Source organism: Urocitellus parryii, chromosome 15, assembly GCF_045843805.1.
Source record: "Urocitellus parryii isolate mUroPar1 chromosome 15, mUroPar1.hap1, whole genome shotgun sequence".
Classification (NCBI taxonomy): Eukaryota; Metazoa; Chordata; class Mammalia; order Rodentia; family Sciuridae; genus Urocitellus; species Urocitellus parryii.
The window spans coordinates 24140929-25294361 of record NC_135545.1 but is presented as its reverse complement, the minus strand read 5'-3'; the positions used below and the strand labels follow the sequence as shown (position 1 = coordinate 25294361).

Here is a 1153433-nt window from a genome sequence, read left to right as displayed (position 1 = left end):
TGTTGACTATTTTGGTCATAGAGATGTCAAGTTGACTAACACAACTTGCCTCCCGTAGAATGGAGTTGGCCCAGTGTCAGCGTTTCAGGGGTTCCAAACCACAGATGTTTTTCAAGGATTCCTGAACTATCTTCATTGCTACCCTGCTAGGATTTGAGCTTGAATGTTCCCCCAAAGGTCCATGTGTTCAAGGTTTGGATCTCAGCACGGTATTCTTGGGGGAGATGGTGGAATGTTTGAGAGATGGGACCTGGTAGAGGTCCTTAGGTCATTGGGGTGTGCTCTCAAAGGGGATTTGGGGGCCCTTCCCTATCCTCTCTTTTATTTGCTTCCTAGACATGAAATGATTGTACTTATTCCTTCCTAAAGCAGCACCCCCAATGACCCCATCACCTCTCCCACTAGTCTCTACTTCTTTTTTTTTTCTCAATCATGTACTCCCACTATGATATGCTGCCCTACCCTAGGCTCAAAACAACAGGGTCAACTGATCATAGACTGGACCTTCCAAAACCATGAGCCAAAATAAACACTTTTGCTTTATGAGCTGATTATCTCAGGTATTTTGTTATAGTAACAGGGAGCTGACTAACATATCCACACAATTCAGAAATCATCCCTTTAATCCCTGAAGAAGGGGAACCAGGCTTCTGGGTGAAATTCCCCCAGGACAGCACAGGAATGGCTGTCCAGTCTAGTGGTCAAAGGGTGGGATTGGGCAGAGCCCGTTTTAAATACTAGTTGTACCATTTGCTGGCTGAGCAAGCTTGGTAAAGTGCCTTAACTTCTCTGAGCTTCTGTTTCTTCCTCTGTAAAAAATAATGACGGCAATACCTACTCCCAAACGGTTTTTGTGAGGATGAAATGAAACGGAGCTGGGCCTCCACAGTCTTTCATCTGTCTTTGTTCGCTGCCAGCAGTGTAACTGCAGCCGTCACCTGCCATTAGCCACCGTGACTGTGACATTCTCATATAGGCCTTGAAAAGAGCTGCTATTTCAGGGCTGTGACAAGCTGAGCTGGCGGCTGGAGAGGGACTCCGTGGGAAAACAGGCCCGACCATCAGCTCCATGAGTTCTGACAGTAATGTGTCTAGCAATGAAAACAGTCATCATTTCCCACAGCACGGGGAAAAAAAAGGAAGGGTAAAAAAAAAAAAAAAAAGCATCTCCCAAACCTTTGTAAATGAGAAATAATTCATGCATGAAGAAAGTCATTCCAGGGAGATATTATTAAAATGCTGCCCTTTCTTGCTATTAGAACAAAATAGGCAGAAAGGGAGGAATAGGGGGTGCTGAACCTTCCAAATAAATAAGAAATCATTTCTCTTTAAAAATCTGACCCCATGTTCCTTCTCATTCAAGATCACTAGAGAAAGGAAGAGATAGAAGATTCTAATCTATGCGTGGAGACGCGTTTTTGCTCTTATTTCTAAAGCCACAGGAGTGGTGGAGAGTGGGGTAGGGAGCCTTCTTTTCTGTTGAAGTACAAAGCTGACCCTCGTGGATTTGGCTTGAGGCAAGGAGAAAGGGGGAAATCTTCAAAATGAAGACACCCTGGGGGGAGCCAGATGGGATGCTAGAAGGAAGCTCCTTGAAAGAACTCAGGATTGGAGCCTCACGTTTTAATCAGGGCTACAGACTTGAATGACAAGGAAGTTAGGCTGATGTCTAAGCCCATTTTTTTTAATTGCTGTAACAAAATACCTGGTGCTGGACAATGTATAAAGAAAAGAGGTTTATTTAAATGGCAGTTTGGGAGGTCAAGACTCTGTAGTTTCATTTGTTTGGCCTCTGGAAGTAATCACATGATGAGACAGAGAGCCAAAGAGTGGGGGTGAAGCCAGCCTTGCCATTTAATCATGATCTTCTCTTGAGAACTTACCAGGGTCCCACAACTAATTCCTTCCTAAAGCAGCACCCCCAATGACCCTATCACCCCTCCCACTAGTCTCTACTTCTGAAAGGTTCCACCACCTCCAGGCATTTCCACACTTTCCACCAAGCATCCAACGCGTGAACTTTTGGCAGACACACTCAAACCACATCTAAAACACAGCAGCCCATGAGTTAAACGAGTAAAGAACATAGCTGTACAGTCCATGCTCCTAAAAGGGGGTAGCTGCTACTCAACTCAGCCAGCCCCATGCCCAAGTTGGAAAATAGACCCAGAATCGCCAGATCTTTCCATTTTCCCAGAGAAGGCAAAACTATAGCTTTTTATTCACAATTTCTTTTTAGTTCACAATTCAAATACCTTTTAAACACTAACCCAGCTAAAATCAAACACAAACACACACACACACACACACACACACACACACACACACACACACACTGACCATTAAGTCTAGAAGAAAGCACTTTGTGACCTCTGCTTTGCCCTTTCTTGCCTGGTCCACTGTCTCTGTTCTGGATTAATTCCAGACTGTTCCGATAATGCAGTCACACTGTGTCTTTTGAGAGCCCTGTCTTGTGACCCACGGCACAGCCCTGAATGACTCCTGTCCCTGTATCAATGGAGGGAAGATTGACAGCCACACCTGCCCACCCATGCGCTAGAATCATTTTTCCTCAAAAACACTCATTCTTTTTTTCAGGAGAAACATTTTTCAATCTCAGATGTGTTCTCAGCCAGAATGTTCTCTTCCACGCCGGCATACTCTACTGTGACATCGCCTGCTTGCTTGACAAACGAGGAGACAGGGAGTTGACAATTTGGCCAGATTCCCAGCCTAGCCCACTGCTACCTGGAGGATCCCCCTGGGGACCCCGGGGAGCTTGGGCCACCTCTCCCACCCTTCACTGAAGGCTTGATACACAGCTCTCTCCCAGATGAAACGGTTTGGCCTTTTACTATAAATCTAAGAGCTATATTTTTTTCCGTTTTAGTCATTTAAACACGCAGTCTTGAGATGGTTGCAGCCTCCCAGGAGGACGATGTGTTTTGACACCCATATTTAGGGCTGACATTAGAAGTCTCCTGGAGAAATAAGCCATGGCATGAGATCCCTTGTGACTGGATGACACGCATATGTAACTGCTCACGGGCTCCGCTTCTTCTTTCTTTAACTGACAAACATATTTGTGGCATATATATGCATACATACTTTGTAGACTGGCTAAATCAAGCTCACTGACATGCACGTTACCTCATATTCTTTTTACGTGTGTGGTGAGAACAGTTAGTCTACTCCTGAACAATATTCAAGTATTCAGTCTATGGTTATCAACTCTGGTCATTGTGTTGTAGAGTACATCTCCTGAACTTATTCCTCCTATCTGAAATGTTGGCACAGCTTTTTACGAGGACTATTACACTAACACTTATTTAATACTTTAAATAAGACTTAGGCATCTTATGAAATATAAACTATTTGAGAACCCAAAGTGCCTCAGTAACCTTGACAGTAAAATAGAGCTAATAATGCTTATTCTTAGAGTCCTTACTGGGATGAGCTGAGAAAATGCATATCTAATATGTAGTTTTACAAGAGAAGAACAAATGTTGGTTCTCTTCTGTTTTATCACTTAGAAAATTTTAGCCCTGAATCGGTAGACCAAAGAGGAAGCAAGGATTATATTTATTATATTTTAAACTTTTAACAGTTTTAACTATAAAATTCTTAATTTAAACCGTTTAAACTTTGTTACCAGATTTTGCAAAAATATCTTTTCCTATGATCAGGGTTATCTTGGATTTATCATTTTTCTTCACTGGGATCCCAAAGTTCTCATGCTATTTCATTTATCCTCCTAGGGTAACAACTAAGAGGATGCCCTTGAAAATGTGGTTTTTCCTTCTCTTTGTTTGAGTTGCTTATCTGTGAACAGGGAGACGTCAATGCTGTAATGCCCAGAATTGGTGTGGGAAGGAAAGTGTAATAAACTATGTAAACGCACTTTAATAAATATGAAAATGATGTTCGAGAGATAGAAGAAGTTTGATTTCCCAGATCATTTGATATTTCCCAGAAGTCCCTTGTCCTTTCCTGACTCATCTGGTGTGACTTTCAGGGAAAGCTTCTCAGCGGCAGCAGAGGGAACCAGACTCTAAGACACTGAATTCTTCTCAGTAATAAAGCAGACCAGCAGGTGGGCCCTGGAACAGGGAGCAGGTAGCCTGTCCTTGGTCAACCCTTCCTTGGTTCTTCTCTTTCTCTTGCATCCCACCCAGTGTCTCTCAAACCTTGTTGGCTTCCCCTTCAAAATGAATCCCAACTTGACCATTACCTACCACCTCAGTAGTGCAAGCCACTGTCTTCCATAACAGTCTCTTTACTGGTCTCTTCTTCCCCCTCTCTCCATATAATCTATTCTCAATGAAACAACCAGAGACATTTTTTTCACAATGTAAAACAGACCAGCCCCTCGTCCCCACTGCCTGCTCAGTTCTCAGCCCTCGGTTCCTCCACCTTCCTAAGACCAAAAGCCAGGTCCTGCGTGGACCTCACAGACCTGCCTGCACTGACCCCTGGCTCTCTGTCCGCCTCACTCCTGCAGCCACACAGCCCACAGAGCACTTTGTGTTCAACCCTACAGCAGCCCCACGAGCAGCAGATGCAGATATTTTACATTTATAGTTAATTTTACAGACAGAAAACACGGTTTAGAGAAGTAAAGAGACCTCTCTTACATCACACAATTACACGTGGTAGAGTCGGGATTGGAATGCAAGCATCCCTTTGCATTGACCTTACTTCTTTATATATATGCCTATGGGATCTGCATCAGCAGATTACACCGACTTCAGGGGAAAATTATGTAAAAAAATTCTTTTCTATATTGAACATGTACAGACATTTTTCCCCCTTGTCATTATTCCCTAGAAAATAATGTGTAAAAATTATGTTATGATTTGGGTATGAGGTGTCCCCCAAAGCTCCTATGTTAATGTAGAAATGTTTGGAAGGGAAATGATTGGGTCAGAGTACTGCAAACTAATCAATTCCTCCTGGTGCGAATGCACTGACTGGGTAGTAACTGAAGGCAGGTGGGGTGTGGTTGGAGGAGGTACATCACTAAGGGCCAGCCCTGTTTCTGACCCCAGCAGTTTTCCTTTGCTGGGCCCTTCTGCCATGAGGTCCTGCCTCAGTTTGGGCCCAGGGCAATGGACTGAGAACTTTGAAACCATGAGCCCCAGATAAATTTTTTCCTTCTCTAAAATTATTTTATTCAGGCCTTTTGGTCACAGAGATACAAAGCGGACTAACACAAACTATTAACATAGTATTTCCGTTGTGTTAGGTATTAAAAGTCATCTAGAGCTAATTTAAAGTACATAAACACAGACAAATGCTATACTGTTTTACACAAAGGACTTGAGCGTATGCAGATTTGAGTATTTGCAGAGGGTACCGGAGTCAATTACCAAGGAACATAAAGGGATAACTATATTTTATAAATCACTTCAAATCTACTTTGGATTTGATAGGGAAGGTAGAGGAAAAGCCACACTTTGGGGCCCAGGACCAATCATGTCTCTAGACCAAGATTCTCTGAAGGCCAGAAAAAATATTCAATTTGCTCACAATCAAGCTGGTAAAATCAGTCTAACTTATGTAACCAGGGTTTACACAATGTTTCAGGAATTTGCAGAGACAAAAGGAGAGAAGGCATATTTATATTTCCACCAGTAGAGAAATTCTGGCTAACCAGGCCAGCATTCAAGTTAACGGCACAGAAAATGTAGTTGAGCCATCAGAAAATGGTTTTAATGTCCAGTGTTTCTGCTATTGTGCTGCCATTAACATGATGTTAATGAAATGTAATAAAATGTGGCTTGAAAAGGAAACCCATCTGCTCTGAAACTTCAATTAATATGATTAAGATATAGCTTTTACACAATAAACTTGCATCTGATGCACATTCTATGCTTTATAGATTATTACAGCAGAGCTAATGCAGTCAGATAAAGTCAAGTTGTGCCCAATTAACATTTGCAGCCAGCTCCATAGCCCAGAGCCTTGCTGAGAAGAGGGAGCAAAAGTGCCCTGGGCTCAATTCCCTCCCTGAGTGGCAGGTCATCTCTGCTCTCCATTACCCTGGGAAGAACAGCACCCCGCCTTCTCCATCTTCTGTTTTCCTCCAGTTCACAGCATCCAGCAACACAGGACAGGCAGGGAAGGTGGCCATGACAATGCACTTGTCCAAGAAATTGCAAGGCTCTGGGATAGAAAGCGGAGCTTCCACCTTGCTTCCACAAGGAGGGAGTGAAAGCTGGTTGGCTGCCTTCCTTTGCTCTCCTCTTTCAATATTCTACCATCACATTCAACAATTCCTGCTGAAAATCAGCTATGTGCAAGACAACAGAGGCGAGGCTTTAGGAGAAACACTGAACCACTATGCAAAGACCTGATATGGGTCTTAAATTCCTTCTCCCTTTCATCAAATTCCAGCAGAGTTCAGCTGGGCCAGGGAAAGATGGCTGATAGAGGAAGCAGAGAAGGAAGGTCAGTCTTTTGTTTCCTTCAGTAGGATAAATACATCACCCAAAATGCAGAAAACTGAAATGGACATCTGCCCCAACCTCAGACCTTACAATTGAGAGGGGTTGACCCCACCCTGTCTGCACCCTTGTTTTGCACAGACGTGGCCAATAAAGGGCAGTCCATACCTCTGACCACAGTGATTCACTCAGGGATGTGCCCATGATCAGGACCTGCTCTGGGAACTATTATACTCTCCTGTGCCACTGTGACTGCTAAGGCAGAGAACATAGTCCTAGAGCTGGTGGGCCCTGTTTGCCATCATGGGGGGAGCTTGCTGAGAAAGAAGCCAATCTTGGCTTTCCCCAAAGCCAAGCCATGGGGAAAGACAGAGAGTCCCAAAGACACAGTTTAAGCATCGAGATCCAGCTATGCCTGAAGGCAGTTACTCCTTTTCTACCCACTTGTCATATTTATGAATTCATCTTTTTAAATCTAATTTTAAGTTGGTCCTTAACAGATGAAGAAGTTCTAGCTGGTATCAAAATGGATACTACACAGGTACCAGAATTTTCAGAGCCCTGGTGCTGCAGAAGGGGCTTCCACAAATCTCAGGAATGTTGCAAAACTGAGCCGGGGCCTCTCAGTGGCCAGCTGATTATTTTGTCAGTGGGGTTCAATCAGAGGCTACAGCTTCACATAGCCTTTGTCCCCATTCTTATTCCCCTACCCCCTCCTCCCTTTTTCTTAAATCTGCCCCGTGGAAATATCCCAGTGACCTTCAAAACCCTTGCAGGGACCTGGCTCCAGTAGATTCACATTTTGTGTTCCCATTTGGGCCTCTACTCTCTCACTCCGTGACATTTTCAGGAGGTTGGAAGCCTGTAAGCCCCAAACCAACCTGGGCTGCCTTCCTTCACTGAGTTTTGCCCCACTCATGGCCTAGTGTTCAGGTGCGATGGCAAAACCAGACCTGGTTGTGAAATGAAATTACAAAAGTGTTATGGTAAGAAACCAATGCCTGGGGAAGCCTCATTAACTCTGAGTCCCTGCCTTTTGGATTGTAAATAACTGCCCTAAGAGTCTGACTACTACTCCCTCTTGAAAGATAAAGGATGCTTGTTAAAAGAGCCCTTTCTTCCCGGTTTCTTTGAGCATTCGTGATGTTAGAGACCCTGTACAAGGCCTTTAGCCACATAGATTAGGATTTTTTTTTTTTTTTAAAGAGGAAAAAGCCTCAATGATAGGATGGGTCTAAGATGATGTCAAATAACCTATAAATATTGTAAGGAACTTTGGATCAGGGCTCAGAATTTGGAGTTTTTCTTTCCTCTGGGCTTGCTGGTATAAAATCAAGTGTAGAGTTCTCCACCTCTCTGAGTGCTGCTTGCTGCTTCTCACCCAGTCTGTTTTTCAAAACACAGGCACTCTATCAGAGTAGGATAAAAAGGTAGACACAGTTCCCTTCAGCTTACCAGCCTTGCTGTTAACAGAGTTAGTGGAGGTGGCTGGGGACCATGGGATCTTACCTGAGGTCTGTGTTCTGGATCTATGGTTTCTATGACTGCCTTTGATTTTCTTTCAAACTCACATTGATATCTCTCAAAACTGAGTTAAGTTGGAAAATGTAGAAATAATGAAGGGATGATAAAAATTTTAATATCAAATAGACCTGAAAGCAAAACCTAGTTTTGTCTTACAAGCAGTGTGGCCTTCACATGTTTAGTTATGTCTTCCTCACACCTAAGTTTCCACCTTGGCAAAATGGTGACATCTTTCCAAGGTCATTGTTAGGATTCCAGGAAATTTATCTTAGGGCCTGTCACATTCTCAGCTTTCTGTAAACTCAGTTTTCATACTCCAGACACCAAGCTTGGACCTCTTTTATTTCACTATCACAAAATCTCTGTAGATGGCGTTATTATTCTTGACTCATAGGCAGGGCTATGTCAGTCAGACTCTTGGTTGCAAAATACAGGAACAGATTTGCCCTCTTAGACAAAAAGGAAATATAATTAAAGACTAACAGGGATCAAAGAATCATTGAGAGGTCAGAGGACCAAGCTTTGGGTGGGTTATGAGGCAGGACCTGTCTGGATGGCCTATGCTCCCTACCACCAGGGGCAGGGATCTGACTCCTAACTGGCCCTTCCAGCTATTACCAGTCATCAAGGTCACAGAATAGAGCCACTGATTGACTGAATTTATATCAAATTACTGTCCCGTGGCTAAGATGAAGGTGGAGGGAAGATGGAGGAAAGATTTGAACCTCTGAGCCTTCAAGGTAAGAGGTAGGTACAGGAGCTGTCCTTCAAATTGTACCATGCAGTACCTCCCAAAAGGAGAGCAGGGAGGTAATAGAATAAAGCGTGTTTGATTAAGACAATCTCGAAATCCAGAGGATCCCTCACCTCAAAGGAAATAGAGACGTTTCATGTCTTACTTATTAAACACATGTACACAACACACACACACACACACACACACACACACACACACACTCGTAGCAGACAATGATTATTTAAATCCATATTTTGACCTTCTCATCCTTTTATCTTTTCTTCTAGGCCAAAGTGAGGGGAGGCATGGTGGGCAGAGGCACCAAAAGGGATGTGGATATGGAATAGGTCAGATAATCCTCACGATTATGCCAAGGAAGACCTGTGGCTGGTCAAACCAGCCCAGCTAAGAAGAGGTGGGAGGCTTTGTGGGCTGGGCTAGGAGTGGGAGAGTGTCTTCTTAAAACAGTAGGGGAAAAAAAAGAAACAGAGAAGAAATGCTGGTAGTGACATGGGCACAGAGTAGGAAGCAGAGCATTCCTGGGGTCCCAGGTCTGGACATTGACGACAAAGGTATTCAGTGCCCAGCGGGAGCAGGCTGCCCTCGAGGTGCTGAGTCAGTACAGCCTAGGGCAGGTGCTCCTTCAAACACAGGAGCTCGTAAATCACATCTGACAGGGTGGGGGCTCTCTGCTGTGCACTACCTTTGTTTCAGGGACAGATGGCCACTGGAATATGCATGTGGAATTTGTGTGATTAGAGAACTACATATGCATGGTAGAGTGGTTATTAAGCCAGAGAGCTGAAATAAACACAAAAAGAGGTCATTTCTGCACCAACTCCCCTTGGGCCCCAGCCGTGCTTCCCAAACACAAGCTTTAGCATACCAATTGTATTGTTATTTAATGAAGCTTTCCTTTTATTCAGACTCACTTTTTTAATCCAAATAGATATATTTTGAAAGGGGATTTTAGATTTTCTGTTATCTGTCTGGCATATATGGAGCTTAGAAGTCATCAGTCTGTCCAACAACAAATAAAAAGCTAAAAAAAAAAAAAAAAAAGGTCTTGAAAAATCAAGACCTTTTCTTAGACCCATAATAGAAGTAAGGCTTGTGTCAAACCTCTGCTAACCAAGTTGAAAACAGGTGAATTCAGAGAATTAAAACCCACTACAGAAGAAACCCATGAGCTAAAACTTCCATGGGAGAGGTGTTTGGTAGGAAAACCTGAATCGTAACTTGATAAACTGCTAGAAGCTCAGTGTGGACGAGTCTGAGAATTCATCCAGTGGAACCTAGTCATAGGGGCCCCCACATTTTGTGAGTTTTACCTTTAACTGTTCTACAGTGAATGTTGAGGGAAAAAAAATCCCCTTGTCCTTCCACCAGGAACAGGGGACAGTTAATCATTTTGAAGTGTTTTAGAGGATTGGATTCTTCGTAAAAAGTTCTACCTTCAAAGAAACTATTTTATAAAACTATTTTTGAATTTTTTTTCAGAGCCTAATTGAGCTAGGGGAAAGGAAACAGCCAACTCCAAACCTCTTTGACTTTTCACATGAGTGGCAAGTGTTCCTGTACTCTATCCATCCTCGCCCACCTCAGACTAGGAGGAAGGACTGAGAAGCACTTGCACAATCTACAGTTGGAACTCGAGGTGGGGAGAGGTCCTAATAGCAACCAGCTTAGTTAACACAGGGATCTCTGTTCCCAAATACCCTTCTCCACTAACCGATGCTTTGGAGAAACGGCCAACACTAGAGATGGCCAATACTAAAGAGCCAGGAGAATCTTATGCCAGAAAGAAAATGCTTAGAGAATGATGGGGATATGTCAAAAGAAGACAGAATAGAGAGGCTTTCACAGGTCAAATCTGGGACAATTTGAGCATTGAAATAAATAACAAGAGTAAGAAATTATAATTAACTGAACAAAATAGCAATCTGGGAGTCCATTCAGATATAAATAAATAAAGAGGAAAATGAGAAAGCATTTTCTCTCCGCAGAATGAATGATAGAATGCTAGAATTAGACATTCATTTGGCAACCACGAGAGTAATGATTAATTCATCTAAGAAACATCAATAGATGTTAAAACTAGTCCTTAAATTTGATGAGAGACAGAATATTTACATAGTATCAAAGTCCCTCACTATGAAATGCTTATTAATTACCAAGGATGAAAGGGTAGTTTTTCTTCATATGGAGAAACCTGGCAGACTTCACCTTCGTCGAGTAATCAGAGTTAACATTAGCAGCAATGGTTCAAATCAGTGTGGTGCCATTCAATAGGATGCAAGAAGAGGAGCATTGCTTCTGTGACCTTTCACCAAAGATTCAAAATCTGAATCTAATCATGAAGAAAGGTCAGACAAATGAAAATTGAAGGCCTAAGTCATGAAAGTCAAGTAAAGACTGAGAAATTGTTCCAGACTAAAGATAACCCAAGAGCTAGAACAACTTAATACAATGAATAATCCCAGGCTGCATTATTGTGCTAGCATTAATTTGTGTAATTGGTGCAACACAAATAGGGTTGGTGTCTTGAGTAGCAACTTCCTAATTTTGATGGTTGCATTGTGCTTGTGAAGAGAATGTCCCCTGTTGATAAGAACTACACATTTAAGCATTCAGGGGTGATAGGCATCATATCAGCAACTTACTCTCTTATTCTGTAAATTTCTTAAAATTTTCTGAAAATTTGAAGTGGATTCAAAAAATTCTTAAATTATCTTTAGCATTTAAAAAGAAAGTAACTACAGAATAAATATAATACGAGCAAAATAATGTTATTTATCTAGCTAGATTTCATTGCCTGCCTAGGAAATGTAGAGCTGTTCTCTGTTTGAAATGGAGCTTAGCAAGTGTTTAGAAAGCAAGTATTTGCTTATAACACCCTGAGAATTTCTGCGTCATAAGAGAGGGAAAGAAATTATAAAAGGGAATAATCTCATATGTTTACATGTTGTTTAATGCTCTATTTGTATATACCCCAAATAATTCCATGTATCACTTGTTGTGTTTGGTCTACACTGGGGAACACTGGAAAACAATTTCTAAAGGACTTGCTTAATAAATGTTTATGCCTCAATAGATGCACAAGGATGGCCTGCTTTTGCAATATTCTACTAATTATTTCAAAGAGAAGAATATAGGCAGAAAGAACACTGTTATTGAATACCCCAGCTTATCTCCAGAATTGACCCCACTTATCTCAAGTCTTTCACAGCTGATCAATGTAATGCTTAGTCTTCTCTTGATGCGCAGTCTTAGAAGCCCAGAGTGTCCTCTGGATGTGTTCTGAGATCCAGACTCCAGTATTCAGCTCCCTATTGGCATCTGGTTGTGTAGGTCCCACTGGCTTCTAAGTGAAACATTTTCTCTTCCCAATCCCAGCTCTCAAATCTGCTCTTCTCCTCCTCATCCTGCCATGGCCTCTTCCATCAGTTTCTCAAATCAGAATCTTGGAGAGCATTCTTGAGTCCATTAACTTCCTTTTTCCTTCCCTGTGGTTCCTCTCTATAGTCAAGTCCTGTGATTCTACCTCAAAATGCATTTTTGATACATCCACATTTCCCCATATCCACTGTCTTCAATCCAGCTCAAGCTCCTCATTGGCTACTGTACTTCCACCATTATCCCTCCAAATCATTATCCAAACTATAGCTGCAGTGATATCTTTAAAAAGAATAAATCTGATAGAGCACTAATCTTTAGGATACATAAAGCACTCAAAAACCTTAACACCAAAAAACAAATAACCTAATCAATAAATGGGCCAAGGAACTGAGCAGACACTTCTCAGAAGAGGATATACAATCAATCAACAAACATGAAAAAATGTTCAACATCTCTAGCAATTAGAGAAATGAAAATCAAAACTACCCTAAGATTTCATCTCACTCCAGTCAGAATAGCAGCTATCAAGAATACAAACAACAATAAGTGTTGGCGAGGATGTAGGGGGAAAGGCACACTCAAACATTGCTGGTGGGACTGCAAATTGGTGCAACCAATCTGGAAAGCAGTATGGAGATTCCTTGGAAAACTGGGAATGGAATCACCATTTGACCCAGCTATCCCTCTCCTCGGTTTATACCCAGAAGACTTAAAAACAGCATACTACAGGGACACAGCCATATCAATGTTTATAGCAGCACAATTCACAACAGCTAAACTGGGGAACCAATACAGATGCCCTTCAGGAGATGAATGGATAGGGAAACTTTGGTATATATACACAATGGAACTACTCAGCACTAAAAGAGAATAAAATCATGGCATTTGCAGATAAATGGATGGAGTTGGAGAATATAATGCTAAGTGAAGGCCAAAAACCAAAGGCAGAATGTTTTCTTTGATAGGAGGATACTGACTCATAATGGTGATGGAGGGGGAACATGGGAGGAATGGAGGAACTTTAGACAAGGCAAAGCGGGTGGAGAGGAAGGGAGGGTGGAAGGGGGTAGTAATGATGGTGGAATGAGTTAGACATCATTACCCTAAGTACATGCATGAAGACATGAATGATGTGACTCTACTTTGTGTATAACCAGAGATGAAAAATTGTGCTCTATATGTGTAATATGAAATGAATTGCATTCTGCCATCTTGTATAATTAATTAGAATAAATAGTATAAAAAGGATAAATGTGATCTTGAAATGTAAGCGTTCTAACTATGGAAATGTACAAGACAGTGAGTTCTCTCTGGTTGCACAGAGCGATAACAGACAATGGGAGAGCAGTGTCTGAGACTGGGGTCTCTGATGACTTAATGGCTGTGACATGTTCGGTGCCTGGGAGAGTTTCTGTGCAAAGGTGCAGGATGCCTAGCTGCCACGGCAATGTCCCTCTATGAGGAGGCTCTATGATAGAGTCCTATCAGCCTCTACCTTGATCTCAGGCGCTCAGCTCCTAGTAATAAAGGAACTCTCTTGCTAGACAACCACAATGTTTCACCAAGCTGCACTGCTCCTGAACCTGTCCACATAACAGTAACTTTAAACAATGGACTTGCTTGAGAACTACACAAAGCTCCTAACACTGCACATGGTAACTGTAGTGTGTAACTGAGGAATAAGCTGCATAATGTTACTAACTCTGTAACCTGCCTAATGATAAAACAGTGAACAATAATATACTAATGGTGCCAATGACCTAATGTAACCTAATGGTATAAATAAAGCTGCAGCTTAGATGAGCAGCCATTTTTTTGCCTCTGCATCTTGCCTCTGTCTCCTTTTGATTTCTTTACATTGGAGCTCTCTTCCATTAAACTCTTCAAAACTATGCCATTGCAATAGCCTATTAGCACTTGTGACTATTTCAATTAGTTAAAATTAGATAAAAGTGAACATTCAGCTCTTCCATTGCACTAGCCACATTTCAAATACTCAATAGTTATGTGGCTAGTGGCTGTCATATTGGACAACAAAGATTATGGAATATAGAAATTATCAGTTGGTGTTGCTTCAAAGTTTCTCATTGCTAATAGATAAAATCTGAATTTCTTGAGGAGCTCCACAGGGCATGGATCAGCACCCTTTCCTGCATCTCCCTCCACCAATCACCCATTCCAGTAACTGGACTTTTCATTTCCTCAAATAGATTGAGACCTTTGCTACCTTAAAACTTTAATTAGAGTGTTCCGCCTGCCTGGAACATCTCTCCCATTCTCTGAATCCCTAATTTCCCTCATCCTTAGGGTTTCATCTTAAATATCTGTCCATCAAAGAGGCCTTTCTTAATTCCCCAAAGTAAATAATTAACCTGTTATACACTTTTGGCTCCATGTTTTTCTTCTTCTGTGTTATCTACCATATCACAATTGTGATTTGTTTATCTGTTAGTTTAATATCTGTCCCCCTATCTTTGAAAGAGTCCCTAATTTGTTTTTGTTTTGTTTTGTTTTTGTACCAGTGATTGAACCAAGGGGCACTTAACCCCTGAGTCACAACCCTAGCCCATTTGATATTTATTTAGAGTCAGGGTCTAACTGAGTTGCTTAGGGTCTCACTAAGTTGCTGAGGCTGGCTTTGAACTCATGGTTGTCCTGCCTCAGCCTCCCGAGCTGCTGGGGTTACAAGCATGCTCCACCACACCCAGCAGGAGTCCCTAACTTTGAGTCATCGCTTTCTCTCTGTTGACTCACACAGTGCCTGGTACATAAAATTCACTCAGAGATTGTTTGCTGAAGTCAAGAGTGATTTTGTAGCAAGAGAACACTGTAATCTACAGGTCTATTTGGGTGTCAGTCTGGGTATGGTGCAGTTTTGTGTCCATCTTTCTCTTCTTAACCATAGGCCTTTGTCTTCAAGATAAATCTTTTCCACTGAGCCTCCAGGACACTTTCTCTCTTCACTTGACTTCAAAATCCAGTAACAGTTCCTCATCTGTGAAATGGGGATAAATCTTCGCTGCCTGGTGTCTGGGGCTTCACAAGTAGATCCTTTGAGAGCCCTTCCTGCCCCAGATTATAATTGCATCAACTCTGTCTAGGAGGCTGGTTTCTCCCACTGGCAAATTTGGAACTAAGTAGCCAACTGCAGAGGTTAATTGCACAGAAAATGTAATTCGCAGACCATCAACTTGTTACCCCTCATGTTTCTGCTATTAGGCTGCCATTAATGCTTAGTTTTAAAATGTCCTAAAAGTATCAGGAAGGAAAGGAAAACAATGAGAAACCTAATACCTGAATCACCCACCCATAAACTGGATCTGCTGTCGTGAAAAAGGGAGCGATATTGATGCCACCAGAGATAAAGGACTAAACGCAGTGCTTGCCACACAGCTCCACGAAACAAATATTCTCTCCAATCACAATGGCTACCCCATAGGAGAAATGGGACCCTGGTAGGTCTCTTGCCTGGATTCATAAAACAGCAGAGTTGGAGGGAACATTGTGATCCTCAGGTCCAAGCGTGGTTGCTCACAGTTGCAGAAGCAAGTCCCACCTGGGGTCCCCACACTTGCTGTCCAGAGCCTTGCACAGCGCCAGGTACCAAGGGGCTAGAACCGGTTTCCCACACTGTTTTCTTATTGCCTTCTCTTTCCAGGGTGGCCCCATTAGGAGTGAATGGCTAGGTACATGTGATCTCAATGCATCATCAGGTGTCAGGGGAAATCTTCAATCCAAACCCACCCTGAAGGCCTGACATTGGAATCAAATCAGAGTCCGAAGTGCTCCGTTTTTAAGCTACACACCCACATCAAACCTCTCTCTCTCTCATCTTCCAGGAATGATTTGTTTCTGGCCCAAAGGAGTGAAAGCCTCAGGTCCCCACTTGGTCACAAATCTCCTCCATCATGACATACTTAGTGCAGGGACCAACTCTTTCCATCTACGCCCTCAGGACTGAGCTTGAGGCAGGGGCCAGGGCAGGAAAGGGGCCCTCTCAGACCACCACATCCATCCAACAGCCTCCCTGGTCTCCCACTCAGAAACAGAGGCTAGACAAAGAACAGACAGTTGGTTCTTTCCCTTCCTCTTCTGAGTGATGGGGTTAGACCTGGGGGCTGAGTAAGAATGCCCAGAACAGGGGAAAACATATTGGAATAACTTCCCTGCTGAGATCTTATTCATACAGGAAGGAAAATCAGTAAAGTTCTAGAGTGTAAAAAATGCAGTTTGGAAGTCAGAGTCAAATTAGTTCCTGAGAGGACCCTGGTCAGAGACTCCACAGGTGAGAAGTCTCTAGTGAACCATTCTGCCCTGACTCCCTCCATTCCTCTCTCCTCTGTATCTCTCTGTCTCCTCTCTGTATCTTCTACACACACACACACACACACACACACACACACACACCACTCTCATGGTACACTAAAACCTAGGAAATGACTGCTCCATTGAAGAAATCTAACCATTCTCTCAAAATAAATATAGTAGGATGCTTGGGCTATTTAGAAGGAACAAAGAGATTCAATTAGCCACAGTGTGGTCAACCTGAACTCCGTTCTACCTACCACAGTCACAGGCTATAGGCAGACAGCTAGAATCCTTCATTCTGCTACATAAATGGCGGCTTCTCAATGGATTTCCTGCTGCTGGCTTCTGAAAGTCATTGCCTGGGCCACCAGCAGGGCTGCTAATTGAAGAGCTGGGCAGGTTCTTTTCCTAAAAGTCAGGATGACATGTTGAAACCAGGCGTGTTGCCGTTGCTCCCCACACATTCCTTTTGGAAAGCTCGCTCTTCACATAATCGAAACTTGCAAGGCGCAGCAGACAGAAGGCTGAAGGTCAAACGATAAATTCTAAGAGCTAAGACACGCTTTACTAACTCAACCCTGTGCCTCTGCTTATATAAGGCAAAGCTCCAGGAGTAAAGAACAGGACTCACAGACTCCGAAGGAGCTGGAGAATTTGGGTCAGGATTGAGGGAAAAATGTTCTCTGGCTGGAAAGTAGTTACTATTTATTGAATATTTACCATGTGCCAGACAGATGGATGGATGGATGGATGGATGGATGGATGGATAGATAGACAAATGATAGTTTCATACCATAATACATATACATATATATGTGTGTGTATATATGTATATTATAAATATATGCATGCATATCTAGGTAGATATGTATATTTCCCCCTTACTGATGAGAGAAAACCAAAGTTTAAAAGTGAAAAATGTTTGATAATTATATCAGTTTGACCTAGAATAGAACTGAAGGTGAAAACTTCAGTGCAGGTAGCCAGGGTATAGGAAAAGTGATACAAGGAAGGAGGAAGAATTAACACAAAGCGTGCCCTGTCATTGATCTGATTATTGCTATGGGCAACTGTGCTCCATCCCACTGACCCTCTCAGGAAGAGTGTAAGATACACCTCAGAAATCCCCCCTCGGAGGATCAGAATAGTTGAGTATTAATCTCTTCCACTTCAGAGCTGTACCTGTGTGACACAGTAACTTATAACAAGAAATCTATTACCTACCTACCTACGTATTGTATATGTATATATGCATATGTGTGTTTATATATGCTTATGTGTGTTTATATATGTATATGTGTGTGTGTGTGTATATATATATACACACACACATATTTCCCTGATTCCCAGCACAGAGTTCCTAAAACCCATACAATTTCCTCCAAAGTTCTCTCTTAAAACTTAAGAACTCTAGCATGGGAAAAATGTGGCATTGTCTCCATAAAGACTTGACATCTTCCCCAAGAGCCAGACCTGTGGGAATGAGCTATAGGACTAATACCTAGGAATGATCGAGTACAAAGAGCCATGGGCTTTGGGGTTGGGAAGGCCACTGTCACAGGTTTTGGTGGCTTGGCATCATTCCGCCTCAGCCTATCTGTGGTTTTAGGTACAGGAATGGTGTTCACACATGGAGACAATATTCCCTCAGGACAAGCTATACCTTAATCTATCAACTTTTTTGCCTCTGGTGTCCTCCCAAAGTGGGTACCCTCTATGAGCTCACAGGCAGGTTGTATGAGTGCATAGCTGGGGAAAAAACCATTTCCTCCTACTATATTCTCAACACAGACTCTGTGGCCAGTTGAGTGAGATTTTTTTCCCTCACTGATCATTTATTCAATACCAGTTGGGTGTCTTGTAATTCGATTCAATCCTGATGTGACCTCCCTGAAGGAACAGTCAGATTCCACAGGCTAAGGCCTCAGACTGCCCCCAGTCCACTTCAGAGGCCAATCTCAGGACTGGGCCTGGACTTGGGTTACAGATTGGGGAGTCCCATGGTTCCCTCTTTGGGTTTAACAGTCATTTGCTAGAACAGCTCAGAGAACACATAGAAACATTATTGTTTACCAGTGTATTATCGAGGATATTGCAAAGAATACAGATGAATAGCCTGATTAAGGGGTACACGGGGCAAGGTTTGTGGAAAGAGGCATGATGTTGCCAAGCTCCTGCTTGTTCAGTAACGTGGAAATTCACTGAGCTCCATAGTTCAGAGATTTTTATTAAGGCTTCATCCCATAGGAATGATCAGTTAACTCAATTTCCAGCCCTTTGCCCCTTTCCAGAGAATGGGATAGGAATTAAAAGTTCAATACTATCATGGCTTGGTCATGATCAATGATCAGTTCCCATGAAAAAAATCAAGATCACATCATTAGAACAAAACACACTCCTATCACCCAAGAAATTCCAAAAGTGCGCTGTGTCAGGAACCAGGGTGAACAAATGATATACCTAGCACTAGCACTTTTGCTTAGGATAACAAGAGTTTTAGGAGCTCAGTTACAAATCACAACATGATCTCTTTTAAGACATATTTTGTACATAAGAAATGAGTTATTTATCAATAGAATGTTCCATAAGCCAAGGGTAAATGGCAGAAAGTCATCATGGAAATGTCTGCACCAGATGGTAAACTACACAATTACACTTTGATGCTAAAGGAAATTCTAAAGTCCTCAACAAAATGGATGATGTCCACCCACATCAGTGAGGGCAGTGTTCATCATTATCTTCTTCTTCTCTTTCTCTCTCTCTCTTTTTTGGTACAGGAGGTTGAACCCAGGGATGTGTTACCACTGAGATACACCCCCAGTCTTTTTTTTGAGACAAGATATCACTAGGTTGCCTAGGCTGGCCTGAACTTACCATCTCTTGCTTCAGTCTCCAGAACTTCTGGGATTACTTAATTCAAATGTTAATCTTTCTTCCAAAAACACCCTCATAGACACACTCAGAAATGTTTTACCAGATATCTGGGCATACCTCAAGAAAAGGATGAGGTCTCATGAAATTAGAAGGGAGACCAGTGGAATGGAGAAAAAGGAGTTGGGGTAGGGAATTAGGAGGAGAGGGAAAGGGAAGGTACAAGGGAATGAAATTGACCAAGATATGTTATGTGCATGTACAAATATATCATAATAAATCCTATTATTATGTATAATTATAATGCATCAATAACAAATTAATTAATAAAAAAGTCTCAAAATTAACTATCACAGTGACTGAAAACAACCACTTACTCAGCTCTGCACTCTGACTCTTTAAGATGGGTGTGGCTGGATGGTTCTCCTATCTTGGGGAAAGTCACTTAAGCAGGTTGTGCAGGGTTAGCTCATCTCTATTCCACATGATCACTCACCCTCCAGCAGACTAGCCTGGGATTAGTCTCATGAAAGCTAGCAGGATTCTAAAATTCAGAAGGGAAATATGCAAGTTCTCTCAAAGCTTAGGCTTAGAACTCGCACAATTGCCACTTCCATTAAAGCAAGTCCCAAGGCCACACCAGACGTTTTCTCCTTGACCTTTTTAGGGGAGAAGCTACAAATACTTAATTTTAGAATTAAGACACGTATGATTATCTTCTAGAATTCCCCCTTTTGTATAAAGGAGATAATAAGATTCAGAGTGGAGGGATAACTTAATCAGGGTCACAAAGCTTGTTAGAGGAGATGCCCCTATTCCCTACAATAGACTGATCCAACTAGACAATGTGGCAAAGGAATAAAACCGGTGAGAGCTGGGCACAGTGGTGCACACCTGTAATCCCAGCATTTGAGGGAGACTGAGGCAAGAGAATTGCAAGTTTGAGGCCAGCCTCAGAAATTTACTGAAACCTTGTCTCAAAATAAAAAATAGAAAGGGCTTGGGATGTGGCTCAGTGGTAAAGCACTCCTATGTTCAATCCCCAGTACCAAAAAACAAAAAAACAATGAGACTATCCATCAAGAGGGCAGGCTGAGTCACTGCGTTCAGAAAATTAAAACCTATTTCATCTGCTTGCCAAAAGTAACTCAAGAAAAACTGCCCAGTTCATTCTCCAAGCCACAAAACTGCAATACTCCCTCAGTAAGTCCTTTCTTCATTGAGAATTAAATGACTTACAGCACAAAGCCTGTCATTACAGGCATCTTTTAAAGATCTCTTTAAGATAAATAGCACAGGTATTGAAACACTCTGCTGTGAGCCAATTTGGGTTTTTCAAAACAGGAAGGAGACACCAGAGGAAAAAAAAATTTCAGTAATGTTGTCATTTTTAGTTAGTATACTGAGAAGAATGTGGCAATTCATTGCATGCAACTTATCTTTGTTCTTTTGTGTACATTTTGATGGGCTTTCTTAAACTCCCTTGGTAAATAGCAGATATTATGGGCTCTTTATTAAAACTGGGGAGCAACTAAGCATAAAATGAAATACGACCAGTTTCCAACAAGCCTCATATTGCCATTAGTAGGACTGTCTCAACAACACAGGTTGTACTTGCAGATTTTGCTGACTTACACTTTTATATTTCACAGTTCTGATTTGGGATAAGAAAAAATAAGCCACCCATTAGGCAGAGTACATAATTCATAGCAAGAAACAACAAGGATCCTTAATATATGCTGCTCTGCAGCGTCTACAACCCTTAGCCACTGTCTGGATCTAACCTCAGGGTTAAAAAGGAGTGTGTGAGCAGTTTACAATATGTGTTTGCCCTTTTTTAAGCTTAAAAATTAATGCCACAGAGCAGTAAGAATGAATATTATAAGTAACCTTCTTCCATACATTTTCACCCCATTCATCTCCAATGCCATTCACCTCCCTTGAATTAAATCACTGTTCATTCTTTATACTGTTGTGTTTCAATTCACTTTTTTACATTTAATCATATATCTTAGAGATTTTTCCACGCTGTCACATATAGATCAAATTTTTTTTCCACAGCTGCACAATATTTCTTAAAATGGCAGTATCATAATTTTTTATCCTTCCCTGTTAAGGGGGATTATTTCTGATTTTTTTCAAATTATTGTTCCTAGTGATGCTACAGTGAATATTGTGTGTGTGTGTGTGTGTGTGTGTGTGTGTGAGAGAGAGAGAGAGAGAGAGAGAGAGAGAGAGAGAGAGAGAGAGAGAGAATGAGAGAGAGAGAGAGATTGGGCTACTGCTAGAGTATTTCTGTAGTATAAATTTTTGAAATGAAATTTCTGGGAAAAGAGAAAAAACATGTCAAATTTCAGTAAGTTCTGTACAGTTGTCTTCCAGAAAGGCTCTGCAAATTATGTGTTGTTTTCAGTGCCGACCAGATGGGTTTTGGAAAGCCCCGGAGTCAGACAGGCAGGATTGACATCAAGCCTCCATCTCTTCCTTTGTGGTGACTTGGGAAGTCACTGGATCTCTATGTCTTGGTTTCCTCGCTACAGATATAGGACTCATGCATTTCTCTAAAGATGTGTGAAAGGTTGAAATCATAATGACTTAAAATGGTGAATGCCTAGGCCATGATGGGTACTCAGCTTTCCCAAACAGTAACAATCCAGTTTTTTTTTTAATTCCAATTTGTCATATATGACAGCAGAATGAATTACATTTCATATTACACATATAGAACACAATTTTTCATATCTCTGGTGGTATAAGACCACTCATATCTTCATATATGTACTTAGAGTAATGATGTCTATCTCATTTCACTGTCTTTTCTACCCCCATGCTCCTCCCTTCCCCTTCCACCCCTTTGCCCTATCTAGAGTTTGTCTAATCCTCCCATGCTCCCCCACACACATCCCCATTATGAATCAGCCTCCTTATATCAGAGAAAACATTAGGCATTTGGTTTGGGGGGATTGGCTAACTTCACTTAGCATTATCTTCTCTAACTCTATCCATTTACCTGCAAATGCCATGATTTTATTCTCTTTTAGTGCTGAGTAGTTCCATTGTGTATTATACCAAAGTTTCCCTATCCATTCATCTACTGAAGGGCATCTGTATTGGTTTCCCAATTTAGCTATTGTGAATTGTGCTGCTATAAACATCGATGTAGCTGTGTCCCTGTAGTATGCTGTTTTTAAGTCCTTTGGGTATAAACCGAGGAGAGGGATAGCTGGGTCAAATGGTGGTTCCATTCTCAGTTTTCCAAGGAATCTCCATACTGCTTTCTAGATTGGCTGCACCAATTTGCAGTTCTATAAGCTATTTATGAGTGTACATTTCCCCCCACATCCTCACCAACACTTATTGTTGTTTGTATTCTTAATAGCTGCCATTCTGACTGAAGTGAGATAAAATCTTAGAGTAGTTTTGATTTTCATTTTTCTAATTGCTAAAGATGTTGACCATTTTTTCATATATTTGTTGATTGATTGTATATCCTCTTCTGAGAAGTGACTGTTCAGTTCCTTGGCCCATTTATTCCCACAGATAGAGCACTAATCTCTAGGATATACAAAGAACTCAAAAATCTTAACACCAAAAAAAAAATCTAGTTTTTTAACTTCAATATAAATAAAAATATTCTGTCTGCAATACAGATTCTAGGTCACTACCCAAAAGATGTGTGTGGAGTGATCTGAAATATGGACCTGAATATTGCACTTTTTAGCAAGCCTGAAAAGAGGTTCTGCTCGCTCTCTCTCTCTCTCTCTCTCTCTCTCTCTCTCTCTCTCTCTCTCTCTCTTTCTCTGAAAGAGCAATGGACACAATACCTTTTTTAAATTTAGTTTTATGTGGTGCTGAGAATCAAACCCAGCGCCTCACATGCACTAGGCAAGTGCTCTGCCACTGAGCTACTAGCCTAGCCCTGGTATAGTCTTTAAGAATTGTGTCTTTACTAGACAAGTCTCAATTCACTGATGACTGCTTCCTGCTAAATGGAATTCCATGTGTAAATAGATGGAATCTAACTTTATTCCTAGCTGTCTGCCTCTGTCCTTTCCAATATAAGAATTAGAATGAGTCAATGGTAAGGATGGACATACCCATGGCACAATTCCTAAACCAGTCCTTGGAACTCCACGGACTTCAAAAAGCTTTTTTATTTTCTTAAATTTGGAAACAGAAAATCGTACATAATGTTTATTTTGAAACAGAGAAAATTGTACACAATAAGTTTACAACAATAATAATTTCTCTCAGAAAGTAATGATCCTGTAGTCAGCTGAAAGAAATGCCCTATTTAATCAAATCTAAGATACTAAGGAAGGTAATTGCTGTCACTTATAAGACATCTTCTTTTGTAAGTAGCATTCTAATTTCAAAGATCTCAAAATATGAGAAAATCTCTGTCTTAGAATAGTTGAAATACTAAGATTTGTAGAAGATATTTGACATGCAAGGGGGGAAACCCAAAATCATGTCCAACTACAAAACATGTTCACCAGGCCATCTTGAAAATTCTTTTGCAAAGATGATTCTCCCTAGATAAGTGTGGGTATTTAAGTTGGGGTTTCTGAGCACCTAGATGAGTGTGGGTATTTAAGTTGGGGTGGAGGGGAGAGGGTAGGCAGACTCACTGGGCTTTATGGAGGATGAAACATTGTGGATTTCTGGGAGGAATCTCAGGAGCAAGAGGAGAGACACGGATTCTGGGTGAAGCAAGATCCATTAAACGCATACACTCATGCACACTCATACATATTTACATAAGTTTGTCCCTCAAACATTTATGCTGAAGTTAAAAAAACTAGATTTTTTTTTCTTGTTAGGATGTTCCTTGGATGTGAGAAGTTCAATAAAACGCTTTCTTCTTCTCCTTAGCAGATCCTAGGTCAAGTTGGCTCCTTTACACCCTCTATGTGAGTGGATTCTTTGAGGTGAGCTTGGGTTTTGTGTCCATTCCAGTGTTAAACAAAGACAGAATAATCTCAAGCTGAAGGAACAGAAGGATAAAAAATAGCCACCAACTGGTTCCCAATACCAGCAGGGAAATGGCATCAGAAGTTTGAAGTAGCTCACCTGACATGATTCAAGGTGTCTGAAGCCCTGCTGGAGGGCAGGTGCTCTTGAGTCCCTTCTGCTTCCAGATCTTGGGTTCCTTCCAAAATGAGTTAATCCTTCTCTAAGCAACAATGAATGTTTTACTCATTAAAATTTTAGCTATGGGGTAGAAGTTTCTGGACTCCAAGGGACCAAGGACACTCAGTGAATTACTCTACCATCCATGTTCCTATGAAAACACTATTAAACAATTTTAGTCACTGGCACAATGATTTCAGTCTTCTGTGAGAGCTCTCCCCTTCCCCTTGAATGTCCAAACAGCTGTGCTACCCCTGACCCCGGCAAAAAAAAAAAAAGACGTGTCATCATGGAAACACGTTTGCTCACAATTGAGTCTCTGCTACAAAGGTGAGGCATGTTGAGCTCTCTTCCGACCCCTCTTAGAGGCAAGTTGACCTGACATCTCTGTGAGTGGACATATCACTGTAATTTAGATGCGCTGCAATTCCTGGCACTCTGGGTGCCTCCAATTTAAGACTCAAATCATCTTAATAGACAGAACCAGATCCACAGGTACTAATATTGAGCATGATTCTCAGCAATCATCCCAAAGGAGCCAAGCCATCAAGAAAACCTGTGCTGCCTTTGCAAATTAAATGCAATGCTTAATAGTTCACAGGAGGAAAATACAAAACCTGTAAACAGCTCCTTCAGGTTTAACAAGCTTCGGACTTAGCTGAATGTTTTCTGCAACTTGACAATCAGAAGTGACAACCACACAATGGGGTGTCAGTCTTCTTAGCAGATCCATTCTCTTCTCCGCTAATAAATGTGGGTGTCACATAGAATCCATTTCTTGTTTAATTTGCTGCAGCATAATACAGAACTAAATCACCAGCACCCCAGCAAGTTTCCAACATGCTCCCACAGATGAATAGACTCTGCAAAAAGACATGGGCCTGTGCCGAGTCCATTTTCTTGCCAGGAAGACAGTAAAAGAAAGAGAGAATTTGCTTCTAAACAGTTACCTCTGGTGGATCCATGTCTGTTTGCCTGGGGTTGCTTAGTCGTTGTTCAACTCTATGCACACTCAAAAGATTGCGTATATTTTAAGTACTTGGGCCCATGACTGAGCATGTAACCAAAGCAATCAAAATACAGAACATCAATCACCCCATAAGGTTCCCTTCTGCCTTTTTTACAGTCAGCTCCTCCCAAATCCACAGCCATAGAATATCACTGGTGTGTTTCTGTCACTGCAAATCACATTTCCCTTTTTTACAGTTTAAAAAAAAATCAAACCATGTCATATTCAATCTTTCACGTCTGTCTTTTTCGCTCAGCATAATGTCTGTAAAGTGCAGCCTTGTCATTGTGTTTGTTCCTTTTTTGCTGAGTGGGTTCCATAGCATGGGTGTATCATCATTTGTTTATCCATTCGTTGAGTGAGGGACATTTGGACTGTCTCCACTTTGGGCTATTATAAACAAATCCTCCATGACTATTATGCATAACTCTTTGTGGGGATGTATGTCTTCATTTCTCTTGGGGTAATTAAAGGAAAGTAGAATTGCTGGGTCATATTGTAAATGTATGTTTAACTTTACAAAAGATTGTTTGTTTTCCAGGGTGGTTGTACCTCTTTAATGTTTCACAACCTCAAAAACTCTTGGGTTTGTTATTATTTTCAGCACATTCAGTGGATTTGAAGAGAGATCTCAATGTTGTTTTAATTTATATTTCCCCGAAGACTAATGATATTAAGCCATCTTTTCCTGTGCTTTTTGGTTATTACCATGTAGTGTTTGTTCAAATACTTTGTCCACTTTTTACACCTTTTATTATGTTGAGTGTGTTTGTGTACGTGTGCAGGTGTGTGCACACATGCATTCCTTATATTCTGAATGCAATTCCTTTTCCAGATTGGTTTCATACATTATATATATAATTATAATATACAATTATATTATTAGTACAAAATTATATTGTAATCTTATATAATTTACAATATAATATTATATATAATTGTATATGATTATATATAATATACACATATATTATATATATGTAATATATGTCAAATATACATATATATGTATATGTATTTTCTCCCAGTTTGTGACTTATCTTTTAAAATTCTTAATGATGTCTATAGTTCTTGTTGTTTTATGAATGGGCAGGCATTTTTCATTATGATAAAAATCCAAGTGTCAAGTTTTTAAACAACTACATTATGTGTAAAAGCAAAACTTGTTTAAAAAACTTTTGCCTACCCCCCCAAGATCATGAAGCCCTTTTTCTATGTTTTCTCATAGAAGTCCTATAGTTTCAGCTCTTGTGTTTAAATCTATAATCCTTTTAGAATTAATATTTTATTATAATGTAAAATGAGGATAGAAATTTTTCTCGGCTGGGGTGTAGCTCAGTGGTAGAGCACTTACCTAGCACATCAAGGCACTGGGTTTGATCCTCAGCCCCACATGAAAATAAATTAAAAAATAAAGGTTAAAAAAAAAGAAAACTTTTTAAAATTATACAGGATTTCCAGCACAAGTTTTGAAAGGACTATATATTTCTCAATGAATTTCCTTATCTTCTTTGTTAAAAAGCAGTTGGCCATGTGTGTGGGTTTTTTTCCTAGACTGTTCTGTTTCACTGATGTATGTGTCTATCTTTATGCCAGTGCCACATTGTCCTAATCACTGTGGCTTTATAATAGACTCTGAGTCCCCTAGTGTGTCTTGCAACTTTATTCATTTGAAAAACAAATTGAAGTTAATAAATTGATGGCAACATCAAACACACAAAATGCTTAGGAATAAATTTGACAAAATATGTGTGAGACAGGTACAATAATAACAGAAACACATTTCTGAAAGAACTATAAGACCTAAAGTGGAGAGATCCGTGTTGCTGTGGGTTGAGAGTCTCGATGGTTATAAGATATCCATTCTCTCCAAGATTGATGAGAGGTTTTAATCATATAGATGCTGCATTTTATCAAATGCTTTTTTCTCCATCTATTAAAAAATTCAACATTTTTCCTCTTCATTTTTGTTAACATAGTAAATTACAAGTGGATTGTAGAATTAATTGATAATGATATTATAAAACCAGCTTAGCATTCCTGGGATAAACCCAACTTTGCCATGGTGCATTTTCTTTAATATATATAAATATATTTATTATTGGAATGAGGCTCCATGTCTGAAGTGCCGTTGAGGAAGCTGTGTGCCCTTGGCTGCGTGGCGGTCTGGTGGTTGAGGCTAGAGTTGGGACTTGATGAAACAGCGCCTCTACAGCACTGGGTTCACCAAGTGGCAACTGCAGGAGCCAGAGGAGTTTTTCATCTCATCTAATACCCTGACCTGTTTGCATGGGAGGATCTTGCACGACGCCAGAGTGCAGATTTGGTCTCAGAAAAGAAGGGTTAAGTGGAAATGGCATCAGAGGGCACAAATGTTCAGAAATATGGGTCTTTTGTACTGGGCACCCCTAAGGGTGTAATCATCAATGGGCCCTATAGTGCTGTCCTTGTTCTGGAACCTGCTTGAAGATGTGTCCCTGTGATGCCACAGCCCTATGGACCCCCTGTGTTGCCTCTGGGACCCTGGCCACCCATGCCTCCCAGGTCACCCATGCCACCCAGGCTGCCTATGCCACCCAGGCCACCCATGATGCCTATGCCTCCCAGGCCACCTATAGCTCCCATTGGTCTAGCCCCAATAAGTGTGGCATGGACCCCTGACATCAATGGTTATTTCATAGGTCTCATTTTGTAAAGCATGGTCTTCATGACAATTTTTCCAAAGTATTTTGATTTTGATATAAATTGTGCATAGCACAGCACCAAGTGTAATTCAGATTAGTTCATCAGATAACTGTTAAAGTGAATTTCACAAATGAGCAAAGTTTAGTGCCACGTGTGTGTGTGTGTGTGTGTGTGCGTGCGTGTGTGGTTAAGGGTGAAGAGAGCTGATCCTGGATTATCTGAGAGAGCCCAATATAATTATAGGAACCTTCAAAAGCAGAGAACCATCCCCAGCCATGACCAGTGACCAAAGAGGGCGTCACAGACATGCAGTACTGCCGACTCTGAGGCTGCAGGAAGAGGCTCTGCACTTAAGAAGAGGTCACCCTTCAAAACTAAAAAAGACCAGGCAGCAGACTCTCCCTAAGAGCCTCCTGAAATAGATATAGATATAGATATAAAATATTGAATTGTTGGATTAAATAGATACTTCATAAAAGACAATACAGAAGAGCCATAAACCAAGTAGAAAGATCCTCAACATCATTAGTCTTCAGGGAAATGCAAATTTAAGCTGCAGCACGATACCATTTCCTACCCAGTAGAATGACGAACAATAAAAAGAAGAAAAATATCAAGGGTTGGCAAGGACATAGAGCAACTGGAACTCTGACGTGATGCTGAGGCTGTGTGTACGATGCTGCAGACTTTGGAAGCTCCTTATAACGTCAAACATACACTTTCTGTATGACCCAGACATTCCACTCCTAGATATTTATTCAATAAAAGTAAAAATATATGCAACTGAAAGACTTGACACAAATATATGTATCTGGCACTATTATTCATAATAGCCAATAGCTGTAAATAACCTAAATGTTCATCAAGTGAAGTGGTAAAAAAATTATGGTATATCCTCATGTACACAGTTAACGATATAAAAAAATTACACACAATAACATTGAAAAATCACACGGTTATTAGGTTGGGAGAGAAATCACATACAAAAGATGGTATTATTCTATTTATATGAATAGGTAGTATATAAGTATTATTCTATTTATATTCCTATTTATATTCTTCCCATTTGCTGAATCTTGGGCATCGTAGGAAATAATATATTCTATTTATATGAAATTTGAGAGCAGGGGAAATTAATCAGCAGTGATGAATAGGAGGTAGTATTGAGGTGGCTAGAAGCTAACTGGGGAGATACATGAAGAAACTTTATGAAAGGGAAGTTCTGTGTCTTAATTGGGATGGTGGTTAGATATGTCAAAAGTACACTACACAGGTCAGTAGCTTTATACTGAAACCTGTGAATTTTATTGTGTATAATCATATCTCAATAACATCGACTTAAATTTGACACATTACATTTTGTAATTATGTATTTGGTTGAATATGTCTTAATATATCTTACTCCCCATCAAGCTCCACGAAGCCAAGGACCATGTCTACATTGCTCATCTCCAATCCCCAGGGCCCAGAAGGCCCAGGATTCAGCAAATGGGTGGGGGGTACCCAAGGAATATCTGTTAAAAAAAAAAAAAAATGAACTGACCGAGTGCAAGGTTGAATTCACCAAGCAAAGGGGCAAGCAGAGTTCAGGAGAAGAGAAATAACTCTGTGTCCTAAAGCTGTTGACTAAGGCACTGTGAAATAAGTGAGTTTGAAAACATCCTATAATTTGGAGAGCTGGAGGATGGGAGAGATGGAATTCCTGGTGGAGCAAACTTCATGAATACAGACATCTTATTCCCAGCAGATGCAAAGGAAAGGAGACCCACTCCTACGCTCATTCCTCTAGCTATATCTAACTCCAAATCTAACCCCCAAATCCAGACCACTCTCTGTCTCTGCTGACCTGGGCCATGCAAAGCGGCGGGCAGATGCTGTGATAGAACAGCCCACCCACGCTGACAGCGGGGTGACTTTGAATGTTCTCACGGATGCTTCAGGAGGTCCTGATGCTTAATGGAGGTCCCAGGCCTGGGGCCTGCCACAAATGGGCTTCCAAGGGAGCTTCTCAGGTCTTCTCAGCACCGCATGCACCAGAGATGGCAAATTACAAGCTGAAAATTCATTACATTTGTGGAAAACCTGAATTTATTTAGACAAAGGCAGATGGAGGGGATGGATAATCTCGTTACATTTCAGCACACTCTGCTTTATTCAGAAGAAATGAAACATAACGCGTTATGCCTTCCTTTCTTTCCATCTGCTTTCCCTTGCCCGAGTTCAGGTTTATTATTAATATAATGAATTCATCTTGCCTCCCTCTCGATTCCATTAGCCTGTACTCCTAATTAAGTTTTGTTAGCGTTGTCCTTTTTAACAGCTCAGAAACTCTTCCTTCGATGTCGCTCTTTTCCCCAGACCTCAAACCACTTACACAGATGAACTGCTGCCACCAGGCATATAAAATGTCTTCATCAAATGATAATGTTTTCTCAAATGTTAAAAAATTATCTGGGCCCTTCTGTTCCCTCAAACAGCTCTGACTTGAAGGACAGATCCCACAGAGAATTGGGATCAACTCTTAACTGGAATTTTGGGAAGAGAAGGCGGGAGTCACCATTCTCTGATTTCAAGACCTTGACCTTGGTCAGCTCACTAGGAGCCAGATCATTAGTTTTCCCTGCGTCCTCACCCACTAGCATTTTGCTTTTTCTCATTTCCCCATAGGGATGGGATGAATACAGAAAGTATCGAAAGATAAGCTCAGGGCTGGGGATGTGACTCAGTGGTAGAGTTCTTGCCTGGGTTCCATTTCTACCACTGCAAAAAGAAAAGTCCAGACCTAAAAGTCGGTAAAGACAGAAGAAAATATTGTAAAAATGTGCTTAGAGGAACACACTGACTCTCCCGCCATCACTATACTCAATTCCATCTTCAAAGAGTTTAGAATTTCTAACATTCTAACATTTCTGTTCTCAGCCCAGGCAGCTGTGGGAAATCAGATCAAGTGGGTGGAATGGCCCGCAACCGCTCTGGCCTCAGGAGTCTGTGTGTGGTTGTTGCAATCACTTTTCAGACTTCTTGCAAAACTTGGACCAACATTTCTTTAAGTCATGTGTGTCTGCTTGAGAGAGGAAATCCTTTGTGGTTACAAGAACATGCTGTGGAATTGGACTCCTGCAGTCTAATCTTAGTTCTGCCCTTACCTACTAGAGCCAACTTAGTCAAGCTAATTCATGCCTCGGTTTCCTCATCTATAAAACACGGCTAAGGGTTCAAACCTACTTTGTGAAGTTATTGTGCAGATTTGATGTGAGAAAGTATGAACATCAGTCAGCGTGGTGCCTAGCACAAGTACTCAAAACAATGACTGTCACGACTAATGACAATTACGATCACTCTGGTACCCTTCAGGGGAATCCTCAGGTCTCCAGAGTTTGACCCAAAGAACTAGGGAAAGCAGCCTCAAATTCATGCCAAATATTAAAACAGCCAACAATTCTCTCTTAGGTCAGTCTCATGGGGTCTTCAACTGAGGGTCTATTCTGATGGGGTTACTGAAGGTTCAGAAGTTTCAGTCCATGGTCAGCTGACTCCATTGCCCTAGACCTGAGGAGACACAGAACATCATAGCAGAGGGGGAAATGGCATCTGGGAAGGAGAGAGAGAGAGAGAGAGAAGAGATCAGAGACAAAATATAACCCCAAGAGGGATACCCCCCGCCCCTGGACCTTCTTCCTTCAGTCACACTCTGGCTGCCTATAGGTACCACCCAGTTAGTTCATTCAGATTTTTAATCCATTGAATGAATTAATCCACTTTCAAAATCTAATCATTTCACCTCTGATTATTCTGTATTGTCTCACCCATGAGCTTTCAGGGGACATCTCCTGTCCAAATCATAACAAGGGAGATTTGAGCATTATCGTGATGGCCCACCGAGAAAGAAAGGCCCCAAAGAGGTTGATCTCCACTACCTGATTTCAACCCTCCTGGATCATGGTTATGTTTTTATCTAGAATTTCCTTCTTGGGGCATTGTAATCCTTAGGCCAGTATCAGTGGGCAAGGCTGGGATCAGCTTTCTGCGTGGGTCAAGGGAGTCTGCTAATGATTGGTATTTTGAAAATCAGCAGGTAAGATCCATCCACCTCCCTTACACTCCTAAGACCTGGATCACAGAGAAGACAACCCAGCCTCTGGCCTTTCATTATAACTGACGCTGGGTCTCCCCACTGCTGACCTCTGAAGACAACAAGCTGTGGCAGCTCAGTCATTGAAGCCCTGATTAATGAGCTTTTCTGGAGCTCTGTAGTTGCCACCTGTCTTGTACCTTGAGCAAGACACCTCTCTGACCAGGCATTGTTCTTCCTCAAAACAGGGCCAGAGCAAGCTGCCCCGCTGACCCCTGAGGCCAGCATCTTCAGCGAGCAGCAGAATCACTCCCACCTTTATTACTCACTTTGAAACCTTCCGGAATGAACTCACATAAACCACGACTTGCAGAACTGGCCAGCGAAATTTTTTTTTTTTTTTTTTTTTTATGACTCTGCTTCTGGGCTCTAAGGAGAACGCACATTTTCTCAAACTTAAATCTTCTAAATTGGAGTTGCCACCTTTAAAGGGTAATTTGACCTAATGTCCTTGCCGGTCAAAGAAACTTCTTCTAAATGCAGAAGAAAAATTAACACCTTCCTTTTCAGACACTGGATGAAAGAGGCCACAAATAGGTCAGAATATTAGCTCAAATCTAATTGTTGGAGTCTTTTCAGTTTATGTTTAGGGGTGGAAAAACTGCACAATATCAATACCTTCTACCTCCTCCGGCTGCCTGTTTTCTCACTTGTCAATCAAGTGGATGTGCCTGGGAACCTCGAAATCCTCCAGGCTGAGCCTGCCTGCCCACCTACACAGACGTGGCTGGTCCTGCTGGTCCAGAGAAGCCTTACTCTTGCAGAAACATCAACTCCAGAGCAGTTGCAGAGCCACCATAAAGGCAGGACAAAGTGTCACTACTATGTCCACCTGCACGTGAGCCTTTCTTCCCTAGGCTGTGCACTCAGCCAGGTCAGCCTGTGGGAGACAGAATGGAAATAAAAGAACACCTCTGACCTGGGAGAGTGTGCTATATGTTGGGGACCCAGGGGACAGTCCTAGGGAAATGACTTTCAGACAGTAATGGCAAAAGAACAGGAGATCTAGGAGCCCAGAGCCAGACTTCCTGGGTTCAAACCCTGTGTCTTCATGTTAATGGTGACACCTTGGGGAGTGGCATGCCTTCTCTGTCCCTAAAACCTCCTGGGGTAGTTACAAGGACTAGAAAGCAGAATGTGTAAAATATTTGGAACACTCTTGATTTAAATATTCTTATTCAAATCTAACCATGCTGCATCACTGTCCCGCCACACCTTCCCATGCAGGGGAACGAGGTCCAATCTCCCCTCACATAGCCTGAACACCCACCTTACCTCTGTCCACAGCCTCAGTTTCCCCCACTCTCCTCCTTGCTCACTCAGCCTGTCACACCAGCCTTCTTGCTGCTCAGATGCAGGGAACTTCCTCCTGCCTTGCTCCTCTGCTTTTCTGTCTTCCACCCAGAACACTGTCCCCAGCCCCCGCCCTCTCTCCATTCTCTTGACATAAGCCTTAACCTTATTAACCAACGCCGACCTGACCACTTTATCTGAAATAAGAATGAACCATCCTTGCCGTCTCTCCTCCTGCCTTGCTTTATCTTTTTTATAGAATACCTCTTTCTGGAATTACATCATCTATTTGTTTTGTACTGTTCGCTATAGTATCCCCAGAGCTCAGAAGAATAGAAGTGAAGGTTTGCTGATGAACAAAGGATGTACGGGAACTCAACAAGCATTACCTGCCTCCATGAGTATGGCAGGTGTCTGGGGTGTCCTGCCTCCCCTGGCCCAGCCCATTTCTGCTTTCACCCACAGCTGGGTGGAGGGTCCCACAACAGCCTCCACTCACCTGTAGCTGGCTTCCTCTCATCTCGAGCACTCACAGGATTTTCTCCAAAGCTCTAGGATTACACCGGACCTGAACCCACGCATTGTCCCTGAGTGTGAGGTTGATGTCCCCAGGGGAAAACCACAACCCACAGAGGAAGGAGCTGCTGTGGCTCAGTCTGTCCAGACTTCAGGAAGACAACCATAGACATTTTGTGGGCTTCGTGGGAAGTCCTGATAGAATCCAGGCCTTAGTGCAAATGGCAGGGATCCCAAAACCACATCTTCATAGTGTCTTTTCCTCATTCTCTTTCTCGCTCACCCCAGCCTCTCTCATCGGCTCCCTGTGATCACCTCCTAAATAAAGGACCACTCCCAAGTCCTTGGAAAACACTGAGTGCTGAATCTAAAAGCCACCTGGAGCTGGAGGAGGTGTCCAGAGCATGACCAGGCTGTGCTAGGTGAGCAGAGAGGCCTCCTGGAGGAAGCAAACTCTTAATTTCTTTTCTGAAGAGAGGGATCTGGAAAGACAGATCAGAAGAGCCCTCTGGGGGTAGGGGTTTTTGTGTCATGCACAGCCTAGTTATGCCAGGACAGTGGGGTCGGTTGCAGAAAGGCCAAAGAAAGTATCCAAAGACAGCGTGGCAGACATATGGTTTATCAGGGAAAGCTTACCAGAGATCCGTGATTGCTCCAAGAGCAGTTTAGTGATGACAGGCTGACTGATAGCACTTTGATCCCTCACAGTGTTTTGTCTAGTGATGGCCAGCTGGACAGAGGACACTTTGTATTTTCATAGTGCCCTCAGTCCTACACCTGTCCTCATGCAGGAGTTTTATATGTTAGGTTGCAGAAGCCGTGACATCATCAGCTAGCTTGCTTACTTTTGCTTGTATGGCCAGCGTCCCAAGGAGCAGCTGTCCTGGTGTACATGCAAGAAAGTAGCTTTCCACAGATAATACTAACTTGTCTCAGTTCCCAGTGTGCATGACACCAAGCCAGTGTCCTTCAAGACAATACACATCTACACTCTCCAGTCCAGACTTGCTCTCATTGTTCCTTACCCTGGTGAGGTTTGAGGCAACAGAAGGACACATCCAGGGACATGATGTCTTGCGGTCCCCTTTGCTTTGGGAATGATACAAGTTTTCAGCTCCCAAAACAGCCCAGAAGCTGAGTCCACACCGACAAGGTTTTGCCCTGGTAAGATGGTGACTGTGGCTGCTGGTCTTCCTGCTTTCCATCCTCAGCCCTTCCTCAGAGAGACAGGATTTATAAGAATGTTTTTGCCTTCCTAATGAAAATTTAGCCTTTCAAGTCTTATTAACTCTAATGGGGAAAAAATACCTCCATTTCTTCTTTTTCTGGAGGTAAAGCAATAATATTAAATGATCCAATTTACCCATTTCTAATACCACTCTGGTCACTAATGAAGATGCATCTGCAGCATAATGCGTGGTTCACACACAGGGCACCACTACTCGGATGAACAGCATGCAGATGGCTTCGTGCAGCAAGAAAACGTCTCCCGCAAATTAAATTTTTGTGAATCAGATATTGCTCTCCTCTGGACTCACATGATTGTTTAAGAATCATAGTTTCTATCTGGAGGGCCTTGGCAGAAGTTTCCCCCATGTTCCACCTCTCCTCACAGCCAGGTGGCTGATGGGCCATAATGAGAGACAAGGGAGATCTCCTTTGTGAGGGAGAATGTATGGGCTCTGGGCAAATAAGAATTCTTAGTACTGTGTAAATAATTGTGAACTGTAATAGTAATTAGAAATATGCTACTTGCTTTGCTGGTGGTATCTCATCTCCACCGTTCTTTGAGGTAAGCAATGCTATTATTGTCATTTTTTTCTAACTGGAAAGCCTAAGGCTAAGAACATTGCCTAGGGTCATGCAGCCAGACAATCTGAATGTGTCACAGGAACTGCATGCACCTGTGCATATCCCATTTACAATTGGGAACTAAAGGAGTTTGTTGTTTATTTTATACTTTATGCTCATTAATTCATTCACCTAATAACATTTGAACAACTATGAAGTGCCAGGTGCCACACAGGCCTGGTCAATAATTCTTACCTTTGACTCACAGTCTTTGGGTGCCACTTTATGTATTTCTACCTTATTTCACAGTAACCTTATCCCCCCACTCTGCGGATGAAGAAACTGAGGTGGAGAAATGTTTAGTTCACAAGTCAAGTCACATAGTTGACAGCTGAGTAGCAGGCTTGGAACTCAGACAGGTAGACCTCAGAGTTCCCTTCCCCACCTGGATGCTGTACCACCTCCCAAAGAGGAATGGGGACACAATTAAACCTGAATAAAGAAAATGCAGCATATATACCCAATGGAATATTATTCAGCCATAAAGAAGTATGAAATTATTGCATTTCCTGGTAAATACATGAAACTGGAGACTATCGTGCTAAGTGAAATAAGCCAATCCCAAAAAACCATGCTAACACACTGTTCATATATGAATACATGACCAGTGAAACTCCACATCATGTACAATCACATGAATGGGATCCTAAATAATTATACTTCATGTATGTATGTCAAACTATACTCTACTGTTATGTATATCTAAAAAGAACAAATAATTTTTTTTTAAATTTCAAACCTGAGTCCTCTGATTACAAAACCCATTTTTACTACTATGTCACACAAGATTCACATTTACATTTGCTTATACAGATGGATACACTAGTGGCTGCATTAGTAGGTGTTCAGGGCATATTAAAATGGTAACCCCAGTTTATTTTTTTGGATGTTGTTGTTGAAGTCTTCTATCTGGTTTAGTGCCTATCACAAATGAGAATTATGATCCATATTCTCCTGTGGGGCCAGGGCTTATTATAATTATCAGCATCTATTTATTATTTAAACTAGTGGGTTTCATTGTAAGATTTCCCACATATGGATACAACAGGCTTTGATCATACCCACTCTCCCTATGGCCCTGTCTTAGCCCCTCTTCTCCTCTCCCTGGTCCCCTTCTCCTTCCCCGATGGCCCCCTATACTTTCATGTCATATTTACACCACCCCACACACAGATTCCACATGAAAGAAAGCATTCAAGATTTGTCTTTCTGAGTCTGGCTTATTTCATTTAACAGGATGTCCATCCCATACATTTTCCTGCAAATGACATGACTTTATTCTTCATTATGGCTGAATAATACTTCTGTGTGCATATTTACTACAACTTCATTATCCCTTCATCCATTGATAATGATGGCATCTAGGCTGATTTCAACACTTGGATGCTGTGAATAGTGCCATAGTAAACAAGGGTATACAGGTATCTCTTTTGTATGCTGACTTTAATTCCTTCTGCTTTATTCCCAAGAGTGGGATAGCTGGATTGTAGGGTTGTTCTGTTTTTGGTGTTTGATTTCCATAGTGGCTGTACTAATTTACAAGCCCACCAACAGTGTATACAGTTTACTTTTTTTCTCTCTACATCCTCACCAGCATTTTTATTTTTATTTTGTTTTCTTGGTAATAGTCATTTTGACTGGGGTGAGATAAAGTATCAACGTAGTTTTGACTTGCATTTTCCTGATGGCTAACGATGTGGAGCAATTTTTTCCTATATTTATTGACCATTTGTCCTTCTTTTGAGGAGTATCTGTTCAGCTTGTTTGCTCATTTATTGATTGGATTACTTGTTCCTTTGGTGTTGACTTCTTTGGGTTCTTTATGTATTCTAGATATTAATCCTCTGTCTAATGAGTAGCTGACAATGATTTTCTCCTTTTCTGTAGATTGTCTTCACTCTGCCAATTGCTTCCTTTGCTTTTTAATTTGATGCCATTCCATTTGCCAATTCTTGCTATTATTTCTTGAGCTATTGGAGTCCTATTCAGGAAATAGTTACCTGTACCAGTATCTTGAACTGCCTCCCTGTCCACAGAGACGGCTATGAAGAATGAGCTGCAGTTTCAAAGTTTCAGCTCTTTGATTCATTTTGAGTTAATTTTTGCACAGGGTGAGAGAGAGGGATCTAGTTTCAATCTTCTATAGGTGGAAAGACATTGTCTGCTCTCCAACATATGTTTCTGACTGAAGGTGCTTGGATTCATCCCTAGGTTCTGTGCTCTATTCCATAGATGACCCCATGTTCTTTATGAACCTTTTGTTCCATTCTCCCTGGAGGCATGCTGTATTATAGTGAAAATAATGGTTTCAACAGATGTCTGGGGAGAAAAAAAACTAATCCACATCAGAGAGAGATGCAAACCCAAACTTTGACCTGTTGAGGAGTGAATCTATATCCCAAGAACAAGGCATGAGAAATGAGGTGGTTCATTGAACTCAAGCCCTGTGCACTTGACCTTGCTTTGGATAAATCTTGTCCTACGAGCTATCAACTGCCTTGGTCGTCCGAGTTTGGTTGGCAGGTCTGCACATATTCCTCTCTGATTCAGCATCTATTGTAAACTCCAAGTGAGCTCCATTTCAAATGCTAAGACGTGAGGTGAACAAACCAAAGATGAAAAATTCATCTCCAAATATATTTATTTGTCATGATCCATAAGTCTGGTGTTGAAGGGAAACAGTTCTCTAAAAAGAAAGCTACCCATCACCATGTGAGTTGTCAGGAGGCTAACTCAGCAGCAGAAGAGACACAGAATTTTCTGCATATTAAATGTGCAATCAAAGAGCCATCTGCCCCAGATGATAATGATGGAAATTGACAGACAATTCCATTAAGTATAATCTTCAAATTGAGACTTTCAGGAACAGCATGCAAGAAGAGGGTATGTTAAAGATTTATTATGCTTATGAACTATTTTAGTACAATTATTCAAAACAGACTGAGAGTAAATTATTTTCTAAAATGTACTTGAAATGAGTATGTACATTTAGGCTTTTAAAGTGTATGCATTTATTAAAGAACTCCCAACATCCTGGCATTTTATCTGGCAGGCAATTTGTGTTTTAAAATGTCAGCACAGTATTTCTTTGTTTAGGGATATTTTTTAAGCATTTCTTAAAGAAATGGAAAACAAAACATGACTGGTAATTTTGTAAAATTACATCTGGAAGGACGTTGAACTTGGAGATATGTTCTACTCAATTTATAAGCAGAGCTATATGAAGCAGTGGAGGCCCTTGGTGTATTTGAAATCTTGATGGGAAATAAGACAGATGGGTACTCATATCTTCATAAACGATTGATAATGCCCTAATCTCAGGCTTTAGCCACACTTTTGTGCCATAATTCAGGCTAAAATTCACTCTTTTTCAACATGTCCTCCCAGAAGTCCTTTGTTTCTGCAGAGAGATCCGCACATCTCCCATTACCACCTTTGCTCCCTGACTTTGATCTTGTAGGACTTCAGAGTAATGCAGCCTATTTTTCCCTACTTCTGAAGAGCCAGCCCTAAAGCCTTTGGATTTAATATGTACAATTGTGCTATTGAATCTGGTCCATGTGCATGCCCTCCCTTCTGAAAGCCTGTCCCTTTTCTTAGGGGAGACTGGGACCAGGGTGGGGGAGAAAGGGCTGTGTGCTGTTTCTGCTCTTTCAGCCAAAAACACTCAGGAGACTCTTGTGCCATCCCATCCACAGCTCCTGCACTGTCAAGGAAAGGAGAACCGCTCTCAGGAAGAGGCCTTTCTGCAAAACTTTGGGGAGGGGGGGCTTCTCACTGGCTCTAAAAGAAACTGTCCTATCATCAAATATCAGCTTCACCAGGAGAATGAAGAGGAAAAGTAAATTAGAGGCAGTTGTATCACAGAGACGGATATGAAGAATGAGCTGGATTATTAATTGTTTTGTTTAATATTTAACAAACCAAGGCTCTCCCCTTGCCAAAACTGCTCCCCAGGTGTGAGTCTGGCCCAGATGGAATGGGAGGTTTCTTTTCCCCACTGCGCCATCTGATTTTTATTGTTTTCTTTGCAATCCTTGAAATGGCCATACACTCCAAATTGACTCTCTTCTCTGTCAATCCCAGTGTACCAAAACTCGGCCTGTCCTTCACTCTGCCCTTGAGTTAAGTGCATTCCCAGCCGTTGAAATAGTTCAGAGCACTTCCCACGGAGTTAGCAAGTCTCCTGATGACTTCAGATGCAGGGAAGTGACACAGGCTTGTGACCAAATCAGAGAAAGCTAATGGACACAATGCAGAATTCAATTGTGGAAACTGAGGCCCAGAAAAAAAAGCAACTGAACCAAGGTCAAAAGGTCACCATGCAGTAGTTCTGAGGTCAGTCAGCGGGAGGTGAGAACGTGAGCTCTGGGGTCAGGCTACCAAGGTTTCAAGACTGGCTCTATTACTTGCTAGCTGGGTGTCCTCTTGGAGTCTCAGTTTTCCCACCTACAAAGTGGGAATAGTAATTGATATCTGCTGTGAGAATTCTGTGGGATAATATGAAATATGGAAATAAAAAAAAAACATTTGTAGGGTTTAAGAAAAGAAAACCTTTTTTCTCTATCCTCTCAGATTGTATCAACTGGGGTCATGCATAGCAAACCTACAAAAGACAGAATAACAGGAGACTAGGCTTACAAATTATATTCCTATTATTATTTTAATGTTTATATGTACTTAGGGTCTCACAGAAAGAAAGAAATGAAAATAAAGAAGGGAAAACCCAAAGAATTCATTAGGCCTGAGAGCTTCCATCCCATTCTAACAAAAAGTAATAAATTTGTGGAGAACTGACAAGACATAAGGAAAGTGTTTAGGCTTTTAGCAGAGGTAAGTTGCAGAGAGTTAAATAATACAGGAGAAATTAATGGAAGATAAAGGTTATTTCAGTAAGGTTCAAATAGGTACCACCTCTAATGCTACAGTCATCTCATCCCCAGGCGGGAGAGAGGAACAGCAGCTCCCTTCTACAAAGGGAAATTGATGACCTTGGCAGGCGGAAGGAGGGCAGTAGAGGGCTTTTCTTTCTCCTGCTGTTTCTCAATTCTCTTCTGCTCAAAATAATCCTCATGCCATATTTGGGGGCATATTTTGGGCAGCACGCTCCAATCCCCTTCAGGGTTAATGATCACGGTAACTGATTAATCACAGAGCGGCTATCCACTGTCTAAAGAATTCTCTTTACCCAAACGTTGCTACTACAGAACTCAATTTTCCCTTTCGCCCCCATGGGATTTAGAGATATTCTATCTCTAAAATTTTTATTCCCCCCATTTAAATTTGAGAACAAATACAAGTGCCGCTGCCTTCCCTTCTTCCCTGAGTCCTCTTGGAGACATCAAACAGGGGATTTTTCTTTTGCCCTTGGTGAGTTGACACATAAATAAGGAAAGGGAGGGGAGGGGTCAAAGAAAGGGAGGGGAGGGGTCAAATAAGAAATGAAAAAGGAAAAGAACTTGAAAGGAAAGACATCAGGAGCAAGGGGAGGGGGGATCCATATGATCAAGCATCCCCATCCAGACAGAACTTTAAAATACCATTGAATGCAACCCTGCTTGTTACATCTGGGGAGACAGGCACAGGAGGGACAGGCACGGGGACAGAGACAGGTTATGAGCCCAGGATCCTGTTTTCCAAACTGCCTTTCTCTCTTTCCAGACGTTCTTCATTCTGATCCACCCTCCCACACACCCTCTTGCTAGTTAATGTCCGGTGATTTGGAAATCTGGACTCACACATTTCTTCCTCGGTGTTCCCTGACCTATATGCTTCCAGGTTCCCCTGAGCGCTCTCTCGGAGCACCTGCCAGAGTCTGGCTTCCCACCTCCTCATCCTCCACCGAGGCCCAGGCCACACCATCTGCACCCCAGAACACAAGAGTCAGCCCAGCAGGGCAAACAGAGCATGTGTTCCCAGACGTGGGAAGCTTTTCATTCTAGCAAAGAAGCGTCTTCATACGACTCATTCATAAAGCAACGGACAGAAATAGTTTCCATTCATGCATCTTTCAATAGCAAGATTCATTAAAGGGAATTCTGTTAATTGTGATGTTCGCTCCTGCAGAGTCAATGTGGCTTCTTCTCTCTAGTGGGCTCCCTCTTTCAAGGCACGTGCCAGAGAGGACAGAACTAATAAGCAAATTCCATCAATGGTTCTTGCTCTTTATTTTTTTTTAACACTTGCTCTTATCACCCCAGACATACTTTATGTGGAACAAATTGATTAAAACATAAAATGAGGATTCACTTTCTGTTAGGCTCCGTGGTGCGCAGTTATTGGGATGTAAAAAGATCCAAGTGGCTTAACTAAATCCCCCCAAAAAAATCCATCTCACACTGTCTTATCTTCAGCTCTAAAGTTTAAGCTCCTTGCTGAGAAGGGTGAAGAAAGAGAACTGACATTTATTGAGTTCCTACCATATGCCAAGTACTAGGAGAAGCAACTTTCATCACCAAATAGTCGGCAGATATTTGAATACCAAGGAATGGGGGGAGACTGAAAAGAAAATAATAATAACAAACAACTATCTGTTGTTGTGGATTTTGCATTCCAAGAGGAGACAGACAGGAGGCAAATACTTATATCACATAATGTCAGATAGGAATTATGGCTGGTAAGAGAAACAAAATAGGCTAAAGAGGGGCTGGGGATGTGGCTCAAGCGGTAACGTGCTCGCCTGGCATGCATGGGGCACAGGGTTCGATCCTTGGCATCACATAAAAAATAAAGATGTTGTGTCCACCGAAAACTAATAAATAAATAAATAAATAAATAAGTAAATAAAAATAGGCTAAAGAAATAGGGGCAATGGGAAAGCCAGACATGGTGGCCCATACCTGTAATCCCAGTGACTTGAGAGGCTGAGACAGGAGGATCACAAATTTGAGGCCAGCCTCAGCAAGTTACTAAGACCCTGTCTCAAAATAAAATATTAAAAGGGGGATGGGGATGTAGCTCAGTGGTTAAGTACCCAGTGGTTCAATCCCTAGTACCAAAAACAAAAAGAAAGAACAAAGGAAGGAAGGAAGGAAGGAAGGAGAGAAATAAAGAGAAAGAGAAGGAGGAGGAAGGAAGGAAGAAAGAAGGGAGATATTTTAGGCTAGAGAGCAGGAAAGGAGGAAAGGGTTCTCTAGGGGTGGCCCCGGAACAGTGCCTGAATGATGTGCAAAAAGGCTTGTCACTGGGAGGAAATGTCCTCATCAGAGGAAGTAGCTAGTACATAGGCCCTGGTGGGGGAAAGTTTGGGGGTGGAAGAAGAAGCCAGCATATTGGGAGTACAAGACAGAGGTGACAGAGATAGGCAAGCGCCAGCCCATGGAGCCATGCTATGAATGATTCCACATTTTGTAACAGCTGTCTGGAAGGTTTGAGTAAATCTGATTTACTTTGTAATTGGTTGCATCTCACTTCATCTTCAAAAGTTCCTTACAGATGAGCAGCACTAATCCTACTTTCCAGATGTAGGGATCAGGCATTGGAGATATTAAGCGTCTTGCCCACATTGTGGAGTTTGTACTTGGCAGCTTTGTGACTCCAACTCAAGAGGTGCTAAATCCAGATGCCCCAATTTTTACACCAATCCATGCCATCCGAGGACAGGAACTGGGCCATGCATGATCCTGAAATACCATCACAGTAGCCAGCCCGTGGCTGCTGCCTGGTGGCTATTTTGTATATGAATGCATACACAGAAGCTCAACTCTGACAAATTCCTGGGGTGTGTTGCGCATTTGGGTCATAGAGGAGGCAGAAATGGAGAGCAAAAAGATATTTTAAATATTTAAATATTCTTATTAGTTTTTTATATTTATTTATTTATTTATTTATGGTGCTGAGAATCGAACCCAGTGCCTCACACATGCTAGGCAAGCACTCTACCACTGAGCCACAACCCCAGCCCAGCAAAAGGCTTTTTTCACAATCAAAAAGCAAATGGAAAAGAGAATTCAGATATGTTGAACTGTGTTCTGTTTGGAGTATCCTTGCTGGAAGAGACATGATTATTTTCTGGCATTTCAATTTTTACCCCATTTTATATTTTAAATTAGACCTTCTACAGAGACATCTGCGTGCCTGAACATACATCGACTCTGAAACAACCAGTGTGCTCTTCAGTCAAAGGGTCTATTTGGAAATCACATCCATTAAAATTGAGCTGAGTTTTGAGTTTCCTAATGGCTATTCACGCACATGCATCATGTCCAGATAAGTAAACTACAAAAGGATCTTGTGGTCTTTCTCCTTCCCATGCCAAAAACCCCACCAGGGAGCAGCACCCTGCTTCCTCTTTTTCCCAGGGGTAAACCGAGAGAGAGAAAAGACCATTTTCAGGTCAGTGCATACTATGCCCCACTGCCAACTCTGCCCCAGCCCCACCCAGCACCCCAGGCCAGTCCCATGCAGTCTTTCATAGAATAATGGTGAATAAGCACAGATGCTCCCATGTGCCAGACTCTTCCCTTGGCCGGAGGTGCCATGGCCCCAGGAGCAAGACTTGCCAGGGAGCAAGACTGAACACATCCTCATACAACCTGAAATCATGGAAGGGCACCAAAGGAAACAAACTGGAAGTTCTCAGGAGCTTCTAGCTGTATCCTGCCCTAGTCTGGGGTGCAGGCATGGAGCCTTCTCCAATGAATAACATGGAAGGACCAAATGGCATTAAGAGGAGGTGACAGAGGAGCGTGCCAGGCTAGGAGCTTTAGAGGGGTGCTGGGAGACCTGAAGGAGGCTAGTGTGACCCGGGCGCAGTAGTGAGAGGACAGTGGGTAGGAGGCAGGGACTTTCAGGGGATGTCCTGGGAATCTCCCATGACACCCCCAGACACCCACCAACACTCCCTGGCAACAGGAGTGTTGGCTGAGCCGACATCACAACAAACAAGTGAAAACAGACTCAGGAAAGCCTAAAAGCTCCCCGGGTGTCTAGACACACAGTTCTGGATTCCTGCTAGGTGACATTCTAATCCTGCCAAGAAAGCCATTAGCATCACCTCCCCCAGGGAGAGGAACTCCAGGTGAGGCTGGAGGTGAACCTGGCCGGGAGAAGAGCCGCTTACATCCTGGGGCTCTGGGAACCTCTGAAATGAGAAGCAGTCATTAGCACAGCCAGCGGCCCTCATCCCTCCTTCCCCCTAATAACACAGTCAACCAGAGGACGGAAAATCACCCTGATGTCTCTGTATCTCCAAATCGCACTTTAGAGACAGGCTGCGGGAGGCAGACAGCCCCCGAGTGAAAAGCTCCCCACTAGTCGTGCCAGCCAAGGACTCATAAATAACCCTGAAATGCACAGTCTGACGGCAGCTTTGCTCTGTGGCTGGTAGCTTCTGCCCTCAGAAGGACCATGAATCGCAGGGCCTGACAAATGGCATCAGGAAAGTGGTGTCTGCCCAGTGGGTCAAGGACCTGCAAATTAACCCCAGGATGGTGCCGGCTCAGGCCAAGTCTAACCTCCAAGAAAGGAGCAGGTCTGGAGGAGAGGCCTCCCCAGCATCCAAGAATCAACCTCAGCCCACCAAGGCCAGAGAAGAGCCATCCAGCCTCCGAGGGAGCTCTGTGATTCACAGGATCCAAGAAGGCAAATGAGATTTTTCTTTTTTCAAGTGGTGATTGAAAATGCTCATTAGGAGCGAGAATGTGCAGTGTTAAGTGAGCCCAATTGAAAGGTGCGAAATGTTCATAGTCTGCATTTTTCTTTCTCAGTCAAAAAACACTCTGAGATTTGCCAAAGCACTTTTGCAATCATTTGTAAATTGGTCTGCCAGGGCGTCTATGAGAATGTTAAATGACGAGAAGAAGAAATCAATATCTCATCCCTGACGCAGGGGTGGGCATCCATGTGAAAAACAAGATCCAAAGCACTGATGGAAGGATGCAAAGATGTCGATCTCCTGGGATGAAAAAATAGTTAAGCAAAAGGTGACAGATTCCCTGCTAGAAAGACTAATCTAAATAACTAATGCAAGTAAATCAGCATAAGGCAGCTATAGATGTGGGGGCTTGTTGTAAAATTCAGATCTTGTCAGGGACTACTGATAAGAATTACATCAAATGAGATTATCAAGATTAAATTAGTTCACTCTTCAACAATAGTTGCAAAAAGTTTTTTTAAAAATATTTTTATTTGTTCTCATTACATAATACATTATGATACATGACAGCAGAATGTATTTTGACACGTCATCCATAAAGGGAGTATAACTTCTCTTTCGTCTGGTTGTACATGATGTAAAGCTATATAGTCATGTAATCATGTATGTACATAAGGTAATAATGTCCAATTCATTCTACTATCATTCCTACCCCTTTGACCCCTCCCCTCCCTTCACTTCCTTCTGTCTAGTCCAAAATACCTCCATTCTCCACCTCCTGTTGTGAATTAGCATATCAGAGAAAACATTTGGCCTTTGGTTCTTTGGAATTGATTTATTTTGCTTAGCATAATATTCTCCAGTTCCATCCATTTACTAGCAAATGCTATAATTTTATTCTTCTTTAAGCCTGAGTAATATTCCATTGTGTATATATACCACAGTTTCTTTATCCATTCACCTGTTGAAGGGCACCTAGGTTGATTCCATAGTTTAGCTATTGTGACTTGAGGCACTGTAAACATTGATGTGTAGTATGCTGATTTATACCTTTGGGTATAAATCTAGGAGTGGGATGACTGAGTCAAGCAAAAAAATTTTGATGTGAGCAATAAAGAACATATTTGTGACATGAATAATGCAGAAAACACATAAAAATTTTTGGAAATGGGACATTTGTAGAGTTTAGTACAAAACCTGTTATTCTAGGAGAGGCACCACATATGAGGGTAGGCACCTGCTATATGGAGCCAATAATTGTGAGCAATTATCAGGTATGGACTGTGTGTGTGCCAGTTATGTTGTGAATAGTTTTGTTTTATTATTGTTGTTTGTGCATTCACTCAAAGATCCCTCTAAGTATGAAGACTGTAATTTTGTAGATGTGGTAACTGTGGCCCAGAGAGGTTAACTATCTTCTCCAAAGTCACACAGAAAATCAGAGATGGGATTCCAGTTTCCGTTTCAGAGTTCTTGTTATTTGATTCTACTTTTATAACTGTCAATCAGTTTGGCCTGGAAGAAAGGGAATTTGGGGGTGGGATGACTTAGCTGATGTTTCCACTAGAACAAGAAAGAAATAGCTGGAGAGCTTTACCTCAGCAAACTCTTTTTCTGGGGAGAGAGAAAACGGTCATCGTTTGGGGAACGCCACCACCAGGGCCATCTTTTTCCATTTCAGAGGCTTCAAGATTTTGACTGGAACTTCCAAGAGAATCCTGGATTTTCTCTAAATACAGTTATATTTAGCTAAATAAACAAATTGGATAGCAAGGGAAACAACAATCCGTTTCACATGTTTTTCTCAAGAAAAGGAAATTCAGCTAAGGAGTCATTCGAAATATTTTAAAATAATTACACAGCAACAAGCCCCAAAGCCAAAACATTCTTTTCAGGATGTTCTGATGTGTTTTGCGTTTCTACCTCTTAGAATCACAAATCAACCATCCCCTTCTCTGTTAGAGACGCGCAAACACTCCTCATTCTTATGGCCCATCCCTCTTAGCAAGTGAAGTATTCCCTGAAATATTTTTCTCAAACATTGCAAAAACCAGCGATCGGGTCCTGAAGAATAAAACAGGACTCCCCCCCGCACCCCACCCCCCTGCTTTTTGGCTTGGAGTCTTAGACCAGCAACGTATTTCTTTTCCCTTCTGTATAAATACATGAGTAGAAATCTCCTTCCAGATAACAAATAGATCATTTTTTCTTATTTCACTGGAGAAGAAAGTTCTGGAGTAATTGTTGCTACAACTCAAGCCAAATGATTCCACCAGTAGATGCCAGCGGTCCTATTCCCTGTGTCCTTAATGGACATGTGGCGCTCTCTCTCTCTCTCTCTCTCTCTCTCTCTCTCTCTCTCTCTCTCTCTCTCTCTCTCTCTCTCTCTCTCGGCTCCTTTGTTATCCAAACCTGCTGGCAGAGGATGAGGGTATTAAGTCTGTTAATTGTGTTTGGATGCCACCGTCCTCCTATGTTGTGAGCCAATGGAGGAGGGTAACTTGGCTGGAGGAAAGGGTCTCCGGCAGGGGAAGGAGGATTAGATAGTTTTATAGAAAGGCAGTGAAAGAGAGCTCGATGCTCCAGGGGGCAGGTGTGAGCGGATGGGTGGCACTGAGAGGGCAGGCCTGCCAGCCCAGGTGACCTGGCTCAGGGGGCTCCAGCCCTGGGCCTCGTGAAATCCCGGCACACTCCCCGCTCCTTGGAGTCTCTCTCTTCCACTTCTCTTCAGTTTCCTTAGTCATTCAGAAAACCTTTCCCCCCTCCCTCTGCCCCTTCCCGTCTCCGTCTCCTCTGTCTCTGTCTCTTTCTCTCCCCTCTCCCTTTTGTCACGAATGTCTCCTAGGATGCACTCCATTTGGCTGGCATTTCCCCCCCAGGGAATTGATGTGCAATCTTTTGTTCTTTGAAGCTGTTTTTGTTTCCAAGAGACAAAATACCTACTTTGTGTCATGTTCTCTTGTGTGTGACTAATGATTACAGAACAGTTATGAGCTGTACATTTGTATTCTTAGAAAGCTTAAATTAGTACCATTTTTAATATAACAATTGCATTAGCATGCAATGTTTGCACTTAAATCATAACTTGTGAAAGCAAATTAAAGGGCTTAAATTATAGATGTCCATTGACCACTAAACCATTAGAAAACAGAGACGAGTAATTCTCATTGCAAAACACTGCACTATTTTTGTTGCCTGTGAGATTCTAAGATGGCTTCCTCTGCCTTCTTTTTTTAAAAAGATCTTTATTTTATTTATTTATTTTTATGTGATGCTGAGGATCAAACCCAGTGCCTTGCACGTGCTAAACGAGTGCTCTACCACTGAGCCACAACCCCAGCCACCCCCCCACCCTGCTCCCACTTCATCTACCTTCTAAGAACAAGAAATATCTGGATGGACAGAAACAGCAAATATCAAGGCCAATCATCTCACTCGATCCCATTTCTGATACATAATCTAATTAGGAAAAATAACACACATTTGGTAAAACATAGCATTACTTTCTATATTGATTCTCTTGACATTTTGATAAACCAATTAATATCAGTGTGTTAGCTTTCTGTCACTGTGACATAATACCCAGGATAATCAACATAAAAAGAGGAAAGGTTTACTATGGCTTACACTTTCAGAGGTTTTAGTCCATAGTTGCTTTTGGACTTACGGTGAGGCAGTATCTCATGACAAGAGCACAGAGAAGAGGAAACTGCTTACCTCTTGATGTCTGGGAAACAAAGAGAGAGAGGGGAAGGGGCTGGGGCTTCCGTGTTCCCTTCAAGGAGACCTCCCCAGTGATCTAACTTCCTGCTACTAGGCCTCACCTCTTCACAGTTCTCCCACGTCCCCATAGCACCATCGGCTGATGACCAAATCTTTTAACGCTTGGGCCTTTGCCACACTTATCCAAACATGGTACACTTATCTAAACCATAGTAATTGATCATAAAATAAATGGATTTTAAAACTATATACTTTTCTGAGCATGTTAGCATGCATCTACAGGTACAGCTGCTGGGGATGTTGAGACAAAAGGATCACTTGAATCCAAGAGTTCAAGGCCAGCGTGGGCAGCATAGCAAGACTCCATTTCAAAAAGAAAGAGAGGGGAGAGAGAGAGAGAGAGAGAGAGAGAGAGAGAGAGAGAGAGAGAGAGAGAGAGAGAGAAAGAGAGAAGAAGGAAAGAATGGGTGGATATTGGATTGGTCCATCAATAAGTGGTAAGTGGAGGGCTAGATGATGGATAGAGGAAGGGATGATGGATAGATGGGTTGATGGAAGGTGGATATGAGCAGACTCTTGCAGTCAGATCATCTGAGCAACATCATCAATAGGTTTGCTCATTTCCCATTCAACTAGGGCCTGCTCTGTGCAAGGGCATAAAGATGGTGGATGTTTTGCAACAGAGACGTAGAAGATGTGGCCCATGCCCTCAAAAAAGTCTCAGTCTCATTAGGAAATTAGACAATATATAAATAACAGCACCCATGGGGTGAAACATAAAATTATATGGCAGAGACTGTTCCGAGAAAAGGAATTCCAAGGAAGGAATGGAACACTCAGAGGAGAGCTTGTCGGGGAGACCTGACTCAAGAAGAGTTTAAAGAACAGATTAGGTTGGATGAGTGGGGAGAAGAAGCTGTTTCCCAAAAGTAAAAACTGACATGGTGGCACCAGGCTCTTTCTCTCCTACCAGTGGCTCTCCATTGTTCTACAGCTTTCAGCAGGAGGCGCTGTGGCTTCGTGTTTCCTTTAACTGTACACCAGCCCCTAGCACAGAGTCTTGCATAAATGAGCAGCTCAATTAATACAAAGCGGATGAAAAAGTGGAATAATGAATGAAGAGTTAGACCCAAAGTCCCCGTGTGTGGTCTCTCCTTGGGATTCTTGGCATAAAATGAAGTTCAACTAGATCTTTACATAGATCACACCAGACTAGATTTTTTTTTTCTTAGATAAAAGAGCCCTGAGAGTGAGTTTATCGTATGGATTAGTAATAGGATGATGAAATAGAACCTATGCTTTGGCAATAATGAAGACAAAATCAGTTTCTTTGCACTTTCCAACCGGAATCCTTTCATATTTGAAATGAAAAGAAAAGGGCCAAGGGGGAGAAATGGAACCATGCTTTGACACAATCTAAATTAAATAGCTTCACTCCCAGCTTTTTGGAAAAAAAAATCAAACCTAATAATATTTTGCCCACGGATTGTTCTTCAAGAGGATAATAACAAATCACTCCACTGGCTTTAGCCTTGCAACCAGCAACGTGCAGTAATTTAATTAGTTGATGTGCCATGTCAGCGATTTAGAGACTGCAATTGACTAGTCTGTGAAGTTAGAGGAAGCTCGACTGCGAAGAAGTGTGACAGCCTGGAAGGTGACTTGTCTCGGGCAATGGTGACAGGATAATGGGGGCAAAGGAAAAATGTTGTATGTAGTCTCTGAGAAGATCTTGGCTGCCTTGGGGACTTTGAATTTGGTGCTCCCTCTATTTTGAAGGCCCTGCCCTTAGTTGGCCAGCCTCCCCTTATCTCCTCACTTCCCCCAGGAGACCTGCCCAAATGTCATCCCAGGAGAATTTTCCAGATCATTCTAGCCACTTTACTATCCCCTCTCCCATCATGATCTCTTTTACTCTATATCCCTTTCTCTATTTTTATTTTCTCCAGTAGCACTTATTATCACATTAAATAAATTGTTATTTGTCACTTCCTGGAAAACTAGAGGGGGTAAGCATCTTATCACTTGTCCATCACATTTGCTATCACTCAGGGCTAGAACAGTGCCTGGCACAGAAGGCCCTCAATATTTCTTTAATGAATGAGGGAATTAATTTATTGGGGTTTTGTTTTGCATATTTAAACCTCCTTAAAGAGCTAAGCTGAAAGCAAGAGCTACAGTAAGACTTGAAGTTAACCTTTATTGAATACCTCCTGTGTGAGGCGATCTATTAATTACCTTACATTCGTCCATTCATGAAATTCTCACAAGAATATGAAGTAAATAGTATTATTGTCCCTTTTGTACGTGGGCAAACTAGTGAAGTCAGCATACTCCCTGTTGCAGAAGGATTCCATATAAGGGGGAACTATATTTAGGATCATCCTCTTAGAAGCCTTTGATGAAAGTAAAGAATCCACTTGAGTGAGATGATGATGATGATGATGATGGTGGTGGTGGTGGTGGTGATGGTGGTGTGATGGTGGGTGAGGGTGATGATGAGATGATGATAGTGATGAGGATGATGATGGTGATGGTGGTGATGGTGATGGTGATGGTGGTGATGATGATGGTGCTGGTGGTGATGATGGTGATGAGCTGACATACAAAGTATTTAGCATGGGTTGGGGTCTGTTCTAAGTGCATTACCTGTGTTAATTCATTCAGTCCTCATCGCAGATTTATAAGGTAGATACTGATAATATCTTCATTTTACAGAAAAAGGAAAATGAGCCAGAGAGAAGTTAAATAAGTTATTCAATATCTTGTAGCTATTCAGTATCAAAGTTTACCTCTAGGGTCATATATAAATCCCACTAAAGAGAAAAGGGTGGGGGAGAAGGAAGGAAGGAAGGAAGGAAGGAAGGAAGGAAGGAAGGAAGGAAGGAAGGAAGGGAGGGAGGAAGGGAGGGAGGGAGGAATTGAAAGCCTGAACAACAGATGGGTATTGGGGCTGGGGTTGTGGCTCAGTGGTAAAGCATTTGCCTCACAGGTGTGAGGCACCGGGCTCAATTCTCAGCATCGAATATAAATAAATGAATAAAATAAAATTCCATCAACAACTTAAAAATTATTTTTTTAAAAAAGAGAGAGATGGGGATTGGAATCCACACCAGCCTCACAGGTCACAAGCAAGACCTGTCATCAGGCTGGGCTACAAAGGATGCAAAGATAAGAGATTTACTTTTTCCTGAACAAGCTGACATAATATTTACAGAAAACTGCTCTTACCAGAGGGGATTTTTATACCTAATAATCACTAGATAAGTGAAAAAAATTCATGCTCCACAGAATTAAAAACACTCTCCTGGGGGTGGGGGATGGAACAAGCAGTCTCTAAAATTAAAAAAAAAAAGGACATGCTGGATAATCATTATGCTAAATAATGTACATGGAAAAACAAACAAACAAAAATGTCATCTAGTCCCTTGCATTTAGCTAAAGAAATTTTTTTGTTGAATGAGTTTCTTTTCCTTGCATCTAAGCTATTTCTTTTTCCACTTGAACTGCCTCAAAAAGAGTGAGTCAAAAAGAAAAGTTGCTGGGAATGGAATTCAATAATATTTAGGGAGAAGTGAAATTAAATATTATTTGATGCCTCAGTTCCTGGTTGGCAACACAGAAGTTGCAGGCAGGGGACTCACTTGCCTAAGCTTCGGGAAGCATGCTTAATGGGTTGTGAATACTCTATGTACTCACATCCATGTGCACAATGTGAGTGAAAAGCTGGGATAGAAGGGAAATAACCAAAAAAAATAATTCTTCCAAGTCCTCTTTTATTGTTTTGCAGCAGAATAACCAACATAAAACATAAAAAACAAATATTCAACTGTGCAAGAAGAGCTAGTACTTAAGAACAAATGGGAGGCATGGCTCTTCTGTTTTAAATATATACTTAAATACTACTCGGGTCCTGCCCACTTGTGGACTCTAGGTCTGGGTAGTGGAGCTCCTTCACCGGTGGACCTGTAATAATGTTATTTTTAACGTCTCTCTCCAGGAATTAATACATGGAATTGAGGTGCCCACTATTAAACATGATCACAGTAAGCCTCTTTTCTAGAGCCTTCCCCAGCCCTCTATAGATATGATCTGACCTAGAGAAAGATGATTGGGATTTCTGGAACGTCAATGGTTCAGAGCAGTTAAGTATTCTACAGGGGTCTCTTGGTCCCCGTGGCCATGGAGGGCAACAAATGTGGTGAGATGACTTTCTTCAGCTTGTAGAACAGGTCCACCAGGAAGGCTCCCCCAAGCCTCTGAGGACGCTGGACCTCTCATCCTTGATGAAAGCTTCACCCCTCTCTTTTTTGAAAATCTTCCCCCCATGTTTGTCACTGCTGGTGTGCTTGATGTCACCTCCTTTTCAATATTATCCACAGTCACACAGTGAGAGAGGGGTAGGAGAAGACACCAGTGACCACGTACCATTTGGCTATACCTTACAGGCCAAAGTCGGCTTCCCTGTAGATGATGATTCCCTGCACAGAGACCCGGATTCCCAGATAAAGAGCTTGGACGCTGTTGGACTCAGGGATCGTCCCCAGACAGTCTCCCAGTCTACCCCACTGGAAGTCTATTTCCCAGCATCAGTGGTCAGTAGACTTCTGGCTAACCCACAGGGTAGACCAAGGAGAGGGAGGTGGATCTAGCTGCACCTTGGAGGTCAGGATGCTGTCAAAATCCCTCCAGAACATGACCCAGCTAGAACACTCCTCAGTATTTCTCCTAAAGAATAACAGTCATCAAACCAGAATGATACATGCATACCCATGTTTATAGCAACACAATTCACAATAGCCAAACTATGGAAGCAGCCTAAATGTCCATCAGTGGATGAATGGATAAAGAAAGTGTGGTATATATGTACACAATAGAGCTTTATTCAGCCATAAAGAATAATGAAATGGTGTGGGGGGGGCTGGGGTTGTGGCTCAGTGGTAGAGTGCTCGCCTAGCACAATGGAAGGCCCTGGGTTCAATCCTCAGCACCACATAAAAATAAATATTAAATAAAATAAAGATATTGTGTCGACTACAACTAAAAAATATATATTAAAAAAAAGAATAATGAAATGAGTTCATTTGCAGTAAAATGAATGGGACTTGAGAACTAGAATCTTAATAATTTAAATACTTACTATTTGTTGAGCACTTTCAATGAGCCCAGAACTATACAAAGTGCTTTCTGATTATTCTAGCATTTAGATTCTCACAAAACCATGAAAGAACTGAAGGAATTAGGATTCCAAAGGTGACAGGGATTTGCTCCAGCCTCGTAATTAATAAAGGGTGTGTCTGGGATGTGAACTGTGGCAGATCTCACTCCAGAACCGGTGTCCTTGGTCACCCTGACTGTAGGGGTTAAGAATCCTTTTGGAGTAGCTTTGGCTCTAGAAAGATCTGGATTCAAGTGCGGCCCCTACATCTTACAGAATGAGGCCAGTTAAGAAGTGATTCCTCCAAATGAAGAGGTGGAAGAGAAGAGGGAATGGTGGGAGAAAGAACAGGCCCATCCCAACAGCCGTCCTTCACTCATGACAGGGATTTGTTAACACTGTCACTTGTCTCCTCACAGTCTGCTCTGAGATGAGGGGAGATTCACGGGTAGTCAGTGGACACCAGATGTGACGGCGTCCTGAGAGTCCTGCAAATTAGGAAGAATTGTTTCCTAGATTGAAGACCCGAGAGACAAGCCACATGCTGTTCAATGATATCCAAGGCCACTCTGCACTGGGAAGAGTGATTTGTCTCCTGCCTTCTTGAGCGTCATCAGAGACGAAACGTTGGCAAAGACTGGAATGGGAAATGCCAGGCAGGTCAAATCAACCACAAGGTCTTTCTCTCAATCCCCTGTTTGGATGGAGTCCAGCATACTGTCTTAAGTTGGAAACCCCCAGAAACAAATCCTGAGACAATGATTACAGTATAAGTTGCTTATTTAGAAGATGATGCCAGGAAAACTAGAGAGAAAAGAGCCCATACAGAGAGTATTCCTGAACAGCTTTCACTGTGGGTGAAAGAACGAACAAAGCTTGTGGAGCAAATGCCCGTTTATTGAGGAAGAGCTCTGTATATTTCTAGAGCCAGGGGTGGTTTGACAGTTGGCATGGGGTGCTTTTTGATTGGAGAGTAAGGATCAGGTGAGCCAGCAGGGCTACTCTGATTGGTGGGTAGGATCAGGTGAGCCAGCAGGGCTCTGATTGGTGGGTAAGGATCATGTGAGCCAGCAGGGCTCACCATTAGACAGCTCTTCTTGGAGGATGGGGAATTTAGTCTTTGGAGCAGGGACCCAAAGAAGTTAGTCTTTGGGTGACTCCCAACAGTGGGCAACTTCAGTTTTGCTGAGGACCTTTGTCTTAGCCTTCGCCTAGAGTCAAGACATTCATCCCACCAACCCCCATTCATCTCTCTTTGAGAGTCGTTTCCAGGGGCAACTCCCAACATTTCTGCCCATTTACGGTGGGCTGAGAATGCTCACGGGGCCAGAGAAAGCACAAGGGAAAGAAGTACAGGTGAGTTGGCTGGGGTTGTGGCTCAGTGGCAGAGCGCTTGCCTAGCATGCATGAGGCACTGGGTTCGATCCCCAGAACCACATAAAAATAAACAAATAAAATGAAAGTATTGTGTCCATCTACAACTAAAAAAGAAGAAGAAGAAGTATAGGTGAGTGCAGGCTGAAGCCATCAGGCTGATGTTACAGGAAGTGACTGTGCCCAGAGGAGGTGGATCAGGCACCAACAATGTCTCCTTATCCATTAGAAACTGCAGCAGCTGCTTAGCTCTAACCAATTTGTTGGCTCTGCAAGAATGTGGATCCAGTGCTCAAGAAAAACTACAAAACCAAATCTGTTTGGAAATCTCTACATTTTCAAATACGTTGGTGACAAATTAAAAAGTTTGAAAACTGTGCGGGCTAAACAAAGCTCATGTGCTGGCCCTGGTTTGTAGCTTCTGGCATCACAGTACCAATGTCACTGGGTGGTTTGGTAAAGCCCTTGTTCCTTTCTTCAAGGGATTCTTCCACCTGTCAATTCACAAGCCTTTTTTCACATCTTGGGGAAAGCTCATTTTCTGAGAGGTGCTACTGCAATAGATGGCATTTCAGGATTATCCTGAGAGGCAGAATTCAAAATGAAAGGCTTTGTTGAAGGTCTCATGGCAGATACAGAGTTCTGCCACTTTCTTCATCTTTTGCACCAAGACAATGAGTAGTTTTGTGACATTAGTTACCACCTCCTACAGGGGGGAGTCCTCAGCAGAGGTAGCTGACTTCTCAGGAGGTTTTGGAGGGACTGGTTTCCCTTGTCTCTTTTCCTCCCCCACCATACAAAGGTGGAAATTTCTCATGGGTAGATGGCAGCTGTTAGTTGATAGTTCTCTAATAACTCACACCAGAGAATTCTGTTCTCACGGCCTTTCAAAAGCATTCTAAAAAGAAGGGTTGAACAGTAGCCACTTGAACAATAAAAATCACTGTGGTGATAAAAGTTATCTCCACTTTCAACTTCCAGAGAGGCCAGGGTCAGGGAATGAGAACCAGACTTGTTCGTTCATTCATTCATTCAACAGATAATTACTATTGTCAGCTGTATGCTGAAGAAGCCTTCAAGTGGAAACTCATTTATCACTTATCTACCTCTTCAGCCTCTCCCAGGTGGGGAGGGACAATTGATCACAGGAGGAAGTGGTTAGGTGACATCTCCATTGTTTACCCAGAAGTTCAACCTGACTAAGACCACAACTTTCTCAGTGGTTAGAGAGAAAGGTCTCCCAGCCAGGGAGAGTCACTGTTTCACAGCAAAGTAAGGCATTTTACCTTAAACATTAGTGTTGTGGGGCTGGGGTTGTAGCTCAGTGGTAGTGTTTGCCTAGCATATATCACTGGGTTTGATCCTCAGCACTACATAAAAATAAATAAATAAAATAAAGGTATTGTGTCCAAATATAACTAAAAAAATTTTTTTAAATCAGTAATTATTGTGTTAATAAAAATAGTTTTGAAGTGTAAAAAATTAGTATTATGAGATCAATCAAAGCCTATGTTTGGATGTTTCTTACAAAGGTACACTCAACAAATATCCATGCTGTTCAAAGATGTGAGGCCCAGAAAGGGTTATCTCAGCCACCCTTCATTTTACCAGTGGGAAAATTGAAGTCCAAAAAGAGGAAGTGGCTTGTTAGAGGTTACCCAGCTAAGAAGCAAAAGGGAAATCTAGGCCTTAGTCCAAAGCACTCTCCACAACAAATCACAAAATGACCTTTCATAGGAGTGCTCTAGTTCATTGAATACATTCCAGCTGAGCACCTTTAGATGCATGATCCTTGGGTAAGTGCTTGGAACAAGTGCTTTCTTCAGATAAGCTTCCCACGTGCTTGGGAGTGATCTGGCTCAGGAGTTCTGAACGGGGCCTGGGGAACCTACGTCATATGGCAAGTGCCCGTGGATTATTCAGGGACCCAGGTGAGCTTGTGAAATACAAGGCTGAATGGGAAGTAGTTCTTAAACAAAGCTGAGCATAACAATCCCTGAACACACACGTGCCCAGACTTTGCCTCCAGTGATATTTTATAATCATTTTACTATGTTTACTAAAGATTTCCTGGGTGAGCCTGATGCAGGCCATGTGCTTGGGAACTCCTGACATCATTGTTAAGATCACTGTTACAGATGCCAGGACACAGCTGGGTTTAAATCCCAACGCCCCAATTTCTAGTTGTGTGGCCTGGGGAAAAGTCACTCATCTCCTTCAAAGCACAGAGGATAATGTCAGTACAAGCTACCCAGGAAGGCTGTTGTGGGGAATCTGCAACAGGAAACGGTCCATGTGGAGCCTTGAGCTCAGTGCCTGGTACACAGGTGCACAACAAATGTTAGCTATTGTTTCTATTTTATGTAGTCTGGAAACCTAAACTCATCTGATAGCCTAAAACTCTATGTGAAGCTAAGGCCTAATGAAGGCAAATAACATTGGAGCATGTAAGCAAACATTTTGTACTAGGCAGAAAATAAATGTTAAGAGCCCTATCAACAAGATCTTCAATACTGAAACTTAACTGAAAACCTTTACCGTCTTGTGAAAACTTCCCTTCCCTTCTCCACATTGGAACTCTTTCTATACATCCCCTGCAACTGAGGGGCATTTCCTGGTAACTAGCATTCCAGCAAAGGAACAACTTGGAGGTTCCTTTGTATTCAAACCGAAGCACACACTGCTGATTTCTCGGAAAATCCCCAAATCTTCCAAGGTTATCCAAGAACACTGTGGAACTGGCAGAGATGTTCTGAATCAGCCTGCTTTTTTAGCAACTGCCCTGATTAGGGGTTACCGTGAGCCATTCATTTTGGTGTTCTGCAAAGAGATTATCCCATTCCAGGGGATAAGACTATTTCAAAGGAGCTAAAAAAAATAAACATACTTTCCCTGCATTAAAGCCTCTGCCTTCTTTGAACTTCTCATTTTTAGAATCTTCACTGATAAGGACAAATGCAATTTTCACCATCAGTGGATCTGAACAGACAATTACATTAAGGCAAATAAGACAGGGTGAGGTCAATGATGTAAATCACATTGTGTGCATCTAATGTGCAAACAAAATCCACAAATAAAAATGAACATCTTCAAAAAAACAGTCGACTTTTTTTTTTGCATCTAATCAGGACTCAATTTGCATAAACATTTCTTTTCCCATCACCTACATAAAATTACTTGCTGGCATTTGGAGATCTGGGGAGGGGAGAATTTGGCTAATTTTCGAAACATTTTCCCTAAGGAAATTGCTCAACCCTTTTAGAAAGGGCTTACAGGTGCCTAGCAAAGATATTGTCCTTATCCTCAGTACTATAGCTTATCAAGTTTACAAGGTGATCTCATGGTTGTTTTTCATTTGGTCCTCACCAAACAAGCTTGAAAATTAGCATCGTTTCTTAAGCTTATAATGGAGAGAAATCTGAAGTTGCAAGTGATCCCACTGGAAGTGTCAGGGCTGGAGTGGGGCTCTTACTTTCCCCCGGAGCAGGCTGCATTTGGTTCCAAAGTCTACCCAGGTGATGAGTATTAGCCAAACCAGTTGATTCTCAATGGCTTGATATTGTTGTAACCTCTGAGCATGGAGCTGGACAATGATTTTGAGTTCTGCAACGAAACAAGAAACTTGGAAAAGGGCAGCAGAGACTGCATTCAACCCAGCTGAGATTTACATATTTGCAAGTGCTGTTTGAGCCAGCCGAGGAGCGGGGGAAGCAAAAGGCTAGGGACGCAGAATGAATTCCATGTTGAGCTTTTGTTTTCAGGAAAAAGGCAAAGAAAGGATATTCAGGAAAGGAGTGTCAGAGAAACCATGGGGAGGGTCAGAGGGTGTGAGGCATGAAGGTACATGCAGAGAAAGACAACAGCCTGCTCTTTAAAACCTCCCCAGTACTTGGCGTCAAAGGGAATAGAAACAGGGCCGATGGTGGCTCAAAGGGCATTATTTGCAGGCTTCATCACACACAGCATTCAACACTGGATGATATTATCCAACACTGCTTTGGATATTATCCAACATCTGGGTACACACGTGTCACAAAGCTAAGCAGCTCTCAGCAGACCACCCTCCCTCCGCTGCTTGATCTTTGACATGTTTCTGCCTCCCAAGGTTACTGACACAGCAGGTGAAGGGCACTTACACCGATTCTCTGTGGAAGAGGACAAGCCTGGTACCAGATAGGAGGGACTCAGATAAAGGTTCCCAGCTCAGGTTTCAGGGAGGCTTTGGTTTTTTCAAAGAAATTAAGGGGGGATCAAGAAAAGGTACAGCCAGAGCAATAATGCTATTTCTACTTTGTGTGTCATTTCCAGCTAACAAAAGATAATAATAAGGGAGAAAATAACAAAAGGGCATCATTGTTGCAGGGCAGGCATTGCAAACCTTTGTCCAGATACATACAAGGGCCCCTTCCTGCTCTGAGGTTCTAGGATTCCCCTGTTTCTGGCAAAAATGAGTCTGTTTCACTTCTCTAGCCAGGTGTTTTCCTAGAGTGGGATAAATGTATTAGTAGGGTTTTTATATGGCACTTGGAAAACTCCACTTTGATGGTCATGCACTTATGACAAAATATCATTTTAAGAGCAACTTACACTGGTTTTGTATTTTTAATAGTGAAGTTAAATGCCTTTTTAAAATCAGTACATAGTCATACCTTTAGAAACGGAGTTGCTTTCATTATTGAGCCATTGTTAAGTCATAGTCCTGTTGGACATAGCAATGGCAAAAACCATGACCTAAGACTGACAACAGCTTGGGACTTGTCATGAGGACCCAGTTGGTAATTGGCCAAGCATCTGCATGGAAGTTAGTGGAAGCTGAGGACGTCCCCCAGACCCATCAATGCTTAGGACAAATCACTGGGAAAGAGTGGCCACCACATGAAAATTTACAACTGCATACCTCCCTGTCCCAGGGCTGAGGACAAGCTAAAGAAATAAGTTACAAGAGGAGATGGCACAGCCAGAAGTACTCACCACAAAGGGTAGAGTGGGGGAGGAATCCTGGAGGGAAGGAAGGGATAAGTACCCCTTATGAGCTTCTGTCCCAGACAACCAATGCCCTTTGCCAGGCTAATCTGTCCTTGTCCTGTAGACCTGATGTTGACTTTTGCCCCCACATTTTTTATGTTTTGCATGCCTAAAATGACCTCGGCACCCCCCCACAATATTCCCAGAGCTCAACCCCCTCCTTCTCCCCCACGCCTTCCCCTCTCACTCCCTCTGCACTTCCCAATGCACTACCCCAAACTACTTCACCCTGTTTTCCCCAGAGCAGGAAATGTACCCCGCTGCTGATGTGGGAGGTGATTTAAGGGCAAGCTGACTCAGCCTTAAATTGAATCACAGAGTGAGAAAGCTACTTTTTTCTTGCTTCTACATCAGTTCATCTGGTTTAATCAAGAAAAAGTCTCAGCTTGAAACTAATATGTATTCAACAAGTACGGTACTTGCAGATCTCACCCTTTAACAAAGCAGAGTCCTGGATCGGAATCTTCATCATGCTAAATATCTAACTAGAGTAACATTATTTTTCTTTTATTATATGTATTTTCTTTAAATTGAATTTATTTTAATTGATATATAAAAAGCATAAAACTATACATATTAACAGGGTAAAATGTGATTTTTGACACATGTGTATATTGGGTAATGTTTAAATCGGGTTAAACATAACTATCTTCACATTTTTTCCTTCTTTATGACGAAAACTTTCAAAAACTAAAGTACATTACTGTTATCTATAGTCACCCTACTGTGAGATAATAGCATATAGGAGCTTACTGCTCCTCCTAACTGTGTCTTAGTGCCTCCTGATCACCCTTTCCCCATAGCTCCCCTCAGTCTCTGGTCACCCCCATTCCATTCTTAACTTCTATGAGATGGACTTTTTTAGATTCCACATATGAATGAGACCATGAGGAACTTGTCTTATTTCATTTAACATAATGATCTCCAGTTCCAGCCATGATGGATATATACCAAACTCCTTGAAAATGACAGGATTTAATTCTTCCCATGACTGAACAGGATTCCCAAGACTGAACAGGATTGTGTATGTGGACCACATTTTCTTTATCCATTCATCAGTTGATGGATACTAAGATTATTTCCATTTCTTGACTACTGTGAATACCCTTGCAGTGCTGAGGTCTCCTCAAACATCCTGATTTCATTTCTTTTGGGATACATACCAAATAGCAGAATTGCTTGCTGGATCATGTGATGGTTCTATTGTTAATTTTTTGAGGATACTTCAAACTGTTTCCCACCATGGCTGTGCAAATTTACAATCCCGCCATTCCTGCAGTGTGCAAGCATTCCTTTTGCTCCTCATCCTCACCAGCACTTGTTATCTTTAGTCCTTTTGATAGTAATCATTCTTACTAGGAGGAGATGCTCTCTCACTGTGGTTATTAGACTTAGTGAGCTATTCTGGTTTTGCATTTGAAATAGTCATTAAATCAATGTCTTTAAACCAAAATGCAGAAAAGTTAAAGAAAATATGCACATAATAATAGAGTATAAAGTATGGTTTGTGGAAATGGCAAATATTAGGAAACTGTATGAATAAATGAAGTTTGGAAGAAAATGGCAGGCATGAAAACAACGTTGATCATGTTGTACATCTCCATCAGTGCTCTCAGGTGACCAGGGGCATCGATGAACAGTAATATTTTGAAAGGAATCTTTTTTCTTGAGCAGTACGTCTCAACAGTTGGGCTTAAAATATTCAGGAAACAGTGCTGTAAATAGATGTGCTTTCATCCAGGCTTTGTTTTTGCACTTACAGAGCAGAGACAGAGTATGTTTAGTGTAATTTTTCAGGGCCCTAGGATTCCTGAAATGGTAAATGAGCATTGACTTTAACTAAAATCACTAGCTGTGTTAACTCCTAACAAGAGTCGGGCAGTCCTTTGAAGCCAGGCATTGACTCCTCCTCTCTGCCTGTGAAAGTCCTAGATGGCATCTTCTTTCAATACAAGGGTGCTCCCTCTGCATTTAAAATCTGCTGTCTGGTGTAGCTGCCTTCATCAGTTACCTCAGCTAGATCTTCTGGATAACTTGCTGTAGCTTCAACACCCGCCCTTGCTGCTTACCTTGTACTTCTGTTTTGAGGTGGCTTCCTTCCTTACACCTCATGAGCCAACAGCTATTAGGTTCATACTTTTCTTCTGCAACTTCATCAACTCTCTCAGCCTTAATAGACTTGAGGAGAGCTAGGGCCTTGATCTGGATTCGGCTTTGTTAAGGCTGGTTTGTCTTCTGTGCAATGTTTTCTTCATATCAGCGATAAGGCTGTTTTGCTTTCGATCATTCATAAGCTCATTAGAGAACTCTTTCCTTGGTATTCCCAACTTGGCTACCTGTTTGGTACAGGGGTCTCACTTTCACCTTGTCTTGGCTTTTGACATACTTTCCTCAGTAAGTTCGATTATTTGAAGTTAGAGATGTGTGACTCTCTCCCTTTCACTTGAACACTTAGAGGCCATTGTCAGGTCATTTATTGGCTTAATTTCCATGTTATTTTTTTCCCTGGGAAGAATGAAGCCCCAAGAGGGAAAGAAGGATGGGGAATGGACAGTCAGTGGGGCAGTCAGAACACACAACATTTTACCCACTAAGTTCACCATCTTCCATGGGCATGGTTTGTGGTGCCCCCAAACAATTATAATTGTAACATCAAAGATCATTGATCACAGTGCTCATAACAGTCACCATAACAGGTAGAATAATAATGAGAATGTTTGGAATATTGTAAGAATTACCAAAAATGTGACCATGAAAAAAATGTGACATGAACATGTAAACACATGCTGTTAGAAAAATGGCACTGGTGGACTGTCCAACACAGGGTTGTCACCAATCTTTAATTTGTAAAAGGATGCAATATCTGCAAACCATAAAAAAGCATAGTGCAATGAAATAAAGGATGCCTATATTATGGAATATTATGTGAATAATTTTTTTGTAACATTATGATAAGCTCATACAATAGCCCTACATCATTTTCTATAACCCTGAAGGTGTTATATATATATATATATATATATATATATATATATATATATATATACATGTTTATAAATATCCACATATGTGTATAACATGGAAGTTTTCCATTACTTATTAAATTCACTGGACTAAATTACTTTTGGGATTACATCTTTGATTGCCTTTTTCATTTCTTTCATGGCTATTGGTCTTCTTGGGTACCTTTCTAAACTCTAGTCCATTTCATTTTTGATTAATTTGTTTTCTATTTCATTAACAAATGTTTTTATTAACTTTATGTAGACTTTTACTTTCTTTGGTTTATCTTTCTACCCTTTCCAGTTTCTTACATTAGAGATGGGTTTCTTAGTTCATTTTCTGTTGCTATCATGCAATACTACAGTCTGGGTAATGTATAAAAATAAAAGGTTTATTTAGCTCACAGATCTGGAGGCTCAGTCCAAGAGCATGATGCCAGCATCTGCTAAGGGCCTCATGCTGTTTCATAACATGGCAGAGAACGTCACATGGTGAAAGAGAACAAGAGAAAGCACGAAAGAGCAAGAGAGAGAAACGTGAGCAAGACAAAACCAAGGAAGCTGAATTCACTTGTATAAAAATCCACTCTTGAAATAACAACTCCACTCTCACGAGAAGTAGCTCACTCCCTTGACAACGGCATTAATCCTTTCATGAGGGTTCAGCCCTTAGATCTAATCACCTCCTTAAAGACACCACCTCCCAGCACTACCACATTGGAGATTGAACTTGAATGTGAGTTTTGGCAAGAACATTCAACCCCCAACATTAATATTCAATACTTTTCTGTTTCCCGTGAATGCATATAAAACTATATATTTTACTCCAAATACAACTTGGGCCATCTTTCATTGGTTTTGATTTGAGTTTTTATTGTCATTCATTTGTAACATCAATTTGGCCACCTTAGATGTTTATTTTTAAACATTTTTCTCTTCCACATATAAAATAAACAAAACACCTTAAGTTTCCTATTGGGATTTTAATTGAGATTTTATAATCCGAAGTTTATAGTTTCATTGGGGAGGATTCATATTAAATTCCCTAAAACATAATATGTATCTCCATTTATTAGGATCTCCTTTTATGTCCATCTGTAAATTTTAGTGGTGCTTTTACAAAGGTCTTTTGCATCTTATTAAGTTAGCAGGTTACTTTTGCTATTGTTAATGGGATCCTTTCCCTTTTGTTTTCTAATTGGTTATTAATGACACATACAATCCCTAACAATTTTATTTGTCACTTTCATATTTGACACATTCTGAAATGATAGCTACTTGGTTTATTCATTTAGATTTTCTAGGTAATCAAACCATCTGCATACTATAGTACAAAGTAGGCGCTCAATAAACTTGCTGAATAAATGTCAATGTCTTAGCTTCCAAGAAGTATAGACAATCTTGTCCAATTTACACATCCCTCAAGAACCTTGTCCTTCATAAATCTCTCAACTTTTCCAAATACATTCTAACTTTTGTCTATTAATTCTTTGTACCACTATGATTTATTTGCCCACATTATTCAGTTATGCTCTGGTCTTAAATAATTTAGAAGAACCCGAATGCAAGGAATTCAAGCGTAGCGTTATCACAAATATTAGGGACTCAATAACAGATACTCCCATGCTTCCCTAATGACTTCTACATTGAATCTAAGCATCTGGAGTGGAAGTCAGTCATCTTTCCACTTTGCAAAAGGGTGCTGTGGGAAATGTCCTGCCTTGCTCTCTAAAAGCACACACTGACCTTTTGGCTCTACAAGCCCTTTCACACCCAGACTCTTCCCTCAGAGATGAGCAGAGAAAAACAAATGCTGAGATTTGCCCTGGTGGCAACACCCACCCAGGAGGACATGAAAGATTTGAGAAATGTGAGCTGTCCTTCCAGAAACAGATTTGCTTTTTCTATATTTGATTTAAGCAATCCAAACTTAAAAAAAATAAAATAAAATCAATGAGTACTAGGGAGGAGATAGGAGGCAGGAAAATGAGCCCTTTGAAAATTCCTCTGGAGAGCCAACTGCAGCCTATTAATATTAACACATGGTGCCTCAACCCTTGGATGCTTTTGGAGATTCACAGGCTGGCTCTCGGGAACCCTACTGTGATGGTTCTTTTTGAATGTTAGAAATAAGATCCACAGCCTCTAAGTTAGGCAAAAAAAAAAAGAGAAAATGTCCATTTTCTTTTGTGCACACACTTTCACAGGAAGCTGCCTCCGGCATAGAAGGAGGAAAACTGAAAATTCTTAACAGGCTGTACCTTGGCAAGGAAAATCCTTATTTAAGAATCTTTACAAAGTAAAGGATGAACAGGAAACAATGAAATGAAGCTCAAATTCATCTTTAAATAATATTTCTTTCGAGATAGACTCAGTTATTGGTATTGCTTGGGTGGTGACTTGCAACCATTTATACTCGACGTAGTATAGTAAAAGCAGTACACAACCTTAGGTCTAAACAACGACTGGAAGGAAGGAAGACCTCAAAAATTAGAAGAAAGGAAAATAAGTGCCTCAGCTACTCCCTTAAACGCATTAGACTTCTTTTTGGAAATTCAGACTTGACCTTGAATACTAAGAGATTCTCACCTTTGAATGGGGTAGAACTTTAGGAGCAATAACTTGCTCAGGCACACTGCAGCATGTTGAGTCTTCTGAGAAGCCTGCTTGTTCTCACATCCCTGTCTGCTGTGGCTTCCCATTTCCTCTTAACCTGTTAACCGTTCCCAGTCCTTTAAGTTAGTTGACATGTCACTTCTTCCAATTTTCCCTTAGTCTTCCAGACACTGCAACTATCTCTGTCGTAGTACATATCACACCCAGTTATAAATGTCCACTTTGCTTCCATTCAGTTTTCTACCCTTTCCCACTAAACTTCATGTCAGCTAACATTGAAGGCTACACACCTGATACAGTTCCGGGTACCTGATAAGAACTCTGTAAAGATTTCTTGAATGAAGGAACAGAGTATAGACCTTCCATGGGCAAGAAGCAACCTTCCTGCCCTACGGCTGCATTTCTGCTCAAAATGAAAGCATTTTCAAGGTTAAATATATTCTTGGAGCCACATCTAATTGGCCAGCTTCCCAAACACTAAATTATTTAGTTCCAGGAGAAAGATTTTTCTTTTCCCTTGGCAAATCTTTTCTCTTTTAAAGAAAACTGGATGAGGTGACTGTTGGAAGAAAATGAAACATTACCATGTAGCTGCAGAGATGTCCAAACACTGCCAAAGCTGTCCCACAGGTTTGCCCACTCGGGGAATATCTATAAATATTTTCTTCAGTTAGGCTATTAAGGTACAATTATCTTGAAAACACTTTCTAAATGTGAAGTTCACAAATGTTTGCTAATAATTCAATACCCTTCCTTTCTGTCCTTTCCAACACAATTGGATATGAAGGGTGTCCTTCATTTAAGACTGCATTAGAAAATTTTGTCTTTCTCTAGTTCAACTTTAGAGTTTGGTCAAAAGGATCACTAACTCTTAAATCAGGTGTATTAGTTTTCCAGGGCTATCATAGCAAAAGTCCACAGACTGTGTGGCTTAACCAATAAAAATTCATTTCTTCACTGTTCTGGAAGCCAGAAGTCTGAGATCAAGGTGTGGACAGAGTGCGTTTCTTATGAGAACTTTCTCCTTGGCTTGTAGATGGCTGTCTTCTCCTTGGGTCTCCACATTTTCTTTTCTTGTATATGTCTGTGTCCAAATTTCCTTTTCTTATACAGACTCCAGTTATCTTGGATTAGAATCCACTCTAATGACCTCATTCTAACTTGTCTCTTTAGTTAGTTGGGGGGGGGGGCTGGGGGTGAAGCTCAGTGGAAGAGCACTTGTTAAGCATACAGGAGGTACTGTGTTCAATCCCCAGCACCACTACTCAAGACCCCTGTTTCCAAATGCAGTAACATTCTGAGATACTAGGGAGAAGACTTCAGCATATAAATTTGGGAGCAAACAGTCCATAACATGAGGATACAATGTATTTCCTCAAATATTGGTGGGAGGAAATGAAAGACACAGCATCATAAACTCAATGGCTACTTTTTAGAATTTTTTTAAATTTGTTCTTTATAGTTATTCATGACAGTAGAATGTATTTTGACATATCATACATACATGGAGTATATATTCCCATTCTTGTGGTTGTACATGACGTGGAGTCACACTGTCATGTATTCATACATGAACATAGGAAAACCTATGTCTGATTCATCTGTCTTTCCTATTCCCCTCCCCCCTCCCTTCTCTTCACTCGCCTTTGTCTAATCCAGTGAACTTCTACTTCTTTCAAGAGTGAAAATCTGGACTGTGGATGTGGCTCAAGCGGTAGCGCACTCGCCTGGCATGCGTGCGGCCCGGGTTCGATCCTCAGCACCACATACCAACAAAGATGTTGTGTCCGCCGAGAATTAGAAAATAAATATTAAAAATTCTCTCTCTCTCCTCTCTCACTCTCTCTTAAAAAAAAAAAAAAAAAGAGTGAAAATCTGGGGCTGAGAAGAGTAGCTCAGTGGTAGAGCACTTGCCCGGCATGCATTAGGCCCTGGGTTCCATTCCCAGCACTCAAAAGAAAGAAAAGGAGTGAAATCTATAATCTTTCAAAAAACCTATGAGAAATGGAATCTGCCCATTCAACACTGGACAATTTTTAGTGGAAAATCCTATGATAAGAAAAGTAGTAAATATTATTCTGTGATTTAAATCCCCTCTTCCCATCTGAGCAGAAACAAAATAACTGTAGTTTTCTTGTATTTTTATTTTGGTTTACCCATTCCTTTATATTTCCAAAGTACCTGGAGTCTGAGGGCAAGGGGTGAAGCTGTCAGGGTCAGGTAAGGGGTGAACCAGCCTCTTCCCCACCTTGGTTACCCCTACTAGTAGCACATCGCTTCCCTCCAGGACTCAGGGGGTGGTTCTCTCCAAGGCAGAGAAAACAGGATGAAAAGTGATTTGGGGATGTTACAAATCACATCTGCCCTGACTTTGGTCAAACATGCCGCTGATTGCTTTTAGGAGACAAACAGTGTCTGATAGGATAGCCCAAACCTGCCATCACTCTTCACCCAGACATGAGGGCTTTTTGTTTTGTTTTGTTCTTTATTTTTAATTCTCTGAGCAGATGGGAAAGCAGGCTGCTGGGACCACCATTTTCTCTCACTTGACCACAGCAGGAAGATGAGCAAAGAAACATCAGAGGTGAACGGGGTGTGGCCCGGCAGAGGAAGCCCCTGGACCTTGCTGTGCCCTGTCTCATCTCCACTTAGAACATTCTCAGAACATGCTCAGAACATTGCTCCTGTTCTTGCTACTGAGTTCCTGACTTTTCCTAAATCACTGGATTGTTTGGCGGGGGTGTGGATTATTCCCCCAGAATGATGTTGGATACTGTGAACATTTTCAATCTCTTGCCCAGTTTCTTTCTCAAACTCAACTCCTATGTTCTGCTCCCTATTGGACATCTTTATTTCAATATCTATAGATACCCCAAATTCCGAATCTGACCCCTGATCCCCACAACTTGCTCTCGTCACAGGTGTCCCCATCTCAGCAGATGGCAGTTGCATTCTTCCAGTTACTTGGGTCAAAAATCTTGAAGTCACCTCTGACTCTTGTCTTTTTCTCACATTCCACATGCAACCTGTCTAGAAATGCTACAGGCTGTCCTCTCAAACTATATTCAGACTCTGACCTCTTACCACCTCTTGGCTGCAAACATCTTTTGCAGGATTTACTTCAACTGCCTCAAAACTGGCCTTCTGGCATCTCTCATCTCTTCTCTCATCCACTCTCCAGCAGCCAGAGTGCATCCTCCAAAATGAAAATCAGAGCCCGTCACTTCTCTGTTCAGATGCCCTAGGTCTCCCATTTAATTCACAGTAAAATCCAAAGTCCCAGTGACAGCCCAGAAGAGCCCCCATGATTTGGGGCCCCCTTTTACTTCTCTGGTCTGCTCTGTTGCCACTCTCCCTATCACCCTATCTGCTCCTGCACACTGCCTTCCCTGTGACTCCTGGCACATGCCAACATGTGTCTGCCATCAAGAACTCTGGAGGAAGGTTCTTCCCTCAGATATCAAATCAACATGGCTAACCACTCATCGGCCTTGCCTTCCCTTCTCAGTGTGGCCTGTCCTGACCACTTTGGCATCCCCGATATCTTTGTCTTGCTCACTTCTATTTTCTTCTGTATCTTCACATAGCTCACACATCCCATACCTTATTTTTTTTCCTGTGTTATTTGTTGTTTATTTGCCCACCAAGGCTTTTCCTTACCCTTCCTCAACAAGAGTACAAGGATCTTTGTTTTGTACTCTTGAGATATCCAGCACCTGGAATAGTGCCTGGCACATATTAGATACTCAATAAATAGTTGCTCAATGAATAGTAACAATGAAGCATGTATTGTATCTTTCCAATGAGCCTTGGAATGAGCCTACTCTTGCTCACAAACAAAGCACACCAACTGAGAGAGGGTCCTTCTCAGTACACCATGACTTCAAAGGAGAACCTGATATACTTTTCTGCCTTGGGGAAAAAAAATGATCATAAACAGAGAGAAAAAGATATAGAATTTCTGCTCAGCCACATATCAAATTCAATGAACAGTGTGGGTCATTTCTGCCTTCCATGTTACTAGAAATCAGTGAGAAAAGTCACTGGACTTGGAGCCAGGAAACTCAGCTGAGCTTATGTGATATGGCCTTGGAAACACACTAAACTTTCTTGGGCCTCAGTTTCCTCATCTGTAAAGCAGAATGAATAATCCCTGTACCCCAGAGTTGTGAAGATTAAATGGGATCATGAGTGTGAGTTGCCCAGCACAGCCTGGGACTATGAGACAGACCCACACACTCCTTACAGTCAGAGTAGCCCACTCTTGGGGGAAAAAATCGGTGCTCCAGCTCAAGTAACCCAGTTCAACACCCCACCACTGCTTACTTCTGTGCAAATTTGAGCACATCACCTGGCCCCTCTGAGCCTCCTTTGTCTCATCCTTAATATGGAGATAGAGTTGCCTCTCCCAGAAGACAAGCAAAGGGATACCTGGGTATGTGCCTGGTACATACAAAGTGCTCAATAAATATTTGCTGCTGCCGCTACTGGTACTTAATAAATATCATTTTTCTTCCCTTGATGAAAGCTCCAGAACATGAGCCAGACCATTCATTTTTTTTTTCTCCTTTGATGTCAATAATGACAACCTGCCCCCAAAACCTGGTTCACTGGGAACATTCTGATGGGATAACAAAAATGTGTTTCTTGGGTTTTCTGCAGCTCTAGTCCTATGACTCCTGGCCTGGAACTGTCAAAATAATCCTGAAACTCAGGCTTCATGCCAAACTCTCCTGGAGAGGGAGAGATTTAGCATGCACTCCTTCCTTTCTCCCTGCAAGGTCCCCACTCCATCCAATCCAGTTCTGAGGCTGAGGCACACTGCGTCAGCTGTGCATGAGTGATTTGGTAAAACAGGGTTTATTTTTACGTTAGCTTCCTTTGGCAGAGCCCAGGGTGGTGCATGAAGAAGGCTGGAGGGTAGAGATGTGTAAAATTGCTTCAGAAATGTCTATAAGATGCCGTCCTATGAGATGTCTCCAGGGTGCTCAGGGCAAGGGTTATGGCTGTGATGCCCTGGTCACTAACTTTATGAAACCCTGCATGTTGATCAGGAATCAGAGCAGCTGAGGACAGACAAGGACAGCAGTCTACCTTGAATGAGGTCTTTCAGGGTGATACGAGATGCTAGGGACAGCAGTGGGCTGCCAAACCTTGTTGTAGAATCATCACAGCTCCTTTGTCACTTCTGATCTTGATATGAATCTTGTAAAACAGAGACCCTCCTGCTTCTTAAGGCCTTTGAGTCAGAAATCTGTGAAAACAACTTGGCCCCATGCTCATGCAAGCACACCCTTTCCCTGGCCTCTGCTTCCCTGTTCTGACTGCAAAAGCTGGACCCTCCACAGAGCTGAATTAGACTCCTTTGCAAATCAGTGTGTTCCATCCATAAATAATAATCAGATGGATGAATGTAGATCTCTGATTGACACAAAATCATCTGTCCAAATTCCCAACAAGGACAGACATTAAAAATAGTTCATTGTCCTCCTCAAGTCCCCTTCCTGGATTTTGAGAGGTTTATATTGGGGGTCTTGGGTACAAGTGAAAGAAAATCAAAAGGAGCCAGGCATGGTGGTGCCTGCCTGTAATCCCAGGAGGCTGAAACATGAGGATCATGAATTCAAAGCCTCAGCAAGTCAGCAAGACCCTAAGCAACTCAGTGAGACCCTGTCTCTAAATAAAATACAAAATAGGGCTGGGGATGTGGCTCAGTGGTTAAGTGCCCCTGGGCTCAATCCCTAGTACCAGAGAGAGAGAGAGAGAGAGAGAGAGAGAGAAAAGAAAAAAGTTTTAAAAAGAAAGGAGATGAACGGGTCCTCATGACTGAGAAGTTTATGGCTAGTTCAGCTTCAGGCACAGCTAGGTACAAATGTCAAAAGCTGTTGCCAATCATCAGTGTCCCTATTTAGGCTCTGCTTTCTTCCATGTCCACCTCTCTCCCAGATGGGCTAGTCTTCTCTGCTGCAACATTAGACTCCCAGTGCCGCAGTCTGGCTGGGCACAAATCATGAGCTACTGAAGCAGGAACAAACTTTATTTCCGAACTCCACCAGCACACTCCACACACGCTCCCAGGGAACTCTCCCAAACGCCACACACGCGGCTCCTTCAGGAACCACCAACCGGAAATCCCTCCTCCGGCACTTCTCCAACCAATGCGAACTCTTCAGGAATCCCCGCGAGAGCTCAACCAGAACACAACAGGGAACTCCGCCAGAACTCAAAAGTCATCATCTTAATGGCTCGCTGGCGTCACCTCTCAACCACTACTTCTGGCAAAAATGCCATGCGTCATCCCGACTGGGCTGTGGCCCTCAACATCCCAGTAACTCCAGTTCCATGTCTACATCTTCCAGGGGAAAGAGGATTTTTTCGGGAGCCAATATTGCCAGCAAAAGTTATGTTAAAGGGCATCCATGGACCTAACTGGCCCTGATTTGGTCTCATGCTTACCCATGAACAACCACAGTGGCTAGAGGCATATAATGTCCTCACACAATCCCCATTCTAATAGTAGTTATTAATTGTTGTCTCTGTGCAAGACTTTACCTATTTTATTGCTATTGTCACACAATAATTACATATATCTATTTATTCTCCCTATTCTTCAGGTGGTAAGACAGGATCAACAAGGTTCAATAACTTGCCCCGAGTTTATATCCTGAAATGGTAAATCTAAAATTTAAAAATCTTCACCCAGTTCTCTACCAGAGGGTTGAAATGGTTCATCTCCCTGCTGCTCTACAAGAAATAAACTTGCTCAGAGAATGTGCATCCATCCCACAAACATTTATTAGGCACCTGTGGTATGCCAGGCACTGGGTTGAGAAATGGGTAATGACTGGAGGCTTCGTTGAGGGCATTTGGGCTCTAAAGGAACACTTTCCACTGGCCCCACCAGCCCCTTCCAGAACCTGACTTTGTTACAGGAGGACCCTGTCATCTTGAGAGTCATTGGGTATTCCTGGGTAATAGGACCTTTCCTAAGAGGAAGAAGTCACCGTTTGCAAATGCTACCATACCTGTTTCTCCCACCTCAAGGAGCCCACCATCTAGAAGAGATAACAATGAAAAGAAGGTCACAAACATGTTTGGCCCCAGGCATAGTTTATTTGGTCCATGGGTATTGTTTTCTTTTGACAATATTGAAAAGACAGAACATTTCTCATTCAGAGCCACATTTCTGTCTTCCCCTAAGCCTATCAGGTATAGCAGTACTGAGCCCATATGCCCCCATGGCACAGTGGGTAAGAACTGAAAAGGGGACTGGCGGCTGCTTCTGGGTAGGGAGTGTGCTCTCCAGTTTGCCTATTCCTTACATTCCCTATTGCCTTACACCCAGACCACTTTACCCATGAAAAGTGCTGAAAAGTACAAACAAGAGGCTAGGGACATACCAAAAAAGAAGAAATTCATTCCCTGGGTGGAAAAGGAGAAATCAAAAAAGAGATTCCAAGAAGAGATCAAATTTGAGCCAGGCCTAAATGATGAGCAGAATTTTAAACACAAAAGTCCCGTCGATACATAAGATGAATTTTCCCACTAGTGTTGGGAAGGGGTTTACCGAGGTGAGTGAAGGAGATGGAGAAAGACACAGGCAGAATGTTCACTGATGCTCTGAGACCTCAGCCTGCACAGGAGCTCACACCACGATGCACAAGAAAGATGAAGGACCAGGTGGACTGAATTCTGCAGCACACCTAACACACCCAACCAGCCTCACTACAATGGTTAATTTGAATTGTCAACTTGATTGGATTAAGAGATGCCAAAAATTAAGGGGCTTTTGGGTGTGTCAGTGAGGGTGTGTCTAGGAATGACTGGCATGTGGAATAGCCAACTGAAGTAGAGACCCTCCCTAAGTATGGGCAGCACCATCCAATAGGATAGTGGCTTGGATGGAATAAAAGTTGGAAGAACAAGGAAACAGCAGCAGATGGAAGCTTGATTCTTCTTGAACCTATTCTTGATTGCTGCTCTGATCGCCTGAGGATTTCAGAATCTTGCTTGTTCATTCTTCCAAAGGGTAGCACCATTGGTCCCTTTTGTTCTGGGCTTCAGCCTCTTGGAATGTGCTGCTACTGGTTCTTCCAGCTCTCTAGCCTGCAGAAGGCCATTGTGGACTATCCAGCTGCTGATCATGTAAGCCAACCTACTAAGTCCCCTTTTTATAATCATACTTCCTGTTAATTCTGTCCCTGACTAATATACTCACTGAGGCCTCAGGACAGGCATGGGAGCTCGTGGGTCCAGCACTGCAGTGGAGCAGCAGGCCAACCTACCCTGTGGACCTCAGGCTAGGCGCCAGGCTGGAAGCTGTGCTCCAAACTCAGCGGCACCTCATAATTGTGACCACAACCTTGCCAGGCCTCAGGGGTGACACACTCTCTGCTAAGGTCAGGGCCTCTTGCTGCTTCTTCCAACTTTTTTCCCTGGCTATCTCTTGAACCTTCAATGCTCAGTCACCTGATCCTGGCCACCGGCCTCTTCTCAGAACAGGGAGAAGTCCCCTAGTTGATTCTGAGTTCCCAGGGCTCTGTATTATCCTCCTTAGGCTGGGGCCATTGAGGTGGACAGAAGGAAGACAGGAAGTGAATAACAATATGTCCAGCTACCCTTTAAAGGTGCTATAATCATCCCAACTTTCCAAAGAAGAAAACTGAAGCTCAGAGAAATTGATGACTTCCATTTCATCCCCCATCTATTGAGAATCACTTATGATTCTTCCAGGATTTTATGGAATTTAGAAATCATATATGAAGGGCTGGCCTGGTGCCTTGTTTGCATTCATTTGTTTAAATAATTAGTGGACATCTGCTACACCCCAGGCAAGGTGCTTGGCCCACGGTGACATCACTCAACAAAGTAGGCATGTTTCCTGCCCTAGCGATTGTGTGTGCACACACGCTTATGTGAGTGTCAGGGTTGGAAAAGTGGGGAGAATAAGTAACCACGTACAACCAGTGAGCAATTGGGCATCAGGGGCTTTCGGGGTGGAAGCTCACCAGAGAGATGAAGATCTTCAAGTTCTGGAAGGATGTGCCATCTCAACATGAGACTTACAAAACAAAGATATTCCGTGGGAAATTTATTCTGGACCCAAAAAATGTGCCTGGGTGAAAGGTAAGAAAGGAGAATGAAGAGGGGCAAGGAGTCTGGGTGAGGCAGACCTTTCTCCATTGTGCTAAAGGGGTTGTATTTCATCCTAAGGGCTCTCTGAAGTTAAGTGAGGTGGGGAGAAGAGAGGTGGAGAAGTTAAGTGAGGTGGAGAGAGATGGGGAGTTCTGTGCAATAACCTTGCAAGTGGTCCTTTGCCCCACCCCCACAGCTTATCTCAATTTAGCAGGTAAAGCAATCCTGTTAAAAATGTCCGTCAGATCATGTTAGCCCTCTGCTCAGTACTGTGCAATTGCTCTGCCTTTACCTCTGCATGAAAGCCAAACTCCTCACCAGGCCCTGTGACCTTGGTGACCTGGCTTGTCACCTCCCTGCTCTTTTGGATAACAACCCCACCCCAAAACCCTACTGGTAGGAAGAATCCAGCCACACTGACCTCGCTGTTCCCAGAATGCCGTGCCTCCCTGGAGGCTCCCCTCCATCTGATACCTCTGCCTGGGATTCTCTTTCTTCTCCCCTCATCACCTTCACATCATTTTTTAAACCTTCCCAGTAAAATTTAAGATTGAAAATTGGCCCCACAATACCTCTAATACCTGCCCCCTTTTATTTATGCTTTGCTTTGCTTTTTCTGTTACACATATCTTCTTACATATTGTCAAGCCTTCTGGCCAAACACCACCAGGAACACCAGGTGTTATAAAACACGTTCACTTTATTACTGTCGGAACAAAGGAGATCATATACCAGAGAGACCCCTGGGGCATCTCCTTCCTTACAATGCACTACTACACCTGTGTTCCTGGTGGTCTTTGGCCAGAGGCTGTTAACAAATACTATTTTTTGTGCTATTTTTTTCTGCCTCCTTCCTAGCTTCAAGGAGGTAGAGATGTTTTGATTAGTCTGTTAACTGACATATTCAAAGTCCCTTAGAGCCATGTCTAATGTACACTAGAAGCCCAATTTCTATTTATTGAAGGAATTGCTTATTAATCCACTTGTGAACAGGGCTTGATAAGGGAAGGGATGACTTACAGATGCCCTGAGAGGACTGATTTTGGTAACAAGATGGGCAGATGTGTCCCTGACATGAAGTAAACAGGAGTGGGCAGGTTTGCAGGATGGGTGGACTTAGAGAGGCATTGGTTGAGCAGCTTTATTTATTTACAGTCACAGAATCATTAGCCCATCAACCTGGATCAGCCTCACCCACAGCGAAAGCGATCACAATCCTCTTGGCCCCCCAGGCAGGCCTAAGCCCCCAACCAGCCTCCTCTGTACAGAACCAATAATACCATTATACCATATACAAAACACTGTGTTAAACATGGGACACAGATGGCCTTACCTAGTTAACGTTCCTATGATTTTGAAGATGAGGGAACTGAGGCGCAGAGAGGAGGGATAAGGTTTCGATGGCTGAGCTGGAATCTGAGTACAGATTGATCAACTCCAGAATCTAGACCATTCACAACATGCAGCAGCCATGAAGCAGAAGCCCAGATGGGGGGACTGAGGAGGTACCCAGCAAAGGTGACCTTGTGATGAAGCAAATGAAAGCTGTTTTTGTTTCTGTCTGTGAGGGGGGAGCTATTTGCAGCAAACCCTGCTCTGCATCTCATGGGGAACCCCAAAGGCTGCCCAAAGCCCTCACAGCCCGCCAAATCCCATGAAGGCCTGTCATGCCCTATGGAGTTGGCCCTGCTGAGTTACATAACAGGGAGGGAGTGGTGCCTCGGACAGGAGGCATCAACTGGAAAGGCCACAAAGATTAAGAAGGGAACCAAGCCCATCCTCACCCCCCACCACCTCCAAAGGAGAGCAGCAGAGGTCTGAAAACAGTGTTATTAACTACACCAGGCAGGGGAGTTGCTATGGATACCACTAACCCAGCATGATGTCTCCTCTGCCCTTAGTCCTGAAAGGCTTTGCTCTTGGCCCTGATTCAGGCTGGCAAAAGAGAGGTTTTTCTCTCCCACTTCTCCAAAACAGGTCCTAAAAGTACAAAAGGCATTTGAAGACTCAGAGCTGGGAGGGGGGAGCTCCTTCCATTCCATGTCATGTTTTTGATAATTGTTTTCTTTCAAACTCTATTGTGCATCGAGTTAGCTGCATTCACATTCACATGATTTTTTTTTTTTTTTGTATGAGGACAACTGTGTTCTCATAAAGCAGGGTCCATACTACGAGAAAAAATTAAGTGACTTGGAGGCGAGAAGAGAGCAAACTAATAGGCAAAGAAAGGAGTTCAGGTGTCTGTGTATCTGCCTATTGTAAAGGATGGTCATTGGTGATCCCTAGAGGCATGTTAAAATTATAGAAGACTATCCTGTAAAATGAGGCCTAAACTTTGTCCCTCAAGTGAAGCACCCAAGTTTCTCCAATGCAAGAACAGTGAATAATCTCTGTGTCCTCAGGTGCTCAAAAAACAAAACAAAACAAAACAAAACAAAAAAAACTGTGCCTGTCACATTCCCAATAAACATTTATCAGATAAACATATTTGAGTGCTGCTTTTAACTTTTAAAATACTCCTTAGATCATTTAAGCCTCACAATTACACGAAATCAACAGTACCACTCTCCAATCCATCCAAAATGAGTAATATAAATGATAATCAATTAAAATTTGTGCAGTAAAAACTCACTTAAATCTGCAACCAAAGGCGGATTGATGGGTGGAGAAAGGGATATAGATGGGAAGATATGTGAACCAGCAAATAGAGCAGAACATCAATAGCAAAATTCCTGGGTTGGACAAATCTCAAAAGTGCTTTCATTCCCCCAAATTCTATGTTTTGTATTGATTTGTGAGCATTTCTCAGACATTTGTTATAAAATGAAGATAAGTTAACATTAGTCATCTAAAATCAATCCAAGATTAACCTTTGCAGCCACTGAGAATTGAGCCAGAGTTTATCACTCAGGAACCAGCATATGACGGGGTAGCAAGCACCGCCAGAACCTGGGGGCTTGACAGTACAAAGGTTTACCTCTTGCTCATGCTGTTTGTCCACAACAGGTTAGCTAGGGGCTTCGTGCCAGCAACACCTTTGACGTTGTCATCTTTGTTGTTTTTTCTCAGAGCCCAGTTGACAGCAAGCCACTGGGCATCACCTGAGGCAAGGAAGAGACTGTCAAAGCATGAAACGTGTTTAGGTTTCTTCACATTTCATTGGGTTAAAGGACGTGACAAGAGCCAAAGGAAGGAAGCAGATGCTGCTGAGCAGGTACATGGTCCTGCAGGTGACTCTCAGGCTGACGTGCATGTGTGTGCTCTTCTGTCCTTTCTCTCGTTTTTATTGTAAACAACTCAAGTTCAATCTCTGTGGGTTTTCTTCCCTATTTATGCAAAAACTACAATGCCCAGAAATTTGCCGCCTCTCTTTCTGACATAATCAGTCCACATCTGCCATTGGTAATGACTGAACTTCTCATACCTGTACCCTCTGAGAAGAGAAGCTCTTTTCTACATGTGATACCCTTATTTTGCCAGCTCAATGATGAAATCCAAGCGTTCGAGATGGGTCTTCAAACCCGAGAAACAAATGACGTGTGTGTGTGTGTGTGTGTGTGTGTGTGTGCGTGCACGCGTGTGCGTGCCCAGTGGAGACTGAAGCTTAGCAGCATGGCCACCTCCTCTGGAAGCTCTCTCAACCTGACACTTTGCTACTGTCCCATCACAGCAGGGAGAAAGGGAAAGGAGAATCATTTAAGGACCCTGGGGTTCCTGGGGAATTTCTGCAAGACAGAGGCGATAATAAAAACTCAATGGAGTGGGACAACTGGGAGGGAAAACTATTAGCAGGCTGACTAGAAGGGAAAAAGGGCTTAAAAGAAAGCCTAAGGTTTGTTTTCGAAGCAAAGATCTCATCTTCTCATTGGAGCAGCCCCACCCACCACCATGTTCCTCCCCTCCACCTTGGCTGTCTTTGAGTCTACCTCTTGCAGTGATGTCTGAGGCCAAGTCCTCTCCCCAGAGGCTACAGAGCTAGATGATTCATGCTGTACAACCTAGTACATTCTAACACAGGCTTCTCTGAAAGGCAGCTTGGCTCTGAAGCTGTAAAGTACAAAGCCCTTCACAGCAACAGCCAAACAGGTACATAAATGAATCAATATTCCAGCACTCAGCACATTCGCGCATATTTACTACAGAAACATGCTGGCCCAGGCCCAATACCTGGGCTCCTAACTGTGCTAGTCAATATCACTCGTCAATTAAAAACTAAGAGGAGTTTTATCACTCCCCCTGACACCCCAGACTCCTGGCTCATAAAATGGATTTCAAGTCAGTGTAAATAGCCTGCTTTGCCCAGCAGCTGTGTTCCTGAAAAGTTTCTTATAAATCAAATCCTCTTTTAAAATGCATGAAACTCGATGTTTAAAAGGAATGCTGTGATTAATCCTTTTGTAAGGCAAAGAATCTTCCTATAATATAAAAACCACTACTACCTCCTGTCCCCATCTAGAGGCTCTCCCCCGACCACCTCGTTCCTTCTCATTGTCACCTCTGCCTGCTCACTTCATTCTGTAAGGTCAGCTTTAGGCATAAATAACGTTATTAAGAGACCTCACATCTTTGAGGCTTGAAAGCAAATCAAAGATCCATCTTTTTAACATGTATCTTACAAACATCCTAGTGCAGAGAGGGCTGCAGAATACATTTTACTTGTCTGCAGATACCACAATACACAATCACCAGAAATGCTGACAAGCTTCACTATGAAAGAACCAGCTGATGGGCTCTGCGAGAGAGGCTCATCATCCCCCTCTTGAAACAAAATCGAAGACAGCATCTTGGAAGACAGGTGGAGATGTGGTTAAGGATGCTTTTATTTCCTCTCTCCAGCTCACCCTCCCCTTCCTGCTAGCAAAGACCGAAAAGTAGAAGGAATTGTGGAAAATTCCATCTTTGAAATGTCATGAACACTTTTGCTCAAGGATGAGGCCAAAGATTAGCCCAGTGTCTCTCCATCTTCAGTCTTGTGCATTTTGGTCACATCTGTGTAATAGCTGTCGTTATTATTTATTTCTTTTAGTTAAGTTGGCTCATTGATTTTTACTTAGCTTCATGAAAAGCAACTCATAACATTGAAGCTTTGAGATGCAGTTGTAATTTTTCTAGACCATGTTAAAATGCATTTGTAACTATTTTAAAATGTAGGTTAATCCAAGTGCCAACTAAAGTCATCCGGTGAGCCACTATTGATAAGCATACCTCACTTGGCCAACACTAGATGAGGTGGCCTCAGCAAATCCAAGTGAGCCATGACAGTCTCAGTTCCCACTTGGATGGATGAATGAAGTCTCCTGTAGGAGCAGAAGCATCCAACACAACACTTTGGATGGGCTCAGTAGGATGGATGAGATTGGCTCTGACAGAGGGAGTGAAGGAAAGCATTTAGGGAGGGTATACAGCCAGGTGCAAAGATTCAGGGGCCTGTGGCAGGAAGCATGTGGTCAGAAGGGGAACATGCTGTGTGGCAGGAGAGGTAGAAATTTCTAAGCTCAAAGAGGAGGGTTTTTTGTAGACTTAGTGAGAACAATTTTAAAAATCATCTATTTTGCAGCATGTAACAGGATTTCCTTTCCTTTTATGGATGCATATGATTCTATTATATGTTGTTATGGATTGAATTGTGTCTCCTCAAAAAATAATTTATAGAAATCCTAACTCCTAATGCTTTTGGAGACAGAGCCCTTGAAGAGGTAATTAAGGTTAAATGAGATCATAAGGGAGGGGTCCTAATCCAATACCTAGGACTCTTATTAGAAGAAGAGGCTATACCAGGGAAATACCAAGAGAGAAGACAGGGTGAGAGCACAGCAAGAAGGCAGCATTCTGAGAGCCAAAGAGGGAAGGAGAAGCCAGTCCTGCCAGCACCCTGATCTTGGATCTCCAGCCTCCAGAACAGTAAAGAAATAGTGAACATGAGCACACAAAAATCTCTTCAAAACTCTACTTTCAATCCTTTTGGCTGTGTATGCAGAAATGGAATTACTGGATTCTATGTTAATTTTATTTCAATTATTTTGAGAAAACTCAAAAAGAAGATGCACCAAACTTTTATATTTCTTATAGTTTTAATTGGAGCTTCAATGCATGGGCATACATAATTAAGTCACTGGCCATGTGATTGAACTCAATCTCCAGCCCTCTTCTTCTCCCAGGAATTTGATCTGAGCCAAAATCCCAACTCTTGAATCACCAGCTTGGTGATTCAGCCCTCATCCAGAAGCAATTAGGGTACACCACTGAGTCACCTTATTAGCATAACAAAGGTACTCCAATCTAATGTCCTTATCAAATTTTCCATAGTTGCTGCACCATTTTTAATTCCACCAACAGTGCATAAGATCTCCTATTTCTCCACATTCTCACCCACACTTATTATTTTCAGTGTTTTTTAAGTAACTATGTTAACAGATGAGAAGTCGTATCTCACTGTAGCTTTTATTTTTCTTAATGGTCAGTGTAATTAAGCATCTTTTCCTATGCTTACTGACTGCATGTAAATCTTTGGACATTCCATCTATTCAAGTCCTTTGCCTATTTTTGAATTATTGTTTGGTTTTGGTTGCTGAGTTTTAGGGGTTCTCTCTATATTCTGAATATTAATCTACATTCAGATATATGATTTGGAAATGTATCAGTCAGGGTTCTCTAGATGGACAGAATCAATAGAAGTATGATTATAAAAGGAATTTATTAGATTGGTTTATACAATCAGAAGCTGGATAGTCCATAGTGGCAGTCTGCAAGCTGGAGGGCTGGAGGAACAAGTAGCTGCACAATCCAAGAGGCTGAAGCCCCAGAATAAGAGGGATCAAGAATGCAACCCGGGTCTGAGACCAAAGGCTTCTGGGAACTCCCTGGAGAATCACTGGCAGAGTCCACTTTGGAAGAGTGAAGGAGCAAGAGTCTGATATCTTCAGGCAATCCAAGCAGCAGTCAAGAACCTACTCAAGAAGAATGAGCTTCAGTCTGTTGTTGCTTCCTTGTTCTTCCATCTTTATTCCAACCAAGCCACCATCCTATTGGATGGTACTGCCCATGCTTAGGGAGGGTATCCACTTCAGTTGGCTATGATACATGTCAATCATTCCTAGACACGCCCTCATTGACACACCCAGAAACCCCTTAATCTTTGGCATTTCTTAATCCGGTCAAGTTGACAATTCAAAATAACCCTTACAGGAAATATTTCTCCCATTCTCTTGATGATTTTTTAAAAATTCTGTTTGTTATATTTTGATGCACAGATTTTTTTCAGTTTTTATGAAGTTCAACTTGTGTATTGCTTCCTTTGTCACCTGTGTTTTTGGTATCTCATCCAAGAAATCATTGCCAAGTTTAATGTGAAATTTTATGCCCTCTTTTTTTTTTCTAAAAGCTTATTTTTTTGGTCTTACACTTAGGTTTTTTTTATCCATTCTGAATTAATGTTTGTATATGGTGTTAGGTAAATGACCAATTTCATTCTTTTTTATGTGGATATCCACTTTTCTCAACAAAGTTTACTGAAAAGACTGTTCTTTTCCCCATTGGGTGTTCTTGGCAACCTTTCAAAAATCACTTGACCACATATGCAGGGATTTATTTCTGAGCTTTCTATTTATTCCATTGGTTCACATAACTGCCTTTATACCAGTGCTACACTGTTTTGATTACTATAGTGTTATAGTAAGATCTAAAATCAGGAAGTGTAAGTCTTCAGCTGTGTTCATTTTCAAGATTGGCTAGTCATAGTCCCTTGATATTCCATGTGAATATTAGGATAGGTTTTATACTTCTGCAAAAAAAAAAAAAGTCTTGAGGTTTAGAAAAAGATCACATTAAATCTATAGGTCACTTTGGGTATTATCAACATCTTAATATTAAATCTTCCAGTCCATGAATATGGGATGTATTTCTGTTTTATTCTATTGTCAGTAGAATTAGTCTTATGATTTCCTTTTCATATTATTCATTGTTAATGTATTGTTCATTGTTAATGTTGACTTTGTGTCCTTTTACTTTCCTGAATTTATTTATTAATTTAACAGAGTTATTTGTGGAAACTTTGGAGTTTCCTACATGTAAGATTATACCATCTGCAGTCAGAGATATTAGTAATTCTTCCTTTCCAAATTATCTAATTTGGAATTATCCAATTTGTTTTTGATTACCTTTTCTTGCTTATTGCTCTGACTAGAACTTGTAGGACTTTGTTGAATAGAAATGGTAAAAGTGGATATTTTTGTCTTGTTTCTGAGCTCAGAGGAAGAACTTTCAGTCTTTTGTAATGGAGTTTGAAATTACCTGTGAATTTTTTTGAAGTAGTTTCCTTTTTCATCTAGTTTGATGAGTATGATTTATAACTATTTTTATGCTTTTGTAGTTAAAAATATAAACAAGAATTAAAAGTTGATTTGTGCACCAAAATTACATTGATACAGGTTTGTCAATTTGTTTACCAGAAAACTTTATATTTTCATATGGCTTCATGCTAAGTAGTTAGCATCCTTTGGTTTCAACTTGGAGAATTCCCATTAGCGCTTCTTGTAGGACAAGTCTAGAGGTAATGAACTCTTTCAGCTCTTGTTTATCAGGGAAAGTCTTCATTTCTCCTTCATTTTTGAAGGACATCCTTGCCATATGGATTATCCTCGGTTGACAGTTTTTCTTCTTTCAGCAGTTTTGAAGATATCATCCCACTACCTTCTCGCCTGTAGTTTCTGCTGAGAAATCTGCTGATAATATTACAGAAGGCTCCTTGTATGTTCTGAGGTTTTCTCTAATGCTCCTGTCAAGATTCTCCATGTGGGTCTTTTTTTTTTTCAAATATTTTTGGTTGTTGATGGACACAATACCTTTATTTAATTTATTTATTTTTATGTGGTGCTGAGGATCAAACCCAGTGCCTCACATGTGCCAGGCAAGCCCTCTGCCACAGAGCAAAGCCCCCAGCCCTCCATGTAGGTCTTTTAGATTTAGCCTAGTTGAACCTCTTAAATCTCTATAGCCCTTTATTTCTTCAACTCCGGGGAAATTTTAGCTATTATTTTTTCAAATAAATTTCTCCTCTTTCTCTTTCTCTTCTCCTTCTAGAACTCCCATGATTCCTAATTGGACCGCTTGATAGTCTCCTGTGAGTTCTCTTCATTTTTCTTCATTCTTTATTCTTTTGATCTTCTGATTGATAAGTTCAAATGACTTATCCTCAAACTTAGTAATCCTTTGTTCAGCTCTGTAGTATAACTTGAAGTCAGGTATTGTGATGCCTTGAGCATTGCTTTTTTGAATTATAATTGCTCTAGCTATCCTGGGACTTTTACTCTTCCAAATAAATTTAGGTCTGTTTTTTTGGTTTTTTTTTTTTTTTCAGTTCTCTGAAGACTCTGACTGAGCATTTTAAAAACAATCAACAGTTATTTTAAACTATCAGTAATCTGGAGATTTGCATGTCTTTAGGGTCAGTTTCTGTTGACATATTGTTTCTTTGAGTGAGCCATATTTCCTTGTTTCTTTGTATGCCTTGTGGTCTTTTATTAAATAAATAGCCCTCTCCCACAGACTTTATGGACTGGCTTCATGCAGGAAAAGATCTTTACTGATCAGATGGTTAGAAGTTATTGGACCTCTCAAACATTTCTTAAGCATGCATCTTCTCTGGGCTTGTGAATATGTTTTTCACCCCAATGTATTTGACTGATTTTAGTGATTTTTAATTTTTGTAAAGGCTTGTCTCTACTTCTTATTGGGAATTTTCAGATTCTATTTCTATTGTATTTCTTTTACCCATAATCTCTTGCTTCTCTGATGGCTGTCTATGGAATTGCAAACCCCTGCTATTAAAATGCCACAGTTCTTGCCTCTATTTTCAGTATGACCTCCAATCTGTTATTATCTATAAACCATAAAAGAAACATTTGATAAAACTGGACTCCATAAAAATTTAGAACTTCTGCTGTTCAAAAAAATTCTGTTAAATGGAAGAATCTTTCAACATGGTGAATTTTATGTTTTATATGTTTTAACACAATAAAAACTTAGAAGACAAGAAAAAGACAAGTCAAGTCATAGACTAAGAGAATATGTGCAAGACAAATATCAGCTGAAGAACTTTTTTCAGAACATAAATAAAACCTCTCAAAACTCAATAATAAGGAAACATAGAACTCAAAGAAATATAAAATAGGGCTGGGGATGTGGCTCAAGCGGTAGCGCGCTCGCCTGGCATGCGTGCGGCCCAGGTTCGATCCTCAGCACCACATACCAACAAAGATGTTGTGTCCTCGGAGAACTAAAAAATAAATATTAAAAAATTCTCTCTCTCTCTCTCTCTCTCTCTCTCTCTCTCTCTCTCTCTCTCTCCCCTCTCTCACTCTCTCTTTAAAAAAAAAAGAAATATAAAATATTTGAACAAACAATTCACTAAGAAGATAAATTGAAAGCAAATAAACATATGAAAAGATAACCAATATCCTCAAGGAAATACAAACAAAAACCACAATGAGATACCACTTCATATTTATTAAAATGGTAGAATTTTTTAAAAGAATGAGGAATAAAGGGAATGCAAAGTAATTTAATCAATTTGGAAAATAGCAACACAGATTCTTTAATCTCACCTATTATATGGCCCAGTATATCCATTCTTAGCAAAATTGAAATGCATGGTTTAAGTAAAAATGTGCACATAAATGTTATACTGACTGTATTCATAAACATCAAAAACTTGAAATAACCCAAAAGTTTTTCAATAGGTAAATGGAGAACCAAAATGATTGATCCATATAATAACTCATTGATAAAATGAAATGATGACTGATTCCTACAATATGTGTCAATCTCATGTGCATTATGCTAAGTGAACAAAAGCCAGACTCAGAGGAAATAGAATTCTCTTTCCATGATTCCATTTATATGACACAAACAGGCCAATATTTTCTGTACTTAAGTTTAGGGAGGGTAGACTATAAAGTGGCATTTTGGTGGTTATATGACTATATGCATTTGTCAAAGCTCATAGAATTATACACTAAAAATAGTGAATTTTACTTTATGTAAATTATACCTCAGTAAACCTCACATACACACACACACACACACACACACACACACACCATACATATAGACATTTACATATGTTAGAATTTTTTTACACCCTTGCCAGGACTTAGTAATATTGTTTTTAAAATTCTAGTTATTCTAATAAGTTTTCATTTTCCTAAGTACTAGTGATATGGATCATGTTTTTATATGCTTATACAGCTACTTCTCAACTTACTATAGGTTGTATGCCAACAAGCTAAAAATATAGTAAGTCGAAGATGCATTTAACACCCTTAACCAACCAAACATCATAGCTTAGTAACATGCAATACACTGTGGACTTTTGATTGTTTGCCCTCATGATTATATGACTGAATGGGAGCTGAAGCTCACTCATACTGCCCAGCATCATGAGAAAGTTCCATACTATATATTGCTAGCCTTGGGAAAAAAAATATATCCAAAATAAATATCACTTTTGCATCATTATACAGTTGAAAAATCATAGGTTGAATCATGATAGTCAAGGACTCATTGACCTATATGCTTATGTGCCTCATAGAACTGTCATATGTAGTCCCTAGTGCATGTAAAACTCAACAAATTGTATTGGGGTCTCAATCTGGGCAACTGGTCATGGCAGCCTACATTGTAAGGGTTATGGAGACACAGTAGGCCTGACCTGAAACTTCCTGGCTACCAGGGTGCTGCTCCCTGTGCCAGCCTCTGTTGCTTACTGTTCTCAACCCCTGACTTCATTCCTCCAAGAGGAAGAACTGCCGCAGTCTGGCTGGGCACAAAATCACGAGCCACTCAAGCAGAAACAAACTTTATTTTTGAAATTGCCGCCAATGCTCCGACACTCCCGGGAAGATTGCTGATCAACACACTCGGCGTTTTCCCCAATCCCAAGAGGAAGTTCCTGCTCCGGAAATCCCTCCTACCGCACTTCCCCAACCAATGGGAACTCTCCAGGAGACCCGTAGCAGGCCGAGGAGGACAGCAGGAGTCCAATATCCATATGAATGTAAATCTTAACATAATCATATCATCTCAATGGCTAGCTGGCGTCACCTTTCAACCAAAAATGCCATGCATCATCTTACTTGGCTGTGGCTCTTAGCAAAGAACAAGCCCTACAAAATTTCATACAGAAAGAAAAGAAAAAGGAGAAAAAATGCTCCCATTCCAGAGTTGTATGCTGAAAGTTTCTTCGTGATAGTACAGTTGACCATGTTCCAGTGCAAAAAAACCAACCAGTTTCTGGAGATTTGCTTCCAGAGATCAGGAGAAGGACTTGGAGCTACTTTTATCCTTATAAATATTATTGAAAGGCAAGGTGTTGTAATTTGCTTTGAACTTTATGAGGCTTGAATCTACTAGATCCAAGTGGTCACATTAGAGAAATGACTGAATGGTAGCTTGCTATACTTACAAGATGCCCTGCCTGGGTTTAAATATGAAGCCAGTAGCCAAGAACTTCCTGTTAATAAGCTGAAAATAAAAATGAAAGCTAAGCCCTGGTCCAAAAGCTGGAAATGTCCAGATTTTAATTTTAAAGGAATCAGATTTGATCTTTATTTAACCGAAGAACAAATAAAAGAAGCTCAGAAGTGGAGTCAGCCATGGCCTGGATTTGCTATGATGAAGGAATATGATACTTTGGAGCTGCAATAAGGGAAGAAATTGAGGCATCAAAAAGTCCTGATTCTGAGAATGAAGTTGGTTACATGCAGAGGATGTATTGAATCTCAGAGGATTTATTTTAACACCAATTTAATTTCATTTATAAAACATAATCATTAAATGAACTAAGCATTTCTTACAAAATTGTATATGAATTTGGAGTGCATAGCAGTCAAGAAATTTTTCATAGAAAAGGCAACATTTGAGCTGGGACTATAAAGAAGACAGATGTTAGAGGTGTAAGAAATTGGGATGGTGTCATTAGAGTAGACAGGCTATGGGACTCCAGATCCAGAATCAAAATAGTATAAGGCACACAGGAGAATACTGAGGTACATTTGAAAAATGTCAGGTGGTCAGTTACAGGAGAACTATGGACAGTAAATAGTGATAAACATAATAAATTTGGCTTATACGAGGGAAGTCTTAAAGATTGAATTAAACATAGTGACTCTCTCCCAGAAGGTTTTCAAATAGTCTTTCATCTGAGAGTTTGTGAACAGTAGCAATACACGTTCAGAGCTTTGTTTTACACATGGAAAGAGATGAAGGGACACCACTTGAGACCATTCCCTTGGGGAAATGTGTAATATTCTAAGAGGGATGATGGAGAATCTCTCAGAGGGAAAGGCCAGTACAAGGTATCAGAGCTCAATTGGGATAAAAAGGGCACCCTCACAAAAGACATCTTGGCACAATGTGTTGGAGCCCAGGAGGGATGCAGTGAGCTCCCCTGTGGTTTGGGGGTGGGGCTAGTTAGCATGAAGTGATAGAAGTTAGGCTGTATAAGGTGCATATCCACATGGGCAACAGCCCAGCATACAGGGTCAGCCCCAAGTGAGTGAAGCGTCTGTCAGTAGGACACAGCAGGGCAGCAGCCTCGTGTGCCCAGATACTGCAGGGGAGAAATATCCATGATGGTGGCAAGGACAGTAGTAATGGGAGATTGGCTACATAAACAGTTGATCAATATGTACATATGATTATGATGATAGAAGACAAGTTTATTTTCAGAGGAAGGAGTGGAGTGACAAATGCAGAAAAGGAGAAAAGTATAAAGATCTAGTGATACTGGTCTGAACCTGTGGTTCTCCTTGCATACAGATATAAAAAATAAGTACAAATAATGTATCCCTTAGGTCATCTGCTGAAAATACCTGGGAGCACTGATAATCTAGTAGTAATAAGCACACCTAGAATCCAGTTCTTGGTACCTAAATACCATTCTTTGATGAACGGCACCAAGGGACCTTATGGAAGTGATTTCTTTCAGGGACACGGCAGGACAAGTGTAAGATAAGCTTAGGTCTTGTGACAGAAAGTGAGGCCATGCTCAAGTGGTAATGGGTTATTGGTTCACGTCATAGGTACAGAACCAGCTTGAAGGGGCTCTGTTGATCAAAATCTATGGTGTGGTATAGTAACAGATTATAACTAGTTGGCTAAAACAGGAATCCACAATTAAACTCTGATATAAATAATAACTTGAAAGTTAAGGAGAAATAGAGTACTTACACAGTCCCTAATGATTAACCACCAAAAAGAAAACATCAATTATACAGGAAAGAAGCAAGACATCACCTTATTAAATAAAGTTAACGTTAGTAATGGGACAAGTTACAATCAATGAGAAACATGCCTTATCACTTCTGTGACTTTCCTGAAAAATATGCATAATTTGTCAAACTATAAGAAAACAATAAACCAGACCAAACTGAGGAGCATTTTACAAAGTAAGAGGTATATGTAATATTCAACTTTGTCGAGGTTATAAAAGTCAAGAAAAAACAGGCACTGTTAAAAGACTGAAAATTACTAACTAGACATGGCAATAAACTGTATCCTTCCACTGAAAAAGATATTGGAACAAGTGGGAAAATTTGCATGGACTCAGGAATAGATTGCAATCATGTATCAACTTTAACTTTCTGGATCTGATGGTTGTATTGTGATTATGGGGCATCATCTTGGCAACTTATTCTTAAATGAGTCAGAGGAGGAAAGGTTTTGTAATGTTTTTACAACCTTCTGTAAATTTGAAGTTGTTCCAAAAATGAAGGCTACCCCAGTGTTGTAACAGGTTCTTGGATGAGCCTCCATGAAAACACAAACATGGAGTTATTGGAGCCCGGATCTAGGCAAAATGATGCTGATGAGATCGGCAAAACTGGAGACTGAATGAGGGGCAGCCATGGCAGGTGGAGCCTATATGATGTTCAGTCTTCAGCCCTGGATGATTGAGAAGATAGTCACGTAGAAAACAAAGGGAAATAGAAATACATAAGTCACTAAGATGATTGAGCGAGGGCGAAAATTGGTTTGATTTTGGATATGTTGAAAACGTTGAACAAGCACTTCACAGTCTATTCAGATTCCAGGTGTCCACAGGGATTAGGATGAGACGCTAAACTGTGTGTGTGTGTGTGTGTGTGTGTTTAAGGAGACCCAAGCAATGGTAGGCTTGGCTTCCTCTGGTTTCACTCCACTAACTGAATGTGCTGTATTTTCACCATGAATTAGCTTTTTTAAAAAAACTAGCACTCTGATTGTCCACACCTGCGGGGAATGAGCCTAAATATATAATTCATTATTCTTGGAAGGTCGCCAAAAGCAAAAGCAAAAGCCAGAAACTTCCCAAGCTGTCTCCAGAGTTTAATGTGTTTTCAGCTCACACAAATTCCCCATTGCCAAATGGTCTGTCAACAGCCCGGATAGTCGAAGAGACTAAGTGTGTTTTAGCTACACAGATGTGTCCTTTGATTGCCTTATTATTTAATCACCCTCTATAAAAGGATCATATGGCCCCAATTCCTTACCTTGGCATTTGAGGCTCTCTCCAAACATAAATTTGTGCCCCCATTTCTTCTCATCTCCCACCTGAGTCCTCACTCCAGCCAGCCCTGTACCTTTGTAATGGACTGAGCTCACCATCCTCTTTCCTACCTGGGAGACCTCCCTCATCTCCTCTCGTTCTGCCACCTGGGATCCAACTCAGTGTGCACAGGGAAAGCACATTCCAGGTGCTCTGGAGGCAATGAGTTGACGAAGACACAATTTCTATGCTCAAGGAAAATTGCAGTCCCAGCAGAAATGGATAAACCTATAGGAGGGAGGAGGGTCTGCTTTATGACTGCAAATGTGGGTCAGGGGAGGGCATGTGCATCCTGAGATTGGACAGATGCCACTTTTACGTTTAAGACTTTCAGAAATCAAGTCAATCGGTCCCCAGATCTCCATTTACAACTCCTATTGCCTGACGAGGACACACTGTGTTTTGCCACCCTCATAGTCCCCCATTCTTTAGGCCTCAACTAAAAATAGTATTACCCTCAGAGTGGCCTTTGCTGACTCACTTGTACCACCATCTACAATACAATGAGAAAGTCTGAACTCCCAGTTCCTTTCTTTCTCATCCGGGAAAACAGCCAGCTATACTCCAAAGCTGACTAACACGGACATCGTTTCCTTCAATAATTCAACCAAAGATTCAGAAGTTAGTCATATTGGCTCTGATTCACTTGCCTTGGTACATGGTACATATCTGAACCTATCATTGTAACCACTTGGATGGGTTAAGAATGGCTTTGGCCAAACAGGGCCTCACCCTAGAGCTGGTGCTAGAATCAGTTTACCAAAATCTCACAGCTCGTAAATGTTGGATTCTATTGTGAAGGTAAGAAGAAAATCGATGGTGGGAATACAATCCACAGAAGTTCACCATGGAAAGTTACCGGCAAAGTCAGAGCTAAAAGCCAGGTCTCCTGTCTCTAGCTCGATGTTAAATCACATTTTGGAAAAGCCAGCTAAGGTTTTGTTGGACCAAGATGTAGTCAATCAAGCTTTGCATTCTAACAATTCTGTCCTCGTTCCGGAGAGTCAATGCTAAATTTATCATCCCGCAGGCAGGGAGAGAGGAAGAATTCCAGATTCTGTATCTAGTCAGAGATGGGGTACAAGAAGAGAGATTACTGGAACAAGCTGTAGATCCAAATCAGGCATGAGAAGCAAAGAACCTGTGTAATAATTGTCCCACTTGTGTGGCCAATGGAATAGAATTAGCATAATTGATTTAATCTGCACAACGAGACAGGGCTTCTGAAAAACTGCCCATGAACATATTATAGCAAGACCCATAATTGGTATATTAAATAAAAATAAAGTAAGGATTAAAGATGGAGTTCTTCCAACCTACGTATCCAGAGCAGTCTAAACAAGAGACTGTCTGGTTGCAGCACAGCAGGAAGAAGGATAACTGGTGTTAGTTATTCCAAGGGAGCCATGGTAAGAGCTGGCTTCTTGAGGAATCTGTGTATTATACCTGTGTGTATATTTAAAATATTCCCATAGAATACACTTTATTCCATTCCCATAGAATACATTTATTCCATTCCCATAGAATACACTTTATTCCATTCCCATAGAATACACTTTATTCCAAACAACATACCATTGAAGATATGCCCATTTCTTGGTTTAACCATCCCCCAATTTTTCATCTGATAATCTTCTCCGCATTTTCCCCAGTTCCATAAGTATAGCTCTTCTTAGCACATAATACTGTCACCCAATAAGCAGGAATGACTCATGAGTATTTTGACAATCCCACCTCCATTCTTTTAAAATGTTCTCCTAGAGAAAATAGAGAGTTACAGGATGGTTCTAGTTTGTGAGGATCCCTTCTTGACAACGTGGTCCAGAAGAAGGAAAATTCAAATGCTTGGTGAGGTTCTCCATAACCTGTTTCTAGCCGATATTATAATTTCAGCATCTCATTTCTTCTGTTCAGTCCCCACTGCAAAAAACCTGGAACAAAGTGGTTTTCCATATGATTTCCATGCTTGTCTGGTGTACTGCCTTACAAGTATTCCCCTTTGCCTTCCCACACATCCATGGGCTGGATTCGGATGTGACTTCTAGATTAGCCCTAGCCCGTCTTGGTGAAACCTTTGATTCCTGACAACAGGAAATGACCCCCAGTCCCTTTAGACCCTGCCTCATTTTGCTTCTCTCCCTTAGCCCACTCCCTCCACATCTTATCATGATTTGTGCATCTGTCTTACCTTTCAAATAAATCTCTGAATTTCCAAAGCAGAAATCATAGGGGATTTATGTCTCAGATTCCCATGATGCTTTGCCTAAATTGATTTGTTGATGAAAATGCATAGGGCAGGAGCTGAGTATATTTTATTAATATTGGCATCTTGAACAAGTGCAGTTAAATATCTCATAAAGGCTTTGAGGGTAAGAAAACACTTGGTATCCAAGGTTCATGAGACTCCCTAAAACCTTCCTTTCATTGCGCCAGCTCTGAGTCTTTCACTGTGGAGACCATTTGTCATCCTCAGCCCAGAGGATACTTCACTTATTGAATTACTGTGACCCTGGGCAGTTACTAATCTGTGAGGCAATTTCAGGCCAACATTCTTGGTGGCACTAATCATGTATAAAAGCATTTGTGAGGTGACCTCCAGCTAGTTACATGCCCTGGATTGGGACGATCCCAGGAAAGTAATCTAGATTAGAAAAATAGACTTTGAGGCCACAAGTCATAGAATTAGGTTCTAATACTAATTATCACTTTTGGGGGGGGGGCTATTTTGCTTCTATTCCCTGTCACCCAGGATTCTAACTCCCCAAACTACCCCTTTCCAACAGCATTGTAGATCTTCCAGAAGTCACGGGCACACAGGAAGATCTGAAGATAAAACTTATTAATAACTCATATGTGTCATTAAGGAACAAAGTTGAATGTGGTATCGTGTTAACTGCCAAGAATATGGATTCGAGAATTAGGATCCAAGATTTGAAACTGACCTCCTTGGTTAAGATATTTTGAACAAGTTTTCTGACCTCTCTGAGCCTCTCTCAATGAACTCATTTGTAAAGCAAATTAAAGCTGCCATGTCTATCACATAGAGTTGTCTTGAAAATGAAGTGAAATCATGCAAGAAAAGCTCCTAGCATGGTACCTAGCACATGGTAGCACTAAAAAATGTTAGCTGTTATTTTTATCAATTTTATCATCATTATTAGCAAAGTTTTGGGTGATAAAATTCCAAGATTAACAGCTGAAAGGAGCCATCGTACAGACTGGACCTCCATCATTGGAACTCAAACACTCATAAGATATCAAGGCTCCTTTTCTGCCTGCAGGAATCTCTGTTCTCACACATCTTTTGGAAGAATGTTTGTCATCTAGATCTTTCTTTCATAAGTCCCAAGAATCACTGCTATAAAAACCAGCTGGAAAATATGGGGAGACTGGATTCAGATCAATGCAACAGAACTTTCTACAGGACCTATCTCTACATGAAATAGGTTGTCTCTGGAGGTAGTGAACTTCCCATCACAGGAGATATTCAGGGAAAAGCTGGATGAACACTTTTGGGGAATTTTGTGAAATAATTTCCAGGTATCATATTCAGGATTGAACCAGAAGAACTTTGAGGACTTGACTGACCCTAGGACTCCATGCTACCATTATCTCTTCTTTCTTTATTTTTAGCCCTTTCTTACAGAAAAAAATAATGTAACATTGAAAAGTATCCAAAACAATCCCTGTGGCTGGAGACCCACTTCGCACAGCACAGAACTGGCAAAGCAGACATCCCTAAACTGCCATCTTTGGTTAATGGTAAAAGAATTTCTAACAAATATGCTATCAAAACATACATAACTCATACTTGAGAAGTCAAAGCAAATTATAGTTGGTAAACTATTATTTTAAAAATACTTATGTGTACCTTGAGTTGAATTCAGTTCAGGAACAAAATGTATCAGAAAATGCCTGCTTTCCAGTTTTGGATACATCATATCATCTGGCTTTAGAATGTGTCATTTTCCTTCTAGGAAGGATAGACTCTCATTCTAGTCAAAGAGCACTTAATAGATGCTGTCTAATAAGAGAACTTGTCTGGTCTTTGTCCTGGGCTTCCAACAAGAAGATTCTAACATCCTTGGAATTCTTTGATTGACTGGAATACCTTTGTTATGCTAATAAGGTGACTCATGGTAGACCTTTAAATTTCTTCAGGATGAGAGCTGGTCACTAGAAACACCAACCAAGTGATTCAAGAATTGGGACTTTGGCTCAGACCAGCTTCTTGGGAGATGAACAGGGCTGAAGAGTGAGTTCAATCACATGGCCAATGACTTATTCAATGTAGGTCTATGCAATGAAGCTCCAATAAAAACTCTGGGTTCAGTGCATCTTCTTGGTTGGTGAACCTATTGATGTGCCAGGAAATGACACATCTTTCTCTAGAAGAGGACAGGTAAGCTCTTTATTTAAGGTTCTCTGTAGACTTCTGCTGTGTTATGTCCTTTATAATAAAATTATAATCATAAATATAATGTTTTCCTGAGTTCTAGAGAATTACTAAACCTATTAGAGTCATGAAAAACCCTGAATTTATAACCAGTTCTCTAGAAGTTCTGCTGGTATCTGAAATAAGTACAGTCTTGTAAAGGGCTGAGCCCTTAAACCTATGGAAGCTAATTCTAATTCCAGAATAGAATCACAATATCCCAAGATGGGATTGAGATAGCAGACACCATAATGTAAGTTATTTCACTGAATAGGGTATATCTTGGCTCTTGTTTCTTAGTTTGGGCTACCAAATATTGACAAGGATATGGGAATACCTAGATTACAGGCCAGGAATGTAACTCTTGGAAGGTAATGGGTGCAATCATATGGGAAGAAAGTGTGCTATTGGAGGATTGTAGGGAGCCTGTAGGTTCTTGAGAGGACCCTTCACCAGAGGCAAGAGGACACAGGCAGCAAGATTAAGGTCTGTTCATGGAAATTCAGGAAGGAGTGGGAATATGGGCCAAGAGGGATATTTTTGGTCCTCTTTGACTTATCTTATAAATTTATAAGATAGTCATTGTTACTCTGCTTTTACAGATGAGAAAAAAAAAATGAGACCCAAAGAGGTTGAGTAATAAGATAACTCTTTTAAGGAACAGAGCTAGGATTTTTAAAACTCACATCTTTTTTACTTTAATCCACTTGCCCTGTGCAATATACGCCATACTGCTCTTCACTGTAGGGGTCACTGATCACTCTGTAATGGGAAGCCTGAGCAGGAGACTGGAACAAGGCCCCTCAGCCAAGACTAGGGAACAGGTCTTCAGTGGTGAGAGAGTAGGGCCTGAGGAGGATTTTCTGAAGAAACTGAAGCATGTGGCATGGTTATAACAAATGGAATTCACACATGAAGGTACGATGCTAGAGCTGGAAAGGAGGGAAGTCACAGAACACAAGCCCCAAAAAAAGCAGAGTCAAACCAACAGTTTCTCAGGAGTCTAGATATGGAACATTCTGAATTCCTCCTGTTAGAAATCAGCTCCATAGTCCTAGCCAGGGGGCTGCAAGTCTATGGAGATGGGGAGGGGCCAGAAAACGAGGTCATTGGTCTAAAAGAAGCAGATAACATAAGTCAAGGAGTAGTAAGTCCTCTCATTGTGATAAAGCCTAAATGCAGCTTGATGGATAAGAAATCTTTTTTAAAATAAAGGGAACCCCACACACAACCCCCTTCCAAAAAAAAAGTTTTCATAGTTTACCAATGTGTCATCCCAAGATGAATGAGAAGTATATTCATTCAGGAAAAAGTAAAACTGAGCTGATTTTTTACTTCAGAGATGTTCCATTGTTTTCTAAATTCTAACAAGAAGCAAATGTACTGTCATTAAGATAGGAAGACAGACAGGAATGGAAGACCAACGGAAGTTATGAGAAGAAGACAAGAGACTGGTCTAACTTTCCCTTGTTATTAACCTTTTAGTTTTATCAGATTCTAACATCACTTGATCCAGTTTTGCAATAACTCTCATCATCATCAAAGAACTGTAAAGGGATTTTTATTTATGTGAATTTTAAACTAAAGATTAAGTTGCTCTTATCCTTGGGGTTTCATAAAAATTTGAATCTGGACACTTATCTGATAGATAGTAAAACTATGGACTCGTTGGATTCCCTTCCAGTTCTATGATTCTCAACCTTTTTTAAAACATTTAACCTTGTTTTTTTTTAAGAGAGAGAGAGAGAGAGGAGAGAGAGAATTTTAATATTTATTTTTTAGTATTTTGCGGTCACAACATCTTTGTATGTATGTGGTGCTGAGGATCAAACCCGGGCCGCACACATGCCAGGCATGCGCGCTACCGCTTGAGCCACATCCCCAGCCCCCTTAACCTTGTTTTTTAATTGTGGCATTTATTGCATATACACAAAAGCACACTACCAGATTTTCTAATTCTTCTTGTGTCAGTTTTAGTAAATGACCTTTGTTCAGGAACTTGTCTATTTTATCTATAAACATTTTTTGTCTGTAGGATTTGAAGTGATGCCTCCTTCCCTCATTCCTGATTATTTGGGCAATCCTGGTTTTACTGATCAGCCTCAGTACGGTATCAAATGTTTTTTAATATTTTAATATCATTTCGTTAATTTCTCTCATGTTTCTTATTTCTCTTCTTTTACTTCCTTTTTAACTTAACTCTTAGTTTAACTTAATACTCTCATTCCAGTTCATGAGATGGATATTTAACTCATTGGTTATCAGTCTTTCTTCTTTTTTTAATATTTGAAATTATCATTTTATCTCTAGACACAACTTCAGCAATATCTCACAGGCAAACTTTATCCACATTCCATAGACCAGTTTTAATTTTCAGTCAGTTCAAAGAATTTCTAATTTCAAATGAGACATCTTCATTCATCCAAGATCAGCATTACCATAGGTATCATAGAAGTGTATTTCTTAATTTCTTAATATATAAAGATACATGTTGAATCATTGTAATTGATTTACAACTGAGGTGTCTTGAGTCTCAGAACACATCCTCTATTATTTCAATGCTTTCAAATTTATCAACACTTGTTTGAAGGCCCATTAATGCAAGCGAATTACTGAAAATGGCAAATTATTGCAAATGGTTCATGTGTAGTTGAAAAGAAAAAAATATTCTGCTGTTATTGAGTGTGTGTTTTGCTCTTCATAAAACAAGGGTTACTAAAATATTTTCTATTCTCATTGATTTTTTGCCTGCCTTTTCAAGCAGTCCCAGAAGGAAAGATATTTTTTTAAATTCCCCATTATAATTGTAAATTTTCATTTCTTGTTGTAGCTCTGTTATTTTTGAGTTATACATTTTGAAGCAACATACTTAGGCGCATACAAATTTGGAACTGTGATATCTTTCTGGTGATTTGAAAATATTATCATGTTGAGGTACATCTCTAGTGCTTTTACTATGTCTTATTGTATGGTTTTTCGAAGTGACTGTTCAGGGATTACAGTAAATATACATTCTGTTTTCATTATTCATGGATCTTGTATTTGTGAATTCATCTACTCATTAAAATTATTTTATAACCATAAAATCAATACCTGTGGCACGTTTGTGGTCATTTGTAGATATACACGGGAAAGTGAAAAGTTCGATTCACCCAATGTGCATGTTCCCAGCCGGGGTTGAACTTTCTTATTTCAGCTTCCACAATAGAACCACATGTTCTTTTCACAGTCTATATAGTGGCACATATTTCACATTTTTGTGCCTTTGGGGGCAAATTCAAAATGTTAAATGGCCCCTAAATATAATCCTAAAGTGATATCTAGTGTTCCTAACCACACACACACAAAAACACAAACACACACACAAACACACACACACAAAAGCTGTCAGTGTCTTAGACAGAAAATGTGTTAAATAAGCTTAATTCACGAACAAGTTAAAATACTGTTGGCTGTGAGTTCAATGTCAGTGAATCAACAGTGTATATGAAATAAAAAGTCTTTAAATAGAAACACACATAAAACAAGTATATTGGCCACTTGATAAAAATGTGGCCAGAGGCTCACAGGAACCTAACCCTGTATTTCCTCTAAGAGCATGGCTCGATATTTGCTATTTCAGTATTTGATGAGATTTTATAGAACAGAACCACTGTAAATAACAAGAATCACCATACTTTCCACTGTTACTTAGAAGTAATAGTTATCACTTCATTTGGAATATAGAAACTTTACCACCATGTAAGTCCCTTTGTTCTCTTTATCTTGTGATTGTAGTGTGTGTGTGTGTGTGTGTGTGTGTGTGTGTGTGTGTGAAATTTTACTAGAGGATGTTATAAGTTTTACTTTAAATCCTTATGTATATCTTATCTTAAAAATTTAAAGAGGAAAAAACAGCCTAGTATATTTGTTAACAAGACAAATTAAGCTTCCTTAACCTTGAACCTTGTTAAGCTTCCTTCAACCTTGAATTTCCAGTGTCCCTTTATCATTTCTCTTCCATTCAAGAAAACTTGTTTAAGCACATCCTTTATGGTAGGCATGCTGGCAGTAGATTATCTTCATTTTCCCTCACCCAACAATGCCCTTTTTTCATCTTGTTTTCTAAAAGTATTTTCACTAGATATGGAATTCTGGGTCTTAGAGCACTTTTAAAACCTTGTTCCACTACCTTATGGCCTTCATAGATTCTGAAGAGAAATCTACGTTCCACTTGCTTTCCTTTAAGTAATGTCTGTTTTTCTCTGTTTTCACAGCTTTTTCTTTGTCTTTGGTTTTCAGCAGTCTGACTGCGATGTGTTTGCATGTAGACTTCTTTGAGTTTACCTTGTTTGAAATTTGCTAAGTATCTTAAATCTGTAAGTTTACATCTTTTTCCAAATTTGGAAAGTTGTCAGCTATTATTTCTTCAAATATATTTCACACACATTTCTTCTCTTCTTCAGAAACCTCAGTGACATAAACATTAGGCTTTTTGATATTGCCTCATGGGTAATTTTATTTTTCAGTATTTCTTGCTCTGCTTTTTAGACTTGCTAGTCTCGTCAAGTTCACTGATCTGTCATCTCCATTCTGCTTAGGATATTTTATTTGAATTATTGTTTTATTTGAATTATGGTTTTTCTAAATATTTATACACTTTTTCTAAATAGTTATAAAACTTCCATTTGGTTTTTTTTTCTTTTATTTTTAACTGATACATAATTGATGTACATATTTATAAGATATAGTATAATATCATGGTACAAGTATACATTGTATAATAATCCAATCAGGTACATCCATTATGGAAAACAATATGAAGGTTTCTCAAATAATTAAAACTGGGACTACTGTATGATCCAGCAATCCTACTTTTTGGTCTATTCCAAAGAAAAAGAAATAACTATGTTGAAAATCTATCTACCTTCCATTTTTATTGCAACATTATTCACAATAGCCAAGATACAGAATCAACCTAAGTGTTTAAGTGTTTATTAGTAGATGAATGGGTTAAGAAAATGTGAGATACACACACACACACACACACACACACACACATACACACACACAATGGATTACTATCCAGCCATTAAAAAGAATGTGATCACTTCAGGTAACAGATACACCTGAAGACATTGTGAGTGGAATAAGCCAGGCACAGAAAAACAAATGCTGCATCATCTCACTCTCATGTGGAATCTAAAGAAGTCTTTTATTTTCTTTAATAGCTGAAACTTTCCATTTATTTCCAGAGCCTTCCTCCTTACTTTGTGGAGCATGGTTTTAATAGCAGCTTTGAAGACTGTCTAATTCTAACATCAGCATCATCTTAGAGATGGTATCTTTGATTATCTTTCTCCTTGAATGTTGTTTTCATATTTCTGGTATTTTGAATACAAAATTACAGATAATCTTAGGTTGTATACTGGGCATTTTGAATATTATGTTAAGAGATCCCCCTGTCCTGTTTAAATCCTAGGAGGAATGTTTATATGTTGTTTGTTCATGTTTAGGAAACAGTAGACCCAGTTAGGACTAAGCCACAAGTTTGACTCACTTTCCATAGGCTGCGGTTTCAGCACTAGTTTTGTTCTCAAATTCGTTCCAAGAGTCTTCAGATACATTCTGTTTGTGGGCCAGAATATATAGAGGCCAGAGACCAGATGGGGACCTATGGGGTGTTCTACCCCACAGTTCAGAGGGAAGAACTTGTGTTCCTCAGAGTTTTACAATTTCTATTGTCAGACTTCACATTTAAGGCTGGAAAGAGAATTAAAAAGTACAATTCCCCCCATTCTGGCTGGTATGGTGTCTCACTACTCTTCTGACCAAATTGGGTGGGTTTCTCTTGGAGTTCATTTATCCACACCCATGGATAGAGAGCTTTTCCAGGAATCTGGAGCCTTTGAGCTAACAACAGAATATACGGGGGGTGGGGGGGGGGATGCAGGAAATGGACGGCCATGTCAACCATGCTTCAAGTCCACATTTTCTTTCCCCATCTGCCTGATACCATTTACCTTTCAGAGTCTTCAGGTAATTGCCTTATATATTCTGTTTAAGGCTTTAAGTTGCATTCAATGGGAACAACAAAATGAAGAGTGCTTGCCCCATCATAATTGGAACTGGAAGTGATTTGTACATTTCTTAATTTTTTGTAAGTATAGCATTCACTTAACTTAATATTTCCTACAGTTTTATATTATCTTATAGATCTAATAAACTCTTACATACTAACTGCTATATCTATTCCCTTGATGATAAATATTGTGTGATTCCAAATTTTTACTATTACAATTTTTAGTGTTTAACTGTTACAAGTGATTTTGTAATGCACATCCTTGGATATGTTTCCCTGTTCCATGTGGGAGAGTTTCTGAGGATATATACTTAAAAGTGTCCTTGTTGGGGAAATAGACAGATATATCCTATGCATTACACAATCACTCTCTCAAGTAGTTGTGTCAATTAACACTTCTGCTGGAAATAGTTTAACAGTCTATTCCTTTCTCAAATTCTTGTAATCAGATAGTATTGTTGTATTTTAGAAAATATTTTCTACTCTGATGGATGTGAAATGGTGTCTTGTAATTCTTTTTTTTTACTTTTCACTTCTCTTTTATTTTCTGTGTATAAACACATATATATGTGTTTATTATTTAATATACTTAGTTTATACTAATGTAGAAATTAACGATATTAGGAAGAAATAAAGAAGAAGGAACAGGATTGTTGCAAAAATTCAATGCACCAAAACTAATACCAGTTATTACCTCAAAGGAGGAAAGGTGGTTAGGAATTGGCATGATGGTCAAAAAGGACTTAGCCCTAATTTTTTACATGAAAAATGTATTCATACATTTATTGTAACTAAATACCTAACTTTAAAATAAATGGTTTCTCTCATTATATTCATTTCCACTTTAATGCATTATTATATGTTTATGTTTGTATGTGATAACACAGGTAAGAGTAGACTATATTTGCAATATGAATCTTGATTGTTTACTAATTATCACATAAGGATTTCTTTATTTTAAAAACTTTGTAAAGATCTTTAATGGTTGCATAAAACCTTCTGTATAAATATACTATAATTTGGTAAACTGTTCACTCCTGGGGTTAGGTTCAGTTTTTACTATTTTTATTTACTCCATAGATGGAAAAAATAACAGCTCATGAGACATCTTTGTCAACATTCTAGTTTACTTCCTCAGGATAAATTCCCAGAAGATGAACTAATAGATTGAAGGGTAGAAGCATTACTAAGGCTCTTGATATGTTCCACTTTATTGTTCTTCGGAAATATTGGGTCATTTCAACCAGCAACACACAAGAGCACCTCATGAGTAGTTTAAAAGTTTTTTAGCAACCCTCTATTTCTATTTCTTGTTTCTCACAGAGAAATTCCATTTATTAAAATTCCTTTAATTTGTCCAAAATTTAGGTTTATTGTAGATAGAATCAGGGTGTGGGTGTGTGTATGAAGGGGGCAGGAAAGAGATCACTCTACTCCCAGCTAAAATATGGCATTAAGCAATCACAGAATGAGTCAGACTCTAGGAAAAAATAAATAGAATCAAATTTTCTTCTGGTAGCAAACGTTTGGTTTTCAACTACCTGTTGCTGCAGTAGTCATATCACTTTTCCTAATCTTAGGAACACCTTCTGAGCCCCAGGCACGTGCAGGTGAGATAGCATAAGCCATTGGTGCCTCCACTTGCACTTGGCCTGCTCGCTCCATCTAGCAGGAGAGGAAGGAAACCAGGAACTCCAGTCTTGCCCAGTAGAATTAACCCCTGCCCCTAATATACAGAAGGCTCCTTCATTTCACAACAAGGTATTTTCGATCCCTTAGGAAAGGCTATCATTTGTTAAATGATTGAATTCAAAACATCACTTTATATTCATTGTATGTATATATAAACAGCTTTTGACCTATAAAACATACTTATGGTATTACTTTGAAATCTTTAAATCATGCAAAAATCAAACCCATACAGATTATAGTCACATAAAACAATGCATAATGCTAGAAGCCAGTGTTAAACATTGAACATAGGACCACTTTGCAAAGATAAAAATATTCATGAATTTACTAAGACTCTTATTTGCAGTATTATGCCCAGTTTTTATTCATATTTTTAAGTTCTTGAGATACTAGCATATAAACTTTTAAATGTTGATTTTTTTTTACTTAACTCTCTAATGCAAGCATTTTCCCTGCCATTCATTACCCTCCATAACATTGTCTTTAATACCTGTCCAATATACTATAATTTACTAATTGCCCTTAGTTACACCAGCTCTGTGCTAAGTGCTTTACATTCATAACCATATTTAACCCATATGGCAGTCCTTGGAGACAGGTACTATCATCAGCCCTATTGTATAAATAAGACTTTTACAAGAAGTCTGATATATTCTCTCAGGAATGAAAAAACTTATAATCTAAATAGTGGTCTTGATTGCTAGCTGATTTTTCACAGAAACTGAAAGACAGTCCAAATAATCACTATTTTAAAACTTCAGTACCTGAGTTTTGCTGTGCTGGTGTACATTTCCATGGCAACAGAAGTAATAGCAGCAGAGGAGGGAGAATTGGCTTTGGTGAGCATCAGAAACAATTGCTGCCTGAAAGCAGAACTGTCACTTCCTAAATCGCACCTGCCCAGCCCAAGGCATAAAATACACAGCTGGAGTTTGTAGACTATTGACTTTGGAAAGTAAAAAGAAGAGTTCTGCCAGATTTGACACCCAACTCCCCAACTAAGCTAAGCCAGTACGTTTAAATAATTTAGGCAAAATTAGATTTCTTTAAAGCTCAAAGTTTACAGAAAGACTGTCTAATTATCTCCAATGTTTTAAAAATAATGCTAAGTATTCTCATTCATTCATAAGAAAAAGGCTTACTTGTACCAAAAGTAATTGCTGTTGTTGAATGAATATTGATTCCATACAAAGAATTCAGAGTACTAATTTTATAATTATGGTCTTACTTCTTTATTACATGTTATACAGAAATTACCACATAAAACTTCACACACAAATATTTTAATCTTTTACTGTGGAAAATTTGGAGCATCTACTAAACTAGACAGAATAAAGCTGAGTTGGAAAATTCTGTCCCATGGGCCAAATCTGGACTGCCACCTGCTTTTGAAAAGAAGTTTTAGCGAAACTCAACCACTGTTTATCATTTACATATTTTCTATGGATGCTTTCACACTACCATGGTAGACTTGGACAATTGTGACAAAGAACACATATCCTGCAAAGCCTAAAATACTTACAGTCTGGCCTTTTAAAAAATAGTATACTGATCCCTGATCTAATGAACCCCCATATACTCATCACTCGGCTTCAGTAATTATTAATTCAGGAGATGCCTACATTAGAAGGTAGGCTTTTGTAAGTCTCCCTTGGTGCCCCTTATAAACCATTCAATGATTTACAGGACGTAAATATAAACAGTTAAAAATTGTTTTAACTACAGGTGCAATAACTAAATCAAAATAAAATTTAGATAACACCATTGGATTGCTATCATTTCTTTCTTCCTCTCTTGACTTGGGCCACTCTGGACATTGTACGGAGGAAGAAATAGGAGTGGCAGAGACAGAAACCAGGCTGAGAAAATGAAAAGAAGTGCTTCAGAAGTTGTGCAATAACTTCTAAGTGAAGGAACAACTGAAAACTGAAAAGGAAATCTCCAGGATCTTCTCTCTGTCCCCTACAGCCCCTGGGGCTTGCCCAGCACAAATCACAACACTGATTTCAAGATTGTATAGAGACTTAGTGTGATACTGAACCCAGGTATGACAGAGCCTGGCTCTGCTGCTGTACTGTTGCAGAGCTGAGCACCTCATTCACCAGTTCTGGGCAAATGAGTTCATGGTAGACCAAATTAACCCAGAAATAAAAGGATATCGTCCCTGACTTACTTAGTTCACAGAATCCTGAAGCTCAAGTGGAGAGACACCCATCGACCACCGTAGTTCACCTATGTCGGGGGAGCACGAGGATCACTTGGTGAGATCATACAAATGCCACTCAAGAATCTAGAGTGAAACCAACCACCACCAACAAAAAGACAAAAGAGGAAAAATCCTTGCTTTATTTTTTTCTGTATCTTTTAACTTTTCTCCATGGGATTTCAGATTTATCCATTTATTCCATCCTCAGAACTTGCCTTTAAGGTATGCGGGCAATTTATCTAAATCCACATTTTATAGATGAGAAATGCGAGGGACTGAGAGGTAAACACCATTTCTCAAAGCTGCAAGGAGGCATGCTAATGCTCAAAGCCAGACGGCAGGATCTAACCAATGAGGCTTAGATGTATGCCATCTCTTTCTCCCTGGGCAAATTTCTTAACCCCTTTCCCCCTCTTTTATCTCCATATAAAATGTGAATAATATTTAACAGATGCTTAACAAATATTTTTTCCTATAACATTTATTCTAGGAGGGGGAAAAACTTAACATGATTTTATTTGTTTATGGCTTTTATAGGAGAAGTATGTGAGAGTAAGAGGAAAGTAGTGTTCTGCCCTGACTCTGGGTGAACATTAAATGGAGATGATCATTAAGAGTGGCAGGGGAGAAGGCCTACTCTTTGAGAGGAAGCAGTGCATCTACTATCTACTGCCTCGGATCTTGGGCATGCTTTTCCAAACAGCAGCTCTAAATGATAAAACTGCTTAGCTAAAGCTTTCAGCCTTGACTTTCAAAATATTAATCCTCACCAAAAACTTGAGGGAAATGACTTTTGGATTTGGTGAATAAAGGAACACCTCCATCCAAAAGTTACTAAGGCCGTGGGGACTCGAGGATACTTATGCTCACAGGTGATTGACAACTGAACCTTCCCACCTGTGGTGGCCATTTCTTTTGGAAGCAGAGATTCTGTAGGTTCTGTCAGGAAGACACCCAATGCTAGCAAGGGCTAAGAGAGACATGCAACTGCTGTGATACAAAACTACCAGGGCTGCAGGCTGGCATATAAGTGCTAAACACATAAACATCAAAACCTTTCCCATCACCATCCTCGGAATCACGCCTCTGCATTCTGTTTGCTATGGTGAGATTTTTCTCCTCTTCAGCCTATTATACTAGCATTCATCTGTCCTGTCAACACATCATAAATTGTTTATAATGCATCGCTCCAGAACAGCACTGAAGTAATGAGGATAAATAGATCCCGATAGACATATTGCTACCCACTGAGATTGAACCATTAAATAGCTCATGAATATTTAGGAGGTGTGACTCGCTTCTCACCCCATAAGGTGTCTGGGAAATTTTGCCATAAATGTTCACAAATGGGGGTCTGATGTTTGAGGAGCCAGGAAGAAGCAATGAATAGAAAGAGTTGGGAGCAAGGCATGTTCTAAGCTCTTTCCCTAACTTTTATGACTGTCTGTGAGTTTTTTAGCAAGTCCCTACACTCTCTGGGTTCTAATTTGCTTATCTGAAAAGTCTCTCAAAGATGTCTCTTAAGATGGAAATTCAGATTCTTTCTGAAAGAAGTAGAAACCTCCCCTATGATACTTCAGTTCTCTCAGCCTTATCTGGGTCTTGGGCCACTTGTTTCAGCCCTAGCTTGCATTGTGATCACCAGCTCAGCTTGAATCAGGCTTAGTTTCACGTGGATACAACCTGACAGTGTTTTGCTGAAGGCCTGCACCATCCTTCTCTGGCCTTTCCTCTGGGGACATACTCATTTGACACTGAGACATGAATACCCACACTGCAAAATCCAAAGTTCAAGAGCATTTATTTTCAGTAGGTCAAAGGTTTGGCCATTGGGTGATGGGACCTGGCAGAAAATCATTATAAGGAGCATCTTTTTATGAGGGTTTGTAGAAGGTGGTCCCATGACATAGAGTAATAGGTCACACTTACCAAGTGGTAGCCAACTGATCAAGGCTTTCCCTCTTCCTCTGTTTCACTCCCCTTGTCCCTGGGATTTACTCTCTAATTAAAAAGGTAGCATGTGAGCTTTGGCTCAGGTTTTGATTTCTAGAGAATCCAAACTAAGATACTGGTAATATTCATAAATCAAATTGGACCAGGTAAAATTCAATGGATATTCTGTGATAAAGACCCAAGTTTGATTGTTTTTAGAAAATAGAATGTCACTGGGCACTTATTGTGGCTGACTGTCCATCTGTCTGTCTAGATAAAAAGATACAATTCCTTTCAAAAATAATCTTCAAGTAAGCCAAGAGATGAGATATGGACACCCCTCTCTCATCACTGAGACATTTATCTACCTGTGGGGGAAAATAACCAGCATTCCGGTTTTCGTGGCTGCCTTGCTTGGTTTGAACCCAGCAAGTTATAACAAGTTGATAACCCAGCACTGGTTTTCTGAGACTTTGATTGTCCCCACCATCACCGTTCATCTCCACCATTTTGATACTTACTTCCTTCTCTAAATAATTTTGCAGGAAATTTTTCTGCATTTCTACATGGCCTGACTAGAAAATAAAGAGTTCCAATCATGACAGAAAACACAGCTCCAAGAGTGGAAAAGTGAATTCTAAAGTTCTGTATAAAACAGTCTCACTTCAAAACGCTGGGGTTTTCTCTTGAGCCTTAAAGATACTCAAGTTTGCACAAAGTCATATTTGGACGGTTGGGAATTATTGTTGTCATCTGCCCAGCGTGCTTCCCCCTGCTCCTGCCCCCACCATCACAAACATTGCTCCCTATGTGGGGTTGAGTATTTGATCCAAGATGGACCGATCTCAATACCTGTACTTACCCGTCAAGCCTGCAATGTGATGGTGGGGGTTGGGGGATCTTGATCCCACTGAGGTCACCCACAGGTTTTCACTGTCGTTTCTGTTTCCTTAAAAGACCAAGAAAGGGATCCTTTTTCCTTTGATAGAAGCTACAGAGATGGGACCCAGGTTTCCAGCTGTGAGGATCACTGCCACATGGAGAAGGCATACCGACTTTACAAGAGAAGGAAGCCAAGATTGAGAGAAAAACACTGTCCAGAGATGGATAGAGATACAGAATCTTGGTGTAATCAAGTTGCCTAGTCCAATCTCTGAACTTCACACATTCTTGCAGCTCATTTTTATTCTCTAAGGTAGCTCAATATCTTACCAATAAATCCCCTCCTCTACTTAAGCTGGCTGGAATTGGGTTTCTGTCACTTGCAATCAAAAGAATCCTGGTTAATATAGATGTGTAGAAAAAGCAAAGCCTTTGCTCCATTTTGATACGCCTTGCTATTCTTTTCTTTTTCTTCTCTGTCCAAAAATAAATAAATAAATAATGAATTTGGATGCAAAGATAAAAGAGGACTTTTCAGCTACCCTTGCACCAGTTAGTTATACTGGATTTATGGATCATCTTTAAACCCTAATCCATCCATCACTCCGTTTTTCATGCCATGGAGAGTTTTTATTTGGATAGCTGAACAAAGCAGAATAGGATGCCATTGCTTAAAATGACAGACTCAACCAAGCCAGTTAGGTTTGCTTGCTAATGTTAAATTTCATTCATGGGTACAGCACTAGTAGAAAATAAATGTCTAAATTTTTGCTTTTGTCAGATTCAGGCAGATTGTCAGGTAAGCAGAAACCTTGGGCTTATTCTTTGGCTGGAAGCTTTGCACCACGGACTTTCATGATCATTTATTTTCATATCTTCCAGAGACACAGAGAGCTGAGTAATTATGCAGCATGGAATACCTAATTGCATTCAATAATTACATGGGAAGCTGCAGCGTGGAAAATAAAGAGTTACCAAAATAACACATTGTTTCCCACAAAATGAGACAAAAGTATAGTTCTGGTTCCAGCGGGAACAGCTGCTTGCCATGAGGGCTAGTGCCCAGCCTGCTCATCTGGGCAGCTCTGCCACCATGCCCACCGAGGTGAAACAGCCTGAGACACTCCAAGGAACTGACTCTTATGGCTGGGACATGTCTTTCTCCGAAGAGAATTATATGGGCTCCTTTCTTATTTGAAAAATAATGTGTTTCAAAAATCAATTCTCAGCACTTGTCATTCTAGCTTCTGAAATGTTTTCTTCAAAGATGTAAGCATGTCAGTGTGGGGCCTCGCAGCTACATATCCTGATGTCTTAGTTACCCAGCTTCGGCAGGCCATGCACTCTGGATCCTTGCAGGAGCCCATCTACTCCAATAAAGAGCAGGAAGTAAAAATCCTTTGCATTTCCACATATCTTCTCAAAGTCCTTCCATTTTAAACTTGATTTCAACATTATTAAGTTTATAAGATGAGGATTATTATCACCATTTGAAGGATAAAAAAAAATCCCTGTGATCATGGAAAGGTCTACAATGAGAATTGGCCCTGATTCCTATATATAGTATGACCTTCTTGTTGTTCTACATATGTAAACGCAGAACAGACAGACAGACACACACACACACACACACATACACCAGTGGGAACTATCAATCCCTAGTGATCATCTGCTGCATAATTATTTCCCCCTGGAGATGTGAGACCATTCTCACATCTCCAGGGGGAAACAAAATCATGAAAATATTGCAAAGCCCTAATATGACCTTCCTTGCCTTAGCAACGGTTAATCTACCACTAGATAAGAGTTAACTATATTAATAAAACTATGAAACTATCTGTGATCTCCTTCCTTTCTGCAATTATCAGCCAATTTGCAGTTGACTGGATCAATTCTCACATTTTTTCAAGAAAAAATAATCCCAATGCTGTAGTACACTATTCTAACTCAAACCTCAGGATTCCAAGCATTGGTTGACTAACTCCACAAATATTAAAGTACAGGAAAAAAAAGAAAAACTTCAGAAAATTCTTCAAAAGATTACACAAAGAAAGACAAGAGAAATAAAGTAAGGGCACTAGATTGTCACTGAAATAAGCCATTCATTTCAATAGTTATTAAAAGAACAAAATATTGCAAAAAAGATTCTGTAAAAAACAAAATCATGAAAATATTGCAAAGCCCCAATATGACCTTTCAAGTCATTTCAGGTAAATTCTATCAGGGAGAAAAATTAAGCAATGATGTCAGGGGAAGGCAAGCATCTAAGGTGATGGAGGAAAGTTCCCTAGAGATGTCTTGCTGTATCTTAGTGAACCTGTGCAATGTGAAATATCAGCACACACCAAGAGGCCTGGAGAAGTGAGGATTCGATGCATCCACACTGCTATGCAGAAGCAAGGATCCAATTTGGGCCCAAGATGATCTACCACATCAAGTCAGGGGGCCAAGGGATCTGTGGCAAACTGCATCCTGAACTCATCAGACTGAGCTGAGCTGGTTCTGCTCACTGTTCTATGACTTTCTGATAAACTGATTATTGTTCTTCTGGGAGCCAAGAGAACCTTTCTGAGAGGTGCTTAGTAATTCACTAACATCAGAGTAAAGTGACTCTAGGTAATTTTATAAAGAAAATAGAAAAACAGACTTTGAGCATAAAAGATAAAAATGGGAAAGAAAAAGAGAGGACTGCCTCTATTTTCTTTCTGGTTTTGGAGTTATACTGTGTATATGCAGATTGTCATAGTTGGTGTTTCAATTCCACCCATACTGAGAAAAACCAGTCCTATGCATAGATGAAGTAGGTGGAAACCCACACAGCATGATTTAAGGGGTGGGCAGACTCCAGACCCTAAAATAGTTCTTTCCCTGGTTTGACAGGGCACATTAAGTAGTAATTGCCTGAGGTTCCTCTATTTAAATGCAAATAACTCTGTAAAAGATAATACATGATGAGAGTCATTAAACATCAGTATGAGTGAGTTATCAGATCACTTTTCCAGGTAGACTCCTGAGAGATCCCAGTGCCAAGTTTACCTTGTGATCTTTTTTTTTTTTTAAATATTTATTATTTAGTTTTTGGCAGACACAACATCTTTGTTTGTATGTGGTGCTGAGGATCGAATCCGGGCCGCACGCATGCCAGGCGAGCGCGCTACCGCTTGAGCCATATCCCCAGCCCCTACCTTGTGATCTTGAGGAAGTCCCCTAACCCCAATATGTCTCTCTCCCTCTGTAAACATCATACTTTGCCCAATCTGCCTCTTAGGACATTATAAGCAGTGAATGAGATGATGCATAATTAAAGTAGCAACATGCTATTTCTACCAATAAAAATTTTAAAATGTATTTTAAATAATAGTACTCAGAGTATAGAGGTGTTGAGGAAAGTGGGTACTGGTGGGAATACAAATGAGTCTATGTAGCCACACGGGTCAAAATATCTATTTAAGGTATTTGTGTGAATCAGAAATTTCAATTCCAAGAATTAACTTCAAGAAATAAATGAGAATACGCATTAATATTTAGATACAAGTGTTATTTCTTACAGTTTTGCCTATACTCATAAAGATAATAAAATTATCTAAAAGATCAACCAAAAATTATCATAAATCATGGTATGAACCCACAATTACCTATTATTTCAATTTTGAAGTGTTATAGAAGTGTATTTATTAACATAGAAAAAGTACCTAATGATTTCATAAGCAAAAATTGTTGTAAACAATATACAGTTTTATTTCATGTATCTTCTATCTATATCAAGTGATATTTATTAAAATTCAATAGTTCTACATGTACATGAGACAAAAAAGCATTTTGGTTTTATTCTTCAGTCACCTATATTTCTAAAAGTTTCCACAATAACTTTGTTTACCCATGTAAAGACAATATTTATTTTAAGAGATTCTGATAAGATTTTAGATTTTAACCAAGAATTTTTAATCCATGAAGTGTGGAGAGAGAGAACTACTTCCTTGCCTTGGCTGAAAAACTCTGAGGGAAAAAAAGGCGTAAGATATGTGTGAAGAGAGTTTTGAAACCAATAAATCTCCTTGTAGCATCAAAGAAATGGAAGACCGCAGAAATGTTATTTCCGCTCAATCGCTTGCTGAAAGAAAAATTGTTTCAGCACCACGGAGAGCGAAGCCACCAAGTTGAGTTGAAAAACTCCCACCCGATGCAAAAAAGAGGAAAGAAGTTTAAATCAGCTTCAAAAAAGTGTGTTACTTAACAAAAGAACTTGCTGTTTTATTAAAGTAGCTGAAGTGATCATTCAATATATTAATTATTAAAATATTGCCCATAAATAATCTGCTCTTCTGTGATGAGATTAGGTGACAGTTGGTACAAATATGCTATTGTATATTGCACTTGTACATGAATCACAGGGAGCCTCAAAATCAGAAAGAACGGGTTGCAAGGAACTTATCCTCCCAACAGTAGCAAGCAAGTTTGTTCAAATATTAACTCCTCACCAAAATTTAGTGGCTTCACATCTACCTAAAATAATGAAGAGTTCCAGAACACAACACAACCACTGGAGTTGCAAAGCTCCACCCACTGAGCTCTTTCCTCCCGGTGCCTTGCAAAAAACAGCCACACACATGTATCAGCTCTCAGACTCCAAGCATAGCTTAAGATCAACAAAGGGTCCAGAACTAGAGGCAATAGAAAGCCAGCCCATCTAGAAATGGGATGTTAGTCAGCTCAGCTTTCCATTGCTATGAAAAAAATACTTGAAAAAAAATAAGTTTAACGGAGAAAGATCTATTTGGTCCACAGTCAGCTGGTTCCATTGCTGTGGGCCTGTGGCAAGGTAGAACATCATGCCAGGAGCACATGGTAGAGCAAAGCTGCTCATCTTGGGAAGCCAGGAAACAGAGACATAGAGGAAAAGATATACATTTAAGAACATGCCCACAGTGACCTACTTTCTCCAAGGAGGCCTTACTTCCTAAAGTTTCCAACACCTCCCAATAGTGTCATAGGTTGGCAACCAAACCTTTAAGTATGTGGTTTAGGGGATATTATAGATTCATATGGAGAGGAGATGGGTTGCCTTCACAAAGGTTCTCTGACATCCAAAGTCTCTCCCCTCCCGTAGCTACAAATACCCAGATTTTCCCTTTGAAGACATTTATTCATTTTACAGATACTTAGTGAACAGAATAGTGCCAGTCCCAGAATAGAATACATAGGGCATAATAGCCAGTGAATAAGGCAGATAAATAAGGTCCCTGCAATCACGGAGTGTGCATCCTGGGGAAAAGACAGACAATATACCCAAAATATAAAATAATGCTAAGTTAATGAGTTTAGAATTAAAGGGAGAGTGGAGTGAGATGGAGCCATGAATGATGGCAAAGAGCAATCCAGTAGGACTTGGTAGGACTTAGTAGAACTTGAGTTGTACTCAGTGTGCAATGAGAGGCTAATTGGAGATTTTAAGACAAGGAATGACATTACCTTAACTATATTTCTCAAAGATCCCTCAGGCTACTCAGTGACCTATTTCAGGAATTTAAATGCTATTGTTTTCAGGTTCTTCATTTAAAATGCAAACACCTCTGGTGGAGATAGCATCTTAATTGGAATCTATTGATAATATCCATTCACCGCCCCCACCCCACTTTTGCTTTCCCATTCAAACAGGTATGGTGAAAGCACTGGGTTTCTGACTAGAGACTTTGAATACAGGCAAGAATGTACTGACATCCAAGGCCAAAGGAGGTTACCAAGGGCAGATCTTGAACAGATCTTCCAGTACAGTGAGGAGATATTGTCAACTCTGAAATCAAACAGCACTAAATTAAAAATCTGATTCCCTACTCCCTGGCCTACTAACAGTGTGACCTTGGGCAATTTCCATTCTTAGAAAGTTGGTTACAAAAGCACATGGAACAAGAATTGCAGTACTTGGAAATGTATTAGAATTTATCTCAGTCATCCCTATGAATTCATGAATTGGCTACCATGCTACAGAAGCACATTAGAATTTAATTCAATATCATAACAACTGAGTTATTTACAATATGCCCAGAACTATGCTAGGTGCTGGGGTTTCAAAGATGAATCAGATAGTAATAATATCCACATGTCTCTATGCACATTATTTTTTTCTCAGAAAGCAATGAAATTTTGGGAGCAGAACTTGGCAAAGAAATCTTCTTAGTCTAAAAATAACAGGCAGAATGGATATCCCACCCTGCTCCAGTTTCCAAGCATTTTTAAACGGCTGTGTGACTTTCTCCCGGAATGAAAAAGTATACTGCTTTTTGTAAAATCTTCCTGTTCTGAATTAATTAGCAAGGTGAGTTGGAATCCACATCTAATTCTGAGGGAATTTGGCAAGGTAGTGTGGTTCTGCGGTGTAAATTGTTTACAACTGATGCTAATACCTGCTCATTTGATTTAATGGTTGGCATGCCATTCACTTGCTCAGAGGGAGGATGAGAGGAGGGAGGATTTCTCCTAATAGTCCTATCCCTGATTGCAACATCTGTCTGCCAAATGAATTCACAAATATCTTTTTAAATGTATAAAATAATGAATACGGTGAAAACGGAGAAATTGACACAACGTAAATGGGAAATGGGTGCAAACACAGAAGTTGAAGGGATTACTAGAAAGAAGGGATCCTGTTCGGACTCAGGGCCAAAAATGAGGATCAAGTTCCACAAAAGACCAGAGACAAAGGAATGGAAGTGAACTCTGAGAAGGAAAAGAAGGGAAGTTCTTCTCTTCGGATAACATCTTCCAAGATTCCTCCCACAGATTCTATCTGCCTTCTGATGCAACACTGCAGCCATCTACAACCCCAAAGCCAGGGATGGAGACTTTGGGGAGGGACCATTCAGAAGCAAACACGAGGATGTTTGGAATCTCAGCTTTCTCTGTTTAAAATACATAATTGGCACCCCACCCCTGAAGTAAAAATCTCAATCAAATTGAAGCCACTTCTCCCAAATCATAGCCTTTCCTCTTTCTAACTCAACTAGCTAGGAATCAAAACACCTCTGGATCAAAGTCATTTTTTTTCCCTTTAAAAGTGAGAGTATTCCTTAGGAATTTCAAAAGTTGAAGTGTTCTTTAAAAAGTCAGCTGTAGAGGTACCAAAATGTCAGATGTTGCCACCTCCTCCTAACTCACTGCCAAATCTGTTTTATTTTAGGAGCTCTATATGATGAAATGTAATATAGCTCAAATAGCACCTTAGCAATCATTATAAAACAAAAGCAAACAAACCAATCACTTAGGTCATAGATGGCAGTGAGGCATACCATTGATCTGTGACCTAGGGCTGCTAACAAAATTTCAAAATGACAAAAGGATCTTCAATATCTTCAAGCTGGGCCCAGTAGTGTTCATCTATAATCCCAGGCTGAGACAGGAGGGAGTTTGAGGCCTATCTCAACAAACAAACAAGCAAACAAATAAAAATCTGTGGAGTTAATCTTGATGGCTTTGTGCAAGGAAGTATTTTCCAGTCTAGTGAAAACACTGGGATAGAAACATAAACATTTGAAGCATCATTTTTTTTTTAGGTCAGTTCTCTGAGAATAGATTCTGAGAGATGATGTGCTAGAAGTCAATTAAAGAATAGCTTAGGAATTAGCACCTATCGGGGAGAGAAGGAAGTGGGAACAGGTAAGGGTGAAAGCTAAACTTCGTTGCAGACACACACACACACACACACACACACACACACACGCCTCAACAGATCCCAGGTAGAGCTCTGTTGCTGGGATTGCTCTTTAGTTATCCCAGCTAATAGCAATATACAAGCTAATAGCAACTGGACTTTTATAAACTCTTCCATGACCAATCATGGGTTGGAGAATGTCCTCAGGAATGGAATGGATGAGGTGGCTTTCTTTGGCTGAGGGCATTTCCCAGAAAGTGACTCAGCTAAGAGACATTGCAGCTACAGGAATGGATACCTCAATCTTAAAGCAGATTTGGGCTGCAGAACACAGCACTCATATCACTGAAGGCCAGTGGTACCCCTGGTTGGTCAGACTGGAAGTGGGCCCACAGAGAACACCCTTGAATGTCTGAAATTTCCACCCTGCCTTCTGCCTTTGAATTAGATTCTCTCTTCTAATAGTAGTCTCTATCACTGACTCTACCTGCTATCCAAACTTGAGTTTCCTGTGTGCACTTCTGTCCACACTATCTGAAGTTGTCATTGAGTAGGAAGAGTCTTCCTATTCCAGTGCATATTGGCTGTCTGCTTCTCCCATTTCCTCCATGCAAATAGCACCCATGGGGGCCCGGGTGCTCTTGGCATTGTACTCAGCCTGGGACTTGCAAAGATGAACAGGACACTAGCCTTTTTTGAGGAACTCAAAATCTATTCAAAGAAATAATGAAAACAAATCTCAAAACAATATATGGTAAGATAAATAATGAACAATTTTTTTTTTTGAGAAACTAAACATTTTGAGGAGAATATCAAAGGAAGTTTTCTTCTGGAAGAGGTGTTTGGTTTTGGCTTTGAAAGGGTGGTTAAGAGCTGCCAGATGGAGAGACAGAGGACAGACATGGTAGCGGGGGAAGTTTGAGCTAAGCTCCAAAGTTGTTTGAGGTTAGCATGGCTTGGACATAGGATGTGCTTGATCTGTTGTATCAGGTTAGTAATGAAAGGGTAGAGTTTCTAAGCTGCAAAGCCTGAGTTAAAATGTAAAGGACTAGGTATTGTAAAGTTTCTGAACTGCACACAGAACCTGAAATTCCTGAGGCAGTTAAGATAATGCCCGGTACTGACCATTTAGTTGTTAAATAACCTGGACCCTGTGCAGTTTGGCACGTAGGCATTCAGGGCCCAAACCAATCAGTTCTCAGGACTGACCTATCACCCCCGCCTGACTTGTTCCCGCCAATGAATGTACTAATCATGTTTGAGAATTGTTGTTTGATTTTCCCGCGGTGTATGGTGATTTGTTAAAGGGGACTGTGATATATGTAAAGTCCCTGCCCTCCCTAAAAAAGTGTACTTAAGCACTGCTCAACCCCTGCTCGGGGCTCTTGGCTGCTCTCCCTTCTTGAGTGAACCTGGAGCCCCAGCGCGCTGGATTGGATCCTCAATAAACCTCCTTTTGCTGTTGCATGAGTCGGTCTCTTGGTGGTCTCTTCTTCCGACGTTCGCTGGACCCTTACAGTAAGTTAGGAGTTTAATCTGTAAGAGATGGGAAACCAACCTAGCAGAGGTTTTTAAGTAGAGAGTGACAGAATCCAGTTGATGATTAAAATATTTAGTAGAATTGTGGACAAAGAATAGGAATGAAAAAGTTCTTCCAGAAAGATGCCCAGACAAAAAACCTGAAACATTTTCATTATTAAATATTTCAAATACAGAGAATAATAGAATGGAATGAACACCTGGTGCATACCACACAAATTCAATAAATCTTAACCTTTTGGATATTTGCTTCAGATCTTCTTTTAAAATAAGAAATAAAATAAGAAGTCCCTCTTGCAACCCCTCTCTTCATACTCTCCCTCTGTCTCATGCCACACTCCTCAAGTGAACAGCCTGAGAGAGGAAGCTCTGGAAAGGATTGGGAGGTGAGAAAATAAGGGATGGGTAAAATCAATGGCGATTAGAAGGAAGATGAGAGATTGGATTCCAGAGGCTTCCTCAGGTAAAACAGACAAAATTTAAGGATGATAGATTAAATGAAGGAAAAAAAGGAAGAAAAAATAAATTTGGGATAATTCCCAAGTTTTTAGCTTGTATTACAATTTGACCAGTGATACCATTAATGGAAGCAAAAAAAAAAAAATGTGAAAATGGATGTGGCAAAGCAGATTTGGGAAAAACAATGGAGAGTTGGACTTGAGGCGTTCTGGAGCCTCGCCAGAAGTCGTGGTGGAGAGACCTTGCTGGTGTTCAAAGAGTGTGACATACCGAACTTAGGTCACCCGTAGCCTCTGCCTTCTTGTTGCTGATTTTTTTCTTTGTTGTAAACAAAGTATAGATGTAGCGTCTGAGGGAATTGATTGCCAGAACTGGAATCACAGAGTTATGGAGAAAGAAGCATTTGGCATTCGGGATTTGAACATTCCCAAGGATGTCTTATAGCTCCCTCTTGCCAGAATCAGCTATTATCATTTTGACAAACATTTGCTAATCTGGTAGGCAAAGAATGGTTCCCTTACTGTTGTTTAAATTTGCATGTCTTTGATTATACTGGAAGCTAAACATTTTTTCCATATGTTTGTTTACTGCTTTGCTTTTCTTATTTTGTGAATCATCTGTTCATGTCCTAGGCCCATTTATCTAGTTTGGCTTAAATGTTTTCATAATCAGTTTTAGGAGTTCTTCTTACAAGAAACCTATTAACCCAATGTCATGTGGCTGCGATAATTTTTCTCAGTGTGCTCATCTTTTCATTAGAATTGTGGGTTTCATTTTTGTTTTATATTCATATGTTTTTTTTTTGGTTTTTTTATTGGTTGTTCAAAACATTACAAAGCTCTTGACATATCATATTCCATACTATTCATATGTTTTTTATACTTAATTGTTTTGCTTAAAATCTTTCTGCACTCCACTCCTAGACATGATATGCAAGGCCCTTTGAGGTCCAGTTCTTTAACCTGTCCTCTGTCAATTCAACCCACAAAAATGCATGTTTTACACATCCTCAACGACCTCTCTCTGCATGAATACAAGGAAAACTTTTCTCACATTTCTAATACTTAACACATCTTCCCCAAACACCCTCGTCAACGAGCATAACTTCTAGTCCATCAGGATCCATCTCAAGCTTCTTGTTTAAGTCAGTGTGATGGAGAGGTTCAGTGCATGGACCCTGGTGACGGGAGCTCTTGCTTGGGTCTCAGCTCTGCTGTTTGCTAGCTACTTTTGTCAGTTGACCTAAATCATCTGAGCTTCCCTTTTCTTGTCTGTTGAATTAGAATAAAAGTTTTTATTTCTGTTCCTTAAAATGTAAAACAGAGTTACCACAGGACTCAGAAACTCCCACTTAGGCAAAGAGAATGAAAATACCCTGTTGTAGTCTTAAAGTTTACATGTTGAAAACTAGCCCCAGGGTGATGGGATTCTGAGGTGGGGATCTGGGGAGATGATTAGATGATCGTTAAGATAAGTGGCCTGTTAAAAGAACTTCAGAGAGGTAGCGCCTCTGTGCTTGTGAAGATGCAGTAAAAAGGTGTCCTCTTTGAACCAGGAAATGAGCCCTCACCAGACACTAAATCTAGCAGCACTTTAATTTTTGCTTTCCAGACTATAGACATAAATTTCAATCACCCAGTTGGTGGCATTTTGTTATGGTAATAAAGCAGACTAATGCAATCATCAAGAGACTGTTGGATACCTGCTCAGAATTGCCCCCTGCTCAAGAAAGAGAAGGTGAATGCAAAGGGAGCGAGCCTTCTCCAGGCCTCCCCCATCTATTCTTTTCCTCTCATTTCCTGTCTTTGCCCACACCTCTGGCCTCCCTAGCTGCAGGAATGTTTCTCCAGCATGGTTTAAACGAAAAGTAGAATTGGCTCTATGAAGAGTTCAAATAAATAAGATGAAATATGACTGAAGGCGAAACCAACGTACTGGCTTATAATTCAGAGAAGCATCCTCCCTCCCCTGTCCCTGGGTGACCTTTTCCTATAAATTAACCCCATAAATGGTTTCAGATAGAGGCGCTGAATTAAATGGATCATTTTTCTATTGCAAATTCTCCTTACTGTCTTAGTTACTTTATATGCCTGAAATTATTTTATTTTTAGTTAACACATTTCTTAAAACAGAATCAAATGCAAATCCTTGCAGAGCTTGTCCGACTCCTGTAATGCTTAACTACATAAAATTTTCAATGTATTATTTATATCCAGATATGCTGCAGCTGACTTTCACATGTAAATGTTCAGAATTCCAAGTTCCTTACTGAAAAAAAAAAAGTTTTTTTCAATCTGTCTTCATTTCCACTTACTTTCTCCCATCTTTTATTAAAGAGTCTGTTAACACTTTAAAATGGGGCCCTCTTACACAACAGAGGCCCCAATCCAAGGTAACATCTTGCTGTAATTCACAAAAGAATGAATATCTAACACATGTGAAAAATGTTCAACCTCTATGTAAACATCCTAAGTGGAGAAAAATCCATAAGAAATGTCCTGGGTCCTGAGTAAGTATTCCACTTGCATTGGGGGGGGGGGAGACAAGAACAGCTTGGTTTCTTCTAATAGCATCTATAATCTGCAAATGGGTACCCCTAAAATCAATTATTAAACTCCTGCATCTGTGCTGAAGCTCAGAAAGAAATCAGATCTGAGCCTCAAAATCTTCAGGCCAATTAAAAGTGTAGAAGCAGTGAAGCCAATGGGAAGCTGACCCAGTTCATAAAGCAGCAGCAGAATGCAGGGAAAGGAACATGCTGAGCTTCAAGCAGAGGCAGAGCCAGGTTCCTGCAACCAGCAAGCAAGACCGGGGTCAAGGAGGAAGAATTCAGGAAACCTCTTCCCCTGGAAACTGCCTTCTACAGGGTTTTCTTTGTTGGCCTGTTAATATTCCAATTGCATATCAGACAGAGTAAGGCTTGCTTTCATAGTGCTAGAGAGAGGGAGGGAGCAGGTGGAAAGAAAAAAATCAAAGAACACCATATTTAAAGAATGGGCTTGCTCTGGGAGATTAAGGAGTCCTCTGGCACTGCTTCCTACCAGGAGGAAGGAAATTCAAGTCCTGTTCCCATTTCACTTCGCATAATTTCAAAAACAATAGGAGTATTTCAGTGAAAGTCAATGATTATCTGAGATTCCTTGGGATTCTGAGTTCTCAGATCCTAAGAAATAACATTGGGGTTGTAGAACACTCTAGTAGGAAGAGGCCTAGGAGCCCCCACCCTCTCCAACCTAGTGACAGCATCCCCACAGGGCCCAGGAGTTCCAACTTCTGGGGGCAGCATCCTCCCCAGCACAAGTAGAGGAGAAGAGTGAGTTAGGCTTGTAAGTAGGTTTATCTTGGGGACGCTTGTCATTGTGCTGTCAATGACTCAGAGAGCATTTCCTGGAGGAGGTGGATGGCAAGAGCAGGCAGCTGGAGAACTTTTGATAAGTGAATGGATAAAGTTGCAGAGCCTTGAGTTGTCAGGAGCCTAAGTGGCCAGTGATTTGTCTACAGGAAGTAGAAAGGCTAAGGAGGCAGACCCGAGATAGCAAGGGAGCCCCCTGAAGTCATTATACACACGCCAAGTGTAGGGTGCCCCAGACGGTGGGTTCACACAGCTATACGTGTATGGCCAGGCTGGTGCAGAGCGGGGAGATTATACCCAAAGGGACGTTGAAGGCCTGGGCATCTCTCCCAAGGACTCAGAGTGCATGGGAGTAGTCTGGAGAAACGGTTTCCTGAGTTGTCAGGAATCATGACAGGGAGAGTGGAGAGACTCCATAACTACCAACATTACAGAGTAACATAACAGCTAGTGTTTGATAAGCCCTTATACTTGAAGCAACACACTAAGCCCTTCATGTTGATCTTATTTAATCTGCACAACATTCCTAAGACATAGATATTATTATTATTGCATATTTTAGATGAGAACCAGGAAGCACAGAAGGATTAAGTAACTTGTCCAGGACAACACAGCTAAGAAACTGCCCAACAGAAGACTGTTTCTTCCAGAATCAGAGAGCTTGAGGGTTCACCTTTCCTGAAATCCCTGAAGCTGATCATTGTTGTTGCCTCTGCCTGAGCTCCTTCTCATAGAGTGTGTGGGTGTCCACCTTAAGAAACCAGAAGGCGGGAGCTAGGGAGGCACTGCCTTCAGGCAGCCTGATTTAGAGAGAGAACACTTGGGGCACATGAGGTGGTGAGGAAAGTCCTGGGGAGAGGCGCAGGGACGCTGGCCAGGAGGGTAGAGAGGCTACATGCACAGCACCTGTGCCTCAGGAGGAGTCTTCAGATAATGGCAGGAAATGCCTCTTGGGAATTTAAGGGTTAGAATAGTCTGGGGTTTTGTCTGAAAGGAACAAAAACCTGTGGAGTAAGTCAGGAGACTGGAATCTGTGGGAAAGAGCTAGAAACCAGCAGGCTTCCCCATGCCAAGAGATGGGCCTTCTCATACCTGACAGCCAGGAGGCTCCAGCACCACTCGAGGAAGGGCTTCCAGGCACGTGTCTGTGAGTCCTCTTCTCAGTCTAGCCTCCCACCCCATCCAATCATGGTCCATCTGTCCTCCGCAAACTGGTGAGGGAATCAGGAGGAAGCCTCCGTCCTCCGCGATTTCTACACCAGAGGCAGGACAGTAACAGACAAAAACTGGGGTGAGAGGAAGCGGAGATGGCAAATGCTGGGAGAGAGGAAGCTTCCCTGGAGGCACGTGGGTGTGCGTGCTGTTGGGCAGGAGGAGTGCGGGTTCCAGACAGTCAAAAGTGGGACATGCACTCCCGGGTGTCAATGTGGGCAAGCCTGGGACAGGGAAGAGGAAGGGAAGGACAGCCCCCTCCTTCTTTGTCCTCACCAACCACAAAAGCCCCCACAGAGCTTCCTGCCGGTGTCCAGAACCTCTGGGACCCCAGAACATTCCCACCACCCAGAGCACAGCAGGTTGGGGGAAATCAGGGAAGCTGCAGGCAGGTCCAATGGACCCAATGAAGGCTTGCCAAGATGTAGCGAGTAAAGCTAACCCAGGGGAACAGAGTGGCAAAAATAGATTCCCAAATTACCCATTAGAGAGGGGACCTGTTAGCTCTCCTGGCAGGGTGTCAGGCACAAGGAGGCATCCATGCAGAGAGCTTCAGGAAGCCAGGCTCCACCTTCCTCTATCTGCATACCTTTCTGTACCCCCTGGGGAAGCTGCCCACGTTTTTCCAAAGCTCATTATAGTTCTGTTTTCACTCCCATTTGACCTCCCTCTGCCTTAATTTTTTCTTTCTCTCTACAAGGATGTTGGATTTAAAAGGCAAAGGAGAAGGGTTGCAGGCAGTCAGAACCCAAGGGTAACTGGAGGTGGATAAGGACAGTGAGGGTGATGGATAAGCTGCAAGAGTCTGGAAGCTTGGCCTCTATTTCCAGTAATAATAGTGACTCCCCACCCTGGGCACTGGACTGTCCCTCTCCTCAAAGCCCCTAGGTATAAAACAGATGAAGGAGATCTTTCTCCAAGAGGTGAAACCCATGAACAGCTTGATAAATCTAGCACAGGCTCTGTGTCAGTTCTACTTGCCCATTTGCTGGATTTCTCATACAGTGACCAGCCTGCACTCTGTTCAGTCAAATCACATAACCTCTGTGCCTATTTCCCCATCTGCAAAAAAAAAAAAGCGGGGGGGAGGGGGGGTGGGAATAATACCAACTGCTCTGCTTGAGTTGTGCTCTTTTACCTTTTTATTGTGAAATGTAATGTACACAAAAAAGTGATAAAATAAATGTACAAAGTTCCAAGGCCATTTCAAGGGAAAATGAAATGATATCAGAGAAGAGACTTTGGGGAGTAAAAGAATGAAGTCAACCTAACTGGTTATTGAGTCAGAGTCAATGACATTCACATCTTCAGCAGGAGAGTCTAGATTGAGAGTTCGCTTCTTGTTCTGAACTGAGTCCCTTCTGGGCTCTCTTAGGGGATTCCTGAAGTTCCTGGGTCACAGCAAAGGCTCAGAGCTGAGCTCTTGCAGTGATGCAAGCAAACAGCAGCTGGGGAGGGAGGTCAGGAAAGACGGTGGGGAGGGGAGATGGGGAGCAGTGAAGGAACTGACTTCCTCCCCCTCCCAGCCTCTGTTGCTGCTCTGTCGGGTAAAGAGCTGGCCTTCCTCCAACTACCTTCACAGCCAAGTAGGACCCACCCCGAGGAGGGGAAGCCTGAGTCACTCCCACATCCAGCAGCCTTAGTGCATCCGATAAGAACTAATTTGAGAGTCAAATTGCCTTCAAGCTGTGTGACCTGGGGCATGCTGATTACCTCTCAGAGCCCCAGTGTTCAATCTGAAAAACAGAGATAATAGGATCTATCTCTTAGGACGGTGTTGGTTTCTTCAGAGGTACAAGGGACTCTAGCAATCAATGTGATCATACAGGAATGAATTCGTGTATCTTGGGGACCAGCATTATTGCTTTCCCCGACTCTACACTGTACATCGTCTACTCTGAGGACTGGTTCTCATGCGGGGCTAGCTTGCCACCTTGCCTTTGGGAGAAAACCATAAAAGATGTTCTTCCTCCAGGTCCCAGTGATAATTTTGGAATCATCAACAGCTTGTGAAATTAGTTAGGTAGCCATGTGCAAAGTCTCTCTTGATCTTGGCCTCTTGGAAGAACCTCCTTTCCTTCCTGACACTGACCTTGGGAAATATCTTTCCTTTTTATGAGGACAGGAAACAACAGTTCAGTAGAAATACCTGTGTTCAATATATATCCAGGATCTGGCAGAAGTCATTCTCTTGGGAAAAAAAAATTACTGAAGACTTTAGGGCTGCTGGCCCAGTCAACTCAAATCCCCTCATGCCTGTTATGTCAACTCCTTCTTGTAAGGATGTGGGCACAAAACCTTGTGCATGACAACTGCCAGGTGTAATTACCCATGGACAGCTGTGGCTGAATGTGCTCCACCACACAAAAAGAGGATTGCAAAGAATCCCCCAACCCCAGCCAGCTATGGGGACTTACAGACTATTTAGATGAAGGTGTTCATGCAAGTCTGGGAGGGGGCTCATCCATGGATGGGTCTAGAGTGTTTCTAGGTACACTGAAATTTTTCACAGAATTGTATGTGTATGTGGTAAGTGTATTGTTCTACGAAGAGTATAGAGAGCTTGCATTGATTCTCAAGAGGATCCATACTTCTCAAAACACTAAGGACAAATGAGTAACAATCAGTAGTCAAGAGTACATATCCATATGCACCACAGAGATACTTACAAATGCATGAAGCAGGCAGATTGAGTATGAAAGATTTATTAGTCAGTCCTATTGTATCATTACTACAATGAGACAATCATAAAAAGTTTGACAATCTCTGGTTCTGGAGACTCCTGTGTAAGGCCAGGCAGTACCATAATGCTGGGCCTCTGGAGAGGGCGTGGTAGAGTCAACTGCTTACATCATAGGCAAGGAAGCAAAGAGGAGCTGAGACAGGGGGCCCCACAATCCTTCAAGGGCATGCCCACAGTGACATAGGAACTTCTACTGGGCTCCATATCTCAAAGTTTCTACCACCTACCAATAGCACCACCCTGAGAACAAGCCTGTTACACCTGGGCCTTTGGGGGACACTTATCCAAGCCATCGCAAGAGGAGCTACAATGATCTAGAAAGCACATTTGCACTTAAAAACAGGGATAGTAAAAACATTCTTTAGGATAAAATGAACACACCACCTACATACCTGGCCAGATCTGCTTCATTGATCACCAATGTAGAAGCCCAGCCAACAAAGAAGAGAAAGTCCCAGAGTCAGTCAGCTGATGGCCACACCACACCTGGACCCCTGACGCCCAGGCTGGGAAGAGGTGGACTTTTGCACAACACCACCTGCTGCTCCTATCTACACAGAAGATGAGATGCAGGAGTAACCGAAGAGAGAAGAGTAACTGAAGACTGGGCCTGGATATGCACACCGACCAGAAAAGAAGTAGGAATCAGGGCAGCCCACAGAAGCCTCTTGTCAGAGGTGAGGCATGAGCTGGATTTGGATGGAAAAACTATGTGACTAAGAGGAATGTGACTAAGACAGAGACTTACGAGGAATTGGCTGGTAGAGCTAAGAGCAAAGGTGGAATTTCATCAAAAATTTTCACTGAAATGCAAATCAAGTCTGCACTAAGATTTCCTCTCCAGTCAGAACGGCAGTGATCAAGAATACCAGCAACAAAACATGCTGGCAAGGTTGTGGGGAGAAAGGGACACTTGTACATTGTTGATGGGAGTGCAGACTAGTGCAACCACTCTGGAAAGCCATTTGGAGATTCCCCAAAAAACTAGGCATGGAACCACCATATGACCCAGTTATCCCACTCCTGGGTATTTTCCCCAAAGATCTCAAATCAGCATACTACAGTGACACAGTCACACCAATATATATAGCAGCACAATTCACAATAACTAAATTATGGAACCAACCTCGATGCCTGTCAGTAGATAAATGGGTAAGAAACTGCTGTATGTATGTACAATGGAGTTCTACTCAGCCATTAAAAAGAATGAAATTATGGCATTTGCTGGTAAATATTTGAAAATGGAGAATATCATGCTAAGTGAAATTAGCCAAACTCAGAAACTCAATGGTTGCATGTTTTCTGTCATATGTGGAAACTGGAGTAAAATAAAGAAATGGGGGAGGGAAGGATAACATTACATAAAGAACCAATCAAGGGCTGGGTGTGTGGCTCTGTGGCAGAGTGCTTGCATTGCACATATGAGTCTCAATCATCAGCACCATATAAAAATAGTTCATCTACAACTAAAAAAAATTTTAAAAAGAACCAATCAAATATAAAATAGATGAGCGAAAGAAAGATCTAGTAGTGTAGAGGAAGGAGAAGGTGAGAGAAGGACTGGAGGGAGAAGAGGGATCATGAACAGAAACTGATTTCCATGCATGTAGGAGTTTGTCAGGATGAACCCAACTACCATGTATAACCATAAAACTCTAATAAAAAAATGTTTAAACTTTCACTGAATTCTGTTCCTGATTAATCAATAATGTACAGACAAGGAGAGGTTTCTTAAGGAAACAGACTTTTTGAACCAATAGTTCATCTGTGGGCATCAGTTGGGAGATTTAAGGCATATCTGGGTTTGGAAAATGTCCACCCAAGGACACTAGTAATTGACCCCTGCCTGTGCCAGATGGGCGGGCCACAGCCCAGGCTGAGTATTGGTTCCTATGTAGTCTAAGTTGAGAATATAAAGGTGGATTTTATCTACCTCACCAGCTGCTTATAGCAGAGGAGAATGAGAGGTCAACAAAATTCTGTCACAATGGAAATAGCCTTCCATGCCCCTCCAGGTGACTGAACTGGCTTGGGACAGAGGGAGGGGTGGCCTCAAGAGCAAGTGGCTGAAGCTGAAGAACACCATTGGGAAGGTAATATCCCATTTAGCCCAGCCTCCGTGAGGACAGGGAGAGAGGACTTTGCTTATGACTGCAAGGAATTTGTCATGGGTATGAGAGAGTTCCTACTTCTCTTCCTGTTGGTGGGCAGGGGTGATGGGGAGATGCTGATGTGTCTGCTCCTCATGCTTCCTGGGGACCAAGCAGGAAGACATGAATGTGGGAACAACCCAAACCACGATTACTCTTCAAAGTCATCCACAAATAACCATTCTCCTCTCTCTCTCCAGCCTCTCTAGGTTGTAGATCTCTCCTCTCCAGGTCTCCTCTCCCTGTGTGATCTGGGCTAAGAGGCTGATGTGAATGAGCCACATCAACAGGCTTCCCTGTCAACTCAGCCAGCAGGAGACCAGAGAGAGGGAGGGATTGAGGTCAGGGTATTCACTCTACTATAGGAAATTACTCAGGAGGATTAAAAAATGGATGACAGTTAACTTTGAGGAGGTTGGTGAGCTTGGATAAGGTAGAAGGTAAAGATAAACTTTCTTTTTCTCTTAAATATTTGAATTTTTATTATCACGTATCTGTGAATTCTTTTTGTAAGTTTAAGCAACTGTGTTAGACATTTGTGTGCTTTGGAATAACAAGGATCAGTTTTTCAACTTTCCAACTTCCTACCAATTGCCTTTGGGGTGGGGCACTGTGGCTTGCTGAGACTCTTCTAATCACATTCTGGCACATCTTCCTATACTGCAGAGATTGGAGAGATCGAATACATTCCTTGCAGTTTAGGGTTCTAGGTGTGGCTTGTGTTCTGTCAAATAAATGCATTCACTTGAGATCAATTCAGATCAGGGATTGTGTGGACATGGGTGGAGTTTAAAGGATCAAGGCACCTCTTCATCCACCCAGGAGGCCACAGCTATGGTGGTGGCTTCCTGCTTGCAGCAGAGCTAGCCTCTCCCTTGGTTGCCTGATGCTTCATCTTCAGAGTTATTAGAAGATCTGCCTAGATCCTCACCTTGGTTAGGGGTTTTCCAGAAAAGCAAAGTCAATAGGAGAGAAGGACAGAGGGGGGAAGAGAAGGAGAGAGGCCTTTTATAAGGAATTGGCTCATGTGATTACGGTGGCCAAGAGCTGCAGAGTGAGACAGCAAGCTGAAGATCAAGGAAGAGCTGGTGGTTCAGTTCAAGTCCACAGGCAAGCAAATGCTGGTGACCCAGTCAGAGGGCAAGCAGGCAGGGAGAATTCTTACCAAGAAAAGGGCCAACCTTTTTGTTTTCTTCAGGTCTTTAATCAACAGGATGAGGCCCACCCATGCTGTGGGGCTAATCTGCTTTACTCAGCCTACTGATTTGAACATTAATCTGGTAAAAGAATCACACAGAAAAAGCCCAGAATAATATCTGACCAATTATCTGGGCTTCCAGTGGCTCAGTCAAGTTGACACATAAAATTAACCATTATAGGTTTGTTCATTCAGCTTTCTGATTCATCCTGTGATCTATTTACAGCTATTAATAAGTTATTAAATTAATTTAATGTGACTAAGAATTTTTACTCAGTAAAGTAGACCACAATTGTTGTTGCTTCAAGACCCAAACTGGCTAACTCACATGGTTGGGTCTGAAGACAGCGAAGATCCAATGACAATCAGAAGGCTGTACCTAGTCTTTGGCTCTCATGGTAAGTTATGTTGTACCTTGAAATCAAAGGTCTATTGGATCAGGCTTAGGAAGACAGAATGGTTGATGGGATACGTATTTGTGAGCTCATGAAGAATGAGGAATGTGAGGTATTTCTCACTGTATTAGTGAATTTAAAATTAAAAAAATATATATTATAGGCTCTGACTTAGACACCTTTAGCTCAAAGCACAAGAGAAAAACTATGGAGTTGTGTTTTAATAACTTACAAAAGGATATGGTTCTGTATATCCACAGGGTGGACATAAGTAAAATCAGAATCAAAAATCTGACCCCGTGGTTGCTGAATTCAAATTCTTTTCCAATGTTTTATTTCAAAATTGAGACATTGAATCAGGGGAAATGGTACCTTGAGGACTGAAATGGCGATATTTGAGAGAACTTAATTGCCTCTGAGTGTTCTAAACCCCTGAGTGCTGCTGAAAACCTGTCTGCAGCAGAGACAGCCATTCCTCCTATATCTGAAGACGGCCAGGCTGCCTCTGTTGAAGAGCCCATAATGACCTTACCTGGGGTGGTGACATTCCCCCAAGGGACATTAATTCTCCTCATATCCCATACCCAATACCTTCCAGGGCTTTTAGGATGAACTCCAGATCACAGAGTCAGCTCAAACTCAAAGTCAAGCCCACAAGGAAAAAAGCCAAAACACTAAAAATAATTGCAAGATTTGCAGATTTCTTAGTAACAACCTGGGGAAACGTACGAAATGGATTCTGAAAGTGCCAAGCACAGAAGGCAGAAGCAGTTTTAGTTCAAGCTGCATCTTTCCATGTGAACTCGCTTCCAGAGACTGGATTCAGTGGGCTAGATAGAGCTCATTGCAGTTCTAAGAGTTTATTTATTTGGTTGAGCAAAACTGGACTCAATAAATGACTTGCAGTGAACCCAAATGCCAGAAATTCCTTTATACAAAACAGAAAGAGAAATTCACAGGGAGAAGGAGAGGAGGGTTGGGATGGATTTGTCATGTGTGACCTACTCACCCAACCTTTATATTTCTCATGAGGACCTAAAGGACACGAGGGCATTGAGAAATACATTGCCAAATCCTGGAATGAGGCTCAACACCTCTTTTTGCTCTTATCCCACATTGACTCCATCAGCAAATCATGTTGACGTTGCTTTCAAAATACACCCACAATCCAAACAAGTCCCATCACAATCACTGCCATGTCTCTCCTGGGTTACTACACTAGGCTACTGACCTGTCTCCCTGTTTCTTCTGTTGTGGGTCCTCTTCCTTCTTCCTTCCATCAAATAGCCAGAGTGACCCTTGTGAAACCAACTGGGTTTCCTACAATTCAGTTCATTTCTGACGTTATCCACCCAGAGTTAGCCCAGACCCCAAGTTAAGGGTTCAGCCCCACAAGACTGTCTCCACTTCAGAACTCAGCCACAACCGGGGTCCCCAGGCTACCTGCCCTTTTCTACCTAGCCAATTACAAATTTGAGGGGTCCCATGACCCCACTCTTTGCTCCTCAATTTTGATAATTTGCTACAGTGATTCACAGAACTTAGGTGAGTGCCATATATGCTATTATGATTTTATTATGAAGGATACATCTCAGGAAAAAAAACAAATGGAAGAGATGCATAGGACAAAGTATGGGGTTCAAGCCTCCCCTACCCTCTCCAGGGACTCTACCTCCCTGGCATGTCCGTGTGCTCACCAACCTGGAAGCTCCCCAGCCTAGTTGTTTTAGAGTTCCAGTAGAGGTTTCATGACAGGCACAACTGGTGATTGACCTCAATCTCTGGCTGGACTCCCCTCCCAGTGGCAGGAGTGAGGCTGGCAACTATGACCCTCTAATCCTGGGTTGGTTTTTCTGGTGACCTGCCTCTGCCCTAGATCATTCCAGGGCTTCCTTAGCCCTCAGTCATCTCATTAGCATACAAAAGACACTCCTGTCACTGAACAAATGTCAATGGCTTTAGGATTCTGGGCCAATAACTGGGGACAAAGCTCAAATATATATTTTTATTGCACTACATTCTGCTAAACTCCAAGTCACATGGTGTCACAACTCTGCTCAAAACCCTCACTTCCTTTAGAGTAAAACAAAGTTACTACAATGATCCACAAAACTAGACATTGGGACCCTACTGCTCTTCCCCTAACTCCCCTCCAGCCACAAAGGCCTCAGATAACCCAGCAGGTACCCACTACGGGCTTCCGCACAGTTGCTGCTTCCCCTGACCAGATGCTCAGCCCCTGGAACCAAGATGGCTCCTTCCCTCCCTCCTTTTCTCAGAAGTTGCTTATGTAAAATTTTCTGACCTCCCCTATTTTTTTTTTTTGTCCCAGTGATTGAACCCACTGAGCCATTCCCCCAGCCCATTTTTATATTTTATTTAGAGGCAGGGTCTTGCTGAGTTGCTTAGGGCCTTGCTAAGTTGCTGAGGCTGGCTTTGAACTCACGATCTTCCTGCCTCAGCCCCTCAAACTGCTGGGATGACAAACGTGTGCCACCAAAACCAGCTGACCTCCCAATTTAAACTATGACTCTCTAACACATCACATTCCCCTAGCCTGTTTCTTTCCTTTCAAAATTTATGGCACCTATTTGCCCATTCTGTTTCCCATTTTGTTTATTATCTGACTCCCGCTACATGGATCCACTAAAATGGTTCTGTTTCTCCTTACATTTCTATCAGTTTTTGCCTCAGGTATTGTGGACTGTGTTGCTAGGAACATAGACATTAAAGATTGCTCTATCATCATGGAGAATTGTCCCCTCTATCATTCCATAATCCATCTTATGATAATAATAGTTATTATTATTATATTTTTAATAATAACAATAATAATAGTAATAATAATGATTTTCCTTTTTCTGAGGTGGGCTTTGTCTGAAATTAATACATCTATTCCCTCTTTCTATTGATGAGTGTTAGCAAGATACATCTTTCTACATTCCTTCACTTTTGTTTCCTTCTTTTTGATTATGGCAAAAACACAACTTGAAATTCAACATAGTAATCATTTAAAACTGCACAGTTCAGAGTGTTAAGTATGTGCACATTGTTGTACTGAAATTCTATGCCAATCAAGCAGGGGATTCCCATTTCTCCCTCCACTTAGCCCTTGACACCTACCACTCTACTTTCTCTTTCCGTGAATTTTTCCATTTGTCTATTTTTTTCCCTTATTTCCCTTGTTGCTTTTGGTGTCATATTCAAGAAATCCAATGTCATGAGACTTTTTCCTGTTTCCTTCCAGGGTTGTTACAATTTTAGGTCTTAAGCTTAGGTCCTTAGTCCAAGTGGAATTTATTTCTCTATATGGTATAAAATAATAGTCCTACTTCATTCTTTTGCATATAAATGTCTAGTTTTCCTGACACCATTGTTGAAGACCATTGGGTGGTTGTTGAAATCCTTATCCAAGATAATTTGACCAACTGGTCATGGTGGCACATGCCTATAATCCCACTAATTCAGTAGGCTGAGTTAGAAGGATCCCAAGCTCCAGGTTAGTCTGGGCAACTTAGTGAAACATTGTTTCAAAATTTAAAAGCTTTTAAAAAGACTGAGAAGTAACTCAGTAGTAAAGCATCCCTGAGTTCAATAACCAATACTGAAAAAAACAATTTTCACCAAACCTATGAGGTTTTCTTTCTGGGCTGTCCATTTTATTCCATTGTTTTATATGTCTTTCTCTATGCTGTACTACATTACTTTGACTACTATAGCTTTGTAATATGTTTTGAAAGAGGAAGTGTGTGAGTCCTTCAACTTTGTTCTTTTTAAAAATATATTTTGGGGGGCTGGGGATGTGGCTCAAGCGGTAGTGCGCTCGCCTGGCGTGCGTGCGGCCCGGGTTCGATCCTCAGCACCACATACCAACAAAGATGTTGTGTCTGCCGAGAACTAAAAAATAAATATTAAAAAAAAAAATATATATATATATATATATATATATTGGCTATTTGAGGTTCCTTGAGATTCTATGTGACTTTTTTCTATTTCTGCAAAAAGAAAAAGATGTATATGTGTGTGTGTGTGTGTGTACATATACATATATATGCCTACATATATGTGCATGCATACATATATATGTGTACATATATAGCATTTCAGTGCTATAAATTCCTCTATATAGAGAGGGAGAGATTAAGAATTTTAATAGGGATTTTCTGAATCTACAGATTGCTTTAGGTAGTACTTAACAATACCAAATCTTTCAATCCATGAACACAGGATGACTTTTTATTTATTTGTATCTTTCATCTATTTCCACAAGCTGTTGTCATTTTCATTGTAAGAGTCTTTTGGTCCCTTGGATAGGTCCCCAATGACATTATTCTCCTTGACACAATTGTAAATGGAATTATTTTGTTAATTTCGTTTTCTAATTGCTCACTGTTTGTATATAGCTATCAACTAATTTTTGTGTGTTGATTGCATCCTGCAACTTTGTTGGATTTGCTTATTAGTTCTAAGAGGATTTATTGTGAAATTTTTAGGATTTCCTACATATATATGGCCATGGCATCTGTGGACAAAGAGAATTTTACTTCTTTCCAATTTGGATATATTTTTTTCTTTTTTTCTCTACTATGTTGTGATGAAATGATGAAGGCAGCATCCTCAACTGGCTCCCAGTTTCACCACTGACGATATTAACTGTGGTTCTTCATATGTGGTCTATCCATTAACTTTTAATCTATCTGTGCCTTTAAATTTAAAGTGTGTTTCTTAACGTTGGGTCTTGTTTTTTAATGTACTCTGATAGTCTTCGTCTTTTAATTGTTACATTTGTACTTTCATAAATGTCTAAATATAGCAATTAAACATACTTAAATTATTATTAATATAGTTTGACTGATACCTATGGTATTTATAACTATTTTCTGTTGATGATTCTGTCTTCCGTACTTTTATGCCTCTTATGGATTTAATTGAGCATTTTAGGGTTCCATTTTATCTCCTCTGTTAGCATATCAATTATGCTTCTTTTTACATATTTTTAGTGGTGGCTCTAGAGTTTGCAGTAAAAATTTATGACAAATCCAGGTCCAGTTTCAAATAATACTGTATCAGTTTGCAAGTAGTGGAAGTATCATATAATAAAGTATTCTTAATATTTTCTTGCCATCACTTGTATCATTGCTGTCATTCATTTAATTTACCTGTAAATTATAATCACTGAATACCTAATTTTGTTTTCTTTCCATTGAATGCATCATTTTGAGCAAACTGTTATCACTTCAATTAAGAATTTTTTTTAAATGAAAATTTATTTTACCTCCATTTATTCCTTTTCTAATGCTCTTCCTCTTAGATCTGAGTGTCAACCTTTCTCATTTTTCTTCTCTCTGAAGAACTTTCTTTAACATTTTTTGCATGGTAGGTCTCCTGGCAAAATTTTCCTCAGTTTTCATTGTCTAAGAGGGTCTCTAGATCTCCTTCATTTTCAAAGCAAAATTTTTCTTGGTACAGAATTCTAAAATGGGGGTCTTTTCCCTTTGATCATTTTAAATATTTTAGTTCACTTTCTTCTTGCTCATATAACTTCTGAAAAGAGATGTTCAGTGGAATTCTTATCCTTGATCCTTTAGTGATACGATATTTTTTCCTCTGGCTTCTTTTAGGATTTTTTCCCCTCGAATTGGGTTTTCTGCCGTTTGGATATAATATGCCTAGGTGTAGAGTTATGTGTTTTATATCCTGCCTGAAATTCCTTTATCTATGATCTGGTATCTGTCATTTGGCTTGAAAAATTCTCAACCAATATTTCTTGAAATATCTCTCCTGTTGTTCTTTTTCTGGTATTCACACTACATGCATCTTGTACCTTTTGTAATTGTCCAGCAGTTCTTTGATTTTCTACTCCATATTTTCATTTTTTTTTCTGTTTTGTGTTTTATTTTGAGGAATTCCTGTTGACATATCTCTATTTGTTCCTTTGTTCTGCTTGATTATTTTGTTCTTTTTGTGTGTTTGTTTTTCTAGGTTCTGCAAGGGGAATTTTGGATTATTGGTTTTAGAATTTTTCTTTTTTTCTCTCTATCAGCAATTTCTGAACTTAGTTACATAAATTTTGATACTTTGTATTTTCTTTTCTTTTTCTTTTTTTTTTGTTCAATTCAAATATTATTTTATTTGCCTATGGACTTTCTCTTCTTAGATGTATGGTTGTTTAGAAGTGTGCTACTTAGTTTCCAAGTGCCTGGGAGTTTTTCCTGTTCTCTTTTTCATATCGATTTCTGTTGTGGTTAGAAAACAAAGTCTGTGTGATTTCAATTTTTAAAATTTTGTTGGCGTTTGTTTTATGTCTTAGAATGTAGCTTATCTTGGTATATGTTCTGCAGGCTTTTGAGAAGAATGTGCATTTTGCTGCTGTGGATAGAGCCTTTTACAAATGTCTGTTAGATCCTGTTAGTCGATGGTGCTGTCCACTTGGAGATGCTCTGCTTTTCTGTCTAGTTTTTCTATCACTTGTTGAGAGGTGGCCTTTGAAGTAATTGTAATTGTAACTGTAATTGTGAAGTTGTGTATTTCTTCTTTCAGTTCTATACATTTTTGCTTCACATTTTTTTGCAACTCTGCTATTGGGTGCATAAAGAGTTACAATTGCTATGTTTTGTTGACAGGTACATCCTTTTATGATTATGTGATGTCCCTTCCTCTTTCTAGAGATTTTCTTTGCTCTGATATCTATTTTATCTGTTATTAATATAGCCATTACAGCTTCAGCTTTCATTTGGCTAAGGTTTGCATGACCTATCTTTCTCCAACCTTTTTTACTTTGAATTTGCTTTGTCGTTCCACTTGAAGTGAGTTTCTGACAGATATCGTATAGTTGGGTCAAGTTTTTATGTATTCTTTGAATTTGTCTTTCATAAGAGTATTTAAACAATTTGCATTTTATGTGATCCTTGATATGTTATAGCCTAAGTCTCTTTAGTTTTTGTTCATTCTGTCCACTTTGTTGTCCCTGCCTTTCTGGAGATTATCTGAACATTATGTAGAATTCCACTTTGTTTTGCCTATAGAGCTATTCAGTGTATTGGGGTTGGGGCTCAGTGGTAGAGCACTCGCCTTGCATGTGTGAGGCCCTGGATTCGATCCTCAGTACCACATAAAAATAAAATAAAAGGTATTGTGTCCAACTACAACTAAAAAAATAAATATTTAGAAAAAGAGAGAGAGAGATTCAGTGTATCTCTTATTAGAATTTCTTTAATGGTTTCCCTAGGTGTTACATCACACACACACACACACACACACACACACACACACACACATATCATCATCATCATCATCATCATCATCATCTTATCAAGTTCATGGCTGCTGTTCTTTTACCAGTATGAGTAAAGTTTAGAAATCTTACCTCTTTTTGCTTTCTGTTACCGTCCCCCATATATAATATAATTATCTTAAGTATTTCCACATTTAGGACTCATACTTAGAACCACATCATGCAGTGTTATAATTTCTACTGCAAAAGTTAAAAATAATTTTTAAAACTTGAGAGAAAGAAAGTCTATTGTTGTGGGAGGCCATGCTCCCCCGTGATTTGAGTTACCTCCCTGGCTGGGTGAGGGGTGCTTAGAAACAGGTGTGTTAGAACTTTCCCCAACCTTCTCCAGGTCTGAGGGCTTGTCCATGCAGAGGAGTGCCTGGCCACTGCCCTGAAGACCCAATCATCGCCCCTGACCTTGGGATGCTGCCCCCCTTAACCTTCATTGTATAGGATTTCCTGGGAATTTTTTGTTCCTCAATAAAAGGAACCTGGCAGGTTCTCTCTTTCTTGCTAGCCTCTTCAGTAAACCTCACTACTGCATTAGGTGGCTGGAGGCTGGAGCTAGAAGCCGTCCTGGAGCTGGTTTTAAAGGTATTTAGAGTCTTGTCTCTTTAATTTAAAACTCCCTAGCATTTTCTCACAATTCAAACCTTCTTTAATGAAGCCAGTGCTGGACGCTTGGCAGATATTGTCCTAACTATATTTTTGCTTACCGTGGTTCTTGCTTTCTTCCCGACATTACTAGATTCCTAATTCTTTTTCTGTCTAAAGAATTTCCTTGGGACTGGGGATACAGCTCATTGGTATACAGCACTTGCCTAACACATGAGTTCTTGGGTTCAATCCCAGTGAGAGAGAGAGAGAGAGAGAGAGAGAGAGAGAGAGAGAGAGAGAGAGAGCCTCTAATAATACAAACATTTTGTAACAGATCTTTGTAATAGTTTCGTATGTCTCTGAGGTTCTATTCAATCTTCTCACTCCATTTTCTCTCTCTGGTTTAGACTAAGCAATTCCTATCATCCCATCGTCATTTATTGTTCTCTCTGTCCCTCCATTCTGCTGTTGATCCCACCCATGGAGATTAGTTTTGAGTCATTGTTATTTTTCAACTCTAAAATTCGTGTTTGGCAGCCACATCAATGTTTATAGCAGCACAATTCACAATAGCTAAACTGTGAAACCAACCTAGATGCCCTTCAATAGATGACATAACATGAAACTAAAAAATATCATTTTACACTTTTTTTGAGCTGTAGGTTTCCGACACTGCTCTGGCAAGGGAGGTGGGGGACACTGCCTTGTTACTACCAGATGAAAGTAGAAATGCAAGTTCCCCTTTCAGCCTCCATGGACACCTGTATGGTGAGGGCTCCTCATTACTTCCAAGCAGAGGTGGGATTTCCAGCTCCCTGTGTGGCCCCATCACCACTAGGCTGTAGTGAAAGTCCCGACTCTTCACCAGTTCTGCTTGTTCACCCGCGGCATGGGAGAGAAAGGGCACAGCAGTGGGAATAATGCATGGTCTCCACCGACTCCACGAGGCATGAAGTCCTGGCTCTCCCTGCTTGGCTTTCTCCAAAGTGCTTTATGATATCAGATTATTTTTTTGCTTGCAGCATTCACATATGAAAGAAACATTTGACTCCTTGGACTTGGTCTGGGTGCCTTCTTACAGCCTCACAAGGATGGAAATCCAGGTTCCCCACGTGTTTTAATGGCATGTTTGGAGCCAAGGATTGGTTTGGGTTTGGTTTGGGTTTTTTGGTTTGGGGGGGGGTTTGTTTGTTTTAGAGCATTATAGTTATAGAAGTTGGGTTCATTTTTACAAAATCATCCGTGGGTGCAATCTGATTTACTTCATCTCAGTTCCAATTGTCCCCTTTCCCTCCCCTCTCCCTCCCCCATTCCCCTTTCTCTACTCCACTGATCTTCCTTTTGTTTATTTATTTATTTACTTTTGATTGGTGCTTTTTACATAACATGATTTGTTGAATTCACTCCACATTCTCTCCCTTTTACCTTTCTTTCTCCTTCCCTCTTGATCTTGTTCTTCTACTCCAAAATGTTTTCTATATCTTTATGATATCAGATACCCCCATCTTCTTTCCCTTATTTTTTTCTCTAGCTTCCACATATGAAAGAAGACATTCAACCTTTGATTTTCTCAGTTTGGCTTATTTCACTTAGCACGATGTCCTCCATTTCCATCCCTTTATTAGCAAATGTCATAATTTCATTCTTTTTTATGGTTGAGTAAAACTCCAAAGTGTATGTGTGTGTGTGTGTGTGTGTGTGTGTGTGTGTGTATTTCATGATTGATCATACAAAGCAAGATCTCAAAAAAACTCAAAATACACACATACACACACAAAAAAAACAAATAACCCCATCAATAAATGGATAAAAAAGCTAAACAGACTTTTCTCAACAGAAGAAACAAATGGTCAACAAATATATGAAGAAATTCAACATCTCTAGCAATCTGGGAAATGCAAATCAAAACCACATTAAGATTTCATCTCATTCCAGTCAGAATGGCAATTATGAAGAATACAAATAAAAACAAATTATATATATATATATATATATATATACACACACACACACACACACACACACTCACACACTCACAGCACTTTTTTAATCCAACAACATTTTCTTAATTCATTCATCTATTGATGGACATCTGGCCAGTTCCATAAGACAGCAGTGAATTGTTCTGCTGTAAACACTAAAGTGGCTGTATTGCTATAGTATGGTGATTTTAGCTCTTTTGGGTAAATACAAAGGAGTGGGATAGCTGGGTCATATGGTTGTTCCATCCCCAGTTTTTTGGGAATTCTTTGTACTGCTTTCCAGAATGGTTGTACTAATTTGCAGTCCCACCAACAATGTATATTTAGTGGAACAGGATAGAGTCCAGAAAGCATACTCACATATATAATGCCATTTAGTTTTTGACAAACAGTGCTGGAAGAATTAAATATCTTCATGGGTGGGGGCTGTTGACCCTTACCTCATACCATAAACAAACACAAAGTAAGGGATTATAACTCAAAATGAATTATAGACATCTAACAAAATGTTAAAGAAACTTTTAGTTATCTTTGGTTTGGGAAGATGTCTTAAATATGACATGAAAATTGCTCTTTTTAGTTGAACTTTACAATTAAAATCAATAATGTTGTGTGTACATTTCCCCCCACATCTTCGCCAGCATTGGTTTTTATTTGTATTCTTCATAATTGCCATTCTGACTGGAATGAGATGAAATCTTAATGTGGTTTTGATTTGCATTTCCCAGATTGCTAGAGATGTTGAATTTCTTCATATATTTGTTGACCATTTGTTTCTTCTGTTGAGAAAAGTCTGTTTAGCTTTTTTATCCATTTATTGATGGGGCTATTTGTTTTTTTTCTTGTGTGTGTGTGTGTGTGTGTGTGTGAGTTTTTTTTTTTTTTTTTTTTTTGAGATCTTGCTTTGTATGATCAAGCATGAAATGGGTCTGGCAAACAGAACTTATTTGAGTCACTAGGGAAAAAAAAAAGTCTCATTCCATTATTCAAAGTGTAATTCAATTCCTAGATGCAAAAATCCCTGGAACAAGGGGGAGGCCAGGTAAGCAATGAGTTTGTATGTTGAGATAACACAAATGCATACTTTAAATATTCTTTCTTACCGTGGTCAAGTTAACTTAAGAGACCAAGTTATCAAGATCATTGTATTGTCTCAAGCAACTAAAAAAAAAGAAAAAGAGAGACCAAGATAACTGACCATCAGAAAATGCTAGGACAATAGGAAAATAAAGAAATTACTGGATTCTGGCTGTGAGTCAATACCAATTCTTGGAAGAATTCCAGAATATTCTATGATCTACTGGTCAGAGGATGGACTTAGAAAATTTTCTTTCCATTTCTGTAACTTCTGACTTTGTTAATTTGAAGACTTTTGATTTTTTTTTTAAATTTCCACCAGGAAACTGGGACAATAAGCTGGACCCTGAGTTGGAAGTTGAAAATTCCCCATGATTATTTTGGGATCTTCATACCACTGCATAAACAACCTATTACTCTTTGTGCAGCAATTGATCCTAATTTTCAAGAAGCAATAGGAGTGTTGCTTCATAATAAGAACAAGAAGGAATATTTCTGGATCCAGAGGATCCTTGAAAGTAACTCCTGACCAATATTGCACTGTGAGCAGTCTCAGTGAGAATGTAAATCCTGGTACACAAAGAAGTGCCAAAATCTTCCTTCCTGCCTCACAATAGCTACTAAGGGGTTTATGCATGGTCTGCTCATCAGAAAATCAATCATTCTCCTTCCCTTCCCACCTTTCATCTTTTAGTGAAAGATACCAAGATGAAAGGAATGGTTGGAGGCCAGTCCTTCTGGCAGTGCTACCCTGCAGAGAAAACCTCTAGCTGTTCACTAATATTTATTCTCCTGTCTTCCATAGTAAGCAAAGTTTCACCAACATTAGACCACACACTCTGGATTATTAGATGAAAAAAAGAAATCAGTGAATTTGTTCTTACAGTCACCAATTCAGAAAGTCTCTGTTTCAATTCTAATTCACACTCTAACAGCTCATTCCTGACTGATCTCAGGTCTGGTGTTCCACCTTTCTGACAATTCAGTGATGTCTACAACCAATCGATTCAGTACAGTTTTAAATACTCTTGAGGAAATAAATGCTATAATCAAACTTCAGCCTTTGCAGGAACTGAGAGGAAAATAGTTGATAGTTCATCTTACAGAGCATTGCTTTGTGAGAGGTGATGCAAGATTTGCCAGGTTATTGCCCGCTCTGTCCTCCCCCTCTCCCACAATAATAGATCATCCACCTCTAGTTTAATACATGACCAACCAGATTTCTTTGAAACCAGGTATATGACTAAGTTCTAGCCAATGGGGTATAAACAGAAGTGATTTGTGCAGCTTTCAGACTGGACTTTTCAAAGATGAGAGAATGCCCTCCACTCCCTCTATCTAAAATACAAATGTGGTGTGAGAGGCCTGCTAGTGGATCAGAGTATCACAGTAGATATAGCCAAAAAAAAAAAAAAAACCACATAGACCCTAGGTTTGTGACACCAGAAACAGCAGTGAAAGAAGGAAAATCTTCTATCTTATTTGAAATACTTTTTATTTACTTACTTACTTACTTATTTGTTTATTTTTGCAGAGGGCACAAGAGGAAAAGTCTCATTAGAATAATGTCTTAGTTCATTTTCTGTTGCTCTAACAGAATACCTAAGTCTGAGTACTTTATAAAGAAAAGAAGCCTATTTTGCTAACAGTTTTCGGAGGTTGAAAGCCCAAAATCAGAGACTCTATTTGTTCAGCTTCTGGTATAGACCTAATGGCAGATGACATCACAATGGTGGGACGTGACAGATCACATAGTTAGAAAACAAGTCAGAGAGATTCAGAGAGAGGTCAGACTTGCTCTTTGTGTAACAGTGCACTTTCGTGGGAACTAACCAGAGTCCTGAAAGAATGACACCAATCTCTTAGAGTGATGCTTCAATGATCTAATTACCTCCCACTGGGTTCTTCCTCTTAAAAGTTCCACCAGCTCCCAACACCCCCAATATCACCACACTGAAGACCATTCCAAGCACACAAACCTTTGGAGGATGCACTCAGAAGTATCCAGACCATAGCAAACAGCCCAACCAATGTTCTAACTAGTGCACACAATTATGCTCCAAAAGTAAAACTGAGACACAGAAAAGGAAACTCAAATATGTGGATTGGGAGTCAGGGAAAGTCTCTGTCTTCATCGGGGCCACTAACTTGCTAGGTGACTGGCACAAGATCATTCACTTCTAACAGGTCTCAGCTTCTCCATCTGTAATTGCAGCCTGAACGGCCAACATTAAGATGAGATCATGCTATGCCAGAAACAATGAAAAAGAAAAAGAATTAAGTAAATCTAGTCTTGTCGGAAGTGAATGTAATCCTAGGAAACCATTTTTTTTTTAAATGCATTTGACAGGGGGAATTCATGCCCTTTTCTTTCTTTCTCCCCCCCCACCCCCACCTCGCCTTGGTGTTATTCTCCAAGACATTTGTGTTTTTGAATAAATCTTACACTTTGAGTGCCAAAATTCCATCTGCATCCTCCCGCTGAGAAGTCATAATGCCATGTTTATGACACCAGCCTCTGTTTCCATGGGGATGATTGTGTCAATGTAATTCCAGCATTATGACTTCTGGGTATGTTTGAGAAAATGGGTGAAAGCAATGAAAAAATCTTCAAATATACACATTTGTTGTTATTCTGATAACTGACAGCTACAGAAATGATGCTGCTGAAAATAGAGAGAAGGAACCAGACAGATGCCCACCAGAGGCCCTACACCCTTCCTCCTTGAAGTTCTTTGTCTGTATCTTTTTTAATTTTTGTTTAAATTTTTAATAGAGCCTAATTTGCATGAGGCAACTGTAGGGCTTTTATCTGCTCCATTTCATTGCCTAAATCTTTCATCTGGGTGGGGACTGCATAAAGCTTATCCTGAATAATGGCTTCTATTATTTAAATCCATTACTCAAATTCAATTTTGCTAAGAAGCTATCACTCCTACTCCATCTGCAAATATGGAAACTTAAATGTAGAGATTTCTCCTGAAATTTTCCACAGGGAGGAAAAAAACAAAAAAGTCATCCATTTAAATGTATGCTTTGACCACTGCAAATTCAGCAGGAACACAATTTGAAACAACCTGTTTCTGTTTAAATAAAACTGGGATTTAAATTTTTTTGATTATAAAAATAATTCATGTTTACTGTAAAAAAGCAAATCAAACACTGAAGAAGCTAAAGTAGAAAGTAACGTTATATCCAAAATCACTGTGTCCTTACAGAAACATTATTTCATCTCTATACTTTTTCTAAATTTTTAAATCTACAGAAGCATGACTATTTACATAAATCAAAGCACATGATGCGGCAGCAGACTGAATTTTCCAAAGATGGCCACCCAAGACAATATCCCTAAACTTGCATGCTCTTCCACAAGTTTCCTTTGCCACTCTTCTACAGGAAATGTTATTTCTCCACCCCCAGGAATCTGCGTAGACTTTTGGGTTGCTTCACTCAAGAGAATAGAGGTAACCTCATGTTGTACCAGCTCTGTGTGTAGCTCATAACAGGCCTGGTGACTTCTACCAAAGACGTGCCATCCAGCAGAGGCCTTCTGGATTCCCCATCTATCAAAGCAGAAGTAGAATAAAATAGCTGCTTTAAACCCCTAAGTCTGGCATTGATTGTAACATCAACAGTAGATAACCAAAACATATGCTGTGAACTTTTCTTTTAATGTTAAAATAAATCCACCTCTTTTAGTGGGTCTCATGGTGTTCTATTCTACATGTTTAATATATGCCAATTAACTCACTCCTAAGAGTTGTGCTTTTAGACTATCTTCCCTTTTGTTATGCTGCAGTGGACATTTATTTACCTGCATCCATCTGACTGTTTTTAGGGATGAATTATTCTAAGTCATGTTACTGGGCTAAAAGAGAATTCAAGTTATGTTTTGATGTATTCAGTCTGACTATACTTCAGAAATGTAAAAATTTAATCCCACACTGTCAGAGCATATGAGAGTTTCCCTTTCCCACATTTTCATCATCACTAGATTTTATCAACCTTTATAATCTTAGTCAATCTGCTGTGATATACATAATTTCATTTTTACTACTTAGGTCTTACATTCATTCAGTAAGTTGATTATTTGTAAAAAAATAAACCACTTCAAAGTCACTTTAAAGTTATATAAATAAATAATTTAATGCATATTAATATTTTTATTATTATGTTATATATTATATAATATACTTAATATACATTATTATTGCACAACCAGTATTTTCATGCCTCCACCTCTTTAAGAGAAGAATAGGAAGAATGGACTTCCATATTCTTTGAACTATATATGGCCATATGCTTTGCTTGAAAAATAAAAATTAAAAAGGAGCAAAAAATTGACAAGCGTGAATTTCTGGAGAAAATGTTTAATTCCAGGCGCACGACTCCTATGTTATCTCTTCCCCTTCCACAGCAATCACAAAAACACATGTTGGTAGGAAGATTTCACAACACTTACGTGGAAGTCTAGGACAATTCATTGAGAAATTTTGCCCCAAAAGATCTACACCCTCAGAGTTTGTGTAAGAAATGAGTGTTTTGTTTTTTAATACTAATATCAAGTCACTGGGTTCTTTTGTGTGTGTATTTATTGATTTTATTATTTTTTATTTATATATGACACAGAATGCATTATAATTATTATTACATATATAGAGTACAATTTTTCATATCTCTGGTTGTATACATAGTATATTCACACTAATTCATGTCTTCCTACCTGTACTTTGGATAGTAATGATCATCACCTTCCACCATCATTAATTGCCCCATACCCCCTCCCTTCCCTGCCAACCCCTCTGCCCTATCTAGAGTTCTTCTATTCCTCCCATGCTCCCGCTCCCACTATGAACCAAGTTGCTGGGTTCTTTACAGGTGAAGAATAACCTAACCTACCCTGACTGATACACCAGACATGTGATCAGAGACGTGCTTTTCAAATGCTTATGCGCCTGTTTGATTGGTTTGTTTACCCATTGCTCAACTCCACCCTTGCCTACACATACATCAACACACATACCATGAGTCATCTCGGGTGAGAGTTTGAAAATCTGGCATGTATCTTCCCATATTTTTTCCTTCATGCTCATAACACTATACAAATATACATAGAATTATATGTACACAAAGTTTGACAGAATTCCATAGTACATTTAAATCATGATTTATCCATTCCCTTATTTTTGTCAGTTATAAATTATTCTGCTACAAATATTTTTTGTACACGTGTTTGTGGATGCATTTTTATTTCTCGTGGGTAAATATCTAAATATCTGGAACTTCAGAGTCATATGATAAGAGATGTCAGTTAGAGACAGTGTCTTACTGTTTTCTAGGATCCCAAATTACAAGTGACTGAACCTTTTTACTTTTTCACCAGCAATGAATAAGAGTTACAATTGTTCTATATCAATTGTCCTATAACCTTCTGACTATTTTCATTGGGTTGCTTTGCTACATTTTCTTGAGTTGTAAGGGTTCTTTGTGTATTCTAGGTACAAATCTTTTATCTGATATACATTTTCCAAAACTTTTTCTCCCATCTGCGTTCTTAAAATCCAAAAGCTTTTAGTCTGAATGAAGCCTACTTTATCAATTTTTATTTTCATCTTATGCTTATTGGGTCCTATCCGTAAATATTTTCTCCTATCTTTTCTTTCAGAGGTTTTTCATTTGAATTCATACATTTAGGTCTATGATTTACTGGAAGTTAATTTTTGCATAGTGTTAGGTAAGGGCATTAGTTCATTTTGTTTTGCTTTGTTTGCAAAGGGATATACATTTTTGTTTCCAAAGGAGCAGGGGCTGAGGTCTGCACCGTTTGTTGAAAAAATAATAATCTTTCTCCATGGCCACGGTGTTCAATTGACAACATATGTAACTGTGGTTCTATTTCTAAACTCTATTCTGCTCCACTGGTCCATATGACTGTTCTTATTTCCTCTTGATTGCCACAGACTTTTAGTTAAGTCTTTAAATCAGATAGTATAAGTTTTCCAAATTGATTCTTCTTTTCAAGATTATGTTAGCTACTGTAAGCACTTTGCCCTTCTATATGAAGTTTTAAATCAGCTTGTCAATTTACTAAAAAATCCTTTTGATTTTCATCTTTTCAGAGCATCCTGCATGCAGAGCCCTGACCACGTGAGTGGCTACTAAGAAAGCTCAGAATAGATGGAGTAAGAGAGTAGATGGGGAGTAACAGGGAACAGATTTGCCTTCTTACCTGAAATAACTTTTAAAAAATGGGCAAAGTATATAAAAGAAAACTTCTCAAGACATCAGAATTTAGGACAGTGGTCCTTGAGAGAATATATATATGAGGTGACCACTGCAATTGCCTTACCTATGGCCTGGACAGATTTTTCCAGACACAGAATAGGGCAAGGCAACCAGATAGAGCACAGCAGAATCTCCCTACCCTGAAGAGAAAGGGTGGCATTGGGGAAGGAGTAGGGGCTGAGGTGACTAGAATTCACAATGGTTAGAGCGTTGCAAAGAACGAGAACTACAGACATCTCCAGTCTTGGTAGTCTTCAGCACAGGCAGGTGAGAAAACCATCGATAGGATTAGAGGGAAAAATTCTTAAAATGGGCCAGAACAGTGCCTGTTCCCACAATCTGGAGTGGAAAAATCCTCATAATTATAAGCATGGGTAGAATCTTCAAAATAGTTTTGCTTCATAGTGGAGAAAATTTTGTCTTACGCTGAATGTTGCTCTGCTGCCTCCTAACAAACTTTAAATCAGACCCAACAGGATCAGACTCTTTTCAGGTAACTTAAATGCATTCCAAAAACTGAATCTCAAGTATATTTATGAGAAGACAATAGTTTTCCAACAGGGAAAATTTGACAGAATTTGGCGCACATTCAAAAATTATGAAGCATGCAAAGTAGGGCAAATACAAGCCATAATAAGGAGAAAAGTCAATCAATCAAGCTGACCCAGAAATGATACCGATAATAGAGTTAGACAAAAACATTAAATCATTATAACTGCTTTGCATGTGTTCAAGAAGCTTGAGGACGATGAAACAGGATAAGAAGGGACATGGAAGATATTTTTAAAACAAAACACCCAACGCTGGCTTTTCTTTTCCTAATCCTTTCTCCTCATCGTTTTGTATAGTATTTATCACCCTGTCTTCAAATTCACTTAACTTTATTCTGCCATATCCATTTGGATTTGAGGTCCATCTGTGAATTTTTAATTTCAGAAATTATAATTTTCAGTTCTAGCATTTCCATTTCTATTTTTCTGCTGCGATTTCCTTATTTATGTCAAGATTTTCATTCACTGAAAATATGTTTTATTTCAATAAGGAAAGTTAGAATTGTCACAGCCTATTGAGAATATGTTCTATTTTTTTAGGTGTGTGTGTGTGTGTGTGTGTGTGCGCGCGCGCACACGCGTTATGTTATTTTGGGTTATATTCTGGACATTATGGCTATTAGGTTGTAAAAATTCTGGATTCTATTGTCTCTTGTGAATGTTTTCTGATTTAGCTGATAATTTTCTTGCCTGCACTTATCCTTCAAACTCTGTTTCCTGAGCAGTGGCTCTAGTCTCAGTTCCAAACTTCTGTCTTTAATTGAGCTTCTCTGCATATGTCTGGTATGAGGGTCAGATATGTGTGTACACAGACTTTCCCTTCACACACATTTTTTTTTTAATGCTTACAGTATTCCAACTTCAATTTTCTGTTTGCCCATAAAGAAATCAGGTTTTTCCATATGCACCTATAGCTGCTATGAATTCTGTGTGGAGCCCTTAGAGATAGATGTAGAGCATCTCATCTCCCTTTCTCCAAGTAATTGGGCACTTTCTACTAAAATCTGTCTGCTTCTCTTCACTTTTCTATATTTTCAGGCATAATACTTTTGTGTTATGTCTGGATTTTATATTTGTTTTCTGAGGTAGGAAAGAAGAGAGTGTGGGCAAGTGTCTTAATCCATTTTTTTGTAACTATCACAAAGCACCTGAGGCTGAGAACTTTATAAAGAAAAAAATTAGCTCACAATTCTTTAGGGCAAAAGTCAGAGATCAGGCAACCTTATTGATTTCACCTGTGATGAAGTTTCCCCTAACCATGTCACAATATGGCAAGGAACATCATGGAAGTGTATGCAAAGGGAAAGATTAGATGGCATGACAGGAAGCCAGAATGATTCAGGGTCAAGCCCACTGTAGTTATAATAACTCACTTTCATAAGAACCAACTAGAGAACTACATTAATCCATTTCAAGGGCAATGACTTACGTATCTCGCTCAAAGTCCCATCTCTTAAAAGTTCTATCACCTCTCCTTATATCACCACATGGGGGATCAGCTTCCAGCATATGACTCTTCTGGGGACACACTCAAATCATACTTACACCACAGTCTTGGTTAACTAGTGTGGCCCTAACCTACCAGGAAACTTGGGGGAATCTGTGCAGAACAAAATTTTTTTAAAAGAATATAAGAATAAAGTCAGGAAGTCTAAGTGGCAAATAGTTCAAGTGGCAAACAATTACACAAACCATCTTTGCCACACATAATTAACCATTTTGTCATGTATCAAATTCTCAAGTATTGATATTTTTGGGTCTTTTTTCTATTGTCCTGATCATTCCATTCCCATACAACAAAGACATTGATTTACAAAGAGTAACTTCATGGTATAATCTTTAAAGAAAAATTCTCCATCAGAGTTATTCTTCATAGTTTTCTAGGTTCTTCCTAGATATTTATTCTTTAATGTATATTCTAGGATTATTCATACATATTTTTAAAAGCATTTATGTTACGAGTTGGAAAGGCATGAAGTTCATGTATTCATTTAGGGAGAACTGACTCTTAAAATAAGTCTTCCCATTCAGGAACCAAGTTTCTTGGGAATAGCTTTCTATTATCAGTAAGATTTTATAATTATCTTCAAACACGTCCTGTGCCTTTGAAATAAATTTGCATTTTACTGTGAACATTATATAATTTGTCTTTAATAAACAATGTTTAATATTTTATGTACTGATTTCTAGCAAAATATAATTTATTTTATGTTATTTATAATCTGCAACCTTTTCAAATTTGATGGTTTCTTTAAAAGAAATTATTTAAAAACCCATATGACCTAACCTTTTAATTTTCTAAGTCTGCAGGTAACCATTAGCAAAAAAAAAAAAAAAAAAAAAAAACATAGTTGTTACTATTTCTTTTTCCCAACATTTAGACCAGTTTTATTTCATACTTTATATCATTGCTATTTTTAGAGGATCAATAGTAAACAGTAGTTAGACCTTTTATCCTGTATCTCTTGTCAGATTAATTAAAATCAGTTTACTTGATGTTTAAGTTCACTTTGTTATTGGTATTTTTGAACCATGATTTATAATCACAATTCAAGTAGCTTCCTCTTATATTTATTTTACTCACAATTTTAATAGCTATGTATTTTATCAAATATATTTTCTGCATCTGCCTTAGTCAGCCTTCCTTTGTTGTGACAAAATACCTGGGGGAAACAACTTTTAAAAGGAAAGGTTTATTTTTGCTCATCGTTTCATAGGTTTCTGTCCATAGTCACTTGGCTTTTCAGTCTCTAGGCCTGTTGTGAGATAGAGCATCATGGTGTAGAAGGCATGGTGGAGTAGAGCTTCATGGCATCTGGGAAGAGGAGAGAGAAAGAAGGAGCTACACCTCCAGTGACCTCCTTCTAACTAGGCCCCACAACACAAGGCTTCCTTCCTATCCCAGTGGGGCCACTAAGTGAGGACCAAGTTTTCAACGCATGAACCTGCACCTAAAAGGCTTGTTCTTGTCTCACAATGCAAAATGCATTCATGTGTGAGCCCCCGTGGTCTTAACAGTTTCTCTGAGATTCAAGGCAGACTCTTACCATGAGTCCTTGTAGAAATTTTTTTAAAAGTTACATATCTCCAAGATGTCATGGAACAGTGTGAACATTCCCATTCCAAAAGGGAGGATGGGAGAATAACAAGGAATCATTGTATTTAAGCAATATGGAAACCCAGCAGGGTAAACATTAAATCTTGTAGCTCTATGTCCAGCATCTGGAGCACACAGTGGTGGGATGTGTGCTCTAAAGGACTTGAGAAACCCCTCTTCTGAAGCCTTTCCGTCTTCTCCCCACATGGTCACTCTCTTGGGCTGGCTCTGCTTGCTTCCTACTGCTTTCCTAAGCAGATGTTCCACATTCCTGGCATCTCCAACTTCCTGGAGTCTCCATTGCTTGTTTAGTTTCACTCTTACAGGTTCAAGCATCACTCCATCTGGGGGTTGCTGGTAGGACTGCCAAATCTTCCATGCACTGCCCAGTTTCCAGGATTTCCTTTGAAATCTCAGTGGAAACCTTCATGACCCCTTAACTCTTGCATTCTGCATGCCTGCAAAACCAGCATCACATGGATGACCCCAACATCTGCTACTGGCTTGAGCAGAACGCAGGCCTATTCAGACCATGACCATAGTAGCCACTGAGTACCTTAATGAGTGAACAAGAAGAATCAAGTCACAGGAAACCAGTTCCCTAGGTGGTCTTGTGCAAGCAGGCTGCCCTGCACTATCTTCTCAAAGCAGTCTTTCAAACCTGTTTATGCTTTTATACCTTTGAGCCCATGATTCATGAGATGCCCTCAAGGCATTTTTTTCTCTTATTCCAGTGCAAAGTACTTGGATTCTTTTTAATGGTGCTAATCCTTCTAGCAACTACACACAACTTTACACATACTACTTTTCTGACCAACTTGCAAGGTTTTTAAATCTTTCTGCTCTTTGATAATAATATTACTGTAAATTTGTCTAAAAGCAGCCAAAACAAATCTTTCCTTCTTTTCAATTGTTTATCTCGGGTATACTTGTCATGGCAATGGAAAGCTGACTAACACAGATGATGGGTATGGGTAGTGGGACCACTGCTGTGACTATAACTCACAATGTGGTCCAAAGATTTGGAATTGATTTGTGAGAGAAATTTGGAAAGGTTTGAAGACAGATTCAAGAGAATTCTAGATCAGTATAAGTGGAATTTAATAGATAGTTCTGGTGGAAACTCAGAAGACCAGATTGATAATAGAAATGTGGGCACTAAATTCTATGCTGATGAGGTTTCAGATGGAAATGAGAATTCTGCTGGAACTGGACTGAAGGACACTCATTAAATTCTGGCAAAGAACCTGTCTACCTTTTGTCTTTTCCCTGAGACTTTGTGTGAGCTGAGTTTAAAGGTGACAGACTAATGGAGGAAATTTCAAGGCAGCACAGTATTCAAGCAGTGGCATGGGTTTTGCTGGCTTCTTTGGGCAATATGTCAGTGAGAATCATGAGCAATAATCAAGGTGAAATAATTTTAAAACCTTGCAGTTTGGTGAGAAAGGAAGTATTTATAACGTTAGCGCTAAGAAGGATGTGGTTCCTGAAGTAATAGTGTCATTAAATAGAAGCCAAGTAATTTATACCAGGACAAGAAGAAATATACCTTGATGGCTCCTAGGAATCAGCAGGACATCACCCATACCAGGTTCAAAAGTTGTAAAAGCATAAATTTCTTTCAAAGAATTTCATCTGAGAATACAGCCCCAGGGCAACCTGATGGTTTGAGACCACTAGGAAATTGTTTCCACAGGATTCCTTTCCCCATGTTCACTCATCAACACACTCAGAATCTGCTGAATACAAGGTCCAAGAAGGCCAAGGTATAGCTCATGCTCAACAGATTTTGTCATTCATCATCTAGGTGACAATGATTTTGCAGGCAGGCAGAATGTAAGAGTTATGAGGTCAAGGCTTCCACTGAGGTTTCGGGAAATACTGGAAGAACAGGCAGTGAATAAGCAGATTTGGAAGCCCTGCCAGCAACCCCTGACAGGGTAATGTGTGAAGCTGTGATAGGGAAACTAAATAGGCAGTGAAGACCCCAGGAAGTTGGAGGTGCCAGGAACATGGACTGCCTATCGACAAAAGCTGTAGGCAGTATGCAGAGCCAGTCCAAGACACGGCCATGTGAGCTGAAGCCAGAAAAGCCACAGGGGTGGGCTTCCCCAAGCCCTTTGGAACGCCACGTGGCCCTCTGTGTCTAGATGCCAGAGGTAGACCTATAAGATATAATTTGACCCTGCTGGGTTCAGGTCTTATTTTGGTCTGATTCCTTATTATTTTTCGATTGCTACCTTTTAGAATGGAAATGCTTATTTTGTTCCCTTCCACTTAGAAGTATGACATTTCTTTTTGATTGTTACAGGATCTCACAGCTAAATTTCCCCTGATTATCAGAGGAGATGTTGGACATGAAATTACTAAAAATGCTAAAACAATTAAGAGTTTGAAGATTTTTGTAGATGAACCAAAGACATTTTGCACTATGAGATGGGTAGGAGCCTTTGGGGTCTAGGGTAGAATGCTATAGTTTGGATCTAAAGTTTTCCCCAAAGTCTCACCTGTTACATATCCTGATTGCCAGTTTGTGGTACCATTAGGAGGTAGTGAAACTTTTAAGAGGTGGGGCCAGGTGAAAGGAAGTTAGAACACTGGGGGAGACTTCATGGATCATGAAGGAGATAGTCACAGCCCAGCCTCTTTCCTTGTTGTGAGATTCCCATAGAAAGAGAGAGGGAACCAGGGCATTCAACAGGAAGCAGCATTTATTTGCGTCAGCACTGACCCAGCAGATTTCTATCCAAAGGCTGGGCACCAAATACAGGAAGTGTTGCCTTATATGCCTTTTGTTAATTCCTCTTTTACTTGCCAGCTCTTGGTCTCCCGTAGTAGGTAATACACATTATGATTGGACATTCTATTCCTATAGTATAGAGTGCAACAGTGTTACAACAGAGGTGTGGAATATACAAATCGATACTGAAGGTGACATTATTTTTCCTTTGTTCTGAAACATTTCCTACCACATTCCCCCCATCTCCCCATCTCTCTCTTCCTTTTCATCCACCATAAGTTAAGCAGCAGCGTGATGTACTGTGCTGTCACAGCCCCAGAGCAACAGCCAAGTGACCATGGACCGATGTGTGAGCTAAAATAAACCTTTCCTCCTTTTTATTTATTTTGATCTCAGGTACTTTTTACAGCAACGGAAAGCTGACTAACAAAGAGTTATACCCCAAAGGATAAAATAAATAACAATAATCCCATATTTTATACAGATGGAATTTTAAAATCAGAAGATAGATAAATCACCTGTTCAGAATTCCAAATAATTGACATAGCAACTCTACCATCAAGGCCATGGAGCCGAACTGCCCACTTCTTACGTGTGGGTTATTTCTTGTGACTTCCTTCCACAGAGTGCAGTATGGAAGGAGGACAGTGGGAACATAACCTGACAGTGGAGAAACAGGACAGACACTACTTAACTCAGACACCAAGGTCAGCAACTGCATGGTAATTCAGACCAATAGTATGGCCTCTTGATAGTATGTAGTGGGAAAGACTCTTGTGGTGTTCCTCCCCAAAAGCACAACTCCGGTCAAACCATGAGGAAAATATCAGACAAATCTCACTGGAGGGCTCTTCAAAATATCTGACAGTACTCCAAACTCTCAAAGTTGACACAGCAACAAAAACATCAGATTAAAGACCACCCAAAATTCTTCACCCATCAAAGCAATGAAAAAGTTGGAAGAAAAAAAAAAATGGTCAAAATCAACTGTACAAAACTCTGGAGGTTAATGAAGGGCTATAAGCAGCTTTGGAAAGATGTAGCCCAAACAAACAAAGAGAAAGCCTGAAACTCTCTTAAATCAAGAAGCTTTGCAGCATTAACTTACTATGTTCTGTCCCCCATCCCGCAGCACTGTGTAAGCCTTAAAATGTAACAACTGCATTACTGATATAAAAAGCAGCAAAAGAAGGCTCAAGGGGCTGGGGATGTGGCTCAAGCGGTAGCGCGCTCGCCTGGCATGCGTGCGGCCCGGGTTCGATCCTCAGCACCACATACCAACAAAGATGTTGTGTCCGCCGAGAACTAAAAAATAAATATTAAAAATTCTCTCTCTCTCTCTCCTCTCTCACTCTCTCTTAAAAAAAAAAAAAAAAAAAAGAAGGCTCAAACCCACTCTCAAAAACTCATTACCAACAAGAAGGTATTATTTGAGCATTCCAGTGTTTTGTCTTTATTTGACCTCATCAGAATTATCCTAGTACTAAAAGCTTCTCTCTGAAATGCATTTGTCAGGTATTTTAAAATCGCGGCTGTTTTAGGTAATGAATAACAGTTGATCAAACAATAGACTAACCAAAAGCTTAAAAGAAAAAGCCGAGGAATGAGGTGCCCATAGTTGTTTAAAGGCCATAGTATAGGCAGGGTAAGCCTGTGCACGTACTCAAGAAAGACTCTCTCAAAATTTAAAAAAAAAAAAAAAAAAATTTAAAGGGCTGGGGATGTAGCTCAGAGGTAAAGTACTCTTCACTTAAATTCCCAGTACCTACCTCCATCCCCCCCCAAGATATAATGTATACGTAAATAGGCAGAAGAAGGGATGAATGAATATTAAGATAGATCTGTTGAGATTATTCATTCTGAGGAATAGAAAGGAAAAAGAATGTAGAGAAATGAGTAGAGCCTCAAATACCTGTGGGACCTCATCGAGAATGACAACACAAGGAAAGTGGGAGTCTCCGAAGGAAGAGAGAGAGGGGAAGGGAGGGAGGGGCAGAAAGGATATTTGAAGAAACACTGGATAAAAATTTTCCATATTTAATAAGATACGGAATGTACACATCCAAGATGCCAATGACCTCCAAGTAAAACTCAGAGATCTACATCTACAGCATCATAATCAAATAGTCAAAAACCAAAGGCAAAGAATATTGAAAGTACCAGGGCTGGGGATGTGGCTCAAGTGGTGGCGCGCTTGCCTGGCATGCATGCGGCCCGGGTTCGATCCTCAGCACCACATACCAACAAAGATGTTGTGTCCACCAAAAACTGAAAAATAAATATTAAAAAAAAATTCTCTCTCTCTCTCTCTCTCTCTCTCTCTCTTTCTCTCTTAAAAAAAAAGAATATTGAAAGTACCAGGAGAGAAATGACTCTTCAAAAACAATAAATCCCTTCTTCAGCATTTTTAAATTGGTGCATTGTAATTGTACACAATGGTGAGATTTTGTTGTTACAAATGCATACATGCACACAATAGAACAATACAATTTGGCTAATATTCCTCCCTAGTACTTCCCACTCCCTCCTCTCCTCACTCTTCCCGGCCTCTTTCTTTCATTCTACTGTTCTCTGTTTGCTTTTCATGCAATCACCCCCCCCTCCTTTCTCTTCCTTTTTCCTCTCTAGTTTTCACATATGAGAGAAAACACGTGAGTTTGGCTTATTTTGCTTAACATAATATTCTCACATCCATTCATCTTCCAACGTATGACATATTTTATTTTTCTTTATGGCTGAATAAAACTCCATTGTGTGTGTGTGTGTGTGTGTGTGTGTGTGTGTGTTTGATATGTGATATATATATCACATTTCTTTATCCATTCATCTACTGACAGACACCAAGGCTGGTTCCATAATTTGGCTATTGTGAATCGTGCTGTTACACACATGGGTATGCATGCATCACTATAGTATGATGACTTTAATTCGTTAGGAGAAATACCAAGGACTGATATAGCTAGGTCATATGGTAGTTCCAGGCCTAGTCTTTTAAGGAATTTCCATATTCTTCTTTAATGGTTGTACTAATTTACAATCCCACCAACAGTGTAAAAGAGTTCCTTTTACTCTATGTCCTTTCCACCATTTATTATTGCTTGTATTCTTGTTAACTGCCATTCTGATTGCAGTGAGATGAAATCTCAGTGTAGTTTTGATTTTTATTTCCCTAATTGCTAATGATGCTGAACATGTTTTCATATATTTGCTGGCCATTTGTATTTCTTCTTCTGAAAAGTATCTATTTAATTCATTTTACCACTTATTAATTGGGTTACTTGTTGGTTTTGTTTCCTTTGTTTTGGCGGGATTTTTTTTTTTAGTTCTTTATATATTCTAGATATTAATCTGTCAAAAGAGTAGCTATTAAAGATTTTCTCCCATTCTGTAGTTTCTCCCTTCACATTCTTAATTATTTCCTATGCTGCAGAGCTCTTGAATTTGATGCCATCCCATTTATTAACTCTTAGCATTCTTTCCTGAGCTTTAGGGGTACTATGGAGAAAGTCATTTCAGTGTGTATATGCTGGATTGTTGATGCTATATTTCCTTCTATGACTTTTGTAGTTTCTCATCTAATTCCTAGGTTTATGATCCATTTCAAATTGATTTTTTTTAACATGGTGAGAGAAAAAGGTACAGTCTTATTATTCTATGTACAGTAACCAGTTTTCCTAGCTGGTTTAAAAGGTTATCTTCGGGGCTGGGGATGTGGCTCAAGCGGTAGCGGGCTCGCCTGGCATGCGTGCAGCCCGGGTTCGATCCTCAGCACCGCATACAAACAAAGATGCTGTGTCCGCTGAAAACTAAAAAAATAAATATTAAAATTCTCTCTCTATCTCTCTCTCTTTAAAAAAAAAAAAAAGGTTATCTTCTCTCCAGGGCATGTTTTAGTATCCTTGTCAAGAATCAGATGAATATAGATGTAAGAGTGTGTCTCCATGTCTTCTATTCTGTATCATTGGCCTATATGTCTATTTTTTATGACAGGACTGTGCAGTTTTTGTTACTGTAGCTCTGTAGTATGGTTTGAAGTCAGGTATTGTGACAACTCCAGTATTGCTTTTTTTTTTTTGGTTTAGAATTCTTTGGCTATTCTGGGTCTTTTTCTTCTAAATAAATTTTAGGACTGTTTTTTTCCTACTTCTGTGAAGAACGTCATTGGTATTTTGGTAGGGATTACATTGAATCTGTATATTTCTTTTGGTAGTATAGCCATTTTAACAATATTAATTCTGCTTCTCCATGAACATGGGAAGTCTTTCCATTTTCTGAGGTCTTCTTCAATTTCTTTTTTCAATGTTCTATAGTTTTCATTTACAGAGGTCTTTCACCCCCTTGGTTAAATTTATTCCTAGGGGTTTTGTTGTTGTTGTTTTATTTATATCTTATTTTATTTTATTTTTTCTGATTTCTTTCTCAGCAAATTCATTGTTGGTATACAAGGAAGCTACTGATTTTGTAACCTGCTATTTTACTGAATTTGTTTACTAATTCTAGTAGTAGTCTTTTGGTGGAGATTTTTGGATCTTCCGAGTATACAGTCATATCATCTGCAAACAGTAATGATTTGAATTCTTCCTTTCTTATTTGTATCCTTTTTATTTCTTTCTCTTGCCAAATTGCTCTGGCTAGAATTTCTAGCACTATATTAAATAGCAGTGGTGAGAGTGAGGATCTTTGTCTTGTTTCAGGTTTTTAAAGGAAATTCTATGAGGTTGGCCTTGCTTGGCCTCTCGTATTTAACCTTTCTGATGTTGACTTAGAATTATTTTATTCCTAGTATCTTCAGTGTTTTTAATCATGAATGAGTGATGAATTTTGTCAAAGGCTTTCTTTGCATATATTGAGATGACAAATGATTTTTGTCCTTAATTCTGTTTATGTGATGAATTGCATTTATTGATTTTTGTATTGAAACATCCTTGCATCAGTGGGATAAAACCAACTTGGTCATGATGTTCAACATTTTAAATATGTTTTTAAATACAATTTGCTAATATTTTATTAAGGATATATTACCAATATTGAGTGTTAGTCTGCAGAGCAAGAAATTCTTAATAAGATTAAGAGTGGGTTTCTTACCAGATATGCTGGATATTAGTAGGCAATACAATGACATATTGAAAGTACTGAAAGAAAAACCTATTAACCAGTTCTGTATCCAGTAAAGCTATCTTTCAAAAAATGGAAAATTTTAGATATTTTCAGGTAAACAAAAGCTGAAAGTTCATCACTAGTAGACCTACTATATAAAAAATAATGAAAGGTGGTTATTCATGCTGTAATGAAAGGACACTCAGCAGTAACTCAAATCTACATGAAGAAATAAAGAACACCAGTAAAGTCAGCTACTTAGATAAATATAAATGACATTCCAAATGTATTTTTTTTCTTATAACTACTTTTTTCTCTCTGATTTTTTTTTAAAACTGCAAAAAAATTATAAGCCTAGGTTTATGGGTACAAAATGAGTAAAGACATAATTTTGGTCAAAAACATAAAAGGGATGAAAATAGAGATATATAGGAGCAAAGTTTATGTACACTATTGAAATTAAGATAGAATTTCTCTGGACTAGATTGTTATAAATTAGTATGGCAATGATAATTTTCAGAGCCACCATTAGGAATGGTAATTTTCAGGGCAACTCAAAATATATAGTAAAATATAAATAAAAATAACATACAAAATATGAATAGTAAAATGGTACATTCTATATCATCAGTAATTACATTAAAAGTAAGTGGTTCAAATCTCCTGTTAAAGATAAGAGACTGACAGAATGAATTTAAAAATATGGTCTAATGATGAGAGATTGATTTTGTATTCAAGAACATAATTGGATTTAAAGTGAAAGATTAAGAAAGATACACAGGCTGACCTTCCCTAATTCAAAAACAAAAAATCCAAAATGCTCCAAAATGAAAAAATTTGTGAGTACTGATTTTGATGCCACGAGTGGAAAATTCTACATGTGATCTCATGTGATGCATCACTGTCAAAACACTGGTGCATTAAAAATATTATATAAAATTATCTTCATGCTGTGTGTGTAAGTAGTACACAAATATTGAAATGGCAAACATAAATCTACCATGTTTAGACTTTTTTGGGTCCTATCTCCAAAATGTCTCAGTGTATACATACAGATATTACAAACCCAAACAAGTCTAAAATCTGAAACATTTGTAGTAGATTTAGTTTGCTGGTACTTTGTAAAGAGACTTTGTTTCATAGACTTTCCAGTGAAGTTACTTCTCAAACCTGAATCACTTTGGTTGTGCAGATAGTATACAGTAATTTTACCTACAAGTTAAAGGTTATATGAAATAATCAGAGATATGGTCCTAACAGACTGGCAAGTCTATGAAACATATAAAAATTGAATTCACACCAATCTTTCATAAACTCTTCCAAAAAACTAGGTAAGAAGGGAAGATTCAGTACCCTAATTTGAAAATCAGACAAAGACATAATCATAATAATAATAATAATAATAATAAACTACTTGGAAATGGATACAAAACTCCTTAACAAAGTAAAAGCAAACTAAATCTAGTAGCATATGAAAAGGTTGAACAGGTCACCATGACCATGTAGAATTTATCCCAGGAATTCAAGGTTGTTTCAGTATCTGAAAAACAAATATATCGGACCATATCAAAAGAATAAATTTTAGGGGCTGGGGATGTGGCTCAAGCAGTAGCGCGCTCGCCTGCCATGCGTGTGGCCCGGGTTCAATCCTCAGCACCATGTACAAACAAAGATGTTGTGTCCACCGAAAACTAAAAAATAAATAAATAAATATTAAAAAAAAAGAATAAATTTTAAAACCCATATAATCATCCCAATAGATGCAGAAAAATATTTGACAAAATCCAACACCCTTTCATAATAATCTATAATAGAAGGGATCATGCTCAAACTAATGAAGTGAGACCAAAAAAATAAACAAATGAACAATAACATCATCAAAAATCATAACTAACATAAAACTTAAAAGTGACAAGACTGAATTCTTTCCCTGCAGACCAGGAACAACACACAGATGTCCACTCTCACCACTTCTATTCAATATTGTACTAGAAGTTCTAGTTAGGGAATAGATCAAAAACAACAACAACAAAAAAAACAAGGGACCAGAACCCCCCACCTCACTGGGAGCCAGGAACCACTGGGCCCCCATGCTGTGGTTTCCTATCCACCAATGTGTGACTGCACCCAAACCACCTCTATCTTGGGACACTGTAGCCACCATTGTAGCCCTTCCCACATGGTTATCTCCACTGTGGGACAACAGACAGGGCCAGGAGGCAGCTGTCCATGAAGCACAGCATGCCACAGTGTGCCATCACCAAAAAGGCTGCCCAACACCAATGCACAGTCCATCCTTCCAGCCCCACCTCTGATAGCAGTTGCCTCCATCTTGGGACACCTCTATCACCATCTTGGGTTACCTCTGCTGCAACCTCCATCACCTTTAGTTGGAGCAGATTCCATCTTGGGACATTGACTGAGGCCTGGAAGCCCACAGCAAGATAACAACAGGCTTGACGCTACTGATGCCACCAACTAGGGACATGGCCGCTTCCATCTAAGGGCAACAACCGGGACCTAGAAGACCATCACCAAGGTCCCTGTGGGACCAATTGCACCAGAGGCATCCTGACTAGGTGTGCTTACAGTCACCATCCTGTTGCAGAGGCACCAGGGAGCCTTGCATGGGGTCACCTGTCTCCTCTTTTTTCTCTCCTGCTAACAACTAACTTTTGTTGCTTCTCCTTTCACTCATCCTATAATATAATACCTCTAAACATTCTCACATCCTACCTCCTAAACATCATATTGTACCCCTGCTCCTCTTTCTGTTCACCAGTAGAAATGGTGAACCCTTATGCAAACCTACTGGCTATATGGTAGATGATAACCATACTCATCATTTCTGTTTATAGAAGCAAAACTGTAAGTGTTTAAATAGAAGCTAATTGATTTATGGCTGTATATTATTAGTTGCATTGGGTGCTATACACATTGATGTCCCCCTTAAGAGTGAGGTATTCCTAACCTACAGGGACACTACAAGATTATAGGTAGAAACAGTAATATCTCAAATCTGCACTGCAAGAGAGGATGACACGTAGACAACATGGAAAAACAGTGAAGGAAAATGCACCAAACAAACCAAGATACAATAATAGAACCCATTGACAGTGCAGTAGATGAAATGACAGAGAAGGAGTTCAGAATATACATGATTTAAAAAAAATGATCTGTGAGGGCTGGGGTTGTGTCTCAGTGGTAGAGTGCTTGCCTAGCATGCATGAGGCACTGGGTTCGATCCTCAGCACCACATTGAAATAAAATAAAGATATTGTGTCCACCTTAAACTAAAATGAATAAATAAATATTTTTTTAAAAAATGATCTGCAAATTGAAGACTTAAGTGAGTAAATGCAGGCAGAACTTGACTCCAACAAAGAAATAAGAGGGCAAATACAGGCAGCAAAAGATTACTTCAAGAAAGAGATTGAGATTTTGCAAAAAAAAAAAAAAAACCAGAAATCCTTGAAATGAAGGAAACAATAAACCAGTATAAAACTGAATAGAAAGCATTACCAACAGACTAGATCACTTGGAAGACAGAACCTCAGACAATGAAGACAAAATATACAATCTGGAAAATAAAGTTGACAACACAGTGAAGATGCTAAGAAACCATGAACAGAACATCCAAGAATTCAAAAGACCAAATCTCCAGAAGACCAAAATCTAAAATTTATCTAAGAGGACACCCCCTCTCCACTCCTCCCTCCTCTTTGCCCCATCAATGTTCCTCCTTTTTCCCCATATCCTCCCATTATGGATCAGCATCCATTTATCAGAGAGAACATTTGGCCTTTGGTTTTGGGGGATTGTCTTACTTCACTTAGCATGATATTTTCCAGCTCCATCCATTTACCTGCAAATATTATAATTTTATTCTCTTTTAATGCTGAGTAATATTCCATTGTGTATATATGCCAAATTTTCTTTATCCATTCATCTATTGAAGGGCATCTAGGTTGGTTCCACTGTTTAGTTATTGTGAATTGAGCTGCCATAAACTGTGATGTGGCTGTGTCCCTGCAGTATACTGTTTTTAAGTCCTTTGGGTATAGACTGAGGAGTGGGATAGCTGGGTTAAATGGTGGTTTCATTCCAAGTTTTCTAAGGAATCTCCATACTGCTTTCCATATTGGTTGCACCAATTTGCAGTCCCACCAGCAATGAATGAGTGTGCCTTTTCTCCCATATCCTTGCCAACATTTATTGTTGTCTGTATTCTTGATAACTGCCATTCAGATGGGTGTGAAATGAAATCTCTAATTTCTAAAGATGTTGAACATTTTTTCATATATATGTTGATCAAATGTATATCATCTTCTTAGAAATGTCTGTTCAGCTCCTTGGCCCATTTTTGATTGGGTTATTTCATTCTTTGGTGTTTTTTGAGTTCTCTATATAGCCTGGAGATTAGTGCTCTATCTGCGTGTGGCAAAAATTTGCTCCCATAATGTAGGCTCTCTCTTCACTTCATTGATTGTTTTTTGTTGTTGTTGTTGTTTTTTCGCTGAGAAAAAGCTTTTTAGTTTGAGAGCATCCCATGTATTAATTCTTGATTATATTTCTTATGAAACTTAAGATTATATTTCTTATTTGTCTTGTTAAAAAAGTCAGGACCTAATCCAAAGGGATGAAGATTTGGGCCTATTTTTCCCTCTATTAGGCACAGGGTCTCAGGTCTAATTCCTAAGTCCTTGATCCACTTTGAGTTGTGATTTGTGCATTGTGAGAGATAGGGGGTTATTTTCATTTTGCTGCACATAAATTTCCAGTTCTCCCAGCACCATTTGTTGAAGAGGCTATCTTTTTTCCAATTTATGTTTTTGGCACCTTTGTCTAATATGAGATAACTGTAATTATGTGGGTTTGTCTCTGTGTCTTCTATTCTGTACCATTGGTCTACAAGTCTATTTTGGTGCCCACACCATGTTGTTTTGTTACTATTGCTTTGTAGTATAGTTTAAGGTTTAGCAATACTCCTCAAATATTCCATGAAATAGAAAAGGAAGGAACCCTTCCAAACTCATTTTATGAAGCTAGTATCATACTGATACCAAAACAAGGCAGAGACACATCAAGGAAAGAAAATTTCAGACCCTGATGAACAATGATGCAAAAATTCTCAATAAAATCCTAACAGATCACATACAGAAACATATTTTAAAAATAGTGCACCATGATCCAATGGGGTTCATTCCAGGGATGCAAGGTTGGGTCAACATATGGAAATCAATAAATATAATTCATTACATCAATAAACTTAAAAATAAGAATCAGTTGATGCAGAGAAAGCACTTGACAAAATATAGCATCCTTTCATTTTCAAAGCATTAGAAAAACTAGGGATAGTAGGAACATACCTCAACATTGTAAAAGCCAACTATGCTAAATCCAAGACCAACATTATTCTAAATGGAGAGAAATTGGAAGCATTCCCTTTAAAAACTGGAACAAGACAGGGATGCCCTCTTTTGCCACTTCTATTCAACACAGTCCTGGAAACTCTAGCCAGAACAATTAGGTAGATAAAAGAAATTAAAGGGATATGAATAGGAAAAGAAGAACTCAAACTATCAAAATTTGCTGATGACATGATTCTATACTTAGAGGATCCAAAAAACTCCATCAAAATTCCACTAGAATTAATTAATGAATTCAGAAAAGTAGCAGGATATAAAATCAATACCCATAAATCAATATACATCAGTGATGAATCATCTGAAAGAGAAATTAGAAAAAATATCCATCACAATAGCCTCAAAAAAAAAAAAACAAAATAAAATACTTGGGAATCAACTTAACAAAAGAGGTGAAAGCTCTCTACAATGAAAACTACAGAACACTAAAGAAGGAAATTGAAGAAGACTTTAGACTTTATCCCATGCTCTTGGATAGGCAAAAATTAATATTGTCAAAATGGCCATACTACCCAAAGTGCTACACAGATTCAATGCAATTCCAATTAAAATCCCATTGTCATTTCTTATAGAAATAGAAAAGGCAATCATGAAATTCATTTGGAAAAATAATAGACCCAGAATAGACAAAGCAATCCTTAGCCAGAAGAGTGAAGCAGGAGGCTTCATAATACCAGAGATTAAAAAAAAATTGTAGTTGTAGATGGACACAATATTTATTTATTTTTATGTGGTGCTGAGGATCAAACCCGGTGCCTCACACATGTGAGGCAAGCACTCTACCACTGAGCTATAGCCCCAGCCCTGTGTCCCACAGATTTTTATGTGTTGTGTTGCTATCCTCATTTACTTATAAGTATTTTTTTTTTACTTCATCCCTGATTTCTTCTACTACCCATTGGTCATTCAATAGTGTGTTATTTAGTCTCCAGGTGTTAAAGTAGCTTGTATTTTTATTTTATCTTTTATTTCTAATTTCATTCCATTATGATCTGATAGAATGCAAGGTATTATCTCTATTTTTCTGTATTTGCTAAGAGTTGAAAAGCATCCATTTTGAAAAAGAACAAAACCATTTGCATTCACAAAGGGCATGGTACTATGCCTAGAAAACTCTAAAGAACCCCCACACAAAACTATCAGAGTTAATGAATGAGTCCAACAGAACTGCAAGATAGAAGGCCAATATGCAAAAAAATGTCCTATTTTTATACATTTTCACTGAACAATTTGAAAATGAAATTGATAAAAGCAATTCCATGTCCAATAGCATAAAAATGAAGGAAATACTTAGGAACAAAGCCAACAAAATAAACACAAGAAGACTGTAAAATATTGTTGAAAGAAATTAGCATTATTCATCGTAGTCAAAAAGTAGAAACCAGCCAAATATCTATCAAATGATGTATAGATGTACAAAATGTGGGAAATACCCCTATACATATGTATATATGTTATAGAACATTAAGTGTGATGCATGCTACAACAGGAGCAAATATTTATGCAAAATGAAGTCACAAAGGTCACAGATCATATGGTTCTACCTATAAAAAAATTTTTAAATTGATTGAAATGTTTTTAAATTTATTGTGGTGATGGTTTCAATACTCTGAAGGTACACTAAAAAAACAGTGAACCATACACTACAAATGGGGGGGATTCATGATATGTGACTTATATTTCAGTAATGTTGTTACCAAAAAATAAATAAGCAATGGTCAAGGTCTATCAAAACAAAGAAAGTCTCAGAAACTGATGCAGCTAAGCAGAGACATGATAACCAAATGTGATGTGGTGTCCTGCATGGGATCTTGGAATAGGAAAAAAAAAAAACTAAGGAAAGATGAAGTATCTATTTAGTTAAAATACAACAATAATGGTCCATTAATTGTGATGAATGTGCTATAGTATTTTAAGATATTAATGGTAGGAAAGATTGTGTAGGGGGCACATGGGAACTCTTATTATTTTTGCAATTTTTCTTTGAACTAAAATTATTCTAAAACTATAGTTTTTTAAAAAATTTACAATTCTGGGAGAGGTGATTGAAATGCTTCTTTAAAAAAATTTTTTAAAATCAATTCTCCTTTGTTTTATGTATTTGGAGCTGTTAATTTTGGTGTACACAGATTTTACTTACATTACTTACAAAGTGTAGTTCTTGTCATTATCTTCTAACTCTATTTAGTGCTTTCACCTTTAAATCACACATTAATTTTGTTAAAGAAAAATCTGTGATGAATTAAATTCAGTAAAATTTATCTGAGGAAGAAGAAGGTTTTAGAAACTGGGAGACGTTCCTGAAAGAAGTTGGTTCATAATGCCCGACTCTACCATATGTGCAGGTTATATTTATAGCCAGTGGAAAGGAAGTGACATGCAGAAACAACCTGATTGCCTGCAGTTGGCTTTTACCTTATATGGTCATAATTTGGCTGAGGGTTGGATTGCTGATTGGCTGAGGTTCAGCTGCTAGGGTGTGCACATAAGTTAGGTTACAACTTGCCAGCACATCCAGCTTCCCTTGCAGTTCACTACATAGAAAGGGAATGTTAGGCCAAGTTTTATCATCCAAGTACAAAAACAGACTTAGGCCAAACTTTAACAATTGAACAATTTTAACCTGGCCATTTTAGTGCATCGATGGTACATGTGATTTCTACATAAAAATGGGATCTTTCAAATATTTTTATCATCTTCCTCCCTTTGCACAGACCACTTCAAAGTCACGACTTCTGGAACTTTGCACTTCCCCTCATCGACCTTCTGTTCCAAGAACATTGGACTTTGTGCTCTTACTCAATGAGGTCAATCTATCCATAGTTCACCCACACATCTTCTGTTATCTTTATGATTTTTCTGGCTTTCCCCAACTTGGGTTCTCTATTCTTTATGTTGGTGGGGCGTGGGGGAGGGGCATCAGTCTTTTCCTTAGTATTTTCTTCAATGGAGCATGTGAATGATATTCTCACTTTTGCATAAAAATAAATTTTTAGATCCATTTTTAAAGCATTCACTGTTTTATAAACCAAAGGGATTCTGAAGTTTGTGAACGATGTAGGAAGTTGTTAATGGAGAGAGACAAACTTTTCCTCTATCCCTTGATTTCTGCAGAAGGTTAGGAAGACTTAGTTCCTGTCTGGGGAAAGTGGCAGTTTTTCTCTTCCACGAGACAATCTCAGAAATCTCTAGGTGTGTGTAGAGCAATTGGAGGTTGCTAGAGTTCACCTGCCTGGAGCCACCAGAAAATGTATAATGCAAATGTTAGCACATTCAGCCTAACTGAGAGAGCAGCTTGGCCTGTAGGAAAGGGAGTGTTTAAGACAAATAGAGCAGAGAGTCTCAAGCTTCAGCTCTGGGAAGGAGCCAGCCAAGCCAGCCCTGCTGATAAGAGGTGGCTGCAGTTGTCTTTTTGTCTCACTGGAGAGTTCTTACCAAGCAAGATTTGGTTTTCCAAATAGCCTTCCTCGTGGATAAAAGCCATGCCTCAATAAACGTGGATTCTCTTTCCGTTACCACTCAGACTTATTTTAATGCATTGTTCCAGGGCCTGATTCCACAGGAAAGCACTGGAAGGAAGAGGCCTGAGAAAGGAGCCAAGGGGTTTGTCTCTCTCTCCACATGATTCCACTAAAGCCTGCAGGAATCACCTGAGATGATTTAGAAGAATGTACCACCCTTCATTTTTTCGGAGAGAAAAGCTAGTGTCTATAAAGAAAACAGATCCAGGGAAAGATGAACAGATAAACTTTAGGAACTCTGAGAAGTTTAACTGAAGATTTTGCCCCAGGACAAGTGGGGTGAGTTACCTTGATATTTCCTCTCTACTTCTTATATGCATTCTCTAAGCCTTTGAAGGCCACATTCTAGTGTCTGGGTCCCAAGGACTTAATGTAATTTCAATACAATCACATTTTCTCAGATCTCAAGAAAAAGCCCTAAGGTACCGTTTTTTAATTATAAGGTAGAGTCAGCAGTTAGCCCCAGGTATAATGAAACATCTTGGCCAAAGTCAGACCTTGGAGTCCTAGGACAGGTGGGAGCCTTTGTAAAGTCTTGTATAAAGCACTTTAGTTCCCCCTATCCTCAAAACTGCTCTCACCTCAGCATCTGAATATACAACATCTGTGCCATTGTTCTCAATTTCACTCTCTGATGGGAAGCTGTATAACTTGATCTCTTGCACATTATATGTGTTTCATTAGGATTATCATTTAAAATGCAAAAAAAGGGCACACTCCAGGGTGCCACATATTAAACATTTTATTTCTTCTCTTTAAAACAATCAGAGCTAAATGTTTTTACAGGTAATCCCAGATCTCATTATAGGGGAGTAAATGCACACTCTTATGAACCACTCTTTCTCAATAACCTGGCTTATTAACATTTTCCTGTTCTCTTTTCACATTTAGCCTAGTTTCTTCACCTTTTGAAATTCAGCTGGAGCACCTCTGTCTTGTGTTGCTTTGGGTGTGTTCCCCTAACCTCAAAGGCAGAGATGCATTCCATGGGTTATTTACTTAATACCACCCACCAGTCATGCTCACAGAGCACAAGTTTGCCTGTAGTGAGTGTCAGGACTTGATGTCTTCGTGTAATTTCCATGCTTTGCATTGTATTTTGGAGAGGAAAGAAATCAATGCAGATAGTCCTTCTGCCCTGGTGTCACCTAGAGGTTTTATTATTTTATTGAGAAACAGGTAAGTCCAGTGAGTCCTTTCAAGGCAAAGATATTTCATGAGGCAAAAGAGTCTAGGGACTTGTTTATCCCCTTCCTCTGGGATGGGCTGGGGTTATTCTAGATTTCCAGAGCATTTTTTCTGTCTGCATGAGGGTTCAACATCCATGCTCAGCTGCCCTAAGATTCCTTACTTTGGAAAAGCTATTCAGGTCATCCTCCTGCCTTGTCAGTGACATGGTAACACTGGTGTCCTCAACAGTATAAGCCCCTCTACTAGACTGAGTCATCATGATCTCTTCCCCAGCAATATGGACTAAGACTGCACAGAAAGATCTCCAGCATGCAAACCTAGGTACTGCTGGTGACCATGGCTCCTACAGCGTAGACTTGAGAACACATAATGACAAAGATGTGCAGAGAAGAGTTGAGATGAAGACAAAGAAATGGTCCTCCTTGTCAGCACTCACGTCCCTGGTCCCACCTTTTCTCAAACATTAGCTGCGTCATGGTCCTATGAGGCACCCTCATATACTTATAATAACTCCCTCTCACTTATTTTTTTCTTTTCTTTTTTTTTTAAAGAGAGAGTGAGAGAGGGGAGAGAGAGAGAGAGAGAAAGAGAGAATTTTTAATATTTATTTATTTTTTTTAGTTCTCGGCGGACACAACATCTTTGTTGGTATGTGGTGCTGAGGATCGAACCCGGGCCGCACGCATGCCAGGCAAGCGCGCTGCCGCTGAGCCACATCCCCAGCCCCTCACTTATTTTTTTCATTAAAGTATCGCAAGTAGTGTTCTGATGCAACCAAGAAGGTCTTTACTAGTAAACATTTCTAAGTTTTAAAATTACACCATTCTGTCTCTTCTCTGACCTTTTCCCACTGGTTCACTTAAGGTGACTTTGTGACTTTGGCAGGAGAGGCGCACGTGCACTTTATGTTGTATGTAGATATGCTCATCTATAATGGAAAAAATAAAAGGTGTGCTTATCCTATTCATCAACAAGTGAAGAGAAGGGCGTTACAGAGCCTCCTTGGGTGGGTCATCTGCTCCTCCACCTATGGGGCAGCCACTCTTCAGCACTAGTGGTGGCATTGCAGAGCTGTGATGATAGAATCTTTCAATTTTTTTTTTAAAAGAGAAGCCAGAGATGTGATTTTTATGAGAAATGTCTTAATTTTGAATTGTTGACTCAAATTGTGTTTAAAATCGCTGTAGACCAATCCCTCCCTCCTACCTACTCCAGAAAGAAATAAGAGGTTTGGAGGGCTTCTTGAGATACATATATATATTTTTTTAATTCTTTTTGTGCAGTGCTGGGGATGGAACCCAGGACTTCATGCACATTAGGCAAACTATAACCCCAACGTGAGATCTCCACTTTTGATTCTTGCTGTTCCTAGTATGGTCCAGCAGGATCAGAATCGAAGGCCCACTCTAGACCTGTAGGACCAGAATCTGTATTTCAACAAGGTCTCCGGGCCATCTGGCTGTCTATTAAAGACAAAGAAGCATTGGCTTCATTCCTTTGTTATACATTTGGCTTGTATACTGACATTACCTGAGGAACTTGAAAAGATACTGAGATCTGGGTCCCATGCCCAGAGATTCTATTTTAATATTTCTGAAACACAGCCAGACGATGACTAGAGATTTCTTTAAAGCTCCCCTGGTGACTGTAACATGAGTGAATGTCAAGACTGCTACTCTCCCATAGGGCCCACCCCTTCCTGTTGACTCCCAGATGATTTACCCAACAATTCACCTAGGCCTTATTTGTCTTGGCCTCTGGGTGGACAATACCTCCTCTGGAGTTTCAAAGACTTTCACAGAAGTTACAAGTCGTTGGTCTACAAATTGGGAGTAGAGGTGGAGGAGGTGGGGGAGTGTTGCAAAAAATTCTTCAAATTTTGACCTAGATCGGGAGTCAGGACTTTTGAAAATAAACAAAGAAATATTGAACATTGACATCTTAGGAAAATAAGCTATTAGAACCAAAAGGTACTCAATTACACGGTACAAAGATTCCAAACACACAGGGCTAACACAGACCTGCATCTTGCATGATCTCAGACATCTGAAAATTCCAGTCTTTTGCATATGCGGCCAAATGAGAAGGGCAAGAGTAAAAATAGAAAACTAACCAAGGTTGAACCCTGAGAGCAAGGACATCTAAAATTAGAGTGTAGGAAAATTTATTTTTAAAAAATTCTGACACTTAATCTTGTCTCTCTGATCATTTTCCCTACGTTCCTGCAGCTAAAACAAGCTTTTTATTTGCATCTGTATGAATGTATGAAATTTTCCTAGTGTGATAAATTGCAAACTAAAACCAAGCCCACAATTCTTTATCCTCCCTATATCCATACCCTGTGCAATGCAAACTGGTGGCTTCTGCTCTCACCAGAGTCTGTTACTCCACCCTTATACCTGGGCTGACTTAGTTACTTCCTTTAGCCAATCGAATGGGCATAAGTGGCATTGTGTTAGTTCTGAGCCTAAGTTGCAAAAGACCATGCATCCTGCTGCTCTCTGTCCTGTACCATTGCTACAGCAGTATAAACAAGCTGGATTGGCTGGACTTGGAAAAGACTGAAGGCCTTCCCAGAGCAATTGATAGCCAGCACTCTCAACATTTGAGAATGGTCAACAGCAGCATCAGAGTCACTTACCCAATCCACATTTAACCAAAGAAACATGAGCAAGCTCCATGAGACCAGAGGAATCCCCCAACTATCCCACAGCATCATGAGTTACATAAATACTTGATTTGTTTTGGAGTAGTTTGTTACAATATATAACTGGCCTACCCAGCCTAGGGATTTTCAACTTAGTCATTAAAATTCTAAATAACTAAAGTTCAAAGAAATAAATAACTTGTGGGGGAATGGGGGTAAGAGAGGGGGTATGGACATGGAAAAGACAGTAAAATGAATCCAACATAACTTTCCTATGGGTATATATGAATACATGACCAGTATAATTCCATATCATATACAACCACAAGAATGGAAGTTATACCCCATATGGGTATGATATGTCAAAATACATTCTACTTTTAGTTATACACTAAAAAGAACAAATAAAAAAAAATTAAAAAAGAAATAAGCAACTAGAGAACAGTCAAGCTGAACCTGAGACTAAGGAAAGAATGACAAGGCCCTCTTGCCAATTTTGTTTTTTCATTGGACCACTTTGCGACTCTTGTATTATCTTGCAAGGTCAAGTAGCAGTACACAAGGGCAAATTAGTTGAAAGTGAGACATACTCTGAGGATAACCCTAGTAAGTGATCCCTATCTACCTCCTGATACTGCCAACACTACAATTCCCTTTATATTTCTATCCCAGAGATATTGGTCTTCTTAATTTGAAGACCAAATTTAGATGTGAGTAATGTACACTTTCTGGAAAACACCAAATGCTATTATTTGAATCTGGAATGTCCTCCAGAGGAGGTTTGGTTCCTAGCCACTGGTGCGATTGTAAGGTGGTGAATCTGTCGGAGGTGGGCCTAATGGGAGGAAGTTAGGTTACTAGAAGCATGGCCTTGAAGGAGATATTGAGACACCAATTCCTTCCTGTCTCTTTTTGCTTCCTGGACACCATGAGGTAAGCAACTTTGCTCTATCATGTGCTACCCACCATGATGTACCTACTGCCTTAAGAACAACAGAGCCAACCAACCATGGACTGAAACCATGAACCAAATAAACCTTTCATCTGCATAAGTTGTTCATTTCAGGTATTTTCTCACAGTGATAGAAAACTGACTAATACCAAGTATAGAGATTCTTTACATAATTATGACTTAATATGATTTTGCAAAAGATATATTATATGTCCTAAGGTTCTCTGCAAACTTACTAAGAAAATCAAACAGTTCCAGAAGAAACTGTTTTCAGTATTCTTAGTAGTTCTAAAATTAATTTAAAATTTAGCTGACATGGCAAAAGAAAAAAAAAGGAAAAACAAAATAAGCATTTAAAAGATACCGCATGCATCAGAGATTCAGTCCTGTCTCTCCCCTAACAAATCAGCTTTGTAGGAGAGAGAATTATTCTGCTTCTCATAAGATGAAGACTGGATTTCTGCAAACCTCTTCTTGCCTTCATATATGACTTGAGTTTGCTAAGAAGGGAACAAAAACAGCCACATAATCCCATTTTAAGGTCATTCATGGCTTTTGAGGGAAGTGGGTGGCTATGTGTGACAAAGGGGCAGTGCCAAAAAAAAAAAAAATTGTTTTGGGAAGCCAGATCTACTCCCAGGTAAATAGAAGTCTCATTTCCAGATAAGTGGAAGACTAATTAAGGAAATTGCTTTTTCCTCTTAATAGTGAAGCCCAGAGGCTGAGTGAACAGCATGTCAATGAGTCTTTGTCTAGTCATTCTGAGGAGTGAGGAAGCCATCTCCCATGGGTCGGGTTCTCAAGGAACTAACAGTCTGGTTGAGGAGACAACATGGGCATACCTGAGAACAGTTATGTGTAAATCAGCAGTTTCGAGAGATGAATTCCGATGGTCAGTGTTTCAGTTACTGGAGTGAGAGGACATCAGAGCTTGCTGATATCCCCCGAGTGAACTGGGTAATTCAGGAAAAGCCATGGAAAAATCCAGAGACCAATAGAGAGACTGAAAGTGCTATTTATAAAATATTCCTAGAAGTGCCTCCTGGCTGGCTCTTTGTTCTCCCTCTCCCTCTTTCTCTCCCCCCTCCACACACCCCACAGTGATAGTGAACTATATTTGTTTCATCAAACCATCCCTGTCTCCTAAGAGTCTCAGGAGAGACAGCTATGTAGTAGGGCATTATTATCATTTCTTCACATTATCTTGAGCTAGAAGTCACCTGGGACAGGTACATTCCCAGAGAAAGAAATGGTCCCATGTGTTACCACTGAGACAAGAGCACACTAGACATGTGAATCAGAAACCCACAACAAAAGCCTCTTTCGGTAAGTCCCTGTGAATAGAAATTCTTAGAAAGCTTTCTGTGGATTGCCATCTGGATGCGTAACTACCACTATGATAAAATAGCACTTGCTTGCACTCTCACGTGCTGATCTTATAATTATCTATACTCCCAAGTTTTCTAAGCTTTCAATTTTTTTTTTAAATTAAGGGAAAAAAAACTTTATCTTTGCACAGTTGGTTTTCAATACAATTGTAGCCTATTTTCCAAAATGCCAAGTAATCTAAAAGTAATTTACATCCAAGCTAGGGTATTTTTCTTCTTACTTCCTGAATTGTTCTCTGACTAATTTCGTAGTAAAGTTAGTTAAGTATTCGACTATGCACAAACTGCATGATTAGAGAGGATAGCTCTGAGGCTGGAAGGAAACCAGACTGATTTAAAATTTATCAAGAGATCATTTAATTCTATGCAGAGAGTATTTCCTGCACTGCCAGAGAACTGATCGACATTATTCATTAAGATACAAGGAACATGGAGCTAGATTAAGGAGCCATCATTCAGGAGGCTCGCTAGTTTTAAGTACAAATGCGATCCCACAGTCCTGACAACTCAGACCAACCTACGGATGGCAATTTCACCTTGCAGGTTATTAAAATGAGCCTCTGATCTTTGCTCAGCCGACGACTTCCTGGCCTCTCGCAATCAACCCGAAATGTGCTACACGTTGCGTCTCACTGCCTTAATTTAAGTACAACAATCATTCAATTACACCACGTGATTTCTCAGGCCCCTCTTGAAGTGAGCCCTTGGAAAACCAGGAGGAAAAATGAAATTGAAGAAGGAAGCCCCAGGACTTCAATAGGCTTTAACCACAAAGGCTTTGATTTTGCTCCTAGGTGTAAAAAGAGCAGAAATGAAACAAGGTTCATAATCTCCTGTGCAGTCTTCAACACAGGGGAGGCAACAGCTGAAGAAGGAAACCTTGAAGCAGCTTAGGTGGCATTGTTGGTCTCTCCCAATTTTTCTTCCCCTCTAGCCTGACCCAGCTGTGAGGACTTACCTTAGCTTCTAAACCATAAATCTTTGAGGCTAAACAGTTCACTTCTCTGAGTATATCAGTCACCACCAAGGCCATTCTCTGTATTTGAAAAAGTGACCTGTAAGAGGGATCTTTTGCAAAAGGTGTGCATCCAAATGTCTCTTTATGAGTAAGAACCAAGTATCTATGTATAGACTTCTCTTAAGAAATGCAACCAAGACTTTCTGGCACAACGCAAATCACTTGGTGCACATGAATTCACTTAATCTTAACCACCTTACTTGGGTAAATGTGCTCACAGGTGGGAGGTAAGAATCACAATAAGAAAATGCTGTTAGGCTGGGCAGAGTGGCGCATGTCTATAATTCCAGTGGCTCGGGAGGCTGAGACAGGAGGATCGCGGGTTCAAAGCCAGACTCAACAATAGGGAGGCGCTAAGCAACTTTTCAGTGAGACCTTCTCTCTAAATAAAATACAAAATAGGGCTGGGGATGTGGCTCAGTGGTGGAGTGTCCCTGAGTTCAATTCCTAGTCCCACCAACCCCCCAAAAGAAAATGCTGTTAGACAATTTGAGAAAACAAGTCCAGGTTCCATCTACTTCTTTTCAGTAGACAGTGAGCCATGGTTGAGAATATAAATTCTGGGAGCAGACTGACTTAGGTTTGAATCCTAGCTTTACTGCTTTCTAGCTCTATGACCTTGACAAAGCCATTTGAACCCTGCTAAGCCTTAATATTCTTATCTTTAAGATGGAGATGCGCCCCTCTGCTTTGCAGAGGATTAGATGAAGTCATAATGCATGCATGGTATCTGTCACAGGGTAAGTATTCAGTCAGTGCTGGCTGTTATTATTTCTTATACTATTTTCCTTGGCTTAATCTCTTTTCAATCCATGGTGAAGCAGCTTGAGATTTTTAGGTAAGCAAGCTCCAACAGATGGACTTACAAAGTTAACTGTTGATAATTTGCCATGACGGTGATAAGCACTAATTAAATTGGAATTACCACCCAAACTGGACCAGGCAGGAGGGATCTGGTAGGAAGTCTGGTCTACTGGTTTCATAGCAGAGGAAGAGCTGTGATTTTGGTAATGCTGGAGCTGGAGGCAGAGGAATGTGGAGCTGAGAGGAAGTGGGGAGCCTCATCACCTATGGTTTTCACTTTGATTAAGACTGTTCTGTTTTCCGCACCCTTGAATGAGATGAACCTTGAACACAGGGCGTGCTGCAAGAGACCCCATTTCAATCCCCTGGCTCCTAGGGCCAGCCATCTGCCATATTCAACTGGGGATCAGAGATGAAATTAAATTGCTGCAACGTAATTCTCCCACTCCCTAAGAAACCAGTGAAGGATGGCAAGCTGGCCGGCTGTGGCTGTTTACAGAGCAGACCATCCTGCATTAATGGAGCAGAAACAAGCAGAACAGCAGAACCGGGAGAGATGCATTTTTTTGTTTTCTCTTGGAAGGACCTCAGGGAAAGACCACATCCCATAGCAAAAGGAATAAAAGAAACCAGGATCCTATGAGTGTGGTGACATCTCTATCAAGGTTTCCCCAACTAGAAGGAGTGTGAACAACCTTTTAAAAGGTTAGAAGAGCAACTAGGAATAAGGAAAAAAAAAAAAAAGTCTTATATCTGAGTCTACTGCCAAAGCAAACAAGGAGCACGAGTCCCCCAGTGGGGAGATGAGAGGGGTCAGCTGGGATCTGAAGACCTCATGGGAACATGGACATGGTTGGACTAGGAGTAAAGGAAACTTCTATTCCCATCTAGAAGCACAATGGAGTCTGGTGCAGAGGGAAGAGATTGAGCATGCACTACCAAGGTGGTGCTTTTCTGGTTGATCCACTAATGGGCCTGTGAAAGCAAGACCACAACAGGTTGGGAGAAAAACAGTCTGAAGGTGGCATGTGCTTGTTACAGCTCTTTCCCCCAAACAGTGGGTGCCAGGTTAGTGCCTGCTTAAGCCTCCAGCCCCACCTCTGCTCTCAGCCAGCCATGAAACTCAGAGATTCATTTGCATCTACCAGCTGCAGTACTGCTGCCATTTTGCCTCTGGGAAATGTTATGGCATAGATTCATCTAGGGCTTCTACAGAAAGGATGTTGTCAGTGTGCTGTTCATTTCCACTGAGGCATGAACAAGAGGACAAATAAACGGAGGCTTGGGGACATGAAGTGGGGAATCATCTCCTCCTCTTCCCCCATCATAAGTGAGACAGGCATGGCCTGGAAAGAGTAACTCATTCCTTCCTGTAGGTTTGCACAACCAAGGTCACAGAGATGAAATTCGAACGGGAACCTACACTGATAAGAGGAACAAAACTCTTTCAATAGGAAGTTAAATGCCGGAATGTGCTTGGATGAATGGGAATTTCCTTTATTGAAGTTATGAAAAGAAAGTACTGCTTTTCTTACAATTGCAACAGCTCAAGAGAATCTTTCAAAGTCCTCCGCAGACTTAGGAGTCTACAAGCCTTAAAAAATAACAATTAAAATAGTCAGGTAGACTCTGGACAACAGATACAATGTGATGATAAGTAGGTGAGTCCTCTTAGAATTCAGCTGGGTTGAAATTTTACTGCAGCTCTTGGAGGGACCTCAAGCAGCTTTAAGCAGAGAAATGAGTATCCAATGTGCAAGGAGCCCTTCTGAGCACCCAGAGTTGTAAGAAAAACCCACCAGAGGGGCATAGGGAGGAAACGATGCAGCAGAGTGGGGACCAGCTCTGGCGAGTGTCACTTTCATAGAGCAAGCCACTGAGCTAAGCATTGTTTTCTCTCTAAACAGAGAGGAACATCGGAGAAAGAGGCAATGTGATGTGTTTGTGCTTTCTTTTCCTAAGCCTCTCCAGAATTTAGCTGGAAATGGGTAAATTAATAGAGAAACTAGAACATGATCATAAAAACAGGTGCGTTGGCAGATCTAAAAGCTATAACATGGAAAAAGGAAATAAACATTCTTTGGTGTCTGCAGCATCACCGTGTCCATATGCCCAGGCATGTGATACTTCCAAAGCACCTTTGCTCTGCTTCTGGACCAGAGAGGCTGCATGGCTGAGCATTAGCACAGAGCTAATGTGCTGCAGAGTACAAACTTGAGACTTTCCCAAGACACAGTTTTAGGAAGTGTGGACTTTATTCTATAAACAGTGAAGAGTCAAAAAAAAAAATGTTTCTGAGTAGAAGAGGAGCTTGATTGGATACGACAGGTCTAGACTAAAAAGGCAAAACTCAGATTTGAAAAGCTTTCAAGGTTAAGAGGTAAGGAAGAGAGGTGATAAAAGTGGAAAGAGGAAAAGGAGAAAACTACCCATGGAAAGGAGGAAAAACTACCTACTTTAGATGGCTGGTATGACTGATCTGGGTAAGTGTATTTCTATGGCATGGGACCACTGGGCATGCGTTTCTCAAGAGTCTTCTGGAGAGGATGGCTTGGGGTCAAAGGGCTTGAGGTAAGGAAGGTATGCCTGCCTGTAGGGAACTGCATGAAGAAGTCTTTCTGGAAGGAGAGGCACTGGAAGCTCTCAACCCCTGGCAAAACACCTCTTGCTTCGTTTCTAGTTGGGAGAGAAGCCCATAACCAGAGAGATTTTTTTTTTTTTAACCACAAAAGCCAAAGACTCCTGGGAAATGAAGAGAAAGGGGTATATTTTTTGCTGCTCTATCTCCTTAGTCCTTGTCCTTTCCCTTTCCTTTGTTCCATCTCCTCATCTGGAGATCCTGTTTAGCCTCCAAAGCCACTTTGCTGATTATCTGAAAAACAGGAAGTGTCCTGTCTTGCTCCTGTGGAACTATCATGAAAGCACTTTGATTGATTAACCGTTTTTTAAAGTGCAGAATGGACTTTAGAATCATCAGTCCTATTACCCAGCTCTACCTACCCCTGGACTTCACTCAATGCTAACACCATGCCCTACTTTCTCCATCTATCACAAGCGTAAAAGCTGTTTAAAGATCCATTTCCTCCTCCCATCCCCACCCATTATTATAACTTTGGTTCTAGCTGTCAAGAAATGTTACTAAAGAAAAGAGTGCTATAATTCAGTATTAGCTTACCAAAAAACACTAGTGGGAGTTGAAATCACAAGTAGGCAAGAATAAAAGAGAGCCAAAATTCATCATGAAGTCATTTTCACCTCCCACACTCTGAGATGACCCAGACAATAACCCTCATTTGTGAAGAACATAAAGATTTGCTCCTGTACATCCTAGCAAAAACACTGTGATGGTTGGTTGCTGCTATTTTTTAAGTGTCAGAATTTTCACTCCTCCTCTCGAAAAGAGCAATACACTTTAGAAATGCCCCCATCTCTTATCTTCAATCAGCAGAAAAATTTATAATTTAGCTCAGTTTGAGCAAATGATGTTTGGACTGGATTCCAAAAGTAGATGACGTGGATAATTGGCAATTCTCTGCCTTTAAGGACCGTGACAAGTGTTGCAGGAGAGCCGTGGCCAGCACTTGGAGAAGAGGTCTCTTGGAAGCCCTTAGAGGCCAGCCCGTGCCCTGACGGAAGACACAGAGGAAAGCAGCAATCGGAGGAGGCTGGCTGACTTCAGGCACCCAGCTGACGGTGGCAGTAGTACTAAAGGTAGAAAGTGAAGTCTGCAAATGTGGTGGCCAACTCATCTTAATTAAGGCCAGAGCCTCTTTAATAAAACAAAATGGCACTTGAGTTCAGAAATCTAATCTAAGTTGTTACCCTCAATTGGAAAAAATGGAGGTCAATGGCTATATCTGCAGCTAACACCACAAAGGATTTTTAGTTGCCTTTTCTTAAAGCTTGTCTCGAATGAAAAAGCCAAATAGCTAACTGGAGCCAAGAGAGGCAGTTTACTGAGTAACAGTGACTTGGGAACCTGGCCTAGAAACTGCACAGAACTCCATCAGGTTTGGCCTGAGCTGCAACTGTCCTTCTTTGTTTCTGACTCTGTGATGAGTCCCTGAGTTCTTCTTCCCCATACCAAGATGCTTATGTAGACCATCCCCCCATACACACCCCTTAAAATCCTCCCATGTCTTCCCAATTACTGATGGCCAAACCTGTGGCACAGGCCTGCAGGGTTCCCACCTGCTGCCTCTCCTTTTCTGCCCTTAGAACTCACGTCTACCCAGTTGGCTTGGTTCACACCAGCTCGGTAGCTCTGGGCTTCTTTCTTCTCCAGACCTTTGCAGTTGGGTAGTTCTCTTTCTGGATCATTCTTCTCTCAAAGCATGGCCGGTTCCTTCCTCTCACTGAGGAAGCTTCTGCTCACGGAAGCTTTCTGGACCCACTTCATGTAGAATATCCTTTGCTTCCTCCACTACTATCTAATTGCTACTTTTTTTTTTTTTTTTTTTTTTTGCTTGCTTGCTCTCTGTGTGTGTTCAGCCTCTGACATTGCCTGATTTCTTCAGTTTCTTATTGCCTTGTCTCTCCAGGCTAGAATATAAGCTTTGTGGTAATAGAGACCTTGCCCATCTTTTTCCCTCTGGCTCCTCAGCATCTGTAACAGGGCTCAGTCAGTATTTCTGAGTGAGTGAATGAATGAATTTGTTAATAGATTCACTGCCACAAATAATTTAAATTCTAGAAATAAGTCTTTCAAAGTCTTACAACCATCAGGTGAGTATACGTGGGAATGTGACAATCTGGGTGGGTTTTAGAGAGAATTCTGCACGCATTTGGATCATAGCCACTGCTGAACCTGCAGCCACCCTGTGCCCCCAGCTGTTACTTGACAGTAGTAATTTGTAGAAAGTCGTATAGAAAAACCAGGGGTCTTAGTTTTTACTCTCCAGAGCTATCTATATGCACTCATGGGTATTTTTACCTACAGATGCATCCTGTAGCCAGCTCCATTATTATTTTACATAAACAAGCAACAAGGGCCATCAGTTGAAAGTCTTTAAAGTCTCATGCAGTCTGTGCACCGGCAGTAATTTCAAAGCCAGAGTGATGCCTCTGCTTGGGAAAGAGGAGTCTTCCTTAAAAGAGAATGGATTCACTCACCTGCCCTCTTACATATCTATTTAGATATTGCCTTCGGCTTTCACACACCCAGGGAACATGAAGATAAGGCAGCTTTCCCAGTTAGGATGCTTGCTGGAACATGTTTTACTTCATCTTGATTCATTGATCTGAAAAGGAAAATAGAAGGAGATGGAACCAAAGGGGCCAAACACGTTGACTATGTTTGGTTCTCCTTAGAGCAATTCTAAAACAAAGGTCAGCCAGGCACAGTGGCCTACGCCTGCAATCCCAGAGACTCTGGAGGCTGAGGCAGGAGGATCACCAAATTTGAAGCCAGCCTCAGCAATTTAGTGAGACCTTCAGCAGCTTAGTAAGACCCTACCTCAAAATAAAAAATGAAAATGGCTGAGCACCCCTGGGTTCAATCCCCAGTACCTAAATAAACAAATAAATATCAGTGCTTTGTAGAAACAAGGGGACCCCATCGGGCTGAATTCTCTCCTGTGGCTCCCACCATGACTGACTGATTTCTGTTGGTTACAGAATTTCATCAGTGGTGACACAGCTGTGGAGCCAAGCCAAACAACAAAGGAACAGTTCAGGGATGTAAAATAATCATAATGGCCATCATAATTCAGCTATCCACTTGCCACTGCTCATTTTCTTTCCTGGGAATTGCAGGTAATGACTCTGTGGAATGAAGCTGTGCGTAGACCTCTGATTATTGCCTCCGCATGAAGACTGACACTTGGTATCATTTGGCTGTTATCTGCAGGTGGAGAACTGGCCTGCTGATGCAGGAGGAAAGCTTTCAAAGGGAGGAAATTCCAGGGCTCAGTGCAGCTTGAAACCTCTAGACTGCACTGCCTCCCTCTGCAGCATGACAGAGGTCCAAGGGCATTTACATAAAAAGCATTAAAATAATAGGGTGGAATACATCAAAGCCAACCTTTCCCCCCAAATCTAAGAAAACACAAAGCATTTACAAGGCCAGACCTGCTCAGAAGGGCAGCCTTGTCCTTGTCCTCTTCATCAACATTCAGCCAATATTTAAGTAAAGATCATGTACAGGGCACAAAGTTGGGTACTAGGTATCCAGTGATAAAGGTAGACAGGTTCCCGCCTCTACTGGTCTTTTCCTCTAGAGGAAGGCTGTCTCCCCTTTGTTTTTAAGATTGCTTTGTTGAGATATAATTCTCATATAATTCACTCATTTCAAGTTTATAATTCATTGACTTTTAATATATTCGTGGATTTGTTCAACTGTGACCACAATCAATTTTTAGAATATTTTTTGTTATCCTAAAAGGTAAGGTTTTAAGGAGCTCATCCTTTAAGTCAATTATTGAGTTACAATTGTGATCACCACTTCTACTTCTCACAAATGAGGCATGCAGCATGAGGAGCTCTGTCTTGGGGGCTCTGAGAAGGATCCCTGTGAAGAGATCTTTGTGCTGAGAGCTGACAGAGGAGTAGAACAGAGTCAGGTAAAGAGAGAAGGAGGTGGAGAAACATCCAGTCAGAGGCTCTGTGGGAAAACTGAGGAACCACGAAAAGGATTTTGAATGGTATCTTCAAACAATTGATGTTCTATTGTTATAAGGGCTAGGTATGGTGGTGCTTCCCTATAATCCCAGCAACTGGGGAGGCTGAGGCAGGAGGATCTCAAGTTCAAGGCCAGCCTAAGCACAATTTGGTGAGATCCTGTCTCAAAATTTTTAAAAAGGGAAGTGGGGTGGGGATGTAGCTCAGTGATAGAGGGAAGAAGAAGAAGAAGGAGGAGGAGGAGGAGGAGGAGGAGGAGGAGAAATAAAAAGCATCTTGTCTACCTGTCCTTACTCCCCATAATAGTTAGATTTACATTTCATAAGGCTACCTCCAGTTAATGGTTGAAGAATGGATTGGAAGAAGGCAAGGGTGGTGACAGGAGCTCATCACAGAAGCCCAGGTAGGAAATAGTAGTGGCAGAAATCAGGGTGGTAGAGTGGAAATGAGACCAGGCAGTTGATTCAAGATGTTTTAGGGGGCTGGGGTTATAGCTCAGCGGTAGAGCACTTGCCTCACACATGTGAGGCACTGGGTTCGATCCTTAGCACCACATACAAATAAATAAAATAAAGATAAGCTAAATATGTATGTGTGTGTGTGTGTGAGTGTATCTTTTTATCCTCAGCACCACATAAAAATAGATAAAATAAAGATTATATATATATATATATAATTTTTATATATATATAATCTTTTTATATATAAAAAGATGTGTTAGGGACAGAATCAAAAGACCTGTGGTAGTGATATCCCCCAAATTCAATGCCTCCACAGCTCAATATGTGAGTGATGGGATGAAAACTGAAATAAAAGCAGAATTTTTAGAATTAGGAAAGAGATTATCATGAGCTCAATTTTGGACATATTGACAATGAAGTGCTATTGAACGAGCTGTCAAATAGGTAGCTGAATCTGGGTCTGATGTCGGAGGCAAGATCTGGGCTGAAGAGATAAATGTAGGAATCAATGTCATATAATAGGCAATTGGCTACTGATGTCGTGAGAGAAGGTGAGAACACCCAGCAGGATTCTGCAGAGCAGAGAAGGGGACTTGGACCAAGCCAAGGAGAAATCCAGCTTTATGACCGTAGGATGCACTGGTAAAAGAAGCTGAGGAAGACCTGCCAGAGAGGAAGAGAGAAACCAGGAAGATACAGTGACCTGGAAGCCAAGGTAAAATGGTGTTTTAGGGAGAGAGAGGCCATTTGTTTAAATACTGCTGAGAAACGAGGCCTAAAAGAATGTCCTTTGCACTTGGTGACATGAAAACCATTAATGACCTTAGGAAGAGTCGTTTCAGTGAGAGAGCAGGCGGTGGAAAAAAAATAACAGAACATGTGCAGCCAGTCTTGTGAGAAATTTGGCAGGAAGTGGCAGGAGGAAAATGATGTGGATGAAGGGCCATGTGAGGTGAAGGAAGAAGGCTTGTTTGAAGATAGGAGAGGAATATGCAAATTTTAATGCTGGTAAGAAGGAGCTAGTGAAGAGTAGAGAAGAGGAGATGATGGATGGACAAGGTGCCTAAGAAACTGGTGAGATGGCAGCCCAGCTGCAGGGGTGGCCTTGGTTGGAAGGGAAATCTGCTTCCACCTTGTGGAGCCCAAGGCAATCTTTGGAGTCAGCTATTGCCAGGGATGAACCCGTGCCACACTGGAAGCAGGGGACATCCTCAAAACGCCTCACTGAGCATGGTTGCTTTTCCTAACACCGCTAGGGGTGGGTAGGAGGTTTTCTCCTTGTTCCCACCAAACACAGCTGCCTCTCTGTTTCTGTCTCTTATTAAACACATGTTTAGCAAACAGGAAATGAGAGGCATCCAGGAACCTCCAAGAGGGAGAATGTACTTGTACTTCCTGCTTAAGGAGTTTTCCTTGCACATCTGACACCTCACTTTATACTTCACACATCAGAATGCCCTTTCTTCATACCCCCTGATCCTCTGAGTTCAGATTTTCTGTCTTTCACTGTCTCAGGATGGTAATAAGTAGCCAGGACCCATGGCCACGTCTCAGGCCAATTGAGTAACAATAAACAGCAAAATGCAGGTCAGAAGGATCATATCCGTTTGGAGAGGTGGTGCTGGGGTCGCTCCAAGACATCATTTTCCCAAAGGCAACAAGATAGCCTCTAAAATGAACAGTGGTAACAGAGGGAGCAGCTGCTGCCTGGCTCCCTGCCCCTTCTGTTCTGTAGAACTCGACAAGACTCAAGCCTGAAATGCAAGGGAGGCAGCTGCCCATCCCTCCCATCCCTACCCACCACTGGGCCCACTTTGTGCAGCACTAGCCACAGTTCAAGTGAAACGACTGTTAGTGCAGCTCCAGGGTGGTCAGGCAGGGTAAGGGTTGAGCTGAGCATTGTGTGGTGACTCTAGGTCTTAGAACTTAAGTCCCAGAGCAGAAACTCAGGGTTGTAAGGATCAAAAGGGATAATGCCTCTGAATGGTCATTTAGCAGGTCACTAACATTATGGTGATTTATTAATGTTGGAGGGATTTGGCCAAGAATCATATGGACCTCCTTTTTTTCTTCACACAGTTTTAAAAATTTAAATTATTTTAAACCCCACAAAATAGACTATAAGTGTGTGTGTGTGTATGTGTGTGTATATATTATAAATACATATTTATATATATTTATATTTCCACTTATATAAATATAAAGAAATGATAAATATTTGAAGAGATAGATATGTTTAACCTGATGTAAACATACATATTTCTACATATATATGTATACGTTCCCCTACCACCATGAACACTGGGCTTGTGCTCTGGGGAACCTGCCTCAGTCTGGCATCAGGGGAGTAGGTTAATGCACTGGAATTGGTGGAATGTGGGAGGAGAGTCACTTGATTAAATCAGGAGTCCCCCAGGTCCCCATAGTACAAGTGTCTTCCCTTGAGATCCTGATCTGTACTAGGAAGACACTTGTCACTCAGAAGCAGAGATGCTATTGAAGATAGAGAGTTGTCATGGGCCTGGGATGGCCCCCAAACCCAGCCTCAAAGATCAATGAGTCAGGTCCGCCAGGCCGCTGAGGCTGCTGGCATATCCATCAGGGTCAGATCCCAGGAAGTGTGCAGAAGGGTTCTGAGCCAGGTCACCCTCGGGCCCCCCAGATGCTGCCAGGAGTTGCCTTTGGTAAGAGGGCAACAGGCTGGGGTGGGGGCCTTTCAAGCCACACGGGCCCCAGAGGCAGGGAAGAAGGTTGAAGGGGAAAGTGCCAGGTCCCAGGTGGTGGTGGGGAGCTGGAAGGCCAGAAGGAACATGAGGACAGGGAAGGGCCTGCCAGGCCTGGGGGTGGAGGGAGGTTTGGTGGCCTGAGGGCAAGCCAGAGAAGCTGATGCTCTGGTGCAGTATGTGGGGGTGGTCAGGGACCACCAGGTCCTCAGTAGGGTCCTGAATGAAGTGGCTTTGTGCCACTGTAGGGGCAGCAGCCCTGGAGGTAGAACTTGTGGCTGAGTTCCATCTTGTACTTGGGGTGGCAGTTGGACTGGCATCGGTTACCCAGGTCACGGGCAAACTGGCATCTAGCCCCATAGTGGCAGCGTCCACTCTCTGAGAGGGTCTCAGCTCCGTCTCGTTGCCCTACATAGTAGTGTAGGTTACAGGAGGCAAGGTGGGCAAGGGTGACTGCTCAGAGCCCATGTGGGGAGCCAGGGGTGCAAAGCCAGGGGTGAAGGCACTCAGTAACAGCTACAGCCCTCCACCAAGCCAGTGGAGTGGCCAGGTGGGCAGGAGGTGACCCCAGACAGGGTGGAGTCAAATAAGTTCAAGCTCCAGAGTCAGTTCTTCTGTGGTCAAGTGACAGTCAAGGGCTCAGCATAAATAAATAAATAAATAAAAAATGAATGAATGAATGAATGAATGAATGAATAAGCAAGCAAGCAGTGAGATCCATGGGAGCACAGGTGGCCCTAAAGGTGGACCAAAAGTCAGAGCACTCAAGTCAGGCTTTCATGTGGACTTCTGATGGGTGTAATGAGGTGGGCCAAAAGCTTGTACAGTCACTCTTCTTAATAGCATCATGGACATATTAAAGACAGGCTCCCATATGTACCACAACACAATGCCTGTGTGTGGTTAAAACTTCACTTTATACATGTGTAATGGGACAACGTCTATGCAGATCTGTCCTCTTATGCCAAGAAAACTTCAATAATTACATACCATGTATTAAAGTGGTATTATGATTTTCAGTGCTCTCTCATTTATTGCCCCATTTTTCTTCACAATGGCCCTCTGAGGTGTGCTGGGGTAGCTACTGGTTTTCCTCATACATCTGATGATGAAGAGGAGCTAAGAGAGACCCAGGAAGGAGCATCGATTTCCTCCAGCTCATGATAAAGCAAAGGTGAATGAAGGCTGAATTTTGTTGCAACTAATACTGCACACTGCTGCCCTGGGTTTCTTCTCAAAGAATCTAAGACACATTTCACTGATGTGATGTATTTTAACCAAACAGCTGCCAACTGAACTCCTATCAGGGATATGGGGCGCTGGGCCAAAAGAAGAAGGGATTCTGTGGGTATCATCCTCCTCCTCCACAACAGAGAAAATTAATGACACCATCTTTGATGCATTTGAGAGAACCACTTAACTAACCGCTGACTCTGCTAGTTCTAGTTATTTACTTCCCTGTTCAATAGAAGTTGAAAAATCACCTGTATCATTAATTTGCGTAAAATCTTCCAGCTTCAGAATGTGACTCCAAAGCTATTTTTACAAAGTTGAAATTCTCAGCTTTTGCTTTCAAATGACTAAAGTCATTCATCAGCTGTTCTCATAAACGTCAAGTTTATAATTTTTTTCCCTTCCATTTTCTAGATGAGATAAACTTGTACAGGCTTACTGAATTTCTCCAACTGCACAGTCATATGTAAAACTACCCAAACAGCCCTTAGTCCCTTTCCTATTTTTGGATATAATTTTCAATTATATCTTCCCTTGAGCAAATCCCCATTTATATTATTTATTGTTCATTCCCCTAGCCTTTTAAAAAATCAATCAGCAAGCATTTATTTAGCTTCTGCTTACATGTTCGTTTGTAGTGGGTACTGGATGGAGACACCCAATTTACTGAGCCTTTATTGAGTCCTGGGCCTCAGAAGTCTTATGAAGTCACCTAAAGAAAAATTTGACCTTATGAAATAATGAAAGCACCGGAAATCTATTGCATGGGATAATCGTGGCATTCTTGGGCATATCAAGATAGAGATTGGGAGAACTTCAAGAGTCCTGGATGATTAGAGGACACAGGATGGAGAGACTGAGTAAGAGACAAGGACAGAAAGTGAACTTCAGACCACATCTGTGTCTTTGTTTTGAGGATCATGAATAGCCTGGGCTGAATCACAGAGGCAGACAACAGGGAGCCATTGAAGGTTCATTTACAAAATGAACAGTGTTTGTCGACCTTCTATTCTGTGGTGGTGAACATAAGAGCACTGATACCAAGATTTGAGTCCTAAAAATGGATGGGCAGAGGGTATAGCATCTAGCAATGGGATATATCTGTTGGCAACAGAAAGTGAGCTTCTCATGTTTTGCCAGTGGAGAAGCCCAGGAAAAACAAAGAAACCCAAAAGACTACTTAGGGTATGAGAGAGAATGGGGAGAAGCATATTAATTCGCAGCAATCTCAGTGTGGAAGCAGTTCTGCAGTTCAATTATGATTTCCTTTAAGTATTCTAGATTCACCAGGATGGCATCATTTCTCTCCTAAGGCAAAGAAAATATCTTTACAAACCAGTCTAGATCACTTTTCTTTTTAATGGGATCTGGGGAGAGGAGGGACAGAGAGGTGGTGTAGTATATCTTGGACTCTAATGTGAAAAGGTGCATTTGGGTACTTGACCTCCAGGTTCAAAAGAACCATTTTGAATGCATACAACCCTCTGTCCTTCCAGGGCCTGGCTGTAGTCCCTGCTACCTCCCTCCCTTGACTCTCAGGGATTTCAGCTCCCTGTAGCTCCTCTCTGGGATCCAAGACGAGGTCCTGATTATGGCATACAAACTGCGTGGTCCAAACCAATCCAGGGTTTGTTTTGAAACGATGGCTCTTTCAGGGTAGGAAGAGATATTTACAAGCCTTATTGTTCCTGTCAATCAAATGTTCCATGCTCATGGGAATCATGGCCCTGGGAAGAACTTACCCAAGAGACAACACCCCAAGAGAAAACCAAACCTCCTGGGTTTTAGGGAGAGATATCCTTAATTGAGCTGGCAGAACTCTGTTAAGAGGGAGGGAGAATGCAATGGAGCAGAAGCTGAGCTGCAGGAATGGAAGACAGCTTCCATTCTGCCAGGTTTACACAAGGGGGATTCTCCCTCCACTGACGACACTATCTCAGAATTGCTTTCGGTTGGCAATTAAGAAAAGAAGTATAATGTAGGTGGTTTAAAATAACCATTGGTTTAAGACCATTATTTTTTACCATTATTAGATGATTAAGAAAGATAAGGCAAGTTAATTAAGAAAGATAAGGCAAGTTCAGAGCCCAGATCTGACATGATACAGAACTTGGTTTTAAGCACTGGCCTTGTGCTGGCTGTTTAACCTCTCAGCTACAGAGTTTCCTCTTTTTAAAAATGGGAGTAATAACAGTGCTTTCCTCACCAAACTGGTGTTGTGTCTAAATGAGATAAATTATGCCAAGAGCTTAGCAGTGGGAGAGCCCAAACTCCTGATGGATCACGGTGTAGACTCCCAGGCAAGTCTGTAGCCAGGCTCTGGGCCCCAACCCTGGCAACATTCTCTGAGTCCCTGGTTCTGTGGGTTTTCAGTCTCCTCTAGGGGCAGCAGACATCCTTTTCTCCTGGGCTGAGAGCTGAGTCTCACACCATGTTTTCTTTGTCCCATTTTGGGATTTTTGTGATTACAGTCAGACAGGTAAGCAAATCCCACTCCCAGTGTGGGGAACTTTCTTCCAGTTCAAGCCATATATCAAATGAGCAGTTACAGAGGAATAAGGCACTTTGGGTCCTGGCAGTGGGAATAGAAAGGAGATGGCAGATTCCAAAGACAGAAGTAATAAGACAATGGACCTTGACAGTTGATGAAGAGGGCCATTAAATATGACCGCAGGTTTGGGGATAATAGGATGCCAAAGAGAAGAGACCTTGAAGTCTGAGTGCAGAACTGTCTATACTATACCAGGAGGGAAAAAGCATGTTCTACATAATTTGCACAAGAAAGATGCTTGATAAATGATAGTGGGACAAATAAGCAGAAATTTCCATTGGGCAAACAGAGATAAAGGCTACATATGTATACATGCATATAAATCTCTCTCTGTGTGTGTGTGTGTGTGTGTGTGTGTGTGTGTATGAGAGAGAAAGAGGGAGAGGGAGATGGAGACCGTTTTTTGTGTGTATTTAGGAGTTATCAGAATAGAAGTGGTATTTAAGACAAGAGAATGGAGGACTTCTTTGAGTGACAGATACATGGGAGTGGAATGTTTAAAGAAAAGGGACGTCCCACAGCTACATAAGGGGAAGATGAATTGATAGAATGATAGAGTTGGAAGGTACCTTGGCAAAAATGTAACCGATCTCATTAACTTGAAAGATAAAGAAACAAAGGCTCAGAGAGCGTCAGTGATTTGTCAAGTAGCCCACAACATTCAGAAAATGGGAGATTTGGGGTCTGAACTCAAGTTCTCAGACTCTCAGTTTTGTCCTTTCCAACAGTTATAAGCTGGAGATCAGGAAATGGCTATGTGTAAGGTGAATGTTAATTAACATTGGCCAACAGGATGAGATTGGCAATTGTGAACCTTTAAATTGGGATAAAATAAACTTATGAGCCAAGGAATCATGAATACTTAAAGAGTGTATAGGTTTTGTCCTTTAACATAGGTCAATACACACACACACACACAAAATGAAACCAGAAAAATATCAAATTACATGGAATCTCTTTAGTTAAGGTTAAATTAATGATTTCAAAGGCTGGACAATCATTCTTCTATTTTTTTTTTTTCAGGATAAGGAAGTGGCAGAACAAAATCAGATTCAAAACATTTTTTTTCTGCTTGGGTTCATCCTGCTTTCTTTTCAACTTAGAATCTTGCATGAAGTTGACCAGAAGAAAAACGATTTGTGCTGCCAAATTTCTGGGCCGTAAGCTCTGCTTTCATAATTTGTGATGTCTCTATCTAAAAACAATTGATTCTGAAGAGTCAGAAACGTGTGTTGCATGAAAGATTTGTGATTACAGCAGCCACTCTCAAGCTCAAAAAAACAAACACTTCTCTAAATGATCCAAACCCCTTCTGAACTCATCATCTTTACTGGTGGCTCAGTTGGTATTTGTACCCAAATTGCCACTTAAACTTGCCCCTTTGGTTCACTGTACTGATCACACAAGATTGGAGTTAATTATCCACCTCACATTGTATTTCTTTCCCAAATACTAGAACATGGTAGGGTGGATGCTTGATGGAGAGTGACTGATGTTATTGAGTTTTTTCATTCTCATTTTATTGTAGGCTCAAAAAGAAAGTAAAATACACTCATGCTGTGAACTTTTGAGCTTCTCGGGTATCCTTCAATGCTTCCCGCAAGATGGAACAGGGACCTGTCTTTTCTGTCAGCTATATTTCAGGTAATCGTTTTGAGAGGAAAGAGGAGGATTAAAAACCTGGCTTTAGAGCAAATGTGCTTCTCTCAAGGCTTCAAGTTTCTCAGCTTCCTCATTTAGGGAAACTGCTCTCCTTGTCCTGGTTCTGCTGTCTCTAGCACCCTCCACATCACAGAGGCCCAGTGCTGTTGGAATGTAGCCAAGCACTAGCTCTCAACAGGGGATTTTCCCACACTACCCCAGATTTTCCAATCTGGAAAAATAGATGTGTTTATTTCTTGTCAAAAGTTTGAGGGTTTTCTAATATCTATATATGTGTCATTAACATTTAAAGTTTTCTCTGTAGCTCTGGTGACTTTCTGAGCTCTAATTTTGTGATCTGGAATCTGACTGTTCATGCATTTACGACTTGGGAGACCTTAGGAAAGATGTATAAACTCTGTGCTTCAGTTTTCTTACATGTAAGATAGGACAATCGTTCCTAACTCATAAAATAGAACTAATATACATAAAGCGTTAAGTGCTCAATAATTATAAGCTATTATTAGTCTCCATTCTTATTCAATTGAAATGCTAACTGGCTGCATAGCTATCTAACATTTTCTTCAAAAAGCCAGTTCTTGGTGACTATAGTTAAAAATAATGTATTGTATATATACTTGAAAATTGGTAAGGGGGTAGATCTTATATGTTTTCACCACACAAAAAATGAGGTGATGGCTATGTTAATTGGTTTGATTTAATCACTTAATCATGCAGACACGTATCAAAACATTATATTTTATACCATAAACATATACTTTTTATTTGTCAGTTATATCTTAATAAAACTGGGGATGTCTCATCTTGGATTTATTCTATTTTTCTATTATTAAGTTCATTAATTTCTATTTCACTTTATCACTTTCATCCTTTTTTATGTTTTTTATTTTTGGTACTGGGATTAAATACAGGGACATTTAACCACTGAGCTATACCCTCAGCCTGTTTTGTTTTTTATTTTGAGACAGGTCCTCATTAAGTTGCTGAGGCTGGTTTTGAACTTGCAATCCTTCCGTCTTAGCCTCCTGAGCCTCTGGTATTACAGGTGTGCACTACCGTGTCTGAAATTTTAGTTTTGGTTTCAATTTGGAAAGGAATTTCAAAATTTACAAAAGGCTTATTTTTTTTCTTTTCTATTTTGGTTATTAAATGGAAGTTTATTTTCTTTTGTTTGACATAAGAAAATACAATCTGCACTATTCCTTATTTTAAAGAGCATGGAAGATTTTTTTTGGCACCTAAAATACGTTTGGTTTGAAGAAATGTTTCAGAGGAAATAGAAGATCCAATCTGTTTGGATAGGCAATTAAATATTTATATATTAGTAATATTTTTACCATTCTCTGTGCCATTATTTATGCTTGTAGATATCACTTATTATATTTGTCTCTGATTATATTTCTTTTCCCTTTTCATTTACTTGCTATACATATTTCCCCTATCATATTCCTATAATTTAAAATAACTTTTGTATTTTACATTGTAAACTTTAAAAGCTTTTTCATTTACCTGCCTTAAAAAATTGAAGTGTATATTGCCTTTTTGCTGTGAAAGAGAAATTATCTCACTTTCACTTCTTTCTCAGTCTCCTACTGAGTTGTCAATAAGCTCTAGGGTTTTGTCCCAGTCCATTTAGTTGTACCATTTAAAAATCTGAAGTTTGTCTTCCAAGTCATTTTATATTATTTTATGTAATTAAATCTCACTTTTAATTTTATATTTCAATATGTTCATGATTCATAAATAGTTCTTATATATTAAAACCTTCTCCATTCCATACTCTTCACAATGATTCTCTTGGTTGACTGGATTTAGTCAAATATTTTCAAGGAAGGTTCACAGTTGTTATAATGCCTGAGTCCTTGCATATTTAAGAATTCTTCATTGGCCTTCAGAAAGGTTGGAATAAAACAAATCTTAGGTCATGTTTATTGTGCAACATTGAACTATGTGGAGAATTTGCATACCAGAAGATGACTTGTTTTTTGTTTGTTTTTTTTTGGCTTGAACTTCTCCAAGGTATGTTCCAGTGTTACTTATTCTCATCAGTTCTTTTTCTGGGACATGATGTCTTCTCTTTACATGAAGATTTATTTCTTTATTTTTAGAGACTTTTTATCTTTTAATTTTTATCTGTGCTGATTGCAGCCTTCTCTACCTATCAGTTTTATGTTGGATCAACCTTGTCTACCCTCCCTTCCTTCCTTTCATTTGCACTCACAGTGATTATATCACAGATAAAATATCAGAGGCTCCCTGCAACCATAGGCAACCTAATAACCTGTGCATGGAGTCACAAAGTAAGAAATTCAAAATAGGACCTGTATTTGGAGTTTAAATAATCTCTGCAAGGTAGAGGGATGTGGGGGCTGCAGGCAATATTACAGGAAGAATAAGTGATTTTTATGGGAGATGAATGGCATGAAGGATAGACCGAAATCTGCTGCTTCTGGGCTCTGGGTATGATGTCAACTCTCCTTTTTCTTTTTGTGGGTCAATCTTCTGGAGGATCTGACCTTTAGGGAAATTTCAGAGAAAGCCCCTTCCTGCACTTCAGGAGGAATACAAGGGTGACACTTGAGTGGGGGAGGTCAAAGAGACCTAGGTTTTCCTTCAAAGCATTTAGCATGCCAAAGCATTATAGCACTTATTGCTACTGGCTACTCCATGTCCCCAAACCAACTAGAACAGAAGCTCCCCGAGGAGAGGAAATCTCTTTTCCCCCACCACTGTGCCAACACAATGTTTGGCATATATAGTCGATGTCAATGAGTACTTGATTGAACTCTCCCCGTGTGTCTGAAATTCAGCTGTAACTGTATATATATTGCTTTTTGCTGTTTCTAATTTACGAAGCTTGTTTCCTTAGCTCTAGTTTCCTATCTTATTGTGCTGCCTTAGTTCTCTTTTTTTTCATTGATTCCTTGTCTTTAATTTATTTTAGGGTATAGGTTATTGGTTGTGGAGGATATTCTACTTCCTAAAGTTTCTTTCAGAATGGGTTCTGTGTCTTTTTAGTTTTCTGTATTTTTTTTTTTTTTTTTTTTTTTTTTACCCAGTTCACAGGCAGTTTCTTTGTTTCTCATGACGGCACAGCAGCTTTGTGTGTGCCAGCAAGTGTGATCTTCTGAACCTCTTCACACCCGTTCTGAACTCCTTGGTCCTCTCCTAGCTTCTTCCAGCTAAGTCCTTCCTTCTCAGGCAGTAAGACACAAGTGAGGAATAAGCAGCCCCCAGAATGACAGAAAAGATCAAAAAGTACTAGTATAAGAACCAGGCTGGGGATATAGCTCAGTGGAAGTGTGCTCTGAAGCCCTGGGTTTGATGCCCAGCCCTGCAAAACAACAAAAGGAAACAAAAAAACCCAACTGAGCAGATGGGATATGGGCTGATGGAAAGTCCTACATTCACTTGCCCTCTCCCACTGAGGAGTAAGGGCCCAAAGTCATTTATTTCACAGCTTCCTGTATAGCTAGGAGAAGAGCAGGGGCAACTTCTGGGGAGAGTGAAAAACAGTAGGGATGGGGGTGGGATTTAACCCTAAGGCTATTCATTTCTGTCACAAGTGAAAAACCAAAGTTGACTCTGGTGGAACAACCCATACTGTAAGGCACTGTCCTTGGAAATAGGATATATGCCGTTGACTAGGGCAGAGTGAATTCAGGTCTAGTAATTTTAAACACATTATAGGAAAAAAGGGGGGGAGAAGGGTAGTCATCAAATCCAGTCGTCACTGCCTGTAAAGCCCACCCTTGCATGTTACAAGACACAGACAGGTCTGGAGAACAAGCTCTGAGATCATCTACTGTTCAGCATAACTGGTTCTGGGGGATGCTGGTCACTCTTGCCCCTCTTTTGCCTTCCTTCCAGCTGAAAAGGCAAAATGCCCACTTCCAAAAGCCTTTCCTCTTCTTGAGCAGGAGCAGGAGCTTGGCAGTTGTGGTTTGTATACTACATAAGGGTGCCGGGAGAGAGTGCAGCTGAGGGTTGGAATCCAGCTTACTCCTCATATGTCCTGGTATGAGGTTCCATCTGCTCAAAGAGGACACTTTCCTTTGTGCTCACTGAAGCCTGTGTCTACAGGGCTGAGATGCCCAGAGAGGGTACCTTTCTCTTTTGGGCTGGCAGTAGTAGTCCTGCTAGAGAATAAAGTGGGATGGTGGTAAGTGGTGTGGGAAGAGCTTCCACTCTGGAGGGCCAGTTCCCACCTTCCCTCCCTGGATACTGACTCCACACACATCTGATTCTCTCCTGATGCATTAGGTGTTTCAGACTTTGCCTACTAACCCTGTTCTCACTCTTGGACAGCTTCTGGGAGGACAGAATACAGAAGTCATATGTTACCTCCAGGGGATCTTCTGTTTTCTTGCTGCTTTTCAGAGTTTACTGTATAAAGCTGTGCACTTCCTGTGTTTGAATGCTGCTGGTGTTTTTGCGGATCCTTTCTCCCCCATTTTTTATTTGTGTTTTTAGTTTGAGATAGAGGATTTTTATGATCTGTTTGCTACTACTGTTACTTCCAACCTTTCCTTGATTTAAGTGGGGTTCTCCGTGCTGCTATAATTGTTTTCAAAATGTGTTGATTCCTGTACTTTCATATGCCATCTTTTAATATGCATGCTCACAGGGAGTGAACTGCATGTGTGAATCTATTCTTTAATAGTTCTGGTGAAAAGTTACATGTATTCAGGTGCTCAACAAATGTTTATTGGTGTCCATAAGGCACTAACAAGCTTATCACATATCAAAGATGACACCAAGATGATCCCACGTTCTGATTTTTAAAAATTGAAATATGACTTTTTAGACTTAAATAAAATGGCATGAAATCTGGAAAACATCATGTTTCTTAAAATGATGCTCTGGAAATATACTTGAATTTGTTATTCAGTCAGGAGTTTCCAACAGACGTTGCTTGTACAATAAACTTACACAGTGAATCTGCCATTTCGATAGAGGAAGCTTTAAATCAGATTTAAATCTTGTCATGCCTGGGTAAATGTGCTAATATTTTCAGTCAGTCTCTAGTGCAGCTGTTAAAACATTTGGGCTCTACAGACCAAATGGGACTTCTAAATTTCATATGAGTTCTGTGTTCTAATTCTTATTATTTTCTGCTTTTCGAATTAGAAAACAGATATTGGCTTCTCATTAGATGAACATCAAGATTTACTGATCCAAACATATCTTTCAGAACAATAAAATTTGAATTTCATGAAAGCACAAAGTTGATACATATGTTACATATTCTGTATGCTTTCAGTAGCAGAGGAAAACGTCAAAATTTTGCATATCTAACAGTTAAACAGGAAGCTAACGTTTGTTCAGGAAACATACATTTGCAAATGATGTTTGATTTCAATGAAGACAGCAGTCTTCTGGAAACTTTGCTCAGCTAATAAAAAAATTAATTCTTAATATACAACAGAGTTTATTTTCTTTCAAATGTCAACAAATATTAAATAATTCAAGGTCCCCTCGTCATTTCTTTCATTTCCAGTTTCTTCAGTTATGAAGTGTCAGACCTCAAATCTCTATGGGCTTCACGCTTTTGTGTTTTTTTTTTTTTTTAAATGCTTAAGTTTTGTAAACTAGCTTCATAATCCAGGACCATCTTTTCAAAAATTCTCTTAACATATTGGTCAATAATTTAATTCTCTTTGGCAAAGATGACAAAGATGTCATCCCCTTAAGATGTTCTACAGGTCAGATTTTATATCATTCTTTTCCATTTTGCCAACTAATGTACATGCAATTTCTTATGGCAGACCTAGGCACTGCCTTAGGTATTGTACCTCAAAGTTATGAGAAATGTAACCAACTCTTCAGATTTTCCCATGTGCTCACATACCCGCTTATTTGATATCTACTGACTTGTTACAAAAACTACCTGTCTTTTCTTAATCTTTTCAATATTCTACAAATGGGTTGCATTTTTGATGTGACAAATATGATTTCTCAGGAGAAAACATCTAAGACTGATCAGAAAAATCTCTTTGGGACCAGAGTTCAAATTGGCTGCTGTGTAACATTATGGAAGGAAATAAATTCATAAAATTTCAACACTTCTTTTTTTATTAATGTTTGATTAAGTAAATTTGGTAGCAAAACATATGTAATAGGTACCAAAGATCCTTTTTCATTCCTTATTGAAAGTGTTTAAATGAAGATATTCAGAAGTATTAAATTCAATATTGTGAACCTGAACAAAAAATGTGCCCAGGTACACTCATTAATTCAGAAATAAAATTTAATGACTTTTACAAGGCTGATAATTTTAAATTTAACACACCTTTGAACAATCCTACACATGTTCTATTTTTAACAGAAGCTCATAGAAATGTTTGATAAAGTACAGATTTATTACATAATGTTTTAGTTCAAATATATTTGTGTTTCAGCACAAATATAAAACTAGTCATGTTTACAGAGTAAAAATTGTACAATAGCTCTGTATACTGAAATATTAATATGCAGTTGCTGAAAATCATGTATCAGCTGGATATTTTTGCTTTATTGATGTGTATTAACATCTTTTTCTAACATGACAAGGCCACATAGGAAATGTTCACCATTCTTCCAGTACATTTTGATTCCCAGTAAGCAATACTAGTTGGCAGATTCATTTTAATGGCAGGAAGGTGAGAATTCAGTTGAAAGAGCAAATTTTCATTTTGATGACCTATTTGATTATAAAACGTGCAGTGTTACAATTCATAACTATATCTATCGTCGAGTGAAGATATCATTATAGTTGGCATAATTATGAAAACTTTTCTTTCACTTGATTAAAATCATTTCATATCATTAGATTGGCAATGACATGCAAAGGTCAAGGGTATGGCAATCACCTCACCAGCACCATCAGGTCAGACATTAATCACTACCTTTATTGAGCTGCAACACAAAGCTTAACACACTTCCAAAAAGTTTTCTCAGTAGAGCCTTTTACACTTTCCTCACTAGCTAACTAAACACGAGTCGTCATTGCTTGGCTTGACTTCTCCTTCCAGCAGCAAATTCATTACAACCTTTGTCAAATAGCTGCATGTTCCTCTTTTTCCCAGGGGGGCAGTGTTGTAAAAGGAAGTCATGTCATCCTACAAAGGAAAACAGTAAGCAAGTTGTTTGATTTTTTTTTTTTTTATGTGTAAAGAGTTGACAGGTAAAATCAGTATCAGCCTACAGGGAAAAATAAATTCACTGAAAGATTTCCTCATCCTCATGGAAAATATGAGTTTCCCAAGCTTTTCTTTCATTTTCCTGAGGCATCTTCTCAGCATATAAAATAGATATTTTTAGTATTCTCTACTTTGCTGACAATTTTTATTTACTTAGGGAACTGTTTCACAGATGAGCATAAAATAGTAAACAGAGAACCTAGAAGGGACTAAATTAGGCACCAATGTACCCTGTTCTGCATTCCCATCTTCTTCAGAAATTTCATTTTATAGTCTTCTGGAATCAATGGCTCCTCCCTGGTAAAACACATTTAATTGTCAACTATATAAAGAAAATTTATCTCACCTTAGATTTATTTTTTGTCAAAACTTCATAGCTGAATTGACTAATAGTTAAAAAGTAACACTAATTCCTCAAATAAGTCAGATTGCCTCTCAAATATTTACATTCTGTGAATCTGTTTTGTAAATTAAATGATAAAAGATTAGGGATATTTTAAAGAATTGAGACAATTAAAATAGTCTTCAAAAAGCTACTTTTTCTTTACTTACTTGTTTTTCAATTTCTTTTAGCCGACTCTCATCTTTTTGAAATTCATGAAATGCTTCTTTCACCAGTCTGTCTAGATCTACTTTGTCTTGAAATTCCAGCTCAGGGTTTCTTTCCAGTACAATGGATACAACCATTAGTAACTAGAAGAGGCAGACATTGAAAGCCAATTACATGAACTATAATAATGACCAAGTCTGGACATGTTTTCACTCTTTAATCAGACTGTTGGATGATTCTAGTATTCCATAGTGTATTCTGGATGATAAATCAGAGGCATAAAGATCACCTATAGAGAGAATCTTCTTAATTTTGAAAATTAGTGTAGTTCTATTTGGAAACTGGACATTTTTTTCATCATATGTATCGTTGTAGATATATATGTATAGACACTTAAATAAATCTAATAACTTCTAAAAAAAATGATGTTCCTAACCTAGTACATAATATGAGGGGCTCTATTTACCAAAAGTCTCTGAACTCTTTTGGGCCTTTGGGCATAAATCCTTGTTGGCAAGACATCAAAACAATGTCCAATGGAGCAGGGCTACCAGGGAAGAGGTGGCAGGGAACAAAGCCAGAGAAGGCAGATGGGTTCAATGAAGACTCTGGAACTAGGTTTGGGATCAGATGACTTAGAACCCCCTACCTGAAAATGAGATTAAGTCTGGGATGCTAGGGAAGTTTTTCAGGGGATGGCCATATGTATGTTTGAAATACAATATTTTTAAAAAATTCACCTAACTGATTTTTTTATGACATAATTTCTGTATCTCAGTTTAATGCATCACCCTATTGTTTGGTCATCCCAGAAATTTATCTCAAGAAGTTATGTTCATTTTAAATGTCAAACTCTTAAAATTTGCAAAATTTTAATGCAAAAATCAGTATGCGGTGACTGTTAAAGACTTCCTGATGGCTTTTATAGTACATACTTGGTACAATGAACAGGAAACAGACCCCTTAATTCTCAACTTGGGATTACCGAGTGTATTTTATCTAAATATTTCCTAAGCAGAACCTGAAAGGACCAAAGGAAACACTTTCAGTTAAAATCCAGGGTCACATGTAGAAGACTAATGAGGCAGGGCTTCAGCCAGAAGAATATAAAGTTTTGCTACAGTTCTAAAGGAAAATTTCTTCTGCAAAGGGAATGATGTGACTTTGATCAATAAGAAGGACCTCTTTGTCCACTGTGTGTCCCAGATGCTGGTATTATACATGGAAGGTTAAAGTCACAGCACAGGGGAGGCATTCATCCTTCTAATACTCCATCTTTTCCTGACCCTAGTCTCTACCTCATTCTTGCATGATATGGAACTGATTGCTAATACTGCTCCATATTCTAGGACATTGGAGAAGAAGCCAAATCTCATTTAGCTTTGACTAGCTCCAGAAATGCTGTATTGTAGGAGATTTCACATCCCATGCATTTAACACTATTATCAGTAAGACATATTACCTACCTTCAAGAAACATAAGTCCCAGAAAAAGAGACAAAATGAGGATGAACTACATATTAAATCCATCACTTGGGAGATTCACTATGTATTTGATATAATATTTTAAGATGACAAAAGAGCACATGTATGCACATGTGTGCACATGCCTATGTATTTTAGCATTTTACTTTATATGAAACAATGATGCTACTGCATACAGTTACATATCTTCATTTCACAGAGACGTGTGGGAAGTTGTTCTTCAAAAGATTAACAGCATCAATCTCTTGCTCACGGGCATGGGGGGATGTTTTTGTTTTCTTTTCTATAATTTTCTGAACTATTGAAATCTTCTATCATAGTAATGTATTATTTTCGTAAATAGAAAAAAACTGAAAACAAAATGTATAGGAAAAGATGACTTCCTCTACTTCTTTTATGACATTGCTGATATGCTTGCTGTTGGCGGGGAGGTGCAGTTGAAAGGCTGGGCTACCAGTCTTTCCACCCTGAAAGAGCCAGAGGTGTTTTGTGTGCCTCAGCTTGAATCAAGGATGACCATCTTCTTGACTCCATGGAGAAGTGTGGAGTTAGGTGAGGAATGAAATCCTTGGTCTTTGGGCAGTTTTCCTACACTGGTTTTAAGGCAGTAGAAGAAAGCACATTTTCAGCAACCTACATTTTTAAATACAAACCTCCACGATGATCTGTCTGTACTTTGGCTGGTCAATATTTCCCAACATGTCTTCAACAAGGAGAGAAAAATTCATCTCATACATGGTCATATCTGACAAGGTTGGTTGCTGAAAAAAACGACTCCACATTAATATGCTGAATGTTATACTCTGGTTCTCATTTAATAAAATAATTTCATTTTCTAATCAATAATCTTTTTCAGTTTTCTATACAACCTTAGAGAGCATTTTCAGCTCTATGACTGAATTTTATATATGTCAGACTACTGAAGCCAACCAGCTGACTATTGTGATAAATTAAGCCTTCCATTTTTAGTAGCTGTCTTCACTATGTTAATGTTTTCAGGGGGAAAGGACTATATTAGAAAGCTACTTGAATATACAGAGGGAACAGCCAAAAATGAGGCAACAAATAGAGTACATATTGCTTTCAGAATTAACACAAGAAGTTATGTTTGCTGTCAGACTTCAGCATGTAAGTCACTTGCTATTGAATTTACATCATTTCTTTGCAGGTCCTTTCTGAGGTGGTGGCATAAAAATGCATATAAATAAGCAAAAACAATATGATGTTCAGAAATGGCAAGGAAATAGAAATAAAGCAAAACTAAATAATTTTCTCTACACTAACCTTTATCTTTTATTTAAAATAAGAATCCCATACAATATTCTATTCATGTTTCACAAAACAAATGAAAGCAGAAAATGAAAATAAACTCAAATCCAAATCCAAATCTGGGCATGGTGGGTAAACTTCAAAGGATGGGATGGAAGGATCTAAATGTTAGCTATGTGTGGTACAAAACAGATGGAGTCACTAGAATTATTACCAGAGATGCAGAGAAGATGAGACATACCTATTCACTTTTACCTTAATAATGATTTATAATCAACTTAAACATAGCTTCAGAACTATGTGTTTCTACTTGATATTTAACATGGGGCTGAGGGACCCTGATTCTTCTCTTGCAATCAAGTGACAGCAAAATGATTTAGCTGTATATTCAATACATTCATTATACTCTAGAGTCAAAATAATCCAACATATTGTTAATATTTACAAGTAGTATTCAATATTGGAAAAATGAAGCCTGATTACCAAATATAGGTATTATAATTGTTTAGAGGTCTAACAATGGGATTAATACGAGTACAGAAGGAAAGGAAGATCTTTTCATGGTTTCACATTAATTTCCCCTTAATGTATCTCATTTAAAAGCCAACTTGGCTACTATGCAACTACAATGAAGCATAGAAAAGAGATAATGGAGGTTTTCTTATTTTCTACTCTACTGAAAGGACTCAGGGAAAGTCAGGTAGCAGAGGAGTTAACAGAAAGGCTCAGAAGTCTGCCTGCCAGTGGTCACACCTCAAGTCAGCTACTTACTAGAGATGTGTGACCTTGGGAAAATCATTTAGCTGTGCTTCAGTTTCCTCATCTGTCAAACTGGAATAATATAATACATTTCTCACAAAATTGTCAGGATAAATGAGCATTTGCAAAGTGTCTGCAACATAAAATATTTAACTTGCACTTATTGTTATTATTGTTAGCAAACAAAGGATATACTAAACACAAATGATCCAGGCTACCATGAAATTTGTTAAAGTAGTCTAGTAGGGATTGAGACAGGTTGCTGACAACAGGTTGCCATAGTGTACTGCCCAGGTGTGTAGAGAGGAGGCTTAGCAGAAGCAGCAGGATGCCAATAACAAAGACTTTGTCTCTGCTCCCAGGAAACAGTGCTGCCCAGAGCAGCAATCACAGGGCACCTCAGGAAGGGCTGAGACCCTTATATTGGCAATCAAATAAACAACTCACAGTCCTAAAATAGCATAACAATATTTTTTAAAAAAGCTTTTACTCATTTTTTGGAATAAGAAATGTGTGTTCATATAGTTAAAATTTTGAAAGATTAAAAGGGTTTCAGGGGCTGGGGATGTGGCTCAAGCGGTAGCACGCTCGCCTGGCATGCGTGCGGCCCCGGTTCGATCCTGAGCACCACATACAAACAAAGATGTTGTGTCCGCCAAGAACTAAAAAATAAATATAAAAAGAAAAAAATAAAAATAAAAGGGTTTCAGTGCAAAGTATCTCCCTAAACACACAGTTCTACTTCCCAAAGAAAAGAATGCTACCAATTTCTTGTCTTTCCAGAGATACCCTAAAATGAGTGTGGGTGTATATTTGAGAAGACTTTTTTTTTTTTTAAAGAACTACATTATAACTAATTCAATTAAAATTTCAACAGTAAAAATAAATACAATATTTCTGCTTCTCTGTGTAAGAAAAATGATTTACGTGATAGGATAAAGTAAATAAAATAATCATATCAAAGAAGCAGACCAGTAATATTAACTTGGGAAACCATATTCAGGAGAGGACATGCATTCATCTGGACCATAGGTAAGTTACAACTCAAGTAAAATAAGTGGTTATCTGTTCAATGACCTAAAAAGTTACTGCATTTTTCACATTCCATGTAATGCCTAAGTAGTGTTTCCTTCTTAGGCCTGTTCTCTTTCAGCCTTTTCAATGTATGCTTTAATGTTTATGAGGTTCCCAGCACAGGCCAACCACCAGCTGGTGGTAATGGGATACTCCTACATAAAATAAAGTCAATTCAAGAAATGCTAAGTTCATTATAAGTAATTAAAGGAAGGACAGCTTGCTCAGCAATAGGTTTGGTAATGTGCTATCTCTAAAGTCAGCCTCTTTGAAACAGGAAATATGACAATACAAAAAAATCTTAATTAAATACAACTTCTCAGCAATATATCTATTCGGTAAAGAAAACTTTTTTATGATTAGAGGAATACTAAAATTGAAAAACAAAAGTAAATCAGACTGGGGAAAATATTTCCATTCTAGCTGATTAGACTTCTTATTTTCTAATTTTCATCCCTCCAGTTATCTGGACATTCCTTCTTTGAATACTAGAACACAGAAAAGTAGAAGTTATTTGCCATGCAGAAAGGGAAAGAATCCTTATTTCTTTATATATCCTTTTTCCTGACAACACAGTGGGGCTTTACCTGTGGCAAATGCTTCCCAGCTACAATGATGCCATTGGGTGTGCGCTCCAAGATCTGCCACACTCTATCATAGAACCCGGGGGGAGTTCTATTCAAAGACCCATCAATCTGACGTCTGTTCAGCCAGCACCTGTAGACCAAAGGAAATTGCTTCAAAGTTGAAAAACAAGCTTGTTGTGGTAGAAAGCAGAGCTTTCCATATGGATTAACTGCTTCAATAGGGTGAGCAATAAAAGCCAAAACCCATCAATGATGCATATTTGCCATGTGTTACAGAGGTTAGTAAATATTTCATAGTGATAACAGAGCTTGCAGGAGAGGAGGAAATCTCCAAGATTTTAAAAAATTTAATAGGCAAAATGATATTCTCTAGTAAGCTATGAGATGCTCACTATATTATCAAATGATTTTCTAATACATAAAGCAGTTCCATTTAAAAACACAGCAAAGCAAAGCAAAACAAAATAGTAACAAACACAGGAGCAAGCACTTTCACAGTAACTTTATATGATTCTCACATAATGCAAAATGTAAACTCCATGAAGGCTGGGAAACATATAACTTGATCATTCCTACACATCTCTCGCAGAACTGTGCTTAATAAACACTTGATAAGCAAATGAATAAAGGATCAAAAATAGTATTATATGCATAATTAATATGCATAATTTAAAATCTTATGAAGGTTTGTTATTTAAATATTTCAGTGCTGAAAAACCAGATATAAAATCTACGTGTCATAATAATCAGAATTCAGTGATAAGCTAAAACTCTAGATCTTTTATTTTCATGGATAAGTCTCAAGTCTTAAAGATACAGAATTCATAAGCTGCTAGATGTAGAATTTGTATAATTTCTAAAGAAGTAGTGTATATTCTTTCAAAAGCTGAAGGCAGAAACTGGCGTGTGTGTGTGTGTGTGTGTATGTGTACATATATATATTACACATACACATATATATATATGTTTTTACATTTGGTATTTAAAAGTCATCAGAGTAAAATGTGTCATCAATTACATGGAAGGTGTGATTGACATTATTTCTAGGAATAAAAGTAGTAATGCAGGATATAGTAAATAGAAGTGGCTCTTGAAAAAGAGGTCCAGTAAAATTTGATAACTACATAAGTAAGAGAGGCACTGGAGTTTGTTTGAATGTATGAAGTTTCTTTTATTAGACCAGACTTCTTGTATTGCTAGGTTTTCAGTGTTTTGCTAAAGTGAAGAAGCCCAAAGGTCTTAGGAGTCTCTTGGTGATGTTTTACTTCAAATAACCACCCTACACTGCATTTCCCCCCTTATTTCTTCTGTTAACAACAACAACAAAAAGACATTTTCAGAGTTCTATGAAGTCATGATGAATATTTTAAAAAGGAGAGTTTGCTAGAATATAAAAAGAAAAATGAAAATACAATGGAGGTGGAGAATTATTTTAGAAGACTTCTGCTGTATTTTTATTTTGGAAAAATTTTTGACTTAACAGAAGTCATAAAATATTTCATAAAGTTCCTCTATACTCTTCACTTAGCTTACCCTGCTCTAATTACCTTATATAACTACAGTACAATTATTGAAACCAGAAAATGAACAGCAACACAATATTAACTAATCTATGGTACTTACTCAAATTTTTATCATGAATGTTCTTGCTTTGGTCCAGGATCCGATCTGGGACCTCTACATGGCATTTAGTTTCCATGTTCCTCAGGTACTTCTAATTTGTGGCCATATCCCAGCCTACCTGTATCTTTAATGACTTAAGAGGATATACCTCAATTTGGGTTTTTCTGATGTTTTCTTATGAACAGACTGACATTACTCAATTTTGGCAGGAATATTCAGAAGTGATGTTCTGTCCTTTTCAATATATCACAGCAGGAGGTATGTGATATTGGTGTGTCTATTACTGGTGATACATTAATCATTTGGGTGGAGTCCACTGGGTTTCTCTACTGTAAAGCCACTGTTTCATTTTCCTTTTAATTAAATATGTAAATTTGCTATTCCCATACTGCTTCTATTCAATGATGGTTTTTGCCTAATGATGACTTTGTTTCCATCATTGTAATTAGAATTCTGCTAGAAGGAGGAGTCCCTTCTTTCCCATTTATTTATCATCATGAACTAATGGTTATCTATTCTATGGGTTAAGTCCAACACTATCATTATTTATTATCTTGCTCCAACTGTCCTAGCTGTGGTGATGGGGGCTCCTTTTGTTGCTTCCAGTGTCCACCTGACGTATTTCTCTTGTATTTTGAGATTTCCTTACTTTCTGGCACAGGATACTCTAGGCTAATCTTGTATTTTTCCTTCCTGCCCCGGATTCAACCATTTCTCCAAGGAATGCTGTTTCTTTTTATTAAAGAATGGTACTTAGAAAGCAATATCTGGGATCTGGTTTTGCTCACTACTGTTAGGGTTTTATTTTTTCTAGGTTACCTCAATAGACAGATCTAGGAAGTATATAGATACACATATGCATGTACATATACATATACATATCCACATTTCTTTATCAGTCTGTGTAAAAACCATGATGACTTTGTCACAGATACACATATATTTTTATATTACCTTCTTTCTTACACTTCTGACACTATTAATTCCCATTCAACACCTACCCTTCCTTGTTTTCTCTATTTGTAACTATTGTTTCTAACTAAGAAATCTGGTTCTTATTATTCATAATGCATTTACTTATTTATTCAATCCTAATATATACATAAAGTAATTTCAGAATTGCCAATTCACACATATGTGAGAAAAAATTATTAACTATATTACAATATTTGGGTGCAGGTTTTTTTTTTCTTTAGCCTTATAGTATCAAAGCAATATTTTCCAAAAGTACTTAATTATTTTCTTCCTCATTATCTCAGTATAGTAATAATAATCATTTGTAATATAGTTAGGTACATTTGTTATTGTCTGTATTATATTTTGGGATTCATTTCACATCTGGACTAATTTTAATTATTTGTGCTTTGGGTATGTGAAATATTACCATTGTTTAAGTCAGAGCTAAACACAAGGTACACTAAGGGAAGAACTACTCTTTCTCTCATCCTCTACCTACTTTTCCATTTTTATCCTGCTCCTACCCATTCCCTAAAGGTAACCAATCACATTAGTTTCTGATTTATCTTCTCTACCTTTCTTCTGTACAATGAGCAGATACACATTTATTTTTATATTCCCTTCTTTCTTACATGAAGAGTAGACTATAAATATTCTTTTGTACTTTACTATTCCTATTCAACAATAAATTCTAGAAATCACTCCATCAAGTTCACAGAAACCATATTCATTTTTTTTTCATAGGTATGGAGTACTCTTAAATGGACACGCCATAGTTTATTCAAATAATTTCCTATGTGGGTGGGCAGTTATATTATTGGAATTCTAAAATTTTCAATTATAAACAATACTGGATTAACCCATTACTTCCTAAGTTTCCAATTCTGCAAATATTTTAACAAAATTGACAGAGGTACATTAAGATAGGTTCGAAATCACAATCTGGAGTTTATATATCCCTTAGATATATTTTTATTGCTCTTTCTCTCTACATATATATGTGCAAATAGTCTAATTATTCAAATATTTTCTCAAAAGAACAGAACTCTAAAATCATACTATTTATTTCAAATTGACCATAAGTGTCATATTTGTTGCTCAATTTAAGTTCTTTTTAAGTGTCCTGTACATAGGATGGACATAAGGGGTTAATGAATAATCTTATGCACATTTTTTCATATTGTTTGAGGCATGGTTTCATGGTTTCAGAGAGATTCCTAAAATGTTTGCTGTGTCAAAGGACAAGTGCAAATATAGATTTTTTTTTAGATGTTGTTAAATTCTCACCCATAAGGGCTGTACCCATCAGTTACATATAAGAGTGCCTGTTTCCCACAGCCTCACCAAATATTTATTACAGTTTTTAACTTCTGCCAGTGTGAAAGATGAAAAATGGTTCAATGTTTTAATTTAAATTGATGTAATTATAAGTTAGTTTTAATATATTCCCAAATACATAAAGGCCATTTTTCATGTTTTAAATGAATTGATAAGTCTTTTCATTCCCCCATTTTTCTCCTTGGAGTTTTGGTTATCTCTCAATTTTTAAGGATTCATGACTATTCATTTTTTATAGCATATATATTTTTCCATTTTTCAGCAGTCTTTTGACATTATTTCTTGCCATGGAAAATGTTCTTAATGTTTATATAGTTTTACAATTTTCTTTTTGATGCCCTTGGGTTGAGTCATAGTTAGAAAGTCTTTTCCACACCAAAGTTAAAAAGAAATTTACTGAGGTACTCCTTTAATATTTATATAATTTCCATTTTTACATTTAGATCTCTAATATGTTTGGAGTTGATTACTGTATATGGTATAAAGTACTTGATTTTACTTTTTGCAAATGACTATCTAGTTGTCTTAATGTTATTTATTTAAAAAGTCCATCCTTGATCCAGTGATTTGAGATGTCACATTTATCATGAATTAAAAGTCTAAACTGTACTTGGGGGGTCTATTTGTGGACTTTCTATTCTCTTCAACAGATCTTTATTTATTTACGTGGTGCTGAGGATCGAACTCAGTGCCCCATGCTTGTGAGCGCTTTACCACAGAGCCACAACACCAGCCCTCTCTTCAACCGATCTATTTGTGCATAAATATATATTTGTTTATAAGCAAATATAAATATATGCTTATATTTCTAAGCATTTAACAATATAACCTTGGAAAATGCTAGGCATTGATATGCTCAATAAATACTTGCTTAAATAATCACTAAAGTTCTTTCTGGAATAAAAAAATGTCTTAAGTCCAATGCAATCCACAAATATTTGTTTTGTTCTTATTCAAAGGCTAGTACAAGTTAAGAACATGAAAGGATTTAGCCCTGAAACTTACAGTCTTTTTAGGAAGACAGAGTTACAGGCAACATTTTTAAGTAATGTTACCAAACCCAATCCCTTCTGCCAAACTGTTGGGAAGAGACACTGAGTGCTATAAAGGTTCAGAAAGGGAATTGACTAAGGTGGTGTGAAGTGCTACATTTTGCACAGAATAAAAAAAAAAATGAGGAAATACTTATACACTATATCCAAAAGAAGTATAAAGTTCAAATCAACACAAATCACTGACTGACATTAGTCTGTTTATCTAATCCATCTAGTAAGGTGGCCTCTGATACTCCGCTGCACTTTCTTTTTTTTTTTTTTTTAAACAGTTTTTTATTTTTCGGTTGACACAACATCTTTATTTTATTTTTATGTGGTGCTGAGGATCGAACCCAGCGCCCCGTGCATGCCAGGCAAGCTCGTTACTGCTTGAGCCACATCCAGCTTTCATTATTTTCACATATATCTATCAAATTAAAAACTAGACTATTGCTGTAAATCCAGAGTGTTCTGTATGTAATAAAGGGCCCTTGTTACCTTTCATTCTGTTGAGGCTGGAGAATATCTAACAGAAGTTGTTTAACTTCACTAGGTGACAGCTGATATAAGTCCATGGCTGGCTTGTTCCCACTTCGGATCTGAAGTTCATACTCCATAGCATGGATGATCCACCTAAAACAAAGCAGGGGAAGCAGGAATCAATAACTCTTGAAATAAAATCACCTTGTGCTCCTCTTAGTAATGCCCTTAATAGCAATGACCCATTCAAAGGTGAATGAAGAAAAGCTATTTGAATTTCCTGAACCGTTGATATAATTACTTCCATCAAGATTGTGTGACATGATCAGACTGTTAAAAATGAGGCCTGCTCTTACACATGTAGTTACATTATAAAGCATAAAAATGGGTTTAAAGTACCTAGGTTCTTACAAAGTAAGATTTTTATCAGTGTAATATGATAGTATACTATACACAAATAGCTACCACATTGTTTTCTTAACACTAGATATATGCAAAACATAAATGGGACATAAATAATGCATTTTAAGAAACAGGCTGAGATATGCTATTATATAAATATTCTTTCCCGAGGAATTTTAAAAATATAATTTCTTTTACTTTGCAGTTATTCTTTTGGGATAGAAAGGGACAGAGGAGAAATACCTGTCTTTGAAATAAAAGGATGCAATCAGTTATAACTTATACTACCATATTTGGGAATGTACTTTTACCAATAGATTTCAGAAAAGCTAAAATATTTAATTATTTTATGTGTAATTTTATTTTTTAATTTGGAATTTTTTAAAAAAACATTTCTGCAGTTTCATTTCATTTCTTTTATGTACTGTATTCTTATGAAAGAGAACTCAAATAAACTAGTTATGAAAACCAAAGAAACTCTAGAAATAATACTGTGCCTTAGGGAACCAGAATTCTATATACTATTAGGAAAAGCCGGGGAATTACTTTTACACAGCAGATTCCTATGCTTTACCCTTAAATCCTTTGGTGAACAATGAATAACAGGGAATTACTCTGCTTTCCTTCTCCTATTTTGCTTGTCTCACAAAGGTGGGGCCACAAGCCAGCCCACCAGGGTAAATGATTATGTATAGCATGAAGATTTAGAGGGGTCAAATTACTGCACACAGATGTAGCATTATCTTTCTCTTGACATATTCCTTGAAAGATAAGCCCATAAGACAGGTATAGTAATGAAAAAGTTAGGTCCTTCTTTCTGCTAAGGCTGGTTTGAAAAATAATGGTGATGCATACTTATGAGATAACTTTAATGCCTGGGTGCAGCAGATGGAAGAAAAAAATGTTAAAATGTTCCCAGGTGAGCCAGAGAGGACCTCAACTAGACATATTGCCCTGCCTGCTAGACCAGTTCACAGTGTTTCAGTTCTGTGACTGTTTCAATCTCCACTGCCATAGGTGAAGACAACCCTCTATTCTTCCTATTTTCTTCCCTATTCTTTGTTGTAAAACAGCATTAGACTTGAACTACTAGAATAGTTATCAGACACTCAGAGGAAGTAAATAATCAAGTGAGCAACACGGTTAAGAAAATCAAAGGCATTTTATCCATTTTTAGGGCTACTAATAAAAAAAGGCATGAAAAAAAAAATCCAACTTCTTACCCTCATTTCCATGAACAAGATTTGACAATTCTAGCATAAAAGTACTTAAATGCAAATATGGGGAAGGGAAGGAAAGAGAAAAGGGAAGAGAAAAGATGTGAAGGGAAGGGGAGGTGGATAGGAAGGAGAAAAGTCAAAAGAATGAAGGTTATTCTTTGACCAAAGTCCTATAAATCAGTCTGTCTAAAGAATCAGAGATAGGCTGTACTTGCCAATAAGCAAATGAGAAAGTGGCAGATACACCTTACTGACCAATTCAACCTTCATACATATCAAGGTTTGACTCGAGGACAATGAATTCCTTAGGACTGCTAGCAAGGTGTAAAAAAGTGGACTAGTCCCAGGAATAAACTTGCCCTTCTAAAAACTCTTGTGAGGTTAGTAAGGATACTGTTTTATGTATTGGAATTTGTCTTTCTGACATGCCTAAATCAAGGAGTGAAATATAAAATAAAGTACATGGAAATTTGACTACTGGTAAACCAGACAGCTGTATTTTCTGAAAAAAATGGCATAAAGAATAGCATTGAGGGTCTGGTTGTGGCCCAGCAGTAGAGTGCTTGCCTAGCATGTGCCTGGCCCTGGGCTCTATCCTCAGCACCACATAAAAATAAATAAATAAAATAAACGGTATTGTGTCCATCTACAACTAAAAATTAAATATTAAAAAAAAAAAAAGAATAGCATTCTCCTTGGTAAGAAACAATTCTGGGGCTGGAGTTGTAGCTCAGAGTAGAGTGCCTGCCTAGCATATGTGAGGCACTGGGTTCAATTCTCAGCACCTCATATAAATAAATAAATTAAATAAAGGTCTATTAACAACTAAACAATATATTTAAAAAAGAAAGAATTCTTTAACAATCATTCTGATATTATCTCCATAATAGGAAAGATTTATGGTTTGCTGTTACACAAGTAAACATTTTTACTTCATTCCAACATTTTATTAAGCCATATATTATGAACTAAACTGAGCTCCCCTTGCACTTCAATTCCTATGTTGAATCTGAACCTCAACAGGAGACAAGGTCATGAGGGTGGGGCCCTTATGACAGGATCAGTAACCAGAGCTCTTTCTCTCTTTACCATGGAAGGAAATAGCAAGAAAGTCTACAAGTCAGGAATACAGTTCTTACCAGAAACCAAATCATTTGGTAGCTTACCCTTGGACTTCCAAGCCTTCAGACTGTGGAAAAAGGAATTTTCTATTGTTGTTGTTTATAGCACTGGGGTTGAACCCAGGGGGGGTGCCCTACCACTGACCCATATTCCCAACCCTCTTTATTTTTTATTTGAGACAGGGTCTCACTAAGTTACCCTGGATGGCCTGGAACTTGCAATCCTCCTGTCTCAGCCTTCTGAGTAGCAGGATTACAGGCATGTACAGCTATGCCTGGCTAAATTTCTTTTGTTTAAGCCATTTTATCTATGGTATGTTTTGTTACAGCAGCCCAAGATAACTAATATAAAACAAGAGACAGAAAAGTTACAAAGGACTTTTTTGCTTGATTCATAGTAATTTGGGTAATAATAATAATTAGATGAGGCAAACTGGGCTTCTAGTTTGGAAACTGGAGAACAATGACTCTACCCTCCATCTAAGCATAACAGCATAGAATTAGGAGAGCTCTTACAATCCCATTTCCTTACCTCGTATTAAACTTTAAGTATCAGAACCACAGTAATGAACTACTTCTTTTTTCCTTTATTTGTATAAGCAGTGTTAAGAGTTGGTACCTTTGACACCAATGGCCTCTAAACACGGAATATGTGATTCATAGATACTATTTGGGCATCAGAGGACAAGATATGTCTGGATCATAATTGCTTACAGAATGTCTTGGCAGTACGAAAAGTAGAGATGAAAAAGGCCTGATAAAATATATCCTCAGGGGTTATCTCCCACTGCAGCTTGACTGACAGACCTGTAGCAGAAAGCAGTTGATTGGAGGTCTTTACAGTAATGGGCCTGTCAGGAACTTGATCTATTTCAACATGAAAGCTGGTGCACAAATCAATAATGAGACAGCAAATCAAATCATTATCAGGCTAGAATACCATTCCTGTGAGCAGGTTAATTTTGTTCACAAGAGTGCCTGAGAGCATAAAGTTGAAGAAATTGCACTGGCAGGATTAACCTTGGAAATAGAGAAGAAACAGTGCTATTGGAGTACAAAGCAGCTGAGGCAGTGGATGATGAAATGCTTTGGGATCATTCCACTGAACACTAAAGGAGAATCAATCATGGTTGAAAGGAGCACATCTTCCATGGTGAACATATCCTATGGGAGCACAGGTGGTTTTCAGATGTAGGATCAGAAGATAATGGGGGGAAGGTAGGTAGAGAGAAAGATAGAGATGTGTGTAGGTAGGAGTTGTTTCCTCCTATGGACTGAGATTTATGGTACATAAAAAGAAATCTCCAGAGGAACTTTTCTCCAAAATCCCTAGAGAGGACCTCAATTTTCAAGTGCCACAGTGATAATGTTCACACTTTAACCTTTGTAAAACATCTTCACATTCCTTACCCAGAATGGTCACAATTCAATGAGGAAGCCAAAGCAGGGGAAAGCCTCCCTGTTTTATAGATCAGAGAGATGGAGGGCAGGTTAGGCAATTAATAACTCTGCAGTCATTCACACTAGTTTTAAAGTCCGATTCTTGATCCTATGACTTGGGCAAGTTACTTAAATTTGCTGAATTTCAAATAGCCTGTCCTAAACTTATCTCTTTTTTAAAAATTGGTTCTTTTTAGTTATACATGCCAGTAGAATTCATTTTGACAGAATTATAAAAGCATGGAATATATCTTGTTCTAATTCAACCCCCAGTACCTCTCCTTTCCTGTCCCTTCTCAACCCTCTGCTCCCTTCCCTCTATTGATCTTTCTGGCATTTACCTACAGTTATTTTTAAAAATTAATTTCTTGTGGATATACATTTACGTACACAGGAAAGTTATGTAAGATTCATTTCCCTGTCTTTCCTTTTCCATAGCATCCCTATTTCCTTCACTTCATCCCCCTTTGCCTACTTTACTGACAATTTCAATATATTCCAAAGAGCCAGAAAGTGGGCCCTCAGTAAACATTAAATCTCTTTCTGTGAGAATACACAAGGATAACTTATTTGCCCCTGATAGTCACAGAAGTTAGTAGCAGAAATGGTAATCAAAGTCAAGTTGTTCTCCTAAATGGCTCCAAGGGCCCAGTGGATGTTGACTAATTTACAACATTTTAGACTGGAACTTGGAACACAGGCATCAATCCTCTAATTACAAAGACTTAGTTCACAGGAAAGTATTACTTCCACTACAAATACTAACTGAAAAAAATGACAAAAATAAATACTTTTGATCCAGCAACAAGCAGGAAGACTGATATTTTACAAAAAGGGGTGTGTGTGTGTGTGTGCGCGTGCGCGTGCACATGTTTAACATGATGAAACTCTCCACTTACTAGTGGTAGCAATATTATAAGGAAGTAATGTTGATTTCTTACTAGTGGTAACAACATTACAAGGGAGAAAAAAGCTTGTTCTGTAACCTCTCTTTTAACTTTTCATAGCATCTTATCTCTCTTGGGGCATATAAGAGAACCTTAGAATCAGTGTCAAGTCATCCCCCAATTTCTTGTTCTCATGTTAAACAAAGATGCAAAATCTTTTTTCTTAGGTTTTTAACCTTATAACCTCAAATAGTCCCTGACTTAACAATGGGCTTGACTGACTGGTTTTTCTTTTTTACTTTATGATGATATGAGAGTGATATGTATTTAGTAGAACACACTTCAAATTCTGAAGTGCGATCTTTTCCCAGGTTAGTGATATGTGGCACAATATTCTCTCATGATTCTGGGTAGCAGCAGCGAGCCACAGCTACCAGACAGATAGATGTATTAAATCTATTTTTTCATGTAATTTTTCAATTTACAATAGGTTTATTTGAATATAACCCATAAGTGGAGAAAAACCTGTATTCAAGTACCATGGTATGACTTACACCATAAAATGCTAAATAGTATTGATCCTAGATTGGAGGACTGACAGATAAAAGACAAAAAACATCAGGGGTCTATGGAACATCACAGTAATTCCATAAATACTTGAACACAACATAGATCATAAGTTAAAATCATGTAGGAGAGACTATAAAGGTCATAAGGTTTTAGAAATAAACAATAAAGCCTTTTTGCATGAGATGGCAATGATACAGATACTTAAGTAAAAACACTCAGAGTACTTGAGACTGAACAACAGGAACTATGGAGTCAGGGTATAAATCCCAGTTCTTCCATTTACTGGTTAGACTAAGAGAGATCTTTTAAGCTCCTGAGTCTCAGATTCTTTACTATAAAGTGGGGGTCCTAAGTATCTACCAAAGTTGTTACAGGATTAAATCAGATAATATATGTGAAAAAAATGTTAGCACCCTACCTAGCATAATAAAAACTCAACAAATAATAATTGTGGTTATGGTGATGATTCAAGAAGGGGAGGATGGTTTACTATAGTTATGTTTAGAGTGCAATGATCATGTACTATTCACACTTGTATACCCTTAGATCTTATGAAGAACATTGTTTAGAGATGTAAGACAACCTGTATTATACAGATGTGATTTACTGCACCATTCTGTTAATAAGTGAATGGAGAAGAGTGCTACATCCTGATATCTTCTATAGGCATGACTGGACTTTCATATAAACTTGGTAATTTCCTAAATGACATGGTTAATTTTTTTTAGTTGTATATGGACACAATACCTTTATTTTATTTACTCATTTTTTTAATTGGTTGTTCACAACATTACAAAGCTCTTGACATATCATATTTCATACATTATTATGTGGTGCTGAGGATCAAACCCAGTGCCTCATATGTACAAGGCAAGCACTCTAGCACTGAACCACCACCCCAGCCCTAAATATTCATTTATACTTAATTTCAACATCATGTGGCACAAACCAACTATATTTATCAAAATTAAAAGTCCTATTTTCTCTCTCTCCAATGAGCACAGAGGCATGGTCTCTTTTGTTTCAATTCCCTATCACTACCTCAAGGCAAACCATCTCACTCTGCTTATATCCTATATACTAAGCAATCAAATATTTATTGAGCATCTCCAAAAAGTTAGATTGCAAGATAGGAAATAATATAAGATCTAGTCTCTAGCTTTAGAAGAAGTAAAATTCTTAAATAAATCCTTAAAACATAAATATCATAGTGACTAAGAGTTGAATCCATGAGACCTGTGTAAGAGAGAAATGTACATAATGAGCTGGGCAGGGACACTGTTAATACACTGGGAATATAATATCATGATGCCAGGATGCGTTTCAAGACAGTGAATAATTAATGTTTCATGGAAGTTTGTTCATGAAGTGTTTTGCTATTGTTTTATTTATTTATTTATTTTGATACCAGCGATTGAATCCAGGTACACTTAACCACGAGCTACATCCCCAGCCCTTTTTTATATTTTATTTTTGAGATAGGGTCTTGGTGAGTTGCTTAGGGCTTTGCTGAGTTGCTGAGACTGTCTTCAAACTCACACTCCTCCTGCCTCACTGCCTCCTGAGCTGCTGGGATTACAGGTATCTGCCACTGCACCTGGCTCTCTTATTTTTAAATACTACCACATGCTGTATCTTGACAACACATAGTTTAAGGTGTATGTTATTTCTCATGGAAGGCACTGAACACATAGAAGAGCAGATACAAAGACAGGAGGAAAATTATATTCAGAATAAACTAAATGCACTAAAAACAACAAATTAAAAATTTAAAAAAGAATAAACTAAATGCATATTCCTAGGAAGAGAGAGAAATTAACTTCAGGTCAGATTTGAATTCAAGAAAGGAAATTACATGGGAGTTGTGAAAGAATGAAAGTTGGTCTAGAATAAATACTAAAGGAAAAACTATAAGAGACTGAAAAGACAGTGTTGTAAAATCCTGGGAAACTTAACAATTATTGTACGGCTTTGTTTAAATTTCTGCAAGGATGGCTGTCATTTGAAGAGACTCATGACTAGAACATTTATTATGCTTTGGAAAAGTTACAACCTATACTTCTCTATCTATCTTGGAGAAATGCCTGAGTCTATGATAACAGAGTACTTTCATACCCTGCACAGAGATAAAGAATCATATTTCTTCTCATTTAGAGTCAACTCAAATGAGAGACACATATCTGTATCCTCATATGTTGTCAGACGTTGGAGTTGAAAATATTAGGGCAGACAGACTGAACAAATCAGGTTATGATTAGAGAGAGAGAGAGAGAGAGAGAGAGAGAGAGAGAGAGAGAGAGAGAGAGAGAATATTTTAATATTTATTTTTTAGTTTTCAGTGGATACAACATCTTTATTTTATTTGTATGTGGTGCTGAGGATCGAACCCAGCACCTTGCGCATGCCAGTCGAGTGCACTACGGCTTGAGCCACATCCCCAGCCCCTGATTCCAAATTCTTACAGTTGAAATACCTCTAAATGTTTGAAAGAAACAATTTTAGGGGATAAAAATGAATGTTAGGGTCTATGCAGATATAGCAATTTATTTTTAATCAAAGAGGAGATAAAAAATGAGAAATTCATGTAAAAATGCTATAGTTGAAGTCAGGCAAATAGTTTAAAAATAATAAGCTAACAAAAAATAATTTAAATAATACCAAAAAATATAACAGTAGGAATCTCCTAAAGAAAATAACTGACATTTATTTGATATACATTTTTTAGATATTTTTCCACATATACACTTTACACATATATGTATAATAGAATTATTGTTGTTCTTTTTAAAGAATTTAAATAATACATTTGCAACTTATCTTTTCATTTAATCTGTCTTGGTCATTTATAAATGCAGCATGTAGAACTTTATCTTATTCCTTGAAATTGCTGCATCTCATTTTACTATATGGCTATAAAATAATTTATTTAAATTCTTTCCTACTGATGAAGTCCTAGGTTGTTCCTAATGTTTCATTATTTCAAAAAGTGCTGAAATTAAGACTGCTATAAAATATGTCTTTATTATTCGTGTATTACTGTAAATTCCTAGGATAAAAATTAATGAATCAAGAGATATATAGATATTGCTAAATAAGCAAGGAGATTTTACATGTAATTCTGAAGGAAAAAATGGGCAATCATCTTTCAGAAAATGCTTCATATTCACATGTAAAACTAAAATTAAGAAATGAAAGGTAAATCAATCTAACAACAATAAACAGAAAAGGAAGAAAGTAACAAGAAATCATGGTAAATAGAAAACAAAATAAAATGCAAGAACAAGTAAATATATTTAAAAAATGACATAAATGTCAAAATATATTTCTATTAAAAGATAAATATGCATTACCACTACTGAACAGTATACTTAAGAATGGTAAATTTTATGTTTTTCATTATAAAAAAGACACTCAGACTATCTCAAAAATAAATATGGAAGAAAGAACAACAGAGTAGAGGAAGGGGTTCTGGGGAAGAAAGAGGAAGTACTATATATAGATTGAAATGGAGAAAACTATCTTATATGCATTTATGAATGTCAAGATGAAATCCATTATTAAGTGCACTAATACAAAAAACAGCATAAATGTTGAGCATAAATAAATATATACATACACATATAGCTACATACACACAAAATTATAAAAGAACAATGAATGTAGAGAGATGGAAGATAGTATACCAAGCTAATAAGGACAGTTAAAAAAAGCAGGCAGTGATATTCGACAAAATGTCAAATTATAATGCAGCTGTTATTTTTTATGCATCATGGTTTTATTTAGAAAAAGTATATATCTTTTACAAACTAAAGGATTTATATATTAGATGATAAGACGAATTTGCCTTAAAGAATTTAAAAGGGGGTTTGGGTGGGGTAGATAGAAGCTGGTAATATTATGGACATACATGGCTATATATTTTTGTAGATGTTTGAAATTTTAAACTGTTGAAAAGCAACAAATGATACAAAGGAGGATATGTTGTTAAAAGCAACAAAGTAACATGTGCAAAAATAAAATTTTAAAATATATAAAGCAAAGCTGATAAATATTCTAGGTAGAAACTCGGAATATATTCTCAAGAGTAGGGCTGGGGATGTGGCTCAAGCGGTAGCGCGCTCGCCTGGCATGCGTGCAGCCCGGGTTTGATCCTCAGCACCACATACCAACAAAGATGTTGTGTCCGCCGAGAACTAAAAAATAAATATTAAAAAAATTCTCTCTCTCTCTCTCCTCTCTCATTAAAAAAAAAAAAGAGTAATGAGAAATTATGAAGACTTTTTATCAGCAATCATGGATCAAGTAGAACAGAAATAAGATACTGACAATGCAATTATATAGTTAACAAGCTATGTACACATATTCACATTCATACATATATTTGGACACAATAAACAGAAAATGTATATTCTTTTCAAACATTTTTTTGGAAAACTCCTCTCCTCCAATTGGCCATATGTTAGGTTATTTATATGCTCATATGTCATCTGACTCTATTACAATTAGGACACATTAACATAATACTTTATGTCACAAAACATATGACAACCTCATAAAGGCTTTATGAAACATATTATCTCATTTCAGTCTCACATAAAACAGTGAAGCTGGTATGAAAGTGAGACTAGAGAGGTTTGGCCATTTATCCAAGGATACAGAGTTGATAAATGGTAGTTAGGACTTGAATTTAGATCGGCTGAAAACAGAGCTTGGTTGATTTTACATCAGCCTTCCTCACAAAACTCATTTTTTGGAAAAATTTTTATTTGTTTTTTTAATTATGGATGACAGTAGAATGTATTTTGACATATTACACATACATGGAGTATAACTTTCTTTTCTTGTGGTTGCACATGATGTGGAGCTACACTAGTCATGTATTCTACTCTCTTTCCTATTCCCGTCTCCCCGCTCCCTTTCTTTCATTCTTCTTTGTCTAAGCCAATGAACTTCTATTCTTCCCCCTACCTTCTTATTGTGGGTTAGCATCCACATATTAGAGAGAAGATTTGGCCTTTGGATTTTGGGGATTGGCTTATTTCATTTAACATGATGGTCTACAGTTCCATATTTACTGGCAAATGCCATAATTTCATTCTTCTTTATGGTTGAACAATATTCCATTGTGTGTATATATATATATACCACATTTCTTTATCCATACATCTGTTGAAGAGCACCTAGGTTGGTTCCATAGCTTAGTTATTGCCTCACAATATTCACGATTAAGAAGATTCTAGGTTGTCAGACTCTTACTATCAATTTATTTTCCAAGCTTATGATATTAAAAATTAAGCATTAGATTTTAGTAGAAAGTGGATATAGAATATTCTTAAAAGGATCACATTTTTATCTGAGTGTGTCCTCCTGACACCCATTTTTACCAAAAATAATTTTTCCTTTAAGGCTTACCAACTCCATTATAGGTATTTTTACAATTATTGTGCTTAGTTTTTACATGATGCAGCTATTGAAATCCTTGGAATTTGATTTTACCAGAGAACAAAATTACTTCACTATATCTAATATGGGAAATAGATAAAATTTTACTATTTATATATTATAAATAAACATGATGATTCTTTTAGGCCCCTGGCATTATTTCTTCATACCACCAGACGCTGCCTCCACAGCTTAGGGCAAAAGTGCACTTCCCTAAATACCTACCAGATACCTAGAACATGACTTCATATGGGAAGGACAAGTCTTTTAGAGGACCCCTTGAATAATTCTCTTTATACAAATGCAAAGTGCTTTACTCACCCAATTCGAATTTTTAGCATCCCACGGAATAACTCAGGGTTATTGGATATGATCCAGCCAATATGGATGACCAGTTCTTGCTGAATGACGGCTTCCCTCTCATCGTGGGTATTACACTTATAATAGATGATGTTCTTAATCACTCTTGGTGACAAAGGATTAGAGATAACCTCTTCTTCATGGCCAAAGGCACCCAGAGTTACCTACAAGTGGCAGAATTTTATTGTAAAAATTTCCTAGATACTAAAAGATAACAGAAAAAAAGTTCAAGGCTCAGATGACTGGCAGACTGAAATTGCTCTATACAAGCTAGGGAATTAGGTAGAATAACTGTTCCTGCTATTTATTAAAATGGCTTTCCAAGCATGACTCTCACTAGCGTTCATAATGGTTCACAGTCTGGTCTAAAATATAAGGGCAGGTGAGGGTCTCAGGGGAATGAAGGTGAGTGGATATAAATAACTCTTAAGATAAAATTATTTGAAACAACTTTTGTATTAGAAATTCCCCAGAGAAACTGGAATATGTTGAATAGTTTTATTTTACTGCACAGTCTACACAATTTAGTATTTGAGAAATATACTTTTCCATTCTTTTACAGTTTCTCAGGCAGAACCTTTTGCTCTTTAACAACACTGAGACCTTTTCAAAGGCAGGTGCGAGGTCATACAGTTCTTGTGTAGCCCTCCCTCTATCTGGCATAATGCTAGGTGCCTAATGAGGGTGAAGATCCACGGTGAAAGATCTCTCACCTGTGGAAGTGAATGACACTGCCCACAAGTCTGGGAAAGGAAAAAGCACAAAGGGAAATGGCAAAGAAAACTCAAAGCAGAAAGTGCTGCTGAAGCGGGAAAAAGAATATTCCAGTTTCCTTCACTCCTCTGCATTCTGCTTCCCAAAGGAGTCTGCAGCCTTTCTTCCTCCTCACCAGTGCTTTCTTTCTTCTGTATACAGTGCACAATTATAAGAGGCAGGAAAAAGAAGAGCATATCAAAGCCCTTGTGTTTTCAGAGATCAGGGGAGAAAGTAAACATGGGGTTTTTGCCCCAATATTGTAATGGAGTGAAATCCAAGAAGTACTTTATCATACCATAGTGATATTAACCAGTTAGTCTGAGTATGATTTATTAAAATGTCACTGTGCAAAGAAAAAAACAGAAGGTGCATCATTGCCTCTGGAAGCAATAATGACTAAATCACTATTTCATTCCACAGAGCTTAAGGTGATCTACAAGTGCTTTGTAGAAACAAACTTCAGTTTTTAGGGTAGAATTTCATAAATGAGCTAATACAAACTTTGCTCCATTTTCATTTTTTTTGTAAAGGTTTATGAGGCAATCAATAAATGGACTTCAGGCACCTGGTCATGAAGCTGAGCTGCTGTCCTTCCATGCTTACTCAGTTCTAAAAATGACTATATCCCTGGGAGACTTTATGGTCCGTGGGGCAAAGGTCCACTCATAGCCTCGGGGCAGGCTCTGAAACTTCTTGGGTTTGGGAACAGGATTTCAGGACACAGGCTGCAACCCCACTATGGATATTATATACAACAGACATGACCAACCCAAACCCACCTCTCCTCCTAGTGTCAGGTACCAGTGATCTCAAAAATCTTCCAAAACTTTATGAATGCTCATATGTAGTGGAAGTAACTCTATTTTCAGATATACTATAGGGACCCCAAATCAAGGAAAAATAGTTTCCCAAAGACTGCTTAATTTTCTTTCACAGGTGAAATGGTCCAGGGTAAAAATATAATGCTTTGGCTGGAGGTGAGGCTTCTGGCAAGGTAAGGCACTGGACAAGCTACTTCCCGTATCTTGGTCTACTGACAAATGGGTTTAAAAGTCTCTTGAATAAATTTGGCAAGCACAGAGAAACAACATATGTGAAAAGAAACTCAACTTTTTCTCAGAAGTTTTAAAATTAATACTATTTTTAATTGTTATTAAAATTGTTACTTAAAATCACAGGAAGAAGTAAAATAGCTTATTATTCTAATATTCTAAAAGCTGGATATCAGTATAAAATAATTTTAATCTTAATTAAGAATCTTGCAATATGGTCAATGGGTTGTTTCTACTAAAGAGGGTTATAGCATTTCATATTCCTAAAGCATATTATATCCCTAGGTTAGCTATCAGGAAAACACAATAAAGCACATATATTTCTAAAGAGAAAACAAGCAAATAGATTTTCATTCTAATCAAAGAATGATTCAGCAAGGTAATTAGAGATTACTGAAAACGAAACAAAAAATGAGCAGTCACAAGCCATTCCATATCTTCATGCACAAACTCCCACATTTATCAAGTATCTATTCTATGCCAGATCCATGCTAGGCACACTGGGACATATACTAGACAAGATCTAGGCCTTGATTTCTGGGGGGCTCAAAGCCTACAATGAGGTAAGAGACACACATTCAAATGAATTGGGATTGTGGACAGGTTGTGGGAAGTGTCATAGGCCTGTTACGATAATACACAGGAGAGAAGGGATCACTGCTAGCAGGAGATGGCTCTGTGACAAGAAGGTAACAAAGTTAGCCTTGAGGGTGAAGGATCTAGGGAGCAGCACTGTCATGAAAACTGTGGTTCTGCTTGAATACCATCACCGATCTAAGGGGCAGGAGGAGCTAACGTGAAGTAGAAGGAGAAATGTGTCCTTTGCTATCCACTGCCTTTGCTCTGCTTATCCTAAACCTGTCTGGAGCACTTCAGTAAGTACTATTCCATTTTCTATGTCAGTGTCTGCATTGATCTCAACATAGAAGTTGAAAGTTACAGCTCTAAGGTGCGCAGGAAAAATGAATGTTCATAAAACAACTGAGTTTTTGAGATTGTGCATGTTTTTGCTCAGAGAAGGAGCTTTTTGAAAGAATGCCTGAGCACTGTTGATCTGTTTGTGAGAGGCCTTTGACACTGAGGTGTGCCAGAAACCTTTGTAACTGTGACTGAGTGAATGTCTGAAAAGCAGATACTTACCTGTTTGCCCTGAACTAAAACATTAGTAATGGATGGGGCCAGGCTGTCCACTACTTTACTTAATAGACTTGCTGCACGACGTACAACCGACCTGGGGGCAAAGAAGAGAGCAGGCCAGATGTTCACAAGTCTAAAAGATGATGAATGAATGGGGTCCCGATTAGAGATTTGTAAAAATACATATGGTTGAGTCCTCACATAAGTATTTGGAGGAAACACTGTGAGCCCAAGACATTAGAATTAACAGCTGAAACATTCCAGACTATTGGATCATCCAGAATAAGAGAGGGATGATCCTTCATCCTTACCTCTGCCACCAGGCTGTACCAAAGGCATTATCGGTAACATTATCAATTTTAAAAGAACAAGGAGCCTAAGTATTCCTTTAATTGGGGTGGAGGAAGGGAGTATGGGAAAGAATTAAGAGGGTATTCTTATTTTGCATTAACAAATTCACTATTAAGTCTGTCACTGATACATATGACCTATTCCTATAACCACTTTGTTTCTTTTAGTACCTCATAACCCAATCCCTGGATCAGAGGACTTAGTACTGAATTTTAGAAAGTGCTACAATGAAATACCAGCACTTTTTTTTCTTGATAAAGCCAGAATGTTGGGGGAAGGAATTCACACTGCTATTTTTACATTCTTGAAAAAGTCTTAGAACACAGGGAGAACAGATTTCTTTTTTTTTTTTTAAGTACAGCACATGCAATACATAAGACATTTTCCTACTCAAAGTAAAAATTCATGTGGAATGTTCAGATGGAGAAAATGAAATAAAAATGTAGGTTGAACTTAACTGCAATTTTTTTAAAAAAAAATTCAGGATATCCACAGAAACTGGCCTATAAAAAGCACTTATATTTCTTAATTTCAACATAAATGGTAGTAGTAGAAAATTAAGTCAAAAACTGATAGTTAGTGAAACAAACATTTCCTACTTTTACAGAAGCTTTCATCCACACACCATAAGACCAAAAGACATGTTTAAACCGTAGACTGCAAATAAGCCCACACATTTCAAGCAGCTTGAGTTTCCAAATTCTGTGCATGTTACCTGTTTCCCATGTACCAGAAAAGTAGTAATGTGTGGGGCTATAGAGGAAGAAAATTTCTGGGTAAATGCAGCCCCGTAGCGCACCGCCAACCTGGGTGTGTCAGTGGAAAGCCATAAAAGGGAAAATAGAATAAATAAAACTTCCAGGAGTTTGTTCTTTTAAACATAACATTCAGCATTCTAAATGTTTGCTAGTTAATGATTTAACCTAAGATACAAGCATAATACGTAAAGCAAGAATAGGTTTGCTTAGCCAAAAATAAGAATATAGATCATATTTGAAACTTACTGGGTAAAAAGCAATATTTATTGGCTTGTATGACTTACTGTACTGAGAATTTGAGATTTAATCACAGGATTACTCCATTATTTCTTCTGGGTAGAAATGATATATACTATAAAAATAAGAGTTGAAGTTCTATACATAGGTTATTTGGTATAGCCCCCTTATATTAGAGATTAGAAACCTGAGGCCTAACACTTATAAAAAATTAAATGAGTTATTTGACAAAAATGTACACACACACACTCAATGTTTGTTAAGTTCTGCTAATAAGATGATTAGAACTGCATCAAAATGCAAAGGGTCATAATGTAAGCATATCTTTCCCATTGTGAATTTAAACAACTTTATCTAAATTTACCTAATTCTTTTTTAATCCCCAAGAAGTGACTACCTCTGTAGAACAAATTGGTTATTTTTCATGAAGCAACTATAATCACTGGGATTTATTCGATTTAAATAATAAAGAGAACTATCTTTTAAGTACCTTATTTATAATTAATTGTAATTAAATGAGCCAGTGGTCTCTCTTTGTGGCTTTCTATAAGTTTTTGAAAAACAAAAACTAAAGTACTTTGCTGAGACAGAGGAGGTACAGAGTAGGAAAGAGTCATTAGGATATCATCCCAGGAAATACTCTCCAGGTTGAATCCCTATAGAGGTTTTTATTCTCAGACATTTTCTTTTTTAGAAAAATATTGGGATAGTCACGCTGCAATGAAATGTAGGCACATCCTTAGAAAGTAGATAGTCATGGTGTCATAACCTCAGAGTTTAAAGATAAAAATTAGGGTGAATAACCATCTTTAAGATTGATCCATTATCTTAAAGCTACTGAATATGACAACACACACAAACAAAACAAAACAAAACAAAACAAAAAAAAACCCCAAAACCCACAATGACAGGGACACTAATACAAACCAAAGCTTTTTGCTGCCAGCTCTTCTATAGAGTCTCTCAATGTGATCAGAAACGGTACCTAGACATTGGATAATAGAGTCTTTGATGAAGAAAGCTTTTAATTAAAGACATAACATTTATTCCCCTTTAACAAATGACTCAAATTTTTCATTTTGTTTCTCTAGAGTTGATACATCCACCCATTAATGGTCTGAACTATTTGACAAGTAGAGTGTAAATGTCCCTAGCACTTGTTACTATTTAGACTGAATAAACAATTTTGGTATTTTATTTCTTGAATTCTTACTGTTTTCTTAATTAATATGTAATCTAAGCTTTAAACAGATGCAAATACTATTTTAATTTACTGCAGAAAATAAAAAGCTATAATGAAGTAGCAAATTGAACAAATACCATAGACTTTTTTTGTTTTGTTTTTAGTTGAAGATGAACATATCTTTATTTTATTTGTTTATTTTTACGTGATACTGAGGATCAAACCCAGTGCCTCACGCATGAGCTACAATTCCAGCCCTACTATAGACTCTTAATGTAATGACTCTTTATTTATTTGTTTAATGAAAGTTAACTGAGGCCTTGTTAAGTGTATGCGGCTATCATCTTTCCAATATACAGTAGAGCTCAAAACACACCACTGGGCTTCATTATTTGGCCATAATTATATGTGGTCTGACTTTATGACAGGTTTCATTAGCAAAGAAACAATGTGACGACACCAAAAAGGAAACTGGGTAAAGAACAAGATTTTTAATATTTTAATAGCTTTGTAACAAATTAGATAAAATTATATTCAGATTCTGTAGATATTTGTGATTTTCAATTTACCTTAAGGGTTTACAGATTTAAAACATTTAGAGTCTTTCAAGTTTCTAAGTAAAAGATGAATACTGTTTCCAACTTTACAATAAATGGTTTAAAAAGAATTCCCTCAGCATTTTCATTATCAATTATTTTATATAAATTTTATTTAAAAGCACTACAATAATGATCACTCTGAATTCTAGGTTTCTAAAAAAAAGTTTGATTTTTAAAAATCCTACCTTTTCGTTTTTTAGCTAAAGTTCAGATGTCATTGATTGTCCTCAATCCAATTAAGATTTTGCTTATAGTTTTAGGACTAATTAGAAACATGAAGAATTTTGCTTGAAATTTGCTTAATAATACTCAAGAAGTTTATCTTTTAGCTACCATAATGCAAAACCTAAATAGACTTCATTTGAATAAAAAATTATGCTTAGTTCATTACTAAAACTATAAATATTATTAATTACATTGCTCTTTAGGACACTAACCCAATTTTCCATTCTAACTCAAATCAACATGTGCTTCTGAATAAAGAGTATTTCTAGATGAATCAAAATTTTTTGAGTAGCTAGACATTATGTACTTGAAATATATTCTGTATCATTCTACACTATAAAATGAGCAAAGCAGACTAGAATATAGAACTCAAGGATTCCTTACAGTAATGACCCAAGATAGGAATGTGGATTATAGGATAACTGGATTTTTTCCTTAATGCAGAGAGCATATAGATGTCATTAGAAATGATTTATTCTTTTTTTAAATATTTTGTTTTAGTTGTTGATGGGCCTTTATTTTATTTATTTGTATGTGGTGCTGAGAATAGAACCCAGGGCCTCACGCATGCCAGGCAAGTACATTACCACTGAGCCACAACCGCAGCCCTAGAAACGATTTATTCTTTTTACACATCTTCTGAGTACAATCCTATTATATGCTATGTTCATTCCAAATGGCTGCTGCAGACCATGAAGGAGCTAATTGTTATAGACATAAACTATTCAATAATATTCTTAAAAAATTATAGGAAATAAAACTGGAAACAAAAACTATCAATAAATAACTATGGCATCATCAGAGGTTAACAGTCACAGGCAGAACCCAGGCTCCAATACTGTTCAATCAAAGAAACAATCAAGCATCATTGTATGAAAGCCATTTAGGAATTCATACATTGAACCGTATATTCCACTCTGGGGGTATGAATGCACATTCCTTTTAAAGGGGGAAAAAAAGCTTAATGGAGGACCAAATAACTTTTAGTGGTTATTTTTATCCATATCTGATAGGTGTTCAAGAATAAAGAAGTCCTGTTATTTAAAATGTATCCAATACATGGACTCTTACCTTCCTTTGTGATGAAGTTGGGGCCTTCTCTTTTGAGCAGTATACCCAGCAGGATGGTTTGGCTAGCCAGACAACTACAATCCTAAAGATATAAATCAGTGTGAGGAACTAGAATGAAATAAATACAAGTGCTACCACAGTGGGCAACTAATCACAGAATTACATGATGCAGAGAGGATGTACTCTGTTATGGAATTCAGGAAAGATTGTCACTGATATACCAAGCATAAGATGACATAATACAACTATTTATATTAGATACTTTGGAGATAGAGGGTAGACAACCCAGTTTCCTGGGATAGCAGAATTTAATAATAAAAAATTTCAAGAAATAAACAATATAGAGAAAATATTTGTGTATGAGATTTATTCTGATTCTGCCATACTCTGAGATTTGGCCAAGGCATTTAACCATTCTCTTCTTGACTTCACTTATTCATAAATGGGAGAATAGGTTGCTATCAACCTATTGTTAAGAGATGCTTAGTAGGATAAGATTTGAAGAGTGCTGATCATATATTAGGGCAGTGTGCTATGAGTTTTATCACTATTGTATTCATGCTTAAGTGGATCTATATAACATAGATCAATAACAAGAACTGATGATGTCTGGAAAGATTTACATGTTGTCTACATGCTCACACTAGTATGCTCCAAATAAGATATCAATGTTTACAGTTCTACCAGAATTTCGATTCTTTCAATAAGTCCTACACCCTATCCCTACCTATCCTAATAAAAATGTGGAAAGATAAAATATTAAGTTGCTAAAATATTGAAATGCATGCAATCAGAGAACTATTTTCCTTAGTGACAGGATAGATTTAAAGCAAGCAGTAGACCTAAACACTGGGGCAGGATTGTTAAGATGGGGATGGGAAAGGAAGAGGAAGGGCACTGACAAAAACGTCTGGAGAACCCAGAAGCAACTATCTCTGACTTAAATTCTTTAATGACTCACAATACTTTCATATCCAAGATGGTCCTATTCATTTGCACTCTCATTTAAAATAATTTATGCTAATTTTGTATCAAAAGAACAACCTTTCATGTTTGCCCTGGGTGCAGACCAGCTATCCACTTCCAGACTAATTGCTACCTTCTGAGAGGACAAAAAGACACAGAGCCTGACTCTGGAATTCCTGCTGTAGCAACCTCACTTAGGGCCATGAGGGAATTGCATCTTTCTCACATTCAATTTTTGAAGAATATCATGGGTGGATTTGTTTTTCCATTCAGTAATGGTAACATCTGGTTGTTGCTTCAGTTCAGGGGTATCGGGGGTGCTGCTTTGTCGTTTGACTTTTGAATGTTTGGGAAATTGTAATTCCTCAAAACTCTTAAATTCTGGAAGCCTGGAAATTAAAAGAAAGTGTCTTTAAATTCCTGCTTTCTAATGTAATCACAAGAAACAAAAATTAAATAACAAAAAGGGACTTACTTCTCTGTGTCACTGATTCGTAGGAAGTCAAGTTGTTCTACTACAGCTCCAGATATTAGTGTCTAGAATATGATGGGAAACTCTTATATTCTTCAATCCATACTATTATGTTCAATGCACACACTTTTCTATAAGCAAGAACTACTTTAAATGAAGTTTACTTAAATATATACAGTGTTATCAGTTATAGAAGGCAAGTACCACACTGTTTCAATGAATTTTCAATTTCAGCAATTTAAATTTTTCATTTAGAATTTCTTTTTTTATAGTTTTTTGCATCTCTAGTAAAATTCTCCAACTTGTTATCTAATTTCTTAAACATATTAATCATAGTTATTTTAAAGTCTATTTCTAATAACGCCAATATCTGAACCAAATGTAATTCCATCTCCATAGTCTTTCCTCTTTATTGTTTGAGCTTCTCTCCTAATTTACCTGGTAAATTAAATGCAAGACAGACATTGCATATAAGTCACTGCAGAAATATTTTGAGGGTCTGAATGATGTTGTTTTCTACTTGCCCATCATTTATTCAAATCTTATATTTTTCATCAAAATTGTCTAATTTTTAAAGCATGATTCCATGTATTTATTTTTTTAAATTTGTTTTAATTAGCTACACATGACAATACAATGATCTTGAGATATCATGCATTTGAATCAGATGGGGTATAATTTCTCATTTATTGAGTGTACAGGTTGCAGAATCACATTGGTCATGCAGTCACGTATATACATATGGCAATAATAAAGTCTGTTTTATTCTGCTGTCCTTCCTTTCCCCCCTTCCCCTCCCCTCCCCTCCCATCACTTCTCCCAATCTAATGAGACACACTTTTTTTTTCTTTTTCCTCACTTCGTCATACATGTATTCTGTATAACGATGAGGGTCTCCTTCCATCTTCTGTGCAATTCCCCTTCTCCCTCCCTTTCCCTCCCATGTCTCTTCCCTATCTAGAGGTAATCTTCTTCTCATGCTCTTCCTCCTTACCCCATTTTGAGTCACCCCCCCCTTATATCAGAGAAGACATTCGGGATTTGTTTTTTAGGCATTGGCTAACTTCACTTAGCATAATCTGCTCTAATGCCATCCATTTCCCTGCAGATGCCATGATCTTGTTATTTTTTAAGTGCTGAGTAATATTCCATTGTGTATATATGCCACATTTTTAATCCATTCATCCATTGAAGGGCATCTAGGTTGGTTCCACAGTCTAGCTATTGTGAATTGTGCTGCTATAAACATTGATGTGGCTGTGTCCTTGTGGTATGCTGTTTTTAGGTCTTTTGGGTATAGTCCATGTGTTTCTTATAAAAATTAAAAAATATCTATGTAGATGCTGGAATGCAAGAGACATTTACATATAAAAGCAAGAGTAGATTTATGTTTAATATGACCATCAGATATCTTTAACTCATATCTTTCTTTAAATCTCACTAAAATAATAGTAGAAAAATGTTTAAGGTGTAAACCCACTCAAGTATAAATTCATTAGGACAAAAAGTACAGAGAAGAGCCTCAGGACCTGGAGGCCCAGGATACTGTTGGAAGTAGGGGAGAGGGAGCTAAAAACAGTAGGATTTGGACATTATTATAAAGTGGCTGTAATTCAAAATTTCCACCTCCTTCCCTAAACAGCTAAGAATTTTGTATCACCCTAATTTTGGGGAAACAAGAAGATTTTTCTCTAATTTATTTATTTATTTATTTCAGTGCTGGTAATTAAACTCAGGACCTCGTATATGCTAGGCAAGTACTTTACCATTGAGCTACAATCCTAGCCCTTTTTCTCTGGTTAATAGCTGTGTATCAAGAAAATATAGTAGAAGGCAGAAAAAACAAGAATTAAAAATAGATGAGCTGACAGTTTACATACCTCCCAGTGGGACCTCTGTGTCCCTTCTCCTACCCTGTTCTCAGGACATGGAAGGAAAGTGTGTATCATTTAGTCATGACAGTTTGTTTTTTGGAGAAACTGAAGAGCCTTGGAGAAAAGACTTCCAGATATTGGCTCCTGAGACTTCCCTCATAGAGGCTTTTGCCACCAGACCAATTTATAAGGACATTCATCAAGCCTTGAATCCTTTCTCCCCAAACATAGCTTCCTATAAAATTTTTACTCCTTTATTCTTACAAATGAATGGTAGCTAAAGATTACCAGATATATGAAAAATATCTTCAACATGAAAGACTGAGAAAAAGAAACCTGAAAGCGCTAATGCAGGGGGCTGGGGATTTGACTCAGTGGTACAGTGACTATGTAGCATGCAGATAGCCCTGGGTTCATTCGATCCTGAGCACCGCAGAAAAAGAAATAATAAAAAAAAGTATCAATGGGATAATATAGAGGAGAGGGAAATTTCAAAAACTTTTAGTTCATATCCTTAAAAAACAACACAAAATGTGACATCTATAAAACAAGAACAGGCTACTATGAAAAGGAAAAATTAAAAACATAATAGGCAAAATGTAAAACTCAATAGAAGAGCTGCAAAATTAAAATCTAAGAAATTGCTCAGAAGCATTACAAAAAGACAAAGCAACAAAAGATAAGGCGAAAAATTATAATTTAGGAAAAAATCATTAAGTATGCAAAATGCAACTACCAGGGCTGGGGTTGTGACTCAGTGGTAGAGCGCTTACCTAGCCTGTGTGAGGCACTAGATTCAATTCTCAGCACACATATAAATAAATGAATAAAATAAAGGTCCATCAACACCTAAAAAAATGTTTTAAAAAATGCAACTACCAGTGAATGGGTATATAAACACATCATTTATAACACCACCTGCATAGGTCCTCCTTGTAAATTTTCCTTTCTTAAAATTGAGCACCTACTATGTGAAAGACCCTGTGGGATCATCACAATTATTTCGTAGAAAATAAGACATGTAAGTTCATGATGGACTACAATTCAAATAGTTAAGTTAAAGGTCATAAAAGTATGGTAAAGCAGAGAAGTGTCATTTCTAGTCTGTGTCTTTTTGCAGAATTGGCCTTTAAAATTTCTAAGACTTCAAAATCCAGAGATCTTAAAAGGAAGAATATTCCCAGCACAAGAAACAGCATGAGCAGAGGGGCAGAACTCCACAAAACTCAGTGCACAGTAATTAATTTGTATTGGCTGAAGCACAAAAAGTGTTTAGTAGAAGATAATGGTGGACAGAGAAGCTGCTGACTATCAGGGAACAAAAGAGGGTTCATGAAATTTATGAGATGTGAAAATAATGCTGTGATGTTCAAATGGAATGAGGATTTCTACTACAAAATCCTGGTTGATGTTGTAGTAGAAAAAGGAAAAGAGCACTGAATCAGCAGTCAACTAACTTGTGCCTACAAGCCCAAGATTACGTAGCAGGTCACTTCTGTACTTCTGGACCCCAGCTTCCTCAAATGCAAAAACGAGGTTAAAGATGAGCTTCTCTGACCTTAACATTCTGCTTAGGAAACAACTGCAAATGTTCAAGCAACTGACTGGTATAATCAATCAGATAAACTGGGATAGTGACAACAGGAATAGGAAGATAAATACATAATGAAACTTTAGGACAAAAACCTTAAATAGAACATATATTAAGAAATATCTGTACTTCAGATTAATTGTCCTAAAAACAGAAACACACTGAAATTCAAGAGACTACCTGTAGACGATCAACATGAACTTTGACTCCTCCAATCATCCCTTTTTTAAAAGCTGCCAGCATATCTAATATGGGGTTGAACCGGCTACCTCTAGAAATAAAAGATGCAAACAAATGAGCATATTAACAACATAATGGAAAATCAATAATCAAATACTAAGTGTATTTCATATATGCAAAACATTCTGCTACATGATTATAGAGGGATACAAAAAAATACAAGGAGGCCCTGCTTCCAAAGGGTTTACTGTGTTAATGACTGTAAGATACATGCATTTTATTTCTTTCAGCAACCTACCTTATATTGTCTTCCCGGATAAGAACAAGGAAAAGTGGACGTCCATGCATTTTCCAATATTGCTTAATGAACTGTAGTGCATTCTATCAAAATATGAGTAAGGTATGGTGTAATGGCACAGTATCTGAGCAAATTAAGATCCTTAATCATGTGAGGCAAAGAGCCAACAACACTCTTAAATATCAAAACAGTTCACAATTAAACCTTGAATAACTCAGACTACTTACAAGTAGAGAAATCATTTTGATTTCAAAATTTGTTCTTACAAGTAATCATATATATCACCCACGTTTTAAGGCTTCCTTGCTCATACACATGTTTATTCTCTCTTTGCCTAAAAAAAATACAGTCTAGGAATGGTACCAGAAAGAAAACAAAGCCACCTGTTAACATTCAGAACCTTAATTCTCACTCCATGTTACTTCAGATTTATATTACAACAGGTAGGAGAGACTGAATTGAATCAGTTAAAACCATCAGCAAAGTGGAAGGAGTTCTTTAACTATATTTATCCTACTTATCATCATCATTATAATATTAAAGATTTATATAACACTTCATCCCATGCCAGGCACTATTCTAGATGCTTTACACATACTAACTCAATCTTCAGAACAACCCTATTATTATTCAGTTTTACAGATAAGGAAGCAGAGGTACAGAAGAGCTAAATAACTTGCCTAAGAACACACAGCTGATAAGTGATAGTCAACATTTTGACAAATGCAATTTGATTCCAGATTTCAGGCTCTGGACCATGATTCCAAGCTTCTCTACTTTACAAGTAGGAAAGGGAGTATAGAAGGTTTTAATTTACAGAGATATGAGTTAGTTGAGGTCTTTCTGGACATTCTTCATAATTATTCTGCCAATTTAATTTTTGTTCAAAAAGAGATAAAACTATTACTATCATAGAGTTTAAAATAGTTCTCTATCTGATTTTACAAAACTTTATCTTTTATTCCATTTGTAGGAAAGTATAACAAGCAATGTCATACTATTTGATATAAGACATACTCTATCTAATTATTCTAATGCTGCAAGTAATCTAAACTCTTTCTCCAATGGTATTGCTTTACTTTCGTATTTTACACTGTGTTAATAGACACCCAGGAACACTCAATTTAACAACATGTGATAAAATCAGTGAAAACAATGTCATCCCATTTCAATCAAAAGGCAGTCTAAAGTTACCTTTATGTCATCTATCAGCAATAAAACATCTTGAGACATGTAGAAATCACTTAGGTCAAAGATGATAGGGTAACAAACCACAGTCTTTCCCAGAATACGGTAAATCTATAAGGAAAAAAAAAAAAAAACAACACAAATATACTAAAGGCAAAGGTGCAATATCTTAAGTCTTATAGATATTAAATTGATGCTTAATTCTGAAAGCAAATGAATCATATAAAAACCATATAATACTATTTTTTCAATGTCCTGATTGAATTAGTATGCTAATAAAGTAAACCACCTTTATTAAGAAAAGTCTGTGTTTGAGTTAGTATTGTTATAAATTAAAGTATTTTACAAAGCTTAGAAATAATATAGCAGTGAGATTCCCAGAAAGCTCCTGTGACATGATGAAAAATAAATAAGATTTACTTGCAGAAAACAATAATCCAGATAATTAGCCCAAGTACATAGTGCAACATGACAATGGATGGATAACAGGTCACAAATCATTTCAGAGGCGGCATTACAATTGAAATACATCTATAAGAAAAAATTTGTGAGTACCTTTGATGTACCGAGGCAGCCAATGGGCCTATCTGGCCTTCCGGAAAGTCCTAACTTTTCATTGATGCCCAGGTGGAAATAAGCCTGTAACACACAGTTTGTGAAGTAGAATCAGGCAGGAATCAACACTTTTGTTTTTCCTATTTTCTTCCCCTTGACTATTATCCTGCTAATTTATGGTCTTTCTTGAGAAAAAGAGATCAGGGGAACCTCTTCCAAGGACTACAAGCCAGCAAAAGCTGTCAACCTACATTTTGGGTTACTGAGTTCTTAAGAACAAAATGTTTGCAGATCCACTAATGAACATTCTAAAATATGACATTGCTATTGTCATAAATGTTAAACTTGAATGGCTCTATTTGATTTATAAAAGAACTCAAAGAGACAAATTACTCCTGTGTCATTAGAACAATTTGACTATTTTTAGTAAAAAAAAAATAGAAAAAATAAAACAGGATCATATATCTCCTGGGTGTCCACCTCCAAGTATTTCCCACCAAAATGGAATCTTTATTGATTTTTCTGATAATATAAATATTATTTTTTAAAAAATGTATTTTTTAGTTGTAGACGGACACAATACCTTTATTTATTTATTTTTATGTGGTGCTGAGGATCAAACCCAGTGCCTCACACTTACTAGGCAAGCTCTCTACCACTGAGACACAACCCCAACTCCAATATAAATACTCTTTTAACCCCTTACACATTCATGTAATATACAATCTGTCTAGTATTCTAATTTTTAAACTTAATATTGTTTTGCTCCAATTTCAACATGGTAAAATTAGTCTATGCATTTTCTTTACATTTCAATGTTGAAATGACTAAAGACATATAACAAATAAGAAGAAAAAGTCTGTAGAAATATAAGAAAAGAGGGTGCCACAGTGGAGTAGAAAGTTCTAGAATTTATATAAGGTAAAAATGAATAGTTAGAATGAATTAGGAGTTAATCAATGCCAGAGATGAGCATTTAATCCAACTAAGATACCCTTAATCCATTTAACATCCACCCCATCAATTTTTTGTTATTTTAAAAATAATTCAGGGCTGGGGATGTGGCTCAAGCGGTAGCATGCTCGCCTGGCATGCGTGCGGCCCGGGTTCGATCCTCAGCACCACATACCAACAAAGATGTTGTGTCCGCCAACTAAAAAATAATAAATATTAAAAAAAATTCTCTCTCTCTCTCTCTCTCCTCTCTCTCTCTTTAAAAAATAAAAAATAAAAAATAATAATAATTCAATTAACATCTCTGGACAGTAGGAAATTTTGTATACAGGATAATTTCCCAAACTACTTTGATCAAAGAGAATGTACCATCTCTCTGAAACACAATGCCTGATTGGTTACCCTCTAAAATAATGTGCCAATTTACATTGGCATTTATAGCACATAGGCTTTTTTTGTCATTTTCTTCGATCAAAGTGATATTTCAAATTACTTTGAACTAATATATTGAAATATTTTGTGGTTGAACATTTTCTGATATATTAAGTTACTTTTGAAAGTTCTATAATTTTTCTCACTTGTTCTCTTTTCATCTGGATATCTGTCATTCTTTTTGATTTATAAGAGATGTTGAGGATATTACCCTTTGAGTATTCTACCAGTTTGCTCTTCTTCAGTGTTGTTATGAAATGTGAGACTGACTACATAGTAGGTCAAACATCATTTCAGCATGTGGTATTTAAATATAAACATTTTTCTACTAGAATGTTTCACAAGCCCCTTTGATGTACTAGGTTGTTTATGCTATATTTAGTTAAATTTTTCAGTTGTTTTCTGAGTGGCTTCCTGGCACTGGTACCATTCTAAGAATGGACTTCTCCTCCCAATAATCATATAAATATTCTATTTTTTTTTATTCTGGTGATTTTATATTTAGATTACCTGAAAAATATTCAAAATTGTAATTTGTCTATAATTTATTTTTGTATTTGATGAGGTAAAAAACAAAATCTAACCTAAATTTTTTTTTAATGAAAAATCAAAGCAAGTGTATCTGCACAATCTGCTGATTGTGGTTTGAACTGATGCAAATAACAACTTCATCATATACAAAATTAATGTTGTTTCCAGGTTCTTTATATAGTCTGTCATGTCACAGTTGGCTGTTTCTCTGTCTCCTTTGGCATTGTACATTCTTCAAGGATAGCATCCCCTGAGTTGGCTCTGTGCCTGGCATATAGCTGATACTCAGGAATACTTGATGGATGAATGAGGGAGCAACTGAATGTCCTCCTGAGCCACTGTGCTCTGAATATTGATTCTAGAATAGCACTGGTTTTAGACAAAGTCAACAGGCCAGGAAAAAAAAAATACTCTATAAGCATTATATTACATGGCTGCATTGAAACTATAGCAAGAACACAAGATGGAGTCTCCTTTTCTTTCAAATATTTTCAAAAATAAAAGTATGTCTAAACTATTTTAGATTTCATTTAGATAAGTGGTTAATCATGCACAAGTTAGGGTTCTCAACCCTACAAGATTGAGAACTCTCAAATAGTATTCTTTAATACAGTAAAAGGATTCTCCTTAGCTTTCTAAACTATATTACAGTAGGTCTGTGACCATGTAGACAGTGCATTCTAGGGCACAGATAATGCTGTCCACCTTATATTCATTCACACCATTTAATACTGAAATATATAGTTGTCCAAACCACATAAAAATACAGAAGTACTTCATACTAAGTCTGCACCATACAGCAGAACTCTGTGTTCAGACCACCATGAAGCAAATCACACCACAGTGGCCGCACTGTGAACATTAACCTCACACTATAGAAGTCCTGCCCTCAGCTCTTTGCCCTCACTTCCTCTTCAGTGGGTTGAAAGAGAGTGTAGCTTCTTAGAAGAAAAGGATCAGTTACTGGAGTAGAGATGTGTGCATCAACTAAGATTGAGGAAATACCTTTACTTTCAAAAAGCAGACTTATATGGAGCAGTATGCTAAGCAATACATTTTAGTTGATAGAATCTCAAAGAGGAGTTAGTTTGGAACATAAAGGCTGCAGCCACAAAGAACAATCTTCCTTCTTAACACATGCATAGGGAAGCTGGGTTCTTGGTTACAAATCTGTCTTTTTAGCCATACCACACAACCAAATTGTAAATAATTTGTTAACACCCTCTTTAAAACAATGAAATATAAGCCTCTGTGATACCACAGCACATTGTGCAAACACTTATTACAGCAATTATCAAACAGACTATCATTAACTATTTTTTTCCTTCCATACCAGTAGACTCAAAGGTCATTTAAGTGTCCTACAGAGCTGTGTATATAGCAAGTATTTGCTTATAAATGAATAAAATGTCAAATTCAGATAATTTGCTAGCCATGTTGGCCTTTTACATCTTGACTGTATGTTATCTGGTAGACTCAGGTACCATAAAACAATTTTGCTAATATTAATTAGACTTGAGAAAATGAATTTGGGCTAATTTACTTTAAGGGTATATTCATGAAAGACTAACCATTTGTCACCATTCTCTAGACCTTTCAGTGAAAGACCATAAAAGTTTGTCATAAGGAACTATCTGTATAACCTTATTCAGACAAGGACACTGTGTGAGAGCTTTGGATTCGGGAATGCTTTTCTCCTGTTGCTTCCTATCCTTGCTTTGTAGTTCTTCATTTCCCTCTTGATCTCATGTATCATCTTCTACTTTAAAATATAGCTCCTCATCATTTACATCTTGGTATAACTTTAAAATGTTAATTATTCATAGGAGTCTTATGTACTAGGAAGACGGTAAGACTCTAAGTTTGTTAGGAGGTATAAGGACCCTTTAAGAAGTGGTGTTCCTGGTGACCTGACAGCCAGATTCTGGGTTGTGTTGCCTACAGATAAGAAAGATCCAGCCTGATGACCAGAAATTATGGGTTCCTGCATTTTCCCATGTAATGTGCACCTCACTTCTCTATGCCTTCATTCCCTTGTAACATAAAGGCTTTGACCACAACCACTACATTATAATCAACTTAACCTTGATTACTTGACAGAAACTGTTACAAACACTTCTGCTAAACTCTGGGGAGTTTGTTACTGTATTGTTTTTAAAAATTACCAAATAAAAATGGTAGTTTATGAGTAAATATGAGTCAACAATTTCCTGTCTCTAATGAGTAAGAATAGTCATAAACACAGGCACTTTTTGGATCCAGCTGCAGAGCAAAAGCTACCTTTTAAGCTCATCCTAAATAGGCATATAACTACATCAAAAATAAATTCAAACATTATTTTATAATTTCTTTTGGAGACCCACCAAACCAAAGGAGTAGGAATTACTTCAGAGTCTAAGTTGTAAGACAAGAGAAAAAGGGAAGTAGTGATTTAAAAAAAAATTTAGATGAGTTTAATGGTGAATAAAAATGGAAAAAAATCAAAATATAAAGGATAGTTTTACATATGACAACTAAAATTAAGACTTAATTTAAGTGCTTAGTGTAAGTCGGTAATAGATTTTTGCTAGGAGTAAAATATCAGTAAGACCTATATAAAATGTTCACAATACAATGCATTAAATTAACAATACCCAATATAATGGACTTCTAACTTACTTTAAAACCTTGGTATTAATGATCATATCCCAGAATTAGATTTTAACAATGCATCTTGCTTATAAACTAAGTCCAATCACTATGCTCTATTTCCTTCACAAAGGAGCAAGAAAGCACAGAAGCAGAATCACTTACTTTCACAAGCTCTTGCTGAGGCCATATCTGAATGGGTTCCACCTGCTGAGGAGTTTGAGTTTGAATACCATATGTGTTAAGAAAAACTTGAAGGCTAAAGAACATAGGGGGAGGGAGAGAGAGAGAGAGAGATTTTTAAACAATGCATTTATAGTTTAGGAAATGGTGAATGAGGAAGATAAAAGGGGATGGAGGGGATGGACTATGAACTACATTAACTTGGAACATATTATTCAGTTTGTTAAATCAGCAATATGCAATTTATACTGGAATCCAGAAGCCCTCCTAGATTTTTTCCAAAGCATCATATGTGCTTTGGAGGCTGGCAGGAAGGATGAGTACTGATTTTGGGAATCCTCATAATGTGTTTCACAAATTTCTTATAACTATGCCCCAGACATCAATGGCACTGGTCACAGATTTTAACATTCACATGAACTAAGATAAAACTATTTTTCAACATGAAAAGAATGTTGTTCTGGCACTTAAAATGATGTTAACAACATTCTTAAAACCCTGTGAAGAGGTCTATAAAATTAATCTCTACTATTATATCAATACAGTAAGCATAAAGCCATTATTCCCTTTCCCCTCCCCACAAAAGAAACACCACCCATCTGAATTTCATACCGTTGGCTTTCTGCTACAAGTGCTACGTGAACCACCAAATCATTTTCCAGTGGGCCCTGTAATACAGAATAAGGGAGGAGAAAACATTTTAAAAGATTTGGTCATCATCAGCTACAATGAGAATCAAGGACAATATTAACTATCTCTAAGCAGTTCATTAAAATGATGGACACCAGCTGGCTCTAAGCAGCAGCCTCTCTTTCCTTGCTTGCCATTGCCTACTAATCAATTTGATAGTGTAGACAGAGTAATGGAACACCAAGGAATGGAAAGCCATAAATCTCATCACCACCAGAGGGGCTAGTCTGTCAGGGCTATTTTGAATGATGCATAAGAGTAGTTTGGGGACTGAGAGTCATTTTCTATCATTTAACTCTGAAGGGAAGAGGAGGAACTAAAAATAAAAGTCCAATTTATGTATTCCTGTTTTAGAAAATGATTGTGGGTTAAAACTATCCATTTGACATCTTAACCACATATAAGGTTATTCTCTTTCTTTTTAGTCAATTTCCTTTGGTACTTCATACACTGAAATAGCTTTATTCTAGTATATAGTTCCTATGGTTGAGAATGAACTACCCAGTTGACTATATAATTAGCATTATGTTCATTAAATTCAAGCTGTTGGACTTAATAGTTCTAATCAAAGACAGCACTGGATATTTGCTGCTCTTTTTTTGTGTGTTGAAAAGATTCACTATAACATATATTATACATTGTTAAAATGAACCCAATTTTGAGCCTGTATATAATCAACAGAGAACATTAACAAGCACCAATAAATTACAGTACTAGGGAGCTCTGAAAATACTGATCAGATATAATTCCTTTATAGTAATGAATCCAACATTCCCAATAGTATGCTGTAAAGCATTTGATTTACAATCAGTCAGTTCCTCTCTATGGTATTCAATATGCCACTAGAATTTATGTATGGTGGCAGGCAAGAAACACCAGAATACATATATCAGTAGTAAATATCATACAATCAAAGGGATGGTTCCCAGAATCATTATGAAAGTACCATGATGATGAAAGTACCAGAATTCCATGTGATTTAAATGAATGTATAAGAGAAAATATGTTACAACCCAACAAAACAAATACACATTAAAAATGTTATAAATTATATTTTTATTTGATAAAGAGCTCATAATTAAATGTTCCTCAAAAGTACGAGAAAAAATTATTTAGAATCTGAGATTTCTAACAACAAATAAAAAAAAAAAAAACTAAGCCAATGAGACCTAGTATTTACTTCATCAAAAACAGGATTAACCTTAGAGTGGGCCATTATCTATAATCTTCAGGGTAATTATGGAATTCTTAAATGAAAAGCAAGTGAAAACATATACTAGAATACAGATGTTATTTCAGCAACAATAAATAAGGCAGTTTATAGATTCTAATTGGCAAATTAGTATCTTCTTTTTGAATCATAGGCCTGTTTAGAATAATGTTGTTTCCATTTGTATGACAGAGTACTCAGATCTAAAATGGCCCCTATACATGCTGAATCACAGTAAGCATTTGATTTGGGTTTATTAGATGGCTAAAGAACTCCTTAACTATAAAAGCCCAGCATTTCAGAAAGTTCTGATTCATGAACCATTTACCATAAAGGGGTTGGGCCTTCAATTTCCATCCAAGTAGGACAACTCACCCCATTCTCCACCCACAAAAACAATTCAGAACAGAAAATATCACCTCGATAACTTCCTCCCTTTCACCACAAAAGTTGGATCTTTTCTCTATTTTTATCATTTTCTTCCAACTACCAACATTGTTGTCTAAAACCCATGATGTAACTTCCTAATATTAATTAGTATCACTTTTTTCCTGAATGGTATTTTCTCTAATAATATTGCAATATTTTCGGCTTTTATATTCAGATGTACACACACAAATGCACATATAATACATGCACACATATACTTAAGCTCTGTATAGTGCCATCATTCTCCACTTTATATGCATTCATTCACTCATTCATTTGACCAAAAGCATAACAATATACAGGACTCCATGTTAGACCTTAACATTTATAGATGAATACAGTCTACTGTTCTTCTTTGAGGAGTTCAAAGTCTACTGGAAGAGATGAATAACAGATAAGTTTTCACGTGTATATTATCACATAAAAGTTATTTCACTGGTATTTTTGGCAGATCTACCTCATTAGAAAAATGGCTTCAGGGCATTTTAATTATATGTATACACCATGTTTTATTTAATAAATGTTTATTTTATTGGACATTTAGGTGTTTTCTAATTTTCCATTTCTCCAAAGAATATAATTAATTGTCTTTAAGAGAATTATTGATGATTTAGAATGAGAACTAAGTACATTACTAAGAAACTAAGATATGAGACAAATGAACATAATATCTGACACATACAACAACTTTTAGGGTACTAATTCTTGCTGCAGTTATACTTATTGTTATTTTCAAACCTACCAAAGGACAGTTGCTCGGTTCTTCTTTGTTGAGATGTTCTGTTAAAACCCATGTCACCCTAGATTGCATTGCCTTGTACCATTTTAAGACATGTGAACCATCCATTATCCTATTTTATATATAGGTTAGTTATTCCCCAAAGAATTCTTGACATCTTTTAAAAGATGGTGGTTTTCCATCTTCCTTAATTCTGTGGTCTGAATATTTGGCTCCCCTACCCTCCAAATTCATGTTGAAATTTTAACCCTGAGGTGATGGTATTAAAGGGTGAGTGCTTTAGGATATGATTAGGTCATGGGTGTGACACCCTCACGAATGGGACTGATGCCCTTATAAGAGTGGCTGGGGAGTAACTCTTTCTACCATGTGAAGACATGAGAAGACACCATTGTGAATTAGAAAACAGATCCACACCCAGACACTGAATCTGCCAGCTCCTTAAGCTTTTAGAACTTCTAGAAAACTTCTCTTGTTTATAAGCCACCCAATTTATGCATTTTGTTATAGCAGCCTGAACAAACTAAAACATTTACTACCCAATTCTTTCTACTTTCATTTCTAAAATATAAGACTGTAAATATTTCCTTATCTTCCTTGCCTCTGCAACTCTGCCCTCTAACCTGCTTTACCTTTAGAAATAGATAATACCTCACGTTTAAGTCCTTGGTCATATATTCATACCACTTCTTTTTTTTGGTCCTCACACATATCTCATTCACTCTGGTAGCTTTAAATTATTATCTCTAAGGAGATAATAAAATGTTTGTTTATACTTTTAGTTTTAAATTTTACTTTGGTTCTGATTTTAAACTGCTTTTTAAATATTTTCTCTTGGCTTTTTCCAAAGTTAATTATAAAACTCAACTCTTTATCAACCCTATCTCCACACCAAATAGGCTCTTATTCTTTACTTTGCCTAATGGGCCACTATATTATCAGAACCTCAGGATCACCTTTGATGACTCTCTTTTACACTCAAATTCAATTAGTCACTAAAATCCTATTAATCCCTCCTTCATAAAGTACCTTGAATCTTGTTTTCTATTTTTCATATCTATAGCGACCTTTAGTATGGAAAAATAACAACAGCAAACACTTAAAAAAAGCATTGTACTTTAAGAAGGTTGCAGTGATGCACACCTGTAACCCCAGCAACTCAGGAGGCTCGAGGAAGGAGGATCACAAGTTCAAGGCCAGCCTTGGTAACTTAGTAAGAACTTTGCCAACTTAGACTCTATCTCAAAATAAAAAATAAAAGGGACTGGGGATGTGGCTAAATGGTAAAGCATCCCTGGGTTAAATCCTCAGTTCTAAAACAACAACAACAAAACCAACTATATATTCTATGTGCCAGGAATTGTTTTAAGTACTTAAAAAAAAAAAAAAAACTATTATTCTCACTTAACAGAAAACAAAAACTGGGCTCAGAAAGCTTCCAAGGACTTTGAACTGGCAAATGGCAGGGCTGGAATTCAGACCCAGTCAGCTTGACTGCAGAGTCTGGACTTATAATCACTCATTTATCCTGCTTTTCAAAGTGTGGAAAGAGGGCAGGTTTTAGACTTGCAGGAGCCACATACAAATCCATTTTATCAATTCCTTTCAGCAGTGATCCTGGTCATCTAATAGGTAGCTTAAAGTGAACTCATTCTCACTCTCCTCACCTTCAAAACATTCCTTATCCAGGTGAAGCACTGCACTATGAACCACTTCCTCTGGGGGGAAAAAATGTGTAATACTCTTTGGTTCCTCTTTTTTTCCCATAAACTTATTTCCCATAACTTATTTACTCATGAAATCAATTCATTTAGGTAGGTTACTATAATTATTCTCATTTACTGATGAGAAAACTGAGGCATAGAGTGGTTTAAAAGCTTATCCAGGGTTGGGGGTGTAGCTCAGTGGTACAGCACTTGCCCAGTATGTGTGAGGCCCCTGCTTCAATTCCTAGTTCTGAAAACAAACAAACAAACAAAAATATCTTATTCAGGGGCTGCAGGTGTAGCTCAGTGGTAAAGTGCTTTCATAGAAAGCATGAGGTTCTGGATTTGATCCTTAGCACACAAAAAGAAAAACTAATAAGTGATAAGGTAGGGGTTGAACTCTAAATATAGTGTTACGGGCCAAACTACATGTGCCTTCACCAGACAAACTCCATTTTACCTGGACACTTCATTTCATATAAAAAATGTCTCTCCTGTGTGAAAACCCTGCCTATGTAACCCACCTCCTGCTAAGCACACCCTGTTTGACAATACATAACAACTAAAAAATATTTCTGTTATTCGTATACAATGTAAGATGTTATCTTTTTAATTCCCATTTTTCTTGGGCAGAGTACTGTACCCAAACCTGGGTCATTCTGACCCACTTCCTACATTGTTATGGTTTTGACTTACTGGTAGCGTGCGGTTTTTAGCTGTAAAAATGTACCCTACATTCTGCAAAGGGTCAAGGGTTGCTGTGGCAATTTGCTTGCTGCCCATCCAAACTGCCATGGCAAATAAAGCTCCATGTCTTGCTTCAAGTCTGACCCGGTGGTTTATTTCAAACATGTCTTAACAATAGCTCTATTTTTATAGTATACTCTATAACTCTCTAATGTGTTACTGGTACATCAGTAAGTTCCATTTCCTCTACCCCTTCAAAATATATCTCAAACATACCATTTCTCTTTACCTCCACTACTGCTACCACCCTACTCAAAGTCATCCTGATCTTTCATTTGGTCAACTGACTGGTCTATCTACCTTAGCCTTAAACCTCAACCATTCATAGCAGTCCATTCTGCAAGTAGTAATGAGGATACTTAAAGTATAAATCATATATCATCTTATCAGCACCCCACCCACCCCACCTATCACCCATGGAATAAGAACCAAACTGCTTACCATCACCTATAAGGCCATTCATCATCTAGCTCCAGCTACACCCTTCTCTTCTTCACCATGTTTTAGTCACATTGAACTGAAACAACTGTGTTCCCATTATGGGGTTTTTGGACTGGCTGCACTTGTTTAAAATGTGTTTTTCCTCCAGATTGGTAAATGAATATCTTCTCACGATGAAGGTCTCAGTCATCATCCCTTCTTCTTAGAGACCTTCTCCCTTCATTGTGGCCAAAGCTGCTCTCAGGCATCCCCAGGCCCTTCTACTATGTTAACCTTATTTGTCTAACTCACAGTACCTGTCAGCTCCAGAAATTATATTTATTTATTATTATTCATCCTCTAGACAATCACTCCTTAGACCTCGATATACCACCTTGTCTTCTGCTCTGTCCCCAAAGCCTGGCACACAGTAGGTATCAATGCACACAGTAGGTATCATTACTATTTGATGAATGACTGCCCAGACAAGTTTCTCAATTCTGTGTTTATCTGTAAAATGGGAATAATAATATTTAGAATTCCTTCCACACATGGGGAGGATCAAACAAAAGAGGGCATGTGAAATGTTTAAACTCTGATCTGCTACACGAACGATATTTGTAGTATTATTTGTTGTGTGAATCTCTGTTACTTAACCTCAACAAGCCTTAGTTTGCTCACTTGTAAATGAGGAATAATAAAAATATCTACTCTGTGGAATTATGAAGATAATATAAGAAGTGTTCAAAAATATTAGCTTTTTCATCAACTACAGTAACAAACACAACATTGGTTTATACAATAGGTTTCCTTGGTTTTCTGCCTTTGTCCATCTTCTGTATTTCAATCAGGTTAATTTTCTTGTATCTGTGATTTTTATGAAGGAGGTGATAAAAAATATTTATTAAATGAATGAAGGAAGAATGATGGGTGAGTAAACAGATATACCTGTCTAATATTTAGGACATTAGTTCTGTACTCCAAAACCAGTGTTTCCTAAATAAAGCCCAAATTTCCAAAGCACCTTTATAACTTAGCTGCAACCTACTGTTCCCTGCCTGTCTCCCATCTGTTTAAGAAGACACTAGAGAAGAAAATAGCTCACTTATGTCCTCTCAAGATTTTGCTTACTGTCCTTCATGTCTGACTGGCCCATTTTTTCAATCTCCACTCTAAACTCCCCCAAACATCAGGGTGTTCTATAATCTTCTGTACCTACTAGCAAGAGCAGGTAATACACCAGTTACAGAACACTAGCGATGGACTACCATAAGCCACCTATATGGAAGTGTTATTTAGCCTTTGGAATGCTTGTAAGTAGTTTATATAACTACACAGTAAGCCCCTTGAGGGGCTCCCATGCTTGCTTTTATCATTGGGAATGTACACAGTATTTTGTACTAAAAGAAATGCAATTGATAATCATTTGATGAGCTGGAAAAGGAACTTTGGCAATACACAAATCTTCCCTTGAGCACGCATGCCAAATATTTTCGAATATAAAACAAAGGAAGATAATCATAAATAAATGTATAACACATTTAAATAGCTATGAAAGAATGTAACAAATCATGCTAATTACAATTGAAGATGAACAATCTATAGTTGGAAATATTCTGGTTCAAATTTTTCATTTCTCTAATAAAGTCAGGTTATATTTTTGAATATTTTTCATTGTCATAGCAAAAACACATAAATAATAAATTCATCATATTAATTATTTTAAGTGTACAACAGAGGAGGAACTTTCAAAGCATAACGTGTCCATAAGATCACACTACCTGGGCTGGGGATGTGGCTCAAGCGGTAGCGCGCTCGCCTGGCATGCGTGTGGCCCGGGTTCGATCCTCAGCACCACATACAAAGATGTTGTGTCCGCTGATAACTAAAAAATAAATACTAAAAAACTCTCTCTCTCTCTTTAAAAAAAAAAAAAGATCACACTACCTGTATTAAAACTGCAACTAATCCTGCTCAATATTTAAAACTATGGTAATTAAGACATTGCATGTACATCTGTCTAGATTCTAGTTTTTAAATTACTCAAATGAGGTCAAAGTAATAAGGCTAGGAGATTTGCACCTGGGAGCTATAAATAAAACAGTGTAAAAGACTTTCAAAGGGTATACAGAGAAACTTTAATGTGAATTTGCCCTCAGATTTTTTCTCCTTGTTCTATGTTTAATCTATTTTTTTCAATAGATAATTCATTCATAAGGTTCAAAAATTATGAAGAAATTTTCAGTGAATCTATTCCACCTGGGCTCCCACCTCATCCATCCATTCCCCACCATCTAACAACCAGGTAATTGCTATAATTATTCATCCTCTTTCTCATATCTATAAAAAACAAATGAGAATATATATTCTTACTTCTCACATTTCTACACAAAAGGTAGAATATTCTTAGTATTTTTCCCACTTATAATCATATATCAAGGTGTTCTTCTTATGTATTAGTTCTTAGACCATGCCTCATATTTACTGTTTAATATTCCATTTTATAGATGTATCATAAGAATTAATGTCATATTTTTACATTTTTAATAATTTAAGGCTAGTCAACCTTTTGCACTGAAATGTTTGGAAATGGTTATGGTTAACAGAGTGGCACCATTAAACACCAGGTTTTAATTTTGCTTTTAAGAATGGAACAAGCACTCAACCTAAATCATTCAGAGGCACTACCACGGGTGCTTTTCAGTGATAGAGTGAAACTTGACTGTAGTTATGTCCGAGTCTGAAATGAATATGGCACATGCCATAATATATATTTCACAGGTTATCTACTGCTGCTACTGTGGTTTGTATTTATTAGACAAGGCTCTTCAGAGAGACAGGACCAATTATATATTTAAACTTTTTATGTTTTTAAACTTAGATATCTATTGTTCTTTTCAGACCTTCAACTGATTGGATGAGGCCCATCTACATAATTTATTCAGATATATTCAGTATATTAATTCAGATATTAATCTCATCCAGAAACACCTTTATAAAAATATCCAGAGTAATGTTTGGCCAAATACCTGGTAACCCATGGTCCAGACAATTTGACACAGAAATGTATTACAATGTAGGGAGGGCAGAAAGGCACAAAGTCCCACCAATATAGTCCAGTGCACATTTTGTCCACTTGAGATCAGATTTTAAGACAACTCAACTCTAAGTGTTGTCTACAATTGCCCATTTTCTTATCTACTTTTTGATAGAATATAATGCTTTAGTTCTTGATGATTAAATTTAAAAATTGCCAACTCTTCTATTAAATCACCTATACAGTATGTATAGCACCTAATTCTTACTTTTGCAACACTGTACTAAGACCTGATCTAATTAGTTTCATTTTTAATATGCCCTATGCTGCATAAAATAATCTATTGTGGCTGGTTTATATAAGCCTCTTACTAAAAGAAAGGCAATGGAGGAAAAAGAGAAGGGAATGGAAAAAAGAAGCCAACAAATAAACAAGTCACACCTCATCCAAGGCTGGTCTTGCCCCAAGGGCAGTGCTTTTAAAACATTCTATGCCTCTGCTTTGGGGCCTTATAGAACATTCATTTATGCTCATTAGCCTTCATCAGTAGGTCCTGCCAACATTCAGCATTTTTTCATTACAGTCATTTTTCAGCAAAACCTCATTAGCTGAAGAAACCAGGCAGATGCTTTATATATCTCAATTCCAACTACAGACACTGCACCCGCAGCATTTCTCCTGTAGGAGCCAAGTAAGAGGTTATGCAGTTTGAACACAGTCACATCCTGACTGAGATGCACTGGCATCTTGTTCTGACATTTCCAACCAAGCCAAAGCAGCAACGTGGCAAAAATTAATAGGGAAGCAGAGGAAAGTTAAGTAGAAATATGAGAGGAATAACAACATCAAGCATGGTTTCTTTTCTGGTTTGAGAATAGAGTTGGCCAGGGAGAAAATGGCCTTTAAGGTTCTGTATATTTATATACTGGATTGGTGATTATACAGGCTTTCTATTTAAGAGTAAAACAAATGAAATGTAAAAAGTATTCCTAGAACTTAGACACACAGTTTCAAATGCCCAAATGAATACGTCAGGCAATGCTTTCCGACAGCAGTTCTTTCAATGACTGCAATTATCTTGGAAGAGAATCCCGAATTCTTTGACACAATAGACTGATTTGTAAAACTGTTTTTATACCTTTCTAAGCACTTGCTGTAACTAGGTACTTCTATATATTCATCTTAAAGAAATGACAATGCTAAAGGCCTTGCTTTCTTCCTGGAACAATAAAAATGACTACATGAGCCCAAGTAGAAGAACTCTGACCCATGGTATTCACATATCTATGATCACAACCAAGGAGAACAAATTATGAGAAACTTACAGAAACAGAGTGGGAAAGATGAGTAAAACAAAGGAGAAAGTAGAGGAAGATGGCAAAGTGTAGTTTCCAAAAATCTAGTCATTGTACCATTAGGGTTTTCTGTGTCATAAAAAGAGCCAAAGAAAACATTTTAATAGCCAGAAAAAAAGGAAACTAGGTTTTAGAATCATAGAGAAAAAAAGCAGCAACTACAACAAGCCAATTTGATTACTGGTTTTTCTCTTTGGGGGCTTCTACTGACTGGATCAGTCCTCTTATACCTGAGTTGAAAATGCCAGATGGAAGGGGGCATTTTTATCATTTGGTAGTAGATGTGGATGATGGCAAGTATTGGAAGAGGTGGAACAGGCCTGTGAAACAGATGAGATGGCAGAACTCCACTTCAGCCAGAACACCACAACTTTTAACTACTTTAAATGATGAAACACCATCAAAGATTTTGTCTGAAAAATGGGTTTCCTTGATTAAATCAGTAATCCACTTGATGGATGAGGAGACTGAAACCTAAAGAAGGGAGATGGCCCAGGACTCATAATGAGCTGATGGTAGACACAGAAGCAAAATGCAGATTTCTGAACTGTCTTGGTCTAGAACTCTAAGTCAGACTGTTGCATCTTACTGGTTACACAGAAACCATTCCAATTTACTAGAGAACTGCACCACTCCTCTTAGGAGTGGGATGAATGTAAAGGACACATGCAGTTATTACAGCGTGAAAGGCTAAGAAGAGTGGCCCTGATGGGGAAAGAGTTCTACTTTCTTTTTTGGCACTAGATAATCATCCCATGGACCAACCCCACACCCCCCAACCAAAAAAAAAAAACTGGGCTAGAAAGAGTACAAGGGCCAACTTATATACAACTTGTTGACAAGATTTATAGCAACTGGATTAGACCAAACAACTAGAGAGGCACAGGCAGGCTCCTGAATCCAACAGGCCTTTTTAGCTGTAGAGCCACTGTCACTAGTTCAGGCCCAACTGGTTCTAGTGTGGATCTTCATAGGGGCCTGACTCTGGAGATACTAGACCATTAATCTTAGCAAGTGAACTTCAGGATTTTCTATATCAGAAAAGTCACAACTCAACAATTCTGTACACTGGAAAGGTTCTGGCCTTTGAGGGCTTGTTCATTTGTTCACACATCCAGATACCACATATAAGTACTATCGATGGCAGAAAGACAAATGAGACTTTATCCCTATTTGTCAAGAACCAACCATATAATAAAGAAGATAATTGTATATGGAATCCAATAGGATATTAAATATGATGCCCCTAATGAGTACTTTGAAGGTCAGAGAGGGAGCACATAAATAACTAAGGAGGACTCCAGGGAAGAGATATCTGAGGTGTTTTTGAAAGATTAAAAACTTGCCATTAATGAATTTGTTCAGTTACTATTTATTATTTATTGAGACAAATAAAACATAAGCCTTCTCTAATGAAACTTACATTTTAGTGGGAGAGACACAGGATCTTATTTATATATATGGGTATATGTATATACATGAAAAATATCAAATGATTAAAACCAGACAATAATAAGTCCCATGACAGGAAGTAAAGGGCAATATAACAGAATAACTGAAGACAAAGGCTACAGATTGATGGTCAGAATATAACTTTTAGGGATTATCATTAAATTACAGACCTCAATGACAAAAAGCAGTATGCTAGGCAATGATCTAGTAAGTAACACTCTAAGCAGAAGAAATAGCATGTGAAAAAGCCCCTAGACAGAAAGGGCTTGAAGTGTTAATGAACTGAGAGGAGATCAATGCACTGGAGCACTAGAGGCAGGCATAATAATGACAAAAGATGAAGGGCGCCAGGTTTGGTGGTACTTTGGAGGCAGCAGGTTTGCAGAGGCCTACATGGGTGACATAGCAAAACCCTGTCTCAAAATCAAATTAGCAACAACAACAAAAAGTGCTGGGGATGTAGATCAGAGGTGGAATGCTCCTGCATTGAATCTCCAGTGAAGGGCGGGGTTGGGGGGGTGGCTGAGGTGGAGATAGGAAACAAAGGAGATAGTCAGAGCCCAAAAGATCCTGAGAGGCAACAAGGCATTTGTTTTTCATCTCAGCAAAATAGATACTAAAAGAGTTTTCAAACAAGGAAAAGACTCAATGTAATTTATATATTTTTTTAGAAAAACAGAATACATATACAGTACTTACCATGGGCCAGGCTCTGTCTGAGCACTTTATATATATTAACTCATAATAGCCCTAACTGCAACATAGATGCTTGTAGAGGGCAGAAGGAAACATATGAAGATTAGCTGGAGCTTGAAGTTGAGAGATGATGGTGAGCTGGACTACAGTGATGGGAGTGAAGAATGGAGCAAGTGAAAAGATTTGGGGAATATTTAGGAAAAAGAATCGATAGGTCTGGATTTGGAAAAGGAGAAGTCACTAAGGCAGGCAGTGAGAAATCAGATTACTTTTATGCTTCTAAGAGTTTAAAGGAAGATGTAATATTCAATAGTGTTCAATGTCTTTGAGATTAAACAGACTAAAATTGGACAGAGGTTGTTGGATTTATCAATTAGGAGGTCACTAATAAGCTTTTACATGTGGTTTTAGTAGAGTAGTGGTATAAGCAGTCAGAGTGTGCACTGGGAGGAGTGACTGAAAGCTGAACAAATGAAGAAGGTCCAAGTATATTTTCCATGACATCTAAAAGTGAAGGAAAAAAAGGCTCTTGAGAGAGGACATGTGTTTAGAAAAACTTCTTTTAAAAAAATTTTACGGGACCCAAGATGGTGGGCTAGAGGGAGGTTACATTCTGTGTTGCTCAGGGACCTGGGATTCAAGTAATGGGAATACTATTTCTCTGTGAGTGACTAGAGGACCCTCTGACAGCTGCTTCCACACAGGAATCATGGCTGCTGTGCAGCATAGGACTCCTGGCCACTTGTCCACAGAGGACCTTCTAGTGCCTGAGTATGACCACTGGCATTAGCACCCACCAGGACTCCTGGCCACCTACCTGCACAGGAGCTCTGTGGGCTCTCCAAGTCACCTCCATCATGGGGCACTGCAACTACTGCCGTAGTCCCCTACACGTGGTAGCCTGCACCTGGGGACACCGCACTGGGTCCAGAGACAGCCACCAGCCACAATACTGCACATCACTGCATCTCTGAACATGCTGCTCAATGCCACCACTGGGCCCCACTGGATCCAAAACCCCATCGCTAAAAGTAGAGGCCTCCATCTGGGGACACATTCATCACCATCTCTAGTTGGGGCAACTCCCAGCTTGGAACACCAACCAGCTGGGGCTTAGAAGCAATATCAAGTTGCAGGAAGTCCCTAATTCCCCCCCTCTCCCTGGCAGGTGCTAACCCAGCACAGTGCTTGTGGCTACTCAGCCTGTCCACAGACTGCAAAACCGGGTCTAGAATTGCCCAATTTAAAACAGCTCTCTGCAACAGGTGCACAGCCCCCCGAGCACAGCCCACAAGACCTCCAGAGAGAAAAGTTCCTGATTGGGAAGTAGAAAGGGAGGGGGTGAGTGAGGTACAGTTTAGAGACTAAATTAGAGACCAGGAATTACAAGGTTTACAGGTGATATAAGGAGATAAGACAAAGTGCCTAAAATCACACCAGTGGACCTCAAAGGAGATGCTTGGGGTGCAGTCTCCCACGGGGATGGCAAATGTTATACCCCGCCTCCAGGAGCAACGCCCCTAAGACCAACCCTCCCACTCTAATAACGTTCACCATCCTGAGGTGGGAATACCAGCAAACAATAGACAATCCCACCTATTGGATGAAAAGGGAAGCTGGAAAGATACTGATCTCCAGCAAAAACAATCCTTGTATCTTCCTTCCAGGTTTTCTTTCTTTCTCTCTTTCTCTCTTTTTTCCTGCCCTCACATCCCGGACATTTGTGAAACAAATGAAAACAAATGAAAACCCCACAATATGTAGATTGGAGCCAACTTTTTTTTCTATCAGGCGCAGAGTCTCTGATTTGATATCAAGCTCTTTGATCCATTTTGAGTTAACTTTTGTGCATGGCAAGAGAAAGGGATTCAGTTTCATTTTGTTGCATATGGATTTCCAGTTTTCCCAGCACCATTTGTTGAAGATGCTGTCCTTCCTCCATTGCATGCTTTTAGCCCCTTTATCAAATATAAGAAAGTTGTAATTTTGTGGATTGGTCTCTGTGTCCTCTATTCTGTACCATTGGTCCACCCACCTGTTTTGGTACCAGTACCATGCTGTTTTTGTTACTATTGCTCTGTAGTATAGTTCGAAATCTGGTATCGCTATACCGCCTGACTCACACTTCCTGCTTAGAATTGCTTTTGCTATTCTGGGTCTTTTGTTTTTCCATATGAATTTCATAATTGCTTTATCTATTTCTACTAGAAATGCCATTGGGATTTTGATTGGCATTGCATTAAACCTATAGAGAACTTTTGGTAATATCACCATTTTGATGATGTTAGTTCTTCCTATCCATGAACAGGGTATATTTTCCATCTTCTAAGGTCTTATTCTATTTCTCTCTTTAGGGTTCTCTAGTTTTCATTGTATAAATCTTTCACCTCTTTTGTTAGGTTGATTCCCAAGTATTTTATATTTTTTGAGGATATTGTGAATGGGGTGTTTTTCCTCATTTCCATTTCAGAAGTTTTGTCGCTGATGTACAGGAATGCCTTTGATTTATGCATGTTGATTTTATACCCTGCCACTTTGCTGAATTCATTTATTAGTTCTAGTAGTTTCTTTGTAGACCCTTTTGGGTCTTCTAGGTATAGAATCATGTCTTCCGCAAATAGTGATAATTTAAGTTCTTCTTTTCCTATTTTTATGCCTTTAATTTCTTTCGTCTGTCTAATTGCTCTGGCCAGTGTTTCGAGGACTATGTTGAACAGAAGTGGTCAGAGAGGGCATCCCTGTCTTGTTCCAGATTTTAGAGGGAATGCCTTCAATTTTTCTCCATTCAGAATGATGCTAGAGAAAAAGTTGGCTCCGATCTACATATTGTGGGGTTGGGCTCCAAATTCCTTAATAGGACACCCATAGCACAAGAGTTAATAACAAGAATCAACAAATGGGACTTACTTAAACTAAAAAGTTTTTTCTCAGCAAGAGAAAAAATAAGAGAGGTAAATAGGGAGCCTACATCCTGGGAACAAATTTTTACTCCTCAAACTTCAGATAGAGCCCTAATATCCAGAGTATACAAAGAACTCAAAAAATTAAACAATAAGATAACAAATAACCCAATCAACAAATGGGCCAAGGACCTGAACAGACACTTCTCAGAGGAGGACATACAATCAATCAACAAGTACATGAAAAAATGCTCACCATCTCTAGCAGACAGAGAAATGCAAATCAAAACCACCCTAAGATACCATCTCACTCCAGTAAGATTGGCAGCCATTATGAAGTCAAACAACAACAAGTGCTGGCGAGGATGTGGGGAAAAGGGTACACTTGTACATTGCTGGTGGGACTGCAAATTGGTGCAGCCAATTTGGGAAGCAGTATGGAGATTCCTGGGAAAGCTGGGAATGGAACCATCATTTGATCCAGCTATTGCCCTTCTCAGACTATTCCCTGAAGACCTTAAAAGAGCGTACTATAGGGATACTGCTACATCGATGTTTATAGCAGCACAATTTACAATAGCTAGACTGTGGAACCAACCCAGATGCCCTTCAATAGATGAATGGATAAAAAAAATGTGGCATTTATACACAATGGAGTATTACTCTGCACTAAAAAATGACAAAATCATGGAATTTGGAGGGAAATGGATGGCACTAGAGCAGATTATGCTAAGTGAAGCTAGCCAATCCCTAAAAAACAAATGCCAAATGTCATCTTTGATAAAGGGAGAGCAACTAAGAACAGAATAGGGAGGAAGAGCATGAGAAGAAGATCACCATTAAACAGGTGAGAGGGGGCAGGGGGGGCAGGGAAAGAGAGAGAGAAGGTAAATTGCATGGTAAAGGAAGGAGACCCTCATTGTTATACAAAATTACAGATAAGAGGGAGTGAGGGGAAAGGGGAAAAAAAACGAGGGAGAGAAATGAATTACAGTAGATGGGGTAGAGAGAGAAGATGGGAGGGGAGGGGAGAGGAGGGGAGGGGGGACAGTAGAGGATAGGAAGGGCAGCCGAATACAACAGACACTAGTATGGCAGTATGTAAAAAAGTGGATGTGGACCGATGTGAATCTGCAATATGTATACGGGGTAAAAATGGGAGTTCATAATCTGCTTGAATCAAATGTATGAAATACGATATGTCAAGAGCTTTGTAATGTTTTGAACAACTAATAAAATAAATAAATAAATGATTAAATAAATAAAATGATTTGGGAGTTAAAGAATGACCTAAGTGAGGAGATACAGGCAGAAATCAATCACTCCAACAAAGAGATAAGAGAGCAAATACAAGTTGCAACAGATTACTTCAAAAAAGAGATAGAGATACTGGAAAAAAAAAACAAATAGAAATTCTCAAAATGAAAGAAACAATATGCCAATTAAAAAACTCAATAGATAGCATCACCAACAGATTAGATCACTTGGAAGTCAGGACCTCAAGACAATGAAGACAAAATATACAATCTTGAAAATAAAGTTGACCTCACATCGGAGATAGTAAGAAATCATGAACAGAATATCAAAAGACCAAATATAAGGTTTATTGGGATAGAGGAAGGTTCAGAGATTCAAACTAAAGGAATGAACAATCTCTTCAATGAAATAATAGCAGAAAATTTCCCAAGCATGAAGAATGAACTGAAAAAAATAAATACAAGAGGTCTGTAGGACATCAAATGAACAAAATTACAACAGATCTACATCAAGACACATTATGATGAAAATGCCTAGTATACAGAAAAAGGACAGAATTTTAAAGGCCACAAGTGAGAAAAATCAGATTATCCTTAAGGGAAGACCAATTCAGATCTCAGCAGATTTGTTCAACCCAGACTCTCAAAGCCAGGCGATCCTGGAACAACATATACCAAGCTCTAAAAGATAATGAATGCCAACTAAGAATCTTACATCCAGCAAAATTAAGCTTCAAATGTGAAGATAAAATAAAAATCTTCCATGATAAACAAAAGCTAAAAGAATTTACAGCAAGAAAACATGCAATTCAGAATATTCTTGGCAAAATATTCCACAAGGAGGAAATAAAAAACAACAATGAAAATCTCCAAAGAGAAGAACTAAAATAAAGGAAAACCAACCAAAGGGGATAGCAAGTCAAGCTAAATATAAAAAATAAACAAAAATGACCTGTAATAGAATTCATGTCTCCTTCAACTCTTTTTGATAAATTTTTACACTTAAAAAATTTAACTACAATATCATCTAATTTTTCAGGTTTTTATTTATTTTGTATTTTTTTGTTTTCCATTTTTCTTCTCAAAGTTATAAATATGTTCTTTAAAAGTCTTAGCATTTTATGTTATATTTTAATATATAATTAATCTGGAATGTGTACATACATTGCCTGTGATATGAGATGAGGTATATTTTACTCTCTTATAATTTAGAATCCATTATTCAAGATTCAGGATGAAAAAGATCAATCAGAGTAAAGATTGTTTAATAAGGTATTTATAAAGGTAAGGGCAAGGTTGAGGGTTACTAACAAGTTTGTGAATCACCTTTTCTTCTATAAACTTGGAAAGGTAGGAGGTGAAATAAGAGAGAGCTATTACGAAAAACTTGTAGGAGAAGGGACCTAACTGAAGTTATTCCCACCAAAAGCATGTAGAAACTCTATTAGACTGACAGTCTAATAGAGTCTTATAGGGAGAAATAAAACAGCTCGCTCTACTCTTGTATATTCTAAGTTCATCTGTTTGGTGATCCTTTCTGATAGAACTCAACAAGAAACCACATAACAAGGGGACTTATCATGCAACCTACAGCCTATGTCTCACCAAAAGATAAAAGAGAAAGGAGCCATTATGGCAGCCATTGGTTACATGAGGCCACAAGTATTTGAAATGTGTCTAGTCTGAATTGAGGTATATTTGTGTTATAAAAATTCATATAACTATAAAACTAAATGGGGTAAATTGTACCATTGTACCATATATAAATTATATCTCAAAAACATGACTTTAAAAATAAATCTAGTTCATGAAGTGATTTAACAGTACTGGGCACATACTAACCACCTGATAAATAATGGATATTATTATGATTCATTAAAACAACTAGCATCAAGCCGTTTCATAGTAGGGTAGGGAGGGGGAGCATGGGAGGACTAGACAAACTCTAGATAGAGCAAAGGGGTGGGAGAGAAAGGGAGGGGGCAAGGGGTTAGAAATGATGGTAGAATGTGATGGATGCGATTATCCAAAGTACATGCATGAAGACACGAATGGTGTGAATATACTTTGTATAATGCAACCAGAAATATGAAAAATTGTGCTCTATATATGTAGTATGAATTGTAATGCATTCTGTGTCATATATAACAAATCAGAATAAAAAAATAAAGTAAAATAAATTAAAAAAAAGAAATTTCTGGGACATATGAAGGCAGTGCCAAGAGGAAAGTTCATTGCATGGAGTTCATTCCTTAAAAGAAGAAAAAGTCAACAAATAAACAAACTGACATTATAGTTCCAAGCCCTAGAAAAAGAGGAACAAACCAACACCAAAAGTACTAGAAGACAGGAAATAATTAAAATTAGGGCAGAAATCAGTAAAATTGAAACAAAAAAATAATTCAAAAAATTGAGAAAACAAAAACTGGTTCTTCGAAAGAGTAAACAAAATTGACAAATCCTTAGCCATCCTAACAAAAAGGAGAGAGAGAAAAAAAGGAAACATTATGACAGATACTATTAAAATACAGAAGACAATTAGAGACTCTTTTGAAAATTCACACTACAATAAAATAGAAAATATTGAAGGCATTGACAAATTTCTAGAGTCATATGATTTGCACAAATTGAACCAGGATAATATACACAAGTTAAATAGATCAATTTCAAGCAACAAAATAGAAGATGCCATCAGAAGTCTACCAACCAAGAAAAGTCCAGGACCAGATGGATACACAGTTGAGTTCTACAAGACCTTCAAAGTAGAACTAATACCAATACTCCTCAAATAATTTCATGAAATAGAACAAGAGGAAACACTTCCTCATTCTATGAGGCCAATATCACCCTGATTCCAAAACCAGACAAAGACACATTAAAGAAAGAAAACTTCAGACCAATATCTCTAATGAACACAGATGCAAAAATTCTCAATAAAATTCTGGCAAATCGAATTCAAAAACATATCAAAATGATAGTGCACCACGATCACGTGGGGTTCATCCCAGGGATGCAAGGTTGGTTCAACATATGGAAATCAAAAAATGTAATTCATCACATCAATAGACTTAAAGATAAAAATCATATCATCATTTCAGTAGATGCAGAAAAAACATTTGACAAAATACAGTACCCCTTCTTGTTTAAAACACTAGAAAAACTAGGGATAACAAGAATATATCTCAACATTGTAAAACCATCTATGATAAGGCTCAGGCCAACATTATTCTAAATGGAGAAATATTGAAAGCATTCCCTCTAAAAACTGGAACAAGACAGGGATGCCCTCTCTCACTACTTCTATTTAACAAAGTACTTGAAACTCTAGCCAGACAATTAGACAGATGAAAGAAATTAAAGGGAACAGATAGGAAAAGAAGAACTCAAATTAGCACTATTTGCTGATGATATGATTCTATGCCTAGAAGACACCAAAAAATTTATCAGAATACTTCTAGAACTAACAAAGGAATCCAGCAAAGTAGCAGGATACAAAATCAACACCAATAAATCAAAGGCATTTCTGTACCTCAGTGAAAAATCCTCTGAAAGAGAAACTAGGAAAACTACCCCATTTTCAATAGCCTTATAAAAAATAAAATACTTGAGAATCAGCTTAATGAAAGAGGTAAAAAACATATTTGAGGAAAACTGCAGAATGCTAAAGAAAGTAATTAAAGAAGACCTTAGAAGATGGAAATATCTCCCTTGTTCTTGGATAGGCAGAATTAATATTGTCAAAATGACCATACTACCAAAAATACTATACAGACTTAATGCAATTCCAATCAAAATTCCAATCACATTGCTCATAGGAATAAAGAAAGCAGTCATAAAATTCATCTAGAAAAATAAGAGACCCAGAATAGCTAAAGCAATCCTTAGCAAGAAGAGTAAAGCAGGTGGCATCACTATACCAGACCTTAAACTATACTACAGAACAACAGTAACAAAAACAGCACGGTATTGGAACCAAAATAGACTTGTATACCAATGGTACAGAATAGAGGACACAAAGACAAACCCACATAAATACAGTTATCTCATACTAGACAAAGGTGCCAAAAACATATATTAGAGAAAGGATAGCCTCTTCAACAAATGTTCCTGAGAAAACTGGAAATCCATATGCAGAAAAATGAAATTAAACCCCTATCTCTCACCATGCACAAAAAATCAACTCAAAGTGGATCAAGGACCTAGGAATTAAACCAGTTTACCCGCACATAACAGAAGAAAAAGCAGTCCCAAATCTTCATCATGTCAGATTAGGCCCCAACTTCCTAAATAAGACTGGTATAGCATAAGAAATAAAAATAAGCATCAATAAATGGGATGAATTCAAACTAAAAAGATTTTTTCTCAGCAAAAGAAAGAATCAGTAAGGTGAACAGAGAGCCTGCAAAATGGAAGCAAATTTTTAGCACACACACATCAGATAGAGCATTAATCTTTAGGATATATAAATAACTCAAAAATCTTAATGCCAAAAAACCAAATAACCCAATCAATAAATGGGCCAAGGACCTGAACAGACACTTATCAAAAGATGACATTCAATCAATCAACAAATATATGAAAATATGTTCAATATCTCTAGCAATTAGAGAAATGCAAATCAAAACTTCATCTCATTCCAGTCAGAATGGCAGCTATTAAGAATACAAACAACAATAAATGTTGGAGAGGATATGGTGGGACTGCAAATTGGTGCAACCAATATAGAAAGCAATATGGAGATTTCTTGGAAAACTTAGAATAGAACCACCATTTGACCCAGCTATCCTACTCCTTGGTTTATACCCAAAGGACTTAAAAAACAGCATACTACAGGGACAAGCCATATCAATGTTTAGAGGAGCACAATTCACAATAGCTAAACTGTGGAACCAACCTAGATTCAATAGATGAATGGATAAAAAATGTGGCATATATACATAATTGAATATTACTCATTATCAAAAGAGAATAAAATCATGGCATTTGCAGGTAAATGGATGGAGTTAGAAAATATTATGCTAAGTGAAGTAAGCTAATCCTAAAAAAACAAATGCTCAATGGTTTCTCTGATATGAGGATGCTGATCCATAATGGGGATGCAGGGGAGCATGGGAGGAATGTAGGAACGTTAGACAGGGCATGGGGAGGGAGTGGAAAGGAGGGAGTAGGGGGTCGGAAAGACAGTGGAATGAAATGAACATCATTACCCCAGATACATGTATGAAGACACGAATGGTGTGACTCTACTTTGTATACAACCAGAGACATGAAAAATTGTGCTCTATATGTGTACTATGAATTGAAATGCATTCTGCTGTCATATAGAACAATAAAGAAAAAAGTTAACTGTTCATGGTGAAATGGAATCCAAACAAATAAAAAGAGAGGTTTTTCTTAACCTTTGGAGATTCAAAAGAAAAAAATCCAGTCACAATTAGAGGAAAGGATCTTAGCATTAGTACAGTTTTAATTTTATTTTTTATAAATTCTCTTAAGAACTCAAATCTGTATCTCCTACTTTCAACACTTTTGACTTTAATAAGTACAAGAAGGACTCATGCTGTGCTACATTGGATTAGTCTTATTTCATTCTCACATTTAACTCGTATTCTTGGGCTAACGTTATATTTCTTCAACCTCTGATTAATCAAATGATTAGAAATGTCATAATTAGTGCCCAGATATCTGACCATGCCACAGTATTTTCAATTCATATCATGAGGAATCTAGATCTATAAACTGTAGGTTCCCATGATGTAAGCAGTTTTAAATAAGCCTCGGGAAACAATATAATGCTCACACAAAAATAGTAAGTTAATAAAATAAACTATGAATGTATGCTCATATATCATCAAACAAGTGACATTATGAAAATTATTATCACATGAATTATACGAATATATGGCTTTCTAGTTTCTGCAAATGATTTTCAAAAGGTAATATTTCTTAAGATATTATTATGTTCTGATGTTTCTAGTTCAATGTTTTTTTTTTTTCTTTTTTTCCTGGTATTGGGGACTGAACCCAGGGGTACTCAACCACTGAGCCACATCTCCACCCCTTTTTATATTTTATTTAGAGACAGGGTCTCGATGACTTGCTTGGGACCTTGCTAAATTGCTGAGGCTGGCTTTGAACTTCAGATCCTCCTGCCTCAGCTTCCCAAGCACTGGGATTAGAGGTATGCACCACCACACCCATCCTCTTCTAGTTCCTCAAGGAAGAAAGTTAAGTTACTGGTTGGAGATCTGTGCCATTCTTCAGAATACAAGAGAATAATATCTGAGAATAGGCAAGAGACAATTAAGTTTTATCTAAACTAAATACTAACAATCAATATACAGAGTTAGTATGTTAGTGGAACTAAATTTAAAAAAAAAATCTGCCCAAATTAAAACAATGGCTTGGATGTGTTAGGAATAGTCTTAATTAGAAACACATAAGAAAGAAAAGAAATTTAACAGGTGAAGTATTGAACATTTCATTTTTTTCTGTTGATTATAAGCTAAAATTTCATAATGGAATGGCTCTCTATTTAATAAGGCTATTACTTCTTGGATATCCTACAAAATTCTTCACAAACTCAAAACTTAACTTGTTATTTTTAAAACAGACCAACTATAATGTTTAATCCATGGAAATTATAAAAGGGTATACAAGAAATAACATGTAGATTATTAATAAGGTTAAACTCCTTGAGTACTCAGAAAACAAAAATAACTGGGAAATTTTCCAGCATATGAAAAAGACACAGGAGTGACAGAAAATGCACAGTGGTTTCATATTCTTATTGGTAGGTACTGATTGATAAATAAATATTTGACAGCTAGCTACAGAAGCACTGTGTTGGTATGGGAGATGCAATCATGTAAAACATGCTTTGTATGACTCATCTAGCTTGGTGATGACTAAGGGATGACAGGAATACAAAAAATGGCATTAATAATGTAAGCCTCATCAGTAATGCACACTTTTCACCACACTGTGTATCACCATGATTCACTAGTCCCCACATAAGGATACCCAGGCTCCAGACTTGGATCTGCACCTGTGTGACCTTGGACATATTACTTCTTTTTGAATTTCAGTTTCCTGATCTATAAAATGAAGCTAAAAAGATGTTTTTAATAATCATAATATTATTTCATATATTTGAGATGCAGGCAATAATCCTAAGAGAATGGCAAATGATTTCTGAAGTTTCTTAGTGAAACAAAAACACACAAAATAAGACATTTAATCAAAAAAGGCAACATTCCCTAATCTGGGATAAGGTCTATTGATCAAGTTGGTCTCGAGGAAAGAAAGTTTTTAGAAAGTAATTTTATTTTCATAATTTTTATATAAGTATAAATTTAAGTTTAATTATAATCTCTTGCCTTGTTTTCATTATTAGCTAAGCAACAATATGGAGTAGAAGATGGTTCACTTAGGAATATAAAAGAATTGAGTAAATAAAGGCCTTTAAATAAAAAACAATTAAGCAACATCAATTGTTTTTAAAATGTCAATACCCAAAGAAACATCAAACATTGATTGGTTATTATATGATAAATTTGTAGAACAGAATATATTATGGTAAATGATGTATGATAAAGGAAACCTTGATACAGTCAAATGAAGAAGACCTATATGAACATTTAAAATAATATTTTAGGGGCTGGGGTTGAAGCTCAATGTAAGCACTTGCCTAGCATGTGTGAGGCACTAGATTCTATTCTCAGCACCACATATAAATAAATAAAATAAAGACTCATCAATAAAAATACTATTTTATAGGAATAACATGAGAAATAACTAAGTATAAGTATTAATAAATATAAAACTGAATATCTGATAAGACTATAATCATCTAATAAGAAAGCCTACATATAATAATAGACCAAATGTTGGAAAGATAACATTTTCCTAAAGGCTTTCAGGATTTTTCCTCAACTTTTAAATAAAAATGTAATATTATTGATTTGAGAAATTATTTGAAATAAAATAAAAACAAATATTTATTTAGCTCTTACAATTCATTGAAACATCATGTATTAGGAATTATTACCCCAATTTATTTTATTTATTTATTTTTTTAAATATTTATTTATTTATTTTTAGTTTCCGGTGGACACAACATCTTTGTTTGTATGTGGTGCTGAGGATGGAACCCGGGCCGCACGAATGCCAGCCGAGGGCACTACGGCTTGAGCCACATCCCCAGCTCCACTCCAATTTAATAAATGAAGAAAAGGAGGCTTAAAGACATTAATTGTTCAAGGTCACACAGTTATCGGTGGAAAAAACACAGGGTCTCTTTATAGTTAGGCTTGTGTAATGCAAAGACACTACACAATATCACCTCCTTCAAAACACAAAACTATTACATATATATGGCATTATTTAGCCTTCAGGCTAATAATTTATGCAAAAATTTATGCATCTGTATTTTAAGAAAACAAAGCATTAAACTGCCTCTTCCCCATTTATTTGAAAAATGAGAGAACAAGTGTATATGTTTTTAGCTCAGATCCATAAAATATGCACATGATTTAGTAAATATATACTGACTTTTAGCTTAAATTTGGAACTTTACAGCCTTGGAAAACAAGCCCTTATGACTAAAAAACATTCCTTTCATATTGGCCTTTGCTCCAAAGGCTGTCAAAACAGATCAATCCATTTTAATTGGCACATTAAATGCGCTAGCCTATGTCTTAGATTCAAAGCTTGAGTGTCAATGAATGTGAAACTGAATTCTCTCAAGGGTACATCAACACACATGATCTGCTCTATCATGATAATTATGCAATTAATGTAAAATATTGCCTCAAGGAACTGATCAGAAATATTCATAGTCTATTCACCAGAACGATGACAAAAACATTTGGAACTCTCTTCAAGGCCACACAAGAGAAAATCATTCAGAGAAATGGTGGCTCCCAAAAGCCCAATCCTTTGCTTTCAAAGACAGAAACTCCATAAAATATGGATTATTAAATAAGCAGCATTAGAATAGGGCCAACTGATAGGTTTTTCTTCAAAGATTAATTTAATAACTTTAACTAGGTAAGTTCTAGTTTAAGAAGTTTATTCATACTTATGAATAAGTATTTTTTTTCTCAGAGTAAAATACCAAGAATATAAGCTAGGTGCTGTGGTCATACCTGTGATCCTAGTAGCTTGGGAGGCTGACGCAGGAGAATCCTGAGTTCAAAGCCGGGCTCAGCAATTTAGCAAGGCCCTAAGCAACTCAGTGAGACCCTGTCTCAAAATAAAATATAAAAAAAGTTGGGAATGTGGCTAAAGGGTTGAACGCCCCTGGGTTCGGTTCCCAGTACCAAACAAAACAAAACCATACAAATGAATAAGTATGTATGTAAAAAAACAGGAATATAGATTCATCAAAACAATACTAGATTAATATTCCTGTACATCTTTATTATGATTCTTACTTGAATCTATTTTTTCCCCTTTGACACTTTAGCAATGACTAAGTCTTCATTGTGTAGATCAAATATTTCATTATATTTCATGCCTATTACTGGAACTTTTAATTTGAATACGTTCAGTGGGTTAATTAGAATGATCTTAATAAATGTGTTTAAACTCTTCTCTTTTAACTCTCAATTCAACTTTACTCAGTTCTGGATTTTGTGATCAAGGCATTTAATTTTAATTGGCTTTGGTATAAATACCAATTGATAAGAGAATCTCATTTCCTTCAAAGACTTCAGGCAGTATTACCTGAGAATATTCTCTGTGTAGCTGTGGCATGTTCAGGCTGGGCTTTCAGAAGAATTTTTGATGGCTGGACTATTTTATTCTGTTTTATTAGGAAAATCATAAGAATTTCTGTTTAGTACTCAATTTCATTCCCATACTTATAAATAAAATTGGCTTTTTGGTCCCACACAAACACTTTCTTTCTTTGTCAGGCTAGTGAAGTTTTTTTTTTTTTTTAATTCTTTAATAAGTAGAAATTATGTCTCAAACAGCTTAAACCATTTGAAAGCATTAGGATGAACTGAACCAAATAAAACTTAACCACATGCAAAATTTCCCTAAATCACCTAAGATTAATACACCTTTAAAAACTGAATAGACTTGAAATAAAAACTTTAAAACAAGGGAAACAGTTATATGTCTATATTGTAGGAATGCTATATAATGCATCTACTAAATTTGCAGGGGGTGGGGCATACAACCTCTTTTGGATGGAAATAAACTCAACAACTTCTGAAGAGATGGTCTTCCATCATCTGATTGCTCTTTAACTCCCTAAAATCTGCCTTCTGGGCATCCCACTCCACAAACACTACTCAAAGGTTACCAATAACCTAGATCATGAGAGTCAGCAACAGAGATACTAAGAGGGAATTTATGAATCAATCCTCGCCAAATAATTTTATAGATTAAAGAACTACACTCCAGAGGTGTCAGGACACCTTCCCCAGATTACATTGAAGATGAACCATGCAGGATCTAAAGACCAGCATCTGGATTTCAGCCAGTGCTTTGCTGCTCCTCCCAGTTAGGTAGTCAGCCATCCTGAACCAGTCTCTAACTTTCGTATCTATGACACTGTTTTCATCTTCTTGCTATATTCCTCTGTCCTGCTGTCACAGAACACACTTTACTCCACCATCAGCACTACCCTGGCAAAGAACTAAGCCTGCAAGATGGCCTTCCATGAAGTGTCTGCTCTGTGATTCAGCTTTCTCATGAGTTGTGCTCAACAGCAATGTGATCTTGCACATCTTGTTTTCATGGCTCCTGGTACATCATTTAAGTACTATGTCTGCATTGGAACTATCAAAATACAAATAATAATAAGTAACATTTATTGATGTTAAAGTATAAGCCAGGAGCTTTTCTAAGCTCTTTATTAACTCGCTTAATTCTGACAACAATTTTATGAGATACTGAGTTAGAAAAACAGGAAAAAAAAATCTCTGTTAAAATATAGAACAAACAACTCATAAACAATTCCAGAGCTGGACACAAAAGAGCCTAAGGGACAGAAAAGAACCAAATGTAAGGATGCACTAAACAGCCCATAAATTATTTTATAACTTTCCAGCTCCTTATACATATTTTTGGAATGCAGTAAAACAGAAAAAAAGGCCTTGATAGAAAAGAGACCATTAACCTTGTGATCTAGGGGCTAATGTTTGATTGGACCACAAACCTCTAACTACCCAGTGACCACCAAAGATGTTGATGTATGCTCAAACACACATACCAGACCATGTGGCCTAACGGAGGAACACAATCCTGCTGAATATTTCCCAGCTGTGAGAGAAGCTCAGTCCCCATGCTTTGGTTCATACATATTCCATGTAAGTATGCACCCTAATTAATACTCATGCATTGGCAGCATATCTCACTTTTGAGATTGCCTGTTCTAAAAGAGTGTCTTTGCCTTTTGCTTTTTAATAAAACTCTTTCTCTGTATACTAAAATATGACTCATTCTTAAATTGTTTTCTGCAATGAAGGGAAGGAACTGGAAGGTCCAAGTAGAGGCGTCCTTCAGACCTCAGATACCCTCATGTGACAGTATTATTTTAGTTTTATATGTGAGGAAATTAAGGCACACAGAGGTTGATATATTTGTCCAAGCTTGGATTCAAAAGTGTGCTGTGTGCCTCTAGAGACTGAGTTCATAACATTTTGATAGGCAGAATATCCAAAAATATGAAAGTTATCCTATTGATAGTCTTGAATATTAAAATAACTTTTTTAGAGGGGTATCAGTGATCAAATCCAGGGGTGCTTAACCACCGAGCCATATCCCCAGCCCTTTTAAAAATTTTGTTTATTTTGACAAAGCTAAGTCGATAAGTCACTATGGCTAACTTTGAACTTGCAATCTTCCTGCCCAGCAGAACAACATTTTTATATCAGTATTTTTTCTATGACTATTCTTTTGATATTAAAATGTCTTATTCATGGAAAAATTCTATGGAATTTACTACTTATTTCAAGAAACAAATCAATTTCCCCCAAACTTACTTATGAACAGAAAAAAAAATGCTTAGCTGGTTCTTGCCTATTAAAATATTGTAGTCTCAAGTCAGAATTCCACAAATATTTAAAAAGGTTATAATACGTATTTTTCTTTCTAATAAGGAATATCCTGTATTCTAATGAGGATAATACACACTTCAAAACAAAGATATTTGCTGAATTCCAGAAACCCACCCTCCTGTTACTATAAATGGATGTTCTCTATAGGTCACCTCATCCCCAGTGGCAATGAAAAAATACAATGAATCAGTGAAATACACATCACATCATCAGCTGCTTACAATTTCTGCTGTAATCAGAGTTCTTCCAAGAATGAGAGTAGCAAAGGCTAGAAACAATTTTCAAGTGACCATTATCTCATATTAACATGGCAGAGGTGGTGTACTATGAACAATGATTCTCTTTCACAGATAATCAGTGAACACCCAGCATCAGAATTACCTAGGCAACAGAAAGTGATGGGGCCCCTATAAGGAACAAGTTGGGGTGAATGCAGAGGGAGTAAACACTTAAAGAAGCTTCTAGCCTCGTGAAAGGGGCTTCCTTTGATGAAGAAAGAAATCCCTAATAAAATTACTGACTGTTAGATCTGTGTACTTGGCCTCATCCTTGCACTCACAGCAGGAAAGAAGGCAGATGGAAATAATTAGACCGTTTTAACATGATAAATGTCACATATAATGATCCCAGCATACATTTTGTACTAATGTACAACATCTTGGCATTTAATTTTTCAGATCACTTCTACAGGTCTCTCAGTGTCCTAAGGCACCACAGGTGAAAAGGAAAACTGTTTTCCTCTGATGTGATACTGAGTCAATCTTTTGAGGAAATAAGCTACTTCTTTTGTTAACTCCTTCACACCTTTAAGAAAATCACTGCCTTCAGATGCTTTTGTCTTTGCTTTTCCTCTTCAGTGAACAATTTCATATTGGTTCTGCCACCTGATAACTGTGTGATTTTGGAGAAATTAATAAACCTCACTGAGACTCACAGTATCTATAATGGGTACAATAATATTTAGAAAAAGTGTTAAAATCAGACACAATGCATATAAAATGGCATGCATAATGTCTATAAATAGTAGGAGCACAAATATGGTTATTTTTGTATCTCTCACTTCCATTCTCATGCCCTGTCACATACCCTGTCTCATACTTGTCTCATGCTCTTCACATAAGAGAAGATAAAGAATAAGACATATTCTGTACTCCGAGGACCTCCGTCAGGGAGTCAGGAATACAACCAACTGCAACAGCATGACAAGTATTGTAACATGGTATGCAAAGGGTTTTAAGAAAGCAGGTTTAATAGTATAACTTCCAAACCCAAATGACTTGTTTCCAGAGAGTAATTTATAGGATGGAATAATAGGGTTTTTTGTATTTTTCCCAAATCAAAGGTGATATAGGAAAGTAGGGTAGAGGAGCAGACATTGTTACCTTACTTAGAAGATAAAGGACAGACAAATCAAGAGTGTAAATTATTTTCTTTAAAATGTTACTTTACCAGACAACATAAATAATTGAAGTTTACTTACTTAACTTGGTTTGCATCCATGCAGGAGTGGGATGGCATCACAACTGTTTAATAATACCATCTCTGCTCAATTAAGTGTTAGGTTTATTTAGGACAGTAGTAGCTCTTCAACTGAATTGATCAATCTGCCTATTAAAACAGCTTCAAAGTTCTACTGTGTCTACCCAAGTTCTGCTTCACAATCAGAGCAGGAAGCCTCAACAAGTTGTCATGACCCTACAGTCCTCTAAAACTTAGGCACCTGAGGGTAGTGCAATTCACCTGAGTGGCTTTGAAACAGTGATAAGTCTAGATAACCCTTGCTCCACACTGGAGACACCAGAAAATGGGCAGATTCACCCACATTACATGAGCCTGGTGTCTCTTGGCCCACTACCCAGTGGTATAAAGAGACTCAGGCCAAAGAGAAATGGTGCATCACCTATAGTGGAACACAAACTTGAATTGACAGGGAATTTATTGTCTGAAATTATGAAGACCACAGAAAGTAGCATAATATTTCTTATTGCTGAAAGCTAACAACTGTCAACCAGAAATCCTATATCTAAAAAAACTACCCTTTAGGAATGAAGATACTCTCAGACAAAGGAAAACTAAGAAGTTTCTTGCTGGCAGACTCACCCATAAATAACATATAAAAGGTCTCCAAACAGAAAATAACAAAAGAAGGCTGGGACATTCAGAAAGCAAAGAATAATGGAATGGTAAAAATTGAGGTAAGCACAATAGACTATCTTTTACCTCAATGAATTTCTTTGATCAAATTTTATGGTTGAATGTACTAATGAAAACCACACAGATTTTTCACTCCTCACCAAAATTTTATGGTTGAAACAAAAATTTTCACATAATTTAACATGCTGCTCAATGAACATAGAGGAAATAGTTAAATGTTCATATACTTCACAGGACATACCTGTCCTTCAGAAGGTAGCTTTTTTGGATATACAATTCCTAGTTGACAGTTGTTTTCTTTCAACACTAAGAAATATTGTGCAATTCACTTCCTATGGCCTCCATAATTTCAGATAAGAAATTCTATCAATACAAACTATAGAACAGCCATATCCTGCTATATGGCTATATTAACTCAGAAATAAAAAGGAATAAACTACAGATACAAACAACAACTTGTATGAATCTTACAGAAATTATATTGAGGAAAAAAAACTCAATCCCCCCAAATTAGGTATAGTTCCACTCAGATAAGACTCTTGAAATGACAAAATTATATGTAGTTTTCAGGGGCTAAAAGGACTGAAGTGAAAGGAGGTTATAAAAAGGTAACAGAAAGATGTGGTGTGGTGTGGTGTGGTATGGTGGTAAAAGTGTAACAGAAGGATGTTTTATGGTAATAGAGTAATAGTACAATTAAATAACTTGATTGTGGTGTTAGTCACACAAAGCTATATGTGATAAAAATACATAGATACATAAACACAAATGTGTGCTATATAATGAGTAAAATCTAAATAAAATCTGTGGATTATACCAATGTTAATTTTCTTTTTTTTCGTATTGTACTATAATTACATAAAATGTTAACATATGGGAGACTGAGGGAAGGGTTCATAGGCGCTCCCTACACTTTCCTTTGCAATTTCTTGTGGATATGTATTTCTTTCAAAATAAAAAGTTAGAATAATTTTTATTCAACTGACATCTCTAAAGTTTTTTTTTTTTTTACCCCTTGCCTTTTAAATTATTATGACAATTAGTATTAAAAAAAAAATCCCAGGAAACTATGACAAGAAAAATCAGAGAATGAAAGTGAAGTAATAGAAATTAAAATATCACAAAAATTCAACAAAGGAGCTGGAACAAAAAGTCAACATAGATTCTCTGAATGTTAGTATTTGTAACACTAATATATATTACAGTAAATTACAATGATTAAAATTATGATTTTAATTTAAATATAATTATAAAAATATTAAATAGAAAACATTTGAGAAAATGTAAGAGACTTGCAGGATAAGAGTGTTTTTGCATACTTGAGGCTTTGGACCACAATACAAGTTTGCCAAGATAGGTTGTGCTAAAAAATGGGATTATGACAAACACTCAGTTTTTCTCTGGAGAGCAGGTGTATAAATAACTGAGGTCACTCATGTAGGTGATGCATGCCTGCCTGACCCTTAATAAAAACCATGGACAACCAAGCTTGAGCAAGCATCTTTGTTTGATAACCCTTTCTAAGTACTGTCACACATTACTGTTGGGGTAATTAAATATATCTCATCTGTTTCTACTGGAAAGAGAGTCTTGGAAGTTTGTGCCTAGTTTTCACAGGACTTGTTCAATATGCCTTTTCCTTTTGCTGATTTTAATCTGTATCCTTTCACTGGAATAAGCCTTTAGTGTAAGAACATCATCTTCCAATTTCTGTGGGCCCTCCAATGAATCCTCAAGGTCAAGGGGCCTTCTGAAATACTTTCCCTTGAAGGCAGGGATTTCTCTCATTTTCAGGAATTGTCTGGATTTTACTACTCTCTACTTACTTTCCCAACGTTTGTCAGAGTTTAAAGCATCAGGACAACTCCATAGATCTGTTAATCCCCAAATCTGACTTGGCCAATGATGACACCGTGACCACTGAAACAAACATTTCAAGCAGAGAGCTGCACATCTGGGGAGATGTGTGGCCCCTGTATTCCATCAGTCTACTTCATCCAGACTCCGTAATAGATGCCCAACTTATCTACAGTTTAAAATGGTTGAGAAAGTGGTAAGGGAATCTTATCATTTATATATCACCACAATTAAGCTGCCAACCAAGTAGGGGAACAGTAGCTTGCAACAGTTTTCTATTGCACATCTTTCCATCACCTTCCTTTCAGAAACTTTATATAGTGCTACACAGATATTATCTACCACATGCATGCAGGGGACAAGCCTCAATTCATACCCTTAGAGCACTTCTCTTAGTGAGGATGTGGTTCCACCTGAAAGGCATGTTATAGATATTTTAGTAGGAACATTAGAAATCAGTTTAATATAAAAAATGTAGAATGAATTCTCTATAAAATTCACTTCCACTCGGTTGTACTTTGAGAAGCATTCTTGAGTGGGAAAGAAAAAGATACCAGTAAACTATGTGCTGAAAATTACACGTAACCAACAACCTGCCTTATGTGTGTCAAGCATGAAACAAGTTTAAATTCATGATTTTTGTCGACCATGTATCCACAAAATGTTTTAATGTCCTCTATTTCCTGCTCCTATATCTCAAATCTATGACCTATTATTTAATTTTCTAAGAAAAGGCTTTGAGGTTTCATCACCCTAGAGAAATGGGTCAAGCATGTAAAATGCTACGTAAATAATACATGATAGTCTTAAAATAGCTCAGAGTCACAGCACTGGGTAATACGAAGTTAAATATATTCCCTGTTTTATCATTTCTTAAAATAAAACTGAATATCTCAAATTAGTAGAGATTGTACATTTGTACCACATGGTATACTAGCCGAAAAGAAATGCCAAATTCCCATTGTATAGGAGCTAACAGGCCAGTGAAAAATTTGTCACATATCAACAGTCATATATCAACACAGAGATTTTATATTTTGGGGAAAATTTTAATATTTTATTTACAAGTCTCTCAAATAGCTTCACATCTATAAATCACTCAAAGTAATCACGTTTTGTTGAAGACCAGCAAGAGTCAAAGACATAGTACAATAGAACCTAATGGAGCTGTTTGCTCTGCCTTTCCCTCATTAAAACAAATATTTATCATGTATGTGTATTTGTGTGTGTGTGCACACACACACACACACACACACACATATATATATATATATATATATATATAAATAAAATAAGGGAACATTTCAATCTGTAAGCTTAGTGTCTGTGAGTGCTGATGCCATTCTTATTAAATGCATGTTAACTGCTTGGAATCCCAGGCACACATTCAGGTTCATTTCCTTTCTCCTCAGGCAGTTTCCACAATCCACAACATTTTCATTTTAACAGTCCTCATTACTGGTATCATTTAATACTTGAGGGTTTGCTCAAGTCAACATCAATCTTGCTGATTCTGCAAACACTTATTTTGTTGACACAACACAGTCTAAATCCATAGCTACTAAATGTAAAAATGTAAAAACTATTCCTTCCCCTGACAAGTCACCAAGTGCTAAGAACAACTCTATCAGTCACTCACTCCTGTCACAGAGCATAGAAGAGACCTTAAACACAGGGCCTTTTATGGGAACCCACTCTCTTCAACAATATGTCATCTGTCCCAATGCCACCCATATGCACTGCACCTTCTCAAAACACTTCCCATCTTAAGTTCAATCATTCTGAAGATGCAAATGTTTCCCTGAAAGATGACTTGCTGGACACATCTGACTCCTACATCTTCATTAACAGCCCTTTACCACTAACAAATCTTAACTAACCAGAACAAAGAGAAGCCGATCCCTCAGAAGAAACAAGAAAAACTCATTCAGAATAAAATTTCCTCTTTAATTAAGCTTTAAATATCTATGCATGTGTCTAAATTAAGAAAAAAATATATCTTTACCTGATTGGAGTATCTCATGCTCACATTACGTTGATTTTGTTGTGGGATATAACGCTGAATAGGATCAATGTCTTTAGGACTGATTAATTCATCAGCTAAGGAAAAAAAATAACATAATCAAATAAACATTTACACAACATTATAAACCAACAAAACTTAAGAGAGATCAATAGACATTTTGCTCAAGAGCAAAATATCCATTTTTTCAAGGCACATGGAACATCCTTTAGGACATAACATATGGTAGGTCATGAAATAAGCCTCAATAACTATAAAAACTTGAGTATAACCTGTCACTATAATGAAATGATAAATCAATAACAAATTTCTGAAACTCAAAATGTGTGGAGGGCTGGGGATATGGCTCAGTTGGTAGATGCTTGCCTAACATGCACAAGTCCCTGGGTTCAATCCCTAGCACCAAAACAAACAAACAAAAAAATCAGCTTTGGGCTGGGGTTGTGGCTCAGCAGTAGAGCACTTGCCTAGCAGGTGCGAGGCCCTGGGTTGGATCCTCAGCACTACATAAAAATAAATCAATAAAATATTATGTCCAACTACAACTAAAAAATAAATATTTTAAAAAATTTGTGGAGTATAATATTCCTAAACAACCAATGAGGCAAATAAGAAATTACAAAGGAAATCAGAAAATACTTTGGAAGAATAGCTCAGTGGTATAGTATCTACCTTACGATGTGCTCAACCCTGGGTTTGATTCCCAGCATCACAGAAAAAAGGAAAACAAAAAGCAACAACAAAAAGAAAGAAATATACTTTCTAGTGTAATTTTGATGAGATGAATGAAAATGAACATATAATATATGAAAATGTGGAGCTGTAGATAAGCAATGCCCATTAGGGGAATTTATAGCTACAAATTCCCACATTAAATAAAAGGAAAATTTCAAATCAATAATCTATTGTTCTACCTTAAGACGTGAACAAAAAAAAAAAACACACAACTAAATCAAAAGCAGAAAGAAAAATAGAGTGAAAATTTATGATTATAGTATACACAAATAATGGAGAATATCAATGAAATAAAAAATACATTCTTGAAAAGCCCAACAATGGTCAAGACTTTTAGCTAGACTGACCAACACAAACAAGAGGGGAAAAGATGAAAGATGGGGGAGAGAAAAGAAGAGAAAATACTCAAATTATTAAATCAGGAATGAAAGAAGAAAAAAAAAATCACTGTTGATCCTAAGGATTATAATAGAATAATATCAAAAAACACATGCCAACAAATTAGATAACCTAGAAGAAATGGACATATTCCTGAAAAGACCAAACTACCAAAACTGAATCAAAAAAAATAAAAAGTTTGAACAGATTTTTAAAAAGCAAAGTGACTGAAACTTTCACATACAAACCCCAACCTCAGTGATCACTGAGCTATACCCCAGACCTGCTAATGAATACAGACACAAAAATTCTCAACATGATATCAGTAAATTAAATCTGGTAACATATAAAAACATATCAATAGAATAAAGGACAAAAAAGCTCTAGGATCTCTTTAATAGACACAGAAAAAGATTTAGTTAAAAACGAACATTTTTTTTCATGATACAAAGCAAATAAACTAGGAATATGATATACTTTGGATAAGAGGTATTACTCAAATATTAGATAATGCAATAATGTCCAGGGGTGAAATGATCAGATTATAGGAGCTTAACCTTATCAGGGGATTCTATTTGATGCACCAATTTGAATGAACTATAAGTACTGGGTAGTAACTATAGGGAGGTAGGGTGTGGCTAAGAAAGTAGGTCGCTGTGGGTGTGTCCTTGGGGATTATATATTTTGTGAATTATATTTTGTCCTTGACTCCTCAATCAGTCTCTCTCTGCTTCCTAGGTGCCATGAGCTGGTCAGCTTTTCCCTATGGTGCCCTTCCACCATGTTGCCTCAGGCCGAGAACAAGAAAGTTGGCAAACAGTGGACTAAAACCTCTGAAACTGTGAGCCCCAAATAAATTTCTCCTCCTCTAAGTTTTTCTTGTCAGGCATTTTGGTCACAGTGACAAAAGGCTGATTAAGACAAGATAGAAGGGAACTTCCTCAACCTGATAAAAGGCATATCTATGAAAAATCTACAGCTAACATGATGTTCAGTGGTGAAAGAATGACTACTGTTCCACAGAAATCATAAACAGAAAAGAATGTTCACTTCTAGTCTCCATTGAAGAAAGGGTTCTAGTTGGGAAAGAAAAAGTAACAAATGCACTCAGACTGGAAAGTAATTAAAACATGGTACTGGAATAAGAATAGACAGATAGATCAATGAACTAGAACTGTGAGTCCAAAAATAAACTATTACATTTATGGTTAACTGGTTTTTATAGGAGGCCAAAATAATTCAGTAAATAGAAGAATATACTCTTTTTTTTTTCTCAACACATAGTGCCAGGAGGACTAAATATCTAAAAGCAAAATAATGAAAGTGGACCTCTTTCTACATTTGGAGAGTAATAATAATGATAATAATAATGATAATAATAATAATAATAAAAGATAAAAGCAAGTGTTAGCAAGAATGTAGAGAATCTGGAACCCTCATATATGTTGTTGGTGGGAAAGCAAAATGATGCAGCTGCTTTGAAAAATTGCTTGGAAATTGTTTAAAATGTTAAACCTAAGAGTTAGCATATGAGGTAGCAAATCCTTAACAGACATTTATCCAAGAAAAATAAAAAAATGTCAAATAATAATTTATACTGAAAGCTCACAGAAACATTATTCTGAAGAGTCAAAAACCAGCAACAACCCTAGGCGGGTGCAGCACATGCCTATAATCCCAGCAGTTTGGGAAGGCTGAAATAGGAGGATTGTGAGTTCAAAGTCAGCCTCAGCAACGGTGAGGCGCTAAGCAACTCAGTGAGACCCTGTCTCTAAATAAAATACAAAATAAGGCTGGGGATGTGGCTCAGTGGTTGAGTGCCCCTGAGTTCAATCTCCCATACCGCCGCGCCCCCCCCCTGCCCCCCGCAAAAAGCAACAACCCAAATGTCCATTCAGATGAATGGATTTAAAAAATCAGGTATATGCATACAATGTAATGCTATCATATAAAAAAAAAAAGAAAGAAGGGCTAATACGGGCTATAACATAAAGAAAATATGAAGCCAAGTGAAAGAAGCTAAGACACAAAATGCCACACATTATATGATTTAGGGTGTATGAAAGGTTCAAAATAGGTAACAGAAAGTAGATTAGATTGCCTAGTGTTGATGGGCACTATGGAAGTGACTAGAGGGAAATGAGAAATGACTGCTAAAGGGTAGGAAGTTCTTTTGAAGTAGTTCTTTTGAAGTATGATAAAAACTTTGTGAAATTGTGGTCATGGCTGCACAACTCAGCAAATAAATTAAAAAGAATTAAATTGTAAACTTTAGTGAGTTACACTGTTATGCTCAAATTCGGGACCCCCAAAGACCACCAGAGACCCAAGATCAATGTAAGCAGCAAAGAGTTGTTTATTGTGAGCTAGCTCAGTCCTCTGCACGCACACACACAACAACTGGTGACGCTGAGAGGCCCCAAGCCCAGGGTTTGCAGCAGTTTTATACATTCTTTGGAGAAAGCAGGGACCCCCACATACATCATAGCATCTCTTAGCAAATCATCACACACCACGGGAAAATCAAACAACAACTCTAAAACATGATTAGCACATTCACTGGCAGGAACAAGTTGGGTAGGGGTGATTGGTCAGTACAAAAGGGGTATTCATTTGAACTGATTGGTTTAAGCCAAGAGGGGTGTACGTGCTGAACTACATGGTTTCCCAACTTGTCATCAACCATCATAAACTACTGGGAGGGTCATCTGGCATCCCAGGTATTTCCCTGTCTCATGCTGATTGGTGGCTGCTATGGATCCCCACCTAGCCTGACTGAGTCAGGGACACCTGGTGGAGCAGATCTCTCCTGTTATTTGTAGATAAACAACTTAGCAGGGTGGGAATGTGCCTAGAAGTGCTCTGTGGGTTTTTCCAAGGACAAAGGCATGTCCCTTCCTTGGACAGGCTTTGCTCTGAGATAGAGGCTGGTTTTTCAATACCTCAATAAAGCTGCTTTTAAAATATTGCACTTGTATTGTCAAAGAAGGAAACTAGTTTGTTAGGACAGACATGGTTCTTGATAATAAATCATAAAAGAGATTTCTGAGATGGAGAATTTCTTAGGGTAATGTCCTCAATGGCTGTCATACTGTAAACAAGGAAGCTCTTTTCATCTGGTAGTTCCCTACAGCAATTTTGGATAAAAAAATCCAAAGATATAACAAAAAAGGCAATTTAGACTGGGAAGGAAGGAGGTAGATGAAGGCCCTTTTATCTCTAATGTCTTCTCTCACACACACGCAAGTGATGCCCATCATCCACACATGAGGCTCGCTGTAGCTGAGTTCCTGCACGGACCTTGAAGGGAATACAGGAGGGAAGAGATGGTTGTGGAAAAGGCCCCTAAAATGTAATTCTGCATAAACTCCTTTGAGTCCAAGTTGGCAGTATCTATGCAAATATATAGTGAGAATACTCTTTAAACCAGTAATTCCACATCTTATAAAATTATCTCAGTTATGCTCACACATGTGCAAATTAATGCAAAATAACAAAAAATGAATCCAATTTCTACTAAAATAAGATGGCTCCCTTCTATATTTTTACTACACCTAAGTTATAAAAATATATTAATTTCATTCTTGATTTTCAGTTCTAAACTGTTTATATGAAAACCACACCATCTCAGTTCTTCATAAATGTATGTGTGTATAATCTTTATTTAAAAAATTACAACTCATTTTCTATAGATTTTTAGGTACTGCTTTTAAGTAATTAACTCCGAAAAATAGACCAGGGAGTCAATGATTGAAAATTTCTTTCCAGGTTTGGGAACATTTCTACATTATATTTCTATTCTGGGGTAGCTCCCAGGCACATCTGTAATATTATTCAACAAACAAAATCACCAAATCGTGCTTTAGTAATTCTTGGAGGATCTCCTCAATAATAATAAAAATAATACTAAAAGTAAAATAACAAGAAAAAGGAGGAGGAAGGGCAGCAGGCATCACAGCATTTGGATTTTGCTTACCAAGCTCCTGGCATTGTTTAAAAATTCATGTACATTAATCCTCACAACTTGATCATTTTATAGAAAACAGAAGCCAGATTTAAAGATAGGTAGTTAGTGTAGTTAGATAAATCTGGTCTAATATTGAGTAAAATCGAAAATGAAGGCCATGTTGAGAATGGAGCCCAGGAAAGCAGAGCAGCTCTTGGGAAATTGAAATGTTAATGTTCCAAGGCCCAGAGCCCATCCCAAGGAAATGTTAATGAAGCAGCTCCCAGTAAACAGGTAGATGCTAATCCAAAAGTCCTTCCTGCCCAGATTACTCCTTTGGCCCACCTGTACCCCACCCTTTGGGCCTTCCCACCTACATTCTAACACTGAAAGATAACAGAACAAAGGACAGGAATTCTACAGGAATGAGGGAAAGTTGAAAGAAGACCTTAGCTATAAAAAGGGGAAGACATCCATCCTTCCATGGATTCCACCTCTTGGCTCCCCTTCTTCCTCCAGGAGAAGTCTTTTTTGCTGTCCTTTAATAAAGCTTCTACTTTCCACTCTAAACTTGCCTCGGCGTGTGCTTCTCTGGTGTTATACTTCAGCATTGGGGAAGCAAGGACTCGTCACCAGTAAACAATGGTAACACTAGTATGAGACAATTTTTTTTTTCTGTGAGGGGAAAAAACCCCACTTTTGCCAAATTTAAACCAAATCAATATAGGTTCAATTGTAGTAGATATTGATATGTAACTTTGATTTATTAATTTAGGTTTAGCTCATGATGCAAGTTTGATTAGTACTCTGATATTCTAAATAAGCAGCAAATTATTTCCCTAGCTCATTTGTATGATCACTGAGGTATGAAAAATTTCCACAACCAACAAGCATGTTACATAATTAATATTTCACTATTATTCTACAGAAGTAAAATTCTCTTTATCTTGATATTTATAACTGATGACACAAATTAAGAAATTTTATATCCTTAGAAAGCAAAATGCTAATCTATTAAAACTGTTAAGAATCAAATGGCTAGCCAAGTGCTTTGAAAGCTTGCTTCTTTGCATTTCCTTCCCATTTCTCCTAGTACCACACTTCCACATCTAGCATGATTTTTCAGCTTACACCACGTACTCATCAATAACCCTGTAGGCTGTATGCTTCTTATTCATGGCTGTGCCCCAGCACCTAGCATGGCAACTGACAGAGTGAAATCTTAATAGACTGACCTAATAAATACAACAAAAAATTGGTGGCTTTAACAAAATATAGAAAAACTAATTGCCATAATCATTAATTTCCATACTGATTAAAAAAAAGTAACAAAAGGTCAAGTTAATAGATATGTTTTTCCTTTTAGCACTAATTTTTATCATTCAGGAGGCAAAAAAAGAGGTCCTCATTGAGCCAATGCAATGACATTAATTTTCTGATGAAGGGTGACAGACCTGAAAGAACTTATACCTGACCACTTATAGAGTATGTAAAACAAAAATAAAAGAACAAGAATAAAAAAGCAATGGCTCTTTATCCCCCCCCCAAATGTGTACAATTTTATATGTCAATTTAAAAATAAAAAGATTAAAAAGGGAAATATTAGGAAGCATTTGTTTCTTCCATGAAACAAGTTAAAGGATATTTAACAAAACAAGTAATTTTTTTCATCATGATATTAAAATCACAAAATCAAATAGAACACACTAAAATAGGCTAAGCAGATTATTTACAGGGTAAATCATGTACTTCAAAGCAGATTATGTACTTCAAAGCTGTGGTGACACATATTAGTAACACATTTTACTGAGATAGGAATAAGAAAAAGAAAGACACTGATTCTCCAAAGAGAAGGTCCATTAAGTCCATGGAATGCAGAAAACACCCATGAGCCTTTGAAATGCAAAACAAGCAACTGAGAGCAACCCTGCCCAAGTTCTTAGCCCAAGAACTTGGCCCATGTCCTGGTCTGCAAAAATTAACATCATGCAGGCAATACCTAAGTACAAAGAAAAACTGATGCAAAACTTCACCCTGACTTCACCTCTTGACCAGCCCCCAGCAACTGTCTCCCTAAAAATAGCTCACAACAAGTTGCTGCTCTCTCCCTTTGGAGGTGGTCCACATCTACTGTTGAGACATTTCTAATTCTCAAGATGGTCTGCATTCTCCTTTGAATGTTTATTCCTTGCTTTACTAAGTAGATCTCTATGCCTCACTGACATGTGCTGAAGTTATTTCCATTTAGCTTCCCACTTGTCCTGAGTCAAGTTCCTCCCTTCTTTGAGAATTCCTTGGGACCCTAGAGCAGAGATATTTCTTCTCTGTTTGTTGCCTCCTTGTCCCTGATGCCAATCCAATAACAAGGTCATGGTTTGGAGAAAAAGGGAAAAGAAGTCTATTGCTTTGCTAGCAAAGGAGAAATACAGGGGACTACTCTCCCAGAGGCTGTGACTCTGCCCATCAGTAGAAATAGGAGGCTTTTATAGAGGTGATTCAAAGGATACACTCCACATGTTAAGAGTTGTAATTCACTTGTTAATTTGGTAGATGGTCATTTCTGAGATCTTCTGGTACAATCTCCAAAGTCTGGATTACTTCATTGCTACAGTGGGTGTGCACTCAAGGATAGAAAAATCTGTCTAGAAAGTGGAAGAAAGGTAATCCTGTTTCCCCTGAATTAGGAAGGGGAAAGATTAGCAAGGAGCAGGGAGAGAGGAAGAGAAATAAACCTATAAACCTGTCTATTTAAAAAATAAGTTTCAGTGGCAGAGCAGCAAGAGGTATATTCAGAGCATTGTTACATGGTGACATTATGAAATGAGCCATTTTGAAAACAATAAACATAGATCTTCAACACCATATATTATACCAAAAAATTCCTCTGTCACAGAGAGATAGAGAGTGTGTGGTGTGTGTACAAACTCAATTGATTAACAGGTGTACTTTCTAGGATTAAATGTTGAATCTCATTGTAGCAGTATGTAAGGGGGGTCCGGCGGAGCGTCGGAGGGAGAGACCACACAAGAGACTGGCTCCATGCAATTGGCAAAAGGGGATTTATTGGGGATCCATTCCAGCGCGCTGGGACTCTGTGCTCACTCAAGAAGGGAGAGCAGCCCAGAGCCCTGAGCAGGGGTTAAGCAGTGCTTAAGTACACTTTTTGGGGAGGGCGGGAGGCTTTGCATACATCAGAACAAATCATCATGAGGCGCGGGAAAATTGAACAACAACTCTGAGACGTGATTGGCACATTCATTGGTGGGAACAGATCGGGCAGGTGTGATTGGTCATTCCTAAGCGGGGTACACATTCAAACTGATTGGTTCGGGCCCTGTGACAAACTGCACAGGGCCCTAGGCTAGATGGCCAGTAGGGCGTTGTTTTAACTATCTCAGGAATCTGGGTGTAACAGAAGAACTCAATAATACCTAATCTTTTACATTTAAGCTTTCCAGCTTAGAAACTTTACCCTTTCAAGTGGTCTACTTTATGCTTTGAATATAGCCCTTGATGCTCTGCCACTGCAACTGATTTTTAGAATGGACAAGGGTCTTTCTCTTCCTCTCTCTCTCTGCTCTTCCCTAAACTCTTCCCCTCCCTAATCTCAGGGGAAACAGGATTACCTTTCTTCTCCATCCTGTGCAGATTTATCTGTTCATAGGAACACAGTAATCTAGATTTTGGGGATGGTACCAGAAGATCTCAGAAATTACCATCTCCCAAATTAACAAGTGGATTACAACTCCAACAGAAAACACATGAAATGCAGCCTTTGAATCACCTCTATAAAATTCCCCTGTTCCTGCTGATGGGCAGGATCACAGACTCTGGGACAGGAGTCCCCTGTCCTTTCTCCTTTGCTAGCAAAACAATAAATCTTCTTTTTCCTTTTTCTCAAAACCATGTCCTCGATATTGGACTGGCACTGGGGACAAGGTTCGAGCTTTCGGTCACATGATAGCAAAAAACTAAATAGGGAAACAATGAGATCTAGGTATATAAACATTTTTAATTTCTCTCATCAAAAGAAAACTAGCATACACAAATTTCTGAAGCAAACAAACCAGAAAAAATTGGAAAGGTTTAATATATAAAATATTCATGTAGACTGATAAGAAAAACAACAAAACCAAGGTTAAATGGGCAAAGCAAACTACTAGACAATTTACAGAAGAACTAAGAAATGTATTTTATGAGCATGTAAATGAAAACAAGATACAATTTAATATCTTACTACGTTAGTAAAGTTTTTGTTCCTAATAATAATATTTATTGTTATGGAGGTTATAGGTGATACAAGCACCTTGCAGACTACTGAATAAATCAATAAACTCTATCAGTCGGGAACTGTGTGATCTTAGGTGAGCTGCTACAGTCTTCTGGGTCTCAGTTTCCTTGTCTATACCACATAGTACTCATAATACTCTTATAGAGAAGTTGGGAGGATCACTTAGGATAATATTCGTAAAAGGCAGAACATAGAATCTGATAAATTTTAAGGTAGGTATTATTAGCATTTCTGATAAACAGTGTGACAGTATATTTGAAATACCTACTCAGACTCTAGGCATCACTGTTTTCATATTCAACTTTACTAATATTTGTGAGAGTAGGACTGTAATTTTATTTTTCTAACCCTAGAAGCTAGTCAACTAAAATATTTTAAGAAAGTTGGATATACTGGATACAGTGACACATGCCTGTAATTCCAACTACTTGGAAGGCTGAGACATAAGGATTGCAAGTTCCTGGCCAAAACAGAGTAAAAAGTGCTGAGATATAGCTTAGGGGTAGAGTGCATATATAGCATGCATGAAACCTTGGGTTTGATTTCTTGGTATCATTTAAAAAAAAGAAAAAGAAAAAGAAAAGAAGTTATTTATATAATAATCTACAGAAAGAAAATCTTCCTAGACTAACAATTTAAAGTAATACTACATGGGCTCTCAAAATGTTATATGTTCCACACAAATCCCACTTCAGGTCACTAGTAATCACGTGGATATCATGAAAAAGATAATGAAAGTGCTCGGTAATCGATGTCTTTCTGCTTGAAGTTTCCTGAAGTATAATAGCTGGGAAATTCTCTTAGCAACCAATATAGAAATATATCTATATACTCTTATCAACTCATTTTATCTTTGATCAGTAAAAAAAAACTGTGCTATATGGAGTTCAGAGTCAACTGTGTTTGAAGTCAACAGAACAATAAAAATCAGGACCTCAGTTTCATAATGTCCTCTACACACTAAGGCATTTGATTAATGACTTTTACATTCAAAAGCATTTCTAGGCTTAATCAGGAGTTTTTATATTTGGGGTCAATTTGGCAAGAAAAAATGAATGAAAACAAATGCAAATACACTTATCTTAGTTACTAATACTATATTAGTAACTGATAAGTACTATTTCACAATAATTAGGCTGTTCTCAGAGAGAAAGAGAAGTATGTCCTATTGTTCCTGCTATGTAGCTTATACATAGCACAGTGATTATCAAAGGGGCCTCTACAAATAGAAGTAGAATCAGCAAATAGAAGGATGGTTAAGTAGCAACTGGAGAAGCACTTTCTTCTTGTGATGAATTTTGAGGTTATGGGGATATCTGAAAGGAGGGCTCATGAGCATACTGAGTTGACTGTCTGAAAAAAGGTCTTCAAATATATATATATATATATATTTTAAAGAGAGAGTGAGAGAGGAGGGAGGGAGGGAGGGAGAGAGAGAGAGAGAGAGAGAGAGAATTTTTAATATTTATTTTTAAGTTCTCGGCGGACACAACATCTTTGTTGGTATGTGGTGCTGAGGATCGAACCCGGGCCGCACGCATGCCAGGTGAGCGCGCTACCGCTTGAGCCACATCCCCAGCCCGGTCTTCAAATATATATAAGTCCTAAATTGTAACTAGGAAAGGAAGGAGGGGGAGATGAAAGGACAGGAAATAGAAGAACAATTCAAGGATGTATTTGCCCTAATGTAAATTTCTTATGATTCCTTATGATAGTTCCTCATCAGTTAATCCTTAGCACATTAAAATATGGAAACTGATCATCATAAGTTAAAGATATTCTTCAAGTCCCAGAGGTAGTAAGTGATAGAACTTGTATTTGAACTTGAAACTGATTCCTAAATTCATGATCCCCAAACCACTGACCTTTTCATTAGAGTACAAGAAAAACATGTAGAAGAAAAGGAAAAAAGGAAGTAGTAGTAGTCTTCTGAAATCTTACTCATCTTACTAGTGATGTGTTAACAGATGACACATGGCTAGGCCAGAGTGCTAATGGATATGCAGCATTTTTTTTTTTTTTTTTTTTTGCATCAGGACATCAGGATACAGTTTCATATTACACAACATACCTTTTACATGTTCTTCACTGTTTTTTTTTTTTTTTTTTTTTTTTTTGGAAGCCCAACAGGGAAAAGAGAAATTGACTCTTTCTTTTAAGGCAGGCCTGCAGTAGTTTTTCTTCATTTTGGTCATGAAACAGAAATAGAGGCATGACCTATACTCTTCACATTCACTCTGGTCTTATCATGAGAAAATACTGCCTACATTCAAGATGTGTCTACATTTGTCACATTTATTTTGAAATAAGGATAATCCAGTACTTTTCTATTGATTGATACTATTCTCAGACTTTTGATTTTTTAAAGCTCAATTTGCTTAAGAAGGGTGTGGTCAATTCTGCATTTCCATCTCATCAGCTTTGTCAATTTTATACTTTGCCCCCAAAATAATTTTTCTTATTGTAACAACCCCAGGCTGGAGATTTACCAAGAGAAAGAAAGAAAAAGGTTTAGACTTTAAATTTTCTGTCACAGGGTTCAGTTTTCAGTCTCAGAATTATAGAACAGTTTCATCACGTGCATTTATAATTTCTAAGTATATAGAAAATTGTGATTCTAGTTAAAATTACTGTCTTTACCCAGGTTAACTACTACTCTACTAAAATGTTTTATTTAACCCTATCAAAAAGCTTTTTTGTATTTATGCTAATGAGATGGAAATAACATTCTAACCAGAGATATCCTTTCTGACTTGGCTTGATTCTACAAAAATTACTTCATGTGTATTCCATTCCTCCTTTGGAAAATCAAAAAAGCAAAGCCTTTATAAATAATATTAACTCCTTGTCAAAAAGCTCTCCCTTTAAAGAAAGAAAAAATTTCTACATGTTCTTAAATTAGCATTCAGTATATAAAGAGACACAGAAAATAGAGTTAGGAAAGGAGCAAATTGAAAACAGCACTAACTTAATTTTCTCCTCTTTGGTTAGTTTCTGTCTGCTCTTACACATCATTTGAGTAAGGCTAAAATTGGAAATCTGACTTTTGAAATATTCTTCCCTAATGGACTGTTAAAAAAAAAAAAAGGAACCAAAGATGATTACTCTTACAGGACGAACTAATTTAGCATTTATACAGAAATGCTAGAAAAAACAAATAAGAGTATTTCATATAGTAAGCAGGCTTTTTAAAGTACAAGTACAGATTTTATAATTAGCTTATTTAATAATTCATCATAAAGAAATTCTGACATTGAAATGATAGCCCTTTGGTGGACATGCTGGCAATATTTGAAATTTTAGCAAGGAGTGGTGCAAGAAGATGCATAATAGTTTTTTTTTTTGTGTGTGTGTGTGTATATGTGCTTATCAAATTTGCCTTTGTTTCAGTGTGCCCAAAGACTACTCTGATTCAGCTTTTTTGCAGGAGAAGCCAAAAAGTAATTAAGAATTATGAATAAATAGTCCCAGTAAGCCTATAACTAGCCCTGAAAATTACCAACATGTATTTATTGGTAAAAAGAGAATTTTCAAAGATGACCAATTCCTTATGGCATATATTTTACTAAAGCACTGTTCAAACACGACTGCTACATTTAATCGTAAACTTTATTATATCACATAAAAGTAACACAAAGTTCTCAAAGCATTCTGCTAGAAACCTATTTACTAAGCTGAATTCAGCCCCCTAAATGATCATAATGGTACCCATAACTATTTGACTTTCTTCCTGGAAATTGTCCCTCATCATTCAGTAAAGTAAATACATTAATATTCCTTTACACACTAAGAAACTCCCCAAAGACCTCTAAAAAGTATAAAATATCACCCAAATCCAAGAAAATCATCACCAAATACATACTTATTTCTTACAGTTTGATAACAAGTAAAGAAAAAATGTTGACCATCTTTTCCTATACTTACCCAGCAGTTTTGCGATGATATATAGGGCTTGTCCCCAAAGAAACAGTTTTCCATCACGGCCACAGTTGCTAGGAAATCGCTTTTGACTACCAGGATTTCTTTTTTCACATTCTACAAAGTCAGCTGGCACATAATAGTACTTTGGAACTACAGGACATCCTACAGTTTAAAAATAAGGGTATTAAAATGTAACAAAGTAATGCCCTTCCCCAAATGTCCTTTAAGAGTCTGTAATGACTAGAAAGCAAGGAAAGAGAAAGACTATCCAGGAGATAGATCTGATAAGCTGCAGAAATGGGATATTCTCATTCCTTTCAGATTTTACCAGTTAAAAACACGCAAAAAAGCTTGTTGACTCTAAGTCAACAGCATACTATTATGCTTTAACCAAAGTTGTGTACACACTTCCTTTAACAACATTTAAATTTTAACACCTTTAAATGAATCAAATAAACAGTATGCAAATGTTTAGAGCCATAGAGGAAGCTATTTTTAATAGGATTAGTCTGTGGAAGCTTCACAAATGAGATACTGTGTAATCTTAAAATGAAGAATTATAACCCTGAGCCACTGCTTAGAGCAAAGAAATCCCTATTTAAATATTAAGCCCATTATCTACCATTCAGTATCACTGAAGAGGAAAAAAAATCCATCTTTTCTTGTGACCAACCCATTTAAAAATATTCCTTGCAGAAACTAAAATTATTATTTAAAGAGTAGGGTCTTTGTAGAGTGCTACAGAAAACTTTTTGCAACATGAACCTGGAGTAAATTTTTCTAATAAAATTACACATATTTCCCTAAAATAGCGTTTCCTTCTTCAATCACTATTGATCAATCACTATTGATATATGTGTCTAAAACCAGGAAAAAAAATTCTATGATATATAGAGAGTAAACATCACCCTGGGCATGATGAAGCCTAAAGTGGACTATATTCAACAATCTCCTCAATGCATTAATGATCTGCTACTGAAGATCTGATTCAATAGATTTCAAATATTACATTCATTACATCATTCCTCATGTTCATCCAATAATCCTCACAAAGACAAAAATAACTTTTTTGTAAAAATTAGTATTTATCATTCAACGTTTAGCAATAAACCTTCTATAATTTTAAAAATCACAAGCATTTTAAAGGGTGTGGATAGAAAATGAAGCATTTATTCTGAGATATTTGAGGAAAAACTCCAAAGAGTAATCATAGACTCTTTGTGGGATAGGAATGAGGACCAGTACTGTAAATGACATTTTATTCATCTTTATGAATAACCTAAATTAATCTCTATCAGGTCCATAAGACCACATACTTTTTTTTACCAGTACACCATAATTTTTAACTTATGTATAAATGTTTTCAAAACTGTTCTCAGATGAGAATATATTCTTATTCTATTTATACTTCCAAATCCCAAAGATATCTAGACCTTTATGTTTGAAATTCCTTGGAGAATTAAGTCTTCCAATAATATAGAAAAGTCAATTATGTTCTTTAATGGTCCCTGGTGGTGTTTGATTGAAATCAATATATTCCCACTCATAAGACTGGGCATTTTGACCATTTCTAACATGTTAAATACATCAGTGAAAAATGACATTTAAACATATAAAATACATTCAAAGCACAATGCTAAAGGCCCTAGAAGCAACTACAAAGAGGACAGAATGTTCCTGGTAACCCTAGTGCCTTTAGAGAAGAGCAGAGCATCTCCAGGGAGCCTTCTGGGTCTGGAGTGGGAGCAGCACTCACCAATCATACAATTTTTGGTGACATGGATACAAATAAGTCACTTAATACTACACAGAGTAAAGGAATTACATAATTTAGTAACAAATGAAAAAGATCTGTCCACATTCACACTTCCTTGGCATTAGTATTGCCACGACTATCTAAATTCTTCTGCATTCCTGTATTGACCAATGAATTCCTTATGTAAAAATACATGTATTATAATAAATTAATAGACTATTCTCTATGATTTCATATAAAGCTCAATTCATTTTTTCAATTTAATATACATTATTGTATTTTATAAAAGAATCACTTATACATTTCAAAGGAACACTAAGGAAATGATAATAGGAAGAATTCTTGAAAAAACAACTATACCTTCTGTGGTCTGATGAAGCACTGGAGTTAAAAGATCCTGATATTCCTTGACTTGTTTGGGATTGCCTCTAAAAACTCCTAAAATGTAAAATATAAAATATAATAGCAGGTTTACTGAATAAGTATCATAAAAATTTTACCTTAGAAAACTTACTGGTCCTTTTTAAATTATTGTGATAATTTTTTATGTAAATGATAAAAATATAATTTAAAAAGTAATGCAAATTGCATGATTTTTTTCAAAGAAATTTAGAAAGTCATATTAGCACTTAGAAGTGAAAACTGAATTTTAATTAAAATTTCTCTCTGATTAAGCATAAATGTTATATATCATGATTATAGTATTCATGTTTTATATTAATCAAAAACCTTTCTTTGTAAATACAAATAATTGATTAGTATCATTTTAAAATCAAAGTAGTTTTTAAAAATTTTCATACAACTTTATTTATTTATTAGTTTTAGTTGGACACAATATTTTTATTTATTTGTATGTAGTTTTAAAAATTATGTATATGATTTAACATTCACTCAGAAAGCAGAAGAGTAGTACATAAAAATTCAGAGCAGTTAACATCACCCAAGTACAGTCTATTTGCTAGATGAAAGGAGTCATATTTCATTTCTGCTCTTCTTTAAAACACTTATATCCTATAGCTTACATTTCAGGAAAAAGCTCACTTACCATCAATCATCATATAAAGGAAAAATATGGGAAATTCACATTCAATGTCATCAAATAGCTAAAACAGAAAATAAAAGATTAAAAATTTCAACAACAAACTGTAACAACTGTATTTAGGCTAAAAAGGTAAAATATTAATTTATAGTAATAACTTAAAGTTGGATTGATTTTTATAATAGTCAATTATTTTTAAAAAATTTATCAGGACTCTTATTATTGAAAACCTCATTTATTCAATCCATCAAACAGCAATCATCCAATAAATATTTACCAAGTATTTACTAAAAAGCTAATACCTGGCTCCAACTAGACCAAGAAATATGAAGACACAAAAGAGATACAACTTCCCCAAGAAGTTTACAACCTACTGGGAAGGCTAGCACACAAATAAACAGCTATAGTACAGTACAAAATGTCTCTACATGATACATTAGGAAAGCAGTGAATGAATCATGTTAGTCTCCCTGAGGGTCAGGGAAGGGTTTATAGGACAAGAGATGATGGGCTTCATTGGAGAGATGAGCTAAAGGAAGTCCACACAGAGGAAGCAAAAATATAAACTATAGATACATAGAAACACAAAGTATGGATAGAAAAAGCTGGTAATTCTTTGATCCTAAGATAAGCAAGGAAAAAGTAATAGTAAAAACAGAACCACAATGTGTTGCCTAGGCCAGTCAAACGAAGAAGAGCCTCACAGCTCATGCTCAGAGACTGTGACTTTGACCTGGAACAGGGAACCAATGATGACTTATCAATACATTTACTTGCTAAATTGGGCAACTGGCAGTACTAAATAGAGATATAGGGTAAGAAAAAAGGAAAGCAGGTAGGAGGCTGCTAGGGCAATACAAAGAGAAAAGATTAGCCTAAACCAGGGCACTTCAACTTCAGGGCTACTGACATTTGGGTCAAATAGCTCTCCATTGTAGGAGTTTGTCCTGTGCAAAGCAGGAATTTTAAAATAACAAAGGTCTCCTGAGGGACACAATTTCCCCAGGTTATAAATCAGTAGCTTATATCAAGAAGTAATAGAGAAATGAACACAATATTAAGATTTTTAATAAAGCCAAATCAGCCAGCTTTTGTGACCGACAAAGGTAGTTGAGTGGGAAGAAGCTAGAATGATTTTGTTTGGGGCTTGAGCAGAGGAGTTAGAACTGAGTACAAGGAGACTATAGGGCATCTAAGTAGAGATGTTCAAAAGACAGTTGCTTTAAGTTGGACATGGTAGTGCATCCCTATAATCCCAGTGACTCAGGAGGCTAAGGCAGGAGGATTGCAAGTTCAAGGCCAGTCTTGGCAATTTAGCAAGACCCTAAATAACTTAGTGAGATCCTGCCCTGTTTCAAAATGGAAGATTAAAAAGGGCTGGGATGTGGCCCAGCACCAAAACAAACAAACAAACAAAATGATAGTTGCATAAATGAGTAAAGAAATTGGGATGAAGAAGTATGAGATAAAGAGCATTATTGATAAGGTGTGACAGCATGGGTAGAATGAAAAGCAAATAGGACTGAGGATGGACCAAAAAGAGCAATGTTTAAGAGGACAGAAAAAGAGAAACCTGCAAAGGAGATTAAAGAGAACAGTGAGAGAAGGAAGTAGAAAACTAGAAAAACAGAGTTATGACAAATAGAGAAGCAGCTTCCAAGAAGAAAGACTCATTTAAAGTATGCAAATTCTAAGGAGAGGTTTAATGAAATAAGGTCAGAAAAGAAATCCCTTATGATGTAGTGACCAAAAGTGACTGACATCAATATAGCTACTGAGGAGTGTTAGGAGAAAAGACAGATTATACAGGCCCAAAGAAAGTGGGAGGCAAACAAGGTCTATACACCACTTTTACACCATGATTTTCAGAAGTGTTGCTCCAAAGAGAAAGAGGATGAAAGGCAGATATGAATATAGGTTGAGGGAGGCTTTTTGCTTTTTTTTTTTAATGATAAAAATCAATGGGTTTATGTTGAGGAAAAGAAATTGATTGAATTTGGGGAAACAGAACAGAGGGAAGGTGTAGAAGTGGGAAAGATGAGTGTAAGAAAGGAGAAATGTTCATCAGTCATTAAGAAAACTTTCAGTTAGAGAACTAAGAAAATAAATGAGAACAAGATGAAATGTATATATGTGTAGTGAGCTAAGAAGAGAGAGCACCTTTTATGAGACAGGAGAGAGAGAGACAAGTATGATGAAGAGATTCACTGGAGAAGGCCACACCAAAATGAAAGACTCTCAGTAGAAAATAAGAAATCAAAGGCTGGAAACTTGAGTACAAATGGAAAAAGGCCAGAAAAGCTTCCAAGAAGAGGTCCTGGCAGGGTCACACAGTACAACTGACAAGAAGAGGTGAAAACAGTGATAAGGACTGACCAACAAGGATATCCTGAATTAGAGGAGGTATTTATCCACATAGTGCTCATAGCTTTCCTTGGTGGTGCTCAGCAGTAAGTACATAAGTAGAGAAGGCCTGCTAGACTGATCCAAAGTTCAAAGTATGCAAGATGGTAGTTGCAGATGGTTCAATTCAAATGTAAGTGAGGTAAATCAGCTCAGGAAATGAATTAAATAGAAATAAAACATTTGAAGGCATTTAAATGATAAACTGATTAATTTAACAAATTTTGACACTACAAAATTTCAACAGCTATAAAAATTCAATACCATACACAATAAATGGTTCCTCAAGCTCTCAAATGATACATTGACTATGAAATTTAACACATTCATGAATAATTTGTCAATTTGTCCTGCAAAACTAAGTTTATATTGAAGTTTAAGAGTAGTATGTTAATTGCCAAACAATTACAAAGTCTAATATTGTTGAGACATACCCCATATTACAAATCCATTTTATGGGTCTTCAGTGGGTGAATCAAAGTGATAAGCATGCTTTAAAAAGTAATTTTCAGGGCTGGGTTTGTAGCTCAGTGGAAGAGCACTTATAAAGTATGTGTGAGGAACTAGGTTCCATTCTCAGCACCACATATAAATAAATAAAATAAACGTCCATTGACAACTAAAAAATATTAAAAGAAAAAAAAGAGGGGCTGGGGTTGTGGCTCAGCAGCAGAGTGCTCACCTAGGTGTCACCTGTGAGACCTTGGGTTCAATCCTCAGCACCACATAAAAGTAAATTAATAAAAAATAGGCATTGTGTCCAACTACAACAAAAAAAAATAAAATATTAGGAAAAAAGAGTAATTTTCAATGTACCCAGTAAAGCAAAGTCTTCAGCAATGTGAGGGGATGCTTACTTTTTTGGAGTATTAGGAATATTCTATATGGCTTAAAAGCAGCTAGTACAAAACTATACATAGTGGTTTGAAATAAATAATATTTTAAAACTAATATTCAGAGAAGTATATTGTAATGAGAAGTGTCTAAATGAAACAAAAGTGACAGAGGGAGTAGTATCAGTTTGAATAACAGCATTTGCTTAATAGACTACAAGCTAGATCACAAATAGAAACTTTATATTATATAAGACAAACAGGCAAAGGACTGAAAATGCAAGAGAAAATTGTTTGACCAGTGCATCAACATGGCCTACTATGAGCAAACAGACCTCTCAGAATAAGAGCTAATATTTATTGAGCACTTGCCATGTGTCAAGCACTGTTTTAAACATTTTAAACAATTTAATTCTTAAAAAAAAAAAAAAACAAAACAAAACCTCATGAGGGGCTGGGATTGTGGCTCCGAGGTAGAGCGCTCACCTCTATCACCTCTACCGGCAGGATCTGGGTTCGATCCTCAGCACCACATAAAAAAAAAAAAAAAAAAAAAAAAAAAAAAGCACTGTGTTGTGTCCATCTACACCAAAAATAAATATTAAAAAAATCTCATGATATAGCTAGTATTATTATTTTACCAATGAATAATATTAAACAAAGAGTTCAATTAACTTATCCAAGACCACATAGCTATTAAAGAGCTGGAACTTTAACCCAAGGAGTCAGCCTCTGGAATTTGTGATTTTTGACCATTTTCATGTACTAATGCACAATATTTTTTGATACCTTAATTTCAGCTGGTTTGTAGTAGCGTCTGTTTGGATCCTCCAGTGAGGTTCTATATCCATCTCTCAAGAAACGTTTAAAACCATATTTTCCTTTTAATTTTCTAACTACTTTATCAAGTGTCTGGTTAAACAGAACTTCATCATCCAGGGCAAATGCAGGATAACTGATGCAGGGAAGCAGGGCAGCATCTGTGTTCTGGGGTCAATAAGAAAAACAAATTGTATCTACAGTGATATGAACAACAAAGCCTAAGGAGAATCATGAATATGAAAAGTCAAATAGATTATCCAACCAACAGTGAGCTTGCTCAGAAGAGCAGGCAAGTATTTCTATGGCATGCTGCAGTGGACCTTACAGAAGAGTTAAAACTTTGTTCATTAATAAAGAGAATTGTCAAAGTGCAACATGAGCTCAAACATTAAAATATTAATTAGAGCAATATGTAAAAATTTAATACCAATAGCCATCACAATTTAGTTTGCCATAGCAATTTGCTTATAATATTGAAAAAGATGAAACAAGTTAAAGGTCCATCAATTAGCAGCAATTAAAATTTATATTCTAAGAGAAATTAAAATTTATATTATAGAAATGTATTTCTACATTTAGGATAACAATGACTGTGACCAATACTGTTCTATTTTGTAAAGTAAAAATATTATACATGTGCATAAAAATATATGGAAACATGTATATGATACTACCTAAAAGTATATTCGAGTGGTAGAATAAATGGATATTATATTATTAAATAGCAAATAATGCTTATTTGTGAGTTTTGATTTCTTTTACTATAATCTTACATTACATATATGTAAGTTATTTTTAAATAATTATATTATTATGTTTGGATTTTTTAAAGAATAGAATCACAAACAATATCTAGAAAAATGTACAATTTGGTATAATAAGCATACAAAAGTTCATCAAAGAAATAGAGTAAATAAAATGGGAGAAAAGAAACAAGAACATTTATTCAAAAGAAGTATCACTGGGTGCAGCGGCCTATGCCTGTAATCCCAGCCATTCAGGAGGCTAAGGCAGGAGAATCTCAAGTTCAAAGTCTGCCACAGCAATGGCAAGGCACTGATAAGCAACTCAGTGAGACCCTGTCTCAAAATACAAAAAGAAGTGGGGTGGCTCAGTGGTGGAGTGGCCCTGAGTTCAATCCATAGTAGGCCCCTCCTAAAAAAAATATATTGAAATATATTTTTCAATATTCCATGACAAAAAATAATTCATTTTGGCCTAATGTTGCTAACTCCACCAAAAGAAAAATAATGTCTTTTTTTTTTTTTTTTAAATATTGCCTCACAAAAGATCCAAAGGACACAGAAACTTTGTCCACAACTATTTTCTTCCTAAGTCAGCTTTCCAAAGGTCAGAGGAGTGAGGGGCAATATTAATTATGTTTTCTTATGGACAACCTCTAACATTTTAAGAGTACTTTCTTGGAAAAGAAGTTAAAATGACATAAAAATCATAAATGACAGTTTTTAATTTATGCTAAAAATATCTCACATGAGATCTTGATTCTCTGGGTAACAGTGAGCACAAAGTTTGCCTGTTGCGGTTGTGAGCATCAAGATCCACGAAAATAACTGACCAAGAACAGCCCTAGAAAGAGAAAAAGAAAAAAATTTCAAGAACTTATCAAACATTTGGCATTGTTACTGTGGGAAATTTCACAAAAAAATATTAACACTGACTGTCCAAGTATGGGATTACTAAAGATCTTACGAATTTTTTTAATACTTTCCGTATTTCTCAAATTTCTTGCAGTAAATATATTAAACAATCATAAAATATATTTATAGTTGAAATTTTTTGCCTTTTTTATAAATCAGAATGTACTGATTACAAGATAGTCAATTAATAACATTTACTTTAATGAAAATACAAGTAGTTAAGCTAATATGACAAGGAATAAAACTAGAAATAATTTTAATTCATAAAATCTGAGCTTTGTACATTCCTTATAAGGAATGTTAATTATATGATCAAACTAAATAAATTTATATAAAATCAAGAATTGTGGACATAAAAACATCTGATTAAAATATGAAGATAGCAGAATTTCCAATAATAATACTGAAAATAACAGTAGCTATTATTTAAATACGTTAGCATAATGCTTTATGTTTCACATGGCTTATGTCACTAAATAGCCACATACAGATATTATTATCCCCATTTTACTGAAAAGGACACTAAGCAAGGGTATATAATCAAGTCTGACATAGAAGCCCATGCCTTAATCACTTAGTTTTACAATTTCCCACATTAAAAAAAAAAAAAAAAGCAAAAACCAAAACAACTATCTTTCAAGTAAGAACAACAACAACAAAACTTGAATTAAATGATAGGTATACTATAAAATGTCAACTGGTCTTCTAAAATATTAAAATTTTTGTTTACCATTTAGCCATTAGTTCATTCTATATTAAACAGCACAATTTTAAGTCAACATGACATTCTTTTACTGTGGAGCTAAATATTTGAAATCTAATGAAATGGGAATTCAAAGACTGCTTTTATTATAAGAGAACACTGAAAAAATATATGTGGGGAAAACAGAACTATCACGCATTTCATGTTGCTTCAATATTACTTTCTAAATCTCATTTCAATTCTCACAAACTTCAAAGATACACTCAATGGAAACGAAAACACCTTGACTCAATCATATAGCACTAGTTCCTAGATCCAAATATTAGACTTACTAGATATGTAATTCTCCTCTTAACCCATGTTAATAAAAGAATATCAGCTTGTAAAGTAGAATAGTTTTTCATTCAAAACATAATTTTTTAAAAATATTTCACTTTGGCAAGTGAATTAATGAATGAACAGGGAATGAGTTAGGCTGTCTCTCAACAACCAGGCTAATATTAAACTGTTCTGTTATTTGAAGAGTCCCAATCTCCCATCTCTACTCATCTATTCATTCAACAAAATGTCATGTAATAGGTACTGTTGGCAGAGTACTATGCACTCTGCTTTGAGGAAAACAAACAAGGTTGAATTTGACCTGTGCTCTCAAGGAACTGACCTAGTGATTGACAGTCCTGCACAAGACAATTACGAAAGGAACCAAAAGACCACACATGGCAATACATGGCAAAGTATCATGCACAGGGCTTAATGAAAGAATTATACTTATAGTAAGTCACCACAGCAAAGTACCATGAACATGGTTTATATGGAAGAATAATAATTATATAGTTGCCTAAGGAAGTAGGAGAAGATAAGGACCAAAGCTAGGATCTGAATTCTGGAGGAAAAAGAAGCAACTAGATTAGTAAGAATAAAACAGCAAGAAATAAAGGGTATAATATGTTAGGAACCTGTGAATACACAAAATAATAGGAGCTATAATTTGTCCTTAGGCCAATAATTAATAAAGTTAATTGCATGCCAAACTGCCTGGAATTAAATTTTTAAAAGATACAATCAAAATAGGATAATTTATTTTGAAATGAAAAATTTGGTAATTCTCTCCATTATTTAATAATGAAAACAGTCAACTTCTATTTTGTGGCCACAAAAGATAGCTTATTTATCTAAGTTCATCAAATATTTGTTTGGGTTTCAATTTTCCTCTACCAGTCTCTAAGAAATATGCCCAAAGGGAAATAAAATCTCACAATTTTATCATATTTTAACACTGAGAGCATAGGCTAACAATACTGTTTTTGTTCTCTTACAAAATATACAATAGTTTATGCATTAAGGTCCATATTTCCAGGAGGGTAAAATCACCCAAGGTCATGGGCAATTATTCCCCAAAGCAAGACTTTTAAAAAGTCATCAAGGAGAGTCCTCAAGTGGAATTAATTATCACCTACTTTAAATCATCAGACGCTTAATTTTAGTCCTGCAAATTTCAAAGCAAGCTACATGTCTGCATTGCTTTGAACACTTTGCATAACATGAGCAATCTTTCTAGTTGTCCCTTTTAGATTCTGGCCTCAGCTCATTTGTCAGTATCTTGACTTCCCCAATTAAAAGCAAGAATATGAAAAATGTTTTATGTGTATATGTCAGTTCAGAGTATCTTATTAACTTTGGATATTTGATTTTCATCTTCCATTTCCTGAAATCATCAGAACTCTGTCGTAATATCCTGATTCCACATAGAGAGCATATTTTTTTTTTTTTACAACAGAGAGTTCAAACTTCTTTAAAAAATATTTTTTTAAGTTGTAGATGGACACAGTATCTTTATTTTTATTTATTTATTTTTATGTGGTACTATGGATCGAACCCAGGGCCCCACACAGGAAAGACAAGCACTCCCCCAATGAGCTACAACCCCAGAGAGCTCAAACTTTATTCTGAGTTTCTGCAATTATTTTAATTCTAGTAAATGCACTAAATGATTCTACCTGACAATGTCATGGGGGGCATAGTTTCAATGATGGGAAAGGGCTGTACTGACCCATCAACCTGTCCCCTCAATTCTCATGACAAGAATAAACACTTTTGAGATAGTTCCTAAGGCCCATGGTACCATATGTATCACATCATACTGTTAATATCAATGATCTCGGTTAAAAGAGAAATGATTTGGAGAATTGTCTGGCCCTCTCTCTCCTCCATTTTAATCACTTCTCTAAGTCTGAGCTACTAGAATTGCTACTCTTATCTAGAATCAAAAAATAAAATAAGGTGAAATTATTTAGTGGGGATCTACTACACATGATCTCTTCTATTCTTCTTTTGGAAGCAAAATCAAACAACAAAGCTACAATCAGGTGTTTTTTCTTCTCTAATTCAGTATCAGGCTTCCCTTAGGAGAGCCCAGAGAGGAGTACTCTTCCAGAAAGTAATGTTGACAGACTGGAATTCCCCCTCTACACCATTGTAATGGCAATAGGTGTATAAACGGTCAATTTTTGCTTCCTGCTCCAAGAGTTTTTTCCAGTAGCCCCTTTCAAAATACAGCCTTCTCTTCTTTACAGAAGATGCTGCTCACATTCTAGTAAAGGAATTTTCAAAGTAAAGAGGAGGATAAATCTGATCATTAATTCTCAGAACAGCAAAGCTGAGACTCAAAATCAGTAATCACAAAACTGTTGCTTACTATGTCCATGACATTTGATAATATATTCTGACTTGTTTATTAAATATGATTATTTGAACACTGCCAAATATGACTTAAAATATTTAAATATATTTGTCACTGTTTTTATTAAGAACATATTTGTTCTTATGAAGTTCTGATGAAGTATCCCTAATGGAGGATTACATTAGTATGTATCTAAATGTAGCTGACCCCAAATCAGCTTTTATTACAAATTCATCATTATAGAAATTAGGTTTGAAGGATATGGACAGTAGGCCCCAGGGAACTTCCCTTATCTAAAACTGTTCCCCTAACCCCCTTTCCTGCCAGGTTTGTAGGGGGATGTCTGTGGTAAATTGGAGCTTTTGTCATTGCAGAGGGATAAAATAAAAGCCTAGGCCTTAGTCATAGGAAAGGTAGGAAGGGAAAATGGGGAGAACACAGAAGGGACTTGCACCTATACCTGAACTGGCTGTCCCTGGTACAACAGGCCTCAAGGAACTTCCCTTATCTATGACTGTTCCCCTACCAGCCCTAAATGAGCCTACAACCGAAATTCCTCCCGTGACCTGGCCCTGCTAAACCCTATAAAACTCAGTCAACTTGCTGTAGCCATTGCCATTTTCTCTCTTGAAAATGTGCCCCTTGGTTACTTAATAAATCTCTGCTGATCGTTGAGGTCTGTCTCCATTTCTTTTTCTTTTTGTATTCTTCATTTCCTTTCTTTAAAAAAAAAAAATTATTTATTTATTTTAGTTTTTTAGGTGGACACAATATCTTTATTTTATTTTTATGTGGTGCTAAGAATCGAACCCAGTGCCTCACGCATGCTACACGAGCATGCTACCACTTAAACCACATCCCCAGCCCCTTCATTTGCTTTTAAGGTCCTCTTATCACATTTGATTCCTAGATAGTGACTCAAAGAAAAATTACTTTTGAAAATGTAACAGTGGTCCAATTAACCTTTTGAATATAGTCCTTGCTCTGAGGCTTATTTTTAAAAGGATAAGCATTTTCTCTCTTCTCCCCTCTCCCTACTCTCTAACAAGATTAGGGAGATAGTGCTATCTTTCTGCCACTAGTTAATTATCCTTGAACAACACCCACCACAGGTAGGAACTATCTGCCAGAGAACCTAAGAAGTGAATATCCAACATACCATCAGGGCACCCAGAGCACACCTGGAAGGCAACCCTTGAAGAGTTTGTTGGGCAGAATCACAGCCTCTAGGACAGGAGTCCCTTGTGTTTTTTCTTTGCTAGCAAAGCTATAAACCTTCTTTTTCCTTTTTTTGAAAACCATGCCCTCATTATTAAATTGGTATAAATTGGCATTGGGGACGAGGACCAAGATTTGGTAACAAGCATAGTTTGACAATGTAGATTTAAATAGTGTTGTTTTTTTTCCTTGAATGATAAGGAAAGTGATTATTGGGGGAAAAAAACAAACAACAACTAAAAGTTTTTTAAAAATAAGAGTTCTCAAAGAAAACACAGGGGAGGATTTCAAGATGGAGGAACAGAGGAGGTTGCTTACCTGGCTGCTCTGTGGAGTGAAACCAAGAAAGCAGACAGGCAGCTTCTCAGCAAGGTGGGTGAACATTAAACAAACAAACAAAAAAGCAGGAGGACTTTACTGGAATTTAAAACTGGACATTAAAGCAGATCAGGGACTCAGTAGGTTGGATATAATAAAATAAGGAAGAAATCCCCAGGGGCACAGCCAATGTCACAATCAGGCCAGAAGCCCCCCCCAGAGCAGTCCCTCTATGAGCATGGTGGAGGGATAAGGGAATTAAAGGAACCCGTATTTTAGGGAGGCCTGAGGTGTGTCTAGGTACGGAGCATTTAGAGATCAAGGACATTGCCTCATAAACATGAAAGATGTGCTGCATAATATCCATGTGCAGGGATAGAAGCCACCATCTCTCCAGGTGGCAGGCAGGAGACAAAGGCAGGAACCATTTTGCAGCCACTGTGCAGAGGCCAGCAGCTGAGAGGGCTAATTCCTGGTAAACTTAAGATGGCCCTAAATACAGGCCCAGTAAACACACAAAGCATGACACAGAGTGTGCTTAAGTGACCAGGAAAAAAATCAAACATGGAGAAAGGTTTACACAGGGAACAACTGGTTGTGGAAACCCATCCGTTCTATCCCACTCCTCAAATTCGAATGCTTGCAGGTTTCACTTGTAGAGACACTTCTGGCCTGGAATTTGGAAGGATGGGGGGTAGGAGAGATTGGAGACTAAACCCAAAAGGGATCTGAAAGAGACATAGGGGACTAAAAATTGGGCCTCCCAACACATGAGTGGAACCCAGGGCAGACCTGTGGGGTACAGTCTTCTATTGTGGATCAAAAAGTACTAGCCCCTGGAGGTAAGCTGTTTAAAATCTCCAGAACAACTGGCATTCAGCAAAGAGGCTGGAGCCCTTCTATCCAGAGGGTGAAGCATCATGATCCAGTCAACCCTACCTAAAACTTCTGAGAAGAAAAACTGAGACTCTTTTGAACTCCAACGGAAATTCTATCAGAACTTTAACTTTTATCAAGATTTAAAAAAAAATTATTTTCTCTGTTTAATTCTTACCTTAATATGGTAAATGAACATTTATACATATTTATATTTTTTCCTCATTTCTAGCATTTTTTAAGCCAGTTATTTTTCATGGATTAATTTTTTGTGAACCAGAATGTTAGAATAATATATTTTAGTTTTGTTTTCTATTATTTTATTTTTATTTGTAATTTCTTTAAATTTTTACTTTACATATTTTTTTTCCTGTTTCCATTGACTCTCTCATTTTTTTCTGTTAACAGCCAATCTCAATTGTTCTCTCTCTCACACTTCCTTTTTTATTTCTTCTTCTCTCCTTCTCCCTCATAATCATCACATCTTCTATCTCTTCTTTTTTCTCCCTGTCTGCCATTTGAAATTATAATCATAACTTCCTGTTTTTATAGTAGGCAACAACTGATCATATCACTTCTGTTTATTGTGAAAATTAATATTGTAGACATCATAGTAGAAACTATTTGGTTTAATACTGTATATTGTTTGCATTGGTTGTTATTATTATTTGTCTCCCCCTAAATAATGAGGTACTAGAAACCTTCAGGGACACTATAAGTCCACAGGGTAGAAACTCTACTGCCTCATAACCATACTGTTAGATGAGTAGAGACAAAAACACGAAAAAACAAAAGAACAAATTGCCCCAAACAAATCAATGTACATAGAATGTACATAGTTAAACTGATCTGTGAAGTAAAGGTGGGGCTGGGGTTGTGGCTCAGAGGTCGAGCACTCGCCTAACATGTGTGAGGCACTGGGTTCGATCCTCAGCACCACCAGAATAGCAAAAGCAATACTAAGCAGGAAGTATGAATCAGGATCCTGGAATAACATACACCAAGCTCTGAAAGAAAATGGATGCTAAGCAGGAATCCTATATCCAGCAAAATTAAGCTCCAGATTTGAAGATTAAATAAAAACATTCCTTGAGTAAGGAAAGTTAAAAGAATCTGTAGCTAGAAAGTCTATACTACAGAACATTCTCAACAAAATATTCCATGAAGACAAAAAAAAAAAAAAAAAAGTGAAAACCAGCAACTGAAGAAACTATACTAAAGGAATAGTCAATCAAAGTAAACTAATTAAAATTAAAAGCTAGAAATAAGCCCAAGTGACCAGGAATACAAATCATATCTCAATGATAACCTTGAGCAGTAATGGCCTAAACTCATGGATGAAAAGACACAGATTGGCAGATTGGATTAGAAAACAGTACTCAACAATATGCTATCTCCAAGAAACTCATCTCTTTCTGTTACAAGTACTTTAAGACATCCACAGACTAAAGGTGAAAGGATGGGATAAAATATATTACTCACATGGATTGCATAAACAAGCAGGAGTTTCTATCCTATTATCAGATAAAGTGGACTTTAAACCAAAGATAATCAGAAGGGACAAAGAAGGCTACCATTTCATTCAACTTAACAGAATTATATTATACATCAACAAGACATAACAATTATAAACAATTATGCCCCAAACAATGGAGTATCTACATACATCAAACAAACCCTTCAAGAATCAAATAGACCACAACACAATAACACTTGGTAACTTTTTTTTTGTGGTCATGCTGGGGATTGAATCCAGGGCTTTGTGCATGCTAGGCAAGCACTCTATACCAACTGAGCCTATATCCCCAGACCAATACTTGATAACTTTAACATGCCTCTGTCACCACTGGATTTTGTTTTCCTCCAAACAAAAACTAAATAAGGTATAGTAGTAAAAAATACAACTGATAATTCAGATATAACAGACATATATAGAATATTTCATCCATCAATGACTGAATACACCATCTTCTCAGCAGTACACAGATATTTCTCTAATATAGACCATGTTCTATAAGCTATCACATATGTTGGCATACAATTATAATATTACCTTAATATTTTTAGCATTTGTAGGATTGATCATTCCCTTTCCATTGATATTAATTTTTGTGTTTTTGCTTTTTCTTGATTAAACTTGTTTACATTTTATCAAATTTTAGCTGTATTATTTCTTCTCTGTTTAACACATTTCTGCTCCTACTCTTATTTTTATTTCCTACTACATAATTTGAAAATAATTTGATTATTATTCCAGCTTCTTTCTGTTACAAGAAATTTAAGTTATAAATGTTCATCTGAGTCGTGTTTCATCCCAGGGATCCTGATATTTTTATTATCACTTAGTTCAAAGCGCTTTTTTTTTTTTAAACTTTTTTTGTGCTTCTTCCTTGACCTCTAAGATATTTATAAGTGTGCCATTTAATTTTGAGAGAGTTGACATGTGAGGGTGGGGTTCTTTATATCTCAAGGTGATTGATTTCTAATATAATAAACCATGAAAGAAACAGTCTGCACGATTTCATTTTTTTAAAATAGTAATAATAATGCTTGTATATTAATTTTATTAGATACATACATGTCAAAACTGATAAAAAAGCATACTTCAAATATGTGCATTTTATGGTACTTCAATTTTACCTCAATAAAGCTATTGGGGGGAAAAAGAAAACAGTTTGCAACTTATGGCAGAACACATCAAAGATCTGAGATTTCCCACACCAATAATTCACCTTCCAGATTCATTGTGAGTGGCTTTGGGTTAGTTCTTCGTTCTACCCTACTTTTGTGTGAACTAAGAAAAGCTAAGTCAACTCTCTGACCATTCTTTTTAAGAAGGGATTTTCCATTTCCAAAGAACTTTGACTCCCTGAAGTTGACACCAAGAAAAGATATACTTTTTGAAAGCTTTCAATTAACTTAGCTAAAGACACAAGATCAGATCTTTCAAAACACTACATCAAAAATCTTTAGAAATAAATATCCATACAATCTGAAATCCTCCAAGATGTGAGGAGGTTACATTGGGTTTTCACTTAAAAATATTTATTGGCAGTTCTTATCCCAGTAACTAATTTTTAATTAGAGCACAGCTCTTTTACATACATTAAACAACATTAATAAAATAAATGATTAAACACTCAAAAAAATCCCATGCAGTATTAAATGTGCTACTGTTTAGCAGGCACATTATTATTTTAACAATTGTAAAAGTGGAAATACTAAGATTTTCAAAATCAGGTTCCTGCTATGATCCCTATCAGAAAAAAGGATGAAATGGAATTCATAAAACTAGGACACTGATACTATCCTATAAAAATGAAAGATGAAGAAGCTCTACTTTGCAACATGCAGTCACTAAATGAATAAGACATTGTCTATATTTCCATTCAAAATTATCAAAGGGTCATTCATTTACCAAACACTTGGTGCACAGACACATTGGAAAATGACATGACCTAAAGAAGATAAAAAATTAACATTGATTAGAGCACTTGTTCTCATCCTTGGATGCACTTTAGAATTCCTGAGCAGATTTGAAAATCCCTAGTGTCACTGCCTCCTCCTACACCTAAATCAGTATGTCTGGGTATAGGAAATAGTATTGCTTTTTAAATTTCTCAGGATTCCAATGTGAAGTCAACTCTGAGAAACTGGTTGTGAAACAATAATGATATTAAATTTTTAACTCATAATCACAATGACTAATAAAGCCTTCAGTTCTTTTAGAATTATAAGTAAATAACATATGAAAACTTCCTGGGAAAAGTAAAGTTTTTAAAGCTAAGTAGAATATGCACCAACATCACATCATGCAATTTCATCAAAGAAAAAAAATACTAAACATAAAGGAGAGACAGGCCTCAATACAAGACTAGTGGGTGGATTCAATACTCTACTCTGACCAATAAATCTCATTCAGGGGGGGAAAAAGTGAACAAAGAAATATCAGAGTTAAATACACTATAGATGAAATGGTTTTAACAGACATCTACAGAATATTCCATACAATGTTTGAGGATCGATCAACAGCTCATGGAACTTTTTCCAAAATAGACCACATATTTCATCAGTAAGCAAATTTTAAAAAATTCAAAAAACTGAAATAATTTCATTCAATTTTGATAAGATAAGATACAAGAAAGTAGAAATTAACAGCAAGGGATATTACAGAAATCATACAAATACATGAATACTGAATAACACACTTGAAAGATAGTGGGTTACTGAAAAAAATAGGGTGGGGATAAAAAATTCCAAGAATCAACCAAAAATAGAAACAAAACATACCTATGGGATAAAGTGAAAGCAGTACTAAGAGGGAAATTTATAACAATGAGTGCTGACATTAAAACAAAATAAAAAAAGAATCAGGTATAGGGGCACATGCCTGTAATCCCAGCTGCTCAGGAGTCTGAGGCAGGAGGATCTCAAGTTGAAAGCCAGCCCTCAGCAACTTAGCAAAGCCCTAAGCAACTCAGTGAGAACCTGTCTCTAAAATACACACACACACACACACACACACACACACACTCAAAAGAAGCTGGGCATATATATACCTCAGTGATTGAGCACACCACACCTGTGTTCAATCCCTAGTACAAAAAAAGAAAAAAAAAAGATAGAGATCCCAAATAAATAAACTAATAATACATTTCAAGATCTTACAAAAATAAGAACAAACCAAACATCAAATAAGTAGAAGGAAAGAAATAATAAAGATCAGAGATAAAATAAAGATGAAAAGAATACAAAGAATCCACAGAATAAAGAGATGGTTCTTTGAAAAAAATAAATAAAATTGACAAAGCTTTAGTTAAATTAACCAAAGGAAAGATAGAGAATACTCAAATAAGTAAAATTAGAGGTGAAAAAGAAGTTAATACAATATAGATACCAATGAAATTCAAAAGCTTATTAAGGGACATTTTGAAAAATTGCATGTCAATAAACTGGACTATCCAGAAAAAAAATAGAAAGACTTCTGGACATATATTAAGAAAACTGAACCAAGAGAATATAAAAATCCTAAATAAAGCAAAAGAAGTAATGAGATAGAAGTGGTAATAAAAAGTCTCTCAATAAAGAAAGCCTAGAACCAGAAAGATTCACTACTGAATTTTACCAGAATTTTAAACACCAATGCACCTCAACTATTTCATAAGACAGAAAGGGAATGAATCTTCTCAAACTCATTCTATAAAGACAGTATTAACCTGCTACAAAATCTGATAACGACACAACAAAAAAGGAAAACTATACACCAATATCTTTGATAAATTAAGATCCAAATCTCCTCAATAAAATTATTGCAAGATGAATTCAATAGCACATTAAAAAGATAATGCAGCATGATCAAGCTGTATTCCAGGGATGCAAGGATGCTTTGTCATGAAAAAACCAATAAACATAATTCCTCACCTAAACAGAATCAAAGATAGAAGCATTACATAATCATCTCCAATAAATACAGGAAATAGCATTTAATAAAATTCAACATCCCTTTATGATAAAAGCCCTTGAATAAATTAGGCCTAGAAAGGCCATATCTCAACATAAAGTTTATTCATGATAAACCCATAGCAAATATCATACAGAATGGGGAAACACTGAGTTCCTCTAAGATCAAGAGACAAGGGTGTCCACTGTAACTACTCTGATTCAATATACTTCTGGAAACTTTAGCCAGAACAATCAGGAAAGAGAAAGAAATCAATGGCATATAAATTGACTGCTGGTTGATGATATGATTCTGTACTTAGAAAACCCTACAGATTCCACCAAGACTCTTAGAACTCATGAACAAGTTCAGCCAAGTAGCAGGATACAAAATCTTGGGCTGGGATTGTGGCTCTGTGGTAGAGGGCTTGCCTCACATGTGTGAGGCACTGGGTTTGATTCTCAGCATCACATATAAATAAATGATTAAAATAAAGGTCCATCTACAACTAAAAATAATTTGTTTGAAAGTGTCTTTTCTATATACCAGTAATGAACTTGCTGAATAAAAAAATCAAGAAAATAAATCCCATTTACAATAGCCTCAAAACAAAAACAAAAAAACAAACCTCCAAGGAATAAGCCTGATCAAGGAAGTAAAATATCATTACAATGAAAATTATAAAATATTAAAGAAAGAAAATGTAGAAAACACTTGAAGGTGGAAAGAACTGCCATGTTCATGTATTCTGATAATTAATATTTTTTAAAAAGTCCGACTATTTAAAGTGATCTACACATTCAATGCAATCTCTATTCAAATACCAATGACATTCTTCACAGAACCAGACCACACAATCCTAAAATTTATGTGAGAACATGAAAGAGCCCAAAGGCCAAAGCACTCTTGAGCAAAAAGAGTAAAGCTGAAGGCATCACAATGTGAGATTTCAACATGTACTATAGAACCATAGTAACAAAAACAACATGGTATCAGCATAAAAAGAGACATGTAGACCAACAGAAAGAACAGTGGATCCAGAAAAAAATCCCTGTATCTTCAGTCAATTGATTCTCCATACAGGTTTTAAGAACATGTTGGACAAAAGATAGTCTCTCAACAAATGGTGCTGGGAAAACTGGATACCCACATGCAGACATTGCAACTAAACCCCAATCTCTGATTCCATACAAAAATCAACTCAAAGTGAATAAAAAATCTAAATATTAAGATGTGAAACTCTAAAACTACCAAAAGATAAATGGGAAAAACACTTCAAGATAATGGCACCAGCATCGATTTCCTGTCTGGACTTCTATAAGCACAAAAAACAAAAACAAAAATTGATAAATGTGATACATCAGATTAAAAAATTTCTACACAGCAAAAGAAACAGTGAAGAGACAAAGAGTGAAGAGACACATACTGGTACAAAATCTTTGCCTGGTAGGTCCTTATCTGAGAGTCAATTAACAAGCAGAATACATAAAATACTGAAAAGAAAACAAGAAAACAAGTAATTCAATAAAAAGTGGGAAAAAAATCTGAATTGGTACTTCTCAAAAGAAAAAGTACAAATGACCATAAATATATGAAAAAGTGCTCAATATTTTTAGCCATCAGGAAAATGCAAATCAAAACTTGATGGAGATTCAATCTCACTCCCCTCAGAATGGCTAATATTAAAATAATAAAAAATGAATACTGGTAAGGATGTGGGGCTAAAAGAACCCTTATATACTGGTGGTCAGAATATAAATTAGTACAGCTACTATGGAAAACCATATGAAGGTTTCTCAACAAACTAAAACAACTATAATATGATCCAGCTATCCCACCTCTGGGTATATACAGGAAGGAAATGACTCAGAATGCAAAGAAATACTTGTACTATTACAATAGCTAAGATATGGAATCAGCTTAGGTGCCTAAATGGATAAAGAAAATATGGCACATATACATAGTGGAATATTATGCAGCTATAAATAAGAAAGAAATTCTTTAATCTGCAAGAAAATGGATGGAATTGGAGGACATCATGTTAAGCAAAATAAGCCAGACAGAGAAAGATAAGTATTGTATGTTTTCAATCATATGTGAAAACAATATTTAAAAGATAGACTATTAAGGAACAGGACAGGGACCTGGAGAAAGGTGGAAGACGGAAGGACATAATTAATGCACAATTTATACATGTATGGAAATGTCACAGTAAAACTTTGTTAATTTGTATAAATAATATGTCTTATTTAAAAAGCCAGATAGAGTTAGTAAAGCTACCTTATATGTATGTATATAGATGTGTATAAACAACCTGAAGATTCAGGTACTTCAAAGAAAGGAAATAATTAAAAAAAAATAGTTGGCCATTCCTGGTTCACAGCAGTTTACTATTTGCTATGCCATGGAAAGCAGTCAAACAAGACCTATATATATATATATTTTTTCAGAATGCTGCTAGTCCACCTCTGATTTGATCCATGACTTTTCTCAGTACACTTGAAATACTCTATAGGACTTTCAATCAGATCTCTTCATTTCCTTTGTTTAGTATTATTAATGAACTAGTTCATTAATAATAGCAATAAGAGATAACTGTTATTGAGGGTTTATCAGAGCTAAAGTTGATAGCTAATAGCTAAGTTAACTATTATTTGCATGTAAACCTTCTGAAATAGATCCTATTATCATATCTCTTATCTTTTTAGTTACAAAGAATACAGTAATGCTGTCTCGTAATTCTAATATAATGCTAATCTTTAATGTCATTATCTAGCCATCTGTCTATCCATCCATGTGAGAAGGAAACCCTGGGTCTCCTCTTGGGCACAGACTATGTACCATTCTCCCAAATCTGTCTTTAGTAATTCCTCATACACTAGATATAACTACATCTCATTTTCCAGAGAAAGTTGGGGTGAAAGAAAGCTTATATATATCAAGGGAAGAGAAGACAGGCAGTTGTGTTACCATACTATGACTTGAAACTTTCTTAAATTCAAGACTGGAGATTCAGAGTATAATAATTGCCGTAACAAAACCCAAGGTGACTCTTTGGCACATCTGCATTAACTTCCTAAAATATATTTTCGCTAACATAGCATTTCAATAACTTAGACTTAATTATATCAGTTGGAAACTTCAGATTGCCTCGTCATTTTCCAAATCTTTATAAAAACTGCTAAAGAAAATTAGCCATTTCTTGATCTGGAATAGTAACATTTCTATATTTTATTCCCTTCCATTGACAACTGAATCTGTGGTCAGTTGATTAGCTTTATGGTGCATAACTGGCTAAAGATCTTATGATCTAAGGTGACATTCAAGGATTCCCTTTAATCCCTAGACAAAATGAGATATTAGACATATGATTATAGGCAGATGAAGGTGAAACTAGTATCAAAACTGCCTATTCTATGGCTGCATATATTACACATATTCCCCTCTGCATGAGAAATACATTTATATGCATTAAATTGAAACCTAAAATGAGAACTGACATGAAAAATAAATAATACATAATGCCAGAAATATTTTTAAAATGTGAAATCCCTAAGCAATGTCTAAGAGACTTGAGGGAAGCTATTGACACTAAACCAAGAAAATGAGAGAATTAATTTATCAAGACGTTTTTTAAAAATAAGGAATGGATTTTAGTGAGAAAACTAAAACTTAACTGGCAAATAATTTTCAAAGTAAAAATTTTTCAAGCATGGGCTGGTACATAAATTTCATATATTCATTGATTATAAGGAAATGACTTAAGGAATAGCCAAATTAATTAAACATACAATTCAAATAATCAAAGACTTCTTATTATTTTTTTTACCTGGTTGCCAAAAAGGTTGAATCCATTAATTGCTTCTAGAGCTGCTTTTGCTAAACCAACAGAGCTAAAAGAGAAAAGGAAATACTTCATTACTCTGAAAAGTCTGGCTACAAAATAAGAACCATTACCTGATGAATATTCACAAGCAAGTTTCTTTATTAACAATTATAACAACTTCCATAAGAGAACAATGTCTAAGAGACACCTTTCTGACATTTCACTATTTTAATTTTTCTTTTTTATAGTTAGTGATCATCTGGGAAAAATATTTCTGGGTTCACCTTGACACAGATTATAGGCCATACTATTTATGGAAGTAGTTTAATTCTGGTTTCATTTCTATTCAAGAATTTGAAAAAAAGTGGTGAACTTTAGAGGAAGGTGTATTATGATGATATGTGCTGTAATTACCAGGTTGGGCATCATTAGTTCAGATCAATGTTATAGAGCTTTTCTAATGTCAATTCTAAACCTTAAAAAAGATTTTGCATGTCATACACTTATTACAGATTATGGTTTAATGTATTCCTTCAAATACTCATTTTCTAGGACCTAATAAGTCAGGCATTATTTTATGCTTATACAATAAATGATCTCTCTACCTCTCATTTTTTGCTATTTTTCTCCTTGTAATAAAATAAGTATTATTTCCCTCAGTATCTTACTCCTTTGGCCTCTCAAATGCCACATACAATAGTGATAAAAAAAATAGGAAGACCCATTTCATTTAAAATATAATACTGTCATCTTATAAATATCTATCTTTAAAATTTTTAGATCAGCTGAGCACAATGGTATTCACCTGTAATCCCAGACGCTCGGGAGGCAGAGGCAAGAGGATCATGAGTTCAAAGCCAGCCTCAGCAAAAGTGAGGGAGGTGCTAAGCAACTCTGAGATCCTGTTCCTAACTACAATACAAAATAGGGCTCAGGTTGTGGCTCAGTGGTCGAGTGCCACTGAGTTAAATCCACTGGTACTCCCCACCCCCCCTAAAAAAACCCTTTAGACCTCATGTCCAATTTATTTTACTTATTGCAAAATTTTACTGGTTTCAAAGTGACTGCATATGTCATTAATATCATTGAAAGTTAATGATGTCATTAATTCAGCATTTCTCTAAAGTAGTGATGATCAAACTGTGGCCTCCAGAGCAGCAAGAGCAGCATTACGACAGAGCTGCCCCACGCGCCTGCAGGGTAGGAAGACCTGCGACACACCAGCAGAACAGGTCCAGCGGCCTGCTGAGGGGCAGAGCCGCCCCCTCCCCCCCGTGCCTGCAAGGTAGGCGGAACTGTGACCACTGGCAGATCAGGCCCAGTGGCCTGCTGAGGGGCGGAGCCGCCCCCTCCCCCCGCACCTGCAATGTAGGTGGACCTGCGAACCACCGGCAGGTCAGGCCCAGCAACCTGCCAGAGCTGCCCCACACACCTGCAGGGTAGGCGGACCTGCGACCCACCAGCAGAACATGTCCAGCGGCCTGCTGTGGGGCAGAGCTGCCCCCTCCCCCCGCACCTGCAAGGTAGGCGGACCTGCGACCCACCAGCGGAACAGGCCCAGAGGCCTGCCAGCGTGGTAGACATGTCACACCAATTGGAGTAGGGGCCGAGCAGAGCCGCCGCCCGCATCCAGATCAGGCCCAACAATCCGAGGGTGTGGTAGTCATGTCACCACAATTGGAGTGGGGGCAGAGCAGAGTTGCCACCCGCGCCCGCAGGGTGGGCAGACCTGGGACCGACCGGCAGAGCAGACCTACGGCCCGCCAGCATGGTAGACAGATCACCCAATTGGAGGAGGAGCACAACCACTACCTGCCCTTCAAGGGAGATTTTTCAACTATACAAGAGCAATACAAATAAATAGAGGGAAAATTTCAAAAACACAACAGTTTCAGCAAGCAGAAAGAAACTTGAGCAGTATGAAAGGACAAGGAAAGAAAGGACCACAAGCAATGCAGGTCAACTCATCTCTAGAAGAGGTAATAGCTGCAACAGATGGAATGTCAGATAAAGAATTCAGGATATACATGCTTCAGATGATCTGGAGTCTCAAGGAAGACATGAGACAGCAAAATCAGACAATGAAAGATCACTTTGACAATGAATTACATAAACAAATCCAAGAAGCAAAAGATCAATTATACAGGGAGATAGAGGTAATAAAAAACAAATAGAAATCCTAGAAATGCAGGAAGCAATAAACCAACTTAAAAACTCAATTGAGAATACTACCAGCAGAGTAGAACACTTAGAAGATAGAACATCAGACTATGAAGACAAAGTATTTCAACTTGAAAAGAACATAGACAGCTTAGCAAGACTGTTAAGAAACCATGAGCAGAACATCCAAGAAATATGGGATAACATAAAGAGACCAAACTTAAGAGTCATTGGGATACAGGAAGGCATAGAGGTCCAAACCAAAGGAATAAAAAATCTATTCAATGAAATAATACGAGAAAACTTCCCAGACTTGAAGAATGAGACAGAATCCCAAATCCTAGAAGCCTACAGGACGCCGAATGTGCAAAATCATAAGAGATCCACACCTAGACACATTATAATGAAGACGCCCAACATACAGAATAAGGAGAGAATTTTAAAAGCTACAAGAGAAAGGAAGCAGATCACATTTAGGGGTAAACAAATCAGGATAAGAGCTGATCTTTCAACACAGACTCTGAAAGCTAAAAGATCCTGGAATAACACATTTCAAACACTGAAAGAAAATGGGTTCCAACCAAGAATCATGTATCCGGTGAAATTAAGCTTCAGGATGGAAGATGAAATTAAAACCTTCCATGATAAACAAAAGTTAAAAGAATTTGCAGCTAGAAAACAATCTCTTCAAAAAATCCTTGGCAAAACATTACAGGAAGAGGAAATAGAAAATAACAATGAAAACCAACAGTGGGAGGTAGGACAGTAAAGGGGGGAAAATAATCAAAAAGGAAAACAAATCAGGTTTAGTAACATTAATAAACAAACATGGCTGGAAGAACAAACCATAATAATAACCCTAAATGTGAATGGCTTGAACTCACCAATTAAGAGACACAGGCTAGTTGAATGGATCACAAAAGAAGACCCAACAATATGCTGCCTACAGGAGACGCATTTGATAGGAAAAGATATACATAGACTGAAGGTGAAAGGTTGGGAAAAATCATATCACTCATATGGACTGCGGGAACAAGCAGGAGTGTCCATACTCATATTAAATAAAATAGATGTCAAGCCAAAGTTAATCAAAAGGGATAAAGAGAGACACTACATACTGCTCAAGGGAACCATACACCAACAAGACATAACAATCATAAATATATATGCCCCAAACAATGGTGCAGCTATGTTCACCAAGCAAACTCTTCTCAAGTTCAAGAGTCTAATAGACCACCATACAATAATCATGGGAGACTTCAACACACTTCTCTCACCAATGGACACATCTTCCAAACAAAAGTTGAATAAGGAAACTATAGAACTCAATAACACAATTAACAACCTAGACTTAATTGACATATATAGAATATACCACCCAACATCAAGCAGTGACACTTTTTTTCTCAGCAGCACATGGATCCTTCTCAAAAATAGATCATATATTATGTCACAGGGCAACTCTTAGACAATATAAAGGAGTAGAGATAATACCATGCATCTTAACTGATCATAATGGAATGAAACTGAAAATCAATCATAAAAGAAGGAAGGAAAAATCATGCATCACTTGGAGACTGAACAATAGGTTACTGAATGATCAATGGGTTTTAAAAGACATCAAGGAGGAAATTAAAAAATTCTTAGAGTTAAATGAAAACACAGATACAACATATCAGAATCTATGGGACACATTGAAAGCAGTTCTAAGAGGAAAATTCATTGCTTGGAGTTCATTCCTTAAAAAAAGAAAAAACCAACAAATAAATGATCTCATACTTCATCTCAAAATCCTAGAAAAAGAAGAGCAAAACAACAGCAAAAGAAGTAGAAGGCAAGAAATAATTAAAATCAGAGCTGAAATTAATGAAATCGAAACAAAAGAAACAATTGAAAAAATTGACAAAACTAAAAGTTGGTTCTTTGAAAAAATAAATAAAATCGACAGACCCTTAGCCATGCTAACGAAGAGAAGAAGAGAGAGAACTCAAATTAGTAGCATACGGGATGAAAAAGGCAATATCACAACAGACTCTTCAGAAATACAGAAGATAATCAGAAATTATTTTGAATCCTTATACTCCAATAAAATAGAAGATAGTGAAGGCATAGATAAATTTCTTAAGTCATATAATCTGCCCAGATTGAGTCAGGAGGATATAGACAACCTAAATAGACCAATATCAATTGAGGAAATAGAAGAAACCATCAAAAGATTACCATCTAAGAAAAGCCCAGGACCAGATGGGTATACAGCAGAGTTTTACAAAACCTTTAAAGAGGAACTAATACCAATACTTTTCAAGCTATTTCAGGAAATAGAAAAAGAGGGAGAACTTCCAAATTCATTCTACGAGGCCAACATCACCCTGATGCCTAAACCAGACAAAGACACTTCAAAGAAAGAAAACTACAGACCAATATCTCTAATGAACCTAGATGCAAAAATCCTCAATAAAATTCTGGCGAATCGGATACAAAAACATATCAAAAAAATTGTGCACTATGATCAAGTAGGATTCATCCCTGGGATGCAAGGCTGGTTCAATATACGGAAATCAAGAAATGTTATTCTCCACATCAATAGACTTAAAAACAAGAACCATATGATCATCTCGATAGATGCGGAAAAAGCATTTGACAAAGTACAGCATCCCTTTATGTTCAAAACTCTCGAAAAACTAGGGATAACAGGAACATACCTCAACATTGTAAAAGCAATCTATGCTAAGCCTCAGGCTAGCATCATTCTGAATGGAGAAAAATTGAAGGCATTCCCTCTAAAATCTGGAACAAGACAGGGATGCCCTCTCTCACCACTTCTGTTCAACATAGTCCTCGAAACACTGGCCAGAGCAATTAGACAGACGAAGGAAATTAAAGGCATAAAAATAGGAAAAGAAGAACTTAAATTATCACTATTTGCAGATGACATGATTCTATACCTAGCAGACCCAAAAGGGTCTACAAAGAAACCATTAGAGCTAATAAATGAATTCAGCAAAGTGGCAGGATATAAAATCAACACGCATAAATCAAAGGCATTCCTGTATATCAGCGACAAATCCTCTGAAATGGAAATGAAGACAACCACTCCATTCACAATATCCTCAAAAATAATAAAATACTTGGGAATCAACCTAACAAAAGAGGTGAAAGATTTATACAATGAAAACTACAGAACCCTAAAGAGAGAAATAGAAGAAGACCTTAGAAGATGGAAAATATACCCTGTTCATGGATAGGAAGAACTAACATCATCAAAATGGCAATATTACCAAAATTTCTCTATAGGTTTAATGCAATGCCAATCAAAATCCCAACGGCACTTCTTGTAGAAATAGAGAAAGCAATCATGAAATTCATAAGGAACAATAAAAGATCCAGAATATCAAAAACAATGCTAAGCAGGAAGTGTGAATCAGGTGGTATAGTGATACCAGACTTCAAACTATACAACAGAGCAATAGTAACAAAAACAGCATGGTACTGGTACCAAAACAGGCGGGTGGATCAATGGTACAGAATAGAGGACACAGAAACCAACTGAAAAAACTACAACTTTCTTATATTTGATAAAGGGGCTAAAAGCATGCAACGGAGGAAGGATAGCATCTTCAACAAATGGTGCTGGGAAAACTGGAAATCCATATGCAACAAAATGAAACTGAATCCCTTTCTCTCGCCATGCACAAAAGTTAACTCAAAATGGATCAAGGAGCTTGATATCAAATCAGAGACAAGGCATCTGATAGAAGAAAAAGTTGGCTACGACCTACATACTGTGGGGTCGGGCTCCAAATTCCTCAATAGGACACCCATAGCACAAGAGTTAATATCTAGAATCAAAAAATGGGACTTACTCAAACTAAAAAGTTTTTTTCTCAGCAAGAGAAACAATAAGAGAGGTAAATAGGGAGCCTACATCCTGGGAACAAATCTTTACTCCTCACACTTCACATAGAGCCCTAATATCCAGAGTATATAAAGAACTCAAAAAATTAGACAATAAGATAACAAATAACCCAATCAACAAATGGGCCAAGGAACTGAGCAGACACTTCTCAGAGGAGGACATACAATCAATCAACAAGTACATGAAAAAAAATGCTCACCATCTCTAGCAGTCAGAGAAATGCAAATCAAAACCACCCTAAGATACCATCTCACTCCAGTAAGATTGGCAGCCATTATGAAGTCAAACAACAAGTGCTAGTGAGGATGTGGGGAAAAGGGTACACTTGTACATTGTTGGTGGGACTGCAAATTGGTGCGGCCAATTTGGAAAGCAGTGTGGAGATTTCTTGGAAAGCTGGGAATGGAACCACCATTTGACCCAGCTATTCCCCTTCTGGGTCTATTCCCTAAAGACCTAAAAAGAGCGTGCTACAGAGACACTGCTACATCGATGTTCATAGCAGCACAATTCACAATAGCAAGACTGTGGAAGCAACCTAGATGCCCTTCAATGGACGAATGGATAAAAAAAATGTGGCATTTATACACAATGGAGTATTACTCTGCATTAAAAAATGACAAAATCATAGAATTTGGAGGGAAATGGATGGCATTAGAGCAGATTATGCTAAGTGAAGCTAGCCAAGCCCTAAAAAACAAATGCCAAATGTGTTCTTTGATATAAGGAGAGTAACTAAGAACAGAGTAGGGAAGAAGAGCATGAGAAGAAGACTAACATTAAACAGGGATGAGAGGTGGGAGGGAAAGGGAGAGAGAAGGGAAATTGCATGGAAATGGAAGGAGACCCTCAGGGTTATACAAAATTACATACAAGAGGAAGTGAGGGGAAAGGGAAAAATAATACAAGGGGGAGAAATGAATTACAGTAGAGGGGGTAGAGAGAGAATAGGGGAGGGGAGGGGAGGGGAGGGGGGATAGTAGAGAATAGGAAAGGCAGCAGAATACAACAGACATGAGTATGGCAATATGTAAATCAATGGAAGTGTAACTGATGTGATTCTGCAATCTGTATAAGGGGTAAAAATGGGAGTTCATAACCCACTTGAATCAAAGTGTGAAATATGATATATCACGAACTATGTAATGTTTTGAACAACCAATAAAAAAAAAAGAGCAGCATTACGTGGAACTTGTTAAAATGCCAACTCTTGTTCCTTCCTGGGAGTAGGGCTCAATGAAATTTAAGACATAAAAACAACAGAAAAAAGTAACAAAGAAAGAATTTATTGTATTTTTAATTCTTGTAGTAGTGGGGACTGAACCCTGGGCCTCACACATGTTGGACAAATGCTCTATCATTGAGATACACCCCCAGCTTCAAAGAACTAATATTTAAAAAAAGAAATCATTAAAACTTGGCAAATCTCTAGCAAGATTGGAAAAAAATAAAACAAATGACACAAATGACTAAAATTAGAAATGAATCAGAAGATATCACTATAGGTGCTGTAGACATGCAAAAGATAAACAAACAAACAAACAAACAAAAAACACTACAGAGAATTCTAAACACATAAATTTGACAATTTAGAAATGAATCAAGTTCTGGAAAAGCAGAAAAACACAAACTACCACTACTTATTCACTATGAAGTCAATAAATTGGATTTATTAAATATAACTACTGAGAAAACTGCAATTTAAAGAAGGTCAAAAGAAAATCTTCACACCTAGATGATTTCATTAGAGACTTCTTCCAAACATTTTAAAAATAACTAAACCATTATATGCAGTACCTTTTATAGAAGAAACATTTAGAATTCAGTTTATAAAGTACTACCTGATACACTCTGGTTTAATAACCAAAAATAGTCAATATAATTTTCCATATCAACAGGGTAAGAAGAAAAATCATAAGAATATATCTATGAATGCAGAAAAAACAAATTCAACATTCATCTCAGAGAAATAGAAATAAAAGGAAATTATACAATTTGATCCCCAAAACCACTACAGATAACCTTACACTTTATGGTGAAAGAAAATTTGAACACTTTCTCCTTAAAATTTTGAAAAAGCCAGATGTCTTCTCTCATTTCCACCATTTAACACAGTACTAGAAGTTCTAGGAAGCTTTATATGGCAAGAAAAGGAAATAAAAAGAATATAGTTTGGGAAGGCAGAAAGAAAACTGTCCATATTTGCATATGACATAATTATATATGAATAAAATCCTAGGAAGTCTATTAAAAAACACAACTTCTTAAACTAGTGAGTACAGCAAGATGACAAGATTTATGATAAGCACTGAAAAACAAAGTACATTTCTACATATTAGCAATGAACGCATGGAAGCCAAATTTAAAAATACAATTCCATTTCAATCTACCAAGAAAGAAAAGAAAAATAGTTATGTGTGAATTTACCAAAACATGTACCTGAGAATTATGCTGAAAATTATACAATGCTGATAAAAGAAATCAAAGGTGATCTAAATAAATAGAGAGAAATACTGTGTTCGTGAACTCTAAGACTCAATAAAGATATCAAATCCTATCAAAATCCGAGCAAGACTTTTTTAAGTACAACACTATTTTAAAATGTATATGGAAAAATCAAAAGAAAATTACAATAGTTAAAACAATTTTGAAAAACAAAGGATGAAGTTGGAGCAATTAGTTTATCCAACTTCAAGACTTACATTACTATACTAATCAAGTCTGTGTGGTTTTGGTAGAGGGCTAGACATATAGAACCCAGAAACAGATGACACGTAAATGCTTGCTACTGTATTTTTAAGAGGGTCAAAAAGTATTTCAGTGGAAGAAATAGTCTTTTAATAAATGGTGCTGGAGAACTGCATACCCACAGACAAAAGGGAAAATAAAAGCTTCAACTTCAACCAAAGTCTCATACCTTATACAAAATTAACTGAAAATTGATCATAACAAAACAAAATAGAAGACAATCTTTAGGATCAAAGACTAGGTAAAGAGTTACCAAATTTGACACCAAAAGTATATTTATAAAGGGAAAAAATTGATAAATTTGACTTCATTAGAATTAAAAACTTTTACTCTGTGAAGATGAAAACACAAGGTATAGATGAGAGAAATTAGTTGCAAAACACATATCAGACAAAGATATAAAGAACTCTCAAAAATTAACAATATGCAGAGAGTTGTGCCCAACTACAACTAAAACAAAATGACAATGAGATATCACTACAACCCAGTCAGAGTGACTAAAATAAAAAAATAGAAGGAGATAAAATACATCATTTATGCACTGATGATGGCATATGTACTCTGGAGAATAGTTTTACAGTTTCTTAGGAATTAAGGATACAACTATGATATGACCCACCTACTGCATGTACTATTGGCCATTTATCCTAGAGGAAAAAAAATAAGTTCTGTTCATATAAAAGTGTTAAACTATCTTTGTAAAAAAATTTTCCTAAAAAAATGCCTGTTCTTCTCTTGGTGGGATTATAAATTAGTACCACCATTAGGGAAATCAATATGGAGGTTCAAGGACAGGCATGGAACCACCATATGACCCAGCTATGCCACATCTCAGTATTTATACTGAAAAATTAAAGTCACCTTACTACACTGACACATGCTATCTATGTTTATAGCAGTGTAACTATGGAACCAGCCAAACTATGGAACTAGCCTAGGTGTCCATCAACAGATGAATGGATAAAGAAAATGTGGTCTATATACATGATGGAATTTTATTTAGCCATAAATAAAAATGAAATTGTAATTTGCAGGAAAATGGGTGAAACTAGAGATCATCATGGAAAGTGAAATAAGTCAAACTCAGAAGGTTAAAGGTCATAGTTTTTTGCTTTCAGGCAGAAACTGGAGAGGAACAAAAGAAAAAGAAAGGTGGGGGTGGATCTCCTAAAAATCAAAGGGAGATCAGGAGAGGAAAGGAGTCAAAGAGTGAGAGGTGGGGAGGGAGAGGGGAAGTGCTGGGGAGTAATATAGCCAAATTATATTTTATATTGTGTGCATGTACAAATAATGTAACAACAAATCCAATCATTATGCACTACTATAATGCACAAATAAAAATGTGGGACAAAAAGCTTATTCTTCAGATGTTGCACCTTTGAAATCATTGTCTAATCTAAGGTCATGATGATTTATAACTATGTTTTCTCCTCAGAGTTCTATGATTTTATTTTACATGTAGATATTTAATCTATTTCAGGCTGATTTTTTGTATATAGTTCAAATTCATTTGTTTCCATGTGAACGTTCAGAATCATCTATGAAAAACTACTTTTTCCTCAATGAACTGTTTGTACTTCTATCAAAATTAATTGAGGGCTGGGGTTGTAGCTAAGTGTTAGAGCACCTGCCTAGGCTGTGTGAGGCACTGGGTTCGATCCTGCACACATAAAAGTAAATAAATAAAATAAAGGTCTTAAAAAAATCAGTTGACCATGGATATATGGGTTTATTTCTGGACTGTTAATTCTATACCATTCATGTTTATCCATATGTCAGAACCACATTATGTTAATTACTGTAGCTAATTTTTTTTTATTGTTGGTCGTTCAAAACATTACATAGTTCTTAATACATCATATTTCGTAGTTTGATTCAAGTGGGTTATGAACTCCCAATTTTACCCCATATACAGATTGCTGATACAGCAATCTGTATATGGGGTAAAATTGGGAGTTCATAACCTACTGTAGCTAATTTTAAAATTGAAAATTTTGTTATTTGTCAAGGTTGTTTTGGTTAGCCTGGGTTCCTTGCTTTTCCTTGTAAATTTTAGGATCAGCTCCTGAAGCTCTATAAAAAAGACAGTTGGATTTTAAAGCATTGATTGAACAGGATGTCCCTCCATTTAGTTAGATTAGTTAGTTAGTTAATCACTTTCAACATTCTAAAAAATAGTTTTCAATGCACAAGTCTATACTTCTCTTATTATTGCCCTCTACACTTAAGATAGGGTCACTATAGCCAAGAAATGTTAAAGTGTAATTATCAAATCTATCCTTTGTTTCCTGGTGAAAACCTTTTCCTTACTAGAATCTATGCTGACCAAATTCACCCTAATTTTCCAGAACAACTGAACTAATAATATGGATTTAAGATACTGCTCTACTGGTTTGAAATCTGTAGTCCAGCATTTCACTGCCAAGGAAGACTTCCTGGTAGTGAGGGAAGTAGTTGATGTTTCCACAGATGAAATAACTTCTATGACAATTCATAAGGTACTGCTTACTCAAAAAAAGGTAAGTGATCTCTTTATAGATCCAAAGTTGTTTTTAGAGAGAAATGACAAGGAATAGAACCCGAAGGAATAAAATTCATGAAAAGAACATGTAGTGGTTTCAAGAATATCTGCAAATTCTTCAACATTCCTCCTCTTTAGAAGTAGAGTCTAAGATCTATTACTAGAATATTGAGTTCTTAATGACTCGAACAAGTAAAAGGCAGTAGAATTTGTATCATGTACCTTGTGAGGCAGTCATAAAAGGCAAAACTGTCTTGGGATGCTGAGCCTAGAAACCTACATACTTCACTATTATGAAATCTATATTAAAAAAACTCCATCTATGCCTTCCAACAGATATCTCCTACCAAGGCCTAGTCAACACTGCAAGACCTGAATGAGGGAGTCTTCAAGGTAACACTAGCCCCAGCCATAATTGACAAAAAGCATATAAGAGACGCTGATTTATGAACTACCAGGCTTAATAGAATCAACCATTAGAAAACTGAGACAATAATAAAGGGCTGTTCTTTTATTTAATTGTACTTTTTATTAAATTTGGAATGTTTATTGCAATGATGGTAACAAAACAAACACACACACAAACAAACAAACAACAAAAAAAAACAGAGCCTAATTGTGTACCCAGAACAACTGGACTAACCATACTAACCTTTCATATTTCAAATTGTAAACAAATGACTGCCTGAACAAAAATTCAAGACTCTTAGAACCTAAGGAGGTCATATGCTGTCACCACATAACAACATTCATTGTCAACTGGTTTTCTTAAGAATGCGATCCTGATGATATCCTGAACTTCTAATGCACAAACATTTACATTCAGTTAACTCAGTAATACCAGAAAACTAAAAGTAATAAGAAAATAAGTTATTCAAAATGCAAATATGTAAGAAATTATATAATTGAGGACATATATAATATGTCTAGTCCAAGTTTAGAAAATGGTGCCAAAAGACAGCCATCCAAAGTGCATCCAAAAGTGGCATTCTTCTGTAATCCTAAATACTCAGAAGGCTGACGTAGGAGGATCATTTGAGCCCAGGAGTTTGAGACCTGCCTGGACTACATAGCAAGACATCATCTTAAAAAACAAACAATCAAACAAACCACAACAAAAAGTAAATAAATAAAATAATCAGGGAAGAGGATGAGGAGAAGGAAGAAAAGGAAAAATAACAAGAAAAAAATTTAAAAAGGGAAAGCTATGGAATGAATTTGAATTTGGACACTGTTTTTGAAATACAGCATTAAAATAGAAACATTGTACCTGAACTGAAGAAAATGTTGTTGAATTCTTTATTTTTTATTTTATTTTATAAAAAAATAGTTAAACAGATATTATAAATTCACAAATACATTGATTTATTGTCCACTAGTTATTAAATCTTTGGCAACAATAGTTTATTTAGAAACTCAAATACATTCTTGATATGATCTTACATTTTGCTAGAAAATACAGTATATATTACTGCAAAAGTTAAGAAATGTTTAAATAGTACAAGACATTCTTAGAATGTTAAATTATTCTATTATTATTGAGTACATTACTATTAGGTGACTATGTTCAATAGAACATATACTAATCTAATTTTTGCAAGGTGATACCTCAAGGTCTTTTGTTCTAACATTAATTTAAGAAGGCTAGAATATAGCAACACTTGCCTGCAATAGAGTTTATAATAAGGTGATTTATTACATAATCAAGGCTTTTCTAGAAAAGATGATGGGGTTTGGACTGGGTTATTTATAACCCATCATGGAATCCACAAAAGTAACTCACAGGCATGAGAACTAAATTCACATTGTCCTATTCATAACACTACATTTTAACTCCCTAAGCTACCCAATCATTTCCTGAAAGAACAAGGACTTTACAGCTCTATGGTTTTAATGGATGTTCACGAATTATTCAGTATGGCAAAAATACATAAAGTGAATCAGATGGATGGACAAAAGCCTTTATCACAGTTCAATGACTGGAACATCAAAAATGACTTAAGAAGACTAAGCAATTACTTTAAATAATAAGCATTGTATGGAATAAAATGATCACTAAACACATGTTACTTAGATCTAATATTATAGTGATGGTTTTCCTTATTAGAGAAAATGAGGGAATAGAACATTAAACTGTTTTTAAAAACCTTAAAAATCAGATTCAAATTATTTTTGCATCAAACATCATCTTTATATCATAAACACAAAACTTAAAGAGGAAATTGTTGAATGTAAAGTTCTACAAAGGAGTAAAAAAATTTCAAAAACTTTTCTTCCCATTTGGAAATATATACACCTTGAACTATTAAGTACAGTTTTCCTTTTTGTTTTTCAATAGCCAAAAAATTCAAAGTTAGGGCTTGGGATCCTATTCACATTTCATAAGAAAAATTTGTTTCTTCACCAAAACAAAGAAGTATGGGTTCAAAGGAAGCCCCAAGGAGCAGGAATATGCAAATTTACATTATGAGGAGGAAGAAATTTAAAGATTAAAGTATGTGAATTAAATTTGAAGAAGCTGACAAAGTCAACTATCACATGTTTTCACTCACCTATGGAAACTGAAAAAAAAAATGAAGATGACCCAAATACAGAAGATGAACTATTATGGAAGGTGAGAGGAAAAGGGGGGAGGGGAGGAAGAGAAGAAAGAAAACGAGGGTAACAGGAAAGGTGGATGTGAATGAAGCACAATATATGCATGAAAAGAAGTATCAAAATGACACCTATTAATCTGAACAATTAATATGAATTAATAATAATAAAAAATAGACCTGGAGAGCCTGATAAGTTCACCTGGATATGTAATTCTACCTGGATATGTAATTCTGAGTATTAAGAATTAGTGCTACAATAAATAGGTACTGAAATGAAATATAGAGGGAAATATAATTCAATCTAATAATACAGGATTAAAAGATGCATGGGCATTTAATAAAATACTTAGAAGAGAAAGGAAAAACATTATCTGATAGAGTTTCAGATATCCTAGGAGAAACTGAAAGGGGCCAGTTGCTTTAGGAAAGTAAAATCAACAGAAAAATCAAGACTGCAGTGAATGGTTGCTTAGGAAACATTTCAAAAGAATCAGTGAGCTTAGACCAATAGGCCCTTTTACAAAAGCCCTGGGAAAGGGTAAAGTTGCTGCTAGAATGGGGTTCTGATAAATGAAAGAAATGTCTGTTTAGAAAAAAAAATTGGGGGATTCAATAAAAAAATACTAAATAATTCAAGAATTTGGACTAAAGACACCAGCAAACCTGGGGTAAAAATGGCAGATCAAGAAGAATCTGACCAACACATTAAGATGAATCAAGGTATACGATTGTCAAAGATAACCTTGAAATTTATCCCAGTTTTATCAAGAATTTATGCCCAATTATTTATTATAATTTCAGAAAAAAACTTTTCAACACATTAAAATAGGCATGCAGAGGAGGAGAGCGACCATGCTGTGCTCCCCCATCTACCAATGTGTGATTCTCCTGGCCCACTTCAATCTTGGGACACTGCAGCCACCTTCACAGCCCCTCCCCCCCACGTTAGCCTACACCTTAGGACAAAAGACAGGGCCTGGAGGCAGTAGCCCAAAGTAGCACTGCACCCACAGCACTGCATCTCTGAACAGGCTGCCCAGCCACCGCCTGGCCTGCCCTCTCAGCCCCATCTCTGAAAGCAGTCACCTCCATCTTTGGACACCTCTATCGTCATCTTGGATTACCTCCACTGCCACTACCACCATCTATTGTTGGTGCATCTTCCATCTTAGGACATCAGCAAGGGCCTGGAAGCCTAACATCAAGGCTACCTACAGGTTTGATGCTGCTGCCGCTACCAACAAGAGACATACCCACTTTCATCTTGAGACAATAGCTAGGACCTAGAAGACCATCACCAAGGTCCTTGCAGGCTTGGTTACACCATAGGTATCCCTGCTAGCATTCTTCTCTTGATTCCTTTCACTTTTCCTGTGATCAAATATATTCTCACCTCGTACCTCAAAACATTAAAATAAATGACACCCTCCAACTTCAGAAGAGTACAAGTACACATTTTGGGGGGCTCCAGAACATAAATCTTTAATATAAAGGTACAACTCAAAAGGGTTGTATCTAGCATAGCAAGGGAAGGAAGAGCCAGTCACTTTTGTACCAAGGCAAGAGTCAGACTGTACTGTGCTCTTGCTCTACCTTCTTCTAAGGAGAAACCTTAGAGCACAAAAATAGCTGGAGAGAGAAAAAGAGTCAAAAGGCAATGAAAAGTATAAGTACTTACAGCAAAAATTACAACAGTTTGCATGATTTTTGACAATACAGTGGTACAAAACTGATCATCACTGTATTTCAAATTACGATTTTCCCTCTAAGATAGTAGTATGTGGTATGATAATCTCCAGTGATGCAGGCAGCAGTACTGAGCACTAGCTCCCAGTCAGCTCAGCATTCACAAGGGTAAACAAACTGATACTCCAGTGTACTGTGTTGCTAAGTTATAGATTAAGTGTATTAAGTGCATTTTTTACTTATGTTATCTACAAACTACAATGGGTTTATTGGGAGGTAAACCCATCCAATTTGAAAGCCTCTGTATTTATTAATCCATTAACTCCCAAGTTTACAATTCTGCAAAAATTTCAATGAAACTGACACAGGTACATGAAAATAGGTTGGAATCATAATCTAGAGCTCATATATCCTTTGTATATATTCTTATATGTGCATATATTTTTCAAATGATTTAATTATTCACCTATTACTTTTCTCAAAAGAAAAGAACTATAAGAACATAGTACACAAGGGGTATATTTGTTGCTCAATTTAAGTTTTTACATGTTTCACATTTGGGATTATGGGACATAATGGGGTTAATTCAAGCAGTCTTAAATTATGAGAACAGCTTAAGGATATAGCAAGATTACTGCACTAATTAGTAACAAACAGATTCAAGGAGGCCCAGACAATCTGAAGAGGTATCCTACAGTAGCAAAAAAAAGAAAAAAGAGTTGTGACTTGATCCCTGACTGTTAGCAGCTCCACATATAATTACAGAAGCCAAAGTACAGAAATACTGGCCTCCCAGGACCAATGCCATCACTGTGTTTATAAGCAGCATCAAAATACACCCTTTTGGCAGCAGAAGTGATACATCCGAAAGAGACTTGTTGAAATGTGCACTCGAAAACATTTTTTAAAAAGATGTTTAAAGTTCTTTTTGGGAATTACAAATTGTTAGATTATAAACAATTACAAGATCAATGTTAAATGTATAAAATCCACTGTCTAAATTTAAATGATAAACTTAATTTCCCATCCATTTGAATAAAATTAGCCTGCTACAATTAAGATTAATTTTGCATGCAAAAGGTGGCAAAGAACATCACACGGGCTGGGGTTCTGGCTCAGTGGTATAGCACTAGCCTAGCACATGTGAGGCACTGGGTTCAATCCTCAGCACCACATAAAATAAATAAAATAAAGGTTTAAGTGTCCATCTACAACTAAAAAAATATTTATTTTTTTTAAAAAAAGAATATCACATAATGATTTTCCAAATCTTGAAATAAAATCTTTAATGATTTAATGACTGGTACCTCAGTTATAGAACAAGTTGGATTCTCTGATTTTTCACTAAGGGACCTTGCAACATCCTCATTTGCTGGGGTTAATGGTAACTTTTACCCAATGGTCTTTGAGTTTACTGTAGACTTTATAAACAGAAAAAATTTCTAGTCCAAATATTGTATAATGAAAATAATAGCAGTGGAATCAGATTGGTGTATTATTGATTATTAAAGGGCTAGGGCTGTAGCTCAATGACAGAGCACTTGCCTACCATGTGTGAGACAATGGTTTGATCCTCAGCACCATATTAAAAATAAATTAATAAACAAGGATATTGTGTGGTCTTCTACAATTAAAATAATATTTAAAAAATAGAAAAATCAAGGAAAAGACCTGATGAACCTAAGAACTGAAACAGGAAAATTTTTAACATCATCTTTTCTAATCATATCCACTTCCTTTCTTGTAATTTAATTGATAATCTCAAATGATGATAACTTAATTTGGAAGATGGTTGGAATATAACATTATCTTATCATTTGTCTGAATGTTTAATTTCTGAACTGACACAAAATTTTCTATACTTCACTGAATTCTTCACTGAGTGCTACTATTCTGCTTTATATGTAAAAATGCCTAACATGAACTGTAAAACTATAGAAAAAGGTATGTATGTTAGTTCCCAGGATTAATTTGACAGTCATTTATATTTCAATTTTTGTTATTAAAATGTTTGCAAATGTGTCAGTACACTAGTATTTAGCATTCCCTTCCTACCTCTCTGCCCTATCTAGATTTTGTGTATTCCTCCAATGCTTCCCCTCCTCACCCTATGAATCAGCCTCCTTATATCAGAGAAAACATTTGGCATTTGTTTTTCTGGTTTTTTTTTTTTTTTTTTTTTTGGGAATTGGCTTACTTCACTTACAATGATATTCTCCAACTCCTGCAAATGCCATGATTTTATTCTTTTAATGCTGAGTAACATTCCATTGTGTACATATATATCAGTTTCTTTATCCATTCATCTATTGAAGGTCATCTAGGTTACTTCCACGGGTTATTGTGAATTGTGCTGGTATAAACATTAATGTGGCTACGTCAATGTATTAAGCTGAAGTCCTTTGGTATAGACCAAGAAGTGGGATAGTTGGGTCAAATAGTGGTTCTATTCCAAATTTTTCAAGGAATCTCCATACTGCTTTCCATATTGGTTGCACCAATTTGCAGTCCCACCAGCAATGTATGAGTGTGCCTTTTCCCCACATCCTCGCCAACATTTATTGTTGTTTCTATTCTTAATAGCTGCCATTCTGACTGAAGTGAGATGAAGTCTTAGAGTAGTTTTGATTTGCATTTCTCTAATTGCTAGTGATGATGAACAATTTTTCATATATTATCATCTCCTGAGAAGTGACTGTTCAGGCCTTTGGCCCATTTATTGATTGGGTTATTTGGGTTTTTTTGGTGTTTAGCTTTTTGCATTCTTTATATATACTAGATATTAGTGCTCCATCTGATGTATAAGGGGGAAAAATTTGCTCCCAAGATATAGGCTCTCTATTCACCTCACTGATTGTTTCATTTTCTGAGAAGAAAGTTTTTAGTTTGAATTCATCACATTTATTGATTCTTAATTTTAATTCTGTGCTATAGTAGTCTTATTAAGGAAGCTGGGGCCTAATCCTACATGATGGAGATTAGGAACTACTTTTTCTTTTATTAGATGCAGGGTTTCGGGCTGAATTCCTAGCTTCTTGATCCATTTTGAGTTGATTTTTGTGCATGGTGAAAGATAAGAGGGAGGGAGGGAGGGAGGGAGGGAGGGAGGGAGGGAGGGAGGGAGGGAGGGAGAGAGAGAGAGAGAGAGAGAGAGAGAGAGAGAGAGAGAGAGAGAATTTTTTAATATTTATTTTTTAGTTTTCGGTGGACACAACATTTTTGTTTGTATGTGGTGCTGAGGGTCGAACCTGGGCCGCACACATGCCAGGCAAGCACGCTACCGCTTGAGCCACATCTCCAGCCCGATAGTGCATTTTGTTGCATGTGGATTTCCAGTTTTCCTAGCAACATTTGTTGAAGAGGCTATCTTTTCTCCAATGTATATTTTTGGCAACTTTGTCTAATATAAGATAACTGTAATTTGGTCTCTGTGTCCTCTATTCTGTACCATTGGTCTACCAGTCTATTTTGGTGCCAATACCATGCTGTTTTTGTTACTATTGCTCTGTAGTGTAGTCTAAGGTCTGGTATAGTGATGCTACTGGCTTACTCTTCTTGATAAGAAATGCTTTAGCTATTCTGGGTCTCATATTTTTACAGATGAATTTCATGATTGTTCTTTCCATTTCTATGAGGAATGCCTTTGGGATTTTGACTGGAATTGCATTAGATCTCTATACTGCTTTTGGTAATATGGTCATTTTGATAATATTAATTCTGCCATTCTAAGAGCAAGGTAGATCTTTCCATCTTCTAAGGTCTTCTTTGATTTCTTTCTTTAGCATTCTGTAGTTTTCATCATAGAGGTCTTTCACCTCTTTCACTGATTCCCAAGCATTTTATTATTTATTTTTTTGGAGGCTATTGTAAATGGGCTAGTTTTCCTCATTTCCATTTCAGAGGATTTGTCACTGATGTACAGAAATGCCTTTGATTTGTGGGTGTTGACTTTATATACTGCTACTTTGGTGAATTCATTTGCTAGTTCTAGAAGTATTTGAGTGGAACTTTTGGGTCTTCTAGGTATAGAATCATATCATCAGCAAATAGTGCCAATTTGAGTTCTTCTTTTCCTATGCGTATCCCTTTACTTTCTTTTGTCCCTCTAATTGCTATGGCCAGTATTTCAAGAACTATGTTAAATAGAAGTGGTGAAAGTGGGCATTCCTGTCTTATTTCAGTTTTTAGAGGGAATGTCTTCAATTCTTCTCCATTTAGAATGATGTTGGCCTGGGGCTTAGCATAGAGAGCCTTTAGGATATTGAGATATGTTCCTGTTGCCCCTAATTTGTATAGTGTTTTGAACATAAAAGGTGCTATATTTTGTTGAATGCTTTTTCTGCATTTATTGAGATGATCATATGATTCTTATCTTTAAGCCTATTAATGTGATGAATTACATTTATTAATTTTCAAATGTTGAACCCACCTTGCATCCCTGGGATGAATCCCACTTGATTGAGGTGCACTATCTTTTTAATATGCTTTTGTATTCAATTCACCAGAATTTTATTGAGAATTTTTGCATCTATGTTCATTAGAGATATTTGTCTAAAGTTTTGTTTCTTTGATGTGTCTTTGCCTGGTTTGGGGATCAGGGTGATATTGGCCTAATTGGAAGTGCTCCCTATTTTTCTATTTCATGAAATAAATTGGAGAGTATTGGTATTAGTTCTTCTTTAAAAGTCTTGTAAGAACTTGGCTGTGTATAAATCTAGTTCTGAGCTTTTCTTGGTTGGTAGACTTCTGATGGCATCTTGTATTTCATCGCTTGATATTGGTCTTTTTAAATTGTGTATATCATCCTGATTCAATTTGGGCAAATCATACGACTTAAGAAACTTGTTGCACCTTCAATATTTCCTATTTTATTGGAGTACAAGTTTTCAAATACTTTAGTAATATGAGTTGTCTCTCTCCTTTCTCTTCATTAGAGTAGCTAAGGGTCTGTCAATTTTATTTTTTCAAAGAACCAATTTTTTGTTTTGTCAATTTTTCAATTGTTTCTTTTGTTTCAATTTCATTGATTTCAACTCTAATTTTAATTAGTTCCTGTCTTCTACTGCTTTTGATGTTGATTTGTTCTTCTTTTTCTAGGGCTTAGAGATGTAATGTTAGGTCATTTATTTGTTGGCTTTTTTTTTTTTTAAGGAATGAATTTCATGCAATGAACTTTCCTCTTAATATTGCTTTCATAGTGTCCCAGAGATTTAAATATGTTGTGTCAGTATTCTCATTTACCTCTAAAAAACTTGTGATTTCCTTGATGTCCTTTGCAACCCCCTGTTCATTCATTAGCGTATTATTTAGTCTCCAGGTGTTGAAGTAATCTTTTTTATTTATTTTGTCATTGATTTCTATTTTCAGTCCATTATGATCTGATAGAATGCAGGGTATTATCTCTACTCTTTTGTATTTGCTAAGAGTTGGTTTATGGTATATTATATGGTCTATTTTAGAGAAGAATCTATGTGCTGCTAAGAGAGTGTACTCGCTTGTTGAAGGATGAAATATTCTATATATGTCAGTTAAGTCTAAGTTATTGATAGTATTTTAGGTTATATAGTTTTTTTGTTCAGCTTTTGTTTGGAAGATTGATCCAATATTGAAAGAAGTGTGTTAAAAGTCACCCGAGATTATTGTGTTGACTCTTGAACTTGAGAAGAATTTTGGTTGATGAACATAGATGCTGCATTGTTTGGGACATATATATTTATAATTGTTATGTCTTGTTAGTATATGGTTCTCTTGAGCAATATGAAATGTTCTTATTTATTGCCTCAAGATAATTAACTTTAGGTTGAAGTCTACTCTATATGATACAAGAATGGAAACCCCTGCTTGGTTCCACAGTCCATGTGAGTGGTACCATTTTTCCCAACCTTTCACCTTCAGTCTGTGTATGTCTTTTCTTATCAAATGAGTCTCCTGGAGGCAGCATATCATTGGGTCTTTTTTTAAATCCAATCTGCTAGTCTACGTCTTTTGATTGGTGAGTTTAGGCTATTCAGGGTTATTATTGAGATATGATTTGTATTCCCAGTCATTTTTGTTTATTTTGTTATTTAACTTGACTTGGTTTCTTCTTTGGTTAGTTTTTACTTTAGTGTAATACCTCCCTCTGCTGATTTTCATTGTTGTTTTCCATTTCCTCTTCATGGAATATTGTGCCAAGTATGTTTTATAGTGCCAGTTTTCCAGCTATAAATTTTTTTAACTGTTGTTTATCATGGAAGGTTTTTATTTTAGCATCAAATCTAAAGCTTAGTTTTGCTGGATACAAGATTCTTGGTTGGCATCCATTTTCCTTCAGAGTTTGATATATGTTGTTCCAGGATCTTTCAGCTTTCAGGGTCTGGGTTGAAAAGTCTGCAGTTTTCCTTACTGCAGACTTTTCAACCTGATTCCTTTCTTTTGTGGCTTTTAAGTTTCTCTCTTTATTCTGTATGTTGGGCATTTTCATTATAATGTGCCTTGGTATGGATCTGTTGTGATTTTGTACATTTGGCATCCTTCTTGAATTTGGTTTTCCAATTCATTTTTCATGTTTGGAAAGTTTTCTGATATTATTTCATTGAATAAATTGTTCATTCCTTTGGTTTGCAACTCTGTGCCCTCCTTTATCCCAATAACTCTTAAAATTGGTCTTTTTATGATATCCCATATTTCTTGAATGTTCTGTACCATGTTACTTGTGTAGTCTACATTCTACTAACCTTCTTCATTAGAAGAATAAATCTATAGGGTAAAGATGATAACGCCTAGGACACACAGCACTAGAAGGGAAGACACAAGAACAACATGAAAAGACAAGGGACGAAAGTGCCCCAAACAAATCAAGATACCACATTAGATTCCATGGCCAGCATGGCAGAAGAAATTACAGAGAAGGAGTTTAAGATGTACATGATTAAAATGTTTTGTGAATTAAAGGATGATATAAGAGAGCAAATACAGGCAGTAAAAGATCATTTCCACAAAGAGCTACATAAACAAATGCAGGCAGCAAAAGATTACTTCAATAGGGAGACGGAGGTTCTAAAAAACAAACAGGAATCCTTGAAATGAAAGAAACAATAAACCAAATTAAAAGTTCAATTGAAAGCATCACCAACAGAGTAGACCACTTGGAAGACAGGACCTCAGACAATGAAGACAAAATATATTCTTATTGTGGTCCTGTAGGGTTCCAATACCTCTCCTTTGTGAGGAAGAACAATGTTAAAAGATCCCAATGTAAACAATATACCACCTATAAACAATTTGTTGCTATTGGGACATTTATAGTTTGGTCACAATGTACAGAAATGTTGAATTTTATTATTATCTATAATATAATCAGTAAGTTTGTAAAAGGGTTTACAGTTTCTGATGATGGACAATGAACTGGGAGTGAGGCGTAGAATGATGTGCTAGGAGGCAGGATGTGAGGATATAGATCTAGTATATCTAGATCTATATCCTCACATCCTGAAATAAAGAAGAGTGAAATAAATCTAATGAAGAAGGTTAGTAGCAGGGGAATAGACAAGAGTAATTTTGGGTAGACAAGTATGTGGAAAGACAGTGGAGTACATAAAAGAAACACACATATGTATTAAGAAAAATAAAGGATGTTAAAATAGTAAAAATTGGAGGAAAAAAGAAAGTAAAAGAAAAAAAGGCATGTACAGCAAAACTATAAAATGCTATTCAGACGTCCCAGTCCTCAAAATCCTAATTCATGCAAAGTACTTGGTTTCATATATGTTGGGGATGTGAGGGCATGAGAACAGAGGGGGTAAAGAAAGAGAGAAAAAAAAAATCTCAAAGGAAGAAACCAAGATTGTTAATTGTTTTGGTTGGAGATCAGTATGTTTCTACTTCCCTTCTCATCCAATAGCTGGAATTGTCTGTTGTTAGCTGGTATCTCTGCCCTCAAGATGGTGAAGGTAACCAGGGTGGGAAGGCTGGTCCTGGTGCAGGGTACCTGAAATGACGTATAGCACCCACCAGTCCCTGAAGGAGACTGCACCTCAAGGGTCTCTTTTTGAGTCCACTTGTATGACTTGAAGGCCTTGTCCTATCTCCCTATCTTGCCTAAAGATTTACCAATTCCTGGTCTCTCTGTTAGTCTCCAAACTGTTGCACCCTCTCCCTTACTAATTCCCAATTAAGGGACCTCTCTCACTGGAGCTCCCATGGGTGATGCCCTGATCCCACTGCATACCCATCCCACTGAGAGCTGTTTTGTGTTGGATAGTTACTGTTCTGGGTTACCATCTGCTGGGGAGAGTGGGGAGTTGGAAACCAGGTACCTGGCCAGCTAGAGTTCAAATCTGGGCATTGTTCCCACCAAAGATGGTAAGGAAGGTGACCCAAGTTGGAAGCAGGGTGCTTCCAGCTGGGGTATCAGGTTGGGTAGGGGGAGCCAGGTGATGGCTGTTGTGCAATATGTTCAGAAATGAGCTCTGTGGTGTGTAGTGTTGTGGCTTTTGGCTGTCTTCAGAGCTTGTGTGATGTCCTCAGGTGTAGGCAGATTACTGTGCATAGGAGACTATGGCAGTAGTTGCAGAGTCACAAGATGGAGGTGACGGGGGAGCCCCCCTCAGTTGGTAAACGGGGGTCAACAGGGGAGTGGCAGCCAGAGTTCTGTGGGTGGGTAGCAACTGAGTGTCCTGTATGGGAGAAGAGCAGTGTCTGGGAGTTCTGCTCAGGTGCTGATATGGTGATCCTGCTAAGGCACTCAGGAGTCCTGCATCGGCTAGTAGTCAGGAATTGGGTATCGGGAATCGGAAGTCCTGCTTTAATGCGGATGCCCAGAACCCTGCGCTTGGGCACAGCACTGGTGATTTCTGTGCAACAGCAGCTGTGTAGGGGTCTTTTATCACTTTCAGAGAAGCAGTATTCCCACTAGTTGAGACCTGGGTTGCGGAGCAACACAGAATGCTGCCTCCCCCTGGCCCACTATCTTGGATCCTCTAGAGCTATTTTTTAACACTATTAAGTAAATAAACTACTATTATTATTAATAGTAAATAAACTACCTAACATGAGTTGTCAGCAACTGTTGCTTACTCAAACATACTAAACTATAGTTCAAGGTGTTGATCAGAACTCTTATAGAAGACAATGAATAAGATTTATTGAAGGGTATAAGAATCTGTGGTTAGAATGAAATTCAGGTTTTTAACACAAAAGGGAATTTCAAATGCAACGTGCATGTATCTGGTGTTTGAAAACTTTAATGTATTTGACATTTCAAGTAACATAATTTCAAAGACAATAAGATGACTTGGTTGAACAAAAAGGCAAGCTGTGGATTAACAGTAAAAGCTGAAATGCATGGACTGACATATTGGAAGATTGGAAAAGATGCCCTGCTCCTTTCTTGAAATTCATTAATGGGACTCTAATTTACACAGAATCTATAGCTTAAATCCATTGCTTTGATTTTTACTCATATTCAATTTCCATATATCTAAACAACAAAAACAAGCAAACAACAACAATAAAAAACACCCTCAGAATTGGGAAATTACCTTGAATGTAGCTCTGTGCTGCCATTATTATATTTGCTTCCTCTTTCCCAAATACCAAAGTCAGGAACACGGTAAACTCTTTCTACACAAAATACAAGGTTTTGAATAAAAGAGACCTAAAAGAAAACAAATGAAATATAAGGACGCATGCAATAACAGGATCTTTAGATACTGACAAGAATAATTAAGATACCATTTGAAATTTAAATACATACCTGCTCCCAACATATTTTTTAACATGCTGAAATTCTTGAGAGTATTACATTACTATGTATCCTCTACTATACTTGGTTTTTCTAACATAAAGCTTACATTCAGTGAGAACCTAATATTATACAACACAGAAATAAAATATAAGTACTTTCAATGCTCCAACTGTAATTCTTTAATGATGTATCTATTATTGCTTATGAGGACTGTGTATCTTAAGAACTAGGTAAAACATAAAGCATTGTTTTTATACTAGAGAATATTTGCAGTCTAATATGTCCATATTAAATGTTGAATACATTGAAAACTTTGTTGTATTCCATTGTTGTACAAAATGCTAGTACCTCCTTGGATCAACTTGGAGTCTTGAGTCTATTGATTCTCCTAGAGTCTAATCTTCCTCCTTTTTCTATAGCTGCAAGTACTTTTGGTTATAAACTAAAAGCTCCCATATAGATTTCAGATATCAGCTTAAGTTTATACTCTCAAAACTAACTATGAAATGAAGATTATGGTCAGTTCTTATTTAATAAAGGTTTATTCATTTTAATAAAGCCAATTTCTTAAGTGGGCTATGGGTTCTAACCACAGGGTTTTAAATTTGGTTTCCATGTATATGGTTCAATATGACAAACTGAATAAATGCACCTGTCTTTCATCACAAGATCCTTTTGAGGTGGCAATATACACCTCCAACCTCCACATACATGATTAATATAATGTATATACTTTAAGAATGAAACAATAATAAATCTCAAAACCAAGACAAGGATCCACCGGCAGTCGAGAAGCTTTGAGAAATCACAGGAAGAAGGAAAACAGATGGGAAGGAATCAGTAGAGAAATTAGAGCAGAGGAAAGCACAGCCACTCAAAAATAATTCTTCCTTGTTCTCTAGGTCCTCCAAAAAATCTCTAAGCTCAGAGTCAAAAAAACACATTAATCAAGAGTTGATAAGGCTGGGCACAGCAGCGCACACCTATGATCCCAGCAATTTGGGATTTTGAGGCAGGAGGGTCCTAAGTTCAAAGCCAGCCGCAGCAACTTAGTGAGAACTTGTCTCAAATAAAAAATTAAAAAATGGGCTGCAGATGTGACTCAGGGTTAAGCATCCCTGGGTTCAATATCTGGTACAAAAAAAAAAGTTGATAAGGAAGTAGTCCCCATTTCCTCAGCTACTGACATCACATTCTCCAGTTGTTTCTCATCTTCCTGACTCCAACTCTTCTTGCTTTCATCCATACCAGTGGGCATTCTTCAAAGCTGTCTTGTCCCTCTCCTTTCCATATACAAATGTACCTCTCCCTGAAGTAAACTCAGTCATTATCAAGGTTTCAACTAATGATAGTGGTACAAGAATCAAAATTTACAGCATAAACACAGAGGCAAGAACATTGATGTGGAAGACCTAGTTCACTCTCAGTTATACAATGGCCTCTCTGGGTGACATATGGTAAACTAACCTCACTCAGTTCTGGTTTCTATAAAATTAAATAAATTATTGTATGTATTTAATGCATATTTACAATTTATCAATTTTCCCATTCTAGTCCTGAATATTTATAATACATACATTTGCTTCTATCTCCAATTATGAAGTTTTTCTCCCTAGATGTCTTACTAAAACAACATGTCCTGAACTCTTCCATTTGGAAGTACTTCTCAATTTTGCTTTTCTCCATAAGACTGCTTGCTTTCCAGGCTCTCAGTCTAGAAATCTTGATCTGTTAAAAAAAAATTTATAAGAGATCACTCATTTGGACTGAGCTCCTACAGTAGGCCCAAAATACCAGCCCAAACAAGAATGAAGTCACTTTTACCACCTGCTACCTTATCAAAGTAAACTCTTAGACCAGTTTCAAAGCACCAAAACCAACCAACCAATCAACAACAACAAAAGCCAGAAAACATGAGATTCAAACCAACCAACAGAAGAGACCCTGTTTACGGGAGTTGGCCTGATAAGGAAATCTCCTGTTTTAATCTTACAACTAACTTTGAAACACAATCTGATACTTTTGCTTTCTTCAATGCTTTTATGCCTATAAAGCCAACCTGCTCTGTTGAAGCACCTTTTCTAAATCTTTGGAAGAGATACTCTCCAATTTGTGAATCATTAATGAAAGCCAATTAGATCTTTAACTGAATTTGTATTTTTTTTTAACAAACTATGTATCCTTTCATCCCTGTATTCACCCAGCAACAAAGGTCTAATATATTTTCTATCACCACTTCTGTCAAAAAGCTTCATGAATCTTTTTTTTAAAGAATTTTTTAATATTTATTTTTTAGTTTTCGGCGGACACAACATCTTTGTTTGTATGTGGTGCTGAGGATCGAACCCAGGCCGCACGCATGCCAGGCGAGCGCGCTACCGCTTGAGCCACATCCCCAGCCCAGCTTCATGAATCTTGACAGTGTAATGACATTCACATGACATTAATAATGCTCCATAATCTGTCCACTCTGTCCTCCTATGCCTCTATTTATTTCATTATCCTCTGACAGATAGTCTGGATTCCATTTGGGTTGGTTGGCATTAATTTTGCTCATTTCTAACCTTGAATTATTTTTCTATGAATTTTCCTTCAATCCTAGTTCAAGAGGAGGGAGTTATATTAACACTCATTCTTCTTAGAGCAATACTATAGCTCTTAATTTTTATTTCATTTTTCCCCCTCACCTCTCAGGTCAAAATATTAATGTGCAGATTATGGGGTTCTGACAAAACCCTGCTTGGATTATTACATAATATATTTAAACAGTATTACCTTTCTTTTCTTTTTTCTCTAACAGTATTACCTTTCTTTTCTCTCTTTCTCTCTCTCTCTCTCTCTCTCTCTCTCTCTCTGTCTCTCTCTCTTTTGGTACTATGGGTCAATCCACAGGGCATTTTACTACTGAGCTACACCTCAAATCCTTCATTTTTATTTTTTATTTTGAGACAGGGTATCATTAGGCTGCCCAAGCTGGCCTTGAACCCGCAATCCTTCTACTTTTCAGACTACCGACTAGCTGGAATTATGGATGGGTGTGTGCCATGGTACACAAGCACATATATCACATTTTTCAATTTAAAAAAGTGAAATCTAAAAAAAATCTAAAATGAAATCTAAAAAGTAGCAAAGGTTTTTACAAATAGGAAACTGTAGACCCATAATTTCCAAATTTAGAAATGAAAATTTCTTGTATATTCAACAAAAAGAATACCATGTTTTATTATGGACCTGCAGAAATTTAAGATTACTGTTTGTACTTATGTCTTGTTGTAGAAAGCCTTCCCTATCTGGAAGTCAGAAAGATATTATATAGTCTACTCTATAATAATCATTTTCAAGGTATGATACATAAACCATGGGGCCCATAACCTCAAAATTATTAATTATCATTCTCTCACAAGTGGAAAGTGAGCTTTCTAGAGGCTACACGGTATGTGATATTGCAAAAGACTGAAGGCAAAAGTAGATTATGAGATCCACATCTTCTAGTGAGTCAGAAATGAGAGATTTCCAAAAATGTAGAGCAATGACTCTCTTTTCACTCAATTACTTTTACTTTGGAAAACAGCTATTTTCATAAAAACATAGTATTTTACAGTAGCATGAAATGGATTATTTTAAAATTTACAAAAATAATGAATCCTTAATTTCTAATACAGTAACTATTAATAAATATAAATATACACAAAACAAAAATAAGCATATAGGAACAAACTAAAGCTTGATGGGGTTCTTGAAATATTAAGAATATTAGGGGATCCTGAGATCACAAAGTTTCAGTATATTCTAAAAGTATAAACTTTTACCTCTCAAAATCCAAACTTTCTATGTAAAAAGAAGTGTTTGATGTCATTCTAAAAAAAAAGAAAAACGGAGCACCATTTATTGCAGTCTATCTTACTGCTCTTAAAAGCTTACACTATCATAAATCAAGCTTCATATATGTATGTAGTGGAATGTGTGTGCATATATTAACTGTTTCTGGACCCTAAATTCTATTCCACTCTATGTTTATCACTGTACAAATATTACATTGTTTCATTTCATTTACTGTTGACATGTGGTAGGTTTTATATCTGGTAAAGTGAGTTTCCTTTCATTTCCTTCATATTTTTCCTTCTCCAAAATGGTCTTGTGTATTTCACAGTTCACTCTTTTTTTTTTTTTTTTTTTTTTTTTTTAGAGAGAGAGAGAACTTTAATATTTATTTTTCAGTATTTGGCGGACACAGCATCTTTGTCTGCATGTGGTGCTGAGGATCGAACCCGGGCCGCACGCATGCGAGGCGAGCGCGCTACCGCTTGAGCCACATCCCCAGCCCCAGTTCACTCTTCTATACAAAGTTAAAGATCATTTTGTGAAGTTCCATTAAAACTTAGAATTTCTATGGACATTTTATTGAAGTTTGATAAAAATATGAAGAGAACTGACATTTTCAAAACATTATATCATCCTGAATATTAACATGTTTTACACTAATATATATGTTTTAGTTTTCTTTTTTATAATTTTGTCCATTTGCTAGTAAGGTTCATATATACTGGGTAGAATATTTAAAATTATAATTTTTAATTGGTAATTGCCACTGAACTCCACATATTGATCATGTATCATTGCAGTTGAACTTGTTAAAATTAGTTTATCTAAGAATCAACTTGGATTTAGTGTGTAAGCAATATCATCACTAGAAATTATAACATTCATTTCTGCTGTTCCTGTCTAGGTTATCTGTACTATATTAAACAGAAATTTATATAATTTGTCCCTTTCCTGATCCGGGAATTTAAAAAGTCTGCTTCTTATAACTGTTGTAGACTTTTTCATAGGTACACATTATGAGATTAAGGAAATTTCACCTTATTCTCAAATATTCAAGAATACTTTTCATGAAGTGAGGATGGATTTTCATTAAACAGTCGGGTGTGGTGGTGCATGCCTGTAATCCCAGTGACTCAAGAGCTTTGGGATTGCAAGGTCAAAGCCAGCCTAAGCAATTTAGTGAGGCCCTAAGCAACTTAGTGAGACCCTGTCCCAAAACAAAATAAAATAAATAATAAAAGGGCTGGGTATATGGCTCAGTGGCTAGTTGCCCGTAGGTTCAGTCCATGGTACCAAAAAAAAAAAAAAAAGAAAGTTTTCATCACACACCTTTTTTGTAACTAATAAGGTGATCATATCGTTTTTCTCCCTTAATTTGTTACAGTGATAAATTATAGTAATGGGTTTTCTCACTTTAAATAAACCTTACATTTCTAGACTAAAATACTTGGTTTTGGCACATGATACTAGTGATTGATCACCAATATCTCACTATGTTTCTTACTAATAGAAGCCTGATTTTAACTTTACAAGACTCCACAGCAGCAGGAATGGTTATGTGACTAAGTTCTGAAACTGATGAGAAGTCAGTAAGAAGTCAATGGATCAAGTTTCTAGGAATGTTTTATGAGCCTCTTCTTCTTTCTTAATTCTTACTTATCAGTGTAGACATGATACCTAGAGGAACAGTAGCTATTTTAAAATTATTTGAATAAATATCTCATGTTAAAGACAGTGGAGCAAGAGAAGAGGATTCTCTATTCTTGGTGGCACTGATTACTTGCTATTTAAGCCCAGGACTTCCCACTTCCAGAATTTTGGGTGAATGAAATAAAATCTTTACTTGCTGAAGTTACAATTGTTAGGGTTTCTTTTATTTGTAGCCATATGCAATGTTAAGTGATACTTCAACCATGATTCATTCAGATTTTCAATGTCATCCTCTTCTTCTGTTAGATTCAGTTTGCAAAAAAATTAAGGATTTTAACATTTTCCATCCAATCAATCAAAAGCAATTTGTCATTCTCTATAACATCATGTATTTGAATTTACTGCACTGAATCTATTCATTTTTCTATTTAGAAGTCAGGGTTTTTGTCAACTTCCCCTACTACAATAAAATTTCTAGAAGGCAGGGATCTTTGTCTTCATCAGTCTTTTTCTCTAGTATCTAGAACAGTAATTTCCACATGGTAGAGGCTCAGTAAGTTTGTTAAATGAGCAAAGGAATACATAAAAATGATAAAAAAGAATATAAGTGAGATTGGTATAAAACTTGACTTTTTCATACTAAATATGTCAAGTTTTATAAAACTATATTAAGCTCATAAAATTTATTGTTGCACTTTCTCTGTTTAATGAAGTAGGAGCTACCTGTTCCTTTAAGCATTGATAAAATTTGCCTAGAAAAAAAGCTGGAATTGTTCTTTTTTTCTTTATTTCTTTGAAGAAAATTATGATGAAGGGGAGGCCTAAGATTTTTTGACTAATGTGTTACTTTTTGACTAAAGATTCTTAATGGGATAAAAACTGGTTCTTGGGGTGGTAAAGGAAGGAACAACAAAAACAAACAACAAAAAAAAAGTGAGACATTACAATTACATACAGCTTTCCAAAGTTCTGACAAAATCTTTGATCTGATAAAATCTTATTCCTTATACTTTGCCGCAGTCTGGCTGGGGCCCCTTCCGCTGTGGCTGTCAACAGTACTTAATTTGACAAATTAAAATGTGAATTTAAATAGTTTTCTCTTCCTTGGTACCTATAATAACAAAAAGGTTAAAAAAAACTATTATAGCTCTATTTTATTTTCTTCAAATATTTATTTTCTAGTTGTAGGTGGACACAATACCTTCATTTTTATGTGGTGCTGAGGATTGAACCCAGTGCCCTACATGTGCTAGGCAAGTGTTCCACCATTGAGCCACAACTTCAGCCCTATGTCATTTAAAAAATTTCTTCCTATATCAGTTTTGGTAACTCCATTAGTTTGCTTGAGATGCCATATGATATACCATGGAGTGGGTGGCTTAAATGACAGAATTAATTGTCTCACAGTTCTGAAGGTCAGATGTCCAAGACATAGTGTCAATAGGTTTAATTTTTTTCTAAAGCCTCTCTCCTTAGCTTAAGGATGGTTATCCTCTTCCTACTTTGTCCTCACAAGATTACCCTTCTATGACCAAATGCCTCTATATCTTCTTCCCATGTCCAAGGACACCAGTCAGATTATATTAGCTCTCATCCAAGGACCTTATTTTAGTCTACTTATCTCTTTAAAGGCCCTACTTTACAAACTACATCTGTATCTAAATACAGTCATCTTTTGCAGTCTTCAACATAAAAACATTGGGGGTAAATAATTCAGTCTGTAATGGAATTTATGTTTTTTTTTCCTAGAACATATTCCATTTGAATAGTTTTAAAACTTACTGTGGCATAACTTATGTTTATTAAATTCTACCTCTTTGAATTAATTTTTAGTTATGTTATTCTTTTTCTTGATATTTATCTATTTAATTATTACTTTTCTGCTTGTCAACTCTTTAAAGAAGTTGGTATGTATTATTAACTTTTAAATTTTATATTTTATGACATTATTCCTAGTTTTTATTTTTATTACTTCCTTTTACTTGCTTTATGTTTACTAAAGTTATAATATACTCATTGAAAAAAAAGCTGCCCTAAACCAAATTTGAGGCCTGGTTTAAGAGGCTCCTCTTCTTCAACAATGAATCAATACCCCAATTCCCTTATCATCTCCCACACTATGGACTTCTACCTTAATTACCTCAGGGCCAAATACCTTATAACTTGGGACAGTCCAATGCACTGAATCTCAAAATAAGCATTTAAATTAGCTAATCCACAGGAAGAACAAAAAACCTTGCTCGCCCCACCCTCCTCTCACACACAAACCATTCCCCATAGCTGCAGCTCCTTACTCACTATTTAACCTGTCCTCTGATAAATTCCCTGGGTAGCCATATAAGATGGCTTTGTCTCATTCAGAACTGTAAATAACAAAGAATTGTGCATTTAATCTAATGATGATAACTGTACAGTTTATCACTGTTTTGTTATCACTGTTTTGTTTCCAGCTATCAAAAAAATCCCTTAAATATTATAAAGCACAGATACATCAAATTAATTCCATGAGGTTATTAGGGACCTATGCTCCTTTCATCTAGCTTTATATGGATTTTTTTTGTGGTATCATTTTTTATTTATTCTGCAAGAAACTTATTTTCTTCAATTTGGATTGTCAGTCATCATCTCTCCAAATAGAGCCTTTTCCAAATTCCATGTATTTTGAAATTGGTGTGCATATATTTATACATCTGACAGAATGCTTTGACATTATTGAATGCTTTGATGTTATTGAAGAAAATGCCACCACTATCCTGAAACAATGAAAATTTGCAGGCATAAACCCTAGGGATGTTAAAATCAAGCAATGCATCTTTTCTCAGCTAAAATGTACCTTGTCTTCTTCTAAAAACAGTAAAATAGTTTGTCCATAAGGAGGAGTTATTCTTCTACCTCTGTTATACTGCTGCACATAACAAATTTTTGTATTCAATACTAAAGAACTTTCATCCAGGGATTAAGATTTCAGGAAAAATATGGAGAATTTATGTCTTCCTACTAAATAATTACAAACTTTGCCATATCCAAGATACTTCAACTAATTGATAATACTAGCTTCTTTTTTACTGTGGTGGTGGCTCAATGGCAGACCACTTGCCTAGCATGTGTGAGGCACTTGGTTCAATTCTCAGCACTGTATACAAATAAATAAAATAAAGACCCATTGACAACTAAAAAAAAAAAGTATTAAAATAAATAACATTGGACACCAAAAAAAAAAAAAAAACCCTAAAGTAACATGTGGATATTCAATAATAAAAAAAGTTTAGAAAAGAAAATATTCTCAATGATTATTGGTAACCAATCAAATGTTTGAATACCAACTTTGGCACTTAATCTTTTCAGTGACTTCATTCCCACAGCAGTTGAGAATTTGCAGTTAACATAGTAATAGAGTCAAAAATACATGGATGATACAGAGAAATGACTAAGGAACAATTAAAGAGATAACTTCGGTCACTAGAAATACTTTTCTGTCATTCTGGAATATTAATGGTTCTCTTCTGTTTCATTCTTAACAAAAAATACAGAAGACATATAAGAACCACTTAATTAGGAAAGGCAATTGTTCAAAATTTTAGTTACTTGCAGAAGTTCCTGCTTTCCTCATACATTAATTTGGAATAATTATGAAAGTCAAATTTTATCCTATAATTAAGAGAATGATAGCTCAAAATTTGCTTTGAAGCTAAAGGTAACAACATATATTGGTTTGACCAAGACAAATAAATTCTGCTTCACAAGTCACTTTACTGTCTAACTATGTCTAAGTGCAAATATAATGGTAACATAAATGCATTATTATTCATTCCTTATCACATGTTACACACACAGGTGAACTCATACAGAGCAATGAGCATTTTATGTATTTTAAATAACTATTTCAGCTATAAGAGAAGTGGCCATTCCAAGCTTACTATGTATCTCATGAAATTATAAATTTTCCTATCTGTTTTATTCAGTAATAATTAATTTTTTAGAAGATGGCTGACACCATTTTTTAAAAACATCTATAACCAACATACTGCAGGCTCAATTTTTCTTAACTCTTTCAGTTATAATATTAACCTGAAACCAGACACCAATGTGACAACAATTAAAAACTAGAGTAAATATTTATGTGTAGAAAACGTTTTTATTTGGTTAACAAAAATAGAATAAGTTGTAATTTTTAAAAATTCATAAAATGGATTGGAAAACTGCTCAAAAGATTATCTGTACCAATCGTATCTTTATGTGTGTGAGCATTTTTAGGTACATTCTTATTCATTTAAACTGATTATCTTCAAAGCCCAGTGTTTTTAATACAAAAATATCTAAATCCTCTCTGATGTCTATAAATCACAAATTATTGCAGCTCAAACTAGATGCAATATTACAAAAAATGTTGACTACTAGTGAGTAATGGTTTATATATAAATTTTTCAATAACATCTTCACCATAATACCACTTCAACAACAATGTAATATACTCTTATATGCAATTTAAAGAAAGTAAAAATTTTAAGAGATATGAAAAGGGACACAGAATGGTAGCAATGGTTAGACAATAAATTTGGTGACACGATTGACTGCCTAGAGAACAACAGTCTTGAAACAGATTAACATTTTACCTGTTTGTCTAAAAAATGCGTATTGGTATGTACATAAATAAATGGCTTAGGAGACACTAAATCTCTTAAGAGGCACTACCACCAACACAACAAAATGAAGCAGGCTTTCTCTTAAGAGAAAGGAGGAATAAATGGGGTAATATTTCAGGGAAAAATTTCCTAATTCCTGGACATTTGCAATATGAAACTTTAGTATACTATATATGAAGGATAAAGAAAGCAAACAACTGTGAATGGTAAATCAAGTAGCCATTAGCTATAGGTGGCTTCTGAGCACTTGCCATGTTGCTGCTCAGAATTGAGTTGGGTTTTCACTACAAAATACATACCAGATTTTGAAGAGTTAGCACAAAATTAGGAAAAGCAAATTATCTCTTGAATAATCTTTTATATTAATTAATGTTGAAGCATCATTATAAATACATTGCAATATATTAAATATATTATTAAAAATAATTGCATCTTTTAAAAACGTAGCTACTAGAAAAATTTAAATTACATTCATGGCTCACATTTTATAAGAAACACACACTTTCTCAGCCTCCCTGCTCAACTTCAGGTGGCCTCATAATAGCTCTGGTCAGTAAGGCAGGAGATGGAGTCTGCTGGGGACTTTTGATATTTCTGATAAAAAGGGTTTCTTTTAATCAAAAGTAGCTAACAACGCTCTTACCCTTTAATCAATCTTTCCTTTCTGATTACTTTTTTTTTGGGAGTGGGAGGTTACTAAGGATTGAAAGCAGGGGTGCTTTACCACTGAGCTACATTCCAAATCCTTTTTTTTTTTGGTTATTGGTCCTTCTTAGTTATACATGACAGAATCCATTTTGATAAAATTATATAAGCACAGGCTATATATCTTATTCTACTTAGGACCCCATTTTTGTGGGGTTCACTTAGGTAATTGCATATGTATACATAGGAAAATTATGTTAGATTTATTCTACCGTCTTCCCTATTCCTATACCCCCCACACTCCCTTCCTTTTGTTCCCCTTTGTGTAATCTATTGAACTTCCCTTCTTCCTCTTCCTCCCCCCTCTATTGTAGTTTCCCTTCTACATATCAGCAATTTTGCTCTCTGAGATAAGTTCTCACTAAATTGCTGAGGGTCTCACTTAGCTGCCAAGGTGGCTTTGGACATGTAGTCCTCTTGCCTAAGCCTCCAAAGTTGCTAGGATTATAGGCATATAGCACTACAATCAGCTTTTTTCTTTTTATAACCAGCGATTTTGAGGTAATAAAGAAAAGGGAAACTGACAAAGCAGATTGTTACACATCTCTATGCATCTCGTTAAATGAGAAAAATAAGCACCTGTTCATTTAAGACACTGTAGTCATCCCAAACAGAGGATGAATTAATATATTATAATGAAGCATAATTATGGAAGAGCTAGATTGGAATATAAATTCCAGATAATCACAGAACAATTTTTTTTACAAATATGATAAACTTAAGTTTATTCAATAACAGCTATATATACATCCAACAAAACTTCCAAAATTATTTTCTATATAAATACTTGAGTTTGATCTTAGTTAAAAAAATCAGAGATATTAATTTGAACCTAAGTATAAAAGTTCACTGCCTGATTATTAAATCAATAAAGTGACAGGAATCTCAAGTTAATAGATGAACTCTAAGAACTTCTTAAATACGTTGCTCAAAAATGGGTAGGGTATGAATATTCAGGATATTAAAACAGCATTTGTATTAGAATAGTATAGCAAGGCTAAATGTCCCAAGCAAAGGCCTGGCATAAAACAGATACTCACTCAATTCCTGAAGATGAACAGTAGAGATTTAGTTGCCTTGTTCTTACATGGTACTGAGTCTCAGGCAGCTATAAAGCTATAAAGCTGTGCACTGAATATGAGAGCTGTCAAGTAGTATCCCCCAAATAGAAATAGAAAACATGAATATATATATGATAAGAAATTGCAAAAAATAATCAAAATTCTTCCCATTAAGCACAGATGTAGCTAACTTTACTGATAAATGTTACTAATCATTCAAAGTAGAATGAATACCAACACTTCACAAATTCTTCCAGAAAATAGAAGAGGAGGAAACACTTCCTAATTCATTCTATGAGGTCATTAGCATTATACCATAGCCAGATAGACAAGTCTGTCTCTCACACATACACACTATATACCAATATCTGAGAATTAGTGAAAACTCCTCAAAACAAATATGAAAAAAATCTAGTAACATATAAAAAGAATTATACATCAAGTAGAATTTATTCCACATATTTTAAGTTAGTTCAAAATAAGTCAACTAAAGAAATAATTCAGATGAACAGATTAAAAAAAATCTTTTCAACAGATACAGAAAAAGTATCTGAAAGAATCCAACAACTTTTCAAGATGAAAATACTCAAGAAACTAGGAATATAAGAAAACTTTCTCAATCTGGTGAAAGGTATCTACAAACTCACATGTAACATCATAGTAAATAGTAAATGATGAGATTTCCCTCTAAGATCAGAAACTAGACTAGAATCTTCACTTTTACCACTTGTATTCAACTACTGGAGGGTTATATTGATCAGCTTTTTATCTTTGGAACAAATCATTATGGAGGAAAGATTTATTTTAGCTCAAAATTTCAGAAATTTCAGTCCATGTTCAGATGGCTCCATTCTTTCTATACCTGTGGTGAGGCAGATATCATGGTGCAAGGATGTGACAAAATAAAGCTGCTAACCTCCCTGTAGCCTGGAGGCAGAGAGAGGGGAAGGAGCTAGGCTCAAGACATAATCCCTGATGGCCCACGTCAGGGATGCACTCTCTTCAACTAGATCTAACCTCTTAAAATTTCTAATTTTCTAAAAACAATTTTTCCAATTATGCATTCAGCTATGAATCCTTCAATGATTCAATTCACTGATGAGATCACAGCTCTCATGATCCAATTACCTCCCCAAATCCCCACCTCTGAACATTGCTGAACTGGGGACCAAGTCTTCAATTTTGAGCCTTTAGGAAATATTCCAGATCTAAACCATAACAAGGCTCTTGCTAAGAAAACCAAGAAGTAGAAGATTTGAAGACCAACCCTACTAGAAATGAACAAGTAAACTTTCACTATTTGCAAATGACATGATATTCTTCATAGAATAAGGAATTTTTAAAAACTGTTAAACAAATATAAAGTTGCAGGATACAAGATCAAGATGCAAAACTCTACTGCATTTCTATATACTAGCAAAGAATATTCTGAAAATGAAATTTTAAAACTCCATTTACAATAGCATACAAAGTAAAATATTCAGAAATAAAATTTAAAATGGATAAAGGACATATATTGAAAACTATAAAACCTCACTGGAAGATATTTAAAGTACCTATGACACAAAGCATAAGTAACAAAAGAAAATTTTGATAAATTGGATTCCATTAAAGTAAAGTGACTTTTTTTCCCTTAAAATACAATTTCAAGAAAATCCACAGAATAGGAGAAAATGTTTACAAATCACATATCAGAAAAGAGTTAGTTCCCAGGTTATAGAAGAACTCACAATTCAATAATTAAAGGACAAATAATGGAATTTAAAAGGGGCAAATGAAAGGTGGGGATGTAGCTCAGTTGGTAAAGTATTTATTCAATTCATACTCAAAAAAAAAAAAAAAGCCAGGATCATGAACAGATGTTTCTTCAACAACAATAAACCAACGACCAATAAAAGACTACCTAAAAGATGCTGAACGTCATTATTAACTCAAGAAATGCAAATCAAAACCACAATGAAATACTGCTTCAGACCAATAAGAATGGTGACACAAGAAAACAAGAAGTAATTGGCAGGGTGTTATGAAACCACATCCTCTTTTACTGATGAGAATGTTAAATGATGTGTTAACTTTGAAAAACCATTTAGTAGTTCCTCAAAAAGTTGAACATTAAGTTATCATGTGGCCTAGTGATTCTACTTCTAGGTATATGCCCAGGAAAATGAATGTATGCCTACACATGAACACTTGTATACATCAAGGAAAATTTAAGACAAATCTACAAAAAACTTTTACATGAATTTTATAAACAGAATTATTTGTAATAGTAAAAAAGTAGAAATCACCAAAATACTTAGCAAATAATGAATGGATAAAAAATATATGCTGGCCATAGTGGAACATGCCTCAAATCCCAGTGACTTGGGAGACTGAGGCAAGAAGACTGAAAGTTTGAGCAACTTTGCAAGGCATTAAGTAACTTATTGAGACTCAAAATGAAAAATAAAGTTGGGCGTTGTTGTTCATGCCTATAATCCCAGCGACTCAGGAGGCTGAGGTAGCAGGACTGTGAGTTCAAAGCCAGCCTCAGCAAAAAGGAAGATGCTAAGCAACTCGGTGAGACCCTGTCTCTAAATAAAATATAAAACAAGGCTGGGGATGTGGCTCAGTGGTTGACTGCCCCTGAGTTCATTCCCCAGTAGCCCCAAGAGATAAAAAAAGAAAAGAAAAAGGACTGGGGATATAGCTCAGTGACAAAGCACGCCTGTGTTAATTCTCTAGTAGATATATAAAGTGATACACACACACACACACACACAAACATATTCAGTCATTAAAGTGAATGACATACTGAATCATGTTACAATACAAATTGAATATAAATGTCTGAAAATACAGTAAATGAAAAAGGCTATACAAAAAAGCCACATACTGTTTGACTCCATTTATACATTAGCAAATAAACAAATCCAAAGAGAAAGAAAGCAGACTAGTGATTCTCAAGGGAAGTGGGGAAGGAGAAATGGAGAATGATTGTTATTGGGTTCCAGGATTCTTCATGGGGTGATGACAATGTTAAAAATGTGATTATGGGGAGAGTTTCACAACTCTGAATATAGCAAAAGCACAGAATTTAAAAATAAAAGTTACCAGGTACAAGAGGCATGAAAGAAGACAACATCAAATCAAAAAATGATACAAAAAACAGATCACATTAACAAATCCCCAGATAATCCATACATTGAAGTAATTAAGTACAGAACATAAAATTCTAATAATAGTAAAGTTCAAAAAAATATATTTAAAAATGGGAATTTCTTAGAAGATATCAATCTAAAACACTCAAATGAAAATTATTTGTATATTTGTTTATGATTCAAGCATAAATTTCAAAATTGAAAAGCAGAATGCCTAAAGTTTAAAATTCATTTGATGGGCTTAATAGACAGTTACATATACTGGAACATATAAGCTGGAGAATTAGAAGATAAACCAGCAAAAAAATTCCAAATCAAAGTAAAATGGATAGTGAAAAGCATACGAAAAAGTAGTTAAAAGACAATGGAACAAGATGCAAGGAACTTACAGATAAGTGAATGTAACAGGAAAATAAAAAATGGAGCATATACAATATTTGAGTAGATAATATCTGAAAATTTTGAAACTTATGAAAGACATAAAGCTCCAGATTAAAAAACTTCTATAAACCCAAGGACAAATACAATCCCCCACATCTTAGTAAAACTAATAAAAATCAATGATAAAGAAAAATATTTAAAAGCAGCCAAACATAATGTTTTCATATAGGCAATAATAGAACTGAAGCAGATTTCTTCTTAAAAGCAACTGAGGCCAGAAGACAATGTAATGACATATTTAAAGTTTTGAAAAAAAAATAAACATGAACCTAAAGTATCTTTCAAAATTTAAAATGAAACCAAGATATATTTAGAAAAACAATAACTAAGGAATGGACAATAATCCCAGGTAGACTATCCTAGGAAAGAAAAATAAACATCAGAAATGTACATGTGAAGACATTTGTGTATATAAACCAATACATCTATATTGTTGTATACAGAAATGATATTAATGCTTTACAGAGTTTGAAATATATGCACAATTAAAATAAATATTAAATGGCACAATGGCAAGTAGATGCTCAAAGGTTAAGGTGTACATTGTGACTTCTAAAGTAATTTGTATAAGAGTAATAAAAGAAAGTCTAATTAATAAGCTAAAGGAGGGGAGATGTAATGATATGAATATTTGATTAGTCCAAAGGACCTATAAAATAGGACAAAAAAGGGGTATAAAAACACAAAACTGATAATAATAACAAATAATAAAATCATGAATGATTTAACCTAAATTACCAATATTTATATTAAATATAAATAAATTCACAATTTCAAAAATTGCCAAGCTGGTTTTAAAAACAAAGTGATGTTTACAAAATATAAAGCATACAAATAAGAATTTAGAAAATTTAAAAGTAATTTAAAAAGACATACCATAAAATATTAATCAACAGAAATGGTTTAGACAAAGTATAAGAAAGAAATTTTAAGGGACTTGAACTGGCACACTTCCATGTCTATAAAAAAGTATAACAATCCCAAATCATATGCATTAATTGCATATGCTTTCAAACACACATATTCATATATATATATAAATATATATATAAATATATATATACACACACATACATACATAATACATAAATCATAAAGTTCTAAAATGGAGAAATAAAAAATTACATAGAGAATGACTAATGCAGAAGAAAATTCAATAGCATATAAAAGACATGAATAGTATGCCACAGTTTACCTTATTAATATTACAAGGAACAATGAACACAACAGAACGCTTGTCAAGTTTATCTAAAATATTTAATAATAATAACCATATGCTAAGCAAATCTCAACAAGTCTGAAAGGAGTAAAACATATGGAGTATGTTTCTCCTAGCAGTGTAGATAAAAACAAGAAATCAATATTTTAAAAATATAATACACTCAAATGTTTAGAAATCAAGAAATACATTTAGAAACAAACAGGTGGCCAAAAATAATAATAATGATGGCTAAAAGATATTTTTAACTGAATGGTAATAAAAATATGAAAAACTTAGAATGTAACTAAAAAGTAGAGAAAATATAAAGCCTTAAGTGTATATATGTATCAAAAGAAAAAACAAAAAATCAATGATAAAAAAGTTTCTAAATTAAAAAGTTGTGGGCTGGGGTTGTGGCTCAGTGAAAGAGTGCTTGCCTAGAACAGGTGAGGCACTGGGTTATGTGAGCACCACATAAAATAAATAAATAGATAGATAAATAAGTAAATAAATAAATAAGTTGTTATGTCAATCTACAACTAAAACAAAGTATTTTAAAAAACTTTAAAGGGATAAATTAAATATAAAGGTATGGATAGAAATGAATGAACAAAAACTATAAAAAATTCAACAAAGCTGAAAACTGGTTCTTTTTTAAGCTTAATTAATTTGTAATAATTTTTTATACACGACAGTAGAATGCTTTTAAGTTTATACTACACAAATGGAGCACAATTTTTCATTTCTCTGGTTGTACATGAAGTAGAGACAAATCATTTGTGTCTTCATACATGTACCTAGGGAAATGATGTCCATCTCATCCTACAATCTTTCCTATCTCCATGCTTCCTCCCTCCCCCTCCCTCCCCACTGCCCTATCCAAAGTTTCTCCATTCCTCCCATACCCCCCACCCAACCCATTATGGATTAGCATCCACATATCAGAGAAAACATTTGGCCTTTGGTTTGGGGGGATTGGCTTATTTCACTTAGCATGTTATTCTCCAATTCCATTCATTTACCTGCAAATGACATGATTTTATTCTCTTTTAATGCTGTGTAATATTCCATCATGTAAATATACCATAGTTTCTTTATCCGTTGAAGGGCATCTAGGTTGGTTCCACAGATTAGCTATTGTGTATTGTGCTGCTATAATCATTGATGTGGCTACTTCACTGTAGTATGCTGTTCTCTGGGTATAGACCGAGGAGTGGGATAGCTGGGTCAAAAGGTGATTTCATTCCCACTTTTCCAAGGAATCTCCATATTGCTTTCCATACTGGCGGCACCAATTTGCAGTCCCACCCACAATATATGAGTGTGCTTTTCAACTCACATCCTCGCCAACACTTATTATTGTTTTTTTTTCTTAAAATTGCCATTCTGACTGGAGTGATATGAAATCTTAAGAGTAGTTTCGATTTGCATTTTTCTAATTGCTAGAGATGTTGAATATTTTTTCATATATTTATTGATCAATTGTTTATCTTCTCCTGAGAAGTGTCTGTTCAGCTCCTTAGCCTGTTTATTGATTGGGTTGTTTGTTTTTTAGTGTTTAGTTTTTTTAGTTCTTTATATATCCTCTAGATCAGTATTCTATATGATGTGGGTGTGGTAAAAATTTGCTCCCATTTTGTAGACTTTCTCTTCACCTCACTGATTGTTTCTTTTGCTGAGAAGAAACGTTTCAGTTTGAATCCATCCCATTTATTGATTCTTGATTTTATTTTTTGAGCTATAGGAGTCTTGTTAAGGAAGGAGGGGCCTAATCAGACATGATAAAGATTTGGGTCTACTTTTTCCTTCTATTAGGTACAGGGTCTCTGGTCTAATTCCTAGGTCCTTGAGCCATTTGAGTTCAGTTTTGTGCATGGTGATAGACAGGGACTTTATTTCATTTTGCTGCATATGGATTTCCAGTTTTCCCAGCACCATTTGTTGAACAGGCTATCCTTTCTCCAATGCATGTTTTTGGCATTTTTGTCTAGTATGAGATTACTGTATTTATGTGGATTTGTCTCTGTCCTCTATTTTGTACCAGTGGTCTACAAGTCTATATTGGCACTGCTGTGCCAAATACCATGCCGTTTTTGTTATTATAGCTTTGTAAGTATAGTTTAAGGTCTGGTATTGTGATGCCACCTGCTTCACTCTTCTTGCTAAGAATTACTTTGGCTATTCTGGATGTCTTGTTTTTCCAAATGAATTTCATGATTGTTTTTCTATTTCTATGAGGAATGTCATGGGGATTTTGACTGGAATTGCATTAAATCTATATAGTGCTTTTGGTAGTATGGTCACTTTGACAATATTAATTCTGCCTATCTAAGAACAAGGGAGATATTTCCATCTTCTAAGGTCTTTATAATTTCTTTCTTTAGTGTTCTGTACTTTCATTGTAGAGGTCTTTCATCTCTTTTGTTAAGTTGATTCCCAAGTTTTTTGTTTTGTTTTTTGTTTTGAGGCTATTGTGAATGGGGAAGTTTAAAACTGGTTCTTTAAGCAGTCTAATTAAACTGTAAAGCCATTATGAAAGACTAGTCATGAAAAACAAGTTGCCACAAAATATCAACTTAGGAAAGGGGAAGTCATTATAGAACCTAAAGATATAAAAGAATATTCAAAAGAACTTTATATCAAATATTAGAGGCTTTAGAGTGAAAAATACAATCCAAAAATCTAACAAAAAAAATACATAGTGGGTTATTAATAAGTGGGATCTGAGATTCATAAAATAAGTACTTAATCATACTTGGAAGTTTCAGTTCTTTGAATATTCATATAAATCATAAACTGAGTTAATACATAGTTTTCTTTAAAATATGTAATAAAGGTTAGAGAAACAAAGATGAAAAATTAATACAGATTTATCAAGCATTATTTATTTTAAAATTCAGTTAAATGAAACAAATCACTAAAGTTTTGCTAACAACACCTTGAAGATCTAAAAGCCAAGATGCCTGGGAATGGTGAATACCTAAAAAATAATAAAAGTCTCTGAAACAATAAATGGCTTCATAGTAAACTTGATACAGTTACATTGTCTCATTTGATGTTCAGCATTGAAGAATACTGGTATTCTCACAAATATTTAACATTGCTCATATACAAGGGGTTACTGGGTTAATCTTCATATATAATTTTAGCACTGGGGTTTTAATAAACAAATGGTAACACATACTCTGATTTGTGTTAGGAACTGTTTTACTTTCTGATTAGCCTTAATAGAATAGCCAAAATGCTCAAAAGAGGATAACATCTAAAATAGTTTTTACCATTTATGTACATAGCTATGAAATTCTGTAATTAAGATAATGTATAATAAAATATCCTTTCATAAACAGGACTAAGGAATAATTAATAAGCTACAATTGTGGTTTAATGTACCTGAACTGTTAGTGCAAACAATACTTTGGCATAAACAGGTGTTATGACGAAGAACTGCTTTCCTTCTAGGAGTCTGAAATGTGGTACATCCTAAGTGACCAGCCCCCAATGAAATCTTCAGCAACATGTCTCTAAGGAGCTTACACAGTAGACAACATTTTACATGTGTTATCACAATTCATGCTGAGGAATTAATCATGTTCTATATGAATATATGAAGAAAAGACTGTTGGAAGTTTGCACTAGAATTCCTCTGGGCCTTGTTCCATGCATCTTTTTCCATGGTTGATTTTCCTTTGTATCCTCCTCAGGGCAATAAATGACTATAATCACGTGCCAGATACAAAATATATACCCCCCCCAAAGCTAGACCCAAATTCTTTGTGAGTTCTCTTAGAGAATCATTGAACCTAGGGTTGGTCTTTTAGACTCATCATATAGAATTATTCGTTTATTCTTCCAAAACACAGAAGTCAAATTTCAAATAATTATGTACATAGGGAGTTAAGAATATGCAACAAATGATATATAATGAACCCAGCTCAAAGTTGTCACACATTGATGCCTTCTATGCAACATTTCAGATGAATACCCTAAGAGAGCTCTAGATATTAAATCATTCCCAAATCATTAGTTTGGGTTAAACAGTTCTTGCCACAAAATTTCAAGAATTAGTAACTCAAGTCAAGTCTTCAACCATATAGCATGATATGACAGAAATTAGTTATCAAAAATGGTTCTTAGGGGCTGGAGATGTGGTTCGAGCGGTAGCGCGCTCGCTTGGCATGCGTGCGGCCTGGGTTCGATCCTCAGCACCACATACAAAAAACAAAGATGCTGTGTCCATCGAAAAATAAATAAATAAAAATATTTTTTAAAAAAATGGCTCTTAGCTCATGTGAATATTCACCCTTCTTCAACCTCTTGCACACTTGGTTTCCTGAGGCCCCTTTTCATGTTTACCTGATATCCTTGCTTCCTATTTCAGCAAGCTAATAGAAACAATCAGAATAAGATCAACCTTTATATATACTATCATGCAAATGCACATTTAGGTTATATTCACATTCCTTCCTTGTTACATTGTCTGAATCATTAGGGATCCTAGCTAAAAACAACCCTTCCACTAATGCAAAATATCCAATCATACCTTGCCTATTCAAAAACTTTGCTCTTTCACTTGTCCTTTCTTTTTTTCTGTCCAAACCAACAAATTTTACATGTATACTGGATCTTTCCCATCAGCCTAACATCTACTCCAAACACAATCCTCCCCTGACTCTGCACACTCCTCTAGCTAGTATCCCAATTCTGTGACCCCGTTCCAAGAAAATTGCTAAAAAAGTTATTTCTTTGTTTCTCCTCTATTTTCTCCCAAAGTTGCTATTCCCACAAGAAGCCTTTTGCACAAGTTCACCAATGACTCAAGTGATACTGTTTGCACAATTCTGATTTACATCTAGTATCCTGAAATCATTACTAATAGTGCCCCTTTTCACTTTCAAAAGTATTCTGGTTTGCAGATGAATGATATGGTCACCCTACACTAACAACAGTGCTTACAGACAACACTCAATTTTCAGTCCTTACCTTTTTCCATTATTAATTATTCCCTCTTTCTTAAGGTACTTCCATTGGCTTCTAGTTTACTCCATTCTCTTTTGTCGGACCTTTCCTCTTCAATTCCCTTGGGTGGATATTTCCTCTTTTTTTGTCATGCTGATGTGCCCAGTTTTCAGTCCCTCCCTTTTCCAGCTATATTCACATTCCAAGTACTGTCACCTAGTTCAAGGAATTTAAATATAATCTTGTGCGAGTAACTCCAAAATTCATATCTCCAGCCCAGTCCTCACTTCTAAACTGACAAGGTACCCAACTATCTATAAGACTGCTTTCCTTCAATGTCGAATAAACATTACAAAGTTAACATTTTCAAAAATAAACTCTCATTGCTATCCATTTTACCTCTATACAGTCTAAGTTACAATCATTCTTCTTCTTGAGTATTAAAACAACTGAACTGATCCCTTTATCTCAATCTTGTCCTCCTAGGTTTATTCTCCACAAAGCAAAGTTATCTCTTTAAAAAATAACTCAAGTTTTAACACACTTCTATCTCAAAATCCGAGATGGCTTTCCATCAAACTTGGAATAAAATCCCAGATTCTAAATATTCATCAACTTTTTTTTATTCCACTATAATAATGTGGATTTCATAACTTTAAAGACAATCTCTTTTCTCAATTCTCTATTCTGTTTGGTCCATAGAAACTCAAAAAATATTTACCAAACGATTGCAAGATTCACACAAAGATGCATGAATGGATGCAAGCATCCAACATGAATAAATACGTAAACCTCAGATCTACCTGGCTTGAACATAGTGTTGTAACATGATGTTTTAGTCAGCTTTTTCACTGCTGTGACTAAAAGACCCAACCAGAAGAAATTTAGGGCAGGAAAAGTTTATCGGGGGGCTCAGGTTTCAGAGGTCTCAATCCACAGAGGCTCCATTCCTCAAGGCTTGAGGTGAGGCAGAACATCATGGCAGAAGAGTGTAGTGGAAGGAAGCAGCTCACATGATGATCCGGAAGCAGAGAGAGTGGTCTCCATTTGCCAGATACAAAATATATACCCCAAAGCTAGACTCAAATTCTCACCTCCTCCAGCCACACCCTACCACTCAGTTAATCCCTATCAGAGGATGAATTCACTGTGTAAACTGGGCATGGTGGTGCATGCCTGTAATCCCAGCAGCTGGGGAGGCTGAGGCAGGAAGATCAAGAGTTCAAAGCCAGCCTCAGCAGAAGCGAGGTGCTAAGCAACTCAGTGAGATCCTGTCCCAAAATAAAATACAAAACAGGGATAAGGATGTATGTAGTTCAGTGGTTAAGTGTCCCTGAGTTTTAACCCTGTTTACCAGCCTCATACCCCAAAATCAAGTGTGCATTAAAAAAAAAAAAATTCAACCAGAACCTACTGCTAAATATAGTAGTCTGAATCCCAACCACACCTAGAGTTTCTATTATTTAAGTTCTTGTAAGTTTCTTTCTATACCAAATAGGACTGAAATATGTAATTAAGTAAGAAATTATAAAGTGATGGAGAGTGACTTCAGAGGCTAGGTCATGAAACACAGTACTTGCATCTTGCTCTCTTGGATTACTTGTTCTACAGAATGCCACATGCCACAATGTGAGGACACTGAAGTAGCTCTATAGAGACAAACCCTGCTAACAGTCAGGGGGAAACTAAGGTCTCCTAGCAACAGCTACATGAGTGAGCCATTTTATTTACTTTTTAAAATTAATTAACTTATTTATTTTACAGTAGAGTGCATTTTGACATATACTATACAAATGGAATACAAGTTCTTATTTATCTGCTGTACATAGTTCAGAGTCACTCCAGTAATGTAATCATACATATATATAGAATAATGTCTGTCTCTTTCTACTGTCCATCCCATCCCCACAACCCCACCCCTCTCTTCACTCCCTCTACACAAACCACAGTTCCTTCATTCTTCCCTATCCCCCACCCCACTACGAATCAGCATTTGCTTATCAAAGAAAACATTCGGCTTTCAGTTTTTTGGAATTGGCTTATTTCATTTAGTATGATATTCTCTAGTTACATCCATTTACATGCAAATGCCATAATTTCACTATTCTTTAGGGTGAGTAATATTCCATAGTGCGTGTATACATTTTCTTTATCCATTCACCTGTTGAAGGGCATCTAGGTTGGTTCCATAGTTTAGCTATTGTGAATTGACCTACTATAAATGTTAATGTGGCTGCATCACTATAGTATGCTATTTTTAAGTCCTTTGGGTATAGACCAAGGAATGGGAAAGCTGGGTCAAATAGTGGATACATTCCAAGTTTCTGAGGAATCTCCATACTGCTTTCTATAGTGGTTGCACCAATTTGCAGTGCCACCAACAATGTATGAGTGTACCTTTTCCCCCACATCCTTGTCAACACTTATAATTGCTTATATTCTTGATAATTGCCATTCTGACTGGAGTAAGATGAAATCTTAGGGTAGTTTTGATTTGCATTTCTCTAATTGCTAGAGATGATGAACATTTTGTGTGAGCCATTTCAGAAGCAGGTCTTCCAGCCTGAGTAAAGCCTTCAGATGACTGTAGGCCCAGCTGATACCTATTTCCAATTTCTGACTCACATACTTTGAGATAACATTTATTTACTACTTTTTGGGACAGCACAGGTACTGAGGACTCAGTGCAGTACCAAATTACTTGAGCTCAGTGGCTTAAAAAAAATAAACAATTAGCCCTACATGATGGCACACAGCTAATCTCAAAGACGTGGGAAGATGAAGCAGAAAAACCACCAAGTACAAGACCAGCCCCGGCATCTTAACAAGACCCTGTCAAAAATATAAAAAGCTGGGGATGTAGAATAGGGGTAAAGTGCCTCTGGGTTAAATCCCAATACCAAGTAAACAAACAAACAAACCTTCTTTTAAAGAACTAAAAAGAAAAATGAAAATACCAGGACATTCCTCAATAAACAAACTTTTATCCATGGAAGCAACACTTGGGTTTATTTATCTAAGGGAACAAGAATATGTAGGTCAATTTGACAAACTTCTGTTAATACAATGGCTCAATAGACCACCCTCCAATTATTAGCCTCACTCAATGCTTTTTCCACTTAAAATTCAAGTTCATAAAAAAATAATAAAGAGTGATGTTTTTTCTAAAATGACATGACACTGTGAGACCAATCATTAAAAGGCATCAAAATTGGAGTCATATAACAGCAAAATCATGAGGAAGACCCATTAAACGACTTTAAGGTTGTATCTATGCCCCCATTTGTAAAGGTTTAGCTGATAGAACTTAATGAAGAGACACACAAATAGAGGTTTTAAAACCTTCATTAAAAATAAAAAGAAGCCAGCCATGGTGGCGCACACCTATAATCCCAGTGGCTTAGGAGGCTGGAGCAGGAGTCTTCAGAGTTCAAAGCCAGCTTTAGCAAGGTGCTAAGCAACTCATTATGACCCTGTCTCTAAATAAAATACAAAATAGGGTTGAGGAAGTAGCTCAGTGGTTGGATGCCCCTGAGTTCAATCCCTGGTATGCCTCCCCCAGAATAAAAATAAATAAACAAACAAACAAACAAACAAATCCAAAATGTAGGAAGAGAAGACAAATTTTAACCTTACAAATATTTACTTTCAGAGTATTTTTGAACTCTATAGTTGTAGACTCAAAGGCTAGAAAGTTCCTTCTATGAAAGAATTATGTCTTTTCATATAATAATGCTTTCTATAAAAGTCAAGAAAAATTATTCTAAAGGAAAAACAAACAGTATTTACATAAATTCAGGGTAGTTCTTTGAACCATTTCTAAATGATGAAATGGGACAAAGAGTGCCAAGTTCACTACTTTGCCCTCTCCAACAGATATAAATGAGTTATCTCCATTAGTGGAGATAAAGACTGCATTATAGGGGCTGGGGATGTGGCTCAAGCCTGGCATGCGTGCGGCCTGGGTTCGATCCTCAGCACCACATACAAAAACAAAAGATATTGTGTATGCTGAAATAAAAAATAAATAAATATTAAAAAATAAATAAAAAATAAATATTTAAAAAAATTTCTCTCTCTCTATCTTTAAAAAAAAAGGCTGCATCACGGGAACTTTATGTTAAAGTTAGGTGTAAGTTTAACACATATTATGTGTTTCTCTTTCAATTTAGAAAGCAAATCAGTGTAAAGGCAAAAAATAGAAGTGTCAGTTTCACAGCTTTTATTTTTAATAAAAATACACTTCTCAGAGGAGGACATACAATCAATCAACAAGTACATGAAAAAATGCTCACCATCTCTAGCAGTCAGAGAAATGCAAATCAAAACCACCCTAAGACACCATCTCATTCCAGTAAGATTGGCAGCCATTATGAAGTCAAACAACAACAAGTGCTGGCGAGGATGTGGGGAAACATTGCTGGTGGGACTGCAAATTGGTGAGGCCAATTTGGAAAGCAGTATGGAGATTTCTTGGAAAGCTGGGAATGAAACCACCATTTGACCCAGCTATTCCCCTTCTCGGTCTATTCCCTAAAGACCGAAAAAGAGCATACTATAGGGACACTGCTACATCGATGTTCATAGCAGCACAATTCACAATAGCAAGACTGTGGAACCAACCTAGATGCCCTTCAATAGACGAATGGATAAAAAAAATGTGGCATTTATACACAATGGAGTATTACTCTGCATTAAAAAATGACAAAATCATGGAATTTGCAGGGAAATCGATGGCACTAGAGCAGATTATGCTAAGTGAAGCTAGGCAATCCCTAAAAAACAAATGCCAAATGTTTTCTTTGATATAAGGAGAGTAACTAAGAACAGAGTAGGGAGGAAGAGCATGAGAAGAAGATTAACATTAAACAGGGATGAGAGGTGGGAGGGAAAGGGAGAGAGAAGGGAAATTGCACGGAAATGGAAGGAGACCCCCATCGTTATACAAAACTACATACAAGAGGAAGCGAGGGGTAAGGGAAAAAAAAAAAACAAGGGGGAGAAATGAATTATAGTAGATGGGGTAGAGAGAGAAGATGGGAGGGGAGGGGGGATAGTAGAGGATAGGAAAGGCAGCAGAATACAACAGTCACTAGTATGGCAATATGTAAATCAGTGGATGTGTAACTGATGTGATTCTGCAATCTGTATACGGGGTAAAAATGGGAGTTCATAACCCACTTGAATCAAAGTGTGGAATATGATATGTCAAGAACTATGTAATGTTTTGAACAACCAACAATAAAAATTAAAAAAAAAAAACCAACAATCTGTAAATGTCTACTGCAAGACTGACAGATACCAATGAAGACTAAGATCCCAGGATACATGACACATCTGTGTGGGCTATGAAAGATATTAGAAAATTAGCACACACCACTGACTTAAAAATAATGTGACTTAAAAATAATCTCTAATACAACTTATCATCACAAACATTGGAAATCAGTGTGTTCACAGAACCTCAGTAAGAGTACACAAGATGCTTAAGAAAATGAACCTCTCCTTAAAGAATTACCCTGTGGATGCAAAGTTTGTAACAACAAAAGAATCAGTAAGGATATGATAATGACTTACAAAAAGAAGGAAAATAGTGTATTAGAAATACAAAAGTGAGCTGGGAGCAGTGGCATTCACCTATAATCCCAGCAACTCTAGAGATTGAGGAAGGAGGATCTCAAACTTGAGGCCAGTATAGGAAACTTAAGGAGATCCTGTCTAAAAATAAAAACAAATGGCTGGAATTATAATCAGTGGTAGTTGTTCGATCCCTAGTACTGAAAAAAATACAGACATTGTAATATATATGCTGCATATACATTATATTGTGCATGTATGTATACATGAATGTATATCCCCAAATTTTTCAATACTAAGACAAAGAAGAATTTTAGCAAACTTAAAATTTGATAGTAAACATAAAAAGAGTAGCTGGGGGTTGTGGCTCAGCGGTGGAGCGCTCACCTAGCATGTGCAAGGCCCTGGCTTTGATCCTTAGCACCACATAAAAATAAATAAATAAAACAAAGGTATTGTTTCCAACTTCAACTAAAAAATAAATATTTAAAAAAAAACATGAAAGGAAATATGTGGCAGCCTCACTGTCTTCAAGGTCCATGGATTGCCCTAAGATCTGAATGTACCTAGGAATTGAAGAAGAGATGGAACACTTTCCAATCCAGGGCATAAGGTACAATCAGAAAAGATAATAGTCATCTTTACCACCTTTCAAAGGATTAAATTCTCTAAAATAGAAAAAAAGGAGCTTCATTCACCAAAAAATTCTGTGCAGGTCAATTTATTGCCTATAACCCCTATGATCCCTGAATATCAAGGAAATCTCAAGGAAAAAGATGGTGAGCAGCAATGATACATTTTATTATTCTAGGATCTGATTCTTTATTGTGTATACAATAAAGACTATTGATATTACTATATAGTAATTTTATATGCTCCAGATAAAAATGATAAGGCCAAGAAAAAAATTTAAAAATTTTAAGAAAAAAATATTAAAAATTGCTTAAGTATACATAAGCTATATAAAAGACAATGAAAAAGTTAGAACTATCATATTTATGAAAAATGGCAGTTGACACATTAAGATTTAAATAATTAAAGTAGATATTGACAAAGCAACACATAATTTAAAAGTAAACTGAAATATCAAACAAAACAAAGCCAGTGCTAACTAACGCAATTTCACCACTAACATTTTGCCACAAGTAATATCAGTGTGAAATCACTTTCCACAACGATGTTAGTTGCTGGTTATTGCAAATGATTATCATTCTGTGTTCTACTGGAACCTGGAATATGTCTCCCAGGGCTTTGAAACTTCTATGGGTGAAAAAAATGAAAAGCTAAACAAGCTGGTTGTAGAAACCCTTTTCTCTTTAGTCAGAGTCACACCTCTTTTATTTATTTTATATTTTAGGATGCTCATTAAGATTGAAATGAGTCTTCAGCTCCAGCTCCACTCAAAATGTTTGAATAGCATTATATGCAGTATTATAAAAACTAATAAGTATTTGAATAAGACAAAACCAGAGTTGTGTGATGAATCAAATAAAAGAACCAAAATATAAGAAAGCACAATAGGCTATTATTATTTCTTTGTCATTATTTACCTTCACATTTTAATAGTCTTTACTTACTTTACAAAAATATAAACTACTAAAGAACAGAATTACTTCTACCTATTTCAAAACACCCTCAGCATAGTCCAATGATATTTTGGTGTTTAGTATACAAAATAATTGTTCTTCCCTGGCCAGATGACAGGAGGAATAACAAGTATATATAGAATACCTACTCTTTGATAGAGTTCTCATTGTATGTACCGTCTAGAATAACAAAAAGCTTTTTTGCTGCCACTCTGGCACATTTCGTAGTGTGTCAGCATGTATGCCTGCGTGTTCAGGCATCAGTGCCTGTGAAAGAAAAGTTTCTCAACTTTGGGATATAAATCCTTTTCAATTTTCCTAGTAAGAAAAAGAACATGGTATTTGTCTTTTGAAAAACATGAAGAACCCTACTGAGGTCCTACAAATACAAATAATATGATAAAAGCATATTTCCACTTTTAAATGGATGTTATAAAAAGCCTTGGTGTGAAAAGACATAATAACTGAGAAAATCTGGATCTGTTATTTCACTTTCATTGTTACTAAAATTTTTTGAAAGTTGTATATTTTATTTCAGAATACCTGAAATAGAACCTTCATGGGAGTTAAGTTTACCATCTTAAATATTGTGCTCATTTAAAAAATGTATTGTGCATTGAAAATACAGACCTTTTGATACACTATCCAAATTCATTATCTGATTTAAGAATAACCGATTTTTATGTAAAACAAAAAATACTTTCAGAGATAAAATTTATTTATTTATTTCTTTTTTAAAGAGAGAGTGAAAGAGAGAGGGGGACAGAGAGAGAGAGAGAATTTTAACATTTATTTTTTCTTAGTTCTCGGCGGACACAACATCTTCGTTTTTGTATGTGGTACTGAAGATCGAACCCGGGCCGCACGCACGCTAGGCGAGCGCGCTACCGCTTGAGCCACATCCCGAGCCCCCAGAGATAAAATTTAATAGTAAAGAATTTGGGGAAATCATACCTCATCAGTGTTATAGATAATCTGGAGTCCTGAGGAAATCATCTCCACAAGGTAAAGAAGATAGAGTGATACTGCATTTATCTGAAAATAATCAGCAACAGTAAAAGGTTAAAGGAAACAACAAAACATTAACTTATGAAAATAAACAGAAAGCAATGATTAAAAGTCATTTGCTCTGATAGTGTCATATAAAATCATTTCCTTTTGTATTGTGAAATAAAGGTGATGTGGATTTAGTTCATAATGAAATCTCAGGTTTGTAGGTAAAATTCTAAAATCCTCAAATTCAACGTGATAGGTTAGATTTATTTTCAGACTCTGAGACTTCTACTTTGGAATAGTTTTGCCCCAGAGGATGCCATGTAATATCAATTTATCTGAAATACATGTAAATGACAAATTTATTGGCAGGCAAAACATTATAACTATGCTAGGACACTACACTCTTATTTTCAGACAATACAAAAATTTATATAAATGACTGCAGAAATATGTTCATTTTAACCAATGGTATAACATCATTTAAAACATTTATGAACAAATTAGTTCTATAAAGAAATGAGATATTCTTTTAGATTATTAATCTATTAAAGTAGTCAATATATGGTCTAAAAAAAAGACAATAATACACACTCTAACAAAAAAATAATTGTCATAGAATCCTGAATAGTATTTGTAATCTGCCTCACATAAAAGTAGAAAAGATACATGTTACAATATGGACAAATTTTATATGATGGTTAATTTGGGGTGTCAACTTCACTAGATAAAAGATACCTATAAAACTAATAAAACGTTATTTCTGGGTATTTCTGCAAAAGCATTTCTGGTGGACACTGGCATGTGTATCAGTGGACTGAGTGGGGAAGATCTGCCCTCAATGCAGGTGGGCACTCTCTAATCTGCTAAAGGTCCAGATGAAACCAAAAGGTGGAGTTAGGGCAAATTCTTATTTTCTATTCCTCTTTTGCCCTTGAATGTGAGAACTCAAGGTTCCTTGGCTTTTGGGTTCCAGAACTAACATCAATGCCCCTTCCCCTCAGCACTTAGTTCTTCAGTCTCCATCAGAGAGTTATACCTTCAGCTTCTCTGGTTCTGAGGCTTTCAAACTAGGACTGGGCCATGGTACCAGCATCATCACAATAGATGATCTATTGTAGGAGTTAATCACAATAATTCATGTGAGCCAATTCTCCTAAAGAAGCCCTTCTCAAATATCTATTGATCTATCTATCTCCTAATAGTTCTGTCAATATAGAAAACTCAGGGCACTCTACCACTGAGCCTCATCCCCATCCTTTTTCTTATATTTTATTTTGAGAAAGGATCCTGCTAAGTTGCCAAGTTTGGCCTCAAACTTGTGATGCTCCTGCCTTTTCCTCCCAAGCCATTGGGATTATAGATATACACCACTATGTCCAGCTTGAGTAATACATCTTGAATGAAAGAAGCCAGTCACAAAGATCATACATTGTATGATTGCATTTATATGAAAAGTCAATAGGGAAATCCACACAGCCAGAAAGGAAATTGGTATTTGCTTAGGGATGGAGAGCTTTGGGGGGAAAATAGGGAGTGGCTGCTCATGGGTACAAGGTTTCTTTTTGAGGCAAAGAAAATATTTTTAAAATGACTGTGATAATTGTAACATGAGTCTGAAAATACTAAACATCTCTGAATTGTACACTTTACCAGGTGAACAATATGCTATGTGTATTATATCTCAATAAAGTTATTAAATAACTTTTAAGTGAAAATTTTTAGTTGAAGTAAAGAAACTATAAACTTCTGTCAAAAACAAAGAAAAAGCAAGGTATAAGTTTGTTCACATACAATTCTAATGGGAAAGATTATTAACCTCTAATGGGCTTAGTGGCTTATGTTTCCTTTAACTTTTCACTAACCTTATCAAGAGAAAGACAGAAAGTGGGGGCAGAAAATTATTGGTGCTCTCAAAGCCTTGGACAAAACTGTCCTTCTGCAACCAGGACCCAGCACCACTAGTGGCACTCTTAGGAACCAGACCTATCCTGGATGTCTCCTGACTTCCTAGCACTCAGGCCATTGGGTATCAGGGTCATGTCACCATCCAAGTGTTCCATAGGAACAAGGAGTCTTCAGGTTTTACAGCAACAAAAATATTTGAGTGACCTTCCTTAGAAGATGGCAGAGAAGAATTTCACCTCACTGGGAGGCTCATTCAAATATATTCTAGCATTGACACTGGCCTACTGAAAATGATTTTAAAGAAATTTAATTCCTGTGGACAAATCGGTTACAGAAATTTAGAAGAAAGACAGAAAAGCTCTCTGCTGTAACATTTATTTAATGCTTATATTGCCAGGCACTGACCTTAAATTCTGTGATACAAAAAAAAAAAAAAAAAATGAGCTGGAACCAGGCACAGTGGTATGTACCTATAGTTCCAGCTACTTAGAAGAGTGAGCCCATGGAGTTTGGGACCAATCTGGACAACAAAACAAGACCCCATCTATTAAATTAAAAAGAAAAACAAAGGAAAAAATGCATAAGCTGTACGGAATGTGTATAAAAATAGGTACAGAGTTGGAGATGTAGTTCAGTGGTAGAGAGCTTGACTAGCATACAAGAGGCCATGGATTCAATCCCCAGCACAAAAATAAAACAAAAAATCGGCACAAAGACCAATGGAACAAGATTAAAAACCCAGAATTTTTTTTAAAATTTTTTTATTTTACATCCAACTTATTTTCAACAAAGGCAGTAAGAAAATAAAGTTTCTTCAATAAATGGTGCTGAAAAAATGGATATTTACATGAAAAAGAAAGAAATAAGATCTCTTTCATACAAAAATCAGCTCAAAAGATATCAAAGACTTCACTTGGAGATCTGAAACTAAAATTACTAAATGAAAATGTAGGGGAAATGCTTCAGGATATTAGTCTAGGCAAAGATTTTTTGTGTATCACCACAAAAGTAAAAGCAACAAAAGCAAAAATGGACAAGCGAGTATATCAAACTAAAGTTTCTACAGAACAAAATAAACAATCAACAGAATGAAGAGATAATCTACAGAACAGAAAAAAAAGCTGAAAGCTATTCATCCTAGAAGAAATTAATTTTCAGAATATATATACAAGGAACTCAATAGCAACAAAATAATCTTGATTTAAAAATGGGCAAATGACCCAAAGAAAGAGAATGTACAAATAGCCAACAAGTATAAGAAAAAATGTTCAAGATCACTAAACATGAGGGAAATGCAAATAAAAACAATAATGAGATATCATTTTAGCCATGTTATAATAGCTATTATCAGTAAGACAAAAAATAAAAAATGCTGGAAAGGATGTAGAGAGAGAGGAATCTCATATACTATTATTAGAAATGTAAACTAGTATAGCCATTATGAAAAATAGTATGGAGGGGCTGGGGCTCAATGGTAGAGTGCTCGCCTAGCATGCATGAGGCACTGGATTCGATCCTCAGCACCACATAAAAATAAAAAATAAATATATTGTGTCCACCTAAAACTAAAAAATAAATATTAAAAAAAGAAAACAGTATGGAGGGTCTTCAAAAAACTAGAAATAGAACTAACAAATGATGCATCAATCCTACTAAAGGATATATATCCAAAAGAACTAAAATAAATCAGTTAGACATCTGTACTCATGTCTAACTGTTTATTGCAGCACTATTCACAATAACAAAAGCACAGAATGAACATAAAGTGTCTATTAGTGGATAAATGGATTAAGAAAATGTGGTGTAAAAAGAGTGCAATATTTTTTAGCCATGAAAAAGAAATACTGTGTTTTGCAGCAACATGGATGGAGCTGAAGGACAGTATGTTACGTGAAATAAATCAGGCACAGAAAGACATACTGCATGCTTTTCCTTACATGCACAAACAAAAAAGTTGGTTTCAAAGAAGTAGAGAGTAAAATAGTTGTTACCAAAGCCTGGGAAGGAACAGGAGCACGGATACAGACAGGATGGTTAACAGAAATAGGGAACACTTGGATAGGAGGAATGACTTAAAATGTGCTACACCACAGTAGGATAACTACCATTGACAACAATTAATGGAATATTTCCAAATAGCTAGAAGGAGGATTTTTAATGTTCTCAACACAAAGAAACTATAAACATCTGAAGTGAAAATTATACCAATTATCCTGATCTGATCATTACACAAGTATATATATATATATATATATATATATATATATGAATGTAAGTATTGTATATAGACACTTATATGTGCATACATACATATGTCTGTCACAATGTAACCCATGAATATGTACACATATTGTGTCAAACATAAAAATATAAAAAAAGTTCGTGCACCAAGATCAAGTGGGATTCATCCCAGGAATGCAAGGTAGGTTCAATATACAGAAATCAATAAAATTTAATTCATCACATAAATAGACTTAAAGACAAGAATCATATGATCATCTCAATAGATGCAGAAAAAGCATTTGACAAACTACAGCACCCCTTTATGTTTAAAACACTAGAAAAATTAGAAATAACAGGAACATATCTCAACATCATAAAGGCTATCTATGCTAAGCCCCAGGCCAACATCATTCTAAATGGAGAAAACGTGAAGGCATTCCCTTTAAAAACTAAAACAAGACAGGGATGCCCTCTTTCACCACTTCTATTTAACATAGTTCTTGAAACACTGGCCAGAGCAATCAGAGAGACAAAAAAATTAAAGGGATACACATAGGAAAAGAAGAACTCAAATTGGCACTATTTGCTGATGATATAATTCTATACCTAGAAGACCCTAAAAGTTCCACGAGAAATTGTCTAGAACTAGTAAATTAATTCAGCAAAGTAGCAGGATATAAATCAACACCCATAAATCAAAGGCATTTCTGTATATCAGTGACAAATCCTCTGAAAGGGAAATGAGGAAAACTACCCCATTCACAAACCTCAAAAAAAGTGAAATACTTGGGAATCAACTTAACAAAAGAGGTGAAAGATCTACATAATGAAAATACAGAACCCTATAAGAAGACCTTAGAAGATGGAAAGATCTACCTTGCTCTTGGATAGGCAGAATATTATCAAAATGACCATACTTCCAAAAGCACTATATAGATTCAATGCAATTCTGATCAAAATCCCAATGACATTCCTCATAGAAAGAAAAAGCAATCATGAAATTCATCTGAAAAAATAAGAGACCCAGAATAGCTAAAGCAATCCTTAGCAGGAAGAATGAAGCAGGTGGCATCACTATACCAACCTTAAACTATACTACAGAGCATTAGTAACAAAAACAGTATGGTATTGGCAGCAAAACAGACTGGTAGACCAATGGTACAGAATAGAGGACACAGAGACTAACCCACAAAATTACAATTATCTTATATTAGACAAAGGTGCCAAAAACATACATTGGAGAAAAGATAGCATCTTCAACAAATGGTGCTGGGAAAACTGGAAATCCATATGCAACAAAAGGAAATTAAACTCCTATCTCTCACCATGCACAACACTCAACTCAAAATGGATCAAGAACTTAGGAATACAACCAGAGACCCTGCATCTAATAGAAGAAAAAGTAAGTCCTAATTTCCGTAATGTGGGATTAGGCACCAACTTCCATAATAAGACTTCTTTGTTGCAAGAATTAAAATAAAAAATTAATAAATGGGATGGAATCAAACTAAAAAGTTTCTTCTCCACAAAAGAAACAATCTGTGAGATGAATAGAGAGCCTACATCTTGGGAGCAAATCTTTATCCCTCACACATCAGATATAGCACTCAAAAAGTTAAACATCAAAACAACAAATAACCCAATCAATAAATGGGCCAAGGACCTGAACAGACACTTCTCAGATGATGATATACAATCAGTCAACAAATATGTGAAAAAATGTTCATCATCACTAGTGATTAGAGAAATGCAAATCAAAACCACTCTAAGATTTCATCTCACTCCAGTCAGAATGGCAGCTATTATGAATACAAGCAACAATAAGTGGATGTGGAGAAAATGGTACACTCATACACTGCTGGTGGGACTATAAATTGGTGCAACCAATCTGGAAAGCTGTATGGAGATTCCTTGGAAAATTGAGAATGGAACCACCATTTGATCCAGCTACCCTCTCCTCAGACTTAAAAGGACTTAAAAACATCATACTACAGGGACACAGCCACATCAATGTTTACAGCAACACAATTCACAATAGCTAAAATGTGGAACCAACCTAGATGCACTTCAATAGATGAATGAATAAAAAAAGGGGCATATATTCACAATGGAATATTATTCAGAATAAAAAAGAATAAAATCATGGCATTTGCATGCAGGTAAATGGATGGAGTTAAAAAAGATAATGCTAAGTAAAGTTAGCCAATGCAATAAAATTGGCACTATTTCCTGATGATGCCAAATGTTTTCTCTGATATAAAGAGGCTGATACGTGGTGGGATAGGGATAGGGAGCATGGGAGAAGTAGACAAACTCTGGATAGGGCAGAGGGGTTGGAGGGGAAGGGAGAGGGTATGGGGTTAGAAATGATGGTGGAAAAGTACGTGAATGAAGACACGAATTGGTGTGAATAAACTTTGTATACAACCAGAGATATAAAATATTGTGCTGTAGATGGATGTATAATAAGAATTGTATTGCATTTCACTGTCATATATAAATTTAAAACTATAGTAAAATTTTCAGTTATATAGTATACACTCATAAAAGAATTAGAAAAAAATGGTGAACAAAAAGTAACACGTAATCCCACTCTCCAGAAAAGACTATGTTAATCTTTTGATAAAAGCCCTTTTATTGTTTTTAGTGCCTATTTATAAATATCATCATGTAAATGTTTATTGTAAAAATATTGTCAAGCCTGGTGTGGTAGAACATGCCAGTAATCCCAGCCATTTAGGAGGTTGAGGCAGAAAAATCACAAGTTTGATGCCAGTCTCAGCAATTAGTGAGACCCTGTATCAAAATAAAAAATAGAAAAGACTAGGAAGTAGCTCAGTGGTAGAGTGTCCCTGGGTTCATGCTCAATTATCAAAAATAAATAAATAAATAATATTTAAAAGTCAGATAATGTTTTATAATTTGCATTTCAAATTTAATAATCCAGTGTAAACATTTAGTTTTAAAAAATGCAGTGATATTTATTGAGCAAAAATGCACTGTTATATTCTGAAAATGCTATTTCAATAGTAAACATATTTGTCAAAGCAAAAGACATGTAAAATCTAATTATACTACAGTTACCAGGTTAAGTTTGAGAAACCATATATTTGAATAACACTAATTCTCCAAGGAACTGTTTACAAACAATTACAAAAATTTCTCCTGTAAGAAAGGGGGACATTATGCTTTCTGTGTTTGGAGAAAACATCAAAGTAAGATATTTCAGATCTCTATAGAGAGGGGCACTATAAAAAAGAGAATCTCCCTTTTTAGAAAGGAGCGTGTAAATAATAAGTATTCCATACTAAAGACAGCAGAAAGAAATGATGAGCAGGAAGACAAACCCATTAAAGATAAACAGTATATATAATATTTGTATCCTAGAAACAAGGATGCAGGATGTCTAGTTAAAAACAATATAGGAATGTGAAAGAAAAAATTAAAAACAAAACATAAATCCTACAATATATTCTTAGCATAGGAATAAAATTTTGGCATTTCAATTATATATTTTTTAAAGGTTGAAATATTAAAAAAATCTGCTGCATAACAAAAACTCCTGATTAGCTATTACACAACTGTCAACTGTCTTTTATTTCTAAATATTTTAGTTTCTAAATATTGAAGTTCTACCAAATCTGAAAACAAGTAAAAGCTTTTGTCACCAAAAGAATGGTATGCTTCCTCTTCAAGACAGAAAGATTATATGCCATCCAGTTTCTCCAGATTTAATGTGAATTACAGTAATTACTTTAGCCCTGGTGGTTAGCAGTTTATCTTCTCCTCCATTTTATTCATTTTATACCTTTATCTTAAGAAATTAATGAATATACTTTTAAAAACTTCAAACAGCCTCAAATATTCTATAATGTATCCTATAAACAGAGAAGACAAATTTCATGAACTTTTTTTTTTACCTGAAGATGACCATATTCCTCATAGGAGAGTAATTCATCCCCTGTATGCACATTGAAAATAGAGTGAAGACATGTTGTTGGACGAGGATCCTGCTTAAACTGCTGGACCTAGAATCAAATATAAAAACTAAATAATGCTAGTAATTCACATACCCATCTAAGACTAAAGATTATGAGTAGTTTTGAACTTTTTGATGACGAAAGCTAAGTAAGGCTCCTGTGTTCAAGGGATCCTCCCATTTCAGCCTCTTACCACTGCCACTCCCCCTCACATGCCACTGTGCCCAGCTTAACCAGTTTAGAAATACAAGTATAAATGCTAAATGATCTGACAGACAAATTCCAAGGCAAACATTACCTTTTCTAAAGAAGTGATAGACATAAATATCATAACAACTAACCTACTAAAGCTTAAATGATTGTGAATTGATATTTCACAAGCAAAGTAATAAAAGAGTAGTAGGGTGTATGTTAAGATAATAGCAATAGCTTTTGCAATGTTTTTCATTCGTATTTCAGAATAAAATACTAGTTTACTTTGCAAGACAAGATTTTAGCAATTGTATTCCTCTGTATTTGGAAATACTTCTGTGACATTCATAATGAAAAAGCATTTGGGGTCACATACTAATGCAATAAATGTTCAAACTTCAAATTGAGGTAGTGTGAAGTTCAAAGTCCGGCCCTCTAATCACTTGTTTGGTTCTTCCAGCAACCAGTCTCCCATGCTGAAGCTATCTCAGGGTATATTCAAGAGGCATAAACTCAGGCAATATAGAACTTTTCTATCATCATAGAACAAACACAGTCCTTCCTGTTATTGAATAACCTGATCACCAAACCAAAATCAGGACTTACTGACAAGTAATCAAGGCTGAGGGAATCAGGGTACAGTTAGGGATGTATGTTCTCTACTTAGAAACTGACCTAGGCATCCAGTTTTAACTCAGATGAGTTATCCTCTCAATATCTGAAACTATGAGCAATAGCTTGAAACTACACAAATAGAAATCACGGAGGCCACTCCTTTCACATTACTCAAAGTTTTCAACATTATTCTAGGCTTCTATACAAAAATATGGCTAAACTGAAACAAAATATAATTTCCCCACTTGATGGGAATCTAAAAGAATACAGTTTTATAAGTTTAACAAAATCACTGCTGTAGTTGACAAGATGGCGCTTGTCATTTGTCTTCTAGACATGCAAGAACCCAGCAGGAGAATTTAAATTCAATCACTATGTCAGGGGAAAAGCAACTACTAAATGATTAAAGATGTTCAAATGGGGAATTATATAACTATGCCTTGAGTTTTAAAGCTGCTGCAAGACAAATAATTTTAAATATCACTAAAAACAAGATCCAAACTCTATAAGCCTTTAAGATTAATGGGGCATGGTGTATGTCAACTATAAACAAAAAGAACTCTTGAAAACAGTAGTAAAATAAAAGGACATTAATTAGTATTTTATATGCTATCTAGCATCTGGCAAGTAAAAATAAAGATAAAAGCAAAATTTTCTTAACTAAAATAAATCTAGAATAATGTTTTTTCCTACCTGTATTTTACTTATATTTTTCAAAAAAAAAACTTTTAGCATTGTAAATAAACAATGTATCATGAGAAGAGATAATTGAGTGTTTTGTCATCCATTCTTAATTTACAGTTTTAAAATATGCATTTAGAGGAAAATAATCATCTCATAAGGGATTTCTAGAAGAATAAATTTTATAAAATCCCAGTGATTTCTCATTAACTAGAAACTACTTAGCAACGTCTTAAACACATTTTTAAGTAGATAATTAGGCACAGTAATATTCATAGCCTATTGTAAAGCAAATCTCTGCCCTCCAAACTACTAACTGCAGATTGAATCAATTTTGAAAAACGTTGAATGCTTCTCCTTAATGAGTATTAGGAGAATAAACAGGAGAATACATATGTGAATATTAGGAAGTAAAACATACCTGACATTAGTAAGTAGGCATTAAGACTAATGTCAGGACAATAAAACACAGAAATCAGACTGCTTTACATTTTATGAATCAAGGACAATTCCAGTTACTCAATTTCTTAATAAATTTTAAATATCTCTTTTAGCTAGATATTATTAAAAACACAAGGAGCATATTTTACAATGAAAAAATTCAATAAAAGTGGGGGAGTCTTAAACTTTTTAGGTCATGATTTTACTGCAGAAAACAAAGATGAGGCTTGAGGTCAAACAACAAATATACTTCACTTTAATTTAAGGAAAGGCCAAAACACGAACATTTCACATTTTAAGCATTATGTTCATATTCTCTATTGCTATAGAATCATGAAGAGAATGGCAAGGCTGGAGCACCAGTGAGAACCAGTAAGAGGCACTGAGCTGAATGCATGGTTCAGTCTCTCTCTTAGCTCCTCACACTCACATGTGTATTATAGTAATATTCCCTTTTCCTAAAAGGTTATGAGCATGAAGGAAGGAGGAGAAGGAGGAAAAGAAGAAGAAAGGGGTGGGGGAGAGAAAGAGGAGGAGGAGGAGGAGGAGGAGGAGGAGGAGGAGGAGGAAGACTTTAAAATTTGTAAAGTATTATCTTCTCTAACTCCATCTAAGTTAGCCAATCCCCAAAAACCAAATGCCGATGTTTTCTGATATAAGGAAGCTGATTCATAGTGGGATAGGGAGAGGGAGCACGGGAGGAATAGACAAACTCTAGATAGTACAGAGAGGTGGGAGGGTACAGAAGGGGGCATGGGGTAATTAATGATGGTTGAATGTGATGACCAATATTACTCAAAGTACATGTATGAAGACATGAATTGGTGTGAGTATAGTATGTATACAACCAGATATGAAAAATTGAGCTCTATATATGTAATAAAAATTATAATGTATTCTGGTGTTATATATAAATAAAAAATAGTAAAAACAACAAAAAATAAAATTTATAAAGCATCTTTTACTCCTATGAATATTAAAATCCAGTATTTGTGGTACATATAAATACTCAATATGACCTAGATGCTCTGAAAACTCAACATTATTTTAATGCTCTATACTTATAGATACATGATGAAAGAAATGCTAATTCTTTGTAACTTAAGGGATTTCAAGCAGCTTAAGTCACACTCAAGCTCTATTTAACAGGGAACATTATTTTATAATTGGTTAGTATAACTGAATAATACTTAGAAAGGGCCATTATCAATTGGCTAATCATGCCACCAGGAAAAAAAGACATCACATCATTGTCTTCCTTCTGATAAACAATTCTAATTTAAGTCTCTCAGCTTGTTTAGCAAACACCTGAAATTCATGGTTCTTAAGATGTTACCTACAAAGAAAAGTTGAATTCAAAAGACCATTTGGCTTTCATGAAATGATACATAGGAAATAAACAGAAAAAAGTAACTTTATAATCATAATAATATCACTACAACTCACGGCATATTAATTCCAGTATGTCATACTACTTGGTGTACTACTTTATTTCAAGCATCTAAAAACCTTTCCAATAATGACCCACAAAGTCAAATCTTAGGAAACAAATTACAGGTTTATCCAATAACATATGTAATACAGATGTATTATCAGCTGACAAATGAATTACTTTTTCCGACAACTAACACTTTCTTGTTGCCATATTCTGGTGGTAGAATATAACTTTTTTTTTTTTTTTAAATTTTGCTGTTTCAAGATCTGCTCTCTCAGCCAGGCGTGGTGGCGCATGCCTATAATCTCAGCAGCTCGGGAGGCTGAGACAGGAGGATTGAGAATTCAAAGTCAGCCTCAGCAAAAGCAAGGAGCTTAGCAACTCAATAAGACCCTGTCTCTAAATAAAACACAAAATAAGGCTGGTGATGTGGGCTCAGTGGCCGAGTGCTCCTGAGTTCAATCCCTGGTACCTATCCCCCCAAGAAAAAGATCTACTATCACATTTAAAAAATTATTTTCCAGGATAAATTAAAACAACACAGTCTTATGGCTAAAAACGTACAAAATAGTAAGTGTTGAAAAGTGTCTACATAGTTACTGATATGCATCTTTGCACAAATGTAGAAGTTAGAAACACATCTGAAACACATGGGCTAGAAGGCATGGGAAAAAATACTGATAAAAACTACATAAATGTGTATGTTCACCTGGTACCATTCATTCTAGGTGCTTTCTATATATTATTTTATTATCCTTACAAGAACTCTATGAGGGAGATACTACTAGTACCTATATTTTAGTTTTTTAAAAAATGAGGCACTCCAAAGTTAAATAATTTGTCTATCATTACTTAGCTAGTAAGTAATTGGTTTGTACATCTAATAATTTATTTACTCACTGCCTTAGTTTGCATTGATGGTCCAGAATAGAGTTAACATAGCAGGCCTGAGACTGCTAATCTTGGAAAAGACTGTTTAGAAAGAGAAGACACTGGGGAATGATACTGCTAAATTATATTGCAATGTTGTGTGCATGTAGGAATATGTAACAATGAATCCCAGTGCTAAGAATAATTATAATGAACCAATAAAAAATAAGGAAAAAAAAGACTACTTATAAAAATAACCTTTGGCTGATATGTGAGAAGTTGAATTTGGAGAGGATTCTTAGCTCTCATAAGAGCAGATCACTGTTTATACTACGTAGTTTATGCTAAAAACCTGGTTTCCTTCTGGGAGTCTGGAATATTGGTTAGTGCTAGACAGACAGTATCTATATAAAAACACCACCAATAAAAATCTTGAGAAATAAAAACTTTGAAACTATAGTAAGCTTCTTTGGTAGACAACATTTTACATGTATTGTCACAATAAGTTCATGGGGACATTAAGTGCTGGGTCACACCAAAGAGCTCTTACAAGCTGGCATCTTGTTGCCTCAAAACTGTATCCCAGCTACCTTTTCATTTTGCTCATTATGCTTTGTCTCCTTTTGCTGTAATAAACCATAGACATGACTATGACTATTTTCTGAGTCAAGTGAGTCTTTCTAGTGAATCATAAAATGGGCAGTGGTCTTGTAAACTCACAATGCATTGATGCTCATATATGAACACTTACTATGTAAGGACTTGAGGACATACAGAAGAAAGTAAGTAGAGGAAAGAACAACTTATATTTGTATAAAACTTTACAGCTTAATAAAAAAAAAGAAAACAGATGCTATATGGATGTGGTACAGTGGGTCCCAACATTGGGTGTATCCATGGGACACTAATTTAAAAAAACATAAACCGTAAATGGATTGAAGAGGGATTGATAGAGTAGAGGGGTGGGGGCAGGAGTGCTGGGAACTGAATTAGAGCAGGTTATGTTCCATGCTTTTATGATTATATCAGGGTATATCCTGGTATTATATATAACTAAAAAGTATTTTTTAAAATCTGCTATATTATTTTAAATTACAAAAACATAACCCTATAAAATTCAATTTTCTAAGCCTGTAATTCCTAGCCTCTTTTCATGTAAATAAATGAAGTAGTACATTTTTAAAGAAAAATCCACTTAAGCCTAAGCAATTCACATATTCAGAAATAATTCTGACAAAGATTTTCTTTCAGTAATGTAATACTGGTTAGAATTGTGAATATTTGTAAAGTTCCTGAGAAACTTGGTCTTTGATCAAACAGACACCAGATGCAAAACAAAAAAAGTCAAGGCTAAATAACAATTCTCAATCACCTCCCACTGAAGTTATTTCTTCAATTTCAGCATTTCAAAACCCTGGACTGGGAAAGCAAAGGCTATTTTAAACTATCTACTCTGCCCTAGGATATGGTTTTACCTTTTTAAAGTAACATTCTTCTTCAGAAAACCTAGTGCAATCCTGGTTAAATTAATCTTTCAGAATATGTGAGAATTCCAGTCCTCATCACAGTGTTTTACCTTATCGGCCTGACGCATATAGCAGTAGAGAATTCCTCTCATACATTTTATAGCCGAGTGCTCCAGCTCATGGGTCCTTCCCTTGTCATCATCAATGCGCCTGGGTGAGAGAGATAACTCATGAAACAAATTGGAAATGCATTTGAAAAGGAAGCAGAGCTTTTGATAATTAAGTATTTAACTATCTGGCTAATCCTGTGTTCTGGTGATGTCTGCTAATTCTGTCACAGTGAAACTCCATTTTCCCAGCAGATGTAAAAATGCTGCAATTAAAAAAATAAAAATCCTGTGATGAAACTTATGCAGATTTTTCCTTTTTTTAAGGAAGTAAGCCAATTCCTTTTTAAAATGGCACACAATATTTTCTATCATGATGTGGCTAAAACTTTAAAGGATATTTCTGTAGTGGAAAAGCTCCAACAGATTTTTAAAATTCACTGTTCAAGAATAAAAGCAATTTTTAATACTCATTCCTTTAGATTACATAATGGTCACCAGGATATAAAGAAGCACAAGTTACAAAAGGCACAAGTCTTCTTTGCTCTACCATGTTCTAAATAATGCCAGGGTAGACACTTTAGTTACAGTAAAGAATTGTCCTCAACTAAGTACACGATCACTGGGACATGATATTTTTCTGGCATAAAGTTTTATATTCTCAGGTCTTAATTTAAAATCAATTCACCATACCTTATATCTTTAGGTTTTAAAAAATAAAGAGCAATTAAAGTCTAATTATTCAAGTAGGATAAACTTTTCTTTGTATATGGTGCTGTTTTATTATAGATAACGACTTTTGGGGCTGGGGTTATAGATCAGTGGTAGAACACTTGTCTAACACAGAGAGGCACTGAGTTCGATCCTCAGTATTACATAAAAACAAAGAAAAATAAATCATGACTTTTATAGATTAGTACTTTAAAAGAGGATGAGAATTACCCACTACTGAAACAATAAAAACAACTTACTGTTTCATTTTATTTTAATTAAAATATCTGATAATATCTGATATCTGAACTGAATGCCGATAAAAAGTATTGCATGCCCCTTACATTATAATTAACTTCTACTCTGGTAGATTTCATATACCACTACTGGAAAGAATGACTATCATTTTAACATAGTATGGTAAATGTCAGAAAAAAAATTCATCACTGGCATATCATTTCTCTTATTTTATTGAAGGCACTGCAGTAAAACTAGCATAAATTTGCACTGTATCCTATTTTTCCCCTACTATCAGATATAAGTGTTTTAATAAAAGCAAATTTTACATATATAAGGTGCCCAACAAACTAAGGGCTTTCAATTTTCTATAAATGATTAAAGCCTTTCAGGAAAAAATCACAACCAACTTTAGTCCATATGTACTCCATTTTTAAACCAATTTTTATCACAATGTTTTAGAAAAATTTCAAATTTGCAAAACATTAAAAGGATGCTACAATGAATAAATCTTTTATTCTTCTCCTGGACTCACCAGTTGTTAACACCAGCTTGTATCTAACTATCATTTTTTTCTTCACTATTTGAACGTAAGCCACAAATATTATGACCCTTTCCCTTTCAAAAGTCTCTCTGAAAAAGCAAGGACATTTTCCTATATATATATAATACCATTATTACTCCAAGAATTTAAAAACTGATACAACATTATCTAATATATAATCTGCACTCAAAATTATTATTTCTACAATGTTTTTTTAAATACCTGACAGTCAAGAATAATTTATTGCATTTGGTGGTCTTATTTCTTTAGTCTCAATATAGCCATGCTCATACTAATCTAGAGCACTTATTTCCTTCTTCTATGATATCTATTCAGATGTTTAGTCTCAATTGTCAAGTTGACTGCATTGACAGATGCCCAGAAAACTGGTAAAACACATTTTGGTATGTTTGTGAGGGTGTTTCCAGAATTTATTGGTGTGTGGAAAAGGGAACTGAGCAACTACTGATTCCTCCAGCTGTTTAGACTACACATGGCCATTATGGGACTATCTGGTCTTTTATCATGTATGCCAATCTAACAAAATCCCTTTTATAATTATATTACATTCTATTGGTTATGTTCCTATAACCAATACATCTAAAGGAAACATTAACCAATACATCTAAATTTTTTAAGCATCCAAGAAAGTTGTCTTATAACAATCAACTATCCAGCTTTGGTTGATTATTTATGCATGTCTAGACTCATGTTAGACATTTTAGTAAGAAGTTAGCATGGGTGACATTCATCTGTCTCATTACTGGCTTACACTCCATAATGTTACAGTGATACTTCCTATACCTCTAAGAGCAGTAGTAGCTTTACATTTAATAATCCTAAACTGTATTTATACAGAATATGTTAGGAAATATTTTTAGTGTTACTACCATAGCACATGCAAGTGTGCTAATAAAAACTACTTCATATTATCTTGGTATTTGATCTTCTTTTAAAAATTCAACATATCAATGATTTATGACAGAGGAACCATGTTCATGTAGATGCTACGATTTTCAGAAATATGTAGGTCACTTTCAGAAAATTTACATTCAGAAACTTAATAACTTTAATAATAGTTAAAATGTACTACTGACTATGTCATCCACACTTGGTGCTTACAATAAAATAAAGTAAGAAAAAAATTCTGTATTGTGAAATGATATATTTTTACTTTATAAAATCATCATTCAACTTACAATTGACTTACAACCAGATTTAACAATCTAAATGAAGTGTGGTGGGAAAAACACTAAACTGGAAAAAGAAGAAGAAAAAAAGAGTACTGGTTCTGGTGTTATCATTAACTAATTGTGTAACTCAAACAAATCTATCAACTACTATGGGGTTCCATCACCATCAATTCCTTCTGTCACTGAAACAAATCAACACAATGAGAATGGGTAGGTAGTTCATTCTGCCAAAGACTAATGAAGACTGAGAAACCTAAAATTAAAAAATGTTTGATCTTAAGAATATTTTAACTGGTCTTGTATAAGCCTGCATAAATTAAAAGGGTTTATAGGAAGGGACTTGAGCAACAAGAAGTCACAGAGTGAATCGGCAACAGAGCAGAAAGAGAGCAGCCACTCAATTGTTTTGGTCCCACAAAACTCTATCAGCTTGTCTTTTTAGAAGACCGCACGCCAGCTCACCTGTATGCTAGAGCCAAAGCCCAGGCACCAGCAGCACAGTAGAGACTGTCCTGGATCTTGGCCTTCTGATCACCACCACAGGTTTTAGTTGGAAAGAGACCTGTGGTTGGACTCTGATATAACAGCAATGTTGACTTGACTAGAATGGAAGATAAGGCAAAGGATGAATTATACAGTCAGCCATTTTCCTTGGGCTAAATGTCTTAATCCTTTTTGGTTTCCTTACACCATTTCTGAAGGTTTTGTTGCTACTAAATTTAGTTAGAGTATCAAAATTTTGAAGATACTGAAATTACTTCATGGCATTCTAGCCATGTGGTAATTCACACTATATGAAGGGGTCCTTATAGTTTTGAGAAAAGGACTCAGCCGAGTCAACTTAAAAAGCCTTTAACATATCTTAGTTAATGTTAATACATACTACATGTCATATTAAGACAGGCATAGAAAAAAAATCAATGACAAAAAACTAAACGATATTTTTTTTTAAATCAATTTAAATGTACATCAAAGAATATCATGCATGGCTAAATCTCAAAGCCAATTTGACTACTTTCAGTAAATTATCAGTAATTTAAGAAGTATGAGAAAAGACCACAGAACATTAGTCTTCATGAAACACAGAATTTTATATTTTAATTACTAATTAATGACTAATTACTAATATAACAAAATATATAATATATATATTATTATATAATAAATTATATCTCATATATTACTAATAACGTAAAATATATTACTAATTAGTCATTATATATTATATATTTTATTATATATTTTATATTATGTTAGTAATTAGTCATTACACACTAGTCATCAATGAAACCTCATTGATGACTAATATAATGAAATAAGACATATATTTTATGTTATTAAACCCATCAAATTCAGTCATTTTTCACTCAGATTTCATTGATGAATAATGTGTAATGACTAATTACTAATATAATAAGTAAAGTTACTTTTTATATGCTACAAATTAGAGACACGTTTGACTTTCAAAACTGAATCCAATATTTAAATAGCATGAAGATAGCAGCAAGTAAATAACTCTTTGTGAACATTTTACTTAAATAAAACAAGCCTGAAATTAAATCTTTTATAAGAGTTCTAAAATAGGAAAGCAAAGACACTAAAATTATATTTCTTAAGAACAACTTTATTCCTAACTATAAAAATATGAATAATGCTTTTTCATAAACACATTAATATAATCTAAATTGACACATGTTGACTACCTTTTTAAGATAGTTTTTTTTCAGTGAAGAATGGTGGAGCATGCCTATAATCCCAGCAGTTCAGGAGGATCACGAGTTCAAAGCCAGCCTCAGTAATAGCAACCTGCTAAGCAACTCATTGAGATCCTCTCTCTAAATAAAATACAAAATAGGGCTGGGGATGTGGCTTAGTGGTTGAGTGCCCCTGAGTTCAATCCTTGGTACTCAAAAAAAAAAGATAGTTTTTTTCAAACATCTGAAATACTCTAGTCTTTCACAGGGACTTAAGAATTGAAATTTCTTTTTCTAAAACTAAACTGATCTTATTATGAAAATTTCTTTAAGAGTACTAATTTATTTATTATTTTTCACAAAATAAATTATTGGTTCTCAAATGCTAAATAATTTGTTTCTTTTTAAAATATTATTAGTTCTCTTTAGCCAGGTAATGCTACAAAGATAACAAAAAAAGTCAAAATAAGAATGCATCCCATCTTTACCAAAAATAAGTGGAAATAAAGTCTACATAAGGTTGAATGGAAAAATAAAATTTCATATCTCTGGAGTAACCAAATTTTATATTATCTGCCATTATAGTAACTGAGATTACCTCTTGTATCTCAGTGAATTAGAAATGGATACAAAGAATTTAGGATTATCTGAGTACCTTGTATAGGTAAGTAAGTAAGTTAATGCTTACATGAAATATTAATGTATTCTCAAAAAACACTCAAATTTTCAAATCTGGTTATGCTTAGGAAGATTAAAAAACACAGAAGATACTGCTAACAGTTGTAAACTTATTCAAGGGCCAGGTACAATCTGAACGATTCCTTTTATAATTCCTGTATAGATGTGCAACTAGACTGCATTGTCTAAGAACTTGAAATGATCCAATATCCAAATTATAGAACACCATCATTCACATAATATACACAATCTAACTAGGGTACAGTGAATACTAATCACAGCTACCATATTTCCCTCAGGTTTGCTCACCAATTCTGTAATAATGATCCAATTTATCCCACAGAGTTTCATTATCAGGTCTTGGAAGATTAATGCTTTTCAGAGGTTCATAAACTGAGCCTAGAACAAAAATGAAAACCTATCAAATTAGGTCATTTTCACTCATATAAACAAAAGTTATAAACAAATAAAAAAGCACTACTTAACAACCTAATTTTCATTTTTATTCATGAACTACCATCTCATACTATTGGTAAAACTTTTGGTAAGAGAAGAAGAGAAAAACAAGCATTCTAAATATCACAGGACACTCTCACCCTCATTGACCCAACTATCTGATGTGTATACTGGTGCTAACAGCTCAAATATCACAAATACTCATGCAATAGCCACTAGCTCAATAATTTCTCATTATTGAGAAATACATCTAATTATATACCTTTAAATCCAAACCTGATTCCTTATGCCAATGTTTCACCAGGAAATTTTCTGTCAAATGATCATACACCAAGAACCTCAAGAAAAATGTTCTAAAGTCTCATGCACTCCATAAAATAGAATCAACAAATGGGACTTACTCAAACTAAAAAGTTTTTTCTCAGCAAAAGAAACAATAAGAGAGATAAACAGGGAACCTACATCCTGGGAACAAATCTTTACTCCACACACTTCAGATAGAGCCCTAATAACCAGAATATACAAAGAACTCAAAAAATTAGACAATAAGATAACAAATAACCCAATCAATAAATGGGCCAAGGACCTGAACAGACACTTCTCAGAGGAGGACATACAATCAATCAACAAGTACATGAAAAAATGCTCACCATCGCTAGCAGTCAGAGAAATGCAAATCAAAACTACCCTAAGATACCATCTCACTCCAGTAAGACTGGCAGCCATTAGGAAGTCAAACAACAATAAGTGCTGGAGAGGATGCGGGGAAAAGGGCACTCTTGTTCATTGCTGGTGGGACTGCAAATTAGTGCAGCCAATTTGGAAAGCAGTATGGAGATTTCTCGGAAAGCTGGGAATGGAACCACCATTCGACCCAGCTATTCCCCTTCTCGGTCTATTCCCTAAAGCCCTAACAAGAGCATGCTACAGGGACACTGCAACATCGATGTTCATAGCAGCTCAATTCACGATAGCAAGACTGTGGAACCAGCCTAGATGCCCTTCAATAGATGAATGGATAAAAAAAATGTGGCATTTATATACTATGGAGTATTATTCTGCATTAAAAAATGACAAAATCATAGAATTTGGAGGGAAATGGATGGCATTAGAGCAGATTATGCTAAGTGAAGCTAGTCAATCTTTAAAAAACAAATACCAAATGACTCCTTTGATATAAGGGGAGTAAACAAGGACAGGGTAGGGACGAAGAGCTTGAGAAGAAGATTTACATTAAACAGGGATGAGAGGTGGGAGGGAAAGGGAGTGAGAAGGGAAATCGCATGGTAATGGAAGGCGATCCTCAGGGTTATACAAAAATGACATATAAGAGGAAAGGAGGGGTAAGACAAGATAATACAAATGGAAGAAATGATCTACAGTAGAAGGGGTAGAGAGAGAAAAGGGGAAGGGAGGGGAGGGGAGGGGAGGGGAGGGGAGGGGAGGGGGGATAGTAGAGAATAGGACAGACAGCAGAATACATCAGACAAGAGAAAGGCAATATGTCAATCAATGGAAGGGTAACTGATGTGATACAGCAATCTGTATACGGGGTAAAATTGGGAGTTCATAACCCACTTGAATCAAACTGTGAAATATGATGTATTAAGAACTATGTAATGTTTTGAATGACCAACAATAAAAAAAAAAAAAAATTTCATAATGAAATTCTTAAGCCTCCACTTTCTCCCACATACATAATAGTCTCACCTTATTATCTGGACTTTAAGCAGAGATCTACTTTCTACTTCTTAGCCATGAAAACTACTTTAAGGCATTAGCAGAACATACTACTCAAAAGCTACAGAATACACAATAATCATGAATAATTTGCCACAAAATGGGTACAGAAAATTGTTCACTTGACTAGTGTACTTTCTCAACTGCTGTCTGAAAGAAAGATATCTGAACCTTCAACCATCAGATAAGCACTACCTCCATTCTGGATAAAAGCACTCAGAAATCATCACCATCTCAAGGTCACAATTAAACCACCTCTGGGTTCAGATAATGCATACCATATAGTATGATAACACAGCAGAAAAATTATTCTATAATTTACCTGGGAGACAGGGAAACAAATGATGTCAACATGTGTTAAAATTCTGATGTTAAAGAAAATTAAAACATTTATGTTCATAAAATTGTTGTTTAACGACAGATTATTAGGAATCCCTTAACTTTAGGCAAACAGTCCACATAATGAAGGAAGTAAAGAAAGAACATATACATTCAAGCAACAATCCCATTATCTTCTGTTGAAAAAAGATGATTTATAGATAAAAACAGATGATTTTATAGATAAAAATAAGGAAGAGGAAATGACCTTCTCTGAGTGAAGACATTTTCTAATGGCACTAACCAGAATGTCTCTATAGTAAAGAATGGAGAGATATAACAACATAGGAGATTATCAGGACCCCTTGCCTCCTCTTACACAGGAACCAAGGGCCCAGGTATGTTGCCTTCTTGTATCCAGTCAGCTCAAGGTAGGTATGAGTGTATGAGCAGCCTGGAGTTTGAAAGAAATAACAGAGCAACTACTAGCTAGTAAAGTACTAAACTCTGGAAGACTATACACTCCAGTAAAGCTAATCCACTGAGGAAAAAAGTAATATCAGGTACAAAATAATCACAAATTATAAATTATGTGTGTATAAAAAAGTAAAAGGGGACTGAGGATGTGGCTCAAGCAGTAGCGCGCTCGCCTGGTATGCGCGGGGCACTGGGTTCGATCCTCAGCACCACATACAAATAAAATAAAGATGTTGTGTCCTCCGAAAACTAAAAAATAAATATTAAAAAATTCTCTCTCTCTCTCTCTCTCTCTCTCTCTCTCTCTGTCTCTCTCAAAAAAAAATTAAAGGGGACACTTTTGCAGGAGAGAAGGATTGTGAGTGAATAACACTTTTGTTTTTATTTTAAATCTCTATTAGCAGACATAGTATTTTGCCTTACATATGAAAAATAAAGTCATTAAATTGAATATATACTTTCATTATAGTTAGGTAAATAATATGGATTATGGGTAATACATGTTCATATGAAATCAAATAATCAAAATTAAAATCAATCTGCATTATTACCACCATAGGTGAATTGATTTTGAATGATAGTTTTAATTTTATATCATGGTTTTAGATTGAAAAAATATTTGTTACTAGTGCTATTACATCTAAGACAAATGGACTAAAATATTTTTTTAATATTTATTTATTTTTTTTTAGGTGTAGATGGACACAACACAACGCCCTTGCTAGGCAAGCGCTCTACCACTGAGCCACTATCCCAGCCCAAGACTAAAATATTTTAAAGCTGATAAAATTTGATTTCTAGATTCTTGGCTCTCAGCTCCCATGGGTTCTTGAGCATATCTCGTTAAGTCACAGTTTCAGAAATACTTCCAAAAATAAACTAGAGAAATTTTATCCCATTTGATATTCACAAAGAAGGTGATGGTTAATGTAAGTTTCTTAAATATGAAGAGAGAGAGTGAAGAGGTAACTATGATGGGAAGAGTGAATAACAGTTGTACATGACAGCAATCATCTCTTGACAGCATGTATTATGGCAAGAGCTTCTCCTCATGCTACCACTATAGGCCTGACCTCTTCTAACAAGGTAAGCATTCCAGTATGGCTGGACAGTACTGTATTATTATTGGGAAGTCACTTGGAAGGAAGATGAAATAAGAAATTAGCTTTGAAGGAGTTTGAATGTATATTAAACCAGTCTGTCAAGTACTTTTCAATCTCTTCCCCCACCATCCATACATACCCTTTATTGAATAAAGTCTCATTTAGATGACAAAGATCTAAGTTGAGGAGATGTTCAAGAGCTTTCTAGCGTTCCAAGAAACACTATCTGAAACCATGCTCTAAGTATGGGAAATCACCAGATCTCTTTTTAAGAAAGATGGTCAGCAGCTCTCCAGAGAAAGAATGAAGAGCCAATGGAAGCTATGATGATGAGAATAAGGAAGAGGGGCAGATGAATGGTCAGGGTAGGGACAGTGTGATGTCATGACTTTTTTTTTTTTTTAACTGACTTCTTATCTGTAGGGTGAGGGAAGTCAGAAAACCAACTTTGTCTCCTGCTTTCTAATCAGTTTAGATTAAGAAGTTCTAGACAACATTAGGAAAGAGAACTGCTGCTCCCTTGCTCAGAGCCAGGACCATCATGCTAAATTTGTAGAGGGAAAGTACATGACAAATATACTTTGTCCAAGGAAGTGTGATGATTGAACATCTTGAATAAAATACAATCCTATTTTCCCATTAACCAAAAATAAGTTCCCAAATAAGGACTCAAGATGAAGGATTCTAACATCCTAATGTTGGAAAGAGCAGCAAGGACATGTTCAGTAGAACTACAATGATTCTGTCATCTAATTTTCATAAAAAAAAACAAAAAAATTACCAATGGATTTTTTAAATAGATAACAATAACAAACAAATAGAAAATCATACTTCTCAAGAAAATACCTATTCAGTAAGAGGTAAGAGGGCTAGAGATATAATTCGGTGATAAGGTAACTGCCTAGCATGTACTAGGCCTTGGTTTAATCCCCACCACTCAGGAAAAAAAAGGAGGTGGGTGGGAGGGGGATGTACAAAGTAGAGCAGAAAGTATAAAATTAAAATCATCTGATTCACTGAAAATTACGATTATCTTTACATCTACCTAATATTCAAAGAACGACTATGCTGAGTTAAGAATAGCTTGGTTAGGGCTGGGGATGTGGCTCAAACGGTAGCACGCTCGCCTGGCATGCATGCGGCCCGGGTTCGATCCTCAGCACCACATACAAAGATGTTGTGTCTGCCAAAAACTAAAAAATACATATTAAAATTCTCTCTCTCTCTCTCTCTCCTTTTAAAAAAAGAATAGCTTGGTTAAATAGATGTTAACATTTTAGTGATCACCACTGTACTACTTCTTCAGTAACTACATGAAATTAAGCAAAGATGTTCTATGCCACTTACAGTGAACATCACCAAAAATCTGATATCAAATAATAAGTAATTAATGGTATCAATTGTATATAAGAATTCAACATCTAGGAAGTTTCAATACAAATAAAAACATGAAGAAGAAAGCACTGCACTGCCAACAAAAATTTAAAAAAGATAAAATAAAAACCCACAGGAAATTCTAATAAATGATCTAGGTTTAAAATGAAATAAATATTTTATGTGTACATTTTTCATTGCAATTCTTTTTCTACTTTAATTATGTCTATATTCAAACAGAACAAAGTAAAAAAACCTTATTAATTAACAAGTTTTAAAAATGAATTTAAACATTTCAATATGATTTCTTACCTATTAACTGCCTTTGTATTAGACTAATATAACCTGTATAATATTCATTTAACAACACACTATTATCAAGGAGATATAAGAGAGAAATCGGAAAAAAACAATAGGCAGAAGTTGAAGAGAAGTATTACAGCTTTATTTTGAAGTAGGGACGAGCTATTTACTAACAAGCAGATTAAAGAAGTTCTTTCCTAAGACATTTCCATGACCCCTTAAGAACATTAAGGAAGAGTATAAACTAAAAAAAGCATAAACTTTGTGAATCTGTACTATGAAACACAAAGAAGGTTGCTAAGAATTATGAAGTAGTTCTTCAGAAGTCACAAATTGCACTGGTAATTCAAACAATAAATATTAAAAGATAAAAAAGATTTTTTAAGAAGAAATCTTCTAAAAGAAAACTGTTGAGCAAACTACTATGAAAGCAATAGTCTATTATTTTGGCATCATACTTTCTATTATATGATTCAAAGCTGTTTAACACATTCAAAAATGTTTATTCATCAAGAGTTTTATGATCCTTGGAGTAGCTTTATTGTTTCTCCATATATAGTAAAAAGACAAATATCATTTTACTTATTCATTCAATTAATTTATACATATTCATAAGATTCTGGATCATATATGTGTCAGGATACTAAGGTTTATAGGGGAAAGGCAGGCTAAGGTTTTGAGTAAAAATAGTAGAAGGTAGAGAGTTAGAATATTTTAAAATATAAATGACAAGAAATTTCAGTTCCCCTGTAGGGCTAAAAGAACAGGGGACATCTGCCTTGCAACCTTGAAAATGTTAGCATTTCAAATAATGAATTATAATTTGAAATCTGGACGGGCATAAAACTATAAACATGTACATAGATGCAATCATATTTAGTACTCATAGTTGTAAAACAAGAAAATGTACACATCTTAAATTTTGGAAGCGAAGTTCATGAAAAGGTCTAGGTAAAGAAAGGATATATCACTAACAACTTTATTTACAAACTGAACCAAGTGTGTCCTTTCACAAAATAGAAAATTTTATTATAAATCTAAATCCTTTTGACAATAATATTCTCATTTTTCTTCCTCAATTAAAATAATTTCAGATTTTTTAAAAAGGACCACATTCAATCACTCTAAAACAGTTATCATTAACATTCTGGTACATTCCTCTAAGACATTTTTAGAAATATAAAATTTACCACACATACAATCATAACATATATGCTGTTTTTATCAGACAATAATCCTTTTGTCCTTTACATCACCACTATCCATGTTCTCATTCCAATGTAACCACGTTTTTGTTGATGTCTATATAATTATAATCAAACACATGTGCATAAATGAGGGGACTGTGTTGTTGCCAGTTTTCTAAAAATGGGATCATGATATAGGGCCGATCCTTGTATTTTGTAACTCTTGTTTAACAACAAGTGAGAATCACTTTAAGGCAATGGTTCTTCCTAACAGCCACTTTACATTCCATGGTGCAGAGATAGAACAATAAATAGTACCCATCAGTAGGAATATAATTTGTTTCCTGTTCTTGCTACTATAAACAATATTGCTTATATATAATGATATTCTGGAGTCAACTAGTACCAACTGGAGAGAGCACAATTATTAAGTTTCCAAGAATTTGGGGATCTGGCTGTCAATACAACCATTATTGAACATTAAATTTTATAAACTTCCAATTTAAAAATCATCAAAAACAAAAGTAATGAAGACTCACTACTTCCTAGTTATTTCACTATGTTTTACTTTTACCTATACTTAAATTTATTTTCACCTAGATGTCTATACATTGAAAAGACCATATGTAAGCACATTACAACACATCTTTTCCCAATTTTGTATATTCAATGATGTAATATAAAATTGAGCATCTGTGACGAAAAAACACATATTCAAAAAACCCTAAAATATTTATTATCTGTATAGGGAAATTTGTCTACCTCTAGTCTAAATATCCAAAAGCAGTATTAAATTAAGTAAGTGTAATTTTTACAAAATAATAGCAAATGAATATTTCAAATGGCAAAAAAGTGCATATTCTGTTCCTTTAAAAACTTATCTAGGGGTTGGGGGAAGTCCATGTAACTCAGTGGTAAATAAAACATGAACTTAGCATGAACACGGGCCTGAGTTCAATATCCAGCACCAAAAGAACAGGTTCTACTTAACTTCTTTTTTCATACTATCAGTGAGTCTGAGAATCCTTACAAATTGGACATCACAATTTGCTCTTCTGTGAATTGTGTACATCCTTTTGTCATTTGCTATTGTTGATTGTTGTCTTTTTGATATCAATTTCTAAGAATTCTTTGTATAGTGTTTGTTTAGTGTTTATTTAGTATTCGATTTGAAACATTTTCCTTGAGGTTTCCAAGGAAACCAATATTAACAGTCAAAAATCAAGTATTTTCTCATTTAGTTCTAATTTTCCTTTTTCAAATGTTTTTTGAAAATCCTGGGGTATATATACAGTCATCTCAGTTTTCTGTGGTTTCTTGTTTTTAATGTAAAAGATAAAATTTTACACTTACGTATTTAGTTTATTGGAAATTTGTTTTCTAAACTGATTTTAAAACAAGTAATGTATTCCATAATTTTTAAGAAATTTGTAATGGTCCATTTTTTAGGTTATAAAACTTTTCCAGGTTATAAAATATTGAATATTTTATGCTAAGTCATAAGGAAAGAACATCCCAAGTTACAGGATTCAAAAAAGACCATTTCCTCTTGAAATAATAAAACTTAATTCCCAAAAGCCACATAAAAAACTCAGGTAACTAATAATGTAGCATTTAGCCAACTTATGTTTTCTCACAGATAGAACAAATTTAGGCAGATGATATTTACGAATAGCTTTAACAATAACAGTCAGAGCTTTTACATAATTGCATTAATGTCTGCAAAAATTCTCATGTATTGATTTTAAAAAGCACTTTATATATTACTCAATATTGGACACTGTCATTTGAAATCAAAATACCAACAATATGTTTTCACATTTGTTTGGGTCTTGGGTTCTAGCAGAAAAATATACAAACTTTTTGAATGTAGAAGGATATGAAGTCAAAGAAAAAAAAAAACCAGAATCTCCTATATGTGTTTTATTAATGATTATCTAGCTTTGAGAACAGAGTAAGTTGAAATTCACCAATTCTAATGATTTCAACTTTAGACTCTTCTCCATTACCTAATGGGAGTATGCCTACTGCACAGGATTAAATAGTCCCATAATTTCATGGAATTATATATTCCGTGTACTCACATATGAATAAAGAACGGTAAAGAGGAAAGGAAGGGTATAGACAAAGTAGGTATGGGTATAGACAAGAGTAGGCATGAAAAGCAAAAGAAACAAAGCTTGACATATAAACATAAAAATATAGTATATATACAAACCATATCTTAGCGTATCAATAAATTATTAAAATGCTAATTTTTGAGCCTCGAAGATAGCAAGGGTTCGCAAAGAACAATAATTGTTTATCCGATATATCTAAATATTATGTATTTTCAAGCAACTTTGAAATTTAAATTATTTCACTAACTTCAGAGGAGCAGTTCATTTTAAAATTCTCCTTTGTTCTTCCACTGATATAAACTAGAAGAACATTGCAAGAGAAGGAACAAATTACTACATCCTCAAATTTGTATCCCTAATGCTGGCACATATTAAGTTCAGAAGGAATATTTATTAAATTGAGAGAGTTACATGATTATGGGGAGGTCTTCTTGAAATCCCACAATCATCTGTATTCTAAAAACTTTTAGTAAATACCTTAATGACAGCTCTTCTCACAATTCATTTGATTTTCACTATTATCTTAGTGTGTTATCTGCATGCTGCATTGGAAGCTGATCAATAACATGTGTATTCAGTAACACAGTAGGGGACCTTAAACCTTTGGTAGGAAAGAGGGAAAAGGAGAGACGCTAACAAAAATACACTTCAAGAACTTGATATCCTGTTTATAAATTTATTCTCAGAAGTTACGTCCTGTCCTACTTCTCCACTGACATCTCTGATTTAATGATGAAGTATATCTCCTCAGCAAGATTTCTACAATTAGACAAATTAGAAAACTCATCTTATTCACTTTACAATGAAAGCATGTTAACTTTTAGAGTTAAATAATTTCAATATACTACAGATGACTTGAGAAAAAAAGCTTAAACTCATTTTCTTTTCTATTTAATTCCACCATGCACAGAAATTTAAAACAATAAAGAGCACATCTTCAATAGGGGAATAATAAATTATTATACTTCTCTCTTCAATGAAGTACCATAAAATGGCTAAAGGAATGCAATAGATGTATATGTAATATCATGAAAGATCAAAAAACTGTGAAAATGTATAATATTATAGAGTAAGATATGTACAGCTTGGCCCCATGTGTTGCAAAACTAAGCAATAATAACTCTGTATAATGTTTGCAAATGTACAGATAACTAAGTACATTCAACAGCCCAGAAGGATACACGAAAAATTGTTAAAAATGATTATCACTAAAATCTATTTAAGGATATTAAATCCACTAGAGTTAATTTGAGCCTTCAAGATTTCAATTGCATGTTGTCTATAGAAGAGAATAAGCTGGGTAAGAAACATTTTAAACATAAAGTATGAACTGGCAAATATAAATAACACAATTTTATAAAAAGGAAGTAAAATTTGCCAATTCAGCTTATCCAAATAAGATGTGAAAAGGCCATTCCACCATTCCCATGATGTTTCACATATTGACCTTATGAATACCAATCACTCAATTAGCTATTTCATTTTTTTCTCTTATTTATAGTCCAGTAGAGTACCTCCCCATAATGTATTATGATTTTGCGCAATTTCTGTAGAAAAAGTTATTTAAGAAGAGTGGGATTTTTACTCCATATATTTATATTTAAATAGTATATAATAAGATATTTATCAATACTTGAGTAATTTTTTAAAATGGGAAATCTCATGCCTATCCACTATATATTATACAAGATATTTTATATACATGATCCCATTTCAAAATTCTTACCAAGCTCTGAGATTGTTATTAGCTTGAGGCACACAGAAGTTAATAAATGGCAGTCTAAATTTGAACACAGGGCTGTCTAAAGAGAACTGTTGGAGTGTTCCTTTCCTTATACTATAAAGCATCACAAAAAAAATGCTTTACTGAGAAGAGTTAAGAGTCCTTAATTCATGCTTTCATTTTCTGCCTTAAACAGTAGACTGCTTCAAAATATGTATATGTGTATATACTCACATACCTTCTTCTACTTACTTAATGACTCTATTATTAGAGTTAATTTGAGCCTTCAAGATTTTAATTGCATGTTCTCTATGGAAGACAATAAGCTGGGTAAGAAACATTTTAAACATAAAGTATGAACTGACAAATATGAATAACAGAATTTTATAAAAAGGAAGTAAAATTTGCCAATTCAACTTATCCAAATAAGATGTGAAAAGGCCATTCCACCATTCCCATTTTATTTTTAATAAAAAGGTATTAAGTTCTTACAGTGACCTTTAGAGAAGGAGCATGGCCCATAAAATCTATTTAAGGATATTAAATCCAGTTGATGTTTCACGTGTTGACCTTATGAATACCAATCACTCAATTAGCTATTTCATTTTCTTCTCTTATTTATAGTCCAGTCGAGTACCTCCCCATAATGTATTATGATTTTGCATGATTTCTGTGAGGTCAAAGTCACGTTCCAACAACTTTAATCTTCCAAAAGTTTTTAGAACTCCTTTTGAGGAAAAAAATGCATTCAGAAGTATAAAAAGTTATTTAATGTTCTCAATCATGATTGTTTTATTCATTGTATTAACCCTGGTGCCAAAAGGGGCTGGCACACAGTGAGTGCTTAACAAATATTTATTGAACAAATAAAATTACCATCTTCTAATGTCTGAACATTGCCAAAAGTTTCTAAGAATCAGCTGCAATGAATAAGCTGATTAGTCAAGGCAGATGAAGTAAGACTCTCATTAATAAGTAAACTGTGACAATAAATTCAACTTATTCTCTTCTATTCATCTATCCTATTCTGTTTTTCTATTGCTTATAAAAAGGGATATGAGTGAAATCACAAAAGGAGATGATTAAAAAATGATTTGAACAATGGCACCATCACTAGAATATACACATGTAGCCTTATAAGTGGATTGCTTTATAAAGAATAATGAAATCTGCACATATAAGATTTTGCAAGAGAAACTAAAGGTCATTATTTCATACTTATAGGTGAATAATTTAAATTCCAAACTTCTAAGACTTAAATGATAGTCTTAGTTCACTATTAACTGAATTACATGGAAAGGAAAAGAACTTTACTATAAAGCATCCTCAATCTTTATAAGAACTATTTAATTTTATTATGTCTTCTGTTATCGTAGTGATAAAACTGTGATGAAGGCATTTTGCTGTGTCCTATTTTATTCCACAGAAATAACACTTTCAAGTCATTTGGCACTTCAAAAAAATGGACTTGAACCATTTCCATTTATCATTTATACTTTGATGATGCCTATTCTATATTCTTGTCTTGGCAAAATTCAACAGTGCATTAAATATGAATGGTATTACTACTAATTAAAAATTGTCCTGATATATTGTAGAGTAGATATGATAAGAGGAAGCCTTGAATACTAATATTTAGAAAAAACACTATAAGCTATGAATTAGCAAAATAGTTTAGGTTCACTTGTACTGTATAATAAACTGGCCATAAATTAAAATGTTCATAAACAAAATAAAAGTAGAAATACTTCTGAAAGACAGTATAAAGTTTGTAGGTTTATCAATCAAGTTTCTGTTGCTGTATTAAAAGCCTGACATAATCAATCAGTTTAAAAGAAGGAAAGGTTTATTTTGGCTTTCAATCAAGGTACAATTGACCCTGTTGCTTTGGGCCTGTGCTGGCACAGGACATAATGGAGGGGGCATATAACTAAGGAGGCCTGTTCACCTCCTGATGGGCAGGAAGCAAAGACTGAGGAAGATATCAGTGTCCTAACATCCTCTTCAAGGGCAGTTTCCTAATGACCCAAATTCCTTCCACTAGGTTCAACCTACCAAAGGTTATATCTCCCAACAGCATCACAGGCTGGTGACCAAGCCTTTAATACATGGGCCTTTGAGGGAAATTCCAGATCCAAACTATAGGTAACTAATAGCTAGTTAATTTTCCTCACCTCGAAATACAGTGAAGTAGAACACAGACCAAACAAAGCAGGGAAGAGATGGCATTCATCTTTCCTAGACTCTACTTCACTTTAACCTTTAGTCTTTAACAATTTGTTCCAATGCTGTGCTGAAGGTCTATTATAAGGAACTGCCTTTTTCAAAAACCCACTTACCACACAATCATTAGCTATTTCAAGATTTCTTCTACAGAACCCAAGTCACGTATTTTACAAGCCAATTTTCACTTTTAGGTGAATAAGATTATTCTAAGTTTCAATCAAGTAAATTTCAATCACAAATTCCTTGAGGAAGATTGTCTTAATACCTAACAGGCTATGGAAAGAACATTTTGAGTTTTGAAAAGAAAAAAAAAAAAAAACTGGGCTACAATCACAGCCAAATCATTTAGTAACTTTCAGGACCTTGGCTCTACCTGAGCGAGGACTTCTCAACTGAAAAGTGGGGAGAAATTATATAACCTCATGGGGTAGGTGTGAAAGTTAAAATATTTTAAGTAAAACATTTATTTAAAACAGCATGCATATCAAATACTAACTGTCCTTCCTTCCCCACCTTATACTCTGTCATCTCTTACACTCAGGACAAGACGGGGCACAAAATTGGAAATCAAGAACTCTTTGATTAATTAGCTTTGTCAAGTTAACATCAGATTCTTTCTGTTCAGTGCAAGGATGGATGGCCCACATAATGATTCTTAAATCAGCAAATCAAATAACTGGTAATTTTTAAGAAAGAGAAAAAGATAATTAAGTGGAATAAATGTGATATTAAAGCAGCCTGGGTTAGTATAGGAGCTATAAGCACTTTGTCTAACAAAACTCACAGAAGCATGAAAGAGGGAGGAAAGTTCCACTAAAATATGACCCTGTACTACACAGGGATGATACTAACAGATCTTCAAGCAAAATTTATAACCAAAATGATTTCTGAAGAATGATTATTCAGAGCTAACCTTAATTTCACTAACAAGTTACTAACATCCTCTAAATCTAGCTACAGCCAACAGTCAACAGAAAAGGAAGACACAAAGCAAAGTCAAGATTTTGGCAAGTGAAAACAAGTCTCTCATTAAGAAGTGCAGAATGACTGAAACATCACATGGTACTGAGAATATGCAAAATTTTTATGTTTTAATGTCTCAATTAAAAATTTTAAATTATTAAATAAATAAGTTTAAAGAGATAGAAATGTAACTAGTCTGCTGTGACCATTACACATTGTATAATGTAGATATTAAAATGTAAATTAATTCACTTTTTATACATACATTTAAAATTAGAGAACTAGAATACTAAAATAGACATTCTTTAAGTTCTAATTCATCACACAATACACTATTCAGAGGATCTAGTTTGGCTTAAATGTTTCATGTCTCTTCTGTGTGTAGCTTAACTCTGCCATATTTTTATAGACTATTAGTTTTTTATGCAATATAAAACTGCAAGAATGTGATTCCGGGTGAACACTGAATCTATTAAAATTCTGCTTTAATTTGCATTGTAATTTAGTTATAGGGATTCTATCATAGCAAAAAATTAAAAAGAAAAATAGAGTCATGAATGAATATTTAAGGTATTCAGCTTATACTATTGCAAATGACACTAAACTATTTCTATAACATGAAACTATAATGAAAATCACTCTTGAACTTGTTAAGTGTTTTGTAGCTGATCTGAAGGCTACTTGCTGCTGCTTTTACTTTTCAAAGAAAATTACCATCTACCCTAATTTTTATGTTCATTTTATAAGACTGGTGAATCTCTTACAGAAAAACGTCTTCCCAAACCAGTATTGACTGGCATCATTTTGTTTTAAATAAGTTACATGAGACATAAAAGAAGTTAAAAGGAATCCTACCCACCTCTACTACCAAGAGGCCCCCAAAAGACTTTTTAAGCAATCAGCACTTCAGTTTCTCAAAGGAATACTTGTGGAAAAAGAAACTGGACTGTGGAAGTTGAGGATCACCTTAACTTCTACTGCTGAAAATGCCTCTCATTTTCACTCAATTGGCTAGGCAACTCCCTGAATTTGGAGGTAAGACATTACACTTCACAGACTTCCCATCTGAAAAGGGAACTGCATGGGGCTCTGAACATAGAAGGGATCACTAAATTTAATTACTGTAATCATGGGCTTGTGTGATGAAGACACAGGAAAGAGATGTGATGTACAGTCACATCACATTCAACTTATGTTATTCATGTACAGCCATGGTTTAAAACATAGACACCCTAAACTGGGTTCAGTTGGGTAAAAGGATGTGAGCCATGTAAATCTAAATCAGGCACTGGAGTAGACCAGCGAACCATCAGAAGCAGAGAATCATATTGGTGGACACTGACTGCAAGAAACATTCAAGTTGTATTTAGTAACTGTGGGGTTGTACCCAATAAGAAAAGGGATGCAGAGGCTGGGGATGTGACTCAAGCAGTAACACACTCGCCTGGCATGCTGTGTCCCGGGTTGGATCTTCAGCACCACATACAAACAAAGATGTTGTGTCCGCCGAAAACTGAAAAATAAATATTAAAAAAAAAAAAAGAAAAGGGATGCAAATAATGACATATTTATCCAAGATTAAGTTCAAGATTGGGGACATGAAACACTTTAGAGCCTAAGGTCTATAGTTAAATTACAAGACAGAGAAGAATAAATACAGTGCTATACATAGACTTTTACTCCACAAAGGGTAAGACAACCATCAGTAATAAAGTGTTTGCCTGGGAGCTTATTAGGATTTGCAGATTCTCAGGTCCTCTCCTAGAATCTGAATTTTAAGGTGATCCAGGACTCTACAAAGGTAATATTTCTTCTGATAAAAAATGAGAGACATGAGGAGAGGAAAGAAAAAAAGAATAAAAGGTGTTAAAGAAGTTGAAGATCAAAATCAAATTAACTGCTTAGTTTTATAAGGACAATGCAACTATACAATCCCAAGTAAGTCAGACCACAACCAACCAGAACAGCTTGCTTCAAAGATATTGCATTGTTGTACAGACAAATCCAAAGACAAATCACCTCATCAACTCAACTCTGCACAATCCCAACCAGTTCCCCATCTTGCAAAATCTCCCATATATCCACCTACCCTAGGCTATAAAACCCTAACCATACACTCTCCCCTGACTCTCCTGACAGTCAATAATTATTGTCCTAATATTTTAAAGCAGAAATGAATGTAACAAGCATCTGGTCTAAGACCCTTGTTTTATCAAAGAAATCCACAATTTGCTGAAGAATTCAGAGCTAGGTAAAAGCAGAACCAATACCAGAAACAAAATCTCCTGTCTTCCCGTTCACAGGTTTGATATATTTTTAAAATTTACATTCATTATTTTGGTCTATTTGTCCTGGACAAAGATATTACTTTTTTCTAGTATAACTCACCTAAGAAATCCACACTTATAGGCAATTATCAATACACAAGACTGAATACAAACACATAAACAGAATTTTAACTTTTTCAAATGGATGAATAATCTAATCTATGTGACTTCTTCGATTCTCCCTGCAGGGAAAGAAAAACCCAGTGCATGGTGACTATTTTTAAGCACAGGGAAAAAGTCAACAGAGGCATGCATTTTGGCCATGGAGATATGGTCCACAGTTTAAGAGAGAGGTCAAGAGTGCTTTCACCAAGTCCTAAAGTTATTATACACTTTAGTCATTATTTTGCTTAATATCTTATATTTGTTTCTTGAACCTTAATTCTGAAGCTTCTTCTCCAAATGGGAGAAATATTTTTTCACTATAAATATGTTCTCATTCAAAAAATTCAGGAAAATAAACTCACCAAATAAAAAATTAAAATAATTAGACAATAGAGCAGAAAATTTCATTCTGTACAAACTGCATCAATTCATATAGCATGATTCCTTAATTCATTGAACTTTTACCCTTATCTATCTTTGAGTCCCTTACACTAAGCCTTATAACAAGCACCATTAACACAAAACTGCAACAGATCTAGACCCTGACCTGAAGGATTTCATGGCCTACTAAAGGAGACAAATATACAGTTAGCCAATAGCAATGCAGTGATATCAGAGGTAAAAGAAGCATGTATGAAGTGCCATGGGAACTGGTAGAGCAATTAATTGAAACCTAAGATGCAGAGAAGGAAGTTGTCAAAAAATATGTGAAGACAAGAGATCACTGGAATAGAATAACTGAATTTACAGAGAAAGGCTACTTAATACAGACAGAATCTCATGATAAAGACACAGAACTCAGAAAGAATGATCTGGGAGCTACAGATAGATTAATGATGCTGCAGCAGAGAATCTAAGTAGGAAAGGAAGATGGAAAGAGATCCAGAAGTCTAACAATGGGAGATGTGGAATAGCAGATTTTGACTCAGTCTGGCTGGGCACAAATAACCAAGCAGCCACAAAGTCTTATAGGTTCAAACAGCAACTCTTTATTCCCAAACTCTCACCGGCACTCTACACACACTTCCCGGGAACACACTCCCTCCACCTGGCTCCACAGGCCAATTCTCTGGGAACCCGCAAGAACTCAACCAGAAATCCAAAGTAGCTGGCGGCCAAGGCAGCAGGATCCACCCTAATCCCAGAGCCACCCTATTCCCAGCAGAATCTGCCCTAATCCTGGAGCCGCCCTATTCCCAGAGCAGTGTCACCTTTAAACCATTCCCTCTGGCAAAATGCCAGTCATTCCGATTTAACTGTGGCTCTCAACAAGATTTTAGGGGTGCATTTTATCCTTTAGATAATGGAGAGCCAATGGGATGTCATATAATACAAACTTTAGAAAGATTAAGTCTGCACTAGTAAAGGATTCTCAGAAAGGTTTTAAGTCCTAGGCACAAGATTCCAATTTTGGTCAATATAATCATTTTTGGCACTGATTTAAGACAATAATTGCAGGGATGCCAAAGGAATAAATAGTCAAGAAACATTTTAAATATAGCATAAAAACGAAAGGCTTAAATTTAGTCTAGATTTAGGTACAAATGTCAATATCATACAGTAAAATAGTAGGAAAAGTCCACTGATAAATTCTAATCCTCAGTTTTTTATTCCTTCAAATTAAAATAATTAAGTTTACATCTGGATAGCACTTTTTTTAATCCTTTCGGTCACTGAGCAGATGATTATCATCAAAGCTACAAGTCTAGTGAGTACTGGAATTAAGTGGGTATAACAAATTAATTGGGCTTCATTGTGCATTTCCATGAAAACAAGATAACATAACCAAACAAGAGGATCTCTGAACTGATATAAACAACAGATAAAAACTCATATAAAAAGATTTTACAAAGCAAAGATAATTACCCTACAAATATATAATTTTTTTAAAAAAGATCTTTTTAAAAATGACTATATTGAAAATATTTAGCATGGAAACTCCCTTGTTATCAGCAGACCACTCAAAAACTGTTTAACACAAGTGAAAGTTAAATTAACATACATATATAAGCAGTATTTTTAAAGGTTTTTAATTTAATTTCAATTTTCTTTCATTTGAATGGAAAAAATTCCCATCAAAGCAGGAAAAACATAATAGAAAATGATTAATGGTCTCTAACAGTACTTGCAACAATATCAAATACAATTATGTTTGGACAAGATTTTTAAATAACATTTTAAAAAAATGATACATTTTTAAATGTTATTTGAAAACATGAAAGTTTGCTGAGTTCAGAAAAAGGCCAGCCAGTGGAGCAAGGCTCTATTTCCTACATGTGGCAAAGGTTTCTCACTACATATTTCCACATGAGGCCACTTAATCAAATCCTTAGCACCAAACTAGTCCGAGTCTAACAGTGGTAGGTTTGGGAATCATTTGGCCATAGAATGCTCTGCTGTTCAACATTTTTGCTCAAGAAAGAAGGAAATAATAAGGTCACCTACATTAAGATAGCAAGATCTATTAGACAGCAAAGATCTGATTAACTATTGGGAGAAAATGAAAATGTAATAAGAATACACGAGAAAGGCAAACACACAGAGACTAGTAGAGACAGAATATTACTTGAAATATGTCAAAATTTTCATCTTCAAAATACATCAGTAAATACTTAACAGTGCAACACTTACACTGGGTATGGTGATACATGCCTATAACTCCATTTACTCAGGAACCTGGGGCATTGAGTTACAAACTCAAGAGCAACCTTGGGCAACTTTCAAGACCCTATTTCAAAATATAAACAAACAGGACTGAGGTAGAGCACTTGCCAGGCCCAGGGCTCAATCCCATTACCTCAAAACAAATAAACAAAACAAAAAAAAAATTTAAATCAAAGGTCACAGTAAACTTAGAGGCTTAGTTTCTTGCCCTTCATTTTCGAAGAGTCAGAACTACACAAATGTCATTTATTTGCACAGATGAAAATTCATAAAGGGAACATATAGAAGACAGAGAAAAAATTTTAAAAGATGAAATAAGGTCATCCTAATCAGATGACATTAAAATTTTGGATGTAAATTTTATATATACATATAAATAAAAAAGTTGCCCTGTAAGCTCAAAACTCTGTAGAAAAAACAAGTCTCCCAAATGAGGCCATGAGAAGCCAACTTTCTTGACATATTAATGATTAAATAATGTGTACCAATCATCAGTTATTTACAACAAACTTAAAGGTTCATGTTAACCAGGCGCTGGAGTTGTGGCTCAGCAGTGAATATATAAATAAAGCACGTGATAGGAATATGTTTTCAAAACATACCAGGAAGCTAAAATATACATGATAAAGGACTTTCAAAATCTCAACTGTTCAATCCCAGAATCTTTGCCTGTCTTTCCCAGTTCCCATTCACATCTTTACCAATAAGAATTGATCTATAATCCAAATAATAGTATGAATGTTCATCTCCATGATTAGGGCCTAAATACTTGGAAACTTCAGTTATGAGTCATTAAAACTTGGATCTCTTTTCTTTCTTTTCCCCCTCACTTCCTCCCTCTTCTTTCTTTCCTTCCTTCTTTTTTATTTTTACTTTTGTGTTTGTGAGGGGGAAATTGGAGGGGTGTGCTGCGAATTGACTCCACAGCCTCATGCTTCTTTGGTAACTTCTTTGTCACATCTCCAGGCCAAACAACTCACTTTAAAAATGGCCAGAAAGGAGAGCCATATAAATGGCATAAGGTTCCTGACAACAAAGTGAAACACTTTTAAAACTTTTTAAATTTTATATATAAAAATCCTAAAGAAAATACTTGCAAATTGAATTAAATGGCACATTATAAAGATAATACAACATGATCAAGTTGACTTCATTCCAGGAATGTGAAGATGGTTGGTTCCACATACACAAATAATAAATGCAATATAGCACATAATAGAACCATGGATAAAAGTCATGTGATCATCTCAATAAACAAATACAAACCCTTTGATAAAATTCAACATCTCTTCATAATAAAAGCTCTGAATAAATTAGGCCTTGAAGGATCATGCCTCAACATAATAAAAGTATATATTACAAACCCATAGCCCATACCATATTGAATGAGGAAAAACCAAAAACATTTCCTCTAAGATCAGGAATAAAACAAAACAAGGGTATACATTCTCACTATTCTCATAATGTAGTAATAGAAATTTTAGCCAGAACAATTAGGCAAGAGAAAGAAGTACAGGCATATAAATGGAAAAGGAGAAAGTTGGTCTGGGGATGTGGCTCAATGGTACAGTGCTTGCCTGGCATGCATGAGGTCAAATCACCTGCACGGCAAAAACAACAACAACAACAGGAGGAGGAGGAAGTAAAATTATCTGTTTGCATATATTATTCTACACATGGAGAAACCTAAAAAATTTAATCAGAAGACTCTTTGACTCTGTAAAGTGGCAGGATACAAAATCAGCATATGAAAATCAGTAGCTTTTCTATATACTAATAATGACACCCTGCAAAGAAATAAACACTCTAATTTACAATAGCCACTTAAAAAATAAAATATCTAGAAATAAAACTAAGAGTATAAAAAAATCTCTAAAATGAAAATTATAAAATGTTGGAGAAATTGAAAAAGATACTAAAAAGATGGAAAGATTGCCCATGTTCATGGATTGACAGAATTAATATCACTAAAATAGCCATGCTACCCAAAAAAATCCTCAGATTCAATGCATTCTCCATCAAAATAACAATGACCTCCCTCACAGAACTAGAAAAAAAATTCCTAAAATTCACATGGAAACAAAAGACCCCCAAAAGCCAAAACAATAATGAGTAAAAAGAGTAAAGCTGAAGATGTCACAATATGAGATTTCAAGATATACTACAAAGCAACTGTGACCAAAACAACATGATGTTGACATAAAAGAGATACACAGACCAAAAGAATACAATAGAGGTACTAGAAATAAATCCCTGTATTTTATCTTCAGGCAACTGCTTCTCCATGAAGAATGGGATGGCACTAAGTTAAAAAGCTTCTGTATAAAAAAGGAAACAATTAAGTGTATGAAAAGAGAGCCAATAGAAGGGGATAAAATTTTTGCCAGCTACTGTTCCAAGAGAGGATCAATAATCAGAATATATAAAACATTCAAAAAACACCAAAAAAAGTCCAAAGAACTCAATTCATAAATGGGCAAATAAAAAAGAAAGAAATAGGCAATTCTTCAGAGAAGATATATAAATAGCCAACAAAAAAATACATGACAAAATGTCCAACATCTTTAGTAATCTGGGAAATGCAAACTGAAACTACATTAAGATTTCATCTCACTCCATGTTGAATCATCAGTACAAATAATAATAAATGCTGGTAAGTATGCAAGAAAAAAGAAATTCTTATATACTCTTGGTGGGACTGTAAGTTACTTCAACCACTATGTAAATCAGTATGGACGTTTATCAACTAGGTTTGAAACCACTATATGACCCACCTCTATCACTCCTCAGTACTTATCTAGAGGAACTAACATTAGCATTTTATAGAAATACATGCATACCCATGTAGCAGCAGAATTCACAGAAGCCAAATATGAAATCAATTTCATTCACCATTACTTATCTTTACCCTCACCTAACCTCTCTCTCTAATCTTCTTCCTCAACTTGAATGGCATCCCTTCTATTTTTTAAGTGACTGTCAAACATTATTCTTTTTTTTCAAAAATGTTTTTTAGTTGTCGCTGGACCATCTATAGATGAAATCAGCCAGTCTCAGAAAGTCAAGGGTTGTATGTTTTCTTTCATATGTCAAAGCTAGAGGGGAAAAAAAGTGAGAGAAAAAGGTCTCTCATAAAAATAGAAGAAACAGGGCTAGGCTTGTAGCTCAGTAGTAGAGTGCTTGCCTAGCATGTGTGAGAGACTGGGTTAGTTTCTCAGCACCACATATAAATAAATAAAGGTCCTGCGACAACTAAAAAACATTTTGAAAAAAAAACAAGAATAATGCTTGACAGTCACTTAAAAAAAAATAGAAGGGATGCCATTCAAGTAGAGGAAGGAGACTAGAAAGGGGAGGTGAGGGTAAAGGAAGTAATGTGGGCAAAGACCAAATTATGTTGTGTACAGGTACAAATATATCACAAGGAATCCTATTTTTTTGTATAATTAAAGTACACCAATAAATTTTTTTTAAAAAAAGTATGGACAAGGATTACTACAATTATAGAAAATAGTTAACTAAGATTTTACAGAAAACCTTCCTATGTTAAATGGGCTGCATTCTAAAAGTTATGTTATAAATGGGAAATAGGGTCATGTGCATAACCAATGTCACATTTTCTGAATCACTATCAATATCTGCATCTTCATTATGTCCTTCATTATCAAGAATGGACAGAGTATCGCCATATGCCAGCACTGTGCACTGCGTTACATGTTCAACATAAACATATTTAAGAAATGGTTTCTGTCATAAGTCTGTTCCCTGTCTTCTCACCACCTTCCAGTCCATTTTTTACATAGTAGCCAGATAATTTTCATAAATATTAATCAGATCATTCAACTCCACTTATAATAAAACCTAAATATCTTCAAGATTCCCAAGGCCCTGCTCTTTACAATCCCTGCTCTCTTACCCATTCTTTGCCCACAACAGTTGTTTAGCTTCAACATCCTATCCTAGAACACTCATCTCCTCTTCTCCCTTCATTCATTTCCTCCTTCAGCTGAAATGTCATTTGCAGAGAGACCTTCCTTAAAGATCCCAACCCAATCCTGCAAGAAACAGGAAGTTGATAAGTGGTGTTAATCAAGGAAATAACAGGGTCAGTTCTTCATTTTAGAAAGAAACAGGCAGCAACTTGTAGGTTGTGTTAACTATAGAGGTGGTCCAGTGGGAGGTAATGACTATAGGCAGGAAACAACTGAAGGAATCCAGGGCAAAAAGAAACTGCATGTAAACAAAAATACCAGTCTTTGATGGAGCAAGATGGTTGACTAGAGGTACTAGAGTACACTTCTCTCCACAACAAATGAACAAATGAACAACAAATGACCAAAACAAATGAACAACTACTATTCCCCTAGAGGATTTAAGGTGGAGTGCCAGAGTTCCATAGGGATATCCTGGAGACTTCAAGGAGCAGGGAGACTCGAACTGGCCTTACAAACAAAACTAAATACATTTCATCTCTCCAGGTGAGAGGGAACCAAAAGGGAATTTCACTGTGGGGAAAGATAAGCAGGAGGCCCCCAGCAATCCTTACTAATGTCAGGGAAATCCTGAAGTATTTGCTGTTGGAGAAGCCTACTGCCATCACAGTAGGCAGTCTGGGAAACTGCCAGGGAACACACACCACTACACTGCCCCAGGGGGAAAAAAAAAAAAAACAGACCATGTTGTCCCCTCCCCCACTTAGGTTCCTTCTGCACAACTTAATCTTTAAAGCAGGCCCATCCCAAGATCTGGTAAAGCAGCAGGGCAGCTATTCCAAACCACTCAGCTGTCAAAGCCCTCCTGGTCTTGCAAACCAACACAGTGGAGGCATCAACCCACTAGTAACCACAATGAGGATGCCAGGTAGTCCTGTCCACCCTAATATGAACACTAAAGGTTGCCTGGTGGCCTCTTCCACACTATGCAACTAGCCCTGGCCCCACAAAACAGCCTTGTGTCTACACTTGGTCACCTATGCTTGGTCCCAGAAAGCAGCCTGGCAATCTACCCTGAGTAACATCACCTGCCATTGCCTCAGAAGACAGTTAGCCACCCTCCTGCAGCCACAAAATAGAATGAAGTCCTGTCAACTGTAGTAACATGGATGGATCTGGAGGACATTATGTTAAGTAAAATAAGTGAGGCACAGAGAGATAGTGCATGTTCTTATGTAGAAGCTTAAAAAAGAGGAGTTCATAGAAACAGAAAAAAATAGTGGTCACTAGATGCTACAAAGAGTAGATGGTAGAAGACTAGATGGAGATAGGATAATAAGTTCCAAAATACAGTTAGATAGGAGAAATAAGTTCTAATGTTCTATAGCATAGTAGGGCAACTATAGTTCATAACAATTTACAAAGAAAGAGATAAGATGTACAACATTTTCAATTTACAATGAGTTTATGAGGATATAACACCATTGTAAATTGAGGAGAACCTATAGTGCAAAATTTCTATGAGATCTGAGAGGTCTAATAATCCTAGCTAATCTGAAATGAATGAGAAAACAGTGAACATTACCAAGAGCAAGTAGTAATCACTGCCATTTTTTATGAAGTTCTGGGCATGATCAAAGATGAAGAGAGAAAAGGCAGGAGTGGTTAGAAGCAGAGTCTCTTTCAGAGTTTGAATCCTAGCTCTACTACTCATGTTAAAGGAGCTACATTACTCCTCCATGTGTTGATTTTTTTTTCAAAAGCAGACAGCAGTATTACCTACAGCACAGAATTGTTGTGAGATTTAAGTGTAAAACACTTAAAATACTGTTTGTCATATATTAATAATATTTATTATTAGCTGCTTAAGTGGTTGTCACAGCTATTATCAACACAATAATCATTATTGCTATTATTAGTACCAGTAGCCCTACCAGCAAATACTTCATAGACATTATTTCATCTTCACAAAAGAACTATGTGTTTATTTACAGTGTATAATGAGGAAAATTAGGTGCAAAAGCACCTTTACACTTTTTTGTATATATCAGTACTGATACTTGAGCCCAGTGATCTAAAGTCTACCTACTAATCACCTTGTGACATTGTCTTTCAAAAAGGGCAGTAGGAACTCAGGCATGATAATAAGAATTTCTGATTTAATGAACATTAATTATGTTTCAAGTACTCTTCTGTCCTTTAGGGATACAGCAGTGAACAAAAATGATGACATCTCTGCTCTCTTACAGTTTATATTCTAGTGGACAGAAAATTTAAGAAAGAAAAAAATATGAAAACAGCAAGAAGTATACTGCAGAGGAACGTCTGGACATAGATTGGAAAGGAAAGATCCTTCTGAGAACCTAAAAGACAAAAAGAAGGAATAAGTTAGCCAAATAGCAGAAGAGAAAACTCACCAGAGAAAATAGCTACTACAATGAGCTAAAAGGAAAATGAGACTGTAAATTAAGGATGAGAATCAGCTGAAGTGGAAAGAATTAGGGAAAGAGTTAGCTCACTTGGGGCTCTGCCATCTAAGGGAAGGGATTATGGATTTTATGCTAAGAAGATAAGATTTTAAAAAGAAAATGACATGATGTGACTTAAATTTTTTTTAAGAGCCTTCTTACTTCTGGGTTTAAGCATTTAATGAGGCAAGAATATGGATATAGGAAAACAAGATATTTTTATAGTATAGACCAGACATGAGAGAGGCCTGGACTATGAAGGTTGGAGAAAATGGAAAGATTTGGTACACATTTTAGAGATGAAGTTGAAAACATTTCCTGGTGAACTGAACAAATTAGGTGGAGAAAAGAGAGAACTAATTCTTACATATTTATCTTGAGCAGCTGGAAAAATAATGGTTTAGTTTAACAAGACAGAAAACATTTAATAAGAAATGTGGTTGGGAAAATAGTCCTGTTTTGGCCAGGTTATATTTGAGATACTCAACATATGCCCACTTGGAAATGCTCAGTGGGCACATGGATCTGAATCAGGAATTCTGGAGATTTCTTCTCTTTCTCTGATTTCACAGAAGACTGAAGGAAAAAAAAAAACAGCAAGAGGAAAATAGCTTTTAGAATACACAATGTGAGTAGGTAACAATCTAAAACAGTGAGACAGGTTGTTGTGCTCTTCATGTAACCGTTTCACTTATGAAATCTGAAGTATCATCTTTGCTGAGCATAATGACACAGAAAGAGTAAGCTTTAAGGTCAATGAGATTCATGCCAAGGGAGTTAAGCGATATCATACGGTTTCCATTTCCTAAATCTTATAAGATTACAGGGCAAGACCTAGTAAGAAGAAATCAGAGCTCCCAGTAGAATAAAATTTATAAGTACTTCTGAAAATTCCACCCTACATGAAGGGAGCTCATTACATACTCCACATAAGACAAAAATCTTCTGACTATATATAAAATAACAACTGCTCTACTTGCTATCTAACAGGAATTTCTATAGAAATTGTCAGAAACAATGTTTTTAGAGTCATAGTGGATTGACAAAAATGACGTGGACTCAGAATTTCTAAGATGGAATGATCCATTAAATAACACAGCTCTATCAATTCTGGGTAACCTGATTCAAGCTAATTATAATTTAGCAAGACAGGTTTTCTTAATCAAATGGCTAATTTAAGAATAAATCTCAAAATGAGAAAGAGATAAGTAACCATGTGTATGTGTAAGACCTTACTCTTAAAATTTAAAAAAAGCAATATTGTAAAAGACATAGTTTTAGGAAAGAAAAAAACTAGAATGTATGAGCAGCTACTAAATATCAAAATGCTTTGCATTTAATATCTTCTTTAATCCTCACAATAATCTCTCCAGTTGGGTTTTATTATCCCGTTTTTTTGTTTGTTTGTTTTTTAGAAAGTAATAAAGTGAACTGAGTCTCCAAAGATTAAAGTAACTTGCTCAAGATCAAACAGGTAGTAAACAGCAGAGCCAGAAACCATATACTCTTTCATTAGGACTTCATTAGAGGGCTCTAATCCACCAGATTCCAGAAGTCTCAAACCTGTTTTCAAGTCACATTGAAACCCGCTTATTGGATGCCGATACACTCAGCAAGATACAGAAAAGTGATGATTCATTTCACAAAGGAATAATTTATTAGGTTATTTTCTCATAAATTACTAAAGAAAAAATAACAAGCTGTTTCATTTCTCTTCACTATGGTATCATCACTATTATAATCACCTGTAGCAAAGCCAAAGTGATTGCTATAGCTAACCAACTCAGTTAAAGTAATATACTGAATTCTGTAGTAGCCACTGAAGAAATGGAAGCAATCTGGGGTATTGGATACCATATTCCTTCCCTAATAATTAATTTCTTTTGGCTTTTGCATTTCTTTATGAATTCATTGTCTTGTACATTTTTTTTCAAATGTTCTTTATTTTTTCCCCAAGCTTCTTTAGAGAAAACCCTGGATATCAAGATCTCTCTTTCGTTTTAAGCAGTCAAAACAAATTACATTCAACCACTATACATACTAATGCATTAGCAGTCAGAGCATAACTCTTATATGCACACATAGAAATAAAAATGCAGAATTCACACTAAATTCCATAAAAAGTAGAAACAGGCAGGCACCGTGGCACACGCCTGTAATCCCAGTGGCTCGAGAGGCTGAGACAGGAGGATTGCGAGTTCAAAGCCAGCCTAAGCAAAAGTGAGGTGCTAAGCAACTCAGTGAGACCCTGTCTCTAATAAAATACAAAACAGGGCTGGGGATGTGGCTCAATCCCCAGTACCTCCAAAAGAAAAAAGAGTAGAAACATATCCAGAAAGAATAAGGAAGGTTAAAATACATGAAATAATCAGCTACATTATTGTGTCCATCTACAACTAAAAAAAAAAAAAATTATAAAAAAAAGCTTATTAGATGAAAACATGCAATAAAACAATCTCCTATAATTATAATGTCCAAGGTACAATAAGGGAAAGCAAATCATTTCCAATATAAATGCAGTATTTCTAAATAAGTAAATAAATGATATATCTGAACACTTTATATAATTATTAACAGATAAAATTTTTAAGTATTTATAGTCTTACTATATTAATGATTCTTTAACATGGATTATAACACTGAAGTTTGCTATTTTCTATTTTGTTTCTTAGTGCATTCAATTTAAATTTCATAAGATGGTACTGGAAAAGCTTCTTCTATACTGCCTTCAAACACTCTATGTAATGTCAAAGAATAATTCTTGATTATAAGAACTATTGCTGTACAAAAGCATATCTTTAGCATTCTGTTTCCCCCTGACTTTGCTAATGCCGAAAACCTAACTATTAGAGGGAAAGCCAAGATGGAAAACAACCTGGTACTTAAAAAAAAAAGTAAAGTAAGACTGCCAGCATCCAAAGGACTAGGTTCCTAATCAGAATCCATATGTATTCACTCCTGGGGCCATAAGTTACCTTAAAATTGTTTTCAAAATCATATGCACTCATCTGGGAAGCTGATTCTGAAGCTTTCAATCAGCTCTCAGCACAACACTCTAAGAAGCCACTGTACCAACAACTCCTCTAGCCCTTACACCAAGAAACCATGGGATGGAGTACAAAGCATAATTCTGAAACAATAGTCTCAGGACAAATCAATTCCTATCTGTGATAAGATCTATGAAATAAAAATACCTACTTCATAGGGAGTTGATAATGAGTAGACACATGTGGGGTGTTGATCCAAAATTTCTGATTTATGAAAGTTGCTTTCATTACGTAAGAAGACAAAAAGTCATTTAAGAAGCTATACTATGTACCCATTTGACTATTGAGGTTCCCAGGCACTAAGGAACTGCCCTTAGACAAAGAGCTTGCCAAGTGTCAGGGCAGGACTTCTACTCTGCCCTTCTCAAGCCCTACACCACAAAACCACAACAGGCCTCATTTAAAACACAATGCTAATATGAGCCTAAGCCTAGCTGAAATGGTGCTTAGGTTTGGGCCCACCAAAGAGGAAATAAAACCAAAATGATATATGGTGACAACAACCTTTAAAAATAAAGGTATTTGAAATTACCAAGTGACCCTTTCAGGGTCTACACACTTACCAGACCTTAAGAAAGCTGGTGAAGAGACGACTGCACCAGGTGAGTTGGCCATTTCAAATTGTTGACTCTAATAATAAGTGTCGCAGGCTACATTACAGCAATTTTAAAACTGTTTAGTGAAGGTTAGAAGCAATCAGCATTAGATTAATTGAAAGCAGTGTGAGCAGTTATTAACATGATGCAGTGCACAACAAAAGGCAATAATTGAGGATCATTATATAATTTTATTTTCTCTTTTATGACTTGAAAATTTTATTTCCTTTGTTTGATAAATTACATTTGCTTATAAAGACGAGGCAGGAAAAATAATATTCATTTATTACACATTACATAAGAGTAGCATGGTTAATTGTGCAGTAAAATAATTATGCTACTATGTAACAATGCTTAGAATTCTGCAGAGCAGTCTATACCAGAAGCAGGTTAGTTCAACTTTCAAATAAAACTATTTATACATTCTTCTAAAAGTCACAATCAAGTTGTTTCTAACAACCCAAGAAGTAAGTGATTCACTGAGAAGTTTTATCATCTATACTTCATACAGTTAAAAGAATATAAAACTTAAAACAGCTAATTTGGAGGACTAGCTTCAACTGTTTTGTCTTTTAACTCAACCAAGTAAACGTGTAGGAACATCCAAAATTAATACTATATACTTAACTACTTTCTACATGAAACTGGATTTAAGCATTTAACTGCATTCAACAAGTTACATAAAACAAATGTTTTTCTCATTTAAAAGAAAAATAAGGTTTTCAAAAGCTTATTGTTATAACATGTATTTAAGAAAAAACAAAGTAAAGACTAAAGAAAATAAAATCCATGTGCTTATTAAAAGAAAAGAAAAATACTGCAAAAATAAATGCTGGGGGCAATGCTCGATTCCCTGTGAGAAAACTCTGATTATTCTTTGTCCAGACATAACCAATTTGTTAACACTTCTTATAGCCCAGATAACCACATAGTTAATAGCCAACTCAGTATTTCCACATGACATTAAAAAAAAAAAAAACCACTTAAAGAAACATGAAACAAAAATACTTTAGACTACTTCAAATTATTGTATTGACTCTAAAATGTACTGGCGACTCCTTTTCTAAAAATTCTCTCATACCTTTTGAGTTTTTTTATAACGTTAAGTAAATAAATGTACAAATTAACATTTAAAAACAATTTAATGGGCAACAAAGATGGTTGATGAAATAAAACACTTTCTATGTGTTTTAAAGGAAAAAAAAAGTCAGGGTACACAACAGATAACTAAGAACTTCATTAAATGAGCAAAGTTCAAAACATAATATGGAGGAAAAAACAAAACAAACAAACAAACAAAAAAAAACACAAGAAAACCCTGCTTGATATTAATGCAAATGCAGATTTAATTTTCCTGGACAATATCTTTTCCATCCCTCAATAATGATACATAGTTTCCTTAGTGGAAGACTCGCCATCCACCAACTCTCCAGCTTTAAGGGTGCACTTTTTGATCAAGACTATATCTAGGGCTGGGGATATAGCTCATTTGGTAGACTGCTTGCCTCATGTGCAAAAAGGCTCGGAGTTCAATCCCCAGCAACGTTAAAAAAAAAAAAAAAAGAATATGACATTTAAAAAAATATTACATTTAGTCAGTGAGAAACTTGGTAAGTTTCATTCTCAGATCTTGGAGAAGCTATCAGCCACAAGTGCTAATTTAAAGTCCTGACTTTGCAATTTGAACAAGTCAGTTCAGGACACATGCACTGTTGGCATCCTCTGACCTCTACAGCCTTGGGTTCCCAAAACCATGAAAGGAAAGTACAGGTCCTAAAGGCCACTTGTCCAGGGAAGGGGCTCACTTCATTCTGGGCCCTAAGTATGCTCAATATGACTTACTTTGTGGCCCCAGCCACCGACTCCATCAATATCTGTCACACAGATATCTGGCTACAGCTTAAAACTAATGGGAATATAAAAGGGAAGTATGAAATAAGGCAACGAGCAGTCGCCACCTTTTTAGGGTCAAAGTCTAAAACTGAAGCTCTTTGACTTTTGTGGATAGAATATACATAGGGAAGCCACAGTCCCTTTCCCAGTTATGTGTCGCCGCCTGATTTCTAGGGGCAAGACTCCATGAGAAGTCGTGTAGCCGCTACTTTCTGAGAGGAAATAAGGAATAGATCGGGAGAGAAACAAAACTAGACGGGAGGGCCGCCACCTGTTTTTTTCTTTTTTCTTTTTTTTTTTTTTTTGCTGGGGGCGGGGTGCACATCAGGAGCAAAGGCAGGGCCGCCGCCGACTTTCTAGGGAGAAAAACACATCCAACAGGTTCGATCCCAGGACCCCCACCTCCCTCCCGCCCAAGGTGCTTAAGGGGAGGCACCACCCACTGTGCGGGGGATAGGGAGCGGCGCCCCAGCCCGCCAAACCTGAGCGCTTGGCCCGGGCTCTTCGCTCCAAGACCTTCCAGCTCACATCAGCCATGAGCCCCGCCGCCCCGGCCATCGCGCAGTGGCCACTGAATTGGCAAAAACCCTGGGGGACGCCTGTGTGCACCACCCGCCCGGCCCCGCCCCCCCGCGCGACACTGTCGAGAGGCGCGCCGGCCGGAAGTGAGCGCGAAGGCGCGCTTCACCCCAGCTCCACGCTTCCCTATCGTCAGAGGGGCAGCCCTTGTCGCGAGAAGGCGTGGAGAGTCGACTGCGGCTCGAAAGCGCCTCAAGGCTGCGTGCTTTCTGTCTTGGTCGGCCGCGCGGTGCTTTGCGGCTGCCGTCAAGCGCGGCGCTGGGCCGGCGGGCGGGGGCCAAGGGGCTGCCATGGCGGCGGCGGGCCGGCTGCCGAGCTCCTGGGCGCTGCTGGCGCCGCTCCTTGCGGGGCTCGCACTGCTGGGAGTCGGGCCGGTCCCGGCACGAGCGCTGCACAACGTCACGGCCGAACTCTTTGGGGCTGAGGCCTGGGGCACCCTGGCGGCCTTCGGGGACCTCAACTCCGACAAGCAGACGGACCTCTTCGTGCTGCGGGAAAGTCAGTGCTTGCCGGGCCCTCCCTCTGTCCGCTGTCCGTGTGCCCTCCCGGTGTTCTCCACATCCCCTGTTCCCGTAGCGGGTCCTCTTGCATTACCCAGTCCTTCTCTCCTAGCCCTGTGGCCCTCCCTTTATCTCCAGCATCCTTGACAGCTTGTCCTTTTTCTCCATTTTTCCAACCCCGGGTTCTGTCCCGGTCACTTCACGTTTTGACCTGCCCCTCAAAGCCCTGGCAACACCCCATATTTTTCCTGAGAAGCCCGCGGCCTTCACCCACGCACCCCACTCGTCCCGTGGAATCACCTGCCTCTCAGAGTCCTTCCTGATTCCCAAGAGTCTTTGTAGCTGGCCTCTCCGTCTGTTCCTAGGGCCTCTTTATTTGCTTTGGCTTTACTTCAGGTTTCCCCTTTGATGAACAGAAGATGCAACTTGACAGTTTCTTCTCATAGAGGACTTATCTTTGCCTCCCCATTTAACTAATCCCTCCCCCTAAGTCAGGGTTTCAGTTTTCTCTGAAGCTACTGTAACCTCTTCAGGCCCCAAACACTCCATCCCTTTCACAAACGTTGTGCAAGGACCACTAATAAACCCAGAGCTTTATTGAGAAAGTCTTCACAAACTACAAACTACCTCATGAACTGCCTAGTCGTGCACAACTGACTCTTTCTCATTACCTTCACCACCCTAATTTTCCAAATCTGCGCTTTTTTTTTTTTTTTTTTTTGGCTAACTTTGTGGTTCTTGGAAGTTATTTGCTTTAACCATCACAAAGACCTTTTTTTTTTTTCCCCCAAAAAATCTTGATGCTGACAGTGGGCATTAGAAGGGATCTTAACATTCTTGAGTACCAACAAAAGCAGGTATTGCATAAAGGTCAAGGCCATAAAGAAAGTGAGGAGCTAGTGCAGAGCCTGACTGACAGGATCCTGACCTCTTGTGGGCTCTGGATATTTTTCCTGTCTTTAATTACTCCCCGTTTTGCAAGAAGTGTTTATGCTGTCAAACATGTAACTACTTAATCCAATCTTGGTAGATGGTAGTTGGCCTGTCCTTTCTTAAATGGTTTAAAAAGTCTATCTCATTGAATGATAATTGAATTCCAAGAATGCATCAACCTCGGAGATGATTTTATAGGAGCCAGAGCAGAAGGGTCTTGGAGTATTCAGTTTTTGCTACTTAAATGTTTTATTATGTCCATGTTGTCAAATATCTACAACAAGAGTTAAAGTTCTGTGATGAGCTAAATGACCTTTTAAAAGAACAACATAATGGACGATGGGAACACCGGGATTGATATATAGTATGGTATAATATAGGGTTTTTTGTGGTTTTGTTTTTGCTGTGAATTAAATTCAGAGTCCCACTGTTACACAATAGTACAGTTTTAAGGGATGTTCTTTGTATTTTTTTTTTTTTTTTTTTTAATGTCAGCCCATCTGACTCTTGGCAGAATCCACTGACTTTTGTCTTGATCCAACTATGTATGATATACTGTTAAGTTCCCATCCCATTAGATTAATAGGGCTATCTTTGAAAGTGTACATGAACTGGAATAGAGTAAGTTTTCTTGTTGACAACAGTGCCCAGAAAGTTTATAACCATTGGATGAATATTTTACCAGGAAACATTTTTCTAACATTATTTATTTTCTTCTTTTAGAAAATGATTTAATCGTCTTTTTGGCAGACCAGAATGCACCCTATTTTAAACCCAAAGTAAAGATATCCTTCAAGTAAGTACAAAATTATACATTTTTTTAAACATTAGTCATTAGCAAAATTATTGATATGGATTACCTGGTTGGGTTGTTTATGAACTCACTCTTACCTGTGATGTGACACAAAACTACTAGTTAAAAGGTATGAGTAGTAAGTAATTTGTCAAGAAAGATAATGAAAGTACTAAAGTTTAAAATAATTTCCTCTTTAAACAATAAATAAAATAAAAAGAAATAAAGTTGAGTAGACTGAGATCTGTACCTATGTGAACATTTTTCATTCCTAACAGGCTTTCTTGGATGGATTAGATATTGTTCCTCATCCAGAGCATGCCTGTGGGAGTAGATTAATTATATGAGGCTCTTCAGGTTAACATTGTTTTGCATGAGACACAGGGAGTGTAATTTGCAGATCAGTGACTTCTGTCTTAACTTTTTAATTGACTAATAGTTGATTAGTTATTAAGGTAGATTCTGAAGGAATTCAATTCAGTCTTCTGAAATGAATTATCTGAATTTTGAAAAAGTATCTAATCTTATTTTTCTTTTTCATGGTTGGCATTGTATGAAACAGTGTCCCCCACCACAAATGATAGTGAGCCAACACAATTTTGAAATTATAGGAAATGAGGAATTGTGTATTTAAGGGGAAAGAGATGGCTCATTGCAGGCCAAAGTAGCACCTCCAGAGAGTCACTGAATTCTAGCTTGACTATAATATGAGTAAATTTAGGTGAGGATGTTCAAGTTTAGGGACACTGCCTTTAAAAGAATTATATTGTTATATTGTGTACATATATGAATATGTAGAAATAAATATCATCAACATGTATAGCTATAATGCTCTCCCTAATGCTTTCTTCCAATAAAAAACATTGTGGGCTGGGGTTGTGGTTCAGTGATAGAGTGCTTGCTTGCCTATCATGTGTGTGGCACTGGATTTGATTCTCAGCACCACATAAAGAAATAAAATGTGTGTCTACAACATAAAACAATAAAAATTTAAAAAAATAGTAAGAATCTTTTAAGAAAGAAAAAGAGATGGTAGCAAAGACAACATGTTATGAAGAAGAGTTTAAAAAAAAAAATTTGCCTGACAGAACAGGATGGTACACTTTGGAGAGTCATAGTCTAGGAAGCTGGAATCAGAGCAAAGTAGGAGCTATCATAAATAGCATAGAGTTTAAACTCAGTTCCATGAGGAGAATCTTAGCTTCATGGGTTCTTTTAAAATCTAGTCCTATTGTTTATCCTAATCTTTCAAATGTCACTTGTATATTTTGGAAGCTATAGAGTCTCTTCTTTATCCCTTTTGCTCTAATTTCTTGGTGATGTTTTTAGATACAGATTGTTTTTCGTTTGCTCTGTTGGGCATAGGTGGGCCCTTGTTGTTCATTAAGAAATTCTTACAGTTGGTTATTGATTTGCTCAATTCATCCCCGTTCCTTTATCTTTTTGTTTGTTTTTACTTTGGTCATCTTGGTTTTTATTTGTTTTGTTTTCTGAGAGGGGTTCTGTACTTTATCATGTAAGACTTCCATATGTTAGTTGTCTTATTTTTTTATTTCCGAAGTTTTCTTTCTTCTCTTTCTGTTTTTATCCCTTACCACCTTAGCATGATGGGTTTTTATTTGTTTGTTTTTATGACCATACTTTTCTTTTCTGGCTTCAACTGTAATTTTGAAGTTTTCTTTGGTTCCCTTCATTAGCTCTGTTTTCTTCAAGTTCTTTCACATTGCTATTTATTTTTGCTTTCTTTAATATTCATAGTCTATTATTCATCTTTGATTAAGTCATTAAAGAGCTAATTGAAAATTCTTTGCATGATCGGACTTCTGTACTCTGTCTTGTCCTTTATATATTTTCCTCTTTGGCTGGCATGCCAGGGGTGGAGGCAGGGGCAATGATCAGACTGGTTTTGTTTTGTTTTGTTTTGTTTGTGAACTTTCTATTAACTCCCTATTTTTAACTTAAGGCCAAAACCTTACCTTCTGCTATTACTTAAATCCTTAATGTCTGAAACTTTCTAGAAATACACCTATTGATTCTTACCTTGGTGATTGAGAGGGAGAAGGGCAATAATTATACATCATCTAATTGGAAGTTTGTTGTGTTGCTATTTGCTCTAAGTAGAATTAAATATAAATTTAATTTAAGCCCTATTTTTTGGTTTATCATTCGGACAACATTATGAGAAGACTCCAGGATGTTAAGTGTTCAAGGTTAATATAAATAGTTTTAGAATTATTTTATTAAAAATATGAAATTAGATATATATGTTTGGATAGCGAATTATCAGATTTCATAAAAATTTGTTTTCCCTTGTGAATTCAGACTAGCTTTCAAAAGGGGCCAGGGTTGCGGCTCAGTGTAGAGTGCTTGACTAGCATGCATGAAGTGCTGGGTTTGATCGCACCACATAGAAATAGAAACAAAATAAAGGTATTGGGTCCATCAACAACTAAAAAAAATATAAAAATGAAAAATAAAATCCTTAATTTTATTATAAGTTTTGAATGTACATTAAAATCCAAGTTAAATGTCTTACAAATATCTTAATTGGTAGGTCACACTGATATTCTTTGTTGCTTTAGCTGTTATGCTCCTCCACTTATTAGAAACACTATCCAAATATCTTAGTATTTTTGACAAAAGGGCTAACTAAAATGATTGTATTAGCCAATGTTTAATATTGGCAGGTACAGAGATAGATAGGTTTTCTCTTGGTATGTTTCAGATCTATTGTTTTGTAGGACTGCTCTGCGTTCATTCTCAATTCTTATAGAACAAAGTAGTCTACATACAGAAGGAGTGATAATAAAGAAAAGAATAAGATTAATTAGTTCTGTGATATTTTCAGTTTGGCATTGAAAATATTTTATGGTAGAAATATACAGATGTCCTTTACTGTTGTAACTTCTCTAATATTTTAAAATGTTTATTTCTTTTAGGAATCACAGTGCATTGATAACAAGTGTAGTTCCTGGGGATTATGATGGTGATTCACAAATGGATGTCCTTCTAACATATTTTCCCCAAAATCATGCCAACAATGAATTAGGAGCTGTTATCTTCTGGGGACAAAATCAAACATTAGGTGAATGTGTTTTAAGAATTTTTAATATTTATGATTGGAAAGATGTGGGAAAATATGCCTGATAGTCTTAGGAAAATATAGCAAACATATTGTTCTGAAATTAGTTCAAAATGCTGTTCTTGAGTGTTAATAATTGTAAAAAATTTTTAGAAGTTCTAATTATCCTTTTTCAACTCAGAAGCAACCTGGGGTCAATTTCAAAGAACAAAGTCCATTCTTATTAGTTTAAGGAAGCAAGATTTATCAAAAGGTTTTAATGTCTTGTGAGATTTTTGAGATAGCTAAAGAACAAACTCTGGGTTAAATACTCAGGAACAGTTCTCAATGCCATTAAGAAAGCTATAATCAGAAATGGCCAGTTGCAAAATAGCTGTCACAGTGATGCAGTGCTTTCCATGATTCTTGTCAGCAAAGTGGATGCTACACATGACCTCTTAAAACTTTCAAATTAGTGAGCAGATACAGAGATAGAACTCACAGTGTAAATGATTGACAAGGCTTAACTTAATTCAATATCTTAGATGCAAGGATATCTAGGAAGTACTATTTTGGGTTGTTACTCCCCAGTACAGGAAAGCACAAAAAAGTTGAAGTACAGATTGAGAGTTGTCTAACCATATCCACCCATGAACCTTCAAATCTTATCTGAAAAGGAAATAATGATAGAAACTTTGTTCATGGAGCCAGATTTCAAGGAAGGCAAATGCGGTTGTGTTTTGTCACATTTGGAACTATAGACAATAACCTCAATCAATGCTTTATAAACATCCATTCGTTACTATGAAGTATTTAAAGGAGTACTGTGTGCAAAGCATTGCTTGTCAGCATAGATAAAGCAGAGTTAGATAGTGTTGCATATATTGGCTTCTGTGCACCAATACCTTGTTCATTGTCAACTACTTTAATGCTAAATTGTATACAAAGGAGAATTGGCAGATAGTTAGAAGGAATCTTAAACAAAACTCATCATGCTGGTTTTCACTATAGGATGAACTCTGTCAATATTTTATCCTGAAATTAGATTTACAATGTCTCATTAATGATAATAGTTGGAATGAATTAGAAACAAATCTTGCAAAGAATAAAACAATATTTTCCCTAACTGTAAATATCAAAAATAATATATAAATGCCCACTAATTTATGTGTATTCTCTCTTTATAGATCCTAACAATATGACCATACTCAATAGGACTTTTCAAGATCAGCCACTAATTATGGAGTAAGTATGTACTCTGCTTCCCTGGGAATGGTTTTAAATTTACAAATATAATCTTTTATGACAGAAGCTACTTTGCTAAGTAGTATTGACATTAAATTAGTTTCTTAAAGCTAATAGAGGGCTATATTATTGATTGTATGCTAGTGGTTTGCAATTATGGAGGAGAGAAAAATGAAGTTTATTATTTTGAAAAAAGGAAGATCTGTGCTTTTATAGCTTCATATGTATCCATAATGGACCCATGTTAGTAGTTATGTCATTATTCAAAGAACTAAGAGAGTAGTTTTTGATTAAAATTGTTTATGCCCGATTGACAGATATGAAGAATATAGGGTTTCCTCTAGAAATATAGAAAGATTCTTACATTAAAGAGAATTTTTGCAGCTCTTCCTTTGTGTTATATTTGTCCTCAAAATAGTCTCACGTACTAGGATAATTTATTCCAAATTTCTGACAGGGTGTTTTGATAATACAGTAGCAATCATTCTTGGAGCTACAGCTACAAATGGCCATCTTCTTCCATTAAGAACTTTCTTATAGTTGTTAGAACCCTGTCAGTAGGTCAGTGACCATGTGAAGCATGACTGATAAATCCATGGGTTAATCTTCTTAAGGGTGTTCACCTTGATTTCTTTCATGCTTGTGTTTTTTCCATTGCTGTTACAAGAGTCAACAACTAGTATGGAATTTTATATCATGTGAGCATTGTTATCATGTGAGCATGTGAGGACTTATAGCCTCTAAATAAATCCATCTAAATAAACAAGTTGGGTCATGGCTCAGAAATAACTTTCTAGGAATCGAAACCATCTCCTTATCCCTCGGGAATAAGTTAGATTATGTAGAAGTTACAGTAATCCCAAAATCTCACAACAAACTTTATTTTTTTTTTTTTTGTTCACTCTACAATGTGTCCACTGTAGGTCAGCAGTAGGCTCTGCTGTGACATTGCTCAGAAAGGTAGGCTATCAGAGACCCCACTGCCTTTGTAGCTAAACCATCCAAAATGCATGTTCTTACATTATTGTAACATGCTTAGTAAGGGTTGTAGCAAGCAACAGTGACTAAACACTGGCTTGGAAGTGATATGTGTTACTTCTGCCAACATTTTATTGACTATAAGTAGACACTGGTGAACATTGTGATGTCTACCAGACCTCCCAGAGTTTTGTTTTTTCTTCTTTTTTAATAAAATAGCTATTTAATTTTTTTTATGATTTTTTTTACAGCTTCAATGGTGATCTAATTCCTGATATATTTGGTATCACAAATGAATCCAGCCAACCACAGATACTATTAGGAGGGTGAGTAAATATGATTAAAGCCATATAATTAATTGTATGTGTTGTTGCTGCTGCAGAAATTACATATCTCTATGAACTAATTGCTTTAACAATTAGGAAAAAACAGCTGATTGGAAATCCTTGTTTTCAAAAAAATTTAAAGACCATTTGGTCAACATATTGGCTTTTTCAAAGAATTTAGACTTATGTAACTGCTTTCTGTATAGAACTTGCTTAGTTCTTCTATCCCCTTGAGAATTAGAGATGCAAACTTTATAGATCCTCATTTAAGTATTGGTTCATTAGATGTTTTTAGAAATAGGACACTTTGATTTAAATAGGATGGACAGCTATAGTCTTAATTGGAGTTTACCTTGGTCATGAAATGTGATTCACAGGCACGTAGATGTGAAAATTATCAAAGTTTAAGGTATTCTGAGGGGAAAATGTCAAATTTCTTTTCACTTTTTCTGAAGGTTTAAAAAAAGAATATAGTGTTTCAAGGCTGATCGTAGTAAATTTTGAAAGAATTATTATGGATCTTGAATGAGAAACTTTCTCCCACATACTTGGCAAAATATTTGACAAACTAAGTCCTGCTTTAAAGATGAATTGGAAACAGATCTTAATTTGCCTGTGTGGCCATGTCTAGGAGGTACTGAGTACAGGTGAAAAGAGGTAAAGACACAGGCCCCTCCATTCTGATCATAGCAGGTTGGGACAGTAAAGGAAGCTGCTTGTCTTTGCTTTCTTCAAATGGACACATGTGATTGAAAATGTGATGGTTTTCTGGCCAGGTTCATTTCATGGTAATCACCATTTTAATCAGACATCATTGGAATATCCTTAATGTGTTATAGTTTGAACCTTAGAAATTAAAACTTGTGAAACAACTGTTTTAATAACTCAAAAAGTAAAATTCTACTATCATTATGATTTAGAATATCATGTGATAGTGTCGTAGCTTATTTGTTCTGAATTTTATATTTTATCTAATACTTATTCAAAATGCATAGCTTTTAAAAGTTATTCTGTTTAAAAACAAGTTCACTTGCACTTTTTATACATTTTATTCCAGTTCTATATTCTGGAATAATATTCTATTATAATAGCTCTCATTTAAACTTCAGGTACATATTAAATAATAGTTACTAAACTTACTCTGAGAGACAAATTTCAATGTAAGTTTTGTCTTGATACTAATTTAAAGAATGAATTATATGAGCTCAAAGAAAAGACTGTGTCTCAGGGCTATGTGTTTAGTTAAGTGATGGAACAAGTGCTTAACATGCACAGACCAGGATATACTGGTTGAATCCCCTGCACCAAAAAAATAAATAAATAAATTCTGTCTGTAGCATTGTTAGGTTGACAACATACTAGCAAAAGCGGAATATGTCCTTGTAAAGGCAATTTCTAAAATAAGAAAATGACATTTAGGTCATTTTTTAGCTTTCTATTACAATGACAAAACATAAAAGGGAAAAATTTGGGGGCTGGGGTTGTGGCTCAGTAGGAGAGTGCTTGCTTAGCACTTGAGGCCCTAGGTTCAATCCTCAGCACCACATAAAAATAAATAAAGGTATTGTGTCCAACTACAACTAAAAAATAAATATTTAAAAAAGGTGGGGAACGGTATTGTGGCTCACAGCTTCAGAGGTTTCATTCAGTTGTCAGTTGGCATCATGGTTTCTGGGTCTGTGTTAAGGTGAGGAATATGTGGCAGAGAAGATCTGTTCACCTCATAGCCACCTAGTTGCAGAGTGAGAGACAGACAGACACACCAAGGCTCAAATATCTCCTTTAAGAACACTCTGCGCCAACTTTCCTCTAGAAGGCCCAACCTCCTAAAGGCTACAACCACTCCCCTAATAGCACCTCAGGCTCTTCAACAAATCTTCAGAGAACATTTAATGTCCAAACCATAACAGTATCAGTTTTACAAACAATAGACATATATGTATAGTTATATAAGTAAAAAAGCCATCAGCATTGACACTCTAAAAACTCAGAAGACCTTGGTTGTTAACCCAATGTTATTGATCAAGAAGTGTAAACTTGCCTGATTTATTAAGTAACCTAATTTACCTTTTTCAACTTAAATACTATACTTTATGCAACTTAAATACTATGTCAAACCGAAGTTAAATTTGTTAAATTTAATTAGTTAAATTTGGCCAGCAATTTAGCTTTATGGGAACTCTATAAAGCTCTTTAAGCAGAGTACCCCCATAAGATTAGGCTGGAACACATGCACATGCCTATAACCTGACCCAGTACATGCTTGGAAATAGGAGACTACCCACAAATAAAACTTTGGAAACACTTTAGCTGGAATAAACATCAATACAGTCAGACTAAGAAGGCAGTGGTAATAAGTAGAAGGATCTAAAGGTAATGGGTACAGTGGGGTTCTCTGGCAGGAATAGGAAGGGTGGTAAAGCTACCTTAGTATGGTATGTTAGATAATCAAAGGCAAAGCTTTTCTTTGCACCTCAAATTCACTTGAAATCATGTAGTAATGTGCCACATTACTTAGGTATAACACCTTCCTATTAAATGTTAGAGCAGCTTCTGCAGTGATGAGAGGTTATCATTAATTAGAATTTTAAGTAAAAGGGTATTTAAAACTGATGTTGCAGAAGCATTCAGAATATTGTTTTTAATATTAAAATGCAAACACTTGTACCTATGATTTTTATTAAAGGAAAATATAATGTTCTGTCACATATTATTCATCTTCAAACAATAATGTGATATTGAACCATTAACATCTATTATTTAGAAAAAAACTGAAAATTAATTTGGGAATTATGGCACAAAATAAAACCAAATGATAATCCTTAAGAAATCTTTTAATTTTATAGTCCACATTAGTACTCAGAATCATAACCAAAAAGGTAGCTTGGGGATGATTCATGTTTTTTTATGATTCCCCTGGCAACCTCTACACTTCTCAACCTACATACCACTTATATTTTTTAACATTGCTGGTAAAAGCAACTTATTAGAATTTCAGAAATCAGATATTTGTCAGTATTTCCGTGAAAATATGACATCCATTTGCTAACTTTTCTCTTTTCCTAAACTTTGCTATTTGTGATAAATTCATTTATTTCCCCACTGTCACCTAAATATTTTTATTTCAAAATCAAACAACAAGGCTGGGGTTATAGGTCAGTGGTAGAACACTTGCCCTCGAGAGGGGCACTGGTTTTAATCTGCAGCCTCACATGAAAATATATAAATTAAATGTATTGCGCCCATCTATAATTTAAAAAAAATTATTAAGAAATAATGAAAAACTTTAGCAGATGACTTTTAATTTTATATGCTGTGATTACTTTAAAGGTATGTCATAGTTTTTTTTAATTTATTTATTCTAATTTGTTATACATGACAGCAGAATGCATTTCAATTTGTAGTACCCATGTAGAGCACAATTTTTCATGTCTCTGCTTGTACACAAAGTAGAATCACACCATTTCTATCTTCATACCTCTACCTAGGGTAAAGATGTTTGTCTCTAAAGATTTCTTTCTTACCTCCATACCTCTCTCTTCCCCTCCCTCCCCTTTGCCCTACCTAAAGTTCCTCCATTCCTCCCATGCTCTACCCAGTCCCCATTGTGGATGAGCATCTATGTATCAGAGAACACATTTGGCATTTGGTTTTTTGGGACTAGCTTACTTCACTTAGAATGATATTCTCCAACTCCTGCAAATGCCATAATTTTATTCTCTTTTAAGGCTGAGTAACATTCCATTTTGTATATATACCACAGTTTTCTTATCCATTCATCTATTGAAGGTCATCTAGGTTACTTCTACAGTTGGTGTTATTATGAATTGTGTTGCTATGAACACTGATGTGGCTGCATCACTGAAGTAAGCTGTTTTTAAGTCCTTTTGGTATAGACCCAGGAGTGGGATAGCTGGGTCAAGTGATGGTTCCATTCCCAGCTTTCCAAGGAATCTCCATACTGCTTTCCAGATTGGTTGCACCAATTTGCAGTCCTACCAGCAATGTATGAGTGTGCCTTTTCCCCCAGTCCTTGCCAACACTTATTGTTGTTTGTATTCTTTCATAGCTGCCGTTCTGCCTGGAGTGAGATGAGATTTTAGAGTAGTTTTGATTTGCATTTCTTTAATTGTTAGAGACACTGAACATTTTTTCATACATTTGTTGATTGATTGTATGTCATCTTCTGAGAAATGTCTGTTCAGTTTGTTAGCCCATTTGTGAATTGGGTTATTTATTTTTGGGGTGTTAATTTTTCTGAGTTCTTTATATATCCTAGAGATTAGTGCTATATCTGATGTGCTTGTGGTAAAAACTTGGTCCCATTCTGTAGACTCTCTCTTCACCTCACTAATTGTTTCTTTTGCTGAGAAGAAGCTTTTCAGTTTCAATCTATCCCATTTATTGATTCTTGATTTTATTTCTTGCACTATAGGAGTCTTACTAAGGAAGTCGGGGCCTAATCTAACATGAAGAAGATTTGGGATTATTTTTTCCTCCATTAGGCAGGGGTTCAAAATGCATTATATCTATGTAGTGCTTTTGGTAGTATGGTCATTTTGACAATATTAATTCTGCCTATCCAAGAACAAAGGAGATCTTTCCATCTTCTTTAATTTCTTTCCTTAGTGTTCTGTAGTTTTCATTGTAGAGGTCTTTCACCTCTTTCGTTAAGTTGATTCCCAAGTATTTAATTTTTTTTTTTTGAAGCTGTTGTAAATGGGGTAGTTTTCCTAGTTTCAGAGGATTTGTCACTGATTTAAAGAAATGCCTTAGATTAATGAGTGTTGATTTTATGTGCGGCTGCTTTGCTAAATTTATTTATTAGTAGTAGACGTTTTCTGTTGGAATTTTTTGGATCCTCTAAGTATAGAATCATGTCTTCTGCAAATAGTGGTAGTTCAAGTTCTTCTTTTCCTATTCATATCCCTTTAATTTCATTCATCTGTCTAATTACTCTGGCTAGAGTTTCAAGAACTATGTTAAATAGAAATGGTGAAAGAGGGCATTCCTGTCTGGTTCTAGTAGTTATAGGGAATGCTTTCAATTTTTCTCCATTTAGAAAAATGTTGGCCTTGGGCTTAGCATGGATAGCTTTTACAACATTGAGTTATGTTCCTATTATCCCGACTTTTTCTAGTGTTTTGTACATGAAGGAGTGCTATATTTTGCTGAATGCTTTTTCTGCGCCTATTGAAATGATAATATGATTCTTATCTTTAAGTCTATTGATGTGATGAATTACATTTATTGATTTTTGTATGTTCATTCCTTGGATGAACCTCACTTGACTGTGGTGCACTCTTTTTAATATGTTTTTGTATTCAATTTTCCAGAATTTTATTCAAATTTTTACATCTGTGTTCATTATGGATATTGGTCTTAAGTTTTCTTTCTTTGATGTGCCTTCGTCTTCTTTTGGAATCAGGGTGATATTGGCCTTGTAGAATGAATTTGGAAGTGTTCCCTCTTTTTCTATTTCATGGAATAATTTGAGGACTGTTGGTATTAGTTCTTCCTTATATGTCTTGTAGAATTCAGTGGTAAATCCATCTGGTCCTGGGCTTTTCTTGGTTGATAGATTTTATTCAAGTTCATTGCTTGAAATTGATCTGTTTAACTTGTGTATGTTATTCTAATTGAGCAAATCATAGGACTCTAGAAATTTGTCCATGCCTTCAATATTTTGTATTTTATTTGAATACAATTTTTCAAAGTAATTTCTAATTATCTTCTGTATTTCTGTAGTGTCCATTGTGATATTTCCGTTTTCATCATGGATGTTAGTATTTCGATTTTTCTCTCTCCCTCTCCTTTTTTAACACAGCTAAGGGTTTATCAATTTTATTTGTTTTTCAAGGAACCAGCATTTTTTTTGTCAGTTTTTTTCAATTGTTTTTGTTTGTTTGTTTCAATTTTGTTGATTTCAGCTCTGCTTTTAATTGTTGCCTGTTTTATACTGCTTTTGGTGTTGATTTGTTCTTTTTTTTCTAGGGCTTTGAGATGCAGTGTTATTTCATTTATTGACTTTTTCTTCTTTTAATTAATGAACTCCATGCAACGAACTTTTCTCTTAGTATTGCTTTCATAGTGTCCCAGAGATTTCAATATGTTGTTATCAGTGTTCTCATTTACTTCTAAGAATTTTTAATCTCTTTGATGTCTTCTGCAATCCATTGTTCTTTCAGTAACATATTATTTAGTCTCCTGGTGTTGGAGTAGCTTCTGTTTTTTATTTTAATCATTGATTTCTAATTTCATTCCATTATTATCTGATAAAAGGCAGGTAGTGTCTCTACGTTTTTGTATTTGCAAAGAATTGCAATTGTCATAATATGTGGTCTGTTTTAGAGAAGGATCCATGTGCTAGTGAGAAGAAAGTGTATTCATTCATTGATGGATGAAATATTCTATATACATTCATCCAGTCTGTTATTGATAGTATTATTGAGTTCTCTAGTTTCTTTGTTTAGTTTTTGTTTGGAAAATATATTCAATGGTGCAAAAGTGTGTTAAAAGTCACCCAGAATTGTTGTGTTGGGATCTGTTTGACTCTTGAATTTGAGAAGAGTTTGTCTCATGAACAGAGATGCTTCATTGTTTGGGGCATACATATTTATAATTATTATGTCTTGTTGCTGTATGGTTCCCTTAAACGGTATGTAATATCCTTCTTTATCCCTTTTGATTAACTTTGGCTTGAAGTGTACTTTATTTGATATGGGGGTGGAAACCCCTGCTCGTTTCTACAGTGCATGTGAGTGGTATATTTTTGCCCAACTTTTCACCTTCAGTCGGTGCATGTCTTTTCCTATTGGATGAGTCTCTTGAAGGCAGCATATTGTTGGGTCTTTTTTTAAAATCCATTCTGCCAGCCTATGTCTTTTGATTGGTGAGTTTAGGCCATTAACATTCAGGGTTATTATCGAGCCATGATTTGTATTCCTGGTCATAATTCTTTATTTTTGGTATTTAACTTGACTTGGTTTCCTTTAGTGTAATACCTGACTTTGCTGATAACTTTGTTTATTATGGATAATGTTTTTATTTTGTCATCAAATATAAAGCTTAATTTCGGTGATTATAAGATTTGGGGTTAGCATTCATTTTCTTCCAGAGCTTGGTGTATAGCCTTCAGGGTCTGGGTTGAAAAATTACAGATATCCTAATTGGTTTTCCCCTATATGTAATCTGGTTTCTTTCTCTTTGGCTTTTAAAATTCTCTCCCTGTCCATTATGCTAGGCATTTTCACTATAATGTTCGTTGGTGTGGATCTATTGTGATTTTGTACATTTGGTGTCCGGCAAGCCTCTTATATTTGATTTTCCAATTCATTCTTCTTGTTTGGAAAATTTTCTGGTATTATATCATTGAATAGATTGTCACCATCTTTAATTGGGGCAACTCCCAGCTTGGGACACTGGCTGGGACCTAGAAGCAATATCAAGGTACCTATATTCCCCAATTTCTCTCTCTCCCCTGCAGCCACTAACTCAAGACAGTGCTTGCAATCATGTGGCCTGCCCATAACTCGCAAAGTCTGGTCCTGTAGTACTCAATACAAAACACCTCTCTTTGACAAGTGTGCAGGCCCCAGAGTACAGCCCACAAGACCTCTGGGGATACAGGTTCCTGATTGGGAAGTAGAAAGGGATGGGTAAGTGAGGTACTGTTTTCAGACTAAATTAGAGACCATGAATTGTGAGGTCTACAGGCAACATAAGGAGAAAAGACCAGGCGCCCACTTCACATGAGCAAGCCCAAAAGGAGATCCTTGGGGGTGCAGTCTCCCTTCCAGGACTGACAAGTGCTATACCACACCTCCAGGAGCATCACCCACAAGACCAACCCTCCCACCCTAATAACCTTCACATCCTGAGGGTGGAGATACCAGCAAACAACAGACAACCCCACCTATTGAATGAGATGGGAAAGAGGAAAGATACTGAACTCCAACAAAAACAATCCTTAAATTTTCCTTAGATTTTTTTTTCTTTTTTGTTTTTCTTCTCTCTCTCCCTCCCTCCCTCCCTCCAACCCTCCCTCTCTACTCCCACCCTCACATCACATTTGTGAAACCAAGTACTTTTTATGATTTAGGCTACTGAGGACTGGGACATCTGAATAATATATTACAGTTGTGTTGTATATACTTTTATCTCCTATTTTTACATTTTCATTGTTTTTAATTTGTATGTTTGTTTTTTATACTCTATTTTGTTCCCACTTACTTTTCTCCCCAGAATCACTTTCCTCTTTTCTCCTGCTACTAGTCAACTTCTTTAGATTCCTCTTTTATGCATCCTAAGATCTAATAATTCTATATCCTCCTCTCCTACCTCCTTAACGTCTCATCCTACACACTATACCTGCTTCTCTCTTTGTCCACCATCAGAAAGTGCAGATCCTTTTGCAAACCTACTGTTTATATCGTAGATAATAATTAAACTCAACATTTCTATATATCGTGACAAAACCATAAACATCTTAATACCAGCTATTTGATTTAAAGCTGTATATTGTTTGTATTGGGATCTGTTAATATTGTTTTCCCCCTTAAAAGAGAGGTATTAGAACCCTGCAGGGACACTGTCAGCCTACAGGGTAAAATCAATAATACCTTGGATCTGCAGTACTAGAAAGGAAGACACACAAACAACATGAAAAAACAAGGGAAGAAAGTGCTCCATACAAAGCAAGATACTATATTATTAGAATCCATGGCCAGCACAGCAGAAGAAATGACAGAGAAGGGGTTCAGAATATACATAATTAAAATGTTCTTTGAATTAACAGATGATAAAAGAGATCAAATAGAGACACCAAAAGATTATTTCAATAAAGAGCTACATAAGCAAATATAGGAAGCAAAATATGACTTCAATAAGGAGATGGAGGTTCTGCAAAACAAACAAACAAACAAACAACAACAACAAACAAAACCCCAGAAATCTTTGAAATGAAGGGAACAATAAACCAAATTAAAAACTCAATAGAAAGCACCACCAGGAGATTAGATCACTTAGAAGACAGAATCTCAGACAATGAAGACAAAATATGTACTCTTGAAAATAAAGTTGACCACACAATGAAGATGGTAAGAAACCATGAGCAGAACAGTCAAGAATTAAAGGATAACATAAAAAGACCAAATTTAAGAATTATTGGGTTTGAGAAAGGCATAGAGTTACAAACCAAAGGAATGAACAATCTATTCAATGAAATAATGTTATAGTTATTTAAGGATACAGAATTATATTTTCTGGAGATTTGCTAGACAATTTACATGGGCCAATTAAATTCCCTGATGATTTATCACACGGCTTTGTTTGATTTTGGTGGATATTTAAGGGAATTTTTTTTATTCTAAATGAATGCCTTAAGATATTATTTTCACAATCTATTCACCATTTATTTATTCATTTATTTTAGAGTAGAGAGGTTATTATTTATTTTAAAACATACTTTCAATGCGTACTTTTTTTTATTAGTTCTCGTTACATACACATGACAGTAGAGTGTATTTTCACATATTATGCATACATGGATATAACTTATTCTTATTAGAAGCCCATTTTTCTGCTTGTACCTGATGTGGAATTTAAGTGGTGGTATATGCATATATAAACATAGAAAAGTTATGTCTGATTCAATCTGCTGCTGTCGTTCCTATTCTTGTCATCCCCTCCCATCCCTCCATTCTCCTTTGTCTAATCCACTGAACTTCTGTTCTTGAACCCCTCCCCCACTTTATTGTTGTTAGCATCTATGTCTCAGAACATTCGGCCTTTGGAGTTTTGAATTGGCTAATTAATAGCATGTTAGTCTTCAGATCTATCCATTTACTGGCATAAGTCACAAGGTCATTGTTTTTTATACATGAATAGTATTTCATTATGTGTATATACCATAATTTCTTTATTCATTCATCTGATGGAGGGCACCTAGTTTGGTTTCATATCTTGTCTATTGTGGCTGTGTCATTGTAATATGTTAATTTTAAGTCCTTGGGGTACATACCGAGGAGTAGGATAATAGGATCAATTGGTAGATCCATTCCAAGTTTTCTGAGGGATCTCCACACTGCTTTCTATAGTGGTTGCACCAATTTGCAGTCCTACCAGAAGTACCTTTTTCCTCACATCTGCATCGACATTTATTGTATTTGTATTTTTGATTGCTTCCATTCTAACTGGAGTGAGATGGAATCTCAGTGTAGCTTTAATTTGTATTTCTCTAATTGCTAAAGACAGTGACCATTTTTTCATATATTTGTTGACCATTTGTATTTCTTCTTCTATGAAGTGCCTGTTCAATTTCTTTCCCCTTTCATTGATTGGATTATGTAGGGTTTTTTGTTTTGTTTTGCCTCTTTGGTGTTTTCTGAGTTCTTTACATATCATGGAGATTAATGCTATATCAGAGGTCCAGGTGGCAAAGATTTTCTAATGTTCTATAGTCTCCCTCTTTATATTCTTTATTGTTTTCCTTGCTGTGAAGATTATTTTAGTTGTGTATCATCCCATTTGTTCATCTTAAATTGCCTTCTTGCACTTTAGCAGTCTTATTGAGGAAGTTGGTTCCTAAACCAATCTGATGGAAAATTGAGCCTAGATGTTCTTCTAGTAAGCACAGGGTCTCTGGTCTAATGCCTAGGTCCTTGATCTACTTTGACTTATGTTTTGTGCAGGGTGACAGATAGGGTTTCAATTTCATTCTGCTACATGTGGATTTCCAGTTTTCCCCAGCACCATTTGTTGAAGATGCTTTAATTTCATTTTTATGACACCTTTGTCTAGTATGAGGTAGCTGTACTTATGTGGGTTTGTCTCTGCCTTCTAGTCTTTCCGTTGGACTTCATGTCTGTTTCGATACCAATAATATCCTGTTTTTCATGTTATAGCTCTGTACTGTAATTGAAAACCTCTGTAGCATAATTGAAAACGTGGTATTGAGATGCCTTCTGCTTCACTTTTCTCGCAAAGGATTGACTTAGTTATCCTGGGCCTTTGAATTTCAGGACTGCCTTTTCTATTTCTATGAAGAACATCATTGGAATTTTAATAAGAGTTGCATTAAATGTGTATAGTGCTTTTGGTAGTATTGACAATATTAATTCTGCCTATCCAAGAACATGGGAGCTCTTTCCATCTTCTAAGGTCTTCTTCAATTCTTTCTTTAGTGTTCTGTAGTTTTTATTGGAGACGGTTTCACCTCTTTTGTTAGATTGGTTCCCAAGTTTTTTGTCTTGGTTTGATTTGATTTGATTTCTTTTGTTGAAGCTACTAGGAATGGAATAGTTTTCTTAATTTCTCTTTCAGTTGCTTCATCATTGCTGTATAGGAACACAATTGCTTTATGGGTGTTAGTTTTATATCCTGCTACTTTGCTGAATTCATTTATGAGTTCTAGAAGTATTCTGATGGAGTTTTTCTGGGGGGGTCTTCTAAATATAGAATGATGTAGTCGTTAAATAGATATAGTTTCAGCTTTTCTTTTCCTATTTAAATTCCTTTAATGTCATTCTTTTGTGTAATTATTCTAGCTAGAGGTTCAAGGACTATGTGGAATTCAAGTGGTGAAAGAGAACATCCCTATTTGTTCTAGTTTTTAGAGGGAACGCTGTCAGGTTTTCTCCACTTAGATTGATGTTGACCTCAGGTTTAACATACATAGGTTTTATAATGTTGAGATATGTACCTACTCTCTGTAGTTTTTCTAGGGTTTTGAACACAAATGGATGCTGTATTTTGTCAATTTTTTTCTCATCTATTTAGATAATCATATGATTCTTGTCTTTAAGTCTGTTGATTTCTGTATATGGAACCAAACTTGCATACCTGGAAAGAAACCACATCATCATGGTGCACTATCTTTTCAAAATGTTTTCTATGCAGTTTACCAGTATTTTATTGAGAATTTTTGCATTTATGTTCATCAGGGATATTGGTCTGAAGTTTTCTTTCCTTGATGTGTCTTTGCATGGTTTTGGTATCAGGGTGATAATAGCTTCATAGAATGAGTTTTACTCTGTTTCATGGAGTAATTTGAGGAGGATTGGTATTCTTTGAAGTTCTGATAGCACTTGGCTGAGAACTTTTGATTCATATTCTTCTCTTTTTTTGTTATTTTTTGATTTACATAACACTAGAGTGTGTTTTGACATATATACATGGAATATAACTTATTCTAATTAGGATCCCATTCTTGCTGGTAGACTTTGGATGTCATCTTCAATAACATTGCTTGAAATTGATCTGTTTAAATTTTCTATGTCCTGTTTCGATTTGATTAGGTAATATTTGTTAGATAAAATTTGTTGATGTCTTCAAGGTTTTCTATTGTTTTGGAGTATATGTTTTCAAAAATAGTTTCTGATTAACCTCTGTATTTCAGTAATGTCCTTCTTGAATTTCCTTTTTCTTTACAGATTTTAGTAACTTGAGTTTTTTCCCCTCTTCCTCTTGGGAAGCTTGCCCAAGGACATATTGATTTTACTCATATTTTAAGAAAACCAGTTTTTGTTTTGTTGATTTTTAAAAATTTTTTTTTAAAATTTCAATTTCATTGATTTTGACTCTGATTTTTATTATTTCCTGTCTCTTAATGCTTTTCAGGTTGATTTGTTCTTCTTTTCCTAATGTTTGAGATATAATATCATACTATTTTTTTTTTTGGTGACTTTCTATTCTTTTAATCAATGAGCTTGATGCAATGAACTTTCCTCTTAAAGCTGCCTTAGTAGTTTCACTGTTCTCACTTACCTCTCATTTCTTCTGCTATCCATTGATGATTCAATAGTATATTTAGACTCCAGATGTTAGAGTAGTTTCTATGTTTTATGTTATCATTGATTTCTAATTTTATTCCATTATAATCTGATAAAATGCAAGATATTTTCAGTTTTTTTGTATTTGCTTAGAGTTACTTTATGATCTAAGATGTGTGTATTTTAGGGAAGTATCCTTTGGTGCTAAGAAGGAAGTATATATTGTTGGACGCAATACTCAATATATGTCTGTTCAGTGTAATTTATTGATTGTATTTTTTAGGTCTATTGCTTCTTTATTGAGTTTTTGTTTGTAGGATCTATTCAGTGATGAGAAAAGTTTGTTCAAATCACTCAGTATTATTATGTTGTGGTCTATTTGATACTTTTTTTTTTTTTAGTTATAAATGGATCTTTTATTTATTTGTATGCGGTGCTGAGGATCGAACCCAGCGCCTCACACATGCCAGGCAACTGCTATACCACTGAGCCACACCTCCAACCCCTTGATTCTTGATATTGAGAAGAGTTTGATGAATATAGATACTCCATTGTTTGGGGCATATGTATTTGTAATTGTTGCCTTATAGATGTGTAATTCCCTCCAGCCATATGAAATGTTCTTCTTTTTCCCTTCTGATTAACTTTAGCTTGAAGTCCACTTTATCTGATATGAGATTAGAAACCCTTGCTTGTTTAAGATGTCAGTGTTAATGATATATATTTTTTCCCATCCTTTCATCTTCAGTCTGTGGATGTCATTGCTTATGGGTGAGTCTCTTGGAGATAGCACATTGTTGGTTCTTTCCAATTTGCTAGTCTGTGTATTTTGATTGATAGCGTGGGCCATTTGCACTCAATGTTGTTATTGAGAATTGATTTTTATTCTGTGTCATTTTGATTTATTTCTGGCCTTTAATTTTAATTAGTTTTTCCTTTGATTGACTGTACTTCTAGTGTAGTTCCTCCCTTTGCTGGTTTTCACTTTTCCTTTTCATTCTATATGGAATATTGAGTACATTTTGTATTGTAGGCTTTCTAGTTGTGATTTTTTATCCTGAAAGGTTTTTATTTCATCATCAGTTCTTAAGCTTTATTTTGCTGGGTGTAGTATTCTTGGTAGATATTTATATTCTTTCACAGCTTTGTATATACTATTGCAAGATGGCCTGTTTTTAGGGTCTGAATTGAGAATTCAGCTGAGATCCAGATTAGTTTTCCGCTAAATGTGAAGTGCCATTTTTCTCTGAAATCCTTTAGTGCCACAGTCTGGCTGGGCACAAAATAACCAAGCCGCCACACAGCCTTGTAGGTTCAAACAGCAACCTTTATTCCCGAACTCTCACCGGCACTCTACACACACTTCCCGGGAACACACTGCCTCTACAGGGCTATGCGCACCAATTCTCTCAGAATCCCTCGAGAACTCAATGGAAAGTCCCAAGTAGCAGGAGTAGCAGCATCCACCCTAATCCCAGCAGGATCCACCCTAATGGAACCACCCTATTCCCAGCAGGATCCGCCCTAATCCCTGAGCTGTCCTAATCCTGGAGCAGGGTCACCTTTCAACCATTCCCTCTGGCAAAAATGCCAGGCATCATTCTGACTAAACTGTGGCTCTCAACACTTTAGTATTCTATTCTTGTTCTGTTTTTGGTTTTGCTTTTTTTTTTTTCCAATCCTTATTCTGTATGTTAGGCATTTTCACAATAGTGTGTGTTGGTGTTGGTCTGTTGTAAGTTTGAATATTTGGGGTTCAATAAGCATCTTATATGTGATTTTCCATTTCATTTTAAGGTTTGGGAAATTTTCTAATATTATTTTGTTGAAAAAGTACATTCCTTTGGCTTGTATCCCCAAGCCTTCACCAATCTGACTAACTCTTAAATTTGGTTTTTTCATGATATCCCATGTATCTTGGAAGTTCTCTTCATGGTTTCTTCAAATCTTTTCTCCATGGTCAACATTATTTTCAAGATTGTATATTTTTGCCTTTATTGCTTGAAATTTTGTCTTCAATATGGTCTAGTGTGCTAGAGATACTTTTCATTGAATTTTTAATTTAGTTATTGATTCCTTCATTTTGAGGATTTCTTCATTTTGAGGATTCCTTCATTTTGAGGATTCCTTCATTTTGAGGATTTCTTCTCGATATTTTTTAGTTCAGCTTTTCTTTCTTTCTCTTGTTTTTTGTTTGTTTGTTTGTTTGTTTTTGTTGTTGTTGTTGTTGTTTATTGTACCAGGGATTAAACTCAGGGGCACTCAACACTGAGCCACATCCCAGCCCTATTTTGTATTTTATTTAGAGACAAGGTCTCACTGAGTTGTTTAGAGCCTCACCATTGCTGAGACTGGCTTTGAACTCATGTATCTCATGCCTCAACCTCCTCAGCTGCTGGGATTACAGGCATGTGCCATTGCACCTGGACTTTTGTTCAGAATTTCTCTCTTTATTGAAGTGATTATTCATTTCCTGTATTTTCTTTCGTTCTTTTTTCTTTGCAGGGAGAGTAATCAGGGATTGAACTTGGGGCACTTAACCACTGAGCAAAATCTCCTTGCTATTTTGTATTTTATTTAGAGACAGGGTCTCACTGAGTTGCTTTGCACCACCTCATCATTGCTAAGGCTTGCTTTGAACTTGTGATCCTCCTGCCTCAGCCTCTCGAGCCGCTGAGATTGCAGGCATGCACCACCATGCCCAGCTAAATCCTGTATTTTCTTTTTGATTTCATTATTACCTTGTCCTTTACTTAGCAGATCAGTTGAACTATGAATTTTCTAAGCTACTTCTCTAACATTTCTTGCACTATTGGGTCAATGGATTCTCTTATTGAATTATCTTGCTTTGTTTGGTGTGATTTGTTCTCTTGCTTTTTCATGTTGGTCATGTTTCTACCCATCTAACAGTACGGATCTGAGCCAGTAGATTTCTACCCTGGGTGTGGACTTACAGTGTACTGGAAAGTTTCCAGTAAGTACTTCACCATTCGGGGGAAACAAATATTAACAACAACCCATACAAACAGTGTACAGCATTGTCCCAAATAGCTTCTGCTAGGACATCTGCAGTGTCACAATAAACTGAAATGATGTGATCAGTTATTACCCACAGTAAAAGAAATATGTGTGCAAAAGGTTTACAATTTCAAATTTTGGACAGGGAGAGAAGAGAAGCGATGGGAGGATGTGATGATAATGGGGGAAGAAAGAAAAAATAGAAGTAAAAAATTAAACGATGAGTGAAAGAGAGAACAATAGAAATTGGCTAGTAGCAGAAAAAGAGAAAGGCAGTCAAGGAAAATAGATACGTGAGAGGAAAAATACATAAAATAAATTTTTTTAAAAAATAAAAAACTTTAAAACAATAAAAAAATTTCTAATATATTCTTTTATTAAAAAATAAGAATATAAAACAAAGCCAATATATACTAATCAAGCATCCTAGTCCTTTAAATACTGATTCATGTACAATAACTGCCTTCAAAAAATGATAGAAATTGAAAAAAGAAACAAATATGAATATGTATAAAAATTGAAATGCAAAAGACCATTTGAGATGGGAAATAATGTTTTCGTCCTTGCAAACACAACATAGTAGGCTATGTTTATTTATCTTACAATAGCTACACTGGCAAAAGAATATTCAAGCAAAGATCATTCTATGGAAATCACCTTCTAGATGCGTACATTTCATAATTGCTCTTAACTAAAATTGTTGTATCTAACCATGTACTTGTTTTCACTATAACTTCTTCCTCCTTTACGTAAAGATTCCATATTTCTTACCCTTCATAAATCTTACTAATGCTTCATTTCCTGCGGGATGAAAACCCAGAAGTTCCAAAAGCAGGAGAAACCTCCTTTTAATCATGATCTGCTAAACTAAGAGAGTTTCTAGTTTTCTTTCTTATATGTATTTCTCTTGAGATAAAGCTTGTTGACGAAAGCAAACATTTTTGTGTACATAGACATATTCTGAATTCAGATTCCCCAGGGTGAATTTGCAACAGTAATGATAATTTTAATAACTCTGCCTCTTTTATCCCTGACAATTAACATGGAATTAATTATTGTTGAGAGAGATCCTTGTAAGAACAAAACCAAGACAGCATCCATAGGAAATACCAAATTTCAAAAAGTAGAACTTTCAGCTACTCTGAGTACTCTAATGCTAGGGTACATCATTAACTGGAAAGATTCATTTTATGCCAAAGTCATTTGGGATAATGACAGTGATGGTTTCAGATGTAACTAGAAGGCTATCTAGGACTACCAAATTCAAGGACAAAATTTTCACATAATTTTTTTCATATTTGACAAGTACTTTTCTATAATACAGCATTATATCTTAGCAAATCATATCAAGAGAATACTATTTAAAATCAAGCCTCTTTTTTTTCTGATGAAGTTTTCATGTTAGCTATTTTCTGTATCCTATTGATAACAAATAAATTTGCATGCTACCTTGTGAGCCAATTTTTCTGCAGTATATATCTTTGTTTTATTAATATCAAAGGAAAAGTTGGTTGTAATTAATAAAATGAAAAAGAAATGTTATTTCTTTTTTATACTCTATTTTTCTTTAAGTATATTCCAAAAGTCAAATATGAGTTCAGTGTGCACGCATATTTATTGAAGGACAATTTAAAATCATGTTTCTTATGGATTATTTTTATCCATATAACATTGAATTGCATTGCTTTAAATTAAACAATGATAAATAGCATATAACGTTACTGTTTTGTTTTTAATGTACTATTTTATAAAAAATAAGTATCAGAACTGTATTGATTTAATCATGACTCCTTTTAGTAAGGTCTTACAAAATATATTCTGTAATTTATCAACAGTTTTTATAATATTCCTTAAATGACATATTAACACATTTATTTGAATTGGAAACATGAGATTTATTTCTGGCAAAAATAACTTTCATTGAAACATTGATTTAACAGCAAGGACTGACTTTTCTAATTGGGTTATATGGCCTTTTCCCTATACTGAATGAACTAAATCAGCACCTCGAAATTTGTTTTATTTTTAATTGTTCACTATGAAAAACTTCAAATATTTGTAAAGGTAGGATAAGAGAATGAATTTGATTATAATGGAACTGTCATCCAATTTCAAAATTTAATGGCCAATTATTATTTTATCCACACCTTTTTGTTCCATTTCTCTTTCTGTACATCACCTCAAAAACATTTAATCTATAAATATTTAAATATACATATTTACAAGATGAAGATTTTTACTTGAAAAAAACCCTTAATTTCAACTCACTTGTTACACCTAAAAATTTAAGGATAATTTCTTAACATTATATTTTCAGTGAGAGTTTTGAAAATTGATTTAAATCATATAATAATTTATGAATGCTTTATTTAACTATATATTGGCAATGCAATGAAAAGTTTTCCCAAAATCTTAGTATGTCTGGTTAAATGAGATACTTTTAAATGAAGAGTAATTTGTATAATCAATAGTAATTTGATAAATCTTGGTAATGTTAGACTTTTTAAAAAATGAGAAAGGAAATGGCTCTAATGAATGGGTTACACATATTTTGGCAGTCAAAGACCAATTATTTGCTTTCAATAACTTTAAACGAACACCTAAATGATGGAACATTAAAAAATTATTTTTAGTGATAGGTAGATATATGTTTTTTGACATGACTACACAGGAATTCAGGGCATTGAGAGTAATAGCTATAATAAATGTCCTTTCTTTACAATCTTTCTATGTGTATGAGGGAGATTTCTTAACATTCATATCTACAAAAATGAAAAGTAGACATAGATTTTATATTGAGTTATCTCATTCTAGCAATAAGACATTATTTTAAGGATAAATTAATATATTTTAAAGCTCAATCACTTTTAAACATTGATTTCCAATAACGTTTTACCTTTGGTTTAATAAGGTATCAAACTATAACAATATGTGTCCTCAATTGTATACTGGTAGTGGAAATAATTTCATCTGAGACATTGTTTTTTAAAACAGTAGGATTCATAAACAACCTATTTAAACAATTTTTAGATTACTTCATAGACATATTATTTTTGAGAATTATGCTAGAGTCATCACTAAAAAGGCTTACAAGTTTTGAAAACATTTTATATCACAATAAAGTAAAGTGAAAGTATAAGTTCAAGTATAATTTCTGACTATTAAGGAAGACCTTATTCAAGCTTTTTTTGTTTTTGAATTTGTATGGATGTAAATAGTGATGGATAAAGATTTAGTATTTCATTTATATCTCACTAGATACATTTTTAAAGTAATCTTTTTTTAAAGTTCAATAAATATTATAGATTTAAAGATGACTTATTTTGCAGCAATGTAAGCTGACAAAACCATATTATTTTTTTGAAAATAGACTTAAATGTGTTACTAGGTACATAGTTTTTCATAATTATTTTAAAGCATATTTAAGCAAAAATGTTTGAACAACACAGGACTAGAAGCATATTCTTCTTTGAAAAGTAGGTAGATTAGCAGTCATTTCAACAAGCAGTTACCATAGGCAACCAAAAGATACAGTGAACATTAATTATCTTTAAATTCATTCTTTGATAAATGTTGTTCTTTGAGATTAAGGGTGATAGTATCAACAAATTGGAGCACATTGACATAATTATATTTTCTGGGAAGGAAAGCTAATAATTGAAATTTTCTAGAGTAAAGAAACATCAGTGAATAGGCTTAATATGACTTAGAACTACCAACTTTGTCACCTGTACAATTTCTACCTTGTAATCAGAGCAAATTGGATTTGTAACCATAGTCTTTAAGAAGGGTTGAAGCCATATGTGACAAGATTATAGTTTACCTGAATCCACTTGTCTGAAAAATGTTATCTGCTTCTTTCTTACTGCCTACACAAAGAGCAATTTAAAAGATAAGCAAATGATTTTTTTATTCAATTGTAAATTTTAAACAACATAATTCTGATAGACATCTGTATGTGTGTGCTTATGTATAACATACTGGTCTCAGTCATCTTCAATGCCCTGCCAAATGAAACTGCAACCTTCCCTTCCAATCCCCCACCTTTAGTAAACATCAGAGGGGTAAATGGACATTGTGTATGAAATTCAACTATTGATTCAGCTGGTGCCTTTCAAATGAAGTAAATGTAAATTAGCAAACCTAGGCAACAATATAAAACTTAAAGTATTATGAAGAACTTGAATATTGATTTGAAATGTTCAAGAAAATTCTACCTATAACTTATTTCCAAGTAAATTTCTTAAAAATTTTATAGGGAATGAGATCGCCAACTACTCAGATAATAATTCAACAAAGAGCAACATGATTAGCCTCCTTGAGCTGAATTTTATACTGTGTGTGTGTGTGTGTTTGTGTGTAACACATGCATATATGTATGTGTATACACACACACACACACACACACATATATATATTCTCCCTAATTGTTGCAATCTTGTATTATGGGCTTTTGGTTAAAATAATAAAATTCTGCGGATACTGCTTGATTTTCTTGTTTAGGTTGAAGTGTATTTAGACCCAGTATATGCTAGGGTAAGTTAGAAAAATATTGTTGAAGAGGTTGCTGTTTGTAAAACACAGATATTATATAGAGATAGTTTTCTCTTGATGAATGCTTATCCTCTTCCCAGATTCCACCTGCCAAGAACAAATTAGTCCATTGTGTCTCTGCTTTCCAAAGACATCAGAATCAATCCATGAATAAAATTTTGTTTGCTATCCAGTCAGTTGAATACTGTGTTGACCATTATGTTGGACTTAAATAGCATCAAATTTTTTTAGAGATAGCCTATGTATGTTTCCATATTGAACTCAAACACAGTATTATGAAAAAATACTTCTGACTGAAGTAGAAAAGAGTAGGAAATATCAGTTATCTTCTGACCATTTTCTGGAGTCAGATCCTGGTAAAGCATTGTTGATACAAATGAGTCATGGTTTCTGCAGAAACTTTATAGCATCAAAGGGAAAGTTATACAAGTAACATTAATAAAAACAAAAGCCTTATTAGTAAAGTATATTAGGAAAACTTTAAAAAAAAGAACTTTTAGAGTAAACTGATTTTGAGTATGGTCTTTATAAATAGGAATGCCTTTGATACTAGGTTGTTCTCTACTGATGAGAAATTGTAGGGAAGTGGTTTAAATTTGCTTTTACTTTTTTAGTTGACTTAGTCTACCGGTATTATGTTCTACTTTTGATAATTATACTCTGGTTATATTAAATGTTAATACTAGGGGAAACTGAATGAGGAATATAAGTAAACATAGGATAAATTTTCTAAATGAAGTAATGTTCACATAATATAAAACTAATAATCATGCTTGTCATAAAATCTCTAGTTGTATGAGTTATTTAGTATGTTTTTTTAAATATGCATCCATCACTTCTAACTAGTTCCAATGCCTTTTCTATGCTATAAAAGGAAACCCTGTACCATTAAGCAATTGGTCTCTTGCTCCTCAACCCCTTATAACAAGCAATCTTTTTTTTGCAATATATTTTCCTATTATGAATATCTCATGTAAACTGAATTATAAAAAACATTACTGTATTTTTAGTCATCTATATTGTACTGGATATCAGTACTTCAGTGCATTTTCTAGGATACTAAAATCCAAGAAAGCTCAACCCCTTTACATGAAATGGCATAATATTTGTACATCCTCCCATATAGTTTAAATCATCTGCAGATTACATATAATACCCAATACAATACAAATGCTACATAAGTAGTTGTTGTACGGTATTGTTTAGGGATTAATGGCAATAAAAAATGTCTGTACATATAGTTTCTCTCCCCCAACCACCAATATTTTCAGTTAGCAGCTGTTCAAATCCAAAGATTGATGGTAGGGAGCAAAAGTCAATGACATTCTGTCCATTCATGCAGTGACATTCATTTGTGTTATTTTCACCTTTGAAATATTGTGAATAACATTGTTAAGAGCATTCTTGTACAAGTATATGAATATCTCTTTTTCTTTTTTTTTTTTTTTACCTATATGCCTCAGTGTAGAAGTAGAAGGTTCTATGGTAGTTTTTTTTTTAACTTTTCAAAATTGATTTCTTCACAACTACACCATTTTACATTCCCCATGGTAATGTATAAAGGATCCTGCTTCTCTGTTATTATAGTGAAGCAGAGACAAATGGGCCAAGGACCTGAAGATACACTTCTCAGAAGATGATGTACAATCAATAAACAAACACATGAAAAAATGTTCATCATCACTAGCAATTAGAGAAATGCAAATCAAAACTACTCTAAGATTTCATCTTATTCCAGTCAGAATGGCAACTATTATGCATACAAACAATGAGTGTTGGCAAGGATGTGGGAGAATAGATACATTCATACACTGCTGGTGGGACTGCAAATTGGTGCAGCCAATCTGGAAAGCAGTATGGAGATTTCTTGGAAAATTGGAAAACGAACCACCATTTGACCCAGCTATTCCTCTCCTCAGTCTATACACAAAGACCTTAAAAATAGCATAGTACAGGGACACAGCCACATCAATGTTTATAGCAGCACAATTCACAATAGCTAAATTGTGGAACCAACCTAGATGCCCTGCAATAGATAAATGGAAGAAAAAAAAAAGGTGTGGCATGTATACACAATGGAAAATTACTCAGCAATAAAATAGAATAAAATCATGGCATTTGCAGGTAAATGGATAGAGTTAGAGAAGATAATGCTAAGTGAAATTATCCAATTCCAAAAATCCAAATGCTGAATGATTTTTTTTGACATAAGGAGGCTGATTCATAGTGGGATAGGGAGAGGGAGCATGGGAGGAATAGAGGATTTCTATATAGGGCAGAGGGGTGAGAGGGTAATGAAGGGGGCATGGGGTAATTAATGATGATTGAATGTGATGATCATTATTATCCAAAGTACATGTATGAAGACACGAATTGGTGTGAATATATTATGTACACAACCAGAGATATGAAAAATTGTGCTTTATATATGTAATAAGAATTGTAATGTATTCCACTGTTATATATAAATTTAAAAAATAAATAAATAAAAAAAGAATCCTGCTTCTCCAACATCCTAAGACTTGTTATTTTCTACTTTTAGATTATTGCCATCTTGGTGGTGACAAAATGCTGTCACATATGGTTTTAATTTGCATTTTGTAATTACAAATTATATTGAACATCTCTTGATGTGCTTAATGGCCAGTTGTAAATTTTCTTTGGAAAAGTGTCCAATCCTTGCCCATTTTTATTTATTTTGTTTTTAAATCCCATATTTTTAATGGTGCATGATAATTATACATAATATGAAGATTCATTTTTACATATTTGTATTCAATATAATTTGGCCAATATCATTCTATAATAATTTCCTGTTTCCTCTCTTCCTCCCTCCACCTGATCCATTTCCTCTATTCTATTGATTTCTCTTTGATTTTCATGGGCTCACCCTTCACCTTTCTTTTCCTTGTCCTCTCTTTCTTTCATATATAAGAGAAAACATACTACCTTTGACTTTCTGAGATTGCTTTATATCACTTAACATATTATTCTCAAGTTCCATTAATTTTCCTGCAAGCAACATAATTTCATTCTTCTTTGTGGCTGAAAAAAAAACTCCATTGTATATACTTATACCATATTTTCTTTATCCATTCATCAATTAATGGACCCTGGACTAGTTCCATAGTTTGGCTACTATGAATTGTGCTGCTATAGTACATGGGTCTGCATATATCTCTATAAAATGCTGACTTTAATTCTTTAGGATAAATACTGAGAAGGAGTATAGTGGATCTTATGGTAGTTTCATTCCTAACCTTGATAGGAATCTCCATAGTGATTTCCATAGTGGTTGTACTAATTTACACTTCCTCCAACAGTGTAAAAATGTTTCTTTTTCTCCACATTCTCTTCTTCATTTATTATTATTTGTATTTTTTAATATCTTTATTTCATTTATATGTGGTGCTAAGGATTGAATCCAGTGCTTCATGCATGCTGGATGAGCACTCTGCCACCGAGCCACAATCCCAACCCTTATTGTGTTTCTGATAACTGCCACACATACTACTGTGAGATGAAATCTTAGTTTTGATTTGCATTTCTTTACTTGCTAATGATCATGAGTATATTTTTATATATTTGTCATCCATTAGTATTTATTCTTTTGAGAAGTATCTGTTTAATCCATCTGTTTATTAATTAGATTGTTTGTTATTTTTAACAACACTTTCTTGCTGGGTTTTTTTTTTTTTTTAGTTCTTTATATATTCTTGATATCAATCCTTTGTCAGAAAAGTAGCTACCAAAGATTTTCTCTCATTCCATGGGTTTCCTCTTCACATTCTTAACTGTATCCTTTGCTGAACAGAAGCTTTTTAATTTCATGTCATCTCATTTATTAATTCCTGGTATTATTTCCTGAGTTTTAGTCCTATTGAGGAAGTCATTTTGCTTGTGCCTGTATGTTGGATTTTTGATCTTATGTTTCTAAGAATTGCATAGCTTCTGGTGACATTCCTAGACCTTTGATCCATTTTCATATCATTTTTGTGCAGAATGAGAAATATGGATCTAGTGTCTGTCTCTCTCTCTCTCTCTCTCTCTCTCTCTCTCTCTATATATATATATATATATATATATATATATATATATATATATATATAAAACCATTTGTTAAAAGACACGCTTTTAACAAATGGTGCTAGAAAAATGGGATAATGTTAAAAGCGTGTCTTTTTCCTCCTTTTTCAAGGATGGATATGGCTATGTGTGTTTGTCTCTGTGTCTTCTGTTCTGTTTCACTGGTCTGTGTGTCTGTTTTTATGCCAGTACCATGCAGTTTTTGTTACTGTAGCATTGTAGTATAATTTTCATTCAGGTATTGTGATGCTTCCATTGCTTTTTTGACTAGAATTGCATTAACTATTCTGGATCTTTTATTCTTCGAAATGAATTTTAGGACTTTTTTAAAATTTATTTTTTATACTTCTAATCAGTTATACATGATAGCAGAAAACTTTTCAATTCATTGTACACAAATGGATCACAACTTTTCATTTCTCTGGTTTTACACAATGTAGAGTTGCACCATATGTGCAGTCATACATATATCTAGGGTAATGATGTTCATCTCATTCCACCATTTTTTTTTCTAGTTCTGTGGAAAATGTCATTGGTATTTCAATGTGGATTGCATTGCTTTGGGTAATATGGCCATTTTAACAATATTAATTGTGTCTATCCATGAACATGGTAGGTCTTTCTATCTTCTGAGGTCCTCTTCAATTTCTTTCTACAGTAGTTTATAATTTTCACTTGTAGAGGTCTTTCAATTTACTTCTTGAGGCTATTGTGAATGCAATTATTTTTGTGATTTCTTTCTCAGCAGATTCATCATTGTTGTAAGAAAATCCATGGATTTTTGCATGTTGATTTTGTACCTGCTACTTTGCTGAATTTGTTTATTATCTCTAACAATCTTCTGGTGGAGCTTTTTGGATCTTCTAAGTATAGGATCATATTATCTATAAATAGTGATAATTTGACTTCTTCTTTTCTATTTTTGTCCATTTTCATTTCCTTCTCTTGCCTATTGCTCTACCTTTGTCCATTTTTAAATTAGGTCTTCTGGTACTTGAGTAGTATTCTTTACTCTGAATATTAGACTTTTACAAAGATAGGATTTCCAAATGTATTTTCCTATTCTGTGGGTGTTTTTTTTTTTTTTCACTTTCTTGATGTGTCCTTTGCACACGGTTTTTAATTTTGAATGGTTCAGATTCTTTTTTTTTTTAACTTTTTTGGTTCGTATCTATGAATTCAGTGCTAAATATAAGGTTATTAAGATGTACCCTGTATGTTTTCTCCTAGGTTTTAGCTTCTATGATTTTAGCTTTTTAATATGTTTTTGAGTTAATATTTTTCATATACTGTGAGGTACACATCAATAAATTCTTTTGCATGGTCTAAAACTGTGAATTAATATATATTAAAGAGAATCGTTGTCATTTTCCATAATCTTAAAAAATCATCTGTGACATTAAAACATTTGCTTTCTTATTCTTAAAATAAAAATTAAAGACAAAAGAGTTGAAACCATAAAACTCTTAGAACACGTAAATCTTTATAACTTTGCATCATTACATAGTGAATCATTAAATATGGTACCAAAAAATAAGAAGAAAAATTAGAATAGATGAATTGGACCTCATCAAAAGTAAAAACTTGACTTTAAAGGTCACTATCAAGAAAATGAAAGACCACCCACAGAGAGGAAAATACTGTAAATTAAGAAATAGATAAAAATCTAGAATCCAAATTATATAAAGAACACTTACAACTCAATATTAAAGCAATATATAATATAATTTTTAAATGGGTAAAGGATATGAGTAGATAGTTTTCCAAAGAAGATATACATATATCCAAAAAGCACATGAAAACATGCTCAGAATCATTATACTTCAGGAAAATACAAATAAGACTTCTAGAATGGCTATATTAAAACAAATGAATGATAACAATTTAACGAACATATGGAGATATTAACACCCACTTACATTGCTTGCAGGAATCTCAGATAGTGAAACCACTTTGGAAAAGTGTTCAAAAAGTCAAACATACAGTTAGTTGCCTTATAGCCCAGGCATTCCATTCCTGATACTGAAAAGAGTTGAAATCATATATCTCCATGAATACTTGTACATGAACGTTAATAGCAGAAAAATAGTGGAATCAAGCCAATGTCCTTTGACACATGAATGAATAAACATATGCAGATAATCATACAATATTGTCCAACATAAAAGGACTGACACATATTTCAACACTGATGAACTTGAAAACAGTATTCTAAATGAGAGAAGCCAGACACAAAATGCCATATTGTATCATTTACTTATATGAAACATCCCAAATAGGGAAATGCATAGAAATAAAAAGCAGATTAGTGGTTGTCAAGAGCTAGAAGAAAGGAAAACAGAGAGTACATAAAGTGTAGGGGGTTTCTTTTGGAGGTGATGAAAATGTTTTTAAATTAGAGAGTAATATAGTGAATATGTTAAAAACCACTGACTTGTATACTTTAAAAGAACAAAAAGTTTATATATGAAATATATATATTTTAGTTACCTTTGTGACTACTGGGACTGAAAAACCCAACCAGAACAACTTATAGAGGAGGAAAGGTTCATTTAGGGTCTTTATTTAGGTTTCAGAGGTCTCAGTCCAAAAGTGGCTGGCTCCATTCCTTGGGGCTCCAGGTAACACAGGACATCATAGCAGGAAGTGTATGGCAAAGAAAAGCAGCTCACATGATGATCACAAGATTTCAGGCTGCTGAAATCTTGACTTGCCAAAGACAAATATATTACCCAAGCCATACCCCCAATGCCCCACCTCCCCTAGCCACACACACCCTGCCTTCATTTAGGTTTACGAACTGGTAACCCAGTTATTTCCTCCCTGAACCTTCTTCCACTATCTTATATGTGAGCTTTTGACATATCACTTCCAAACCATAACATTCCGCCACTGGCCACCAAAAGCTCATACTTATCTGACATTGCAAAATACATTTAGTCCATTCCCAAGAGTCCCTATAGTCTAAACTATTCCAAGATTGCTCAAATTTCAAGTCCAAAGACTTCTCTGATGTGCAAGGAAATCTTACAATGTGAACTCCTGTAAAATTAAAAACAGTTTACAAGTATCCAATGTATAATGGCACAGAAAAAAATTCCCATTCAGAAAAATAGGGCATAGAAAGAATGCATAGGACCAAAACAAGACTGAAATCCAGCTGGGCAAACATGTCTGTGTCTGGCATCTGAAGCACAGGGCCTAATGATGATCTCTCCAAAGGGCTTGTGTAGATTCGCCCATGTGGCTTTACTGGTTGCAATCAAAGTGGCCTTTTTGTTGGCTTGTCTCTGCTCAAATCCTGAAACTTTCCTAGGATGGTGTCCCTCACCACTGGCATTTCTTAATCTCGGATCTGCACTGCAGCTTCAGCTTCCTCCACATCTCCATATGTTGCCCTCTCAGGGGTGCCCCCAGGGACTCTGACCCTGCTGTGCTTTGTCTGGCCTGCCAGGCCCTCCATTGAAATCATGGTAGAAGCCTCCATGACCCCCTAAGTCCAGCATCCTGCATTCCTGAAGAATCAGCATCACCTGGTTGATGCTAAGATCTGCCACAATTTCGAGCAGTTTCCAAGCTTCTGGGGACCCTAGTTACAGAGCCTCTCAGTACCTAGGTAGCTGAACTTGTTGAAAAAACTTCCTAGGCACTCTTGTGCAAGAAGTGCGCCCCACTGATCTCTTCTCAAGAGAATTTTTACTTTTATTCCCTTGAGCTTGAAATGCGTATTGTCTTGCCAACTCCTGATATGCCCTCAAACCATCTTTCTTATTATATCTGAGCAGTCTTTAGCATTCCTTTAGTAGCAGTAATGTCTTTAACGACTGCAACTTCGTTAGCCCAATTTTTTAAAATATTTTTTTTAGTTGCAGGTGGACATGATATATTCTTTATTTTTTATTGATTTTTTTAAAAAATGACCGTGGAATGCATTACAATTCTTATTACACATATAGAACACAATTTTTATTATCTCTGTTTGTATATAAAGTATGTTGACACCAATTTGTGTCTTCATACATGTACGTTGAATAATGATGTCTATTACATTCCATCATCCTTGTTAAGCCCCTGCCCCCTCCCTTAACCTCCCACCCCTCTGCTCTATCTAGAGTTCATCTATTCCTCCCATGCTCCCCCTTCCTACCCCACTATGAATCAGCCTCCTTATATCAGAGAAAACATTCGGCATTTGTTTTTTTGGTGTTGGCTAACTTCACTTAGCATTATCTTCTCCAATGCCATCCATATACCTGCAAATGCCATAACGCAACCACACATCAAAAAGACAACAATTATAAATATTACATTTACACAAACAATGGAGCATCTACATTCATCAAACAAACCCTTCACAAGTTCAAAAGTCAAATTGACCACAACACAAGTAATCTTGGGTGACTTTAACATACCTCTCTCACCACTGGATAGATCTTCCAAACAAATATTTATTTTTTTAATGTGTAGCTGCTGATTGAATCCAGGGGCTCACACATATGAGGCAAGCACTCTACCACTGAGCTATAACCCCAGCCCCTGAGTCCCAGTTTTATTCCCACATTTCAAGTCCAAGGTTTTCAAATATTTCTGCTTTGCTTTCTGCTCCTGATTATTACAATAAATTTGGCTTATACCCACCAGCAATATCCATGTCACCGCCTGAATGCTATGCTATCTAGAAATTACTTTCACCAGATTAAGAAGTCCTTCACTTTTAAAATTATCCTCACAGAAAGTCTCAAATCATGGGCAAAATGCAGACAGTTTTTCAGCCAGAACATAACACAAATGGCCTCTATTCCAAATTCCAGTGGAGGTCTTCTATGAACCCTCTTGAGCCCTGTTTTCACTACTCACTATCCCATTGGCAGTCTGGTCTTCTGAGCTCCCATGAGAATCAGCCATTAAACTCTGCTTACAACAGTCTAAAGCATTTCCAGCTTGCCCTGTTAAATACCTCAAAATTCCTCCAACCAATTCCAAAATGCTCTAAAAGCTTATGAGCTACATGGTCAGGATGGTCACATCAACAACCAATATCTGGTGCCAATTTCTGTTTTAGTTAGCTTTTTTGCTGCTGTGACTAAAAGGACCCAACTAGAAAAACTGTAGAGGTGGGAAAGTTTATTTGAGGGTTCACAGTTTCAGAGGTCTCAATCTATAGACAAGAGACTCCATTCCTTGGAGGCTCAAGGTGAGGCTGAATATCATGGCAGAAAAATGTAGCAGAGAGAAGCAAATCACATGGTAGACTCCCCTGGCCAGATACAAAATATATACCCCAAAGCCACACCCCCCAATGTTCTACCTCCTCCTGCAACAACTCACCTTCCTTCTTTTACCATTCAGTTAATCCTATAAGGTGATGAATTCACCAGTTCGGTTAAGACTCTCAGAATCCAATCATTTCTTCTCAGCCTACTTGCATTGTGCCACATGTAAGCTTTGGGAGGACACCTCCCATCCAAACAATAATAATATCTCAATAAAAACAAATAATCCTAAAATGTTTGGCATGCAGGGAGATTTTTCTACTTGGGCAATACTCATTTGATGTTTACCTTAAAAAAGTTATTTTTATTTTATATTTTAGAAATTTATCATGGCATCCTGCTTTGACCACTAAAAGTAAAATGCGAATTCCACATTCTCATGCATTTATTGATCTGACTGAAGATTTTACAGCAGGTAAGTTGCACATAAATGTGAAATATGTAATTTAAACTGCCTAAGAATTACAGATTTTACTTATTCTTGTATTCACTTGTTCGTGGACTGAATGTTAAGACCCGACTGTTAAAAGTTTATAAGAAATCATTTGAAACTTAAAAACAGTACTGAATATAATAAATAAGTTTGTAGTTATTTTATTGTTGTTGTTTGTTATCCACCTCAAAATTTGAATTCTCCCATTTTATGAATTCATGATAATTTTGTCATGTTGCCTGCTGTTTCTTTCCTTTATTTTTAAAAGTCTTTGACTAATGCTAAAGAAAAATATTTAGTTTATGTACTCCAAAACGATTTTTTTAAAAAATTTTTCAATGTGGAAAAATTTTAACATAGAATAGTAGGCAAAATAATATAAATATATGCACACTTAATTCCCTAGCTTAGTTATAAATGATATCTTAGTTATGAATGCCAATCATGTTTCATTTCTGTACCCATCCACACAAGTCTCTCCACCCCAGATAATTTTAAACAAAATCCAAACATATAATTTCATTTATACATACTTCACTCTCTGTATCTCTGTAGCCACCAAAAAAATCATTTTGAAACCTAAAAAATTAAATAATAAAGTTGAGTATCATCAAATATCCTGTCATTATTCAAAATATCTCACTTGTTTTTATCAAACCAGGAGCTAAAAAGGACTCACAACAGACAAAAAAAAAAAAAAATTATCTGTGTCTGGATTTTCCTCATTGTATCCCCATGATAGTAGCATGTTACTCTGGCTTCTGTTCTTAGTGTTTAGATTTAGAACCTTAACCAGAATCCAGCTTTGTAGGATCAACAGGCAGGAGTAGTGGTCAGGAATACTTCCAGTGTGTTGCTGTGTGTTTCAGCTCATTATGGAGACTGATCATTTAACTTTTCTTTTATAGTGTAAAATTGTTGTCTAGCTTAGGGTTTGCTCAGCGTGGGTCGTCTACTATACTGCTCCTTAATGGTTTTAGCAGCTATGATAATTGTTCTCAGGTCCATTATTTCAACAGGAGTTGCAAAATTGTGGCACACTAGATATGTCACTTTTCTGTATATATTATTAGTTGGTGTTTCCTATTTAAAAACAGAAGAAAAAACTACCACCATGATCTTCAGTCAGTGTACATATATAGTGTACAGTGTGACAGGCAAAGATAAATCCTTTATTTTTTCTTCTCCCCATTTTTTGTCTCCAGTTTTCAAAGGCTTATGATCTGATTTTGCTATGACATTTTTAGTCACTGAACTAATTGCAAATGAACAAAAAAGGCCTGATGACTGCTAAAAGTAATAAAATTTAAGAAAGAAAAGACAACTAAAATTATGTTCTTTAAGCCTTTTATTAACTCTAAATTTGTTATGAATTTTGCTAGCACATTTTTATGAATACAATTTGAACAGTTAAGAAATTAGCACCCAAATGTACTCTGAATTTTACTGATTTAAAACAAACAAAGCCAGTCCTTTACATAGTAAGCTCTTTATGGTTCTGAGTTGTTTGGTTTCAAATGTACACTTACAATGGAAAAAGAAGAGGGAATTGAACAAGGAAAACAGAGGTTATTTTTAGTTTGGCTTATCTGGGACACTAAATCATATGAAACTGTCAGTAGTAATGGTATGAGTACTTCTTGCCATGGAAGTGGTCTTAACAACTCATTTTTCAAGATGAGGAAATTCTATAGTTGTAAGCTAATTTTTTCTGTTACCTCATTGACATTACACATACACATGCTTTTCCCCACATAATTTTTTTTTTTTAGGAAAATTCTGTCATGATGTTTTAGAAATTTACTTTGAGTTCAATAATATTATTCTTTCTTAAAAATATTGACTTTGCATTTAAATAATTTATAAAGAATTCTTGGGTATTTTTACACAATCAACAAAATCTGCCTTATGAAATTATGACATAAAATGACACAATTGTGTTTACAGGAGGTGTGAGTTTTAAGTAAACAATCTATTGTATAAAATGTAAAAAAATTCTGATAATCACTTTTAAGAAGTTAAAATATATTAAGGAAATATTAAAAATTTATAATTATTAGAGTTGTGACATTCAAATTGCTATCTCCTTTAAAGTTATGTCAGCATTCATTGAGTACTTATTCTATGTAAAGCCCTCTGTAATCATTTGTGAGTTATAAAGATGGCAAGAAGTGCCTTCAGCTGTCAAAAGATCATTTAGTTAGTCTGGAAGAAGCAGACTAACTAAATTTAGCCATAATATGTGGAAGAATGAAGTAAATCTTTATTAGACAAACTGTTCTCATTGACAAAGGAAATCATCACACAAGGCTTAGGACTATGGAACCCTACAAAATTGATCAAAGAATTTAACCAAATTTTAAACTATGGTGAGCTTCTCATTGTCCAGAGTGTACTCATTCCTTAGGATATAGTAAACTTTCTGAAGAATAAGCCTTTGAAGAAAAAAAAACAAAAATAAATTTTTTTTGGCATTACTGGGGATTGAACTTATTACCTTTTAAAATTATCGTCAATTTAAAGGATGGAAAATAATGGTATTTAATTATGATTTTAGTATGCATTTCTCAGATTATTATTGAAGTACATTTTCTTTGCTTTTGCGAGTTGACCATTTCTTAGTTTTCCCTATGGATTGCTGTGTTTTCCTTTTCAGATCACTGTCTCTTCCTAATGTTTTTATTTTTGTTTAAGTTTTGTTACTCTGTCAGGCAAAGACTTATTTATAACCACTGGCATTTCTGATTCATGACTACTACAGCTTTTTAAATAGACTTCAAGTGTTCAAGTTACTTAATACTGTGAACTATTCTATATAGTGATCTGATCACATTATTCTCATCATCTCATTTACATCAGTAATACATCTCAAGAAAATCAAATCTGGCTATTAATTCTTCAGGCTACCCCTCCATTCATAACAGCAATGACCATTAATCAGCTAGAGCAGATCCTGCAACACTCCTTTTCTTCTGCAAATGAAAATCAGCCTTACTGTCTGTTTAGCTCATTTGATAACTAAAGAATAAGTATCTACCTTCAAAAAAAAAAAAAGAGAGAGAAAATATCAGAATTCAGGTCCTTGTCCAATATGTAGACCATTACTTTCTCTTAATATTCTTTATTTGGGATAATTTGATTTTCAATAAAAAGTATTTGTGCCTACATGTAGATGTCCATTGTCAGTTTGATCCCAGAGCTAGAGAAGAAGGTCTAGATCATAACCTGAAGTTTAGGAGTATTCAGTATTTTTAAGGCCATGGATAGACAGAGGGCTACAAACTTTGTTTGCTTTTGAATTATTTTAAAGTAGCATGGTTATGGTAAGAAATTTTAAACAGTTCAAATGTATATTCAGTTTCTTCTAGCTGATGCATCCTGTGCAGGTCTACACACAATTTTGTGTTTGGTCCAAGTTGAATTAGTGTGTAGATAATTGTCATTCTGTCTTAATTCATATATATTAGCATATCAGTATATGCTAATATAAAATTGACCTTTTATAGATTCATATCATTCCATTATATAGAGACGCCATAATTTACTTAATATTCATCTCTTGGTGGACAGTTAGATATATTTCTTGTTTGTTTGCAACAGTGTTCCAGTAAATATTTTTGTACGTATATCTCTCTGTTCTTGTGCAAACATAAGTATATTAGCTATTATCAGAAGTTTATTAAGGTTGTAATTATGTGTATTTTCCCTTAAATAATGTTTTTCAGAAAAGTGGATAAAGAATAAACAAATAATCACAACTTTCATTTTGAATTGTAATAAATATTGTAGTTTCCCTTCAGAGTTTATACCAAATTTACCTTCCTACAAAAAGTATATGAAAGTAGTCATTCTTACCAAATTTGGTATTTTCTTTTATATTGTAAAATATATAATTATTAATTATGAGTTATTTCAGGCATACCAAAAATATATATATGACTTTTGATATTTTCCATTTTTTTGTCAGTTTCAAAGGGGAAAATTGCATCTTGTTTTGATTTGCATTTCTTGAGTTATATCATTAATGTCAAACAGCTTTACATACACTTACTGACCATTTATAATTCTTTATTTTGGAATTGCCTATTCAAGTATTTACCCATTTTTCTGTTAGAGTTTTTCCTTTTTTTTTAAAAAGTTTATTTACAAGAGTTTTTTTTTTACCTTAAGAAAATTATTTCTGCTTTTTGGTACATTATAAATGTATGTTGCGTGTTTTACTTTGTAGAAATTCCTTTTTTCTTTCGAACATATATAACTGTTAAATATTTATTAATTAAATTTGTCTTTTCTTTCATGGTATCTTTGTTTTGTGTCATGCTAGGAAAATGCTACTTGGATGTAATATTTTGGTAACAAACAAGTTTTTAATTATTTTTGGTGCTTTTATGCTTTTGCATTTAAATCTTTGACACAGTTAAATTTTCTCATTGATATTTTAGTTATATATTTAGATATTCACGTCTCCATTTTAATTGTCATCAGTATTGTCTATTCAACAGCACAGGCCATCTAAGTCCTGCCTTGCTATGGAGGAATTAATTTCTTCACTTATTGTTTACTTGCATTCTTCCTTATAGACTATGTTGGTATATTATTCTTCTAGAAGTTTTCCTTAAGTAAAAGAAACAGTCAGATGATTGATCATTTAAATAAGAGATTTATTACATTTAAATAAAAAAAGGGTTACTTTAAAATGTTATGTTGTGACATTAAAATTTTACCAATTTATAATATGTGTATATAGGAAAGGTAACCTGTTTGTTTTCTAAAATTGATAGAAGGCTGAATGCCTTACCTTGGGTAATTTATTTTTTACCCAAGGAAATTTAAACTTGTCAATTAAATTTATCTTTAGGCTGGATGTACTTTGCAGTGTTAGTGAGCTTGCCCTGGGTTTGATCCCCAGCATATCTGTCTCACACACATACACAAAAGGCGTAGGGTGGAATTATCTGAGTGTTTAACCTTTTAGTCTTTTGGGAATTAAGTTTTAGTTTTTCTGTATCTTTTCACATTCTTTCTTCCCCTAGCAAAAATAGGAGCTGGTTAGAACCTAAGAATAGGCTTATATGTTAAAGGATTAGAAGGAGACCTTTGTATTGCCCTTAGATCTTTGTGCCTTTACTTCGGTGGCCCTTATGTATTAAGTGCCCTGCTAGCATTTGCTCCCTAAGTTGGCAGTAGGGCACCAAGAGTTCCTGACCTCTTTTCCTGACACAGTCAAAGGCTAATAATTCACTTTAGCAGACTTAATTCTGCTTCTTATGTATTCCTTTGAAACTCCATCGCACCATATATCTATAACTTGGACTGTCTGTGGCCTCATCTTTTGCCATATGATTCATTTTCCTTGTACTATATTAGTCCCTTTGAAGGTCCATTGACTCTCAAATTGGCTACCTTTTATGTTCCCCACAGGTGATTTTGAATTCCTTCTCTACAAATAAAAGTTAAGGTCAGTTTGAAAATACTAGGTTAGTCCCTTCTACACTGTCTTGAAAAGACACTTAGGAGAACCCCTATAAGTACCTCTTATTCTAAAAGAAAGGCTCCTGCTTGAATTCCAATAGGAAGTAGGGTCTAGTTCCCATTAATTTCTATGTTTTGGGAACTATGCCTCTACAAGTTGGACACTAAAACTGGTCAAGGGAAGTGATATCAGATCTCCTCTTGTCCTTCTGACTTTCACTAGCTCCAAACCTTCTTATGTAGCCTGGCATCCTGACTTGAGTTTTTTCTACCTATCATTTAAAGTAAAACTTTTTCAGACCCTCAAGTTTTCCATTAAATATGAAAATTAGAATATTAAAATCTTCTCCTCTCAATAAAGTATTCTTTTCTCTGTTTTTAAATTTTATTTTATTTTATTTATTTTGGTGCTGGTGATTGAACCCAGTAGCATTAAACCACTGAGCCACATCTCCAGCACTTTTTATTTTTCATTTTGAGACAGGGTCTCACTAAGTTGCTTAGAGCCTTGCTAAGTTGCAGAGGTTGGTCTCAAACTTGGGATCCTCCTGCCTTAGCCTCCTGAGTCACTGGGATTATAGGTGTGTGCCACCACACACCACCGACTTATTTTTTAACTATTCAAAAACTGGTATTTTGGATGTCAAAAGCTGAATGATGACTGTTTTGCAGTTCTGCTGTAGTAACCCTAATCTTTGCTTAGGCCTGCAATTTCCAGCATACAGTCTAGATATCCCGTACATTCACAAAGACTCTGTCAGAGGGTCCATGGAGTGAAAGTGATTTAAATTTTATAAACAAAAATTCTTTCAGGTGCTCTGTAATTTCTAAAAGTGTAAAGAGGTCCTGAAAACAAAAACCTTGAGAACTCTTACCCTCATCAAATTCACGCCTTTTGCTCATTGAGAGTCACAAAGTAATGAGAGAGTAATACAGTGATCCTTGCCGCCTCTTCCCATCACACCCACATCAAGTCTAGTTGGAAAATCTTGTTCAGCCTTCAAAATATATTTTCAACCTGATCACTTTTTCCCCTCATCACTGAGACTATCCTCATACAAACATTGTCATTTCTTACTCGAGTTATTCCAGTTATTACTGGTACCCTTCTCCTACCCTTTTTTCGTCTACAATCTCTTTTCAACACATGAGCTGCCCTGATCTTTCAAAATGTAAATCAGATAATGCCCTTTTTCTTAAAATCTTCCAGTAGCTTCTTCATTTAGCAAACTAGCCAAAGTCCTTTTTTTTTTTTTAAGAGAGAGTGAGAGAGGAGAGAGAGAATATTTAATATTTATTTTTTAGTTCTCAGTGGACACAACATCTTTGTTGGTATGTGGTGCTGAGGATCGAACCCGGGCCGCATGCATGCCATATCCCCAGCCCAGCCAAAGTCCTTAAAATGGCCTTCTAAAGCCCACATACTTTGGCTCAAGATTACTTCTCTGACCTTCTGTTCATCTATTACCCCACTCTGGTGCCTTGCACATATAGCACCTTGTTGTTCCAGCAATACTACAAGACATGATTTGGGTTAGGTAGCTATTTTTTCAATCTAGAATATTATTCCTCTAGACATCTGTATCACTTCACTGAAGTTACTTCATTAAATATATTTAATCTTCTTCACATCTTTACTTAGCTGTTGTCTGATTTCTTTAGTGAGCCTCCTCTATTCAAAATTGCAACTTTCAACCACTCCTTTTTGCCCTTGTAACAGCTTCAGTTTCCCAGGGCCCTATAACTTGCTAAAATATTATATACTTATTGTTTTTATTATTTCATCCCATAGGAGAATATAAAGTCCATAAAGACAGAGATTTTTGTTGATTCTATTCACTGCTGTTTCTCCAATGCTTGAAACAGTACTTAGCACTAAATAGGTGCTGTTGAATAGTCATGTTTGGGGCATCAGAACAGAGCATAAAACTGCTATAACATTTTTCATTGCTCAAACTATACCTAATTGAGGAAGAGATGTCTTCAGCTAAAGATTTTACAGCTAACAAAGAGAACTTTTGATGAAATCAGTGTTCATTTGCAGAAGTTTAGACATACATAGTCTCAGAAATTTCACAAGGGATTTCTCAGAAGTATATACAAAGTTTAGAAACTTCAGCTCTGGAAATTTTATCTAAGTAGATATAAAAATAATGGAGATCTTCTTCAAGAATTTGGTTCATTTTTCTAAAATAAAAATAAAATCACTTCAACCTTAAGATATCATAAGGTTATCTATCCTATGAATCACTTCTAAATACATTTAGTTTGAACTGATTCAAATTCTGTTCTAAATAATAGCTGATTTTTATCAGCGAAGATGAAGAGACCTGTTTGCTAAAAACAGCAGTTGTTTCTGATAGTATCATTTATGTTCTCTCATAAGAATGGGGCACCAGAGAAAGAAAATAATAGGAAATATTTTATTGCACTTATGCTCTAACTTCCCTGAGACTGACACGTTTATTACTAGAGAAAACACTTCAAAGAAAAACTTTACAGAGATAGGTTTTTCTGTTGTAGCACTCTTGTACTTGCTTATTTTATAACTGTGAGGACCTATTAATAAGTAGCACCAGGGCTTGATTAAGGGATATTTATTGCACACTCTTCCCCACAAAACAATATTGGATCTCTTTATTTTTTTTTTTTTTAGTCTTCATCTTAAGTGACTACCACATTTTTTCAAGCACTTAGATGACCCTTGACCCTTTTCTAAATACTTGACATGTATTTGCTTATTTTTTAAAACAACATTATAGAATAAAGGGGTTTTTTAATTAATCTTATTATACATATTGTAAAACTAACTGAGAGATTATGTAAATTCCCCAAAGTTACCTTGAGAATGTCAAGAAGCTTTCTGCCTCTAAAAATTTAGTTCACTAAATATTTCATATAACCTACAGCTGTGTTGTTAACATTATATGGTCCCATATCCCTTTGAGAATCTATAGATAAAGTTATAGATCCTCTTCCAAGAACAATTCCCATAAAAATAAAGTTTTATGTTCATGAACATCCATAGAAGTTTCCTTGGTTAATAACGAACTAATACTTGCTACTTTAAATATTCAAAAATTATAGACATAGATGGTATAGAAAGCAAAACTTGTAATTCAAGATATTTGCATGGCTGTTGATTTGATGTGTGTTTATCAGATTTTTTAAAGCATATTCACTTCATGCAAGAAAATATATGTTTTTTGCTGGATATAGTGGTTCATACTTGTAAACGTAGCAACTAGAGAGGCTGAGCTGAAAGATCTCAAGCTTGAATCCAGCTTGGACAACTTAATGAGACCCTGTCTCATAACAAAGAGCTGGGAATGTAGCTCAGGGCTTATCTAGCATATAAGAGTGCCTGGGTACAATCTCTGGGGCCGCCAAAAAATGTATATGTATGCATGTGTGTTTAGTTTTATGAGTTTTCCCTTTTGTTTTATTATATAAGAACTATATGAAAATGTAAAACCTATATTCATCTGAAGATATCATTAAAGTAAAAGACAAGCCACAAATAGGAAAAAGATTTTTGTAACGTATGTAATCAACCATGATTTGATTTCCAAAACTGAAAACTGCAGTAAACTAGATACATATCAACATACGTGAAGCTCAGAAACAAGGTTCGGCAAAAAATTGTCTCAGAAGATTGATAGCATGTAAGTAAAGTGAGTCCTATCATACACACCAGTTTATAACTGCCTTTTTCACTTAATTTCTTAGAAACAATTGTTCTCAATACTTAGATCTACCTCATTTATATCATAGCTAAATTACATTCTCTTATTTGGATATATATTTATTTTAACATACTAAAATCTTGCTATTAAAAAACGGATTAGAATGTCCCCAGCAATAAATACTATTCACTGTTTATGAATATATTCACAGTTTATGAAGCGACTCTGGGTCCATGAGGACTTTACATGTTATTTCTATAGATTCCAGCATCAGAGTATCTATATATATGTTTATGTGTTTGATATGCATAGAAAGTGATAAATCAAAATCTATTTTTTTCCCTGAACCATTTAAAACTATGGACTTCTTGACACTTCACGATCAAATACTTAAGCATGTATCTCTAAAGAATAAATATGTTTTGCATGAACATAATGGCATTGTCACATCTAAAAAAAATTAATAGTAATTCCTTAATGTCATCTTTGCGAACCCATTCAGATATTCCCAGTTGTCCTAAGAATTATATTTTATTATTGCTTTTCTTTCTTTTTTAGAATCCATATGCATATGTAAGAATTTACATATGCATTTAGTGCTATTTCTTCACAGTCTCTCTTAGTCTAGGTATATTCTTGCCTTTGTTGTTATTGTTTTTGTTGTTTTTATAATATTGAATTTTTGAAGAGTCAAGGCCACTTGTATTCTAATGTTGTACACTGGATTTATCTAGTTGTTGCCATATGGAGTTTAACTTAGGGGCACTGACTTCTTACAGATAAAAGAAAAAATAAAAGAAATCCAGTAAACTCATTGTTGCCTTGGGGTATTTTAACAAAATAAATGAGCTAGTTTGTTGTTGTTATTGACATTGTTGTTTTTATGAAGAAAGGGAAAGAGCAAATGCTATAAATACTCTAAATATGATCTTTTTTTTAAATAGAAGTATCAAATACATTGTTTATTATATTATAATAAATTGTATTTCTACAGAGAAATTAATATGTTGACCATAAGCAGTTACAAAGACTTTTAGGTATTTTAAAAAGCATCAGATACTAGTTTTTCTTGTTAAAATAGTACATGATGCTAGGCATTGTACAGAAATAACAACATGAAATTTCTTCCTTTGGTTAAAATAGGTTATGGTATTTGTGTGTATGAAGTATAATTTTTGTCCCTTTATTAAGAACTCAAGTAGATTTTAGCATGTCAGATGATAATATGTTGCATATCTATTCTGTCATCTCTTAAATATTCATTTATTCATTATAGTTCTAGAAATAAAAGTCTTCTTATTTGGATGATCAATTTGGTCATCTAAATCACTACCCAATAAATTCTATCTATTAAATAGGTTGTGATCAGAAAAAATTAGTTGTAGTCAACTAGGCATTTGTTGCCAAATGAAAATATTTTCCAGATTTATGACAGAATTATAAGGGAACATCATATAACTATCATACACATTTGCCCTAATGATCAGAAGCAGACCCTAATTTGGAGCAATGGCTGTAGCATCCAAATAGGTTGGGCTTTGTGTTCTTCCCTTCGAAGGCTAGATTTTGAGCAAACCCCCTTTTGTTCTTGAGACTCTGTTTCATCTGTAAAAATGAAGATAATATCATGTAACTTGATGTGGTGATGGCTTTAGAATGTTTCTGACTGAGAAATGGTAAGAAAATATTTCATACCACAACATGTGCACACATAATTATACCATTTGTACAGACATATATAGGTAAACACTTTTACATTAAAAAGGTTTACTTATTCTGTGTGGGGTATATTTCATTTTAAAATGTTGACAGAATTTATTTCAGGACACACTAAAGGGTAATGGCCTCCGTCTGAAAAAAAAAAAAAGATTCAATTAGTTTCAGATTCTGCTATAAAAAATAGTTGCTTTGGTCATTCACTCACCAAACACTCATTAATCAGTTATATGCGCATGTGAACAAAACTTTCTCTTCTTATCCCTATAAAGTTTACATTCCTTAGGGAAAGAGAAAATGAACAAAAAAATGTGCAGATGTGGAGTTTCTTCCAAGTCATGAAGAAACACATAGGTGAGGTACTATATGAAACAATTCCAAGGAGGATCATCTAGAATGAGCATGGGTCAATAATTATTTTTTAATGAAATAATTATAATTTACCATGTAAAGAATACTTTGTATGGATTATTTTCACAAATGGTTTCATCTTTGTTCCTTTTAATTATTATCCCTGTGGTTCATCATCCCACCACGTTTCAGGAGCCCATTTCCATGAATACATGTCCCAAAACTTCTGACTATAACCTCCTCTCCTTGTAGCTTCTTATTTAACCTCTAGGCAGCATGTATCTGATTCTTAGTACTTTTATGTCCTTGTAATACTTGTTTTCTCTGATCACTATGAAATCGTATTTTCTTTCTTTTCAGAATCTTCTGTGGGTCCCTTTTCTTCTCTGTGTCTCATAGATGTGTCTAAAGATCAGAAGTTTATACTCAGCCCTCTTCCCTCTTCACACATGTCACTCTCCTTGGACACTTCAATGACTTACCTATTTTTCTAGCTTACATCAATCACATTAGTTGTGCCACTGACTCTCATATTTATATCTCCTATCCCAGCTATCTCATGAATTTCACCATTCCTGTACTCCATAGGCTCCAAGAGTCATTCTTGATCACCCTCTTTCTAACTCCTCACAACCAAATCTTCATGATTCCACCTCCTAAAATTTTTGTAAACTGCATTCCATTGCAGCTACCCAGGTTTATTACATCATTATCACTAGCTTACTTTATTGGAACAGTTTTATTACTGGAAGAGACCTCTAGGCTTCTTCCTTTTTAATCCAGTCTATACATGGCATCTTAACATCAAAATTGGAGAAATGAGCCAGGTGTGGTGGCACAGCCTGTAATCCCAGTGACTCTGGAGGCTGAGGCAGGAGGATCGTGAGCTCAGTGCACGCCTTTACAATTTAGTGAGCCCCTCTCTCTAAATAAAATATTTAAAAGAGTGGAGATGTGGCACAGTAGTTAACCACTCTTGGTACCAAAAAAGTACCCCTCCGCAAAAAAAAAAAAAAAAAAAAAAAAAAGTGGAGAACTAATCTTATTAAAATCTGTATATGGTGCCTCATTACCAACAGAATTTCATACTCCTTATCCTGACACACAGGCCTTTCTTTGACCAGTTCCTGACCAGTGCTTCAGCCTTAATCACTTTCTCTGCCCCATCTCTTTCTCTGTGTTCCTATCACCTAGACCTTACGTGCATTTTCTCTGCCGGAGATACTCTCATTTCCCCCACATCCCTTGACCAGGCTGCCATTTATATATTCTTCAGGTCTCAAATGAGACCTCCCATTTCTGGGAAACTTTTCTGGACCCCCAATGCAATGGCCACAATTCTTACAAAGTGACTTGTTTGCTTATTTTTGTCACCTGGTAGAATAATAGCCCTTGAACAGAGTGACTGCTCTCCTCACTATTTAGCTTCATCTCCTGACACAATGCTGGTGCCTAGGCATATATTTGGAAGGAAGGGAGGAGTAGCCAATTGCAAGACAATAGGCCACTGTGGTTAATAATATAGGCTGGATCCAGTGGACCCAGGTGTCCATCCTGGTTTTTGTCACTGACCAAGTGTATAAATTATTTAGCCTGTCAAGCACTTCATCTGTAAAAATGGGAATGTTAATAGTTCCTACCTTCCAGGATAAGAAATCAAATGAGAGAACACATGTAAAATGTCCAGCATAGTTCTGGGAGCATAATAAGCATACAATAGAGATTATTCTATAATTCCATTCTGATATATGAAAAGATAGAATGAATAAACCATCCAATTTTTGCTATGTTTATTTTGATAGTAAAACATACATTCTGCCAGGCATGGTGTCATGCATCTGTCATCCCAGTAACTTAGGAGGCTGAGGATTACAAGTTCAAGGCCAGCCTCAGCAACTTAACAAGACCCTCTCTCAAAAAATAAAACCGAGGGGAATGTAACTATGGTAACATGCCCCTGAGTTTAATCCCCAGTACATACACACACACACACACACACACACACGCATATGTGTGTGTGTCTGTGTATTTAAATCAGCTGTTTCTCTGCTGTGACTAAAGGATCTGACTAGAACAATTTTAGGGAAGAAAAGTTTATTTGAGTGCTCATGGTTTCAGAGGTCTTAGTCCATAGAAGGCAAGCTCCATTCCTCAAGGCTCAAAGTGAGGCAGAAAATCATGGCAGAAGATTGTGGCAGAGGGAACCAGCTTACATGATGATCAGAAAGCAGAGAGAGGCTGGAGATGTGGCTCAAGCGGTAGCGGGCTCGCCTGGCATGCGTGCGGCCCGGGTTCGATCCTCAGCACCACATACAAACAAAGATGTTGTGTCCGCCAAAAACTAAAATAAATTAAAAAAAAGAAAGAAAGCAGAGAGAGAGACTCCACTCACCAGAAACAAAATATATGCCCCATAGGCACACCCCCAATGAACACTTCCTCCAGCTACACCCCACCTGCTTCCAGTTACCACTTAGTTAATTCCATTAGAGATTGATTCACTGATTAGGTTAAGGCTATAAACCAATTATTTCTCCTTCAAAGCTTCTTACATAGTCTCATACATGAGCTTTTGGGGCAACACCAAATCTAAACAATAACATTATGTATACACACACACATATAAAATGTGTGAGTATATGTGTGTGTGTGTGTGTATACACATACACACTATATGTATATATCACATACACATATACACACGCACTATATATATAGTATATGATAAACTTGCTGTACAGTTAAGTTCATTTTTATCATAGTTTTGTCATATATTTATTATATACATAGATATATATTCCTATAACTTCACTGACAGAAATTACTTAATTAAAATCTAGAAACACAAGACATTATTATGTGTGGACTTTAATCCCTGAAAACATTAGCAAAAGTTGACTAACTTCCCTGTTGGATAAAAGCTTAATTATCGTATGATATAAATGAAATCTTTTCTTGCTATAGGGATCCATCGGGCTAACTACAGTATATTATAAATGTAGTTTATAAATATATGCTGCATAATTTGAGGTTTTGGAACTTTCCTAACAAACTACTATATACAAAGCTGTGTCTCTTCAAGTGTTCCTAGAAGGTAAACAAAGTGTAGTTCTCTGTTACAATTTATTTAATAGAATTGCGTCATTTACCTTTTATCTCATTTTCTCTGAATTTATTATCTATTAATATTTAACACCAATTAATTAATTCATTTGTACATTGATAACATTTCTTTTACTCTCTGCAGTCTAAGTACCACAAGCTCTCTAAATTTGATCTGTGAAGAGAGGGAGTCTCTTCTTTGAGCTTATTAAAAAACAAGAAGTATTCTCTTTCCTTCCTAATGTGGAAGGTTTTTACTATTATGGATTTTATCTACCCTGATCCATGCATATGTTTTGGAGAATTGGGCTTCTCTCTCTCTCTCTCTGATAAATGTTCACTGAAATATTTTCTGATAAATAAGCTTTCCTTGAGTGTAAACAGAGGGATGTTGAAATACTGTTAGCTCTTTAATGTCACTAGGGCTCCATTTAGTACATTGGTGAAGGAATAAATGACACTTTGGCATTGTGGTTATCATTCTCCATAGAATGCCTGCTAGCAGATTAAATTCTTTACCTGTCAGAAAGGATCTGATTCATCTGGGGGTATTATTGTCTTAGTGACCTTGTTTGGTGTCTAATTTATTTTTAGGGAGAGGAACAGAAAAGGCAACTTAAATATTTTCTTCTTAGGAACAGATTGCCTTGATTATATTCAGGCTTTTATAAATTACCATCATTGCAGAAAGTAGCTTCTGACTGAAATGAGCCAAATGAACTTATAGAACAGCTAAAAAAGAAAAGAAAAGAAAGAAAAATGGTACATATTCCTTGAGTTGTTAATAATGATTCTCTCTTGAAGAGGAAGAGTGAAAATGAATCAAGAAGTTTGTTGACCTGTGTTGTAGCTTTAATGAAGATTTCCAAAATCTTACAGTATAGTTTAATTTCGTTTTTTTTAGGAGGCATTTAGATACCTCTTTTATTAATTCATACTGTTTAAAAAATTTCTCTGCCTCGTGCTTCCTGCCATTTCATTGTTCCTTGACACCTTGAAATAGACACCAGGAATGAATAGAGAGGAAATTAAAGTTTTTCATATTTTCTCTATTTTTAGTAGATAAAAGTAGTGCATGACAGGCTGTTAAATATGAAAAGGCAACCTACAGATTAGGGGAAAATATTTGCAAACCACAAATCTGATAAGGGGTTAATATTCGAAATTCATAAGGAATTCATACAACTCAATAACAAAGGACATAATGCAATTAAAAAATGGCCAAAGAGGGTCAAGGTTGTGGCTCAGCAGTAAAGCGTTTCCCTAGTATGTCTGAGGCACTGTGTTTAATACCTGACACCACAAAAAAATTAACAAAAAATAAAGGTATTGTGTTCATCTACAACTTTAAAAAAAAAATAGCCAAAGGACCTGAGTGCACATTTTCCCAAAGACAACAGAAAAATGACTAAAAGATATATGAAAAGGTACTCAACATCGATAATCTTCAAGGATTTAGTTGCAGATGGACACAATACTTTTATTTTATTTATTAAGTTTTATGGGGTCCTGAGGATCGAACTCAGTGCTTCATACTTTCTAGGCAAGAGCTCTACCACTGAGCCACAACCCAGCCCAAAACTTACTTTTTCAACAGTGATCTAACTTCAGACTTGAATTTCAGGATAGTCTTTACAAGCTTGGACAGTTTTCTCTCCGCCAGGGCCTTACTGTGCAGTTAAGGAAGTGAGACGTCAATAAAGCATCAAGCAGCAGGCTGAGGCAGAAGGATCTAGAGGTCAAAGGTAGCCTTAGCAAAAGCAAGGTGCTAAGCAACTCAGTGAGACCCTGTCTTTAAAAACAGATGTGGCTCAGTGGTTGAATACCCCTGAGATCAATCCATGGCACCAAAATAAATAAATGAATGAGTGAATGAATGAATGAATGAATGAATCTCAAAGGGTGATCATTTCTAAAAGTGCTTCTATACTGAAAAGACAAATTATCAATGAAACTCCAGTCATATGATATGTAGTATTTATTTGCTCAAAGACCTTCAGTGATTCTTCTTTATCTTTTAAAATAGGTTCTAGTTCTTTTGTCTGCAAACATTGTGGTTTCCTAACCTCAATTCCAGCTTTATCTCTTGTTCCCTGGCTTGTAGCCTCTGCTTCTACTGAACTAAATTCTGCTTTTTACTGACTGTCCTCTCACTTTCTTCATTGCTATACCTTTGCTGTTTTCTCTGCCTCGTAACTTCTCACTTGTGGCACTACTGACATTTTGAATTACATACTTTTTTTTTCCCCCTCATGGGGAACCATTCTGTGCATTGTAGATTTTTAGAAGCATCCTTAACCTGTACCTTCTAAATACCAGTAGCAACCAAAAATGTCTGTAGACATTGCCCAGAGTCTCATAAAGGGCAAAATAGCCAATTGAGAACTATTGCTGTACCAAGTGAACTAATAAGCTCTACATCATACTCTTTTTGTCAAGCTTTATCTCAAATACTGTTTCCTTAAAGACATGTTAATATTTTCTCTGTGCTTGCCCATTTCCAGTCTTCGTAATAACTGTATTTCCAGTACCTGGTAAGGATAACCGCCCACCTTTATCTCTGTAAGTCTCTTGACTTAACCATCCTTGACCCACAGTCTCCCTCCCAGTACTTCTCTCTTATGGAACACCATCGTCATAGTCAACTTCTTTTCACAGTGTTTTCTTTTAGCCATCTCAAACATAATATGCTACGTGTCTCTCTTTTTTTTTTTATTGGTTGTTCAAAACATTACAAAGCTCTTGACAAATCATATTTCATACATTAGATTCAAGTGGGTTATGAACTCCCATTTTTACCCCAAATACAGATTGCAGAATCACATCAGTTACACATCCATATTTTTACATAATGCCATATTAGTAACTGTTGGATTCTGTTACCTTTCCTATCCTCTATTATCCCCCCTCCCCTCCCCTCCCATCTTCTCTCTCTACCCCATCTACTGTAATTCATTTCTCTCCTTGTTTTTTTTCCCATTCCCCTCACAACCTCTTATATGTAATTTTGTATAACAATGAGGGTCTCCTTCCATTTCCATGCAATTTCCCTTTTCTCTCCCTTTCCCTCCCACCTCATGTCTCTGTTTAATGTTAATCTTTTCCTCCTGCTCTTCCTCCCTGCTCTGTTTTTAGTTGCTCTCATTATATCAAAGAAGACATTTGGTATTTGTTTTTTAGGGATTGGCTAGCTTCACTTAGCATAATCTGCTCTAGTGCCATCCATTTCCCTGCAAATTCCATGATTTTGTCATTTTTAGTACTGCGTAATACTCCATTGTGTATAAATGCCACATTTTTTTATCCATTCATCTATTGAAGGGCATCTGGGTTGGTTCCACAGTCTAGCTATTGTGAATTGTGCTGCTGTGAACATCCATGTGGCAGTATCCCTGTAGTAGGCTCTTATAAGGTCTTCAGGGAATAGTCCAAGAAGGGCAATAGCTGGGTCAAATGGTGGTTCCATTCCCAGCTTTCCCAGGAATCTCCATACTGCTTTCCAAATTGGCCGCACGAATTTGCAGTCCCACCAGCAATGTACAAGAGTACCCTTTTCCCCACATCCTCGCCAGCACTTGTTGTTGTTTGACTTCATAATGGCTGCCAATCTTACTGGAATGAGATGGTATCTTAGGGTGGTTTTGATTTGCATTTCTCTGACTGCTAGAGATGGTGAGCATTTTTTCATGTACTTGTTGATTGATTGTATGTCCTCCTCTGAGAAGTGTCTGTTCAGGTCCTTGGCCCATTTGTTGATTGGGATATTTGTTATCTTATTGAGTTTTGAGTTCTTTGTATACTTTGGATATTAGGGCTCTATCTGAAGTGTGAGGAGTAAAAATTTGTTCCCAGGATGTAGGCTCCCTATTTACCTCTCTTATTGTTTCTCTTGCTGAGAAAAAACTTTTTAGTTTAAGTAAGTCCCATTTGTTGATTCTTGTTATTAACTCTTGGGCTATGGGTGTCCTATTGAGGAATTTGGAGCCCAACCCCACAATCTGTAGATCGGAGCCAACTTTTTCTTCTATCAGACACAGTGTCTCTGATTTGATATCAAGCTCCTTGATCCATTTTGAGTTAACTTTTGTGCATGGCGACAGGAGGGGATTCAGTTTCATTTTGTTGCATATGGATTTCCAGTTTTCCCAGCACCATTTGTTGAAGATGCTATCCTTCCTCCGTTGCATGCTTTTAGCCCCCTTATCAAATATAAGATAGTTGTAACTTTGTGGATTAGTCTCTTTGGTCCACCCGCCTGTTTTGGTACCAGTACCATGCTGTTTTTGTTACTATTGCTCTGTAATATAGTTTGAAATCTGGTATCGCTATACCGCCTGATTCACACTTCCTGCTTAGAGTTGCTTTTGCTATTCTGGGTCTTTTATTTTTCCATATGAATTTCATGATTACTTTATCTATTTCTACAAGAAATGCCATTGGGATTTTGATTGGCATTGCATTAAACCTATAGAGAACTTTTGGTAATATCGCCATTTTGATGATGTTAGTTCTGCCTATCCATGAACAGGGTATATTTTTCCATCTTCTAAGATCTTCTTTTATTTCTCTGTTTAGGGTTTTATAGTTTTCATTGTATAAATCTTTCACCTCTTTTGTTAGGTTGTTTCCCAAGTATTTTTTTAAATTTTTTTTTGAGGATATTGTGAATGGGGTGGTTGTCCTCATTTCCGTTTCAGAAGTTTTGTCGCTGATATACAGAAATGCCTTTGATTTATGCGTGTTGATTTTATATCCTGCCACTTTGCTGAATTCATTTATTACTTCTAGTATTTTTTTTGTAGACTCTTTTGGGTCTTCTAGGTATAGAATCATGTCATTCGCAAATAGTGATAATTTAAGTTCTTCTTTTCCTATTTTTATGCCTTTAATTTCTTTCATCTGTCTAATTGCTCTGGCCAGTGTTTCGAGAACTATATTGAATAGAAGTGGTGATAGAGGGCATCCCTGTCTTGTTCCAGATTTTAGAGGGAATGTCTTCAATTTTTCTCCATTCAGAATGATGCTAGCCTGAGGCTTAGCATAGATAGCTTTTACAATCTTGAGGTAAGTTCCTGTTATCCCTAGTTTTTCTAATGTTTTGAACATAAAGGGATGCTGTACTTTGTCAAATGCTTTTTCTGCGTCTATCGAGATGATCATATGGTTCTTATCTTTAAGTCTATTGGTGTGGTGAATAACATTTATTGATTTCCGTATATTGAACCATCCTTGCATCCCAGGGATGAATCCTACTTGATCATGGTGCTCAATTTTTTTGATGTGTTTTTGTATCTGATGCTACATGTCTCTTATTTTGGTGTTATTTTTTAATGAATGTCTATAAACCTTAGTACCAGTTATAAGTTATTTCAGCTTTTTATGCAAATCTACTCCTCTGGAAACTTCTGCCACCTACCTACATGATCATTATATCCCCTTTTCATCACTACTATCTCCTGGTTCCCTGGAGACATAACACCTCCTGAAGTGTTTTAGTTGACTTCAGTGTCCACCAGCTCCATGACTTCCTCCCTTCAACCTCAGTCCACACCCTATACCTTGTAGGTAGGAGAAAATATAATGTTCCCCAAATCAAATATCCTACCTCCACCTTACAGCCTTCTAAGCTGATTTCTGAAGTGCCTACCTTGCCATGCTTTTTTTGGATATCTCTCAGATCTCCATTCCATTAGTGGATCCTGTGTCTTTATATTCACCTATTCACCTTCCAGCCCTTAATTCCCTCCCTATTCATCATACATACTGTGTTACAAATACATTTATCTTTTCTCAGGTTCCTGCATGACTATCAAGGCACCTATATGTCTCTAAGAAAAATATAATCATTGAGTTGGGAGGTGGTCCCTGATTTCTTTTTCACATTATAAATTCAATCCCTTACTTTATTCTTCTTCATAGTTCCTGAACATTTCCTTCACCTTTATCGCAGTTTGAATTTGAAGTCTCCTTTCTGTCTTGATATATGCCAGCTGATCTGTCTTTCTCCCTTCTTTTCTTCCTTCCCCCTTTCTGTTGCCCTTGAAGAAGAAATCAATGCACACATTTTGGCCATAGCTAACAGCTGTATCTGGTCCATTTTGGCATTTAACAATGTATTTGCTCTGAGAGGTGCCAATTAACATTTCTTCTGAGGCAAATGTACACCCCCACACACACACAGAATACATAAGAAAATGAAAAGGGACAGTTGAGCATTTTCTGCTCATATCAGGTAGGTACAAAGTAAAGAAATGCCGTTTGGATAACTGAGTAGATATAATTGGGTCATCAGATATCGAAAACATTAGGCAGTCTTTTACCAAGAGACTGATATGACATTTAGTAGCAGATTGTGTTGCATGGTTTGATATTTCTTCACACCTGCTTTCTGAATATAGATGTTTTCTGAATCTGATATCCCATATTGCATACTGCTGATGATAAACAGAAGACAATAATACTATATTTTCTACATAAATGAATAGAAATCTTTGAAATCCAGCTTTTTTGGTACTATGGAATTGCATATTTTCATTAATTGAATTTTACAATAAAATTCCAATTTAAAACAGTGTTTTCTACCCTTAGATACTCAACTCTTACTATAATGAGAAACACTTCTCTTTTTTTAATGTCAAAATAGAATTGAGTAGTTTATTTCTATTGGACAGTATTTTCCCTTGTATTAATGTACTCCACACAGTTATTCTCAGTCACCTGAAGATTGCTTTTAATCATAATTGGCAATTTTATACTGATATTTTAACTCTTCTACCTAGGTTTTTGTGGGTTATTACAAAAGCGCTTTGCCTAGGCACTTCACCATAATTATGTTGTATGGCCTGCCAGCTAACATAAATGATACTGATTGATAAGATACTGTTTAATTGGCTGTTTATATTTTGACCAGAATGTCATAATTTACTACCCAAATGCAATGAATGTATATTTGAGTAGCTTAAATTGTTTGCATTGTTACCTAGTCACATTCAAGATGAACTAAGTAATTACTATCCAATAGTTGGTTTACTATGAACTAAAAGTCTGTCAAACTTAATGTTCTGGACTTTAAGACTCTTATATTTGTCTGGTTAAGGAAAATTTAAATTAGCACTGGTGCAGTGGTGCACAACCACAATTCCAGCGACTTGAGAGGCTAAGGCAGGAGTATCACAAGTTCAAGGCCAACCTCATCAACTTAGCAAGACTGTCTCAAAATTAAAATTTTTTACAAAGGCTGGGGATATAGCTCAGTGGTAGAGTGTCCCTGAGCTCAATCTGCAGTAACACACACAAATCATATATATATATAATCTATTATGTACACCAACACATACATACACATATATTAGCATTTAACCAAGTCATTTAAGAGTGTTTTGGTCAAGAAGTTCACATTTCTCTTTGCAGAAATTGGCACAATCAGAAAAGGCTCTTATTTCATGATATACATTTACATGAAAAAAAAAAGGAATAAATATTGGCTGCACTGTTCCTGTCCTTCCCTTCAAACCAAGAGAGCTATTTTTTTTAATAATGCTTTTTTATGAAAGCTAGCTGAAATCATGGAGTAAAATGAAACTTTAGTTTTTAATTACTATAGATCTCATTTTACTCTTCTTAGCACCAAACATCTCAAATATCATCAACAGGGGTCAGGTGCTTATATTTGAGAATACTTTTAGTGTCCATTTTTAGAATTTCAAATTAATTAAGATATGAGGTAAAATGAGCCAAAGTCACATAGGATGACTTACTACAAAATAAGAAATCACCTTATTTTCTTCCCAATTTGTATTTGTAAAAGAACTTTAATTACAGTGCTTCTTGCAAAGTAATGAGATCTTAACCTTTCCACTGTAGGAAAACACATAATGCCTGGGTGGGATTACTTTTGAAAATTCTCAAAGAGAGTCTATATTTCTATGGCCATTTCTTGAAATGAAACACAATTTTATTTCTGCAGTAAACTTTAAAAAATGGAAATAATGTTTGTCAGTGAGTCCTTACAGATTATAAAAACAAACCTGGCTACAGGGCTGAGCAAGCTAAAATAGCAGGTACTCTTAGAGTTCATAGAGTGGTAAATAAATCATCTGACTTTAATGTAGGTAATAGACTCCAGTTGATTTAGTAATGATGATCAGTATGCTAAATGTACCCACATATACACAGACAGACAGACAGACACACACACACACACACACACACACTCTCTCACACACACTGTTTTTACTTAAAAGAAGCACACAGTATATCTTTGAGATGGTTTAGTTAGATCTAGCTTTAAATTTTTCTGTCCTCTTAAGCCAGAGTTAATTTTTATAAACATTAAAAATATAATACAAGCCAAGCATGGTGGCCCATGCCTTTAATCCCAGCAACTGATGAAACTGGGGCAAGAGGATCACAAGTTTGAAGCCAGCTTCAGCAATTTAGTGAGGCCCTAAGCAACATAGTGAGATCCTGTCTGAAAATAAAAAATAAAAAAAGTCTGGAGATGTAGCTCAGCAGTAAAGCATCCCTGGGTTCCATCCCTGGTACCACAAAACATAAGTAAATAATTGCGCACACGTGCACGCACACGTGCATACACACACACACACACACACACACACACATAAATGCAGATGAAAGAAATGGATTCCCTTATAAAAACATTTAGAGCATGAGCTACTGAACAGAGAATAAGTTGTTAAAACTGGCTGCTGTGGAATATATCCTTTCCCAGGTCTCACAAAAGTATTTCTCATATTATCCTAGAATAAGTGGTAATTCCAGAGTGCAGACCAAAGTATTTAAAGTGTTTAATATCCCAAAGGATGAGTACTAACATACTCTCATAACTGAGAGTTCAGTTTATCTCAAGAGACTTAAAACCTACATATGTCAAATCACACTGATGTGTTAATGTATTATAGTTGCCTATCATTTTGCTTAATCCCAAAACCATAAATGAACCAAATATTTGATGAAGTTTGTTATACATTTTCTTGTATTTAATGTCTTAACTTTGTATTTATAATAACATATAGTCACACTTAACTATATAAAAACAATCCTGGAAGCACTATAGAAAACCCAAATTTGCATGTCTTATTTTATCCACTCATAGGGGATCTTTTTGAAAGCCAGAGATTTTCTGAACTCCCAGGACTTTGCAACATCAATAGTCTCTTGAAAATTGTATTTCTACACTGTCTCATGGCATATCACTGCTGCTTATTTACTTATACTGGAGGAGTAGAGACTTGGGTATTCTTGCATAAGATGTTGTCAAAAGAGAAGCACTTACTTTAGGAAGGGGTGTCCTTGGCTCTTATTACAGAACTAAAAAAGTAATGGGGACCATATGACCTTTCTTAACCTCTTCCTGAACAACTAAGCTCCAGTTGCACTAAAATGTCAATTCCAACTCTTTTCTACCTTTGCATCTCCTTATGCAGTTTTTTTCTCCTCCCTCTACTAGATAGTCAATCTTTCTGTATTTTTCTATTTAAAATTTTGGCCTAGCAAATCATTATTACTTATCTTTTGCATAGCTTTTACACTCAGCCTCTTCTTGAGTTACCTGCCTGTTGTGGATAAACCATATTGGATTAAGGCACCTGTGAGCTAGTCAGTGCCTTCCTTCCTGTGACTGAATGATGTTTCTATGACCTATGTTTAGTCTGCTAGATATTTTGTCACTGAGGACCTTGTAAATTCTCTGAGACTAGGGTCAGGTATTGTTCAACTCTATACCTATGAGTGACAGCATCTCTTAAGATTTGTTAACACCTCAGGGCAGAGCAATGGGTTAGACACAATTAACATACCTGACTTAACTAGTTCCAAAATTTTGTGTTCTTTGCACTCTGTCCACAATGGTAAACTCAAGTCCTTACAGTGGACTTCAGTGACACCCCCCACAACACCTATCTGGTTTGATCTTCTCTTGCTTCATTATCCTTCCCCACCCCAACAGACCTTCACAATATGTACTCCTCAGAGAGGCCTCCTTGCTGAATACTCTGAGCGAGGCTCTTCCAGGTAACTACATGGCTCACCCTCTTATCTCCTTCAGATCTTTACTCTTTTACTTTTGTTTTATATGTCTCATATCTTGTATGTTTCTATATTCCTGTTTTACAGGTTTCTTTTATATTTAGTGATTATTTTCTAGTGTAGCATCTTAATTCCTTAAAGAGATTTTTCTTTTCTTTTTTAAACTGGTTGCTATAGGGCTTACCACATACATTTAATCAGAATCTACTTCAGATGTATACTAATTTAATTGGAGTGAGATATGAAAATGGTGTGTTATATAGATCTATTAACTTTACTCTTTATATGTATTATATCTGTTACAACTCCAACCATGTATTATTATAATTATTACTTTATATACCTTTATGACTCTTAAAGAAGCTTAAAGAAGAAAGTTGAACAATTACACAATCATAGCATTTGTTACACTAACCTTATTAGGCACCATTTCTTTTTCTCTTGGTTTATTCCTGTGACTTCAAGTCATCATCGGGTGTCATTTCCTTAGTGCAATGTAACTTTTGTCCTACTCATCTTAGTGCTCTTATTGCCAAAATATATTTCTATGTATTATAAACTCAGTAGTACAATCATATACATTTTTTACACAAATACATGTATAAGTTACTCAAAACAGAGAAACATGCATTTATACTATCTTTGAGTTGGGGATGTAACTCCATGGAAGAATGTGTACCTGGTATATGCAAGGCCCTGGGTTCAATCTCTGACACCACCAAAAATGAAAAATGAACAAATTCATGCTATGTTTTACAATTAATTATTTACTAGTGCCTGTTTTCTCAAGTACATTTGAATTATGCTCAGAGGTTATTTCCCTTCTGTCTGAATAGCTTTCATTAGTATTTCACAATAAGGCAAGTCTGTTTATGATGAATTTTCTGATTTTTAATTACCTAGAAATGTCTTTATTTTACTTTAATTTTTGAAAATTGGTTTTCCTAAATATGGGATTCTTGTTTGATAGGCTTTTACTTTTATCACTTTAAATAAGTTATCCTACTGCCTTCTGTTCTTCATTCTTTCCAATGAGAAGTCTGTGTTAAACATATTAGGATTCCGTTGTACATGACAAGCAATTATTTTCTTGCTCCTTTCAAGACTTTTTCTTTGATTTTCAACATTTTTCCTATTATCTGTGATTTACTATGATTTTTACTATGTGGATCTCTTTCCTTATTTATTTGTTTGGTGACTGGCTACATACAATACTTCTGTGAAGATATTTTCCCCATATACCCAAGTCATTCTGGGATTGCATTGATTTTTATCAGGGCTCTCTTTCTTTGATCACACTGTTAGGCTCCACTAGTTGCCAGCTGATTATTCTATTGTTATTCACAATGTTTTGGAGACATAAAGTGTTCCATAGTCTTAATAATTGAGTTCAGATCCCTTTGTGGGTCTACTTTTTTAGGTTATTGTTGTAGATTTGTTCAGACCTTATAAAGGCTCTTGCTAGTTCTTTCCCTGATTCTCTTTGGTTTACTAGCAAGTCTGTGGTTTGAGTTGTATCTTTCATGAAGCTGACAGCCTCCTCTTAATTTCTTTCCACCAAATCTACATTGGTTTTGAACATGCCCTTAAGTTTTAACTTGCCCATTTGCCATTTCAAATAAAGTCAGTTCCTTAGAGGAGAGCTTTGTAGCTGTATTATAGCCTATCTCTCTTCTTGGGGAAAAGTTCTTGAGCCATGTCCCCAGAGCAGAGAATAGAGACATTGATGATTCCTTCTGAGTGCTAACCTTATTTTAGGAGCTGAGTGCTCGATTGGAGTGGTAGCTTCTGATCTTGACTTGCCTCCCCAGGAAAGACGTGCTCCAGCAGATCTGTAGAGCTCTGTATGGTGTGATTCCAGAACCTTTGCATATGGTAGGCATTCACTTACCTAAAATTAGTCAATATAATGTCATATAACATTAGGAAAATTGTTGTTCACTTTTTATGAGGCAACTTCTTTTAGGATTTGTAACAGGTGCTGAGTGAGATTATTCTGCCATATTACAGATTACTGTGTAAATTTAACATGACAGTTTTATAAAACAGCATTAGAATTTTTCTTTCTTAACAAGCCATTCCTTATTTTTGGTGCAGCATTTTAATTAAGTTGTCAGTTGTAAATGGGAAAAATTCCAGTTCTCCTGTACGGCCTTTTGATACTTAAAAATTAAAAAAAAAAAAGTTAAATCTCTTCTTGTTGAAGAGATTAGGTCTCTTAACCTAGTATTATAAATAGTACTCTATTATAAATAGTATTCCATTATAATCTAAGAGGCAGAGAAGACTGAGAAAAAAGTTAATTGGAAGTTTATTAGTCACTGTAAGGTTTACTGTTTGCATTGCAACTATCTACTTTCCATATCATTAAAGATATACTGTTAGAGTTAACATTGTTTCCTAAATTATTTCTTGTAGCTATTTGAAAGGACATAATGATCTGATTTTAACTTATTTTGTATATTAAAAGCCCTATGGATGAAAAAATGTTATATTTTAGTGCTCTCAGTATTTCACTGGTATGAGTATAATAAATATGCAGCAGATCTGTAGATCTGCTGTAGATCTATTAAGTTTCTGACTAGTGTACATATCACCTCTTCAGTAATGCTCCCCACAACTCATCTGTGCAATGAGTACTTCTGCCAGCTCTGTTTCCATTGTACATGTTCATAATTCTAATGGAACCATTACCACATGATATTTGTCTGTTTCCGTTACATCTGTCTCTTCTAGGGACAAAAAGTTTGTCAAAAGCACACTTCATTGTATTTCTCTCTCTGATGTCTATTTGAGTGTCAAGTGTATGGAGATACTTAAAAGATGTTGAATGAGTGGATGGATGTGATATAAAAAAAATCTTAGACCATTTAATCTAACCACATCACTTTATAGGGAAGGAAATGGACAACCTAGAGAGATTAATATATTGTTTTACTTTTCCATAGTGATTAGAATTTATTATACTTCAAAAATTTTATCACACTGCTCTAGATTTAGCAAAAATATTCCCTGCTAGTATTTTCCAGAAATTATATGTGGAAATTTATGGAGAAGAGGTATTTCCAAAGAAGGATCCAAGGAGTTCCCAGAGAGAAAGGAGAACTCAGTTTAGGACCAGCCTCATTCTTGGCATATGTAATGGAAAAGAATTTCAGCACATGCTAGTCAACGAACCAGACAGAGGTTTATTTAGAAAAGCAGATTCATAATCAGGGAAGAATGGGGCAATCTCAAGAAAGAGACACCATTGGGAATAAAACAAGAAATATACATTCAAGGTAGAACAAGAGCCTTCTTGACAGTGAGAGATACCTTTTGGGGGTTCCTGGCTCTTCTTTTAATGGAAACTTGGTGAGGGGTGGGTATCACAAGGTAGGTAAGAATAATATCAGTCTCATTATCTCAAGATGGTTTCTGATGTACTAGTAATTTTCAGGCTCCTCAGGCTGATGTGGTCTCTGTTACTTGATAATAGATAGTGCCAGAAAGTCCCCTAAGTAATATGTTCCTCAAGACATCATTTCTCTCTTTGCTTTATCTTTTTTTGGGGGGCTATGTAACTAACAATGCTAATGTAGATTTATAGATTTCTTAAGAATTTGGGAGCCTAACAGGCCTAGAAGAGAGATTGGCATAGAAAAGGACAGACTTGAAAAGTATGCAAAACTTACGGATTAAAATCTTTTTCCTTTATCCTTCCTTTATATTTCCTACTATTTCTTATTTCTTCTATCCTACCTCAGAAACCATATAGATATCTCAATAAGTCAACTACTATGTTTTTTATTTTATTTTTTAATTTGTTCTAATTAGTTATACAAGACAGCAGAATGCATTTTGACACATTGTGCACAAATGGAACACAACTTCTCTTTCCTCTTGCTAAACATGGTGCAGAGTCACACCGGTAGTGTAATCATACGTGTTTGTAGGCTTATACTATCCATCTCATTCTACCATCCTGTCCATCCCCACACCACCTTCCCTCCCCTCATTTCCCTATGTATAATCCAAAGATCCTTCATTCTTCCCTACCCACCACCATTGTGGATTAGCATCCAATTATGAGAGAAAACATTCAGCCTTTGGTTTATTTGGTTTGATTCTATCCATTTACCTGCAAGTACCCTAATTTTATTCTTCTTTGAGGCTAAGTAATATTCCTTTGTGTATATGTACCACATTTTCTTTATCTGTTCATTTGTTGAAGGGCATCTAAGTGGGTTCCATAGTTTAGCTATTGTGAATGGAGCTGCTATAAACATTGATGTGTCTGCATTACTCAATAAGTCCACTATTATCTTGGTTGTGCAGTTAAGTTCCTCTCTGTTATATATAAAGGGGAACCAAGAACAGTTGGGAAGATAGTAAACAAATAAAGAGTTCTGGACTGGATGGGGTACAACTAAGGTTTTGATTTTTAGTGACGAAATTTAAATCATTTTAAATAACTCATTTTGTATTGCTAACTATCCTGTCCTTGGATTTTCTAGATGAATAAACTGCTACACCTCAGCTGAACGTCTGTACTGTGTTTTGTGATTGTCTGATAAAGCAGTTATTAGAGAAATCAACAGTTTCTACCCATGACCAAATTTCTACCCATAGTTTTAGAGCATTCATTACCTTGATTAAATTGGGCCACGTCAGAAATAAATTATTTTTCAGGTTGAATTTGATTTTAAATATCTGGCCACTGGGGGCTGGGGTTGTGGCTCAGTGGTAGAGCACTCAATTAGCACATACAAGGCACTGGGTTCCATCCTCAGAACCCCATAAAAATAAATAAATAAAAATAAAGGGTTTGTATCCAACTACAACTAAAAGTATACATATAAAAAATATCTGGCCACTGTTTTGTAAGCAACATTAAGGTTTGGTTGTTTTGTTTTCTAACTAAATCCCAGATGTAAGAACCCACAATATAGTGAGAATTTAAATTTCTGTTAAATATGAAATCAGAAAATTAAAGTACATTCCAATAAGCATTTTTTGATTGTGCTTATCAACAGGAGCCTAATACAGTCTTTTCATTCAGAGGAAATAAGTACTAAGAAATCCAACAACCCATGTTTCAGCTGTCAAAACAAAACATTTTCAGATAGTAGTGCTTGCATATGTAGCTATAGAATGATTAGCAAGTATAAAGTCTCATTTATTTCTAAATGGGGAACAGGTGGACATGATAAGAAAGGATCAGGATTTTAGTATGAACAGTACTAATGAAAGTAGATATCTTTACTGCATAAACCAAATGTGTGCAGGTTGACTAAATTGCCCTAGGGAAAAAAACATCAACCATATATAATTCTAAAATTTGCATTTAAAAATGCCTTTATTCAAGTAAATAAATACATAGTTGAGAATTGATAGAAAGTGAGACAATCTTTGTAATAATGTCAAGATTCTATTCTCTAGTTCTTTCTTTCCATCCTTGAGAGTTTTTCATCATCTGGAACATAAAGGACCTTTCCAGAAGGTGGAAGGTTTTCATATTGGAATTTTGAATTAACATCTGTTAACACATAGAAATGTTCCACAATTGAAATTATTGAATCTGACATATGGAAGGTGGTTTGTCTGCCACTACAGCCAGGCTGCAGATCAGCTCTGTCATCCCAAGATGGCTGCATTGTCCCTTTGTGGCAACACTGCCCCCTTCCTACCCCTCTGACGCTGTCAACCCCAGAGAGCGATGGTCTAGTTTTCATTTATATATGTGGTGATTTCAAGAGCAAGACTGAATACACATGGTGTGTGCTTGCTTCTCACAAGGGACTGGATTTAATTCTGAGTCAGAGGTGCCCTCATGCCAGAGCCTTGGACCCTCAGGATCTGAGGCCACCCAGTGAAGAAGCCCCGCAGGGACCACAGCCTTTGGCTGGTGTAAGTGGGCAGTGCCTGGGCCTGCTCCCCCATTTAAAAATGACCCAGGACTGCCATTGCTGCTGCCTCTGATTCCGCTGCTGCCAGCCAGAGGTCAGCTGGAGGTTTTCTTTCTGGGGTGCTGCACAAGCTGCTGCCATGACCAGAGGTCTCTTCTCTCTGATACCTCAAGCATGAATTCCAACGCTACCTCTGTGGTCACTGCTGCTGAATCAGAAGTCTCCTGTCAGTCTACCACAGCCCGCATTGCTACCGCCATCGTTGTGGCCCCTGACTCTGCTGCTGCAAGCCTGAGATTGCCTGGAGGTCTTCTTTCTGGGTGCTGCTGCCACAGAACAAACCGGTATGCAACTGAAGCTGACACTGCTCCTGACCCCCGGAGTAGTTGCAGCTGCCATTGCAGCCATTAATGCTGCCAACCACCAGCACCACTATTGCTGCTACCTGGGGCCCAGAAGACTGCTTTGGGGGAGACTCCAGGTTTGGTTGCACATGGCTACACCCATTTTCAGACACAAGCCAGGGCCTGGAGCCTGGGTGCCAACAGGTTTACCACCATAAGAGCCTCTGGGTACTCCAGCTGGGACCTGCAGGTCCAGTGTGGTGGTGCCTGTGGATTTGGAGGAGCTTAGGGTCTTCCTGCTGTGTTGGTGGCCCATGTTTTACTGCTGCATCTCAGGGTTGCTCCTTTGCATCAGTGTATCCCTGGTAGTCTCTCTGCAATAGTAGCAGCGTTGAGATCTTGGGACTACAGCATGGCCAAGCCTGAAGAATCTGAAGCCCAGATCAGTGTGACAGAGACTGGGTTTCTGAGGGCTGATTTGGGTTTGGTGATTGCTGAGAGATATCAGAAACAGGGCTGAAAAACTGTTGAACACTGACATAGAGGGTTTGACTTTCCAGCAAGATTTATTTTATTTTATTTTATTTTTTGGTTCACTAATCTCTCTACCATATTTATAATAGGATTTTTTTTTGCATCATTGAGTGGAGGACAATGATATATGAATGATGTTTTGCATTTTTGTTGTAGTCTTAAATCCTTAATTTTTTCTCTTTGTTTGTATGCTTCCTCTCTCCTATCTATTTTCTCGGATTTTCTTTCCAACTTTTCTCCAACCAATAGCCAATCTCTGTCAGCTCCTCTTCCACTCTTCCTGTGAATTTCTACTTCTAGTTCTCTCTTCCTCCCTCGCAGTTATTACATACTTCACTACCTCTGTTCTCTCATCCACCATTTGAAATTGTAAATAGTTTTAACAAATATTCTGTTTGTACTGTAGATAGTTATTGAACTCTTCATTTTGGTTTAATTCGAGAAAGTAGTAGATGACTTAGTGAGCACCCACTAAGTTAGGTTTAAGGCTATATATTGTGTACACTGGGTACTGCTGTTGATACTGGTCTCACCAGTAAAGGCAAAGTGCTGGAAACCTTCAGAGACACTATAGATGTACAGGGTAGAACTTATCCTGCCTTAGAGCTATAATTTTAGATGGGAAAACACCCTAACAACATGAAAAAAAAAAAAAAGAGGGAATGAAGTGCCCCAAACAAACCAAGATGCTTCAACAACAGAAGGCACTGATAACACTGTAAAAGAAATGTCCAAGAAGGAATAAGCTGGACATAAGAATTATAAATATTTATGCCCAAACCATGGAGCATCTAGTTAATCATAGTTAAACTGATATGTGAAGTAAGGATAGTATAAGGAGTAAAATCAAAGAAAAAATACAGGAAGTGAAAGACCACTTCAATAATTAGAGATTGTGAAAAAAAAAAAGACAAGCAGAAATCCTCAAAACGAAGAAATCAGTAAACCAAATTATAAATTCAATAGAAAGCATCACCAACAGACTAGACCATTTGGAAGACAGAACCTCAGAAAATGAAGACAAAATATATAATCTTGAAAGTGGAGTAGAACATCCAAGAATTATGGGATAACATGAAAAGACCAAATTTAAGAGTTATCAAAATAGATAAAGGAGCAGAGATACAAACCAAAGGAATATACAGTCTTTTTAGTGATATAATAGAAAATTTCCCAAATCTAAAGAATGGAATGGAAAATCAAATTACAAGAGACTTACAGGACCCCAAATGTACAAAATTATAGCAGTCCCACACCAAGACACATTATGAAGAGAATAACAAACACAGAGAATAAAGATAAAATCTTAAAGGCTATGAGAGAGAAAAAATCAAATTATGAATAGGGGGAAACCAATTCAGATCTCAACTGATTTTTCAACCCAGACCCTTAAAGCTAGGAGGTCCTGGAATAATATGTTTCAGGCTCAGAAAGACAATGGATGCCAACCAAGAATTTTATATCTAGCAAAATTAAGTTTGAGGTTTGAAGATGAAATTAAAACATTCCATGATAAAAAAATATAGAAATCCTACACTACAGAGCATTCTCAACAAAATATTCCTTGAAGATAAAGTGAAAAAAAAAGTGCAAATCAGCAAAGGGAGGATCTACACTAAAGGGATATTCAACCAAAAGACAAACTAAAACAAATCCAACACCAGAAGTAAATCAAAATGATAGGGAATACAAGTCATATCTCAGTAATAATCTTGAATGTTAACAGCCTATGTCATCAATCAAAAGACATAGACTGGCAGATTGGATTGAAAAACAACATCCAATAATATGCTGTCTTAAAGAGATTCACCTCATGGGCAAAGAGATCTATAATCTGAAAGTGAAAGAATGGGAAAAAACTTATCACTCATATGGATTGCATAAACAAGCAGGGGTTTCCATTCTCATTTAAGATAAAGTAGACTTCAAACTAAAGTTAATCAGAAGAGACAAAAAAGGACATTTCATACTTCTTAAGGGAAGTATATATAAGCTGGACATAAGAATTATAAGTATAACTAATAAAAAATAAATAAAATAAAATAAAAAGAGTTATAAATATTTATGCCCAAACCATGGAGCATCTATGTATATCAAACAAACTCTTCTCAATATCAAAAGTCAAATAGACCACGATACAATAATACTTGGTGACTTTAACACCTCTCACTCACTACTAGACAGGTCTTTCAAATAAAAACTAAATAAGGGACTATAGAATTAAATAATACAATCAATAATTTAGACTTACCAGACATATATAGAATATTTCATTCATCAATGAACAAATATACTTTTTTCTCATCAGCACATGGCTCCTTCTCTAAAATAGACCATATCTTATGCCACAAAGCAACTCTTAGTAAATACAAAAAAAACAGAGATAATACCCTGCATTCTATCAGAACACTATGGAATAAAATTAGAAATCAGTGATTAAAAAAATTAGAAGCTATTTTAACAAATGGAGACTAAATAATACACAATTGAGTAATGAATGGACAGTATAAGGAATCTGGGGTGGGGGTAGGGTTGTGGCTCAACACTAGAAAGCTAACCTAGCACCTGCAAGGCCCTGCATTCGATCCTCAGTACCACATGAAATAAATAAATAAAATAAAGGTATAAAAAAACCAAGACCATTATAAAAAAAAAAAAAAGAAATCTTATCATTCTTGGAGGTAAAAGAGAGACCTGATGCAACGTATCAAAATCTCTGGGACTCTATGAAGGCAGTAGTAAGAGGAAAGTGTATTGCATTGAGTGCTTTCATTAAAAGAATAAAAAGTCAAAAAGTAAATGATCTAACACTACATCTTAAAGCCCTAGAAAAAGAAGAACAAATCAACACCAAAAGCAGTAGAAGATAGGAAATAATTAAAATCAGACCTGAAATTAATGAAATCAAAACAAACACCTGAAAAAATTAACAAAACAAAAAGTCTGTTCTTTGAAAAAAATAAAGTAAATAGATAAACTCTGGCCATGCTAACAAAGAAAAAAGAAAACTCAAATTACTAAAATATAAGATAAAGAAGGAACTATCACAGTACACACATCTGAAATGCAGAAGATAATGAGAAACTATTTTGAAAATTTGTGCTCCAGTAAAATAGAAAAATATTGAAGACATCGACAAATTTCTAGAGACAAATGACCTACCCAAAATGAATGAAGAGGTCATACATGATTTAAACAGATCAATTTCAAGTAATGAAATAGAAAACACCATCAAAAGCCTACCATCCAAGAAAAGCTCAGGACCAGATGGATTCTCAGCCGAGTTCTACAAGACTTTCAAAGAAGAATTAATATCAATACTCCTCAAAGTATTCCATGAAATAGAAAAGGAGGGAACCCTTTCAAACTCATTCTATGAGGTTAATATCACCCTGATACCAAAATCAGACAAAGACCCATCAAGGAAAGAAAACTTTAGACCAATATCCCTGATGAACATAGATGCAAAAATTCTCAATAAAATTCTGATAAATTGAATACAAAAACATATTAAAAAGATAGTGCACCATGATCAAGTGGGATTCATCCCAGGGATGCAGGGTGGTTCACCATATGGAAATCAATAAGCATAATTCATCATATTAATAGACATAAAAACAAGAATCATATGATCATCTCAGTAGATGCAAAAATAAAAACATTTTACAAAATGCAGCACACCTTCATGTTCAGAACACTAGAAAAACTAAGAAGGAACATACCTCAACATTGTAAAAGCTATATAATGCTAAACCCAAGGCCATCATCATTCTAAATAGAGAAAAATTGAAAGCGTTCCTGTTAGAAACTGGAATAAGACAAGGATGTCCTCTTTCACCACTTCTGTTCAACATCATCTAGCCAGAGCAATTAGACAGAATAAAGAAATTAAAGGGATACAAATAGGTAAAGAAGAATTCAAACTATCACTATTTGTGGATGACATGATTCTACATCTAGAATATCCAAAAAAAAAAAAATCCATCAAAAAACTTCTAGAATAAATGAATTCAGCAAAGTAGCAGGATATAAAATCTATACCCATAAATCAAACACATTCCTATACTTTAGCAATCAATCCACTGAAAAAGAAGTTGGGAAAACTACTGCATTCACAATAGCCTCAAAAGAGAGAGAGAGAGAGAGAAGAAGAAGAAGAAGAAGAAGAAGAAGAAGAAGAAGAAGAAGAAAATACCTGGGAATCAATCTAACAAAAGAGGAGAGAGACCTCTACAATGAAAACTACAGAACACTAAAGAAAGAAATTAAAGAAAATGTCAGAAGATGGAAAGATCTCCCATGCTCCTGGATAGGCAAAATTAATATTGTCAAAATGACCATACTACTGGGCTTGGGTTGTGGCTCAGTGGTAGAACACTTGCCTGGCATGTGTGAGGCACTGGATTCTATCCTTAGCACTGCATATAAACAAATATTGATCAACAACTACTAAAATATTTTTTAAATGGCCATACTACCAAAAGCATTGTACAGAGTTAATGCAATTCCTATTAAAATCTCAATGATATTCTTCATAGAAATAGAAAAACAATCATGAAATTTACTTGGAAAAATAAGAGACCCAGAATAGCTAAAGCAATCCTTCTAGCAAGAAAAGTGAAGCAGATGGCATCACAATACCAGACCTTAAACTATACTACAGAGCTATAGTAACAAAACTGGTATGGTATTGGCACCAAAATAAACTTGTAGACCAATGGTGCAGAATAGAGGACACAGAGACAAACCCACATAAATACAGTTATCTCATACTAGTAAAGGGTACCAAAAATATTCACTGGAGAAAAGATAGCCTATTCAACAAATGGTGCTGGGAAAACTGGCAATCCATATGCAGCAAAATGAAATTAAGCCTCTATCTCTCACCCTGCCCAAAAGTCAACTCAAAGTACAACAAAGACTTAGGCTCTAGAACAGAGACTCTGGGCCTAATAGAATAGACCCAAATCTTCACGTCGGCCTACTATTTGACTTCCTTAACAAGACTTCTCAAGCGCAAGTAGTAAAATCAAGAATCAGTAAATGGGATGGATTCAAATTAAAAAGCTTCTTCTCGGTGAAGTAAACAATAACGTGAGGAAAGAGCCTACATATTGGGAGAAAATCTTTACCACATGTACCTTTGATAAAGCATTAATCTTATCTTACCCAAAAAACAATAAATTGGCTAAGGAACTGAAAAGACATTTTACAGAAGAAGAAATACAATTGATTAAAAAATATATGAAAAAGTATTCAACATCTCTAGCAATTAGAGCAGTGCAGATTAAAACTAAGATTTTATCTCCTGTCAGAATGGTAATCATCAAGAATACAGGCAACAATAAATGTTGGTGAGCATGTGGGGGAAAAGGTACACTTTTACATTGCCAGAGGGGCTGCAAATTGGTGCAACTACTATGGAAAGCAGTATGGAGATGTCTCAAAAAAACTGCAGATGGAACCACCATATAACCCAGCTATCCCACTCCTTGGTTTATACCCAAAGGACTTAAAATCAGCATACTATAATGATGCAGCCACTTCAGTGTTTATAGTAGTTCAATTCACCATAATTAGACTATGGAACCAAACTAGGTGTCACTCATTACATGAACGGATAAAGAAAATGTGGTATATATATTACTCGACTTTAAAGAAGAATGAAATTATGGAATTTGCCAGTAAATGGTTGGAGTTGGAGAATATCATGCTAAGTGAAAAAAGCCAATCCCACAAAACCAAAGGCCGAATGTTTTTCTGTAATATTCGGATGCTAATTCACAGTAAGGCACGGGGGAACTAGGGAAGAGTAGTGTTACCTTAGATTAGGTAGAGGGAAGTGACAGGAGGGGAGGGGATGGAATGTGGGGATAGGAAACATTCTAGAATGAAACAGATATTATTACTGTATGTGTATATGTGTCTACATGACCAATATGATTATGCAACACATACAATCAGAAAAATGAAGTTATTTCCCGTCTACGTATGACATATCAAAGTGCATAAATGCATTCTACTGTCATGTATAACTAATTAAAACAAAAAATGTAAAAACGAAAATTGAATCTATAAAATCCAGTAGAGAAAATATGTAACATCAGTTAAGATATACAGATAACAATTGAATTAAAAATAGTGCCAAGTATTTGAGTATCTTTAACTTACCATAATTTCCTTGATTATGTTTCTCTTAACAGTTCAATGTACAAATTATGAAGAATAAAACCCTACAATAAAAATGTATTAATTAGGATTTATACTTGTATACTTTTTAATTGTTAATATTGTTAATAACCCTCATCAATATTATAATCTCCTTAGACATTCTATTTCAGGGCAGTTAATAGGTTCTATCATTATTTGCTTCCCACTACATGCTACTTGGAGTTTATTGTTTTAGCTAAGATTTTCATGTTCATATACAATCTGAAATAAATGAATCCAACTTTTCCCCACCCCGTAAAATAAAAGTATTTCTGTTTTATTCCAGTTTTTAGAAGGAATGCTTTCAGTTTTTCTCCATTTAGAATGATGTTGGCCCTGGGTTTAAAATATATAGCTTTTACAGTGTGGAGGTATGTTTCTACTATTCCTACTTTGTCTAGAGTTTTGAACATCAGTGGATGCTATATTTCGTCAACTGCTTTTCTGCATCTATTGAGATAATCATGCAATTCTTGTCTTTATGTCTATTGATGTGATGAATTACATATGTTCATTTCCATATGTTGAACCAACCTTGCATCCCTGGGATGAACCCCACTGATTAAGGTACACTATCTTTTATGGGTTTTTTAGTGCAATTTGCCAGTATTTTATTTAAAATGTTTGCATCTATGTTCAGAATGCATATTGATCTGAAGTTTTCTTTCTTCCATAGGACTTTGTCTGGTTTTGACATTAGAGTGATACTACCTTCATAGAATGAATTTGGAAGTGTTCCCTCCTTTTCTATTTTGTGGAATACTTTGAGGAGAATTGATGTTAGTTCTTCTTTGATGGTCTGGTAGAACTTACTGAGAATTCATCTGGTCCTAGTCTTTTATTTCTTCATAGGCTTTTTTTTTTAACTTGTCAATCCTTTTTATTCTTTTGTTTTATTCTATTTGTTTCTTGTGTTGTTGTTCTTTTTAGATATATATGACAGTAGCTTGTATTATGACATATTTTACATACAGGGAATATAACTTATTCTAATTAGTATCCCATTCTTGTTGGTAGGCTTTGGATAGCATCCTCAATTTCATTGCCTAAAAATGATCAGTATAAATTTTCTATGACTTTCTGATTCAATCTGGGTAGGAATTGGTCAATGACCTCATGATTTTTTGTTTTATTGGAGTCTAAATTTTCAAAATAGATTCTGATTATCCTCTGTATTTCAGTAGTGTCTTTGTTGATATTTCCTTTTTCATCACAAATATTAATAATTTGAGTTTTCCCTCTTGGTTAGCTTGTTAATTTTGTTAACTTATTAACTTTTCATTTTGTTAATTTTTTATTTTTTATTTCAGTTTCATTGATTTTTGCTGATTTCAGTTAATTCCTCTCTTTTACTATTTTGGGTATTGATTTGCTCTTTTTCTAATACTTTTAGATGTAATGTAATGTTAAGTTATTTTTTTTGGTGACTCTATTCTTTTCATGAATGAGCTCATGTCAATGAACCTTCCTCTTAGAACTACTTTCATACTGTTCCAGAAGTTTTGATATGTTGTGTCACTATTCTTATTTACCTCTAGTTATTTTTTTTATTTTATCCCTGATGCTTCTGCTATCCTTTTTATCATTCAATAGTGTATTATTTAGTCTTCATAGTTAGAGTAGCTTCTATATTTTATTTCATTGTCAATTTATTATTTCATTCCATTATAATCTGATAGAATGCAAGGTACTATCTCTATAATTTTGTATTTGCTATGAGTTATTTTGTGCTTATGATATGGTCTAGTTTAGAAAAATGATCTGTGTGCTGCTGAAAAGATAGTGTATTCAGTCATTGATGGATAAAATATTCTACATATGTCTGTTAAGTCTAAATTATTGATTATATTTTTTTAATTCTATAGCTTCTTTGTCTTGTTTTAGTTTCAAAGATCTATCAATGATGAGAGAAGTATGTTAAAGTCACCCAGTATTGTTGTGTTGTGGTCTATTTGATTCTTGAAATTGAGAAGGGTTGAAATTGATGTATGTATATGCTCCACTGTTTGGGACATAAATATTTATGATTGTGATTTTTTGTTGTTGTATAATTCCCTTAAGCAGTACAAACTGTCCTTCTTTTTCTCTTCTGATTATCTTTGGAGTAAAGTCCACTTTATCTGATATGAGGATAGAAACCCCTGCTTGTTTATGAGATCCACATGTGTGATATGTTTCTTCCCATCCTTTCACCTTCAATCTATGCATGTCTTTGCCTATAAAGTGAGTCTTCTAGCGATAGCATATTGTTGGCTTTTTTTTTTTTAATCCAGTCTGCTAGTCTGAGTCTTAATTGAAGAGTTTAGGCCCATTTACATTCTCTTTAAAAACTGGAACAGGACAGGGATGTACTGTTTCATCACTTCTATTCAACATAGTCCTTGAAACTCTAGCCAGAACAATTAGGCAAAATAAAGAAATTAAAGGGATACAAATAGGGGAGGGGGAAGAGCTCAAAATGTCTCTATTTGCGGACCACATCATTCTATATTTAGAAGACCCAAAAACTCCACCAGAAAACTTCTAGGACTCATAAAGAAATTGAGCAAAGTAGCAGGGTATAAAACTAATATCCATAAATCAATTGCATCCCTATACACCAATGATAAATCAGCTGAAAGAGAAATTAGGAAAACTATCCCATTCACAGTAGCCTAAAAAAAAAAACCCTTGAAAATCAATCTAACAAAAGAGGTGAAAGACCTCTATGATGAAAACTACAGAACACTAAAGAAAGAGATTGAAAAAGACCTTAGAAGATGGAAAGATCTCTTGGGTTCTTTAATAGGCAGAATTAATACCATCAAAATGGACATATTCCCAGAGCACTCTACAGATTTAATGTAATTCTTTTTAAAATTCCAATGATGTTCTTCATAGAAATAGAAAAACAGTCCTAAAATTCATTTAGAAGAATAAGAAGCCCAGAATAACCAAAGCAATCCTTATTGAGAAAAACGAAGTAGGAGGAATCACATTAATAAATCTTAAGAGCAATAGTAACAAAAATAGCATATTATTGGCACCAAAACTGACATGAAGACCAACGGAACAGAATAGAAGACAGAGACAAACCCATATAAATACAGCTTTCCAATACTAAACAAAGGCACCATAAACATATATGGAGAAAAGTTAGTCTCTTCAACAAGTGGTTCTGGGAAAACTGGAAATCAGTAGGTAGCAGAATGAAACTGAATGCCTGTCTCTCACCCTGTACAAAACTCAAAGTGGATCAAAGACCTAGGCATTAGACCAGAAACCCTGCAACTAGAAGTATAGTCCCCACACTCCTTTATGTCAATTTAGAAACCAAATTCCTCAACACGACTCCTAAAGCACAAGAGGTAAAATCAAGAATCAATAAATGGGATGGTATAAAACTAAAATCATCTTCACAGGAATGCCAACAATCAAGAGCATGATGAGAGCCTACAGAATGGGAAAAATATTTTGCCACCTGCACCTTAGATTAGTGCATTTATCTCCAGGATACATAAAGAACTCAAAAAACTTAACACCAAAAAACTATAACAATAACAAATAATCCAATTACTAAATGGGCAATGGCACTGAACAGGAACCTCAAAGAAGAAGAAATAGGAATGGTCAACAAATATATGAAAATGTTCATCATCTAAAGGAATTAAAGAAATGCAAATTTAACTACATTGAAATTTTATCACACTCTACTCAGAATGGCAACAATCAAGAATACAAGTAACAATAAATGCTGATGAGAATGTGGGGAAAAGGGTACACTCATACATTGATTGTGGACCTGCAAATTGATGCAACCACATCATGTAAAGCAGCTCAGAGATTTCTCAAAAAACTAGGAATGGAACCACCATTTGACCTAGTTTTACCACTCTTGGATATATACTCAAAGAAGTTAAAATCTGCATACTATACTGACACAGCCACGTCAGTGTTTATAGCACCTAAATTTACAATAGACAAGATATGCAGCCAACCAAGATGCCCTTCATCAGATGAATATATTATGAAAATGTGGAGTATTACTCAGTCATCAAAAATAATGACTTTATGACATTTTCCAGTAAATGGATGGATCTGGAGAGCTTTAATCCATGTTTATATAAATATGTCAAATATACTCTGCTATCAGGTATATCTAAAAGTAACAAATAACATTTTTTAGAAATAAAAGTACTTCTGGTCATGATTTAACTAATGAGGGAAGATAGGGTGGGAATATGTTTATTGTTTACTCAGCATGAACAGTTTTTATTCTTGAAATCAACTCATGCAGTGGGGATATGGGGGTTGTGGCAGCTGGGTGAACACAGGAAAGCTAATTCACACTCCAAGCCTCCCTTTCCCCATCTGGGAAATGGAGCTAACCACAGGCCTACTTTATAAGGTCACTGTGAGCAGGAAATGAACTAATGCTTATAAAACACGAAGAAGCTGGTGGAATGGTGGTTTGAGCACTCCATAGATTATATCTGCCTCCCTGCTTTAGCATACAGGGTGAGACTGGGATTGAGCTGAGAAGAGGGGGCTTTGACTAGGACAGCCATGGATGAGGGATCAGGCAGAGAACAGGCAGATCTGGTGTGGCAGGGGCCATGCACATGTTCCTGTGTGTGTCCAGGGAGAGGAAGCAGTTCAATGGGACTGCAAAGCAGAGGTCTTGATGTAACAGGGATTCACTTGATGCTTTGACTGTATCCCTTGTTGCTTTGAAACTTACACATTTTTGTCTTTTTCCCAAACTTCTTCTCCATGACTTTCTCCTCCCTTTCTTCTTTCTCTCCTCCCTAATCTCATTTTCTCTGTATCACCTCTGTGAAAGCCCCCTGTTCCTAAGGCTGGGCCAGAATCACAAAGCAATAAACAACCATCTTTTTCCTTTTCTCAAAAAAAAAAAAAAAGAAGAAGAAGAAAGAGCTCATGCCTACAGGGCATAGTGTCTGAGCCTGTCTGTCTTGTTAGAGGTATGTTTCTGGGGAAATAAAGAGGAAAAGTCTAGGTAGAAGATTAAGAACTTCAGGAATTAAATTTTAAAATGTTCGCTAGAAATTTAGACTTCTTCCTAAGCATAGTAACTTGTGAATGAGGACTTATTCAAATAGGCTCCTCATAATCTTATTAAATGAGTGCATCTGTAAAGAGTACCATTTGTCAGAATTATTTGATACAGAGAAATATAGGGTTAGCTCTCATGTACAGAGAGTATGCAACTATAGCCATAATCTCTGTCAAAAGTTTCAAACTAGTACTTATAGCCCAACATCAGTCCTCAGACATGACTTTTTTTTTTTTTTTTTTTACTGATACTGTATTAAGAAATATTTTGGATTAAAATTCTAGTACCTTAAAAATATAATTTTCGTATTTAAAAAGTTACATTTCAGGGTTGCTTAGCATGTGTGGAGCACTGGTTTCAATCCTGAACACTGCTTACAAATAAATAAAGGTATTGTGACCATCTTAAACTGAAAAAAAACATTTTTTAAATTATATTTCTATAACAACATTTGGCCGAAGCCAATTAACTTCTGTCCCCTTGTGTCGAGGATGGACTCTTTTGGTTCATTTAAGCCCTCTACTTCCTCATCTCTCCATCCCAAGACCACCCCCCCCCCCCGCCAGTGCCTGTTTTTACTATTTGATGATCTTGTTTGTACCCTCTTAAGTTAGCACCTTATGTCTGACAATATTTGAATTGATGACCTCTGAGCTACAGAATGCACTTAAATTGCTAAAAGGAGTGAGAGTTGTTGGCATTCACTTGTTTGTCATAGTAAAGTCGTATGGTTTTCTGTGTTCTTTTTTATAAATGAACAGAAAAAAATGATATTTAAGGGATATTTTTATTCTAAACAATTATTCTTCCCTTCCACTAATATAATTGGTCCTAAGAGGAACTGTGTGGTATATATGGAATAGATATTAATATGAGTTTGGCATAACCTCTAGTTTTAAACACTATAGGTTGTAGTACTGTTTTCAGGCATTCTTTATGGGAATGTCTGAGGTTTCTAGAAAATACTATAATTGTTTTGTTAACTGTGTGTTTCAAAAATGAATTGGAATATTACTTTAATGGGAATATAGTAATTTATCATCTGAGGAGAATTTCTTCATTCAGGAACTGTAGTGACATTATGAATACTTATAAACATTTCCATTGGATTATTCGACCTAAAATGTCAAGACTTCACACTGAAAGGATAGATTACCAGAATCATAATTTTTAACTTATTCTTTCGTATCATACTATTCCAAGTAACTTGACAAATTAATAACACACTATGAGCACGACATTAATCATTTAGCTTTGTTTTGATTTTTTCCAGTGTGATTTAATTCACATCATATTTCTGTTAACAATTTCTAAAACTCCTGAAGTTTTTTGTCTAGGTTTGTACTTTATAAAGAAAAGAGGTTTATTTAGGTCACAGTTTTCAAGGTTCAAGAGCATGACAGTTCTCTGCTCACCTCTAGAGAAGGCCTTCTGGCTGATGGCATCACATGTGGCAGAGATTACACAAGGAGACAAAAAGAGACTGGGGAGGGACCCAGGCTCACTATTTTTATAGCAATCTACTCTGGGCAGAACAGCTACTCTAGGAGACCAGCATTAATCCCTTTTAAGGACAGTGGCCTGTGACCTGTCTACCTTCCACTGGGTCCCACCTCTTAAAGGTTGCACCACCACACTGGAACCAATCTTTCAGTATATGAACCTTTGGGGGATATACCAAACCATTAAAACTTTAAATGCCAATTTTAAACAGAGGGCTTTTTATTTGAAGGGAACACTGTGCTGATCTGGACAAAGATTATTAGTTTATTTCTTTTGAGCCATGAATGGAGATAATCGACTATGTGATTGTCATTTGAGGAGAACAAAATGCATATGCATTGAATTTTTTTTTAAAGAAAGAGAATTTTTTTAATATTTATTTTTCAGTTTTCGGTGGACACAACATCTTTATTTTTTATGTGGTGCTGAGGATCAAACCCAGCACCCCATGCATGCCAGGCGAGCGTGTTACCACTTAAGCCACATCCCCAGCCCGCATTGAATATTTTCACAATTTTATTTGTTAGATAAATCTAATGAAAAGATATTTGACTTGAGATTTATATTCCGAATTTTCAGTAAATCATGGTATGATTTTTTTCTTCAAAGAGTATTTCTTCAAGTCAACACTGTGATTTCAGCTATCATCATGGTGTTCCTATTAGCATTTTAAATGTTAGTCTTCAAGAGAAGAAACACGAACCCACTTCCAGAGTATATATCTATTTCTGTGCAAGAAATTGGGGCTCAATTCTAGGGTTGAAGGAGTCTAATGTAATCACTGTGTCCCTAAATTTTTATTCTGTCCTGAATCCCTCATTCCCCTGTTCCACACTCCACCTCCTCACCTTCTACCCCCACCTTGAGTATAGTCTCATGCATACTCTTATTCTTCTCAGTTAACTAGTTCTTGCACTTAATTTAGGGTATTTTCCCTTACGTGTTTAGCACATCCCTAACAAGTCACTTAACTCTACTCTTTTGATCTACTAGTCAGGAGAAAAGGAAGGGCAGACCATGGGAACCAGGGTGTATGCTGTCTAATGATGACAGAAACTTCTCCATCATCTTAAATGGGAAAACACTGACAGTGAATAGTAGAACACTCCTATAGACTCTATAGAGTTTTTAATGTATCTGGGGATTTAAGAAATTCAGACTCATCAACCCAGATGTCTTTATTCCATAGGTCCAATGTCTTTGTTTTCCACCTATGTTCCAAAATTTGATATAGCAGACCTGTTTATGTTGAAATTTAATCTTTGGAACTTATCTCCATTTAATAGTCAAAATCCTCCTACTATCGGAGATGAGAACCTTGCTATGTTTGGTGCCTTCATAAAATATATAAGTTATTGTGAACTATTGTCACCTTACTATGCTTAGAATAATAGAACTTATTCCTCTTATCTCTTTTGATATCCATTACCCAAACTCTTTCTATCCCCTCTCCCCACTACCCTTCCTAACTTCTAGTAGTTAGGATTCTCCCTTCAAATTGAATTTTTTAGCTTTAGTCTATGAGAGAGAATATGCAATACCTGTCTCTCTAGGTTAATCACTTAATAAAGCAAGTCCTCTTGCTTCAGCCATGTTGCTGTAAATGAAAGCACTTCTTATAAAAAAAATTGCTAAATAACATTTCATTATGTGTATTCTCTACATATTCTTTACCTATTATTCATCCATCCATGGACACCTACATTGAATCCATAGCCTGCCTATTGTGATTAAGGCTGCAATGTTCATGTAAGTACAGCTCTCTCTCTTTGATATACAGAATTTATTGCCCAGGAATGGGAAAGCTGAATCATATTATAGATCTATTTTTAACTTTTTGAAGAAGCTTCACACTATTCCCTTATAATGACTCCCCTAATTTACGTTGACACCAGCAGTGTACAAGTATGTCTCCTTTTCTATATATCCTGTCTGGTGTTTTTTTTATTTTTGTCTGTTATAATTCTTCTAACACTGTTAATTTGTTTTATTGTTTCAGGTTTTACATTTAGACTTTGAAGTATTTTCAGGTGATTTTTGTATAGGGTGATAGGGGTCAAGTTTCAGTCTTCTACATATGGATAACCATTTTCTCAGCACTATATGTTGAAGAGGCTCGCTCTCCTTTTGCCAACATATGTTTTTGACACATTTGCTAAGAATCAATTGATTGTAGATGTGTGGATTTATTGTGGGATTTCTATCCTGTTCCTGATCTTTGTGTTTTTATGCTAGTACTATGCTGTCTTATTACTGTAACATTGGAGCATGTCTTCAGAACAAGGATTGTACCTCTATCTTTGTCCCTTTGCTAAAGACTACCATGGTTATTCAGGGTTATTTGTATTCCATGTGAATTTCAGGATTATATTTTCTCATTCTGAGAAGAATGCATTGGTATTTTGATGGGAATTGCATTGAATTTATAAATTGCTTTGGGTAGTATGAACATTTTGTTAATATTGTTAATTAATATTCTTCCAATCCAAGACCATAAGAGGTCTATCAATTTTTGTGTGCTTTCTTCAATTTCTTTCTTCAGTGTTTTGGAACTTCAGTTGTAAAAGTCTTTCATTTCCTTGATTAAATTTTTTCATATTTTTTTATTTTTTTGTTTTGTGGCTATTGTAAATGGCATTGCTCTCCTCTTTTCTGTCTCAGCAAGTTTGTTATTGTTTTTTTTTTTAATTGTTGGTTGTTCAAAACATTACATAGTTCTTGACATATCATATTTCACACTTTGATTCAAGTGGGTTATGAACTCCCATTTTTACCCCGTATACAGATTGCAGCATCACATCGGTTACACATCCACTGTTTTACATATTGCTATACTAGTGTCTGTTGTATTCTGCTGCCTTTCCTATAAGTTTGTTATTGTTGTGTAAAAAGGCAAGCTACTGATTTTAGTGTTTGGGGTTTTTTTATCTGGTAATTTTGCTCTCTCTCTTTACACACACGCACGCACCCACACAAGTGTGTGTATACATTTTACATGTGCCTTTTATTTAGGTCTCCTGCCTAATTACTCTAATACTTTCAACAGTATATTGAATAAGAATGGTAAAAGTGAACATCCTTGTCTTGTTTTGTATCTTAAATAAAATGCTTTCAGCTTTTCCCTGTTTGCTTTTATGTTGAATGTGGTTTGTTTTATACAGCCATTATTATGTTAAAGTAGATTCCTCTATACCTAATTTGTTCAGAATTTCATTATGAAGCATTCTTGAATTTTTATAAAATGTTTTTTCTGCATCTCTTTAGATTTTTGTCCTTCATTCTGTTGGTGTTAGTTTCTTGACATATATATAGAAACATCCTTGCATTCCTGGGATAAATCCCACTTGATCTTGGTGAATGAATTTATGTTTTTATACTGTTTCTTTCATTTCAATGATATTTGTCCATCTGCCAAATCAATTGTCTTTACCAACTTAATAAGGTGATTTTTACAGTAGAAAATTTTCTCTTTAAAATGTGTATTAGGGTGTTAGTTTGTTGGCTAGCTTTGGCTTAATTCCCAACTAGGCACCATAGTATTAGTCTCTGTATAGCTTGTTCAGCTGTAATTGGTGGTTTTAGTCAGGATGCTTACCAGGGTCAGAGAGCCTGCCTCTGCCTAAGGGCTGCAATAGGAGTAGGGGCACTTTAGTGTCCCATGTAAGTGTGGTGCAAACTGGGGCACCCACTGCATGGGTACTCCTATAGCAGAGGTATCAGGAGCATGGAGATGGGGAGATGTGTCCATAGAACCTATAAGAGCAAGTACCACTGGTTGTAGGGGCTTCTAGCAACAGCAGTAATGTCTGTGGTGTTGTAGTACATGATAGACATGTCCTGAGACTCCACTCGGGTGAATGTGACTTATACTGGAGGCCTCTGGTGGCTATGGGGGTTAGCAGGGGCTCTGGAGTAAGGACCAGAGTAGACCCATTCTCAGGCCCTGTAGAGGCAAGTACCACTGGAAGCAGCCCAGTGAAGGAATCCTTATTGTCAGTTTCTTGTTACATGTGATTTAAAATCTTATCTTGGTGCCTGCTTCCTTAGATCATTGATACCAAGTGTCATTGTTTGGGTTCCTTGGGAAACAGGTTCTAAAACTGAGATTCATATGCAAAAGTTTCATTTTCAGGTATGTCCTTATAATCAACACCAGTGGGCAGGAATGGAAGGAAGCAGACAGAGTTGGACTTTGAATGAGTCAGTGCACAAAACTTCAATTCCAGGGGAGCTCTGAAAAGTGGAATGACCCTGCAGAGTTGTCCCGAGTTTTGGATATGATCTCCCCAAAAGCTGCTCCAGAGAGCACAGACTACTTAGGGCTGTCTACTACTTCCAAAAGCAAAGAGAATAAGTCCTTTATTCCTAATTAGTGCTCTGGGTAGAATGTCATTTCCTTTAATTTTGTTGTATGAATTACTCTTAGCTATGTGGGTGAGAATGTTATTACATTGTTGACTAAAATTTTTCCCTAGCAGTTATTTCATTCTCATTTTGTTCGAAGTCTGAAGCATTATTCTTCATAATGAATTATTAATAATTGTCTCTATTTTTATTTCTCTGTGTAATGAATCATTCATATTTTTATAACCTCTTTACATAATTGAATAGTGAATCTATTTTACTGGGTGTTTTCAATTCATCATTTATTATAAGTGATTCTCATAGTTTTAATAAATAGCTAGCAAAACTATGAAAATAGAATCAACATTGTGTTAATAGAGTTCTTAAATTTTCTAAATATGCATAAAACAACAAAAAGCTCATAATTTATCATCTTTTATGCATACATATATTGCTTTAGTTAGCTTTTGGGTCATTGTGACCAAATACCCTATCAGAACAACTTAGAGAAGAAAAAGTTTATTTGTGGTTCACTGTTTCAGAGGTCTCAGTCCATAGGTGGTAGATTCCTTGGCTCTGGGCCCATGATGAGTCAGTACATCATGGAGGTTGTGTCCAGCATGGGAAAGCTATTCCCCTTATAGCAGAAAGGAAGTTGGGGGTTGGGGAGAATGGAGAGGAAGGGGCAGCAAGAAGACTAACCCTTCCAGGGAACAATCCAATGACCCTCTTCCTCCAGCCATTCAGCCATGACCCCTGTTTACAGTCCATCACCCAATCACTCCATTCAGACTAGGATAGTTTGTTATTTTATAGTTTTCATAATCTAATCATTTCACCTCTGAATATTTCTGCCTTAACAGGACCTTGGTGGGGACACCATATTTCCAACCCTTAACATATATTGAGACGAATACAATACCAATAGAAAAAAATTGTTGAATTGTTTTTCTAGGAATAGCAATACATTCCTAGTACTCATTCACCACCCGCTGTAACTGTGCCTGCTTAGCCTTGTGTGATAACAGAATAGATCTAATCCCCTGAAGCTAACTGCCTTAAACAGGATAAGAGTTTGATATATTCAATTTGAACAAATGCAGCCTGTGTTGAATTATTATAGAACAAAATAATTGCCCCTGTTCTGGGTTTTATTTACAGATAGCTCAGGGCTTGCATTGACATGACTTCCTTAGTGATTCTGAGAACCACTAAAAAAAATCTCTGGACTGTTAATCCCTAATCACTTTCTTATGCTAACTATCTACATTTTTAGATAATTAAAAAATCTATAATAGCTTTTAAACATTATTTCATCAATAGTTCCTATGGTCAGTCATACTTATTTTTAATAAAATTATTTAACACAGAGCCCTCCTTTTTTCAAGCAAATTTGTGTGACCTGCACCAAATATAAGTGTAAGTAGTATGTGTTTATATATATAAATAATATTGCCTCTCTTAGTTATTCTATAATCCCTTGAACACATACTACTTCCAACCACAGAGAAGCTACAAACATATAAAAATCAATTAAACAAAACTTGTAGCCTCAAGAAGCTACAGAAGGACAAATGTGAAGCCAGAATGTCATAGTACATTATAATAATCATCACTGTGATGGGAGGCACCACAGTGGAATAACAATGGGGATATGCTTAGGGAGAGTTAAAAAGTCTGCAAAAAGAAGGAGACATTTAAGCCTATTTTAAATAATTAATTCACATGGTGGCTATGAGGTAGAAGGGCAATATGGAAAAAAAGGAATGGCATGTACAGAGGCAAATATATGTGAAAGAATATGATAAAAATCTAGGGACAACTTTTTTCTATCTGGAATACACCCTTCTTGTAGAGGAGTAATAGAAAATGTGCCTGTAAACATAGATAACATAGTCTTCATCTGACACACAGTATGAAGGGTTTGCTGCCCTAGTTCTGAAGAAAATGAGTTTGATCTAATTCGTTCTTTTGCTTATAAATAATTTGAGGGCAATGTGGAGAATCTTTAGAATGAGAGGAACTGGTATAGGTATATCATCTTACAAGTCTCAGATTATACTTGAGATTTTCCGAGATGAATAAGGAAGTAAACATTTCATTGGGAGTACATGTATGACACTAATGAAACCTGTCATCTTTATAAAAGACTATAATTCTGTATCCAGAGGCAGAGCATACCCAGAGTAGTGAAAATGAATTCAGAGATATTCGATATAAGCACATATGAATGATTGTCTCTGGAATTGGGAGTTTCCAAGTTTATTAATTATAAAAATGAAAAAATTACTTAGCTTTTGGGGGATTCTATGTAAATCTTCATAATTATAGTAACATAAATTAACTTCATAAATTTGTATAAAACATTACACAGAACATTTAAATGTGAATCAGTTTTACTAAGCATACTTAATGTAAGGAAAATAAATTTGGAATAGTCATGGTCTTCACATTACTATGAATGATTAAGAAGTCATTTAAATCCATTTTTTAAAATGGATTTTTAAAATTTTTTGGTAGTTAATGGACATAATACCTGTATTTATTCATTTTTATGTGGTGCTGAGAATTGAACACAGTGCCTCACATGCTAGGCAAGTGCTCTATCACTGAGCCACATCCCCAGGCCCATTATTTAAATCATAAAAAAAAGTTATATCATTATAATATGGCTGTGAGTCCCTTCATAAGTTTAAAACCTTTAATGATCACTAATTGCCATTATGCAAACATTATACTAAATGACAATACTAGAAGCGATGTAGGAAACAACTGGCCTTTGCATTAGGATATTTGATTCGACTGTCAACCTTGTTTTTTAAAGATGTTTTATTGAAATTCTTACACTTTCCAATAAACCATACTTTCTTTACTTGGAATTCATGAAGACAATTTTTCTAATACTTAAAATTTGAAAAAATATATTGCTCATTTAGTATGAGTGCTAAAAATTCTGGATGCTGAGATGCCTATTTAAAATGATGCTGAAACCTGCCTATGACATAGATAAGTGTTGCTTTTAGGGTACAAATGTAAAATGTGATTATGATCATAATATCACCTCATACTTTGAAAAACAAGAAAGATTATTTAAAATATATATTTTGTGAGGCTAAGGATATAATTCAGTGATAGAACACTTGCCTAGCATTGAGACCCTGAGTTAAATATCCAGCACCACACACGCAGTCTTGCGCGTGCACACACGCACACACACACACACACACACATTACAAATAATTATTTTTAAAATAAAAAAATTTTTTGAAGGACCAATACCAAAATCTTCTTTTAAATACATTTCCCTTAATTGTACTAATACAAGGTCATCATCTTCTTACCCACCCCACTCTTCTCTCCTTTTTTCTTTAGAGAATCAAACTTTTAAAAATATGTTTCTGTAGAATTGCATTAATAATTGTTTTTATGTATTCATTTGTTCCTGCCTTCAAATGTACACATCAGTATAACTGCAGAAATTTACATTTCTATTATTTTTCTTCCAGATTTATTCCTCACAACATTGTCTGCCTCTAGTTCCTTCCAGTTTGAGATATGGGAAAATTTGGTAAGAAATCTTTTCTTTGAAGCATTTTTAAATGATGGTTTTCAGTAAAGGCACACAATTTAGAAAATAAAATCAAAGTAATCACTTGGTTGGGTTGGTTTCAACAATAAATAGAACAACTTTAAGAGCCTTTTGGTTGCATTGCTGCATTCAAACTGCTGAATATTACTGAAGGAAATGATTCATTCAGCATCAGTTCCTCTGCAGGTTTTTAGGCATGACTGCCAATTAAACCAATCAGTCTACCCTAATGTGCATGTTAACAGGACCCCTGCTAGGCTGTCAGCTGTTGAAAGAAGTTACTGTCATTTAATTTTTCAGCATGGTTGTTTATGAAGAAAATCCTTTTTAAAAGACTTATTTTTCCTCTTTGCCTTTAGGGTTTATATAAAGAAATAAGAACAACAGACACTAAACTTACTGCCAAGTTGGGAAGGATTAAGGAGTCTTTCCCAATAGGTTTTTACTTTTTTAAATTGTCAATGAAAGATTCCCAAACTGATGTGGCGTGATTTTATTTTTAGTTTGATGTAGATTAAATATTCCCAAACTGATGTGGAGTGATTTTATTTATTTTATTTATCCACCAAATCTTAACATTTAATTTTAGACTGCACAATAGAAGACAGGATTTAAGGCCAATTAAAATGGGCTAATTCAGTGACATTTGTCACATATTGGTCAAGTATGATAACCTTCCTTTGTTCTATGGAAAAATCTGCTTCATAGAATGTTTGTGAAAATAAATGAAACATGTAGTATGTAAATGTATAAGTATATGTAAACTACCCAGCACACAGTAGTCACTAATCAAATTTTAGTTTTAGATCTCTTAATTTCTCACCTAATTACTCCTGATTATCATTTATTTCATCCAAATTAAACTCATGGATTTTATGAAAACGCTGATAAAAATAATCAGTTCCAACAAAGATAAAACATAGGCTGTAGAAGGAGATTGATCATTAGGCATCTCTTAGACCCTGGTCAGTGGGGTTGGTCATGACCTTCATTTCTTCATGGGCAGAAACCAAGATGGGATTTGAAATTTATTTAGACAAGATCAGAACTTTTAACTGCTTCTAAACTAAGTAATAGATCCTTTTTTTATTTTAAACATGCCAAGGAAAAGTAAGAAAGACATCTAAACCTAAAAAGGTTGTCTTTATTTAATGTACTGCTTTTAAAAAATGTACTTATATTTGTGTTTCTGATTATAGAAATATGGTTATTATGTTCTTCATGATTGTTACATTAAGACTCCTCTGCTGGGGGATATTTGTTTACAGATGGTCTTTCATTTCTACTTCAAATGAATCTTGAGATATTAGAAAGTGAGATATATATTTAATTAATTTGTATCTGGGGGGAAGGGCCTCGTTATAAATAAGTAGAATATGTATATAAAATTATGAAGCACTTTTAAATATCTGATTTAAAATTTCAGCCTAGACTCATCTTAAAGGTAATCAAGTGAAGCAACTCATTAGGAAAACAATCTTCATGAAGTGAATACATTTTGATTGGGATATATTTTTCCTTCAATATTGTTTTTAAAGAAAATTAATAAATTGGCTATTGGATAATAGGACTAAGAATTGCTCTTTCTGTAATGTGTCTGAGTCAATGAATAATTGTTAAGGAAAATATTATTCAGATGCTTGTTGAAGATGGAAAGGGAGATTTTATTCAAGAGGACTGCTTATAATGGGGTTTTGTATTTACAAAATACAACAAGAACAACAAAAACACTTTCTATCCCAGGAGCAGAGATTACAAATTTTTGTGAGAGTGGCATAATTTCTTTGCTAAACTCCCCTAACAGAATTCTAGCTGAAAATAGGCCAGAATGATTAGATTTTAACTAGGGTATTCTAACTAAATTGACTTAGTAGCATCCTTGCTAAAACTAAAGTTTACAAGGATAGAGATGGAAGCCTAAGTTTGGGCTGAAAATAGATCTCAGAAGAGCCTATCAAAAGTTGGGGCAAAGATAGAATCTATGTCAGTACCCCAATTAACAATAATCAAGTCAGTAAAGATCTTATATGACCATTTTTAATGAGAAACTGGTCAAACTCTGTACAATAGCATTCCAACTGACCAAAAAGAACTCAAACCTATAAAACTATATTGGTTAGTAGAAGTATAAGAGTTGCAAGAAATCTCTTGTAGAGTGTCAACTGTGTGCAAAGCCACATGGTCCTGCTGTTCTGGAAGACACAGAAGTAAACAGAGCCTATGAGATATGAGTATGAAGACTATATAAGAAGTATAAGAAGTACAAACCTCATGCTATAGGAGTAACACAGAAGGGATGTCCTTCTGACCTCCCCAGGATTATCAGTGAAGGCTTCTAAAAGGATATGGCATTTGCAATGGCTAGTACAAAGGAATAGGATTTTAGTGATGGGAAATAAGAAAGAAAGAGGAAGAGATAGGCAAGAAAGTGCACAGCAAACATGGGATACATTCAGAGAGTAGCAAGTGGCTGGTTTGGGCCTCAATATGAAAGAGATGTTGGAAGTTAAGATTAGAAAAATTTATTTAAACAAAACATTAAAAGCCCAATTTCTAAACTAAGTAATTTGGTCTTTTAAGAAACTATTAAATAATTTAAGACTGAGGGTCAAATAAATGGAGCTTTCACTATTTCAATTAACCTTGAAACTTCATATCAAATCAGTTGTCATGGAATGTCTGGAGGTAGGGAGATAACTCAGGTGGGATTCACAATAACCTGGGAAAGAAGTGAGTGATTAAAGTGTTGGGAATGGTGAAGAAAGGGCAGATAGGAGAAGAAAGGATGACCGATAACTTGTGTTTTGTTCTGATGACTTATAAAAATATAAAAAGTAAAAGAAGTGTCTAATTTGGGGTAGGAACAAATATTTTAGAATAGAAACATGTCAAGCAAGTAGTTGAAAATGTGAAAATGAAATTCAAGGAAAAATGTAGATAAGTGTCATAGGAAAAGAATTAAGAAGAATGGCAAAGCCAGAGTCTTTAACATCTGTTATGTTCAGAATTTTTCAACTTTGACATTATTGCAACTTTGTCATGGAAAGGTAGCGTTTACATTGTAGGTTGTCTGGTAGTATCCCTGGCCTCACTAGATGTTAATAGCCTTCCCCAGTTGTAACAATAAAAAATATCTGCAGACATTGACAAATGTTTTTCAGAGAGGGAGGTGGGGGTAAAATCACACTGGTTGAGAACCACTGCTTTACGTGAATAAAGATAGGGATACATAGTAGTTAATACATTTTGCTTCCTGATCATTTTTTAATATTATGAATATAGCAGTTTTAACACTAAATGCTAAAATATTCAGGCCAGAACACTGACAGTCATCAATGAAAAGGATACTTGTTACAGCGTAGCACTTATGGTTGGAATGAAAGCTGAAAATGGCAGAATGTGTTCCTTATCAACAGCAGTGGGTTAACTTCTTCAGTGGTGGTGGCAGTTATGGTAGCAGAATATTTCCACTACTAATATCAGTTTATGTTAACTAAATACATTTTGTATGATAGCAACTTTAGATGGATGATCTCATTTGTCCCCTGAGATGGTAGGGAGAAAACTTGTAAAAATACATTGAGGAGTTAAGTCAACTGATGCTTATAGAAGAATGAACTTTTTCAGGCCTCAAGTCTAACAAGGAGTAGAACTAGGAGTTGAAGTAGGAAATGTGTCCCTAAAACATCTATCCTGAAATTGTTGCATAATAATTTCAGAAACTAAATAGACAAAAGAAAAAAATAAGGATATAGCTTTAGGAGAACCGCTAGTGAGTTGGCCCAATTTTAGACTGCAGTAAAGGCCAGTGGGAACACCATAGCAAAGAATGAGGCAAACCACAGAGTAGGTGAGTCTGTGAAAAAAAATGTCTGTCAGATCATAAGTATAGGACTGCTATTATAAAAATAACTTCCAGTTGTGTGATATATTTTTTAATGCTTCCTTTTCTGTTGTTAATTTGGCCCTGTCTAGAGTCCTGCAATTAGACAGCACATATATCCCATTCTGATAATAAGGAAACAAAACACAGATTAGTAAATGTCTATCCCAGAGTATTATAATAACATATCAATGAAAGGAAGACTGGAATCCCATATCATCTAAACTCAAGACTAATGCTCTTTCGACCATATTATTCTGTTTTCAATATAGGTTCAGAATGAAAAAGAAACCTCATGTTTGTCTTCCTACATTAAATAGCTATGGCAGTTTCATCTTTGAAATTAAGTATAGTCATGCTCCACTTTGAAATGTGTTATCTAATGAGGGCAATAACATATGGATGAAACAGTTTATTAAATCATTTTCATCAAATAATAAATAAGTAATTGACACTAATCTGGATGGATTCAGTTATAGATTTTCACTGGCAACTGGAATGAAGAAAAATAGTGGTTGTGATAAAAAATTCATCTAAATTAAATTATTGTCTTTTCCCCAACTATGTCAATATATAATGTATTCTGCATATACTTAACTTTGGACAGTATGTGTTCTCTTTCTCCATTAATTAGAAGTATTGCTTTTCTTATATCAATGCTCACTGCGAATATGGCATGTTAGACATAGGATCCTATTACTTGATAATTGTCAATGTTTCTCAATAGAGATGAATCATGAGGATATACTCACAAAATTTCACAGACCTTCACTAGAGTAATTCATTCACTTATCAATATATTCAATTGATATTCATATTTCACATAATGCTAATTTTTTAAGAGAGTTGTTTTCAGCCTTTCAAGAAATATTGTATCCACACAGTACACAATGCTGTGATCTTTCTAAAATGCAATTAATACACCAGTCAGAAATTTAGCAACTTTTGGGCTAGGGATGTGGCTCAAATGATAATGCGCTCATCTGGCATGTGCAGGGCTCTGGGTTCGATCCTCAGCACCACATAAAAATAAAATAAAGATGTTGTGTCCACCGAAAACTAAAAAATAAATATTTTTTAAAAATCTCTCTCTCCCTCCCTCCCTCCCTCTCTCTCCCCCCTCTAAAAAAAGAAAAAGAAAGAAAGAAATTTAGCAACTTTAACACAATATCCCTAATGCAGTCTTAGGATGTAGTAAGGACTAGAGGGGAAACCTGAAGTTTATACACCTCTGTAAATAAAATGTCTACAAAAAAATCATTTTAAAAGTATAGTAGATATTTAGATAAAGGTGAGATAAACATGTTTCTGTATATTGATAAGGGAGTTTTAAAATAATTGGAAGATTACCTGGCACAGGACAAATCTTACTCCTTCTGCTCAAGCATTTGATTTTCATGTTTTCATTATACCAGTATCTTTCTCTGTAAAGGTCAGAAATGATTTCTTAACAAACTGACTTTCAGATTTATAATATCCTTAGAGGAATAAAGAAGGAAAAACTTTCAAATATAGACATCCTATGTACGATTTAGAAATCAGAGTCAATATATCAGTGAATGGAGATTTTTAGTGGTAAGAGAACTCTTTATAAAATTAAGAGCTCAATCAGGCACCTTAGTATTGAAGCAGCTCAAAAGGCTGAAGCAGCAGGATTGCAAGTTTGAGGCCAGACTCTAGAACTTAGTGAGACCCTGTCTCAAAATTTGAAAATAAAAGTAAAAAAAGGCCTGGTGATGTAGCTCCATAATAAAGCACCCCAAAGTTCAATCCTAGTACCTAAAGGCAGGGGGAAAAAAGGGGGGGGAGCTCAGAATTCCAAATTGAATGTTTTGTTAAAAACAAAACAATAGAAGGGAAAGGAAATAATTTTTTAAATATTCTTTTTTAGTTGAATTTGGACACAATAAGTTTATTTTATTTATTTATTTATTTGTATGTGGTGCTGAGAATCGTACCCAGCGCCTCTCATGTGCTAGGCAAGCACCTACTGCTGAGTCACAACCCCAGCCCCAGGAAACAATTTTTAATGCATATTATGTTTGGAAGTCAGATGTGTACCATTTCATTTTGGAAAAAGTCATTGAAACAAAGGGTCTCTAGTGAGTTCTGTTTACTATAGGTGACAGCATAGTACAATGTCAGACGTTGTAATACTTTTCATTATTACATAAACTTATGTTGATCTTGGATTGGCCCATTATGGATCAATAGAATTCTTCTCTCATCTGAACAGCTTTTCTTAAGTATACCTGACTGAATTTTATTACCATAAATTCTGTAAAATAGATTTAAAAATTTCCTGTTTCCTTCTACCACTATGTTACCTTTAGAAATTAATTAATTTATCTGACTTATATCAGTCTCCTAACTGGTAGTTTTATGCTTATATATATTTTTAATGCCTTCCACAGTACTTGAAATTAGAATACACTCATTATGTTTGAAATTATGATGATTATTTGGTAAAGGGTATTATACCAGAATTGATAGCAAAAAAACGTAATCCAGATTCATACTTTCTTATAATGGTTCTTTTGTTTCGTAATAAGTGATAAAAGTGGACAGGAGATTGTTGATTGATTTTAGTGTAATATGACAGAAGTCTTAGCTTTTTTCACTGCTTTAATTTAAAATGCTTTGTTTCACCCTTGACAGTTGAGCGTATTATGATGATCTAATTCAAAGTTTTCTGACTTTCACAGGGTGGGAACTTCTCCGTCCATAATATACTTACAAAACCTCAAAATATGGTGGTAGTTGGACAGTCAGCATTCGCAGACTTTGGTAAGATTGTTTTTGCCTTTCAGATTCCCCCCCCCCCTTATTTCTGACTTAGTCATGTTATTCCTTATAACAGCAAATAATTTCAGTTTTTTCTAGAACTATTGTAGATTTAAAAGTTACCTATTTTAAAGTACAGTATGGCATATGGTTACTTCCTTGATAATGAGGAATTTTTGGCTTATGTGTTTTTAAAATAGTTTGAACTTGATCTTCTTTGTAGGAATGACATGCAAAACAAGAAAATATACTGAAACTTTTCTAAACAATAATTAGAAATTACTGTAATTAGGAATACAAATTATGAATTTTCATATACACATTGAGTATTCCTTACTCTAAATGCTTAGGACAAGGAGTGTTTCATATTTTTTGATTTTTTCATATTTTGGAATATTTACACATGTATAATGACATATCTTGAGAATGGGGCCTCAGTGAAAATAAAGTTCATTTCTATTTCATATATACCTCATGTATATAGCCTAGAAATAATTTTATAGAATGCAACTAGTGTGCCTGCATTTTGATGCCAACCCATGACGTGAATTCATGTGTGGAATTTTCTACTTGTGTCATCATGTTGGCACTCAAGAAGTTTCAGATTGTGGAGCATTTCAGATTTTCAGTTTACAGATATTCAACCTCTATATCCATAATATGAAACAAACAAAATTAAGTTAACCTGAACTATTAAAACTTGGATATTTAAAAACACTTTTAGTTACATATTAATTCTAAGGAATAACAATTTCTAAGATTTCAGGTTTCATAAGATTCTATGTAGTTAATCAAGTTCACATTGATTGGGAACGTCTGAAACATATGATTCCTTTCATTATTTGTTAGAGTTACTGTAAAAGGATTTTTGTATTAAATGGGAAAGACTTCTACATGACCACCACCTAAAAAGTGTCCCTAGCTCACTCTCATCCTTTTGTTCCTTCAGTTTGCTAACAAACACCACAGCCTGTTCCTCAAAAGATAATGACATGTCACCATCCCAGAGACCTCAATTTCCTCACTTATAGTATGAGAATGACAATGATATCCACCTTCAAGTCTATTGTAAATAACACAGTATGAGTAAAGCTCATAGCACGAGTATAAGAAATTTTAATCTTTTTATTGGATTTACCTATCTTTTGTTGCTGATACTTGAATGATTAAATCAATTTGATGTTCACTGTCATGGAAATACACTGAACCACTGAACAAGGCAGCTAAAGCAGAAGGTTTGACAATGTTATGTAATGGATATTTCCATAGGATGAAAATGATGAACTGTATTTTAGCTGTATTTCATTGAGTATTACTTTAATTTGGAGTAAATTTCTTGAGTGTGGTTTATGGTTTTTATTGAAAATAGTCAATAAAATAGTCAATAAAACAATGAAATTATTGTTTTTAAAGTTTACTGATTCATGTGGTTAGCTTTATTAATAACAGATGCCTTTGAGCGTGATCCTCTATGAAAAAATAAAAAGCATATATGTACTCTCTAGGATTTCACAGACCTCCTTGACCCCCTAATCCCCTAGTTAAAAACCTCCAAATTAAACTTGTATGTATTATGATTGTGTTTATATCATAAATTGTTCTGCTTGTAACAAAAATTATGAGTAGGTTCAATTTAAATTTTTTGTTTTGATAATCATAAATGTGGACATTTACATATTAGTATTAAGACATGCAGAACATAGGATATAGTCAAAGTAAAAAACCTAAATATTTCTTCCCTCTTTTCAAAAACTTTATTTATCAGTAAACCTTTAATAACTACTTGACAATGCCTTTTAAAGGTGTGTTTTTAGTTGGAGATTGCCAAAAATACTACAAATGAATCCAAAAAAGCAGATGGCATTGAATAAGGTTATGAATATTAATATATTGAAATATGCATTTTCCTATGAAAAGTGTGTTTGAATACATCTGTGAATTGCATTCTGCCCTTCATCTTCTACTACACCCACTCCCTTTAAAACAAGCTGAGGGAAGGGACTGACAGCCAAGAAGTCAACATGATTTCAGAAATTCTCATGTTTGAATAAATGATATAGGTGACAGGAAGAAGCCTGGATCAAAGAAGAGTATTCCAAGTATTTCCATTCAAACAATGATTTCAAGATTACTTGTCTTTTTTAAAGGGGGGGGGATATATAAACAGTGGGTTATATTACTTTTACTCCCTGTTTTCCCTATTTTCTGTTGTTGCATTAATAGTAAAGTAGTAAATTACAGAAGAGTAATAGTCAAGAGTGGTAATAAAGAAACCAAAATAAGTATTTATTACCCTGTAAATTTTTAAATGTTAGAATTTTTATAAGAGATTTTCTAAACTCATATTAAATTGTTTCTATCTTCTGATTTCCATTAACAACTCCTTTAGAAAAAGTTGTGTGGTTTCTCAAGGTCATCAACTCCTGCAAGTAAGATTACAAAAATTGGGCCTCTATTATGCTTTAAATATTCTACTGAACACCATGCAAGGAAGCTGATATTTTTAAGTTAAGGTCCTTGCCTTTAAGAATTTATAATCTAAGATGTGAAGGCGATCTAGCTGTGTCTTCTGTCACCTCCGTGGATGGCCAGAGTTGATTTAGCTTATCTGGCTGGCTAGGCAGGTGACCTCTTCCTCCCTCACTTCTCCATGTGTGTCCCTTCCAAAGTTGCATGCACTGTCAAAGAGGATGACCTTCCCCCATAAAGGAGGATCATTCTTTGGTCAAGAGTATATGAGTAGCTGTGCTCCTCTGCTATAATCTCCAAATAAGATCTGAAGAAATTTATAATCTAGTTGGGAAGATAAAAGACAAATATGTACAAAAATAAGAAGCTGAGGCAAAAAGATTTGAAATTCAAGGTCAGCCTCAGCAACTGAGTGAGGCCCTAAGTAACTTAGCAAGACCCTGTCTCAAAATAAAAAGGGTTGGGAATGTAGTTCAGTTGTCAAGGGCTCTTGAGTTTAATCCCTAGAATAAGAAAGAAAGAAAGAAAGAGAGAAAGTGAGTGTGGGTGGGTAGGAGGGAGGGAGGCAGGGAAGGAGGGAGGACGAGAGGGAGAGCCGGATATATATAGGAGGAAAAAAAAGACTGTATTTCATTGTTAATTATGAAATTAATGCCACAGGAAAAATTCAACCCAAGTATGTGGTAATATAGATCATTCTAGACTGAGAAAGAATAGGAAAGCCTCATGAAATAATTTTGGACTGGACTTGAAAGCATCTCTAAGGTTTATCTAAATTTATAGTTATGTGAAATGGTATGGTTAGTAAATGCTAAAAACATTTTGGCTTGAATAGAGTTTCTATAAAAATGTAGAAAGATACAAATGAACTGTGAACACATTTGGATTATCAGGTAAGTAACAGGTAAACAAATGTTGATTTTATTTTGTAGAAGTAATGAGAAGTAGTAACAATTTCAAACAGCTCTTTGTTAATAACTTTTTTTATTAACTTCAGGAAATAAAGTTGAGTTGAGATCTTTTGATCTGGAGGGATATGCATAAAGTAATGTTTCTTGGGTATGAAATTAGAGTTCAAGGAAGATTATAAAAATCTCTGAGGTGCCTTTTATTTCAAAAGAGAGTCAGGTTGAAACAGTTTTAAGATACAGTTTTAAGATATTTTCTAGGATGGAAACCAGTCAGGAGACAGATCAGGGAATGAGGTGGTGAGAGCTTGAGCCACAACTACATCAATAAATAGACTGATAGGCATAAGAAACTTAACAAAGAATGAATCAGTAAATTTGCGGATTGGTTTGACCCTAGAGAGGATAAAAAAGAAAACACTGTGTGAATAATTAAGAGAATGATTATACTATTCACAAAGACAGGTAAATCAGGACTATTCATAAAGACAGGTAAATCAGGGGAGAAAGCTAGATTGGATATTAAGATAGTTATCATATTAATCATGATGATAAGACAACAGAGCTGGAAGACTATATAGCCAACCTAAATGGAATAAAACCAAAGCAGGTTGGAGAATCCTCCAAGAGTCTAGTGGTCAAGACCTGCATGAGCCCTCCAAAAAAGGAAATATATATGAGAGGGCTAAGGATAGTAAAAAGGAATGCTAAAGAGGTAATCAGAAACCATTGACAGATACTAAAATGTGGTGCAAGATGATGACACTGAGGGCCTGCTAAACCAACAGTTTAGCAGACCCTCAGTGTCACAAAAGTCACAAAATTTCATTCCACTGCTAACTCATGTATCAGATCATCACAAGATCTGATACTTTCTTCTACCATTTACAGAAGTTGGAGAAGTCCTTGAGCCAGAGAAGTCACCCAATAAATAGCAGCTCTTACTGGCTACTAGACAAAGTGCTAGGTCCTTATCCTCATGCTTGGAAGATCTGCAACACATAAATGCTTCTGTTAGCTAAGAGGTCATTAAGGAGTGTATATCTTTGAGGAGACGTGTTTTATGTCTCTTTCCTTTACACAATATATTAGGCTCAGAATATCAAATTCAAAAATTTCTTTTAATCAGTTGTTTGTCATAAATTATATAGGACAAAAATCAATAGAATTAAGGTGTATTTTTCTGTTAAAAAAAAAAAAGGTACATAAGACCAAACTTGGAGAAAATGTGTTGACGTTTTTGTTTTTTGTTTTTTTAGATACTTTTTTAGTTGCAGATGGACACAATATCTTTATTTATTTTTGTATGGTACTGAGGATCGAACCCAGTACCTCACACATGCAAGGCAAACACTCTATCACTGAGTTACAACCCCAGCCCCATGTGTTGATGTTTTTTACGATTTGCAATCCCACGTATAGTTGGGGGGTGGGAACCCTTCCAAACTACAGGAAAATCAAACATTATACAGGATGTTAGGATTATCTATAGATTAGATCATTTGAAATATAATGTTTAAATTTATATATTCCATTCCAGTGCTAACTGATGTATCAGATCATCACAAGATCTGATATTTTCTTCTTCAAGAAAGAGTACCAGGCATGATACTAGAGACTCAGAATTGTCAATCAGATCTATAAACAGTACTGTGATGAACAGTGGACCTAATGAAAACAGAAAAATTTGTCATCCATCAAATTTATTAATATATTAGAGTATATGAAATGACTTAAAGGCATTGTCATTGATGGTTGAGAGCAAATCTAATTCAGTTGTGCATAGCACAGTAAATAATCAATGAAGTTATGTTATGAAGTCTTCATAATGCCTGGTACAAATTTAAATGTTAATTTCAAATTAACCATGAAATATTTACTTCAAAACAATACTTTGTAGCAATTATACTCCCTTTGTTTTAAATTAGGTATACTGAATAACAGTCTGATAAATTGTTTCTTAATATCTCTTGATCTAGAAGTAAAAGTAAATCAAATAAGCCATATACTAAGATTTAAATTTTATATTTAGTCTGTATGCTAATTGGATCTGAATGTTAATATTCTGTCTTACAAATTAAAAATCAAATACCTTCAATTAGATGAGTGATATTATATCTAAAAAAGCTATATAGGGGAAAGGTCTAGATGTTATGCTTTCTGGATTCGGTCTTATGTCAGTCATTTATGGTTGCTTTTTATTCCAAAGTCCTAAATTAATAGTGGACTTTTACTTATTTATTTTGTATAGTTGAAAATTGACTATTTTATTAAGTGCCCTTATCATTTTTTATTATTGTTTTTGCTTTAAAAGGACAGTAAACTCCAGTTAGAATCATCAATAAAACAAAACAAAAAAAATGTGTGGAGTTTCAGGTACTCTCTCTTAAATGTACTATCATATAACTTTTACCACCAGTCAGAATTTATCAAGTAAACACAAATGCAGACTATTTAGTACGTGAAATATGAACAAATGGTATATAGGGATTAGGTTCAAGGAATCTGAAATATAATACTTTTGCCATCTTTGAATGAATTGTGTGGTACAGACATCAATTCAATTAGAGTTCAATGTATATATTCTTTAAAATAGTATTTCTGTCAGTTTTTCTTCCATTTAGTTTTCTTCCTGTTTTGTAATGAAAGATTTATGCTATATATAAGTATTCAAAAAATAATTTTTGAGTGCCTATTATTTGGACAAGCCCTGTTTTAGATGTTTGGCATATAGCTAAACTCTTTCATGGAGTTTAAATTCTATAGAAGGAGAAAAGACAAAAACAAGCAAATTAGTAAGGGATTTTTAGAAAGTGTTAAGAGCTTTCAGGAAATAAAGCAATGCCCTGCGATAGAAAGTTAATAAGAATTTATGTAGCTGGTTGAAGGTCACATTTGACCAGAAAGTTGAGCTTTCAGCTATTACACAAGATCTTAGGGGGGAGGATGCTCCATGCAGAGGGAACACCCTAAGGGAAGGTTCTGAGGACAAATATTCAATGGGGAAAAAAAAAAATGAAAGCAGCCCCTTAGTAAGACCTTTTATGACTTTGAGAACCAAAGTAGGGAGTTTAGATTTCATCTAAATGTAATTGATTGGAAGTTTGGAGGAGGTTAATTAAGAGAACTTGCAATTAACCAGGCAAAGACTATGAATAAGTTAGACCAGGGCAATTATCAGGAAATGGAGAGAAGCAGTCTTATTTAGGTATAATGAAGACAGAATTGCCAGGACATGTTGAAGGATTTGATGTTGGAAGAGTAAAAGAAAAATCAAAGATGACCTAGATTTTGATTGTTCTTGATTGACTATCTAGATGGCATCACTTTTCAATAAGGTATAAAAGGAGTAGAAAGAAGGATTTTATAGTTCTAATAAATAATAGTTCTGTTTTGAACAGTTAGCTTGGAGATGTCTGTTAGGTACCAAAACAAGATACAAGCAGGAGAGAAGCTCTTTAACTACCTTTTAGAAGATTGACAATAAATAATGGATAAATAAAAGAAAGAGTATAATTCAAAGCATCTTATTTTTTTTACTAAAGTAACTCTTCAGCCACACTGACCTTTTTGGTGTTCTTCAAATAGTTCCTTTTTGAGGCATTTGCCATTGCTCATCCCTCCACATAGAATCCTGTCCTCCAAGTATTCCTCATGGCTTACTCCCTCACCACCTTCTCATTTTGTTAAAATGTCACCCTTTCCTGGAGGCCTTTCTTGGCTGCTTTGTTAAAATTGTAAGCCCTACCATCAAGACTCTTTACTCCTTTTCCCTCATTTTCTTTATAACATTTATCACTATCTGACATAGTATGCATTCTTCTCATGTACCCTTGATAGAATGTATTCCATTGGTGTACTTTCTTTATTATTCTCTCTCAAGCACAGAGTAGTGCCAGTTACACTGTACATACTGACTAAATAATTTTGAATGAACTATTTAATTAAATGGGGGAAAACCTTCTCATTGATATAAATCATTGGTTTTTGAAAACAGAAACCAAATTTAGGACATCTTAAATACCTTCAACTAGAATCCTAAATGAAAACTTCTGTCATTCACGTGATGAAGACTAATATATTGAGACTTTTGCTTATTTTGATTGAAGTTAAGTGATTAAACTTAAAATTGTTCTGAATCTCACTAAAGTAGATGGATGCTGATTTCAGTAGAAAACATCCTGGAGCCTTAAAACATATAACTCTCATATTTATATTTTCTTTTTTATTTTTCCTAGTTCTTGAATTCTGACCAGTGAACAACAGCATGTATTACCTACAGTATGTTATTATTTAACATTTAAATAAACAACTAGTTAAACAGTTTCTTAATATCCTTTTGTATCCTTATAGTGCCAATTTTATTTTCACATGAAAAAAATTAAAGGTAACCAGTTTAAACACTTATCTTTGTGCCACCAAGAAAAAACATTTTTGGTAAAATTGAAATATTTTAAGTGCATACAGTTCTGTACAACACTTAAATTGATTAGATGTTCTTAGAGTGTTCTACTAACATTCACAGTGCTCTTTCAAACAAATAATAAATCCAATTCATGAGTATTCCCTTTCCATTCCTCGTCATTGTGATTATTGCAAAATAGTGGTTGTCATGGCAAAAGTCCCTGAGTTTCTATTTTGTAGCAGAGACACAGGTGAGGCATTTATCATGGTGACTCATGAATGCAAGATGTGATAAATTCTTTGAATACTTTTTTATTGGAAATAGTAATTTATATAAAAATTATAAAATTGCTACTGAAGAGTCTTGATTATATACATATTCAGCATTTAACATCACCTTTTAAAGTACATAAATGTGAGGAAAAACTAGAACCATAGGTCCCTGAACCCTTTATGTATATAATGAATTATTGCTTGTCTTGATGAGAGTGTTCTTTTTGTAAAGCTATACCTCTGACATTGTAGTTTCAAAACTGTACTGTGCATTTAATTTTTAATGATGCATTGCATTATGAATGTGTAATTAGCCCTTTCAATATTTAAAGTGCATAAAAACTCCATAGGATAATGTTATATATTATATTGTTACATTATTGTATTTTAATGGGTGACATTTTCAGTACTTTCTAATAGAATCTATGACTTAATTGGGACTTTTGTCATTCTAAGTCTAATTAGTAGAATGGATCTGTGATAAGTGGAGCTTCCCATAAAACTTCCCTATTAACTTCCCATGCATATCTCTTCATTATTTGATTGCCACAGTACTGTGGAAGTGATTGTTTCAGATACCTTGCCTATTCATAGATCTTACAGATACATATATCTGGAAAGGTAGGGAAATTTATTTCTCTCCGGCACATGCACCTAAGGGGAATTCTCTGCTATCAGTCAGAAGCCTGAGAATACATTATGAAGAGCCTTTTCTAAAAATCCTCTGTTTTTCAAACAACTTTGGCTTCCATTTTGACCCCTTTTCTTTCATCTATAGCTCTGCATTTTTCCTCCTTGGTAAATACCCCATCAATTGATAAAATCACAGTTGTATTTCTTGTATGTAAATAGGTGTATAGCTCCTCTGTGCTTAATCTTCATTCCCTAAAGAGTTAAGTGATGAATTAGGTAAGTAGATGGGGGTTAGATAGATGATACATAATGAATGGAGGATGAATGGATGAAAGTGAATGTCTTTTGTCCAGAGTAATCCTTTCCTTAGCAACTTTCACAAAGTAATTCCATTTCCTGTCTGTTCTGTAACAGACAGTTCCCTTTTATTCCCACAGAGTCAAATGGACATTGTCTGTACTTAACCTCCTGTCATCACATTACCCCATCTAACTAACATATTTTTAATTTCATCAAGAGGAAGGTTTAGGTCTTTTTATATCAATAACATCAAAAGGATTTAGGGGATTAGTATATTGCAAATATTTGTTTACTTCAAATTACTTTAAAATACTTGTTTTATGTCAAGAACCATTTTATAAGAGGTATTTTGCTTAACCAAGCATAGTGGTGGACATCAATAGTCCCAGCCACTATAGGCTGAGGTAGGAGATTCACTTGAGCTGCAGAATTCAAGACCAGCCTGGGCAACATAATAAGGGAAAAAACTGAAAATATTGTATATTTTTATCAAGTATCCTTCAAGGCCTCTCTGAGATGAACAATATTATTTATTCTCATTTTTCAGTGGAGTAAAAGGGATTCAGAGAGGTTAAGAAACTTGCCCAAGGTCATACAGCTTGGAAAGAATTGGTAGAGGTGGGAAATGACCTTGGGCCCTGTCTCATAAGCTGTATTCTTAAATGCTGTGTACTCCTTCTTCTACATTACTTATTAAAATGCATGACCATCCTCGTCGATTGCACCATTTCACATAATTTTAAACCATATAATATTTTGATAGTAAATCTTTTCATTCTACTCCTTACATTTTCTGATGGCTTTTCTCTTATTATTTTTAGAATTTTTATACTATGTAACCATTCTCCCAAGTCATCCATTCCAAAAAACAATTATGTGTATGTGTAATTCTGTATCTACAAATTCTAGAGAAAAATCAAAGCCAAGCGGTGGTGACTCGATGCCAGCTCCCCCACCATTGCTTCCTTCCCTTCTCCTCTGAAATTGTCTATTTTATTTTTTGTGATACTATTTTTTTATTTTCATTATAGTACTTTATATATTTTTAATAATAAAATTTGATGTTGACTTATGAAAAAACAAGCAATGATGATTTTAATACAAAATTCACTAAATATTGATGTATCTTTAGGTTAGATAAGGTAGTGTTTGCAGAATATGCCTTTATCGAGTATAACAAATTTCAAGTTATTACAAGAGTAAAATCACTTGACTATTATGTTCAGATGAGAGGCATTTCTTAGAAATAAGCTCCTGGATCTCTCTTTGTGGATTTCAATTTTCCCCCTACTCCAGTTGTTTAGAATTATAGCCACATATTAGTATTTTTCAGTCAGTTTTCAAAGCTGTGATCATTTCTAAATTGTGATCCATCATTTGGGACCCGGACCTTTCTGTAGTCAAATACTTTCTTTATTAAGTATTCAGGAATAAATATAAAAGTTCTTCATGTCCACTCCCACTTCATATTTCTTAAATTTTAAAAAATGATCTCACTACACTATTGATTTCTTTTCCATTTTTCTCCTTTGATTTAGGAGTCTGCATATGAAGAATTTTATTTTCTCCATCCTGTATGTCAATTAAGTGCTTTTTTCATTTCTTATGGTCTTTTCAAAATAAACCCAAAGTTATTAAAGCAGTGACATAATTTATTATTTTAAAGATAATAGAGAATATGAATTTAGTAGATCACTAAGACACTTCAAAATAAACCACCAACCTATTAAAAGTTTTTGAGGGTTTGTAAAATATATTTTTTTATTTTAAAGAATAACATATATTTTATTTTAAATCTATTACCAATGAAGCATAGGAGTTAGTACTGTTTTCTTAAAGATTTGTCATATGCTTTTGATTCATATAGATCCAGATTGAAATTCTAGCTCTCCTAGAATTTCAATTATTATTATTAATGAAGCTTATACTTATTCAGCATGGATTAAGTATGAGGCATTTAAGTACCTAAATATAATTGTATTTTATATTCACCAAATCCAAGTTATAACAACTCCATGTTGTACATGAGAAAAGAATCAGAACATGCCTTGTGGTGTGTTGTTATAAACTGGACATAAAAGTATTATAATATAGTAACTGTAGAAATCAGATTCTCACCCTTGCCCAAGATTTTTGACTTTTTGATTATTTGTGGTACTCCATTTGTTTACTAATATTCAAAAATGTTTTTATATAGACTGCACTACTTGTCATGTACATTCCCTGAAGTATGATTCTTTATCCCATAGCTAATGTTTTGGCAGAGATTTTATTGAATATCAGTAATTAAAACAAACAGATAAACAAACAACCACCTCTCCCACTCTTTACAGACTAGCTTTGTGCTAAGGCACTCTTAAGCACTTGTCCTAAATCGAGGGAGCAGCCCAAGAGGAAAGCTCAGGATTTTTTCGCGTCTATTTTGAGCATGCATCTCACCTAGATGTGCATGTGTTTATCTAAATCCTTCCCACCATATATAGGAGCTTTTTTTTTCATAATTGAGATTTCACTGGTTGTGGAGGATTAGAACATAAACATTTCATTTTGTATACAGTTCTTAAGTATGTTATGAAAATTTGCAAAGCTATGTGTTATGATTCTTTTTTAAACAATTATTCTGGTTAATTTCCAGCTAGAATTTGGAGGCAAATTTTTCTTAAGTACAAGTGTCTTTAACTTTGATAAGCATTTGCTTAAACATCCTAATATCCCAAAGAATCTCTCTCAATTTTTCCTGTAGTGCCTTCAATGGCCACTTGCGTGTTTTAATCCATAAATCTTTTGCTCAAGCATCTGCAGGCCTTGCAGGGTTTTTTCATAGACTAACTTCAAAGTTAAGGTGAAATAGACAGCACCTTGAGTCCATTGTCAAGATAGTCCCTAGACAGGCTAGAACATACTATTACTTGTGAATAAGGTCGCTTTTTTGCCTCAGAATCCAGTGACTTGGGAAGTTACTGCTTTAACACTGCTACCACATCAGAAGTAGGCACAGGGGCAAGGGCAAGTAAAAAAGCTACACAAATTTCACATGTGTGAGTGTATATGTTTGTGTCTGTGAATAGGAGTGTGTGTTTGGTTTGCCAGACTAAAACCAAGTCCTCACATATTGAACAGAGTCCTATACATGCTGAGTTTTCATTTTCAAGTTGCCTTTTTTCTTGAGGCAGAATTTGATTGGTTGCTGTCAACCTTTGGCAGTTTCCAGAGTTCTGACAAAGTTGTTTTCTGTCATTTTCTGCTTGTTTATTCAATGTGCCTGTGAGGGAACCAGAGCCTGGAGCTACCTATTCTACAATTTTGCTGACATCATTTGATCCACTTTTTGTCTCTGTAGTTTTCCCAATTTTAGAAGTTTTATGTAAACAGAATCATATAACACTTCTGCCTTGTAGCTAGCATCATGTTTTTAAGGTTCATTCATGTTGTAATGTGTATTAGTAATTTTTTTCCTTTTTATTGCTGAACAGTGTTCCATTATATGAGAATGCCACATTTTCTTTATCTGTCACTCATTTATGGCTGTTCTAGACTATTTCCAGTTTGAGACTATTATGAATAATTCTGCTATGAACATGTGCTTAAAAGGGTTTTTTGGGGGCTGGGGATGTGGCTCAAGCCGTAGCGCGCTCGCCTGGCATGCGCGGGGCGCTGGGTTCGATCCTCAGCACCACATAAAAATAAAGATGTTATGTCCACCGAAAACTAAAAAAATATATATATAAAAAAAATTTTTAAAAAGGTTTTTTTGTTTATTCATCTATGATAACTTGGAATGGAATTATCAGATCCATATGATAGGTATATACAAAATTTCACAATAGCTAAACTGTGGAACCAACATAGATGATTTTGTTTATTCTTCTGTAATAACTGGGAATGGAATTATCAGATCCATATGATAGGTGTATACTTACTTTTTATAAAGCTGCTAAACTATTTTCCAAAGTGACTATATCATGTTATGTTACTATCAGTAATATATGTGCATTCTACTTTTTCTACATCCTTGTCAACAATGATATTATCATTCTGTTGGATGTGTAGTGGTATCTTTCTGTTCCTGTTATTTGCATCTTCTTTATGATTTATAATACTGAGCATTTTTTCTTATGTTTTTTCAAATGCTTTGTCATTTGTAGAATTTCTGTAGTGAAATTTCTATTCTTTGTCCATTTTTTAAAAAATTCATTGGTTGTCATTAACTCAAAGAACTTCATATATTCTCAATACAAATCCCATAGCATGTATATGATTTTTAAATATTTTATTCCAGTCTGTGGCTTGTCTTTCATTTTAATTTGTTATATATGACAACAGAATGCATTACAATTCATATTACACATATAGAGCATAATTTTTCATATCTCTGGTTGTACAATACACAAAATAGAGTCACACCATTTGTGTCTTCATACATGTTCTTAGAGTAATGATGTCCATCTCATTCCACTGTCTTTCCTATTCCCCATGCCTCCTTCCTCTCCCTCCCCTTTGCCCTATCTAGAGTTCATCTAATCCTCTCATTATGAACTGACCCCATTATGAATCAGCATCCTTAAATCAGAGGAAACAGTCAGCATTTGGTTTTTTGGGATTAGCTAACTTCACTTAGCATTATATTCTCCAACTCCATTTATTTACCTGCAAGTGCCATGATTTTATTCTCCTTTAGTGCTGAATAATATTCCTTTGTGTATATATACCACATTTTTTTTATCCATTCATCCACGGAAGGGCATCTTTGTTGGTTCCACAGTTTAGCAATTGTGAATTGTGCTGGAGTAAACATTGATGTGGCTGTAGTATGCTATTTGTAAGTCCTTTGGTTATAGACCAAGGAGTAGGATAGCTGGGTCAATTGGTGGTTCCATTCCCAGTTTTCCAAGGATTCTCCATAAAGTAGAAATATCCGATTTTCAAGAAGTCATGTTTATCAAATTTTGCTTTTGTAAATATAAATATATATATTTTATACCAGGGATTGAACTCAGGGGTACTCAACCACTGAGCCAAATCTCCATCCCGTTTTTATATTTTGTTTAGAGTTTACTTACAATCCTCTTGCCTCACCCTTTCAAGCCACTGGGATTCCAGGTGTGCCATCACACCTGGCTGTAACGCTATAAATTATGTTTTCAATTTTATATCTAAGAAATCTTTGCCTACCAACTTAAGAATAGGAAGATTTATTCCTATTTTTTTCTTTAAGTTTTCTAATTTTTAGCTTCTTAGGTCTATAATCTGTTTTGCATTAATTTTAAGTAAGTTCTTGATAATTATGTGTTATCAAAAAGACTTTTTATACTCCCACTGACTTAGAGCATTTATCATCTTAATTATCTGTGTGTACTGATAGTAATATCATAAAATTTGACCTAAGAAATTAGATTTACAATAACTGATAATGGTTTGCTATACCCTTAAATAAAGCACAAAAATTTCTTGGTTGTCAGAGTTGAAATTATATAATCCAAAGTGTCAGTATTATAACCTAACTACTTAGTTCTATGCTCACCACATAAAGATACTAAGTTTTGCCTTAGAAGATTATAGATTCAAATATTTACAGAGATGTAGACATTGTATTACTTGCCCTAAGATTTTTTTTAAGGTTCTTTGCACCTAGATTTAAGTGTGTGTTTAGTACAACCTGACGTACATTCTATAACTTTAACTCATCCTATTGGAAAATAACATCATTTTATCAAGAAACTAACAAAATTCACTCCTGTATTAAGGACAAAATATTAGTAAGTTTCCTTATACTTAGCAAAATCAGTGATTAACTAAATCAAATGGAATACAACTGACAATTTTTTCACCTACTATTTCACTACATTCCTACTGATGAACCAGTATAACAATATGTTAAGTGATATATTTTAAATGCTTTTGTGCATATTAGTAAGATATTTTTTAATGTACAATGAAGTCAAGTATAGGTTGATACCACAATTCACTAAATTCCCACTGTTGTATTTTTCAACATTTAATATTGCTTAATGAACACCTATTTTGTAATAAAGAATGCATATTTGCTTTCCTGCTTGATGACCAAGGTAGAAGAAGGTCAATTTCTTACAGCAAGAAAGAGGCCTTGTATCCTTGCTCCTTGTTTTGTGTATTAGAAGACTGACCATAATGAATTACAGCAGCTTGTGTGTTGTTCTGAAGCCAGATAGTTCTTGGCATGCCTTCTATCTCTACCATCTACTAACTTCTATCTCTATTACCTACTAACTTTCTGAAATTATTTATGAAAAGTACTTGACAATTTATATTATGGATTATTCGGTACTAATAAACTTTCTTAACTGAAAATTTTTACAGCAAATGTTTACTCTTTTTATCCCTGATCTGATTAACTCAAAATGAGGTTAAAAGTCATATTTCAGGATGTATTGTCCAGTAGTGACCATTCCCTTTCAACCCAGAGAAGAGTCGTATTCCGTAGCTATTTGATTAGATCTCTAATTCTGGAAAAACCCTTCAGAAATGCTTGTCAATTTCAGTCATGGAAGGAGACAGCTTTGGATAGTGAAATCACTCTTTTGCCTGCCCCTTAATGGCTTTTTGCCAGGTGGTTAATATTACCAAACTTTAATGTCCTTATCTTTCAAATAAGAATATTATTTGCTTTATTGTTTTCATAAAAATTAAATACAATTGCATATACAAAGGAACCTCTGCCAAGAATTAGTGGTTGTTCGGGAATTAGTGATTGCCTTCCCCTATCCCAGCATGTGTATATCTAAATAGGAAAAAATTTATAATCGCAGCATTAAGCATTGTATATTTATTAACATAAAGGTAACTGTATGTCTGGGGCTGGGGTTGTGGCTCAGCAGTAGAGCACTCACCTAGCACATGTGAGGCCCTGGGTTCGATCCTCAGCACTACATAAAAATAGAATAAAGGTATTCTGTCTAACTACAACTAAAAGTAAATATTTTTTTAAAAAGATAACTGCATGTCTAGATGTTTCCCCGTTTTTTAATTCAGTGCTTATGAACACAATTAAAATGTTTCTAAATATTATACTAAATGATGTTTCAATTATTTTATAAATGAATAACCCCTTAAATTGCCCTTGTACCTTCCAATAAACTGCTGCTCTAATGCAGAAGTTAGTTCAAAAGGCTGACATCAGTAATTCTAATGTTGTGCTGTGATTTATGCCTACGTAATTGAATAATTACTTGGTTCTGGCCATCTCTAAATAAAGCTTGCCTGGTTGAATGAACAGCTAGCTAGTCTTGATTCTCCCTCTTTATGAGATCCTGAGCCAATGGTTTAACTTTTCTGGGCCTCAGTATTCTCTTCTATAAAATGATAAAGGACATTATTTCTTAGGCCCTTTATAGTTCAAACATTATATCATTTGATATTAGTGAGAAATTAACCTAGTTATTGCTGACTATTAAATTCTGTTAACTGATTATTTAAAATAGATCAGTAACTAGAAAAGTATGAATAAAACAAGTGTATTAAAAAACATTTGAGAAGGATTATTAGTTAGAACATTTACCTTTAAGAGCTAGGAAATTTAGAAGTCACAGAAAATTCATAGAATTTTCTGGGCATCTTGCTTGTGAATATAGCAACTTCATTATGTTCCCCATTTGTCTTTTGAAAAGGATCGATAATAAAGTTTTTAATCATGAAAATGTATACATTATGAGATAAATGGAGTATTATTATTAGCTGTTTTATCATTCCCAACCTTCTAACAAAAAGTTCACAACCACTCAGTGGAAAAAGAATTTAGCCTGAGCTCATAAAAGGCAACATTGAGCCAGACATAAGGGTCTTTGTTAACATTATGAAGAAAGAAACCTACTTCTTAAAGACAAGATGCTTTCTTTCCTATTCCCATCTCCCACTTCCCTTCATTCCCCTTTGTCTAATCCAATGAACTTCTATGCTTATACCCAAAGAACTTAAAATCATCATACTGCAGTGACAAAGCCACATCTATGTTTTTAGCAGCTCAATTTACAATAGCCAAGTTAAGGAAACAACAATGGAATATTACTCTGCTATAAAGAAGAATGAAATTATGATATTTGTTGGTTAAGTTGAGAGAACTGGAGACTATCACGCTATATGCATTAAGCCAATCCCCCCCCCAAAAAAACAAAAGGCAAATGTTCTCTATGATATGTGGTTGCTAACCCATAACAAGGAAGGAAGGGTAGGGAGGGGAAATAGAAGTTCATCGGATCGTAACTTGTCTATATTCACATATGAATACACAACCAGTGTAACTCCACATCATGTTCAACCACAAGAATGGGATCAAAATTGTAATTGGTTGCACCTCATGTATGTATAATGTGTCAAAATATGCCCTACTGTCATGTATATCTAAATATAACTAATTTTTTAAAAGATACTTTGAAACAAACAAAAAGTCAAGGTATTAAGAAATGCGAATTTGATATCCTAATAACTTACAGCGTATTGAAAAAATTATGCATTTGGTTTCATAGTTGATCTAAAATACCTGCAAGTGCAAATAACTGCAATTGTGAAGTGATTTTAAAATATCTGTATTCTGAGAAAAAATGCTAATTAACTCATTTATTGTACAACCAAACTAAAAACATCTAAAATACTTATACAAATTTTACAAAATCATAAGCAAAGTGCTCATTTAGTTTTCAAAATAATATTTTAAACTATTTTTTATAATTTCTGAAATTTGCTACTTTTTTAATACTTTTAAATTAGCCTATGTTCATGAAAATATTGCTGGATATTAAAGGATCTCAAAGGTTTCTTCCAAAGATAGGCATTCAATAATAGTTGAGTACAGGCAGAAACTTTAGGATAACCTTGTTCACAGTTATTATTACCATCCATTTTAATGAGAGCCATTTTGGGCTTTCTTTGCTGGTAACACTTTCCTTCTTTCTGTGGACAAGAAACTTAAGAGGCTGTAGCTCAGCTCTGCTGGTTTGGAGTGATGACTCCCTTATGTTTAAGCAATTGTCTTTGGAGCTGGGGATATAGCTCAGTTGGTAGAGTGCTTGCTTAGCATGCTCAAGGCCCTGGGTTTAATCCCCAGCACCATCAAAAGAAAAGAAAAGAAAAGCAACTGTCTTTGACATTGTATAAGCATTTGACATCTTTTAAGTATTCATCATCCTAACAACAAAGTACTGGTTATTAAACTCTTAGGTACCAAGAACTATGACAAGGACAGTGACTGAGAATATGGGAAACAAGTTGCCTAAGGTTGTATTCTGATTCTGCCTTTGACTAACTCTGGGGTTATGGGCAAGGTACTTAACCTCTTTTTACCTCTGTTTCTTTAGATAAATGAGGATGATAGTATCAGATGGTAACACAAAAAAGTTATTGTGAAGATTAAAGAAGATAATGCAACTAAAAGACTTATGAAGTGTTTTCCACATAGTAAATACATAAAGAGTACTTACTCATATCCTACTCATCATCATCATCATTTAATCTTTACAAGAAAATATTGAGATACTTGTGAACTTTACAAGTAAAAGAAACTGAGGCTAGAATAGTAAATACCTTGCCTAAGCCCATACTGCAAGCAAATAGTAGCTCATATTTGCATTCAGGTCCTTCTGATGCACGTAAGCCCATACTCTTAAAATATACCATGACCTTTTTGGAAGTAGAATCTTGATAGTATTTTAGAATGTCATACGTGGAATCTATACTTCTCATTTTGTGGATGGAAAAACTGAATTAGCCCAGCACCCTAGTTATAAAGCAATCCTGAAAGCAAAATCTTTCCCAGTGTCCTTTTTATTACACCAAGCATGTCTGCATTTCTTGAGAATTCTTTGAAACAGCTTAAATGACACACGTTTTGATTCTCTTCTTCCGCCCAGATATAAAATACTAGATTATTGGCATTTAATTAAGGCTTTGTATAAAGATTTCATTCTTAAAAATACTAATTTTACTTGGACTGTTATTTTTTACTTTCTCATCCTTGTCAAAGTAAGAGTTTGAGCCATTGTGCTGCCCATTTGCTTACATGTGGATTTTCATGCTTAAATATATTTCTGTTCTTTTCATCTTTGGCCTTATTTTGGATGTAGGATTTTATGAATGGATACTATTAGTCCCCTTTCCCTCCTCTACAGAGTAGGTATGAAAAAATATGTAAAGCAAAAAAAAATGGATTTTGTTTTAGTTTGTTTCTTTGTAGAATTCAGATTATGGGTTTGAGTTAGCTAGTAATTTGGTTATAATAGGTTATTTAATAGTAGGATTAGAAACCTTTGGGAGGAAAAATTCTAATCTCTTTTACTTAAGTGAGCTAATCTTAAAATGATCCCCCAGAATTTCCTTTTAAATTGAGAGTACTCCAAAATAAATAGGTAAAATAATACTATTTAAATAGCACTCTGCTCTGTGGAAAAAAGGAACATTTAAAGTAAACTAATCAGTAGTATAAAAGTACATTTACTACTGAGATATATTCCCACCCCTTTTTATTTTATTTTGAGACAAGGATCTTCTGTCTTAGCCTCCTAAGTGACAGGGCATGAGCCACCAGACCTAGCTACAAGTTTAAGAATATTCTTAAATTTTCTCTGCTCTTTACCAATATGATAAATGTATGTAGGTGTTCAAACCTGGGGCTGCAAACACTTCCACATTCTGCTTACCAATTCCAAAGTAGTTGGAGGACTCAATGGAGAAACTTTGTACATTTTATAGCTCCTGTGCTCCTGCGTGGTATTGCAGGCCAGGACAATATGAAGAGTTGAACCTACATTCAAGAGAAACAGGATCATTTGTATGCCCACTATGCAGATGGATTTCTTCAGATGTTTTCTTTGTGCAGTCTGTTACATTACAGCCAAGGCTCTGCTGCTTTAATCCCAACCTAAAGATTGGAGACAAGGGAAGTGGCCAATGCCCACTTCTCCATTTCCTTTTTTTTTTTTTTTTCTTTTTTCCCCAACCTGGATTGAATCCAGAGTCACTCAATCAGTGGGTCACTCAATGAGCCACATCCCCACTTTTTTCTTATACTCTTTATTTTGAGATAGGGTCTTGATAAGTTGCTTAGAGCTTCACTAAGTTCTTGAGACTGGCTTTGAACTTGTGATCCTCCTGTCTCAGCCTCCTGAGCCACTAGGAGCCATTGTGGGCATGGCTCACCACATGGGACATTGTGCCCTGCTCCATTTCCTTGTAGAAGTTCTTACAACCAAGAAAAGAACAGTATTCTTCCTAGACACTGACTGATGTTTACCTCAATAGTAGGAAATTTAACCTGTATAGTTTTCTATTTCCCAACTATCACATTAACTATTAAATGCTTAAATAATGTATAGCTTAACTTTTAAAGATAAATTAAAATATTTTAAAACCCTATCAATAGAAATATTCCCTTTGTTTTTTATGATATCTAAATATTATAGAAAAGTATATTGTATCTGTGTATCAATGAATAATCAGTTTTTTTGATAAGAAAAGCTAAAGGAATATTTGAAAGCACATTTGATACTATTTATTGAGTTTTAGATTTTAATTATAGGAATCTTTAGAATAATCTAGTCCAGCTTCCTCTCCTCACCTTCTTTCCAGCTTCAGAAACTAAAATAAACAAAGCTATTGCCATATACAATGTTTAGAGGTTTATACCATCATGTACTTTGGGCTGGAACCAGGCCTCATTCCACCCCATTAGCACCTAAGCAGTGCTTTACCTCTATTCACACATAAGTGAAAGCAAAGCCAGAACAGTAAGTAAAACAGGTCATGACTTTGCTTTGTGTAACTCTGAGAGGAAAAAATTGTGAAAGAATCAATATGTTCAGCAAAACAGAAAAGCAGTAGCAGTTATGTATCTTGGAGACATTATTAAATCTTGACATTTTGTGATTAAAATGAGAAGAGAAAAAGTGTTTTTGTTTTTGTTGTTTGGTACTGGGGATTGAACCCAGGGGCACTCAACCACTGAGCCACATCCCCACCCCTTTTTTTTATATTTTATTTAGAGACAGGGTCTCCCTAATTTGCTTAGGGCCTCATTAAGTTGCTGAGGAAGGCTTTGAACTCATGATCCTCTTGCCTCAGCCTCCCAAGCTGCTGGGATTAGAAGCCTTTGTCACCATACCCAGCTGGAAGAGTTTTTTATCATTTGAATCTGAAAAATTATCAGCAGGCTAGTTACAAAGTTTAATATTATATTAACATATATAAACTTATCACAACATGATGACTACAATTAATAACAATGTATTACATAATGGGAAATTGGTAAAAGAACAGATTTAAATTGTTTTTAACAGAAAACATGTTAAGTATGTGAGGTAATGACATACTAATAAGCTCAATTTAGCCATTCCACAACAGGTACATATTTTAAAACATATTGTACTCCATAAATATATGCATTTTCATCAATTAAAAATAAATAATGTTCTTTTTAAAACATATTAAAGCAAATAAACAATAATCTGAGTATTTTCATGCATGCCATCTATTTTAATGCTGTTCATTGCTTATTTAAAAATTGTATATTTTCATAAAAGCATCTAATCTGGTTATTATAAAAAATTTTTATCATATTCAGTACATTTCTGTACTCTTCTAAGAAATATAAAATTATATTATTCATATATTCTGGTAGAAGAAGAAATGGATGTTTGGATCTTTTTTTTTTCATTTAGTACTTGTATTTCCAGCTCTATATTAATGATGAGTCACAAGAAAATGTAGGGGTCTATCTTTATTTTATTTATTTATTTTTATATGGTGCTGAGTATCGAACCCAGGGCCTCACACATGTTAGGCGAGTGCTCTATCGCTGAGCCACAATCCTAGCCCAGAAAATGTAGTTTTATATGTGATAACATATCTACTTTGTCTCTTAACAAATGGTATGGGAAAGCTGTTATTTCTACCTATAATCAGGTTTTATTTTAGCCAGAAATGGAGATTTAGAAACTCAAGATAGAAATCTTTCATTCTTAAGTCCTACTTATTGAAAGCTAAGGAAAACTTTGAATTCTGTTTAAAACCTTCTACCATTAATAGTCATATGACTTTATTATTTATATCTCATGGATTCTGTAGTCATCAACGAGTAAATTTTCCAGATGGAGAAAGGTGACATTTTGATTTATTGCCTTTAAGCTGTCACGCTATATCCTTACTAAAAAATCATTAATTTGTTTTTGTAATTTAACTTAGAATTCCTCATTACAGATCAAAATACAAAAGATTGAATCTCTTTCTTTCTGTTTTTGTTGTTGTTTTTGTTTTTTTTTTTTTTTTTTGCTGTGCTGAGGATCATACCCAGGGCCTCACATATGCATGTAACTATTCTACCACTGAGACGCATCCCCAACCATTTTGACGTCCCTTTCTGAAAACTATTAAATAATTTTTTTCATTCAATAGTTCTTGGTTTGAGACAACTAGATTTTTATTTAGAAACTATAATTGGATCATGACTGAAGTTTTATACCAAAGTAAATTTCAGGGGCTTAAAAGTAAAACTAATACCCAAACATACTAGAACAAAAAGAATGGGGGTAGGCTAATAGTCACCACTGTTGTGTGGTAGGCCTTTATAAGTGATAAGCAAAACTTAGAAACCATAAAAGAAAGTATCAGCAGGGCACAGTGCCCCATGACAATTGTCCTAGCAACTCAGGAGGCTTAGGCAGCAGGATCAGAAGTTTGAGGCCAGTCTTCTCAACTGCGAGATATTCAGCACCTTAGTGAGACCATGTATCAAAATTAAAATAAAAAGAGCTAGGATGTGGCTCAGAGGTAGAGTGCCTTTGGCTGTGATCTCCAGAACAGAAAGGAGGGGGAGGGGGAGGAAGGGAACATATTAATACACCACAGACAAAAGCATACTTTTGTTAATATGGGAAGGGATTCTATGAATTGGCAATTGAAAGGAGAACACTATAATAGAAAAACTAAAATTCACAAAATAACATTTTCACAGATCAGACTGGCAAAAATTAAAACATGTAATAGTTCAGTTCTTGGTGCAACCTCTCTGCCAATAATTTTCAAACTGTGCTCCAAAATACTGGCCTGTATGGGAGGCCCTACAACTATATCAGGGAGTCCACAAGGTCAAAATTATTTTCATAACATCTAAATTATTTTTTGCCTTTTTCACTGTGTTGACATTTATATTGTCAATGGCGGGTAAAGCTGCTTTCATTTTAGCACAAATCAAAGAGGTAACACCAGCTATCCAAGTATTCCTTGTATTCTTCTCTCACCTACACTTACACTATTAAAACACAGCAGAAGGAAGAAAATGAGACACATAGTTTTACTAAAGAATGCTTTTGTTGAAATAGCAAACAATAATTTTTATAAATATCAATATTCCATGTATATCTTTTTAATATTCTATGTTGGGTTTTTTGTTTTATTTTTGGTTCTGGAGATTAAACTCAGAGGTGCTTTACCACTGAGCTATATCCACAGCCCTTTTTTTTTAATATATATTTTTCACTTGTGGGTGAACCTTTATATGTGGTGCCGAGAATAGAACCTAGTGCCTCACATATGCTAGGCAAACACCTTACCACTGAGCCCAAGCTCCAGCCCCAGCCCTTTTTGCTTTTTATTTTGAGACAGTGTCTCGCTGAGTTGCTGAGTGTCTCACTAAGTAGCTAAGGCTGGCTTTGAATTTGCAGTCCTCCTTCATGAAAGCTCCCTAGTTACTGGGATTCCAGGCATATGTCTCCACACCCAGCAAAACTGTTCTATACATCAAATATGATGGTTGTCAAGGCAAAAAAAGCACTGGTGTGATTAGATTTGAAATCTCACTGAAATCCTCCATGACCCCCTATCTCTAGAATTCTGCATTCCTACAGAACCAATACCAAGTGGATGATTTCAAGGTCTGCTGCTAGCTCAAGAAATAGCCATGCCCCCTTGGACCATGACTGCAGTTGACTTCTCAGTACTTAAGCAGCTGAGCAAGGTGAAATGAACCTTGAGAGAACAACTTCCTAGTCATCCGTATGTGAGCAGGGTGCTCCCATTGTTGTCTCTGAAATGAGTTTTTGCTTTTTTGCCCTTGAGCCTGCAATGGGTGTGGTCTTGCTTATTTCTGAGATGCCCTGTTTGAATATTATGCTGCCTTGAAATTTTCTGAACCAGATTAATTTGTCCATCACTTTTAATTTCAACCTCACAGAAGTCTCAAGCATGGGCAAAATATAGACAAGTTCCTTGGCAGGACATAATATGAATGGCTTCTAGTCTAATTCCCAGTTGAGTACTCATTGTCATCTTTACTGTCTACATTCTTAGCATTCTGGTCTTCTGAGTTTCTACCACAATCATCCAGTGTGCTGTAAACAGTATTCTAAGTTTTCTTCTGCAAACCAGAACTTTTTTTTTTGAGAATCTTTCTATTGCTTATCACCTTAATAAATTGCTTAATAAATAATAGCCTTAAACTTGGAATCCTTCTGCCTCAGCCTCCTAAATTGCTGGGATTACAGGGGTTCACTACCATGCCCATCTCCAAAACCTTTTGGATCACATGGTTAGGTTAGTCATAACAAAGACTCCCACTCTTAGTACTAATTCCTGTGTTAGTCAGCTTTTTATTAATGTGACCATGATATCTGACAAGAACAACTTAAAGGAAGAAATGTTTATTTGGGACTCACAGTTTCAGAGGTTTTAGTACATCGTTGGCCAACCCCTTTACTCTGGGCCTAAGGTAACACAGAACATCATGTAGAAGGACATGGTGGAAGAAAGCTGTCCTGTTGGTGTCAGTAAAAGGTGGGGGGGAGCTAGAGACAAAGTATAATCCCCAGTGGCACGCCCCCAGTGACCTACTCCACGAACCATGCCCACATGCCTATATAGTTACCACCCAGAAATCCATTCATATAGCTACAGCTCTCATAGCCTGTTTTATCTCTGAACAGTCCTGCATTGCCTAACTCATGAGCTTTTAATGGGACACTTTGTATCCAATAACTCATGAGCTTTTAATGGGACACTTTGTATCCAAACCTTAACATTTTTTCACACTGTATTTCATTAATTTTGGCTCCCATCTCAATTATCTCCTTCCATCTACTGGTTTCAGAATTGGTTTGCACTTTTTTTTCTAGGACTTTGATATCCATCAAGTTGTTTACTAGGAATCTTCTGATTTTTTTATGTATGCCCAAAGAAATGTAAAGTTTGCTCTTATGAACACCTTCATATTGTCCCAGAGATTCAGTATGTTGTGTATCTATCTCCTTTGCATCTAGGAATTTTTAAATTGTTCCTCTGACTTCATTTATGATCCATTCATTATTTAAAACTGTATTATTCAATCTCCATGTGTTTATATACTTTCTATTTCTTTTCTTATTGTTGATTTATAATTTTATTCCATTATGATCTAATAAAAGTCAAGGGATTATACTGATTTTTTAAAGTATTTGCTAAGACTTGCTTTGTGATCTAAAATATAGATGAGTGGGTTTTAATTAACAGTAGGAAATTTTCATTGGCATTACTGTAGATTCTTCTTTGCAAGTAACCTTTTAAGAAATTATCACTTGTTGCATTTTGGTAGTACCATGAATAATATCCAGAGTTTTCTGAAAAGGCTATTAAGGCTACAGATTTTCACATTTATCAACCATACTGTAATAAGTGGCAACATACTGTAATAAGTGGCATGTGAAAGCAGTGTAAAAATTCAATATTATTTTTTGCTAAGACAGATATTGAAGCCAGGCAATTCCAGTCTTCTCACAAAAGCTATTTGTTTTGGAAAATAGTTATTTTTCATGAAAATATTATTTTACATGCAATATTTTTACATTTGTTATTTTTTACTTAATTTTTAAAGCTACAAATAACCATAGATGTAACCCACTTAAAGTTCTTTGATTTCCTCAGTTCTTAGGGTATCTATAAGTTTGAGACTCATTCTTCTGTGGAGATTAAATAAAAATTTGAATTTTATAAATGATCGAACCAATAATTATCATTTTAGAAATGTATACTACTTTTGCTAATTTATACTCACTTTTAAGGTTACTAATTTATACTTATTTCTGTAAGACTATATAAAAGATTATATATAAATTTATTCATTTTTAGATTATTTAGACGACCAAAAGATTACAAATAGCCCAGTGTTTGCACATAATAGAAAATTGATTATATTGAAATATATTCATACAATATAATACTGTACTGTAAATCAGGCAGATATAAATTTACCAATATGAAACCATCTCAGAGATATATTAAATCAAAAATTTATGGTACAAAAAAATAAAGTACACTATACTATTTGTGCAAAATTATATAAGGCATATATTTATATATATATATATATATATATACACTGTCTGTCTTTGGAAAGATATGGTACTTAGGAATGAGCATAAAAAGAACTGAATCCAGGTTCCTCCATGCTCTCACCTCTAGAGATGTTTGTAGAATAATGTACAGCTCTGTAAAAACACTGGGATTGTGGCTCAGCAGTAGAGCGCTCGCCTAGTGTGAGCAGGACCTGGGTTCGATCCTCAGCACCACATAAAAATAAAGGCATTGTGTTGTGTTCATCTATACCTAAAAAAAATAATAATAATAAAAAAACACTTATAAAGAAATTTAATAGTGCTTTTTTAGAAGCCAGAGTGCTGAAAACATTTTAGCTCTTTGATTGAAGTCCATCTTAAAATAAAGGTACTTAAAAGTATGTATAAAAGATTAGCCTCACATTTACAATAGGATGTATAATAATATGTTACTGTTGGCGTGCTGCTTATTTTTCTTTTGTGGCAGTAGTGATAATTATATAAATAAATCAAAAGCAACTTTTTAAAAATTAATGATTTTAACATTAAAACCTGAAAAGACCTTTTTCCAACCCTGGATAAACATTTAACCACAGAAAAGTTTGCGATTTAGAACAAGACAAAGTTCAAATATTAAGTACTAAGGGCCAAGTGATTTGATTTTAATTGAGACACATTTATTATAAAACCATATGTCAACTAATTCTTTCGATTTTATCCAGATTGATGGAGACTTAGAACAAATAGGAACTTTAATCTGCCATACACACACACATTTTATTTTGTGGCTGTTAATGGACTCTTAAAGTTTCTTTTGGCAGATGGAGATGGACAAATGGATCATTTACTTCCAGGCTGTGAAGATCAAAACTGCCAGAGAAGCACAATCTACTTACTGAGATCTGGAACAAAACAGGTATATCAGTTTTGTTTTGTTTTGTTTTGTTTAACACAACAGAGTTATGTGTTTTAAAACAAAAATCTTTGGGCTGCTGTTGTGGCTCAGCGGGAGAGAGCTTGCCTAGCATATACAAGGCCCTGGGTTCGATCCTCAGCACCACATAAAAATAAATAAAGGTATTGTGTCCAACTACAACTAAAAAATAAATAATAAAAAAAATCTTCAAAGGTTAGAAAAGACATCTGAAGAATCAGAACAAAGAGAAATACAGAATTAAGTTATTGTGTTCCTCATGTTAAATTTAAATTCATTTTATTCATTTATTGAAGCAGAAAGCACTACTACAATCATTTCTGATTACAAAAACCCATTTTGAATCCTATAATTAAATGAACTATTAGCATTTTTATATGCCAGAAGAAATGGTAAAACACTATAATAAAGATACGTTGTAGAGGAATAATAGAATATCATATCTATTTTCAAAGTTAACCTTGTTTATGTCTGTGGTATCTAGATCTGTTTCATTTTGTCATTCTGACTTTTTACCTATAGCTTGTGAGTAAACAGTTTGAAATCTGAGAATCATTGGAGAATTAATATGGGAATGATAGGTTATGACAACAGAATTAATGAGCTTTTTTTTCTTTTGTAGGGTAATAAACAGTAAAATACCACATTGACTTTTATATCCCTATGAACATCACATTTTATATTAAAACATTAAAACAAATCATTCACTCAGCATTCTCAAACCATTTAACTGTTATACCTGTATATTTTATTACCTTAAAACTTTTTTAGTTTTGAATCAGTTAACATGTTAAGTAAAGTAACACTTCATCACTGTTTCATAGGTATAAACAAACCTAGTAATTATAGCATATATTCAAATCACAGATTACTATGAGAATATTTTCAAATTATAAACTCATTTCTCCTTAGGAAGGAATACAGTACATAGGAAGGAGCATAAAGGTCACAGTTCTTTGTTGGACTATTATGTCTACCACATTAAGTAAAAAATCTTAACTCTTGTGGAGCATAATACAATTGTTTTAATGGAAATACTTCTTATGATAAGTAAAATAATACTCTTTTGCCTGAAGAAAAATGTAAAAACTAATTAAAGCTGCAGACCAGTATTTTTTTAAAATCTCACTTTCTGAAAATATGTCTTTATCATTAATTTTTTTCTTCTTTTTCCTTGGCAAGTTATACTTTCTTTAGAAAACCTATGACATAACTTGCTAAATCCTTTTCAAGAAGCCATTTTTAATACACTTTAGCTTGCAACCATAAAAATGAATCACCTGTTTATAAGGCCAAAATGTTCTATAGTCATGTTTATCCTGCTGTATGCAGTCAGCTGTTCCAACTTTGGTTCACATTATCTCCAAGTTATATGGCAACATCCATACTCTCAGCACATTGTGGGCACACCTCTAATTTTAATTGCATGATTTCCACTTTTAGCTTTATATTAGTTTATCAAAAAGTGAATATTTGTGTACTCAGAAGAGAAAGGAATTCTAAACTCTTTTAGAAATTAACCTTTCTTTCTCTTCTATTACCAATATAAAAATAAAGACAAGCAGTAAAAATTTAACTTATAGCTATTTTTGTGTCAGTTCATTTTCTTTTTCTGAGAAGTACCTATCAGTTACAGATAGAGCTTGTCAGACCTGATGGTGTTTGGAAAGCCTTGTGAGCTGCTTGGCTTGAGGTGATAACCAGTCCTCTTTGTGTAATAAAGCGTAGCAGATCAAGGGAGACTCATCATGTTCTAACTTCCTTCCTAAGTTGGGCCTCCTGAAAGTTCACTAGCATTAGATAATGTTATAGTCTGCTTTACTTCTTTAAAATACTCATTGTATTTTAAAGAAGTAAAGTTTTATTTCTACTTTACACTAATTTTAAATTGAGCAATATGACTATATGCATATTGATATTCATTTAATCCCAAGGTTCTATGATTTTGTGAAAAAAGCAAAAGTGACTACTGATAAATTCTAAAGGAGACAACTTATTCATCAAAATAAATCATAATACCCTACCATACTATAGAGATGAAGAAGATAAATAAAATATGCTTATCTTCAGAACTTTTTATGGATCATTTCTTTGGCAAATTGTAATTTTTTTCCCAAGGTAATTATGAAGTCTAATCTTTTTCTCTAAATCTACAGTGGGTTCCAGTCCTACAAGATTTCAACTATAAGGGTACACTCTGGGGCTTTGTACCATTTGTGCATGAAGAAAGACCAACTGAAATACCAATTCCAATTACCCTTCATATTGGAGACTACAACATGGATGGCTATCCGGATGCTCTCGCCATACTAAAGAACACATCTGGAAGGTAGGGAAATTAAATCAACTGAGAAATATTTATAGGATATCTTCACTATGGCAATTTATAACTGAACAGCACCTAAATATCATCGTCTTGTAGGTATAGATCATGATGCTCAGTTCTTATTTTCTTATTTGGTCCCCAAACTTCCTGGCTACTTAAAGTACCTATTCTTTTTCACAGATTCTTTTTTTTTTTTTTAAGAACAAAATAGATTAACTAATCTAAAGGAAAAACCTGGTTTTGATTCAATAAAACTTGATTTTTTAAAAGATACCAAAAAATTTACAAATTGCCATATATATATACATACATACTTTTTTTCTTTTTGAGAGAGAGAGAGAATTTTTTAATATTTATTTTTTAGTTTTCAGTGGACGCAATATCTTTATTTTATTTTGATGTGGTGCTGAGGTTTGAACCCAGCGCCTCACGCATGCCAGGAGAGTGCATTACCACTTGAGCCACATCCCCAGCCCACCCAATAATATTTTGAAACTGAATACCATGGTAGGTAAAAGCAGATTAACTACCATGGTTTCAGTATAAGTCCAACTACTTACTATCTTTGTGATCTTGGAGAGATTATTTAAACTCCTCAACTGTAAAATTCTACCTCTGGCACAACTGAGGTAAAAGAAAAGTAAACAAATCATTTAATAGGATTCTCTGCACATACTAATATTATTTTGCAATAGGTGTTACTTATTGTTTCTTTTCTTTTTTTTCTTTTTAGTTGTCAGTGGACCTTTTATTTATTTAAATGTGGTACTTCAAATCCAGGCAAGCACTCTACCATGAGCTATAACCCCAGCCCACCTTATTGTTTCTTATTTGGCAATGGCATTGAAAATTCCAGTATGATTATTGATATTATTTGTATATATAGAAGTTAGTGGATTTTTATCACCAATGATTTTGAATGCTACAGTCACTTTTTTTCTTTTAAGTAAACATATCATGTGGTTGAACCCATAATTAGCCTGAATCTTGATAGATACCATAAATGCCTATTGTAAATGTTAATATACTTTATTCTTTTATTTATCTTATAATAAGTTGTGTTCCCTGGCTCTTTTTGTTTCGTGCCTACCGTCATTTATCTCTTTATAGTTTGTTCTGAGCATTAATTAATTTGATGACCCCAGAATTAGTAATAACTCAGCTCCACATTCACTACCAAGCTCCTATTGTAATACAGTGCCCCAGGAAAAAAATCACACTTATTATTGCTTTCAATACCAGATAACATTGTCTAGAAATCCAGTTTTTAAAGAAACATATATTATAAATAAATATCCCTAAAATTTGTATAGATTATGAGGAATAGAAAAGATATGATATATATTAGAACCCTTTCTTACATGAATTTGCTTTAATCAAAAAATAGTTTATAATTTTTGACTGATTTCAAGACTGCTGTATTGCTGATAATTAGTACTGGGTTGATGTTTCTAATTTGAGGTGTTGCTACCTAGAGAAGTCTGTCTCCTTTTACAGATTTTGAAAATCAGTTAGAGAGCAACTATGTAGATGAAAACAAAACCTATAACATCTGTAAAAAGAGTATAAAAGAAATTAGGAAACCATGTTTAACTTGGTTTTTTGATTTTTATTACTTTAAGAAGATGGTTGTTTGGATTTCTATTTGTTTTCACTTTAATCTAAAGGCCTAATATGTTTTAAGATAACCTTTAAAATAATGTTACATTTAAAAGATCTTTATTAATGACGGTTTATGGAAGAAACAAACATGATCACAGATCCCCTGTTTTTCCTCTATTTCACCACAAACCAAAAGCTCTGGTTTCTTTCACCCTAGCTGTCCCATTGCTGCTCAGTTGCCTTTGCTTACCATCGTTTTCTATGCATAGTCATGTTGTTATTCTCTGAGCATATATTTTAAGAATATGACTTCTGATTTACTTTACTATTCCATTACACCTTCATCAGATACAACCAGGATGTTAGTATATTTAAGAAGTGTTATTGGTATTAATAAATTGTCATTCAGTGGATAAAATTGTACAGCAAACTTTATCTTCTAGTAGGTTTTATTAGATAGCCAAACCTAGAAGCATCTTTTAAAAAAAGAAAAAAAAATTCTTACCAGCAAAGAAGCAGTCTGATTATATCCAAAACCTCTTAAATGTCAAGTAAATAAATGGCCAAATACAGCATATTACCTATTATTTAATGCTGGGAAGAAAACAACTATAATTTCAATGTGATTTTATTATGTATAAGTTTTATAGGGTAGTATTATCTTTATATTAAAATATGAAAATAAACAAATCAGAAAACTGCTAATAGTACCTGGTAGTAACCTTATAGTCAGGACTCTAAAGTTTCAAAGTCCAAATCCTTTACCTTTCTTTGTAATAAAAATTTTGTAAAGAAGGGAATGCTGGATAAGCAAAAAGAACACATTTTTTTGCAGAGATTACAAATGACAGTATGGACGGTTAGTTACTCTGACAAAAGGAAAGGAGCAACTGAAAGACAAAATACAGAAGTTCTGTGAGCCTTGTAAAGGACAAAGCAAACATCTCTCCCTATATGATATAGCAGAAATTCCTCATTGAAACTGCTTTTTAGCCCAGTAGATTATTTGCAAGCATGTAGACTTTCATGTTATTTATTCAGAAACCAGAGGTTATATTTGAATATATTAGTGAGACACATTCAGGCCATTATATAAGAAGATGGAAAATGATCAGAATTAAACTGAGATTTTTTTATTGATTTTTTTTTAAAATAAATGACAGTGGAATGCATTACAATTCTTATTACACTTATATAGCACAATATTTCATATCTCTGGTTCTTTATAAAATAGGTTGACACCAATTCTTGTCTTCATACATGTACTTTGGATAATGATGTCTATCACATTTCACCATCCTTGCTGATCCCCTGCCTCCTCCCTTTCCTTCCCACCTCTTTGCCCTATCTAGAATTCATCTATTCCTCCCATGCTCCCCCTCCCTACCCCAATATGAATCAGCCTCCTTATATCAGAGAAAACATTTAGCATTTGATTTTTTGGGATTGGCTGACTTCACTTAGCATTCTGTTCTCCAATGCCATCCATTTACCTGCAAATGCCATGATTTTATTCTCTTTTATTGCTGAGTAAAATTCCATTGTGTATATATGCCACATTTTTTTTTATCCATTCATCCACGGAAGGGCATCTTTGTTGGCTCCACAGTTTAGCAATTGTGTATTGTCGCTGCTGTAAACATTGATGTGGCTGTGTCCCTGCAGTATGCTGTTTTTAAGTTTTTTGGGTATAGATTGAGGAGAGGGATATAGCTGGGTCAAATGGTGGTTCCATTCCCAGCTTTCCAAGGAATCTCCATACTGCTTTCCATATTGGCTGCACCAATTTCCATATTGGCTGCACCACCAGCAATGTATGAGTATACTTTTCCCCCATATCCTCTCCAACACTTATTGTTGTTTGTCTTCATAATAGCTGCCATTCTGACTGGAGTGAGATGAAATCTTAGAGTACTTTTGATTTTCATTTCTCTAATTGCTAGAGATGATGAACTGTTTTTCATATATTTGTTGATTGATTGTATATCCTCTTCTGAGAAATGTCTGTTCATTTCCTTGGCCCATTTGTTGAGTGGGTTATTTATTTATTTATTTATTTTGGTGCTTAGCTTTTTCAGTTATTTTCTATACCCTAGAGTTATTTTCTATAACCTGATGTGTGAGGAGTAAAAGTTTGCTCCCAGGATGGAGATTCTGTTCACTTCACAGATTGTTTCTTTTGCTGAAAAGAAATATTTTAGTTTGATTCCATCCCATTTATTGATTCTTGGTTTTAATTCTTGTGACAAGGGAGTCTTATTAAGGGAGTTGGGGCCTAATCCCACATGATGAAGATTAGGACCTACTTTTTCTTCTATTAGATGCAGAGTCTCTGGTTTAATTCCAAGGTCCTTGATTCACTTTGAGTTGAGTTTTGTGCATGGTGAGAGATAGGGGTTTAATTTCATTTTGTTTCATATGGATTTCCAGTTTTCCCAGCACCATTTGTGGAAGAGGCTATCTTTTCTCCAATGCATGTTTTTGGCACCTTTGTCTAATATAAGATAATTGTAATTTTGTGGGTTAGTCTCCTCTATTCTGTACCATTGGTTTACCAGTCTGTTTTAGTTCCAGTATCATACTGTTTTTGTTAGTATTGCTCTCTAGTATAGTTTAAGGACTGGTATAGTGATGCAACCTGTTTCACTCTTCCTGCTAAGGATTGCTTTAGCTATTCTGGGTCTCTTATTTTTCCAGATGAATTTCATGATTGCTTTTTCTGTTTCTATGAGGAATGCCATTTGATAAGAATTGCATTAAATCTGTATAGTGCTTTTGGTAGTACGGTCATTTTGATAGTATTAATTCTGCCTATTCAAGGGCAATGTAGATCTTTCCATCTTCTAACGTCTTCTTTAATTTCTTTCTTTAGGGTTCTGTAGTTTTCATTGTATAAATCTTTCACCTCTTTCCTTGATTCCCAAGTATCTTTTTTTTTTCCTGAGGTCATTGTAAATGGAATAGTTTTTTCCTTCTCAGAGGATTTGTCACTGATATACAGAAATTCCTTTTCATTTCCTTGCATGCACAAGGCCCTGGGTTCAATCCCCAGCACCACAAAAAAAAAAAAAAAAAATTCTTTTCATTTATGGGTGTTGACTTTATATCCTGCTACTTTGCTGAATTCATTTAGTAGTTCTAGAAATTTTCTGGTGGAGCTTTTTGGGTCTTCTAGGTATAGAATCACATCGTCAGCAAATAGTGCTAAATCCCTTTAATTTCTTTCATCTGTCTAATTGCTCTGGCCAGTGTTTCAAGAACTGTGTTGAATAGAAGTGGTGAAAGAGGGCATCCCTGACTTGTTCCAGTTTTTAGAGGGAGTGCCTTTAATTTTTCTTCATTTATGTTGATGTTGGCCTGAGACTTCGCATAGATAGCCTTTACAATGTTGAGATATGTTCCCGTTTTTTCTAGTTTTTCTAGTATTTTGAACATGAAAGGTTGCTGTATTTTGTCAAATGCTTTTTTTCTGCATCTATTGAGATGATCATATGATTCTGTTGATGTGATGAGTCTATTGATATGTCTATTACATTTATTGATTTCCATATGTTGAACCAACCTTGCATCCCTGAGATGACTCCCACTTGATCATGGTGCATAGTCTTTTTGATATGTTTTTGTATTTGATTTGCCAGAATTTTTATTGAGAATTTTTGCATCTATGTTCATTAGAGATATTGGTCTGAAGTTTTTTTTCTTTGATGTGTCTTTGCCTGGTTTGGGGATCAGGGTGATATTGGCCTCATAGAATGAGTTTGGAAGTGTTGCCTCTTTTTCTATTTCCTGAAATAAATTGTAGAGTATTGGTATTAGTTCTTCTTTAAAGAGCTTGTAGAACTCTGCTGTTACCATCCCATCCTGGGCTTTTCTTAGTTGGTAAGCTTCTGATGGTGTCTTCAGTTTCACACTTGATATTGGTATGTTTAAATTGTGTATATCTTCCTGATTCAATCTGGACAGATCGCTTATGACTTAAGAAATTTGTCAGTGCCTCCAATGTCTTATATTTTATTGGAGTATAAGTTTTCAAGATAATTTCTAATTATCCTCTGTATTTCTGTAGTGTCTATTGTGACATTACCTTTTTCATCAATATGCTGGTAATTTGAGTTTTCTCTCTCCTTCTCTTCATTAGCATAGCTAACAGTCTGTCAATTTCATTTATGTTTCTCAAAAAACTAACTTTTTGTTTTGTCAAATTTTTTCAATTGTTTCTTTTATTTCGATTTCATTGACTTCAGTTCTAATTTTAATTATTTCTTGCCTTCTACTGCTTTTGCTGCTGATTTGTTCTTCTTTTTCTAGGGCTTTGAGATGTAGTGTGAGGTCATTTATTTGTTACCTTTTTCTTCTTTTAAGGAATGAACTCCATGTAATGAATTTTCCCTCTTGGTACTGCTTTCATAGTGTACCAGAGATTTTTATATATTGTGTCTGTGTTCTTACTTTTTTAATTTCCTCCTTGATGTCTTCTGTAACCCATTGTTCATTCAGTAGCATATTGTTCAGTCTCCATGTAATGTAGGAATTTTTCTTCCTTATTTTATCATTGATTTCCAATTTGGAAATTTGGTCTCTTTATGCTATTCCATATTTCTTGAATGTTCTGCTCATGGTTTCTTACCATTATCACTGTGTGGTCTCTGTTCTTTTCAGGATCATATATTTTATCTTCATTACCTGATGTCATGACTTCCAAGTGCCTACTCTGTTGATGATGCTTTCATTTGAGCTTTTAATTTGGTTTATTGGTTCTTTCATTTTAAGGATTTCTTTTTTCTTTTTTTAGAACCTCTATCTTCCTGTTGAGGTGGTCTTTTGCTTCTTAGATTTGTTTCTGTAGCTCCTTGTCAAAGTAATCTTGCACTGCTTGTTTGTGCTCTTATATCTTCCTTGAGTTCACAGAACATTTTAACCATGTATATCCTGACCTCTTTCTCTGTCATTTTTTTCTGCTATGGCTGCCAATGATTCTAATGATGTGGTGTCTTCATTTGTTTGTGATTCTTTCTTCCCTTGTCTTTTTATGTTTCTTGTGTCTTCCTTCCTAGCTCTGTGGGACTGGGGTGTTAATGTTTTTACTCTATAGGTTTGTAGTGCTCTTGTAGGGTTCCAGGATCCGTCCTTTGTGGGGAAAGACAATGTTAACTGATCCCAATATTCATAATATATCACTTGTGAACAATTTGTTGTTATTAAGACATTTACAGTTTAATCTCAATGTATATAAATGTTGGATTCAATTATTATCTAAAATATTATCAGTAGTTTCATAAAAAGGTTTACAGTTTCTGATGGTGGACAATGAACTGTGTGGGGGGCATAGGACCATATTATATCTTAGGAAATATGAAAGAGAAATCTAATGAAGAGAGTAACAAGAGAATGAACAGGAAGTAATTTAGGGTAGACAAGTATGTGGGAAGAGAGTAGAATACATAAAACAAACACACATATGTATTTAGAAAAATACTGGATGTTAAAATAGTAAAAAATTTGGAGGGGGAAAGAACAATGAAAGAAGAAAAAAGAGAAAAAAACGGAAAAAAAGGTGAGGCATATACAACACCTCTATATTATATTATTCAGATGACTCAGTCCTCAAAATCCTATTTCATGCAAAGTTCTAGGTTCACATATGTTGGGGATGTGAGGGCCAGAGGATAGAGGGGTAGAAGAGAAAGAGGAAAAAAGAAACCAGGGTTTTTGCTAGTTTTAGAGATCCATTTTGTTTCTGTTTCTCTTCTCATCTAATAAGTGGGGTTGTCTGTTTTAAGCTGTTGTCTCTGCACTCAGGATGGTGTAGGTAACCAGAGTGGGAAGACTGATCCTGATGTAGGTTGTCTGGAAGTGGGGAGTGCCACCTGCCAGTCCCTGCAGGGAGACTGCACCTCACAGGTCTCTGTTTGGGATGGCTCGTCTGACTTGAGCACCCAATATTATCTCCCTCTCTTGCCTGGAGATTTCCCAGCTCCTGGTCTCTCTCTTAGGCTCCAAACTTTAGTCCCATCCCCTCTCACTTAGCCGTTCCCACCTGTAGGACCTCTCACACTCAGGCTCACACCAGGTGGGCAGCGCCCTGGTCCCACTGCACACCTGCCAAACTGGGAGCTGTTTTTGTATTGAGTTGTTGCTGTGCCCAGTTATCGACACTGGGGGGGCGGGAGATACTTGATACCTGGCCAGATGGAGATGGGATCTGAGAGCTTTCCCCACCAAATATGATTATCCAAGATGGAGTCAGTCTGATTTCAGGGCTGGGATATCTGGTGAGGTGGGGGGAGCCAGGCAATGGCGTTGTACTGTGGGTAGATAGTAACCGAGTTACCTGCGTGGGAGCGGAATGCACTCTGGAGTTCTACAGAGGTGCTAATAAGTGATTCTGCTAAGGTGCTTGCGAGCCATGCATAGGCTAGAACTGCGGGCTTTGAGTTTTGGCTGGCTGCCAGGGCCCTGAGTCCTACTCCAAAGCTGAGGCTCTCAGCCCTCCAGGGGGGTCACAGCACTGGTGATTTTTTTGCGGGAATAAGCTGTATAGGGATCCTCTTACACTCTCTGAGAATGCAGTATTCCAACTCCGTAAGACCTGGATCACAGAGCGACACAGGATGCTGCCTCCCTCTAGCCCACAATCTTGGAATCCCACAAACTGAGATTTGAGATTTTTCCAGAAAGTAATTGCTGGGCACTTCAACAGAAGTTACTTAATTGCCCGTTCAGTTATAATCTACATTTTCATATGCATTCTTGGCTTCATAATAATCACTTGCTTTACACTAATAACCCTGACTCAGCAAGAGAAGGTTACAGTATGATCTAGGTATTTTACTTTAAAGGTCAAGTAATGTATAGTATAGTGGCCTAGATCTATATGAACATTTCTAGCCAATTACTTTTCATTTTCACTATGAAATATACTAAAATAGTCTTCATTATCTCACTGATTTTATATTTTATCCCTTAAGTAGTTCATCATAATTTGAAATAACATTATTTGCCAACTTTTTCATAGAGGAGAAAAATGTAACTAGCAACAAAAGTAAAATATTGTCCATGCATATTCTGCCTAGGAATATTTGCTATTAGTTTCGCCAAGAAAATCTTGGTTTGCTCTCATATTCGATATTAGCATTTCCACATGTTCAGACATTACTAAGGATAGGCTAATTTTCACCTAACAACCTACCTCATTAAATCATTAACTTATCTTCAGTTAATAAGTAACTCTGAGTAAGTATATTAGCTGCAGTCACAAGTTATAGAAGACTAGGGAGTGTTTTAATATTTTTGCTCATAAAATTACAGGTGGGGGTATAGAATATTTTTCTCAAATGTTTTCTTCTCAGAATTAAAATGAAAATCATATTCATTTCATCATTGGGTTTAACAATGCTTTACTGCTTCCTAAGCAGTTATTATGAAGCTTACAGAAATATTCAATATGTTATTTTCTTTTAAATCAGTTTTTACAATGTAGAGCGTCTTTAAGGCTATTGACTTGATTTTACACTACTTCTGATTATATTATCTTATTCAGTAGCTTCTGAACCTCAAATGAGGAAGGATACTAAATTAATAATTGAAAAAAGGCAATTTCACCACTATGATAACAAAAACACTGACATGAATGAAATAAGTCTTTATCAAGTCTGATGAAAGAAATAAAAAAAGCAAACAATATTAGAAACATGAAGGAGTTATAACTATAGATTCAGAGAAAATTGAAGAAAGCAGCTTTATGGCAGAAAATTTAGCATATATGAATAATTATCAATAGTTTGATTATAGATGGATTGCTGGCAGACTATATTAGTGTTCAATACTAATTGCTGATAGAATAAATAAATGTTCATTACATCTCCCTTGGAATTTATAGACTCCTGCCAATGTTTTAGCCCACTGGAGTTTTCCCCTCATAACTAATGAGGGGATTATTTTTATTTTAATAAAGAATTAAGAATTTTAGTATACAATTTATTAGGGTAAAATAATAGGCATTCTTATTGCACAAAAAAATTATCCATAAATTCCAACTACTATTGATGCTGGAGTTGTTAATAAGTGAAGGTTAGCCAGTATAAGTTCTTCAATGATGAAACAGAATGAGTTATACAGGCTAACATTTCAAAACATATATCACCTTTATTTTCAATGATAAGATACATTTTTCCATGGCTATTTTATGGTTTTTATATTTAATTTCTTCCTATTTGCTTGCCTGAGGTATTTTCTTTTTTCTTTGTTTTGCATCCCTAGGATGAAACCCCACTTGATCGTGGTGCACTATCTTTTTGATATGTTTTTGTTTTCAATTTGCCAGAATTTTATTGAGGATTTTTGTATCTATGTTCATTAGAGATGTTGGTCTGAAGTTTTCTTTCCTTGATGTGTCTTTATCTGGCTTTGGAATCAGGGTGATATTAGCCTCATAGAATGAGTTTGGAAGTGTTCTCTCTTTTTCTATTTCATGGAATAATTCGAGGAGTATTGGTATTAGTTCTTCTTTATATAGAACTCAGCTGTGTATCCATTTGTTCCTGGGATTTTCTTGTTTGATAGGCTTCTGATGGCATCTTCTATTCATTTCTTGAAATTGATCTGTTTAGGCGCTGGGGTTGTATACAGCTCATAGTTAGAGCACTTGCCTCGGGAAAAAAAGAAATTTATCTGCTTAACATGTGTATATCATCCTCATTTCCTTTTGGGCAAACCATATGACTCCAGAAATTTGTTCATGCCTTCAATATTTTCTATTTTATTGGAGTACAAATTTTCAAAATAATTTCTCATTATCTTCTGTATTTCTGTAGTGTCCGTTCTCTTTGTTAGCATGACTAAAGTACCTACTTCTTGTCAACTTTTTCAATTGTTTCTTTTGTTTCAGTTTCATTGATTTCAGCTCTAATTTTAATTATTTCCAGTGTTCTGTTGCTTTTCGTTTTTATTTGTTCTTCTTTTTCTAGGACTTTAAGATGTAATGTTAGTCATTTATTTGTTGACTTTTTCTTCTTTTAAGGAAAGAACTCCGTGCAATGACCTCTTAGTGTCTCACAGTGTCCTTGAGATTTTGATATGTTGTGTCGGTGCTCTTATTTACCTCTAAGATTTTTTAATCTCCTCTTTGATGTCTTTTACAACCCATTGTTCATTCAGTGCCCTATTATTTAGTCTCCAGGTGTTGGAGTACCTTCTATTTTTTATTTTATCATTAATTTCTAATTTCACTCCATTAAGATCTGATAGAATGTATGGTAGTATCTCTATGATTTTTTTTTTGTATTTGTTAAGAGTTGGTTTGTGTGGCATAATATATGGTCTATTTTAGAGGAGGATCCATGTGCTGCTGAGAAGAAAATGAATTCCCTCATTGATGGCTGAAATATTCTATATAGGTCTGTTAAGTCTAAGTTATTGATTCTGTTACTGAGTTCTACAGTTTTTGTTTGTTTGTTTAACTTTTGTTTGGAAGATCTATCCAGTGGTGAAAGAGGATTGTTAAAGTCACCCAGAATTATTGTGTTGTGGTCTCTTTAACTCTTGAACTTGTTTATTTGATGAATGTAGATGCTCCATTATTTGTGCATATATATTTATAATTGTTGTATTGCTGATGTGGGGTTCTCTTAAGCAGTATGAAATGTCCTTCTTTATCCCTTTTGATTAACTTTGGCTTAAAGTCTACTTTATTTGCTATGAGGATGGAAACCCCTGCTCGTTTCCACAGTCCAAGTGAATGGTATGATTTTTCCCAACCTTTCACCTTCAGTGTCTTTTCCTATGAGATGAGTCTCTTGAAGGCAGCATATTGTTGGGTGTTTTTTAAAATTCCATTCTGCCACTCTATGTCTTTTGATTGGGAAGTTTAGGCTATAAATATTCAGGGTTATTATCGAGCCATGATTTGTATTCCCTATCATATTTGTTTATTTTTAGTCTTTAACTTGACTTGGTTTTTTCCTTTGATTAGTATTTCCTTTACTGTAACACCACCCTCTGCTGATTTTCATTGTTGTTTTTCATTACCTCAGAATATTTTGCTGAGGATGTTCTGTAGCGCAGGCTTTCTAATTGGTATGATTTTTAACTTTTGCTTATCAAGGAAGGTTTTTATTTCATCATCAAATTAAAGCTTAATTTTGCTGGAAGTAAGATTCTTGGTTGACATTCATTTTCTTTCAGAGTTTGGTATATGTTATTCCAGAATCTTCTAACTCTCAGGGTCTGGGTCTAATTGGTTTCCCCGTATATGTAACCAGATTCCTTTCTCTTGTGGCTTTTAAAATTTTCTCCTTATTCTGTATACTAGATATTTTTATTATAATGTGCTTTGGTGTGTATCTGTTGTGATTTTATACATTTGGTGTCCTGTAAGCCTCTTGTATTTGATTTTCCAATTCATTTTTCATGTTTGTAAAATTTTCTGTTATTATTTCATTGTATAGATTGTTCATTCCTTTGGTTTGTAACTCTGTGCCTTCCTCTATCCTAGTAATTCTTAAGTTTGATCTTTTTATGTTATCTCATAATTCTTGAATGTTCTCCTCATGATTTCTTACCATCTTCACTGTGTAGTCAACATTCTTTTCAAGATTATATTTTTTGTCTTCATTGACTGAAGTCCTGTCTTCCATGTGATCTAATCTTTTGGTTATCCTTTCTATTGAGCTTTATATTTGGTTAATTTCTTTCATTTCAAGGATTTCTGTTTGTTTGGTTTTTTTTTTCCAGCACCTCTATCCCCTCTTATTGAAATAATCATTTTCTTCCTGTATTTGCTTATGTAGCTCTTTATCAAAATGATCTTTTTGCTGCCTGTATTTGCTCTCTTATATCATCCTTTAATTCACAGAAAATTTTAATCATGTACATTCTGAACTCCTTCTGTCATTTCTTCTGTGTGCTGGCCATGGATTCCAGTAATGTAATATCTTGGTTTGTTGATGCACTTTCTTCCCTTGTTTTTTCACATTGTTTGTATGTCTTCCCTTGTAGCACTGTGGATCTGAGGTGTTACAGTTTTTACTCTCTAGGTTTATAGTGTCCCTGTGTGTTCCAGTACCTCTCCTTTTAGGGGGGAGAACAATGAACAGATCCCAATACAAACAATATACAACCTTAAACCAAATAGTTGCTATTAAGATGTTAATAGTTTTGTCACAATATTCAGAAATGGCAAGTTCAGTTATTATCTATAATATAAACAGTAGTTTTGCAAAAGGGTCTACAGTTTCTGATGGTGGACAAAGAACCAGGGGTGAGGTGTAGGATGAGATGTTGAGGAGGTTGGAAGTAAGGATACAGAATTACTAGATCTTAGAAAGCGAGAAAGAGGAATATAAAGAAGTTGGTTAGTAGCAGGAAAAAAGAAAGAAGGTGATTTTGGAGAGACATTTAAGTGGGAAGACAGGTAAAAAAAAATATATATATATATATATATATATGTGTGTGTGTGTGTGTGTGTGTGTGTGTGTGTGTGTGTATAAACAAAAGTAAAAACTGTAAAAATAGTAAATAAAAGAATATACAGTACCACTATAATATACTATTCAGACTTCCCAGTCCTCAGTTGCCTAATTCCTGAAAAGTACTTGGTTTCACGAATGTTATAGATGTGAAGACAGGAGAAGAGAGGAAAAAAAATTGTTTGAAGGAAGGTACAGGGATGGTTTTTTTGGAGATCAGTATCTTTCCAGCTTCCCTTTTCATCCAGTAGGTGAGGTTGTCTGTTGTTTGCTGTTATCTTCACTCTCAGGATGGTAAATGTTATTAGAGTGGGAGGGTTGGTCCAAGAATCTCCTTTGGGAGATGTGAGCACCTAGTCTTATCTCCTGTAGACCTTGCAATTCCTCATCTCTAAACTGTATCTCACTCACCCCCTCCCTTTCTACTTCCCAATCAGGAACATTTCTTCACAGAGGTCATGTGGGCTGTGCTCTGGGGACTGCATACCTGTTACTGAGAGTTGTTTTATATTGCGCAATTCAGGACCCAGATTTGCAAGCTACAGTCTGGCCCCATAGCTGCAAGCACTGTGCCGAGTTAGTGGCTACAGTGGAAAGGGGGATGTTGAGGACTTTCTGTACCTTGATATTGCTTCTAAGCCCCAGCCAGTGTTCCAACTTGGGAGTTGCCCCAAATAAAAATGGCAGTAAAGCCATTGCAAAATGGAGGTGGCTGCTTTCAGTGAAGGGTTGTAGAGTCAGGTAGGTGGGCCCGAATAGTGGTGTTGAGAGGCGTGTTCAGAAATACAACTCTGGCATGCAGTATTGCGGTGGTAGCTATCTCCAGACCCAGTGAAGTGTCCCCGGATGCAGGCTACCATGTGTAGGGGACTGTGACAGTGGTTGTAGTGCTCCAAGATGGAGGCGACCAGAGGAGTCCCACATTGGTAGATGGGGGTCCACATGGGAGTGGCAGCCGGAGTTCTTGCACATGGACAGCAGCTGGGAGTCCTGCATGGTTGTTAATGTATATTAATTATTTAATCATGTGTTATTATTATACGGTCACACATTATTTGATTTATTCATGCCATTTTATGTTTTCCTTTAATTTTGCTTTTTCTGGTTTCCTTCATTTATGCCTTTGTTTCTACCTTTTTTCCCCCTTTATAATTACTAAGGGAGTTTATATATTATCTATTTTTGTTATAGTGGTTATATTTCAATGTTTATCGCATATGCCTGAAATTTATTTTTGATGAACTACCAAATTTAATCTGAAACAACAGTTGTAGCACACTTTCAGTTCTCTTTCTCTCAGCTTCTGTCACTTCCCATTCACTATCATCAGTTGATTGATTAACTGATTTTTGCATTTTGATACTACAGTTTTTTGTTTAGCTACAGGATTTGCTAGTTTCTTTCCTTCTTTATTAAATTTATATGTGTTTGTTCAGGATAAGTTTTTGAATAATTTTAACAGGGTCTATAAATTCAAAGATCATACATGTCTGACAATTCCTATAATTTTTCTATAGTTCTGAATGTTAACTTGGCTGAGTATTGGGATGTATCCTCATTCAAAGTCATTTTATTTTATTATCCTTTAAAATAATTAATGATTAAATTTTAGTACTTACTTTTGGTAGTAAAAGGTCTGGTACTAATCTGATTGTTCTGTTGCAGATAGCCTTGTTTATCTTCCCTGTATGATATAGGATATGTACTTTATCTATACTGTTCTTAATGTTAATATATTGAGTTACTCCTTCTGTTACTTATTAAGTGTCTTCTGTTCTTTATTTGCTTGTTAAGGTTTTCTGAAGCTAATATTAAAACAAAAGAAGTAACTTTAGATCTGTGCTCCTTATCATTCCCTCTACCCTTTCACATTTTTTATCTATTTTTCTTTGTGTTGTGTTGTAGAAAACTTATCTTTGTTCAATTTGCTAACTACCTTGATTGCAAAAGTGTTAAGATTGAATTGAGATTTAATCACTACAAACTACTAGTCACCACTATGAAAAGAACTCAGAAAATATAAATACTGACAATGGGTTGGGAGGAACATTTTTATAATGCAGTTTATACGTTGATGTAGAGTATGAGTATGTTTACTATCCAAATTATGTTGATAAATATCTTTATACTACAAAGATAAATGCCAGTAGGTATTTTCTAAGTAACTGATGGGTGCGATGCTATGTTTTTGCATAAAATTACACTATGCTAAAGTAAAATAAGTGTATTGAATATTGAATCGTCAGCATATGTAGTTAACTTTTGTATTTGGTATAATAGTGCTCAGAAAGGAAAAAGGCATTCTAGAATAATATACTTAAATCTCTTTTATTTTAGTCAGGTTCTTTATAATAATAGTAATCACAGAGTTTTATGACTTCTAAGGAATGTGATTGTCTTCTTCAATAAAAAAAAAGCAGTTTCATGGAAGATTTTGAGCTTTTATTTTTATAAATCTTTTTTTAATTTTTATTAAACTTTTATTTTTAACACCTTTATGAATCAATCCCGTGGTGGTATGTGGAATGTATTTTCAAGGATGAACAAATGGAAAATTAATAGTCTAATAGTCCACAAATAGGGCAAGACTTAGATTCAGACCTCTCTGTTATGTATAGTTATACATATTTTAAAAACACAAATGGAAATTTCATTTTCAAATTTATGGACAAAATTAATCATAAAAGGGAATTTAGGTGAGAGTGTAATATGTAACACAAACTATTTCTTCTGCTACATTATATGTCACATGAGATTAAATTGAAGTTTATTTTTAAATACAGTTAAAGATGCAGTGGGGGTGGGAGCATAGAATTTGGACTTCAGTTTAAATGCCAATACTATCACTTGAAAACTCTTGTTTTTCTTCAGCAACATATAAAACCCATCTGTATTTCTATAAATCAATAAAATTAGGGTAGTTATATCTTCCCAGCAAGTTCCTTTTGAAGATTGAGCAAAATACCATTTCTTGCCCCTTTTCTCTCAAGCTTAATAAGAAATCTGTATTAAAAGCTAGTTTGACACAGTGTGTATGTGGACTTTAGTTACAAAAGATCTGTGACGGCTAGATAGAGGCTACACAGATTCTTGGTGGGGAAAACACTCAGTTCTTTCATTTCTATTCTTTTTGTTCCACAACTCTAAATTGCAAAAAGCAATGTATATGTTTGTTAAAAACAGCCTAACCATGAAAGTAAAATTTTTCTTCAAACATATGTTGTATAGACAGAACAGAAGTAAAGGTGGAATTGGTTGACACTTGAAGAGCAAAATCAGTAACTCTAAAAGGGAGAAATAAAAAGCATCAGCAAAAAGTTCTCTTCATCTGATGATTTCAAGAAGTAACTTGAAATTTCCAAGTCTTTCTACATCCTCTCTTTGTAACCCTTTTTCCCTGTAGTTAATAGATTAATGCCATAATACATAACTATTTTCAGTGTTCTGTACATGAATATTTTTTGGAAAACATAGTAGATCCATGATAGCAAAATGTATCACTTTACATAAGCACATAATTTTTACTCTATTATGAGCAAACAGAAAGAGATAATAATAAAGAACATAACATATGTAAAGAAAATTGCATGAGAGGGGCAATTCTCAATACCAAAATATATATGATGAAAATATAAACCAGGTTTTCTTCTTGATCACTAAGTTTAAATTGAAAGTTTAAGAGATGGACTGTTTTTGAATACGGGAGGCTTGATTCAGACTACTCTAAGTGTTTTCTTTATCCCAGTATACAAATGTACCAAATGTAAAACAAGGCAACATGTCATAGAGGTGTGAGAATTAGATTTGCGTAAAAAGGTTTGCCAGAAAAGTAGAAATTAGTTTCCTTCTATATGGAATGAAGCATTTTACCTACCAAAATAAGTTTTTACAGTGTTTAAATTTGTGATGTTTAGAGAGTATAGTACTCTAAGAGTGTAGACTTAACATTTTCACCATTAACATTGCTGAAAAGAAGTCCAAAATGGCCATAGCTAAAGAGTTCTGTATCTTGTCAGCACTTATGTTAACCAAAATGTTTGCAAGCAATGCTTATGCCTTATTTTAAAAAACAAAATTCAAATTTCTCTGGCATTAAAAATATGAACACAAACTTTGACGATTAAAAGTTAGGGTTAATACTTCCAGTAATAGAAAAATTAATATCATTTCATATAGAGTAAAGATGATAAAGATCCATAATGTTACCCTATTTTAACAGGGATTGCTTTTTCTTATTTATTTTTGCATTTCTTTTCAAATTTACTATACCACAGTATTACTTCTGTAATCAGAAATGATTTTGTTTTTTCTTTTGAAGAGTCACTGAGCAAGGTCACATCTGTATGATTGGCTGTCTCTTCTGCAGTTGGCATTCATGTGAAAATACTTAATGAAGTGAGTTAGAAGGCAATTCTGAGTTTATCAGGTATTATAATCTAACAATAAAAAATCTTCCTGGTTTTGATCAATGAGACCTATTAAATTAAATTTTTAACTGAGATCTCTGAATAGTTTGTTAAAAATATACACCAGATAAAGATAAAATTGTTTTCTAAGTGATATTCTGCAAAAATCAGTCATTTAGTCTCTATATTATCAATATAGTCCCTATATTATCACCTATATGTAATGATATCATTTATCATGAAATCATGTATTTAGCTAGAAAAATTGGATATGTTACTAGTCCAAACTTGAATTTATTTTTGCCCTAAATCACACACCCACTAAGGCATTTACAGGTTTGACCTTACTATATTCTTATGCATTAACCTCTATTTTGTCTAGTTTTTATTCCACTATATCTCAATAAAAATGTGCACCAAGAATATCTTTGTTGATATGTGGAGGACGGTTATCTAATAGCCATTGATTTGTTTGTCAGTGTATTTTGTTCTCATTTGGTAAGTCTCTCTAGTAATGAATTTTATTTACTCATGTTTGTAAAGGCACATAGAGTTCTGTGTTCTAAAATTTTCTTTTAATTTAGACTTGAGTTTTTCGGAAAATTAAAAAAATTGAGTTTTTTGGAAATTTAAAATCACATGGTGTATTTCTTTTTCTTATGAATTAATTAGGGCTTAGAAAGGTTAAATGACTTATCTAAGTTCACTCAATTACTAGTAGACTTGTGAATCAAACAGTAGTGGATGCAATTCATTGTGCTTTCATTGTATTATACTGATTATTTATTCATTCAAGAGTTTGCCTGCTCTTGGAAAGGAGCATTATACTAGACTCTGAAAATACAGAAATGAGCAAGATATAAATATCCTTCTTCTCATGGCTTCTTTGAGGAAGAGCTGTCAATAGTCGAAGTTCTAACATATCTATGACACTGTACACAAAAGAAGGTATATCAATACTGGCCATGCATTTTAACAGAAGAGGTTAATGCTCACTTTTTTTGTTTGCCTGGTTTTTGGTTTGGTTTGGTTTGACTTTGTTTGTTGGTATTAGGGATTGAACCCAGGGGCACTCTATCACTGAGCCATATCTCCAGCCCTTTGTTGTATTTTATTAGAAACAGGGACTCACTGAGTTGCGTAGGGCCTTACTAAGTTGCTGAGGCTGGCTTTTAATTTGTGAACCTCTTGCCTCAGGCTTCCCAGCCCCTGGGATTACAGGCGTGCATCACTGCACCTGGCCAATGCTCACTTTTAACCTTGGAAACAAACTGAACAGATGATACAGAAATGGCCAAAAGGTACTTAAAAAGCTACTCTCCAAATTTAATCAATAATGAAATACAAATCAAACCATAATAAGGTACCACTTCACAGTGACAAGAAATTAAAATCAGAAATTTACATTTAACAAGTATAGCCTCAGTTGTATACAAATTGGAAACTTTATATGTTGCTAGTAAAGTCATACATCCACTTTTGAAAACTCTGACAATTTCTTAAAAATGGAACATACAATGACCATGTGACACATCAGTCCCAATCCTAGATGTATACTTGAGAACTGGAACCATATATTCACAAGAAAACTTTTATTCATAAGAATCCAAAGTAGATACAATCCAAATATCCATCAACAAGTGAATGGATAAGCATATAGTAGAACTTTTGCTGATAAATGGATGGATCTGGAGACTAAAACATATAGTGGAACTTTTTCTGATAAATGGATGGATCTGGAGATTATCATGCTAAGTAAAATAAGCCAATCCCCCCCCAAAAAAAGTTAAATGTTCTCTTTGATATGTGGATGCTAACACACAACAAGAGGGGAGGAGAATTCAGTGGATTAGACAAAGGAGAATGAAGGGAAGGGAAGGGGGAATGAAAATAGGAATGACAGTGGAATAAATCGGACATAACTATTCTATAATATGAATACAACACAGTAAAACTCCACATCATGTACAACCACAAGAATTGGAGCTGAATTAAAATAAGTAATACTCCACCTGTGTATACTATGTCAAAATACACTCTACTATTATCTACATCTAAAAAGAACAAATACCAAAAAAAAAATACAATGGAATATTATTCAACCCAAGAAAGGAATGAAATCGTTAAGTAAAACTTTAAAATTCAGTTCATCAATTGCAGTAACCACATTTCAGAAGCCACTACAAAAATATAGAGTATCATCATGGGATTAGGAATGACAGTGGAATGAATCAGACATAACTTTCCTATGTTCATATATGAATATACCACCAGTGAAACTCCACAAATGTGAACAGTATTAAATTATATGATTGCAGAAAGAACACAGACTTTGTACATTAATCCCATTGTCAGGTGTATCTTCTGTCAGCCACAGTTGTGTCTTGAGCCTAACAGGGATAGTAATTCATACTTTATAAGATTCTCAATTGAGTAATGTACCAACATTCCATACCTAACACCTAATATATAGACAGTATGTTGATGCTGTATTGTGTTATCAACTGTTAGAACTCTCTGGGAATTGTCTTTATCTCATCTAATGACTGGTCAATAAAAGACCTATCAGCCACACCCTAATGGACTACAACTCCAAGATTACATTGCTGTCAGAAGTCTTCCTCTTCCTATTCTTCTTCCTTGTCTTCCCCATAGGTGCTGATGCTGAGTTCAGCCTAACCTAATAAAATTATTGCCTCCCTAGTCTCTCTTTCCAGTCTCTTGCCCTGGGAACCCAACTTGCAGTGATCAGTAATGTTAGTACCTTCTACTCAGCACCATGCTAGGTGCTTGAAATTCATGTGAAATGACATGGCTCCTTCCTCATATAGCCTACAATGTGGGTTAGAGGGTCCACAAAGTCTTTTGAGAGAAACATATTTAAACTGAGTATCAAAGGAATTAGAAACAACTTGCCAGTGAGTAAGGGGGGTGGGGCAGGAATAAATGCTTTGCAGGAAGAATTGCATTTGCCAAGACACAGATCATCTGAAGCAAAAGATATAGCAAAGAAAGCAAATTTTTTAACATATCTAAAATTCTATGAATTGGCCCCCACTGTTTTCTGTGGCTCCTTTGAAATAGAATAATGATAATACTTAATATTTTAATCTGTTTTTTTAAATAATTTTTTGTAGTTGTAGGTGGACAGAATGCCTTTATTTTATTTGTTTATTTTTTATGGGATGCTTAGTATCAAACCAGTGCCTCATGTGTTCTAGACAAACATTCTGCCACTGAGCTAAATCCCCGGCCCCTTTTGATCAGTTTTAACTTTTGATCTAAGTAAGTTTCTATTACATATGATTTCAACAGTTTTTTTTTTTTTTTTTTTTTTAAGAAAGAAGAACGAAACAAAAATTTAATGATCAAATGCAAATGCACATAAATATAATAACAAAATACAAAACTCTTCCTGATTTACCTTCACTTGCTCTTGCACAAGTCAAATTTAAACACTGGCTGTGAAGATTGGACAAATGTCCACTTTTTTTTTTTTTTTTTTTTTTACAATTTTTAAAAATTTTATATTTGTTTTAATTAGTTATATATGACAGTAGAATGCACTTATATACTTTGATATATCATACATAGATGGAATATAATTTCTCATTTTTCTGAGTATACATATTGTAGAATCACATTGGTCATACAGTCACATACATACATAAAGTAATAATGTCTGTTTCATTCTACTATTTTTCTTATCCCCACATCTCCTGCCTTCCCCTCCTTTCACTTCCCTCTACCTAATCTAAGGTGATGCTATTCTTTTTTTTTTTTTTTTTTGTTTCTTTCCATCTATTCTTTATTTATATTTTTTTTTTATTGGTCGTTCATAACATTACATAGTTCTTAATACATCATATTACACGGTTTGATTCACGTGGATTATGAACTCCCGCTTTTACCCCGTATACAAATTGCTGTATCACATCAGTTACCCTTCCATTGATTGACACATTGCCTTTCTAGTGTCTGATGTATTCTGCTGTCTGTCCTATTGTCTACTATCCCCCCTCCCCTCCCCTCCCCTCCCCTTTTCTCTCTCTACCCCTTCTACTGTAAATCATGTCTTCCATTTGTATTCTCTTGACTTACCCCTCCTTACCTCTTATATGACATTTTGTATAACCCTGAGGATCGCCTTCCATTTCCATGCAATTTCCCTTCTCACTCCCTTTCCCTCCCACCTCTCATCCCTGTTTACTGTAAATATTCTTCTCAAGCTCTTCGTCCCTACCCTGTCCTTGTTTACACCCCTTATATCAAAGGAGTCATTTGGTATTTGTTTTTTAAAGATTGACTAGCTTCACTTAGCATAATCTGCTCTAATGCCATCCATTTCCCTCCAAATTCTATAATTTTGTCATTTTTTAATGCAGAGTAATACTCCATAGTGTATAAATGCCACATTTTTTTTATCCATTCATCTATTGAAGGGCATCTAGGCTGGTTCCACAGTCTTGCTATCGTGAATTGAGCTGCTATGAACATCGATGTAGCAGTGTCCCTATAGCATGCTCTTGTTAGGGCTTTAGGGAATAGACCGAGAAGGGGAATAGCTGGGTCAAATGGTGGTTCCATTCCCAGCTTTCCGAGAAATCTCCATACTGCTTTCCAAATTGGCTGCACCAATTTGCAGTCCCACCAGCAATGAACAAGAGTGCCCTTTTCCCCGCATCCTCTCCAGCACTTATTGTTGTTTGACTTCCTAATGGCTGCCAGTCTTACTGGAGTGAGATGGTATCTTAGGGTAGTTTTGATTTGCATTTCTCTGACTGCTAGCGATGGTGAGCATTTTTTCATGTACTTGTTGATTGATTGTATGTCCTCCTCTGAGAAGTGTCTGTTCAGGTCCTTGGCCCATTTATTGATTGGGTTATTTGTTATCTTATTGTCTAATTTTTTGAGTTCTTTGTATATTCTGGTTATTAGGGCTCTATCTGAAGTGTGTGGAGTAAAGATTTGTTCCCAGGATGTAGGCTCCCTATTTATCTCTCTTATTGTTTCTTTTGCTGAGAAAAAACTTTTTAGTTTGAGTAAGTCCCATTTGTTGATTCTATTTGTTAACTCTAGCGCTATGGGTGTCCTATTGAGGAATTTGGAGCCCGATCCCACAGCGTGTAGATCATAACCAACTTTTTCTTCTATCAGATGCCGTGTCTCTGATTTAATATCAAGCTCCTTGATCCATTTTGAGTTAACTTTTGTGCACGGCGAGAGATAGGGATTCAGATTCATTTTGGTGCAAATGGATTTCCAGTTTTCCCAGCACCATTTGTTGAAGATGCTATCCTTCCTCCATTGCATGCTTTTAGCCCCTTTATCAAAAATAAGATAGTTGTAGTTTTGTGGATTGGTTACTGTGTCCTCTATTCTGTACCATTGGTCCACCCGCCTGTTTTGGTACCAGTACCATGCTGTTTTTGTTACTATTGCTCTGTAGTATAGTTTGAAGTCTGGTATCGCTATACCACCTGATTCACACTTCCTGCTTAGTATTGTTTTTGCTATTCTGGGTCTTTTATTATTCCATATGAATTTCATGATTCTTTTATCTATTTCTACAAGATATGCTGTTGGGATTTTCATTGGCATTGCATTGAACTTATAGAGAACTTTTGGTAATATCGCCATTTTGATGATGTTAGTTCTGCCTATCCATGAGCAGGGTATGTTTTTCCATCTTCTAAGGTCTTCTTCTATGTCTTTCTTTAGGGTTCTGTAATTTTCATTGTATAAATCTTTCACCTCTTTTGTTAGGTTGATTCCCAAGTATTTTATTTTTTGGGGGGATATTGTGAATGGAGTAGTTGTCCTCATTTCCGTTTCAGAGGATTTGTCGCTCATATACAGGAATGCCTTTGATTTATGCGTGTTGATCTTATATCCTGCCACTTTGCTGAATTCATTTATTAGCTCTAATAGCTTCTTTGTAGACCCTTTTGGGTCTGCTAGGTATAGAATCATATCATCTGCAAATAGTGATAATTTAAGTTCTTCTTTTCCTATTTTTATGCCTTTAATTTCTTTTGACTGTCTAATTGCTCTGGCCAGTGTTTCGAGGACTATGTTGAACAGAAGTGGTGAGAGAGGGCATCCCTGTCTTGTACCAGATCTTAGAGGGAATGCCTTCAATTTTTCTCCATTCAGAATGATGCTGGCCTGTGGCTTATCATAGATTGCTTTTACAATGTTGAGGTATGATCCTGTTATCCCTAATTTTTCTAGCGTTTTGAACATAAAGGGATGCTGTACTTTGTCGAATGCTTTTTCTGCATCTATTGAGATGATCATATGGTTCTTATTTTTAAGTCTATTGATGTGGTGAATAACATTTATTGATTTCCGTATATTGAACCAGCCTTGCATCCCAGGGATGAATCCTACTTGATCATGATGTATAATTTTTTTGATATGTATTTGAATCCGATTCGCCAGAATTTTATTGAGGATTTTTGCGTCAAGGTTCATTAGAGATATTGGTCTGTAGTTTTCCTTCTTTGATGTGTCTTTGTCTGGTTTCGGAATCAGGGTGATGTTGGCCTCGTAGAATGAATTTGGAAGTTCTCCCTCTTTTTCTATTTCCTGAAATAGCTTGAAAAGTATTGGTGTTAGTTCCTCTTTAAAGGTTTTGTAAAACTCTGCTGTATACCCATCCGGTCCTGGGCTTTTCTTAGTTGGTAGTCTTTTGATGGTTTCTTCTATTTCCTCTATTGTTATTGGTCTGTTTAGGTTGTCTATATCCTCCTGGCTCAATCTGGGCAGATCATAAGACTCAAGGAATTTATCTATGCCTTCACTATCTTCTATTTTATTGGAGTATAAGGATTCAAAGTAATTTCTGATTATCTTCTGTATTTCTGAAGTGTCTGTTGTGATATTGCCTTTTTCATCCCGTATGCTAGTAATTTGGGTTCTCTCTCTTCTTCTCTTCGTTAGCATGGCTAAGGGTCTGTCAATTTTATTTATTTTTTCAAAGAACCAGCTTTTAGTTTTGTCAATTTTTTCAATTGTTTCTTTTGTTTCAATTTCATTAATTTCAGCTCTGATTTTAATTATTTCTTGCCTTCTACTTCTTTTGCTGTTGTTTTGCTCTTCTTTTTCTAGGATTTTGAGATGAAGTATGAGATCATTTATTTGTTGGTTTTTTCTTTTTTTGAGGAATGAACTCCAAGCAATGAATTTTCCTCTTAGAACTGCTTTCAATGTGTCCCATAGATTCCGATATGTTGTGTCTGTGTTTTCATTTAACTCTAGGAATTTTTTAATTTCCTCCTTGATGTCTTCTAAAACCCATTGATCACTCAGCAACCTATTGTTCATTCTCCAGGTGATGCTTGCTTTTTCCTTTCTTCTTTTATCATTGATTTTCAGTTTCATTCCATTATGATCAGATAAGATGCATGGTATTATCTCTACCCCTTTGTATTGTCTAAGAGTTGCCCTGTGACATAGTATATGGTCTATTTTTGAGAAGGTTCCATGTGCTGCTGAGAAAAAACTGTAGCTACTTGATGTTGGGTGGTATAGTCTATATATGTCAATTAAGTCTAGGTTGTTAATTGTGTTATTGAGTTCTATAGTTTCCTTATTTAACTTTTGTTTGGAAGATCTGTCCAGTGGTGAGAGAGGTGTGTTGAAGTCTCCCATGATTATTGTATGTTGGTCTATTAGACTCTTGAACTTGAGAAGAGTTTGCTTGATGAATACAGCTGCACCATTATTTGGGGCATATATATTTATGATTGTTATGTCTTGTTGGTGTATGGTTCCCTTGAGCAGTATGAAGTGTCCTTCTATATCCCTTTTGATTAGCTTTGGCTTGAAATCTATTTTATTAGATATGAGTATGGACACTCCTGCTTGTTTCCGCGGTCCATATGAGTGATATGATTTTTCCCAACCTTTCACCTTCAGTCTATGTATATCTTTTCCTATCAAATGCGTCTCCTGTAGACAGCATATTGTTGGGTCTTGTTTTGTGATCCATTCTACTAGCCTGTGTCTCTTAATTGGTGAGTTTAAGCCATTAACATTTAGGGTTATTATTGAGATATGGTTTGTTCTTCTATCCATATTTGTTTATTGATGTTACTAAACCTGATTTGTTATCCTCTTTGACTACTTTCCCCCCTTTACTGTCCTACCTCCCATTGTTGGTTTTCAATGTTGTTTTCCATTTCCTCTTCCTGTAATGTTTTGCCAAGGATTTTTTGAAGAGATGGTTTTCTAGCTGCGAATTCTTTTAACTTTTGTTTATTGTGGAAGGTTTTAATTTCATCTTCTAACCTGAAGCTTAATTTCGCCGGATACACGATTCTTGGTTGGAGCCCATTGTCTTTCAGTGTTTGAAATATGTTATTCCAGGATCTTCTAGCTTTCAGAGTCTGTGTTGAGAGATCAGCTGTTATCCTGATTGGTTTACCCCTAAATGTAATCTGCTTTCTTTCTCTTGCAGCTTTTAAAATTCTCTCCTTATTCTGTATGTTGGACATCTTCATTATAATGTGTCTAGGTGTGGATCTCTTATGATTTTGCACATTCGGCGTCCTGTAGGCTTCTAGGATTTGGGATTCTGTCTCAATCTTCAATTCTGGGAAGTTTTCTCGTATTATTTCACTGAATAGACTGTTTATTCCTTTGGAATGGAGCTCTGTGCCTTCCTGTATCCCAATGACTCTTAAATTTGGTCTTTTGATATTGTCCCATAATTCTTGGATGTTCTGCTCATGGTTTCTTAGCAGACTTGCTGAGCTGTCTATGTTCTTTTCCAGTTGAAATACTTTGTCTTCATTGTCTGATGTTCTCTCTTCTAAGTGATCTACTCTGCTGGTAGTATTCTCAATTGAGTTTTTAAGTTGGTTTATTGTTTCCTGCATTTCTAGAATTTCAATTTGTTTGTTTTTTATTACCTCTATCTCCCTGTGAAATTGATCTTTTACTTCCTGGATTTGTTTGTCAATGTGATCTTTCATTGTCTGATTTTGCTGTCTCATGTCTTCCTTGAGACTCCAGATCATCTGAAGCATATATATCCTGAACTCTTTATCTGATATTCCATCTGTTGCAGCTATTACCTCTTCTAAAGTTGAGTTGACCTGCATTGCTTGTGGTCCTTTCTTTCCTTGTCTTTTCATACTGCTCGCGTTTCTTTCTGCTTGGTGCAACTGTTGTGTTTTGAAATTTACCCCCTATTTATTTATGTTGCTCTTGTATACTTGAAAAGTCTCCCTTGCAGGTGCGGGCGGCGGCTGTGCCCCTACTCCTATTGGGGTGACGTGTCTACCACGCTGGCGGCTCTCTGGGCCTGTTCCGGGAGTGGAAGGCGGCTCTGCTCTGTCCCTATTCCAATTGGGGTGTCGTGACTACAATGCTGGCAGGACGCTGGGCCTGTTCCGGGCGTGGGCGGTGGGCTTGGCTGGCGGGATTCCACCTAATGGCAGTCCCTAACCTCCCTGCTTGCTAATTAATGGCTTCTCTGAGGCGCCACGCCTTCTGTAGCTGCGGGGCAGGCCGCGCGAATCAGTTGGCCTGGATCTCCGGGGTCCTGCTGCTGGCTGTTTTGATGTTGCAAGCTGTTGGAGAGTGGTGGTGTATTCTTCAGCTTTCCCGGATGGTGGCCGCTGACTGCCTGGATGGAGTGTCCGCTGTTTTGATGTTGCACTCTGAAGGAGAGTGGTGGTGTATCCTTCAGCTTTCCCGGATGGTGGCCGCTGACTGCCTCGGCGGAGTGTCCGCTGTGGGGGATGGGACTGTACCGCCTCCTTCCCCTTCTGAGAACCCGTGCTCGGCCCAAGGGTCCGTGTGGGCTTGGCTGGTGGGATTCCACCTAATGGCCTTCCCTAACCTCCCTGCTTGCCAATTAATGGCTTCACTGAGGCGCCACGCCTTCTGTAGCCGCAGGGCAGGCCACGCGAATCAGTTGGCCTGGGTCTCCGGGGCCCTGCTGCAGGCTGCTGGGATCCCTGGCACTCTATCACTTTGATTTTTTCTGCTTGCCCCTCCCCCAGCGCTGGCTAGCCAGGTTTCCTTTTGGCTGCTACTGGGAGGAGGGGTTGGAGGTCAGGTGTCTCTGGTTTCCCCCTAGCCTGTATGGAGGCTCAGCTTGATACTCCCTCTCCCAGCAAGCCTAGGAGAGATTTTATGCGAATTCCCGCTGTCTGGGGGGTGAGCTGAATGACACCGACCTGTTTTGATGTCGCACTCTGAAGGAGAGTGGCGGTGTATCCTTCAGCTTTCCCGGATGGTGGCCGCTGACTGCCTCGGCGGAGTGTCCGCTGTGGGGGATGGGACTGTAGCGCTTCCTTCCCCTTCTGAGAACCCGTGCTCGGCCCAAGGGTCCGTGTGGGCTTGGCTGGTGGGATTCCACCTAATGGCCTTCCCTAACCTCCCTGCTTGCCAATTAATGGCTTCACTGAGGCGCCATGCTGTCTGTAGCCGCAGGGCAGGCCACGCGAATCAGTTGGCCTGGGTCTCCGGGGCCCTGCTGCAGGCTGCTGGGATCCCTGGCACTCTATCTTCAACAGTTTTTAATCTTTTAATTGCTCCAAATAAATATTGCACTGTAAATTTTAATAAAATATATGTATGAGTCAAGAAGAATCTTATAATCTGGTGTTCATCTGTAACTTCAGAATAATTCATTGAAGCATTTTGTTTATTGGTGAGAAGCTAAAACAGCTGTATAAATTCAGAAACAAGATTATCCTTGTATGAATTATACTAATAAGCACATGGATTTTTTTTAAATATATGTATTTTAAAATGGCACTTTCATTTGTTCCCTTGACTATAGGGAGCACAGAGAACAATTTCAGTGAGTGGTTCTGGAAAAGATAAACATACTTTACTTCTCACTTATGGACTAATCTTACAGATGTTTGAAGAAAGTATTGAAATCTCTTAGTTATTGGTTTGTTTTAAGGAAAAACTATTATGAAAAAAATTATATCTATTTAATTGATAGTTGCACTGTATATTGTAGCATATATTCATGACTAGAAGAATGTGATATATCTTACTGGTGCCCTTTACTTTGTTTTTTAATACTTTTGTTCTATGAATATTTTTAAAATATATAATTGCTTAGCACCTTTATTGAAATAAAATACACATATTATAAAATTTTGCATTGAAAGTATACAGCTTAAAAACTTCAGAGTTTTGCATCCATCCCAACATTCAATTTAGAACATTATCCCCAAAAGTATACCCGGTATCTCTAAGGTATGACCTCCCCAGAAGTTGGCAATGCTAGTTAATTTTTTGCCTCTGTGTCTTTGCTGTTTTGGTCATTTTACATAAATGGAATCATAAAAATGATTCTTTATGATTGGCTTCTTTTATTTGCCATAGTGTATTCAAGATTTACTCATATCATAATATATATCAGTATTTCATTTCTTTTTATTGCCAAATAATCTTCCATAGTATAGGTGTTCCAGATGTTATTTATCCATTCATGACTTTCAACGGGTGATACAATATTGTAGAAAGGTGTCACAAATAGCATTGGATTGTATGTTTGCTAATGCCTTACTAATAAATTGCAACACATAATGTGTTTTTAAAAATGCAACTTTATTCAGTTACAATCTGGAAGTCAGAGATCTAAAATTAGTTTCACTGAGCTAAAGTCAGAGTGTTAACACTGCTGGTTTTCCTGGAGGCTACAGGAAGGAATCCATTTTCTTGCCTGGTCAAGTTTTTCAAGGTTGCCAACATCCCTTGACTCATGACCCCTTCATCCACTTTCAAAGTCAGTATTGTAATATCTTTGTATTAGTCTTGGTTCTCCAGAATATAGAACCATTAGAAAGGATAAAGAAAGAAATTTATTGTAAGGAATTGGTTAATGTTATTAAGGAGGCTTAGTATTCCTTAGACCTGTAATCAACAAGATGGAGATCCAGGAGATCTGATGTGTAGTTCTAGTCCAAAGACCAGAGAGTGAGGAAAGTCAGTGGTGTAAATTCCAATCCAAAATCAGCAGGCTCTAAAACCAAGAAAAACTAATATTCAGGCCAAGGATGAAGACCATAAAAGAACAGTATCCCCAGCTCAAGGTGATCAAGAGGAGTTCCCTCTTAATCGGCATTTTTGTCTCATTTGATTCTTTAATTGAATAAATTGAAACCCACTGACATTAAAGAGGGCAGTCTGCTTTTCTCGGTCTAGGAAGTCAAATATAAACTGCATTCAAAAACATCCTCACAGACACACCAGAAATAATGTGTGACCAAATGTTGTGGTATCCCATGGACCAAATTGACACACAAATTAATCTTCACAATCTTATTTACTTTCTGAACTCTTCTGCTCTTTCTCATTCTCATACTTGCTTTTTATTAAGGACCCTTGTGGCCAGCAGTAGGGGAATATTATTCAGTCTACTACCACCTTCTGGCTTCCTGAAGATTAGTCCTTGTCCTACATGCAAATTATATCTATTCTATGTAAACATTCTCAAACCATTACATCAACTGAATTACAGGATGTCACTGAAGACTCATTGGTTCAAAAGTCCTAAATCTCATTATCTAAATTATCCAAATTGGGCCTAAGTAAGACTCTCACTCTAATTAGAGCTCTCAATATCTCATATCATCATAAGGCAGAGTTCTTCTCCATCTGTGAACCTGTGAAACTAGTAAATTAGCTATTTATTCCCAAAAATATCACAGGAGGGTGGGGGCAAAGAATGAGATAATTGCCATTAGCATTCCCCTTCAGAAAGGTAAAAAATTAAAGGAAAAAAATAGGGGTACTGATTATTGTGTTAGTCTTATATGCTGCTACTTTGCTGAAATTGTTTATTGATTTAGAAGTTTTCTGGTGGATATTTTCGGTGCTTTCTATATAGAGTAATGTCATCAGCAAATAAAGATTATTTGGCTTCTTTTCCTATTTGTATCCCTTTATTTGTCTTCTCTTGCCTGGTTGTTCTGGTTACAACATCAAGAACTATGTTGATCATGTACAACCCCAAGAATGACAAGTTATACTCTATGTATGTATAATATGTCAAAATACATTCTACTACCATGTATAACTAAAAATAAATATTTTTTAAAAGAATATTATCAAAATAAAACAAAATATAATCTATTCTTAAAAAAATAAAATATAAGTTTGATTGAAGCACTTGGAACACCATTTTCTGAGAGCTTGTGTGAACCTTATCTATCTGTTTTCCTTTCCCATTTGATAGGTTATCATAGTCACAATAGGCTTTCTTGTGTTCTGTCTTCCTTTCTAAAAAGTCCAGTGACTTTGTTTGGACACTGGTTTCATAAAATGTGTTTGTGAGTGTTCCCTCCCTTTCTATTTTGTGGAATAATGAGAAGGTGATTAGCATTACTTCTTTAAAGGTCTGGCAAAACTGAACTGAAAATCCATCTTGTTCTGGACTTTTCTTTGTCAGAGAATTTATTATTACTGCTTGAATCTTGTTGCTTGATATGATTTGATTAAGTTCTCTGTGTCCTCTTGGTTCCATTTGGGTGGGTCATGTCTGTCTAGAAATTTGTTATACCTTTTAGATCTTCTCATTATTGGAATATGAATTTTTTTATATTCCAATAATGAATATGCCAACAAAGAAATCAAGAAAATTACTCTATTCACAATAATCTGAAAAAAAACTTTAGGAATAAATCTAAATAGGTAAAAGACGTGTATAATAATAAATCAAATACTGAAGAAGACCTTAGAAGATGGAAAGACTTACCATGCTCATGGATAGGTAGAATTAAAATGGGCAAAATGGTTATATTACCAAAAGCAATCTATAGATTCCATGCAATCCCCACCAAAATACCAAACATACTCTTCCCAGAACTAGAAAAACTAGTCCTAAAATTTATGTGGAAAAATAAATAACCCAAAATAGACAAAGCAGTTCTGAGGAACAAGAGCAAGGCTGGCCCTCAGTAATGAATGGATAAAGAAAATGTGGTATATATACACAATGGAATATTACTCGGCAATAAAAGAAAATAAAATCATGTCATTTGCAGGTAAATGGATGGAGTTGGAGAATATAATCCTAAGTGAAGTTAGCCAATCCCAAAAAACCAAATGCCATATGTTTTCTCGGATATAAGGAGGCTGATTCATAGTGGGGTTGGGAGGGAGACCATGGGAGGAATAGAGGAACTCTAGATAGGACAAAGGGGTGGGGGGGTAGGGAAGAGTTAGTGGGGTAAAAAAGATGGTAGAATGAGATGGATATCATATGTATGAAGATGCAAATGATGTGAATATACTTTATATACAACCATAGATATGAAAATTTATGCTCTATATGTTTAATATGAATTGGAATGCATTCTACTGAAATACATAACAAATTAGAATAAAGCACTAAATTTAAAAAAAAGAGCAAGGCTTGAGGCATTACAATACCTGGCCTCAAATTATACTATAGAGCAATAGTAACAAAAAATAGTATGATATTGACATTAAAAATGGAAATGAAGACCAGCAGAATAGACTAGAAGCCATAGAGACAAAGCTCCCTAAATATAGCCATCTAATTCTTGAGAAAGGTGCCCAAAGCATACCGTTGAAGAATAGACAGCTTTTTTACCAAATAGTGTTGGGGAAATTGAATATCCATATGCAGAAGAATAAAACCAGATCCCTACCTCTGACCCTTCATAAAAATAAATTCAACATAGATCATAGACCTAGGAATTATACCAGAAACAGTGAAACTTCTAGAAGAAAACATAGAAGCAGTTTGCCAACACATTGGTGCAGGCCCTGGCTTTCTTAATAAAATTCCTGAAGCTCAAGAAATAAAAACAAGAATTAACAGGTGGGATAGCACAAAATTTAAAAGCTGCTTCACAGCAAAGGAAACTATAAAGAGCTTGAAGAGAACCTACAGAATGGAAGAACATTTTTACCAACTATTCTTCTGATAGGGGATTAATAACCAGAATATACAAAGAATTCAAAAATCCTAACACCAAAAAACTAACAAACCACTTAATAACTGGACAAAAGATCTAAAGAAACATTTCTCAAAAGTATAAATATAAATAGCCAACAAATATATGAAAAGTTGTTAAACATCCTTAGCAATCAAGAAAATCCAAATCAAAGCTACACTATCTTATCTCACCCTGGTTAGAATGTAGAATACAAATAACTGCTGGCAAGGATGTAGGGGGGAAATGTACATTATACATTGTCTGTGGGACTACATACTAATACAAACTTTGGAAAGCAGTATGGCAATTTCTCAAAAGAATGGGAGTGGAACCACTATATAATCCAGTTATCCTATTCCTTGGTATTTATCCAAAAAGAACTAAAATCAGCATACTATAGCAGCACAATCCACAATATTGATGTTATGGAACCAGCCTAGGTGCCCATCAATAGATGAATGAAGATAATGTGGTTTATGTACACAATGAAGTTCTACTCATCCATAAAGAAGAATGCGTTTAAGTCATTTGTTGGTAAATGGATGCAATTGTAGAGCATCATGTTAAGTGAAGGAGGCCAGACTCAGAAAATCAAGGGCTGAATATTTCTATCAAATGTGGAAGCTAGAAGAAAATAAAATTAAGATCTCATGAAAATAGAAGGGAAATTAGTAGAGTAGAAGTAGAAAACTAAGGTGGAGAGAGGAGGGTTGGGAAAGGCATAGAACTGGGAAATGAAGTTGACCAAATTATATAGGTACATGAATGAATATGCCACAATGAATTTTATAGTTTTATAGATGACTATAATGCATCAATTTTTAAGTTAGTAAATAAATAGAGGAAGACCAATACAGTAGAGCAAAGGAATCAAAGGAGGGACAAGGGAGACAAAGGGGCAGTACTGTGGATTGAAATGAAGAGAACTATGTTATATGCATTTATTAATATGTCAAAATGAACACTATAATTTGTATCTGAGAAAGGTTTTAAAAATAAGATTTCCTGCAGCAAGTAATATCAAATTCGATTAAAAAATTATGACCCATTGAATGCAGTCTGTAATAAAATCACTTGAAATATGCTTTTATAGGTAGGTTCACATTAAAAGGGAGGGAAAGGTACCATGCCAACCCTAATCAAAAGTAGACTATATAGTATGGAGATTTTTTAGAAAACTTGGAATGGAACCCCTATTTGACCTAGTTGTCTCACTTCTTGATGAAAACTTAAAATCAGCATAATATAGTGAACCAGCCACATCAATGTTTATAGAAGCTCAATTCACAATAGCTAAGCTTTGGAACCAACTCAAGTACCCTTCAACACATGAGTGGATAAAGAAAATGTTGTATACATACACAATTAAATATTACTCAGCCAAAAAGAAAAATGAGGTATGGCGTTTGCTAGTAAACGGAAAAAATTGGAGACTATCATGTTAATTGAAATAAACCAATCCCTCCAAAAATAGAGGCCAAATGTTCTCTCCAATATGTGGATGTTAACCCACAATAAGCAGTGGGAGAGGAGAATAGAAGTTCAGTGGATTAGACAAAGGAGAATGGAGGGGAGGGAGGGAAGGTGGAAATAGGAAAGACAGTAGAATGAATCAGACATAACTTTTCTATGTTCATATATGAATGCACAGCCAGTATAACTCCACATCATGTACAACCACAAGAATGTGAATTTAGAGCCAGGCATGGTGGCACAGGTCTGTAATCCCAGCAGCTCTGGAGGCTAAGGTAGGAGGATTGCGAATTCGAAGCCAGCAACTCAGTGAGACCCTGTCTCTAAATAAAATACAAAATAGGGATAGGAATGTGGCTCATTGGTTGTGCCCCTGAGTTCAATCCCTGATGCCAAAAAAAAAAAAAAAATGGGAATTTATATATCAAAATACACTCTACTGGCTTTTATATCTAAAAAGAATACATTTTTTAATAAGTAAGTTGTAGTAGCCTTTTTAATATGAGTAAAATAATCTTCAGAGCAAAGACAAATACCAGACATGAAGATTAATATTACATTATTGATTAGAACACTAATTTGACTTTCTGGCAACCAAACTGCATTCTAAAACTCCATCCTAAAGCTATTTTGGGGCCTGTGTCCATAATGTATAAAGAACTGTACACTCAATAATAATAAAATAAGAAGGTTCAATGCAGCCTGATTCCTCATTTTACATGTGGATTACACTTTGAATGAACAAGAAATATAGGAATTCCAAGCCTTTCATAAGTATTTACCATTCCTTAAGTTATATTCTTATCACTGATTATACATGAATGTGCTTTCAGCTGATGGAAATCACTGTTTCTATTATATTTACTTGGTTATTTTCACCTCAAATAATATCTCTCTACCTTCCTCCCCATTGCTACTACTGGTTTGTCCTGCAGTAGCAACATCAGGAATTCAAAAATAGCAATTTCACAACTTATTTTTCTATGCAAGAAATAATGTTTATCTAATCCTGAATATCATAGTTTGAATAGTGGGATTGGCAGTCCATGCAGGATTAAGAAAAAGCAAGAACAAGTCTTGTCTCCTTCTTCCCCCGCCCCTTTTTTTTTTTTTTTTTTTTTTTTTTTTGCTTAATCTCTCTCCCATTCCCATTCTGCTTGGACTGTGGACACTTGTACATAACACTCTGTCATCTAAAATGTAGAGCATGGTAGCAGTAGCTGCTTCTTCTGTTCTATGCCAGACTTTACTAAACCCGAGCCCTGGTATCTAGATAAAAACTGCATTTGTAAATGACCTCTTCTGTTTTCCTTGCAAGTCCCACCACTCAGAGAAATTCTAACTTTTTGTGACAACTACTTCAGATTATTCAGATTATAACTGAGAACTCTGTGAATCTTGTGTTTCCCCCACTCTTTGTGTCTTTTTTATTTACATGAAAACATGTATTAAACATTGATACTCATGCACAGACCCTCCATTTGTAATCTCTTAAGTAAGACTCTGCTTTAAATGAAAAGGAAACAAACCTCAGTACCCATGAATGGATATAAACTTGAGCTTCCCTTTAGAGTGTAGAGTATCAGGAACAATATTTACTTTTATTTCATCAGAAAAGCTTTGGAGTTTTGCTTTTCATATAATCTACCTAAAATTAATTTTGTTGCTATAGCATCATAGAGATCTAATTTTATTCTTTTCCACTTAGATAACCAGTTGCCCCAAGTTTGATGAGTAGTGTTCTTTGTCCACTGACATAAAATGATACCTTTGTCATTTATCAAATTTCTCTGTATGTAGTTCTGTTTTTGTGTCTTCTATTCTGATTTCTTACCTTGTTTATCAGTCTGCACTGATTCCTTATTATGTTAATTATTGTAGCTCTTAAACAGTGTTTTGTATCTGGTGAAGAAAAATCTTCCAAGGGCTGAGGATATACCTCAGTGGTACAGTGCTTGCTTAATCTGTGTGAGGACCTGGGATCAATCTCCAGTACCCCCCCCCCAAAAAAAAAAAGAAGAAGGGGGGGGCTGGGGATGTGGCTCAAGCGGTAGCGCGCTCGCCTTGCATGCGTGCGACCCGGGTTCGATCCTCAGCACCACATACCAACAAAGATGTTGTGTCCGCCGAGAACTAAAAAATAAATATTAAAAATTCTCTCTCTCTCTCTCTCTCTCTCCTCTCTCACTCTCTCTTTAAAAAAAAAAAAAAAAAAAGAAGGGGGGAAGGAAGGTAGGATCTTCCAGTGTAGTTTTCCTTTAGAATTATCTTGACTGTTCTTGTGTCGTTGCTCCATCCACATAAATTTGGAGTTACTGTTTTTATTTGACCAAAAGAACTCTATTGGAAGACACAAGGACAGATGGAATAGAGTAGAAGACACAGAGACAAACCCACATAGATATAGTCATCAGATCCTTGACAAAGGCACTAAAAACATACATTGGAGAAATTCTGCTGGGAGAACGGGATATCTATATGCAGAAGAATGAAACTACATCTTTCTCTCCCCTGCACAAAAGGCAACTCTAAGTAGACCAAAGACCTAAAGAGTTAGACCAGAAACTTAGCAAATACTAGAATACATAGGTTCAACACTCCAATATACAGGTATAGGCAACAACTTCCTCAATAGGACTACTAAAGTTTAGGAAATAAAACCAAGAATTACTACATTGATAGCATGAAATGAAAAAGTTTCTGCACAGCAAAGAAAACCATTAAGAACGTAAAGACAGAGCCTACAAAATAGAAGAAAATCCTTGCCAGCTACTCTTCTAACAGTGGTTTAATATCCAGAACTAGGAAAAATGTAACACCAAGACAAATACCCATTTCAATAAGTGAGCAAATGAAAAGAAACAGACATTTCTCAAAAGAAGAAATACAGATAACCAACAAATATATGAAAAAATGTTCAACATCCTTAGCAATCAAAAAAATGCAAATTAAAGCTATGAGATTTCATCTCCTTCAATTTAGAAAGGAAATCATCAGGAATACAAATAATAATAAATTATGGTGAGAATGTGAAGGAAAAGAAACACTTTTATGAACTATTGATGGATTTGTAAATTAATACAACCACTATGTAAATCAGCATGGAGGTTCCTGAGCAGATTAGGAATGGAACCACCATATGAGACAGCTTTTCTATTTCTCAGTATTTATCCTAAAGAATTAAAGTCAGCCTACTATAGTTATATGCACATAATGTTCACAGCAGAGCGATTTGCAATAACCAAGTTATAGAACTGGCCTCAATGTCCATCAATACTTAATTGGATGGACACTATACACAGTGGTGTTTTAGTCAGCTCTAAAAACGAGTGAAATTATGTCACTTGCAGGAAAATGAATGGAGCTGGAAAATATGTTAAGTGAATCTTATGAAAATAGAAGAGACTAACCAATAGGGTAGAGAAAAGGGGAACAGAAGAGGGGGAAGAAAGAGAAAGATTCTGGAGATGAAACTGATCAAATTATATTATATATAGGTACAAATATGTCACTGTGAATTCCACTATTATATATAAATATTATGCAACAATACAAATATTTTAAAATAAAATTAAAAATTTTAGGCTTTTGATTGATTTCTATTACATTTTATTTAAAGATGAACTTGGGATGAACTGGCATATTTCTGACATTAACTCTTCAAGGCCATAACATTTATTCACTTTTTCTTTCAATATCCTTTTTTTTTTTTTAAAGAGAGCGTGAGAGAGGAGAGACAGAGAGAGAGAATTTTTAATATTTATTTTTTAGTTCTTGGCGGACACAACATCTTTGTTGGTATGTGGTGCTGAGGATCGAACCCAGGCCGCACGCATGCAAGGCGAGCGCGCTACCGCTTGAGCCACATCCCCAGCCCTCTTTCAATATCCTTTAGTAATATCTTGTCACTATCTTCATGAAACTCCTATACTGTTTTTCTTATATTGATTCCTAGAGACATCATTATTACTGTAATGAGATTTTTTTCTATTAACTTTCTGGTGATTATTATTCATATGTAAGAAACCTGTTGATTTTAATATGTGAATTTTATATTCACCAATCTTGCTTTATTCTCTTATTCTCATAATTTGTATGTTCTCATAAATTTCCCATGCAGACAGTTTCATTTGAAAATAAGAATTTTTGTTTGTTTAGTTGGTTGAGTTTTGTTTATTGTTGTTTTGGTGCTGGAGATTGAACCCAGGGCTTGTGTGTGGTGACACACATTCTACCACTGAGCTACACTCCCAATCCCATACAGTATTTTTATTGTACATATTTTTCTAACAAATGATAGAAGTATAGGAGGTACAAATAAATGTAAATTTAATTGTCTATAATTACATTACCAAATGATGATCACTATTTTTAAATATTTTTCATTGATGCATTAAAATTATATATAAAAGTTGGATTCATTATGACATATTTGTACATGCACATAATTTGATTAATATCATTCCTCCATACCTCCCCTTTCCTTACCCCCTCCCTTCCTGTGACCTCCTTGCTCCACTCTATTATTTCTATTATTATTTTAAATTAGTACATTATAGTTATTTTTCATATAGGAAAGAATAATAAATAAGGTTTTAAAATTAATCTAAAAATGGCAGTATTACTCTTATACATTCAATCATTCATAAGTTAAAATATATATATGTTCATTTGTGTGCTCTTCCCTTTACTGTGATATGAAATAACGACTGCATAATGAAAATACAATTTTTAGCCTTTTTACTATACTTTTTCAGTTATGAATAACAGGTTAAATATTATTTTCTTAGAGTGTGCCAAGCATTACACATTAGTTAGATTTAGGATATTAGTGTATATGGATTAACTCTAGAATATACATGGTTTTTACCTTACCTGAAAAACCTAAGCTGTATAAGATGCACCTCAATTAAAATGTACTGTATTTTTTATAACTATATTTTGTAAATACCTATTATTGTGTCTTTACTCACTAGCATTTTTGTTTAGCCCCATAGTTGACATTTTAAAAATAGTGTCCTTTGTAATAAAAAGCAGTCAAAGGAATGTAATAGAATATAACAAGGGGTGGGGACTGGAATTCTCAAATTCTGAGAAAGTATTCATTCTTGAGGTTAACCAATGTCCACTAAACATATTGGAATAACAGATTCATACATTCTCAGGAACATGTAGAAACATAACAAAAAAGAAAAAATGAGCATTTAAAAAAAAAACTCTGATTATGTTAGTCAAAGCTTTTTAAATGTTAATGAGTTTTAGAGTTTCTTCCCTCCCTTTTATTCCTATAAGTGAACATCAGAAACCAAGTAGAATACCAAAGTGAGAATAGGCTATAAATTGTCATTTTCCACATACTGAAGAGTTTGAAATAGAATTCTAAAGAAGTAAAGGTAGAATCATGGTACTGCCTGAAAACTCCTTTTGGAAGGTAGGGTTTCAAAACAGACTTACTCATCTTTTTTCCCTCAGCACATAAATTTGACTCAGTATTTCCTAACATAGTTCCTTGTCCTATATCTTCAACTTATTTGTTGGCATGAATATCCTAATATAGATGTCAATTTCTTAATGGTATTTTCTATAGGTTTTCTTTATCATAGGTATGCCATTACTTGGCAGTTTTAATGCCATCGTTATCCCAAAATAGAGAATTTTATCTCATCTTTGACTAATGATAAAAAGAAACTTAGCATGCTGAATTTCAAATTTAAACTGGGTCACTTGGGGGTCATCCAGTGCCAACAAATACTTGCCAAGGAAAAAAATTTCAATATTTTACAAGGGTTAATTGTTACATCTTTTTTTTCCTTTTAGCCCAAATTTTAGTTCATTATCTAAATGTTTTGTCCTCTGCTTAATAAAGGGTTTAATATGATTATGTGTACATTCCTGGCTTAATCTTATTTTAATGCATTTTCAATGGTGGACTAATGCCCTTTTTTAAGATACATCATTATCTTAACTCAGCATGTCATCAGGCTATTTCAAAAGAGATAAGATTAAATCTTAAATGTGGTTAGTTCTTGGGTCTCATAAGTATTAAGGTATATAGATTTCATACCTTTTGTGAGCTCATGAGTATTCATAGAAGTTGTATGTGATGTAAACACAAAATACAATTGATAACAAAAGAATAGTTTCCTTGGTTAAATTTCATTGGTATCCCCAACTATAAAAGAATATGACTAATATTTATCTAGAAATAATATATACATATGTATCCATTGTCCTTTAGCGGTGTCTCCTGGGTAGAATAAACATTTCTTCAATAATATTTAAACATTTTAGAAATTTTAAGAATTGCTTTCTTGTTTTGTTTTGTATTTTCATCATTAATGTTTATATTTTAATATCCATAAAAAAATATGGAACGCTTCACAAAATTTGCGTGTCACCCTTGCGCAGGGGCCATGTTAATCTTCTCTGTATCATTCCAATTTTAGTATATGTGCTGCCAAAGCAAGCACTTAAGAATCACTCATAAGGGGAATGACTGCAAACAGGATAGGATTCCATATGGGAATGAATATACTGAAAAACACTAAATTATCTACTTTAAAATGGTGATGTTTATGGTATATGAGTTACATCTCCATAAAAATAATTCAGTTAAAGAGTCAGACTCAGGGGCTGGATTGTGGCTCAGTGGTAGAGTGCTTCCCTAGCATGTATGAGGCATTGAGTTCCATTCTCAGTACCACATATAAACAAATAAGTAAATAAATGTCCATCAACAATTAATAAAAATGTTTTTTAAAAAAAGACTGAGATGAATCTTACTACTTTACATGTACTTTGATTTTGTACAAATACTATTCTAACCAACTGTTTAAAGATAAATTTAGGCACATTGAAATTTTATTTGAGCAGACAGATATTCATGAATTGAATTTCTAGACGACAAGCTGTAACTGGGCTTTATGAAGGGGTTCTGAGAAGCCTTTTTTAGGGTGAATGTCCAAACAAGCCCCCCCCCAAAAAAATGACTTTTTAAAGTGGAGCAGTAGCAGTCTTTGGATCATTCCTATAGAAAAGTCCCTAGTTCTAGTTTGGTTGGTGCATTCTTACTAGGTATTAAGTTCCCTTTGCCTTTAACACTAACTTAGATTTCTGTTTGTTTAAATAGGAAGTAAGTGCAGTGGAGCTGCCTCAGTCTAATGTCTTACCAATTAATTATTTTAGCACAACCTATTAACCGACCTTAACATTTAACACTTCAGTCGTTCTACCACTCCTATCAATGATTTACCATCACTGAGGATGTTAGAAGAGTAAATTACTTCTGAAGGCATGCTCAAAGAGGAATCACAAAAATGTGAACAATGACACTGAAATATGTAAAGAGATCTATAGGGAACTTACTTGGAGAACACAAGGGGTGTGGGTGTGTGTGTGTGTACATGTGCTGAGATTATTATTTTATAGAAGTCATTCATATCATCTGGTCACATTCCATGTTTTCTGCTGTAGCAGTCTAAGTCTACAATGGGCTTAGACAGCCCAGAGAAATGTTTGACCATCCACAATGGATGTAGATGAAGTTCCTATTAGCCACACTCCCTCTTCACCATTTTGTTGTTGTTGATACTAAGATATTCAGTCACCTCACAAAGAGAGGAATTGAGGAGACAGATAACTGTGCTTAAAAATAAATTAATCTTTAGTGTTTATTTTTCTTCTTAAAAAAGACTTACCTGCTTTTTTTTCAACTCTCCAACAATTTATTAATTCTCAATTTTTCCTCTTTGATAAGTACATTTAGAGCTATAAAATTTTATATATTTATATATATATTTATCTATATGCCACAAATTTTTCTCCATGTAGCATTTTATATCTTCATTAGAATTTATTTCCTGTCAAAGGAAATCACCTACTTTTTTTAATATTTATTTTTAGTTGTAGTTGAACACAATGCCTTTATTTTATTTATTTATATGTAGGTTATATAACAATTGTACAATGTGAATAGAATAAAATAAATGCATATAAATTTAAAAAAAATCTATCCAATCAAGTGTTAAGTGTTAAGGATCAACAAGCACACTTGCATGTACTAGGTGAGTACTGTACTGCTGAGCCACAACCCCAGACCCTCACTTGCTAACTTTTGAAACTACTGAGTACCTGTTCTATTGAAACAAAGCTACAGGTACTAGGTAGACAAGTGTGAATAAAACACAAAAGTTGGGGAAGGTAGATGGTAAACAACAAATAACAAATAAGGAAACTATAAGGTAGTTCTGAAAATGTAGTGAATTAAAATAGGTGAAGTAAGAGTAACTGGTGGCTACAACATACTAAAGAAATATGCATACAAATGAAAAGTAAAGTAAAACCTGTCCAAAAGAGACAGTCACCACTAATCATTTTTGTGTATTCCTGCTTTACCTCATTGTGTTCATGAGTTTGTGTGTGACATTTGTTTGCATTGTAACACAAGATTATGCCATTCATACTGTTTTGTGGCCCACTTTCTTCACTTAACATCTTATGAATACTTTTACATATCCTTCTGCCTATATACTTTATGAGTTGTAGCATACCCACAAATTGATGTACATAATTTGTGGTATATTGCTTGTGCCTACCATGCACAAAGCCCTGGGTTCAATCCCTAGACTGGAAAAAAAAAAAGTTGAATATTCTGTTTATTTATTTATGTGCTTATTTACCCAACAAAGAAAATTACAATTATATTTCATATTTTACAATAAGAAACACAAATGTATCACACCTAGAAAGAAAATATTGTAATGACCACCAAATTAACAAATATAAGGGATATCATTGAATAAAGATAAATGAAAACATGGCAAAATGTTTTCAAACCATTCATTTGATGGGAACTTCTAGGCATTCTGTCTTAGATTCCATATATTGACATTGCTTTACAAAAGTTACTTGCTTTCTTTCATTCATGAAACACTTATTGTATACCCACTAAATCTCATATCCGACACACTGGAGAATAAATATATTGCTTTTGCCCAGAGCTCAAATGAACTTTTTTCCAAATATCAGATTTTAAAACTTTATCTGAACATTTCTAATTATCAATAGTCTATATTACAAAACACTTCAATAATTTTTAGTATTTCAAAGTAGATGTAATATTTTTTAGTATTTCAAAGTAGACGTTTTATGTTAGCTTAGCTGAGTATTCTGCATTTACCAATAGCAGACAGCATGGATTCAGAGCAGCAATTCAAAAAAAAAAAAGATTTTTTTGTTTCAGTTTTAAATTCCTAATAGACTTGTGTTTCTTCTTAATTTGTTTCTCTTCTGCATGTAAACTGCCTTTCCTAAGGTTTACCTGGAAAGATAAACATTTCCAAAAATTCAAGCTCTTTTCCATCTACGTGAGCCTAGGCAGATAATGAAATTGGGGAATTAACAGGAAGAAAGTTAAGAATAATCTAGAAAAGCAGAACCCACTGAAGGTAGAAATGACTAAAATGGACACACAACTTTAAGAGCAGCCAGGGAGACAATTAGACTTCAAGTTAAATGATCCATCAACTGCCTTTCTTAATGAGAAATAAGACAGATGCACACGGCACATTAAGAATCTAGAATAGCCTAAACTTTGTCAAGGGGTGGTGTATTGAGAAACAACAGTGATTTTATGGTCTTTGAAGAGAAATTAAAAACAGTCTCAAAAGACTGCAAACTAAATGTATAAATATCAGCCTGTTCAGAGAAGGGGCATTTGATATGTGCATTTTACATGTTATACAACTTAAATATTCCTGTTTTTATGGGTTAAAATTTTCTATAATAACTTTTTAAATTTTGCTTATTGAAATATAATTCACACACCTTACAATTCACCCATTTAGTATATGTACAATTCTGTGACTTAGTATATTCACAGAGTTGTGCATCCATCATCACAATCAATTTTAGGACATTTTCACTATCATACAAAGATGCCCGCTCAGCTTATCACTTTCCAGTCCCCTAATATTCCTTCAACCACTTCCACTAGCCCTAGGAAAACACTAATCTACTTTCTTTCTGTCTATTCACTTTTACTTATTCTGGATATTTCATATAAATGCAGTTATACAGTATGTGATACTTTGTCTTATTTATTTCATTTACCATAATGTTTTCAGTGTTTGCTCATGTGGTAGCTTGTAGCACATCTTTCTGTTGTCCATTTTATGAGTGTGTCATGTATGTTAGTTGATACATTTTTACATATATGTACATCTATGAAAATACCACCCTAATCAAAATAATGATCATGTCCACCACACACAGAGTTCCCTCTTAACCCTTTATAACCTTCCCTTCTCTTTCTGCCACTATAATTTAGATTGCATTTTCTAATATTTTATATAATTGGAATTCTCTATAATGTCTGGGTTCTTCCACTCGTCATCATAATATTGAGATTCTATACAAGGGAATATTCGAATCAAAATAGTCAATGAACTAGGGATACATGGAAGACTCTCAATATTATATTCTAAAATAAGCCCTTTATTATTAAATAAATATGTTGTTAGGAAACCATGTGCAGTGGCACACACCTGAAATTCCAGCACCTAAAGAGGCTGAAGCAGGAGCATCATAAATTAGAGGCCAGCGTCAGCAATTTATCAAGGCTTTTAACCTTGATTACTTAGTGAGAACCTGTCTCCAAATGAAAAACAAAAAGAGCTGGGCTGTAGCTCAGTGGTAGACTGCCCCTGGATTTAATCTCCAGTATCACCACCACCTCCCCCGCCCCCAAAATTAGTCATTTGCAACCAGGTGCAGTGGCACATGCATATAATCCCAGCAGCTCAGGAGGCTGAGCAATAGCGAGGCACTAAGTAACTCAATGAGACCCTGTCTCTAAATAAACTACAAAATAGGGTTGGGAATGTGGCTTAGTGTTTGAATGCCCCTTTGTTCAATCCCTGATACTAAGAAAAGGAAAAGTCATTTGCAAATATTTTCTCTCAATCTCTAGATTTTTATTCTCTGAACAGTCTCTTTCAAAGGGCAGAAGCACTGAATTTTGAGGAATGCAGTATTTGAATTTTTCTTTTATAGATTGTGATTTTAATGTCATTACTAAGAAATCATTACCTAACACAAAGATTTCCTACTCTTTTGCTCTAAACATTGTATAGTTTTAAGTTTTCCATTTATGTTTGTGATCCATTTTGAATTAATGTTTGAATATGGTACAAGGTATGAATCCAAATTCTTTTTTTTTTGTAAATTGTCCCAGTACAACTTATTGAAAAGACTTCCTTTTTCTGCTCAGTTATCTTTGATTGTTGATGAAAACCAACTGACAATATCTGTATGAGTACATTTATTCTTGTTTCAGTTATCTATCATCCAACTTTGCAACAGTATCACACTATTTTGATGACATTTGATTAAAATAAATAGCAAATTCAAATGGCTTTAGTCTTCCAACTTTACTCTTTTTTTCCAGTTATTTTAACTCTTCTAGATCCTTTGCATTTTCTATAAATTTTAGTAACCATTTCTACAGTTTAAAAAAATCTGCAGAAATTTTGATTGGGATTATTCTGAAGATATAAATTCGGAGTTAATTTACATTTTAATAATGCCAAGTCCTCTGGCCATGAATATGGTGTGTTTGTGTGTGTGTGTGTGTTTGTGTGTGTGTGTGTGTTTTATTTTAGATCTATAATTTTCTCATTAGTGTGTTCTAGGTTTTAATATGGAGGTCTTGTTCATTCTAGGTATTTCTTTTGTTTGATGCATATGACTGGAACGTTTTCGTTTTAATTTCTGATTTTTCTTTGGTGGTATATAGAAATACAGTTGACTATTGTGTTTGTATTTTCCACCCAGCTAAACTTCCTTTCTAGTTCTAAAAATTTTTGCATGTTTCATAGGATTTTCTAAATAAGTTGTCAATATAATTTACAAATAAAAACAGTTTTAATTCTTCCTCTCCAATCTGGTTGTATTTTATTTTGTTTTTTGGTGATTTGTTTTGTTTTGTTTTTAGGACTTTTTTCTTTTTGCAATGGCAAGAACCTGTATTACATTTTTTGAAATGTGAGAGCAGGCATTCTTGTTTTTTAGGAAGAAAGATCTTAGGAGGAAAATATTTTCAGTTTTCTACCATTAGTATGAAGTTCACTGTAGGTTTTCTGTAAATGTCCTTCATAATGTTGAGAAATTATTTAACTGTATGATTTGCTTTATATCCAACTATTGAATCAAACTGATTTATTTTCAAATATTAAAGCAATTCTGCATTCCTGCAATAAGCTCAACTACTCATGATTTTTCTCTTTTTCATATACCTCTAGCCCTCACTTTGCAAGGTACTGTGTTCATTGAAACATGTCCATTATCAGAACTATGTCCTCTTGTCTGCGCAGTACTGTGGTAATCATAAAGCAGAAGATTGTTTTCAAAATGCTGTAGTTGCAATGATCAGTGAGTGTACTGTGCAAAGCAAGATCTGGCTGTACTCTGAAGTTTACTTACTAGAATTTTGGTTAAAATTTTTGCACTTGTGTTCATGAATGCTGTTGGTCTATAGTTCTTTTGTTAGGTCTTTGCTGATCTGGTGTATGATGCTGATTCATAGAATGAGTTGGGAAATATGTCTTTCTCATCTGTTTACTTAAGAGTTTTTGTAGAATTGGTGGGGGAGGTTCCCTCTGAATATTTGGTAGAATTCGTCAGTGAAGTCATCTCAGTATGAAATTTTCTCTTTTGAACTACCCTTTAATTGTTTTTTTCAATCTACTCTTGAGTGAGCTTTGGTACTTCCAAGAAATTCACCCATTTTATGATATTCCTTTGGTGGCGTTAAATACCAATAAAATCTATAGTGATATCACCTCTCTCATTCCTGATATTAGCATTTTGTATCTTTGTTTTTTTAAATGACCATTTTAGCTGGAAGTTTATTAACTTTATTAATCTTGGCAAGAAAAAAGACAGCTTTTGTTTTAATTAATTATTGTCCTGTTCTTCATTTATCTTCTATGATATTTCCCTTTTCTGCTTATTTCACATTAAACTGACTCTTCTATTTCTAGTTTCTTAAGAAAGAAACTGAGATCACTGAATTGAGACTTTTCTTTACTAATATAGGTGTTTACTAATATAGGTGTTTACTAATATAGGATGCTGTAAGTATCCTCTAAATACTATATTAATGACGTCCCGAAAATCTTGATATTCATCATCTTCATTTTCATTCAGTTCAAAGTACTTTCTATTTTTCCTTTTTACTCCTGGATTATTTGGCAGTGTTTTAAGTAATTTCCAAATATCTGGAGATTTTCCAAATATCTATTATTGCTTTCTAATCTAATTCCATTATGACCAGAGAACATACTTTCTATGACTTTAGTTCCTTTATATTTATTGAGACTTATTTTATGATCAGTATATGCTCTATCTTGACAAATATAATTTACACCTCAAAATATGTCAGCCAGTTTAAAATGGATGATAATCTTGTTCAAGTCTTCTTTATCCTCACTGAATTTATGTCTTTTTAATCTACCAGTAATTGGAAGAAGCATATTGAAATCTTTGAACACAGTTGTAAATTTGTCTTTTTCACCTTGTAGCTCTTTCAGTTTTTTGTTTCATATAATTTTAAGCTCTGTTACTAGGTGCATAAACATTTAGGATTCTTATGTTGTCTAGAAGAACTGACACCTTTCTATTATGAAATTACTGACTTGATCTGGTGATTTTCTTTGTTCTGAAGTCTACCATGTCTTTTATCAATATAGTCAATCGAGTCTTCTAATTTACCTTAGACTGGTATATCACTTTTAAAACATATATAATAGCATTATTAGAATATGATCACTTACAATATAATTCACTTAATATGTACAATTCAGTGGTTTTTCCAATACAGTTATATAACTGTCCTGCAAGGTTAGAACCTTGTCATTATCTCAAAAGAAACCTCTACCCATTACCAGTCTTGCTTTTTTCTTCCCAATTCCTTCAGCCCTAGGGAACTGTTAGTATGCTTTTTCTCACTGTAGATTTGCCTGTTGTGGACATTTCACATAAATGGAATCATACACTTTCTAGCTTCTTTCACTTAGCATATTTTCAAGGATCATCCATGTATTGGTGTAATATGTTCCTTTTAATGATCATTGTATACTATATTTTGTTTGTCCATTCATTAGTTGATGGATATTTGTATACTTTTCACTTTTGACTTTTACAAATAATGCTACTATGAACAATTATCCATACATATTTTTGTATGAATGTAAGTTTTATTTCTTTTGGGTATATCTAGGGATGAAATCCGAGGTCAAACAGTAACTTTGTTTAACCTTTTCAGTAATTTCCAAAGCAGCTGCACCAGTTTATAAGCCTCCCATCAATGTATGTGGTCCAAATTTCTCTATATTCTCTCCAACACTAGCTATTATCTTCCTCCCTCCCTCTCTCTCTCTCTCTCTCTCTCTCTCTCTCTCTCTCTCTCTCTCTCTCTCTCTCTCTCTCTCTTTCTCCCCCTACCCCCACCCCTCACTCTAACTCACTCTTTCTTTCTAAGGGACAGTGTTTTGCTTTGTTGCCCAGACTGGCCCCAAACTGCTTCCCCCAAGCAGTCTTACTGCTTCAGCTTCTCAAATAGCTGGGATTACAGGCACATGCAATGCTTCCTTGCTAGCTCTGTCTCTTTTTATTACAGCCATGCTACTAGATGTTAATTGGTGTCTTATTGTAATTTTGGACTTCTCTGATAGCTCATTTTGTTGACTATCCTTTTTTGTGCATAATGACTTTTTTATTGCTTAGAGAAATAATATCTATTCAAATCCTTAAGGGTTAGGGTTAGGGTTAGGGTTACAACAGTCACTTGAGGCAATGTGCTATTATTACTACTATTTTATGAATGAGGATATAAGAATAACAGGTAAGGGGCTAATGTCCCTAACAATCAGAGATCTAAAAGTGAATTCTTAAAAGTGAATCATTTGTCTTTTTACTATTCTGTGGATTGACGTTCTGCTTTTTTAATAGCTGTCTTTTTGCCTGTTTGTGTCTTTATGTTTCAGGTAAATTTCTTATAGGCAACCTTATAGGTTGAATGTTAGTTTTTTCGTTCAATAAGTCTGTCTTTTCTTTTTAATTTGTGTATTTAAACTATATATTTCCTGCCAGTATTAACATGGCTAGGTATAAATCTACCATCATGTTATTTATTTGTTTTTTTTTCCTTTTTGTTTTCCTCTTTCAGCTTTCATTTGAATTAGTTTTAGTTTTGTACTTTTTATGATTTTATCATTTTTGTTGGCTTATTTTAAATCTTGTTATTTCAGTGATTCCTTTAGGATTTAAAGATTATTTGCTTAACCTATTTCTATACCAATTATGTTATTTCATCTGTAGTTTCAGAAACTTAAAAGAATATATTTTTATTTCTCCTGATCTTGGTTCTATTTTTATCACACACTTTATCTCTTCTTGTATTTTTAAAAATATTTTTTAGTAGTAGATGGACACTATACATTTATTTTATTTATTTATTTTTATGTGCTAAAGATGGAACCCAATGCCTCACACATGTGAGGCAGGTGCTGTACCACTGAGCTACAACCCCACCCCCTATTCTTGTATTCTTAATAACAAGGGATAATGTGTTGTTGAATTTTATTCAGTTCTCCTTAAAGAAGTTTAAATAAGAAAAAAATATTTTATTAACATCTTCAGTGCTTTTCATTCCTTTGTGTGGAACTAGATTATCATATGGTGTCAATTTCTGATCTGCATAATGGACTTTCTTTAACATTTCTTAAAGTGCCATAAGGAAAGAATACTGACATAAATTATTATGTAAATATTAGGAACCTTTTAGTGAAGAAAATAAACAAAATTTAGAAAATAAAAGACTTGGAACAAATGTTTGCAGCATATCAGATAATAACAATGGCAGCATATAATAATAATAGCAGTTGTTGAACATGTCTGTGTTATGTACCAGGCACTATACTAAACACTGTACCATGCATTTTCTCATTCAGTTCTTTCAACAGTCACTTGAGGCAATGTGCTGTTATTACTACTATTTTATGAATGAGGATATAAGAATAACAGGTAAGGGGCTAATGTCCCTAACAATCAGAGATCTAAAAATCAGTTAGAAAAAATTTTAGTGGCAATTAACCGAAGAAAAAGGACTGATGAACCTGAAAGTAATAGTTTCTCATAATCAGAAAAAGTAAATAAATCATTTGTAAGCAATTCAACTGGCAAGAGTAAGAAGCAATGCTACTATTATTGCCAAGACATGAAAGACACACTCATATTAAATTGGAACTGTAAATTGGTACATTTTTAAATACACATATCTTTTGGCCAGATGATTATCATCTGAAAATCCTTGTAGAAGTTCCCAAAGAAAAATAAAAGAGGAATATCTGGCAACAACCTGGCCATCAATAATAGAATCTTAAAATGAATGGTAGCTTATCCATACAATAGAGTTGCCACTGGGGAGAATGAGACTGGGGAAATAGATAATTTGGTGGGCTGTTGGTGAAAGATATGCAACTTCTCCAAAGGAAATTTTCAAAATAGTGTCAGAAGTCTTGATAATTTAGTATCCCTTTCCCATAGCAGAACCCAGTTTGGTTTGAAGGTTTTCTTGGTTTCATTTTTGTTTATAAGGATATGGGTTCTTACATACATGAATAGCCTAGGAGAAAGTTTGGAGAGATACATACCAAATTATTAACAATGTTTATCGCAGGAAAGGAAGGGTTTTGACTTTTTAAATGTCTCTGTTACTTGAATTTTGTGATAATTTTTGTAATCATTTTGAAAAACGATTTTTAAACAATGCATTCATTGCAATTGCCAAAAATACAGAAAATCTGACTCAAAGAGGCAAAACCATTCTCCCGCAAGGGTTTCAAAACCAAATAGAGCAAGACTATGTCTTTAGATTTCATCAGAATTTAAAAGAACTGAGCTTTTAAAGACCCCAAGTTGCACAGTATAACACCAGTATAACTAGTGAGACATTCATTATTTTACAAACATGTATCAAAAATTAAGAATGGTGCAAGGCACGGTGGGACACGCCTGTAATCCCAGCAGCTCAGGAAGCTGAGGCAGGAGGATAATGAGTTCAAAGCCAGCCTCAGCAACCAGAGTCACTAAGCAACTCCTTGAGGCCCTGTCTCTAAATAAAATACAAAATAGGCTGGGGATTGTGGCTCAGTGGTTGGTTGATGCCCCTGAGTTCAAACCCTGGTACCCCCCACCAAAAAAAAATTAAGAATGGAATTTTAAATTATACAATTACAATAAAGATTGTTTACAAGAAACTGACCAGAGTTGTTATAATGAAATCCGTGCAGTGGCTTTGAAAAGAGAAATGGAATACATGCAGAAGGCTGATGAATGTGATACAGTGATCACAAAATATAGTAGAAAGCTGCTTTTATCACATATTTTCATATTTAAGCATACTCTCTAATGAGAAGCTAGAATATGCTGCATCTCTGTGAAATTTAAAATGTAATAGTAAAATGGTTTAGCTTAAAAAGTAGGATACATAAGTTACCTGAAAAAAAATTGCAAATCAGAATTTAAAAATCAACTATTAGATAAGAGACAAAGAAAAATTATTTGTTCTTTGTAATGAGAATACTGTTACATGTTATATCTTGAGCAAAGGTCACCTCAAAGTTTTCCAAGTAAATATTATGGTCTGAGAAAGCTTTCATTGATTAAATAATTGTTCTAATGAACTATTTGTTCTGGAAATTTTTTTAGTCTTGGAAAAATAAGCAATCATGTATTAGTACTTCATACAAATTGAATATTTTGTACATAGGTTTCAAATATGTGTTTGAAATGTTAGAAATGTTCCTTTCTTATAATTCTTTTTTTCCCCCTAAATCACTGAGACTCAAACATTTTTATGTGGAAAAAAAGAAGAAATCTCCACTAATTTAGTTAAAATGATTATTAGAGAAAAATTGAGCATTAATAAAATTTAAGCACTATACAGTAGCAACCTGTTATTTTCTATGAGCATAGGGGAAAGTGGAAGGTTATGTATGGGATATGCCTATAAACAAGAGCATTACATAAAATCATATACAAACATTACTTTTATATCTAATGAAAAGATTTTTATATGGAACTGTGTCATACTTTATAAGAATGATGGTAATATAAGCTCTTTCATGGAATACTAACTGGAAGCCAGGAATTGTCTCAAGTACTTTCCCTTCAGTATTTTATTCCTCTTCACAGTAACCCCATGCTATAAGTACTTTAATCACTCAGTTTACAAATCAGGATGTGAATGTTAGAGAAGTTAAACATCTTGCTCAAAGTCATATATCTGCTAAATGACCATGTCAGGATTGGAATCTAGTAGTCACGCTCCAAAATCTAAGCTGATAACCACTCTGCCTGTGTAGTCAAATTCAAGAGAGTGGACTTTATGGCTATACAAAGTATGATGTCTTTGTTATCTGAGAGGTTCCTGACAGGTCAGCTGTTTTAGATTCACTGCTTTGGGTTTACAGGACTTGGGGATATCCGGGTCTCCAGTTAAAATTTAAATATTTCTTAAAGAATAATATAGGTCTTGGGTTGGGGATGTGGCTCAAGTGGTAACACGCTCGCCTGGCATGCGCGGGGCACTGGGTTTGATACTCAGCACTACATAAAAATAAAATAAAGATGTTGTGTCTGCCGAAAACTAAAAATAAATATTAAAACAATTCATATTCTTTCTCTGTCTCTCTCTCTCAAAAAAAAAAAAAAAAAGAATAATATAGGTCTAAATGGTAATGACTGGTCCAGGAACTCAGTTACAGAACACAAGGTATATAGATAATAGAATAACAAGAGAGCACCAGAGGGATGTATATAGAAACTCTATAAGAGGAAAAAGGCGAGCAACTGACTTGCCTCAAAAAGTCAGACAATTTTTATCAAAGACTGAAAAGAAGTGACAACAATTTTAGTTCGTTGTTTTGTTGTTGTTGTTGTTTTTAATGTCACAATAAGCAATCATAATTGATTGCTGGATTTTGGGGGGGGGGTAGTATAATTTCACTGTATATATTTATTTTTTGATTCTAGAAAAATACATTACACCTGTTGTTGTACAGTTTTGAGATGTCATATTAACTAAATGCCTCTTGTTTATTATACAGCAACCAGCAAGCCTTTTTATTGGAAAATGTCCCTTGTAATAATGTAAGCTGCGAGGAGGCACATCGGATGTTTAAAGTCTACTGGGAGCTGACAGACCTAAATCCAATCAGAGATGCCATGGTTGCCACCTTTTTTGACATTTATGAAGATGTGAGTTCAGAGCTGTCCTAAGTGTTTGGGGTTTAATTTCCATCTGCTTCATCTCCCTTTAGCTTTATACTCTTTTTGACTAGAAAATGTGGACCACATAATGAAAGCAAATGAATTAAAGAAAGCATCTTTTAATGTTAAATGACAGAGAAAACAAATTTATCATTACAGTCAAATATGAAAATGCCCTTATGTAATTATTTGGATTAAACCACTGAAGAATCATGCTTTGAGACTGGTAAATGTGCATGGTCAGCAGTAGACAAAAGCAGAGTCAATAGATAACTGACTCTTAAACATTTACTACATTGCAAAAGAAAAGTTATGTACTCACTTTTATCCTTGTGAACTAGAAGTAGCATCTGTTGCTACAGATTATTTGGTTACCAGGTTAACTTATGAAAGGCTTGGGTTTTTCTCCAAGGAGGAAAGTCAGTTTACCACTCAGAAAAATAAATTTTGGGAAAAAAAATAATAAACTTGTTAAATTTCAAAGTATCCAAGCATATATCCTTGCAAGATAATTTACTTTAAAAAGTCAGGTGCTCATCAGGATATGTATATCTTCTTCATCCCTGTTTTGGGTTTATTTTGTTTTTATAAGAGGCTATTTCCAATTAGAGTAATGCAGGAACTTGTTTTCTTCTGTTCTCCTCCTACCAAATCTCATTCAATTTTAGAAATTTCCAAGCAGAAAGTAATTGGCAGAAATATCACAAGAGGAGAAAAAAATCACAAGAATTGACTATGAATCAATTTTAATTTCTCTACATCAAAACGTCATAAATGAAATTTAAAATTGTTTTTTTCAATCTGGGTAACAAATTTTCTATGAATGAGTGAAATAATTAATGTCCTAATACAAAAGGATTCAGACAAACTGATATGTCACCTAAAACTCTTTGGAAAAAATAGCACATAGTCAATTTACAGGAAGAAAAATTTGCTAACATACATAAAAATATGATAGATGAATAGCCTCATGAGACACGACAGAGTCAGTTTAAATTGAGTACACTCTATTTTAATATAATTAGCAAAGCTTCCCCCTTTTTTACGGAAAAAAAGAAAAATGACACCTTGAGGTGGCAAGGACAGATAAAACGTCCTCTCTCTGATTATTGGAAAAGATCTGGTGATCACTGTCACAGGCTTTAAAAATTCATGCATATATGGCCAGAAGGAAATACACCAAAATGCTAATAATTCTTTTCAAAGACTAAAACTAGATTTTTTTCATTTTAATTTACTATTCAACTTCAACTTGAGTAAATAAATTTTACACTCAAGTGGTCAGTATACAGTGTAACCTTTCTGTCACTGTGACAAAATACCTGAAATAACTTAAAAGGAAAGAAGGCTTATTTTGGCCTCAGTTTGAGAGATTTTAGTATACAATCAGTTGGCCCTGTTGGTTTGGGCCTTTGGCAGGATAGAGTATCGTGGCAGGAGTTCATGGTTGGAGGAGGCTACTCACCTCATGGCAGTTGGAAGCATCTAGGTCCAAGTATCCCCTTCAAGAGTATACCCCCAATAACTGAACTTTCTTCCACTAGGCCTCAGCTCCTAAGACTTTTACCACATCTCAGTAGTTCCACAGGCTGTCAACCAAACCTTTAACCCAGAGGCCTCTGGAGGACACTTATCCAAACTGTAACACACACCATACTTTTTAATGGTCATTTTCTTTTTTTAGTTCATCTAATAGTTTGTTCTTAACTGTTTTTTTCCAGGGAATCTTGGACATTGTAGTACTAAGTAAAGGATATTCAAAGAATGATTTTGCCATCCATACACTAAAAAATAACTTTGAAGCAGATGCTTATTTTGTTAAAGTCATTGGTGAGTATTCTAAATAATTTTGTTCCTATCCCCTATCCTTTCTACTTCTTCATCTTTGTTCTTCTCTCTCTCCCTCCTGCCCCATATTCCAAAGAGCAAGGATATTGCCCTGTGTACCAAACACAACCCTGTAAGTCAGGGAATAACTTCAGTATCATCTATATCTATGCATAGACCCCATTCATATTTTATCACCTACCCCAAAAATAACATTTTTTTCCTGATCCAGAATTCTGTCAAGAAAATCTTATGCAGAAGTCACATCTTTTTAGATTTCTTCAATATGCAACAGTTCCTTAGTCTTTTTCTGTTTCATGTCCTGACCATATCCATTTTAAAAGTATGAGATAATGCTGTTTCCCCATTTCACAACTCAGATCATAAATGCTTTGCAGAAATTCCACTGCAAAGAAATGCAGAACTGATCCTGTGCACTTCTCAGTTCATCTCATTAGGAAGTACATGGTGGTGACCTGGTCTGCCATTGTCATGTTAACACTGCTCACCTAGTCTTTTTGATGACTACTGATTTCATCCAACCAGTTCACTGTTTTCCCCTTTTAATTTGATTAGTATTTTATGGGAACATATTCTGCTATTACTTAAATATCCTTTTCTCATCAGACCTCCACCTGCTACCCTTATACTCCATTGAACACACTACTTGAGTCAGCCTTCTTTGTGAAATAATGATTATCTCCTTTCCTTCTGCATTATTTTAGATTGGAATCTTATACTTCCCTGTCCAAGCCTTGAGTCAGACATTTCATTAAGGAGATCTGGTTCCTTTTGGCAGAGTGTGTTGTTTAAAAGCCAGGTTCTGAATGCTCAATATACATCTGTTCATACTTGTATATACAATGTAAAACCATAAGTCTTATCAACATCTAGATTTCTAATCCAACACAGTGCTTCAAGGTTCTTTCTGGTATCATCTGTATTTGTAGCTATCTTCTCTAGCAGTGAGAATCTGGGCTCTTGTTTTCCTCAGTGCTATTTTCACTGTAACCAATTCATGGCCATGCAAACGTCTCCATCTGACGTTGATGTTCATCGTTAAAACCCTCTGTGTTTTATTAAGTATTTGCATAATTATTTTATTTTTTATGGAAAGACTATAGATGTTGTATTTTTAAGCTTGGTTTCCACATGTTTATTTTTAGCATATGGAAATTGATTTTTGATCTTGATATAAGCAAGATTATAATCTCAGTCACTATTGATTATTGGAGGGTTTCTTTTTTTAGATTCCTTGGGATATTCTGCATAGACAGACATCATCATAAAAGAAAGACATCTTATTTCCATCTTTCTCTATACCTTTTATGCTGTCTCTTATGCTATCTTAAAAGAATGTTAAGAGTAGAAACCCTTGCATTGTTTCCAATCTTAAGAGAAAACAGTCCATCTTTCACCATTAAATATTATTAGCTATAGGGGATTTTTTGTAGATGCTCTGTATCATATTAAAGAAGTTTACTCTCTTCCTAGTTTACTGGGAGTTTTATGATGAATTCATGTTGGAAAATGACTATTGTGTTTCTATTATTATAGTCAATATCAAGACAATCATATCAATTCATTTGTTAATGAAATGCCTCATATACTTTGCAGAAATACTAGTTTTGAAATGAACATAAATAGCTGAACACAAAAAAGCAACAGTGTAATGAATGTGTTGAAAGATTTAAGAGATGAAAATGACAAAATATGTAACCTCTTTCTAAACAGCCAATCCAGTCTTATTATGATGAACTAACACTGGCTCCCATTTCATTAATATTATAGCCTTAAAATACTGACAGATGGATTTTAACCATTTCTATACTTTTTATCATCCATTTGAGCACATTCCCTCCTTTATCATTTTCAAGAGATTTTTCTTTTACTATTTTAGAGCTAAAAATATTAAAATATCCTATAATGTGTATCTGGTATGCTGTTAACTTACATAATCTGGAATTTTTTTCCTCAGTGGTTTTCCTTCAACTTTAATTTAAATCTCAAGATGAGACAAGGAATCCTTAAAACATTTTCTGACTGTCATGTGTATAATTATAATAATGTATTTCAGTTAACAGAACCAAAGGGCTATTGAAGTAAAAATCTAGGATTTGCTACCATAGGGATAAACTACTAAATCCAACTATTAATTACAATTTAGCCATTTGACTACTGACGCAAACTCTGGTTCCAAAAGGGAGATTGAAAAAAAGTCATATCATCATTAGGAAGAAAACATCTCAAAAAAATTTGTCCTTTGGCCTTAAATCACTAGAATCATCCTCCTTTATGAAGAGCAACACACCATTATTCTCCATTTATTTTAACATATATATATTTTTTTATTGGTTGTTCAAAACATTACAAAGCTCTTGACATATCATGTTTCATACATATATATATTTAATAACATTATTAAATAACACATTTATAATACATTCTCTCCCTTCATTCCAGGATGTTTGAGAAACACTCTAAAATTAAGATTATTTGTGCCATTTGTATTAGAATCTCTCTGTCCTAGTTAGTATATTGTGATTGTTGAAGCAACTCAAGGGGTAGTGTCTGTCTTATTGTCTTTGATTCCCTAGTGCCTAACACGGGATCTGTAACATAGAGGCATTTGGGAAATTTATGACAAATGAACAGCCAGCTACCTTTTGAGGTTGGCTTGGCTGTCTTAAGAATATACTTTTCTCCTCTAGTATCCAAGCATGTAATGCCTCAAATCATGTATTCTGTCTCGAGAAAGCATTCTACCAACCTACCTTTTGAGGTTGGCTTAGCTATCTTGATTTAAGAATATTCCTTTCTCCTCTAGTACCCAAGAAGCTTGTGATGCCTCTGCTCCTGTATTCTGTCTTTAGAAAGCATTCTACCAACCTATGAAACTCTTATTCATGGAAGATCTCCACCTTTACCCATTTTCTGTTATCAGGAGCACAACTTTTTAAAAGTTTATTTCTTGAAAAACAAGGTCAAAATACCCTGTTCTAGTTCTCAGAACTGCACAGCTTTTTAGATTCTCTGACACCATAAACTCTAACTTAATTCCAGGTTTACACCAAAACTGCACAGAAAGAATAATATAAAATGAGAGAAGGAGTTTCTATCTCATTACCTTAATGGGATACTATAAAAATAGCCCTTTGCTCCAAACTTAAATAAATGTTATTTACTTCAAAAATATATATTAAATTCTAGTTAATAGTACTTTATTTCAAAGTACTGTTTTCTTTGTTTAATGAGATAGCTATAGTATTTGTGTCTTTCATTTGAGTTTTACCACTATAAAGAAACTAGTCTCTCAAATTTTGTGTACTCTTATTACTTAGTTTATCTGAGTGTGATATGTTCATGTGTATGCCTAGAAGGAGTAAAGGTTAATGCTTTCCAGAACAGATGTTAGACATTGAGTAGTAAGGAAAAATTCAACTGAAAAAGGTATATTGTTAGGTCAAATTATGTTCTCCCTGCACTCAGTTCTTTTAACCTAGCTTTAGAACCACAAATTTCTCTTTTGTGCTTTCAAAAAGGAATATGAGGGAATTTTCTACATTTGTAACAAATTTGCTAACTACTGTGAGGGCATCTCATGCCATGTTTTTTCCATGCTTGAGTCTGTAGACTCCTTCTTACAGATGTTCTGTCATGTGGTACAGAAGTAAATCAGAGCATAGTTTATCTAACACTGATGAGAGTTACAAATTCTTAGTTATAGTAATAAAATACTAAAGAGAAAACGAAGTTCTCAATGTGAAACAGAAAAAAGGAGTGACATTTTTTAACTTTGATAAATATATTAATTTAATATCCTGAGCCTCTCCTTGATGTTTACTCATTTATATTCTTAAAAATTACAGATGGGAAAGGCCTCCTATGCAATCTTTTTCAAGGCCAGCCTAATGCAGCATCTCAGTTGTTTTTTTCTTGGATGCCTTGCAGAGAAGTCTTAAGACTGGAGTCATAAAATAACATGAACTTCTTACAGGAGACAGCTAAAACAAAATTTATTCTATCTCAAGTCACAATTATGCATTTTTAGTTACTTAAGTCCATTGAGCTAATGTTTGGCATTAAACCATTGATTAATATCTGATAATTTTTTAAACAAATAAAATTATTGTGTGTTTTATCCTTAAAACAGATTGTAAATGAAAATTGTAGTAACTGAAGACCTATATGCACATCATGGACTTGCTCAGGAAAAAATGAACTTCTGTAAATAATTAAGTACCACAAACTTCTTGAGTTTTGACATGGTTTTCTTTTGTTTTTTAAATTCACCATTTGCCTTTAATCAGAAATCTCTTTTGTTTTTATTAATTTATTTATTTCAGTTAGGTATATATGACAGCAGAATACATTTTGATTCATTGTACAAAATTGCAGCACAATTTTTCATTTCTCTGGTTGTACATGGTGTAGCGACATACCATATGTGCAGTCATACATGTATCTAGGGTAATGACGCCCATCTCATGCCACCATCTTTTCTGCCCCCATGCCTTCTTCCCACCCCTCCCTCCCCTTTGCCTCATCAAAGTTCCTCCATTTTTCCCATGCCGCTCCCCATTTTATATCAGCATCCACTTATTAGAATATTCAGCCTTTGGTTTTTTTGAGATTGGCTTACTTTGATTAGCATGGTATTCTCCAACTCCATCCATTTACCTGCAGATTCCATATTTTATTCTCTTTTAATGGTGAGTAATATTATATTATGTATATATACCACAGGGTTTTTTTCATTCGTTTATTGAAGAGCATCTAGGTTGGTTCCACAGTTTATCTATTGTGAATTGAGCTGTTATAAACATTGATGTAGCTGCTTTACTATAGTATGCTGCTTTTAAGTCCTTTGGGTATAGACTAAAGAGTGGGTTAGCTGAGTGGTGGTTTTATTTCAAGTTTTCTAAGGAATCTCCATACTGCTTTCCATATTGGTTGCACCAGTTTACAGTCCCACCAGCAATGTATGAATGTGCCTTTTTCCCCACATCCTTGTCAACATTTATTGTTGTCTGTATTCTTGATAACTGCCATTCTGACTGGTGTGAGATGAAATCTTAATTTTTGCCGCACACATGTCATATAGAGCATTAATCTCCAGGATATATAAAGAACTCAAAAAACTTAACACCAAAAAAATTAACCCAATCAATAATGGACTCAGGAGCTAAACAGACATTTCTCAGAAGAAGATAATACATTTGATCACCAAATATATGAAAAAATGTTCAACATCTGTAGTAATTAGAGAAATGCAAATCAAAGCTACTCTTAAGATTTCATCTTATGCCAGTCAAAATAGTAGTTCTCAAGAATACAGACAACAATAAATGTTTTGTTTTTTAAGTTATCCAAGAAGTGGAATGTAGCCAATTCTTGTTGACAATTTTTGAAGTCATGTGAAATGTGTTGTGTAGGGTTCATTATATTATTTTTTCTTAATTTTGTATATGCTTGAAATTTTGTTTGAAAACCCATGATCAAAAGTATTTATAAAAATACATAACTAGGTTAGGGATATAGCTCAGTTGGTAGAGTGTTTGCCTTGTATGCACAAGGCCCTGGGTTCGATCCCCAGTACCACAAAAAAAATAATAAAATAATAATAATACATAATTTCAAGTGATTCTTGACAGTCTATGGCCTGTGACCTCCCTAACTCAGGATAAGTACCATTTACTGTCATCTAACTTTCCTGAGAAAAGAGAGTTCTCCACACATCTCCAACGTAAAGCCCAGAAATAGCCAATTGGTGCAGGTTTTAGTTTTAGAAAGCTGAGTAATTTTGCATTAAGGACATTAACATAAATATTAATAACATGCTTTACAGAAAGGTCACAGGAAATGAGATACCAATTTAAAGCAATCATTTGGAAAAAAAACATAACCTTCTAGTCATTTTGATATGCCCTTCCTCTCTTTCCTTTGATTATTAGTTGTTTGCCTTAAGACAGCCAACTATTAGTATATAATTACCCTTTCAAAACCATGTATAATGTCCAGAGTTGATTTTGCTCTAAAATTATTCTGTAACTCTGATGCTCAGACCAGCCTGTACTAAATATCATTGTTTTCCAATTAAGGAAATTTAAATAAATAAATATATATATTTGAATTTATATGTGGCCACGGAAAGGTAAAACTGTCCTGCCTATCCATTTGCTGGCTGCTGGTTCATACAACAGCACAAGTCCACAGCATTTATATGAAGACAACAGACTCTGTGTACTGCAGAATTGTGAGTTTCCATAGTGTTCCTAAATCAACACTAATTCCTAGCTCCAATATTTTTTTCTTATTACTGTCAGCTACATTTGGAAGTTCCAAATCCTAATTCTTTTCTGCTAGAACTTAACTCAAATTTCTAACAATCATGAACCTGTTTTTCCCTAGCACTTTTAAAGTCATCACCGTTTCTATACCTTTAATTACCAAACAACATGAGACCTTTCCTTTAGAAAGCTTTTATTCCACCTGTTTCCAGATTTTGTTAAATATGTAAGTTTATTTCTGGATGATTAATTTTGTTTTACCTTTTATGTTTTCTATTTTGCAAATCCTTTCTTGTTATGAAACCATATTACAACTATATTATCAATAATTATTTAAACAACAGGTTTCACCAGATTTATTGCCATTGTGTGTGTGTGTGTGTAATACACACACACACACACACACACACACACACACCACATGTCTTCATCCAACTTCAGTTTATTTTGGTGGAGCACTGGCTTAAGTGATTTTTTAGAAAAACTGTATATAGATTAATAGAGTTTCTGAGAACATCCTAATATTTCAAGGTATCATTTTTTTGCCCTTACATATTAACATGGAATTTAATAGACATTATTCCAGGTTTTTCTTGAATAGAGTATGGTAGTTTTTGAAATTCTCTTTTCCTGCAAGTTGTGTTTAGGTGGGGAATATTTATATGATTCCTCATTTTTAAGGTTTTTTTTTTCCATGTATCTGAGAATTTTTCTATGCTTATATTCCTAAAATAGATCAGTTTTGACAGGAATAGCAGAAACACTTGTATCACTATATAATTCTGCCCAGCAGATGACAGCCATGCCTTCCTTTCTTCCCTCTCCATGTAGAAGCTCCTCTAAGCTGGGAGCCACCCCAAGGTAGATGCTGTTTTTGAGCCTCAACCAGGTGGATCAGTAGATTTTCTGAATCTCAAAGAGTTGTGTTTCCCAGCAGGAAGGAGAAAAGCCAAGTCACAGGAAGGGCTTATTACAGTCTCACTATTTTGCTGAGCTCTTTTATGTTATTTTACCCTGTAGGTCAGAAGTTTGGGAGGGGTTTTTGGCAATAGTTTGAAGTTACTTAGAGCACTATAACAGAAGTATAGTGAAATCCCCCATTTCACTTAGCTAGCATGAACCACTAAGTGACACATGTAGCTATTCCTATTATGAGCCTCTGGCCTAATTTACCAGAGAGCTTCAGCTCCTCTTTCTTTCCCCAGTCCCACCATGCATGTTCTTAGCTGCTACAACTTGGAGATGAAAAATATTTTGGTGGTCTGCTGGGAGTCCATCCACTCTTGACCTAGTGACTCTGTCATGTTCAGCACTAATTACTCTTTTCTTATTCTTATTCAATACCATCTCCTTTAGAAGTTTCCCAAAATAACTGTCATCACAGTAACATTAAGGCAGGTAAAAATGTTTTATATTTGAAATTATTTCCAAGACATTCTTTCAAATATACTTACCTAGAAACAATGTTTTTAGTTGTAGATGGATACAGTACCTTTCTTTATTATTATTTATTTTTTATATGGTGCTGAGAATCAAGCCCAGCACCTCACACATGCCAGGCAAGCATTCTACTACTGAGCCACAGTCCCAGCCCTGTGTATTGAAGTTTTTAACAAAGAGCATATACTTTAAAAAATAATGAATAAAATATAGGTAATCAATAACATATAATCCTTCTTTGGAGTGTCTAAAATAATGTTGTCTAAATGACAAGAATGGTGGTGGGCTATTTCAGAGATATATGCAAAAGCTTGAATAATTGCCATACATTGTTTGTTGTGTATTTTTGTGCCTTAAAGAAACAGATGTTTTCAGAGAACAAATGTGAACAGTCACCCATAATCCATGCATAGATTTTTCATTTTAAGCATTTCAAAAACCATTATATTTTACAATGACCTTTACAGCTCCAGCTTTATCCAGTTCATCCTTCTTTGAGCTTGCACAATGGTTTAGTGTTTGGGTTTGTTTTTGGCATTTGTGTGAAGTACCTAATTTAAACTCAGTTACAAAGTTAGAAGCCAGATTTTTAGACTTGAAATATCTTCAAGAATACATGGGTTTGTTACACATTGTATGGTTTAAAGTGAAGTAATAAAATCCCAAGCATTGTCATTTTAAAGGAAACATAAATTTCCCATCTCATTAGCCATATTTTAAACTAATTAAATCTACTGATAACTAGTACTTTGCTTACCTAAGTATTTTAATTACTATTTTTCATTTAATTCTGTGAATAGGCTATCTTTATATATATTTTATTAACCTTTTCTTAAAGTATTTGGTTTTGAAAGTCTAGGAGTTTTTAAAATTGCTTTGGGAGATGTTTATTTTAAAGGGAATTATAAAATGTAATAATAAATCTATGGAATTTTATAATATGATTATAAATAATAATATATAATTTTAAAAGTTTATGAAACAGTTAAAATTTTTTGAACCTCTTACTATGTTTTAGCCATAGTCAATCTAGTTAGAAAATATTGATACTTGATCAATACGGTGATACTTAAAAACCAACCCATCGGAAATAGTCCTTGCCTTCAAGAAACTCACAGTAGCAAACAACACAAAGAGCAGGAATTATATACAGGTGTCTGTCCTATTAAAATTTCCTTTCCCATAGCCCTTTATGTATTTTATCATACCAAGGATATTATAGTTGCTTAAGAAAATTTTTACTTCACTCATAACTATATACTTTATATCAACAAACATAACTCCCATTTTGGAAGGTAGGCTTTTTCTGTAGTCACAGTAAATTTTTTCTTGTAGCGTTTAGATGTTTATTATATTGGAATTTTTTCTCCTACCAAATGATGAAATTTCTATCCTGATATAACTGGGGATATTACATTCTTGAAGTCATTTAATAAACTGCTGGTACCTTTTTACTTGATCATAAAGTCTTAAAATTATAATTTCAGGGGGACATTGTAGAAACAACATCAAAATCTACCCTTTCACTGTTTCAATTATACAGTACAACTGTGAATCATTATTTTTATTGGTAAAGTTTTGGGTTGGTATTTATTTTGTTTTATTTTCTGACTGCAAAAGTAAGACAGCCTGTTTTAAAACATTTAGAAAGTCTAGAAAAGCATTTTTTTAAAGTTAGACTCTTTGCCACTTCATAGATTTGACTACCATGAATATGGAACCTTCTCTGTTTCCTTCTGTTGGTTGCTTAAATTTCAAGCACACCAAAAGAAATGGTAGCAATGAAAGCTGATTCAAAATCTGGAATTATATAATCTTTAATTTGTTTTAAAAAGAAAGTAACACTAGCAAATATTTATTATTTATTATGCACCATAACTTCTGCCAAGTGTTTTACAATGTTGTACCATGTTAGCATCCTCTATATGATAATTTTAAATGAAAATACATAATATATACCTTTATAAAATAGTATAATGCTATATATTATGTAAAGAAAGAAAACAGAAATTCGCTTACCAAGTACCATATTGTAGCCCTCATTTTTCTTTGCATTTCTTACTTTAGAGAGGATGTATCATCCATGATTCATTCAGACCCCAGCTTTTCAAGGCTCTCCCTCTTATAGATAATTTTGTTATATGTGAGCAACCTTACACAAAAGGCCCTTTAAACCCAGACTACTTCCTGCTGTATACTAGGGCACAGTATTAAACACCTGAAACTAACTAATATCAATGTAGACTGCATTTAGGATTCATAGAATTTAGGAGTTTTTATAAACTTTATAAATTATTTTATCCAGCTATATTACTTTGAAGATTTTTCTAAAACCATAAGGAGAATACAGTGAAGTGATTGGCTAATGACTACACATCCCATTAGCTAACACAGCAAGAAATCCTCACTTGATGAAATTTCATGTACAGCATGAGTAGGATGCCTGAAGGGACCAGAGCTTATAGTATTTAGCCAGTGTTGATATCAGATATTCACTTCAAAATGTGCTCTTATCAGCACTCACAACCTACAGATACTATAATTAATCTGGCATGAATAGAAACTAAGGGGTGGGGACCTAACTATTCATAAGATAAACTACTAACATATATAGAACTTATACTGTATTTTATTTCCCAGCAGGATTTAATTCAGTTCTTTTCTTTTTTGAAGAACTTATGTCCAATTTTAATAAACTACTATTTAAATCATATTCCTGATAAGTCTGTCAGATTAATATACTGAAAAATAAAAGGCAAGAAGAATTCAAATGTTCTTTATATGCTCATAAATTTCAAGAAACCTAATACTTTTCAGAAAGTATTTATTTCATTAACTCAAGAGGGGAAGAAGAAAATAACACAATGGATGTGAAAGTGTGTCCCTTTTTTTCCTAAGATGAAGGCTCACCAGAGGGTGTTAGTGATAAGGGCCAAAGTTTAAAGTAAAATTTCATTAGCAGTGTAATTACTGACAGTGGCTAAAACATAATTTTTTTCTACCTATGTCGGATATACAAAGCTAGAAAAACCCAGAAGCTATATAGTGTAAGTCTACCTTATCTGCTGGGACGGCATGCCACATGTCCCTAGAAAAGGATAAAGACATACTATAGGTGAAATAGTTTCAGATTTAGATCAGGTTGACCTTTGTATTGGTAATGATGGGAGTTTTGAGTCCCTAATTCAATAGTATTAAATAAGCTGTGTATTATGAAGCTATAATAATTATTATAATTAAGCTCAAGGATTAGTATTGTTCCTTCTTGAATCTGTGGTTGTAAAAACTAAGTAAATGCATATCTCATTTGTAGTATGTAGGCATCTTTTTGTAACATGTATGTGATGTACATGTAGTACATCTAGGTATATATTAATGTTTAATAACATCTACTTTCACTTTTATCATATACAATTTTTAGTAGAGAAAAATCTCTAAGATGTGAAAGAGTTAAGATTATATCAACTAACGTTTTGATTCTAACAAGGTGAACATCAAACTTGAAAGCAAATCTTGTTTTAAAAAAAACTAGATGCAAGAACTACATTTTTAGTTTATTATGTACAAAATGGAAGAGACTAATATGTAATTTTGAGTAAATACTTTTGACTATGCTAAACAAGACACATTTTACGTTATACAGAAAATAAAATCATTCACCGATTGCCATATCCCATTCAAGTACTAACCAGTCCCATCCCTGCTTAACTTCCAAGGTCTAACAAAATTGGACGCATTCAGGGTTGTCATAGAAATAGGAATATATGTTCTTTAAAGGACTTAGTGTCTTGTTGAAGGCTGTGTCCATATGATCTTACAAAAGAGATGTATTCACTTTATGACCTTGAGATATTTATGTGGAATTTTTAAGTTTCCTCTTCTGAGAAACAAAGGAAGAGATGGGGAAAAACTAAACTAATTTCATGTTTTCATATGAGGATTGAAGTAAAAGCATTTCTAAAAGTAAATTCATGTTCTGAGCTTGATACTTCTTGGAAGATCAATGAATGTTTGCCAAAAAGGTGTTTGATAACCCTTTTGGAGGATGATAATTTCATCTATATGTTAAAGTGTTCAAGATTGCACCCAGAAATTCTATTTCTATGAATTTATCCCCAAGGTAAAGGTCTGAGATATGTCAAAGATCTTTGCAAGAATGAACTATAACAGCAACAATTATCTTCCCAATAGTGTTTTGGTTGTTTTTTGGTTTTGGTTTTGGTACTAGGGATTGAACCCAGAGGCACTAGCTCTTTTTATATTTTGAGTCAGAGTCTCACTAAGTTGCGCAGGGCCTCGCTAAATAACTGAAGCTGGCTTTGAACTCGTGATCCTCCTGCCTCAGCCTCACAAGCCACTGGATCATAGGCAGTTGCCACCGCACCCAGCCCCAATAGTGTTTTAAGAGAAAAAGTTGGCTTCTGAGGTAGGGAAGACCTAAAAGTTCTAGTAAGAAGAAAGGGTAAATCATAAACACATGCATAATGGAATACCATGCAATTATGTGGAGAAAGTTTAGGTTTAATTAACTACCCCCCAACAAAGCAAATTACAAAGTAGCGCATACTATGATTTTGTTTATGTGCCTTTTTTAATAAAACTATATGTGGTATCAGTCTTCTTGGGCTTCTATAACAATACCACAAGCTGTGTAACTTAAACAACAGTAATTTCTTTCTCTCAGTTTTGAAGCCTAAAAATCTAAAATCAGTGTTCTGGCAAGTTAGATTTTATTCTGAGGCCTCTTGGGTCTAAACATGACCTCTGTGTATATGGGTGGGGAGGTGTCAGGGAGGCCCACACACATGCACATAGAAATAACAAGTTCTTCCTTTTCTTATAAGACACTAATCCTATCAGACATCATGAACTCATTTAACCCAAAGCCTGTCTCCAAATACTGCCGCACATCAGGTTAGGACTTCAACATATGAATTTGAGGGGATAATGTGATACTATAGAGACAGGGAAAAATCAAACTTTCTTTTATCAAACATTCTGATGCCTGGAAATGGTGTCAGATACCACAGATTGATGTTTTACCCCCACACTGCTGCCCCCACTTCAGATGTCAGTTGCAAGTCTCAGGTTGTAACGTGTACTTCTGAGTGACTTTTGGATGATTGGAATGTATGTGGGTTTTTTTGTACTTCTGTTTAAAAATTCTTTCTATAATAAATGAGCATAGAAACAGTAAATTAGTAGATACTTAGAGCTGGGGGGAATGAGAGGATTAAAACATGATAGCTAAAGGGCACAAGGTTTCTTCCTGAGAAGATGAAGTATGTTCTAAAATTGCAGTAATGGTTGCATAATTCTGGGACTATAGTAAAAGAAAAGTGAATAATACATTTTAAACAAATAAATTATATGATAGATGAATTGTATCTCATCATTATTAAAAATGTATGTGTGTATCTGAGGTTTTGGAAATAACACTGGCAAAGATGGAATGTGTTCTCCCACACTGCACATTTCTGTCTTATATTTTGACTGTTACTCAGTTTTTTCAGTGAGGATTTCTCCATTTACATGGCACGCATTTTTTTTTACTATCAACAGGAATGTACATATATACAAAATAACTACAGAAGAGTGGAAAGTACTTTCTATTGAGTGGAATTATACATGCTATAAAATTATTAAGGTCAAAGAATGCTCCGTGAAGATAACAGATAAGAACTTTGATCCATAGGATGGTTAAAATTTGGATAACCAAAATAGGAAGCCATAATCACTGTAAGAGAATGAACAGGGAGAAAGACTAGCTGTCCTTCTTGCATGCTGTTGAAGGTTTGTAAGAGAGCCTACTGACATGAACTGATGAGTAGACATCTATGACAAAGATAATATTTTTGTTAGTGACCCAATAATTAGATACTTAATAGGGTTCTTCAAACACAGCCAATTTTTGTGTGCGTGTGCGCGTGTGAAAAAAATTATTGTAAGGAATTGGCTTGTTCGGTTTATGGAGCTGGCAAGTCTAAAACCTGCAGAGTGAATATCCCATTAAACAGGAGAATTCTCTTCCTAGAGGGAGGCTCATTCTTTGATTCTAATCAGACCTTCAACTAATTGGATGATGCTCATTCACATTGTGTAAAGCAATCTGTTTTCCTTAGTTTATCAATTTAAATATTTATCTCATCCACTAGTATTAATATTTTTGATATTGGGGATAGAAACCAGGGCTACTCTACCACTGAGCTTAATCCCCAGATTAAGACTGGGGCTCACTGAGTTGCCAAGGAGTTCACTAAGTTACAGAAGCTGGCCTCAAACTTACATCCCATCTGAGAGCCTTTTGACCCAGTCAAATTGACAAAGAAAATAAACTATCATACTTAGTATTTAAATTCTTCGTCAAAGAGAGGCTATGATAAAATGTGTGGACTAAGAAGATGAATATTTCAACCATGTTCAGAAGTTTAAAATAGATGGAATCAAGAGGACAGAACCATGAGGACCAGCTTGGAATAGTCGTCTAGATGTGAGGAAAGACTATAATATAAAGAAGATTGTAGCGATAGGTATTGACAGAGGAAATAAGGTAATAATGATGAATATATTTTGATGAATCTTTACATAGTTAAAAATTATATAAATTATAGCCATACCTATTCTAAAATAAAATATATACATTTATCTCAGAATTCCCCCAACTCAGTCAGTAACCCCTCCATAGATGTAGCCACTATTACTTATGTAGCCACTGAACTGTCACCATCAATTAGCTTTCCCTGTTTCTGAACAGAATATAAATGAAATCATACAGTATGTACATATTTGTTTGGCTTCTTTCAGTCAGCACTGTGCCTGTGAGATTCATCTAACACGTGTTTAAACATAATCTTACTAAACATTTGCCTGCGTCTTTGTTTATTACCTTAAGGTCAGAACTTAGCCTCCCTCATCCAAATAGCTCCATATCATTTCATATTATGGATATTTATTACTTTATTTAGCTTTTCTCAGAGGATATTTAGGTGGTTTTCAATATCTCATAGACATGAAATAGAGTAGGAGGGACTGCAATTTTAATATTAATAATTACCAAAATACCAAAAATGCATTTGTATTTATTACCACCAGCATATGATATTGTCCAGTTTACCACATACTCCTCTGAGAGTTCTAAAATAAATTATTTATTTTATAAGAAATAAGTAATACATCCAAATGGTTTAAAAAAAAAAAAAAAGAGGAGAAAGAAGAAAATACTAATACTATGTGGTGAAAAGTTAGTGTTCCAGAGTGAAACTCTGTCTCTTCCCAGAAAAAACCCTATTTGTGTCTGCCCAGTATATTTTATGCATATACAAATATATATAATACACAGACACACACACACATCATACTTTTGTATTACATAAATAATAGCTCCAGACTTTACTTTCTATGCTTAACAGTATATCAAAGTATATAACAGCAGTATAATCTAGAGCTGCCTCATTATTTTAGCTGCTGAATAGTATCACATAGTAAGAGTACACCATAATTTAATGAGTTCCTTACTAACAGATACAATTATATTTATATAATTATAAATAATGCTGCAATAAATATCCTGTGGATAAATCCCCCAAAACTAGAATTGTTAAAAGAATATATATATGTATATGTGCTTATATATGTATACACACACATTTTTAAAATAAACTTTATTGAAATTTACAGAAAAGCATACATAAATATTCAGTTCTATAAATTTTCCAGAGTAAAAGCACTGATGTGATTATTCCCAGATGAAGAAACAGATATTACCAACATTCCTAACTCTCTTTATCCGCCCAGTTCACATAAGGAGAACCACTACTTTGATTTCTAACACAATAGATTACTTTTGCCAGATTTGAAAGTTTATATTGTAGTCTTTTATTTTAATAGCTATCCTTTTGCATAAATTTTATCAAACTTATGTAGGAAAATACGTATATCTAGCACCTTTACCTGTCCAGGGACTTTATAAATGACAATTTCAAAAGTTTAATAAGTGAATTAAATATTATATAATTTTTATTTGCCTCTTATAATGAGTGAAGGCCAGAATCTTTTCATATGCAGTAGAATCTTCTTATCTGGAGAGAATATATTTCATGACCCCCAGATAACCTCAAATACTACTGAGCTCTATGTATACTGTTTTTTCTTATACATACGTATGATAAAGTTTAATTTATAAGTTAAGCCTAAGAGATTAGTAATAATAATTGAATAGGTATAACAATATACTGTAATAAGTTGTGTGAGTTGGGTCTCTTTCTCTCCTTCCCCTGCTCTGTATTTCTTTATATATCTTATTATATTGTTCTGACCTCATTGACCACTAACGAGTAGGGTAGAGTGTCTCGATTTTTTTTTATTATTTTCATTTTCTGTTCTGGATATTACTTCTGAAATTCTTTATTTTCTCTTAGGTTATTTTATAACTAATATCTATAAATCTTTTTAATATATATTACAAAAATGTTCATCCCCCTTGTCACTAGTCTTTTAAATTTTTATGGCATCGTTTTTATTTTGTAACAGTTTTAATAAGATCTAATTCACATATCATACCATTAACCATCTGAAGTATACAATTCAGTGGCTATACCATATTCAGAGTTGTGCATCCCTCACTGCAATCATTTTTAAATGTTTTCATTACTTCAAAAGAAATCCCCAGCCCCACAACCCTTAGGTAACCTCTCCTCTGACTATTCTGGACATTTTATATAATTAGACAACCATATAATATGTAGTCTTGTGTTACTGGCTTCTTTCACTTAGCATAATGTCTCCAAGGCTCATTCATATTGTAATATATGTATTGTACTTTATTCCTTTCAATTGCTAAATTATATCCCATTACATGTGTATACCACATTATTGTTATCCATTCATCAGTTGATGGATATGTATATTGTTTTCACCTTTTTGCCAAAATGAATAATGCAGTTGTGAATATTTGTGTACAAGTCATTGTATGAATATTTCTTTCCTCTTGGGATATAGCTGCAGTTAATCACTTGGTCAAATAAGAGCTCTTAATTAACCTTTTAAGGACTGGCTAAACTTTTTTCCAAAGCACACACCATTCCACATCCCCCCAACATCAATGTATGAGGGGTTCCAATATATTCACATCTTCAATAACATTTATTTTCATCTGACTTAATTATACATGTACTTGACTATGAAATGTTAAATCATTGTGGGTTGGGGTTTTTTGTTTGTTTTTGGTTTGGGTTTGTGTGTGTGTGTGTGTGTGTGTGTATGTGTGTATGTCTGTGTTAGGGTGGGTTCTTTTTAACTCTCTCAAAATTTTAATTGTGGCTAAAAAAAATATTACATAAAATGTGTCATCTTAAACACTTTTTAAGGTATAGTTCATAGTGTAGGTATATTCACATTGTTGTAAAACACATCTCCAGAAATTTTTCATCTTGTAAAACTGAACCCATTGAAAAATAACTCCCCTTTTTAACTTAACCCAAGCCCCTGGAAACCACTATGTAGAATAGTGTCTGTCTCTGTGAACCTGACTCTTCAGATATTTCATTAAGTGAAATCATACAGTACAATCATCCTTTGGTATCTGCAGGTATTTGGTTCCAGGAATACCAACTTCCTCTGCAGATAACAAAATGCAAGGGCTCAAGTCCTTATTAAAATAGCATAGTATTTGCATATAAACTATGCATATCCTCCCCTATACTTTTAATGATCTCTAGATTATTCATAATATCTAATACAACTTAAGTACTATGTAAATAGTTATTATTATTGATTAGGTAATAATCACAGGTAAAGTATCTGCATGTTCAGTATAGATGGACTTTTTTTTTAACATTTGCAGTCCTCAGTTGCTTGAATCCTCAGGTATTGAACCTGCAGATACAAAGGGCCAGCTGTCTTTGTCTTTATGACTTTGTTCACTTACTGTCTTCAAGGACCATCAATGTTGTAACACATGATTCTATTTCCTTCATTTTTAAGACTGATTAATATGTATTTAGCACATCTTATTCATTCATCCATGGATATTTGGGTTGCTTTTACCTCTTGGTTGTTATAATTCTACTATAAACATAGCAGTGTTCATATACTGTTCCCTAGTGAGCATTTTTTCCTGAGCTTATTGATTATGTCATCTCTGGAAAAGTGTCTATTCAGATTCTTTGCCTATCAGATCAGTTGTCTTTTTATTAATAAGGTATAAGAATTCTTTTATTATTAGGTATCTGCCAGATTATAATTTTGTTGTGAGTTAAAACCTAAGCTTTATTTTTCTTCAACTAGCAATTATCCAGTTCATTTAATAAATAATCCATCTTTTCTCATCCTCTAAAAAATATTTATTGAAGAAATATATGGTATTAGATACTGGGGAAAATAAGCATAATATGATGCAGAGCTAACATCCAAGTACAAAGACAGATGTATGAGTAAAGGATTACTATTGAGCAAGATAATGGTTTAAATAAAGGTTTGTGAAAAATATCTGGGGGCCATTAGAAAAGTATCATTATCTACTTAGAGAGGAGAAAAACAAACTAAGAAGAGAAGTTATGACAAGGAAACTTTCAGAGTAAAATAGCAAGAACCATGCACTGTGCCGAAGTAGAAAATCTAATATTAAAAATCCATTTTGCAAGTGTAAAATATTTTTTCACTCTTTCCTCAAGTTGAAGTTAATGTAAATATACTTCAGATATCTTTTGTGATGCTCATTTCTTGGTGCCTGTGTACTTTACCTATTCTATGTTCTGGTTTGTTTGGGCTGCTATAACAAAATACCTTAGATAAGGTAATTTATACACAATAGCAATTTGTTGCTTATAATTCTTAATGCTGGGAAGTCCAAAATCAAGGTAAGGATCACTCTTCTTCAGATGGTGCCTTGTTGTGTCCTCACATGATAGAAGGGAGCAAGGGAGTTGTCTCAACTTTCTTTTATCAGGGTACTAATCCCATTCATGAAAGTGGAGCCTTCATGATTTAATTTCTTTCCACAAGCCCTCATCTCTTAATCTTGTCATTGATTGTTAGGTTCTAACATATGAATTTTAAAGAGACACCAACATTTCTAATATAGTGATTATTATTTTACATTTATGTAATATGAATAAACATAAGAAGCCATAGTCTTACAAATATTTTTAATCCACAGATATTCATAATTTAATTAAAATAATTTATGCTTACTGAGCAGAACTGTCAATTATTCTTTTATTTATAACACATAAAGTGTTTAATAGCACACAATACCTGCTTTCTTAAAAAGGTACCACTTCACCAAAAGTGATCAAACTGTAGTTCTATTTCAAAACTCACGTTACTTATATAAACGTTGTACAGATATTGTAATCTTTTTTCTTTTTTTGGTGATCATAGAATAAATTTATCACTAAATTATTTCTGTATATTTGTATCCAAAATTTTTGACAAGGTAAATGAAAAAAAAGTTTTGTTTGAGATATAAAGTGTTAAGTGCTCTATTTGTTTTTTCAGTATACATTTTAATTGGTTTGCATTTAGCACCTCTCTGTCTGACAGATTCTAAGTCATCCTTGGAATTTAACTAACCAAGTGGAAAATAGAAATGACAGTAGGTACAGTATAATATAGCCATAATTAATTATCTCACCTATATAGTATACAAAACAGCACCATTTTGACAGCATAGTAAAGGTTTTTGAAATATTATAAAGTAAATAGCAGAAATTTAATTGGTTCAGATCCAAAGAAATTAAAAGGGTTTCTGCTTGTGGTCATCAATCAATTGGTGTATTAATGGGTTATGGGAGGAAATTAAAACTCATTTTCAATATAAGCTTACATTATAACAGGAATAATAGCCTGTTCTTTATTTTTCCACAGTTCTTAGTGGTCTGTGTTCTAATGACTGTCCTCGTAAGATAACAGTAAGTAAACTTAATTCTTGTTCATAAATATTTCTATGAAAAGTCTCTGCCTTGTAAATAGATATACACAAAATAGTGGTTACATGTTATAATTAAAATTGTCATTACTAGTTACTCAAAAAACTTTTCTGGAATTTATTATCTTTCCTAAAGGTATTTTTCAGAGTAAGGATCACCTCGTTTATGAAGCATTTTCTGGTATCCTACCATCATTTCTGGACATTTTGGCATTTATAATATTTGATCACTCATAACATTTTTTAGATTAGATGCCTCTCTATACTAGACTGTAAGCTCTTAAGGTCAAGAACCTTGCCATTGATCCTTGCATACCTAAAATAGAGCAAGGGTCAAATACATACTAGGCAATAGATGATTTTTTCTTCATGGCCTTAATATTGGCCTTCTGTCTAATGGAACAGTTCAGTAAAATAATTTTTTAAAAAAAAGGAAAGAAAGAAAGTAATCAAGTTTACTCTTCTAAGTAGCTTTTTCATGTAAAATGTAATGAGGATATTACATTATATGAGAAGGCATGTGCAGGGCTATGGATATATCTCAGTTAGTTGAGTGCTTGCCTCGAATGCACAAGGCCCTGGGTTCAATCCCCAGCAGCACAGACAGAGAGAGAAGGCATGTTCATACATATATGTGTGTTTATTCATGGGCCTGCTTGGGTCTCTCAGTCGCCCTTATTTCATAAAAAAAAAAAAAAATTGTCCCCCATTTAAACACAAGAAAACAGGCCTAGTCATAAAGTTGTTTAATAGTAGAACTGCAACATAAAATTAGATGTTGTGATTATAGTTTCATATTCTTTCTATCCCATTAAAGCACTATATTCCCAATATTATATATATAATTGTGAAACTTCTATATTTAAAACATGTGGAAACAGATCCTGACCCAGAGATTTAATCTGAACTGGACTTGGGAGCAATACCTCTGAAGTAGTAAGGATTGGCAGGGGCAGAAAGGTTCGTCTAAAATGCTTTGGGATCTCTGAAGCTACGATGATGGCTCTAGTTGGGGCAAAGGGGTCTGACCTTTGTACTCCTTCATTGCACTCAGACAATACCAGGAGTAGATTATAATATCTATGACATCACTCCTCTTTTGCTGAGAACAAGTTCCAGGTAGGACCCAGCTGTGAGAAAATAGCAGTTAACACTTCAGAAAGCCCACAGAACAAGTGTCAGAGTTCTGGAAAGATCTGGATGATGTATCACTATATCCACTACTGACACCAAAGCATTTACTGCAAGGAAAGGATTGTTATACTGAAATAGATTTTATATTGTTATATTTAATCAATTAATATAAATCATAAAATAAAAGATTTTAATTTTATAGATATTAATGTCCATTAATATTAACAGATGTTAGTATTTTGTAATTTTTTTAGTTGTAAAATGAACAGAATATCTTTATTTTATTTATTTATTTTTATGTGGTGCTGAGGATCCAACCCAGTGCCTCATGCATGCAAGACAAGTGCTCTACCACTGACCCATAACCCCAGCCCCCAGATGTTAGTATTAATAAGATATTAATTTAAATAGATTTTGTGCTATAATATTTAATTGCTATATTGAAATAGATTTAGACTGAAAAACATAATGATTAATGTAGAGGTCTTTGTCTGCCAAAAAAGAAACTGTTGTGATATATTCAGCTCAAGTGAAAGACTTAAATAGAGAGAAAGGAAACCATCCAAAGCAATTCTTTCATTATAATGAAACTGGGATCTTCTAGAAGGTGCCAGCTAGAACCTACATTCCTAAGAGTGCAAAGAATGATCCAGGGCATAAAACATGGAAGGGTACTTTGGTACTGCATGGCAACACTGCAGGCTACATGAGAAAACATGCCAGGCGTAATATTCAAAGCAAAGAACCATGGACTCTCAAAAACAAATTATATTTTGAGAGTAAGAGAGAAAGCCACATTCACATAACTTTTATTAGAGCATATTGTTATAATTGTTCTATTTAAATTAAACTTTATTATACTTATACATATGTAGGGTAAAGTGCTATCTATGGTTTTAGGCATCCACTGGGGGTCTTGAGATGTATCCCTTGAGGATAAGAGGGGTCTAATGTACCTTACACATAGTTGTTCCATCCTTACTATAATCCTATTATATAGATACTCTGACCATCCCTAATTAAAAGTGAGGAAAGTGAAACTCAGAGAAATAAAAATAACTTCCCCAACGTCACATAGTTTTAGAAAAGAAGAAATTTGAACCCAGAATGTGTGTGTGTATAATGACTACATTATTATTTTCAGAATTTGTAAAGAAAATATTTAAAATATTCTCAGAATATGAAATATATAATAAGAACTCACAGGCTTTGGGTTGTTGTATTAGCTAATGCTTCCATAACAAAATATTAGAAACTGGGTAATTTAAACATCAGAAAATTATTTTCTCACAGAATGGAGAATGGAAGTCCAAGATCATAGTGCCAGGCATGCTGATATTCTCATAGGTTGAGCTCCTTGCATATTAACTTTTTATGTTTCACATCAAGGAATAACTGGAAAATTAGTATTTCTTTTTTCTTTCTTCCTTTCTTTCTTTCTTAGAAAATTAGTCTTTCTTTCTTTCTTTCTTTTTTTTTTTTTTTTTTTTTTTTGGTACTATAGACTAAACTCAAAGATGGTTTGCCACTCAGCTATATCCCTCGCTCTTTTTTTTTGTTGTTGTTCCTCCACATTTTTTATTGGTGCATTATATTTGTACATAATGATGGGATTTATTGTTATATTGTGTATACGTACAAATATGTAACAATATAATTTGGCCAATATCACTCCCCAGTACTTTCCCCCTCCTTCTCCATCTCCCACCACTTCAGCCCTTTCTTTCTGCTGATCTCCACATTTCTTTCCTTTTTTCCTCTCTGGCTTCTGCATATAAGAGAAAACATTATAACCCTTGACCTTCTGAGTTTGATATTTTGCTTAATGTGATAATCTAGTTCCATCCATTTTCCCACAAATGACATAATTTCATTTTTCTTAATGGCTGAATAAAACTCCATTATGTATATGTACCACCTTGTATTTATCCATTCATCCATTGATGGATATCTAGGCTGGTTCCATAGTTTGGCTATTGTGAATTGTGCTTCTATGAACATGGATATGCATGTACTTCTATAGTGTGATGGCTTTAATTCTTTAGGATAAGTACCAAGTAGTAGTATAGTTAGTTGGGTGTAGCCTAGTCTTTTGAGGAACCTCCATACTGATTTGTATAGTGATTGAACTAATTTATAGTCCCACCAACAGTGTACAAGTGTTCTTTTTTCCCACATCCTCTCCAGCATTTATTATTTGTATTCTTGATGACCGCCATTCTGACTAGTGTGAGATAAAATCTCAGGGTAGTTTTAATTTGCATTTCCCTAATTGTTAATAATGTTGAACATTTTTTCATGTTTGTTGCCCATTGGTATTTCTTTGAGAAGTTCCTTTTAATCCATTTGCCCATTTATTAATTGAGTTATTTGGGTTTTTCTGTAAAGTTTTTTGAGTTCTTTATATATTCTGATGTTAATCCTCTTTCAGAAAAGTAACTAGCAAAGATTTTCTTTTTAAAAAAAAATATATTTATTTGTTAGTGGACACAACATCTTTGTTTGTATGTGGTGCTGAGGATCGAACCCAGGCTGTACGCATGCCAGGCGAGCGCGCTACCGCTTGAGCCACATCCCCAGCCCCTCCCATTCTGTAGGTTCTCTCTTCACACTCATAGGCAGGAGGATCTCAAGTTCAAGGCCAGCCTGGGCAACTTATCAAGATAACTCCATCTCAAAATTTATAGAACAGGGAGGACACTAGTGCTATAACTCAGTGGAAAATGCCCCCGAGTTCTATCCCAGTACAAAAAATAATAGTAAACCAGGTATGCATATGCCTGTAATCCCAGCAGTTCAGGAGGCTAAGACAGAAGGATCACAAGTTCAAAGCCAGCCTTCACAAAAGCAAGGCACTAAGCAACTCAGTGAGACTCTGTCTCTAAATAAAATACAAAACAGGGCTGGGGATATGGCTCATTGGTCAAGTGTTCAATCCCCAGTTCCCGCTCCCCCACCCCCCAAAAAAATAATAATAATAATAACATATTGTGTTAATATAGCCTGTATATTATGAAAAATATATTTTCCAAATAGCAAAGAGATCATCATCCTTTGTATAATTTCAATACTTTTAACATTTATTATAGCTTGTTTTAAGTTCTGGTATTAGGCCTTTCCTGGGGAAATTTGTTTAATCCTTTCTGAAAGTGAGCAGTAGTGTCTCCAATTATTATTGAATTATCTATTTCTCCCTTCAGTTCTTCATATATTTTGGGACTCTATTGATAAAGTGTATGTGTGCTTAAAATTGTTATATCTTCTTGATGGACTGACCCTTTTTTCATGTCCTTTTTGTCTCTAGTAAAATTTGTATATTAAAATCTATTTTATTTTAGCCACTCCAGTTCTCATTGTTTTCTGTTTACATGGTGTATTTTTCAATGGTTTAATATATATTATAATATATTAATATATTATACAGTATAATCTTTGAATTTACAAAAGTGTCTTTTTATAAAAAGTATATAAATGGATCATACTGTTATTAATTATTCTGTAATTAATCTGTATCTTTTGTTAAGGGCATTTAATTCACTTACATTTATTGTATCTATTGATAAGGCAGTATTTATGTATATCTTTTTTCTGTTTGTTTTCTTTTGTCTTGAATTTTCTCATTCCTCTATTGCATTCGTACTACTTTATTTTAGAATATTCTCTAGGTTATCTCTATATTTTTTAAGTTATTTTCTTAGTAATTGCTCAGAATGACAATTAACATTTTATCTCTGAAACAGTCTGGTTCATATTTCACTTGTCTACAAAAACTGTATTCCATTATACATTTTTACTATCCCCTTTTTTGTGCTTTTATTGTCATACAAGTAACATCTTCAAACATTTTGAGCCCAGGAACTTTATATTATTGCTTTATGTGTAGATTCAATTTACTTTCTAGGGTCCTTTTAGTTCATTCAGCTAGAAGTCCCTTCAGTATTCCTGTAAGTTAGGTGTACCAATAAAATCTTCTCTGTTTTTATCTGGCAATGTGTTAATTTCCTTTTCATTTCTGATGGACAGTTGTACTATATTTTAGACTTTTTGATTAATAGTCATGTTCTTTCATACTTCAAATGTATCATTCTGCTACCTTCTGGCCTCATGTGTTTATAATGAGAAATCATCCATTAACCTTATTAAGAATCCCTTGTACATAATGAATGAATTCTCCTCCCTTACTGCTTTCAAGATTCTCTATTTCATTTCCAAATTTCACTATGAGGGCTGAGGTGGTAGAGCACTTGCCCAGCACTTACCCCATGACCACAAAAAAAATTTTTTTTTTACTATATGATTGTTAGTATTTGTCTGTAATGTATTATGCTGTGGATCTCTGTGGTTCATCCTACCGGATAGTCACTGGGATTTTTACATGTGAATATTAACATACTTCATTAAATTTGGGCAGTCTCGGCCATTATTGCTTCATATATCGTTTCTCCCCTTCTCTACTCTCTTTCTAGAACTCCCATTATAGTTAATATTCTTAATGGTACCCCATAGGTCTCTGTAGCTCTCTTCATTTTCTGAATTGACATATCTTCAATTATTTTTTCTGCCAATTTAAATCTACTGAGCCAGTGTACTGAATTTTTCATTGCAGTCATTGTACTCCAGAAATTAGTTTTGGTTCTGTTTTGTGATTTCTGCCTCTTTATTCATATTCTTTTTTGGTGAGACACTGTTTTCTATGATTTCTGTAAGTTCTTTCAGCATGATTTCCTTTAGTTCTTTGGATATATTTATTAGAGCTGATTTAAAATCTTTGGTAAATCAGCCATCTAAGCTTCCTTGGGGGCAGTTTCTATTGACTATCCCCCGTCCCCAGTATATGAGCCATACTTTCTTATTTCTTTGTGTGTGCCATACTTTCTTGTTATTGTTGAAAATGTGTATGTTAAAATATGTGTCAACTCTGGATATCAGATATTCCCCACCTACCCTGAGTTTTTTGTTATTGCTTGCTGTCATATGATTCACCTGGATAAATTCTATAAAGCCTCTACTCCTTATGCATGTGGCTACTAAAGTTTGCCCCCCTCAGCTTAATGGTCATCTTGGATGATCAGATAGTGCCTTAAATGATAGATGAGATCCTTCTCAGGGCTTTTGGGGCATGAACATAGTACTATTCATGTATGTGACCTTCTGATTTCCCAGAAATATATCAAAGCTTCTCAAATCCCCCTACTGACATCTTCTTTCTGTCTTTCCTTTTAAGGTTTTGTCAGCGTCTCATTAACCCCAGTTGATATCACTGCCTCAGACAGCTGTAGTCGTAAACCTCTGATGATGATTATTTTAAACAAGCACTCCAGTGATAGGGCTGTTCATACAAGCAAATTCTCAGTTTCCTAAACAAAGACAAATCCTGAGAATGGAGATTTCCTGGGAGCTTCTGGATAAGTCAAATAATGAATTCTCTGGAAATGGGGCTTTTAGGAGTTCTAAACCTTATTCTGCCCCCTCCAGTAACTAAAAGGCTATTTATTTTCATAGCTACCTTAGTTGCAAAGCTATAGATTTTTCTTTTTTTAATATTGTAGACATTGATGGACCTTTATTTTATTCATTTATTTATATGTGGTGCTGAAAATCAAACCCAGTGCCTCACACATGCTAGGCAAGTGCTCTACCACTGAGCCACAAACCTAGCCCCCCAAAGCTGTAAGTTTTTCAATATTTCATTAGAGTTAACATAAGGGTAATGGAAGTCGGGCAAATTAATATACAACAAAGGTCACTATTCACAAGATTCAGCTGATTTTCTTGAATAATTGCTGCTTAGATTCTTCGAAGTTTTGAAAAGGTGATTTTGACAATGTTTTGCCAAAGTTCTCATTGCTTTTATGAAGAAGCAGAATTTTGGAGGTCCTTACTATACCACTTCAGAAGTGATAGACCTAAATTGGCTTATTAAAATCTATTGGTTTGCCTAGTGCTGTGGCCCATACCTGGAAATCCCAGCAGCTGGGGAGGCTGAAGCAAGGGAATAGCAAGTTCAAAGCCAGCCTCAGCAAAAGCAAAGTACTAAGCAACTCACTGACACCTTGTCTCTCAATAGAATACAAAATAGGGCTGGAAATGTGGCTCAGTGGTCAAGTGCCCCTGAGTTCAATCCTAGTACCAAAAAAAAAAAAATCTATTGGTTCAACTTCAACTACAAATGGTTTTACATATGCATGGTTTTGTAACATTATGCATTGTTCATTTGGAAAATTTTGGAATACCGAGTTACACAGATCATTCTGATGTTCACACATTTCATAGTATAATATTTTGAATTAACATCACCATTAATTACATCAGAAAAGCTTTTAAATATTGGGAAGATGTCAGATTACAGTAGCAATTTTCTAGATTCTAGTTTTCACTTGGAAGCTCAAATTTTTTTATTATCAACAAATACTGTCAGACTCTATTTCTCCATTTTCAGAAAAGCATTGACTAATAACCAAGTCTAAATACCCATTTTTGGTGCTACTGCTAATTAACCACCTTTGCTTTTGTGTCATTAGTATAGTTGTTGACAGAGTGTAAAATACAAAGGCATCTTAGAATTACTATTAAAATAGTAATGTGATTTTACCTAATGTGATCTGCTCTGAGTGTGTCGGGAGCCCTAGGAGCTTTTATGCTATACTTTTAGAAACACTGTGTAGAGGAATTGAACCTGGATTTCTGGAAATTGTCTTTCAATGTCAGAATGATTAGCTCATGATGTGGTGAACTTTTACTCTCTAATTCAGAGACGTGCTGACCTAATTTTTTAATTGAATATGGGTGGGAAAGAGAAAAATGCCCACATAACCTGTAAAAATAAGATACTACGTACAGTAAGTAATATGAAATATGCCAGGTGAATTAGTACAAATCTTCAAGAATATAATTGGAAATATTCACTGAGAATTCTTATAACCCAAGATAGCTGTTCCAGTGTCTACACTACACTATAACAAATTAAATTTGAAGTCATTATCACAGTGGACATTGTGACCTCATAAGTATCTCCAGGTCTCCCGGGAATAAGATAGATTTGAAGTATGAAAGGTCATACCCTGTTCTAAAGAAACACATACAAAGAAAAATTTATTTTAAGAAGTATGTACTGCATTCACAATGTTAAGTACATAAACCAGTAGTATCTCTTATATGCTGCTGATAGGAATATAAAGGTAATACCAGTTCATATATAAGAATGCTATCTTTATTACTGCAAAAGCAATGGGAAACTGTGAACAATAAGAAAAACATGTTATATGATGGAATATCCTAAAGCACCAGAAATGTACTACAGCCATATGATTAATTATGAATGAGTCTCAAAATAATGTACTTTTCAAAGCACATAATGAATTTACATACGTAAAACTATAAAGAAAAAGAAAAATTGTATGAAGAAGATAATTTCTTACCTGAACTTTTGTTCACTTATCTGTGGTTAAGTGATATGGTAATTTGACCCTGTAATCCCAGTAACTCAGGAAGCTGGGACAGGAGGATTTCAAATTCAAGGCCAGTCTCAGCAACTTAGCGGGGCCCTCAGAGACTTATTAAGAAGTTGTCTCAAAATAAAAGGCTGGGAAGGTAGTTCAGTGATAAAACACCCCTGCATTCAATCTCTGCTATACTTAAAAAACAAAAAACTATCTGTGGTTGGCTTCAAAACTGGATATTAAAAGATAATGCTTTTCCTTTCCTGTCTACAAAATAAGAATATATACGTATATGGAATTTCATTAACTCTTTCATAAAACTGTACTTAATACAAAGTATATGCTTTATTTGTGTGATATTATTCACATATTTTATTCAACTTAACTAAATAAATAAATAAATTCTGATGAGTAATTATTCCATTCTTATAGCAATCTAGTTTCTCATGGCCTTTGGAAGCACATGAAAGTCTAAGGTTCTTAAAAATATCAGTCAGGCAATTGTGGTATTAATGAAATTAATTATTTCTTGCCTATCCTGGAGGAAAATCATTTTCAGAGCATCAATAGACTATCTAAATGTTATTATTAACTTTCCCCTACTTTATTGGAAAGATAAATACAATTTCATTTTTGTGACAATATTCAAGAGTTTAAAGCATTTCTTAAACTTCTTGTCATCTCTTTATAGGAAAATCCATTGCAGCCATTAGTTTCATTATGTCCTGTTTAATTTGTAAAGAAAATAAATATATCATCTTTCATTCAAAGTTTGAAAAATAATTCTAGTATAACAAGCAATATACAAGTTGAAGATAAACTTTACCATTATAATTAGGCCTTGTCAGTCTGTCAGATTTTTCTTAAGTGGAATATAATTTATTCTTCTAATGAGCAGAGAGTTAAAATTGATAAAAACTAATTATTAATCTTTTTCATCAACTGTAATTATTATAGATGAATTTTATTTACTTTGATATTTTAGTGAGAGAATGTATACATTACCCATCACTGTAGGAAATAAAGCAATGCTATATTCAACAGAAATATTATATAATAAAACTATTGATTTTGGGGTTTTTTTGTTTTAGGTTTTTTTTTTTGTAGTGCTAAGGGTTGAACCCAGGATCTCATGCATGCAAAGCAAGCACGCAACCACTGAGCTACATCCATCCCAAAACTGTTGTAGTTCTATTCTAGGTAAAATCGAAAGTAGTGAATAAAATTTTGCTTAAAAAATATTTGTCCTTATAAAGAAAAACAATATTAAATATTGTAAATACTCAGTTTGAACTATATAAATGTAACTATCAAGTCATTTACAAAGTTAAGAATTTTCTACTAACCAAGTTTTATTTTGAAGTATTATAGAAGTGCTAAGTAACTCTTATCCATATAAGAATTACATATAAGAATTTTTTACTGTGTTCATGATAGATTTGCATGAAATTTGAAATCACTCACGCACATTTCAAAACTATTTCTTATTGCAGCCTTTTGGAGTGAATCAGCCTGGACCATATATCATGTATACAGCTGTAGATGCAAATGGGTATCTGAAAAATGGCTCAGGTAAGGCCAGATATAATGTTCATAATGTATAGAAGCACCTTCTTTCAATATATTGGCAAGGTAAACTGATGACACAAATTGGTTTCATACCCCTAATAATTTTTTTATTAGTCTTTAGGCTTATACCAATAAATTATAAAAAGATTATCAAGGCAAAATATTAACATTTAATTCTTCATTTATCACCATTGTGATAGACCCAAGTCCTTTCTTATTTTTTTCAGTTGAACTAAGAGAGAAATTTGAAGAAATTAGACTTAAAGAGTAAAATAGTAAATTATTTAAATTAAGCTCATTTTAGAAGAAGTAAAAATTAGAATCCAATTAATACTATAATCTAAATTAATCCTAGATTTTAATATGTGAAATAGAAGCTGGAAAATATTGAGAGGTTTTTTTGAGTTGTGAGTATGAAGAAAAAATCTAGTTATACATTCAGATAAATAATAAAGAGAAATACAATTAAGTCAAAAAGGAAATAAGACTAAGCAAAGAAAGTACATTGACATAAGATTAGATCCAAATTACAATAAATACATGGTAATCATTTATATTATCTAAATAAGAAAAGGGATCCTAATACATTAATACACTTCTTAGTGTCTCCAAGTCTTACCCATGAAGAAATATAAGCAGACCTGCTATGTTCCTACTTTTTTTGGATTTAAAAAAAAAAAAACTCATAATATGACCATTCTCATGTTATTTGATAGTCATACATAATAATGAGTGTACTTTTTAGCTAATTATACACAGTTAAAACTCATAATTGCAGTTTCAGCATAGAAACATTCATAAAACAAAAACTACTTTTAAAATTCCAGGAAAGATTGTCAGTTATAGTCAAATACTTTAATATACCACTGTCTGTCAAAAAATGAAAATAATTAAGGATATAAGATGACTTGAACAAATTATTTTTAATTTATGTACATACTATAATTTGTACCAAAAAAAAAGGCTCTAGGATCAGCTAGTTTTATCTTCTATTTCACTACTATGTAAAATGTTCCAGAATACAGAAAAATAAAATGAAGCTATTCATTTCATTTCACAAACCTAGTAAATTCAGGCAAACCCTACATACCTAAAACCAAAAACTTAGAAGTTTAAAACTAACAATTTAAATCCATCCACATTTCAAAAAATGCACCAACCTGGTGATTACATTTTATTTTACTATACTGAGCATATGTTACATTTTAATATTATGAAAAGTTTTTAAAAATATTACAAGCATATGCTGTATTTCAGGCATAAATATATTTTCTAAACTGGAAAGTGAGTATTTAATTGATTTAGGGAATATAATCATGAAACCCTGCCCCAAATTTTAATGTTAAACATTATTATGTGGTGAAGCTATAACCCTCCCCACATTCCATCCTGCCTTATCAGTAGATAATTGTCTGTAGGGATGTAGGGATGACTACATTTATGTATTTTAGAAACTGTACTCCTGGCTTTCTCATAGAGCAACTGAGGGTCACTACCCATTAGTGAATCATGAAATTTATTTTTTCTTTTTTTTTTTTATTGGTTGTTCAAAACATTACAAAGCTCATGACATATCATCTTTCATACATTTGATTCAAGTGGGTTATGAACTCCCATTTTTACCCCAAATACAAATTGCAGAATCACATCGGTTACACATCCACATTTTTACATAATGCCATATTAGTGACTGTTGTATTCTGCTATCTTTCCTATCCCCTACTATCCCCCCTCCCCTCCCCTCCCCTCCCATCTTCCCTCTCTACCCCATCTGCTGTTGTTCAATTCTCTCCCTTGTTCCCCCCCCCCGCTTTCCCCTCACAACCTCTTATATGTAATTTTGTGTAATAATGAGGGTCGCCTTCCATTTCCATACAATTTCCCTTCTCTCTCCCTTTCCCTCCCACCACTCGTCTCTGTTTAATATTAATCTTTTCCTTATGCTCTTCCTCCCTGCTCTGTTCTTAGTTGCTCTCCTTATATCAAAGAAGACATTTGGCATTTGTTTTTTAAGGATTGGCTAGCTTCACTTAGCATAATCTGCTCTAATGCCATCCATTTCCCTGCAAATTCCATGAATCATGAAATTAATTGAGTGGCTAATAGAAGTTTTTGTTTAACAAAATAAATGAGAACCCTAGGAAATATGAAAGTATATCACAGAAAAGTTAAGTATTATTTTACGATATTTTTTAATTTTAGAAATGTGTATGTCTGTTCATACTTGGTGATGACATAAAATGTGGTTTTTATTGTAGACTATAGTTTAAAAAGTTTGAAAACCAGAGAGAGATAATAACATACATAATATTACTCAGCATAGGCCTGGCCTAATTTTCTTTTTGCTTATACGTACATCTTATCATTCTTATACAATATTCTGTGGTTTTTACTTTCTAGCAAAGCCTGAAAGGCCAAATATTGTTGGAGAGTTACATTACAGAAGACTCATTAATTTTGCAAATAAACCAAAGTTCCTATGGGGAAAAAAAACATAAAACTACATTTATTATGAACATTTTAGAAGCTAAACAACTCTAGGTTTGAATGTAGGACTTTGTGCACTGCTCTTATAAGTTAGCCAAAAATCTGCAACAGGGACCTAAATTCCCTAACTAATATTTTGCCAAGAACTTAGTAGGTTGGATCATATTGGCAAAATTTGGAGGGCCAATGGGTTATTAGTCATTTATGAATAATAATATTATGAGACCAAGAATTTTTCTCTCCCTCTTAAATTACTTACTTTTTCTTTTGAGTTAATTATTTGTTAACATAGCTGAGGAAAGAAACCCAAGTAACCCCTACCTTCTGTGTTCTCTTGGTTGGTCTATTCTAAAAGTGGTATTAAGCAGACAACTGTTTTTTCTCTTGTTCACACTCAACAAAGAATACATCTGTAACCAGGTATGTGTGTTTTTCCCACACCAACTGATTCTCCAATATCAAGTGTGTTATAATTCTACTCATTTCTGTCACTATCACAAGAATGCCCTATACTTTAGACATCAGATGCAGTGCTGTCCAGGTATCCAGTACTTCTTTAAATTGGTATTTCCCATGGCTGTATCCTTAGGTTCAGTCAGTTCCTAAAATGGCTCAAAGAACTGAAAAAAAATTTACATTTACTGGTTTCTTATAAACGATACAGATAGCCAGAAGAACAAATACATAGGACAAGAGCTTGAGGTGTGCCACTTTACCAAAACATTGATACGTTCACCAGTCTGGAAACTTTCCAACCTTTTCCTCTTGGGTTTTATGGAAGCCTCCTAGGTAGGCATAATTGATTAAATCATTAGCCACTGGTGATGAACTCAACCTTCAGCCCTCTCCTTTTCCTAGAAAGGAAGTAGGGGCTGAAAGTTTCTAACCTATTCTTACATGGATATTAGTTACCCTTGCAACCAGCCCCTATCCTGAGATGCTCCAGGAGCTCTTAGCCATATTATTACCATACAAAATAGATACCATTTCAGAGATTCCAAGGAGTCATGTACCTGGAAAATAAAATATTTATTTATTTTTATTTTTATAGTCTAAGGAATGGAATTCAGGGGCTCAACCATGGAAGACAAACCCTCTACCACTGTGCTATATCCCCAGCCCAATATATTTCTTATTATACATTAGAGTATCACATATACCTCATATTTTAGAGCAATTAAAATGTATTGCAGACTCATCATGTCTGAAAAGCAAAGAAAATTTTGGTTTAAAATATGATAAAATGAATATGGCTGATAAACAGATTATTAAGGAAAATTATTGGTTGTAACACATGGATATTGTCTTTATATAATTTTAATTATAACCATTCTGATTTCTATACTTTAATCAATAATTATTCATAACATTTTTCAGTACCTAAAACTTTTGATACTTGTTTTGATTATAATTATTAACATAAACTAATTGTACAAATTAATGGTGTTCACTCTGACATTTACATATATATATATATATATATATATATATATCCTTCCTTGATTATGTCCACCCTCCTTCACCTAAGTCTCTTATACATTTTGTTTTGTTTTGTGTTGCTTTGCTTTTGGTTCTACACATGAGAGTAAACCTGATATTTGTCTGTATCTCACTTATTTCACTTAATATAACTTTCTCCAGTTCCATCAATTTTTCTCCAAATGAAATTATTTTTAATAGTAATTCATGTCTGTGTACAGACTATATTTTCTTTATCTACTTTTTATCAGAATCCTAGGCCAGATGCCTACCTCTAGGGATCCCAAATAACCAGGTCCAGCCACTCATCACAAAAACCAAAAGAAAAAGTAATGATAAAAGTAGGAACAGAACTTTAATCATTATGACCATGGGAAGGCTAGGTGAGATGCAGCATTTCAGCCCTGTCAGTTTAAATGGAGCAAGAATTGGGCAGGGGTGAGAGGTATGCATAATTAAGTAGTCTTTGTCAAATTGTGGACTAGTTGATGAACATTTCAGATCTGGCTTGGGGTGGTATCTCAGGATACTTTCTATTTAGGATATTTATCTATCAGATCTGTGATCCTGGAAAGGAGCATTTCAGTTCCTGAGAAATGATTGTTCCTGCTTAGGAGATAGTCCTATCAAAGGGTGATATACCCTTCATTCTGATGTTCCTGGAAGGAGTAGGACTAAAAATTTCTATGTGCCACCCCAGGGATCTGAAACAGGATGCTAAGAATTTTGCCTCAGTCTTGAGTAGGATGAGATAGGTTAGTAAATTGTATCACCAGTTTTTAGATGAACTTTTTAAATGATTAACATGCACATAAGTGCAGAGCTAAGGAGGGACCTGAAGATGAATACAAAATAAAGGTAGAGATTCTAAGTCCTTGTTATACATTTATCTGTTAACTTGATCTGAGCTGATTCCTTTTCTTAGCTATTATGAATACTGTTAAAATAAACATAGATATATGGATATCTCTTTTGACTGTTGGCATCATTTCCTTTGGATATTATACTCAGGAGTGGAATAACTAGATCATAGTTATTATGTTCTATTTTTAGTTTTTTAGCAACCTTCATAGTATTTTCCATAGTGGATGTACCAATTTACATTTCCAGGAATAGTGTATAAGGTTCCTTTTCCTCCACATTCTAGCCACCACTTATTATTTTGTTTTGTTTTGTTTTTTAAGCTTATTCCAACTGGGGTGAGATACAATATCAGTGAAGTTTTGATTTGCATTTCCCTGTTAGCTAAAGATATTAAGCATTTTTTATATACTCGTTGACCATTTATACTTCTTCAAAAGAAGTATATGTTCAAATCATTTGCCAATTTTTATTAGATTAATTGTCCATTTTTGTTAAATGTACGGAGTTTTTTATAAGTTCTGGCCATTAATCCTCAGTCAGATGAATAGTCGGCAGATTTTTCTCCCATTCTACAGGTTCCCAATTCACTCTGTTGATTGTTGTACAGAAGCTTTTTAATTTTATGCAATCCCACTTCTCAATTGTTTTTGTTCCTGAACTATTGGAGTTCTATTCAGGTGCCTGTACCAATAGCCTGGACTGTTTCCCCTATGTTTTCATCTAGTAGTTTCAAAGTTTTAGGACTTTGATCCATTTTGAGTTGATTTTTATACAGGATAGAAGATAGAGGCCTACTTTCAATCCTATACACATTGATAGCCAATTTTCCCAGCAACATTTGACATCACTGGGCCAGCTTTTAGTACCTTTGTCAACAGTCTGTTGGCTGTGGGTGTCGTAGGTTTATTTCTGAATCCTCCATTCTGTACTATTGGTCTATATGTCTATTCTTATGTTAATACCATTCTGTTTTTGTTACTGTGACCGCATAGTATATTTTGAAATAGATAATGATCTCTCCAGTATTGCTTTTGAAAATTTTGTTGTAATTAGTTACACATGACAGTAGAATACATCTTAACATATCATACATAAATGGAGTATAGCTTCTCATTCTTCTGATTGTACATGTTATAGAATTACACTGGTCACATAGTCATATATGCACATAGGGTAATAATGTTTGATTCATTCCACTATCCTTCCCACCTCCATACCCCCTCCCTTCACTCCCCTTTGTCTAATCTAAAATACCTCTATTTGTTCCTAACCCCTCCCCTTATTGTGAATTAGCATCCACATTATCAGAGAAAACATTCGACCTTTGGTTCCTTGGGAATTGGGTATTTTGCTTAGTATGATATTCTCCAGCTTTATCCATTTCCTGGCAAATGCCATGATTTCATTCTTCTTTAAGGTTGAGTAATATTCTATTGTATATATAAACCACAGTTTCTTTATCCATTCATTTGTTGAAGGGCACCTAGGTTGGTTCCATGGCTTAGCTACTTAATGAATTGAGCCGCTATAAACATTGATGTGACTGCATCACTGTAGTTTGTTGATTTTAAGTCCTTTGGGTATAAACCAAGGAGTGGGATAATTTGGTCATATGATGGTTTCATTGAAAGTTTTCTGAGGAATCTCCATACTGCTTTCCATAGTGATTATGCCAGTTTGCTCTGATAGAATTATGATATATGCAATGTATGAGTGTACCCTTTTTCCCCACATCCTCAGCAACATTTATTGTTTTTTGTATTCTTGACAATTGCCATTCTCAATTTAGTTTTGATTTGTATTTCTCTAATTGCTAGAGATGTTGAACATTTTTTCATATATTTGTTGACCAATTGTATTTTTTCTTCTGTGAAGTGTCTTTTCTGTTCCTTAACTCAATTGTTGATTGGGTTATTTTTTTTTCCTGGTGTTAAGTTTTTTTGAGTTCTTTATATATCCTGCAGAGTAATTCTCTAAGTGAGATGCATGTGGTAAAGATTTTCTCCCATTCTGTAGGCTCCTCTGTTCACATTATTGTTTCTTTTGCTGTGAAGAAGCTTTTTAGTTTGATTCCATGCCATTTTTTGATTCTTGATTTTATTTCTTGTTCTTTAGGGATCTTGTTTAGGAAGTCAGTTCCTAAGCTGACATGGTGGAGATTTGGGCCTACTTTTTCTTCTATTAGGCACAGGGTCTCTGTTCTAGTGCCTAATCCTTTGATCTACTTTGAGTTGTTTTGTGCAGGGTGAGAAAAAGGAGTTTAATTTTATTCTGCTTTACATATGGGTTTCCAGTTTTTCCAGAACCATTTGTTGAAGAGGATATCTTTTCTCCAATGTATGTTTTTGGTGCCTTTGTCTAGTATGAGATAACTTTATATGGATTTGTCTATGTGTCTTCTATTTTGTACCATTGATCTAGTGTCTGTTTTGATGCCCGTACTATGCCATTTTTGTTGCTATGGCTCTGTAGTATAATTTAAGGTCTGGTATTATGTTGCCTCCTGCTTCACTTTTCTTGCTAAGGATTGCTTTGGCTATTCTGCTCTTATTTTTCCAAATGAATTTCATGATTGCCTTTTCTATTTCTATGAAGAATGTCATTGGGATTGTAATAGGAATTTCATTAAATCTGTATAACAGTTTTGGTAGAATGGCCATTTTGACATAATTAATTCTAGTATTGCTTTTTGCTCAGCTATTTGGGTTTTTTTTCCCTCCATATGAATTTTTGTATTTTTGTTTCCTGGGAATGTCATTGGCATTTTGATGGGAATTGCAATAAATATGGAGATCACTTTGGGTAGTATGGCCATTTTAACAATATTAATTCTGCCTACCCAAGAACATGGGAGGTCATTCCATCTTCTATACTGTCTTCTTCAATTAGTACCTTCAGTGTTCTGTAAATTTTCATTATAGCGGTTTTTCACCTCCTTGGTCAGTTCATTCCTAGGGTGTTTTGTTATTGCTATTTTTTGTTTTGTAGGGCTGTTGTAAATGGGATTGCTTTCTGAATTCTTTCTCAGCAAGTATTGTATATAGAAAAGTCCCTGGTTTTTATATGTTGATTTTGTGTCCTTTTATTTTGCTGAGTTTATCAGCTCTGAGAGTCTTTGGTGAAATTATTAGGGTTTTCTAAGTAGATTCATATCATCCAAAAAAAAAAAAAAAACTTGTTCTTTTCTTATTTTTATCTCTTTTCTTTCTTTTTCTTGCACAATTTGCTCTGGCGGTAATTTCTAGTATTATATTGAATAAAAATGATGAAACGTGAACACTCTTGTCTTATTCCTTATCTTAGAAGAAATGCTTTCATTTTTCCTCATTTACTATGATGTTGGTTATGTGTTTTTAATATATTTAAACTTGATTATGTTGAGGTATGATCCTCTAATTTATTCAGGGCTTTTATCATGAAGGGATGCTGAATTTTATGAGGCCTTTTCTGCATCTATTGAGATAACTGCATGATTATTATCCTTCATTCTATTTATGTGGTATATTACAGTTATTAGTTTTGTATATGTTGAACCATCCTTATATACCTGGAATGAAAACAACTTGATCATGGTTATATGATCTTTTTAAGGTTGTGTTAAATTTGATTTGTAAATATCTTGTTTAGGATTTCTACATCTATATTCATTAACAGAAATAAATGAAATAAACACTAAAAGAACAATACAGAGGATCAGTGAAACAGTTGGTTTCTTTGAAAAGATTAGCAAAATTGACAAACCTTTAGCTAAACTAACCAGAAGAAAGAAGATCCAAATAAATAAAATTATAGATGAAAATAGAAACATTAAAAATATTTCTACACCTATGTTCATTAGTTATATAATTTTCTTTATTTCTTTTAAAAGCAGGATAACTTTGGCTTCACAAAATTAGTTTGGAACAATTTCTTCCCTTTATTTTATGAAATGGTTTGGGGAAGGATTGTTGTGTTTCTTTAAAAACTCTGATAAAATTCAGCAGTAAATCCATCCAGACTTGAGGTTTTCTTTGTTGGGAGACCAAATTACTGCTTCAATCTCATTACTTGTTACTAACATATTTAAATGTTTTTTTTATCCTCCTCATTCAATTTCTGAGATTATCATGTGCACCGAAGTTTTTCTATTTCTAGATTTTCCAGTTCATATATGGGTCTTCAAAGTATTTAAATGTTTCTATTTTCCTCTCTAATTTCTGATATACTGTGTTTATATTTTTATTTGATTATATAGAAATTTTATTTTCCCCCTACTTGCTTCAGTGACCCCACTGTACATTCAATAGTATGTCGTTCAATCTCCATGTGTTTGTATAATTTCTCTAATTTCTCTTGCTATGGATTTCTAGTTTGAGTCCATTCTGGTTTAATAAGATGCAAAAGAGACTGCAAATTGGGGCAGCCAATTTGGAAAGCAGTATGGAGATTCCTTGGAAAACTGGGTATGGAACTACCATTTACCCAGCTATTCCTCTCCTCAGACTATACCCAAAGGACTTAAAAACAGCATACTACAGGGACACAGCCACATCGATGTTTATAGGAGCACAATTCACAATAGCTAAATTGTGGAGCCAACCTAGATGTCCTTCAGTGGATGAATTGATAAAAAAATGTGGCATATATACACAATGGAATTTTACTCAGCATTAAAAAAAGAACAAAACCATGGCATTTGCAGGTAAATGGATGGAGTTGGAGAAGATAATGCTAAGTGAAGTCAGCCAATCCCAAAAAAACAAATACCGAATGTTTTCTCTGAAATAAGGAGGTTGACTCATAGTGGGGTTGGGAGGGAGAGCATGGGAGGACATGAATTCTAGATAGGGAAGAGGGGTGGGAGGTAAAGGGAGGGGTCAGGGGATTAGCAAGGATGGTGGAATGTGATGGACATCATTATACACAGTACATGCATGAAGACTTGAATTGAGTGTCAACATACTTTGTATACAGAGATAAAAAATGTTGTGGTATATATGTGTATTAAAATTGTAATGCAAAAAAAATTACCTTAGATTAGGTAGAAGGAAGTGTAACGAGGGGAAGGCAGGGGATGTGGGGATAAGAAAGATAGTAGAATGAAACAGACATTATTACTTTATGTATGTATGTGACTGTATGACCAATGTGATTCTACAATATACTCAGAGAACTGAGAAATTATATCCCATCTATGTATGATATGTCAAAGTATATAAGTGCATTTTGTCATGTATAACTAATTAAAACAAATACAAAATTTTTTGGAAAAAAAAGGTGCAATGAGATTACTTCAGTTTAATTGATTTCCTTAAAACTTATTTTATGATATATAATCTAATTTGGGAAAAGATCCATGTGATGATCAACAGAATATGCATTCTGTAGCTATTGGATGAAATACTCTGTAGATGACTATTAAGTCCGTTTGAATTTTTGCCTGGATGATATGTGAAAACAGGGTATTGAAGTCACCCACTATTATTGTATTGTATGGGGGCCTGTCTCTTTTCATGGCTAGTATTATTTTATAAAATTCAGTGCCCCAGCCTTTCAGTGCATAAGTATTTATAATCATTATATCTTTTTCATGATACACTTTCTTTGTCTCTTCTAATTTGGCTATTTTGTTGGATAGAAGTATAGCTACTCTTGCTTGCTTTGGGGTTTCATTTACTTGGAATATCATTTTCCATTCTTTTTGTCTGTATATGTCTTTGCAGGTGAGATGTGTTTTTTAAGATAGCATATTGTTGGTCTTGTTTTAATCTGTATTTTAATTGGAGAATTAAGACCATTTATATTCAGGGTTATTACTGAAAGGTATATGACTGTTCTTGTCATTTTACAGATTTTTTGGCTTGTTTTGAATATTTTGCATTCATTTCATCCTGTCCTATTGATCTTGAGATTTTGATTGGTCGCTATATTGATTTTTTTTTATTTACTTATTTTTTTTTTATTGGTCGTTCATAACATTACATAGTTCTTAATACATCATATTACACGGTTTGATTCACGTGGATTATGAACTCCCCCTTTTACCCCGTATACAAATTGCTGTATCACATCAGTTTCCCTTCCATTGATTGACATATTGCCTTTCTAGTGTCTGATGTATTCTGATGTCTGTCCTATTCTCTACTATCCCCCCTCCCCTCCCCTCCCCTCCCCTCCCCTTTTCTCTCTCTACCCCTTCTACTGTAAATCATTTCTTCCATTTGTATTATCTTGTCTTACCCCTCCTTTCCTCTTGTATGACATTTTGTATATCCCTGAGGATCGCCTTCCATTTCCATGCAATTTCCCTTCTCACTCCCTTTCCCTCCCACCTCTCATCCCTGTTTAATGTAAATCTTCTTCTCAAGCTCTTCATCCCTACCCTGTCCTTGTTTACTCCCCTTATATCAAAGGAGTCATTTGGTATTTGTTTTTTAAAGATTGACTAGCTTCACTTAGCATAATCTGCTCTAATGCCATCCATTTCCCTCCAAATTCTATGATTTTGTCATTTTTTAATGCAGAATAATACTCCATAGTATATAAATGCCACATTTTTTTTTTTATCCATTCATCTATTGAAGGGCATCTAGGCTGGTTCCACAGTCTTGCTATTGTGAATTGAGCTGCTATGAACATCGATGTAGCAGTGTCCCTGTAGCATGCTCTTGTTAGGGCTTTAGGGAATAGACCGAGAAGGGGAATAGCTGGGTCGAATGGTGGTTCCATTCCCAGCTTTCCGAGAAATCTCCATACTGCTTTCCAAATTGGCTGCACCAATTTGCAGTCCCACCAGCAATGAACAAGAGTGCCCTTTTCCCTGCATCCTCTCCAGCACTTATTGTTGTTTGACTTCCTAATGGCTGCCAGTCTTACTGGAGTGAGATGGTATCTTAGGGTAGTTTTGATTTGCATTTCTCTGACTGCTAGCGATGGTGAGCATTTTTTCATGTACGTGTTGATTGATTGTATGTCCTCCTCTGAGAAGTGTCTGTTCAGGTCCTTGGCCCATTTATTGATTGGGTTATTTGTTATCTTATTGTCTAATTTTTTGAGTTCTTTGTATATTCTGGTTATTAGGGCTCTATCTGAAGTGTGTGGAGTAAAGATTTGTTCCCAGGATGTAGGCTCCCTGTTTATCTCTCTTATTGTTTCTTTTGCTGAGAAAAAACTTTTTAGTTTGAGTAAGTCCCATTTGTTGATTCTAGTTGTTAACTCTTGCGCTATGGGTGTCCTATTGAGGAATTTGGAGCCTGCTCCCACAGTATGTAGATCATAACCAACTTTTTCTTCTATCAGATGCCGTGTCTCTGATTTAATATCAAGCTCCTTGATCCATTTTGAGTTAACTTTTGTGCAAGGCGAGAGATAGGGATTCAGATTCATTTTGATGCAAATGGATTTCCAGTTTTCCCAGCACCATTTGTTGAAGATGCTATCCTTCCTCCATTGCATGCTTTTAGCCCCTTTATCAAATATAAGATAGTTGTAGTTTTGTGGATTGGTTACTGTGTCCTCTATTCTGTACCATTGGTCCACCCGCCTGTTTTGGTACCAGTACCATGCTGTTTTTGTTACTATTGCTCTGTAGTATAGTTTGAAGTCTGGTATCGCTATACCGCCTGATTCACACTTCCTGCTTAGTATTGTTTTTGCTATTCTGGGTCTTTTATTCTTCCATATGAATTTCATGATTCTTTTATCGATTTCTATAAGATATGCAGTTGGGATTTTGATTGGCATTGCATTGAACTTATATAGGACTTTTGGTAATATCGCCATTTTGATGATGTTAGTTCTGCCTATCCATGAGCAGGGTATATTTTTCCATCTTCTAAGGTCTTCTTCTATGTCTTTCTTTAGGGTTCTGTAATTTTCATTGTATAAATCTTTCACCTCTTTTGTTAGGTTGATTCCCAAGTATTTTATTTTTTGGGGGGATATTGTGAATGGAGTAGTTGTCCTCATTTCCGTTTCAGAGGATTTGTCGCTCATATACAGGAATGCCTTTGATTTATGCATGTTGATCTTATATCCTGCCACTTTGCTGAATTCATTTATTAGCTCTAATAGCTTCTTTGTGGACCCTTTTGGGTCTGCTAGGTATAGAATCATATCATCTGCAAATAGTGATAATTTAAGTTCTTCTTTTCCTATTTTTATGCCTTTAATTTCTTTCGTCTGCCTAATTGCTCTGGCCAGTGTTTCGAGGACTATGTTGAACAGAAGTGGCGAGAGAGGGCATCCCTGTCTTGTACCAGATCTTAGAGGGAATGCCTTCAATTTTTCTCCATTCAGAATGATGCTGGCCTGTGGCTTATCATAGATTGCTTTTACAATGTTGAGGTATGATCCAGTTATCCCTAATTTTTCTAGCGTTTTGAACATAAAGGGATGCTGTACTTTGTCGAAAGCTTTTTCTGCATCTATCGAGATGATCATATGGTTCTTGTTTTTAAGTCTATTGATGTGGTGGATAACATTTATTGATTTCCGTATATTGAACCAACCTTGCATACCAGGGATGAATCCTACTTGATCATGGTGTATAATTTTTTTGATATGTATTTGAATCCGATTCGCCAGAATTTTATTGAGGATTTTTGCATCAAGGTTCATTAGAGATATTGGTCTGTAGTTTTCTTTCTTTGATGTGTCTTTGTCTGGTTTCGGAATCAGGGTGATGTTGGCCTCGTAGAATGAATTTGGAAGTTCTCCCTCTTTTTCTATTTCCTGAAATAGCTTGAAAAGTATTGGTGTTAGTTCCTCTTTAAAGGTTTTGTAAAACTCTGCTGTATACCCATCCGGTCCTGGGCTTTTCTTAGTTGGTAGTCTTTTGATGGTTTCTTCTATTTCCTCTATTGTTATTGGTCTGTTTAGGTTGTCTATATCCTCCTGGCTCAATCTGGGCAGATCATAAGACTCAAGGAATTTATCTATGCCTTCACTATCTTCTATTTTATTGGAGTATAAGGATTCAAAGTAATTTCTGATTATCTTCTGTATTTCTGAAGTGTCTGTTGTGATATTGCCTTTTTCATCCCGTATGCTAGTAATTTGGGTTCTCTCTCTTCTTCTCTTCGTTAGCATGGCTAAGGGTCTGTCAATTTTATTTATTTTTTCAAAGAACCAGCTTTTAGTTTTGTCAATTTTTTCAATTGTTTCTTTTGTTTCAATGCTATATTGATAATATTTGAGTCTTTACTTTTTTTTTTTTTGCTTGTCTACTCTTCTAATGCAATTTGTTCTTTCCCATGATCTTATGATTGTGCTAATCTTTCCTCCTCTTCTGAGTGACAGGTTCCCTTAAGTATCTTCTGTAATGGTTTTCTAGTGGTTATGAATTCCTGGAGTTTCTGCTTATCTTGGAAGACCTTCATTCAAATCTGAACAATAAAATTGACTTGAAATACATCATTCCATACCCTCCTACCCTTCTGATGGATTTCCCTCTAAATGTGACTTGGTGTTTCTCTCTTGCAGCTTTTTATATTCTTTCTTTCTTCTGTACTTTTGGCAACTTATAATATGGCACAAGGTATGGTGGTGTGTGCCTGTCAAGTTCTTGGGATTCTGAGGCAGGAGGATCACAAAGTTCAAAGTCAGCCTGGGGAAGACAGTAAGACCCTCTCTCAAAATAAAATAAACGGAGTTGGGGATGGAACTCAGTGGTAAATTATTTGCCTAGCATGCACAAGGCCATGGGTTCAAATTCCCAGTACTGAGGGGCAGGAGATGAGGTATGTCATGAAGAAGTTCTTTTATTGCTGTCAGAATATACTGTTATGACAGAGTTGTCTTTAATCTCTTATATTCTTTCTTCTGCTATATCTTCCATTTAATTACTCAACACCCTTATCTATTTCTATTCCCTTTATAAACTCCACACATATCCAGCTTGACTTCCTGTATATCTAGCTTTTCCACCTCCACGTTCCATGCCATTTTCAATCTCTCCCTCTTCCCCTATCTCATAACTTCAGCATTTCTACAACTTAGAAAAATAGCACTGTCCCATCAATCCTTTATTAACCTCACTCTCCAAACTAGAAATAAATTCATCCTACCAAATGTCAATAGAACTGTCTCTTGTGCCTCTTATCTAAGTTGGCCTGGAGACTCTTTGAGAACTGGTTCTATGTGTTTTACCCATTCTAGGATATCCAAGTATTTGTTAAACAAATGCTTGCTTAAAATTAGTTCAAAGGCATTCATATTTTAAAAATAAAACTTAAGGCAGAAAACTTGAAGAGTGCTTAACTAAAACATATCATAGTTCATTTCTGGTTGTAAGATTACTTAGTCTAATATAAAGTAATGGAAATTATTCATAAAAATTAAATGCAAACTAACAAATTTGTAATAGTAAAGCACCTACATGTGCTAGAAGCTATTTCAGATCCTGGATATTATTTCATTGAATTTTACAGTATCTCTGCGTAGTCGCTCCTATTATCACCATTCTACAGCTGAGGAAACTGAGGCTCTGAAAGCTCAAATTACTGATCTTAAGCTTTCAGAGCCTCAGGTTTTTCAGCTGTAGATTATCTTTTAAACTCAAAACTATCTAACAACAAAAATTATACATTTTAAAACTACATCATTATTTGTAGATGTCATCTTGCAAAAAGCTTGAGGTTTATTCCTGAGAGATCTCTTTCATAACCTAGGACTTAGGAGCCACTTCTAAGTAATAATAATGGCCAAAATTCATTAGAAATTACTTTTTACCAGTTAGTACAATGCTAAGTACTTCACATGATGTTCTTATTTAATAGTATTAGCTGTGAGACTTCTGTCAGGAAATCTATTGATGGATAAGGAAAAAGAAAAAATTCCCCAGTATAGTAAGTCCAAATTATTATCCTGATATTCTGCTCTTGCAATGGTTTAAGAAAGATAGATTTCCATTTTTCTAACACATTCTGAAGAAGAAAACAGATTAACTTTCTGATATTTATATCATTCAAGACCAGAAAAGTTACATTTTCAAATATTCAACTAATTAAACTCAGTCATTTTAATCAAAGAACCTGGTCATAGTTATAGATAAAATAATGTATCATTGTAACTGCCTTACTTTAGTATGTAAGCCTTTTCCATACACACAGATCTACTTTTTAAAACTTTTCAATAATACGTAGTATTGGTGGTTTGATTGAATAAACAAAAATAACAGTTTATTTATATTCACGAGTTAGAAAATGTAGTACTAACTTACAGACTGAATACTAGAAACCAAATAGTGCTCTCAGGCAAATATAAGGTTATTGACATTCTTTTATGTCAAACTAGATAATAGAAGCACTTATTCTGTAATCAATAAATATTTCATCATTTTTTAGTGACTTCTGAATAATAGATGAGATGGGATAGGTGGTCATTATTAAGATGCAAATTATCTCTTTTACCTAGGAAGATACTATTTAATACACTCAAATAGTTTAGAAATGGGACAGTGGTGGTCTGATAAACATCTTACCATTAAAACAGAATTGTTCCACAACATTGGCAAACTCAGGCCTCAATTTTATATTACACAACTAAATTTCAGGAACAAAAATTTTATAGGTAAAACTTTAAAACTTTTCCTTAAAATATCTGCCATTCCTTCACCCACATACACAAATCACTTTTTTTTTCTTTTTTTCTTTTTTTTTTTTTTGGTGTTCCTGGGATTTAACCCAGGGGTACTCTACCACTGAATTACATCTTCAGCCCTTAATTTTTGACACAGGGTCTCACTAATTTGGTGATAGTGGCCTTGAACTTGTAATCCTCCTGCCACAGCTTCCCCCATGTAGCTGGGATTATAAACATGTACCACCTAGCCCAACCTAATCAGTATTCTTTAATGTTATCCTGTAATGTTCTCCTTTTCATAGTCCACCCTATGAAGGAGTAATTATTTTGAAAGGCTACTATTAGTTTTGAGTATTCAAAAATAAACACAGAAAAGCCACTTTAGATAAAAGTGTTGCCTCAAGAAGAATCTTAAAATATATGGGGTACTCAACAATAAAATGTTGTAATGGGCATAAATCTTGAATAGACATTTCTCTAGGAAAGATATTCAAATGGCCAGTAAACACATGAAAAGATGCTCAACATCATCAGTCATTAGGAAAATGCAAAAAGATTCTACCCAACAGAATGACTACTATCTATTTTTTTAAAAAAAAAGAAAGAAAATAACACAAGGATGAAGAAAAATAACTTACAGCCACTATGGATTAATATGGTGTTTCCCTGTTTAAAACATATCTGCAACTATGCCTTAGTCATTAAGCTATTCAAAGGGCCATGTCTTCCCCCTTGAAACAAAAGTTCCTCAAAGCAGATCTTTGCCTAATTCAGCTTTCTGTTTGCATTGCCATAAAATACCTAGCAAATAGTATTACCATTGAGATAAGTAGATAGAAGGAAATCCAAATATCCACAAAAAGGGATGGGAAAGTAACTCGGTGGTAATGTGCTTGCCAAACATGCTCAAGGCCTTGGGTTTAATCCCTAGAAGTGCAAAAAAGTAAATAAGCAAATATCCACAGAAAATTAGAATCAACTGAATATTCATGAATTTATAAAGTTTTATTGTTGGGACTTATAACCTATATAAGAATTTTTCAAGTCAGCATTATTGACTTGGGTTAAATTTTTGTTGTGGGTTATTTTATTTACTGTTGGATTCTTAGCAGCCTTCCTGGCCTCTAACCACTATAGTCCAATAGCACTCTCCAGTTTTGACAGCCGAAAATGTCTTCAGATATTTTTAGTTGTCTCCTGAGAGTATAAATCACCTTTGATTAAGAACTAGTCTAAAGACAATTATTACTCAGATTCTTCCTGCACTAGACGATATGTTTCTGAATAAGGATTAAGAAAAAAAGGGGATGCTGGGGTTGTGGCTCAGCAGTAGAGCGCTTGCTTAGCATTTGCAAGGCCCTGGGTTTGATCCTCAATACCACATAAAGATGAATAAATAAATAAAATAAAGGTATAAAAAATGGGGAAGGGGGCACTTCATATTCTGTATAATCAATTTAGAGGAGGAAAAAGGGATTATTTTTATTTATCCGTGTTTTCTATGCTATATTATTAGTTTAATATTCTAATAAAGTTATTAGTTTCCAGACTTTTGAAGAGATCTTCAGTGAGAGAGCTATGTGCTTTAACAGACTTCATCCTAGGAACAAATACAGAGATTCAACACTGATTCCAATCATATCATCAGTGTACAACAATCAGTTTAATCAATCAGGACCATAGTGTGTATTCATTTTCCAAAAACTTGATCTCTCCAGTTGGATCTAAAGAACAAGTGATTAACCACCTTTCTTGTAGGAGATAGCTACCTAGTATCTATTACTCCAGCCCAAAATCCTATGATTCTTTTCAGATATAATTCACATACCACAAAATTCACCATTTAACATGTACAGTTCAGTGGTTTTGGGTTTATGTATAAAGTTTTGCAGACATGACACTTCCTAATTTCAGAACATTTTCATCAACCTTAAAATAAAACCCTATACCCATTAGTATTCATGCCTCTTTACCCTTTCCCTCCAGCCCCTAGCAACCATCATCTTTCTCTATGAATTCTCCTATTCGGAAAACTGCATATAAATGGGATCATACCATAAAAATGTCCTTTTGTGGCAAGCTTTTTTCATTTTGCATAATGTTTTCAAAGTTTTTCCTCAGATTTTTTTTAAATTAACACGTAAAAATTGTCCATACTTACATTCAACTTAGGGTAATCATATTTATCTATTTAAACATCATTTCTTTCTGCTGAAAACATTCAGTATCTCAGATTCCTTCTTGATTACCTCCTACCTTCACAGCCTCCACATTAGTCCATGAAAAAATCTAGTTGATCCTACCTTCATAACATATCCCCTACCCTGTTGATTTCCTTCCATCACTGCTTCAACCTGCAAGTACATGCTACCGTCTTGAGCCTAAAATGCTTGCCATATTTTTATTTTTATTCCCATCATTCACAAACTGATATTACATGTTTTCTTCCTAAAGAGGCCTTCTCTGACTAACCAAAAGTAGGCCTTGAACCACTCTATATCACATCAACCTGTTTTTATTTGTATTATTCATTTATTCAACAAATATCTATTCAGTTTTATGCTAGTATTACTCTACATGCTGGGGTTATAGAAGAGAACAAAGCAAAGATCCTTCTCACATGAACTTATAAAAATATAAGTGGTAAGTACTTGGGAATAGTGACGGTGGGAAATGGTTTTTTATTAAAAGGTGATCAGAGAAGTGCTTGGTGAGGTGACATTTGAACAAAGATATTAAGGAAGTGAACCATTGAGATATCAGAAGGACAGGTTATCCCAGGGAGGGGGAACCAAAAGTAAAATGGCTCTGAGATGGGAATGTTCTTAGTGAAATCATGGCATTAAGGAGGTCTATATAACAGATGCAGAGTGAGCATGAGAGTAGAAATAGATGTTGTAAGATTATGAGATTCATGTAAGATAATAGAGATTCAGACTGTGCCAGGCCCCAGGGATGATAGCAGTTATCAATAAGATTATTTTCTTATTTTCTTTATCCTAACCCTCCCACCCCTTCCACAAAACTTAAATGACTTGAGAGCAATACCTGGCTTGTTCAACAGTATATACTTATTCCGCCAAGAATTATGCCTGACACAGATTAATGCATTCACATAATAAACATTGGTGTATTTATTGAAGAAATGACTAAGTACCAAATGTCATGTATGCTTTTAATATATAAAATGTCATGTTATAATCATTTGTTTTATAAATGAGATAACTATACTTTGAGGAGGTTAAATAACTTGCCTGATATAACACAAGAGATTAGAAAAGCCAAAACTTGAAATCAGGAGGACTTACTCAGAAACCTTATCTATGCTTTAAAATCTTTCTTAGATCAGATTATTTATAATAATAGGTGGTTAATACTAGAGACCCTGCATGACACATGACACATACCTGTAATCCTAGGGGCTTAGGAGGCTCAGATGGGAGGATCTCAAGTCAGCCTCAGCAACTTAGCAAGACCCTAAACGACTAAGCAAAATCCTGTCTCAAAATAAAAAATGAGTGCTGGGTTTGTGGCTAGAGCGCTTGCCTATTATGTATGAGGCACTGGGTTTGATTCTCAGTACCACATAAAAAATGAGTGAATAAAAAAGGTACTGTATCCATATCAACTAAAAAGAAAAAAAATAATAATAAATAATAAAAAGAGCTGGTGATGTGGCTTAGTGGTCCACTAGGTTCCCCTCCTTAAAAGTTCTACCTCCTCCCAGTAGCACTATAGGCTAATGACCAAGCCTTTAACACATAGGCCTTTTGGTGATACTTCCAAACAATAGCAGGAATCTAGCTCCATTCATTTGCATATAGATAGCCTGTTCAATAAAAGGTGCAGAGAAAACTGGATGTCTTTTCTCCAGTTTTTGGTGCCTCTATCAGAAATCAGTTGACTTCTATGTGCAATGGATTAATTTCTGAGTTCTCTATTCTATTTCATTGGTCTTTGTGCTGGTTTTTATGTCAGTCTCACGCTATTTGGTTGCTATAGCTTTGCAATGTTTTTTTAAATATATATATTTTTAGTTATACATGGACACAATTACTTTTATTTTTATGTTGTGCTGAGGATCGAACCCAGTACTTCACACATGCTAAGCAAGCACTCTACCGCTTAGCTACAACCCCAGTCCTATAATATGTTTTGAAGTCAGGTATTATAATGCCTCCAGCTTTGTTATTTTTGCTCAGGATTGCTTTGACTTTTCAGGATCTTTTGTGGTTCCATAGAAACTTTAATAGGAGTTTTTGTATTTCTATAAAAACTCTCATTGGTATTTTCATAGGGAATTTATTTCATTATTCATCTGTGTATTCCTTTGTGTATTATGGTCATTTTAACAATATTATTTCTCCAGTATATGAATATGATCTACCTTTCCTTTTTTGCATGTCCTCTTTAATGTTTTTAATCAGACATTTTAGTTTTTATGGTAGAGTTCTTTTAGCTACTTGGATAAATTTATTCCGAGCTTGGGGCTGGGGTCATGGCTCAGTGTTAGAGCGCTTGCCTAGCATGTGTGAGGCACTGGGTTCAATCCTCAGCACCACACAAAAGTAAATAAATAAAATAAAAGTATTTTAAAAAACAATTATTCCTAGCCTTTGTTTGTTTGATTTGATTTGGTTTGTTTGTTTTGATTTAGTAGCTGTTGTAAATGGAATTGCTTTCTTGATTTCTTCCTCAGCTAGTTCATTGTTAGTATATAAGAACATGACTGGTTTTTATATATTGATCTTGTATCCTGCAATTTTACTGAATTCATTTCTCAGTTCTACAGTGTTTAGATGGGACTTTGTCTTGTTTTCTTTTTGGTTTGGTTTTGCAGTGCTGGAGCCTTATACATGCTAGACACGTGTTCTATAACTGAATTACATATCCATCCCAGGTTTTTTTTATATATATATAAAATCATGTCTGCAAAAAGGGATAATATGACTTTCTCATTTCCAATTCAAATGCCTTTTTCTTCCATTATTGCTCTGGATAAAACTTTCAGTACTGTGTTGAGTAAAAGTGATGAAATTGGGTATCCTTGAATTGTTCCAGATCTAAAAGTTAACAATTGTGACTATTTCCTGTTCAATATATTAGTTGTGGGTTTGGTTTGCCATATAAGGAGGACTTAATTGTATTGTTTATTTTTTTTATTACCTAATTTGTTGAGTATTTTTATCTTGAAGGGACATGATTTTTATCAAATGCTTTTTCTGTGTTTTACTGAGATAATCATTTGAGTTGTCCTTTATTATGTCAAAATATTTAATTATTCATTAAAAATATTTAATATCACAGTTATTGATTTGTGTATGTTGCATCATCTTTATATCCCTAGGATAAGTCCCACTTGGTCATGGTGTATAATCTTTTTGTTGTGTTGTTAGATTCAGTTTGGTAGTACTTTGTTAAGAATTTTTGCATTTATTTTCCACAGAATATACTGGTATGTTATTTCCTATTTTTTGTTGTATCTTTCTCTGGTTTTCATATCAAAGAAATGCTGCTCTCATAGAATAAGGAAGGATTTCCTACCTTTCCAATTTTTGGAATAGTGTGAGAAGAAGAGTTGGTGTTACTTCTTTAAAAGTTTAGTAGAGCTGGGTGCAGTGGTGCACACCTGTAATCCCAAGCAGTTCAGGAGGCCCAGGCAGGAGGATAGTGAGTTTAAAACCAGCCTCAGCAACAGTGAGGCACTAAGCAATTCAGTGTGACCCTATCTCTAAATTAAATACAAAATAGGGCTTAGGATGTAGCTCCGTGGTCAAGTGCCCCTGAGTACTATCCCCAGTACCAAAAAGAAAAGTTTAGTAGAAGGCTGGGATTGTGGCTCAATGGTAAAACACTTGCCTGGCATTATAAGGCACTGGATTCAATACTCAGCACTACATGTGAATTAATTAATTAATAATAAGGGTTCTTTGACAACTAAAAAACAAAAAGGTTAGTAGAATTTAGCAAATGAAGCCATCCAGTTCTGGGCGTTTCTTTGTTGGAAGTTTTTTTTTTTTAATTACCAATTCAATTTCATTGCTCAGCATTGGTCATTTAGTTTTCTATTTCTTTATAGTTTAATCTTGGACAAGTTGTATGTGTACAGGAACTTATTCATTTCTTGTTGTCCCAAATGATCTTTTGTATCACTGTGGCATCAGATGTAATGAATCCTTCCGAATCTCTAACTTTATTTATTTGTGTCTTTATCTAACCAGTCAGTCTTAAAATATTTGCTGATTTTCTTTATCTTTTCAAAAAAAAAAAAAACAACAACAACTTTGTTTCTCTGGTCTTTGGTAATTTTTTTTAGTCATAGTTCTTCAAGTTACATTGTTAGGTTAATGACTTGAAATATTTCTACTTCATGATATGTTTATTACTATAAACTTCCCTCTTAATCCTGATTTTGCTATATCAAATAGGTTTATTTTTATTTATTTATATCATTTTGTGCTTCCATTTTCATTTAAGAAATGTTTTTCTTTTTCATTTATTCATTGATCATTCTGCAGCATTTTTAATTTCCATGTACTTGTGCTATTTCCACAATTCCTCTTGTTCGTTTCTTATTTCATTCCATTGTGCTCATATTATTTTGATTTTTTTTTTTGAGACTTATTTTATGACCTAACAAACAGTCTATCCTGGAGAATATTCCATGTGGTGATGAAAAGAATGTGTATTCTACACCTATTGGATGAAATGTTCTGTAAATATCAATGTCCATAATATAGTTTAACTCTGATATTTCTTTATTGATTTTCTTCTGTATGAACTGTTGATTTAAACTGGGCTGTCAGATTCTCTAACTAATACTGTATTAGAATCTCTCTTCCTTTAGATCTGTTAATATTTATGTTACATGTTTTAGTGGTTTGCTGTTGGGTGGATATATATTTACAATTGTTATATGTACTTTTGCTATATGTTCTATTGTGATATAATGACCAACCATCCGTTTTATTTTGCATGAGTATAGCTACTTCTACTCATTTCTGGCTTCAATTTGTGAGAAATAATGTTTTTCCATCCCTTCACTTTTTTTATTGGTTCTAGTTTTTTAAATACATGACAGCGGAATGCATCACAATTTTTATTACACATGTAGAACAATTTTTTATCTCTGTTTGTATATAAAATATGTTTACACCTTCACTTTTGGTCTGTGTGACTACATGGGGAGGTATGTTAGGTATTGGTTTTTCATTTTTATTTGGGTTTGTTTTGTTATTTTTAATGCACTCAGCTAGTTTGTAGCTTTTTGTTTTTCCTGCCAAGGCCAGCCTCTACTGGGTTCAAGCGATCCTTGTGCCAGCATACCTGGCTTCATGTCTTTTAATTGAGGAATTCAATCCATTTACATCATTCAAGGGTAGATTAAAAACCTGCTCCTGTTTCTTGTTGTTTTGTACACTTTTGTTCCTCTCCTCTGCTCTTACCCTGAAGCTTTGTGATCTGGTGATTCCTATTGTCATAAAGATTTATTCATTCCTCTTCCTTCTTTGTGTGGCTACTCTATCACAGAGCTTTATACTTTCACATGTTTTCATTGTGGTAATTATCATTTTGCTTCTAGGTGTATGACTCCTTTATCCATTTTTACTTGTATGCAAAATACGTTATTTCTTCTCAATTTCTAAAGGATAACTTTAGTGGGCATAATATTCTTGGCAGGCAGTATTTTTCTTTTCAGCACTCTGAATGTTAATAAGTTCCCATTCTCTCCTGTCCTGCAAGGTTTCTGCTGAATAATCTTTTTTCTAATCGAAATTCACTTGTTAGAAACTTGACATTTTTCTTGTACTGCACCTTTTTGGTGGGTAAGGACCAGGCTTTTTTTTTTTTAAAGACAGGGTCTCATCTCAGCCTGCCTCAACCTCCTGAGTTGCTGGGATTACAGGCATGCACTACCAGGCCTGGCTTCTTGCTGCTTTTTGAAGTGTCCTTTACTTTTATTACCTTGATTATAATTTGCCTCTTTGAGTCTAACTGAAGTTCTTTGATCTTCTTTCCCTAGACTTAGGAAATTTTCAACTACAATTTCATTAAATAGGCTTCCTGTGCCTTTTTCTGTGTCCTTCCTTATTCTCATAATGGGATTATTTGTTCATTTAATGGTGTCCCATAGATTCAACAGTCTTCCTTCATTCTTATTCCTTTTATTTTTATTTTATTTCTCCAACTGGATCAATTCAAAAGACCTGTCTTAAAGTTCGGAATTCTTTCATTCTTCTTGATCTAATCATATGGCTGGCTATCAATTTTTGTTGTTGTTTTTTTTTTCTGGTAATTGTCTCTCTGTTGAATTTCTTCTTCATATAATGAATTGTTTTCCAGATTTCATTTAGGTGTTTTATTCTCTTGTATCTCTCTGAGCTTCCTTAAGACAACTGTTTAGAATTGTTTTTTTAGGCATTTGGTAAATTTCCTTTTCTTTATGGTTATCTCTAGGGGTGTATCATGTTTCCTTGCTTTTTCATGGTGTTTTTGTTTTGTTTTGTTTTTAGCTGTAGATGGATACAGTACCTTTGTTTCATTTATTCATTTTTATGTAGTACTGAGGATCAAACCCAGTGCCTCACACATGCTAGGCAAGTGTTCTACCACTGAGCTACAACCCCAGCCCTTTTTCATGTTTCTTAAGGTAACTGTTACACCGGATGGACCTTTATTTATTTGTATGTGGTGCTGAGAATTGAACCCAGTGCCTCATGCATGCTAGGCAAGCAGTGTACCACAGAGCCACAACCCCAGCCCCTTAAAGCTACCTTTTTGAATTTAACAAAGTTGTTTTATTTGAAGGTGGATCCTAAGGAGACACATCTAAGCTTTAATTCTGGATGAATTCAGCAGTGTGATCTTGGCAGTTTCTTTAGCTTTATTCTTCAACAGGCACAGATCAAAGATGGGGGCATATTTTTGTGGGCATCCAGAAATTCATCAATTATATTTCATGTCTTCCTACACCAGCACTGGTTCCAATGGCAGTTTTAGAACAAGGGTATCTGCTCTGATAAATTATGACAGTCTGTGCCCCTATCTGTCTCTACAATTTGAAGAGCAGCAGTTTGCCCCATGTCCTTACTTTAGCACAGATCTAAGAATTATTGGTAACTTCCTGATCCCTTATATGTGGAACCAGAAACTGAAAGTTCCATCCTTTTATTTTTACTCTGCTTATATCATTATAATTGAAGTAATTTTCTTGTGGATAGCTTATAGCTGAGTAATATTTTTTAATTTGCTCTGCCATTTGGATCACTTATGCTTAATGTAATGAGTTAAGGAAAAATAATGGCATAGTCTACCTTTTTAGTTTTTGCTGTTTTTTGTTTTTATTTTTCTTCCCCATCTTACAACTTACCATTTTGAACTATCGTTAGTGTTTTAGTATTTCTTTGATAAGACTTTATAGTGATTGTTCCAGGTTTGACAGAGTACTGGCATCATCAGTTTACCAATTTGATATGAAAATCTTACCTTGGTAATATTCCTTTAACCATACATATATAAAATATAATTGTCATATGCTTCCTGTACACACATTATAGTTTGTACATCAGTTATAGTAACTGTACATCAGTTACAGTTTTTACTTCAACCAAACATATAATTACTTCAATTAAACATAACTGGGAAAATTCAAGAGTTAGAAAGCCTATTGTATTTACATACATTGTTGCTTATAGCCTTCTTTCCTCATGTTTCAAATTTTCTTTTTGTAACATTTCCTTTTATTGTTTCTCCTCATTACTTCCAGATAGGAGTGGCAGGCAAGGCACCCATGTGGTCTCCACTACCACCACAGTAGAAGGGGAGGATCATAAATGGTTATGAAGGTGAAAGTCACAGCTCCCTATTTGGCATTTACTGCATTTGCTAGCATCAGCAGAGGTGATGTCATGGTATTTTCTGTGCTATTTGGTTTTAGTAGATGAGTTGTTGCCTAAAAATTTTCTGTCTTGCTAAGCTGCTCTTTTCCTGGTCCTTTTGCTAAAGATAACAGGATTTTGTTGACACTGTTTTTATATACATCTATGGGCATTTCTGAAGTTGCTGGCTTCTGTAGATCAAATTGTAAGATATACAATGCCAAAGGGAAACCCAGAGAACTCACCACCATTTCATTCCTTAAGTCCCAAGATCATTTGCTGGCCTTCCTTCTCTCCATCTATTCTCCAGGGGTTTTAGTTATACTTAAGCCGGAGGAATAGGGAAAAGTACATCTACTATATAGCATGTTTCCAGAAATGGAAGTTCAGCCTCAGTGATTTTGATTCTGAAGAAAAATTGATGGGGAAAATTTTTGCCTGTAAGTTTCATGCTTCACAGTTTGACCTTCCCAGTCCCTGTTATCACAGTTGAGGCTAAGCTTCTCAAACAAAAAACTGGCAGACTGTGTGTGCACATGTGTGTGTGTGTATTGGGGATGGGGACAGCTTCAAACTTGTGTGTCTTGCATTACTAAAACACTATTTATTCCACAATTTTAGGATGATTCAATTGAATCAATATTCAAAAATATCTCATTCCACTATCTTTCCTGCCCCATTCACCCTCCCCCTACACTCCTTCCCCTTTACCCAATCAGAGTTCCTTCATTTTTCCCATGCCTCTCCCCTCCCCATCATGAATCAGCATGCATATATGGTGTGATGCTACATTGAAATGTCTGTAAAAGTTGTGCTGCATTGTATACAATGTATCAAAATGCATTCTGCTGTCATATATACCTAATTAAAATAAATTTTTTAAAAATTCAAAATATATTTTTTAAAAAATCTTTAAAACCTTATCTTCATAACATAGCGGCTTTGATTTCTATAACATTCTTCCATATAAAAAAATACAAAATAAAAATAAATCCCCTATGTAGTAAAACTTAATTTATGCGGTTCTACCAAAAAATTTTCACACAAAAAAAATTTTCACACTCATTTGTGTGAAAAAGTGATCACTGTAATATACATGAATGATGTATCATGCAGCCAAAAATGTACTCAGGTTGTATAGTACTCACAATTCATTCTGAAATCCACTGATTGGTGTGGGTTAGCACTGTGTTCAACTCATTTTATTATGAACAGTAATTAAAAATGTGAGTGATTTATATTTTAACATAGCTATTCCTATGTAATTATTTTGACAGGTAATATAGATTAATATAAGCATAGTATCATTGTTCAGCTATTTACCTAGGATGAAAAACAAAGATTTTCATTTCCATATTTTTATCCATTTATTTTTATGATTGACCCCTAATTAAATGAGAAAATAATGGTATAGTAAATTCTTAGGAGTAATCATTTTACCAATTAAAATGCAAAAGTGGAATGTCTACATGAAAAACACAATAAAATATGTACTATTTTGATGTTAGGCATGTATCAGGTATAAAAATATACTGTTACCCTATTTACAGTACCTAGTCGTCAAACAAAATCTCTTTAAGGCACATTACTAATATGTAAATTCCTGCCATTTCTATTGGTTTTTAGCATAATGATTGAAGGATTGATGCTATAATTTACATTGTAAATCAGAACCACACGATAAAAATCTATCAATCCTCTCTATATCTGAATATAAAATTGTTAAAATCCAACAATGCATCCTGAAAAAAAATGCCACCATCACCAAGCTATAAACATTACAGGATCACTTTGAACTTCATTGTTTCTGTGCTTGTTTCTGTGCATATTTTTAATTACTAACTCTACATTCATAGTCTTGTGCAATATCCCTGTTGTGTAGTTTCTATTGACATTTGTATAATTTTAGACCATTATCAGAATAGATAATATGAATAATTATAAATAACATATACTGAGCACTCATATAAACTAAGTTTAGGGAACTTTATTCATTTATTTACTGACTTAGAGCTTCACTGAGGTAGTAATTCATGGATCCTCACTTCACTTTACCATACTGTTTGGCACTTAATTCATGTTATCTTACATAAATAAACTGTTAAGAATCTTCTGATACAAAGATGAATTCAGTTAGAATACTTCTAGTTTTAAGTTATTATATAAAATGAAAATTCATACTAAGTGCAATATTCTCTTCCTTCTCAAGTTTTAATAATTTTAGAAAATATATTTTGTTTGAGTTTCACTGTCAAATATTCAGTATAGCTAGCTGTGGTTTAATCTATAGAAAACAAATATTGTCTCTATTGTAGTGGTTCCAAAAAAAACATTTTTAAAAAAATTGTTGACATTCATTGTTACTATCCTGTTGGCTTTTAAAACATTATAAAGAAAATGAACTGGGAATTTAGTAAATTGTTATATATTATAGCTGTTCTCTGTTTAATACCATATTAAATTTTTTTAATTAGAATAATGATTCTCAGACTTTACATGCTAAATACATATTTCTGGGACCCACACTGAAGTTTCAACTCAGTAGGTCTGGTATGAGAAATTAGAATTTGCCTTTATAGCAACTTCTGAAGGGTAGTTAGGAAATCCAGTGACCACATCTTTAGAACTCTTATATAAGGATTTTTTAACTAAAAATATACCCAATGTTTGAAGTGTAAGTATTCCATTTTTTCCTTTTCCCTTTTACAAAGTTTTATAGATATGTAGAACAATTGATTTGAATGACCTATAATAACTAATTCAGCTTCTCCATTTGCCCATAAATTAACTTTTTATGTTAAGTATAATGACATTTAAATATATAGGGTGGTAAATAAACATATTAATCACTGTCATTATTACTTTCATTATTATTTCTTTTGGGGGGGGGCCCACTGGGGATTAAACTCAGGCATACTCAACCACTGAGCCACATCCCTAGCCTTATTTTGTATTTTTAGAGATAGGGTCTCACTGAGTTGCTTAGCACCTCGACATTGCTGAGGCTGCTTTGAACTCACAATCCTCCTGCCTCAGCCTTCTGAGTGGTTGGGATTACAGACATGTGCCACCATGCCCAACTCATTATTATATCTTTATATCATTTTTTGAAAGAAAGCATTATAGAATAGTTATTATATATTTTAGTGTTTGAGTTCCACTATGTAGAAATGTAGAATGTACTATGTAGAAATGTACAAATGAACAATTAGCAATGCCCCCCATACATTTGAAATATTTTTTAAACTTTTCATGTGGTAAATATGAAACTTTCAAGTAATTTGGTGAGGCAATCCAATACACTCGTAAATTTAAGCTCAATTTACTCATCCTATAACTATTTCAAGTAAAGACAATTTAAAAGTTTTGTGGTTGATGGCTGAATAATTTTACTATTTTCTTTATGATTTCATTGGGATAGACCCAATATTTCATGTTTTCTTAAAGTTCAGTCAACAACCATCTGATTATACTATCTACCAAAATGTAATCTCTGTAAAAGCTCTATTAGAAGAAATTATACTATTGAATTTATGATATATTGACTTCCACTATTTTGACATACAAAATCAATGGAGCAAATGTGCTGTAGTAAAAACAGAGAAATTTATTTTGTCATATATTTATTAAGAGTAGCCCCCACACTCTCATGAGTTTTACCCCTCTACGTGCTTCTCATTGTGGAAATCCAAAAAAGATTCCCTCATGTTTCCGCTTCACATGGGACAGTTACCATTTTGAAATATGCCCAGAGCATAACAAAAGCCTACTCTCCAAGGAAAAAGATTTTACAGGGGTATAAATTTACCTGGCTCCAGCAGACAGCAGTCTCAGGTAGGTAGGTGTGGAGGTTACAGAAATACTAAGAAACACTTATGAAACTCACTAACCAGGAATACAAACCTTCTAAAAGACTGCTTTAATCATAAGATTATAGAATACTTTCCATCCCTACCACCTTATTGCTACACCACCATATCAACAATGCTTAATGTGATAGCAATGAATTACAGCTGAAAGAGCTACCAGGCCGCCTCTATGAGGAGCTCATAATGAAGCCCTAGATAAAAGGAGGAACAAAAACAAAGACACTAAAAGAATTTGAAGGCTCTGGCACATACACCTATATCAAACATTAAACACAGCCTAAGTTGTAGCAAAATTAACATAAAACTAAACACTTAAGGCCTGTTTACCTAATTTCCTTTAATACCTGATCCAATACATCATAACAACTTCTCAACTAAGTTACAAATCAAGAAAATATAGTCTGAACAGACAAAGCAAACATCAGAACCAGACTCAGATATTTTGCAAAGTTTGGAATTATGATGTAGAGAATTATGAATAATTATTAATAAAAACTGTGAATGAGATAATAATAGAAAAGTGATAATTTAAGAACAGATAAGCAATCAAAGGGGAATTCTAGAAATCAAAAGCACTGTACAGAAATAAATAATGTTTTTGATGGGCTTATCAGTAGACTGGACACTGTCAAGGACATTCCCCCAAATGAAAAGCAAAGACAAAAAAAAAATAGGAAGGCGAAATAAAACAGAACATCCAAAAACTGGAAATATTTTAAAAGTATGAGAAATGTGTTTAATTGGAGTATCAGAAAGAAAAAAAAGAATAAAGAAGTGTTTGAAGTAATTAATAGTCAAAAGAGTTTTCCAAAATTAATGACACATACAAAACCATGGATCCAAAAAAGCTCAGAAAACACCAAGCAGGATAAATACCAAAACTATCTTCACCTAAGAATATCATATTCAAACTACAAAGAAGCAAATGCAAAGAAAAAAATTAGAAATAAGCCAAAAGAAAATATCTTACCTATAGCAGAACAAAATCATGCAAACAAAAAAAGAATAAAGTGAAATATTTAAAGCATTTAAGTACTAAAAGAACAAACTACCAATCTGGAGTTATACATCCAGCAAAATTGTTTTTAAAATGAAGGAAGAATAAAAACTATCAGACAAAACCTGAGGGAACTCTCACATGTAAATCTGCTCCCTAAAGAAATGTTAAAAGATATTCCTCAGGGATAATTTCTGGTAGATCTGAAATTCACATCTAGTTAAGCAGAGTCAAGTCTTAGAAGGAATGAACAGAGATAAAGCAAGATCTTTTTTTTTCTTCTTAGTTAATCTGAAAAATAACAGTTTAAAGTAATAATACTACTAGGTAATTGTGACCTATGGTAAGTACTATGAATAACAAAACCATAAGAAATGAGAAATGGGAATTGGGCATACTCTTTTATTAAAATTTGCCCTTTCCTTCCCACCAGCTATTAGCAGCGACCTCTCCCAATGAATTAATAGTGGGCTAAAACCTTTAATATATTATGTCTTCAAAGATGAGTAACGCATCACTTTTCCCACATATATTTATAAAGAAGTAGAGAGGAGATGAGGTAAGGTAAGGGATAGTGTTTTAGTCAGCGGACCAAAAGACACAACAAGAACGATAAGGAAGAGGGAAAGTTTATTTTGGCTCATGGTTTCAGAGGTTCAGTGCATGGTCAGCCAACTCCATACCTTTCACCACAGCGGAGGCAGACCATAATGGCAGAAGGACATGGCTGAGGAAAGCTGCTCAGTCCAAGACAGCCAGGAAGCAGAGTGAATTCAGCTCAGAGATAGAATATAAACACCAAAGAAATGCCCCCAGTGACCACCTTCTAGCCATACCCTGTTTGCCTACAAGTTAACCACACAATCCATAAGTGAATCAATTCACTGATAAGTTTACGGTTCTTATATTTAATCTTTTCACCTCTGAACATTCTTGCATTATATTACACATGAACTTCTGAGGGTTACCACATGTCAAAACCATAACAGTAAGAATTTTTGTTTTATTTCTCCCTTTTGAGAAAGATACTTACAAGGATATATTTATAAAATAAGCATGATCAAGTTATTTTTATAAAAGCAAGAAAATAAAAATTTAAGAGAAATTGAATATTGACAAATGAAAAATATAAAAGCACTTAGAATCATATATAATGTGTGTTTTCTGGGTATTGGGGTGCATTACACAGTAAACTCTATAGTGACAGTGGATTAATCTATAAAATTGGTTTTGTTTTGCAATACTAGGGATCCAGCCCAGGGCTTCCCACATGCTAGGCAAGCATTCACAAAGCCAAACCCCCATTCCTACATATTTATATGATAAATTATTATTAATCAAAAAGTACTGAGCATCTACTAAGTACAAGCTATAATCCTGGGAATGTTAAAGAAAAATAACATGTATTCACTATTCTCAAAAAGTCTGCAGTATATATTTACAGAGAAATAACAAGAAAAAAAGATAGCCTGAGCCACTAGTAAAATTTTGTCAGAATAAAATGATTGACTTCACTAGTCAGTGTTTTTTTCTACAATATCTAGATGTCTAGAGTGGAATCTTTAAAGAACTAGGATTCCATATCCTACAAGACTTCCTTGATATTTGATACTTTTCATCTTTCCCTGGACAACTGAGCATGACACTTTTCCAGGAAGTATAAATGTGGAAAAATATTAAGATTATTGCCATCAAAAATTTTATAAATTAGGAGCTAAACATTTACATTTTTAAATATCTTCTTAATCAAATGTCAAATTAGTGGTAACAATATGTGCAACAAAAACTGAAAGAACATTGAAGGATTGAAATGTATAAAGAAAAAGTAAACAAGAAATACAGTTGTGGAATTAGCTAAGTCAAAATGATGCAAAATGCAAATTTATTAGGAGAATACAAAAAATAATTTGACAATCAACAAAGAAAAAAATTTGTTCCAGTGTTTTAAATCTATAGTAGACATAAACATATATCTTTGTGTGGGTGTACACTTGCACTTGTACACCCATGCTGCACTGGAGATCGAACCCAGGGCTTCACACATGCTAGTCCAGTGTTCTACCACTAAGCTATACTTCACCTCTGAGGATTTTATTTTTATTTTCCTAATCTTGTTGAGAAAAACTGATGTCCTAGACACATGTTTCTATTGGTTTAATTTGTTCGATCTAGTATTTTTTCATAACTTGGCAAATAGCCTGAAATCTCATGTATTCACTGATTTTTATATACAGAATATTATTTTTAAATATTTCTAAAATAAAACTTAGTAAGGAATTTACTAGCAATTATATTACTTTTTGCTTTAATTACATATATTCACAAAAAGTAATGAAAAAATAAGTCTTAGGTTATTTCAACATTTCACATTTTAAGAAATCAATACACAATCTAAAATAGGTGATTGTCTATTTCTTAAAATATGTTTAAGGTCAGATATAATGGTGCACACCTGTAATCCCAGCATCTTGGGAGACTGGGGCAGGAGGATCACGAGTTCAAAACCAGTCTCAGCAACAGTGAGGCTTGAGCAACTCAATTAGACCTTGTCTCTAAATAAAATACAACATAGGGCTGGGGATGTGGCTCAGTGGTTAGGCGCCCCTGACTTCAATCCCCGGTACCAAAAACAGAAATAAAATATGTTTGAAAAGACTAAAGAGAGAGAGGGAGAGCTCTCCTGTTAACTAGTATAGTTTCAAGGACTTTGGTTTCTCATCCAACATGTAAAGAACTTGAAAGTCCAATCCAAAAAAGAAAGAGAAAAGATGAGCAATCTGAAAATCAACAGCTCCTCTTAGATACTCAGAGAGGGAAGACGCAGGAAAAACCATGGCCCCCAAACTGGAAATGTCACCAGAGTCTTCGGCCAGAGCCCTGACTGGGATCCTAACAATACACATCTAGCCACTTGCTTCAAAAAACAAGACATGGTGTAGGAACCAACTTCCTCAACAAGACTCCTAAAGTGCAAAAAAATAAAATCAAGAATCAATAAATGAGATGGTATCAAATTAAAAACCTTCTTCACAGCAAAGGAAACAATCAAGGACATGAAGAGAGAGACTATAGAATGGTAGAAAACCTTTGCCACCTGTACCTCAGAGAGAGCATTACTCTCTAAGATTTATAAATAACTCAAAAAAATACCAAAAATAAATAAAAATAACCCAGTCAATAAATGGGCAAAGGAACTGAACAGACACTTCACAAAAGAATAAATAAGAATGGTCAATAAATATATGAAAAAATGTTCACATCTCTAGCAATTAGAGAAATTCAAATCAAAGCTACACAGAGATTCCATCTCACTCTAGTCAGAATGGCAATTATCAAGAATACAACTAACAGGGCTGGGGATGTGGCTCAAGCGGTAGCGCGCTCGCCTGGCATGCGTGCGGCCCGGGTTCGATCCTCAGCACCACATACAGACAAAGATGCTGTGTCCGCCAAATACTGAAAAATAAATATTAAAGTTCTCTCTCTCTCTCCCTCTTTCTCACTCTCTCTCACTCTTTTTAAAAAAAAAAAAAAAGAATACAACTAACAATGTTGCCAATGGTGTGTGAAAAAGGTACACCCATACAACTGCTGGTGGGACTACAAACTGGTGCAACCACTCTGGAAAGCAGTATGGAGATTCTTCAGAAAACCTGAATGGAACTGCCATTTGATCAAGTTATACCACTCCTCAGCACATACACACCAAAGGACTTAAAATCATCATACTATAGCAACATGGCCACATGAATGTTTATAGCAGCTCAATTCACAATACCTAAGCTATGGAACCAGCCTAGGTGCCCTTTAACAGATGAATGGATAAAGAAAATGTGGCATATATACACAACAGAATATTACTCAGCCATAAAGAAAAATAGAATTATGGCATTTGCCAGTAAACAGATGGAACTAGAGACTATCATGCTAAGTGAAATAAGCCAGTCCCCAAAAACCAAAAGCCAAATGTTCTCTCTTATATGTGGATGCTAAACACTCAATTTGGTAGGGGCAGATGTTCAGTGGATTAGACAAAGGGGAATGAAACAAAGGGAGGAAGGTTGGGAATAGGAAAGATTGTAGAATGAATCCAACATAACTTTCCTATATCCATATATGAATATACAACCATAGTAATTCCACATCATGTACAACCACAAGAATGGGATCCTAATTAGGATAAGTTATACCCCCTGTATATATATCAAAATACACTGTACTGTCATATATATCTTTAAAAAGTACAAATTTTTTTAAATAATCTTTTTCATAGTAAAAAGCAGAGAAGGAACTTGAAATCAATATAGCCTTATTGGGAGGGCAAGTGAGATGAAGTGTCTCAACCCTGTCATCAAGATTACTGACATGAGCTTTAGAATTGAGCTGAGGAAGAACTGGGTTAGGGGTGAGAGGTATGCATAATTAAGCAGTCTTTGTTCAAAGTATATTCTGGTTGATCAGTTTCTCATTTATGGTTCTGTGAGGAGGCTCCAGAATAGTCCTTATGGTTATGGAAGCAATCTCCATTTGCTTCACAGAGTAATCCTGGAAGGGGACAATTTCATTCCCATGAGACAATTTCCCTTGCTTTGGGGAAGGGGAGCCTCTGCTGTTTCTGGAAGGTGTAAGGCAATGATTTAAGACTTCTGGGAGCCACAAAAGCTGGCTGTTGGATGTCCCTGCAAATCTTAAGTTTTTCTTATCTTGGTGTCTTGAGTCTTGAAAGGAGCAGAATAATGTTACAGATGAACATGTGCCTCAAGCTGAGCAGGAATCTGGTCCATTTCAGATAATAATGGAGTCAGATACAATATGAAGGCAAGAGATGCTAAGTTTTATTCTGCTTTTAGTTACCCATCAGGCATCTGCAGGTCCAGGTGAAGTCAGTGTTTTTTAGCAAAGGCAGTCTAAATCCCTGTTATAGAAAGACAAGCAAATACAGGGAATCACATTTTACTGGAAGCAAAAGCCACAGCTGGAACCTGCAACTGATAGGACCACTTCAAGGGTAATTGACTAATTGCTGAAGATTTGTTTAAGAGATTAAAACCTCCTAGAGGTCCAACTCTAAGGGACCACACTCTTTCATGAGTCTTCCTCCAGGAGCCCCACTACATTGTCCAGGCCACAATATGAGAAATAATCCTCTTATGCTTTTATATGTGTGTAGCAGGAGGGGAGTAGACATTTTTAAGACTACTAACAGAGCTACTGTTCTCCTTAATGAATACCTGCCATCAAGGGAAATTATTTTACCAAATCTTGTAACCTTGGTAAAACCTGCTTATTATTGGTAAAACCCAGTTATCTGACTGACTTGAGAGAAGTGAAATACTTAACTGCAGCCCCCACCAAACTTCTGTCTCACCTAAGAGGGCAGTAGGGACTGAATGGAGAAGTCTGTGACCCCATTATAGAATACTTACCCTCTCTCAAAACTTAACAGCAACATCAATCAGTCTCCTGTAAAATAATAATCAAGGAGGGCTGGACTATATCTCAATGGTATAGTGCTTGCCTATCATGCAGAAGACCCTGGGGTTCAGTTGCCAGCACTCCAAAAAGAAAAAGAAAGAAAAAATTAAAAGAGAGGTAAACAAAGTTAAGGCCCTCTGTGATTTTATTTTTTTTGTTTGTTTGTTTTTTGCAGTGCTGGAGATCAAACCCAGGGCCTTACACATGCTAGGCAAGCATTCTAACACTGAGCTACACCCAGATCCCTTCAGGCCCTATTTAAAAAGGAATCTCTAAGAGAACCCAAAGCCTACAGAGGAGGCAAAAACAAGCATGAAACGCATTTTAGCCTCTGACATATAGCTACAACAACCAGTAAACACAGCCTAACTCATGGCCTAATGTAAAACTTCATACTAACAGCTTATTTATATTACTTCCTTTTACTAAGTACATCAATCACATCCAGCTTTCAACAAAAAATTATAAGGCGGTCTGAACAGACAAAGCAGAGAGTTTTGGAATTTAAAGAGGGGAATTTAAAATAACTGTAATTAATATACTCTAATGGAAAAAATAAATGTTGGAAATAAAAAACAAATGAATGCCTGTGATGGGCTCACTAGTAGATTGGACATGGCCTAGGAAAGAATGAATTACCTTGAAGATATGTTAGTTGAAATTTCCCAAACTGAAAAGATATGAGAGAAAAATAATAAAAAATAATTTTAACCAGGCCTGGTGGCATCAAGGATCACTTAAGTAGAGGAGTTTGAAGCCAGCCTCACCAACATGAATTTATTAGTTTACAAAACAAAGTTTCAGTTTTATTTTAAAGAACATTCAGGTATAAATGAATTCATTAATTTACAAAACAAAGCTTCAGTTGTATTTTAATAAACATTCAAGTATAAAGTGCTATACTTATCCTCCCCACCTCCCATCTGTAATTAAGCCCCTCCCAGCTTGATTCTGCTTAGGAGACATCATGAATATTCAGTGGAACTTGCTTTCCTAGTATGTTGCCCTGAGGCTGTATGTGAAGAAGTCCAGTCCAGTCTCCTTGAGGATGCAAGACCATAAAGAGAAAGGTCCACCCAGTCATCAGCAGCTTAATGCAGCCACTTAAGTGAGCCCAAGCAATACCAGCAGATACTGTCCAGCTCTCCACAGAATCATGAGAAATAAAATGATTAGAGTTGTAAGCCACTAAATTTGGGCTTAGTTTATTACACAGCAACAAATAATTATGAAAAAGAATGTATTCTCTTGAGAGCCAAATATGAAAGAATTTACAAAGGTTAAAATCAGTTTTTAAAAATGGACAGTACAGACTTGAGTGGCTAGTAAAGGGTAAGAAATGTACCGAAGCAGAAGGTAAGAATTCGGGAGTTAAAAATAATATGGTTACTGATATTCACAATTTAATCATGTCCTCTTTAAAGAAGGCACATGTGAAAGAAATTACTTTGCAAAAGAAAAAAACTATACGGTATTTTTGCATTTTATGGCTATTGATACCTAGTAGTTGCCTCCAGGTCTCTCCAAGTTGAGTAGCATGTAACAGCTTCCTTAATCTAGTGAACATTTATTTTTAAAATTACGTGTTTCAGTAAAAATAACAACTTGCAATTTGAAACTTAAAAAAAAAAAAAATCTCACCTTTGGTTGGTAGTTACTCATCTTTTTTCCCTGTCTCAGAACTAAGCAGTTTTAGGTTGCTACTTAAAAAAGACCTGTTACAGCAAAATGACCACTGGTTTGCCTCTCAGAGGTATAAATCTCCTCCATAGAAAATAAAGTACACTAAAGCATAAGGAAAACTTTCCCATTAAGTTCATTTATAAGACATTGTCCACTTAAGAAGCCAGAGTTTTGTTTTCTAATCAGAGAATGACAACTGAAACATAATTGCACATAACCTCAGAAAAGTTTACTCCCTAATGCAACTCAAAAGGAACACTAACCATTAAATTGGAACACCACAGGTAATAACATCTAATGCAATTTGGTTTTATGAGAGCTGTGGATTTCTTTTATTGTTTCCCTTTGCATTTTTCCCCAGCATTGGCAATGGCTTTTTACAATTCCTTCATTAGATGTGTATGTGTGCACTGGGTTGTAGAAAAGCAGTTATCAACTCAGGCTACTCAGTTCCTCAAAAAATTAAAGTTAGCATGGAACCCCCATTAATTACATTCCAAGGTGTATTCCCAAGAGGAATTAAAACATGTCTACTCAAAAACTTGCATATGAATGTTTACAGTAGCATTATTCATAATAGCCAAAAAGTAGAAACTAACCAAATGTCTACATAAACCAAACGTATTCATATACTGTAATATCATTTAGCCATAAAAATATGAAACATGCTACAGCACAGAGGAAGAAACCAGATACAAAAGGCCACATATATTTATGATTGCAGATTTATGAAAGATCTAGAATAGGTAGGTACATCCTTAAAGCTAGAAAGAAGAGATAAGTGGTTATCAGGGCTGGAAGGAGAAATGGGAAGTAATGCTAATGGACAGAATATTTTTTGTGAGATAGTAGAAATACTCTGGAATAAATGGTGACAGTTGTACAACCTCATAAACATGACTGCATTTTATACTTTAATTGGTAGGTTTTGTGGCATGTGAATTATATATCAATTTAACAAAAAAAGAAGAGACAAAAAAAACCATTCACATTCTAAATGTATAACTGGGAAGCAGGTTGACAAATACAGCTTGAATCAGAGTTTCAAGCTTCTTAGTTCATTCCAAAAATTTAATTAGAAAAACTTCCATTAAAAACTGTCAATTGTGCCAGGAATGGTGGCACATGCCTATCATCCCAGTGGCTTGGGAGGCTGAGGCAGGAGGATTGCCAGTTCAAAGCCAGCCTCAGCAAAAGCAAATACAAAATAGGGTTGGGGATGTGATTCAGTGGTCAAGTGCCCGTGAGTTCAATCTCCAGAAACCCCCACACACAAAAAAAAAAAAAAACTTAATTTTTATACTGTTTTTCAGGAACTAACACTTACATAGTGCTTGACAGTTTATAAAGCACTTTTATATACATTAAAATTTATGTACTGCTATAATTGCCTCTCCAAATCCAGTAGGTGGTATTGTTATTCTAATTTTACAAATGTGGAAATAATATTTTTCTGTTGTTTGAATCCTTAAGAATCTCCAGGTAAAGGTTTGTGTATTTTTCATCTCTGTATAAAAGGCATTCAGTAAATGTTTAGGTGAACGAATACACAAGTTAATTAAGACTTAGGAAGGATAAGAGACCAAACAAAGCAGTGTCAGAATATATATCTTTGGCATTCAAATCCTATGTGTTTTCAATAATATATTAAAAGTCTCCTATTTCTCTGCACAGTTATTCAGGTAAACTTGTATCATGTTATTGTATGTCTCAACAGCAGTCATTGATATGACATAAGGCCTCGGGGGAAACTAAAGTGAAACAATTATACAAATTAGGCTTGTTATTTATACCAAACCTTCAGTTTATACATCAGACATTTATTAAATGCTGTCATGTAACAGCCAATATGCTGTACCCTAAGAAGAGAAGCATCTAGGCACCTCTTTTTATGGAGCTACTTTCAGTCTAGTAGAAAGTCTTACCATGTAACTAAGTTCAGATATAATATAAAATATTCCAAAGGAAAAACAAAGTCAGTGGTTTCTTTATTCTTCATTTTAAGCCACACATCAACTATCAGAGCCAACCATTGTTATAAGAAGTTTTCCATAAAGTTCTCAACTTCTAAAATCTATGAATTTAGCATTTAAGCATATAGCACCACAGATTCCTCATATGTGTAGGATACTTTGGGACTTTTTTCTTCTGGAGCCACATTCTAGAGTCTCCAGAAAAGTGCTCCCTTTAGCACTCATACACCACATACTTTTAAAAGGTTTGACCATTTTCTCTTCATGGATTATCCCTTTCTTTGAGGACAGCCTCCTCTTCCTTGTTCTTAAATTGATCACTAATTAGACTGTTTAAAACCCAGGAATATTTATATAGTGACATTAAATTAACACAGGTCTTAGATTTGTATTTTTATCACTAGTGATTAAGGTATTCCTCTACTCAATAGAATCCCTGATTTATGGAAGGTGCTTAACTTCTATCGAATGAACAGACTAATTAAACACAAACTTAGTGATTAGTGAGGATCCACTCACATTGGAAACTAGATTTACTCAGTCCAAGTTAAATGATGTACCTTAGTCACATAAGTCATAGAGACCATTTATTCTTTTTTCCTATGTGGGTAACCATTCATTTAACTGAAATCTATTTTAAAACAGAAAAGATAAATAAAAAGCTGATGATTTAGCAAAGTTTTTAAATATCAAGTAACTATGGCCTAGAAAGTTTACAAATTTTAAAATAAAATGCCTCTGTTTTTTTAGTACTGTCAAAATTGACTTCTTACCTTCTATATCTATTTTGTCCTTTTTTTTTCCTCCACAAATCTGAATTCTAGAATCATGTATAATATTCATATAGGTAAGTTTAGCCTGTTGACAACTAATATTCTTTTAGCAATTACTGTGTTTTACATATAAGAATTAGAAATATCTCCCTTTAGCTGGCTAAACACTTATCAAAAAACTCCAAATGTTGAATGAGATGGACATCATTATCCTAAGTACATGTATGAAGACACAAATTGTGTGACTCTACTTTGTGTACAACCAAAGTCTTTGTATAGTGAAATATATGTAATAGTGAAATATATGTAATATTAAAGCTTGAATAATATTTTTCTTTCAAAGTCTTAGTTTCATATTCATTAACTTCTACTATTCATGTTATATATATATCCCACTTGCCATTCTCAAAATTTAAAAAAATCCTCCTTACAGAAAACTATTATCCTCTTTCATTTTCTTATAGAAAAATGTAATTTAACATTCATACATATAAACCAAAATGTGTTATTTATCTTAGCATCCTGCTCCCATATAAGCAGTGAGAATCTCTGCCAAATATAACTCTTAATCATCTGAAATGAGCCAGAGGACCTGAGCCTATTCCAGGGTAGTTGGTGTACAGTCCATATCCAGAACACTTGACTTTTTCGTCATCTTTTCCAGCAGGAATATAATTGGGTTAAACTCTTAAAGGCAAATTGGTGCCTTTCCATGAAGATCCACAAGATTAACCACTTTATCCCAAAGAAGGACGGCTAAATAAGCCCAGGCTTTGGGTATAGAATGGGAATATCACAAAGCCTAAGACATGCTCAACAACCTCAAACACTACAAAAATTAAGTGTAGCTGATAGCCTAGAATTACAAAAATCAACAAATGTCATGCTAACTAGAATCCTCAACTGGGTATAAAATTTTGTAGATTCCCAAATAACAGGATAGCACCCCATGCATATTATAGAGAAACAAATAGTAAAAGAAAGGAGCTAACATTGGAAAAAGTTATTTTATATCATAAGAAGTCCTTTTTATAGTGCGGTAGACAAATATCACACTTCTTTTCCAACTGTAGACAAGATCTCAGGTGATGATAAAGGGTGTGGGATTTGGAATTAAGCTGCTGAAATTAAATCTCAGTTCTACCATTTAGTAGCTATATATATTTTTTTCAATCAAATTGCTTAACTCTCAATTTCCTGAATATAAAGAAGTAATAGTATTACCTTTGACACAATTATTGTTAAGAAACATTAAATACACAAGAAGCTGTGCCACAGTTTTTGGCACACCTAAAGCTAATGCCTGTTAATTCCTTTATTATTGCTTACAGAATGTATTTTTTTAATTTTCATATTTTGTCATCTTTTGGTGTTCTTTGTCTCCATTTTAATCAATGGCAACATAGTATTGTTTGAGTATCAACTTGAGATTAACAGATACAAAAGTTTTCTCTTCCAAATTTAAACAAAACATTGGTTATTTGCATGTGTCCTTTCATTTCATTTTTATACATGCTTAAAAAAAGCTAGGTCAGTGCCAGAGTGAGTTACAAATAATGCGGTTAATATGAAAATTCCTTGTGGTTTAAAATCTTGCAAGGAAAAAGAATTCAATGTTCTTTTGAACACGTTTGTTCACATAAAATAATGACTTTTTCTTTGGCTAATATATTTTCCCTGTATGTTTTTCCTACCTCTTAGGTCAGCATATTGGTATTAATTAAGTTTTATTTTTGACAAATAGATGTCAGAGCTAAAGTTGTGATAGGGTGTCCTATCTAATATTCATAATTTGGGTGCAATAGCTTGCTTAAAAATAGAGTGTAATAAAATTATTACAATGTACTTTTTTCTCCTATATTGCCTGATTCTTTAATTCAAGATTATAAATTAAAACATAACCTGCTTTAGAATGACATTAACCACTCAAAATTGCATGTCAGTATAGTGTTCTCCAGGAAAATAAGAATGAATCAATCTTAAAAATTTATTTTTTAATTGCATAATGTATACTTGAACTATTCTGGAAAGTCAGACTATGTCACAGACAGAAGTCACAGACAGAAGGACACAAGCATTTGAATCTGGTGGTTGGGGTGTCTGATACTGCAAATATTTTTTATGTATTCATTAAAAATTATTCAAAATTCTTATTTGTCATTGATGCTTTACCTCTAGGTAGACTATATATTTGTATTTATGCTGTACAAATTAATACAGTATTTTTCTGTTGTCCAATACCATCTTTCAACTGGAAAATATTACAAGTCTCAGGTCTGACACATTTGGAGGATTAAGATTTTTCTCACATACTCATTCTTTCAACAAATATGTATTGAGCAGCTAATATGTGCTAGGGCCAGGGCTGGGCCTATTTTATTCTCTTAAAATATAGAGGTGAATAGAGCAGACTAAAATCTCAGCTCTCATGAAAATGAAATCCTTGTAGGGGAATACGAGCAATGAGTAAATTATGTAATATTATGTAATTGTGAGGAAGTGACAAGTAGTGTGGGGCAGGGGAGCAAAGGGATAGGGGGAGACAGGGAAAGCTGAGTAAGAGGAATAGTGATTGCCACAGGAAGGCATTCACATCAATGTTATTTCATATTGGGCCTTTCTGAGAAAGTGTCATTTAAACAAAGATTTGAGGGCTGGGGATGTGGCTCAAGCGGTAGCACGCTCGCCTGGCATGCGTGCTACCCGGGTTGGATCCTCAGCACCACATACCAACAAAGATGTTGTGTCTGCCGAGAACTAAAAAATAAATATTAAAAGTTCTCTCTCTCTCTCTCCTCTCTCACTCTCTCTTTAATAAATAAATAAATAAATAAATAAACAAAGATTTGAAAGAGGTGAAGGAGTTAGACAAGTAATTATCTTTGGAAGAACATTCCAGACAAAGGAGACAGCCAGTGCATGAACTCCTTAGCTGTAAGCATTCCTGGAATCTCCATGGCAAAAAGAATAGTATATTGGAAGTTCTGAAACAGAAGAGTTAAACTATAGAAGATGAAGTCACAAGTTAAGTGTGGGGTGAGAAGTGTAAACTAGGTAGGACCCAGGACAGGCTTTTATTCTGAGTAAAACAGTGCACTGTAAAAGAAATAACAGAGGAGGGAAGCCAAATAGAAGTACATTAAAGTAATTCAGGCAAGCGATAATGATGGTTTGGACCAAGAGGACAGCAGTGGAAACAGAAATAAGTGCTTAGATTATGGATATGTTTTTATTCTGATTATATATTTCATTCTTTGGAAGATTTGAGAAAAAGAGAGTACTATAACTATAGGGTCGCTGGCCTGACCAAATGGAAAGATGGTGTTGCTAAAACTGAGATGGAACAGAAATGGGGGTAAAATTAAGGATTCTGTTTTTAATTCATTGTATGTACTGTAATATCTCTTAGAGAAAAAGTGATGCTGAGTTTCTATTGGAAATAAGCCTAGAATTCAGGGATTAGAATTCTACAATGGAGTTACAAATTTGAAGAAATGTTAAGAACTGATTCAAGTCAATTTGGTCATATATGACTCTCATATTCTTTTAGCAAGGGAGGGGGGACTTATACTTCCCAAGCTCAAAACCTCATATAGGAAATCAACATTGTAGTACTAGAATAAAGACAGACATCTAAATCACGTAGAATTTAGAGGCAAGAAATAAATTCAAACACCTATGGCCAATTAATTTTAACAAAGATGGCAAGACTATTCAAAGGGGAAAGAATAGCCTCTTCAACAAACCAGTGTGCTGGGATATCTGTATATAGACATGCAACAGAATGAAGTTGTACTCCACATTTTTTAAAAAAAAATTAACTCACATAAATGTAAGAACTAAAATTATTACAAGTCTTAGAAAAAAACAGAAGTAAATCTACAATTCATCAGATTTGGCGGCAGTGGATTCTTAAATTTGACACTAAAAGCATTAGTAACAATTTTTTTAAAAAGTAGTTGGAATTTCCTAAAAATTTAAAAATTTTGTGCAAAAATTAATCAAGAAAATGAAAAGATAGCCCCATGGAATGTTGGGAAAAAAACATTTAGAAATCTCACCACTGATATTGCTGTTGTATCCATAACACATAATGAACCTTTGCAGCAAACAGCAAAAATGCATATAGCCCAGTTTAAGAATGGTCTAGATGTTTCTCCAGAGAGCCCAAAATCTCAAAGTTATCCTACATCATTCATCGTGAGATATAAATCAAAACTACAAATGAGTTAACACTTTACAACCATAATGATAACTTTAATTAAAAAGACAAAAAAATAAGTATAAGCAATCATGTGAAGAATAGAAACCCTCCTATATTGTTGGTGAGAAGGTAAAATGGTGCAAATGCTATGAAAAACAATATGGCAATTCCTCAAAAAATTAAACCTACAGTTACTATATGATCAGCAGTTACAATTCTGAGTATATAATCCAAAGAGTTGAAAGCAGAGTCTTAAAGAAATAATTGTACATCTGTGTTTACTGCAGCATCAATAACAGCCAAAGAACAAAAACAACTCCAATTTTCATCATTAGTAGGATAGATAAACAAAGTGTATTCATAAAATGTAGTATCATTCCATATAAAGGAAGGAAGTATTGATACTTGCTACAACTTATATGACCCTTGTGAACATTATGCTAAGTGAAAGAAGCCAGGCACAAATGGTCAATTTTTATGATTCTTTTTATATGATGTATCTAGAATAGACAAATCCATAGGGATTGAAAGCTTGAATATTATGGATGATGGGTACAAGGTGTGTTTATGGAATGATGGATGAAAACTATAGAAACAACAGAGAATTGGTGGCTGCAAAACATTTTGAAAATACTTAAGATGCTGTAATTTTATTCTTTAAAATGGCTAATTGTATGTTATGTGAATTTCACCTTAATTAAAGAAAAATTAAATTGAAATGGGAGCTTTTGTTGAAAACTAATGGAAATGTGTAAAATGGCACAACCTCTTCTTAGAAAACAAGTTTGCCATATTTAAAAATAAGTTTTAAACTTTTTACTCCTTAATTCAATGTTCATTATCTAGGAATGTAAGAAAATAATCTGGATACAAACAATTACTGATAATACAGAGATGTTCCCTAAAGAACTGATAGATGAGGAAAATTTCTTCATATCTAACATTAGAGGGTTAGTTTTAAATGATAAGAGGATATTATGAAGAAAGAATTGTATAATATCTGCAGAGATATTTTAGAAAAATAGCTGTTAACATATATAATAGTATGTTTTACACTGCATTACCTTTGGTTTTCTCTCAATTAATAGAATTTTGATATTTCAATAATCTTTCTCTCTACTCATCTGTTTTTAAAGATTTTTCAACAATTAGTGAGTATTCACAAAATAATATCAAGTGAAAATAATACTAAACTATCTTAAAAGAGAAAAATTGTATTAATATCTAATAATGTATAAAATTTTATTTATTTAACAATAACATCACAGAAGAAAAGAAGGGAATGGAGCTACACTGGAGGAAAGTTTTTAGATGCACTTTGAATTAAATTGGTATTAATCTGAACTAGATTTTTTTAAGGTAAGATGTTAATTGAAATCCCCAGGGCAATCATTAAGACAGTAACTCTAAAAAAATATATAGTAAAAGAAATACCAAAGGAATTTAAATGGTATATAGAAAAGACTTAACAAAAGAAAGCAGGAACAGAGAAATAAAAGAATTTTATAAACATCAGACATAGAAAACAAATAGCAAATGATAGACATAAAAATATTGCCTTGTGGGCTGGGGATGTGGTTCAAGCGGTAGCACGCTCGTCTGGCATGCGTGCGGCCCGGGTTCAATCCTCAGCACCACATGCCAACAAAGATGTTGTGTCTGCCGATAACTAAAAATAAATAAATAAATAGATAAATAGATAAATAAATAAATAAAAATATTGCCTTGTCAGTTAATTATTTTAAATGTAAATTAAATGAATACTTCTATCAAAACATAGGTTGGCAGAATAAGTAAAGGAAATATACTGTCTTCAGTATATCGTAAACAGTAAGATAAAAACTATTACTAAAGACAAAGATATTTTATTAACCAGAGACCTAAGATAGATATAACAACTCTAAAGATGCATGCAGCTAACAGAGCCCCCAAATACATGAAGAATTAAAAAGAGAAATTGATAGTTCAAGTATAAATAATGAAAACGTTAATACCTCACTTTCAGAATTGATCAAACTACTAACTAAGATCAATGAGAAAGAATCTGAAAACTATAAACCATCTAAACCTAAAAGATGTGTATAGTACACTTTAACCAACAATGGCAGAATATGCACTTTTTTTCAGGATCACACTGAACAGTCTCTAGGATAGACCATACATATCCTATGTCATAAAACAAACCTGAATAAATAAATTTAAAAGGATTGAAGTCATACCATGTATATTCTCTGACCATAATGGAATGACATTAAAAATTACAGAACACTGGAAATTCATAAATGTGTGGAAATCAAACAATACACTCCAAAATAAACAATGAGGCAAAGAAAAAATCATAAGGCATCAGAAAACATTTTGAGATAAAACACACATACATACATACACACACACACACACACACACACACACACACACACACACACACACCATACCAAAATCAATGGAATGAAGCGAAAACAGTTCATACAGGGTAATTTACCACTGTAAATACCTTTGTTGAAAATCAGAACAATCCCCAATAAGTAGCATAAGCCTAATCTTCCACTTTCAGAAACTAGAAAAAGTAAAGCCAACAGTTAAAGCAAGCAGAAGATGGCAAATAATGAAGAAAAAAAAATAATACAGAAACAGAGTAAACTGAACACTATTTCTTTTAATACTAACAAAATTGACCAACCTTTAAATAGAAATATCAGGAAAAAAAAGAAGATTCTCTTTTATTTTTTTTTAGTTATACATGACATTAGAACGTATTTTGACATATTATATATGCATGGTGTATACTTTCCCATTCTTATGGTTATACATGATGTCGAGTTACTCTGGACAGGTGTTCATGTATGAACATAGGAGTGTCATGTCTGATTCATTCTACTGTTTCTCCATTTCCATCCCCTCCCTCCGTTCCCTTCATTCCCTTTTGTCTAATCCAGGAAACTTCTGGTTCTTCCCTCCACTCCCCTCTTATTGTGTGTTCACATCCATATATCAGAGAGAATATTTGGCCTTTGATTTGGGGGACTAGCTTATTTCACTTAGCATGATAGTCTCTAGTTCCATTCATTTACTGGGAAATACCATAATTTCATTCTTCTTTATGGTTAAGTTATATTTCACTGTGTATATATACCACATTTTCTTTATCCATTCATGTGTTGAGGGGCACCTAGGCTGGTTCCATAGCTTAGATATTGTGAATTGAGCTGCTATAAACACTGATGTGCCTGGATCACTACAGTATGATGATTTTTAAGTACTCTGGGTATATGTAGAGGAGTGGTATAACTTGGTCAAATGGCCATTCCATTCCAAGTTTTCTGAAGAATCTCCATATGGCTTTCCAGAGTAGTTGCACTAATTTGCAGTCCCACCAGCAATGTATGAGTGTACCTTTTTCCCACACCCTTGCCAACATTTATAGTTACTTGTATTCTTGATAATTGCCATTCTGACTGGAATAAGAGGAAATCTGTGTGGTTTTAATTTGCATTTCTCTAATTTTGAGAGATGTTGAACATTTTTTTCATATATTTATTGACCATTTGTATTTCTTTTTCTACAACATGCCTGTTCAGTTCCTTAGCCCATTTATTAATTGGGTTATTTGGGTTTGTTATTTTTTGGTGTTAAGTTTTTTTGAGTTCTTTATAAATCCTGGAGATTAACATTCTGAGGTGCAGATGGCAAAGATTTTCTACCATTCTGTAGGCGCTGTCTTCATGTTCATGATTAATGAGTTTCCTTTGCTGTGAAGAAGGATTTTAGTTTGATCTCATCCCGTTTATTCTTTTTTATTATTATTTTAGTTGTAGATGGACACAATACCTTTATTTCTTTTATGTGGTACTGAGGATCGAATCTATTGCCTTACATGTGTTAGGCAAGCACTCTATCACTAAGCTAAAAATCCCAGCCCCCATTTATTGATTCTTGATTTTACTTCTTGCACTTTAGGAATCTTATTGAAGAAGTTAGTTCCTAAGCTGACATGATGGAGATCTGGACCTATTTTTTCTTCTAGTAGGCAGCAGGGTCTCTGGTCAAATACCTAGGTCCTTGATCTACTTTGAGTTTTGTGCAGGGTAAGAGAGAAGGGTTTAATTTCATTTTGCTACATATGGATTTCCAGTTTTCCCAGCACAATTTGTTGAAGAGGCTATCTTTTCTCCAATGTATGTTTATGGCACCTTTGTCTAGTAAGAGATAACTCTATTTATGTGGGTTTTTCTGTGTGTCTTCTGTTTTCAACCATTGGTCTTCATGTCTGTTTTGGTGAGAATACCATGCTGTTTTGTTATTATAGCTCTGCAGTATAATTTAAGGTCTGATATTGTGATGCCTTCTGTTTCACTTTTCTCACTGAGAATTGCTTTGGCTATTCTGGGCCTCATTTTTCCAAGTGAATTTCATGACTGCTTTTTCTGTTTCTATGAAGAACATCATTGGAATTTTAATAAGAATTGCATTAAATCTGTATAGCACTTTTGGTAGTGTAGCCATTTTGGCAATATTTATTCTGCCTCTCCAAGAACATGAGAGATCTTTCCATCTTCTAAGGTTTCTTTCTTTAGTGTTCTGTAGTTTTCATTGTAGTTGTTAGATTGATTCCCAAATATTTTTTTTTGAGACTACTCTGAATGGAATAGTTTTCTTAATTTCTCTGTTGATTAATTACTAATGTATAGGAACACAATTGATTTATGGGTGTTAATTTTATATTTTGTTACTTTGCTGAATTCATGTATGAGCTCTAGAAGCTATCTGGTGGAGTAGCTTGGGTCTTCTAAATATACAGTCATGACTTTGGCAAATAGGGATAGTTTGAGTTCTTCTTTTTCTATTCATATCCCTTTAGTTTTTTTCATCTAATTGCTCTGGCTAGAGTTTCAAGGACTATGTTGAATAGAAGTGGTGAAAGAGGGCATCCTTGTCTTATTCCAATTTTTTGAGGGAATGCTTTCAATTTTTCTCCATTTAGATTGATATTGGCCTTGGGTTTAACATATATAGCTTTTACAATGTTGAAGTACGTTCCTACTATCCCTAGTTTTTCTAGTTTGAACATGAATGGATGCTGTATTTTGTCAAATGCTTTTTCTGCATCTGAGATAATCATGTGATTCCTGTCTTTAAGTCTATTAATGTGATGAATTGTTTATTGATTTCCATATGTTGAACCACTTGATCATCTTTTGAATGTTTTTGCATGCAATTTGCCAGTATTTTTTAAAGGATTTTTGTGTCTGTTTTCATCAGGGATATTGGTCTGAAGTTTTCAGTTAAAAGAGAAGATTCTAATTAACTAAAATCCAGAATGCAAAAGGAAGCCACTAGTAACCTTACAGAAATATAAATGAAGATAAACAAATAACAAATAAGCACATGAAAAAAAGCATAATATCATTAGTCACTAGGAAAATGCACATAAAAACCCCAGTGAGATGCCACTTTACAACCTTGAAAATGGTTATAGTAAAAAAAAAAAAAAATACAGAAAAAATGTTATCAAGGATGTAGAAAAATTGAAACCTTCATACATTGCTGGCAAGAATATGTAAAGGTACAACTACTTTTTATAAATGTATATATATTTTAATTGACATATTATATATGTTTGTGGAATACAGTTTGACATTTCAGTACATATATACAACATGTAATGATCAAATGAGGGTAATGGGCGTAGCTATCACCCCAGAACATTATTATTCTTCAGAATCCTCTCTGCCATTTTGAAATATATAATTGTTGTCAACCATAATTATCCTGCTGTACTACAGAACATTAAAAGTTATTTATCCTATCAAACTTCAGTACAGCTACTTTGGAAAATAGTTTGTAGTTCCTAAAGATGTAAAACACTCTTAGATGTTAATTAGAAGACAGGAAAATGTAAGGAGATTCCAAAAATTGTATACTAATGTCCATAGCAGTATTTTTCATGATAGCAAAAAAGGGGAAATCACTCAAATATCCATTAAGTAATAAATGAAATAAAATGATAGTATACATCACATAATACAACATTATTTGGCAATTAATTATTGAAACAAAATGAAAGAAGCCAGTGACAATAAACCATATATATTGTTTGTTTGTATTTATGTGAAGTCTTCAAAATAGGTGAATCTGTAGAGACAGAAAACAGATTAGAGATTTTCTTCGGTGGGAAGTATGGGAGTTGAAACAAGAATACCCCTAAGTAGATATGGAGTTTCTTTTTCAAGTATTGGAAATGTCCTAAAATTATATTGTGGTAATGGCTAAACTCTTTTAATATACTCAAAACCACTTAAATGTATACTTTAAATGGGTGATATATATGATATGTGAATCAAATTTGTAAATCAGCTTTGAGAATCACATCTGTTTTCTGTAAAAAGTAAATCATTAATATCAATGAACTGGACATTTTTTATACTTATGAATAAGTTTTATTACCTGAATGTTTACATTTTTCTCATTTTATCATTTGATGGGAATAATGTTTCCAAAGATGTTTTTTGTTTTGCATTGTTTTAAAAAAAATCTAGCTGGACAACTCAGCCAATCAGCACATTTAGCTCTCCAACTACCATACAACGTACTTGGTTTAGGTCGAAGTGCAAATTTTCTTGACCATCTTTATGTTGGTATTCCCCGTCCTTCTGGAGAGACAGTAAGTAAAAATTTAGTTGTTTACAATTCTGACCTTAAATATTCAATGTTTAAATATTTCAATTCAATAATTTGAGTCCAATTGAATACAAATCATTTGAATATTGTTATTCCCTTAAAAGAATAAGAAAAACTGATTGATTTGTGGTGACCTATCTAAGCTTATCTTACTAAGTAGTACATCATGATCTGAAGATATTGTAGTTTTTCCATCTCACTCCCCGTAAATTTTATGACTTCCTATTCTTTCCTGCTTATTCTTAACAGTTTTCACCACCTAACATTTAATATTTTACTGACATAAGCACAATATATAAGTATAATACATAAAAATACAATATGTAATAGTAATATTTTACTTGTCTTAGTAAATAACATCTTACTCTTTTTGTCAGTCTCGCCTCAATGTGCATTTGTACACAGCACCTGCTAAATATTTTTGCCCAATAAATATTTGTTGGGTGAATAAATTCATAAGATACATGTATAATATAAAACATAAGAAAATTTTTCAAACAGAGGATACAGAAGCCCTATATATGTAAATTTAGTTTTAATTCATACCTGGTATTTCATCATCTCACATTACTTGAAATTTTTCCTTGTTTACTTAGAATTAAATAATTGTGTTCTTTATACCCTAGATGTTAAATGTTCTTAAATTCTTTTTTTCAGTCTATACGAAAACAAGAGTGGACTGCAATCATTCCAAATTCCCAGCTAATTGTCATTCCATACCCTCACAATGTCCCTCGAAGGTAATGTTCCTGTTTGACTGAATTGAGTAAAGATACTGCCAACTCTGTATGATAGATATAGTAATGTCTTTAAAATTTTCTTATTCTTTTTTTTTAATTATTTTAATTTTTGGTTATAGTTGGACACAATACCTTTATTTTATTTATTTTTTATGTGATGCTGAAGATCAAACACAGGGCCTCTCACATGCTAGGCAAGTGCTCTACCACTGAGCCACACCCAGCCCCTAAAATTTTCTTATTCTCAAGGTCCTAGGTTTGATCCCTAGCACTGTACACATATAAACACACACAGAGACACACACATTCCTACTATATTCCTAAGAATGCTCATCACTTAATTTGCTTACAGCAAATTTTAAATGACTGAACATACCTACAACAAAAGGTCTCTGACATTTTTCATGAAGAACAAATCTAATCCTATTAGAAAAATAGCAGGTTAATTAGTTAAGGATATATATATATCCTTAACTAATTAACTAATATATATATATATATATATTCTGCTTAAATATTTGATTTACTACTCATAAATTCTAATGTTTCAGGATGTTAAATTGTTTTGGCTTTGTTTTTGTTTTGAGTGTCAGGGATCAGATCTAGACCTGTTAGGCAACACTCTACCACTGAGTTATAGGACTTCAGTCTTAAGATGGTTCATTTTTTAATAAGTACTGATCTAAATTCTTTGAAAAGTAGTATACATCCCAAGAAAGTGGGCACACAAATTTCAGAGCCAAACAGACCTAGACTAGAAAAATTCAGCTCCACTGATGTCCTGTGAGATTGGGAGCTAATATTTTGTGCTCTCTATGGCCCAAATTTTGTGTCTATAGAATGGGAGGTAGAACACCTATCTTAAGAGGATACAGATGCAAAATAATTAACACAGTGCCAAGCACATAGTAGGTAAATGTTTTTATTCTTATTATCAGCATGCATTCCTTTGAGCTTATTTAACTTTAAAACCTTAATTTATCTGTTATTTTTTAATTACATTGATTCTGTTCTATCAGTGAGATCCTGCTTATTACATTTATTCTCAAAATATAGGCATTTTTGTCTTCCCCCAACTCCTGCTCCAGCCCCTGGGCTGGGACTGAACCCAGGGCCTTGTGTACATTCTACCACAAAGCTACACTCTCAGCCTTTTTCTTTATTAAGTTTTTGGATGAGATATATTATTGTGGTGTGCTAGACAAGCTCATGACACCTCAACAACTGTGTGCATCTTTTTCCATTTCTATTCAGTGAAGTCACATTAAAATCAGTTATTGTAGGAGAATTTACTCTCTGAAAACTAGCAAATGCCAGTTTTAAACTTGCAAAGAACAAGTTTACCAGCACATTTATACATAATTTTATGCCAGATATCTGGCCTTTAGAACCAAAATGTTGGAGAAAACAAACTTTATTACAGCATTATGCTTCAACATCAATAGAAACTGTTTCACTGGAAACTTGGTTCCATTTTGTTTTATTTTGTTTTGAGTCAGAGTTGCCTAGGCTGGTCTTGAACTCAAGGATTCAAGTTACCCTCCCATTTAATTGAGACTACAGACATGCACTACCATACATACCTAGGCCTGGTTCATATTTTCTAAATGAGCCTATATTGTATATTTATATTAGTTTTCTATACATGAAATTTATAAAAAAAAAATTAGAAAATAGATAATAAGCAGGAAACTATATATAGGTATTTCTATGTAGTACAATATCATGACTCATTTTTACTGCCATGGAATGGTAAGGAAAAAAAAGAATGCAAAAAAGTATGTGTAATCAACAACCACTATGATCTAAAAGGTATCTATGTATATATGTTCATGTATGCAAGATAGGTACAAGCAACTGCCTTGAGGATTTACCTTGTGTCTGTTACTGACTTTTAAAAATATATACATTTAAAAAGCAAAATATCTCATGAAAGAACTGTTTTTTAAAATATGAGCAAGCTACAGAGTTCCTCAACTAATTTATCTTGCTCTTTCTGAAGAAATGTTCTTTTCAAATTTATGTACATAATAAAAATCTAATTGATTTTAGTTTGAGGTATATTTTAATATTTATTGACTAGAATCTAACTTCTGGATCAATAAATTTTAATTATCCCAAAATATATCAAAAGCTATTTGCTATTCTTCAGAATGATCTTACCTTTATTAAACTTTTAAAATGAAAATAAATGTTCTATGTATATAACCCCCTGCAGTGTTGGTAATAAAGATCTTGGCTTTAAGCTTTGGGGGGTTTATAAGTTGTGTTGTATATACTGTTTCAGGCAAGAAGAACTAGTTCTGTTTATGTTGATGACCTTTAACCTGTTTGTTGACATTAACATTGAAGGAATGAAGGTGATTTTATCATTGTTCTCAATATAAAAATCATTATAGTAATGTAAACCCTCTAACCAAGACACAGAAATGGGGCGAGTCCTGCACATGTCTATGTATACAGTTGTTTCAGTTGGTCATACTGCATGTGTAGGCAAGGGTCAAAAAAAAAAATGACACAGAAACTTTATTGAAGTCATGACCACATATCTTTAAGAGTTCAGGTTTCAAATTTAGCAGGTCAGTCAAAATGTGAAAACGATGTCTTTGCTCATCCAAAGTACCCTTGATAATACTTCTTAGCTGGGCACAGTGGCATATGCCTGTAATCCCAGATACTCCAAAGGATGAGGCAGGAGAACCACAAGTTCAAGGCCAGCCTTCTTAACTTTGCATGACTATCTGTATAAAGTAAGTTAAATAAATAAAAACAGCTGGGGGTGTAGCTCAGTGGTAGAGCACTCCTAGGTTCAATCCCTGATACCACAAAAATTAATAACAATTTTTAGAGGGTCAAACTTGGGAAAAGAAAAATATCAAAATATCTCATCAAAATTTCTACTTCAGGTAGCTGGGGGTGTAGCTCAATGGTAAAGTACTTGCCTAGCATGCATGAGGCCCTGGGTTCAATCCCTAGCATCAGACCAAAAAAAAAAAAAAAAAAAAAAAAAATTCCACCTAGCTTCCAACAAAAATATGAACTCTGCAGGAGTCATAGTCTTAGCACTCTTCTAAATTTCATTGCTTTTGTTTTACTTATAGTTAATGAATAGGTAGGTGAGTGATTTAATGAATGGCTCATTTTATCACTTAATAAGCTATTTTGCTTTTTGATCTCAGTTTAAGCTTATCTTTAAGTTAACATTTGTAATTTTAATTTTTCTGTTTTTATTTACAGCTGGAGTGCCAAACTATATCTTACACCAAGTAATATTGTGCTACTTACCGCTATAGCTCTCATTGGTGTCTGTGTCTTCATCTTGGCTATAATTGGCATTTTACATTGGCAAGAAAAGGTTTGTTTATTTAAATGAAACATTAACTTTGGTTACTTTATTATACGTATTGATTGCTCTTTAAAATTATCATTAAAGAGCTGAGAATGTAGCTTAATAGTAAAGTGCATATCTAGCATGTATGAGGCCATCAGTTCAACCCCAGCACCACAAAAACAAAAAAGTACTAAATACATAACTAATAATTTCATCCCAATAATGCCCCCAATAAAAGGGCTTCTTTGTGTCACAAAAGAGAAACACTTTGTTGTTACACCTACTCTCTTTGGATTATCATGTCAGTCATAATCATTTTTGCTAACTAAAAGTACTGTTTTTTTTCTTAGCTTCTCTTTTAACTTATAAAAAAGAGAACACGATAATTTTTCTAATAAGTATTCATAGATTTATCATTGGAAAATAAAGTCACTCTTTACATATCAAAAATAGTAACATAAAATTACATATTTAGTTAACTTTAAGACTGCAGCTTGAGGTAAGACCAATGATCATCCTGTGTACTTTGACCAGAATTATCAGAACATAGTCTAAAATTTTAAGACAGCTCTTGACCTATGAAAGAAAGGAAATTAATTTCATCAATTTTTCAGGACATCTGATTATGGGCTTACAGCAATTATAATGTTGTGGCAAAAAATAGATACACAGTATCATTGGTGGCTTCTTTGACCAACTTTTCACCTAGGCTGGCTGCTGCCTTCTCCCTTTCCCTCAAGGCAGGCTTTCCACAGTATCTGCCCTAAGCCCTCTTTCTACACTTCCTCTGCCAATTTCATCTAATAATATTTTCAGTTATTAACTCGAAATATTCCCAACCCTCACCTCTCTCTAAAGGTCTCTTCCCATCTTACAAGCACCTCAAAATTGGTATTCTAAAGCTTCATATCTTCTCTTTTTTTTTACTTAAAAGATTTAATCTATTGCCCTATTGATTCTGCCTCCACTAAGAATCTCATCAGGCCAGGCACAGTAGCACATGCCTATAATCCCCCAGTGACTTAGAAGACTGAGGCAGGAGGATCTCCAGGATGACCAGCCCATGCAGCAAAGCAAGACCCTGTCTCCAAAAAAAGGAAATAAAAAGAGTTGGGGGTATAGCTTGGAGATGAAACACTTCAGTACAGGTCCCCCCCCAAAAAAAATTTTTGTTGCTCTGCATTCCTACTACCACTTATTCATTTCAGCCCCTTATTATATCCCACCTGGTCTCTCCAATTTCATTCTCTTCCTTTTCCACTTATCAAACTGCAACCTGATTGTTCTTCATTAAGTTTAGCCTTAATTATAACACTATCTTGCTAAAAAACCTCAGGGGACTATCCACTGCCTAAAATGTGTAAATTCCTTAACCTGGCTTTCATATTACTTCCAATATACCTTTTCCAGCCTTATTCTTTTCATACATTCCCATTTTCCTTCTAGACTTCTCATGATCACTCATGTTGTACTCCCCTTCCTAAACCTCATTTCCAAAAATGCTGTCTTTTCAAAGCATTCCCTTTCATCACTCAAACCCAGAAGTAATCTCTCTCTTAGAAGTAACATTGTTCACCTTGTATCCTGAAGTACAATATGTTTTGCTTCTTTTTCCTGAGGCGTTAAGTTCCTGGAGAACAAAATACAAAATTGAGGGGTTTTTAATTCTTCAAAATACTGAGCATAATACATTGCTGGGAGCAGAGGGTCTATAAATATCTGCTAAATCCATAGGTCAAACCAAAAAACAATATACTTTAATGTAATTAGTTTAGTTCATTTATTAATATCAGTGTTGAATTGGAGAAAAATAGAATAGTTGATTCTATCCTTATAGAATCAAGTGTTAACTTTTATTTTCAAACAAACAACAAACTAAGTGACATTTTTGTTGATTTTTAAATTTAATTAGATCGTTAATTATAAAATAGCTACTATAAACTACAAAAATATTTTATAAGATTATTGTATTATAAAATCACAACCATTATCTACTAATTGCTGAGGGAGGACTTTTTAAGAAATTAATCACTTTTATTTCAGAAATGAATCTTCTTAACGTTTTCTTATCATTTATAAACTAATTTAAAATTCTTTTTTCAGAAAGCAGATGATAGAGAAAAACGACAAGAGGCCCATCGGTTTCATTTTGATGCTATGTGACTTGGCTTTAATATTACATAATAGAATGACTATTAATTTGATTAGCTGAAATACTAAATCCTGGCCTATAGAAGAAAATAGGGGATTTTGAATATTATTTATAAATGATGCATCTCTTGGTAATTATTGGAAGATATTAAAATAAATACAGTCTGAATGTCTCACAAAGTCTTTTTTTTAAAGCACTTTGTAAACAGTAATTTAAATTATTTACTCAGTACTACTGTGCATTTTTGTTCTTTTGTGGAATGTGTTGCATGTACTTTGGTGTTTATGTATTTATAATCTTATTGGGGTAATCATAGAAAAAATATGTGTAAATAAAAATATTTAAATAAGCAGGATTTTTCTTTGTTCCCCTTGAATTGATCTTGTTTCTTATTCTAATGGTGCAAACTCTACTTTTGCAAATGTATCACAGATTAAAGTTATTAAAAATTCACCTTCAACACAGCAGTTCAGGGGGCTCAATGATGGCATACAATATATTTGAGTACTCTTGCTTTGGAATCACAGTAAGACTTGCCTTAAATTCCTGGTTCCACAGCTTACAAAGTGATTGTTTGAATTTGGCTATTGCTTAAACTCTGTAAGCCTAGGTTTCTTTATACATTGGGACTAATATACTTACTCGCTTAAGTTATTGAAAAGAGTAAGTGGGATAATGTACATAAAGTGTTTAAGCTCAGTGCCTAGGACAGAGTAAAGTGCTCAATAAATAGTAGCTGTCATTGTTACTATTTTAGGTGATTTTATTAGACTTCTACAAATAATTATAAAAATATATAGAATTGATAGAATTTTACTTTAAGAATGAAGAAATCACATTCTTTGGAAAACTAAAATTCTTGGTGGTTCATATCTTACATAAAATTTTCTTGATCATATTAACTAAAAATTATAGTATTACCCAAGAATAAATATGTCCTAAAATTTTTTATTTGAAAAACTAATCATCATGTGACAATGAAGAACATTTTATTTCTTCAAAGGAACCTGCTATAGACAGCATCTAGGAATACAAATTTTCAATCGAATTTCTATTCTCAAGGCTTGCAACAGTTTGTAATTTACATTCAGACTTGAATGCAAATTTTACACTATGAATTTCCTTTTGTCAAAATTAAATTTAAAAGACTTAAATTTAGATTGAGAAAAAAGTTCATATATTAAGGATAATAATTTTCTAATGTGCACATGGACATGTAATGGCTCCAAAATATAAAATCTCTCTGAAAACAATTTTGTTCTTCATGTTATTTTTTTTCTTTATCATTCACTGAGAGTTGCATGTATTAAATTAGTTTACTTTGTATCTGAGCATGTGAATGTGTCTTCTTAATAAATATTCCTCATTGAAGCAAAGTGTTGTGATGAGTTTTGAAATAATTATTTTGGAACATGAAGAGTCCTCAAGGGTTAAGTGAACATAAATCACTTGTCTGGACCATGAGACCAAGATAAGGTGACTTTCCCATTACCACTTTGTGAGTCAGGGCAAGGCAGGATTCTCCTGACAATACTTATATTCACTATAAACCCATAATGCTATAACCATGCACTGTTTTACATTTCCAAGGATAATAAACTTCATATCTATCAACTAATAAAGCATGAGTCTTAAAACTATTTGGAATCAGGGTCTACAAAGAATAGCATGACAGACAAAATGTTAATGACAAAAATATAGTCTATGATAATAATACTATTTCTGTGTCTCCAAACACAAATTTTAATATTACTTATTGAGAGAGCAAGTAAAAAATTGCCACAACACTGAGAATCAGTAATAAAGATGTTTATATTAATTTTGAATACTGTAGTGCAAAGAAAACAAGACTTTGAGGTCAGACAAAACTGAATTCAGAGCCCAACTGCCCCATTTTATGACTTTGAATCAATTACTTTAGCTCTTCAAATTTGGGTTTCTTCATCTGTAAACTAGGATAGTTAAGTGTGATACTTACCTTAAAGGAGAGGTTAGAGTTCAAAATGATGGTTTGTACATAAAAGGACCAAGGGCAAGGATGTCCCCTGTCACTAATACTTTCTAAAATACTACTGGAAATCTTAACTAGAATTAAAAAGCCAAGAAAGAAAAATAAAAGACAAACAGATTGGAATGGAAGAATCAAAATGTTCCTATTAGCAGATGAGATGATGGTATACAGAAAAATCTCAAGAAATCTACATACACATGTGGGGACAGGTGCGCGGAGTACTGCCTATGTGGCCTACCTTAAGAGTGCCTGAGGGCTGGGGATGTGGCTCAAGCAGTAGTGCGCTCGCCTGGTGTGCGTGCGGCCCGGGTTCGATCCTCAGCACCACATACAAACAAAGATGTTGTGTCCGCCGAGAACTAAAAAAAATAAATAAATATTAAAAAATTCTAAAAAAAAAAAAAGAGTGCCTGAGTGGCAAAACTACTCTCCTCCTGCTAGGCACTTGAGCTGCAAACCGCCCCAAAGGCAGAGCTCTGGTATTGCAGTCACAGCGCTTGCTCCATGGCCCACTCCTTGATTGGTTGCTACAAAGACAGTTGGCAAATAATTGTATCCATGGCTGCCTATAATCTACTTAGCTATTTCCTGAGTATATATTCATGGTAACTACGCAATAAAATCAGATCGGCTTCCAGCTTAGTATCCAGCGGTCTTGATTCGTGACTCCTCAGCCACACTCTCCTCTATCCTGTTTTGTGGATCTCCTCCCTGGACGAGAGAGAGCCCACACATACATACAAATACAAATGAGCCAGGCACAGTTTTGTATGCCTGTAATCCCAGCAGCTTGGGAAGCTGAGTCAGGAGGATCAAGTTCAAAGCCAGCCTCAGCAACTTAGCAAGGCCCTAAGCAACTCAGTGAGATCCCACCTCTAAATAAAATGTAAAAAGGGGGTAGGTATGTGGCTTAGTGGTTGAGTGCTCCTGGGTTCAATCCCAGTACCAAAAATACAAACAAACAAATGAACTAGTAAATGAGTTCACCAAGGTTGCAGGATACAAAGGTCAATGCGCGCGCGCGCGCGCACACACACACACACACACACACACACACAAATTATCTAAAAGCGAGTAATTGAATATATTAAAAATGTTATTCAAAATAAGATCCAAACAATGAGTGTCTTATGTAGAAATATAACAAAGCATGCAAGGGATCCATTTGTTTAGCTACAAACTACAAGATAATAATGGAAGAATCAAGGAAGACTTAAATGGAAAGATACTATTCAGAGATGGGAAAATCCAACATAATAAAGATGTAAACACTTGCTGAGGTGATTTATAGATTTCATCCCATCCCTATCAAAATCCCAGCAGTATTTTTTGTAGACAAAAAAAAACAAGAATACTGTGCAATTTATATGAAAGACAAAAGGAGCTAGAATATCTTAACACAATTTGGAAAAAAGAAGACGAAGTTGAAGGAATCTAACTACCAGACTTCTTGTTAATTATAAAACTATACTCATCAAGCTAGACACATAGATCAATGGAATAAAATAGAGTCCAGAATAGACCCACACAAAGATAACTATACAATATTTGACAAAGGTATAAAAATGATTCAATGGAAGGCATTTTCAACAAATGCTGTCAGAACAATTGATATCTATATGCAAAGGGAAGAAAGAAAATTGAATTCATACCTTGTATTAACTTGAAACAGCTTGTGAACCTTACATAAAATGTAAAGCTACAAAACTTTTAGAGGGAAACATAGAAGAATATCTTCATGACCTGGGGTTAAGCAGAGTTCTTAGAAATGATACTAAAAGCATGATCCACAAAAGAAAAAATAAATTTGATCTCATCTAAATTAAAGATATTTGCTTTGCCAAATATACTTTCAAGAGAATGAATATTCAAACTAAATGGGCAAAGAAAATATTTGCAAATCACATGTCCAACAACAAACTTATATCCAAGAATGTATAAATAACTTTTAAAACTCAACAATACAAAAACAACCCAATTTAAGAGTGGGTCAGAATTTAATGACACTTCACCCAAAATGATATATGGATAGAAAATAAACACATAAAAATGCCCATGAAGAAAATGCACATTAAAGTCATGAAAGGATGCCACTACACACATCTATCATAATGGCTAAAACAGAGAATAAGAATTCAAGTGCCAACAAGGATGAGGAACAACAGGAATTCTCATACATTATTAGTGGGAATACAAAATGGTAAAGCCACTCTGGAAAAAAGTTTTGAGAGTTTATTTCTATCAAATCTATTTTTATATACCAGCATACTCAGTAACAAAATGAGATTTTAAAACAGATAACAACAATATCAAAAAAGTCAATGATGTAAGATATAAACACACTTCTATGAAGTAAATTATCAAACTTCTGTGAAAAACACTAAAGAAATCCTCAACAAATGCACATCTGTACCAGGTTCATGGATAGGAATACTCAAAATTATAAAAGATGTTAAATCCTTCCCAACTCCACTAATATCCCACTGACTTTGTTACTGTTGTAGTTAATGCTGAACTTAATAACCTACTTGTAAAGTATATATGGAAATACAAAGAGCCAAGAGTAGCCTAAATAATCTTGAAAAAGAACAAGAACTAGTCCTACCAGATATTAAAACTTCATATGAACTTACAATTAATAGAGTGTGGTACTGATGAATGGACAAATAGGCCAACAGAATGTATTAGACAGTTCAGACACAGACTTACATACAGGTGTAACACCTTAGAAAAGAATAAAAAGCACAACTCTTTAACAATAAATGAGGTTGAGAACATTAATAAGAAATTAAAATTAGATGTGCCCTAACACAGAAAAATCAATTCCAGATAGATTGAAACTAGATGTGAAATGCAAATTTATAAGCTTTTAGTACTTAATATAAGTAAATAACTTTGCAATCCTGAAGAGAGGTTGGACTTCTTATTCAGATCACAAAAAGCACAAATACATAAAGGAAATTTTTTCTAAGGCAGGAGGATCACAATTTCAATGAGCTTCTGCAACTTAGCAAGATAATATCTTAAAATAAAAAATGAAAATGGCTGGGGATGTGACTCAGTGGTTAAGTACCCCAGGCTCATCCCTGGTACCAAAAAATTTAAAAGTTCATAGCAACATTCATAAGGGCCAAAAGATATAAACTGCTTAAATGTCTGTTTACATGGATTTTTATACAATGAAACATTATTCAGCCATGACATTTAAAGAACTACAACTGTATACAATACAGATTTATCTCAAAGTTAAGCCAGTTGAACAAGACTGAAGCATACATCCAGCAATTATTCTATTTAAATAAGTTCAAAAATAGAAAAAAATATATTGTTTAAAGATGCATTTACAGGTATCAAATCATAAAGAAAAGGTAGGAAATGATTAAATTCAGAATAGTGATGAACTCTAGGGAACTGGGAGATTATCATCAGGCAGAGGCACAAGGAATATTTCAGAGTATGGATGGTACTTCATTTCTGTTTTAATTTTTCTTTTTTTCTCACAGTTCTTAGTCTAGAATCCAGAACTAGCCAAGCTCTGTACCCCTGAGCTATATCCCCAGGCCCAATGCTTCATTTCTTGATACATGCATACATACTTCTTTTAGACACATTTCTAAATATATATTTTCTAATATTTATTTGGTAATTTTTTTAAATCTTGTAAAATTTTTTAAAGATCCCTTTGTAGATCACATATCTAGAAATGAGTTTCTTTATAAATCTTAAATTATGTATTTCACAGCACAAGTTTGAGCTTCGTTCCTAATATTATAATTTAGATATACATTCCTTACAAATAAATTATAAGAATTGAATAACAATATGTAGAATATATGCCTTCTAATCAAACCAATATTAAATAGCATATGTATATCAACTAGTACTTACAGTTCATCAAGCCATTAAGTTGAACTTATAAAAAATTTCTTCATGTTCTTAAATAAAAAAAAATTTATATTGTCATCTACTATCATTCCCAGACATCTACATTAAAATTTATATATTTTAAGACTACAGTTTTATGTTACACTAATAAATCAGTATTTATTTCAACTAAATAGATCTAAGCATGAAGTAAACAGATGTCCTTTCAAAATGGGATTTTGGCTTTTAAGAAAAAGCCAAACTTTTACCAATTTCATTACAAGAAACATAATTAGGGCCTTAGTTTTTCACAATGAAATTAAAATAACTGATGAAAATTTACCTGACCATTTGACATATGCCTGATAAGATTGAAAAATTTTAGTAAAAATTTTAGTTTATTTGACAGTATTACTAAAATAACTCTTTTTGATTCCCTAGCAGGAGCTCTTCTTCAATATCATTAACAGAGAAAGATAATTTTGTTTTGTGCATTTTATGGTCTCAATCATGCACTCCCCAAGCACTAACCTCCTATATGACTGTATTTGATGATAAGGCCTCTAAGGAAATGACATTAAGGTTGAATGAGATCGTGGCAGTGGAGACCTAAACCAATAGGAATGATGTCCTTAAAATAAGCAAAAGAGACACAAGAGTACACATACAAAGTAAAATCCACATGAAGACAATGCAGTAGTGGTAATCAGCAAGCCAGGAAAAAGCCCTCAACAGAAATGAAGCCTGCATGGAAAGCAGTATGGAGATTTCCTGGAAAACTTAGAATGGAACGATTTGACCCAGCTATCCCACTCCTCGGTTTATACCCAAAGGACTTAAAAAACAGCATACTACAGGGACACAGCCATATCAATGTTTATAGCAGCACAATTCACAATAGCTAAATTGTGAAACCAACCCAGATGCCCTTCAGTAGATGAATGGATAGGAAAACTCTGAGATATATATATATATATATATATATATATATATATATATATATATATATATATATGATACATACACACACACACACACACACACACAATGGAACATTACTCAGCATTAAAAGAAAATAAAATCATGGCATTTGCAGGTAATTGGATGCAGTTGAGAATGTACTGCTAAGTTAGCCAATCCCAAAAAACAAAAGGCCCAATGTTTTCTTTGCTATAAGGATGCTGACTCATAATGGCAATGCGGGGGAACATGGGAGGAGTGGAGAAACTTTAGATAGGGCAAAGGGGAGAGGAAAGGGGGTAACGGGCAAGGGGATAGGAAAGATGGTAGATGAGTTAGACATCACTACCCTAAGTATATGTATGAAGACACGAATGGTGTGAAAATATTTTGTGAACAATTTGTGACTTGAAAATTGTGCTCTATATGTGTAATATGAAATGAATTCCATTCTGCCATCATGTATAACAAATCAGAATAAATAATTTAATAAGAAAAAAAGAAATGAAGTCTGCAGGCACATTGATCTCAGCCTTCCAGCCTCTATAACTCTGAGAAAACAACAATCTTTTATTTAAGCCACCCATGACATGGTATTCTGTCATGGCTGCCCAAGCAGACCAATACAGTGCCTTTTTATAATCTTCCTCTTTCCTTTGCTTAAACAAAAACTCTACGGTTGTATAATAAACAATGAAATCTTTATACACCAAGACCATATTGGATCTTTGGCTTTCACTAAATTTCACCATTACTGTAGCCATAAATTGTACAATATCAGTAAAGCAGTTTGAAACCCATGTTGTGATTTAGTAAAAATAGTTTTCTGTATATCAAATTTTGGCTGATAGTAAATTCCTTTGTCTTCCTTAGTTATACCCCTATTATCACCTTGAGCTGACACACAAAATACTATAGACTTAAATGATGGACTATATTTTCTCACAGTTCTGGAGGCTGGAAATTCCAGATCAAGGCACCAGGCAATTCAGTTTCTGATGGGGGTTCTCTTTCTGGCTTGCAGATGGTTGGCTACCTTGTCCCTATGTCCTTACATGGCCTTTCTTTGTGCCTGCACATTCACAGAACAAGCGCTCTGGATTCTCTTTTTATAAAGATGCTAATTCTATTAGAGCAGCCCTACACTTATGACCTCAATTAACCCAATTACTTCCTTAGATGTAATTAGATGGCCTCCTAACTCCAAAAGCAGCCCCACTCCAGGTTAGGACTTCAACATGTGAACTTTGAGGAAACACAAACATTCAGTCAGTAAGAATCTCTAAACACAGAGATAGCTTTTGTAGGTTATCTTCAAACTGCCAAAGTATAGCAAAAAAGAAAGAAAACAAACATCTATTAAGTACATAACCATTGAGATAAAAAGCTTTTTAAAAATGACTCATTCTAATAAGTCATTCACCATTCAAGTGCTACATGGGATTTAGTCAGGGAAAACCACATTTAAACTATAGGCATGAATCTGTGACAAGTTGCAAAGGCTAGCTTGAAGCCTGGAAGATGGGGCAGGGTGCAATGAAAGCAGAGTTCCCAGACACCTGAAAACTGGCAAGTAATGTGGGAACAGACTGGGTGCTACCGGGCGGTCTTCCTACAAAATAATAATTCAAATACAGAACTCCCCAGCTGAGAGAGATGCAAACTGCTTTCCTTTTGATTTAGCTAACATATGGCCACACAGTAGTCTCAGCTATGATCTGTGCTTTACTACATTCCTCAAAAAGTCTACTACAATTATACCAGTACGGCTAAGAGATAGGTGCCTGAAAAGGGAGCCACAAAATGAACATTCCCAGTTGAAATCTACTCCCAAGCCCACATGCTAGAAAAGACTTTTTAGATTTTATAAAAATGAAACTATTAATAAAAGCTACTAAGCTAAATGAAGAAATACTGTATACCTACTGTTTGAATTACTATGGTTTCTCTTATCTGTCATCCTCAACTGAACTGCCAGATTAATTTTTTTCTGGAACTCTACTATTCCACTATTAAAAGCTATTCCTATGGTCTTGTGAATCAAGTACAAACTCCTCGCCTAGCATTCAAGTAAATACAGTCAGCCCTCTGAATCTTGAGGGCTCTGTATCCAAGGTTTCAACCAGCAGCTGACTGAAAAACAATTTTTTAAAAATCGTTTCTGTAGGACTGTGGCTGTGGCTCAGTGGTAGAGTGCTTGCCTAGCACGTGCCGGGCCCTGCATTCAATCCTCAGCATCATATGAAAATAAATAAATAAAAGTATTGTGTCCAACTACAGCTAAAAAATAAATATTAAAAAAATCGTGTCTGTACTGAATATGTATAGGCTTTTTCCCCCTTGTCATTATCCCCTAATCGATACAGTTTAACAACTATTTACATAGCATTTACACTCTTAGGTATTGGAAGTAATGTAGAGATGTTTAAATCATGAGAGAATACATGTAGTTTATGTGCAAATTCTACACCACTTTCACATTCACAGATTTTAGTATCCATGGGAGATTGGGGGTTGGGAGGGTGTCCTGGATACTCAAGGCCAACTACATCTCTTCTAGTCAACCTTATCTTTACTACCAAAAATAAAACTGCTCACCCCTACGGTTGCCTGTTGTGCTCTTCAACCCTCTCCTCTCCACTTGCCATCTAAAGCTTTCCCATTCTTTGTGTGTCACCTTCTTCATGAAACATTCTCTGATGACATCACACATGCTGATTTTTCCTTCAGTCATCAACTATGCATTAAGAACCTTTTATTATTCCAGATGTTCAAAGGGCCCCTTCCTCTCAATTTTTTTCTATCCAATGGCCTTATTTTTTATTGTGCTAGTTTACCAAAATGCCACCTACTGTATTTGTGGAAAGGGGTCTTAATTGCTTTATTTACTAGTTGGTTCTTGTGTACAATCTTAACTGTGATTGTCCTTAGAAACCCAAACTTAGACATAGCTTATAAAAACCCAACACAGCACACAGCAAAGGGTCAAACACCTTCATATTCATTGGTGTTGAATATGTTTTCACTTGTAAATCTTGTGAATTACTTGCAGTTTTGTGCTTTTCTTGGACGGATACAAGGAAAGAGAGAAGGCCTTGACAATCTTGGAATATTTCTTTCAGTAGCCTGACATTGTCCTTAGCAATAATTTGTTAGACAACAGGTCCTACTGTGTGTCAGATACAGGTACAAACGATCTATTTGTATAGTAAGGTCTGACTCAAGGTTGTTTCCCCAGCACCAGACATTGTTTTCTCCCCAATAAGTTTGTGTTGAGTGAAATACGGAACATAGCCTCCCTGCCCTCAATCAGCTTCTATTTTAATGGGATAGGGGTTAACGAGATACAGGAGATAAGTAAATAAGCAAGGTAATTTCAGAGCATAAGTGCTATAGAGAAAATAAAAGAGGATAACACCACAAACGACAGTCATTGGCAAATCTGGAGATTTTTATCAGTCGGGTTAACCACCCATCAGCAGGGCTTAGTAAGAGGGCATTATGGAGGAGGCAGATACCCGGGATTTACACTTCTGCCTGCCTCGCTCGCTGGCTCTGGACAAATGGTTTCACCTCTCCTGTCTGGATCTTCCCATCCTCCGAGGGTGGGAAGATTTAAAGTGTGGATATGGAAAGTGCGTGGTGCTGTGTCCGGCAACCTAGTAAGCCTTCAGGAACTGTCAGTAATTATTACCGTTGGTCCGCTTAACTCACCTGGCGCTAAGGACTCTGAGAGCCTCCCCTCTGCCCGGACCCTCGCCTCCCTGACCCGGGCAGGTGGTCCAGCAGAGCTGAGCAAAGTTTTCACCTTGAATTGTGCTGCTAGGGGACCGAAGGGTTGGAAGCCTGCGAGGGAGCAAGAAGACCCGGCAGGTGGGTGAGGGCGGGAGACGCCGAGGACTCCATCTGCTCCCCCCCGGCGCTCTGCGGCGGCGGAGGTATGGGCTGGGCTTGACCCTCCGCGCCCGCCCACTGGAGCGGCGGTCCACCCCCAGCCTCCGCCAGGCGGCGGCCCGGTCTGGCCTCACCCCGCCCCCACCCCAACGGTCACCGGCAGAGCGCGACGCCATCCCAGGGCGCGAGGCCGCGGGCGGGCTCGCGAGGCGATTGGCGGGGAGGGGCGCGAGGGGCACGCGGGCGGGGGAGGGGGCGGGCACATGCGCACAGGCAGCGCGGCCGGCACGCGGCGCTCGCGCTCGCTGCTTAAATGAGCCTGGGCTCCCCGCGCCCGCCACTTCAGTGGAGACCGTGCCGCGGCTGCGGGTGGAGCGGCCGTATTGTCCCGCGCCACGCGTTAGCGCTCCTCTGCTCCCAGGCGGTCGATGGGACGGAGCGCCGCGGAGCAGGAGGCAGTGCCCGTCGGGGGGCTCGGGCAGTGCGGGAGCCCTCCAGGGGACTCGGGCATGCCGGGCCGCAGGACCTGAGCCGTGCTCAGCGGAGAGGCAGCCCTGTGACCGACGATGGGGACAGAGTGGGGCTGCCATCGCGCCGGGCCGTGAGTCGCGCGCCTCCGCCTCCGCCTCGGCCCACTCAGCCCCTCGAGAAGCGCCTGGCCGCTCGTGAACATGGCCCTGGAGCAGCTCTGCTCGGTCCTCAAAGGTAAGCTCCCGGGGCCGTGGACGGCGCCCCCTGCGGGCTGAGGCCGGCGTGCGACCGGCCCGCGTCTTCGCGTCCCTTCCCTGCGCCTGGCACCCCGACGCGCCTCTTTGTCTGGCGGCGCTCGCGGCGGCTTAGCGGATCGCGGAGCTCTCGCGTCCTGCCCGGAGCGGGTGCTTTCCCAGCGCGCCTCCCCTCCAACCCCTGCATGTCTGGCAGCTCTGGTGGGGTACAATCGGGAAGCGGCTGCCGGGGAGGTGCCCCGGCGGCCCGGCGGGGCCCTCGGATCTGTGCGCTCGCGCCTCTAACGGACATTGCTTTGCAAAGTTGTGGGTCCGTATCACTGGAGCTAAGGCCGGTCTTTCTCCGAACGTAATACGGAAAAGTAATTCCTCGCAAACAATAAAAGCCGGATCCGAGACGTCGCGGAGCGTTTTTCGAAAAGCCCAGCGGCGTCCGCACGGGGACAGAACGGGCCTCCGGACCGGCCGGGTCCCACCTGCTGCGGCCGAGGAGGCTGCGGCACCACTGCGGGCTCCGGGGGCGGCGCGTGTGCGCCGCGGACCCGACTTAGTTCGGCCCCGGGGGAGCGCGGCTGCTTGGGGCTGTGCCCCAGGCTCTTCCCTGGACGCGCTGCTCCCTAGAACATCACTCCTCCAGCTCCTTTCTGCATATCCCAAAATACGCTCCGCTGGTGTTTGCTTCTTATTTGTTGTTCGGAGAATTAAAACAGTCGGCTTACCAAGTGCACAAAGCTCTGAAACATGCTCTAGCGGGTTTGCATTTCCCGGGAGGTATTATTTTAGAAAAAAAAATATACATAATCTAGCTTGCGACACAAAGTTCATTCTGAAACTCTTAACTGAATAAATTCTTTTATCCATTCTCAGAGAAAACACCGTCACAACTCAGTGAAAGACTTCCTCCCCCTCACCACCACCTATTTAATTGGGAATTGAATATATGAATTCTTGCAATTGTTAGGGGGAAAAAAACGTTTATATTGAGGGGAAAGTTAAAGGCATGTCTAGTTCTTTACTACCTTAATATTCTACAATGACAAATTTGTTTTTTCTTACTCCATATTAACACTTTTTTCCAAATTTGTTTTATTAGAAAGTTTGCTGTGATCCTGCTTCCAATTTGAATTGGATGTACTATGTTTTGGACAAGTTTACTTTTTTTTTTAATTTGCAAATTTACGTTTTAATTGGACAAGAAGTCCTAAATTCTTGAGATTTATTTGATTTAAAATATTGAACTACCCAAGTGTATATTTATATATTCAGCTTGTACTAAGGGAACCTAGGACTTTTCTAATTGGTGACTATTTATTTCACAGTCCATAAATTCTTAATGATTCCTTTACTATATTATAATAAAAAATAACTGAAATTTTGTAGTTATCTGTAAACTCTTGATTATTATAGAGTCATTCCTTGGAAGTTAAGATTTGGTTTTTAAAATAAAACACATGTATAGTAGGATATCTGGTAGTGTTACTTAGCTGAATTTTCTTCCAGTCGCACTGACTGTCCACACACCTTCTTATGGTTATCAGGGCACATCTGAGAGTATCATCTGTCCCCCGACTCACACCCAGAAGAAATCACACGGTTTTGTTTACCCAGCTTTCCCTGCAGAACTTGGAAAACTGAGCTGCCTTGAGCAGAGTCTCATTACCTTAGCTGCTGCTCCTATGGTGAAGGGGTTTGCAGCTAATCTGCCTTTCCGTTTACAGTTGGTACACACTGCCCTCTCTGGCCACCGCGAAGCATTTAGCTGTTGCACCTTTCAGGGAAGGATTCTATGGTGATGGCAAAGCTACAGTGAAAACAATGTAGTATCTGGCTTTTCTTTTTTTAATGTTACTCAACCTACACTATTTTTATATGCTAGAATGTTTTTAAAGCTCAAGCTAAATTTTTGTTTTAAGCTTACTAGAAAGAAGACAAACTGTTTTTAGGTCTTCTGTGGTATATGCATGTAAATGCTAGAAATTGGTTTAGAAAGATTTTTAAAAATTAACAAAAATTGATCCTGAGAGGGGAATCTGGGGGACTGAAAGACCAGTGAAGGGAGGACTTGCATTTTACTGCAAAACCATTTGTGTGACTTGATTTTTATAACCCAATATCTGTATTATCTATATATTAATTAGTATTTTAATTTAAAAATTGACTTTTAAAAACAAATTAGTCTGAAGTAACTATTAAACATTTGCATATTGGTAGATGCTATCTAAGAAAAGTCTTGTTGGAATATTACAATCAGTTTCTACTAAAACAACCATAATGAGCGTACGAGTTTTTAAGTAGAATTTTAGTTTTTTAAGACTCCATTTATTCTTTTTGTTTTACTTTCAGCAGTGAGTACAAAAGGATAACTTTACTAGGTTTGTTTTAACCCTTCCATGTACAGTATTATTGAAAATAAATAATATACTTTTAGCTGTTCATTACCACTGTGGGTCTTAAAAAATTTGAGTTAACATTCTGTCTTTAGTTTTATGAAAACCTTAAATGGGGATTATAAACCCATTTTTTTATTGTTGTTCTTATTCATGTTGCACACTTGCTGCAGAAGAATTCTGTTAGACTCAGTGATATTTAAAGTATATAAATTGTGGTTAAATCTATAGTGTAACAAAGCATAAATATCCCTTGGTAACACCTTTTATTTTTATTTATTTATTTATTTTTTTTGGTAACACCTTTTAAAACTCTTGTCTAAGGGCTGGGGATGTGGCTCAAGCTGTAGCGCGCTCGCCTGGCACGCGTGCGGCCTGGGTTCAATCCTCAGCACCACATACCAACAAAGATGTTGTGTCCGCCGAGAACTAAAAAATAAATATTAAAAAATCCTCTCTCTCTCTCTCTCTCTCTCCTCTCCTCTCTCTCTCCTCTCTCTCTTTAAAAAAAAAAAAAAAACTCTTGTCTAAGTCTACATGAACTCCTATTCTTCAGTCTTTGGCCTCATCAAAGAACATGAACTAACTATGAAAAAATAATTATACTGAAAAACTAATCCTTGAATAGTAAACTTTTTTTTTAATAACTTTTTAAAAAATAACTTCTTGGCTTTTCTCCCAAGGGATTGGAAAAACTGTTTTTTAACATTGTCAATTGAGAGGTCTTATTAAGCAGTGGTTTTATTATAATAAATCTTCCAACTAGAAGATAGTTTACATTTTGAGACCAAATTCTCCTTTTAGGAAAATATGTTTATGTTACAAAGAAAGCTCAAATCAAAAATACTTCCAGTCCTTTTTTGGAATAAGAAAGAAAAATAATAGACTACAAATGATGAAATCCATATCTACAATTTTAAAACAACAATCTAAGTTCTACTTTTGGTACTACCCATTCAGCACAGTCTCCTACATTTTTCTGTTTATGCTTCTGCATAATAATTATTGATGTTAAAAAAAAAAATCTATGTCCCTGCATCACTTTGAGTTCCCTGTTATTATGTTCTTTCAGTTGGAAAAGAGGATCCTGAGAGGTAATCTACTTCAGGGGTTTCCAAACTTCCCTTAATAACAGAACTCCTTCAAAGTCACTTTTTATAAGAAAGTACTTCAAAACAAGAACAGGTAAGAGCAAGGTTGCTATGATTGGTGGGAGGCCTTGCTCTCTTCTATCACCTCTAACCTCTGGGTGACTTTTCAACATATTTGTTGTATTGTACACAAAATTACAGAGTGTAGTATGTTAATCTGAAAGTTCAGTTGTTTTCTAATCAATGATATTAAAATGTACTCATTTAAATTTGCATAGAGTAACATTGGAAACTACAGCACAAAGAAGATATCAAGTCCTCTTTCAGACATGACCTGATCATGATAAAACTTGATGACAGTGCTGTGGATGTTAAAAGGGACTCCTTTAATCAAAGTAGAGCATACAAAACTGCCATCTCAGAGCATTTTTACTAACAAAAAGTTTGTCAAATTCTGTAGAAAATATAAAAAGCACTTCTGCTACAGCTACTCCTAGAAAAGTGATTGGCAAGGTGATTAGCATATGTAGGCGGGAGTAATCTTAAGGCTCACTATCCATCTTTTTTCTTAACAAAGTAAAATTGAGTCTGATTATATTGGGGTGCTTTTTTGTTCTTTGTAGTTTATCAAAAACAAATTACTGCTGTGTCAAGTAGTATGTGAACTCTAATTGCACTCCATTTCTGCTTTCATTATAGAAAATACTAATGAGCAGGGAGACCAGTTATGTGGTTGTTCCAGTCTGGCATCTTGTGTTAGATTTAATAAACCTATGTTTACCACTTAAATGCTTACAACAGGAAGGCTTAGAGGCGTGTTTAATTACTAACAAAGGTAAATGGAGCCAGCCTGAGAAAAATAAGAAAGGGAGAAAAATCTCAATTCTTTTCTCATCCCTTGATTTATGTTCACACAAAAACACTGAGTCATATATGTGGCTACTGTTAAACTGATATGTGTGTTCATCACTTGGCACAGGGCTCTCTACGTACTATGTGTAATCAGGATCGTTCTTAGTTGCTTCATATATTCATCTAATTTATACAGTATGCTGTGTGGATCATGCAGTCTTCTAGGCACTAGAGACGCATCAGTGAATTGAGATAGACAAGACCTCTCTTTCTAATAAGAAAAGATGACAATAACAAATCCCTAAAACACCAAGTGGTATTAGTAATAATGAAAATAAAGCAAGATGGAAAAAATGTAGAGCTTATTTAGAAATCGGGGAAGCCTCACAAGAACTGAATGAAACGAAGCAGTCAGTCATGCAGAGAGACTGATTCTAGACTGAAGGCATATTTTAGTCCGTAAGGCAGGAGTTAACTTGGTGTATTGAAGTAATGGGCAGGCCTGTATAGCCATAGATAGAACTAGGGAGATCAGAGAGGTAGTTGGGTACCAGATCACATAGGACCTCACAAGCCAGAGTTAGGAGAAGGGATTTATTCTAAATTTAATGGGGATGTTTTGCAAGATTTTATGAAAGGCTATGAGGTGATCTGATTTATATTTTAAAAAGGTAACTGGTTGCTCTGTACACAGTAGGCTTAGAGAACTGTGGCAGAAACTTCTGGTTGTCTCCAAATATCCACTTTACCCTTCATTGATTTTCTGAATTTTAGGTAAGTAGACAGTTATCAAAATAAAGACTATTTCCCAGCTTACCTTAGGGTTGGGCCACGTGACTATGTGTAGCTAGTTAGATGTTAGGTAGAGAATAGTGCATGCAACTTACAGGAAGTGTTATTTTGTTATTTAAACTCTTTATCTTTAGATAATTGCAGATTCTGGGCAAGTGTTTTTCAAGGAAGAGGGGTGCCTTATGTCTCTTGTTGCCAACAAGGATGCAGGCATGGTAACTGAAAGAAAGGTTATAATGGCTGGCCCTACAGCATCCATGTTGAATCATAAACTAACCTTGGAAATGAAAGTCACACACAGCTGAATAATAAGATAGAAGGCACATATGTGCCTGGTAATGATGTAGCCTTCACTCTGGCACTTGACTGTTTACCTGTAGTTTGTATATGTGTCAAAAATATTTATACTTCTATCTTGTTTGAAATGTTTAGTATTTTTATTAGGCTAGTTCTAGTGCTGATATTATAGTCAGGTGGACAATAAATAAAAGTAACAAAACCAGACTCAGAGCTGGTGAGCAGTCACAGAAATGAGAACTGAATGCTGTCAAATAAAATTAATCTGGAAAAGCTTGCTAGAAAAAGTAAGTCTTAGACAATGTAAAGGTAATTTTCTAGATGCAAAAAGAGGTCCATGGCAAATGCACATGATCAGAAACAAGTGTCTGTAGGACTGTCATCATCCAATTGCAGTGGTCCTCAAAGTGGACCAGGTTCCAGGTCCTGCAGCTTCACTAGAGATTTTGTTAAAATGCAGATTCTCAAGCCCTGACCTAGGCCTGTTAGATCAGAATTATCTGAAAGCGAACATGCCCTGCCCCCACCCATCTGTGATTTCTTGAGCCCTCAGAGTGATGATGATGCGTATGAAAGTTTGGTAAGTACTGTTACCAGATTGACCTTCAAAAAGTTGTGCCAGTTTATTATTCTGTGGCAGAATATAAATATATCAGTTTTTCAGAGCCTGATTCAAAATAACAACCATTCAGAACTGAGCATTGCATGCTGACATTTCTTGTTGACATGGTGGACTGGAGTGGGAACTTGGTCGAGAACTTTATATAAGCCAGCCCCTTTCTTTGTTCCTTCAGGTCACACTTTGGGTTTGAACTAAAGGCACTTTTTCCCAAAATTTGCAAACTGTTTGTTGAAAGAAAGCCTCCGTTTTTTGTCTTAAAGTCATTCCTGGTGAATTTTTGTTGACATTCTTTGGTATCAGAAGTTGGATCCAAAGGGACCTTCCAGTTATTCTTAGCACTGTTCTGGACCAACACCCCGGTTTCTGCAAGAGCCCCAAGTTCTGTTATCTTTCTGATGGCCCCTTGGCATATCGGATGAGTCCTCTTGAAATCCAGACCTCCCATGTTCCAGGTAGAGGTCTTAGAGACTATTCCAAGTAGGAGGGCACGCCTTCATTTAGGTATCAGGACTCAGTCTATAAAGGTTACAATTATGAAGACTCCCATGATTGTCAAATTGCACAAGGCTAATCAGTTATCACCTGACTTTCCAGCTTCTTTCATAACTAAAAATCATGGTTTGGAAAAGTATGATTGGTTAAGTTTCTGGACCCATATAACCCAGGATGGTCTGAAACTTTGCTGGTCGAAAGGGGTTTTTTCGAATTCTAAAACTTTCTATTTCCATGCACAACAGGTATAACCAATAAAATACCAAACTCTGAGAGGCATTGTTCTAAGTCTGGTTTTGAACTCATGATCTTTTCCTGGCTCAGCCTCCCCATCCGCTGGGATTACAGGCATGCACCTGCCACACTCACTCTGCCCTTCTATTTTATTGGGAGTCCTAGGGAAGTTTCCAGAGAGTCCCACCCAGGTCCACCTCTTGACTTCTGACTGATATCAGGAACGCATGAGACTTTCAAGACCCCGCTGCATGTAGTCTTACCCATAGAGGGGAGATTTTACTATTACAATGACATGCTGAAGATCCCAGGCAACTGAGTCATCTTGGCCTGTTCTGCCCAGTTCTAACTGGAACTTGTTCTTAAAGATTTTATAGTTAGGAACTTTGCTTTTAATTGGTCTATATCCCCAAGTTCTGGAATCTGGTCTGCATAAAGATCACAAAAGTGTCCCCACCCCACATTTCAGGGTAACTTGAGTTCTTATGGGCAGGAAGGAGTGTTTGGGCCTGTGTTGCTCCTGCGGACAACAGGTTTGCTTAGGAGTGTAAAACATCCTGTTGACTTAAACTAGAACAGGGCCACAGGTAAGTCACTTTTTAAAGGAAAGCATGTGGGGGGTCAGCACCATGGGCCCAGTTTATAGGATCGTTCCTTTAATATCATGTTACCGCTTTTCACATCTGTCTGTTACCAGTCACTATCTCAGGAAATCACTGCTGCCTACTCATCCCATCAGCCCACATAAAACCTTTTCGGGATGGATTTTCTGGGAGTGTATCAAACCCATGTCTCTTTGTTCCAAAAGAGGGAAAATGATACTAGAATTAACCCCACCAAAAAGCCCTGACCTTACAGTACCTACTGAGGTATAACAGTCTACCCTACCAGCCCTCCCCCTCTTGTCTTCCAGAAATTACCCAAGAGCCTCTAGTTATCTTCCAACACAGATATTAGTCATATCCATTCAGTACCTCCAGGTAAAATCCAGGTGTGTCAGAAGCCTCTACTCACTATCAAGCAGTATACCCTAAATCCCTTGACTGGCATCCAGCCCTTCATATATGGCTTTATACATAAGAAACTTGTTTCCTATACCAGTCCTTGCGGTACTCCCACCTACCTGTTCATAAACTTAATGGAAAAGGATGGAGAGTTGTGTGGGATCTCAGAACCATTAACATGGTTCTCAGTCCTAAGTAGTCCCCAGCCTTCGTACATCATTGTGCAATGTTCCCCCTAAGAGCAAATACTTTAAAGCTATTGGCTTCTACATTGTTTTATTCAGGATGCCCAGTATCTAGTACCTCTTTATCTTTACCTGAAAGGGTCGATTATATACCTAGACATTCCTTCCCCAAGGGTATTCTGAAAGCCCCACCTACTTCTCTCAAATTCTTAGACTGACTTAACTGTTGTCTCCTTCCAATATGGTGCAACTTTACTTTGATATGTAAATGCTTTTATGTACACTAGCCTTAGTAATAGCATCCACTTGCACCATAACCTGTCATAAGCTCTCAAATGACAAGAAACATGACAGAAGTGATAGCTTCACCCAAGAATTGGGACCAGTCCAGTGTAACCTGAAAATGAACCAGCAGTCAATTGAAATCTTGGAGATTTTCTTTGCCCTTCTCTCCCTTATTGCTATTTTTTTCATCATCTTTTTCTATTGTCTCTGAACACCAGTATGTCTTTACGTATCAATTCACTACTGCCCCCCAACCTAGTTCTTTTAATTACTGTCTTACTAAAACTTGTCTCAGAAGATCATCATTACCTAGGCCAATTTGACCAACTCTTAGAAAAATTCCCTAACAACCTTTAGTACCTCCTTGATCCTTTCATCTTCCCCATTCACTAGACTCCCATTAAAATCTATTAATGATTGCCATTGTTGTCTTGTCTATCCTAGCCATTCCTTTTTCTCTCTACAGACAAAAGAGAAAAGGGGGATAAAAATCATCTTTTACTTCCAGGTTTGGGCCATCACTGGAAACCTAACAAAATGTTGGGTTTACCACCATACCCCACCTACAGCCTTGATATCCATAACCCACCTTTTGGGTACAAATCTACTTAATAAGACCTGTGTCCTGCTTCTAAGTTACTGCCCACCCCTACCCCCACATTGTAGGCTTCCCAAAAATATACACTTACCTCACCCTCTGAAAATGACACAACTGTTTTCCTGCCTCTCTTAACTTTGTCTTAACTTTGTATCTTGATCAAATCTGCAAAAGTGCTTCTCATGAAGCCTGAACACCTTTTTGTCAACAACCTGAACCTTGCAACATGGATACTTCAAGTGGGAAACCTGCTGCTTTCCATCAATGTCGAATGAATCATTTTGCTCTGCTTTGGTCTCTTCCTCTTACGGACAGGACAGCCTTTCCCACTAACAATTCTCTTAACCTCCAAACATTTCAAGGATCCTTTATGTCCCTGTTTATTTTCATCTGTGGCTACCAGAACAGCTCTTGGACCTTGACTGCCTACCTCTTTGGATATTCAGCCTTGACTTCTATCATATTACAATTAGACAATTATCCCAACCCAAATCGCACAGCAGAGAGAAGGGGATTCTTTCTGTTATCAATGATTATCCTGATGACAACCCCTCTGATTATGAAATGACAGCTGTGGGCTTTCCTAAGGATATGATTTACCAGAGGGCTGATCCTGGCAGTTAAGCTATATTTGGAAGAATAGTAGGATACTGGCTAGGAGTTGACACCTCTTAGAATGAAAATATGGTCAGAAACCTTTCCTGCACTGTTAATAGAATCATTTATCCCACTGTTCAGGCCTCTAGAGCTCAACAAAGATCTTTGGATTCCCTTGGTTACATAGTCCTGAATAGCTGCATTGTGTTAGGTTACATCCTTGCTGCACAGGGAGGTGCCTGTGCTATTGCAAAGACATAATGTTGTATGTGGACAAATACTTAGAGCTAGGTTGAGTTGGAAACTTCCAAAAATCTTAAAAATGGCCAAATTCCTAAAGGGTCTCTCAAAGGCTCCTCATACCTGGTTAAGATATTTTCAGCTGGCTACCTTCTGATAATGGTTCCCTCTTGCATTTTGCCCTACAGTTTTAAATATTGTCATGTTAAAGCCTGAACATTTGACTTCTCTTTAAGATCACTGTAGCCTCTTTTAACAGATATCTTCAAGAAACCCCCACCAGAATAAGATTAGCCCCTTCAAAACTCTGGATATACTCTAGCCAGAAACCAGAACCAACTTAACCAAAGATACTTTGATTCAAATATAACAGGTGTGTAGGTGCCCTTTTAATGAACAAATGGCTTCAGCTGTTCAGCTGATCACCACCTAGTCACCAGGATCCCAATGTAGGACTGGTTGAACCCAGAGCAGATAGCCAACCATTCTGATGCTGTGATGGAACATAATTGTCTCAATAGATCATCAGCACTTTCTGCTAATGAGTTTGGATCAAATGGGGGAAATGTGAACTTAGGATCTTTCATGGAAACTTGGCGTTTTTCTAAGCAGCTAACTAGACCCAAATTCAAAATGGGTCATAGCCATTAACTGGATCACACACATTCTCTGTTCCTGGATGAACCACACATGGAACTTTTTGATTCTTCCCTAGAATGTTCCTGTTTAAACTATCAAGATAAATAACCTCTGACAAGACCTATTTTGTCTCTCATACCTTAACAGTGAATTGTGACTTGCATTCAGATTTAACCAGTTAGGACTGAGCACTTCCTGCATGCTGGTGTTGCTTATTCACATTGGCAGACAGAAGTGGGAATCTAAGCAGAAACTTTATAAGCCAGCCCCTCTGTTATTTTAGGTCATACTTTTTATTTGTACCTATGGTCAAGTCTGTCCCACAAAACTCTTGTGAAATGTCCCTTTTTGTCTTAAAATCTTTCCCAGTTAATATTTGTTGACACCAAAATCTGCTTTTTTAAATATTGGGCTAAATTTCTTTGGTTTTGTTTATTGGCAAGTATTTCTTATTGTATAATAATTTTCCTCTTGTTAATTGTTATATGTAAATTGTACATTATACATATTAATAAACTATGTAAAAATTTTGTTTCTATCTTTAGTAAACAAATTCCTTTACCCAAAGGAATATACATAATTCTCTCACACACACAAACACACACACCAAACAACAGAGCCTGGCATTTATTTTTGTGTTTAGCTTGAAATGGGGCTCTGCTTTTTTCCAAGTTATTAAAATATTATTGAAGAAATCTTTGTTAATTTCATATTTTCACCAAGGGTTTCCAATAACTCATATATCATCATGAATGCTTGGGGGTACTTGTCTGTTTCTGAGCTTTTTCTTTTCTTTCTTTTCATTATCTATAAGCTACTAGATAGTAAAGACTCAATCTGCTTGGTTCATTGCTCCCCAGCAACTGACTTGCTACCTGCTGCACAATGGGTGCTCTGTGTGTTTGTTAGAGATCATCTATTTCTTCTATATCATTGCTACATGTTTTAATTACTATAGCTTTACGATAAATACATATTGCTTTATTTTTCTGTATTTAAGTTATTTCTAGTTTTCCCTTGGCCAATATAAAAAGGCCTCAATGTGAGCGTGAGCATCAGAAAAAAAATTATTTAAAGTAAAAAAAAGACTACAATTCTGATTAAAATATCAGTAAACCTGTGACATACTAGACCTTTACTACTTTGTTTTAGTATTCAGAAACATGTTACTTCCGCGTTTTATTCAGTTTATTTATTAACTTGATTATTTTCAACCTATTTTAATGTACTTCTGTCAATCTTATTGAAATATTTGTGGAATTGAAAACCTGGGATTTAATGGGCTAAACTGGAAGGACTGAAGACAAGATCCTCTGCTTGGAGCCAATTCAGGTTTAAAAGAGGAGGAATAAAGGAATAACTTTGAGGATTTGTGTTCCACACCTCAACAGTACCTGTCTTCATCATCTAAGTGACATCATCTTAAGTGAGGTCCGTACACAGATTATTATAGGCCTAAATTGACAGCAAAACCAGAAGTAAGGGCATAAATGGTAGGTACTACTTTTTCAAAGCATCAAATCATAAAAAGTTCTCTTCATAATTCAATTGCATGATTACAGAGTTTAGAATTTTTATTTTGGTGTGGATTTCTGCCTCAAAGAATTAATGTCTTCCTGTATACATTATATTTTAGTTCAAAGTATTAAAGTATTTCTGGATTTGAGAAATTACTTGTCATTTTGGTAAGAGGAAGAAAGAGCAGTCGCATATAAGTTGGACCAGAGATAGAACAAAGCACACAGTTGCTTCATGTACTAAAGAATTTTAGTGTTTGGCATTAGTGAAATTTGTTTTAATATGAACCTGATTATAACTCAAGCAATGTACAAAGATCCTATGATACCAATCAGGAAACTGTTTAGTATGATGTGTGATTTAGAATGATTGAGTAATGTATCACCAAAAACTGTCTCAGTAAATATTTCTATCCCAAATTGCAGTGCATATTTGTTCTTTATATGTTGTCATATGTTGTTTTTGTGTCCTGTGGCACATCTCATTTGGCTGATTGAATTATGAATAGTTAGTAATTTTATTTGGGGAAAAAAGAAAATGGTGAGCAGCCCTCTAAATAAAGTAGAAAAGAATATAATATATAATGCAACTTATTTTCAGTACGACTCTTCTACCTTGCTTTTATATTCTATTACAAGTTTCATAAATCTTATTTTATATGGACAGACTTTTATTGATCATCATGTATTTTAATTTTTTTGTCATAGTTGCCCTCCTGATTTCTGTTGATTTTTTTTTACCTTGTATGCTAGTTTTGTGGTTATTTGCTTTAAAACTGAATTATACGTGTAAAAATTGATATAAGTATAAAAACTGTTGTGCCTTTGATTCAGGAGGGAAAACTGTATTGAGCACAAAATTTTGATCACTTGTTTGTCATCTAAATGATATGCTTTGGGAGATAGTATCCTCTAATAAGTTAAATTGATATTTGTGTTATTTGCTGGATTATCAAATATATATTACTCTGGATTTTTTTATCATAAATCTTGTTTAAAAAAATGTTTCAAGACCCCATTCCTCTTACTCAATTACAGTATACAGATGTGAAGAGTTTGAAGGAAGGATTGTTTCTACCTAATATAAGATCTTCAACACTACCAGTAACCAAAGAAAAGGAAAGGGGCAAAGTTGCACAGAGACAAAGGTCAGCAAGGATGCAAGAAACCAAAGACAAAGAAGTCAAATACTTAGATTTTTAAGATATAAACTGAATGGCAAGAACTGTTTGTACATTGATTACTTTGGTTAGTAGATGTTTAGAATGTGCTATAGAGTTAGCAATGGTATAACTGTCTGCCAGTTACTTGACAAACTCTCGAGTATTTCCATTTCCCTTACCCCTAACATCTTGTGAGTTACCAGTTACAGTTGACTCTACATCTGAATCATGTCATTAATTTCCTATTCCTTTTGCCACCACTCTGCTTCAGCATATCGTCTTTGCTTCCTAAATCATTTCTTTTCATAAGTTCAGACTCCACACAGCCATCAGGATTGTTAGTCTGAAAGTCAGATATTATGATGTCACTCACTACTTTAAAAACCTACCATGGTTTCTAATTATAATCAAAAGTCGAAAACTCTTTAGCATAGCATTCAAGGTTTTTATAACCAGATATCATCCTACTTTTTTCTACCCTGCTATATACCTCCATTTCCTTTCACATGCTAACAGTATTATACTGCTCAGAGCTCCCAAACACCCAATCAGACTCATGCCTCTGTTTTGAATTAAGCCATTTCTTTCTTTGGGCTCAAGTCCCATAAGGTCCAACTAGAATGTACCTTCTTTTTCTGAAGTTTTCCTCATTGATTTCTCTTAGTCCCCACTGGAATGAATGGTTCCCCTCTCTGTGTTTCCGTTATGCTGTTAAACCTCCTGTTAAATCCCTTTTCACCTTGTAGATTGCCTTTGACAATGATTGACTCCGTGCAGATGCTAATTTGTTCTAATATCTATTATTTATTTAGCAGAATGCCTGGCACAGAAGATCTGCACATCTTATTTAATCTTCACAGCCACCAGTAAAGTTGGTGTTACAATACTATACATCATCCCAGTTTTATAAATAAGGCCTCACAACTGGTCCAACGCAAAGCTTGAACCCCACCCTAAATCGATGTATTGTCTAAAGTCCTTACTCTTAGCCATTTTGCTGTTTTCTCTCTTCACACTTTTGATTCCCCAGTGCCTGCTCTTCAGTAGGTACTCTCTATACAAGCTTATTGACTGAATATAACTCCAATTCACACAGTAGTTTGTGGCAGGCTGGTAGTATCATCTTCAGTGAAAGGGAAAGTGCACCATTCATGAAGATAAAATGTTTTTCAATATCTTCAAATTCCATGTATTGCTTATTGGGTCACAGAAGTGTTCAGCTTGGGGTTGGGATTGTTTATAAGTATGTCCAGCTTTTGTGTAACAAACACAGCATAGTAATGCACAACTATAAAACAGTTTAAATTGATTTCTAGAGACTACTACCCACTTAATTCTGTATTATAAATGTCCTTATGAGTCAGATAATCTAAGTGAACTTTCACTGGCATAGCACATTACATTTAAACTCTGAGATAGTATACAGTAAATGGAAGAATAGTTAGGATCAGCAAAGGAATAGTTGTCTCTAAACACAAAATTGTGGGGGTTTTTATTTAGTTTATTTATTTATTTGTTCTAATTTGTTACACATGACAGCAGAATGCATTTCGATTCATAGTACACAAATGGAGCACAGCTTTTCATTTCTCTGATTGTACACAAAGTAGAGTCACATCATTCATGTCTACATACATGTAATGATGTCCATCTCAATCTACTATCTTTCCTACCCCTTTGCCCCCTTCCTTGCCCTCCTTCCCCTTTACCCTATCCACAGTTCCTCCATTCCTCCCATGCTCCTCACCCAACCCCCACTATGGACCAGCATCCACTTTTCAGAGAAAACATTTGGCCTTTGGTTTTGGGGAGTTGGCTTACTTCACTTAGCCAACTCCATCCATTTACCTGCAAATGCCATGATCTTATTCTCTTTTAATTCTGAGTAATAATCCATTTTGCATATATACCAGTTTTTTTTTTTATCTATCCATATGTTGAAGAACATCTAGATTGGTTCCACAATTTAGCTATTGTGAATTGTGGTGCTATAAACATTAATGTGGCTGCATCCCTGCAGTATGCTGTTTTTGGGTCCTTTGGTTATAAACGAAGGAGTGGGATAGTTGGGTCAAATGGTGGTTCCATTTCAAGTTTTCTAAGGAATCTCCATACTGCTTTTGATAGTGGTTGCACCAATTTGCAGTGCCACCAGCAATGTTTGATTAGTTTTGATTTACATTTCTCTAATTACTAGAGATGTTGAACATTTTTTTTATATGTTTGTTGATTGGCTGTTTATCTTCTTCTGAGAAGTGTCTGTTCAGTTTCTTAGCCTATTTATTGATTGGGTTATTTGGTTCTTTTCATGTTTTTTGAGTTCTTTATCCTGGAGATTAGTGCTCTAACTGAGGGTGTGTGTGATAAAAAGTTGCTCCCATTCTGTAGGCTCTCTCTTCACTGATTGTTTCTTTTGCTGAGAATAAGCTTTTCAATTTGAATCCATCCCATTCCCAGACTTGTTTTGGAAGTTGGAACCTAATCTGACATGATGAAGATTTGTGCCTACTTTTCTTCTGTTAGGCACAGGGTCTCTGGTCTAATTCCTCCGTCCTTATTGCACTTTGAGTGAGAGATACCGGCTTAATTTCATGTTTCTGCATGTGGATTTCCAGTTTTCCCAGCACCATTTGTTGAAGAGGCTATCTTTTCTCCAATATGTTTTTGGTGCCTTTGTCTAGGTATGAGATGACTGTATTTATGTGGGTTTGTCTCTGTGTCCTCTATTCTGGATCATTGGTCTACAAGTGTATTTTGGTGCCAATACCATGTTGTTTTTGTTACTATTGCTCTGTAGTGTAGTTTAAGGTCTGGTATTGTGATGCCACCTGTTTCACTCTTTTTGCTAAAGATTACTTTGGCTATTCTGGGTCTCTTATTTTTCCAGATGAATTTTATGATTGCTTTTTCTATTTCTATGAGGAATGTCATTGGGATTTTGATTGGAATTTCATTAAACCTGTATAGTATTTTTGGTAGTATGGTCATTTTGACAATTATTAATTCTGCCTATCCAAGAACAAGGGAGATCTTTGTCTAGTATGAGATCTTTCCGTCTTCTAAGGACTTTTCTTTAGTGTTCTGTAGTTTTCATTGTAGAGATCTTTTACTTCTTTCACTAAGTTGATTCCCAAGTATTTTTTCCCCCTGAGGCTATTGTTAAGCGGGTAGTTTTCCTAATTTCTCTTCAGAGGATTCATCACTGCTGTACAGAAATGCGTTTGATTTATGGGTGTTGATTTTATGTCCAGCTACTTTGCTGAATTCATTTATTAGTTCTAGAAGTTTTCTGGTAGAATTTTTTGGATCCTCTAAGTATAGAATCCTGTTGTCAGCAAATAGTGATAGTTTGAGTTCTTCTTTTCCTGTGTATATCCCTTTAATTTCTTTCACCTGTCTAATTGCTCTGGCTAGAGTTTCAAGAACTATGTTAAATAGAAGTGGTGAAAGAGGGCATCCTTGTCTTGTTCCTGTTTTTAAAGAAAATGCTTTCAATTTTTGTCCGTTTAGAATGATGTTGGCCTGGGGCTCAGCATATACAGCTTTTACAATGTTGAAGTATGTTCCTTTTATCCCTATTTTTTCTAGTGTTTTGAATATGAAGAGGCGCAGTATTTTGTCAAATGCTTTTTATGCATCTATTGACATGATCATATGATTCTTATCTTTAAGTCTATTGATGTGATGAATTACATTTATTGTTTTTCATATGTTGAACCAACCTTGCATCCCTGGGATGAAACCCAACTTGATTATGTTGTACTGTCTTTTAATATGTTTTTGTATTCAATTTGCCAGAACTTTATTGAGAATATTTGCATCTATGTTCATTAGAGATATTGGTGTGAAGTTTTCTGTCCTTGATGTGTCTTTGTCTGATTTTGGAATCAGAGTGATATTGGCCTCATAGAATGAATTTGGAAATCTTCCTTCTTTTTCTATTTCATGGAATATTTTGAGGAGTATTGGTATTCTTCTTTGAAGGTCTTGTAGAACTCAGCTGTGAATTTTTCTGGTCCTGGGGTTTTCTTGGTTAGTAGGCTTTTGATGGTATCTTCTATTTCATTTCTTGAAATTGATCTGTTTAATTTGTGTATGTCATCCTGATTCAATTTGGGTAAATCATATGACTCTAGAAATTTGTCCATGCCTGCGATGTTTTCTATTTTATTGGAGTACAAATTTTCAAAAAATAGTTTCTAATTATCTTCTGTATTTCTGTAGAGTCTGTGTGATATTTCCTCTTTCATCATAGATTTTAGTAATTTGAGTTTTCTCTGTTTTCTCTCTCCTTCTCTTCCTTAATGTGGCTATGTGTTTATCAGTTTTATTTGTTTTTTTCAAAGAAACAACTTTCCATTTTGTCAGTTTTTTCAGTTGTTTCATTTTTCAATTTCATTGATTTCAGCTCTGATTTTAATTATTTCCTTCCTGTCTTCTACTACTTCTGGTGTTAATTTGTTCTGATTTTTCTAGGGCTTTGAGGTTTTTAAATTATTTTTTAAAATACCAAGTTGAAAAATAAATGACATCTATTAGTGCTTGAATAAATGATTATAAAAATCAGTTTTATCTTAGGTTGTCTTAAGGGTCACATATAAATCAGAACATAACACTTAACACTTTCTTGAGTGAACATTGTTAGTAAGAAATAGTGAGTTAATCTTTTATTATCATCTGATACTCCTTGTAGACTTAGTAAAATGTCATAAAAATGCAATTTTTAACTTTACTTTTCTGTTATTTCTCTAGTGTTATTGATAACAATACTTGTAGTGGAAGGGATCGCTGTGGCCCAAAAGACCCAAGGTAAAGTACTTACAATGATAACTTACTACTTGTCCAGAACAGTGGGATGGCTTAATTGAAAGGACTGAAAAAAAATTTGAGTACTATTTCTATAATCCTTCTGCATATTCCAATAACCTAAGGCTTTCTGTCAACCTATCAGCCTCATTTAACTGGATGTAACTTGTTAACTAGACTAAATCATCAACAAAAACCTTCTCCTGGTAAATTAAAAATTTTTGGCATCACTACTAGTTCCTAGCACACTGGATTATGTGTAAAATTTTAATGATATTCATACTTTATCACTAAGCAAAAATAAAAAAATCCCTTGTTCCAGTGAAAACAAATGAAACATTTCTCAATACCTTATTTGAAGCTCTTTGGTCCTATTCTAAGTATCCTGATGTAGAAAAAAAGATTAGTGTGTTTTTGAGCCAGAATTTCATGTCATAGTTGGGTACATTTCCTTATAACCCTAATTGTTCTTTATTTTTGTCAGTTATACACGTACATGATAAAAATCCAAATGTACTAAATAGGAAAAAAACCAGTCCTCCTCCTAGCCTACCACAACCACCTTCTTGCTCAATATAAATAACTACTTTTTTAAACTGATTGTTTGGAATTTTCTCTCATATCTTTAAGTAACATGCTGTTCTTCTATTTCTTGATTATTTCAATTTTAAACATCTGATACTGATTTCTCACCATGGAAGGTGAATAATTTAGCTCTTTGACACACCTACTGTTCACCCCCATCCACAATGTTCTCTTCCATTTTTACCACCCTTCTCAATATAGTTATATTCTAGTTAGATCAGTATTCAGGGTTTATATTAAGTTACTCACCAAGTTTTTTCAATATGAATTTTGCATTTGGTTTTGGAAATTTGGGGGTTTTGTTAAATTTTTCAAAATCTCTCCTCCCTCCATTTTCTCCGTTCTCTCTCTTTAGGAATGCCATTATTTAGTTATGGCTCTATTGTTGTTTGTTTGTTTGTTTTTCCATCTGTCTTTTTGTTCCACGTGCTGGGTGACTTCCTCGGCTTTATTCTGTAGACCAGGAATTAGGAAACTTTTTCTGTAAACATTCAGATAATAAGTATTTAAGACCATACAGTCTCTGGCACACCTACTCAGCTCTGCTGTTGGTGTGAAAGTAGCCACAGACAATACATATACATGATGGGCATGCATATATTCAGTAAGACTTTATGCACAACCACAGACAGAGGTCAGATTGGCCCAAAACTTTTTCTAATATTTTCATTTCTTCTGTTTTTGGATGCATTCTTGTTTTATACATAAGCTTTTTAAAAGAATGTCCTTGTTCTTGTTTTATTCATGTATTTGCTTTTCTCTTTCTCAGATTAAAGTTTTATGTTGTTACTGTCTTTAAAAAAAATATTTTTCTTACAGTCTTTGTTTCCTTAGAGTTGCTTTTTCTCTCTTTGTTTGGGTCTGATTTTCAAATTAGTGGCTTTAAATATTCAGTGATTACTGAACATCTGTTCAGATTTTAAGAGGGGCACTGAAAAACTGCTCATTAGCAGTCTGCCAGGTGTAAGTAAGGATTATCTGCTGTGGCCCTCACTGTGGAATGTCCTGACATTGGGTATCTCCTAGGTCTGCATCATTGAATCTTTAAGAATGATTAGATTTCCCAGGAAAGAATCTTTGCATTTCCCAATTAGAGACTCCGTAACTCACTGAGGCCTTTGGTGAGCCCAGTAGTAGAAGCCCGGGAGTGTCATTCAGTGTGTTAGCACTCACTAATCAGTCCATGGGCATTTTTATCCTCAGCTACACCTGAGGTCTCCTATTCCATTAACTCTGTTTTACCTTCTCCAAAGAAATAATATATGAGCAGCAGCTGCCTAGATTTGTGGAGAAGCTAAAGTATATGAAACAATTCATATACAGACTATGTATATATAAACAGCGTCATATTATTAAAATTACCAGTTTCACATAACCCCTCACTCTACTTCTAGAACTACCAGTTATTTCTTTTGTATCTACCTCCTTGTACTTACAAGTTTATGCCCTTAAAAAAATCCTTTTACTGCTTTTTAAGTGGAACTTGAGGAGGGAGCAGAACTGAATACTTGTGTTCAACTACAGTCTTTAAAATCTTTCTGTAATCTTTGAATCTTATTTGACTTTTGTGTTAAACTAAATACAAAGATGCCAGAGATAACTCCATAGATCCTTTTATTTTTATGTCAGAACTGAATTTTATTAAATTTTACTGATTTATCAGATTCTCTTATATGGTTTTTCTATATTCTCTACATGGCAAACTTATCCTCCAGCACAAAGTTCCTCTAGCAAGCACAGCATACACAATCTTACTTCGTTCTGTGCTCAGTTTGTTGAACTAAATTTGGCAGTGGTTCTTACAAAATTTTATATATATATTACAGAGTGGGCAATTGTTTGGAAAGTTGTTGGGGAAAAAGAAGAATGCTATTCTGCTTTACTCTAATTATGTTTAAATGCTATTTTTTCCCTAAGATGGACAAAATATTGGAATCAAACACATTCCTGTAACCCAGTGTGGCATTTGGATTCGAACCAGTAATGGAGGTCATTTTGCTTCACCAAATTATCCTGAGTCATATCCACCAAACAAGGAGTGTATCTACATTTTGGAAGGTATTTGGCCAATTTTTTTATTGGATGAATTTTCTGCTTTGTTGCAAAATTAACTGCATTGGTAAAAATACCATGTTTAAGCCAGTTTGAACAAAATTTATATTTGAATTAAACTCTAGTAATGATTAGTATTTCTAAATATTGAATACATTAACAAAATGATAATTGAAATTTCATGAGAATTTTGAATCTCCTAAATTATGATTCAGTTAAGTGCATCAGTACATATGAGAAATTCCTCTGATAAAAACCTAAACTTACTGGCATTTTTTATTAGTCTTCATGCAAATTTATGTCCAAATTAGTGAATTCCCTTCATTTCTTCTGCTTATTCTTTTGTGTGTCATGATATATTTTATCTCATGAAATAAGTAACCAATAACTTTTCGAAGCTTCAATTTTAATCAGTCATATACATTTAATTTAATAAACAGCATTTGCCAAAGAGAAGGTTACAATAGTTCTATAGAGTACATTATTAGTATTGTAAAATATGACATTTATTGTGACCTATAAAAATTCTCATTATGATCCTTATCTATGAAGCATTAGAGTGATTGTTCTGTTTTTCTCATTTGTTTGTACATTTATATATTTCCATTTCTGTTGCCCTGATTTGCTTGCTTTTGTTTTATAGCTGCTCCACGTCAAAGAATAGAGTTGACCTTTGATGAACATTATTATATAGAGCCATCATTTGAATGTCGGTTTGATCACTTGGAAGTTCGAGATGGGCCATTTGGTTTCTCTCCTCTTATAGATCGTTACTGTGGCATGAAAAGCCCTCCATTAATCAGGTCAACAGGGAGATTCATGTGGATTAAGTTTAGTTCTGATGAAGAACTTGAAGGACTGGGATTTCGTGCAAAATACTCATTTATTCCAGGTAAAGAATAATCTTTTCAGTGGTTGAGTATCTCACCCTGATTGCAGAATCCTAAGGCTAGAAAAGAGATAATTTGGTCAAGTTAATAAGATCAAGACTTTAAAGGGATTCTCAAGGTGAAAAGGAAATTAGTCTATGAACAAATAAACCTTAATAAAACTTGGAACTAGAACCATATCATTTGAATTTTGAGGCATAATACAGATGATATCACATTTTCTTTTTTTTCTTGTGTTTTATAAAACACATACTTAAGGTCCACAATATCAAAATAAATGTATTTTTAAATAATTTCAACATATTGTTTGGTTTTCACAATCCCCACAAAAATTTTGGCAGGTTTTTTATTGGACTGATTTGACTTAGCCACTCATTTGAATAAATGCTCTTGAAAATAATGAGCAATAGAAAAATACTGTTCTGCATTTGTAGGTAAAAGATCTGGGTTTGAGTCTTTTTTCTGTCACCTAATAGCTGTAAGACCTAAGCACAGAGTTGTACCTGATATTTGCCATTGGTGAAAGGGGTAATACCTACTGTATTAGTTTCCTGAGACTGACATAATTAATCACTACAAATTTGGACACTTAAACAATAAAAATATATCCTCATAGTTCGGAGATCAAAAGTTCAATCTACCAGGACCTTACTCCATCTAGGAACTCTAGGGGAAAATCTATTCTTTGTCTCTTCTAGCTTCTGGTAGCTGCTCCAACACTTCTGGTATCATAGCCATATTGCTCCAATCTCAATCTCCATCTTCACATCTCTTTCTCCTCTTAAAATCTTAATTATATCTTTCATCTTGTAATATTTGCTTTTTAAAAAATATAAGGTTATACAGGTTATGGGGATTCTGATGTAGATGTATTGGGAGGGGGCACTGTCCAACCTATTATAGGGTCTTACCTACCTCTGGTTCCTAAGAATGCTGTGAGAACAGTCAGAACATTATTTGTTTGCCCAAAAAATAAAAATAACTTAGGTCAGTAAATGTTATGGAAAGTAAAGATTCTGCAGTTTCATTGTTAGAAGAAAGGAAGATGTTCCATGTCAAAATAAATAGGCATAATTTGCTAAAATGTGGCTATATTTGCTGTTATTAAAAGTCATGTTTATAAAATAAATTTTTTGTTATTATTTTATTATCATTTTTATTTGTTCCACTTAATTGTACATGATAGAATGCATTTCAATTCATCATACACAAATGGAGCACAACATTTTGATTCTCTAGTTGTACATGATTTAGAGACGCCCCATTCATGCAATTAAGGGTAATGATGTTCATCTCATTCCACCATCTTTTCTACCCCTATAGTATAAAATAAATTTTGTCTAGGGAGTGGTAAATCTAAAAGAAAACTATTAACAGTTGTAAGAAATTATTGTCTTTTAATGAAATTCTCTAATGTTGTTAAGATAGAGGCTCTCAATCAATATTACTTCCTGGATTTAACTAGATAATTGTAAGAATTTTAAAACAATAAGGATAAAACCTTAAAATTCTTTCCTTCATATGAAGAATTCTGATTAACTTGCCAGTTAGCTCCTGACTTTTTCACCCAGTACCACTTAAGGTTTAAATTTACTTTTGACATTTTTCTGCAAAAGGGCTGTAGTGTCCTATTAGTTGTCGCCTTTTAGCAAGGATGAGTTTAAGTTTAAAAAGGACAGTCCCTGAGACGTATTCTAAATAAAGCTCCTAATTTATTTCCACTTTTTTCCAATTTGTAGTTTAATAACTTTCTAAAGTGTCTGGAATTAAAAGACAGTTTTAACAAGAATTGAGCATCCCATTACATAAAATAAACTATGTATGAAATAGGTTTTCCAAGATAAGGATTCTGAGACATTTTTGACTCTCCAGCAGTTTTTTTTATTCTAGTATTTTGGTGAATGCAGGTCATATCTGAACTTTAAGGTAGTATTTAAAGAAACCCCTGTCTGTAATTTTTAAAAATTTCTTGTGGTAAAATGTACATAGCATAAAATTTACTCTTTAACCATTCATAAATCTCCAATTTGGTGGCATTATGTACATTCACAATGTTTTGCAACTATCGCCACTACTCTTACTATGCAAAAAAATTAAGACAAATTTTAATGTGATTCAGCCAAAATAACTTTCATTTATTTTTAAAGGTTGCACTAATATTCCCTTGTGTTACCACATTTTGTTTATTCCTTCATTGGTCAACAGACTACTACTTTTGGTAATTTATGTGAGTTTTCAAGCAGCATAAGTTATTAATTCATGATGGGATCAAAAATATGAACATCATCATTAAATATTGATTCTGTAAGTGAGTTCATAAATGTACTGTTGAGGTAAACTAATATTTAAGACTTAAAGTAATTCAATACGAATAACTTTCTTCTTTTTTCTGTTACAGATCCAGACTTTACTTACCTAGGAGGTATTTTAAATCCCATCCCAGGTTTAGTATATTACCTCTTTTTCCCCATGGCATTTTTGATCAGTCTTGTTTTCCTTTGAACGTCATTCATTTATTCTCTCTAGATTGCCAGTTCGAGCTCTCAGGAGCAGATGGAATAGTACGTTCTAGTCAGGTAGAACAAGAAGAGAAAACAAAACCTGGCCAAGCAGTTGATTGCATATGGACAATTAAAGCTACTCCAAAAGCTAAGGTATTATTATGTATTGAGTCACTTCAGGGAAGAACATAAGATGTGATTTGTATAAATTGTTGCTTTTGTTCATGCAAATATTTGTTGATTATATAAATTGATACTACAACACTACAACTTTTTAAAAAAAACTTTAATTTTACTTCACTTACTTTATTGGGCACCAGCACTGTTAGAGTTAAATAAACAAATATAAATTTCAGGAAGTTTACACATACATTAAGGTTCTTAATTTTAAAAGTCTAAGATTCTAAAAATCTAGTTGGACTTCGTGTCGTATATCTGTGTTCCCACCTACCGTGAAGGTTGAGACAGGAGGATAGCAAGTCCAGCCCAGGCAATATAGCAAGACCTCATTTAAAAAAAAAAAAAAAAGATCTTAAAATCTGTAGGTTCCTAATGGTGAGTACAAATATTGATCAGTTTATCATTAAAAATATTTTGTTTGGTTAAGAAAATTAGGCTTCAAGAGGTTAGAGTCTTCTTGGAGGTCTCAGAGTTGGTTATACTAACCAGTGTAAAATATGTTGAATTCTGTGTTCTTACACATCAGCTGTCCTCTACTAATTATGTAGCGCTTTCATTTAGAAGTACCTCAGAGAAGAATGTTGTAAATAACTCTTAACAGGTTGAGATTGATTGCTAATTAAGGAATATCAACAGAGTCAAAAATTAGATTTAATATATGTTTATGAAGAGAGTCGGGGTGGGAGAACATACCTTTAAAAGAATTATGAAAATCAGATTTACAGCTGGACATGGTGATGCACGCCTCTAATCACAATGGCTGGGGAGGCTGAGGCAGGGGAATTGCAAGTTCAAAGCCAACCTCAGCAACTTAGTGAGGCCCTAAGTGGCTTAGAACTAGAACCCTTAGAGGGAGATGACTGATGTGAAAGGGTAAATTTAAAAAAATATATCTACTGGGGCTGGGGTTGTGGCTCAACAGTTGAGTGCTTACTTACATGTGTGAGGCACTGCTTTCAATCCTCAGCACAACATAAAAATAAATAAACAAAATAAAGGTTTTTGTTCATATACAATTCTAAAAATTGTTTTAATTAAAAAATATATCTACTGGCACATGTCAGTGACAAAGAATGTATTTTTATGGGCTTGTTCTTAGAATGGGGTTGGAGGTAAGGCTGGGTTCCCCTAGGACTCTCACTAGAAATGTGTCTTTACTTTTGGGATATGAGTTTACATTCCCTGCTCAATCCAGGAACCATGGAGCCCCAAAATTAACAAAATGGTCCTAGGCTCATAAAACCTTTTGAGGCATCTAGCAAAAAATAAGTCCAGAATAACCAATAAGGCTACAGAGTTGCCATTCATAAACCACAATTTTATGAATGATAATCTCACACATCCAAAAGAAAACACCTGTGCCCACAACCTATCCTTGAGATAAGAGTAGACAAAACAATCAGATTGTCTCCAAAAGGATGCTGTTTAGATTGTCACTAGCACCATCGATAGCAAAACAGAAGCTCAACAACAACAGAATAATATCTTCAAAATTTTGAGAGGAAAAATAATGACTGACAACCTCCATTTCCATATTATATTTTATGATTCAAAAATGAGGGCAATATTGAGGTAATTCTAGGCAAAAATAATAAATGAAGCAAATGCTAAAGTTAAAAATCCAAATATATCCTGCTTACAGGAAATTTTGAAAATGGAAAATTAAAAAATAACAGGCAAATACCAAAAGAGAATGGATGGAACTATAAAAATAAAAATCAAGAAGGTCACCAATTTACAAAGAAGTTAAAATAATGTAAAATTATTACAAATTAATGGAGCCTCAAAATGTTTAAGCTACAGATTCATCATTGTCAGGGGAAAAGTAAGAAATCCAAAGTTACAATGGGAACATATTTTTCTTCTTAATGATTAATTGACCAAATGTACAAAAAAGTTATTAAGGCTCAAAAGATTTAAACAACACAAGTATACCTAATCGACATGTATCTTGCACAGAACATCCAGAGAACATTCATTCTCTACGTGTGAAACATTTATCAAAACTAGTCTATAGAGTTGGCTAATAAAGGAAATTTGAACATACACCAGTGCTTGGGATTATGCAGAGCTTTCTTTGAAAAAAAATACAATTAAACTAGGAATCGGCAACCAAGAAATTACTTTACAACATTATATATTTGGCAATTTGTTCATATATTTGGAAACTGAATAATATTCTACTTATTCATAGATCAGAAGAAATCAGGATAGAAATCTGAAAACATTTAAAACTCAATAAAATAAATACCACATGTCAAAAAGTTGTAGGGGGCTAGGGCTGGGGCTCAGTGGTAGCATGCTTGCCTAGCATGTGTGAGGCACTGGGTTCGATGCTCAGCACCACATAAAAGATAAACAAATGTATTGTATCCATTTATTTAAAAAAAAAAGTTGTAGGATGCAGCTATACACCAGTATTTTGAGAACTTTTACGACCATACACACTTCCATTAGAAGGAAAAAAGCTTGAAATTTAATGAGCTAAGATTCAACTGAAGACATTTAAAAATGACAAATCTGAAGAAAGATAATGATTTTAAAAGCAGAAATAAATTCTTTAAAAATCAACAAAACCAAAAATTAGCTCTTTGTGAAGGATAACAATAAGCAATTCACTGGCAAATTAATCTAGGAAAAAAGACACATCCACATAAAATCAGAATTGGAAAACGTCATAAATAAACTACAGCAAAGGTTAAAAACTCTTTAAGGAACTCGAGCCAAAAAAAAATGGTCAAGTAATCTGAATAAACCTTTCTCAAAAGAAGATACACAAATTACCAACAAGTATATGAGAAAATGCTTAGCATCGCTAATTATCAGGGAAATGCAAATCAAAAACTACAGTAAGATATCTTAGTGTTACAATAGCCATTATAAAATACCAAAATCAACAAATGTTGAGGAGGAAGTAGAGAAAGAGGAGTTTTTATACATCATTAGTGGGAATGTAAATTAGTTACCACTATTACAGAAACAGTGACATTTTCTCAGAAAAAAAAGTAAGAATAGTTTTGATATAATATATGATCCACCAATTCTGCCACATAGCACATATCCAAAGGAAGAGAAATCAGTATGTCACACAGATAATTGCACCTTTATATTTTTGCAGCATTATTCACAATGGTCAAGATATGGGATCAACCAGTACAACAAATTATAAATGGCAGGGAGGAGCTAATGACATTAAGAGACAATTAGAAGTTCAAACACTGTGTTTGATATTAAGAAATTGGCTGGTTTGATAATAGTGTAGAGGTTACTTTTTAAGTGACTTTAACACTACATAATGGAACTATTTATAGATTAAATGGGATTAGTCTAATAGGTAAGGGGCAGAAGTGAGGAGAGACACAGATAAAGTTTAAATAAGATTGAAATGATAATTGTTAAACTTGGGATAAGTGGGTATATAATTTATTCTGTCTTCTTTTTTTGTTAATAAGTGTTTTAGGTTATCATAAGAGAATATCAAACAGTTCTTTACTAGTATAAAAGAATGAAGTATACAAGCAAAAGAGAAATATATCTGAAGTTTTCAGAAATACTTATTATATGTAATTTCTATCAGAATGGAGGTGATAGACAGTCAGTTAAAAGATAACTTGTTAAAAATTGTCCAATCTGAAATACAAAAAAAAAAATATATTGAGAACCAATTAAGAAGCCTGTATGACAATTTCACTAAGCCTAACATATCGTTTTAAATTCTAGAAGGAACAGAGATTAGTAAAGAACAAATACTTCAAGAAATACTTGCTAAAAGGTTCCAAATTTAGTGAAAGACATGAATTTTTAGATGTAAGAAGCTCAGTGAATACCAAAGAGGATAAAAAAGTTACAAATAAAATGAAATAAAATTTAAATAAACCAAGGCCTACCTACACACATCAAAACCAAATTATTTGAAACCAAAGATTGAGATCTTAAAATCAGCCAGACAAGAATGGTGCTTTCTAAGGAAGCAGTGATGATAATGATTGGGTTTATCTGTAGAAAATCATGAAAACCAAAGATGATAGTTCAAAATCTTTTTGAGTGCCAGGAGAAGAAAAAAAAAACTGGAATGAGGGCAAAATGAAGGCACACTCTGGTGAAGAGTGACGAAGAAAATTTGTCTATAGGCCTGTTATAAAAGAAATTACTAAATGAAGTTCTTTAGAGAAAAGAGAAATAATATTAGAAAGAATGATGGAATTAGCATGATGCATTGGCACACTCCTATAAGTCTGGGGCTGTTAGGAAGAAGGATAATAAGTTTGAGGCTAGCCTCAACAACTTAGTGGGACACTAAGCAAAATAGCAAAACCCTGTCTCAAAAATGCTGTGGAGCCTAACATGGTGGGAGACACCCTGGGGATGCCAAGGCAGGAGGATGGAAAGTTTAAGATAATCCTCAGCAACTTCGTGTTTCAAAAAGGGCTGGGGATTATTTAATCTCCAATACCCAGAGGGGACAGGTGGAGGGTTGGAGCGTCATGGAACTTCATGAGTGAAAGTTAATGAACAACAAATGTCTGGGCAAATATAAACCATCTTACCAATATCAAGAGTGAAAGAGAGGCTATCATTCTACCCGTTAAAAAATAATAATAAAATATAGTACAACTCTATGCTCAAACATCACATGACTGAATGTAGTCAAATTCCTTAAAAATCTACATGCTACCAAAAGTATCCAATAACTATATGAAGTAAATCATCCCATATTTATTCAAATATTGAATTCATAATTTAAAATCTAACAAAACCCAGGCCTAGATGGATTTGCCAGCAAATTGTACCAAACATCTAAGAAAGATATGATGCCTGTTCTTTACAGTCGCTTCCAAGAAATGAAAGAGGAGGGTACAATGTAAACTAATTTTATAAAACACAGTACTCTGATATCACCAGAGATGTAAGGAAACTACTTATCAATTCATTAAGAAAACGATGCCAAAACCCTCAACAAAAGATTAGTAAATCTGATATAGCAATGTATAAAAAGTATACTATATCACAGTGAAGAGTGGTTTATCCTATAAATGCAAGACTGATTCAGCATCTAAAAAAATATAATTCACCATAAAAGAGCTAAAATTGACCTTAAAAATTGACCATTTGTTAGAATTCAGTATTTTTTATTTCATTCGCAATAAAAATAAATCTCAAAAAAGTTTGCATAACCTGATTAAGGATATCTACAAAAGCCTCCTGCTAATATCACATTTAATGGTGAAAACTTGAATACTTGTCCCTTTGGAATTTGTAACTAACTCCTATTCAACATCGTACTAGAAATTGTAGCCAGTGCAAAAAGGAAAAATATACTGTCTTTGTAGATTAACGTGATTGATTATCTGTATAAAAAATTCCATTAACTCTACCAAAAAAAATTTTAAATTCCTGAAACAAAAATGAGTTTAGCAAGTTTGCAGGATATAAAACCAATATACAAAATATACTAAGTCTGTCTTATTATTTACTATTGATACCAGTCAGTTGAAAATTAAGAAAACAGTACCGTTTCTAAAAAGCTTCTTACAAGTATATGCACCATCCATAAACTGAAAATGTGTAGAACACTGATTAAAAAGATTTAGAGACCTAAATGAAGAGATGCACTGTGTATATGTATTAATAGACTCTGTAACACTAAAATATCAGTTCTTCAGAATTGATTTGTATAGCTGAACACAATTCCCATCAAAATCCCAGTCATACTTTTGTAAATATTAAGAAACTAATTCTAGAACTTAATGGTAAGTAAATAATACTGTTAAAGAATGAAGATGGAAGATGGAGACTTACTGTAAAACTTCAGTAATCAAGATAATGTGATATTGACAAATTGGTACAGGTCAATGGAACAAAATAAATAACCCAAGAGATTAGATTTGTGTAAACATGGTTAATTGCTCTCTGACATATACACACCAGTTAGTGGAGTTAGGGTAGTCTTCAGCAGATGGGGATGGAACAATATAAGTCTGCAGTTTTAAAAAATGCACTTTGACATTTATAAAGTACCTCACACAAAACCTAAATATATATTATAACCATAAACGTTAAATTGTAAGTATCTAGGAGAAAATCTTTTCTTCCTTTTCCCCCAATGCTGGGGATCTAACTTGAACTCCTCTGTGCTAGCTAGGTATCTACCACTGAGCTTTACCCCAAGCTCCAGAAAAAAATGACTTTGGGTTAGATAGTTCTTAGATAGGACACCAAAGAACTATCCATAAGTGAAAAATGTGTGTATGTGCGTGCACGCATAAATTGGACTCATCAAAATAAAAAGCTTTTCCCTGTGAAGGATGTTATTGAGTGAAAAGCCACTGGGTGGGAAAAGGCTTTTGCAAATCACCGTTTTTTCTGGAAGACTTCTTTTTTCCAGAACTGAAACTCAATAGTATGCACACAATCCAATTCTTTTAAAATATTTTTTAGTTGTAGATGAACACAACACCTTTATTTATTTTTATGTGGTGCTGAGGATTGAACCCAATGCTTCACACATGCGAGGCAAGCGCTCAACCACTGAGCCACAGCCCTAGCCCCAACAACCTAATTTAAAATTTTTTTTATTCTAATTTGTTATACATGACAGCAGAATGCATTACAATTCATATTCCACATATAGAGCACATTTTTTCCATATTTCTGGTCAGCAATTTTTAAGTGGGAAAATTTTATCAGACAATTCAAATAACATTTAGTCATTACAAAAATGCAAATTAAGACCACAGTGAGATAGTAGTATATCACAATGATATACCGCCATTAAAACTGATTATTTAAAAAAAATAATACCAGACTAGACTTGGTGGCTCCGGAGGTTGAGGCAGGAGGCTTGCTTACTAAGACTAATCTTGGAAACAGTGACACCACCTTCCACCAAAAAAAAAAAATAAAAGAAAGAAAACATGCTGAATCCTGGAAACCTAAAGAGTAACTGAAACTCTGATACATTCCTCTTGGGAATGCAAAATGATATACCACTCTGGAAAACATCATGGTAATTTCCTATAAAATTGCCATGTGACTCTGGTTTTTTCTGAATGTGTACCCAGGAGAAATGAAAGTGGTTCATATGATAAACATGCAAATATTTATAGCAGTTTTGTCCATAATAATCAAAAGCAAAGAAAGGTTCAGGTTTCTTCCACTGTTAAAAGAATAGACTCAGGCATATCCAGACAGTATAATCTTTTCAGCATTAAAAAGGGACATTCTTTTGACAAATGCAATACTCTCAAACAAATCATGCTAAAAAAGCTATGTACTATATGACTTTATATAAAGTTCTGGGAAAAGTCACACTAGGACAGACACCTGCAAAGTACAAGCAACTTGACAGATTTTCCCTGGAGGCAGGGGTGGTTCAGGGAACATTTCTTGAGATGTTAGCAAGAAGTGAGTAATGGAAACTCCTAATCTGCTTTAGGAGCATAAATTGCTATAGTCATTTGTCAGCATACTCTGTTAAAGCTGAAAGGTGATGTTAAAACATAGTAAGTACAATTCTGGATAGATACCCAAATGAAATCATCATTTATATGTGTAATGAGAATACAAGAATATTTTCAGCAGTATTAATAAATTTTAAAAGTGAAAGCAACTAGAATCCCATAAAAAGATGGAAAGTGGTTTATAAGTGATAAAGTTTTAAAATAATACTATATATTTTTTAGATTCATAAACATTAAAATATAATTACAAATCAAACTAAAGATACATAGGAAGGGTAATGGGAACACAGGCTTTAATCGAGTCAGCAATACTTTTTTATATTTGACAATATTTAATATTTAGATATTTATTTCCATGAAATTAAATGATATGTTTTAGAACTCCATACTCCTCTTTATTGAAACATTTTGTGAAAAATAATTCCACATTCACAGATATTTTAGGAGTGTTATCTGGATTATTGACTAGTAGAGATTTGTGTTACTTTTCATTAATTTTTAAGTAAAAACGTTATACACAGTTATAAAAAATGACTTCAATCCTTTTTTAAAAATTGTTAAACATGGCGGGGGTGGGGGGCCTGGAGTTGTGGCTCAGTGGTAGAGCACTTGCCTACTGCATGTGAGGCACTATTTCGATGCTCAGTACCACATAAAAAAAGCAAAGGTATTGTGTCCATCTACAATTTAAAAAAAATTTTTTTTTTAATTGTTAAACACAGGGCTGGGGCTGTAGCTCAATGGCAGAGCGCTTGGCTAACACATGTGAGGCACTGGGTTCAATCCTTAGCACCACATGAAATAAATAAATATGTTGTCCATCTACAAATACAAATAATAAAAATAAATAAAATGTTATATCAGACATTAAAAAACAATGTTAAACACAATGAGCAAACACCTGGTTTTATTTAAGAAATTTAAAGAAAAAAGGCCATCATAACCACTGAATACTTGAAATAGTATAAACTAGTTAATGAGTGATATTTAAGAAAAATATGCCATTTAAGATTATATTTTACTAAAAGTACAATGTAAATAATTCAGACATCTTGGTAATTTAGCTGATATTTAGCTTTGACAGTTCAAAATTACACAAAGCTAACTAACTACCTGCTCTGAGCGAGTTATATTGAATATAACTGAGCATATGGTCCTCTGATCAGAAGACCTTAAAATCTAAAGGAGGAGATAATTATAGTATTAGGGATACCCACCACCATGGAACTATGAGCAGGGTGATTTGGTTATATAAATAATGGTGAAATCTATAAGATCCAATGATAACATTTAAGAAAATGCAATTTGGGGGCTGGAGATGTGGCTCAGCGGTAGCGCGCTCGCCCGGCGTGCGTGCGGCCCGGGTTCGATCCTCAGCACCACATACCAACAAAGATGTTGTGTCCGCCGAGAACTAAAAAATAAATATTAAAAATTCTCAAAAAAAAAAAAAAAAAAGAAAATGCAATTTGTATGTTAAAATACATGCATGAAAATAAGTTTTAGAATGGAAAACCTATTTCATAACTAAATGTCTGACATTCTCATGGAAGTGGCAAACTGGTCATTTCAAATAAACCAAACTTGGTCAAAATTTGAGCTATATTTTAATTCTGCTTTTAAATTTCATGCCCTCAAAGTAGTTTAAAAGGTAAAAAATATGTGACAAAACTTTTTGTTTTATTAAGCCCTTTAAATAAAAGGGTAGGGGTGACTTACCACAACCTCAGGAATAATAACTAGAAAATGTGTACTCATTAGGTATCTTCAGTGGAAATTTAGGGGAAATCTTTATTCTTCACTCATTGAATTTTTATTTTAATTTTAGAGTGACACATGAGTATCTACAGTCAAGAGGGTGAGAGGAGTATGGGTGTGTGTGTGCGGGTATGTGTGTGTGCATGTGTGCACATACACATGTGTGAAGCAACCTGTGAAGTGAGAAGAAGACACTTTAGACTTAAGACTAACCTGGGTTCAAATCCTTGCTCTGAATAACCCTGGGCAAGTTCCTGAGTCTCTACATAAATAATGATACCTACTTCATGAACCTCTTCTAAAGATTAATGCTTTGCCTTTTTAAGCCAAAGATATATAAAGATGTAAAAGAAATATTCAAACAAGAATGAGCCAAGTGTATTTTAAGAAAACTTGGTGCCAGTTTTCAAACTCCCTGTAAAATTTTAATAAAGAAGATGCTAAAGGTGTTTACTTTGAAAACACAGTTAATATCATCCAGTCCAAAAAATATAGAGCGTTTTAAGGGGTGGAATGTTAAAACATCAATTAAGTGTGCAACAGTAGAGTAGTGGGTAAGTGAATGGTAATACATTGTAGGAATGAGCATTGTTTTCAAGAGTGTAGATGATATTCTGATGGGTTATAACCAAACTAGGATACATATATCTTCTATTTCCTGTGATTAAACTTAAGTATTAAAATGTACAGGAAAACCGGAAGAAAAATATTAATCACATTTTTAGAAAAATATAACTTTTGAGTGATTTATTTCCTCTACCTATCAGTACCATGAGATTGTTTTATAATGAGGAAACTCTAACATAGTTAAAGCCTCTTGTTGCAAAACTTTGTAGAGAGAAAACAAACTTCAGTTTCCTTAATGCTTGGTTCTATTATTAACACAACCAAAGTAACAGACCATTGGTCTTAGAGTTTTCAATTAGCTATTAGCCTTATATCTATTTTTCTGTCAACTGTCATAATTCAGTCTAACATGTTGACTGTGGATAAAAGAAATAGAAAAAAATACTATTTTTAAAGCAGTTTTTTTTTCTTTGTTTTAATGTTACAGATTTATTTGCGGTTCCTAGATTATCAAATGGAGCACTCAAATGAATGCAAGAGAAACTTTGTTGCAGTGTACGATGGAAGCAGTGCTATTGAAAATCTGAAGGCCAAGTTTTGCAGCACTGTGGCCAATGATGTAATGCTTAAAACAGGAGTTGGAGTGATAAGAATGTGGGCAGATGAAGGTAGTCGGCTTAGCAGATTTAGAATGCTGTTTACTTCCTTTGTGGAACGTAAGTAAATGATTCCTATAGCATTGAGATCTTTTACGTATTTTTCACTTGTTCATGCGACACTATTTTTACTATTTTTCACTTGTTCATGCGGCATTTACTTTTGAAAGTGTGTAGAAATGATTATCTCAGTCCCTGTTCTCAAGAAATAGACCATTATGGGTAAAAATACTATGTTCATATATAAATTACAACACTATCTCACTATAAAGTTGCAAAAACTATAGGGATTGCAGAAAGTATAGACTTTCCTTTCTCTCAAGAAAGATCTCAGTAGCCAAACTATGGAACCAACCTAGGTAGGTGTCCATCAGTTGATGAATGGATAAAGAAAATGTAGTATTTATACACAATTAAGTTTTATGCAGCTGTAAAGAAGAATGACATTATGTCATTTGCTTGAAAATGGATGAAACTTGAGACCATTGTGTTAAATTTCTTTAACATTATGTTAAATGAAATATGCCACAAGTGGAAGTTTTCTTTCATATGTGGAAGCCACAGAGGAAAAAGGAAGAGAAAAGTAGGGTTGGGGGAGATAAAATCTCATGAAAATCTAAGGGAGATCAGAAGAGTAGAGGAAAGGGACCAGGAGAAGGAAGGAGGGCAGGGAAAGAGCAAATACTGGGGAGTGATGTTAGCCAAATTATTGTTATATTGTGTGCATGCACAAATATATAACACGTCCCACTGTTATGCACAACTACAATGCACCAATTAAAAATATGGAAAGAAAAAAAGACTTGAACTTTAAAAATAATTGTCAGTAGAATTAATTCAGCTTAGGAACTAATTATGATCCATCAAAGACCTTGATCATCAAAGATTCAGATATGGTGTTAATGTTTTCTTTTATTATTTTTAAGAGCTTTATAGTTAAACACAATGGTTGGGTTAACCCCTGCAATCTCATACATGCATGGAAATCAGTATCAGTTCATGATCCCCCTTATCCTTCCCGCTCTCCCACTCACCCTCTTCTCTAATAGATTTCCTTTTGCTCATCAATTAATTTGTATTTGATTGGTTCTTCTTTTTTTTTAAAGAGAGAGGGGGAGAGAGAGAGAGAATTTTAATATTTTTTAGTATTTAGCGGACACAACATCTTTGTTGGTATGTGGTGCTGAGGATCGAACCTGGGCCGCACATATGCCAGGCGAGCACACTACTGCTTGAGCCACATCCCCAGCCCTTGATTGGTTCTTTATGTTACCTTTCTTCCCCTTTTCCTTTATTTTACTCAAGCTTCTGTATCTGAGGAAAACATTTGACCTTTGAGTTTCTGAGTTTGGCTAATTTCACTTAGCATGATATTCTCCATTTCCATCCATTTATCAGCAAATGCCCTATTTTCATTCTTTTTTATGGCTGAGAAAACACCATTTTGTATGAGTATCACAATTTCTTAATCCATTCATTTATTGACAGGCAACTGGATTGATTCCATAATTTAGCTATTGCAAACTGTGCTGCTGTAAACATTGCTGTAGCTGTGTCACTGTAGTATACCAATTTTAGATCTTTGGGGAAAATACCCTGGAGTGGGATAGCTGGGTTACATGGTGGTTCCATCCCTAGTTTTTTGAGGAATCTCCATACTACTTTCAGATTGGTTGTACTAGTCTATAGTCCTACCAGTATGTACAAGTGTACCTTTTTCCCCACAATCTCATCAGCATTTTCTACTGTTTGTATTTTTGTTCACTGCCATTCTAACTGGAGTGAAACGAAATCTTAGTGTGGTTTTGATTTGCACTTCCTTGATTGCAGGAGAAGTGGAGCATTTTCTCATATATTTATTGGCCATGTATTTGTGTTTCTTTTGAGAAGGTTCTTTTTAGTTATTTGACTCATGTATTGATTGGGTTATTTGGTTTTGTTGTTGTTGTTGTTGTTGTTGTTGTTGGTAAGTATTTTGAGTTCTTTGTATATTCTGGATATTAATCCCCTATTGGAGGAGTAGCTGGCTAAGATTTTCTCCGGATCTGAAGGCTTTTTCTTCCCATTCTTAATTATTTCCTTTGTTATGCAGAAGCTTTTCAGTTTGGCATCCCATTTGTTGATTCATGATTTTATTTCTTATACTTTGTGGTTCTATATATTGGAGTACTGACCCTATGTTTTCTTCTAAAGTTGTAAAATTTCTGGTCTAATTTCCATGTCTTTGATCCAGTTCAGTTTGTGAGTTTTGCGCAGGGTAAGAAGGGTCTAATTTCATTTTTCTACATACAGCTATTCGTTTTCCTAGCACCACTTGTTAAAAATGCTGTCTTTTCTCCAAGATATATTTTGACACCATTGCAAATATCAGACAGCCATAGGTATGTGGATTTGTCTGTGTGTCTTCTATTCCATTCAGTGTCATGTCTGTTTTGATACCAATACCATGCTGTTTTTGTTCCTATAGCTCTGTGGTATAATTTCAAATCAAGTATTGTGATGCCTCCTACTTCACTTTTCTTGCTTAGTATTGCTTTGGATATTCTTGATCTCTTCCAAATGAATTTGAGAATTGTTTTTTCTAATTGTATGAAAATATGTCATTGGTATTTTGATGGGGGTTGCATTGAATTTGTATATTGGTTTTGGTAGTATGCCCATTTTGACAATATTAATTCTGCCTGTCCAAGAACATAGGATGTCTTTCCATCTTCTAAGGTCTTTTCAATTTCTTTCTTCAGCATTGTATAGTTTTCATTGTAGAGCTCTTTTACCTCCTTGGTTAGATTAATTCCCAAGTATTTAAAGTTTTTAGAGGTTTTTGCGAATGATTTCTTCCTCTGCTAATTCATTGTTGAATTATTGGAAAGCTATTGATCTTGTATCTTGCTTGTTTGCTAATAAACTCATTTATAAGTTCTGAAGTCTTCTGGCAGAGTTTTTTAAGTTTCCTTGTATTTAAGTCAGCTTTTTAACTGCTGTGACTAAAGGATCTGACCAACACAACTGTAGGGGAGGAAAAGTTTATTTGAGGACTCATGGTTTCAGAGGTCTTACTTCAGAGAAAGCTGACTTCATTCCTTGGGGCTCAATATGAGGCTGAACATCATGGCAGGAGAGAGTGGTGGAATAAAGCAGCTCACATCATAGTGATCACGAAGCAGAGATCACAAATATATACGCCAAAACCACATCCCAATTCCCACCTCCTCCAGCCACACCCTACCACCTCAGTTAATCCCATTCAGGATTAACTCACTGATTAGGATAAGGCTATAACCCGATCATTTCTCCTCCAAACCTTCTTACATTGTCTCACGTGAGCTTTCCAAAGACACTACATCTAAACCATAATACCTAGATATAGGATCATGTTTTTGGCAAACAGAGACAGTTTGACTTCTTTTCCTATTTGTATCCCCTTGATTTCCTTTTTTTGCCTGTTCACTCTGGCCAGTGTTTTGAGGACCATATTGAATAGGAGTGATAAGAGGGGACACCTTGTCTTGCTCCTGAATTTAAAGGAAATGCTTTTAGTTCTTCTCCATTTAGTATCATGTTGGCTTTGGCTTTGTCATAAATGGCCTTTACAATGTTAAGGTGGTAGGTTCATTGAGTCCCTAGCTTCTCCAGCATTTTTAACATGAATAAGTGTTGGATTTTATCAGAGGCAATTTCTGTATCTGTTGAGATGATGTGTGATTTTTATCCTTAATTCTGCTTAAGTTATGAATTACATTTGATGAATTACATTTATTGATGTATATGTTGAACTAACCTTGCATTTCTAGAATGAAACACACTTGGTCATTTTTTTATATTTATTTAGTTGTAGATGAACACACAGTATCTTTATTTATTTTTATGTAGTGCTGAGGATCAAACCAGTGCCTCACACATGTGAGGCAAGCACTTCACCACTGAGCTACAGCCCCAGCCCCACATTTGGTCATTTTGATGTGTACTGAATGGGGTTTGTTAACATTTTCTTAAAGATTTTTGCACCTGCATTCATTAGGTTATTGGTTTGTAGTTTTCTTTCCTTGATGTTTCTTTGTCTGATTTTTGTATTAGGGTTATACTGACTGGCTTCGTAAAGTGTTCATTTGCTTTGAATTTTGTGGAATAATTTGAGAAAAACTGATGTTCATTCTTCTATAAATGTCTGGAAGAACTCAGCTGAGAGTTTATCAGATCCCTGGCTTTTCTTTTTTGGAAAGCTTTTAATTGATGTTTCAATTTCATTACTTGATATTGGTCTGTTTAGGTTTTCTATATCTTCCTGATTCCTTTTGGGCAGCTCATATATGTGTTAAAATTTGTCAGTGTCTTCCAGATTTTCCAGTTTATTGGAATATAAAATTTTTTAAATAGTTTCTGATAATCTTCTGGATTTCAGAGGGGTCTGGTCATATCTCCTTTTGTCATCTCTGATCTTATTGATTTGCATCTTCCCACTCTTTCTTTTGGTTAGTGTGGCTAAGTGTCAATCTTATTTATCTTTTCAAAGAATCAACTCTTCATTGTGCTGTTTTCTTATTCTCAATTTCATTAATTCTGACTCTCATCTTAATTATTTCCTGTCTTCTACTGGTTTGGGGATTATTCATTCTTCTTCTAAGGTCTTGAAATGGAGCATAAGCTTATTTGAGATCTCTCTGATTTTTTAACTTTAGGCACTCAGTGCTACAAGTTTTACTGTTAGAATAGCTTTCATACTGTCCCAGAGATTTTTGATACGTTTCTCACCTTTCGTTTCTAAGAATTTTTTATTTCTATTCTCATTTCTTCTTTCATCCATTCTTCATTTAAGAAAGTATTGTTCATGTGCTTATGTGGTTTCTATTATTTTTACTGTTGATTTCTAGCTTCATTCCATTATAGGACACATGGGTTCATATCAGGGTTTTATTGTTGTTATATTTGCTAAGATTTGCTTTGTGGCCTACAATATATTCTATTTTGTAAAAAGTTCCATGCACAGTTGCAAGGGTAAGTTCAGCTGTTTAGGGGTGGAATATCCTGTAGATATCTGATAGGTTAATTTGATTTGTAGTGTTGTTTATGTTGGAGATATCTTTATTGATTTTATGTTTTGATGACCTATCTGTTTGTGATAAGGGTGTATTGAAATCATTCAGTAGTATTGTGTTGGAGTCCATGTGGGATTTAATGTATGGAGCATAGGCGTTTATTATCATTATATCGTTTTCTGGATTGTTCCTTTTACTAGGATGTACTGACCTTCTTTATCTCTTCTGATTAATTTTTGCTTGAAATCTGCTTTGTCAAATATGAGCATAGCTACTCCTACTTGGATGTTGTTTTTTTTTTTGGTTTTGTTTTTTTGTGGTTTTTTTTTTTTTTTTCGTTTTTTTTTTGCACCATATGCCTGAAATATTTTTCGCCACTCTTTTATCTTCTGCCTGTGGATGTCTTTGCCTATGAGTCTCTTGTAAAACAGTTTTTAATTAAAATCTATTTTTGTCTGAGAATTATATCAGTACTTCCTGTTTTAATAGCTATTTGTGTGGAATCTTTTTCCATACTTCCGCTCATTTGTATCTTTAGATCCAAAGTGATCTTACAGATAGCAGATAATTGGACCTTGTTTTGGGGAGGATGTGGATACCAGAGAATGAACTCTGTGACACTCAACCACTGAGTCGCATCCCCAGCCCTATTTTGTATTTTGTTTAGAGCCAGGCTCTCACCTAGTTGCTTAGCACCTCGCTTTTGCTGCAGCTGGCTTTGAATTTGCCACCCTCCTGCCTCAGCCTCCTGAGCCGCTCGGATTGCAGGCATGCACCACTGCACCTGACTTGGACCTTATTTTTTTAATTCCTTCTACCAATCTCTGTCTTACTATTGGAGAGTTTAATTCATTACATTATAAATAATTACCAACAAGGAAGGATTGGTACAATTTGCCATTTGTTCTATATGTCCTAGAAGGCAGTTATCTATTACTGCCTTTTTGAAATGAAGTTTTGATTCCCTTTTCACTTCCTTTTGTACATATTCTGTCAATAAGTTCCTTGTGGTTACTATGTAGATCATATCTTTTTATAAATTGCTTTTATTTTTAAAAGTTGGCCGTACTATTTGGTGGAAATCTTTTTAAATTAAAGGTTATTATAGCTCATGTACAAACAATTGGCTTAGGAGTGGAGAAAAGTAGACGGGGCGGGGTGGAGGGTGTAGCTCCATGGCAGCCCTGGGTTCAGTCCCCAGCATCAAAAAACAAAATTTAATCTGGAGAAATTCTGAGGATAGATTTTGGAATTTATCCTTTAGATTCCTGATAATTCAGATGAGTAAATCTCCACCATGAAAAATTGGTTCTGCTATATTTCTTTGCCTTATTATCTCCTAAAAATTCAAGTGCTGTGTCAATACTCTCTAATATTTATTTTACTTATAAGAGCAAGTCATATTACATTATATTTTTATTTTCGTACAGTGAGTTGCTTTCATCTCATAGTAGCTTAGATTTGATTAAAGTACTGATTAAACCATCTTTTCTAGACATTTTATATGTATGTGTAAAATGAAGGGGAGCTGACAACCTCTTTGTTCCTGGCCTCCATCTGCATTGTTATATGACTTGTCTGCATATCACAGAATATAGGAAGGTGGAGGAAATTTATCTTGCTAGGGAAATTGCGAGAATGGAACATGGAACGTCAGGTGAACAGCTGGGGTGTCTCTCCTTTACTCCAGATTCTCATCTTTACTTGTCCAGTGCTGTGCTAGGCACTAAAGATGCAGATCCATTAAGGTTGATCTCTACTGTAAAGGAACTCAAAAGTATAGGGACAGTTTTGAAATCCAGGACTTAGGAGTCCTGGGACAGAATCCAACATAGACCAACTTGAGAAAAGGGGAATTTAAGGAACCAGCCTAGATGTCCATCAGCAGATGAATGGATTTTTAAAAATGTGGCATACATACACAACAGAATTCTATCCAGTCATAAAGAAAAATTAAATTATATCATTTTCAGGAAAATGGATGGAATTAGAGACCATTGTGTAAAATAAGTCAAACTCAGAAGGTTAAGGGCCATATCCTTTCTCTTATATGTGGAAACTAGAGAGGAATAAGAAAGTTGGGAGACCATCTCCTAAAAATCAAAGGGAGACTTGGAAAGGAACCAAGGAGTGGGAGGAAGGGGTGAAGTGCTGGGAATTGATATTAGTCAAATTGTATTGTTATATTCTGTGCATGTACAAATATGTAACAACAAATTACATCATTATGTACAGCTCTAATGAGCCAAAAGAGAAAAAAAATGCAATTAGGAAAAAAAGAAGAAAAAGGGAGTTTATAAGAAGACTCATAAAACATTGTACATTATATTTTGACAAGAATCCACTTTCCAAAATGCCATCATTTTTTACTTGTTTTTCATTATATTTGGATCTGGAATGTCCCCCAAAAGCTCAGGATTGGCCCCCAATATAGCAATGTCCAGAAGTGGGATTTTGAGGAAATAATTGGATCATGAAGGCCCTAACATCATCAGTGGACTAATAATCTGAATGGACTATTAGGAGCTGGTGGAAACTGTGAACAGGGGGGGTATGGTTGGACAAAGTATGTCAGTGGAGGCCTGCTCTTGGGGACTATATTTTGTCCTTGCCCCTTCCTTCTCTCCCTCTCTTCTCCTTTTCTCCTTTCCTCCTTTTCTTGTCTCCTTCTCTCCCTCTCTTCCTCTTTTTTCTCTCTTCTTCCCTCTTCCTCTCTGCTTTTCAACTTCCATATCCTTCCACCATAATATTCTGTCTCACCTCAGGCCTAGAGCAATGAAGGTGGCCAACCGTGGACTAAAAACTTAAACCAGACTACACCTTCCCTTCTCCAAGTTGTTGAGTGAGGTATTTAGGTCCCAGTGGTAAAAAACACACAGTTTTAAATGGCCCTTGACTTTAGTTCAGGGATAGGCAAGGTTGATTAGCTTCTCTGATGGCCCCTTTCCTCAGATTCATCTCCTGTATGAAGAAAATTACCATTTAAAGACACCTTTAAACTGCCCAGGTAGAGTTGAGTGTGCATGTTCATTTCACATATATTCTAAAAATAAGTATTATATCTTACCTAAGATTATGCTCATGAAACAGAATTTTACCTTTTATACCCTGGCTGATAAATATGGTGCAGTGATAAGCAGTACAGTTTGTAAAAATTCCAAGTTTATAAGTACAAAGGTGTAACAGTAAGATATTATCAGATATTTTTCTTGAGAAATTAAAAAACTTTTTTCCTTTACTTATATTTCAAGATATTTTATGATATAGATTCTATATTAAAAATCATGATTGATATTTATCCAGGCTATATTATGGCCATACTCTTAAAGTTCTTTAAAGAATTTTAAAGAGGTTGGCACCAAATGGTTAGGTTATGAAGCCAATTTGGCCAACCAGTCTTCTAATAAAACTTCCCATTCACTTAACATTTATTATTCAAGGTAGTGTCTTTGTTGCTGTGAAGTATAGGAATGGATAAAGTAGTTTCTGTCCTGAAAGATCTTACAGTCACTTAGTTGAGGTGACATACATGCAAATAATGACAATGCAGACTTTTTTACCATTTAAAAATTTTTTGTGGGCTGGCATTGTGGCTCAGTGGTAGAGCATTTGTCTAGCATGGGCAGGACCCGACTTTGATCCTCAGCACCACATAAAAATAAAGGCATTGTGTTGTGTCCATCTACACCTAAAAAATAAATATTAAAAAATCATACTTTTTTAGTTATACATGACAGTAGAATGTATTTTTTAAAATACTTTTAGTTGTAGATGTGCACAATACCTTTATTTTATATATTTATTTTTATGTGGTACTGAAGATCAAACCCAGTACCTTACACATAGTAGGCAAGCACCCTGCCACTGAGCCACAGCCCCAGCCCCAGTAGAATGTATTTTGACATATCATACACAAAGGGAATATAACTTCCCATTCTTGAGGTTGTACATGATGTGGAGTTACACTGGTCATGTATTCATATATGAACATAGGAATGTTGTATCCAATTCATTCTACTGTCTTTCCCACTCCCATCCCACCTCCCTTCACCCCAATCCAGTGAATATCTTCCCCTCCCTCTGCCCCACCTATTGGGAGTCAGCATCTGCATATCAGAGAAAACATTTGGCCTTCGGTTTTTTGAGATTGGCTTATTTCATTTGTCATGATAGTTTCCAGTTCCATCCATTTACTGGCAAATGCCATAATTTCATTTTCTTTATGGCTCAGTAATATTCCATTGTGTATATATACCATAATTTCTTTATCTATTCATCTATTGAAGGGCACCTAGGTTGGTTCAATAGCTTAGCTGCTGAGAGTTGAACTGCTGTAAACATTGATTTGATGTGTCACTATAGGATGCTCATTTTAAATCCTTTGGGTATATGCGGAGGAGTGGGATACCTGGGTCAAATGGTGGTTCCATTCCAAGTTTAATGAGGAATCTCCATATTGCCTTCCAGAGTGATTGCAGCAATTTTCATACCAACAGCAATGTATCAGTGAATCTTGTTCCCCACATTTTCCTTGCCAGCATTTATTGTTACTAGTATTCTTGATAATTGCCATTCAGACTTGACTGAGATGAAATCTCAGTGTAGTTTGAATTTGCATTTCTCTAACTGCTGGAGATATTGAACATTTTTTTCATATATTTGTTGGCAGATCATATTTCTTCATCGTCTGTTCAGTTCCTTAGCCCATTTATTGATTGGGTTATTTGTTTTTTTTTTTGGTATTAAGTTCTTTGAGTTCTTTATATGTCTTAGAGATTAATGTTCTATATGGGGTGCAGGTGACAAAGATTTTCTCCCATTCTGTAGGCTCTCTCGTCACATTCTTGATTGTTTCCTTTATTGTGAAGAAGCTTTTTAGTTGGATAACCATCCCATTTATTGATTCTTAATTTTACTTGTAAAATTTTTCTTCTTTAGGAGTCTTGTTGAAGAAGTCGGTTCCTATGGTAGAAAGTTGGGCCTACTTTTTCTTCTAGCAGGCACAGGGTCTCTGGTTTAATGCCTAGGTCCTTAATCCACTTGGAGTTGAGTTTTGTGCAAGGTGAGAGATAGGAGTTTAATTTTATATTGCTGCATACGGATTTGACAAAGACAATTTGAGACATATGACACAGTGCTTTCCTGTTAAATAGCCCCATTACTTCAGGCAGGTAGCATCGGTTATGGAGCAAGTGGCCCTTGAATGTAGGTTCTTTGAGTTTATTCTTGAAAGTAGATATACTTTCGAAGGTAAAAACATTAATTGAGGTTGTTAATTCTAAATAGAAACCATAGAATGTACATAGGCATTGAACCAGAGCTAATTCAGATCATAAGTAGTGTTATAGAAGAAAAATGAGCCAGGTAATGTCATTTAAAGCTACAATGTAAATGCTTTGAAATTAAAGATTAAATTTAGACTTTATAGATATCTGGGAATTTTGTACTGCAAAATAACATAATCAGGGTTAGGTTAGGTTAGGTTGTGGCTCAGTGGTGGAACACTTGTGGGTCCTATCCTCAGCATCAGATAAATTAAATAAAGGTATTGCATTTATCTACAAATTTTAAAAAGTATTAAAAAATAACAATCAAAGCTGTGCTTTACATGATGCATGGAGACTCGTTAGAAGTTACTTCTGTAGTCAAGGTAGGAAATCATGAAGGTCTGAAGAAAGCTGGAATTGAGAATAAAGAAGAGTTACAGAGACAGAGTCAACATGATTTGATGACCAATGAAGAGTGAAAAGATAGCAAAAATGAGTCAATAGATACTTACCACTTTTTGTTGGCTGTCTTGGAAAGTAAAAACTGAGCAGATAAAAGGGCCCAGGGTTCTGTTGTTTGGACATTGTGAGTTCCTCGGCCAGTTACAGATGTCAGGAATCAGCCGTGGTATTTGCCATGAGCTAATTGTGCTACTGCTGCTTTTTGTACGGTGGATATAATCTGAATTTATTTCTGAAAATATATGTTTAATTTGATAACTTTCAAAATTAAAAAATATAAAGCAGCTGTACAGAGGTTATTTCTCTATTTCAGATAGGTACAAATCAGTGCTTTATACAAAGACAAATTTAACAAAATATTTTAGCCTTCTTACTTTTCTCCTTAGTTTATTTATTACTCCAGACAACTCTACCTTTGCTGTTCAGTGTACTGTCTGTCCTTTAGCCACATGTAGCTAGCTGTTGAGCTCTTGTAATGTGACCAATATAAATAGGTATGTGCTACAATTATAAAAATATATCCTAGATTCAAAGATTTGGAATGAAGTAAAGTATGTAAAGTATCACATTAATGATACTTTGATTTATTACTTGTTAAAATGAAATTTTTTGAACACTGTTTCAAAGCTTCCCAATACCATATATTTGTAATCACAGCTCAGAATGATTAGAGAAAGGATGTATAATAGGTCTTCAAGGGAAGAAGATTTTGTGTCTTGAGCCTGGAAAATCCTTGCACAGGCTTCTTATGATTGCTGCCTTCTAGAAGAGACATCAGAGCATGTTGTTTCTCAAGAAACCAAGATGCAGGGCTGGGGTTGTGGATCAGTGGTAGAGTACTTGCCTAGCATGTGTGAGGCACTGGGTTCGATCCTCCGCACCCCATACAAATAAATAAATAAATAATATTGTGTCCATATACAACTAAAAAAAATCTTTTTTTTTTTTTTTAAAAAGATGCAGTAACATGGATACAGTGTTTCTGCTTAGACAGCACCCAGTGTTTTTATTGGAGTCTGGTCATATAGGCACCTTCAGGCTTGCATGTACCAAAAGTCCTAGCATACAGATTGAAAGCAAGTGTTTGGACATAAATAACATTGTTCAAGCAAACTGTAAGCATTGTGAACTGCCTTTATCTGTTAGGGAAAGGAGAAAAGCCAAATTCAGAGATGGCAGCGAAGGGCTAACCTTGCAAGCAGTTTTCTAAAGGAGCAGCCTCAGCCTGCTATATTAACTCTTCTGCAAAGATATGTTGGTTTAAATAAACTAGATTAGTAATGTTAATTTTACTTTTTTACTCTAATGTGGCTACTTGCTCACATTTTTTGGATCACATATTTCTGGGCAATGCTAATCTAAATCTTACATGAGAAAATGTTTTTAAATCTAAACAAGGAAAAGTCTCCCTCAAATGATATCTTTATATTCACTAATCTAAGATTGAATCATATGCTTCAGTAGACACAGCTCCACATTCTCAAATTTAGTTTCATTACCTAAGAACAAGAGGAAAACCCCCCCCCAAAAAAATAGTGTGATCAAAATAAAGGATTTCACAACAGTTATAAAAACAAATCCTAGTCTGAAAAGCTCCACTTGATAAGCACATTAGAGCTCAAGACAGTAAGACTTACCATCAATTCAAATTGTTGAACTACTTCTTTTGTTCTTCTCTAAGCTGTTAATGATTTGTAATTGTTATGAATCCATCCATGAAAACAATATTTAAGAAGAGGTTTATATAAATGGGCTAATTTTGCTTGAGAAGTTCACTTCCTGCTTACCCATGGGAGATGTGAGATGGGAGATGTGACTAAAATAGTAAAACTTTGCTAAGATAGATGATATAGAATAGCAATCAGGATATGTTTAACTTCTTCCCAGGCACTGAATACTAATATGTACTTCACTCTTTAAGAAAGGATATGGTTTTAGGAAAATAATTTCTAGGACTAGAACTGTGAAAGCAGCAGAGGATATTTTTGTTAAACTAACTTCAGAATGTGATTTTCAGTGACATATTGCCTGCAGGTCCCCTGCAGGCCTAGTTGAAGGACAGAACCATCGTTCAGCATCACTGCCACATCTCATCAAAAGTCGAGTGGAGCTGAAACCCTAACCCTCCTCTTCTGTCCGTGACCTACTCATGAGTGAAGGCAGAAAAGAGTCCTCAGGCTATAAGTAAAGAGCAGTTCATAACTAGCATTATTATTATTTGTCCATTACCCATAAAGACCTACAGTTCAGCCATTTTACTATCTTTTGGAATTGAAGGAGTTCATTAGCATTCTGTATCTATAACTGGCACCATGACTCATTTTAAAAGCTTTGCTGATCCAATGAAAAATCATAAAGCTTAACATATTTGTAATTTTAAAATTTTTACAAAATAAAATCTGATAATATCAATGCTGCTTTCTAATTGTGTTAAATAGTATGGAGAGCAGTTAGAAAGAATCTTTAATAAAATCTGAAGGTATTTTTCTTCTCATTGTTCAAACAGTAAGGAACATGGAGCAAAAAACCTTGTAGGTGGCCTGGGGATGTGGCTCAAGCGGTGGCGCGCTCACCTGGCGTGCGTGCGGCCCGGGTTCGATCCTCAGCACCACATACAAAGATGTTGTGTCTGCCAAAACTAAAAAAATAAATATTTAAAAATATATCTCTCTCTCTCTAAAAAAGTTAAAAAGAGCCATAAAATTGAGGTTACATAATATTCTGAGAATGTTATTACTCAGAATACCAAGAATCTACAGTGTTTTTTTGTTTGTTTGTTTGTTTGTTTTGAGACATGGTCTTGCTAAGTTACCCAGGCTGGCTGGGATCCTCCTACATCACCTTTCCAAATAACTGGGATAACAGGTGTGCACCACCACACATGCCCAGCCACAGTGCTACTTATAACCTCATTCAGCTTGTCTTGAAAATGGCTTATCTTCCCTGCATCCCTAGTTGTGAACTAGATTAAATAGGTTGTAGAATTATAATAGCAAGTATAATAGAATTATGGTGAAAATAAAAACAGAACTGCAGTTTGTGGAAATGAGGAACTCAAAATTGCTGGGTTTTTTTCTAGGCTATTTTTTATATTTTAAAGTGCACTCATTTGTATAATATGGTATCTCTGACACAGCTGAAATAGTACACTAGCAGATTTTCCAAAGTAAATAAAATACCATCTTACATTTTCATTGACTTTCCTGCCCTCATCTAATCACTTAATTGTATAACTATTACCTGTTGTCTTTGTGATGGGTTTTAAAACTATCTGGTATTTTTTAAGAATCATGAAATATTTGTTGTTTTGTTTTTAATTTTTTTGTAGTTTCAGATGGACAGAATGCCTTTATTTTATTTGTTTATTTTTATGTGGTGCTGAGGATCGAACCCAGTGCCTCATGCGTGCTACTGCTGAGCTACAGCTCCAGCCTGGAATATTTGTTGTTTTTTTTCTTAAATTTTTTATTTGTTTTAATTAGTGATACATGACAGTAGTGTATTCATGCACTTTGATATATCATACATAGATGGGATATAATTTCTCATTTTTCTAAGTATACATGTTGCAGAATCATATTGGTCAGGTAGTCACATATACACATACAGTAATAATGTCTGTTTCATTCTACTATCTTTCCTATCCCCACATTCCCTCCTCTCCCCTCTCATCACTTCCCTCTACCTAATTTAAGGTAACTCTATTCTTCTCTAGTGCCCCCCATCTTATTGTGAATTAGCATCCGCATATTAGAGAAAACATTTGGCCTTTGTTTTTTTTGGATTGGCTTATTTTTCTTAGCATGATATTCTCCAGCTCCAACCATTTACTGGCAAATTTCATAATTTTACTCTTCTTTAAACCTGAGTATTATTCCATTAGGTTTATATACCACATTTTCTTTATCCATTTATCTATTGAGGGACTCCTAGGTTGGTTTCATAGTCTAGCTATTGTGAATTAAGCTGCTATAAACATTGATGTGGCTGCATCACTATAGTATGCTGATTTTAAGTCCTTTGGGTATGAACCAGGAGTGGGATAGCTGGGTCAAATGGTGGTTCCATTCCCAGTTTTCTGAGGAATCTTTATAATGCTTTCCATAGTGGTTGCACTAATCTGCAGTCCCATCAGCAGTGTGTGAGTGTACTTATTTCATCACATGCTAGCCAGCATTTATTGTTGCCTGTCATTCTTAATGATTGCCATTCTGACAGGAGTGAGATGAAATCGTAGAGTAGTTTTGATTTGCATTTCTCTAATTGCTAGAGATGTTGAACACTTTTTCATATATCTGTTGATCAGTTGTATTTCTTCTTCTGTGAAGTGTCTGTTCAGTTCCTTAGCCCATTTATTGATTGGGCTATTGGATTTTTGTGTGTGTTAAGTTTTTTGAGTTCTTTATGTATCCTAGAGATTAATGCTTTATTGGAATTGGTTGTAGTAAAGACTTTCTCCCAAACTGTAGGCTCTCTCCTCACTTTTATTAATTGTTTCCTTTGCTGAGAAGAAGCTTTTTAATTTGAATCTATCCCATTTAACTCTTGATTTTACTTCTTGAGCTTTAGGAGTCTTATTAATGAAGTCAAATCCTAGGCCAATGTGGTAAAAATTTGGGCCTCTTTTTTCTTCTGTTAGGCACAGGGTCTCTGTTCTAGTGCCTAAGTCTTTGGTCCACTTTGAGTTGATTTTTGTGCAGGGTGAGAGATAGAGGTTTAATTTCATTATGGTACATATGGATTTCCAGTTTTGCCAGCACCATTTATTGAATAGACTATCTTTTCTCCAGTGCATGTTTTTTGGCACTTTTGTCTAGTATGACATAACCATATTTTATGTGGGGTTGTCTCTGTGTCCTCTATTCTGTTCCATTGGTCTACATGTCTAATTACATGTCTATTTTGGTGCCAATACCATGCCATTTTTATTACTATAGCTCTGTAGTATAGTTTAAGGTCTGGTATTATGATGCTTCCTGCTTCACCTTTCTTGCTAAGAAGTGCTAAAAGCTATTCTGGGTCTCGTATTTTTCTAAATAAATTTCATGATTGCTTTTTCTAATTCTGTGAAGAATGTCCTTTGGATTTTAATAGGAATTACATTAAATCTGTATTTGGTAGTATGGCCATTTAGACTATATTAATTCTGCCTATCCAGGAGCATAGGAGATCTTTCCATCTTCTGAGGTTTTCTTCAATTTCTTTCTTTAGTGTTCTGTAGTTTTCACTGTGAATGGAGTAGTTTTCCTAATTTCTCTTTCAGTGGATTCTTCGCTGATGTATAGGAATGAGTTTGATTTATGGGTGTTGATTTTATATCCTGCTACTTTGCTGAATTTATTTATTAATTCTAGAAATTTTCTGGTGGGATTTTTTGGATCTTATAGAATCATGTTTTCAGCAAATAGTGATAGTTTGAGTTCTTCTTTACCTATTTGTATCCCTTTAATTTCTTTCTTCTGTCTAATTGCTCTGGCTAGAGTTTCAAGGATGATGTTGAATAGAATTGGTGAAAGAGGACATCCTTGTTTTGTTCCAGTTTTAAGTGGAAATGCTTTCAATTTTTCTCCATTTCGAATGATGCTAGTCTTGGGTTTAGCATATATAGCTTTTACAATGTTGAGGTATGTTCCTACCATCCCTAGTTTTTCTAGTGTTTTGAACATGTAGGTGTGCTATATTTTGTCAGATGCTTTTTCTGCATCTATTGAGATGATGTTGTTTTGAGATCTTGTTTTAAAACTATTAATATGATATATTACATTTATTGATTTCCGTATGTTGAATTAACCCTGCATCACTGGGATGAATCCCACTTGATCATGGTGCACTGTCTTTTTAATGTTTTTGTATATGATTTGTCATTGAGAATTTCTGCATCTGTGTTCATCAGGGTTATTGGTCTAAAGTATTCTTTCCTTGATGGGTCTTTGTCTGGTTTTGCTATCAGGGAGATATCAACCTCCCAGAATGAGTTTGGAAGGGTTCCCTCCTTTTCTGTTTCATGGAGTACTTTGAAGCATATTGGTGTTAATTCTTCTTCGAAAGTCTTGTAGAATTCAGCTGAGAATCCATCTACTCCTGGGCTTTTCTTGGTTGGTAGGCTTTTGATGGCGTTTTCTATTTCATTACTTGAAATTAATCTACTTAAATCAGAAATATTTGTTTTAATGATGCTATTTTGACAAGTTAACAGTCTCTAAATAAATTATTGTATACTTTTTTTGCACTTAAATTAAGAACCAAAGTACAGACTAAGACCACTAATTTTATAGTCTGATCAAATCTTAGAACCAGAAATCTAAGACACACTGTACACTCTTCTATTCATTTTAAAGGAGGAAGCTGAGGCACAGGGAGAGAATCTCTAATAGCAAAGCAGTTTGGGATGTTCTCTCTTCAACTATCAGATTTTGTTTAGGGTGTTCTGAGGACCCAATACATGCCTAATTTTCCAGCCTATATTCAGAGCCAGTTGAGAAAGACAAAGGAGATGTGGCAAGTGAATACCAAAATACTCAATTTTATTATTGTTAATATACTGCAGTAGGAGTCAGGTATTTCAAAACTTCCTAAAACTATACCCTAAAGAGAGAGTCTTCTCGTTCGAGGAAAAATTTTTTAAACTCATGGCTATATTTTCATGAGGTTCATTGTATATTTATTAAGACAGTAATGTTTATAGAAAACAATCATTGTCCAGTAAAATTTTAGTTTTTTTTAAATCATGAGAAGGAATGTTTAAAACAATGTCTAAAAGTGTTTCTTCCTTGATAAAGCATGTATTTTCTGAAAATCAAAAATGGAGTCTTTAGGCATGAAATACATTTTGTCCAATTATAATTTTAGAAGACTTGTGAAGGCTTTGGGCTGCTTTTGTACCTCTACAATCTTGTTTACTATAGGAAAATATTAGCTACTTCAAGATTTTTTTGTGTGTGCATCCTTCATTGAGGTGCTTTATACTACCATGTTAGATTTTTATCTCCAGTGGAGAGCTTTATTTTATAACAAACATAAACACATAATCCATTATTACAAATGTTTACATATGCAAGAAGTGCCAAGTACAATAGGTGAAGTATGACAGAACACACAGGAGTGACCAGCCACCTGGGAGAATTAAGGGGATTTTTCAGAGAGAGTGGGTCACATTTGAGATCATCTTTAGGAATGAGTAGGTGGTCATCATGAAGGGAAGATGGCATTCAGGGCTGAAAGAACAACTTATACAAAATATGAAATTACATGGCACATATATTAGTGTCTTTATATTGTTTGGAACTAGGTGTGTTCTCGGTGTTAGAGCACGGATGAAGGATGCACTTGCCTAGCATGTGTGAGACACTGGGTTCAGTTCTCAGCACCACATATAAATAAATGAATAAGATAAAACTTTATCAACATCTAAAAACTTTTTTAAAAAGCCCTAGGTTTTATCTCCCAGCACCTCAAAAATAATTAAAAAAAAATTTAATTGTTTTAATTCAGAGAGGGCACTTTTTTCCACTTTTGCTATAATTAAACATTCATAACATAAAATTTACAATTTTAAGTGAATATCAGTGGCATTAAGTACATTCACATTGCTGCACAGTCATTGCCACTATTTCGTGAACTTTCTCATCACTCCAAACTGAAATTCTGTACCCATTAAATATTAATCCCCCATTCTCCTTTTTCCTCAGCCCCTGTTAACTTCTGTTGTACTTTCTATGAATTTGCCTCTCTAGGTACCTCTTAAAAGGAGGATCATACATGTTTGTCATAAAATAAATGATCATACAAATAATTATGCAAAATGAAATATTTCACTTATTTCACTTAGCATGTTTTCAAACTTTTTTCATGTCATAGCATGTGACACAATTGCATTTATTTGCATGACTGAGTAATGTTGTCTATGTGTACCACATTTTATTTATCCATTCATTTGTCTGTGGACATACCTGTTGGCTGGTATGAGTAATGCTGCTGTGAACACTGATGTGGAAGTATCTTCTTGAGATACTGCTTTTAATCATTATAGTTACATAACCTTGTAGAATTGCTAGATCATAAGGTAATTCTGTGTTTGCCTTTTGGAGGAATCACCAGGCAGTTTGAACCATGTCAGCTGCACCATTTTGCATTCCCATCAGCAACACACATAGGGTGTCAAAGACTCCACATCCTTGCAAACATTGTAGTTTAAAGTTTTGAAAAAAAATTTACTAAATCACATAGAAGTTCTGTAAGAACTATGGGAAATACGTTCATACAGTCTTTACACTAAAAATGACCTTTAGATGGTGAGCATTAGAAAAAGTTTGCATGAGCCAGCATCAGAGAATATTGACCTTTCTCTTATTGTTTGTGTAGCAGAATGCGTTCATGGAAAAGCCTTTGAAATATGAAAATACTTTTATAAAGTCAAATTCTCAAGCATAAAACAAATCGAGGTGGATTTGTAATCTGCATGTCTCTGCTCTTAACAAAACAGTTTTCTTTTTTCCTGCAGCTCCCTGTACAGGCAGCACTTTCTTTTGCCATAGCAACATGTGCATCAATAATTCTTTAGTCTGTAATGGTGTTCAAAACTGTGCATACCCTTGGGATGAAAATCATTGTAAAGGTGAGTCCAAGGCAAAAGCCAACTGTTTTGAGAAAAGAGTGACTGTTGCCTTTCATTAAGGAAGACTTAAAATGTTCTTTTTGTACAACAGTGCTTAGTATAACTACTTGCAGAAATGGAGACTTTTTTTCATGGGTAATAGACCTCTGGGATGTGGTAAAAGCAAAGAAAAACACTTATTCTCAACAAAAGCAGTTTTTTGTTTACAGTATGTTTTTATCTTAAGTTGTTCAAAAGTTGTCATATTTCTTGCCCCTGTTTTATTTTCTTATTGTGGTTGAAATCTGTCATTTGTGTTCTAAAGATACCTAAATTAATTGTGAAAATAATTTAGAGGACAGCCTTTTATTTTTTTTAAGTTATATGGAAACACTATAATAAAAATCAACTAATAGATTCAGGTTTACAATATAAGAGCAGACCCATTCAAAGAACTGCTTTTAATTTCATCAAATCTGCTTTGCCATATTTCCAATCTATATCTTCTGAAAGATAAATATGGCTTGTGATAACTGTTGAATGCTTGCCAGTTGGTTGTCAAAGCAGTATGTCAGAACTAAGATTTATCTACCTTTCATCCTCCCAAGTGTTCAATAAATATCTATGAAAAGGTGATATAATGTGACATGGCTGTATTAAGTACTTGACATGAAATATTTTCAGGTAATCATTCAAAAACAGTAGACCATGATAACATTTTGGTGGCTAGTTAGATCTTATTTGTTCTCTTTTCCTGGTGGTCATCAGTATAGATCTTGTTGATATGCTTAAACATAGCAGTTGGTCAAACCTACCATATAGCAGAAAGTTAAACTTGATAAAATAAGAATATTTATTTCGGCATTTTCTATATTAATGCATCCAATTTGATTTGCAAGTTGTAAGCTTTTCTATACCTTTCAGCAAAGTAACCAAGTACTTTTTTTGTAATCTGTCTAGTCATATTGTGATTAGTTACTTTACCCAGAGATCATAACACTAGGATTGTTGTTTTTGCCCAGAGATCATAAGACTAGGATCGTTGTGTTTGTTTAAAAGCTTAATTTTCAGTTGCATTGTCTGTGATATATTTGACCTATATTCTGCTTTTCCTAAAAATCCTTTACCAGTTTGTTCCAGGACTTCTATTAATGAATTTTGAAAAGCTTAATGTTTCTCTTTCTCTTTCTACAGAAAAGAAAAAAGCTGGACTATTTGAACAGATCACTAAAACTCATGGGACAATTATTGGCATTACATCAGGAATTGTCTTGGTTCTTCTCATTATTTCTATTTTAGTACAAGTGAAACAGCCCCGAAAAAAGGTCATGGCTTGTAAAACTGCTTTTAATAAAACTGGGTTCCAAGAAGTGTTTGATCCTCCTCATTATGAACTATTTTCACTAAGGGACAAAGAGATTTCTGCAGACCTGGCAGACTTGTCAGAAGAATTGGACAACTACCAGAAGATGCGGCGCTCCTCCACTGCCTCCCGGTGCATTCATGACCATCACTGTGGATCGCAAGCATCCAGTGTCAAACAAAGCAGGACCAACCTCAGTTCCATGGAACTTCCTTTCCGAAATGATTTTGCACAACCACAGCCAATGAAAACGTTTAATAGCACCTTCAAAAAAAGTAGTTACACTTTCAAACAGGCACATGAGTGCCCTGAACAGGCCCTAGAAGACAGAGTAATGGAGGAGATTCCTTGTGAAATTTATGTCAGGGGGCGAGAAGATTCTGCACAAGCATCCATATCCATCGACTTTTAATCTTCTACTAAAGGTGATATTAATTATTAAGTATGTATGTATGCAACCTACAGAGCAGCCATTCTGATTTCAGTAACCAACTCTATTTTCCTGTCAAACTAGGAAGACCTTCATTTGCCATTTCCCTATCACATTGATGACATTTTTATCATCTCAGGCAGTCTCTATGTTAAGCCAAACAAAGGAACTTAATACATTTGGTAGAAAAAAAAATAATCATCATATGTTGCTTGATGTCATATAAACAAAATCATCACCAGTTACATAGCAAGTGAAGAGGGGCATTGGTGGTGTTGGGCTGCCTGTTAGTTTTAGCATCAGAAATACTGCTCTTGACTGATAAAGCTCTGCCAATATTTTGAACCCATAATAAACTTAAAAATAAGGTTTGTCTTTATATTCCTCTTATTTTTCTTTTCTATTATTTGTTTTATATGCCTATAGTTTTGCCATTACTGTATCCTAATAAGTGGTTAATACACCACTTACCTCAACACAGGCATTTGTTGTTAAACTTGTCAAAATACAGTTGATTTAGTTCTGTTTTTCTACACTAATTTTTACACTACTGCCTTTTAATTACTGGATTGTTAGTCCTTATTTTCTATGAGAAATAGATGATATAATTTTCGCCTTTAAATCATACCTTATCTCTGTTGTATTATACTAGTAAACTTCATGATCCTGAGATATATGCACCTTACCAGTTATGACTAAAAATTTGAGAAAGACAAAAATGTCTAGCAAATCTTTGAAATCGCCTACATTTGGTCACATTCGGTGACAGCCCATTCATTCCAGTAGACAGTCATTTAATTCACTTGTGGGGAGATCTATAATTGTGTTTATTTACAGTGTTTCTCATCCCCAAAACTACATTTCCTATTATTTTTGTAAGAAGATTACTTCCTTTGTATTGGTTTATCTTTTGACATTTGGTAACCCAAGATTCTGTGAGAGTTAAAGGAAAATTCCTAAGAAACTGTGAAAGCCTTTTGATTGCTTCTTTCTTAGGACAGCACATTTTTGTAACTCTTATCAAGAATACCAATTTCAACTTTTTTTTAAACTGCACTTTTGACCTTATTTTTTTTATGGTATATAAAACAATAATTTATAAACATGATATAACTCATTTGTGTTTTTTTTAGACTTTTTTGATATTATTTGATACTGTACAAACTATTAAGTCAAGATGAAAGACCTACATGAAGATTTCTTTCAGTGTTCACATTAGCAGCTTTGTATACAAACATGCTTTGTTGGAACTGTACACCCATAATTTATTATAAAGACCTTGGTAATGTGTACATAGGCTTTCTCTTTCCTTTTGTTGCTGTATTTAGTTTGTGATAAATCTTTCACTGTATGATATTTATTGCTCTAAATCACTACACATCTTATTAAAATAAGCATTGTTACATGATCATTCAATCATGTTATTTATGGCACTGATATTTTGGGTCTTAAGATATATGTGGAATGAAATCCATTTATTGAATTGTAACTAATAGAGAGACATGTCATTTATAAGAGGTAAATTCTCGTTTTTTACATTTCTTGTAGTAAATTCTCAATGAAATGAGAAGTTGAGGTTTCACTGGTTTCATTCATTCATCCTTTTACATAGATATGTTCTTTCAGATTAGTGAATGCTGTGACACAATACTGCCTCAGTGTTTCCTGTATCACATTTTTTTATTTTTAAAAAAGTATTTTATATCGAGAAGATAACTTACACATAGTATATTCATGATTTAATTTTTTTAAGTCATCATAATTTCCTCTCTTAAAAATACAACTCGGAAGACTTAATGAGGGGCTGGGGCTCAGCAGTAGTGCACGTGCCTGGCATGTGTGGGGCACTGGGTTCGATTCTCAGCACCACATATAAATACATAAAATAAAGGTCTATCAACAATTAAAAAATTAAAAAATTAAAAATAAAAGATTTTTAATGAACTAATACCAGAGAAATTGGATAACTTGTTTCACGAGCTGAGTAGGCCTTTTGATTTTAGTAGGTAACTTAGACCAGCCAATATTTGAACAATGTAGTAAATAAATTCTTGTTAATACAACAACTGTGATTTTGTTAGGATGATGAGAGAGATTAGCATATTTTCTACATGAAATTTTATTTATTATACAATAGCTGGTAAATTCATCCTTAACCTCTAGATTAGAGTAGGAAATGCTTAACTATATTATTGATGGTCACTTGTAACTATTTTTTTTTATTTTTTTAGTTGTAGATGGACATAATATCTTTATATTTTATTTATTTATTTTTATGTGGTGCTGAGGATCGAACCCAGTGCCTCATAGGTGCAAGGCAAGCACTCTGCCACTGAGCCACAATACCAGCCCCTAAGTTTTTATTTTTGGAATTTGTATCCTGTTTTGAAAGGACTTAAAGAGATCTACAAAATAGAGCGCCTTTGAAGAAGACATTGAATGTTAAGTTGCTGAGACTGGCTCCAAACTTGCAGTCCTCCTGTCTCAGTCTCCCAAGTCACTGAAATTATAGGTATGCATCATCACACCCATATGACATTGAGTATTAAAACAGAATAGAAATACATGGTTTCACACAACTTAGAAGTAAAGCTTGAACAGTAAATCTGATTCTAAATTTTCTGGCTGCTAAAATGAAAAAGGTTTTCTTTTTTTCAGTAGAAAGCACAAACTTGCCACCATGGGCTAGTTTCTGTAGGACTTGAGTATCTTTTAAGAGGAAATTTCCTCAACATTTAAGAAAGATAAAAAGTGCAAGAATAGGTTGTAATGATAAATCTTAACCTGGTAAAGGCACAATTTTAATGTGATCTAGTAACATTGTTTTCTGTTTGCAGAGATAGAACTAAAGAACCAAGTGATCAATAGCTTAAACTGTATTATATGCCTTCATTGAACTATAGGCAAGCCTTGGATCTCATTTCTGAGTCAAACATTTTATCTATTAAGACGAGAGTGGAACTAATATTTTAGGCATCATTATCAGAATAATGCTAATGCTTGCTACTCCCCCCCACCCCCATGTGTGTGTTGGGGTGTGTGTGTGTGTGTGTGTGTGTGTGTGTGTGTGTGTGTGTGTGATTTTTACTCTTTGAGATCACTGGGAAAACTTTACAAATTATTTACTATAGTGAAAGCCATAGGTTTTAGTAATAAAAGACATAAAATTTTGGCATCTTATGGAAGTTATTTCAGCCCTTCATAGTACTCCAGTGTTAAACACATCTTCTAAAAGAACACAAAACGGATGGAGGAAATTTCTTCAATTCAGGAACACTACTCAAGTATACCTATGTGATATTGTCATTATCTTGCATCCCAAATTTAACACAAGAAATCAATCCCCACATGCCCACAAATTGGAAGAAACCTATTCATCCCAACCTCTCAAGTATATAGGAATAAAACAGTGTTTTCTGGGAGGAAAATAATCTAGAGGTTTAACAAAAAGCAAAAGATTTTCACATTTCACATGACAAAGACATGAAAAGTCTCCTTTAACTTTGACTTAACCAATTTCAATGTCAGAATCTTTATCATGTTTCATATAATTATTGGGCATTAAAAGAACTTCTTAAGGCCTGGGCCTGTTAGCACCTGCCTTGCAGGTGTGAGGCACTGGGTTCCTTGATTAGCACCACATAAAAATAAACAAAAGCATTGTGTCCATCTACAACTACAAAGAATTTTTTTAAAAGAACTTCATAAATGTCTGTCACTTGGGCTGGGGATGTGGCTCAAGCGGTAGCGTGCTCGCCTGGCATGCATGCGGCCCGGGTTCAATCCTCAGCACCACATACAAACAAAGATGTTGTGTCCGCCAAAAACTAAAAAATAAATATTAAAAAGCGCGCTCTCTCTCTCTCTCTCTCTCAAAAAAAAATTCACTATATCTTTAAAAAAATAAAAATAAAAAACATAAATGTCTGCCACTAAATATTTTTATAGTTATTGTCTGATGAGAAAGATGCTTTCTTATTTCAGCAGTCTATCAACTGATGTTACAGAATGGAGAAAGCCTGGTTGTAATTTAGGAATAATTCTCAAGGGGATTATGCTTTCATTGCAAAATAAATATGTCTGCAGTATTGCTCATGTTACTTTATTACAAGTACTAAAAACAATATGCCTTGGATTGTACCGATTAGATCCAGAAGGAATTTGGGGTTTTAGTGTTTTTAAAGATCTAAGAAAGATTATCTGATCCAGATTCGTTAATATAAAACTGAAGCCCAAAGAAGTGGAGTGAGTACCCACATCTCCCAACCCTATCCAGTGCTCTTTTCTTGTGCCTTCCTATCCCTGTTTTTGCTGGCTGGAAGTTTTAAAAGTCTAGCAGTTCTAAACAGCAGCCCAAGTATTCCATGTATAGCTTGTCAATCATTCTGATTTAAAATGTAATTTTTTTAAAACACATTTTCCTTGTTTTTATTTATGTAACAGTGTTATTCTACGAGTTTGTTATCATGATTCCTTGACACCTGCAAACTCTGCAAGCAATTACTGTGACTTCTCAATGAACAATTGTTAACATGGGCTTGATCAGACAGAAAGAGCTTCAGAGTGATTGCTTTTATGATTTTTCAAAATCCAAAGAAAGCAATGTATATTGTAGAAATTAAACATTTTGTGTGCTATATCACTTGAGTTTTGGAGAATGATTTGAATCTGAGCCACTGTAAATGACAAATTGACCTTGGATTTTTTTTTCTAACTTTCATGCAAAATTAATTATCTGTGTTTTATATGCATGTATTAATAATTTGCTCTCCTTTACTCACTTTTTCATACACTTTATATGTTTCTGCAATTGGTTTAATGATTACAAAAGCCCAAGAAGATAATACTAGGGTGCATGTTTAGTTTATACACTTAATCTCCAACTTAGCACTTTATAGTAAGGAATTTTAACCCTTGAACTAAAATAAAAACTTGTGTTTTGATTTCCTTGTTTGCTTTTGTTTCTAAAGTCTCTAGAAGTGGCAGAGAATGTAGGCCACTTCAGGCAGTAGAATTTGTACTTCTAGGGCAAAGTTAGCATTTCCTATCTAATAGCTTCCCAAGTTAAATAATCATAGTTGTGACGTTTTTAAAAAGCAAACTTGGTCTATCACTTAGAAACCATTTTATGCTTTCAAATTAATCTTCAAGAGAAGATGAACTTTAAAATTTTCAGCTGCTGCCAGGACCCACTCTGCTACATCTAGTCACTGAGGTGCTGTCCTCTTGAGGTGAGCAATGCCTTGGTCACAGCCATCACTTTGTAAAGATGAATGAGTAGGCCTCAAGACCTTACATAGAGAGGAAAGCAAAGGAAGGTTCAAACTCCTGACTTTTACAATCATCAGGTCCAGATCAAGGAGCAAAGAAAGAAGAAAGAAAAAATAGTGCCCTGTCTTTACAAGTAGTTAAAGAGCAGTTTACTTTGTGCATTATTTAGGATCAAGAAATTGGTTATATTTAAAAGAACTCTCATCTTTAAAGCTTTGTCATACTCTAAAACATCTGATGCCTTTGGACATCTGAGCCAATAAATAAATATTTTGTTGAAAAGTTTGGAGTAGCTGCTAATTGCTAGATGAAATTTTCATCAGAAATCTAGGTATTGAACCAAGATAGGATTTTTTGTTTGGTTTTGGTTTTGGTTTGGTACTGGGAATTGAACCCAGGGGTACTTAACCACTGAGCTACATCTCCAGCACTTGTTATTGGTTTTCAGACAGGGTCTTGCTAAGTTGCTGAGGCTAGATTTGACCTGTGATCTTCCTGCCTCAGCCTCCCAAGTCGCTGGGATTACAGAGATGCACTACCATACCTGGGATAAGCCATTGTTTTTAAATTGTTTTATCCTTCCAACAATAACATTGTCCTGTTGAATTTAGAAGTTCCTACAAACCCTTCCAAACTCTATAAAGGTAGTATCACCCTGATACCTAAGCCAGACAAAGACATCGAGGAAAGAAAACTTCAGATCAATATCACTGATGAACAGAGATGCAAAAATTCTCAATAAAATTCTGGCAAATTGAATAAAAAAATTAAAAGGATAGTGTGCCATGATCAAGTAGGGTTCATCCCAGGGATGCAAGGTTGGTTCAACATTTGGAAATCAATAATGTAATTCATCATGTCAATATATTAAAGATAAAAATTATGATCATGTCAATAGATGCAGAAAAACATTTGACAAAATACAACATCCTTTCTTGTTCAGAACACTAGAAAAACTAGGGATAGTAGGAATATACCTCAAACATTATAAAGGCTGTCTATGCTAAGCCCAAGGCCAATATCATTCTAAATGGAGAAAAATTGAAAGCATTCCCTCTAAGAACTGGAATAAGACAGGGATGCCCTCTCTCACCATTTTGATTCAACATAGTCCTTGAAACTCTAGCCAGAGCAATTAGAGGAAAGAAATTAAAGGGATATGAATAAGAAAAGAACTCAAACTATCACTACTTGCCAACGACATGATTCTATGAGGATCCAAAAAAACTCCACCAGAAAGCTTCTAGAACTAGTAAATGAATTCAGCAAAGTAGCAGGACATAAAGTCAACACCCATAAATCAAATGTATTTCTATACATCAGTAATGAACCCTAGAGAAATCCAGAAAACTACCCCATTCACAATAGCCTCAAAAAAAAAATACTTGGGAATCAATCTAACAAAAGATGTGAAAGACCTCTACAATGAAAACTACAGAATACTAAAGAAAGAAATTGAAGAAGACCTCAGAAGACGGAAAGATCTCCCATGCTCTTGGATAGGCAGAATTAATATGGTGAAAGTGGCCATACTACCAAAACTGTTATACAGATTTAATGCAATTCCTATTTAATGCAATTCTCAATGACATTCTTCATAGAACTAGAAAAAAGTAATCATGAAATTCATTTGGAAAAATAAGAGATCCAGGATAGCTAAAGCAATCCTTAGCAAAAAGAGTGAAGCAGGTGGCATCACAATACCAGACCTTAAACTATAATTCAGAGCAATAGTAACAAAAATAGAATGGTATTGGTACCAAAATAGACAAAATAGAAGACACAGAGAGAAAACCACGTAAATATGGTTATCTCAAACTAGATAAAAGTGCCAAAAATATACATTGGGAAAAAAATAGCCTCTTCAACAAATGGTGCTGGGAAAACTGGAAACCCTTATGTAGCAGAATGAAATTGAACCCCTATCTCTCACCCTGCACAAATATCAAAGTGGATCAAAGAAAGACACTAGAACAGAGACCCTGCACCTAATAGAAGAAAAAGTAGGCCCAAATCTTCATCGTGTTGGCTTAGGACCTGACTTCCTGAACAAAACTCCTAAAGCACAAGAAGTAAAATCAAGAATCAATAAGTGGGATGGATTCAAACTAAAAAAGCTTCTTCACAGCAAAGGAAACAATCAAGAACGTAATGAGAAAGCCCACAGAATGGAAAAAATCTTTACCCAACGCACCTCAGAGCACTGTCTCCAGGATATATAAAGAACTCAAAAAACACCAAAAAAATAAGTAACCCTATCAATAAATGGGCTAAGGAACTGAACAGAAGACGAAATACAGTCAATCAACAAACATGAAAAAATGTTAATCATCTCTAGCAATTAGAGAAATGCAAATCGAAACTACTCTAGGATTTCATCTCTAGTCAGAATGGCAATTATCAAGAATACAAGCAATAATAACTGTTGGTGAGGATGTGGGAAAAGGTACACTTATACATTGCTGGTGGCACTGCAAATTGGTGCAACCACTATGGAAAGCAATATGGAGATTCCTTAGAAAATTTGGAAAGGAACCACCATTTGATCCAACTGTCTCACTCCTTGCTCTATACCCAAAGGTCTTAAAATAAGCATACTGCCATGACACAGCCACATCAATATTCACAGCAGCTCCATTTACAATAGCTAAATTGTGGAACCAACCTAGATGCCCTTCAACAGATGAATGGATAAAGAAACTGTAGTATATACATACACAATACAATATTACTCAGCATTAAAAGAGAATAAAATTATAGCATTTTCAGGTAAATGGGTGGAGTTGGAGAATATCATACTAAGCAAAGTAAGCCACTCCCCAAAATCAAAGACGGAGTGTTCTCTCTGATAAGGGGATGCTGATCCATAATGGGGGTGGGGGGACGAGGAAATAATAGAGGAATTTTGAGTGGGTAAAGGGGAGAGAGGGGTGGGAAGAGGGGATTAGGGTAGGAAAGATAGTGTAATGAGATGAACATCATTACCCTAGGTACATGTATGGCTGCACATATGGTACAACTCTGCATTGTGTACAACCAGAGAATGAAAAGTTGTGCTCCATTTGTGTACAATGAATTGAAATGCACTCTGCAGTCATGTATAACTAATTAGAACAAATTTAAAAATAATATATATATCAAATATAAAATAACTACTTTAATGTATTACATTTATAATTTTGTAAAGCAACTTTGAATGGCAGTAGTTGATGTTTATATATTTTATATATAGACTCCAGACTGCTTAGAGAAAAATTTCCAGCAATTTAGAACAAAATAAAATCAGGAGCTTAATGCAAACTCTGACTCAAGACAACACTTTACTCTGCATGCGTGCGCTGCTATGAGTCATTATAAACATTGTTCCATCTACAAACATTAACTGATTCCATTTTTGTGCCAGTTGTTGTGCTTAAAAGTACTAAAATACTAAGACCATGGTGATGGAACATATTCCAGACCTAAAAGAACCACAAAGCAACAATCCAGTGGTGACACTGGACAAGGAAATCAATCACATTTTAATATGGTTATAAAGAAAGGAGCCAGATGCAATGGGAGTACAGAGAAAGAGCATACGACCTGACCTGAAAAGAGGTCAGGGAGGGTTCTCACAGAGGCTGGCACCTCAACTCTCTTGATGGCTCAGATGAAGTAAAGGCGTCTGAAAAGATGAAATGGGTTTTGTAGTTGTTTGGTGGTTCTAAGTAACAGCAGCTCTGTGAACATGCTATAACCAGACTGCATGCTAATACAAGTTCAATTTGGTGATTTCAAAAATCAAGAAGATAACTGTTGGTTATTTTAATAGTTTAATAATTTCCATATGTCCTCTAGTCTTCATTTTTACATGGAGAAATCCCTTCATATAAAATATTTAATAAATATTTTTTAAATCACCAGCAAAAAAAAAAAAAAAATAGCCACAAATCTTGAACCAAAAACAGTGATGGAAAGTAGGGGAGTTCTCTTTCCCCGTAAGTTATTGTATCACTTGAATATGTGTATGCCTGGTAAAACAATTTAACTCTGAAAAAGAGCACAAGGAACAACGAGCTTACTTACCACAACTGGCTCAGACACATAGCAACCTTAACTTCCTTAGTCATTAGCTTTTTTTTTTTTTCCCCTGTTTTTACGTTTCAGTTTGTTTTATTTTGTATGTGCTGGAGATCAAACCCAGGACTTTGCACATGTCAGACAGGTGCTCTAACACTGAGCTATATTCTCAGCCTGTCATTCGCCTTTTTGTTTTTTTGTTTGTTTGTTTTGGTACTGGGGATTGAATCCCTATGCTCTCAACCACTGAGTCACATCCTCAGTCATTTTTAAGATTTTATTTTGAGACAGAGTCTCACGAAGTTGCTGAAGGCCTTGCTAAATTGCTGAGGCTGGCTTTGAACTCACAATCCTCCTGCCTCCGCCTCCTGAGTCGCTGGGATTACAGGTGTGCACCAACACACGTGGCTCATTAGCTTTTAATATAAATTTAAAAACAACACTTGTGGTAGGCAGCTCTTTAAATGGCTCCCAGTGATCCCTACATGCCGGTGTTCATCACATAATCCCCTTGTCTTTGAATGTGAGCTGGACCTAGTTACCTATGGACCTAGTTACCTGCTTTTACCTTTTTCTATGGCAAAAGCAACAGATGTCACTCCTGAGTCTAGGTAACAGACTGACTTCTGTCTGCCTTGCCCACTCTCACTCTTGTGCTTCTCTTGCTCATGGAAGCCACTTTCCATGATCTGAGATGCTCTGTGGAGAGGCCCATGTGACAAGAAATGGAGATTTCTGTTGCACAATTAACACAGAACTGAGACCTTCGTGCCAACAGCCTGCAAATAACTGAACCCTGCCAACAATATGAGTTTGGAAGGGGGTCCTTGGCAGTGGAGTCTTGAGATGAATCCATCAGTATTTTCCTTGCAGCCTTATATGAGGCCTTGAACCACAGCCAGATGGCTCAGAGAATCAAGGAGTTTATTGTTCAGCCTGCTAAATTTGGAAGCATTATTTTTTATGCAGCTATAGGTAACTAATACAAAGCTGGAAAAGGAATAATGATATATCCCATCTCCACTCCTGGAGTGAAAGTTAGTTGAGGAAAATCCAACATCATTTTTTAATGTTTGCAGAAAATCCCAGTGGGCACATCATCTTCATGATCTGACAGCACCAAAGAACCGGAATAAGGACAGCTGGTCTTCCTCCTGCCTGATCACCTGTCAGCTAACTTAGCTTCCTCAGCGCCTCAAGTAAAAACACTTAGCCTATCATGGAATGTTTTAATTTCATCTTCAAATCTGAAACTTAATTTTGCTGGATATAAAATTCTTGGTTGGCATCTGTTTTCTTTCAGAGTCTGAAATATATTATTCCAGGACCTCCTAGCTTTAAGGGTCTGGGTTGAGAAGTCAGTTGAGATCCGAATTGATTTCCCCCTATACATAATTTGATTTTTTTTCCTCTCACAGCCTTTAAGATTTTATCTTTCTTCTCTGTGTTAGTTATTCTCATTATAATATGTCTTGGTGTGGGTCTGCTGTAACTTTGTACATTTGGGGTCTGTAAGCCTCTTGTATTTGATTTTTCCATTTCATTCTTTAGGTTTGGGAAGTTTTCTGCTATTATATCATTGAAAAGATTGTGCATTCCTTTGGTTTTTATCTCTGCTCCTCCATCTATTCTGATTACTCTTAAATTTGGTCTTTTCATGTTATCCCATAATTCTTGGATGTTCTGTTTATGGTTTCTTACCATCTTCTCCACATTCAACTCTACTTTCAAGATTACATATTTTGTCTTCATTGTCTGAGTTTCTGTCTTCCAAGTGGTCTAGTTTGTTGATGATGCTTTCTATTGATTATAATTATAAATAATTTGGCTTACTGATTCCTTCATTTTGAGGATTTCTGCTTGTTTTTTTTTTTCATTGAAGTGCTCTTTCACTTCCTGGATTTTTTATTTGATTTCACTCCTTATATTATCCTTTAATTCACATATCAATTTAACTATATACAATATGAACTCCTTCTTGGACATTTCTTCTACTGTGTTGAAGCATCTTGGTTTCTTTGGGGCACTTTATTCCTTTGTTGTTGTTTTTTTTATGTTGTTATTGTGTTTTACCACCTAAAAGTATGGCTCTAAGGCAGGATAAATTCTACCCTGTAGACCTATAGTGTCCCTAAAGGTTTCCAGCGCTTCACATTTACTGTGAGACCAATAACAACAGCACCCAGTGTACACAATATATAGCCTCAAACCTAATAGCTCCATTAAGGCATCCACTTCTTTCTTGCATTAAACCAAAATGATAAGTTTAATAACTATCTATGGTACAAACAGGATATTTGTTAAAACGATTTACAATTTCAAATAGTGGATGAGAGAATAGAGGTATTCGCATGAGAGGAAAAGAGAAGCTAGAAGTTAAAATTCACAGGAAGAGTGGAAGAGGAGCTGACAGAGATTGGCTGTTCGTTGGAGAAAAGTGGGAAAGAAAATAGACGAGAGAGGAAGAATACAAACAAAGACAAAAGAAGTTAAAGACATAAGAATACAACAAAAATGCAAAAACCCCATTCATGTATCATTGTCCTCCACACACCGATGCATAAAAAAACATCCTTTTCCAAATGTGGTAGAGAGATTAGTGAATCAAAAAATAAAATAAATCTTGCTGGAAAGTCAAACTGTCTCTGTCAGTGTTCAACAGTTTCTCAGCCCTGTCTCTCACATCTCTTGGGATCACCAAAACCAGATCAGCCTCTATCCCATCGATCTGTTGCTGGTGGAACTGCAAATTGGTGCAACCACTGTGGAAAGCAGTATGGAGATCCCTGAGAAAATTGGGAATGGAACCACCACTTGACCCAGCTATTCCACTCCTTGGTTTATAACCAAAGGACTTAAAATCAGCATACTATAGTGATGCAGCTACATCGATGTTTTCAGCTCAATTCACAATAGCTAGACTATGGAGCCAAACTGGGTGTCCCTCAATAGGTGGATGGATAAAGAAAATGTGGTATATATACTCAATGGAATATTAATTAGCTTTAAAAATGAGTGAAATTATGGCATTTGCCAGTAAATGGAGTTGGAGAATACCATGTTTAGCAAAATAAGCCAATCCCACAAAACCAAAGGCTGAATGTTTTCTCTAATATGTAGATACTAATTCACAATAAGTTAGAGGGCACTAGGGAAGAATAGTGTTACCTTAGATTAGGTAGAGGGAAGTGATGAGAGGGGAGAGGAGGGAATGTGAGGATAGAAAAGATAGTAGAATGAAACAAACATTATTACTGTATGTGTATATGTGACTACATGACCAATATGATCCTGCAACATGTATACTTAGAAAAATGAGAAATTATATCCCATCTATGTATGATATATCAAAGTGCATAAATGCATTCTACTATCATGTATAACTAATTAAAACAAATTTTAAAAAACAGTCAAATTCATTCTTGCCCTCAAGAATAGCAAAAATAGTGAAATTTGATTATTCTTCATTTTAAATGCAAATTATATTACAATTAAATCCTCACTCTTGAATCGTGTACTTTTTAAGTTGTCTATCAATTCTCCTTTGAGAAAATGAAATTATCTAAAGATGTGAGGTTTAGGGGTTGGGAGTTAGTGCTGGGAATCAAACCCAGGGCCTTGTGGATACAAGGAAAGCACTCTACTAACTGAGCTATATCCCCAGCCCCTGAAATTATCTAAAAATGAATAAAGGATACAGTTTAGTTCAGATTCTATAAAGGAATTCCCTTAATTCAGCCAACATCCTTATGTATTTCCAATCACATTAACACTCAGTTTCCTAGACGGCGTGTCTAGATGATTCTTGGAACACCTGCTCTTGGAAACAATGGGCAAACAAAAACAAAAATAGTGAAGGATACTATGGTAACTGAAGAAAAAAAAATGCAAGCCTTTCCTATGCAAAACCCATGTTACCCCCAAAATGAGAAATGTAACCAAAACATATCTATAGAAATTTTTCTGTTGTGATGAAAAATTTCTTATAAGAGAATAATTTTTTTTTGCTTCACTTTGGCCAAAATGATAATCAAAAGATCATATCAGCAAAGTTTTATGTCTGTAATCATTTTCAGTAGCTGCTTGAGAGTCAGAGCTACCTACTCAAAAGATAAAATTACATCCTTAATTGTATCTGTGGATAAATTTTTCCTTTGAATTTGGAGCTACTGTTGCTGACATAGTTTTACCCTGTGGGTATAATTATGTCCTAAATCCTTTTCTAATACCAAGCTATTACATCTTGACTTCTAAAATCAGGATAGTGCCTGTTATCTGGAAATCTTGAAGCTGCACCTTATACTCTGATCTCCACAAGGAGGTACCAAATAAAGGTCTATTCTGATCTCCCTACCACCACCTTTTTTTTTTTCTCCCTCTTGAGCTGGGGACGGAACCCAGAGCCTGGCCCATTCTAGGCGAGTGCTCTACCACTGAGCTATACTCCTAGTGCCCACCTTGCCTTTTTAAACTGCTGTATGGCAGTGACTGTCCTTGTTGAAGGACTTCCTGAGCTGCTTGTCTTCTGCAGGGTTGAAAGCAGCACCTACCTTTCCCCTAGGAGCCTTGTAAATATCCTCTCCACACCTTTTAATGAGAATCTCCATACTTACACCTTAAATTCAACCTGCCTGCTACCAGTAACTCCTATACCCACAAATCCTTACAGATTTCTCTTTCTTAAGGTAAATACAACCACATCAAATATGTTCTCTAAAAAAGAATTTCTCCAGTTTGTCAGTGGAAATTATGGAACTTCCCTGAATTAGGGAGAGGTCAACAGTAGACTGACAGATATACAGAGAAACTGTCTTTATTTAAAAAAAAATAAAACATATATTGCCAGGTGCAGTGGCACATGCCTATGATTCCAGCTACTCAGGAGGCTGGCAGGAGTATTCCAAGTTTGAAATCAACCTGGGTAGCTTAGCAAGACCCTGTCTCAAAAAAAAAAAAAAAATACTGGGGATGTAGCGCCCCTGGGTTCAATCCCCAGTATACACACACACACACACACACACACACACACACACACACACACACAATATCTTAAAGGTTGTGCCAAGGAATGTTTCTATTTTAAGCTGACATTCTCACCTCTCCACCCTAGAAAAAAAAAAATAGCTTGCCTCTCTTCCCCTCATCAGGTAGGAAAGGAAAGTGATTGCACACTGTTTTTAATTGCAGGTTTACATAAACCCACAATTCCAGAGCATTGATTTGTTGGACTGTAATCTACACTTTAACACACTGAGCTGCATTTAGGCAGCATGCCAGATGTGTAAAGTTGGAATTTAATGACATTTCAGTAGCGGCCCCAGAATTTAGTACAGGACCACTGTCGAATACTAATGTGCAACTAACAAGAAAACAGAAGCAACTTCTTTTTCAGTTACCTTTTTTGTCCCTTTCCTGAAGATGGGGAGGCAGAAAGTAATTAGTCATTTCATGGAAACTTCATTTCATAACAGAAGCACCCAGATTTTGGACATGCCAGTCTTCATAACCATGTGAGCCAATTCCTCAAATAAACCTAGATACATTTTTAAAAAAAGAAAAGAAAAGAAAAACTCCAAGCAGAAGCAGCCATGATAGTGGCAGCTTTGTGGCTGACACTTAACAGTCAATCAAAGTTCATTTTTTAATGCTTTAAAAAATTATGCTGCTCATTGGTGTCTTTCCTGATGATTTGATCAAGCATTTTGCTTTCTGTGAATGATCATGTACATAAGAGATATTGTAAACAAAATAGCTTTATGATAACTTTAATTCTCCATTTCTTTTTAAGTAAAAGAGAAAGAAGAAAATCTAATTGGGGGGGGGGAATCAGTTTTTGTATCCTAAAGAACAGTTTCTCAAGCTCAGCACTATTGATGCTTTGGATCAGGTACTACTTTGCAGTAAGGAAACCAATCTGTGCATTGTAAGATGTGGCAACACCCAGGCTAGGTGCTGGTACACCACCCAAGAGTAACAACCAAAAATAGCTGGGGACCCTTGGCAGCAGAGGAGGGGATGCAATGGAAAACAGACCCCAGTTGAGAACCACCTCTAAAGAAAGATTAAAGCAAAGTTTTTTTTTAAATGAATGTTGTTGCATTCTGTATTTTAAAAATATTTCAGACTTACAAAAAAGCATGAAGACAATGAGCACCCACATACTGAGAAGCCTGCCTAAGAAATAATCATCCAGGCAGGCATTGTGACACATCTTGTAATCACAGCTAGGACTGCAAATTTGAAGCCAGCCTCAGCAACTTAGCAAGACCCTGTCACAAAAGATAAAAAGGGCCTGGGATGTAGCTCAGTGGCAGGGTGCTCTTGGTTTCAGTCCCCAATACCACCCACAGATAATTAATAATAATAATAATGATAATAATAGAATATTCTAAAAACACAATTGAATTCTACTGTGAACTCCTCACATTTCATTTTCCTTCCCACCCATCCTTCAAAGGGCCTGATTTTGGTGTTGTCAGTGCCATGTATGTATGGTTAGAAGTTATATACAGTTTCACTAACTTTTGTACCTGGTCTTCAGAGTTACTCATGCCTACACAAGCCTAAATTTGGATTTCCACCACCTTTCTTAACAAGAATGGTATAATGCCTTAGTTCTAGTCACCACTCTTCCACTTTGGATATTTTTTTTTCACTATCTCAATCTATCTGGGTTTTATGGTAAATACTTATATTTTTGTTTTTATGGTAACTATTCATATTTTTCCCCGTGCTTCTCAATTCATTTGCCATGCATACCTTCTGCATCACACCTTATGTTTGGGATCACTTTCCTTTAGAAATTATTTGTTGACTCTTTGATAATCTATTCAATTTCTGCTTTTCTGAAAAAAAATCTCTATTTCCTTCTTATTTTATGATGGCTTATCCTGGGCCTGCATTGAGAGTTATGTTCCCTCAGTGCTTATCCCATGACCATCTGGCTTCTTTTATAAATTCCCATGTCTATAATCTGTCTTTTCCCTGTTACTTGGTTTTAAAATATTCTATTTAACCATATTATTACAATATGCGTGAATGTAGGTTTATTTTCATATTCGTCTTGTGACTCCATGTTTCTGAAATCTAAAGATATATCTTTCATCAATTCTGGAAAATTCTTTCATAACTCTTAGTCTTTTTTCGATCTCTTCATTTTATCACTATGATGCATATTCTCTTAGCAATGTCTACACTTCCCTTTCACTGTGCAGTGAATGCTTATTTGGAATGACCATATTACTTGTTTCTAGAAATTTTATTTAGTTCTTTTTTAATTGTCTTGCTCTTTCTCAATATTATCTTCTTCTTTTTCCGTGTTACTGATTTTCTCTTTTCTCTTTAACCATTTTATATTCTGTATTCCAAAATTCTATTACCTAAGTTCCTTCAGAGTTCAATTCTTTTACGTGTAGTTGTCGCTGTGATCAAAATACTGACAAGATAAACTCAGAGAAGAAACAGTTTATTGGGGGCTCATGGTTTCAGAGGTAGAGTCAGCAGACTCCATGGACCTGGACCCCAGGGGATGGCAAGACATCATTGTGCAGGGGCTTGGCAAGGGAGAACGTCTCAGCTCACACCAGACAAGAAGGAGAGGGGGCGGGGAGAGAGAAGCTAGGGACAAGCTATAATCTCCAAGGGCCTGCTGCCGGTGACCTACATCCTCCAGTCAAGCGCCAGCTGCCCAGAGTTACCACCCGGGAGTCCGTTTAAATTACCAACGTGTACTCGGTCGCATTTCATTGTCCCCCACCGGTCCCGGCCGCGGTGGGGCTGGAGATCGTCCTGGGTCGGTTTATCTCGATGCTTCCATGGAGAAGACGACTTGCACAGATGCTCGCACTTACCCCTGGACGGCGACGGAGGCGGTGGCCGCGCGAGCGCTGGAGGGAGCGGCCGGTGTGGGGGGGTGAGCCAAGGTTCCCGGGGTCGCATTGCGCGCAGCCCGGGGTGAGGTCGCTGCTCCTCCTTTTGAAGCACCCTCGAAGGGGCTGACTTGCTGGCCAGCCTGCCGGTCTCCGGTCGGGGGACAGCCCCTCCGGGGCGACTTGCTTTTCCACGTGTTCTGAGATGGACGCTGCTCTCCTGGTAATCCGCAGCGGGGAAATCCACCGCGCCTCGGATGCCATTCAATCCCACGGAAATCCGGCTCGTTGGCCTGGTCGGTGGCGCGTGTGCAATAAGATCTTTCGAGTAGTTTTGCCTTGGCTGGAACAGTAAAGTTAAAAACTTTAAAATAAAGGGTAGTAGGTACAAGAAAATGAGGATGAATAAATCATCCCTGGTTTTCAAAAGCGAGCCCACATTAGACTTACCCATGTGAAGGCTGCATCCCTGCCTTCAGTGCCAGCAGGTTCTCTGTTCTGTAATCAGTGTGATTCACAGGAGCTTCTTCAGTGACAAACGAAATGAGCCCGGGGAGTGGAAAATATGATTTCTATATTGGTTTGGGGTTGGCTGTGACCTCCAGCAGTTTCATAGGAGGGAGTTTCATTTTGAGAAAAAAAAAAAAAAAGGCCTTCTGCGACTTGCCAGAAAAGGATCCATGAGAGCAGGTCAAGGTGGCCAGGCATATCTTAAAGAATGGTTGTGGTGGGCTGGACTACTGTCAATGGGAGAATGGGGGCAGGCCAGGTGGCCAACGTCGCTGCACATGTCTTTGCACCAGCCACGCTAGTGACTCCACTGGGAGCTCTCAGCGTCCTCCTAAGTGCCGTTCTGTCTGCATACTTTCTAAATGAAAGACTTAATCTTCATGGGAAAATTGGGTGTTTGCTAAGCATTCTAGGATCTACACTTATGGTCATCCATGCTCCAAAGGAAGAGGAGACTGAGACGTGAAATGAAATGTCACACAAGTTAGGTGATCCAGGTTTTGTGGTATTTGCAACAATTGTGGTCATTGTGTCCTTGATATTAATCTTTGTGGTGGGACCTCGCAAAGGACAGACAAATATTCTTGTGTACATAACAATCTGCTCTGTGATTGGAGCGTTTTTCAGTGTCCTGTGCAAAGGGTTTGGGCATCACCATCAAAGAACTGTTAGCTGGAAAGCCTGTGCTGTATGCAGCATCCCCTGGCCTGGATTCTGCTGCTGAGCCTCGTCATCTGTGTGAGCACACAGATCAATTACCTAAACCCGGCCCTGGTCATATTCAACGCTTCCCTTGTAACACCAATATATTACGTTTTCTTTACAACTTCAGTTTTAACTTGTTCAGCTATTCTTTTTAAGGAGTGGCAAGATATGCCTGCTGATGATATCACTGGGACTCTGAGTGGCTTCTTTACAATCATTGTGGGGATATTCTTGTTGCATGCCTTTAAAGATGTCAGCTTTAGTCCAGCATGTCTGCCTGTGTCTTTTTGAAAAGATGATAAAGCAATGACTGGCAATCTCCCTACTATGTATGAAGTTCTTAATAATAATGAAGAAAGCTTATCCTGTGGAATTGAACAACACACTGGTGAGAATATCTCACGGAGAAATGGAAATCTGACAGGTTTTTTAAGACGCGATTTAAAGGTTAATCCATAACTATGTTATAGTGATTTTGAATATCAGAATCTGTCTGAAAAAGCATTGTCCTCAAATAATGTTCTCTAAAGACGATCTTTTTTAAGATTTCACTAATTTGGACCAAGAAGTTACTTTTCTTATATTTAAACAATGGTGGCTCACTAAAAATGGCCTCAGTGTGTGGCCAATTTCTATTAACATTGTATTATTGTAGAGGTATTTTACATTTTGATTCTTTATTCAAAATCTAAATGCACTAATGACAAGTTTTAAGTCTATAAAAATGCTTTATTTTTTCATTATTGATGAAAGTCTGAAATGTACATTTGTCATTCCCACTCCCGTCAATCCCTGATCATATAAAGGCTTTTTGATTGTAAACAAGAACAAAACTACCCCAATACATTATCCTCTGATTTATCTTACCTATAAAAATGGCTCCTGTTAGGATGAATTATTTTGATGTTGAAATGTTAAAGGGAATCCTAAGTTACTAAATGAAGGAAACTCACAGACCAAAAAAAAAAAAAAAATGGTCGGAATCATGCCAAGGAAATATTTCTTAGGCTATGGCTTGTCACCACACATGTGGTTTACTGTGTGCATTTGATGGTATTCTTAGAACCCTATTAAACCAGCACATCATGCATCAGCTGGGCTGGGCTCTGCTTTGTACCTTGGCTGGATTTATTCTTCAGTTACTTGAATTCCATGGGAACCTTTATGACCATTTTATATCAGCTCTTGTACTTTTCGGTCTATTTTCATAATAAGTTAATTGTTATTTAGACCTTTTAATAAGTGGGAAATAAAATCAGAAGAAAAGAAAAAAATTATTGACATGTTAAATGGATTAATCCACTGATGAGGTTACAACTCACATCACTGCCTAAAATGCCCCCTCTGAACCTTTCTGTAACAGAGACCATGAGCTTCCAAACTATGAGCATTTCAGAGGACACTTCATATTCAAACCATAAAAGTAGTCTTTGTTGACCCATGCTCATAGTTTTCTAAGTTGGCTGCTACTTTTCTTTCTCTTGTGAATATATCTGTGAAAGGCTTTTTATCCATGGGCATCTGAGAAGCTTGGTATACTCTCTACAAACAAGATTTGAATGTGCTACTCTTAAGATGCTCCATCATATTCAAGATAGGAAAATTTTCATCATTTCTAAAATTTACTTTGTGCCTTTTCCCCTAACACCTAGCAAACACTAGTTTGCTTTGCTAGCATTGAATAGATTTGTGGGTTCTATAAAAATTCATATAAATGGAAATAATAGATGTGATGTACTCTTTTGTGTCTAGCTTCTCTCAATATATTTTCCATTAATCCATGTTGTGTGCAGATAGTGCATATCTTTTTACTAAGTAAGATTTCATAGTTGAGAATACCACAATTTGTCTTTTCTTTTGTTAATGAACTTGTTTTCTACAATTACAATGCCTTTATTTATTCTTATGTGGTGCTGAGGATTAAACCCCCAGTGCCTCGCACATGCTAGGCAAGTATTCTACCACTGAGCTACAACCGCAGCCCCAGTTTTTTATGATTACAAAGAATGCTATGTACAAGTCTTTGTGCAGACTGTATATATCTCAAGTAAATATGAAGAAGTGAAATTTTTAGATCATATAGAAATTCATCTTGAACATAAGAAATGCTAAATTGTACCAGCAATTTTGTTCTACATGCTTGTTATGATTAGTTGCTTTAATGATAATCACGCAAATGAAAGTGCTATCAGTATTGTTTTTCTCTGTGGTTTTGTTTTTTTGTGGGGGTCTTTGGTTGGTGGGGTATCTTGGTTTTGGATTTGGGGTTTTTTTTGTTGTTATTGTTGTTTTTGGTACAAGTGGTGATGGGATTGAACCTAGGGCCCAATGCGTACTAGGCAGCATTATTCTAATTTGTATTTCCTTGAATGAAATGCAGGTCAAATTTTTGTACAAATTTGGTCAAATCTGGTCGATGTGACAAAAAAAAAACACTTTGGTCAAGTTTTTGTACTATTTTTATTTTTTGACCAATTTTTTAAAAATTGGATTTGCTTATTATTGATTAGTAGTACTTATATATTTTGAATAAGAGTCCTTGTTAGATATATGTATTGGGAAATTTTCTTGGCTTTAGCATTTTATATTCTGTATTCAAAAATCTCATTATCTAAATTGGGGTCTAATTCTGCTGTGTACTCTTTCACTCTCGCTTCACTCATGTGGCTAGTTTGCCTGGATGTGGCTTGCCTTACCTTTCCCCCCAATGCTGGGAATTGAACCCTGGGCCTCACGCATGCTAGACAAGTGCTCTACCATTCAGCTACATCCCTATTTCTCCATTTTCTTAACTGGGTCTTTCAGGTAGCAGATAAAATTCAATTTAGCAACTTTGTCTCTCATGGTTAGTGATTTGGGTCATTTCTAAGAAATCTTTGTCCATCCCCAAAATGAAAAGATTTTCTTCTTAAGTTTTTCTCTAGAAGCATTAAGGTTTTACTCTTTATATTTAAATCTATGATTCATTTCAAAGTAGTTTTTGTATTTGGTGTGAAGTAAGGGTCTCCATAGGGATATCCACTTGTTCCAACACATTTTGTTGAAAAGACTCAGTTTTCTTTATTGAATTTGTCAAGAATCAATCAAGGTTGGAGATATACCTCCTGGTACAGTGCTTGCCCCACATTTGTGAGACCATAGATTTGATCCCCAGCACTACAAGAAAAAAAAAATCAAGAGATCACACAGGCATGGATATATTTATGGACCCTACTATTGTACCTTTTTATTAAGTCCTGAAATCAAATCAGGTAAGTCCTCCCAGCTTATTCTTTTTCAAAATTGATTTGACTATATTGAGTTCTTTGCATTGCCATATAAATTTTAGAATCAGTTTTTCACTGTCTGCAAAAAAAAAAAAAATGTTGTGGGAATTTTGTTTGGAGTCTCATTAAATCTATACATCTGTATGGGATTTACTTTTTAATTTTTTTACTTTATACTGGGGATTAAACCCAGGAGCATTCTACCTGTCAGCTATATCCCCAGCCCTTTGTATTTTCTGTTTTGAGACAAGGTGTCACTAACTTGCCCAGAGAATTCTCTAACTTGTGATCTTCCTGTCTCAGACTCCCAAATAGCTGAGATTGAGAATTTATATCTTTTTTTATTTGTCTAATTAGTTACACATGGCAGCAGAATGATACTTTGATTCATTGAACACAAATGGAGTGCAACTTTTTATTTCTCTGGTTGTACATGATGTAGAGTCCCACCATATGTGCAGTCATACATGAACCTAGGGTAATGATTTCCATCTCAGTCCACCATCTTTCCTGCCCCCATGTTCCCTCCTCTCCCTTCCTCCACTTTTCCCAATCAAAGTTCCTCCATTCTACCCATGCCCCATTGCCCCCATTATGGATGCTGATCCACTTATCTATCAGAGAGAACGTTTGGCCTTTCATTTCTGGGATTGACTTACTTCACTTAGCATGATATTCTCCAAATCTATCCATTTACCTGAAAATGCCATAATTTTATTCTCTTTTCATGCTGAGTAATATTACATTGTGAAAATATATCACAGTTTCTTTATCCATTCATCTGTTGATGGGCATCTAGGTTGGTTCCATAGTTTAGCTATTGTAAATGGAGCTGCTATGAACACCGATGTGGCTGTGTCACTGTAGTATGCTGATTTTAAGACCTTTGAGTATAGACTGAGGAGTGAGATAGTTGGGTCAAATGGTGGTTCCATTCCAAGTTTTCTAAGGAATCTCCATACTGCTTTCCATAGTGGTTTCACCAATTTCAGTGCCACCAGCAATGTATGAGTATACCTTTTTCCCCACATCCTCGCCAACACTTATTATTTTTTTGTATTCTTGATAATTTCCATTCTGACTGGAGTGAGATGAAATCCTAGAGTAGTTCTGATTTGCATTTCTCTAATTACCAGAGAAGTTGATCATTTTTTCATATATTTGTTGATCAATTGTATATCTCCTGAGAAGTGTCTGTTTAGTTCCTTAGCTCATTTATTGATTATTATTGTGATTTGTGTGTGTGTGTGTGTGTGTGTTAAGTGTTTTTAATTCTTCATATATCCTGGAAATTGGTGCTCTGATGTGCATGTAGTAAAGATGTTCTCCCAGGGGCTGGGGCTATAGCTCAGTGGTAGAGTGTTTGCTTAGCACATGTGAGGCCCTGGGTTCGATCCTCAGCACCATATACAAATGAACAAATAGAATAAAGGTATTTTTTTTAAAAAAAATATGTTCTCCCATACTCTGTGGGCTCTGTATTCACATTATTGTTTCATTTGCAGAGAAGAAGCTTTTTATTTTGAATCCGTCCCATTTAGAGAATTTATATGTTAACAGGGCTTTGTTTTCTGATCCATAATCATGATGTGTGTTATTGGTCGTTCATAACATTACATAGTTCTTAATACATCATATTACACGGTTTGATTCAAGTGGATTATGAACTCCCCCTTTTACCCCGTATACAAATTGCTGTATCACATCAGTTACCCTTCCATTGATTGACATATTGCCTTTCTAGTGTCTGATGTATTCTGCTGTCTGTCCTATTCTCTACTATCCCCCCTCCCCTCCCCTTCCCTCCCCTCCCCCCCTCCCCTTTTCTCTCTCTACCCCTTTTACTGTAAATCATTTCTTCCATTTGTATTATCTTGTCTTACCCCTCCTTTCCTCTTATATGACATTTTGTATAACCCTGAGGATCGCCTTCCATTTCCATGCACTTTCCCTTCTCACTCCCTTTCCCTCCCACCTCTCATCCCTGTTTAACGTAAATATTCTTCTCAAGCTCTTCGTCCCTACCCTGTCCTTGTTAACTCCCCTTATATCAAAGGAGTCATTTGGTATTTGTTTTTTAAAGATTGACTAGCTTCACTTAGCATAATCTGCTCTAATGCCATCCATTTCCCTCCAAATTCTATGATTTTGTCATTTTTTAATGCAGAATAATACTCCATTGTATATAAATGCCACATTTTTTTTATCCATTCATCTATTGAAGGGCATCTAGGCTGGTTCCACAGTCTTGCTATCGTGAATTGAGCTGCTATGAACATCGATGTAGCAGTGTCCCTGTAGCATGCTCTTGTTAGGGCTTTAGGGAATAGACCGAGAAGGGGAATAGCTGGGTCAAATGGTGGTTCCATTCCCAGCTTTCCGAGAAATCTCCATACTGCTTTCCAAATTGGCTGCACCAATTTGCAGTCCCACCAGCAATGAACAAGAGTGCCCTTTTCCCCGCATCCTCTCCAGCACTTATTGTTGTTTGACTTCCTAATGGCTGCCAGACTTACTGGAGTGAGATGGTATCTTAGGGTAGTTTTGATTTGCATTTCTCTGACTGCTAGCGATGGTGAGCATTTTTTCATGTACTTGTTGATTGATTGTATGTCCTCCTCTGAGAAGTGTCTGTTCAGGTCCTTGGCCCATTTATTGATTGGGTTATTTGTTATCTTATTGTCTAATTTTTTGAGTTCTTTGTATATTCTGGTTATTAGGGCTCTATCTGAAGTGTGTGGAGTAAAGATTTGTTCCCAGGATGTAGGCTCCCTGTTTATCTCTCTTATTGTTTCTTTTGCTGAGAAAAAACTTTTCAGTTTGAGTAAGTCCCATTTGTTGATTCTATTTGTTAACTCTAGCGCTATGGGTGTCCTATTGAGGAATTTGGAGCCCGATCCCACAGCGTGTAGATCATAACCAACTTTTTCTTCTATCAGATGCCGTGTCTCTGATTTAATATCAAGCTCCTTGATCCATTTTGAGTTAACTTTTGTGCACGGCGAGAGATAGGGATTCAGATTCATTTTGGTGCAAATGGATTTCCAGTTTTCCCAGCACCATTTGTTGAAGATGCTATCCTTCCTCCATTGCATGCTTTTAGCCCCTTTATCAAATATAAGATAGTTGTAGTTTTGTGGATTGGTTACTGTGTCCTCTATTCTGTACCATTGGTCCACCCGCCTGTTTTGGTACCAGTACCATGCTGTTTTTGTTAGTGTTAGTGTGTTAGTTCATTCCTGCTGCTATAACAAAATACCTTATGTTAGGAGCCACAGCAAAAATATTGATACAGGCACCTTTGGATTTTATGACTGCCAGCCAGCAATTCACATTCATATGGTAATTGGACTCATGCTGTCTAGCTGGGCCCATTTTCAGGACTCAGGTTACTCATGTCACTCTTGTAATGGGAGAGTTCCCATTGGTTGGGAAAGGATGGTAGGAGGGTGTTCCGGGGGAAGGGGAAACCCCCCGGCTCAGGTAGAACACACACGTGGCGGACCCACCTGTTAGGGGACGCACACGGCCTCTCTCTAAATAAAACTTTGTCTCAGTTTGACTGGCTTGTGTTTTTGTGCCCAACCGGGTTGCAAGATTGCAAGCCCGCGTGCACTGACAGCTCAGCAGGGAATCGCTCAGCAGGGGTGCCGAAGGCAGTGCTCGGCAGCAGGGACTCAGCCGGCCCGGGGCCGGGCAGTTTGCGGCACCTTAGACTAGATAATTTATAAAGAACAGAAATTTATTTCTCAAAGTTCTGGAGGCTGGGAAGTTTAGGATCAAGAAGCAGGTAAGGGCTGAGGGGATAGCAGTTGAGCACTTGCCTAATACATATGAGCTACTGGGTTTGATCCTCAGCACTGGAGAGAGAGAGAGAGAGAGAGAGAGAGAGAGAGAGAAGTAGACAGATTCAGTGTCTGGTGAGGGCTATTGTCTGTCTGTCTCTAAGGCGGTACCTTCTTGCTGCAACCTGACATAGTAGAAGAGGCATAAGCATCAAACACTGTATCCTTGCATGACCTAAAGAAATGGAAGGGTCAGGTGATTCTGTGAAGCCTCTTTTATAAGGTTAGTAATCCCAAACAGGAGGGGAGAACCCTCATGGCCTTCGTCCCTCTCAGGTTCCACCACCTTTTAATGTGTCACCTTGGGGTTTAAGTTTCATTGTCTGAATTTTGAAGAGACACAATATATTCAAGCCATAGCATGGTGTATCTCTTTAGCTATTTAGATTATTAACTTCTCCCAACAATGTGCTGTAGTTTCATACAGGCCTTGCATGTATTTTGTTAAATTTATTCCCATGTGTTTATTTTTTTAATAATTCAATTTAATGCTGAATAATAGAATGCAGTCTATTTTGCATACTGACTTGCTAAATTCAGTTTTCTAGTAACATTCTGTATATTCTTATGATTTTCTGTGTATCTGATCATGACATCTGTAAACAGAGGCAGCTCTGTGTTATACATATACTTCATTCCTCTTCTGTATCTGATTGTGCCAGCTAGGATAATTACAAGTGTGGAGAGTACATATCCTTTTATTGTTCTTGATCTCAGAGGAGAAAACACTATGTCTTTTGCAATTTAGTATTGTTAGATATACATTTTTTTAAAGATCCTTTTTAAAAATTTCCCTTCTAGGTTCTGAGAGGATGGTTCAGCAGTAGAGCACTTGTCTTGCATACCCTCTCCTTAGTTGAAGAGAGGGTCTTTGTTACCAAGAACAGAAGACCACATTCTTCTCAAGTGTATAAAAAACACTCACGAGGCAGAACCACATGTTAGGGCAGAAAATAAGTCAGGGGAATTAAAGAAGATTGAAATCATGTAGAGTATCTTTTCCAACCATAATATAATGAAACTGTAAGTCAATAGCTAGAGGGAAACTGGAAAATACCCCTTATTGCTGGGGATACATTCCAAGACCCCAGTAGGAGCCTGAAATCACAAATAGGACCAAACCCTAAATAAACCATATTTTCCCTCTAAATCAGCAGCATTGCAATATCAGAGTTAATCTGTCCTTCCATATTTTAGGCTCTGGTGCCTCCTCTGCATCACCACTCTTGCACTTTGGCAGCATTATTAACCCATATTTTAGGATTACTTGAGCTCAAGCACTGGGATAACTGCAACAGTAGATTTGGTAAGTTAGATGGCTAGTGATTAACAAGAGGGTAGCTTATAGAGTCCAGATACACTGGACAATAGGATGATTCATGTGCTTCATGTCCTGGGCGGGGACACTACCCAGAATGATGCATGATTTAAGATTTATAAATTGTTCATTTCTAGAATTTTCCATTTGATATCCTCAGACTGTGGTTGGCCATAGATAACTAAAAGTGCAGAAAGTGAAACTGCAGGTAAAGAGGAACTATTGTGTGGGGGATATTAAACAGCACACTCTTAACCAATGGGTTAAAGAAGAAATCACAAGGGAAAATGGAAAATATCTGAGGACATAGGAAAATGAAAACAGCATAACAAATATGAGAAGCAGCAAAATCAGTGCTGAGAGGGAAGTTTATAGTGATAAACACATTTAAAAAGAACAAAGATCTCAAATAAATTAACTTTATACCTAAATGAACTAGAAAAAAAGAAGAACCAACTAAACCCAACATCAGCAGAAAAAAAGAAATAATAAACATTTCAGAAGAGATAAACTACACAGAGGATAGAAAAGAACATCCTATTTTATATCTTTTTATGAATTTCATGAAATGAAAACCCAAAGTGGGTCACAGCTCTTTCAGCTTTTCTACCTTAGAAGCACATACCACAAAGTACTTTCCTCCCAGTTTTATTCTTTTATATGACGATGAAACTTTGGACATGCCCTACCATCCATTAAGCTGCCTTTGAGCCCTTATCCCCATTATTTTCTATGATGTTCTTAAAGGAAACCCGGGTATACACTGTTCTTATCTCCAAATAATATATAGTACATTGGGGGCCCAAAGAAATGGAAGGGCACATGTAAGAAACAACAAATGATGGGTTTACTAGCACTAAAAGAAATCGAGCAAGGCTTCCTGAAGCATTCTGAGCACTTTCTGAAGGAGGAGAGGGACAAGCTGATGAGAAGGTGGGCAGACTCCCAAACAATGGCAACACGGATTTTGGGGGGATTCCTCAGGCCGGCAATCAGCTGGTCACTCAATGTTACCAGCCTTCTTCCTGTGCCTCCGCCGGGCAGGGAGGACTGTAGTATAAGCCTTCCTTGGGGACAAGCCCAGTCACCTAGTCCTGTTTTGTTGTTATTGTTGTTGTTTTTTAACTGCAGTGATAAAGGGAGTAGCACACAGGTGTCACATGATTAATTCTGATTGCTCAGAACATGCCCCTATACTTCATACACACCCAGGCTCTAGATCTCATGCCATTACACCTTTTCAGAGTGCTGAGTTGGAGATGAAAGGAAATAGAACAAACTCCAAGGAAAGCAGACGAGATGAAAGGACCACAGCTTCTTCAAATAACTCCAAAGACTTGAGAGATTCAAATTCTGCTTGATGGAGTGAACACTGCACATCCTATCAGCAATCATTATGACAGAATGCAACTCCAGAGAGTCCAAAGAAATCATCAAGCCCTAGCCCAACGGTATCAGGGTTCCCTTGATCTTGGTCAGCGTGCTGGGAGTATTTTCCACTTGGGGATAATATTCCTTCTCATCAGAGGCAGAATGGACAGTATCACAAAGGATTACATAATCACGTCCCTCCTTTAAAACAAAGTATTTGTATTAGTCAAGACTCTGACTTAAAAAATTAGCAGCCTTACAACTCAGTTTAGGCAAAAAAAAAAAAAATGTTGTTTTAAAGGACATTTATGTGGTTCCCATGACTGAGAACTGCACTGGGTAAACTATACAGAAGTTTACACTGACAGGCCTGGACACAGAGGGGGATGCCTGTAATCCCAACACCTTGGGAGGCTGAGGCAAGAGGATCACAAGTTCAACATCAGTCTCAGCAATTTAGCAAGGCCCTAAGCAACTTAGTAAGAACTTGTCTAAATAAAATGTAAAAAGGGGCTAGGGATGTGGCTCAGTGCTTAAGAGCCCCTGTATTCAATCCCTGGTACCAAAAGAGGAAAAGAAAAATAGTTCTTCAAGGACCAGGACTTCTGGGCTAGAACTTGGGAATTGATACTTTCAGGGTCATCTCTGCCTGTGTCTGCTTCTCGCGGAGTTGATTTCATTCTCTATTCCTGTGGGTAAATATATGTGCACATACTTTTACCACCTTGCCTCCAAAGACAAAAGGAGCTCCAAAAGAAATCCACTGAACCCTCCTGAGATCACTTGACCATATGGACTCCTGAGTTGGGATACTCTGTTTGACTAAACCTGGATGGTTTAGAAGAGGCAGGGCCAGGTAATCAGGAAATGTAATTGACAGCACCATTCAAATCACCTAGAGTGGGTGAAGATGTTCCCAAAGGAAAAGGGAGTGAGGGTTCTGTCACTAGATGGGGAGAATAGACATGATTAAACTGCGATGGTCCAACGCGATGCTTAATCTGTGCTCGGGACACACTTTGTCTTCTATCTTCCCCACGCTTCCTACCAAAATTGCTCAGTACTGACTCCTAGGTGTTGACTGTTTTAGGGCATTCCCCAAATTAGTGGATAGCACCCCTGAAGCCTGGAATTGAGAAAATTGCCTAAGGAGATAGATCAGGAAAAGAGCTGGACAGGCAGCAAGGTAGTTACTAAAAGTTACTATTCATTGAGCACTTATCAACATTTTTAAAATACTGCATAAGAGACAGTGCCATAACTTTCCTTAACAATACCATCATTTTATAAATGATAACTGTAGCTTAGTTTAGGCAACATTTCCAGGGACACGTGGCTCCTATCTGCCAGGCTCAGCCCATTCTCTCTACCAATTTGCTGTATTGCCTCCCCACTAAACTAGAAATCCAAAGATGTGAGTTTCAAATGTAAATGGTGGATTTATTTGGGTGAGCACTCTCTATTTTTCACTTAAATGTGTTTTCTAGAGTTGCTTTCATGAAAAAAAGAAGCTTGGGCCATGACCCTGAATCTATCCTTAACTCACTCACAGACCCTGAACAAGTTTCTTTTGTCCTGGGCCTGAGAGTGCCAGATCACATCTATGATTGCTGACAGCTGAGATTTCCTCGTCTGCCCTCTCCTCCCAGGTAAGCAGGGGGACCATTTCAGGAACTAAAAGTGGAAAAGCTAGATCTATCGATACCTAATGCAAAGTAGGGAAATCAGATGAGAATGGTAGAGGAAGCCAGAGTTCCCAGTATCCAGTCCAAGGCATAAAAGGGCAACTCAATGCAAAGGAAGAGTTGAGTACAGACGCCAGGCAAGACAGCCCAGGCAGGGCCGCGAAGACTCCCGTCTACTCACTGCAGAGGCCGGGAGTGATGAATGTGTAGACTTTGCCCTCCCACCACCTACACTCCTGTCCTGTGGAGGATTCCCCCTGTGTATTACGTGTAGTCTTGGTGTAACTGTCAATCAAGGAATCTCTGAGCAGGGTGTCAGAAGGACAGACCTCCCCTACTGGGACACCGAGAAGAAACCCTCACTGTTTCAGATGCCTGGATTCCAGAGCTGGTTCCTGTCTATCCCAAACCTGCTTCTTCCACTTTGCCTTCAGGTAAGCATTTGCTTAAGTTTCTCCTGTTTGTAATGAGAAAGTCCTAATAGATACATCTCTCTCTTTGGTTGAATACTACAATTTTGCTTTTTGGATTTTAGGATCAATAACCATTTATTGAATCCTGCTGTGTGCCAAGATCTGTGCCGAGCTCTTCCACACTCAAGAGAAATCCGTGCGGGGTTAGTAATCGCTCTGCATCGCTTATCACACTGTACTCATGTAACTTCTGAATGCCTGACTGAGTGCTTGACAGTGGGAAGGCCAGGGTCCAGCTGGACTCTGCCTCTAGGCTGGCCAGCTTACCAGCTTATGGTTTGTCTTTGATACAATCAGGCCCCAGCACCCTGACTTACCCACAGTGTATGACCCTTCAAACCATGGTTGCCTGGCATCACCTTCCAGCCTGTACCTGACTGTGGCTCCCTGTCCCACATTTGCTCTCTGGCTTGTGGCCTTGGACCTGAGCTTGAGGCAGGTGCTCTTGGACTGATTCCTTTGCTCTTCAATTGTTACTTGAATTTTCATTCCATTATTCCTTCCACAAATATTTATTGAGTATTACCAACTGCCAAACATAAAGAATATCCCAATATTATGCAAAGGCAGACCTGATCCCTGTCCACATAAACTTAGATAATGTATTGATCTATTTTTCCTTACTCTAGTTGAATACCTGAAGTAGGCTAACTTTATAGAGAAAAGAGTTTTATTTAACACAAAGTTTTGGAGATTCAAGGACATGGCACCAGATTGTCTTGGCCCTGATGAGGATCTCAGGGCAGACAGCAGAAGCACATATGGGAGGAAGAGATCACATCTAAAAACAGGAAGCCAGAGAGAGACTGAGGTCACACATTCACTTCTGAGGGTACACCCCCAATTGACCAAGGACCTCCCAGTAGCCCCACCTCTTAAAGGTCCCACTTCCCAACAACAGACTGAGGACCCAGCTCCCAACACATGAATTTTTGGGAGACAAAAACATCCAACACATAGAGGAGGTTCTTACAGAATCTTACAGAAAGCTGATGTTAAACAAGCAATTAAAACAAAATATGATGAGTGATAGCAAAGAATTCCAAGACCTGCGGGAATATGTGGCTAGACTAGTAAGGCCTCCAGGAATGGAAGTTAGTTTGGAGAACAAGTGATAAGTTCAAAGTGGAACTCATTGAGCATGCAGGTGACTGTCATGCTTTGGATTGTGTGGGCTTCTGCTACTCTGGACAAGTAGCCTCGGACTCAGACTTGACCCAACACCCAGGATCCCAGTCAAAATAGTCCTAAAAGTCCCCATTATTCTCACAGTTCAACTTGAATGTGAAGCAGACCCATCCAGGTTTGTCATCCAGAATGTTCCAGACCAGCTAAAGAGACAAGAGAGGTCCCTGTGAAGTAAGAAACTTATCAATAACTACATGCTATGCTTGGGGTTCCATGGAGTGTCAGAAAGGACCACCCCGAGTATTCAAAGCTTCGTTCTAGCACCCAGTGATGAATAAGAAGCAAAAAAAAATGTTTGCTGATTGACAATCTTGAACCACAGTAACAGAAAGTGTCCTAAGTCAGGCAGGCTTAACCCAAGACAGGCCTGCCACAGGCAGCAAGACTGAGAGGGGTGGGGCTGGAGAGGACACTCTCTTGACAACTCAGCTTGGAGAAGTTTCCCACTCCTGTCCCCTCCCAGGCCTGGCTTCAACTCTCCTTCATCCAATGTCACTCGTCTTTCTTGCTACCTCTCCTCCCTCAAACTTTGCTCCTCTTAATGACAGTTCTGATTCTCCATTCTCCTGGCTCCCTTGAAGAGCCTCTCCTAGTATGGCCCAGTCCTTGGTGAGCTCTACCTTTTAGTGTGGCACCATCACCAGGCTCACCTGAGACCTCCAGGTGGACCTCAAACCACAGGTGGGATTTTCCGAGGAAGTCCTTAAGTTTCCTGCTGTCCGGATGCTCACATCGGGATCACTTAAATGTAGTCTTCCCTTTAAACTGAATATTGCTGAGAAATATTTTTCAGGCTGGAAGCAATGTGATAAAAGGGAAAAGGTTTTTTAAAAAAAGGTTTATGAAAACATTAGAACTGCTAGATGCACAATGATACTCAAGAGGGTAGGACAATTCCATTTTAGTTATAACTCAGAGCAATATTATGTCTTCTCCACACCAACACAGGTGGAAATTGAGACTAGCATATGGCCATGACCACAGACAGAGCTGTTGGTGCCCAACCCAGCCAGCACCTTCTATAGCAGCCCGGCCTCATTGGTTACCCACTGCATAACCACCAGCAATTTTCTCAAGCCAGTGCCAGTTCATGCTGAAGCTGATATAGGAAGTGACACTACTGGGTTTGAGAGTTGGCTCTCTCTATGCCATCCTGTATTAGGGGAAAGTCCACCTTCTCCTCTGCTTTAGGCCTTTGTTAATTATTTTAATAATCATTCTTGCTCAATCAATACATGTGAAATTTAGAAAATAAGTAAAAATAATACTTTTCCATCTGGGCGCAGTGTTGTAATTACAGTGCCTGTAATCCCAGAGGCTTGGGAGGCTGAGGCAGGAGGATCATGAGTTCAAAGCGAGCCTCAGCAACTTAGTGAGGTGTTAAGCAACTCAGTGAGACCCTGTCTCTAAATAAAATACAAAATAGGGCTGGGGATGTGGCTCAGTGGTCGAGTGCCCCGACTAAGTTCAATCCCTGGTACCCAAAATAATAATAATAATAATAATAATAATAATAATACTTTTCCAGCCACTCAGAGATTGGGTTGGATATAATCTTCCAGATTTTTCTATGTGTAAGGTGTGAGGTCACAATACACATACAGATATTTTTCTCTCAACATTTATTTTGAAAATTTTCAAACCTACCATAAATGGGAAAAATAATATAATGAGCATCTATAAATAATTCACCAGGATTTATGAATTGGTACCTTTGTTTTGTCTGTATGCCTGTCTCTGTCCCCAAGAGGTACATAGATTTCTATATTTTCATGTCTAGATATAGGCATCTATATATCTATATGCAGATATAAAGATCCCTATATAAAGAGATCTATATAGACAGATACAGCAATAGCCATATAGAGAAATACATTAACCAGGACGTCACCTATACCACACGATCACCACATTCAAAAAATATAACACTGGTACAATATCATTAACATTAATATAGCCCATATTCAAAGTTCCCCAATTGCCCAATACTGGCCTTTTCAGTTGGCTTCAAACGTTGGGTTCTCTGGAAGTTCACACAGAGGTGGAGTTTGGGGTGCAAAATGTTGATCAGTACATATGCATGTGAAAGGAAGGAGGATTGGACAGAGGAAGGAGCTGAACTGCCACACCAGCCTGACAAAGCCTCAGTTTGCCCAATGGGGAGCAAGAACTGCCCAGCAGATTGTACTACACAGAGCCAGACGGGACTTGATAGCCCCTCCTGGGTCAGTTACCTGGAGCAGGCTGCTCTCTGCCTAAAGCAGATCCTGAAGAGCTGACAGCTGGAGGCTGCCCGCCAGCCACATTCTCCCCACTGGCAGCAGCAGGTCTTGAGGGGAGATATGGGTGGCACACTTCCATACTTCCTGGATCCAATCAGTGGTCACTTGTTGCATTACATTGTCATATCTCTCCAGTCTTCTTTAAATGATAGCATTTCTGGCTTCATCTGTTTTGGCTGTTATAACAAAATAGCATAAACTCAGTGTCTTATAAACAACAAAAATTTGGTTTGTCTGGTGAGAGTCTGCTGTCCTTCCTAGATGGCCCCTTCCATCGTAGCCTCACGTGGCAGAAGGGGTGAGGAATCCCACTGGGACCTCTTGCAAGGCCACAAATCCCATTTATAAGGACTCCACTCTCATGACCTAATCACCTTCCAAACTCCACACTTCCAAATATGCTCACTGTGGGGTATGTTTCAGCATATAAGATTGGGGGCAGGGGACAAAACATTCCCTCTATAGCAACTTCTCCTGCCTTTTTTTATCCTTATAATACTAATATTTTTGAATGGGCCAATCAATTATTTGGGAGAATGTCCTTCAATGTAAGTTTGTCTGATTATTTTCCAACCTACTCTGTTAAGTTTCCCTTCCATGTAAAATACCTAAATGACAATCAGATTTTCCTGATTACAGCCACTTTGTCGAGGCCAGTGTCTGATCTAGTTCCACAGATTGCATCTGATAGATACATTCCTTAGGTGTCTTTTAATCTAGTATGTTATTCCTCTTATGTGATAAATTTGGTGGAGAGACTGGGCACTATCTCTGTACCCCATCTTCTGCTTGCTTTGGGCCTTCTACTCGATTAATTCAAGTTGAACACTTTGTCTAGAATACAAATAAGCAGTAGTGCATTCTCTGTGAAACGCATTATCTGACCCAGGTACACTGTACACCTTAAGACAGGGGTCTATTACTGGGTTTCATATGTTCCCTGCTCCCTGTTTCACAGCTCACTAGTTTAATAAAAGGCAATGTGCCTACTCATAGCCCTGTGTTCCCCAACAGGAGAGCATCACAGGTTTGTGGGACACTCAGGTGGAATGAGAGGTAGAGGACAATAAGGAAAGCCACAGAAACCTGTGTTCTCATCCTGACTCTGACCTTGCCTCTCTGTGTACCTTTAAATAAGCCCTTGATCTCTCTTCTTGAACCTAAAGCACAAATAGAACTTTTTTTGTCCTGCCGAGTTTGGGAGCAGTGAACAGGATCCCATGGAGTGTAGATGTAGAAGTACATGACAAAGTGGAACACACAAGGTGTGAGGGATGCTTCATACCAGGAGTGCAGGGTGGGGTTAGCTCATCCCCATCCTGTGATGGTGGTGGTGGTGGGAACTGGGTTGGTCATGGAGGATTACCAGCCTACAACAGCCAGACCAGAGGGCATATAAGCCATACTTGCATCCCCATCCCTGATGTTTGTGATTTTCACTGTGCCAAGGGATGGGCATTCCATTCAGTCTTCCCAGCAATGCTGGAATGTAGTAAGCCAGGTCTCAGAAAAGGACATACAAGTGTGTTTCAGGGACACCTGCCCAAGTAGACCTCCCTTCAGCAGCAGACGTGAGCTCAGAAGGCAGGATTCCCCAGGACTGAGCTCCAGGAATCTGAGCTGGAAACTGTCATCAGCAGAGTAGCCTGGGTTTGAGGTCACACCAGGCCACTTTGGATTGAACAGGGATCCCCAGGGTCAGAAGAAGCAACTGACCTATGCCAAGTATCCCACACAGACCGGAAGCAACCACTGCTCACCTGCTCTGCCTCAGGGAAGGAGGCCCAGAAAGAAACACAACCAGAGTCCCTCCAGGCAAGTGACTGCTTATATATAGACTGGGAACAAAATGACACAGAGAAAGTAGCAGCATCAAGCCTTGGGACCCAGAAAAAAGTTCATTCCTCACTCTGCCCAGAGTTTTAGGTAGTGGTGAGGATTGAAGGGAAGTTACTGGTATCACCAACCATGCCTTCCGGTGGTGAAATAGCATGAACAGGCTTCTAGAGGTTACAAACTGGTGGCATCCGTGGCCTGGTCAAACCTGTTTCTCACAGCCATTTTAATAGTGTGGCTGCTTTTGTGTGGGCCTTCTCTAGTATGCTGAGGGTCAGTTTCACTATCTGCCACAGCTCCAGGAGGAAGTATTATTGCAGAGGTGGGCAACCTAAAAATGACATGGCGGTTGTGACCATTTTAACTTCTGCCTTTCAGGTCAGCAGGAATCATGGCCCCACTGGGAGAGCTGAAACTCTGGTCCCCAGTCAGGAGCTGCCTGCTCAGCATCTGTGCCTCTCAGCTGTACTGCTAATGTTTCAATCCCAGATTGAAACATTCTTGAGGTTCTAGGCAAATTCCTTTGAGAAAGGGGGCATATTACCTCACTAGCAGCCAATGCTAGTTGGATAATCAAATATCAGAAAAGAGAAAGGAGTATGAGGGTATGGCTCAGTGGTAAAGCACTTGCCTGGTGAGCAGGAGGTCCTGGGTTTGATGCCCCCCGGCACAGGAAGAGGGAGGGAGAGAGAGAGAAGGAAAGGAAGGAAATTGGCCTCTATTCAAGCCTGCTCTGAGCCAGGCACAGTGGTACACACTTGTCATCCCAGAGACTTGGGAGGCTGAGGCAGGAGGATCTCAAATTCAAGGCCAGCCTGTACAATTTGCAAGACCCTCAGCAACTTAGTGAGATCCTGTCTCAAGATTCACAGTACTGGTGATGCAGCTCATTGGTAAATGTCCTGGGTTCAATTTCCAGTACCAAAAGAAAAAAAGAGAAATCTACTCTAAGCTGAGTTACTGGATATATCATCTATTTAAATGCCCCAACATCATTGTAGTTGTAGGGTAGATGGCACCCCATTGTGCTAAATGGAAAGCCAAGATTATTTAGCTTCCCTTGAGTTGCACAGACAGTAAAACAATAGCTAGTTTTTCAACTCAGACCTGAATGTGAAGCTGTGTCCTCTACCCACACTGGCTCATCTGGAGCACCTATGATGTGCCTGGTACAGGACTAAACACAGCCTCTGCCCTCATCCAGTTCCCAGTTTGAAAAAGAGTTAGCATATGCACATGTGTACACTCCTGCCTCTTTTCTCTCCCAAAACTCAAACTGCTTTTCAGAGAGTTGCAGCTACTAATAGCAAGATGTGAGATGATTTTAGGTGAAATGTAAAAATGAACTATTTTTTTCAGTGTGTGTGTGTGTGTGTGTGTGTGTGTGTGTGTGTATCTCATAAAAATAGAGTTAGTTCAGGCTCCACACTTATAATTCCAGCAGCTCAAGAGGTTGAGGCAGGAAGATTACAAGTTCAAAGCCAGCCTCAGGAACTTAGTGAAGCCCTAAGCAATTTAGTGAGACCCTGTCTCTAAATAAAATATTGGAAAAAAAAAAGGCTGGGGATGTGGCACAGTTGTTAAGTGCTCCTGGGTTCAATCCCCAGTACAAAAAAAAATGAGCTAGTTCATAAAATATATGGTTTCATAGATATAAGAAATGATTATTTTAGTCTTTGTCCCCAGCTCCTGGCATAGAGCTCCTAAAACTTCATAATTTCCTGAGCAATAGGATATATCTTCTGTTATAATATTTGATCTTTGACCCTCAGAATTCCTGACACAGAACTTCTAATCCCTTGGAATTTCCTGAGTAATAGGATTGTCTTTTGTTCCAACAAAGAACAAAACTCTTGATGTCTTGGTGGATTCCTGAACGGCAACTGGTCAGAAGAACTACATCATGGTTAGAAGCTTAGAACCTTTGGCCCTATACCCAGTCCCCTGGGAAGAGGGACAGGAGATTGAGTCAATACTGACCATGGTTACATGATGAAGCTTCCATACAAATTCCTATTGGGTTTGGAGAGTTTCTCACTTGGTGAACACATGTATGTACCAGAAAGGTGGCACACCTCAGCTCCATGGGACCAGAAGCCCCAGCATTCAAAATCCTTCCAAATCTCACCCTATGTACCTCTTCATGTGTTTCTTCAGCTATATCCTTTATACCAGTTAAGCCAGTGTGCATAAGCAAGTAAGAATTCTGTGAGCTATTCCAACAAATTATGGAACCTGAGGACTGGGTTATGGGAACCTCCAGTTTATAGTCAGAAGAGTAGGTGGGAGAAAGAAGTTGTCAGAAACCTGACGACCCTTCCCTTGTAATCAGCATCTAAAACAGGGACCAATCTTGTGGGCATTATTCCTTAACTTTGGTGTCTGCACTAAATCCAGATAGTGTCAGAACTAAATTGAGTTATAGGACATCCAGCTGTAGGACACCCAAGCAAATAATTGAAGAATTGCTTGATATAAGAAAAAAAAAACCCACATATCTGGAGCCCAGAAGTTTTGCCAAAGTAGCAGAAAAATGAAGTTTTTCATCTACACAGACATTCCGTCAATGAGGCTGCAGGAGGTGGCCATGTGAGTAAAGGCCAGGAGACAGGAAATGACACTGTAAAGGAGCTGGGCCACCCTGGTCCTTCTGGGCATGAGCCCACTCCATGTCTCTGGGCACCTCCTGCCAACCTTCTTGCCCCTTCTGGTATTGCTGAAAACAAGACCTGCAGCTGGCCTTTCTCAAGCCCAAGGCACTTCTGCCTCACTTTTGGCCAAAGCTGGTGACCTCACCATGTTTCAGGTCAGGGTCCAGCAAGGAGGGTCCAGCAAGGAGGCCAGGGTCCCTCAGGTACCAATTCAGACACAGCACAGAAGCCAAGGTTGAGTGAGGGCATTGTAGGATCCAGTCCTTCTTTTACTCTATCCAATAAAATGCAGGCTTTAAGAAGTCACCAAGCGCCGGGCCCAGTGACACATGCCTGTAATCCCAGAGGCTCAGGAGGCTGAGGCAGGAGGATTGAGAGTTCAAAGCCAGCCTCAGCAAAAGCGAGGCACTAAGCAACTCAGTGAGAACCTGTCTCTAAATAAAATACAAAATTGGGCTGGAGGGGCTGGGGTTGTGGCTCAGAGGAAGAGTGCTTACCTAGCATGCATGAGGTACTGGGTTTGAACCTTAGCACCACATAAAAATAAAATGAAGGTACTGTGTCCACCTACAGCTAAAAATTAAATGTTAAAAAAAATGGGCTGGGGATGTGGCTCAGTGTTTGAGTGCCCCTGGGTTCAATCCCCAGTACCTCCCAACAGAAAAAGAAGTCACCAAAGTGGGTGCAATGGCTCACACCTGTAATTCCAGAGGCTTGGGAGGCTGAAGCAAAAGGATTGCAAATTTGAAGCCAGCTTGGACAACTTAGCAAGACTCTGAATCAAAATAAAAATTTTTAAAGGGCTGGGGATGTAACTCAGTACTAGAATGCATGCCTTGCATGTGAGGGGCCTTGAGTTCAATCTCTAGCACTACAGTGGGGGGAAAAGTCACTAAGAACCCCCTACGCTCAGTCCTGGGAAACCCATTCAGCATACACACGCAAGCCCCCACTATCATTACCTTCTCATAAGCCACAATACAATACAATTAGGGCAACATTCCGAGAATTAAACACTCATTAGAAAGGAAAATAGCTATAAGTGATTGAGAGCAATTTTCTTGACAAGAACTCATTAGGAGGCAAAGATTTCAGTTAATTAAATAGAAGAAAGTGGAGCCTTCTCTGGACTGGAGCATCACTGCCCAAGCCAGGCCCAGTGCCCCATAGTGAGATGCCCAAAGCCCTTTGTAGGCACTTCCTTCCTGGGAGGAAGAGCTGTGCTCCCAAGGAGCCTGGCAAGAGCGGGAAGTAAGTATGAAAGACAGAGAGACAGCAAGACAGAGAGGCGTCTCTTAAAGAGTCAGTTCAGAGGAGAGGCTAAGTATTACCAAGAAGAGCTGATGGGGGTGCAGGATAGCTTAGCAGTAGAGCACGTGCGTACATTTTGCATGGCCCTGGGTTCATTCTCCAGCATCTGCTCCCCCACCAACAAAGAGCACCAACCCTGTTCTAAGCCCTATACCACAACACTGCAGGGTAGATTTTGGTATTTTCCATCCCCATTTGACAGACAAAGGAATGGAGGCTCAGAAGGGATAGAGTCTTTGCCCTGGGTCTCACCTGGTCGGGGAGAGATTCTTGTTAACATATTGGAAGGTTCATGCTCACTTCTGCTGAAGCTGCACCATTAGGAAGCCCATTCCTTTACCTTCACGCATCCTAAACAACCTACTGAAATGCAAACATTAACCCCATTTTCATCCCTTATGACCTCCATGCTGAGTGTTGGGTGGATTAAGGATATGAAAGCAAGAAGAACCCACAGTATTCAGAGACACCACAAAATCCTGGGACTTCACATTACCCAGGGAGAATAGCTGAGAATGAGTGATACCAGGGAGGACACCCAAAGGGAAAGGGAGCCGAAGGTCCCTGAATCCTGGGATAGCACAGCTGCGGCTCTCAATGACATCACCCAGAGTTGCAGGAGCCCTTTCCCGCCAGCTCCTGTCATGGCTCCCTTTGGACATCTGTATCCTTGCAAGAAAACAATATGGAAGAGACCTCTAAAAGTATAGTGTACAAAAAGTAGAGTGTATAAAAGTATAGAGATCGGCTGGCTCTCAAAGCTTAGGAAAGGGGAAACCAGCAGCAGGGTGGACCATACCTTCCAAAGCAGGGTCCAGAGTAAATGGGGCCTCGTCTCCATTAATTAGAAGAAGAAATGCTTGAGCTAAAAGTTCTGGAGTAAGGCAGGATCACACTGGAGGTTAGGGGACTGCCTTTAATCCTCACTTCCCAATGTACAAATCACTGGAATCCCTAAATGATGCTTTGTCGTCTGTGCCCACCATGGACCCATCTTAAACCAGGCCTGCCACCTCACTGGCCAGCAGGGAGGAGGTGCTGGTCAGGCACACAAATCTCTGGTCTGCCTGGCAGTTATCATTCTCACTGGTGATGGATCAGTGGATGAATCATGCTGCCTCAGTCTCGGAGGATTTGGAGATGTGAGTCAGCTTCCCCAGGTCCTGTGTGCTATGAGATGCTGACCAGGTGGATCTCCTGAAGGTTGGAACAGGACTACAGTGACTCAGTCCACCTAGGGCAGAACCCTTATGAATCAGCCTCCTCCCTCAGGGTTTGCGTGCACTTTCCACTTAGAAACTTCTACCCAAAGTAGGTGCTTCGTGTTGGATAGAGAATGAGTGGACAGATGGATAGACAGATGAACAGAAGTAAGACTGCAGAGTCTAATCTCCTGACTTCTAGAGCTGAAACTCACCCACCATACTGGACCATCTTTTTGGCTATATCTTCATCTTTTGTTTCCCTGTTAAGGGGGACCCATGGCCAATACCCCCAGGCCTGCTCACCAAGTTCTTGCTGACCATCTGAACTGGACTCCAGCAGCAGGGATGGATCCAATGGACTTCATACTATGGGGGAGGGGCTCCTTCCTCCTGGATGATGGAGGTGGGGACTAACTTCACCCCTTTCCAGTTTCAGTGAGTAGGATGGAATGGGGTGGGGGTGAGTTCCTAAGGACAGTGCCCAGCTGAAAGCCACCTTCGACAGTCAAGCTGTTCTGGTGACACGAGGAGATGGGAATGTTTTAGGAGTTTTTTGTTTGTCTTAATGAACAGTGTAAAGAAATCTCCACCAGGCTCTGGGCATTGGCCAATCACTTGTCACTAAGGATAAGCACACAGCCTATAAGCAATTCCTACTCACAGTGGTTCTCAGTGTGTTTCTTGATGAGACACCTTGTTCAGGGACCCCAGGACCAAGTGGCAGAAGATCAAACTGTGTTCACTTTTGTGCTGTACCCAGGGGCCTTCCCATATGATGTCCCAGACCCTTCCTTCTGACCCCTCATTCCTCCTGAGACTGTTCTAGTAATAGAAGGAACTGGGGCTTTGGAATTCAGAGGCCAGGATTCATGTCCAGACCAGGCTTACCAGGTACAGTTGGTTGCCTTCTGTCCCCAAATATCTAGCAAAAGGGGTTCAGCCTCCAGCTGTGCATGTGCAGGACTGAGTCCATGAAGGTACCATATGGGTTATCAGGGGCCCGGTCAAGGTCCTGCCATTACTCATCCACATGTGCTTGGGAAAGTCATGGTCTCTTCTCCAAGACTTGGTTTTCTTACCTGTAGAAAGGAAGTAATGTGATGTTTGTTCTACTTACCTTGCAGGTGTATGTTGGGATCAACAACTTGTAGGACCCAGCAGTGCTTTGTGGACACAGGGTAGTAGTACCCCGTTGACCCACTTGGAGACAATACATTTGACCTCCTAGCATTCCAGGGCCACCATCCTGCTCTCTCCTGGGACCTGGTGATGCTTTAGAATTCCTTCCCAGCTGTATTTATTCTTCTCTTTTCCTTTTATTTCTCCTTTAAGACCTCTTTCCAGATTGCTGTTAAATTTTCCTTATTGATTTTTAAGTTATTGTAAAGGTAATCAATTATTCTAGTTTTAAAAAAGAGAGAGATCTTTGAGGCAGAAAATGAGAGGGAGAGGTTCACCATCCTGAAGCAGCCACTCCCTTCGGATGGCAGCAGAGTCTTCAGCCCTGCATTCTGGAGTCTGGCTCTTTGTTCTTTCCAAGCAACCCATGATGACACAGACATCTGTGGGCCCACCCCATCCTATTCATGAATATTAACTTGCAAGCACACCCTTTAGGGAGCAATGTCAACTTGACTGGAATGTTTGTAGGTCAGGAGGGAGATCCCACCACACACCCCTCAGCAAATAACACCCACCATTGGGCAGCATGACCACTTCCCCACCCACATCCCACCTCCAAGGGATTGGTTCTAGGGTGGCAGAGGCTCCTGGAGCCTGTGCTTTTGAGAAGGAAGGAGCTGACTAGGGAGGGTTGTCAGCTTTTCCTGAAATGTCAATAAATCATAAGTTTCTGCCTGAATTACTTAAAAAACTAGGACACTCAGAAATACATCACCTCCTACCCAGCTCCATTCCCTTCCCATGGCAGCTGCCAAACATGAAGCACAGGACTCGGGCATCCTCCATGCACCAGCAAGCCCTTGGCCGTGGGGGTGGGCATGTGGCAGGATGTGGAGTTGGAATGAGTGTTCCTGGGTCTTTCTAGGAGGTAAACCAGTGGTTGGTGGGGGGGGAAGACTGACTTCTGGTCCCAGCCACGTCCTAATGTACAAAGTGACCTCGGGTAAAACACTTCCTGTCTTTACCTGTCCCCCGTCTTTGCTGATCTGTATTTGCTGAGTCCACTGAGCTCGGCACTTCACTTGTAATGTCCTGGTGATCATGCCATAAGGCAGCTCCCTCCATCTTCTCTGTTATGGTCTTAGAATCCTGAGGTGTGCAGCGGTTAAAGAGCATACCAAAGGTCACAGGTGAGGCCTGGGCCTGGGCAGTCTAGCTCCAGTCCCTATATACTCACTACCAAGTCAGGGGCACCGACGGCACTCTCCAGAGGCTGGACTGGGGATCTCCGGCACAGTGAGAGCCTGCGCCTTCTTTCTACAGGGCCTTGAGAGATAGAAAGAAGGTGGGGGTCCCGAAAGTGAATCCTGACCACTCAGGAGGGGGGCCAGAGAGTAGGAAGAAGGCAGGGGCCTCTCATGTTAACTCATAAGATGAGCTAGTGACAGCTTCAGGGGCATTCAGAGTCCAGTCACAGGTGAGGTCTCAGGACAAGGACCAGGGAGCTCATGGATACCTTCACCTTCCTGACTCTTCCAACCTCAGGTAGCCTCCTCTCCTTCAAAACCACAAAGCCCCAAATGTCCATTTCTGCCAGCCCTGCCCAGAGAAAAAGGGTGACATGAGTGAGCCTTGTGTCACACTAGTGTAGTGACTTAGGGGTTTAGCTGAGGACTTGGCCTCAGCACCATCTGCTCCTCACTGGGACCCTTTGCAGGGCATAGGACCAACAGTCACCACAGCCAGGGGGACACCAAGAACTAGAATACTGATCCAGCTGTCCCTGTGCCCTCAGACATGCCTGAGTGACCGGGAGATCCATGGCAGAGAGGGAAAAAGACTCCAGTCCCTGCTGCACCACACACTTCCTAGGGGAGCCCATCCAAAGTCCAAGCTTAGGGCTCACAGTTCCAAGTAACAGAAACCCAAATCCAGCTGACTCAAAAATGGAGGGTGGGGGAGTGTTAAAGGATTCTGGAACTTTTCATCACCCATGTGCTCAGGAGAAGATAAAATGAAGACTGAAATACCATAGGATGCTACTCACCCCTCTGCCCTGTGTCAGCATCTGTCTTTCATGTTGCAGCCTGGTTTCCTCCACATGGGAAAAACAGGGCTGCCATGGTACCAGCCATCATCAGAGCAATACTGCTTCCCTTGCCTTAGATCCAGCCTGATGAAACCAAAATAGAGGTTTTCATGGGCCAAACTGGGGTCAGTAGCCCCTTCCCAGTTCAATCAATTTCAGCAAGGGGGAAGAGTCATAGGACATATCATGTGAGAAAGGGATCGCTACTAGGGCTATAAATGTGTCCATATCATTCCCAGAAAAGGAGACTCACCAGGGACCAGGAAGCCACTCCAGTTGGTTATCGATCATGCTTCTCTGAGCCTTCGTTTCTCCATAGTGAAGTAAGATGATATTGACACAGCTGTGAGTTTTTGATGAGACTGTGTATAACATGTCCAGTGGCTGGAAATGTTCCACAAATATTTGCATATTCATTTTTATTTGTTGTTACTATTGTTGTCGCTGCTGTCGGTAGAAGGGCTTGCTCAGTCAAGTGAGGACCAAGGTGCACACCAGGAGGCCGTGGGCCGAGCAGAGCCTTGGTCATAGGTGCTGCCTGAGCCCGTGTTCTCACAAGGCCACTGAGTGCAAGCTCACATGGACGTACCCAGGACCTGCAGTGAGGGTGGTGGGAGAAGGTGGACTCCAAGACAGCTCCCTGCCCAGGTCTCAGTTCATCCAAAGGGAGAACAGTCCAGATCCACTTCCTCTTCTCCAGTCGTGAGGAACAAGCAAGAGAATGTGAATGGAAGGGAAAACTGTAAAGTCTTATTAGCAGTTTATTGTTGTTATTAATTATCATCTCAGAAAACTGCTGGGATTATGAGTCTGAGTTTCCTCACGTTTTCTCTAATGGCTATTACCATGAGGGGAGCCAAGCAGACTTAATTTGCTAATGCCAACAACTTAATTATGCAAAACCAGATCTGCTAATGAATTTCTCCCACTCTGGCTGCTGGAGCTGATTAGTTTTGCAGGTACCTTTATTGGAGGGAGAGGGAGGGCAGGAGCCTGGGTGTTTGGCTGTCCCTCCTCTATGCCCAGAAGCCACCCACTCGCGCACACACACACACACCCTGGACCAGGGCCACCTAAGATATGAATCACCAGCTCTGAGAGGCATCAAGATGGCTGAATAGATTATTTGGTAATTTAAGGTGGTTTTTTTTCCCCCCACTGAGAACAGAATCAAATAGCTTGTCTCAGAAGGCAGAAAAAGGCCACTATTGAATTAAATGGAAGCTACAAATGACTTTTTTCCTCTCTCCTCTCTCTGCTCTATTTCTGATGGCTATTTATAGACCCGAGTCTTCTTGTTGCAAATGAGGGACATTCTCTTCCCCCATCCTCCACTGTTCTGCCCCATATCCTTGAGGATGGTGGTCTTTGGAGGATCTCAGGATTAGACTTTGGGCACTGGTAGCCCAGGCCCCTTCTTGGCCCTCCTGTACCCTCTTATCAGCTCCTTCAGAGGGCAGCTGCCCCATCCTTCTCCCCCTATGAACTTCTCCAGGAGCAGGACCAGTCTGCCTGCTCAGGGCCAGGTGGAGGCTGGGGACAGTGAAGACCCCAATCATGTCATAGTATTTCAGTGACAGACCAAGAAACCCCTCTGGCTTAGTGAGGCCAAAGAAGACAATTTACCAGAAGAATCCAAACACCTCACAGATGAAAAGGAAGGAGAATAAACTTTCACAGCCTTGGGGAGGGCACGATTCAGGACGGCCTGGGGGGCACAAATATTTTCCAGGTGTTTTAACAACAAATCGTTCAAATCCCACTGTACTATACTCACTGCGTGACCTTGAATAAGTTTCTTAACCTCTCTGGGGCTAATTTATCTGTCATAGGATCATAAATCCTTCCACCCCATCTCTCACAGTTTGTTGTGAGTATAACCCAGATGCCGGCTGCAGTCCTGCTGTTCTTTGAAATTTAAATGAAATTGGCTGGGACCCCAGATCGCTTGTCAATGGAAATCCAATATCCTCCCCCAAGATTTCTGTGAATACTTGGGGATGGTTGCACTCAGGGGCACCTCTTGTCCTGTGGGCATCTCCAGCTCATTGGTATGGTTGCAGAGGGAAACCTAAACAAACTCTCTAACTTCATTTACTCTTTGTTGACTTCAAAAAAAGAAAAATCACTTGGGAGGCTGGGACAGGAGGATCACAAGTTCAAAGTCAGCCTGGGTGACTTAGCAAGACGCTGTCTGAAAATAAAAAGTGAATTTAAAAAGGGGTGGGGATGTAACTCCGTGGTAGAGTGCTTGTCTAGCCTGTGTAAGGCTCTGGGTTCAGTGCCCAGTACTGTACACACACAGAAAAACAAAATCACTAGTTTGGGAAGTCACAAACTGGGTCTTGCATTATTAGTCTCCCCTTAGCCCTGCTGTAGATGACTTCTCCAAATGAAGGCAACTCACGGGTTGAAACTTTTCTTCTGTGAGCAGCTGCATTTCCCTATCTTTCCCAGCATAAAGTTGCTATTCTGTTATCTTTCCCTTTTCTCTGGTGAAAGATGCTTTTTTGTATCCTAATGGCTAACGGCTGAGTTAGCTATTCCTGGAAAAGGAATTAAAATGACATGAGTTATAAGACCTTCTAATCAGGAAATTTTCTTTAGACTTAAGATCCCAGGACTTCCAGTCGTCTGCAGATGACTGCAGTCCAGGCATTAGAAAACCAGACCACCCGAAACTTGTGACTACTCGAAACCTGTGATGTCCGTTGTCAGATATGCCTCCCCACCGCTCCCTCTGGAAGCCTTGCACCTACAAGCCCTAAGTGAGGTGGTCTTTGTTGGCAAGAGCTTCCATCTTCTTTGATTTGCTAGCTTTCTAAATAAATCCTGGTCCTTGTCCCAACAATGTATCCTCAAGTCCTTGGCCTTCTCAAGTGGCACGCCATGAACTTGGGTTCAGGGTCACAGCAGCCCACATCCATGGCTGTTTTGTGTCTCTGCAATTCAGCCTCCCTCCTTGATTTCCCCAAAGGAACATTTATGTTGTGATCTGGAACAAGCAAACTTCACTTCCCCACAAAACGGAGGATTTAATATTTTTGTATGGAATGTGCTTGTGCATTGGTGAATGATTATAAGATAGTACCTGTTGGGGTTTTAGCCCCCCCCCCCCCATGCCCCCCTTCCCTCCTGACCTGCGGGAGAGATGGGAAGAGCACGTCCTGACCAGGACAAGCCAAGAAAGGAGAGGGCCAACTGACCGCCGGCACCCAGCCCTCCCTCCCTCCCTCCCTGAGGACAATCAGATGCTTCAGGGAGACCAGTCAGAGCAGGATCTTGTTTATTGAGAAAACACACACAGCTAATATAATGTACAGGAGCCAATCAGGATAAAGGTCAGCAGGGTGGGGAGAGTTCACGTGTACACCCATCCTACAGGCAGTAATGGGAGACACGAGCTGTCCGTGAGGGCAGAAGAGTTCTGAGCCTATATTAGAGGTGGTCCGATTTTGCGTCACAACCCACGGCAATGACTTCTGGCTAATCGCCAGGCACCGTCTTAGCCACATGTGGCCCCAGGACTGGGAAGCGGGTAGCAGCCAGCAAGATAGGTTTGCTCTTATCTGATGCAACATGCCCCACATGTTACATCATGCCCTACAAGTACCCACTACAGTTACTATATAAAAGTTACTTTCATTGTTAAGAAAGTAGCCCTCTGCCATCTTGCCCAAGACTGCCTACCCACTTCTCTCTCCTCTGCACTACCCCACCTCCACCCAAAATCCTCTTGCATTTCTTATGTTGAGCACTGGATGATCCCTTTGCTTCACTGTCACCTTCCAGAATATTACCTTCCACCTGCAAATTGGCCTATCTTTAAAAGCATCATCCATTAAAATAATAATTTTCCATACTCAATACATGAAGATCAGTTAAGTATGAAAGTGCTTTGAAAACCACAAAGTACAGCCCACATGTGAAAGGTTATTAAGTCTGTTTCTCTTAGTCACTGGACAAAGCTTCTTGGAATGAATCTAAGCTCTTTTTGCTTGCATCCATCTCTCTGCCTTGTGAAAAGTATAGGATCTAAAGGATTTTCCTGAAACAACCATTTTCAGGCTCCAGAGAAACCTAGCCTCATTATCTTGAATTAAACATATCCATCCCCAACATCCATTTCCACTTTTAAAAATTCTTATTGGAAAATAATTTACATACAGAGAGACAAATCATGAATTTTTACATCTGTATCACCAGCACTCAGCTCAAGACAGAGAAAATGACTAGCTCTAGAAGCCTCCCTTGGGTTTCCTTCCAATCACTGCCCCTAAAGTTGACCTCTACTTGTTCCTGGTCACATGTGTACCAGTGGTGGAGCAGGGATTTGAGCCTGTGCAGCCTGAGCTCTTATCTCCGCTGCTTTCCTGTGTTTCTGAGAACACAGGCTAATAATAGACCATAGGAAGCGATTGCAATGGAAACCTCCAAAAAATGAAGCCTAAGTTTAGGGGAACCGAATATTTTATAATGAGCAGTAGGCATAGCTGCCCTTTGCTCCAGAAGGAAACAGTATCATGCACTTTTAAGGATACTTGCTGTCCAAACATCCTAGGAAAGATCATCTGGAGCAGAGGCAGCCAGTCCCTCTGCTCATGAGCTGCATAGAGAAATATGAGAACCCCATGAAGAAATGTGTCCTCACAGCTGCTCTGGCCTAGCCACCTTCCACATCTGCTGCCTCGTCATCAGCAGAGATGCTGGAGCTGCCCACAGAACCCAAGGACTTGAAAGGTGGGCCTGAAAGGGAGACTATCATGCCATCTGGAGGTGGCCCCTGAGCAGCTGTGACCTAATCCATGTCAGGCCTGCTGGCCCTGGTGAGGTTGTGGGCTCTGAGGACACCAGCTGCTGGGCTCATGCTCAGACCTCCCGGGCACACCCCCATTCTCTCCTCTGCCCTCTGCCTCCTCAAACCTTCTCTGCTTCTCCTAAACCTTCTCTTCACTTCATTTTATTCTCTCTTCATCATTTTTTCTTTTGTTCTGGCTCTTCCTGTATCTCTTCTTCTCTTGATGATTTTATATATGGGGCTGACTATATCACCATGAATGTGATAAAAGAAGGAATTGTCACTTACTCATAAGCTCTGCACCCAGAGATAACCACAGGGAACATTTTGGACACATTCTCCCAAAGTTTTCTCTACACGTGTCCAAATATACCAACATGCTTACCACCAAATTGAGATTCCACCCAAATGGCTCTCAGACTCTCTAAGCTGCTCCAGAGGAGAAGGCAAGAGGAAGAAGCCTTTCTTCCCTGCCTTCCCCTACAGAAAGGGAATGGCAAGAACCTGGGACCTTTGCTGGCTGCCCAGGGTATTGGTTTTTCTGGGACCCCAGCTGAACCTGAGTCCCCCTTCCTAGCCCATTTCCAGCAGCAGGGTCAAGTCTAGGGGAAATCTTAACTACGAGGGGTCCTCGGGAATGGAGGCTGGGATGATCACATCTGTTCTCATCCCTGAGCAGATCCCAACCAGGAGGAAAGGAAGCTTCTATGCACCCAGAGGAACCTGCAGATTGTAGAGCAGAGGCCAGAGTGAAGTGTTGGGGGGATTTTTATACTTGTGTCCAAGTATGCCCACACACCCATACAGACTTTCAGCTCCAGTCCCAGCAAACATTGTGGCGAAGGGTATGAACCTGCCTTGGCCACACAACTAGCTTTCCTTTGACTTAAATCGAGATTGATCCTCATTTTGGATGTGCATGAGCCCTCAATCACCCACCCCCATGAGCTGGGAAGACAGCCTGGCTGGACAGCCTGGTAAGGACGTATGGGTGGAAGGAGCATTTGGGTGGCTTTTAAGTCTTCACTATGATCAACAATGCATTTCCTCTGTTCTTAAAGGTTTATTACAGGAAATTCAGACAACAGCCAAGATTGTAGAATTATGTGAGAAGTTTTCCCTCAACCTGTCACCACTCCCCACAAAGATGACCACTGAAAATTGGTTAATACCTTCTCAGAATTATTCTTGTACATAGGCAAAAATATGAGCACATATGAAGTTTTGTTTTTTTAACACATACAGAAACTTCCTTTTCTCACTCATTTACTCAACAGCCTTCAGGAGTCTTTCTTTTGCCAGCTCAGTGCAGAGGGAGCTGCCACATTAGGAAGAAGATTTCTTGGAGAAGAGAACCATGTCGGTGTAAGACGACTTGGCAGAATGAGAATCCATTCAGCCTTCCCACAAACATTCTCCATCACCTATGTGTGCTGAACAGGCCTGCAGTTAGAGAGACCCAGGCTCAGAGCCCACCACCACACTGCCCAGCTGTGTGAAGGTCATGGAACCTTCCCGAGTACTTACCTCATTGTGCAGATTACGTGAGAAAGTATGTCAAAAGTTTGGCAGGGACCCAATGCATAGAGGGTGCCATGATGTCTCAAAACCTGAACAAGCTGGTCTTGGGGGTGTGGCTCATGGTAGTGTTGCTCAGCATATGTGAGGCCCTGGGTTTGATCCCCAGCACTGAAAATCAAGAACCAGACACAAAAATAGCTTCATGGCCCTCTATGGTCAGGGTGTATTGGGTGACTTTTTTTTTTTCTCACTCCACTGAAGAGCATGGATTTTTTTCCCCACAGTTTGCTCATTTATTTGACAGACAAGATCATTTCTTCCAGTTATGTTTTTCAAATCCTTACATGAACCTTTTGTAAAGAGACTGTTATGACCCCTCATTACTAAGTCACCTTGAGCAAAAACTTGATGTCTCTGAACACTTTCTGTCTCTAAAATGGATAAGAGTTAAATTAATCCTGTCTCTGCCCCTGCCCAAGGCCACCTAGAGGACAAATTAGAATATTGCCATAAAAATGCTTTGTCAACCCTACAGCAGTGTAGACACGTGTGGGAATTCAGAGGTGTCCAGGGCAGTGGCCCCACTAGAAAATACATTCCTGGGAGGGCAAAAATGGACTCAGCAAACACTTGTCAAATAATGAATGATACTTCTTGGTTGAAAAATAGGAGAATGCAAGTCCTGGGAGGTCTTTAGAAAGCTTACCAAGTGGGGAGGATAGAGGAGGAAGGCAGATCACATCAGAGTGTGGTCTTCTTTCCTCCCTCCCTCTCTGCCTTCTTTCTTTCTTTCATTCATTCAACATATTCACTCCCCTGATTTGTTTAAGGGGAGGAAAAAGAGTGACAATGACACTGACAAGAGCTCATTGTTTCACACACACTTCCCAGTCTACAGTGCACTATCACAGGATCACGCCTATTTCTTTCATTTGTCCCTTGAAGTAGAAAGTGCACTTCCACATTAAAGATGTAGAGACAGAGGCTCAAAAAAGTTATACAATCTCTCCAAAGTCACAGGATACAGTTGGGAACCAATGTACCACTCCTCCTGACCACATTCACCATCTCACTCTCTTTCTGAAGGATCACCCTTACTTCCCGCTCCTCCAAACACTTCCTTTCCCAGGTTTTACTCTGGACCAACCATGCATCAATACAACAAATGTCTGGAAGGAAAGGGCTCTAAGTGCTTTCCCTTCCTGGGGGGCCATGCATTCAATTAGTGTTTATTGAGCTGTGGGTTGGATGCTCCTTCTTCCTCCCTTCTTCTCTGTCCTTACTTACTGAGCACCCTTCAAGTATAGAGTCTTTCGGTAGATGTTGGAAGACACCTGTGATCCCAAAAGGAGCCGTCCTTGTTCTTATGGGGTTTCATAAAAACTCTCAGATGTCAGAGAGGAGGGGCTGCACCCAAGATTTTCTCTCCTCTTTGACCGGGTTCTAATGGAATCTCCATCCAGCAAGAACAGTCTTGTTTTCCTCCCGGTAACGGAGGAAAATCATTTCACAAACCAGCGCGCCCTCTGGTGGCCAGAGTTGGGGACTGTTTGTTTCTGCTTGGGAACCCTTTTCCTGGAACCGTGCTCAGGGAAGCTGTTTCCCCAGTCTTTGCGTCAGAGGCTCACCACTCACCTGAGCCCAGCCCCATAGCATCCTTCGCTATCCCTGACCACCAGGTGCTACCCTCCCTCAAGGTCCCTGTCCAAGCCACTTGTCCTGCAACTTTTCACCCCAGTTTCCATCAACTCTTGACAGTACTTGATATTTCTCTGTTTGCACCAGTGTTGCTAAAGGGTGTGTCCCCTCTCTCCTACTGAACAGAGGGGGCTTCCCGAGACTGGAAGAGAACCCAGAGCCTTTTCATGGTGGGTGCTCAGGCCATTTCTGAAGAATGCACAAAGGAATTTCAGACAAACCAGAAAGAGCCTCACTGGGAGAGCCCTGGGCATGCTGAGGGCCGAGTACTGGATTGCAGTTGAAATGCAGAACAACCTAGCTAAATCTGAATATCAGTTAGACAACAAGTAATCTTTTTTAGTCTAGGTATATCCCAAATATTGCATGGTACCTACTTATACTGATTTTTTTCATTGTTTAACTGAAATTTGAATTTAATCAACATCCTCTATTTTTATTTGCTAAATCTGGTGACCGTGGCTGAGTGGAGTAAGGGCCATCAGGAGGCCCATGTGGCCATGGTGGGGAGCAAGGTAGGGAGAGGCTGGGTGAGTAGGTTTCCAGAGAGGTTGGGGAAGACCAGAAGGTCTGGTATAAATCCAACTTGTGGCCAGAGAAGACAGCAGTAATGCAAACTTGCTTACCTGGAACTTACAACCATATCATCTGGGGGAACAGAGCCTTGGGAAACAAGGACAAACTTACCTGTTTCCCAAGGGTCTGCTCAGATGTCCCTTCCCAGCCTTTTCCATCTGTCCAACCACTAAAGGCCCTTCTCCATTATCTTCAAACTGATGTCTACAGGACACACCCAGAACGTGGAGTGTTTTTCTCCAAGTTAATCACTCCAACCCTTCCCTTAAGAGCAGAAGCTGAGTCTCCTTCTCCTAAGACACCTAGAAAGAATCAGTCATTGATATAAAACAAATGGATTTCAAGATGAAAATTCCCAAATCTTTACAGTCCACCTGTGCTGTATAATGTTGGGCCAGTTCTGCAACCTCTCCCTGTTTCAGTTTTCCTCATCAGTAAAACAACCAAACATACTTTATAAGGTAGTCACTGTAAAGTACCTGAAACAAGCCTGGCACATAATAAGTGCTCAATAAATATTAGCTCTTAACCTTTACTACTATTGCTCACACAGTGCTTGCTGAGATAAGTATCTCCCACTGATTTTTTCTCCTAGAATGCTATTGCACTCTAGTTCTTTCCTATGCTCCGTGGCAGGTAGGTTGGCTTGGGGAGATTTCCTTCAACCTGAGCAAAGTGCAGGCTGTGCAGGTGATGAGATATCACATTCCCTCAGTGAAACAATCTTTTGGCACGAGTTCCCGGTGACCATGGCTATGCATCTATGTTTCTAGCAATATTAGAGCCCATTTATAATGATTTATGGTAATTATACTAGACAAGAGTTTGATGGCTATTAGGCCTCTTTATTTGGCTGGAAAATATGTGAAGCATGAAGCTGTGTGAGACAATCAGCACCAGCACCATTACGAAAACATCCTTGTATTTGGAACCAATTTGGACTGTCATTTTTAATATCACGGATTATTCATCTTCAGATTCCAAGTCCTTGGTATCTCTGTTCTGCTGCTTCAGTATCTAGAGGACGTCGAGTAGCAAGGGGCCTGTCCTGGGGGTGGGCAGCCAGGCAGGCATCAGCCCCCAGGGACTGATTCACAGCGGATGCCAGATCCTCCCAACACAGCTTATCCCCAGCATCATCTCATCTCCCCTTTTATGGAAAGACACTACTGCAAGGGACATTCTCTGAAAGTACTGCCTCAATGTCCCCTCTTCTTCCTTCTCCTGAAGAGGGAACAGAATCATTGGGGCTGTCCTCTAGCCAACACACACCATGAATTTATATTGGCTGTTTGGGGCTGGCATACATGCTGAACCCAATGTTCAAATTGAATATCACCCCTGAATAAAGCAGTCACGAAATTATAATAAATAGGAATTTCTCAAGCTGTGCCTTTGCCTTGCCAAAAATAGCTGGATTAAAACTTTTAAAAAATTAATTAACAGGCCAGATGTTTAATTTTCCACAATGACAAATACAACATTCATCTATATTTCCTCTACTTTCCATCTAAATATTTCAGAGTAACATAGACAAGCACTCTGGCTCTGTTTCAGATTATTCCAACCTGCCCAGGTTTCATATATGAATGTTATTTTTTATTAATATTTTAGTTGTAGATGGACACAATACCTTTATTTATTTTTTTGTTTATTTGTTTATTTTTGTGGTGCTGAGGATTGAATCCAGTGTCTCACACATGCTAGGCAAATGTTCTACCACTGAGCTAGACCCCCAGCCCCTTGTATAGGTACATTCTTTACAAGCACAAGAAAGTAGAAAGACTCTGCCCAGGAGGACCTGAATTAAGGTCATGAAAGCATAAAGTCAACCCATGGCCCGTGTCTGTGCCCAGATGCCCCTGCAGTGGGCTCCTAGGCCCCTCCACAGTCTCCAGGGACCGCTGGAAAGATTTCTCTCCCCAAAAGCAAGTTGCCATAGGATTCCTTTGACCTTCAATTTAATGAGAAAGAACAATGAAGCAATTACTGGACAAGGGTTCCAGGGCTACCTGGACTTGGCAGGTCCGATTCATTTAACCTCTTCTTTGTTTGGAAACTCAGATTGACTTTAATGATATAAAATAAAGTGGCTTCTAGGAGCATCTCTTGACACTAATGGAGCCTGGATGCCCTTTTTTTTAAAATAGACATTGAAATATGTAAGAACACCCATGTCACCGGGACGCCCACTTACCAAGTTTTGGCCACTTTAACTACTCCTGGTAATTAGACTCCGGAAAACTGCAGCCATTTCGCTTGTCTCCATTCGGGAAGAAAATTCATTGTTTTAATATCCACTGGTAAACTTAGAATTCTATTTGCCCAGAGAAAACTCATGAAACAAGCTGGAGATAAGAACAGGAAAAACAACTGTGATGTTGGCACAGGTGATTGGAGAACCTGCCTCTCCTTCTCCTTGACCCCTACCCTGGGCACAGGCGGGTGCGTAGGAAGGCAGCACAGGTCGGCCTGACACTGATGGTTTTAGACTATCTGCTCTCTGCTCCTCCCAAGGCCAGGTCAGGATTGGGGCAGCTGTATATCAGAAGGTCATTTACAGGAGGAGCCTGGGGAGAGCCAGAGATGACTCCAGCCTTCCTTCCACCGAGGGATGGCACAAACCTGGAGGGCCTTACAGGGCAGGTGACCACATGGCTTGCTGGGGCCCGGGGAGCAGCTTTCTATTTTAGTTAACTCAGGCCCACAGTGCTGACTGGTGGCCTAGCCCCGGACTATGGACAGTGAACAGCAGGCATCTCAGAGCCCACTGCATGCCTTTCCCATTCACTTTCCTATGAGCCTAAGACCCAAAGCTCAAACGGCCATCTTGACAGCTCTAGGTGGAAGAGTCAAGCTCAGCACATTCAAGCCACACTTAGATGCTTCCTCCCCCCATACTCCTACCTGCTCCCCTTCCCACACCCCCTGTCTCAAGAAGGACCCTCCAACCTTCCAGCACAAAATTCAGAAGCCTTAAAGTCACCTCCCTTGTCCTCAGCCCTGACAGCAGAGGTTCTTGGTGCCTGGCCCACGTAGGGACACTGACACATGCCAACTTCTAGAATCTACAAAAGGCATCCTGGGAAACCATCTTTCCTCAGAAGGAGATCTGGAAGTGTCAGGAAGCTGGAACTCTCCAGGTGCAGCCTTTGAGCAATGATGCAAAACTCCCTCATTCCTCTGAGATGTATGTTCCACACTGTGTGACCAAGTCTCCCGGTAAGTTTAAACTCCAATTGCCCAACAGCAGGACTCACTTCACCGACATGCTACATGGGCAGCTAGCTGCAGGATCCCCATGCTTAGAAGGGCCCTGTGCTGGGCTGTGTGCTCTGCCACCAGCACTTTGAAATTCTTAACAACTTATGAGCAAGAGGCCTCCAATTTTCACTCTGTATTGGGCCCTGCAAAGGATGTAGCTTGTTCTGCCCAAGCTGACTTGAGAAGGTCCTGGCTACCTGCCTTCTTCTCTCCCCGTCTCTCTTCCCTGCTTCCTGGTCAATATTTTCTGGCTTCTCAACTAAACAGCTTGCACTCCAATCCTTGTCCCTTCTGAGAAAAGCCAAACCCAGACCCCTTCACATCCATTTCTTGGGAATCTTCCTGCTACCCTCCCTCCATCTGCCCTTACCTTGGTGCTCATTCTTGCCTGGTCACTGCAGTGGCTCCACTATGCTCCCTCATTCTCAGAAGCCACAGGGTTTCTTTGTCATGGTAACAAAGCTCCTCATGTCATCTTCTCTCTTGCAGTGGTTGACACTGGGTGATGTACATAAAGGCCTGTTACCTCATGTTCTATTTGGGAGCATACTTTTTAAATCCCATAATAAAAGTTAAATTAAAAGCAAAAATTGGGGCTGGGAATGTGGCTCAAGCGGTAGCGCGCTCGTCTGGCATGCGTGCGGCCCAGGTTCAATCCTCAGCACCACATACCAACAAAGATGTTGTGTCTGCCGAGAACTAAAAAAATAAATATTAAAAATTCAAAAAAAAAAGCAAAAATTAAATTACTTCCCATTGCTCTTCTCACAATAGCACAAATCACTGTGGCCTCTAAGAAACTGCAGGATCTGACAGCCCTTGGTTTCTTTCTCTGTAGACCAGCCTTTCTTTTCCTCAAGCTGGGTTTATTTCCTTCTCAGGGCCTTTGCACATGCTATGCCTTCTGTCAGGAATGCCCTCTTTCCTCATATTTCTCATTCCTCTCTAATACTTCTTTGCCTAGATACTTAACCTCTCTGCTTCTTGGTTTTTCTTCATCTGTAAAGCAAGAATTATCTTGCCTAGCACGTGCAAGGTCCTGAGTAGATTTTCAGCACCAAAAACAACAACAACAAAGGATGATAATAGTTCTTACCTCCCAGTATTTTCTTATAAGATTGTTATTAGAATAAAAGTGCCAGGCACGAAGCAAACACTTCATAAACACCGGCTACTATCAGTGTAAGTACAATGCCATTCCTTCTTGGCTTTAAGTAAAATCTCAGTCATGTTTATCCTGTGGCTTCAAATGACCCCAAATTCCCTCTAGTTGTACGTTCAGAAGATGGAAGAGCAATGCCAGGCCAGCAAAGTGTTGTCTGGGGACAGCGCCAGCAGGCCATCCCCCAATTATGGTGACAATCAAGTGAACCCTAAAGATATCGAGGGCCTTTAAGCACAAAACATGATTATCACATGCAGGACCCAGGGCTACAGCCAGCCCTCAGTGAATCAGAAGCCCCAAGGCCTGCACTGGCCTGTTCAACTGGTTCCATCAACTGTTGCTGGCCTTTGATTGGATGTTCACACATTTAATCAGATTCAACCTGAGGTTATCAGTAATAACCAGGATGCCAAAACTTCCTCTCTGTGAGTTGGCCAACTTCATGACTTACTATCTGGTGATCTGATTCAGGTTTAATTGGCTACCTGCGTGTCCAGAGAAATCCCCAGGGCAGCAGTTTCAGGGGCATCATTTTCTAGAGTTAGGAAGGGGAGAGCATCCCATAATTACCATATGCCAAATTAGTGTCCAGCCTCTGTGCCAAACTTTAAGGCCCCTACCATGTGCTATCTCACTGATCCATCCCCAAGTTACTCTTCTTTGAGGTTCTGGAGCTTGGGAGAGTGAAGAAACTTGCTTGAGAGCACCCTGGCAAGATTCAAAACCAGGTCTGTCTGGCCCTAAGACTGAATCCTTTCTCCAAATTCCATCAGCGTTTCCCAGATCCAGGATTCCTGGGCTCCATCCCCTCACCTCTGATTCAGAAAATGTTGGGGTGGGCCTGAGAATATTTTAAAAGTTTCCTAGGAAGCCCCAAAGATGTAGATTTAAGAACAATTTACAGAGTTAGGCAAGATGACACATGCCTGTAATCCCAGCGACTCTGGAGGCTGAGGCAGGAGGATCTGGAGTTCAAAAAGCCAACCTCAGCATAAACAAGGTGCTAAGCAAGTCAGTGAGGCCCTGTCTCTAAACAAAATAGAAAATAGGGCTGGAGATTGTGGCTCAGTGGTCGAGTGTCCCTGAGTTCAATCCCTTGTACCAAAACAACAACAACAAAACAACAACAAAAACAACATTTACAGGAAGCAACTCTTTCCTCAGATCCAAACAAAATAGCCTCATGAGGTTTAGTTTGTGATTTTGGTTCAGTTTAACCACTGGCTTTAAACTATAAACTAATCAACCTGAGTTTATTTTAAATTATACCTGATCTTATTTCAAATCAGACTTTTAGCCTCTCGATATAGCTTTTTATTTACTGACTAAGCCTCTGTTCCAAGGAAGCATTCATTCCATGACGGTCACACTGCAGCCCCCCCACCCCACCCACCATGCTCTTCTCACATTGTAAGCTCTTAGAGGAAGAAATTGGGTACCTATCACTTCACCGCACACAGAAAGACATTTAATCTGTTTCTTAGCCCAGCACACGTGGCTTGATAGCAAAAGGCACTTTCCTTGTCGCCTTCTCATATTACAGCAACAATTTTGGCTCCTGGAGTTCTGTAGACTCCTTTTTGGCAGGAAGATTAAACCAAGAGCTGCATTAAAGATACAGTCCTGTACCCTCCAAGGTATTAATAGACAGGAATCATGTCGGAGCTTCCTAGAGCAAAACCATCTCTGCAGTCGGAGCTGTGAGTCTGAACCAATTCAGGAGAAGTTGCTGCTTATGAAAAGAAGACTCTCTGAGCTTATAAATGGATTTTTTTTTTTATGAACTTCTTGCCCCTGCTTCTGATTTCAGCACTGGAGCATCCTGGATCATGCTTCTAACAAATGTGTTTCCCAATTCAAAACTTGGGCTTCTGATAAGAACCACTTTGACTAAGTCCTGAAGTCTATCTAAATAGTAGCCTATTTCATATGGACCATATTTCTATTAAAACACTATAACCCTCTTGTGTTCCTCTACCACTTGCAGAAAGCCTTAAGGAGTAATAACTAATTTAATAGCTATAATAAGTGCTTAAATCCATTGTAGAATCAGCCGCCAAGTCCCATTCCCCTAAAATTATAAAAGCAGGAACTGAAGACAAGGAAATCCAATAAGGCCAGTGATTTCAGCGATATGGCAAACTGGCCAACACCAAGAGGGTTAGTAAGCACCGGAAAAAAACTTTTTGCAGTCTCAGAGTGTCATCAACCAAGGAAATAAGGAGCCACAAATTAGGGGGGGAAAAGACGAAGAAGAAGAGAAGGTTAAAAAGAGGAATAACAGTGAGAGCAAAGAAAACCAGGAAACAAAATTAGACAATCCTGTTGAAAATGTCAGCAAGGATGAGGCCCAGTCAGGTAGTCAATGAAAGAGAGCTAATAAACACAGTGGATACCACTGCACTTAGATGATTCTAAGACCGGAGAGTCAGGAGAGACCTGGATCCGCAACAGTTTTCAGTGTTAACCTGAAGCAAATAAATCACCCCATAACAGGAGAAATGACACATGGAGTTGGAGGCAAGACAGACAAAAAAGAGATGATCACAATGAAGCGTCCAGTGCAAGGAGTAAGGGGGTAATATCCAAAGTTCCTTAAAAGGCTGAGGGAGAGGACGAGGACAGGGAAGAGGAGGAGGCAGAACTTTGATTATTTGTATGATTTCACGGTGAAAAGACAGACCAACCATTTCAAATAGAAATTAACACCATTATGATGGATTACTGTGACGATGGTACGGGTGTACAGGAGTATCCTGTGGAAGAAGCATTGCTTAAGGAGTATATTAAACATCAAATTGAACATCATTACTTCAGTATAGAAAACTTAGAACATGACTTCTTTCCTCAGAGAAAGATGGATGAGCAAGGTTTCTTGCCTATTTCCCTGATTGCTGGATTTCACCGTGTGCAGACTCTCACTACAAACCTTAATCTCATTTTAGAGGACCTGAAGGACAGCACAGAAGTAGAAGTTGTGGATGAAAAAAATGAGGAAAAAGATAGAACCAGAAAAATAGCCAATCCCGGGCCCTCCTCCCAGAAGTGTGCCACAAACAGACTTCTGTCTGCTGATCCATTGTCCAGAGTTCGTGCCAGGCCAAACCCAGTCAGGGTGATGATCTACTGATAGCCTGGATGTCATCTGATGGGCATGTGCAGTGGAACAGGTGACTCACTGAAATGCACTGTAAATACTGGAACAAACCATGCTGCAGAGATAGATGGAAGCCACCAGAGTGCCTTCTGTGTGACAGTGTCTACTGCCGACCCCCGGGCAACATGACAGTGGAGGTGACCAACTCTGCCACAACAGGAGACAGAGACAGAGATGGCTGCTGGCATTCCAGGAGCTGCCTGACCTTTTCCATGTGACTGGACTTAGGCCACGTGGCTACTTTTATTTACAGGGGAAGCTAATTATTATCACTGTGGAAATACTGCAAGGTTCAGTCTTTTGTTCCCAGGAATATGTACTTGTATCCAGGTCACTAAAGCAGAGGAAGAGAAGACTGTGTAGCGTTTCCCAGCGTGCCAGGCCCTGGCTCTTGATCTGCTCTTTGCCATGGTGAACACTGGGTAACTCACGTGTTAAGATGTTTCACGTGGGGCTGGGGATGTGGCTCAAGCGGTAGCGCGCTCGCCTGGCATGCGTGCGGCCCGGGTTCAATCCTCAGCACCACATACCAACAAAGATGTTGTGTCCGTCAACTAAAAAATAAATATTAAAAAAAAAAAAAAAGATGTTTCACGTGAGTCAAGTGTGATGGCTCACACCTCTAATCCTAGCAGCTCAAGAGGCTGAGACAGGATTATGAGTTCAAAGCCAGCCTCAGCAACTTAGCAAGGCGCTAAGCAACTCAGTGAGATTCTGTCTCTAAATAAAATACAAAATAGGGCTGAGGATGTGGCTCAGTGGTTGAGTGCCAAAAAAAAAAAAAAGTTTCACGTGGACTGTAAGATTTATTAATGTAGACATTTAAGGGGTAAGAAATTGAAGAAATAAACAAGGGTATTTTTTCCGTTATTCTTCAAGATGTATTTTTTGACACATCAGTATAAGTCCTGCCCATCAGAAAAGTATTAATGATGGACAGTTTCACAAGAAATTTTTATCTTATATTTCTTTGTCATCCCTGTGCTTCTAATCCGATGCAAGCAACTTGGGCAAGTGTTTTAAAAGTTGAAGAAATGCAACATTATTAGTTTGCTTGTTTTTTAAAGATATAATATCTGATTGTAAAAGTTAGATTTACTTATTGTATAAACTTGGTCCAAGATGACATTTTTAACCAGCTTATGAACAATCATTGGTAATTGTATAATATAGAAAATACTTTTTCCACAAGATATTTAATTTAGGTCAGTCAAGTTGGTGATATCTGTCCATTATGCAATTATGCATTATAAATAAAATTAAAAGAAAAAAATCATAAAAAAATTCATTTTAAAAAAATATTAATAGGGCTGGGGATGTGGCTCAAGCGGTAGCACGGTTGCCTGGCATGCGTGCAGCCCGGGTTCGATCCTCAGCACCACATACAAACAAAGATGTTGTGTCCTCCGAGATCTAAAAATTAAATATTAAAAATTCTCTCTCTCTCGCTCTCTTTAAAAAAATAATTTAAAAAATAGTAATAATAGCACAGCCATACTTAAGCATTTAAATATAGATTGCTGGCTCTCCTAATGAATCTCTTTCCTGCAGACTTGGCCAGAAAAGATATTTTAGATGTCCCACAGAATTTTTTTAATCTAGGAAAATCAGAATAAATTGACAGTCTAAATGGTGCCAAAACATTTGGATGAAGTGAAAAACTTTCAGTCAACTAAGTCTTATCTATACCACATCAAGAAATCTCTTTGAACCAGGCATGGTGGCACAGGCCTATAATCCAAGCTACTCAGGAGGCTGAGGCAGGAGGACCCCAAGCTTGAGGACAATACAGCAAGACCCTTCCTCAAAATAAAACAAAAAGGGGTGGGGACAAAGCTCAGTGAAAGAGTGCTTACCCAGGAGAGCAAGGCCAAAGAGGGTGGGAGTGCGTGCTTTGGGGAGTTGTTCAGAGATTGGTGCCATGCTGGAGGCCCACAGGCAGAGCCATCAGGTCACACAAACAAATGGACTACTTGGACAAATACAAGAACAAGGAGCTCAAGTACTGGCACGTCATGCTGCCCAAGGACATAGCAAAACTCCTCTCTAAAACCCATTTGATGCTGAATCTGAATGGAGGAATCTTGGCTTTCAGCAGAGTCAGGATGGGTTTATCATACAATCCGTGAACTAGAAACTCACATCTCCTTGTTCCGACAGCCACTACCCAAGAAGCCGAAGAAATGGAGCTGGCAAGCCACTTTTCAGCCTCAAGCTTTACACAGCTGTTCTTACTTGTTAACATCTTTCTAATAACATGATTATGTTGGCTTCTTGTTTTCCACTTTGATCTTTAAATGACGTTCAGTGCACTGCTTGAATGTGCTGGTAACTAGCAATAGAGCCTCCACCACCATTGCCCTGTCAGATGAGTTCTCTGGGGACCCAGCCTCCGCTGGTTGTGACCCCAGAAGCCACAATGTGCTTATATCCAGCAGAACACACTTGGCAAATGAAGTATCTGAGAATCAGACCGCAGTTGTTACAGGGATTGTGTAAACTTGCTGTTTTGTTTTATCCTGCTGGGTGTTGTATGAAGGGTGACTTGTGGATTTATGTTTCAATGTATTGGAAACTTTCCATTTTATTTCTGAAATCTGTTCCATACTAAAACCTTGATTAAAGAGGAAGTTTTTATAATATAAAAGAAAAGGAAAAAGGGGGCTGGGGTTGTGGTTTAGCAGTAGAGTGCTTGCCTAGTATGTGCGATGCCCTGGGTTGGATCCACAGCACCACATAAAAATAAATGAAGGGGCTGGGGATGTGGCTCAAGCGGTAGCGCGCTCGCCTTGTATGCGTGCGACCCGGGTTCGATCCTCAGCACCACATACCAACAAAGATGTTGTGTCCGCCGAGAACTAAAAAATAAATATTAAAAAAAAATAAATGAAATAAAGGGATTGCATCCATCTACAACTAAAAAATAAATATTAAAGAAAAAAAATGAGCCAGGTGCGATGGCACACCCAACAGTTCAGGAGGCTGAGATTGGTGGATCATGTCCAAAGCCAGCCTCAGCAACAGCAAGGCACTAAGCAATTGAGTGAGACTCTATCTCTCTATAAAATACAAAATAGGGCTGGGATGTGGTTCAGCAGTTGAGTGTCCCTGAGTTCAGTCCCTGGTACTTCCCTCCAAAAAACTTGTGAGGTACTGGGTATGATCCCCAGCACACAAGAAGGAAGAAGAGGAGGAAGAAGAAGAGAAGGAGAGGGAGGAGGAGAAAGGAACCACCTGTTTGATCATTTCCTACTGTGTGTGGTTTTTCTTAATATTGATATATGATATGCCTGGTTGGCATCAAGGATATGTGTGTATCAGCTTCTGCTATGCAATCAACTTGACACCTGCACATGTCATACTGGTTGGATAACATTTAGGGTGGGGTAACTTTGCTCTTCTGAACATCCCCTTCCTGAGACCCTGTCTGGGTGCCCTCTGCTGATGCTGGGGACCAAAAACATGCAAGGTAATTGCCCAGTGATTGAGTCACTCTGCCACTCTTGTCTGTACAGACATATGGACATAGTAAAGGCACACTGAGGAAGGGCACAACCAAGTCTGGAATGGAGACAGCGGGGAGGTTTAAGAGGGGACTTGGCAGACACATCTTGAAGAAGGAAAAAGAGAAATGGCAGGTTGTATGGTCTCCAGGAACCAAATTAGCAGCCAATTGTTGCACAGCCACTTCGCACATGCTGCATGGCCTATATGGAGAGTCCTCTCTCCTTGCAAATGTGCTCTCCTCTTGAGGAACGTGTTCCTGGCAGGAGGTTTTCCCAGCACACAGTGTTAACTTTCCATTTCTCCGTTTTAGCAACAGCCTTTGTCAGCCTGGTAGACCAGTCTGCAGCCGTTCGGTGGCAGTGGTGACAAGAAGTGCCTCTCTCCCCTGTGTTATGGTGACCCATCAGTTGTCAGCTGCAGGAACTGAGGCAGCTGTCTTGTCGGCTCCGTCTGTCATCCAGCTCAGTACTCATTTTCAATTCCTTTAATCCTTCCTCCTATATCAACCCACTAACCTTTTAATCCGACAGGCACAGACCAGGCAGAGAAGACATGCAGTGGGCCACCAATGTATAGGAGACAGGGACTGTGAGAGATTCCTCAGGGTAAAAGAGTTTCGGTGGCCTGAGTCCTTGCCCAGGAATTTGGACACTTTTTGTGTGTGTGGTAGAACCACCCCGCCTTAAGAATACTCGGTTTATGAAAATCTAAATTGACAAAACCAACACCACCAGGGTTGGTTTTTACTTATCCTGCTCAGCATTCAGGGAACTTCTATAATCAAGATTTATCTACTTCATCAAATCTCTTTCTTCCTTTCTGCAGGGTCACTTTTCATGTTGTTTAATTATCTCAAGTTCTCTGGGGCATTCATTCTTTTGATGCTGTGTCTGCTAATCTTCTCTAATGGTGTATCCATTCCTCATTTGAGTTCATTTAGCTCAGGTGCGTGTGTGTGTGCGTGTGTGTGTGTGTGTGTGTGTGTGAGAGAGAGAGAGAGAGAGAGAGAGAGAGAGAGAGAGAGAGAGAGAGTGAGAGTGAGAGAGAGCGTATAGGATGCATTCTGTGAGTTCTGGTATGTGGAAATAGCCCCACACATCAATTCTGAGTTTGGCTCTGCTAAGAGCCCCAATATTGCACATGACTGTGATTAGTTTTTATGTTAACTTATTGTCTCTGAATTGTCCCAATTAGGAAGAACAAATTTGGATTCTGTGACTTTGTATGTGCAGGATTAGGACTTTGGCTTTTCAAGGAGGTCCTGTTTTCCCAATCACAGAGTCCTGACAAAACAGAATTCCATGCTTGGGGAGGTGGACAATGTTTCTTGATTTTTCTGGATGTAGGGGTACAGCCATTCTGGACAATGGGTTAATGCAGGCATCAGCTCCCACACCCTGCCACTTGAGAGTTGGAGGCTATGTCTCCTATCCATTGTGGCCAATAAACTGTTTGGGCTCATATCAAGGTCCACTATCTCCCTGGGCTACCATGGCAGCAACTTGCATGGGCACAACTCTTGTGTGAAGTCCCCTTAATGGTTGGCACCTGGGAAGTACTCAATTCTCTTTTTTCAGCTGGACCATAGATTTCATTTTTTCCCCTTTCTTTCTTTCTTTCTTTCTTTCATAGATTTCATTTTTTCCCTTTCCTTCCTTCTTTCCTTCCTTCCAGATAATAAAAAAAAGTAAAACTCTCAGTTACTGGGCATTCAATAAATATAGCCTTAGTTCGTAGCATCTGCGTGCATCTGCAGGACACTTAGAATCAATTTATAGAATTTTACCATTAAAGTGTCTCCTGAAACCTCAAAGAAAGATGAAACTTTTCTGGGGGTGGAGTGGAGTGGACTCTGGCATCAGGCTGATCTGCCACTTAACTTTAGGCAAGTTAACTTCTCTGTACTTCAGTTTCCCTGTCTGTAAAACTGTAATAAAAGCAGTACCTATTTGAAGTTAATAAGCTAATAAATGAAAAGTTTCAGTCACATAATAAGTGCTATACAAAGGTTTGCTATTCCTCATAGAAATAATTTTAAGGCTATAGTCTGCTTTTTGGAAGTTTGATAATACAAAAGAGTCATATCTGAGAACTCACTTATCTAATAGAATTTATTATGCAGGATGCTTCTTCTCTTGATCATGTGTTCCAGTAAGCTTTTTCATTGCTGTGACCAAAAATCTGAAAAGAACAACATACAGAGGAAACGTTTATATTGGCTCATGGTTTCAGAGCTTCAGTCCATGGTCAGTCAATATCACAGCTTTGGGTCTGATGTCAGGCAGAATATCATTTTAGAAGGATATATCAACCAGGAAGCAGAGAGAGAGAGCTCCAGTTGCCAGAAATAAAATATAAATCCTGAAGGCACACCCCCAGGGACCAATTTCCCCCAGCCACACCCTATCTGCCCACAGTTGTTATCCAGTTAATCATATCAGTGAATTAATCCACTGATTAGGTTAAGTCTCTCATAACCTGATCATTTCACCTCTGAACATTCTTGCATTGTATCACACATAATTTTTTAAATATATTTTTAGTTGTAGATGGACACAATACCTTTATTTTATTTTATTTATTTTATTCATTTTAGTTGTTAATGGACCTTTATTTTTTATTTATATGTGGTGCTGAGAATAGAACCCAGTGCCTCATACATTCAAGGCAAGTGTTCTACCACTGAGCCACAAACCCAGCCCCAATACCTTTATTTTATTTGTTTATTTTTTTATGTGGTGCCAGAGATCAAACCCAGTGCCTCACACATGTTAGGCAAGTGCTCTACCACTGAGCCACAACCCCAGCCCATCACATAAATTTGGGGGGACACCTCATATCCAAACCATAACACAATGTCTACTGTTCTAGAGGGACAGATTAAAAAGCATGGTTAACATGAGTATAAACTCATGTTCAGTGTAGTATAGAAACAGATGCAAAGATACAGTATAATTAGACATTCATGTGCATATATGGGTTAGTAGTCAGAAATATTTTCCCTAGTTTTGCCCGCTGAGAGGACTGCAGTAGCCATGAGTATATCCAATATCACAGCATCTGAGTGCTTAGGTTAGGTTAACTACCTTATTTCTTTCATAAAGTTATTTTGTAACTCTACTGGAAATAACCATATTACTCTTCTCCCATGTTGAAAGTCATTAGTCTTAATATTTGTTACAAACCCATCATCTTGTAGATGATTTATTATTTTATTTTTAAAAAGCAGGAAGTGGAAATCAGAATCCCTTATTTATTTGTTCTTAAAGAACAATAGGGATGATTATAAAGCAACTACAACTTTAAGGTATGATGAAAGGACTAAAGGGTCATGCTTTCTTTTATTTTATTGCTTTAATTTATTTATTTATTTATTTTGGCACTGGGGACTGAACCCAGGGGTGCTTTGTCACTAAGCTACCTTCCCACTCCTTTTTATTTTTATTTTGAGACAGGAGTCCCTAAGTTGGTGAGCCTGGCCTCAAACTTGTGATCCTCCATCCTCAACCTCCCAAGCAACTAGGATTACAGGTCTGTGCCACCATGCCTGGCTCCAGATCATATTTTCTAAACTCTATTCTCCAAACAAAAGGAAACAGGAATCCTTGAAGAAATGGCTGATTGTGGTTAGAGTTGAGAAAGTAAGATAAGTCTGAAGATCTTGTAATGCCAGAAAGTAAGAAGTGCTAAAAAAGAAAAAAAAAGTTGGGAAGGGGATGAAACTTTGCAAAGGGAAACAGAAGCCAACCTGAAAGAATGCCAGTGGAAAAAATTAGAAAAATCTGAGCAACAAAATAAATAAATGATAACACTAAGACATCTGAGTTTTTAGGTTAGGTTAATTACCTTATTTCTTTCATAAACTTATTTTGTAACTCTACTGGAAATAACCATATTACTCTTCTCCCATGGTTGAAGCTCATTAGTCTTAATGTTTGTTACAAACCCATCATCTTCTAGATGATTTATTACCTTATTTTTTAAAAGCAGGAAGTGGACATCAGAATCTCTTATTTATTCATTCTTAAAGAACAATAGAGATGATTATGAAGCAACTACAACTTTAAGGTATGATGAAAGGACTAATAATAAATCAACATGGCACTGCTTATTTGCCAAGATTTGGAGTGGAAATTATAAAGGGAAAAAATGTAAAATTCCCATTAGCACCCTTGGAGGCAGTGCCTCTGCACTGAGTGGCTGGAATGTATTTGGGTTTTTCGAGGGCTTCTTTAACAGCTTTTGTCAAATCCTTTTCTCAAAGCTAATTCCCTCACTGCAAATTTTTGCTGTATCCAAATTCTCTGAAGAAAGGTGTCAGTAGTGCTACCAATTGGAAGGAGTTTTGATTTCTCACTCTCTTTTCTGGATTAAAAATAATTTCTCTGCTGTCTGTATCTGTTGGATGTATGCTGGCAAAAGTTGCCTATAGAGTTCTGTGGTTTCATTTGTATATCAAAAGGAGTATAAATCAAAAAGTCTGAACTAATTAGGTATGGTGGCACAAGCCTGGAATTCTAGCAACTTGGGAGGCTGAAGGAAGAGGATGGCAAGTTTGAGGCCAACCTGGGCAATTTATCGAGATCCTTGGCAATTTAGCAAGACCCTGTCTCAAAATGAAAAAAACAACATAAAAAAGACTAGAGATGTAGCTCAGTGGTAAAGTGCTCCTGGGTTCAATCCCTAGAACAAAAAAAACAAAAAACAAAAAACAAAAAAAACACCAAAAACTAGAATTTGCAACCTGGCAACCCCCAGATCAAATCTGACATATAAGTTTTTTGGGTAGGTCCCATAGAATTAAAAATAAATAAATAAATAAAAATTAAGGGCTGGGGATGTGGCTCAAGCGGTAGCGCGCTTGCCTGGCATGCGTGCGGCCCAGGTTCGATCCTCAGCACCACATACAGACAAAGATGTTGTGTTCGCCAAATACTGAAAAATAAACATTAAAAAATTCTCTCTCTCTCCCTCTCTCTCACTCTTTAAAAAAAATTAAACAAGTTCAAATAAAAATCTGGATATCCATATTCTCTTGAAATAGTAGTTCTGGCAATACAGGGCCCATATTTTCATATGGCTACAATTAGTTGGGTCTGAAAGGGGGCTTCCTAATTGAACTAACAGGAGTCCTCCTCAATGCAGCAATGCTCTTCAATCCAAATTGTATGACACCTAGTTTGCCCTGTCCATGCCTCTGCAGCTCATTTGATTTCCAAGTCATGATGTAGAATATCAAATACTTTCTTGGTCTAAATGATTTTCTTCAAAGTGTCATACAAATGAGAAAAAAATAAAGACAGAAAGCAAAAGAAACCCTGTACAAACTTTGTATAAACTAGCTTCAAATCATGATTTTGCCAGGAGTGGTAGCAGACACCTTAACCCCAGCCACTTGGGAGGCTGAGGCAGGAGAACTGCAAATTTGAGGCCAGCCTTAGCAACTTAGTGAGACCCTGTCTCAAAATAAAACATAAAAAGGACTGGAGATGGAACTCAATGGTAAAGCACTCCCTGGATTCAATTCCCAGTACAAAAGAAAATGCCATGATTTTGTGCATTTTTAGAATAAAGTAAAAAAAAAAGATCAACAATACTTTATCAGAAGTGGATCACTTTTAGAATAATACTCTCAAAGCTGTCAGCTAAAATTTGGGGTTCTTAGTAAAACACTACTCATGGCAAGAAACAAAAGTCACCTCCTAATCAGTACCCCCATTCCTGTTGCCATGGGATTTTATGCAGTCTTGGTGACTGACTTTCAGTTACATGGTGAATGATTTTAACTTGAAGTGTGTGGTGGTTTATTTTACATGTCAACCTGACTGGATTTAGGAATGCCCAGGAACCTGTTATAGCATTATTTTTGGTGTGTCCGTGCAGAGTAGACTAACATGTGAATCTGAGTGGGCTAGGTGGGGAGGATCCACCTTCGATGTGGGCAGGCACCATCCAATCTGGGGGTCAGGGAACTAACAAAGGAGGTGAATCAGTCTCTTCTCCAAGGGCTGGGATAGGTTCTTTTTTTTTTATGAACAAAGAACAGAATTCACTGTGTTCTGGTTCAGCTGGCCAAATGCCCAGCCCCTCCTAACCCTGTGAAGTGAGATGGTAAGAAGATTTAAATAAACAGAATCCACTGGGAAATTAAATGTGGGCCAGATAGAGCATTTCTAATGGATTTTCCTTTACCTGATGAAGCAGAAAGGGACTGGTTCACTGGTTAAAACTGGGTACCAGCCAGTAGTTCCCAGAGCAGAAACTGCTATTGTTTGGATCTGGAATGTTCTCCAAAAGCCCATGTGTTCAAAGTTTGTTGGAAGGTGGTAGAAATTTTTAAAAGGAGGGGCCTACTGGGATGTCTTTAGGTGCGTGAAGAAACTGGGACTTCAGTTGCTTTTGTTATCTCATTCTTTTCCCTTCCAGGTCATCAAGAAGTGAACAGACTTCTTCCACAATGTGTTTCCACTGTGATATGCTAGGCTGTCACAGCCCCAAAGAAACAGGGGGCAACTCAATCATGGGCTGAAAATGCCCATATAAATGAATACAGACCTTTCTTTATAAATTGATTATCTTGGGTATTTGTAACAGTAATGGAAAGCTGACTAACATAAACCTAAAAGAAATTCTCAGAGATTGATAACACTGTCACAAAATAATGTCCCCTTTATCCCTTAACTTTTCACTACCCCTTTCCTCCATCTATCCCAGACTAACACAAAAGACACCTTGATTGCAGGCTGGTAGATCAGGTGAGAAGAAAAAAAAGAGAGATGGAGAAAACATGATGAATAAGGATAAAGGAGACCAAGGCTATCCTGAGGACAGTATGGAAGAAAACACATTGAAACTCAAGGATCTGAGACCACAGTGGGCTTGTGATCCCCTAGGTGGGAAAGTTGCAAAACCCCAGAAAGGAAATGACTACAGAGTAGTCTATGTGGATGTGGTCAAAGAGGGTGACAGTTACTTCTCAATCCTGAGCACAGTGACAGAAGCAGAAGAATAATCCTGATCCATTCACAACAGTGTGGACCAACCCATCACACCTGAAGGCAGATGAGGGAGAAGGATAGCTCTGTGGATACTCGGTAGGCAGCATAGAGGTCAAACCCCAAATTCCTGGTATTATCAAGGCACTTAGAGCTAGACAAAACTGCAGAAAGGGAGGAACTCTGGCTTCCTCCAATCTGATCAACTCGGGGTCTGTGGTAGAAGTAGAGTTACAGAATAGACAAGGTTCTAGCTCCTGCACACTTCACTCGTATAGCCATTACAAAAGGCAGATTGATCTGGTTTGGGCCAAGACAACAGCACTGTGAATCTGAAATCTTAAAATATTCCTGACCACACACAACCACAGTCGGTGTGTCTGAATATGAATAATGCATGGCTGAACACTACTTATTGGGAATCTATGATTTATTTCATAATCTAAATTTAAAACCCTTTAATATGTCACCCAAGGGCTCATCTAATTTGGAAAATGAAAAAGGAAAACTAAAGAATGAGTAAGGCTACAGATAAAACAGAAATTATTGAATTTTTTTTCTAATGTGAAAGCTCTGCTTTGGCCAAGGAAGGTAAATTAATAAACTCACCTGCTTCTGGTACAATTTTTATTAAAATTTGGTGAAATTAAAGCCATACATTGAAGGTCCTTATTTGTGCATAAAATAGGAGTCTATGCACTTATATGTGCATAAAAAAAATGTTTGAGATGATGCCCAAGAGACTAATAGTAACAGAAATTGCTACCTGGGGAAGAGAGAACAGGAGATGTGGAGAAAAAGATAATTTTTTAAAAAATTCATACATGTATTACTTTGATTTTAAAAGCAACATCAGGAATTAGAAAAAAAAAAAGCCAAAGCCATTTGTAAGTCAAAGCTCTAAGAGGAATAGAGGAAGCAAATGAGCAAAAAGAGGACAGAGCGGGACACCAACACAGGAGGCACGCAGCCCCCAGAGTTCTGGTGCTGGGTTCCTGATGGTGTGTCTCAGTTCACTCAAGCTGTGATGACAAAACTCCAGAAACCAAGCAGCTTATCAGCTGTCTGCCTTGGCCTGCTACTTTGGAGCTCTTGGGGGGGGGGGGGACTCCTGGAGAGTTCCCATTGGTTGGGGAAGTGCGGTAGGAGAGAATTCCGGAGGAGGGATTTCCTGTTGGTGGAGTGTGTCCCGGGAGAAGACCCGTGCATGGCATTTGCGGGAGTTTGGGAAATAAAGTTTGTTCCTGCTTGGGTGGCTCGTGATTTTGTGCCCAGCCAGACTGCGGCAGGTTTCTAAGAGTTCTTACATGGCATTCTATTTTTTTTTTTGTAACTTCTTAACATTTCTAAACCTTTGATAAAAATCATAAAATCTCAGAATACATCACTTACTTAAACTATATTAATCACATAATCAATATTTATTAAGCATCAAAAATTGTTCCAAGGAATTAACCTGCATTGATATTCTCTTGAGAAGTTCTACATGGTTTCCCCATTTCATAAACAGGGGAACCAAGAAATGGAACACCTAGGTCACATGGCTAGTAAATGGTGCTGGGCTTTGAACTCTGGAGACTGGTGGGCTCCAGAGCCCTTGTAATAACTGCTGTGCTGTGCTGTGCTGCCTGTGCTTTGCCTGGCTACACTGCAGCAGGCAGAGTTCCAAGATGCCCTCAAGATTCCCCCCATTTTTGTACACACATGTGAATGAGCTTGTGAATATGGTGTGATATCACACCCGTGATTATGTTTCTTTACATAGCAAGAGGGCTTCTGCAGATACAGGTGCTCCTCAACTTACAATGGGGTTATATCCCAATAAGCCCATGGTGAATTGAAAATATTGCTTGGAAATAGAGTAAGTAGAAAATGAATTTAATCTACCTTACCTATGAAATATTATAGCTCTACCTCACACATGGAAGAATATTTTAACAGCAGCTTGAAGTTGGAAAAATCATAGAACAAAAACATATTTTATAATAAAGTGGTTTTTGGTTTGTTTGTTTGTTTTCTGAAGTTCTTTTTTCTGGTACTAGGGATTGAACCTAGGGATGCTTAACCACTGAGCCACATCCTTAGTGGCCACCCCCTCCCCTTTTTAAAAAAATTTGAAATAGGTTCTCACTAAGTTGCTTAGGGCCTTGCTAAGTTGCTGAGACTGGCCTCAAATGTGTGATCCCCCTGCTTCAGCCTCCCAAGTTGCTGGGATTACAGGCATGCACCACCATGCCTGGCTTCTTAAGTGTTGAACATCTCATGTAGCTTATTGAACACTGTACTGAAAGTGAAAAACAAAATGATAATGTGGCACAGAAGAAACATGGGTGTTTTTATATAAGATGGTATTTGAAACATAAGATGCAATATCCAGTGGGCTAGGATTGTAGCTCTATGGTAGAGTACTTACCTAGCATGTGTGAGGCACTAGGTTCAATTCTCAGCACCACATATAAATAAACAAAAGTCTATCAACAACTAAATTTTTTTTTTTGAAAAAAGGATGCAATATCCAAAACCCACTTACAAATGCAGTACACCATACAATATCAGTTGTTACCCTTCTAATTGTGTGATTGCCTGGGAATTGATGCTTCTGTCATTGTTCAGTTTACTGCATGTTGCTATCGCATGAAAAGGTCAAAATGCAAAAAGTACAGGTTTCACGTAATGCATATTGCTTTCACACCATTGCAAAGTCAAAAACGTGTAAGTTGGAGAACTATAAAGGAGGTCATCCATATAATAGTTGACTTTGAGTTAATCGAAAGTGAAAATATCCTAGGTGAACATGACCTAATCAAGTGACCAACTGAAAGTACTGAACCCTTTTTGAGGTGAGAGTTTTAAAGTGTGAGAGAAGACCATATTGCAAGTACTTCAGCGTGACCTCTGGGACCTGAAAATGATCCCCAGTCAATAGTTAGCAAGACCATGGGACCTCAGTTTTACAGTTACAAGGATGAGGTCTGGCAACAGCCTCCAGATGAAGATAGCTGCCTGGCACTGTTTCAGCTGTGTGAGACCCTGAGCAGAAAAACCAGATGCACTGTGCCCTGCCTCCTGAGCTACAGAACAAGCTGTTAAATTTGTGGTAATTTGTTGTGCAGCCTTAAAAAAAATAATTATTGAGTTCACAAAGTGATGAAAAACATAAATTTTAGATTTAAATTAAGAATCCTTTAAGAAATGTACACTTTTTAAAACAGAAAATGTTAGTCAAAGGTCTTAATTGGTAGTAACTATTAGGAAATGGAGAAAGCAGTAAAGAAAGGGGGACATTCTGGAGGGCAGAGATGCAGAGTTATTACTTCCAGCATTAATAGTTACAAAATAGCATAGATAGCTTCCAACTAGATGATTGAAATCATCCTGAGTGGGCCTGACCTAATCAGGTGAATCCATAAAAGGTACTAAACAGACCCAGTTGAACTTGGAGAAATTCACACACACTTTCCTCATACAGTGTCACTGCCTTTTATTTCAGGGTTTATCACCCATGTGAGTCAAAAAAAAAAAATCCCTTTGACTTCATTGCCCCTAAACACAACTGGATCCTTCTTATGCCTGTCATGACTTGATGACTTAGAACCCCTCTCTGCCTTTATTCCTTTACTGTTTTCATCCATCAAACACATAATAGATATTTATCAAATGATTATAAGAAATTGGAAGTGAACCAGAAACTTCTAAAAAAAATAATTAGGGAAATTCCCTTATGGAAAGTCAAATGACTTCCTCCAGTGTTATTACTTTATGCTTTTAGACATTCTGCTAAGATTTCTCCAAATAAAATATCCCACATGAGCACAAATTAAAGCAAAACTCATGTCTTGACAGCTTCTCTCTTTTTTTTTTTTTTTTTTTTTTTTGGAAATTTTTTAGAACTTTTATTTTATGTACAAAGAGTGAGCATGTTCTCCTTCACTGGATGGCTGTCTTGGGTAATCCATTCAAGGAAGATCACTTAGTCCAACTTATTAAAGCCTATATCCTTCGCATACTGACGGAAACACTGCCGGCACATGTTGAGGCCGTATTTCCAGATCAGACCGTGCGGGTTTGAACACACGTGGCAAGAGCGAGAACCCTGGCCAAATTTTCGCGGGTGGCTCCAATAGAGCTGTTGGTGACCCATCTTGCTTTCAAGGGTGCAACTTGACAGCTTCTCTACTTTGGCCAATTGAATCAATAGTCACAGGCATGGTGGGTTCTCAGATTCACTCTATCAGCATCCCTGCAATTCACAGTAGTTTAAGTAAACAAAATCCCAATGCAAAAGCCACAAAGGAAAAGAGAAAGAGACTTGACCACATAAAGCTTCTAAACGTGAAAAAATTAAAAGAAACTGGGGATATAGCTTAGTGGTAGAGTATTTGCCTAGTATGTGCAAAGCCCTGGGTTTGATTCCCAGTACCTCCTCTCCTTGGCCCCCGCCACACATACAACCATTACCACCACCACCACTACCATCATCATAACAGAAACAAAATGAAAAGGGAAGCAATAAACAGAGAAAGAAACTGAATGTATCTGAACACACTTTGGGGTGAATACTTTAATTATGTATGAAAGCTTTTTAGAATCTGTAAAAAAAAAAAAAAAAAAAAAAAAAAAACTAAGGGAGCCAGGCATGTTGGTACACACCTATAATCCCCGTCACAATGGAAGCTGAGGCAAAAGGATCTCAAGGATCTGCTTGAGCAACTTAGTGAGGCCCTGTCTCAAAATAAAAAATAAAAAGGATTATGATGTAGATCAATGGTAGAATGCTTGCCTAGCATGTACAAGGCTCTGGGTTCAGTTTCCAACAATGAAAAAAAAAAAAACAGTAACATTAAAACAATAAAATGCCATTTTCACTTACCAAATTAATCAAGATTTGAAAAACATATATACTACCAAGTGTCCCTGGGGTTCTGGGAAATGGCATCTTTCTATACTGCTAGTGGTGGCATAAATCATCCCACTTATAAGAACAATCTGGTGAAACTTAAATTTTTTTATTATTTATTTTTTAGTTTTCGGTGGACACAACATCTTTTATTTTATTTTTAATGTGGTGCTGAGGATCGAACCCAGTGCCCCGCACATGCCAGGCGAGCACGCTACCGCCTGAGCCACATTCCCAGCCCCTTAAATTTTTTTAAGTTAGAACATATTTTAACTCTTGGAGTTATTACTAGACATTTATCCTAAGGAAATAATCATGTATATGTACAAATATTTGAATAAAATGATGTTTATAATAGTACTAACTATACTAGGAAAATAAACACAAAAGCAATAAAGAATTTGTTAAATAAATGATGGATTATCCCTATAAGGAAACATAACCCAAAAAAACAAAACAAGTGAGCTGGGGTTGTGGCTCAGTGGTAGAGCACTCACCTAATGTGTGTGGGGCCCTGGGTTTGATCCTCAGCACCACATAAAGATAAATAACTAAAAAATATTTAAAAAAAAAACAAGGAAACACATCCTGTGTTCAGATATGGGAAGAGTTCCAAAGTATATTAAGTTCAAAAAAGGAAAGTACAAAACAAGATTTATGGTATTTACCTTTCATAAAAAAAAAAAAAAAGGAGGGCCTGGGGCTGGGGCTGAGCCCTAGCACACTTGCCTCGCATGTGAGGCATGGGGTTCAATTCTCAGCACCGCATATAAATAAATAAAATAGAGATCAATTAACAACTGAAATGGATATTTTTAAAGGAAAAATCAGAATATAAATATTCTTTTTTTAAGAATATAAATATTCTTATTTTCTTGTATATGCATAAAGAAACTTGGAAGGAATACAATGTATTAGAAGTGGGGTGGAATAGGGTGGAGTGGGGAATCAGGGTGAGTGTGGTGTTTCATGGTGTATCTTTTCATATATTTTAAATTCTAAAATATGTAAGTGTATTGCCTGTTCAGAATAATAGAAGTATATCTATTCATACAGAAAAATATTCACTATCTATTAAGCAAAAATTCAAGCTACAAAATACAAACACAGTAGTGTGACGATGTAATTTATTTTTGATTTCTAAAAATCTATTTGTATTTTTCAATTTTTACAAAGTAATAAATATTACTTTTATAAAACCATAGACATATGTATATATTGGGCAATACTTATGTACACTTTTACATCAGACTTCTATGAAGCTAATTTTTATTACCCTCTGAGGGAAAAAAAATGCAAAACAGCTTTGCTCTACAGTGGAAAAAAGGAAATGAAGGAAGGCTTTGGTTGGAGTTTCCAAATAACTTTGCCAACTGCTGTGGTCGTATATGCTCCCCTAGACTTCATGTGTTGAAACTTAAAAGACCAGCAGGGCACAGTGTTGTCTGACACCTGTTGTCCCAGTTACTTGGGAGGCTGAGGCAGGAGGATCCCAAGTTCAAGGCCTGCCTTAGCAACTTAATGAGACTTTGTTTCTAAATTAAAAATAAAAAGGGGGTGCTGCGGTTAGCTTTGTGGTAGAATATCCCTGGGTTCAATCCTCAGTACCAAAAAGAAAAAGCAAAATAATACTTAATAACCAATGTAACAGTATAAGAGGTAGGACCTTTGGAGGTGATTAAGTCACAAGGGCAGACTCTTCTGGATGCCCTCCTACGGCCTTTAAAATAGGGTTTGAGGGGAAAGGCTCACTCTTATCTGCTCTTCTGCCATGTGAGGATAGTTTCATCCCCCTTTCCTTTGCCTTTACATCACTTCCACCATACAAGGATGCAGCAAGAAGACCTTCACCAGAAGCCCAAATGCTGGCATCTCAGCATTGGACTTCCCAGCCTCCAGAATTGCAAGAAATGAATTTCTGTTCTTTGTAAATTACCCAGACAGCAATGTTTGTTCAGCAGTACAAACAGCCTAACATACTGACTTTCATTCTCCTTGCAGAACGCTCGACCATCAGCCCAAAAGACTATGAGGAAACAGGATGAATGTGACAAGGGGAGCAGGGAAGGGGAGTAGCAGGGACTGACCTCAGGGATACTTGGCCACTGAGCCACATCCCCAGTACTATTTTGTATTTTATTTAGAGACAGGGTCTCACTGAGTTGCTTAGCCCCTTGCTTTTGCTAAGGCTAGCTTTGAACTTGAGATGTTCCTGTCTCAGCTTCCGGAGCTGCTGGGATTATAGGCTTGTGCCACAGCACATGGCTCAGCCTGATTTTTTTTAAACAAAACTTATTCAAGACAAGTTTGTGGTGTGCTGATTATCTATTGCTGCATAACAAACCATTCCAAAACAAAAACAACATATTTAGGGCAAGATTCTGTGAGTAGGCAATTTGGGCTGGGCTGAACCAAGTGGTTCTTCTGGTTTTGTCAGGACTCACCCATAAATCCTCAGTCAGCTGTTAATCTGTTGGTGACTAGATTGAAAGCAGGCCTCACTGACATAGATGCCTGGCAATTGACTCAGTCTTTAATTGAGATGATGGAGTGACAGACCATGAGTCTCTTGTGATTTCATAGGCTAGCCTGGCTTTGTTTACACAGCACCTCAGCAGGTTCCAAATGAGAAAGCAGAAGCACACCAAGGCTGATTAAGACTCCCACTTGGAACTGGAAGATCACTCTGCCATATTCTATTGGCCAAAGCAACACACAACTCCAGCCCAGATTCCAGGAATGAAAACAAAAAATACGCCCAAAATTTCGACAAGAGGAACTGCAAAGTCACATTGCAAAAGGGCATAAATATGGGGAGGGGTGGGAAATTGTGGCTATTGTTACAAACTAAAACAGGCATAGTTGAATTGAATTATACTTAACATGGGTTTTTTTGTCTGATGGCTTGTTTTTGAGGCACTGGGGATTGCAGCCAGGGGTGCTCTTCCACTGAGCTACATCCCCAGCCCTTTTTTATTTTTTATTTTGAGAAACGGGTTTTGCCTAAGTTGTCCAAGCTGACTTTAAACTTGTAATCCTTCAACACTTGAGCCTTTGGGGGACATTCTAGATCCAAACTGTAACACAAGAGACACATGGTTTAAAACAATAGAAGACAGCCGGATACTGTGGCACACACCTGTAATCCCAGCAGCTTGGGAACCTGATAAAGAAGGATCACAAGTTTGAGGCCAACTTCGGCAATTTAGCAAGGCCCTAAGAAACTTCATGAGACCCAGTCTCAAAAAAAAAAATAAATAAATAAAATAATAATAATAATAATAATAAAGGGCTGGGGATATAACTCAGTAGTAAATTGCCCCTGATTTAATCAGAGTTTAACTGGTTTAATCTGTAGTACCCCCACACACAAAAAGAAAAAAATGATAGAAAGATTGAATGAGACTATAATGACTAGATGTTGAAAAGAGGACACATAGATGGGTCTTACAAAATTCCTAGACATTGCTCATAGACTTTTCTGTGTACCTGAGATAAATTGCTTTCCTATATAAATGACACAAAGGCAAATCAAATGGCTGTAGGTTAGGAGGAAAGCTAAGCTTGGCAAGCATAGATTTTACCCTCATACATAGTGTCCACCATCCAGAAGGCAGTGCTAATGCCTCATGGGCTGTGTTCCTAAACCAGATTTGAATCCCCTGCATGCTGAGTGATCTGGGGCACAGTTCTTATTTAGCTTTTCATGGTAAAGGTGGCTGAAATTCTCTACCGCACAGCTGATGTTGTAAAGATTAATAATATACGAGTGACCCATTTTTTTGGTGTGGATTTTGTATCCTGCAATTTTCTTGAATTCTTTTTTTAATGTTTTTATTAGTGTATTATAGTCATATGTAATATTGAGTTTCATTTTGACATAATCATACATTCATGGAATATAATTTGTTCTACTTCAGTCCCCAGTGCTTCCTCTTTCCCTCCCTTTCTCTGTCCCCCTGTTGTCCTTCCTCTATGCTACTGGTCTTCCTTCCATTTATTTATAGTTGTTTTTTTTTTCAAATGGTATTTTAAAGTTATACCTAAAAGTAGAATTCACTGTGGTATATTCATATGTGTACATAGCATAATTTGGTTAATTTTATTCCGTAGTTCCTCCCTTTCCTTGTCCCTCTTCCCTCTCCATCTAGCATTTTCCTCTAATCCACTAATCTATCTTCTATTTCCATGAGACCCCCCACCTTCTTTTTTTCTTATTTTGCTCTCACTTCTGCATATGAGAAAAAAACATTTGACCCTTGATTTTTTAATCTGGCCTTCTTTACTCAGCATACTGTTCTCTAGTTCCAACCATTTACCAGCAAATGCCATATTTTCATTCTTCTTTATGGCTGAGTAAAACTCCATTGTGCGGTCCACTAAAGAAATTAATAGTTTTTAATTTTGGTAAACAGAACATTTTACTGCACTGTTATCCTTGGGTTAGGTTTTTTTTTGCTGTTTTTGTGGATGCAGAGTGGCAAACACTTGTTCTCTGGTCCCATTTCTCAGTGGGTTGGATCACCCATGTGTTTTGAGTGTACTATGAAACTTGATATGCCTTTCTGCATGGACAGAGCCTGCCTGGTTCTGGAAGTCCTTCTAGACTTAGTGATTATTTTCCAGATGGCAAATGTACGTGTGTGTGTGTGTGTGTGTGTGTGTGTGTGTGTGTGTGTGTGCGCTACTGGCAAGCACTTTCATACTGAACTACATCCCCAGCCCTTTTTATTTGAGACAGAATATTGATAATTTGCCCAGGCTGGTATCAAACTTGCAATTCTTCTGCCTCAGTCTCCAGAGTAGTTGGGATTATAGGCAGATGGTTATACTTTAACACTAGTCAGCTTTCAAGATTTTTTAAAAGTATTAATACTGTTATTTCACATCTAACTTTAGAAGCTCCACTATCTACAAATGAATTAATCTGAAAAAAATGTGCCATAGAGTTTTTCTTCTGGGGAATTACATCTAATGCCTGGTAGCTATTAAGACAGATCTAGTTTATTTAAATATAGTTTTGTATTTTTTTCTGAAATAGTTAAAGCCCACCTTTAGCTTCCCTAAGTGAGGGTTCTGTCAGATACCAGGGAGACAAAAATATATGAGAGTGTCCATCTGCCTAATATCAATTCTTACCAGTCCTTCTCAATATTGCTTACAGTAAAGTCATGTTAAGAGTAAGCCTGAAACAGTCAGTTATTTCCAAGGAAATAAAATACATCAAGTAACAGGGAAGAAAAGAAAAAAAGAGTAGATGGGCACTAAATGACATGAGTGGATGGAAATAAAAAAGCAAAATTCAGAGTAAAACCAAAGAGAAGTTGCTTGTGGTGGGAGCAAATGGAAAGAGCCTTATGGTGCACAAATGGAAGAGCTGGGGCAATGTAGCCGGGTGTGGTAAGTGCCATTTTTGTAATTTACAAACTTCCTAAAACAGGTAGAACATGAAAATTCTATTAAGAGAATCAAACTTATTACAAAACAAATCTTCAAATGCCCAATTTAAAATTGACAGAGTATATTGATAATATAATTCAATAGAAATCAAGGGAAATTATCAAATTACAACATGTACAAAGCTCAAGCCAGCTGCAGTGACACACTTTGTTATGGTTTAGATACGAGGTGTTCCCCAAAAGCTCATATATGAGACAATGCAAGATGAAATGCTTGGGTTTATGAGAGCCTTAACACAATCAGTGAATTAATTCCTTGACAGGGATTAAATGAGTGGTTACTGAAAGCAGGTTGGGTGTGGCTGGAGGAGGTGGGTCATTGGGGGTGTGACGTTAGAGTTTATATTTTGTCCTGGTGAGGAGAGCACTCTACTTTGGGGGGGGGGAGTTGAGGTATACAGGGATTGAACTCAGAGGCACTCACAGAGGCACTCAACCATTGAGACACATCCCCAGCCCTATTTTCTATTTTATTTAGAGACAAGGTCTCACTGAGTTGCTTAGCGCCTTGCTTTTGCTGAGGCTGGCTTTGAATTTATAATCCTCCTGTCTTGTCTCGACATCCTGAGCCACTGCACCCCACCAAGTGCTCTACTTCTTGGTGCAATGCCTTGAGCCACTTTCTTCCACCACACTCTTCCACCATGATGTTCTGTTGTAAGGGGGGGGGGGGGGTCCGGCGGAACGTCGGAGGGAGAGACCACACAAGAGACTTACTCCATGCAATTGGCAAAAGGGGATTTATTGGGGATCCATTCCAGCTCACTGGGACTCTGTGCCCACTCAAGAAGGGAGCGCAGCTCAGAGCCCAGAGCAAAGGTCAAGCAGAGCTTAAGTACACTTTTTGGAGAGGGCCGTGGGCTTTGCATACATCAGAACAAATCATCATGAGGCGCGGGGAAATTGAACAACAACTCTGAGACGTGATTGGCACAATCATTGGCAGGAACAGGTGGGGCGGGGGTGATTGGTCATTCGTAAGCGGGTTACACATTCAAACTGATTGGTCCGGGCCCTGTGAGGAACTGCACAGGGCCCTAGGCTAAATGGCCAGTAGGGCATTGTTTTAACTATCTCAGGAATTCCAAGTTCTGGGTGTAACAGAGGAATTTAATAATACCTAATCTTTTACATTCAAGCTTTCCAGCTTAGAAACTTTACCCTTTCACTGTCCTACCTCAAACCCAAGAATGAAGTCAGCTTCCATGGAATGAGACCTCTAAAACTGTGAATGTCCCAGAAAACTTGTCCTCCTCTAATTGTTCTTGTCAGGTCTTTTGTTGGTCACAGTAGTGAAGAAGCTGACTAAACCACATCTGTAATCCTAGCATCTCAGGAGGCTCAGGTAAGAGGATCTCAAGTTTGAGGCCAGCCTAAGCAATTTAGTGAGACTCTGTCTCAAAAAATAAATTAAAAAGGGCTGAGGATGTAGCTCAGTGGTAGAGCACCTCTGGGTTTGATTCCCAACATGTTGGGGGTGAGGGGCAGGAAGCAGATGTTTCTGAGCAAAACCCTAGTATCACTTGCAATGCCTACATTTCTTATTTTGTTTTATTTACACAGCACTGGGAATTGAATCCAAGGATGCTCTTCCAGTCAGCTTCATCCCCAGCCCTTTTTATTTTATTTTTTAAGATAGGCTCTTATTAGCTTGCTGAGGCTGGCATCATACTTATGATCCTCCTGCCTCAGCCTTCCGAGTCGCTGGGATTACAGGTGTGTACCACTGCACCCAGCATTGTGTATTTTTTTTAACATAAAAATACTGTTTTAAAAACAAAAAGATTTTAAAATCAATTAATAAAGAAAATGCTTGGGAACATAATACACTCAGAAATTTTTATTTGTTGAACAAACATGTATTCAGTGTTCTGTGCCAGTTACTTTACTAGGAAATAAAGAAATTAAACAAAAACCACAAATCCTATCCATAAGGAGCCTAAAGTTTACTGGGCTACATATTCAAATTCTATCTAATCTAGTGCAGGAGTGCTAAGCATGCACAAATAGGAAAATCAGGAAATTCTTGGGGGCATACTATTGTGCATCACCCTTACACATGTGAATAGTGTTTCGATATAATAAGCTTCACGTTTGCAGATGCAGCTCAATATCAACTGGAAATGCATGTACCCAAACTGGTCTTCACCTTTCGCTTCTCTTTCTTTCACATCTTACATCAGCTTTATAACCATTACTTTCTGTGCTGCCTTCAAAATGGTTCCAGAATCCAGCCAATGCTAAACATCTAGTACCACTAAAATTATGAATATCTCTTACCTGGATTCTTGCAATTATCTCCTAATTTCTCCACTTAATGCTCTTCAATCTATTCTCAGTGCAGGAGTCAGGAAATCCTTTGAAAATGTCCATTTCATCCAATTGCTTCCCATCTCACCCTGGATAAAAGCTGAAGTCCATACAATGAATGTAAGCTACCATGTGACTTGTCTCACCTAATGAAAGGGTAAAGTTTCTAAACTGGAAAGCTTGAATGTAAAAGATTAGGTATTATTAAGTTCCTCTGTTACACCCAGATTCCTGAGATAGTTAAAACAATGCCCTACTGGCCATTTAGCCTAGGGCCCTGTGCAGTTCTTCACAGGGCCCGAACCAATCAGTTTGAATGTGTAACCCACTTACGAATGACCAATCACCCCCGCCCCACCTGTTCCCGCCAATCACGTCTCAAAGTTGTTGTTCAATTTCCCCGCGCCTCATGATGATTTGTTCTGATGTATGCAAAGCCTCCCGCCCTCCCCAAAAAGTGTACTTAAGCTCTGCTTGACCTTTGCTCTGGGCTCTAGGCTGCTCTCCCTTCTTGAGTGAGCACAGAGTCCCAGTGAGCTGGAATGGATCCCCAATAAATCCCCTTTTGCCAATTGCATGGAGTAAGTCTCTTGTGTGGTCTCTCCCTCCGATGCTCCGCCGGACCCCCCTTACACTTACCTTACCATTCTGACTTCAATCCCACTCTGCCCACAAGAAGCACACTCCTGCCTCAGGGTCTATACACTTGCTACTGCTTCAATGTGGACTGGAATGCTTTTCCCCCTCCAGGGCCTTACTCAAATGCCACTGAACAGTGGTCTACTTTATGCTTTGAACATAGCCCTTGCTGCTCTGCCACTGCAACTTTTTTTTTTTTTTTTTTTTGTACCAGGGATTGAACTCAGGGGCACTCAACCACTGAGAACTTCTGTATTTTATTTAGAGACAGGGTCTCACTGAGTTGCTTAGCACCTTGCTTTTTGCTGAGGCAATCTCTGAACTCACGATTCTCCTGTGTTAGCCTCCCAAGGAGCTGCTGGGATTACAGGCATGTGCCACCATGCCGGGCACTTCAATTTATTTTTAAAATGGACATGTTCCTTTCTCTTCCTTTCTTTCTGCTCTTCCCTAATCTCTTCCACTCCTTAGCCTGGGGGGTGGTGGTGGGGGGGACAAGATTACCCTTCTAGTCCATTTTAAGCAGATTTCTCTGTCCTTGAGTACACATACCCCACCCCATAGGAACAAAGTAATCCAGATGGTACCAGAAGATATCAGAAATGACTATTTCCCAAATTAACAAGTGAATTACAACTTCAACAGAGAATACATGGAATATAGCCTTTAAAGTACCTCTTTAAAAAGCTCCTTGTTCCTGGGCTAGGGATACAACTCAGTTGGTACAGCGCTTCCCTTCCGTGCACTAGGTTCAATCCCCAGCACCACAAAAAAACAAAAAAAAACCAACTCCCTGTCCTGCTGATGGGCAGAATCATAGCCTGTGTTTCTCCTTTGCTAGCAAAGCACTAAAACTTCTTTCCTTTTTCTCAAAACCATGTCCTCTTTACTGGGTTGGCACTGGGGACAAGGACCAAGCTTTCAGTAACATTACCACCACAGGAAGTCTTCTCTGGCCCTCATACCTAAAATTTCAACACTATATCCCTCTCCCAACATTTTTTATTCTCCTTTCCTTTCTGCAATTTTTTTCTCCTCAGCATTGATCACTATCCCCCTTATTACATATCTTATTTAATATTTATGAGAAAGTTAGTTCCATGAGGGCACACAGATGTTCTTCATTCAAGTGCCTAGAACAATATATATATATATACACACACACACACACACACATATGTTTCACTTAATTAATATTTGTAGAGCTAGGCACAGTGTTACATCCCTGTAATCCAACCTAATGGGGAGGCCAATGCAGGAGGATCAAAAGTTCAAGGCCAGCCTCAGCAATTTAGTGAGGCTTTATCTCAAAAATTTTTAAAAGGGGAGGGCCTTCTGGGGATGTATCTCAGTGGTAGAGCACCACTGGATTCAATCCCAAGTACCTCAAAAATAAATAAATACTTATGGGAAAGAACAAATGGATTGGGGCTGGGGATGTGGCTCAAGCGGTAGCGTGCTTGCCTGGCATGCGTGCGGCCCGGGTTCGATCCTCAGCACCACATACAAACAAAGATGTTGTGTCTGCCGAAAACTAAAAAAAAATAAAAAGTTAAAAATTCTCTTCTCTCTCTCTCTCTCTAAAAAAAAAAAAAAAAAAAAAAAAAAAAAAAAAAAAAAGAACAAATGGATTGACACAAATATTTCAGACAAAGAATTCATGTATTCAATCCACAGACATTTCTTGACTCAAAATACAAAGCTTTCTTTGGGGGCTGGGAAGGGGGTTTACTGACGATTAAATCACTTCACCACTGAGCTACACCCCCAGTCCTGTTTTTTTTTATTTTGAGACCAAGTCTCACTAAGTTGCTTAGGGCCTTGATAAATTGCTGAGGCTGGAGTTGTACCTGCAATCCTCCTATCTGAGCCTCCGGAGCCACTGAGATTACAGGTCTGTGCCACCATGCCCAGTTACAAAGCATTTTTTAAAGCAAAGGAAATAAAATGAGAAATAGTTCCTGCTCTCATGAAACTTAAGAAAAAAGTGAGAATAAATCCTTAAATAATTTTCACACTCAGAAAACTTAAGAACAACAGGACATAACCATGATTCTTGCTCTGTTGAACAAATCTACAGATGACATTCCCTTTATCCTAAAAGATCTTCCTGGACTCTAACAATCATAGAAGTATCTTCATCTCCAAAGACCAAAGGAATCCTTCATATCAGTAAGCCACATTCAATTCTCAATGAACACCCAATTCTGGATTCCAATTGCTGGAAAACACAGGCAGTGTTGAAAGCAGTCTTCACAGTGTATGAGACTCTGAAGGAAAAGGTCGTGCCCATTCTACAATGCCAGGCAAAGAGGGAGTATTCAACACATTTTAGTTGTTGTAACTGATACCCCCCTCAGAAAAGGAGAACAGTCACAATATGTAGCCTTGCGCAGAGCAACATTTAGAGGTCACAACAAATGTTTAGCATTTCATTAATCCTGCTGAGAAGAAAGATAAAAGAACTCTTAAGGAATTCTTGCACAGGTTAAGGCAAGATACTTTCCTTAAGGTGACCTTCAAATGATGGCCCTCCAAATAAGGAGAACTATTCATTCCTGACTCTAGTCAGTCCACTAATTCAGCAAGAGACTATTTAAATGGATTATCTCTGGGAGCCAGGTGAGTGGCTCAAGTCATGGTGACTGGGAAAACTAAGGCAGAAGGATGGCGAATTTCAAGGCAACTTAGGGAGACTCTATCTCAAATAAAAAAGGACTGGGGATGTAACTCAGTGGTAAAGAACCCCTGGCCAATCCGAAGTACCAAAATTAATTAATCAATCTTTGGTTTGCTGAAACAAAATTTCAAAATGGGATCTGTTTTTCAAGGAGAGAAAGACTTAAAAACCACAATTATTTTGAATGTGTTTCATCTCCTAAAGAGATCCCTCTAAAGAGTATTTTATAGTGCTTTATTTTAGAGAAAAATAGGGCTTCCACTGCCAAGGCTAATAATCTTCTATGGTTCTTAAGTGGATTTACCCCAGTTGGACCCGAGTAACTTGTTTCTTTAGTATGAAAAAATGCCAGCCAAGTTCACAGCTAAACCAGAGCTAAAGTAATGTGTCACTTACTTTGACCTAGAAATTGTAATTCAAAGCTACTGTTCTTACAATTTTGAGGTATTTTTCCCTGAATCATGGAAGAAAGCTAATGAATGTGAGCTGAAATGACAAATGTTGATGCTGATGGCCACTGGCTTGCTTCAGTTCCCCAGGAACTCTTTAATTATAGGATATTTTTGTTTCAAAAAAATTTTGACATTTTGATTAAAGAAACTTCCTTTTAAAATTGAACTATCGACAATTAAGCTCTATTTAAAAAAAGAAAAAAAAATTAAACTATCAAAATTAAATTGAGAACTTGATTCAGCTTTGTAGAATGCCCCAAAGAATTTCTAAAAGTTGAGAGGTAAAAAAATAACTTCTGGCCTGGGGTTGTGGTTCAGTGGTAGAGTGCTTGCCTAGCATGTATGATGAGGCACTAGGTTCAATCGTTAGCACCACATATAAATAAATAAAATAAAGGCCCATCAACAACTAAAAAAAGTAAAAAAAAAAAAAAAAAAAAGAACTTATACATTGGCCGTGATGGTGCACTCCTGTAATCTCAGTTACTAGGAAGGCTGAGGCAGAAGAATCAAAAGTTTGCAACCAGCTTCAGCAACTTAGCAAGACCTCTCTCAAAATAAAAAAATTTTAAAAGGGCTGGAGATGTGGCTTATTGGTAAAGCACCCCTGGGTTCAATTCTTAGTTCTGGGGGCAGGGAGAAGAATTTCTAAGGCATTTTCATCTCTCGAATAAAAATATTACCTTAATCACCAAATAATGAGCTAAGAACTAATTAAATAAATCATGGTACATCCTCACAATGTACATTGCTACAAAACAAGAAGAGAAAAGTCTCTATGTACTGATGTGGAAAGATTTTTAGGATCTTCAAGTAAACAAAGACAGTGTAGAGCAGTGCATAACCGTATGCTACTTTTTTTATCAAGGATAAGAATATAAATTTTATTTTCTTGAACTTGTAAAAAGAAACAATGAAATAATATGTAATAAATATAGGGAGATGGCTTGAGAGAAAACAGGTTGGAGAAGATAAGGATATGAGCAAGATTTCTCTTCATGTGGTTTTTATATATAGTTTAGATTTTTTTTTTCTTTTTTTTTTAACTAGAGATCGAACCCAAAGGCACTTTACCACTGAGGTACATCACCAGCCCTTTTTTATTGTTTTGTTTGAGACAGTTCTCACCAAGTTGTTTAAGGCCTTTCTTGCCAAGTTGCTGACACTGGCCTGGAACTTGCAATCCTTCTGTCTCAGCTTCCTGAGTAGTTGAGACTTTTGAATCACATAAATGTTAACAGAAATAATGTGTAGTATCTTCATTTCCTCTGGAAGCAAGATGTCTAGATTCTCACTTGAGACTCATAGGTCTAAGAAATATTCAAGTTGAGATAAAACTATAGGTTGATTCAGAAAGTCATTTACATTGTTGTAAGCTAGTTCAAATCAAGGTCTTTTGTCTGTCCACTTTCCTTTTTCATTTAAGAAACTGATCAATTCTTCAAATTCAGAAGTTTGGAGAGAAAGCATTGGAGACATCTTGATTAGGGTAGAAGTTTTTAAATATCAGATATATTTCGATATACAGTTCTGTGATAAGCCATCTTTAGTACTTTAGCCAGAACACAGCAGATTTGAAACTGTGTCACAAAAAGCATTGGCTGGGACTAGGTGAAGTTAGTTTCATTGAACTGGGTCCATGCTTATCATAAGCCTGAAAATCTTCCTCTGTGCCTCTGGAAGCACTGTCCATCAAAATCTCAGCAGCCTCAATGCCTCTGAACAGTTCCTTTGACTTCTTGTTCAAATGGAAACCTGCAGCCTTTTCAACTTGTGGCTGGTTTTCCTCCATATGAAGAAGATGACTTCAACTAGTCCCCAAACTTTGCCACCATAGTATGACTACTGCAAAACTCTCCCATTCCTCACCTTTTCCCCAGGCTCCAAGTGATTGGGTCCAAACCTGGAGTCTACCTCTCTACTGGTAACTGGAATTTCAAATTTAACTCTACCAAAATAGAACTCTTGATTCACACAACCATCAAATCTTCTCCCCCAGTCTATTTATTCTCTATCAATGACTCTATCATGGCTTAGTGTTTCATGTAAAAAAATCTGGAGGGCATCTTGACTTTTTCTTTAATTTTCCTACACCCACATTAAAATCAACCAGCAGTCCAAAAGGACCAGGATCCATAATCCATCAATGGTACCACATTCTCAACAAATTCTCACTGTCAAACACTATCAAACTCTTATCTTTCTTCCATTCTCACCATTGGCCTCCTTTGTAATAAATCCCTTTGTGATACAGTCAAAGGATTGTTGGAGTCAGGGTATTAGAGGGAGCAGAAAGATAAGTTAGTAGTCAGAAAATGGAATTAAGAGGGGTTTGTCAATGATAAAGTCATGGGACCCTGGTAATGAATAGCTTGAGTAGACAGGATCATTGGATCTGAGTTCAAAGAACTGAGAGGGCAAGGTGTAAGAACTATATTGAAATATCCAAGAATTGAGAAAAAATTGGAACTGGACAAACAACCAGGAACTGAAATTTTTTTAAAAATAGGGAAGAGTCAGGGGCTAGGTTTGTGGCTCAGTGGAAGAGCACTTGCCTAGCATGTGTGAGACACTGGGTTTGATTCTCAGCACCGCATATAAATAAATGAATAAAATAAAGGTCCATCAACATCTAAAAAGAATATTTTTTAAAATAGGGAAGAGTGATTTTAAGGGTGGATAAATTGATAACCTAACAAGGGTAGTAGGTGATAACAGTCTGGTGACTTCAGAATAAAAGCTTTGTGCTTTTAGGAATATGAAAGGGAGAAACACTTGAAAACACCAATAAAGACCAAGTATCTATTACATTTCGAGGTTTCACTTCATCGCCCGACCCATTTTTACTGTTCCCATCATAGTCCAAGTTGTCTACCTTCATCTCTCTTAATTGAGCTTCCTAGTTGGTTTCCTTGTTCATTGATTTACCAACATTTTATTTTGCTCAGGGCACTTAACCACTGAGCCACACCCCCAGCCCTTTTTATTTTATTTTTTTATTTAGAGACAGGGTCTTGCTAACTTGCTTAGTGCTTCACTAAATTGCTGAGGCTGGCCTTGAACTTGTAATTCTCCTGCCTCAGCTTCCTGAGTTGCTGGGAAAACAGGTGTGCACCATTGCATCTGGCTCTATTTTGTGTGTCTTTGATACTATAGTTTGTTTTAAGCCTGATGAAATTCACTAAGGAGAAATTACCTGACAAGAAAATTAAACTGAATTCCAGATTGTGACCACCTTGATGACTAAGACAATATCTAATGTTCTTTCTGTATTGAATTTTTCTTAGCTATGCTTTTTCTTTCTTTTTCTGATCAAACGATGTTGAAACCTCTTGGCATTCTAAGAGAAAGATTTGGCAATTAAAATGTCACTGCAGATTTTAGATGACTGTTCTCATGATTAAGGCATGGAAATTTCAATAAGCAAATTCATTCTGACTTTAGAACAAACGTTTTTGACTATATACAGGAACAAATTCTGTGTTCTTCATGTGTGAAATTGATAAAAATAAAGATATAAGCAATATTCTAGAATTGTAGCCCATGGCAGCAACTAAGAATTACATAAAATTTAGACTATACATGGCAATATATAGAAGTATTGTTCATAGTGTTAAAAGTGAAAACAATCTACATGTTCATAAACGGAATCACCTTAGACCATTTAAAAAAATACAGTGCTGTCACCCTACCTCAGCTCTTTAGTCAGTACCTTTGGGAGGAGAGGCCCATGTGTTGGCATTTTTAGAAAGTTCTATCATGCATTTCCAATGTGCAGTGAAAGTGAACGCTCCTTGATCTCATATCTTTATATACCATCACTACATTGATGGGCCTCAAATTTATCTCTTCAGTCTGCTTAAATCAATATTCCTCCTTGAGAAATGCAAATTGAAACCACAATGAGGGGATGGGTTATAGCTCAGTGGTAGAGTGCTTGCCTAGCCCTGGGCTCAATCTCCAGCACCTCAAAAAAAAAATGAGATTATCACCTCAGACACATTAGAATGGCTATTAATCAAAAAGACAAAAGCTAAAAAGGGTCGGCGAGGATGTGGAGAAAAAAGAAATCTTACACTTTGTTAGAACATAAGTTTGTACAGTGGTACAGTCATTATGGAGAACAATGTGTCTGTTCCTCAAAAAAACTAAAAATAGAATTCCCATATGATTCAGCCATCCCACTTCTGATATATTCCCAAAAGAACTGAAATCAGTTTTTCGAAGAGATGACTGCACTCATTCTCACTGCATTATTCATAATAATCAAGATATGGAATCAATCTAAACATCCATCAGGGGATGAATGGCTGAAGAAAATGTGGTATGTATACATATCCAATAGAATACTATTCAACCATTAAAAAGAAGGAAATTCTGTCATGTGACAATAGGGATAAATCTAGAGAATATTATGCTAAGTGAAAACCAGGCACACAAAAACAAATACCACATGATCTCATATGTGGAATCTAAAAAAACTTAAGTAGGAAGTAGAAAGGTAATTACCAGAGACTGGAGAAAGGAGAGGCCAAAGAGTATAATTTTAGTAAGATAGGAATATCAGTTTTCAAGACCTATTGTACATGGGCTGGGGATGTGGCTCAAGTGGTAGCATGCTCGCCTGGCATGCGCGCAGCCCGGGTTCGATCCTCAGCACCACGTACAAACAAAGATGTTGGGTCCGCCGAGAACTAAAAAATAAATATTTAAAATTCTCTATCTATCTCTCTCTCGCTCTCTCTTTAAAAAAAACCAAAAACAAAAAAAGACCTATTGTACAACACTGTCACCATAGTCAACAATAATATATTGTAGTTGGGCGCATAAGTGCATGCCTGTAATCCCAGCAGCTCAGGAGGCTGAGGCAGGAGAATCGTGAGTTCAAAGCCAGACTCAACAACTTAGCTAGGCCCTAAGGAACTCAGTGAGACCTGTCTCCAAGTAAAATACAAAAAAGTGCTGGGGATGTGGCTCAGTGGTTGAGTGCCCCTGAGTTCAATCCCTGGTATAAAATGATGATGATGACGACGACGACGATGATGACAACAATGACAATAATGCAGTATTATGTAGTTCAAAATTGCTAAAAATATTTTAAGTTTTTATTTATTTATTTTATTGATACTGAGGATTGAACCCAGGGTCTCACACATGCTAAACACAAGAATAGATTTTAAATGCATTATTACCAAAAAAGGTTATGTAAGGTGTTCAATATACTAGTTAGTGTGATAAAATCATTTCACGATACATACATTTACCAAGACATCACATTGTACTCTATACATATGTATATAATTATTGTCAATTAAAAATAAGGATTTTAAAATATTTATTTTCAATGCTGGGAATCAAACACAGGGCCTTATGCAAACTAGGAAAGCACTCTATTCCTGAGCTACACCTACAGCCCCCCAATTTTTTAAAATATATCTTTTAATTAAATTCAAAATCATTCCTTCTTGAAATCTACTGGCATATTTACTTTTTTTTCTTTTGAAACTAGGGACTGAATTCAGGAGTGGGTTTTTCATTTTTGAGACAAGATTTGATAAGTTGCCAAGGATGACCTTGAATTTATAGTCCTTCCAATGTCAACCTCCCAAGTCACTGGAAGTCCTGTGCCACCATGCTTGGCCCAAATGTTTATAATTTAACTAAACTTTTTTCACTTCATCCTTATTTCTACTCAACATTTAATTCTATCAGCTCAACATTCAAAATATATCCAGATTCCAACCATTCCTCACCAATCTACCATGAATGTCTTGGCCCACACTATCTATAACCTGGGTTTTATTATAATAGTTCCTTAACAAAACAATCACCTGGCCTGTGTAAACTCAGTGGTTCAGGAGGCTGAGACAGGAGGGTATCAAGTTCAAAGCCAACCTCAGCAAAGGTGAGGCTCTAAGCAATTCAGTGAGACCCTGTCTGTAAATAAAATACAAACTAGGGCTGGGGATGTAGCTCAGTGGTTGAATGCCCCTGAATTCAATCCCCAGTACCAAAAGAAAAAATAGGAAAAAAAAAAAAAAAGACAGCAAACAAGAATGATGAGTTTAAAATGCAATTTTCTCTCCTCTAACTAGAACCCTTTAATGGCTTCCTGTCTCACTCAGAGTAAAAGTCAGTCTTTATGAATGACTAGTGCCCCCTCAATCTACCTGCTTTGTTTCCCAGTCATACTGGTCCCCTTCCTGTAACTAGCCAGTTTATGTTCAACTGTAGAGCTTTTACAGTGTCATTCACTGCTTGGAAAAATTCTCTTCTCAAACATCCTCTGGGGACAGTGGTACATGCCTATAAATCCTAGCAACTCAGGAGGCTGAGGCAGGAGGATCAAGTTCAAAGCCAGCCTCAGCAACTTAGCGAGGCACGAAGAAACTTAGCAAGGTACTAAACAACTTAGCAAGACCATCTCAAAATAAAAAAATACAAGGGGCTGAGTATGTGGCTCAGTGGTAAAGAGCCCCTGGTACCAAAAAAAATAAAAAATAAAATCCCCAGTACCAAAAAAAAAAAAAAAAAAAGTCCTTGTTGCAGCTGGATACCATGGTGCACACTACTCAGGAGGATGAGGCAGGAAGAAAAAAAAAAGTAAAAAAGGTTAGGGATGTAGCTCATTATTTGTCTAACATCTGCTAGGCCCTAGGTACTATCTTTAGTGCAGCCAAAAAAAGAAAAATTCTTCATGCCTAACTGCCTCACCTCCTTAAGATCAATACAAATGTCACCTTATCAATTAGGCCTGTTGCCTTTCTTTATCTCCAGAGCACACATTATCATCAAATATACTATTTATTTACTTATTCATTGTCTGGCTTCCCTACAAGCAGGTAATTCTATAAAGGCAAGGATCTTGTTTTGTTTACAGCTATACCCCTAACACTGTAACAGTGCCTTGCACACAGTTGGTCTACAATATGTATTTGTTAAGTGAATGAATATGTATACATATCTTCTCCACCATTTTTTCTGATGCATAAATAGTTAGATATGTAAACTTACCCAGTCACCTTCTCTGCTTATTACACCATTATAGTGATGTAAGAAAACTTAACCTGGGGCTGGAGTTATAGCTCAGAGGAAAAACACTTGCCTAGTATGTATGAGACACTGGGTTCAATTCGGAGCATCACAATGTAAATAAATATATTAAAGATCCATTGACAACTAAAAAATATTTTTTTAAAAGCAAATATGCAAAAAATTGATTTAAAAAAAAATGAACCTTTACAACATGCTATAGCAGGGCTTGAAATGCTAGTGGTGGGGCTAGAATACCATATACAACTGTGTTGCTCCATCAATGAAAAAATCTAGCTTAGATACTACAAGGAATTTAGATATTTTCCAATAATATAAATCCCACAATTCTTTCTTCCCAGAGTACCAGCATCACCTTATAACAAGAACCATTAGCACTTTCTTCTATATCCCTGAGAAATATTTTAACTTGCATCACCTACTCTGTACATTCAAAACTATTTAAAGTTAGTAAGAAAAGCTACTTTCTGAATTGCTGAATGATGCACATATACAGCATTGTCTAAAGTAATGGATTACATATTTCTGTATTTAATTACTTGTGAACAGTATAAATGGCCTTCAAGAATACAGTACTGTAGTTCATACACTCCCTCCTAATCCCAATCGGCCTTCACCCCACACCAGCCCCACAATTTCACAAGCATACTGAATCAAAATAAAAGAACTGAACAACAATGTAAGCCTGGCAGAATCTGAAATCACTCCCGCCTCAAACTTTAAATCATCTGCCTAGTGAGAGCAGCCCTCAGATGCACTGTGACTCAGCATTTTATGGTTCTTGAGACACAGGATGAGATACAGGTCTTTTCTCCTTTATGGCATTAGCTAAATAATGGAGCTAAAATATATAAGGTACCTCAGAAAAACACTCAGTGACTGAAATGTTACAATGGTCACACTGACAGAGGTTTAACCCAAGTCCATGAGGACAGTCAGGAGAGCTTGTATCAGTTGAAGTATGCTGATCTGAAATAATATGTTCACCTATAAAATCAGCAATTAACAATTCTGACTACAAGTCACACTCAGAAATGGGTAAAATATTATAAATAAATGAATCAAAAATTTAAGATCAGGAAGTATGGAGCAAAGGAGGAATTTACCCAGGTATTGTTCATTAGAATATCAGAAGCTAATACTGAATCATAACCATTTTTTCCCCCTTGCAAAAAAGACTAAAAGTGAAACAAAGAGGAAAGTCCAGCTCTTTTTAACTGTTCATGGTATAAAGAAAGATTAAAAAATAAGATAAACTATATGAAGGTTGCAATAAAGTTCATATTCTTCAGTTCATATTCTCATGTGAAGCAAAAATTTATGGAGAAATCAGGAAAGAAAAATGGTAATTAGCAAGGAGGGAAATCTAGTGAGATACTATGGTTAAAAAAAAAAAAAAAAGGAGGGGCATTCCACATAGGTAATGGAGGAAGTTGGGGAATTCCACTAGAGAAGCCTGGAATTGAAATGAATAGAGAGGTAGCCTGTGAGCTAACAGAACCAAAACAATACTAATACTTGATTGCCCTAATTCCTGGTTCTAAGTACTCTGTATATATTCTGTGATCATCCAACAAGTCAATGATATATTTCCTCTATATTTCCTCTTTTACACAGAGGAAATATGCTCAGAAAAGTTAGGTAAAACTTGCTTAAGTTCCCATTATTAATAAATGGCAGAGAAAAGTTACCAACCTACATATACAATCTAACTTCACAACTTTATACTACCTCTTATAACAGTGGTTCACTTTATGCTTTGAATATAGCCCTTGCTGCACTGTCACTGAACATTTTTTATACTTATTTTTTAGTTGTAGTTGACCACAATATCTTTATTTTGTTTATTTATTTTTATGTGGTACTGAGGATCGAACCCAGGGTCTCCCACGTGGTAGGCTGAACCACAACCCCACCCCTGCAATTTACTTTTTAAATGGACAAGTTTCTTTGTCTTCCTTTCTCCCTGCTCCTCCCTAATCTCAGGGGAAGATTATCCTTCTTCCTGATTTTAGGCAGATTTATCTGTCCTTGAGTATACCCCCGCCCCCATAAGAACAAAGAAATCCAGACTTTGGGGATGGCACCAGATCTCAGAAATAATTATCGCCCAAATTAACAAGTGAATTACAACTCCTACGGAGAATACATGCAATGTAGCCTTTGAATTATCTTTTTAAAAGACCACTGCTCCTGCTGATGGGCAGAATCATAGCCTCTGGGACCAGGGTCTCCAGGTTCTCCTTTGCTAGCAAAGCAATAAAACCTTTTCCTTTTTCTCAAAACCACGTCATTGTTACTGAATTGGCACTGGGGTTGAGAACCAAGCTTTCAGTAACTTATTGAGATCCTGCTCGCTAAATAAATAAATAAATAATAGTGCTGTGGATGTTGCTCAGTGGTAGAGCATCCCTGGGTTCAATCCCCAGTATTGTTTAAAGGGGGGGTCCTCCTGTAAGGAACCTCCAGCCTATTTAAAGAGTTCAGACTCACATTCCAGAATAGCATTTATGTCAACATCATATCTGTCCACAAAAAACAAAACAAAACAAAACAAAACAAAAAACAAGGGTAATGGGAACTTAAATGAGACAGCAGTGTTCACCAGTTTATGGAATCAAGAAAAACTTCAGAGGGAGTAGCACTTCCAATGGCATTTCAGGAAGAGGGAGACTTTGATGGAAGGGGCATCTTAATTTCTCAAGAATCTCGAGGTTTCCAGTTCTTGGCTGCCACTCAGGGCCCTCCACAACTAGGACAGGGGGAATGTCCAGGAAGAAAGATTACGCTGAATGATATGCTTATGCTGTCTTTGTTACCAGTTCACTTTCCAATCGTCCAAAAATGTTTACTATCCCCATAAAGTGTAAATGGCTACATATCCTACCACGTGGTAGAGGCTAAACTAAAGCAAATGTAAATCAATAGGCCTCAATCACCTCATTGGCAGCGCATGCAGCGGCAGCCACTTAAAACTTTTGATGTTGGCTAGAGACATGGCCCAGACAACGGGGAAGACCTTGGTTTGGAAATGGATGCCATAAACCAATTATTGTTAATTTCATCAAATGTGATGATGTTGATTATGCCTTAAAAGTTATCTTGTTATTAATGAAATGGTTTCATTTTAAAACCTGGAGTGGGGTAAAATGGATGGAATAATTTGGTAAAAACGTAGCTAATTATATTGAGAAGTATAATATACTACCTTTGGTAAATGTTTGAGAATTCCCAAAACACACAAACATACACACACACACACCCCACGTGCTGTTTTTCATCTAAGGTCACACACACACACACCCCACGTGCTGTTTTTCATCTAAGGTCCCCAGGGAACCAGACCCAGAGGACGACCTCTGCTAGCCTCCAGCAGAAACCCACATGGACTTTCTTTCCTGCCAATCTCGAAGTTAACTGAGCCTCTTCATCCCCACAGCGCTCACGGCGTTAAAAACGCGGTCCCGCAATAAACGAATTGCTAAAGAACGCCCTGCAGCGTTCTTCCTCATTTTCTACGTCGGACCCGACTCGCGGCCTAGACCCTGGGTACAAGAGAGCACATGGTCCACTTAGCAGCACCCAACCGCACCGGTCGGAGCACGAGGGGGCGGGCTCTGCGAAGCGACGTCACGCCGCGCCGTGCGCCGGGTCAAAGTTTGGCCCCGCCTCGCTTCCCCCTCGCTGTCTCCCTCGGCCTGCGCCGCCGCCGACGCCACTCGTGGGCCCGGCTCCGCTTCGTTCGCTTCGCCGCCTGCCTCCCCGAGTGCTGCCCGTAGGCCGCCATGGCTAACGTGGCCGACACGAAACTGTACGACATCCTGGGCGTTCCGCCCGGCGCCAGTGAGAACGAGCTGAAGAAGGTATTGGGAAGAGGGCCGGTCGGGCACGGTGTGTGGGGCGCGGGGCCTGCGCGTCCGGGGCGGCCAGGCCGCGCTACGGGACGGCCCGTGAGCCGGCGCTGGCTGCAGCGAGCCCAGGCTGAGGAGTGGCGGCGGGACCGGCTTCGCCGTGGGCCGCACACCCCAGCCCCGGCTGACCTTGGGCCGCCGGCCCCGCCCGCCTGCAGATGCAGCAAATAAAACTCAGCCCTGCGCAAACAGGACGAAAACCTTTCCTTCCTCCCTTTGCGGGCTAGCGCCAGAGGCCGGGCGCTCCTGGGAGGCAGCAGCCCGTCGGGCTCTCCACGCTCACCACCCCGGAAAAACAGATTGGATCGAGGTGCCCTTAAGCATCCTGGCACCGGGAGAGAAGCTGTCCACGCCGCGGACGTCGGGGCCGGGTGTAGGGCGCCGCGAGGCGGAGCGGCAGGAGGGTCTTAGCCACCTCCGCCGGTGCCTCCGGGCTATTGGGTTTGTTTCCTGGGTGCCGCGGCTGCGGGCCTCAGCTCCTCCCTCTGTTCCTCCCTCGCCCTTACAGCCTGAGGTAGCGTGGGTCCCTGTTTGGATGCATTGTTCTATGGGCAGGTAATCTCCATGGCCTGTGCCCGCTTTAGGAATGAGCCATGGGTCCCAGCCAAACACCTGAGTGTACACTGACTAAAAATAAACAGGTCGTATTATCGCCCTTTGCAATACTACAGAATCTTTCATCTTAGAATTTCAAAGCATTTGTGACATTTAATTAATCCCCACAGCATCCTTCTGGGCTTAGGGTATCCGGATTTGAAAGCTGAGAAAAACGAGAATGCTCCTTAGGCAGTAGGACCGGTACAATCGAAAGAGTAAAATGGACTTCCTGTTACCCTACCGGAAATGCTAGTCTGTATTATATAATTCATGAGTCTGTGTGAATGAAGACTTAAATGTTGTATATCCAGACCACTTAATTGAGAGTATATGCAACTTTACGATAGAGGCCACAGTAGATCCCAGTCACCCACTTGTGCAAATAAAACACGTAAAAGACACCTTGTAGGAGCATCTCTTGGCTTTTTCTTAGTGTTACAGTTAAAAGGAAGACAAGGAGCCATCATAGACAGGGATCTGTAGCTTGATTCATACTAATATTTTGCTTTTGTACACCTTAATTTTTTCTCTCAGATTATTGGGGTTATCTTGATCTGTTTACTGGCCATAAAAACATTTGGCAGTAAAAACAAATAATATATTTCAAATATATTTTTTCTTTTGTAGCATTCATTGTTTGTATCTGGGTTTTTCTCAGTATAATCTATTTTCAAGTATAACTATCGACTCTATTATAGTAAACTGTTGAATAAACAATTTTGAGATGGAAAATACTAACCAGTCGTGATAATGACATTTTTGGAAGGTTATGACTTTAAAACATCCCTTCTTAGGAAAGTGGGTATTGTTGCAAATCTTGAAACTGATGTTTGTGTATAACCCTTTTTTAAAAATCTTTTTTGAAGGCATACAGGAAGTTAGCCAAGGAATACCATCCAGATAAGAATCCAAATGCTGGAGACAAAGTAAGTTATTTGAAACTTTTTGGTTTTCTTCGGTTTTGGTTTTAAATTTAATTGCCCTCTTTGAAAGGAGGAATATTGTAGGAAAAATCCATCTATTGACCCTAAAAGCCAAATATTTACATTAAGAATCTTTTACTTTTGTATTGCGAATGCTAACATTTGAGCAGTAGTTAGGGATAAATAGGACCAGAATCAAACCAAAGATAAATGACAGCTTTTATTGGAGTTAAGTGGATTCTGGTTTTCTAGAACTTTTCCCCACTCTTGTATTTGAAAATCCAATTGTTTTCTTTTTTTACTTTATTCTTTATAGTTTAAAGAAATCAGTTTTGCATATGAAGTATTATCAAATCCAGAGAAGCGTGAGCTGTATGACAGATATGGAGAACAAGGTCTTCGGGAAGGTAGCGGTGGAGGTGGTGGCATGGATGATATTTTCTCTCACATTTTTGGTGGAGGATTGTTCGGCTTCATGGGCAATCAGAGTAGAAGTCGAAATGGCAGAAGAAGAGGAGAGGACATGATGCATCCGCTAAAGTGAGTATCTTTTTTTGTCTTCTTTTTAGTAAATATTGTGTACTTTCTTCAAGTGGTAATAATCCGATAGAAATATCATAGAATATTCTCCTTCATTTGAAAACAACAAAAAGTCATTCCTTTGGACTTTGGAGGCTGAGGCAACCTCACTCAGCCAAAGCAAGGCCCTTGGCAACTCAGTAAGACCCTGTCTCTAAATAAAATATAAAAAAGAATTGGGAATATGGCTCAGTGGTCAAGCACCCCTGGATTCTTCCACGGTACCAAAAAAAAAAATGGTGTCTTCCTGTGTTCATTAAGTGACTAAATGAATTTAATAAACTGGATGTTTGTATTTTGCTTTAGATCATAAAAGGATAATTAATGTTGTTTACTGAGTAGGAAGATGGATTTTTCAAGTGTGGGATTATTTTCTCTGAAACATTTAAATCTTTCAAGTTATCTTTTATTTTAAAAAAATTACATAGTGATTGACCAGTCTGTTTACATGTTAAAGTCACTCATTACTTAATCTTCAGTGTGAACTCTCCAAAAATGGTTTCCATGGAGCTTGCTGGCTTCCAGCCTGGCATTAACCTGGTGTCGACTTTGATCTTAGACTGGGAATCCATAACCCCTGTATAATATGAAAGTAGATATTTCATTATTTGAAATTTGTGAGGTCTTTTATCCAGTGATTTTTTTTTTTTCCATGAGCCACTAAAGTTTTCACTAGCAAATGCCAGAGATAAGTTCATACTTTACGTGTATATTTCATTACTTAAACAAATATATCTTGTTTAATATTTGAATAAATTGTAGGAATTCATGTGAGTCATCCTTAAATTTATGTGTGTTTTGAAAGAATTTGCCCTTAGAAATAAATTCTCATTTGGATACTGTTCCAATAGTAATATTTTGTGCAGGGGGAGTTGGTTCTTCCATATTATTCTTGGATATAGAAATGTTCTAAAAAATAAATGGACTTTTTAAAAAAGGTAAACAGTGAGGCATATTGGTGCATATGTGTAATCCCAGCAACTTGGGAGGCCAAAGTAGGAGGATTAAAGTTGGAGGCCAGTCTCAGCAACTTAGTGAAGCCTTATCTTAAAATAAAAAGGGCTAGGCCTGTGGTATCCCTGGGTTCAAACCTGAGTACAAAAAAAAAAAAGAAAAAGACTCCAGTATTTCCTGTACCTTTTAAAAAAAAGTTTTTTATACTTTACAGCAAATGCATTTTTTGCTGTTCTAATATTACTTCTTATTTCTACTTATTGCATTTTCTTTTGTGGCTTTATAATATTTCATTTTGTGATACATTTACTCATTCATCTTTTTTATTTTTTTAATATTTAATTTTTAGTTGTAGTTGGGCACAATACCTTTATTTATTTTCATGTGGTGCAGAGGATAGAATTCAGGGCCTCACACATGCTAGGTGAGCACTCTACCACTGAGCCACAATCCCAGCCCTCATTCATTTATCTTTTATATAGGATATTATTAAGTTTTTTTTTCTGTAATAGTGTTGCTATGGGTATTTTTATGTACAGTTTTGTGTCTCTCTTGGCAGGCATCACTGTTTGAGACTGATAAATATAAGTGAATTGCCTTATGAAGGGATTGTACCAGTTTAGGCCGTGATAGGGAGTGCTAACTTTGCTGGATCATTACTCCCATTTTCCCTTTCTTGGCCCTGTTTGTTAAAATGTGGATTTTTCTGGCTTCTGAGATAGTGGTTTTTGCATACTAGTTGTAATTTAATATATATATATATATGTGAAATGGACTACCCCTTTGGATAAAGGTTTTTAGTGGGAGAAAAAAATAGTTGCGACGAATAAGTTTAAGACTTGAGATGTAGATGTGTCATCTGGAATTGTTGGTACTGTTGTGTCCATAAATGTTATTTTTATACAGTCTGCAGTGTATGAAAGTTTTAGCTTAAAGAGTGGTTTTGAGAAAGTTTGAATACCACAGAATAGTATAGGTGCCTTTTAAAGTGTTTCTTCATTTCTTCAACTCCAGGTTTTTTGTTTGTTTTGTTTTAAATATTTACTTTTTAGTTGTAATTGGACACAATACTTTTATTTTATTTATTTTTATGTGGTGCTGAGGATGAAACCCAGGGTTTCACACATGCTAGGCGAACGCTCTACTGCGCTAAGCCATAACCCCAGCCCCTTAACTCCCAGTTTTTTAAAAGTAAATCATTAATACTACTAAAGGAGGTTTAGGGGCTGGGGATATAGTTCAGTGGTAGAACACACTTACCTAGCATGGGTGAGGCCCTGGATTTGATTCCCAACTGTGGGGGGAAAAGAGATAAGATTGAAAGACAACAAGAATGGTAAAACTAAAAATATTAAAGGCTTTGCTGCCAAGTCCTAAATGAATAGTATTGGTGAGACTTTTGCTTTATATAGTTTTGGATGTAGTTGGTTGCTTTGTAGTATTGGGGATTGAATCCAGGAGTTTTGGTTTTTGTTTAGTTTTTAAGGCTGGTATGGAAATTGGTACTGTGATTCAATTACTATTTATGAATAAAAGTGAATTAAATTTTAGCAGTTGTATTTTTTTTAATAAGCCTTTTCTCCTTATGCCATTTTACCATATACACCTTTATGAGTGGATACCAGGCTTTTCAGTTAAACTTCTGAAAATTTTGACTCCTTTGAAAATTTGGTAAAGGTTGTTCAGCGTTGCTTATGATAAAATGGAATCTTCAGACACTCTAAAACTTGGAGACATTCTGTTGAAAACCTATTTTTCCCCCTCCTTTCTGTCACAGTGTAGGTAAATCTACCTTGTTCTTTTGCAATACTGGGACCTGAACCCGGGGCCCAAATGCAAGCCAGGCAGGTGTTCTACCACCAAAATACATTTCTTAGCCCAAGGCCACTTTTTTGAGACACAGTCTAAACACCTCCCTTAAGCTGTAACATAACTTTTTGTAGTCCTTGTAATGGGTAGGTGGGGGGCACAGCCTTGTCTTGGACAAGTTACTTAGCTTCTCTGTAAAATGGGGATAACTACCTCAGAAGGTTGTGATTAAGAATTACTTGGATGGAGGGCTCCTGCCTGAGGCCAGAAAAAGGTTTTAATGGCTGAGTTTGTGCAGTTATCAGCTCTATCTGAAATTGTGCCACAGTGAATTGTTGGTGTGATGCTGTAGATTCTGACTTTGAGCACCATTTACATTGTCTGTAGTCTTAAAATCTTTCTGTAAATTTGAGCTACAAAATAAGATGTGTCCATCGAACTGATTTAATGTGGGGTCTTTTTTAATTTTTGTTTTAAAAAATTACCATGGAATTTGCTGTATCAGCTATTTACATCTTATATTTAAGAAATTTGGCAAAATTTTAGTTGAATTTGATTTTTTTTTTCCTTCCCAGAGTATCTTTAGAAGATCTCTATAATGGCAAGACAACCAAACTACAACTTAGCAAGAATGTACTCTGTAGTGCATGCAGTGGGTAAGTGTGTATTTGTTTTATGCAATATTATTTTCCTCTTTAGTGGCAGGCCGAAAGTTTGTATTGGATAAAAATTGTTTGTGATTTTAAACTTACTACCAAACACAACATTTCTGATACCTCTTAAGGTCAGTTTAAATATTAGTAGTGGGGGATTAACAGCACAGTTTCTGGTTGAATGGCATATTGGAATGGTCTGTGGGTAAAAATCTAATTTATACTTTGCTCTCTTTAGCCAAGGCGGGAAGTCTGGAGCTGTTCAGAAGTGTAGTGCTTGTCGGGGTCGAGGTGTACGCATCATGATCAGACAGCTGGCTCCTGGAATGGTACAACAGATGCAGTCTGTGTGCTCTGATTGTAATGGAGAAGGTATACATGCCAGTATTTCTTTGCTTTTATGTTGGAATGAATTGGGAATGCAGATATTAAAGGGTTATAATTTTTCTTTTTCAATGTATATTTGTATAGAGGTCTAAAAGTGAAAATAATTATTCCATTATGGATAGGCTCAATGAACACAGTTAAGTAGTAAATTTGTGTTTATGTCCAATGAAAATGAGTGTTGTTTCACTTTTGGTTGTTGAAAATTGAACCCAGGACCTTGCTTGTGCTAAGCATACTGTGTACCACTAAGCTATACCCTCAGCCCCAAGTTAAGTCAGTCTTTTTTTTATTCGAAAAAGATGGGTAAAATGATTATTTGTCCCTTTGTATTTTACTTTTTTTTGTAATGGGGGTTGAATGCAGGGGTGCTTAACCACTGAGCCACATTCCCTTTTTTATATTTTATCTAGAGACAGGGTCTCAGTGAGTTGCTAAGTGCCTTGCTAATCTGCTGGGGCTGGCTTTGAACTCTCAGTCCTCTTGCCTCAGGGCCTCAGTAGTTGCAGGGATTACAGGTGTGTACCACTACGCCATAATTTTTAGTTAGCTTTTGAAGAAAGATACTAGAATGGAAGTTGTTCTCACAGAAGTTAATATTTTAGTTTTGTGGGACAAATAGTTCATCACATCTGCTTACCTCTGTCCTTTTGGTGCTTTTATAGCCATTGACAGTATGTACACGAATGGGCATGGCTGTGTTCTAAAGACTGATTAAAAAAAAAAAAAAGAAGCCTTCTGAATTTGACCTGTGAGATATTTCTGTTCTAGAGTACAACTCCACCAGCGCCTCACACGTGCCAGGCGAGTTCTCCACCTCTGAGCCACAACCCCAGCCTGATAAAAATGTTTTTTATCTGCAGTGTCATACAGGTGACCATTAATCACCTGTAGCAGTGCTTGAAATGTGGCTAGTAGATAATAGGAGTGTGGCTCAGTGATAGAACAGTTGTGATGTATATTTAAGGCCCTGGGTTCATTCCCCAGGGAGTACAACAAGAAAACAAAAAGAAAAAGAAGCTAGTGTGACTGAGGAACTGGATTTTTTTTTTTAATTACCTAGTAGATTTTTTTGAGGGGGTGGAAAAGTCTGCATTTTTCCTAGATAATCTTACGCTTTTAACATTATTGAAATTGCTAACAATTTGCTATCAAGAAATTGTAAAGGCTCAGTGATAGGGCACTTGCCTAGCCATGTGAAGCACCGAGTTCGATCCTCAGCACCACATAAAATTAATTAAAGGTATTGTGTCATCTATAATTAAAAAAAAAAGGAAACCAAAGTCAATTAGAATCCTTTCCCATGTACCATTACTATTTTGAGGAATTGGTATTTTACAAGTACTGCTCTAGAAACAGTCCATGAAGTTATTATATAAATCTTCTAACAATTAAAATATGTCAGCAACCAGGCATTAGAAAGCCATGCTGTTCTTCACATTGTACTGTGTAATGTAGTTTTATGTTATTATACCATAATTAGATTATTTCAGAAGAATATATGGAAAAGCCATGGTATCTTAAAATATGATACAGAGGAATTCATTGCCAGCTAAAACTCTCAAGACATCTCTAATTGATTTTGAAAAGTCAGTGATAGTAAATATTAGTTTAGGGTTGGGGATATAGCTCTGTGGTAGAGCTCATAAGGCCCTGTATTTTATCCCCAACACCACAATGGGGAAAGTTTTTTAAAATAAAAGAACATCTGCAGACACCTGAACAAGATTTTGTCTATGAAATAAACTCCAGTACCAACTATCTAATAATAAGGCATAGATATTTAAATTTTTATTTTGGTTATTTCTGTCCATTGTTAAACTTATGGAACTGAAAACATTTGCTAAAGAAGCAGTTAAAGCTCCAGCATCTCACCACCTAAATGTTTTCCTTGATTCTTAGACATCACTTTAACTTTAGGAAGTAGAATCAGGAGCAAAGAAAGTATAAGATACATTACATTCTGAAATTGTGTATAGCTGTGTCTTTCAGACGATTGCAGTAAGATGTGAGTTTTGGTCATTCAGAATGATACTTTAGACAGAAATATAGGTAGAAATTAGAAGTAATTCAGAACATGTATTTAATGAATTAAGGGCATTTTTGAGACATTTTACTTGAAAAGGCAGTAGATAGTACTCTTGCTGAAAGTTTGAATGTCCTCTCTTTTCAGGAGAGGTAATTAATGAAAAGGACCGCTGTAAAAAATGTGAAGGAAAGAAGGTGATTAAAGAAGTCAAGATTCTTGAAGTTCATGTAGACAAAGGCATGAAACATGGACAGAGAATTACATTCACTGGGGAAGCAGACCAGGCCCCAGGAGTGGAACCAGGAGACATTGTTCTTTTGCTACAGGAGAAAGAACATGAGGTAATTTCCTTTTTATTTAATTTTGTTTTATTCAGAAATTGGTCTTGCTTAAGAAATATGATAGATCCCCAGAGTAACACTGAACATAGGTGAAGTTGTTTCAGTGAGCATGGCTTGCTTACGCAAGAACTGACCAACAAAGCAGGTACATTGTAGGAGTTACTATAGTTTCAGTCCCAACTTTGCCATAGACAAGCACTATAACCTTAAGTAATCCTGTTATCTTTTCACCTCAGTTTCCTTTTTATGAAAATAGGGCATTGGGTCAGATGATTTGAGGCAGCTTATTTTTCATTGTGAAACTCCTTTGATGAGTGAGTGGATAGGGCTTTACACACTGCTCTGATTTGTTTTACTCTATACTTATTATGTAGCCAGATGAGTGTTCCTTGAAAGAACAGGTTGTGGAACTTGTCTAACAATATGGTCTAGTGTGTATTAATTTGATTATACCATTGTGCACATATGTATTCATACACACATGAACACATATGTATATATTTGGGGGTGAGGGGGGAGAGAGGGTTTTAAAAAATTAAAATCAAGAATCCAATGGATTCTCTTGATATACAGATGCTAAGTCACAATGGTGGAGGTAGACGAGAGGAGTAAAAGGAGGAGAGGGGGTAAGAAGATAAGAATCATAATAAAATGAATTGGACATTATTACCCTATGTACATACATGATTATATCATGTACAACCAGAAGAATGAGAAGTTACACTTCATATATGTATGATGTGTAGAACTGCATTCTACTTTCATGTATAACTAATTAGAACAAATAAAAAATTTTTTAAAAAATCCAAAGATAACAACATCAAGGCCATTACTGAGAAGCAGATTTCTGGGAATTTGTATTTCCTCACAAGGTTGTGGCTCACTTCCCTGGACTATCATTTTTTAGGGTACACTGATTTTTGTTAGAGTTCATGCTTCAGTAAAACTGTAATTTACTATGTTTCAGCTCTTCCTGGATATGCCCAAACCTACAAATGATAAGCATCTTTTTTTTTTTAAGTTGTGGGTGGGACACAATATCCTTTTTGTTTATTTATTTAAGGACACATTATCTTTAGTTATTTATTATTATGTAGTGCTGAGTATACAACCCAGTACCTCACATGTGCAAGGCAAGTGCTCTACCACTGAGCCACATTCCCAGCCCTATTTTGTATTAGAGACAGGGTCTCCACTGAGTTCCTTAGCTCCTCAGTGAGGGTCTCACTGAGTTGATTAGCTCCTCGATGTTGCTAAGGCTGGCTTTGAACTGGTAATCCTCCTGTCTCAGCCTCCCAAGCCTCTGGGATCACAGGTGTATGCCACCATACCTGGCATTTTAACTACTTCCTCATTTGTTCCCTCTTGCTTGCTGGACAACCATACAAAAACAACACCATACAAAGCATAAGAGGTGGGAGGCTGATTGAGATGTTTAATAGTCTGCTTTTGTGTAGATGATATTGAATGATGGTACAAATATCCCCAGAATATTTTTATTGATAGAATCATTGGAGTAGTTTTGAGATTATCAAATGATGTCTGGCAGTGCAGCAATATGAGAATAGTGAGAAAGTTAAGTAACAGTTACTTGGAGGAGAGGAGAAATAAATGATTGGTGTTTTTCAGTTTAGGGTTTGTCAAACTAATGGCAAAATCTTTTTATACTCAAGTTTTGCTATAATATTGCTTTATAATTAAATTTTAAAAGTAGATTGCTGGATTTGGACACAAGGAACTTAAGTTCTGACCCCCATTTAGTTACATGCATTGTGCTCCCCAGGCCTTGCTTACCAAAAACAAAGATAGTCCTCCCTCAGGAAGCATATTGTAGATAATTGCATGAGATTATGAATAAGCTGCTTTCTTGAGGGTGTGAGAAAGTGTTTTAGAAATAAGAAACCTTAAAATTGTTGGCATCAGTAGAATTGCTTGGAATTTCCAACGGAAAGCAAAGTAACTGATTGTCTAAGGTAGGAAATAGAAGCTGGTAAAGATTAGAATGGAAATTCACCTAGTTCCTTCTTTATTATGACCAGTAAAGTAAAAGATTACTTTTAGGAATCTTGGTTAGTTCATACAACTGAAAATATTTTGATCTCCTGAAGAAAGTAAGACATGGAGCTAACAGTTCAAGAAAACCGTTCCCACTTCTACTCCCATCACTTCCACTAAAGAAATTGGGGCCATAATGAAATGAAGATTGGTGCTATAGTTTAAACAACATAAATCTGATCAAAGGTCATTGGGAATGCTATCTCACGTGTGTTCAGATTCTTGCTATACTGTGTGTGTGTGTGTGTGTGTGTGTGTGTGTGTGTGTGTGTGTGTGTGTAGTGGTCTGGCTACAAAAGTGCATTTGTACAGCATAGAAAAACAGTTTCTGAAGATGTTAGTCCCTTCTTTGTAATCTAAGTATTATTTCTCAGAAACTGTTAAGGTTTTTATGTGCTTTGCTGTTTAGTATTTATTAGGCTCTTATTCATTTTGCTTTTTAAAAATTTTCTGGCAACAAAAAATTCTATGGTATTTTTGCTTATTTTTTGTGTTTGAACATTAGCATCAAATTGTCTTAATCCCAACATACTAAAAGAATAGCAGTGATTCTGTGTTTCTTTTGTTGTTGTTTTTATTTTGTTTTGGCTTTCAGACAGGGTCTTGCCAAGTTACTGAGACTAGTTTCTAACTTAAGATCCCCCTACTTCAGCCTCCCTAGTCACTGGGATTATAGGCATGCACCACCACCATTCCTAGCTTTTGTTAGGAATACCTCATACTTTTCACTGGAGTTACTTTAAGTTGAACTCTCCCACATAAGAACAGATATCTCTTCCTGCTCCCTATTTCTAATAAGCTATAACCAAAGAATTGTTGGCAAAAGGTGTTTCTTAGAATATTGGTATTTGGAAACACTGACATTTTAAGAACAATGTAGCATTTTAAAAGCATTGAAAAGTTCTGCCTTATTGGTTAAAGAAGGCTTATTGGTTCCATTGTGAGAAACACTCAAGTAAATGTCATAGTTAATATACATTCATTGGTTCTCAAAAACCTAAGCATTGCTTTAGAATCTCCTGAAAGGGTTATGAAAACTGTAGATTGCTAAGGCCCACCTCTTATTTTCTAGCATTAGGTGTGGAATGGGGCCCAAGAATGTGTGTTCCCAACAAATTTCCTCCTGCTGTTGATTTTGAGGCTGCCCAACCAGAATCACCCTTAAGAGAATCACTGCTTAAGATAACAGTTTATTTCATGGGAAAATTTAGGAGAATATTTTAGGAAAAGAGCTTATCTTTTGGATAGAACCAGCCAAGATTGCTCTTTAGAAGAGAGCCTGTTATATTAAAAACAAAAAACAACAACAACAACAAAAAAACTAGGTGACCTTTTACTGCAGTTACTTTTGTTTCATCTCAAATTTCAAAAGCTAAGTGTAGATATTTGCAAATTCTCCCAAGTAAAAATTACATGTTAAATATATGTGAAATTGAATTTATTTTTACTAAACATTGAAATCCTAGAGATAATCTTTGTGTCTATTTGGTAACCTTTGTATTACCTAGTCCATAGGCTTATGGTATTGGATTGAATAAGCCAACTTTATCATTTGTTTAATTAACATTCTTCTAAGCAGGTTTTCAATTTTAAATGAGATAAAATCTGTGCATATATGAAGCACTGAATTGAGCCTCTTCACTTTAATGTCTGAGCCTTCCTGGTAAAGCTTTTTAGTGTTGATCTTAAACCTCCTTCGCTTGTTAGGATCAAATCTGGGGAGAATTCCAGATTGAGCCTGTTCAATAGAAGCCTGCTGGTCTTTCTGTACCTTTCTGCCCAGAGACAGAATTAGAAAGTAATTGGAAAATATACTTGGTTCTAGGTTTTGGTGCCTCGGCTCTGTTCTTGTGCCAATGTTTTCCTGGTTCATTGCCTTCCTAATACAAGTTTTTAGCATACTCCCTGGGAATTACTAGCTTTTCTAACATAAATTTAGGAAACTAGGGACAGTGACACACAAGCTTTTAAAGCAGTGATACAGTTAAGATTTTGAAGTTGATTGAAGGAATGTAGTACAGGGTATGGATCTGTAATTTTTTAAAGTGTTTTTTTGTGTGCTTTATTTAAAGGTGTTCCAGAGAGATGGCAATGATTTGCACATGACATATAAGATAGGACTTGTTGAAGCTCTGTGTGGGTTTCAGTTCACATTTAAGCACCTTGATGGACGTCAAATTGTGGTGAAATACCCTCCTGGCAAAGTAATTGAACCAGGTAAATCTTGATTTTATCTGGTATAGGTTTTGGGGGAAGAGACTGGTTTGGTTTTGTAATGGTGATTGAATTCAGAGACACTTTACCACTGAGCCCTTTTCATTTTTTATTTTGAGGCAGGGTCTCACCAAGTTGCCTAGGGCCTTGATAAGTTGCTAAGGCTGGCCTTAAACTTGCAATACTCCTTCCTCAGGCCCTGAGTTGCGGGGATCATAGATTTCTGCCACTGTGCCTAGCTTGTATATTCTTTTTTTTTTTTTTTAAGAGAGAGGAGAGAGAGAGAGAGAATTTTTAATATTTATTTATTTATTTTAGTTCTCGGCGGACACAACATCTCTGTTGGTATGTGGTGCTGAGGATCGAACCCGGGCTGCACGCATGCCAGGCGAGCGCGCTAACGCTTGAGCCACATCCCCAGCCCCTAGCTTGTATATTCTTAAACATAATTTTTTCATAGTGGGTAACTCAAAGGAATGTTTCTACATACCTTTCTTTAAAGACAATAATAAAATAGCTTATTCCAGGAATACAGATTCAAGTTATTCTAAAAGATATCTTCCATTATTAGAAGAGGTTACATGAATTTTTATAGTCATAGGGAAAAAAGAAAGCCATAAATCAGTATATTTACCAATTAGATTGATAGGAACATCAGGCTACAGGAAGGCAGAGAAATCTCTGGTTTTAGTTTTCCATGTACCTTTATTTATATTGTGGTGCTGAAATTGAACCCAGTGCTTCACACATGCTAGGTAAGCGCTCTACCACTGAACTACAATCCCAGTCCCTCTTTTTTTTTTTTTTTAAAAAAAACAAGTACCAGATGTTATCTTATACAATTAGTAGAGTCTAGAGGTCTGCTAAACTTAGGGATGCGTTGTGAAAAGCTTATCTATTAGTTATGAGAATATTAGTTCAATACAAAAGTTAAGGTGAAAGGCTATTAAGAACATAGGACTGGGCTGGGGTTGTGGCTCAGTAGTAGAGCACTCACCTAGCACATATGAATGGCACTGGGGTCGATCCTCAGCACTATGTAAAAATAAATAACAGTATTGTGTTCAACTACAACTAAGAAAAAGAAATATTCTTAAAAAAAGCATAGGACAAGGGTGTGGCTCAGTGGTAGAACACCAGCCTAGCATTGCCAGTTTGATCCCCCACACCACAGAAGCAATTGGGGCATTGTTGATCAGCCAAGTTCAAGCAGTCTGCAGGATCTTTGATGTAGGTGCAGCTTCAAAGAACTTCACAATTTCCTCTTTACTTAAATAATAGGATGTGTTCGTGTAGTTCGAGGTGAAGGAATGCCACAGTATCGAAATCCCTTTGAAAAAGGTGATCTTTATATAAAGTTTGATGTGCAGTTTCCTGAAAACAACTGGATCAACCCAGATAAGCTTTCTGTAAGTGATCTTTAAATTTAGGCAACTCAAAGTTTCTTAATCATAGTTCTTTGTCACCTTCAATTTTGTTTTGTTTTTGTTTTCTCCAATTTGCTTTTACTAAGATCAGGCAAATTTTTATTTTGTTAATATTGTGCTATTGATGGGTTTTCATAATGGATGTGAAAGCAAGGATTGCTGATGTAATTGTGGGGCCTAACAAGGGAATTATAAGTAATAAAACAGACTGAGTCTGAGGTGGTGGTGGGAATTCTGGTAGCCCAGGGGAACACATTCCTCACCTGAAGAGGGCTGTGGTACAGGAAAGTATGTCTGCTGTGAAATTTTCCAGTGCTTAAATGTTAATAGCTAATTATAACTTAAGCAGTTGATGGGCTGCACAAAGGATATCTGCAGTTTGGGCCTGAGGGTCATTACTTTGTGATCTCTCAATTTATAGTGCAAACCAGTCACTTTGCTATTTTAATTCCCAGAGAAGTACATAGCTGGACTGTATTAAAGGGAAGTTGAAAACATTACAGTTAACCCATTTTTATTTATTCTAATGAAGGAACTAGAAGATCTTCTGCCATCTAGACCAGAAGTACCTAATGTAATCGGAGAAACAGAGGAGGTAGAGCTTCAGGAATTTGATAGCACTCGAGGCTCAGGAGGTGGTCAGAGGCGTGAAGCATATAATGATAGCTCTGATGAAGAAAGCAGCAGCCATCATGGACCTGGAGTACAGTGTGCCCATCAGTAACTCTGCAAACAAATTGCACAGGTGGATTTTCTTTCCACATTTGCCTGATTTGTTCTCAGCGAGCCAGCTGGAGTGTCTGATCAATCCAGATGAACTGATGGACATCTGTTGGTCTATGTGTAACTTTTAAAATTGGTATAGTATCTACAGAGTGTATAATTTAAACTAACCACCAAGCTTTACATCTTCATTTCGACTGTTCTGTAGCAGTTAAAGCACTTGAAAGGAAACAAGACTCCCTTTCACACATCGGTTATGAGTTTCAGTCTTATCTGTGCTTGATTTTTATCAGTTTTGTGTAGATTTTATGTTTCATATTTTAAATTCAAATCCCACATTGTAAAGTTTGTACAATTTGTCCTGAAGCTTTGTGTTTGGCTGCACCTGCATAAGCTGCTACAAATAGAATAAAGAATTTCATAGCCTGTATCTATCATTTAGATGCATGGAAAATGGGCTTTGCACAAAATGGGTTTGGAGCTGACTGGGAACAATGGAAAAAATTACATTAGCAGTGGTTGTATAAGTTTTTTTGGGTGCCCCCCCTTATCCCCCCCTTTTTTTTAACCATCTTATGGAAGGTTTCTGAAACTTGATAATAAAAAGCGGTTGGTGTAAATTATTCTTTGTGTCACATTTTTAGAAGGAAGAACACATTTTGAACTGCAAAATGCATCCTTAAACTGAAGAATGTATCCTTAGTTCTGGTTTTTAAACAGCCCTTAAAAACCCATTGGCTTGAAGCTTAGGCCTCAGGCACCTGCCCATTTTACTGTTGAGATAAAGGTTGGTAGAAACAGGCTTTATTGACTTCCAACTGATGCTTTGTAGAGTCAAGGACTTCTAAGTTATGTAATTCCTAAGTTATGATCCTGAACACTGGGGCTAGCCCAGGCCTCTGTATCTCCCCACCACCACCCTCTTTTAAAAATAAGGTAATGGCAAATCAATAATAGAACCATGTTTGCATAGAACCTGTTAAAATGCTCTGTTTTCATTAAATGTTAAGTTAAAATATGCTCTGTCTCCATTAAGTTGAGTATTTGACATTGGGGGAAGCATTGACTATTTGATTTTCTATAATGTTTTATAGAAAAGAAAGACATAGGCTGATAAGAGAAAAATCAGGTAAAACAACTTTTAAAAGGATGTTGTATTCCTCTTCTTTCCATCTTTTCTATTCACTCCTAGAGTTGATAGAGAACATGCTTGAGGGAAAAGAAACATTTACATTTGTAAAGAAACAAGTGGGGAAACTGAAACTAAAATTTTAAAATGTATTTTGCCATCCCTGAGCCTAAATATAGCACTTGTAGTTTATTTCTAGATCTGTTAGAACCTGAGTGAAAAAGAAAAAGTGTCCTGACACTAATCAAGGCCTGTGAGGTTTAAATTATTGCCCTATCAACTCTACCTCCATTGTACAAAAAAATATTTTACAAGAAGCCTGGGCAAGATTCAACAGCATAGTAGTTTTGTATTCAGGGTTGCTTCCCCACAACACTAAGCATAAGAAATGCAGTGGCAATATAAAGTTTGTAGCCTTTCCAATAAAGGTTTATAAAACAGTTGTTCAGTGTAGTCTTTCTTTCAGTTCTTCCATACCTCAGCTGTTTTGACTAGAACAAACAAAACTGTTTGGAAGAGGGGTAAACTTTAATGTTTAAGTTCACTCAGACTTGATCTGCTTAGTATTGCACCTGTCTTTAAAAACAACAGCAAAAAAAAAAAAAAGGTCACCAGTGGATTTTTCTGTAACACCTTTATTTAGAATTTACATATTGTAAAATGTACCTCATTTCAGTGGTTTTCCATATTTACATAAACTAATTTTCCAAAGTTTCATCACTGCATTAGTAGTCACTGCAATCATTAATGACTAATCCTATTTCCAAATATTTTTATATTTGGACATTTTGTATAAATGGAGTCATAACAATACATGGCCTTTTGTGATGCATTTAGCATAGTGTTTTCAAGTTCTATTCATGTGTGTAGCCTGCGTCAATATTTAATTTTTATTACCAAATAATACTTCATTATGTAGCTGCACTTATACATTTATCCACTGGTGGACATTCAGGTGTTACCTTGTGTTTTCCATTGCTGCTTATATTGATGTGAAGTCTGTGAACATGTTTTCATTTAGTGAAACAAACGTTCCCACTGTCTTCCATTTACTTAATAGTTCATTTCCAGTATATAACTGCTCCTGGATATCTGGTGGGATTACATCCTGATAAGCCCATTGTAAATTTGAAAATATTGTAAGTAGGAAATATATTTAATATACGTAACCTAAATGTGCTCACATACTAAGCCTGTGTCTGAGCAAAATTATAGAATACAAAGCCTTATAAAATGTTCAATATACCATGTACTTTATTGAATACACATCCAGAAAACACTGAACAACAGCACACTGTAGAGGAGGAGTACACTAGGGTATCATACCACAAATTAGTAGCCCAGAAAAATATCACAATTTAAAATTAGAAGTGTAGTTTCTACTGAATGTGCTGTTTTTTAAACACCATCATAGTTAGAACTTGTAGAGGAACCATTTTAAATCAGGGACAGGCTGTACATGTATAACAGTATCAGAATTTTCCCATCAGGTGGGAAGCAACTTTATCAACTAGAATACATTGAATGCTATGTATAGTTTTAATTTTTAATTTTACAGATTCTGTTTCAAACGTTACTTAGGTCAATATGCCCAGCTTCCACTCAATTCAATGTGGAATTGTTTCTATGTATTTGTAATAAAGTTAAGATTACAAAGTGGATCAATAACCAATACTTACATGTGTCCGTCAAAAGACACCAGAAGAGTTGGCTTTCAGCTATAGCTAAGAAAAGGGCCTGAGAAAGTTTTTACCAGCAGTAGGTTGAGAATCCTCAATAATATATTTAACCATTCTGTATGAATAACCAATTCTTTCCTGTGATCTACAATTAGCATATGAACTTTTTTGTTTGCATGGCACTCTGTGATCATTTGAAAATCAAACATTACAGAACTATGTAAATTGGAAAAATGAATGCCACACACTGCTACCTAAATCTCATAAGACTATGGACACAAACAGTTGGTCTTTATTTTTGGTAAATTGATCTTTTTTAAAAAATGCATATAGAATTCATCTTTCAACCTGTTCCCTTTCCCAATGGAATCACTTTAACTAGTTCCTTATATGTATGTTATGCAAAATAAGATATAATCACTTATTTTTATAAGTTTTGGTCTTATTACTTTGACATTTGCATACTAATACGTACGGATTTCTCCTTTAAGTGATCTTTTTTTCTCCATGGTATTAGGGATTGAACCCAGAGCCATGCACGCTCTGGGCATGTGTGCTACCACTGAGCTGCATCCCCATTTTTTAAAAAAAATATTTTTAGTTGTAGATGGACACAATATTTATTTCATTTATTTTTATGTGGTGCTGAGGATCAAACCCATATGCTAGGCAAAAGCTCTACCACTGGGTTATAACCCCAGCTCCCCCAGCCCTTTTTTAATGATCTTCTGTTGTATGGCTGAACAACAAACTTCTATTGATAGACATTTTAATTGTTTCAGTTATTCCTTATAAACAATACATTTTCATAAACAGGTCTTTGTGCATAAAACCAGATTAGTTGGAGGCCGTGCTGTGGCTCAGTGGCAGAGCACTCACCTAGCATATGCAAGGCACTGGGTTCAATTCTCAGTACCACATATTAATATGTAAATAAAATAAAGGTCCAACAACAACTAATAAAAATACTTTAAAAAAAAAAAACAGATTAGTCCAACCTTCTTGATTCCTGGGCTCACCAAATAAGCCTGTTAATATGGGTATCAGTGGCACAACAAATTAACACGATGACACCCCATCCCATTCTGTTCTCACCCCACTGGTTAGGAACATATGTCTTACAGGTGATTTTTTTTAGGTTCTAGGTCCTCTCTGGCTAGACACTGGATGTCAATTAGGATACCCAGAATTATCATCCCAAACAACATGAGTCTGCTCTGTGTATCTCAATAGCCTAGAAATGTCCACTACCATGGCCCTAACTACAGGAATTTATGCTTTGAATGCCTCATTTTTTGCTGTCAAAGGAGATTCAACTGTCGGCCAGGCTCTTATAATAAGGCAAGAGTTCCAAGACTTTAAGGATAGAGAAGCAGTGTTCCACTGGCTGGATCTGCCATCATTCCTTTAAAAACCCTGGCTCCTTACCTTTAGGCTGGCTTCTATCTCGAAGACATCCCCAGAGGGTCGGGGGTTGTGGCAGTCATAGAGCTCTTGCCTAGCACTTGAGAGGCACTGGGTTCAATCTTCAGCGCCACATAAATAAAGTTATGGTGTCCATCTACAACTAAAAAATAGGCTGGGGATATAGCTCGGTTGGTAGAGTGCTTGCTTCACATGCACATAGGCCCTGAGTTCAAACCCCAGCACCACCAAAAAAAAAGAAAGAAAAAAGTTTACAACTAAAAAATATATATATACAAAAAGTCATCCCCAGAGTTTCCTTCTCTTTCCTCATATTTACTCAGAGAGGACCATGGATTATACTTGCTCAATATAAGATTCTTCAAACTAATATTTGGTCAGTATGAAATCATCAGAATGCTTTTGCCAATGTACACATGATGGATTAACATTCTGCTAACATCAGTTAATATATACTTACATCTAAGACGTGAGTTCAGTGAATAAAAATGCCAATCATAACAAAACAATGAGACACACCTGGAGAGTGAGTAATCTATAACACATTATCTTGTACCATTGAAAGTTTGAGGGTCTTGATTCATGGATAATCATGAGTCCAGAGATCTGCCTAAGAAGAGAGTATGCACAAAATAAATGTTTATTTAAAAAGTAAAGCTGCAACACACAAGTTCCCTGGCATGCACTACATCTTTCTTAACCTCTGGTATGTAAGTAGATCCACAGACAGAAAGAGCCTCTTGTGGTTCCATCCACATAGACTGAGTCCCTGGCCCAGGTTAGTCATCTAACTTCCTCCTGTTTGCTTAAAGAGGACAAAAAAGGTAGATTATGCCAGGAGAGTTTGGGGCTCATCGTGATTGGATTTTGGGGGGGCAATTTTATTCAATTCTTTTTTAATAACTATAATCTGGTTTTCCCCCAAAGCTAGGGGTCAGCAAATTATAACCCATAGGCCAAATCCACCCTACCAACTATTTTTGTAATGAAAAGCCCAGCCTACTGCCTATGTTTTTTACCTTTATCTTATTTATTTATTTATTTTCCTGTGATGCTGAGGATCGAACAAACCCAGGGCCTCGCACATGCTAGGCAAGTGCGTAGATCTACCGCTGAGCACAACCCCAGGCCCCACTGCCTATTTTTGTAATTGAAGTTCTAGTGGAATATAGTCATGCTTGTTATTTTCCCCTTTTCTGTGTGTGTGTGTGTGAGTGTGTGTGTGGTGTGTGTGTGTTTGTGTGTGTGTGTTTCTGAGAATCAAATCAAGGGTTTCATGCATGCTAGTTTAGGGTCCTACCACTGAGCTATATCTCCAGCCCCGTTTACATATTTTCAATGCTGCCTTCATGCTATAAAAGTAAGGTTGAGCAGTTGCAACAGAGACCATATTTGTTAGTCAGCTTTATGTTGCTGTGACAAAATACCTGACAAAATCAACTATAAAAAAAGAAAGGTTTATTTTGGCTCATGGTTACATAGGTTTCAGTTCATGGTCATTTGTCTCTATCACTTTGGGCTACGATGAGGTAAAACATGGCAGGGAGCATATGCAAGGCAAAGCTGCTCCCTTCATAGCTGCTGGGAAGCAAAGATAGAGGAGGGGCCAAGGTCCCCTATATCCCCTTCAAGGGCATGCCCCCCAATGACCTCACTTCCTTCCATTAAACACCGCCTCCTAGAAGTTCCCCCACCTTCCATTAGCACCACAGACTAGCGACTAATCCCTCACCACATGGTTTTAGGGAGACATTTAAGACCCAAAACATAACACAAAGCTTACAGTGTTTATTTTCTGGTTCTTTACAGGAAAATTTTTCCACTTCTGCTTTAGGGGACCCCAACCTTACCAACTCTCAGTCACTGTGAGTTTGAATTATCCTGCAATCCATCAGCTAACAATTGGCTACCTCTCACTTGGCTACCAGTTGATATTACCTGACACAAAGGAAGCCCAGCCCAAATCACCTTTCCCCTGGCATAGCTTAACACACAGGTCTAGAGCAATGGCTTTCCCAGGATAGATGCAGAGGAATTAGCTTACTTTGACCAGACAGCTCTAACTTGTTTTCTGTCAACAGGATCAAATGTATGAAAGGAGGCACTTCCCAGAAAATTCCGGGCTCTGGTCAACATCTGGGGATGCCTCATTTACACGTACACTGTCTGTGGAAAAGGCATATATACTTGGTGAGAGAGCAATAGTGCTGTGGGCGAACAGGCTTAGCAAAGTGGAAGTTTTTACCTCCACATCTCAGGACTTGAACTGTGTCATAACAGCCAGCTGATATCATGGAATGATTTATACATACCAGGCTCAGCACTTGGTGTTTTACATGTTACATCATGTGAAATCCAGAACAACCCGTAACCTAGAAATGATTACTGCCCCAGTTTACAGATAAGGAAACCACATCTCAGAGGTATTACGGAATTCAGGAAAGGTCACCTGGGCATTAAGCGATGAAGAGGGGATTCCAAAATGAAGTCCAAAGCTCTCCCTGAAAGCCCATGCTCTTCGACATAAGGCCATACAACTAAGTCACAGCCCCTGTGAATGCAGCAATGCCTTCTCCACACTTCTAGTAAATATTCTGAGCCGGGCTTTAATTGGTCTGGTGAAGGTTAAATGCCATCCCAAGCCAATCACAGGGGTCGGAGTACACATGGAGAATTGATTAGCCAGGCCTGGCTCACCTGCCCAACTGGTAATCTGAGATAAACCATTCTTACCTAAATGATACTTCTTGTTAATTGAAGTGCCAAAATGTCCACATAGAGAGGGCTTAGAGAGGGCTGGGGTTGTGACTCAGTGGCAGAGCACTCGCCTAGCACGTTCAAAGCCCTGGGTTAGATCCTCAGCACCACATAAAAAATAAATAAACAAAATAAAGGTATTGTATCCAACTACACCTAAAAAATAAAAAGTTAAAAAAAAATAAAGAAAGGGCTTAGGGACTAGGGGTACAGTTCAATGGTACAATGTTTCCCTAGCATGTACAAAACCCTGGGTTCGATCCCCAGTTCCACCCCCAAAATAAAAAAATAAAACACTATTTTCACTAGAAAGGCTTGGGATTTGAAGGAGATGGCACTTAATGCATTTGAGAAATATCAATTGTCCACATTCAAGAATGCAAGGGGGATGGGGTGAAGTTTAAAAGATCAGTGGCTCTGTTAAGCATTCCTGGGTGCCAAGTGTTATTTAGGAGTCATGAACCCTCTTTCATTGTACAAACTTCAAAGTTAGAGGGGCGGTGTATGTGTGTGTGTGTGTGTTTGGGGTCAGTTGAAAAGATCACCCACTGCCACCCCTGCCTGTGGGTATGGTGTTTAGCTCCCCCTGGTGCTTAAACATTTTTTGTGGGGCAGTACCTGGGATTGAACTCAGGGGCACTCAACCACTGACCCACATTCCCTAGCCCTATTTTGTTTTATTTTTATTATTAAATTTGTTCTAATGAGGTATACAATACAGTAGAATGCATTTTGACCCATTGTTCACAAATGGAGCACAACTTCTTCTTCCTCTGGCTGAAAAGAGTGCAGAGTCACATGGGTAGCGTAATCACACATGTATATAGGGTAATAATGTCCATCTCATTCCACCGTCTTTCCCATTCCCACACTCCCACCCCTCTGCACAATCCAAAGTTCCTTCATTCTTCCCTCCCTCTGACCAGACCTATTCTGTATTTTTATTTAGAGACAGGGTCTCACTGAGTTGCTTAGCGCCTTGCTTTTGCTGAGGCTGGCTTTGAACTCGCGAACCTCCTGCCTCGCTTAGCCTCCCGAACTGCTGGGATTGTAGGTCTTCACCACCATGCCCCAACATTTTTTTAATCTACAAATCTTTCTAGCCCTTTATTTTAGGGAAGTTAGGGCAGTGAAACAAAAATTCAGTATAAGACTTTTGAAAAATTGTTTATGGTTGTGAGAAATTGCAAATAACCTGAACACTCCCCATTAAATTGTATTACATCCCTTCAATGCATAATATGTAGTTATTAGAAAGAAATGTGGTAAAGAATATTTTAGGTCATGCTATTTGAGCATGTATTCAATACAATGCTGTTTTTGAAGTGTATGCCTGTGGGGTGGGGGGGTATAGCTCAGTGGTGGAACATGTACGTTGCATGAACAGACCCTGGGTTGGGTTGGAGCCCCACCAAGTGCCAAATAAATAAAATAACAAAATAAAATCAATAAATAAAATGAAATATATACCTTCATAGCTGTTCTTTTATGTATGTGTGTGTGGTGCTGGAGATTGAACCCAGGACCTCGTGGCTATACACAAAATTGAAAGCCAGTGATTTTTGTCTGGGTTTAAGGATTATAGGTTTTAAAAATGTTTTTATTATGAATATTTTACTATGAAAATGTGTTATGAGCTGGGCACAGTGATGCACACCTGTAATCCCAGCCACTAGGAGGCCAAGACAGGAGGATTGCAAATTCAATGTCAGCCTCGGGAACTTAGTCATACCCTAAGCAACTTAGTGAGACCCTGTCTCTAAATAAAAAATAAAAAGGACTTGGGGATGTGGCTCAGTAGTTAAGTGCCCCTTGGTTAAATGCCCAGTACCAAGAAAGAAAAGGAAAATGTATTATGAAAGTAAACATCAAAGTAAAGAGAATAATATAATGAACCTCTATATGTTCATTGTTCCAATTATCAATATTTTGCCACAATTCCTTTAACATTCTTTTTTTTTTTTAATGTGGTGCTGAAGATGGAACCTAGTGCCTCACATGTGCTAGGCAAGCGCTCTACCACTGAGCCACAACCACAGTCCCAACTGCACTAGTTTTTATTTTTTATTTTTGTAGTTGTAGATGGACACAATGTCTTTATTTAATTAATTTTTTTAAATGAAAGCTTTTTTATCTTTATTTTACTTATTTTTTAAATATTTATTTATTTTTAGGTGTAGATGGACACAACACAATGCCTTTATTTTTATGTGGTGCTGAGGATAGAACTTAGGGCCTTGCACATGCTAGGAGAGTGCTTTACCACTGAGCCACAACCCCAGTCCCTATTTGTTTATTTTTATGTGGTGCTGAGGATCTAAGTGCCTCATGCATGCTAGGCAAGCGCTCTGCTGCTGAGCTACAGCCCCAGCCCCCCATTCTTTTTTTTTAACTGAATTATTTTTCTCCTGAAATAATTTAAAGTGAATCTCAGATATCACTGAATTTTTTTTCCATTCATAATTCAACCTGCATCTTATTTTGAAGGTTGTCTTATTATGTTGCCCAGATTGGCTTTTAACTCAGGATTCTCCTGCCTCAGCCCACCGAGTAGCTTGGATTACAGGTATGCACCACCAGGCCTGGCTTCAACCTACATCTTTTCAAAGAACATTTCTTATGTTTTTATAATTAACTGTTATCTTAATCTTACCCACAGGCCTGCTCTTTGCTCACAATCCACACTGCCTGCCTTTCAACAGCAAAGAATATCCCAGTCTCACCTTGCCAACAAAATTGACAATCATTGTGGACTGTTATTTTGTTATCCCAATCCTCCTTGCTCACAATCAGGCTGAAATGTTTATTTGAACATTTACAGACCAAATCCATGCAATAATATTGTTCCCTATTTTTGTCTATGCATATGCATATGGTTTGGTTGCCAGCGACAGAAACTTAACTCCAGCTAACATGGGCAAATAGGGGGAATTTATAGGCTCTTAAAATCCAAGCAATAAGGGGCTGGGGTTGTGGCTCAGAGAAAAGAGCACGCATGAGGCACTGGGTTTGATCCTCAGCGCCAAATAAAAATAAAATAAAGGTATTGTCTCCACCTGCAACTAAAAATATTTTTTTTAAATCCAAGAAATAAGATAGCCAAACAAGCCATAGGAAGGGATGTAGTGATAGACTTACAAAGCAACTGAAGAACTTCAGGACAGAGTACATTAAAAAAAAAAAAGGGGGGGGGGCTGGGGTGGTGGCTCAGTGGTAGAGTACTCACCCACCATGCATGAGGCACTGGGTTCAATCCTCAGCACTACATAAATGTAGAATAAAGACATTCTGTCCACCTAAAACTAAAAAATAAATATTTAAAAAAAAAAAAGAAAGAAAGAAAAGAAAGCTTTGGGCCATGGACTCTCATTGCTGATTCTCTCTGAATGTCAGTTTTAGTGTCTTTATAAAATGATCACTTTTGTAGTGGCACATGCCTGCAATGCCAGCGACTTGGGAGGGAGGCTGAGGCAGGAGGAACCCAAGTTTGAAGTCAGCCTGGGCAACTTAGAAAGATCCTGTCTCAAAAAATTTAAAGGGTTGGGAATGTGGGTACAGCACTCATGGGTTCAATCCCCAGTTCTAAAAATTAATAAATAAAAGTTAAAAATGGCTGGGGATATGGCTCAGTAATAGAGTACCCTGAATTCAATCCCCAGTACTACTAAAAAAAGACCCTTTTTCCTAAATATGACAAGAGCTGTTTGCCTTTGGGGTTCGCATTCCAAATTTTTAAAAATAATTTCAGCTTCTGGAGAATTAGACTCTTGTGTTTTGAGTTTGCTTATCCTGAGAATAGGTTTATTGACCCATCAAAACACCCAGGGGTAAAACTCACTTCAGAGTAAGGTGGCTCCCTTATTTGGGAGAGGAGAGAAAATTCCTAGGATATGGACAAGTTGAGTCTATTGAGATAATAATGGAGATGTTTACCACTATGCTGTGTTTGTGATTATAATTATTAGCTCAAGTTAATAATGTACCTTAAATGACCTTATTTAGGTATATACAGATGCACTCATTTGGATTAATAGTTGTATAGTATTCTTTAAAGTGATAAAACAATTCCTTATTAATGGATAGTGAGACCCACCACATGTACTTTTGTGTGTGGCAGAGAGTTATTGGGGGTTGAAACCAGGAGCACTGTACCATTGAGCTTCATCTCAATTCATCATTACAGGTATGTGTCACTGTACCTGGCCTCCATTTTCTTACTATGACCTATAATGCTACCAAGAATGTCCTTCTACATATATCGTTCACACATGGGAAAATGTTCTGTGGTAAGTTCCTCCAGGTGGAATTTCTAGATCAAGGGATGCATGTACTTCCAACCCCTCAAAATGAAATTTGTGGAGTCATATTTTACAAATAATGAAATGAGATGGGCGCAGTGGCGCACGCCTATAACCCCAGCAGTTCGGGAGACTGAGGCAGGAGGATCACCAGTTCAAAGCCAGCCTCAGCAACTTAGTGGGGTGGTAAGCAACCAGGGAGACCCTGTCTCTAAATCAAATACAAAATAGGGCTGGGGATGTGGCTCAATGGTTGAATGCCCCTGAGTTCAATCCCTAGTGCTCCCCAACAAAACAAAATAATGAAATGCCCAATTAGAGGATAGTTATAAATTTTTTTAAATGAATAATAGCCCTCCAAAGAGACAAAACAGGAAATTTTTGCTCCAGGCCCTGATGGAGTAAGAGAAGACTGAATTACCTGACAACCATAAATATCTAAAAACTTGGACAAAAGGGGCTGGGATGTGGCTCAAGCGGTAGCACGCTCGCCTGACATGCATGCGGCCCGGGTTCGATCCTCAGCACCACAAACAAAGATGTTGTGTCCGCCAAAAACTAAAAAAAATAAATATTAAAAATTTAAAAAAAAACTTGGACAAAAGATATGAAACAATAGTTTTCAGACATTATTCAACAGGCATCAGAAGACAGTGCTCCCCGAGAGTAAGAAACTCTCTAAAGTGAGCCCTAGGACCACCCTGACTTTCTGCCTGGGCAGGTTTTGCAGATGACAGTGCCAGCAGAGGGACACCAAAAAGAGTCTTCTTATTGTGTCATCTAGGGAGAAAAGGAGGACAGTAAAATATCATGTCCCTGAAGTGCCACTCTGTTCCCAGAATCTAGCCAAACTAAGGGAACAGTGAAAATGAGTCTGGGTCAGAATGTCCAGATAAATATTATCTTGAAGGACACTGGTTTTCTCTCATGTATGCTGGGAATTAGGGCAAGATATCTGTAGAGAGCGGTTTTCTTGCATGCATGCCAAGTTCCTTGGGCTGCTGGTCATACCATGCGACAAAACAAGCTAAACTGATGCTGCTTCTGTAACCCACTTACAAATCCCGCTCCCTGCAGTAGCTGGTGCAGAACAGAGCATCAGGGGAAGCTCTTGTCCAGCTACTAGTGGACAAAGCATTGGGAGGAAGGGAGGTGCTACTGTTCTGAAGAAGCCCTGAGACCCTGTTTCTAAATCAAATACAAAATAGGGCTGAGACACTGTATGAAATGGACCTGTACCTGTCCAGCCTGTCACTGGACTTTCTGACGAAGCACTGGTCCACTCATGCCTCCTTGCAAGCATTTTTCAATAAAACTTAACGCCTCACTCCCATCGCCAGGTGTCTTCTTTGGTCTATTGGAAACTTCTGCCACTGTCCTCGCACAACCGGGCTGTGGATGATGCACTTACACAAGGTTTTTGTGGATATGTATTTCTTTTGGGTAAATCCTCAGCTAGGAGTGGGGTTGCTGGGTCATAAAGTAGATGGATGTTTAACTTTGTAAGAAATCACCCTTTTCCAAAGTGACTGAATCACTTTTTCCTTCCCACCTAAATGATGCTAAATGTGGATGTTGTTCCACATCCTCAACATTTAGCATCACCAATCTTGTTTTCATTTCTGTCATTCTTGTGGTACCCTAGAGATTTCATTTGCATCTTTTTGCTGACTGATGATGATGAGTATCCTTCCTTATTCTTGATATGTATCTTTTTGTGAGGTGTCTGCTTATATCTTTCCTCCATTTTAGATAATAATAGTTAATATTTACAGGATACAGAGCTATTTATTACTTCATTTTTTGTAGCACTGAATATTGAACCTAGGGCCTCACACATGCCAGGCAAATGCTCTACCCCTGAGGAACCTTCAGTCTCTCCTCCTTTTTTTATTGGATTATTTGTCTTGTTATTGAAGTGTTTGGGATCTTTATATATTCTGGATACAAGTCCTTTATCGGATTTATGTTCTGTGGCTTTTCATTTTCTTAGTGTCCAGTTAAAAATTAGAAATTCTTAATTTAAATGAAACCCAGTTGCCAATTTTTAAAATGATTTGTATCTTTTTTTGTACTAGGGAAGATTTACTTATCTTAAAATCATAAAGATATTCTCTTATGCTTTCTTCTAGAAGCTTTATAATTACAGCTCTTTTTTTTTCTGGTACTGGGGATTAAACTCAGGGCCTTCATTTTATTTGTTTTTACTTTTATGTGATACTGAGAATCGAACCCAGTGCCTCACATGTTCTAGGCAAGTGCTCTGCCACTGAGCTGTACAGCCCCAGCCCTCAGGGACACTTTTTACTGAGCTACATCTCCAGCCTTTTTTAATTTTAATTTTTGAGACAGGGTCTCACCTAGTTTCCCAGGCTGGCCTCTGACTTGTGGTCCTCCTGCCTCAGCCTCCTGAGTTGCTAGGATTACAGGTGTGCACCACCACACCTGGCACAGCTCTTCAATTTTAGGTCCGTGATCCACCTAAAATTTTGCATTCCTGAGCAGTAGGCATTGATTGAGGTTCATTTCCCCCACCTATGGATACCCAGGTGTTACAACACCATTTATTAAGAGATTCTCCTTACTCTGACAAAATCTTTTTGTCAGCCAGGTGCAGTGGCACATGCCTGTAATTCCAGCAACTCTGGAGGCTGAAGCAGAAGGATTGCAAATTTGAGGCCAGCCTCAGCAAATTAGTGAGACTCTATCTCAAAATAAAATAAAAGGCCAGTGGTAGAGTGCCCCTGAGTTATACCTCTAGTATCTCAAAAAATAACTTTATCAATATAAGTACCAAAGGTATGTGTATGTATGTGCACAAACACAAGCATGTGTAGTCTCTTTTGTGCCAAAATAATAAATATGTGTGAATCTATTTCTAGACTGTATTCTGCTCCATTGTTTGTCCTTGCATCAATATCAGACTGTCTTGATTACTGTAGATTTAGAATAGGCATAAGTATGTTTAATGTGACAGTGCCAAATGCTCTCTCCTCCACCCCTACCAACAATGTAAACAGTTGGTCTCCTCATATGCAGTCTGGAGCATTATTACCTTTCTACACTGTGGGACCACACCTGTTCACTGCTGCATCCCTGTCACTCAGCGCTGTGCCTGGCACACAGCTTCTTTGCCAGTGTTTGCTGAATGAATGTATGACAAGAGACTCTAGCATATCTGAAGGTTGCTAACCCTTATTAAGATGCCCAATGTTTGGGGCTGGGGCTGTAGCTCAGTGGTAGAGCACTTGCCTTGTGCATGTAAGGCCCTGGGTTTGAGCCCCAGCACCACATAAAAATAAATAAACAAACAAATAAATAAATAAGAATGAAGATATTGTGTTCATCTACAACTAAAAAAGTTTAAAAATCCTTCTTTTAAAAAAAGATGACCAATATGTTAGCTTTCTATCATAATAACAATATACCTGAGATAAACAACTTAGAATAGATTTATTTTGGCTTACAGTTTTGGAGGCTTCAGTTTACAATCAATTGATCTTGCTGCTTTGGGGCCTATGTTAAGAGCATATGGTGGATGGGCTGAGGTTGGAGCTCAATGGTAAAGCACTAGCCTAGCATGTGTGAGGCACTGGGTTTGATCCTCAGCACCACATGACAATAAATGAATAAAATAAAGGTATTGTGTCCATCTACAACTACCCACAGACCCCACATCTTAAGGGTTCCACCACCTCACAATAGCACCACCCTGAGGATCAAGGCTTTAATACATGACTCTTTGGAGGACATTTGAGATCCACCCTACAAAGGGCATCTTACAAAGATAATAAGGATGGGACAATTAAACTAAACTCTAGACAGATGTTTCTGAAATCTCAAAAGATGTCATCATTAGGAGTAGGATGTAATAATAATAACAACAAAATAATTGATGAATATTACAGAGTATTTACTATGGGCAAGTATGTGGTCCTATTAGGGTGGATAAGATGCCATCCACTACAGTCATATTCTAAGCAGCTAGATAGAGGAAAGGACAGGGGAGCAAAGGGACACAGGGTAGACAAGACTTCTTTAAGGAAAATTCCTAGCAGCTGACCCATGACTCTCCCATTTATCTTCCACTAAATATAGGGCCACTACACCTGGCTGACAAAAATGTAGAAGTTATTTACCACATTTGTTGGGAGTCGCCTGGGCTCCAAAGACTAACTTCCCCATCCCCCAAGAAGAACCGTCCAATGGTGAGCCCTCCTGGCTCACCTGATCCTTACCCACCAATCAGACTAGTCCTGCTGGCTCACCTGATCCTTACCCACCAATCAAAAAGCACCCCATGCCAACTGTCAAACCCTTCAACCATTAAACTGTCATAACTGTCAACCCCCCCCCTCTATAAATATGCAGAGCTGTTCCTCAATAAACGGGCATTTTCTCCGACGGCAAGCCTTGATTGTTCTTTCATTGGTGCCAAAACCTGGAATGGGGAATGCCTTGATGCTCCAGGGCCCCCTCTCTCAAGGCTTGCCATCCTCGTCCACTCTTTCGAGCACTGCTACTCACACAACACTGGCTCTTCAGTAGGTGAGTTCCCCTATCGGGTATCCAACTTCAGACGGGCTACGCAGGGGCTTTGACCGTGATCGTCCGGCAAACCTCTGACGCCCAATCTGGAGGAGAGAACGCACCCCACCACGACCTTCATGGTCACGGTGGACTCTCTGGAACCCGGTTCATGAGCGGGAGGTACTGAGGGGTGGAAGAACAGGCACTCCCCTCCACCCCCCTCTCTCTGTCTTGTAACCACCCTTGTCCCTCTCCTGACCTATGGGGGCCTCTTCTTCCCTCCCTGCAGACTCCCCCTTATTAAATTCTGCACACAAGATTGGCCTTACTATCAATTAGACAATCAAAGTCAATGGCCCCCAGGAGGATCCCTAGATCCCGAAATTCTCAGAGATCTGTTTAACTTCTGCGAGTGCTCGAAAAAGTGGAAGGAGTTCCCCTATGTTGAGGCTTTTTCTCTTCTTCGTTCTCACCCCAACCTATCTGGCAGATGAACCCCCTCGTAACTGACCTCCCCTGTCGGCTCCATCCAGCCCCTCAGGTGCTCCCCCTGACTCGGCCGACACCTTTAGTACCCCCCAAACTAGGTCCCACCCCTTGTCCCATAAACCATGGCCCCTTTAAGAGAGGTTGCTGGACCTGAGGGCATTATCCTGGTACATGTCATTCATAGAGAATGACCCAATGCAACTCGAGCAAAGCTTGGGCTCATTCACCACAGATCCCACCACTTACATAAGAGAGTTTCAGTGGGTCCTCCAGGCTTATAGCCTCACTTATATGTTATTGGGTAATACTCTCCTTCTTGGGAACGTACCAGAGTCTGGGAACTTGCCAGAGCCCATTCGGATGAAATTCATGGAGTTAATCCCAATCACCCTCTGGGGCCACTTGCTGCCCCAGATCAAACTCCTGAAACCCCAGATGGCCGTCATGTCCTTATGACATATTTCCTCTCGAAGAGCTACCCTGACATCTGGGCCAAACTAAAAAACTCAAACAAGGCCCTGCCACCCCCCTGAGAAATTTCAGATGCTCGCCCAGGCCATACAGGGTGCTTCCTTGGGTTGCCACCCATCACCGAAACCCCCCGGGGTGCCTGCTTCAAGTGTGACAAGGAGGGACATTGGGCCAGGGCATGCCCCGCACCACGCACTCTGCGTACTCCATGCCCTAAATGTCAACAACAAGGACATTGGGGCTCTGACTGTCCTAGATCCCGTAGGAGGCCTATGGTCAGGGAACCCTTCGACCTTCTGGGCATGGCAATTGATTGACAGAGCCTTGGGTCCTTGTCCCTGCCATAACGATCAATAGATAGGAACCCAGGGTGCGGATTCAGGTGGATGGATGCAAGGTTGACTTTCTCCTTGACATCAGGGCTACCTTCTCAGTCCTGACAGAATTCTGGGGGCAAACAGTGCCATCTACCTCTCCTATTGTCGGGGTAGGAGGAAAGACCATCTATCCAAGAAAGACTCCCCTATTACTCTGTTCCATAGACAACTTCCCATTCTCTCAGACGTTCCTAGTTATACCCCGATGTCAAGTTCTTTTGCTCAGCCGAGATATTCTCTCTACATTCAATACAACAATCAGCATCTGGGCTCCTGGCATCAGTCAGGCCCCAGAATCGGCCTGTTCATCTTTTCTGTCCCTTTGGGCTGAAGACTGGCCATTCTGCTCCACTTGTGAGGCTGACATGAAATACCATAATAACCTAGTTGACCCGATTGTATGGGATACCCACACTCCCTCCACCATTTCCTGCCCACTAGTTATTATTCAGGACCTTCTTAGCAAGGGGAACCTCCGTCCTGCTCATTCCCCTTACAATACTCCCATACTAGTGGTAAAAAAGCCCAACGGGTCCTACCTACACCTCATCAACACCTCTGTTAGACCCGTACATCCTTTGGCTCCCAACCCATATACACTGCTGTCTCAGATGCCCCACACTGCCACCCACTTGTCGGTCATAGACTTAAAGGATATCTTTTTGCCTTTAACCTGGACTGTCCTTCCTCAGGGATTTCAAGATAGTCCACACCTCTTTGGACAAACCTTGGTCTCTGACCTCCAGTCTTTTCACCCCCAGTGCCCCGAATCCACCCTCTTGCAATATGTTGATTATCATCCGGCAAATCTCTTTGCCCACCTGCGGGGAGGAAAGCACCCCACCACAGCCTTTAAGGCTACGGTGGCCCTCAGGGACTCCTTCCTTGGGCAGATTCGAAAGTCCTAGTCCTCTCACCTTAAGACTTGGCCGCTAGAGACACTTACCCTCCCCTTCCTCTCCCCTCTTTCCGGCCCTGGGAGTATCCGGCCTCTCCAGGAGGGGTCCCGAAAAGCTGTGGCCAAGGTCTCCCACAGCTCAGTCTCTGTCTAGGACGAGAGCTTCAACTGTCAGGATTCGGTGACGACCAATCTCTGCAGCTCGAACCTGCCACTTAGGCACTCCTGATTTTTTGGCTCTAGCGGGGACACCCCTTTTGCCAATAAGTCAGTCTCCGCCTTCTCTGTGTCCTCTTCCCTCCTCCTTACATGGGTAATGTGTCCTCTCTGCTGGTCGACTTTCCCCTACAATGCCTCTTGGATCAAATATAGCACCCAGGCCTGGCCCACTTATTCCTTAGACAGCCAAAGCAGATGGTCCTTTTTTGGGTCCCTGGATCCCTCCGTTTTAAGGGATCTCTTCCAGGCTTTCTTCTTGCTCGGATCCAATCCTGCTCTCTGCACCTCTTGCAAACAAATTCTTCTAGCCCATCCAAAGGGCGCTCAACAGATGACAGAGTTATCCTACTTAATTTCTTGGCCTTAAAGGGATATCAGGCCTCTCCACAAAAGGCCCAAATAGCATGTATCTAGGGTTCTCTATCTCTCAAGGGAAAAAGGCCATTACAGTAGACAGAAAACAGCTTACTGTGTCTATACCTACACCAAAGACCAAAGATGACTCTCCTTCTTGGGTTTGGCTGGGTACTCCAGGGTCTGGATTACTTTTGAATTTCTGTCTCCTTGCCAGGCCGCTACATAATCTGGCCAAGGGCCCCCAAGATGAACCCCTACTCTCAGTGGTAGGGAAGCCCTTTAAAAAGGCCCTCCTCTGGGCCCCCGCCCTGCATCTCTCTGACCTCTCCCAACCCTTCACCCTCTATGTAAAAACAGGGACAAAGTCTGGGCATTCTGGGTCAGGATGGCCCCACATTTGCACTAGTGGCCTACCTATCCAAACAGTTTGACCCCACCATCAGGGGCTGGCCTCCATGCCTCAGAGCCCTAGCAGCAGCCCATGACCTCCAGAAAGAAGCACACAAGCTTACCTTTGGCTCCCTGCTAACCATCTCATCTCCTCACCATCTAAAGAGTATCTTCCCTTGCAAGGGGCTACAGTCACTTCCTCCTTCCAGGGTTCTATCCCTCCTTGTCTCTCCTTGAAAATCCCTCCATCTCTTTTCAGCCCTGCTCTCCATTAAACCCTGCCTCCCTCCTCCCATCGTCTCACTCACAAGATCTCTTCCACAAATGCCTGGAGGAATTAGAGACGATTTTACCCTGCCCTACCACCATTTCTGAGGGACCCCTGCCCTCTTCGGACCTCGTCTGGTTCTCAGATGGTAGCTCCTTTATACATGAAGGGGTTGAAGTAGTGGGGTATGCTGTTGTTTCCCTCTCATCCATGTTAGAGGCAAAACCTCTCCCACCCAATACCACCAACCAACAAGCTGAACTCATAGCTGCCACAAGGGCATGCGAGCTAGCAGAGGAAAAAACCCTCTCCCTATATACAGATCTCCCATGCAGCCATTTGGAAGAAAGGGGGCTATTGACCACCAGCGGGACGGCAGTCATTAATTCCACACTTATTTCTGGCCTACTACGAATCTCCAGGCTGGCTTCCCAACTGGGAATAATCCATTGCAAGGCCCATCAAACTGACTCCTCCCTTACTACTATGGGGAATTCCAAGGCCGATCAAGTGGCTTGATCAGCCTCCCTAGAGAGTTTTACCTCCTCTCCGCTACTCTTCATTACCACTGGGGATCAGCCCAAAGATCCCCAACAACTCTTCCAGTTTCTTCACTCTCTATTCCATTCTAGTCCACATAGTCTCACTATTTTCCTTCACTCCTTTTTCACCCTTTCCCCACACGATAAGACCCTTCTACAACAGATCACTTCTGCTTGTCAGATCTGCCAGAGAACCAATACCAATACTCCATTAAAACCTAAACCTTTCCCTTCTCATCAGGCCTGCAGTCATACCCTGGCTGCAGACTGGCAGATTGATTTCACCTGCATGCCCTGAGTAAAAAACAAGCCTTTCCCACTTCTAACAAGCAGGCCTCTATGGTAGTTGACTCACATAATCCCCCATTTCGGGATGCCCACTTCTATCCAACCAGACAATGGCCCAGAATTCACCTCACAGATAACTCAGGGACTGGCTCACGTGCTATCACTCCCTTGGCATTTCCATTGCTGTTGAGAGCCACAGCCGAAGCGGCCCCAGCAAACTTCCAGCTGCCAACTGATTGGCTCCTCTGTGGTGATGCTCATTGGGCTGTTTCCCCACCCTTTCAGACCATGGAGCTGCTCATTGGGGGACTTTTTTTGGCTCCACCCACACGACCCAGCCAATCGGCCTCAAGATCAGGAGGAGTGTGGGAGGTGGAGAGGCTTGTGGGAAGCCGGTGGTGGCAGTTGGGCTCTGAGGGTTTTTCCTGAGGACCTGTGTGGTGTGGTGTGTGTGTGTTCTAAAAATAAAGTTCGTTTCTTTTGACAAGTGGCTCCTGAATTGTGCCCAGCCAGACTGCGGCATTTGGTGGCCCATATGGGGAGATACAGAAGGTTGTACATGTCCTTCTGCTAATTGTTGTTTGACCAGGTCATGGGCTGCTTGTATCTTTTCTTTAGTCAGGGGCCACTGAGGAACCCATACTGGTCTTTCTGATTTCCAAGTAATTTTTATTGTCTCAGTGGCCCTTTCTGAAAATCCAACCCATGTCTGTCCGTTCCTTGATCTATTTGTATTGGTGCTGCTATACCTTATTCTTGTTCTCCTAATCTTTTTCCTTTCCTAAAACCTTGTCTAGTCATAATAGTGGGTGCATTTTGGTTGATGTTATTTGTTAATGTCAAACCTAATTGATCTAGGACATCTCGTCCCCATAAATTTACGGGAAGATGATCCAATGCATATGGCTGTATAGTTCCTTCACATCCTTCAGGATCCTTCCAATCTAATACCATTGCACTTCTATAGGGATTAGTTGCCACTCCTAGGCCTCGAAGCGTTTGAGTGGCTTGTTGTAATGGCCAATGTTTTGGCCATTCTTGACGAGAGATGATGCTAAGGTCTGCACCTATATCCAGTAGCCCATTAAATTCATGTCCTTGAATGTTTAGTTTTAGCATGGGGCGAGAATCTAAATTTAAAGAAAGCATAGCCCAATCTACACCTGTGGAGCCTAATCCCTTGGAACCTCTTTCTACAGTAGGACTGGAAAATTTATCATGTAGGCTGGGTACTATTAATAACTGTGCTATTCTATCTCCTGGTGAAATTACTGATATACCCTTTGGAGAACTGGCTATAATTTTTATTTCACCTTCATAATTGGGATCAATTACCCCACGACTTATCATAAGTCCTTTTAAAATAGAAGAACTGCGTCCCAATAATAAGCCTACTGTTCCTTTGGGAAGAGGTCCTTTCACCCCTGTGGAAATGATTTGAACTCCCATCTCTGGAGTTAGTACTGTTCTGGCAGAGGTGCAGATGTCCAATCCTGCGCTTCCTCTGGTTTGTCTGATGAGAGATCTAATGGACAATGTGTCCTGGGCACTACCCTGATGGGGTTGCTGGGTTCCTCCAGTGCTCCGTATATTTGTGGTCTTGGGCCCCGGAGCATTGGGCCCCCCTGTCCATTTTTTGGCAATGGAGCCCGATGCCTTTCTCCACGATATCGTGGATAAACACCTGGTCCTTATTCATTTTTTAATAATGGAGTACCCTCTATGGTGGTTTGAGAACGGTATTCATTAGCCCAATATCTCCCTCTATGGCATCGTGGGCAAATACCCAGTATTCTATTCCTTTGATACCTAGTTTTGTTAAACCCTCCTCCTATGGGGCAATTCCTTTTTAAATGACCTGTTTGTTCACAATTGTAGCATGTTCTTGGCCTGGCATCTAAAGCCTGTTTTACTGCAGCTGCCACGAGTTGCCCTTGTTCACTAATGTCTCTGGCATCTAAAACCTGTTGTACTGCAGCTGCCACGACTTGCCCTTGTTCATTAATGTCTCTACATAATTTAATATATGTGTTTAAATCTTCATGTTTCCATGGTCTAATGACCAACGATTCGCTTGCTCATAAGCCAGTTGTTTTATTAATGGCATTGCTTGTTCTGTATTCCCAAAAACTCTGGTAGCTGTTTGAATAAGCCTATCTACAAATTCAGCATAAGGTTCATTAGCTCCTTGTATTACCTTAGATAATTGACCTTGTAAACCTCCATGTCCTTGTAAAGTCTTCCATGCCTTAACTGCATCTGCAGCAATTTGTGCGTATACACCAGGATCATATGCAATTTGTTGCTGCTGATCCTCATAAGGTCCCTTTCCTAACAACATATCTAGATTTCTCTGAGGATAACCAGCTGCTGCATTTCGCCTAGCCGTCTCCTTGCAAAATTCCTCATTGGCAACCTTCCATAACAGGTATTGACCTCCATTTAGCACAGCTTTACACATATTAGCCCAATCTGCTGGTGTCATGTTCAAGTTGTTAATGGATTCGACCAAGCTTACAGTGAAGGGTGCTTGAGGACCATAGGTTGTTACAGCCTCTTTTAGCTGCTTCACTGTTTTGAAATTTAAAGCATTGTGAATTTGCTGCCCTCCTGCCTCAAATACAGGGCATGTTAATATTTGAGATCCTGTCTCAAGATCCCAACTATCAACTGCGGGGGTTGGGGGCCTCCCAGCATATGGAGGTGACGCTGTTGGTTAGACACTTACGCCCTCTTGTGATAGAAAGGTGTTAGTAGCAGTCTCCTGTAGAGGTGGTGCTGTTGGTTGGACACTTACACCCTCTGGTGATAGAAAGGTGTTAGTAGCAGTCTCCTGTTGTAACTTTTCCCCTGATGGCTTTTTCTGCTCTAAACTTTCTTCCTCTGTCTGACTAGCTCGAAAGACCTTCTCTTTTACTTGAATCTTTTCCTCTTTCTGACTAACTTGAGAGACCTTCTCTTTTACTTGAATCAATATGTCTTCTCCTTCCTCTACCTTTGTCTGAACTGAAGGCTTTGGACTAAGCAAACAAGATACCAACGCCCACAATGTCAATGTGCCAACTGGCAGAGTTCCTGGGCTTTTCTTTTCTATTCTTTTTTAAATCTTCACCATGATGGTTCCATTGTGATATATTCAACAACTCCTCCTTAAAAAGCCATGGGCTACATTTTTGTATTGTATCAATGTATGCCCTGACTGCTCTTGATTTTACTGGGATGCCTCCTTCCTCTAACAATTTACTTAACACTCTTTCAGTTTGTTTTTTTACTAATTTCTGATCCTATATTTCTACTATAATACAACCAACAAGATGACGCCAAACAAAACCGAGACAGAATGAAATAAAAATGGAACCACACAAAATCATTATATCAGCCTTTCTATCCTCCTGAAATGTCCATCCATCCTTTCTCCCTATCTGTTCCTCAGATGCAAATAGTTTTTCCTCAGATGTGAGCGGCTTTTCTTCCGTCTCACTCATCTCCAGGGACAGGCAACTTAAAACAAAAGTGAAACAAAACAAAAGAAGAATCCTAAAATGGCTACCTATCCTCTTGCCCTGCCCTCAAGGGCGAGCAGTTTACCTTATCACTTACCCTCAGTCGTTCCCCGTGCACTGCTTGCAGAACTTGCCTGGACTATGTATCACTTGTATGCATTGTAAACTCACTTGTATGCATTGTGAACTATCTGTTGGTGCAGTGACTTGTGGTAGTGTTGGGGTATTTTTGCTGATGGTGTCATCGGTGGTACAATTTTTCCAAAAGGAGCCGTCAATTGGCTTGGTGTATCTTCCTCCCTTCTGCTTGTCATGGTCGTTCAGCTAAAATTTGGGGGCCAACAGAGGTGAGGCAAAGAACCTCAACCCCCCACTGGTACAAAGACCTATCCACAGGTGTGGCTGTATGCTGGACCGGTAGTCAATGACGGGTAAGATCCAATTGCAATGGTACCAACCTAAGACAGGAGGCTGACGCCTTGAGGTCAGCTCATCTGATGACGGGTAAGGACCATATGTAGTATTGGACAACCTAAGGCAGGCACGGTCCCTAAGCCACATGCTTGTTGTTTAAACAGAGAGGGGGAGATGTTGAGAGCCACAGCCGAAGGGGCCCCAGCAAACTTCCAGCTGCCAACTGATTGGCTCCTCTGCAGTGATGCTCACTGGGCTGTTTCCCTGCCCTTTATACCACAGAGCTGCTCATTGGGGGACTTTTTTGGCTCCGTCCACACAACCTAGCCTATCGGCCTCAAGAGCAGGAGGAGTGTGGGTGGTGGAGAGGCTTGTGGGAAGCCAGTGGTGGCAGTTGGGCTCTGAGGGTTTTTCCTGAGGAGCTGTATGGTGTGGCTTAAGCCTGGCACTCCTACACCTTCATCAGAAGAGCCAATGATCGTCACCTGTCATTAAGTACTCTTGTCAATGCTCCCCCTCATTTCTGGCCCCTCTTGGGTTCTCTCTTCGCCCTATGTCTGAAGATTCAAGGCAAGTGACCCTAAGGGCCCCCTCCAGCCTGACCCCCCCCCCCAGTTGCTTGAATCTGGCCGGTAGTGGGACCGTTGTGTGTTGTCCTTCTGACAAACCACTTAGGTGTCCAGAGCATGGTGACCCCTGAATAAGTGTGAACTACCTTTATCATAAGAGAACACTTTACCAGTTGCCTTCTGGGCCTAAGGAGGAACATGTGTGTTTTGTTTACCCTTCTAGAATTTCAAGTATTTAAGGTTGAGTGTTTTACATAAAACCTGGAGAGATCTGACTGCTCTCAAAGGGAAATCTGGTAACAATGGGCCACCGTCCTCCCTTGGCTGCCTTCGTTCAGAGCATGGGAGAAGCTGCCTTCTTTATTACAAAGCCCGTGCTTTCTTGGTGTGACTAGGGAAAGCTGGTAACAGTGATAGAAGAGAGAAGCAAGCTGGTTTCAGAGACACCCAGGTAGGAGAGAGTTTGAAGAGCAGCCTTAATAGAGAGGGGAAGGAGCTAGATTGGACTAGGAATGAAGAGTGGAATTAAGGATGTTAGGGGCAGGACAGGCTGGTTTGCAGGTCATGCCAAACAAAGTTAGCTGCAGGATGACCTGGCTTCTCAAACCGTCTGTCTGGTTCTTTATCACCTGTTTGCTTCAAGCCCAAACGCCCAAGCCCCCGCTCAAGGCAACACTTAACCCCCCTTGTGCCAACAAGGCAGCTTGCAGACCCAGAGACCCCATTAGATTTGGGCTATAAAAACTCCCTGGGCCTGTTCCTTCCCGTTATCATAAAGTTCATTCAGACTCAGGTGGGTAAAATTTTTAATCAAGCTCTTAACCAGCTTCTCCTCAGGAATTACCAACTCCTGGCTACTGATGATACCTCCAGTCGAGACCTATGCCAAATGGACTGACATCATCATGGATCTGTGGTGACAAGGAACCTTCATTGATCTGGTTCCTAAAGTTATACCAGTCTTCTCTGCCCTCCTGTGGGGGCTCCTTACTTCCCTCCTCTCTTTCTCCCACACCGCCCCATTTCAGCAGGAAGCAGCCAGAATGAGTCGACGCCCACTCTCATTTAATAACAAAGAGGGGGGAATGTTGGGAGTTGCCCCGGCTCCAAAGACTAACTTCCCCATCCCCCAAGAAGAGCCATCCAATGGTGAGCCCTGCTGGCTCACCTGATCCTTACCCACCAATCAGACTAGCCCTGCTGGCTCACCTGAACCTTACCCACCAATCAAAAAGCACCCCATACCAACTGTCAAACCACCCCCGGCTCTATAAATATGCATAGCCGTTCCTCAATAAATGGGCATTTTCTCCGAAGGCAAGCCTTGATCGTTCTTTCAACATTCTTTTTGATTTCTTAGGTTTGGTTTTGTACACATGTGCAACTATAAGGATCCCAACTTATGCACCCTGTTTCACAGAGTGGGGTTTTGGCACCTGGTGTGTATCATGGTACTAACGGTACTGTAGCAAAAGATTGGGAGTGTTTTTTTTGGGGGGTGGGGAGGGGTACTGGGATTGAACCTAGGGGCACTTGACCACTGAGCCACAGCCACAGCCCTATTGTGTTTTTTATTTAGGGACAGGGTCTCACTGAATTGCTTAGTGCTTTGCTTTTTCTGAGGCTGGTTTTGAACTCAAGATCCTCCTGCCTCAGCCTCCCCAGCCCCTGGGATTACAGGCATGTGCCACCCCGCCCAGCTTGGGAGTGTTCTCAAGTTTTAATTTAGAAATGATAGCAGCTCACCTTAACCATACATGGACAAAGACAGTTATTTTGAGGGAAGACCTGACCCCATGTAAACACCAATGAGCCCAAATGGTCTACATTCTTAACTGGTGCCAACATATCAAGATGGACCAATACCAAAAACAAATGTCCACAATACCAGTTCCCATGAGATAGGTCTGGTTTAAGAAATACTTTTTATAAATATAGTGTAACTGAATCCAACACAGTTTTTTCCACCTATACTGGGGATGGAATCCAGGTTTCCAGCTCTGAGACAATGCACTTTTTATTGCAGAAATTATGACAAAGAAAAAATTTTAAAGACAAAAAATTGACTGGGCATGGTGGTACATTCCTGTAATCCCAGCAACTCAGGAAGCTGAGACAAGAGGATCACAAATTCATGATGAGCCTCAGCAATTTACTGAGAACCTCAGCAAATTAGTGAGGACTTTTCTCAAAAAATAAAATAAAAAGGACTGGGGCTGTGACTCTATGGTAAATCACCTCTGGGTTCAATTCCCAGTACAAAAAAAAAAATGACACTGACAAAATATTAACCTGTGTACTCTAGTTAGCAGAATATGTTCAAAAGTGTTGAAAGTGAGCCAAGTGTGGTGGTGCACATCTGTAATCCCAGTAACTCAAGAGGCTGAAGCAGGAGGATCGCAAGTTGGAGGCCAGCATTAGCAACTCAGCAAGTCCCTAAGTAACTTTGCAAGGCCTTGTCTCAAAATAAAATTCAGACTGGGGATGTAGCTCAATGGTAAAGCACCTTGGATTCAATCCCCAGTACCAAAAAGTAAAGTGTTAGAAAAACAGTCCTTACTTCCTCTAAGCATCATTTGTATAATGTATCTGGCATGCCGTGGGCATATTTTTTTTCATTTAATATAAACATTATATATCAGCACAGCTATAAATTGAAGATGATCAGGATATATGACAAATGCAGCTACTGCATGCTAGGAATTATACTAAATTATATACACACCATATACACTTTCCCGTTTAATACTCTAACTTACCCTATCACCCCATAGTGGGTGTTATTAACTCCATTTTGCACACAAGATGGCACTGTGTGATCCCACAGTGGGTAACTGGGACACTGCTCACAGGACAAGTAAAGAAGAGGTGCTGCTGCTTGGGGAGAGTTCAAGGGAAACCTCCCCCCCCCCCAGAATGCTCCAGAACAATACTAAATGCAAAAAAATACTTTATATAAGGATGTCCCTTATATAGTATTATTTTATTTTATTTTTTATATATGACAGCAGAATGCATTACAATTCTTATTACACATATAGAGCACAATTTTTCATATCTCTGGTTGTATACATAGTATATTCACACCAATTCGTGTTTTCATAAATGTACTTTGGATAATAATGACCATCACATTCTACCATCATTTCTAACCCCATGCCCCCTCCCTTCCCCCACAACCTCTCTGCCCTATCTAGAGTTCGTCTATTCCTCCCATGCTCCTTCTCCCTATCCCACCATGAATCAGCCTCTTTATATCAAAGAAAATATTTGGCATTTGGGTTTTTGGGATTGGTAACTTCACTTAGCATTATCTTCTCTAACTCCATTCATTTACCTGCAAATTCCATGATTTTATTCTCTTTTATTGCTTAGTAAAATTCCATTGTGTATATATGCCACTTTTTTTTATCCATTCATCTATTGAAGGGCATCTAGGTTGGTTCCACAGTTTAGCTATTGTGAATTGTGTTGCTATAATCATTGATGTGGCTGTGTCCCTGTAGTATGCTGCTTTTAAGTCCTTTGGGTATAGACCAAGGAGAGGGACAGCTGGGTCAAATAGTGGTTCCATTCCCAATTTTCCAAGAACTCTCCATACTGCTTTCTATATTGGCTGCACCAATTTGCAGTCCCACCAGCAGTGTATGAGTGTACCTTTTCCCCACATCCTTGCCAACCTTATTGTTGTTTGTCTTCCTAACAGCTGCCATCCTGACTGAGGTGAGATGAAATCTTAGAGTGGTTTTGATTTGCGTTTCTCTAATTGTTAGTGATGATGACCATTTTTTCATGTATTTGTTGATTGATTGAATATCAGTATTATTTTAAAAAAGAACACACACAACCTAAATGCTTAATTAAACATGTCATTAACTATATGGTCATCCATAGAATTGATGAATCATAAAAATTGCTTGTTTTTATTCAGGGGGATAAGTTAGGATCCCAAACTACACACAACACATGCATCTCAACCATATAAAATATTCTCAGAAAAAAACAGTAAGGAAATATTCCCTAGAATATGAGGTATAATGAATTCTGGAAAGGATTAAAGTAGATTTTATGTTTTTTTCCCCCTTTGACTTTTGTTTTCTTTTTTTTCCACATGAATATGCTTACTTTGGTAATATGAATATTTTTTGAGTTTAGCACTTTTGTATAACATACCTCTTTGTGCTCTGGCCTTATTTCTGGATCCATGGGAGTAGGGATACTGGGTATTTTGTGTGTGTACCCTGGGCTTCTTGCATGCTAGGCGAGCACTCTCATCACTGAGCTACATTAGCAGCCCTTTTTAGATTTTGAGGCAGGGTCTTGCTAAGTTGCTCAAGATGGCCTCAAACTTGGCAATCCTCCTTAGCTTCCTGAGTAGCTAGGATTATAGGTGTGGGTCATCACACCTGGCCCATTTTTTTTTAAAAAAGAGATGATTAATGTTTTTACTGGGCTACATATGAATTTTTAATATCTCCAAAAGGACTTCAAAGGATGCCTCAAATGGTTGCATGGAGGGCTGGGGTTGTAGCTCAGTGGTAGAGCGCCCACCTAGCACATGTGAGGCACTGGGTTTAATCCTCAGCACCACATAAAAATAAATAAAATAAAAGTATTATTTCTATCTACAACTTAAAAATATTAAAAAAAATAGTTGCATGGAGAGAAAAAGCCGATGGAATTGGGGAGGATACAAAAAGATGCCTTTTTAAATGGGAAACATCAATAGGAAATTCCATCATCTGAGTTGCGCCTCTGAAGGGAGACAGGCTGGAGGTACAGTTAGCATTAAATTTCATCTTCTTTTTTTGGGGATGTCCTGCTTGGGGGCAGGGTGAAGACTGAAGGCAGGGTATTTGGCAGTGTATTTGCCTTCTCTGTGGGCATTGAGAGGTGAGTAGTTGATCCCCCAGCCAAGCTGGTAGAGAACAGTGTCACCCCTCCCTCCTATGCTTCACCCATATATTTCTTTCAAGCCCAGCATTACTGGGTGGATAGAATTTGCTCATTGAACTTTATGGTAGCCATTCCCTCTCTAGGCTTTTTTTTTTTTTTTTTTTTTTGTACTAGGGTGCTTAACTACTGAGTCACATCACTAGCACCATCCTCACCTTTTTAAAAATTTTGAGACAAAGTCTCTCGCTAAGTTGCTGAGGCTGGGTTTGAGCCTACAATTTTTTTCCTGCCTCAGCCTCCTTGGATTACCAGTATTCACCACCATGATTGGTCCACTCTCGGCTTCTTAAATATAGTGACTGTATGTTATTAGCTTTTTTTGTTTGTTTTGTTTTTCTATTTTTATATTAGTTGTTCAAAACATTACAAAGCTCTTGACATATCATATTTCATACATTTGATTCAAGTGGGTTATGAACTCCCATTTTTACCCCGTATACATATTGCAGATTCATACAGGTTACACATCCACTTTTTTACATACTGCCATACTAGTGTATGTTGTATTCTGCTGCCTTTCCTATCCTCTACTATCCCCCCTCCCCTCCCCTCCCCTCCCCTCCACTCCCATCTTCTCTCTCTACCCCATCTACTGTAATTCATTTCTCCCCCTTGTTTTTTTCCCCTTTCCCCTCACTTCCTCTTATATGTAATTTTTGTATAACAATGAGGGTCTCCTTCCTTTACCATGCAATTTCCCTTCTCTCTTTCCCTCCCCCCGCTCATCCCTGTTCTGTTATTAGCTTCTGACTTGCTATTCCTTTGAAGTCCGTGGCTCATGCTGGGTCTTCATGAAATACTTGCTGAAAGCTTTTTAGCTGTAGTTATGACAATCAATGTTGAAAACAATCTAGAATAACAACTCTTTTTCAATCTCTATTTGATAGACTCACTGTATGGTAAACAATGCCAAGTTTACTCCTGAGACAGGGAGATCTGTTTCCAGTTTTTGTTGTACAGTGGGAAGATATAGAGTATATTCGATCCTGTTGGTTATCATCCAGCAATAACCCTCAGCTCACCTGAACACACCACTCCATCTCTCTGGAAAGGTCCAGTGGCAAATGAAATCCCACCATGACATATAATTATAATGCACCAATAAAGAATAATTTTAAAAGAGTGAACATTAGAAGCCAAGCCAGCTTCCCTCCCAGTCACATAAGACAACACACTTCTCTTGGCTGCTTAAGCTACTTGGAGTAGGTTCGTAATGATTCCAAGAAAGAGGGTCCTGATTTTTCTTTGTAAATTTTCTAAATTTTCTTTAATAAAGATATAGAAATTTTATTTGGGAGAAAAAGTTTAAAAATCACATATCAAAACCAGTGTGGATATGGGAAACCTGGGGACAATTAATGCAACTCTTGTATAGACAACTCCCCTGTGGCCCCTGGCCTTACAATGTCCCTTTCCAGCTCCTCCTACACACCCATGCCCCAGAAAGATGCCATCATGTTCACCAGAAAACAAAGGTCTCCATATTCACTTTTTAAAAAAATTTCTAGTTGTAGATGGACACACCTTTATTTTTTAAATTTATGTATTTTTATGTGGTGCTAAGGATCCAACCCAATGCCTAACACATGCTAGGCAAGCACTTTACCACTGAGCCACAACCCCAGCCCTCTTTTTAATTTTAATATACATATTTTTAGTTTTAGATGGACACAATATCTTTATTATTTTTATGTGATGCTGAGGATGAAACCCAGTGCCTCATGTGTGCTTGGCAAGCACTCTACAGCTGAGCTACGACCTCAGCCCTCAGCATTCATTTTTAATAACATCCCAGCTCAAAGGATGCATGAAGTTTCTCCACCTCAAGTAAAAGAAAAAGCGGCTCAAGGTCCTAATGTCCTTAGGGTGGAACCCTAGGACAAAAAGGAAACTGAGAAGCTGTAACTGAAGGGTATAGTGTGTAAGATGAAGTGCTTGTTATTGCAATAGGAATGTACATTACAAAAGCAAAATTAGTGAGGAGAGTTAAACACCAGTCACCATTTTGGAACACATATTTTATTGTTTAGAAACTTCCAGCAGAGTTATCATCAAGTACCTTTGTCAGGAGATGTCTGTGTCTGCTCCTCCCCAAACCTCCACACATCAGAACAGAAACAATGAGCCCAGTCTCAAGATGTGAGGTGACAGACCAGCCAAGGGACAGCCTGGCATAAGCTTCCCCAGCATCACCCACACGCAGAGCTGGGTGAACAACAGAAACCGCACACGTGTAGATACAAAGTGCAACCCCAAATGACCATCAACTTTCTAAGATGGTACCGGAACAGGAAAGGCATCAGAATAGAATCTGCAGAAAATCAAATTAATCATGATTGGCTTTCCTACCTGAAGTTAGCCTCCTAAACTAGCTGACCTTATTATTCATTTTTTTTTAAAGCAAACCAAGTATATATGGCGTCTTTTAAAAAATCATGTAAACGTGGTAAAGTTTTTAGGGGTTATTTATAATCTGAAGAGACTTATAAAAAATTACTGGACTTGTTAAGACTATAAATACTAGCCCCTCCTCCCCCCATGAAAAAAGCAATTGTTACAAAAATATAAAAAATATACTAGCCTCTACTATTTAACCTTTCTACCAGAAATCTCACGACTCTGGGACACATCCTGGTTCATATAGCATACGGCAAGCATGAGTGCAACTTTTTCAACTTTTTAAGGAAGAAAAAGTGCCAAAACATTCCCTTTTGTTATTTGGGATTGTGGCGGCTTTCTTCACAGGGACTATAATGCTAATGAGTAATGACCATTTGAAGTTTTCTACGGTGTTCCCCTGCAAGGAAGGACCCAGTGTGGAAGTAGTAGCATAGGAGGCTGCTTTCAAACCTCACTCCTTATTCTTCAGATTTCTCTCTCCAGCTCCTTCAATTCCATTTTGGGACTTGTTGGGTCCCCAAACTCCTGAGCTGGCCATGGTTTCCCTAACTTCCTGGAATAGGCAGATGGTAAGGGGGAGGGTGCCTGGTGAGGAGGATAGGAGTACTGAGCTTCTGGAGTGTGGGTCAAGCCTGGTCCAGGTTTACTAATGCCAGGGAAGGGGCATGGTTGGTAGATGATACCTTCCTGACCTGGAGAGATGACTGATGCTACCAGTCCCTGTCTGCAGAGCTGGGAGGGGAGGCAGCAGCTAATGTGAAGGCAAAACACTTTGCATTAAGTTAAAACACTTCAATTCAGTTGAATAAGCAAATCAGATTGCATTCACTCCTCCATAGCAAGCTCCCAGGCACTTCAAACAATTAAGAGCTACAAAATGGACTTTAATTCCATTTAAAATAACTGAAGAAACTACAGGGGCTTGACTGTCATTGGTTGGTCAAGTCCTTAAGGATCCCTTCCCGGCTTAGGACATTTTTAGTCTTTCCTTATCTCTGCTGCTGCCAGCAGGGGGCGATGTGTGTAAAGACTCAATCAAGCCCTTGGGAGAAAACAGTCACTGGGTAACCAGGGGGAGATCCACAAGCCAACAGGCAGACCCTCTCCTCATAACTAGGATATTGCTGGGCTACGTGCCCTGTGTCCCTGAAGTCCAGGGAGACCTCTCAGACCAAGATCTCAGCCTAGCATGTTCAAGAGACCCCTTCATCCCCAAAGCCCTTCAATACCCCCTGCTCAGAAGCAGAGACCTGGCTCAACCAGGTACCTGACTTACACCCACTCTTCCCTACAGGACCTCTAATCTTGGGCATCGTCCCCAGCGTCTACCACAACCTAGCCTGGCAACCTGTCCTGTGTGCTACTGCCCTCATGGTTTTTTTCTGAGATGGGCCTGACTGCCCCCAAGCCAGAATGATGGACCCTGTCTGAGTCCCCACTGGACTTCCAGGCTTTACTGTTTGAAGGACTACATTTTCACACCACTAAGGGTTTTATTTCATAGATCACATTAGATGTTCTGGGCTTCCAGTCCTCACCATGGTTGTCATACATTTCCCAATAACCTGTTTCTCCAGATCTAAAACATCTCATCCGACATACCCTGGTTGTTTAAAACCCAAGGGAACTTTCCAAAAGCAATGATAGATGATTTGGAGAACTTGGCCACATCTACTGAGCAAGACCCCTCTGCTTTGGTTGCATCAAAAAAACAGCCTTTGAGACATTGAGAATTCATATTTGCTCAGAAGAGAAGTGCTCCCAACACCAAGGCACAGAGAAAGAAGTCTCCTGGGCAAAATGATGATGGACACAACCAGTGGCCTCAGTGAGACCTTGAGGCAGAGTCAGTGGGGGAGGCCTGGGCGGCATTGCGGGGGGAGACCTGGAGATGGGGGTCTCCCCTGGGGCCTGAGGCATCCTCACGCATACTTCTCCAGGAACTTTATGTGAAAGTCCTTCACCTTCTGGAGCACTGTCTTCAGCTTCTCCACTGGAGGGAGAATGGTCATTCTGTCAGGAAAGAGAACAGTGTCAGCCTGACTGCTCTAGAAAAGGAGACAGGAATGAATCCAGCAGCTCATCTTGCTCTATCAGAGTGGAGACAAGGAGGTGGCGGTAAGGTGCACGGAGAGGGACAGGCCTGACTTGTCCTCTTTGACAGCTTGCATAGTACCTGGCACTTGTGGGGGGCCATTCTCTCCCCCATTCATATATACGTTCATTCAAAATGGGGTCTCACTATGTTGCCCATGCTGGTCTTGAACTCCTGGGCTCAAGCCATCCACCTGTTCCAGCCTCCCAGTAGTCTACAGGTGCACACCACTGTACCCGGCTCCTTTATATTTATGTGTGTGTGTGTGTGTGTGTGTGTGTGTGTGTGTGTGTATACATACATATATATATTTTACACCCAAGTAATATATGCAAACAAAAGCAATAAACTGGGGCAACATTTAGGCTAAGATGCATTTACCCATTTCTGCAGAAGGCCTGCAACACATTTTGACTAGTGTACACACATTTTAGGGCATGACTCTTGGTATTTCCTATACTCCTGTTAGATGATATTTTTTTTTTCCTAAAACCTCTAGCAGTCAGACTAACAGTGAGACAACTTCCATTCACAGCTCTCCTTCCACGTTGTCATAGCTACTATCTCCCCCCAGTCCATCAATACACTTCCCGACCCTATAGGCAACTTTCTTGATTATACTACCATTTATTTATTTATTACTTAGTGCTGAGAACTGAACCCAGGGCTGGTTTGGTATGCCACTACCACTGAGCTACATATGCCCCAACCCCAGGACATTTGGAATGGGCCATGAATTGCAAAGGTAAGTCTTACTAAGAACAGGCCAATAAGACATGGTTTCTCCATCTGAGGAACACCACCCACAACCTTGACAGTGAAGACCTGGTTCCAGGTGCCAATGGCTCATGACTTTTCTTTTTTTAGCATCTGCCACAGGAGACATCTGAGAGCAATGTGCATGGAAAGGATGCTGTTCTGAACAGAATGGACCTCAGCAGGAAAACCTTATAACTGCTCTACCCGGCTCAGCCCTGGGAATTTGCATGCCTATCTGCCAGGGAGCTGCACCAGGGTACGTCTGTGAAAGGCTGCACAGTCAGCACAGCTAATTCTACTGTGTGGCGGGTTGCACCTTAGCAGGCTTACGGTGTAGACAAGGGGCTATCAAGCATCTATTACGTGCCAGGCATTGTCCTAGACATCTGGAAGCTATATGCTGCTGTCATAGACTTTGAAGCACAGGAAAATAAAGAAGAAAACACTACTTGGGACATGTCTGATGGTGATGTGATAGATTAGTCAGCAGAGGGCACAAAGAATAGTGAAGGAAGATCTCTCTCATAGGTGACCCTGGAGTCCACTGGACTGAGGGTCACCCTGGACAGAGGGTCAGCTTGGCTTCACAACTGGACTGAACAGGGTGAGATGCGTGGGGAGTATGGCTCCATCCCTCTCAGGCTCTGAAGTCAGCCATCCTGTGCTCTATGTTAAGGAGCCTACGTTTCCCTGGAAAAACCTGGGATCTGCCTAGTACACAGGGTGTCGTACCTGAAGTGGTAGGTGCCTTCCCTCTGCCCAAAGCCGCTGCCAGGCACAACGCAGATGCCAGTCTCCTCCAGTAGCTTCATGCAGTAGAACATGTCTGGGGCCATTTTATGCGCCTATGGGAGCAGGGTAGAACTTTAGAATCATACCTAGCTTTATACAGTACCAACACGCCATTGAAAACTATAAACCAAATACAACATAAACAGCAAGTTATCTTTCCAGTGACAGGGCCCTTCTACCCTGAGCTACTGCTAGTGGCTGGCATAGAGAATCAGACACCTGAAGGCTACTGCAGACCAGCCAGGAGCTGAGACAGTTCAGTACTTTATCAGGGATTACCATCCTATTTCCTTTCTATTCATCCCTAGTAGCTGCTCAACAAGCACTGATGGTGGCCTCCTAACGTGCTAAGCCACACGGTGCTCAGCAGGTTCTGGGGTGAGGTGAGGACAACACTTTCAGAAACACTGCTCTTGGGGCTGGGGCTGTGGCTCAGAGGCAGAGCACTCGCCTGGCATGCGTGAGGCACTGGGTTCGATCCTCAGCACCAAATAAAATAAAGTTATTAAAAAAAAAAGAAAAGAAAAGAAACACCGCTCTGCCCCTGCTCTTCAAGGTGAGGTCTGCTGCACCTCAGAATCTGCTGGAAATGCAGTGAAACCAGAACTGGCATTTCAACAGGAACCCAGGTGACTGGAGTACATGTTCAAGTTTGGGAAGTGCAGCTCCAGGACACAGTGGCTGGGGGAGGAGATGGCTCTTCTGTTCTTCTGTTCCCCCAGCATCACACCACACCAAGTACCTCCCTTAGGAGCAGTGTTAACAGAGCCCAAATCAGTTCCTCTCACCTGGGGCTGAAGCCATATTTTCCCCATCACCACAGCTTGCAGCTGGGTCTGGGCATCTGAGAAAATGCCATCTTTACACAGTAAATAGTATCTGGCTGAGAATCCACAGAGTTCAGAGCCCCCAGGGCCAGCATCTCTGCTCTCCAAGGCAGGAAGTCTGACCTGGCTGTTTCAAGTGAACCCTGGGAGAGAGCAAGCCCAGCCGCGACCCGTCCCAGACCTGAGCTGCCTCCACAGCTTTGGCAGGAATGAAGATCCGAGGAAAGGCATACATGGCTCCCTGCAAGGGGTTGCAGTGAATTCCTGGGACTTGGTTAAACAGGTCTTCTGTCAGCTTTGCTTTTTTGGCCAGATTACCCAGGACAGATTCCTTCTCCTGATGAGAGACAGGGAAAGTACAGAAGTGAGCATCTTAGCACAAGGACAGCCATCCCTTCAACATTATGGGTAACTGAATTGACTGACAAAAGATGAGCTTGAGTGTGCACGAGCACAGCCAATCAGACAAGTGGGTGAAACACATATTCCTACATGAAGTTTTTCCAAGGATTCTCAGGCCAGGAAACTGCCATGTGCCCCGGGACACATGAATACATGGGAGTTTCAGGCCACAGGGAAGATCCTGAGTGGCCTGGTCATAGGATCTATTCTTATATGAGGATGTCATTTCTGAAAATGAGCAAAACAGTCCCTGCCTATCAGTCTAATGGACTTGGCTCTGAGTGGAATATCCCAGAAATACTTCTAGTAGACACGGGCCTCCTTCTGAAGTCAGCAGGGCTCTTCATTTGGGAGGACACCCCCACACACTCTCAGTCCATGTGTATGCACAGGGACACATGACCCAGGTGAAGCAAAGCAGAATCAGTGACTGGTTCAGAGCTGGACACATGCCCAGAGTTGGAGCAGAGTCATCCAGGACTTCTGTAAGCACAGCGGGAAAGCCGGGTAAAAAGGTGTGAGCCTACAGATGAGCAGATAAACAAAATGTGGTATATCCGTACAATGACACAACTCAGCCATCCGTTGTGACACAGGCTACCACATGGATGAACCTGGGATGCTAAGTGGAATGAGCCACTCACAGGAGAACAAACATTGTATAATTCCACCTGTGTCAGGTACGTAGAACAGGTGAATTCACAGAAACAGAGAGTAGAACAGTGGTTCCTGGGGGGGAGGAAGAGTGATTATTTAATAGGTATGACAAAAAGTTATGAGATGGATGGTAGAGGTGGCTGCATAATAATGTGAATGTCAATAATGCCACAGAACTGTATACTGAAAAATGATGAATCTTTTGCTGTGTATATTTTATCACAGTTTAAAAGAAAAGGAAAAAAAATGTGAGACTAGATCAGTTGGGAACTGACTTCTAGTTAACTGGCCCATAAGTTTATTGTGTTTTTTTTTTTTTTTTTGCAATGAGGTGACACTGTGTTGCTCAGGCTGGTGTCGAACTCGTAGACTCAAGAGATCCTCCTGCCTCAGTCTCCAGAGTAGCTGGGATTACAGGTGCACACCACCTTGCCCAGCTCTATAAGTTCCTTTTTTGTTCAAACTAGTGAGTGTTGGGCTTTTGTCACACAGTTGAAAGGTTCTTACTGGGCTGGGGATGTGGCTCAGGCAGTAGTGCGCTCGCCTGGCATGCGTGCGGCCCAGGTTCAAGCCTCAGCACCACATACAAACAAAGATATTGTATCCGCCGAAAACTAAGAAATAAATATTCATTCTCATTCTCTCTCTCTCTCTCTCCTCTCTCTCTTTAAAAAAAAAAAAGAAAAGAAAAGAAAAAGAAAGGTCCTGACTAGACTGCATGGAGCTGGATAGGCCAGGGATAGTCCCAAGGCCTAGAACTGATACTGTTCCCCTCCATGTCCCCTTCTTTTTAGCCCAGTAACAGAATCCCCTGAGAGTGTTATCAGGACACAAGGAACTTCCCTTCGGGTGCCTTCCCATCTGGATGCTCACAGCCAAGGAAGAGGAAGCAGGGGTGGGTCTACCCACATGCAGCTATAGTCCTCCCACTTCAAAATAAGCCCTTCTGCATCCTCAATCTTAACCAACTTGTGAGGGTAGTTCAAGAACCAGGAGGCACCATGAATGTCCCCTGGAGAACACAGACATTCACAAACCAGCAGATGTATGGCCACCTGGAGATAACCCAACCACCCGCCATGGAAGGAATTCACCTGTGACTCTGATAGTAACTGTAATGTATGCAGGTCACAGCAGACTTACCCGGCTGAATTGTTCAAAGGACTCCTCTCCTGGCACTGGGGGGTTCACAACAATGTCCATGGCTGCCTGTCCAGACACAGGTGGGCACAGACGCACTGAGAGCAGCTTCACCAGCTGGCCCTTGATCTCAGGGTGGAGGTTGATCACCTCCATGTAGCCTCCTCTATAGCCACACCTAGAGGATTGAGGACAGGGACACATCCACCAGTTACAAAAGACCTCACAAAGTGCAATTCAGACAGCCAGCATCTGTAACCATCCCCACCCTAACACCAAATGGCCAGGTGCAGCTGAGGTTTTGCCACTGGCAAGAAGGTGAATGGAAGTTATATGCACAAATTCACTTTTTTTTTAATAAGAAAAAGCAATGTGCATTCCTTCCTCTTTCCCTTTCCCCATTTCCTGAGAGGTGGAGATACTGGAGCAGAAGCCCCAGTGCTAGAGACGGACAGAGAAGGCAAAGCCAATAGCCTCGGTCCTTGAGTGAGCTCATGAAGCACAGACTACCCTGGACTTCCCCCCACCTTTGGACTATTATGTCAAGGAGAGAGACATGCCCATCTTGTCTGAGTCACTGTATTTTGGGGCTGGTTTGTTATAGCAACTTAGCCTGAAACTTAACACAGTAGCCTTTGCTCAGAAGATGAGGTCCCGGCATCGCCCTGTGCAGTCTCCATGGACAAACACATGATTCACTGGTGCTAATGGGAATCAGCCTGAGGACTTTCATAGGAAAAATGTTTGCTTCCTGAAAACAAACCCAACACAGAGGACAGCACAGCTGAGAAAGGAAATAAGACAGAACAAAAAAACAGAAACAGGGAGTCCCAATGACATCTTTTTTGTTTGCTTTTTGATTTGAGGGATTAAACCTAGGGCCTCTTGCATGCTAAGCATACCACTGAGCTACATCCCCAGCACCTCTTAGATCTCTCTCTCACTCTTGTTTTCCAGTACTGGGAACTAACCCACTCTGCCATTGAGTGACATCACCAGCCCTTTTTACTTTTATTTATTTATTTTTGGGGGGTTACTGGGGATTGAATTCAGGGGCACGCAACCAGTGAGCCACATCCCCAACCCCATTTTGTATTTTACTTTGAAACAGTGTCCCACTTTTGCTGAGGCTGGCTTTGAACTTTCGACCTCCTGCTTCAGCCTCCTGAGCTTCTGGAATTATGAGCATGCACCACCACTCTGGCTCCACTAACTTTTTTTTTTTTTTTTGGCACTGGGGATTGAACCCAGGGGCACTTTACTACTGAGCTCCATCCCTAGATCTTTTTTGTTCTTTATTTTGAGACAGGGTCTCATTAAGTTATCAAGGTTAAAAGCCTTGATAAGTTGCTGAGGCTGGCTTCTAATTTCAATCCTCCTGCCTCAGTCTCTTGAGTTGACAGGATTACAGGTGTGTGTCACTGCACCTGGCTTCCATTGACTTCTTTAAGTCCTCTGATTCAACTCTACTCCTAAATTTTTTGCCAATATAGAACTTTTTTTAATGCCTCTTTGATGTAAGCCAATTCATAATGAGTTCTGTATGTTATAGCCAAAAGACTCCTGCCTACTGCCAAGTCAAATGATATGAAAATAAGCTGGGAGAATACAATGAGTTAAAAAATGTTTCTCTACCAAATCAGCAGTATCAGGCATACTTCTGGAGCATACCTCTTTCTCTAGTCTGTCTCTGCCAGTGATCAGATTAATGTTCACAAAAACACAGGTACCCTTAGGCAGGGACCTGGTTACCCAACTGTGCATCCCCACCCCCAACTTCAGAGAACCTGACATTATGAGATTCTCAATAAAATGTTTTTTGGATCATGCAGCTGAACTGAACCAGCGAAGACAGATTCCTATCTGATCCTTGGACTGGAACTTCTAAGGCAGGAAGATAAATTTGGGCATTTTGGAAAAGTTTCCCCTTTTTTTCAATAAAAGTTGAAAAAAGAACATTCTGTTCAACCCTCCACTGAGGAGCAGAAAATCAAACTGTGGCCAGGTGTGGTGGCACACACTGGGATTACAGAATCCCAATGACTTGGGAGGCCAAGGCAAGACAAATTTTAAAAAAATCAAATTATGCAAAGCACTCTAGTCTTAGGTAATCAGGATCTGAGAACGACAGGGAATAATAACTTGGGATTCAAACATCCAGGGGACTGTTTGTTAAAAAGCCCAATCAAGGGCTGGGGTGTGGCTCAGTGGTAGAGCACCTGCCTAGCATGTGTGAGGCACTGGGTTCGATTCTCAGCACCACATACAAATAAATAAAGAATGATGGTTCAAAAATATAGATGGTTAAAAAAAAAAAAAGCCTAATCAATAACAGAGATGGAGAGATGGGTAGGTATGTGATGAACAGAGCTGAGTTTGGAAAATGAACAGAGAACAGTTTGTTCTACACAGTATACAAAAGTCTAGCCAGGAAGTAGCACTACTACCTGAGTAGACTAGAAAGACTAGCATTAACTAACCCCTGTCAACATCACACAAAATCAACAACAGCCTGGCAACCATCCCAAAGGGACAGTCCCCCAAACCTGGCTAAAATATTTCTTCAAGCTTCACAGTTATACCAGCTCCCAGCCTACCAAATGAGAACACTCCCCACACTGACATTTGGCACATGAGAACTCCACTGGCTGGGAATAATGTCTTTAGCTTAATAATCTCCTGGTCTTTCCTTCTCAGTGTCCTTTGCAGGTTCCTCCTCTTCTCCCAACCTCTGAGCAGTGGGGGCCCAGTCCTTGGACCTCTTCGTTAAGCTCACTGCGTGTGAGATGTCCAGCTTTAGAGCTTCAATAAACTAACAACCCATACACTAACATCTCCCAAATTTAAATCTCAAGCCAGATATCCACCCTGATCTCCAGACTCACACATTCATCTCTAGCTGGACACCAAATAAGCATTAGCAAGTTTACATGTCCACGGTGAAAGTCCCTCTCTTCCCCCCCCCACCCCGAAAACCATCCTCATCTGTTGATGGCAGCTCCATCTTTCCTGGTGTCTGAACAGAAAACTCGGGATTCATCCCTGACTTCTCTCTCTTATCTTTCCCATCAGCAACTCCTTTCAACTCCACCTTCAGAAGATATTTCAGACATTCTTCCAATCTCTACCCTGATCTGTGACACCTTGCCTGGGGACTAATATGGACCCTTGACTTGAGTCCCTGCTCCTAATTGAACAAGGAGTCTAACAAAACACAAGTCAGGTGAGGTCATACTATTGCTCAAACATGCTAATGGCTCCCATCTCACTCTGAATAAAAGCAGAAAGTAATCAAAGTGGCCCAAGTGATCTGGTCTCTATGACTTTAGTCTCACCTTCTGCTACTTTTCCCCTTGTTCATCCTTCCAGCCTTGGGGCTGCTCCTCCATGTCCCCATGTATGCTTCCACCTCTGCACTTCTGCATGTGCTATTCCTTCTGCTTGGAATGTCTTTACCCTAGATGTTTCCCTCCCTCCCCCTCCTTTGGGTCTTAACTCAAAGGCCAACTCCTCAGTGGGGGTGCACTAGTTAAGCCTGCAACACTCCCCTGCCCGGCATTCCTCTGGTTATTGTTCTTGACTTGTCATATGATTTTCCTCATTTGTCTATTGCCTTCTTCCTCCTAGAACATATGCCCTATGAGGGCAGGGACTGCTGTAGTTCATTCACTGTTATATCCTCAGAGTGAAGATCAGTAAGCACTCAGGAAGTATTCGTCAAATGAGGACTGAAGCTGACCCTTTGGCCCTGAGGTCACCCAGGGTCAAGGTAGCCTTCCATGCAGAGCTTGGCCCATCAGTTTAATAGCATTTGTTTGTCAACTCAAATCTGTACTCCTTGCAGACTTTAATCAATGTCAGAGCAACAGTGACATGACAGAAAACTCTAGGTGTTGGAACTACTATGAGATCCTGTTTTCATTTCTGTCATTTATCCACAGTCTGGTTTCTTTCAAGCATGGCTTTATAAGTGTGAGCCTCTGTTGAAGGGTGGTTCTCATACCCTTGAGCTCCTCTCTGGGGTGGTGCAGACTTGTCTCCTGATTCTTAGGTCAGCAGAAGGCTGCCTTCCCTCCAGCCAAGTGAGTGGACCATAGGGCAGGGCAGAGGAAAAGGCAAAGAGGAGACAGCAGCATTGGGAAATCCCTAGGAAGGCCCAGGGAAAGTAGGGGTGAGGGGTGAAGGTGGAGCCAACATACTCGCCCATGTAGCCCTTGGAGGTGGAGTGGAAGGAGGCGAGCTCCACGTTGCTAGAGTACTCAGGCCCCATCTCATAAAGCACCTTCTTAAAGGAGTGGAATCGGCAATCTGGAGAGTACACGTTGTCCTGGTATACCTGCAGGGAAGGATGCCACAGGGACAGTTAAGGCAAGTTCTTCTGAGAGATCTAAGCCCATGAGGGCTGCTGCTGTGTGCAGCCAAGATGGCAGAACACAGGGGATGACGGGTCACATATGCTGAGGGATAACCAACAGATCGTGTGTTTGAGGCCCAGACCTGAAAAGACCAGCCAGCCCAGCCTCCACTGCCACTTCCAGGAATGAACCAAAATATCACTTGAAGGAACTTCCAGAACAAGCAAAGAGAAGAGGCCTCAGGCTAGACCCTGACCTTAAGATATCTTAGGGGTTCATTTGATTTCTCTCACATTCATCCCCATCCAATCTCCAGACTTCCTCTCTAACTTCTCAGACCAGTGATGATACCAAGAACTCCCATATTCTCAAGAAAATTTTCTTCCAAAAGCACAATGATAACCTTCCTTTAATAATATTAATGAGCAATTAATGTTCTCTGATCTCCCTGTTTAAGCAGTTAGCTCTGTCTGGTTTCCTTCATAACACCCAGGTTACAATTATTTTTTCTCTCCACTTTTTGTTGTCAAACCAGCACCCATACCCATTTTGTTCCCCCCAATCTCCAGAGTCTAGTACCCACAGCGTGCAAGCTGAGAGTTAAATTAAATTTAGCTCTTGAGATTAAATTCCCCACACCCATTTTGGAAATCATGGAAATGGAAGCTTTCTAGGGGCCCAAAGGGCTACTGGGAGTGTTAGGCAGGCTCCATCTTCAACATGCCAAGCACCAGCCTCTTCCTCCTCCTCCTCCCAGACTCAGACGGGAAGCTGTGCATCAGGTCACAAGGAAAACCATGGGTCTCTCTTCGGTCCCTTCTCTCCTTTAAAAATGAAAGTTTTGGGGCTGGGGTTGTGGATCAGCGGTAGAGCACTCGCTTCACACATGTGAGACCCTGGGTTCCATCCTCAGCACCACATAAAAATAAATAAGTGAAATAAAGGTATAAAAAAATACTTTAAAAAAATGAAAGTTTTAGATCCTTCTATGGTTAATTATGGCAACAATCTAATGGGGAAGCTGTGTATATGCATGGAGTTGAGGTGGGAATGCCAAGGAACAAAGAAAGGAAGGTAGTGTGCTAGAAGCTACAACTAACCAGAAACCGTACAGAAATAAAGATGAAACGAAAATGGAACTGATAGATCCTCAATTTCTTCCTTGAAAGGCAGAAGAAGAATGGGCAGGCCTCTGCTACAGAACTGGGGTTCAAGAAGCAACAGTTACAGGGTTAATTAAGATACCCTCTTCAGGTTGTTGAGAGAGTTAATGAGATGGTAGATATGGAAATACTAGGAGGCAAAAAACTGCAGCTTTATGGAGGGGTCATTTGTCATTTCTGCCATGGGGCACACATTCTCATGATTTGCCCTTAAGGAATGACTCCCCAGGTTTCCACTTGGAGATTTGCAGAAGATAGGCAGGGAGGAATCCCATATCTTGCCCCTTGCTCTGGGCCTGGCCAAGTTGCATATTACAATTCCCAGGCCAAAGTGACTGGTTCAGCTATTGCATAGGCTGAGCCAATGAAGTGCAACTCTAAGACTTTTGCTGAAACTACAAGGATAAAATTCTCTCCTTCTGGGGCTGGAGTTGTGAGGCCCTGGGTTCAATCCTCAGCACTGCATATAAATAAATAAATAAAATGAAAGATCCATTTACAACTAAAAAATATGTTTTAAAAAATTCTCTCTTGGGGGCAGGGGTTGTGGCTCAGCGGTAGAGCACTTACTTGTCTAGCATGTGCAAGGCCCTGGGTTAAATCCTCAGCACCACAAAAAAATAAATAAAATAAAGGTATTGTGTCCAACTACAACTAAAAACTAAATATTAAAAAAAAAATCTTTCTGGGCTGGGAAGATAATAGGCCTATGTTTTGAAGCCAAAACAGAGAGATGAAAGGAGGAGAGAGAATATGGAAGATATGGTTTGAGTCCTTGGATCTAGCCACACATCTGACCCTTCCTTTATTTTACTTATTTTATAGTTTAAGTGATTTGTGGTAAATTTCTGATATTTACAACTAATTAGTATCCAAACCAATATAGGGATAAGTTAGGTCACAGACTCATAGGCTGTAAGAATGAACATCCTTACTGTTGACCAGAATCATTTCTCCAAAATCTAGAAAGTTCTCTCTGGCTATAAAACATTCATGCCTGGATCCCACCCTAGAAGAGAAAGCTCACCCCCACCCCTCTCTGAGAGGGCAGCTGGGACTGCTCTTACCTCATCAGCCAGGAGAAAGAGCTTCTCTTCCCAGGCAAAGTGAATCACATCTTCTATGCACTTTCTGCTTTGTACCTGGCCTATAAAAATCCCCAAAAAAACCAAAATGTAGGTTGTAACGCTGTTTAAATGGTCCCCAGGTCAGAATCCCACCCCGAATCACTCGGGTGTCCTATGTTGCCTCAAGAGATCACCCTTCTAGTTGCTGTCCATGATGGTGTACTCAACCTCCAGGGATGCACAGAGGGTTGGCCTCTCGTCTGACTCACTGAAACCAATTATGTGGAGGGAGTAGGGTTTCACACTCCATTTCTTGTGGGGTATGTTTGCATGAAATGTTTCTTTGTCTGTTCTGGAGCACAGGAAGATAGGGAAGTATCATGAAATACAGGAAAATAAAACTCAAAAGTTAAATCTGTCAGCTCACTTCCTGCTCTCCCATATGCACCCTGATATGGTAATTAGGTAAGAGTCAGCAGAGCAGAATTGGGGGTGCTTACAACTTCTGTAAACACCTTCTCCCCAGAAAGGCACCCACAAGCTTCACAAGGCAGAGACAAGAGTCTATCCTGGTTCATCACTATCCTCAAAGCTGACACTCAACAGGTGTTCAACAAATATTTGCAGATTAAATGCTGAATGAATGAGTCTGGGCAACAGCTTTGGAATCTCCTGTCAGCTGTTCCTGGCGAGCTAGGTGTTGCTAAAGACTATGATAACGGCACTCTGCAGTTTTCCATGGCTCAGTCTCTCCTCCCTCAGGAACTGACTCAAAACTAACAAAGAAAACAACCACCATCCATTCTAGAAATATGAGTGCAAATGAAAGACAGCAATACAGTAAGTCACAGGAAATGCCACAGAGGTGGGAAAAGGAACAAAGACAAGAAGGTAAAAATGAGACCTTCCCCCAGTATTTTCTGAGACCTACTTTGAGGGTGCACTGGAAATGTCAGAGGTGCTCACAATATCATCTCAAGCAGCACCACTCTAATCAGGCTTGTCAATTTCTTTTAAAAGGCCATGTTTCTTTACCATATACATGTACATATCTATGTGTGTTATATACATGTTTGTGTATATGTGTAAACATATGCATATGTATTATTTGTGTATACATATATATTATAATGTATAGCAATATGCAGAATGTTATTTATTTTAAAAAACACCTATATTCTTGTCTATGGAAGAATTTTTTTTAAAGTTGGGAAAAATGTATATACATTTATCTTGTAAAAGCATGGTATGATTCAGCCAGGATTTCTGCCTTAAACTATCTAAGCAATGAACTAATTTCTTTATTAAGAAACTGTTTTTTCTCCTGCCAACCAAGTACCCACTGGGCTTCATATCAAGCAAGCACAGGGCTCTGGGATTCCAGATGAGTGGCAGGCCCTGGTTTCTCTAAGGAAACAGCCACTATCCTCACAAAGAGGGCGATGTCTACCTTAAGGGCAGAACCTCCTGCAAACCCTCTTGGCCTTTCCCTCTCACACCTGTGGTCACATAACTATATCCTATCAGAATGCAAGAAGGATTTGAGCACCAGAATGTACAAAAACATGTTCATTAAATGCTAAATGGAACACATAGAGAAACTAAGGAAAGACCAAAGTCTCAAAAGCCTTCAACCTGGCAGAGGAAATGAGATCCAATGGATGCAAATAATTCCACTGATGTACATAATGCAAACTTGAGAATAGGACATAACTTATGTCTCACCAGTGCCTGGGACACAGCAGTCACATAGAGCAGACCCACCGAGCCACTGAAGGGACAAACTCATGAACAGTGGTGAAGAAAAGCCTTACATGGCTTTCGAAGGGTCAGGGCACAATTGTGCCCAGATGGGAGATACAGGAAATATGTCTTTGATACAGGCCCTAAAGGCTAGAGAGGGGTTCCCAAGTGTCTCTCATCAGAGTCTGGCTGGAAGGAATTTCCCATGATCATGGGAATATCTATTGCTTTGTCTTCTGAGCACCCTTCACTGCTTTGAGTAACAGATCATGAGTGTCCTATGGGGACCTCCAGCACGGAACGTGGACAGAGACCCGGAGAAGAGTTTCAGTGATTTAAAGTGGTTCAGGAAAGGGAGGTTGACCAAACTTAGGCCACAAACAATCTGCCCTAAGACTTTTGGTGAAACTAGGGAGAAGCTCTCCAATAAGGTTGCTCAGCTAATGGGCAATGGCTGGAGCTGCTGGAGGCCCTTCCAAGAATGGATCATCCCTTCGAAGGAATCTAATCCAGGGAAAAGCAGAGCTGAGACATGGATGGAGATTCTTCTGACAATGACACCGGTTCAGGTGTACTACTTTACCCCAGACTTAAGAGACCCACAATCTAATTCCTTCAGTCTTTGAAACCAAAACAGCCCAGGCTTAATGCTCCAGTCCATTTTGACACCTCTTATCCAAAATGGCCACAGTGTGTGGTCCAGACAAGATACATGGTCACCCCAGGTGAGTTTCTACTTTCCATCATCCCTCTTCTAACAGCTGAATGATTTTCACACATGGCCTCAGAGCACAAAACCAGAGACTGCCACTCATAAAATTACTGTATAAGAATATTTATATTAATGCACATTCATAGAACACTTTTACTTAGAACAGGAAAGTCTCTGGTGCCATTACTTCTTCCCAAACCGCTAAGTGAAAAGATTCATGTAAACACCTGGCCAAGAAAGAAACTGGTTCTAATGCAGACTAGGAATACAGTCCTTCCTAAGATGTTGTAAGACTTCTATTGCAAGTGTGGTCCTGGGACCAGCAGAAGTGTCTGTCACCTGGGAACTTGTTAGAAACGAAATACCCAGGGCACATTCAATTCCAATTACAAGAAAGTCTCTAAGAGCAGGGCCCACAATCTATATTTAACAAGTTAAAAGTTTGAGAACCACTGTTCTAAGGAAGTGGTTCTCATTTGCTGCACTGAATACTGATGCCTAGGCCTCACCCTCAGAGAATCTGGGGTACAGACTTTGAAATTTTTTTCAAAGCTCCCTTTGTGATTCTAATGTACAATCTGATTGGGAACCTAGCTCCGTGTCAATTTCCTACTCCACCACGGTTAGAATCTTTATCCTTCCACTCAAGGCACTGGGGTAAATAAACCAGTATTAACACCAGCTGCACCCATTTTCTGCATTCAGGAATTCAAGTGGTGCTTTCAGCTGATTGAAGCATCATTTGATGTTCCCGAGAAGCAGATTCCACAATCAACTCCAACACATTTTGGCCCCAACCCAACTTCTCTCAACAAAGGAGGAGAGAGGAGCCCTTGTTCTCTGCATCCAAATAGCATCAAGGCATATGAAGCCAGCAACCCAGAAAAATCAAAACAGGCAGGACTGTATTTTTTTTTCTTAAAGAAAAATATGCAAAATTGGGGGTGCTTTTCAACTTCTAAAAATAGGCTCTTTTTGTTTTTAATATGGCATTTCCTCCTTCAGGCCTCAAGGTGCATAGCAATGCTGCATCAAAGAAAACAAAAAATGCATGCATCAGCATTCTGAAAACCAGTTCAGAAAACAAGTGGGAGAGAAGGTAAAATGAGGCCTAGGACTCATGGTGATGGACAGTGAGTGAATAATCTCAAGGATATGAGTCTTCACAAATACAAGGAGAACAGGAAGAAAAAAAAAACTGGTCTTACTAATAATACACAACCCTGCCCAAGAAAATGCCTGCATTTGCTCACCTCCTAAGGCAGCCTGAGGCAAATCTTATGGCTTCACATTAGGAAATCTGGAATTGGACTGGGAAACTGAGTGCAGAGAGGACTCTGCATTATTCCTTAACCCTTTATTTTGAAAATCTCCAGTAGAGCAGTACCCCTAAGAAACTGTCAAGGAATTTAAGTGCAGACCTGTGGGGTTCCCGGGGTTGATGATGCAGAGCACCTTGGGGTCACAGTGGTCTTTGGCCTCCCGCACTGCTCGCCGAAGCTCGTTCACATTCAGGGCCCAGCAGTTCTCCTCATCCAGGTAGTAGTTCACCTGGATGGCATCGAGCTCAGAGATAACCGCCGAGTAGAGGGGATACTGTGGGATGGGGATCATCACACCGGTCCGTGACTTGCCGCCCCCAGAGACGAGGATCTTCAGGATTGTCTACAACCACAAAGCCACAAAAAAGAGGTTCCCCACCATTCTCCACTCTTTGAGCGCTGGTGAGCAGACAAACCAGATAAGCCCCGGCCCCAGCCTTTTACAGTGGCCCCTCTGTTGTTTCCAGTGCGAGCCCGTGCAACTTGCTTCACTTCCCGAGTCTCAGTTTCCTTAGGTATGAAATGAGGGCTGCCATAGGAGTAAGCAAAATAGAATGCTTCAAACTTCTTAGTACAACATATGGCATACATAAAGACTCAAGAGCTGGGGGTATGGCTCAGTAGAAGAGCACTTGCCTAACATTTATGAGGCCCTAGGTTCAAGCCCCCGCAGCACCAAAAAAGAAAACAAATAGAAAGAAAACCTCAATTCTTGTTAGAATGTTTACTACTTCTAAAATATACCCCAAAATGACCCTATCTCAGAATTATTCTGACCCCATCCCTGTAGCTCTAATTTAGAATCTGTCTTATAATAATAAGACCCCCAAACAGGGGCTGTTGAAATGAAATAAAATACACTTCTACTGCCACCAGGTGGCGCGCCAACCTGTTTTCAAGGTTGAGCAAGATGGATCTTTGAAGGATTCCCGAGGAACCAGGCCGTGGGAATTCGGTGGGTTGTTGGGGGAAGTGACAATAATTCACTGAATAAGCCAAAACCATCCATGGGGAGACTCTCCACCTTATACTTGGCATAGGTCCTTTTTTTTTTTTTGCTGCAAGAATGCCTCCTCTCCTCCAGGACCTCCGCCAATACTGGGCTTCTCTGGGAATGGAGAGGGTTTATGGCAGCAGAAGATAATGGAAGATACTGTGTGGTTGGGGGCTGGAGCTTCAACATCAGAATCTCAGATGTCACAAGAACTGATTCAGAGCAGGCAGAACACTTAATGTTTCTGGGCCTGTTTCCTCATGGCTCCAGGAATCCAGTGTTTATCTGAAAGGTTTTAGGAAAGGAATAAAATGTTCAACAAACATTAACAAAAGCCCTGAGGTCAGGAGACTAAGATAACCCTGATAAGAAAAAGGGTCAAAGAGCACGCTCCTCCCTGAACTGGAAAACGGGTGAGTGACCTCACTGGAACCAAGTCAGGCCCTGGAGGAAGAGGCTAAAGCAAGAGTCCAGGGCTGGGTAGTTCAGTGTAGGGCACTTGCCTGGCAGAGCGAGACCCTGGGTTAGAGCCCCAGCACCACACACACATACACACAAAATGAACATCACCAGTACTCCAAATCCAGAATTCTGGACTCCTCCAGCCAAGTATCCACTGATACCATCACCCCCCTGCCCCACCCCCAATCCATGGCTGACTCCCCAGTCTGAGTCACCTCTTCTCTCACCTCCTAAATGTTTCCTCACATCTACTAGGCTCCTCTCAGCCAAGGCTTAAATTCAGGAATATTTACTGAATCATGTGCCCGATCTGCTTCAGTGGGCCCCTGCTGTTCTTAGACCAGTGACCTAAATCCTCAGGGTAGCCTCTAAGAGCAACCTGAACTTAGCCACCATGTCTCCCCAGGCCATATTTCTGGTAACTCTGTTCCTCACTGTGTGCACACGTCCACCTAGACTCCATCTCCAAACACTGAGCAGACCGCCACTAAAGGCATATGTTGACCTTCAGCTCAGAACACACCCCTTCTCCTGCCTCCCCAGTTCACCCCTGTGTATCCTTCAGCTTTTCTTGGAGAAGCCTTCCTGACCCTGTCACATCAGGCCAGAGTCCTGCTGCTCCCTCCTATAGCACTTTGTCCTTCTCTTCACTGTAGAAGAGAAACTGAACACTTGTGATATGACTTTTATTTATGAGAGGTTAATACTGGTCTGCTCCAGCCCGAGTGTGTAGACAGAGGCCCCATGATGTGTTTGTCTCCTTAAGGTCTTCCCAGCATCTGGCTCAGAGCTTGGCAGAGGAGGACACCGATCGGTGCCAAGTGATAAAAAGGCCAATAGGCACCCTCAAATGCCCACAGCTCCTCTTCAGCTGAAAGAACCTATTGCTGTGTACCCTGGAAGGAAACTGAGGCTGCAGTTGTACCCAGGCTGATAGAGATTAAAAGTTTCAAAGACTGCAGTCCACCAGGACAGGGGGACCAAGGAGTGGCCTGCCCTCCCTACCAGGCCTGTTCTTTGCTAATCAGTTCAAACACTAGGCCCCCACATGCAAGGCTGTTCTTCATGTGGGTAAACACTGGGTAAAAACGAGCTACCCTCACACATACAGAAATGCCGTCGCTCGCTCCAGTGGTCAGGTAAATGTTGTCTGGGTCTGCAGGCACACCGCCATCCCTCCTGGTAATGTAGGCAGCCACATCTTCTCGGATGCAGTTGACACCCTGGCTAGCACTGTAAGAGCCTGTAAGACAGCAAGCAAAATAGCAACTAGAGGGATGTCTGGCTCCCAGAATCAGGGTGACAGACATATAATTAATAAACTGGGGGGGAAGAATGGTTGGAGGGGTTGTCTCAGGTAGGAGCCAACTCCAATTATTCTAGGCTCTGGAATTATGATAAGCTGCTTAACCACTTACCTGGGCTTGCACCATCCATCTATCATCCAATATTTACTGAGCACCTACTATATGTTAAACATTATTCCAGGACCTGCCTCCTAACCCGCTAAACTATGCCCATACCTCTTTAACCCACCCTCCTGTGATTGACACATGTTCTACATATAAATGTAGCCATTAGATCTTGGCATTTTTCTATGCTTTTACGACAGTTGCCCACACATGGTTCCACTTAACTTAAAAGAATGGGTCAACACTTATGCTGCAAAACAGCCCAGAGCCCTGACCAGCACCAACCACAGATCCCTGGGGCTGCCAGCCATATCCCCGACTCCACTCCATATCAAGACTATCCTTAGGCTTTCATTTGGAATCTAAAGTCAGGTATTTATTACATTAAGTTTAAAACCAGGCAAAACTAATTGATGGTGCCAGAAGTAAGAACAGTGGTAACTACTCTCCAGGTGTGAGAGGTTCTGACCAGAAAGAAGTAAAAAGAAGCCTTCTGGAGTTTTTGATCTGGGTGGGGAATTACAAAGGTGTATGTAAAAATTATTCAAGCTGAACATTAATATGGGTGCATTTTACTAACTGATCATTATAGCTCCACATAAGGGTTGTTTGGTTTGGTTTGGTCTGGTTTGGTGTGTGTGGTGTGCCAGGATGGAATAAGGGGCCTCAAACAATAAGCAACTGCTCTATCCCTGAGCCACATCCCTAGCCCTAGATCTTTCTTTTTTTTAAATGTCAGATCATTATGGTTTTTTTTTAATATTTATTTTTTAGTTTTGGGTGGACACACTACCTTTTTTTTTTTTTTTTTAATGTGGTGCTGAGAATCGAACCCCGTGCTTCACACATGCTCGGCAAACGCGCTACCACTTGAGCCACATCCTCAGCCCCAAGATCCATTATGGTTTTTAAAAAAAGTTGGAAATCTACAGATTTCTTCCATATACACAATCTCTCTGGAAGGAGACTCAAACTGGTGAGGTGAATGGTGAATTTTCTAAGTGCATCAGGACCTGAAGGTCATAAGTGGGAGGTGGGTTTTTCATTGTGTGTGTGAACACCCTTTCTGAATTTCATACCATATTTAAAGAAAACCAACTTATTCTTTGTATGACTACTGCAAAACCATCCACCAGGAGGCAGGATGGGGCTCTGGGAAGTTGCAGTCTTCTCTGGAACTGAAGCATGTATCAGTCCAGTCCTGGCACCCAGGAGGGACACAGTTAAATGCTCTCAAAGAGCATTAGCACTAGCTCTGGCTCAGGCTCTGCCTCAGTCTCTCTGTGCAGCATTGGGCTCACCTTTTCCCCATCTGACAAGATGTAAAATGAGGGGGCTGAACCAATACCTAAGATGCTAAGTGACAAACATTACCATGCATCAACTCTGGGTGGTGACAGTGTAGGACACTTTGATATGTTATTTTGGTATTCTAAGAAATTTGAAATATTTTATAAACTAAAAAGGGGGTGTTGGGGGCTGGGGTTGTGATTCAGTGGTAGAGTGCTCGCCTAGCAATTGCAAGGCCCTGGGTTCAATCCTCAGCACCACATAAAAATAAATTTAAAAAGGTATTTTGTCCAAATACAAAAAAAAAAAAAATAAAAAAATAAATCTTTAAAAAATAAAAAAAAATAAAAGGGTATGTGTATGAATTTTGGTATTAGAGAAACCTGCGTTCCCCGGGTAACTCATTTGATATTTCTGAGCTTCCATACTCAAGACACCTTCCAGGGATCCCTCTTTCCCTCTGATTTCTTTCAATCCCCCCCCCCCCGTGGTCCCCCAACCTTCTATTCCATGGGCCTGGCTATCCCACCAGTCGGGTATCTCCTTCTTCCTATCTCTAAGCCCAGCCGCTTCCTTGAATTCTCAGGCCTTCACTCACTGACAAGTTCTCTGCTTCTTCAGGTCACAGACCTTCCACTGTTCCAAGGAGGCTCCTGGGTTTCTTTTTCGCCTTTATATCTTCTGTTATTCTCCAAACCACACTGATCCTTCAAGGTTCATTTCTAGTTGGTCCCAGCCTATCTCCTGAATTGGAATTTCTCCAGTTATTTTATACCAAAGAAGTCTTGCATCTCCCCTAGAACACCTAGCCCACTGCTGGAACACATCCTATTAATGCTCTGCTTAGGACTCACTGCCCTGAATAATGACCAATCTACTCCCACACTCTACAAACCAGCACCATCGCCCCTGCCAAACTCCCCACCTCAGCGAATACTGCCATACCCAGACCCTTTCACTAGATCACACTCTGTTCCAACCCTCAGGGCCTTTGCACTTGCTATTCCAGGTTTGTGGTTTGCATCTGTGGGTTATCTTTCATTTATCTTCCACATGAGCTTGAATGCCACTTTCTCCTTTTAAGCCTTCCCTCTACATTAGAATCCCATGATATAATCCTACAACTCTCTGCCCTTTCTCCAATGAGCCATGAAAGCTGAGAATTATATATTCACATAATTGATTGATTTTTTAAGTACTGGGGATTGAACCTAAGGGTGCTCTACCATTAAGCTAAATCCACAGCCCTTTTTATTTTGATACAGGGTCTAAGTTGCCTAGGATGGTCTTGAACTTGAGATCCCCTTGCTTCTAGCCTCCCCAGTTGCTGGGACTACAGGTGTGCACCACTGTGCCTGGCTCATATGAATATTTTTAATGTTTGTTTTTCCCAAATCTGATAGTGAGCTTCATGAGTGTAGAAAATACACCTACCTTGTTCACCACTGTCAGTGTCTGGAACAGTGCCTGGTAATGGTGTGTGTGCAGGGAGGGGCTGAACAAGGGCACATAGATCCCTTTTCCCCTAGATGGTGTGCTAGGTTTTAACCTCAATTCTATTTAACTCATTTATAGGAACACCTACATTTATTACATTTACAGAACTGAAAATTTGGGACTTAATGGGTTAGTATCCACACACAACCTGAGAACTGAATTACTTGTCAAACTGATAATAATAAACCCTAGTTTTTAAAAAAAAAAAAGAAAGGAGAGAGATGGGGGACTCACTATGCTGCCCAGACTGAACTCCTATGCACAAAGGATCCTCTTGCCTCAGGTTCCCAAGTCCTGACTACAGGAGCATGCTAACACCCTCAGTTCTTCTTAGAAACAATTTGAAAGGGCATGATAAAAATATGACCTGGGTGAGCTTCAAGATCTCATGTAATAAATAATAGTCAACACTTGGGTCAGGGTGGCCTTAGGGAAACAGTGACATGTTCCATTTCCTTTTATGTCTATGGGCAGGAAACCGCTCAGGATACACAAGGCTTAGCTGACAGAGAGTGATACCTTCACAGCCCTGTCACGGGAAGGACCACAGTGCCAGCCGCCCTGTGATAGGCAGGGCCTGGTAGTGCCTCTAAGAAGGGGTTTCATCATACATATCAACTTTCATCATAAGCCTAGGTGGGGACAAAGCCCTTCCTAGCTCAAGGATGAGGAGGGAGGCTCAGGCACACCTCCTTTGTGCTCCCAAGCTCCCGAGACAGAACTCAGTACAGGTCACAAAAACATCAAAGGTCAACTGGTCTCTTGTAACACTCCAAGATGGGGCTTCCACAGACACAGTCTCCCAACCCCACTTCCCACTCCCCCACTCCCCCACTTCCCCCCCCCTCCCCAGCTCTGGCTGATACAGAGTTGCAAAAACTATTGATGAAGTTTAGTACTCTGGAACAAGGCTCTCCCCACCCTTCCCCTAACATTCACATCATGCACATCGGGCAAACTCTGCCTTGCCTCACCTCTCCTCTGAGGCTTCCATGGTTTTTCTTTCCTTTATTTATTTATTTTTAATTTGGGGGGGGGGTGTATAAGGGTGCTCTACCACTGAGTTATATCCCCAGCCCTTTTTTTTTTTTTTTGAGATAGGGTATCCTAAGTTGCCCAGCTGGCACCAAGCTTGAAATCATCCTGCCTTAGTCTCCCAAGTAGTTGGGATTATAGGTGTGCACCACGACACCCAATGGCCATAGGGGTCTTTGACAAACGCCTTTGTCCTCTGGGCTGGGCAGAATGTGCAGGAACAAGAGGAGCCAGTGGATGAGCCTCTGCACTACGGACTCTTTCTGCCAGCCTGTGGTTTAGAGTCTGGAACATAAGGCACTGGCTCACATCCTGTCTAGGCTGGCAGGCAGAGAAGCAAGGGGTGCTAGCCCTTTCCTAAGAGGGACTCCACAAGAACCTTGCCCAGATTCAGACAGAGCTAGTGGAATGACTGCAGTTAGGAAGATAAGAACAAGGCCTTGAATTTTAGGGATAAATGGAAAAAGGTAGGGGGAGAGACAGAGAGACTGATCCCAGTGGGGGGTGATCTGTGGCTGAGCAAACCACAAAAATCCCTCCTCTTAGCTCCAGGCCTCAGGACATTAGGGCACACTTCCTAAGAAAGCTTCAAAAACAACTGGTTTCCTTAGCAAGAGAAGCTGAATTCCCCATGCAGGCGCTGAGGGAAGGAACAGGGCAAAAATAAATAGAAGCAAGAAAATGAGAGAACAAAGAGTCAGAGGCCTAGGGGCTGGAAATCCATCTCAGCAGGAGAGAATATCATTTTCACATCTACAAGGGTCAGATTCCAGGACCTCCTTCCATGGAGCCCCCTGGTGCCTGGTGTTCTCTGAGGAGGCAGACAGTTGGGCCTGGGCTCTTAACAAAGTAAAGACCAGGGTGACAGCAACACAGTGAAACGGGAGGGGTCATGGGTACTGTCAGACTGAAGGAAGCCACAAAAAAAGGGGGGCCAGAGGGATCTCAGGGCGCTTCCCTTTCCTAACAACTAGCAGCCACCTTCCATAAGATACAGGGAGGGACATCTCTGGCTGGGGGCCACAGAGAAGCAGGAATGCTGAGCAAAGCTAGGCACTGCATTTCCACTTAGCCTGCTGACCAATGCGTCAAACCTTCTGCTCTTGCTGAAAAAAAGGCCCAGCTGTTAAAACTGGCTCCTAGGTGTAAAACCCAAATCCAGCAAAATACAGGCACTTGCACCTGGACTACCCCCATCCACCAAGACAATATTTATACCATCAACTTAGTCAACAAGAGGCTAAGAGCACAGATGGGGAGAACTTCTTTTTTTTTCTGCATGCACACTACAGGTCAGCCACCCCACACATTCACACACTCACATGCATAACCCCTCGTTCATTTCACACCCCTGGGGACCTAATAAGTTGAGGCCTTACCCAGGCTATTCCCACCACAAGCCTGTAGGATTCGCCGGGCTCGCTTCTTAGCATCTTCTGGGAAGCTAGGGCTGTTCAACAGGTTTGGGTAGGTACACAACGCCATCACCTAGGAGAACAAGGATGCAGACTAAGCTCCCAGCACTCCCACCCCAGTCCCCAGGAAAGGCACAAAGGAGCTGGGCAGGAGATTCTGGGAAGATGACAACTCCAGGGGACAAGGTTTTCTGTGAGGGCTCAGTCTGTGGGCTTGGGGGTGAGTGGGAAGGAGAACACTGGATTTTGCAGCTGAAGAAACAAGCTGAGAGCCAGATTTGAGTTTGGGAGTCCAAGAAGAAATGGCCAGAAGAAGAGCTGAGGAAAAGAGTGAGGCCTGCTTCAAGGCCCCTAGCCTCAACTTGTCCATAACTGGGACAGTGGGTATACAAGGTCACATGCAGTGGGCACATACAAGGTCACAAGAACCGGGGGTCTCCTGAGCAGGGGGCCAGGATTGGGCAGGCAAGTGAAGCCCAGCTGACAGGAGCAGGGGTGCAAGACCCCCTCAGTACCTTTAGCCAAGCTCCCTTCTACACCCTGGCCCTCTTCCCTGGGCCCTCCTCCCTTCGTCCCCTTTCGACATCTGAAAATAGGATAGTTTTCTCATCTCTGTAACAGAAAATCACTCTAAACTCAAAAATTAAGAGGATTAAGCAAGGACATGTGTGCAAAAGTACAGTAAACCCCAGCTCACTGGGCAAGTCTCAGCTGGCAGCTTAGGAGTAGCTGAGCCAGGTCCACTAAGGCAGGGATCTGACACCAGCCAGGTGACTGCCTGGCTTCTTAGAGCTGGGCTTTTCTTCCTCTACACAATGGGCAATGACCTGGCCTGCCCTTCTCCCAGGGGCACTTCTGAAGATCAGAAGATACACATAAAGGCTGGAGGTAGCCAGTGCCCTGTAGGAGAGGCTGGACCTGCTGTGGCCAGTGGCAGGGCTGGATTTGGGGACGCAACTACCAAGCCAGTAAAGGCTAAGTCCTGCTTTGGAACCTGTTTATGACCTGAGCTATAGGTGCTATGTGGGGAACCTCTGCGGAGAGGCTACTTTTGGTCCTTCCCTCCAATGTCCATACTTTCAGGACAACCAGGGAGGGGCCTTTGCCCTCTTTCTGCCTGCATTTCTCTGGCAGAGCATCTGTTTTGACTTCTCCCTTTCCCGTTTGGTATGATCCATTTCCCCATCCTGGGCCCAGCCTGGGGACTCTGATATCCACAGGCAGCTAGGACTCTGATATCTGAGGGTCAGCAGTGGTGACCATAGGACATGGTCCTATAATGTAATGGGGAAGAGAACAAGTGCCAGCCTTGTTCTCTTCCCCATTACACTCTGTCAACTCCCCCAGGGGCTGCAGGCTGGGACCCCCTCCTCCCGACAGCTTTCTGCCCTGAAGAGTAGTTGGGGTTGCTCCTCCTCTGTGCCACCCTATAGTCAGAGATACAGGTAGGTAAAAGGGAACTGGGGTGCCTGATGCTCAACTTCCTTGCCTGCCCAGATTGTGAAACCTAACCACATGCAAAAACTACATCTTGGTTCAAAACAGGCTCTCCTTGCCCCACAGAAAGCTTTCCACAGCTGGGTGTCCCCCCTCTATTCAGGCTGCCCTGTGGCATTCTCCCACCCTGATTTCTCCCTTTCTAGTCCACCAATCCCACAATTTTGGTTTGTGACATGGTTGTGGTGAAGTCTCAAACTGAAACATTCAGACCCGCCTCCTCTGGCTCACATCAAAGGCAGCCAGGGGAGCAGCAGGTAACAATGGCTGCCATGGCCTGCATTCTCCTGCTGGGCTAGAGGGAGGCATTTATACTCATCACCTCACCGAGGCCTCCAGCAGTCCTCCCGGGCACTGCTCTGACACCAGCCAGGTGACTTCCCATCTTCTTGGAATCCAGCTTTTCTTCCTTTACACAATGGGCAGAGTCTGCCATCCTCCCAGGGCCACTTATGAAGATCAGAGGAGATAAGGTGATGGCTGGAGGCAGCCAGCACCACGCAGAAAAGGCTGGCCCTGCTGTGGCCAGTGGCAAGGCTGAATTTGGAGAAGGCACTTATCAGACAGCAAAGTGATTTTCACTTTACTGTAGAAAAGCTGGTAAGTAGCAGAGTCAACAGTCAAATGGGAGATGTCTTACTCTGGAGGTCGCATTTTCATCCTCACACACCACCTCTCTGCCCAGCTGCTGCCTAACCCACAGATGCTCTCACCAACCAGGCTCCTACCTCAGCATCCAGGAACATGCACTATGGATGAGTCTTCCTGGAAGTTTCTTATACCAGAGTAACCCCAAAATAGGTTTAGGAATTTTTGACAATCTTGGAAGGGGAGGAACTAAGGGAGAGAACAGGGGCATCAGGGAATGGAAGGGGCCGCCACTTCAATGGCACCTGAGAGATTCTGTGCCTTACTGTGTCCCGAGAAGGCTGATGGACAAGGAGACAGCGGTTCCTACAAGCCCATGCCAGCCCCTCCCAGCCTCCAGGTCCCCAATCTCCCAGTAGCCTCTGCTCCCATGGGCTGGCTCACCTGTCGGAGAAAGGTGATTGGCTGCTGGCCCATAGCCTGGGCATCCCCGATGTTGGCCCTGATGACCTCAGTGAATGGTTTTTTGATACCCTGAGTAGAAAGAAGGCAACAGGTGGTTAAAGATTCTCAGAAGCTGGATTCCTGAGGACAACCAGTGTTCCCACAGGATATTAATACGCAGTCCTATTTTCAGTCTTACCAAGTGTCAGGCATGGTGCCAAGTCCTTGACACTCCTGGTTTCATTTAACCTACACAACAACCACATAAGGAAGAACTAACATTAATCTCATTTTACAGATAAGGAAATTGAGGCTCCAAAAGGCTAAGGAACTTGCCCAATGTTACATAATTGACATATTAAATATAAGTATGAGGATTTGAACCCAAGATCATTGTTTGAGTGTGTATATTACTGGGGATTGAACCCAGGGTGTCATGCATGGTATTCAAGCATTCTACCACTAAGCTTCATCCCTAGCCCTTTTTATTATTTTTTATTTTGAGACACAGTCTCACCAAGTTGCATAAGCTGTCCTCAAATTTGTGATTCTTCTATCTTAGCCTCCCAAGTAGGTACGATTACAAGTGTGTGCCACCATGTCACCAAGTTCATTTTTAACCACCATGCTCCACTGCTCCCCACTTTCTGGAAAGGCAGGAAGACCTTTCCTGGGTGGCTGGGGCATCCTGAGATGCTGCAGGTCCACAGCCGGATTCACCTCATGGGAATGTCTAAAAGGCGGCTCTGGGGAAAATGTAGTAGAAGGGAGGTAGGAGTTAACAGCAGAACATGCCAAATGTCAGAGAGAGAGAAAGGACCTGCACCTGTGCCCAAGTGCAATTCCACTTTAACAGCTTACTAATCAGGGACACTAAGGACACCGTCACCCCAGAAGACACTCATCAGCAAGGAACTCTTAGGGTTATTCTCTTGCAATGCTGGCTTGGCAGAATGTAGAATATGGGCTAATTTTCATTTTTTAAAAAAAGCAGTAGGAATGAAAGATTGATTGAAGAGCAAAATTGAGGCCAGCCACCGCCTGAGCAATGTGCTTAGCACAGAAAAGAGATCACAAAGAGAAGAACTCAGAGACACTTTGCCGCAAACTGCCCGGCCCCGGGCCGGCTGAGTCCCGCTCCTGCTGCCGAGCACTGCCTGCGGCACCCCTGCTGAGCGATCCCCTGCTGAGCTGTCAGTGCACACGGGCTTGCAATCTTGCAACCCGGTTGGGCACAAAAACACAAGCCAGTCAAACTGAGACAAAGTTTTATTTAGAGAGAGGCCGTGTGCATCCCCTAACAGGTGGGTCCGCCACGTGTGTGTCTACCTGAGCCGGGGGGCTTCCACTTCCCCCGGAACACCCTCCTACCATCCTTTTCCAACCAATGGGAACTCTCCCATTACAAGAGTGACATGAGTAACCTGAGTCCTGAAATGGGCCCAGCTGAACAGCATGAGTCCAAATACCATATGAATGTGAATTGCTGGCTGGCAGTTATTAAATCCAAAGGTGCCTGTATCAATATTTTTGCTGTGGCTCCTAACAACACTTGGATGTCACTGGGGAGGGGACTGAAAAATACCTCAGTTGCTGCAAAGGTGAAAAAGTGGTCTGACGTAGACTGTGGAAACGTGGGAATTGTACACAGCTCCTTGCTAAATCTGGAATTAGCTACTGGGAGAAATGGAATCAACTACAAGCTCGAGGACCTCCCAGGGCAGCTGAAAGGATAATCTGAGATAAACAGTAGGAAAGCACTTGGCAGAGTATACATATTATCATCTTATAAAGCTGGCTCAGGAACAAGATCATGAGGGTCAGGGAAGAAGAAAAAGGACCAAGCAAGAAGGTAGCAGTATCAAAGAGTAGTCTTGGTGGGAAGGTCTGGCCCCTTTCCCATTTCCAATTGTCCATAAGGTACCCCAAATACAAACTTTAAAGATACAATTCCATGATTTTACACTTTTTTTCTCCATTTCACACAATGCTTAAATATAAGCAACTTCAGAAAACTGCTTTTTTAGAATCAGTAACATAGCCAGGCACGGTAGCCTGTAATCCCAGCTACTCAGGAGACTAAGGCAGGAGGATTCCAAGTTCCAGGCTGGCCTTGGAAACTTAGCAAGACCCTGTCTCAAAACAAAAAAGGCTGGGGGTAAGCTCAGTGGTAAAGCACCTGTGGTTAATTCCCAGCACCAAAATAAATAAATAAAAATAAAATCAGTAATATACACCTTAGGTAAAAAAACACTGGGTTTAAGACCAAAGCAGCTGCCAAACAAGTTTTCCTGGTTTAACTTGCCACCTCAAAACAAGAGGGCATGGCAGGCTAAGGAAGGCACCCCAGATATGGTCTTGGAGCTTCATAAATAAGGCTCACATCTCTAAAAGCTAGGTATATGGGGGAAAAGGGGAACTTCTAAGTCTCTTGTGCCCCTCCCACCAAGTTCTTAAAGGCTGGCCAAAATGGAGAAAGATTCCTAGGACACTAAGAAGCAGCCAATGTGTCTGGGGAGCCAAGGCGGGTGGCAGCACCACCCACTGCACCAGCGGGAGACTGCAGTGAAAGCAGTCTGGTGGAGAGACTCAGGCTCTGGACATGTGGCCCCAGGAGCCAAGTAGCTACTCAAGTCACTCTGTGCAAAAGAGCAGAACCAATCCACCCCCTGGCACTGGGCCCTCAGTCAGTCTGACTGACTCACCACAGCCCCCAGGCTGAACACAGGTGATTTCTATAGTGTGGGCACAGCCCATTCTTAGTTAAAGAATACATCCGTCATAGTTGTGAGGGCCAGGCACCAACACACAGCTGCGAGACCTGGGCCCCAGGCCAGCCCAATACAGGGAGAGAATAACGCCTGGAACAGAGCCCTAGATGTTCCTTTCCTGTGCACCCCCACTGGCACTGCTCAGCCAATTCAGGGCCTGGCGACATGAAGCCTGGGAACATTGAGCATCTCTTTTCTTGGGTCTTAGTGTCCACAGACCCTGGATGCTTTACCATGATGGATGAGCTGGGAGACAGGAAATTGGCTTCCTTGAATGGACAAGGGGACCAGCCTACCGAGTCAAGAACAACCATAGACAGGACTGTTCTGGGCCAACTCCTGCGTCTGGGCACACAAGGCCTACATGAGTAGGGAAGTATCAGGGAGCAATGAGCAGACTCCTGTCTACAGTGACTCACATAGGCCTGGTAAATACACCCAATGGTGACATCACTGCAGCCTAGTGCCCGGGGCCAGGTCAGAGGGACTAAAGCATGTAGAACTCTGGTTTCTGCCTGAAGAATTCTAGAGCCTTCCTGTCTAATCTACCCTGCATCCCACCCAGAACTGCCTCTCTATGTGGCACTGAGAGAAGGTAGAAGGTCCTACGTAGGTAGGGCTCCCTCCTCACCACTTTGGCTCAGGTAAGGATCAGGAGTTAGGTCCCCCATGCTCTGAGGGAATGGCATATTCCAGTGGGGAGAAGAAAACAAGATTTATCATTGTCCTTTGCAGCCAATCAGCCTAGTACCACTGAAAGTACTACTGATTCTATGAGGCACAAAGCCCAGCAAAGCAAATAATCAACAAAATGAAAAGGCAACCTACAGAACACTATTATTTGCAAACCATATCTGATAAGGCGTTAATATCTAAAATACATAAGAAACTCCAACTCAACAGTAAATAAATAAATAAAGCTGATTTAAAAATGGACAAATGTTCAGAATATTTTTCCAAAGACATAAAAATGGCTAACAAGCATATGAAAAAGGTACTCAACATAACTAATTAAATGCAAATCAAAACCACAATGAGAGATCAACTCATGCCTGTTATGATGGCTATTATTAAAAAGAGAAAAGATAAGTAATGGCAAGGGTGTGGAGAAAAGATGAGCCTCATACACTGGTGGTAGGAAATATAAACTGGTTTTCCATCACGGAAAACTATATGGAGGGTCCTCAATAAGTAAAAAATAGAACTACCACATGACATTGCAATCCCACTTTGGGGTACCTAGCGAAAAGAAATGAATTCAGTGTCTTGAAGAGATGTGCACTCTCATTTTGACTGCAGCATTATTCTCAGTAGTCAACCTAAGTATCTATCAACAAATGAATGTATAAAGAAAATATGGACAGTTACTCTCCAAAGAACCTCCCTTTTGTTCAACAAACATTCCTAACACAGCAAGGGAGAAGGGGCAAACAAATACTTATGAATCACCCAGGCTGGAGTGACAGGAAGTGAAGAATAAGAAGTGGGTACAAGGAAGTAATACAGTAGGTAGGAGAGAGGCCGTGCCAGGCCCCAAAAACCTTGTATTAAAAGACCCCGTGCCTCCTGACCCCAAATGAACAATAAGCACTTGGGACTGGGGCAGTCCTGCAGAGAGCTCCAGAGACAATCTCCAATTATAACCCACAGATGCATTTCACAGAGAAAGCTATAGCTCAGCACAAAGTTTAACCCCTACATGAAAAGACAAGTGAAGATGGAAGAAACTGGAGTGGCAGCTGTTTATGCCTGTGATTGAGAGATTAGGTGAGAGCTCCTAGGGCCAAGTTTCCTAACAACTAAAGCAGGGAAAGCTGGATGTAGGTCCCTGAACTCTGTGGGTCTGTGGGACAACCAAGATTTATAAGGCAGAAGCAGGGATGAAACCTTATTTCAAACAGGATCATTCATGACAGCAAGTCTAGAAAAAGTAAGCCCTACAGAGTATGTTCCCAGATCCAGAGGGATTTAGGATGTAGGAGAGCAAAGAGGGACAATGAGCACTTTTTTTGTGTGTCGGGGGAAGGGTACTGAGGATTGAATCCAGGGGCTCTAGCACTGACCACTGAGCTACATCCCCAGTCCTTTTTATTTTTTATGTTGAGACAAGGTCTTGCTAAATTTTACAGGCTGGCCTCAAACCCGAGATCCTCCTGCCTCTGTCTCCTAAATTGCTGAGATTATAGGTATGCACTATCATACTTATTTGAGCCTCTGCACTTTCTATTCCCAAGAAACTCTCACTGGTTTGAGAACAGTCCTTTTTCTTTTTCTTTTGGATATGGAGTCTCCATCTCAGCCTCCCCAGTAGCTTGGGACTATAGGCTTAGGCCACTCTAGGCTGAAAATAGAGACTTTTAGTAGTTCTAAATGGCATTATCACTAACTCTACAAACTAGTTTTTTTTAAAAATATTTAATTATTTATTCATTTGGCGGACACAACATCTTTGTTTGTATGTGGTGCTGAGGATCGAACCCGGGCCGCACACATGCCAGGCGAGCGCGCTACCGCTTGAGTCACATCCCCAGCCCCCAAACTAGTTTTTGGATGAAATCAATTGGCCTCATTTTGTAGAAGAGTAAACTGAGGCCAATATGCTCTAAATGACTTGCCTAAGGCCTACAGCACCTAAAGGCAGAGCCTGGGATATAGGTCCTTGGTAACCTGGGCAGGGTGACAACTGGAAGGTTCATCTTGTTGGAAGCCTACATTCCAGTTTTCCTTATTTTATTTTGTCTTTGTCCTTTATTATTAATTTTCCTTATTTTAAAGTAGGACAATGACTAGCAAGATTTTACCACCCGTGCTTAGCACACCCAGGGTTACCAATCTTAGTTCTTAGCTAACTACAGCCATGTGCTACAGCTCCCTGCTTTTATCTGTGTTTAGATGCAACACAGACTGATGTTAACAATAGCAATCAGTTTTCTCTATTTCTGAATGTTTTGCCCTAACTATGTGTACTCTCTCTCTCTCTTTTTTTTTTTTTTTTTTGCAGTACTGGGGATTGAACCCAGGGGCGCTCTACAACTGAACTACATCATTATTTTTCATTTTGGACAGGGTCATGCAAAACTGCCCAAGTTGGCCTCAAACTTGTGATTCTGCTGCCTCAGCCTCCTGAGTCATTGGGATTACAGATGTAGCCACCACACTCAGCTTTTTTGTTTTTTGAGATGAGTCTCACTATATTGCCCAGGCTGGCCTCAAACACCTGGGCCCAAGTGATTCTCCTGCCTCAGCCTCCCAAGGAGCTAAACTATATATAGAAGCTACTGTGCCCAGTTTGTGTGTACTTTTACTGTTAGAAAAAGTAACACCATTCCTCTGTCTCCACTTGTGCCAACCCACAACCCCCGCCCCAATAAAGCAAAGGAAAAAAGAGTAGGTTGAGGAACTGTAACATCTTTTCAAAACTCCTACTAATTGCAGCTTATTTTTAAGTGCTGATCCCAGTGAAGACCAGGATCTGAAAAGTTAAGACCGGTTTGCTGCCCTGAGTTGCTGGCAGGAAAAAAAAAAAAACAAAAAAAAAAACAGGGCCTCCCAGAGAGTAGAGTAAACAGCCTGGGCTAGAGGAGAATGGCCCCTTTCACACCCTCAGCCACCTCCCCTCTTCCTTCAAGCTCTCCTGTCAGAGAAGTAAAAAGTCCTGCCAGCCACCCCAAAGTCAAACACCAAAGCCACGTGTCTAGCCAAATAGCCTGTACTGTTTGCAGAGCACCTGGTGAAATTATTCCATAGCATAAAAGCCCTGCTACCAAGCAGGGGTCATCACAGATCTCCCAGTACATGTTCAGAAGTACAAAACAGGGCAGGAAACCCTAAGCTAGCCAGGTTACTTCTCTCCTTTTATAAACTAGGAAAACTGAGGTCCAAAGAGGATATAGGATTCACCCCAAGTCCTATAAGTCCTGGCCCATCCCATCTCTTACCAAATAAAACCCCACATAATACTAGTCCAACTTTGACCATTATAGTTCAAAACAGAAGTAGAAAAACAAAAACTGTTCGAAGTCAAGGGAAGCCAAAAAATAAATTCAACAAATGACTGACAGAAACATGGCTCTCTCAGAAGGGGCAATGTTTAAACTGGCACAGTGAAGAGGGGCTATTTCCCAAGAACAAAAGTTTCTTTCTTTCTTTCTTCCTTCCTTTCTTTCTTTCAGTCCCAGGGATTAAACCCAGGGGCACTTTACTACTAAGCTACATTCCCAGTCCTTTTTATTGTTTGAGATAGGATCTCTCTAAGTTGCTGAGGCTAGTCTCAGACTTGCCATCCTCCTGCTTCAGCCTCCCAAATCACTGGGATTATAGGCAGGCATCACTTTATTGGGCAACAAAAGGTTTAAGTGAGGATATAATGATTAGGCTGGGGCTATACCTTCAACACCTAAGCAACTGAAACTTAGTCAAGCAAGAAGAGAACAAAAAGGAACAAGCTTGAATGAAAGCACCAGAGAATGTAGATGAAAAGAAAGACATTCTTAACTAACTCAGAGGCAGGAGCACTTGTCTCAGAAATCAGAGAAGACCTCTGGACCAAAGACCAAGAAATTTGCCCACCTATAATCACTAACCTACATCCCTGCTACAAGCCTTTCCTGGCTCCCTATGACCCACCAAAAGGCACCAGAGAATCCAAGCACACAGACTCCAGTCTATCTTTTCCCTCTGCCAGACAGAGCTCAACTAAGAGCGCCAGCCCCCTTCCCCAAAGGCCCAACTTCCCAACCTTCTGCTTTCTCTCAAAGCACTGCTCCCACTTGGAATGCTCTCACATTTTCTGTTGGCTGAAAAAAACCCCACCAATCCTTAATGAATAGGGGGAGGATAGACTGAGGGAACAATATGGTAGTCAGCTCCCTGAGAGCAAAGACAGTGCCCCCCTCTGTCCTCGTCATCCTCATATTCAATAGGAGCCAACACAGAAGTTGCTGTTTAGCAAAAGGTATAATTCCTGGAACCCCTCCCAACTCTGGAACCAAAGAGATCAGCTGTAATGTGATAAATCAGGAACACTTTAATCCTAGCTTTGTTTTAGCAAGGTGACTGTTGCCTCAAGGAAAGGCCAGATGCAGCTGGCCAGGTATCTGCACTGGACTAGGGAGGCACAGAAATGGAGCTGGCCTTTTCGAGGCTAAACTTTAAACTTAGCCCTGCAAGGAGTGGGCAGAAGTCACTGGACTCCAGACTTGTCCAGCTCACTGTTTTGAGTCAGCAGAATTGGGTGTCCCAGGGAGGGCTCAGCAGGCCATGAGTTCATCAAACTTCCAAAGTCCCCATGGGAATGGAAGCAAAAGTCATTGCCCACCCCCTCCTGCCAGACCTCCTCTCATGTATTCAAGGAAACTACCTGACCATTTTGCCTTGGAGACACGGAGATGTGGCGCCTATGAAAGCGAAATCAAAGAACTCTACTCCAGGAACATTGTGGGGCAGAGCTATCTTGAGCAAGCAGCTGGATGACTATTTCATAGGAACCTGAGGAGTGTTTCCTTTTTTAGATAACCCCTCTTGACTCTGCCTACTGATTTCCACCCAGGTTAGGACTACAAGGGCATCTCACACATCTACCCCAGCTACCCTGGCTGTGGGGAGGTGAAATCACTCCTGGCCAATGAACACAGCAGCTATGAACTCAAACCAAGATCCCACTCAGCCATCAGGATGAAGAAAGTCCCAGGGCCACCTTATTAAGGTCCAACCCTCAAGACTCCCCACAATTAGTGACTGTTCCCAGATAAGTCAAGGTTCTGACCAACAAGAAGGAATTCTGCTGACACTCCTCCACACCTCCACTCTTGTTAGGGAATTATGATTGGCAAAGGTCCAACAGGCCTCAAAGAGAGAAAAAAAATCTTCCAAGAACAAACTCTCCTTACAGCCTCCCTCCCTCCCCTCCTATCTAAAATGGTTTCCCTCTCATTTATCACCCATCCAGTAACCCCATTTTACTTTCTTCGAAGCACTTATTCACTATCTGAAACTCCCATTTCTTTATTCGCTTGTTGGATCTTGATTCCACACGGGCGGGACACATATGGAACACGCAGTGCCTGGCAATACGGGCCGCTCAATAATTGAACACAATTCAACAAGTGAACCGTATTTGAAGGCCTTACTTTGTGCCAGGTACCAGGCATTAGTGAGTGAGGGGATGGATGGAGGGCATTCTCTTGTTGTAGCTAAGCTTGGCAAATCGAAGGAGTTGGACATGCGGGTGGGAGGAAGTCCGGCGGGAGAACCTCAGCAGGGCTGCTGCAGCCCATGCCTCCATCAACGCCCCCTAATCTGCCCGGGTTCCCCCAAGTCCTGGCGCCCGAGCTCACCCGCTGCAGCTCCAGCTCGATCTCGCCAGCCTTGAGCACAATGGGTCCCCGCACCGCGTACTCCACCGCCTTCACCTGCGGGTTCATGGACTCCAGGGTGAGGATGCGTTCGCGCGGGCTGCGCTCTGGCCGCACCTTGAGCACCGCGGAGGCCTCAGCGGCCGCGCTGCTCTGACTACGGCCCCAAGGGCCCGAGGTCCGGGGGCTGCAGCCCCGTCGGACCAGCGCTGCCGCCCGCTGCATAGCTCGCTGGCTGAAGGAATCCTTGGAACAAAAAAGAACAAACACGTCGCTCACAGCCCAAGGCGGACACCGTCCCCCTCACAAGCCTAGCTCGGGGCTCTTTCTGCCAGCAGTGCCAGCCTAGCACCGGTGCTAAGGACCCATCGCCCAGTGACTGGGACCTTCCACCACGCCTGCAGTGCCAAATCGCTGCACAACAGGGTTTGGCACAGGTTGTGCCCAATGCGTGCATGTAACGTGCCTGTCGCCGCCTCGCCGCCCCTCACCGCGCCGGGCTCACGCGCGCGCCTGGAGTGCTCCCGGGCCCCGGCTCCCGCAACCTCATCCCCACGCCTGGCGCCCGCACAGCCCGGCCTCCTGCGCTCGCACACCCACCACCGACGACTCCGCCTTGGGCCTGCGCGTTGGCTCTTGGGTCTTGTAGTTCTTTTGACCATTTTGAAGCAGCTGTGAAGAGCTAGAAGAACTACAAGTCCCTTGGTGCTTCGCGCCGGCCCGGACGGGGGCCGGGCAGTAGGCGGGAGTGACGGTCTGGCTCTACCCCAGGCTGGGCGGGCTCTTTGTCTCGGCAGAGGGGATAAAGAACCCAGAGGGGACCCAGCAGGGGCAGGGCGGGTATTTTCTATTTTGCCGCTTTTGAGAATTTAGAGCTATTTTCAGCTTCCCTCTGGAGATGTGTCCCAGCACCCTCCACCCTCATCTCCCAACACCTGCCAGGACACCGGCTGCGAGATGGTGCAGTCTTCACCCCGAGTTTCATCATCCAAGGCCTTACGGTGCCACTGGCCTCTGAACAGCGGCTGGTAGGCAGTGGGGGTTAGGCGCCAGGAACTTGATCATACCTCCCCGACCCCTTCTCAACGTCAGTTCCCTTGTCAGCAAAACACCTAAGGGTTGTGAGGATTACAGAACTCTTAGACCAGGTGGCAAGGCTTTTCCTGACCACTCTGTCTGAAGCCCTCCCCCACATTCATTACTCCCGATTTGGTTTCTTGCTAGCATCTAAAATTATCTAGATACTTTTCACTGGTTTATGGTCTTTAGCCCCATCCTTACCCCAAATTAACCATGAAAGTTCCAGAAGGACAGGAGCATTGTTTTTCTTGTCCATCGTACTGACAGCATCTCTAATTGTTTCTGGCTCATAGTAGGCACTGAGTTGTTGAAGAATGAATGCTCAGCACAGGGTGGCTATTATTTTTGGAAAAAGGTATCTCATGAGAAAGGCTCCCTGGCTCACCTAAAGCAAGTGTAAGACAAGACTAGGTGGTAGTTTAGGATATGCAAAGAGTGGAAATGAAATATGTTGGATATAATTGAGACATCAAAATCTGCAGAGAGGATGGGGAACAGTCACTTCCTTTTCCTGGCCTCAGATCCATATCTGTAAAACAAATTAGAATAAATGGCCTCTTTGGTCCCTCCTATTATAACAGTGGTCCACCTCATGCTTTGAATATAGCCCTTGTTGCTCTGCCACTGAGGCTTATTTTAAAATGATCGTGTTTTTTCTTTTCCTCTTCTCCCTGTCCTCCTTGCCCACTCCCTAACCTGGGAGCCAGGGAACAAGATTACCTTTTCCCATCCTAGGCCAAATTATCTGTCTTTGAGTACACAGCCACCAAAGGAAGGAGATGGCCCAGAAGATCTAAAAGTGACTATCCCTAAATTAACAAGTGAATTTCAGCACCCCATTAGGACATACTTGGGCTGTAGTCTTTGATTAGCTTCTTTTAAAACTCTCTCTTTCCCTTTATGGGCAGAATCACCACCTCTGGGACTGGAGTCCCTAAGCTTCTCCTTTGCTAACAAAGCAACAAACCTTTTTTCTTTTCTCAAAACCATGTCCTCATTATTGAATTGGCATGAATTGGCATCAGGGACAAGGACCGAGCTCACTGGAGATCAAACTTGGGCACTCCAACTACCCATTTTGTATTTTATTCAGAGAGGGTCTCACTGAGTTGCTTAGTGCCTTGCTTTTGCTGAGACTGCCTTTGAACTCCTGCCTCAGCCTCCACTAGAATTACACAGTAGTGTTCACCACCATGTCCTACAAGGATGGAGATTTCAGTAACTCTATCTTGGAAATTCTGTAAATCTAGGTGTTTTCAGTCAGAAAAACAGCTCAGAACTCCAACACCCCAACAAGCACACACTCACATTAGGTTTGTAAAAGTTGAAAGCAGGAGGCACTTAATAACCCAACAATGTAGGGGACAGGGTAGCAGGAAATCTGAGTTTGAATATAGCTGCACACAGCCACTTAACTCTTGATCTGACTTTGAGCATGTTACTTAGTCTTTTTAAGTCAAATCTCCACCTGTATAAAATGAGTATAGCAACATCAACCTCATGCACCTGTACAGAAAGTTCAAGGGGGTAACTTTGTGAAAACCAAAGCTTGGCCCATAATGCTGTGAGTCATTCTTATTCATCCTTGTCAACAGAATGCCATGTACTTTGATTAAATAGATTGATTACCAATAAAGGGGAAGTTGGCTGGGGAGAGCAACAGAAACCAAAGATACTCTCAGCATCCCTATGTTAGCAAACTGGTTTAAAAAACTACCCAGGATCCTGAAAAGTTGTTTGGGCTTCTAATCTACCTAGTTCCACCCCCAACACTTGTGTTTACACTGTCTCCTTCCCAGGCTTTGTCTCATGGCCAGGTATTTAGCCTCCAGGTAAAAATTGTTTCCACAGTGAACTTAGCTCCTTCTGAGGACTCTGCTCCCTTCAACGTCATCACCACTGTACCCAGTAGAAGAGTCACAGAAACACGCTCCTCCACCTCCAAAGCATGTTTAACTGTGATCCCTATATGATGCAAATGCAGTCTCTTGCTGTCCACCTGTGATTCAGTGCAGTGTCCCTCTTCTCTCTGCCCCTAATCAGTATGAGCGGGAGAACTGGGAGGAGGGCTTAGAGAGGTGAACACAAATCCATTTGCACAACTGGGAAAAATAACACACAGCTCATGGCCTACTTTCGTGGGTTCCCCCACGTCATCATTGTAAAAAAAACAAGTAGTTATTGTCCCTAACATGTCCTGTGACACGTGCCTTTCCGAGATTGCATAAGAAGAAAGCTCCCTTGTTCTCTCCTGAACCATACTTTGCAATTTGCAAAACAATTTCTTGCCCAAAAAGGCAGGCAGTGTTATTTCCACTTTTCAGAGGCTCAGAGAGGTTACACAACTTATTGAAGAGGCACAGCTAAATGTAGAGTAAGAATTGTGCTTCCTAACCCAATGCTACAGCTCCTACACACAAGGCCCAGTCTTACATAGCTCTCTGAGTTTTGAAATTTGAATTACCCATTGCCACTGAGCTTTTAAAATTGACTGGAATCAGGCATAGTTGTCCACCCCTGTAATCCCAGCTACATGAGAGACTGAGGCAGGTGGATCACAAGTTCCCAGTCAGCCAGGGCAATTTAGCAAAATCTTATCTCAAAATTAAAATGAATAAATAAAAAGTTGGGAATGTATGGGGATGTAGCTCAGTGGTAGAGTGCTTGACTAACAAGATTTGAGAATCTGGGTTCAATCCCCAGTATACACATACACACACACACACACACACACACACATACACACACATACACACAGTTTCTGGATAGTAATTTTGATATTGTGGTGATAGTGGTAATAGCATAAATTTTGCATTTTTTGTGGGGAAGGGGGTTCTGGGAATTGAACTCAGGGGCACTCAACCACTGAGCCACATCCCCAGCCCTACTTTCTATTTTACTTAGAGACAGGGTCTCACTGACTTGCTTAGCGTCTTGCTAAGTTGCTGTCTCAGCCTCCCAAGCCGCTGGGATTACAGGTGTGCACCACTGTGCCCAGCATAAACTTTGCTTTTATTTTGCTCTGTAAATCAGGTGGGGGTGGAGTAGGAGTAGCCTCCTAAATAATTATTAGAGATAAAACCTGATTTAATGATCAGGAAATGCCCTCCCCGTTAGCTGGATGAGAGCTTCATATACAGCAAACACTGTCCATGCAATTGGAATAGTTATGTATTTGCAAAACATGATATTGTCTTCATTCCTTAATTCAACAAGTTTTTATTAAGCATTTATGTGCCAGGTACTGAGCTAAGTTCTGGGACATCCATAAGTCATCCCTGCCTGCATGAAACCAAATTTTTTAGCAAAAGCTGACAGCAATCAGATCATCTCTCTCTCTCTCTCTCTCTCTCTCTCTCTCTCTCTCTCTCTCTCTTACAACACACACACACACACACACACAAATATGATAATACAAACTGTGGTAACTGCTGGGGAGAAGAAGAATGGCATTTTATGAGAGTTCAGAGGTCTCAGATCTCTTTTCAGATTAAGTGACCTGGGAACTTTCCTAAGGATAATAAGGGACAGCAGTATCAGTGGTGGTAAACATGGAAATGTGGCTTGCCTAAGGTTGCAGTCATGTCCTAACTGGAGAGGCAAACACCAGGGTTTTTCCCTGAGCAAAGCAGGGTAGAAGGATCCAATCATTTCTATTGCTTCTGGGCTTTCCCAAGCAGCTTGGCTGAGGCTTTGCCATGCCTGAGTCACTGGTTTTCTTTCTTTGCTCATCCTGCTTCCTCCTACTTTTTCTTGCAGGAGTTGACCCCTAACATTCATCTTATACTTCATAACCCATCTCATTGTCAGTGGTGAGATGGTTAGCTTCCTAGGACAGGGACCACTAAAGAGTTAGAGGTCTAAGGAACTCTAAGAAGGCCAAGCTGATTGTGGGGCAAACAGTGACTGAAAGCCTGTGGAAGGCTTAAAGAGGAATGGCATGATAAGATTCATGTTTTAAATTCTGTTGCATGGAGGATGAAATGGAGGGAGTAATGGAGGGTTCAGGAACATAAACTGTGGCATCAAGGTCTGACATTGGCCACAGAAGAAAGAGATGGGAAGTGAATATAGGCTCTTCTACATCCCCAGCGCTTGGTGTATTACCTGGCACATACATTCTCAGAAAATTTTTGTTGAATGAATGAGGAACTAGATTGTACAAGGCCCATGCTCTTGAGGTATTTGCAGTCCAGCAGGAGATGGTGGGGCAAGGTGCAGACTAGACTGTCCTTGGAGGCAGTGAGTGCCATTCATAAGTAACCACAGAGGAACTGCAAATTGGTGCAACCACTTTGGAAATCAGTATGGAGATTCCTCAGAAAACATTGAATGGAACCACCATTTGACAGTTATCCCACTTCTTATCATATACTCAGAGGACTTAAAATCAGCATACTATAGTGACATGGCCATGTAGCAGCTCAATTCACAATAGCTAAGCTATCATGCCCTTCAATAGATTAATGGATAAAGAAAATGTAATACATATACAAAATGGAATAATATTCAACCATAAAGAAAAATGAAATTAGGGCATTTGCTGGTAAATGTATGGAACTCTACATCATGCTAAGTGAAATAAGCCAATCCCCCCAAAACAAAACCCAAATGTTCTCTCTGATATGTGGATGCTAACACACAATAAGAGCGGGTAAAAAGGGAAGAATAGAAATTCACTGAATTAGACAAAGGGGAATGAAGGGAAGGGAGGGATATTGGGAATACGAAAGACAGTAGAATGAATCAGACATAACTTTCCTTTGTTCATATATGAATATGACCAGTGTAACTCTACATCATGTACAACCACAAAAATTGGAAGTTATGCTTCATGTATGTATGATATGTCAAAATACATTCTTACTGTCATGTATAACTATAAAGAACAAACGAAAAAATAAGTAACCACAGTGTATTACAGAGAGGGTTTTTCAGGAAGAAAGGACAGGTACTGTGGGGCTGTAAGGTGGAATTAATAGCATCTCAGAATGTCAAATCATGCTGGGGCTAGAGGTTTGGTATCTTTGAGTGCTGGATTCTTTGAAAGGAAATTCTGAGTCCCCTGTTCCCAAGGACATTTGAGGAGTTCAGTAGGATTTAGTGCTCTCAATAATCAAATGCCTTGGTTTACATACTAGAGGAGTGAGTCTAGTGTTGTCTAAAGGATCACCTGAGTGTTTACTTAAAAATGCAAATTCCAGAACATTGCAGATGTGCTGGTTCTGATATTCCAGGAATTTTCCTTTAATCAAGATTTTGATGTGCTCTAAAGTTTGAAAACAACAGTTGCAGGACCTGGCTAGGATCTGACTAGTCATTCCATGCTGGAAAAAGACCACATCAGGGAGGTCTGAATTCTGGTTCAAAATTTGTCACTAATCCTATATACGATACTGAGCCAGTGCTATCTCCCTTTTTGGCCTTAGCACCCTCCTCCTCCTCAACAGAGTTTCCTGTATTTATGCCTGATTTCTGAGTTACTGGCTCTTCTGAGAAGTTTGAAAACATTACAGCCTGTGCTTTCAAACCAACTGACTCCCTCAGTCACAGTTGCACCTTCTACTCACTGAGCCTGTTTTTTCACTTGCCAATAAGGTTGACAGCGAGACCTGTGTCTGAGGATTGCTGAAAGGATTAGAGATGATAGGTTTAAAATTTCCTTATCGAAGGATTAGAAAGGAGAAACACTCCTTTCTTTAAGTGGTAGGATTGTTGATGAGTAATTTTTCTTTTTGCTTAATGTATTTTCAGTTTTAAGAAATAATCAATTTTAAGATAATGATTAATAAAAACAAATGTATAAAAATAAACATAAGATGATCATATGATCTAGACATTTCATTTCTGAATATATATAAACAAAAGAATTGAAAGCCGGGTCGTGAACAGGTATTTGTATATCTATGTTCATAGCAACATTATTCACAATAGCCGAAAGAGATGAATGGAGAAACAAAAACGCATACATATACAATGGAATATTAAGTGGCCTTAAGGATGGAAGGTGGTGAGGGAAGGGGAAAGTGCTGGGGAGTGATATTGGCCAAATTATATTGTTATATTGTATGCATGTACAAATATGTAACAATAAATCTCATCATTATGAACAACTATAATACACCAATTAAAAATATGTGGAAAAAAATCAGCCTTAAAAAAAAGACAGAAATTCTAATACATGCTACAACTAGATGAAACTTAAAGACATTATTTTAAGTGAGAAGCCAGACACAAAAGAACAAAAATTATATGGTTCCACTTGTAAAATATCCAGAATAAGAAAATTATTTATAGAGGCAAAACAAGAGTAGAGATTACTGAGGGCTGAGTGGAGGGGAATGAGGACATTTGTTTAACGGGTTCATAGTTTCGGTTTGGGACAATGAATAAGTTCTTGAGATGAATGGTGTTAATGGTTGCACAACCCATGAATATGCTTAAGGTCACAGAGCTGTACACTTAAAAATAGTTAAAATGTTGCTGGTAAATGAATAGAACTGGAGAACATCATGCTAAGTGAAATAAGCCAGACTCAGAAAGTCAGGATCAAGTAGAAGAGGGAATGTCACAAAAATAAGAAAGAGACCAATAGAATCGACAAAGAAGGGCTGGGGTTGTGGCTCAGCAGTAGAGCGCTCACTTAGCATGTGCAAGTCCCTGGGTTCGATCCTCAGCACCACATAAAAATAAAATAAAGATATTGTGTCTATATACAACTAATTAATAATAATAATAATAATAATAAATATTTTTTTAAAAAGAATCCACAAAGGTGATAAAGGGAGGGAGGACAGGAGGGCATGGGTAAGTACTAGGGAATGAAATCTTCTAAATTATGCTATGTCCAGGTATGAATACACCACAATGAATCATCTACCTATCTGTATCTATACATATATATATTCGTATAATGCATTAATTAAAATAGTAAGAAGAAGAAGAAGAATAGAAGAATAGAAAAGAGATCAGTAGAGTAGAGCAAGCAGATCATAGGGAAGAAGGGGAGGAGAGAGGAGGGAAAAGGAAGGTCCTAGGGAATGAGATTATGGCATAATGAATCCCTCTGTTTTGTATTATTATAATGCATCGGTAAAAGAAGAGAATCCTAGTAACTATGTTGAATGGATGAATTTAATGATTTATCCTTGACCTAATATAATAGAAAATCTCTAATAAAAGAAGGTGAATGGTGAATGGTTAAAAAGATAAATCGATGTATATTTTACCACAGTAAAAAAAAAAATGAATAAAGATTTTCTGCATCATCCAAGAAAATTTAAAAAGGGAAGCAATGTAAATCTCAGAATATTTATGAGCCCTCAGTACTCTCTACTCAATTAAAGTAATAGGCACAAATATTTATCTAGAATTTTATCTATTATTTTCATTTAGCACCTATAGCCTGGCATAATTTTCTTGATAAATAATAATATCATTAAACCTATAGTTAAGATTTATAGAACATTTTTAATGTGCTGAGTACTGTGCTGAGTACTGAGCTAAGCACTTCATCTCATACATGACTCAGAACAACTCCATAACATATTTAATACTACTATCCCATTATACATATAGGAAAACCGATGTGTGGAGATTGGGCTACCTATCAAGATCACAAAGCTAGCATGGCAGAACTAAGACCTGAACTTTAGACTCACAGATGGTCTCAGTCCCACAGACTCCCTCCACTTTAGATACCAGCCACTACTGACAGCCCCAGACTTTAAGTACTTCTACATAGTTGACTAAAAGCTGAGGCATTCCCATGACTTGTCCCCCAATTTTGATAATTCACTAGAATGACTCAGAACTCAGGAAAACACTGTACTCATGTTATAAAGGACACATCTTAGAAACAGCCATATGGAAGGGAGGAATAGAGCAAAGTATTCAAAAGGAAGTTCAAAGAACTTCTGTACCCCTTGTAGGTATGCTACCCTCCTAGAACATTGGTTTGCTCACTAACCCATAAGTATAATTACAAACCAAAATTACAGTAACACTGGTTTTCATATTTGTTCACGTATTTAACCTTCACTAGTAAATACTAGAGAACTTTATATTGCTATATGACTTCAAGCTACTGTCTAGTGCTATTTCATTTCTACTTGAAAGACTCCTTTTGTCATTTCTTATAGGGAAAAATCTAGTGAAAATGAACTCCCTCTGCTTTTTTTTTCTTGTTGTTCATTTATGAAATGCTCTTAATTTTTATTTTAAAATGTACATATAATATTGTAATATTTTAGGGTACAATATTGTAATTCAGTGTACATAGACAATGTGTAATGATCAAATTAGAATAATTAGCATTTCCATCTCCTCGAATACTTTCATTTCTATGTGTTAGGAACTCTCAGACTCTTCTCCTCTAGTTATTCTGAAATATATGAGGAATTATTCTACATTAGAGTTGCCATACTGGGCTTCAAAACATTAGAAGTATTCTACCCAATTATGTTTTTCTTTTTGGCAGTTTCCAAGTCATTTTATTCAGAATTTTGTGTTTGTTTCCTGAATCAATAAATACTATACAAAACAATGTAAAAATGGCTACCATTTTCTCTCCCCTGCTCCTCCCACCTGGAGACAATCCCTTGGGCAACCTCACTTAGGGGTTCTCCTCGAAGATTTGGTCCAACAAATGAGGTTGTGACGTTAACCACTTGAATCATTTGGGATTCAAGTGGGGTGGGAGAGCCTCTGGGATTTGGAGGTGACTAGGTTAGGGGCATGGATTAGTGTTTTCTGGGAGGAGACAGCGCCTGGGGCAAGAGCCTACCCCAAAGAAAAGGGTGTCTAAAATGTTCACGGTTCCTTTTTTTGCCTCAAAAAGTGATATTTATTCAAAGAAAAAAAAAAAGAAAAAAAAATGACAAGATGTCCATCCCTTGGCTCCCTTCCCTACTCCTTCCAGCTGCTCCTTAGCCCCCAGGATTGAACCCTGGCTGGAGCTAGGTAGCAGGACAGCCCCTCTCAGATGAGGTCAGCAACATTAAGGGACATCTCTTCAATGGAGGTGTTGTAGAAGGTCTCCATGTCTCGGAGAGTCCTCTTGTCTTCTTCTGTCACCATGTTAACAGCCACACCCTTACGGCCAAAACACCCACCTTGACCAATTCTGTGGATGTAGTTTTCCCTGTTGGTGGGAAGGTCATAGTTGATGACTAAAGACACTTGCTGCACATCAATGCCTCTGGCCAGTAAGTCAGTGGTAATCAATACTCTGCTAGAGCCAGACCGGAACTCCCTCATGATCATATCTCTTTCCTTTTGGTCCATGTCTCCATGCATGGCAGAGACAGTAAAATCTCGGGCATGCATCTTCTCAGTGAGCCAATCAACCTTCCTTTGGGTGTTGATGAAGATCACTGCCTGGGTAATGGTCAGGGTTTCATACAAGTCACACAGTGTGTCCAGCTTCCACTTCTCTCGTTCAGCGTTGATGTAGAACTGGAGGAGACCCTCCAGGGTCAACTTTTCCTTCTTGACAGGAATTCGAATGGGGTCCCTCATGAACTTCTTGGTCACCTCAAGCACATCGGAAGGCATTGTAGTTGACAACAAAACCACCTGGGTATTGCTGTTAAGCTTCTGGAATATGTCGTAGATCTGGTCCTTGAATCCACGGCTTAACATTTCATCAGCTTCATCCCATACAAACATCTTAATGTATTTGGGAGACAGGTATCTCCTGTTGCGCATATCAAACACGCGGCCAGAGGTACCCACAATGATATGGGGAAATTCCATCTGCAACTTTTGTACCTCAGCACGCACATTGGTGCCCCCAATGCATGCATGACAGGAGGCACCCATGTGATCTCTTAATGCCATGACCACCTTTTGTATCTGCTGAGCCAATTCTTGAGTAGGTGCCAGTACCAAAGCTTGGGTGGCCTTTAGATCTAATTCAATCTGCTGGAGAATTGATATGGCAAATGTAGCTGTTTTCCCAGTCCCAGATTGGGCCTGAGCAATCACATCATAACCTTGATACAAGAAAGAATGGCTCACTACTGGATGGCAGAGGGCTTCTCAAAACCATAGGCGTAGATGCCACAGAGGAGGGACTCGGGGAGATTCATGTCATCAAAGCTGTCAACAATCTCATTCCAGTTACTCTGGATGACACCTTCGGGCTCCATTCCATCGGGGCCATTGTCTCTGGATCGGGAATCCTGATTCGAAAACATAATCCTTAGAAACTAGCCCCAATTATGTTTTAATACCCATTTTCTACCCTCTGACTCTCTCCTTCCTCCCCCCTCCACTTTCATTTGTCTTAATTTCTCCCTTGTTGTTGTTTTGGTACCAGGGATTGAACCCAGGGGCACTTTACCACTGAGCTCTATCCCCGGCCCTATTTTTTATTTTATTTTAGTTGTTGATGGACTTTTTTAAAAAATTAAATTATTTATTTATTCTGATTTTTATACATGATGGCAAAATGGAATTCATTGCATGTTACATATATAGAGCACAATTTTTCAAGTCACTGGTTGTACACAAAGTATTTTCACACCATTTGTGTCTTCATATATGTACTCAGGGTAATGGTGTCTAATTCATTCCACGGTCATTCTTACCCCCTTGCACCCTCCCTTCCCCTCCCTCCCCTTTGCCCTATCTAAACTTCCTCCATTCCTCCCATGCTCCTCCCCACTCCATCTTCATTATGAGTCAGCATCCTCATATCAAAGAAAACATTTACCCTTTGGTTTTTTGGGATTGGCTAACTTCACTTAGCATTATCTTCTCCAACTCCATCCATTCACCTGCAAATGCCATGAGTTTATTCTCTTTTAATGCTGAGTAATGTTCCATTGTGTATATATACTAAAGTTTTCCTATCCATTCATGTACTGAAGGGTATCTGGGTTGGTTCCACAGTTTAGCTATTGTGAATTGTGCTGCTATAAACATTGATGTGGCTGTGTCCCTGTTGTATGCTGTTTTTAAGTCCTTTGGGTATAGACCAAGGAGTGGGATAGCTGGGTCAAATGGTGGTTCCATTTCAGGTTTTTCAAGGAATCTCCATACAGCTTTCTAGATTGGCTGCACCAATTTGCAGTCCCACCAGCAATGTCTGAGTGGATCTTTTCCCCCACATCCTCGCCAACATTTATTGTTGTTTATATTCTTGATAGCTGCCATTCTGACTGGAGTGAGATGAAATCTTAGAGTAGTTTTGATTTGCATTTCTCTAATTGATAAAGATGTTGAACAGTTTTTCATGTTTGTTGATAGATTTTATATCCTCTTCTGAGAAGTTTCTGTTCAGTACCTTGGCCCATTTATTTTATGTATTTTTATATGGTGCTGAAGATTGAATCCAGTGCCTCACACCGTGCTAGGCAAGCACTCTACCCAGCCGTATTTTCTTTCTTTCTTTCTCTTTCTTTCTTTCTTTCTTTCTTTCTTTCTTTCTTTCTTTCTTTCTTTCTTTCTTTCTTTCTTCCCTCCTCCTCCTCCTCCTCCTCCTCCTCCTCCTCCTCCTCTTCTTCTTCTTCTTCGTTGTTGTATTTTATTTAGAGACAGTGTCTCATTGAGTTGCTTAGTGCCTTGCTATTGCTGAGGCTGTATTTGAACTCATGTCTCAGCTTCCTGAGCTGCTAGAATTACAGTATGTGACACCATGCCTGGCTCTCCCTTGTTTTTCAAGGACAGTTTTGCTGGATATAGAATTCTCAGCTTCCAGGTTTTTCTTTAAGCATTTCTGTCCTATGATGAGAAATCTGCTGATAGTCTCAGTAAAGATACTTTATGTGCAATGAGTTGCTTCTCTTATTTTCAAGAAATTTTCTTTGTCTTTTTCTTTCAATATTTTGATTATAATGTATCTCAGTATGTGGCTATTTGGATTTATCATCCCTGGGCCTTATGATCTTCAATTGATAATATTAATGCCTTTCCTCAAATCTGGGAAGTTTTCCACCATTATTTTTTCAAATAAAGTGCTCGCACTTTTTTCTTTCTCTTATTCTGGAGCTCTCAGATCTACTTGATGGAGTCCTAGGTTCCTTAGTTTCTGTTCACATTTCTTTATTCTTGTTTCTTTTTGTTCTTCAGACACAATCATCTCAAATGTTCTGTTTTCATGATGCTAATTCCTTCTTTTGCTAGTTTAAGTCTGCTATTGAACCCCTCTAGTGAATTTTTTTAAAAACTTTAGTTGTAGATGAACACATACATTTACTTTCTTTCTTTATTTTTATGTGGTGTTGAGGATTGAACTCAGCGCCTCACACATGCTAGGCAATTTTCTTTACCACTGAGCTACAATCCCAGCCCCTCTAGTGAATTTTTAAATCAGTTATCATAATTTTAAGCTTCAGGATTTCTGGTTTTTGTTTTTGTTTGTTTTGTGCTGGCGACCAAACCCAGAGCCTCATGCAGGTGAGGCAAGTGTTACTAATGAACCATTATCCCTAACCTTGTTCATTCTTTTTTATAATTTTTTTTTGGTAATTTATTTCAATTTGCTAATATTTATTTTTCAGTACTGGAGATTGAATCCAAGGGTCCTCTGCCACTGAGCTACACCCCTGGCCTTTTTTATTTTTTATTTTGAGAAAGGGTCTCATTACCCTGTTAAGATTAGTCTTGTAGCTGAGTGTGGAGGCACATGCCTGTAATCCCAGCAGCTCAAAAGTTTGAGGCAGACGAGGATCTCAAGTTCAAAGCCAGCCTCAACAAAGTGAAGTGCTAAGCAACTCAGTGAGACCTTGTCTCTAAACAAAATACTAAATAGGGCTGGGGATGTGGCTCAGTGTTTGAGTGTTCCTGAGTTCAATCCCTGGTACCAAAATAATAATAATAATAATAATAATAATAATAATAATAATAATGGCCTTGTACTTGTGACCTTCCTGCCTCAGCCTCCTGAGTTGCTGGGATTATAGGTGTGTGCTACTATGCCTGACTCCAATATTCCAAATTTGTTTATGTATTGTTTTTCTAATTTCCTTTACTTCTTTGTATTACTTTTTAGATCTTTGAGCATATTCAAGAAAGTTGTTTTTTTTTCTTTTTTTTGAGAGAGAATTTTAATATTTATTTTTTTTTTAGTTTTTTCGGCGGACACAACATCGTTGTTTGTATGTGGTGCTGAGGATTCAACCTGGGCCACACTCATGCCAGGCAAGCATGCTACCACTTGAGCCACATCCCCAACCCAAGAAAGTTTTTTTTTTAAAGGTCTTTGTCTAGTAAGTCTAGTACCCATGTTTCTTCAGAGATGATAGCTGGCCAGGCATGGGGGTACACACCTGTAATCCCAGCTACTCAGGAGTTTGAGGCAGGAAGGTCACAAGACCAGTCTAGCAACTTGGCAAGGCTTTATCTCAAAATAAAATAAAAAGGGTTGGGATGTAATTCAGTAGTTGAACACCCCTGAGTTTAATTCCTAGTAGGAGAGAGAGAGAAAGAGAGAGAGAGAGAGAGAGAGAGAGAGAGAGAGAGAGAGAGCGCGCGCTTCTGGACACTTATTTTGGTCTTTTGTATGGCTTGGATCTTTTGGTGAAAATTTAGCATTTGAAAAAACAGTCACCTCTCCCAGTCTTAACAAATTGGTTCTGTGCAGCAGAAGACCCTCAGTAATTATACAACCTAAAGCCTTAAGGTCTTCTCAAGCCGTGCGTCCTCAATACTCCTGTATATGCAGCAGCTCAGTCAGTTGTTCTGCATTCCATGTTCAGTAATCTCTTGCCCCCTGTATCTGTGGGTCAGTAGTGACTTTCATAAGTGATGCCTGTGTCTAGCAGTCGCTGATCTTATCCATTTGGGGTTTGCTATATCATCTATCAGAACACAGTCCTGAAAGGCTTGTTCTCTTTTTTTTCTTATGGAATCTGGTGTTCCAGTTCCTTACCCTATTTGCTTCAGGAGGAGGTGGTGTGCATTGAATATGTGACTTTACCATGGGCAGAATTATAGTTGCTTACCTCAAGTCACAGGGAGCAGAGTTGGCTCTTAAAGAGTTTGGGGAAACAGAGCAGACAGAAATAATACAAAAATAATGAGAAAAAGGCAATCTTACAAAGACCTAACAATTTGTAGTAGAGTACCCAGGACCCTACTTGGCCAATCAGGACTTCTTGGAGATTAAGAAAGGCTCCAGCCAATTCAGTTGTTTGAGAATCACTCTTGCATTAAAGGGGAAAAGACCAAAGTAGAGTACAAGAGTTGTGTCATATTTTAATTGATTAATGTATGTATGTATTGTAATGCCAGATTCATGGGACCCAATAAGAGATTAACACACAGATAAAGCTAAAAGCCACACTGACCATTTCCCCACCCCCAACCGAAGTTCCCTGGCTATTTTTTTTATTGCCTGGCTGGACTTTAACAGGACTTTAACAAACTCTGGGTTCTGACCCTCTGTCCTGCTATAATAGCATTTCAAGTCATTTTAACATTAATCAGAGTTAACTGTAATTATGAAAGTGAATCTGTAAACAGCAGTTTTGAGGAATTGTTTTGTTGCTGTCCTCTGTACAAAATGTTAAACTTGAGAAAGGTTAAAAATTTTAGAACTATGTTACTGGTTCTTTCTCTGTTCTTCAGCATAGTGTAGGCTGCTTACTGTTCCACCAGAACATTGCTAACTGATGGATCTTTTGGCTTTGTTTATTGGTTTATTGAGATTGTTTTGATTAGGATGTTTATGATTCAAGAGGCAGAAAATCCTACTCACATGGGCTTTTAAAAAGGTATTTATTGATTCATGAAAGCCAACCATGTGGAGGTGTTTGACACTTCGGGAGTGACTAGATTTGTAGCTCAAATCAGGTGAGGGCAATACTGCCCTGCCCAACCCCAGGAGGCCCTATTGTGTGGCAGGAGGAGCCACAGTGGAACATGTGATATAACCTTCTGGTATAAAACCTGGGTCCCCTCTCTTTATTCTGCTTTCTCTGTAGATTGACTCAAAAAGCAAGTTGTATATTGACTCAAGAGGCAAGGAAGATGGAATCAAGCATGGTTAACAGGGGAAGGAGGTTGTGACAAGGAATGGCTCAGCAAGACTTAGAGACTTCTCTCTGAAGGTGCAGCATATCAGGATGGTCCAGGGCATGGGCTATGAAATCAAACCACATTGGTTCTAATTCTGACTTTACCATTTAAGGGTGTGTGACCTTGGGTAAATTACCAAACCTCTCTGTGCCTTTCCCCTCATAACATTGTTGTGACACAAAATCGATTCAATAGGCTTGGAACAACAACTGATATGAGTCAAGATCTAGATGAGCCTTTGCCATTATGGAAGTTCAGAGATCCTTAGGAGACGGTGGGGGAAATCCTCACTTTAGTGCATGTTCAATGAAGGATATGGTCCCTTTGATCTAAGGTTGTAATTTTGGGCCTGGTAATGACCTTTTTTTTTTTTTTTATCAGTTCATCCATCTTCTTTGGATCTAAGCAGTCTCCAGATTCCACTCATTTGCATGCTGGATGCGGCTTGTTTTGAGGCAGGCCTGGGGGTGAGGGTGCAGCTGGTGAATACCACTAAGGTCAATCCTTTGTGAGATCTGATTCACATTGTTCTAGAACTTTAGACTCTGATTCATGATTTTGTTGCCAGCCTGTGCAGCAGCAACTGCTTCAATCTGTGACGCAACACACTGATTTATAAACCATTTATAGTTCTCCTCTCCACTTAACCCAGCTGTTCCACAAATGCAGCTAGGGGGAAATTGTGGACTGCGATTGAACTTTCTCTATAATGAAGTGTAAATTGTCCTTTTGAATAGGAGTTTTCTTTATAAATTCCAGGTCTCAAATGTGGTAATTAAGAGAAGGCTGAAAAAACAAAAGAGGCTTGTGTTCCAGGTCTTCTTTTCAAACTCCAAATGCTGCATTCTCTGTGCCTGTGTCCTGGCCTGGCATCTTATTTCCCTCTATGCCCTCCTCCCGTCCCTTTCTTAGTAACAATCTCACATCCTGGCAGCAAATTATATGTGAAGCTGGGCACATTTTTATTCTACCCAGAAGGGTTATATAAATCTTCCTGTTTTAAAGTAATTTATTTTGCCCTTTATTTCTTTTGTGTGCTTTTAGGTATCTGTGTGGATTCCTAATGGGCTAGATCTCTGGCTAGCTTTGTTCTCTGTTTTAAGCTAAACATATTGATTCCAGTTACTTTTATCTAGGGGTTCAAATATTTATTGAGGTCAAATTATATGATAATTGCCTTACTAGGCCTTGATAAAGAGCTTCTTCATATCCTTTTTAGCTAGTTCTTTGTCCAGAAACATTCTTTTTTTCATATTCCCCCTTTAATTTTCATTAAAAAAAAAAAAAAAAGCATTGGCCTGGCTATAGGACCTAGTTCCTATACAATTACTTCCTGTTTTGGGAAATTAATGTGGAGAAAGTGAGGCCATCAACTGGCCACTGAATACATCAGGCTATGTTACATTTTCTTGTCTACTAACATGCTTCAGAGGGCACCATCTTCCTCTCCTTCATCTTGCTGATAATTCCTTATCCTTTTGCTAAAGTTAGGTCAACATCCTGAATCTGCTGAGAAACTTCCCTGGATCCCTTTCATTTAGATCATCCTTTCCCAGGATCCTTTGAGACCATCATTCTTGGAGAAAGCATTGCAGTTGGACCGTGATCGTTGATTTATATCTCTGTGTCCCTCATTGGGATAGAAACCAGGAAGGGACAATGTCTAAGTGGATTTACTATTCTTGGTTTTTAATAGATAATTATCAAATAAATGAATGAAATATATTTACTGAGTTCCTACTGTGTGTCTACTATAATATGCTCTGGGAACACCAAAGACCTTTTCCCTTTGAAGATTATAATCTCGTGGAAAGATACTTCTAGGATAATAATCACACATATCACTATGTAATCTTGAACTGATCAGTTCTTTGAAGGAAAAGAACAACATGTTAGGAGGACCCAGAGACAGAATAAGCTGGACTTTTATCTTGAGAGAAAGGGAGAGCAGGGGCTTGAAAGTGCCTTGAGGCAAGAGGGTCTGAGGTGTACTGAATGAATGAATGAATAGATTACTGTGTGGAAAGAAAAGAAAAACTAGCTGGTCATGATGGACATCTGCTGATTGAGCTTGTCTTGTGTTCCTTCTTTGGGTGACAGAACCTTGATTTTATTTTTTTAAGCTCCAAACCTCTCATTCTCATCCTAACCTCCCTCTCTAATAATGGGAACTGGGCCTGACTAATGGGGGTATGTCATCTCCCAGGTCTCCTCCCTGTGATTAATTTAGGATTGAGTTTGACTTTAGGCAAGTCTAGGGCTTTTGACAGAACTATGAGGAAAGACATGTTTCTTTCATCACTTGGGAGATAGTGTTTGAGAGAAAATGATGATATAGATGGAGACAAATAGATTCCTGATGATATTTTTGAGCACCTGGATCCAGGCATGCCTGAGACTCTTATGATTGATAAAGCCATGTCTAAATTCACATACTTAAGGCTCTTAAGGTTATTTGCTAAATAATTTCCTCATCTTTTTATTTGGCTTAAGCTAGTTTGCACAGGGCTTTAGCTATTTGTCTTTATTAACATAATGGTTTTGATTTGTGTTACTCATTTGGCAAGTCCAAAGAGGGTGAGGGTGACCAACTAAAGTGATTACTTAGGGTTATTTAGCCAGGAGGAAGGACAGCCCAAACACACCACTATTTGTTTCCTGGTTAGAAGGGTGCATATTCTACAGCAATCTCCCCAGAGAACCAGACCCTTGGGTCTGTATAAATGTTTAGGTGTTTAGCAACGAGTGCATAGAGGGCAGGTGAGGGAGATATCAAAAGGAAGCTTCCAGGTCCTGGCAAGGCAGGAAGTCCCAGGTATCCAAGGTGCTGAAAAACAATAGGCTGATTCTGCCTTGAAAGAATGGGGGAAAACCCTGATTTGAATGTGGAGAGCTGGCTTTTGCTGAACTGTGAATAGTGAACATGCATGGCCAGGCAAGTGGGGACTCCTAATGGGTGTCTGTGAGCAACAACCGTGGTGGGTCACAGCTGCCACCTAGTGCCAGATGTTAGCTTTTACAAGTTGTTTATTGCCTGTTTCCAGTTGGAAGGCTTTCAGAGGGCCAGATTAGGGGGAAGAAGGATGGGTCCTTATCTCTACTTTTATATTCAGGAAAAAAAAAAAAATCAGACTTTCAGTATGTTCTCTAAATTAGTGTATTACATGTATATTCCTAGAGTCAAAGTGTTTGGGTGGGGAAAATGGAGACACAATCTACAATATTAAACTTGCATCCCATTCCAAATCTCTGGAGTGCTATGAATTTTATAGAAACAGTTTGGATAGATAGATATTTTAAAAGATAAGTTGTCTTATTTGTTTATTATTTGTGGTACTGGAGATTTAACCCAGAAGTGCTCTACTACTGAATTACACCCTCAGCCTTTCTTTATTTTTATTTTAAGACAGAGTCTCACTAAGTTGCCCAGGCTAGCCTTGAAGTTGTAATCATGAGTCTCTGGTGTTACAGGTACATGCGCCATGCTTGGCTATGTAATTGGTCATATTTATAAAGATTCAGATTTCTACCTGGGCACAGTGGCCCATGCCTGTAATCCCTTCAGCTCAGGAGGCTGAAGCAGAAGGATCCTGAGTTCAAAACCAGTCTCGGCAATTTACTGAGACCCTAAGCTACTTAGGGAGACCCTGTTTTTTTTTTTTTTTAATAAAACAAAAAAGTGCTAGAGATATGACTCAGTGGTTAAGTGCCCCTGGATTCAATCCATGGTACCTACTACCTCCAAGTAAGATTCAGGTTTCTGTCAGGAAATACCCAAAGGAATGACTAGGGAGAGTTGAATAAAAGACCACAAACAAAGATGTGAGAAGGGACCAAAGAAAACATTCAAGGAGCAGGGTTAGTGACAGTAGGAAGTAGCTACCCCTCACAGGTCTGATGGGTAAAAAGAGAAAACCCAGTAGAAGCAGGTCAGTAGGAGAGAGCCAGTTGATGGGTACCCCAGTTGTTGATTGATGGTTGGGTTCCTGAGAAGCACACCCTAAGACAAGGATCCATGTGTAAATCAGGGTTTAAGGAAGCACTCCCAAGGGACATGGGCAATGGAGTGGGAAGGAACAGATCAGACCTGGCCAGAGGAGACAGGAAGGTGTGATCTCAGGCCAAGTCCTAAGAAGAATGGTTTCAGCCTGATCTTGCAGAGACGCTCTGAAAGACAAGTTATATTTCAGAATGTCTGACTGGAGGCAAAGAGGCCTGACATTGAAACTCCTGACTTACATCATTGATAAGTGGGAGATGAGCAAGAAATGTGGGGAAGTCATTCCCCCCACCCCCTGCACTGTGGTCTTTCTGCATGTTGGGCTGGGCAAAGTGGTTTCAGTGCTCTGACAGTAAACTAGCTGAGCAAATGTAACATCCAGAGCTAGGTGTTAGGAGAGCAAAATGAAAAACAGCAGAAAGGGGCTGGGTGCAGTGGCACATGCTTGTGTAATCCCAGCAATTTGTGAGGCTGAGGCAGGTGGATTGCAAATTCAATGCCAGCCTCAGCGAGGCCCTAAGCAACTTAGCGAGGCCCTGTTTCAAAATACAAGGGAAAAGGGTCGAGAATGAAGCTCAGTAGTTAAGCACCTCTGGGTCCAATCCCTAGCACCAAAAAAAAAAAAAAAAAACAAACAAAAAACAAAAACAAAAACAAAAACAAAAACCCAAAACCCAGAACTAAGGAACTCACAGGGATCTGGGTGAAGTAAGGACAACTGCGCTTCACATGGGGATTGGAACCAGAGACATGATGAGGCTTTGGCTTCTTAAGGAGGAAGACAGTGAAATGGAGTTTGGAGTACAAGGTTTGTTTAGGAGAAAGGGCAATGCCTGGGGAAGATAAAAGAGGAGGAAGTGGGGTTGGGCAGGAAAGGTTTAGAGCACAATCAAATCTGACGTTCTAGGCAAATTCCATGGGGAGCTCTAGAGCAGAGGTGGCCCATTATGGGAGACATGCACTGAGCAGAAATGACCAGGCCCTAGTACAACGCATCATGTCTAGTCATTGGCTGGTGATTGAGAAGGTCACGGATCCTGAAAGAGGTACAGTTGGAGGCTGTAAACCAATTGGGCACCTTATAGCAATAGCAAGTTACTCTTGAAGGGAAAAAAGAAAAAATGGAGCACTTCTGTGGCTATCACACTTAATGAAATGTAGCATATTTGACAATTCTAGTCATCCTCCCAACACCAACATGGAAATGCCTACCTGGAAAGGGTGCAAAACAAAGGGCAGAAGGAAAAATAGGCTCACATGAGCACATAGATCTAGCTGTGCCTGAAGCCCATAAGATTCTTGGCTTTTTTTTTTTATTATGTAAGTCAATAAATAGTCTTTTTACTTAAGCCATTTCCTAGATCAGCAAAATTTCTGATTCTTGATTTGTATATTGCCTCAGATTCATTTTCCTTACCCCGTTTCAGGATTTGGGGTGGAAGAGACACAGTTAATATAAAGCACAGGCACAGAGTAGTTGCCCAATAAATAGCATTTATACTATGAAAGGAGAAAGCAATGGAGGCAAGATAATGTGTGGGGCTCCTAGAAGCCCCTCTTGTTGCTTAGAGATTGTGGCTTTTCTCCAATCAATGCTCCCTCCCAATGCTTTATTAGCCATGTAGGAGGAAAAGAAATATCTTTCAGGACACAGATGAGGTTTCTCGTGCTTTTTTCTCAAAGAACAGTTCTTTGCACTTATTTTTGTTCCTTTTGTTACATATAGACCTTTTCTTTGTAAAGTGAAGTTTGTAACAAAATAAAAGGAATAAACAAGCAATGACCACATTTGCAGCACTGTGGTGATTACAAAGCTTTTGGGGAAAAAACACAAACAAGAAGATCAAAGACCTATATTTTGTAACTATTTTTTTTAACAAAAATGGTAATTTTATATTTCAAAGATCTGCTGAGATTCCTATTGCCTTTTTTTTCTCTCACCAAAAATGTAAAAGCTTTAAATGGCTCATTGGTAGATGTGTTCTGAATATTAAAACAATGACAGGAATAGAGGTGGGAGCTGTTGCATCTAATTTCTTCCAGTCTTCCTGAGGAAGCTCAGGTCCTAATTATAAAAGAGAACAAAAGGCTGGGGATATAGCTCAGTTGGTAGAGGGCTTGCCTCCATACACAAGGCCCTGGGTTCAAGCTCTAGCACCACACACATACACACACACACAAAGAGAACAAAAACCAGCTTTGAATAACCATTTTGGTTCTTTGAGTACTTAATACCTGTTATTAAAGGAGCAACTGCCTAGTCTAATTGCATATTTTGAGACAAGAAGCACCTATAGCTACTTAGCAGTATGCCCATGAAAGATCTTGAGCAAAGTTAGAAATAGCATCAAAAACCAGTGAAAAGTGAACTTCTCTGGCATCCGTCCTGGTTTTTTCTATCTTCAGGTCAAGGACAGACTAGATGACATTTACTGGTCCTTCTTATTTTTCTCGGGGTCAACAGGATTCCAAAGGCCCACTTCATTTTAAAAATTTGTTATTTTTAGTTATATGTGACAGTAGAATGTATTCTGACATACATATATGGAGTTATATGTATACATGGAGTTATATGTAACGATTCTTGTGGTTGTACATGATGTGGAGTTACACTAGTTGTGTATTCATATATGAGCATAGAAAGTTATATCCAATTCATTCTACTGTTTTTCCTATTCCCGTCTCCCCTCCTTTCCCTTCATTCTCTTTTGTCTAATCCAATTAACTTCTATTCTTCCCTCCCTCCCCTTATTGTGTGTTAGCATCCATATATCAGAGAGAACATTTAGGCTTTGCTTTTTTGGGGGGTTTAGCTTATTTCACTTAGCACGATAGTCTCCAGTTCCATCCATTTACTGGCAAATGCCCTAATTTAATTTTTCTTTAAGTCTGAGTAATATTCCATTGTGTATGCCTCATTTTCTTTATCCATTCATCTGTTGAAGGGTGCCTAGGTTGGTTCCATAGCTTAGCTATTGTGAATTGAACTGATATACACATTAATGTGGCCTTGTCACTATAATATGCTGATTTTAAGTCCTCTTGGTATATGTAGAGGAGTGGGATAACAACTGAGTCAAATGGTGGTTCCATTCCAAGTTTTATGAGGAATCTCCCTACTGCTTTCCAGAGTGGTTGAACCAACTTGCAATCCAACCAGCAATGTATGAGTGTACCTTTTCCCCCACATCCTCGTCAACATTTACTTTACTTGTATTCTTCTTTTAAAATATTTTTTAATTGTCATGAGCCTTTTCTTAATTTATTTATTTGTTTATATTATTTGTTTACATGTGGTACTGAGAATTGAACCTAGTGCCTCACACGTGCTAGGCAAGTGCGCTACCACTGAGCTACAACCCCAGCCCCTGTTACTTGTATTGTTCGTTTGTTTGTTTGTTTTTGGTTGTAGTTGGACACAATACTTTTATTTTATTTATTTTTATGTGGTGCTGAGGATTGAACCCAGGGCCTCGAATGTGCTAGGAGAGTACTCTACCGCCGAGCCATAACCCCAGCCCAGTTTACTTTTATTCTTTTTTTTTTTTTAGAATTTTTTTTTTTTTTAATATTTATTTTTTAGTTTTCGGCGGACACAACATCTTTGTTGGTATGTGGTGCTGAGGATCGAACCCGGGTCGCACGCATGCCAGGCGAGCGCGCTACCGCTTGAGCCACATCCCCAGCCCCAACTTTTATTCTTGATAATTGCCATTTTGAGTAGAGTGAGCTGAAATCTCAGTGAAGTGGGGTTTGGTTTTTTTGTTTGTTTGTTTTTTAACCTGGGGATTGAACTCACTGAGCCACATCCTCAGCCCTATTTTGTATTTTATTCAGAGACAGGGTCTCGCCGAGTTTCTTAGTTGGCTTTGAACTGGTGACCTCCTGCCACAGCCTCCTGAGCCACTGGGATTAAAGGCATGTGCCACTGCGCTAGGCTTCAGTGCAGTTTTAATTTTCATTTCTCTAATTGCTAGTGATGTGGAAAAGTTTTTCATATATTTGTTGACCCATCATATTTCTTCTGTGAAGTGTTTGTTCAGTTCCTTTGCCCATTTATTGATTGGATTATTATTATTATTATTATATTGGTGTTAAGTTTTTTGAGTTCTTTATATATCCTAGAGATTAATGCTGTATCTGAAATTCAGGTGGCAAAAATAGTCTTCCAGGGGCTGGGGATGTGGCTCAAGCGGTAGCGTGCTCACCTGGCATGCGTGCGGCCTGGGTTCGATCCTCAGCACCACATACCAACAAAGATGTTGTGTCCACCGAGAACTAAAAAATAAATATTAAAAATTCTCTCTCTCTCTCTCTCTCTCTCCTCTCTCACTCTCTCTTTTTAAAAAAAAAAATAGTCTTCCATTCTTTAGGCCCTTTGTTCACATTCTTGATTGTTTCCTTTGTTGTGAAAAAGCTTTTTAGTTTGATACCATCCCATTTGTTAATCATTTAAAAATTTCTCTTTTTTTTTAGTTGTAGATGAACACAATACCTTTATTTATTTATTTATTTATTTTTATGTGGTGCTAAGGATCAAATCCAGTGCCTCATACATGCTAGGCAAGCACTCAGCCACTGAGCTACAATCCCAGGTCTCGCATTTATTAATTCTTGATTTTACTTCTTGAGCTTTAAGGGTTTTCTTGGGGAATTTGGTTCCTAAGCCCAGATGATGGAGAGCTGGGCTTACTTTTTCTTCTAGTAGGTGCAGGGTCTCTGTCTAATGCCTAAGTCCTTGATCCACTTTGAGTTGCATTTTGTGCAGGGTGACAGATAGGGGTCTAATTTCACTTTGCTACATATGGATTTCTAGTTTCCCCTGAAACCATTTGTTGAAGAGGCTATCTTTTCTTCAATATATATTTAGGGGCACCATTGTCTAGTATTAGATAACTGTTTTTATGTGGGTTTGTCTCTGTGTCCTCTATTCTGTACCATTGGTCTTCATATCTGTTTTGGTGCCAATACCAGGCCATTTTTGCTACTATAGCTCTATAGTACAATTTAAGGCTTGATATTGCAATGCCTCCTGCTTCACTTTTCTCACAGAGGATTGCTTTGGCTTTTATGTAAGACCCACTTCTTATGTCACTTCCTCTTCGAAACCTTCCCTTAGCATGCCCCTGACAAAAACATATACTCTTCTTAAATACCTTCCCATACTGAATGGGGTTCACCTGTGAGAATGAGACAGGAATTTAGGATAAAGAGAGATATACTGAGTCACAGAGGAAACATCCATGAGCCATTGAGATTCAGAAAGCACATTTGTAGATTTTGGCCTGTGCCCTTGTAATATGAGAGAAATACGAAGATGCAGGGAAAACTGTCACCAGATGATGCAGCTCCCCCTGGCTCCACCTGCAGGTTCACACTTCTATAAGGACTGGACCCCAACCCATGAAGGGGTTTCTCACTCTTTTTTTTTTTTTTAAGAGAATTTTTGAGAGAGAGAGAGAGAGAGAGAGAGAGAGAGAGAGAGAGAATTTTTAATATTTATTTTTTAGTTCTCGGCGGACACAACATCTTTGTTGGTATGTGGTGCTGAGGATTGAACCCGGGCTGCACGCATGCCAGGCGAGCGCGCTACAGCTTGAGCCACATCCCCAGCCCCGGTTTCTCACTCTTGAGATAGGCTACATTCTCCCTTGAATGTGTATCTATTTCCTAAATACACCTCTGTCTATGCCTTTGTCTGACTTATGCTGAAATTCTTTTCCTTCACATCTACCAAGAAACACGCTAATCCTGAGTTGTATTCCCTCTTCCCTCTGAGAATTCCTTATACCCTTCTCTGGAGACATCTCTTCTGTGACATAACAAAGAGGATATTGCAGAAATGATAGAGTGTAACTTCTAAAGTTAGGTCATAAAAGACATTGTGGATCAGTTATTCTTTCTTGGATCATATGCTCTGCGGAAAGCTAACTGCCACATCATAAGGACTCTGAAACAGTCCAATGAGAGGCCTACGTGGTAAGGAACTGAGGCCTCTTCAACTTAGTGGGGACCCTGTCTCAAAATAAAATTTAAAAAAGGGCTGGGGTGTAGCTTAGTGGTAGAGAGATTGCCCAGACTGCTCAAGGTCCCAAAGAGAATTCCCAGCACTTAAAAAAAAAAAAAGTTGGTCTATGACTGTTTATAGCAGCATTATTTATAATATCTAAAAGTCAGAAATAACCTGTGTATAAGGGAAATATTTGATTCAGTTTTATTGATCTATGTTTGTACTAGTACCACACTTGCTTCATTTCTGTAGTTTTCTAGTATGAATGATCTTCTTTATAAGATTGTTTTGTTTTTCATTTTCAAGATTGTTCATGGACAAAATTCCAAGTCTTTGGAATTCCTATGTGAATATTTAGATAAATTTGTAGATTTTTGCAAATAAGCTAGCTGGATTTTTTTTTTTTTTTTTTTTTGGTACTGGGGATTGAACTCAGGGGTACTCAATCACTGAGTCACATCCCAGACCTATTTAATATTTTATTTAGAGACAAGGTTTCACTGAGTTACTTAGCACCTCCCTGCTGCTGAGGCTGGCTTTGAACTTTTGATCCTCCTGCCTCAGGCCCCCTGAACCCCACCGGGATTACAGGTATGCGCCTCTGAACCGGCTACTAGCTGGGTTTTGATAAGGATAGTGTTGTCTAAGTAGATCCATTTGGGGAGTATTGTTACCTAATGAACATGAAATACCTTTCCATTTATTTAGAACTGTATTTTTTTTCATAATGACTTGTAGTATTTAGAGTAAGTATTTTTTTCTTTTCTTTCTTTATTTTGGGGGTGGTAGTGAAGTGATATTGGTGAATGAGGTCTTGCTAAATTGCCTAGGCTGGTCTCCAATTCCTAATCTTCCTACCTCAGCCTCACAAGTAGCTGGGACTACACACAGGTGCCTCTATGCTTGGCTCTAAGTTTTTTTTTTTAATTCCTTATTTAAAAATTTTTTTAAGTTATTGATGGATCTTTAATTTATTTATTTATATGTGTGCTGAGAATCGAACCCAGTGCCTAGGTTGCTAGGCAAGTGCCCTACCACTGAGCTACAAACCAAGCCCCAGCCCCAGCGTTTACAACTTTTTAAGGACAAGAATTGGTCAGAATTGTTCATTTTTCTAATATCTTTGGTATTTTAAATGATTCTAGTATATTACTTCCTATTTTGCAATTTAGATGCTTCATATTTCTTTTTCTTGCTTAATTATTCTGGCTATAACTTTTAATATTGACTTAAGTAGAAGTGAATCTGGGTATCCTTGTCTTGTTCCTGATTTTAAGGGAACAATTTTCAGTCCTTCATCATTGAGTATGATGTTAACTGTGGATATTTCAGATATGGGCTTTTGTCGTGTTAAAGATGTTTCCTTCCATTTCTGTTCCTTATATAATTTCATTATAACATTTTAAACTTCATTGTATCATTTTAAGTGTACAGGTTAGTGACATTAAGTACATTTATGTTATTGTATAAAAATCATGGCTCTCCATCTCATACTATACTAAAATTTTCATCATGATACCATACTAAAACTTTATGCATTAATAATATTTACCCCCTTTTCCTTTCCTCTAGGGTCTGGTAATTGATAGTTTACTTTCTGTTTCTATGATTTTTTTTTTCAGTGCTGGGGATCAAACTCAGTGCCTTGTACATGCCAGGCAAGCACTCTACCACTGAACTAGTATACCTGTAGTCTTTTCTCCACGAATCTGATTACTTTAGATACCGCATATAAGTGGAATCATATGATATTTGTCCTTTTGTATCTGACTTATTTCACTTAGCGTAATGTCTTTAAGGTTCATCTGCCTAGCACATCTGTCCAGCACAGATGGCTAACTCAAGGTCACTCAGGGAAAATTCCCAAGGCGTTAGAAATAAAACAGACCACAATTTACCTTTAAACCAAGCTCTGGGGGTGGGGGGGGGAGAGGGAGGGAGAGACACGGACAGCAAGCACGCTTTGGAGTGACCTTTTATTAGGGGAATCTAAATTCTTAGGAAATCCCGTCCAGTGAAAGTCAAGGGGGGCAGAGTGAGGTGAGGTGATTGGATCCCTGGGGATGTGGAGAGACATGCTCCTGCACAAGACACAGTCGCTGGAACCCTAGAGGACCGGGGCTATCTAGCAGCGTGACCCCACAGGATGCCACATCGCTCAGCCAGGGAGTCGGACCCAGTTATATGCTAGATTGGTCTCCCACATTCATCCAAGTTATAGCATGTTGGAATTTCTTTCCTTTTATGGCGTATAATATTCCATTGTATTCCATACCCTACATTTTGTTTATCCACTCATCTGTCAATGTACATTTGGGTTATTTCTACGTTTTGGGTTTTGTGAATAAAGTTACTCTAAGCATTGGTGTGCAAATATCTGTTTGAGTCTTAGTTTTCAAATCTTGTGTATACTATGATTTGAATGTGGTTCTCCCCCACCCAATCTCATACTAGAAGGGGTATGTTTTCTCTCATGTGGAAGTTAGAAGAATCTTATGAAAATGAAAGGGAGATCAGTAGAGTAGAGAAGGGGAGAAAAAGGGAAAATACTGGGAAATGAAATTAACCAAAGGATGTTGTGTGCATGTCCAAATAAGTAATAATGAATCTCACTATTAAATATAATTATAATGCCCAATAAAAATTTTAAGGAACTCACACTGGAGTTTAACCTCCATTGTAAGGTATTAAGAGTGTGGAAACTTAATCTGATTATGGGTGTTTAGAGGTGGGCCTTTGGGAGGAGCTTTGAATTAGATAAAATCATCAGGATGGGTCCTCCATGATTGAATATTGGTGAAGAGAGACCAGAGGATATATAAACATGTGTGCTCCCTGACTCTTGCCATATGATGCCTGCACTGCCTGGGGACTCTGCGGTAGAGGGAATTGTCTATTAAGAGAATTGTCTCATGTGATTATAGAAGCTCAAAGGTCTAGACAAATCCTCTGCAGGTTATAGACTCTGGAATGCTGGTAGCATGTCTCAGCCCACATCAGCAGGCCTTCAAATCAGGGAAGTTACTGGTGTTAATTCTCTACAAAAACCTTAGTACCTTTGGAGGGAGCTGATGGAGTTAAGTTCTGGAGTGTAAAGGCCAATAAACCTATAGATATAACAAAACAAAACAAAAAACAAAAACCTGTAGATCTGATGTCTAAGGCAGAAGACAAGTATCAGAGGGAGTTACCAATCTGCCCTCTGTATTTATTCTCAAAGGACCCCAGCTTAATGGATGGTGTCCAGCCACATTGGGGGCAAGTATTCCCTAACTAGTCTGTTCAGACTCATATTCTCTGGTAACACTCTCACAGACACATGAAAAACAATGTGTTACTCCTTAATCCAAATTGACTGTTACAAATGTCATCACCAGATATGGTCCCTTGACTTTGGACCACAACTGTGAATGAAAATAAACCTCTCTCTCTCTCTCTCTCTTTTTTTAAATAACATACCCAGTCTGTGGTATTGTTTTATTACCAAAAGAGAATGGGTTAATATAGTACATATACCTAGAAGTTGGACTGCTGGATTAAATGCTAATTCTATGTTTAATATTTTGAGGAACATCCATGCTGCTTTCCACAGTAGCTGCACCATTTTATACTCCTATCAGCAGTGGACAAGAGTTCTAATTTTCCACATCCAGGTGAACACTTAATTTCTGTTATTGAGTGTTTTTATCATGAAAGAGTGTTTAACTTTGTCAAATGCTTTTTCTGCGTTAATCAAAATGGTAATATGGTTTTCCCCTTCCTTTCATTAATGTGGGATACTACATCAACTGATTTTTATATGTTGAAACATTCCTACATTCCAGGAATAAGTCCTACTTGGTCATGGTGTATAATTCATTTAATATGCTGCTGAATATAGTTTGCTAGTATTTTGTGGAGGATTTTTGGTTCTTAATAATTTAGTGTAAGGAAGAACATAGTATGTTTTTCCACTAGGATTAAGGATACAAATTTAAGTTAACTTGGAAGAACAGAGATTTTAAATATTGTTATGAAATGTTCCATATTTTAACAATTTTTATTAATGAAAGAGGCAAGGAGCTTGACATCACACATCTGTGAAAAGTTATAACTAAAAACTTTACAAATATGAGACAACAGTTTGAATTTAATTTTCCCTTAAAAGAAAATTCACGCATAGGAAATCATGGCTTTGGAATTCATTTCTTTCAAGGAAAGATGATTTAAAATTTACTACTTTACAGGACAAATTGTTAGAACTGGCCAGTTATGAGGACTGTTATATGAATTTTCAAAATACATCACCTTTTTTTTTGGTACTGGGGATTGAACCCAGGGGCACTGAACGACTGAGCCACATACCCAGCCCCCCAGCCCCTTTTTGTATTTTATTAGAGACAGAGCCTGAGTTGCTTAGTGCCTCGAGGCTGGCTTTCAACTTGCAATCTTCCTGCCTCAGCCTCCCGAGCTGCTGGGATTACAAGCGTGCGCTACTGCGCACCGGTATCAATTCATTTTGAATAGAAATTTAAAAATGAATATCCTTGCCGGTGTGGTGGTTCATGATGTTATCCCAGCTATCTGGGATGGGAGGCTGAGGCAGAAGGATCACAAGTTCCAGGACAGTCTGGGCAATTTAGGCACCTGCTCAGAATGGAGATTGCTCCTCCAAGGCAGACATTTACTATTACTCAATGTGTCTGACAATGGGCCTTAAACAATTATTTTTTGACTAAATGAATGAACTTTCAACTACTGCCTCGGGTCCAAGACTTTCGTCAAATATCTATTATAGTGGCTCGCCAACTAGCCTTGCTAATATTTACTGAAGTGTACTAAATGACAGGACCTGTGCTAAACATGGTACCGTCCCCTCTCCCTTCAGGGAGGTCAAACAATTTGTTCTGCAAAGGAATAGTTAAAAATTTCTTCTACCAGGGAGGGGGCGTGCCCAGCACCACGGCCCGCCCTACCCCGGCAGCCGTGGGCCGAGCTCGACCCCCGTTCCCCGAGCCACGCACACCGCAGTCCGCCCGGGAGGAGACTTGGCCATCGCCACGCCAGACTGCCCAGGCACGCTCCTCGTGAGACTCGGGGAGAGCTCCGGGGGCGCCGGGTGCAGGGCACAAGCTGAGGCACTGGGGCACGTGAGCCGCAGTCCCGAGGACCGGACCCTCAGTCCACCGCCGGCCACCACGGCGCCCCGCCCCTCAGCACGCAGGCCCGGCGCGAGCTCGCGCACGTGCGCGCGCGCCGTCAGATCCTGGGTCCGACCTGCGTGAGTGGGGACGGGGCGGGCGGAGGCCGGGCTGCTGAGGTACTTAGGAGAGGAGCCCGAGCCGTCGTTGCCGAAGGAGAGGAGCATGTCTGCAACTCGAGCCAAGAAAGTGAAGATGGCCACCAAATCATGCCCCGAGTGCGACCAACAGGTGGGCGCCGGGGGCCGGGCGCGCGAGCGGTCGGGGCGGGTGCGCGCAGGCGGTGGCCGTTGCTAGGCTACCGTTGGGACCGGTCGGGCGGAGCCGAGAGGTTGCCAGGGAAACGCCCAGGCGGGTGGCCAGACTGGAGGCCCCCGGGTGGTCTGACCCGGCTGCGCGGGAGGGGGCGTGGGTTTGTGTCGGGACCCTACGGAGTCGCCTTGCGGGCCGCGGCCCCAGTGGAGGATCATGGCCCCTTCTAGCTCCCTTGGGCTGGCGGGAATGCCCGGTGTGCCCGACTCCAGGCCCCTGGCCCCAAGGCTCCGTCCTGCCACACAGGGTTGCTTTGTTCCCATTTCAGTTGTGTGTGGTGATCTCCCAAAATTGCCCAGACAGTGTCTTGGGCGGACACTTTAACGTGACGAAAGGGACCCCTATGTAATGACGTAATTCAGTAAATTGGTGATTTTAATATACTTTTAAATTTAATAACCACAGTAATAATCTGTTGAAAAGTTTTTATTTGAATTTATACTTTATAATTATTAGCGCATATTACTTGTACAGAATAACGAGTTTCATTGTGAAGTATCCGTGCTTTATTGGTAACCACTCTCTCTGTTTACATATTTTACTGACACACTCCCTACCACTTTTTGTAGTCCTCCTTACCCAACCTTCACTCTCTGTGCCGCATTTGAGGAAATGTGGAATACTTGTATGAGTCTGGCTTATTTCGCTTAACATGATGATCTCCAGTTCCATCCATTTACCTGCAAATGACATAATTTCTATCTTCTTTATGACTGCAAAATACTCCATTGTATTATATATAGCATTTTTAAAATCCATTCATTCATGGGCATCTAGACTGATTCCATATGTTCGCTATTGTAAACAGTGCTGCAATAAACATTGGGAATGCAGGTGTCTCTTTTTTTTGTATGCTAGCATTGATTCATTCTGCTATATACCAGGAATGATATAACTGGATCATATGATGATTATATTTTTAGAAACCTTCATACTGGTTTTGGATCTACTAGTTTACATTCCCATCAGCAGTGTGTAAGGATTCCTTTTTCCCACATTCTTAGCATTTGTTATTTTTTGATTTCTTACTAGTAACCATTCTGTTTGGGGTGATATGGAATCTCAATGTAGGTTTTTTTTTTTTTTTTTTTGGTATCAAGGATTGAATTTAGGGGCATTCGACCACTGAGCCATGTCCCCAGCCCTAGTTTGTATTTTATTTACAGATAGGGTCTCATTGAGTTGCTTGGTGCCTAGCTTTTTTTTTTTAATTAAGTTTTTAAAAATTATTTATTTTAAAATTTATTTATTTAAATTAAATATATATGAAGCACTAGCTTTTGCTGAGGCTTGGGTTTGAACTCAAGGTCCTCCTGCCTCAGCCTCTGTAGCAGCTGGGGTTCCAGGGGTGCTTCAGTCATCACACTGGCTCAGTGTAGTTTTTGTGATTTGCATTTCCCTAATGGCTAATGATGTTTAGCATTTTTCATATTCTTATTGGCCATTTGTGCTTATTTTGGGGAGGTGTCTGTTAAACTCATTTGCCCACTTATTGATTGGATTACAATTTTTTAGTTCTTTGTATATTCTGGATATTAATTCCTGTCATTTTGTAGGCTGTCTGCATCCTGTTGATAGTTTCCTTTGCTGTGCAAAAGCTTTCTAATTTGAAGTAATCCCACTTGTCATTTCTTGCTATTATTTCCAGAGCTATTGGAGCACTATGCAGGAAATGGTTGGTGATACTAATATTTTGAATTGTTTCCCTTATGTTTTCCTCTAGTCATTAGAAAGTTTCAGGACTTAAGATCTTTGATCCATTTTGAGTTTATTTTTGTACAGGGTGAGAGATAAGGATTTGAATTTCAATCTTCTACAGAGGGATATCCCATTTTCCCAGCACAATTTGTTTAAAAGACTATTTTCATCAAAAAAATTTTTTGACTCCCCTGTTTAGAATCAGATGACCTTCAGTGTGTGGGTTTATTCCTGTGTATTCTTGTTCTATTCCATTGGTCTTCATTCCTATTTTTATGCAAGTACCATTCTGTTTTTGTTATTATGACTCTAGTACATTTCAAAATCAAGTATTATGATGTCTCCAGCATTGCTCTTTTTGCTCAGGATTTCTTTGCTATTTGAAGTCTTTGTGCTTCCATATGAATTTTAGGTTTGTTTTTTCTAATTCTGTGAAAAATGTCATTGGTATTTGATAGGTACTGTACTGACTCTGTAGATCACTTTATAAGGCAATTTTTTTTTAAAAAAAGAGAGAGTGAGAGAGGAGAGAGAATTTTTTTTTAATATTTATTTTTCAGTTCTCGGCGGACACAACATCTTTGTTGGTATGTGGTGCTGAGGATCAAACCCGGGTCTCACGCATACCAGGCGAGCGCACTACCGCTTGAGCCACATCCCCAGCCCAAGGCAATTTTAACTATTAAATTCTCTCAGTCCATGAACATGGGAGATTTTCCACATTTACTGTCTTACTCAATTTCTTCATTGTTTTATAATTTTCATTGAAGAGGTGCTAGATCCATTATTCTCAGAATTTTGTTTTTCTTAGCCTTTAATTTTTTTTGTAATTGTAGATGAACAACATGATTTTATTTTATTTTATTTATGTGGTGATAAGGATCAAACCCAGTGCCTCACATGTGCTAGATAAATGTTCTGCCACCAAGCTATAGCCCCAGCCCCGTTTCTTAGCCCTTGATCAAAACTTTATCCTCACAGAAAAACTGCATCCTCAGTGCAGAAGCCAAAATAGGTCATTTTTTCCAAAAGCAGAATTGCCTGGTAGCATTGCTGACATTCCACCTCTATCATACTAATAGTACCAGAGGAAGGTTCACAAATGGCTTTGTTCACATAAAAGTTTTGTTAGCCCTTTACTCATATGTCATAACCCAAATCTTTTAAACTGTATCCTCTGCGAAAGTATATAGCATATAATTATTCTTGACTAGAAAAGTTATTCATTTAAAACTCCCTCTTAAAACCATTTTTAAGGCCTCTACTTTCATGCCACAATGTGAACCTTACTCTGTGTTTTTTTAAAAATAATTACCTCTTCTCTAGCTTTCTCTCAGCAAGAGAAGTTTATTGCCTCCTCTTTATTTCTCTCAGCAGTGTTTTCCATTTTCAGTGTACAGGTTTTATACATATTTTATTAAATCTATCCCTGTGAATTTGTTTTCTGGATGCTATTTTAAGTGCAATTGGTTTACAGTTTTTTTTATTATTTTTTTTAGTTGTAGTTGGACACAATACCTTTATTCCATTCATTTATTTTTATGTGGTGCTGAGGATCAAACCCAGGGCCCTGCGCCTGCTAGGTGAACTCTCTACTGCTGAGCCACAACTCTAGCCTTTGGTTTACAATTTTCATTCATTGCGGATTATATGTAGTGTTGAACTTTTTATTATGGTAAAAAGATATACTGTTTTCAGGGCTCGTCCATATGTGTAGCATGTGTCAGTTCTTCATTCCTTTTCATAGTAAAATGACATTTTGTTTATCTATTTTTCTATTGAGGGACATAAATAATACTTGTTGGTTATTGTGAATAGTGGTGTTGTGAACATTCATGTACATGTTTTTGTTTCAACACCTATTTTTATTTTTAGTATATACCTAGAAGTGGAATTGCAAAGTCATATGATAATTTTAACTTATTGAGGAATTGCCAGTTTTCCACAGCAGCTGTTCTATTTTAAATTCTCATCAGCAGTGTAAGAAGGTTCTAATTTTTCCATATCCTCATCAATACTTATGTTAGTTTTTGTTAGAAAATAGTCACACTAGTGTGTGTGATATGAGATCAATTGTGGTTTTAAACTGAATTTTTCTATTAAGAACATTGAGCATCTTGTGCTTATTGGCCATATGTATATCTTACTTGAAGAAAAATCTTTTTAAAAAAAAACCTTTTTTTTTAGTTGTAGATGGGCAAAATATCTTTGTTTATTTATTTTTATGTAGTGCTGAGGATTGAACCCAGTGCCTTATATGTGCAAGGCAAGACCTCTGCCACTGAGCTACAGTCCCAGCCCTGAAATGTCTAATTTTTTAAATTGGGTTTTCTTCTTGGAGTTGTTATAAGAGCTTTTGTACATTTTGTATGTTAGAACCTTATCAGATATATTATTTGCAGATATTGGCAAAAACTCATTGTGTAGGTTTTATTTTTTATTTTCTTGATAGTCTTTTGATGCTCAGAAGTTTTAAATTTTGACGTAGTCCAATTTGATGTAGCTGCTTGTGCTTTTATTGTCACAACTAAGAAAGTATTTTCAAACCCAAGATGATGAAGATTTACCCCATTTTTCATCTAAGAGTTTTATACTTTAGTTGTTATATTTAATAGGTCTCTAATTAATTTTGAGTTAATTTTCATTTATGATTTAAGGTAAGGGTTTGCCTTCCTTGTTTTGTATATGGATATCTAGTTTTCTTGGCACCATTGGTTGAAGAGAGGTTTTTTCCCTTATTGAATGATGGTGGCACTGTTACTGAAAATCAGTTGACCACAAATGAATTTGTAAAAGATTGGAAATAAAAAGTGAATCCTTCAATTTTGTTCTTCTTTTTTAAGATTGTTTTGGCTTCTCAGGATCCTATATAATTCTATATTAATTTTAAGATCAGAGTTTGCATTTTTGCAAAAAAAAAGACCATTGGAATTTTGGTAGGATTGCACTGAGTTTATAGATTGCTTTTTGGAGTATTGGAATCTTAATATTAGGTCTTTAATTAATGTTGTCTTACATAAAGGGTTGTCTAAGTTTATTTAGGCTAAGATTTCAGCAATTTTCTGTAATTTTGAGTGTATATAAGTCTTTATTTCCTTGGTTAAATTTATTCCTAAGTGTTTTATTTTAATTTTTCCCAAAAAATACAGGCTCTCAGTATATTTAATAGGCAGGCCTTGAACTCCCAGGCTCAGGGATCCTTGATTCTCCTGCTTTAGTTTCTGTTACTAGTACTCACTGTGGTGCCTGGCTGTGTATTATTTTATTCTTTTTGATGGTCTTATAAATTAATTGTTTTCAGATTGATCGTTGCTAGTATATAGAAATAAGGCTGATTTTGAGTTTTTTTCTTACATCTGCCAATATTACCTGCAAATAGAGAAAGTTTTGCTTCTTTTTCAACGTAGGTGCCTTTTTAAAATTTTTCTTGCCTAATTGATCTGGTTAGAACTTCTAGTACAGTGTTGAATAGAACTGCTTATAACCAGAGCAGATGAAACTGGATGCCGTGGTACATGTTTTTAGTCTCAGCTGCTCAGGAGACTGAGGCAAGAGGATCATAATTTTAAAGGCCATCTGGACAATTTAGCAAGACCCTATATAAATTTTTTTTTAAAGGGTTTCGGATATAGCTTAGTGGTAGAGCACTTGCCTAGGTTGTAGTAGGCTCTGGATTAAATCTCCAGTACACCCCCCCACACACACAGACACAAAAAGGCTCAGTTTCATTTGAAAGGAGCTCATTGGGTATTGTTAAATTAAATTTGGCCTAAACCTGCCTCCTACCTATCTAGCTAACCTTGACTTTAGTTTGTAAATAAGCTGTAACCAACTTAAGTGTATATTCTTGTGACAAATTGCTGAGTCTCAACCAGTCATAGGCTGCCAATTGATCAGAATACGTGGAGAGCAAGCTGTGCCCTGCTCTGAATTACTCTGTTGTATAGAACAGCAGTGCCTAGCCCTGAACCATTTTGTACTTTATCAGTTTATTTTTAGCTATGCCATTTTGGTGCAAGGGCTAAGGCAGAATGACTTGGTGACTTGTCTGGGCAAACAGATAACCACCAGACATTGGACTTATAAAATTTGTCAAAAAGAATAATATCCAACTGCACAGCAAGATCCTAAGGCACAAACTGATAACAAATTAGTTTTGCTATAATAATAATAATAATAATACACCTGCGGAGTATCTGAACTAAATCAGAAGCACATGGATGCATGAGTGTATCAAACTCTTGTCAGAGAAACCAGGCCCTAGAATTTATCAGATATATCAGACCTCTGAATGGTGCAATTCCCTTACCTAAAACACATAAAAGGGGGCTGGGGTTGTGGCTCAGCAGTGGAGCGCTTGCCTACCACTTGCAATGCCCTGGGTTCAATCCTCAGCACCACATAAAAATAAAGAAAATAAAGGTATTGTGTCTAACTACATCTAAAAAATAAATATAAAAAAAAGAAAAAAAAACACAAAAGGAGAGGCACCTAAGTTAGTGGTATGAGGGGGTACACTACAATCCCTCATCTTGTCAGGCCACGAGATTGACAGGCCACAAAACTCCTGACTCCTTAGGTCTTTAGATCTGATCAGTCTCCCTGTTTGATGTGGCCCACTTCAAAACTGCCTGCTGTCCAGACCATTTGGACTCGAACAGTTTTGTACCCTGAGGGTTCTGTGCCCTGAACAAGTTCTTTGATTGGTTCTTAATCTTATATAACCAACCTGCATTGACTCTTTTGCATATATATTCAGCCCTCTGCCTTTGCTCTCAGTTCTGCCTCTTGGAACCCTGTGTGCCGCAGTCTGGCTGGGCACAAATCACGAGCCACTAAAGCAGGAACAAATTTTATTTTTTCTACTGCAAGAAAAAACCTCACACACGCTCCTGGGGAATCCTCCCGAAAAAACCACGAGGCTCCTCCAGGAACCCCCAGCCGGAAATATCTCCCCGGGAAAACCCTCCTCCTGCCCTTCGCCAACCAATGGGAACTCCCGGGGAATCCCCGTGAGAACTAAAAATAGCGCGAGAACTCAAAATTAGCGCTAGAACTCAAAAGTAGCGGCAGAGGCGGATATTAACGCCTTGCCTGTCAATCAATACTGTTGGCAAAATGCCAGGGGCCATACAGACTCGGCTGTGGCTCTCAGCATCTCCCCCCTTCTGTTTAATTAAACAACAAGTAATGTGGCTTAGGGACCGTGCCTGTTAGGTAGTCCAATTCAACATATGGTCCTTACCCGTCATCGGATGAACTGACCTCTAGGCGTCAGCCTCCTGTCTTAGGTTGGTACCACTGCAATCGGATCATACCCGTCACTGACTACCGGTCCAGCATACAGCCATACTTGTGGATAGGCCTTTGCACCAGTGGGGGGGTGAGGTTCTTTGCCTCACCTCTGTTGGCCCCCAAACTTGTCCTTGGTGCCAAATGGGGGGGTGAGGTTCTTTGCCTCACCTCTGTTGGCCCCCAAATTTTAGACCATCACTAGTAGAAGGGAGGAGGATGAAAAATGCCATGACACCAAGCCAATTGAGGGCTCCTTTGAAAAATTGTACCACCGGTGACACCATCAGCAAAGATGCCAGCATTACCACAATTCGCTGCACCAACAGATAGTTCACAATGCATACAAGTGATACATAGTCCAGGCAAGTTCTGCAAGCAGTTCAAAGTAGAGGAATCTGTCAATATGTCCATTTCTTCCCAAAGTAAATCTACTCCTTGATTGAGCATTACTTGTTGAGTTATTATTCACTGATGCATCAGTTTATACAGTTTGTTGATAGCTACCGAAGAAGCTGTAGTTTGGTTTTATCTTTGTCTTCACCGGCACTGGGATGAAGATAGGAATTCTGGCAATGATGCTAGGAAAAAAATTATGTAACATTCCAACAGGCATTAAGAAAACAATTTTTTGAACAATTTACATTATCCTGAACAGAATTATTAAATATAATGAGAAGGAAAGGTGAAAGCAAACAAACAGATCTGTTAACCTCCTTATTTGTTCACATATTAAAACAATTTTCAACAGCTGTTTACCCAATCTAAATTAAACCATTAAAATCACGTGAATAAAAAAAAATTCGGATCCATTTATTCATGAGCGCTCCTCATATAAGATATATGGATATACACACATACAGACATACAACACAAAACAGAAGTGTGCGCACATAACATACAACATATAAGACAATAATAAAGGCCTTGTAGCTTTACCTAGGTGAAATCTCCATTGCAATGTTTAGAAACTCCACAGTCAAAAAATAAAACACAGTCAAAAAACAAAACTGATCAGAAAAACATTAACCTAGGTTTGTATGAGCTCAAAAAATAAAATAGAACTTTATGATGTGGGAAAAATGCAATAATAAAATAGATATTGAAAAAAGGCACCGTGGTTAATCACTGTCGCAGATGTAAGAATAGCCAAGCTGGAGCTCTGGATATCAGCTGTTATGGATTTCAGTCAAATCATCTTCTTTTTCTGTAGAAATTGTTTTGGTTAACCTCTCTGGAATCCAAATCGGCTGCTGTTCTCCCTGTGGGAACACACAAACGGAACCCCGACTCCAGACAATAACTGGGTCGGGACCTTTCCATTGTCCTGTTAGAATATCTTTCCAAAGTACCTTAGGCTTATGTACATTTTTCGGATACATATGTCTTTCCGCAGCACTAAGTCCTGATGAATCCAAATTTAGAAAGTTTAGAGTAAAAAGGGTTATTTTAAGTTTATCTTTGGGGGATATATACCCCTTTCCAATTCCCTCTTTTTGCTTTAATAAGTACATTTTAATAGTTTGATGAGCTCTTTCAACTATGCCTTGTCCCTGTGGATTGTATGGGATTCCTGTTATATGAGTAATACCAAAAGATGAGCAAAATTGTTTAAAAGAGTTAGAAGTGTAACCAGGACCATTATCAGTTTTTAACTGTTTAGGAACACCCACAGTGGCAAAATTTTGTAAGCAATGAGCTATAACATCTTTAGTTTTTTCTCCGGCATGAAGGGAGCCCATCAAAAATCCGGAAGAAGTATCAACTGTAACATGTAAATATTTTAATTTTCCAAATTCTGGCAAGTGTGTGACGTCCATCTGCCAAATATGGTTAGGTATCAGTCCTCTAGGATTGACTCCAAGATTAACTTGTGGTAAAAAGGTCACACAATTTTGGCATTGTTTTATTATATGCCTGGCTTGTTCCTTAGTTATTTTAAAACGTTTTTGTAAAGTATTAGCATTAACGTGAAACCTTTTATGAAAATTTGTAGCTTCTTCTACAGTAGAAAAAATATGTATATCATGTGTAGTTTTATCTGCTAAATCATTGCCCAAACTAAGGGCTCCAGGCAATCCTGTATGTGCCCTGATATGTCCTATAAAGAATGGATCTTTTCTATCCCAGATTAGACTTTGTATAGTGGAAAACAAAGAGAAAACAGTAGAGGAAGGGGAAATCCTACCAGCATCTTCAAGGGATATTATAGCATTAACTATATACTGACTATCAGAAAATAAATTAAATACAGAATCTTTAAACATCACAAAAGCTTGTAAAACTGCATTGAGCTCTACCTTTTGAGCTGATTGTTTGGGAACTAAAAATGTAAAAGTTTGATCAGGGGTAACTACTGCTGCTGTACCATTATTAGACCCATCAGTGAATATATTTGGAGCATTCACGATAGGTGTTTTTCTTGTCATTTTAGGAAAAACTACAGGATGCTTAGACCAAAAAGACAACAAAGGATTAGATGGTAAATGATTATCAAATGAAACATTTGATTTACACATGATTATTGCCCATGTATTTAACTCATTAGCTAACTCATCAATTTGCTCCATAGTATATGGAGTAATAATTTTATTGGGAGAAATTCCAAACACTCCCTTTGCTGCTTTTATTCCTTTCAGTATTAATTGTCCTACAGCCTCAGGATACCTAGTAAGAATAGTGTTAGGAGAGTAAGATAAATGTATCCACAATAATGGACCTTCTTGCCAAAATACTCCTGTAGGAATATTTTTTGTTGGTATTACAATGAATAATAAAGGCAAACTTATATCAATTCTGTCCAAATGCATATTTTCCATATATGTTTCAATAATTTTTAATGCCTTTCTTGCTTCAGGAGTTAATATGCGGGGTGAATTTGGATCTGATGGACCTTTTAGGATATCAAATAAAGGTCCCAACTCTCCTGTTGGTATGCCTAGATAAGGCCTTATCCAATTTATATCTCCCAACAACTTTTGAAAGTCATTAAGCGATTTGAGTTGATCTACTCGTATTTGAATTTTAGGTGGACGGACCATGGTTGAGGATAATAGAACTCCTAAATAATTAATTGGAAAATTTAATTGTACTTTATCTATTGCTATCTCTAGATTATAATTTTTTAACAAATTTGTAAGTGTGGCATAACATTCCAACAATGTGTTTTTATCTTTGTGTGCTAACAATACATCATCCATATAGTGAAATATTTGTAGTTCAGGATTTTGATTTCTAAGTGGCTGGATTGCTTTATTAACATAAATTTGACACATAGTTGGGCTGTTAGCCATCCCTTGAGGGAGCACTTTCCATTCATATCTCTGATCAGGACCTTCATGATTCAGTGCAGGGATAGTAAATGCAAAATGTGGACTATCCTCAGGATGAATTGGAATTGAAAAGAAACAATCTTTAATATCTATAGCTAAAACATACCAGGTTTTTGGTAAAGCAGACAATTGAGGAATCCCTGATTGAGCAGGTCCCATAATAACCATCTCATTATTAATGGCTCTTAAATCTTGTAATAATCTCCATTTACCAGATTTCTTTTTAATGACAAAAATGGGAGTATTATAGGGAGATACAGAAGGTTGTATATGTCCCTCCGCTAATTGTTGTTTGACCAGGTCATGGGCTGCTTGTATCTTTTCTTTAGTCAGGGGCCACTGAGAAACCCATACTGGTCTATCTGATTTCCAAGTGATTTTTATTGCCTCAGTGACCCCTTCTGAAAACCCAGTCCATGTCTATTTATTCTTTGATCTATTTGTATTGGTGCTGCTATACCTTGTTCTTGTTTTTCTAATCTTTTTCCTTTCCTAAAACCTTGTCTAGCCATAATAGTGGGTGCATTTTGATTGATATTATTTGTTAATGTCAAACCTAATTGATCTAAGACATCTCGTCCCCATAAATTTACGGGAAGATGATCCAATACATATGGCTGTATAGTTCCTTCACATCCTTCAGGATCCTTCCAATCTAAGACCATTGCACTTCTATGGGGATTAGTTGCCACTCCTAGGCCTCGAAGCGTTTGAGTGGCTTGTTGTAATGGCCAATGTTTTGGCCATTCTTGACGAGATATGATGCTAAGGTCTGCACCTGTATCCAGTAGCCCATTAAATTCATGTCCTTGAATATTTAGTTTTAGCATTGGGCGAGAATCTAAATTCAAAGACAGCATAGCCCAATCTACACCTGTGGAGCCTAAACCCCTGGAACCTCTTTCCATAGTAGTACTGGAAAATTTATCATGTAGGCTGGATATTATTAATAACTGTGCTATTCTATCTCCTGGTGAAATTACTGATATACCCTTTGGAGAACTAGCTATAATTTTTATTTCACCTTCATAATCGGGATCAATTACCCCGGGACTTATCATAAGTCCTTTTAGCGTAGAAGAACTACGTCCTAACAATAAGCCTACTGTTCCTTTGGGAAGAGGTCCTTTTACTCCTGTGGGAATGATTTGAACTCCCATCTCTGGAGTTAGTACTGCTCTGGCGGAGGCGCAGATGTCCAACCCTGCGCTCCCTCTGGTTCGTCTGATGAGAGATCGGATGGATAATGTGTCCTGGGTACTACCCTGATGGGGTTGCTGGGTTCCTCCATGGTTTTTCTGGGTTCCTCCAGTGCCCCGTACATTTGTGGTCGTGGGCCCCGGAGCATTGGGCCCCCCTGTCCGTTTTTTGGCAATGGAGCCTGATGCCTTTCTCCACGATATCGTGGGTAACCACCTGGTCCTTGTCCATTTTTTGATAATGGAGTACCCTCTATGGTGGTTTGAGAACGGCATTCATTAGCCCAGTGTCTCCCTCTACGGCATCGTGGGCAAATATCTGGTGTTCTATTCCTTTGATACCTAACTTTGTTATACCTTCCTCCTATGGGGCAACTCCTTTTAAAATGTCCTGTTTGTTCACAATTGTAGCATGTTTTTGGCCTGGCATCTAAAGCCTGTTGTACTGCTGCCAAGACTTGTCCTTGTTCATTAATGTCTCTACATAATTTAATATATGTGTTTAAATCTTCATGTTTCCATGGTCTAATGACCTCTCTGCAGCAACGATTTGCTTGGTCATAAGCCAGTTGTTTTATAAATGGCATTGCTTGTTCTGTGTCACCAAAAATTTTGGAGGCTGTTTGAATAAGCCTATCTACAAAGTCAGCGTAAGGTTCATTAGGTCTCTGTATTACCTTAGATAGCTGACCTTGTAAATCTCCATGTCCTTGTAAAGTCTTCCATGCCCTAACTGCGTCTGCAGCAATCTGTGCATATACAGCAGGATCATATTGAATTTGTTGCCGCTGACCCTCATAAGGTCCTTTTCCTAGCAACATCTCTAGACTTCTTTGAGGGTAACCGGCTGCTGCATTTCGTCTAGCTGTCTCCCTGCAAAATTCCTCATTGGCAACCTTCCATAACAAATATTGTCCTCCATTTAGCACAGATCTACACATGCTAGCCCAATCTGCTGGAGTCATGTCCAAGTTAGTAATGGATTCGACCATGCTTACAGTGAAGGGTGCATGAGGACCATAGGTTGTTACAGCCTCCTTTAATTGCTTCACTGTTTTGAACTCTAACTCACGGTGAATTCGCTGCCCTCCTGCCTGCTCAAGTACAGGGCATGCTAATCTTTGAGGTCCTGTCTCAGGATCCCATCTATCAACTACGGGGGTTGAGGGGGTTGAGGGCCACTCAGCTATCTCCATAGGTGGAGCTGTTGGCTGAATTACGCCCTCTGGCGATAGATCGGTGTTAGTAGCAGCCTCCTGTTGTTGCTTCCCCCCTGATAGCTGTTTCTCCTCTAAGCTTTCTTCCTTTAAATTTTCTTCCTCTGTCTGACTAGCTTGAGAGACCTTCTCTTTTGCTTGATCTAAATTGTCTTTCTCCATGGTTTGAACCTCTAACAATTTATTTAACACTCTTTCAGTTTGTTTTTTACTAATTTCTAATCTGTTACAAAGATAACGCAACCCAAAAAGATAACACAAAACAAGACCGAAACAGAATGAAACAAAAATGGAACAAAAAATCGTTGTATCAATTTTCCTATTTTCTGGACATGTGCATTTGTGGTCTATTTCTATCTCTTCCTCAGGGGCAAACAACTTCAAACCTTGAGCCAACCATTTTTCCCAGTCTGCCTGAGAAAATTCTAGGGATAGGCAGCTTGAAACAAAACCAAAACAAATCAAAGCAAGAACATATTGTTTTTTAAAATGGTCACCCATTCTCTTGCCTTCCCTTAGGGGCAAGCAATTTCACTTACCCCGAAGCTTCAGACGTTCCCCGTCCGGGCCGCCAAATGCCGCAGTCTGGCTGGGCACAAATCACGAGCCACTAAAGCAGGAACAAATTTTATTTTTTCTACTGCAAGAAAAAACCTCACACACGCTCCTGGGGAATCCTCCTGAAAAAACCACGAGGCTCCTCCAGGAACCCCCAGCCGGAAATATCTCCCCGGGAAAACCCTCCTCCTGCCCTTCGCCAACCAATGGGAACTCCCGGGGAATCCCCGTGAGAACTAAAAATAGCGCGAGAACTCAAAATTAGCGCTAGAACTCAAAAGTAGCGGCAGAGGCGGATATTAACGCCTTGCCTGTCAATCAATACTGTTGGCAAAATGCCAGGGGCCATACAGACTCGGCTGTGGCTCTCAGCACCTGTGACCACTGTTAACCGATTCTGTAACTTCTAAATCATTGTGTAAAGTGTGATATGTGACTTGAGTATTATAGATAATAGTAATTAAGATTGGGATGGAATAAAAGAATTGTGATTGCTTTGGTCATAACACAACTGAACCATGAGTATTTTGATGAGTTGAAGTGGATGAAGGTGATGTAGCTTGTGACGTTATTGTTATTCAGTAAATTTTTACATTGTGGAAAGACATAAGTGTGTGTGGTATATATTAATGATAATATATATTTATGTGTGTATGTACATATTTATGTATATATATATGTGTGTGTGTGTGTGTGTGTATATATATATATATATATATATATATATATATATATATGTAAATGTTATAGCTCACACAGGACTTATCATGTCCTCATTTGGGCCTCATATTTCCTGGTACTGGGGATTGAAACCACAGGTGCTTCACCACTGAGCCATACCCCCAACCCTACTTTAAAACTTTTTTTTTTTTTTTCTTGAGAACAGTGTCTTGTTAAATTGCTTAGGCTGGCCTGGAACTTTCAATTCTCCTTCTTCAGCATCCCAAATTGCTGGGATTACAGGTGTGCGTCACTATACTCTATGAGCTCAGGTGGAGCTCTCTGAACTTCTGTTGGTTTGGGGTGATTCCCAATTCATTAATTGTTTTTTGTGTAAGTAAACACTTGTGAGTATTTTGTTAAAAACAAAATGTTACAGTATGTTACATATATTCTTTTTTTTTTATTGTTGGTCGTTCAAAACATTACATAGTTCCTCATACATCATATATTCTTTTTTAAAAATATTTTTTAGTTGTTGATGGACCTTTATTTTATTTATTTGTATGTGGTGCTGAGAATCGAGCTTAATGCCTTATGCATGCCAGCCAAGTGCGATGGAGCTACAACCCAGCCCACATATATTCTTTTGAGTATTCCAAATATTACATAAATTGGAATACATTGTGTTAGTTAAAGGAACGTAGTATTCATTTTAGTAAAAATAACTGAAGAAAATAAAATTGCTTTTTGATTATAACGGGAAGCTTTCTAATTTGGCAGGGGCAGTTTACTGGAGATTGAACCCAGGGGTACTTATAACCACTAACCACATCCCTACCCCTTCTGATTTTTCATTTTGAGACAGGTCTCACTAAGTTGCTTAGGGCCTCGATAAGTTGCTGATGCTGGCCTTGAACTTGTGATTCTTCTGCTTTAGCCTCCTGAGTTGTTAGGATTACAGGCATGTGCTTGACTCTAATATTTTTAAAGGTGAGGGTTCTTTTTTTTTATTAATACTTAACTCTGGTTATGAAACTAGGCTTTAAGATATTAAATAGAGGAGCAAGATGTATCTCAGTGGTCAAGTGTTTGCCTAGTGTGTGCAAGGCCCTTAATTTAATTTCCAGCACTGCCAAAAAACAAAACCAAAACCAAAACACACACACACACACACAAAAAAAAAAAACAAACCCACAAAATTGTTTTGTTTTTAGGAATCAACCTAGATGCCCTTCAATAGATGAATGGATAAAGAAACTGTGGTATATATACTCAATGGAATATTACTCAGCATTAAAAGAGAATAAAATTATGGCATGTGCAGGTAAATGGATAGAGTTGGAGAATATCATGCTAAACAAAGTAAGCCGAAATCCCCAGAAAACAAAGACTGAATGTTCTCTCTGATAAGTGGATTCTGATCCATAATGTGGGGGCAGGCATTGGAAAAATGGAGGAACTTTGATTGGGCAAAGGGGAGGAAGGAGAAGGGAGGAGGAATAGGGGCAGGAGAGATGGTGAAATGAGATAGACACCATTTCCCTAGGTACATGTATGACTGCACATATGGTGTGATGCTACATGGTGTACAACCAGAGAAAGAAAAATTGTGCTGCAATTGTGTACAGTGAATCAAAATGCATTCTGCTGTCATATAGACCCAATTAGAATAAATAAATAATGAAAAAGCAAAAACTCCAAACCTCCAAAATGAAAAATAAAACCCTCAAATCCCCCAACAAAAACATCAGGAGTGTCAAAATTGAGACCCTGATCAGTGTTTTTACTTTTCATTTTCAAGGTGTTTCATATCTGTTTTTCTTATCACACAGTTTATAAGTCCTTGTGATGTGTATATTTTATTCAAAATTATTACTGTTCTTTCATTAATATTTTTTAGAATTGTGGTAAAATATGCATAACTACCATTTTAACGATTTTTCAGCATATCATTTTTCCTGTCTCTGAATTTGCTCACAGAAGTGGAATCACATATTTGTCCTATCTAGTAATTTTTGTTTATAAGTTTTAATTTTTACCTTAAGTTTTCTCCTATTTGGTTTTTGGTATAGAACAGATTTTTTATTTTTATTTTAGAGACTGTTCATAGAATATTTTGTTGTATGTCTACTGACAAATGATTTTTGGTTCTTATAATAATAAAAGGTTGAGAAGAATTATAGAATTTTAAAGCCGCTTTAAAAGGAAACAAAATAAGACAAGGACTTTTTTTCTTTTCTTTTTTGATTTTTTTCTTAATAGTTTCCTTCAGTCTTTCTTTGAAAATATAAAAACAACCTGTGTTCAAAGAATCATTTAATATAGTGCTCCACAATTTTTTATGGTTGCATAATTTTTAAAAATATTTTTTAGTTCTAGCTGGACACAATACCTTTATTTTTTTATTTAAAAAATACCTTTATTTTATTTGTTTATTTTTCTGTGGTGCTGAGGATCCAACCCAGCGCCTGGCACGAGCTAGGCGAGTGCTGTATCTCCTGCTGAGCCACAATGCCAGCCCCATGGTTGCATATTTTTTATGCTTAATTGATCAAGTACAACAAAAGAACAACAAATGTGATAGCAATACTTTTTTGTCATAAATAAATTTACAAATATGCACTGCATGTGCTCTGTGAGGAGGAAAGAGAGTAAGGTGAAGAAACTTTCATACAGGGTACTCAAGGAGCTATGGACAGGGTTAAGAGAATGAATGGAATGCCGGGTGTAGGTAAATCTATAATTAGAAGAAAGGAAAGCACAAATACCCAGAGAGTAGAGTCCATCATAGTCATTAAAACCAGCACTCAAATTTTGCTTTGATATTTTTGACAGTTAAGGTTCAAGGAAGATATGGTCCTCAATATCATCCTCCTCATAAAAATATTTGCCATTCATCGAGTGCATGGTGCCAAGTAATTGTTAGAAAAATCCACTGGAGTTAGTGAGAAGACATCGAATGCCCCCTTTCTGTTCCTAAAAAAGCTAGCCAATTTAGGGAACCATGGGAGCAAGTCTGGGCCAGATGGTCCATAAACATGCTGGTTTGTTTGTTTCTTTCTACATATACATGACAGTAAAGTGTATTTTGATATATTATACATACATAGACTAAGTATAACTTGTTCCAGTCAGGATCCCATGATTATGGTTGTATATGATATGGAGTTACATTGGTTGTGTATTCATATGTAAGGATAGGAAAGATATGTTTGCTTCATTCTACTCTCTCTTTTATTCTCATCCCCCCTCTCTGCCCTTCATTGGCCTTTGTCTAGTCCAGTAAACTTCTAATCTTCCCCTTTCTTGTTGTGGGTTAGCATTCACATATCAAAGAGAACATTCTGACTTTGATTTTTGGGGGGACTGGATTATTTCACTTAGCAGTTCCATCCTTTTACAGTACCATCCTTTTACTGGCAAATGCCATAATTCTTGTTTATGAGTGCCCCACAATTTTGTCAATACATATTTTAATTTTAATTTTCCTTCTTAAATTCCTGGAAATACAGGATTAGAATAATTCATCAATAATTATCTTCAACACAAAATACAAATTATATTGTAATTAACCCTTGGATTAATGCTATCCAGCTTGTTCAATCCATTTTATAAGTGTTTTTACAGTAAACTTTCTTTTCATAAGTGGATTTTGTGGAAGTAGTGATTGTTTTTGTTTGTTGTGGGAGGTGATAATTAGTTCAGTAGATGGGATGTTTATATTAAATATTTTCATTAACTAGTGGAAATCAACCTTTTTAATTAATATCAGCATATCCTTTAACTAGAAAAGTCTCTGCTAGTTTTGAATAAGGTCATATGATTTTCTTCATAACTAAAAACATTAGAAAATGTTTTTAGTTGTGGGTGGACATAATAGCTTTATTTTGTTTGTTTATTTTTATGTGGTGCTGAGGATTGAACCCAGTGCTTCACATGTGCTAGGAAAGTGCTCTACCACTGAGCTACAGTTCCAGTCCTGATATGTTGAATTTTAAGCAGTGAGTTAATTGTCTTTGAATTTCATTTGAACTGAGATGTAAAATGAAAAACAAGCAAACGTACCACACCTATCTATGGCATATTTTACTTTAAAAAATAATTTTTAGTTGTAGTTTGAAAGAGCCACATGTCATACTTAATAAAATATGGACTTGAGTATATCTGGAGTTTAATTGTGTTTTATAAATTAGTTATTAAGGATTTTATTCTCTAAAATACAGGCTCTTGCAGTATTTTTTTTAAAAAAACTATTATTGTTCATTGTTGTTTTGGCTATATTTACAATTTCAGCAGCATCTTAAATAGACAGTATGTCTATGTACAATGAAATACTCTTACAATATTTTTATTGAAAAAGGAATACTAGAATTTGTTAGCTAATTAGACAACATGTTATACAGTAGAGTATTAGGCATGAATATAAAGTATGACAGCTAAGCTTTATTAGATAAAAACAGAGAAGAATTGGCTTTTTTACAATTTTTTGGCTATATAGCAGTCCCTCCTTATTCTCACGGGATATGTTCCTAGGCCTTATTTATTTACTGTTGTTTCCCTATATATATGCATACCTATGGTAAGTTTTAATGTATAAATTAGGCATAGTAAGAACTAATAAAATAGAACAGATAAAGGAGTAAACTGAAATAAAATTGCCAGCATCACTATTCTTGTTCTTTGGTGTCATTATTAAGTAAATTAAGAGTTACTTGAAAATATGCATTGCTGTACCAAGACAGTTGGTCTGATAACCTGCAGCTATTGACTAATAGGTAGATAGAAACAGTGAACAAAGGGATGATTCACATCCCATGTGGCATGAAACATGTTGGCATAAGATTTCATGCTATTCAGGCATGTAATTTTAATTTTATAAATTATTTCTGGGATTTTTCATGTAATATTTTGAAACCTTGGTTGGCTGCCAGTAACTAAAATGGGAGAAAGTACTATTACAAATAAGGGAGAATTGTACTTACTCTTGCAGATACTGTTTTGTTGAAATTCATTTTTGTGTTTGATAAATCTTAATTCAAGGATCTTCATTATTTGGGGATAACATCTCTTCAACAGGTTCTCTTATAGGGAATTTAAATATTAGAATATGGAAATGTCTGAATGAAATCAGTGAATTGTATTAATATCAATGTCCTGGTTGTAGGAACTAGAAGTATGTATTCACAAGGCCCTAAGTTCAATCCACAACAACCCCCCCCAAAAAAAAATCTAGTTGTGATATTTATTATACTATTTTTTTTTGCAAGGTGTTACTATTGGAGGAAACTAGACACAGTATATAAGGAGTCTCTATAGTGTTTCTCACAACTATGTGAATCAAAATTTTCTTAAAGGAAAAAAAATGAGAAAAGACTTTCATTTTTCGTGGAGTCATAGTAACATATTTTTTCTCCCCTTTGAAACAACTGTAAAAAAACAGGTGAAATATTTGAAATGATTCTTTTCAAGGCATTGGACATTTGTAGTGAAATAATATTGACCTTGAAAATTTGAAAATAGAGTTCTTTTATTGCCTTGTGTATGCCCTTGAGAGAATTTTTTGTTGTGGCACAGGGAAAGGAAACTGCAGTAACATGGAAGACTCTGCAAGTTGAGGAGCTGGAGCTAAACCTCCAGAGAGACTAATGAAACAAAAAAAACTGAAAAAAGTTCCAAAATTTGGTGTGTTTTTTTCTTTGTTTGTTTGTTCTTTTGTTTTTAATGTGGTATGGGGGATTGAACCCAAGGGCATTTAAGTGTATCGCACTTAACACCAGCTGGAGCACATGAAACCCTGAAGATATTCCCTGCTAATTAAAGCAGTTAATATGGCCCAATATAAATTAAAAAAGGGCCTTGATGGATTGAAAATTGGTATGTAAGACCCACTTAGAGAAGGGATTGTAATCTTCTTGGCTTGCCCATCTAATAATTCAATTTTACTTTCTTTTTAAACTTGGAAAAAGTAAATATTGCCTCACAGTTGATTGCTGTCCCTTAATGCTATAGTTCTATTTGTCAAGGCCTCCATACCCAATATTATTGAAATCATTGAGTCTTTCTACTATATAACTCATAAACACTCTGCATAGGTTTGGCTAACATATTTTGAACAGTCCTTATTACCGGAGTCTCTCAGCTGTAGTTTGCTTTCATTTTCAGGAAATATAATACCTTCCTAGCCATCTATAAGGTCCCTACTCCTCAATAACCCTGCCATCATATACATCTTTATAAACAAGATCTTAAAAATATACAGCTTTTTCCAAAAACTCAGGTAAGACATAACATTGATGTTATCTGCCTCTGAAGAGATTGATGTGTAACTTTTTTTGTGTGTGGTGCTGGGGCTTGAATCCAGGCTCTTGTGTGTGCAGGGAAAGAGGCCTGATGAGCTACATCTCTAACCCCCAAGAGATTGACTTGACAAACTCATTCAAGACATACAAATACTTAAAAAGAATTTCACAACAAGAGCATGGGTTGTTGCCCTAAACATAGTATAAGGCCCTGCCATCTTGGTTAAATTCTTGAAAAATTATTTTGTTAGCTGAGGCCAGCTCTACCCTGACTGTCTAGAAACAGGTATTAACTCCTCTGCAGGTCTCATATAGTACTATAATGACTTGTTTATAAACAAATTCACATTCAGTTAAACTACACACTTTAGTGATCAGGTAAACATTAGGGAGTGAATTGTAATAAATTTATTTTTGCAGTACTGGGGATTGAACCCAGAGTTTCACATGTGATAGGCAAGCACTGTGCTACATCTACATCTTCAGATCTTTTTTCCCCCCATTTTATTTTGAGATAGGGTTTTACTTAGTTGCCTGGGCTGGCCTCTAACTTGGACTCCTCCTGCCTCAGCCTCCCAAGTAAACGTTATTACAGTTGTGTGTAACCACAGCATGCCTGACTATTTTTGATGCTTGATTGCTAATATCCTTGAAACTTCACCACTTATTTTTCCTTCTGTCTCTCATCTGATGAAGTCGTTAAGAAAGCCCAGGTGCTTCTTCCTTTAGAACTTACAGGATATTCAAACTACACATGCCCCTTGAAGCTCATATGTAAGAACTCTCAGTTAAGCCCCATCTTCTAGTCACAATAAAAATTGAGAAGGTCTCCTGATTTTGCTCTGTCAAGATGGTTTTGGATCTGTATGGAGCCACATTTTCATATCCTGTCAGTACAAAGGTGGTGTGGTGTCATCTGTGTCAATACCTAAACTGAATCTTGGTTGGGAGGTCCATCTATCCTCTTTAGGGTGACCACAATAGAGAAAGGATTTTTTCTTTTCAATAAATATTAAGAAAGATAAAACCCAAACAAAACTCTCCTTGTTTTTTTAAAAACTATCATATATTTATTATATAGAACATAATAAACTTCATTTTTAAATTTTTATTTTTTAAAATTGACAAAACCCATATATCTTTATAGTATAACATTATATTTTGAAATATGTGTAAATGATGGAATGGTTAAACTAAACTAATTAACATGCATATTACCTCACATGCTTTTTTATTTGTGGTGAGAACACTTAACGCCTACTCTTTCAGCAATTTCCAAGTGTGTGTAATATTGTTATTAACAGTAGAGAACAGAATATACTAGAAACATTAATAAAGAACAAGCTGAAAAAATTATTTTCTTTTATAATATTTTATTCTATACTTTTTTTTTTTTTGGTACTGGGGATTGACCCCCAAGAGCACTTAACCACTCACTGAACCACCTCCCTTTTTTTGTGTGTATGTGTGTGTTAAGATATACATAACATAAATTTACCATCTTAACCATTTTCTAAAAACTGGACTTAATTTTTAAGAGTTATTTTAGGTTCACAGCAAAATTGAGTGGAACCTGGTGTGTGGTATGGTGGTGCATATGTGTAATCCCAGCGACTTGGGAGGCTAAGGCAGGAGAATTGCAAATTTGAGACCAGCCTCAGCAATTTAGTTGAGACCCTGTCCCTGGGTTCAATCCCAGTACCTCTCCCCACAAAAAAATTTAGGTGGAAGGTATAGAATAGCCTTGTTCATATCAGGACCATTCCCACCAATGGGTAAATCTGATAAATTTACTTTGACATACCATTATCACCTAAAGTCCCTAGTTTGCATTATGATTCGTGATTCACTCTTGGTGTTGTACATTTTATGGGTTTGGACAAATTTTATAATGACATATATCCAACACTGTAGTATTATATGGAGTTGTGTCACTACTATCAAAATGCTCTTTGTTCCACCTGTTCGTTCCTCTTTCCCCCAGCTTGTGGGGAAAATGCATTTACTGTATTCATAGTTTTAGTTTTTTTTTTCAGAATGGCATATATGGTATGCAACTTTCTTCAGTTGACTTCTTTAACTTAGTAATATGCACTTAAGATTCCTCCATGTCTTTTCTTGGCTTGATACTTCATTTCTTTTTAGTGCTGGATAATATTCCATTGTCTGTATAACGATGAGGGTCTCCCTCCTTCTTCCGTGTAATTCCCCTTCTCCCTTCCTTTCCCTCCCACTACTCTTCCCCATTTAGTGGTAATCATCTTCTCATGCTCTTCTTTCCCTATCCCATTTTGAGTCACCCCCCTTATATTAGAGAAGACATTCAGCCTTTGTTTTTTAGGGATTGGCAAACTTCACTTAGCATAATCTGCTGTAATGCAACCCATTTCCCTGCAAATGCCATGATCTTATTATTTTTTAGTGCTGAGTAATATTCCATTGGGTATAAATGCCACATTTTTTTTTTTATCCATTCATCCATTGAAGGGCATCTAGGTTGGTTCCACAGTCTAGCTATTGTGAATTGCGCTGCTATAAACATTGATGTGGCTGTGTCCCTGTAGTATGCTCTTTTTAGGTCTTTTGAGTATAGTCCAAGAAGGGGAATAGCTGGGTCAAATGGTCGTTCCATTCCCAGCTTTCCAAGGAATCTCCATATTGCTTTCCAAACGGGCTGCAGTCCCACCAGCAATGTCTGAGTGTACCTTTTCCCCCACATCCTTTCCAACACTTACTATTGCTTGTATTCCTGGGGATAACTGCCATTCTGACTGGAGTGAGATGAAATATTAGAGTAGTTTTGGTTTGCATTTCTCTAATTACTAAAGATGAACACTTTTTCATATATTTGTTAATTGCTTATATATCTTCTTCTGAGAAGTGTCTGTTCAGTTCTTTAGCCCGTTTATTGATTGGGTTGTTTGTTTTTTTTGGTATTAGGTTTTTTGAGTTCTTTATATATCCTAGAGATTAGCGTTCTATCTGATGTGTATGTGGTAAAAATTTGCTCCCATACTGTAGGCTCTATCTTTACCTCAGTGATTGTTTCTTTTGCTGAGAAGAAGCTTTTTAATTTGAGTCCATCCCATTTATTGATTCTTGGTTTTAATTATTGTGCTATAGGAATCTTATTAAGGAAGTTGGGGCCTAATCTGATATGATGAGTTGGGTCTACTCTTTCTTCTATGAGGTGCAGGTTCTCTGGTCTAATTCCTAGGTCCTTGATCCACTTTGAGTTGAATTTTGTGCATGGGGAGAGAAAATGGTTTAATTTCATTTTGCTACATATGGATTTCCAGTTTTCCCCAGAAGCATTTGTTGAAGAGGCTATTCCTCCTACAATGTATGTTTTTGGCACCTTTGTCTAGTATGAGATAACTGTTTTTATGTGGGTTGGTCTCCGTGTCTTCTGTTCTGTACCATTGGTCTATATATCTATTTCTTGCCAATACCATGCTGTTTTTGTTACTATTTCTCTGTAGTATAGTTTAGGGTCTGGTATTGTGATGCCTCCTGCTTCACTATTTTTGCTAAGGATTACTTTGGATATTCAGGGTCTCTTATATTTCCAAATGAATTTCATGATTGCTTTTTCTAGTTCTATGAAGAATGTCATTTGGATTTTAATAGGACTTGCATTAAATCTATATAACAGTTTTGGTAGTATGGCCATTTTGACTATATTAATTCTGCCTATCCAAGAATATGGGAGATCTTTCCATCCTCTAAGGTCTTCTTCAATTTCTTTCTTTGGTGTTCTGTAGTTTTCATTGTAGAGGTCTTTCACCTCTTCTTCTGTTAGATTGATTCCCAAGTATTTTATATTTTTTGAGGCTATTTTGAATGAGGTAGTTTTCCTAATTTCTCTTGCAGTGGATTCATCACTTATGTATAGAAATGCATTTGATTTATGGGTATTGATTTTATATCCTGCTACTTTGTTGAATTCATTTATTAATTCTAGAAGTTTTCTGGTGGAGTTTTTTGGATCTTCTAAATATAGAATCATGTCGGCAAACAGTTTGAGTTCTTCTTTTCCTATGTGTATCCCTATAATTTCTTTTGTCTGATTTCTCTGTAGTATTTTAATTTTTTCTAAAAAATATATATTTTTTTTAGTTGTAGATGGACCTTTATTTTATGTATTTATATGCAGTGCTGAGGATCGAACCCAGGGCCTCACACATGCTAGGCAAGCACTCCACCACTGAACCACAACCCCAGCCCCTTAATTTTTTCTTGATAGCCACATGTGATAAACTGAGTAAAAGAAATTGCTGTAAATATGTCTTCAATAACATGGTGTAAGATGTTGGGGAAGGGAGATATTCTGTAGCCTGTGCCTCTGGAATGTGAACTTCATTTGTGAATTTCAATTTTTCTCTCTCCCTCTTAATTGGATCAGGATTATCTGAGTGGGTTGGAGTTGGAATTTTCCTTTGCACAGGTCAGTTAAGCTCTGATGAAATGACCTGGGATGTGCCTGGTGGCATATCTGTAATTCCAGTGGCTCAGGAGGCTGAGGTTGGAGGACCACAAGTTCAAAGCCAGCGTCAGCAATTTAGCAAGGCCCTAAGCAACTCAGTGAGACACTGTCTCTAAATAAAATACAATAAGGGGTGGGGAGTGTGTGGCTCAGTGGTTAAACACCCTTGGGTTCAATCCCTGGTGCCAAAATAAACAAACAAAAAAACCTCCCAAACTAACAACTAGTGTGTTAAGCTCTGGTTAAACATTTCTCCTGAGGGCAGACCTTTTTAAGAATGGAATAATGGTGTCTTTCAAAACTTGCCTTTGCTGTATGTTCAGTGGGAGGACTTAGAGCTTTAGGAGGTAAAACTCATAAAAGTGTGGGTCCCTTATACTGGATTTCCCTGAAGTATTTAACTCTCAGAATTGTCCACTCTGAGCTTACAGCAATTCATCATTTACAGTTTAGGTTTTCCTACCACATGAGTTTCTGCTCTAGTTGTGATTCTTTGCATTCACCTGTTGGGCTCTTCAATTTTGGAGGCAACAGTTTGCCCTGTGATCTCACTTCTCTTTTTTTTGGTGGTACTGGGGATTAAACCTAGGGGCCCTTTACCACTGAACTACATCCCCAACCCCTTCTAAAAAAAATTTTTTTTTTTTGATACAGGGTCTCACTAAGTTGCCCAAAGTGGCCTTGAACTTGTGATCTCCCTGCCTAAGCCTCCCAAGTGGCTGGGATTATTACAGGCATGTGCTGCCATCACCACAACTTATGGATGGATCTAAGAAGAATTGTTGATTTTTCAGTTTGTTTTTTTACTTTTTGTTAGGATGGGGTACCAGCTTAAAGCTTCCTATATGCTGGACTGGAAATTGGAAGTTTAGACTATTAAATATATTCATATTGTTGTGGCACCACTACCACCATGCATCTTTAGAACTCTTCATTTTGAATATTTTATTTATTTATTTATTTATTTTTTGAGAGAGAGAGAGAGAGAGAGAGAGAGAGAGAATGTGAATCTTTTTTGTAGATGAACACAACACAATGCCTTTATTTTTTTTTTTATGTGGTGCTGAGAATCGAACCCGGGTCCCACCCGGGCTAAGCGATTGCTCTACTGATGAGCCACAATCCCAGCCCAAAACTCTTCATTTTGTAAAACTAAAGTTTTATCCTCATTAAACAGTAACTTATTTCCCTCTCCAACTACCCCTGGCAACCACCATCCTGTTTTCTATTTCCATGAATTTGAAATACTCTAGGTATTTTCTATAAGTGGAATCAAACAGTATTTGTTTTATTTTGGGGTTTTTTTGTGACTTCCTTATTTCATTTAGCATGAGTCCCTTTAGGACTGTGTTTTATTAAGTTTTTGAAAAAGCTTGAGGGAGACTAGTATTGGTTTTTTTAAATGTTTGGTAGAATTCACCAAAGAAGCCATGAGGTCCTAGGCTTTTCTTTCTTGGAAGATATTTGATTACTGATTCAGTCACCTTGATAGTTGTAAGTCCTCTCAAATTTTCTATTTTTTCAAGATTCTGCCTTGGTAGGTTTTGTGTGTTGGGGAATTTGTTCATCTAGCTTATTCAATTGGGCACATAATGTTCATAGTTATAATCTTTCATGTTTTTGTAGAATTGATAGTAATGCCTTCCCCCTTTGATTTCTGATTAAGTAATTTGAATGATCTCTCTTCTTATCTTAATCTGGTTAAGGGTTTGTCAATTTTGTTGACCTTTGAAGAAATCAGCTTTTATCATTGATTTTTTTCTCTAATTTTTGGTTTTTTAAATTTCATTTATTCTTGATCTAGTTTTATTTCTTTCCTTCTGCTAGCTTTGGTTTAGTTCTTAATTTTCCAGCATCTTATACTGTAAAGTTAGGTTGTTGATTTTAGATTTTTCTTCTTTTTCAACATAAATGTTGATGTGTATAACATTCCTCTTTTACAGTGCTTTCAATGTGTTACATAGTGTAAATATGTTGTATATAAATTTTTGTTTATTTCTAAGTATTATCTAATTTCCATTGTGATTTCTTCTTTGCTATGTTGATTGTTTGAATATGTTGACTATTTGCACAAATTTGTAATTTTTCCAGTTTTCCTTCTGTTTTTGATTACTAACTTCATTTTATTGTGATTACAGAAGATACTTTGATATTTTAAAAAAGGAATTTTGATTCTTATCTTAGGTTGTATTCAAATAAGACTACAGGCCTACCTGAAAAAATTTTCTAAACTGTGAAACTTCTAAAAAATAGTGAAATTTTTTGTGACTTCAGGTTAGTAAGCAAATATTTCTTATGACACCAAAAGTATGAATTATAAAAGAAAAATGGGGTAAATCTGGGTAAAGGTAAATTGGGACTTCTTCAAAATTAAAACTTCATTCATAGAGAATGAACAGAAGATACAGACTGGGAGAAACTTTTGCAAGGCATATATCATATAGAAGACGTGTACTTTTAAAGGACACTCAGCCAGGGCAGGTGCTGGGATACCTGTAATCCCAGTGATTTGAGAGACTAAAGCAGGAAAATCACAAGTTCAAGGCTTTCTAATTTCAGAAACTTAGCAAAACCCTAACCATCTTAGTGAGATCCTGTCTCAAAATAAAAGGACCAAAAGGGCTAGGGATGTGGCTTAGTTGTTAAGTGCCTCTGTGTTCAATCCCCAGTATATATAAATGAATGAATGAATGAATAAATAACTCAAAACTCAATAGTAATAGTCTGATTAAAAAATGGGCAAATGTTTGTATAGATAACTTCATCAAAGTTGATAGTGGCAGATAAGCACATGAAAAGATGCTCAACATCTTAATCATTAGGGAACTGCAAATACCATGAAGAGATCTCACTACCCATTTATTAGAATGGCTAAAATTGAAAAGACCAAACAATTGAAAAGACTTTTAAGTATTGTTAAGGATGTGCAGGAGTTGGAACACGCAAACACTGCTGATGAGAATACAGAATGGTACAACTACTTTAAAAAAAAGTTTGGCAGTTTCTTAAAATATTAAACACCTACTTACCATATGATTTAGCCATTCTACTTTTAGCTAATTTATCAAAAACCAAAAACCTAAAGCAAACAAACAAACAAACAAAAAAACCACCAGAACAACAACACTGTGTCTGCACATAGACTTGTATATAGATTTGTATGTTAATGTTCAGAGAAGCTTTATTTGTAGTTGCCCTAAAGTGGAAACAGTCCAAATGTTTAATGAATAAATGGACCATATCCTTGATGGAGTTCTCTTCAGCAATTAAAAAAAAAACTTGTTACTTGCAACAACATGGACAAATCTCAAAATAACTATGCTGAATGAAAGAAGCTAAACAACAACAACAAAAAAGATTATGAACTTGTTTTCATTTAGATAAAACTGGAACATTTAAACTAATCTATACTGACAGCTGGTTAATTCTTGTCTGAGGATGGTAGAAAGGGAGTTAAAGAGAGGCAGGAGGGAATGATTTCAGTATGATGATAGTTACATTCCCGGTCTTGCTTGTGGTCATGGTTTCACAGGTATAGACATATGCCTAAATTTACCAAATTGTATATTTTAAATATGTGTAGTTTATTGTATGTTCAGTATACCTTAATAAGGCTGTTAAATAATAGATTAAAAAATTCTAAAATATGTATAAATTATAAACTGCTTCAGGTAGAATAGATTTTTATGATATTTGTTCTAGATCTTTCCTAGAGCAGAGAATTGGAGAACTTTTTTTTTTGTTCTCCAAGTTTTGAATGTTTTTTACCTTATTCCTTTCCTCCAGATAATAATAAATAATACTTTGCCTCTTCTGTTATGCTTGAACTCAGGCCCATTTTCAGTTGTTTATGCTTTATCATCAGTAATTAATCTGTGTTTTAAGTCTTTTCCCTTTCCCCAGTTTGAAAGGTCCATCAAATTTTATCTTTTTTTTAAAAAGATCCTTTTTAAATACCTACCATCATTACAGAACAGGTCAACAACCTTTCATTCATGGATTAATGTAATAATTTCCTAACCAGTCCTTTTCTCGTCTAATCCATTTTCTGACTGTTATCAGACTAACAGTTGGGAAAATAATGTTGTGCTTCACATTTTTCAGCAGGCCACTCATGTTAGCATTACTAAGCATCCACTGTGTGAATGGAACTGCAAAGGATTAGGAATAGGAAAATGGAAAGCTGAAAAGGATATGATACTTCTCAATTATCTATTTATTTATTTATTTTGCTGTGGGTTGAACTCCAGGGTCTCTAGAATGCTAATAAGCATGTGCTCTACCAGCCCCATCTCAAATAATATTTATGAAGAAGTGGAGTTTAAATATAAATGTAATTTTTACCTGTAACATTGAGACATTTAATGAATAGCAAAATAGTAAAATCCCCCCCCCCCGCTTTCTAGGTTCCTGTTGCATGTAAATCTTGTCCCTGTGGTTACATATTTATTAATAGGAAGCTTCTAAAAGTAAAACACTCAGAGAAATCATCACCTTTTACAGGTAATTTTGAGAGTTTACCACCTTTCCACTTTTTTCATTTCAGTTATATAAATTTAAGATTAATTTTTGTGAGTTAAAAGTTTATTTTTGCTACTGACGTTAAAATGTTAGTTTATGGACATATTATTGCTTTTTGTTAGATATAATAAGTCAGTTTATGACATTGGTTTGTTTTTTATCCACTGTAAGTGTTAACTCCCTCACAATGCTGATAAAGCTTGTAAGGAATTTTATTTTTATTTTTTAAGCTTGTAAAGAATTTTAATGAGAAATTTCAATTTGCCAAGGAAGTTAAATGGGAAAGAATAGTATTTTCAACAGATGGTGTTGAGATACCATGATGTATATCTACATGTGAAAAATGATATTGGGCCCTAATCTTTGAAAATACTAAAAAATTAACTTTAAATAGATCATAAAAAGAAAATACCATAGATCTAAAGGTAGGAGCTAAAATAAGAGTACTTTTAAAAGAAATCCTAGCAGCAAATCTTTGTCACCATGGGTTAGATAGTGTTTTCTTAAATATGACACCAAAAGTGCAAGCGAAAAAAGAAAAAAATAGATAAGTTGGACTGCATCAAAACTTAACTTTAACTGGGTATTGTGGCTCACATCTGCAGTCCCAGCAACTTGGAGGCTGAGGCTTGAGGATCACAAGTACAAAGCTTAACCTCAGTGATTTAGTGAGTCTCTGAGCAACTTAGTAAGACCCTGTCTCAAAATGAAAAATTCAAAAAAGGGCTTGGGGGATGTAGCTCTATGATAAAGCACCCCTGAGTTAAAGCCCCAGTACCCCACCCCCCAAATTGAAACTTCATATTCCAAACAATACTATCTTTGAAAGTGAAAAAGCAAGCCACAAGATAGGAAAAATAATATTTGCAAATTATATATCTGAGATTTGTGTCCAGAGTATATAAAGAACTCTTACATCTCAATAGTAAAAAGAGAAATAACCCAACTGAAAAATGGGAAAATGAATTGAATAGTTAGTTATCCAAAGAAGATATTTAAAAATGTATGAAAAGGGCTGGGGATGTGGCTCAAGTGGTAGCACCCTCGCCTAACATGAGTGAGGCACAGGGTTCGATTCTCAGCACCACATAAAAATAAAATAAAGATACTATGTACACCTAAAACTAAAAAAAAAAGTATATGAAAAGATTCTCAACATATTAGTCCTTAGAATATGCAAGTCAGAACCATGGTAAGATAATTTCACACCTATTAGGGCTGCAATAATAAAAAAAAAAGACATAAAATGACATTTTGGTAAGAATGTGGAAGAATTGGCACCCTATATACATTGCTGGGAATGTAAAATAGATCAGTTGTTTTTTTGAAAGAGGCAGTTCCTCAAAAAGTTAACCATTTAGTTACAATAGTATGTAGCGATTTTCTTATAGGTATATACTCAAAAGAATTGAAAGTAGAGATTTTTAAAAAATATTTATTTTTTAAGTTGTAGTTGGACACAATACCTTTATTCCATTCATTAATTTTTTTATGTGGTGCTGAGGATTGAACCCAGGGCCCCGCGCATGCTAGGCGAGTACTCTACTGCTGAGCCACAATCCCAGCCCCTGAAAGTAGAGATTCTTAACACATACTTATACACCATTGTTCATTAGCAGCTTTATTCATAAATAGCTTCAAAATGGGGAACATCTCACATGATGTAATTGAAATATAGCCATATAATGTAATACTCTGTGACAATAAAAACAAAGGAAGTACTGCTACATGGTACAACATGGATGACACTTAACAAGCTGTATGAAAAAAGCCAATTATGTATTATTGTAGGGTTCCAATGCTCTGAAATGTTTACATAGGCAAATTTATAGAAACAAAACATATTATTGGCTTAGGGCTCTTGGAAAGGGGCAAAGGTGAATAGGGAATGACTGCTAGTGGGTAGAGTTTGTGTAAAATACACCATAACTCTGAAAAACCTTTCTGTAAAAAAATACAGATTTGTTGGGGCTGGGGATGTGGCTCAAGCGGTAGCATGCTTGCCTGGCATGCGTGCGGCCCGGGTTCGATCCTCAGCACCACATACCAACAAAGATGTTGTGTCCGCCGAGAACTAAAAAATAAATATTAAAAATTCTCTCTCTCTCTCTCTCTCTCTCTCCTCTCTCACTCTCTCTTTAAAAAAAATACAGATTTGCAACCTTGTGGAGTGTATTAAAAACTATTGAATTGTATACTTTAAGTAAGTGAATTGTATGGTATGTGAAGTATATCTCAGTAAAAGTATTTAAAAAAATAAGTCAGGAAGATACTTATGAAAACTATGAGAGTTGACCAGTCCTACCAATCATTAAAATACTATATGAAATATTAAATGAAAATATTGTAGAATTGGCATATAAATAGACAAATAGAGGAAAAGAATGGAAAGTACAGAAATAACCAGGTGTGGTGGCACATGCTGGCAATTTCAGAGACTCCGGAGGCTGGGACCAGGCCCGTCCCCTCCTCCAGTGTCTGCAAGGTAGGCAGGACTGTGAACACCAGCAGAGCGGGCCCAAAGCCTGCTGAGGGGCGGAACTGGCCCCTCCCCCAGTGCCTGCAAGCTAGGCGAACCTGCGACCCATCCGGAGGTTAGGCCCAGCAACCTACGGAGTGACACAGGTGCCCCTGGCGCCTGCTGGGTAGGCGGACGTTTGACCGACCAGCAGAGCAGACCTAGGGCCTGCCAGCATGGTAGACGGATCACACTAATTGGAGGAGGATCACAGCTACTACCTGCCCTGCAAGGGTGATTTTTCAACTATATAAGAGCAATATAAATAAATAGAGGGAAAATTTCAAAGACACAACAATTTCACCAAGCAGAAAGAAACGCCAGCAGTATGAAACGACAAGGAAAGAAAGGACCACAGGCAATGCAGGTCAACTCAACTTTAGAAGAGGTAATAGCTGCAACAGATGGAATGTCAGATAGAGAGCTCAGGACATACATGCTTCAGATGATCTGGAGTCTCAAGGAAGACATGAGACAGCAAAATCAGACAATGAAAGATCACATTGACAAACAAATCCAGGAAGTAAAAGATCAATTTCACAGGGAGATAGAGGTAATAAAAAACAAACAAATAGAAATCCTAGAAATGCAGGAAACAATAAACCAACTTAAAAACTCAATTGAGAATACTACCAGCAGAGTGGATCACTTAGAAGATAGAACATCAGACAATGAAGACAGAGTATTTCAACTTGAAAAGAACATAGATAGCTCAGCAAGTCTACTAAGAAACCATGAGCAGAACATTCAAGAACTATGGGATAATATCAAAAGACCAAACTTAAGAGTCATTGGGATACAGGAAGGCACAGAGCTCCAAACCAAAGGATTAAGCAATCTTTTCAGTGAAATAATACATGAAAACTTCACAGACTTGAAGAATGAGACAGAATCCCAAATCCTAGAAGCCTACAGGACGCCGAATGTGCAAAATCATAAGAGATCCACACCTAGACACATTATAATGAAGATGTCCAACATACAGAATAAGGAGAGAATTTTAAAAGCTACAAGAGAAAGGAAGCAGATTACATTTAGGGGTAAACCAATTAGGATAACAGCTGATCTCTCAACACAGACTCTAAAAGCTAGAAGATACTGAAATAACATATTTCAAACGCTAAAAGAAAATGGGTTCCAACCAAAAATCGGGTATCCCGTGAAATTAAGCTTCAGGATGGAAGATGAAATTAAAACATTCCACGACAAACAAAAGTTAAAAGAATTTGCAGCTAGAAAACCATCTCTTCAAAAAACCTTGGCAAAACACTACAGGAAGAGGAAATGGAAAACAACAATGAAAACCAACAGTGGGAGGTAGGACAGTAAAGGGGGGAAAATAATCAAAGAGGAAAACAAATCAGGTTTAATAGCATTAATAAACAAACTATGGCTGGAAGAACAAACCATATCTCAATAATAACCCTAAATGTTAATGGCTTAAACTCACCAATTAAGAGACACAGGTTAGTTGAATGGATCACAAAACAAGACCCAACAATATGCTGCCTGCAGGAGACGCATTTGATAGGAAAAGATATACATAGACTGAAGGTGAAAGGTTGGGAAAAATCATATCACTCATATGGACTGCGGAAACAAGCAGGAGTGTCCATACTCATATCAAATAAAATAGATTTCAAGCCAAAGTTAATCAGAAGGGATAAAGAGCGACACTACATACTGCTCAAGGGAACCATACACCAACAAGACATAACAATCATAAATATATATGCCCCAAACAACGGGGCTGCTATGTTCATTAAGCAAACTCTTCTCAAGTTCAAGAGTCTAATAGACCACCATACAATAATCATGGGAGACTTTAACACACCTCTCTCACCACTGGACAGATCTTCCAAACAAAAGCTGAATAAGGAAACTATAGAACTCAATAATACAATTAACAACCTAGACTTAATTGACACATATAGAATATACCACCCAACATCAAGCAGCTACACTTTTTTCTCAGCAGCACATGGATCCTTCTCAAAAATAGATCATATATTATGTCACAGGGAAACTCTTAGTCAATATAAAGGAGTAGAGATAATACCATGCATCTTATCTGATCACAATGGAATGAAACTGAAAATCAACGATATAAGAAGGAAGGAAAAATCATGCATCACTTGGAGAATGAACAATAGGTTACTGAATGATCAATGGGTTTTAGAAGACATCAAGGAGGAAATTAAAAAATTCTTAGAGTTAAATGAAAACACAGACACAACATATCGGAATCTATGGGACACATTGAAAGCAGTTCTAAGAGGAAAATTCATTGCTTGGAGTGCATTCCTTAAAAAAAGAAAAAACCAACAAATAAATGATCTCATACTTCATCTCAAAATCCTAGAAAAAGAAGAGCAAAACAACAGCAAAAGAAGTAGAAGGCAAGAAATAATTAAAATCAGAGCTGAAATTAATGAAATCGAAACAAAAGAAACAATTGAAAAAATTGACAAAACTAAAAGTTGGTTCTTTGAAAAAATAAATAAAATTGACAGACCCTTAGCCATGCTAACGAAGAGAAGAAGAGAGAGAACTCAAATTACCAGCATACGGGATGAAAGAGGCAATATCACAACAGACACTTCAGAAATACAGAAGATAATCAGAAATTATTTTGAATCCTTATACTCCAATAAAATAGAAGATAGTGAAGGCATCGATAAATTTCTTAAGTCATATAATCTGCCCAGATTGAGTCAGGAGGATATAGACAACCTAAACAGACCAATATCAATTGAGGAAATAGAAGAAACCATCAAAAGATTACCATCTAAGAAAAGCCCAGGACCGGACGGGTATACAGCAGAGTTTTACAAAACCTTTAAAGAGGAACTAATACCAATACTTTTCAAGCTATTTCAGGAAATAGAAAAAGAGGGAGAACTACCAAATTCATTCTATGAGGCTAACATCACCCTGATTCCGAAACCAGACAAAGACACTTCAAAGAAAGAAAACTATAGACCAATATCTCTAACGAACCTAGATGCAAAAGTCCTCAATAAAATTCTGGCGAATCGGATACAAAAACATATCAAAAAAATTGTGCACCATGATCAAGTAGGATTCATCCCTGGTATGCAAGGTTGGTTCAATATACGGAAATCAATAAATGTTATTCACCACATCAATAGACTTAAAAATAAGAACCATATGATCATCTCGATAGATGCAGAAAAAGCATTCGACAAAGTACAGCATCCCTTTATGTTCAAAACTCTTGAAAAACTAGGGATAACAGGAACATACCTCAACATTGTAAAAGCAATTTATGCTAAGCCTCAATTTATGCTAATCTTAGAAGGCATTCCCTCTAAGATCTGGAACAAGACAGGGATGCCCTCTTTCACCACTTCTGTTCAACATAGTTCTCGAAACACTGGCCAGAGCAATTAGACAGACGAAAGAAATTAAAGGCATAAAAATAGGAAAAGAAGAACTTAAATTATCACTATTTGCAGATGATATGATCCTATACCTAGAAGACCCAAAAGGGTCTACAAAGAAACTATTAGAGATAATAAATGAATTCAGCAAAGTGGCAGGTTATAAAATCAACACGCATAAATCAAAGGCATTCCTGTATATCAGTGACAAATCCTCTGAAATGGAAACGAGGACAACCACGCCGTTCACAATATCCTCAAAAAGAATAAAATACTTGGGAATCAACCTAACAAAAGAGGTGAAAGACTTATACAATGAAAACTACAGAACCCTAAAAAGAGAAATTGAAGAAGACCTTAGAAGATGGAAAAACATACCCTGTTCATGGATAGGCAGAACTAACATCATCAAAATGGCGATATTACCAAAAGTTCTCTATAGGTTTAATGCAATGCCAATCAAAATCCCAACGGCATTTCTTGTAGAAATGGAGAAAGCAATCATGAAATTCATATGGAAGAATAAAAGACCCAGAATAGCAAAAACAATACTAAGCAGGAAGTGTGAATCAGGTGGTATAGCGATTCCAGATCTCAAACTATACTACAGAGCAATAGTAACAAAAACAGCATGGTACTGGTACCAAAACAGGCGGGTGGACCAATGGTACAGAATAGAGGACACAGAAACCAACCCACAAAATTACAACTTTCTTATATTTGATAAAGGGGCTAAAAGCATGCAATGGAGGAAGGATAGCATCTTCAACAAATGGTACTGGGAAAACTGGAAATCCATATGCAACAAAATGAATCTGAATCCCTTTCTCTCGCCAAGCACAAAAGTTAACTCAAAATGGATCAAGGAGCTTGATATCAAATCAGAGACACGGCATCTGATAGAAGAGAAAGTTGGCTACGACCTACATGCTGTGGGGTCGGGCTCCAAATTCCTCAATAGAACACCCATAGCACAAGAGTTAACATCTAGAATCAACAAATGGGACTTACTTAAACTAAAAAGTTTTTTCTCAGCAAAAGAAACAATAAGAGAGGTAAATAGGGAGCCTACATCATGGGAACAAATCTTTACTCCTCACACTTCAGATAGAGCCCTAATATCCAGAATATATAAAGAACTCAGAAAATTAGACAATAAGATAACAAATAACCCAATCAACAAATGGGCCAAGGACTTGAATAGACACTTCTCAGAGGAGGACATACAATCAATCAATAAGTACATGAAAAAATGCTCACCATCTCTAGCAGTCAGAGAAATGCAAATCAAAACCACCCTAAGACACCATCTCACTCCAGTAAGATTGGCAGCAATTATGAAGTCGAACAACAATAAGTGCTGGTGAGGTTGTGGGGAAAAGGGTACACTTGTACATTGTTGGTGGGACTGCAAATTGGTGCAGCCAATTTGGAAAGCGGTATGGAGATTTCTTGGAAAGCTGGGAATGGAACCACTATTTGACCCAGCCATTCCCCTTCTCGGTCTATTCCCTAAAGACCTAAAAAGAGCATGCTACAGGGACACTGCTACATCGATGTTCATAGCAGCACAATTCACAATAGCAAGACTGTGGAATCAACCTAGATGCCCTTCAATAGACGAATGGATAAAAAAAAATGTGGCATTTATACACAATGGAGTATTACTCTGCAGTAAAAAATGACAAAATCATAGAATTTGGTGGGAAATGGATGGCATTAGAGCAGATTATGCTAAGCGAAGCTAGCCAAGCCCTAAAAAACAAATGCCAAATGTCTCCTTTGATATAAGGAGAGTAACTAAGAACAGACTAGGGAAGAAGAGCACAAGAAGACGACCAACATTAAACAAGGATGAGAGGTGGGAGGGAAAGGGAGAGAGAAGGGAAATTGCATGGAAATGGAAGCAGACCCTCAGGGTTATACAAAATTACATACAAGAGGAAGTGAGGGGAAAGGGAAAAACAGTACAAGGGGGAGGAATGAATTACAGTAGTGGGGGTAGAGAGAGAAGAGGGGAGGGGAGGGGAGGGGAGGGGGGATAATAGAGGATAGGAAAGGCAGCAGAATACAACAGACATGAGTTTATCAATATGTAAAGCAATGAAGTGTAACTGATGTGATTCTGCAAGCTGTATACGGGGTAAAATGGGAGTTCATAACCCGCTTGAATCAAAATGTGAAATATGATATATCAAGAACTATGTAATGTTTTGAACAACCAACATTAAAAAAATAAATTTAAAAAAAAGGATGAAAAAAAAAATAAAAAGGGCTAGGAATGTGGCTCAGTGGTTAAGTGCCCCTTGGTTAAATCCCCACTACCCCCACCTCAAAAAAAAAAAGTACAGGATTAGACCCAAATTTATATGGACAGATGACAAATCATTAAGAAAAAAAGTAGACTTTTTCTTTTTTTCTCTTATTGTGGTAATATATGCATGACATAGTATTCATCCTTTTAACCATTTCTAAGTGTGTAATTCCATGACATTGAAAACATTTTTAATGTTTGTACCTATCACCACTGTTTATACTCAAAATGTTTTTTGCATTCCCAACATAATTTCTGTACCCAGTAAACAGTCTCCCCCTTTTTTTTACTCCCTCCTGCCCCTGGTAATCTCTATTCTTCTTTCTCTCTCTGATTTTGGCTACTCTAGGGACTTAACATAAGTGGAGTCATACAATATTTGTCTTTTTGTGTCTGGCTTATTTCACTGTGTATTATGTTTCTAAGGTCCATCTATATTGTAGCATATATCAAAATTTCATTTTTAAATGGCTGGATAATATTCTATTGTATACACACATTGTGAATGCCTCTGATGCTGAACATCATTATACAAGTTTCTGTTTGAGTCCCTGCTTTCAATTCTTTTAGATATATGGTGGGAGTGGAATTGCTGGATCATATGGTATTATATGTTCAAATTTTTTGAGGTGCACCATTTTACTTTCCTGCAAGTAATATATGAGAGTTCCAATTTTTCCATATCCCAACATTTGTTATTTTCCTTTTTTTTTGTAATGGGGATTGAACCCAGAAGTTCAACAAACAAATAATATTTAATAATGTTATTAAATTATTATAAATAATATTTAGTAATATAAATGCTGTAATATAGTCAATAAATGCATGTCTCATAGGGATATGAATTAGAGATTCTGAAACTATATATGTACTAAAATTGCACATAGGTAAATGTATTTTAGATAAGAACTCGGTGTCTTATAAATAATGAAAAGGGTAACTAAAATAAACTGTACTGGGTGGAAATTTGAGATAGTCTGTATATGTGTGGGTTAATATGAATATATGTATTTCCTAACTGTGTCCACTGAGAGGGACTAGAAGCATTAACTAACATCCCAGTAGTAATAAAGAATCCTTGCACCCACGTTTGTCTTCTCTTTTTCTTTCCTTTTTTATTTTTTTGAGACAGGGGTCCTGCTATGTTACCCAGGCTGGCTTCCTGGGCTCAAGCAGTCTTCTTGTCTCGAAGTCTCCTGAGTAGACTTTTGTTTCTAAACACAATTCTCTAATAAAAGGAATCAGAGCTATTTGGGGAAGTGGTCAATTCTAGGACTGGGACAGGGAAAATACTAGGGAAAGCTGGAATATCATGAAGTATGCATGAAAACAATGAAATGCTTTAAAAAAACATTTCAGGGCCAATATTGTTGAAAGAATATGGGAGCCAACTGAAGAATAGCTAAAGTTGAAACAACCTGAGCAAAATAAATAATGTTAGTGGTGAGCACTTATAATCCTAGTGACTTGGGAGGCTGAGATAGGAGGATCACAAATTAAAAGCCAGCCTCAGCAACAGTGAGGCACTAAGCAACTCAGTGAGACCCTGTCTCTAATTAAAATACAAAATAGGGCTGGGGATGTGGCTCAGTGGTTGAGTGCCCCTGAGTTCAATCCCTGGCACCATAAATAAATAAATAAACAAACAAACAAATAAATAAATACTGTTACCATTGAATCATAATCCATAGAATAAAGTAAATATCCTTGCATACATAAATAAATAAATAGGGTAGAAGGGACAGTTCTTCCTTATAGGAGATTTCCAGTTAATAAATGTGGAAGGAACACAGGAAATAGGAAATCGGCATTAACAAAACACATAAATAATTGCCACAAATATGATTCTCTGATGAATCATAAAATTAGTGGGTGAAAATTTGAGGAGAAACAAAATTTATAATCTTCAAGTATCTTCCTCAAGATCTTCATTAACCACAAAAGGAAACAGTAACTTTATAGTGATGACATCTGACAAAAATTAATTTAACCAAATTACCAAAGTCAGTATCATAATAAAACATACTGGTATCATGGATCTTATGATGTGATGCACTGAAAGAATGCATTTTTGTGCATTCTTGCTGAAAATGCGTAGGCCCCAGGCCAGTCATTAGAAAGTATGGGCCAGGGCTGGGGATATGGCTCAAGCAGTAAAGCGCTTGCCTGGCATGCGTGGGGCGCTGGGTTCGAGCCTCAGCACCACATAAAAATAAAATAAAGATGTTGTGTCCACCGAAAACTAAAAAATAAATATTAAAAAATTCTCTTTCTCCCCCCCCCACCTTTAAAAAAAAAAAAAGGAACTATGGGCCAAACCCAAATGAGATAATAACATTTGTCGAGATAATTCTTCAGAAAACTCAAAGTCAACAGATAAGAAAGAACCTAAATACATTGGCATACTCCTATAACCCCAGCTATTTGGGATACTGAGGTAGGAGGATCACAAGTTTGAGGCCAGCCTGGGCAACATAGTAAGACCTTGTCTCAAAAATAAAAAGGGGGACTGGGGTTGGGACTGTGTGCTTGCTTCACATGTGTGAGGCACTGGATTTGATTCTCAGCACCACATATAAATAAGTGAACAAAAATAAAGGTCCATCAATAACTAAAAAAAATTAAAAATAAATTAAAAAGAATAAAAAGGATGTAATGCAGTGATAGAGTGCTACTGGTTCAATCCCCAGCACTCAAAAATGGAAGAGAAAAGAAAAAAGAAAGACAAAACTGAGGAACTGTCATGAATTGGATGAGACTAAAAAGACATGACAACTAAATATACAGCAGGATTTAAATAAATAAATATTCTTTTTATAGTATCCAGTTTTGCCTAATGAAGTCAGAAGTTTTCCTTTTGAACATTTTAAGCATATTTGTTTAAAAATATCTGTTTCAGATCCATTATTTTTATGTATTTTTGGGCTATGTAGTTTGGCTTTTTATTTTTTATTTTTATTTGTTTTTTAGTTATATTTGGACTTACTACCTTTATTCTATTTATTTATCTTTATGTGATGCTGAGGATTGAATTCAGGGCCTTGCACATGCTGCACTAGCTATTTGGGATACTGAGATAGGAGCTCTTTACCGCTGAGCCACAATCCCAGCCCCTGGCTTTTTGTTTTTAATTAGTGTGTTTGGAGTAGGAGAGGTAGCATCTCATATTAATGAAATCTATATTTTGGAAAATTTTGTTCCTCCATTTTTGTTCATTTAGTAACAACAGGGTAATTGCTTTCCTTATATTGGAAACTAAAATAAAGTTATTCACTTCTCTCATTGTCTTACTGTTGCAATATACCTATTTTTTTGTTTTTAGTAACAATATACTATGGTTGAGATCAGATTTTTTTTCCTGCCTTGGTAATAAAAGATTAATTACCAATTTATTTCAAGTTTAAACTGGAGTTTTAAGTGAGGACAAAAAGGAACCGAGACCTTTCCTTTTTCTTCTTCTCCATTTTGGAGGCAGGAAAGTTGCCATGGAGGGATATGTATAAGGGGCTGTATATGTATTTATAAGTTGCTAAAAAGTAAAGTTCCCTTCCTCCTACCCCAAGATTCCTCTCAACTCACATGTTGACCAGATTTAAATTCTGCTGAATCACTCTGTACTTTTTAAAAACCCTTTGGTGGACTTGGGAATGAGTTTATTGTGGTTGTAGTTTTCAGAAACACCCTAGACAGTGGATTCTAGTGCCATATGTGCCTGCTGGGGGAAAAAATGTGAACTTGGACAGTTGGTTCTTTTATTCCCCTAAAATATTACTTTTATTCATGTACACCAAAAGTAAGAATGAACCAAAAAGGTCAAAATAGAGAGGTAGGTTAAAGAAGATAAATTCTACATAAAGATTTAGGGAACATAAGAAGGTTGTGGGGCTGGGGATGTGGCTCAAGTGGTAGCACACTCGCCTGGTATGTGCGAGGCACTGGGTTCGATCCTCAACACCACATAAAAATAAAATAAAGATACTGTGTCTACCTAAAACTAAAAAATAAATATTAAAAAAATTCTAAAAAAAAAGGTTGTGAAGTACATATGAAATGTACATATGTTCATATGTCAGAACATATGAAATGGGGAAGAGACAGATGTAAAAATGAATTTTTTTCAAAAAGCATAAGAAATAGGCTTATCAGTCCATTATGGGAGAATTTACCCCCAACTCTTAAATTGTACTAGATCCCTACTACTAAAAAAATTGTTTGGTAGGCACTGAGTTCTTGAATTCGAAAGCACAACTCATTTTAGTTTGAAAGCATTGTCTTCTATGGTAGATGATTATAAAATTATGGAAAATTATATTAATGTCAGAGAAAGCCAAAAGGCCTAAAAGAAATACCCACCTAATATGAACTGACAGCAGCTGAATACAGTGGCAAAAAGTTGTATCCTCCAAGTGAAATTGCTGATGTTTGATCAGTTGAAACTTTACCACAATCGGTAAAGTTGATATCAGGTCTATTTTTACCTGTGCTCTTTAGTATTTTTAATAGTACTGTACTCTTCAGTTTTCTTTGATTGAGTTTTTATGGTTTATTTTCTCCACAGAGGTGAATAATACCATATCTTTGAAAGATTTGTGAATACTTTTTTTATATGAATTTAAACTAGGACATAGTGCAGCCATGGCAAGTAGGAACATCAATTCTGTCTTTGGAGAAGGCTCTGTTAGTGAAAGGACCATCCGTTGGTGGTTTGAAAAATTTCGTTCTGGGGATCTGAGTCTGAAAAATGAGCCTCGAGGGAGACCCAAATCTGTTTTAGATGAAGATCACCTGAGAGCTCTGGTGGAGGCTAACCCCAAAAAAGCAATTCGAGGCCTTGCTGCAGACTTAGGAGTTTCTGCTACAACAGTTGCTCATCATCTGGCTGCAATAGGGAAAGTGAAAAAATTGGACAAGTAGGTAGGTACCACACCAGTTGATGGATGATCACAGGCTGAGATGGTTAAAATTTTGGAGAGGATCATCAGCTTTAATGAAAAAAATGAATACATACATGGCAATTGAAAGTAATCTGATCAACAATTGATGTTGGTAAGTTCCCAAACATTTGTTAAAGCCATTGTTACAACCAAAAAAGATCCTGGTAACTGTAGGTGGTCTGCAAAAAGGGTATTTCATTACTGCTTCTTTAACCTGGGCAAATCTAATTAACATTGTATTGTGAAGAAGTTGACATTATGCATAAAAATTGATCTAGAATCATTCTGCATTTGGTTAGCAGACTTGGATCTATACTTTTCTGGGATAGCATTCAGTCACAGACAGCACAAGATATCATAGCAAAGTTAACAGAATTGGACTGAGAAATTGTGTCACATTCATTTTTACTCACTAGACCTTTTTCAGAGGATTTAAATAAATTTTAAACAGTGCTGAATTTCATGAACATTGTATATGTCATTTAATATTTTACGACATTATTTTGAGAAATTTATCTTTTGGGGAATACTAATCACTTGGTGATAATAGTTAATGCTAACAATGCATATTTTGGTTGGATATTTATTTTTTGCTGGGGATATAGCTATGATAGAGATATGTTTTGCATGTACAGTCACTGGGTTTGAGCTGTAGCATGTGTGCCTGTGTGCACCTGTGCGTGTTTTCACACACACACTCACACCACACATTCAAATTGATGTGTTTCTCTCAAAATAGAACATTTTCATTTTGACATACAAAAGGGCACTTTCATGTAGTTTAGCCTGATACCTTCCCAGCCTCTGGCAGAACATGAAGACTGAAAGGTACTGGCATGGTAGAAAATTTAGATTTGCTGATGAGTTTTTGGGATTCTTCATGGGAGGAATGTACAACAACTTCAATTGTATATGTATGCAAAAGATATTTAGGAGTCAACCATGGAAAAATCTGGGTATAAAAAGGACTCCAAGGAGATGAGAAGCCTATGCAAGTGCCTCCAGGCTCTCAGAGAACAGTATTTGAAGAAATGGAAATCATATTACTAACAATGAAAGCCATTCACATAGTGGAGACATGGCTATCCAGATTATAGTTACTCTATGGCATCCAGAGATTATGTTGGGGTAAAGAAACTGAATTGGTACTCTTCTGCCTCTCCCTCAACAGCCTGCTAAAGTCTTCTCATCCATGAGAGAGAGGAGAGTCAATAAAACCTAAAGGGTGAGGGACGGACATCTGGAATGGGTCTTACCTAGAGGGAGGCATGGAGGGAAAGATGGAATGAAGGTCACCTAAAACAGAACCGACTGTAAGAACCTCAGGATACTTTAGTGCAAATTAAAAAAACAAAAGTCTCATTCTTTTGGGTTGAAGCAGTCCCACATGGTGACACAAACTTTGGTGAGTAGAGCCTAGGCTGCTTTTAGTCTAATTAATCTCCCTAGCTGGGTGCTTTGATCTGGAGTCATCTGCCTATTTACTACTTATCCTTGGGTTTGTCAAAGAAAATCCATTGTTTTAGTGGACTCTGCCTTGCTGCAGAGAGAATGAAGCCTCTGATTAAATCATGCCATTCTGGTACAGAGCCGAGACCAGAAATGTGGGAAGAACTTTTATTTCAAATCAGCATGAGGGTGAAACTTAGTGGTCACAGAGCATAAGTAGCTTGACCAATGTGAAAGAATGTGATGATGTATAGTTACTTAGTTTCTTTAGAGTAAATGGCAGTTGTTATTTTATGGCCATCTGTCTTTCCCCTTTAGACTTCTCAAACTGCAGAGCAGGGGTCAGGCTTTGGTCTAAAACTATCAGGGGATATTCTTATCCAATTCAGTGTGGTGGTTTGTGGATAGGTAGGAAACCCAAAACAGAAGCAGTGAAACATGATGAGACAGGAAAAGGAACAGATATAGGGTTTTACACTATCCCAGTGATCTTACCTACTACCTCCCATAAGAGAAACAGAAATGGGCCCTGTGGTTTTGTGAGAGCTTGGATACAGTTCTGTTTGAAACCAGTACTACTGTTAGTGTTTTGTTTTTGTTTTTGTTTTTTGATGTGAGCTAGTAAATACCCATTTTGCCTGAGCCACTTTGGATGTGAGCTAGTAAATACCTATTTTGCCTAAGCCACTTTGAATTGGGTTTTCTATTTTGACAAAAGAAACATTCTTTCTTCATATACTTCCTGAATCTTGCTTTCCTTAATTGTAGAGTTTGCTACCACTATGTAGGGTTTGAGTGACAATATGAAGAACAAGACACAGACTAGATGTCCAATAAGTAGTACTTAGTAATATATGAAAGAAAAAGCAATGGAGGCAAAGTAAGGTATGGGGTTCCTAGATGCCCCTCTGGCATCCAAGGAAGGCCAGTGGGCTGAGTTCAGTGCTCAAATGAAGGCTGATGCCTGACTTGCACAGATCAGAGTTACCCAGCTCTAAAGGCACGTTAGCTCTTTGAGTTGCTTAGACCCTGTGGCTTTTCTCCAGGGAATGTTCCCACCCAGTGTGTTATTAGTCATGTAGGAAGAAAAGAAAAGCTGTTAGGACAGAGTGGAGGCTTATTATGCCTTTGTCCTTGACAGTTATTTCTTTTTTTAAATTTTTTTATTGCAGCCTTTCATTTTAGGCATATGGAGGGTACATGTAAAAGAATCAACACAAAATGACTAGATTTTCATCATTGGGATAATCCTCTCTCCATTGCCTTGGAAGAGTAGGGATTTAAATCTATAATTTTTTAAATTTAATAGTTGGATTTCCAATACAAAGGAGAAAATTTATACCTGTGTAGACTTACCAAGCATCCTAATGTTCTCATTCTCCTTTGCCAAAAGCTTTAAAAAGAATCTTTGGTAGAAAATTTGTTTCGAATGTCAAAATAAGGAAAGGAATGGAGATGAAGGCTGCTACCGTGTCCCTGCAGTATCTTGAGTCCTAATAGCAAAAGAGAATAAAAAGTGGCATTTAATAGCCATTTTATTTTATCAAGTATTTAATACCTGTTATTAAAGTTCCTGCCTAGTCTAATTGGATATTTTGAGACTAGAACACCTATAGCCACTTTAGCAGCGTACATGCAAGAACTTGGGCAAAGTAAGTAATAGCATCAAAAGCTAGTGAAAAGTGAATTGAAAGAGTACCCATCCTCAGCAGGGTGCATCTTTCATCCTCTTTCCATTGGTGCTGCAGCCACAGAGACTTCTTTCACTTTTACTGTTCTGTCTGAATATTTGCTATCCCTCTCCATCTCATTAATTCCTTTAGCTCAATAAATGGAATCACACAGTACATATAAAACCTGTACATCATTCAAATTCCCTCAAGGAAGTCTTTACTGATTCCTTTAGCCACCACAGGTTAGGTCCTTCCTGCCCTAAAGCCTGGATGTGCTTCCTTCATAATTTTAATACCAGTGATTATGTGTTTGTGTCTATCTTTTCCACTAGTTTATAATATTCACAAGCATGGGGACTTTATTTTGTTTATAAGATCATATCCTCATCAAGAACACAAGACCCAGTACATAGTATATATTTATTCAATATTTGTTAAATGAATAGTAAATGTAAAGGCAAATTAATTCACTTTGTAGAAAACTTTTGTGTTGGTATCAGTGTAAGGATTATATCCTACAGCAAACAATTAAAAATCTAATGAACAATGGCTTAAACAAGTAGGTTTTTGATTCCTATAGTTTATGGAAACTTCAGACATGTAAAATATTTGAAATTTATAGTAAATTCTAAATGCTGATTATACCATTTTTCTATTGTACCCATATTTTACTACAATTGCTTGATCATTTACCCACATATCTACCTATCAATTATTCATCTTATTTTTAATGCATTTCAACATAAGTTGTGCATCAGCACATTTCACTTTAAGGTAAAAGTATATATGAAGTAATTAAATACTTCAGCATACACATCACCACTTAATGTTCAATATTTGCTTAAGGTTCTTATTTGAGGTAAAGTTTAGCTCAGTAAAGTCTTAGGTGTACCATTTTGTAGGTACTAACAAATGCAAACACTTCTGTAACACAATTGCTATTAAGATACAGATTGTTACCATCAGTCTAGAAAGTTCCCTCATACCTCACTCACCCTAGCAAACAATGCTTTGATTGTTTTTCTACCATAGAATAGTTTTCCACATAAATGGAATCACATAGTACACATAAAACCTTTACTACACAGATTTTTTTTTTTTTTGATACTGGGGATTGAACCCAGGAGTGCTTTTAACACTGAGCTACATCTCCTGCACATTTTTTATTTTGACATAGGGTCTCATTGAGTTGCTCAGGCCCTTGCTGAGTTGCTGAGGCTAGCCTTGAATTGGCTGTTCTTTTTTTGCCTCAGCCTCCTGAGTTGCTGGGATTACAGTTGTGTGCCATCGTGCCTGGCTACTACCATTTTGATGTTCATCCAATTTGTTAGTATATCAAAAATTTGCTCCTTCTTAAAGCTGGTTAGTATTCCATGAATACCACAATTTGCTTACCTGCTTGATGGATAGTCTTTGGTTCCCCCTTCCCCATTCTGTATGTTTTATTAATAAAGCTGTTATGAATATTCTTGCATAAGTCTTTTTTTGTGAAAATGTTTTCATTTCTCTTAAATACTTAGGAGTGGGAATACTGGGTCACAGACTATGTGTGTATTTGGTTTAACTATTACATAGACCCCATAGTGTTAAAGACCTCTTCTTTAAAACCCACTCCAGCCAAGTTGCTTTTCTAGGAAATTTACAGAAAGAAACACATTCAGATGAGATTTTCAGAAAACTCTCTTCAGGGCCTAGTTTTCTGATTTATTCCCTACACCATTCTCATCAGAGGAAAACTGAAATGCTACCCTTCCTTTCATAGTGATTTTAGCCATCCAAGAAATGGCCCTTGCAGCCCTACCCCCATCCCACTTTTGCTAATATTATGACCTTCATATTTTTTCAGTCCTGTCCCTATTCTTCCCTACTGTCCTTGCCTCAGGTTTGATACCTGATAGTCATTCTCAACTTCAAACCTAATTCTGTCTTACCTTGTTGTCCCAATGCTCTAAGAATAAAACCCAAATTCCCTTAGAGGTGGATATAACCTACCTCTCCAGCCTTGACTCTGCCCTGCCCTAGGTATACCTACATCACAGAACTACTGACTCCCTTGCCTTTGCTCATACTGTCCCAGTCTGAATAAAGAAATCTGTCTCCTACTATTGTCCTGCAGTTTCTTAATGCATCTACAAGAATAAATATCACATTTTTACCTCAGAGTTACATTTTTTTATACCTTTAAAAAAATTTTTATTTTTACATGGTGCTGAGGTTGGAACCTAGGGCCTCGCACATGCTAGACGAGACACTATCGCTGAGCCACAATCCCAGCCCCTCCCCAGAGTTACATTTTAAACAGTGTGTGTGTGTTTTAATAGTGTTTTGGTGATCTTCATATAGATCTCTTCTTAAGAGCTGTAATGATATTCTTTTTATATGTCTACTCTTTAACTGCCTCATGTAACTTATTGGATACTCAGGATATTCCCAAAAGTTTGTTCTAACCAGGAGTGCTATAGTGCAGTAATCTTTGCACAAATAAATGTGAGCTCAGGAGAATATTTATTCAGTTCCTTAAGGTGGGTTGCTAGGTCAAAGTCTAACTGGCTTTTAATAGTCAACCTATTTACTCTTCCCAATAATATCTCAACTTTGCAGTGTTCTCATGTTAGACCATTTGCACCACTAGACTGCATGTTCTTTTGAGAGCAAACATTTTCACATTTGCCTGGTCGAACTGGCCCTCAAAATATTTAAATTAACAAATTTTATACTGTGTAGTGCCAAGCTCAGTGCTTGGCATGGAGCACACTTATAATTCCTCACCGATTCGACTTGCTAACTGAAGTGTATTAATCCCGGGACTTGTGCTAAGCTAAGCCCCTCACGGTCCGCAGACCCTTTCACTCCAGAATTCTACTACTAGGGAGGGGGCGTGCCCAGCACCTACCCGGGCATTTATTGGTTGAGTTCGACGCCCGTTACCCTGAGCCACGCCCCCCACAGTCAGGCCTGGAAGAGACTTGGCCATTGCCACGCCAGACTGTCCAGGCAGTCTCCCCGTGAGACTCGAGGCGAGCTCCAGGCCGGGCAAAGGGCAGGGCACAAGCTGACCCACCGTGGTGGGGAGAGGGAGCCGCAGTCCCGAGGAGCGGGCACCGGGGACCCGCTGTCCGCCGCCGGCCAACGCCGCGCCCCGCCCCTCAGCACGCAGGCCCAGCGCGAGCTCGCGCACGTGCGCGCGCGCCGCCAGATCTTTGGTCAGACCTGCGGGAGTGGGGACGGGGCGGGCGGAGGCCGGGCTGCTGAGGTACTTAGGGGAGGAGCCCGAGCCGTCGTTGCCGAAGGAGAGGAGCATGTCTGCAACTCGAGCCAAGAAAGTGAAGATGGCCACCAAATCATGCCCCGAGTGCGACCAACAGGTGGGCGCCGGGGGCCGAGCGCACGATTGGTCGGGGCGGGGGCGCGCAGTCGGCGGCCGTTGCTTGGCGGCCGTTGGCTAAGCAAAGGCCGCCTTGCCTGGGTCCTGGCGGTCGAGCGGGTGGGCCGGCCCGATTCTTGGTGGCAGCGGCCGGATCCCGGGACCTGTCGGGCGGAGCCAAGGGGTTGCCGGGGAAACGCCCGGGGCCGGTGACCGGCGGGTTTCCGCCTGGCGGTGGTCAGACTAGAGGCCCCCGAGTGGTCTGACCCAGCTGCGCGGGAGGGGGCGTGGGTTTGTGTCGGGACCCTACGGAGTCGCCTTGCGGGCCACGGGTGACAGCGCTGGGACCTTGGGGGCCGCGGCCCCAGTGGAGGAACACGGCCCCTTCTAGTTTCCTTGGGCTGGCGGGAGTGCCCGGTGTGCCCGACTCCGAGTGAGTCCAGGCCCCTGGCTCCGAAGGCTCCGTCCTGCCACACAGGGTTGCTTTGTTCCCATTTCAGTTGTGTGTGGTGATCTCCCAAAATTGCCCAGACAGTGTCTTGGGCGGACGCTTTAACATGACAAAAGGGGCCGCGATGTAATATTAAGTTTTTGCGAATTTGGAATTTTTTTTCTTCTAGATCTGTTTATTATATTTTTAGTGTTGTGTAATCTCAGATTCTTTCATTACATTGTTTTTTTATGGAACATGATTGAACAACGTCCACATTGAAGCCCTTCCCTCCTGGAAGCTCCTCATCCCACCCATCGCAATAATCACTTATAAATTTGACGTTTCTGTTTCCAGATCTTTTAAAACATTTTTCATGTGGTTTCATTAATTTGAAATGATTCTTGTCTGCACCAAATTCATGTTGCAATGGTTGTAATTAAAAAAAAAAAACCCGAATTTAAGCACGCCTCATTCTTTACTATAATAGCAGATGTTCTTCTAAGCCTTTCCATCTAATGAGTTAAAACTTCCTCAATTAAAACCATTCGCAAGACCCCCATTTCATGCCAGCATGCATATATGGGTGTGTTTTCCTTCTCCAGAGTGAATTTTTTCAAAATGACTACCTCTTTCTCCTCCCCCTTTAAAAAAAAATCAAGAGTAATTTGAAATGGCTGGAGACGTTATTTTAGAAGCTGATTTTAGATGCATTCTTTCAGAAGCGGTCTTGTAGGTTGACCAAATATTGTAACAGAAAACACGTTAAATATTTTAGTATCATTTATGGTAGTGATAAAAATGTGATGAGAGACAGGTTGTGTAAGAATACATTTTGTTGAGCCTTACAAGTATGCAGCATCAAAACAATTTGGTCATGTTTTCTAAAATAGTTACTTTCACTTACCATTGAACTAAATTTGTTAAATTCTAACAGAATTGTACATGGTGAATTAAGTGTGTTGGCAATAATTTTAACTTATTCCAGTTAATTGTTTAAAAGTATAAGGTTTACATGGTATCCATTGTGCAGTCCAGTTTCTGTAGGGCACAAGTCATTGCAAATCCTGTTCTTGTTTTACTTGGCAAAAAGTTATCTTTTGGGGAAAATAATCTATTTTTAATATCCTGGTTAAAGAAAGAGCAAAGGATAATAAACTTGTAGGAGACCCTGACACTTTGTTCAGCAAAACATGAACAGTGTTTTATTTTGAAAGATCACTTTAATTTCATTATACACATATATTTGCTTGTATAAAAATAGCTGTATCTTGGTTTGCTGTGGCTGCTATAACAAAACACCATGATGGGGTGGCTTAATCCACAAAAATTAATTTTCTTATAGTTCTGGAGCCTGCAAGTCCAAGATCAGTATTCTGGTGAGGACTTTCTTGGCTTGCAGATGCTGGCTCTCTTTATTACTATGATGATGATGATTATGATTTTTATTTAGCTTTTATTTTGTGATCCTCTTACCTCAGCCTTGAGAGAAGCTGGGATTCCAGCCATGTGCCACTGCATCTGGTTTAGCTGGCTGTCTTCTGAGTGGCAGGGACAGGGCAAACTCTCATAAGGTCACTAACCTGATTATGAAGGTACTATCTCCTGACCTCATCTAAACCTTACTATTTCTTTTAAGGCCTTATCTTCAAAACCCATCTCATTGGAAGTTAGGGCTTTAGTATGTGAATTTTTGAGTGGATGGTGGGAGGGACAAAATGTGTTCATAGCAAGCTATTACACAATATGTTGGTGTTTGTTTTGTTCTTTAATCACTTAAAAGAGTATAATATGCATGTTAACAAACTAAAAGTTTTGTTGATTTTTTTTTTTTTTTTTTGGTGATTCTGGGGATTGAACCCAGGAGTGCTTTACCACTGAGCCACACGCCAGCCCTGTTTATTTTCAACTTTGAGATAGGGTCTCACTAAATTTCAACTCTCTACCTTAGTCTCCTGAGTTGCTGGGATTACACACCCGGTGAAAAAGAAGCATATACTTTTAAATAAGCAGAAGATAAGTTTAAATTATTTTTACTAAAAGAAAAATCACTTTTTAAGAATCACCAAGCTCATTGTTATGGTGCATGCCTGTAATTGCAGCAACTTGGGAGGCTGAGGCAGGAAGATTGTAAGTTGAGGTCAGCCTCAGCAACTTAATGAGATCCTGTCTCAAAATTTAAAAATTTTAAAAAGCCTGGGAATGTAGCTCAGTGGTAAGGTGCCCCTGGGTCAATACTCAATATCCCCCACCAATTTATAGTATAAGCTTCTTTAGTTATAAATTGGAAAAAAATTGCAATCAAGAAAGCAATTTTCTAAACAACATTAGAATAATGCTATTACTTTTATAAATTTAAGTTACCTAGTGAACATTAACTTTGAATTTAGTTTTTAAACATAAATGTAAAATATTTAAGTCTGAGATTTCTCTACTTGACTAATTTTGCATATCCTGTGTTCAAGTTTAAAAAAACAGATACAGAGAAGCAAACAGGAAAGAGCAAGATTTTCAGCTGCTCTATAACATCTCTTTCATTGGCCTCTCAAAAATAATAGTTCTAAGACATCTAAATCAGAGTGCTCTTCATTTTCAGTGGAGTTTCACATCCACTGACCACTCAAAATTACTAAGCCATTTTGTGTGTAGTAATTTTCAAGATTCTTGCCAGTTTTCTGGTGTCTTTTATGTACTTTTTTACCTTCGTTTTTGTAAAATAGATGTGTCAGCTCTACATAACTTTGGTTCTTTTAGCAGTAAAGAATATACAGTTTAGTTGGATGTGGTGGCTCATGTCTATAATTCCAACTACTAGAGAAGCTGAGGCAGGAGGACTGCCAAGTTCCAGTTCAGCCTGGACAATTTAGCCAGACCATGTCTCAAAATAAAAAATATAGAAAGGACTGGGGATGTAGGTTAGTGGTAAAGTGTCCCTGAGTTCAATCCCAGGTATTTCAAGAAAAAATAATTGTAGTAGTTTACCTTCATTTGTAGGGGAATATATTCCAAGATTACCTAGCATATGCCTGAAACCTCAGATAGTAAGAAACTCTGAATGCAATATTTTTTCCTATACATACAAACATACCTCTGCTAAAACAATTTATAAATTATGCATAGTAAGAAATCAATAAGAAATAATAAAATACAGTCATAACAAATATATTGTAAAAATTATGTGAATGTAGTTTATCTGGATCTCAGGATAGTTTACTGTACTGTGTTCACCTGCCCCCCCCCCTTTTTTTACTTTAGGTAATTAAAAAACTTCAGAAAGTGAAACTGGATAAGGTGGAACTACTGTAAATGAGTTCTCTGTAATATGGTTATTTTAGAGCTTTTGAAATATCAGTAAAGCAATGTAGGACCAGGATCTTTTTTTTTTTTTTTCAGTACTTAAAAAAACTTTTTTACTTTAAAAAGAAAATACAAAAAATAAATGTACTTTTGAAGAAATGAGTTGATAAATAATAAATCATCAGTAAACAATATTTTTGTTTTTTTTAAATTTTAAAATTGTGAAAGTATAGCATTAGATTTTTTATTACAATTGTCTTCAGTATTATCAACTGAAATTTAAGGGAAGTTTTGGATATTTGCATAAGATCCAAATTATTTTAGTTAATATAATGAGATTAGTATTGCTTAAGTTACCTAACCTATTTCATAGTTGTTTTTTTTTGTTGTTGTTTGTTTTTTTTTTTTTAAACAGAATCTAGGGTGTGGTGATGATTGGTGGTTTTGTTTCTATGGCAGTAGTTGAGAGGGACTTTCCATTTTAAACAGGACTTTAGAGTAAATTAGCTGATACACACAAAGATTTCTTGATCAGAACTCATTAAGAGATGAAGATCAAATTATTAATTGAGTTAGTATGTGTGCATCTGGATCCCAAAGCCCTATGTGTAGTTCTCATCTAACTGCTGCACTCTCCTAATTCTGGATATAACATAGGTTGATATGATTTTCTTTTGTATGACAGACACCTAAATTTATTGGATTCTCGTAGCTGGAAGAAAATGCTTGCTGATTAGGATTAGCAAAGGAGCTGTTGATGTTGAGTAAGAACATCATGCTTCTGTGTTTTTTGGATAGTATTAAATAGTTTACATTATTGTGGAGGCCCTTGTGATATGTTTAGGTATAAAGGAAATAAGTACCTTATTATTATTATCATCTTATTATTCAGAGAAACCAAACAATGTGAATTTTAAAAATGATAATCAATTTTGGCAGATTTTACACTATTAAAAATGTAACATTACATTTTTCATCAAGGTTTGAAGGAATCTCATTACAATCTTAATAAAATAAGCTTGTTAGACATATCTTTTTATAGGATCATTGTTATATGTCTTAAATGCAAATTAGAGATCCTTTGTTGGGTATTTTTATGCAAAGAAAAAGAACTCTTCTGCCAAAGTTTCAATTTAGCTTAATTAGATGGAATATATTCTAGAATCTGAGACATTTTGTACATATATGGATAAAAAGCTTTATAATTATAACTTAAGCAGAGCAACTGGCAAATGGAATTTATCTTACCCAGAGAATTTCAGTTTTTTGGCTATAATTACTCAGAGAGTACTTTTTTGTTAAGATTAGTTTCTGACTTTTGGTGAAATTGTGATTCCAAGGATTATTAACTAAATATTAATGAAATGCTTATGGTGGGGAAACTAAAAAAATTTAAATGATTTTTAATAATGTATCTATTGAAATATTTATTAGGTATGAAATTGAGAAAGGAATCATAAGTATTTTGCAGATTTGGCAACAGAAGCCTATAAAAGAACTAAAGTGTTTACTCTAAGATTGTTCCTGGAGTTGAGACTTTAAGATCTTAGATCTCAACTCCTATGTTCTATTTTAATTATATTATATTCCCCCCCATCCCTCCTCTCCTCCAAAAAAACAAAAAAAAAAACAAAAAAAACAAACCTGGATAAAATGTTAAAGTCCCCTCTCTTGTTAGAACCCTGAGGTATTTTTGGTTTTTCCCACTGTGGTCAGTTTGGTCCTAAGTCTTGTTTTTCCTGGTTTTGAAACATCTGGTAAATCTACCTCTTCTCCATTTTCTTTTTTTTTTTTTCAATTTAAATATCACTTTTTATTTTCTAATTTTGAGAATATTAATAAATACATTAGAGCAGTAGTACATGCTTACAATTTAGAAATAAATATTGCATAATGAGAGTTACAGGCTCAGATGTTCTTTCTGACATCTTTTTTTTAGAACTAATTTATGTACCATGATTCTACTATCTGCTTCTATGGATTTACCTATTCCAGACTTTTTACATAAATCTTTCACATAAATGGAATCTCTCTCACTCTTTTTGGCTCTGTCTTCTTTCACTTTAACAAGTTTTCCGAGGTTCATCCATGATATGCCATGTCTTACTACTTCATTCCTTTCTTTCTTTCTTTTTTTTTTTTTTATTGTTGGTTGTTCAAAACATTACATAGTTCTTGATATATCATATTTCACACTTTGATTCAAGCGGGTTATGAACTCCCATTTTACCCCTTATACAGCTTGCAGAATCTCATCAGTTACACTTCCATTGATTTACATATTGATATACTCATGTCTGTTGTATTCTGCTGCCTTTCCTATCCTCCACTATCCCCCCTCCCCTCCCCTCCCCTCTTCTCTCTCTACCCCCACTACTGTAGTTCATTCCTCCCCCTTGTATTATTTTTCCCTTCCTCTTCTCCATTTTCATTCTCACTATTCCAGTTGAGCTTTCATAATCTTATACTGGGATTACAGTTTGTTCTGTAGCATAAACTGCTATCAATTAACATTTTAGGAAATGATACTTTTTCCTATGTACCTCCCCTGGTTTTGACCCTGAAAAGATTTTCTCTTGATTACTCATATCCGCACATATTTGTCATGCGTTTACTGTTATGGTATTAGTATAGTATGGAGTTTATAGAAAGCACTAGGAGAATGTGAATATGTATATAATTTGTTGTAAGGAGGTAAGGTTTAAATAAATCAGATTGCCACTTATCATTCATTTGTGGAGAAAATATGCACTGAAAATCTAATAGAAAAAGTAATGTATTTTTCTTTTTTTTCCCACAGGTTCCTGTTGCATGTAAATCATGTCCCTGTGGTTACATATTTATTAGCAGAAAACTTTTAAATGCAAAACACTCAGAGAAATCACCATCTTCTACAGGTAATAGAGTTTAATATTTAAATATTAGCTATTAGAGGGATGTAACTCAGTGGTAGAGTGCCTTAGCATGCTTGAGGCTTTGGGTTTGATGCCAGTGCGTGCACAAAAAGAGTTATTAGAAATTGGCCTATGATTGGTTCATTTCATTTAAATGGTTAACTACCTTGCTGATAAAGTTTATAAAATAATATTTATTTTAAATTTTATTTTTTTTTGAGAAGCTAAGCAGTAATTGATATTGAGTAATTATACATATCCTAGTTCCCTCTGAAATTCCACCTTCCTGCTTCCCCCATCCCAAGTAACCACTGCTGCTTTCTACCTCTGTTCATCTAAATGGAATCATATAGTATGTATGATACTCTTAACCTGGTTTCTTTTACTGATCACAATTATTTAAGATTCAACCCAAGTTTTATGTATTAATAAGGTTTAATTTCTTTTTATTACTTAGTAATAATATTTGTATAGATATGCCACAATTTGTTTATCTACTCATCTGTTGGGTTTTTTCCTCCAAAAGCTCTTATAAAATTTGCAACATTTCTAAAGTGTTTTTTGGTGGTGGTTGGTGTTGTTTTTTTTTTTAATCTAGTCACTGAAAAAAATACATCTTGGTTTTGTGTGAATATATTTTTTATTGTTTATTCATAATTCTCTGAGACTGTCTAATCTTATTTGAATTTATTACTTTTCTGTTAATATAGACAAATGGGTTTGTTCAGTAAAAGACAAAATTTTGTTAAGCATTCTTTGATGAAATCATAGCCTCATACACTGGTATCAAAATAAGATTAGACTGATGACAAAGACACAGTGAGTACCTACATGCTGGGTGCTGTTCTAAACCTTGGTTATAAATTTGTGAATTTACTCTAAATGCTGGTTCACTGCTATTATAGAGTTTATATTCTCGTCAGAGGAAGATAGTGAACAGAGATAAATGGGCAATATTACCTTGTGATAAATGCTTTGTAGAAAATTAAGGTACCATACTAGCATGTGACTAGAAGGCTACTTTTGACTGGATGGCATCTCTGAGGAGGTGATATTTAATTGAGCTTGACTGGGAAGATGGGGTGGGCCATGATGAGGTCAGGGAGAGGAACATTCCTGACAGATGGAAATAGCAAATGCAAAATTCCAAGGCTGGATAAAGTTTTTAAATTTTAGAAACAAAAATGCCCACTGTGGTTACATCCTAGACAGTAAGATAAGAAGACTGAGAGTCCAGAGGGATAGGCAGGCCATATTATGTAGAGTTTTGTAAACCAGAGTAACAAATTTGAATTTTGTTTTTAAAAGGTTGGGAGAAGCTATCCCTGGATTTTAATTTATAATTAAATTTCTTAAAAGTAAGATTTACTTTGGGCAGCTAAGATTGTGGCTCAGGTGGTAGAGTGGTCACCTAGCTCACATGAAGCACTGAGTTCGATCCTCAGCACCACATAAAAATAAAGATATTGTATCCACCTAAAACTAAAAACTTAAAAAAAAAGATTTACTTCAGATAATTTGTAGTATATAGGAGAAATTTAAAAGTATTTTTAAAAATTAATTTGTAATACTGGGAATTGAACCCAGATCCTTAAGCATGCTAAGCATGTACTTTACCACTGGGCTAAGTCCCCAGTCCTAAAAAGTAGAATTTCAAAAAAAATTTAACAGCAGTGTGTGTAATGTATAATGACTCAATCTGAGTTATTAACATTTCTGTCTCTTCTAGCATTTTCATTTCTCTGTTTTGGGAATCTTTGGACCCTTCTAATTATTTTGAAATATATCATAAATTTTTGTATAGTTTCCCTACTATGCTATAGAATACTAGAATTAATTCCTCCTGTGTAACACTGTACTTTGGTACCCTTTATCCAACCTTCTGTCTACCCTCCTCCTGCTTTACCCTTCTTAGTCTCTAGTGACCGGTGTTCTATAACTCTTGAGATACTAACTTTTTTAGCTTTCACATGAGTGATGAAAATATGCAATACTGTCTTTTATGTGTCCAGTTTATTTCACTTAACATGATGCCCTCTAATTGTATATATATTGACACAAATGACTTTCTTTTTTGTGGAGGAATACTAGGGATTGAACTCAGTGGCACTCAACCACTGAGCCACATCCCTAGCCCTGTTTTGTATTTTATTCAGAGACAGGGTCTCACTGAGTGTCTTAGTGCCTCACATTTGCTGAGGCTTGCTTTGAACTTGCAATCCTTCTCCCTTGGACTTCCAAGCTGCTGGGATTACAGTTGTGTGCCACCTCACCTGGCCATGACTTTCTTTTTATGGCTGAATAATATTCCATTTTATGTATACCACATTTGCTCTACCTTTTTGTACACTGATGGACGCTTAGGTTGATTTTCAAGATACGGATTTCACTATTGTGAATTGTGCTGCAATAAATATGGGAGTGCAGATGTCTCTTTGATACATTTGATTTTATTTTCTATGGATATATACCCAGTAGTAGGGTTGCTGGATCATGTATGATAGTTCTAGTTTTAGTTTCTTGAAGACCTCCAAAGTGTTTTCCATAGTGGCTATACTAATTTACATTTCCACCAACAGGATTTAACAGTTTTCTTCCTCTACATCCATACTAACATTTCTTAATTTTTTTGTGGTTTTGATAATAGCCTTTCTAGCATGGGTAAAATGATATCTCATTGTAGTTTTAATTTGCATTTACTTGATGATTTTGATATTAAGCGTTTCATCTACTTATTGGCCACTTGTATATCTTCTTTAGTGGAATGCCTATTTAGATTTTTTTTGCCCTCTCCTTTTTTTTTTTTTTTGGTACCAGGAATTGAACCCAAGGGACTTAACCTCTGAGTCGCATCCCCAGACCCGTTTTTTATTTTGAGATAGGGTCTCATTAAGTTTCTTACCATCTTGCTGAATGGTTGAGCTGGCCTTGAACTTGTGATCTTCCTGCCTCAGCCTCCTGAACTGCTGGGATTACAGGCATGTGCCACCACACCTGGTTCTTCACCCATTTTAAAAATCAGATTGTTTTCTAGCTGTTGAATTGCGTTTCTTAAATATTTTGGATATCAATCCCTGTTGGTTAAGTAACTTCAAAGTATTTTATTACATTCTTCAGGTTGTCTCTTCATTCTGTTGATTTTTTTTCCTTGTACAGCAGAAGCATCTTAGTTTGATATAATTCCACTTGTCCATTTTGATTTTTATTACCTATGTTTCTGGGATCTTATCTACTCCCCCCCCCCAAAAAAAAAATCATTGTCTGTACCAATGTCTAAAAGTGTTTCCTCTCTTTTCTAGTAGTTTTTTAGTTTCAGGTCTTAGGTCTTTGATCCATTTTGAGTTGATTTTTATATATGGAGAGAGTTAGGGATCCAGTTTAATTCTCTTGCACATACATATACAGTTTTCCCAGTACAATTTATAAAGAGATTAACCTTCCTACAATGTACTTGGCAACCTTTGTTGAAAAATCAGGTGACTCTGTGTATATGGATTAATTTCTGGGTTTTCTGTTGTTTCATTGATCTCTGTGTTAGTTTTATACTGGTACCACACTGTTTGGTTACTGTAGCTTTGTAGTATGTTTTGAAGTCAGCTATGGTAATGCCTCCACCCAGCTCTGTTCCTTTTGCTCAGAATTGCTTTGGCTATTCAGGGTTTTTTGTGTTTCCATATGAATTTTATGATATTTTCCCCTCTATTTTGGTGAAGATTGTCATTGGCATTTTTTTAAAATATTTTATTTTTTTAGTTGTAGATGGACACAATATCTTTATTCTTACTTATTTATTTTTGTATGTGGTGCTGAGGATGGAACCCAGTGTCTTACGCATTTGAGGCAAGCACTCAGCCAATGAGCTACAACCCCAGCCCCTGTCACTAGCATTTTTTAAAACAATATTTTTAGTTTTAGATGGACACAATACCTTTATTTTGTTGATTTAGTTTTTTTTACGTGGTGCTGGGGATCGAACCCAGTGCCTCACGTGTGCTACGCAAGTGCACTGAGCCACAACCCCACAATACAATGGGGGTTGCATTGAATCTGTAGATCACTTTTGATATGGATATTTTAAAACAAGTAAATAAAATAAAGGCTTTGTGTCCAACTACATCCCCCCCAAAAAATATTAATTCTTCTAATCTGTGAACACAAGGGATATCTTTTCATTCTTCATTTCATATCTTAATTTTCTTTCATCAGTGTTTTGTAATTTTCCCTGTAGAGCTCTTTTTCTTTCTTGGCTAAATTTAATTCCTAGGATGTTTTGTTTTGCATTTTTGGTAGCTAGTATGAATGGGGTTGTTTTCTTAATTTCTTTTTCATCAAGTATGCTATAAGTATATAAAATGCTACTGTTTTTTGTTTGTTGATTTTGTATCCTGCAATTTTACTGAATTTGTTATCAGTTTTATAGTGGAGTCTAGGTTTTTCTCCATATTAAATGTTACTACCTGCTAACAGGGATAATTTGACTTCCTCCTTTCTGATATGGATGCTCTTTACTTCTTTTTCATGCCTAATTGCTCTTTCTAAGAAGAGTGTTTCTGGATATTCTTGTTTTGTTCCAGACCTTAGAGGAAACAGTTTTAGTTTTTTACCATTCTTTATGATGTTGGCCATAAGTTTGTCATAGGTAGCCTTTATTGTGTTGATGTATGTACCTTCTACACCTAATTTTTGAGAATTCTTTTTTCCATCATGAAGGAATCTTGAGTGAGAATAGTGTAATTTTTAAGTCACTACAGTTTATCAAGTGCTTAATGAATGTTATAAATTGGATCTAGACCACTACAAGGAAAATCAATTGCTAATATCTGAAAGATAATCTACTTCATTAATAATAGTGTGGTTGAAATGAAATACCTGTTTTTTGACCACAGTCTGACAGAAATGTAAAGAACTTTGTCTTTATGAACATGGCAAACCTAGGTACTTTCATTATTAATAGGAGCATAACTTGGCAAAACTTCTTTAGAGAGCAATTTGGGAGGTGGTGTCGGGGAGGTACTGGGGATTGAACCCAGCAGTATGCTACATCCCCAGACTCTTTTGTTTTTTATTTTGAGACAGGGTCTCACTGAATTGCTTAGGGTCTCTAAGTTGCTGAGGCTGAAGTTGGAATCTTCCTGCTTCGGCTCCTTAGTTGCTGTGGTAACACGCATGCACTATCATTTCCAGTTTGGAGAGCAGTCTTAAAATAGTAAAGTTTTAAAGACACATAACCTAGAATCTGAGGTTTTTTTTATGAATAGACCTATAACAGCATAATTATTTATATACTCAAAGAAGTATGTATAAGGATTTTAAGGCAGAACATTATAATAGCAAAAATTATTAATAAACCAGATATCATCAGTAGGAAAATGGTTAAATAAAGTAGGATATGTTTTTAGGGAACAGTATAGAAAAAAAATAATATAGATTTTTATGTACTGACATGGAAAAACCTCTAACTCAGTGTTAATTTGTTAATTTAAGAAAAAAGTACAAAAGAATACTTGTAGCATGAGCTCATTTGATTTTTAAAACCCCACTAAAAATTTTCTTCTCCGTACTGGCTATAAAATCCAGGGACTCAAACATGCTAGGCAAGTGTTCTACCAGTGAGCTATACCTCCAGCCCCACCAAATGATATCTGTATGTGATATTAATCAGTAAAAGTGAATCATACTAATGCTCAAATTATAATTACTCATTCTAAAAATGAAATTAAAACTGTAAAAGATACTTTAAATTTTAGTGGGCCATGTAACTATTATCATATACAATTTTTTTAATATTTATTTTTTAGTTTTCGGTGGATACAACATCTTTATTTTTATGTGGTGCTGAGGATCGAACCCAGCGCCCCGCGCCTGCCAGGCGAGCATGCTACTGCTTGAGCCACATCCCCAGCCCTTCATATACAATTTTTATGTTGTGTAGGAGGAAAAGAATCTGATAGTTCGAATAGATTTATTTAGGTATGAATTGTTCAGAACTCTTGTTTTTGAAATATACCTTCATAATACATAGAAATAAAGAGAAAGTAGAATAACACTATAAAACTTAATCTAATTGAAAATATGTATAAATAATCTATTGTAGAAATTAAGACTTTTTAAAGGTTTAAAATTAATTTTGGTGAAAGGGAGAAATGAGTGTTACAAATAAAACTGTGTTAAGAAGTATATTGGGGGCTGGGGATGTGGCTCAAGCGGTAGCGGGCTCGCCTGGCATGCGTGCCACCCGGGTTCGATCCTCAGCACCACATACCAACAAAGATGTTGTGTCCGCCGAGAACTAAAAAATAAATATTAAAAATTCTCTCTCTCTCTCTCTCTTTCTCTCTCTCTCTCTTTAAAAAAAAAAAAAGAAGTATATTGGGTGATATGTCAGTATTACAGACTAACTACAGTGTTTTCAGCTGAGCATTCAGGTGGAGCATGCCTGTAATCCCAGTGACTCTAGAGGATGAGGCAGGAGGATTACAAGTTTGAGGCTAGCCTCAGCAATTTAGTGAGGACTTAAGCAACTTAGTGAGACCCTGTTTCAAAATAAAAAACAAAAGGGCTGGGGATGCCACTCAGTGGTAAAGTGCTCCTGATTTCAATCCCCACAATCAAAAAGAAAAAAAAAAAGTGCACAGTGTTTTGTAAAAGTTCCTAGAACCTCAGACAATTAATTATTCTTTGATGCCTTTCCAAGTGAGTTAAATATATGTCAGTTCATTTATTTATTTATTTTTGTATGAAATTGAGGTAAGTTTTTGAAATTAGGATTTAATTTTTAAATTGAATAGTTGAGAATTTAAAAAGTAGCCTTGAAATTTAACTTGAAATTGGCAATTTGAAGAAATTTCTTTGACCCATCAAGTCCCAGTTTTTCAACTCAGTGAATATTCAAATATTATTTCAGTTACCGTAAGTGTTATGTTTCTTGCCCAATTTAAATCTTTGTGTTCCACATCTGTTTATAGAATAAAATAGGTTAAAAGAGGGATTAAAGAAACATTATGTTGGGAGTGTTTGTACTGTGAGTTTTGAGCTTTGTGGTAGTTTCTAATCAAATATTTGGTCAAGGGACCATTAATTAACTCATTTTGTTCTAGATCTTTTAAGTTTGGTTTACCAGAGGAGATTTCAAGTGGTTAGTAACATCAGAGGTGCCATTCTGCATTTAATTACTGTGGCTATATATTTTCCTTTCTAAAATTTAATTATAAGCCTTATGAAAGCAAAAGTAAAATGAAATTCTAAATGAGGTACTAATCCACAAAAGACTTCCTCTATAGGTGAGGAAAAAGGGTTCAGCTGGTACAAAAAGAAATTGCTTATTAGTATTTTAACTCTATATTTCTCAGTGAGTATATGTTTTGCTGTAAACTTAGTCAAAATACCTCACCATTTTTAATTGGGAGAAGAAAATAAAGGAAAGTAATTAAACCCAAATTTTTCAAATTATTCTTAAAGATAAATTATCAGGCAAAGCTGATAAAATGTCTGAAAATGGCAAATTCACTTTAGTTAAAAATGAAGAAATCATCAGTCCCTTTTGTAAACTCAAAGTGATTGAATATTAATAATTTAGAAGCAGTCCTTAACTCTGAAAAGGAGATGTGGTATTATTATTTCAGAAAATGTTGTTCTCCTTATATATTTAAATTGCTATACATTAAGATATGGAACATAGCTTTTATACACTTATCTTTTCACCTGTGGATTAAAAAAAAACAAAACCAAATACCTTCACCTCTGAACCTGTAGTTTTAGGCTTTTAATGATATGTAGAGATGTGTATATTCATCTTGAAGACATTTTCTCATAGACTCCTCTGACTTGTAATTAAGACTGATTGTTTTTAAGTTTGCTTCACAGCTGTGTGATTAGGATTTCTTTCTACTATTCTCCCAAGATAATTCTGCTTTTTCTCATATACACATGTTTTTCTTACTTCACATATTTTTATTTCTGGAATACATTTCTCAGTAATTGTTGTATATATGGGAAAAACCTTTCAGAAAAGGAATGTGATGGTACATTCTATCTTTCGTTGTGAATATTTTGCATTCACTTTGATGTTCTTCCTTGGTACTCAGTGAGTACTCTCTGGAGCTGGGCCTGTAGATCAGTGGTAGAATGCCTGCCTCCTTAGCATGTGCAAGGCCTCAGGTTCCATTCCCAGCAACACATAACCAACCCCCACCTCCACATAAATACAAACACACACACACACACAAAAAAAAAAAAAAAAAAAAAAAGAAGAAGAAGAAGAAAGTGGGTTATTTTCATCTGAAGGCTAAAATCTTCCTATCAAGGCAGTTTTTAATCTATTATTTCTTTTTCCTTGTTCTCTTTTCTTGTTGCAATATATATACTGATATTTTGGGTGATGTGTCCTTATTACAGACCACAGAAATTGATACAGTGTTGGACAAATAGTTTATTTTTCCGGTTCAGTGAAGGATGAAGCCAAGCTGTACAGGATAAATATCTAGGTTCTTTTCTTCTGCCTGAGAAGATGTGGCTTTCATATTCTTTGTTATAAGTTAACTATTATACCTCCAGGAATCCCATAAACATTCTAAGCAAGAAGAAGAGAGAAGGGCAGAGAGACTAACCATCCTTATATCTTTGGGGAAAAAAAATCTGGAAACCTAACCCAGTGCCACTTACACGTTATTGGTCAAAACTAAATTTCCTGGCCATCTTACCTGTAGGATAATGTATAGTAGATAATTAGCAATTCTGTTTCATGTTTTAGATTTTTTGGATCTTTCCTTCATTTCTCTTTCTTGTATATTATCAGGCTCTCTTAAGAAGCTAGTAAACCAAAATAGAAAATACTGAGGTTCTTATAAATTGTTAGTTCCTTGTTGTATCTCCCTTTCTATAACATTAACGAAGGGAACATTTTACTGGAAAGAAAATTGTATTTTATGGATCACTGGCTATGAATTTTTATAACTGGTTATTACATAAATACTTACTACTTCCAATTATCCAATTGGCATGATCATTTTTGTCCACAATTCACTTCTACATTTACAAACAGAATTTTCATTATTTATATAAGCACATCTATCAGTGAATATTTAAGACTGAGATGTATCTGATATCCATAATCTGATGCTTTGCAGAAAGTGTAGGAAAGAAGGGTTTTTAATCACTTTTCATTTGAGAGGCCTTATGTAAAAATCAATAATTTAGAAGTTCTAAGTCTCCAAAGGAGATTTTTAAATGCGCCTACTGTAGAAATGGCTACATACAATGAGATTTTTAAAAAACGTCCTGCATGTGCACATCCTTTTGTAACTGCTATACCATTTTTTTTGTTTGTTTGTTTCAGCTGTTTTGCCTTGCCTGCAAGAGAGGCCTGGATAAGGTGGATATTTTGCCTTGACTTCTTTGATGTCCTGAACTTTGTATAGTTCTTTATTTTTCTCTAATCTGTTCATTATAAATTTAGCTTGCCATTTCTGATTAATATCTTTAATTGTCTTCACTATATTATTAGTTTTTGTTCTGAAGCTCTTGCTGGTATTTGACAGGTTAATGTCTGTTTTTCAAATTCAAATAAATTATCCAGATCCTTACCACTAAAGCTTTCTGGAATGCTTTAGACCACCTGACTTTGTGAGAATTATGCTTCTTTTATAAAGTTTTTAAGACATTTGGATTTATAAAATCTGAATACTTTTGCAGTCCTTGAGGATGAACATTATGTTGAGGCTGGGGACGCTGAACAGAAATAACCCTTCTCCTTAGGCATTTTGAACCTGTGTGTATTTGGGTACACTGAGCTGGGGAAACTGTATTTTTATTTTGATAAGTGATGTTGAATATCTTTTCATTTGCTTGTTGGCCATTTGTAGAACTTCTTTGGAGAAATGTTTATTCAAGTCCTCTGCCCATTTTTTTTAATCTTTATTTTTTTATTTATTTTTATGTGGTGCTGAGGATTGAACCCAGTGCCTTACATGTGTGAGACGTGTTCTGCCACTGAGCCACAATGCCAGCCCCCTCATGCCCATTCTTAAGTCGTTTATTTATTATTGAGTTGTAGGAATTTTACATATATGTACGTATATATATATTCTTGATATTAATCCCTTATCTGTTAATAGTGATTTGAAATTTTTTTTCCTGTTCCACGTGTTGACTTTTCACTGTTGATAGTGTCTGTTGATGCACAATAGTTTTTAGTTTAGTTTTTTTTGCGGGGTGGGGTGGGGTGCTAGGGATTGAACCCAGGGGTGCTTAGCCACATCTCCAGTCCTTTTTATTTTTTTATTTTGAGACAGGTCATCTTCCTGCCTCAGTCTCCTGACCTGCTGGGATTACAAGTTTACACCATGCTAATTTGTTTGTTTGTTTGTTTGCTGGGAATTGAGCCTCTGCAACTTGTGTATGCTCTAGGCAAGTACTTTGCAGCTGGGCCACATCATCAACCCAAAACCTTTTAATTTTTTTAAAAATATTTTTTTAGGGCTGGGGATGTGGCTCAAGCGGTAGCGCGCGTGTGGCCCGGGTTTGATCCTCAGCACCACATACAAACAAAGATGTTGTGTCAGCTGAAAACTAAAAAATAAATATTAAAAAAAATTTTTTTAGACATTGGTGGCCCTTTATTTTGTTCATTTATTTATATGTGGTGCTGAGAATTGAACCCATTTTCTCACACATGCTACAGAAGCACTAAACCACTGAGCCACAACCCCAGCTCCAGAAACCTTTTAATTTTGATGAAGTCCCGTTTGTCTGTTTTTCTGTAGTTGCTGTGTTTTTTGTATTGTATTAAAGAAGTTATTGCCAAAATTAAATGTCATGAAACAGTTCCATTATATTTTTTCTAAGAGTTTTATGTTTATGAGTTTTATGTTTAATAGTTTATGTTTAGATCTTTGACTCATTTTGAGTTTGGTATATGTTGTAAGGATCCAGTTTCATTCTTTTGCATGTGGATATCCAGTTTTCCTATCATAACTTTTTAAAAATACTGTTCTTTCCTCAGTGAAGGATTCTTGAAGTTTTAAAAAGTCATGTGACCATATATGTGTTTGTGAACTCTTTGTTTTCCTTTGATCTGTATGTTTGTCTTTATGTTAATACTACACTATTTTGATTACTCTAGTTTTGTAGTAAGTTTTGAAAAGAAGGGAGTGTGAAATCTCTTTACTTGTACATTTTTAAGGTTGATTTCATATGAATTTTGGAATAGATTTTTCTGTTTATGCACAAGAATCTTATTCTTAACAATATAATCTCCTTTCATAGCTTTCCGAAGATACACAATAATAGAATGTTTTAAAATTTTATTCTTGTTTCCTTGATCCTTCTCTCATACTTTTTATTTTCCTCAAATTGTTGGTAATCCTTGATTGCCTGTTTACATAATATTTATATGTGAAGCGCAGTTTATCATTATGGATAACTGCATGAAAATTCAACATTATTTTAAAGGTCTGTTTTTTTCATTATCGATTTATCTTTTATTTATTTATTTATTTATTTGTGGTGCTGAGGATTGAACTCAGGGCCTTACACATGCCAGGCAAGCACTCTACCACTGAGTCACAACTCCAGCCCCCTTAAGGGTCTGTTTTAATAACAGTTTTTATTAGTGTATAATTGGGAGGAGTTTAACAGCAGTTTTGGATGTGCATTAGGTGAGCATGCAGGATACTGCTTAGTAATATCCTTATTATTACTAAAATAAGCAAAGCTTCATTCTGGAACAGGATGTGAAATCTCATAGAGTATTTCATTCTTGTGAGGAGTTGCCTTTTTTCTGTTAAGGCTTAAAGTTCTCTTGCACATTGCTCTGTTTTTTTGCATTTTATTTCTGTATGTTAGTTGCTCTCTGTATATAGATTCAGTTATTGTGCAGTAGTTTTATAGTTTTTCTGATGATCATGCAGTGGCCTGCTCCCCATTTCTGTACTTTTTATTGTGTTCTGGAAATATCTTTAGGACTCTCTTAGTAAGAACAACTCTATCCCTTCTATAATTTAATCCTATTTTGGGTTATACTTCTATCTAGTTTCATTTCTTTTTCTTTTTTTGCTTTGGTAGTTGGAAATGCCTTTATTTTATTTGTTTATTTATATGCGGTGCTAAGGATTGAATCCAGTGCCTCACAAGTAGTAGGCAAGTGTTCTTCCACTGAGCTCCAGCTCTAGCCCTCTATCCTGATTTCTTAATCAGAACCATTGGCTTTCTACTTCGCTGAAATTATGTAATTTTTGGATCACTAGTAGCACCTTTTCTTTGTTTCCAGCACAAATTTATTTTCCCTTTTCTCACATTTACCTTCATTTCAGTGGAATTTTGAGGTGGTGGTGAGGAAAATGCGTATACTGAGTCTGATTTTATTTATTTGGTAATACTTAATATGTGGAGTTTATGTTCTACATTCTGTGAAAAAGACAACGGAATCCCACTTTCATAAAGTATATTTTGATAGGGGAGACATTAAACATATTAGTAAGTATATTATAGATTACAGTAGGAGATGATAGGAAGTAAGTTGGTTGGGAGATTCAGAGGGAGTGACAAATAAATTGATGGCTGGGCTGGAGGTGTAGCTCAGTGGTAGAGTGCTTACTTATGTGCTCAAGGCCCTGTGTTCAATCCCTAGCATCACAGAAAACAAAACAAATAACCCCCCAAAACATTTAGGAACATATAGATGGATATCTGAAGGGAGAAAGCCAGTCTCATGAAGACTCTTTGAGGAGAGCTCTAGGCATGAGGATTAATTATAATTACAGGATTATTATAGACTCAGAGGGAGGAGCTTGTTTTATTAAAAAAAAAGGTATGTCTAGATTGTAGTTAATGATGTGGTGTAGTATGCAATAGAATTGGAGAGAAAGATGAATGTTGGATCTTACAGGAACTTGTGGTTAGGAATCTTAATTCTAAACAATGCAAAACTAATGAAAATCTTTTCATCATTTTCAAAGCTAATGAAAGGCCTTCATGAAGGAAAGATATACAATTTTTTTAAAAAAGATAATATTGGCTGCTATGTAGAGAAAGGGTTTGATTAGGATGTTGCACATGGAGAAATGAAGATTATGGATATATTTTGGAAAGAGTATGAATGGACCTTTATGGTGGTATAAGAAGTGAGACGAATCAGTTGGCTTGTGCAACTGGTTGGTGTTTTTTTACTAATAGATGAAGGTTGGAGAATAAGCAAATTGGAAAGAGGAAGCAAATTATTTTTAATACATTTAAAATACTTAATATAAGTGAAGTTGTCTGGCAGTTTAGGGAAGAGATTAGAGCAGAAGATATAAACTTTGAAGCTACCATAACAGTAGTGTTTGATATTATGGGTCTGTAAAAGTTAAAATAAAATGATAAAGGAAAAAGAGCTTAGAACTTAACATTAGAGATTGAGAAAGCACCTAGGGAAGGGAACACAGCAAAAGTAATAAAGAGGAATGGCTGGAAAATCTAAAGAGCCTGAAAATCCAGTGAAGAAATAATTTCAAGGAGTGGAGTGGTCATCTTTATTGAATTTTTTGAAAGATGGTTTAAGATGATAAAAAGTGAAGTTTCTCAAATTGAAGTTGATTTGAAAATAGAAGTTTTTTTTTGTGTGTGTGCTTGATGTTCAATTTCACTGAATTGAGAACTGTTTACTAGCATGGATTGAAGAGTAAATGAGAGGTGAGAAAGTACAGGCACCTCTTTGAGAGTGTGGTTGTGAAGAAATTTGCAGAGATGGGCGGGTAGCTGAAGAAACAAACCTGAATTCACTGTTAAACCTTGAGAGGAGTACTGTGTAAAGTATTACTTATCACTTTCTTTTAACCTTTTTTTTTTTTTTTTGAGAAATTCTAAACATACAAAAAAGTAGACTGTAATCAACCCTGACTTATCCATACCTACAACCTCTTCCCTTGATTATTGTTTTGAAGCAAATATCGTATAATTTCAGGATTCTAAAAGATAGACCTTTAAAAACTTACATAATACCATTCATTATAACCTAAAAAATTAACAATCATTAGTTAATATCAGGTGTCCAAATGTGTTCAGATTTTTACTTTACTCTTAAATGATTTTAAAGTTTTGAAAAAAAAGATTCCAAGTAAGTTCCATAAATTACATATGGGTGGTGTATTTTTTAAAATTTTATTCTAATTTGTTATATATGACAGCAGAATGTATTTCAACTCCTACTACACATATAGAGCACAATTTTTTATGTCTCTGGTTGTACACAAAGTAGAGTCACACGATTCATGTCTTCATATGGGTGATGTATTTTTAGTTCTCTTTTTATCTACTGTTTTCTTTCTTTTCCCCTTATAAGTTGTATGTTGAAAAGCTGCTTTACCTGTCCCTTTGAATGTACTGCTTATAGCCATGGTATAGGTTCTTTTAGTTTTTTTTTTTATTATTATTTTTTATGTTGTAAGTTGGATCTAATGGTGATGAGACTGGATTTTTTTTTTTACATAATTAGTAGGTAGTAATGTGTATTTCTGTTAGTAGGCATTTAAAGTCTGCTTATTTCTCTTTGAGTGATGTTAGCAGTTATTAATGTTTAGTGCTCAGATCAGATTGAAAAATAAGGTGAGACTCTAATTCTGTCTTTCCTTTTAAATTTTCAAAATAATGAATTGATTCTTACAGTAACTTCCTACAGTGGCCATGTAGTTTTTACTTTTAATGTTGTGTACTCAGGGCTTTAAGTATATTTGGTATGTTTTAGTCTGTTGTTGTTTTTATTTTATTGATGTTCATATTGTCTTATAGTCAATGGGAGCCTTTTCAAATTGAACCCTGAGTCTTAACAGCCCTGATTAATAACTTTTTCCCATCTAGAATAATTAAATGTTATTTTATCATCCAGTATATGTTGAATCTCTGACCTAGAATTTACTAATTCTCTAGAAGTATAGTACTAAGAGATAATAATTATTATTTTTAACAATAGCTTTTTAAATTTACTGTATAGTCTTTTAAATTGTTTTTCTTTAGTTCTGGGGATATGAATTTTTCCATTCATTTTGCCCTCTTACCATTGTGATCTTAGGCATTTGTGGAATTCTCTTTCTTGCTTTTGAATTCAGGTATGTATTAAAAGAATTTTTGTTTGTTCTTTAAATTATTTTTTTTATCCAGCATTTTGATTTGTTTGGAGTGGGGTGGGTGGTTTTTTGAGTTAATTAAATCACCAAATTAGTAAAGTTCCTCTATTGCCATTCTATTTATGGAGCAACATTCTCTTATATCAGTAATTGCCTCTTATGTGGCTTACGTGAAAACTACTCAGTTTTATAATGTTTTTAAGAGATTTTCTGTGGGTGCTCTCTATTTGATTTTTTAAAATATTCTATTTTTTACTTGTAGTTGGATACAACCTTTATTTTATTTATTTATTTTTATATGGTAAGGATTGAACCCTAGGCCTAGCACATGCTAGGCAAGCACTCTACCACTAAGCCACAACCCCAGCCCCTCTATCTGATTTTTATTGTAACCTTAGCATGTTATACATAAGATTAGTTTTGCTTCTGCATATTTGACATATTTCAGTATATAATTCAGGTAGGAATGGAGTTCTTTTTATTCCTTTTCTTTTATAATTTTTAGCTTGGAAACAGAAACGCAGAAAGGTTGCTGTGGAATTGTTCAAACTTTTAGGGGCTGAAATTAAAGCTGTCAAATGAAACTTTTGTTTTCTCTTTCAAAATTTTTCTACGTCTCATGTGTAATGTGGATCTGAATTCTGTTGAGCTTCTCTTTTTCCTTCGTGGGTTAGGGGAACATATATTGTTTTATAAAATATTCCAGGAAGCATATTCTAGTGCTATTTAGAAAGAAAAAGAGAGAATAAACAAGTCTAGGACAAACAGGTCTTGCTAAGCCCTAAAATATATCACTTTTATTCACCCATACAGAAAACAAGCATGAGGCCAAGAGGAGGCGAACAGAGAGAGTTAGGAGAGAGAAGATAAATTCTACAGTAAATAAAGATTTAGAAAACAGAAAGAGGTCTCGAAGTAACAGCCATTCAGATCATATCAGACGAGGAAGAGGAAGACCTAAAAGTGCATCTGCCAAAAAACATGAGGAAGAAAGAGGTATGAATAAATTCAAGCAGCTTTTTTTCCCCCCAGTATTAAAATTGGTCAGAGATCTTAATTAGATAGTAGTGAAGAAAGTGGAGTCCGGCATGAGCTTCTGGACTTAAAATCACATCTATATTTTAGTTTGAAATATTTCCTCTATGGTAGATGCTTAGTTAAAAAACTCACACAAATTCTTATTGGAAAGATTTAGATTAGGTAAAATCCACTTTGCTATAAACTGGTATTAGTAAAATACACAGATAAGTTTTTTGTTTTTGTTTCATGGTACTGGGGATTGAACCCAGGAACTCTCTACCACTGAGCTACATATATGTCCAGCCCTTTTTAAAATTTTTATTTTGAGAAAGAGTCTAAGTAGCCCATGCTGGCCTCTAACTTGTGATCCTCCTGCCTCAGCCTTCCCAAGTTGCTGGAAATACAGACATTCCACTGTGCTCAGCCAGAGATAATAATTTGTATATAACATCCTTGAGAAGCATATTAAAATCATTGTACTTTTTTTTTTAAAAAAAAAACTCAAGTCAAAGTTCTTTTAAGACTTATTTTAAACTATTATGCCATGAGTTTTAAACATTTAATGTTTGAAGTGTTTTTGGTATGAATTTTTAAAATGTTTATTGGGAGATTTATGTGCTCCCTGCATTGAGGCAGGTTTTGTTAAAATTAGGTGAATTCTTCTTGATCCAAAATGTATTTCTGTTTCTCCTTATAGGTCTTCTCCTTTTTCCTTATAAGTAGTCTACAAATAACTTGAACTAAAACTTCAACTTTTTTTTCTTTTATATATATGTCATTTAAAAAACTTTTTATCATGGAAAATTTCAACATATTCAACAATAGGGAAACTAGTAAAATGAATACCTATATGCCCATGAATATCTTTTTTAAATTGAGATTTTCAAAGCCAATAATTAATGAAAAAGGGATACTCTTTATAATTCTTTAAAAACCTCTGTCAAAATGATTTCATCTGTAGTGAAATGTATTTATAGTTTCTTAATATTATTTGTGAATTATGCTTTGCTTTTTTTAGTTGTTCTATGTTAGATACTCAAGTGCTTCCTGCATAAATATATACTGTTGTTATTTGAAACACTGAGGATATTCTGTTTACCATTTCTCTAGGTTTTGTATGTTTTTATTTGAATGAAGTTAGTACTGTTGGAGAAGATAACTTCATTAGTATAGCTGTCCTAATTTTTATCAAAGGTGTCTTAAGATGGTGTGACTAAAGGAATGATGTTTATATCATAAATTGACTATCCATGAGACTGTACTTGGGATCTTTAATTCCTTGGATAATTTTACTGTTTTTTTTTCTCTTTCCTTTTTCAATGATGTTCTTCTAGAGCGTTTTGAGTTATTTGCTTAATTTGAATGTGCTTATTTAACAGATCATCAGAATATTTATGTCAAAGGTTATTTTAGAAAGGAAACTGGGTAAAGAAAAGTCAACAGAGAAGAAAAAAGGGAAATATTGCTTGGTCCAGAGAACAACATATTTTTTTCAGTTGATGTAAAGGGAATGTAAATGAAAGAATAGAGAAGGAAATTCTTCTGATGGTAAGAAGAGATAAGAAAACATAATGACAGTCTTTTAGTTGAGGAAATAAAGCCTGAATAGTTTTGCTAAGACTTTACATATATAGGCTTGAATATTTATTTCATGATAACTTGAAAAAAGAAGCATTTATTTGGCTGTAAAATTTCTCAGGTGGTATTTTAGTGTATTATAGAAAACTTTTAAGGAAGCTATTTCAAGAGTAATATATGCTTTTAAAATTTATTTACTTTTAATACACATTGTAGAAAATGTTCAAAGCAATTTCTAGAGCATAATCTGGAATCTTTTACTTTTAGACTGGAATTCAGCAAACTTTTTCTGTAAAGAGGCAGATAGTAAATATTTTAGAGTTTGTGTACCATGCAATCTCTGTCACAACTACTTTACTTTGTCATTATAGCTGGAAATTAGCTACAAAAACAGGAGATGGGTGAGATTTGGCACCCAGATTGTAGTTTTCCAGTTGTTAATGTAGACCATTATTCTCTAAATATATGGATAGAAATTACAAACTATTGAAATGTCTGAATATTTTGGAATAGATTCTTTGGTAATGCTTCTTGTGACTGAGTAGCTATTTAGTTTAATTCTGTTTTTGTTGAGTCACTACTCTTAAAGGACACTTAAAATTTTTGAAGCAAGTTTTAACTTTCATTTTAAACATATGATTTAAGGAAAAAATCTTACAATGTGTCTAAAAAAACAAAACTTTAAAAATTATCCTTTTTGATTTTGAAAAAGGATAGGAAGAAGGAAAAATGGAAAAGGAAAGTATCCTTATTCCCTCCGCCTCCTACAAGTTTATCTTTGAAAAGTATAAGTTAAAACAAAGTCTCTAGTCTAGGGAACACCAGACATAGTTGAGGGAGGGCTACTATATTTATCTTAGGAACATTAGGTGAAAATTTGACTTGGTAAATATTGAGTTCTTGGTAGATACTGAGTTCTTGGTAAATGTTGAGTTGTGTTCCAAATAAGAGATCAGAAATAATCTTCTCTAGGGAATCTCAAGAGCCCAGGAGAAAAAGCCTAAAATAAAAATACTGTCATTCATTCTTTCACAGTCAAGTTCCACATATGTGTACATGCTTCTAATCACCTTTTTTGCTAATACTTCTAAATGTGAACACTTTACCAGGAATAGCCCAGATACCTGGAAGAAAGTATATAATATGTGAAAGGCTGAGACTAAATCAAAAGGTATGAAGAAATAACTTAGAGAAAACAAGTCTTTGCTTGGAGAAGAAAAAAATCAAAACTATCATTAATAATCTTTAGCAAAAGAAGATATAATCATGAAACTAGACCAAATAATATTTGAAAAGCAATTACAGAGGTCAAAAAGGTACCTGAGGAACTTCAAAATATAAACTTGAAAATATTCAGAAGCACCCAAAGCATATATGATTCTCAGAAATGAAAAACCTTAATAGAAAATTTAAAGATAAAATTGAAGAAAAGTTCCAGAAAGGATAGTAATAGGAAAAGAGGTTAAAAAAATAAGATGGAAAAGATAATAAATTCTCAGGTCTAACATCTATAAATAATCAGTTTCAGAAAGGAAAAAAAACCCTAAAAAACACAGAAGATGGAGGAGAAGGAAGTCTTCAATGAAACAATTCAAGAAATGTTCCCAAACCTGAAGGAGCTTTAGTTTTTATATTAAGAGAACCTGTGAAATTCCCAATCTAAAGGATGGTTAAAAATAGAAATGATACCTCAGTGTTTCTTCATATTATGTATCTCTAGAAAGAGAAAAATCATTTAGGTTTTCAGAAAAAGAGGAAAGAATCAAAATGATATTGGAATACAGTGAAATATTGCCTAGCAAGGAACAAATTATTATTATATTAATACCATTGATGAATTTTTAAAACATTGAAAGAAGCTAGACACAAGAGAACATATTATATGATGCCATTTATATAAAGTTTAGTAAGAGAATCTTATGGAAATGGAAATCAGTACAGTGGTTACTGGTGGGCGTAGGAAGGGACTAACTAAAAGCATGAGGGATTTTCTGGAGTAAAAGAAATTTTGTATATCATCATTTTGTGGGTTATATGAGTATATGCATTTATCAGAACTCATCAGTTGTCTTCTTAATGTATTTTTGTATTTCACTGTTATGTAACTTTAGTGATAATTTTAAAAAATAACTATAAAAAAGTTTTGAAAAAAGATTCAATTCAGGGAAAACAATGTGCAAGAAGAGTGAAATCATTCACATAGTCATTGAAAAATGGGTGTTACTGAAATTGCAATTCATAATGAGAAGGTGAGGGCACAAAACCAGAGTGTTTGTGGTGGGAACAGGAGATGCAAAACAAAAAAAAATCCTAATTTTTCATGGTGGGAACTGAATATGTAATGTCTAAACCAATAATTGAATTAGCATCTTCTAAAAAAGTTACTTAGAGATAGATTTGTTTTTGTAAAAACAAAGAGAAGTAACTGAAAAAAAATCAATAGTTGCATCTGGAAAGTGGGAAATTTGCATGGAGGGATGGATGGACTTCTTTTTTTTGTAACAAGTTTTGTAAAATAATTTGACTAAATTATTTGCATGTTTAATTTTGATTGAAATGTCAAAATAACAAAATCATAGTACAAGCTGAAAAGGGCACTTGGAAAAAACATCCACCAAGATGTTTTTTGTGGTTTTGGCTGGCTCATAATTTAATAGGGGGTTTTATCTTTATTTTTTTATCTTTATTTTTCAAATTCTCAATTTTATTTTTTGTGGTATTACGGATTGAACCTAGGAATGTTCTGCTTTTGAGCTACATTTTTATTTTGTATTGAGATAGTTCTCATTAGGTGAAGCTGGCCTTGAATTTGGCAATCTTCCTGTCTCAGCATCCTGAGTCACTAGGTTTACAAGCATGATCCACCATGCCCACCTTGTTTTTCAGATTTTCTTACTGTGAACTTGGATTTCATCTGTAATGAGGAGGGGAAGGGTGGAAATAAATGTTGTTCTTATTTTCTATAGCAGGGCTATAAGATAACAATATTAATATATTATCATTGATGTTCAGAAATAAACATCTAGGGTTAGAAATTTTGACTGAACTCATGGGAGTGAGGAAAAAGAAATAGATGAGATTCTTATAGAAATGATGTAGCTATTGGACTGTGTATGTATAGAAATAGAGTCTCCATTTCAATACCTTTGTATAATTTAAAATAATTAGTAGCATAACATTAAACATATTGTATAATTATGTATAATATTTATTGTCATTAAAAGAAATACTTGAAAGCTTTATAATTTTTTTTAAAGTTGCTGCATTTATATTAAGCTTTCCCTTTTTCTTTTAACAGAGAAACAGGAAAAGGAAATTGACATCTATGCTAACCTCTCTGATGAAAAGGCTTTCGTGTTTTCAGTCGCCTTGGCAGAAATAAATAGAAAGATTATCAATCAAAGACTTATTCTCTGATACTTGTCTGCACAATCTGTTGAAACTTTCTTCAGGATTACATCAGCAAATTGTCAAACAGTTGTGGACTCTCAGGAGCATTCTGACTGCATCAATAAGGGCCATTGATTTTTTTTCTTTTTTTTTTTTTTTTCCCTTTCTGTCATTTAGCCTGTGCCACACTTTGGAAACAAAGCTGTAGGCTTGGACTGTTTTGGTATTTCCTTGTTTACCAAGGAGAATTGTCAGTGTTTTGTGTTGGCATATAAGTAAGTGTATTTACAAAACAAAGTGCTGGATGGGTATTAAGAGGATAAAAAGGGGTAGGACTAACTGCTGAAGTATGAAAACTAGGGAAATAAAATGTTTGATAGTTTTCAGGTTTGCCACCAGAGATGCAATATTTTAAATACTGTCAGAAAGATTGACTTTTAAATATATATATTTCAGATTTTCAGCTCTAACGGACTGCATATATACAGTTCATTTACTTTTAATAAATTGGCAATTGATATTTTATTGAATGGGGAATTAAGAATATAAACTGTAAATTTTGTCTTACATTGATTTTTTTTTCTTGGCCATTATTTTTATGACTTAAGGTATGAGTTATATTTTAGGAGATACTTTCCAGACAGTTTGGAAGTTTGGGTGCTATATGAAGAAAAACATTTAAGGATATATCATACTTCAGATATTAACACCTCTTTTTCTTGAATGTAATTTATTTATTGGTTAAAAAAAAACAAACTTTTGTGCTCTCAAGATGGTGCCTGTTAACCTAAACATAAAATATATTTATTATTATTACATGCAAAATATTTCTTAGCCACTTTTAAGCAGTAATATTTTATCTGAGTGGATGTTCATTCATACATCCTGATGATTATTTAAATTGTTACTTAATCTCCTGGAAGAAAAAATAAATCTTAATATTGAAACTAAGTAGATTAAATAGTGTGGTATAAGCTTTTTGTCCTAGTGAAGTTTGTGAAATTTATTTCAATTCTTAATTTTTCTAGTGTCAAATCTTAAGTTTTTATAATTGACTTATTTTATACTAAATGTTTTCTATTTGGCAATTTAATGACTAATGTATTCAAAGTTGGCAGTAACTCCCCTTCTTTTCAATTCCTCCTCACCCAATCTGTTTGGAAGTCCCAAGCTAACTAGGGAAGTTAGTTACCAATTAGACCTGGTCCCTATTAAAGAGAACTCCCCCTTTTGGGTATATATGTGTATATACATCCCCCCCCACACATACATGCATGTGAATACTCACACATACATACATATTTTTTAATTAACACAGTTACATATTTATGAGGCACAGGGTTATTGGCATATTCATCATCTCAAACCTATCATTTCTTTGTGCTGTGAACATTCAAAATCCTCTCTTCTATACATTTTGAAATATATAATTATTGTCAATCATAGTTCCCTTTCCCTTTAAACAACAGCATTGTCAATTTTATTCTTCATCTTGTATCTCCTGTCACCCTCAAAGGTTCCTTTCCTTAAAGGAAAAAGGTCTACATTTTTTTTCTCTATTTAAATTGGTAGCCAGCAGAGGGAGCTTATGAGGTACTCAAGATGAACTGTAGAATTTTCCTAAGAATTCTTTTTCTTTTAATACATATATATACCTGCAGGTACTACTGCACTTATCTTGTATGCATTTTAAATAAAGGTTTCCCAAGAATGTAATGTGATTTTTATCTTTGAAACATACTATATGAAAGCTATTTTTATTTTGAGCAAGAAAATGTAAAACTGATTAACATGAGATTCCTTATGAACATAAATATGTCCTCAGAAAAACAAGAACAACTTATGGAGAGTTATCTCTTTAAAGAATTATCATGTCAGAGTCTATCCATTTAAAACTGAACACTATTAGAGAAAAGTTGTGTTAAAATACTCATTGAAAGGAAAAGGGAAGATACTGACCTGAGCTTGCTGTATAGCAAATTATTTTACTTTAGATGCTCATGAGGTTATTTAAAAATAATGCTTATTTAAATATTTCTTTGGCAAAGATATAAACTAGGTTTTAGTTAGTGACAAAAGTCATTCTACCATTTTGTCTGAAAATTGTGTTTTCTGGTAGATGTATTTATAAATTTTGGTAGAAAGCTAAAAAATTTAATTTGTCTAGATTTTTTTTAAAGAAAATCCTTTTTTTTTAAAGAGAGAGAAGGAGGAGAGAAAGAATTTTAATATTTATTTTTTAGTTTTCGGCGGACACAACATCTTTGTATGTGGTGCTGAGGGTCGAACCCGTGCCGCATGCATGCCAGGCGAGCCTTGAGCCACATCCCCAGCCCCTGTCTAGATGTTTTGTAATAGCCCCAGAAAATATTACTTTGCCCCTGGTATTGGAAAAAACCTCTTGTGAAAGCAGATATCCTTAGAGCAAAATTATAGTCCTTTAATTACTCGATATAAAATTTGTTCTTCTGTAATATCTGTATGATTACATTCAGAATGTCCTGATGGTTCCATGATTAGATAAAGTCTGTTGAAAATGTTTATTTTTAAATGTAAGCAAGAATAAAAATAATATGGGAGAATTGGAGGGTAGGTTAAACCAAAAAATTTGTATGTTACCCCCCCCCAAGTTCCTAACTCCATAGTATTCTAAAATGTTTAGGGGAGCAGTTTAGCAACTTCAGTCTTGCAAATTATTTCTAAAGTAGTAATCATTGGAAGTGACCAAGCAGCTTGAGGCAATTTATGTTCTAATGAGATAAAAATTGCAACTGTGGGGCCGGGATGTACCTTTTTAAGAGGTCTTGCTTAGCATATGTGAAGTCCTGGGTTTTCAGATCCTCAGCACCAAAAATAACAATAAAAAAATTTACAATTACAAATGACTTAAAAAATTAATTCAAGTAAATTCTTAGTTCTTTAAATTTCAGAAATATTTAAGAAAAAGTCAACAACATCTGTGTTGCTTCCTGAAGGTAATTATTTCAGTGCTTTTTCCTAAGAATTTACATTACAAAATACTTGATTTCCTAAATTCTAGTAATTGTACTTGATTATCCAAATCTGATTATAAAAATGACTTTTATAATATATTTTATTTGTGACTTGTCTCAACCTGTGTGTTCATCTTAAATTTGAAGAACTTAAGCTCTTTGTATATTTATTATAAAAATATTAATAAAATTGATTCCTCTTTCAAAGAGCATTCTAGATGCAAGAAATCATACTGCTAGTCCCTGCTCCCTCACCCCGTGGAAACCAGGACTGCAAAACATGAACTTTACCACTGACCTACTCAGCCTTTTGCCATGTTTTAATGGATTGTTTTTTGTTGTCGAGTTGTAGGAGTTCTCTTGGTCCTTACCAAATACATGATTTGCAGTATGCTCTCCCATTCTGTGAGTGACCTTTTCACTTTGTTGAGTCTTCTGATGCAGAGAAATTTAAAATTTTGGTTTATTCTATTCTAATTTATTTATTTTGTTGTTTGTGCTTTTGTTGTCATATACAAGACATAATTGTGAAATCCAGTGATATGAAGCTTTTTCCCATGTTGTCAAATTTAATGTATTCTTCCCTAAACTATTTAAACTCGTGATTTTGGTTTGGTGCCTTATATTCTTTCTAATTTAAAAAATTTTTAGTGTTTTCTGTCTTTTTAGATTTTAAAACTTACATTTTTCTAAACAATTTTTTTTTCTTCTTTATAGTCATTTTTTGTTTTGGTACACCAGGATTGAGCCCAGGGCACTTAACCACTGAGCCACATTCCAGCATTTTTGTTGTTGTTTAAATTTTTTTATTTTGACAGAATCTTATTAAGTTGTTTAGAGCCTTGATAAGTTGCCGAGGCTGGACTTAGCAAGGCTCTAAACAACTTAATATTATTTTACAAGCTCTATTTTTACATTTGGAGGCGTGTATGTATTTACAAATTTAATTACTATTTTTTTCTGATTTTGTGCTGTTTTAACTCAGTTTAAAAAATATTTATTTATTCATTGTAAAACTGAGGATTGAACCAAGGGTCCTGGGCATTCTGGTCAAGCGCACTGCTACTGAGCTACATCTCCAGCCTTTAACTCAGTTCTTACAGTCTGAACATTAGTGTTTATTTTTAAAGAATTCAGTTGTAGTAATGAATATCTAACATATAAAGCAAACTTTCTATAATTAAAAGGCTTTAGGATGGACTGAATAATTCTTTTCATCATAATCAAAATTGCCTTTTGTATTGTTAAAAAATCTTAAGTATCTTATCCTCTGATTGAGCAGTTTGTTGTGGTTTGCTGGTTTTTGTTATTTTGACATTTTGTCTACAATCTGTGTGCCTTTTCTTTTGCTTGCGTTAATGCACTGGCTAGAACTTCCAGTAGTATCAAAAAAGATTGGTGAGAGAGGAGATTATTTGCCTTGATTCCAATTGTAGAGGGTAAAACATTCAGTCTTATACCACTAAATATACTGCTAAGTATCATTATTTTGTTTGTTTTTGAAAAAAACTCTTTACTAGATTGAGAAAAATTCTCTTCTGTGTCCTCTTATTGTAAGTTCTTATGATGAACATATGCTGAATTTATCTTTATTTTTATTTATTTATTTTTATGTGGTGCTAAGGATCCAACCCAAGGCCTCACGTGTGCAAGGCAAGCTCTCTACCACTGAGCTACAACCCCAGAACCCTTTAACATGTTAATATGGAAGTTCCCATTGATTTTTGGTTATTGAAGCCAGCCTTACATTTCCCAAGAAAAACTTCACTTAGTTGTGTTACATTAGAATTTTTATTTAATAAATTCAACTTGGTTAATATTTTCTTGAGAACTTTAATAATTTTTGTTTGTGATACTAATTTCATATACTCAGTTGGGGAGTATTTTTTCCACTTTATTTTATGGAAAAGACTGTAGAATTGAATTATTATTTAAATATTTGATAGAATTCACCAGTGAAACCATCAGGGCATAGAGATTTCTGTTTGAAAAGGATTTTACTGTGGATTAATTATTATTATTTTGGAACTGGGCAGCCCTTTTTATTTTTTCTTTTGAGACAGTGTCTCCCTGAGTTGCTTAGGGCCTTCCTCAGTTGCTGAGGCTGACTTGTGTCCTCCTGCGTCAACTCTTTGAGTCAATGGGATTACAGGCATCTGTGCTACTGTGCCTGGCTCCTGAATTAAATTTATTTTTAATGGTCATGAATAATTTTAGTGATGTATTTCTATTTGGTTGAGTTCTGTGATTATCAAGGAATTGGCCTATTTCATCATGTCTTCTCTTTTTGACAGTTTACTATAGTTTTATTAATTGTATGGCTCTTTCCTAAGAACTAGCCTGTAGTTTATTGATATGCTCTGTTGTTTTTCTGTTTTAAGTTTCATAGATTTCTTATCTTTATTGTTTCTTCCATTCTACTTGCCTTGGTTTTATATGTTCCTCTTTTTCTAGTTCCTTACAGAAGAAGTTTAGATTGTTGATTTCATGCTTTTCTAACAAAAACATTTAATGGTATAAAATTGCCTTTAGGCACTTTTGTTATTTCCCAAATCTTGTTGTGTTACAATTTCATTTTTGTTAAATTCCAAATATTTTCTGATTTTCATTGATAACTGTCAGTGATTTGTTTGTTTTATTATGGTCAGAGAATATATTTAGTATGATTTCAGTTCTTTTAACATTGTTAGTTAGGACCTAGGATATGGATTGGTCTTGGTAAATGTTCCATGTACACTTGAAAAAAATGAAGATGCTACTGATATTGTTTAGTTCTGTTTCCTTAATGATTTTCTCCTAGATTCCTATAGTGGGAGAGGAGTATTGACATCTCCCAACTACATGAATCTATTTCTCCCTCTAGTTCTATTGTTTTTTGCTGTATGTATTTTGATCTCTGTTGTTGGGTACATAAATATCCTTGGTATGTCTTCTTGATGAACTAACCCCTTTTGTCATTATTTAATGTCCTTCTTACTGCTAATTTTCTTTATAATACTTTGTCTGATATTAATACTTAGAACCAATCCATTTTATTTCTTTTTTATTTTTTTGGTACCAGGGACTGAACCCAGAGGCACTTAACCACTGAGTCACATCCCCAGCTCTTTTTAATTTTTTTTTTTATTTTGAGACAGTGTCTTGCTAAGATTAGGGCCTTGCCTAGTTCAGAGCTAGCCTTGGCTTCTTCTTTCTCTGCCTCCCAAATCACTGGCATTATAGGTATGCACCATACCTGACCCATTTTTTTTTTCCTTTTGATTCATGTTGCATGGTGGTTTTTTCCTAAATCATTTTTAAAACTACCTATATCATCATATTTAAAGTGAATTTTTTTGTAGACAGTGTATAGTGTTTCATGTCTTACTTCTGACAATATTTTATTGTTATTTAGACCATTTACATTTAATTAGTTTATGTATTTGGATTTAAATATGCCACTTTATGTTTTCTGTATGATCCCTCTCTTTTAAGTCCTTTTGTTTTCCCTTCCTCTTCTTTTTTTGACCCACTTCTGGATTTTTCGAATATTTCTTAGTATATTAATTTATCTATTGTGATTTTTTTAATGTATCTATAATATTTTTAGTGTTTGCTCTGGAGATTACCATAAAGAAGCTTAATGTTTACAGTTCACTTAAAATCAGTATTTTATAAGTTTAAGTAGAAATATGAAACCTGTCAGTTAATATTATAATTTTTGCTTTGATCTATTACAGATTTTTTAAATTCAAGACAATACTCCATCATATTTACCCGGATATTTATCAATTCTCTTACTCTTCTTAAATTTCCTGATGTTCCAAAGTTTGTGTTGGTGTTATGAGCTTTCTATCTGGAAAACTTCTTTCAGCATTTCTTTTAGAGCTAGTATGCTGTAAATGGTCTTAATTTTCCTTCATCTGAGAATATCCTTATTTTAATTTACCTCATGAAAGATATTTTGGCTGGATGTGAACTCTGTGTCAACAGTTATTTACTTTTAACACATTAAAAATTGTCATGTGATTTCTGATGAGAAATAATTTTTCCCTTACATAAAACCTGATTTTTCTCTGGCAACATCAGGAGGCTTTGTATTTTGTTTTTATTGGTTTTATTATGATGTGCCTGCATATAGGATTTCTTTGAATTTATCCTGTTTGGGGCTAATGAGCTTCAATGTGTAGGTTCATGTCTTTGACCTAATATGCTAAGTTTTCAACCATTTAGGTATTTTTTTTGCTGTTTCACTTTCTTCTCTTCTTCTGAGAGTCCAGTGACACAAAATGTTATACTTTTTGTTATTGTTTTGTAGAGGTGCTATTGATTTATTTCATTTTTAAGTATTCAATTGACATAAAAATTGTATGTATTTGTACTGTGCAATTTGATGTATATGTGTACATTGTGAGATGGCTAAAATCAAGATAATGAACATTTATACTACCACATACACTTATTTTTAGTGGCTATAACACTTAGCAATTTGCTTGTATATTGTTATTGCTACAGGCACCAGGATATATGATCCCTTGAACTTATTCCTCCTGGATCACTGAAATAGCCCTCCACCAACATCTCCCTGACCTACACTGCCCCCATAACTATCATTCTGTTGTTTCTGTAAGTTTAGCTTTTTTAGATTCACATTTTAATGAATATATTATAGAGTATTTGTCTTTCTGCCTGGTTTATTTTACCTAACATTCTCAATGTTTATCCCTGTTGCCACAATTAGTAAGATTGCCTTCTTTTTAAAAGATGAATAGTATTCCCTTTTTTCCATACATAAAGCATTCCACACTTTATTCATTGTTGAACACATAGGTTGATTTCATACTTGGCTATTGTGAATAGTGCTACAGTGCACGTGGGAATGCAGATGTTCCTCAAGTATTGACTTTATTTTTATTGGATATATACACACAGAAGTGGGTTTGCTGAATCCTATAGTAGTTCTGTTTTCAGTTTTTTGAGTAACCTCCTTGTTGTTTTCCAAAATGACTGGACTAATTTACATTCCCCCATTACAGTGTATAAGGGTTCCCATTTCTCCATATCCTCATCAACACTTGTTATCTTTAGTGTTTTTGGTAATAGCAATCCAAATGGATATGAGATAATTACCATTGTAGTTTTGATTTGCATTTCTCTGCTGATTAGTGATGTTGAGCACCTTTTCATATACCTGTTATCCATGTGTATCTTCTTTTGAGAAGTGTCTGTGTAGGACACTTTATTTTTTTATTTTTTAATCTTGAGACAGGGTCTCAAATGAGTTGCTGAAGCTAGCCTTGAACTTGTGATCCTCGTGTTTCAGCCTCCTAAGTCACTGGGGTTATAGGGATGCACCACTGTGCCCAGCTTCTTTGCCAAATTTGAAATTGAATTATTTCTCTTCTTAATATTGTTTTGAGTTCCTTATGTATTGTAAGGGGATATTAGCCCCTTACATATATATCTTGCAAATATTTTTTCCCTTTCTGTGGGTTGCCTTTTCATTTTGTTGATTATTTCCTTTGCAGAAACTTTTTAGTTTGATATAGTGCCACTTACTTATTGTAAGTGCTTTGTTGCCTGTGATACTAAATCATTGCCAAAGCCTTGAAATATCAAGGAGTTTGTCCCCATTTTTCTTCCAATATTTAGTCTTCATTTACATTTTTAATCTATTTCAAGTTAGTTTTTGTATATGACATAAAGGATCAGTTTAAGTATTTTGCATGGTGATATCTAATTTTCCCTGTCCCATTTATTGAAGAAACTTTCCTTTCTCTGTTGTGTCTTCTTGGTGGTCTTGCTGAATATCACAGGCATACCTCAGAGATGTTGCAAATTTGGTTCCAAACCAGTATAATAAAATATTTTTTTGCAGTGAAGTTGATCTTGAATTTTTTGGCTTCCCAGCGCGTATAAAAATTATGTTTACCTTATATCATAGTCTTAACTGTGTAATAGCATTGTCTAAAGTATGTACCTTGACCTAAAAATATTTATTGCTAATAAATGCTAATGATCATGTAAGCCTTTAGTGAGTCATAGTCCTTTTGTTGGTGAAGGGTCTTTCCTGCTGAAGGTTGGAATGGCTGTAGCATTTTCTCAAGACAACAAAGTTTACTGTATCTATTTACTCTTTCTTTCACAAAATATGTCTCCATAGGATGTGATGCTGTTTGATAACACTTTACCCCTAATAGAACTTCCCTCAAAATTGGAGTCAATCCTCCAATTATTGTTACTATTAACTGAGTTTATTTAACATTACTAAGTCCTCTATTTCCATTTCAACAATGGTCATAGCATCTTCACCAGGAGTAGATTGCATCTCAATGAACTATTTTTTTTTTTCATTCTTAAGAAGTAATTCCTTATCCATTGAACTTTTGTCATGGGATTGTAGCAAATCAGTTACATCCTTAGGCTCCATTTTAATTCTACTTCTCTTGCCATTTCCAGTACAGCTACAGTTATTTCCTTCACTGAAATCTTGAGCCCCCCTGCAAGTCAACTGTGAAAGTGTGAATCAGCTTCTTCCAAACTCCTGTTGGTGTTGATTTTTTGACCTTCTCCCATGAATCAAGAATGTTCTTAATGGCATCTAGAATGGTGACTCACTTCCAGAAGGTTTTCAGTTTATTTGCCCAGATCTATTCGAGGAATCACTATCTATGCCAGCTATAGCCTTCTAAAATTTTGTAGGTTAAAAATCACAGTTATTGCTTGATTCATAGACTCTGCATGAGACCATTAATCTCAAATATCTCCATCAGAGTTCTTGGGTGAACAGGTGAGCAGTAATATTTTGAAAGGAATCTTTTTAATTTTTTTTCTGAGTAGTGGTCTCAACTATTATGTTATAAACAGATGTGCTGCCATCCAGGCTTTGTTGTTTCATTTATAAGCACAGACAGTACATTTAGTATATTTCCTAAGGGTCCTAGGATTTTTTGCAGTGGTCATGAGCATTGACTTGAACTAAAAATCAGCTGCATTGGCTTCTAACATGATTTTGAAACTTTGAAGCCAAGCATCGACTTTTCTCCAACTGTGAAAGTCCTATATAGCATTTTCTCCCAGTGTACGACTGTTTACATTGAAAATCTGTTTAGTGTAGTAGTCACCTTCATCAGTTATAATAGCTTAATCCTTGAATAATTTGCCACAGCTTCTACATCAGTAATTGCAATTTTACCTTCCACTTTTGGTTTTGGAGATGGCTTTCTTTCCTTTAACCCCATGAACCAACCTCTTCTACCTTCAACCTTTTCTTCCATTATCTTTTAGACTTTACAGAATTGAAGAAGTTAAGACCTTACACTGGATTAGGCTTTGGCTTATGGGAATGTCATAGCTGTTGTGATCTTCTATCTAGATCTCTAAAATTTTGTTCAGAGCTGGGGATGTGGCTCAAGTGGTAGCGCGCTTGCCTGGTATGCGTGCGGCCCGGGTTCGATCCTCAGCACCACATACCAACAAAGATGTTGTGCCCGCCGAGAACTAAAAAATAAATATTAAAAAAATAAATAAAATTTTGTTCATACCAGCAATAAACCTACTTTGCTTTGTATTTTCTCTGGAGTGGCACTTTTAGTTTCTTCTAAGAACTTTGCCTTTGCATTTTCAATTTGGGTAATTGGTTCAAGGGGCCTAGCTTTTAGCTTATCTTGCTTAGCTTTCAGCATGGTTTCCTTTGAAAACATTTTGGTTTTTAATATCATGTGAGAAGCGTGTGACTCTTCACTTGAACCTTAGAGGCCACCGCAGGGTATTTGTTTGTTTGTTTTTTGCAGTACTGGAGATTGAAATCAGGGCATTGCACATGGTAGGCAGGGCCTCTATCACTGAACTCCTTCCCTGGTTCCTTTTTTTTTTTTTTTTTAAATTTTTTTATTTTTTAGTTGTTGTTGGACCCTTATTTTATTTGTTCATATGTGGTGCTGAGAATTGAACCCATTGCTTCACATGTGCTAGGCAAGTTGTACCACTGAGGCACAACCCCAGCCCTCCTTGGTCCTTTTTTATATTTTATTTAGAGGCAGGATTTCACTAAGTTGCTAAGGATCTTGCTAAATTGCTGGGGCTGGCTTTGAACTCACAATCCTCTTGGCTTAACCTCTTGAGGTACTGGGATTACAGGCATGCGCCACCATGCCCATCCTTTTTTATTTATTTTACTTTGAAATGGTCTTGCTGAATTGCCCAGACTGTCCTTGAATGTGTGATCATCCTCCCTCAGCCTCCTGAGTAACCATTAAAATTTAAAGTGATTATTGATATAATAATTAGTATAATCACTTATATAATGTCCTATGTAGTAGTTGTTTTCTGTTATCTGTCTTTGCTTCCCCTCTTTTCCTGCTTTCTCTGATTGAACATTTTATGTGACTCTTTTCTTTCCTCTCTTGGCATATCAATGATATTTCATTTAAACTTAAAATTAGTTGTAATTAATTTTAGTGGCTGGGCACAATGGCACATGCATACAGTCCCAATTACTTGGGAGGCCAAGGCAGGATGATTGCTTGATCCTGGAAGTTTGAGGCCAGCCTGGGCAACATAGTGAGACTTCCTCTCAAATAATATTAATAATAATTTTAGTTGTTGCCCTAGAGTTTGCAGTATAAATTCACAGTACTCTGAGTCCATTTTTAAATAACACTCTACCAGTTCATGTGTGGCACAGGTATAACAGTATTCCCAATTCTTCCTTCTTGTCCCTTTGTAACATTGCTGTTATTTGTCTCATTTATCTATATGCTTTAATCACCCAGTATATTGTTAATTAAGTAGATATATTTTAGATCAATTAAGAATAATAAAAATAAACATTTTATTTTACTTTCATTTACTCCTTTTCCCAAGTGCTTCTTGTCTTTATGTATTCAGGTTTCTGACCTATATCATACTACTTCTCACTGAAGAACTTTTTTTTTTTTTATAGTTATAGATGGACAGAATGCCTTTTATTTTCTGTTTATTTGTATGTGGTGCTTCAAATTCCTACATTATTTTTGTTCTTCGATTAAGAACTCCCCTGAGTTCTTTCAGCTGTACTATGCTGTTATCATACTAGAACCCTGTTGATGTGATAAGGTGTAGGGAAAAGGAAGCTTTTTATAACCTTAGGACTAAATCTCAATCTTAATTGAGGGACAGTGCCTCTTGGCATAAGAGTTTCTTAGCTATCCCCTGCCCTCTCCTTTACTAAGGAAGGCTATAGAGGGAAGATGTTGGGTAAATGTCCTGTCCTCTAGATGGATAAGAATCTGGTAAAGGCTTTTCCTCTGTGGGCCTTTATTATAGAAAATGATCTGGGTGTATTTTGGAAGAGTTGTTTTTCTCCTCCCCCTGCCAGGTATATGAAGGTCCCCCCCCCATTGGTTCTTTTTTTTTTTTTTTTTTGGAAGGCAAAAGATCAATTTATTGACGTTGATGATAAAAGATATAACTGTCAAGAGGACCGTGTCACTCCTGGCAACCATTAAGTGTCTTGATTTTTTTCCCCCTTCTTCTTAGAGTGCCATTAAAAATCAAAGGTTGTTCAGAGAATATAAAATCAGAGAACATTGGCATGCCCATTGGTTCTTAAACTTTAGAACCTAGAGATATTTTTGGAGTACTTATAAAAGTATGCCTCCCTCCTTTCAAGATTACAGCTTCTGGAAGTTTCTTACACTTCATACAGCATCTAGCATTGATCAGAATTACCATTCAGATGTTCAAATGTTTATTTATGGCCTCAGAAGTTCCTGCTCCAGGTAAGTGGATCTTGACTGTGATTCTCTGTATATGCATTTCTATCCAGATTTCAGGGTGACAATTTGCCTTATGACTTCAGTTCTCTGACAAGCCCAGGAAAAGGCATTGCTTTTTTTTGTTTGTTTTTCTAGTTGTTTAGCTCTTTTCTTACAAGGACGGAAGCACTGAATTCCAAGCTCTTTATATGTCAGAGTTGAAACTAGAAGTCTAATCACAGACTTTAATCACATTACAAAATACCTTCACAACAATGCCCAGATTAGTGTTTGAATAACTACTTAAGTCGATGTATGCAATATAGTCCACCCCTTGTCAATTTGCCACCCATATACATTTCCTCAAGCCCTACGTAATTTCCAAATGAAGACAAGAACAAAGCTATACTTCTGCCTAACATGATACTACTATTCTTCATAAAACTGAAAACATTCTAACTTACCTCAGAAGAGGAATCGAAGTGCCCAGATGATATTCTTGTGTGTCTTTTGACCCTATTCTTAAATACTGTGATGCAATGGTAACCATTATTAATATAACTTAGACATGATTAGTGGATAAGGGAGGGAAGAAAACCATATCTCTAGGCCTTTGGATACTTTCTTTGATAGTATGCTGAGGCAATTCTGGCATTTCAATTTACTTAGTTTGGGCCACCTTTGAGCCCATAGTTCAGCTGACCAACCAAACTGTTAGAACTCCTTCCTGGAGAGTTATATGTTGTTTGATCCTTAGCTACAATTTTACAGTACTTTAAATTTAATCTTGGGATGGCTTAAAGAGCAACATTTTGGAGTGAATTTGTATTCTGATTCTGCTATTTACTAGATTTGAGATTAGGTATATTACTTCACCTTCCTAGACCTCAAGTTTCCTCCTCTATAAACTCAACATAGATTAAATAGATAATGTGTTTAAAGTGTTTATAAGCAGTGGTTATTAGTAAATCACACTGTTATGATGCAACTGATATTCTATTGGAGAACTGAGAGTACAAAATCTGTAGAGCAGTATGTCAAGCTTGATGGTAGGTTTGCCAAAGCCTTACTTGGAGTCAATCTAGAATAGAAGAATTGTTTTTATATAGGCCACTCCTCAAGAAATGATGTAACTAGGTCCAGAGTCACATTCCTGTAATTCCAGTGATTTGGGAGGCTAGGGCAGGAGGATCACAAGTTTGAGGTCATTCTGGAAACTTAAAGAGACCTTGTCTCAGAATAAAAAAAAAAGGTTGGTGGTAGCTTAGTGGTAGAGTACCCCTGGGTTTAATCTTTGGTGCCGCCAAAAAAAAAAAAAAAAAAAAAAGTGACTTTACTGTTAGGCAAAAAGAAAGTGCTAATGAATACATCATTGTACTAGATTGGGAATAAAAGGAAAGGTTGGGAATGTAAAAAAATAATTATTTTAGTATTTTTTATTTGTTATACATGACAGCAGAATGCATTTTGACTCATCGTACACAAATGGAGCACAGCTTTTCATTTCTCTTGCTGTACATGATGCATAGTCATACCATTCATGCAATCATACGTGTGCATAGGGTTGTTTTGTTAATAGGAATTTATTCCTGAAAGTTAAGAATGGGTGAGGTCATTCATTCATTAATTCATGAATGTGTATTGAGAACTTGATGAGTACTATGTACTCTGTGAAGGCTTTGGGATCACAGTGGTAAATATTGCAGACAAGATCCTTGTCCTTGTGGCATGTATATTGGGGTATGGGTAGGAATACACAATAAAAAAGTCAGATAATTATATAATGATACTCAAGGTTTGGTGGTAAGGGGAACCTTTTCTGAGATGTTTACGTTTTAGCTGAGACCTGATGATAGGGAATGATGTTCCTAATGCTTGGGATTCATTGAAAAATTTGCATCTGTGAGTTTATAGGCTTCAACAAGTTTGGAAATTGGTCATTTTCTTCCCTACAGTTCCCCGCTTTGTTCATTTTTGTTTTGTTTTGTGGTGGTCTTGCTATGTTTCCCAGGCTGGTCTTGAACTCCTGTGCTCCAGCAGTCCTCCTGCTTCAGCCTCCTGAGTAGCTGGGCCTAATAGGCATGCAGCTTATTGTTAAGTATTTTCTTCTTTGTATTCTTTTTGTATAGTTTCTCTTACTGTTTTCATGTTCACTAATCTTTTTTTCTGTAACATTCAACCTGCCTTTAGTCCTATCAAGTGTATTTTTTTTCATCTTCATGGTGGAATTTTCATCTCCAGAATTTCAATTTGAGATTTAAAGAAAAGATTATTTCTTCCATGTCTCTGTTTAACACACTTTTTCTCTAGCTTCCTGGAAACTGGAGCAATCAGAGGCTTTACCTTATTTGTTCTTTGTCTCTCACATCACTGTCCACTGTTGTCTGCTATTCAGTGTCTTGAAAACTGATTTTTCATATATCTTGTTCAGATATTTAATTCTTTCAGACAGTTTGTACTCTCTTGGATGAATATGAAAATATCTTGCCTCTATTATTTAGCTCATATCTACTGTTAGGTTTAAAATATATATATTTAGTTGTAGATGGACACAGTACCTTTATTCCTTTATTTTATTTATTTTTACGTGGTGCTGAGGATTGAACCAGTGCCTTACATGTGCTAGGTGAGCTATATACCACTGAGCTACAATCCCAGCCCTTCTGTTTCATTTTGTTCAAGAAGGCCACTGTTTAGGTTACTGTCAATAGAAAACATTTTAAAGTTTGATGGTACACTTTTTTCCTAGAGTATGGTAAAGCTCATGCCATCACTTTGATCTCTATACCAATCCTTGTTCAGAGTCTTTTAGCAGTATAATTACCAAAAAGATATGATATTTTTCTCTTTTTTTAATTAAAAAGTCACTTCTTATCAGGAAGAGAACTTGTCTTCAAAGTCTTTTGTTACATGTATGATGCACATCAATGCTGTTATGGCATCACATTCCTGGGTTATGCAGCTTCTCAGATGTAGTTATCAGTCATTTTTTTTTTGGTGTTATACATGACCTAAGAACTTTAGAATGTGTGTTGAGGTAGAGTTACATTTTTAAAAATTGAGGTAAAGTCTACCTGATATACAATTTATTATTTTAATAATTTTAAGAGTGCAATTCAGTGACATTAAATACATTCACAGTGTTATATAACGATCACCACTATTTCCAGAACTTTTTCAGCATTCCCATACTGAAACTCTGAATCTATTAAACAGTAACTCCCCATACCCTTTTCTCCTAGCCCTTGGTAACCACTACTCTGTGTCTCTATGAATTTGGTCATTCTGGTAAGTGGAATCATACACTATTTGTCTTATAGTATCTGGTTTATTTGACTTAGGTAATGATTTCAGTGTTACATATATGATGCACATTAATTTCATTCTTACTGTTCCATTGTACATATAGCCTATATTTTGTTAGGCTGTTGAACACTTGGATTGAATTCACTTTTGTGAAAACGCTACTAGGAACATGGGTGTAAAAGTGTTTGAGTCTCTGCTTTACATTCTTTTGGGTATGTACTTAGGAATAGTATTGCTGAATTGTATAGTCATTCTGTTTAACTTTTTGAAAAGTCACTGAAATATTTCACATGGTGGCTGCCTCATTTTATAGTTCCACCAGCAATGTGAAAGGATTCCAAAGGATTCCATATTCTCATCAACACTCAATGTTTTCCAGCTTTTTGATAGTAACCATCCTAATGAGTGTGAAGCCGTATCTTAATTGTGACTTTTGATTTGCTTTCTCTAATGACTAGTATAACTGAACATCTTTTCATGTGCTCACCAGAAATTTATATATCATTTTTGGGGAAATTTCTATTTGTCTGTATTTTAATTGAGTTTGCGGTTTTGGCAGTAGAGGGAGATATTATGTTATAATGCCCAAATCTTTCTGCAGTCCAAGAGATTTAAAAATGGTTTCATGTTTCCATAGTTGCCCATACGTGACATATCTTTCTTTATAATAGATGAAGTAGATGGTGATACCAAGTTGCTTTCCATGTATCTGGGCTGTTTCAGAGTATACTCCTTCTGTTTCTATATGGTACACTTCAAGAAAACAATGTCTGTCTGGATTCAAGGGATATAATTTGGGGGTAAGATGTCCCAGAACTCTAGCAATAGACCTGGTAAACTTCAATTTTTTCCCCCTTTGGTGATACTAGTGGTTGCACTTAGGGCCTTCTGCATGCTAGGTAAGAACCCTAAACTTCACTTTAATTGGTTGGAAAAATTTATGTCTGTAGGAAAATACAAAGAAACCCTCTCACTTCTTGGTGTTTGGTTTCTAAGACCTGCAAATAAGAAATTCACTTAATTTAATTTCAAAGTAAGAAAATCTGCTTCAGCTTCCATAGTAGCAGCTCTGACATAGGTATGCCACGTGCTTCTCTAACACTACCATGACCAGCGGAGTTAAAAGGTTTAAAGCCTTTAGAAATATAAAACACCTCAAAAAAGTCAAACTCATGTTTATGATAACAACAACAAAAAAGCAGCTGAACACATTTTAGTGCAGTTCATTCTTTTACAATAGTGCAAACAGTTGAGTGTGATTAAAAGGAATTAAAACAGGAAAAAAGTTGCCATTTATGGAGTAGTCACTGTGTCTCAGGCACTGTTCCAAATGCTTTCTGTATATATGATTGTATTTTAATAATTATGAATCAGGAAACTGAGATTCAGAGGATTAATTAAAGTTGCTTAGGGTCACATGGTAAATGATGGAGTCTGAATACAATTACAGTGTGACCCCAGTTTTGTTAACAAAAGTGCTAATAGCCTATTAGATAAAAGAGAAACAGGAAATACATTTCAAATTGCTTAATATTATTGTCACTGGCTAAGAAAGCAATATAGATATTTAGACAATAAAGGATATACTACAAAGACTTACTATTTTTTTTTTTTTTTTTTTTGTGGTGCTGGGGTTGAACCCAGGCCTTATGCATGCAAGGCAAACACTCTACCAAATGAGCCCAAAGACTTTTTTTTTTTTTAAACCCTTGAGAATATTACATAAAAGTGCAGAAAGCCATGTTAACCTTTTCTGATTGATGCAGGTTTTCTTTCCAGATTCAGAGTTTCAATTTGGGTATTTTATTTACATTTTGACTGGCATTTGTCTCCATTTTCTCCTCATTGGTCTCACCATCTCCTCTTAAACAAAATGTCCTTTTAAATATTTCATTTCCTAAAGATTTCTTACCATGTCCTTATTTTTATACTTCTAAGCCTTGATGACTTGCCTAAACCTGTATTTAATGGATTCTATTTCTTCATTTGAAGTTCAAATTTCTTCAGTTATCTATTCTGACCGTATAAGAGCCCAAAAGGTTCTTGACAAATATACTTTTGAGCCTTTTGTCTTCTTCATTTGTAGTTGTCCCCCACCCCTTAATTTTTTGATTTATAGAAGTTCATGTTCCTTCTCTGTAAGTTGAAGTCTGTAGACTGACTCTAGAATTCCTTTTACTAGATCAATTTTCAGATTCCTGGTTTGAAAAATCTACTCGTGAGTCAGTTAACCATGGTCAGTTTGGTGAGGGAAAGAGTTCCATAGTACAGACATGGCTATTGGGAGTCCACTGATTTAGACCATATTAGGGGCATTTATAGAAAAGGCAAGAATATTTGCTAGCCACTCACCCACCCAAGAGATGTCTGCCACATCTGTAGACCATGGCATTTGAAAAGTCGTGATGTTTGTGTTAGTCAGCTTTTCATCGCTGTAACCAAAATACCAGACAGACATAAGCATATTAAAGGAGGGAAATTTTATTTTGGCTCACAGTTTATTTGGATGCATGGTCAGCAGGTTACATTGCTTTGGGCCTGAGGTGAGGCAGAACATCATGGAGGAAGGATGTGGTAGTAGGAAGCTTCTCAGCTCATGGCAGCCAGGAAGCAGAGAGAGAGAGAAGGGGGTGAGAAACATAGTCCCCAGCAGTACATCCCCAGCAAGCTGTGTCCTCCAATGACATTCACCTGCCTATAGTTTCTACTACCTTCCAATAATCCATTCAGCTAACAAATATGAATTAATCCACTGATGAGGTAGATCCTTCATGATTCAGTCACTTCCTAAAAGCCTCTTCTCTGAACATTGCTGCATTAAGGATGACATCAGTCTTTGTAGGTACTTCATATTCCAAACTACAATGGTGTTTATATATACAGGTTGGAAAAACATGATCTGAATTTTGAGAGTTGGTAGACTGATACCAACCTCGAGCAGGTCATCAATGATGAGCTGAAGGGCTCTGCTCACTTCACACTGATTTCAGCATTTCTCTCAGTGACCCAGATGAGTCATCCTCAAAGTGCATGTGTCTAGAAGTACAGAAGCTATAGTCCTGGCATCCTCTATGTTGTTAGGCTGTTGTAAAAAAGTGGTATAAATGGAATGATGGCACACACCTATAATCCCAGTTACCAAGGAGGCAGAGATGGTAGGAGCCCCTTAGTCCTAGGAGTTTGAGACTATCCTAAGCAACATAGGGAGATCCCATCTCAAAAGGAAATGGCACACATTTGTCACTTTTTTGGGCCACTTTTCATCAACTCCTGGATTCAGGATTAAATTCAGGAACTAATCTCCCACAGTGGCAGTCAAGTAAGTTTCTATCAGAGTCGTCCCCCCCCCCCCCGCAGAATGAGCAATACAAAAATGGGAAAATCGCTGGAGTCAATGCATTTCTCCACTCTCACTCCAGACTTCTTTGTGCTTTTTCCTGGATTCCATTTAATCAAGTTAGAACTTTGAATCTGCCCTTTATGTCTTATCTGTTCTTTCACATTTTTTTTTGTTTTTTTACATTCTGTTCTGTGAGATTTCTTCTTTTATCATTCTTTCAAGCATTTTCTTTTAGCTAACATACCTTAAATCTCTAATCACTTCCTTTGTTCTCTATTCTTTTTCAATTTAACCTATTTTGGTTTTATAAAACCTTCCTTAACTATTTGAGTGAAGGTGTATTCTATTCTCCTATTATCTTTTCCTGCTAGAGTTTGTTTTTCATGTCTGAATATTTTGGTGTTTCTTTTTTAGGCTGCTAGTTTTACTAATATCTTGTGTTCTTTGATTGTCTAATAATACTTGAGGAAGAATGTCTATGTAACTGTCTGACTTCTTCCTGGGGAGAATTTTGACTAGATGCTCTGGGTGTAGCTAGGGAGAGGTAGTTAGAACTCTAGAATGGGGAATTTGGTGCCCCAAATTCCCCATTTTATAATGACTTATAAAAGCCTTGGATTTTTCTATATGAATTGTTTAATTTCTTTGGAGAAGAGTTGTCAGGGACTTTTTTACTCTTGCCTGTAGGTAAATGCCAGCTGCCAGTACTTGCTCAGTCTGTGCATTAGGGACTTGGGGTGGGAAGAACTTGGTGGTAGAGAAAAGCAGGTGGGGACAGTTGATCCACCATCAGGGCTTGCCGGGGTTCCCACAGCCTAATTGGCAGCCCTCCTCTCTAGCCCACATGTTGGTTATCTCTTAACCCTCTGTCATCAGTTTTCTGGCTTCCAGATATGTACTGACATTTTCGTCCCTATATGGTTATTTCCACTTACTTGGTCCTCAAGCTATAGGTTTATTCTTTTTGTGCTTTTATTCCTTTAATACAAAGGATCCAAGGCAGAGAGAAAGAGCATGTCTGGTTCATTAAAAAAAAAAAAAAAATTAACTTCACACACATTTAATGTTTATTATCCCACAAATAATATTTCTTGCAAAAGAACTGTAAATTCTTTAGTTAATTCTTTACATTAAAATAATTTTGTTAAGAAGCATATAATTAATACACATAAACATGATAATTATCAAAATGCAAATACAAAAGCATGTATTCTATAAAGGTAAATGGTTTTTTCTTCCTTTTTCCTCATCCCAGTTCTGCATTTTTCCCAGGAAGTAACTGCTGTTAATAGTAGATATATGCCAAGTGCAGTGGTGCACACCTATAATCCCAGTAGCTCCGGATACTGAGGCAGGAGGATCACGAATTCAAAGCCAGCCTTAACAAAAAGTGAGATGCTGAGCAACTCATTGAGAGACTATCTCTAAGTGAAATACAAAATAGGGCGGGGGATGTGGCTCAGTGGTCAAGTGCCTCTGAGTTCAATCCATGATAACCCCCCAGTAGTAGATATATATGTATGTCCTTCCCAAATATTGCTTATGAATTTATATAACTGTGTCCATCATCTGGTTATTAGTCTATCTTTTCAATTTAGAAGGGATCAGGTAATAAGTATTTTTATGAAAAATTTTGTAACTTGTCCAAATGCCTTGGATAAGTTGGACAGTAGACATAACAGCTATCAATCTTTCCCTTACTAGTTGACATTTAAGTAGTTCACAGGTTTTCTTTCTTTTTTTAATATGTATGTATGTATTTATTTAGGTGTGGATGGAGACAACACAGTGCCTTTATTTTTATGTGGTGCTGAGGATTGAACTTGGGTCCTGCCCATGCTAGGCAAGTGCTCTACCACTGAGCCACAATCCCAGCCCCAGTTCACAGTTTTTCTCAAAATCTATTTCTTATTTCATTGACCCTTAGCATGCTTCTCACTCAAACTGAGAAATCCTCATCATATCTATAAAGAATCCCAGTGATTCAACTGAAAAATCTAACTGGATGAAATACAACAAGCTAAACAGATCATGTATAGTATGTGAAAATATTTAGAAGTACAATTCAAATATAAAAGAAATAAATTACCAAACTTTATTTATATATAAAACCCATGTTCATGCATGAAACAGTCAGTCACAATTCATTTTGCTTAAAGAAACTAGCCAGTTTACATTTCTTCTTAATTCTTCATAACAGTACTCAAGTTTGAAAGGTCCTATTTCTCCCTACAACATTCTTTTCCTGTTGTCTATTTCCTGTCTATTTTTTGTAGTTTATTCTTCATGCTCTAAGCACTTGCTTTATCAGTTATTTATTTTTATTTTGGGTGTTTTTGTTTGTTTGCTTTTTGCACTGCTGAATAGCTGAATATCTAGGGCTAAAGAGCTCCACAACTGGGCTTTGTCCCCAGCCCCTCATTTTAGGTGTTGAAGCCAGAACCAGTTTAACTTCAGAGTGCTTTGAATGATAATTTCCAGATGAATCATATTTAAAATGATGGGAACATCTATTGACAAAACCATTCATTTTTGCGTCTCAGATCCACACCCTCCCTGGAGAAAAGTAGATGTATCCACTTTTGAAGAATGGAAGTCCTTTATACATGGCCAGTTCTGCTAGGTTTTGAGAGTTCTACCCTATTATCACATTTCTTCATCTATAGAAACTTGGTGCCTACCAGGTCTTCCTCTTCGAAGTTGGATAGGTAGACAAGCTTATATTGTGCTTTTAACAAGAATAGCTACAGGCTATTGTTCACTGAGCACTTAAGTATGTGCAGGTGGTGGTATATGAGTTTCGTGTTCATTCTCTCATTTAATCCTCAAAACAATCCCATGTAATAGGCTTTAAAGGGGATACTGGAGCTCTTAATTTACTTATTAAAATCACATAGTTAGGTTTAGTAGTGCTGGGCTTCAAAGCCAGTCTGGTAGGGTCAAAGCCTGGGTTTTTAACCTCATTGCTATGCAATCACAACTTAATCTATGAACATTCATGAACATATGAGAAGAGAAACTTGCAGGTACCATCTACTAAATGGGTAACTTTGATTAGCTAGATAATGGCCTCTCAAAATATCCTAATTCTTGGAGACTGTGAATGTCACTTTATATGGCAAAAAAGGATTTTAACAGACATGATTCAGGATTTTCTTCCTTTTTTTTTTTCTTTTGGTACTTGAGATCAAACCCAGGATCACTTAACTACTGAGCCACATCCCAGTCCTTTTTTTTTAATCTTATTTTGAAAAGGGAGGCAAAAGGAGATACGTAGAAGAAGATGAAGGAGTGTGATCATGGAGGCAGAGATTGGAGTAATGCAGCTGCAGAGCAAGAAATGTCAGTAGTTGCCAGAAGCTGGAAGATGCAAGGAATGGATTCTCCTTTAGGGACTTTGGAGGAAAGATAGCCTTGCTGACACCTTAATTTAGCCTAGTGGTATTGGCTTTGGATTTCTGGCCTCCAGAACTGTGAGAGAATAGCTTTCTAGGGTTTTTGTTTTATTACATTTTTTTGTGTGTGTGTGCTTATTTTTATTTATTTAATTTTCCCCCCTTGGTACTAGGAAGCGAACTCAGGTGCACTTTGCTACAGTCCCTTTTTTGTTTTTTATTTTGAGACAGGTTCTCACTAATTTCCTTAGCACCTTGCTAAGTTGCTGAGGCTGGCCTTGAATTTGTGATCCTCCTGTTTTAGCCCCCAAGCCCTGGGATTATAGGTGTGCCACCATGTCTAGCTGCTTTCTGTTGTTTTAAGCCATGAAGTTTGTGGTAATTTGTTAGTGCAGCTGTAAGAAACTAATAGTAGTTACTTGACTTTGTGAACTTTCTAGGCCTCGGCTCCTTAAAATATGAGGTTTTAAAAAGTTGTGTAAAAAATTGAAGTTTTTTTGTTTGTTTTGAAGGAAGAGTCTTGCTATGTTGCCCAGACTGGCCTTGAACTCCTGAACTCAAGCAGTCCTCCTGCCTTATCCTTACTAGTAGCTGGGACTATGTACACATGCTACCATGTCCAGCTCTTGTAAAATGAAGACACTAATGGTACATACTTAGTGTTTTAAAAACTAATGTATGTAAAATGCTTGGTAGGGGGCTGGGATTGTGGCTCAGTGGTAGAGTATTTACCTGGTGTGTGAGGCACTGGGTTTGAGTCTCAGCACTGCATATAAAAAAATAAAGGTCCATTGACAACTAAAATAAATATTTTTTAAAAAGTTGAAATGCTTGTTAGGGTACTTAGCATATGGTGAATGCACAACAGAGATTAGATATTATGATTGTTAATGTGTATGGAGTTTAGGAAGGGCAACCCCAGTAACTCAGCCTCCATTTCATGTGATGCCCATGGCTATCCAGTAAGGTTAATAGGGCATTTTAGAGACAAATTGAAATTAATTTAAATTGACAACATATGGCATTTACTGACCAAATAACAGAGAAAACACACACACACACCACCAATTAATTTTTTTTTCTTTTTTTAAGTGCTAGATGTGGAATCCAGGATTTCTTGCATGCTAGTCAAGCACTCTCCCATTGAATCACATCCCCAGCATCCATCTCCTCACCCCTCCCTCCTTTTCTTCCTTTCCTTCCTTTCTTTCTTCAATCTTTCCTTTCTTTTTGGTACCAAAGATTGAACCCATGGGCACTTTACCACTGAGCTACATACTCAATACTTTTATTTTGAGACAGGGTCTCATTAAGTTGCTGAGGAGCTTGCTAATTTGCTGAAGTTGGCTTCAAACTTGTGATTTTCTTGCTGCAGCTTCCCAAGTTACTGGGATTATAGGTGTATGCTACTACACCTGGCTTCCATCTCCAAATTTATATAGTGACTACAACTGTAAGAGAAATAGTGTTCAGGTTGTGACTCTCTTTTTACCTTATTAGTGCCCCATCATCTGTTATTTTTCCAGTTCTGGTTCTAAATGGTCATTCTAGGACACATTAGTAATAAATACAAAATTAATACTGCAGCCAGTATGGTGAATTCAGTTGCCTGTCAGGCATACAATCAATGACCAGCACTCTTTGATTTGTTGTCTGTAGAACTGAGCAGGGTGGGGGAACTGTACTAGTATTGGGGCCTGGGTCTCAGGCATCTAGACTGGACTGGAGTAGGGCCAATGAGTTTGCCTTTGAGGCGTTCCCAATTTGTTCACTTAGCCCCAAGAGATGTCATCACTTTTCTTATGAGTTGCTGTGGGCAAGTGATGGAGAAGTTAGTAGCATGGCCTGGAATGGCTCTCAGTGGGCTAGGGCCAGCTGACACACGCCACTTAGGTTTCCAAGGAGCCAAACTATCCCCACTCATGCACAGCTGATGTATTTGTGTCTAAATGTGGTTCAGTCAGGGCTCCAGGCCAGCTTCAGGGCAGGAAATAGAATGCCACCTCCATCACTAGGGAAACAATGGTCTGCGTACATGATTTATACAGGGGCCAACAAGAAAGCTCAAAGGGACACTCAGCCAAGGAAGGGAAACCAGAGGACAGCTTGCACAGATCTTATCTTGGGTTCTAACTGTTGATAAGCCACTTAACTGCTCCCGAGTTTAAGTTTATCTGTATATAAGATGGAGGTAACAATATTTACACATCTCACCGGAGACTTATGAAGACAGCATTTCTGGCAGACCACTTGGGATCCATGGATGGAAGGTGGTATGTAAGTGCAGGTGATCAATTTGCTGTGTGTTTGTTTTTAGCAGCACATGAGGGACATGTAGACCCTCCAGGAAACACTTTCTGAGTCTGCTCACAAATAAAAATGAACAGCTTCTTGTTTTGGGGTGCATGGATCTGTCTTTGGTTTATACAGGTTTGAGGGGAATTGCATATGTAATTCAGACTTCAGAAGTGTTTTCCAAAACTATCACTGTGGTTAGTAATATCGGTGCTTAAATCAACTGGAAATGTTGTAACTGGTGATTTTCCCCAAATGTTTGCCAATTTGCTTTCTCAAAAAATCCCCACTTAACTCCATAGTTTATGAGTTGTGTGTGGAGTTTGGAACATTTTTTTCTCCAAGTTGGGTGGAGAATCTATTTAAAAAAACACAAACAGTTGCTCTTTGCCCATGGGATTTGCTATTTCTGAAAAGTCTCTTAAGCTAATACCTAAATGTGGGTATTTTCTGATCATTTGAGACTAAACAATTGCCCTGAGACGTTTCTGTAATATTATTATTATTTTCCGTCAACAAGGTTCCTGAGGGAGTCTTATCGCTATTCTCTGGTGTGAATTATCTGCCTAGAATAATTCTTGTGGGTCTAGGTGAATAGTGACTGTTACAGAAAAAAAAAAAAAAAAAAAAAAAAAAACCTTGTAACACAAATTATACACTTCATTTTTTATTAGAAAAAAAGATAAATAGAAAATAAAAATTAATCCTTAATGCAGAACTAACCATATTGGCATCCATGTACGCTGTAAACAAAAACATAACTCTGTATTTGCTGTTACCGTCCTGCTTTTGGGATGAAGTCTTCACCCACTAGATCTAGGAAGAGTATCACAGATCTTTAGAATCTTGTGCCACAACAGGGAGGGGTCATGCTTCTGTTGCCAGCTGTGTGGTGGTGGATGAGAGCCTCTGAACTTCATGCCCCACTTGTAGGAGAACTTTCAAAGACTTGTTCTCTTAGATGTTTCTCCACTTCCTTAGCACTCATGTGTTTTGGCAACATGGTAGCACACATCCTGGAAGTGATAAACACTTGCTGATTTTGGCTTTGCCTCAATGCTGGTCCCAGCTCTCATAATCCATGAGCACTCTGCTGCCAGGCTCATCTATCCCCCTTTGCTTTTTTAGTTTATGCTAACAGGACACAAGGCATGACTCATAGGCGGTGTAAGGCACACATATTAAAACCTATGGAATTAAAAAATCATATATATGTATGTATATTTTCAGTTGTTGATGGACCTTTATACATTTATTTATATGTGGTGCTGAGAACCAAGCTCAGTGCCTTACATATGCTAGGCAAGCACTCTACCACTGAGCCACAACCCTAGCCCGCCAGCCTATGGAATTTAAATATGAATACCCCCATGCAACAACCACCAGAGATAGAAAACATCTCCAGCATCCCAGAGATAGCTTTGTGTTCCTTCTAAGTCACAATCCCCTTCCCCAGGTAATCATTTCTTTCCATTTCCTAAACTGACTTTATTATGTTACTCCCTACTCAAAAATATTTCATCGGATAGTTGTCCCTCTTACTGCTTTGTGTCTAAATGTCTGCCTAATTTTATCCCTTCATTTTTTTAAGGATCATACCTGCTAAATCAGCTGTGCCTCCACTAACACATCCTGATCTGAGCACAGTCCCTGCACCATCTTACCCACCTGTCATGCTCTACCTGGAGCTTTGTTTGCTCTGTCCTCCCTGAAACTGCCCTTCCTTGGCCTCCCCAAGTCTCACTCATTATTCAAGGCTCAGCTCAAGTTTTATTTCCTCCAAGAAGTCTTCCCCAATTTATTTGTCTCCTCTTACATCCTGAATTACCTGCACCATGTGGCTGTTTCTACAAAGACTTGAGTTCATGCAAGCCAAGCCCAACTGCAGTGCCATTGTTGCTCATGATTCCTGATGACCATTTATACCCTGCAGCAGACATTTTTACAAATTCCCATCCCCCTCCATTGTCTCACATCCTGAGGCTGCTTGAGGACCTGTTTGTCTCCAAACCCTAGACCCTGTTGGGTATCTTGTCTCTCTCCCCTTTTTGCTTCCCTGTTCTTGAGACTTTGTCACCCAGATCAGCAAAGACCTCTTATATAGATACTATATTCCACCTCTGCTATCAGTTGTTCAGATTTAACACCAAAATATCTTGGGATTGGGCCCTTCTCAGAAAGTAGGTGGGTAAATGGAAAGGAGAAAAGTAGAGCAATGAAAATAAAATTCTTTTAATCAAATGTAATGGGGCTAGACACACTTCTAGGTTTACAGTTTTGCCCCAGTCATGTCCTTTGCAGTTAGTGATGGTCCCACTTTCTCTGTTGTTCTGATATATTAACCTCCCTCTCATCCAGACTTTTAGTATTTCTCACAACATAGCAGAGCTCTAAACCCACAAGAGTTAACAGAGTCAAGAGGTTTAAATGAGATTGCAGGTAAAGTGCTTAGCACAAGGTTTGCTCATAGTCAGTCTGAGGAAAAAAAAAAAGCAACCTATTATCAGAAACCCCCAATCTCCTTGATTCCTGTCAGGCAGGACAGGTGGGGTAGTATCCTGTAGCAGTATGTGTGTTGAGGGTAAGGGGGTCTTCCAGAAACCCTCCCTTTTTTGGAGTGAACACAGTGAAGTATATAGAGCTAGACACAAGATTCCAGCTCCCCACTGACTCACTGTGAGCCTCAGTCTCTTCATTAGTCAGATGGGGACCATAACCCACCCTCCTCAGATGAATAGCAACTGTGAGGACACATGTCAAAGCACATTACAGGTGGAAACACCTTGCCAGTGTGCACTGGTAGAAAATTGAGGCATTGTGTTGGCATGAAACTTATTGGCCTTGTTCTAGCTTGCAAATGGAGTTGAGTTTTCTGAATTGGCAGTTGGAAAATGTAGCCCTCTAGAGACAAATTCAAGTTTTAGAAAATAGAAAGTTTCAGTTAGATTGCTTTTGTTTAAATAGATTCTTTTTTAATTTTATTTATTTAATTTTTTTTCTTTTTTAATATTTCTTTTAGTTGTCAATAGACCTTTATTTATTTATATTCAGTGCTGAGAATCAAATGCAGGACCTCACATGTGCTAGGCAAGCGCTCTACCACTGAGCTACAACTCCATCCCCTAAGTTAGATTGCTTTTAATTGTAAGCAGACACTGGAGTCTGGCTTCCCACATTTAAATCCAAGTTCCTTTCTTGCAGGGTGCAGTGGTAGACTCCTGAAATCTAAGCTACTTGGGAGGTTGAGGCAGGAAAGTCTCAAGTTCAAGACCAGCCGGGGCAACTTAGTGAGACCCTGTCTCAAAATAAAAAGGGCTGAGGGTGTAGCTCAGTGGTTGAAATCTCATGGATTCAATCCCCAGTGCCACAAAATCAATCAACCAATCAATCCAGGTTCTTACTTTGTAAAGTGCCTTCATCACTCTAAGCCTCTAAGAACTGTTGTGAGGGGCAAATAAATAATTTATGTAAAAGATGTAGCATAGTGCCTGGCATATAAATGTGCTCGATAAGTATTTACTACCTAATAAGTGGTGTTGTTCAGTAAAGAACTAATGAATGAATGAATGAATGTTGGTCTGGATTTTGGCTCCTAATGGTGCTTTTTGTTCTTTCCTAGTATTTTAAGGTCAATTTTACCTTGCTTTGCTTGGTCAGGGAGAAGTTTGACTAGGTATGTAAGGAAAGAAGAGATGAAATTAAAAGGCTGCAAGGGATAGGACTGCTGAATACAGAAGACAAGGAGATTCTGGGAGCAAACTCACCAGCACCTGAAGGATGGCAGGAGACAGGATTCTGTACAGCTGTCATCTCCCTCTCTGCTTCAGAGAAGCCAACTTTGTTTTTTATTCCTGAGCACAGTTCCTGGATTTGTCCTTAGTAGGACTGTAGCTATTGTTTTAATTCTCTTTCTGGGTGGCCAGCATGAGAGAAGTTGTAGACATTTTACTGTGAAAAAAGCAGCAGGCTGATATCTGAGAGTCCCTGCCCCTGAGGGACCTTGTTTGCTTTATCCTCGATATAAGCCCCTTCCTATTATCCTTAGATAACTGTCAGAACTGAGCCTATGGGGCAGAGGCCAATCTTCTTTCCTCTACTTACCTCCTGACCTCTCAACCCACAGAACAGGGGGATGAATCTATGGTCTCAATGAGGACGACAGTTTTATCTTTGCCACTGCCTTCCTGTGTGACCTTCATAAAGTCTCTTCTCTCTGGTCCTTAGGATCTCTATGTACATGGTAAGGGAAATTACCCTTAGAGTCTCTGAGATCCCTCCTAAAGTGGCAGAATGGTTTATCTGCCCCTTAGGGCTGCGGCGAGTTTTAAATAAGGTATGCCTACTACAGTGCTTAGCACAGAGTCTGGCCATGGTTAGGCTTAGAAAAGTGAGCTGATATCAACAGCCTGACAACCGCCTGTTTACTGGGCCAGCCTCTTCCCTGGTTCTTGTCAGCCATACTAGGTAAGCTGTGGTCCCAAAATGATGTGTTTCTGCCTGTCATCTGTCTGTGTGTGTAGAGCTTAGCCTCCCTCAGGGCACTCTGGGAAGATCTAGCCAGAGGACTCTCCCTGACTTCTAATTTGTGTCCCAGTCCTAGGGACTCTGTACTCCTTGGTAGCTTCCTGAGTAGTTTTATTTGGGGAGGCAGTAGCTAAACTCTTACAGCCTGGAGATGGCTGACTTTAGCCAGAGTGTGAGCAGCCCCATTGAAAAAACACAGGCCTCCTGCCCTTTCTGCTGCCAATGAGGACTTCTGTCTTAAAATAAAGGATTCCCACCTCATCTGGTTCCCTGTCCCAGAATTCTGAGTTTTGAACTCAAGTCAGCTCTGCACCAGGACTCCTTCCCTTTCTTTCTTGGACCACACAGTGTTTGTTTCACAACTAGACACTCTGCTAAGTGATGCAGGAAGTAGGCCTCCAAAGAGGCAGATAGAGTCCAACAAAGCAGATAACCAAGTGAAACCTCTGGATGCCTCTGGGGCCTGGGACAGGGTCAGAGATAAGCGGAAATGCCAGGCTTATCGCTACTGCTTGAGTTCTTCCAGAGAAATCATCCTGGCCGGCCAGCCCACCTCATTCCCAGAGCTCCAGGCAGTTGGGTAGCATCCATCTCCAGGCAGAGTAAACATTGAGTTGGCTCAGCTCTGGGGCCTGCAGGATGGGGACTCTATGCCCCACTCCAGCACTGCACAGTCCCAGCACCAGAGGCCAGCAGCGGGCATCAGATTACACCCAGATATTTGCGGTAAGGGCAGCTCTAAGCTAGCATGCTTTGAAGTAGAAGGCTGAGAAACAATTGGTAAGGTCATGGGACTAAAGGAGCCCTGGTGACAATTGTCCCCCAGACCTAAGGTCCTCTCAAACCAAGAAAGTCAGCAGAAAACTTTGGTTGATGAATATAGTTTTGGGGTGGTCAGATGGGGCCTTTCCCCATGGATTCAGGATATACTGGGCAGACAATGCCCAGTGGCAGCTAACCCCAAAGTTGTCTGCATTGAACTCTGAGGCTCTTGAGATCTTTTTCATTTCTGTTTTCCTTTTTTAAGTAAGCTCAGCTCAGTGCCTCCACACTGGCACCTTCAGAGTGCACATCAGCTAAAGGTGCACACAGGGGATGCAGGGGGGGCCAGACGTTCCCTGCATGCACCATTAGTTGATGTGGCCACTGTTTACTGGGCCAGGTGCTGGATGGTGAGGAGGGGTGTGCTTGTTTAGGACTGGGGTACTGTCCCCCTTCCTCAATAAGGTGACTGAGCACATTGCTGTCTTATTGGGCTGGCCGTGTGGGATGGGAGGTGGAGAGAAGGTGAGATTGATTTTAAGAACAGCAGCTCTAATCTGTACTATTTTCAGGCACTGTGTTAAAGGTTTTACTTACATTTGCACTCAGCCCTGTGGATATTACACTGTTAGGAACCCTCTGTGTGGATCAGGATGGCTGTGTGCAGAGGTGAAGGAATTTCCAGGTATGCATCTAGCTCATACAGCATTTATATAATGTAGGCCAGGGCACCTTTCTTCTAGACACCTGGCTTCCCTCTCTTGGAAATTTCTCATAGTATTAAATATACAAATCAACAAAGTGTACTGTATGTTTAGTAGTTAGATATTCTCCCGGTTCCTGATCCCCAGAGGCAACATGGAGTCTTTTAGCTGTTCCTTCTTTTGATACCCATATTTTTCATATTAATTCTGTATGCAATCTGTGGATTTCCTATTCAGATAAATGAAGACTTAACCTTTTTCATACTTCCCAACTCATAATAGATATGCTATTGTTTTCACTTAATAAGCCATTTACTTTATTATGGTACAAATATTCATTGCAAAATGAATTATTGTGCTTTAATCTTATTTTCTCTTGTAAAAACTCTGATTTTCTTGGAATTTCTAATTCCTTATATTCCTCTTTTGCCCTTTCTGCCATCACCATGCTATGGCTTAGCATTCTCATGTAACTCTCTTGCCAACCCTGTGAAGTGTATTTATCATTATTATTTTCATGTTACAGAATAGGAAGAGCAGACTTGGAAGAAGTTAAGTAAATCCTGGTTATAATTCTAGTGAGGCAGGGGCAGGAGTTAAATTTAGACAGTCTTATTCCAGGCCCCTTGATCTTAACATTTACTACATATATCTTTAGTTATATTGTATACTGATTTTTTTCTTACTTCCTTCTTTTGCTAGAGCACATCCTCAAAGCAGCTTCCTTAGGGTGCATTAAAAAAAAGAAGAAGAAAGAAAAAGTCACATTTTTTATGCCTTTTTTTTTTTCTTTTTACTAGGAGTTTAGCCCAGGGTTGCTACATCTCCAGGCCTTTTTTACTTTTTATTTTTTGGCAGGATCTCACTAAGTTGTGAAGGGCCTTGCTCATTTGCTGAGGCTGGCCTCAAACTTGGGATTTTCCTGTCTCAGTCTCCTGAGTTGCTAGGATTACAGGCATGCCCAGCATTTTTATGCATCTTTTCAAATCATTCTGTCCTCTGACAGTGGTGCAATGTCTTTAAAATTCAGAGGGGAAATATTTTGATAAGAAGTCTGATATTATTCTGATTTCAGTTCTTTTATATTAGTTTTAGGGAAGTTTTTATAATCTTTTCTTTATCCCTTATTCTAAAATTATATATTCTAAAATTACTGTAGTATCTCCTTGATAAATGCCCTCTTCCTCTCTCTTATTTTTATTCCTGAAACTCTAACTTATTAGAAGTGAGACCAGCTGGATCCATAGTCTAACATATTTTCTTATGTTTATATCTTAACTTTTTGTTCTATTTTCTGGGATATTAGGTTATTTCCCAATCCATATTTGGGATTTATGACTCATATTTAATTTCCAAGACCTCTCTTATATTCATTCCATGGTTCTTCTTTCTTCTGTAGCATCCTTTTTTTAATATTTAAAAAATTATTATATATGGACACAATATCTTTATTTTATTTGTTTGTTTTTATATGGTGCTGATATTCAAACCCAGTGCTCTTTTGTGTGAGTGCTCTACCACTGAGCCACACCCCCTGCCAATAGCATCCTCTTTTACTGGATGGAATAGCCTTTCATATTTTTCTGTAACTATAAATAATGACCTTTTTGAAACTTCTATTTCTCATTTTTTTTTGTTTCCTCCAGGATTATGGTTCTGTTTACTTGTCTTGGAATCTTACATCTTGGTTCTTTCTTTTAATACTTGTGATTTTTTTAATCTGTGCATATTTCAGAATAAGGTACTAAAAACTGGATGGGTAGTTGAGGCTTGTTGATTGCTTGGCTTTATTGAGCTTGATCAAGTAGGGAACTCCAGAGGGACCCCCCAGTGCCAGTTCATACAGGTATTGTACATTGGGCCACTGAGCTCCTCCAGAAACAGAGTCTGGTCCTCAGGGGAGTGGGGTGGGTGGGAGTGATTCCTGGCAATGCCCCTTCTGTACAGAGGAGTTGGGAAGGAGGAAGGGACTAGAGGAATATGTCTCAGAGTTGCATTTTTGCTCCTGTTTACTCCACCTGGGTTCTCAAGGTTCACAGACTTCTCTGGGGTTTTACATGGCAAGCTGGCTCTACATTTGTCTGTATTTGCCATGTGCCCAGTGAGGCTGTGATTTTCTTTTTCTGATTTTTCCAGTTACCTCTCCCCTAACAGCTTTCTATCTTCCAGAAATTCACAAATAACACTCATTCAACAAGAACTCCGCTTCCATTCTTTCTCACTGGGGACCTGTATTTATTGTCTTGCTTTACTACCACTTAAATCAGATCTCTTCAAGGGAAGGAGATAAATATGGGAAACCAGTCTTTTACCTGAGTCAGTCTTAATATCACTTTAAAATGAAAATGTTGCACTCTCTTTCACTTCTGCAGCCTCAAGATAGGTCAACAAAAGAGCAGGGAAGAATCTTGGGGTTCACACTAACCCAACCCTGGGGCAAGGAGAGGTTAGCCTTTTTTCCAGGAGTGGATCAGCAGGCCTGCCTTCACCCTGGAGGGACTAAGTGTTAGTGGATTTGATACTCTGTATAAATCCAGCACAGTTGCCTCTTTGGTCTTTCTCTTGCCTAGAGGGTGGAATCCCTCTTTTATCCAGGCAGGCACCATTGTCAGAGTACTTGGTGTGTCCTATACATCAGTGAGAGTTGGAAAGAAGCTGTGCATTAGCCCTCAGGGAACCCAGTGTGCACACACTCATTTCTCCTTGTAGGCTGAGCTGTGAAAGGGATTCAGAGCTGGTTGTCTTGGCTACTCCTTCTCATCAAAGAGGGCTTAAGAGCTTCTGTTGGTGTATTTTAAGCTTCCTCCCAGAAGGTCCCAGAGCTTGCTTCTGGGAATTGCCAGGGTACCCTGCCAAGTACTTTTTTGTTTGTTCTAGCAAAGTCTAGCTGCTGCCCCCTCCCACAGAAATCTCCCATGGTCAGCTAAATCTGGTGCTTCCTGCTGTGGCCCTGTTAATTCATTCCTTCTTTACAGTTGTATTGAATACCTGCCATACATCAGGCACACTGGCATGTCTGAGGATACAAGGCAAGCTGAAGAAGTGCCATTCTGCCCTCAGGGAGCTTCAAGGTGGTCTGGAACAGTGGATGATGGCTGAGGCCCCTTTCTAGTAAATACACTACTACATAAAACTGCTGCTTATGGGAGACCTGGGGTGAATTATTTTGTAACTTGAATCATATCTATCTATCTATCTATCTATCTATCATCTATCTGTCTATCTCTCTATCGAATTTGCTTGTTTCCTTTGGGATTGTTTGGTTTCATCTTTCCAGGTTTTATTAACCCTGGACTTGCAGGTTATTCCAAAGATTTCCAAAGCAGAGATAATGATGCAGCAGCCTGTGGTATGTGTTGGTGGAAACTCTCTGTGCAGACTGGTGAGAACTTTATTTCACAAAAATTAGTGTCACCAACTTAGAAAGAAGCAATGGGGAGGCCTGGGGAGATGGACTTCCAAAGATTTCTTTGGGCCGCCATTTCCCAAAGTTAGATTTAGAGAACACTGGTTCCACAGAGAAGTAGTAAGTCTAAATTATGGAGGAAAAGAGTGGTCCCTGGTCCAATACCGATGCCTTTTCTCTGGAAACAGAGGTCTTAGAAGGGCTAGAGCACGGTATTCTCCAAATTTCATTTTTCAAGGACACTTTGTTTATGTTTTTTAAATTATTATTATTATTTTGGGTACTAGGGATTGAACTTAGGGGTGCTTTCCATGAAGCCACATCCTCAGACCTTTTTATTTATTTTTAAAAATTGAGACCAGTTCTCACTAAATTGCTTGAGTCACTGGGATTAAGCCATCACACTTGGCTGTGTGTGTGTTTTTAATCACAGCAAATAGAGCAGACCAACACTTTTTTGAGTGTGCTCCAGAGTCATTCCACAAATGACATTGAGATATGCCCCCAGAAATGGATTTGGACTTCTATGTAGGCTGCTTCCAGGCAGTTATCTGAGGAGAAGGATGAATAGAGAGGGAGTTGTGGTCAAGCTGCATCTTTATAGCAAGAACATGGTATTGGTAGGTAACTTGTGGCTTAAAATAGCAAAATCATCTGATGGTGCTTTTGTAAATCACATTTCCAGGTCAGAGTATATCATCTTGGCTTTTATTCAAGAGCGGGAAGTTGTGAGGAGCACTAAAGCCCCTCTCTCCCTTGGTGCTTCACTGACCATGGCTGACCTATGCTCAAGGAGGCCTTGTGCTTGGGTGACCTTGTACATATTTCCCTCTCTAGATGAAAAAGGTATAACTCAGACTCCCCTGTGGTGTCCTTTAGACAGTGAATTGGTACCTTGTGCCCCATCTCAGTGACATCCTGAGCAACTCTACGTGTCTGCTTTATTTGTTGATGCTTCTGCAAAAATTTCATTCAAACCAAGGGTTTCTGAGGCTAAAAGATTTGGAAACCAGAGGGAACATAGTCCTCATTGCTCTATAGGGCCCTACTGAATCTTTGTCAGTTAGAAATTGGTACCTGGTACCACATCGTTTTTATTGGGATGTCAGGGAGATCACTGATAAATGTCACCTGAGGAACACAACCTATAGGTTTGCACTTGGGTGAGGAGCCGAGGCCATTTTCCCTCACTTCTATTTTTAGATACAAATGACTAGTGACTAAGAGCCCCATGTAGGGAGGAACCTGCAGATTCATCCTACGAGCAGTCTAAGTACATGTTTTAGGCATTAGTGAAGTAGGAACACCAAAAATGTTTTTAATTTGCAAAATCATCAAAATTTTCATCATGGTAAAAGTCAGAACTTGCTTGAATGGTCTCAGACTTCTTTCTGTTTTGATCTTGCTTTTTACTGTTGAGTTAGATATATGTGTGGCAGGTGGGACCCCATCTCCTCAGGGCCTGGAATCCCTAAAGCTCTCTTGTCAAGTTCATCTGACAGGTACATTACCTAAAGGATCCTTTCAGTCTTTAGCTTCAGTTACACAAACCCCTGCCTGCTCTGGGCAGATTCTTAAAATATTTGCCCGTCAGCAGCCTCTCAGAGAGGAATGTTAAACACTGCCATGATGTCAAAGGGGCCCCAAGGAGAAAGGCCTCTGCCAAACTCAGCCTGTCACAGCCCAAGGCTGAGTGGGAGATAAGCAAGGCAAAAGCACAGAGAAAACCTGGTCCTCTGGGCTCCCCAAACAGCCCAGGCAGTCCAAGCAGGTTGGTGCTACAGGGCAAGGCTGTCAGCTACCAAGGACAATGAACTTCCAGAAACTACTGCTGAAGTGAGAACTAGCGGTCTGTGGCCCTTCCATTTCCTCATCCTTGCCCTTGTCAAGCCTGAGTTGGGATGTCAGGAGCCTCCAAGGAGAGTTTGGGACCAGTGTTGGGCAAGGCCTGCTTAACCACCATGGACAGAAAGCTTAACATGCTGAATGAGAAGGTTGACAAACTCCTGCATTTCCAAGAAGATGTCACAGAGAAACTACAGTGTGTGTGCCAAGGCATGGGCCACCTAGAGCAAGGCCTGCACCGGCTGGAGGCCTTCCAAGGGTTGGGCCCAGGGGCGGCTGATAGTGCCCCTCCAGCTGACACTCAGGCTGGGTGGACTGAGGTCCTAGAGCTGGTGAGGGCTGTGCGACAGGATGGTGCCCAGCATGGTGCCAAACTTGAAGCTCTCTTCAGAATGGTGGTGGCTGTGGACAGGGCCATCGCTTTGGTGGGGGCTGTGTTCCAGAACTCAAAGGTGGTGGATTTCATCATGCAAGGGAGCATTCCTTGGAGAAAAGGCAGCCTGGTTGACAGCCACGAGGAGGTTGGTTCCTGCTTCCTTTCCCTGGCTGGAAGGGAAGCCTGGGCACTGGTGGGGAGACTGGCCAGGCAGCTAGGGTTTGGAGAGTTGGAGAGATGGTGTCCCTTTCTTGTGCCTCAGGTGTGTTGCATTGACTGGGGAAAGGAGAGTTAGAACCATAGAGGTCATGGATAGATTTCTGGTCAGACTACTGAGTGCTGCTCTCCCAGGGAAAGGCAGAAGCAGCGCCCTAGCCAAGACTGTGGGACCTTGGGCAGTTCCAAGCAATCCAGAGGTCAGGGACAAATTGGCAGTTAGGGAGTGAAGGTCATTAAGCTTCTGTACTTTCTCATGCACTTATTTTCTCTTTGGGCCTCTTTCTGCTCCTCACCTGGGATGGAAACAGGTGGGTAGTGCTTAGTTTCCTATGACAGGCCCTACTCAAAAACCCATCCCCCCTTCCTGTCCCCAACTGTGTGTTTTGTCCCAGAGTAGGTGGAGTGTGCAGCTGCCTGTGGGGATATGAGTGTTGACAGTGACCTATGGGGGACAACAGGCAGGGGCTGGAGCCTGGGGGTGGAGGGTGGCATTTCTGGGAGTGGCTGTTCCCAAGGGTTGCATAATCAAACCTGCTGGTTAATGGAAGCTCGGTTTCTGGTGGGGGGTGTAGGAGGGAGTGGAGGGGTGAGGTGTGCAGAGGGGACACCCTATTTGGGCACATGAGGATCAGCCACTGAGACAGCCTGGAGCCAGGGGATGAGTTGGGGTCTAAAAGGGTTTGCGCTTGACCCTGTTGGCTACTAAGGCTGACACAGGAGGATAGGAAGGTACCTTCCTTCACAGCCCAGCCAGGGCAGGGCTCACCCAGCTGATCCCTTCCCCTCTGTACCCTGCAGCCCCTCCCAGAGCTTGCCCATCCCCCAGCTTTCTGCTGTCTGCCCTGGACTTTCCCTGAGAGCCTGACCTGTAGGGGAGATCAGATCCCTGCAGTGGCCCTTGCCACTGATAACCAACCTTGGCTTTAAAAAAGAAAATCTATTAATCTAATAAAATAAACTTTATTAATAGTTTCAAAAGGAAAATTACTATGTACATGGTAAGCAAAACATGATATTCAAGTCCCTGGGTTCAATCCCCAGCACACCAACTCCCCACCCCCTCAAAATCCAAGCCAAACCAAACCAACCAACCAACCAAACAAACAAACAAACAAACAGACAAACATAACAAAAACTGGAGACAACTCATATAGTATAAAGAGTGTATATTTACCTCCTATTCAATCTCCTAGTCCCCAGAACAACTCCTCTCACCTCTGTAAGCAATCGCAAGTACCAGTTTCTTTTGAATCCTTTTAGATATGGGGTCTGCCTATAAACCTCACCTTTAGTTTTTTGTTTTATTTTCTCCCAAATGTTATTCACTTTGTTCTGGCCTTGATATATTAAATACATTAAATCTTAATGTATTTTATTTAATGTAATGTTCACATTAAATCTTAATGTAATTGGGGCATTGTTTTGTATCTAAGCCTAGAAAATTTCCTTGTGCTTGTTTCTTAAAGTTGCAGAGTACTCCATTTTGGAGGGATATATCTTAATTTGTTAACTGGTCCTATATCCTTTTTTCTGATTTTTAACTATGATAAATAATGATGTAGTGACTATCCATAGATGTATGTCTTTGAATACAAGTGGTGTGAGTTTATTGGTATGATACACTGCTAGTAGTGAAGGATAAATTTGTATCAATAAAGTCAAACTGATCTTCAAAGAATTTATTCTAATTTAGTCTTAGGTCTGGGGATATAGTTCAGTTGGTAGAATGCTTATCTCACATGCACAAGGACGTGGGTTCAATCCCCAGCACCACCAAAAAACAAACAAAAACCAACAATTTAGTCTTTTCCCATAACATATGGGAATGCTTATTGATGCTACATTGGCTAATACAGCATATTACCCAACTTTTTGATTGTTTTTCTATTGAATAAAAAAAATCAGATTTTTAAAATATTTTTTTAGTTGAGGATGGACATAATACATTTATTTATTTGTTTGTTTGTTTGTTTGTTTGTTTATTTATTGTGCTGAGGATCGAACCTGCCAGGAAAATGCTGTACCACTGAGCCACAACTCCCAGCCCCCCAAATGAGATCTTACTGTGCACATGTTTTTGGATATTTTAGTATGAAAAACTTCAGGTATTTATAAAAATAGAGATTATTATAGTCATCTCTTAGTATCCATGAGGGATTGGTTCCAGGAACCTCTTGGAAAACAAAATCTTCAGACGCTCAACTCTCTTATATAAAATAACATAATATTTGCATATAACCTATGTATATCCTCTTGTATTCTTTAAATCATCTCAAGATTACTTATAATACTTAATAAGTGCTATTTAAATAGTTGTTATACTATCTGGTTTAGTTGTTATACTATCTGGTTTAAAGAAACAAGGATATAGGACCAGTTAATAATAATGACAAGAAAAAAATATCTGTACCTGTTCAATACAGATGCAAATTTTTCCTGAATATTTTCAATATGAGTTTGGTTAAGTGTTCATAGTAGAACCCATGGATACAGAAGACCAGCTGGGTAATGACCTGTGAGTTCATCTCTTGGCTTCAGCCATCAATAGGAAATCAGTGTTAGTTCATGGATTCCCCACCCATTTTCTCTCTCCAGATTACTTTTTCTCTTTTTTAGTTTTTATATTTTTGGTTATGGACAAACCTTTAATTTTATTTTATATGGTGCTGAGAATCAAACCCAGTGACTTACACATACTAGGCAAGCGCTCTACCACTGAGCCACAACCCCAGCCCCTCCAGATTACTTTTGAAGCAAATATGAGACATTGAACGATGTCTTTCATAAATGTTTCAGCATTTATATCTAAAAGATAAGGATTATTTTAAAAGCATACTTACAATACTATACTTTGAATACTGACTTTGGTAGTATTACCAAAGTCAGTATTCAAAGACCCCTGATTACATTACAATTTTTTTAAAATATTTTATTTTTCAGTTGTAGTTGAACATAATACCTTTATTTTATTTATTTATTTTTATGTGTTACTGAGGATCGAACCCAGGGCCTGGCACATGATAGGCGAGCACTCTACCACTGAATAACCCCAACCCAGATTATATTATAATTTTAAATTTTTAGTGGTTTATTTGAAGCATATTCAAGAAAAGTGATTGGTTATATGTCTCTTAAAGCTAACTGTTCTTTTTGAATTCATAAAATGATTTCAAACTTTTTATTAAGAAGAATTTCAAACATAACCAAAAGTAGACAGAATGTTTTATCTTGTGGTTTTATTCTATATTTATTTTACTAAAAGAGTGAACATTGTTCTTATGTTTAAAAACCTTGTATTTTCAGTGAAATGCCTGTTCATGTCCTTTTCCTTCTTTTCTATTTTGTTTTTCTGCCTTTTTATTATTGATTTACATGTTGCAAATATTTAGTCATTTCTGGATGGGGGGATGTTACAGAATTTTTTTCTAACTTCTTGCAACATTTGTCTTTATTGCCCCATTGGCTCTAGATTGATCTCTCTCTGATCCTTGTATTTAATACACATATTAATAACTATCTACAAATGTAGGTCCAGCCTCCCAATGTGAATGTCAGCTACTGATCAGTCCATTGCCCTGAAGCTTCTACTTACCAGGGGTGGTCTTACAGGAAGTGTTTGGACAGTGAACAGAGACATATAGCTATTGTCAGTGCTGACAACTGCATTATGGAGACTTTCTGAAGACCCTCTTTGTGTTTCCTAAGAGCCTAGGAGCATAGTAATCATATGTGGAATTGAATTAAATCCTGGCATTGGCTGTTAAATTTGAAAATTATGCCAGGACTTTGTAAAGGTCTTCCACAAATCTTTTGAAGTTCTCAGTAGCACTTCATTTGATTGTAGCAATGAATTAGATTATTACTAGAAGCCAGGTGCTCTCTCAGGGAAGACAGCTTCAGGCTCAGCCAGAAGTATTCCTGAATCACATGGTCAAGCTGTTCATATGCTTCAGTTCCCTAGAATGGTACCTGAGGTCGCTAATGTTTTTTTCTGGTTGAACAGACAAGGTAGGGACCAGAAGGTTGAGTCCTAAAGACAGAAGCCAGCTGTGGTTGTATGTGTGTGGGTGCAGTTGCATGCGCACATGTTTGCCTACGCTAAAGACGGAGGGAGGGAGGACGATTTGAGCCCAACAAGGTCTGCCAAAGGACAGTGTGTACAGGTCTCTTTCTATTGGTGGGGTGAAACAAGAGGAGATCTGTGATAATGCCTCTAGTTTCCCCAGCTACATGGGTGTTAGGACAGAGTCTGTAGAAAAGGGATAAGGAGAGTTATCTGCTCAGCAGAGGTTCTGGGCCACATTGATGACGTTGGTGATGATTGTAATAGCAGCTTAGCAATTTTTTTATTAAGTGCTTACCACATGTCAGGTGCTGGGCTATGTGCTTACCATTAAAAGGACAAAACTTGGTGTCCTGAAATCCTGAAGGGATGAACAGGTAACAGAATTGAGAGAAGTGGGTTCAGTATAGGAAAAACAGTGGAACCAACACTTAGCCTAAGAGCAGGGAGACATTTGGAAGAGTTAGAGGGAATTGCCTGTGCCAGTTTTTGCCCTTTGGGCCTAGAGTTGCCAGATCTTCCAATATTTTTTAAAAGAAGCTGGAAACCTAGAATTTTTTTCTAATCAGTTTTATTAAGGCATAATAATTAAATAATAATTATTTTATTAGGGTAGAATAAACTTACACACACAAACTATGCACAGTTTAAATATACAGTTCAACAAATATATCTACCAAGGAAACCACCTCTACTATCAAAATATAGACCAGTTGGGCTGATTATAGCTCAGTGGTAGAAAGCTTACCTAGCATGTATAAGGTCCTGGGTTCAAATCTAGCACTGTGGGAGAAAAATAAATGAATAAAACAGTGTGCATGTACGTGTATATGTATGTGAAACAATTTTATCAACTCTAAAGGAATCCTACATAGTTTTAATTAGATTAAATGTTAGAAACAAAAAGAATTTTTTAAAATCAGGAATTGAACCCACATCCCCAGTCCTCTTTATTTTGAGAAAGGGTCTTGCTAAATTGGTGAGGGCCTCTTTTTTTTTTTTAACATTTATGTTTTAGTTGTAGTTTTATTTTATTTTATTTATTTATGTTTATTTTTTTATTTTATTTATTTATGTTTATGTGGTACTGAAGATCGAATCCAGGGCCTCGCAAGTGGGGTTGCCACTGAGCCACAACCCCAACCCCTGGTGAGGGTCTCTTTAAATTGCTGATATTGGCCTTGAACTTGAGATCCTCCTGCCTTAGCTTCCCAAGTCCCTGGGATTATAGGCATGTAGCACCGCACTTGGCTTAAATTAAAAAAATTTAAATGCTGCACAAACCAAATGTATCCTGAGCAGTTTTTGACCTCTGAGCTTCCAGTTAAGAACCTCCAAGGCAGGGAAGACCCTTTAGTAGAGTGTCTTGTGCCTCATGGCACAACCCAGGCTATGACCAGGGCTGTGACCTGTACCAGGAGTCATATTAGGGACTTGTCAATCAGTGGTTCCAATTCCCTGAAAGCACCAGGTGGGCCTGTCAAGAGGTCAGAGCATGTAGAAATATTCGCTTGAGAGCTCATGGCTGGACTGTGCTGCAGGCTGTTTCAGAACTGCAAACATAGGGGCCCCATGCACTGGTCTTGGGCAGACTTCAGATATAAGGAAAAGCTGCAGGGAGTGCTTCTGGGCCAGGACCAACCATCCTTATACAATGTGTCATTTGACATGATGGCTCTTTGGCTCAGGCAGGACGGAATCACTAGAACTACTGAGCAATGCTATGTATTGATCACACTTCTCCAATATTCCACAAATTAACTCCCCTAATCCTCCCTGACTCTCTGAAGCAGATAATATCCCCATTTTACAGATGAGAAAAGTGAGATGCAGAGAAGTTAAGGAGCACAGCCAAGTGGTGAAGATGGGGTTCAAATCCAGCAAATCTACTTTGAGAGTCTGTGTTCCTGCTCCTAGAGAGGGGGATGGGGATGACCGTGGGACTTAACCACCCAGTCCCCAGGCAGATTCACTGTGGTGCTCCCCCCCCCCCCCCCCCGCCACTAAGCATGGGTTTGACTTTAGAACCCAACCTAAACCAACACTGTACTAGCCAGAAACAATTGATCTGAATTGATGTTTTAAGTTTATTTCTATCCTTGGTCTAAGTCCTTTGAGGTTTGGTCTATTTAAAACCCTCGGCCAAGGGTTGGGGGTTGGGCCCACCCCTCACTACCAATATAGCGAAGTCTTAAAAAAAGACTGGATTTGAAACTAAACTCCTCCTCTTTTAAATTTCATGACCTTGGGAAGGCTTCAGTGTCCTTATCTCTAAAATGATGATAAGCAGTATTCTAAGATTACTGTGAGACTATGCCAAATAACCTTAGTACCCTGTACTTTATCTTAAGTACATGGTAGGTGGTTAATAAAAGTTTGTGGCCTGAATGAGGATGTTGATGATAATGATGATGGTTTTTATGATTATTATTTTAGAACAAAGAGCAAGTGGAAGAGAAGGGAACAAAACCGAAGCATGCATTGAGTACCAGAGGTGTGCAAGCTGACATCAGGGGGCCTTGGGAAGGTAAGTGGGCCCATTTGCTTCCTCCCACAATTGAACACACAGTGTGTTCATAATGAAAATATTGACAGTATCACCCACATTGTGATTCCTGAGAAACTGTTGAAGCTGTTTTGTATTATTCACAGTTCTTTGTCATTCATATATATATGTAATTTATACACACACACACACACACACACACATACACATATCCCACTACATATGGATATAGTCAATTGAAATAGGTTTTATTTATTTTTTTGGTGCCAGGGATTAAACCCAGGGGTGTTCAACCACAGATCCACATTCACATGTCCCCAGGCTATTTTTTATCTTTTTATTTTGAAACAGTGTGTTGCCAAGTTGCTTAGGGTCTTGAACTTGCTATCCTCCTGCTTCAGCCTACCAAGACGCTGGATATATAGGCGTGTGCTACCACACCCAGCTCAATTGTAATGTTTTGACTTGGAGCTGGGTGTGGTGGCACTTGCCTGTTGTCCCAGCTACTTGGGTAGCTGAGGCAGAAGGAGAGGCTTGTGCCCAGAAGTTTGGGATCAGACTGGGTAAAATAAGCAAAATAAAAATGAAATCACTTTTTAAAAATTGAAATCACTCCTATCTGTGTACTGTACCACCAACTTGATAATCAGGTTTTTAAAATTTCATTTTGCATTAAATTTTTATGGATTGCTTTTTTAAAAGTTCCATTTTCTTTAGAAAATCCCATAATATTTACATGGTTTCAAAGTCGAATCAACATAACAATGTATATTGAGAGAATTTTGGTTTTTACTTTTGTTCTTAAACATTGTTTTCTTCCTCTATACATAATTGTTTAAAAATCTTTTATCTTGGGCTGGGGTTGTGGCTCAGTGGTATAGTGCTCACCTGGCATGTGCGAAGCCCTGGGCTCAATCCTCAGCACCGCATAGAAATAAATAAATTAAATAAAGGTATTGTGTCCAATTACAACTAACTAACTAACTAACTAAATATTTTTAAAAAATCTTTTTTCTTTTGAACTCGGATTTATTTAGACCACATTGCAAGTGCGCACACACACACACACATACACACACACACACACAATCACCCATACACAAACACATTCTCCCTTGGGTAAAAAGACTTCCCTACACACTGTTCTCCACCTTGCTTCTTTTTACTTTCAGAACATCCTAAGATTACTCCCTAGCTTTTTGTTGTTGGTGGTAGTGGTGCAACACTCCATTGTGTGGATGTTCCATGGTTCACACAACCTCCTGATGGTCTTTATCTCCAGCCTTCGGCTAGACTGAATGGCCTGGTGCACATACTTTGCAATGTCTTTGTGACAGACACCTCCAAATGGGACTATATCTTTACCCTGCCTGTTTTCCTGTAGAGAGCCAGAAGGCCGACCTGTCAGAGGGGACAGTGGAGAGGCTGCCCTCCTTCAGCACTTCAGGAATGGGTGCTGACCTCGTCTCCCAGGCAGGGGCCTCAGCTGGGCAGGTGGATGGGGTTCTTGGCCCAGGCCAGGTACCTCTTGGCCACCTGCTGCTGCCCACAGAGGTTGAAGCCAAAGATCCTGAGACATCCAGTGAGAACCCTGGGACTTGCCTGGAATTGTCTGCAGCATCTAAAAGGGTCATCGAGGCCCCCACCAGCCAGGATGTGACACCAAGTACAGGACAAGGAACATCATCCAGCAAGCTTGATCCTCAGTCCTCAGAAGAAGTCTTATGGTTGACTTCAGGGCCCAGTTCTGAGCCCCCAAGGGCACCAGCTCTCTCCAGGGCAGCTCACAGTGGTGGAGAATCTCCGCTAAGGTAAGGGTTGCTCTTCTGTGCTGGGCAGCGGGTAGAATTAACTACAGTCCCTCAGAGGCAGCATGGCAATGGGCCAGTAATGCATGCTGAATGACCACTGTATGCCTAGAGCTAGACTAGCTTGCTGAGGGGAAGACCCTGTGTTTTTTGGAAGATTAAAGCACCGGTTGTCACTTGCTGCCCCCTACAGTTATCTGGAGATTTAAAAAATACCAACACCCAGAAATTCTGAGTCAATGATTCTGGAATGAGTCTTAGACATGGTTTTTGTTTTAATTTGTTCTTTTTAGCTATACATGACAGTAGAGTGTTTTTTCTTTTACATATTATTATTCATACATGGAGCATAACTTATTTTAATTAGGATCCCATTCTTGTGGTTGTACATGGTGTGGAGTTAAACTAGTTGTGTATTCATATACGAACATATGAAAGTTAAGTCCAATTCATTCTGTCTTTCCTGTTCCTTTCAGTCTCCTTTGTCTAATCCAGTGAACTTCTATTTCTCTCTCCCCTTCCTTATTGTGTTTTAGCATCTACATATCAGAAAGCACTTTCGGCTTTGTGTTTTTTTTGATTGGTTTATTTCACTTAGCACGATAGTCTCCAGATCCATTCATTTACCGACAAATGCCATAATTCCATTCTTCTTTATGGCTGAGTAATATTCCAGTGTGTGTGTGTGTGTGTGTGTGTGTGTGTGTGTGTGTGTGAGAGAGAGAGAGAGAGAGAGATATTCTTTATCCATTCATCTGTTTAAGGGCACCTAGGTTGGTTCATAGCTTAGCTGTTGTGAATTGAGCTGCTATAAATATTGAAGTGGCTGTGTCATTGTAGTATGCTGATTTCAAGTCCTTTGGGTATCTACCAAGGAGTGGGATAACGGAGTCAAATAGTGGTTCCATTCCAAGTTTTCTGAGGAATCTCCATACTACTTTCCAAAGTGGTTGCACCAATTTGCAGTCCCACCAGCAATGTATGAGTGTACCTTTTCCCCCACATCCTTGCCAACATTTATTGTTGGCCATTCTGACTGGAGTGAGATTAAATCTCAATGTAGTTTTAATTTGCATTTCTCTAATTGCTGGGGATGTTTAACATTTTTTTTCATATATTAACTGATTGTATTTCTTCTTCTGTGAAGTGCCTATTCAGTTCCTTTGCCCATTTATTAATTGGGTTATTTGTTTCTTTGGTGTTAGGTTTTTTGAGTTCTTTTTTTTTTTTTTTTTTGGTACTGGGGATTGAACTCAGGAGCACTTGACCACTGAGCCACATCCCCAGCCCTATTTTGTATTTTATTTAGAGACAGAGTCTCCCTGAGTTGCGTAGCACCTTGCTTTTGCTGAGGTTGGCTTTGAACTCTCAATCCTCCTGCCTCAGCCTCCAGAGCTGCTGGCTTGAGTTCTTTATATGTCCTGGAGATTAATGCCCTGAGGTACAGGTGGTAAAGATTTTCTCCCATTCTGAAGGTTCTCTCTTCATGTTCTTGATTGTTTCCTTTGCTATTGAGAAGCTTTTTATTTTGATACCATCACATTTATTGATTTCTTGATTTTACTTCTTGCACTTTAGGAGTATCATTAAGGATTTCACTTCCTAAGCTGACATAATGGAGATTTAGGCATACATTTTCTTCTAGTAGTTGCAGAGTCTCTGGTCTAATAACTAGGTCCTTGATCCACTTTGAGTTGAGTTTTGTACAGGGTGAGAGAGAGGGGTTTAATTTAATTTTGTTACATATGGATTTCCAGTTTTTGCAGAACCATTAAAAAATGTTGAAAAGTCTATCTTTTCAAATGTTGAAAAGTCTATCAAAGCAGGCTGTCAACCCAGAGGCTTTCAGAAGGATTATGGAAGGGGTTTCATAGGTGGAGTTATGGCAGCCACCCTGACCCTTAGAACATGGCCTCTGACCATGCTCAGCAGTCAGTGTGGGAGAATAAAGAACCTGCTGACTCCCAACCCCTGCCCCAGGCCTGTATTTGTCACCTTTGTGGGATGGCACATTCACATCCCCCAGCAGCCTCTTCTGGGCATTGCAAGTTTCTCTCAGATGAACTTCATCCCTTTGTGATTGCCCTGGGCTGCCCTGACCTAAAACTGAGACCCCAAGGCCTGGCCCAGGGAGGAAGCCTGGTTTGTGTTTGCTGTGGTGACTGGCAGAGAAGTCCAGATCATTTGTCTGCTTTTGTTCTGGAAGGAAATGGGAGCTTCCCAGGAGACCTGACAGCCCCAGGGAGGGATTCCAGGCAGGCATTCCTGGATTCAGGCCAGGGCCGTAAATATGGTATCTGGGGCTGGGGGTGAACTTTCCATGAACTCGGTAGAGGCCCAAAGCGATTCTGAAAAGATCTGTATCTCAGTTTCAGCCCTGAGCTGAACTTCAAGCATACTGGATTTACAGCGTCTGGATAGTGGGGAGGTCACTACCTGTCCTTCCTCCCCTAGCACAAGAATATATTTTGAGGACAATGGATTGGAAGTCAAGCATCAACTGTGATTTGTAGGGGCTGCTCTGTAGTCGTGCATGCAGTACATCCTGAGGCAGTATCTGAACTTGGTGGTACAGAATGTTGCAGTTAATTAAAAATGCCTGCCATGAGTGTGCCAGACAGTAGATGAGAAAGTTTGGGACACTCAAAATGACCTGGCACTGCATGGCAGTGGTTTTAGGGTCATCCTCTGTCCTTCTGTAAGGGAAGACATAAGAGGGAGTGGTGATTGCTGACCTTGTCGACTGACTACCTGGATATTCCTCTTGCAACTGACTAGTCACAGGTTCCCATGTCCCTTGACCTAGGCTAGGTTTGGGGTGGCTTAGCTTAGATGCCATCCTTCCCAACCTACCCTTCATCACTGACCCACACATAGTCCCACAGGGCACAGTTTTGGAAGGATTTCTATACCTCCTGCCCAGTGCTTCGCTGTGAACAGGCTGCCAAGTTTCTCAGACAACCCACCCAGGTCAGGCACTGCCCTCAGAGGACCAGCAGCTCAGTGGAGGTAGGCCTGCAGCTGCTAGAGAAAGGCCTCATTATTTATTTTTCATTGTGAGAAAAATACATACCAAAAAATTTACCATTTTAACTTTTTTTCCCTCCAGTGTTGGGAATGGAACCCAGAACCTTGCACATGCCAGTCAGGTGCTCTAACACTGAGCTACACTCCCAGCCCATCTTGACTAATTTTAAGTGTACAGTTCCATAGTGTTGTATGTGTTCACAGTGTTGGGAAATAGAGCTCCAGAACATTTCCTTCTTACAAACTGAAGTTCTGTACCCATTAAACAACTCCCCATTTCCCACTCCCATTCCCCCTGCTCCTGGCAACTGTGTTCTACTTCCTATCTCTATATACTTGACTACTCTATTTATCTCATATCAGTGACATCATGCATTATTTGTCCTTGTGTGACTGGCTTATTTTACTTCATATATTATCCTCAAGGTTCATTTGTTTTGTACCAGATGTCAGAATTTCCTTCTTTTTTAAAAGGCTGAATAATATTCCACTGTTTGTCTTTCCCACATTTTGTTTATCCTTTGACCCATCAGTGGACATTTGGGTTGTGCCACTTTTTGATTGTTGTGAATAAAATTGCTATAAATATGGGTTTCAATTCTTTTGGATATATACCCCAAAGTGGAACTGTTGGAACATAGAGTAATTCTACTTTTATTTCTCCTGATGTCCTGTGGGGGACAGTGGTGGTCAGGTCTCCAAGGAGACAGGATTTGGAGTCTCCCACCATAAGCCCTAAATTTCTAATTTTACAGATGAGAAAATTGAAGCCAAGAGGCCACTGTCAGTAAGTGGCAGCAGTAGGCCTTTGAACCCAGGTCTGTACTAACTATGGAGTCTTTGCTTTTAATCTCAGGGCCATATTTCTCTCTGCTTCAGAATCTCCATCCACGTGCAAGAGATGGATACTCCCGGGGAACTTCTTGTGACACGACGGGGCAGCCTCAGACCCACTCCTTCTGCAGAGGTTCCAGCAGCTGCCCATCCCAGTGAGCAGGACTTGCCTGGGCCCAGGTGCTGCTCCGAAGCTCCTGGGACTGAGCTGGGAGAACAAAACCCCAAAGAAGCCAAAGAGTTTATCCCACTGCAGAAGAGAAGCACCGAGGCGGGAGCAGATGCTGAGGAGAAGCAAGGGCCTGTGGCTGAGCCTGCCACAGGACCAAGCTTCATCAGGAGGGACAAGGGAGATGACCCTGCTGGGACCTCAGCCCTGCAGCAGGACAAAAACTTAGGAGCAGGACATCCTGAGCCTGGGAATGACTGTGCAGCTGGGGTCATTCCAAGAACTGAAACAGGAAGGAGGACACCCCCAGATGATGGGGCTGGCAGCCTGGTTCTGGGTAAGTGAGGCTGCTGCCTGACTTGACACAAGGCCAGAAGTGAGTGGATTGGGAGGCTATATTCCTGGGGTTGCTTTCTGAGGCTTTCAGGGTTGGTTTAGCAGGTCTGGGAGAGTCCAAGACTTGACAACAGCCTACTTATACATCCTGGGGTTGGACACCAAGGCACAGAGACAGAAAGACTGAAAACTCTGATCAGCTTGGTATTAGGGTAGGAGGGACCCATGTGGCCCATCTGGGTATATTTCTCAAAACCACCTGCTGCCTGAGCTTTCACCATTGGTATTACTTTGGTTTGAGACAGGGAAGACTCCTGTCCAAAAAAAAAAAAAAAAAAAAGATGACATTAACTGGTATTTATAACCATCATTGGCCATTTGTGACAGGGAAGCTGATTTTCTTCAGGACAAGGAGGAGGTACTAGGACTGCTAACCTGCTTACCATCCCAGGGTGGTGGGAGGCATCCTTGTGTTCTTGTGATCCTGAGGCTCTAAACCCCTCCATCCCTGGGGTTATCTTCCTTTGTCAGAGTTTGCAGAACATTGTGAGTGATCCCTGCAGCCAGAGAGCCAGCAGCATTCTCCTATGACAAGCTCTGAACAAATGCCAATCCAAGCCCCTGATCTCCTGCCTCAGCATCTTCCAGCCCTTCATGTACAAATTGGTTTATGTTATTGTGTTTGATGCATATTCTGGATTCTGTTTTATTTCTTTACTCTATTTCATGAAACATTTCTAGGAATTCCTGTCACCGCTGAAGGACAAGAAAACCCTAAGTCATTAGTTTTGATCTTTCCAAGTATAGGCTATCCTTTATTTCTCCTCCAGATCCACCTGTGCCCTTGGAGCTGCCTCTTAGGGGCTCCATTGCAGGCTCTCTGGCCTTTGGTTAGAATCAGCTGAAGGTGAGAGAAGAGAAAGGATGGGGTGTTTATTTCTACAGCTGCCTCCCTATCACATCATCTTTTCTGATCTCTGTAGCCCTCTTTTGCCTTTAAAAATAGTCTCCTCCTTAAACTCTGCTTGCTCAACCTTTCCAGTATGCACTGTTTCCTGCAGGCTTGCACTAACCCATCCAGGATTCCCCTTCTAGACCTCATGAGTAGGCTGCCAAAATGTCTTGACCTTGCAAACAGCACTGTCCTAGTGGCCAGGAGACTTGGATTTGCCTCCTATCACTGTCACCCTGTGTAATCTTGGACCAGTCCCCTCACCTCTTTGAGACTCAGCTTCCTTCTCTGCCAAATGGGTGGCTCAAGTAAGATTATTCTTGAGAAGGGGCTTTCAAATCCTTGGATTGTAGGAAAGGCAAAGGGCTTGTTACCTGGTAAACCAAATGTAATTGAGTGGGTCTGGGATGGGTGGCTGCATATAGGAAACTCACCGATCTCTTGTTTCCTAAACAGATGACAGCCCAGCTCCACCAGCCCCTTTTGAACACCGGGTGGTGAGTGTCAAGGAGACCTCCATCTCAGCAGGTTACACGGTGTGCCAGCATGAAGTCTTGGGAGGGTAGGTGGGCTGTCTGCCATGATAAGGAGTGGGAGGAGGAATAGCAGGGCAGAACCACTTGGAGAATGAACTGGGGCACTGCTAGGTAATTCTCAGGAACTGGTTAATTGAACCAAAGCCAGGAATGGGATATCTTTTAGAGCATGAGAATGGGGTGAAGAGATTATCCCTAGAGTGCAGGATGCCCACATGGTATGGATGAGGGGAAGTACAGGGGGACCCATGTGGTACGATATGGGAGCATCTTGGAGATGGAAGGAGATCCAACATAGGTGCAGTGAGTATGCCCTCTCTGGTGCAGGATAGCTCATGTGGTGTGGAGTGGTGAGAGACATGTTCCCTGGGGTGCAGTACTGGAGTAGGGCAGGGAGGGTTTCCCTTAGGGTGTAGAGTAGACCATATAGTGGGGATCATGAGGTTATTTTCTAGATGTCAGGGTAGCCCATGTGGTGTGGGGCCTGTGACTAGGATAGTGCAAATGGTATGTGTGTGTGGGGGGGGGAAGGAGTAGGACCAGGAAGCTCAGGGGACAGATGGCTTACCACATGTGGGGTGAGCTTCTTGTATTCTCAGGCTGCTGTGTTCATGTGTCTGTAGGGGCCGGTTTGGCCAGGTTCACAAGTGCACAGAGAAGTCCACAGATCTCCCACTGGCCGCCAAGATCATCAAAGTGAAGAGTGCTAAAGACCGGGTAAGGCATCTGCCAGCAGATCCTTCTAGCCAAGCTCAGGACTCCCTCACTTCCTTCACAGCCCCCTGCACCCACATTGCCCCTCCATACTGAGTAGGAAAGCTGCTGCCTTTCTTGCCTCTTTCCCATGACTCCTATACTTCACTCAGCAGTCACCTCACACTCCTCAGTTCAGACACACCTGCCTACATGTGGGGGTCATGGCATGGCTTCTGCCAAGAGGCCTGTGGGACCCTGGGCAATAAGGCTCATTAATTCTTGGGCCTTGGGTTTAGTATCTTTTGAAATGGGTGAATCAAATTTAGGTCCTTCCTATTGCAAAACCCTGGTTTGGGTGGTGAGGCAAGGAGACCTGGTGTGACAATAGGATATTTTTCGAAAAGGATGAGGGGTGTCTGTCTGTCTGTCTTGGGAGGTACAGCTCTCTCCTCTTTCTGACCTATTTGCTTGCAAATTCTTTCTCCTCTGGTTCTACAAGGAGGATGTGAAGAATGAGATCAACATCATGAACCAGCTCAGCCATGTGAACCTAATCCAGCTCTATGATGCCTTTGAGAGCAAGAACAGCTTTACCCTGGTCATGGAGTAGTGAGTGTCATAGACACGGGGGCAGTGGCTTCTCCTCAGGTTAGGTGCAAGGTTGGATCTTAGAGCCTTTGTTTATTCTAAGCAAAGCTCTTTGTCTCTCCTCCCCTCACTGGAACACAGACAACCATGCAATCCCCTTTTTTTTCTGGCTTGGCTGCTTGAACCCCAGTGTGGGGCATGGAGGACAAAGCCATTTTGTTACAAACAAGTGGCTACTGAGCCTGATTTAACTTGCAGATATTTTGTTAGTTTGACCTAAAGAATTTTTGCTGATTTTGAATGAGTTGTTTACATTGGGAAATTTAGGTAATAGAAATTGGAAAATCTAGATATCTGGCTTTTCTTGAAAACGAAAAGAGTCTAGTAATGCTTAGCCTGCATTCCTTGCTAGAAACGGTGAGCTGGAGCTCTCAGTGACTGCCATTTGTGGACAGGACAGCCACTCATTTGCCGCAATGCCTACCATTTCCCACTACCCTGGGCATTGAAGTTGTGGTCTCAGAGGCCATTTAGAATTAGGCTCATGTGGTTGTTTTGCTTTCGGCAGGGCTGAGGAGAGCAATCATTTGTCATATGGTGTCTCTATCAAAAGAAAAACAAAAGACTAAGGATTGTGTGTTTTCATAAAACTTTTATCTCACATTCGGTCAAATTTGCCCATTAAGGCTTCTTGCCACTTAGGAACTAGTTGGCTCCCCACTAAGTAGAAGAGTTTGCAGCCCTGATTTAGATTATTCAGAGTCAGGGATTATCAATCTGGAAGACCATCCCATACTTTTTGCCAGGAATGGGCTAGAATACAGGTATTCCAGAAAACTCAGATGGCAGTGGCAGTAGCCCTGTGACCCATGGGATACAGCCAACTTTGTGTTCTCTTAGGCCATGACTTTGTTCTCTTAGACCAAAGACTTTGGTCCTTGGCAAAAGCAGTGGGCAAATCCTTTGAGAACTTTGCTTATTTAGCTGCCTGCCTCTCCCTTTCCTCTGTTAGTGTGGATGGGGGTGAACTTTTTGACCGGATCACAGATGAAAAGTACCATCTGACGGAACTGGACGTGGTCTTGTTCATCAAGCAGATCTGCGAGGGTGTGCATCACCTCCACCAGCACTACATTCTGCACCTAGACCTCAAGGTAAGTTCTAGGGATGTGGTAGGTGGGAGCCCAGTTCTTGAGCCTCTGATGTACTCCCATCCCATCACTGAGAGCTCTGTTAATAGATAATCCTGGTTTCCCTTTCTGGCTCCCCTATTTTCTAGTTCTGGAGCCTAGAGCAGACTAGTCATGTCAACTTCCTGAGCCTCTGTTTTTCCATCTGTAACTTGTGGATAGTTGTATCTTTTTAAGTATTATTTGAAGATTAAATGAGACAATAACTTTTTTCTTTAAAAATATCTTTAAGATTAATTTTTTAAAAGTTCAAAAAGTTACATATTCTAAATGTGTATCAAATACACAGTATAGAAGTTCTTCCCATTCCACACTGAGAGCTCTCTATGAGTAACATGGCATGATACACAAACCTATAAATATACACAAAAGGGATCATATATGTATGTATCTTGGTTTTGAGCTTCCTTTTTATATATATGTATCTTTGGTTTTGAGCTTCTTTTTTTTTTTTTTTTTTTTGCAGAGGTGGTATTGGGGTATTCTACCCCTATCACAGAGCTATATCTCCAGCCTTTTAAATTTTTTTGTTTTGTAATTTTGAGACAGGGTCTCACTAAATTGCTGAGGCTCACCTTGAACTTGGAATCTTCCTGCTTTAGCCTCCCAAGTCATGGGGATTATACGCATGTGCCACTATGCCTGGCTTAAGCTTACTTACTTAAATTCAACAATACAGAGTAGACATCTTTCCCCATTCTTTTTAAGGGCCATGTGATATTCCATTGAATAAACATATTACACTTTCATTTGTCCCCTGAGGAGTGTTCTTGGTGTGACATGTACATAAAGTCCCAGGCAAAGTCCCTGGATGGTAGTTAGATAAATTTCTGTGATTTTCCATTCCATTGGACAAACATGAGGGTGTTTCTCTACAACTCATTTCAAGAAGGGAAAGAATTTCAATGTAGAAGATGGGAAGTGGTTTGATGCATCTGTAGGGCTGTGCTTTGCTCCTTCTGACCATTTTTCCTAATTGGCATCTAACTGTTAGGTTAGGATACTCAGAAAAATAACGGAGATGGTGGGGAACTGGCCTCAGTCTTCTTCTGCTCATTAGTACTAATGCCAAGGCTTCTGGGTCCATCTTTCTCTGTGGGGTAAAAAATTATGGAAAGCTTAGGAATATGCTCTGTAGTTCTGTGTCAAAGACCAACCAGCTTTGGAGGCAATTTCTGTGACCCCAATAATACAGTTAATTACCAAGGCCCATTTCCCAGTGACAAGATGGGACACATTGGTTTTTCTCCTGTCTGGTTGTGAAACTTGGGAAAGTTCCTTGAGCTCACCAATTGCAAGATGGGGAATAATACCTGAATAAGAATACCTATTTCCGGGGCTGGAGATGTGGCTCAAGTGGTAGCGCGCTCGCTTAGCATGCGTGAGGCACTGGGTTCATTTCTCAGCACCATATAAAATAAAACAAAGATATCGTGTCCACCTAAAACTAAAATAAATAAGTAAATATTTAAAAAAAAGAATAACTATTTCTTATTAGTATTGTGTGGATTAAAAATGGTGGAAGAGTTTCTGAGCTGCACTGTCCAATACAGGGGCTATCAAGCACTTGAAATGTGGCTAGTTTAACTGAGGAATAAGATTTTAAGTTTTATTAATTTTAATTTAAAAACTGATACTTGATTCAGTTATTGGAAAATTTTTAGTAGTATGTCTGGAACAACTTGGGTTTATTTTTTATCTACAAATTTCAAGGACTCTAAATACAAATAAAATAGCTCTGATGAAAACTTAGGATCTGAATTGAGATGAATTCTTTGGTTTAAAATACTGAATTCCAGGGGCTGGGATTGTGGCTCAGCAGTAGAGTGCTTGCCTCACACGTGTGAGGCACTGGGTTCAATCCTCAGCACTACATAAAAATAAACAAAATAAAGGTATTAAAAAAACAAACATATTTGTCTTTAAAAAATACGGAATTTCAGGGAACTTATGTGAAAAAAGAATGGAAAATATTTCCTTGATATTTTAGTATTTATAACCTATTGAAATGTTACTATTTTGGGTGTATTGAATTAAATAAAATATTTTATTCAAATAAATAAATTCTAGAAAACATTTGGAGATGAATGAAAATGGAAAAAAAAAACCCACCAGCATAGCAAAACTGATGGGATATATCTAAACCAGGAAGGAAATTTATAGTTGTAAATATCAGTATTAAAAAGAAAGAAATAGCTGGATATAGTGTCAACCACCTGTAGTCTCAGCTTCTTGGGAGGCTGAGCCAGGAGGATTGCTTGACATCAGGACTCTATTAAAAAAAAGAAAACAGGAGTTGGGGCTGTAGCTCAGTGGCAAGTGCTTGCCTAGCATGCATGAGGCACTGAGTTTGATCCTCTGTACCACATAAATATAAAATAAAGATATTGTGTCCACCTGAAACTAAAAAATGAATATTTTTTAAAAAAGCATAAGCAAAGGGAAAAAAGGGCAAATTAGACTTCATCTAAGGAAAAAACCTTAAATGTGCTTTAAAGGATACCATCAAGAAAGTGAAATGAAATAAGTGCTGGCGAGGATGTGGGGGAAAAGGCACACTCAAACATTGCTGGTAGGACTTCAAGTTGGTGCAACCAATCTGGAAAGTAGTATGGAGATTCCTTTAAAAACTTAGAATAGAACCACCATTTGACCCAGCTATCCCACTCCTTGGTCTATACTCAAAGGACTTAAAAACAGCATACTACAGGGACACAGCCACATTAATGTTTATAATAGTACAATTCACAATAGCCAAACAGTGGAACCAACCTAGATGCCCTTCTATAGATGAATGGATAAAGAAACTGTGGTATATATACACAATGGAATATTACTCAGCATTAAAAGAGAATAAAATTATGGAACTTACAGGTAAATGGATGGAGTTGGAGAATATCATGCTAAGGGAAATAAGCCAATCCCCCAAAACCAAAGGCCTAATATTTTCTCTAATAAGTGGATGCTAATTCATAATGGGGGGTGGGGTGCAGGGGACAAGTAGAGAAACTTTGGATTGGGCAAAAGGGAAGGATGGGAGGGGATATGGACATCATTATCCTAGGTACATGTATGATTGCACCAATGGAGTGACCCTACTTCGTGTACAACCAGATAAGTGGAAAATTGTGCTCCATTTGTGTACAATGAATTCAAGAGCATTATAGTGTCATGTATACTGACTAGAACAAATTTTTTAAAAAAGAAAGTAAAATGAAAGCTCACAGAATGGGAGAAAATATTTCCAAATCATGTATCTGATAAGCGACTTATACCTAGAATATAAAAATAACTCCTACAACTCAATAATAGAAAAGCAAATAAGCCTTTAAAAATGAAGAACGTATTTAAATAGACACTTATCCAATGAAGACATATAATGGTCAAGAAGTATGTGAAAAGATTCTCAATACCATTAGTCATTAGGGAAATGTAAATCAAAACCACAATGAGGTACTACCTCATATCCCCTAAACTGGCTAAAATAGAAAATTGAAATGACAATAAGAAGTGATGGTTAGGTGTGGAAAAATTGGAAAACTCCTGCATTACTGGTGGGTTATAAAATTGTGCATCTACTTTTAAAAAAGAGCTGGGTGGACAGTACCTAAAAATGTTAAAAATAGAATTACCATATGACTATGCAGTTTTACTCCTAGTTATATATCTCAGAGAATTGAAACACAGTCAGCATGAAAACTTGTAAACAAACGTTTTTAGCAGTCTTATTTGTAATAGCCAAAAAGTACAAACAACCTGGATGTTTATTAACCAATAAAGAGATAAAATGTAGCACAAATCCATATATCAAATACTATTTAGCCATGAAAAGAAATGAGGTACTGATATATATTACAACATGAACCTTGAAAAATTATATCAAGTGAAAGAAACTGGATGTCCAAGGCCACATATATATTATATGATTCCATGTAGGTGAGATGTCCAGTATAGGCAAATCCAAAGAAACAAAATAACACTAGTGGTTGCCAGTATTTGAGGGGGAGGAAAGAATAGACAGTGTCTTATGATGGGAATGATTTTTATTTTAATTTTCTTAAGATATTTTTTAGCTGTAGATCTATACAATATTTTATTTTTATTTAATTATTTTTATGTGGTGCTGAGGCATGTATGTGAGGCAAGTACTCCGCAACTGAACTACAACCCCAGCCCTCGTTTTATTTTTTGAAGTGATGAAAATGTTCTAGAATTAGTGGTAATAATTGCACAATTCTGTGACTATACTAAAAGTCACTGAGTTATATATTTTAAAGTGGTGAATTTTGGTTCAGGAGGCTGAGACTGGAGGCTCACAAGTCAAAGCCAGTCTCAGCAACTTAGGCTCTAAGCAACTCAGTAAGACCGTGTCTCAAAATAAAAAATAACAAAAGGCTTGCGATGTGGCTCAGTGTTAAGTGCCCCTGGGTTCAATCCCTGGTACCAAAAAAAAAAAAAAATATATATATATATATATATATATATATATATATATATATAATCATTATTATTTATATTTTGTTAATGTTATAAAATTTTCATCTGTTTTTACTTTTTACTTTTTTTTGGTACTGGGGAGTGAACCCAAGGGCACTTAACCACTAAGCCACATCCCTAGCCCTGTTTTGTATTTTATTTAGAGACAAGGTCTCACTGAGTTGCTTAGCACCTCGCTTTTGCTGAGGCTGGCTTTGTACTCAAGATCTTCCTGCCTCAGCCTCCCAAACTGCTGGGATTACACTGCGACTGTCTGTTTTTACAGAAAACTTTCAATAATGTGGCTTATGTTATATTTATATTGGATGGTGGTATTCTAGACCGAGATCTAGAAGACAGAGATTTTTAAAATATCAATCTTCTGTACCTATCTGGGGAATTGCAGACTTTATAACAGATAACAGTCAATTCTTTTGCTGAGAAATTCAATACCTGACATTTACTTTAGAAGATGTGAAGTGTTCCTGCGTGTCATTTGATCCTCTGACTCTCCCAGGAATATAGGCAGGAAGTGGTATTGTTCCCATTTTAAAGATGAAGATACTGAGGTTCAGGAATGGGAAGGGACTCATCTAGGGCTACAGAATCAGATAATGGGTGCCTGGACCTCAGGCACTGGACCCTAAGTCTCTATGTCCTTTCTATCTTAAGCCCTCCATCTTTACTCAGCTCTCCCACCATCCCAAATTTGTCATGTTCAAGCAGCAAGCATTGTTTCAGGCTACCTAAGCGTCTAGGAGCTGATCAGAAAGACCTAAAAGTAAAAGCATATCAAGGCCACCAAATGGCAGGTTGACATTTAGCAGCTGTGTTTTCCTTGAGTGATGTTGTAGTCTCATCCCTGAGATGCCATTGTCATGGGTCAGGGCTGGGGCCTGCCACTGGGACTTTCAAAACTCCTTGATTCTAATGGGCAACTGGGGCTGGGAACCATTACTCCAAACCAACAGTCTCAAACAAGCAGCATGTGACCCAAATCTGTATCACAGAAGTGTTCTGTTTGGTTCCCACCCATAATGAATGTGTTTAAGTTTGATTTGGTTGTAGACATTTAAAAACATGGAATTTTCATATAAAACCCCATGTTTTTGGCTCCTTCTAAGGATTAATAGTTGTGTCTGCCCAGTGGCCAGTGGCTGGAGCTGAGCAGTGGCTGGCCTTTTGTATAGGCAGAAGTCTTCCAGTTTCTCACACTCTACAACCAATCCTTTTGGCTCATCAGCCCCTTTCATTTATTTTCATTATATAACCCTTGTAGGGCTGCCCCAAGTCATTAATTTATCTTGAAGGCTGGGAAACTGAGGCCTATAGACAAGTAAATGGGAGCTGTGGACCTCCTTAGCTGCTGATTGAGTTAAGCAGACTTCTCTTTTCTTTTTCAGCCAGAGAATATACTGTGTGTAAATCAGACAGGACACCAAATTAAGATCATTGACTTTGGGCTGGCCAGAAGGTAAGGGGATGATTTTATTTTGATACTTTGACAAAACTCCTCAAAATGTCAGATACTGGGCTGGGATTGTGGCTTAGCTGTAGTGCACTTGCCTAGAATGTGCGAGGTGCTGGGTTCGATCCTCGGCACCATATAAAAATAAAAAAATTAAAAAATAAGGGTATTGTGTCCAACTACAATGAAAAAAGAATGTCAGATACCATTTACCACATGGGTATTTACAGTGACACACTGTGATCTGAGAGTAAGAAGCAACCACCTCTGGAGTCAGGGAAGGCTTCTCTGAATAGCCAGAAGGGATGGATGGATAGGATTTGTTAACAGTGAGCAATAGTGTGCTGGCAAATGTTTAACCACGAGCTGAAGAGGTGGAAAGTGAGAGGATGTAAGGTTGATTTGTAATGTTTACCAATTTTTGCTAATTTCAAGCAACCAATATAACATCACTGAATAGTTGGGAGGAGGTGCACATAATAGACTTTGGTGCAGCTGCGAGAGTTGGTGGAGGCAGGGGAGACAATGTGAGTTATGGGACCAGAAAAGTGTATATGCTGTGTATGAGCAGGCTGGTCTGAGAGAGATATGGTAGAAAATGAGGGTGCTAAATGAGGAGTCATGAATGTTAGGTTCACAAATTTACATGTTATCCTATAGGCCATTGAGTTGAACCTGGTAGGGAAGTGAAAAGGGCTGAAAATTAGTCAAAAGCTCTGTGGGGAGAGCATGCAGGTTCAGAAAGCATGTTCTATACTTCAGAATAACGAAATGTTTATAAAGACAATACGAACCATAAAAAAGCTGTTGTACTTTTGGATGGGGATTTGAAAGATGCTTAGATTTACAGCTCCTGGCAGAGTAGAGGTATACAGAAATCTTCAGAGGCCCTAGCATTCAGAAAGAGGAAACCAGGGTAACCCAAGCTGGACAATGAAGCCATCAGTGGATCTAAGTAATGACTTGTTAAGGGTAAAGGATGAGAACAGGATGGGAGATATCTTGTTTAAGCTGGATCTCCAGTATGTTGGAAGTCTCCCAGCTCCCAGACCAGGGTTCAAATTGGAATTAGAACACAAAATCATTTTTATCAGGTCCTGAGCAGGGCAAGGGGGTGCTTATTCCAAGTGATATGAGACTTCCTATATCAGACTATGGTCATAGAGGAATCTGGAGGGAGGGTTTTGTTGGATATTTTGACACAGTTTTGGAGTGAATGCATAGATTAACTCTTGTCACAATACTGCTGTATTACAAACCACCCCAAAACCCTGTGAACTGAGAGTACGAAGCAACCACCTCTGGAATCAGGGAAGTCTTCTCTGAATAGCCAGAGAACAATGATGTATTCTTTTTAAAAATTTGTTTTAATTAGTTATACATGACAGTAGAATGCACTTATATACTTTGATGTATCATACATAGATAGGATATAATTTCTCATTTTTCTGAGTATACATATTATAGAATCACATTGGTCATATAGTCACATACATATATACAATAATAATGTCTGTTTCATTCTACTATTTTTCTTATTCTCCACATCCCCTGATGATGTATTCTCATATACACATTTGTGAGTTACCTCAGGTAATGGTATACTAAACCTAACTCAGTTGAAACCTATTGTACTAGTTGGAATTTTGTAATTCAGCTGTTAAACACAGCTATTATTAAAACTAAAACTATAAATTAAATTTCTTTATAATTAAAGAAATTACATTAAAAACTAAGATACCATGTACTAAAAACATCCTACCTAATTGTTTTACTACAGTCTATGTTCCTGAGGTTATTTATATCTCTTACAGCAGTATGGTAGAAATACTCCAGAATGGTGAGCAATTAAGCAGCTCTTCCCAAGTCTTCAGTTATTGACTTTATCATAGTACCTTGAAATCAGCCATGGGAAATTAGTATTTACACCCCAGTAATTGGCAAATGCTACAAATCAGGGCTTTTTTTTTTTTTTTTTTTTTTTTGTGTGTGTGTGTGTATAAACTAATAGCTAATTGTTAAACATTTATCTCCACACCACTGGCTGAGAGTCAGTTGATCTAGGCTGAGCTTAGATCCAAGATGTGATCAGTGAGTTCACATCAGCTCCATGTGTATTTCATTCACTTCTCATATTAATAATGGTAGAAGAGCAAGAGGACAAGCTCTCACGGCCTAGATAAGAATTGGTCCAATGTCACGTCCACCCATATTCTGTTGGGTGGAACTCATATGGCCAACCCCAACATTAAGGGGAGGAGTCAGGGCTGGGGATGTGGCTCAAGCAGTAGCGCGCTCGCCTGGCATGTGTGCAGCCCGGGTTCGATCCTCAGCACCACATACCAACAAAGATGTTGTGTCCGCCGAGAACTAAAAAATTTAAAAAAAAAAAGGGGAGGAGTCAATGAATATATTATACTTTTAGTGAAAGGGACACAATGAGGCATTGGGAATGATAATGCCATCTGGGAAGGTGAGTTCTAGGGGTTGAGAGAAAAGGCCTTCTCTTCTTGAGAGGAAGGCTGCGTCCTCTCATTTTTCCTCCTTTACCGAAAGTATTGGGCCAGTTGCTAGTACAGGGGAAGATTGGATTGCCAGAGGAGGGTTTACATGCTCTCTCAGCTTCTTGGTGGAAATCCCATCAACCCCTTGTGGTTCTTTCCCTGGATGAATGTAGGTTGTATTGGTCCTAGGTCTGTATTTACCTGGATCCCAGTAAATTGGAAGAGAAGATTCTTTAGAAAGTGGTTTGAAGGAAACAGGGTATTTTGGCAGAATAATTATTTGATTCATTTTATTCTTAATTGACTCATCTATAAGATGAAGACAATAACCTTACCTTACCTATTTCATAGGGCTATTGTGAAATGAAAGGTATAATATTGGTATGTAAAAAAATTTTAGCACAGTACCTGACAGAAAGTACCCACTAAATTTTAACTAGAGATTTTCTTTTCCTTTTAGAATGATTCTAAAAACTACAGTTTGCCACCCTCTTCCACTCAGCCATCAACTCTCTTTTGAGCTTTGCTTAAACTTCTTGCCCATAACATCTTCTAATTCTTTGTTTTGGGAATCATGATTTTAAAAACTCACATAATATGGGCTGGGGATATGGCTCAAGCGGTAGTGCGCTCACCTGGCATGCGTGCAGCCCGGGTTCGATCCTCAGCACCACATACAAACAACCATGTTGTGTCCGCCAAAAACTGAAAAATAAATATTAAATAATTCTCTCTCCTCTCTCTCTCTTTAAAAAAAAAACTCACATAATATAAAATTTACCACCCAATGTCCATAATTGTATGAGTGAATAAAGGAAATGTAGAATATATATGAAATAAAATACTATTTCACCTTAAAAAAAGGAAGTATTATTTGAAAATATATGACCCTGGAGGACATTATATTAAGTAAAATAAGTCAGGCATAGAAAAACAAATATAGCATAAGCTCACTAATATGTGGACTCTAAAAAGGATGATATTATAGAAGCAGAATAGAATGGTGGTTACTAGGGGGAGAGTTAGTGGCATTGGGGAGATATTGGATAAAGAATACAAAATTTCAGCTGGGCATGGAGGCTTATGCCTATAATCCCAGCAGCTCAGGAGACTAAAGACAGGAGGATCGTGAGTTTAAAGCCAGCCTCAGCAAAAGCAAGCAACTCTGTGAGATCTGTCTCTAAATAAAGTACAAAATAGGGCTGGGGATGTGGCTCAATGGTTGAGTGCACGAGTTCAATCCCCGGTACAGGGGGAAAAAAAAGATAACAAAATTTGAGAGAAGAAAAATAAGTTAAAGAGATTCATAGAACAACATGGTGACTATAATTAATAACATATGTTGCGTATTTGAAATTGCTAAGAAAATAGATTCCAAGTGTTCTCACCACATAAAAATAAGTGAGGTACATGTTAATTAGCTTGATTTAGCTATTTCAAAAGCTATACATATACCAAAAACACCATGCTATATGTCATAAATAAATATACAATTTTTGCCATTTAGGATAAGATAATTGAAAAAATTACCATCTTAATTTTTTAAGTGTACAGTAGTACAGCTGTAGTAGTGCATTATTGTACATTCAGCCTCTAGAACTCTCTCATCTTTTAAAACTGAAACTCTATATCCATTAAATAATAACTTCCCATTTTTCCCCTGCCTCCAACCCTTGGTAACTACCATTTTATTTTCTGTTTCTATAAATTTGACTGCTCTAGTTACCTCCCATCAGTGGAATCACATGGTATTTATGACTAGTTTATTTCACTTAGCATGTCTTTACATTCATCCATGTTGAAGCCTGTATCAGAAATTTCTTCCTTTTTTTTTGAGAGAGAGAAATTTTTTTTTAATATTTATTTTTCAGTTTTTGGTGGACACACATCTTTTATTTTTATGTGGTGCTGAGGATCAAACCCAGTGCCCCATGCATGCCAGGCGAGCGCGTTACCGCTTGAGCCACATCCCCACCCCGGAATTTTCTTCCTTTTTAAGGCAGAATAATATTCTGTTTTCTTTATTCATTCATCTGCCAATGATCACTTGGGTGGCTTCTACCTTTTTGCTATTTTAAGTAATGCTACTATGAACATGGGTATATACATATCTTTTGGAAACCCTACTTTTAATTATTGCAGATCTACTTACCCAGAAGTGGAATTGCTACATCACATGGTAATTCTATTTTTTAACTTTTTGGGTAACTCCCTTCCTATTTTCCATAGGGCTGCCCCGTTTTACATTCCCAACATAAATTTTCTAGTACTTCTACAATCTAGTTGAAATTCCCTTCCTTCCTTTCTACCTTCTATGAGGTATATATACTTATGGGGGTTCAGTAAAGTGGTATCACTTTGTTGTTTTGATTTACATTCCCTAATGATAAGTAACAAAATCTTTTCTTCTTCTTCTTCTTCTTTTTTTTTTTTTTTTGGTACTAGGGATTGAACGCAGGGGCACTTAACCACTGAGGCATATCCCCCTCCCTTTTTATATTTTGAGACAAGGTCTAAGATGCTGAAGCTGACTTTGAACTTGGAATCCTCCTGCCTCAGCTTTCTGAGCTGTTGGGATTACAGGCGTGCACCACCATGCCTAGCTTCTTTCTTTTTCTAATTCTTACCATCATCCCTCAAGTCACTTTGTGCACATTGACAGAGCAGTCCCTTCCCAACATCTTCTATCCCATTTGTACTCACTCGTGTAGCTGAATAGTCCAATAAGATGTATTGATATTCTCTCCTTTTTTGGCTGTAAATGCCTAGAAAAGGATTGTGGTTTTCTGTAAGCCACATGTGTGGTGTGCGAGGTCCAGGCAATATGCTGGACAGAGGGTCAAACAATGTTTCCTCCCACCAGGAATTAGTCCCAGTATTCACATCTTCTTCCATGTTTCTCTTCATTCTCAGGTACAAGCCTCGGGAAAAGCTGAAGGTGAATTTTGGTACTCCTGAGTTCCTGGCCCCAGAAGTTGTCAACTATGAGTTTGTTTCATTCCCCACCGACATGTGGAGTGTGGGAGTCATCACCTACATGCTGTGAGTGCTTAGGGGCTCTGAGGTGGGGCTGGAGACCACTTGTTTTACTCTGGGTATCCTTTGGAGCAGCAAAAACTTGAACACAAGTAGTTTATTTGGGAAGTGTTCCCAGGAAACACAAAATACAAGAGTAGGGTAGAGAGATGGGAAGATAGCCAGTTAAGGGAGTGAATCAAGCCAGTTAACCATATTTACTAATGGATCCTATTTCTTTTTTGTTGTTGTTGTAGTTGGACACAATATCTTTGTTTTATTCATTTATTTTTATGTGGTGCTGAGGATTGAACCCAGTGCCTCACACGTGCTAGACGAGTGCTCTACTGCTGAGCCCCAGCCCCCAAAGTTACCAATTATAATAGGCTAATATGGGAGAAAAAATTAAGATATAAAGTTGTCATTCCCCAAAATAAAAGTCTGAATACCTCATTTCTTCATAATGAAGGCTTACTTAGGATTTAGCACTCTATCAAAGTCATGGATTGATAGTCATGGGTTGATAGTCATGGGTTGAGCCACTGAGTTTTTGAGACTCAAGACATAAAATAATAATTGAAAATAACCAATGCGGTAAGGCCCATCTTCAGGCAATTGAAATTTAATTCTACCAGGGAACTCTGGAATCATTGTGGAGTACTTACTGAGTTATTTATATACCAATTTTTATTTGTTCTTGTTTGCGGGTTGATCCCAGGTATGTATGTGAGGGTAGAATTAATTTCCTGGTTAGTAAAGCAAGATTTAATTGGAAAAGCTTCAGAAAAGAAATGCAGGTACTTTGTCAGTGGGGGCTGGAATGTATCAAAGGCTAAGGCAAGGGGATGGGCAGGTTGGACACTATTGTGTCATCTTACTTTGTCACTTCTGACTCTGTCTCCTTGTTCTCTACAACTGTGGACTCCCCTTTGCTATTTTTTTTAGAGGCAAAAGTTGTGTTTTACTTCTTTTTCTCATCATTACTGTGTTACTGCTACCTACATCCCTGCACTTTGTGTCTGCTGCATCAGGCTGGGGAATTTTAGAGTCAGACACTTAGGTTACCCTGCCACTCAGTCCTGAATTTAGCAGGAGCCTAACAAAGCCAATTTCCCTTTGGCTGAAGGTGAGGGTAGTATCTGAATGACCCTGCTTGTTGAAGAGACATGGAAAACTATTTTTAAATTAAATTAATGTATTCTGTAGCCAGTATGGAAAGCAATATGGGGATTCCTTAGAAAATTGGGAATGGAACCACCTTTTGACCCAGCTATCCCACTCCTTGGTCTATACCCAAAGGTCTTAAAAACAGCATACTGCAGGGACACAGCCACATCAATGTTTACTGCAGCACAACTCACAATAGCTAAACTGTGGAACCAACATAGATGCCCTTCAGTAGATGAATGGATACAGAAAATGTGGTATATATACACATTGGAATATTATTCAGCAATAAAAGAGAATAAAATCATGTCATTTGAAGGTAAATGGATGGAGTTGGAGAATATAATGCTAAGTGAAATTAGCCAATTCCAAAAAACCACATGCCAAATGTTTTCTCTGATATAAGGAGGCTGATTCATAGTGGGGTTGGGAGTGGGTGTATGGGAAGATTAGATGAACTCTAGAAAGGGCAAAGGGGAGGGAGTGAAAGGGAGGGGGCAAAAGGGTAAAAAAGATGGTGGAATGAGATGGACATCATTACCCTAAGTATATGTATGAAGACATGAATGGTGTGAATATACTATGTATACAATCAGAGATATGAAAAATTGTGTCTATATGTGTGACATGAATTGTAATACATTCTGCTTTCATATATAACAAATTAGAATAAAATTATTATATTCTGGACGTACTGAGTTGACAAAAGAGGTGAGAATGATAGGGAACTTATTCCAAATACCATTCCTACCTCTAAAGTTTTAAACCTTCTGTCTCCTTCTCTTAACAAACACGCTGAACTGTATCCTATGAAGAAATAATACGAGTATTTTTCTTTTGAAGCCTTTTGATTCTGGTTAGGTCTGTTTGACCCTCATGTTTCTTCTCTATTCTTTTGAAGTGTCAGCAAATGTGGCTTCCATAAACTGATGGTTCTTTCTCTCTTCTATAGACTCAGTGGTTTGTCCCCATTCCTAGGGGAAACAGATGCAGAAACCATGAATTTTATTGTGAACTGTAGCTGGGATTTCGATGCTGACACCTTTGAAGGGCTGTCAGAGGAGGCCAAGGACTTTGTTTCCCGGCTACTTGTCAAAGAGAAGAGGTACCCTTTACTGCTTGTCATGGACCATTCTGATGGTTACCCTAATCTGGGTGCTGTTCTGGCTTGTTGAGTCCTTCCTTTCTTTAGGATTTCTTAGTCTGTATTTCTTCAGAACAATAAAGGGAGCAGAGGAAGGGACAAAAGAAATCAATTTTAAAACAACTAGAAGCATAAGCTCTAGGAGAGTTTTATAAAAATGCATTATTTACAAATGGGTCACATTTTCAAGTTATAACTAAAAAAAAAAGTCAAGAAAAAAAATCATCATTCTCCAGAATAAAGGTCTGAATATCTAATTTCTTAGTGATGGAAACCTATGCTGACTTCTTCAGCTCTTATTAAAGTCATGGGTTGAACCATTGTGTTTTTTGATACTCAGACAAAATAGTAACTGAAAATAACCAAAAGTATTAGTGACCCAGGAGTAAGACTCAAGAATCTGGTCTCTAAGGCAGCTTATTGTTCTGTGATCTTCAGTTTTTTTCCTGATGGTGAAAGGTTATGTGAGAATAAAAATAATTCTAATTCAAAAGAATCACTTGACATTATCCTCTGTAAGGAAAAATAAACTTCCTTTAAGTGTCAGGTTCTTTCATCTATTAAGAGCAATCTGAGGTACAGATGGCCTTCTAATGCTCTGTTTCCTAGCCCTCTCTGGGTGGTGGAAATTAATCACTTCTGTAGAGGTCAGGGAACATTCTGATGGCAACTTACTGGCAATTTTAAGGAGCAAAATTTTAGATAACTAGGAGTTCCCTTTTTGGTATATGGCACGAATCTGTCTGAATCATTAATTTGTTCCACCGACTCAGGCTTCCATCCAATGGAAGTTTTGGACAACTAGAAAGGGTAACCTCAACTAAAAGTTTTGACTCCTATTTGATTTCACAGCTGCAGAATGAGTGCCACACAATGCCTGAAACATGAATGGTTGAATAATTTGCCCGCCAAAGCCTCAAAATCCAAAGTTCGTCTCAAATCCCAACTATTGCTGCAGAAATACATGGCCCAGAGAAAATGGAAGGTATTTTTTCTTTCAGTAAAGGCAACATTTATCTTCTGTACTTTGTAAGAGTTTTAGCTAAGTTTTTACTTACATTTTGATTTTGAATAATTTAGGGGAAAAAAAATCTATTCATATCAAAAGCCATTACTTGATTAAAATATACCACACACTAACTGGGTGCAGTGGTGCATGCCTGGAGTCCCAAGGATTTGGGAGGCAAGGCAAGAGGATCACAAGTTTGAGGCCAGCCTTGGCAACTTGGTAAGACCTCAGCAACTTAGGACTGGGGATATAGCTCAGTGGTAAAGCACTGAGGATTGATCCCCGGCACCAAAACAAGACAAAACTACACACCAAAACTAACTGGAATAAATGTGACTTTTAGTTTGTAGTTATATGGACACTTGAAATGGCAGAATGAAGTTGAGCATAGGTTCTCAGTGGTAATAGTAGTGAAGCTCCTGAACTAACTGGTTGTAGCTTGAGGCCTACTTTTCAAACTACTGAAATGGGGGTTGAGAAAGTCCTATTTAAATTTTAAACATTTTATAATTTGTTTATAACAGAACTCATTCATACCATAGACATAGAAAATATCTTAAAAACAAGTAGCTTTCCAATATTTTGGTACGGACTCAGATCCTTGCAAAAAAACTAAAGCAGGGCTCATTAGTAGGATGCTTGCTTAGTATATGCAAGGCCCTAGTTTGATCCCCAGCACAAATATAATAAAACAAAATAAATCCCAAATCTTTATCTAGGGATCCAGCACATGTAGACACAGATGAAGCAAAATATTATTTCATTTACTGTAACAGTGTGACACATGCTTATATTTTTGGTTGTCATTTGGTTTCATAAGGAAAAAAACTGTTCACAATCCATGAACTTTTTTTTTTTAATATGTTTTTTAGTTGTAGACAGACACAATACCTTCATCTTATTTATTTATTCTTATGTGGTGCTGAGGATCGAACCCAGTGCCTCACACATGCTAGGCAAATGCTCTACCAACTGAGCTACAATCCTAGCCCCACAACCCGTGAATTTAATTACACAGTCTACTGGTGAGTTGTGATTCAGTTTGAAAAACACTGCTCTAGGGTGCTCCCCTTTTCATGTGAAAAGGGCAGAAAGACATCTCACTTCATACTTAACTTGAAACATGCCATTTAAGGTCATATAACTATTTGACTATAATTATTCTAGAAATTTGTTCTGAACAAACCCTAGTAGTAGATTTGTTTAAGTCATTATATCTTCTTAAAGCCATTGGTCTAAAAATATGCTTTCTCTTTTTATTTTTTTTAACTTCTTCCCTCAAGAAACATTTCTACGTGGTGGCTGCTGCGAACAGGTTAAGGAAATTTCCAACTTGTCCCTAATCTTCAACTCTGCTGCTCCAGTGGGCCCAGAAATTATTGAGGCCAGTGGTGATGTGAAGAGATGACTCAAGATTTTAAGTAATATGACCTTCTACTATTATTGATTCCTCTTATTTTGTAAAAAAAAGTTCTGGCTATTGCCTTATGGACAAAAGTGGCTAAAAAGAAAATATCTTAGGAGCTTTGTTTCCGCCTTGTAAGATCACTAGGTTTGAAATGCTGTGTTTACTTTTCAAGTATTCCTCCTTTTGACAATAAGCGTAGGCATGCTTAGGTAGGTAGGAAAGGTCCTACTTTGCATAGAATCAAATTAAATTCTAAACTTAATGTGATTAAAGAACTCAGTAGACACAAAGATATATTATTATTATCTCGTCCAGTACAAAGAATGCCAAAACAAGAATTCCTAGAAGTTTGATCTATCTTGAACTTCCTGCTCTAGTGTCAAACTATGTGGGCTTAGGACAGTAATCCTCAAATTTGTTTTAATTTATGCTCCCTTTGAGAATCAACATTGATGTGTATTCTTTAGTATCATTTGCAATCTTGAAATATATCAACTGTTACAGCTAAATCTGATAATTTGGAATGTGTGTTTTAAACTCTACATACCTTCATTCTTTTCTAAATTTTGTCCCGTCCTGACTCCCTTTTCTTGGGTATGAATCTCTGGTTTTGTAAGCCTGGAAGCTGATCTACAAAATATAGTGTAATGATGTTCAGCTGAGAGAAACACAGGAATGTTACATTATGAAGCAATAAAGGAAAACTGCTCTCTTACTGCTGTAGTAAGGACATACTACTTTCAGTGTTGTCATTCTTTAAACAGACAATTCATGTGAAAAGGGCAGAAAGACATTTCACTTCATACTTACTTTAAACAGACAAAAAATGTAGGGGCATTTTTAAACACTATTGTAAGCATTTATGAAATCATCCATTCACTGAAATAACACTATTCTCAATGTAGCAAGCAATATATTTACTAACTTCTAACTATGTATATTTTAACAGTTTCCCAACTTATAGCGATTAAAAGGAACACTTTATTATTTGAAACATTCTTTTTAATTTCTTTGGTTTTGATTCTTGTGCTATTCCCAATTCCTTGTCAAGTTATCAATACCTTCTCAAGTTTAGTTGGTGTAGTGATTTTTCATTTTTAATCAGACATGCAGCAGTTTCACAGCCTTTCTAGGATTCTCCCCGTCCAGAATAAAGAATTTTCTTGGTATAAAGAAGGAAGCAAAAGATGGAGAGGTTATCCTGATGCTGCAGTTCTCAAGTTGTACCTTTCCTCTGGGAAGCTAACCCTCTTAGGGAAGGTCAGATTTTCAGTGTCAGCACCTCTAGGCCTGCTCCAACTTGGCCAATTAATAAGTAAACATCAGAAACTATCTGAGACAATACTAGCAATTTGGTAAAATGTTTTATTTTTTAAGTATCAGTTATTTTTCTGGAAAAAGTTTTCTGAGGGTAGCCTATAAGAAGGAATTATAATATTCTGTAGTTTCCCTTTGTACAACAGTTCTTATCTCTAGGACATATGATCCTTGGGAAATAATATGAATCCACACAAGTATAAGAGGTAATATGACATTTAGCCCCCAATTTGAAACTCAAAGGAGCTTTTATGAGGGCTGGGGTTGTGGCTCAGCTGTGGTGCACTTGCCCATGCATGAGGGACTGGGTTCGATCCTCAGCACCAGGTAAAAATAAAATATTGTGTCCACCTATAACTAAAAAATAAATATTAAAAAAAAGAGCTTTTATGAAGCTTGAATTTATGGATATTTTTAGTTCTCCACTTGCCGGTGTGTACTTACCTCAAAATATTTTAGATTAGAACAGTGCTAGTATCAACTATTTCTAATGGGACTTTAATAATTTGATAAATAGTCATTGGAAATTCTTGGGCAGAGAAACTAAAAGGTATCAGGGTCTACCTTATTCATTTATAAGGCTGGTGAAAAGTTTGTAAGGGTGTGGGAAAAATGTCATTTCTCCACCTTTACCCACACTTTATGTAGCAATTCTATTTTTGGAAATTTATCTCTTAGTACTTGAACAAATATGCAGAGGTTTATACAATTTTTTTTTTACTGTAGCACTGTTGCTAATGACTCAATGAAAGTTTGAGTTTAGTTAAATAAATTTTGCCATAATCATATAGAATAATTCACAGCTATTAAAGATAGATCTAGATCTACTAAAAGTCATCTTCTCATTTAAAAAATTATAGAACATGGGATGGGGGTGTGGCTCAGTGGTAGAGCACTCGCCTAACATGTGTGAGGCCCTGGGTTCAATCCTCAGCACCATGTACAAATAAATAAAATAAAGGTATAGATTCCACCTACAGTTAAGAAAAATTATATATATATATATATATATACACGTATATATGTATATGTAATTTTTATTAAATTATAGAACATATGTATGGCATCAACCCATTTGAAGAGACATATGCTTATATGTGCATTAAAAATTCAAGGAAATGCAAAAAACTTCACAATATGGTCCAAAAAGCGGATGAGTGGGAAGGGGTATTCTACTTTTTACTTCATAACTTTCTGAATCATTTGAATTTTTCCTTTTTTAAGCAATGAACATGTATGTATTGCTTTTACAACTAAAAATTAGCAACCTAATATTAAGTATGGACTTTGTTTGGACTTTTATTTGAATAAAAGTAAAAAGATAATTCAGAGTCATTGAGGGAATTTAATTCTAAGTTTCACATTTGATAGAGCTGAGCCTCCAAAAGTTTTTTATACAAAAACAGTACTGAAACAGATGGATTTACTAATTAGTAATCTTTCATCACTGGGATGTGAATGTATTGGAAAATTGTAAAAAGGACTCCTGCCCTAAAAGGGCATTTGGACCAAGACTGCTTTCAGCAATTCCCCACTCCCCCTGCTACATTCTAAATAATCAAAATAATTACTAATACCTGCCTTTAAAGAAAATTTATTCTCATACATAAACAAGGCTCAGAAATTTCAGATTTACCAGAATCTCATCTTAATAGTGTAACTTCAAAGTAAATGTGCTAATAAACTCAAAATGAATGAAATATCTAATAGTAAGAGTCAAATCTATAAAACTCTTAGAAGAAAATGGGAAAAACTTCATAACATTGGATTTGGCAATGATTTCTTTGGAACATGAGCAAAATGCACAGGCAACAAAAGTAAAAATAGACCAAGTAGATTATATCAAAATTAAAAACTGCATGAGAGAGATAACAGAGTGAAAAGACAATCTAAGGAACAAGATAAAACATTTTCCAATTTCCCCAATATATAAAGGTTAGTATTTATAATATATAACGAACTACAACCCAACAACAAAAACTAAACAACCCTACTGAAAAAAGGGCAAAGGACTTGAATAGACATTTCTACAAAGAAAATATGAAGAGTTACTAAACACATGAAAATATGCTTCACATAATCATTAGGAAATGCAAATTAAAATCACAATGAGATAACACCTCACATCTACTAAGAAGGCAACTATGAAAAAAACATAAAACCAAAACCAACACAGGAAAATAAAACAAAAATAATAGGCATTGGTGAGCACGTAGGGACTACTGATGGGAACTAATGATGGAAATGTAAAATGGACAATATGATGGCTCCTCAAAAATTTAAAAATAGAATAACCACGTTTCAATAACACCACTTCTGGGAACATAGCCAGAAGAACTGAAACCAGTATTGCCAAGAAGTATCTATAAATCCATGTTCACAGCATCATTAGTCATAACCACCAAGAGGAAGCAACACATGCATCCCATTGATTCATGAATAGATGGGGAAAAAGTAAATGGACTAACTATTCAACCTTGAAAAGGAAGGATATTCTGACATGCTATAATATGGATGAATCTTAAAGACATTATGCTAAGTAAAATAAATCAATCTCAAAGAAATACCTTATATGAAGTACCCAATCAAATTCAGAGACAAAAAGAATGTGTCTGAGGGCTGGGAGAGGGAAGAATGGGGAATTGTTTAATTGGCAGTTTTGTAAGATGAAAAAAATTCTGGAGATTGGTTGCAAAACAATGGACTCCTGCCCTAAAAGGGCATTTGGATCAAGACACCCTGCTGAACAGTACACTTAAAAAAGGGAGGACTGGGGATATAGCTCAGTAGTAAAGCGTTTGCCTAGCATGTGATACTGTGAATACATTGCTTTTGGTTCAAAGCTAGAAATCTAAATATTGGCACCAAATAAAAACAAATTATGTAAGCTTTTAAAATAAATAGGGATGATCCCCTTATCCATATTAGTTAAAATTAATAACAAAAGCTACTACTTAGTGGATACCTCCTATATGTCATGTATTTTATAAGCATTAAACAGGCTTATTAAAAGTGTTGAACTCTTAGGAGAAAAGTGGCAGAGACAGAATTTATTTATTTTTATTTTAATTTTTTGTACCATGAATTGAACTAAGGATCGCTTAACCACTGAGCCACATCCCCACCTTCTTTTATTTTGATACAGGGTCTCACTAGGTTGCTTATAGCCTTGCTAAGTTGTTGAGGCTAGCTACAAACCTGCAATCTTCCTGACTGCAATCACTTGAATTTTCATTTTAAAAATTATGGAACTTATGTTCCCCCAAGCTGTTGGATTACTGGCATGTACCATCACTCCTGGCCAGAATTTAAATTGAAGTGTGTGTGGTTCTAAAGCTCATGTTCATTTCCCAATACCATGGGGTTTGCCAAATATGCCTTTGTTGGGGTAATATGACTATGGTATTCCTTTAGCTTTAGTTTGACAAATTTCTAGAATTAAAAAAGGTGGGAGAGAAAAAAATACACCCTGAATCATTCCACTTGTAGCAGACAAAAAGCAACTATTATTTCTGAGGCCAGTGTGAATAGATTTTAAAATTGAATGCAATTATATCATCATGGAAATTCATACCATCATGGAAGTATTGAATTAGATCATATATTTTTAATTTTAGTTAAAATCATGTGTGGCATGATGCCAAGCAACTTCCTAACCTCTATAATAGACCTTTCCATAATTTAAAATTAAGTACTGTTTATGAAGGTTACATTTTGAAGTGTGTAGATTTTAACCCGTTAAGTCCCAAGTTTTTAATTCTATGAACAAAATATTCAAATATTATTTCAAAGTTATTATAAGTAGTACATATGTTTTTCAGCTTAAGTTTTTATAGGTATTCCACACCTGGGACAATAGGACAAGATGGTTTAAGGAAAATAAACCTTAGTATATTGCTTGATTATGACTGGCCCAGTGGGACTTGAGCTTGGGTGCTGGTGAGCAATAAGGCTCAGCGAACAGGAACTTGTTCTCTCCCCCTGCAAGAATAGACAGATTCTGGCCTAACAAAGATTCTTCCAAACTGGTGCCAACTGCAATCTGGGTGTATATAAAAATAACATTTATTAATATAGGCTGTACAATATATTTAGTCAAACCAAAAAACATACACAACAACTTAAGTAGAATTGGTAAGATTCCATTCAGCCTGAAATTTATATTCCAGATAGAAATGGAAACTGCCTTTAGCTTAAAACACAATCGAAAAGCAAAGTGGTTTCTATTACATCTTGTGGGAGAGTGGAGACCTGTGGAGAGCTGAAGTACTGTAGTTGATTTAATATTGTCAAGGCCGGGGCCAGCCCATAGCCCAGAACAGAAATTAGCCCTAGTGCTGGCTTCTTTACTATGAAGGCAATAGGGTATTGTTATAAAAGTTCAAACAAAATCCCAAAGTCCTAAAATCTTCCTGGAAGTGGCAGCGTACCATAGGTTTGCAGCACATACCAGTATGGAAACTGCAATCACTTTGCTGTAGTCTTTTGAGCTTTGGTAGCATTTTCTAAAATTTTCCTTTTCCATTCTTCATAATCCTGTGTCAGATCTTCATCTTTCTGAGATGTATGTGGGATCTCTACTACTTTTTCTATTTCTGTGAGAGAAAAGGTTAAAAACTAGCTTTAAAATTCCTATGTTTACAAATGAAATAGAAAAAAAAAAGCAAATTTGTTTAAAGTATTTATTTCAATTAATCAAGGTAATAAAATACAGAAATGGCATATCGTTTTTTTTCTACATCTACTCCAAGCATCCCAAGACATCTAATAGCAGTCAACATTTATCACTGTTTGTGTTTAATAGGCACTGAACTGAGCACTTTAAACAGTATCTCATCTAACCCTTATCACAATCCTATGAAGTGAGTTCTAATATTAATCACATTTTACGGATTAGGAAATTGAGATTCACAGAAATTATGTGACTTTTTTAAAAAATCACCCAGCTTGTAGGTAGTGTTAAAACAAATATGAGGTAGCTGGATTTTCTATGTAAGCAAACTAGAACCTACCTTTTTGAAGCTAAGAAGATTTAAAAAAAAAAAAAAAAAAGCCTCAAAAACCAGCTAGGGACATCCCATCTGATCATGCTCAAAGAGAAAAATGCTTAGCCATAGCCAATTAGGTGATTTCTCTACTTCCAGGTTCAGTCTATAAAATCTTGCTGTTCATATTGCTTTTTGCAACCCTCTGAACTTCTTTCAGATTTGACTGTTGTCCAATTCATGAGGTTCTTTGTTCAAAAAACTGCTAAATTTGTCAAAAGCTCTTAAGAGTAGGAAAGCAGGATTTGAACCTCGGCAGGTTGGCTTCAGACACATTCTTAATTACATAATGTTTCTGTTACTTCCACTGATTGCTTGGAAAACTGGTTGTGTCAAATGATTAATGGTCAGGATTTATACTCTTTAGGGGAGCTACTACAGCAGCACAGGACTGCAGTCTGCCTTAATCACACTGCATTAATTTCAATGTCATTATGGTGTTAGTAAGCCTTACCCTTCACTGGTGGTTCAACCACTGTTTTCTTTTTCTTCTGGGGTGGACTAGATAAATATCCAGGTTCTCTATCTATAAGGAAAGAAAAAAGTGTTATTGAGGTTACTTTTCCTCCTATTTTTAATTTTAGTATTTGGATACATTTTGAATCACAAATAAAAATTAGATACCTCGATGGAAAAAAAAATAGCAGGATAAGGTGAAGGCAAGTGATCTTGCCCTTTTCTTTTCTTGCTGTTCCTCTTATGAGATTTGAGAACCACTTGTATCCTAGCTTATGTATATGGCAGATGGTATTTTACATTAGAGCATGTTAAAAAAGAATCCATTTTCCAGGTATAAATTCATGGAATCATAGGTTTTTTTTTTGTTTTACTTGAAAAATACAAAAATCAGTTTCTCACTAAAGACATTATCTGGCCCACATTAAGTACAGAATTTAGAAAATAGCCAGTTTACAAGTTTAAAAATATCTTACTTTTACCAGCAAGTCCACATTTTCAAATGATACATTCTTGAATTACAGAATACTCACTGTCAATTTGCTGCCCAATCTTCTCTAATTGTTTACATAGTCGATCAAATATGGCTCTTTTTACTCCAGATGTGGCTGCCATTTTGTTTTTATCCACTTTTAACTTTAGAATCCTATGAAAGAATTTCATAAATGCTTACATCAGGACCAGCACAGCTTTCTTCTTTGACCAACCAGATTATAATTTTTTTAAACATTAATTTTTAGTTGTAGGTGGACACAATACCTTTATTTAAAAACAAATTTTTTAGTTTATAGACCTTATTTATTTATTTATCTATCTTTATTTTATTTTATTATGTGGTGCTGAGGATCGAGCCCAGTGCCTCACAGGTAGGCGAGCACTCTATCACTTGAACCACAACCTCAGGCCCCCTTTTTAATTTATTTTTATGTGGTGCTGAGGATAGAACCCAGTGCCTCACACATGCTAGGCAAGCACTTTACCACCAAGCCACAACCCCAGCCCCTTTTATTTTATTTTTATGTGGTGCTGAGGATCGAACCCAGTGCTTCACACATGCTAGGCAAGTCACAACCCGAGTCCTAGATTATAAATTAATTCTTTTTGCCTATGCTTTATTAAAAAAACCAACTGTTCACAGTTTTTTTTTCCTTTATTCTAAACATGTCATTAGCTAGCACCATGCAAATTTGTCTTTTTAAGCTCTTTGTTTATTAGATGAATAGAATTAAAATGCACATGGAATTTGGTGACGATTAGGTAACAACTTGATATATACATAGATAACCCAAAATTTTAAGATGAATTAAAGAACAGTTAACATTAAAAAAAAAAAAGGCTAGAAAATCACACATGACCACTGTTTTGACAGATTTCATCACTTATAAAAAGCAGACTCTGAAATTAGAATACCCATCTTACATATATGGCTGCCACTTGGCAAATGAGCTTCTGGCAGCCCTAGTTCCAAGTTGTCAGCTACATTATGAGATAACTGAGAATCTGGTCACTTAGCCAATATTCCTAGTGTTATTTATAGGGGGAAAATATGTTCTGAGTTAAAATCAACCAAAGTTAGAAGTATTCTTTGTGAATAAAAAAACCCACTTATAAATTTGAAAGCTTTTCTGAATGTTAATAGGAACACTTACTTGCATGCTGTAAGTAGTGCAGCAGTGGTGAAAAGTGGCCTGGATAAGTCAAGATCTACTTGTTGTGTCTGGGGAAGACTGGACTCGTAGCTGGAGGAATAGTGTATTTGTAGAATTGTTAGGAAATAGTATTTCAAAAGGAACTGAAAATGCAAATCAGAACTTACAAAGTATTTTAAATACATGAGATAAACACTCTTTGATTTAGCATCTTAAGTTCTTTTTTTTAAGACTGAAAGTTAACCCGAATAGATCACTGTATGATTCTGCTTTATCTACAGCATGCACTTTCAGTTAAGGTTCTTTATGCCCATACCTTTGCAGTATCTTTGAAGCCATGTTCACTGCTTCTGTACAGCTAAATTGTACAGCTAGGTCTCTTATTCCAACATTTGAATTCAGGCCCAGTAAACACTCAAAAGATTTAAGACAGCTCTGATACGTCTTCTTGTTCAAACCAGAAAGTTTAATTAAATAAGGCTTTGAAAGGAAAAACACAAATAATAAATTCTATGATTTAAACAATTCATAAGCAGCATAAACTTTTCAAAATTAATTCTGTGGCAAATCACTCTAATTAAAGGTTTAACTTCATTTAATAGAAAATCAGTAATTTTGTCAAGCAGACTACTGCTACTCTAAAGGATTACCTAGTCCTAGTCAGGAAGCTCTTAAAATAGAAAGGTAGTTATGCATATGCACAAATAATTAAAAACAACAACAACATGGGAACAAATATAAGGTTACTTGTTTTTCAACAAAGGTGCCCAGTGTACAAATGATTGGGAAAAAGAACGAGGAAAGTGGTGAAAAGGATATGGGGAGGGTGCATGTAATAGAGAAAGGAAAGGGAGAAGAGAAGGAAACCAGGAGAGAAAAAAAACAGGACAATCAGTATCTATCGGAAACAACTCTGAGAGAATTAAGGAGAGCTTCATAAAGAATATAACAGCAGGGGCTGGGATTGTGGCTTAGAGCTAGAGCACTCGCCTAGCACACTGGAATCCCTGGGTTCAATCCTCAGCACCACATAAAATAAAATAAAGATATATGTCCACCTACAAGTAAAAAATAAATACATATATATATATATATATATATATATATATATATATATATAAAAAGAATATAACAGCAAGGTGGGGTCATTTAAGACAAATAGGAGCTTGCCAGAAGAGCACTCCAGGAAATAAAGGTGCATTTTCAAAGCCAAAAGTCATTAAAGTGAATCTATTAAGTGAATAGTGTAGATTGAGGTCAGGGCTCAAGAGAGTCTAACCTCAAGCTACAAACAGCTTTGTTTTTAACATTTACACCATTTAATAATTGTTTCCACCATGACACACATATTGCTAATGATGTTACATACAGTAATATTGTTTAATCATAATAATAACACCCAGTGAAATGAACATTTTTATCTCTACTTTATGGTTGAAGAAACTGGTGGCTCACAGAGCTAGTGAATGGTGTTGAGATTTGATCTTAACATTGTTGACTCTTCCGACTCCAAAGCTGCTTCTCTTAATCACTGTGACAGTGGGAGACGGGGATCAGAGATTCAAAATATGTGCTTTAGGAGATCAAACTAACAACCCCATGGGAGATCTCGGCTTCTATGAATAAAGAGGTGGTTAGGGAAATAAAGAGTAAAGAGAACATTGCAAAAAATATTTTTTGCCAACTTGACAAAATGAGTCTAAAGTTCTATCTAGAATAACATATAATAATAACCAAAATTCTAAAACATGAAAAGTTTTTAACTGGGTCTAATCTAACAAAAAGTAAAATATAACAGCTAAGCTCTAGTGTTGTGCTAGGTTATTCAGACATTTGATGGGACCTACTTACCCTGTCCAAGGGGCATTTCATCCAGGAAGCAGCAAGGTCCAGGCACATGACTGCATTACTGGTTTCTGTGATATGTGCAGATAAACCAATGCACTTCACCTGGGACAGTCTCAAGTACTCCTCTGCTTTTCTATAAGGACAATATGTGAATCAAAAATATTTTTCAGGCCAGGAGTAGTGGCACACACCTACCTGTAATCCTAGTGATTAAGAAGGCTGAGGCAGGAGGAGGGCAAGTTCAAAGCCAGCTTCAGCAACTTAGCAAGGACCTAAGCAACTTGAGAGCCTGTCTCAAAAAGGGCTGGGGATGTGGTTTAGTGGTAAAGCACTCCTGGGTTCAATCCTGGTACCAAAAACCAAACCAAACAAACAAACAAACAAACAAACAAAAAAAGGGGCTGGGGTTGTAGCTCATTGGTACAAAGCTTGTCTAGCATGTGTGAGGTGCTGGGACTGATCTTCAGCACCACATAAAAATAAATAAAATACTGGTATTAAAGAAAAAAACCCTATTTTCAGAAGTTTGTCTGACACTTATGTAAACAATGAATACACTTGGATGGACTTCATCTTGAGCCTAACTACTATGCAAGTTTATTTGGGGTTGAGAATGAAGTTCACATCCTGTGCTGAGGGGAAGTTTTAAAGGACAGTAGCAAAACTTTGATTCCCAACATCATTTTCCAAATGCTTTCAGGTAAAAGTCTATTTCTAAAAACAACAACAACAACAAAAAAAAAAACAAAAACAAAAAAAACAAATAAAAAAACCCTTTTCTTTCCTCCATCCATTACCGCAACAAACATGAACAATCAGAGGTGGGCAGGTTGGATCAGGGTCCCTCCTTTATTTCCCCTTCCTTTAAATTCGTGGCTTTCAAACTTTACAGGACAATCACCATGGGGCTTATGACAACAGATTCTGGGTCCCATTGGCCAGTTTGGTCAGTAGGTGTGGAGTGGGGTTCAAGAATTTGTATTTCTAAGGACTGCCAAGATGATAACGCTGCTGCGGGTCCAGGGACCACACTTAAAAAGAACCGCTGTTCTAAACGATTACCTAGTCCTATATAATTTTATTTTATTTTCAGTTGTTGATAGACCTTTTTTTTTTTTTTGTTTATTTATATGGGGTGCTGAGAATCGAACCCAGTGCGTCACACATGCCAGGCAAGTGCGCTACCGGAGAGCGACAGCCACAGTCCCTAAATTAAATTTTTTTAAGGAGTGCTCTTTTGCTTCTCCCTCCCGGGCTTAACCTTTGGCTGCAAAGGTGTTTTTGAACCTCGGACCTGCAGTGTTCCTTCTGATCTCTAGGATTTTGCAACAGTTGCCTCCTTGAGCTGCTCTTGCCACATCTTCCCAGGTCTGGACCTCACATCAATTGCGTCTTAGAGCAAAGGGCACCTCCTCCAGGACCTTTCCTGAATTATTATTAAGGTGGCTGATAGGCCACGCCCTGCCCTACAATCGCTCCGGCACACTATCCTGCAGTGTTCTACGTGGTTCTTGCCACTGGCAGACAGTGATCCCCAGAGGGTCCCTACCGTGTTTGGGTCACTAAGTTAAATAAACCCTCAATAAAATTCTACAGAATGACTCGAATTTCTCCCTGACACGTTCCTTTTCCTACCCCCGTGCATCCCACAAAGCTGGATGTTCCTAAGGACGTCTACAACTGACCCTTTTTATCATTTCATACAAGTCCATGGTCGTGAACCTTTTCTTGAAGAAGGGCCTAAGTCTCATCCACCCTCTGCGCTCCATTCCCACACCGCCCGTCCTGTAAAAGGGCGCGGGCCAAACCTAATGGCTCAGGATCGTGAGACAGTGACCTCTCCCGGGGCGAGAGCGGCCGGACTCACCTCAGCACTTCAGGTTTAGTGAGGCCCAGGCGCGGGGCTAAGCGCCCAATCAACCCCGACTCCATGGCGCTAGCTTGCACTACACGCGCGAACAGCTGTGGACGACAAAACCCGCGCGCAGACGCAGCGCCAGCCAGTGAGAGTCAGGACCCCACCCCCGGCACATCTGGATTGGTTGGAACAAGTTGAGAACGCCCCACAAACCAATCCTGGTCCTTCTTCTGCGCAGGTGCAACACGAGTGTGCTGATCTAGGCGGATACAGTCAATGTGGGCAGGCGGCTCCCCCTCCTTCTACTCCTTCCTTCCTAACAAACTCGTTGAACCCGCCTTTCCTTCCTGCTGTCTCCTGCCTGCCGCTAAGCAACACCCGCTGCTCTGCACCGCACCGCCCACTCTCACACACTATGGAGAGACTGGCTGGCGCCCAAGTCCATCAGTCTAGCGTGAATTGGCAAGGGCCAATAAACACGCGAGACTTGGGTTCCCAGAAGCAGGCCAATCGAGGAACCTCCTGCAGGGCCCGAAGGCGGGGCTAAAGAGGGCGGAGCTTGGAGGGGCCGCAGCGTCACCTGATCGCGGGAGGCTCTGCTTGGGGTAGGTGCTGCTTGCTGCAGGCTCGGGGGAGTCGCCATGGTGAGTGCTGAGGGGTAGGCAGACCCAGGGCAGACCCTTTTTGCGGCCTCTGCTTTCTCTTGCCGATCGGGATCCGTGCGGGCGGAATAGGGGCCCAGCAGTTCGACTGGGGCTAAGACCAGCCCGGCTTGGCCTGCCGGATAGGGGACAGGCCGAGGAAGGCCGCAAGCAGTCTGCTATGGGCCGGGGTGGGCGGTGGCCCCTGGCTGCGGCCGTTGCTCTGAGAGTAGGCGACTTCTCTGAGGGGGTGTCTCGACCTGTAGATTTTGTGTGTCTGTGAATACCTGCAGCTGCTGCTTAAGTGGAATCGGCCACCTCCCCTCCAAGAGGGGAGCCCGAGTCCCAGGTCTAAGCTACCAACCGGGTTGGGGGCTTGGAGAACGCCAGAGCCTATGGTGTAGCGCAGGGACCCGCCCAGATGGTGCATTTCCACCTTTGTGCTTAGCTCTGTTCAGCCATCCCCACACCCTTTTCTCTGCAAAAAATAGCTTTCAGAGGGGCCGCGTTGGTTTCCCAGCCTTTCTTGGCCTCATAGATCCCTTGCGCTGCCGTGTTTGTCAGTGAATTCTAGGGACCTGTTTCCTAGAAGGACTCATGTTATCTTCCACTAATCCTGGCAGTCAGAAAGGAGACTGCTTTTTCATTTGTTCATTTGAACACCCTGGCTCGGTTGTCTTCCCTTTGATGAAATCCAAGTATTTTTCTTGTTGGAAGTAATCATTCTCTTTAGGCCTCTCTGTGATGGTAGCAAGTCGTGGTGTGGCATTGGCGGATAAACTTGAACTTCCTCAAAATATGAATCCTGGGTGTAGTTTCCACAAAGGCAAGTTGTCACTTGCATTTTATTAGCGTTTGGTGTGTGTATTGTATAAATGATTCTTTTGGATGTTGATGTTTTGTAGTCAGTTTTAATTATCTCATTATTCACTCTTTGTAGACAGGTTTCTGTAAACCTGGACACAGATTTCACTTTTAAATGTTTTAATAGGAGAAAGCAGGATTAAATTTTTGACACATACTTCTTTCATATAATGTATTGACTTACAAAGTGATTTTTATTTCTCAGAATTTCTACAACTGGGAAATGATACATAATTAATGTAAACATTTAACTTTAGGATGTCTGTTTCTTGATGTTTGTGGAGTGATATTTTAGTGCTTTGTAATGAAAAGCACTTAATTGAGTATCTTCTTATTGTGCACGTCATTTCTGTCCTGGGCTAACCAGGTTTGAGCAGTTAGCCAGACACAGTCCAGCCCTCATAAATTGAGTTGAAAAAGGAAGCCTTTTTCACAGTCTTCTCACAGTCACTGTGTGTGACCTGGGGAAGTACTCAGGCTTTGAGCAAGTACTTTGGGCAAATATCAGTAATTTTTGCATCTGAAAATAAATGTTGGTTTCTTTGTCCCTTCCCAGACCTTAAAAATCTAGACTCCAGTTCAATTAATTGAACATCTTGTGTGCTTTCAGTGTCATGGATTGTGCTAGATATTGAATATAAACTAGTGGAGGAGACATGCTTATGGAACTTACTATAATGCAGTGGGAGGGTTGCTTCACAACACTGTCAACTCCAAGCTTTAAGGAGAGTTTTACCCAGAGACCTTGGGAAAGACTACAGGAAGTAGTAACACGTGAATATCTGAGGAGGATGGGCAGAAATTCTCCACGCCATGAAGAAAGGATATTACAAATAGGTGAAGCCAGGAGAATAGAATGTTCTTGGTGTACTGCATCCTAGGATTCTTGGTAAATTAGCATCAGTTTGGCATTAAAATTATGGGCCTTTTGTTTGTGGGTCTTTTTGGGGGGATGGCAGAGCTGGTAGTTGAGCCCGCCCCCACTCCTTTTCTGGCATGCTCTGCAAGCACTTTACAACAAAGCTACATTCCCAGCTCAAATTATGTTTTAAAGTGCTCATCACCTCATTATCCTTAATTCTTATTGAAAATTGTTAATTTGTGTTATATCATCATTTTAAAAATAGCACTTTTATTAACATGATAGTATTCTGTGTCTTTTTAGGATTAGTTTTCATTTTGCAATTGATTTGCTTTGTATTGTCAGCTTACATCTCAGCCTATGAGTGGGGAAATTAACAAGTAGGTTGCTACAAGGTGTGGAGGTAATTGCTTGCCTCTAAATAATAATTGTATCACACTTCAAGTGATTACTATGTGCTATGCACATTTTATTTGTGTCATTTACTTCTCAAAATATTGATGAAAATCTCTTTATTTTTATGAAAGAGTAAATTAAAAGTATATTGTTTTAAATGGAGAGTGGTTTTGTAGACTTGAGAGGGCTGTTTGTGGGGTCTAAAGGCAAAATGGGCATTATCACAAATGTTAATTGGATTTTGAATCTGTAATGTATCCATTTTTCTCTGATCCATGAGCTATAAAATGCACAGATATTTGCAAATGGAAAACCACTTTCATGAATGAGGAGACATTGGTTGGTTCCTTGGCTTGTGTTTAATCATAGGATGTTTGTGATGTAACTGTCCCTGCTCTGTGTGACACTTCCTAGGAAGGGCATTAAGAATAGCCCTTAGAATAGCCATTTGTAGCACAACTATACTGATAAAATGTGAAAATATATTTCTTTATTATAGCTTTTTAAAAATTTGTAGCCTACTTTGTAACAACTTGTCTTTGGTAATGTTTTACATTTTTATTTACTTTTCTATTAACTTTAAGCTTAGCTGATACAAAATAGAAGAATTTTGCTAAAATAGTATTCATTTGTTTATAGGTCCACAGAATTTAGTCATTCTACTCAAATTTTATGGAACTAGTTTATATGCTTTATAATAAAAATTATTATGCACAGTAGCCAAAAGATGGAAGTAACTCACATTTTTATAGATGGATAAGTGAATAAATAAATGTGGTATGTATATACAGTGGAATAGGCAACCTAGAAAAGGAGGAAAATTCTGATACATAGTACAAATAGATGAACCTTGAATACATCATGCTAAGTGAAATAAACCAGACAAAAAAGAAAAATGTTGTATGATTCCACTTATATGGGGTATCTAGAGTACTTAAAACACAAAATACAATTGCCTGGCAGGGAACCCGGGGTGTGGTATGGTGCTGTGTGGTGTGGTAATGGTGTTGCTGTTGCTCTTGCTGTTTAATAGATACAGTTTCCATTTGAAAAGATGAAAAAGTTCTGGAGAAAGAAAGTGGTACTGTACAACATTGTAAATGTATTTAATGCCACAAAACTGTACACTTAAAAGTGATTACAGTGGTAAATTTAAATACATCTTACCTCAATAAAAACAAGTGTTATAAAAATATCCTGATGTATTGCTACTTATTTCTAAATTGACCATTTGACCTTAATGTAGTCTATTGATTCTAATTATTAAATCTGTTCTACTTAGAGTTTATATACCCAAAAAAATCCACAATAGGTTGGTTTACTAAAGTTCTTAGAGGACTAGCCCATGAATAATAGTAAATTTCTTTAGGTTAGAATCCTTAAATGCTGGTGTTCTCCTTAACTCTGAAACCAAATTTTATGCTTATAGTTCTGCTGTATAAATTAACGATCTTTTAAAGTGAGGGTTAAAAGGATTTTAACTTTTTCTTTGAAATTTATTTATGCATCTAAGGAGGACTGCAGAGGAATTCAGTTTCACTGGAGTTTGTCATAATTAAAGGAGATACAGGGCTTTGCTGCTTATTTAATTTTTTTTCCTCTTCCCAAAATTAAACCACCAAGAGAAATTTCAGTATTTTTTAAAAAATGATTATAGTTCAGAAATGGGTTTTATATGGCTCGTGTTTCACTAATCTCAAAATGAAGTGTTTTTTCGATAGTCTTGGATATGAAACAGACCAGATTTTACTTTCACGTTTATGCAAATGTCTTTGCTTTCTATCTTTTAAAACTTATTATGTAAGAGACTTTTTGTTTTTTAAAATTGGGGAGAAATTGACAAAATTAACCATATTAAAATGAATAGTTCAGTGGCATTTTCATAAATTTGAAATACTGTATAGCTACCACCGCTACTTCATTCTAAAACATTTCATGATCTCAAAAATGGAACTCATAAAATACTGATTTCTGGGCTGGGGCTATAGTTCAGTGGCAGAGTGCTTGCTTAGCATGCATGAGACACTGGGTTCGATCCTCAGCACCACATTTAAAAAACAAAAATGAAAACACACAACAAAGTAAATGCATTCTGTCCACCTACAACTAAAAAAAAAAAGAATAGTTATTTCCCCCACCCTCCCTGCTGATAACCACCTTTCTGTTTCTATGGATAATTTATCTGTTCAGGATATTTCATATAAATGGACTCAGACAATATGTGACTCTTAGTGTATGTCTTCTTTATTTAGTGTAATGTTTTCTAGCAAATGAATTTTCTACAGTTGGAATGTATTAACCTATTTTTTTTTTTTTTAATACTGGGGATTGAACCCAGGGGCACTTTACCACTGAGCTATATCCCCAGCCTTATTTATTTGTTTGTTTGTTTTTTATTTTGAGACTGGTTCTCACTAAGTTGGATAGGGCCTTGCTAATTTGCCATGAGGCTGGCCTCAAACTTGTGATCCTCCTGCCTCAGTGTACCGAGTTGCTGGGATTACAGGCATGTGCCACTGTGCCAGGCAACTTCATTCCTTTTTATGATTAAATAATAATTTCATTGTATATATTGTAAACTACAATTTGGTTATCCATTCACCTGTTGATTACTTAGTAATTTATATTAAATACACAATCTAAATGTTTTAAAACCAGCTTATTCATGAAGTCAACATTTATAAAGCATGCATATGTATGTTGAATCCCAAGTGTATGAAAGTGATCATCATTTATAATTGTAACCTGATGGATGCTGTGGTACAGATGTAAACACAGTGTTTATACAACATGAGGGAATGGTTAATTCTACTTGATAGGAAGAATTAATTCATGTTTTAGGCAGCCTTTTGACTGGATAGCAGAGTAGATATAGTTTATCCGTTATAGCTATTGACCTATATATTTGAAATGATATAAGCTGGATATTTGAGGAAAATACTCTTTTCATTTCCTACTATAAGTTGCTAACAACAATTCCAGTTATTATATTTCTAAGCTCTGTAGTTCCTTGTTAATATATATATATTGCCTAATGTGGTGGGATGTCAGTGTTCTTATAAAGTAGTTGATCTAAAACGCAGATGAAAAGTAGCCTAAAGGGAGAGTGTTTTAGAGTTTTAAAGTTCTAAGACTTTATCTATCACAAGTATTAGATTGGTTGGATGGCTGTGTTCTAATTGGATTCAGAGCATATTAGCAGAATATAGTAATAAATTACCATAAATTTCTTTGAGGCCAACATGTTTTTTCAGTAGTTGTCAAAAATTGATAAATTAGTTTAAGATGTAGAACTGGAATTTAATGTTAAAGTGTTGGAGATAGGCTATGATTCAAACTATAGAAATAAAAAAATTTGCTAGAAGAAAGTATTTATGAAATATTAATAAAAGTTTTTATTTTTTAAAATTTCAGCCTACAACACAGCAGTCACCTCAAGATGAGCAGGAGAAGCTCTTGGATGAAGCCATACAGGCTGTGAAGGTTCAGTCCTTCCAGATGAAGAGATGCCTGGTAAGAATGAAAATATGAAAGATATATGTAGACTGCAGGTTTCTCAGGAAACATCTACAGTGTTTTCTGAAAATTTGTAGTACCACTGCTTCTGGTAAATCTAATCTTCAGTGTTTACAAGCTTCTGTCTTCAGTTCTTCCTTTCTGAAGTATGTAGAGCAGTTTCAACAGAGAGGTCTGTTTATTCACAATTTTATGTATGGTTTGGGATTGTCTGTCTTCCCTACTAGAATGTAAGCCTTTTATTTATATATCACTATCATTACCACACTAAGATCTGACCTGAATTACTAGCTTCTTGGTTCTATACTTGATGTATAATGGGCGTTCAATAAATAATTTTTTGAATTAATGGATTTAAATTCTTTCAATTGTTTTCTCCTGGTTATCTTGAAACTTTTAATTTCCATCCTGAATAGATAGAATTGGCAATTTATAATCTGTAATCATAATGTAAAAGCTAACATAAAATTACACTTTACACCTATTTATGTAATTTTCATTTTCTAAAAGATAGGAGATAATCTGTATAGATAGTATAGCTCCTCTAGATGATGATGATGATGATGATGATGATGATTATCATTATTTGATACCAGGGATTGAACCAGGGGCTCTTAACCACTAAGCCGCATCTGCTTTTTTATATTTTTATTTAGAGACAGGGTCTCACTGAGTTGCCTAAGGCCTCACTAAATTGCTGAGACTGGTTTTGCAATCATGATCCTCCCGCTTCAGCCTCCTGAGTTGCTGGGATTACAGGTGTGTGCCACCGTGCCCGGCTGGACTAAAAGTTAAGGAATTGAACCAAATAAGTACCAGTGTACCACAAGCCATAAATTGTGGTGGTGGTGATACTGTCTTACCTTTGGATAATGTCTCACAATTTCTAAATGGTAAGAATGAAAATATGAAAGATATATGTAGACTGCAGGTTTATGCATTAGAATTATGCATTAGAATGCTTTCTAATGCTCTTATATTTTACTGATTTTTGGTTTATTTGGAAAGAAAAATAAATTTCATGGAATGGAGAAGATAGGTTTGTTATTGCTTGCTTCTTTGTCTTTTTGTGTATACAATGTTTCTTGTATTTCAAGGAATTGTCTGTTTGAGTTAAGTGAGCACTGTGAGGGTTTAAAAGATACAGGAGGAAATCATGCTTACATGGATAGTCATTCTATACAGCTCTGAAGAGTCTCCAACCTATGACAGCCATTGTCAGGATAGTATCTTACTTCAAAAAAAAATTAGTATGCCAGCTGTTTTAGTTGCAGGTAAAGTGTGAATTAATGGATCTAGTTCTCTAGAGGTTGAAAAGATTAAACTAAGAAGTTTATAATCCTGGACATTTAAGTCTTGCTAAGCTTTGGAACTTTGGTGAGGAATCACACATCTTTCTTTTTAGTAGAGAGAAAGTAAGGAGAAACTAATGTTAATTATTTTTTAATATATATACATATTATAATATATATACATATGTATATATATTATAATATGTATATATATTAGTTGTTAATGAACCTTTATTTATTTACTTACTTACATGTGGTGCTAAGAATTGAACCCAAGCCTCACATATGCTAAGCAAGCACTCTACCACTGAGCCACAACCCTAGCCCCTAATGTTAATTTTTATGTGGTTAAAATAATTTCAAGAGCTTTAACAATTATGTAACAAATCCTTATTGTAACTAAGATAAATGTTTATTTAAATGAAGCATTCTCATCAATCCTTTTGGTATTTCTATAGGACAAAAACAAGCTTATGGATGCTCTGAAACATGCTTCTAATATGCTTGGTGAACTCCGGACTTCTATGTTATCACCAAAGAGCTACTATGAACTTTGTATCTTTTTAATGTTGAAGAATGAACATTTGGACCATACTTATTTCTTGATAAGGCCAATTTTGTTTATTCTTTATTAAACTTTTCTGGAGTCATATTATTCTTCATTGTCTTAACTTAAATGGCTGAATAAGGAAAAAGGGAAACTTTCTTTCTTGGTACTCTTTGTTTAGTTTATTTCCAATACTAAGGATTGAACCCAGGACCATATGTGTGCTAAGCAAGTGCTCTACCACTGAGCTAAACCTCCAGCCCTGTGCTTAAACTTCTTTAAATGGTTTGTTACTGTATCTCAATTTCCAGGCCTTTCTTGAAGGATATTGAAGTTATTAGGTAGTTGGTTCTTAATGCTTAGATTTTATCATATAGGACTCTGAAATGGAAAGGTATTCAGTCATTTGACATTTTAAAACCCTCATCAGTCTGACCAGGTGACCATTGTGTATTTACTGTTTTGTTTCACCAGACATCTATTTAAAATCTTTTTTTTTTTTTTTGGAGTGGAAGTCTGGCTATATTGCCCAGGCTGATCTTGAATCCTCCCACTTCATCTGTCTGAAAATTTTATTTTTGTTGATGGACCTTTATTTTATTCATTTATTTATATGCAGTGCTGGAAATTGAACCCAGTGCCTCAAGATATCTGCCCAATAGTTATTAATGAGTCCAACAAGTTACAGAGTTGTTTAGGTTGGCTTGTCTTTATTTTTAATCCTTAATCATGATTAAAAGATATGGCTATTTCTGATGAACTGCATTATTTGGAAGTCTACCTAACAGATGAATTTGCTAAAGGAAGAAAAGTGGCAGATCTTTACGAGCTTGTACAATATGCTGGGAACATTATCCCAAGACTGTAAGTAATTAGAATTGGAGACTTTTTACATATGCATTTCCCACTTTATGTTATATTCTTTCTTTGAAAAACCAATTTTATGAATATTTAATTTCTTAACAAATTGAGATTAGCATTTTGGTATGTATTTTGTTATCTAAGTTTTAGAGTAGATTTACTTTTTATATAGATGTTTAAGAATTTTAGAAATAGAAAAAAATAGATGTTATTTTTTATAAAGTTTTGACTATTAAAAATTGATATGACAATTATTTTCTTGCTAATATATTTAAATAAACGCACATGCACACTCATACACACACACACACAGACACATGCATATAGATAGTAGTCACCCCCCACTTTATCCATGATTTTAGCTACCCACTATTAACCAGGGTCCAAAAATATTAAATGGAAAATAGCAGAAATAACTGTTTCATATTGTGTAATGTTCAGAGTAGTGTGTTGAAATCTTACATTGTCCTATTCTTTTGTCCAGCATATCGACACTATTTATGCTACCTATTTGTTAGTCACTTGTTAATTTAACATCTCGTTATCAGATCAACTGTCATGTTAAGTCAGTGCTGTGTTCAGGTAACCCTTATGTGGTAGCCTAATACCAACTTACATTGCCTATTTCAGTCACCTTACTTCATCTTATCATGTAGGCATATTACCATCTCACATCATAACAAGAAGGATGAGTACACTATTATAAGACATGAGAGAGAGATACCACATATCTTTTATTACATATATTGTTATGAATGTTTTATTATTAGTTATTAATCTCTTATTTAATTTATAAATTAAACTTTATCCTAAGTATATATTATAGGAAAAAAACATACTATCAGTTGCAGTTTCAGGCATTGACTGGGGATCTTGGAACATATCCTCCAGGGGGGACTACTATATATATGTTTTAATATATCAGTCAGTGGATTATTTTATTTTTTGTATTTTAATAAGTTATATTTTAAATCAGATGGCATTAATAATGCAGGAGAAAGCAACATGATTTCTGTTTTAATGTTTATGTACAGTATTTTGGGCATAATAAAGTGTTTGATTTGAATATTGTATTTCTAATCAGATTTCTTTTTATAATTCTTCTAGTTATCTGTTGATCACAGTTGGAGTTGTATATGTCAAATCATTTCCTCAGTCTAGGAAAGATATTTTGAAAGATTTGGTAGAAATGTGCCGTGGTGTGCAGCATCCATTAAGGGGTTTATTTCTTCGAAATTATCTTCTTCAGTGTACCAGAAACATTTTACCTGATGAAGGAGAGCCAACAGAGTAAGTAATTTCTCTCTCAGTTTAGTTGTAATGTTTTTTCATTATAGAATATTTAAAAACTATAGAAAAGTATTCAGAAATAAGAAAATAAATATTTTTCCTACCCACTGTCATTTGCGTTTTATGTATAGATTTTCATTGTCATATTGAACTCCTTAGTATATATGGTGTATATATATGTATACATGTATACATATGTATACATATATGTACACACACTAAGGAGTTCTATGTGTGTGTGTGTGTATATATATATATATATATATATACACATACATACAAACAGGTTAATATTTTGCTTATCACTTTATGTTGAGATGTAATTTGCAAAATGTACAAATTATGTGTGTATCTATTTTTTCATTTAACATAATTTTTTCTATTAAGTGTTCTTTGAAAGTATGACTTTTAAAATTAGTTACATTTTAAAAATTATATTTGTGATGAAATAATTAGGTGTGCTTAGTTTTTCCCATGAGCTAGTCAGCATTTATAATTGTTTCTTGAATGTCTTTTAGTTTTTGTAATTTATAGGCTGCTAATTACTCTAAGTGATTTTAATCATTTTTGCACACAGATAGTAATTCCGTCCTCAAACCCCTCCCCCCAAAGAAAAGCCATTCAAAGAGGCCCCCATCTATGGCTCATGTAACCAGCATTCTAGAGTCCAAGTCCATTTGTACTTTTTACCTATAGTAACGTCAGATGGTCAGCTAGCTGTGATCTTCAAACAACTGGGTGAACTCTTCATGTCACAGGTCCCTAGATTAAAGAATTTAATTTCTTTTTTTAAAAATTTATGTTTTTATTGACTTTAATACTAAGGTAAACAAATCAACGATGTTTAATATCACTTTCAATTTATTTTTAAGAGAAAAAAAAATTTTTTACCACATATGTAATGAAAAAGTACTGAAAAGATAAGAATTTGAGTATAGAAAATATGATGAAGGTATTTGCTCTATTACACTTTGACTCTAAGTTTTGAGCATGTAATTAGGCAGTCAATAAAAAAAACATGGAAAACTGCTGAGTTCCCCATCCTATTAAATATAAATTAGGAAATGCATAAATGTAAGCTCTCCTTTCTCATGAAGTTTACATTGCAATAAAAAAATTCAACAATTAAATGATGTAGTTAGTAGTACATATAAGTGTCAGATTTTTTATATTTTTGAATTAAGGGAATTGCCATAAGAGCAAGTCCATGTAGCTCAGGATAGGGAGTTGGGGAAAGTAATTTGTCCCTTGAAAACTGTATTATGTCCTTTGCATTGTATTATTTCCCTGAGGCAGTACTCTTAAAATTTAACACTAATCGAGTGAAGTTGTAAGTGTTTTTTAAAATAAAGCACTAGTGTATTACAGGGATAGGAAAGAAATGAACAAAGGAGAGGGATAGTAGTCCCATAATTTAAATCCAGTATAAAGACTTTTTTCCAACTGTTTTTTTGCAGTGAAGAAACAACAGGTGATATCAGTGATTCTATGGATTTTGTACTACTCAACTTTGCAGAAATGAACAAGCTCTGGGTGCGAATGCAGCATCAGGGACATAGCCGAGATAGAGAAAAAAGAGAACGAGAAAGACAAGAACTGAGAATTTTAGTGGGAACAAATTTAGTGCGCCTCAGCCAGTTGGAAGGTGTAAATGTGGAACGTTACAAACAGGTTAATATTTTGCTTGTCACTTTATGTTGTGAGATGTAAATTGAAATCTAATTTTTAAAATAAAAATATTTTTGTTGGATAATATGACACTGGAAAACATTTTTAAGTGACTTTTTATCAAAGAAGACCTAAAAAAACTGAAAGATAAAAAACAGTTTTTGTGGATTGGAAGGCTCAATATTGTCAAGATAGCAGTTTTCCTTAAATTGATCTAAGATTTAATGTAACCTCAATAAAGATCCCAGTAAGTTTTCTTGTAGAAATCAATAGACTGATTCTAAAATTTATATGAAAAAGCAAAGAACCTTCAATAGCCATGGCAGTTTTGAAAGAGAACAAAAGTTGGAGCACTTGGACAACCCGAGTTTATAATTTACAACAAAATGAAGACAGTGTGGTGTTGGTGAAAGGGATAAATAAATAAATCAATGGAGGTGAATAAAGCAGAGATCAGCAAACTTTTCCTATAAAAGAACAGACAGTGAATATATTTTGTCTTTGTAACAACTCATATAGTATCAACTAATAAACTCAGCAGGTATAGTGCAAAAGCAGTCACAAAAAATGCAGAAATAAAGAGATATGGCTGTTTCAGTAAAAATTTGCAAAGATAGGCAACTAGCTAAATTTGCTGATCTCTGGATTAGATAATTTGTTATAGACTCACACATATGTGATCAATTTTTTTTTTTTTTTTTTTTTTTTTGCAATTCTGGGGATTGAACCCAGGTCCTGTCATGTATGCTAGGCAAGTGCTTTACCACTGAGCTATGTCCCAAGCTCAGTATTTTGGAGAAAGGTGTAAAGGTAGCCTTTTAAACAAATGTTTCAGCAACAATTGGATATTTATATCCAAACAACGAAAGTTAAATCTGACCAGTCCTTCACACCAAGTAGAAAAACTAAAAATGGATCAGATTCAAATATAAAATCTAAAACTATTAGGAAAGATGAAGGAAATCTTTATGACCTTGGATTATATATATTTCTCAAAATACATGATTCCATTTTATCATGAATTTTATACTAAATAGGAACCTAGAAATTTTTTATTGAAAACATCTGTAAAATTTTAAAACTTTATAATGAAATATGGGTGAGAACAATTTAATATATGATTTTCAAGTTAGTTTAGGGTGTTATTAGAGTGTTTGGAATTTGAAAGTGATCTTTTAACCCTTATATTTTTTTTCCCCTCTTTTAGATTGTATTGACTGGTATATTAGAACAAGTCGTGAATTGTAGGGATGCTTTGGCTCAAGAATATCTCATGGAATGTATTATTCAGGTAGGTGGGAAATTTATTTCGTGTTTAAAAGGACTCATTTTATCTTTGTTAATTTTCATTATTTTGAAAAAAGCTTGGGCCAGGAATGGTGTTGTCATGCCTGTTGTTCAAGCTACTCAGGAGGCTGAGGCGGGAGGATCTCTTAAGCCCAGGAGTTCAAAGCCAGCCTGGGCAACATAGCGAGAAACCACCTCAGAAGAAAAATCTTAACTGAATAAAAAATCAACTTTCCTGAATAAAGAACTTTATGTTCTCCAAATAATAACTTGATCTTTGTGTTGATATTTTTTCCCCCCAAATGTGGGAAAGAGTGATGTCTTGAGTCTTCTAGGTCTCATTAGTTTTAGTTTAATTGTAGGTGAATTTTGTTAGTGGAATATTTCTGTCTGGGATTATATGTAGAAGATTAAAAAATAATATATTTGAGTTTACTTGTATAAGATTAAATTTATTTTTTTCATGAATAAGAACTTTAAATAGATGAGTTCTGAATATCCTGTGAAATAACTTTTATTGGTATCAGTCAACTATTATTTGATTTTCAGGTTTTTCCTGATGAATTCCACCTCCAGACTTTGAATCCTTTTCTTCGGGCTTGTGCTGAGTTACACCAAAATGTAAACGTGAAAAACATAATCATTGCTTTGATTGATAGGTAAGACCTTCCAACACTGGAGGGCAAAATGCCCTGATTTAGGAATAATGAATTTAAAACATTTTCATAATTATTTGTCTCTGTCTTTTATATCAGTGATAAATAATTTAGTTCTGTGAGTATGCATGAAAGAGGTTCAACTTTTAATTGTATAGAGACATGGAGATAATAAGTATTTTTACTTCGTCCATTTAATTGACATGTAGACGTTTTTGTACAGACCCATCATTTAAATCTTGAAAATCCAAAGATATTGAAAAACAAAATTTCTTTCTCACCATGATATAAGGTATTTTTCAGTGGGACCTGATTTGATTTAGAGTTTTCTTTATTAAGTAACCATAAGGCGTGTGTGTGTGTGTGTGTGTGTTTCTTTGTTTTACCATCCCTTTTTCTTAAATTTTTTTTTTTTTTTTTTTGTATTGGGGATTTAACCCAGGGGTACTTTACCACTGAGCTACAGTCTTTTTATTTTTCATTTTGAGACGGGGTCTTGCTAAGATGCTGAGGCTACCCTTGAATTTGTGATCCTCCCCTTGAACTTGTGATTCCCCCGTCTCAGTCTCCTGAGTCACTTGGGTTTATAGGTGTGCTCTCCTGTACCTAGAATACCATTACTTTTTCTTAAAGAAGAAGTTTTAAGTATTACATATGTTTAGTAAATTCCCTTTAAATTTTATTTTATTAGCCATTGATCTTGGTTGGTGTGTTAAAAATATAAAACTTGACCTTTGAGGACTAGAAATGTAGCTCATTGGTAGAGTACTTGGCCAGCATGCCCTGGGTTTGATCCCAAGCACTGCCAAAAAAAACTCCCCCCAAACCCCAAAATCTTGGTCTTTGGTAATGGCGTTAGTGAATAAATGTTTGGTAACCAGGCTGTGGGTAGTACATAATATGTGTCCTACTTATGAGCATAATACATTGTCATGAAATCAGAAACCCAATTGAAGATTTATTTCTACAAATACCTTTTCTTATATTTTAAAATTATCTAACTATTAGTTTTAGAGTCTGAAAATTTATACAGCCGAATTCTCCAAATTATCAGCTCTATCCTGGGCAGCAAAAATTCCGTGTTTGTTGGGCCTGCTATAAAGGTAGCTAGTAAACTGGACTTTCCTGTGTAAGATGTAATGTCATTTAGCTATCCTGATTAGTACTGATTCTTCTCTACATAACAAACTGAATGCATTTGTGACCTTAGCAAACAGATAATGGAACAGACATGATTTTGAATATTTTAAGATTTGGGAAATAATAGTTAACTTTGTTACTTTTGGAATTAGTTATAAACATACAGTATCTTAAAATAGTCTATATTTATCTTTTAAAGATTAAGTCATGGTCATTAGATACATTTGTGACTTTAATGCATTTCTCTCCATGTCTACGATTAAAGACTTTAAAAAGTTTAGGAAAATCATCCTGTTGAAAATGTCTAATAAGGTAAAAAATAAGAAAGTTGATGAAAAGGCATTGTTGGCCAATCTTTTTAGTTCAGAATGAGTTGAGGGAATGATTGGTATTCATTGTCCTTTTCAAAAACCTCTTTTAATGTGCTAGAACAAATAGATTTGTACAAGACAGAAAAGCAATACAGAATAAAATGTCATTCATGATCCCACTTCTTATATTTTTTGAAATAAATGTTTTCCTTTTTAGATTAGCTTTATTTGCTCATCGGGAAGATGGACCTGGAATCCCAGCAGATATTAAACTTTTTGACATATTTTCACAGCAGGTGGCTACAGTGATACAGGTTTGTTTAGCTTTTCTCCTAAGTTCTCAAAATTTTGAAACTTCTCTGCTGGAAGATCCTTTTGTAATTGTTTAAAATTAATTGTATGTTTTTCTAAACGTTCCAGTCTAGACAAGACATGCCTTCGGAGGATGTTGTATCTTTACAAGTCTCTCTCATTAATCTTGCCATGAAATGTTACCCTGATCGGGTGGATTATGTTGATAAAGTTCTAGAAACAACAGTGGAGATATTTAATAAGCTTAACCTTGAACAGTAAGTCAAAGTTATATTTTTGTAAAAAATACATATAAAACACCTTTTTTGTCCTAGATTTGTTTTTCTCCCTCAGAGGCTTTTTGAAATGTTAGCATTTGTCATGTTTTAAGCTTTTGTTAAAATTGTCATGCTTGGTGCTAATCAGATCAGAAAGTTACCACCAGTTATTTAGTTGCATCATTAATGAAATAATGACACTCAAGGACCAAAGACAGTCTTCAGAGAGCAGTGTCTCCAATTCAGATCCCTTTCTATAAATGAATAAGCTGGTTTTTAAACTATAAGGAAATTTTACTCAAGGAATATTTCCATAAGAATTATTTTCCTACAGATGAGTAATTTGTAAAAAAAATGGGAGGATATGTATATTTAAGGTAAAAAATTAGGGGTAATATATAATATTATACTAAATGTCATATATATACATACAAACATATAATGTTTAAGGTACAGAAATTAAATTGATTGAAATACTTTTAGTCTATTTTGAACTTTAATTTTCATACTTTTAGGGAAATTACTATACCATTCTGTACTTGAAGCTACTTCAACCATGCTATCCTAGACCTGTAGCACCCTCTAGTGACTACTGTGGGCAGTTTTAATCTTATTATATTTTCCAACAGCTCCCTTATTGACTCACTCCCCCCTGCTTCTGAACTTAGGTCAATGGGTCAAGCAGTTTTTCTCATTTGTATCTCCCTTCTAGTGGTTCAGGAAAGTTCCTTCTTTTTTCTTGACTTATTATCTTTTTACGTGGATGTGAACTGAAAAATAGTTCAGATCTTGAATGATGGGCATGAGAAAATTTAATGATGTATCTGTTTCTTTACCCACTAAATGAGTTTTAAAGTCAAAGTAGACAAAATAATTAGAAATCCCAAACTCAGAAGGTCTTATAAACGTCTAAATATATCTTAATCTCCACAGAATGATGCTACAAGCTAAATACAACTTGCCTTTACTTGATTACCAACATTTGGTGCAATTGTTTATATATAATTTTTGTATTTTTCTATTCTTTTGAATTGCTGGTTTTGCATGGATTTTTTTCTTATTTTCATCATGAATATGCAATATTTATTGGTTGCCCTAGGAATCAAACTGCTACTTAAAATACTTTACCTTAGAAATGCTGTCAAATTCTAGACCCTCATCTTTCTAGCTATACAACCTGTTCATTAGTTGGAGACTATTATTTTATTTATTTACTTATTTATTTTGGTACTGGGGATTGAACTGAGGGGCACTCGACCACTGAGCCGCATCCACAGCCTTATTTTGTGTTTTATTTAGAGACAGGGTCTCACTGAATTGCTTAGTGCTTTGCTTTTGCTGAGGCTGACTTTGAACTCCTGATCCTCCTCCCTCAGCTCCTAAGCTGCTGGGGTACCATCATGCCAGTTAGAGACTACTATATTTATCACCAGAACAATAATAGATAAATTGAGTGTGTGTGAATGAAGTCATTGGGGTATTTTGGGATAGTATGATTCATTTGACCCTCTTTTTTAATATGTAAATGAAATTTTAAAAATTTTTGTGGAGCAGGTACTACTTGTTTATAAAAGTTGATTTTATTCATTAAGTGTTAATGTTTTCTTTCTTTTTTTTTTTTTAGTATTGCTACCAGTAGTGCAGTTTCAAAGGAACTCACCAGACTTTTGAAGATACCTGTTGATACTTACAACAATATTTTAACAGTCTTAAAATTAAAACATTTCCACCCACTTTTTGAGTACTTTGACTACGAATCCAGAAAGAGCATGAGTTGTTATGTGCTTAGTAATGTTCTGGATTATAACACAGAAATTGTCTCTCAAGACCAAGTAAGTAAAAACCAACATGCTACTTTAGGGAAACAGACAATATAGTTAAAATTTCAGACTTTCAGACCTAGTCACATGAAATAGGGGAGGGTAATTTAATACTAAAGGAAAGTTGCAAGTAGCTTTTTCAATATACAAATTAGAAAATTAGAGATAGATATATATAGAAGAATCAAACATCTATAATTCCAACAGAAAAAGAATAAACATTGTTAATATTTGGTGCATCTCTTTCAGACTTTTGCCCATACACATATGTATGTGTTTTTTTTTAATGGAATTATTTATTTTTATTATTATTTTTTTAACACAATGTCTTTATTTATGTGGTGCTGAGAATCGAACCCAGGGCCTCGTATGTGTGAGGCGAGCGCTCTATTGCTGTGCCACAACCCCAGCCCCTAAAAATGGAATTATTTTGCTGATAATTTTTCATAACTTTATATACAACTGGAAATACTTAGACGATGGTTTCATATCTCGATGTTTTCACCCTAGTGGGTTTCTTGTGTCTCCCATGTTACAGGTGGATTCCATAATGAATTTGGTATCCACATTGATTCAAGATCAACCAGACCAACCTATAGAAGACCCTGATCCAGAAGACTTTGCTGATGAGCAGAGCCTTGTGGGCCGATTTATTCATCTTCTGAGGTCTGAGGACCCTGATCAGCAGTACTTGGTATGAGTTAATTCTTACTTCCTTTAGTTGGATATTCCATAAGTATTTCATGTTCTTATTTTTTTTAGAACTGTGTATTACTTTTAGAAGTGTTCAGTTGCAGCTGGGCACAGTGGTACATGCCTATAATCCTAGTTACTTGGGAGGCTGAGGCAGGAGGATTGCAAGTTTGTGGCTAGCAAGGGTGACTTAGCAAAATCCTGTCTCAAAATAAAAAATATAAGAGATAGGGGGATATAGCTTATTTTCTGGATTTGATCACTACTGAAGTAAAAGAAAGGTTCAGTTGCTTATCACAATAAACTCTTAAGAATAAGAAACATAATCCTTATATTAACTTTTATTTATTTTTCCAAGGTTCGTAAACGTAAGTTGTATTTGTCACGTTGAAAATATGTGAAAAACTTTAAAATTCAATTTTCTTCTTCCTTAACCTTAGTTGCCTAATAAAGAACAATTGGGGGCTGGGGTTGTGACACAGATGGGCTGGGGTTGTGACTCAGAGGTAGAGCACTCGCCTCGCACCTGGGTTTGGTCCTCGGCACCACATAAAAATAAATAAATAAAATGTATTGTGTCCAACTACAACTAAAAAATAAATATTTTTTAAAAAAGAACAATTGGATGAAGTTCTCTTTTTTTGAGGGGGGATACCGAGGATGGAACTCAGAGGCACTCAACCACTGAGCCATATCCCTAGCCCTATTTTATATTTTATTTAGAGACAGGGTCTCATTGAGTTGCTCAGTGCCTGGCTTTTGCTAAGGCTGGCTTTGAACTCAAAATTCTCCTGTCTCAGCTTCCTGGAGCCACTGGGATTACAGGCGTGTGCCACCACATCTAGTGGATGAAGTTCTCTTTTTTATCATTAGTTTTCAGTTAATCTTTGTGAAATAAATAAAGACATGTTGCCTTATTAGGGGTTTTGGCAACTGATACTGTGTAATTTATTTTAAAGAAAGGTAGTATGGTTGATTGCATAACTGGGCAAAGTAGTTGAATGCACAAGGCTATAATGACAAGTACTTTCTTTTGAAGATAAGTTCTGTTTTCTATTGACTTTGGCGTTGTTGACACTCTTGTACTCCTTCATAATTGATGTGAAAAAGAGACTGATTTCTATTGGTAGTATGATAGTCTTTGACTTTGCCTAATGTAAACATTCTGAGCATTGTGATATCATGTTCTGTGTACTATGTGATCTGTACAGTGACTGTCTGATTGTTGAAGTATTTTAAATGATTCCTTCATGTTTCTTTGTGAGATTGTGTGTCATTTTCTGTTACATACCAAATATCGAGGTTAGGAAGCATGCCTTCAACATTGATAGATGAGTATGCCTTTGTGCAGAGCCTTTAAGGATAGAATCATTAGTTTCAACTGTCCCAAAGGAGAATGCATTCACTTAACCATTTACCATATCAGAGACATTCACAAAGCCTGAATATATCACATGTTCTATTACATGTATCACTAAATATTTCATAAATTCTGTGTTTGCAATTTTTCCTGAGACATCTGTGTATTTGTTTCATAATGGCTCTTTTAAAGTGTATTGGCATGTCCCTTGGTTTAAATGGGCTTAAAATTTTTCTTAATTAGGAGATATTATCTACCAGCAATGTACATAAAGTAATGTCCAACATTTTCTGAGCACATGTCTTGTGTCAGGTACTGATAACACTTTACATGTGTCATTTGATTTTTCCCAAAAATTCTAGGAGCATGTTATACCATTTTTCAAATGAAACTTGGAGCTAAGAGAAAGTAACTTGCCCAGGGTCACACAGGTAGTATGTATTAGAATCTACTGTTAAATTTAAGTCTGTCCTATATCTAAGCCTGCATTCTTCATCAACACTATACCTTGTATACATGTGTACAAAAATATATTTAAGTATCTGTCTACTCCTAGGTTAGGTTATGCAACCTCTCTGAACCTCAGGTTTCTCCATTTATGAAGTGGAGTTACTGTCTGTCTCTAGGGTGATTGTGACAACTTGGGGAGACAAAAAATATATAAAGTACCTACCATTATAAAGCCCAGTATATTTGTACATAAAAGTAATGATGATTAGAGCTTCATTTAGTTTATAAATGATTGATCATAGTGTGGAAAAAATTTAAAAAAAATTTTTTTTTGGTCAGATTTTAAACACAGCACGAAAACATTTTGGAGCTGGGGGAAATCAACGTATTCGTTTCACACTACCACCTTTGGTATTTGCAGCTTACCAGCTGGCTTTTCGATACAAAGAGAATTCTAAAGTGGTGAGTTTACTTTTAAGTATGTCACTACTTTTTTCCTTTTCCTCACTTTGTGTATTAGTTTTGTATTATGGAAAATTTCAGACAGATATAAAAATAGTGGTATAATAAGTTCCCATTTTCAGCAATTCTTAATTTGTTACTCATCCTGTGGTATGTGTCCTAACAGCAATGTTGGTAAATCACATACTAGCTGAGGGATTACATAAAAATACTTAGAAATAGAGTGTTGTAACATGTACCTGTATACTTGGGAGGTTGAGGCAGGATGATCACTTGAGCCCACAAGTTATAGACTATCCTGGGCAAAATAAACTGTCTTAAAAAAAAAAAAACAACTTAGAAATGAAAAATTAAACCAGTTTTTTAAATTTATGTTAGAACTTTCTCATTGGTCCTAACCCAGATTAACTTTGCTTAATAAAAGGGCTCAGCATTACATAATCACTTCTCTCTAAAAGCATGATATTTGAACAATATCATGAGCCAAAAGTGCAGTTCTTTTATGAATCTCTTTCTTTCTCATGACTAATGTATTCAGTAGTATGGATTTGAAGAAAATACCTCAATGTATCTGAAAGTTGGACAGCCAGGTTTATGTTGAGGAATAAACCTCAGTAACTTAATTTTTTAATAATGGAGAAAAAGGTTTATTCAGTGGATCTACCAGCATGAATGGCAGCTTTTTTAAAAAAATATATTTATTTTTTAGTTGTAGTTGGACACAATACCTTTATTTCACTTATTTATTTTTATGTGGTTCTGAGGATTGAACCCAGGGTCTTGCATGTGTGAGGCGAGCACTCTACTGATGAGCCACAACACCAGCCGGAATAGCAGCTTTTGATCTATTTTTATTAGTCCAGCATCTCAATTTCATTGTATTTTCCAGCATGTTATGGATAAGTATTTATGACTAACAATAAAATATAGCAACTAGCCTGTATTCAAAGCTGTAGTAATCAAAAGAATATGGTACTAATAAAAACAGACCCTCAGATCAGTTGAATAGAATAGATAAAGTCCAGAAATAAACCCATACATATACAGTCTTAATCCTTATCAGGCTGCCAAGGATACACAATGAGAAAAAGACAGTTTCTTCTATAAATGGTGCTGAGAAAACTGGATATCCACATGCAAAATAATGGAATTGTACCCTTATGTCATGTAAAAAATTAACTTGAAATCACTAAAGACTTAAATGTAAAACTTGAAATCATAAAACTAGGAGAAAATATAAGCAAAAACCTCCTTACATTGGTCCTAGCAATGATTTTTTTTTAATATAACTAAAAGTTCAGTCAACAAGAGAAAAATAGACAAATGGATTATATCAAACTAAAAAGCTCTCTACACAGCCAAAGAAATAATCAACAAAGAGACAACCTGTAGAATGGAAGAAAACGTTTGCATACATCTGATAAGGGGTTAACATCCAAAATATATAAGTAACTCAATTCAATATCAAGAAAACAACTTGATTTAAAAATGGGCAAAGAGCCAGGCACCGTGGCGCATTCCTGTAATTCTAGCAGCTCAGGAGGCTGAGACAGGAGGATCGAGAGTTCAAGGCCAGCCTTAGCAAAAAGCGAGATGCTAAACAACTCAGTAAGACCTTATCTCTAAATAAAATACAGAAAATAGGGCTGGGGATGTGACTCAGTGGTCACGTGCCCCTGAGTTCAATCCCTGGTAACCACCACCTCCCCCTATAAAAAAAAAGAAAAAAGAAAAATGGACAAAGAATCTAAATAGAAATTTTTCCAAAGAAGGTGTATAAGTGAAAAAGGTGCTCAACATCACTGATCACCAGAGAAATGCAAATCAAAATCACAATGAGTTTCACCTCACATCTGTTAATAGATATTCAAAAAGAAAACAGATGACAAATAGAACTGTCATGTAGTCTTACAATCCTACTACCAGCTATCCAAAGCTAATGAAATCATTATGTTAAAGAGGTATATGCACACTTATGTTCTTTGTAGCATTGTTTACAATGGCCAAGGTATGAAAAAAACTAAATGTCAACAATGGCTGAATAAAGAAAATGTGGCATACACTCACACACACACACACACACACACACACACACACACACACACTCACAGAAGAATATTATTCAGTCATTAAAATCTAAGAAGTCCTGCCATTTGTGACAACATAGGTGAATCTGGAGGTCATTGTACTAAGTGAAATAAGTTAGAATCAGAGAGGTAGATACTGTATGATCTCACATACATGGAATCTTGACAAGTCAAAACTCAAGCCAGAGTAAACCAATGGTTGCTAAAGAATAAAAACTCAAGTTATAAGATGAAAAAATTGTAGAGATAGAATATATATGGAACAGAAAAATAGCAACCAGGAATTACTCTATGCCACATTCTGTGCCAAGGACTGTATGCTTGGTTTATGGCATTTAATTTTTATAACAAGTGTATGACTATCACCTTCTTTGAAAAATGAAAAGAACTGAATAAGTTTGGGAGGTCGAACATAATAAAATATTTAACCTCACTAATAATTACAATAATGAACCTTTTAGGAAATTATATTGTTCAAGAGAAATGAACTCCAGTAATGGTAATGGTGTAATAAGAATTTATTCTCATTTAATAATGGTGAGAAGGTCAATTACTATAGCCTTTCCAGTAGAAAACTGGCAGTATGTTACTGGCAGCACTAAGTGGAATTAATTATTAAATTTCACTTCTAAGAATTTATACTAAGGAGCCAGGTGCAGTGGTGCACGCCTGTAATCCCAGCAGCTTGGGAAGCTGAGACAAGAGGATCTCGAGTTCAAAGCCAGCCTCAGTAAAAGTGAGGTGCTAAGCAACTCTGAGACCCTGACTCTTAAAATACTAAATAGGGCTGGGGATGTGGCTCAGTGGTAGAGTGCCCCCGAGTTCAATCCCTGGTGCTAAAAAAATAAATAAATAAAATAAAAAGAATTTATATTAAGGAAATAATTAGACTTGATGAAGCTCTGTGTATATAAACCAGTCATTGTGGTATTGTGGATTGTTTCTATAGGAGAGTAACAAATTATATTACACAATTCAGTTGGAATATTTTCTATCCATAAAAATAATCTCAAATAATTTAGTATCATGAAGAAAATGTTTTTGATAAAAACCAATTCATTTAACTCTTTCCATTGAGCTTTAAAGTAGAAAACAAATCCATATGCAAAGAACCCAGTTACCTTCCATTTATACAGAGAAAAAATGATGACATTAACATCAGGATATGACAGTGATTATTTCTAGGTGTAGATTTAGGGATGATTTAATTTTTAAAATCCTTTTGTGTATTTTCCCAATTGGGGATGTGTTACTTTTCTGATCAGAAGGAAAAAAAAAAAAAAAAGAAACGGAAAATATACAAAAAATTGCTAAGGCAGTAGCCTTAAATGGATGTTTTAAGAAGACATCCAGCTTGATTTATCTGTGTGCTCCATAAATAAGAGAAGGAAAATGACAGGAAAATTCTGAGTTCAGTTTTACTGCTTTCACTGTTATATTAGACGTTTTAAATAAAACAAATATTGTCATGTAAATTAATCTTGACCTGATGGTAATTTAAAATTTTTTTCCTTATTTTAGGATGACAAATGGGAAAAGAAATGCCAGAAGATTTTTTCATTTGCTCACCAGACTATCAGTGCTTTGATCAAAGCAGAACTGGCAGAGTTACCCTTAAGACTTTTCCTTCAAGGAGCTCTAGCTGCTGGAGAAATTGGTTTTGAAAATCATGAAACAGTAGCATATGAATTTATGTCCCAGGTGAAGATCTGTTCTCCTTTTTGGGTTGTCTGATCAGTTTTCTTGGATTTGGTTACTTGTTGTAGTTATGGTGGTGTGTACATGGCTGGTCTTCTCTTTTTTTAAACTGAGTATGAGACTACTGTTTTCCCACTGTCCTAGAACCTCTTCATGTTGTATAGCCATATTGAGTGGTGCAGAGCCGCAAAAATTGTTCAGTTACTCAGTGCTGATGAAGTCTAAAATTTCCAAGAGGGTCATGGTAAAAGTGTTTCATGGGGAGAAAAAAAGTTCCTTTGTCTCTTGAGTTTGGAGATCTAGGGTTAAACAAAGTTGAGACAGGTTATTTTCTGCAATTTATCGACATCTTTACCATCTTAGCTATAAGTTGTGCCTCTCTGAGGGGACAGGATAGCACTCTCTCATATGAAGGGACTGTGGAATATATTAGAGGATATGGGTTTGGTGGAAAGTATTCTGGTCCCTAAAAGTCCTTTCTGCTTTGTGTCCACCAGGCATTTTCTCTATATGAGGATGAAATTAGTGATTCCAAAGCACAGCTGGCTGCTATCACCTTGATCATTGGCACTTTTGAGAGGATGAAGTGCTTCAGTGAAGAGAATCATGAACCCTTAAGGACTCAGTGTGCACTTGCTGCATCCAAACTTCTAAAAAAACCAGATCAGGGCCGAGCTGTGAGCACCTGTGCACATCTCTTCTGGTCTGGCAGAAACACAGACAAAAATGGGGAGGAGGTAAGGTTATTCCTGACCATGTGGAGACCGTTAACAGTGATTAGTTACCATGGCCTTGTGCTCTGGAGGTGAAACATTTGGGGCATTTGAATATCTGACAAAGTTATTTTGTTTTATTGAATGAAGTGGACAATCATGTGGATAGTCTTAGCCTGTGGTGAAACCTTCACTTTGAGGATATCATAACATAGCAAGTGTACACCACTAACTGTTCTTTTAAATATAGCTGTATACTTTTTTTTTTTTAACTAAAAGAATAGTGAAGAATGTTCTGTTCCTTTAAAATAGGAAAGAACATTGTAGTGTTGTGTTTTTTTGTTTGACAGTGGGACATTCGCAGTTTTAATCTCTTCCATATTTCCTTGGCCTTTTACTTTAGCTTCATGGAGGCAAGAGGGTAATGGAGTGCCTAAAGAAAGCTCTAAAAATAGCAAATCAATGCATGGACCCCTCTCTACAAGTGCAGCTTTTTATAGAAATTCTGAACAGATATATCTATTTTTATGAAAAGGAAAATGATGCGGTAAGTGAACTAATAAAGTATTACTTGTGGACTAGTATTTTCCTTTCCCACCTTATGAGACTTGATGTATAACAAAAGTTTATCACAGCTGGGCACTGGTGCGTGCTTATAATCCCAGCAACTCAAAAGTCTGAGGCAGGAAGATCTCAAGTTTGAGGCCAGCCTTGGCAAATTAGTGAGACCCTGTCTCAAAAAAATAAAAAGGACTGGGTTGTGGATGAGTGGTAGAGTGCCCATACATTTGAAAAAAAAAAAAAAAATTAGCTGGGTGTGGTGGCACATGCCTGTAATCCTGGTGGCTTGAGTGGCTGAAGCAGAAGTATTTTGAGTTCAAAGCCAGCCTTAGCAACTTTCCACAATGAAATCCTGTCTATAAATAAAATATCAAAAAAGACTGGGATTGGGCTGGGGATATAGCTCATTTGGTAGAGTGCTTGTCTCACATATACAAGGTCCTGGGTTCAATCCCCAGCACCACGTAAAAAAGGTAGGGGTGAGAGGCTAAGATGTGGTTCAGTGATTTAGCGCCCCGGGTTCAATCCCTGGTACCAAAAAAAAAAAAAAAAAAGAATCTATAAATTGCCAAAGAGTAGGCTGATTTGTCATTAAGTACTAATTTAGAGTAATTCCTAAATATATTATCCTTTTAGCAGCACATTGTTGGTCCAAATTTGTAGGTTAAATAAAATTTTGGTTTTGTCCTTCTTTTACTGGTTCAAATTACTCTATTTTAAAAGTTGTTTTTGTTTTTTGGGACTAGCCAATAGTTGTTGCTCAAACTAGGAATCATGTTCTCATCTCTCTTTTTTCATAATTACTCGGGTAATTGGTGAGAATACAAATTTCTTTAAATGGTGTTATTAAATGTTATTTTTTGTGATACATGTTTGACCATGAAATATACATACTCTTTCGTAGGTAACAATTCAGGTTTTGAACCAGCTTATCCAGAAGATTCGAGAAGACCTCCCAAATCTTGAGTCCAGTGAAGAAACAGAGCAGATTAACAAACATTTTCATAATACATTGGAGCATTTGCGTTTGAGGCGGGAATCACCAGAGTCTGAGGGGCCAATTTATGAAGGTCTCATCCTTTAAAAAGAAAACAGCTCACCATACTTCTTTCCATGTACATCCAGTAAGGGTTTTATTAAACTAGGTATCCCTTCCATAGATTGTGCCTTTCAGAAATGCTGAGGTAGGTTTCCCGTTTCTTACCTGTGATGTTTTTACCCAGCACCTCCGGACACTCACCTTCAGGACCTTAATAAAGTTATTCACTTCATAAATGTTCAAGTCTGTCTGATCACCCCAAGTAGCATGACTGATCTGCTATTTAAAATTTCTGTGATCTGTGAAGAAAAAAAAAAAAAAAAAAGACATACACAGTTACCTTGGCTACTAATGAAGCTCTCTCCTTTTGTTTTGTTTCATTGTTGATTGTGTATTTTCTTCATTACTGGGAGTACTAACCCAAAAGTATCTGTCTCTTTGTTCTCTAGTCCAATTTGAGATTAATTTAGAAGGAATACTGTATGTGTAATTCAGCTTGGGCTTTCCCCTAAATGCAAGGCCATGTGTAATATTTTCCCTAAAACTAGAATATATTAATGCATGTTTTGAGAATTTTAAAGCACCATGGTCAAAACCAGAAGCTATATTTTGCATATTTGGACTCAGCCATCCATTAAGAACCTATGTTGTCCTCTGGATATATTTATCAAAATAATTTGGTTTTGAATAGTATAAAATAGAAAATTTTCGATCTGTATAATTTATGTATAACCTTCATTATTGTAAATTTAATGGGAAGTGCATCACAATTATGATTTTTTTTGCACCAGTGAAACAATAAAATTGCTATTAACAATTCTTGTATCTTTTTTTTCCTTTTTACAGTCTTGATTGATTAAAAGAACTAGTAGAATGCCTGTGGAGTTTCATACATCTCATGTTTACAATGAGCTCTGGCTTACGAAATTATGGAGCAAGGCACCTTGTACTCTTTCATTTGTGTTCCTGCTGAACCTTTTCCCCAGCCTTACCCTGCTTTTCCTAAGGCACCAAGAGTCATGTAACTCCCCAAAGGCTCTTCACATGTATTAGCTATCTACTTTGTAACAATTTTCCCTAAACCTAGTGTCTTCAAACAACAAATATTTATCTCATAGTTCTCAGTATCAGGAATTTAGAAGCAGCTTAGCTGGTGGTCCTGGATCAAGGTGTCTTATAAGGTTACCATCAAGATTTTGACTGTGGCTGCCATCCAAAGGTTTGATAAAGTCTGATTTCTAAGCTCTTTTACTTCATTCACTCACATGGTTGATAGAAGCTTCATTTCCTCTCATTTTGGGCTTTTCCATAGGGCAGCTTCAATGTCTTTATAAGTGGTGGCTGGCCTTCCCAGAGTGATTCCATAGAGAAAGAGCAAGGAGGAAATGACAGTGTCCTTTTATGATCTAATCTCTGAAATGACATGTTGTCATTTTTGCCTTATGAAGGCCATTAAGGCAATACTAGAGGATAAAGGGAATTAAGCTCTACCTCTTAAAGGGAGACATTGCAATTAATTGATAAAGATTTTCAACTTACCACAACATTCAGCACCTTACCATCTGCCCTCCCATTGCCAGATGTTTAGAACTTGTTTGATTTTACAAATCAGAACAAATGTGTACTAAATTATAAAATTAGAAGTTAACAACTATGTTAAGCCTTCCTGTAGTACATCTTGGTCCAGCAAACCTTTTCTGTTCTTTGCAGTATTAATTTACAGTGTTAAATTACAGTATTAATTACATTGCATACTGTAAATTAAATTAATTAACACTGTATAATAGGGACTGTGAATTAGGGATAGATGTGTCCATTTTACTTGTATCTTCATTGTAATGTATCTGGAAAGGTAAAACAGACATAATTCAATAGCTGAATTTGAAATCAGTTGGAAAAGATGGGTCAAAGTTAAAATAATGTCAGTATAGGGTATAAACTTTGATTTTCTGGGTTGACATAAAGAGACCAGATTTAAAGAAGGAAAAAAAAAACAAAGCATTGATAATATTTTTAATTTATATGTTTCTTTATTTTAAAAAATGAAATACCTACCATATGCCAGATATAGTTAGGCACTGAATTTAAGGGTGAACATGATATGGTCTACAGATTAAACAATTTTAGTCTGGTATGAAGACAGATTCATAGTGACAGAATAGCACTGAAGAAGGACTTGGGGGTTGGGTAAGTTCTGGAGAGGGTTGTATGGACTTCCCATTGCCTCTCGTCCTATTTATAATAGCTAGAGCCAGGCATTTAAAAGAGTAACCCATAGAAGTTGCCTATGCACAATGAGATAAATATTGAAAAATTGAATAGACATTTAAAAACTTTTATAGCTCTTTGATGATTTTCTCTCTGTAGAGTGTAAGTATAAAAAGTTTGTGTTTTTAATTTTTATTTCTGGCACTATGGGTTTAAACCCAGGGCCTTGCATATGCTGGGCAAGTGCTCCATCCTTGAGCTACATCCTCAGCCAACATAAGCCATCTTTTTTTTTTTTTTTTTTTCTTGAGACAGGGTCTTGCTAAGTTGCTTGGGCTGGCCTCAAACTTGGAATCCTCCTGTCTCAGCCTCCTGGGTAGCTGGA

The 1153433-nt window shown here is 37.0% G+C and overlaps 9 protein-coding genes, 2 non-coding genes and 6 pseudogenes across 18 annotated transcripts; 10 read left to right on the top strand and 7 right to left on the bottom strand.

The window, feature by feature from the left end:
• Positions 1 to 184236: 184236 nt before the first annotated feature.
• Positions 184237 to 185068, bottom strand: LOC113195376 (mRNA decay activator protein ZFP36 pseudogene; annotated as a pseudogene).
• Positions 185069 to 196144: 11076 nt separating this feature from the next.
• Positions 196145 to 416214, bottom strand: Phkb (phosphorylase kinase regulatory subunit beta). 3 transcript variants are annotated; one of them, XM_026406881.2, is made up of 31 exons: positions 416109 to 416214; positions 384914 to 385003; positions 382695 to 382833; positions 379551 to 379650; positions 373681 to 373788; positions 365591 to 365671; positions 335649 to 335764; positions 310503 to 310566; positions 295272 to 295367; positions 293748 to 293945; positions 289729 to 289786; positions 289044 to 289121; positions 286931 to 287089; positions 273639 to 273733; positions 239524 to 239579; positions 238894 to 238987; positions 234184 to 234267; positions 233635 to 233739; positions 232441 to 232523; positions 232143 to 232233; positions 228501 to 228562; positions 228252 to 228414; positions 227060 to 227141; positions 224909 to 224966; positions 223702 to 223792; positions 219652 to 219854; positions 208267 to 208401; positions 202817 to 202946; positions 199781 to 199888; positions 197646 to 197786; positions 196145 to 197012 (listed from the first exon to the last, which is right to left on the bottom strand). In XM_026406881.2, exons 1-31 carry the CDS (start codon positions 416182 to 416184, stop codon positions 196875 to 196877), a joined length of 3282 nt encoding a protein of 1093 aa, XP_026262666.2. In that variant the 5' UTR covers positions 416185 to 416214; the 3' UTR covers positions 196145 to 196874. The 3 variants fall into 3 exon arrangements, with proteins under 3 accessions (XP_026262666.2, XP_026262667.2, XP_026262668.2); XM_026406882.2 differs by lacking the exon at positions 223702 to 223792 and adding an exon at positions 222639 to 222729; XM_026406883.2 differs by lacking the exon at positions 416109 to 416214 and adding an exon at positions 400039 to 400107.
• A 130-nt stretch (positions 416215 to 416344) lies between these two features.
• Itfg1 (integrin alpha FG-GAP repeat containing 1) lies at positions 416345 to 686621 on the top strand. The gene is made up of 18 exons (XM_026406884.2): positions 416345 to 416703; positions 418362 to 418434; positions 421371 to 421516; positions 422680 to 422737; positions 423967 to 424041; positions 454063 to 454157; positions 505935 to 505996; positions 512606 to 512687; positions 539814 to 539908; positions 542083 to 542255; positions 595313 to 595463; positions 597197 to 597305; positions 616898 to 616941; positions 627025 to 627103; positions 678881 to 679005; positions 679680 to 679762; positions 683000 to 683117; positions 685197 to 686621. The coding sequence occupies exons 1-18, from the start codon at positions 416496 to 416498 to the stop codon at positions 685254 to 685256; spliced, it is 1836 nt and encodes a 611-aa protein (XP_026262669.2). The 5' UTR covers positions 416345 to 416495; the 3' UTR covers positions 685257 to 686621.
• Positions 582506 to 582613, bottom strand: LOC113195396 (U6 spliceosomal RNA). Its single transcript, XR_003302393.1, has one exon. It is a non-coding gene; the product is annotated as a U6 spliceosomal RNA (small nuclear RNA).
• Trnat-ugu (transfer RNA threonine (anticodon UGU)) lies at positions 602834 to 602906 on the top strand. The gene has a single exon. It is a non-coding gene; the product is annotated as a tRNA-Thr (tRNA).
• A 27199-nt stretch (positions 686622 to 713820) lies between the features above and the next one.
• Positions 713821 to 752279, top strand: Neto2 (neuropilin and tolloid like 2). Of its 2 annotated transcripts, none has more exons than XM_026406895.2 (9): positions 713821 to 713851; positions 714447 to 714503; positions 717003 to 717143; positions 717781 to 718029; positions 720426 to 720449; positions 720554 to 720681; positions 730981 to 731209; positions 750412 to 750525; positions 751699 to 752279. In XM_026406895.2, exons 1-9 carry the CDS (start codon positions 713821 to 713823, stop codon positions 752277 to 752279), a joined length of 1554 nt encoding a protein of 517 aa, XP_026262680.1. The 2 variants fall into 2 exon arrangements, with proteins under 2 accessions (XP_026262680.1, XP_026262678.1); XM_026406893.2 differs by having other exon boundaries at positions 720426 to 720470.
• Positions 752280 to 770038: 17759 nt separating this feature from the next.
• Positions 770039 to 771169, top strand: LOC144250303 (magnesium transporter NIPA2-like; annotated as a pseudogene).
• A 40339-nt stretch (positions 771170 to 811508) lies between these two features.
• LOC113195378 (la-related protein 1B-like) lies at positions 811509 to 812504 on the top strand (annotated as a pseudogene).
• Positions 812505 to 812528: 24 nt separating this feature from the next.
• On the top strand, positions 812529 to 814784 carry LOC113195379 (cyclin-dependent kinases regulatory subunit 1 pseudogene; annotated as a pseudogene).
• Positions 814785 to 826945: 12161 nt separating this feature from the next.
• LOC113195394 (small ribosomal subunit protein uS14 pseudogene) lies at positions 826946 to 827185 on the bottom strand (annotated as a pseudogene).
• A 23007-nt stretch (positions 827186 to 850192) lies between these two features.
• Positions 850193 to 865745, top strand: Dnaja2 (DnaJ heat shock protein family (Hsp40) member A2). The gene is made up of 7 exons (XM_077792820.1): positions 850193 to 850386; positions 851898 to 851957; positions 852271 to 852494; positions 855872 to 855952; positions 856188 to 856321; positions 864254 to 864381; positions 864932 to 865745. The coding sequence occupies exons 1-7, from the start codon at positions 850309 to 850311 to the stop codon at positions 865121 to 865123; spliced, it is 897 nt and encodes a 298-aa protein (XP_077648946.1). The 5' UTR covers positions 850193 to 850308; the 3' UTR covers positions 865124 to 865745.
• Positions 865746 to 896681: 30936 nt separating this feature from the next.
• On the bottom strand, positions 896682 to 934449 carry Gpt2 (glutamic--pyruvic transaminase 2). The gene is made up of 12 exons (XM_026406880.2): positions 934340 to 934449; positions 933856 to 934119; positions 924750 to 924839; positions 922185 to 922293; positions 916681 to 916814; positions 914215 to 914458; positions 910339 to 910418; positions 907953 to 908089; positions 903757 to 903931; positions 901736 to 901891; positions 900668 to 900780; positions 896682 to 899094 (listed from the first exon to the last, which is right to left on the bottom strand). The coding sequence occupies exons 2-12, from the start codon at positions 934096 to 934098 to the stop codon at positions 899004 to 899006; spliced, it is 1572 nt and encodes a 523-aa protein (XP_026262665.1). The 5' UTR covers positions 934099 to 934119; positions 934340 to 934449; the 3' UTR covers positions 896682 to 899003.
• Positions 934450 to 943850: 9401 nt separating this feature from the next.
• On the bottom strand, positions 943851 to 945139 carry LOC113195393 (eukaryotic initiation factor 4A-I pseudogene; annotated as a pseudogene).
• A 68971-nt stretch (positions 945140 to 1014110) lies between these two features.
• C15H16orf87 (chromosome 15 C16orf87 homolog) lies at positions 1014111 to 1045160 on the top strand. 2 transcript variants are annotated; one of them, XM_026406887.2, is made up of 4 exons: positions 1014118 to 1014401; positions 1020928 to 1021024; positions 1036933 to 1037115; positions 1042016 to 1045160. In XM_026406887.2, exons 1-4 carry the CDS (start codon positions 1014336 to 1014338, stop codon positions 1042132 to 1042134), a joined length of 465 nt encoding a protein of 154 aa, XP_026262672.1. In that variant the 5' UTR covers positions 1014118 to 1014335; the 3' UTR covers positions 1042135 to 1045160. The 2 variants fall into 2 exon arrangements, with proteins under 2 accessions (XP_026262673.1, XP_026262672.1); XM_026406888.2 differs by lacking the exon at positions 1036933 to 1037115 and having other exon boundaries at positions 1014111 to 1014401.
• Positions 1045161 to 1066879: 21719 nt separating this feature from the next.
• Mylk3 (myosin light chain kinase 3) lies at positions 1066880 to 1112706 on the top strand. Of its 3 annotated transcripts, none has more exons than XM_077793009.1 (13): positions 1066880 to 1067134; positions 1085488 to 1085578; positions 1086942 to 1087368; positions 1091272 to 1091732; positions 1093140 to 1093245; positions 1093843 to 1093936; positions 1094415 to 1094524; positions 1095516 to 1095657; positions 1101573 to 1101643; positions 1107055 to 1107183; positions 1109276 to 1109428; positions 1110320 to 1110452; positions 1111760 to 1112705. In XM_077793009.1, exons 1-13 carry the CDS (start codon positions 1067081 to 1067083, stop codon positions 1111817 to 1111819), a joined length of 2031 nt encoding a protein of 676 aa, XP_077649135.1. In that variant the 5' UTR covers positions 1066880 to 1067080; the 3' UTR covers positions 1111820 to 1112705. The 3 variants fall into 3 exon arrangements, with proteins under 3 accessions (XP_077649135.1, XP_077649136.1, XP_077649134.1); XM_077793010.1 differs by having other exon boundaries at positions 1066880 to 1067144; XM_077793008.1 differs by lacking the exon at positions 1066880 to 1067134 and adding an exon at positions 1078450 to 1078914 and having other exon boundaries at positions 1111760 to 1112706.
• Positions 1112707 to 1117668: 4962 nt separating this feature from the next.
• Positions 1117669 to 1124131, bottom strand: Orc6 (origin recognition complex subunit 6). Its single transcript, XM_026406904.1, has 7 exons — positions 1124067 to 1124131; positions 1122203 to 1122332; positions 1120668 to 1120831; positions 1120352 to 1120441; positions 1119236 to 1119348; positions 1118701 to 1118772; positions 1117669 to 1117796 (listed from the first exon to the last, which is right to left on the bottom strand). Exons 1-7 carry the CDS (start codon positions 1124129 to 1124131, stop codon positions 1117669 to 1117671), a joined length of 762 nt encoding a protein of 253 aa, XP_026262689.1.
• Positions 1124132 to 1124603: 472 nt separating this feature from the next.
• Vps35 (VPS35 retromer complex component) lies at positions 1124604 to 1151643 on the top strand. 2 transcript variants are annotated; one of them, XM_026406890.2, is made up of 17 exons: positions 1124604 to 1124662; positions 1130235 to 1130333; positions 1132087 to 1132183; positions 1132916 to 1133039; positions 1134144 to 1134326; positions 1135784 to 1135997; positions 1137202 to 1137285; positions 1137831 to 1137940; positions 1139606 to 1139702; positions 1139809 to 1139957; positions 1141582 to 1141789; positions 1142316 to 1142471; positions 1144620 to 1144742; positions 1148351 to 1148530; positions 1149025 to 1149264; positions 1149644 to 1149787; positions 1150706 to 1151643. In XM_026406890.2, the coding sequence occupies exons 2-17, from the start codon at positions 1130319 to 1130321 to the stop codon at positions 1150883 to 1150885; spliced, it is 2304 nt and encodes a 767-aa protein (XP_026262675.1). In that variant the 5' UTR covers positions 1124604 to 1124662; positions 1130235 to 1130318; the 3' UTR covers positions 1150886 to 1151643. The 2 variants fall into 2 exon arrangements, with proteins under 2 accessions (XP_026262675.1, XP_026262674.1); XM_026406889.2 differs by having other exon boundaries at positions 1124616 to 1124701.
• Positions 1151644 to 1153433: the final 1790 nt, after the last annotated feature.

Bases quoted from the DNA above. Each gene is read 5' to 3' on its own strand.
- Gpt2 (XM_026406880.2), bottom strand. From the start codon at position 934,098: ATGCAGCGGGCGGCAGCGCTGGTCCGACGGGGCTGCAGCCCCCGGACC. The intron at 908,090-910,338 runs GTAAGAGCAGTC...CCTTCCCTGCAG, and splicing joins TCTTTCTCCTGGCTGATGAG to GTATACCAGGACAACGTGTA. The intron at 901,892-903,756 runs GTAAGTCTGCTG...GTCTCTCATCAG, and splicing joins CCTTTGAACAATTCAGCCGG to GAGAAGGAATCTGTCCTGGG.
- Vps35 (XM_026406889.2), top strand. The intron at 1,144,743-1,148,350 runs GTGAGTTTACTT...TCCTTATTTTAG, and splicing joins ACAAAGAGAATTCTAAAGTG to GATGACAAATGGGAAAAGAA. The intron at 1,149,788-1,150,705 runs GTAAGTGAACTA...ACTCTTTCGTAG, and splicing joins ATGAAAAGGAAAATGATGCG to GTAACAATTCAGGTTTTGAA.
- Itfg1 (XM_026406884.2), top strand. From the start codon at position 416,496: ATGGCGGCGGCGGGCCGGCTGCCGAGCTCCTGGGCGCTGCTGGCGCCG. The intron at 679,006-679,679 runs GTAAGTAAAAAT...TCTTTTTTTCAG, and splicing joins CCCGTCCTTCTGGAGAGACA to TCTATACGAAAACAAGAGTG. The intron at 679,763-682,999 runs GTAATGTTCCTG...TTTTATTTACAG, and splicing joins CCTCACAATGTCCCTCGAAG to CTGGAGTGCCAAACTATATC.
- Neto2 (XM_026406893.2), top strand. From the start codon at position 713,821: ATGACTCTAGAAATTTGTCCATGCCTGCGAT. The intron at 714,504-717,002 runs GTAAAGTACTTA...TTTTTCCCTAAG, and splicing joins TGTGGCCCAAAAGACCCAAG to ATGGACAAAATATTGGAATC. The intron at 718,030-720,425 runs GTAAAGAATAAT...TTTCTGTTACAG, and splicing joins AAAATACTCATTTATTCCAG to ATCCAGACTTTACTTACCTA.
- Mylk3 (XM_077793008.1), top strand. From the start codon at position 1,078,450: ATGTCAGGAGCCTCCAAGGAGAGTTTGGGACCAGTGTTGGGCAAGGCC. The intron at 1,093,937-1,094,414 runs GTAAGGCATCTG...TGGTTCTACAAG, and splicing joins TGAAGAGTGCTAAAGACCGG to GAGGATGTGAAGAATGAGAT. The intron at 1,110,453-1,111,759 runs GTATTTTTTCTT...TCTTCCCTCAAG, and splicing joins TGGCCCAGAGAAAATGGAAG to AAACATTTCTACGTGGTGGC.
- Orc6 (XM_026406904.1), bottom strand. From the start codon at position 1,124,131: ATGGAGTCGGGGTTGATTGGGCGCTTAGCCCCGCGCCTGGGCCTCACT. The intron at 1,120,442-1,120,667 runs GTATGGGCATAA...CTATTCCTCCAG, and splicing joins GCTTCAAAGATACTGCAAAG to CTACGAGTCCAGTCTTCCCC. The intron at 1,119,349-1,120,351 runs GTAAGTGTTCCT...ATTCTTTCATAG, and splicing joins GCACTACTTACAGCATGCAA to GATTCTAAAGTTAAAAGTGG.
- Phkb (XM_026406881.2), bottom strand. From the start codon at position 416,184: ATGGCCGGGGCGGCGGGGCTCATGGCTGATGTGAGCTGGAAGGTCTTG. The intron at 365,672-373,680 runs GTAAAAAAAAAA...GATTATTTTCAG, and splicing joins AGGAATATGGTCATCTTCAG to ATAAATGCAGTATCACTCTA. The intron at 227,142-228,251 runs GTGAGAAAGATG...TTATATCTTTAG, and splicing joins ATATTCTTCAAAAATTGAAT to GATTGTAGTTGTCTGGCTAG.
- C15H16orf87 (XM_026406887.2), top strand. From the start codon at position 1,014,336: ATGTCTGCAACTCGAGCCAAGAAAGTGAAGATGGCCACCAAATCATGC. The intron at 1,021,025-1,036,932 runs GTAATAGAGTTT...TCACCCATACAG, and splicing joins GAAATCACCATCTTCTACAG to AAAACAAGCATGAGGCCAAG. The intron at 1,037,116-1,042,015 runs GTATGAATAAAT...TTCTTTTAACAG, and splicing joins AAAACATGAGGAAGAAAGAG to AGAAACAGGAAAAGGAAATT.
- Dnaja2 (XM_077792820.1), top strand. From the start codon at position 850,309: ATGGCTAACGTGGCCGACACGAAACTGTACGACATCCTGGGCGTTCCG. The intron at 850,387-851,897 runs GTATTGGGAAGA...TCTTTTTTGAAG, and splicing joins GTGAGAACGAGCTGAAGAAG to GCATACAGGAAGTTAGCCAA. The intron at 864,382-864,931 runs GTAAGTGATCTT...ATTCTAATGAAG, and splicing joins TCAACCCAGATAAGCTTTCT to GAACTAGAAGATCTTCTGCC.